Source organism: Melospiza georgiana, chromosome 2, assembly GCF_028018845.1.
Source record: "Melospiza georgiana isolate bMelGeo1 chromosome 2, bMelGeo1.pri, whole genome shotgun sequence".
NCBI classification, from domain to species: Eukaryota; Metazoa; Chordata; class Aves; order Passeriformes; family Passerellidae; genus Melospiza; species Melospiza georgiana.
Window position 1 is genome coordinate 8,044,832 of NC_080431.1, and position 1,107,215 is coordinate 9,152,046.

Here is a 1,107,215-nt window from a genome sequence, read left to right on the forward strand (position 1 = left end):
CCCTTTTTACTCAAATTCCACTCTCCCTGGGGCACACCAGCTCAATATTGTGTCTGGAGGTAAGTATGCTTGGGAGCCTAAAAAGATTCCTGCAAAGAATACATTTAATGTTTCAGAGACCACAAGAAGCTTTACTTAAATCACTTGTCAGAGACACACATCTGCAGATTTGACTGCTGAATTTTCCCCTTAGAATGTGGTATTTATTTATGACACATGCTAGGTGGGTGCTGACTCTTATAGTTCAGTATTTCCCTCCAATGATGGGTTGCTTCTGTAATTAGAGCTCTTCTTTTGATGCCTCCTAGCCTAATTTTCTTTTGTATCTTGTGCTTGTTTTCACAGGGTTTCCATGGAAATCCTGGAGTTGTAATTGATTTCTTTGAAGTTCAGCAGCTCTGTAAGTGGATGTGAAGCATTCTAGTTAGGATAGCTTCCACTACTCTATACAATGCTACCCTCTAGTTCTTTTACAGTACAATAGCACCTTCCTTTAAATCTTTGTGCATGTATAACAGACTAAAAACATCTAATACATCTGGAACAACTTTTTTTTGCATGCATATTCTGGCTGTTACCTCAGAGGAGAAAAAAAAAATCACCCTATTTTGGTACACTTACTTTTGGAAAAAAGGGGCTTTTCAAGAGGGTTTGTCATCAAAATTAGAACAAGAGTTGTTGAAAATATTTGCTGCTGTGAGAAGATGACATTTGCTGCTTGTCTTTTACTGCTGTAAGCTGTGTGAGGTAAAACAGTTAAACCTGTTCAAATTCAGCCCTGGTATTTTGGGTGCTGAGCTGAACTGGCTGTGTTGCCTTCTGCCTGATAAGCCTTCAGCTCTCAGATCTAAATCAGGAAATAGCAGCAGGAACTAAAACAACCCACTGACAAAGCCACCTTTTTATCTGGTTACAAAGTGTTGACCTAACTGATTACCCATATGGGAGTGAATTCTTTAGACAGTGATTTTCAACTGTGACACAACCAATATCCAGGAATTTTAGCATACCTCAGAGTTTCTCCTTTTGTACTTCAGATATTGAAAGCTATGACTGAAATCACCCTATCCCTTTGGCCAAGATTCCCTAAAAACAAGGTTGTCACTGATTCTTTTGCCTGTTTTTCTCCCTGTTCTGCACATACCAATACAGTGCAGATGCTGTGTGACATGTAAGTGTATGATTGTCAGAAAGAAAATTTCCTTTGTTGATCGGAAAACAGAATGACTGAAGAGAATGTCAGGTAAAATATCTGTGCTTTTTCAAGTTTCAAGAATAACACTGAGGTTAAGACGGGATTTCTACAGTTTCTTACATATGCCTTCAGTCCACAGTCTGGGACCCTCTTTGTTGTCATACAAAGCATTTAAAATGCAGTGGTCATCCTTACCACAAGCATAGAAGACATCTTTTGTTCAAAAAATTTCATCAAAACAATGGTAAAACACAGTCTTACTACCTTTCACATGACAAAAGTTACCTGGAATATTAATTACTTGCAGAAAGGTAGTAAAGTGGAATGAAAGAGAAATCTGTTATTAAATTTTTGAGAACGTCTGCATAATGTCAATAATTGAGGTTTCAAATTTTTTTAAGCTTGGGAAAAGTCTAATTCTGTGATCTGAAATGCCATTGTTTGATAGTTGAGTCAGTTTTAAATAGCAATGCCTGCTACTTTTTTCTTCTTTATATACTTCCATGTTAATCACAACATTCCCCAAAACCAAAGAAGTTTGTGGCATTTTTCATTATAAAAGCACAAAGAATTTAACTGTTTTATGAAATGCATTATTAACAATGTCACTGAAATCATTAATAATAGCATACAGGTAATCCTCTAAAGATGCAAAATTTGGTTCAAAATTTACCTGAAGCTTATGCATCTTAAATCTCCTTGGACATACAGCATTTTATAGGAATCTGTTCAGGGGGATCGTATATCCAGATGCCCAGAAAGACAAAAAAAAACGTTTGCTCAATAGTATTTCAGTGTTCAGCTCCAGAGCCACCAGGAGCTTTGAGCTACAGAACACTGCAAAACTAGCATGAGTGAAATGAACATAGGGTGAGCATTAAAATTAAAAAAAAAAAAAAAAAGGGGTTTTAAATGCAGGTGAGAGTTTGGTGTGCATTGGTCTTCTCAGTTCTAAGTGAGAATTAATCTAGTACTTAGTAATGAATTTTTAGAATGAATGGACTGTCTCAAATGTCTATTTTGATAATTTATCAAAAACGACAAAGTCTGTTTTTTCTTCTCATTTTTTTTTATTCCTAATGTTCAGAAATCTGGCCTTGTTGGAGCTAAATCATGTAAAAAAAATGACTGCTTTGGATTCATGCATCCTTGGTTGTCATTTTGGCATGGAAGGATTGTATGGGAAAGCAGCAATCAGTTCACGAAAAGAAAGATATCACTTAAATTACAAATGGCCAATAAAAGAAGAGAAAGATTTGGAATTTGGTGGGATTTTTTGTTGTTGGTTTTTTTTGGTTTTTTTTTGCTTGTTTGTTTTGGGGGTTTTTGTTGTTGTTGTTTTGGTTCATTTTTTGGTGTTTTTTTTTTTTTTTTTTTTACATAGAATGGACACCTGAAAACCTTTTTCATCAGCTGTCTTTATATGCCTCTTGTCTTTTGACAGACAGCAGTGCAGGATATTTGCAGAAGTACCAATGATGGCAGGGCCACCAGCAGCAGCTGCAAGGTGTCTTGGGTTTGACTCTCCAGCATTTCCAGGATGACCGAAGTTCACAAATGTGTAAGTAAAAATTTCTCACAAAGTCAATGCAAAACAGCACCTCCTGAGGCAGGAAAAAGAGAAACTGGACTCCCAAGCAACTTTTGTCCTTCAGCTACTGAGCTCTGACTTGGTGAGTGAAGACAGATCTTAATGTTTTTTATATGGAAGTAATTTTTGTCTAGTGTACCAAAGGATTAAGTGATATGTATGTAAGCTGACAATTTTTAAAATCTAGCTGCCAACCCAAGGGAGAGTAGAAGAGGGAGGAAGATGATGGAGATGGTCTCTGGACAGCATGGGCAGCCTAATGGCTCCTCCTACCTGGAAGAGGAGGCTCTCTCGCTTCATTTCATATCTTCCTCTCAATTCCATTTTACATATTCCTAGAAATTTTTGGTATCAGCCCTGTCTCACTTTTTTTCTCTGCATCTGATGTTTCCTTCACCCTTACTATAAACTGATCTCTTCATTCTGCATTAGTGAATTGAAACAGTCTAATTTACAAACCATTTTTTGCAATCTTATGTGATACAAATCAGCTTGGAAAAAATTCTGGCAAAGGGACGTGGATGAGTAGTAGTCAGAGCACGGAGAACAAAAGAGGAAGGGAGGATTCAGTAGCAGCAGTGAGCCATCAATGGCTCCCCATTGCCTTGTGTCCCTTACCATTAGGCCAGGAATAATTTTTAGGAAACTCTTTTTGAAATTATTTGTAAGATTCAGACATCAGTGGCTTTTGCAGCACAACCAGCTCAAGAACCTCTGTGACTTCCAAAAGGCTGCACATTTCTCCTTCCCAGTAATTCTCCTCACCAGTAATCCAGCCCCTCAGCTGGATTGCAGGGGGCTCCAGAGCTGGAAATGTGTTGAAAACTGCTCATGTCTGAGTTTGGAGATGTTCAAAGCTGGTCCCACTAAAAGTGATCTTGCTGATACACTTCATCTTGCTGTAAAGATTATTAAAGTGCAGCCTTTATTGAATTTGATTTACAATCTCTGAAATATTTTGGAGCACTTTCTATTGAGAAATGCAGAGTCTGGCAGCCAGTAGAGTGACACAGGGAAGGTGTGGGGACAGAAAGGCAAAATGCTGTGTGGCAACAAGGGGGAAAGTGTGAGAAACATCCCTGTAGGCCCCAAGAGAAGGAGGGGGAGGAGAGGAGGAGGTGATCAGGTCTCTGGCAGCCCCTCCAGCAGCCCCTCTGGCAGCCCCCATTCCCCATCCTCCCAACAGCACTCACAGCAAGACAGGCTGAGGAATCAGCAATGAAGGAGTGAAGGTGAGGCTGGGAGAAAGCAGTTGGAGGAGCTTTAATTTTCTCTTTGTTTCTCACCATCCAAATCTATTTTAACCACCAATAAAGTAAATTATTTTTCCTCAAGACAAGTCTGCCTTTTTTGTGACAGTGATATCCCTGCCTTCACCTTGATCCATGAGCTTGTCAGTCGTATTTCCCCTTGCCTTGTCGTTTGGAGGGCTGGGATGAGAAAGTGACTGGGTGGGCATCTGGCCAAGGTCAACCCACCACCACCACCACCAGGGAAATAATTTGTCAGTCTAATTATATTAAAGGATAATGCCTAGCTATAGGAAAGAGCTAGAACAACTTGCAGGTGTGAGGAAGAGCAGCCAGCACCACCACCACAAGCCCCAAAGCCAGCTTGCAGAGCCCAGAGAAAACAGCAATATGAAACAGTGGGTGTAGCCTGGTTCTGCTCCCACAAATCCTCTGAATTTGGATTGCAAATAGATGTGTTTGGTGTTCAGACACTGGATCTCCCCCACAGCCCTAAAAGGGACAAACATTGTCCTGCCTGCCCTGGCAGAGCCTCAGGATGCTTTTCCTTGTCTGAGTGCCCTGCTTTAGGAAACAACAACCACACATAAAAATACTTCCAACATTTGCTGGGCAATTGTTTTTTATGCTCTTCCTCTTGAGTGCTTTTCATAGCTCTGCTTGCTCCTACACCTAATGGACTCTTACACTGTCTGTTGACCCCGTAACCCTAACAACTTCTGAAAATCATTAGATTTGAAAGGAAAATACATAAAGTGGAAAATAATGGAGCCTTTTGTTACAGGATTGCTTGTGTTTTTAAAAGATGCTGAATGTCCCTTGGAACTAAAGAGCATTGCATCCTCACCTGTAGTGTCACACAGGTTAACACACACATAGAAAATTACATCTTACTGCAGCAGTTCTTCTGTTAAAATATAATTTGTACAGTCAATAGCATTTTCTTCAGTACCTGTTAAAGATTTAAAAAAAAAACAACCTAATGGTTCTACATTAAAATTTACTGGGAATTGAGGTAGTATATCTCACTACCTCAGTTCTTCTCAACTGAAGTAGTGTTTACAGAGACAAAGAAAAATCCACACATTATCCAGTTTGACTCACAACTGTTGTTTAACAGTACATGTTTGCAAGGCAGTCCACCTTTTGAAAAAGCTTTTTATTTCGGCTTAAATTTTCATTTGGACAAAAAAATAAACGGCAATAATAAAGTACTAATTGATAGTTCAGAGCCTCAGGACAAAATCTAAGTAGTAGATAATTTGCTAGGTAAGCATGTAAGAACAGAAGACCAAGACTAACACCTATGGAAGGAGTTAAATTATTTCACAGAATGTTAAGCCTCTACCAGCAAAGTAGACAGAAGAACACCCTGTCTGTGCAGACTGGTCAATGAGTGATGATTCCTGCACTTGTCGAGCTCCAGTGAAATCAACAATTCAGGAGCTGGTGTCAGCGGATTAAATTTCAGTCACATCCTGAGGAGTGATTGAGAAATTGTCTGGGACTAGTTATTGTACTAAAATATGTTGATGTTGTGTTCTTTGGCAGGAGAGAAACTAATTAGAGAGTTACAAAGCACCAGGAGCATCATCTTTCCCAGTCCCATGGCAGAATTTTAATACTCGTGCCAGTGGCAAAAACCTGATTTCCTGCAGACAGATGGAGCTGGGAGCTGCTGAAACCCTTTAAGACCTCCAAAGAAAGAGCAATGCAGCCTCTCTCTGGTCTCCTCTTGCTCTCTTTGCTTTCTGTTGTTTACTTTGCTAATTTGCCCGAAGCTGTTTGCTCTGGTTGGTTTGTATTTGCTTTAGAGGATGTTGCTTAACACAGATTGTATCGTGTGTTTGCTTTTTAAATTCAAACACCGTGCTACCTTCATCCTTAAAAACTGCCTGCAGTACCAAAAAGCTCAGACAGCGCACCCTGAGAAAAAGAAAAAAAAAAAAAAAAAAAAAAACAAGAAAAAAAGAAAAAGAAAAAAAATCCCTTTGATTATGCTTGAAATGAAATGCAACAATTTTCAGAGTTTAAGGTTCACAGGTGAGCTCTAATGATGCTGGGTGTTTGCCTGTAGTCTCCCTAAGCATAATTAACATAGAGGTAAGGTGATGGATAGCAAAGGGAATGTGGTTTATTTCAACTATTTCAGAAGCTGTGGGGCAAATCCTGCTCATCATCCAGGGATGGAGCTGCTCCTTGCTCCTTGCTCCCACAGCTTTTAGGTGCACAAAATCATTTTAGGTGAACTTGAGGCCCTTTTGACTTTAAATTTCCTAAGAGAGCAGAAGAGGCAGGCAGCGAACCGGCCTTCCCTCAGTGCTACACGGATACAACGCCAGGAAGGAAATCGCTCCATTCGTCGGCTTTGCTGGCACAGACACCTATCACACATAAAAAGCAGAAAAAACTGCGGCATCTCTAAAAGCAGAAATATTCCTTTAGAGCGGTATTTTAGATAAAATAATTATCCCGCGGGACAGCAATTCGCGGCCGGGAAGGCCTGAGGGGCCGGGCGGGGCCGCCAGGTGGCGCTGTGCGCTCGCGCCCGCGGCGCCGCGAGAGCGGGAGGGAAACCCGGGCTGGATCCCGGACGGGATCCCAGAATGGATCCGGGCGGAAATACCGGGATGGATCTCGGAGGGGATCCCGGCATGGATCCCAGTGGGAAACCCGGGATGGATCCCGGCGGGAATCCAAGGATGGATCCCGGAGGGGATCCTGGGATGGATTCGGGTGGGAATCCCGGAGCGTGTCCACGTGGGACCGAGTAGGAACCTCGGGATGGATCCACCCTCTGGAGCCTTTCTTGGGTGCTGTTTATAACGCCTACCTAAATAGGAAAGTGTGTGGAATTCCTCCTCTAGTTTCAATTGAAGCTGTCCTGTGCTTCCTTATCTTCACCCTGGAAAGTAAGCCTTTAGCTGTCAGATCACTTATTGCTTTCTCTTATAAATCCAGTATATATATGTACACATACAAATACCTATGTATATGTATATATATATATATATATATGTTTATATGTATGTGTATAAGTACATGTATAGACATGTATATCTATATATACATGTATATACACTCATATATATATATGAGTGTATATTTATATATATGTAATATATATATTTATATGTATACACGTGTGTATATATACACATATATATGTGTATATACACACACACACACACACACACGCACACACGCGCACATATATATATATATATATATATGTTTATATACATATGGTTTATGTATCAGTCCTTTGATTCACCTCCTTCTGCAGATGTGCCTGTACAAATCGGAGGAATATTGCTACATGGAATTATAAGCACACACACACAACACTAATTGTGTTTTTTACCATGAAATAAATAGTGATTGAATTGTATTTCTTGCATAAGGAATAATTGTTGAGAGGGTAGCAGAAATAGTAAGATTAATAAATCAGAGTTTGATGGTGGTTTGTTTGTTTTTTTAGTGATGTTTCTTTGGTTGGTTGGTTTGGTTTTCATCTCATCATGTAAACACTACTTATCTGATTTCTTTTCATTTAATATTGCTCTTTTTGATTTTTTAAGAGAGTGTTATGAAGATTCCATTATGAATTGCTTCTCCTGGAATTTTTTTAAAGATATACAGACAGTCAGATTTGTTATCTAATTTAATACATCCCAAATGAATTGGGTGGATGTCACAGCAAGTAATCCAGATGGAAAAAGGGATTGGCCCTAAAACCAGCTAAAAAAAGGTAATGGGAGATTAATTTAACCTGAGGTATTGTATGAGTGTGGTTGTGGGGATAGAAAACACAGCTCAGAAACACAGCTTGAAAACAGGTGTTCAAATTGACTCTGTTCCTACTTAAGACAAAGTTTAATCCCTTAAAAAGGCACTTGAAAATATTTCTAAGAAATAGATAATCAGATATAAAAACTAAAAATGTGTCATGTTTTCAGTGGCAAACAGAATGGGCATTATTCATCATTGAAAATAAAATTAGGCTTCCCACAAAGGGTAGATGATGCACAGCACAGATTTTGTTTTGTTTGCTTTTAAATATTAAGATAAATTTTATTGTGTGTGAGAAACAATAAAGTTTCTGAAAATACAAATTTTATTCCCTATCTCCCTCATCCCTTGCTCCTAACATCAATGTAATGGGAGGAAAAGAAAGAAGATAGTGCACTTTTTCTCATTCTTTTTTCTCACCTCTACCTCTGTTACACACAGTTAGAACTTCTTACAGAAATCCCACCCAGAAGGAAGCTGTAAAAGTAAATAATTTATATAACTGAATTTTGATCATAAAAATGGATGGTCTATATTACATAATTTTTATCAAGGAAATTTTAACCTTTAAGTTCCATGTTATCACACCCCTCTTGAAAGGTGGAAAGGAGGCTTTGACTTCAGAGAAGTTTCACTGAGTGAAGTACTACTACTACTGCTACTACTGCTAGTACTTTTACTACATGGAAATCAGTTACTGACTGAAATAATATCCAGAAATCACCTAAGAGGCAGATGCAAAGTTCTGCAGAATACCTGTGATATTCTTATCAGGTTCTGGTATTGAAAAATGCTGGGGAAAAACAACATTGAGTGCATTAAATATGAATTTGGGGTTATTGAATAGTCAGTCGTGTCAGCTTTGTGCTGTGTTTTGATCACCATAAAGCAAGGAAATCTTGCAGAATATCATGGAGATTTGATAAGGACTGTAATTTTAGATTTACATCATTATTTTTAAAATGAAACTGGATAGCATCCCCTATGTGCTCTTATATATGTGTTTTATCGAGCATAGTTTGGTGTTTCAACCCTTTCTGGGTCTATCTTTTAGCCATGATGTATTCTTGTATGGAATTATATTTGGCAAATCAGTTTTGCACAGAAAAAAATCTGATTTTATGATGAGGAAGCTGTCCTGAGTTCAATCCTGTAAGTGGTTTCAACAGGCATGCCTAATTTCAGCTCCATCTCAATTTATCTTTTCCATTTTTCTCAGCAAACTTCTTTCAACCTTTAGTTTGAAGAGGCACCTTTGAATGACAAGGAGAGAAGTCTGTCAAACAGTGGGAAATAATGGTGAATATATATTTTTTAACAAGGGCAGAAGAGTATTCTGGAAAAAAATTATGTTCAAAGACTGGTTATATTATACTTTTGTATTACTTTTGGAGAGTTCATACTATTGTATGAAATGTCTTGCTGAAATAATTTTAGCTGTTTTCCATCTTCATTCTTCAATAAAGTGAGAAAATTGCATGTCTCTGCTAAACAGAAGGAAGGGTTATCCCAGAACTTTACATTTATCATCTGATCATGTGAACACCTTGTTTAGTGGAGGAATAAACAGAGTCACGTTAAATTTGTTGTGAGCTTGAGCCTCTGACAGTGCTCGTTTTATCAACAAAGACAAATGAAGGAGCAGAAATTGTAGCACTCCCTCTACTATTTCATCACTGTCAACCTTAAATACAATCATTCACTGCTGATAGATTTTTATCCTTCCTTCTCCCACTAATACTAAGCTGTCAGAATCCCTTTTGATATGATCCAGAGTCCCAGTAGCAGTGATTAAAAAAGAAGGAATTAAATTAACTTTTTAAATTTCTCTCAATAAATATCATATTTTCAGAGAAGGAGCTCTGAAATATCCTCTTTCTTGCTGCCATTTCATTAGAAAGAGGTGAAAGTAAATTGTAGAGTGGTTTGACATTAAGTTTGTTTGGAAACCAGTGATTAGTGGCATCACGCATGCTCTTGAAAGACTGAGTACTGAAAAGAAAGGAAACTTAGTTATCAGTGGAGGTTGATTTTCTGCAGAGAGGTCGACAAAAAATACCCTGTAGGATGATAGACACACTTAGATAGGGCCAAAAACTCATTTTATTCATCATAACTGCATTGACATATTGATCTACTGACCTCAAGGAACTACCTAAGGTGCAGAACTGCTCCTTATCATAAAGGATCAAAATCTGACCTGACATTCCAATGGTTAAATTTTATTAATTTTTAATTTTTTCCTATGAAAGAACTATTTGGACTTTTTTTTTTTTTTAATTAATTATTTGCTAAAGGGAAAAGTTGATTGAAAATCTTGTGGATAAAATGTTCACAGCTTGCCAGGTCAAAATATGTCAGTTCAAAAGTGCACGATCCAAAACCACCATGCAACTAGGGTTTGGATTTTGCAATCCAAAAACACCCTATGCACCTAAATACCAATATCTAACACCAAAAATATATTGAATATTGGTATTTAGTTGCATAGGGTCAGGTCACATTCAAGATGAGACTAATTAAATTAGGCAAGGCAGATTTCAAAAATATTTGTTTATCCTACCCTTGCACAACAGGATATGAATACCCGTCAGACTACTCATGTCTTGTATGAAATAAGGAAGACAGAATCCAAGGATAATGATGTATTTAACCTAAGAAATAACCTAGATAAATGTAAGATTTGAAAAGCACAATCAAATGAGTTTGAAAGATTGCAACCTTTGGAAATGTAAAGGAAGGATGAAATGATCATCCACTGGCAGACTGCATAAGATACTATGCGTCACAAATTCTGACTAAATAATACAGAATAATGATGGTGTACAATCTAATCAGCCATATCAAAAATATTTATAATAATTATTTCTTTAGAAGATGTAAAACATGGTAGTAAAAGAAGTACCCTCAAATGACGTTTTATTAATATTCTATTTAAGTTTAAAACTTAGCAGTAGCTCTTTTCGGATTTAAATTTTATAAAGCTTTATATTTATAAGCTTGAACTGTTGTTTCATGGCAGACTCTAGAAATAAGATCAAGCACAGACAGAAGCACAAGAGTCCTGCCAAGCCTTGCTGAACCTGTTTCAAGGAAGACAACGACTGAAGTTACTGAGACTTTGCTGAAAACTTTTGCAGAGCAGAAGCAAATTAGCAGTGGCATTCACCTGCCAGCCTGGAAGGCTCATGAGGCTGCACACCTCATAAATCCTCCTAAAGCCCAGTTTTGGGAGTTTAAGTGGGACTTAAGTGATGGTAGGCCAAGAGCAGGGGTGGGAATTTTGCTTTAATGACTTGCATGTCAATAGGGTTAGACTGGTATGAGAAGAGAAGAGAAGAGAAGAGAAGAGAAGAGAAGAGAAGAGAAGAGAAGAGAAGAGAAGAGAAGAGAAGAGAAGAGAAGAGAAGAGAAGAGAAGAGAAGAGAAGAGAAGAGAAGAGAAGAGAAGAGAAGAGAAGAGAAGAGAAGCTCAGAAGACCCTGTGCCACTGCATCTCTGGGTTATTTAACTGTGTTATTTTGCTGAGCACCTCTATTAAAATAAATTGGTTTCCCCTCCACAGGATGTAACAGCTATACAAAAATATGTAAAGGGTACTTATAACATCAGAAGACTCTTCAGACTTTGGATTTCATTATTAACTCAGAGCATAAATTGACTTTGAGTGTGAATAAAATTTCCATTTTCAATAGTCTTTATGGATTTTCATCATTCAAAAATTAGTGTTCTTACATATTTCTTGCATGTTATTGCAACTTTTTATTAAACCTCCAGACCAGCAGCAGCCTCACCTCAGAAAGCTGGATCCTCAGCTTCTGAAATGACTTAATAACAGAATTCATTGTGCTTTTAATGATTGATATCAACCTAGGGTTTCCAAGATGCAATAACAGGGATTAAAAAAACATATTTTCTTTCATTATATACTTTTTTTTTTTCTTTATAGAAGAGAAGATTGAGAGTGGATCTCACCAATGCATATGAATGTCTCAGAGGTGGTTGTCAAGAGGATGGTACCAGACACTTTTCAGTCATGCCCACAAACAGGATGAGGGGCAATGGAGTGAAATAAAACACAAAAAGTTCCACCACAAGAGGAAGAACTTTTTTACACAAAGGGTGGCAGAGGTCTGGAAGAGGCTGCCAAGGAAGAATCATGGATTCTCCCTCTCTGGAGACATTTGAATCCACCTGGACACATTCCTCTGTCACCTGCTCTGGGTGACCCTGCCTTGGCACGGGGGTTGGACCAGATGATCTCCAAAGGTTCCTCTCAACCCTATAAATTCCATGATTCATGCAAAGCAATGTTGTTAAAGAAGCAGGAGTAGAAACAGGAGGTACCTTAGGTCACAGAAACAATGGAATGAAAAAGGTGAATTTACTAGACCCCAAGCCCCAGCCTGATATTCCTTTAATTGTGGCTGAATTTTGTCTAATGCCATGCTGGTCATTACTACAATGGGAAAGTATTCTCCTAATGTTTCTGAGGCAAGCCTTGGGGAACAAGGGATGAAAGGCTGTGTGTCAAACTGAATAAGGAATCAAAGATATTGCTTCTTCTGAAAAGAATAATGAAGTGTTTCAAGATGCAAGTTTATCAGGTTTTGTTGAAATGTAAAGGGACAGAACTGTCTTTTCTCATCTGGGATGGGCTGCTTAAAGTCAAGGGTTGTTTTTATTCCCCTTTTTTATTAATCCAGGGACTTCTCTAAAAGCATATTTAATTCTGTTGAATCATTATCCAGATGGAACTACCAGTAGGGTACATGAAACAGTTTAGCTAATTGAAATATTCTGAAAATAAGGATGGATTGTTTTATATGCTAACTCTACCCCACAGTTATCTCTGCGGACTTAGTTAAGCACTGCAAGAAAAGGAGAGACAGTGCACATTTTGATCCATGTCATGTGAAAGGGGAGATTTCTCCAAAGATTTTGTGTTTGATCAATCTGTCATCACCCAGGGTAAGCCAAGCTCCTTGTGCCCAGCCAGTCTGTCACCGTCCCCTTTTGGGGAGCCTTCAGTGAGCAGCCCCCTGAACGGGAGAGCAGTTTGACTGACTTGTTCAGAGACACACACAGAACGTAAGAGATCCCCCCTCCCCAGGTCTCCATGCTTTTTATTTGAGTTTGTTCCCTCTGCCAGCAACCGCTGAACTCCCTTGAAGGGCTCGCACTGATGGCTCGTGGAATGCTCATTATTAATAACACTGTGGCAGTTTGAGGTTTGAGAATTGCTGGTGACAGCATCTGATTGCAAAAATGTATTCAAAGCAATACACAGCTTTGAATAGCTCCAATCCCTGACAAAAGCTCACTCCAGGTAATCATTCAGTGCTCTAGAGGATGATTCCTACCCAGCAGGCAGCTCTATGAGGGAGTAGAAAAATTCAGCTTGATCCCAGAAGTTAGGATGGAGTCTAGTCTGACTTCCATCCATTCCTAGCTTACTTTTACACTGTTCCTTTGTGATCACATGCAGCTTGAGTGACTCCAGTCACACATAATGCTCACTGAGGTGTGGTTGTGTGGTGAAGGCGGGTAACCTTGGGATGGAGATGTGCATCAGTGTTACATCCCGGGAGAGGGATTTCACCACAGTTGATGGTCTTCTTCTACCTCCCTTATCACAGCTGCTCTGTGGCTTATCAGCTAAAAGGTAGCATGGAGTTTGCTCTTCTGCATGGGTTTGAACAGAGCCTGGTCACAGTGTCTCCACCCTGCTCCTCCCCTCTGCTTCATGCGCCCCTTAGCATGTGAGGTGTGGGGAAGTTGGGCATGCTGACCACTTTCCATCCAGGGAATAGCAGCCACATTTCCCACCACAATTTCTCTACTGTTATAACTCTGTCTATAAATTTCCATTTTTGTTTAATTTTATCCCCATCCTTTTTTTTTCCCACAATCCATTTAAGGTACTTGTTCATGATAAAGACAAAAGCGAATGCGTCTGAGGAGTGAGAACTTTTCTGAATGAGTAGGTTGCAAAAGAATTGTCTGAAACTATTGCCTTAGAATCATTTAAATTCACTAGAGATAACTAACACTGATAATTCCTTTTGCATGTTTGTATAGCAGAAAGCAGAAAGAGATCAGTGTTTGGAGTGATCCATCCCCTCATGGCGTTATGCCCAGTTAGGAAGGTTGTTGGGATGCAAATTCACAGAGGGTAACTGGAGGAGGAAAATAGTTTTCAGAATTACAAGATACTCACCCTTCTTTCTGTTGTCAAAGGAGACAAATGAGTTGCTGAACATGTAACAAAATTTATGGTGAGTGAGAAGAAAAGAGAAGTTAGAGGTATTACAACACTTGGGAATAACCAGGCTGTTTTCCTTCATGGGGAAAAAATCACCCTATCACAGCTTTATGTGCACTGCACAACATATACAGCATCACAATATATATGCCCAACAGAGCCTGATTTCAAAATACCACACATCAACTGAAAAAATTGCAGAATAAATAGGTTTTCCTTAAATGACTCTGGTGTTTAACAGAGTTTTCCTCTTCACAAATGTGATTTATAAGATTTTTTTCATATACATTAGTCTTGTTACCTGTGAAATTGATGTGTGTCCTATGATGCTATAAATGGATAAAGAAAGGGAGTTTTGTATCACAGATATTGTGAGGAGAAAACATGACAAAGAGATGAAGTGTCAGAAAAATCCAATTTTGATTTAGAGAGATCAGTCTGACTTTATATTGCAGATGGGGAGCTAGAAAGTGTCCTGGGAATGTGAGATGTTTCTGAACTACAAATTTACATCCATGTTTTATAACCCATAAATTTATAAGGATTTTGACATGCCAATGTTCAATAAGTAAGATAGATTTTCTTTGGATTTTCTTTGTTAGATTTTCTTTGTGGGGGTAGGGGGGTAGAAAATTTTATCAAAATCGTAACTTCGCACAGTAAAAATGAGAATGATGTTGCATTGTGGCAGGAATAAACAAAATCCACTTGGCTGTGAGCTTTCATAAATATTCTGATCTTATTCCTGCCCATCCATATCACATTGCCATTGATTCTGCTTGGGTGATTTTTTTTTTGCATTCCCCCCAAGGCTAAGAGGCTGCAATGTTCATGCCTGTTGATCTCCTTGCTGGAGACCCACAACCAGAGCATTCCAGGGAAATTTTCCACATGTAGCTCTGCTGGATGCTAAGCATCCTGGCCACCCCTAAACACCTACAAAAGGAGGTTCTAGGACACTGAAACCCTACAACACATTAAACAAAAGCCACTAGAATTTGGGCTAAAACAGCCAGAGAACGCCTACAGAGTGTAACTGAGTGTCCTACAAAGGCAGTACTGCCCTACAAGCAGGTGAAAATAGGCAGAAATGGAACAGAAAAGTATACTGACTTTTAAGAAAAGGCACCTTAAAGCTTGGATGTTTCTACCCCTGCTTAGCCTTTGAAATGTAGAGACTGTTGATTTTGAGTGGCATGGTTGTTGGACTTTTTGGGGTTGCAGTTTGGTTTCTTGGGGGTTTGTTTGTTTGTTTGTATTTCTTTTTTTTTTTTTTTTTTTTTTTTGAGGGAAAAAGGAGTTTTGAAAAAGAATGTGTTGTCTTAAACTCTTGTCTCCAAATGTACTTAACTTTTTAAAATCTTTCTTTTGTAGTGTATTCTGGGTAAAGACAAGAAGCCAGTATTTCCTAAGATATTTCAATAGGGTTTCAATATTGATTTCTTGAAATCAATAACAAATAAGTGAAAAAAAAGATTATTTCTCATTTCACTGCTCTCTCTGAGTTTGAGTTGTGCATATCACAGGGTTCAAAGATACAAGAAGAAACCTTGCTCAAATCTCTTTTCCATATCTCAAACCCTCCTCTTCTGAAGCGCATGAATGCAACCACTGTAACTTAGATCAGGAAAATTATGCCACAAAAAAGATTTTCATCCAAGTCACCTATTATTTTACCTCTTGTCCCATCTACAGTTTTTCTTCAACACTGAGTGCAAGAAAACTGTCATCATTTGAATGTGACAGGGGTTTTGTTGAATAGGGCTTCACACAAAAGACAAAGCATAAAGCGGGAAAGAAGTATACTCATAGTTGCACATAAAGAGAGTCCAGTTAATAGTTAATGACAATATTGCACATTTCTCTGTTCTTTTTGTGTCAAGTCCTGCAAATCTAATTAATCACAAATGCTGTAATGTTATAGCTTGTGTGCCACTTGTGCCTTATGGTTTTCAAGGAGTTAAACAGTGCGAGAGGATTGAACAGCAAATAGATGTATATCAAAAGAAAGTAAGTATATTTTCATATATATTTACTTTGTTATATAATTTCATCGTGTCTATTTTTCTGAAAGAAACTACTTGAGTACATATTAAAAACAACAGTTAAATGAGAGCTATGGAACATTACCACATTCTGTTGTTGTCTAAGAAGAAAATAATACATAAAATGTAAATAGCCACTGCTAAAAAGTCTGTTTTCCTATGAAAAAATGCTTGAAAATAAGTTATTTGACTTTTCCCTCACACAGAACTCAGATGGGCTCACAATTTTTCTTGCATTCCAAACACTGGAGTAGTTCTCCAAGTGGCATAAATCCTCCTGGGTCCCGGGCTGTCATCAGATCTAAAACTGTTGATAGCAGCTGACCTAGACAGTGCATTGTGGAAATCAGGGGAATTCACACCTCCTCACTCACTCTCAGTCACTAATAGCTTATTAATCTAGTTATAATTTTCCCACATGATTTGTTTGAGTGTTTTTTTATGTGTTTTTTTTTTTTTTTTTTTTTTTTTTTTTTTTTTTTTTTTAATATCCATCAGGAACATTAAAAGAGTTTAAAGAAGAAAAAGTGTAATGGAAATATAGTGGAATCTAATGGAAAAGGGCACTTTTGTCTCCATTGAGATGGATATTTGGTTTGTAGGAATATGCCTATCTTCTTGGAGAGGATCTTCAGGGATTATTTTCATCAGGTGGTGCAGAGATCATCTTCACCTCTCAGTCATAAACAGCAAGGAGAAAAGGAAGGGTGGAGGTGGAAGAGAGGGGAAAGCAGACTAGAGAGAAAAGGCATGAGAGGAAGGTCATGAAACAGCCCTGGGGGATTAGTCAGGGAAGGAGATTTAATGGTGAAGCCAGAAGAGAGGCATCACTAAAGGAGGCAGAAACAGAGCTGTGAGATGTACTAAAGTGTTATAAAAGGGAATGGAATTAAGAAGAAGGGGCTCTAGAAGGTATGGATGGATTAAAATCAGAAGGATTTCTGGATAGATGGTAGAAGCTTAAAGGGAGCTTAAAAGAAAATATTTTTCAAAGAACAGAAAGTTAAAAAAATATTGCCTTTATTTGCACATTTATGCAATGGGAGTTATTTGCAATAACATTTTCAGATGCCATTTTCCTTTCCATCTGCCTTCTTCCAGTTCCACTGAGAAACATTTGAATTTCATGTCCTTGACATTCTGGTTTCTGCGTTTACAGAAGAAGGAAAGTAACATTGTTTGGACTGCTATTATTTCTTGAACATTACGACAAAGAAAAGTTAACTTCACTGTGAAACTTTTCAAAGTGACACATTTTAGCACATTCCTTTCTAATATTTGTTATTCCTAATGATTCCTATTATGTGGGGCTATTTGTGCCTGCTTTATTTATTGTACTAGGAAATATTTCAGCTTTAAGGAGACCAGCACTCTATTCAGCTGACTCTGGCTTTTACCTAATGATCCAATAAGTTGGTGAGTGTTTGATGGGTACATATTGTGTTTCAGGTCTCAGTGGGAAGTTGCCAAGACTTTTATTGAGTGGTAATATTTTCCTCTTGCTGGTTTTGGATTTCTCTGAGGATCAGCAGTTAACACAGCCTTTTCTCTTACAATTAGATTAAAGTGCCAGTGATTTGTTTTTCCTTCATTCAATTTTTTTAATTAGGTCATTCCTTAAAAGGTTATCTTAATATAGTAAATGCACTACCTCTATGAATGAGGCAAGCTGAATGATGCATGGGTTTTTGCTGTTAGGGCTCTGTACAAAAAGACTTTTAGAAAATTCCCATCCTGGCAGAAATAACGATAAACTGCAAGTTACAGACTTTTCCTCACTTGTAATCAGTGCCAAAAAAAACACAGATATAGAAAAATCCCTAATCCTTTGAGCTCAGAGGCTGATCTCTAGCAGCCTTGTTCCTCTTTTGGTGAGCAACTTTATGTCGGATTATATTAGTTAAGGATCTAGCCTAGGAGGATGTGCAAGTAACCACTTCAAGTTTAGCTTTCATTATTTTCATTCAATCCATGAACCACAGTCAAAAACAGCAAGAAAATTTTGGTTGGAATATTTTTATACTCTAGCAATGGATTTTGAATTATTTGGGTAGGTGGTTGTGGCTCAGTGGGGTTTGTTGAAAAAGAAGTTAGGGAAAGCTTGAAAACCTTCTAGGCTTAGCCTAGGTTGCAATTTGTTATTGGTTTGTTTGTTTGCAGATCCTCTTCAATCTCGAAATTTTCTCTCTCTAACAATTTAAAGAAATAGCTGCAGACTGGCAAAGCAAACACTCAGCCTTCAATAAACAGCCTTTAATAAGCAGCATGGGTTATGTCCTAGTTCACATAACCACAGAAGCAGCAGTTTATATACAGTTTATCTTCTGTAAAACTGAATTACTACAGAACTTAAATTATATTGTTACATGAAGTTATATTTAAAAGAAAAGCTTCATGAAAGATTAATTTTTAAATGCATTTTATATGGGTGTCTACAGTATAAAAAACTATCTAACAGAGAAACTACAAAACAGACAATATTTAAAATTTTGTCTTATAAAGGGCCTTTAAAAACTAGGTTAGGAATTCACACACTGATACTTGGAGTCTTTGTTAGCCCAGTCATCCAGTAGACCTGAGCAACAGATTAATGGAGAGCTAAAAGACAGAAAATGAAAAGCTCAGATACAATAAACTACTAATTGATCAAACAGAAAAAAAAAATATAAAATTTGTGATGGTAAACTCTTTAGTACTTACTAAAGAATTTCATAATTTTTTACTATAACGGATCTATTTTTGAGACTCATCAAATTCTGGTGGATGTTGACATTTAATTTAGTGCAATATTCATAAAGCAATATAAATATTATTTTATTATTAATTTTAAATATAATATTTATTCATTATTTCCTTCAGGCACCTGTGGAACTTGTAGAGTTGTGGTGCCCACCAGCCTTTCACACCCTCATTGCCTCACCTTGGCTGTGGCATGTACACCACATGAAAGAAAACCCTGAAGTGTTTTTCTCAAAGCAGTGGCTCTGGGATTGTCCCCAAGGACACTTCCCATGACTGAGTGCCTCCCATCCTCCCACTCCCCCATGCTCGGATCAGTGACTTTTTCTGCTGTGGGGCGATCCTTCAATTTTTGGGTTAAGCAAACCGAATAATGTTCCGGATTGGGAAACACTGCACTTATTCCCTATAAAATGTCACTGGAATTTGCCTTGGCTAACCCATTGTTTGTTAGTTTTTGCCATTCATTTTGGATGTAGATTACAGTTGGTCTGAGTTTGTTATCTACATTAAGTTGTTCTTGTTTTCCTCCATGATAGCAGTGAGCAGTGGAACAAGAGAGAAGACTCTGGAATGTTTTCCGGAGCAAGAATCATGACCAGACTTACTCTGGTTTCTTCTGCATCTGTCCCTGGATTTCAAGGTCACACTGCTCTTGAGGGATGTTTCATTCTTATATTTCATTCTGGTGTGCTTTGACACATGAGCATGGAAACCTTGACACTGGGCAAAAATTTCAGCCTTCTACTGGGTGGAATTTTAAGGGATATTTTAAAGCTTGGTCTCTTGTCTTGGAATTTTTTTTGGTGGGATTTGATTTGCCTTTTTTATTCAAACCATTCAGTATTTGTAATGCTCTGAGTAACCTGCATAGAGGCACATAGAAACAATGTCATTGCTTATCCAGGGAAATTTTCATTGGTGAGAAGGAGTGGTGCAGTGAAGACTAAATAAGTGAAAAAATTATATTTTTTATCTGTATGCTAGTACAGCTATGCTTTCTACTGTTTTGTTTAGTAATGCATTTACTATATCAGTCTTAAATTAATTTCTTCCCTAAGTACCTCCAGGTCTGATGACAAGAAAAAGTGCTGTCAGTCTTGACAAAGTGGAAACATGTGAAGTAAGAACCTTGCTGGCCCATCGTCCATCCAGTGTGACCAATTAAAGCATTCTATCCATCTATTTAGCATACCAAATTCAATCAAGCTATTTAATTAGTTGATGTTGCTATTAATTACATAGCAAGCATTGATGGGGTGTTAAATGCTGTATAAGGATGGAAAGACAGGATTCCTTCCTTGAGAGAGCCTGGGAGTCACAGAGACCTCACCAGTACCAGGCAGCTCCAGAGGAAGGTTCACCTAAACAGCAGCCTGAGAATTTAATTTGTTTTATTTATGTAGTGGGTATTGTGGTGACACAGAATTGATGATTAATCCTGTTGGAACCTGAATATGTAACCTTACAAAGGTGTATGAGACAGGCTGTACAGCTGGTATGCAAAAGTGTCAGAAGGAAAAAGAAAATCTCATTTGTTTACTGTATGTTTTTACTGCTGTATATTTGTCATAAAAGAATACTGTCTAAACAAAAATTTAAAATAATTATTTCTAAATCATAAAATATCTTTTGAAAAATTCTACAGCTTGATTTTGCTTCTGGTTTAAGACATGTCACTGCCTTCTTTTTCTAACACCAAAAATTCTTCTCTGTGGAGAAAAGGAAGGAGGAGGAGGACCAAATCAAACAATTCAATCTTTTTACTTTGCACAGCGTGTTGTACTTCATTCAGAAGGATGCACTTGAAATTCAAAATAGCACTTCACACTTAATCACACTGCACAGGGTGTGCTAACAATTGTGCTTATGTAAGGAGCAGTCATATAGATGGGAATGAATTATCTGACGTTTATAAATACAAATTAATACCCACGTGAGTCACACAAGAATACAGCCAAATAAAAACCTTCTGGCATTTAAGGTTATGTTCTGCCCAAAGGGACACCAAATTTCTACTAATACATGAGTTCTTCTTGTTTCCATATTTCACAGAACTTCTGCTGACTGGCAACATATGAAAATATGGATATATTGAACTGTGTGCAGCGAGACTGATGTGTTTAAGACAGTCTTAATAGACACCAGGGAGGGGGAAATTAGTCTGAGAACACAATGAAGACAGAGTTGTTGCTTAATTTTACCAATTTAGTCATCATATTGGATCAAATAGGATCAAACAACTCAAAGGGTCAAAGTCCACCTTCAAAGGGAAGTCCTAATGGATAATATGAATTCCCTGGATGAAAACTAATTTGGACTTGGTTTGTGAAGTGTTTTCCAAGTGTATAAAAGCACAGGTTCTGATGCATTTATTTGGCATGCTTTTGAAAAAAAAAATCCAACTAAACTCTTTCATTCAAAAAATTTTTCCTTATCTTTTTGTGGGTAATATTGGATTCTCTTCAAAGGAACATATTAATATATATCTTTGCCAGTGGAAGACCAATTTAAGCCCAACACTTAATAGCATTTAATCCAATCTGGATTAGAGCTCCAAGTGATGAAATAATAGGTAATTCTGTCTCTTCAAATGTCTGGACATTGAGCAAAATGCCTAATAGGACTTCATTAAATTCCTTTCAATGTCCAGTTTTCAGTCACTGAAAGAAATTAATTGAATTTTTCTTGTGCTTAGTAGAAGGTTGGAGGAAAGTATCCCTTTTGCACTGTGCCTTATTGAAAGGCAAATATTATCTTGGTCTTACAGAAATCATATCTGTAGTCTTTGGGATTATTGGTAACTCATTGCAGATAAGAGTATTAGGAGTAGTAGTCTCCCCATAATTTTAATAGAAAATATAAATGTTCATTCCTTATCAAAAGTGTAATTCATAACATTTATATTTAATTTCTATGCCAATTAATTATGTTTTTCGGAAAGATTTAATAGTAGCCATTATAATTTTCAGTCCGGATGTAATCATTCTAAGCATAGAGAAAAAAGACATTTAGCTGGGCTTCTCATGTGTACATCTCTTTCTCCCTCTGAGTGCATGTTGCAGGTCCTGGGTGGATTCAAGGTGATAAGCCCTTGAGAGAACCATAATGTGATTATCTTGCAGAGAGGTGGTAGAATAAATAAGATTATCCATAACAAGCTTAGCTGCTGATGAGTTCAAGCTGTGCTGATACACAAAGTCCTGACACAATTGCAAGGTAATAACAGAAAAAAACACGTTTGCAAAGGAGAGAGGGCTGCTTGAACTGAGAAATCTTCCATCATTGGTGCAAACTCACCTACAGCCTTCCACATGGAGGCCTCACTGCATTTTCCATGCCTCTTTCAGACACTATTCCAGGGTGAGCTTTAAGTCTCTTTATGCATATAAAAATTAGTATTACTTAAGGTAAAAATATTTCTAAATTTACTTCTGTTTTGTTTTGTTTTGTTTTGGTTTGGTTTGGTTTGGTTTGGTTTGTTTGACTTGAAGACTGGTGCAACATTTCTTTGAGTTTGGAGTTATTCGTGATCTGTATTTGCAAAATGAATGATTTTGATAAATGATGTTTATATGATCATGTAGGTCATAAAAATAGACCAGGCTGTTCTCCTAAACCATGAAGACACCAACTAAATGTCATGCACTCATGTTATATGAGGGGCAGAGGACATGATATTTAATTCATTTTTAAGTTTATATCTGTTCCTGACTCTTTCTTGCATCATCTGTCTTTGAGTCCAACAGTTCAGACACCTATTGCTCTTCTTTTCTCTTAATTATCCCAGCTGCACAGAAATGAATGGAAAAGTTATTGATGTGAGCACTAATCTAATCTGCAGTACTTAATTTAACCTTTTGGATAAAAAGGAACAAATGTAATTGTTCTCTCACACATACCATTATTTTGTAGCAAGAAAGTTTATTATGGTTAGTTTTCTAATAAGACTGTTGTGAAAAAAAAAACTCCAGCATATACAGAAATTAAAGGGTTTTTTAAGTAAAAATTGTACAATTTCAATGTAAAAAAAAAAATAAAATTCTAAGCCAATGTTTTCAAGCAGTAACAACAGACCTATCTTGCAACACCTTGATTTTCAGAAGCACAGATTGTAGGTTTATTAAGAATATTTCTTATTTTGTCATATCATAGGTGCAGGAATTTCAAGGCAGGAGGAATTTTGGCTAATGAATATAGTTTAAGATAGCCAGTTTAGAGCCTGACAAAAAGTTCTACAGGTCGTGATAAAATCTATATTTTCTAAATGATTTCTAGGGTGAGAGATATCTTCTGAGATGACAATGCCCTTGGCTATTCACTGCCTTGTGCCAAGGGAAGAAAATATTTTAATTAAAAGAAATAGGGGCTTTAAGGCTCAATTAGGAACAGAAAATCAGCACCAGATATTATTAATATGAAACAGGTAAAAAGCATATATCTTCTCACTCTGAAGATGAAGTGTCTGAAATAAATCCCTGGGAAGAAGGTAAAACATACAGGTAAGAAAAAAAGACACATTAAATAAATTGGTCAATTATTCTGTAGAATTTATTTCTTAAAAAAGAGAAAGCATAAAGAAATCAACATCTATCTGGACAGAGAGAAATACCTAATGGTACTTCATTACAGGCTTTATCTCCTAGAGCTTCTTTCTATTAAAAAACATCAGAGGAAATTTCTAAACTTTACAGGTATTTCATCCCAGGTTGTTGGATATTGCAGAGCTGTTAGATGGCATCTAGAACTTAGTCACTGATGATGTATAATTAAAATAGGAATCATTTTGATTTCAGGCATCTGGAAGCCAGAACTCTTAAACAGCCTTAACAGGGTGGAACAATCATTTTATTGCAGAAGTAAAAAGAAGAGGTTTCTTTATAGATTAGATTGGGGGTTTTTTCGGTAGTGTATGACATTACATGGAAATTTCTAATCTGCATTTATTAAAAAGCACTAATCCTACAGAGATGAACCCTTTTTTACAACTAAGGAACTAAATTTGCAATGCTATGTTTCTTTTTTAAACCCATGTTAGATTGCTTGGTTTTGGTTTCTTTTGGGTTTGGGTTTTTTTCCTCGATAAATAAAATATATGAATTCCTCTAGCAGTCAACAGACACGCAGCACTCTGTTGTTATTGCTTTTTTCTGACATTTGAAATTCTCTCTTCTGTTCACATGAGAAATTGACTCTTTTTTAAAATGATCATTAATAATTAATAACTTTAATAAAAACTTCTTATAGAAGGGAGTATAGAGGAACATTCCTTTTTTTACTATATTGCTGTGTGAACAGGGAACATGGATGATTCTCTTTGTTTCTAAAGTGGTAAATAACAGCCTTTAAACAGGTCACAGCAGAAACAGAACTTAATATATTTGCACATGTGTATATTATTTTTGGTTGTTTTTAAAAAAGATGTGCTGGAAGCTGTAGGAAGCTGTAATATCCTTGCAGTTAATTTTAGTGTGAGGTCAGAGCCAGACTCCCTGTTCAGAGAAACAGGAAAACTGCTGTGGGTAGACCACTGCAGAGGCTGTGGGCATGTCTGCTCATTGCAGTCTGCAGAGAAATGTGTGGCCATGCAGACAATCAGCATCCATGGTGAGGTTACATAGCTGCCACCTGGTACGCTAATGAGATGGAAGGCAATTAAAAATAATTACCACTGCAAACTCATTAAAATTCCGTAGGTTTTGCTCAACTCTGGCCCCTCATAATTGCTGCAGAACATTTTAGTGTGTCTCAAGAATTACTTTGAAATTCAGTGATATTTTAAATCAGGGATTGAGAGGGAGTATGAATCTCAAAGGTTAATTCCAGGGAAGGTATTTAATAGCTACAAACCACCATGGTATAGTACTGAGAAAGTTATAATTTCAAGCTTGTAGGACTATCAGGAGTGTCACCATCGAACCAGATCTGAAGGTCTTTCTGTGTAGTGTTCTGAGGTTTAAATTCGTGGATTTTCATGTGCATCTATTTGGACTGAGAGACTTGAGTAGTAAAATTATCAGTAAGCTTTTCCATTTTCAAGGCAACATCACAGAATTACAATGAAAATTGTAAAAAACAGAAGAAAAAGCATAGAAGTTGCCACAAAATGGTTTCTGCAGTTAATCACTAGTGATGACAGAAGAGAGCTCTCAGAGCTTTGTGGCATCTGTGGGAGGTCTCTAATTCCAGTGGGAGTGGGAAAAGGATGCTCCTTCCAGGCAGGAACCTGCTTTAAGCAGCTAAGCATTAAGGGAAGACATGAGGCAGGAATTCTTTGAGAACAGTGCGCCTCCTTTGGGGGATTGGTTTGAAGACCTTGTGCAAATAATGCACTGGAAAAATCATGGGGCTGCTGCTGATAGGACTCTTTATCAAGGCCATTCACACTGGAACATAAACACATTATGAAGTTCCACTTCTGGCATTCATTGTCAGTGATGTAGCCTCTGTTAAAATAAAGACATCTCCAAGCCTAGAGGGATGAAGTTGGGTGTCATGAACCAGATCTCAGAAACATGAAAATTAATTATTTGATTTTATTTGTTTTCTGTATTTTTATTCTAAATAGTCTATCTGGACAGGAAATAAAGAGTACATTACGCTTTGTGCACTATATGTATACCATAGCCTGCATATGGTCTGAGACAGAAGTGGAAATTTAGCTTAAAGGTACAAATCTATAATGTTTGCAGAGATGAAATTTTGAAAATGAGTCATTAATGACGATATTAAAAAAGGAACAACCAATTCGTCCCCACAGTTAATAATGAAATTATCTTTAATAATTGCAACATTTTGGTGCTGCATGGTAATCTGGAGTTTTGTGTTGACTTCTGGGAGTTATCTCTCTCCTAGATATCTCTTTCCAGAGAGCTGTCAAGTGTCTGGTATGATAAGGACCATTTGAGCAAGCAAGGCAAAGAACCAAGATCAGAGAGATTAGAGGGGCTGGAATGGGAGTTTTGGCAGCATGGAAGAGGGAGGAGGCCTGGGGTTGGATTTTACTGAAATCTAGCTGCACATTTCTTGCATCCCCTCACACAAGATGTTGAACTTCTGGCCTTTGGTTTTCTAAAGATAAAATGCAAATAAAATAACTAACCAGCTGGTATGTGACATAAACTAAGAAAGCTGCAGCTACAGTTCACATAATTCACCCTCTATTCTGGTAGAGTTCACTACTCTAAAGTTTCTCGTGGTATGACCAGTTGTGACTGGGATGGTATGGCATTCTGTAAGAAATGCCATTTTTTTACAGAAATTCAATCTAGAATTGATATATTTTCACTTCACTTTATTTGAGAAATACTGTGCCACTGTATGAAAAAATGCCATATCTTAAACCAGAAGTGTTATAGGCTAATATAAGTGTTATAGGCTAATATAGGCTAATACTGAATATTATAGGCTAATATTGAATAGTAATTATTTTTTCAGATTTTAATTCCTCATTGCCTTCATCATAATTTTCCTTCATATCTGTTTTTTATGACAGAAGTAAAGGCAAAATATGTACCAGGGGATTGATGATTTTTTGTAAATGCTCTAATCTAATTTTCTGCCTATTTCAGACTCTATTATCAGAGATGGCATTATTATTTTTGCTTTTCTTCTACTTTTAACTGTGTTAGTTTTGTTATCAGCAGAGACAAGTCACCATACTGCAAAATTGTGCTGTCATTTGTCGTTCCAGAGGACAATAGTTACATATTGCAACAGCAGCGTGTTTTTTCATATTTTTATAGGCATCAGGTATATAATCATGTGCTATGTTGTGGCAGCCAGGAAGGCAGTGCAACACATCAGCCGGAGAACTGAAATGGCCTTCAGCAATATGTGCAAATTCAAACAGTGAAATGCTGCTTTCTGTGGGTCTTTTGTATTTATATTCAAAGTGTTGCAGCACAATAACAATAGTTGAACACAGTCAGAGGGCTAATGAATTAGATTTTTCCTTGGCTCTGCTGAAAACACATTTAGCAGTTTCAGCAATGGCAAGCCCATCTCATTAAATTAAGTGGCTCAGCTACCGGTGCCAGCAACACTTCATAAGGCTTATGGACTAAAGTTTTTGGGATATTGCTAGTCTGGCACATGTCCCAAAGAGATGATAGTCTGCTTTTTAGAGAACCACTATCAGATGTAATAAATATTTGAGAATATCAAAGGTAGACAGAAGGTTTGTTCACTGAGGTGAGGGAGGATGAAAAATATGGAGTTTTCTAGATTTGTCCCTAGAATATTTAAAAAAATTTATCCAAGGGAATTTTTCATTTAATATAGGGCCACATTTCTTTGTTTTTGTTCATCTTAAGATATAATCACATTGACTTAAGCTGTATTTATCTTGCAGCAAAATACTTTTCTCTGTTACTCTAAAGGAATGAATTCATCTCTATATTGTCTACAGTACAAATATATTTGGAAATGCAGAGCCAAACCCATTTCACAAGTATTTCCACGGCTTTCAATCAGATGAACTGCTAAGGCAGGGCATCACTGGACTGCAGATGCTGGATGAAGGTGCCCAGGGTCTGGCTGGGGCTGCAGGGCAGTGTCTGAGAAGTGGCCAGAGCTGACCCGTGCTGGACATAGAGGAGGACAGGGTGCAGGTGCCAGAGCAAGAGTGTCGTAGACATCTTTTCATTAAAAATCCTTTCTTAGGATTTTTCCTCCTGAGAAGCTGAGAAGCTTCAGGAGCAAAATGTAAACATTGATTATCTGCTGCTGTGGAATGCAACAGGTGCATCTGTGATTGGTCTCATCTGCTTGTTTGTAATTAATGGCGAATCACAGCAGAGCTCACTCAGACAGAGAGTCTGAGGCAGCTGCCTTGGTTATCATTCTTGTCTATTCTATTCTAAGCTTAGCTAGCCTTCTGAGATGAAACTTTTCCTTATATTCTTTTTAGTATAGTTTTAATGTAATGTATATAATAGAATAATAAATCAAGCCTTCTGAACATGGAGTCAACATTCTCATTCTCTTCTCTCAACCTGAAAACTCCCGTGAACACCATCACACAAGAGTTCCCTTGTGATTCCTGGAGAAGACCATGGTGGAGTTCTGTCAGGTTGCAAATGCATGATGTGGCCAGGGGTGTGTATTCCATTGCCATCTGTTAGAGGTGGGGCAGTTATCTGCTGTTAACTGGGTCAGCTGCTAAAACCAGGTGGGACAGTTTTCTTTATCTATTCCACGACCCATCCTCCCCCTGGGAGATATCTTCTGTTCACGGGCCGTTGAGTATCATTGCATGACTGATGAAATTCCATCACCCCATTGGGAGATGCTCCACCCAGGGGGAGGAGCCAAGCATTCCTGCCTGGAGATAGTCTGAGATTTGGAGCTCCACAGGCAGCCTTTTCCCACTGGATTCACAGAGGAAGAGCAGGCTCATCTACACGACCACTGGACCTTCAGAGGGAAACTCCACTCTTCTACAGGATCCCTGCTCCAGCAGAACCAAACCTGGCACTGCAGGAGGGCTGCAGCCACCATTTAATGGGAGTGCTACCAGCACCCTGACCAACAGGGTGTCAGGTCATATTCTGACTCTGTCAGTCTTGGTTTGTATTACTTCACTTTTATTTTTATATTTTCTTCTTTTAAATTTTTATTATTTTTTTCTTAATAAAGAACTCCTATTCCTACTGCTGTATCTTTGCCTGAGAGCCCCTTAATTTAAAAATTATAACAATTCAGAGGGAGGGGGGGCTTACATTTTCCATTTCAAGGGAGGCTTCTGCCTTCCTTAGCAGACACCTGTCATTTCAAACCAAAACAAGCTGGCATTTCCCTTCAGCCCATGGAGAACCACAGAGGAGCAGATATCCACACAGCAGCCCTTGGAGGATCCCACACCAGAGCAGGGGGATCTGAAGGAAGTGCAGGTGCAATGAAGGAGGCTGCACCCTGAGGGGGAACCCACAGAGAGGACCCCACACAGGAACAAGTTTTCTGGCAGGAAAAATGGGAGATCCGTGATGGAGCAGTGTGTTCCTTAAGGGCTGGGGCCTAAGGAAAGGAAAATAAAAAGGATCTATACAAGAGCAGTTTGTGAAGAACTGTAGCCTGTGAAAAGGACTTGTGTTGGAGAAGTTCAGGTGAAAAAACAGACAAAATCAAGCTTGAATATCATTCTTTTCAGTATCCTGCTTTTGCCAGTGCCTTATACCAAACTGTACCAGAAGAAATAGATGTGAAACATAAAATCCTTAGATCTTCTCTTACTTTCCAGACACCACATCATCATGATTAACTAGAACTTAGACTGTCCTCAAACTTAACTTCAAATCATATAACTAAACTTGCATCATTAATCCTTTAAAGACTATTTTAAAAGATTTAGGCAAATAAGTAGGAATGTCTAAAATACAGCTTGCAGCGGGTGAAAACAGCCTCCTGGTTTCCAACAGAAAATTTGAAATGGGGTTTACTTAATTTTTCCCTGCTCTGTGGACTTGTAATTAAATTGTAGCAAGATATTTCACTCCATTCCCAGCCCCCAGCCCTGCTGTGGTATTGTGTTCCCAAGCAGTCCTCACTCCAGTGACAAATAGCTTATTTACTCACATCAGGAGGTGAGGTATCTCAGCCATCATTTCTCCTTGCTCCAGGATAATCTTTGTATCCAGGAAAGTACTGCAAACATTCATTTATGGATGTTGCAGTTTGAGGGGACTGTCTACGTCCTGCTGAAGCTGTCACACACTGAATGATAAATAGCTGCAGAAAAAGACAGAAAAAATGACTGTTTCTCTACAGCCTGGCAGTTATCTTCTCGTTCTCAGATAGGATCATCTTTTTTTCATAGAACATTTTGCTCCTTCATAGCAAATATTCAGGGTTTTTTAATGAAATAATATTGTTTTTATACAGACTAGGAAACTGAAAGGCAGAGAGATTGGAAGTATGCTATAGGAGCAAGTCCTAGATGGTTGAAATGGTTTTGTCCACTCCCTGAGCTGGTTGAAGTTTAAATGCATTTGATCCAAACATGATTTACAGTGTTTGGTGGTGCTCAGCAGTAATTTGCCTACCAGCTTTGCAGAAGGTGGGGCACATTCCTCATGTTCTTAACCTCTCTGTCTCTCTAACCATATCAGCTTTTTTGTTCATAGTATTTAAAACCTCATTTAATTTCTGGTATATTTACACAATATCCTCCGTATACAATATGTATATAGAAGAGACCAACACCTAAGAGTTGCATGTGTCTGCTGTGATAGATGAACATTATCAATTAATTTGAAAATTTGATCCACACTTAAGCATGTGAGTACAGTACAGAAAGGAGATGAAAAACATGAGGAGAAAACCTCTTTAACAAAAGGGGTTTTTACACAGAATCACAGAATGGTTTGGGTTGGAAGGCACATTAAATATCCTCTGGTTCCAAGCCCCTCTGCTGTGGGCAAGGACACCTTTCTCTATCCCAGGTTGCTCAGAGCCCCATCCAGCCCAGCCTTGAACACTTCCAGAGATGGGGTATCCACAGTTTCTCTGGGCTACCTATTCCAGTGCTTCCCCACCCTCGAACTAAGAATTTCTTCCTCATAACTAAACTCAATCTGTTCTTTCAGATTAAAGCCATTATCCCTCTTCATATCACCACCTGGCCTTGGAGTAAATCCCTCTCCAGCTCTCTTGTAGGCCTGCTTTGGGAACTGGAAGATGCCACAAGGTCTCTCCAGAACCTTCTTCTCTCCAGGCTGAACAATCCCGACTCTCTCAGCCTGTCCTCACAGGAGAGGTGCTCCAGCCCTCTGAGCCATCTTTGTGGCCTCCTACAAATAAAATCACTTCGCCTCACATTGTAGATTTTTTCTGTAGAATTGTCTGTCTGATCTGTCCATTAAGAATGTGTTCACATGATGGCAAGAAAAGTGACAACTGCCTTATTTTTACACTTCATGAGGCTACATCTTCAAGAGCATGTTTAAAATGAATGACTGTGTAGTGCTGAACACACCTTTTCTCCTAGTAAAATCACTGGCACATTTCCATCCATTTACAGGAAGGAAAAGTTGGTATTTTATACAATTTCATTCATTACACTTATAAATCTGTGATTTTACCTAAGTGTCAAAAGTGATGTCTGTAGTTTTGTTTTTGTTTTTTTTTTTAATGTTTCCTTGGCAATGTAAGAACTATTCTGGCTCCAGTTAGAAACCAAACAAGACTCATCACAAACTACTCTTCTCCAAAACTCTTTTCCTTCCCATCTAATACATTTGTTCTAGTATTTCACACTGAAATGTGATGAATGATGACTTAATGAACTACCTGGGTACTTGTGTTCTGCAATACCAGAATTACAGATTTCTATCCTGATTATTCCCTGATTTCACACCAGTCATACTGACAAAAGAATTGCTTTCATAAATACAGCATCGGATCCAGAGCAACTGTCCAGTGTGAATCCTTTTAGCCCATGGCAAATGTAAAATAAATTGAGTTTGCCTAGCCTTCGTTCATGCTAACTTAAATTACGCTGCATTTGCCACAGGCTAAGAGCATTCAAATAGATATTTATTGTGGATTTGCCAGCACGTGGTAACTTTTTACCCTGCAGCAATATGGCTGTTTGAGGTCTCAGGCAGAGAAGTTTTAATGTTGCAAATTCTCATATGAAACAATAAAATTAATAAATAAATAAAATTTCAGCATTATTTTGTGGAAACTTGATCGAGAAGCTAAGCTGGCCTGAGATCAAATACAAGACCATTTAATTAATGAATAAAGGTAGACAGCCAAAAGTAGATCTCGATTTAGAAATCTTTTAAAAGATGAAGTTGCCTTATTTAGATTGTCAAAGTCAATTTTGAATGATTGTCCAAAACTCCTAATGACATGCTTTCAGAAAGTTTGGTTATATTGTCCTTACAGAGAGTACAAGGTCCATTATTGCTTTCTGACTTCACAAAGTAGTCTGACACCTTACAGCATATCTTTATGCATTATTCTCCTAGAGTAGTAGCTTCTCTAAAACTCTTAGACATTGATGACCTTGATGCATTTGAGAAGACAACAGCCTTAATGTTATGATTTAAAAATCCAGTAGTATAATTGAAAACGCTAACAGCAATTTGCTAATCATAGAAGTACTATTTTAGGAAAGATTTGCAATCAGGAGATTTTATGTAGACTTGTGAAAATCCACCATGGCTTTTATGTGAGATGGATAAGATAGGATAGGATAGGATAGGATAGGATAGGATAGGATAGGATAGGATAGGATAGGATAGGATAGGATAATTTGGCTGGACAAGAACCTAACCGATGATCTAATCTAACATGGGAGGACTGTCTGCCATGGGAAGGACCCCAAACTGGGGCTGTAGGAAGGAGTGGCGGAGACAAAGTGTCATGAGGTGTCCACCAGCCCCATTCCTCACAACTCTGTGCCTCTTGTGGGGAGGAAGAAGAGTCATAAGTGAATTTGAGATGGAGAAGGAGAGTTGGGGAGAAGTTGTTTTTAGTTTTGTTTTTACTTCTCACTATTGCACTCTTATAATTTGGCAATGAATTAATTTCCCCAAGTGGAACCTCTTTCTCCTGTACTGATAATTGGTAAGTGATCTCCCTGTCCTTACTTTAATCCTTGAGCTTTTCCATCATATTTCTTCCCCGTCTTGCTGATGAGAGGGTGAGAGTCTTCAGAATTAACACGTATATAGGACAGTCACAATCAACCAGAGGATGGTTCATAAGCAACACATATATTCCTTAAGTTCTCTCAGCAGTGAACATTAAATTTTTCACTTCTTCTGTGAAGAAGTGACAGCACATTGTCACAGCTCTGCTGGTTAACATAACTTTTCCCAGTCACCTATACTGAAGTGAAAGTGGACTTTTGGATTTCTGTGTTAATATTATCCAGTCTGCACCTGGACAGTAGATGGAGAGGGAAGGAGAAGGACTTTCCTTAGTAAAGATTCACGCCAGTAGTTTCTCACATTGCTGTGTCTATTCAGATGGACATGTTAAGGTCTTGCTTCATTTTTTCCTTCCAAACATTCTGAACTTTGTCCCCACCAAATAAGACAAGCATATCTGTATTTTATATTGCAATTCAACAGACAAGTTAATTTTCTCAGTATTGTTAACCATAATCATGTTGAGGCTTTTTTGCTGACAGAAGAACCAAGGTCAATGTTTCATTGAGTCAAGCAGGCATAGCACAAATAAAGATTGCAAACATTATCGCTTGAATAACAGATAAAGCAACTGCAAAACCAGGAAAAACAGCCAAAGTATCTGGAGGAAAAACTAATAATTTCTACAGGGATAAATAATTTATTTCTTCTGATTGAGCATTCCCAGTTTGGTCTCTGTTTAGGCCACATCCAATGCGGCTGATAGAAGAGCATCCACTATTTTGATGGAAAGGAAAAAGCTAAATCTCACCACATCACCTGCCCAAACAGCTGGGGATTTGAGTATTGGGACACATAGGGAAGTGTATTTACTGACCTCAGTGTTGCCTTGGAACACAGATTAAGACTTCAGAACAAACTAAAATATAAATATTGGCATTCTTTTCTTCAGAGGCCTACCTTAATTAGAGGTTAATTTTTTAAATCTTTTTTCTATGCAAATTTTCACATGAATCCAACTTAATTTTTAATTCATGCTAGAACAAGAGTCACATAAAAATAGACCTGAGCAGCTGATAATTACAAATTAGTTAATCATTATTCCTAACAATGGATAGAATTAATTGCAATAAGCTAACTAGAGTATCAAGGTGTTAGTGGATAGATATGTAAACCGAACTGTACACATTAAAATGATGCTTTGTGTAGCATTGCTAAGAAAACTCTCTCTGAAAAGAGCTGTAGGCCATGCTTCTATAAATCAGACCTAACTATTATCCTGATGCTGGCCTAATGTAGTGATAACAAATAAATATTGTGGACATATCTTTGATTATATGGAAAGCTATGTGTGAACGATACTTTCAGGTGCTGTGCAGGGCCAGAAGCTGAATTCAATGATCCTTGTGGTGCCTTCCAACTCAGCATATTCTGTGATCCTGTGACTGCCTGTAATAGCTCATCTGTCTGTCCTGCTTAAAATGCTTCATGCCTTAACATAGTTATGATTCTTTTCTTCTTAAACTTTTTTAATGACCTCTGAATGCTCTTTGACACATCTTTACTACAAAAGAAGTGGAAGTTGATTTTGAGTAGATAAAATTATGAATTGAACCAGACTGTATAATTGAAGGCAGCTTTGAGTCATTATTATTATTATTATTACTATTATTATTATTGTTGTTGCTGTTGTTGTTGTTGTTGTTGTGAGTGTTTGCTCCTAATAGTGATAGAGCCAGATGTGGGACCAAAATGTGTAAAGGATCAAGTAATTCAGGAAACCGAAATCCTGTGTAGAAATGTGACACCTACCATTGTGTATAATGTTACTCTCAGGTTCCATGGTTGCAAACAAGGAACCCATCTGCAAACAATATTTACGCCCCTGGGCAGGCATGATTAAGAGATGATTTGTTTTGGCTGAAGTCTAACCTTTCCTTGCAGAAATCATATGCTTTAAACACAATCTGATAATCTGTTACCTCTAAAAATAAAAAAAAACCAAAATAATACTTATGTGGACAGTGGGAAGATAAACATTCAAACTAATGTTTTTTCATGGCCCTATCTATTCAATGCAGTTGAAGAGAGAAACTTCTGTTTCTGCAAAGGCAGCAAGAACCAGATTTTATTCAGCTCTTGGTATACTTGAAAAGACATATTTCTAGAATCTCTGCTAATTTCTTAACAGTCTGCTCAGCAGGAATTATTTTTGCTGATGCTGTATGCCATTCTGATGGTTTATGGAGTCACTGAACTTACTCCAAAATTCATTTCCACAATTTTTAATTCTTTTTTTTTTTCAGAACACAAAGTACTGGTCCTGCCAACCTCATGTATACCTTCTGTCCCATTCCTAATGTAAAATTAGAAGAAATCTCTCACAGATACTTTATGTGTCATATTGCTCAACATGAAAATAAAACATCATTAAAAACTATTTGAAACTGAAAAGTCAGCACTTACTAGAGCCAACACAGGCATCTATTGCACTGACACAGCCATAGAAAACATTAATCACAACTTAGAACATCTACTAGAGTGCAATCACTGGAGTATTTGTATCTCTGACCAGGTTTACTTCAGTGGACACCTGTTTTACAGCAGGGGAGGCTGCCTGTGGTAGAGAAGCTGTATATTCATACAGTGCTTTCAGGATTTGGACTTACATGGTGAACAAAATCATTATTTGTCAATGTTTCTATAACCATCCATCACTGTCCCAGATTATTTCTTCTTGCCATGCTAAGTTTCAATTCCCTGCAACTGTGAAGGGAAAATCCTCCTCGGGAAAGACCAGAAATTTCCCATTGAATAGTGCAGAGTCCAGCTTACTTCATTAGGAAAATACTACAAATGCTATTTCTTCACTATTAATTGCAAATTGAAAAGCTTTTTATCCAGCACACATGTACCTTGTAGAAAATAACTCACTCATTCTATAATATTGTAGAAATGTTTTAGAGGTCACATGGAGACTGCTTGCATAGAGCTCAATTAATGTAGATCTTAGTGAAAAATTTTACCAATGACTTTAACACTTACTGACTTCAGTACATGTTTTATAATTCAATATTCAAAGTTATTTTTTGATACAGTGCTGAATTTAGAAATAAGTGAGTCATTGGTACTCTAAAGATACCAGTAGGGTGTTCTTTGGAAAAGAGGATGAAATAATTTATTAAGGTGTAGCAATTTAATTAGAAAATTACTCCAAGTAATTTGTACAGAAATAGAACTGTTTCAAAATCCCCTTCTCATTCACAGTCCATTGGGATCAATAACATCTTCTAACAAAAGGCATAGAATGCTCTAGAAAGTGTCTCTAGATCTGCCTGTTGATCATATATCTCCTGTATCAGTGAATGACTGCTGGCTGGTTTTGCATGTCTGAGTTCATTTTCTCACTGAATTAGTGAAGACGTGTCAGTGGATTTACAAAATATGTCTGTTTTAATGTACTTCAGTGCCCGTGACAGGTCTGAATTCTTTTCTATGCCACTGTGCTGTTGCCAACATGGAATAATATGAGAGTATTTCATCTTTGGGCATTCAGATTTAAGTACACTTAGTTAATAAGTATAAATGAATACATCTATTACTTTAGCCCATAAACTTTTGGCAATGCAGATCAGTGCCAGGGCTCTGGATGTGCAGTGCTGGCACATTTCATGATTCCAGTGCTTTCAGTCTCAGAGAAAATGTATTGCCTACACAGTCCCTCCTATTGGTGTCTTTTGTTCAGTTGCAAGATCTTTTTTAGCAATGGGGAGGAGGCTGTAACTTGAATATTCCCTGTGCAGGACTCTCCATGGAATCCTGACTGTAGGAGGGGAAATTTACCTTGCTAAACTACATTCGCCTTCTGAACACAGCCTTTCTGCCCTCTGTCCTTCATCAGATCACAACACGTAACCCAAACTGAATGAAGTGATTGCAAAATATCATTTTTTCTTGCAGAAGTGATGAATGCTTACCAAGGCACTACTCTCTGTTTCCAGCAGGGTTGTAAGAGTAACAGGCCCCCTAAGAGCCATGAGCTGAAATGTCTCCATCCCTTTAAGACCGCCTTTCCATTTAAGAGCACCTGAGAGTCCCGGTCAAAGTATATTAGCAACTTGATTAAATTCCTCTCCGTTGCTCTCAGACAATGCCCTTAACTGCTGCTGTTGGTTTGCTGCATTAAAGGCTCATCAGAGTTACGGCTGCTGGCTCAGGATTGATCACCCCTGGAGGGCCCTCGCGGGGTTCGTGGCAACGCCAGCGCGCTTTGCTGACGCGGTTTGTGCTCAAGGTCACTGCCACCTTCATTGCCTTGCACTCCGAGCACAGCAGCCCCATCCCAAGATTTTTGAATTGCCAAGGATGTGGGAGGACTGATTTGGTAAGGTCACTGCTATATCCATTGCACTGGCACTCGTAGCACAGCAGCTCCATCCTGTGACCGTGTTCTCAGGGGTCTGAGGATGAGGGAAGAGACGGGGATCTGACTCCATGTTTCAGAAGGCTTGATTTATTATTTTGTGATATATATTACATTAAAACTATACTAAAAGAATAGAAGAAAGGATTTCATCAGAAGGCTAGCTAAGAATATAAAAAGAAGGAATGATAACAAAAGCTTCTGTCTGGGACAGAAAGTCTGAGACAGCTGACTGTGATTGGCCATTAATTAGAAACAATCAACGTGGGCCAATCACAGATGCACCTGTTGCATTCCACAGCAGCAGATAACCATTGTTTACATGTTGTTCCTGAGGCCTCCCAGCTTCTCAGGAGGAAAAATCCTAAGGAAAGGATTTTTCATAAAAGATGTCCGTGACACCATCCCAATATTCTGGAAGTGCCAAGGATGTGACAGGACAGGATTTGGTAACAAGAACTGTCTCATTTTGAGACAGCTACATCTCTTTAAGACACCTTCAAAGAATCTGTTACACTCTTAAAATAGTGAAATTATTGGATACATTTTATTTTTTAATTTCATTAAGATTTAAGTTGATCATCATATCCACTCATACATTGCTAAGGAATAAAAGTGGGTGTGCTTACCTGTTTGATAGTCACATCAGTGAGAAATTTGTTATCTCTCAGATTAGATATGCATAAATTCTATTTATTTACATTTAGGTTGGCTGAACCTTTAGCTGCAGCAATACAAAATGAATGTGAAAGCAGACTCATTAGTTATAATCATAAATTAAATAGGTGCACATAAATAAACATACATGATATACTATGCCTGATGAGAGAGTGGATGTACCTCTACATTTTGTGAAAGATATATTTCTTTTTGATAAGCAGTATTTTCAATTCCTAATTTGGGCTGTAAATGTAGCTGTATTATTCAAAATATTTTTCCCATACACGTCTTCAGAAAATATGTATGGTGAGCAAGTTTATAGTTGCTTTATTTCTTGGAAAATAGTTTGGTCTTGCACTTTAGGTTTTTAAAAACAAGTGTTTTCCCCTTATATTTTCCAAACTTTCCTTTGTTGATTATCTTTTTGCAGTCATACAATTGTATTCAATGATTAATCATTTGATATATGCCAAAGTTATTTTTTAAATGAGCAGCAGCACTATTGCAGATTGTTTTGGCTTTAGGATTGTAGGTAATTTTTTATTTATAATTTGCTTTCATTACAAAAGATTCAGAAGAGATGTTTATCAGGACAATTAGTGACCCTAATTGTCACTAATTAGGGGTTCTTTTGGCTAGGAAAGAAAGCCAAAACAGGACTATAACAGCCCAGCATGGCTTCAATCAGCTGTGGGCTCAGAGAATATGCTCCTTTGCCAGGAACATCTGGCTTTTGAAAAGCTGGTAAAAAGTTTGAGATTGCTGTAACAAAACCCAGAAATTAATTACAAACCCAGGAGTAACTTCAATAGCTTTTTTTGAAGTGGAAGCAGTTTCATTTTCCTCAGGGATGAAGAGAAGGACTTGCCAGTAAAGCTGGCCTAAACAAATTATTCAGTAGATACACACTGCTGCAGCTCAGAAAAAATTGATTCCACACCCTTGTCCATTAGTTTATTTCATAACATTAACAAAGGCACAAAAAATCTGGTAAATACAGGTAAACCTAGTTCTGCAAACACCAGGAGTTTTCGTTTTAATCTCGATTTACTAAATATGTTGGCATCTTTACAGTGCAATCATGAAGCAAGGAGAGACTTTTTTAAACATTTCCATTCTAGAAAGAATTGAATCCTGTTCTCTAAGTGCAGTAATTACATAAGAAAACCAGTCATGAAAGGAAGCTCTTTTTTTTTTCTTTAATTCTCTTGGGAGACTCAGCTAGCAGTTTAAATAGATGTCTAATTTCAAAGTTATGATTAGTTTCATAGAGAGTTATTCATATGGTTTAGTTCTGTAAGTACTGAAGAAATTTGCTGAATCAAGGTCAATATCCTGTGCACACAAGAACATCCATACTGATTTTGTCTGTGGTACAGACATTATTACCTGCATATTTTAGGGAAGACAACTTTTGAATTACTCCACAGTGCATTATGTCACCACTGAAATTTAATACATTTGTGGTTTACATTCAAATAACCTACATTTTCAAGTGCATAACGGGCTTCTTGGTGAAAAAAATAACCACAAACAGCCTTAATAAATCAACTGTGCATAAAAATGAGTGATTCTGCAGTGTAAAGATGTGTGGGAATTAGCAGTAAAAGCACCTTCAAGTCCTCAGCACAAGGGAAAATTGGTCTTTCCTCTGTGGCTGTGGAGGTTTGTCCTTGCTGGAAGCTGCATCCCTCTCCCATGTACCGTACAGTTATTTAACAACTGTTAGAAAGCTGTCTGGAGTCAGGTCTTCCATGTGCAGCTGGAAAGCTGCAATTTTGGTTTTCAACCCCAGAAGGCTGTTAGGTGACACACCTAGACATGAGAGGGGGGACGAACAACACGAGGAAGACCAAAGCATAATTAAGCACATCACTGCTTGAAAGTTGAGACTCCAACTCCTGCTCGTGCAGGGGTAAGATCTCAAAGACCTGAGTGAAATATATCATCAAATAGCTTGTATATCAGCAGTAGCTTGTGAGTAAGAATCTGAATTTTATTTGTTGTGTTTGTACTTTATAAGCATGTTCATATATTAGCTGTTAGCTGTTTGCAGAAATCAGGGGCATCATGCAGTTGGGCGAATGTTTAAGTTTGTTAGTTTTTTTTCTCTAAGTAATAAAAGTCTTAAGAAGAATAATTTAGTACCCAGAGGTATTTTTGATGCTGTTTTTTTGCTTGTTTCTTTGCTTGCGCTCTTTTCCATATACAACATTATTATTTGGGGTTTTTATTTCCCCACAGGCTCACAGAATGAAAGTCAGTAGGCTGCCTCCTTGCTGGAAATCTCTATATCCTTAATTTGCATAACAGTGAAAAGGGTTTGTGGCATTTCAGTAGGAAAAGACCTTATAAAATATTAACATTTGGAGAGATTTGAAGAATTGCCAATCAACCTCTAATTAACTCTCATAAGAAATACTTTATTCTGTGATGAGCATAACTCCAAGTTTCTTAATGGTACCTTCCCAACATAATTTTTATCTTTCACTGTTTTCATCCTGATACCTTTTTTCTGGTTTTCATCTCTCCTCTGATCATCCAAGTTGACTGACCAAAGTCTCAGTTCAGCACAGCACTGGATTATCTCTACATCCAGTTGCACTTCAACTCAAGCTAACAGCCCCAGGTTTAGGACTCTTCATAAATATGCAATAATTTCCTAATCCTGATGGAAAGAATGGCTCAATGTCCTTACCATTAGCCTGATCTAACCAGGTTTAGAGTTTGAAGTACTGACCTGGACCATCAAAAGCCCATGGTAGAGTTGAATTTATGAGAGACTTTAATAATAAATCCATCAATGCAGAAAAATTAATGCAAAAAAAACCCAAAGAAGCAAAACTCCCAGTAAAGTATAAAACATGGGGAGATTCTCCAAGACAGTGAAACAGTGAAACAATGATCTTTTTTAAGGTAATAGTACCCATTTTAATAATTGAGGGATTGTTTCCTATTTCATTTTATCAGCACTTACCTGTGTCTTGAACATATATTGGAACATAAGTTATATAGTGAATAGATGTACTACAGAATAAGAATATTAATAATAGCAATATAGGATTAATACAAAATAATTAGAACAGGTAGTGAGATTTAATGGCAATATAGCATGGCATAAACTAATTTCAGGCTTTCTCTTTGGCACTGGTGCTCCCCCAGTTATAGTTCAGATTTTGAATCTCTGGAGAGGAAAGAATTATTCTTCCTAGCCTATACTAGTGATTGTTGGAAGAAATGACTGATGACAGCACTATAGTGTGGAATCATGTACAAACTGAGTAACTGTGGTACAAGCTGCCACACAGGGTACCAGTCTGTGGTTGTGAACTCTCATGCTGCATTGCAGCCATTTAATGGTGTAACACACACCATTTGGGTGATGAGAACAGTGTGTTATTTGATGCACATTGCCTTTTCCTACTTAAGGCAATATTAGAGTGCTGCTCCTGCAGTTAGGAGCAAAGGGCGTCTTGAATGGGAGATATATCCAGCTCCAAAAACACCCACTGGAAAAAAAAAATCCTACCTCTGAGCATGCAAGCTCTTGGCAGTTTGGTGATGTTGAGTTAAAGGGTTTAAGTTTTTCCATGGGGACAGTGCAGGGATCTCAGGAGCAGAGTAAGGAGAGCAGCCTTTGGTGGCTCTTCTCCAAGAGCCCAGGGACATGAGGATCTACAACTAAAAGTCCCATACTGGGCACACCTGAAGGGTCCTGAACACCCTTGGTTGCACCCTCGGGTTAGCAGATAATCCATAACATCCAGAGTTATGGCTCTGGTTTGTTTGTTGTTGTTGTTGTTTTTTTTTTTTTTCTTTATTTTCCATGTTTAAAGAGAGAAACTCTGTCTGAGAAATTTCTTAACATTTCTTTTAAAAAAATATTACATTGCAAGATCCAGTGTTGAAAGTGACAGGTGTCACAATGGAAGAAATGCTTATCTGAGATTGCAGTGCAGGCCATTTAAATAGGCTGAATTCTATAGTACTTCTACTTTTCCTTATGAATCCTTTTTCTTTCGGCGCTTATTCAGGTATGCCCTGAATCCTATGGCTGGACTTAGCAGGTCAAGAAGATTTACAGACAATCCAGAATAAGACTGCAAAGTTTCACCACATATTTACACAACTTTCTGGTAAGTTGTGTTTTGTCTCAGGGACTGGGGAGTAGGTTATTCTTTTGTTTGTTTTCCGTGATATGGCAGCATTGCAAAGCTCTGCTTCCAGCAGGTGATTGGCCTCCAATTCCAGGAGGTTTCCAGGGGGATATTTTCTATTTGTGTTTACATTTATTGAACCTGTGCTTTCAAAATCATTTTTTCACTGGAGTATTTCCTGCCACTGGTTGCATTTCTTCCTTTGTAATGACATACTTTGACAACAGAGCCCAAAGGGACATGTACAGCTAAAAAGTAATTTTCAGAGAGAGAATAGAAAGCAAACAGTAACTTGCTAAAGCAAATCTTGACTTATATATTGCTTGAACTACTACTGAAATCAAAAGGGGGAAAAGCATGTTTTAGGTCTTCCCTCTTCTTATTAAATTACTTGAAGGTTTGTGTATGTGATCAGCCCAGAGTCTTGTTAGCAGATGAACAAACCACATTCCATTGAGTATCTTTCTTTCTTTCTTTCTTTCTTTCTTTCTTTCTTTCTTTCTTTCTTTCTTTCTTTCTTTCTTTCTTTCTTTCTTTCTTTCTTTCTTTCTTTCTTTCTTTCTTTCTTTCTTTCTTTCTTTCTTTCTTTCTTTCTTTCTTTCTTTCTTTCTTTCTTTCTTTCTTTCTTTCTTTCTTTCTTTCTTTCTTTCTTTCTTTCTTTCTTTTCCTTCCTTACTTTCTTTCTTTTCCTTCCTTCCTTCCTTCCTTCCTTCCTTCCTTCCTTCCTTCCTTCCTTCCTTCCTTCCTTCCTTCCTTCCTTCCTTCCTTCCTTCCTTCCTTCCTTCCTTCCTTCCTTCCTTCCATGGAGTATTTTGAAAGAGCTGTACTAAATACACAGAAAACACTGGCATGTGATTATGAATCATTTAGTAAGCTGTGTGTGCTGTGCTTGTTTTGCCTTCTCTCATACACCACAAATCAGTTGCAGCTTCACTGCAGTAAAAACAAGCCAGAAAAATGAGGGCATGCAACATGCAAATGTGCTACTAAGGGGATGAACCTACACCAGCTGAGCATCTAGTGATTGCAAAAATCCAAGTATGATTTACATGCAGAAGAAATAGTTGTACCATTCAAGGGAACTGCAAACCTCTCTCAGAAACTTTTTCAACCCCATTCATTTCTTCAGAGGTAAAAATATTTGCTGCTCTATAGGGCCTGAGTGACAAACCTTATTATGCATGGGAACACTATTCTTTCTGAACTTGTAGATCAGGTAGTATCACATACACTTAATTTCTGCCAAATTAAATTCCACTCTCCTGCAGAGATCCACATAGTCTAGACATGGTACTTTTCCTAGTATTTTATGGATTCCAACATTGGCAGGGAAAAAAGAAATCTGTTAGACCAGATAACTGGCAATAAGCTTATAATTGATACATTTAATCAAGAAGTTTTAGTGTCATGGCCTATATTGTTCTGAGTAGTCTGTTGAACTGTAGCTTGAGAACAAGACTGAGGGGGGAAAATATAGCCTAAAAAAAGAAACACGTTTTTTTAAAGGAAATAATGGTCGTGCTTAAAACAAACATCAAGATAACAATGGAATTTCTATACTAAAAAATTGTGGAAATAAATTTAGCAGTTTTGTAAAAAGAAATGAGTAGTCATATTTCTCTGTCTTGTGTGTATCATGAATACACACATGATACCAAATGCTTTAGCAGCTTTCTCTTATAGAACCTAGGACAGAGCCTCTGAAAAAAATAATTTAGTTAGAAACAATAGGCACACAAACATTGCCTCCCTGGATCAGTTGAAAAAATAGCTCCACCATAGACAATCTAATTTGTGGAATGGCTGGGTCTTTTTATCTTGACCTTTCTTCACCTTCCAAAGCTGTCATTGAAGGCTTCTTTTTGTTTTAAGAAATAAATGTTAATTGCTGGAGTTTTTTCATAAGGCACCATTGTACATAGAAGCAGGCCCATTGTGCCCCATGTGCCACACCTGAAAGTTTCACACATTATCATGGCTGTGTGCTCCAACATAGGCACAAAATTTACCTTTCCTCATGAGCTGAAAGCTGATCAAAACATAAAGCTTTCCAAGGCAGGGAAAGGGAACTGGGAGCTCTGAGCAGTGGGTGATGTATCCATTTACTCAAGACACAAACACCAGTATTGCACTTGGAAGCATTTTAGCAGGAACAGTCAAAACACAAGTGACCCAAGCCAATATTTATCTTTCCAGGTATCAATGGGCTCTTAAGGCATTATCCCTGGCTACAGTTTTAAAACACTCCAAGAGGTCCTCAGATTTCTTCTTTGAATGCAGCATGACCTCTTTAATCTCACTGGGCTCTTTTGCTACCCTGGTTGCAAGTTTGGTTTTCTACTCAGATCTCTGCTAAACCCTCTGTGTTCTTAATTGTCCATAAAAGTTAAATAAACTCCATGTCCCTCACTTCCACATTAATGTGACGGTGTTTACAGGGGCTCTTCGATGAGGGAAGAGATGAGGATCTGACTCCATGTTTCAGAAGGCTTGATTTAGTATTTTATGATATATATTACATTAAAACTATACTAAAAGGATAGAAGAAAGGATTTCATCAGAAAGGTAGCTAAGAGTAGAATAGCAAAGAATGATAACAAAGGTTTTTGGCTCGGGATCTGTGTCTAAGCCAGCTGGGCTGTGATTGGCCATTAATTGCAAACATCCAACCTGGGCCAATCACAGATGCACCTGTTGTATTCCACAGCAGCAGATAATCACTGTTTACATTTTGTTCCTGAGGCCTCTCAGCTTCTCAGGAGGAAAAATCCTAAGGAAAGAATTTTTCATAAAAGATGTCTGCGACACATTAATTTAGCACATTGCTTTTAGATTTTCTTTCAGTTATTCCAAGCTTGACATATCCTCATAATTAGCACTACTCTGTCAAGGGATAGTAGCAATAAAATATCCACTTGTCTCTAGATGGATGAAGTCCTCACGATTCTATTTTCAGAGACAGAAAAGAAGAGATGAAAGCGAAAACAGTGAGGCACAGACAACCCCTTAGCTGAAGAGTGGCACAAACCCCCAGTGCCACTCTTCAGATGGGAGGCTATGTGGTGACAGCTTCCACCCTGCACACCTGGGAAATGCAGCACATACTGGCAGGGAGAGACATACCAGAACTGTGCAGGGCAAGCAGCCAGCACGAACACAGCCAATCTGACACGTCCTGGTCGTAGATTAACCCTACAATAATCCTGTGTGGAGCTCAAGGGGCTCCATCTCACACAGAGCAGCTCCGCGCCGCGCGAGGCGCGCACGGCGGGGCGAGAGCGCTCTGGCACGGCATCTCTGTGCACACACCGGGCACTTAAACTCTGCCATCTGTGCAGGACAGAAGGGCTCTGAGCAGCCTGACAGGCTTTCTGAACATCTGGAGACTTTGGACTAAAGGGCTGAAATGTTATGTTAATAGCTAAGAACTACAGGACTCCTAGTCTTTGCCCTGATCTGCAAAATTCTGTGCCTCCAAACAGGCTCAGAGTGCTCCATTTATAAATGATTCCTGAAGTGTGAATTTGAATGGTTTAGTTTTATTGTTTTTATTGTTTGTTTGTTTATTTTGGGTTTTTTGAATTTTTTTTTTTCTTGTAAATGAATAGAAATTGGAGGGGCTTTTGACAGCTTAAAAGCATTTCAAAAGTCACGTCACTTCAAAATCCATGCTTGTTTTATAATTTATGAAGCATTACATCTCCTTATTTCCTGATAGGATTTATGAAGAGACCAAATTCTCTGAATAAATTCTTATTCTTCAGTTGTAGCTAAAACTATTCTTTTCTTTTTTTTTTTTTTTTTTTGTTTTCATGGATAGCCTGACCTTAAAAATTCCTTGGAAGATTCCTGAGAAAATAAGGATCTGTATTCCTCAGCAGAAACTTTTCAAGGCCATTTGTTTTTTTCACTTAACATCCTCCAAATCTACAGAATTATGCCAAGTTTTGTTGATATTTTCTTGTGTCCTTATCTAAATACTTTTAAGAAATTCATCCAGTGATTTTAAATCTTATTTTGTATGATGTTGAGGGAGCACCTATTTAGTAAAGATAGGCTCAAATACCTCAGGTCTGTAATGTGCCCTTTGCACAAAGTTTTCTGTCTGCATCTTGGGAACATGGAAAATTTGTGCAATAGAAGAAGAAGTTCAGGATAGAGGGATGAATGCCTCTAAATACCAGGTAGTAATGGGATAGCCTGACCTTGGATGCAAGAGCCTCAGCCCACATTTTTTTGACTTGTATGAATTGTTTATAATAAGAATTCACTTGAGTATAAGGAGTCAACAACGCAACAACACTGCTCAAATTGCCCATGAAGTCTTAAAGTGATTTGTTCAATTTATGTGGCTATTCCAGTTTTTAAAAAAGAATTTTTTTACATTTGCATTATGAAAGTTGTTTATTTGTTATGTCCAAACCTGTTTTCTTGGATGATTTCACAGTCAGGAATATAAAGAATGGGATTGAAAGCACTTTTTGAGCAGCATTTTCTGGAATTTAATAGATCAGTTACAGATCTTTTCTTCTCCTTCTTTTCTATTTAAAGTTTCTCTAAATTTTGGGTTTTTTAAGGATTATAAATGTAGAATTTCACTGGAAGTGTATTTATCTCTGTTATCAACTCCAACTAGATACTTGAATTAAACAGTGGTAGATGAAGATCTGCCAGTTTATTTAAATTACACATTGCAGATTTTTTCCCTAGTGACTCCAAAACTGATATTTGATTCATTTCTGACCTGAGAATAGGGTCAGAAACTGCAATGAAAAACCTAAAGGACAAGGTCTTTTCCATTGCTTTCAGCAATAGTCCATCCTGCATAAGGAAGATGTGAGTAAAATCTGTCTATGTTATCCACTTATTGGCTAAACAGTAATGAAGGAAATTAGTAAAGAAACAAGATTATTTTTTTTCCACTTTTTCATTTACATGGAATTATGTATAAGCTGTCGCTCTGAGGAAAGAGGAATAACAGAAACTGCTCCATGTGGAGTAGCTGCTCTTTGAGGTTTGTTTCAGACTCTCAGTCCAAAAAACATCCCTAAATTCAGTTAAAATCTGGCAGAACACACTGATTTGCCAGCAGTGCTGTGCAGTCTGTGCTCACTGGATCCATATCCAGGGATGAGCCACAAAAGTTGCCTGAATTTTCATGCGGAAAAATTGGCTGGAACTTCTCTCCTGAGATTTTGCTGACAGCCAAGTGGATGCAGTTTCCCTACCTCCAGCCAGCTGGCCCACCTGGCAGTAATGTGCTAAGAGGGATTTGCTGGAAATGCTTGTTAGAAATTTACCCTCCAAGTGAGGAGGGGATGATGGTTGCAAATATATATATATATATATGTTATATACATATAACATACAATATACAATATATAATATACAATATATAATATATAATATATAATATATAATATATAATATATAATATATAATATATAATATATAATATATAATATAATATATAATATATAATATAATATATACTATATAATATATAATATAATATATAATATATATAGTATATAATATATATAGTATACTATATATATTATATATAGTATATAATATATATAGTATATAATATAATACAACAGTATATATTATATGTTATATATTATATATTATATATTATATATATTATATTATATATTATATATTATATATTATATATTATATATTATGTATCATATATTATATATTATGTATCATATATTATATATTATGTATCATATATCATATAGCATATATAAAATTATATATATACATATATATGTACATATATATGCATATACATATACTTTTTTTTTTTTTTAATAGCACATATTGGATGGTCTCTGCTGGAGAGGATGTTTCCCAAGGTCAGGAATCCAATTTGCCATGTGTGTTTAAAAATATAATAACTCCAAGACTTGCCAGTGATAAGGAGATTTTATAGCACAGCAAACCTGGAGCCTTTAAAGAAATAAGTACCATTACCAGAAATAGATGTAAGACCAAAACTTATTACCAATGAGCTGTAGGCAAGAAGGATGAATGTCTAACATTTCTCTGGACTTGAATATGACAATAAATATGTTTGATTATGAAGCAGTGGAATAATACTTAAATTTCTGCCTGAAAAATAGAATTCAGTGAAGTCGATTTTTCTGTGGGGAAAAACAGGCTACTCACAGATTGTAAATTACATAATTATCTCTCAGATAATTGGTCTGTTAACAGAGAAACAAAACAAAAGGAAACAAAAAAATAGGCACTTAAAAGATTTCTCTCTATAAACAGATACATTTAAACTCAGCTGAGACAGATAAAGAGTCACTGAATCCCTGAAATGTATTTGATCAATTTTCCATCTACTGTTGGCTGTCTTAAAGAGACATGACTTAAAGATGGTTCCTAAAGGTAGATCATGTCAGGCCTTTCAGAGACTAGAATAAAATCTTTTTTATCCATATATTTCAACATTCTCTGGCACATAGCTATATCATTAAAAGCATTTGATTAATTTACTTAAGATTAAATTCTTCTTGATTGTTGTAGAAAAGAAAGATCCTGATATACTAATGAGATTTGCATTTATACGCTAGGCACAATTTTTTTTTACCAGGCTCATTTATTTCTTTGAATCTAACTATTTATTTTACATTCTTTCTCATGCACACAGTACTTTGGATTGCAAAGCCTTGGAAGGTAAATGATGTGGCAGTATTTTTCCAGTACTGGCAACATGGGTTGTTTTTGCTTTGTTTTGCTTATAAAAGTTCATATCAGTAAAATTTCTCTGTCTCTCAGTACAAGAAGAAACTACTTAAGGTTAACACTATTTACAGTTTTGAAATTTCCCACCACAGAATACATCAGATATTTAAAATGGAAATTGAGCAATGTATACTACAAACTATATCTAAATGCAATGCATACACATAAATACATTACAAGAAAAAAGCTATTTGGTTCAAATATTTAAATATTTATTCAAGTCTGAGATCTGGGCCTTTTTTTTCCCTTCTAAGTGAGTATAAACTAGTCATATAACAGCCTAATCTAGCTTTGAAATTTTGCCATATCTGGAACAGCTTTTTATCATTTCAATGACAGGAAGTGGAGCAGTAAAAAATGATTACCAGTATGATGGTACTGATTTTCAGTGGAGAGCCTAAACTCAGTTCAAAAGGATAAAATAATATTACATTTAAACAAACGTGCTGTATGATGTTTCTTGCACATAATGGCAGACAAGAGGAGGGATTTTTTTGTTTTGTTTGGACTTTTTAGGGTTTTATTGCAATTACTGGTCTCTATTGTTTCCATTTCTTAAAGTATGGGAACGTGAACAGCACTCTTAGTGTTTATAAATAAAATTTGGGTATGTCTTCAGGCTGATCTTCTCTGTTCCACCTCAGCTGATAGTTCTGTAGACCTAACACATCACACAGGTGAAACTACTATTGTAATGAGACCATGATGATGAATATTTTTGGTATTGTAGCACAGCACATAATAATTCTACATTTTCCTTAAAATCCTTTGCTTTTCTAGCAAAACACTTTGCCAATTTGTTGGTATCCCAATGTTTTTAATGTTACAAACATTTCAATGTCTTGTGGACCAGGAGTTAATTTATACTGTATTAGAGAAAGTGTAATTAGGATGTTAAACTTCAATGAAAAAACAAAAGTAAAAAAACATTTAAAAAAATTACTAAAAGAATTAAATGGATTAACATGTTTTTAAAACATATGAGCTAACTTTTCACCATGAAGGCTTTCCTGAAGTTTTTACTCACCCATTCTTTGGACTCCTCTTAGATTAATGGGAAGGATTTCTACTAAATGATTTTGAGCTTTGAGCTGAAGGAAAGGATATTGTGGACATTTTCCACACAACAAACAGAATCTGTGGTATGGCCTAAAATGGGAAGCTATAAAGACTAAATGTGTACTTTAAGATTATGTTAGCATTCACAAGTAATGTTTGCATGTGATAGAAAAAATGAGATAATTAGAGCTATCCATTTAGCAAACATAATCCCTCGGAGCTAAAATCAATAAGGCAGTGAAATTCCCCTCCTTGCTTCTTGCATAGATGTTTGCCTATATATTCATGAAAACACACATGCAAATATTTTTCTAAACATTTGTGATTAAAATGTGTATTGTTATAAATTATTTTAATAATGGTTTGGTGGTTTTTTTTCAAATGCTAGCTTTTTAGGTGTAGAAATTATTCAGAGTAGCTCTACTCATAAAAGTCAGCAAGTTGATTTGGCTCCAGAACACTTGGATGAATTTGATAAGCAATTCTGTATGACAGTTATACTGAAAAGATTTTAAAAATGGAATAAGAATGCATTGACTTAGAAAAAAGCAGCTCATAACCCAATTAAAATAAATAGCATTTTGAAATAATAAAGTACTGGTATTAAAAAAAGGAATGTGGGAAAAGACAGGGACCACAATTCACAATTTTGTCTTGGAAAATGATGTGTTAAAAACTGTCAGAGCTAACCTTGCCAGGTATAAATTCAGCTAATTCCACAGGCAGTAATGGAACTGTTCCAGTCTGTCACAGCTAAAGAGCTATCTCTAAATCTTTTTAAGCAAATTTTCCTCTCTAAAACTTATGCTGTCTAAGCACTTTTAAGTATGGCTATCTGAGTAAAGAAATTTCTCAAACACAATAAGTTTTAATCAGAACAGCTCAAATTAATTGCTCAGATAAATTAAAGACTTTGCTTTATTGCAGGTGTTTTCTGACTCAGAACCATTTTTACATCATGTGAAAAATTCTGTGCACAGTGCTGTGGCGACATTTTGGGTTTTGTTTGCCATCAGCAGCCAGTTTTCCAGAACACTGCAGAAACTGTCCTCCCCCTTGTTATACACAGGAGCCCAAAGGACAAATCTTGTGCTTTTCATCTAGAACTGGACTCTGACAAATTAATTAATCTTGCTCCAGAATTTTAGGGTGAATATCCATCAGTCTGCTCCATTAGAGATTGCCATGCTGGTGGCAGAACTGGTAGGAGAGACTTTCTGCCCACAGCTCACCTGCTTCTGTGAGTGGTCTGTGAACCTCCTGTAATTTATATAGTAGTAGTAGTAGTAGTAGTAGTAGTAGTAGTAGTAGTAGTAGTAGTAGTAGTAATAATAATAATAATAGTAGTAGTAGTAGTAGTATAATGCCCTGAAACCCAATATAAGTTATGATAAATTATGATGCACACAGTGAGCCACTTGTCATAACTGCAAACTACATGCAGGGGAAAAAATGGGGCTAGGAGGATGAAGGAACCTTTAAATCCAGGGTTTGAAGGGACTTAAAATGGAAGGAAAGACTGTTTTGTGAATGACTTGAGAGCATAAACAGCAGAGGAAAGGAGGATTTATGAAAATACATGAAATTTAAAGTGGAAGTCTATGGAGGCTGGGGAAGAGTCATAAAAAAAGGAGAAATTATAAAAGTTACTGCATCTGATGTTTTAAAATCAGATTTTAGAAGATAATAGGGAAGGAAGAAGAGGGAAAGTGCTGAAAGGAGCAGTCTGATCCCTTAATCCTGGGGCTGCCTGAGCTTCATTTATGCATCTTAACAGCAGTCACCTAGGCTGATCTAAATTACATTGGTAGCAACAGCTCCCCAAAGACAAGAGTTATGCTCCCTGTGTTGCAAGGCTGACAAGAGGAGGAACAAAAGGTTTTGAAATGAATGTTAAGTTCACCTAATTTAATTCAAATAGATTGGCCATTTGAGAAATGTTCCTCTCTCTCAAGGAGACTGGGAAGTACTGGAACAAATTTCTGCTTTAATGCTGCTGCCCTCAGTAGAGTTGTATCAAGTTTAAATTTAGGCTGCACCAGAGAGAGGGAGAGGCAGAGTTCTCGTGTTTTTCTCTGTGGAGCATCAGTGCTGAGTTTATTCAGGGCTTTTGCTGGAAAAGGTTATTTCATATATTCATATTTATGTGAAAATACTTTATAATCTATTTTTTTTAATCTTTTCCAATCTGTTTTCCTGAAGAATTACCTCAGGATGTTTTATTAGAGTCTGGGAAGGTTTACAGTAATCCAAAACAAAAATATGAACATTCTATTTGCATGCCTGTTGCTTATCAGAGATCCACCCCTGCTCTGCTGCAGCTCTGTGGGTTTACCTTTCCATTTGGTGTAGGTCCAGAAGAAATAGAGGTGAGTTATCATGTTTCACTGCTAGAAGAACTTGTAAAAGAAAGAAAATATAAATGTGGTTGCTGTGGGGAGAAAGAGAATAAAATCTGGCGTGTTTGAATATTCAGAAGGTACACTATGGGCAGCAGGGCAGGGAGGGGATTCTGCCCCTCTGCCCCCTGTGCTGAGAGCCCACCTGCAGGGCTGCATCCAGCTCTGGGCTCCCAGCACAGCAAGGACAGGGACCTGCTGCAGCCAGCCCAGAGCAGGCACCAAGGGCACCAGAGGGATGGAGCAGCTCTCCTACAGAAAAAGGCTGAGAAAATTAAGTCGTTTACCCTGGAAAAAGAGAAGGCTTTAGGATGGCCTAATTGCAGGCTTCCAGCACCTGAAGGGAGCTCACAAGAGAGATGGAGAGAGACTATTTATGGGAGCCTGGAGACACAGGACAAGGGGGAATGGCTTCAGACTGAGAGTAGGTTTATACCAGGCATTAGGAAAAAATTCTCTACTGTGAAGGTGCCAAGGCACTGGCACAGGTTTCCCAGAGGAGCTGTGGATGACCCAGCCCGGGATGTGTTCAAGGCCAGGTTGGATGGGGCTTGGAGCAGCCTGGGATAGTGGAAGGTGTCCCTGCCCATGGCAGAGGGGTTTGGAACTGGATGGAATTGACTTTAGGGTCCCTTCCAGTCCAGGCCATTCTATGGTTAGAATGAAAAGTTAAGCCAAATACATCAAACGGTCTTTACTAGCCTGAAAACTATTTTTACCAAAACTGGAGCATCTTTTCTTTTGGAGGTCAGCTTCTTGAATACCTGTGGGATCAGTGAGTTCATGAAAGGTTACCAGAAGTTTTTTAAAATGGGTGGCTTTAAAATGGGTGGCTTTAAAATGGCTTTTTATCAAGGATGGAGAAATGAGAGGATAAGAGAAAGCTAATAGGATGCTCAAAATAGAGGGTGAATTGATTAATAAAGTATTTTCTGGTGGAATTACAGAACTCGGGAAAAAATTCAGTTTTAAACCATGTTTTATTGTTTACAAATTTCATGTGGTGCTTGAATGAAATGATGGAAAATTCTCCACTTGATCTTGGTTAGCAGTAGCAGCCAAAGCAGAGGCAGAATATTTTAATCAGATAAGAGGACTGGTGTGATTCTTCTTGCTGGAGGTTTAATAAAATATATTAAGACCGTATTAAATACAGATAAGTGGAGAATACCTTTCCATATCCCTTGGAACTCAAAATCAGTTGCTAAGTAACCAAAGATCATATCCAAAATCTAGTTTCAACAGTGATCTGTTTTGAAGTAATACTAACAATTGCATCTGTCCAAAAAGTGTGATTTTCTTCATTTATTAAGTTTAAATTAGGGGAACATTCTGATACTTTAAGTAGCAAAAATTGATGTTAAATAAATCCAAATGTACAGTGGCCTTGTTTATTTTAATCAGTAAGATTTATGGATCAAAGTTCTAATCAACAGTCTCATAAACATATTAGTTTTGTCTAGCAAATATTAATAAAAATTAGATTATCAATCAAGCATGAATAACACTTCTTCAAGGCATTATGTATCATTCATACAATCAACACCAACAAAGGGGAAAAGAATGAGGTGTGTAAATAGGTGGAAAAGGTATAGGCACAATGTATTCAGATATTTTGGATATTTTCAAAAGATAATATTTAATTTGACAGATGTTATAGAAATGGTAGATTATCTCAAGCAGTAATATATAAGAGCTCTTAGGAATTCCAAAAGACTGGAAAATTGTAATCGTAGGCTGCTTAATTTAGAGAAAGAAACCAAAATCATTAGAATTAGGTTTTCCTCACTTTCAATTTTCAGGACAACATTGGAAAAATATTCAAGTAAACTAATCACATAGGTGGTACATGGGACATGAATATTTACCAATACAGACTTATCAAGAGCAAATGATGTTAAATCAATGTATTTTCTGTCTGGAGGAAAGAAATGCATGCTCTGTACCCTATGTACCTTGATTTCAGAAAGGCTTTTGTTTCTGTTGCAGATTGTATTCTTTAGCAATATAAGACAACAAACCCAAGCTAAAATTACTAAAATAAACAGCTGGAAAAGAATACTCAAGGGCTACTTAATATTGTGCATCTTTAAACTGGAATAATACATCAATAATTCCTGAAAATTTTGTTCTGAGTCTTGTACTATTTTTTCAATTAGCCAACTTATAGAAGAGAGTAGGAATATTCACTTTAGAGATGTCACCCATTCTGGAAAGCTGGCAGCCCTTTAGGAGACGGGTTCAAATGTAAAATGATTCTGGCAGTCTGGAGAAATCAATCAAAAAAACCAAAAAAAAAAACCCAAACAAAACAACAACCAGCAAAAAATGCTTCAATTTTAAAATGTTTCCCCTCGTATTGCCATATAATGAATTTATTCTTATATTGTGAATGGGCACCACATTGAAATTCCTGGCTGTGCACAAAAGACCTGTAAGAAGGGAAGATGTTGGAAACTCACTGGGACAATGTCATGTTGTTTTCAGAAAGACTGGCATGCTACTGAGATGTGAAATGTGAGTTTGTCAGTAAAACATGGAGCACAACCTTTCCACCACACAGATCATAAATTGTCTGCCCAGCCCTGGGAATACACTGGAATAAAAATTTGGACCTGCCAGTCTGTGAGAGGAGAATAGAAAATCAGATCAGTGATTGGGAGAATGTCTTAAAATTAAATACTGGAACTTTGGAGTTTTTTGAGAGAAAAAGGAGACCTGAGGGAGGTCTTTATGTCCTTTATATAAATGTTAGTTAGAGGGAAGGAAAAAGTTGTTCTGTAGATCTCTGCACATGCTTCATTACTACATTACTACATTACTACTACATTACTTCATGTATGAATTGGTAATAGCCCCAGTGCTGTTAATCATATTTCTAAAATTTGTCAGAAAATAGCATTTGTCCCTACAAAGGTCCTAAAATATGCCTATGTAGAAAAGCTAGTACTCATCATACAAATTAAAGTACTTATCTGCTCTTAAAAATCTTTCAAATTATTAAATTCAAATCTTCTTCTCTTTAGCACCTACAGTAATGAGGGAAATGTAAAAAGAAATTTAGAAAAATAGATCCATCAAATAGTCATAAGGTGTAATTGAATTGATTTAATTGAACTACACAAATTACCACAACTTAAGAAAATGTTAATTTAGATTTTTTTTCTGCCAGAATACCCTTATATTAGTGAGTACAAGTGCATGCTTGTTAATCTATTGCATTCTAAGGGATTCATGCTATCAGAACTTGGACAGCAGTTCAGTAAAGTGCCTGCTCACAAAATCTAATAATGTGCAACACTTCCAAACTGGGCTGCTAGATTAGTGATGAAAATGGCACTGAGCAGAAAAAGTGAAGATGTTAATCCTATGAGGAGAAAATGTGAATAAACAATAAAAATCTAGAAGAAATGCAGAGCAGATGACTGTTGGTGAGGAAGACTAGAAGAAAGTCACAGGGGCAGAATGGACCACTGAAGTTTCTCTGATAAGGAAAGCTCTGCTGAAACCAGCACCTCTGTAACTCTTTGGAACCTCAGAAAATTGGAGAAATGTGTATTTGGCCTAATTTCCCCCAAACTGAGGAATTACATTGATCATGAAAAACCCACTTCCTTTCTAGAAAGCACAATTGCTGCTCATGCCAAGAGGGGAGCTGCTGTTTGCAGAGCTGGAAGAATGTGGCCTGAGAATCCATTGAACCACAAAATTAACTTTTGTGGAATTATGTGGGACTCAAGATATCTACCCCTGCAAAAGACAGAAGTACACACACACAGGGACAGACAGGCAGGGATGCAATTTCTCAAAACAGGCTAAATTATGCAGATTGGTGATGCACAAGTGAGAATTTCCAGAATGAGTACACTGTAATTCCAGCACAGAAAACATGGAAACCAGCTGAAATGGATTTTAATTTATTTAAAATGCTCTGATCCTAATTTGCAATTCAGAAAACCTTCATTCTGAACATTTTTAAAATCTTTTGTCTAGCTTGTGTAGTCTAATTTAAGGACTTCTTAGGAATGATATTTAAAAGCATTTCTATTTAGAAAGAAAGCATAAACATGATTTTAAGCATGTTTACATCTTCCAAAAAAAAAGAGATGAGAGTACATACTTAATGTTCTCATAAAATTAAATATTTTACTATATATTTAGAGTACAATTTAAAAATGAAAAATATATGGTAAGAATAACTAGAAGATAATTGATATTAGAGACATAAACAAAAACCTTGCCAAAAATATTGGAAACAGATTTTAATAACTTCCTTCACAGGAACATAAATCAGGATCTACACCACTCAAGTCACTGAGATTAGATTCAAGTGTAAAATCAGGAAAAATTATGTTTGATTATGCCTCAAGTTATTAACTATTCTGTAAAATTAAAGCAAATAGGATGGGAAGAGTTGTTCACACCTGCTAAAAGAAGAATTCTGTTATCTCAGGGCCTTCTTGAAAGCCATTGATGTTAATTACAATCTTGCCAAGAGCTTTAGTGCACCTGGAATGATGTTTTCAGGAAGGAGATGCCTGCAAGATTAAGAATGTGAACAAAAGTCAGAGTGCTCTCACTGTGAAGGGAATATGGCTCTCGCACATTTTTCCGGACTCTCTTCCCTGCATTTGCATTCTAATGCATGTATTTCATCAATGTGCAATTGTAAACATACCCTTCAGAAAAATGACCTATTGATGGGTTCCCCAAAAAGCCTCTACTGCCTATAATGTGTAATTTAATTTCAGTTTCTATCTGAAATTAATTATAAGCACTGTGAGACATCATAGAAAATTGCATTTTCTGTTTTGCTGTTTTTTTTTTTTTTTTTATTAGTGGCAATAAATTCCTGATTATTATTTTTGAATTATGTTTATGGCTTTGCTGATATGAAACTTCAACTGATAACAGTAGTGAGGCAGCAATAAGCAATGTGAAATATACATGAATGCACTTATTCATGGTTTATGATTAACCATAAAAAACACCAGGATTTTGAACAGCTTATCTTTTTCTAACGTCCTTTATAGTGTCTCCAAGGCTTGGTATTTTATATATTACTTTAAATATATGCTGCTCTTACCATGAATAGAAATTAAAACTACAATTTATTTACAAGACACTTTTATAGCCATATATATGTATACAGCTGGTCATAACCCTGTATGAAGCTGAATGGGAAAGATTTGACTGTAAAATATGTTACCCCTGATATCATATGTTTTGCTACTGTACTGCATAGAATGCATAAAAAAACAGTCACTTCCAATGCCCATGATATTTCTAATATATAGAGGAATATTTTTTTCATTTGTATAACTTCTTTCATACTGCATCTTTTTCAAGCTTTATGTTAAGAACATGGCTTTGAGAATATCAAATATAAAATTTTACCAGGGTGGGCTTTTTTAATGTTTGTTTGTTTGGTTGGTTGGTTGGTTGGTTTGGAGGTTTTTCTGGGGTTTTATTTGTTTGTTTTTTTTGTTTTTTTTTTCCTTTGGTTTGTTTTGAGATTTTTGGGGGTTTTTTGTTTGGTTTGGTTTGGTTTTGTGTTTTTTGAGGTTTTTTTGGTTGGTTGTTTGTTTTAATGGCTTTTGTTGCAACTTCACCTACAGTCAAGTCTTTCTTTTCCACTTTCAGATAGCCCTAGGCTGAAAGAAAAATCTGATGTCAGGCTTTTCTCTCATATTGGATAACTTGACTTGGCTTCCAGTATCTGATGTAGTTCAACACTAGAGAAGACTCAAACTCCTAAGCTTTGAAGTTCAGTAACACTTGAAAGAAAGCCCTAAGGCAAATACGAGATTCAAAGAAGTTAAATCTGTTCTGGATAGGTGAAGCAATACCCCATAGCTCCAAGGGAGATTTAATTAATAAAAACATGTGAGCTCCGTATTCTGCACCAGAATATCCTCTCATGATCTTTGTTAAGAAATTCAGTTTTATTAACAGTTCAAATTAAATCCTTTATTCAAGACATAACTTCTGTTTGGTATACCAGCTTGGGTACTTTTTGAATTTAAAAAAAAGAGCTATCTAATATAGGGAGAAAATAGTTGCAGCTGAATGCCTGAAAAGCCCCTCAGATGCCAGGAGAAGAGATATAAATCAGAAAAAGAGGGAAACCATACCTCTCAAAGTGCTCTGTCCTTTACAAAGCATATTGTTACTCTGCTTAGCCTCTTCAAGCCAATGATCCATAAAGTCCAATGAAGTTTCCAATTTTTTGTAGAAATTGGTGAGTTTCTGCTTGTCCATGACAGAACACCACTCTTGGGAGAAAATAAATAAATAAATAAATAAATAAATAACAAAAATAAATTTATCCACATGGATAATGTTGGAATAGAGTCAGTCATCCAAAAAGAAACTTCATCTGAAATACATCCATTAGGCAATTCTACATCTTAGTGCTGGACTAGTTCTGGTTTTGCACACAAATCCACAGAGAAAACCATCAAAATGTGAACACAGATTTAAGTTTTTCTTGTTCTCCAGTTTTTTGCTGCCTATAATTTATTCTTCTCCAGATTCTTTTTTCTTCTTCCTTTGTGTCCTCAGTTTATCAGTCAGCTTTAAAATCCATTTAGTTTTGCTTGTTTGTTCTCTTCCCTCAGAAAAGTTTATCAGTCTTTTCTAAGTGTAATGTTAGTAGATTCTTCCAAGAACCACATAATCAAATAAATTTTATTATGGTGTACCAAGAACTGAAATTTCTGGAATATGATGAACAGTCACCAAGAATATTCATGTAATCACAATAGCATCATTTGCTTGGTTTGCTGAAGATATTTTCACATGTAGAAATATAAATTATAAATATTCTTCCTGCCCCATTCTTTTCTGCAGTTAAATACACACACTTTCAGTTCATATCAATAACAACTTCAGCACTGGACATTTCTTTGGGGTTTAATGACTCTTTACAAGGTTCTGGATCATTGGCTCCCAGGAGGTTGTTAATTCTGAGAAAAATGTCTGTTATTCTGCTTTTATTGCTTAAATATATTGTTTGTGGAAATATAATATAAATACTGAAGAGAAAAGCAAGTTACCAGCTGAGCAGAAACAGATATGGCTCAAATTGACTTTATTTTATGCTTGATGGCTGGATATTAGCAATCACATCCACTGCTTATCCTTAATTTATTAAAATTTCAGGGTAAAAGACTGCCTTTTACTTTTCCTTTATAAAGGACCTAAAGATGAATTATCTTGAGTGCATCAGTTGTACTCTTGCATCATAAATTGAATAAAACCCATGAAAATTCACATTTCTAACAAATGCAATTTTGAAGTAAGGTATGATTCTGGCCTTTGTTGCCATATTAAAGACATTTGTTGCAATATTAAAAGGCATTAATCCTTTTGATAAATTGAATCATGACATTGGACTCAAAAATTTGGGGGTTTTCACATATAAAAACGACTTCCAGAAAAGTACAATTTTTTTTTTTTTTCAGTCTCTGGTAACAACAAAGAAAAATTTTATTCAGCAACAACAAGTATTTTTGACCCAAAGACTCTTAACTTTTTCAGTTTATTACAGTGTTATGGATTTTGCCAGTATTTTTTCCTTAATAATATTTAATAATATTTTTTTCATTCTTTAAAAAAAAGTAAATCTGATTCCTCTCAGACAAGTTTCCTAATTAAAAGTAATCTTTAGTGCAAACACAAAATGATTTTCTTTAGCTACCCTTTCTCTTTGTGCAGAGGAGAATAAATGTGATGATGCACATCATCTATCTACCTCATTTGTCTAGTGACAGAAACATTAATTCCAAGCACAATTCTATTTTCAACCACTTATTTGCACCCTGTTAGTGCATGAAGAGCAATATTTCTGTGGAGTTATGGTGACATCAAGTGGCTGCCTATACGATCCCTGCAAAAATATGGATGTACGCTCCAGACATTGGAGAAAAAACCAATACCAGGAACTACCATTATGTAGTTTTACCTCTCTGAAATATGAGTGAACTTCCAGTCAGTTCCAAGTGATGGATGGAAATCTTAATTTTAGGTGTATCATCCGGGTGTGTATCATTAAATGTCATTGATGAAAATCAAACCTTTGTATCTCATCCTTGAGATAAAGTTCAAAGGCAAGAGACTGGCGCTGAGATGGAAAATGGTGCTCAACACCAAATCATCCAAACTGCTCTCTTTTACCTTGTGTTAAAACACTTCTGGGTGACTCAGTCAGCGGCTGTGCACTTTTTAGGAAAATAGAGCAGCTCAGAATGATCTTCTGATAGGATTTTTGTGACTGAGTTAACAAGTTAATATCTACTGCTTTAATTGTATCTTCTGGTTTAACGAACAGATTTTCATAAAGGTAGCAAATGAAGTTCAGTTTGTTCTACAGTAGGTTGGTTTCTTTCAAATTCTCTCTTGTCAAAATTTCCATTTTCAACCCTTTCCATGCCATGGCTGGTTCATGAGTAATGAGCATGAAGACATACATTTTAAGAGTCTTCAGTGAGTGCATTTTCCTCACCAGCTTGTTTTTACACTCACTTTCCTCATGGGATGACTTCTTCATCTGCTTTCTTAAATCTCTTCCATCCGTTTGCTATCCTCAGCCTCTCAAAACTAATGCAATCACTCACCATCCTTTTTCCATGTCACATCAGAGTTTGTTCCCTCCTTCAAGGCTTGAGTCCACCTGTTTGGATGGCCTCCAACAAGGATTAGCTGGAAAATAAAGACACAATATGAAATCAATAAAAGATTACTGTTGACCAAAGAGTAACTACAGAATTGCAACTCATCACAACATTGTCAAAATGGTAGCTGAGAAGCACAGAGAAAATAGTGAATGGTGTCTGTTTGAATTTAAGTATACTGATACAAAAAATTCCAATAAAAGTCACTATTTAATACAAGTGCAGTTTAATGCAGTGGCTGCATAATACTGACTTAAGTTGTAGAAAAGATGCCATCTCCTTCTTTCAGCTTGATGAAAGCCTTTAATTTTGACATCTTACTTGACTAGTTCACATTTTCCCATGTATTATAATGACTTCACATTTGTGAGGGAAATAAATTTACCTGAAAGGACTATCTATATATCTGTATGTGTATGTGTGTGCACACTATATACTTCTTTTTTGTTGTTGTTTATTTTCTTGTTGTGTGATCCTCAGAAAGCAAATTATTAACTCTGGTACACCAAACCTTACTTGCAAGATTAAGATGAAAATTTAATTTTAGTAAGTAGAGAAAAATCTGACTTGAAGTACATATTCTTTAGTGGGGACTCTCATAAAAATATTATGTATGAGAAGCTATTTGGGAGAAAAATCACATGGCTTCATTGCTCTGGAAGAAACACAAAATAAAATACATTAATCAGTCTGCTCACAGGACTATTTAAAGGAGAAATCCCATTAAGTGCTTAAATTGATTTACTCTTCCCTCCCTCAAAATAATAAAATAAAATTCCTCAAGTGTCTATTAAATCAGACAATAAATAAAGATAGGTGGGTAAAATCCTTGGGGAAAGGAAGGACCTTAAGGCCATCTGATTCATATTTCATACCTCTCCTATTTCTCCATTTTTTTTCATCCTTGTTGAAATTCATACATATACAATGTCATAAGCTAGTGTTGGTTTGGATTCAATTTATTTTACAAAAGGAAAAAAATATCGAAAAAAAAATCATGTGGACTGATGCCAAAATAGTCTAGTGAAATAATTTTATTTTCATTTATATTCACTGCCATGTCTCTCCACTGAAGTTAATGCATTTTCCCTGAAAGGTAATTCATTTCAATTTAAATCAATACCGTATCTTTGAACTAATGCCTTCCAGAGATGCCATGTTTGAACCAACAGCGGTATATTTGTGTAAATTGCAAATTTTATTAGTAATTGTACCAAAAAAAGGGTGCTCAGAAAAATACTTTTGCTTCTAAACAATACAGACTGTGAACACAATTAATCCACATTTTGTTTTGTTGTTCTGTTTTGAGATTCAGGGTTATTCTAGGCTTTGATATAGAAGAGGGAAGGGAAAATCTATATATCTAAATAAAACTGGGTGTAGTTCTTGCCTAAGAAATTAATCAGTACTTTTGTGAAAGGAATGCCTATTTTTAGAGGTGTTCTTGGGTTTTTTTGGGTTTTTTTTGTTTTTTTTTTTTATTCAATACCTTTCAACATAGCAGGGAAGACTGTCCCAGGGTGGAACCAGGAACGTAAAAATCCACCTTGTTTTAAACGTGCATTTCCTAATCTGCAGAACACAGCAAGTAACACTTAACTGGGGGGATGCACCAATGAGAAAAGAGTGTTTTTTGTTTAGCACAAACCAATAGTGTGGAGTCGAAAAAGAGGCAGATGAGCCCTGAATTATAAAATATTTGACTGTCATTCTCAAGTTCTGCTTGCAAATAATCTGCAAAACTTTTCTTTCAAGCGGTGTTTTTCAGTCTGAAAATTACCATCCCCTCTGAGGGATCAAAGGGGATTATAAAAGGCTGGAAAATGTCACATCTCTTGCCAGTTGTTCTGTTCTTCCTAGGGAGCTAAGGAAAGCAGGGACTGTGTTTGCTGGCTGAAAATGCCTTCATGGGTAACAGCCTTGGGTTGCTGGCAGTAGTTTGGCCTCGTTATGGCAGGAGGTAGAGAGGGTTGGCTTTTCTGGCTGGTTTGGGGTTGTTTTGCTTCCCGCTTTTAGATGTCACCAAGCTGGGTGGTTAGAACCAATGTTCCAACTAAATAGTCAAGTTTAACATGGCTTGAGTTGAATGGAACTAGTTTGAACCAGTTTTGTCTGGTTTGATCCAGTTAAAATTGGTTGGGAGCAGTAGAAACCAGTTTAGCCTGGTTTAAATTGGTTTGAATCAGGCTGATCTGGTTTAAAGCAGTTAGAACTGGTTTGAACTGGTTGGAACCAGTGTAGTCAAGTTTAAGATGGTTATGACAGTTTGGATCTGGTTTGAACTGGTTTTATCTGGTTTAAACTGTTTGGAACCTGTTTGATCTGGTTGGAAGCAGATTAATCCAGTTTTAACCGGTTTGAAGTGCTTTAAACCAGTTTGAATTGGTTTTATCTGCTTTGATCCCAACTGAACTGGCAGGAACCAGTTGGAAAGAGTTTAATCCAGTTTAAGCCAGTTAAGACTGGTCGGAACCTGAACTGGCTTGATCCAGTTGAAAAAGGTTGGACTTGGTTTAGACTGGTGGAAATTAGTTTGTCCAGTTGGAGTAAGTTTAGTTCAATTTAAACTTGTTTGATCTGGTTGGAACCAGTTTCAAATGGTTTGAACCAGTTTTAATTCGTTTGATCTGTTTTAAACACGTTTGAACCTATTGGAACCCAAAGAATGGGACCAGTTTGATCTGGTTTAAACCATTTTGATTTTTGGGAACCCGTTTGGTCTTCCTGCAGAGTAGATGGCAGCAGCATTCCTGTTTCCTGAGATGGCTCCATGAGGCTAAAAGAACCAGGAAAGACACATGAGCTGCCTAAGGGAGTATTCTACCACCGTTTTGGTGCTGATTTCCACACAACATTGTTATGCCAGTCATGTTTGAAATGACGGAATGACCCAACTTTATTTTCCTCAGATGTTTTGAAAAACCACACAGACCAAACTTTAGGAAGCTGTTCAGCTCCTCACATAGGGTTGTCACCCAAATTTTCAGGTATGTGCTTCCTCCTCCTTTCTTTCCATCCTATTACCTCCTTTAACCCACAGTAGAGCCATCATACTTTCTTGAGAGAAACTGCAAGGATGCCATGGGAGATACATTAAACATTTCACTCTAATTAATTTTTTCCCAGTACTCTATTTTTTCCTATTGCTCTATATTTCTGTGTCCAGTTCATTGCATGAATGGGTATTGATCTTTAAATATAATACCTCTAAATATTTCTGTATCCTTTTGTCAGATTTCTTATTTATTAATTTTACTTTTTTTCTTTTAGAAGCCAAGAGCACTTAACACAGTTCTTCCTTGACATATCATTAAAATATGCTAACTAAGGTAAATGTGTAAGAAAGAATGCAGACATTTCTAAAGGTTATGATCTATGACAACACTTCTTAGCTCTAAAGTTACTTTAATTGAATTAATTGTAGCATTGAAGAAACTGAAGAACAAAGAGAGCTCTGACTCTGAATGTATTAAAGGGAAATATCTGACCTTTTCAATATGTTACATTTTGATTGGCACTCCTTCCTGTTGGAGCTCCTTTAATAATAACTTTCTAATTATTTTCCCCATGAAAAGTAAGATAGGTGTGTCAAAAAGCTGAAGCCCAGCTGAGATAATTTGAAATATCCAAGAGTGGAAGTGTGCAAGCATACGTGTACACTACCTACCATAATTCAGAGGATGTCAGCAATGGCAGGCTCATTTTGTTGGCAAAGCTTCTGACAGAAGGAAAAAGAAGCTAGACCAATTTAAACTTAATTTTTCATATCAGAATCATAGAGTCATAGAAGGGTTTGGTTTGGAAGGGATCTTAAATAAAGAACATCTCAGTCCAACACCCTGCCATGGGCAGGGACACCTTCCAGCAGACCAGGCTGCCTAAAGCCCAACCCAACCTGGCCATGAACAGTTCCAGGAATGGAGCAACCACAATCTCCCTGGGTAACCTGTTCCAGTCCCTCACTAGTCACAATAAAGAATTTCCTCCTACTATCCCATATAAACCTACATTCCTTCAGCTTAAGGCCACATTCCCCTTTGTCCAGTCCCTACATGCTCTTGGAAAAAGTCCCTCTCCACCTTTCTTCAGGTCTCAGAAAGCTGCTATAATGCTAATTCCACAGTTATTTTGGTTTGCAGGATTATAAAGAGTGTTTTATTCATAAGGTTTTTCTCTGAAAAACGTTGTTCACTGCTTTATACATGAGAAGAAAAAAACATTTGAAATGAACTTCAGGTTATTTATTAACAGATCTCTCTGAGAAGCAGAGATGCTTTTCAATTTTTATTTTTTTTTAGTACTTTAACTCAGTAAGATTAAATTAATTTTCTTTAAAAAGCAGCAGGAGTTTCACATGCCATGGTATTTACCTGAGGATATGAGCTTTTCTTGTACCTCCTTCTTTACCTTTGTCAGTGAGTACAGCTGTTCCTGTTTTACATTTTGCTGAATTCTCTCAGTAGTTCCATGATCCTGTGTTACTGGTTCCATGGTGCCCTGATCTTTTTGGGTTTCCTGGCCCCTCATTGTTACATGATTTAAGAATTAAAAGTAAGGTAAAGGGCTCTACCTCAGCCTGAGAGTTAGTTCTTTATTAAAGTTTACATAAGACCTCAGGAATAGCTCTGACAGCATGCTACAGATACTAAGGGAAAAAAAATCAGGTGGCAAACTGTCTTTTCATCCCCTGCATTGTTTTCCTTATTTAGCTTTTACTGAAAAACTTAACTGCTGAAAAATTTTAAATTTCAATCTTTCAAAATCAAAATGAACCAAAATCAGGCACTGTGAGAGTTCCTGATGTTTACTGATTTATTGAAATAATCAAATTTCATCTTACATGTAAATCTTCCCTAAATCCTCAGAGGTTAGGATAGGTGTATTTATGCATACGCAATATCTCTTTGTATAGTGCTGTAATTCTACGCAAAACCAAAGCAAAAATTATTTCCCTTGTACAGATTAAAGCATGCTTGAGGCAAAAACCTGGGCTTGTTTTCAGCTAGTGAAGAATTTGTTTGTAGACTATGTAAGTACCACATTTCTGGCCTACTGCTGCATCTCTAACCTCCCTGTAAATTGTTTATAACAAATACTCTGATTTTTAGCTTTGATGTCTGATCTGTACTTACCCCATGAAAATTTAAAAGGTCATTAAGTGTTTTAAACTAGCTTAGCTTAATTTACTGATATGTCATTTCACATTGTCAAAACATTCACAAAAATGCCTTTGACCATGTAGGAAGAACAAATACATTGTAAATAATTTCCTAACCTCATTTTAAATTGCTGCTTTCTGGACTTTGGTTTTCTAAGTAGAAAAAAACTTCAAATTCAGCACATCACCGGATCACTTTAACCTCTTTGAAAATGCATTTCAGGAGCCTTGATAGATCTCTTGCTCAGCAATTGGCCTTGGGAAAGTATACACTTCATGGTAAGCCAAGTGCCACGTTCTGCAATCTGTCAGAAAGGGAACAGCAAGTGTAATGGGAGGTTGAAACAGATCATTTAGCATAGTGACATTATTTGTGAATTTGGCTCTATGAGAAAGAATTTTTGTCATGCATATGGTTGGTATTGACGTGAGGCTATGAATGTGGCTGGCTGTCTCCCCAGCTTCTGAGGAGTTATGAAGTATAACTTAACTTGGGTCTCTCTCTGCAACCTTTTAAGAGTGGGACTGATAACACATCCTGCATAAGATGCTCCACTGGAGTGAAGCTGAACAGTTCTGATGCCTTCCCAATTGCCCACAAAGCAATTTGGGAGGAACCCTGCTTCACTTTTATTAACCCCAGAGGTCTCCCCCTTTCTTTGATTTTCCAGTCTACATCTTTCTTCAGCTGTCCAGCTAAATTGACAAAGCACAGAGTCCTGTGCCATGTAGCAAGTGTCTTTGTAGGAATCTCTTTAAAAGCTTTAGCACTTAAGAAAAATCAATAGCGCTTATGATGTCTTGCAGGTCTTCCCTCTCCTGCACGCTAAATTCTCATCAGCCTGTTATTAACTGGTGGAAGAAGACAGTAAACATTGCATTTTAAAAGCACTCCTGTGGCATTTCACTTGAATAACATTGCCTATCCTTCCTTAATGAATTTAGTGGGACTGTGTTGTTGGTATATTTAGAAAGAGAAATAAGAGCTGCGCAAAATGCACTGCAGGTATGGAGCCAAGTATATCTATTATATACAAGTCCTCCATGTTCATTGAAATAAACTGACCCCATAGACATACTGATGTTTTAAATACCACTTCAGAGTATAAATGGCCACAAAGATAATCAATTATATCTTTGTCCAAATATACTCGGAGAAAAAAATTTCCAAAAAATTTCAAAAAAGCACTGAAAGATCAACCTGTGATTTATCACAAGAAAGAAAATGTAGATATAAAAAAAAAAAAAAAAAAACAGTAGAAAACTGAAGTAAAAATTATATAAATGTACTACATTAAGAAAGATATTTAGGAAGCAAAATTAGCGAAGACAAAAACATGTAAGTTTCAAACATCTACCTCCCAAGTGTTATCCTTATGGTTTCTAGACACGTAGAGTTACCATGTCTTGGAAAGGGATCTGGAAGAATTGGATTTGGATCATGTTCCTCACAACAGGAATTAAAAAAAAAGGGTTCTACATCAAGATGGTGAGTAGGTTTACCTGCCATTCACAGTTTGTAGTCTCTGCTTGTTTGACCTGTATGTCCTTCACATTTCTACATGAATTATAGGAATTTTGTTAAGACAGAGAAAGAATTATTTTTTTTCTTTTTTTTTTCCTTACTGTTTTGTCCCGGTGGTTGTAACAATAGAGTACAAGAATCCTAGCTGCAATTCCCCAATTTGCTTAATAGCTGCAAATGTTCATCACTGCAGACTGACTTAATTGCCGGGGTACTGGCCTCTTCAGTAGTGCTCATGCACCTGTGAAAGGAGTGGAGTGGGGGAGATTTCCCACGCTGCATGTCAGTGTTTTCCTTAAATAAAATCAATTCAAGATTCTTTTATTCTGGAATGAGGGTGAATATATATATATATATTTCTATAGATTAGTGATGATGACTTTTCATGGTAAGGGACAGGTTTTGATCATGCAACATTTCTGCATGCTTTTAATCATCCATGATTAAATGATTAAACAGTCCTTGGAGATGAGCCTGTGAGCTAAGCCCACATCTTCCAGACTTGGCGTTGCACATCATTCTGGAGGCAATCACTTAATTAATCTTGATCTTCTTGATATATTTACTTTTCAGTTTAGTGAGATGGGAGTTGTCCTTCCCAAGCAGTTTGGTGCTCAGCTCATGCTTTGCCAGAATGGGGGAAGGTTAAAACTCACTGGGCATGAATCCAAGGCTCCTGCAAGGGGATTGCTCTGTCCTCACCTGGTAGTGGAGAGGCCAGTCTACCTTTATTGAGTTTTAAATAAAAACTTTTTTATGAGGCCCTATTTCAGTAAAAACATCAGTTAGAGGAATACAGATATCCTCAGAAGAGACAAGGAAGGGAAAAGTCCAATTTTCTGATCCATACTGGTCCTTCACTTGCAGCCCCAGGATGATGTATACTGCTAAAGCACATTGGGAGTCCTGTCTGTTCAATACCTACAGCACCACTTTATCACTTCACCAATCCTGCTGCTGCAAGTGATGTTCTGTAGTTTAAATCTGGTAAGGACATGAGAAAAAAAAGAGTCCTTCAAAACAGATTACAAATATTTACATTGGCATAAGTGAGAAATTTGAAGAAATGGCCCTCTATATGATAGAGAAAAGACATATTGAGCAGGCTTCACAACTGAAGAAGCTGTAAAATGGAATGACATCTTTCAGTTTATTTATAGCTTAAATCTAGCATTTTTGCTGTCAGATTAAAATATCGGGTGAATTCTTCTGAATCTGCCTCCTGTGGTGTGACATATCTTTTCTCTGGCTCGTATTACTTTTATTATCAACATCAGCAATCTTTTACCCTTTCTTAAGCAGAAAAATTAGTAGCATTTCACATTTACTCTGGAAAACCAGACTTTGTTGGCATTGCCTATACAGAAGAATGTAATGTGAAGTAAATTCAAGAGAATTCTGATCTTGTAGGTACAAAGGGTTGTGATCTTTCTGTTTCTGGTCACTTTGCTACTCTACAAAGAAGATTTTACTTTGACCTCAGTAGCTTGAGGTTCTGTCTCTAGTTCAATCCAATGTCAGCTCATTCTTTCCAATGTAATGTGTAAATTAAATCACCTCACATCAGTTTTCATTTGTTCCATATTACCTTCCAAAGTACATATGCCCACTCTGTTCGTTTTCATTGCTCCAAGTTGCCACACAAGCCTCTGACATTTCTGACAATCTCAGTTTCAATTTCAGATCATTTTACAACAGTGCTTTAAAAGAACCCCAAAACATTGACTTGCTCTTCTTTATAGAAGTAATTTAAATTGTAGGTACTCTAAATAAATCTCTCCTGTGTCAGAATATAAACGTTAACCTGTGAAATAAATATAAGCACACAGCTAGCAGGACAGAACTGGGGACCAGGAAAGGCTTAACCTTAATTACTGGTATTCAACAGCCACAAAGTCCCCTAAAGGTTATTCTTGTGACTTAAAAGAAAAGAAAAAAAAATTAATATACATATCAGCACTTTGGGGGGAGAATGATACACTATAAAAAAAATAAAGTGGATTGCAATACCTTAAAGCATAGTTCACTGTGACCAATTAAGAAAATGAAATCTATCCGACAGATTCAAACCAATTTCTTTAGAAATCAAAATCCCAGTTTATGCTTAAAATCCATGCCCAGATGTATTGATTTGGATACTTTCTTTTGATATCAAAAAGACTTTGCTTTTCATCCCAAAAAGAAAGCTTGTGTACATCAAACAAGAAAAGAATAGACACCTCTCAAGTTCTACATAAAACAATCACTGCTTATGAACACAGCTTATTATTTCTACCTGCAAATTTTAAGCCTAAAAACCTCTCATTTTTCAAAAGGTCCTAAGAAAGTCTGACTTGCCTCAGGTCAGAGTAGATAATTGGAAAAAAATAAATCTTTCTTTCTCTGCTTCATCACATCATATTTATGTTGCGTTACCCTGTATATTTTTTATATTTCTTATATGTTTAGTATTTTAAAGACTACAAGAAGGTAGTAGATTTCTTCAAAATTCAAATTTTATACAAGAATCATAATCACTGTGAGTGTGCCATGAAAAGACTTTTTAATGATATATAGATAAATATACAGAAAATAAACTATTCATCTCTCTTGAAACAGCTTGTAAAAATTACTCATAAATCAAAAGATGGGATAGGGTATTTTTTCTCAGATTCATGCCAAGTATCCACATGAACACACAATTTAATATGAAGGGTAGTCTTTTTTAAAGGAAACTGAAGTAAATATCTGAAGCATTAAAGCAAATGGGGGCAATTGGCCCATGTCCAGTGATAAAACCATGTATTTCATTGTTTTATGAGGGTAGTAGTGAGAAAATAAGTAGTCAGAAAAACAAGAATAGGGTGTTTTCTTTATACATAACATTTCTTCATATGTGTTAATTGCATATGTAGGTAAAGGTCAAAGCCAATTTAAATTTTGGGCAAATTTGCAAACTGATTTAAAGAAAGAAAGATTACAATAGGACAGAAGGACTTTAAGGTTGCGAATATGTCACTGGGGAGCATCACAAACTGTGCTGACACAGGATAGTTTGAGAGGGTAAGCCATGCATTCTTCCCCTCGGTGTTATGGTATAACATAAACCTTTTACAAAAGTACCTCTCAGTCATACCAAAACCAGTTGGCCTGCCTCTTTTCCAACACAGGATAAGTGAATTCTCCAAAGAGCTTTTCAGTAGGTTGTTTTGTTATCAATTGTATATTGTACTTCGGGAACATCAACTTATCTCCCAGTGCCGGGCGCTGCATTTCCTTTACAAATGCTCAGGTTAAACAGAAGTCATTAACCTTTGTTCATCCACAAATCTTCTACCAGATCAAGAGCTGACCAAAAAAAAAAAAACAACAAAAAAAACACACAAAACCAACCAAAACCAAAACCCCACTCAGTGGACAGAGAAATGAAGCCCATTGGGAAAACCTTGTTTGTCATCATCTGCCACTATTCTGCCCACTTGGATGGGTAATCATTTTGCACAGTTTCTCCAGCTCTCTTTTGCCCTGTGGGAGAGATGACAGTGCTTTTCATCCAGTCTCCAAACTAGGAAAAGCCATGGTCAAATATTCACAACTGCCAGCTTCAAAGCAATTTTTCCATGGCAACCATACCTCAAAAGCCTGGAGTCGCAGAACTTGCCAATTAGCAACTCCAAAGGGGGCCATTAGCTCCTTCAAAAACATAGAGGACACTGTTTTTAATCACCATTTGTTTCCAGCCTTACAGCAAGCACTTCATGAACACCAACCATGCAAGTGCAAGGCTGACTACTTAAAAAGAAGTTGATGTTGCATGAAAAGAACACACATCAAGCTACATTTTATTTTTAATAAATAAAGAACAATTATCCTCAGTAAATCATTGCTTCTAATTTATTGTTGTTTAATTAAAGCAAGTGGTATTTTCTCATTATTGCCAGTGGTAAACCATGCATAACAGCCACAGAATTTGCAGTCAGTAGGAGTCCTTAGTTATTACTGCTGCTTGGGAGTGAACACGTGCTGTAAAATAAGAAGCATCTGCATAAATATGGACTTGTAGTATAGCCTGCCTAGCTGTCTAAGGCTTCTATTCATAAAGAGAGGACATACTGGAGAAAATCAAAATATTACATAAGGAAAGTACAGAATTAAGAATTTGGCTCGTTAGCTTGTAAAATTTTTCTGACTCCACTGAAGTCTCTGGGAAGTTGTGTCATTGTCTGTCATGAAACCTAGATCTATATTGATTTAAGATTATCCTATACATAAAAAAGAAAACAGACCTTTTTAATTAAGGAAAAAAAACAAAAACAAAAACAAAAACCTCCTATATTTTCACTCCTTTGAAGTAATTATTTCTTTATTCACATAAATGACGTGAATGTCCTTTAAGGTCATGTATTTCAGCAAGAAAAGTAGGAGAAACATGAACTTCACCCATTCATTTGAAAATGATGTCATTTGTGAAGCCAAATTATACCCTTTAGTACCATTAAAACTCTATCACAGCTAACTAATTTATCACTTACCACTCTGTCATAAAACCCCAGTTATCCAGCTCATCTTGTGCTGCTGGAGGTGTTCTTGTCACTTTGACATCTGGTGCGTTTGAGAGGGGTAGCTGGGCAAATTCTGAACATGTAACCAACTTAGGGATCTCTCCACGCAGCAGAAAGACATTTTCTTTGATGCAAAATTGGGATAATTTTGGAAGAAATGAGGCACACAGGATGTTACATGAAACCCGCCTGAACGTCTGTCTCACAAGTCAGGACGTGGTCAGGGCATCACAGGCTATGGTGCTATGTGCAGTGCCTGTGGTTCTGCCACATGAGCCTGTAAAAAGCAGCCCAGACTCCTGGACAAGAGCAGGACAGACGGCAGGGCCAGCTGAGCAATCCCCTGAATGAGAACAGGAGTCTTGACAGGTCAGGACAAAAACAAGAGCAAAGCAAGATTGTGTTAAATTTAATGATTTTCACGCACGCATGAAACGTATTGTCATCTGTCCAGTAAAAGCCCAATGAACTCAGAGCTGATTTGTCAGAAATGGTGCTAATTGAAGTTTCTAGTACTCCTACTTGAATAATTCCAGTGACTTAAAAGGAGGTTAGGTGGTTCTGAAATACTGAGGACCAAGCTCAAATAAATAACTCCTTTTATTATCACCTCTAAGTAAACCAGGGATTTCCATCATGATCTCCTGGAAGATGTTATTTTGTTTGCATGTGCTTGTTTAGAGTCCATATTAAAATGAGCTACATGCTTGTTGCTCACTTGGAAGCAAAGCTAATGAAATTTTGTGGCACTTCAGTTGGATAGATAATGCAAATTTCCTCGTGCATTCCCAATTAGCATTTAGCCTGGCTTCACAGAGGAAGAGATACTATTGCTAGTCCAGGCCAGGGGGTTATTTTAAAATATATTTAAGAAATAAATATATTTTTATGTTAAATATAAATAAATATATTTATTTATATAAATAAAAATTTTATATAAAAATAAACATACAAAATATATAAAATATATAAAATTTAAAAATATAATAAATACATAAAATATATTTTGTATGGACAGAACATCATTTACCTTCCCCAAAGCTGACATCTGGCACCGGAGTCAACACTTATGAGTACGTAAATGATGGAATCATAGCAACACACTGGCTGGACATTGAAGTCTAGGGATAAAAAAAAGAAAAATTTTCTCTACTGAAGGTATAGAAAGTATTTGACTGCTAAATTAATGCTTTTCATAGTGCCTTGGCTTAACTACACTTTGTGTTAATATGTTAATGGGCCCTTGTCCATATAAAAGCAGGATGAAGACTAACTTGAGAGAAAGGTAGAAATTTCCTCACAAAGGCTTCCTCTTAAATAAAGTTCTTAAGTCATGTGAGATACTGCCTCTGAGAAAAGATTAAAGAAATGCTTAATAAAAGAGAAGAAATAGATCAATAAGCTCTTTTTTGAAAGACCAGGTTGAAAAAGACAGCGTAATGAAATTTTTAAACAGGAAAAAAAAATACTATGTCATCTCTTTTTTGACACATACAACATGGTTTTAAAAGCAGCAGTATGGAAAAAAACCCATCAACTCCTTGCAAAACCAACAATGAGAAATTAATAAAAGATAGGATATTTCTGTTGTTTTTTTTTTGTTTTTTTTTTTTCCCTTTCTTAGCATGACATGAAAATCCATAGCAAAGTTATTTTTACAAAGGTATGCTGTTGACCTAACAAGTGGTGGTTATGGATGCCTTCACAGCCCAGGTTTGTGTTGCCTTTGTAGTAGTGTTTAATATGTGACATTGCTTGCTTTTCCTTTGCTGTGGGAGTCCTTCATATCCCAAGGGAGCACTGGGAATATGAGTCCTGAGTAACTGTGCACCATCTACCTCATAGATTAACAATATATTGGTAGAGAAGAAGAAAATTCTATTTACACAACACCATCCTCTGCTGAGGTTTCTGCTCCAGTGACAACCCTGTCTTCCCTCACTAGGATACTTCAAAACCAAAAAGAAATACAAGCGTATTTTCAGAGTTGTAATTTTGCTATGAGTCCCCTCCTCTCTCCCAAAAATTAGATCAAACTATTAGCAATGGCATGTCAATATAGACAGGCATGGCTTGATGTGAGCCTTCTTCAGCTGTTCCTAGGAAAACAACTCCTGCCTTGAAATTCTGTCAATTCTTCCACTCTGTGGCCGAACCTTGGTTAATGTGCCCTAACAGATTCAAGGTGCTTTCCCATTAAATATTTAAAGATTTTCTGGAACAGAAGAAACAGTTAAATGTGTTAAGTATCTCAAAGGAATGGCCTAGCTCCAATCTGATGCATGTCCTTGTGTTTCCTTTCACAATGTCTGTTCAGGACTTTTAAACACACTGGAAGAGTTCCCCCAGTGAAACAGAGCACAGCCCTGCTTGGTGGGCAGGACATGCTTCTATAACCTGGTCCCAGCTGAAACACTTATCTTTTACTCACATAGCCTTGATAAAGATAATTACAAACCACTGGAAACCTCTCATGGGGTGTTTCTATCACCACACCCACTGCTCTATCCAGAGAATATTCATTTGATACCTGTGATATGATATTACACAGCACAGGTGTTACTGCTTAACATCTATCACCACTAGTTCTTATAAAAAGAAACTGAACAGAAATGAAATTCGCAATGATCTTATTCTGTATTTTTACCAAGACAAATGCATCCCAGGGCTCATGTCCCAGCCCTCTAGTCCCATTACATATTCAATAATCCCCTAGCTCTACAGCATTCCAAGTACCCCTTTGCCTGATCCTAACAAATGAGTACATATGTGTCATATTTAGCAGTGTGCTGTCTTCTTCTCTACTTGTGCCCTCACACCTTATTTCTTTTAACATGTGCTTCATTTATAGTATGTCTTTATAGCAGATAGAACAAGAGCCAAATACTTCTAAACAATTGACATCACTTCTTTACTATGAATCAATATCAGATTCAATCCCAGTCCATCCTGAGCTCCCTTTTATTTCTCTTCAGACACAGTGCCAACGATTCTATTAACCTTCTTGCAAGAACTGTGTGAATTCACTATCACAGTCAGTACCCCTTGCACCAAAATTTTGAATTTCAGTGTCACAATGTCATTAATATTCTGTCAGAAATACCCTTGCTAGTGACATTTTTACACACCAGAACTAACACAAAAATGCTTCCTGTAGGTGTATCCTTGATGTGTGGTCTCCCAGAACAGTTTTGATTGGTTTTTTGTTTTTTTTTTTTTCTTGCTTCTTTTTCCACTTGCCATTGTGCTCATTTACTGAGTCAGACTGCAAAGCTAATGCAGTTAAGTCCCTCCATAGTGCTCTTCTATAAGACCTCCAAAGCTGAGGCTTAAAAGCTCTTTCCAAGTGATAATTCTGTCTCTGGAGCTTAGAGCATGAGTGTTCCGTGTGCAGGTTCTTGGAGTGGGGAATGATGGTGTGTCTTCAGGCTGTTATGGACTCACAGTGCACAACACCTAACTCACAATGCACAACAAAGCCACACTTTTCTTCCCTGGCAGCCTCTTTGTGCCTTAAAAGGTGCTTTTAGTCTGAGCAACATAGCTTTAGGATATCCATTTTTCTTTCGGCACTTCAAGCTCCAACTCCTGTGTATCATCTACAAGGATTCGTTCCTGCTCTCAGAATGCTCTGAAATTTCTCCTGAAAGCTTTCTCTCTGTAGTCCTTCCCCTGCTTTGCCTCTAACTTCTAGTCTTCAAAACAATTCCATGCCTTGATTCCTGTCATGAAACAAATGGAGATTTCTTGCTTGAAGATCATCTGTCACTCATTCCTTCTTCCTTAAAATCCTGCCTTCACAAAGTCCTTCTTCCACTCTCTGTGCTAGTGTGGTTTCTTCAAATTCACTTCATACTGATGTCTCTTGTTAAAATTGATTTTCTATGGATTTTTCCTTTTTTTTTTTTTTTTTTTTTTTTTGTAATTACAATTTTGTCTTCTCAATGCCACACAGTTGTGTCTTGTCAATATTCTTAATCACTGCACACACTTGCATAATCCCGTATGGACTGACAGTTTGCTAACCTCCCTTTTTTGGACTGCTACTTTCAAAAAAGACAGATATTTAAATTATTTCTTTGAGTAGTCTCCCGTTTTAGCATAGCTATAATGCACACTGTTACATCTGTATGGAACTGCAGAGTCTGCACCAAATGATTTGTAAGTGACTAGTGTTTTTATCTCACTTATCTATCTTATCTGTACTACACATATCTCACTTCTTCCATGTGATGCAGATAAAAATGTGAAAAATGCATGTGGTGTCAACAATAATAAACTCAGCTCCACAGGGTAAATTGCATCATACATCCTTCACACCTGGATGATACAATAGTAGAACATGGCCTCAACTATTCATATCACTGATGTTGAAGAATAAGATGTATTTTCCTAGTTCTCTATTTTTTTTTTTTTAACACAATTTCTATTTTTTATAATATCGCTGTCATTTGAACATGTATTTTTCAAAGACCAGCAGGTGATTCTAAGCTAAAAGTATTTCTCCTTCTCCATTTGTCACACATTATCCCAGCACTTGTAATTTCACACACCTTAATCGCACACCTTAAAGCAAAAATTCCATCTTCACTGTGTCAGAGCTCATTATCAGCTGCTTTCTGATGGCCTTATACACTGCTGCAGTCAATACTTGCTCTTGGAACCATGTCAATTGAACGAGATCAGAAAATCCTACATTGAAATTATTGTGTGCAGCTGTGAAAAAAATATACTTGTTTCCAAGCAAATGTTCTAGCACAGATTTCTGAGGGGTCTGCTGTGACTTTTATTTATTAATGACATTTTTTCTTGTCATTATCTGCTGTTAAGAAATATTTAAATAGAAATATAAGAAGAAATAGATAAATACAAGAAATATATAAATACACTGATGATACACTATCTAATTCCTGAGAGTGGATTATAAATATATCAATGGCAGCAGCACTACAATGAGAGTCACAGAATCACAGAATATTGTGAGTTGGAAGGGATCCACAGGGATCATCAAATCCAACTCTTAAGAGAATGGCCCACATTGGGATTGAACCCCACAGTCTTGGTCCTTTTAGCATCAGGCTCTGACCATCTGAACTAAAGTGGCACTTCAGCTCCCTAAATTAAAATTGGAAGAAATAGAAATGGAATTTGGAAACATGTCCATATTGCCATATTGTATAGAAAAGCCAAAGGTAGAAAACCACAAGAAAATTTGCACATCAATAAAGTACTATATTTGTACAGGATTATTGCAGCATTTTGTTGCTGGGGTTTTTTTTATAGCTATCAGTATAATATCCCAAGCAGCTAAACATTTCTGGAGTGGAGTTTCCACTGATTTTCTTTATAAAAATGTCACAAAGGATTTTGCAGTAAATGAAAATTTCATCATATACCCTTCACCATCTGTGATAGCAATAGCAGCACTGCATCATTATTATGGGTTAGAAGTACAGACAAAGAGAAATAAAACAAATTTGGAGAAAACACAGGCTAAGCTATATTTTCAGATTTATTTTGAGAATGGTACTAAAACTCCAAATGGCCATGCTGATTGTATCACATTGCTTCTCATGGCTTTTCTCCCTCCCCTGGTGAGGATTTCATGGGTGCAAAGCAGAATTACTTTAGTTGCATTCACTCCAGTAGGACTGGATGAATCCAGGAGGAAGAACTGAGTCTATATTGTAGAATTTCTCTGGAATTCTACAGAACCATAGAATAATTTAGGTTGCAAGGATCTTCTGACCACATTCTGTTAAACTTTCCCTGATGGTTACAAAGGTAAGAACATGCACACCTTCCAGGCTGTGGGACTGCAATGGAATCAGAGCAGTGAGATGTTCCAGCATTAAACAGATGTCCATTGGAGCTGAGCTGTGAAAATATCACACTGTTGGAAAAGGCCTGCTGGAGATGTGGAGCACAGAAATGCTTTTAGCCAGCAACTTTTGGGGAAGAAAAAAAATAAAAAGGAACGTGGCACTATTCATTCAAATGACACCTGGCACGTGCTATTGTTCTGCTGGCTTGATTTGCCACTACAGGCTGAAAAATTCATCATTCATCTTGCAGACATATCACATCAGCTTTAACTCTGATTGTGACAGCTTAATTTTAGTTTGCAAAGACGATGATGATGTCCTTTTTTGCCTGATTACTTTTTCAGACTGATTTAGAATCAGTTTCTTTCACTTTTTGGAAGAGGGAAAAGTAAAATGACTCAGATTTTAATGGTTTTTTTTTGTTCCAGGTTTGAATCTATCTTTTGTCTAAGACTGCAAAAGATATATAGATATAGATATAGATTATATCGATAGATATAGATATAGCCCCATATTATTTGACTTTAACAAAACTCTTGGCTACTCAATGAACCTAAAATCCTTACCTACTTTTTTTTCTTTTTCTTTTTTATTTTTCACAATTCTAAGTGTTCCTGACCACTGAAGATTTGCAGTGGATCTGTTGACTGTGAACAGGACAGGCTGTAGAAGAACTTTCCAATTCATCATGTGGCCAAATCCTAAACATTCATGCATATTACTGTCTGGGGGTCAAATGTGTAGCCAGAAGATGAGGGTGTGAGACTACCAATGACCCAGAATCTTCCAGGACTCTTTTCATGACGTGGAAAAAGGATTTGTCTATATTCACCTGCCTCTTCTGATGTGTGATTGACTTTCCGTAGCCTTGGGGTCTGGTTGTAAGCATGAGATAGTAATGGTTTACTTGGGAGAAAAAGAAAAAGAAAAAGAAAAAGAAAAAGAAAAAGAAAAAGAAAAAGAAAAAGAAAAAGAAAAAGAAAAAGAAAAAGAAAAAGAAAAAGAAAAAGAAAAAGAGCCCGATTCAAAGAAATGGACTAATTCTCTCTTATTAAATTCCTAAAGACTAGATCTAATATCTTGCTGCATGATTTATTTTGGGTTTTTTTTGAACCTTAATGTAATAATTTAGACTAATTTGAAAAGGAAGAAACAAACAACTAAAAGAAGGGATAGTCTGGAAGACATAGCATCAAAAAAGAAAGGGAAAAAATCAACCCCCAGAGCCAGATTTATCTAGGAACTCCCAGATTTATCTAGGAAAATCCTTTCTATTTGAAAAATTATGAACTATAAGTTGTATTATGTTTGTTAGCAACTAGCTCAGTTAATTTCCTATTTTTCTTTTTCTACATTTTTCTTTCTCTTAATGCTGTGTTGAAGATCAGCTGTCCCTGATTTTCCCACCTCCATGTTCTGCCCTTCTAGGGGAACTGCACTGGGCTGAAACACATTTTTTCCTTCTCCTGCTATTCCTCCTGGAAATCCCTGCACCTGCAGGCAGGGGTACTCACAGGCACAAGGCAGCTCTTTCCCTGACTCGTGCTGAACCTGAAGGATGTGTGAGGAAAATGAAAAGCGTTAATATTCCGCTTGTGACAGGGAGGCCCTGGGAGTGACCTTCAGAAGGTGCAAACATGGAACTCCCTGGTATTACACGGCTCCCCCGGGACCAGCTGAGCAGGGAAATGGCAACAGAACTCACAAAGCTGTTCTGATTCAAACTGCAGTCTTGCAGGATCTTAACTCTGAAGAGACACTGCCCACTTCTCGGGAAGCCTAATGATCGATGCGCAAAACTCATGGCGTGTGGCTGAAATGTCACTCTGCCCTGAAACATTGCTGTGGGACTTGCTGCTTTCCTTCAGCCCCCTGAATAATTCTGGATCATCTAAAAATGCTGAGGATCACTGCCATTCCAGCTCTCCATGCTGAGAGATCTGCATTTTTTTGTAGGGCTGGCAGGCAGAGCCCCTTCATGGACCAAAGCTTGACCTGGGGTCTCATGCTTTGCTGAGGATCTGGCTGCATCCTGTAAACTGTATTGTGCTAATGCAAATGGAAGTCTCTGGAAAAGTTCACTCCGTGTTATATGACCTATAAACTGTTACAGTGGAGATTCTTATCTGCCTTAAAACCATTAAGTCTTTACCTTGTAAAATGCACTTAACATTTCCCAGAGATTCTCTGCACTGGTTAGGTCAGGAATGAATTTGATGTGTAACATTCTACTTGTGTAACATCAGGTGTTTTATTAAAATTGTTTTTTTAGACAGAGACATTTATTCACTTTGTGTACTTAAGAGTATTTTTAGGATGGAGTACAAGTGCTTTAATCCATTTGCTTTTGGAATGCAAACTTACTGAACATAATTCATTTATTAATGAAGCTACAATTGTGCAGTAAGTGTTCTACCGAATTGAAACAGATGGAACCAACAGATTTAATATAATTGGCAATATAAGAGTTTCTGATTCAAAATGAGCTAACACATAAAGGCAAATCCTTCATTTAAGTTTCCAACATTCCACCTTCTGTCTTATGTACTAAAGTCTTTTGGGGGCCAGTGTGATTTTGGGTCAGAAATACAAAGTTGTCATACAACCATGGCTTTTGCACTTTGGAAACCTGAGCAAATAGCTTCACACACATTTTTCAGTCCTCTGTGGAACTAGTGCAGTGCTCCATGCAATAACAGACAGCTTCAGGAGAGAACAGGACACAGAAAAGACTAATTATGACTTTGAAGATTGAAATTTGCTTTGGAAATGCTCAGGCACACAGAATAAACTATCATCTATATCTCTCTATAACTATAATAGAGCGTGCAATAGCTCCAAGAGAGAGACAGCATGCAGTACAGTACAAAAGCAGTTTTTCATTTAGATGTATGCACTTTAAAGACCCAGAATAAAAAAAGTGAGAGCCAAAATCTGAGTGGAAGAAAATTGTTCCAGGAAGCCCCAGGGTTCAAAATATGACTGTGGAAGACAGCCAGTGAAACCTCATTTGAAATATGTGCACACACAGGATAGGGGTTGGCCGAGGTCTCACTGAAAAATAGAAGAAAGAGAAAGAAAAAATCACAGAAAGAGCATTTTCAAATGCAGATCTGGGAGTTTCAGCACTGCCTACGTTTTGAAGAACAAAGGAGTCACAAGGAGATTTACAAAAAAGGCCATGATGTCCTCAGGGAAATCTCAGTGAAGGAAAACCATGGCACCTGGTAGTGAAGCCTATTCTGCATATTAAATGAGGTCATGAAAAAGCAATTTTTTTCAGTGATCAAAGCCTCTCTGGAGAACTCATGAAAAAGCATCAAAATGAGGGAGCAGAAGTCCAGACCAACTATGTTAATAAAAATACTTCGCTGTTCCACAGCAGAGGTCAAATGTTCTGTAGGTGAAAACTAAAGAAAAGTCCTAGGACAACAGGTGACCAGTAGCAGAATCCTCTTTGTAGAAATGAATAATGACATTAAAAAGTTTTCAGCTAACTTCAGACTTAAAGAGAGGATCACAGCAGTAAAAAATCCCAGTGTTCACTGGCACAGTAATATCAGAACTTAAATAGTCTCGAAAAAACAATTTAAAAAATCCACCAACTCAGAATCTTCAAATCAGATGATGAGACAAAAGGTATGTCCTGTGAATGGTACTTTTTGCAGATAGGCCAACTCTCTTAATTGGATATGAGTATGTAAAGGTATATTTCTTTTTATACATAAGTATATATGTGTATATATACATACATATAATACATATAGGATGTATTTCTTGAATATAAAGTCAAAAATCCTACTGAACTGATTACATAAAGACAAATGCATGCTGCCTCAAGGAGACCTGTTACTTCTAAGCTTTGAAGTGTAATGTACATAATCAATGTTGTAGGACAGTGGAGGCACACCACATGTAAAAAAGAAAAATCAAAGTATTTAGCATAACAGTGGGAAAACAGAAGGTAATGCTAAGAATGGAAGCATGGCCATAGAGCAAAATTGAATTTTTTATCATTATGGAAGCTTTTAAAGAAGTTATGTGACAAAGTCCTAGACTGTGTATTTAAAGTTTTCAAACATAATTAAAATTTGATAAATATTCAGTGCATCCTTCAGAAAGGTGAGGTAGTGACTGTTTTAGTCAACTGATGGGTTATCATTCAGGAAGTCTGAGATCATCCTGTCTATGCTTTTCTCCATTTCTGTGCCAAATAAAGTGATTTGCAGCTGTGACAAGGTTAGAAACATGTATGATTCTGAGGCTAACAGGGAATTTTTGGCATGCTAATCACAGACTCTCTCTTTATCACCTTTTACCTTAGTTTAAATAAATAAATAAATATTAATTTTTAAACTTATCTTCATAAGGCTTTAACTGAATAATGAAAAGAAAATGTGACTAATCAGATCACATCTCATTAGCTGTAAGTTCACCACTCAGGTCAAAACCCCAAAATAATTGTTGCAGCATAAAATACAGAAGATGTAAGAGATGTATTTTTGCATCCTTCCCTCTTTCTCTGGAATTATTCATGATTTCTTTTTTGTTTGTGAAAAAAATTGAAATGGGGAATCCACGCTGCCTTTCAGAGCACATTTCAGCAGTGAGCCAGAGGAATTCAGCTTTCCCAGGAATTTAACACAGCCCTTCTCTAGCAGTGCTCTGAACATGCTATTATGACATGATTTCTATTGCTCTGTCAGATGAGAAAATTGAGACTCCTATGAAACCAAGACCAGAAAGAAGATAAAAAGGGAAAAATAAGGACAAGTCAAGACAGGATCCTGACTACAGAGTGTCATTTGGAGCAGATTTGGCTGCCTCCCTTGCAGAGCATCTTCCTGGCAGAGATCTCCTCCCACTGAGCAGAGTGGCCCTGCAGCTGGAGTCACTCCAGGTAGCACATGAGATGCAGAGAAAAGCAAATATCCAAATCCCAACATTAACCAAATCTCACTGCTTTCAAGTCATAAAATGATATTCAAGATTTTCAAGAAATTGTAGTTATTCAAGATGAACCATTAACACTTATTATTAACAAGATAATGTTAATAATGGTAATGCACGTTAGATGTGTGCCCAACACCAGCCAGTCATGGCATTATCCTGGGACAAAGGATTCCAATGGTACTGGACATACTTAAATTGTGAGTGACACAGAGGGCAGCTGTTCCTCTTCCAAACAGCCAGTTATCTCAGCCTGCATCCCACAGAGACAGCCAGGTGGAAGAGCTCTTTTTTGGAGAGTGTTTTATACCCCCATACTGAGAGGAGGACACCAGCAGGTTTCAAATAAGCCTAGCAACATGCAGCATGTGAGCTCCTTATTGGAGCTCCTACAGAAGAAACAGCCTTTTGGATCCCCAAAGATGTTTTATTTATGAATTGTTTGCAGTCATACAGATTGAGAGATGGAAAAATTTAAGTTTTAAAAACTACGTTAGTTGCAGTGATTGCTATTTTTAATTAAGAAAACAATACGTCCAAAACACTGCAGAACCATTTTTGCCTACTTCTTGCAATTTTTTTAGTAAGGTTTGGGGTTTTCTCACTCTCTTGGATCACAGTATGACAGAAAATCTAAAAAGCTTCCCTCTCTCCAAATTTCACTTAAACAACATCTAATTGGAGAAAGAGAAGATGAGAAGTTCAAACAAGTCATGATCATCTTTGGACAGGGTACCATGACTATTTTAATTATGTTTAATTTGATGATTCTTTCTTTCTGCTAAATTTGTTAGCAATAATGCCAACAATCTAGAACCCATTAACAGACACAGCCTGTGAGCTCCCAGTACTGAGCAGTCTCTACAAGATTGGTGCTATCTCTCACTACCAAAGAAATCTAAAAGAAAATTAAAAAGAGAATAGCATGCCCTGGAGATGTACAGCATTTTAGCCCAGGAAAGTTACTGTTATTGTATTCCTGAGAAATAAGATACATTTATGTCACGTAAATTCTGAATTCAGGATGAGAAATTTGATGTTGTATTTACATCTTCTAGTCTGAAGATTAAATCAAGCAAGGTTTTCGTTACCTTCAAAATTATTTTATCCACATCCTCACTTGTATTCCCCATAGATAGTAGAAGAAGCCAGACTTCAATTCATGTATTGTGCTTTCACAAAAAATGAGATCAGATGGCAAAGCTGAAAGTTGTTTTACTAGTTTTACTACATCTGAAAGACTCTTTGCTAATTCCACCTGGTAATAACTGAATAAGTTATTAGTTATGAAATTTTTGCATCTTGCTGAATGTGCCATGACACCATATCTCAAAGTTCTAGCTTTACACTAAATTATATTATAAATGTATTAAGTTCTTCTAGCCAGAGTTTTCTATCTGGTTTGTTAGAGCAGAAATGTAATTATTTGAATGGTTTAATATAATTGCATCCTAAAGGTATAATATTAGGCTTCATTCACACTATTGTAGCTCCTGGCATCCTCTTAATTAATTGAATAAAAACAAGTAGAGATATCATTCCATAGTAAATAATAGTAAATACCCATCAGGACAGTTTCCTAATAGTGGAGAAATCACACATTCTTTCTGAATACAATAGTTCAATTACTCCCAGGGACATCAGTTTAGACCTTTGAAACACCATTTACACATTTTGACCATCTATGATTATCCAGTTAGCTCACTGTATACAAAAGATAACAAAAAAGCACTTATTATGTTCCCCACACACAAAGAGAGCATAATTTGCAAAAAGCAGATAATTCATAGGTTCAAAGTCCTACCAAATCTGTGAGAGAATAAGTTAAAAGAGGCAAATGAAATAAACTGTGCAGCTGTTGCTGTTGGACCCAGGATTCCTTTTTCTCACACGAATTGGTTTGTCACAGACTCTGGAGACATGCAGCTCTCTCTGCCTCTCTGGGAGACTTTCTACTTCATCTGACCTATTTCAATCATTAGGATATGTCCCACTCAATAAACAAGAGAATAAGTTGTTTGTTTTTTTTCTGTAAAAACATTTTCTAGAAAATGGGAAAAAAAACCAAACCAAAAAAGAAAGATAAAGAATGGGATTTTGCAATGCCAAATAGCCTGACCATTAAAGGACTTTGATAAGAGCAATGAATTCAAGACTCACCAAATAGGGGAAGATATTGAACCACAGTATTCCAGATCCAAGATAAGCAAATTAAACAGACTTCAGAATTCCCTTCACCTGCATTTTATGCCAAAGTAAAATAATATCAAAATACTTAGTCTCAAAACTGAAAACAATCTCTGAATTTAATCTACAGAAAAAAACCTTGTAATTTTAAGTTAAATTCAACTGGAAGATAATATCAACAGATCTTTTCTTTTATACTGTTTTGACATCTCTCCCCATTAGATCCATGGATTTCAGTATAATTCTGCAGTGTCACCCTGTGATATCGTCCATGAAGAATGACTACAACACAGTAAGAGAAATATTTTTACCTTTACTGTGTGAATTCTAGAATTATTTTTAACTCTAAAGAATGTTGACTCAAAGTTAACTGTAAAATCTTAATTTTAAAGTAATATTTGTTTTATGTTTTTAAATTCTGAAGATAGATTGACTTGCAATCTATTCTGAAGATAGATTGACTTGCAATTCAGGGTGAAACAGCTGCCTTACTCCTGTTCTAGAGTTGAATATTCAATTTCTTTACTGCGGCAGCACATTATTATAGGGGTTTTCCTATTATGGCAAGTTAGTATGTATATAATTATGGGCATGAGCGTGTAGATATGTTTTTGTTAGCTCTGTTTGTAATTTTTATGTCAGGATAACTCACCTTGACAGTCATGGCTACTGGAAGGAGGACATTAATAGACATTATGATCACAGGTCAGTTTACATTGTAAAAGTTCCTTTTTCACAGGTACTAGCTTCTGCTTTGGCAAGAAAAATGTCCTTGGTAGGGCCCTACTGATGACACCTGGTGTCTTATTAAGCAACTAAAGAAAAAAATTAACTCTTCAAGCCTTAATAATGAATTTATGAATGCGGTTATTGTGTCCAGTCACCCTTATTTAAAAACATAACCTGCATGTTTATTCTTCAGCCTTAGCTATTGCATTTATGTGTTTCTTTCATAGTTATCAATAAATGCACAAATTCAGGACAGTCTTCGGTTTGTATCAAACCATGACAAGAGTCTATGGAAGGAAAATCAGCAGGTGTGGTATCAAGGCAGGAATCAGACTCAGACCTGACATTGGCATCTCCAGGAGCAGTAGCAGCGAGTCTATGACACCCCTTCAGACACAAAATGTGTTCTGCAGCTCAATTCTGTCATTTCACTGCAGCTTTCAGGATATTATCCTATCAGGTTTATCATTCTCCTTGCAAACATGTTATCTGCAAGTCAGCGTGGCTTTTTCAACAGCCTGTCTGTGTCAGGAAACAAAATTATTTGCCAGTCCACTGTCACAGGGGATGCAAATAAAAGGGAATAAAAGGGCATGCAAATTGTGTCGGTTCCCTTATGTGAAAAGGTCTTTGAAGCAGGCAGGCAGTGCAATGAATGTTACTAAGGAGTATGAATCAACAGGTCGTTGTATGGATTGCTTGGCCTCCAAAGCTGAGTGACAGAGTCCTCTTAATCAGCAAACACTGATCATGGACATGACACAACCCAGACCCTGTAGACAGTGTTTGCTTGAATGTTTCTTCTCAATAATTGTGATTAAGTGTTCTAACACCTGAACAGAAACAGAAATTTTGCTGGATCTTTCTTACTTTTAGCTCAGAACTCCCTGCACTGATTCCAATTTATTTTCTCTTATTCTTCTTTTTTCATACTTTTTAGATAAACAACAAATGTTAAGGCCACTGAAGAAAGAATCTTTAAAAAATCACATCATTAAGACTATTCAGGTATTCATGAAGTACTGAAATATGGATAATGACTTGAGCATGTCAGTAAAATGATCATCTGTCCCAATTAATATTGATATATTGCAGTTGTGAAGGCTTTTAATGATCACATTACTAGGAAATTATTGCTGCTCATATAATTTGTCCTTATAATCATGTATTTATCATAGATACAAAAGACAAGTTCCCCAAGAGGACAATTAAAGCCCATATTCTGCTGATTCTTAATTGGTAGAGAAGACAGTCTTTACACTTATGTGGGAACAACTGTCTTTTTGTCAACACAAGTGTCTCTTTTTAATTACAGCCTATATATGCTGCACGTACCCATATGTTTTATGGGCCTGGGATGTAACAGCACTTCTGAAAAATATCTGCATGGGGTGGAATAGATAACCAGTTAGGCAAGAATCAGCCCAAATAACTTCCTGAAATTGTCCTTGGAGGGGGAAAAGTGATGAACTAAAAATATTAATAGTTTTGGGGTTTTTTTCTCAGTCTAATTTGGTGACCAGTTTTGTTTGAGGCTATTCAATCACAGGTTACTTCTGCAGATTGAAGCTGCAGTGACTGCATCCCAAAATAATGCCACAGGTATTTGGATGGTGTGTTCAATAGATTTCAGAGCATTGAATTTTATAGGCTTAAAGATTAAATGAAGGAACCACTGCTAATCACTAAATCTCACTCTGCAAAATTAGTTCCCTTGTCTTATACAATTGCCTGCCTGTCTTCATGAATAGATTGCAACTGAGTGTTGTATCTTCCATCTAGTTATGTCTGTAAACTAATCATACACATGGCCACTTGGTATGGTTTTTATTATGATTAAAAATCCTGGAGTCCTGGTGTTATAGCCTGTTGGCCATGTAATTTAGAGAGTTATCCAAGGGATCCATTTCCCCTGCAATTACAAAATGTGTCAGACCTGAGGCCCACTAAACATGAAACTCAGTGTGTGTGTGTTCCTGCACTTCTAGGGCAGGCCTAGCCATCAATCTCAGAAGATATTTTATTTATAGGGACTACAGTGTCACACACAGCCATAAACTAAGAACTTTGAATTGTGAAGCCATTGTTACAGCAGCCCTTTTCTTTTGGCTGACTGGTGTAAGAATATCTACTGGATAAATTCTGCTCAGACAGGCCCAGTGATATTGATGTTTGCTCTAATTATTAAATTAACATGAAGAGAGTGCAGTTCTCAATTAAATTTTCTAACTCTGAAACTCCCCTTGGAAACACACTCACCATGGCACACTGGGATTTTCCTTACAGAGGAGGCAGCAAATTTTTTCATTGTGAACCTGTCGCAGACATTTTTTCATGAAAATCCTTTCCTTAGGATTTTTTCTTCTTGATAAACTGAGAGGCTTCAAGAACAAAATGTAAACTATTATTATCTGCTGCTGTGGAATGCAACAAGTGCATCTGTGATTGGCCCATCTCAGATGTTTATAATTAATGGCCAATCACAGCCCATGTAGCTCAGACTCTCAGCTCGAGCTACAAACTTCAGTTATTCATTCTTTTCTATTCTTTGCCTGGCTTTCTGATGAAACTTTTTCTTCTATTCTTTAAGTATAATTTTAATGTAATATATATCATAAAATAATAAATCAAGCCTTCTGAAACGTGAAGCCAACATTCTCGTCTCTTCCCCAGTCTGAAAACCCCTGTGAACACGGTCACATGAACCTGCAAAGTGGATTAAGGCTGCTGTTTGCAGAGAGATAGACACACACACACACATGAGGGAGATGCAGAGGGGAACTTGGCAAAGGGATGCTCCTCCTTGGCACATTGCAGTGGGTCAGCATCATCTCTGCAGCTTGGAGAGCCAGGACAAGACACAGCCCTGGGACTATTGGCAGGTGCCTGTAGTCAGCAGATGCCAGAAATTGGCCCCACAAGAATCGGCAGAGGCAGGAAGCCTCCAGTTCTGCTTTATTAGCTATGTGTGACAAGCCACATGATGGGGTTTGTGTCTGCCTCTGCCTAGCCCTGATATCAGTGTCCAGGCAGTGCTGGATAATGAGACTGCACGCACCGCGCTCCTCGAGGTCTCTCGTGAAATCACCAACCCTCCCCTAACTCTCATGAAGATCATTTGGAAGATTGACTGGATCCTTTTTGCCTTGGGTTCTGTGCTTTTATTATACAATGCACAACTTTATTTTTTTAATTTTATTTTTAATATAGTTCTTTAATAAAAATACGTTTTTTTATTATTATCTTTGTCCTTGGGGATGTTTTTTTTGTGTTTACTTCTAATTGTGTGTCTAGATTCCCTCAGGGAACTTGAGTGGGCTCTCTAATACAACACTTGTCCAGCTTTATAAACTAAGATTACAGGTCTGTTCTCTATTGCACTTTTACTCAGAATAAGTTACCTATATGCAACTTTATACACACATACAGAATAATTGCCAACTACCATTTTTTCTCTCCCTCAAATTTGCCAGGATTATTTTTTTTTTTTCATTTGATTTTTGTTTTATTTTAGGTTTTTTTCATAAAGATAAAATATATATGTCCTGACAGAAATTACAGCCATTCTTTGCAGGAGAAGCAACATAGCCAATTGCCCAGTAAACCCCAATGAAATCACTTAAAGCTCAGCAGCAGCCTAGCCCAATTATCATTCCAAGGCAAGTTATAATTTCAAGGTAAAATGCTTAAAGGGTGCCTGAAGCTTGAGAATATATTTTACCTTCCAAATGGAAGTATGAAAATATTCCTACATATTTTAAAGTACATTTTGTTAACGTAATCAGTAACTGAACTAATATATTTTCTGCTTTTTTCTCAAAACTAACCAACTAACCAAACATAAATCAACCAAAACTAAACAACCCAACTCCCCAAAAATCAAGCCAAATCTGTGCTAAAAACCTATATCCTATGATTGAAAATTAAACTTTTAGTCCCCATAAAATTTTCAATAAAATGAATAAAACAAAGAAATAGATTTATGAAATGGAGGAAAACAGCATGGCATCACATTACTCTGCAGAGCACGACAGTCAGAATGCTTGTTCTACTAGAAGGATTCCAGTTTTGAGGATCTAAAACCAAAAGCATCATTCCCAGACTTATCAAAAACAGGTTCTTACCCTCTGGTCACAGCACAGCCCAGGTCATGTGCTCTCAGCCTTTCCTGCTGACATGATCATCCCCCATAAATAGTTTAACTCCCAGCTGAGGATCTGGGTTGCAAGGTTAAGGAGTCATGCTAACCTATTTGCTCATGGGCTCAATTAACACTAGGAGTACTGTGTATTATGACCCATCTCCAGTAGGAAATGTTGCAGCTGTTTGAATTTCAAATACTCTGAAGTCTGTTTCTTATGGCAGTTTTCTGGGGGCAAGAGACTTTGGGTCAAATCCTTGATCTGAGATGGATTTGCTCATCTCCCTTTGCATGGGTTTTTTAGTTTTCTTCTGCAAAATATCTGTCAGGGATGAATATCAGTCTGGGATGAAGCTTTCCTGTTGCTTTTGTTTGAGATAGAGAATGTGTTAAGCAAGCACTGAGTTAGAGGGGAAGCTTGAGGATAACTTGAGTCAAAGGCTGGTGCCCTTTCTGTACAGCAAGAATCTGTTCTTCTCTCCTGGAAAAGCAAAATCACAAGAGCAGCAGAGAAAAAGAAACAAGACCCTTTTCCATCCCACCTGATAGTATCTCATTCTTGTGGGAGCTGTGAATTCAGATGACTTTAGGCAGTTGGTGCTCCAGCTGTAAATTTCACACGATTTTTTTTTTAATGTGTCAGGAGATGCAGGGCTCTGACAGCCAACACTCACTCTCTCTCTCTCCTCCATGTGCCTCACCCCTGTGTTCTGCACAAATGTTTTTTTCCAAGAGGTGAAAGATGCGCTGCATAGCCCAGAGGCAGAGTGTTTACAAACACTTTCTGAATTCACCTCTGATGCAGCAAAGGAACCTGAATTCATCACAGAGAGAAGTGAAGGCAGTGAAAAGATGGGTGTGAGGACACAGTCCTCTCCTTGGTGTCCGTGAGATGCCATGGAAGGGGAGCCATGTGTGGAGAGGCTGTGTCAGCTTCAAGTCACCTCAGAACAGTATTTCCAATGCACTTAAGTGAGCTGAAGTTTGGGGCAGAACCATCAGAAAGGAACAAAGAGCTATTCACTGTCAACAGTGCCTGTACTTAGGAGTTGTAACATTATTTGCAATTTTCATGTCCTTCTTCCTTCATGGACACCTGGAATAAATCGGGTTTATTAGCTACATTTAATGAAAACTGTGTTTCTTCCTTTTTTTCCCTTTTTTTTTCTTTTTTCTTTTATTCCCCCTGCCCTGCTCCTCTCTTGCCATGTGTTGCATCTGTGTTCTCAGACTTCTATGAAAAGAATACAGCCATCTCTTGTTTTCCCCGTGGCACAGCAGTGCAGGGATCTAAGTTCTACTGATCTCAGCACTAAAGACATCACTGTGCTTCTTGAGTCAGGTGGCTTACTAGCTGGATTTCACATCAGAGACAAATAAATGGAGAGAAAAAAAACAGTAGTGAGAAATGTTTTCTCATCTGTGTGTCTGGAGACACAGCTTGACATCGCTTTAACAACCGCAGAGTTGACTTGAGCTGCAACATTTGAATTCATAGCCTCAGTTTTTCAGTGGTCCAGGATACACTGCATTAAAAGTTTTTCCCATAAAAGTATTTCCATTTGTCTTAGAATCTTCTGTTCCTCTGAAGTGTCTGAAGTTCCTAAGCAGCTTTTAACTGCATTAGAAAGGCAAATGATTTAAATGATGTAAGGATTTATTTTCTTTTTATTTTAAGGAAAGAAAAGAGAAAATATCTCCTATAGCTGTCCTGACAGGTTGCATGCCAGTCTCAGCCAGATGTGATTTAAGGCAGACAAGTTATAAACCCTGAAAAATGGGGTTTGTAATGGAAACAACTGACCCTGAACCTCAATGCCGTGTGCACAATGCTGTAATAGCTGCTACTTGGCACTCACTTTCATCTCTCACTTCAGTCAACAGATAAAAAAAAAAAAAAAAAAAATAAAATGCTGCTCATTTATTAGCTTTTAGGTTAGGCTGCCCATGCATAGGCTTTCAATTTCTCCTCTTCCTCTGGCTGCTGCATAACCTGCCTCTGAGACTCAGATCAGAAAGGTGTAAAGCTTGACTTTGCTTATTCCCAAGTCAAGGTGGCTGCATGCAAGACAGCAAATCTGCACATAAAGTTTTGTGGGCTTGGAAGTCTTCCAAAGGTTTGGTCAACATTAAGCAATTTGTTTCTCAGACCTTACCCAACACTTCCTAAATGAGAAAGCACTGTGCGAAGAAATATTTTGGCAATATTACTCAATACCCCAGGGGAGAAAGGACCAGGATGCTTCAGTGGGAAACAGCAAACTCCCAGAAGGATTTTCCCACCTGGAATAACCTGGGAAAAAACCCTATGATTTTCTGTTTGCCTTGCTTTTCCAGCTCTTGAATAATGAATGGCCACCTAATAAGCACCTAATCAGAGACAACTCTATCACATCAGGGTATTGAAACAGATGTGGAAATATGTCTTCTGACAAAACCACTTCTTTCCTTTGATTTGGTAAAACAAGTATTTGGAAATTTTGAGATTTTATAATCTGGAAATAATTTTAAGGTAGTCTAAATTGTAGCAAAGAAGACATTAATTGGTTCAGAGGAACAAAGAAATTCAACCAGACAACCAAGTAGGTGAGAAATGTTTTTATTTGAAAGCTGGCTTTAAATCAGTAGTTTTTCTGCCAGAGAAATAAAATCTTTGGGACTGAGTGTCAAAAAAAATAAAGGCTCCAAGAAAACAAACCCCTAAAACATTTTCACTTTAAATAGGACAAATTAAAGCTGGGCTAGAAATGTTAGCAATGCGCCAATTTGAGCCATGCCAAGAATGTGTAATGCCAATACCCCATTAGGATTTTACAGAATTTCTGCTGTTTGAGAAGCCAGCAGCTTTCAGACTTCTGAGGAAGTCAGATCAGGTCACACCTATTCCCTGGTGCAGTTTTACTGGCTTCATCTGGCTCAGATGCCAACACAGCATCAACAGCATCCTATGGGAGCATTTGATGATGATTTGAGGGACCAAACTGCAAATATTCTGTTAAACCCTCTATTTTGATGTTATATTTTTTGTTTGAAAAAGGTTACTTGGCACAGGAATCTACAAGTATTGATATTAGAGATACCAAAGAGAAACTTGTATTAACCCTATTTCAGAGCAGACAACAAAAATGAGGACTTAACACTGGCTTTTAAAATTTAAAAGATTAATCAGTAGTTCTGTGCATTTAGAGAATGTCTCTTTTTAATCAGAGAGGGAATATTAATTTCCAAATAATAGCTCAGAGCTGTCCTTCTCATTAGGGAGCTGACCTTTTCCCAACTGATATTAGAAAATCTCTGTTATCTCCATATATTTATATACAAATGCTGAAAATTTATTGGCCTTTGTAGTTGTAAAGTGTATGTGATCTTCTCATGTCTGGAGTCCACATCTGACCAAAATGACATTGAATAAAGGAAAAAAAAAAAAGAAAAAAGCCTTGTCTCAGCATAACAGCCTAACTTCAAACATTTATCTCTGGTGCACCTTCAAAAAATTAAATGTTCCTTGCTGTAAAGCAGAGGAATTAATAGCAGTTATGTTTAAATGCTGCTTATGTTGTTTAGCAGTCAGCCTTTTCTAATGTCAAGTTAATGAGAATGCCAATCAAGGAGGAATGCTGCATGCTAAGACATGCAAATGAGACATTAGCGTGCTGAAATTGCTGTCATCTTTACATCCTGTGATGCTGTGCCAGTCTGGGAGAACTTTCCCAGGAAATGGCCAGATTTCAATGGAAAAGACAAACTTAAGTGGCTACTAACTCACAGTGTTTGTTGCTTCCATGACAGCTGAAGGAAAAAAAGAACAAGACCAGAACATGCTCAAGCATAACTTTATTTTGTCTAATCTGCAACAAAAGCACAGTTCATGGCATCTTGAACTGACTGTGATTGTAAGCAAGTAATAATTAAATTGGAGAAAACTACCCAGTGATGCCTGAAAGCCATGAATTACAGAAATAGCTCTGGTGGAGCCCTGGACTTGATGGACACTGTGCAAACAATTTTAACTTGAAAATTCTTTCTCCAGGCTCTGCACAGAGACATTTATAATATTGGCATATAATAATTAACAGTCAAAGTAAAGTTTGCCCTGGTGGACAGTAATTGGGATGCCTCATCTGCATCCTACTGCACTGAACCTGTTTTTATTATGTCAAGATCTGTTCTCGTTAGATTTTTAGGGGGATGGAAGAAGGTTCCTGACAGGGAGGGATGGGAAGTGTGTGACTACTCTGAAGACCTCTGTGGCTTTATGCTTTACAGAAAAATACCTTTTGCTCCAAAGAGACTGATGTACATCAGTTGCAAAGCTGCCTCTTCCCAAAAGCTCAACACTTATTGAGGGTCTGGTTTCCATCTTCACAGCACCAGTATGTGACCGTGTTCACAGGGGTCCTATGTTGAAGGAAGAGACGAGGATATGACTCCATATTTCAGAAGGCTTGATTTATTATTTTATGATATATATTACATTAAAACTATACTAAAAGAATAGAAGAAAAGGTTCTCAGAAGGCCAGCTAAGATAAGAATAGAAAGGAATGAATGACAACAAAGGTTTATGGTTCAGGCTCTGTCTCTGAGCCAGCTGACTGTGGTTGGCCATTAATTCCAAACAACCACATGAGACCAATCCCAGATGCACCTGTTGCATTCCACAGCAGCAGATAACCATTGTTTACATTTTGTCCCTGAGGCCTCCCAGCTTCTCAGGAGGAAAAAACCCCAAGGAAAAGATTTTCATAGAAAGATGTCTGTGGCACTAGTATGCACAATAGATCTGTGAAATGCTACATAGCTCCTTTTTACTTCACCTGACCTCATACCTTTCTTGGGAGAATACTTTACATTCCAGAAAATTCACATTTACTTAGTTGGTGTAGGGATTTTGTCTGGGTGTTTATTAAAGTCTGGATTGAAAACTCAAAAGTTACTGTCATTTTAATTTGCATTTTCGCGTTGAAAATCAGTTGCTGTCTCTGCTCTATTTGCAATTGTTTAAGGAGAATGATTTATTTTAATGCCACCTGAGTTCAGAATTATTCATGCTCTAATAATTATCAAAATGTATCCTGATGGCTGTCTTATTACTTTAGAGTTTCATTATTACAAAAATTATTATTTTACTATGGTCTCAAATGTAAGATGCCTAAGGCATATGGCATGTACACATTGTGTGCATTTAATTTTTTGACATGAATTTTAATTTTAACAGCATTATACCATTCCCTGCCTTGCCCACACACTGTTCTCCTACACTTCCTTTTTAATATAATGGGAATTTTAAGAGCAATTTCATTTTCCTACAATATCGATGAAGAAAGAACGCTAAATCCCTCAATGAATTCCTTTCTTTACCTGTGGAAAAGATTTTTTAAGAAGTCACATTATATATTTTATGATTCAGTTTGCATTTCTGGTCTCATCAATGTAGAATAGGGGTTTTTTTTCTGTGCTTTTAAAAACATTTGAGTCAGTAACATGAAACATGGAAAGAATCAGAATGCTGGCAGGGCCTCTTCTGTAAAGAGAGGGAGAATGTCCTTGGAATTTTCTTTCTCTCAGCACAGTAAAAATTTAGTTTATTTATAGTAACGATGAATATATTTTGATAACTTGTAATATTTTCTTCAGTACAACCTGAGGTAATGTAAGTTCTTCCCTCTTCATCATATTGACTTTACCATGATGTTTTAGTGGGATATTTTTTGGTTTTTGTGGTTTGTTTTATAAGTTTTTTTTGGGTTTTGGTTTGGTTTTTTTTTTTTTTTTTTAATATTGAAAGCAAGCAAGGCTTGGCTGAAGCCGCAATCCTTCAAAAACCAATAAGGAATGTGCCAAATAAAGGCACAATGGAGAGAGAGGCTGAAAGTCTCAGCCTCCCTCCTTGTGCTGCAGCACTGAGAAATTTTACATTTCAGAAAATTCAAGGTAGCCCTTGGCTTTGCTGCTCTGCCCTGTGTCCTTGCCCAAATGGGGACTCTCCCCTTTGTCCCTAGATCCATCAGCTCCCACCCCCAGCCCCTATGGAACTTCAGCTGAGGTCTATTTCCCCAGCACTGGGAATCCCAGTGATTGCCTGCTCTGAAAGGCAAAAAGCCAATTATTCCCACTGGGCCAAACTGGCTGCAGAAATCCTCCTCCTCTCCTTTAGAACAATGAGAGGCCCTGCTGAATTAAGGAAAACCCAAGTTTAACAAAACCAAAGTTTAGTTCCCTTCTCACCATTGAAGTGAGCTGTAGGAGGTAGCACAACTCTAGCACATATTAACAGTAAAATTGCAGACCCGTAGAGGTAAAAATCCCACTTTTTTGTTGGACCTTTTGGCTTGCACAGGAATGTCTCCCATTTTATTTCTTAAATTCCCTTGGACTGTATGGATGATGCCTTGCTGTAGATCATTGCCCTTGTGCCTGTAGAAGCACCTGTTAAATGACCAGTGAGTGAGACATTGGTTTTGTATTAACCCCATTATGTGTCAAATTATACAGTCAGGTCTTAAAAATCATTCCTGAGTCCAAACTCCGTTTCAAATCCTGTAAGCATCTCACTGCCAGTGGGCTTCCTCCTGATGCTGAAACTGCTTATTTCCATAAATCACAGAGGGCATCACAGAGTTTATTTGCAGCATATTTTCTGGCCTAAAATATCTATTTTATGCTATCTCTCTGGATGTTTCTCTAACATAGTATTTATTAATTATCTTTTGAGTTTAGTTGTTTTTGGTTTTGTTTGGGATGATTTTGGTGTTGTTTTTTTGGTTTTAACTGATGCTTCTGAGATTATTTGAAGGATGATTCTGCTTATGCTGTTTGTATCTGTAATAGGAAACAGATTTTTAATAGCAAAATTTTCTCCATTCTGAGCTTTTTTAGAGATGTGTGGAGCTCATGGGACACTGTGGCAGTCTCTGTCAGAGTTAAAATTTTGGATCAGCTACATCAAAACCCCAGGGACAGATCCCAGGTAAGGACTTTAGGAGCAGGTACTCATTTTGGCATTGCAAAGGTGTTTGGTAAGGATGCTCTTGAGACAGATAAGCTTTGGGGAGAGAAATTCAACATTAAGAATACAAAGAAAACTCAGAAAATTATTTGTAAAATAATATGGATTTCATGAGGAAGGGACTGCATCTGCAGAGGTTAGATCAGAGACAAGATGTAAGGGAAGAAAAAATCAGAGTTGAATGGAATCCCCGAAGCCTGACAGTTTATAAGAGGCATTTGGACAATGTCCTTAATAACATGCTTTAAGCTTTTGTCAGCTTTGAAGTGTCAGGCAGTTGGACTGGATGATCATCAGATGACACTTGTAGGTCACTTTCAGCTGAAATAATCTTCCTTTATGTTCTGTGCTGTTCTGCAGCAGTTGGGAGAAGGGAGAAAAGACAGCTCTTCTTTCCATCCTGATGGAAGTGTTTTAGGCACAATTTTCTCTCTATCACTTAATTTAGCCAAGAAAACCTCATCCTCCTTGCTTGGGAGTATCTGGGGACATGACAGAACCCAGTGTCCCAGGGAAGGCTGTGACAGGTCCTTGCCTGTGCCTGAGCTGAGGCAAACTGGGATTTGCCAGCAGCAGAGCTCTCCACCATCCTGAGGGATGAAACAAAGTTCTCAGGCCTTCCAAAACAGCTGGAATGGTCTGAAATTGCCATTAACAAGGGTGGGGGTAGTCACTTGTGTAATACAGCAAGAAGAGCACTAAAGGATTAATCCCTTCATTTCTGTGCTCTGGGAACCAGAGGATAAACATTGGTCATGAGTTACTTAGAAGCTATTTCCATATACAGTGGTTATTTATGTACATCTACATACAGACTGGATTTTCTCAGAAATTTCTCCAGCCTTTTCAATTTTTAGTCAAGGGTTTAATATTGTTCTTGTCTCATTCAGAAATTGCTTGTTTGCTAATGTGATTAATTCATGTTTTGATGATTTCAATGCCCAATGTTTCAGTTTTCAAAATGGTTTCCATCGATTTTCAGTGATCTTTGAACTAACCTGACACAGGATAAAAAAATTTTAAAAGTGAAGGATTTCACTGGTAAAAAAAACCTAAAAATGATGGTTTAAAAGACAGAAAAATGGTAACATAGACTTTTTCCTTTGATTTCCATCACCATGGAAATTTAAAAAAAAAAAAAAAAGAATATTTTTGAGTCCATAGGAATTTAAATATTAAGGTGCTGGTGGCCTGCTATGGGAAAAGAAAAGCATGCCTAGGGTGTTGCTCTTAATTCCACAGTCTACAGTGGATACACACAGTTTGTGATGCATTAGTAAAGTAAATATATATTCTTTAAATTATACATGATGCTTCAGCAAATGAAAGAGAATTTCTGTTAGAAAAGCTGAGGACTTGAATCTGATTCAAGCAAACACAACCACAGCAGAGGGAAGGAGGAGAGGCTTCATTCCACTGACAGTTTTTGGAAGCTTTCTCTCTTTGGAGCACATGGGAAGACAGAAAACCTTTGCAGCATCCCCAGAACAGATGGATAGTCTCTGATTAAACTTGAACTGGATAAGTGTTGGTTTTCAGGGTTTTCAGGGACTCCCTTTTTAAGTGTTTCTAGTTTTGTCTTTAGGTTGAGTGTTGGCCTTTGTTTTGTTTCACAGAGGGAATAATTGGCATTTTTTTTCATAACATTTTGGAGTTCTACTTCTACCCACATGAATTCACATGAATCAGATATTTTATTTGCATTTTCTGGATGCAGAATAAGGAACTACACATGACTGGGAAGGTACAGGACCATCTCATAGTTTCCATTTTTATTTTTTTAAATGTGCATAAATGCAGTTTGAGATAGTCCTTTTGAAAAGAACACAAATTGAGAGTGAGACTTTGGAAATTATGATTTCTCAAAGCTTCTTCTTCTTCATTCTTTCTCCTAGCTGTAATCTGGAGGGGTCTAGCAATAAAAAATAAATATAGAATTTAATGGTAAACAACCCTGTCTTTGGAGCAGCTTTTAGTACAAAGACCTTCCACGCTGTGCAGCAATATTGATAAGTGCCAAGAACTTTCACACAAAATGGTCAGATAGGTAGAGTTTATTCTATTTACCTTCATCTAATTTGAGCATTCTCCATGCTTTCTCAATGGCAGCTGTGTCCAAATATCTGTAAAAACAGCAGCAAGCTGAAGAAAGGGTAAATAAAATTCAGAATTGAGAAAACACTAGATTTCCAGCACAAACTCACATGAAGTCATTTTTTGAGCTTTAAGAGGCATTTTTTTAGCTATTATTCCCTGTTTTCCCCCATCTCTGCACACAAGACAAACCTGTGCTGAGGATTCTGCATGGTTGTCCAGTTCCTTGCTGACAGCAGAAGAATGAATCCAGTTCTTACCCAGTCAGGGGACTTTACCCTCACAGCTGAAACATTTCAAATACACTTTTTAATTCCTCACCCCATAAATACCAGGTCATGACTGCCCCAGTTCTCCTTTCCTATCCTTCTCTCACCTTCCTTTCACAAACCCTGCAGCCTTTTCCATTCTCACTTTCAGTTAACTGCTATTTTCTTCCTTTCTGTGAACTCTCTACCTCCTCTCTCTTTTGTTCTTTTTAATAATCACTCTCCATCACCCTGCAGTCACTTTCCTGCTTGCCACAAGGAAAGGGCCACTCAGAGGACAGAAAATAAAAATGGGAACCTAAACCAGAGTCTTCCATAATTCCCAATGCCCTTGACTGGGCCAGAAAATTACAGTTTGGAAAAATGAATCTCTGTATGAGACAGTGGAGAATATTTGTTCTTCTGTATCACCATTCAGCACTTTTTGTGGTACTGATAACGTGGAAAGGAATGCTCGGGGAATATTTCTAAAGGCAAGGAAAAATGTGAGTGCTGAAATCCTGCTGCACCACACCTGCTGATCCATCCTGCGTTTAATTTTCTTTCTATTCATGCTCTCCCTGCCAGCAGGGAAAGCTAAATGATGTCAATGTCTTCTCAGTCATCCTTATCACAAATGATCATTCTGTGTGGCCTATGTTAATCATCCTCACCCGTCTCCCTCTCTCACTATTAGATTAATAGTTGCCAATTATGCACACTCTCCCCTGCACAGCTATTGTTTACACATTCCCTAATTCTCTTCATTAGACCAGTGAGTGGGCATAATTATGGTTGTAAGTTATCCATCCATTTTCTCAAGGACGGTGAGAAATGCAGTACAGCCAGAGTTTGGTTTCATGATAGCATCTAGGACTAATAAAAGAAAGAAACTTAGGCTTCACACGTCCGTGGGAACATTCATCTCGTGCCCGTGGTGTGTGTTCAATATGCAAATTCTCTGCACTTTTAGAAATTGTAGACACACAGAAAGAGAAGAGGTGCCTGCTGCTGCCTTGATCCTCACCACTCGCCTTTTTAATGGGGAAAAAATGGGAATGATAATAACTCTGCTTTTGAGCATGTAGTAGCTGAGGCAGATAATGAGTGCTGCTCAATATTTCTCCCAGCATTTTTGAGACAATCTGGAGGCTAAAGGTGATAGAAAGGACATCCAAGGGGCACGTTGTTTATTTACTGAGATGGGCAGTCTGAATACTCAGTTGGAGTTTAGCTAAAATCCTAGTGAATTTTAAGGAGCACTTCTTTAAAAAATGAAATTATGACATCTGTTTTCATTCTGGTCCTTTAAGTAAATCACTATGACTGCCTGCTGCTAAAATGTGCCTTTTAAAGGTGTCTAACTTATTCTGCTTTTTTCTCCTGACTTAAGAAAATAGTAATTTTCTTATTCCTAAAAATATGCAAATAGGTCTTGTCAAAGACAGAGAATAAGCAAAGCTCTTCTTTCTATAAGTGAATCTTTCATAAGGGATCTATTCCAATAAATAAAAGCCAAAAATTTTGTTCAGTATCTCATTTATTAAAAAGACAGTAACAACAAACATTTGGTTTATATTTCTAATTAGCAGATTTTCTCAAATAAAGATAATGAGGCATATTGAACAATTAGTTAGAAGTGCAAATCTCTCCATAATTAAAATCCAAAATTTATTTACAAATAACATGGCTTGCCCAGTCCAGGAAAAAAAAAAAAAAAAGAGTAAATACTTTATAATTAATTATGTTTCATCTGAAGCTCTCATTTGACCAGCACATACAATCATATTCCACTTGGTAAATGAAATGTAATAATCATTTTCCAAAATAAATTTTAAAAAATAAACTTTTCATGGTACTAAATTAGTACTTTTAAAAAGACGTGGTTTATATTTCAGAAGAATACTGATCTATTAACCCTACAATCTATCCAGTTTTTATTCCTTGAAGAGTTTCAAGAGTCTGCTCCCATTTCCTATCCAAATAGCAGCCGTGGCCCATATGCTTCCCCAGTGAGCCAACTCCAGCATGGAGCATTTGTGTGCTCTGGTTCCTGGGAGGCTCTGCAGAACAGACTCTAATCCTGCAGTCCTGAGTTACTGGCAATTTCAGCAGCAACTTGAGCATGAAGCACAAGAAATGTGGTGCAGTGGACAAAACACACGGAAAATGTTGTTAGGAAACCACAATTCTAGAGGAATTATTTTGACATAATGTAACTGCTCCTCCAGACAGGGTCATATAGAGAGTGGCCAGCTGTGTGCTTGAGGCCTGAAATATGCATACCTGACCGATTATTCTTGAATTTCTGCTTTTCTAGACTATCTTAGCCCTTTTCATTGGTAATTCTCACACATTTTTTTACTCTTGTCCCTCGTTACCCTCCATACACAAACTTACAATCTGTATTTCTGTGGCACTTTGTCTCTCCATGTGAGGGTTTCCATGTTTTTCTCCCCTGACTGCAAATGCTGCATTTGGCATTTCTCAGCAAGTGCAAAACCTCGAATGATTTACTGAAGCTGGACTACTTTGAGGATGAGAGAGAAATTCAAATAAAATGACAACGGAATTAAATGGTTAGGATATCTTCTATGCCATCTGTAGTGATTAAAATCTGATCTTCACAAAGTGGTTCATTACTTCTGTGATCTGCTGCCTAGATTTTCAATTAGACAAGGTGCACAGGGGTGGATCCCCACCAAATCTCAGCCTGCAGATCACTTCTATTTGTGAAAGCAAAGACAGCTGAAGGACAAAGCAAAATGCAGCAACACAAAGCAAGGAATCGATCTGAAGCTGTAGACCACTCAAGTTTTTATTGAAATGAAAGCAGAACACACAAACAAATTCACACTTATAGACTGATCTAATGCCAAACACATTTGACATAAGAGTGCTTCATTCTATGATCAAATAACTTGGATTGAATCTGAGATATGTGAGAAAAGATGTGCTGGAGACAAAGGATTCAAAAAGCATGGAGACCAAATATCTCATAAATTTCTAATTCAAGAAGCAATAAGTACTGACTGATCATGTCTGTGGTAAAAATTGAATATATTGGAATTAATATATCTGATAATATTCTGATAAATATGCTCTTGCTCTTTTCAGTTTATTGGGGTTAGAAGAAACTCAAATAACTTGCAGCTGAATAGGGATGGCATACAAAAAAGGAATGCTGTCTTGACAATTAAACCAGTCCTTCTGTTATGAAATGACAAACAATGTTGCAATTGTCTCAAAAGTATCTTGTGGCCTTTTAGCATTTACCTCTGAAATCATGTATTCCATCCAAGCAATTCCAGTGGAAATCCATATCAAGTATTACTGCTACAGGCTCCCATTCAAATGTTATTTGGGGCAGCAAGATCCACAGGGTTAATTAAGAAAGCATTATATAATCCTCTTCTAAGGGATGGCCTAATGGCTCCAGGCCGTAGGGGACAGAACCAGTTACACAAATATGGGACCTGAGAGGATGCTTTAATGGGGGCAGCAATAAAAGTGTGAGCAGAAAAATTTTTACTGCCCACTGATGGTCAATAGCTTTCTTAACACAACATCTGTGACTGCCTGGATGGCTGTGATCACCAGCAGTCACCCTGAGCTCAGAATCTGCTTGAGTAAGAGTCCCAGAAATATTTTTACTCTAAAGCAAATAAGTCACTGTGAACTTCTGTCCATGAAAAACTTCCTCTCTTCCATAAAAATTGTTGAATTAAACAATTCCGTTCAAATTATTCTTTGCAGGGGGAATGGGGTTAATGAAATTGTGCTGATTTAATAATCTATATGATTTATTAATGTGACCCTGGAGTGGAGCAGGTTTTAAGAACATTCTTAGCACATGAACAGTAGATGTTGAACTCTAATAATACCACCTAAGAACTAATTAAACAAAAAAAAGTTAAAAGCATGGGCACTCCAAAATGGAAGACTTAACTTTGATGCACAATAAACAGGCAGTGATTTCACAAAATTCCATCTCGACAATATGAAAATAGTAAGCCAGGGAAGCATTGACATTATGTTTTCATGTGAAATAATTACAAACTGTGTTTTTTTACTCCAATAAAAACTGAAATGTATCAAGATCATATTTCTTACATTCAAGAAGTTAGTGGTGTTCTAGTGCTTCTCCTTACCCTCTCCCTGCCCCATCCACTCATTTGTTTCTTATGCACTACCATGAAAAATAAAACTGTTTTGGGGGCTGATTTATTATTTATATTAGCAATACTTGATCAAATTCCAGGCAGAAATCAGATGTCTGCATTATTGTCCATGTCAAACGAGTGGGATTTCCCTCTCCAGTATGAGCCTATTAAAGTTGTGACCTTTGTGATCCCTCTGCAGCTCAGCTTTTGGGATTAGCTGTGAAGAATGGAAAGGTTAAAGCAAATCTTTGCCTTTTACCTTTCACATCTGCAAAGTTCAGTGAAAAGCAAACAGAACTTGCCTGAAAAAAAATGTTCAAGTTTTACCAGCAGTCCTGGTGAATTCCCAAGATGTGGTAAAGGGTGCAAACCTTTTCACAGTGTTAGAAATAACAATGAAGAACTGATCCTGCCGTTAAATGATGGTGTAAAGGCCTAGAAGGGTCTAGATGATATCTAAATTTACCATGATCTTTCATACTAATAACACCTACTGACTTCCACAGCACTGGAGCCTCTTGCAGAAGTAACTGGAGTCAAAATATCTGAACCTGAGTCAAAATGTCTGAATCAAGAACCTGATCTTACACCTACTGAAATTAGAAGGAATATTGTAGTTTATCTTAGGAAGCTGACTATTACTTCTGGTAAAGTCTAAAGATAGCCAAATGAGGTAGACATTCTTTACACCTAGCTCCTAACAAGTGAAGCAAAACATGAAAGGTGAAGTTGGAAAGATCAAAATAATCCAATTTCTTTCAGCTAATTCCAGTACATATGATACTTCCCAGGATAGAAGGTTATCTACTTTATGTGAGAAAATTTCCCAATTATTTATTTTTTTGGCTTCCATTATTCTCCTGTAATACATGTAGGGAAATCTTAAAGATCCCTACAGTTTCACTGCAAATAAAATAGGAATCTTTTCTGGGTGTTAAATACATGGAAAATGAATTAAACTATTTGTTTCTTCTGCATAATCACCATGGCCACTGCAGCCAACCCATGGAGCACATTACTGAAATGTGTGATAAAGTCTGTATCATTGTATTTTATATTTTGCTCCATGAATTTTCTTAGTAAGGCAAAATTTAACAGAAGGTTGAAAGTCCCAAAGCGCAGACATGAAGTTCACAAATAGTACACAGCTCCTTGAAATCAGTTAAAGACCCTTTCAGAGATCACTAGGTGAGACCACTGACCTATTTCCCAGTGGTCCCAAATAACAGACTCAGTTAAGGAATTCCTTAGCCAGAGGTGCCCTCAGTTGGCTGGGAGCAGCACAGTTTCATTAGTGCAGTTCTCCATCCCAGATAATTACATCTATTTCCCCTGCCCACCTAATTCTGCCTGCTCAGACCAAAATTCAAGTAATCCTGTCCTGATGCCTTCCAGCCTTTGGGCTGGCTTTTTCCCAGGTCACTTCAGCAGCCCTGGTTTGCATGAAAATCTTCTATTTTGATGTTTCTTCCTTGGAGCAGCAGCTCAAAAAATTCTTCCACCGGCTCATTCACAACAATTCAGCATCAAGGTAACAGCAGCAAAACCCAAATTCACAGATTTCCTTAGACAGGACTTGCAAACTCTGTAGCTGAAAACTAGGAGGGTTTAATGTATATATGTTGTGGCCTTCCATGTTCTACCCCAAATGCTAGGAGAGAAATCTCTTGGATGTTTTAGAAAGAAAACTGCAATCCCAGGGCACCACAGTGGTGGGAACAATTAATTCCTGACCCTGGCTGTATTTCTTTTTATATATATATATATATATTTCTTTATTTCCTTATAACACGTTGGTGGGTACAGCTGTTGAAGCTCTGGCACCAGAGGCACATTCTGCCCTCTGTACTTGTGATTTGTGCTCGTGGCACAGCTGTTGGCAGCCTGGGAGGGTGGCACACCCAGGGTTTGCACACAGAGGATCCAGACAACGTGTAAGGAACAGAGACAGACAGAAAATATTGCACCAAGAAGAAATAACATAAACATTCAGTAGCTGTGAGTTTGCCATAGCCCTTCTTTGAGTTGAAGAGAGAACATCTATAATTTTTTTATATTTCTACAGCTCCTAGAAAAATTTGATGCTGTGCCATTTGGCCTCTAGATGGTACCAGAATATAGAGGTTTAATAATACATATTTTTTTGTCTCTAGAGTCAAAGCGTTATTTTAAAAATCACCTCAAGTCCAAAATTCTACAAGTCTGTGCCTTTTTTTGTTTCTTCATTGATCGCTATCCCTCATTAATTCCTATTTTTCTATCAGTGTATTTCTTGCTTCAACTAAGTTTGTTGGCTTGCTTTTTACATGCGAACATATTTTAGTTGTATAAAAAAAGCTCCTGATAGCCACATTTATATGTAAAGAAACTCACTTATCACAGTCAAAATTAATTGAATGTTAACAGTTTAATATTCTTAAACTAATCTGCATTCTTCATTTTATGGACTTTCTCACCGTAAGGTACTCCCCAAAGCTCACACAGTAAAAACTAAATAAAACCCTGAATTGGATGTCGTGGGATTCTGGCATAAATGTTTTCATGGTATCCTTATTCTTGTTGCATTTAACTCTTAAAAGATCCTCAAATTTTTATGTTATCATCTCTGTCACACAAAGGCCATCTTAAAATCCTCAATATCTAGTCCAACTCAAATCTCTTCTGGTTTTGTTTCCTTTACTTTTTTCTGGTTCAGGATGAAGCCTTTGTTTCCACCAATAGCTTTTGGCAGCACTTTTGCATCAGACACATTGCACTTTTATCATATATTGATAAAAACTATCTTAAAGTGCATCTCTGAGTCCAGGATTTGCTTTCAGAGTCCACCAGCCCATGCCAATGTTTAAAGAATGAGAGTGAGACTAAATAAAAATGAAGAAGTCAGTTTGATGTGTTAATTTTGCTTCAATCAGATAATAATGAAATAAATACATGTTGTTTCAACTGCAGAAGTGACTGAGTGTCATACAGGATTATTCTGTTTTAACAGGACATCATACAGGTTAGGTGTTTTAATACATTTCATTTCCTCAAGTGGGTAGTTTGATATTTTTCCTCAGGGACAAAAAGAAACCTGATCATCCTGGTAAATCTGAGCTGACATGCTAAGTTATCTACTTACTCTGAGTAAAGTAGGAAATTTACTGGAACTAAAATGAAGTTAAAGGCAAAAATATTAAATGTCCTGAGATTTAAAGGCTGTATATTTGAACAGAAAAAAAGGAAAAAATCAGGTTTTGGTGGTAAAATGTTTTTCTCTGTTGTTCAAGTGCGAGCCAGGAGGAATGCTGCTGCTTTTAATGCAATCATTCCATGTTTATACCCTTTTAAATATGAATAGCAGCAAGGCTTTTTTTCAAGTTCTAATGACAGGTATGGATCTCCATCTCCCTCAGTGTTTTCCTGCCCTGAATGGGGCAGCCTGATAAGACTCTCATATTGAACAGGCACATCATGCAAGTCTCCCCTACAGCACCCATTCACTACATAAAAGTCACCTTTTCTTTTCCCTCTCTTTCTCTTTGGGGTGGGAAATTCATCTCACTGTCAGTCGGAACTCTTTCAAAATTCCCAATTTCAACATATATCTGCTTATCCTTTAGAAAATCTGAATTGAAAAGTCGAGAAATTTTCTTTAATTTGAAAAGTATTTTTCCCTTAACAAAAAAGCTCTAAGATGTTATATTAATTAGAATATAATTCTATTTTTGCACAAAAATACTTAGATTTTCATATCAATTGCCTATTTTGAAGTTCAGTAGTGCTTTCAACAAACAATAATTTGAGATAAAATATTTCTATGTATATTATACTGGAAAAAATAAAAAAAACCAAAATGTGCTCAATATTCCAGTGAACCAAAGTGCTCATTTCTTTCCCCAGCTGTCAGATCAGTCCACTCCAGCTCACAGATCAGCTGATTCTTAATTGTGGGATGGTAAAGAAGCTGCTGGATGAAAGCTAAAGGTGATATCCTAGATAAAGATATCCTAGTTATCCTAGAGATGCTCTCTGGTTGTCGTGAAACTCAGTCCTGAACTTGCAATCTCTCATTGAGCAGAGCTCATTTGTTAATTGTTGATTTCACTGCACATTACTGTCTTTCTCTCTCTCTGAGGGTCTAGGAACATAAAATCAAATTAAGGAAGGAATTCAGGTGCCTCAAATTGCCAATACATAGATAGGTGTAGAATTTTTATATCTAAATGTTAGAAAAATTACAGTCATAGCGCATTGCTGTTATTACAGCCCTCAACAAGTAGAATGATTTAAGGTATTATTAGCTTTGTTCCACTGTGGAAACACTTTCACATTGATATTTTTATTAAATTTTACCACCAGGACCAAAAAATTATTTTACTAATGACCTTTTTTTTTTTACCTGTTCCTTTTACCTGTACCTTCGTCCCTGTGCAATATAAGCAGCTACCTTCTCACCTTTTCAGATGAAGCACAAAGAGCAAGGATTAGGATTGCAACACCTAAAACTGAGAAGACACCGAAAAAAAAAGCTTTTAAAGAAACAAAGGAACAGTAGAACACTAGTGTCAGGTAGGCATATCTGACAAATGTGGGGAGTGTACAGCACGTGCTTTATCAGTGTCACTCTTTAGCACATGCTGGTGGCTGCAGAAAGGATCTGTAAGAAGTATTTTGCCATGAAAAGGCAGCAATGCACAAGCAAAAGCAGATGTAGACATCACTTTGTTGTTATTGCGCTATCCTTTTTTTTTTTTCCCTTTGTAATTTAAAGTGCTGTCTTTTGTTTCACATGTAAGATATTGATTGCACAAGAATTCTGCACTGCTTTTGTCACTTAATAGTCATCCAAGCACAGACACTGCAGGTTCATTTCAGCGTCACATTTATGGACTGAGTAAACTACACAATCCCTGCTACTACGAAAAAGCCCAGGGCATTTCCTCCCTCCCCTCTCTGATGGGCAGTGTGTTATGGATTTCTGAGAAAGGAACAAACAAGCCAGGCAGGAATAGAATTGGGCCAAGGAAATACTCTGAGGGTGCAGAAGAGTGATCGCTCAGCAGATACCTGAGACAGCCCTGATGATTGATTCTGTGTCTAAAATCAGGGACAGGAGACACCAAAAAACAAAACCTTTGGGTACTGTCACACCATAAAGAAAAGAGATATGTTTTGGATTGATTGTGGATGGTTATCAAAGGTAAGAGGGAGCTATGGCTTGGAAAGTGACAGAGCACAGAAAGCGATGGGGAATCTGTATAGATATAAAAGGTTTAGTTAGAGGAAAGACAGAAAAATTCTTTTAATAGTTTTTATACATTCCCCTTTTTATGCTTGACTGTATATATGAAGTTCTTCTTATTACCATTCAGAGGAATAGTCAATATTGACTTACAACAAATTTTAAAAATCAGATCCCAGTCATACATATGATTTTATTACTTCATTCAGAACATCATTTAAGTCTCTGTAAAATAGGAATAGTCCTATTCACCTACAACATATGAGGAATAGTCAATATTCACCTACAACAAATTTTAAAAATCAGCTCTCAGTCGTACATATGATTATTTGCCTTCATTCAGCACATCATTTAGGTCTCTGCAAAATCGGTGTTTCCTAATCAGAAAACTAAGGTGTGAAATAAACATGGGGAAAAGGGCTGAAATTGCACATTTATGTTTATAGACAACCCTATTGTTGAAAGGTAGATGGGTTTGGCTTTTTATTAGGTTACTTAAGATGTTGTCAATTTATCTGAAGGTTCACTGGTCTCTTCAGGGGAAAAAAGCCCTGAAAAATAAATAACAGAAAGCTGAGGCACATCTCACTATTTATTTTTCATCTATATAAGTTCATTTGATTTTCTCACTCTCTTGAAACCATGCTGTATTCTTTTCTTCTCTGATCAAACAGCTTCCAAACATAATGAATAACACCACTCAGCTGCAAGCAACACTTCAACAGCAGATCAATATGGACACACAATAGAAGATAAAAGATTTACTTTAGAAGTTTCTAAAGGATTAGTCATAAAATACATATATTAAACTCCATGAAAAGTACTATGGTGCTGTCAATATATCTGGCATAATTTTCACATCTGTTTTTTGCCTTTGGACTGGTAGTAAAGGCTTTCATTTATCAATTTGCATTTAAGATGCCAGTTCTGATCGCTTGGGTCCCAGTCATAACCAGGCAATTGACACAAACTCTCAGCTAAGGGCCAATACTGTCTTTCCTCTCAGAATCCCTGTGAAGAATGCCTGAAGTGCAGCCAGTCCTCAGGAGTCATTTTTTCTGAGAAATCTGTGTGTTTTAACTTAATGCTAGAAATAAACCTCTCCTAACTCCTCATTTATACCCATGCAGTTGTTCACATTAATGTCTTTTTTTTTGCATGCTACCTTGTAAGAACCTCAAGTTAAATGGTGAAACAGAAATACCTCACCCATATGGAAGATTTTTTTCCTCTCTGTTGGACAGTAAATCATGGAAAAAATCACACAATGTATACCTTTGTACCTTTGTTGTTTTTCATATACAGTGCTGACAGACATAACTTAGTTGAAGTGTCTCATAGACTTCAGCTGCTTTAAAAATGCACATTCACTCTTGAAATAAATCAAAGGAAATTAAACTACAAAACTGATATTGAAAGGTCTGCCAGCATGTTATGGATGACAGTGTGTATTAGGACTATTTAAAACACATCGACAGTTCCAGTGATAGCACTCCTGCATGGGAAAACGCCCAGATGCCACTTTAGGGGAATTAATATGTTTCCATCAAGTTCTGCTTCTGTTCACCTTTTGAAAATTCATGTCTAACAGCTTTATTTATGCAATACATGGTAGGTATTAATTGCTCTTGGACAAATGAAACCCCTGTCTCAATAAGAGCTCCTCAGGTTACTTACATTAAGTGAGTGAGAATTGTGCCTGTAAGAAAGATTTGAGGAGCTCAGGCTCTTAAGTTAAAATCCTGAAAAATATCTCAGCCACTCCTTCCTGGTACTGATCACAGAGAAGGATTATAACATCTTCACTTCCTAAATGAAAATCTACTTCAGAGACCTAGTTAGGATGAGCAGTTCACTTGTCACAGTAACCTGTACAACCACAAACAAAAACCCCATGAAGAATGAGTGATGAGAAAGACGTGGCAATTAATAAAAATGCACTTTAATTAGGCAGCAAAGACAGCAATATTTGTGTCTGAAAAAATAAGAAAATAATTAAATTCTCATTATTAAAAACGCAAAAATTGCTAGAAAGCATTAACACTTTTCTGTTCTATTACGGTCTTTCTGTGTGGTTAGCATGACAGGAGATGGAAAGGGGAGGAAGAAGGCTACTAATATATTTTTACTATTCCACAATGGCAAACCCCTGAATTTTGGTTTTGGAGACCTCATTGAACAGTGGGGTCTCCCTGACCCCTTCACTCCAGGTGGGAATACCTCTGCTTGGACTCTGATGCAAAATGGCAACCCACAATGTACATGGGAAGTAGTGAGAATAAGTCCTACAATATCATTTTTTAATTGGTTTTTGTAAAAGAGCATGGAAGTAGAGAGCATATTTTTTCACAGAACCCCTATTATTGCTAAAAATTGATCTAAGACAGGGTGGATATTAGTACAGCCTTTACGAAGCACCAGTGTTAGGACTGTGTTCAAGGTAGTAGCAGGCAAATCTCTGTGGGTCTAAGAATTATGGTGCTGAAATACATGTATTGGGCACAATTTTTTATTGGCACAAAGGGAATCCAATTTCCAGGTTCATTACCCAAAACAACACAGAAATTTGAAACAAGAAAACATTTTAGTGCTTGAACTATAGATCAAACTATAATTCATAGTCCACGTTCCCTCATGGATTGCGAGGATAAGAAGGGGAAGGAAAAAAGCAATTTTTCTGCCCACTTGATCGATGTTCTATTTGACCTCTGAAATGCCCTCTTGCCATAACCTTTTAAATACCATCTGCTCTTTTTGTGAAGAGTGTGATGGGAAGGAGTCACTTCCAGACAGCAATTGATTATAAAGGCATTAATCAAGCACATGGATTATCTGTAGCACAACATTGTGTGCTGTAGTTAAGCAATTTCACCTTAAATGTGATTGGAAAGGTTAATCCTGTTTCTCAAGACTAATTTAGACTTAGTATCAAACAACTCAGGACATGGTGAAAACAGCTGCAGCAAACAGGAGCTGAGGAATTGTCTGCTCCCATTAGGAAGTTTTGTAAACTTTGGCTCTGAGAGAAGACAAACAGTGGGTCTGTAGGCATGTCCCTCATTTTTTCCAAATTGAGTGAATGGTGACAGCTTTCCCTCTCAAGTCACTGGAATTGTTCTCCCTCTTTCTGCAAGCCAAGTGAAATTTCTTTTTTAATATTTGGTGTATTATCCATTGAGCCAATCTCTACCACTGAAGGATTGCAAAGTCCTTTTCTGTTGCTCATCTCCCCTCAGGATGTTTAACACAGACTTCTCCCTGGGCCTGGGTGTGCAGGCAGCGTCCAGAGGTGGTGGCATGCAACAACTGGAATCCAAACCCAGATCCCAGGGCAGCCCTGCTTTGATTGCTCTTCCTCATTAACACTCCCCTCCACGTTTTAGGGTAATGTGAGAGAAGCTTCCTCCTGTAGGTATGGCACTTGCTGATAGAGGATGCTGCAATAAATACATGTCAAGTGCATTGTAAGGTTGAGGTAATTTATTTTTATCTGGGGCTCCAAACAGGCTGATTATGCTATGAAAAATTAGGATATTCTGTTCCTTTCTCCATATCTGTTGTCACCATCTTCAGATAGTGCAATTTGCAATTAATAAAGGGATGTGTCATTGCCATTACAGTTGAAGTAATCACTAGAGAGCTTGGCAATGGTCACTTCAAACACAGGGGGTGGGGGTTGAGTGTCTGTGACAAAGGGTTTCAGCCACGTCACACAGATTCAGGAGGGCTAGATACAAGAAAAAACATGGAAGCTCAGACTTCCATTAAATTCTGAATTCATATTCTGCTTGGTTTGTTCCCCTTCTGGAGTGCTTAACCATTTTCTCATATCCATGGAAATGGATGGAAAACCACCTTGGTTTCCCCAAAGTCATGGGGTTTTCAGCCAGCAGTGGCTTTCAGCCTCCTCTGACCAATGGACAATATTGAAAAATAAATGTACTGAGGGGAGTGCCTTGTTTTACACTTCACATCTGCCTCCTGTTTAATTGTTTAATTTCCTGTTTCTGCAGACAACATCAGGGCGCCATGCAGCCTGTAAATTATGAGCATGTATCACAGATGAAAGTCCTCACCTCAGAGACATAAATACCACAGATCAGAAGCAATAAAATCCAAAGAATAAATGCCAACGCAGCACCAAGAGTGTCAATAACCTTTCTAAACGGAAGCCCTGTATCCCCATTACATTATCCTGTATATAAACAAAAGCAATATAAAACTTCTTGTTGAGCAAGACTAAATGTTATAATGCTGCTCCCAAAGAGAAATGTGGAGCGTGGTGCCATTTACTGTTTCTGTTGATTGATTTTTTTCTAAATTGAAAGCACTCTGCTACAATAAAAACTGGAAGCTTTGTGCTCCTACACATAAAGCAGATCAGTTACTAGCACTTAAAGTTTCTCAGATGTGACAAGAAATCACGGTCCCAAAACACCTATTGCTGGAATTTCTCTGTTTCTGGTCTCTTTTGCAACTTAAAAATAATCTATGTGCATGTTCAGCCAGCACAAATAAAGCACAATTTGAATCTCTCATCAGTGTCACTGCAGTCCTGTGGCAGACAAACCCCCTGGAAGGGGTAGTGGTGGGACTGACAGATATTTTATCATCTGGGCATGTCCTTGAGGTTGCCCTGTAAGATGCAGTGTTCATGTCCTTGTCCTGGCACCATCGTGGAGGCAGAGGCTCTGCTCTTCTGCAGTGTCACAGCCATCTTTTATGAAAAATCCTTTCCTTAGGATTTTTCCTCCTGAGAAGCTGGAGGCCTCAGGAACAAAACGTAAACATTGATCATCTGCTGCTGTGGAATGCAAGAGGTGCATCTGTGATTGGTCTCATGTGGTTGTTTCTAATTAATGGCCAATCACAGTCAGCTGGCTCAGACTCTCAGTCACAAACCTTTGTTATCATTCTTTTCTTTTCTATTCTTAGCTAGACTTCTGATGAAACCCTTTCTTCTATTCTTTTTGTATAGTTTTAATATAATATATATAATAAAATAATAAATCAAGCCTTCTGATACATGGAGTGAGATCCTATTCTCTTCCCTCATCCTCAGACCCCTGTGAACAGGGTCACTCTGCAGAGCTTCCTTTACACCCCCACATTGAGTTTGGATGTAAGAGAATGTGAGAGAAGACAAGGGCTGATGGACACCTAAGCTGGAAACAGAAAGATTACCTGTGCTCATTTGTTCCTTTCTTTCTCACACATTTCGTGCTCTACTGAGTAAAACGAAAAACTTGATAGATCCAAAATCAGGGAACATCTCTGAAGATTTGAATTAAGCAGGTAGTTTACTCACTTTGATGTGGTAAAAAATCACTACATAACATTCAGGGTATGACAGCAGAACAACTGGGCTCTCCCACTGAAGTGAGAAGAAGTAATAAAGTCAAGAAGGTGACAAGAGAAGTTCAACACCTTTGTCTCCTGATTAGGCCTGTCTGCTATATGTCTGAAATATGCCCTGAATTCATCTGACTGACCTTTAGGCTTTAAATCAGGGGGCCTAAGAGAGGAATGTCATCACAGGAGTGTAAAGTTGTCTAACCTTGTGTGCCCCATGAGGTGTGGTACTCTGTTCCAGCACCCATTCATTGCACTAAAAAATCCATCTCAATGCACCTCCCAATGTTTTTTAATCCTTGAACTGTCTGGTATCAAGTACAGTTTGTCAGCTTGACCTTTCTAATTGCTTATAAAGCAGCCTAATGATGATGATTCATGACCACGGGTGTAATAATTATTTTTAAGGATATCAAAATGGAAGCATTAACTGCAGATCCAGATACTGTCTTCCCCATAATTCCATGTCTTTAAATGTAATTAATCAAGACTTTAAATAGAAATCATACATTTATTATCACAATCATTATCTTTTAATTTAAATATTTAAAATAATGACTTAAATTGATATATAAAATATCATATAAACCCCTGCCTGTGATCACTGTCTGCTCACAGGCACTGGCAGAGGACAGCAGACAGTCTATAAGTATATCTGTCAGTGAGTGCTAACAGGGATCTGGCAACTACAAAAGTGTTTGTGGGGATTTTTCTTCCTTTTACTCATTTTTAGACCACTTTCTTATGTCTTTCAGAACTGACATAAGAAATATCAGAAAACAATGCTTTATAATATTTTTTCCCCTCTTCAAATACACTGTTCCTGCAGAAAATATTTTCTTCAAATCCTCAGCACGGGCTAATTATATTGGAAAGATTTGTAATTGGATCTGAGAAAATAGCAGGGAAAGAGAGACGGCAGATCTGCAGAAATACCTCTACAAAGGAACATAATCAGAAACTTAAACTAAGGAGAAATGAACAGCTGCATGAGATAACTACAGACTCATTCAAACAGCTTTCTACTGCTCATTTAACATCTATTACTGAAAATTGAAATGTGCAGGTCTCTGTTGCTGAAATTACCATTCTTCACTATTTAGGTTGATGACATGAGGAGCTTAAAAATGTTCTCTTCCTGCCTCAGTCCACTCTGTGCAAACTGCATATGAGAGGACACAGCTAAATATCAGAGAATAGCTAACAAAGAGCTCTAAGCAAATTATTGCCTCATATTTCCAGGGGTGGGTAATTTTGATCCTTTAAAGTTTGGCTATTATTCTATGGTAAAGTAAAACAGAGAGTGGGAGAATTATGCCAGATTGTGATGAGATGAGGGGGGAAAAAAGACCCAACAAATGTTGGTATCCCTTGCAAACATAACTTTAGTTCTTATGCCAAAAAATAATGCATTTATATAAGTGCCTGTCAAGGCACCAATGTTTATTCAGCTATTTGAAATAATGACTCTCAGAGGCTTGCCATAAAATATAAATCTCATAATATGAAAAAATATATAAAGTAGAGGAAAATGATCCTGCAATAATGTTTTAGATTTACCTAACATGAGGGAGAATTTACTAAGAAAGAAAAATATTAAACCAAGACCTATAAACTCACTTCTTCCTTCAATGTAATGTGTTAATTTCAGGGTTTCTGCCACTTTAATGGACAGGAATCTGTGGAGGATCTTGTGTCTGTGCCAAGTCTGTCGTGTGGCCAAACCCACGCTCAGTGAATAACAGGGGTGACTCTTTGGACTGAATTAATTTGGGTCAATATTTAAAACTATTTTATAACCTTGCTGTAAATCTTTTGACTGCTGATACAGTGACAACCTGCAATAATTCTCTTTCCTTGTACCATGAGAACTTCTCTAGTCCCCACATTTGGTTAGGACATTTTTTTGCATCATTTTTTGGCTACTTGAGGTAAGATCTTGACTGAAACATTGTATGGAAAAACATATTAGTAATTTAGACTGAAAACAAGCTATTGCCTTTTTGCTCAAATAATGTGTAGTTGTTACCCAAAAGCTTAATAAGCTTTTTCTTTCCGTTTAAAATATACAAATGCGGGTAGATACAGTGGTAAACTGAGATGCTAGTTAGCCTCACCTCTGCTGTCCAACACAATCTCCTCCAGGACTCCTCCCTTAGATGTGAAGAAACCCATACATACAGTTATCAAATGTGTCCCTGTAATTTCTGGGGTTAATTTGCATTCTAACATAGCAATTTCAGCTGACATGACGTGGCAGGGTTGGGATGCCACCGAGCCACACTGCTCAGTGAAGCATGTGTCAGCTGGAACACCCACTGCTGAGGAGGTGAATGGCAGCAAGCTTGGGAGGGGAGGGGATGGGATATTTCACAGGCAATCACAACAGGGCAAACCTCTCCTCCAGCTTTTCAGCAGGGTTGCCATCACACTGGTACTAATATTTCAATAGAGAAGGCTTTTTTTTTAATTTGCATCTCAACTAAAAAGCAGTACAGAGGGAGTTGTTGGAGCTTTTCCTTTTCCTTTTCCTTTTCCTTTTCCTTTTCCTTTTCCTTTTCCTTTTCCTTTTCCTTTTCCTTTTCCTTTTCCTTTTCCTTTTCTCTCTTTTTTTTTTTTTTTTTATTTTTCCTAGCCAAAGGAGCTTTGAGATTGATACAGTGTGGGAGAAATGAAATGGAGAGCATGCCAGATAAAAACGCCCGAGGCCAAATCAAACAAATGTCTGCACTTGGCACATGGATATTACAGCAATAGAAATATTATAGATTTTTTTTTTTTTTCCAGCTCCAGGGACAGCTTATACATTTGCATTAAGTCTTTGGGTATGATACATAACAGCACACAGAGCAGAGAGGTGCAGCTTTTATGCTTGCAGGAGAGGGTCCTGCTGGATTTCTTTGGATCCCTGTGATGTTTGCAGCCTCTCCCATGCTGAGGTCCCCCAGCTGGCACCAATGGGAACAGGGTTTTTCCCTGAGGGGTGTTGGGAGCACCCCAGGAGCGCAGCCCCTGCTCTCTCACAGGGATGAGATAAACAATAAAACCAAGCAGGATTTGCTCTCCTTCCTCCCCACCTCCTAACCCCAACCACTGAACCTCTGCACAGCAGCTGGGCAGCATGACCATCATCACATTTAAAGATAATGATTTGGTTTGTGGGGTATTTTATAGTGTTGGGGCAGGCTAGCCATGCTTCAGGAGGAGAATTAAAAATGCAGCATGCAGGTGGTGAGTCCCCCAGACAGTTTTAGACTGCAAGGTATGTCTTTAATGGGGCACACTTAGAGAAAAGCAGCTGCCCAAATATATTTTGTGGATCTAGAGTGGATTAACATTTAAGGAAGATCTTCCTACTGGCATTTTAAAAAGCATCTAGACTTAAAAAGTTTATGCATACTGAGAGACTGTATCCCTTGAGGACAGAGTAGACCTGAGGGTTTGGAAGTTTTGAGCTTAAAATTTCCCATTCTTCTCTATGGGCACTTATCAGGCTTAATTGCAATTCTGAGCACATTTTTCTTTCACTTACAAATCTATTCCAGCAAATTGCATTCATAGCTCCTTATTAAGATTGGTTTAAAAAGCCCCACACACCACACTGAAAATGAATTTCAAACAAGCCCCCACCCCAAGTGCTTTGCTGAATAAAAAAAGTGGAGGGGGAGAAAGATTGAGGTCATCAGCCAGAATAAAAATCAGTTGTTGGTGTAGAAAATGATATGCTCTTGTGGCTTAGTGAAACAAAAAGTAATATATCTGAATATCTGAAAAAGACAGCTCTGAGCTTTTCCTAATCTGCCTAATAGTCAGACTTTCCTTGCTAATAGTACGTTCTTTTTACAGGGACTAAAATGTTATTTAAACAATTATATGCTATTAAGTAAAAGATGAATTACAGAGAAAATTGCACCATTAGTAAAATTTAAGTTCTTAACTTTGTGTAATAAAAGATGGTAACCTTTTTGTAATGGCATTTCAATTTACCATTTATTATAAAAGTCCAATTTAGAAGGCAAAATGAATTCTGGTTACAGACTTATTACTCTGGCTGTTACATTTCTATGCAAGATGCAATTCATAACACAGCTCCAGAAAAAAAATTAATGAAGAATATTTTAAGATAATGTAAGATCTTGGCTTGAGCATTGCAGTATAGTAGAGATGATATCCTTGTTTAAAAAGGCAAGGAAATATATTAATACATTAAAATAAAAAAAAGAAAAAAAGAAAAAAACAGATTAATTCAGATATTTAAAATATATCATCTACCAGTGTTGTTTTACTAGAATCCTGGAATGGTTTGGCTCCCCTGGACTTGTTCTAATGGGTCCATGTTTAATGCTGGGGACCCCAGAGCAGATTCCAGGATGGGTCTCACAAGAGCAGAGTAGAAGGGTGGGATCACCTTCCTTGACCTGCTGCCCACAGAGCTTTGACAAAGATGTTAAACAGCTGAGGGCTCAATACTGACCCCTGAGAAATGCCACTCATCACTGGCTTCTAATAAGCCTTTCAAACCATCCTAATGTTTCAGTTAATTGTTATAGTGACTGCTCACAATTTGCTTCCCTCATTCCTTCTACTAAATGCTATTTCTAGTTAATTAGGTATTGTAAGTAATCTATTTTTAATCTTAAAGCAGAGAAAATAAACTTTAGATTGAATTTTGGAGAAGACTTAGCAAGGCATTGTTTTGGTTTTTTTTTTTTTTTTTTTAATTACTGTTATTGCTAACAGCTTAAAAATTACCTATACCAAGGAGCACACCAGACCTGTTTTGCACAGTTCTCCATCCCTGGCTCACATTTCATGCTTCTTGCTGTCATTAAGACAGTGTAAAGAGAGGAAAAAAGTCTTTAGACTGACCTAAAATAACTACTTTTTTAGAGTTATATCAGAACATGTTATTTCTGAATCCAGTGTGTTACTGTTTCAGTGGATTTTCAGAAATAGAGATATAATTTATAAATTGAATCACACTTGTCTTTATTTTCACTGTTGCTGCTCTGTCTTGATGGCGCCCTTCCTGCATGATTTATAATTGTCACATCAATAGCACAAATGCATTAACAAGAAGACACCCTTCATTTAAAAAACAGCTGAAACCTCCAAGCAAAAAGCCTGAAAATCTTTCTCAGTGAAAGAGAAGGGACGGTGCCTGAAACCCCTCATTCCAGCAGTCTTTTCTCCGTGAAGCTGTCACCATTAGAAAGCTAACATGAGCACACAGGGGTACCTGAGACACCCCAGCATGTTGCAGCAGTTCTGGTACTAGAGCAGGTAATGACCTCTGGTATTTCAAAGCTGTTTGGTGGAGGGAGAGCACACACCTACATGCTGTACCATCTTAAAAGGCTGAATTCTAAATGCTGACAGGTATTCCACAGTGAGATCTCACAAAACAAGACATGGTATTTTAAAATCCAGCCAAAGAGCATTTTGGAATGAAAGGCAGAAATGTGGTTTCTGTCTGCTGGGGAACCCTCTGTTTCTCACATTCTGCTTTGCTTCAGGGTTCATAGGAGCTCAAATTGTACCAGAAATTAAATGTTGCTTATTTCTTTGTAATATTTTGAGCTGACTGGAGTTGAGCTCTCATCTCTATCCTACTCATTATTTAAGAGAAATTAGCATCTGTCTTATCCTCTTTCCACTTAGGTATTTACAGCACATAACAATAAACTTACAGTACTGTAAACAGTATTGTGTTACCCCAATTTGTTGGGTTTTTTGGTTGTTTTTTTGTTTTGTTTTTTTTTGTTTTTTTTTTTTTTTTTTTGTTTTGTTTTGTTTTGTTTTGTTTTGTTTTTTTCTTGGTTTGGGTGGGCATTTTTTTTGGTTGGCTGGTTTGGTGGTTGTGGCTTTTTTTGGGGTTTGGGGTTTTGTTGATGGTTTCTTTATTTATCAAACACCTTGGACCAGTGCCTTGGGAATTACAATGTCTTCTGGACAGGAGAACTTGGTTGGACAGGTTATATGGTTATAGCAAACAGCTGTACAGGATATCCTTTAACAATCTCTGAAATTTAAGGGGAAGGTCTTCAGCTTTGCACAATGAAAAGCAATGATCTCTGCAATCAGAAATTATACAATCAGTGGCTATATTTTATAGAATAATTTTCCTTCCCATTACCAGAATGGAATTCCTGATAATGGTGCAGCTATGATGTGGGGTTTTTTTTTACAAGATACATATTCATCAGGTGTCACCCTGATATTACTATAATTTGTTAAAAGGGCAAATGAATGGTGCCAGCACCATTTTTCCTCCCTGGACAATCCTCAGGGGGGCTGTATTCTTGTGCAAGCCATGATTAGAAACAAGAAAATTAACTTTGTCCTCAGAGTAACAGAAGACATGTAACAATGTAAAATAGAACTTGTCTCATCAATTATTTGAGATTTGTTTTTTTTGGAGTGTTTTTCAATCTTTATAGGTCTGTATTTAATGTGGGTAGGGATAGTCTGGAATCTTATATGCAGAGAACATGATAGACTTGCTCCTCAGTCCTTCTCACCCATATAGTAAACCAAAAATCCCTCTTACACAGATGTTGGTAGAAGAGTCACACTCTAAAGGAAAACATTATTAATGAAAACCTGACTGAAAAATATTGCTGGCTTAAACCATGGCCTATTTATCATCTTTCAGTGTGTGATAAACTCTTGTGTTTTCAAGCCTTTACTTCTTTACTCTCTTAAAACTGCTGAAAAATTGTTATTAACAAGCATTTGAATGCAAAGAGAGAAAGGATATTCCCCCTCAAAGGATATTTTAATAATTTTGTGGATTTATTATGCTTAATATTAATAGAGCTGGCAACATTAGGCAGAGATAAAAGCATGTTTATCTAGTTAGTTATAAGTGAACAAAGATATTAGAAATTATTGAAATATTTTGTAACAGCTGTTTGTCTTTACAAAAGAAAGCAAAACCCAATTCTGGCATAGTGGAATATAATCTGATTTCTAGCCAGTTAAGGAATGCAGTTCAGGTAAAGTAATTATAGACTGTCTGGAGTATTTTTAGCCAAGAAACCAACACAGGTATGTATTTGTGTTCTCAGGACAGGTTACAAAATGATAGGTTTGGAAAAGATGCCAGTTTCTTCCCTGACTACTCTAGATTAGGAGTACAAAGCACTGTGCAGTCACACTCCAGTGACCAGATGCTCTGTTGATGCCAGACATCTCAGACCACCTGTTTTCACATCCCTACACACACTTTAGTGTCTGTCATTCAAAACAGGCTTGTGCTGCAGTTTGGCATTGGAAATCACTATTGCTCTGGCACTGAGCCAGACCAAAGCACAACCCACACTTTTCTGTCAGTAAAATCCAAGAAAAACCATGAAAAGTACCTAAAACTACACTTACATTTTTATAAGAATATGTTTGGAGACAGACAGAGAGAAAAAGGAAGAAAATGGTGAAAAATGAGTGAAATGTTTAAATCTCTGCATAATAAAATTGTGTTAGCATTCTAAATTTTCCAGTTCCTAAACATCTCAGCCACTCTGTCTCTCATAATTCTCCAGATGATCCACAGAACACATGCTCATCACAATGCCATGAGCATGCTACAAAACTGGGATAATCCCAAGGGAGATACCAGCAATCTCACTCTTTCCTAACACAATTCCTAGAGACAAGAAAACCCATTACCACCACCCCCTTCATCTTTTATACCAGATACATGTCAAGGAAAATCTTTGTAATATTCTAACTTCCTGCAATATGGTCAAAGTTTGGCCTTCTGTCTGAAATTTCAGATAATTGGATGGATGGATGGATGGATGGATGGATGGATGGATGGATGGATGGATGGATGGATGGATGGATGGATGATACAGAAGGCAGGGCTCTTATGTCTGGGACTTTTGCATCTCAGCAGAGGAGAAGTTCCATTTTCTCATCAGCTCAGTTGCAACAGGGACACGGGCACCTAGGAATCCTGGAGAAATTGAGAAATTCTTTTCTGTTTCTAAGCTACCCAACTCTATACTGCTTCTAAGAAAATATAAAGTCTTACCACTGTCCTAACACTTCCTTCAGGCAGAACAATGTGGTTAGGTTAAGGCACTGGCAAACCCAGACGTGGCCTAATTGCTCTGGCTCTAAATTCTCTTATGAAGTTGTAGTATAAATGTCAGAGCTGTGCAGAATGGTTGCACCTGCTGAAAATTCACAAGTTAATATAAGCAGACAATTTTTAGCAGACACATCTACATTCAGAAGAGGATATATAACCTTTTACAAAACCTTATTTGTCCTGGCATCTTCTGCCCTCGTGTTTTGTGACAATAAGGTCACTGCACAGAGCAGTGTCCTCATGTTCCTGGTAATTTCCCTCCCTGGAGCTGGTGCTGGAGACAGGGTCCAGCAGGACATCATGAACTGTCTGCTTGACTTGCCTGAAGTTGAGTGACCTGGTTCTGGCTGCCAGGGGACACCAGCAAATTCCCAGAAGGATCTCCTGAGACAAGAAAGTCAGTGGAAGCGTATCGTAGAAAGATGACCCCCAGCCAGGGAATAATTGCTCTGACTCCAATGATTTTAGAAGGCTGAACAGTTGCTTTATTAAGCTATACAATCTTACACTAATACTATACTATATTAAAGAGATGCTATAGTAAAAAGATACTAAAGAAAAACCCGTGACTGCCCCAACAATCATGACACAGCTTCGACCTAACTGGCCAATCAATCCAAACAACCATCACCGATGTCCAATAAACAAATCACCCTTGCTAAGCAATCTCCATAACACATTCCACACATGCCAAACAGCCGGAGTAGCAGGTAGAGCTAAGAATTGTTTTCTCTTCTTCTCTGAGTTTTCTCACTGCCTTTCCCTCGGGGAAATCTTTGGGAAAGTTGTGCCTGGTGCTGTCTGTGAAGAGAGTTGTGGTCACACAAGTGTGTGCCTGGACAAGCCCTCAGAAACAGGGGGCACTGGGAGACAAGTGGGTGTCCTGTAAGTTTATGGGCCCCTCTCATGTCCTGAATGTTCAATCTTTGCCTCATGAAAACCCTTTACATGTTTCCTCTGAGAGATGAACTCCTGAGAACTTCTGGCTTTAAAGCCAAGCAACTTCCTTAGCCTCAGAGTATTGAAACCACTGCTTGCCCGAAGTAAAGAACCATTTTATTTTTCCTTTTCTTTACCTTATTCTATTTTTTTAACCCTGTAGATTTCTGTTCATCCAGTAGATCAGTAAGTGGAAGAAATACTGGAAGAAAAATGAGAATACATTAATATAGCAAATTACTGCAATAATTGTTTTCCCCTTGTTCCTTTTAATTTGTGTAGTTGGTTTACCAACTCTGAACTGTAATGGGGCTGTAATCCCCATTCCCATCTCCCTGTGCTGCTGGAGGAGAGGAGGTACAGCAGGGAAGGAATGGGAGGGGAGTAGGGGGGAAAATGTTCTTAAGGTCTTATTTTTATACTGCTCTGATTTTGCTAGCAATAAATTCAAATAATATCTCTAATGTGAGTCTGGTTTGTCCATGACAGAATTTGGTGAAGGATCTTTCTCTGTCCTTATCTCAACCCACGGATATTTTGTCATAATTTCTGTCCCCTGTCCAGCTGTGGAGGGGAGTGATGGAGAGGCTTTGCTGGATGTCTGGCATCCAGCCAGGGTCAACCCACTGCAATTTGCATTGAACAGGTTTAACTGCAGCATTTAATTTGCCCTTTGTGGGGTCTGGGAGCTTTCTGCTTCCTCTCTTCACAGAAATAAGTGTTACCTTCTCTAAGGCATCATGGGTACTTTTCTCAAAAATAATTAATCATGGAAGAATATGGGAGGAGAAAAAAATTGCATAAATAATGTAATTTTGTTCAGCAAAGGAAAAACCTCTGCTTACTTTTGGCAACAGTTTGCAAAATACATTATGAAGAATATTTTACACAGCTAACTTACGAGAGGCACTAAGGTTATTGTAGAGCTTCTCATACATTCTCACTTCTCCAGCAGGAACTGGCAGTCCCCTCAGGGAATGTCACTTGGAACACGAGGCTTCAAAGCTTCCTCTGTGACTTCCTGGGAATCCTCTTACTGTGGCTCATATACAGAAATACTGAACATGCTCCTGAAATACTGAACATCGACTCCTTGGTTCTGGTTTTCATTTTTTTTGTTGGTTTTGATTTTGTTTTGGTTTGTTTTGGGTTTTTTTTTTTTTTCCCAAAATGGAATTAATTGCCATTTTAACAAATATTTTGCTTTACTCTAGCCAATATTCTAGCACCTTATTAAAACCACCACTCTATATGAATATTTAAGATATTTTTAAATGGATAAAATGTTAGGTATACTGCTCAGGAACAAAATAGTAATAAAGTCTAGGAGTATTTTTTTCTCTCTTGGCTTTGTGATTGAGAAGAAATCTCCCATCTGTATGCCCCTGCTTGTCAGTTTATCATCAGGATCTAGTATATCAGATTTTGCTCAGAGACGCTCTGTTTAAGATTTGCAATGAGCTCAGTCTTTTGTTGTGTAGAGCTGCTTAAGTGTATGTGCTCAAATTGCAATCCATTCACAGCTTTATGCTGGCGAAATCTCTATTAAGTAATTAAGCATCCAATATTTTTTGTTACTTTATATTTTCTTAGGTGACTCACAGCGCTGTTTTCACATCTAAACCTCAGCAAGCCTCGAAGGTTTTCTTGCAAATCACTCCCCTACCAGGCCACATGGTAAAACTGAAACAAAACATAAAGAAAAAGAAGAAAAAGGTGCTCAAGCTTACAGCTTCAAGGGACTGCTTTCATTTCCCTCTTCCATTTCCAGTCAGGGGAATAGATTTAATGCTTCTTGCAGGAGTGATGCCCAGCAGCAGGTGAGTGCTGCCAGTGCTGCTCTGAATCTGCTTCACTTTGTATAAAACAATTTCTCTTTGCTGGGGGAAGACAGGCTCTGATCTGGTAGCTCTCAGCAGGTAGCAGTGAGAGATTAAGGGATCCCAGCCCCTGCTCTCATCCACCTCTGTTCAGCATGCACATTGCAGAAGAGACAGATTCCCCTGCTGAATGTAAATTCAGGGCTGTGTTCTGAATCCAGCCCCTCCCAGACATTCACATAATGATCAGCCACCCTGACACTCAGCTTTAGGGGGCACAGTTCCTTATCTCCATGGTTTTCTTTCCTTAATTTCTGTAATTCAAATCTTTATTCCAAACAAAAGGAAGGGGGAAGATGTATAAATACATATATATGAAAAATAGATATATAAATATATAAATATATGTGTATATATATATAGATATGCGTATATATATATATATATAAAATACCTGCCCTTTTTCTCATATTTTCTTTATCTTGCCAAAAATGGTGGGGAAAAGACTATTTTAATAATATTTTTATACCACTCAAAATTTTATTTTTATTGTCCTTGCTAATACAATTTTAATTTGACGATGGTTTATATAAGCTTTAGTCTTGTGAAAAAATTTTTGTTTGAAAAGGCTTTTTAATATTTTTTCTTACAAACAAAGCTTTTTTAGGATTTTAGAAGTAAATTTGCAGCTTTTCTAAGAACAACTGAGTGTTCTTGCATCCTGGCCAATGTTATTCACATTAATCAAAGCTGTATTCAATAATGATGGAAATAAAGATGCTAAAATTAGTGCCACAATCCCAAGGTGAGGCAATCACGACATCAAACAGGGAGCTGAGAGTCAGCTTTTGAAGACTGCATGTTGCTAATACTTAAACAATTACAGTTGCAATCACAAGTAAATAATGTTATTCAATTTCATCTTAATGCTTGTTTTGCAATTTCTCATGATGTAATTCCCATGAAGCAGTCACAGACCATAAAACTAATAGGTGGGGAAGAAAATGTTGTGGATTTTCTAATAGGACTGGCTATCAAACTAATTATGAGTCGTTAGACAAGCTCTCTCAAGGCTTGTGCACAACGTGCTCAACTGTAATCAGGGGGTAATAAACCTCAGAAGCATTTCTATCAAAGAAGATGGCCTTCAAAATAGAGATGTGGGAGATTCTATTGAATGCTTTAAATTAGATATAGATTAGTCACAAATCACTGGGAGGGCTTAGCAAGAAATCCAAATCAACACCTTGAGTATGGAAGCTGCTTGTCAATAAGCAGCTCTCTAATGTGTGACATGATCAACATTTCAATATATTCCACCCCAGTCATCCAACAATTCTTTGGATGAGCTGAGGCAATATGATGACTCTCTTATGCAGCACTCAAACATCACTAAGTCCTCCAGCAAACATTATGGTACTAGAATTATTTTTTTAATCACTTCTGTCACTCTGGACTACTACCAGTTAAAATATTTGCTGTAGGACTGTTTGCATTTTCTCCTGTCAGAGAAAAACCAATCACAAATGTTGTCTAATCTAAGGTTTATTTTAATCACCATGAGATTTCCTATTCTCTTGAGAGAAGCTTGGATGAATTATTCCTGCTGCTAAATATACGTTGTCATTTAGATGGCATTGTCATTCAAAATAAATTTTCCTCTCTGTTTACTTTAGCCAACTTTCGTAGATTTCTTTTGTTTTCCAGCTGGGTGATATATATATTTAGACTTTCTAAAGACAGAATAATTACCTCCATTCCCTTAAGCTGGCAGGACAAGGTCCATTTGTGGTAGAGTCTTTCTCTGATGAGTTGAACTTCTATGGCATCTTAGATCTTTTTTTTGTGTAGTTTTTTGGTTTTTTTCCCTTGGGGTAGAGACAAAAAAATAGAGTAACATCACATCGTATGAAATCTCAATCTCCAATGCCAGATTTTTATGTCTTCAGTAGATTCTGCCTTCAAGAAAAGAACAAAAGAAAGAAGCAAGCAATACAGGCTGCATTTCAGCAAAGCATTTGAATATATATTTCACACAAAAGAACCAAAATGAACCATTTAACATTGATGGAGTTAAGGTGAGTTTAATGAAAATGCTTTCCCTTGTGTCATCCTGGATCCTCCACCTTCTCCTTCTGTGTGACAGATTTTCCAGGTGGTTTTCCAGCAGCTCTAACTGAACCAAGATTCACAGAAAGACCAAGAGTTCAGTAGCAGGGCTGGACACGAGGAAGGCACTGCTGCATCAATCACATTTGATTCCCCAACATCCCACACTGGTTTCTCAGAGCTGATGTCCACTTTTTCCTTGAGCACTCACCTAAACTCTTGTGCACTGCACCCTCTACAGGATAAAGTACACAGAGGGAATGGGAGGGAAAAAGAGAAAATCTCATATGGATATTAGAGATTGTTTTCTGCCATTGGAAATCTAATTGCCGATTTAGGCAGTTAATTTTCAATGATGTGTTTCTTAAAGAATAAAGCAGGCTCGTTCCATTAGAACAGAAAATGTCAGATTGAAATATTGCTGAATGAATGGATTTGTGCTTTAAAAGCAAGGAGTGCAAAAGCAGGATTCAGGCTGGCTGGATGCTGAAGCAAAAATGAGAGCTCTTCCTCGGTATGTAATCAGTGTGCTGTCAATACATCACCAATCCAAACTGCAAAATGCTAATTAAACTTTTGCCTTACATGGCATGCAAGTGACAAGTGTATTTTTAAAAGCCTCACTGTCTTTTTCTCTTATTCTGACAGTTTTTAAGTGCTTGATGACTGACAGATTTCTGTAAGTATAAAGTTGTGTATCAAAGGGGAATAGTAAGTAAAAGTAGAATTTCAAAGTGAATAAAATGTTCTTAACTGCCATTAGTTTAGGGAACAGAGTAACACAACCCCAGACATGAATTTTTAGACCTTTCTTATGCTGAGTATTTATAATCAATAAAAGCAGCCTTAATTTAGAGATGCACACAATTTAAAAGTACTTCAAAATGTGACATAGACCTATATTAAGTCTACTGAAGGACTACTTTGATTATTAGCACTGTCTTACACTTCAGAGCAGTCTTTCCCCCTCTGACCATTTTATTTTTCATTGTTATTATTAAGTACAATATAAATAGGAACCAATTGCTTTTCTCCTACTCACCACCAAGTATTTCACCCTGAGTTTCACATCAGGCTAACTTTGCACAAGGAATGAAAAACTCTGTTATAACTTGCCCTTTCCAAGATGACGAGCAAACTACCAGAAACATAATTCAAGAGCTGCATCTTTTTGGCAAAAATACTTTTCTTTTAAGTGGGATGATTAGATGACTATCTCAGCTTGCAGTGTTCATCAAACCTGTTAGCATATTACTTGAACAGGAGCAGTAATTTTCCCTCATTGACAGTGACATTTTGAGGAACAGTTATTTCTGAGCACTTCAGCCACACAAGCAATAGAACTGCACAAACATAGTTTTTATTAAATGGGAAGGAGCACTTTCCTAAACTAATATATTTGTAAAGATTTGCTTTCATTCCCTTATCTTACAGTCTCTGAGGGAAAGCTTAGACTTTGTCTCATGAGTCAATTAGAGCAAAATGCTCAGGGCTATATTCCCTTGCCTAATGTCATCTCCATAAATGAAGTAGGTGTCAAAAATTCAACTTTATCTTTACAATTCACATTACCTCCTCAGTGACTGAAATATATAAGTACCAGAGCAACAAGGAGGAAAATAACTTTTATGAAAGGCATCCTTCTGTAGAATAATGGATAAATGGAGTGGGACTTTTTTTTTTTTTTCTTAAGACAGTTCCAATAATGTTGGATGATTTATAGCAGGGATGAATTTGGTTCACTGTCTTCCATGCACTGATGAATTCATTCAATGAGAGTTCCTCTTAGCAACTGTAGCCAGTCTCATGGCAGTGAATTGAATCTATGATAAACTTACTGTAGAATATAGTTGAAATGAAGCATTATACCTCTCCATACTAGTCTGTTATTATGGAGGTGCTTATCTGAAATCATCATGATGAGGCAGAGAGTTTTTAAAAAAAAAACCAATCTCATTTTTGGATGAGGAGAAGAAATCAATGAGGTGGTAGTGCTTTTCATTTCTATTTCCATTAAGAGGCATCTGACCTTACTTGCCAAGTCTTTAAAGGGAGAGGCTTAAAAAGGAAAATATTCACTATACAATATGGAAACATGTTATTGGATAATAGCATCAGTTTTTAATAGTTAAGAAAGGACAATGGTGTTTCATCCTGAGAACATACCTACAACTTATTTATCAATCTTTTCTTGTGGAAAAATAAAAAATAAATCCCTCAATGACATCTTTTGAAGACTACCATTGATCACTGAAATTTGCATAGAAAAAAAGCTATAGCAATCACATCCTCATCGCATCCTGTCTTTGTCCTTGTATCCCATTCAGTTTTGGATTTATTTTTTTTTTTTGTTTGTTTTATTCTGGTTTTAATATCTCTGTTCTTCATCTTTAGTCAGTCTTAATATATTTCCTTAGGAGCTGGGATTTTCCTTCTCAATGCTATGTTCTGTCACCGTGTCTTGACAGAGTGTCACTGTGCTGAACAGCTTTGTAACCAGATAAGGAGTGGGATAGCAGGGAAATTAACTGTGTCTGGAGTAATTAATATTGGGTTCATATGAGAGCTCAAATATTTAAATATTTGAAGTTATTTATAATGAACAAACTTAGGTACATGTGAGTGTGTGTGTGTAACAACATAAAATACGAAAAGAATACAAACCTTCAAAAGGTTATTTGGCCTTTCAGAGGAATCCATTTAGTGGAGGGGATGAAAAATAAGGGGGCAAAATTCCTACCACTATCATCTACCTTTCCAGTTCACCAAACTAATTATTTAATCTCCATAAACTCCTCATCAAGAGAGGGGGAAAAATCCCCAAACCATCACAACATCCTCTGCAGGAGAGTTCAGAGAAGGTTTTGACTCTCTTTACTGAGTATAGAAAGCCTGAGGAACACTGGACAGCTATTTCCATAACCTGGCGAAACAACTTAAGCATTCCCTCTGAAATGACAAAAAATTCAAAATTGGCTCATAATATAATGGGCAAAGCAAAGAGCAAAGTATTATTCATGCATGCCAACAATTCTGAAAAAAAATAATCGTCAAAAAGCAAAATTAGTTACAATCATAGTGGTTCTATCTCCACAATAACAATTACTTGGCACTTAGCTTAATGCCTAAATCATATAAATATATGTGTGTTTGTGTGTATATAACTAGGTTTGTGAATTTGTTGAGGCAGGAAGATTTTATGTCACTGTAAAACAATATTGTAACTTCCTTCAGTTTCAGGCACTCAGCTTTCATGATCCTGTCACACAATGTGAGGTGTAAAATTCACGTCTCCCGTGATATTTAGGTTATAAAAATGGGCTGTGGAGGTCCAGGATGCCCTCACACATTCTTTTCAACAAAGCAGCTCTCAGATATAAATATTACCCAAAGGGTGCATAGATCATTTGTGTATAATGGAGGATGGCTGAATAATGGAGGATGCTACCCCTCTAAGGAGCTGTATTATTATTCCAGAATTTTCTCGTGTGTGAAGCTTTGCCAGGGTCGTGTGTGTCAATTCTCCATTTAGCAGCTCAAGTAGGTGAGCACTTGCCTGCTCTCTGATTTTTTTCCATGTACACTTAACATTTTGAACCATAAGGAAATTAAAACCTCTTTCATAGCGTCTAGCGTCTTCCTTAAACATGGCCCAGGTAAAAACCATTCTTTTTGTAGAAAAATCACCATTACTCACACATTTTTGACTTTTGCCATATCTGTCACAACAAAATGGAAAGGATGTCCAGATATTCCTTGATACTCTTTAGCATGGCAGATGTAAGGGAAATTATAAGAAAACTATGATTTTTTTCTTCCTCTCCTCTCTCCCCATACTGAAGGTTGGTCATTGATGTCTCGCATCAATGCAACATTTTACTGTCTTATAGGAAAGGAATTTAAATCGGTGGTTATAGAATTACACTCACTGCCAAGTAATCTGCACTTGATTTGTCAGGATTGTGGCTCCTACAAGAACCAGATAAGGTCTAAAAAAGTCAAGGCTAAGGTAAAGCCATCTAGTCCTGCTGAATCTCAGCAGGCTCTGCTTGAAGAATTTTGTGAATGTTCGATCTCTTGCTACAAGGGAGTCCTTTACAATCCATACTTTGCAAAATCCCTTTCCCATGGGCTCAGATGTTCTGTCCAGACAACTTTTCTCAGCTTCATCAAGCCAATACACATTAATTTCCCATCCAGCTCCTCATTTGGCAAACTGCTTTTGGTCATTTTTATGCCAATGTTAGTATTCCACAGCCTTTAAATGTTTTGATTATTAAAGAAAGAGGAAAGAAGCCCACCAACAACCCTACCAGCACCACCACTGAATGAAAAGTCCAGCATTGTGCCATGCATACATTTTCAATAGCAAATGACATTACAAGACCAAAATAACACCATATAGAGGAAAATGAGCAGCCCTGATGTGATGCTTACAAAGCCTTCTGTAGGGAATCCCAAAAGCTTTGAGCAGCCCATGACTATGAGGCATTGTTGTGAATCCTCAAAGGGAAATGAAACAACTCTTCCTCCCTCACTCCCCGTGACAAAAAAAATGCTAAATGTCCATAAGAAAAACTCACAGGGATGGCTTTACCTGTTGTGTAAAATGGCAGCACAAAATGAGTTTATCTGAACTGTGTGCATTTCACACAGGTTCGCTCAGCAGCAGATCTGGGCTCAGGATGTGAAGTGCCAGGCACCTGTACTGTGGGTTATTTATCAAAGTCTGAACAGATTTCAGAGATATCACTATCATTATACCTGGATTTAGTGCTCTGGTTGTTCTACTATGATTTAGGAATATCAGTTTTAACCATTAAACCAGTTATAACCATTTAACCATGGTTTTAACCATTAATGGTTTTAACCATTTAACCATGGTTTTAACCATTATAGTTTAAACATTTAACCAGTTTTACTTCCTTTTACAGGTAAGTAAAGAAAAAAAAAGACAAATTTCATGAGGAAAAAAATGACTGAAAGTCTTTAAAACAAATAATTTTCCATACTTTTAGCCTTTGAAGCAAAGCAGACTGTAAGCTTATTTTGTAAAAAAGTACTCCAAAATCCTTTCCCTAAATTATTATAACTGTTATCAACTACAATAATTTAGAATACTTTGCTTTTTTTGCTTGCATAAAAGTTTATACTTATGAATGAATATTTACTTTAAGCCTAGAAGCCTGAAGATAGTATATCTGAAACCAGAAGGAATTTTGTGTTGTTGTTGTGGTTGTTTTTGGGTTTTGATTTTTTGTTTGTTTGTTTTGAGTAAAAAATAATGGGATAAAGGGAGCAGAAAAGCAAGAGAATACAATTTACTTTTATACTACATAAGCAAACTTCCTCACTGGTTCTCACACCCTTTTAAAACCATGCAAAAGGTGGTCCTGTTTATAATGTTAATGAGCCCCCCCAAAAAATCACAGTTCATTCAAATTCTGATGGAACACATTGCTCACTATAGAAAAATCTGGTTTGTGTATCCTAGGAAAATAATACTCATCATTTACAAAGCTGGTGATATTTCTAAATTTCACTAATCTTGCATTATGAGTATTCATTTACTTTCAGTCTGTATTAGAGGAAGAGTTTTAAGGAGCGCAGATTTTGCAAAGTGAAGATCAAGGATAACATTGAAAAAATATTTTTATTAATATATTAATTTAAGATAATGGATAAAAAAATCTCATTACATTTGACATAATTTCATAAAATAATTTAAAGAGTTTTTCATCACCACTAAAAAAAAAAAAGATAAATCAACAGACAAATGGAATTTAAATGACTCCTCACTCTCTAATACCAGCCTTTCTACTCTTTCACAAAAGCTTAGATTAAAAGAAAGAAATGGCACTAAGAGTCTATTGATTTGAGTTATTTTGGAGCAGGGGAGAAAAAGAGATTCCATCCACAAAATTACCATTCAGAGAAAAGCCAGTAATCTCTTGTCTTCTTTAATGATGAGCTCCAGCTTCAGCTTTTGGGACCAAAGCATTAATGAGGAAGGAAATGAGGCCATCTCTGAGACAAATAAGGCTCAAATCATTTAGGCCCAAAATGTTAAAGAATTAAATGGCACAAGGAAGCAAACACACAGCCAGAGAAAATTTTGCAACTCTGACATTATAAACCCTGAAAATGCACTGGTAAGGTGTAGTAGTTGTTCAAAATGCATTTTGTTTCCAGATGTGATCTTAGATCCACAAAAAAAGGGAGAAGGATTTTGGATATTCACGGTATTACCAGAAACATAAGTGTCAGAAATCAAAATCACTCTCTAACTGCTGGTGCTTTTTCTACCAAAATAAAAATTAAAAAATAAAAATTGCAGCATCTTCTATCTCTACAAACCAAGCTTGTCAGTAGAGCTGTACAATTTGCAAAATAGGGTCTGTCCCAGCAGTTTCAAGCAGATGGATAAAAAGGAAAATTAAGACTATATTGACAAAATTTATGTAGTTTGTGCAATGAAATGTTTGAGCTCTTCTCCAGTCCCCTTCACGTCCCCATTTCTGCAGAGCTGTATTCTAATCTTATACTGTTATTGATCATATTACAGGCTTTTTCCCCCTAGACAGTTTTAAAATATACACATCTTGATAGCTGAGATGCTAAATTTGGAAATTGGTGCAGGAGACTCTTAGCCCCTCTCCAATTATATCTTGTGAAACAGCCTCTCTGGAGATTTTCAATAAAATGTTCTTTCATTATCACTCAAATTACATCTTCACGTTTATTGACAATAATCCTGAAGAGGCTGAGTTCCTGCTGTAAATCAGCTTCCACCATCAGGAGCAAGGATTTCAGGAAAATGGGCGTTAAAAATGGGCTGCAGAAAGTGTAGGATCCTATTTCTGCAGAATGCTGTGGGGTAAATGGCTGTTCTGTTGCACACTATCACTGTTGTAATATTGGGGAAAAAAGAGCCTCATTTACCATGAAACAGCATCCACGAGCTGAAATCATAAGCTTGTAGATTTAATGATGGGTTATTAGCTGAGCATCAATTTAGAAATTCATTTAGGGAATAAAGAAAACAAGCAAACCAAAAAAAACCTCCCTGATTGTGAGACAGATTTTAGCAGGTATTTCTGGTGTTTGCTGTGATGGATGAGAATTCCTGAATTGCTTCAGTGATAATATCCTGTTAATTCTGGGCTCTTGGGGATAGAGACAGGTAAAGACACATTCATTTAAGTGGTTTTGTACAATGATTTTCACCACCTACTTCCAAACTCAGAATACATGTAGGATGTGGTTGAAAAGCTTCTACAATCTGCATATCTTCAGCCAAACCAAGATTAATTTGAATTTGTGAAGACAAAAATTAACAACTCAGCTGAAGTTTAGGGGATTTTTACTTCTCACTTGGTAATCTATGTAAAAACATTTAGCATAAGTAAGTGGTAATCTAGAAAATAGTTATTGCAAAAAAAAAAAAAAAGAAGAAAATATTACCACAGGAAAAAAAATATTTTAGCTATGTAGGAAAAAGGTTGATTTCATATTTCGAAATCAAATGTGGCTAATTTTTGCATAAGAAATCTTAAAAATTCAAACATTTTATCTAACTCAAAGTGGAAGCCAAAAAATAGGTTTTTTAATCTCAACCTAATATTTCTTTTTGCTTTAAATCTTTGATCCTAAACCATCTCATTAGAATCCCACTCACATGGCTCTCAATGTAGCGTCATGATTTTAAACAAGCTAATTCCACATTGCTGCAATAATTCAAGTTGGTAAGAAGAACTGGTCTTGAATTCAACATCTAGTTATTCATTACTCATTGTTATATAAAATAACCCTCCCTGTTATTTATCTTTTCTAAGGAAGAGATTTTTATTAAAGTGAGAATTGCAAAGAAGATCCATTCAGGTCTGGTCATGCCTAGTGCCAGGTATTTCCTGTTACAAAATATGGATGTTGTAAAGTTTCTCCCCCTGCTCCCAGGGCAGACCCCACATTATATTTACATATTTCAGTTTTATTTTTGTTTGTATTGATCAGACCTCCCACACAGCAATGCCTGGTGCCCTGCAAAATCACCCAGTCCAAATCCAACCCAACCATCTGCCTCCTTTACCTCCATCTTTTCTATTTTGTTCTGATTACTTGCGGCTGCTTTAAATTCCAACTTAAACAACAGCTCCCAGGGTTGTGACACTTTTCAAGATGGGCAGCACCAAAAATATTGCTTTTATATGGGAGAAGGTGGCAGGGACCCCCTTTAAAATGTGCAGCCTCCACAGCCCTGCTGTTGCTCTTTCATCTGCCCTTTCCACGTGGTGAGGAACTGCTGAAAAAGAAGAGGAGGTAAGACAGAAGAAACAGATAATATTAAGCACTACCCAAGGAATAACTGGAAATATCCAAGAATGTATTTCTTACTAAAATGGTGCCATGTAAAACGTGACAAGCTTATCATTTGTGAAAATAATGACATAAATCAACCCCACCGTTTATGCCTAAGTCTCTTTGTGATTTCAGCAGATGATTTCAGCAGATTTCACATGAATAAAGAAGGAATTATTGTATAAGAAACTCATGTAACATCCAATATACTGATGCATGGCAACTGGTGGTGAGTTATGTTCTCAGAGGTCCCTTAGGGAGTTTTCATCTCTACTAAGCTGACAAAAAGCTGTTTTGCTCTAAATTCACCTGGTCATCTCTTTGTTTTCATTATGATTGACATACCTCCCTCTCAACTGTATATAAAGAATGATGAGAAGCCTCCTCTGATTTTACTGTGAATCTCACAGCAATTTTCAATACAATTAATGAAGATTCACAAGTTCAGACTTTGCAATCAGCAAGATTCTTGGATTTTGTTTTGAGTTCTTTTCCTTTTGTAAAAATGAGATGGATAAATGCTGGAAGATCAGGAGTCAGAAGGAAAATTAAGAAGCAATACAGTCCATTTAATTAATAATTTAAATATTCATCAATAAATTTAATAATTTGAGCTTTCAGGGCAATCCCACTTGACTATACTGCTGAATTCCAGATTCCTGAGACTGGAAAAAGAAGATTAGAAAGCTGCAGCCTCCTTTTATCCTCAGGCCTAGTAATAAGCAGACAATAGCTGGGAACAGGCTGCCTGTCCTTTGTGTTAGTTCCCAAAGAACAGATGTATCCTTGGCTTTTTATAATTGCCTGAGGTTTACCTGCATTCAACTGGCTGGAATATTTTTAAAATATAAATAAGAGTGTTAAAGATGTCTCCCTTTTCTCTTAGCTTGATTTGCTCTAACCATATTTTATGCTATTTTCAGCCTGATTTACAGTGAGTTTCCCTCTCTTTTATTCTTGCCACTCACGGCAGCACATGAATCCCTAAATTTAATAGAGAAAGAGAGGAAAGGGGGGAGAATTTATGTTAACAGGGAGGTAGGTGTTCACTTACTGTTATGAAAATTTGTCTTTTCTTATCACCACTGTTTGGCCAGGCCCTCAAATCCCAGCCCTGCACTCTGTTAGGAAGGAAACTGTGGAGGATGTGAACCCACCTGGACTGGTCATGACACAACAGAATCCAGAAAATATATGGCCTAAACAGGGGATAGTGCAACACCATTCACACCTCTCTGAACACATGAAAATGAGCTAGCAGGAGAAGGAATATTGGGTGAGCTCTCTCATCTCATGAACATATGGACTGAAAAGATGGAAATGTCCTTAGGTAACATCTGGCCACTTTTTCATAGTCCAACAAGGGCTGTGAGGGTCCGAAGCCAGGGAGAACATCTGGCCCCAGAAGGCAGAGCACTCATAAAAACTATAACTTTTTGTTCCATAAAATAAGTCAATGAATAGGCTAGAGGAAATAACTCCCATCAGCAGGAAGATGAGGTGGGAGGCTGTTGGGAGGATTTGGAGACAAAGAATCTAGGAGAGGAATCAATCCTCGGGTTTGAAACAGGAACTGTCAGCTCCTTCACACTGCTGCGTGTCACTTAAAGATTTTGAATATTGTGTACTGAACACTGACTGATTCTATTATTTCATCTCCCCTCCTCAAAATGGGTTTGTGACCCAGGTTTCCAGGATCAGTTATTCATCTGTCTGAGGAAACCAGGGTTTGGGAAGTTCCTGGTGCAAATATTGAAGCATAACTTTGTCTTCCATTGGCTTTTCTTAAGGGAAAATATTGGACTATCTCAGCAGGTTAAGATGTCTGTGATCAAGAGACCACAAAGTCACAAAATGGCTATAAATTGCTTCTTTGGATTGGCCTAAACAATCTGGTTTTGCTGCAATCTGCTCTGCACAGAATAATTCTCACCAAAAAAGATCAGTCCTTAGCATACAGCCTTTAAGTCTCCATTCTCATTCCAAAGTGATTTCTAGCAAAAAAAGCAGCTCACACTGACTAAAACCCAAGACGCATGCAAGTAAAAAATTGATAATCAATTTATTTCTCTTTAAAAGACTTCACTGAGGAAAAGAAAATGAGATGGAGGAGGGTAACATTGGAGCAGCAAGATAATAAGCTTCTGACACCTCTTTTTGTTGACATTATGGGATAATGTGGTAATTACATTAGTTCAAACACATGATACCTGAGTTGGGCTGGCATAATCTGACCTCTCAGGCTAAGCTACACAAATGTTGCTGACCCTTCTTCCCACACATTTCTGTGCCCTGGATATGTGCTAAAAAATCCAATGAGAAACAGAGTTTTTCTGGGGCACAGTTTCTTAATCAGAAGTCATCCACACAGTACCAGGCTGGGAAAGACATGCAGTTGATAAAATAACTAGATTTTCAGCACTTTATCCACTAGAGATTTAAAGTTGGATGTTAAAAGCACTCTGAACTGATGAATTTATCATGGCTTGATGGTTACTTTTTTAATTAACTGAGTATTAAAATCCGTTTTCCTAAACCTGGGGAGGCAGGGGAGGAAGCAACAAAAAAATACCCAAAACAGACTACTCCATGTGCAAGGAGCAAATAAGGGTCCTAAGGTAAGAGAGAGTGCACTCACATAACCATAAACATTTATTCAATGTGATTCACAAGGTATAAAAAGAAAACATCAAAAATAGGTAAAGCACTGGACTATGCTTCCAATATTATTTCATTGGACAGTGCTAAATGCACCAGTTGAAACATGCCTTTTTATAATGCTTTAAAGTATTTCCATCTCTGTTAGAGAACTTCATTAATAAAACACCTACATGAACTTAACTGGAAAACACCTAAAATCTCAGGGTTATAGTGTATGGTTCCTAGAAACTCTAATTTTAAAAGGCTTTGCATAAATTGAGCTGAATGGAGAGGTTATTGCACTACTGTGACTGTGACTAAGCAAAGTACCCTTACCTCATGCTGAGATTTAAATGTGGTTTAATTTTATGCCCAATTTTAAGAACATATTACATGCTTTCATATATATATATATATATATATATATATATATATATATATATATATATATATATACACATATGTATATATGTGGAATTGGGCTATTGTTCAGCTCCTTTTTCTATAATCTACTTGTTTTGTAACCTTGTGAATTAGAAGACACAAACATTTATTTAGATTAACTCTGGATAGGCTAGATTGGCTATGTGAGGCCAGAAATAACACTCAGATTTGCTAAGCCAATCAGAAAGCAACTGATCAATAATGATATATTGATCAATTTTCCTTCTCTTGCAACAACATCAGATTGAATGATTGCATCAACCATTTAGTATTTCAGAAACAAAGTAGTAGTAAAAGGGAATCATTGCAGAATCAATTTTTTCCTACTTTGAGGCCAGTCTCAGAAAATGCAGCACTTTCCTGAAGCAAATTTCAAGATTAACATTCCAGGCTGTTTCGCACAAAGTTAAAGTTTTAACAGCATTAAAGTAAAGCTTCCTAAAGGTCTCCCTTAAAATAAATTTTTCATGCACTCTCCACAAAAAGAACAGAATTAAATTCCATCACCTTTCAAACAAAGGATGTAAAGTAGTCATATACAAGACCATTCTATAATTGGGGATGCTGAATACTGCTGTTTTTCATCCTTTTTCACTTTTTTTTGCAGGTTTTTCTAAATTGAGATTACATTTTCCTGCTATTCAGAGACCTAAGAAAAGGTTAGAATTTAAAAGAAAAAGCCAGAAACTTCTTAATGGATTTTTATTATTTGTAGTGTCTCCCAAGCCACACTACCTAAAATCCACTGGTGGGTGTTAGGATTTACTACTTGCTCTTCAGTTTGGATATATATTAGGAAATTAGTGACTAGAATTATCAGAAACAACTATTTGCTTCATTGTTCCCACATTTTTATACAGCCCTTTCTTTCCTCTTTTTGTTCTTTTTCTTTTTTCTCCTCCTGTGGGTATCAATTGAAAGCATCCACATTTTCCTGTCAAGCTCTCAGGCTGCAAAGAAGGGAGTGAATCTGCATTGATAGTTATCAGCACAGTCATTAAGAGGTCAGCAGGCAAGTGAATGATTAATCATGCTTTGTTTAATTCAGACCATCATTTTCCAATAATATTCTTCAATCTGAGAATATTCCTAGTCTGTAGTTTCATGCATCTACCTAATTTTAATGGCACAGCTACTCTGCTATTAAAATAAACCAACAAAACAATAAAAAATTATAAATGTTAAATATGGAGAACAAAGTCTTCAGAGGTTTCTGGAGAATGATCTTTTCTCCTTTCTCCTCTTTCATTGTTGTGTCTTTATAGAACAAAAAGCTCAGCTCCATTTACTTAAAAATCAGAGGTTACTAAGTCTGAAGATCAGACTCCAGCAATTAAAATCAGTCATGGAGATGGTAACAGACCTACAAATAGAGAATAAATGGTAGTTAAGGATTTAACTAGGATTAAGCAGAATACAGTCACAAAATTTCCCTAATTTTCACAACAGATTAGGTACATTATTATTTATTGATGGCTGATAGTTAAGATGCTTTATATTGTCTAGCAAAATGAATTTTTTTTTTTTTTTTTTTTTTTTTTTTTTTTTTTTTTTTTTTTTTTGTAAAAAACAATAAAAATCTGTAGTAAGAATCTCTCCTTGCCTTTCAGAAGCATTCCCCAGGAAAGAGCAAGCAACATATTTTACAGCAAACAATATTTTTGCAAAGAAAGCAGCACAAAAATCTAGAAAACCATGCAGTCCATGCAGTGCTCTGGTGCTCTAGTGTGTTTTTGTGTCTTGTTCCCAGCCTCTGATGCTGCAGAAAAAACATGTTATCATGCTTATTCTCCAATTTAATGTACTTTTGCCCCAGTTTTAGAATTTTTTCCTGAGCTGGCTGGCTCCACTGCAGCCTTTGTGAATGCAGCAATCCAGAGATGTGCAGAGCACTGCAGAGCTGGAGCCAAACAGGGCATGGCACAGCTCAGAGTAAAATAAAATGTTGTAGTTGATGTCTCTATGCATCAGAGCCATTGCTCTCCACATTTAAGGGCTACAATTCAGCTATACCTGCTGAATACTAACTGTTTTTTTGTTTTATTTTTCCCCTCATGTATCTCTGCTCTCCTAAACATAACAGTTTGCTCTTTGGGGACGTTATACTTGTTTAATTTCCTTGGCAGTATATGCAGAACACAATGCACTATTGAGTAAAAAATACTGATTGTACTTGTGAATCATATATTCCAATTAAAAATTAATTTTGTTACTTTTCATCTATAAAAAGAAAAAACAGCATGAGTCTGTGTTCTGCCAAAAGATTTGTAGAGAGAAGTGTTTTTATTCAATGCTGATTTCCACTGATGCACTGAACACACCTCTGTTTTTTCCTTTTTATTTAAATCTCTGCCTTTCCCTAAGACAAAAAAGCAGCACCTTACTCTTTATAGATAAGGCTATATTTTTCTTTCTTTTACCATGTATGTTATTACTAACAATTTGCAATGTTTTGTGACCTCTGTCAGGTGGTGGGAAAGGTGAATAAAACATCTCTGTCACTGCTGGGTATGGTTGTGCAGCAGGCCCCAAATCCTTCCCTCAGTCCTGGTGGATACAAAGCTGTAATAAATTAGAATGTTTTTGTCCTCAGCAGGGTGACTTTAATGCCAACACACCCTTGCTCAAGCTGTAATGGAGGAATAATCAAATACATTTTTTGTTCTTCAAAAATGTATTTGTATATCTTCTTCCTACTTCAGCATGGAGGTTAGCTAACACTGCTTTCTGGTACTTTCTTTCTGAGATGAGCAAACAAAAGTCACTGCTGCTGTCACTTCATCCCATGATAGATCAATACTTCTCCCCCAGCCTGTCAGAGGAGGACAGCAGCAATCTGGACTTTTATTATAGAGCTCTCAGGAGAGAGATGTTAAAAAAAACCCCGCACCAAACCAAAACCAGAACTGCATGGAACTGTTTGTTGTGCCAGCTTTTATGCGAAAAAAATATCAATCACTTCACAAATGTGCAAAAATATCAATCACTTCACAATGTAAGACCCTAACAATAAGGAATTAAGAAATGTATTTTTATGGAGGTAAGTCACAGATTCTGCTCACAAATGTTTCATGCTTTCAAAAGATTATGGTGTACACATGAAGCATTTCTGTTTCTCCCCTATTTGTTCAAATTCAAATCGAAATCAGCTCAAAAATTACCTGGAAATTTCCGTGGATTATAAATCCCTGCTCAGCTACAGATTATGAGAATTTGAGTATGTCCTGTGACAGAGCTGCACTTTGTTCTTTTGCCCCAAGAATCCAAGTCACTTTTAGATTCCTCCCAGAGTCTGGGCAGCCTTCTGCACTCATAAAATACCCAGGAGTACCCAGGGCTTCTTGTGGTACTGAGAAACAGCAGGAAATTTGCCAGCAGCAGGTTAAAGAAACAAAAGATATCTAGAAAGCATAACTTACCCTCAGATTTAATGTCAGCTGAGAAATGAGTACAGCAGATCCATTGAGGTGTTCCTCCTTCAAAACTCAGTGTTCTCACCCACACTCTCAACCTCCCCAACAGGATGGTCTTGGAAAAGAAAAAGAATCTTTAAATTACAGTTTGAAAATGAGCAGATTACACTCTTTTGTCTGCATGCCCTACCTGTGTATTAAAATAACAAAAAATAAAATAATAAATAAATTATTTTCAAACACATATTATTCCTTTAATTCCTGATGAACCCCATCAATTTCCATATCTAAGGGTCTGGCTTTGAGTTTTTAGAATCTACCAGTTTCACGTAGTTATAAGTGTCACACACTTATAAATAATCCCCTATCCAAAATATATAGGTTCTCTTGTATTAAATTAAGTATGGCTTCACAAGTTAGGAAATACTCCCAGAAAAAAGAAAATTAAGTAAATTTAATCTTCTCCTGTCTATAATTTATTCTTCATCTCAGGGCAATGGATATGAACCATCATAATTTTTATTAATGATATATTTAAGATTGTCAGTATCTACGAATAGCCACAGGTACCAAAAGTTCACAGAGTTTCAGATTTTTCCATGTTATATTTTATAGCTGCATTTGTTAGTGTAAAAACACATTAAAATTCTCTGCACGTCTCATGGACTGCATGTAGACAGCATAAAAAATAATAAATAAATCTATGAAAATCGAATAACACCTGGGAAAGAAAAGCGCTGTTATTCTGTACTTATAGAAAATTTATAAGTATTTCATATACAAATGTTTTCTATATTACTTTAAAAAAAAATTCTTCAAAAAGCCATAAAGATTGGTGCTCATATTTGCTGGTAAGTCAATCTTTCTTTGAGACATCAAGAGATGACCTCTTAAGACCCAAAGATTTATCAAGTCAGCAGTTTATTCCCTTAGGCCACCATCTTCAGCCTCTTCCTCTTCCAGTCACGTCTATTGAAGGACTTTGCAAAGCCCCATGAGGAAATGGACTAATCTACTGCTTTCTAAAGGACAGCAATGATGCCTGTCCTGCCTGCACTTTATGGGATGAGAAAGCTAATAAAGGCAAGGAGACTCCATCTATTCGTGAAAGATTCAGTGTGGTGTTTGTGTTAAAACAGACAGAGCTGGAGTGCTCCAGCTGTCAATCACAAAAGGAGCATTGTTGCCCAGCTTCAGCAGACACCACTCAGAAATTTTCCAGAAAATCCATTTAATCATTTTACTTTATGGGCACAAAACGTCTCTGCGTTGATATAAAAAATAGAGGGAAAGTTGAAATAAAAAAATACAGGCAAAATGAACTTTCTACTCTTTTTCCTCTCTTTTATCAGTTGATTTGTTAACAGATAATACACATAAAAATTTAAAGAAGTAAAAAAAAAATTAGAACCCCCCAGTATTTCTTAATAAATTAACTCTTATTCATTTGCATTGCAGAATTTTCAATAAGCTTTTCTTTTTTTTTTTACTCTCTGCTTTGAAAAATTCACATATTTAATACACATTGTTATTTGTTATTTGCAAATGTTTTCATGGCAACAAGGAAATGGCAACACAGGCATTGCAATACCTTCACCAATGTATATACAAAATAATTTTTTGCCTGCTCAGACAACCTGGTTCTGGAATTATATGAAAGAAATGAAGAGACTCTGCCTCTTTTAGCCAATTACTAATTTCCAAAAAGCAAATCCAACCAAACTTTCTACCTCATATAATTTTAAAGGTCTGTGTTGCTCTTTTCAAGCAGTTGAATAGGTAGGTCTGTTGGTGGCGTCCCCTAAGTTCATGCAGATACCTCTCAAATAAGTTCTGAATTCCTTTATCTTCCCTTCTGCCATTTTTAAAAGAATAACAATAAAAATTAACTTCATTCACCTTTCTTCATATTCTTCCACTCTGGGATTTTTCTTTTTTAGTCATGGCAGAGAGCATCTAATTTTCAGGTTCAGAAGTGCCCCATTATCTACTCTGCTGGCTGCTACCGTGCTGGAAAAGTGTTACCATGGGAAAGGGTAGAGATCAACCTGCAGGGCTCTGATAAGCACTTCTTTCTGTTTATTTTTGAAAATTCTATGTACTCTGTCAGTTTAGGGATCTGAAATGTGAAAATACATAAATCAAACCAATTGGAATTTAAGAAAAGAAAACAAAAGGGTAGCGATATTTGTCTCAACCAGTTCGGGTTAATAAATAGAGGATCTTGAAATAAATAATAGTCATGATAAAACATAACCTACCTAATTGTCTGTTGGAAAGTCTAAAAAGAATATATGACTAAGATAGCTTAAATTGAAGACTTTTGGGATGTGTTTTAGGAAAGTTGGAGACATATCAGATTCCCCCTGCCAAGGGCGGACGTCTTGAGAACACAATTGAAATAAAGTGTCATTGATGGGCAAAACCACAAAATGAGGCAGAAAAATCCTTTTCTAAGGATACAGAAATACTTTAGTGACTGAATTATGTTTCATAAATCATAAGGGGACAAACTAGCAGTGGTGCTGTGTGAATATCCACATTTTGTTTCAGTTCTGGGATCTTAGAAGTCACAAGTGCTTGGTAAACTGCGTGGCGGGAGGCACTAATTCCATGAATGAAGCTTTCCATGGATCCAGGGTATTTTGAAAGTCCCAGTACAACCCAGCAGACACCTGATGGAGTGCACAGCAGGCTTTTGCATCCCCTAGAAGTGCTGAGGAGATCCAAAGGCTTCACAAGCAGTGGCAGAACCTTAAACACAACTGAGAGGAGTCACCATCCCTCTCCCACAGCCTTGCTGTGAAATGCTCAAGTTCCTGTTTCTCTGGAATTGCAGAGAGCCCTGGGAAACACATTCACAGCTTTGTCAATTAAAGACAAGCAGCTTAAATTAGAATGGTCAGAATGAAGCCTTACCAGACTGCTAAAAGCAGCACAGTAGCTTGATGGGAAGAATTAAAAATATCTGAGCAACGTGAAAAGCATTCCTACGGGCAGTGTTCCAATTTCCCCACTGAAGTACTAGACATAGCAGAAGATGCTTATAAAAATACAATATGCATATTAAAACCAGAAAAACCATCTGGAAGTGATTTTAATTAATTTGCTGGGTACATGGAGAATCTGGAAATCTGACAGAAGGGCTTGGGTCAGTTGAGTTAAAAGTCAAGATTCTCTCACAGTTACCTGAAATAGAATTACTTGATAATAGGAATACAAGGCTTATTTGCAATGTTGCTTTGCATGCTGAGGAGTTTTTCTAAGAAAATTACTGTATATGAAGTTCATTAAGTCATGAATTCTGGTCTTGTTTGCTGTCTCAAACACCAGAACAAAATGTATATTTTAGTTTAAGCATCTGGCCAAAACAGCTGTTACCTGTTATATTTTGGACCTTGAAGTCTGCCTCTTTTCCAGCAGATTCCCATTATGTATTTTACAGTCTGCAAGTAACTTAAAAGTACATAGCAGATGCTACTTAGTATTACACTACATGACTTCCCATTGTCCAAGACAGCAAATCCTTTTTTTTAATTCATCACAGAACATAAGGATGCTTCCATAATCCAGCCTTTAGCACAACTAAACCTTCTAATGAGACAGTCATGCCTTACAAATGACTTACAAAAATCCTCTTTTCTGTGTTTTGTTCCATGAGACCAACAGTCAATAAAAGAGCTGTCTCTGCAATCCTCCCACCAAATAACTCTCCCAAGCCCATTTCTGCATATCCACTGTTAACTATAATGAAATTGGCTGGATTAACATTTTGAATGCATTTTTGTCTTCATCACCTTTGAAAGAACTGTGTTTTACTCCAGTTTGCTGTAATGTGTGTTCTCAGAGCAAGGTAGAATGAGAAGATGCCATTATCATTAACAAAATTTATAAAATTCTGCCTCCACATGCTGATTTTGCAAAAGAAACCAAAAATTTATATTGAGGTAATGAAATCCCTGTGTCTCATTAGGAAACCAAGAAAAAATTTTAAATCCAGCAAAGGAGCTCTGCAGAGGGTTCTGGCATTGACTTCAGGAATTCTGCTCCAGAAGGTTAAAGGAAAATAATACATGAAACAGAGCTACAATTCTTCTGTTTCATTTGCATTACACTTCCCCCTAAGCATTTGACTTAATGATTGATTCTGGAAGGGAATTTATTTAGTAAAATATACGTATTCCCCACTTATGAAAGAAAAGATGACAAAAGATGAATAAAAAAGCCTGACAATCAGCCTGAATGCTAGAAATTGCTTTCAACTGCTTTTCTCTTTGTAAATTGTTCATATAATTTAGAATGAAAATTAGTTCTGACTCTTTTAATGTGAATATGTAGACATTCAAAGGCCTATAAGCCTGATGAATTCTCAGAATTTCAGGCTTTAAATGCTTGTTGTCACTTTCTTAACAGATTTCTGCAGTGCCTTTCAGGCCAAGATAATATATCTGTCTGTCACTAAGTTAAGGAAAGTTGGTTTAGCACCAGAATTTGAAATTGAAGCCACTGTAGTTCCTTCATCTATCTAAATTGGGTCTGACCAGGCAACTCTTCCTCTTCTACTCTGTCCCAGTATAAAATTAAATAAATAGCTTATCCTGCCAACTTAGGCAGAAGATAAAAGCACTGAAAAACTGCAATATAGTGGCAATAAGAGAGTGTTCCTGTTTCTGATGCAAGACTGGTAACTGCTGACTATTTCTAATGCTAAACTGGACTGAGTAGCTTAAACCACTGGTAGTTTGCACATTAAAAGTCAAAAAAATGACTTTGAAAATTTTTCTTAATTTTTTGTTTGGTTGGTTGGTTTTGGGGTTTTTTTTTTCTTTTTATTTTGTTTTCATTTTTACTTTGGTTTGTTGGTTTCTTGGTTGGCTCCTTTGCTTTTACTCCTGTAAATGCAGCAGGAGTATTGCATCTTTCCAAATGTCAACCACTGCATCAATCTGCTTTGCTTCCACATCCCCCATAGACTTCCATTTTCATCTAGCTAATTCTTTTTTTGCAGTTACTTTCAGGTTTGGGCGTGTTCCTGTGTTTCTTGTGGGTTACTGATCCTCTCTACCATGGTCTACATTTCCAATGAAAATATAAGGCCTGTTGTCAATTTTTCTGCACCCTTATAAGCAGAAACTCTCTTTTTTTCTGCATCTAAGTTCACATTGGAAGCACGATCCTCAGCTGTGGTTCATTTCTGTCTGCAGTCTCACAGAAGAGTTTTCAGAAATGTTCTGGAATTCCACACTTGATGCAAGTCACCTAAAAAGTTCATAGCTAGCAGTCAGAGGTTTGGGGTTTGTGTAAACTGTTTGCATTCCTTAGAGGTATGCACCAACCTCCCAAAATTTTTCTGTCTTTCAACTGCAGCTTGTCAGATAAATGGCTCAAAATATCAGCACCAGTGTAAAGAAAAGCTGATTTATATCCTGCCTAATTCCATTTCCATTTGTTTTTGTGAGGGTTTTCTTTTGGGAGGGATCCTTCCATCACCTCACCCCATCTCCTCCTAAGTACCGTACATTCCAGAGAGTTTGTCTTCTACTCTGCAGACCTTTTCTCTGTGATCTCCACTATTTTTATTCATAAACCCTCAGCTCCTCTAAACAGCAAGTTATCATTTATTGGTGGGTGACTCCACCTAGGAAATGGAGTGGCCTCTCTATCTCAATTGAGGGCAAGCATTCAAGATGAACTCTTCAGCTTTGGTTGGAACACAGCTGCACAGAAGCAGCTCTTGTATGATTGGAAACACCCAAGAGATGGTTTAGGAAGAAATTTCTCCCTATTATTTGCTGTCTTTCAAGTGAGATGAATGTCTGTTCCTAAAAGAGTGGATTGACAACATAGGTGAATACACAAGGCACACTTGGCAAGTGCATTTTGAAATAGATAAGGAGTTAAATGACATTACTGCAAAACACTGTCTTACACAAAGGACAAAATTACTTATAAAAATACTACAATTTTTAGCAGATTATAAATTATTAAGGATAAAAAACCCCTTGTTTTTTTCATATGATTTGCTTCCTTTGTGGCTTCACCTTTGCAGGCATTCAGGTCCCCAGTCCCAAATAAAATCAAGAGATCATTTCAATCTTTGAAAAAGACATGATTTAAAATGTTAAGTAAGTATTTATCACTAATTTTAGATGCTTTAAATTTTAATGAATATCTGTACATTTTCTTCACAAATAAAGAAGGACATGATAACTTTTTAAGTGAAATATCTCTTGTCATCCAAAGTATTGGGTGAATACTGATATTGCCAATTAATCAATCAAATGTCATTACAATAAGAATTCCTGAAATACTTTTGTTCTAAAAGTACAAAAGGTGCTGTCATATTTCCCTGCTACCTGAAATTAGATTATTCTGCTTTGGGAAGGCAGCTTTTCAGCATCTAAATCTGTGTTATAGTTGAGTTGAAATTGTTCTGTGTTTTTATAAAGAAAGTATTTCTCTCACATCAGTGTGGGTGAGTTTCAGGTTCCAATATCTTATCACTGGATCTTAGCCGTCTGAATAAAATAGCTTTTCATGAAAGCTTTTCCTTTAAATTGTAAACAGGAAGAAAATTCCTTGTACATCCAACCTTTCATTTTTATTCAGGTGGCTGATTGGCTTTTTCTCCTTAAAACTAACAACTTTTACCATCTGATAAAACCATTCAGAAATGCAAGGTCTTTAGGCATTTTTGACCATTTGCATTAGTTAACTGACAAAACATTAAGCTTTTCTTCAGGGTTCCAAAATGCCAATAAAGACGTCCTATGCCAGAAGGAGCTCTGCTGAAATGGGATACAGCTGCCATTCTGGTCAGAGACAGTTTTCCTTGGGGGCCTTTTCATTGCTTTAACACTAATCTGTGACAAAAAGGCCTTGTCAGATTCTTATTGCATTTAAGAAGCTTTTGGTAAGATTTGTATTGATTTGGAATAAGGCAACTGACAACATTGCAATAAATTTTTACTACTTAGTAATGATCAATATGGATTTTTTCAACCTTTCTCAAGAAAATTGCTTTCTATTGCTTCAGATACAGCCAAGCTGCTCCTAACTTAATTATATCTCATGCAACAGGTCATGCAGTTTTTCTACTTCTGGTTTCTGACACAAAACAATTTTTAACACTCCAGCAACATTTTTGTTTCTACTACTAAAAAACCTGAGAGCCTGCTGCCCTAACAGGAGTAGCAGTATCTCAATAACAAAGGTAACTAAAGTAAATTGCCTTTGCTGTATCAAAAGAGGAACACTTCTACCACTACACCTTAAAATTCCAAGATTTTCAGATCAAACTGAAGACATTTTGGTCTGGATAGCAGGTGACCTCACCTGCCCATTTCCAGATGCCTCTCACAACTCTCAAATTTAAGCCATCCACTGTGAAAATTATCTAAATGGATATTTTTGTCTTCATGAATTCTACTTTAAATACAATTATGTTCTTTGGAGAAAAAAAGGGAGTTTAAAAAAATATGCAACCAAAATATGCAGAAGCTTTAGTGAGAAGTTCATCCAGCACAGCAAAATAAATATAACTTCTTCTCCTCATGTGTGAAGAAAACAGGAAAAAGAAAATTATAAACTAACTCAGTTCAGCAGGAATTGCCAACATTGACTCATGAGGAAAGGTTAGGCAGAGGAATATTTGCAGGAAAGCATAGGAAAACTCATTCACATTCAGCATTTCAACAAAACTCATATTTGTTGATTAATGGAAAAATGCATTTTTATTTGTCCTTCTTCAGTCACCTGTTCTTATATCTGGCTAGACTGATTTTGGAGAGTAAATTGAGCTTCTTTCCTTGTCTTAGCATCACAGAATATCTGATCAGAGAACTCCTTCAATACTGGAGTTAATAAAAACATGCAGAAAGCACTATTTAGTATGTCTTGCGGCTTATAGGCATATATTTATCAATTCCTATTTAGAAAAAGGCATTAATGTTATTCCTTTAGAAAACAGCATTTTGCTTGAACACATTCTTAAAATATCTCCCTTGCATGGGAAATAACTTTCCAAAGTATCAGTTCTAATTATTAAAATTACAATGGCTGTGTCTGTGTCACTGGGTTTTTATCCTAATGTTTTCTGAAATATCCAGTTGCATCTATTTTAACTAATAATTTTAACTCAGATTGAAATTGTACCCTCCAGACCTAATTTCTCATCATACAGATGTGGATGTTTGCTTTGGCATGAATGTAACCTATCCACTTGTGAAATGAATGTGTTATTTATATTACTTTTGTTAGGTTTAAATAATCACAGTGTCACTTGGAGCAAGAGTAACTCCAGCTACAGCTCAGTAACTTTTAAAGTGTCTGTCACCTGAGGAGTTGAGCATGGCAGAATTACCTGTCATGAGGAGCTCTTCTCCTGTTAGCTTAGTAAAATCTATGAAAGAGGTTTGAAAAATCAAATAAAAATTAGTGCTTGAGATATAGTTTGTACATGCACTCTATTATAGCTCTATTTCAGAGCTATGGAAGTCAAATAATTGCATTCTTAAAAGAAGTTTCATTTCAGTGGTAAATAAGATTGAAATTAAAATTGACTTTTGGGCAGTTCTTGGTAGAAAAGTAGCTGTTACTGATAATCAGAAAAGACACCCATGTTATTTTCATTTCTCTAGGCAAACAAATTCAATTCCTGGAAAAATTTTAGGATATTTTTCTTTGACTAAAAATACTTTAATGCATCTTGTAGGGGTACATGTAACAGCATGCATGTCACAAGTCACATAGTTTTGATAAAATCAGTATCTATCCAAAACCAAATTCATGTGTGTAATACAGCAAAAAAAAAAAAAAAAGATTATACCAAGTGAAATGTGCCTCCTGGACTGAAAGCATTAGTGAGGAAAGAGTGAGGATTGAATTCATCATGTTGCTACTGTGTTAGCCATGAATTAAATATGAAAGTTAGAAATAAAGAGAAATAGAGAAAAAAAAAAGAGATGGGAAATAGAAGATGGTGAGTGAGAGCAGCTGTTTTAATCTCCCCCAGTCTCTGTACATTACTGAATAAAACAGGAAAATAAGCCAAGTTCATCACAGTGAAATGCAGCCCTTTTGCTATTAAAGAAAAAAAACCTGACTGCTGCTGCTGGAATTAGGAAAGATGAGGAAGCTGGAACTGCCTCAGCCAACAGGGATTTTTCCAAATTATTCTGATTGTTATAAATAACAACCTGGTAGCTTCTGATGGCATTTACCAGCTCTAAAAAAGCATGGAAGAAGGGAAAGCAGGAAGAAAATTCAAAAACCATAATCAGAAGGATGCAATTTCTCAAGCACAACCACTTCTCCCTGCCAGAACAATCTCTGGTTGAAGGTCTATTTATAGTATTTCTCTTCTACAAAAAATGCAGAATAATTTCATTTTTAATAATTTTTAAAACTGTGAAAATGAAAACTCAGAGATTTGAAAATAGCTTTTTCTTCAATGTTTTGGTTCACTTACAGACTTCTTGGAATTAAGAAAAGGTGTTCTTTCTCTCAAGATTTTATAGCAAGAAAAGTTTATGTTGTAGAACAATGCCTGTCTTATTTTAGAAATACAACCTAGTATAACATAGATACAATTTTAAAATATTTTCATATAATTTTTCATGGTGGTCTGAAAAGGTCAAAAACCACCAAGGAAAGGTTCTGAGGTTCTTCCAAATTTCATAGGAGGTTTTGTTTGGGTTTTTTTGCAATAGAAGTGTCTCAACATGGATATGACATGTGATTGGGAGGTTAAGCAGGATAAACAACACTTGGAACACTATCATCAGAAACTGGATTTATCAAGTCTTTATAATACCATAAATCTGTGCCAAACAAAATGAGATACCATTCCAAAGATATAAATGTAAGCCTATATTTCTCCATATAAGTTGTTAAATAACTCTCTAAGACTCTAATCATAATGAAAAGAAAATATATTAAGAGTCTGCCATTTTACCCACAGGCAAATCATAATGATACCCCCGCTAATTAAACCAAGACTTCATTAAAGTGTTTCTCATTATCATTTGCAATATTTTATGATAATTATCTGCCTTTTATATAACAAATTAAATTAATGTTTTTAATAACACCTTTAACCTTAGCTTAGGTAATTTTGAATGACAATGCAAGGAGTACACTTTAATGCATATTTTAATTGCCCATCACATCAATTATTTTCTAATGAAATAATTTGGGCAACTTATTCTCATTATTTGTTCCTTTTGCGTTACAATTAAACACTCGATATGCTTTGTGAGCAATGTTAACACAGGCTTAAATTAGTTCAGCTGCATTAGTGTGTCTATAAAATACCAGCACTGATGGATCTTTCAGTCACACTTAGTATTTCTCTTTCCTCTTGTGCGGTTCTGATTAAATCAGATAATGCTGGTGGAGTAAAACAAAGGTTCAGCCCCATTTTGCCATCACAATGTAAATTATCACACATCACCACAGATCAATAAGGGCATTGAAAAGCACAAGACTTGAGCAAAAGATGGTGCCAAGCAATGGGACAAGACACAAAGGGCAGAAACTGATGCACAGGAAGTTCCACCTGAACATGAGGAAGAAATTCTTTGCTCTGGAGGTCACACTGCACTGGATAGATTTCCCAGAGAGTATGTGGGGGTCTCCTTTTTGGAGATATTAAAAATCTATCTGAATTATCCTGAATAATATGCTCTGGGATGGTCCTGCTTGAGCAGGGAGGGCTGGACAAGCTGACCCATGGTGGTGCCTTCCAACCTGACCCACTCTGTGGTTCTGAGGCCCTTTACTGTACAAATTTACTGTACAAATACCTCTTTACTGTACAAATACCTCTTGGTATCTCCTTAGATCACCCAAGGCTGAATCATTACATTCCAAACCTCAAAAGCTCTTGTGCCAAATTGAGGTTTGATGAGCTCACTGGTCACGAACTTTCAATAATTGGCTGATAAAGTTCCTTTACTTCACCTATCAAATATCTGTTTGCTAATAGACAAATGAGAAATGCATTTTGTATAATCACATTTACATCTTCACTTTTTAAAGGATAGTTTGAGAATATAAGTGAGAGTGAAGGAAATCCTTTTCTTCCTGACAGGTAGCAGAGTTGCTGTCACTTTGGCAGAAGTAGAACAAGGCTCACAGAAAAGCAGCTAATGCACCACACAGTGCAAGGGAGCTTTATTTGCATATAATAAAAATAATAATTATAATAATAATTCTACTTACCAAAATTGCATTTCATTCTTTGTTTCATGACCCCAGCTGAGATTTGTTGAACTTCAAATCTGATATACCAATACACCCATTTTCCAATTACAAATCAAAACAAATCTCATTTGAACTTGTTTGAAAAAAAAAAAAAAAACAAACCTGATGATTTTACAAATTCATTTAGGTTGAGTGTCAGATATTTGAGTCACTAATTTTAGAAGTGAGAAAATCAGTACTTTTCCATAGGCATATGGTACATGCTAAATTTCAAAGGAGTTGGATAACTGGGATAACATAAATTCCCATCAGACCCAGTTATTCCACTTTTTTTTTTTTTATTTACACTAAAAGTCTTTCTCTTGCTGTGGCAGCACTTTCATTGAGTGGTTATTCCACCAATATAGAAGCAGTGTAGATGAAGTTTGCTTTGACTTTGCCTCTTTAATATGGGTAGGTGACAAAATGACCCTCTTTAATAGGGGTAGAAGCCATTTGTGCAGCAGGCACATTCTGAACTGACAGCATTCAGAATGTGCCTGCTGCAGCAAGTGTCACCAAGCTATTCCCTATTTTCTTAGCAGTTTCAAATCCCAAAATATTTGCTTCAGAATGTCCTCAAAGCTGATTTATGGCACACATAAAGCATAATTTCACATAAAAAGAAATTTCAGAAGAGAAGAAGGTGTGCTTGCAACTCTCGGTGGGTATTGCTCAGGTGATCAAAGGACTGTACTTGCTGGAGCTATGATAGTTTCTCAATCCTTTAAAATGCATTTTGCAGCATTTCCAGAGTCTTACACCGCGGCCAAACATTTGACTGATGCTGGTATCTAAATGTGTCTAGACATAAGCTGTAAATATCTGGATAGACTTGACCATAACATATACTGATCTTCAGCTCACATAAAACTGTCAGTTTTATGGAAAAAAACCATCCTCTCGTTCATAACAAAGAGCAGAGACAGAAATAGGAGAGGTCTTACAGAGAGCATAGATAATATAAGTGTGATCAGTGCACAGGAAAGCAAAATGCTTTCCCTTTCCCCCTTCATGGAATCAGACAGAATGGCACATTGACAGAGCATTTCCTGAGTGAAGGATGGCTTTACCACGATCTAGACTGAAATGGGATCTCATTTTAGAACCATTAACTGGGGCTGTGGATACCTCACAATTATGGGGTGTCCTGCCACCTGGAAATGGATGCAGCAGATAGATAAAATACACCTATGAGCACTGAAGTAAGATTTTTGCCTGCAGTCAGAGGCAATCCCACACTGGACAGATTGGGAAATCACTTGGGCAGGACACTATACAAATTGCTGACACACAAAGGAGGAGATTTACCTCACACATCTTCCAGCACCTTTGTAGCACAACTACATCTGAGCTCAGGAACAGGATCCCTTTCAAAGGAAATGGAGAAAAGAAGAATTATTTCAGACGTGGCTCTTTTGGTCTCCTTAAGATATTTACTCTAGTGTCAAAGATCACAAGCCTTCTGTGATCCCACCATGTCTGTTCACCTCCCATTTTACCTTCCTCTCTGAGTGCATAGTTCTTCATACTTTTGTAGCATTTTTTCTCATATATTTGCATAATTAATGGAGTTTCTTCAGAGGGTCTGTTTCCCAGTCTGTTTCCTCTAGTCTGAATTGATTCTCTAGTCTCAATTATTTATTGTCCAATATTTTTGAAGTTTTGAAACACTCCAAATAACTCTATTAGGTTATATGTATATAAATAGAATCCATAAAACTCAGGTTGCTCCATGTGGGGAATCTTTCTAACTACATTTAACATTCTGTGTAGGAATTACTGGGAGTTTTCATTCTTATATTTCTTTCTTCAGAAAAATATATTTCCTGTAGGAAAAACAACATTTTAAATCATAAATAAATCCCGCATATTTAAATGTGAAAGCATCATCATTAATTTAAAATTTGGATTTAAATGCTGGGGACTCTTACTTTGAGCAAAGAAGGCTCACAGTGTGGTGGATGTGTATAAATATCTGATGGGGGAAGTAAAGAAGAGACAGTCAGGCTCTGGCCAGTCGGGCCCAGCGACAGGAAAACTGGCAATGGATATGATCTGGAACCTGAGGAATGTGACTTAAACATTTGAAAATAATTTTCTGCTCTGAGGGTATTTGAACACTGGAGCAGAGAGGGGTTTTTTTGGGTTTCCATCTCTAGAGATATTCAAAACCGAAGTGAGTGCAACCCTGAAAACTCTGCTCTGGCTGATCCCTGAGCAGAGGCTGGGACTAGAACATCTTCAGAGGCACCTGTTAAACTCATTTATTCTGTGCTTTTGTAATTACTGCAAAATAAGAGAGGGAGGAAGGGTGAAAAAAAGCTTTTGCCTCTTTAATTTTACCAAAGAAAACAGTATGAGTCACAGCTAGGGTGGTGACAACTAAGCCTCTCATGAGCTAATATATGTGCTTGAAAACACTGCATTTTTGTCTCAAAATTGTTCACCCTGCAATAATTTCCACCAGATATTTTAATTTACTTTTAAACCAAGGTTCTGCAGCAGGTGCATGTATTCAATTTAGATAGCATGAAAATATATTCTACTGAATCTTAAAAAAAAAAAGAATATTCTCTTTTGTTGTTTTCCAGCATTCACCACACTGAATCCTTTCTACTGAGATGACCTGGTCAGGCTGAGAGATAAGGGAGAAACATCAGCATATTCCAGTTCTGTTCTGTGCATCATTTGCAGATGTTCATTTATTAAAATGTCCCTGTAAAACATGAGCAGACATGTGAGGAGGTTTTATTAGAAGCTACAAATTTCTAAAATTTCTGTCTGTGTCCAACATTATTTGGTATTCTAATCACAATCGGAAAAAATTCAGGCTGAGTAGGGAAAAGCAGATGCAGCATCACCTTTGGTAGTTTTACAGTTTAAAAATTTCCTTAAGCATGCTGCATTTTTCATGAAGCAAATACTTTCATTAATAACAGTAATCTTCTATTACTGTGTGAAGAGACCCAATTTAAAGCACTTGTTATTTCTGACAGCAAGACTTTTCCAGCAGCAGCTCTACCTGCTGAAAATGACTAGCCACGCCACATATAAGAAAGAATTGTCATTAGAATTGTCCTTTAGAAAAATAAAAAAAAAAAAAAAAATCAAGCAGGCCTGCCCTTCATTCTCAATAACTAAGTTAAATACAGCAATTAACTTGCTGTCTGGCAGATCTGCAATCATCATCATCTTTTCCAAATAAGTAAACTCACCACCGTGCATTTTAAGCTTCAAGATTAATGTATTCCAAGAATGCACTGAAGAATAAAGGTGCTTTGTGGCTGTCTGATTTTAGGCATCTCTCCCATCATCCCAAAGTGTAATCCCCTGGAGTGATTACGTGTGAATAATTTAGAAAAGTGCACAATGCCTGACGATTATAGGCATAATGTAATCCAATATTTGTTCAGTGGCAAGGCCATGGCAGACAGGCTGTAATGATCTTGCTGAGGGCATGGCAGATAGTTCACCTGTATGTGGACCAAGTTTTCACCCCAGAGACTTGTTCTTTATTCATAAAACAAGCTCTACCCTGTAATGGCTGTTAAACTCCTTTCCTAGCATGCATTAAAAAAAAACCCAAAAAACAAAACAGCAACAAAATATAATCTAGTTTAAAAATTATGAACTGTAAAAGAGAAACTGAAAAAGCCCCACTAAGAAACCAATATAATGCCTGAATTTCAGTGTCTCTAGCACTTAGAAGCTAAAATGTCAATGACTTTTAGAAAGAGGGTTCAAGTGCTCAAGAGTCTTTTGAAAATGATCTGTGACCTCCTGTGTCACATAGGGGACACATTATGTATTTATCATTGCTCATTCTGAATCAAACTTTGCACAATGATGTTGTATTATCATTGTGCCACTAAAAATAGCTCAATTCTTATCCTCTCTCTCCTAAATCTCTCTTTCTTGGAACATGATCTTTTTTCCATATAAAAGACATTTCCAACAGAAACATCACTGAGAATTTAATCTCTACAGATGCAGGAAACATAGAATTAAATCTGATTTTTTGATGGATCTTTGGGAAATGAACATTAAATGGGGACAACAAAATCAAAAAGTAAATTTATGTTAGTAAGGTTACCATCCAGAATGTTTGTGAGGATTGATATTTTTCCATCTCTATTTAATGTCTACATCTAACTTTCTTAATGTGAAATTTTAAGGTATTGTTAAAATAAGTCTTTTGCCAAGACTTCCTTTTAAAATAAAGCCTTACATCAAAACACTTTACAGATCTTGTTTTGTTTTGCTTTTCCTGTTGCTTCACTGTGCTCACTCCTCACAGCGTTCTCATAATTTAGCTGAGCTGGAATGATCAATTTTTCTTATAAATCTAAAGAAAAAATAATAATTAAAAAGCAATAAAATTAAAAATTTAATACATTTTAATAAATTAAAATTAAATTAATAAAAATAAAATGCTGCCATCAAGGTTAATGCTGAGGAAGGAGGAAGAAAAGTAAATCTCATTTAAAAAGTGTCTATAGTTCTGGTTTACCATAAATGCAAAAATTACCTTCATAATGGTAAAAACATCCTTTTGTTATGGCCAGGGAGTCTGATTTCATCACATGGAAGAAGCTGTAATGAAAGCAGGGGAAATAAAGAAGTGTAAGCCAGATGTCACACCCATGGCCTTCATTGGCTGAAGGAAATTTAGGTCTGAATCTTGTTTCTAAGTAGCAATGGCAATTTTAGTCATGGCTGGCTGTTGTCCATCTGTATTGGAGGATTCTGAGGTTAAGGATCAGCTTCCATACCCTAAGGTACAGTAATATTCAAAGAAAATTATTATTGACAAGATTTTACCAGGCTGGTTGCTGTTTGCTTTGCATAATTATTTTGGAATTTTGTTTCTTTATGAAGCTCCATTGTGACAATGAGCCTAAACTTGGATTTTCTCTATTGCAGAATACTTTCTGCATTCATCTTAATAAAACTTAAGGAATGTTAATAGAGAATAATACATTTATAGATGTTCCCAAGATGCCATTTGCATGCTAACAATGAGATATTGATTGTGCTGGTTTATTCCCATGTATAGAGTACATATTCATCACAGTAAAATACTTGCACTCTATCAATGACATAATTTGACTTAAAATACTTCCTGTTAGCATGACTGCGGTGACTTACATTGCAGCCTGCATTGAGGTGTATTTTCTACTGTTCTATTTGCCTGCTCTGAATTAGGAAAAGTCTATTTCTTATGGTATTACTGTTGTAATTTATCAAGCCACTATAACTATTACGGCATATTCTTTATTTTTCATCCAGTGGAAAAAAGAGTAATATCACACACACAGCAAAGAGAAAGCAAACCCGTGTTGTTTAGGGAAATACACCATCAAATTTCAAGTAATTATTTCAAAATAAGTAACTTTTACCTTCATAATTTTGTATTTTACATACTTTGTATGTTATATAAAATAATGTAATCATGTGTATTATGTATGTATATTAATATGCAATATTATACCTATTTTGTCTATTTTACATTTTTTTATTTCTGTAAAAGATGAGTGATTAAAAGAAATGAAAAAGATGTCATTCTTGAAAAATAAAAGTTTATGAATATGAAATTGATCTCTAAGTTTTGCAATTCCACTTCACCTATTTTCAAAAATTTTACTTGCCATATTTAAAGTCTATCTGTAAGATTTTTTTTGTTTTTGCTTTATTTGTCTAAGTAAATAGATGACAACATATTCCCTTTTCTCCTGCACATCAATTTAGTTTTTCCTTTTCTTCCTTTGATGGCCTTAAGCCATACTCTATTGAAAAAATAATTTTTGAACTGTCATCAGCTCATTTCCCTTCTCTTCCTTGAAGAAATTTTAATGAATACATGCAATTCCTTGTGCAACAATGGCACTTGCAGTTATAAAGGGAATCTGATGCTGGATTGCTGGATCATCTTTATTTTTTTTTTTTTTTTTGCTTTAGAATCTGACCAGGGAGGAACAATTTCAGCCAAACAATGTTGGCTGCTGAATGCTTTATTAACTTTGTGCGCTGCCACTCTGCTCAGGAGAGTCACCAAGTTCAGCGCACCACCCAGCTGAGCCTTGTGCGGCACAAAGAGAGACAGAATCACCCAATTCCCCTGCCTTGGCTCAACTTCCGAACCCCACATCAGCTCCCAAAAGCTGCCAGCATTCTCAAGGGACAGACCCCCAAGGTGAGGGGGGATCCTGTCCTGGTTTAGGACAAATTAGGGGAAATCTCCAAAAGGGAGCCCCCCAAACAAAACAAACCTCCAACCACCCCTCCCCCAACACCGGGTTCGGGAAGGAATTTCTCGGAGGAGCAAAGTGGAAAACAAAACCTATTTATTTACAAGTAACAAAAGAACACTCCCCAACACAAGAAAAGAAAAGAAAACAGGCAGTGTTGTGAAGGGCGCCAAGCTTCTCTTGCAAGCTGCAGGTGTCCTGGACGTCTCAGGTCAGGTCCGGAGCCGGTCCAGTATCTTCAGGGGAGGGTAAGAAAGAGGGAACAAAAGAAAAGGAAAAAAAACAGCGCAAAAAGCAGAAAGCAAGCAAGCAAAGCGGCTAGCCAAGCCAAGCAGCCAAAAGCAAAAAGGCCCTGGTCAAACACTCCCTCCCTCTCTTCCCCGCCCCGCCGCAGCAAGACAGCCGGGGCGGGGGAAGAGAGAAAAGGCACAGCTGCCAGACACAACACACGATATTGGGATAAAGGCTGTCAACCCACAACAGATCCACATCCTCCATCCACAGCAGAGAGAATGAAGGAGGGTTCCAAAGGCTGGCCCTGCACCAGCTGCAGGCCAAACTGGCAATTTGCCCTGGCCTTGACATGCCAAGAGACCTGGTTTTCCCCTAAGCACACTTAGAAGAGGACAGAGCTCCAGAGATTTGCCCCAGCCCATTGTTTCTCCTTGGTGCAGAATGCAAAGCTCAGATCCCAGCCTGACCTGCTGACTCTGGAGATTAGTGAGTTGCAGGTTAATGCCAGGGTGCAGCGCTGGTTGGATTTGCAGGGGCACTTTTAACATCCTACAGTCTTCAAAAGGAAGCTGTGACCCTGAAAACTAGATACACTAAAATGTCAGTACTTTAAGAAGAAAGATATGAGGTATAAAAATACCTTGGAATATACTTCCAAGCCTTCTGATGAAGTCCACCCTGGAGCAGCTGGAAATGGACTGGATAAGATTTAGAAAGACAGGAGCTGTGTACCCCAGTCCTTTTGGATACAGTTCCTAGGAGGCCTCCACAATAATCATTCCTTTTTCAAAGGTATGACTAATACCAGTTTTGAGCACAGATTTATGAAAATATAGGTTGATCCTTCCCCTGAGGAATGTTTGCCTAAGAAAGTGTTTTTAAAGATCATGAGGCAACACTGCAATCCTTGTCTTATGCAAAGTACCTCGAGTTCAGAAAGCTAATCACCCCATTGTTTGGCTTACTTTTTTAAGCCCCTGTGATGTTCTAAATACAAAAACTTGGATTCAAGCCAATTTGCACCTTCTGGGCCTTGAATTACAAAACATCAAACTCTAGCTTCCCTCAGAGGTCAGCTTATAGCTCTGATTTTTCAAGCAATGCAAAAGAACACAGTACATTTCAGAAAGATGAAATTTAAAAATAAAAAAAGGAGAAAAAAAGACACAAAAAAGCAACAAGAAAAAACCCACAACAAACAACACAACCCTTTGATTGATATCAAGCAGAAAAAGCTTTTTAATGCTCTGCCATCCAACATAACATTTAAAGAACCAGCAGCATATTTTGAATTTTATTTTTCTCTTTCCTCTTTTCTTGAAAGCTGCTTTATCTGTATGTTACAGTAGCAGACAGAGAGCTCTTAAAAGTGTCATCCCATCAGTCTCAGGGAAGCGAAACCCTCGAAAAAATTTCCGAAAGTTTTGTTGTCTCAGATGTAGGAAACACAAATCCATTAGCTATAATGTGATTTGAGTAGCACACAGTAGGATAACACTTTGTGTGCTTGTGGTTAAATCTGTGAATGACTGAAATGTATTTCTGTATGTATATGTGAACAATCTATCTCACAAACATAAGAAATGGAAGGGGAAAGTTATACATGACAAGAGCAACTCCTTTTTTTTTTCCCCCAGAAGACTTTCAGCAATATCTCCAATCTGTTTAGATAAAGTAATTAATTAATGACATTTTTAAACTTCAAAGCAAAATTGAGAATGAAATTGGTTTCAAGAGGAGTGCAGTAATTATCATTACAGCCACAAGGAGTGCTAAAATGTGCACTTACTATTCTGTACACCTACACAACTTCTTTCTTTGTACAACACATTTTATTAAATCCTTGATTCAACCTTCTGATCTTTAGCATTATAAATCTTGCAACAAGCTACAGGAGAAACTCAGGCAGAATTTAATTAACCAAGATGTTTAAGCAAAAAAAACCACAGTAGCCTAGCTCAGAATGTGTAGCAGCATCAAACTGAAAGGGTAAGGCTCAGCAAAGACTGACTCTCAGTTTTCATTGATTTTGACAGAAAGCTAGCTGGGGTCTTGTTTGTTTTATTAAAAGATAAGATAATATAATTTCAATTTTTTTTTAAAGGGTATCTGAAATTTAAAAAGTACAAAGTTGCAACAAAAGAGAAGTAAAGGGAATTGAAATCTGGTTTATGTCTGTTAGGTGGCCCAAACTCTTCCTCCTCACCAAGGCAGTGCTGTGCCAGGCTGGCACTGGGATGCCTGGGGAGGGCAGGATGTCTGTGCAGGATATCCTGGGGCAATTCCCACATAGAATCAAATTACTTATTTTTTCCTTTTTCCTTTTTGTTTTTTTTTTCAGAGAGGGGATAAAAAAATGAAAGGAAAAAAAAATAGAGATCATGACAATAGAAACAGAGGCACATATAAAACCAGAATCTTTGACACACACATACTAGACCCCATGGAGCTCTGTAATAGCAATTTTCTCATTTCTGATTGTTCCCCTTTCCCTTGGTACTCAATCTGAAAGTCCAGTTTGCCAGAATAATGTATCTGGTGTGAGAGACAATTTCTACGACTGAAGTAACTGTTCCTTAGCAACCAGAAATGCTCTAGGAACAGGTTTCATTTTCCCCCATACCCACTGAGATGCAGAATAATTGTTGAGATAATTATATCACATTTGTGAAGATTTACATATCTTCTATATAATTATTTACAGTATTAGTCAATAAAATGAAAGAGTTAATTGACCACAGGCAGGACCCAGACTTAATTTACAGATAGCCCCTAGAAACCTGGATGAATTACAGGTAGCCAGGTTACAGATTTCAATCCCAATAAACAGATTGCTATTTTCCATTTGTATCACTGTAATAGTGAGAGATATCCCTGACTTCTGCCTCTCCTCTGCTTGCCTGAGGTGACAGTGCTGCTGTACCAGGCACTCCAGAAGGACATCACTGCACCTGGCTGTCCAAACACAGAAACCATGCAAAGCACAAGGAAAGGAGAGTGTGATCCTCCTCAGCTTGACAGAGGGGGAAACCAAGCAAAGAGAGCTGAAATAGCACGGGTTGGACACAGGTTTAACAGGCAGTTCCAGTTCTGGAGGATGCTGAAGGCATCCCTTGCTATAGCCAGGGTCATGCAGGGGAAGCTGTGTCTCCAGGACCCTGTAAGGTTGTTTTATCCAGGCTGGAATCCCCAGCTTTGCTCCTGTGGAAGGAATGATTCTTCCCCCATCCCTTGCAACCCAGTGGTTGCCTGGCAAGCTGATTTGGAGTCCTGATCTTTTAAGAAATTACAGCAAAGAGAGCAAATGCACTGTCAGACTGGCAAGAGGATCCAATTCCCTGCATAACTAATGCAGGCACAAAGGTGAGCCTGGAATGCCTCATGGCAAAGGAAGGAGAATACAGGCAGGTCCACACCCTCATATAACATTCCTACTTCATCCTTTAGGCAGGTTATGAAGTAGTAACTTTATAAAGAAGACCTTGCATCCCCAGTTCTGCAATGGCAAATATGGAAAATCTCATGAGCAAAGTCACAAAGTCAAAATTTCCAAGGTGCATCAACAGCCATTAGCAACAGCCACAGAGAAGCTGCTATTAACAGATGAGGAAAAAAATTACTTTTCTTATGATTGAAACACTCAAGAGATGTGGTCACCAATTGTTTCAGTGTTGTGAGTCCCAGGATGAGGTGAGAGATGAGAATTGACTCTAAGTCCTCAGAAGCCTGGTATTATATTTATATATTATATTTTATACATTCTGTACATTTTGTATAATATTTTCATTTAATTTTGTATGCATTATACTATATCATAATATAATATATTAAATTATACTATATCTTAATATAGAATATTTATTATATTATATTATAGTATAGTATATTATACTATTTTATATGTATTATATTTTATATATTTTTATATACAATCTTTTGATATTATCTTTTATTATATATATTATATTTATTATATTTTATTATATTATATTTATTATATTTTATTATATTATATTTATTATAAGAAAATTATATACTAAAACTATACTAAAGAAAGAGAGAGGATAAATCCAGAAAAGAATGATAATAAAAACCTGTTTCAGGCCAGAGTCCCGACACAGCTGGACTGGGATTGCTCATTAAGTTAAATCAATTCACATGCTGGGGAAACAATTCTCCAAATCACATTCCAGAGGAGCAAAACATGCAGAAGCTGATGCTTCTCATCTTGTCAGGAGAAGAAATCCTGGCAAGGGGATTTTTCATAAAATATCACAGTGACAAAGAGAGGTTTTGCATTACTCTCCACAGTAATGGAGAGTTGCTAAAATCCAGGAAATGCAGCTACACAAAGGTGTTTTATTGTCAATGGAGTGGGATGTCCTTAGTCTGACAGGAATTGCTCCTGATGCCAATGTTTGCCTTCTTTTTTTAGCCAGTGCAAATCTCCAGGCTTAAACCAACAGAAAGGATGCTCACCCTCATTCTGCAGGATATTTACTCTTCCAGGTGGATGTGACAGCCTGTCATCCCACTGTCTGTGGAGGAGAAAAACCTCTGACGGTGTCATTCCATCAGTGTTATTTACTTAAACTTAGCTGACTTTCACGTGTTGTCCACTTTTGCCACCTTCTGCCTTCGGAGCAGCCCTGTTATGATTGGATCCCAAAACACTGCATTACTGCATTCCAGTTTCCCACTATTCTGTGTGCCAGGATGGCCCTAGGCTCTGGTCTCCCAGGTAGCTGTAATATCCTTTTGTAAACCTTCCATGAATGATTATGGTAAATCTTGCTTGCAGCGATTTCTGTTCCCTCTAGCATTTTTTCCACCCACCTGTCTGTGCTTTTTTTTTTCCTTTTCTTTTCTTTCTGATTTTCAATTCCCTATTTTACCTTCTACCCTACAGCCTAACAGGCTGTCATAATACACTTCTTTTTCCCCTGCTGTCTCTTTCTCTATGTCAGTAAAACAGTGTGATATTCAAACCTCTCAAGATAAGTAATTTTTGTACTAAAAATACCAATACTAAGCATCTACAAAAATCAAAATTGTATGAGTAAAATCATTTAAGAAACACCTTAGGTGTTGCTATTCATCTGAATTGCGCTTACAAAATGTAACTATTGTTCTTCCTTTCTTTGAACTGCTACAATAAAGCCAGTGTCTCAAATGCTGAATTAAAAGTTAATATCAAGCTTTAAAGACATCACACTTTGAGGCTTAAATTACTTTAAAGGACTAATTGTGTTAACTTATAATTGCTTATTTTAAATTGAAAAAAATCTAAATTATTTCACTTAGCATAAATAGATACAAGCCTAATACATTTTTGCCAGCTGAAAGCTGGCATGCAATTCAGTTTTAAAAGCAAATATCCAAGAGTTTGGGAGAAGATCAGGAATAGTGGACTTGTGTGTCTTGAATAGCTGCTAATGAAATGTAGGATATTTCTCACCTGGGTCAGGCTTGTCATATCAGCAGACAAATCTCCATGCAAACTCAGATGTACTGTTCTCCTAAAAGAACTGCTGTAAAAGCTGGTCCCAGATCTTGAAAAACCTCGAACTTTTAATATTCACCTTCAGTAAAGAAATAAAGGACACTGGCTGCTTACTCAGTCTTTGGCTGAATATTGTCCTCTGTATTCTCAAATAATTTTACATAAGTCATGCATGTACTGGAATTATTTTAATTACATGTGAAAACCATAATTTCTAGAAAAAAATCCAACAATTCTATAACACCAAGCCTGGTGTGGCTCCAAAACATTGTCCATTGCAAATGTGAAAATTATCATCCACTCTAAAAAATTATGTGGATTTTTTGGGTGAGTAGTGACTGGATTTTAGCTGGGAGATTAAACTTTGTCTTCTAAAACCACAGGAAAACAAGAATGATTCTCAAACTCAAAGTGAGAATTTAAGTAGTAAACAAATAAGGCACTCTTCTATTAGCTACATACCTTAGAAATCCAAAATAATATTGGCAGTGGATTTTTGACTTTTGAAATCAGGACTTAATCTGATTTAGCCTCCATTTCAAAGCCTAGTTCTATAACATATATATGAAACTGTAACATGAGTAGCTGGAATTGTTGCTTCTTAGGCTTCTGAGGCCTATTTTAGTTAGTCAAATTGACTGCTGACTTCTCTTAATTTCCTCCTGTGAAATGTACTGCATGCTGTTATTATAAGCAAGGGAACCATCATTGAAAACCTCATCTAAGCAAAACTCCACTTTAAACCAACCGTATTTTTGCTTTCTAAAATAATTTTTTCCCTATGGAACTAGTTCTGCCAGCTTGCCAATTCTTCCAAAAATTGAATTGCTGAAGATTTTCCGTGGTCTTTTAAAATGTGAGTGATATGGTAAGCAATTAATTAAATTTGCTTCGCTGGAAATTTCACCTATGTATAGACTTTACAACTGGGTTTTGCTTTTTTCCATTGGGCAAATGTCGATTTGCCTCTCAAGAAAAAGCAATTTGAATATCTGGATTATCTGATATCTGGATTTACCAGTATAAAACTAGATATTTCTCTTTCTTGGGTTTTCTATGGAAGCAAGAAGAGAATTATTTTGACTACTGTTCCATCAGGGAATAAGACTTATAAAACCTGCTCTTGAACTTTTTGTCCCTGTGCACCATGTGGATACATTTACTATTCTATCCACTGGATTAGGAGCACACTGCTGAAATATCATCAGCTAAAACTTTTTTTACCAAGTTTTTACTCTGGAGGCTTGAACATATGAATGGAAAGTAGTCTTCATCTCCTGGTTATTATTAGGAAGGTGGTTTGTTTGGGTTGATTTGTCTCCTTGTCCCTAGAAAGAATAGATTTGGATGATTTCTCCAGAGCTGCACTTTTCTTTTTCCATTATTTTTTTAAATTTTCAACCACAATCCATTCTTGTTCTTTAAGAGTGCTGCATGTGAGTCTTTGGGGATTTTTTGGTTAGCCTTTTTCTGTCCCACAAGAAGAAACCATTCTCCTGGCTTTTGAAACTCTCTTCCTACCTCTGCATCCCTATATCACCAAAATTGCACTGTGAAAAGATTTATTTGCCTGTTTCAGTGTTTATTGCCAGACCACAGAAAAGTTTTATCACGTGAATCTAAGTATTATTAAAATATGAGACACTAGGTTCAGTGTAAAATGAAATATGCCATTCATCACTGCTAACTCACAGGCATTAACCAGCCAACCTAAAGCTACTGACTTTAATAGAAGTGAGACATAAAATGCTAATTTTCTTCTTCTTTCTAATTTTTAGAGCAGTACAAGATCCAGTTTTATGAATATACAAGTTTAACCTCCCTGGTAAAAAAAGTAAAACTAAACAAAAATAACCTCAAGCTTAAAAATAAAAACTTAAATGTCTGCAAAATTAGTGCATGAGAGCACCCATGGTTCAGCTGGAAGTGATAGGTCATAACAACAAAAATTTAAACACAAGTGCTTGTTTGCTTTCTATTCTGCTGTAAACTTCATGGTTTCTAGGGCTAGAGGAACTTGACTTGATGAGATGATGTTTGGTGTTCAAACACAATATTTTGAGAAATGAAGCATGAAAGTGAAATCACAATAATGCTAAAGATGTAGTAAAATTGTATTTTTATGCAGTTTACTTTTATAGTATTAATAAAAAGATTTCTTGGTCTTTAAGGAAGGTTGTTTTTACTTCATGACTTTACGTAAATTCCCATTTCCTTCTGTCAGTGGTTCATGGTGGTAGTATTAAATGCTCAAAAGGCTCCTTACAGAGACCAAAGTCTGTAAAGCTTAAACTAAAATAATTCTCTGCGTAGTTTAACTCCAAGCAAAAAAAAAAAAAAAACACACACAAAAAGCTGCAAAGTATCCACAGGTATGAAAAAAATAAAAAAGCAGAGTAGAAATCTGTCATAAGATTACTCCTAATATCAAGAAAAGCCATATTTCCTAAAATATATAATTCTGAACAGGTACCTCATCTTCCAGAACAGTAGGAACAGAAATATGAGGTTATGAAAGGGGTCTTTTCATGGAAAGACATTGTTACTCCAAAGTAGCTGAAAATTTCCAGTCTCCAGAGGTCAAACACTACTTGTGAGTATCAGTGATATGAAAAATACCATTAATCCATGTTTCAATTATTTTTTTTTCCTAGTAAGGTAAATTGCATTTTTCTGCCTAGTAGGTAGAAAGGACACGCCCTGAAGGAACTGTGCCCAGTGAGAAGCCCATGCAGGAGCAGGTTTATCCTGCAGGATTGTAGCCCATGGGAAGTCCAGTGCAAATGGAAGCAGAAAAACTGTGAGGAAGAGGGAGCAGTGGAGAGATGATATTATGGACTGATCACAGCCCCCATTATCCATCCCTCTGTGCCAGTCATAAGGTGGGAGGACAAAGAGGAACTGAGAAGCAGAGTGAAGTTCACCCTGGGCAAAAAGGGAAGTGAAAGGTGTTGGTTCAATCTTCCTTTGTTTCACACTATCCAATTCTCTTTTCACTGACAATAAATTGAAGTAATTTTTTCCCAAGTAAAGTCTGTTTTGCCCATGACAATTGGTAAGTGGTCTCCTTGTCTTTACCTTCACCTGAGCTTTTTCTCATTTTCTTCCTCTGCCTTTTCAGGAAGAAATGAGAGTCCAGCTGGAAGAGCAGCAGGCACCCAGACTTGATCAACCCAGCACAGCTCCATAACTCTTTAGGTACTTGTTTTGTGGGCCAACTTTGATTCCATTTCCTAAAGTGGGCTATTTCTGTAAGCTCACTGTCCTTTCCTAAGTTAAATCACTGCCCTGGCTGTGTGTGAGTCACAGCTTTGTGCAACTAAAGCTTCTCATTTCCTCCTCATTTTCACACTGCATGAAGTCACCATCAGCAAAGTCTGGGACTTGGTATGCTTTTTAAAAAGCAAGCAGAAGATTGATGTCTAAATGAGAAGAGCAGTTCAACAGAATTATTGAATCATAAGCTAGATTTAATAAAATGACAATTTCATTTAGTTGTAGTATTGGTTTCAAATGTTTCACTTATAAAGGCAGAAGGAAAGCCATCAATTTATGTGATGGAGATCTAATTTAGCACCTCTTCTATAAAGCTGCAGTTTATAAAGTTAGCTACATAAATCATTAGTGCTGGAAATCTGCTGAAATATCACACTGAAAATTGTCAGTACCTTAAAAGGTCTGCATAAAACACCAAATTGGATGGGATATAAATTTTTCTTCCGTGCAGTCAAACTTAAGCCTGAAAACATCAACTATATATTCTACAGGTGCAAGCTGTTCCCAACAGTGTGCATTAAGGAAATAATTAAGGAAATGTCTCATAAGACTAGGAAGCCAAAGCCAGGGGAGCAGAATTTATGCAATGAAGACTCAGATAACTCAGGAGAGACAAAAAGTAAAATCTCTGAGAATACTTTCCAGGTTACCAAACTTGGCTACTCAGACTATTCCTAAACATTGGCACTTCATAGCTATATGATTTAATGCCTACTTTGATTGGTCTAAGTGCATTCTCTCCTGCCAAAGATAAGCCACTTCTCCTTTAACACACAGCTTTGATTTTCCTCTGTTGCCACTCTGCCAACAACTATCCATTTTCTATACACATTCAGGCACTCAGCAGTATGCTATGGCAATTTTTACTTTTCACTCAATAATTTCCAGTGACATAAATATTCAGTTGGGGTTTCTTTCATTCAACCCAGTGTTTGTAATGAGGTTTCTGTTATTCTTTCAGCCACTAATTAATAGGGGGGGGGGGGAAAAGAAAACCCTCACCTCTTATCTATGATAGAATATTCTTTAAAAACATAAAAGACATAATTTAACTTTAATTTTGCCTAATTCAATTATACTGACTACTGATATGCTGGTTGGCTCCTTCTAAGAACTGGGACAGCTGTGTGATTCATGGCTTCCCTTTACAGAAGCTGTGTTGACTCAAGCAATATTACTCACCCTCATTGGCCTCTCCTCAAAGTCTGAGCCAGTCCTGTGGAAGCTCTTCCTAACAAACCCCTCCACACAGTCTCATCCTGGCTCTTGCTTTCTGCCCAGCAGTTTCAGAGTGCTCACTCTGGAAATGGTGCTCCTCACTGAAATTCTGGTGAGGCTGCTGAAATCAGAGTGCCCCAGGGAGCAGCTCTCAGAGCTTTGCCTTCCCGTCCTCTCCAAGCTCACTCTTTGATCCAGCAGCATTCACCCTGCACAAGTTCCCTTCCCCTCTAGAATTTACCACACAAGAACTCAAGAATCCATAACTACATTTGAAATCCTAATAACAATAAGTTTTTATATAAAAAAAATAAAGTAAGAAGTTTTAGAGACCCCATGGGTGAGTGACATGATATCTCACCCATGGTCTTACATTGGTGATTTATTAATAATGTACGGATATACGCATATTGTATATTTGTTAATAATGCACGGATATACGTATATTGTATATTTGTTAATAATGCACGGATATACGTATATTGTATATTTGTTAATAACGCACGGATGTTAGCTTGCTTCGTAGAGGTAGGACCCTGGTTACTCATTCTAGCATTAATTCTCCTATTCGAATATAGGTTAGCCTGTTAATGGGGAGGGAGTCATAAAATTCTTATATTTTTGTAGTGTAGGGCTTTAACACACTCTTTGTTGATGGCTGCTCAAGGACCTTCAAGCAGGCTTAGAGCTCCCAGTACAAATCTCACTTGGCATTCAGGAAATACTGATTCTTTCTAAAGTTCTTTCTAAAATGTTTTAAACCATGTTGGATGTCACTGGATTTCTCCAGTTTATAAAGAGCTGCCTGCTACATGAAAAAAGGTGTTCATGCAAATGAAGAAATCTAAATAATAAGAAGAAAATCAGCATCCTTTTGAAAAAATTCAAAATATCACAAAAAAAATTACTGGTTTAGACCAATTCAAGGAAAGCTTTTGAGTTATTACAAAAAACAGTTCTTCAAATTAAGATCAGTATTTTGTCTACGGGGTTCTCTGGTGTTCTGTCCTTGTTTTCTTTTTAAACTAAATTTTATTACTTTAATGTGTTTAGTTAGTAAATGCCTCCTAGGAACTGTGCTTCTTTTTATTGTGAGGTACTCTGGTTGTCTTTTATTCATAAGCATGCATAAGGATATGTGCAATTAGCAGAACTATTAGCATTGAATCTATTTTATGCCTCCGTGAATAATGAGTAGAAAATAACATTGATTTTGTTTCATAAGCATGCTTGCATATAATTATCTCTATATTCCTCTTAGAATGCTCATCAATAAATATTGCATATTCCACAATTATACCATTATACTCTTCTGAGAACTGTAGTCTTTGAATTTATGTCAGAACAGAAGATATTAATTGATTCACACCACACCCTGCAAGCAATTTGGAAGTGATGCTCATCAGATTTCAAATGCACCACAGTTTCCAAATGTCAATAGTGGTAAGGAAGAGCTCATGCATGAAAAATGCTCACAGAAAACTCCACATGAAACATGAAGCTATAATTATATGTGCTGCATTCTGCAGCAAGCTCCTGCCTATCCATACAGCACATATTGCACTGATATTTTCCAATTATTCTTGTGATTTTCTTACTACAGGTTTTGCATCAGCCTAGCTGTAGCTCAAGATGATGCATCAAATCTGTTCTTTGTTTCTAAGCAAATTATTTTCTGATTTCAAATCAAGGTTAGTGTTTTTGCAAGAAGTTAGAGACCTAAATTCTGTACTTTTCTTCATGGCCATTACAAGTTTACTGTGGTTCCTAAAGGTCAGTTGCAGAATGTGGTATAAAAAATAATAAGATTCCTATGTCTGGGTTTTTTTTTTTTTTCATCTTTCTGATCAACACTTTGTTCTATTCCAGGTAAGTTAACTCACGTTTCCATAGCAAAAAGGACTGCAGGTGGGCTGGACTGTGAGAGACTCCAAAGGACCCCCAGACATCCTTTAGTTATCCTTAGCCCCAAGAGAAATATATAGACTTGTCAGCTGCTACTTTGGTTTAGGCAAGACAATTAATTCCAGATAGAAATAAATGAAAAAATAGGTTAGAAAATAATTAAGGCTTTGGGGTTTGTTTGTTTGAGTGCAATTCTGAAGAGGGGAGGATTCCTTATACCTGTGCATTAATTCTTAAGCACAGTAACTCATACAAGCCAGGTTTTAACATTCCTGAATGTTCATTAACAAGAAGGCAACTCCAGGATCAGTATTTTGGTCGATTAGATTCTTTTCTGTCTCCCTTATTAGCAGTAGTGCTGCTATTCCTCTTCACTTCCTGCCATCTTTATGCAGTTATTCACAGATCCCAAGGTTTTAAGGTGGCATATAACAAGTTGCAATTAAATAATTCTAAATTTGCTGCTTTTTTGTCACTGGAGAGGATTGCCCTTTATTCTTTATATTCCAAATTATGTGCTATGTAGCAGACTGGCTGGACCCAAACCTGTAACAGGATTTTACTTTTGTTTTTGAGGATTTTTCTGCTGGACAACTGCATTCACATTGGACAAATGAGGCAACTTAAATAAATGAGATAATCACAGTCCTTTCCCTTGCCATAGCCAAAACTCCAACTATGCTGATTAAATTAAGCCCATGGTTAAAAATAGACCACTCTCATTGTATTAAAAGAGATGGCAGCCAGTCAACTCATTTCTGGAGTCAACTGCACAGAATTTAGATTCAGCCTGCTGTGGAGCTGGAAAGTCCCAACACCATTATTTCAAGGTTTAAGACATCAAGCATTTCCAATACTAGTATTTCCTGATGATTGCTTGTAGGGAAGAGCAACATTCTGAAACTGACCTTTTTCAGAAATGTGAAGGACAAAATATCTGCTTAATAAATCCCAAAGGTGGAAACCATCATTTTATGAAGACCATCCAGGATGAGATAAAGGCCTGAGGTTATAACAAAGGCACCTTAATAGCTGTAGGTGTGAATCACACAGTCCACTTGCTATGGTCATAAAGACATAATTGAAAGATGTATCACTACCATCATCCCCCTTCAAATCATAAAATGTTGTGAATTTATAATTGCTTTAAAATGAGGCACTTTAAGCATGTATATAAAAAAAGCCTAACAATCATTCAGCTGAACAGATTTTTGGTTTTTTTGTACACCATGGATCTGATGGTGACTGTGTGAGAATCTGAATAGTTTGTTGCAGTTGAGGTTTGTGAAATAGCCACTAATTCAGCAACCAGCTTTTAAATCACATGGTTGTACATTTCTTCAATAAATTAAGAATTTCTGAGTTTAATACTTCTGCTCACTTGTTGTGAATAAGATTTATCAAAGAGCCTGTTGAAAACTTGTTTTTATACTATTTAACACTGACATGATAACACATCTGCAGTTTATGATTTATAGGAGTTATCAGGTGCTGGGTCATACTGACCTAGGAAAGACAAAATTGTGCTTCTTTCCACTGATGAAACAACAACAAAAATAACCTTCTGTGCTACAGGGCAGCTTAAACTCTATTTGTTGACACTGGAGGAATTAGTCAGTCATGAATGAGTAACTCTGCTGCTTCTGATGGGATTTTTATTATATCATTGACCATAGCATAGTGTTATTAGTACCAAATAAAAGAAACATTTAGGTGATAAGAGAGGGCCTGATGCATTCCCAGGAACATTTTGCAATGTCTGCTCTTGTCCTCTGAGCTCCCAAGTCAGTGTCAGGAAGAACAGCTGCCATCAGCATCCATTTCCCTCCTGTCATCTCTTTAAGGCAGTTATTTTATTTCTTCCTTTTAATGTCTTTGCAAACACAACAACAATTCTGCTAGTAAGGATGCTAAAAAGTGAAGTATGATTGATAAATCTCACCTTTTGTGCTGCTATCAGCACATTCCCTTTTGTTTTATCAATATATTCAGAGAATAAAAGACTGCAAGGAGAATTTTGAATAGTAAATTAAATCTAAAGAAGGATCACAGTGGTAAAAAAGACTATACCTGAAAAAGGAGTTCTTAAATATGGGGAGGACAGGCAAGGTAGTGAGAAAGTCAGGAGACAAACAACTTCATTCTGCTTCTGCCTCATCTTATAACTGAATTCCCAACCAAATTGCAATGCCTGGAAACTTCAGGAAAAGCAGTGACAATTTAATGTGTAGCAGATAAGATGCAAAAGAGAAGCACAAATCAGGCACTATCTAAAAGGAGGAGGGAAAAAAAGGGAGGAACAAAATCCCAACCAGCTTGTGTTTCAAACTCTTAGAGAAATTTCCAGGCCAGTGTTCAGATATTTTCTGTTAAATGCTGGTTATTCCCCTCATATTTTATTTTCTTATAGCCCAAGGAGGAAGAGGGGATGGGGGAAGGAGGGATAATCAAGATATCTGTTTGAAAAAGTTATCTGTTGCCTCTTTCACTCTTGTTTCTACTACTTCCATGTACATGACTTGTTGACTACATTGCATAAACAGTAAATACTGTAGAAGTATCTTGCTGCATCCTTAATCTGTTTTTTATATTATTTTAGTTGCTTTTTCCTTTTGTACACTGAAAATTTCAGAAGCTGGCATGGGGTCTATCAAAACAAGGGGATTAGGATTTGCTAATGCACAGGGAACTGAGCTTGCCACTTCAGGTCTCCTCAGCAGGTAGAAGCTGCTATTTAAAATGGGATTTTTTTAATAGGTCTTACCTTGTGTTATATAGGTCTATATCTTCCCTGTTATTCTCTTGGTTGTTTTGGAGCTGCAGTAATTTATACCCTCCATTAAGCACAATCTCCATCCATAGGTTACTCCTACAAGCTTTGGAAGGATTACTCTAGAAATACACAGCTTTACAGTGTGAGAAAAATTAGCAAGACTAGGTCATAGTTAAGATTGTTTATGGACTGCATTCAGCTGAACTTAATACTGCACACATGTATTTTTCAGCTGTCAATATGAATATCCCCACTAATTAAAAATTAGACAAGTAAAGATGTAAAATTTTTAACATTTTGGATGGCTTCCTTTCTACCCTCACGGGGTTAAGAAAACATTGTACACTGGAATGACTTTCTGACTTCTAAATAAATGTACTTAAGAGACTTTCTAAATAAGGGTGAGATATTTTTTGACCTGGTGTTGTACCACTTTATAATTACCTCCATTAAGAAAAGAATAATTAGATCAGGAAAAAGCACAAAAACTGGGAGCCAGAATTTAACTACTAAATAATGAATGCCAACTCTTAATTCATAGCTAACGAACTAAACTGTCCCAATCCACACATTAATTATTCATATAAATTTTGAAGAAATTAAGGAAACATTAAGCATGCATAAAATGAACAGCTAGATAGTAATATCAAAGCTGATTATTTAATGCATAAATAAATAAATCTAGGAGACTGTGCATGAGGCACAGGCATGTTGGGGTTTTTTACATATATTTTGAACATATAATGTGTTTAGTTACTGCTGAGGGACTAATTTAATTTTAAAAATGGAAAGAGCTTTTCCAAGGTGCCAACAAAGCAACAGAACAATTAATTCTTCCAGCCTCTCAGTTTTACACATAATGTAAGGGAAGCAGGGATTGTGTTTTGTTGAGGCACATGACTAAGTTTGAAATGTCATTTTCCAGCTTTTCTGTCTGCATAATGCACCCTAACATTTCCAAAATGCTTTCAAAATAGAGGTTTGTAGCTGGGTGTTAGTGCAGGCTTGGATTATAAAGGGATTTCTGAAGAAGTGGATTTCAAGGTGAATGACAGCAACACAGATAGATTTCTGGATGGGGATACAAGAAAGAGCAGAAAATCAGCACAAGATCTGGTTATGTGCAAATAGCATGTGCTGAGGACCAACTGGGTGAAAAATGAGCCCGCAGTGATCAATTCCCACTGCAGATCTTCCTGTGAGGGTGGAGAGTGCTGCAATTTCTGCTCTGGAGCTGAGGGTGTGGGAAGGAGCCAGGACAAAGAGAAAGGCTCTGCAGAAGGAGCCACAAGCCATCACCTGTCCTCACAGCTGTCCTGGTGGCCTCTGCATGCAGCTCTAATCAGGAATCCAGATGGTGTGAATATCCTCAGCACAGGCTGCATTTTCAACACTCTTGCGCTGCTCGTGCACAGCTTTGAGCATTGACCTAGAATTTGGAGCAAATGAAAGAATTATGCTGATTTTTCCACCCTTAATAAATGAACCCAAAGCCAAAGAGAAAAACAGCTTTGTTTACCCATCTGTCTCCTTAATGGCTTCTGCATTTAATAGATTGGATTTTCACTTTTGTTTCTGCTAATTATCTAAATCTTTCCAAATTGTTTATTACCCTCCCCCAAAAACATGAGCAACCTTTGCCCTACTGAAACAAACTAATACACTTTGAAACTGAGAAATCTTATTAACCTTCCAGTTTATATGGAGGATGCAATTTGGAGGTTTTTCTCTAAAAAACCATTGAAATTATGTTACACTTCTGTATTCTGTTTTTAGTGCATGTCACTAAGTATTCTGAAATGCAAAATCTGAATTTAGTGACATCAAAAAAAAAAAAAGCATAAATTACAACAATATACCAATATCAGCTGGGCTGCCAAGTCATCTACACAAAGGATGAATGGCTGATATTAGAAAAGGAAATCACTTTTGGTTCTGTTGGGGCATATGGAAGCCTAAAATCCTGAGCTTGGATTTTTAGGTGCCTTGTAATGAAAACATTGGACCAGTAAAATAAGACAGGGACCACGGCTGCATTATTAAAACAGAAAGATCTGACATGTAAACGGCAATATTAGCAAGATGAAAGGAAGAGTAGTCATCACAACATAGAAAATGTAAACAGGGGTGAGGGGACCTGCAGCTCACTACCCCTGACTGCAGATCCATCTTTCCTCTCTTCCTCCACACAGAAGATAGATTCAAAACAACCCAAGAACTGAGCTTTCAGACAGCTTTTGTGTTCTTATACCCCACTCTGAAGTTTCACTGGATAATTTGTGTATCTCCCTGTCAAAGTGATCTACTCTAGAGCTGGCTGGACTCTCAGCTTTCCTGGTGGTGTTTATACCTGGACAATGTCACAACTTGTAGGACGCCTTCCCTTATCTGCTCTAGAATGGTTATAAAACATAAGCAGGCAGAAATCCCCTTAAATTCTTACTAAAAAGAAGAATTACTAAATTCTTACTAAAAAGAAGAATCATCAAACCCTCAATACTTATTGAGTAGAGAACTGAGGAAAGACAAAATCTGGTGGAAAAAAAAAATGGCCTGCAGGCTTTGAATGAGGAATGGTCAAAGGCCCTGTAAAAGCATCTGAAAAATAAAAGGCAAGCCTTATTATAATTTCACTCCCACTTTTTTTCAGGGTAGCTTTCTTTCTTCAATACCTTCAGAAAATCATGTAAGCACCATAAACAGAGGGCAATCCAAAAGGCTGTGATAATGAATCCATGCTATCCATCAGAAACATTCCCTATATTAGGAAAAAAATACCTACTGCATATAACTATTACTGCAACTTGTCATTTGGCATAATTTCTGATTTACATATATATAGAGAGTTATATAGTTACATATTTTTTTTTAAATAATGGTTTCGCTTCTGAAAATCTGGTAAAGCCTCAAATAAATCCAAATTTTGCTTTGCCATTTTTTATGTAGACTAGGATCTCCAGCCATTACTAAAAATAGTAATTATTTAGCCATACTAAAAAATATATTGGATACCTACACCTTCTGTTTGGGAATAACAATTTAAGTACATCCTAAAGTTGTGCCTTTCATTTGGAGTCCAGCTTCCTTTTCCTTCACTTCATTTTAATTACTTTCACTTAACTTTTAACCAATCACAAGACTAATAGATTATAATATGTAGATCTGCATATGACAATCTCAGTATTACATTTCTCATATTTCCATTATGCTTCACCTTCCCTGGCTGAGCCTCTAGGACTGGATTGAGCTGTATCCCACCCCAGCTGGTGCAATTGTCTCACCAAGTGTTCTCAGCATCACAAAGAAACACTTGGATCCAAACAGAAACCCTGTCAGACAAGCCAAATCTAAATGTCATCCACTCAAAACTCTCTCTCCTGGCTGAAGGAGAGTGTTTAATTCCATGGGAAGAGCTCCATGTATGCTGCAGATCCCTTCCTCCTCTAATCACTCAACCTTCTCTTTTCCAGCTCTTTTCAACCCTGTCTTGTGAGGAGCAGAAGTTGTTTGGCTCTCCCAAGAGGCTCTTCTGCCAAATTTAAGGTTTGCCTCAAAAGTGTTTCTGTTCATTGCCCAAAATAATTTAGCAATTGTTATTGCCACCCCCACATCGTCACAAACACACTCCAGTTATCACCCTTATAACAGTTTTTGAAATATTTCACATTTAATCATTTAAATACTGAGCTGAAAAAGTAGCTCCATTAGTAACTGCTCAGAGGAAAGGTCTTTGCAAAAAAAGAGAGGGAGGAAGAAGACATCCCACAGAATATTTATGCCATTAATTCAAAATTCTGAATGTTACATTTCAAAGAATAATTATGGCTGCAGAGGTTATCAGTTGTGAGATAATTGTGATAATGGCATTATAAAGTTAAATTGTCTTGTATATTTTTGTGTGCTCAGAATAAGAATTCTAGTAAATTTATTCAATCTTAAAAAAAAACCCAAATCAACTCTATTTTGTGATGTTAAAAGGATGCCAATCACATAAAAGAGAATTTAGAGAACTTTTCCTTATTATGGCTCAAACCATCATAAATAAAAAGAATTCTGTAACAAATATGAATGTCATTATGTGGGAGCTTTTTCATCTTTATTTGTTCCCAAGCCTAAAGTAAGACGATGATTGATAGATATGTGGAAAAAATATTCCCACTACCAGTCTTGCCCTTTAGCAATCTCTCTGTACTCTTGTGCTATTTCAAATAATCACAGGCTCTGGTGAGATAATAATGAAGATGTTTATGGTTGCCTTAAACCAAATGCAATATTTTAATTTAAATCTGATACTGATCCTCAGTGTATCCTACAATAATTTAGAGTCAATGCGTCTCTTCAGTCTCACTTAATTCACAGAACCAGCTATGTTGGACTAGGGAAACTTCTAATGTCTCATGCCATCCTTTTATTTTTTTCTTTGCCCGAAGCAGAGACCATGATGAGCTTGGAAAAAGACAAAAGAGGAAGCAGATCTTTTCTTTTTTTCAAGAGAAATGGTCTAGCATGAATTATTGCTTTTTAGACACTTCACATTTCTCTTCAATCACTTTATCTAGAAACAATGCTCTACACAGAGAACCTTAATAATAGCAGCAAGGTTAGTTGTATCAATGACATAACTTGCCCTCAAAAAAGGCAGCATCAGGTTTTGATTATCCTGTAAGATCAATTGCCAGGATTTACTGCAAAAAAAAAATGTCTGCTGATGTATTTTTTAAATTATCTGAATTGATATTAAAACCCCAAATCTTGTATTTCTCATTCAGCCTTGTGTCAAACTGACAGGTGACATGAGTTAAATTGTTAGTAAAAATAAAAGTATTTCTTTTCAGATGAGAAAAATTTGAATGTACATTGTTATTAACTTTGAAATTACTTGTCTGTTACTTATAAAATGCAGCCAAAAAGTAAAAAGGGCTACATGTAAGGGCTGATGACTTAAAGCCTGCTTTTTCCCCATCATGGTAAAGGTCTTTCATATATTTTAAGTTTTGCTGCCTGCAGGACAGGCAGCAGTTAATGGCCCCTCTGTGTTACAAACCATCCAGGATTATAAAATCTTCAAAGGGAAAAGAAAATAAACTAGACAAATAACAAGGAAAAAAATCAATCAATCAATATTAGCAGGTCAACATTCATTTGCATTTCTTGGAATGGCATCAAGCAATTGGAGAGGCAATCAGAGACTGCAGGTAAGAAATTTATAAAGTTTAAAGGGCAAAAGACCAAAGGGTTCAATATGTAACAAAGAAACAAAGTGATAAAACAAACATTCTGAAGTGATATACTTGGTTCTTCAAGCATTCTGCTTTTGTAATATGTTCTACATTTTGTGAGGTTTTTCTCAGTTATATATTTATAAGGAAAAGACACGCTGAAAAAAATACAGACAGAACAAATAAAAGTATCCTGAAGGGCAAAATGCACAGAGAGATGGAAAGAGGCCAAGCAGATCTGCATTACTGAATGCTTTATATATTTCACCTTGGCTGAGTTCATGGTTTCCAAGCAAATTGATCCAAAGTTTTCTTCCTTAATAGTATTAGAAGAAAAATGTAAAACACACACAGTAAATAAAACTGCTGGTCTAAAATGACTGGGACAGCTGCAAACAAAGGATGCTATGCTGCATCTATTTCATTCCTGGTTCAGATTCTCTTACCAAATATAATACCCTATCTATTTACAAGAAGCACAGCTCACATCCTCAAGGACAGTGTGTTGGAAATCTGAAGGGTCTTCTTTCTTTCCTGCCACTCTGCTGCCAGGCAATTAGTCGTGGGAGGAGAAATGGAGAATGAGATTCTCCTTGAGTCGCTCCAAGATTCACACTGGCAAGAAGCAATTTCCTACTCCTGAATTATGAACTGATCACATGGCCTTGAAGCTGCCTGAGTGAGGGGGCAGCTGCCACTAGCAGGTGACAAAATGTCGTCTTTGTCTCCCAGGGGCCAGATGTGAATGTTCCTGTGCAGCAGCCAGCCAAGGGATCAGAGCTGAGCTCATCTGACTCTGCCCAGCACTGGCAATGCTGACAGACACTGCAGATGTGCTGCTCACCCCAAAATGCATCCCCTGCACCTGGGAGAAGGCTTGGACACCTTCTCCCAGCAAACAAGGCTCCCAGTGCCACTGTCCCAGCACACCAAGGCGTAGGGTGAATGCTAACCTACCAAAATGTATAATCATGTCACAGACATCTTTTGTGAAAATCCTTTCTTAGGATTTTTCCTGCTGAAGCTGAGAAGTTCCAGCAACAAAATGTGAACAATGGTTATCTGCTGCTGTGGAATGCAACAGGTCCATATCTGTGATTGGGCCATCTTGGATGTTTATAATTAATGGCCAATCAAGGTCCGAGCTATCTTGGACAGAGTCCTAGAGAGCTGCCTTTTGTTATCATTCTTTTCTTTTCTATTCTTAGCTAGCCTTCTGAGGAAATCTTTCCTTCTATTTCTTTTTAGTATAGTTATAATGTAATATATATATGTCATAAAATATTAAATCAAGCCTTCTGAAACATGGAGTCAACATTCTCATCTCTCCCCTCATCCAAGAACCCCTGTGACCACTCTCACAACTTCAGGTCTAGTCCTGGCACTAGGCATGTTTGCACAGGTTTTCAAAATCAGGAGTTCTATTTGAAAAAGAGATTTCAGCAGAGAAAAGTACTCGGTGAACAATATGAGTTATATTAAAAATAAAGGGCCTAATTCCTCAGTTCATCACTCTAGGATTAAATTAATGAATTTCCATGGAGTTATAGCCAGTGAAGAACTCTTCAGATTTGAACCATCATAAAACCTAGAGTAATGGAGTTTTGCCCATGTTTTTGCATATGTGAGAGTGTGTAGTAGGACATTCTCAGTGGTGAAAGGCAAGGTTTGGGTGGGAACAGAAGAGGGAAGTAAGCCCTTCTTTCTTGCCTCTTCCACCATCCGTTTTTGTACAGCACAAAAAACATTGATTTTCCTCTTAGCACATATTATGAGCACTGTGTGAAATTAATTTGCTGAACAAGTGTCTGATAATAATACAATTTTTGTTAGTCTTTGGTTTAAGTTACCTACTTGAATGAATATTTTTTCCCCAAAATGAAAGAAAACAGAAACAGATGGAGAGCATATTAATATCTACACATTATTATCACTGAAATTTTAGACTCTATGACTCAACTGTTTTAACAAGGAAAGGTTAATGTAAGGCAGTTGATGGTTTCTTTTGAGGACTTAAAAAAACCCTGCTGGCTTGCAAATAAGTTGTTATTGTTTGGTTTTGTGACTGAATATACTTTTTTTTTAAATTACAACAGCTTCCCTTACTGTACAAGAACACTTCCCTCTGCATCTACAATGTGGAAAGAAACATCATGTATTTGCCATCTGCAATGGTTTTACTCTTATCATTAAAGTTAATATTTAGGAAATTGAGCCATAACACACAATCTCTGTGTTTCTGACCACCAAGTCAGAAACAGCAGAGAGGAAAGTTTGCACCAAACCCTGGGCAGTAACTTCTCTGAGCAGTGGCATTAATGTCCAGATGTACTTGTGAGCAGCTTTGCAGACACATCGCTTTTGCTTTTCATTATAGCCACGCACCAAATAAAATTAAACTACTCCTGGAGCTGGTCAGACCAGGAAATGAAAAATGTTTCCATTAGATGCAAGAGGAGGAAGGATTGAGATAAAAGGTTTCATCCATTTTTGGCAGATGAAAGCAAGTCAGTGAAAGTACAACTTTTATGTTGCCCTCATATACGGAGACTTCTAAAAGCCGAACCTGGAGCTGTTATTGCATGTTGCTGACAAGACATATGAATATAGTGAGGTTAAGGGTAAAGGAAACCCTCAGAAAAGCTAGAAGTGCACTCAGGGAATGTCTCAAAAGGATGTAGCTCTTACTGTAAATCTCCTGCAGGAGTCTTTCTCTTGCCTCTTTTCCATCCCTGTGCAGCCAGACAGAAGCAGCTTAGGAGCAGTGAATGCCAGCTTGTGTCACTGCTGGTTCTCCTGGGAGCAGCCCCTAAAGATGCTGAGAAAGGTTTTGACTCCTCATTCCTCTAGAGTCAGCCAAATAACATTCAATAACATTTTCTTCCAGATGCACAGCAATATGAAAGTGCAATCCCACACATGGGTGCTAAGGAGACAAAGGATCTGGAAAGGAAAAGAGACTTCTGGCCTCAGCACACTTATGTTACTGTGATATTTCCCTAAGAGGCAGGGATGGGTTTTTATTCATCCTGCTGTAATCAAAATTTGAGGAAAACTCAAAGAAGTAATGCAGGTTTTATCACTTGAGTCACCAATTCCAAAAGCTAAAAAAAAATATTTTTTGAGGATGGTTTATGTACTGGAGGCATGAAAATTGTAGAGTGATAGATATAAGAGACAGACATAGAAACTTATATAAAATACATTCATTAGGCAGGTTTAATAGATTTTAGTATTGTCCAGTTTAAATTATCTGATAGAGTCAAATTACTCCTAGTGATGTTTTAGTCTACACTGAATTTTAGCAGGACTTGTGGAATAAAATAAAGCAGGCTGAAAAAAACCTAATTAAATAAAATTTAACACAGGTAAGGCATTCTAATCAGAAAATGGTGATAGAGAAACAAGATATTTATTGTGGTTTAACCTAGAAATTAGTATTGCAAGAAACCATCTTTCTATCAAGTTTCAAGTGCTCTGAACTTTTCAGGCTTGCACCACTGACAGGATGGAAATCAACACGTTGTAAAAACAAACAACCAAGAAAAACTTCTCAAAAGACATTTAAATAAAAGTCTTAGTGACTTGACAAAGAAAATTTTAACATGGTTTCACCTGTGTACACAACAAAATACCACCAGCTGAAAGTAGAGTCCAGATCCTGTTGTGCTTGTGGACATTTGTGGATGTTGCTATACAAACAAAACATTGGAGATTTAAAAATATTATAAACAATGAGCAATCATCACATTGAGCCTGCTACTTAGTAATGAGGAGTATAAACACTTGTTTCAATTTAGTAGATATAGTCAGGTCTGAGAATTAAAATAAAAAGTTTCCAGTGAAACCAGGGATGTGGGAGATGTTGAAAAAACTTAATACTACAGGCAAACAGAATACCAAGCATTTCTCTTTGCTAAAATTATAGGCAGCTATAAAAAAAAAAACCAAAAAAAACCAAAAAAACCCCCAAAAAACTCTAACAAACAAAAAAACACCAGAACGTGGATTAATTCTGCCTATTGAAAAGATAATTCATAATTTTTTCTTGAGACATAAGAGCTTAGAGGAACTGCTGGAATACTGTAAGCAAAAGAAAATAATAAGGGTGAGCAAATAATGGAAAAAACAACAAGTTATAATCACTTTAAAGCAATTGAGGCACTGACTCTGCCTAGGAACATACAGAACATGTTAGTTTGTATATTCAAAGGAGAACCAGCAGCACAACTGTGGCATTCACAGAGCATTTTGCGGACTGCTTGGAAAGCTGAGCCTTGTCAGGACTTACAGGTGACAAAAGCAATCTGAGATAAATGAGGAGTTCTGTTGACTTTGAGGAGCCTTTATCAGAGGTTTTCACCAATCATGCACTATGAGAAATGAGGAGGAAAATAGCAAACTGAAGCGAGGGTGAATATGTGTGGCTGTCATCAGGGAACACAAGGCTGGAAAGGCACCAGTGGGTGATCCCTAATGGAACTATCCCTGCTTTGCAAAGCAGCTCTAAAAGTCTTTAACAGACAGGGCCAAAAAATAACACAGAGTGAATAAACACACACAACATAATAAAAAAATATAAAATAATAAAAGCATCAAAAAATGAGAAAATTAGAGCTTCAGAGCACCATTTTCTGTAGCGTTTCCACTTTGCTTCCTTAGCATTGTACAGACAATGCAGTGCTGGCTACAGAGAATAAACAATCACTCAGGTGGATGCATACAGATAACACACAGAGTGTAAAATATGACTAAGTAAAAAGCTGTCATTACTCTAGAAGACACTGTCAAAGGGATAAATATCAAGGCTGTTTTCATTCCAGTAAAAGCACCTGAGCTGTATTTTGACTAAAGCTGAGTGACACAGAATTTCTGTCTATATCTTGGAGTAGCATTATCACTCTCATGTGAATGAGGTACATAAACTTTTCCCATTAGAGGAGTATTAAAGGGAAATATTTCATTTGTTGTAGTTTACAGGAATAGGATTTACTTGTAGCATAAAAATCTCTTATCAACAGGTGCAGAAAAACCTATTTCATGTTATTTCTCTGCTTAGACACCTCCTCACATGACAATAAGCAAGCTTCAGCTCTGTTCTCCCTCCCTGGTCAATGCCTTTCAAATATCATGTGAATAAACATGTAAATGTGTCATTTTCTCTGAATTTTCAGTGGGATTTAAAAGTTTGTCTGATCAACATTAAGAAAATCTAACAGAAGTATGGCTGAAGTTACTGACCATTCAATACCTTATTTTTGCATTAGAATAAAACTATGAAGCACAGTCAAAGGCATTGCCTTTCAGACATGAATGATTTTCCTGCTCCACTTGTATAGAATGAGATGCAAAACTTTCTTTTCCTGTTTACCGTTAGTACTAAATTACTGCTAATTTTTTATTACTATTACTAAACAATTACCAAAAAAAGCACATGAAAAATAATTTTTCTATGTTGCAAAGAACTCTGTGTATCCACAGAACAATACAGATTACTGATGCCACAGCCTTCAGAGGAACCCTTCCTAAAATTCTATTCAGCTTCAGCAGGAGTGTGTGTTTCTGGCCATCGATAAGGAGTGAGCATGAATCAAAACTTCATCTGTCTCAATATAAATAAAAGCTTATTTCCACGGCAATTTTATACCTCTGTTACATAAAGTTAAGGAAAAAATAAAGAATCAGAAAGGGGAGTTATGTACTGCAATAAGAATTGTTGGAGATTTCTCTAGGGTGAAAAGAGAATAATCCAAGAATGAGTTTTCCTATTTACCCATGTGTCAGCAAGACAATTTGTCACAAGCAAACAATTTAAGTGGGAATGTTACATAATGTTGAAGTGATTTCTGGTATTGTTATATGTGACATGTTTCCATTCAGCCTAAGAATTATATCCTGAGCTGGAAGGGACCCAGCAGGATCAAAAAAATAATTTGATGTGTTTATATCTGTGACAAATAATAAAGATTTTTATAGGAGATTTGGGTTCAAATTCAAACTTTTGTCATTAGTTTTCTTAAGCAATCCCTGGTAAAGCACTTCAAGGCTCTCTTCACTCTGCAATATGAATCTGTGAAACATTTTGCCTGGAGCAAGTAAAAATTTGTTTGAAAAACAAAACAAAGTAAAACAGAACACGCAAAAGAAATAACTGTATTAAAAATTCCTCCAAATCTCCTTATTTTATAAACAAACAATCAAAACAAAGATAAAGAGAAAAATAAGCAGCAACATTCCACTAGATCTTATCTTAAATATTTGTTTTCTTTTCCCAGGGAAAGGAAACAATAATGGGAGAAAACAGAAATAATCAGGCAGTACATTCAAAGATGAGGGAAACAAAAGCTTATACAAAAACTTGTCTGGAAAATAAAATAAAATAAAATAAATAAAATAAAATAAAATAAATAAAATGAAAATAAAAAACAATAAAATAAAAAACAAAACAAATAAATAAATAAAATAAAATAATAAAAATAAAATAAATTAAATAAATAAAAATAAAATGAAAATTAAAAAAAAATAAAGAATTAAAAAATTAAAAAATAACATAAAATCTAATAATGTTGGCTTAAAATATACAAAATAAATAAGAAATGCTACCGGAAGTACTCATAAAAGTATATGGTGCCAAGATAAAACAAAGAGGTTACTTATTTTTTCTGCTAACATCCACAGAAGGAAAGTAAATTGAGTTAAACCAAAGGGAAGAATTTAAAATTGTTAAAAACTGCCCTGCTGTAAAATATATAGTTTTTAATAATTTATAATTATAACTATATACATAATTTATACTTTATTTATAATTATATTTTATATAATTTGTAATAAGGCTTTCATTCATTATAAATCCTTCAATCTTTTTCTATAAAAATCATAAATAATTTCAAACATCAGCACAGAAAGGGTCTGAAGCATTGCTATCTCTTCCATGAATGAACTTGTCTCATTTACTAGAGAAAAAAAAAAGATTTACATGACTGAAGGGAGTTCCCACAGGGAAGAATCATCATTGCCCATTTGAGACTTCTGCCACTAACCTTGAAAACCAATGGTGTTGCTCTCTACCCATGAAAATATAGATCTGAGCTGGTGTGAATTAGCTGAGAAATGTCTCCATCCTAAATGCAGCCTTGTGGAAAAGAATCATACCTCCAAAACCCAGTGGAAACATCACCATGGAGTTTGTTAAGAGTTGAACAGGAGTTTAAATATGGATTTTCTTAATGGCCATGAATGTTCACTCTGGAGCTACATGGGTTTCAGGAACAAAGTGAGTCAGTAGAGTTATTTAATTGTTTTAAAGGCCAAAGCCAGGACTGTCTGGAAGCAGAACATTGAAATAAGAGTTATTTGAACAGCAATATTAGTGATGCTAAAGGTCAAATTGATGAGCTAACAATGTTTTTCTTTTGAAAGATGCTTAAAAATAATAGATGCTTAAAATAATATTTTTGGTTACAATACAACCATATTCTGATGGGAAGACATGGAGGAGGCAGGGTGCTTGTCATTTAAATGTGCAGAAAAGCTCAAAAACATAAAACCTGCATGGGTCTGGGTGCCTTGGGTTCTGGGAGAGCTGACCCCTGTGCACATTTTGGTGGAGTTGTGCTGTGCAGTACTGTCCAGCACTGGCTTTTTATGCCTTCAAAATACTGAAGTAGTTCTTGAATACTGGGAAATTTAAAGATCCTCTGCAGCAGTGAGGGATAAAACCAAAATTTCTTAGCATTGTGAGGAGAAAATGCCTTTTCTATAGTAATTGAAAAGAGAATTTGAGTGTTGCAGACATCTTTTCATGAAAAATCCTTTCCTTAGGATTTTTCCTCCTGAGAAGGTGAGAGGCTTCAAGAACAAAATGTAAAAAATGGTTATCTGCTGCTGTGAATGCAACAGGTGCATCTGTGATTGGTTCATGTTAGTTTATAATTAATGGCCAATCACAGTCAGCTGGCTCAGACTCTCTGTCCGAGCCACAAGCCTTTGTTATCATTCTTTCTAATTCAATTCTTAGCTGGCCTGCTGATGAGAACATTTTCTTCTATTTTTTTCAGTATTGTTTTAATGTAATATATATCATAAAATAATAAATCAAGACTTCTGAAACATGGAGTCAGATCCTCATCTCTTCCCTCATCCAAGAACCCCTGTGAACAGTCACATTTGAGGTACTGAGAGGAGGGGGGGAAAAAAGAAACAAACCCTTTTGTTTCATTTTTTTTCTATCTAATTTCAAACAAATTATAAAGATGGTATATGGGCTTATTTTTCTTTCTTTTGAAGATTTTATACCCAGAAATACAATTATTCCATGAGATAACAGCATGGATCTAACTTAGTGGCTATCTTTTGACTACTAAGCCATGTTGACTTTTTATCTACAAAAACCACTTTATAGTATAATTATGAGCTGAGTTGAAGCTCGTGGCTGTAAATGGGTTTCTTCACCATGCATACACATAGGACAAGCAAATACGGAAAATTACTTGCTGGGCAGAACACAGAATTTAAAAAATATATGTATATACATATACTAGTACTATATGTACTAGTAGTGCTGTACTTCAAATTCCTGAACTGCCACTGGTGTCAGACAGGAATCAGAACAATCCTATTTTCAGTGGCACAGTAAACTGCAATCTCAAAATCTGATAGGCACATTCTCCCCAAAATTTCCCCCTAATTTCAATGTCGTTCCTTCATTTTGTCTTCATCTGACCCGTTCTTGGATCCAAAATACAATCTCCACCCCATTTTCCAGCTGTGATATTATATTTTATTGTTCTCTACTTCCTTTGGGGCTCTTTCTTTTCTAATTATCACACTAAGTAGATCTGGCTTTCTTGCTCACAGCTTGATCACTTTTTTCATGTGTGATACCATCTGCCTAATAGGCTTTCTTCTCTGGCTTGGGGGGAAGGGGGGGCTGCCATTGTAGATTCTGCTGTGCCTCCCCAGAGATTTCACTCCATCCTTTCTTATCATTAAAAAAGGAAAAAAAAAAAAAACAGAAAAAAACCACAATCTTCTAATTTTATAGCTGATTTCAGCAACAAGTTTTTAGCCACGTGTAAAAGAATATCAGAATATGCTTTTTCTGCACCATTTTCATGCAAAGCTTATGGCTAGTAATAATATTTTCTATTCAAATGTTTACATGCGTGTAAAGACAGTCATCATATGCATGCCCTGAAAGAAGCAAATTCCCTTCATTCTATCTACTGGCTAGGTGAGTAAAATCTCACCTAGCACAGATCAGAATGGATCTGATTGATTTCACAGATATTAATAATGTAATCCTGATTACCAGAGCAGACCTGATCATTTTAGAATGATAGTTTCTGTTAGACAAATTAATAATAGAAATGCTCCAAGAAATTAAATACTCAGCTCCCAGTGGGGAGTGTGTGTGCCTGGGGCTGAATTGAGATGAGCTTGAACAATTCCATGTCCCTTCTGGAAGAAGGATCCTGCTCTTTGTGTGCAAAAAATGCCCCTGGCATGAGTGCCAGCATATCACCATCTAATTTATTTACTGTGTGATTCATTGATTAATCATTTCTTTGCATTCCATGACACAGAACACCACACAGAAACACGTCCTCCTCTGTAGGACTGGGTTTGTGGATCAAGAGAGCTGTGTGTAAACCAGAGAGACAATAATAGCTGCACAAATTTGTTCTGCAAATTTTAGTTTCACAAGGGATCGTCTCAATGTTTGACTTTGTTGAATGAAGTTACAATTGATGTTTGGAGGGAAAGTGCAACATAATTCAGTCCGTGACAGAAAACAGGAAGATAGTGAAGCAGCATCTTAATTTGTTGAGGCTCACATGAAAAACTGACACTGGGAAAACGTTGTCATACTTTTTTCCATACTTTATGGAATCCTGGCCATCCCAGATTTCATGGCAAAGCTCCTCTTAATTTCTACATGACTGAAAATTTATTTGTATTAAAACCATTATTTGACATGTTGAAACCTTTGCATAAATGGCATCATGCTTATATTAAATCTGCATTAAGAGCATGACTGACCACCTAGCTTCAAACTGAGTTCTCACTTTTTCCACTTGAGTGTTCTATTTATTGTTACACTCTAAACCCTACTAGAAAAATCACCAGATTTATTTGCAACTTGATGAATTGTCAGTGACTTCACTGAGTTTACCTCATCGAGAAGTTAGGCCTGAATTTTTGGGACGTATCAAAACACACCTTCAAGGCAATAGCACTTAGAATAATGCCAATTTATCACATTAATGGACAAGCAGCAAAGGATTTATGGAAGCCTTCCCAGTAGGTCTGATGGATGGGATAAGGCACCCATAATTGCTCAAATATCAGCTGTGTGACATCTGCCTCGCAGGCTCTTGCTTTGATTAGGGTCACATCACAGGTTAAGAGTAATTCCTTACCTTTGACTGTGTGTGGAGTCATCATTTCCTCTTTCAAGTGGTTGGAAGAAATCCACTTACCACACTTAGCACTGAATTTTAGCCTGAAATAGCAATGACAACAGTGACTTTGTTGTCATTGCTATTTTAACCTGAATCAGCCACACTTAATGACAGCCAGGGCGATCTGCAGAGCCCAGGGCTGGTGCAGGGACCACAGCAGGAGCTGCTGAAGCCATTCCTCCCCCTGGAGTGGGAATGCAGCTGTGTTCCAGTCACCTGAGAGCGCTGCCCTTTCAGCTGGACTATGCCTCAGTGCTCTGCACAACCATTCTGCCACCTGCACAATGCCAGCCCAGCTCACACACAGGGAACCTGGGTACAGCCACAAACACATCAATTGCACTGGTAAACCTTTCCCACAGATCAATACTGCTCCTCCAAACTAACCTGCCATGGAACAGAAGCCAGTAAATCTCAGTTATTCATTAATTCTGTCATCAGAGCTCCCCTACGTAGCTCCATTTTCATTACTGTTGCTTTATTTGATATCTCTGTGGGTATTGAATGGGCTCTCATGAGTATTCTGCCACACTCCACTGAATTGTTTGACTTTTCACCCATGTTTCTTAAGAGACTACAGTATGAAACAATTCAATAGCTATTACCTGTGGGGCAGCCTGAGAACCTGTGATAGACATTGCTCCCTTTAGCTCTGACTTAGAGGAGTTTGGTGATTCTGGCACAGTAGTGAGAGTAGGACACATCTGGTAGGATATAGAGCAGATGTGGAAAGACTGGACACTCAGATTTATACAAATCTATGGTTAGGTCGATCCACACCATTCTTGAATTTATCCACCACCAAATGAAAAATATTCCATTCTGTGGGAAAAAAACCAAAACAAGCAAACAAAAACAAACAAACCAAAACAAAGACAAAACCTACATAAACGAAAAAACCCCAAAAACAAAACAAAAAAAAAAATACCATACCAAACCAAAAAAAAAACCCCAGCACTTTTCTGTCTTATCACAAAAAGTAGGCAGGGATAAAATAAAGCTATGATGAAAGCATGAGAGAGAAAAAAAGAACACAAGCAACTTAAAAATGAAGCTCAAGAATAATACTTTTAAAAAATATAGACAATGGAAAAAAGAAATGCAAGAGCCAGATTATCAGCATCTATAAAGACAGCGTGGCTAAAATAACATTGAAGTTTTTAACAAGAAAGTGAGAGCAGAGCAGTTGCGTCAAATTCTAAAGTCTTGAAGGAATATCAGCAGAAAAGATAAAATTAGTATCCTTAGAGCCTAAATTTCAGAATATTTTTCTTAGATCCTATTCTAACCCAGAGAAATGGGGTCAACTTTATGAGTGAGACTTAAAGAGGTGAATATTTGATACAGCATTATTAACCCCACATCATCCATTAAAACATTTCTAATTGTCTTGATGATGATGAATGGGAAAGAAAAAAATAATCAAAGACATTATAACATTATGATTAGAACATAATCAAAAGTGAAAACATGCTTGATGTTTAACACTTTGATTTTGTAGAAAAAATTAAGTGCTTTCTTTTATTTCATTTTTTTCTGATTTTAATCGTTATTCATGTAATTTAATGAACTACCAAGTCTGAGTGTCCCAGAATCAGGTCTCAAACAGCACTAGCCACAAAAAAGAATTATTGCCTGCAGAGTGAAACAGAGCACACAGCTATGAGGTGCACACTCAAGAATTTTTTGGGAAGAATTATAAGAATCTTCATATCTGTGCCAGGGACAAGTTGCAGGTTTTAAAATCTGTCTTGGAGCCTGAAACATGTACTCTAAGTTTTGTTCTGGCACTACTTGTGAGCAGGGTGATGGTTGGACTCCATGATTTTAGAGGTCTTCTGCAAACCTGATAATTCTCAGACAAGATCACATTCCCCTTTCCAGGGGAGGGATTGCATCACAAGGTAGACAGGCTTTAGAAAAGATTTCTCCAGTGAGCACAGAAGTGCTGTCATCCAAGAACTTCCCTGAGGAAAGAATTATTATTATTTAAAGTAGAATGAAAGTACATAAAATGTGTTTATTCTGTCCTTTGACCATATGTAAGCAGATTGTTAAAAAGAAAAAAAAAAATATATAAAAATGCTGTTTAAATTCCATTCAATTTATGGACTAAATGGAAGAGTTATTGCTGTTTAGTTTCTTCAAACATTCCATATATCACAGGTACTTTGATCTGCTAAAGGCACCCACCTGCCAGAATCTCCATCACACACAAATGGGTAGAGATGCAGTGTTACCATAGAAATGGGGCAGCACCACAGAAAAAATACATATAATAATCATGTTTGCACCCTGAATGGAGGCACACTAACTATGCATGGGAAAGCAGCGTGCTGGGATCACTTCCTGGAATGATGGTGGGATTGCCTGGAAAATTGCTGTTCGTGGTGTCTGCAGGGTTCAGAGTGCAAACAGGAAACAAAAGAAAATCTTCCCTCAGACTCCCTGCAGAGGATGCAATGGGTAAGGTGGGGAAAAGCAGCCTGTGGAAAAGAAGCAAATAGCAAGAGTGGAAGAAGAAAAAAGTAGGGTAATTTAGAAAATGAGAAACTGAAGAAATTGTGAGTGAAGTAGAAGCAAGAGCTGAAGGGAGAGTGGAGGATGAGAAACTTAATGACAGAAAATGGAAAAAAAAAAAAAAAGCCAGACTCAAATGGGAAAGAGAAAAATGAGAAGCAGTGCAGGAAAGTGAACAACAGGGAGAGGAAAAGCAGAGATGAGGATAACAAGGAGAAAATCTCTAGGAGAAAATGATTGCAAATGAAGGAGTGAGAAGGAAAACAGAGGAAGAAGTGCCCAGATTTAAGAGAACCTGGAGAACCTGAAGAAGCTACATATCCCATAATTGGAAGTATAAACCCAAAATATATTTTCTTTTTAAAATATTAATAACAAAACAATATTGCATCTCACAGTATCATTTTTTTCCAAGTCCACTAATATTAATAACACTGTAACAGAAGCAAAATTGAACCACATTTTTTATTTCTGGATAAATATCATCTATTTTTTATGTAGTATTTGCCCACGTCACTCACTTTTATTTTATTTGCTCATGGATGTTTCATCACCAAGGAAAAAAAAATTACACCCTAAGCAAAATCAAGGCCAAGATTACAACACTGAACCTATGTTCAGATAGAAGGTACCTGGCCAGATTTTCATATATTTAAAGGACTCTAATAGGAAACAATAGCAGAAACATCATTTAAAAAAATTTATTTGCTATTTAAACATTCCAATAAAACACATGAGCTATTTGTGATGCTTGGTTCCTTTTTTTCCTAAATTCTGGTTTAAACCTTATCTGGCAGTGAGGATAAACAAACACTGATAATTTTTACATGCATAACAAATATACTACCTTAGCTATTGTTTTTGTAATTAAAGCTTAACATCTTTTTAGCTTTTATCTTAGATAATGGCATCCATTCTTACATTTTGGGAAATGATGTAACAATGAGAACATGTCTTAGATTTTCTTTTAGAAGTTTCCTATAGTTTACTGGAGGAAAAGAAAGAGTTACAATTATTTCAGTTTTCAGCTTGCAAGGCTCAGTTCTTTTGTCAGACTAGAGATTTTATCAGTTCTCTTCAGAACTTTTGCACCTTTCTGAGGTGTTTCACTATCAAATAAAAGGTAGTAAGAAGAGTTTTTTTAAAGAATCCAAACAATCTGAAATTGCTGATAGCATAAATTTATAAACACAGTAGCAAGACCAAAATCAGTAATCAATTTACTTGATTTTGCTCAATCCAGCTCATTTACTTAGAAAACTAAAAAATGTATGAGACTTAACAGCCATAACTGCCCAAATTTTAAAAAAAGTCACACTCTCTTCCATTATTTCTGCAAAAAGATATTTCTGCTCCCAGCAACGATTTACTCTTGTTTTGACACAACACAGTGTGCAAATTAAGTCCAGAATTCCCAACAATGAAAAGCTCAGGATTAAAGCATAGGTACCTGAAGGGCTGACAAATGATAAATTAGGAAGGGAACCAATCTGTTAACTTTGCTCCACTCAGGGACAGGTCTCTGAAGCACTTGCAGGGCTGTCACAGTGTCACTGAGACACAGAATCCTTCCCAGGGCTCTGCAGGTGCCGCTTTGATGGATGTGCACCAGGAGATCTGTTCCTGGCCACTGCAGGGGCTGCAGCTCCCTCTGTGCAGCTGTCAGGGCTTTGTTAGCTTGGGCACTTCAACAGCACAGACCACGCAAACACAGCCCAAGAATGCAAAGTAAACACGGGCACAAAGCTGTGCCAGGAGAACGACACCTGGAGAAGTCCATAACTCTGCAGAACTAAGATTGCTGCGGGGAAAAAATTAATTTTCCTGTTCTGCCTCAACTACACATATAAGACTTCCAAAATCAGAGTTTCTGCGATGACTTTTTTGCAATTTTTGCCCAGTTTTCAGCAAACTAAATTTGTTTGCAATCCAGACTTAATACTCAAAAGCATGACTTCATTATTACTCCATTTTTATCCTGTTAAAGTCTCAAAAAAAAAAAAAAAAAGGCCTAAGCAACAAGTAATTTTCCATGGGTATGAAAATAAATTGCCAGAAGAAAAACCAGCCTAAAAACACAGAAATCTTTTTGTAATGTTAATTATCTTACTAGCAACATAACCTCTGTCAAATTCCCAAAGAGAATATGGTGATAATGAAGATCTGGCCTTCTGCTTGTATGAGCAAATATGCAATAGCAAAACTCCTCTTCTCCCATACCTATCACTTCAATGTTTATAATTGAAGATATATTTGCCCATTTAAAGAATCTGGCCACATAATTAAAGGTTGAATGAGAAATCTTACGGAAAGACAGTGCATTAGTAATATATTTATCATTGCAATTCCCTGTGAATAAAATTAATTGAAAAGCATAAATTAATTTGTAACCACTGTGATCACCAGCATCCCAATGAAATCACAAATATTCTGGGCAGAATCAGCAAGTTATGTTAGTACCCTTGTTATTCAATTAGTTTGTCTGCAGAAAGAAATTCTGTGACTATCTAAAAAGGCAAAAGGGCTTAGTGGTCTAAATTTTTACTATGAATAGGAAAATAGGATTTGCTCTAAGTTTACATTTGAACAACAGGTTGTTTTGAAGAATAATAAATCTATTTAAAATAAATAGAATTTATTATTCTATTTACCCATTAAATATTTTGAAAATCTGCTTACAGAACCTGTTTGTGTTCCATGCAAAAAAAACGTAAGTGTCACATTAACTATGTTAATATACTGATCTATTTGCATGAAAGTGGTTAAAGTCTACACACTTAAATATAAACATGCATTTCAGCTTTCAGGAAGGCAAACACAGACACTTTTGCTGAAAGATGAAACCCTGATTTCCAAAGTGCTTACCTGATATACTCTGACACATGGTAAAAGTGCCTAGAAAAGGGGAAACTGGCTGAAATTTACCTTCTCCTGGTTTAAGGAAGTTCATCATACATTTTCTTCTGCAGTCCTGTGGCAGAACTAATATTGCAATCAGCTACATTCCCAGCACCTATATGTTCCTCTTTCATTGCTCTAAGAATTTGAAAGCTGCTTTTAATTTCCCTCATAAATTCACATATGCTGAGGTTATCCTTATTTGTCTTTTGACAAGTGTCACCTGTTAACTGAGAGGATTTTTCCCCTGCTCCATGCTTGTCTCTTCTACATTTAAACATTGTTTTTATTTTGCTAGTCCCTTTCTACAAGCAAGGCTGCCACTTCCCCCATCACCGTGTTACACTCTCACTTAATCTCGCAGAACACAGGCAATAAGAATTGCACATGATGCTGCAAGTGATATCTCTTTTGTCTCCTGCACAAAAGAGCAGAAAGGCTCCATTTGTGCTGGAAATAGCTCACTCAGTACAACTTCCATAACATTAACACTGTCAGGGGAAACAACCTCCCCTCGCTGCCAGGGTTTTCAATGCAGAGACTGAAATTTCTGATGGAAGTCCCTGAATGCTGGGCAAAACAGTACCTGTGACCTCAGAAGGTTTTGGGGAACAAACCCCTCAATCCTGTGCTGTTTTCTTCCTCTCTGCTTTTTTTTTTCCTGTCTTCCTAAACTGTAGAAAAAAAAAAATTAATCTCATTCTTTTAGGTACAGGGGTTTTTTTTTCTACCACTTTGCTGCTGCTGAATCTTCCCTGAGCTCAGAAAACGTCTTTGTGCTGCCTCTATGCCTTGTTCAGGCCATATGTCTCATATCATACTAATTCCTATGATTCCATATAATTTCCTATGCACTGTGCTCCCAGGAAATCAAAATTAATGTTAGTTCTCCAAAAGTTTGCATTGTTTTCTTATTTCTTATTTATTTCTATAATCTGATGCCACTCCACATCTTCCTACTGTAATAAGAAACCAACAAATCTGATGGGGCATTAGAACGCATTTTATTTTCTCCTATCTGGAGTAATTTTTTCAACATCTCTTCATCTTGAAAGCTTTCTGTTTTGATATCAGAAAAGTTGATGTTGCCTGCAAAAATTTTGTTCTCAAAGAACTACATTGAAGAACTGCTGTTCCTTCAAATGTCTCCACTGGCTGCAGACACCTCAGAATTCTGAGCTGAGCACATTGCACCATGAAATTCATATGAGATAATATAAAATGTTCTGGGCTAAGGATCCATATTTTCCTCAATTTATATACATCCACTACAAATTTTCAGTCATAAGATTTTTGATTTTTCTTCTCAGCGAAATCAGCTAGGGAAGACTTTTCTGTTTGGTACACTGCACTTATTTGATAAAGTTTATTCATAGCTTGAGAGTTAACAAGGGTTATGCTGTAACTATTATCTATTACTCATAGGATATGAATCCTATGGATTCATATTTGTCTCACTCTAGCTAATTAAAAGTAAAACCTCAAGCTTACAGAACTCCTCAGAATACACTATAATCATTCACTAGAAAATATTTATTGGGAGAAATAATATTTCCTCCCAAGTAATCAGTATGCAACAGTTGCACTTGAGCTTCTGTAAGACAAAAAGATGTTTCATGGTGCAGTGGTGGCAGTGGGAAAATTTCATTAACCAGAGCAAAGGAGGTGTTTTATAGACACTGGCTTCCAAAATTCTTTTCCCACCAAGTTTGCTGTGCACTGGCTTGAAAATGTGTTGGGGCTGATCTCTTCCTGCCCCATTCCTCCAGCCCCACTTGTCCCCTGCTTCCTGCAATAATTTGACATGAGAAAAAGGGCAGGGCAATTCTAGAAGACAGAAAAATACTCCTTTCCTGAGCAAATAGTCTAAACATCATGAAATCTGATAAAGACTACATCTGTGAACTCTGTGTGTGCACAAACACAGCCACCACATTTTCTTAGCTGTGGTCTCATTTTAAAGGGAAATGTGATGAGTGGTTATAGCTGTGAATAACACAGAGAAGGCAGGGATCACTTTTGGCTCAGAGAGAGGTTAAACTGCACAATTTGTTTTTAAACATTTGTGTTTTAGTTTCTCAGTTTGTGGGGATTGCAGGGCTAAGCAATATATGTAAACCCAAGACTTTGGCCATGAATGGTGACCCTGGCCAAGGATTTACACTCCCTAGGATCCTGATTCCAGCTGTGAGGTGCCCAAGGCCTGCAGATAAACTGACCCATGATCAATCTGCCTGGAATAAACCTTTAAGCTCCTCAATCCTCAGCTTCAGACACCTTTAGGGTCAGGTGTTGCAGCACTCAGCCAGGAGATGTGTGAGGCTCTCAGCGCCCAGAACTGGGTGTAGGTGTTGGGGGATATCTTACCTTTAACAGGTTTTCACACACAAAAATGATCTATGCTTCATCAAACAGCCTTATTCTCATGAAAGAAAGCAAGCTGCACGGCACAACATGTTCTGCTTCTTTGAGAACTTACAAAAAGAGGTTTTCTGCAGATGATCATTTTTGGCTGAATTATGGCCACTACATGAGCAGTAGAAACATTTTCCTAGCCAAAACTCAGGCTTTTTGCTGTATGAATAAATCTCTCTTTTGCCTTCTTTATATTTTACTCTAAATGCATATTTAAATGTGCTTTATCCATTTCTATAACATTCCCCAGCATTATGACTTTTAGAGAGCCTCATCAGATGGTAGGAAAAAAAGTGCCATACACTCCGTCATACTTCAGAGGAGACTTAAATTTCCTTTGCAATTTACCCTGAGAGAAGAATGGATAACAGCATTGGCGTGAAAATTATGGCTGCTTATTTTTCCTAATGATTAGTCACCACAAAAATTGCTTACAGCCTGAATCATAATCTGGCCTTTTCCTCCTCTATTCCCATTCCAGTGTAAGTGGAAGCATAATGGTTCTGCTATGCAAAACATCTGTGTCATTCATCTATACCTCTCCTACTGTTTATTTTCAAGCTTTTTAATATATTTACTGTAAAATAATAGGATTAAATATCTTAAAATCTGCTTTGAAGGACTGTTCTCACAGCAGTCTGAATAAAGGATCTGAATCACACACAGCATTTCACAATCCACTATGAGATGAAAAACAATAAAGCTGACAAGAAAGCCAGGCATCCTAGGAACGATTTGTTCAATTACAGTCCATCATGGTGGAATTTTGCACAGTAACGTTGCTCAGTTTTAAAGGAGAGACATTTTTATCTAGGCAGTAAGGTTCAGTCAATTTATGCCAGCAGGTTTTTCTGCCTTCTTCAACAGGGACAAAAGTTTGAATTTAAGCTGTGCCTCGAGTATATCAAACGTGGCACGCTGCAGACTGAGTCTGCGGCAGGGCATGAAAAGATCTAAATTGTAATAAAATGGGATCAGTTTTGCTGGTTATAAAGAAGAAAAATAACTTTCTGAAACAAAAATAAGAAAAAAGAGAGAGAGAAGAAACCATACTGAGGATTACTTCCTTTCTGAAATGATCACTCGAATCTTGGAAAAAAGAAAAACATCTCCATCCAAAGGATATTCCATGATGGGGTTGAGTTTCACAGGCATCCCTTCTTCACATTTTACAGTACTATATATGGAAATCAAAGAGAAGGAAAGGAAAAGGAAAAGGAAAAGGAAAAGGAAAAGGAAAAGGAAAAGGAAAAGGAAAAGGAAAAGGAAAAGGAAAAGGAAAAGGAAAAGGAAAAGGAAAAGGAAAAGGAAAAGGAAAAGGAAGAAAAGGAAGAAAAGGAAGAAAAGGAAGAAAAGGAAGAAAAGGAAGAAAAGGAAGAAAAGGAAGAAAAGGAAGAAAAGGAAGAAAAGGAAGAAAAGGAAGAAAAGGAAGAAAAGGAAGAAAAGGAAGAAAAGGAAGAAAAGGAAGAAAAGGAAGAAAAGGAAGAAAAGGAAGAAAAGGAAGAAAAGGAAGAAAAGGAAGAAAAGGAAGAAAAGGAAGAAAAGGAAGAAAAGGAAGAAAAGGAAGAAAAGGAAGAAAAGGAAGAAAAGGAAGAAAAGGAAGAAAAGGAAGAAAAGGAAGAAAAGGAAGAAAAGGAAGAAAAGGAAGAAAAGGAAGAAAAGGAAGAAAAGGAAGAAAAGGAAGAGGAAGAAAAGGAAAAAAAGGAAAAGAAAAAAAAGGAAAAGGAAAAAAGGAAAAAGAAAAAAAGGAAAAAGGAAAAAAAGGAAAAGAACAATTATATCTTGGAGGGTCCTTTAAAAAGTCAACAGTTAATAACACTGGATTTAAAAAGGAATGGATACATGATGTTCCCTGCATTTCCCTACAGGTGACCTTTTCACCAAGCATCTGTAAACTACAGACAATTTGCTTAAAATATGCTGCAAGTGATAAGGACTGAATGCAATTGATATGTTAGATTAATTTTAAGACATTATTCTGTAAACCAAGAAAGTCAGGAAATTAGTGGCAGAAAACTGAATGTTTTGTTTTTTGTTTTGTTTTTTCATAAGGTTTTGCCTGTTTTTATCCGAGACCAAAAACTCCTTTAAATATGTATATTTTCAATTAGAGATTTCGCCCTGGACAATAGTTTATTAAAAATTTACTGGGAAAATATGTGTGTTCTGGAAATAGAAAGTTAAACAGACTTATTCTGTGTTTACATTGTTGCAGCTGATGACAAATGTATACATTGAGGACACAAAAAGATTAAGAGCAAAGGGGAATTTCTTCTGCATATAATACATAAATAAACTTGTAATTACTGAAAAAAAAATAGCATATAGCCAAATATGCAAATACAGAGAAATTTCTGATTCTGAGGCTTAGAGCTATTCATTCATATCTATAAATTCATCACTAATAAAGTTTGCTCAAAAACTATTAAGTGTTTGAGGGTAAACACACAGGAATGTTCCTGGTGAAAATAAACTTTTAGGTCCTTTCCCATACCTCTGCATGCAGATTATATAGAAATTTGTATATAAATAGAGACAGATATTGCTATGGCACTCAATGGCCTATTAAAAACAAGTCTGGTTTAAGAGTTATGTCTAGAATACTTTCTTAATATTCCTGACCCTACTGTTTGAGGTGTGCAACCTGATTTGCACTGTGGCCAGGAAAGTGTCAGCCACACTGCACTGCATGGTTGGTCCAAGCCTCACTTTTTAAGGGGCTGCTGTAACCCATAAAACCAGGTTCCTGATGTTTTATAATATTTATTTCCTGTATTGTTACTTGTAAAAGTCTGGCACGTGTCAGAGTAAGGTAGTAGATGTTAGCACTGAAAAGTTTGATAATTCTATTAACCTGTTCATAAATATGTTAGCAATTATAAATAAAATAAAAATAAATAAAACAGCATAAACCAAAATAACAATAATAATATTAATGGTAGTCATGCCCATTTAAAAAGCATGGTCTGAAATAGATTTCTTAAAAGTATGTTTTGAGGCTAGAAGAAAAAAATCTATTGATTGTATCATAGAAAAACATACTTTAAATTGCAAGCAAATTCTTGTTTACAGAAAAAAATATCATGACTTCTTGCAATTACCTAATGAATATAATTTTAAAAAATGTTCTAAAAACATGAAATAATAAAGCATAAATGTTCAAGAGATAAAAGAAGCAACCATTAATAGTACGCTGGTATAGGAACCCCAGGAAGCTACAGTAGGTGTCTGAAGCAGTTGATGATTTCCCAAAGAACAAAGAATGTGAGTTGCTGTTAATAAGTCTTTCAAGAGAGCTGGACTTGAGCCACATAGTGCTTGGTCTGCAAATACTACGTTTAAAAATCAATCCTTTGCTTCACAGGAAGCCAATGTACTTTTGTCAAAATTAGAGCAACATGAACATCTGTCCTGGAGCCAGTTAACCATCTCACTGCCTGCACACTTCTGATATTCCCTTTCCTCCCACGAGCAGTGGAGAGAAGAATTGTAAACATCCACAGAACCCCGAGGGTTAATGCATTTGCAGCAGCGTGAGGGTATCAACACACTCTAGGATTAGTGAGAAAATTCAGGCAGTCAGCAGCGCAAGACACAACTTGAGGATTCAGAGTCTCAAAGCAGAAACCGAAGCCCGAAGTTACAATCATTGAAAACTGTTGAGGATAAATAAAACAAAAGCCACACAGGATGCCATTTCACATCTTCAAAATTACCTTTCAAAACAATTCAAATATGCTTTTAGAAAGCACTAACTAAAAGGTGTTGATGGTACCATTTAGCTTGCAGCCTCTGCTTTCAGTTAGATTTCGTTTTTTTTCCAGACACATGTTTTGAGAGAAAATATTTTGTTGTTATTTTTTTTTCCAGTCACAGAAACATTAATATTATAAGGTTGGAAAAAAAGGAATTATACCAAGAGGATTTTTTGCTTTCAGTATATTTCTACACAGAGCCATCATTATCCAAAGAATTAAACACCCTCTGCTGCAACCATTGTTGAACGGATGACCCTTCTCCCCTTCTGGAGGAACTCTCGTGTGGATGCAGGTGGCTCAATCAAGTCCATCTCTGCCTTCTGATGTTTTTCCCTGGAGACCACCTGCCCAGATACTTGCATTTGACTGTAATTCCCTCCAACAGCACTGCTACTTACTTCCCTGGGGCAGGATTTTGCCTTAGCTATTTACAGAACCATTTTGATGCCACCTAAAAAAAAAATCTCATTATCGTGTCACTTAAGAGGGAGAGAGAGATGCAAGTGAAATATTCCTACAGCAAAGCTGAAAGGCTGGGGACTGGAATAGACTGGGAAGCTGCTCCCTGCCTGAACCTCACCCTGTTAACAGGTCTCAAAATCCTTCAGCAAGCTGCAGATTAAATACCTCAGCCTCAGTGGAGAAGCCCCATCATGAATATTGTGTAACGCTGGGCATCCAAGCAGAAGAAATGAGATTTTTCAACTCGAAAATGCATCAAATTCTTATGCAGCACCACCTGGCACAAACTAAAGCTTGCAACAGGCACTGCCACATCTGCCAAAGGCATGCTTGGTTAGCATTGCCCAAGCCTTTGTAAACCAGAACCACTCACGTGCCTGGAATTTCACCTGCTCACAGCAAACTGTCAGTGCAGTGCTACGTAACACTTGGATTAAAGAAAGGATTGAAAGCTCTAAGGAGAAAATAGACACAATTTAAGAATAAAATCCCTGTAGGAGAAAAAAAAAAAAAAAACCACCAAACAAAACCATAAAGCAAATGAAGCAAGCTCAAAACAAAAGAGAAAAGAATAAGCCCTAAGAAATAATAATTATAGCTACTGGCTTACACAACTGCCCCTTGAAGCTAAGAATAGCCAGATGAACAAAAATCATGGAGGTGCAAGCTCAAGAGTAATCCAATGATCATTTTCAATCTCATTTCCTGTCTGCTGATGTTAGGTAGCTGGGTTCTTTTTCCTTTTCAAGAACATGAAGAGCATAATGAAACTGAATGTGGATTTTGGTAGTTTGCACCACACTATTTTATTACTTGGCAATTAGAGCACTGAAAACCATCAAACCCCATTTCTTCCCATACACACCTGGTAAATAAACATTTACAGGACACTGACTACAGGTCTTTCTCATCACATGGAAAGCCATTTCTGCTCACTTTGCTATACACCAACTCTTTTTGACTAACAAAGAAAGGCCATGAAATAAGTAAGGTGAAAATATAGATCCCTTGACTGCTTTAACATAATTGTATTTTCTTATGGTAAGACACATTATTTTCACTTCTTCCCTGGGAGGTGGCTCATGAATCATTTTAGAGTACTCTTCCCAAGCTAAAATTCACCCTTATAACACACCTTGTGGGAGAGTCTCAGAACTCTAAATCTTGGTGCATTAGGGGTCAATAATAAATGATATTAATTTTTCCTCTACACAGAACTAAAGGGCACTTTAATAAGTAAAGGCAATAAACAGGCCTGAAAGGAAATGTGATTATGACAACTTGTCACAGAATATTAAATAACGTAGCATTGATATAATTAAGTATCAGAGATAGGGATACAACAAAATAACTTATGCTAATTACTTCATTTGAAAGTTATGAAATATTGCATATGTAGCTAGGCCTACATTTGTGTCCTTATTTACATATTTATAGCATTTTAACTATAGCAGGACAACGGCTATTTCCATTTTGCTTCTTACAGAGCCTCCCTGCAGTGCTAATCAAATCTTGACATCTGACTCTAACACTGAGAGTTTTAAGATAATTAAGCACTTTAACCTAATGAACTTGCATTTTAATCCACTGTATTTGTTTAGAGAAAGCCCAGGAGACCAGTAATGAGATATGGAGTTTTACACACATTTATAGTGAGCACTCAGATTAAGCTCCGCTCAGGAACAAGACAGATCTGAAGCTTCATCTTCAGTTGTAGCACAGCAAAGTGATGGCAGAGTTCATCACAGGAGATTAGATTTGTCTTGCTCTAATGAAATGCAGTAGCTGCTCCAATGCAATGGCTGCATGCAGCTCCCCAAACTAAAAACTCCACTGTGATAGACTTTAATTAGTGCTTGCAGCAGGCTAATGCTGAACAGAAATGGAATTGTATGGCCGTGGATGTGCCAGTGTCACAGACATCTTTTATGAAAAATCTTTTTTTAGGATTTTTCTGCCTGAGAAGCTGGGAGGCCTCAGGAACAAAATGCAAACATTGATTATCTGCTGCTGTGGAATGCAACAGGTGCATCTGGGATTGGCCCATGTTGGTTGTTTCTAATTAATGGCCAATCACAGTCAGCTGGCTCAGACACAGAGTCCAAGCCACAAACCTTTGTTATCATTCCTTCCTATTCTATTCTTACCTTTCAGATGAAACCCTTTTTTCTATTCTTTTAGTATAGTTTTAATATAATACATATCATAAAATAATAAATCAAGCCTTCTGAAACATGGAGTCAGATCCTCTTCTCTTCCCTCGTCCTGAGACCCTGTGAACGTGGTCACACACCAGAAAAAGGGTAAAACATTTCCAGTTGACAGGGGAAAAGGAAGCTCACAACAGCCAGGGCTGTGTCTGTGGCCATCAGTCCCCAAGGCTGTTTCAGCAGCACTGAATTTCTCCACACAAAACAATCCTGCCAAGAGCCAGAGGCAGGCCTCTGGAAAGCTCAAATCCGTGTCACTGCTAAGGTAAAATCCAGTTATCAGGTAAGGACTTCCACAGGGAAATGCATTACTTGCCTATTCACAGCAAGCCTCACCAAGGGAAGGGGCTACAAGCTGGAAATGTTTCCTCACCTTCATACAGATTTACCTCTCCAAAAGCCAAAACAATTACAGGAAAGACTTGCCTTGCCGTCCATGACTAGCTTCTCTTGCCTCTTTTTTTTTTCTTTCCTATTTTTCTCCATCCCATGAAAAAAAATTAAGATTTTTCTCCATCCCAAGAAAAACATTAAGATTTTATATACTCTTCTTCACAACTGAAGTAAGCCAAGACTGCTGAACAGGAAGGTAAGAAACTGCCTGCTTTCCAAACAATTGCTGCCCTGCATATGATTCAGAGAAATGAGCTAAACTTTAATATTACACTTCATGGAACCATCTCCTGGCCAAAAGCATTTAGTTATTCCTTCATGGACATTCTTGAGATGTCCTGTTTGGAGGTTTTCTTTATTTGTTTTTAAAGAATAAAATTATTTTCATCATCATGACTCTTAACTCAGTAATGCCTCGGAGACTGAGGTTACACCATTAAAACTCATGAAGGACAGACAGAGATTTCCACAATGCTGAACAGCTCGAGCACTTCTCTCTCTAGTTTGAGTTTTTGACTCCTCTCTGTACTCCTTCTTTCAGCTTTGTGGCTGCAGATGTACCCCTGATAATACGGAAACAAAGACACCAAGTTACCATGCATAGCACAGCTCTTAAACATTTAAAAATGACAAACTGTTCCTGTCTCCTTAAGCAGCGCAGCTGTTCTCATGTTATTTTCCCTTGTTTTCTGGTTTCTTTTTTCAATGGTTACATTTTCAAAATTTTCACCACACCCAAGAAGAATGAGAGACTTTGCAATTACTGCATTTGCCAGCTCATACCATCAGGCAATTTCCTGATTTTCTTTGATAGATTTCAAAAAAGGAAAAAACACTAAGAAATGTTGTAGATCCGGTAAAGAAGAAGATCATTCAAATGTGAACTGTCAACACAGAATGCCAGGTTTCCCCTCAGTAGCACAACACATGGTCAAAGGCAGATGCAGAAGAGACCTTAACACCAGGCAACCATGCAATAATCACCCAAAATCAGCAGGGACAGGGCTCTGCTTGCCTTCACATGCAATAGGCTGGTAACACAATCTGATTTTGATTTCCCACAGTATGTTTTCCTATGAGAATTTTGGAGGAAAATCTATCTCCTCTAGAAATTACTTCAGTGAAATAATAATCAAAAGAATCCACTTCATTTTGCATGATAGATCAGAGCCAAACCTGTCATGAATGCTTATCCTTCTGCTAGTATCAAGTTCAAGTTCTGAAATGAGATTCATAATATCTTCTGCTCTTTATTTTTCAATGTTCTTTATTTTTCTAAAACTCACTACATCCCTTCCACATTACATTTGTGCTCAGTATTTTAAATGAGAAGAGTTTGATTTATCTGTGTGTCTTCTCTAGCTAAGCCTGGGCACAAATCTGCTCTTGAACACTCCTTATTTATGTTTTGAGAATAATGAGCTGAAACAACTACAAAATTATTCAAAAATTAACCAAAACAGGGGCAAACCAGAAAATTAATTCTCTTTACATATAACTTAAAAGGCCAGCGTTAACTGTGTTTTTTAAGTTGCTAATGTGATCACTGAAGTTTTGGTAGAAGAATTGTATCCTACTGAGATCACTCCACAGAGTTAAAGCCTTCTGATATGAACACTTATGTGGATTATCCACTTATACTCCAGCTCAAACAGGTTATCTGCTAGAAATATAATCAAAGAGCCCTCCAGCCCGAGTTCCTTTCAGATTTAGCTAAGCTGATTATACCCCCCCACTTTTAAGTGCTGTTTTTCCTTGTGTAATCCTGGCATTCTGGTCTCTCCCTGGCTGCCACCCACCATCACCGTGGCCTCTCTTTTGCAAGGCTACCCCAATTCTGCAACCTGATGTGAAAAACTGATGTCAAGAACCACACACCAACACCTGTAAAGCATGCATTCATTTTGGAAAGAAATGAAATTGCAATTGCTCCATCATATAATCATCCTGTGTTTGCAATAAGAAACATCAGGGAATACTACATTGTTTCTTCCTGATGTTTTTTAATACAAACACAAGATGATTTCAAGCTAAACGTGAAAAATTACATCCAATTTAACTTATGAAAACAAATCTAGTTTCTAGAGGAAGTGGTTGAGTTGCCAGCATCTGGTATTTATGTATATACATGTGTTTACACACATGTTTTTTTTATTTAGGAGTTTTAAAATTGCAAAATAATTGAAATGCATTTCCTTATGTCATCTCTAGTCAAAATATGCAAATAAACATTGTTTTCCATAAAATTTTGCAACCCTCTTTGTTTCAACAGACCACTTTACTAATGAAAATGTGCTACTGTACATTGAATTTTACATTCAACATTAAATTTTACATTAAACATTGAATTAAGCCAGGGTACACATTATCAGAATAATTTATTGCATGCTGTAGAGAAGGTAACATTTAAAATGCAGATGAAGATATTTAATGAACTTCTTATAGATTAATGATGTGGCAAACAGTTGTTTGTTTCTATTTGATGGTGATCCCATGAAACCATTAGAGGTCCAGCTCCAGCTATTAGTCACAATCCAGTGGCAACAGAGCTCCAGAAAAGCCAAATGCAACACATCCTTGTGACATTCTGCACTAAAGGACTGATGAAATATTAATCACTCAGGCTCCACATGCAAAATGCAACAAAAAAAAAGTCAGAATAAGAAAAAATAGCACAGCAGGGGTGCTGTATATTAACATCAACAAGGCACTTTGAAAGGCTAAAGCAAAATGCAGCAGCCCCAGCCCCACATGTTTGTAATTTTAAAACTCTTGTCATAGCTAAGTAATAGCATGGCCACAGCAGGATACACCAAAATTAAAGGTAAAAGCTCTCCTAAGGGGTGAAGAGAAGAGGTAATAGTGCCAAAACAGTCCCTGGAAATGGCATTTAGCTTTTTTTTTTTTAATTTATTTTAAAAGAGAGAGAGCAAAGCAAAAGAGCCAGATTCATTGCAAAGATTCATTTGGTACAATTATCTTCTCCTTTGTGAAAGCCTTTGGCTGTCATCAGAAATTCTCTATGGTCTAGACATTTGGTCACTCATAGAAATATCACCTCTTACCAGAGCAGCCCTGTCAGTGACACTGGTCTTCCCAGCTTAGGTCTCTTTTGCATGAAATGTTCCAGGAACCTGCAATGCCAAAAAAAAAAACAAAAACAAAAACAAAAAAACCCCAAAAAACCCACAAAAACAAAAGTGGTTATAAAAATGTTTGTGTACAAGACAAATTCTGCAAGTCTTCAAGTTTGCTAGTGTTTCAAGAAATGTTCCCTTGTAGCAAAGAGAAAAGCAGGATAAGGTAATTTGTGCCTTGGATCTCTTCCCACAATGTGCTTCTAATACAAAATACTTCAAGATCAGGGTAGCACCAATCTCACTTGGATATCACTGGTTATGTAATACAGCAATTAAACAACCTTGAATTTTCCAGAGCCTTGAATATCAGGAAAAACCTTATCTTTTTTTCCAAATATCAGCCTTGCTTACTCATCAGTAGTAAGGATACAGTAAGTAAAGATTGCCCCATTGAAGCCATTACCTTATTTCTTGGGATGACTACAATTAACTCCACAGGCCTGTTTCTCATATTGTCTGAATTACATATTTGGATTAGATGCATTAAATTGTTCTCAAATTGTACTCATAAAATTTCAGCCACTCGACATCATCAGGCTTTCCAGTAACCTATATTACCCATTATTAAATGAATCTATTCTCCTAACAAAAAGTCATGGTAGATTTTTCTGTATGTGATCATCAACCAGTGAAATAAATGAGACAATGTGGTTTTTTCCAGCTACAAAATTATATATGAAAACATTTTTACATTCCTCTCTTACTTAAACATTGATCCCAGTTGTAGAAAACACTATTGAGAATTTCAAAACCACACGTTGTTTTACTGTGGTCATCAGATCTCATCTGTGCATCTTTACATAAAGAACCAGTAAGCAGAAAGAATTTTAGTCTAAGATTAATGCTGGTGTTCATTGCTGCTTGGAAGGTCTTATTGTAAAATTCCAGCAACAGTACTCAAGCTCAAAAGAGCAACACAGACACGTTTTCACACAAAACACAGACTTTTAATTGAGCTTGTGGATTCTAAAAATTGTTACCAGGCTGCAGATCAAACCTACTGCCTGCTAATGAAATATAAGACATGTACACATTATAATTAATGTGAGGGAGGGAAAAAGCAAACATGGGTGGCACCTTTGTCTTCGTTAAATTCCACATTGATTTAACCAAAATCCAGAAGGAAAAAACGTAAGTAGAAAGAAATAAGAGTTAAATCATAAAGTTGATATTGTTTCCCATTTTGTAACTTCATATTGGCTGCTAGAGTGTAATATAGGAAGGGTGAGAGAAAAGGGGCACTAGAGCTGGTCAAGTAATATTTGAGCATCTTGGTGTCTCCAGTGAAATTGCACACAACAGTGAAATTCCCCTTCTCCTCCGATGCCAGGCTCAATCTGGTTTGTAATAGCTGATTATGAAGCCTTGCTGCATTCTCTACTAGATTGATTTCTGTGCCAAATACAGGAATGAAATGGGAGCTTTTGGAGGAGGGAATGGATATCAGTTAGGGATCAACAAAAATTCAATTACAATTCCTGTGACTGTGTTCACAGGGGTCCAAGGATGAGGGAAGAGACAAGGATCTGACTCCATGTTTCAGAAGGCTTGGTTTATTATTTTATGATATATATTACATTAAAACAATACTAAAAGAATAGAAGAAAGGATTTCATCAGAAGGCTAGCTAAGAATAGAATAGGAAGGAATGATAAAGGCTCTGTCTTGGGCTCTCTGTCCAAGCCAGCTGACTGTGATTGGCCATTAATTAGAAACAACCAACATGGGCCAATCCCAGATGCACCTGTTGCATTCCACAGCAGCAGATAATCAATGTTTACATTTTGTTCCTGAGGCCTCTCAGCTTCTCAGAAGGAAAAATCCTAAGGAAAGGATTTTTCATAAAAGATGTCTTTTTCTCTAAACTGAAACTCTTGTAGAAGTTGCACATCCAAGTCCCCCTGTCATCTGACCACTACCCTGTCAATACTAAACAAGGAGAATTTTTAGGCTTCTTGTAGCCCAGTATTTGCAATGTTTTGCACTTCCCAATGAAAGAACCCAAACTTTTTATTTTATCTCTGACAGGACTTGTGCAAGGGCTCATCCAGGTGTGCCAGGCTGCTGTGGCATTTGCTGAAACCCCTCATGCCCTGTCTGGCTGAACCTTTGGGGCCAGAAGGGGAGTTCCAGGGTGGTAATAGCAGCAGAATAAAAGGGTGGACATTAGCAAATTTTTGCATTAAAATTTTAAACTTTGCTACAAAGATGTTTTTCTGCATTAATTAGATAATTTGGCTGCAGGCTTTAGCATAATTGCAACTGGACTGAAAGTAACTGTTTGTAATTTTTCTGATCAATCTGTTAGGATTTTAATTACACTTAAGATGAATTCTTATCTCCATGTACGAAATATTATCTTTGCCAAAGCAAGCAACATCCTTTCCCACCTTTCAGCTTTATGTGGTAGGGCTACTTACCATCCTTTATTACAGTAGTGCTCTTCAGTCCCTTTCCCTTTTGCAAATCTCAGTTCTTTCCTGCTTAGAAAACTGAAAAAACAGTTTTAATCAGCTCATACAAGACAATCATAACTGGTAGTGCTTGCGAAAATAGCAGTGGCTAGAGGAAACCTTTAAAAATAGTTCTAAAAAGAATTGTAAAAAGAAGCATTATTACATGCCTTCATGACATAACTTTTTTCAAATTCTTTCAGTTTGATTTGAACTTTTTAAAAGGAAAAGGTGGGCTCATACTGCAAAGTCCATGTCATAAAGAAAAGCATAAAGATTTAAGAGCAATTTACTGAGAGATTCGCTGCAATGACACCTATTTTATGCAGAAAGAAAACATACCAAATGTGCTAATGCTGAAAACTAAGGCCTGCAGGAAAGAACTTTTTCAATTTTTTTGTAATACTTAATATGCTCATCAGTAAAAAAATAAAATAAATAAATAATATTACAAATAGAATTAACCCACCTTTAGAATTCAAGCAGATTTTCACTCATTACTTTAGTGGCAAAATTATCAAGCAAAATCATAATCCACTATAAGTTTTATCACATCCCAAATCTGGGTGGAAAATGGAAAGTTGACATTTCCATTTTCTCCTATAGATGATGCAGACTTCTCCACAGTAACTCTGAGTCCTCTGAAATGAAACAAGTTCAGTGAAATTAAAGATTGGCTGGTTTGCTTTGGCAAATATTCTAGATTTTTTTCCTCAAAATGTGTCATAAAATTGCAAGAACAACTTACAAAGTTAAAAAACCCCATGTTTATAATCAAATATTACCTGACCCCTTTCTTTTTCTTAAAAAAACACTAAAATCATCCATTGTGCTCCTCATATTAAAATCAAACCCATACCTAAGAACATCTGCAAACAGACTATCCTTTTTATAAAAAGCTCTATGAAAGAAAATAGAACATGAACTCTTAAGGTGCTTCTCTATGCACTGATTTACATCTACATTTAAGTGCAAATTTCTTGCAGAATGTGTACATACAATACTATATTTTTACCATCTAGAATGGGACATTTCAGTAGATAGAGTACGTTTTCTTACATAAACTCACCAAAGGTTATGAATCTAAGTAGTTTTTAACCAATTTACTAATCATCACATGTCCATATGATTGGTTTCTACGTACCAATCTTCTAATAAGAGTGAATAATGAGCATACCACCTGAATATCCCTCAATTTAAAAAGAGGGATATAATGGAACCCTTTCCATTAGAGATATGGGAAACTTCACAATCAGTTTAGATTGATCAGGGTTATGCAGCTGATCAGTGGTGCAATTAAACAATAAGAAAGGATAAGAGAGATATCACCATGAGATGACAACTGCCTCACAGGTGTTGGCAAATTCTGGAGCCTGGAATAAACAAAAGAATGTATCATCATCATTGCTACGTGTCATAAATGCAGGTTTCTATTTCAAAACACAATAACACAGCAATTGCTTATTTTACTTAAAGCAAATACTTCGTGGTTTTCATTTGAAGAGTACTGAAAATGTAATAAGTGATACTTTTAATAGCACCACCAAAATGAGTAATCAAACTAAGAATATGCAAAGCGTTTTCTTCAGTTTAATGTAGAAAAGCTATAAAATATTTAGTTTTGTCTAATATTTATCTCTTAAAATTTAAATTTTCAGCCCGGGGTATGTTATTGGGCTTCAGAGCAAGCAATACAAGACTTTTTAGCCAGGATTTGTCACAGTGGGGAATCATAAATAATATTTTTTAAGTCAAAAAGAGTTTGTTTTCACCTGCTTTCTCCATAAACCAAGAATGCAATATTTTCTCAGTTTCAATCACCCTCTACAATTGGGCATTCTGTAGATGAAGCACATTTTATTGTGCAAACTGAGCAAAGGGATATTCCATAGCACGTGGCACCACGCTCAGCATACAGAGATGAATGTCTGAGCTACTGCCTGCCCATGGGAACTGGTGAATAAATTCTTGGTTTTGCTTTGCTTTTGCATAGCCTTTGCTTTCCCTATTAAACTGTTTCTAACAGCCCATGGGTTTCTGCATTTTTATCCTCTTGATTTTTTTCCCAAACCAATGTGGAGCGTGCGGTTTTGTCTGGGGTTAAACCACAAGCAGAAGGTGTGATGGCAAAGCCATTTATTGCCCACATCAAGGTTGCATGAGTAGAAAACAGCTTAATTTGTCTCTTGGAATTGCTGTCTATACAACAAAGAGTGCCAGCTTGTTCTTTTCTTCTTTTTTATTTTTTTTTTTTGGTAATTTGCATTTTCTCCAAAATCAAAGCAGCTTTTCCTTCTCATGTCACAATACAGAAAGGCTGATCATCTTGAGACAATATACATGTGAGGCAGAATGTGTGGTTCACAAAGTGTTGTTTTAATAATTCATTCTTAGCTCGTCAAAGGGAAGACAGGCTTCAGAAGTTCCTTTTGTTGTCACTACAAAACAGGGAACACTACACAGAAGAACAGCAACCACTGGGTGGCCTCTCCTGAGTACTTAACCCAGGTCTTTTTTATTGTTTTCTTGTTTATACCTGGAAATTTAATATCAGGAATTTACCTGCAGTCCACCAAATCAAGAATTGTAATTTCCTCAATTGCTGCCCAGGGAGTTGGTGGAGTCCTAATCCCTGGAAGCGTTGGAGAAATTTCTCAGTGCAGCTCTTGGTGCTATGGTTTAGTTCATGTGTTGATGCTCAGCCAAAGGTTGGACTGGGTCATCTTGGAGGTTTTTTCCAACCATAATGATTGTTGGATTCTAACCAGAACCTGATGAACAGCAGCATGTCTACAGTGTCAAATCACAAGAGGGAGTGTGCAGCCACAGCCATTTTCTTGTTTATATCAGGAATTTACCTGCAGTCCACCAAATCAAGAATTTTCACGGGCAGCCCAAGGAGGTGGTGGAGTCATTCTCCCTGGAAGTGTTGGACAAATTTCTCAGTGCAGCACTTGGTGCTATGGTTTAGTTCATGTGTTGGTGTCCAGCTAAAGGCTGGACTTGGTCATCTTGGAGTTTTTTTCCAACTGTAATGATTCTTGGATTCTAACCAGAACCTGATGAACAGCAGCACCTCTACAGACACAGCAGTGGCTGGTGTCCTCCCAGTGTCAAATCACAGCATGGATTTGACATGAATTGACACGAATCACAGCCATGAACCTCTGGAAGGTTCTTTGCCACCAAATGCCCAACATCTCTCCCTCCTTCCAGTCAATGCATCAGGACAGCTTGGGACTCCTCAGGACCTCTTGGCCCAGGAGCAGCTCCATAATAGAGGTGGCAAAAGGGCAGACTCCCTCCCACAGGGATGCTGGGCCAGCTGGTGCTGCTGGCACTGGAGGCTGGAGCCACCCCAGAGAGCTTCTGGCCAGGAGAATTAATGAGAGATTATGGCCCATAGTCTTCCTCACAACTGCTGCTGGCGTGCCACAAATGCCATGAAAGCTGGGGCAGCAAAGGAGGAATGTGCTAAAACAAAAGAGACTTTTGATGTTGGTTCCCTGGGTGGACAGACCATTGTTGGCTGTGTTTGGGACATAGCTAGCAAAGGCAAAAGGAGAAAGAAAAAAAAAGCAGAAACAGCTGCAGCTTTTATTGTGGGAGCTCAGTCCTGCTGCATGTGGTAAATAAGGAATTTTTAAAGACTAATAAGGAGAAAGGCTGGTGGATAAAATAGAACAGTCAACTGGCACAGCTTCCCCTTCTGATCCATGGCTCTAACTTGATAATAAAAAGAAACTGTAAAATAAAGCAAGCATTTTAGTCTAGAACATGTGAAATCACATCCTAAAACATTTATAGAAAATGTTTAATTTTTAAACGTATAGGTCCAAGGTTACTGAAAAAAAGGCAACATTCAAAATGAGCAGATAAAGTATAAAAATGGCTGCTTCAGTGAATAGCTCTCTAGAAAATACTGTACAGTGGTTACTAAGAAGTAGTTTTCCACACAAGTACTTTAACAGCTCATCAGAGAGCTTTATTATCAGTTATAAAAAAAAAGAAAAATTTAATTTTTCTATGTAATGATACATTCGCATAAACTGAACGGTCAAATTTTTATTCCCTATAAAAGTCATGCCTTTTCTTATGAATATCTTATATTGCTGGGACCACTTAAAAGCAACCAGAAATAAAAATGCTACAGACACAAGGAAATTAATCTAAGTGGCAATGTATGTGAGAAGGTAAAACAACAATAAAACAGTAAAAAACTCAACCTAAAACTGTGACATAAAGTTACACTAGTATATGCAAAAAGTAGGGAAAAACAGCACACAAAAAATTAATTTAGGATGTGGACAAAAGCACACTGTGTTCTAAAGAAAAGCTTCCTTTGACTTAAGAGGTCATTTGTTCATGTCCTAATAGTAAATATAGAGGGGATCTTAACCTGCATGTTATTCATCCCAAACTATTTCACTGAACTGAGATTGAGTAAAACCACAAGGCATTATCAAAACGCAAACATGAATTTAGAATAGACAAAACTTTTTTGAAACTCTGTAACACTTTAGCCATTAAAAACATATATGCTGCAATGTATTTAATAGTAAAGACACTAATTAAGCTGGCTGACCTCTCATAGGAAACAGATTGTTTGCAATATCTGCAAGTTCAGTTTATTCCATGGGTTTTTTTTGCCAGTTGTGTGAGGAAAAATTCAAACTTGGACCAACTAAAGTACTTTAAGTAATTTACTTTTAATATTCTACATATCTGTTCCTGATTTGCTAAGAAATCTATGCACACAGTTGGAAGGGATTTTCTGCCCATTTAAGGGACTGCAAGCTACCAAAAACACAACTTTAAGTTTTGCAGCATATACACACCTGAAATTGTCTGTTATTTTAAAATCCCATATTTTATTCTAAAAATCCATGGTGGAGAAAAAGCTGGCCGTATACATTTGATTTATTTACAAGCCACAGAGACTTGATGAATTCTCATCCTGAAAAGGGGGAGCAAAACCAGGCATGAACATTTAGCAGGAAGCAAAATCTCCAACCAAGACACACAACCCAAAATCTGCAGTTCCTCAAAAAATGCTCACTTGTTCTGTTCAGATTCAGGAACTAAATTAGAGAAGTCCCATTCAGTTGTAACAAAATATTGAACTGAAAAGAAATACAACTGTTATCAATTGTTATTGTTAGGAAATTTATTTCTTTAGACACCTAAAAGATTCCTATTCTAATTTCACTGTTAAAACTCAGATCTGAAGGCTTCTTTCTCATCAGTCACACCAAACGTAAGCTCCTGAAGATCCTGCAGCTGGGAATAAGTGCTTTGAAAGTCAATGTGTTGCATTCAGGTTTCCAAGGATATTGTGATACAAGACTTCAGATCCAAGGTAGATATAAAACTTCAAAGAGTGAGATTAGATTTATATCCAGCGCCTAGGGACTTCCTCTCTAGGTAAAAATCAATTGCTCTTAATCAAATATCCTTATGGTACTGCATAATTTAAATAAAGACATAAATAAGTACATCTATTTTTTAGTAATGAAAAGCACTCTAAAATTAATGGTTCTCTTCCCCATTGAAATATGAAAATGAACTTAGAAATTAACAATGTACAGGATGGAATTACGTCAGCAGCATGGGATTATTTTCCCTTACTAATACCAATTCACAAAACAACAATTTGCTACTGTAAATTCAACATCCACAGGGACTGCAGGCTGCACTGCAAGCCAGACTCCTCTTTTGGTACAGTTTTCTATCTTTTGTAATGAGAATTGTGTTGACTGGAACCCTTAAATTCCATTTTGCAGAGCATGGTTCACTCATTATAAACTGTCATAACACCTAAGAAACTATGATTTTCTTGATCCAGAATACCTATTACGGCCTTAAAATTGTGGTAGGTAGTAAATTTTTTTAGTTTTAATAAGTAAATAATTTTAGTGCAAATAGCTTCAGTGCCTTTTTTCCTTTGCAAGTGGATTTTGCAAAAACACATAGACCTCCCTATCTTCCAAAGGCAGGTAAAACAAACTCATCATAGCAATTCTAAATTGGCAATAACAAGACATATAAAAATTGGTATGGGACATTCCTTGTGCCTGTTGGGGTCAGCTGTCCCAGCTCTGTCCCTCCAAACTCTTTGTGCACCCCCAGTCCATTCACTGGTGGGTGGCCTAAAAGGCAGAACAGGCTTTGACTGTGCAAGCTCTGCTCAGCAAAAAATAAAACATCCCTGTGTTATCAATGCTGCTTCCAGCACAAGTTTAAAAACACAGCTACTATGAGGAAAAGTAACCCATTCCCAGTCAAAACCAACATAACTTAAGGGGAAAAAAACCGGATAATTCTGGTAAATAACATGTGCCTTCTTAATTGTAATGAAATTTATGTTCCCCTGTAACAAGAACAGCAACAATAAGTTGTTACAGGAAAACAGACAAGGAAATTAAATTGAAAAGTTATGTTAAACATAATTAATGTTGTGACATAAACTGACAAAAGCCAGGAAATTGAAACCTAAGGCTGACATTCTGTCTAAAATGCTCTCTGTTTTTCCATTATGTGACTTAAAACCAGAGTTAGAGCCTAACTTTGAATTTCCTGTCTGTTGTGAGTTTGTGTCACAATCTTCATGTTTCTTAAACATTGGGTGAGTTTAATTGTATATTACCATTTAATTGAAATGAGAATCAACAGTAAAATCAGAACCTTTTGAAAATAGTTTTGAAAAAAAACTGCATGAGTTTTAAGTTGTCCATGTCTTGCATTGGAATCTTACCACATGATTTCTTCAAATGAAAGTTAGCAGTAAATCTTAATTTCCTACTAAACTGTAGTTTAGTAAATAAACTGTGAAAATAAACATTTTCTGTTTTCAAACACAGGTATTTAATTTATAAACTACACTTGGTCAAAATAAATATCTAAAAGAAAGCAGCAACATCTATTTTGTTGGAGAAATCATTTTTCTTTATCATAATTGTTACTTATTGTATCTGTCTCATATTATAATTTTATTGTAATATGATTATATTATATATAATATCACATTAATTTATTATATACAAATAATATTGTATTAGTTATCATTTTATTATATACAATATTTTTATTATAATATGATATTATTATAATTTTACTTTTTGATGCAGGACAAATAGGTGACAGTAAACATCTCTGTGGAGTTTGACATATGACAGTAAATGCTCTGCTTGGGCCTCCGCTTCTTTGTATAAATACGATCATAACTTTCAGGCAAAAATTATTACTGTTGCAACAATTCTAAACTACAAAGGCAAAAGAAATGTTTCTAAACAACATCAGCAGTTTCAAGAACTACAAAAATTCAAGAACGTGTTTATAATATATTCTATTTCCTTCTTTCAGAGAATTAGAAAAAGCAAAACCAAATTAATTCCTAACATATATTTTAACATCCTATTTTGTTCCAAAGGCTTGTGGTTTTCCCATCTCTTTGTAGATACTAGGTTAACACACAGAAATGATATTTTAAAAGATAAACAACACAACTTTGTTGAGCTACACTACAGAGTGCATTTACTACTCTTTGGTACAGGTATATGTATTTCCTAATAAAATCTTGTAAAGATTTTAAGCATACGGAGGCAGCCTAATCCTTATTTACTGTCAAAATATTTACTTTCCATTCTAAAAGTAGTATAAAGTCACAAATAATGATATTGTCTGTGTAAGAGAAGGAAATCAGCTGAAGGGATGTTATTAGATTTAATTCAGCCAGTGAAGAGATAGGAAATTGCATATTAGAAATCTCTTTTGCAAACCAGTGACATCGCATGTGAGGAAGCAGGATTATTTCATATATGATTAAAGGGACACGTTTATTCAGTGAATTTATTGGAATTAGACCAAGAATTTTCCTTTGGGAATAATTTTACCTGGTGCTGCAGATCATTCTCTGGTATAAATCCCTCAGGCTACTTTGGCTTGATTTATGACTCCTAGGAATGAGGCTCATTGTTCCAAAAGAGCAAAAATTTTGTTCCTCAGGAAGAGCTGCCAAGAAAAGCAAAGAAACCTTAATTGTAGCATTTGATAAATTCATATTTTTTCTAAATTTATTTAGATAGTCGATCCTCTTTAAATAAACATTTTCCGAATGCCTAAAGAACGTTATACGTATTTTAAACAGTGTCCTACTACATATGATACAGTGCTATAAATTAATATATTTCCTGGGGGGAAAAGTATGAATTTGCCTTAAGGCCAAAGAGATTCATATCAAATCCCTGCACATGCAAAGGACTCCTCCACACAAGGTGTGCCTAACAAGCAGGCAAGCTTGCCCAGATGGTCCAGGGTTCACCCACCCTGAGCACACCTAGAGCCAAAGATGGGTCTCTCTGTGAATCACCTCATTACCCAAATGAGCACACATGCCATTTGGCCTGGCTCCTGGCTGCTGAATTCCAGCACAACTTACACTCCCAGAAGAGGATCAGGAGCAGGGTGAGTGCAGAAATAAATTAAGAAAACAACGAGGTGCACTCTCTCTCCAGTGTAAACTCTGCACCATGACGTACACGTGGCCATGGGGGATGGATGATACTGGCCAGGGCAAACTGAACCTGCCTCTCAGGCTGCCTGGAGCATGAGTGGAAAAACACAAACATTAGCAGCTCTCCTCATGCACAGAAATCATCAAAACCAATCAGCTGGCTTACTAAAAGTGGCAGCTCATCTCTTTTGTCTTAAAGGCAGGTCAAGGTGCCGGGCTCGGATGCAGAGGATACAAATCTCACCTTAGGTAACTGAAAATATACTTTTCCCCCCCTCCAAATGTAAGTAATTTAAAACCAAATGTGCAGAATCTGTGACTGTTTATCTCTTCCTGGTTTTATCTTGCTAAGTCGTATTCTTTGATTCATATCATAGGAAGATTCCAACTTTTTATCTGTTTTAAGTACTGCCCTTGTGGAAACTGATATGGGCACAGATTAAGCAAATGGCTCATTTCAAATAGCAGCTGCAGAATATGACAACAGGCTCTCTCCAGTCTGAAACTGAGTTACCTTTGATTTTGCATTAAGGCCATAACTGATTTATATGTAAAACCTATGCTTTTTCTCCCTACAGGCTGCTGCTTGGTTGGATAACCTGCTCTTTCACCATCTTTGCAAATCTTGCATGTGCAGTGAAGATTTTTTGGCAATAGTTTAGAGGCTTCCTCCCCCACAACTACTTATGAACTCCATCTGGCCAGAATGAAGGAATCTGAGTTGAACAGTACATAAAATCCCCAAGTGATATACTCCTAAATCCATTGTTTCTTGTGATGTTTCAAAGAATCATGTTTGAGCAAGGAAATTGAGGGCTTAGTAATATATTGATAATTAACACAACAGATGTTGTATAAGTGTAGGTTGCAATATCATTTCTCTCTGAAAAGAAAATAAGTATATTAAGCAAGAATAAAAACATTTTAGTGACATTATTTTAAGTATTTTTAAAATAGTTTAGTCTTATAAATAGCTGATTTCATGTCTGAAAGGAAAATATCCAACAGTCTTCACAGTCTGCTCTTTGGTTTTTTGGTTTTTTTTTTTTCCTTGTCTTATTTAAGTTCAAAATTAATCCATATTTTCTGTGATTTATTGGGTAAGACTGTAAGAAAGGCAAGACAGTAACCTCGGGCAAACCATATGCAGTGAGCAGGTTCCAGAGACATTTTATTGCTTTCTACCAGTGGTAGGTTAGCACTGGCAGGCTTCCTTCTGAATAGGTTACAACTGCTATCAGATACATCTGTTCAGCATTTTACTGCAAAGGGATGTAATGCCAAAACAATGCTGAACTTGGACTGCCCATTTCCTGAGATTACTGCTCTCAAAGAAGTTCACATAAAGTCTTTGTCTCAGTAATTTTAACATGTGACAAACAAAACCTGATACAATATTATAATTTCATGCATTATTCGTAAACTTCTACAGAAAATATAACTATAATTAGTATAATCACTATCATCTGCCAGCAGAGGAAAGAGGTTCCAGAAATCATTTATGCTGGTTAATTTGCAGGATTTTTGTGGTTGTTATTTTATTTTAATGAGGAAAGCCTACTTAACTATGTTCTAACTTAGCCAGTTAGATCTGTCTTGTACATTTTGTATCCTTTTCTAACGGAAAAATCACTTAGATTTTATATCATAAATTTTTGTTATTTTCAATAATGTTTTTACAGGAATTTTATTTTACAACTGACAGTCTTAATGGAGACTTTCTACTCTGTTTGCAAAATGCAAGCCTATGCAGCCTTATTATATACACCCCAGATGGTTTGCAGGTGATGACATAACAACAACAAAAATTCACAATACAGAAAATCATCACATTAAAAGTCAATCTCACTATTTGTCTTCCTGAATGTTAATGTTGTCTAATATTTATAGATGACCACAACAAGAAGAGGCTACTCTGGATGAGATGGAGGTGAAGCCTGTAGTTTATCAGCATGATAAATGTCAGCTCTGGAACACATTCTCCCACTGACTTTTGCTTGTTTCCTTTCTGGAGATTCAGTGGTGCAACAGAAAACTTTTGTGTCCTGTATTCATGGCTCAAATAATTCATTTAATATTTTCTAGCTCCCATATTAATTTTTCAAAGATCAGCTTTGCAAAGCACTGTAAATCTTTGGGTTTGGATTGCGTTTTACGCTCTGTTGTGGTACAAATTCTCCAATCCAAATGCTCAGGTGAATGTGTATTCAGTAATACATGCTCAGCCTTGTCCCTGGCCACAGCTGGGGACAAGGAGCTGTGGAACTTTGTATCTACCAGAGCTTTACTACTGGTATTGCCCTATACTAATAATTTAATGGGAAACCATGAAATCCCTTCCTTCTCTTGTGCCAACTGCACTCCTCAGCTTGGGGCGACCTGCAAACCTGCTGGGGATATCACTGTGTCACTGATAAGGACATCAAGGGACCCTGAGGGACACCACTGCTCACCAGTCTCAGCCTGGACAGACACACTGACCACAGCCCCAGCTTCACCCACCCAGCACATGTGCAAAATGCTCAGAAAATGAGATGGAAAACAGCTGAAGAATGATCAGAGCAACAATCATACTTTCATATTTCTGCCTTAATCCTATGACCAAACAGAAGTGAACTGGTGACTGGAGCAGATGAAAAATTACTTGTAGAAAAAGGTAAGTCATTTTTCAAAGCACAATACATTTACTTGTTTCAGCAGTGTTTTCAGTGTTAAATTTACCACTGGAGAACAAGCAGCTCCACTCACTTTTATAGAGATGAGAGAAGATTTTTATATTCCTGTCTCCAGCAGAGATTGAACGTGACATTTACACTTTTTATCTCTTGTTATTCCTCTAAACCAGGTTTTCCTGGAAGGGTGGGAAATATAAGACATGGCCAGAAATATCAAATTTAGATATTATTAGATATGTTTCTTATAAACATCACTTTTAATAGTTAGGACTACGAGGTTTGATGAAGACAGTTCTTATTGGAATTTCAGAGATAGGACTAAAATTATTGTTCTTGTAAGTGCAACATCTTTTATTCTGATGAAAATTTCCAGCTCACTCTGCTTTAAAGGAAATTTTTGTGATCCAAAGATTCAACAATTCCATAATAATTCCAATTAAGCATCAAGTCTTTTCAAAAATGTTCTGCCAGCCCAGATGTGTGTGATGATGTGTATCTGCTGGAACAGCTGACAGTTTCCATCATGCTTGGAAATGAAGCCTGAGGTTTACAACCCCTCAAACTCTCAAAAGCCAGGGACAAGCTATTTTAATTATATCCTGAAACAGCAAAAGGAACTGAAAAATCTTCTTTTTCCAATTTCACCTATATAATGTAAACAGGAAGCCAAGCCAGTTTCATCTGAAGTCTACACTGCATGTATAACTTACCACTTTCCTCTTCTTGCTATATAAAATTTCTCAAGATTATACCCAGAACTAATGCATAGAGAAGACCCACTTTTCAATACCTTTTTCTTTGTTCTTTTCAGAGATAACAGCATTTTTGTGCTAAATAATTTTTAATTTCCATAGGCCTCTAGAGAAGCAAAACAGAAAAATGTTGCATGAGGTACTTACTGCGCTGTTCCAATAACAACAATGAGATTAAACAAAGGACAGGATCCAGAAAGTTAGTAAGACTGTAGTGAAAGAAGCATCCAATTGTTTTTCTTTGTGGAAATAGATATGCCTAAAACCATGTTAATATAGTCATAAGACTATATTCTAGTCTTATGAAGTAGCTGAGATGATAATTGAATTCACGTCCATCTCTGTTATATGTTTTCAAGCTGTTTTGCTTAACAAAGAAATTCTCAAAACTGATCTAGTTGTTGCAGCATTCTGCAGAACCACTGCAGCTGCTCCATGTGAAATAAAGGGTTGGAACACATTTCTTAGAGCAGATTTTTAACAAATTACCCTGTGTTGACTGATATCTGAGCAAATTCAGAGTTACTTGAATTTCTTTACCACTGTGACTATATTTGATTCCACTATCCAATGGAGTCAAAGCTGGAACTATATTTTTCTACCAGGTATACAAATATCACTCCCTGAATCAGAGAAGTTTATATCTGTTTAATAATAGCCTCTGAAAAGCTGAAATTCAGTCTGCTTCTACTGCAGCTGAAGAAACATCCACAAAGGAGATTGTTTTTTGCTTTCTTGTAAGAAAATGTCCACAAATTCGCCAACACTATAATTACTGGTAAAATCACACAAAGCAATTAACACTTTCAGCTTTTTTTTTTTTTTTAATCAGTGAAACTCAAAGCTGATATTGAAGGAAGCACATTAAGCAGGTATTAAATCATAAAGAAATCACTTGTGTTTGAGCATATACTTCAATGTTTTTCTGAATGCTTGATTTTTGCATGTCTTGGCCTCAGATGTTCATTAGGTCAGGACCTGCAAATATTCCACATTCAGTTTTGCGCTGCTCAACACAGCTCCTAATTGTTGGCACTCACCTGTATTCTAGTCCAGAGCAACTCTCACTCATAAAGCTGGGATGAAAACCAGACCATGTTCCAACTACACAATTGTCCATTAGTGAAGAGACAGTGACACAGTCCTGCAGCCTCCAGATGGGAACAGCAAAACAGAGAGGGCACCCTGAACCACTTAATACTGCAAGTAGTGACCAAAGCCCAAAGAAACTAACCCCCAAAATACAACAAGAAATGGTATTAGAATGGCTGAAATTACATTAACCACTCATGTGTTACTGTACATTGATTCATACTGAAAAATACATACGTGTTCTACCCTGGCTGCAGATTCTGGGAAATGTACCTTTTTGTTTGTTTTGTGGGAAATTTAGAAGAGCTTTTACCTTTTTCATCACAAGGTGAAATGCTTTCCACACCAACAAAAGACTATTTGGCACTATACAGTCTAAACTTTAGGTTTAAATGCCGGATCTGTTGAAAGTTCAATCTTGTGTGCTGAGGAAGGAAGTAATAAATTCTATATATGACCAGGCATGGACCCAGCGTCCTATAGGGCAGCCTGATTTATTGTATGTATTTTTGATTTTTGTCTTTTCATAAACAGTGATTATCTTAATGTTAAGCAGAACACTTTGTGAGTGGAACGTAGCAACTGACAGGAGACTGCTCTAATCTCAGCCACTGGACAAGCTGTGAATAGATGCTCAAATCTCAGTGCAGCCACATTTACTTTCCCTTGCTAAGTATAAACCTGTTTGGTATTCACTGCAGCTGGTGTTGCTAGAATGATGCTAATGATAGTTTATCTGCTTCCCACTCTTGCATAGCTCAAATCATATATTTAAATCAATGATGCCAAAAAGAAAATTGTACAATATATCCCTGGTCAAAAGTTAACCTTCAGTTCTGGCATCACCCACCTGAACATGGAAAAATATTCCACCCTCTGGCAGTTGAAACTGCTGTCATAAACTCTCATATAGATGCCTTCATTATTTTCTCAGTCATTGACTTTTATTCCACAACAAAAATGTTTTCTGTTTGTCCAAACAAGAGGTTGGGTTTGTTGCTTTTCTTTGCTCTCCTCTTTAATAGCAAACCTGGCTTGTTGCCTTATAGAGTATATTACTTAGAGTGATTCAATTTTCATTGTTAATTTCAACAACTCTGAACATCCTCATGAACTCCAGGATCACTAAGTATTTGTTGAAAATTCCCCTCTGTTTGCTCCAGCTCACTTTTCCTACTTTCAGTCTTCTCTCTCTCAAGAAACCAGAAGTTTTTCACCCACCTCAATGCCCTGTCACTGACAGGGATATTCCCACAACAAAATCCCTCTCCAGCATCTCAACCAACTCTATATAATTGAACCACAAATCAAAAAAAAAAAAAAAAGCTTGGCATTAAACTGGGTTTTCATGTTAATTTTGGTGAGATACAGAATTCTTCCAATAATGTAGCAATGTCATTATTACTGGATAAAGACACAGAAGGAATGAATAGAGACCTAATTTTCTAGGTTTCTGATTCTTTGCAGTGCCACTCCAGGTCCAGGACACAGACCTGAACCATTCAAGGTCACAAAAGTGCTTGGTGAGGGCTGGGCTTCACAAGCAGAAGTTTCCTCCATTTCAAATTGTGCTGTACTCAGCACAGAACCCTAAATCCTCCACAAAACTCCACTGCTTTGTCACCCAGCTTGAATCATGAGGCCAATATCCAAACAAATAAAACAATGGGGAAAGAGAAAGGGTAATGTTCTCAATTCAAATTGTTAGACCAGGGAGATCACTGTCAGTTCTTGTCTCAGTGAAATCCAGACCCACCTGTTGTCTCACCCCTCCTGTGCAAGCATCCATAGAGAGAGATGAGTGAAACATTAGCACTGCACCACTGATAGGACCTGGAATTTAAATATCATCGCATGATTCTTGAGAAAAATGCTATAAATCTGTTTTTAAAGTGCACAAGATATTTATCTACACTGTAAACCCAGCAAGTACAATATACCCTGTCGTGTAGTTAATATTGATCTTATGTCTGAAAGTTTCCTAAAGTTAAAAAAAAAAGCAAACAAAAAAAGTTTGTGCCATTTACAATTGTTATTTTGTGTAACCCTCTTGCATTCTATTTCAATTTCAATGTTGATTACACTCCCAGAGTTACAACACACAATTTACTTACAAAAGACAAGTTTATGGAAATATATATTTATAGTCTAGCAGTTTAGCAAATTTTTGCTCATTCAACTTGCTGAAATGAATAATATTATGCAATACAGTGAAAAAAAGAACTATTAATTCACCACCATGATTGATTCCTGAGGAAAAGAAGTCAAAGAAATAAATAATTGCATCCACACCAGTAAATTTCCATGAAAATTTTGCAAGGCTGTGTTAGGCAGTAATATTAAAACAAGTTGTAGTAAATCAATTTCCTACTCTTCTCATTAAAGTTACTGAAGTCAAATATTTTCTTGACTTACATGTAATGACATACTGGATGACAAGGATTTAACAACTTTTTATATGTGTACACCTCCATGTATCTTCACTATTTATCCACAGTAGATGTTCTACTATTGTGAAATAAGTTTGATATTTCTCCAACTGTAAAATTTGTGTTTAAAAAAACAATTAGATGTGGATAATAAGCCATAAAGAGAAAAGGAAATTAAAATCTCTTTTTCAGTTATGTATCTCTACTCAAGTAATCTTGAGCAACACATTTTTTCTAATACTAATTCCTGTTTCTCCCTTCTTTCTCTCAAATATCCATCTCTCTTCTCAAATATAGTATAGTGGCACATGTTTAATTTCAAATTATTTGGTTTCATCTAACAATTGAGAAACATTGGTTTCCACTTTAAATTTTATATTCTCTAAGTTCTGGTATTTGTATTTTGGAAAAAAAAATTATTTAACTTCTATAAAACTGTAATTAAATAACAAGTTGAATATGAGAAAGCTCAAAAAAACAAAACACAAAAAAATACAAATTTATACAAGGATGTAGAGTATCAAATAGTTTATCATGAAAATGTATCCTTTGAATGACATTTGGAGTCTGGGATTCCAGCCAAAAGGAAAAGGCTTTTAGGTTATGTTGTTTCAAGATCAAAAGATCAAAAGTTTTTTATAATTTATCAAGTAAGAGCCAACAGATTTACAGTATGGCTTTTCTTGTCCTTTCAACCTTCAAGAAAATACTAAGCCAAAAGACAACAGGAATAGTCTGGAAAAAAGTATAATGTAATAAATATATTAGAGACATCAAACTACTTCATAATATTTATTTTACTGAATGATTTCATAGATTATCAGAAAATAGGTAGCTCAAGCACACAGTGGTGCCTTGATAAAGTATTGTATTTCTATTTAGAGAGGCACCTTTAGGAGTGTTAATGCAGCTAAGTATACGGGGATAATTAATTTTACATTGTACAAATTTTTTCATCTTGAAGATGGCAACATGAAAAGTAAAATCACAAGTACAGATGCATAAAACTTTGGTCTACTTCTGTGGTTTGATTGGGCTGGACTTATGAATCCTTTTAATTTTCATACATTAGTTCACATAGTTATGCTCAATGAAAATAAAAACAAATTGAATTTAAGACCCCTTATTCTTTCATATGTTTCCAAGATAACACAGAAATCCATGCTAGCATAGGTGAATGATGATTTCATTATTTTTGGGAGTTTTCACATATTTGTCTCCTAGTAGACTGAGGAATGCTCTGTTAGAAGTTTATATTCCTCCACCCAAAATTTATATACATGCACCTATGCTAAGTTTAACCTTCTCTCTTGAAGGATAGACTTGACAATGAAGAAATCATCAGCCAGCAAGATCCAACTTCTTTTTAGACATAATAGCAAAGCCAAGAGATGTCTTGGTCTCAAAACAAAAAGCATTAGTGTAGTACCATTTTTAATAATTACAAGGGCTTCCTAAACACTAACTAAGCTAGAAAGAAAAAATTGCAAGTAACTTTTTCATACCAGCACACATGCTACAGTAGTTTTAAGTATCTTCTTCTGCTAGTTAACATCATTTTTACTCCCTAACAGCTGCAGATGAATTATCCTTTGTATGTGATGTCAAGGCTCAAGGCAAGGCTGAGACTCAGCAATAGAAGTGATGCAAGGGCTGGAGCTTGAACAAAGGGGAACCTGCTGTGGCCACTTTGCCATTCCTGGTGAGCACAGGTGATCCTGCACACTGCACAGAGCAAGAATAAACACACCATTTCCATTCAGGATTGGAGTGCTCCACATGGACAGCTCAGGAACAAGTGGGCTCATCTGACCCCGACTGTCTTGGAGGCTGTGCAAATTTCGTACCCAAGAAACAAGATGTTCTTGCATGCTAAGGTTTTAAGCTCTCAGGTTTGAAATGTAAATGATGGTCCAAAGGAGCGATCAAGGAGATGCTGAGTCTTTAACAGACTACCCTGTTCCTACTTTCTCTCTTTCCTGCCCAAACTCCTTTTGGATCCCAGGAGCAGGATGATGGCAACTTCCGTATTTAGAATGAGCATCAAGCACTAATGAGCCATAATAATACATATTTTGCATATTTTGCTTGGATTTATTTTTTGTGCATGCCTGTATATTTTAAAATAAGATGCTGATCTGGAAAACAAGTTCATAGTGAAGATAATTATGATAGGTTTTTAAACATTAATCCTATACAGGTAGGCTAGAAAAAGATTTTTCCCTGCAGTACTGTCTTTACCTTGACAGCAGGCTCTAATCCTTCACGTGCAATTGTCATTTATGTTAATGAAATCCCTACTAGAACTTTTCTGCATTAAATAGATGTGTGCAGAGGAAAACACCAGCATACCTGGAATTTTAATTCAGAGATAAAAATTAGCCCATTTATGCCAGATGGTGAAATCAAACCAGCCTACTAAAAGCACAGAATTACTTACCCTAAGCCCAGGATGTCAGAAAACTTATCTCAGGTATTAAGCTACATTCATTTAAGTCCTAGTTCAGTAATTTTAAAATGGCATGGCTATTTAATCTTACCTTAGGCTGGAAAAACCAAGGTTTGCAAAACTCAACTCTGTGTTAAAAGATGCGATACAACTACCAGAAATTTGGCCACCGTTCTTACAATTCTGTTGGAGCAAGAGCAAACTTTGCACAAAAAAAAAAAAAATCAATAAGATTTTGGCTGTACATTTATGGAATGGGCATCTGAGAGTGAAGGGAAATGAGCTGCAGTGCTGGAGAGCAGCTGAGGAGCACTAAAATACTTGGATTGTGCTCAAAGCCTCTCTGCATTCTTTTATATGTGCATGGGAGACCTCATATCATGCTGGAATACAGAGAATAAATATCTGGTCTTGAAACATATCTCCTGCTACATAATAGGAAAAATATATAAATATATACATAAAAGAGATATATTTATGTGTATTTATGATACATTTATGTACCAGCTGATCTATTTAGCCAAGGAGGAGAATCTTGAAGGAAAAAAAGCTTCTCTAAATAGAATCACATCCTGCCTTCTCATGTTTCACTTAAACTTTGTTATTTGACACTTCTATGCTTTACTAAAAGAAAAAAAAAAATAACCCAAGAAAACTGATTTACTGAAGCCTTTTTAGACCTTGTTAAGACTTTTTAAATGTCATTCTAAAGGGTAAAAGGCAGCAGGGCTATTGACTGGCGAATTAAGTGCTCTGTGTCTTTGTTGCATCATGTTCAGTCTTTTAGCTACAGTTCCTCTGGTATCTGTATTCGGTATGAACTCAGAATGAGTGATAGATACACTCACCAGAGGCTGAATGAGAGAATCATCCTGTGCTCGTTCTTTTCATGTACAAGTGGATGAATCAAACCTAGTAGTAAAAGAGACAGCAAAGGAACTATCTATTTTATCTGTAAAAGTAGAAAATACCTACTCATCCCAAAATGAAATAAAAAACCAATGCCATTTGAAAGAAGAGTTAAGCTACATAATGCTAAAAATAAAACACTCTTCTTCCAAAAGTAGTTCTTTGTTCTTTTTTACACTTATTTTCTAATATTGGAATGTGTATTTTGAGAATGGAAAAGAATTAAAAAAAAATAGGACCAGTAAGAATTGTTTGGAATTTCCTTTCCATCTAAAAGACATTAACACACATACAAACAAAAAAAGACCTACCACTTGATGTTTGGTATGGGAAGTCTATGAAAATAATGAGAAACCTAGTAGGTCTTCTAACTTTCTCTTTATTAAGGTAATGTTCATCTTCTTACTCCTATGTTTTGCTCCTTTTTTTCCCTCCAAGGTTCAATTAATCCAAAATACTAACAGTGCCTTTGTGTGTCTGAACTTTTCAAAAGGGACCAGAGATGGATAATGCCTTCTCTGCCATATCTGTGGTATGTTTATTTCTAGACCTAAAATCCCATCAAATAGGTTGTAATAGTCATGTATTGAAAATTCTGACAGAAAGATAGAGATGTAGATGATAAAGACAGAGATGTAGATGATATAGAAAGATAGAGATGTAGATGATATAGAAAGATAGAGATGTAGATGATATAGAAAGATAGAGATGTAGATGATATAGAAAGATAGAGATAAATATAGATATAGATGAAAATAAATACAGATAATATAGATATAGATGACAGATATAGATATTAAGCACCTGTGCAGTGTTTGAGGTTAGCTGGAGACCAAATTTAATTAGAAATTTCTCCTATTAGAGCAAATTTTACAGAGAATAAGCAACAAGGAAGGATCTTTCACCAGGCTAGAGCCTGACTCCATTTGCCAGGTACTTACCTTTGTGAACACAGCAATCCATGAAGGGGCTCTGAAACATCTGATTTAGCCAAAGAATGCAAAGAATACTGGCTGGAGAGCAGGGAAACACATGCCATGGATTACAGAGGAAGCTCTTGTAGACTTCAGGTCTGAAATATAAGTTTAACCTTAGAAAGTGAAGGACTGTACAAAAAACACATGAAAGCTACTCTAACCTGTACACATTCTGGACTTAACCCTGCTGAGCTTACAGTTTAAGTTATTGCATCCTCCCTACCAAAACAGCAGCTCATTTTCTTCGCTCTTCCCCTTCCTGATGAACAAGGTAGATTTCTTTGCCAAAAGAAGCCCCAACATCGTGGAGGATGATATGGATTGACTCTGACCATTCAGCTAGGCTCTGCTCAATTAGGCAAATGGAGCTAAATCCTTAACATGCCACCCTAATTTTTGAACCTATTGGATGACCTGTGGTTTCTTGTGCCAGTCAGTATTACACTTCAATGGCTTCAACACCTTGGCAACAGTTTTCCTATGTTTTTTTATTTGGTTGATATTTTTTTTTGTACAGCTGCTAAAACCTTACCTAAAATCTATCTAAGATGATAAAGAGTGAAAGGACAAGTTTTAAAATGTACTTAAATAAGATCAGAGGAGATACTTACTTTGAAACATGAATACATCGACTCATAACCATTTACTGAGATTCTTATGGTATTTTTAATCTCTACAGTCTAATAAAATCAAACCTCACATTTCTGTTGGCACAAGATCCAGCAGTAAAAATAACACTGTACATTGAAGTGTGCTTCCTCCTTTTTACAGATTATAAAGGGGGAAGGGAGGAAGCCCGGGTTATTTAAAGGGAATTAGAGAATTTAAAAACCTAACTCAAACAAACCAGATCTCCAGAGTAGCAACTTCCTCTAGCTGTTTGTCAAAAGCCTGAACAGCTACACAAGGTCAAAACAGTGTGGTAGGAAGGGATGTACTTTTTTTTTGTGTATATAGGATTGGATGTTTAAGTTCAAGGTCGGGACTTTTTCATTACATCTGCACTACCTCTGGCCAAGAAAGCAACGTGGTCTTTTTCACAGTTTATATGACCATGTAGATACACTTCAATAAACTCGTGTTTACAAGGAGGCAGTAAAATACTAGGAAAACAATGTTAATAACTGTCCAGATATCAGATTCTGTATTAAACCCTCAGTTATTACAGCTTGCTGTGGAAATACAGCAGTTTAACTGTTGAGTATTAAACAGTTCGTGGTGTGCTATAAATTTCAGATGCATTTATGTTATATAGTGCTGTGCAAATCATTATCTGAAAGTCCGCTTCATTTGTGCAATGTGTGCTTTAGTAGAAGAAAAACAGTTCAAGCAAGTGTGTCTTCTGATTTTTTAAGGATTTTAAGGGATTATTTAACTTGAATGAAAAGCAGCTCCTAATGAAATTTGAGCTATAGCATGAAGCAAGGATCACAAGCAACAGCTGAGCTGGCTAAGCACTTAGTAACACTTTCTCAGGTTTATGATCAATTTAAATATTTTTTTTAACATTGCATTTGGGAAGGCACAATACTAAATGGCCTTATGAAGTACATGGAGCAATACTATTGCATACATCAGTTAACCTGGTTCTGTGCTAAGGGATTTGAATTCACTCAGTTCTCAACTACTGAAGATTTCAATTCACAAATACTCCACCCAGCCATGTGGCCCTGTTTCCTTGGGCCTTAGGGAAGGAGAACCTTCCTTCAAGACAAATTTAAACATCATAAAAATCTACTTTCTATAGGAAGCACAGGGAGGACTAAGCACTGTGCTGATACAGATGGATGTTACCTTTAAAAAAATTAAACTCAAAAAAAAAGCAATTCAGGAATTGTCCTGCCTATTGCAGAGACGGACAGTGTAAAAGGGCACTTTTCTCTGGCAGGTATAGAGCATTTCTCCTTTTCCTCTGACAAAATCTGACATCCTTCAAATACTGGAACTGAAAAGAAAAAGAATATTAACAACACGAGCAAAAAAATTATAATGATATAGAAAGGAAAAAAAAGAAAAAGCAGGGAGGTAAACTGGGAGGAAAAAATAAGAAAATTCAAAAATAACAGGGGAAAAAGGAAAAACACAAAAAAAAATCCACCAGGATTTTTTCTCCTTGAGGTATCAAAAGATCATGAACTACAGATAGGGGGAATTAAAATGCTGCACCATGATAAGTCAGAAATAAATTGCCAGCTCCACACAAATATATTTAACCTTTTCTGTGACAAGACAGCAACTAAACAAACTGCTAACTAAAGTAATCAGACAATAACTAATTTATTCATTTAATTTAAACATTTAGCAAAATAGTGATTTAACAATTGCCAAGCCATAAAGGAAATAGACTAACAAGGCTGGAATTTCAGCAGCCATTGAGATCTTAGGGGATGAAAAGCTATCTCTACAACTAAGGGTGGCACCAAAAAGAGATAAGCTGTTTTTGGGGACTCCAGCAATTGAACAGTAATTTCTGGAAGGATCTTCTCCCTTATTCTCCAGCCTATGCCCCCAGCCCAGCTGGGGCAGTTGTACCTTGCAAGGTTACACCATTGATGGAGCACTGACAAAGGATGCGCTTGCTGAGGGACAAAGATCCTGAATATTGCCTCAGGTACCAGATATGGCCAAAAGATCATCCTGGATAAAATATAGGTTGGCACAGTTTAGATGTAGGCTGGTTTATTTCTTTTGAAATAGTATCCAGGGGTCTTCACAAGAAAGAATAATACAGCACCCAGTAGAGAATTCAGTCTGACTGTTCGATCTGAAACAGACCACAGAAATATTTTTTTTAAATCCTGTACAAGGCTCCTGACGTTTTGGGATTAACAGATAATTCTAGCAAACTGTGCGGTAGAAATTAGCATCCTCCTACTCTGTCACAGATAACCAGAATTACAAGAGAGTTAGGGGAAGCCCTAAACCACAGAGTATTTGAGGTAAAGCGTTGTTTTCTCCTGCTAACATTGCTGGGAGGCAGAAAGCTCTTGGGACAGAAGGCAAACCTGGAGTTAAAAACCTAAACTGCAATAGCAAGGTTTGACAGTGCTTGTGAGAAGCAATTGATAAACACATAGGTTCAAGAGGCATTTCTCAATGAGGCAGAAGTGTTATAAGCGCTGAATGACAGTGAATATAAAGCATTAATTTAACAAAGGGCTGGTTCCTGTGAGTGGAGAGGAATGCAGCACCTTCCCATCCAGCAGCACTTGAGAGGCAGCACAAGGGCTGACCCCTGCTTGAACTCACCCCACCAGGTCGTCAAAGAGGAAAGGCACTGAGAAAATGAGAAGGCAAAGGATTTTAAACTGGTTTGAAAAGCAAATCCTGCTCTGGACACCAGAAACTGCAATGAAATTCCTTGAGAAATCGAGCTCAGATAAAGTTCGCTGATCACTCCCACAGTTTATAAAAAACCCCAACAAACTCCTGAATTCCACAGCAGGGTGTGGACAGATCCAAGTTAAATCACAAATGTAGATATTTTTGTTGTTCAAAGGGCCCATAGAGTGTATTGTGTTCCCAACATTAAACAATAGTTTGAGACACCTGTCTGGTCACCGTTTTCTCCACCAGCCATGAACTCCAGAAGCAGCAGGAGGATTTTAAACGGATCCAGGAATCTGACATGGCAAATACAAGTGGAATTGCACTGTCTGTCAGCATCAGTGACAACCCCACTGAGGTATGATCAAAATAGAAACAAGATAAGAGTAGCCCCACAGTCAGAAATGCAATGCAATAAATACTGTTTGGATAATACTTCTGTCTATGAAGGACAGCATTTAATAATATTACAGGTCCTATTAATACATTAGCCCAGCCTACTTGAAGCTTGCTTATTTATGTTATTCAATTTCATCAAGAAAAAATTACTGTCAGAACAGCCCACACTACTCAGCAAAATTCTTCAGCACTCTTTAACTTCTTTTGTCATCTTAGTAAGACATTTTCTCAAACACACCTGCTTTAGCCTGAAGATTAGAGATGGTGATGTTCCTAATGCTGAAATTATCATAACTTTTTGTTCTTTTGGCAATACACAAAGCATCACATATTTCTGTTGGGCACTTGGCACATAAGTCTGTGAAAAGCATCTACAGAGTGTAGAATGATTCCTGTGTTCTCAAGCAGGTTTATCACTCCAGCAATGGTAGATAACACAACAAGTGGTTAAGAAGTTTAGTTTTATTAAGATTCAGCACTCTACTCTGACTTGTTTCATGTTCTGTCAGACAACCTAAACCACAAAAGCTTTGTCGTAAATGCCTTGGTTGCACACCTTCCACGGTGGTTTTCTGGGATTCTTAGGGGAAAAAAAAACCCACAAAACAAAAAAACAGAACTCATAACAGTTGAACTAAGATTTTGGATTCAACAATAAATTTTAACAAATCCCAAGCAGTATTGTCCTTATAGACCAATAAGAGATCTCCCTTAGAGTGTCAATTTAGCAGTCCTTTATTTTAGATTGGTGTTATATAGGTAAAAGATTTGAAGCAGTCACTCCCTTGCAACATATTTCTGACTAAATCATGCTTTCACTTGCCTGTTATACTAGACCACACTTATTTATGACACCAAGGAAGCTGTGCCTAAACTGAATATTAAATACAACTAATTCTCATGTCATATAATTAAAATATAGCTCCATTCACAGAGCAATTCCTCTACGGGGTAGAGGAATATCTCCAAGAGAGATCTTTTGCCTTTGTTTTAGAGTATTTCTGATAGCAACATGCTGAAGAAGGTCAGGGAAATGAGGACAAAGATAGAGGTCAAAATTTAAACAGCCTCCAAAGGTTTGGTGTTTCAAACGGTGAGGCCAGACAGCAAAAAGGCTCCTCACCAGACTACAGAAAAACAAGAACAGACTGTTCTTTTGTCTCTGCTCCTGTCCGAGGTCTATTTGTTTCCCAGAATTCTCTGTAACCAGCAGGGAACCCCAAAACCTTGTTTTCGTGGGAAGGGTCTTGAATATCCATGAAATTCAGTGAAGATTTTACCACTGACACTTTTAGGCATGGTTAGGAATGGTTTATGCATTCATTTAACATTATTTACGGTGGGGTTTTTATACCTATGTTATTATAGCCATAAGTATTTATACACCTAAAGGCATTTGGAAACAAACAGATGTTTATAAGGAAGATGTAGACATACCTTATTAAGAGGCAGCTCTGTTGCCTTTTATCCTTTGCAGACAGATTCCTGGTTGTCACTTTGGGCATTTGGTGGGGATGGATCTGTGGAAGTTGCATCTCCATTCTGCAGGAGGCAAGGCAGCACCAGACAGAGTGACCTGCTGGCTGACTAATTCTCCTGGATCTACAAAACCCATTTCACAGGAGAAAATGACAGCTTTAAAAGAAGAAAAAGCTTTAAATGTGGGAAAAAAAAACTCTTTTAGCTCTTTTTCAGGGACAGTACGCCTTGTTAGAAAATGAGGCAGCATCCTTAATAAAGCTATAAAAATCTCAATAGTTAACACATAGAGGGTAGGTTGCAGTCATTTCTCAGTCCCATCATTTTTTTTTCCATCTAGTGAGAGTTTATGTGAAACACTGCAGTGATTAAAAGACAAGGACACAGATATCCTCCTTTTCTGTTTGAATTTCCCTCTTCCTGGGACAGGACACAAAGCCCTGCACTTGACCTGGAGTAATTTCATGGAAAGTAAGCAAAAGGAAATTAATCCTTTGAGAGTGAAGAGAGCACTGAACCTGTCTTCTCCTATGTAAAAGACAGATCACCGTAAGGCAATTTTTCTTTGTTTTGTGAAGAACCCAGTCGTAGGGACAGACATTTATTATGCCTTGAGCAGGTCTGTTGGGTAGGTTCTGTTGACAGCCTTCAGAACAGATAAACTTCCTTTCTGAATAATCCCAACACCCAGATCCCTCACCTGATCAGGCTGAGCAAAAAGCCCAATGGCACTGAGGAATTTCCTCAATGTTATGAGGAAAAGAAAAGGTTTGGTACAGGTTGGCAACGGGGCACACAATGTCCTCGTTCACTTTTGGCATTTAGTGTAACAGTCATTAACTTACAAATAAAAGATTTTAATTATTTGCAGTTCATCATAGATATTGACTCAGCACTAGGTTGATGGCTATGCAGCTTTTATAAAACAAAGACTAAAATCTAGCCCATGGATGTTGCGAGCTTAGGCTTGGAGTTCAGCCATATTACTTAAGTCTCACCTGTATATTTCTCCAAGAAATTAAAATAAATAAATAAAAACTGCCCCTTAAATCAAACCTTGCCTTTGGCAGTGGACGTATGGGATAGGTTTCCAGTTCAAATTCTTAAAATTTAAGAAACTCCTCACCTCCTTTCTCTAGAAGTTTTATCAGTTGTTAACTGCTCCGTAAATAAATCTCAGGACCATATTTTTTTGAAATCACTTGAAACTGAAGATATTGCTGATGTAGATGTCCCTGGCTCACCCCATATAAAAACAATACCAAGGGTTCTGGCAGGTCTTTTGTAGCAACTTACAGTGGGCATTACAATATAAAAGTGAGCAACTGACTAAACACAGAAGCCACTTGCTGATAGATGATAGGAATAATTTTTCAAGCAAATCTTTGAACAAGTGAGTCTTGGAATATAAACTGTCAAGCCTGATTTCATTGACTGACAGTTTTTTGTATTTAAGTAGGTAAAGAGCTGTGAAAATTCTTCACTTCATAAGCATTTTCAAAGTGGTTTCTGACATATAAACTTTTGGCAGCAATTTTCAAGGGGGTCATCTGAAATGACTGATATAGTAGTTAGTGTGATGCAGGCATAGCACATTTAACAGTCACTGAGCTTGGAATATGACACAGTGTGATGCTAATTGCAGCACTGCCAGCAAGGCATAAAGGAGTTGCTCAGAGTGCTTGACATATACTTTATGACTTTGGAAAAAGAAAGAGGCTTCAACTGGTGAAATCAGGACATGGTACAATACCTCCACTTCATTTTACACATGAGAAAGTGCCATTTGCTAGCATGACCAAGACCATTCAAAAAGAAAAATAAGATAAATCCCAACTTATTTTAGCTTTTTCAGCTCCCACGTCACATTTATTCTATTCTCAAATGTCACAAAATTATTACAGCATATTGGAGTTTAGGTTTTCCGACACATTATGAAATATGGAAGCTGGAACAGTAAGACTTGGATTCTGAGAACAACTCCCATGCCAAAAACTCAGTGATGTGAAGAATTGCTTCTGTTGTATGTTGTTTTATTATAGCAATGTACATGATTTATACCAGGAGAGACCTTGGCTCTATGGTTTTAATTCAGTTCCACTGACAGACTTTTCACTTGAACTGCTCAATGCACATGAACTTAGGGAGCTGGTTTTGTGAAGAGTTCTGCAGCTACAGAAAGGCTAACTGGATTGCACCATGAAATTCTTTCTGGAAATATTCTTTGTGAAGGTGGCCTGGTGAACACCTTCCAGTCAGCATTTCTGTACTTTTTAAACCATTTTATGGAAAAGAATTGTTAAAAAGAAATCAAATACTTGCCCAGAGCACTTGTTCAGGTGTGGTTTTTCCCTGCCTCACCACTAAGAAATTTAATATTTAAGCCTTCAAGTTCTAGTCTGATTTTATATTTTCTTCAGCTTTTAGAGAAAGCAATACATCATGTTCTAGATTTTATAAATCCTTTTTGAGGTCTGATGTTGGTTTAGAGTCAAGCTGGCAGACCTGGAGGAAGCCATGGTGGTAGACAAAGACTTGCCATCTATCAGGGTTTCTTCCAAAGTTTTTTCTTAACTATTCATGCTTATGTTTACATTCAGTTGTTTGAGGCTTAATAAACCTGTGAGCATTCATTTTTTTCTGTTTATCCTTGATTTTTTTTAAGCTACCCTTTCTTTCTGTGCTAAAATTACTCTTCAACTGACACAGACATTTAATGTGTAAAAAACAAATAGAATTATCTTCTAAGCAGAAGCACTAAACTCAAACCTGTGAAGCAGCAGCTCCAGCCCTTGCTCTTTCTCTCACATGGACATTTCTATTTGCTCTCCTGGAAGTCTCAGGGGTGGTGCCTGGTGCTGGCTGCTGAGTGTGACCTGCATGTTGGTGGCACATGTACAGCCCTGCAGCGCAGCTCCCAGGGTCAGGGAGGGAGGCTCTCCTCACACTGATAAAGTGCCTGCACATCACAGCAGCTTTTGAGTGCTGATATGACCCCAGCTCGCTATTAGGGGATTAAAGCCTTGGCCAGAGATAAGCCAAACAGAGCAAAAAAGCAAGGCTGAGCAGGGGCTGCCTCAAATGGCAGAGAGCAGTGGGGTAGGCAACAAAATTAGCTTAAAATACCTGCTGCAGGTGTTAATTCATAGAGAATCTTTAAGGTCTTTTGAAGGATTCTTAATTTTCTGCTTGAAATGCACATTTAGCTGTGTCCTAATCATCCACGATGGCATTTTTCTCTCTGATGGTGAAGTGTTAGCAGTGTCATTCTTACCTCTATTCCTCCAATCAGTTCTCTCCAGAACAAGCTTCTCTGACATTTGGCTTAGCCTGGGGACACTTCTTCATTCCCAGGTTGGGGACACGGCCCTGCTGCCTCCCAGTGCCCCGCCAGGCAGAGCCAGCTTGGCACCAGTCCCTCTGCATACACACCAGTTACTGCAAAATAAAATTAAGACAGAAGCCAATAAAACAGGCACAGACTGAATGGAAAACTAGACCCTGGGCCAGAGCTGCTCCAGCCCTCGCAGCCCAGGCACAAATGAGCTTGGAGACAATTTCACCTGTCAGACAAAGCAATAATATTAAAATGTGCCGTACAAAGCACAGAAATTTCTGTTTCGTTCTTTAATACATTTAGATCCACAACCAAGGTCTTAGCATATATAAACCTGATTAGACCGGAATACTGCATAATAAACCGTTTTTTAATGATGTTTCTGATTAAAAACTGAGCCTATTCGTGCAACAGGGAGCACCCAACCATGTGTTAGAGCACTGTGCAAACAAAATGCAAAGAAATGGCCCCTCCCTCAAGTGAAATCCCAAAGGAAGATGCGGACAGAGGAGTAAAACCTGAGCTTTAGGGAATTATAAGTCAAACATACTATTTCATACTGTTTTTCCACATACATTTTAATAGTTATTTTCCAGTCTGTGGAAGATGCTAAAAAACCACATTTCTGTTAATTTTAATGTAGAGAAGGATTTATTTTACACTCCAGGGTGATCCATTAGGTTAAGCTGTATTTTAATGATCTGATTTACTCAGAGTATTTGAAACACCACGAAGACTTGCCATCCATCCTATTAAGCCCAGTATCCAACATTAGCAGCAGAAGCACATGGATAAGCAAATCAAATGAAAGCTGTGAAGAAAGTTGCACAGAAGCTGCATAAATGAGATCTGTGTATCTGCAAGGCTCGTGGGAAGGATAAATTATTTCAAGATTGATTTAATGCAAAGACACAAGCTGAACAAGCTGACTGATTTTTCTCATTTATCAGTTCTCTAGAACTGGTACAATGTTGACTCATTAATTTTCCTGAAGTGATAGACACATGGAGAAAAGTAAAAAAATCAGCTAAACTGAATAAAAACCTAGTCATTAATTTAATGCAGAGGAAGGGAGGATGGATGCTATTACTCTTGCTAGCCATAACCAAATCTAACAGCCTAGTCATAATATTTGAACTTAAATAATAAGAATGTTTTAGTCATTTGGGTTTATTTTCCTTTTTCAAAAAGGACATAAAGTTTATGGAAACCAAGGGAGAGAAAATTAACAGTAGTAATTCTGGAGCTGGAAACAATTAAAAATTATGCCATGGGATACATTGAACAATTATGTCTATCAGCCAGATTCTCTCAGAGATCTAAGTGAGGTTAGCAGTGCAGAAAGCTTGTAGGATTCTTCAGAAGCAGAATGGGGAGCTGCCATTATAGATCCATAATAGAGAGACCCCAATGGAGTGGCACACAACCAAAATCATGGGAATTACTCAGAAATTAAGCCTGAGACTACATGGATCACTGTGTATCTGTGCCTTGATCTTCACACAGCTCACCAAAAAGCCTCAAAGGTACTGAACAAAAACTCAGTGATAAAACTATTAACATTTCCAGTTATTTTCCAATCCATCTTTTGGTTCATAACAGAGTTAGAAGAAATAAATATCAGCCTCTTGCAGATTCTGGGGGAAGAAATAGAACTTGATGGCAACAGCAGAAGCTAACACAGGTACAACTAAAAAGAAACACGTTTCCAATGCAGACTGATTAAGTCATGATCAGCCGTTATTTCAGACCCTCAAATGCTACACAGAAACATCTTCAGCTTTTTTAAGTACTCAGTATCAAAAATAATTTGATCATTATCTTCCACTTCAAATATCCAGAAATTTATCCTTAAAACTGAATACATTCATTCCATATGTAATTTTAAATGCTTTTAAAATACTATTGGTGGTTATTTCATCATGAGATTTTCTGTGCTCTCTTATGACCTTGTTTTTGTTTCAGATATTGTCTTTCCTGACCCTAATTTACCTCAGTCTGAGAAAACATCAGTAAGCAACCACCAAGTAATTTTGTCTGTGAAAACATCTTTTTTATATCTATATTTATGCTTGTTTCCACTGATAGTAATATCATATTACTAAGATTTACCCAACTGTGTTTACCCAACTGAGGGTAAGTTACTGATACAAATTTACAGTGTTGATTCACACAGAATGTAAGTTAGTATTCTAGGAATAGTAGGAATTTTAGGAAAATATCTGAATAGATAGGTTTGAAAGCCTCACCTACTCTTTTTCTCGCTGCAGAATAATCTCTTGCAATTCTGTACCTATGGAACACAGCAAATTCTATTTTAAAATCACAATATCTACCATTTATAAGAAACTGAATAGTTGAAGATATTTTCCTTAAAAATAAACCTTTTTGTTTTCAGTAGCTGGAGACACCACAATTAATGTAAATTGTCCTTGTAAACTGAGAGGAACAAATCCAAGCTACCAAGGTGAACCAAAATATCTATTCTAAAACTTGTGGTGAGAACTCCTGGCTGGTTTAGGATTCCTCCTATGTGACCAAAGTTCTGAAAAATCTTGGGTGCCTGTCCCACCATCAAGCTTCCCATGAGAAGAAGATGAGCATCAGAAGCCAGCCCCAAAGTGTGTTTTACCCTATTAATTTTGGGCTGATGGGATATGCAGTCTTGGCAGCAAGAACTCTCTCAAAGGGCCTAATATGAAGCTATGACCTGAAAACCACTAGGTTCCAAAACGGATGAAATAACTAAGAAAAAAAAATCAACAATTTTTCTCCCCCATGCCCTTAAGAATAACATGCTGGCTTTTCCTTTTCAACACAAGTGCTTAATAAACCACTATTTATCTTAATTGACCAGCTAAGCCAGATCCAGCAAAACTGTTCAGGACACAGAAAAGAAAAAACTATAGAAATCTCCATTACCAGAGACCTTTCTTTCAACTATATACAATAACCAAATAATTAAGTATTAAATACTAGGAGTTGGTCTTCAACTTGATAATGTATCAATAAAGAAAAATCCATTTCATTGCTAGCTTCACTTTTTAAAATAAAACTAAAGGTAATGACAGAAGTATAGCTTCAGATTCACTTCAATTGATAAACAATGCAAAAAAGATGACATCATGAATTTATCTTTCATTTTTTTGTTTTGGTTTGAGGGGAGAGAGGGGACAGTCAGCTTGTTCCCTATCTGATTCTTTTTCTTGTTTACCTGGCAACAGATCAGTGTAAGGAGTGAAGGGACCAACTCTCTCTGCTACTGCCAAAGCAGGAAGCAATGTCACATCACATCAATAGGTCAGCAACAATTTCTTTATGGAAAACCAGGTTTCCAATCCCACAAAATTACCCCAGGAGAATTCACCGACCAGATGTCACGTCAGGAGTTGCCACAAACGCTGTGCAACAGTCCTTAATCCAAAGTATTTAATCAATTCCAAAATCAGTATTGATTTATTAGATTTCTCTTTTCATAATATAGAAAATATTACATAAAAACATTTACACTGCCTGGGTAACTAATTTAGGGGCTGTGTCTCTGGTGACCTGAAATGTTGTTTTGTTTGTTTGGGGTTTTTTTGAGTGTTTTATTTCTTTTTGAATGCAGGCAAGTAGATACAGGCACAGACACACAATAATTATGTAGCATTTCATCGTGCTATTGATCTCTGCTCAAACCTCCCATTGATATGCAGGATCAGGTACATCTCTGCCAGATGGGATTTTTCCAGACTAACCCTTCCAAATTCCACATTGCTCTGAGATGGCAATGCTTACCACCTTAATTGAAAAGGTAACAGTGAAACGTCATTGTAAGCTCAGATTTGTTGATCAAATCCTCAACAAGACAGTCCAGGAAAGAAAGATTCCTGTGTGCCATTATACACAATACCCTGTCCCCATCCTAGCACAGTTAGAGGGATTACAGAGCAGTGTCTACCCACATGACATTGGCCTGACTCACCAAAACAAAGGAATATTTTATTTTCATGCCCATTTACTTTGTCTGCCTGTCAGCCTGTCAAACAGCAACCATCTGTGACTCTAAGAAAACCAATCCTCTGATCAAAGCACTGAAATACAGTGAGCAGAGGAATAACATCAAAATGATGGCCATGAAGGTCCCCATAATCTAACACGAACCACCTGTGAATTTTCTGGATTGAAATGAGAGTGGGAATAGTTCAGCAGGTGCCTTTAGGCTGAGAGACCAACAGAGCTGACAAAAAATAACTGCTCCCTGTAAGTTCACATGACTACAGTCTTCTGTTTAAAGAGGGCTGTGTTTTTCAGCACATAGGTACTGAAATTAGCCTTTTTCTAGGTTGTTGTGATACTGGTCTTTTGTGATGACCACACTCCTATATTGTCCTCAACACTATTTTCTACTAAATCTCACAGATGCCAGGAAATAGGAGATTATCACCCTCCCATAGGTTTCTGCTGTGTCCAGAACATAATTTGTACTGAAACAAAGGACACTGGTTCCCGTGCTAATGTATACCAAATTACCCTTCCAGGTGTATTGATATTTTTCATTAGTAACACCAGCTGAGGTATTCTGTAAATCTGTTTACATTTCCTTCTGCAGCCTCTTCGCCTTTCAAAATTGATATCCTTCCCAGGTTCCTTCTTAGAGTCCTTTGCTTCCTATCACCTATGATTGGTAATGACACACCCAATAACTCATTTCAGTGGATTACGACAAATTTAAATATGACCAGTGATAACAAAGGGAAATGTACATGCCAATGATATTCTTCAGTCCATCAGAGAGAGGAAGAGGCACTCCAGGGTACAGTTGCCTGCCATCCCATCCCTCTTGACTGCAATGCAGTTGTTTGCATTGTCTGCACAGTACCAGACAAAACCTGCAGACTCTGAACTCCTCCCTGTGCCCTGATCCACCCCGAGGGAACAGCCAGGCCATGGAAAACCAAACAAATGATGAGGGTCTCATGCCAGAATCACCTTCTAGGCAGGATGAATGATTTGACTTCTGAGGCTCAGCCTCCAGCACCTTGAGTGAGCCAATTCCTCCTTCCCATCACTCCCTAAGGCCCCAGCAAGGAAACAGCTTTTCATCTACCAAGGGATTCTAGAGCACCACCGCATTGATGCCACCTGTTTTTTGGACAGTGATTTCTGTGTCCATTTAATAATTGAAATAAAAATATCATCTCTTTAATCATCATTCCTCAGCAGAAGATCTGAGGCTTCCTCTTCTTACACTCGTACCACTTGGGTAGGCCTAAAGATATTTGTGATCTCTGCAATGGGGGGGCACAAATAAAGGGGTTACTCACATTGGAGGAAAACTGGCTACATTAAAAACATGCAGTCCAATAAAGACTCAGAACCATGAATTTGGAAATAACACATCATACAGCACCAGAGAATTACCTACACATCTCCCAAATCCAGACTGACACAGTCCTGTACATTCAGCTTTGAGGTTCTCTGGTTGGACACAAAGTCCCTCTCTCCAGAGTAAAACAGATATTCAGACACAGAGCCTTGGTAATTGCAAAACACTGTTTCAAATCCTATTATTTAGCTTTTTCTCAGCCATAACCAACTGTTCTCATGTTCACAGGACCGAGCACAACCTCGTTGACACCAGCACAATGAGACCCATTCACAGCCACTAATGGTGGTCGGTTCAACAAACAGGAATTGGCTGAATAGATACCATTACACCACTTTATGTCTTATTTACTTGCATGTGTAAGCCCAACAATATCGCTTTGCTGGTAAAGCACAAGCCAAGTAGTGCTTCTTTCCAGACAAAATAGACCAAACAAAGCAAACTTCTGCTCACATTTGTGACCAACACTAAATGTCACCCTGATAAAGAAAATAGGTGGAGAATAAACATACACAGGGATTTATGCTATTTTCTCTGAGCCAAAAAAGCTGGAAAATTCCCTAAGCTGTAAACTTAGACTCTCCTCTTATCACTTTACTTGCTCCCTAATTTTCAGCTGCACAGAGTCAGAAACATTTTTCTGTTTTCTCCTTTGGAACTGAGAACATGTATTGTAGAAATCCCTGGGATAACAATTTTTCAGAGATGGAATTGTCTTCCATATTTTAAAAAGTGTTCATTCTGAAGCCAGGATTAAGGTCTCAGGCAGGACAGGATTCAAAGGATTCAGTGGTTTCATATCACTCTGCTATGGTTTTGTGCTGCTGATCAGATTTTAGTTGCCATTAAGTGTGCAGATTTTTCCAGCTGGAACTCCCAACTGGAAAAGCAGGAAAGCCAATGTGGAAATGGAACTTCTTACATGTGATTATCAGGTTTAACAGAAAATGGTTGAAAATTGTTGAAAAAATGTTGAAAATAAAATTGAAAGTTTAAAAGAAAATTTACTTGGTTACACGCACATGGAATTATGGATAGTGTAACTACAGTGAAAATATAGATATTGTTCATAGTCTTTACGAACTTTATATGTTGTTAACATCTTTATATATTGTTCACATCTTTACAAATCTTAAAAATCTTCAGTGAGGTTCAGTTTCTCTTTTTTTTTTTTAATTATCATATAAATTCTCAAAGTGAAAAACACATTCATGGATACAAGTGAAATATCATTTCACCCTTGTCTAAAAACCCTTTCCTTTCATCTTTCTTTGAACACCTCTTCAACCAGCACGGATCACATCTGCACTCAGCAGTGACACGGAAACAGAGGCTAAAAGCCCTGGAAAAAGAGACAGCTTGGGTTAGTGAATGGCATGGGAACTCACGTGGCTGGAGAGTGCTCAAAAAACTCAAGCTCCTCTGTGAAAATTGTGCTATGAGCAGCCCAGGTCGCTGCCAGCCCTGGCTCAGCAGGGCCAACACCACCCCAAAGGCCCCGGAACACCCAGAGGTCAGCTGGGCACCAAAGCCATTAAGGACTCCTGCTGCCCCAGGAGCCCACTGAAGGATTTTAGGAACGGGATTGAGCATTTTTTTTCCTCACCCCTGCGTTTTAGTGGAACACGACTGCTAATGGAAAGGCAATTGAAGAGTGAAATAATCAAAGGATCACCCTCATGCTCCTGAGAGAATATCAGTTTGTGATTCCTCTCCTTGGAGCAAACAGCGGCAGAGGGAGGGGGTTGCTTGTTCAGAGTTTCTTTCCTGTTAATCCCAGCCCTCTGGATAACTACAGCTATGGCAGAAGAATAAACCAGCACATAAAAACTGCAGACTGAAAAAGGACCAAGCTGGCATTCCTGATGAGCTGCCCTGGATGCTCCTCAGCTGAAAGCTGCAATTACAGTCCTACAGTGTAAATTCCAGCACGTAACAACATAATCTTTGTTGATTACAACTAATTAAATTTCTTTATTTTTTTTTTTCCCCCTGCACTTTTTTCACTCCACTTTAAAAGCACACTCCTTATATTTACCTTTTCTGAGTTTCTGGATGGTGGTGAAGCACAGGCCTGTGTCCCACTGCAGCTTCTGCAGCCTTACAAATCCTCATATGTTCTCATTCTTAAACATTATTATTCTTCTCTTGACACATTCCTTCTATCCAGCACATTCAGGTGCAGTATTGCTCATCCTCATCTACTTCTGCAAAGCCCCTGAAAATCATTGAAATACTACAGGGGGCAAAAAAACCAAAATATTATTTAAAATGTACAAAATTTGCTTTTTAATAAAACATTATTTATGCAGGGGGCAACTACAGTACACATGACACTATTATCTCTGCAAAATAAATACTTAATGTGTGTCCTCACCCCATTCTAATTTCCAAATTACAAAGCTGAAGACTTCTGCTGCTGGTAATTAATTCTTTGCCTGTTATTAACTCAAACACTGATGCCCCATTCATTAGGTTACACAGGTGCAACTTCAGTAGCAGTTTGTCTGCATAAATAAATAAATTATGTGTTTTGACATCACTGCGTATTTGGCCTTGATATCCACAGCTGAATAAAAGGCAGGAAAGGGCCCTGATCTCTCCCTGTCTGGAGAATACAAACAGATTGAGAAGTGCATCACCTGCACATGTTCCTGCAGCAGCCTTCCCTTTGTTGTCAAACTCGACTCAGATTCATTTCAAAATATCCAAATCCAAACCTAATTTCTGGCAGGACCTACAGGATCAAATACGTCTCCTTGGCATTCATTTGCTGCCAGAGAGCCTCCAAAGGACAATGAATGACAGCCAAACTGATTATCAGTTTCAGTGAGTGAAGGTCAGTCAGTGCAGCATCTGCCTGGCTGGTACATATTCATGTGCAGCGCTCGGCTCATCCAGAGGTCACAAAAACTCACAGAACGAACAAGATCCCACCGGAGCCCTCCGCTTCCACAGGCATACAGGCACATCATTTTTTTCTCATTTAGTGGTTTTTTTTTTTTTTTTTTTTTTTTTAATGACTGACTGAAGGAGCTACGTAGGTCAAAATTAAACTGGATTTATTTTTTCTTTTTTAGGTTTTTTTCTTTCCTTTAATTGAAAATGCAAAGGTAAAAAGAGAAGGATGGCAAGCATGGTATAAGAATATTTCTTCTATCTATTATAATCCATTCTGATCCACTGAGACAAAAAAAATTATTATAATTCTTCAAGTACCTTTCCCATGGGGTAAAAAAGGCTACTTAAAATTTTTGGATTATCACAAGACAAATTAATGCATCTCGGTCACAGATTAATGATGAATATACCTGTCCCTTGTTTATAAAAAAACTAAGCTTAAAAAGGACAGTTGCAAGTCATAAAATTTAATTATTAAACTTCTACCAAAAAAAAAACCTCAAATGCAGTTGGAAGTGCTCTGGTTCCTCTGCCATGGTCTAAGAGAATGCCCTAGTCCCACCATGAAGGACTCTAAAAAAAAAAAGAAAATCATATTCCAAAAGCCTAATGAAACTGTACTACTTGAATGAATCCATATCTAAATCTTAAAACTTGAAAAGATAAATTCCAATTCAGAAAGGCCAAAAACAAGTTTCAAAACACATTTTACAAAAGTCAGAATTTTGGGTCTGGAAAATTGGAAATGTGTTATTTAAACATGGGATAGTTTATAACAAAAAGAAGCACTAACAAAATCTGGTATTTCTTCTGCTAACACCCATTGTGGTTATGTTTTGATTATTTTGGTTTCACAAATAGTTTACTTAGTTTGGGACAATATTCCTGAAGTTTTGGTCCTAATATATTGTTATCCAGTATTATTATTACTATATATAAAAATAATATATTCCTATTTTAGATAATAATATTATATCATTCCTATTATTAGATAATAATAATTCCTATAAATTAATACCCTGGAGGGATATTCCTTTACAATAACCTTTTTATTAAAGATACAGATTCAGTAGATCAGTACATTCAACATACCGCAAGCAAATTTGTTTTCATGATCCAAAAGCCCCGACAAGGATTGCCAGACATAAATCAGGCAGTGGAGCCCCAGTGTCTGAGTAAGAACTGCTCTGTCCAAAGCACATTTTCCATCACTGCCCTGGGATGTGGCTGCACAGTTCCACAACCTCCTCAGCACCAACAAGCAGCCCTTCAACACCATGAGAGACAATCCCTGTTATAAACACAGAAAATTCCAGAGTTCTTACTAAAGATAGTTTTTCTAATATCCTCTTATCACCATTTCTCATTCCATTTCATGCTTTCCCAATATACATAAAAATTAGGGAAAATTCTGTACATCAACACAGGACATGAAATGCTTTAGGCTCTTGGTGAAGACTGAAAGAGGCAAGGAAGCATTCATTACATGTTAATTAAACCTGAGCTTTTCACAGCTACAAATTCCTCATACTCAATTTTGACACAGTGAAACAACACGGGGAGAACGCCTAGGTGCAATTAGAGTGTTACCAAAACAGACTGGGAAAGACACCAGCAAAAAAGACAGGAGTATTTGTGTGAAGCCACTCCAGTAGATGGGCTGCAGAAATCAGTTCCATAGGCATGGGAGTAACTTAACTCAAGCTGTGCCTGAGGCAACAACAAAAAAGTTAAAATCCCTCAGTCCAATTTGCTATTCTTGCAAGAAGTTCATATTTTCTATTTTTATGTTATATTCACTAAACACAACAGAACCAAGAGACACCAAGGTGAGACATGGAGATAAGGTCACAGCTCCATTTGCTGTGGACAAAGCACAAAAACACAGCAAGAAATATTCTTTCCATGAAGTCAGCGTGCAAACAAAAATATCTTTTATAATTAGCTTAATATAATTTCACATATACACCATACAACTTCCAAGTGCTCTGACTGAGAATGAAATGAGGAACTTTATTCTTTAAACAGCTGTAGCTTCCCACCCACAAAGCCCTTAATGCAATATGCAAAATTTCATGGAAATTTTAATTCCAAGAGAAGATATTTTGGTTTCCATTTACAGTAAATTGCATGAATGGCCTGTTCCTTGAATCTTTATCCTTCAAATAAATTAATGAGCAGCTTTAATTAATTAGTAAATACCAAATATTTGTTGTTAATGGTTATTTCCTTGTCATTGTCCTGGATTATATCAACAGTTAATTAGAGCAGGAAATAATGAAATTTGTGATTCATAGCTGTGTTTATTATAGTAAATTCCAATTAGTCTGTAGATAGTGTGTTCCACTGTTGTAGCTGCTTTCATAAACATATCATAGGAGAAAGATGTATAACATAAATAAATTGAGGAATGCAATTGCAGGAGTCATCTCAGTCCCACAATATTTCAGGAGTGCTCTATTTAGCAAGGATTACCCAGCGGGAAGAACAGGAAAACAAGAAACTGTGACTATCAGGGGAAGGGAGAGGTGGAAGGAGAGGAAAATGTTCTCAAGTAGAGTGAGGAGCAGTTGGGGGGAAGGACAGGAAGGAGAAAGAGCTGAAAGGAACAGGAGAATTTCACACAACAGAAGAGTGCTACATCTCGTGATGGCTGATGTCTGTATCCCTACAGCTCATTAATTAACCCTTCCATCTGAGGAATTATGCTTTTTCCTACGCCAAATATTGTGGGGCTTGGGGGCTGGAAGGGAGTTTTCATAAAAAGCCCACATGAGATTTTGTCATTTATTTCTCAGACAGAAAAAAATGGGCTTGATTCCCCTCTACCCATATTGCTTTACCCACACTGTTTGCAAAAGAACATTCTAGGTCGAGAGCTGACCTGCAAGAGCCCAAAAAAGGCTTCAGCTTAACCACAGGCACAGAAAGCATAGCTAGCATGGCTAGGCACAGAGGTGGCTGAACATTTTTTACTGAAAATTTATTATACAGAAAATGGTTTCTCTGCCAATTTTACAGTGAAAAATATGGATTTCTACAAGCCTCTGAAAAGATAATTGTATATCAGTGATAATCCATTGGAAAAAAAGGCCTTTTATCTCTTTTCATCTAAATCTCCATTTTTCAATATTGCTGAAAAAGTGTAACTTCTGAGAAACATGAGTAAAGGCATGGAAGATGTGTTATTGAGCAATGGTCCATTGAAAAATGAAAAAGTGATGAGTTCACCACTCTGTTAAATAAGAAAGCCCTCTCCTTCTGCCTGAGAGAAATTGAGGAGTCACAGTCATTTGCCAGCTTTCAAAAAACAGTTCTCTGCCATTATTTGAAATTAGATTATTAAGCATTTCTTTCCAGAACCATAACTTCAGGGACTAGACTCTATATACTCCAGCTTTAAGCCTTTGTCAAAGAGCTGCTTTTACTTCAACACAGGCAAACTAAAAATATTTATCTAGTCACACATTTCTAGAGCTGGACACTTGATTTCAAAACCCTTTTAAAAAATTATATATATACTTACTTTTATGCTCCAGCCATTGCTTTCTATCACCAAAATGCTTTGGGAATGTAGCTGTAGGCAGCCAGAGAGGAAATTTATTTTGTCTCTCCCAAGACTTTTGGGTCAGATGCTCCTGTCCATGCTTCCCAAGCAGAACTCCAAATCTTGAGCACAGTTTTTTTATTCTAAAACTCAAGACTCTTGCTCACATGCTTAACTTTAATTATTTCCCAGGAATTGGGGAAGACTACTGGCAGCAGGTTCTTACCTGCTTACTCATGACCAGCATAGGAAGGAGGCCATAGATCAGATAAAGTTATGCTGTTTTTGTTTAGGAAATGGGTTTGGATTTCAGCGAGTAACATCTGCAGTCATATGAGCTCTTGATCTTAAGCTAATGTGGAGCAAAAAACACACTTTAACTTTTTTCACTTTCAGCTGAAAAATACATAAGGAAAAATTACTCTAAGCTAAACATTCTGTTAAATCGAAAAGTATTTAGTTGAGTCATTTATATGCAGTGCATTAGGTCAAACAATTTATTTTTTTATGGTTAATTACAACTTTGGAAGGAAATTTTAAGGCCTTCATATTGTGTCTCTGCTAATAATTACCAGTAATGTGATTAAATTCATGTTTAATGCTTATCTAAATTAGCTCATTAGCTTTATGGATGTTTGAAAACCTCCAAAGGCTGAAAAATATTCAGTTTTCATTATGGAGCTGATACTGATCTCACAGACTGTGGCTGCCATATTCATTACTCTCTGTATACATAGTTCTGTATGGAATATCACTTGTTTCAAACCAATTATTATGCAAATCCCAAGGCCTTGCTTGACACTCCCTGGTGACAATGAAACCTTGTTTGGCTTAAATAATCATTTGGGAGCCATTTATACTAGGGATGAATATTACAGATTTTGTATAGCAAGGAACTATATTTTCTTTCATCAGAGAGTAACAGGAAATAGCAAATATCAATCTGAAGAATAATTTTAGTTTGCCTGCAAATAAATTCTAGTGCTTCAATGCCTTTTTCTGGAGTATGTGTTGAGAGATGAAAATAACAGATTGCTATAAGTTAGTCTTGTTTATGCTTCCTATTTTTCTTATACTGAGAAAATTAACATGGACTGATTTCAATGGCATTACCTTACCTTAAGTTTGTTGCAGTCCACACCCCTAAAAAGAGTATAAGAAAACAATAAGAAATATTTTAAATATTTTGGAATCAATGGTTATAAAAAAATAATTAATTCCTAAAGCAATTTACATCTTGTAAAACCATAGAAAGTACACAGTTACAAAACAATATTATAAAACGGTTTTTCTGAGGATATGCAATTAAATATATATCTAACTAAAGTTTTAGTGATATGAAAAATTTATTGGTTTTATTTTGTTTCTTTTAAGGTAACAATTTGGGTTTTAGTCTGCCTGACTTTCTGGAGGTGATCTGATTATTTTTCTTAATTGACATGTGGCCAAACTTTAAACTGCATATGAAACAATCTTTAGACTACAAACTCCTTAGAAGTTCTTTAGAGCAGTTGTTTAAAGCATAGATTTTGGATCAAACATGATTTTTTATCAAACCCTTTTTTAAAAAGAAAATTTAGTATCATACATGTTGCAACTCAATTTTTTTAGAATATACGAGTACTGTCTTGCCAAAAAGAAAAAAAAAACACAACTTCATGGCATTCATTAAAGCTACAAATTAAGATATAATTAACTAGATTCCTTCTGGCAAAGCACTGTGACAAATTGATAGAGGAAAGCTTTTTCCTCCAACTTCTCCATAGTCAGGAGAATATTAGTTGTATTAATAGTGATACATCAAAATGTCTAGCTGTGTAAAACTGTCATCATTCAGAACTGCTGACACATGAGTTTGTTATTAGATAAGACTCTAAACTTTTATTTGCTCATTTTCTCCTGCAGCCAATACTACTCTTTCAAAGAAAAAAGGTGAAATTACTTCTGAAACCCACAATGAAGTAGAACTGCTAAATCTTTTCCCTTTATCATTGGTTTCCACATCTCAATACTTTTTCTTCAGAATAGATGTTTTAAGTGGCATATTTTAATAGCCTGAATAATTTCAGAGCCAAAACACCAACCCAAAAAAATCCTGTAGTGAGGTAGAACAGACTCTGTTGTCTAATAACCATCACACTTCGAGCCGCTGTAATTGAAATATGATCCACATAACCATGGGAAAACAAAAATAAATTCATCAAAATTACTCCTCTGGCTGATGAAGGTAATTTGTCTTCGACATCTGTAAATTTCAAACCCAGAACCATAGTCCCTCTATGACAATTCTCCTTCCCAAGGGAACATTAAACCCAAGACTTGCTGTTGTTGCTGTGTAGGTCAGCAGCACTTGTACTGCAGGATAGCTCCCATTTGGCAACCAGGAGTAGTCTCTTAATCTTCTTTAAAACACTTCAATTTACAAGCAGTGATTATTTCAAAAATTAGTGAAATTCATATCGCTATCTTCTCGTCCCTCTCTGCAATGCGGAATTTTATAAAATCTAACAACTGTGATCTTGTGATGCTTCCCTGGCAAGGATAATTTCTATCTGTAGTAAAATATTCTCAAGCAGTAGAGCATTCATTGGGACCCAAACTTCTCCCCAAGGACAAGAGTCCATCTATTTTATTTCTAGGTTCAATTTCCACTGCAAGTGGCTTGGTTTTTTGCTATTTGTACAATGTTATCATTTGTAAATTAGAGATGGTGTATATATGTTATCCTTCAAATAAATTATTCCAAGCCATTCCATTTGTATGGTTATGCAGCCAGGAAGCCACATAAATAAAAACAATGTATTCTGCACGGAACGTAAAGTCTATTGCTCTCACTCAAGCCTACATTTTTGTTTGGATGGAATCACAGAATATTTAAAGGTCACCTCATCCAACACCCTACAAGGAGCAGGGACATTTCTTCAGAGCCATGTCCAGCCTGACCTTGAATTTTTCCAGGAACAAGGCATTACCACCTCCTTGGACAAACTGCACCATTTTCCTCACCCCCATTATAAAAATTTCATCCTTATATCTAGTCTAAGCCAACCCTCTATCAGCCTAAAAACATTACAATTTGTCCTGTTACAACAGACCCTGCTCAAACACCCATTCCCATCTTCCTTATTAATCCCCTTTAAACATCTAAAGACCACAATGTTTTGGAGGCTGAAGAATATTTTTGGCTACAACAAGATAGCTAATTTTTCATTAATGTACTAAAACATTTTCTAGAAAAAGATGTTTGGCTTCCTCTTGGTTGAAGACATATCATGGTGTCAGGGAAAATTCTTTGGTCTATGTAAAGGGAGAAATAATGTATTTCCAAATATATTACATATATTGGGAAATCTACTAGGATGAGCACACCATACAAAGATACTCAATACAAATTGTAAAATACCAGGACAGGACATGGAGACACAAGCTGAATATTATTATATAGAAAACTAAAATCTCTCAACTCATTTCACCAAGCTGACATCAAAAAAATTGCATATCTGTTTATTTTAAATGCTCTACCCAAAGGACAATACTAATGAAGCATTAATAGTTTTAATAAATCTTTAGATTTTTATGAGAAATGTGAATCTTAATTTCTTGTCCTCTCTGAAAACAACATACCTTTTGAAAAATTAATTTCTGGCTAGATTACAATTTCACTATACAAAAATCTCAAGGACTTTTGCCTTGAAAGATAAATATTTCTTCCTGAGACATGTTAACAGCATTTTCTGAAAATTATTCACTGTATACACTGGTAATATAAGTTTGGATTGTCTGACTTATTTCCTTATTTATAAAATGCTATACTTCTATTGCCAAAACAGGATTGTAAGGGGATATGTTCTCCAGGCTGACTCCTCTAGTTAGTTTCCAATTCCATCAGCATTCATGATAGGCCCATTTGTACTGAACTGCCAGAGAACACATCAAAGAGCATTTCCTGCTGTTACCAGCAAGAATATTTATCTTATCACTGTGCTGAAGCCTCGAGTTTACCTATTGAATGGAATATCCTGCTCTCACCTCTAAAGCTCAGTCACCTCCTATACACCTTCACTGAAAAATGAAACCACAGGATCACAGTTCAGTAATGAATGTGCAATAACACATAGAAATAATTGTTTCCTAACCCTAGACAGCAGGTACCTATATTTTAATAGCAGAGAAAGGTTTAAGTTATTGTTAATTATGTCTCAAAGGAACATTTTTAATTTACAATATTGTTTTTGATCTGTCAGAACACTAATAAATCAAAGATCAAGTGGGTTCTTTTTTTTCCCCCCCTCTCCAGGAGATAATTACATACTGTATGCTAATCAGCAGATTTGGGGAGGTAATATGAGCTTTTTATCCAAATCACAGGCAAGTAAGTGCTTAGAAAAGAGTTGAATCTTATATGGGACAATATATAGAACACAAACACACAAAACTCCCTTAATTTTGGATCATTATACAGGTGTAATTAATGTATTCATATATGCATTTTCCTAAACATCATGTAAAAACTAAGAAAAACATTTATACCTACAAATTAAAAGGGTTCCAGTACAAAAGAAAAAATAATTAAGAGAAGATGTTTCATGTGTTAATTGATTTCACTTCTGCAAATATGACTATAGCAGAAAACAAGAGATCCCTCTGAATAGCTGGCAGCTATTTGGCTCTGAGCTGGTGTGCATTAACGGGTCCCAAAGATGTGCAGCTATTCATTGGAAATTCAAAAAGCCTGCAGAACACTATCACTCTCTAAGAAATACATCTATTGTAATAAATATCATTCACCATTTGATAGTTCACGAGTGTTGATTAAGAAGACCTCTGTCTAAAAAACTAAATTGTATTGTGATAGTTAATAATTTATAGATATTATAGGAGCAAATGTATATGTGAGTGCATTATTTAGTCCTTATTTAGCAGTGACAGGAATCAGTGCTGTAATTTATTCATCAAAGCAGGGCAGGTACCAGCAATTCCAATACCTCAGTGCAATTCATTCCTGTATTTACATGAACAACATCTGCACAGCAAGCATATCAATAATAGATGTGCCAAGCAAAACAGAATCCAGTCTGCTATGGCAACTTCAGAAGTAATGATTTTATCTGCTTTGACTCTTAGAATCTCACTCTTTTGTCAGTGTGTGCACAGGTTTTCTTTTTGATTTTCAGAGTAAGTCATGGGATCCTGAGCTGGGAAAGAGCACCCGCTAGATTGTGCTGTACACTCGAGATTGCTCACAATATATGTGTGGATAAAAGACTGCAGCAGGGTCTGTCTAGCTCTAGATCTGAAGCTCAGACACAAGTATTCTCTTTTCCATCTGTAGAGCAGAAAGCACCACAATCCCACAGTGCACTTTATCCTGCCACAGAGAGACAACCTGCTGGGATGAATTGGAAATGCACAGGAAAGCTGCCTCAGCCTCCCAGCACTGCTGAGCCTGTCCCCCCAATGCCAGCAAACGTGGAGCTGCTGCTGGCAATCCTCCACATTTAGCAAAAAGAATAAATAAAAAGAAAAAAAAAGATACCCTTTGGATTCTGACACACCATGATATGAAACAGAATAGCAAAATCAAGTCTTACATTTACACCAGTTGCTTCAAACTTGTCAAGCTGCTGCTCTCTTCACAAATAATCGTGGTGGTGTCTGCAGGTCCCTAGGATGAGGGAAGAGATGAGAATCTTGGCTCCATGCTTCAGAAGGCTGATTATTTTATGATATATAGTATATTAAAAGAAAATTATATACTAAAACTAAAGAGAAAGGAGACATCAGAAGGCCAGAAAAGAATGAAGAAAAAAATCTTGTGACTGCCCAGGGTCCTGACACTGCTGGACTTGTGATTGGTCATCAATTAATAACAACCACCTGAGACCAATCAAAGATGCACTCAACACGTTCCACAGCAGCAGATAATTATTGTTTACATTTAGTTTCTGCAGCCTCTTAGCTACTCAGGAGAAAAATCCTGACACAAGGATTTTTCAGAAAATGTGTGTGACAAGTAATATCACTGCACTGAGCAGAAATAGAATAAATGGGATAAAAAGGAAACAAGACTATGCTTACTGGGGATTTTCTTAAATTATCTGCATTTTCAAGGCATTTGAGAAATTAATATCCTAATGTAAGGGAGAATAACAGCCTCATTTGGAAAAACAATTTTGCCAAGCGTCCCACAAGTCTTTGGGTAATAAAGAGAAAAAAAAAAACATGGTTGCAAACAAATAAAAAGGGGAATTGGGTGGGAGCTATCAGAAGAAAAACAGGATTGGTAGCATCCATTTCTCACACCAGCTAACTCAGGAAAGATCCATGGATCTGGTAAAAACAGAAAATTTCATAAATACAGAGGTGGAGGGAATAGTGATTGAGAAAGCATAAGATTAGGTTCATGTCTGAAGTTTGAAACAATATTTGCATATGGCCACAGGGCAGGAAAGAGAAGGAAGTAAAAAGAAGACAAGGAGACTTTGCAAAAATTCTTGAACAAGGCCTGAGATGAAGAACCTGAAAGAGATGCATACAAACTGCAGAGCACAAAAAAGGCACCTTCCGATGTGCTCCTTGTGAAGCTGGAGCTGCAGAAACAAAGATATATAAAAGGGAAGGGGAGTATAACAGTTATGAACACACCAATTTTCTATGCAATATGTGTTGGCTTTATTACAGGATTTGAGATGTGCAGCCACCAGAACATCCACTTAAAATGCTTCCAAGTGATGCTTACTGTAGCATTTGCCCAAAGCTATCAGCAAATATTTATGAAATGCACCAGCTGAGTAAGTCCAGTAACATTTTGTACACAAAAAGGGTAAGCTGCTCCTCTTATTAGTTCCCCTGTTAGGTCTGGTGGCAAACATCCATAAAATGGCTTTAGCATGTTCCAGCCATGCAGGTGACCTATGAAATGTCACTTCTTGGTTTTCATTTGCTTTCTTTAATAGACTCATGAAACTGAACCCTCTCCATAAAATGTAGTATTTGGGGGTTTTTTTCTGCCTTAAAAAAATATTTAAAAAAAGGAAACGTGTTGTGGTTTGACCCCAGCCAGCAGCCCAGCACCACCCAGCTGTTTGCTCACTGCCTCCATGTTGGGATGGGGGAAAGACTTGGAAGAATAAAAGTGAGGACACCTACAGGCTGAGACAGAGAGAGCTTAACCAGTCAAACAAAAGCCAGGCATGCAAGCACAGTGAAACAAGGAGTTGATTCACCACTTGCCATGGGCAGGCAGGTGCTCAGCCATCCACAGGAAAGCAGGGCTCCGTCACACAAAACTGACTTGGGAGTACAAACATTGTGGTATTTTCAGGGTCCCCTGCGGCAGGAAGGAAATGACAAATCTGACTCCAGGTTCTTAGACGGCTAATTTAGTATTTTATGATATTATATTAAAGAATGCTATACTAAAACCATACTAAAGAATAGAGAAAGGATGCAGACAGAAGGCTAGAGGATAATACTGGAAAAATTCCAGACTCCTTCCAGAGCCCCAACACAGCCTGACCATGATTAGTCATTAAGTCAAAACAATCCACATGTTGGATAAACAATGTCCAAACACATTCCAAAGCAGCAAAACACAGGAGAAGCAAATGAGGTAATATTGTTTTTCTTTTTCTCTGAGGCTTCTCAGCTTCCCAGGAGAAGAATCCTGGGCAAGGGGATTTTTCCAGAAAATATGACAGTGACAAAACATCACTCCCAACATCCTTCCCTTCCTCCTTCTGTCCCCTGCTTTACATACTGAGCATGATGACCTAGGGTGTGGAATATCCCTCTGGAAAACAACAAATCCTTTCTACTCACAAATCCTTGTTCACAAGAACAATTCTAGCCATGCAATTCACATTAAGTGTCACATTCCAGCGGGACAGACCTCATGTAGGAATTTATTCATGTTCATATTTTCAGGATCGGGCACCAAAAATGCAGATGCTTCTGAATAAGTTCTCTCTGCAATACCAGAAGAGTTAAACATGGCAAACAGAGCTGCTACAGGAGCAGTCCAGCAAAATGTCCCTGGAGTTTGGAGAGGGTGACAGCATAGATGACAACAGCACCGTCCCCATCAGTCACTCACTGCCAAGTTGCCTTCATACACTAACTGGTGAGAGACCAGTTGCCTTACCTTCTGTACAGGCAAAAGTCCAGAAATCAGAACCTTTGTGCTGTTTTTTTCACCACTATTTGTCCTTCAGGCAAGACTGTGTGCCTTTATCAATGAACAGAAACTTGCCCTCTTGCTCTCTCTCAGCTTTTATTTTTTTTCCAGCAAAGAAAGTCCCACTTAAATAAATTTCCCTCATCTTTCCTCACTATTGGTTGCAACCAAACTGTTGCACCCCTGATCATTTCACCTGAACACCTTCTCCAGCAATTATTTACAATGCCAATTGTCTATTTTTTTATTGTTACAGTATAGCTTGGGGATTTTTTTACTTGATATATTATTCCAACTAGTTATGACCGGTTATAGGCAGAGCACTTAGCATTATGTAGAATCCTTGAAAAACACAAAACATACCAGAATCTCAGATTTAGTTACAGAGATCTATAATCTGAGGATTTACAAAGTCTAATTTAAGCAAAGCAAAAATCAATAATATAAAGAAGGCACAACTGCAATAACTCATCATAAAGGGTGATTTTCCTTATGGCTACCAACAGAAACAGTCAGATGTGATAAATATGAAAGTAACAGAATGAAAACTGTTTTTCTAACACTTAAGTGTTACATTTTGGTCATTCATTTATTTATTTAATTTTAAAACCAGGATTTAAGAATTGTTTAGATTAAATTTAACATAAAATTATTGGATCAAAAGTAGCCCAAGCCCTTGTTTCTCATAGTAACAAAATTTCAATATCAAACACTTGTATATTATTGACAATATAAAAATTATTACTGTCAATATAAAAATAACTTTTTTCTTCTCCTCCACTGACTCTCTCATGTCTTGCTGACATTTTACCTGCTTCTAATCCAGATTTAAATATTCTTCTCTTCTTATTGCATGTCAGGGAGCCTCAGGGGTAGAAACATATGCCTAGAATTCTCTCAGATTTCAACTATAACAAAACAAAAGACACAAAAAAAAAAAAACCCACAAAAAAAAAAAGCCAAAAAACCCCAAAATCCCAGTAGTTCACAGGTTAAAACATCAATTGTCTACTTTTAGTCAATTTAAATATACTTTTAGCTTTCACCGCAAATGGCATACATCGAACCAAAAATTGCATTTAATGGTCACAGTTATTACTCACAACACTATAAGGGGAGCAGAACTGAAAAGCTACTGCCTAAAAACTACTTTTATTCCAGTCTTATAGTTTAAGAAGGACAAAAACTTAGAAGTTAAGGGTGTTTACAGAGCAAATGTACATCAGAGGTGCTGGACACTGAGTGACACTCGGCGCTACAGTCTTAAGCCCAGTTCCCCAACAAAAGATTAAGGTTAAAATAAGCTCAGGAATCAGATTTCTATATTCTCCTGCTTTTACAGGCCAGAGGAGACCTGGGCCTTCCACTTTCATGGCACAACTGGGCTGGACTCCCCTCTGCTTCAGGGCACTAGGCACAAGCCTACCACTGCTCCTTTCTCCCTAGCTCTGCAGACAACAAATCATGTCAGAACTCTCATTTTTGAGTTATTGCTTTTAAAAGCATTTCCCATAGGTTTCCATCCAACCACCACCACGGAAAAAGGTTTTGAAAATTTTAAGCTCACCTTCTCATGTGCTTAGTATTAATGTTTTTTCTGGTATCGCTTTCAAGGAATTGAGATTCAGGCAAATGGTAGTTGAGAATGATTTATATCCTAGAGCACATGAAAAAACCCCAAACTGTTCTCTTATGCTAATCAATCTGCCTGCAAATCTTGTCTTCAGCATGAAATTTTTATAAGCAAAAAAGTTTTTCCTACCTAAAAAATTATTTTGCACAGAAGAACACTCCAATTCCTTTATCTCCCATAAAACAAACTTTTAATACTCAGTAGCACAGTCATTTAGATCAGCAAAAAATTGTTTGTTCCCTTTATGTCATCAAAGTCCTGTGCTTCATAATTTAATAATATGACAAGAAGTAGGAAATATTTCACCAGAAATATAATTAATAAGATTCATTATATTACCCCACCATGAACACTTGTAAATGAAAGTATTCAAACCTGCTCATTTAAAAAAGAAAGGTTAATAGGTTTGAAGAGGAAATTGTCAAGTACAAGACAATATCACAGGTCTGTAGAAACACCTCTGCCCCTGAAAATAAAGGAGATAAGGAAAAGAAAATAATTCAATCTCTTTTAACAATGACTCAAGTTATCTATTCCAGTTTCCTCTGGGTATTCACTATTTTAAATCAGGGTTTCTTTCTATTCAAGATGTTTTGAAGCATGAAAACTTCTAACCTTTTCCTATTGTTTCATTTTGATATAAGAAGTCAGAATGGATACATTAAGACTCTGATCAATCTATTTGAAAAGATACACACTTCATCAGGCTGTTAGTAAAGAAAATAACTCTTGTTAATCACTGAAATTTTACTTCGCATTTTTTCCATCTACTTCTATTTTTTCTATCTACTTCTAGATTATCCATTAAATAAGTCTAAGCAAATAAGTTCCTATTATTATATATTTACTTATTTAAGAGTTAATAAGATCTGAGACCATTTTTCTCCAGGCACCTTAAAAAAATTAACCAATTTCAGAAGAATATGCAAGTTTATTTCACATCTTAGTGTCTTGAGTGTACATCTTCAAGAAAATTACTTGACCAGAACAAAAACAAATCTACATTTAAAAGATATTTGTACTCTACATCTGGAGAAACACAATCAGAATCAGACTTATTTCTTACCAGTGGCTGAGTCTGCTGCTGAATAGACTTTTGATTTTTCTGCTTCATTAAAAGCAGAATATTCACTGGTATAGAGAACTATTTCTGTCAATAATCTCATTTAATTCCTTACACAGGAGTTAAACCTTCAAGACAAGATAAACTTTGGTTCATGATCTTCATAGGTATTCAAATTAATGAATCAAAGACTTGACTTCATCTATCATTCACCTGGGAAGAAGAAAACCAATCCAGGTCAAGAATTTACATTTTAAAAAAAATTGTTGGTAGTGGTCACAGCTGGTAAATACTCCTGTATTGTAAAGAAGAGACATCTGAAAATTTCAACCAGTATGAGCATAAATCAAAAAGAGATTCAGAAGGATTACCAAGAATGCACTGTTGGTCAAAAAAGACTGCAAAATTCTGGGGGTTAGTGAACATAAGTTTTTTCCAAACCATTTTAATGAAAGCTGCAGGTGTATTGAAAGGAGAGGTTTCCTTACAAGGATGGTCTGCAAAAGTCAGTGCATACTGGTCAAAATGGTTGGTCAAAGTACTTAAAATTAAGAAACCCTCTAAGTGGCCCAAAATATTTGCTTCCCATGTTTTTATAAGAGTATTTTGCTTTACTGTGAGCAAAATGTGTGTGCATAAGGAATGTTAACTGGCACAGCAATGAGGTACAGCAGAGAAGATGACACATCAGTCACTATTCTGTTATGACAAATACATTATCTATAAAATAATAACCTCATAAATATGAGTAATGTAAAAGCAGTTATCCAAACACTTTTTTTTTTTAAAGGTCTCTCAACAGCAAAGGTCTCTTTCTCTATTATAACTCTCAGTCTACATTATTATCCCAAGACAGAGTCCATATAATTAAATTAACTGTGACTCTGCAACTAATTTTCAGATTTGAAAAAACCATATGGTACCTTTCATGGGACATTTAATCTGCTCATTCATTAAAAACTTTGACCTCACAAGTCTTGTCCTCAGTTCAATTAAAAATCTATTAGAATATTAGTTCATGCATCAGTGTCGCCTAATCATCACTACTCAACACAAGACAAATATAATGAGTGAAAACTGAATAAACCTTAGCATTAATTTCAATAATACTGTGTGAAGTCTTTCAAGTGACCATTCTACACTTTCTTTTATTCAGATTTGAAAAGTCTATCACTATTGCATCCTTCTGAGAAGGCACCTGTTCCATACCCTCACCAGTGAGCAACAAAAATTCACAAGTCTGTAGAAAAACACCAGTAAATACTTGGAACTAGACATTATGCTGGACTAGAGAGAAAATGTGGAATGCTCCAAATCACTACTTTGATTTGGTCCCCATTTTAGTCTTATCTGCCACTTTCAAACTGACCAAGGGCTGACTACACCAAATTTGATACTCTCTCCCTGTGTGTGCCATCTCCCATGGCCAACACTCAAGAACACATATTTGGTTTCATAATATCTCTTCTAATTTGAGTCTTACCACTAAATTTTCTCTTATCATTATCTCTTACAATAAGAGATTAAGAATCCAAAATCCCAAAAGAGCCAACCCAAAAATGGGAATTTTGGCCAATTAGGTGCATATTATGCCTTACTGTGCCAGACCTCTGCAAACACAGGCCCAAGAAGGATGGGGACAGAAAGGATCTCTGCTGGAGCCTCCAGACCAGGACAAACAAAGGCTTCACTTCCCAAAAAACCTGCCATGGGCAGAAAAGAGACCAAGGCTAATGGGAGATGCAGTGGGGGAGAGAAGGAAACCTTGACCTTTTTTTCCTTCCCTCCTTCACCGTCATACTTTGAGTTATCTCCTCTCTCTTGTTGTGGCACATTGTTATCAATCTTCGCTGCTAATTGATGATTAGCTCCTTAATAACCTTGCTTCCTCTCCCCTTTCTCCTCACTCATCATTACTACCATTTGATACCTCCTTATTCATGCACAGAGGAGGTTTTTTAGGATCATTACCTCCCTGATTCCCTTCAGAAGAAATCCCATTGCCCCGCTGAAGGCAAGTTTCAGATTCAATATTCCCCTTTTTGCCACTTGTATTTTCACTTCAGGGGCCCAAACAGTCTAAAAGCTTCTTTTTGTATGTACATCTCAAAACTCATCTAGAGAACCACAGATAAAATTTTATAGAATGACAGTTTAAAACTTGCAACTTTAATGTGTCTCAGACTTAATAAGCGACAAGTAAAAAAATCTTTTGTAAAAAATTAATCTATTGCAAAACTATTTCCCAGATTTACATTTAGACAGTCAATGTTACTTGAAGTACAACACCATGCCTGATATCTGTACTTCCAATCTAGATAACATTTGAAGAACATAACTTATTATACCACACAGACAGGGATTTGAACACCCTGAGCATTCAGCAAAAAGATGTTTAAACTGTTTTACAAATAATTAACAGTGACCAGCCACAGAAATTTCCAGAACACTGCATTCAATTTATTGTTATTTCTATAGAGTTAATATGAAATTTAAAACACTTATTTTTAGAGTACAGCTGTGCTACAGCTAGCTTGCTTTAGACAGTTCTACCATTTTCTGTTCAGCTTTCTGTAATAAATTTCAGTGGATTAATCTGAAAAAAAACGTTTCCAACTGATTTGAAAGGTTAAAAGAAACATGTTTCAAAGACAAGGTTCAGTACACTGCAGCATTTGTTAACTCTCCATAATGTTTATTGGAAAATGTCCTTTTGTAAGAGCTCTATAACACAAGAAAATACAGTGAGATTTTTTAATAGAAAATACAGTGAGCTGTTTCATAGCAACTGTTGTCTAATTTTCTGTTATATTCAACTGTATTGTTTTATGAGTGCATAGGAAAAATAAAGTCCAGCCAAGAAACAAAAAAAAAAAAAATCAAGCAAATACCTGTACATAACTCTATATGAAGCAAAATGGATGGCAAAAGTGCTCTAGATATGCTCTTCTTAAGGTTTTTTTTTAATCCTGCTGTATATAAACATTTATGATAATGAAGCCGACTGTAAAAAAGTTAATAAAGTTACATTGATAAAAATATTATCAGGTGAAATATCATTTAAGACACGGAAAACTTCCACTCAAATTTTCTTTAGATAGTGCATTGCAAAAACAAAAAAAAACAACTTGCCAAAATAATATGCATAATGCACTGCATAATTTTACATAAAAAAAAAATAGCATTCATGTGAAGTGCAACTGCAGTTTTGTGAATTATGATGAATTTCTATTTAGTATAGCAATGTTATTTAGGCTTTTTAAAATTTAAATACTTGGAACAAACCCCAAAACCATGCAAAGTTACTCAGTGTCAGTCTATATTAACTCTCACTTCCCATCAAAAGTTATAAAATTGTAGTTCCTACCAATAGCTAAACTCCTGGTTTTTCTAACCATACTGAAAACAAAAAAATCCAGGTTTGAGTTGTTTTTTAAAATGTTTTATACTTGCTCTAACTAATGCTAGTGGCACTGTTCAGCATCCTTAAAGATATAATGAATTCTGTAAATTGAATATATATTATGCCCCTAAGAACTGTGAAGAGATAGACAATATGTTCTAAAAATATCATTAAGGTAAACAGAATATTAGTTAGAGAAATAATTGATTAATATTTCAGTAGAAGCTTCATCACAAAACATACTGTGAATTGAATATAAAGGAAGTGCAAAACTGGGTGCAAAAAATGGAAATTTTATCTTCCAATCTAGTTTAGTAATACTTGTTTGGCCTCAGTATTACACATTATTATACATTAAAGGAAATGTGGGTGTGTCCTTATAGCTGCCCTACAAAGGCTCACAGGGTAGCTGATTCTGAAACATTAGAAACAAAGAGAATATTGAAATGGAGAGAACGAAATTGGAAGGCAGGGAGGACAAAACCACATTTAGTTCTGGCAAGTATCTGCAGCCAGCAAGGAGCCACTGCCAGCTGGCCATCAGCTGTGGATGGAAATATGTTCTAGCAACTGTTCTGGGGGGTTTCATCCCAAAACAGTGGCTTCTGTCTCTGGAAAGGTGCTTGTCTTGGGAAGAACCATATGCACCCATCCACCAAACTCTAATCATCTAGGGAAACTCCCATTTTAGGGAACTGGTTTAATTAAAAGAGTCAGGAACTCCGGAATTAAAAGGAGCCAGTGAAAGCTGGGGGCTTGGAGCAACTTAAAGCTCTCACTTGAAAGGTTCCCATGACAAATCCAAAGTTTCCCCACAGGTTTCCACCAAGATAATATTCAACATGGCCAGACAGTTTCTAAACCAAGCAGAGGAATGAGTCCACAGGTGATGTAAACAAGGCCAACTACATTGTTTTCATTGGGATTTCCAGCTAGAAGTGTTTTCAGAGAAGAGAAGCTTACTTATTATTACTATCAAGTATGGTACATGCCTGAAAAAAACTCCATGAGAACAAGAGTTTGCAGCTACAGAGTAATACTCAATCAAAATAAATACATCAAAAATTATTTGCTAGCACTCTAGAATTATTCATGGACTTTACCTTAAAATTCTGTATGATTTATTTTCTTACATGCTCTACACATCTCTTAACAGTAGTGTTCAGGAGTAGATTTTCAAAAGCATAGAAATGTTAATAAACATCTCATTTTCTAGAGTCCTTTGAAATTGTCTTTTTAAATCCTCTAGCAATTTCGATACCTGCTGTTAACTGCTGGGTTTAAGCACCACAAAAAGCATCTGACCTGTTGATAAAGCATTTTCAAACAATCAGTAGTCAAAGTTACGAATATTCTTTTTTTTAACCCATAGTCTTCCAACCTACAGAAAAATCCAAACTGAAGATTTCCAGGGCAATCTATTTCCAATTCTCTACTGTTCTCAGACCTATTACTAGGCAAATTCCCTACAATTTTATATTTCTTCAGGAAACACTGGAATACATCAGGCTGAAGAAACCAAATCTACTTTTTTGTAGTATTTGAAGTCTTTTCATTGCTATTGCATGTATGATAAAATTATCCTTATTTTGTTAGGGTCTGGGCTTGACTTTCAAGGGGACTCAACTGGTTTATCTTTGAAAATAGCTGTTTCCTCTGAAAGGAATTTGCATGTTGTGTTCTGAGCAGTTAAGGCATTATGGCCAATTCGCTAAAGTTGAATATCTTCAGATCCTCATGACAGATCTAAAAAAAAAATCTAATATAAAAGAAAAACTCTACTACTCCAGTTAAGGAAATCAGTTCTTTATGATTATGAACTGACCAAGGGTTCCCTGGGTCACCTCTCTGCAATCACAGCCTCTGAAGAAGTTCTATTTCTGTCTCTTGCTCAAATCTCTCTGCTTGTCATGTAGTTTCAGAAGCACCTTTGATATGAGCCACAGGACAATCTGAATTGTTGTTTCTTTTCCATGGCACCTGTTTAAGACTGCCCCAGCTTATTAAGTTGAAAGGGAAAATATGAAGGTGAGGAATATTGCCTGTTTCCTAGTCCAGTTACGGAATACCTCAAAAAGTGGAGCAAGAGTTCAATGAGATCTTTCTGCACACAAATGTGCTTGCTGCCCACCAAAACAATGAGACTGTTGAAGCACAAGAAAACATGAAAAAAATTGCAAATTAATGATCTACTTAGAAATTTCTTATCATTTGCCCCAGACCTTGATTACCCAAATGCTCTATTTTGGGTACCATACCTGTAAAGCAAAAAAAGGGAAAAAGATTGCTATCTTTTTATTTAGTTTTTCAACTCAAGTGGTCTCCAGACATTGCACAAAACAGAGTAATAAAGTCTTGGATTTTAGAGGTTTATAGTGTGTGGCTCTTCCCTACTGCAGGAAACCTCAAATGGTCTTTGTCTGCTTAGTTACATCCAGATTTTAGAAAAAGTGGTGAGCAGAATATGAGGAAGAATGATAATAAAGTTTGATCTGATGAAAAAAAAATAAAAAAAGATTTTGATATTTTAAGATGCCAGTCTCTCCTTATAGTGAGAGACAAGCAGTTTGAAGGTTTTAGCTTCCATCACAGAAGATTCCAAAGCTTTAAAAAGTGATAAATGCTTAGAGACAAAGCTAGCCAAAGTGGCTTTCTCCTGAATTTATACTTTTAATAACAGTGTACATGCTTGAGAAATCTACAAGACACACTTCACTGGTAGAAATACCTCTGCAGGACTAATTCTTTCTGTGTGACCTGTAGTTCTGACACACCTCTGCACTGCAATAATCCCTTTTAATTTCATTTTTCCCCACCACACCCCTCAGCTGCTGACTCAGTAAGGCACCACTACTTCAATTACATGCTGGAGATGTTTTCAAGTCTTATCTCTTTCTTTTTACATGGGTGAGAAAAAAAAAACTTTTAAAATGAAAGCAATCATTTTTTTACCCTAAGTCCAGGATGTTGGCCCTGGATGTACTTATGTTTTAAGCCCCAGTTTGGACATACCCTTCCCTCCCCCCTCCCATGAGACATGTCGTTGTTTGCTATATCCTTCATTTGTGAGCAGGAAAGAGAACGCCAATTCTGCCGATGTGATACTCTCCAAAGCGTGCAAGGTATTTGTTTTTTTATATAGCATTCATCCAACTTATCTCCACTTCCCAGCCAGTCCAGGAAACTATCAGCAACCTTCATAAGTCTCTTGTCTTGAAACAAAACTGTCTTTTTCCTCTGGTTTGTCTGGGTATTTTTTATGCTTCTCCCTTGGACCATTTCCCAGGCTCGTGCGTTCTCTCCGCATTGCTCCAGTTAATTACTTATGTGATGGCCACCTCTGCGAGCCCTATTACTTATTGCCACTTGTGAGCTGCTGTAATCTGGGGTGTTTGTCACCTGCACCAAGGTCACAGGCAGCCCTGCTATCATGTGGCTGCCCTCCCTATCTGGCAATATTGATGATGGTGGGGTGTGAAGCATTTTCATCTCACGCTGACCCCGTGCGAGCGAGCGCCGTGTGCTCACCTCAGGTAACTTGTGCTGAGTAAGCCTTTAGTTCTCAGCAGCCCCTGCTGCAAATGTGAACTGTAAGTCATTGTGGGGAGCTGGGAAGCAACATAAAAATTCAGTTGCTGCAGCTTCTGTGGCTTGAAAGGTGACATTGGTAATTTTTCCCCTCAAGTTTCTGCTGCTTACTGCTAATCTCTTCCATCCGCTGGTCCTTGCAAGTGGGAGTAAAAATAATGTGTCTCATTTTTTAGTGACAAATATGACACTGCTTTATTTTTAATCATGAAGGGCATTTCTAACTTTCATATCCTAGACATTAACCTCTAACTTTTCAGGATCCTGATTACCAGAATTCTACTTTGATTTATAAATAATATTTACAGCCATATTAACAGTTTGTAGTAAACAGTTCAGGAGATTTGACTCCAGATGGACTTACATACTTGCACCTGCTTTCATCCTGCCCTACTGCTGTATTTTAGCAATCCCTTATTTACCCTTTGGGGTTTTTTTTCTACATCCATCTGTATTGCACCCCATCATCCTTCCCAAAACTGGCATACTCCAGCTGTCTGCAAAGCTTCTTGCTTTCATCCAACAGTGCCTTTCTCAAGAAGGATGATGAGTGTATAAGACTACACATTTTTATTGATCCTTGATATTAGCTAGACAGCAGGCTGAATAAGACCATTAATAATTTCTCTGGAAAAAAAATGAGAGGAGTCAGCTCTCATTGAAGCTGCAGACACCTTTCAGCTCGAAGGCATTCTAGCCAAGCAAATGCCTTGTCTTGAGTACAGCACCTCTGTCAGTGCTGTTACCAGTGACTGACATGACTGGTGGCAGTGGGCCAGTCACCAGGATTCCTCAAGCCTCAGCCTTCTCGTTTGAAAATGGAAAAAGAATCCCAAGCTCTAAATTCCTGCTTTGAAATTTTTCCATACCAGCTTACGGTAAAACACCAAACAAACCACAACCAACCTCCCCCCCCCCCTTCCCCCAAAAACAGACAAACAAAAAAAAAACCAACCAAAAAAAAACCAACAAGAAACTCAAATCTCCCCCCCAAAAAAACCCAACAAACCAAATCACCCCCACAAACAGTTTCCAGTTTCCATTCAAATTTGTAGCGCTCAACTTGTGTCCTCAGACATCTCTAAGGTGTGACAGCCTTTAATAAGGAAAATACTTGAATTTATTTCATGAACCATTATCACACTAGTAAAAATAAGGAATTCACACTCCTAGGGAAAAGTTTTCAAGCTATACAGATAGAAAAATGCACTTCTGTCTTTAAACAAGGCTACATGGAAAATGTCAAAAAACAAAGACAAATAAGAAACCAGGTTTCTCCAAATTGTCATCTTATATACAGGTCAGTGCCTTTTGATCTGTTCTCCAGAAGAGAATAAGGCACAAGATGTATAAAGTGAACTAAAATCAAGGGTACACATTTTATCTAAAAACCAATGTTGAGAATTTCACCCGTATAAACAGCCTAAAATGGCATTTAATGGGTCTGTGGCCATTCAAAAAATATTAGACAGCTCCTTAGAAGTTCTACTAGAAATACATTATTAAAAGCCAGTTTAAAATTCAGCTGGTACAATGCTTTCCCCAAAATTCAATAATTGTCTAATTTAATACTCCACTTAGTTTGAATAGAAGCTCAAAAGCAAAGCTACCTATATTAAAAATATCATTTGCTCATTACCTGTCTGATCACTAAAGACAGATATTATTGTATCATTTCATCTGCAATAGTAAAAAGTACCCATTCAATTAAGAAATAAGAGAGAACAAAAAGACTATAAAAGATCACATACTTGAGAGTAAAAGTAGGTCCAGGAATGAATACTAGTAATAAACTCACCATTTAGACTTAGAGTGATGGCAGATAGAGAGGATTTGGGATCAAACTCTGAAGGACACAGACTTGGACAATGTGTATCTATTCAGATAAAAAGATTAGCCACTGAAATATAAATTAACTTTATGATTAGCAAACAGAGGATATTGGCAGACACAGGATATAGGCACATCTGTGCCATAGAGAAAATGAAGTGACCAAGGTTTCCAAGACCATTAAGTCAAATCTCAGTCTTAAATAACTTCAAAATGCATTTAATTCTCTGCTATGTTGTTTCCTGCATATATAATCAAGTAGACAAAAAGCAAAGTTTAGACTAATTCAGGCTGATTTAGGGAAGCCTTGTCTACCCAAAATTGCAGCTCTGGCAGCACAGTGAGCAGCGTACTGAAGAAATACTGTGGCACATAAACTAGAATGTCATGTGTGCAAACATGATGAGAATTTATAATTCACATCTAGAAGCAAGCACACTAACCACAAAATCACCAGGTTATAATTCTAAAAATTAGCTAATTTGTGTTTTTCAATAAGTACTTTTAATAAATGTTACTTTTTTTGTTACAGACATAAGGCAGAGAGGACAAGTACAATGATTGAACTCGAGCCAAAAACCAGATAGTACTGTATCTTTCTACAAGGCAGAGGAAAAAAACATTGTTTACATATTTGCCTATATCAAGGCAACAATACAATAAAATCTGATAACTTGCTCAAATATCCACCCTTAAATAATCCTAGTCTTATTCACAAAAGCATTTAGGTTTATCATCTCAAACACCTAAAATGATCGTAAGTATAGGTTGGTAAATCTCCAATACCACATTACTTTCTCAATCTATGATTAAAAAAGGCCCATTCCTGTCCACATTACTTTTATAAGATATCAGTCTATCAATATAGATATATTATGACTAACAAGAGTAACCACATCACCAAAAACTTATAGAATATATTTATGTCATTATTTGAAGATCTATTGGTTAACATAAAAAGTTTTTCCTTTGGCTTAGTTGTCCCAGTACACTCCATTTCCTCAAGTGAGGTAAAAATGAAAACATTCCCCCTAACTCCCAACAGTGAGTTTGAGTCAACTCTAACACATCCTTGCGGTTGTGCTGAATGTGCCCTCTTTATAATTTGTTTTCCTTTCTGGTTAATTATGCATGCTTTCTATCTGTATCTTCAACCAGAGAAGCTGCTTAGCTAAATAAAATAATTATCTAATGAACTTTATGTTTGCTGCTTTACTTAATGAGACACAAGGTTATGAATTTAGCCCTTATTATTTTCCTCTTACAAGGTGACACAAGCAGAATATAACCGACCAGACCTGGAACCAGTATAAATTAACTCCATTGAATAACAACCAGTTTACATCAGCTACATCAAGGCTCTTAACATGAAAAAAATTTATCTATACCAAGATGACTCATTTAATTTGTCATACTACGTGTATTACCACATAAAATGAAGATTATTGCTCACTCTAGTCAAAGAAAAATTCTAGAAACAGTTTTAAGCAGCATTAAAGTTCACCCTATTCCTGATAAAGTAGTAACTCCTGTTGGTTAATTGGATGTATAGACTGCTTCCCAAAGGCATGCATGAGTCACTGTCTGGAACTTGTCCTTCTCAAGAAAATCATTAACACTTGCAGAGAAAATCATCTCTATCAGTGTTTCCTTCCTCAAATTAAAGATAGCCAGCTTGGCAAATGCTCAGAGTTGCTGTCAAAAGGTTTGACAGGCTAAATAGAGCTACAAACTGAGTGCCAAAACAAAAATGGATTGGAAGATTACAGCAACCTCACTAACAAGAGCACAACCAGACCAGTCATATATCCTAGAGATACATGCAAATAATTTTAAACAGGTAATTAGAGGTAAAGCTATAAAAAATAAGTCCTTAAGAAATAATCCTTCCAACTCTTAACCTATTATTCCAGGAAAAAGGAACACATCCTCCAGTTTTGCACTCAATCATAAAGCAGAAATACTCCCCTCAAGGGGTTCTGTTGCGGGTTGGTGGGAAGGTTTGAAGGCAAATAAAACACCACACAAGCAGCAGAGGCTGTTGTAAGGGGCCTAAAACACATGAAAAACAAGACAATTGTCTCTCCTGGTGGATACCTGTCCTTAACTGCCTACTCTGCACATTAATGTCCTTGTGATCAAAGGAAGACAAACCCTTGTCAAACTCTTGTGTTCCCACCTGTTCAGCAGCTTCAGTAAAACCATTTCCTTTAATTTCTTCTTATTTTTGCTAATGTTTTTTCTCCACTGCCAATAGCAGAGTGAGCCTTCCTCTTTCTGCTGCAAAATACTATCAGCACCAATATCTGTAGCTATCCCCAGGAAAATTAGAGCTGATGTCTATCTTGATTTTCTTCAAATGGTTGCTATTCCTCTAGATGTCCTGATGTGTGCTTGCAATTAAAAAATAAAACTTGGTAACTGCATAGGGAAAAGAATTACCAAAATGCATAATTATAGCCCTTGTGGTCCTTATTCTCCTACTCTCTTCTCTGGGCTCCAGCTGTAGTGATCATGCCCTCATAGCAACAAAGATCCTGACCTCACTGTAGAGAAAACAACCCATAACCCTTCATTTTCATCGTTAAGAAATTCATCTTATTGAAAGATGAGGACTCTAATTGCAAGCCCACTCCAAAGACTGGTTCATGCACTTCAGCTAACATGCAATCACACAGAAAGCATACCACCAACTTCACCTCCATCTCTTCTGCTGCCTAAGAGGTCGATTCCCACTCAAGACTCACAGAACAAGAGCCTTTATGAGGAAAAGAAAGTAGACTTTGAGGTAAACAAGCTCTTCAGATTTAAAACATAGGAAATTTCAAACCTGCATACAAATTGCAAATGATTACTTGACTGTACACATTAGTCAGTTCCAGCTGAAGGATGTTTTCTGACTAGAGAGCAGAAAATGCTGTTATCTTTCAGAGAGGAAAATCCATACCCTTCATAACCATCAAATAGCAATTAAAATAGCAAACAAAAGAAAAGAGATAGTAATCATGAAATAGAAAGAATACATCAGTGAGGCTGACAAGCAGCTCAGATTATTCACCACAACAAACTTTTTTAAAGTGTTATATCTCCATCCCTCCTGTGTACCAGTGGTCTATACTCAAAGTGTCATTCTAAAAAACCTTCAGGAGACTGAACAATCTTGACCCTGTTTTAGGATTCTTGTCCTCTCCAGATGATGAGATGCAGCAGAAAATAGTCAAGAGCTCTCCCAGAATAATATCTACCTCCAACAACCTTTCCAACCAGATGAAAAAGAATTCAACACAGGTGTTGTGAACAAGAATTACTTATTGATAATATTATTATCAAAGTAGCAGTTGCTCTCATCAGCCATGATAAATTAATTCTTAAGACTAGAGATAAGAATATCAATAATATGAAAGACACCCTTAAACACCAGCGTATCTTCTGAGGAAGTCAGATGTGATACCACTTAGCTACCAAAAAAGATTTTCAACTTGACTAGCAAAGTATTTTTGAAAAACATCTCCTATGGACAATTCTTATCCACAAAAACACAGCATTTGAAAACTTACAGTCTGTGCTAGAAGAATTGCCAATCTTAAAAGGTATTTCCCAGAAACTCCTACCTTTCAAGATTCCCTTTTTATCATTATACTCCCTGAACACATTACATGCATCAAATGTGACCTACTCACACCAAGGAAGAAAAAAAGCACAGATCTAGACACCCATGAGAGATGCAATTCACAGGGGGAAAAAAATAATTCGATACCTAGTCCACACCCTTTCCACAATGCAGGGTACACCATCCAAAGCACCAAAAATGCTCCTCAGTCTGTATGGATCAACAGCCCCAGAGTGACCTTGCAAAGACAGAGGATAAAGGGCACAGGCACCCAGGGCAGAGCATTTATCCTGAGTCAGCTCTGGCTCCCCTCTCCTTCCCTCCAGGGAGGCTCCCCAAAAGCCTGGGAAAGATGAACTAATTCACATAAAAACTAGAAACTTGAATCCATAACACTAGAGGATACTCACATCTAGGAACTCCATAGAAGCACTGCCTTTATGGAACACCCCAATTTCCCACAGATGGTAGGGAGATAAGGAGATAGTGAATTTTTCTTTCCAAGTCAGGAAAATAGGCAAAGGCGTGGCTAACACCTCCTTATAGATCCCAATTATCTATTTTCCCATGGTCTAAGTAATTCAGCTAATTAAGTTAGAATAACTGTTTTCAACTGGCATTTGCTTTTAATGATTGCTGTTTCTCTCTCAGACAGGAAGATCACATATTTCTACAAGCTGCAGATTTCCTTCCAGGCTTTGCTGGTGGTCTAAGATGCTACTTTCAGCCAAAACCTCATAGAGCATAACAGCTACTGTAGCACTGCTGCTGCAACCAAATGCAACATAAATTTCAGAAACCTAATTGACCTGAGGATGTTAAACTTCCAAACACACAGCAGTAAAAGAGGCATCCGTGTAGGCAATTTTAAACCAAAAAGGAAATGAAAGTAAATACAAACTGTGAGTCAGCTCCTACGCTGGTGTGCTAACAGACTTGGAAGAATCAGATGGAATTGGATAAGATGGGAAAAGAGAGCAAAAACAATTTTTAAAGTAGAAAAAACACATCAGCTAAAAGTAAACTGTTCAAGTAAAAAGCCTTATCAGAAGTTGAGGGGGGGGAAAGATAGGAAGAAATAGGAGTGAATTAAAAGATAAAAATAGAGGACACAAACAAAAGCCCATGTAATGAAGATTCAGTTTACTACACTCCTACATTTTGTTGCATCTCTGATACAAAATTAAAATGAAAGGTACTAACTTAACAAGGAAAAATTATTTATTACATTTGTCTCTTAAGCCAAAGAGATTTAAAACCCTGGGGTTTGACAAAACAAAATTCTGTCTGGTTCCTGAAATTATGCAGGTGTCCTTAAAAAACCTCACCAGCAATGCTACATTTGCTAAAATTAATTTCTCTGTTGCTGTCTTTGCCCCTTTTCTAACCATTACACGTGCTGGTAACCTTGTCAGTACCAGTTCTGCAGCATCACAAGAAAAATCCTCAGGACAGTCAATTCCTAAGCAGGACAGATTCAGCCTAAATGAAGACAGCTCTACACTCCCCTCACCCAGACCACTGCACCCATTAAGATCTCATTAGTCAGCCAATTGCCTCATCCTACTTAAGGTATTAAAGAAATGAGTGGGTCATAAAATCCTCATCACCATGCATTTGGATCAGTCCATCTTTGCAATAGTGTAGTTCACACCCTGAGATGAATAACAGCTCAAACTTGACTGTGCCTGTTGAGGAGAACTCCATTAAATCAAGGTCATTTTGGTTCAAAATTATTAGTTTGGGGTCCATCAAATTGGGCTGTATAATGTTTCTGGACCTTTGAGGTAGCTGTCTGTATCCATGGAAACAAAAACATGCAATAGAACGACAAGGGCAAAATGTCTCCAAACCCCAGCAATCTACATTTCTGCATAAATAATCACAGAGCAGGTTCAGGACAAATCCCTCTGTTACTGACAATAAGAAGTCTTAAATAAATCACCTAAGACCCCAAGCTCAAAACTGACAAACTGAATACATCTTTTTTACACCTTCTTTCCTTCATCCCTTGTTTCTTCCTTATTTCAGGAAAATTCTAAGCTATAAAGCCAAAATTTTGAATCTCAAGCAAAGACTACTCTATATATTGCACCTTGAGTGCAGATCTGTTTTTAATAAATGTATATATACACACCCAAAAACTTGCACACTAATAGAGCAATGATATGCTGAAAAAGGGCTCAAGTTCATATATTTCAAGGAGAACCACGGATGAAAATTAATTCTCTGCCTGTATTTTAGGCAGAGCAGAAATTCACACACTTTACCAGCCTGACCTTCACATTAATCTACTCCAGATGCTTCAGGGGAAGGAAAAGGGAGTCCTAACACACACAGTGGATTAGCAGCACAGCAAAAAAGGCTAAGTAGAGGCAGGACGAAAAAAATAAACAGTGAGATGAATCACTTTGAGAAAAAAGAATTAAAAACAAAAATGGAGAGGCAGCTTTTAAAAGCAGAGATAAGTACACTGAAATCCCTACCTTTTTCAGAACTAAAAGGTCCCTTCTGGGAGCTCCTTTGTACCTTTCTACAAGTACTTCAGAAAGGCAATTTAGCATAAAAACAGACACTGCAACCAAAACAATGAAATGCTAAGATTGCTTTTCATACAGACTAAAACTAAAACTGCACTATTATTTATGTTCTAGAATTATTGAAAGGCATTCAATTTTTAGCTAAAAAAAAACCTGTACTGATTAAAATGGAAATAGAAAGCCACAGTTACCTAAGAGAAACCTTCTATAGCTACCCTAATAGAAACATTCTAGCCATCAAAAATAAATCAACCTGGGGAGTCTTTTTAGTCAACAAGTATGTTAAACAAATATCAGATCTTTCAGATCCCTTGTAAGAGTGAGTCATTTTTTGGGGTTTTTTTGTTGATTTTTTAAACATGCAACAAGGTCAATATCACAATAACCTTTTAGGAAGAAAAATATTTAAAGAATTGCTCTTTAACAGTCAGTGTCACTAACACGTGATGGCTCAGCAGCAAAGGGCATTAACACCTTCCAAAAGTGCCAGCAGCTGCTTCAGAGCATTCTATATCACCTGCTGTTCTTCAGGGCAAGAGGTTCCAGAACAGAAATAAACCCAGTCATCCCACAGAACGTGGAGAAATATTCACCTTCCAGGAAGATCAAGCACAGCACAAAATTTTCCAGGTTTCACTCTTTAAAAAAAAAACAAACACAGAGCAACAAAACAAAAAACAAACCACAAGAACAACCTACCGGACAGCATATTCCTAACTTCAGAAATAAATAGTTCAAATCTTAAGGCATGCTCTGTTTTCTACTGGGATAGAGTTAATTTTCTCCCTGGTAGCTGGAAGACAGTGGAGTATTGGATTCAGTGTGAGAACAATGCTGATCACACACTGATGGTTTGGTTGGTGCTGAGGAGTGTTTGCTCAAAGTCAAGGTCTGTTCAGGGCTGTGACCATGTTTACAGGGGTCTGAGGATGAAGGAAGCGATGAGGATCTGATTCCATGTTTCAGAAGGCTTGATTTATTATTTTATGATATATATTACATTAAAACTATACTAAAAGAATAGAAAAAAGGATTTCATCAGAAGGCTAGCTAAGAATAGAAAAAGAAGGAATGAATGAATAACAAAGGTTATTGTCTCAGACAGTCTGAGCCAGCTGGGCTGTGATTGGCCATGAATTGTTGCATCCCACAGCAGCAGATAACCATTGTTTACATTTTTTTCCTGAGGTCTCTCACCTTCTCAGGCGGAAAAATCCTAAGGAAAGGATTTTCCATAAAGACATCTGCAACACAGTGTCTCAGGCTCTGCCTGTGAGGAGAAGCACAAAGATTTGGGAAGGAACATGGCCAGGACAGCTGAGCTGAACTAGCCCAGAGGAATATTCCATACCAGGGAACATCATTTCCAGACAAGCTGGGGAAAACTGGCTGTGAGGGGCTAACCACTGCTCAAGGACAGGCTGGGCACCTGTCAGTGGGTGTTGAGCAGATCTATTGTGCACCACTTGTCTTTATTGCTCTTTATCTCTCTCCTCCTCTCCTTTTTATTATTATCATTAGTATTTTTATTGATCTGTTCTTATCATCTCAACCCACAAATGCTCCTTTTTGGGGGGTTTTGTTTGATTGATTTCCCCCTGATTTTCCTCCTGATCCCTACAGTAGGAGGGAGGGAGGAAGCAAGTGGCTGTTTGATATTTCATTGCTGGCTGGGGTTAAACCACAACAAGGCCTTAGTTCCCTTTTTCATGACTTTAAATTTTAATTGAATAGGAATCAAAATTATCAATTTTCCAAAAAGTTCAGAGCAGTACAGATTTAACAAAGCCCAATGACTTTCAGCAAACACATTTTTTCTGTTAAGAGTGTGTTATAGATCTAAATTGTTTACAAAGCCACAGCAAATACGTTTGAGTTTATCCTTATTTTTTTTCTGATCAATAGCAATTCAAATCTCATCCTTCCAAGAATAAAAATGCCAGGCTTGTTTCTCTATTTATTACATGAGATAACCAGTTTTCTGTTTTAATCTGCAAAGCAATCACATTGGTTTTTTCAGATTTTAGAATCACACAAAGAACAGAGAGAAAAACTATGTGCAAGAGAGAGCAAGAAGAAAATAAGCCCTGAGTTTAAACTGTGAAACCACTCAAACACAGCAAGACAAACCTGACATGTTTAAAGATATGATTTACAATTTAAAACCATTAATAAATTTTTAAAATAATTCCACCAGCCAGATAAATAAAGTTGACCATATTAAGCATTCCCTTAAAAATTATTTTCACTGCTAGTAAAAATGAGATAAAACAACAAAAGAACTGCAGCACTCGTAGGCCACACATTAGAGAATACCAGATGATCCTAATTAATCTTTTTCCTACTGTACCTGTTAATGGGAGAGTTTGTAGGAATAATTGAATTAACATTGTATGGGGAATTGTATTTCAGAACTTAAACACATTTCTGATAATGCTGTGATCTAGCAAATAAAGGTCCAGGTCTCATAAACACAAGTTTACCTCTGGCTCTGCCTCCCGTGAACTCAAAAAAAAAAAATCATTGAATGTCTCTGCCACCTGGATTCCCAGTGGAATAAAACAGCATTTCTATAAGTTTTTGCAAAACTTCTGGTAAAAGATAGCTAAAATTTTCCAATTAACACTGCATACACAGGAATCACAAGAGACTGCATTAAACAAATTGAACAAGTATAAATTACCATATTTTCACCTTCTTCACACAAAAAATTGCTTCTTTTTTCCAACTCAATATAGGAGTTGACTTTTATTCCTGAGCTTCTTGAAGCAGGCGGGTCACCGCCAGAAGGCAGATTTTCAGAAATGCCCTAAACCACTGATGACTCCAAAGCAAGGAGAGGTCATGAAAGCTTTTTCACAGCCTGGGCTCACCACACCCATATCCTACAGCCCCTGAAGGTCCCTCAAGCAGGCACCAGCCTCTGTGTCCCCAGGGCTGGTGGTGCCAGGCTTGCCTTGAGCTCAGAGTGAGGAAGGCGCCCAATGCTCCAATCAGAGGGTGCTCTTAACTCTGCTGCTCATTTAGAATCATGGAATGGCTTGAATTGGAAGGGGCTTCAAGATCATCTAATTCCAACCTCTCGCCATAGGCAGGGACAGTTTCCACTAGACCAGGTTGCTCAGAGCTCCATCAAACCTGTCCTGCCTTTGAGCACATCAAGAAATGGGACCAGCCACCAGCTGCTCAGGGAAATCTGTTGCAGTCTGACTGTGTTCACAGAAAATGAAGGAGACCTTCTTTGCCTTCTAAGCCATAACCCAGTTTTCTTCACCTCATCCATGACCTTTTTGCATAATTTTTGCATTTCTCTGCCTTGGAGCGACAAGGAGAAGAGATCTGTACTTCACACCTTTCTTCTTCCTAGCCTCACCTTCACCTCCCAGCTCCTGGCAGCATCTGATTAAAAAGGGACAGAGAAATCCAACATCAGCCACAGCATACTTGTCTGGGAAGGCGCTGGACATTCACACCCCTGCCATGACAGTGATGCCTGGCAGTTCTGCTCTGCATTTCACATCATCCTCTCAAACACTTCACAGTGCCACGGGAATGTGAGAGAACATTTGCCATAGGGGTGGAAGGATGGGGGGACTGCAGGAGCAACACAGATTCACGTTGGCAGGGACACCCTCATAACAGGCAGGCAGAAAGCTTTCCTAAAAGCACCCTCTCCTCCAGGACATAATGGCCATTAACCACATCCCACAGGGTAAAAAATGAAAATTCTGAAGATCAAATCTGGTTTTGCAGGTGTTTTATGGACAGTTTTGTCACACAGTGCTATATCTTATTTTGTTTCAGTCATATGGGCCATGTTAAAATACTTTATATACGTTAGGTAGAAAAATCTAAAGACATTACCGCAGCTGACACAGAGAATACAAAGATACTTTTGGTAGCCAATTAGATACTTCATTAAAATTTACAAGTCCTAACACTACTACACTGAAATATTCTTTCTTTTCAGTCCAAATCCAATTGTATTTATTTTGCCTTATAATAAATGTTAAATTAATGTGAAAAAACACATTATAACTATTATAGTCAAAGTACAAGAAAAAAATAATCAATATTTATCTCCAGCAAAACGTCTTGAACTTATCATATTAAATTTATTTTGTATCAACTTATTCTTACTCAAGTTCCTAACATTTTTCTTGCAAAAAGCGATTGTAAATGACCAAAACCCAATTTTCCTTTATGTATCTGCAACATTTATATATCATAACAATAACACTTACATATACTTACATATCTATATACTGTATATATATACACTATATATATACTATATATATATACTATAACACATATAAATATATATATAACATTTATATATTATAACAATAACACAGTGAAAACAATCCAAATCAATAGCTGCAATCAGTGTCTTACTGATTTGTCTGTTGTCTAAAGTAGGAAAATATTCACTTCAGTACATTTTGGCTCCTACTAAGCCCACAGGTCATGCACATAGAGAACAATATTACCTGAAATATTTTTAACATGTTTCACGCAGAATGGTAGTTCTTTCCAAGCATATGATAAATAGTGAAAATAAATTTATACCCACATCAAATATTGACATACTTAGAAAAAATATAAAATATACTTGTACCCAACAAATGTTAATAGGTTTCATGAAAATGCTGATAGTTGCCAGGAAATGCTGCACTTCAAATTGTCATAAAACACAGTTTCCTTTGATTATGATATCTCAAGAGTTACTCATTGTTTCTTGTGAAGAGCTTATTTTAATCTCCCCTCTCTCCAAGTTTTCATAGGCATGTGATGATAAATGAAAAATATTTCATACTAGTGGAATGGATGCAGCCTTCCATTGTTCTTATTTTTCTTTCTGTACTTTCTTTCAAACCAATATTTTTCTCAACAACTTTAACCTCTAAGATTGAAAAATATACCCTCTCTAATAAATCTAATAGGGTTTTTAAGTATAATTTAGATATTTGTCTCAAACTACACAGTAAGCTATTCATTCTTTTAAATAAGCTTATGTTGGCAATAAAAATCAAGAAAAATGTAGATGGTGGTGCAATGCCCGAGGGAATATTGAGTTGAATTGTGAAACAATAAAATTTCTTTCCCTTGTGAGTCTGAGATTAAAGGCTTGTGATTTTGGTACAACAGCCATGAGTAACACATGCAAGTGATGTTTTTTACTGCATGAGATTCTTCTCATGCACATCCCTTATTTCTTCGAGATAATTCAGATAATCAGCAAGGCAAAGACAACAGATCACATGGTTCTTGGTGTTAAACAGATAATCAATACTCCAAGGCAATAAAATTAAATGTTTGAGCTTTATTAAACTTGGGAGACTGCTGGTGAATAGCTGGAAAATAAAACAACATTAAAAGTCAATTAGCATAACCATTATAGCAAAATATTTGCTTTTTGTTCCACTACAATAGTGAATTATAAAATAAAATAAGTGAGCCTGTAAGCTCATTGTTACAGCCATGTGAGTATTATATATCTATTTAACACCAACAAGAATAAAAATTTGTAATGCAAATGCAGACTGAGGCAATCTACATGAAAATCCAATAGAAGTTAGGTCATAACAATGAACTGAATAAAACAAAGCCTGGCTCATTATGTTGCTTTGTTTCAGTCCTTCTTTCAGGTTCTAGAAATTTGTAGGTGATTAGAGGCTGGTGTGTGCCATGCACTCCTGAGCCATCCAAGTTATTAAGGAATGCAATACCCCATTAATGTGTATTAATTGAAACTACTTAGTGTTCAGAAATAAACTGTGTGATTAAGCATTTTAATGGATTTAAGCAAAACATTTAACACTACAGGCTTGAGTCTAGAAGCCTGCAGATCTCAGATAACTCCCATTAAGTTTCTTTTTATAGTTGTTTACTGAAAAAATGTTTAAATCACTGAAGTGAGCAAGTCCTACTAGGTTTAGAGTGGAAAGTCAGTTTAAATTGAATCAACTAAAGTAAAATTTTATAAAAAACAAAGGCAGCCAAAAAAAGGCTTCACTGTATATATTTAAAGTATACCAAAGTGCAAATTAAAGCTTTGATAAGTTTCAGTCTATGCAAGTTTATTTCTGGTGTCTGAAGCCTGAGAATGACAAAGATGAATCTGTTCTAGGCAGGATTAGATGGGGAGCCCTTGTACCAAATGTGCTCCTGTATCTCTTGTGTAAATCCAGCTTTTGCAAACATCTCCCTCTCCATAGGATACTTTTATCCACACCCAGCTATTGTGCAATGCTACATCAATAATAACACATAAAACCCACATCAAAAATACCTATGGAGGCCTCCCATACCTAAGGAGCTCCCATGAAATGGTGTGTATAGAGATTATACCCCAGCTGTGATTCAGCTGATCTGACAGCAGCCCCCTTGCAGCATTTTCAGCATGGAAAACTGATCACAGAATGGGTCAGGTTGGAATGGACCACAATGGATTGTCTGGGCCAACCTCCCTGTTCAAGCAGAGCCAAAATGTTCTTTTCTCATCCCAGATGCTGTTGCTGACACACGGGGCAAGATATTAACCTCCCCACTCAAAACTGAAGCCATTTTTTCCCTCCTAGATCCATTAAAATTTCATTTTCAAGAATGAAATGAAGTTTTAGGTTTCAATTAGCAGAAAGAAAAGATACATTCCAAGAACCTGAGAACTGACATAAAAACAGCAAAATATATTTTAGTGTTGTTTCATGAAGCAGAGGGAGTATCAGCATTGATAAGTGATCTCCAGTTGTACACCAAAATAGGACAGCTGTTCCTGTAAAATTCAGTGTAAAACAGTGAAAACCTGACTTTCCAGAAAAGTTGTTCCTCTTCTGCCAAAATTTCTATTCAAATGGAGATTTGAGGCTCTATTGTAGACTTTTGTTTATCAGTTACTTCAAGGATTCCCAGCTGCTTTATTCATCAATCATTTCATCACCTCCAGCAACATTGACTCTACCTAATCTGTCCCTCTGAAGCTTTTAAAATAGGCTGATATGGTCTTCATTAAAACACATTTACCTCACTGCTGAAAGCACCAGTAAAACTCATATTAGACAAGTTTTGAAAAAGAAGTTTTGCTCATTAAAATGTAAGAATTTTACTATTCCTCTTTTGCAATAGTGGGTATGCCAGTCATTATGTCTATTTTTTCTTTTTCATTTAAATTATTTTAGCTTAGCTGCCAAAATTCTTGTGTTCAGGTTTAACTTCAGGCATAAGTGCTATAATATTAAGAGTAGTAGCAATTATACATAGGTGCCTCATTTTAGTTGACCCAACTTCACTGGTTTTGTGCAGGTGAAGGAAATGAAATAACTTTTCCAAGACTATTCACTGAGAAGATTGCAAAAATAAGATTATTACTTATTTATATAGGCAGAAGCTTCAAATTCAGCAAGTGCATGGGAACTATATTCACATTGCTTAGAAAATAAATATAAGTTTTATTGTTCAAAATATTTCTATTAACATTTTTCTCTGAGGAAAATCAGTAGAGCCTCTGAGGAGGCTCTACTAATTTAAGTCTTCAGTCATGGTTCTCCTGCACACAGCACATTTCCTGAATATAACCTACTCATAAAGGCACTGCAGTGCTGTGATTATTCCCCATTTACTGACTTGGAGATTTGTCTCAAAACAGAGAAAATTGTTATTTTCCCCCTCATATACAAAATACTCACTGCAGAAACCATCATTAAGATTAGTGTTTTCATCATTAGTCACATGTGTGGTTTTAAAAAGGACACTTATTTGTGTCTCAGGTATTACCATGGGTTCCACATCATGCTGCATTTCCCTCCTTGGTCTGGACATCATCATTCCTTACCCCCCCAGACTCTGGGATTCAGCTTGTCAGGGCTCCTCACTGCTCAGTTTTCCTGCTGGAGCCCAGAGAGATCCTGTTGGGCTCTCAGCAGTCATTACTCATCTCCTCAGCCTGTACTCTGCCTCTGCTGTGTGCGACCCCTGAGAGCAGCCAGTCCAGCAGGCTCCCTGCCCACCACACATCTCTCTCTCTCCAGACTGATTTTAGACTCTAAAGTTTTCCCGCTCTTCTTTTCCCCTTTTCTTTTAACCTCCACTATCATCCACTGCTTGGGATGCTTCCGTTCCTTCCCTAAAAACCAAGAGCTGCTTGTAGTCACTTTTAAAACCACACTGAAAATCACCTCAATATTCAAGCTGGAGTTTCAGTTCTTGGTTTCCCAAGAACTCCCTTCACCTTCCCAAGCTGTCAAGTCTCATCAGCAGTACAAATTGCCAGGAGGAAAAGCAGTTCGGGGTTTTTTTTTTTTTTGTTTTTCATAAGGAGTTTTATTTGGTGGTGTCAGGACTTAGGGAGTTCTCTTGACAAGCTTCACTGAAAGAAAACCTGTGTATTTGTCTGACTCATGAACAGATGGGCATATCCCAGGAAGGTCTGCAGGGGTAATATGTATTATACAAAAACAGAGAATGGGAGATACTTCCACAGCTACAAAATCTGCTTGGTTCTCACTTTGAGACAAGTTTACATAATACGTTTTTCCACAAGCCTTCTAGGCAATATATCTCTGTCTCTGCATCTCTGTACTAATCTACACAGTTGTTTTCAAATTTTAAAAAGACAAAACATGAGAGTAAATGAAAGAAAACAAAATTGATCATGGATTTTTTTACTGATTGATTTGTATCTCATTTCATGCTATTTGTCTTCCATTCCCACTAGAAGCAAAAACATGAAGTTCAAACTGAGCAAAAAGAAAGCAAAGAAATTTGTATTCATTTTCTAGAGCCTACTATGAAAGGAAGGAAGAAGACATCAGAATAACTGACTATACATGGAAAAATATAGTCACTTATCTTGTGACTATATGTTGGGAATATAGCGATAGTGACTTATCTTGTGAAAAAAGGCATTTTTTTCTTTAAGATTCCACTTGCTATTCATGTTCTGCCCAGCCTCAAAATCATCCAAACAACCCTAACCATGGAGAAAAACTCAATCATCCTTCTTCTACCAAAAAAAAAAAAAAAAAAAAATCAACTGTTAACAATAGCTTCAAATTTAGGCAAGCTGGGACTGGACTCAATGACCCAACCTCTTCAGAAAACAAGGAGGCTTAACAAGCAATATTCAGTTAGAGAAAGAGGAGAGAGGAGTAAGAGAATAAACACTGTAATGTAAACATTATATTATATATAATACACTATTTTAAAAAGTCATCTTAAATCATATTTGCATGCAGAATTTAGGGGTTTATCTCTACTTGGCATATCACTGAAATAAATAACTTGCCTGAATGTTATTACCTCCCAAAATTTAGTGAAAACACAAGAAATCACTCTCCTTTTAGACTTGTCCCTAAAATTAGGCAGAACTTTGACAACACACAGCCTCCACACAACTTCTCCATGTAGACTAAATGAAGCCTAGGTTGTCTCTCCAGAAACATTAATTATTATCCAATTAATTATTATCCAATACAGTACCCAGTAACAACACCTAATTCTTCAGCAACCCCTCAGCACCAAGCACAGCCCAAACATTCATACATTTTTGAGAGTATCAATGTCAAAAGAGTAGAGAAACAGATGTGGAAAGGAGAACATAACTTCATCTAATCCAATCAGCTGACATAGATTTAGAGACTGTCTGCTGATTTCTGGTGGTTTTCTGATAACCTTAACTGAGGGGGAAAAGAAAAAAAAAAAATCAGTATTCTTGAGACTGCATTAATAAAAAGCTGATTTGTAGAGAAAAATAGCCAAAAATATAATTCCAGGTTTTGAAGAAACAGCATGTGACCCTGTAACCACAGCACAGCAAATGCTTTACAGTGGGAGGGGGAAAAAAATAAAGCCACAAAAAAAAAAAAAAAAAAAAAAAAGCCAAAAATGCCTTTCAGTGGTGCAATGAAAGATTTTTTGGGTGAAATTTTAGGTCATGGCATAGGAATGGTTTGGCTGATAACCAGACTATACCAATTTGCTTTGAAAGTGCTTCAATGAGTCCTTCTGAGAGAAAAGTTCTGTTTCCCTGCTGCACAGCACTTCAGATCATCTTCAGAAAAACTCCAAATCACAATGTTTTACAAAAGAAAAAATTAATCTTTGGCTTTTATAGTTCCCCATTGTCTTATTGCAACCTGAATTTAATATTTCCTAAAAAACCATTACTTCCTCCAAGGCAAAATCAGGGATGAAAACTGAAGGAGCATTACAAATTAAATTGGAAGGCCGCCTCCAAACTATCACTTACAATAGAAATAAAAATATAAAAATTAAATTTAAAACCCTAAACTACTGTAGAGACAGTATTTTAGAAAAAATATATCAAGAGCAAAAGGAAAAATTATTAGAATCACATAAGGTATAACACTCAAGCAGCAGCTTTACAAAAATCCATACAAATATAGAATTGCTCCCTATCAAACACTGCTTAAATGATTTTGCAGAATAACCACAAACATGTCAAATTAAGAAACCCTTTTCAGGTATTTATGTAGTTTTTTAATTCCTATTTCACCATCTAACAAGCCAAGTTCCTGGGAACCCTTCCAGATATGGTATTGCTCATTTTCATCCCTTAAAACGTATCCGAAGTCCAGCTGAACATCTGTTTCTTTCTTTGTCCTTTCTGTTTCCAGTTTTTACCCTCGCCTCCCACTGTTCACACAGCATTTTCATACCTTAGAAAATTAAACTCATTTGCCAGTTTACTCAAACTCTTAACATAAATTAGATGGAACTAGTTCAGCTAAGTTAACGTGACCTCAACCAGAACAACCCTCCTTGCACAAAACAGCAAATTATTCCCTCCGCAAAGCTTACAGATTCAACAAACACTTATACACAAAAACAACATCAGTTTTAAAAGGCCCATAAAAAGCCCCTATCATGCACACACTTGCCTGCACATGCTCTCAGCCACAGCGCTCCTCCCACAAGCACTCTCCAACTCTACCCCTTCCCTCCCATGGGTCTCTCTTAAGGTTTCCCAAACAAAGAGGAAACACCTGCACACATCATCAGTGACTTAATCAGCATTTTCCCATCACTGAATCATCTCAGGAGGTTGGTTAGGAACAGCAAGACCCTTTAGTATATTCTAGCTCTGGATTTATTCTTCCTGTAAGTCATATGGTTCAGCTAAAAATAAATTCCAGGTTTTGAAAAAAAGATAGTGTCAATTAAAGGTAGCTGTGACAACCTCCCATCCACCCCTGTCTCCCTATTGACTAGGATAAGTTCCTTCTACATGTTAAAGCTCTAATTTAAAATAAAAAAAAAAAAAAAAAAAAAAAAAAAAAAAAAAAAAAAACCAAAACAAGCCCAAACTACTAACATATTACTCCTTTCTGATGTGTACAGACCTTGAAAATTTACTTTCTTTTCCGAATATTTTTTCTGCTCATAAAGAACGTATAAACTATGATGGAGCATGACTGAGAAATCAAGAATTAAATGATGCAGAAGCATTACAACTATACTAAGGAGATACAAAAGTAGCTCTGAATCTAAGGATTCAGTTAACTCTATTGGCCTTTCTAGAGTTTGCGTGTTTGATAAGAAATTAGCGTTTCTCTAAAAATATCTGACTTTTTGTTAGTTGCATACTCTATTCTCTCCCCAAAATATTGCCTTAACATTATTGCCCAAGAGTTAAACACATACATTGGTGAATTGAAAGAACTGCCTTCTAAATTTATGATAGAATGGAAAGATGTTCATTAAAACTTTCCCTACTTCTCAGCAACAAGGATCTGAAACAAGATAGGACTTTATTTTATACACAGCAGTAAACTTGCTGACATAATTACTCAGTATTCCAGCCTCTTGATACATCACACACAAACCAAAAAACCAAAGCACTTCACTAAATTTTTAAGTGTATTGAGCTCTGACAAAACTCTCTGCTGCCATACACACTTAGAGGCTTTTCCAATAGGATCAAGTGTGGCTGGGGTGAGTCATCCTTTACAAACCATTAATTCACAGGGTGCACAGCGTCAACAGCACAACCTGCTTACCCTCTGTCAGCAAAAAGCAAGTGTAAAAATAACAGAATAGCTAGACCTGCCACCCTTCTCACATGTCTTACTGCTTCAGCAAGAGCCCAGGTTTTGTTGAAGAACCACATTTGTTTATTAGCAGTGCCAGCAGGAGATTCGTGCACTTCTGTGGAGGATGGAGTGATGAGAATCCAGGTATCCACTGCTCCATGTCCTGCAGCTAAACACAGGCCTCAGGAAACACTAATCTTGAGATTCAGATGCCTACAATAGCTCAAAATCTCATGTACACCTGAAGATTTGTGCTATTAGAGTGGATATTGTTTGTGCTTTCTATACTGTTGTTTCTAGCATTATCTACATCGCATAGAAAGGAAAGGAACTGCACTGTTTGAGTTTTCTGTTTCAACTTCTTTTCATATATTTTAAATCAGGGAAAAAATGCCAAGATTTCATCCAGTGCTGGAAGATGATGATCAAGGAAGAACTTTTCCAAGTTCATGTTTCAAACCAAAATGCAAGCTGAATGTTGCTGAAGCTGTCTATGGATGTGAATGAGACAAACTGCCAGCTGCATCACTGAGTCTAGTTGTTGCATCTTTCTATGTTTGCTCCCTTAAAATCAAATGTGATACAATCTAGAACTGATATCTTCCACAGATCTAATCTTTTTTTAGGCATGCTTTTAAAATTTTTGGTAGAAACTGTCAAAACTATTTTGAGAATGACCCTTTGGATTTCTTTATCAGAAAGAAAAAGAACATAGAAAGTTAAAGACAACAGTGTCTGAATCAATTTTCTTCAGTCTTTACTTTCCTCTTCATTTAGCAATAGCAAGAGTTTCTCCCAGACACTTTCCTCTGATAAACACTTTTGAAGTCTTTTTTTCCTCTCCTGCAGTTTTTGGAATGCCCTCACTAATCTAGCTTTTTTCCTGACACTATCTTTTCCCTGCAGCCCTCACTAAATGTACGTAGGTAGCTTTCCTATTTTTCACATTTACTTCAAGCTCATTTTAACCTTCAGACTATGCACAATTACAGCTCATGGCTTTGAAAAACAAAGGATTTTTCTATGTTTATTTGTTTTTAAGTTCTGAAAAAACAGTAAATATGTAACATATAAAATGATCTCCCAGCGGTCAGGTATCCAAATTTCACAATACACCTCAATAGGTAATATAGAACTACAACAGAAAATATCCAAACTGTTAATTCCTCCCCCACATTAAAAAAAAATAGGAACATAAAGCCCTCACTCTCCCAAAATATAGGGGGCAATGTGTAACCATTCCTTGCTGCTGGTAACAGATGTCAATGAGACTGAAAGTGTTTTGGGCTTTGGAATAAAAGGATTGTATATAGGGCTACATATGTGACCCTATAAGAGGATGAGGTCCTGAATGTCCCTCTTCAATTATATCCTTCATGGATTGCAACAAAGAAAAATGCCAGCTTGAGTTCATTAAATGAGTCCTTAGCTCTACTGCTGTCTTTCCTACACTCTTATTGTAAAAAAGTTGATTATTTTTTGGTTTTTGTTCTGTCTTATCTATGGACCAATCTTTCTGCTCACTCCAGTATAATTTTTGTATATATGTAGGTTTGTGCATGCAGTGATATGACAAGGGAGAATAGCTCTAAGCTGGGACTAGGCTTTGATTTGCTATCAGGGAGAAATTCTTCCCTATGAAGGTGGTGAGGCACTGGCACCATATTACCCAGAGAAACTGGGGGTGCCCCATCCCTGGAAGGCCATCCCAGGGCCTTTGAGCAACCTGGGATAGCAGAAGGTGGCCCTGCCCCTGGCAGAGAGTTGGAAAGAAATTATTTCTATGACCCCTTCCAACCCAAAACATGCTCTGTTTCTCTAATGCCATTCAATTTATTTTTGAAATCTCATTTTAGTCCCTCTATGTTTTCTTTTGTTCATTCTTTTTCCTTCCTTCATACACCTTCATAACTAGATGTAATTAATGTTGGGTAACACAGGGTACTTGAAGTTTCAGCCCATTATTCTAGGAGAACTTCAAAGTCAAATTTCCCACTCAAATTGTTGCTCTTCAGAGACTTTTCTACTGGTTTCCTTATTACTCTGTAATGAATTTCTGCCTTCAACAGACTATCTTTCTAATAGTCAGGAGGCATCACTTGCCTTTAGAAATAGCAAAATTTAAAGGAAGGAGTCCCTATTTCTCAAACTGCTTTAGCCAGAAGTGATGAGATGGCAGGAGTCTCAAGTCTCAGACTTTTCTCCAAATAAACTACCAAATACAGATAATTAAGAATAAGAACTAACTGCAAGAATAGAAGTGAAAGGCTTTTATGTGGGTAACACATATTTGGGGCAGAAACAGGACAGAGAGAATCTGGTGAGGTCTCACGGCTTTAGGGAGAGCACAAATTCTGATCTTTCATCAGCACACTTCAGCAATACCTATGTATTTTCAACACATACACTGCCCACTTGAAATATGTCCATATGCCTTATATCTTTTCTGATTATTCTTAGCCTTGAAAAGGCAAAACAAGTCTGCCAAATACATGTAAGCTTTATGCATAGGAAAAAGCATTAAAAAGTTTAAAAAAAAAACCCAGACATAACTCTCTGCAACTGAATCTAGGAATTAATTGCCATTAACTCGCACCGGAAAACACCTTCACACATATTACTCAACTTTTGACACAATCTGTGTTGCTGGCAATCAATAGATAGACATATTCTTTTTCCCCCACATCAAAGTAATCATTACAAGATGTTGTTTAAACTATACTATACTGTTGCCTCCTATCACAAAAGTTCTATACCTTCTTAGTGTTTCTCACAGGCATCTCCTCAGAGTACTGACTCCTTCTTCCCCACAAAGCAGCCACTGACTCCAGTTCCCTTCCCACCCCGCCACCCCACTCTTTTATAGCACTCTGCTTCTCATTGCTCACAGCTGTGGCCTGTTAAAGTCAGGCCTGTTCCTGATCTTTGCTAATTGGCCCAGCTGCAAATCCTTAGGGGCAAAATTACTCTTTACACTATTTTCTTATGTTCTATCTCCCTACATTGTATGAATGCTTCTACAGAGAAATCAAGTATTATATTTGAACAGGACTTTGAGTCAAGGGGACAAATCTGGTCACTGCCACTGACTTTGGATCAGGTTATCACAGCATGCTCATTCTGTACAAGCTATTCACCTTTATGCCCTGGGTTTTATTTCACACAAACATAGGTGTTACCACTTCCCTTCCTGTACAGGGATGCACGCTTTGCTGATTACCAGATATAAAAATGTAATGCTGATATATGACAGCCCCCCTTTGCTTTACTGCCTCCCCATGTCCACATAAACTCTAGTCATTGTCCAAGGGCAAGCTGGGCACCAACATGTGTCATCACACATGCTGACCTTGGAAACTGTTCCAGAGCAAAATTCTCCCAAATCACTTTTGGCTGGTACATATGTAAAACAAGAAGATTCTTAGAGATCTAGGAAATACTGAAAAGTAGCAGTTGTTTAAATGTGTGTTGGATTTTTACCCATTGTGTGCATTTTAATGATTATGTATCATTGATGTTTACTCTTAAACTACAAAGGAATAACTAAACACATTATATACAGCCTTGTTTATGTCATGTAATGCACTATACACGCATTAGGCATAAATTAATGCAAACAAGGAAACATGTAAGTACACAAGTATTATTAATATGTTTCAAAGATCTTTGGTTAGCATAATGTTTTATTTATTTGCTTGTCTTCCATCAAGCTATTAGCTGGAGTGATAATTGATCAAGCAATTGCATTTTAATTGTGGTAATAGAGCAGCTTTGTGATTTATTCCTCTTTGTTTTGTTTCACTACAAAGTAATCATCTTTGCTCAGATGTTTAACCACCCACCCAATTTATCTATTGAAACAGTTTCACAGCCATATTCCATTAATCTCTGTAGGCTCTACAATGGCCATAATAATTTCTCTCCTTCACAGGGCAATTTCTTAATTATGATATCGTTGATTATTGCCTCCTTCATCCACACTTACACCAATCCACCTTTTTTTTCAAATTTTCCAATGATTTCACATTACTTTGTTAAATACAATAGCTCAGAGCCTGTTATCTTTTAAACTGATGTTAATCAGAAATCTCCTTAAGGTGATGATGGCAAGTGTAACAGAATAAATAAGCTATGACAGGCATATCCTGAACTCTCAGGTAAACACAATTTGTTCCAAGTAGAGCTAAAGAGAAACAAAAACAAAACAGTGAAACAATATTTGGCAAAACTGCAAACTACTACAACATCTTCTTCTAAAACTCATATTTACTAGTGCAATAGACAGCTGTTCTCAAAGTAACTTAACTGAAGCTTAAATTTCTTCTATTTAACAAGAAAAAAATATATATGTGTACCAACAGTGATAACTGAAGATGTGTATTCAGAGAAGATTGTTTAGGTATTCATAGATAGACTGTTTATTAATTGTTCTAGTATACCTCCTCTGACAACAGAAATGCTACTTGTTTGTAGCATTTATCTAAAAGATGAAGCATCCAAAACAAAGCAGCAACAGAATTCAAAGAACAGAGAGTTAGAGGCTCTTTGCAACAAGAAGCACATACTTGAAGATGCAAGGTGTGAGGTAGATCTGAACTGAAGAGCTGATTTAGATCCCATACTCATCAGCATTTCTCTCATCAGAGCCTACTGATGCACAAAAGGCTGATTTCCTCCTGCCCTCTCTTTTGTTCCTCTCCAAGGTGTACAGTGTTACTTCTTTCAAAGAATGATCCTGAGGGTCCACCAGTAGTTTAAACACTCGATTTTCCTCCATATTTTATCTTGTTTCTTTCTATGTATACCTGGTCAAACAATGGGATAGTGGCAAATAACCTTTTGCTCTATGTATGACTTGTCAATAATATTTGTGTTATCTGTATTAACTAGACTGTAAGGACCTTGCAATATAAACAACACCTTACACATTGGACTTTTGTCCCCTTGTCTCTGATTTCCATTCATTCTGTGTAGGACAAGTGGCATGTTTAGGCTTTCAACAGCATCATGCTTTGCAATATATTGCAGGCTTTGTTCCCAGATAATCTTCATACACTATTTAAAAGACTTCATTGCATACATAGTTTTGAGCCTATTAATGGTTATTATCCAAATGCATGTTTATTATATAAAGTATATTATCTACAGGTAGCACCAGAAGTTTGTATACTCTTTCCTATATAAAAGTGCTTACGTTGCTTTCATTTCTCATTTCTCATTATGTTGACCTATGTTGTCATTATCTCACATTTGCCCTCCATGTAGCAGTTGATACATAAATGCTGCATCTATTTTTTGGCCTTTTCACTGCCTGAATTTTCAAATGGGGTATGTCCCTTAGTCCAGTGATTCCTTGCATCCAAAATGGACCACAATTTAAATATCATTAATTGTCTGTCTTTATATTCCGTCATGGAGAAAACTTATGCTGATGACTGTTTTTTAATTTGATTCTATTTTAATTGGGAATAAGTTGCTGAAATTTCAGGAATGTTTGTTTACTTTTTTTTTCACTGAGGGGTGGATGTGCCCTTGGAAAGCCATAACTTGGACAGAAAAAGCAGAGGTAAGTGGAATTCAATGAATAATTGATTGCTGAAGTAACTACATAATTATTAGGGAAGGTGACAGAGAATGGTGACAGCGCAGCAGAAGGGGGAAAAAAAAGGCTGTAGATAAATTAAACAAATAAACTCCTGTTTTTTTTAAAAAAGACACATTTGCCGCACCACACCGCACAATAACCCAACTGCGAGAGCAGCCGGGCAAGGCGAGACGGCAGGGCATCCTTTCGGAGCGTGCCTTTCTCCCGCTCGAACATTGCGGCACGCATCACAATGGGCGCGGTAGCGAATCAATGGAGCGGGACGCGCCCCCGCCGCCGTCCCCCAGCCCGAGCCCGCCCCGGAGCCGCTCCTGCTCGGCTTTGTGGCTGCAGGACCCGGGGGGCGCCGCCAATCGCCGCCGCCGCCGCCGGGCTCTATTTGTGTGCGATGCCTCCCGCTCCCAGCCCTGAGAGTAACGCGGGCAGCGGGGCCGAGAGAATCCCTTTCCGGAGAAGGATTTGATTTTTACAATTTTTTTATTTTTTTTACCCGGGTCCTGATACTGGGAAGAATCCGGTTTCATCCCCTCTTTTATTCAAAAGTCTGCTGAACAGCTTGTCGACTTCAGCGCGCTTCCTCCCTCTCTCTCTCTCTCTCTCACCGTCGCTCTCCCTCTCCATATAAATACACGGAGCTCTGTCCTCGCCCTGTGCAAGGAAAGTTGGCAAGGACTGCCTGGATGATGGAGCCGCTAGTTTTCTGAGAGCCGCCTGATCGCGCACGGTGAGTGCCACAACTCCCGGAGCGCCGGGCGGCATCCGCAGGGACGGGACGGCCTCTCCGCGCTGCCGGGCACCGAGCGAGGGAGGCGACACTTTCCCGGAGGCGCCGGGAGAGGTCCCCGCGGCAGCGGGGATGCGAGAGTCGGAGAGCGCGCAGGGCGGGCGGTCCAACAAGTTTCTGTGCGGGTACCGCCGGTCGGGAAAAGTTACCGGGGGCTCTGCGGATCGCATCCCCCGCTCCTCCGGCCGCCCGCGGGCTCGGGTGCGATTAACAAACAAGTTTGGCCGCTGCGCAGCCCGCATCCCGGGCGGTCTCGGGGCGCCTCTCCGGGGGTCGCGGAGCGGGGCAGAGCAGAGCGGCGGATCCGCACCGCAACTTCTGCCGGGGCGCTCCCTTTTGTTTTCGCCGCGCTTGCGGTAACCTTTCCCTTCTGGGGGGGATGCCGCCGCCGAGGAGCAGCAGCGCTGCGGGGGAAGCGCTCTCCTCTCCCCGCTACGGGGGGCGAAATTGCGCGGGAGGGCGGGAAATGTTCATGTATATTTGTCCGTGTGTATATACATGTATGTAGGTGCATAAGCGTTTTTAGGCATGGGAAGCGCAGCCCCGGAGGGGGATGTGACAGCGTGCCCGCCAGCCGCGGGCGGGGGAGCCCCTGTCTCCCTGCGCAGGGGCGGAGGGGATGCGCATCCCGCGGCGGTGCGGCCGCCTCCCCGCACAATGGAGCGGCGCGGCGGGGCGGGGGCAGGCGGAGAAGGACAAGGAGGAGGAGGAGGAGAAGGAGGAGGGAGGCCGTCTCCGGCTCCGCCGCAGCAGCTGCTCCCGCTGCTGCAGTGCCGCAGCCCCGCGGCGCCCCCGCCCTGGCGGAGGATGCTCGGCGCCGTGCCCGCCCGGCCAGCGCTGGGTACCGCGCCCTCCCCGCACGGAACCGAGCCCCGGCCCCGTACAGGGGGAGGCTCTGGGCCGGCTCCTCTCGGTCCCTGCCCGGTTCTGCCACGGGGGGGATGGAGCAAGAGCCGCTGCTTGTGCAGGGTTGGCAGCCGGAGTGGTGCCGCACCTGAGTGTGAAAGTATTGAGGAAAAAATAAAAGACATAAGGAGAGAGAAGTGCAAAACACACACGCGAAATTCAGGATGCAATTAACTTTACCTATAACAAGATGAGAATCCAATTTTTTTTTGGGTGTTTTTTGTTTCCTTCATGCTCATTGGGATGTATGCTAATTAATGATTGATGACTCAAAAATGGATTTAAAGGGAATTAAGATGTTTTTCATTCCAATTTCACATTTTAGTTATAAAAAATAGTTATTTTTAAGTTGCTGGTTGTGCTGAGTACATTGAAGATCTTTAGAGGCTTTTTTTTTTTCTTTTGAGGAAAAAACGTTTCATGTCATGCCCATGTTTCACAGATAAGTGAGTAGAAGAGATAATTCTCTAATAGTAGAGCATTGTGTGTAAATACATGTTAAGGTTCAACTGATAGGCACGAAGTGGCATTTGGGAAGGTTTCTTATTAAGCTGAAGTTCATCCTCTTCACTTAAGGAAAAAGCAGCCTTTGTTGAATGGAGTTTGTAGACAAAACAGGTAAAGAATTTCCTGTTGTATTATGGAGTAGTAAGGCTAATCTCCAAACATCATATCTGACTTTCACTATGTGCTGCTTTTCTTAATTCATTTTATATTTGTCCGCATCTGTGTCCTCTACTTACATCTTGCACTGCTGTTCATTCCAGGAGCACTGGCATGAAGAGGCTATAGGAGCGTGGAAAAAGAGACAGTTTTTGGTGGTTGGGGGCAAGGAAAGGAGGCAGAAAACTAGTAAAATTATTCTAATGCTTCTCAGAGTAATTTATTGCTTTTCAGTCTTACAACAAAGCCAGACAAACTTCTGCAAACTGTATAGAAATTTTGTCCCAGGTTTCTGCAAGCATCTTTGGTGCCATGGCTGATGCTTGCCTAGAAGCTTCACTGATTTCCATAAGAATCCTCATAAAAACAAAGGATGCCATTGTGGAAACTTGAAACAGCTTAGCTTGGTGATTGTTGATAGACTTTTTAATCACTGAAACGAAATTTCAACCTTTTCCTCTTGCTTTCCTTGAATTGAATCCTCTATATTGAGTATTGACTAGTTGAATATTGGGGAAATGAGGAGGACTCAACCAGTTTTACAATGAGGCACCTGCAAGATGACAAAGACATCCCAACAGGCTTTTAAAAACAGGGAAGGTTATTTGAGTCCTGTTGCTTCTATTTCTTTTGTTTGGGGCTTTTTTTCTTTTCCTCCACTTTGTGAACTTTTTATATTGTCTCTGATACAATTGAGCTTGGACCACAATAAGCAAAATAATCCACATGGACTTTATACATAAAAGTATTTTCTTCAAGTAACTTTTCAAGGCACATATGCACAACTGAACTTCAGTCTAAGCAATAGAGGCAAATATGTTATTCATAGGAGGCTCAGATTTTTATTGTTTTTTCCAGGAAATCAAAGGTAATTTCAATGTATACAGATAAGCAGATGCAATATGCTTTACCCATGTGTAAAATATTAAGCAGAACTGAGACTTGACGAGTCTGTCTTCTCTCTGGGATTCCCTGCCATGTTTGCTGTGGCATGATTTAGCAAACTTGTATGAGTCAACACGTAAGTGTGTAAACAAAGGAGAAAGAAATAAAAAAGAATGATGTGAGAAAGGAAGAGATTTATATTTTCTAGATCTTTTACTTGAGAGCAATTCCATGGCCTATGATGCTTCTGTGGTGGAATAAGCCATCAAGCAAATGAGTCTTTAAAAGACTATTATTGTGATTTTTATTTGCCCAAATTTTGCACCTGCCCTTTTAATTGTGTTCTGTGTCCTCAGAAATGTGTATCAATCTCATGTTGCTTTGCTTTAGAGCCAGAACTGAACTGTCAGGTAGCAGGTGACACAAGTTTTGTGTGTAATGTGTGAATCCATCTGAGGCTACAAACCCGTGCTTGCGGAAGAAAGAGATGGAGATTTAGACAGTGGGCTTAAACTTTACTTTTTCAATCTGTGTGTCTTTTCCAGATGCCCTTTTCTGTATCTTAAAATGCAAATTATGTTTTTTTAACATATATAGTGCATGCCCTTGTACTAATGTATTTCTGTACAGCCTTGTTACTTCCTTAACTTTGTTTTTGTTAACATACAAGATCAGGAACTTTGCATGTTTTCATTTCTTCTGTAGAGGAAAATAATGGAATAATTGCATATCACTAGTAAAGTTTCTGGGTAACACTTTTTGTCAGCAATTTATTTTAAGTTGTATTAGTCAAGCCCTGTGAAAATAGTTCAGGCTTTGGTTCCAGGTTCAGGAGGAACATATGGCCTAATGTTTCTTAAACCTCTTTCCATGATTCATAATATGATAACTAAAGCAATTTGAGTGGATTTGCACACATATTTGCCTGTGTTCCGAGTTCCGAGGAGTTCCGAGACCTGGCAAGACCAGGAGCTGAGGTCCCTTAGTTCCACATGAAGGAATTCCTTCCCAATATATCATTCCTTTTCCTTCTCCTCAGTCTTTTAAGTAGCTGCCATGGTTTGGATTGCTATTCACTCTGCCTGGATCTTCACCTGGCTAAGAGCACAGGGCTTCCTTCAGCCAAGGCATGGCATTGAGCTCAAAGGTCCTTTCATCATGATTCTGTACTGCTGTGAGGTTGATTCAAGGTCCTACCTGAGAAAGTTCTGCATCATTCCCATCCCTCTGGAGAAACTTTCAGACTGAGGAAAGAAACACCTTAAGTAGCAATTAGATGTGGCTCCTTCTAGATCACTTTCTTCAGTTTAAGGGAAATCATTCTGCATAAACTCTGGATTTCCCTCTCAGAGTCTCTGTGTTACAGAAGAAACAAGGAGGCATAAAAAATAAACTTAAGTGTGCATCTTTGCTATTCCCTATAGCAATTAAATCTGCTCCTAAAAACAGCATAAGAAAGAATTTGGCTCATCTGTTCAAATAGGATTCATTTGCCAACAATGGTGACTTTTCACACTAAGTTTGTTATAATGGTAATTCCATATTAAAAAAAAGAACCATATCTGACTATGTCACCTACTATATCACTCCTTGATGCTTATACTATTTATGTGCCTGTTGGACCTCAGACACAAGTGTCAATTAAACACTTGGTTTGTTTTAGTTAATTTTTTGTTGTGCTTCTAGCTCTTTTCTTTCTAAAACTAACTGTAGAAAGGTAAGGGAAAAAGTTTTGTCATTGTAAGACCCTGTGAGCAAATGTGTTGTTACTAAATCACATTTTTTATTGTCCTGCAGTACATTCTAAAAAAACCCTAAGGCTTAAGGAACTTTTTAAAGTCTTCATTGCCACTTCAACACTCAAAATAAATTAGTGATAGAAAGCACCAAAAACACCCCTAAAGATGAAAGGTAAAGTCATCCTCCAAACTAACATAGGTGTAAGTACAACTGACCTAACTATGGAGGAGATTCACTGCACATGGTGCTGCCTGGGGCAAATGTGGAAATCTAAACAAATTGCAACAGTGTTTGTAACTTGCTTTTGTTCCAAGAAAGCAAATACTTTAGGATTTTACTAAGAACAGCTGGACAAAAGAGTTGTAAAGTCATTTTCATTCCTTATAGAACTCTCCAATTTACTGAACTTCTAACTGCAGTTCCTACCACACCCAACATAAGATGTGAAAGTCTCATGCTTTTCTTTCACTCTCTTTTATCGCCAGTGGTAGTTGTGACTCAGAAAAGTTACTCTGCAAGTTTATGTCTCAAATCCACCCTAGCTGTGTAAAGAATTTTATTAGTGATAAATGAATTTAAGGATATATCTTGACTCTTTGAACCCACGCTTGAGTTTTTATAGCTGACAACTGAAACAAAAAATCTTTTCTGTGTTAAAAATCAAACAGGAAAATTAAACAAATTGTCTGCAGGCAGACAGGACTGCAGACAATTCTAACTGAAATATTTGAATGCAATAAAGCCAACTTCAGTCCCCAGATAAGCCCCTGATGCAGCTAAGTATTTTTGGCTAATAACCCTTCTGAATGTTTTTCAAAAGAAGAAAAAAGCTGTTCTTGAGAACATTGCACCCATAAGGTCTAAAGAAATTCAAAAAGTGTCACTGTTTCCTGTATCAGGGTATGCTTATCAAGTTTAACTGCCTATGGCTTAAAAATGAAGCGCTGAAGAAACTGTTTCAAATGACTTTCAGATTGGGTGTGCTGTCCATGGATGAAAGCAAGGCACTCTTTTGAACTATCTCCATTCTGTTATGCCAAGATAGGAACACTTCCTCTGGGTGCAATACGAGAGGAATGAGAGAATGGAAAGTATGGCAGGAGGAATTATGAGGTCCACATATTCTTCATCTTGCATGGAGGTTTGACACTGTGAGTTAAATTTATCTCTGTTTGCTGAAGTGTATTCTGGAGTAACCCAGAGCCTGTGTGTTATAGTGAAACTCATATCAGGAAACTGCCACAGTAAGGAGAGTACCACCAAATAAATAATGAAAATTACTAGATGGCAAACAAAACCAGGAAGCACTTCTCTTCTAATGGAAAAAGTGTACTTTTTCTGTAATTTTACAGCCAGGGTGAAATGAAGATTATTACATCATTTGTGTTCAATACATTATCCAAACAATAATTTTAATTTTCTAGTTCCTCAGCAATGTGCAGGATAAGAGGTATCTCTCTATCTTGAAGCGTTATCACAGTTGCAAAAGATCAAAACCATACTTTAATCAAATGCACAGAGTTCTGTTCATAACAGTTCAACTTGAGAAGTACAAAGCTTTCATTCTTGAAATGTACATGTAATGTATGAGATACAAAGTTAGCTCTTGGACATGTTTTGAGATAGTGAGTTTTTTTCATCTTAGAAGTTATGATAATAAATATTAAAATGTAGTCAGCATAAATGGCTGAGAGAAGGATGGGCATTTTCATGTCTTGCCATACTCAAACTCAATTGCAGAAGGGTGTTATGTTTCTATCACTAGCTTGTGTAATTTAAATTGGGGTTTTTTTATTGGCATGTAAATTGCAATTGCAAATTTATTTTTCTTCTTTTTTTTTTTTTGTTTCTCACACTGTGGACATAATATGAGCGACCCTCCTCACTGTGACCTTTTTTTCTTTAAAGAAGTCTCTCAAAATCTCTGCTAGGAGGAATTTGAAGCAGGTGATCTGAATGATTTCATTATCCTCTCTCAATCTCATTCCTTTAATGTCATGTATGATAGAGCTTATCTGAGGTCACAGGTATTTATTTGTATGTAAGGAAAAGAAATGCCAATAGGCTCAAAGTGGCTCCCTGTTTTTTTTGCTGATGGTCACCCTCTTTGCTTATTTTAGGACATTTCTTAATAGATATGAGTTTGCTTTACTTGATAAATAACTTTAAGTGCAAGTGCAATAATTCTTTTGTACCTTTTCCCATTGATCGGTGCCAATGGAACAATTCCACTTTATGCAACCCCCAAGCAATAGGCAGCACTTAAAAAGATGAAATTAGGTGAAACTGATCTTGATTTATGCCAAGGCATGAGGAATACTCAAAGCAAAATACATCGATTTTATTGTGATACTTTTTGCAGGGCTGCAAAGTTCATAATCTGCTGTTGCTAAAGTGCCCTCTGTGCCCAGCATCACCCAAGTCTGACTAATGAGACACAAGTTCTGTTCTAATCAGCAGAGATCAAAGGAGGCAGTGGCCATAACCTTGCATTGATCCAGAGAGAGCCCAGCCATAGGAGGAAGGTGTTATTCAGAATGTTTCTGTCTGACAGCAGGAACCAAGTGTGAATCCTACAACTTTTCTGCTCATCTGCTTATCATCACAGATCGAGACAGTCAGAAGGGAAATCTATATACTTTGGGAATAGAAAAATATTGCAAATTTCTCCTCACTGACCTCTGTATGACTCTGCAATGCATTTCCAATCTCAGACTGCACACATCTTCTTATCCTCCTGTCAGGAGTAACCTATAATAAGACAACCACCAGGTATTTCTTGCAGTTTAGTACAAGACAGTTCTGCCCTTTTCTGCTGAGATGATCATGGGTGATTCTAAAGCTCTTTCTGGTTTTATTCTGACTATAATACAACATGATGCTTGGGAGAATGGCTCAAACCCTCACACATCTCTGGGAAGGCAGGAAAATTTCAGCTGACCTCAGTTACTCAGATTTCCTTGATTCTTGGCTGAGGTACAGTAATGAGAAGCATGAGAGACTAAATATTTAGAAAACACTAGGCAATATAAAATCATGCAGCACATTTCCTGCTGGGGCTGCCAGAAGCATGTTGACCCTACTCTTTGCAACCCATCAAGTTCAAGGCTTCTGTCTTAATATCCAGGGATTTTAATGTTTTTGGTTCAGGATAAACAGAATTTTTCAAGCTCTGTAGATAATGCCTCTTTCTGGCCTGATGGAATGCAAAATGCAGTGAAACCTCTGCAAGACACAAGATCTTCCAGGAATGTGTGCTAAAGCACTGTGAAACCTATTCACTGGGGACTTAAGAACTCATTTAAGTTCTTAAGTTCTCGTTATCCTCTCTGGATAGAGCACTCTTCTAGGTTGGAGTCATGTCTAGATTGATTGCACAACACAGAGAGGGTTTGGTTGGTTGTTTGTTTAAATCTGTATCTCAGTCATCAGTGAGAGAGTCAAACATGATAGCTGCTGGTCAAACCCACCCAGAAGAAGACAGAAACCACTAACCATTTCTACTAAGAAGACAGAAACCTGCTTAGTATTGTGTATTCTGCATAGATGGCATCAGAAAGTGCCCTAAAGGAGAACCTGTGCATCACTCTGAACCCTGTTTCAGAGTGGGAGGAGGAACAGGAGAGGAATGTGTGGCAGGTTCCATCTCTTCCATGAGTGTCCCCCTGCCCTGCCTGGCACAGCTATTTTCTGCCAGGTAGGATGGATAGGTTGGACTGCAGCCATGTCTCCTTGTAGCCCTGCTTGTCTGCATAAGATACAGCTGCTCCTTTGTCTCCTTGGGCTGCACTGAAGAGTCGTGGGACTTGTCCCAGCCAAAGTCACTAAAAATAGTTTCTGTAGGGAGTGACTTTAATCTTTCCATGACAGTGATTTGCCATGTTGTTACATGCAGGTGAACAGATAGAAGCTCTGACATGGGGGCTTTGCATTATTTGAGCTTTCTTTGGAAGAAAATGGAATTTTTGAAATCTCTAGGGCTGTTCTATCTCAACTATATTTCAGGGGAAAAAGCACCAGAATTACAGATATTAATATCTTCATACTTGAGAGGTATGAGTAATCTATAAGTTCTTAAATATACCAGTTTTCAGATGAAGATAATACCTTGCTACCACATCTTAGCAACAAGAAGCAATACAACAGAATACATGAAAATAAACATCTACATGAAGCCCTTTATAGGAAAGGAGAGAAATTATAAATTGCTTCTCTGCTTCAGGTAGCTTTATCTCTATGTCAAAGAAAAGCACGTTCTAGAAACTTATATATATTATGAAAGAAAATATTTATGACTAAAACCACATACCCTTCTCAAGATAAACAGGGATAAAACAAGAAATCCAAGTGTACCTCAAGCGAGATTCTTCTTCTTTCTTTTTTATTTTATTTTTCTTGTTACAAAACTTGCTATTCCAATTGTGCCCTTTCAACATTTTCTGACCACAGACCATCCTTCACATGGGAGTAAATCTGTTATTGTAGGTGGCACTGGAGTATTAGTTGGAACTTCAGTTCCTGAGCCTGCTCCTCCCTCTAGTGGAACAGATACTCTTCTCATCAGCAATCCTGGTAAAAAAAGAATGGAAATACATAACCTTGACAGTGCATTTTTCTTCTTTATGACTTCTTAAACTGGCTCAGAAAACTGAATGGATAAGAAGTGCTTGGAAGTGCTTCCATAGGCAGCTGAGAGAACAGAAACGCTGCCTCACCTGGAGCCCCTGCTGGTTAGAGCCACGCTGGAGTGCAGGAGGAAGGCGCCTGTTGTGCCCTGCTTTGTTCATTTTCCTTGGTGCTTGGGAGCACCAGGGGATGTGACAGGTAATTATGTGTCTGTCACAGGCATGTGACACCCCTCTCCAAGAATCTGCTTCAACTGCAGTGGTTTTTTTAATTGCTTGGTACTAATAATTTAAAGTGGAATGATTAAAAAATGCCCGAATCAATCCTTTTCAGTGTGCTTCCAAATTAAAAAAAACCCAAAATCAACCAACCAACCAAACAAAAGAAAACCAAACAAAAACAATGAAACAAGCAAAAGGAAAGCCATCAAAATTGAAACAAACAAAAGAAAAACAAACAAAAATTGAAACTAACAAAAGAAAAACAAACAAAATCCCAAAACAGAACTATAAGCTGTGTAATTGCTTGTATAATGTTATGTGATAAAAAAAAAAAAAAGGGGGGCAGTAAATGCAATATTAAGTATTGCACAACCCACCTTTCTATTAATGTTATTTTTGTTCAAATGTATCATTTCTGTTTCCTTAACAATAAGCTGCTGGTGAAGAATAGAGGGGATTTGCTGTGAGAATGGAGATTACACACTTGATTTGGGTTCACATAGGGAATGTAACATGGATTTAAAGAAACAAAACAAAGCTGGGTGTTCAGCTGCAGTATTACCTGCCAGCAATTTTCAATGGTTTTCATGAAAATTGTTTGAATAACAGAGAAACCATTTGAAGAGGAAGATGTGAGGACCTATTACTTGCCTGGCTCAGCAGTGGCTGGCAAATATTCCTTTGTGACACCAAACCCTCTTTCTACCCTCTTCATGACTCATATCCATCTACAACTTTCCTTAGACATTTAGGAGACTAAAGGTTATCACAGCATTAAAGACTTGAAAATGTTTATGTATGTTAATTATTCAATGATATGCTGTGTTTAATTAATACCTTATGGTTTTGAAGTGGTTTTTTCAGTTGACTACATTTCCAGTTTTTTCAGATGATTACTTTTCAAGTTACAATTTCTTGCTTCCTTACATTTTAGAAACACAATAAATAAACACCAGCACCAGGGTTTCAACCTGTTACTAAAAAACATAATTCTGTTTTCCCTGAGTCAGTAGGAGCACACTGACTTGAAATAGGTCATAAAGAAACACCAAGGCTCTAGATTCCCTAGATCATCAAATATTGTACAAATGGGAGCAAAATGTTTGAATTTTCCTGAACTTTGTCCATGACTTAATAGTCTGTTGAGAGCTTATGAAATACAGAATGTTAAGAAATGAATGCACTGAGAACATAAGGACAATAAATAGGAGAGGCACTGCACATTGCATTGGGAATGTTTCCTTAGGTATATTTTTTTTAAAGTGGTGTATGATTTATGGAGGCTGCCTGTGTGAATTGCACCTCCCACCAGTGGCTTCTCCACACAGAGAAAGAACAGCTTATTGCAGCTGTCAGCTAATGAGATGACTCCTGCAGCTCAAGGAGCTGCAGCTTTGGGATGAAAACTGTGCTTCTGACATTTTTGGCAGTGCACACTGATGTCCTGTGGCAGAGGGCTTTTGTTTTGCCATGATGTACAACTACTGCAGTGAGGAAACACCGTGAAGACTGGAGCATCAGAAACCACTTTATCATTAATCTGCTGTTATATTTTTTTGCTGAGCAGCAGAAAGTCTGCCAAATTTTGTGCAGAACACAATCTTTGAGGTCAATGTAGTTTCAGTGTGAATGATTACTTTCTTAAGATGTAAAGCTTAAAAAAATAATAAAAATACTAAGGGGCTGAGATTGCCTTTACAGAGGGTAATCACATATCCATGTTGGAGCTTTGGCTGTCTGGGCACAGGAGGAAATATCTTCCATGGGATATTAGCACTGTGTTTGTAAGGCCTTTAGGTCAAGAGATGCATCATCTTAAAGGCATGCTGCGCCTAGATTTTTTCTTTCTTTTTTTTTTTTTTTTTTTTTTTTTTTTTTTTGGATCAGCAAGTCCAAATCTCATGCAAATGAATGGATAGAGCAGCTGGAAATAGTCTGATTCATTACGGTACAGTTTATGGCTGTGCATGTAACTCAAAAAGATGTGATGGCAATTCCAGCACTTATGCCTTATTTCTCTGAGTGTAAATGCACCCACAGACCTCTTATTACAGTCTAACTGGAGGGCTGGTGAATAATCTCAGCATGGTTGAGCAGCAAATGTTGGAGGATAATTGGATCTGCAGGCTAAGGTAGTATGAGCCTGGAAGGTCTGGTAGGGAAGATTGATAGGCAGTTATTTTACATCATGTTTGAAATCCGCTTTTTGTTTGTAATTTTATGTGCAAGATAAGTTGCCTTTAAAAGTTTAAAATTATAAGTTTTGATTCAAATGAAAGATTGAGGTTAATGTTCCCTAAATAATGTCTCTGTAGTCATAAGCTGGTGAGCAGAGCATGCTGAAGAGTTCATTCAATAAAGCTTATAAGCCTTTAATTAAATTGAGAAGCCATTTATACAATGCTTTAAAAGTGGATCTTTGAACGTAAATTTGAGACACTGGGTTGAAGATAATCAAGCATTATATGTCCTTACAGTGTACTGTACTTGCTTATAGGATACTTTTCCTATAAGCTTCAGTGAATTATTGTATGCTAAAAGACAAAGAAAATAGTACAGCTGAAGCACTCTGGATAAATTCTGGCCTTTGTCACCTCTTTACAAACTGCTTGTGGTTTGCTGTATTTTTAGCATTTTTTTGCTGGGATTTTTAACAAGCCTAACTTGAACAAGTGCTGCAGTAAGCCTTTTAAAAAATTATTATCAATATTGTTATTATTATTATCACCATCATCGTTATTATTATCATCATTATTATCATAATTATTATTATCATTATTATTATTATTATTGTTACCCCTTTGTCCCTTGTTTATCCGTTTTGCCTCCTTTTGATAAGAAATCTGTTCTTTCATTGTTGTTTATCTTAGGACACTTAACAGCTCAGTGTACAATACATCCTTCTAGCTTCTTTGCAAAGTTATTCTATTAAACATGTTTGATAAGGTGATAGACTTTAAGACAAAACTTGTCTGAAAGGAGGGGACTCACTCACACTGGTTGTCAGGCTGGGTTTCCCAGTGGTGTTGGCCAACATAGTTGGGATCTAATACCTGAAATTGGGATGATTTTACATTGTCCTCTTCCCACATGCTTCAAACAAGACAAAACATGAGCAACAACAATGACACTGTGTGCCACTCTGTGTTCAGAGCTTATCTTGGAATCTGCTGTCTGACTCTGCCGTTCAACTTGCTTCAGAGGCTGAGGTTTCAAAGATATTGAAGTTCCTACAAGCAGCAGAGGAGAAGAGACCCAAATTAAGGTGCACATGACCTCAGTATTTATCTGTTCTGTGAGTCCCACTGGGTGACTGAGCAGTGTGAACTTCTAGGCTGGGTAAGAGGCAAGCTGCTCCAGACCAGTCCCAGATCTTTTCCTGTTTTGTCCCTCCTCATGACTTAGGCATGTGCTGGTGGGAAGTATGGGAATGTGGAGCTGACCTGCTCATGTGTATGATTTTCCACTGTGGCTGGAAGGAAGGTGGATGAATTGTAACCAGCAGTGTTGTAATAGAGGTGGAGAAGGGATTGAGGACCTGAACTTTTAGGAAGGGACCCTTCACAGCACAGGCTGCTCATTGCAGGCATCTGCAGGGACACACCTATGGCATTTTTTTACAATCTTAATGACACAACTTGCAAAGAAGAAGGAAGGAAGGTGAAAACCAGAGAGAAAATAGGTTGTAGTTGCCATCAGTAGTAGTTCCTGAAAATGTGAGAACTTCCCCTAGATTCCTGCTGACAGGAAACAAATCCATACGTTGGCTGTTGTCCCTCACAACAGCAGTTATTACATCTCTCCATTCAAATAGGAGAAATTGCAGTTATTAAATCTCTCCATCCAAATAGGAGAAATTGCAGTTATTAAATCTCTCCATTCAAATAGGAGAAATTATATGACATAATTTTAGGTCTGGATTTGACCAGCTATATGGGACTGTATAAAATGCAAAGCATTTAGCCTTTACTACAGCAAGAAAGGAGAATTAGTATGTCTTTAGCTTTTATCATGCATTGTTAGCATCTTAAATGAGAAGTGTCAATTACATAAAGATGAATTTTTTTTTATTTCAATAGACCTATTTAATAGCTGTCTCTGAATCCTACACTGTGGCGGCAAGTAAACAACAAAAACTTCAAGTAGCCTAATACTTTATTTCTTTTCCTGCTATTAAACATTTTTCTGTTACCAGTGGTTAAAAAAAATGATAAAGTTTGAGATGAACTTTATCTTTTTAAAGTATTTATCTTATTTAAAGTTTGAGAACTTCCACTTCTATAATTATAGTCTGTATATTACAATTCTAACTTCTTATGACAGGAGATTTCAGTATTCTTGCTTTCAAGCTTCAAAATGAAAAGCTGCTTCAAACTATAGAAATTGTTAATCGTGAATAAGATTTAGAGAATATGAGAGGGAAAATGAGCTTCAGCCTAACTTTGAATTCCTGGAGCAGCAACCTGGGATTCAGTACTTGGTTTCAGTCTCACACATTGCACACTAATTGGCAGACAGGACTTTCTCCTTTCGGGGAATTGAATTAACCTTTGGCTGGAGAACTGTTGAAAAATGTATAATCCATAGCTCCACACTGTTGTACAGCATTGTGGTGGAAAAGGGCCTGAGTTTGATGCTGGTTCTCAGTGTTTCACAAATCTCTGCCACATCAGTAGTCCAGAGGTAATTTTAAAGGCCTGCAGTAAACTTAGCTGAGTTCACAGAAAATTGTTTTTCCAGTTGGATGTTAATTACTATTTTGCTTTCAGGCTTGTCTAGCAGGAACACCACCCTTGCTGTCTACCCTTCTAATATTCACCAATATTCCCAGTCTCTGATAAAAGTAACATCTGCAGGGTTATGGTATCTTCAGTCTAACAAAAAGGTAGAAGTTGTGAGTGGTTTTTTCCTATTATTTTGTTTTGTTTTGTTTTGTTTTTTTTCTTCCAAGAATAAGGAGTAATTAGACTACACTAGAAAATAATCCTGTAGAACTGATGTTTTAGAACCAAATTAAGCAAGAGTTTGGAGGAAAAATTCATACATGTGGAACTTGCAGCTGGATGGGTCAGTTCACTACAAGGTAAACATGTCAATGTGGGAAAAGTCTGCCAGCAATGGGCAACCCCTTAATAAGCATCCTGCCCACCAATCAGCATGGATTGTCTTTTTTTTATTAATTTTTTTTAGCATCTTTCATGTTTTGCCTGCACCCTTCCAAAACCATGGCAAACAATGTTTAAGGAATCAGCTTGCCATCATCAAACCTGATCCAAATCTGTACATCCATGGCTTCAGTGAACACAAGGACAGCAGTTGCACATCCATTCTTTGTCTGGAGGTAGAATTGAGCACTATTATGTGGAGTTAATGCCTTTGAGCATGATCAGAAGGAAAACAATGCTGTTAAAGGTTTGGAAGAGGCTAAATATTTAGGTTTAGTTCATTTATGGACAAATTTTGAGAAAGCTCAGTGCCACCAAAGACATAATTACAGTGTCTGGCACCACATTTACCACAAAATAAATTCCCATGCCTTGTGCAAAACAGTTTGAATAACAGTGTGCTGATTTCCATTGATCTCTCTGGAAATGGATTATAGTAAGGATGAGCAGTTTTTGTGAAAAGAGGATGATAAATGCAACACAGGAAGCAATGGTTCTATTTATTTTGTTTTTTAGGCAGTGTGGTCTTGACAACTGACTGCTGGAGCTCATAGAAATATTGTATAAAATAAAACAACAGCAAAAAGAAAAAAAATAGGAAAAGACACCACAACCTACATTAAAATAATCTACATTAAAAATTAAATAATAAGTTATATTAGTCAACGCTGGGCATATAGAATGAATATATTAGAGGAAATTGAAAACAAAAAAAAAATCAGAAGCACAGCTCTTTCTGTTCTTCTTATGCAATTATTTTGAATATATTTATCTTTGGGAGTGAAAAAATTTAAAACTTACTGCGCCATAAATGGAAAAATCAAATTGAATTCAAGTTTATAACTATTAAAATATGCAATGGCTTTCATTGTGACAAGCTGATTAACACTATTTGTAATAGCAAAAACATGTTATTTTGTAACTTTTCAGTTGGAAGAAGTCACCCCTATTATATGCAAGTTAACAGCTGCTAATCAGAATACTGGTGTTTGCATGAGGGCTATTGAAAGACATCATAGTTATTATAATTAGTGCTGAAAGAATAGAAAATAAATAAGTAATCTCATTATCTGTATTGACAGAAATGAAAAATCTAAGACCAAATTATTCCTGTTTTCCAAGTTTAAAATGAGTAAGTGTGGCAATCGATTACTCCTTTTGCATTGCCTCTCTTGTCCCACCAGCCTTATTGATTGGCTTCAATTAATGTATGCCAACAAGTAAATTAACATAGCACCTGAGGCATAATTCTCTGGTGGTTCGTGTACACTGACTTCTTAGCATCCTTGCGGTTTTAATTCCTACTGAGCGTATTGCTGGGAGCTGCAATATTTTTCAGTCTGGACACGGACATTACCCATGGCTCTAATGACAGGTCATTTACAGCAAAGCCATGTTTCACTGCAGAGATGTCTCTTTAAGTGACATCTTATCAATGGCAATTCAATTAGTCAGCCCTAAGACTCTGAGATGCATCTCACACTGTGTCACACAGCGCTGCCTGTTTTGCATTTTAAATGTTAGCTTTTGTCATTGCTCTGCTTCTTTGGTATACATTAAAAAAATGCGTTTTCAGGCAATTCTTCCTTCGGAACTTCATGGAAAACATGGAGGAAATAACATATTCTATATTTAATGAAACTGCCTTCATTCCCAACAATGCTGTCAGCTGAAGACACTTGTGGACTTGTACTGTGGACAGGAGCCTTTCAAAGCTGATGCTCACCCTATCACCATATTATCCCACATGTCATTGGCTGCTGTAAACATCAGGTGATTGTGAGCATCTGAAATATCAGTGCATCCATTTTTATAAAATAGTCAGTAATAATACAATAAAAATGGGGTGCATGTATAAATATTGTTGTGGAGTACACAGCCTGTACATACAGGCAGAAACACAAGCTAATTTAAAGTAGCAGAGTAGCAGAGAATTTATGGCCAGGTCCTGATTTTTCTGGGATGCTTACTTGATGAAGACATCTTAATAAGACATGGTCCTGCTCTGCATCAGCCAACTGAGGTCCTTAGGGATAAACAGAGTTGCTTTCCATAGGAAGTGGTGATGTGCTGAGGAAGATGCCGTCTGGAGTGCCTACTGTAGCCCAGTGCAATTGCATTGTTCTTTTTTGAGTGTACAATTCTTTTGTACTGAGCATTTACTGTTCAGGATGTACAAAGGAGATGTATTCCCAAGCTGTGCAATGCAAAACTCTGAGCAACATAGCATGGCTTAAAAAGAGAACATTTTTCAGTTACTATGTGCTCTAGATGCTTATTGGAAACCGTTGTTAAATGAGAATACAGTCAAGTTTAAATAAAATCCAAATATTTACTGGTGGTAACTGAGTAAAGGGTCTTCTAAACCAACACAGAAATTTTGAACACCAGGCACTTTATATCCCCAAATTCTGTCTTCTAAATCTGCTGTACTGTGAGTGTGACTGACTAAATACCCAAGCCCTTCTTACATTAGCCTTATAAACAAGAAGCTATGTTTGTCAGTCTTTTCAGTAGTACTTGAATGTTTTCTGGGTCTACACCTTCTTATTTCTAAATGAGCATTTTCATATGTTCATCTTTCAATTTATTGCTGTAGAATCAGACTCAAAGCTATTTTTCCCATTGTTCCCTAGAAATAAAAACCACTTTTTATTTACCAAGAGTAAGTTATTGCCAGTGCAACTCAACTGGTGTAGTTGGCAAGACTGGAGGCTAAATGTACACAGATATTTTCCCTGATAAGCTGAGTGATATTACAGAACACCAACTTGTTTAGCATGCAGCACTTGTGTTTCAAATATGTGCAACATCAAATTCAGTATTCAAAATTTCATGCTAATGAACATTTTTAACTAGTTTCAAACTATTGGATTTGCTATTCTGAGATCAAATTTTAATGGAGGGAAAAATTGTGTGATAAGGTTCATTAAAAGATTTGAAAATTTAATTAGACTGAAGTTTAAAAAATAATTCTAGGCAAATTAATCCTGATAGAGCAATGTTGCCTTTTAGTAAATTAACTCATAAGGAAAAACAGACAAATTATATCCACTAATTCATGATAGAAATGGTTGGTTTTGTTTTGTTTTGTTTTGTTTTGTTTTTAAGCTAGCAATACATGTATATTTATATGCATATGTGTGTGGGCTGAGATATGCATATGTATTTTCAGGGCACATCTTTGTTAGTGTGCTAGTTTGAATCAAGAGCATGCTTTTGAAGTGCATATTTTCCTTTCTTTCTTACTGAGCTTTGGTTCATGTCATGGGGAGCTTTTGCAGTGCCTCAACTTGATTCCTTTCAGCTGAAACCAGGGTTCAGATTTGGAAGATTTAGCACACTCCAGGAGTGTAACTAATGCACTCCAGCTGCAAATGGGCATTCAGGCCAGAGAGCCAGACTAGAGTTAATCTGAAATAAAAAGCCTTGAAAGGTGTACATTATGGACACGTGTTGTCAGCATCAACTGTTTCTCTCTACAGGGTTGCCACTATTCATCTATAAACCATCTGCTAACCTAGAAATGGCCTTTGAATTTTTGTATGCTCTTTATTTTATTTTATTTTAGCTTAGTTTTTGTCTCATTTATGATTCTCTGTGAAGGATTAGAAATTATTCCTACACAATCATAGCAGGCACTGCTATAGTGCAGCACAAAATTAATATTTACATGTATTCAGTGAGATGGCCAGTTACAACAACTTCATTACTGTATAATATTAGGTTGTTGCAAAACCTGCATGATCTGTACCCCTCAGCAGAAGCTCACTTCTGTGGTTGGAGCCATCTCTTGCTGCTGCCACTGTCTTTTAAAACCTTATCCCAGCACTTAGGTAGGTTATTATTCAAGCTGCTGTACAATTCTGCAGAGCTGGTTGGATGTTGTTGGAGTATATATGAAATAGCAGCCCTAAAATTCACCCATATGGAACCCAATCCCTTGCTCCACAGATTAAATTCCAATATGAACTATGTTTTCTCTTATTACGGCGAGAAACATTGCAGATTTATAAAATTACTTATAAATGTGAGTTGCTGTCTGTAGTTACTGCTTTGCAGAGCCTTTCTGAGGTGGGGAAGGGTTTTTAAATTTGCACATGCACAAGTTTTAAATCCCAGCTGTACTTCTTCCATATCTCTCTAAAGAACTTGGTTTTGTTACCACGCTGCTCAACAATGCTTCACTTTTATGCATTTGATTAAAACTGAATCACTGGGGAATGTTAGCCCACATGACAAAATCATCACGTAATTTGGCAGAAGCGTGGAACAGTTGACAGACCTTGCCTAGGGAGAGCCCCAGGACAGAGCTAGCAGAGGGAATAAATTCACCTTTGACCAGAAGCAAAAGCAATGCCTTTTGGATTGAGAATTAAAGTCTTGCTATAAAGCATTCCATCTGCTCCAACACCAAGCCTTCAAATGCCTGCCACAGGAGCATTGAAATTTGAGCTTTTAAGAAATGTTTAATAAATTATACTGTTTCTTATATCCTTAAAATGAAATTATTCAGCCTCTCTCCTATTCTGAAAAAAACCTGATTGCATACTTAACTTGATCTGTGTAAACGGTAACTTAGCAGTAGGAAAGTTATTTCCCTGCAGTAGGAAAAAATATTTCTCATTACTTTTTCTGATTCTCTAATTAAAGTTGTAGGAGTACATATTCCTCTAGTCTTAGATGTCCAGTTCAGGATAAGGTAACAGTTTAAAATGGAAATTACACTATATTTTCCAAAAATAAGATTTTCTAAAAGACACTACTATTAGCCAACTTTACTTTCTCAAGGTAAATAAATATATTGAACTTCAGGGACTTATATTTGTCATTTTGTCTCATTTGTAATTGGTATTTTGGGGTAGTGGAATAGTGAAATGTTATGACTTTGTATGTGGAATTTGGTTTGGTTTATTTTCTGAGCCAATGAACAGATATACTTATTTAGGTTTTCCCTTGGTTTTCTTTTCCTGTTCCTGTTAATAGGGTAAATGAAAACCAGACTAGAAGGATGAAACTTGGTTAAAAAGGAATATGGGGTAAACCAGTTATATATTGGCAGGCAGAATCAGCAGCCAGAGGCAGCCTAATGAGAATAAACTACTCTGATACAATAGGAGGAAAGAAATTCTTTCTGCTGTTTTTTTTTTTTAAATCTCCCATTCTCTTGTCCAAATCATGGATCTTTGGATGACATGAAACCAGTTTCCTTCATTACAATTTTCTAGGATGTATTCTGCTTACAAACTTCAGTTTGTGACTTTGAATGGTTTAAATGGAGCCCTGAAAACTTCTGGCTCTGGTCTATTACGACCACTTAGAAAAGAAAAGAAAACTTTGGCATGCCAGAATGATACAGCTGAATATCTGGAGGTTTCTACTGAATGAATTAACCTCAGAATAATCCCTACTTAGTCTCCATCTAGTCATGACCTACGTGGATACGTCTCAGGAGAAAGGTGGTTTATGGAACCAAGACTCAGAACTAGAGTATGTAGATTAAGGACACGTGTGCTGTATTTAATGTTTAATTTAATCAAGATGTTCAGTGGTGGCAACACGAGGTAAAAATACACTAGGTTTTGTCAGAGAGGTTTCTGGAAGTGATAGAGGATGTATGTCATTGTGTGTTCCAATAATGTATCACTAAGTTGGTTGTTCAGAGCTCATTGAGAGAAATAAGTTTTCCTTGAAAAATTGTAAATGAAATCTGATTATGATTTGTGAATATATTTTATCCATCCATCCATCCATCCATCCATCCATCCATCCTTCCATCCTTCCATCCTTCCATCCATCTGCCTCAGAAGCTTCATTTGCTAGAACTATAGAAGCACTGCAATATTAAGAAAACCCAACCACAAAATAAACAAAGAAAAAAAAACATTTAAGGCAGAAAAGTTAATTTGGCTATTTTTTTTAAGTCTACTTGAGGCCATGTATATTTCAGGAACATTTCCATTGGAGATTTTACTTTCTAAATGTTAGCATTCCTGTCTTGCATCAGAAGCTTATAAGTATGTTCATTTATCTTTGTGACATTCACAAAGATTACAGAACTGTTCTTCTATAAAGTAATCAAAACAAATAAGTTGCTGACTAGCTGTAATAAACATTCACTGCAGTTAACCCAATACATCTTCTCATTGAATTTGTGAAACTAACCAGAAAGCATTTTCATTTTGGACAGTAACTTGTATGAGAAAAGCAGTTCAATATTGGATAATGCTCACTTTGGAAAAGAAAAGACAAAATCACAAACTACATTGAAAGGTATTTAGAAATGGCTTATTGGTACTAGAACATGAAGACTCATGTTTGTATTCCTGAAAAAGAGAATTTTCATCCAGATAGGAAAACTTCCTAGTAAGTATGTAACTAAGATGAAGTTGGGGAAAAATTCCTTTAAAAATTCCTTCAACTTTGATTTTGCAGGTCTTTACCTAAACACAATTTTTTTACCTTACATATAGAATCTAGCCTTCTTTATTTTGTTTTTAAAAATAATAATGCTTCAGAATATTTTTCTTTTTTTTCTCACTTTTCCTTATTTTTCATGTTCAGCTAAATTGATAATTTGCTTAATAGAGGAGACCATTTGGGACCATGTAGTATTCAAATTCTTCTGCTAAATTATATGTCTCATACATCATTCTTTCTGTTTAAGATGTCCTTCTCTGAACCACAGTGTCTAGACAAAAAGCTTGCTTAATGGAACAAACATTCCCCAGGTAGGGTATTTAACATATTAAAGATAGAAAAGACTAAATAATTATTCTTCTAAATTGAACTCTGGTTAAGATTTAAAACATAATGATTAATAAAGTATCAACAGGGTCTGAGTTTCTTGTAATTTCATTTTTGGGAAGGAGGATGAATCACACACTTTTCCTAGAGCACCGTGCCATGGGCTGGATAACCCACACCTCTGTGACATCAAATAGTGCAGATCCTGTTTCTGGCTGGCATAAACCAGAAGTCATTCAACAGCAAATCAATTCTCTCTTAAGTTGGGCTCCAAATGACTGCAAGAACAAAAACATTGTCAAATACAGTTTGATAGAAACATACTGACAGTTTCAAAAGTGTCTTAAAGAGGGAAGCAGGGGGAAAGAGGTGGCAATAAGGGAATAGAAAATAAATATTTTAATTAACATCTTTTTATATGTAGAACTTGTATATTTGCATAACACTTATGCAAAAGAATGTTTTGTGAGAAGAGTGATTATGATCTTTAGTGGCTATAATACATAGAAAAATAATGAGACACTGTTATTGTAATTTTAAAACTTTTTAAAGATGATTTAAGTGCTTGAAGAGGAGTCACCTATGTAAGAAAAAGAAGTCTTAATTTTGAGTCTAGACAAATATCAATATTTTTGACAACAAATGATAGGAAATGTTCAAAGTAGACATAAAAATTGTCTATGAAATTAATTTCTTTTACATTCAGAATGTAGTTGACCTGGACAATAAGTAGCAAGACTGTGATACTGCTCTTTAAGATCATGAATGAACTATGAATAAAGTAAATGAGATGTTCTATAAATTAAAAAAAAAAACCAAAAACAAGAGAGCATCTGATAATGGCCTCTAATTCTGATCTACATGTTTGGTAGATAGAACTAATTTTTCTTTATCATGCTTGTATAGCTGAAAACTGTTACTGGCTAAATGATGACAAAATAGGCTTCTAGAACCATAGATTTCAACTCTTTTTCATCCTGGACCCGTAGAGTCAGTGTCCAGTTCTTTACAGAGAAAAAACTCTGTGAGAAGAATTTTCAAGATTAAAAAAAAATCTTAATTTTCAGAAATTGAGGTAATTTGCATTAACAATATGAAGTTCCATCCACCTTGTATAGTGGAGGTTACAATCCCTCACAGGGTTTATAAGCAATGTGCTTGTTGATGTCATCTTCATCTGCTCATACTAGATCATGTTTCCTGTCAAAGTAAAACCACATGATTCCTGTGACAGAGCATAAGTTGTATCATGGGAGTCATCCTCTCTACATAACCTCAGATTATATGAAAAAGAATTCCATGTCCAGAGTCCCATCCTGTGTCCCACAAACGTTTTGCTAAATGAAGGGAAAAACTTCATCTTTACAATATTTGAAATATCTTTAGAATCTGTGGTCAGAAAGAACACATGAAATATACTGGATTTCAAGTTCTGTGTACAGATTGGGTCGATCTTGCCTTTATTTAGGTGCTGACGTGTCACATTCTGTTTTTAAAGAAAACTTGTAATGTTTTAAACTTGAAAGGTTCTGCAAAAAGCTTCAGTGTCATTTTTCATTTATCTTTCTCAATACCAAGAAACAAAAAGCCCATACAGCTCCCCTACCTCCCACCAACATCTGATACTAGCATGGATAATAGCATCCCTTAAATCAGTTGTTCCCATCTCTAAATCCTTATTGAAGTCAGTTGAAAGGCTTTGTTGTCTTAGTGGGGCATTTGTGTTTTAGTGACCCCTCTCCCAAGATTAAAGGTTGCCATCATTATGGGGCTCCGATTAAGGAATAAACCTGCTGTGTCTCAGTTCAGCTGGTCAAAAATCCATTGCTGAATATTTATGTGGAGACATTACTTTATGTCCTTATTGTCATTCATAAAAAATAAAGTAATGTGGAAAAAAGAGCAGCAGAGATGTCTTTTTTGGCTATGAAACTCTGAAATAGTTTTCTGTGAAGTGCCCTGACATTTTCTCTCCAGTGCAGAATATTTACAGCGCTAATATAAATGTCTGAGGCGTGAATAGTTCCTCCTGGGTGTGTAGAATCTAAACCAGCAGAACTCTTGGAGACAAGCCAAAGATTTGAACAGCCTATAGAAGTATTTTTTGTGAGCCATATAGCATTTGGATCTGGAGAGTATAAATAAAGATACAGTGAAACCAGCCTGAATGGCAATTTACCACATATTCAACCATAGTCATTGGAGCCAGCTAGTGCTGAAATTTATTTCCCTAAGAGTTTATTTATGTCAAGTATAGAGTGTTACTGTAATTTCGGAGCAGGCTCTCTCAAAGGCATGGAGCTCATGTGTGCTTCTGAGATGTTTCCAGCAGGTTGGGGTCTTGGTTTCCCATTCTGATGGGATGGCCCCGACTTGAGGCATTGGTTAATTAAGAATTGAGTGATGAAGGTGAAAAATGTTGGTCTGTTTATGTTTCTAATTAAGCTTTGCTGCTGGAAGTTTTCAACATGTATATTCAAAGTTAATGTATTGGCTGAATTCCGCACTGAGGGAATGGTGTTTCTTCACAGGGGGTTCCAACACCTTCACCTTCTTATTTCGCTGTGGTTTTATTGGATATAACATAGGAACTGGCATAATTGCTCTCAAAAGTTTGTGAAACAAACTTTTCAGTTTGTTTTAATACATCTCCACTGTAAGGCTGATGTGGACTTCATTTTTGTTCTCTCACTTATTTTAGGGTAGAGTACTCAAAGGTTGTACTCTATTAAACACTGCAGGTTTGACACACCGTATATTTGATAGTGTCCTAGAGATCTGCTGCTCTTTTAAACAAGTTTAGTTAAATATTTTGCTTTTCTTTCCATCCAAACATTTGAACTGTGGAATGCAGTAAACTCCTACAGCTGCACAGCCACAGATTTCAGTGCATGAGTGTCAGGCTTGGAGAGAAAGAGGGGAAGATGTGTTTCTCTATCTGCAAAGTGACTGTCCATAATTTCAGTTCTCTTAGTTTTATCTGGCACTCCCTATGACAGAAGGGCCATCTCCAAGTTGCTTTGAGACACTTCATAAAATCCACTGCAGCAACAGATGCAGTGTGGATACAAGATGAATGAATTTGTGGATGAAATTATATTTCAAATGAGAGTGTCCTTTCTGCTTTGTTCATGAATTTCCTTTATCCCTTACTGCCAGTGATCTGAATGTTGAAGAGTTGCCATTATGACTATTCCACATGTCTCCATGATAAATGAAGGTTTCTGGCTCATGTTAGCTGAAAAAAAAAAAACACTTTGAATTTAAAATAAATCCCTGACTTTGTTAGGCTCATTGCATTGTGGATTTAGGCTTTGACTCAGAAGCAGTTAACAAGTAAAAAATCTAAAGCACGTACTGTGACCATGAGGTCATCAAGGCTACAGGTATGTTGACTCTTGGCATTAACATGAAAATGGGCAGTTTCATCAACACAGGCCTTCTGCTGTTTATTTTAGTGAGATCACTCCTTAATTTCAGTGAAATAAAATGGTGATTTTATGAGTCAGACTCAGCCTTGCTAGAGTGGTTTAGAAATTCATGTCTACTGACCTCTATACTTCAGACATCATGGGTTTGAAGTATGATACTTCTTTTCCTTGATTTCATAAATAATTTAGATTAACAAAATCCAGATGGTTTAGAGCTCCCAGTAGCTACAAGCTCAAGAATTTTTTGACCTTTGAAAGGAAGGCTCTATACTTTTTCAGTTCTTTCAGCATTTTATTCAGAGCTTAATAGTTCAGAGGTTTTATTGTTTAGTTTCTTTCTTAAGAGGTCTATTTTCTTTAAAACATCTGTTAGAGGCATATTTGGAAGTAATGGTTATGTGCTTAATGAGTGTCTGATAGAATACACAACATGATTCTGCAGCTTTCAATCCTTCAAGAAGAACTTCCTTTGCAAGATTTTCTGAAGAAATGTAATCTTCTGAACATCAATTTCATTATTTTCAAGTATTTTAAGGATATATGTTATCCTTTGAAAAGCAAAGAACATGTATGAACTATTAGGTGGTGTTGTTATGAATGGATTTTTGTAAGACACAAAGAAAATGTCTAGTTTTGCTCCCAAATTCAGACACTTATCTTTAATTTTTTTCTGAAAATTTTTCCCTTATGAGAAAATGAATATTCTGGTTGTTTCCTGCAAGATATCATATAGAAAAAATGTGCAGATGTGTTGTGAGTTACTCCTCCCTATTTAGTTGGGGGATTTTGGGGGGGTGCATAATAGATAATGAACTGCTAGATACATTTTTATCAAAATTTATGTCAATACTTTTCCACAAGCTGTATTGTTTTTTCTCAATATTCTTAGTAAAAAAAAGTGTGACTTTACCATGGATAAATATTATGCTTTGTTCAATTTTTTATTGAGTTTATTTTAGGAGTCAATGCTACTGATTTTGTATTTTGATTGGAATAATAGCATTTGCCTAAACCTCAAACAATTTGACAGCTCATCTGTGTTGTTACTATAAGTTTGCTGGAAGTGCCAGTAGTCCAAAGCAGAATAGATTAGCAGAAGCTGATTGCAACATCTGGGTTTTAAATCAGAGCTGAAATCTGGGGGTTTTCGGCGTAGTTTTTAAATATTCAGACTTTTTAGCTACTTCTATCTAATGTGCAAAACTAATGTTTCTCTGATATAACTTCAAGGCTCAATATGTGATGCTATTAAAAAATTATTTCCATAAATAACAAGAGTGTTATGGCAGAACATCAGTTATGAATGTAGGTGTGGACATCTCTGGAATGCTGTGAACTCAACTTTCTCTCTGTGGCTTTATTTCTTTTATTTCTTGGGCCTCGTTTTAGGCAGGAGTCAGGATGGAGCAGCACTGCTTGCCACAGTGACTGATGAATGATTGCTTAGCTCTAATGGGACAAATAGAAAAAAGAAATGAAAGGGTAGAGAGACATCCCCTCATGCCTAGTTAGAGCAGTACCCTGTACACTAATGTGATATTTTATGGTTATTTATCCCCTGGCACTATTTAACACCACCAATTTTGAAGATAAATGTAGTAAAAGCATTTTTATCCTGCTGCTATGAAAATGTGCTTTTAATAGATTTAGGTTTTCTCGGGTCATAAGGAAGAAACAGAAAGATTTTGCAGCTTTCTAAAGGACTGTATTATATGTGGAGTTTAAAATGTCATAAAGCAGCTTGAAACACTATAGGGAGTCTGTGCAGTAATTGGAAAAATGTTTCATACTAATGTTTGGATTGCATTAGTGTGAGCTGTTGGCATACATTTTGTGACAATAAACATGTCTGTCCTTAATTGTAATTATAGCTTACAAAAAGATTTAAAGAAGGAAAGTGAGAAAGGTACTTTGGTGAGTATGGATAATGACATTTGAATGCACTTAAGGCACAATGCTGCACTCCCAAAGACCAGCTCTGGCTTATATGCACTGTAGATAGACCAGCTTTACATATTTACTTAATATTTGGAAACTGGGGGAGCTTGTTAGGACTTCTCTGTTCTACCCCTTTTCTTCACAAATTAACGACTGCCAGGGTTGTCTGTCTGTATCTCTGATTAAATTCCTGTTAACAGCACATGAGCAGATTCTAATCATTATTCAGTATTGTACAGGGCCCTGTTACCAAATTTTCACTGGTGCTCTTGTCTACAGGGTGCTCCTGCCACAGCAGGTTTAGTCAGCATAGCAAAAGATGGCAGAGTCAGAGTCATCCACCTTAGAAAAGTCACTTGAGGGAAGAAAAAAAAATAAATATAAGTATAGGTTCTGTATCAGAATTTCCTGCCTCCACAGCATCCCATTGTGAATGTTAAGCTGGGCTTTTATGTGCAGATTTGGACCCTGTGGAAATCTCCCAAACATCTTCATATATTTATAGTTTTCCATATGGAGCCACTGAAAAATCTAAGGTTAAATTCTGGATCATAAACAATTAGGAAATATAAAATTTATTTTCCTGTCTTCACAGCAAGGTAGGTCTGCATCTGAAAGATGATTTAAAGAGAAAAATAAGAAGGTGAAAATGTTTGCATATAATAAGGGGCATGTTTTTTGCTTGGTGTGACCTTGTAAAGAAATTTTAACATGTAACTTCTGTTTTTGCCACTGTCTTTAATGACATTACAAAACTATGTTGAGAAGAATAACTGACCTATAGCCAAAATCCTTGTGTCTGTAGCATCTATTTTGTGTGCCAGCTTCCACAGATCATGTGGATCATGGCAACAATGTGATTGACTGGGCTTCAACATGAGCTACTCACCCAGAGCCCTCACGAGTTTATCCTTGATCTCTAGTGTGCCAAACAGCCACAACTTTTTATGGGCACTTCTGTTGTTAATGACTCAACACGAATCAAGCTGGATGGATAAGTAGCACACGTTTACCCTATATTTTGATTGCTATATTTTAAATTTTGCTCTGGGCCTGCAGTTCCCCATCCTACCCCTCCCTTTTCCTTTCTCATTTATAGAAAAGATGGTTCACAAATACTGTGTTCAAAGTTTCTGCACAAACAACAGTCTCTCACTGGACATGATCTGCTTGAACACATTCCCTGCAGTAGAACCTACATTTTACAAAGGGTTGTCAACATGGAATCATTAGGACATGAAATGAAAAGTAGTGGTTTCATCCTATGTATATAACTTTCATATCTACTGCTTGTATATCTGAATGCAGTATCAGCCATATCAGCTTTCAGGAGTTTAAATAAACAGCTGACATTCATGATAATAGAATAGAATTTTTTAGATAAGAATCTAGAAATATGAAAAAATTTATTTTAATCTGAGGTATACCACAAATGCCATAGCACAAGTGATTTAGTGGGCAGCATTAAATGATTACCAAACAGAATGTTGTCATCAAGTACCTTATCAGTGTGAGTAACAGGTAAGTCAATCAAGCACAGGGCACAGGCAGTTCACCATAAATATGGTATATCTCTACATGGAATATGGTGCAGAGGTTTACAGATAAGCCAAACTAACTCTCTCAAGCAGCTTTAGAAGAATTGATTTTCTCTGAAGCATTAAAATTGTTAGAATAACACATGAAACTCTGGTGAAGACTTTTTGCACTGTTTTCTCTCAAGTAATTCTGAGTAAATATTATTTCTTTTTCAACATAAAACTATGACTGTAGGAATTTAACCAGTTAATCATATGCTGTGATAGATGAGAGGATTGACCACACTCCACTAGGTTAAAAAGTAAAAGCCTCTGCATTCCTGGTAACAATTTATGGTGGTTATGTTAGGTGCTTTAAAATGTTCTGGGTTTACTTCATTTTTTATGTTCATGGCATAAATACAGGGTTTTTCTTAAAGATCTGGCCCTCAGTGAAATGTAATCAGTCTGGCTGGGTGTTTATGGATCTTTGATTTACCTGTCCTCTGTCCAAGCTCTGGAGGTGGTAATGGAGAAGCATCTTTGCCAATAATTTAAGGTATTTTTCAGGGAAAAGCAGCAAAATTGGAGAAAGGAATTGTGTTCCTCTCCATGAACAGTTTTCCAGCTTCTTCTTTGGTGATCATGACACTGCACTTTCTTTTACTATGGCATGCCAAGATTTTTGTTTAAAGAGGCACATTTTTGTAGTACGAAGTGCTTCTAGTCCCAGCCTTGAGTGGAATACCACACACCATGTGAAATCATTTCGACATCTGTGTTCTCCAGAAAATACCCTGTGGGGGGCCAGGGAGAGGCAGGGAATGGTGGAAAACGAATCCTAATCTGAGGGAGGAAGAACCCTGCAGAACAGATCAATGGAAGATATGGCTCCAGATGGGAATTATATCTAGCAGAAGGCTGCTGTGGATACCAGGAGCCAATCTACCTTGTCAGGACATGCTAGGAGACAGGAATTCTGGTAAAAAGCTGAGAAGTTCTGGCATAGCTCCTTCTTATCCCATTTGCTGCACCAGAAAGCTTTTTTGATGTAGCCCCAAGGTGGCATTGGTACCCCTGCACTAGCAGGACTCCCTTACTCTCCTTGGTTCACACCTGAAGCTCACCTTTAATAACTTTAGAGAATTCAATTACTAGGAAGTAATGATGAGAGCAGGTATGGTAAAGTGTGGTGCTGTAAACCTCATCAAAAACCATTACAATTTGTCTTGTGCTACAGCTCTGCATGTATTTTATGCCTGTCTTGAAGCATGTTTTGACCAAAATAAATGTTTTGGAATAACCATTTAATCCACCTATATGGGTTTTACACCCTAAAAGGTGTCACCAATGCTGCCTTCAAAGCCCTTGAGAGAGTTGTTTATGGTTGGGTGGAATAATTTACTACCCGGTTAATCTTAATTTTTTCCTCACTGAATGTTCAAAATGTGTGTGTTTTACTTTTTGTGTCTAATATTTTATGGGTTATATTAGACTGAATTTTTTGGTAATAAGAGTCAGATATTTCCACTTTGTTACTGTTCTTCCTCCAACTTCTCTCATGAAGCTGCTGTCAGAAGCTGAACTGTATTTATGTATCCCTCGTAGGCCAAAGCATGTTGGCTCTACGGCAAATAATCACTGTCTGGCTGGTTTTATTGAGCATCCATGTCAATTCATACTACAAAATATGCTTTTCATGTGCTACAATGTCTTTTTAAGGCATCTGAGGCTGGAGTATGGTCTCAGACCAACAGCAGTACTTGAGATAAACCCTTAAGAGATCATCCTCCTGACATGAGGAAATAAACCGCTTGATGCGCTCTGTCTGAAAGTCTCTTGAATCATTGGAAGTGAGTTCCCAGAAGGGAGGAGGGAATCCAGCAGTAAGATCCTGCTAAAATACCAAAAATACTGTCCTCTCAATGAAATTCTTTGTAATAGTCACAGTTACTTGGAAATTTATCACTTTATTTGCCAACATAATAACGCCAAAACCCCCAACTCCCCACTCCAGTAAAACAAAAGGAAATGTGCTGTACTAAGTTTTACAATTTCCAAGCCTTCTTTGATTATCTAGCTCCAGAGAACATTGTCTTGCTGAATTAATTACATCCAGGATTCATAGCTTGCATTTTTTTTTTGTTAATATTCATTAGAAATGAGACACCACTGGAGTGTGCAGATAGTGCCTGAATACAAAGAGAGTTGCTCTCCTTCCATAACCCAGGACATCAGTTTTGTGTCATCTGCTCATGTACCCTACCTCTGTCACAACAATGTGACAGAAATGTAAGTGGGTAAATGACTTTATTATCTGTATTAAAGGGTGAATGAAAGTCTTCCACAGAAATAAGGAGTAAGAACTCTGTGCTGACATTTTCCAGTGCCTCCAGCAAACAGACTGGATGGGGTTTAGCTGCACACATTTTCCTTACCCTTGGTTAGGTGAGGGTGAGCAGACTGCACTTGAATATTTAGACCTTGCCTTTCCTGAAAACTTCATCCATAGTGATTATATGTTCTGCTTCACTGGCAGCTTGTGGTAGGGCAATTCATTAAGACTAATTGAATTCTGAGGGAAGGAAAAAAATAACCCTTGGATGTGAGTGTGAATTATTGAGATACTGTAATGTACACGCTTACAGTTTTCAGAGTCTATAACAAAGAACATACTGAGTTTTAAAACAATAAAGGTAATTTCACATTTGAAATACTGGAGTTAAAAAGCAGTGTAGAATTAAAAATAGTGCCTTTTGCTTCCTCATTAGCAGTCATGATTGTTTAATCGATAGCAGTCAGGAGAAGTGACACAAAAACCTGCACCGCTGCTGAAGCAGACAGGATATTGACATTTAAACAAATGCCTTAAACATACTGTGCTTACACTTCTGGTTTTAATATTAAAAGCTAGTGGGGGAGCTTGTCCTGTCTTATTTTATCATTCATAATTACCTTGCAAGCAGAGCAAACTTCATGCTGGTTTTTCTGGTTGGTTATTTTCCACAAGAAAGAGAATCACAAGCCTATCAAATAATTTTCTTTCAAGAGTTTGATTGAAACTTCTGTAAGATTTGGAACTTTTGAGATATTTCCAATGATCTCAGCTGCTATGAGCATGGATAATATCCAGAAAAAAAAAACAAACCAAACAACCTCTCAGGATTTCTTCATTCTAATAATTGATGTCTGAAACATTTCAGCAGCACTGTTGGTGAACCATGTGTCTCCACTGATTTTTGGGGTATTGGAAGAGTTCAACTCAGTGGGGCTAATGAGATCTGAGACTTATATAATGCATAGTTATGAAGTATTTTCAAGGTAGTGAGCTTACAATGTAATTTGGAAATTACCAATGTTGTATTTTATGATTCCCTGTGATCTATTGAAATATGGAGTATGCATTTTTGCTCTGAGGTTAACATGTCAGGTCTTTGTCCTTTCTTATTTTATAAGAATTTTGATTCTATGGCTAATTTTTATGCTATATTAAGATTCTGGAATTCTCAAATGGCCTTCATGAAGGACATACTGACAAGAAATTATGTTTTAACTATTTAATCTCCCCTAAAGGCATTTGAAGAGGTATCATACATTCATTACAGGGAGCTTTTTTGGTTTTGATGCTCTGGAACCATGTGATTTATTGAACATTTTGTCAATTTTTTGAAATGTTGGGGATATTTTGGACCTTGCTTTTAACATCAATTGCATTAAATCTGACTTTGGCCAACTTGACAGAACCACTTAGGATTGAAAGTGCATTTCTTGCTAATTTATGTAAGTAAGCAGAATGGAAATACTTTTGAATCCCTATTTATAAAATTGCCACATTCAACAGACCCCAGATTTTAGTTGAGCACTAAATAAATAGCTAAACAGGAGGAAAACAAAATTAAATACTTCTAGGATTAGTTTTGTCTATCTCATTTAGCCTTTTAAATGTTTCTGTGTTACCACACAGGTTTTAGTTCTCCTGTGAGGGTGAATTCCATCATTCTTTCCTGGGAGATGAGCTGAGGGAGGAGATCTGACTGCTCTGAGTCAGTGTGCCCAGTTAATCTGTTGCAAATTTTGCAGAGCAATATCAGCCCTCAGGCTGTAATTCACTAATCCTTTTAGGAAATTGGGTATGAAACAAAAATAACAAGCTGAAGTCTAGAAAAGAGGAGTCCTTTGTGACAAGGCTCCGTCCTTCAGTGTTTAACACTCAACTAGCTATAAAAGTATCCAACATATTGGTGAGGAAAAATGGTCTTAGCCACAGGATAGTTTACTTAATTTCTTGCCAATTAACACAAGCTTCTAATGACCAATTTGGGTATTGGGGACGAAGAACAAAGATAAACAACCAAGCCCTGAAGCAAACCCAAGCAATTAAATCCCTCCCCTCCCTGGGCCAGCCAAAGCTGGAACCAGACCCCTTCATTCCCAGCCCTTCCTGTCCTGTTGAGATTCAAGCCCACATTCCCTCCCTGCCTCATCCAAGCAAGAAAGGAGAAAGAAAAGCTTTGGAGCCTTCTGGAAATTTTGCTGTCAGGGACTCAAGTCCCCCAGCCAAATCCACAGAGTGGTCAAGCCTATCAAGGCACACAGGGCAAAGCAGTCAGCATGCACAGTTAATCACAGAAATCTCTGTGGTTGGCACCTAATAAATATTCATGGACAAGTGCTTCTGCCATCATTATATACTTTAAAATGAAGATCTCTGTGTGAAATTGAAAGCTAATGTTTTATCTAACTTGTTTGCAGTGCAGAGAAAAAAAAAAAGAAAGAGATTTTTACCTATTAAAATGATGGATTAGATCTCCTTAAAGGATGATTATAATTAGTTGAATAAACATCTAGAAAGTAATGATCTGTAAAGATACTTCTATGCCACTTTCACATGCAGTAATGAATGCAATAGCAATCATTGGTGTGCTGGTTTACCAACCAAAATGATGCTTGTATATGACATCCTTACTGACACAAAATGCAAAGTGCTTCCTATGGCTTGAAGATGTTTCTTCGTAAGTTTGTGACAAATCGGCCCAAACCATTATGAATTTAAAATTAGTTCTTTTTAACCTCTTTAAACACTTTTAAGGTATTGTCTGTGGTTCAGTATGAGCACTATGAATATGTTTTTATGACTGCATCAAAGTACTAGAATCTGCTCTTGTGAGAGCCCAGCTGGAGCACTGTGCCCAGCTCTGTGGGGCCCATCATAAGAACACAGACCTGTTGAAGCAAATCCAGAGGAGGGTCACAAAGATGCTCAGAGGGCTGGAGCACCTTCCCTGTGAAGAAAGGATGAGGGAGCTGGGGCTCTTCAGCCTAGAGAGGAGAAGGTTTGAGGGAGAACTTACAGAAGCCTTTCAGTATCTGAAGGGAGCCTACGAGAGAGCTGGAGAGTGAATGCCCTTTTTACAAGGGCATGTAGTGATAGGACAAAGGGCAATTGATTCAAACTGAAAGAGAATACATTTAGATGAAATATTAGAAATAAATTCCTTACTGTGAGTTTGGTGAGGCACTAGAATGGGCTGCTCAGAGAAGCTGTAGATGCCTCATCCCTGCAGCCATGTTGGTGGGGCCTTGAGTGACCTGGTGTCATGAAAGGGCCCCTGCTCATGGCAAGGGGTGTTGAGGAACACATTCAGTGCAGGAAGCCTGGAGTGCAGCTGCAGATGGAGCTGCAGGTTCACCTATGGGTGAGAATCTGAGCCAAGAGCTGAATCTGAGCTGCCACCCCTTGCACAGCAAAGGGCACAGGGAGCTGCGGCACTGACAGGGCAGGGACACTGAGACACGACAGGAGCTGATGGCTGGGGAGGAATGGTGAGACTGCTCTGCTTGTGTGGAGGGATAGAATGTAAGAAAATAAAGATAGTGCAGAAGTCAGTCTCACACCTGAGGAGCTGCCGCTGTACCAATCACCAAAGATTAGGAACAGACCTGACCTTAACAATCCACAGCTGTGTCCAATAAGAAGAGTGCTATAAAAGGGTGGGTTAGCTGGGTGGGAAGAGAGTTGGAGTTTGTTGGCTGTGCTGGGATGAAGGAGTCACTCCTGCAAGTAGCTGTCCGTGAGAAATCACTGAGAAGGTATGGAAACTTTGAAATAAGATGACACCGTGCTTGGACTGTGAGGGGATAAAAGCATGGGGGTTCCTTTGCTCAGGGTCCCTCCTTTGAGGAACCAGCTCAGGCTGTTTGTGTGTTACTGCTCTGTGGATAAGTGGCTTTATGGTATGAGACATCTGAGACTCTGCTGTGGAAGTCCTGGGGTTGAGCTGCTGAGGGAACCTGGTCTGGTGGTGAGTGGGTGTGCATGGAATCAGGCAGGGACCCACTGGGTCACTGGAGCCACCCCAATGAAAGGATGACAGTCCCAGCAGTGACAGTCTGTGACGCTGGGAGTGTGATTCATAGAGATTGATTGAGAATGGTCACACTGGGATGTTTCCTTAACTGTGGGTTGTACCTATATCATTTTCAAGGTCCCTTCCAATCCAAGCCATTCTATCAAGTTGTCTCATTGTAGTGTAATTGAGAAGAAATGTTTATCTTTAATAGAAATGATTGAAAATTTTTTTGTAATTGTGCTGTTCCTGGATTTAAGGATAACAGTGAGAAAGAATCATTTAGATATTTTATGCAGGCCTGTGGGGTTTGGTTTTTGTGGTGCAATAATCAGCAGTGTATCCCTCCATATGGTACATGGATTAACTGTATACCATGATGACTGTGATGCTGTACTAAATATGAATGTGAAAACTATTTACACCTTACTATGAATGAATAGGTGTGTTTGTTTTAAGATCTGATTTTTAGGGAAGTAAGACAAGTTTTACACTGTTATTTCTTCCTCTAGTTCTTACCTTGTGGAGGACTTCTTCTTGTGTGTTTGATAGATGGTTTGTTCAGTAGAGTTATTCGCATGTTAAAAATGATACTGTTCAGAATTTACTGTCCCTGTATTTCAAAAGAGTTTATAAGTTCACACATGACATATGATATGTTTTTATGCCTTAGGGAGGAATACATAAAACAGTATTGTATAAGAAATAAAAAAATGGGAAGGGAATGAAGAGCAGACAAATGGGTTTCAAGGAAAGATCTGATTCTAGTGTGACTATAGCTATTCCTTCTGTTTCAAACCAACAAACTAAAAGTTATAGAAAGATAAGTTTCACCAATTGACCTAAGTTAGATTTAAACCCCAGTTTAGCTGAATGACTGAGGTATCAGGTTACTGTTATAGTTTGTGACTGTTTATTTACCAATGCAAGGTAAATCAAAATGATGTTCATCTGAATGAAATTAAGAATATCAACTAGAGGCTTGTATCATTTAACATGGTGATTGCAGATAAGCCAATTAAATTTATGTGGGCTTAGATCATTTCTGGTTTCGATCTGTGCAGGACTGGCAGCATATTATAAGGGAAAAAAAAGCTAATTGTTAATTTGGATTTTTAAACCATCCAAAAGCCACTTGATTGGGTTAGGGTTCATGTGGTTAAGGAGTGACAATCCAAGCTGTAGCTGGAGGAGTTAAAAATGTCAGTGGCAATGCAAGGTAAAGGGTTCCCACCAACTTGTCCACTCTGTCTCAAATACAGATGTTTTTCAGGCTGCTGTGTTAGACTATGAGGAGAATGAAACTTCTACAAGCAGTGTCTTTTCTAAGTGATTTTGGTCTGGTTTGAAATTATTTTTAGAAATTTACAGGTAATCGATATCACTAAGTAATCCCAACTTTGGTCATTCTTAAAACCTAACATTTTTGATTGCGTACCTATCTCTGCCTCTCTCCTGCAACCCAGTTCTTATCTCCTCTGGGCCAAGAGGCCACCCAGCTGTGGGATCAATTAGGGTCTCCCCTGAAACACAGCCCTGTACCTCCAGCACAGCACAGAGAGGTCCTGTGGGAAAGGACTGTACTCCAAAGGGGGAGGTTTCCAGCCCCTGGTTAACCCACTTCCCCTTCAGCATCCGAGTGGACCCTGCCATTGCATTGTGGCTTCCTTTTGAATTATCTGTTTAAATTTTAAACTGCTTTCTGGAGTGTTCCCCCTGGGTGTTGTAGAGAAAACTTTAATCTCATGTCTGTGCTGAGAGGCATGAAGGAGGTCCCGTGGTGGTTCTTTCTGACAGGGAAATGGATGCTGCCTCACAAAACAAGTTTGAATTTTACTCCCAAAGTCTCCAGGCAGTTCTTTCACAGCTTAGCTCACAGGCACGGGGAAGCACTTTGAGAAAAACCAACTTAAAACAAGCAAACAGAAAATATGGAAAAAGCTTAGTAGGCATTCAGTTTTGTTGCTAGCAACTTTTCAGAATCTTAATTTTAAATCTGCCTAACAATTACAGACGCTATTTTGTATTTCCAGATTGGAATAAATTCACAAAGTGATTTAAAACCTTCTCAGTGAAAATTTACTGGGATGCCCAGGCTATCCTGGCTTTCAATCAATAACCTCTCCTTTAATAATGTAGTATCCTGTTCACAAGAAAAATAGTGGAAATGTCTTTCTGTAAATCAGTCAAAGGGGATAAGCCCAGAGAAGGAGTAGAAACTAAATTCTCTGGATCAATAGCTGCTGTTATGTATCTGTCACCTCCACTGTGTGGCAGGAAGTGTGGTTGAAACTGAAATAGTTATTGATGCATTTTCAAATTTCCAATGCTCAGTTACTTGAAGGTACTTAATGAGAGTTTTTAAAGCACCTGATTACTTGTCCTGGCTCTAATCATCTTTGGAAAAATCAGTCTGTGGATATACACATGCACTATGTGCTGGGGAAAAAAATAATTGCATAATTGATTTTTTGACTTCCAAAGGAACTGAAGCGATGAGTGCAAGGTAGCTCAGGAAACCATGGGTGCTGTGGTTTCTAGAACTGCAAACAGGTGCCATGAGCACCAGTTAACCCTTCCTCTCTCCAGAGGGAAGAGCCCTGGCACTATGGAGCAGCAGAGTGCACGGAGTGTTGTGCTGACTCAGAAACAAAACAGAGCAGGGGCAGTGAGGGTGAAAGAATCAGAGTTTTCTATTATTGCAGCTCCTCTGGTTTAGCTACCTGGGCTGGGTTCTTTCTGAGCCATATCTGTGATCTGTGCTGCTTTTGCATGTGAGTGTACACCCCTCTAACAGCTTTTGAGTGCTAAGATATTTAAACTATTCAAATAGTTTATTTCCTACTAGCTTATTTAAACCACTCAAATAGTGTATTTATAAATAAAATTGGAAGGTGTGGAAAACCAACTGTAGGTCTTTTCTGGAGATAAGAATCTGTTTCTCATCTAAAGTAAGCAGATAAAATTCACTGTCTTCCATGGAATTACATGATTAACAGGAACTCATTTGTCTTTGATGTTTCTTGCCTCTCCTCACTCAGAGAGAGTGTTGACAGAGGAAGATAGCTAAGAAAGGCAGGAGAACAGTGTTAGAGTGTGGTGGTTACAGGAAGGTGACCTGCAAATCAATTTGAAGGTACATGCTCAGTGCTCCCAGTAATAGCCAAGCTTTCAGCACATCATTATCCAGCCTCACCTGGATCACTGCCCTCTGCTCATGGAAACATCAGCTCTGCTGGACCATGAAGCAAGCTAATGGTTAAGTGTCTTCCACTGAACTGCAAAGTTTGGTAAAGCATTCTCTTTTTGATACATTAAATATTACTAGGAAGCTTTTTGGACACAACTATACTTCACAGGAAATAAAAATGAAATATATTCAGATTTCTTTTAATGTTTATTTTTTCCCCCATCATGATGAATCTAGTTTTGAGATCTCTTATTTTATGGCCTGCTTGACAAGGAGATGATTAGTAGGTTTCTTAATGTAGTCACACAAGTGACGGTCAGGAAGTTCTCTTCTTTGGGATGTGCGTGGTATTGGGTTGCCTTAGAAAGGAAGCTAAGGCTTTTCAGCCTTTCCAGGATCAAATTAAACTATTCAGAAAAAGCCTGAGAATCTGCTGGGACAGGTAGATATGAAAACGCGTTTCCAAGGAAGTGGAATTATGCAGAGGAAAGCAATCAGATGAACTCGGGAACATGGTTTTGAAATGAAGAGGGAGGTAATAGACTGTTAACTCTGGAGGAGGTGAGAAAACTGAGTCACCCATCAGTCTTTGCATATGCAGACAGATGCAAATAAATTCTCCATGACAACATGGAAGACTCCTCTATATGTCTGGCAAATCTTTGCAATGACAGAGATGGTAAAACTCTGAAACAGACTTGTTGGGAAAACTGTGAGTTATCCATGGTACGAAAGCCTCAAGAGTAGCTTGGGAACACATCTGTTGGGAATGCCGTGAGGTATATTAAGGAGAAATTACCTAGGAAGAAATTTCTTAAGGGAAAAACTATTTACTGTGAAGGTGGTGAGGCCCTGGCACAGGTTGCCCAGAGAAGCTGTGGCTGCCCCATGCCTGGATCTGTTCAAGGCCAGGTTGGATGGGGCTCTGAGCAACCTGGGATACTGGAAAATGTTCCTGCCCATGGCAGGGGGTTGGAATGAGTTGTTCTTTTAGGTACCTTCCAACACAAGCCCTTCTGTGATTTTACAATTCTGTAATTGCTGCAGCCTTTGATCAGAGGGATACACTGAATCATTTCTTGGTGTCTAATGCTCTGGGTTTTTTTTGTGTATGACTGTGAAGGCTAAAGGAGGGTCAGAGTGAAGTGAGTGCAAAAAAGATTTGGGAAGAAGCACATCAGAGAATAATGATAGCGTTTTATATGAAAATGCAAATTTGATGAAGGTACCACAGGGAACAAAGAAAGGATAAGTTCACAAATGTATCTATAGTGATTGCAAAATGTCTGCATCTACTCCTGAAACCAGTCTCTTCAAAGTGTAGTTAAATTTGTTCACATGAAAACATTATTGACTCTAGATGACAAAGTACATAATATGATAAATCATAGAAACAAGAGCTTTGAGATGTGACTCAAATGGTTTTTTTCTTTTCTTAAATATTAGAGTCTTCATGTATGTTTTTGCTGTTGCAAGATGAAAATGTTTTGTTCTAAATGTCTCTGGAAGAGCGTATCTACCAAGCATTGCTTTTTTTTTTTAAGATGGAGTTCAACATTTTGCTTACAATTTTGCTGTAACCTTTCCATTATTAAAAATAGTAGTCTTCTGGTTACTTTAGGTAGCTGTCAGAGAAATGAAACTCAATATTGAAGCATAATCAAATGTGAGCTTGAACTTCTTCCTCTTTCTCCATTTCAATCTCAAATTTATACTCCCTAAACTGCAATCATGTGCAATAAAGAATTCTTTTGATTATAAAGTAGCAAAAACAAATGATTACTTAAAATTCCAGCTTCCTGTCTCAGGGATGATTCATTCAATCATTGCAACTGAAAACAGCTGATATACCAATACATTAAATTTGGGTAACCCATGAGCTGCCTATGGATAGGTACCTATATAAAAAAGCAAATGGACAAATTCTGCCTAAGATTTCTGAGACAGCTTAGTGCAGGAAACCATACGGCCTTATTACTAATCCTTATCCTATATCTGCTTATGCATTAATAGAAAAAGTGAACTGTATTGGAATTTGCTGTGCCTCAAGCAAAGATTACTTTCCACCTTCTTTGAAGGTGAATTGTCTGTCTCTCTAATCCATCAGAATAGGATGTGCTCTGCATCTGAATTATGAGCAAATGCACTGGCAAAATTGAGTTTTTTCTTTCTTTTAATCTTAATGCTGGTAAGAAGCATAATTTCATACTGTGTTGGGCTTTTGCATCTATAAACAAATAATAGCCACACTTAAAAAAAATATATACTAGTCCTATAAACACTGCTGAGGTGGGCATAGGCAATAGGATCAGCACTTTATGGAGAAGCAATGAATTATTCAGTGTTTAAAAATGTTATTATTAATTTGGGATTTTCAATTTGGTTGAAAAGATGTATTGAAACCCCTCTGTATGGATATTGAGGTAAAGAAATGTCCATTATGTGTCCTTAAATAGCAATTTGTTACATTTACATGTGCAGGGTATGATGCTTTTGTACAATTTCTGAGTTCCATACATAAAATATTAAACTATTAAGAAGATATAGTGGCCAGCTTTACAGAGTTGAATTGCCTTATAATTTTAAAATGCAACAAAATGACCCAGGGCATGCTATAAATATCTTAATTTAGGAAAATGTCTATGCGAAAGTTATTTGATAGCAAATGGCAATTATTTTCTTCCTTATTGCTATAGCCAAGTTGCTAGGAGATGGATTTTGTTTTCATTCTTAATACAAAGTGTTTAAAAGAAAAAATCGCTTGTCAGCTGAAACCTTGTCTGCAGCTTCCCAGCCTAAAGCAAGATTTTTACAGTCAAGTTTTAAATCCCCTGATGTATCTGTGTTTGTAATGGAAATGCTAACATAACCTTAGCCGTTACAGGGCAAACAATATTGCCATAATAAATAATGAACAAAGTGGTTTAATAATTTGAAGCAAATCATGTCATGGGCCTGGCACGATTTTATGACTAAATTATATGGGCAGGAACCTATCAAAGGACATGCTGCATAAATACCATAAATAGATGGACTCAGGATGTGTGTTCATGAAGCTGAGACCACAGTTTTCATGATCTGGGGGATAGAATGCTGCAGGAGACTGTAAGGAGTTGTGTGGAAGCTTTGGGCAAATCAAAAACATGAACAAATGATCAATGTGTTAGTTTTTAATAAACAGCTATTATCTCTAGTGCTAATGAGCTGTAGGATGCCTGTAAATCTGTTGGGCTTCTGCATATGGATGTAATGGGTAATGATCCATTATGTTGCCTGTTGGTAAAACTGGTAAAAGTCCTTACTTTCTAACTGCAAAATATCAATTTCTATTTTCTTCTTTTTATTTTCAGTACCCTGTATAATCTGAGAGAGTGTTTTCATCCTTGTAACTTAAGGAACAATGGGAGTTTCCCTGGCACAGTTTGGATCTGGTTCAGCTAGGCTAGCATTTTCTTTTTGGCAGGCTCATACTCACTGTGTGCTTCTAGAATGATGCAACACCTCCCAGTGCTGGAGAGGGCTGAGTAACTTGCTCCTGCCTGAGCCCTGGTACCAAGAGAGACTTTCTGGAGTTACACCTTGGAGCAAATCAGTTTTCCTTCAAACAGTGAAGTGCTTGATCCTCAGTGAACTAATTTCCCTGGCAGTGTGGGGTGAGGGCAATGACCCCAGGCTTGCATTGAGTTATTTGGGTTTTGGTGAGTCTTGTGGCTCAGAGTTAAACAGCAGGATGTGGGAAACAGCCTTGCTTGGTGCACTGGTGATGGAGCACATTCTGTCCAGAGGAGAGGATCAAAATGAACCCATTGCAACAGACCCATCTTAGCCAGGAAGGGCCTCTGCTTGGGCACTTTTCCTTGAGGAATTGTTAAATGGATTGGGGAAAAAAAAAAAAACAAAACTCGTTGTGCGGTGATCTAGTACTAGGGACACTTTATGTAAATGAAATTCTGTGTGTTGTGCTAGAGTGGATGCAGAAGAGATGCAAGAAGTGAGGCAGAGATTTTGGAAAGATTGTCCTCCTTTTAGGTTCCTCCAGACCAGCAAATACTGAGCAAAATCAGTATTTTAGTAGGAAGAGGTTTAATAGTCCAAATCTGTGTTTATTTTAGTGAGGGATTTGGTTCTAAGGGCTTGTGTTGCAGCTGGCATTCAGAAATGCCCTGGTAGTGCAGAGCAGATCTTTCCAATTTCCTGTCATGATTTTGTTCTACTTATACAGGCACAAGCAAGTCATTGTGCCATTGTTAATGTATTCATTTTGTAGCTCTGACACCTCTGCAGTTCACAACAATGGCAAAAGAATTGTCATGCTGCTGTGCAGTGAGAACTGAGGATGCCAAGAGAATCATGCACCTCTATAAAGCTGGATGTGGGCATAGACTACCTGAAATCCACTTGTGAAACACCTTTCAGCCAGTAATCTTGCATCCAGAGAGATCATTAAATGTGTCCCTAAATCTATGGATTTGTCTGCTGCTTCAAAAACATCTGTCTCCAATAGCAGCCCCTCAGGTAACAAGGCTCCATTTTAATTCAGACACTGACACAGGAAATACTAGCTGGTGATTGTCACAGTACATGCAGTTTTCTGGCCAAATCAGTTTTTAGAGATTCTAGTTTGCTCATTTCTGACAAAAAGTGGCTGAATTGCCTTATTACATAATTGGAATCATGTTATGGTTAATAATATTAATATTATTATCCCTACTTCTTATTAGAAATTAATACTACTACAGTTAGTGTTAATAATAATCCATCTCCATGCTTTATATGCTCTTTGAGAGATCACCCTTTGTCTGTTTCCCAGGCAGCCAAATTAGGGCACTCTGATTTGATACCATTTAATATTCCCCTCTTAACTCATCTACTTATGGGAAAGCATGGCAGATGTTCTTTAAACTCTAGGGAAGGCTCTGTGAGCCTCTACCAGGAAATTTGTGCTCACACCTTGTCACTTGGAAGGAAAGGAGCCTTTTTGCTGTCCTAAAGACAGCACACACAAGGTTAAGGGTGTGAGAACATATAGGGAAATAAGGAATATATGATGTGAGAACATATAGGGAAATAAGGAATATAAGGAATTAAGACTTTCACAAAATTTCAGGTCTTGATTTTGGGGGAGGGTGGGTATGTACAATGGAATGCTAAAATTTATCTGCATTTAAACTTGTTACTCAGACCTAGCCAGAACAAAGGCAGAAAATTATCCTCTATCAAAATTCTGTACTTTACACTGTGTATTAACACTGTGGATTCAACTAAAATTTCCTGTCATTATAATTTAATGAGCTTTAATGATTTGGGATCCTGTTAAATTTAAGCACAGTTCCTGGGAAGTTTAAATCTGTAAGGCATGTCTGTCATACATTAAAAGGAATGCAAGAAACACCCACTTGCAAGATAATTTCAATAACAGGCCTTTGGTTTTACAATTCGCTGACAAATTTGCAGACATGCATTGCTTAGGCCACACTGAAGGACTGCATTGTGCTTTATAATCCTTTGTTATCAAGTGGTTGCTGTTTCTGGTACCCATCATCTGTTTGTATACCAGTGTTTGAAAGATATTTATTTATCTTTTGTGAAATTTTTGTATGATTTAGAGCGTGACAAATTTTGTTCTGTGCTGGAATATTACCTTAAGTTTTGTGTATTTGTAAGGGATAACTTGTTCTGGGCTTTTCAGTGATCAATTCAGCAAAAGTGATTTTTACCAGGGTCTTTTGCAGGAACTGGAAATGAGACTGCACTTCCTCCATCCCCTAAGCCTTACAGAAGCTTGACTTCCTCATTTTCAGTAAGTGAGACTGTATAGAGACAAAATATAGAGAAAGTTGCTGCAGTTAATATTTTTCAGAGAGAAGAAGAATTGTTCTAGGAGAGAAAGAAAATGGAATACAAATGCAGAGTTCTTAAGTTGTTTTTTTCTCCTTCAAATACAAAATTAATTCTTTAAGGCTTCTTTAAGGGAAGATTTGAATAGTAAAAGTACCCCAGTCCAAGCTGGCACCAAAAGATGCTGGGTATATCAAACATTTGATGATAAGGATTCTGGAAAAAAACCCCACGAACTTATGTCTTATTCTAATGCAGGACAGATGTTTACATGCCCCTATAAAGTTCAGTTTCTTGTAAAGCAGACACTAGTAATCCTCCTACATGAATTAATGAAAATTAATGTTGAATATTTTATGAAATGTATTCTAAAGAGATTTTATGTTATTTTTATTTATTTGGGGCTTTTTTTTCAATTTTGTCTCCAAATAATGTAACAACAAGACTGGTTTTTTTCCTATCTGTTGTAGTGGCAGAAATCTGCCTGATAGCTGAATTTGACACTTTGAAATGCTGTAATTTTGACAGAAGAACAAAGACAGGTATTGGAAATGAGGTGTTATTTCCCTGGTCAGACAGTCTCAAGTAAAGCTTGAGAAGGGGAAAGTTATTTGAGTGATACATAGACCTCACAGAAACGAGCCATTAGAACTATATTAACACCAAGATGTTCAACTCTCCTACTGTAACAGTGTGCCTGTGCAACATACTTCCATTTAAAGTGGCAGGGTGAGTTCATGAGCTGCATCAACCCCAGCATTACCTCTTTTGCAAACTTTGACAACAGTTGATCTGTGTTTATTGTCTATTGGAGTTAGATCCCAATATTGGCAGTGTTTGCAAGCATCTAGAGATGACCGATATGGAGGGGGGAAGCAGGGCTAGGTAAGAGGTTGAGGTGGGGGAAAGGTAAGTGAGGAAGAGCTGTTTGAATTTGGCATGGTGGTTGTTTCTGAAAGCCTGGTGTGAGGTGGTCCATGTTCCTCCTCTGTGCTCCACCTGCCTTCCAAGTCTGTCACCACAGAGCTCCAGAAGCTTGGTTGGATGCCCCGTGCAGCACCACAGTCCCTAACTCTGACAACCCACCCCTGCTCATGGTCTGTCCTCTGAGCCACTGCCCTCTCAATTCCCCCTGCACCCAGCTGCTTCCACAAGCTTTAATTTGGATCCACACCTGTTAGATCTGACTTGTTTGGTATCAGCTGGTCCTCAACTGCTGCCTCTCTTTATTTGGCCCTTGCAGCCCTTCCCTTCTCACCTCTTGCAGTTCACAGGAACCACTGGGGTTTGTGTTGTGCTTTTTTTCCATCTCCCTTTGTCTCTGGAGGAGGGGAAGGCTGGAGCAGCAGAGGTTGGAAGGTAGGTAGTGAAACCAAGGAGGAGGAAATTGAGAAGGAAATTTGAGTCTGTCAATGAAAAATAACAATAATAGCAATGCCTTGATGCATTTTATTTCTTCTTTGAACATGATTCACTGAAGAATAAATGCAAATTTCCAGGTTTTGTTTATCTTGGTAGCACATTTGTTTCGGAAGTTATTTAGGAGGTAGCTGACATGAGTATTACTTAATTGCAACCTGTTTGCCACAGGGAAGGGTGAAAATGGAGTTGCAGCCAGCCAAGCTTTTCTTATAGTGTACTTTTGTGTTGTGGGTTTTTCTTTTTTTTTTTTTTAGGGCAAGCATTGCAGTCTCTTTTTGCCTTGTCAATCATACATAATTAGTGCTTTCTGTGCAGAGAGAGTTCTCACTGTCATGCAGATTGATTGGGGAAAAGCACGTTCTCTAAGGCCTCAGTTGTTCTGATGAATTAAATAGTCTTGCTATTCAAGTTAGCAAGAGCAGGCTGTGACACACATTACATATGTATACTCTCTGCAGTGTTTGGAAGGCTACTTTGACTTTCATGGGATTTGGATCTGACTCATAATGCCTGCTATCATAAACACAAGTGATCCCTTACAATAAAACATTTGGCAGTATTTACCATCAGTAATGCCTCTTTGCAGAATCTATGCTGTTTTCTGCCTTCTGCAGGCTATCACTCTAAATTTGTATTTAATTGGCACCTACGCCCTGCTGGAACTGACGTCCCACCTTGTCTGTGGGCTAAGTGCCATGCTGACAGATGGACATCAGTGCTGGTATGCTCCAGCCAGTTTTCACATTGCACATGAGCCTGAGTGGCTATGTTTTCTCTGCAGATAGCAAATTTGAAAATCTTAAAAGCACTTTCAGGTTGAGGGAGAAAGGATGCACCAATCTTTCCAGCTCCATGGTGGGAGACTAGAAAAATATATTGCTGTAGTATGCAGCAGATATTAGCTATGGTTAGCCAGGGCTGCTGTTCAGAGGGAGGATTATCCTCATCTCCACCCTCAATTAGCTCTCCACAGGGCTCACTCTGACTTTTCAGTGACATTATTTCCATGGCTAAACCAAGTTTCTTGTGGAATACCTCTGCTGAATACAGAAATCCTATCTGTCCTGTGTCCTGTGTAGGAGCTTGTCTATTACTTCTGCTCAATAGCAGCTCTATAAAGACAGCTTTGCAAAAGAGCATCATTCAAATGGCTATTTAACTCCTCAGTGAAGAAGGTAAGATGTTCCAGAAAAGAAAAAGAAAAGAAATCAGTAATTATGCTGTCTTATTATTCTTCAGCATTTAATACACATTTCAATACTTCCTGTTCAGCGTTTTCTTTTCCTTTCTTCAGGCAATTAGCTGCCAAGACATAAACATAATAAAAGCTAAACTGTACAAGAGTGAGGGGTTTTCAGCCTTTTGCTAATGCAAGCACAGACTTTAAATCTCAACCTGAATGCTCTTTACAGATTGACAAGGGGCGCGTTATTCCAAGTCATTCGGCATTATGTGTGAGGAGTGCCCCAGCTGTGTCACTGCTGAGGTTAAAAGGTGTTAGTGCTTGCTTCTTTTAAATGAGCATAGTAAATGAAAGTGAACAATTAAGTGAGAGATTTGGCTTGCTGTCTCTGCATGCTGCGTTTTATTGTGGTGTTGCCAGCTCCTCTGAATGAAAATACAAGAGCAAATTAAACAGCTTTATGAACTCGCAGGAGGAGCAGTTGTTCTAGTGGCTTTCATACAGATGTCTAATTAATTCTTGAAGTAACCCAAATTGTTCTTTTGTCATCTGTGAATGGGAATTTGTGAGGAACCTGTGCAGATGAAACTAAGTGAAAGGAGAGCTGGCATTTAATGATTAGCTGGCGGTTTGCACTTGCTGGGTCCAGAAAATTTTAGTTATCTCTCTCATTAATATTGCATTACGAAGTTAATGAAACATTTGGGTGAATATGTTATAAGTAATAAGGCATTAATGTTATTTTTCGATCAGTCACTTATGCTAATGGACATCTGTCATTTTTTTACCAGTGTTGATTTGAATTATTTGGGCAAGTGGTAAAATAAAGGTATGATGCACTTAAACCCCAAAATTTAACAAAAAACCTGCATTGCGCTAGTAGTAATGGACTTGAAATATTTTATTAACAGAGACAATGTTACTTTAGGAGAAAGGCTGGCAACTCTATAACTCCTATTTGCTTCTTTCCAAGGTTTTAGAAAGCCTCAGTTTAAATTCTTTGTTTCATGTCAGTCCTGCATGAAATAAAAAAATCCTTAAAAAAAGTATATAAAATATTCATTATCTGTAGCCATAACATCCCCAGACCATGTTCTGAAATTATTGAATTATCAGAAATTATTAAAAAACTACTTACTGTGGTATTGCTATTCACTGCACCACTGCAGTGTCTGATTCCCCTGGAGACAACTGAATTAATGTGGTGTCAAGCAACAGCACCTTCATAGGTAATATTAATCCAAACTCTCCTTTTTTGTAAGTATATTGGATATGGGTAGTTGTAAGCATTTATGTCACAGAAGTGCTGTGCTGCATATTTAAAAGTCAAAGTTAACTGATGTTAGGTAGCAGTTGACCAGGTCTCCGTGGATTATATGTGTACACTCTATTTAGCAGGTTTTTTTTGTAGTGGACAGTGAAGTCGGACAATGGGCAGAATGTAAATAGCAGCAAAAAAGCTTGGCCAGGGTGCATCAAAGCATCTTGTAATGTGCTGGCAGCCCTAGGTGTGAAATAACTCCTGTGCATCTCCAGTGGGGACACTGAAAGGAGCTGTGCTTGGAGAAGGGAGAGCTTGCTTTCTTCATTCCCTATTAAATATGTAATATAATGTGATTTTCCCCCCTACTGTATTTTCATTTAAACTTGGGAGTTCTTCTTTGAGTAAGAAGACAGCCACTGTTCACATTTGAGTCAGGTTTTACTGATGTAGCGTAACTTGTATGTTTGAGTTTGTTTACTTAGTAGTGCTTTTTCAAAGTCTGCCTATGTTTGCACTTGGAATAGCTTTGTTGAAGATTGAATTAAGCTCATAGATTTAAAAGAGTCTGATTTGATTTGCTGTTTTCATAGTGGAGATACAATTTAACTCCATATTGTGTCTTTTTGTTAGATGAGAAATGTGGAATGGTTTACATTTCCATAGATCTGCAAAGCCTTATCCATCTGGCCGATAAAATTGAAGTGATTTCTTGTCAAAGCAAGTCTTCCCACTTTTCTGAGGTTTAAAACAAGTCCCTCAACTCCTCAATTCTTTTCATTAGCTGTAGCAAAAACATACTTAGCAGTTTCAAAAAATCCCTAGCAAAACAACAATAAAATCACCACATCCAAACCTACTCTGGAATACTGATATGAAATAGTGTTCAGCCATGATGAACATAAGTCTTTTTCTTTGTAGAAAAACAAAAGGTCTTATTCTTTGGGAGATAAACTTTTTGCTCCCACTACGTGTGTTTCTCTGGAAAACATCCTGGTCTAGAGGAAGCACTTAAATATTGCCATAATGCAGTAAAACCCTGAATGGATAAGCTAATGTTGTCCTGTGTGGTGCTCTTTAGTAGGAATTGTTAATGGGTTGATATGGACAGTGTTGATTGCAGAAGTTCTAGCAGATGGGCAATGTCTTGGTTTGATCAGAAGCTTTTTTCTGCTCTGCCAAATTGTCACTGCTCAGCTGGATCCATACCTCATGTGACACTGGAACCAACATGTTAAGTAAAGGTAACCTGTAACCACAGCTGCCATGGTAACTCTAGAATTGATTGTTCTCAGACCCTAATTTATAGTGAGTGTTTTCACAAGGTCATATGAAGATCAGGATTTCCTGTGTGTGTCTATATAAGATGCATACTTACATCCCAGGGGAGCATTTTATTTAGTCAGAGAGTTTCAAACTTAGGTAAAAGGAATATGAAGGCTTAAACTGGGAGGTTACACAAAGTAAATTATATTTTAGTACAAGAGAAGACTTTGCTTGATAAAAAAGAACTGGTGGGTTTTTATGGCCACCTGCCTGTTGATAGCGTCCCTCCAAAAAAAATTTGGAGGCAAAAGAACAAGTCAGCATTTCCTCTCTCATGTGTAAACCTGTGATTAAAAGTGTATCTGAATAAGCATATTTCATAGATTGACTCTGAGACCTGAAGATGTTAACAGGGGCAGGGACACTTGATGGATCATAGTGTTGTCTAATTTACTACATTTTACTGTATGGAAATTTTTCCAAGTTACAGAAGAGAGTGTCAGAAATACAAAATAGTGGAGTGCACTACTTGGCTTACTTATATATGCTTATAAGGCATAAACTGTGGTGTAGGGATGTACATTTACGACTCATAGGGCAGTGAATAAGGCTGGCATGTGTAAGCTTCAAAAGCGTGTGATTCACACTCATAGATAAATTAATAGATATATGTATATACAAAATAGACATATAATGTCCACTATATATCTATATTTAAAGCAGGTAATAACTCTTGGTCAGGTCACCATTGTAGCAACACATTTGGGTTTCTGAGAAGCTGGAGCAGAGCTGTGTGCTTTGAAACAGTCAATATTAGTTCAGTCAACCTTTGCCAAGCACGGCCATATGTGGTACACCTAATTCTGCGTAACCCCTTCAGCTTTCTGTCACAGTTATTGCTAATGCACTATATTATTTTCCTGGACCCGTGACTTGGCTCTGTGTCCCACAGGGCTGGAAGTGACAGCTCGGTAAAGACACTTAATGCCTTCCTGAGCTGCGTGTCAGCTGTAATGCAGTGTTTTGCACCTTTGTTCAGTAATGGTGGTGGTGCTCCATAGCAACGTCGGCTTCCCAGCTGTGCAAAGGTCTGCCCTGGGGAGGCCAACTGGGAACTATTAGAGCCTGTGGAAAATATCCTGGAAGGATGTGAGGTGCAGAGTACGTGTGAAAAATGAGTATTTTGTGGTTGGGTTTTTGCAAATATTAAAATGAGTGTTACGTGTGTTGCGTTAGAAAGTAATGCTGTGTTCATTGTCTTAAGTGGTGTGTTAAATATAGCTTTAGGTTATAACAAAATGTGAGAATAGAAACTATGCTATGTAGGATACTTTATCTCAGTGCAAGTCCTTTCTTTAGAAAAAGCAGTCGCAGGACACCTAAATCTTATAGAGAAATAATTTATTGCTCCATTATCAGGAGAAACAAACTTCTTCCTGCCTCACTTGGGTAGCATGACGCCGTTAGGCTTATGAGGAAGAAGTTGAGGATGCTCAGACAGAATCCTGTGTTTGAATGAAATTTAGGCATCATGTAGGAGATATATGAATATGCAACAGGTTAGTGTTTTTAAAAGTTAATCCTCTGTTAACGCGTGTCTTTTTTTGGGCTTATGCGGCCTAGAAAAAGGTGCCCAGATGTCTGTAACTCTGTTTCTATTGTCTTATATTGTCCTAATTCAAACTGTCCAAATTGTAATTACTCTAAATGTATTGCTATTTTTATAGCCATTTTATTACTACCTAACTTTTAAAATTTTAAGAACAAGTGATTGACTTTTTTCACAGCACACAAAGCGCACAGGGTGGGAGAAGCTCTGCTGCTGCTGCCTGTGCCTGAGCGCCCTAATCACTGCTAAGCCCTCATGAATATGCTCGAGTGCTGCCAACAGCGTGCCTTTTGACAAAACACTCTTTCCTATTGATTGGAAAGCAAGGGCAAATATTAATTTATAATGTAATCAAAGGGACAGCCATGAGTCGCTACTGTGCATAACAACTGCGAGATTTGAGGGGAAGATTTTTCTCATGTAAATGAGAGAGGGTTAATCTGCATACAAAGGGATTTTTGGAGCGAATTTAGACCAACTGCTTCTGTAAATCCCTCAGAGGAGGAGAGTCCTGCTCCCTTTCACTGCCTTTGACATCTGCCCAGTGTCCCATACAAATTTGCTACTTCTCCAAAGAACAAAATATAATCAGTGAAAATCTCAAATTGGAGTTCTACCTGATCACCCTGAAATTGCAAGATATATTGGGGTTCTAATTAAAGAAACTGATTAATCAAGTCTTAAGATACAATCAGGCTTGTTGTTCATGACTTGCTCTTTGTGAAGCTGAATAAGATTCATTCACAAATCCATGCTTACCATTCCTGAAAATCATTAAACTACATCTGAAGAGTAATATGTTTCATAGTCATTTAAGACTTTAAATAAGGAACTAACTCAGTTTAAGTATTAATACTGAAAATAGCCTTTGAAGGTGTTTTTTTACTAAAGCTATGTTAGCCCTGATTACATGAAAAATTTCTATGAGCCTTGCAATGTGGTATTTTATGATTACAAAACTGCACAATTTGTTGGATTGTGCTGTTCATGTGATCTCCTCCTCTGCATGCCCCCATCAAGATTTGATTTTGTATTAGCCCGGATGTCTGAAGCCACAAAAACGAAGAAAGTGATCTGGAAATGCCATTCACTTCAGAGTAGTCTGCTGCTAGCTTGTTGGTGATTATTGGACTCTGAAGACTTCAAAATGTGTTTCCTTAAGTTTAAATTTACATTTATGGTTTTAATTTTTTACTTTCTGTGGGTATGGATTGTTTATTTTTAAAATACATTTCTTTATGCTAATGTTGTTATTTAATACAGAGATGATTGGGGGTTTTTCTTCTCTTATGCTCACCTTAGTATCCCTCGTGAGCTGCAACCTGAGTGGAAATAGAGACTGAAGGTAAAATTGCTTTTTTGTTTTTAATCTCAGTAATAATTCATCTATCTGGAAGACTATATCTTGTGATGACAAATACAAAGGATTTTTGTCATGCCCAAGAACTTTTTGTGTTTTTGGGATCAAGTTATTTTCCATGGGATAGCCAAAAGTAACATAATCAATATCAATGCTTTCCTGCTTCCTTTCTCCAGCTCTGGAGACAGAACAGTGCAGGGACACCTGCTTTAGTGTCCCCATTTGTAGATGAGAGGTGGCCTCAGTGGCGAGTGCTTCAGCCCTCCCTTAGCATTGAAAGCAGCACGAGGGAGATTGACCAAAACTGCCCACAGGTCCTGACCCAGTGACCCTGGGTCTCACCTGCTAAGAGAATACACTCAGATTTGTGTTAAAAGTGGTTGAATAAAGCATTTGAAAGGATACAAATGTAGAAGTTTCCTCCTTCTCACGCAGCTTTACAAAATACCAGGAATGGCATTGTGATACCTGTGGGTCCACTGAGCAGCTTGTGCTGGTGTACCCTGCACCATCCCTCTGAACTCAGCAGCTGAAGGGCTTTTTGTCTGTAAGGAGCACAAAACTAACCAAATGTTTGATTTGTTAAATCTGATATATCTGTTTAAACAGTACGTTTATGAAATGTAAGGAATTGCTTCTATTGTTATGGACCACGTTGGTAAATGCTGCAGTGGCCAAAATGGATTAAAACATCAATTGAATAAGGAAAAAATATTCTATATGAAACATGATGAGTAAAAATACAGACGTGACCTCAGAGCTAGGAACATCCTCAACCAGGAACTGCTACAAGTTGGGCAGTCACACCAGAGAAGCAGTTCTGTGTACCTGAACTGTTCTTGTGCTTCCATTTCCCCATTGACTGATCTGCTCAGTACTAAGCCAGAAAAAATGGTTTGAAATGTTCCAGATGGTTTATGATTTTTAGGTAAATATATATATTTTTTTACTTCAGCTGTTTCTTCCTTCCTTTTTTGCAGTTATATAGCTGTTGGTTGACTATGTGGGCCAATGTTATTTCAAGTACTGACATTTGTTTGCATAGGCATAAAAATTGTCCCCATGAGCTGGTAATTTCAGTATCTAGCTGCTTTTCCACTGCTGTTCATTACCTAGAGTGTTTAAAACTTTCATCTGAGTACAAGGATTTTGCTAAGTAGGGATAGTTGTAGAGCACAAGGTTAAATGCTTTGCTGAATTGCTAGTTTGTCTATAGTCACACCTACAGTTCTTCCTAGGTTATGAGGAGAATAACTATAACAGCTTTTATTATGTAACTCTATTTCAATACTCCAGAACAACAGTAAGTATTCAGGATAATAATTCCAGCTCATGCAGAAGTCCCTCAACAAGGATTTAACCTCACTTATATTCATATATTCTTCATGTTCTCCATTGACCCTGCCTTGTAGCGGGAAAGTTTGCAGGATAAGTTCCTTAGTGCAATGTTTGGCCTGAAGTGGTTAGTGACCTTCTGCACCAGTAGTTTTGTTTTGCAAGGGCTGACATGAATTTTACTTATCTTGACATGTGCAGATTAAGGTGTTCTTTGCTTCATCACCCATGAGAAGTAGTGTCCTGAGAGAAGGATGTTGTGTCAGCAGTTTTAGGGACATTGGAGGTTTGAGTAACTACATACATTTCACCACCATTTCGTTGGGTGCTCTAGAATGCCAGGGTGAGGAAGGAACATGAGACAGCGAGAGAAAGAAAACACTTTTGTTGTGAAATAGTTTACTTCAGCTGCTTTGCAGGTTTCTTTTTTTGTCCACATATGGTTACTACACAGAATATCTGATAGTCTTTTATTTCTTTGCAGAAATGCATGATAAAGAGAAAATACATCAGTTTTGAAAACAACACCCTAAAGTAATCCAGAGTATTGTTTTTTGAGCCATGAATTTGAACACTGGCAGAATTTGAAAGTAACCCTAGTTTTATACTCATGTACTTATAGAATGGTCATGTTTTCATTTGAGGTGGGAGTTAGAAATTTTTTAATATTGCTGTTAAATTTTGTCTTGTTTGCCTAAGATGCTACATAGCAGGATTTTTTGGATTTTATTTTTAATTGTGGATAGGACTTTGATCTGACCTTATCACTCAGCATACGGCAATACAGATGGAGAGTCAAGTCACAGATGAGTGACAATGAGGAACCGACTGGGAACGAGCAAAGCCTTCAATGTGCAGAGAATGGAGGAGAAAACCATCTGCTTTAGCAGTTTTGTGATGGACTCCCTTGCAGGCTGTGTGTCAGATGTCTTCTGGAAGTGTTGAGAGGAACAGCTTTATTTCCTTCCGGTTTCAGGTAGTACTGAAATATTAACCAGGTGCCCACAGTGGGAAGCAATCTCCCATCCCAAGTCAGTTATCTTCAGGATAGGCTTGCACTGTTACACTCTAGCAGCTTGACCAAAATGTCAGTGGGGAGCAATGACTGTGTCCAGAGTTGGTTCCTCCTAAAAATTTGTATTTAAGGTGATTCGTGTACCTGAAGGTGTATTTTGTGGGGAGATAAAATGTAAGAAACTAGTGCAGTAGGTAATCTCACACCTGAGGCGTTGCAGCTGTACCAATCACCAAAGATTAGGAACAGGCCTGCCCTTAGTAGGCCACAGCTGTGTCCAATTAGAAGAGTGCTATAAAAGAGTGGCTCAGGTTGTTGAGAAGGGAGTTGGAGTTTGTTGGTTGTGCTGTGAGGAGCTGCACATGAGAAATCACTGAGAAGATATGGGAGCTTTGCAATAAGATGACAACGTTGGGTGAGCCCAATGTGATCCCATGGTGATTTGGGTAGAGAACTGTAGAGAGAGCAGTAAGGTGGTTTGGGAAAAAGGACTTTAATATTAAGCAATGTGATCCCAAGGTGGTTCAGGAAGATGACTGCAGACCGAAGAGAAATAAGATAGTGAGGTCAGGCACACCAAGAGCCTGAGAGCCTAGAAATCCAGATGAGTTACAGCCAGGCAGACCTGGGAACCTAGAAGTCTGGACTATGTATGAGATACCATCCCCAAAGAAGGACACAAGCTGTAACATGGAGCTCTGAGAGGCAGAGCCAGAGCTGCACAGTCAGTATGTAAGAGAAGCCTTCTAAAATTGAGTAGTGGCCATCTCCACAGTAACCTGATGTGATTCAGGATTGGGCTGTGGAGCAAGGTGCAGCCAGAGATGGAGCCCAGCGTAGCACTGAGAGCAGCAGGGGAGGCTGCCTGGTCCTGACCTGATGGATTTGGACACCTGGTGCACAGGTGAGCTGCTGGGGAGACAGTGGGAAATAACATATCTAATGAAGAATAGATTGCTTTATCTACATGGAAAACAGAGCAGGGCAAGAGAGGCTTGCAGTGGCCAACTAATACAACAAAAAACTGTAAAAGGAAGAAGAGAATTGTTAAATGAGCAGTGGGAGCTGGGGACAGAGTAGCTCTATCATTCAGTGTGGTGTGTTTGTTTGCTGATGAAACATGCATTTTGTTTGTGAATTGCAGCTATTAATATTTTATTAGGCATAAGTGTAAAAGTTTATATTCCATACACATAAGTACATTTGACAGATGTTATTCAAGTTCTATAGTTATTGATAAAATTATGTAACTGTTGATTTGTTACTACCTGAATATATAGCCTTTAGCTTATGCTTGTGAGTTGCCTTATAAAGTTGTACAGCTACTGATATTGTCAATGTTCTACAAGTGCAAGTATAAGGGTTTCTGATATGTAATGTAAGTTTGGGTAATGAATCAAGGTCAGGGCACAGACATATTCCAAAGTTAAATCCATACAAAATATGTTGGTACTGGATTTACTGTCTTTGCAGAGGGCCCTGCAAAAGATAGTAAACACAGCATTAGCTTGTGAAAAGCCTTAGGTTGATGTTCTAGACTGTGAAAAGCAAAACTAAATCAGAACTTAGAAATGTATGTTCTTACTGTGACATGTTGCCTGAACATTTGTATACTGTTAGTCCTAAGTGAGATATGTAAATGTTATAATATCAATTTACTCAAACATATCTTTCCAGAGATGCTGCAACTTTGTAATTAAAAAAGGGGATTGTGGAGGGATAGAATGTAAGGGAATAGTGTGGAACGCAGTCTCACACCTGATGAGTTGCAGGTGTACTAATCACCAAAGATTAGGAACAGGCCTGCCCTTAACAGGCCACAGCTGTGTCCAATAGGAACACGAGTGCTTTAAAAGAGTGGGTGAGCTGGGTGAGGAGAGAGCTGGTATTTTTTGGTTGTGCAGAGTTGGAGTTTGTTGGTTGTGCTGTGAAGGAGTCAGTGCTGCAAGGAGGTGCCCATTAGAAATCACCAAGAAGGTATGGGAGCTTTGCAGTAAGATGACAACAGCATTTCTTTATTGGTTATTGACACTCAAGTTTAGTTAAAAGCCCCTCTTGCCTGTGCTCAAAGAAAGGCCAGAGATGGAGTTTCAGGATATGCTGTCTTACTTGAAAATTGTGAGTGAAGTTATTTTTCCAAGATGTGGGCACTGATAAGGATTTGGGTGGTTTTTCTTGTTGTGTGTCCTTGTTGCTTTTCAAGAAAAACAACAGCTGTGAAATTAATTAATGTGTTTAGGAAAAGGAATCGGCTTCAACAAAAAAACTTATGTGATAAATGTGACATTTTATTGAAATTAAATGTTTACTGAGAATGTGTAGATTGAACTTGGGTGAGAAATTTATACTATCTCAGCAATCTGAGGAGTTGAGGCTGGAGCTCGCAGATTGGGACTGGCATGTGGAAGGTGAAAGAACTTGTACTTTATTTTCCTACATTCAGAGACCAGTTTTTGAGGGCTCTTGAGGGTAAGAGGATAAACTTCATCAGAAAGCAGGGTCAATTTATTTGTAACAGATGTTGGAAGCCCAAGAGCTGTAGCCAAGTGAGATGGGTTTTTTGCCCTCATCAGCTTGGTTTACTAGCCAAGATTCTTGACATGAGAGTGCATTCTCAATGATCAATTAGCTACTTTGTATTATTTGTTAATTTGCTCCCAAGTGCTAGATCCAAACTGCTTCCTTTGCAGCTGCCACAATCTCCTACTTCCCTCTACTGCATTCTGTGATATATTCAAAGTATTTTGCAGCTTTGAGCGCACTAAAAGTTAAATGCACTGCCAGATTAATGCCATGGAGTAATATCCAGTGGCACAGTGCAAGGATTAACTACAGGTTCTTTTGCTACAGTTTGCTAGTTAGTAAGAAGATGCTTCTGTTCTTTATCAGCAGTTTACATTTAATTTTCTTACACCCCCTTCTTTCCCTTATGACTCCCTACTTTTTACACCTCTGTATTCCACACCTGAGATCTTTCTGCACATGATGGCTGTCCCATTATTCACCCCAAATAAAAGGCAGCGTGTCCAATGCTCCTGGGAAATGGAAGTAAAATCTAAAGGCAGGTAATTTCCTGTTTCTCTTTTGCTTTTCCAAGGGAATACCAATACTATACCAGCCTTACTGAGTGAGTAAGAATGCTGCAGGCCTCCCTCCCTTCTCCTCCCACCTGTGCCAAGGATGGTCCTCAGCTGAGAAGTGACTTTGTAGTGAACCTCACCCTCTGTGCTTTGATGTGTGGGCAGGTCAGGCCTCTATCACAGGGTACAAGATTGCTGAAGCAGCCTATTAGAGGTGGTTTCATTGCAATAAAAATCAATTTATTTTTACTGCTTTAGAGCATCCTCAATTTATTCTTAATCTCTAATGTACTTTCTGTATGCTCCGCTTTAATTTTCAGATTGTTTTATTTATTGAAATAAGACAAGGTAGCTGGAATGGTGCCAAGGAGAATTATCAAGTTCTGAAAGAGTTGTAAAGCATGATAAAGGAGGAAAAAAGGAGAGAAAGAGCTGAACTTGATCCTTACTTTTTCTAATGTCAGCATGCTGACTCTTGAATACAGCAGCTAATAGATTTAGTTCACATTGGTTCATACAATACATAGAAAACTGTCAATGGACATGAAAAATATAAAATATTGATGGGAAATGTCATCTTAAATTCAATAGGTTAAATTCTCAGCTGGTGTAAAAGGAAGCTTTGTGGATTTCCACCTGTTTAAGGTCAGGCTTAGTATATTCACAAATGGCTTTCTTATATTGTCATTTTATACAGCCATGTAACTTTCTACTTGGTTTTTTACTTCTTTCTAAATTTATCCTCAGTTGATGCACATCTAAAAAGCTATTAAAGAGCAGCACTGAAACAGTGTAAAAATCAGCTCTGACATCAGCACTTGAAATGAATTCTCACATCAAGTTATTAATAATTTTTTAAAAGCCAAAAAGAGTATTCCTTTCAGAGCTGTGTTTTTACCTGAACTTCATTCAGGGAAATTTTGCATGGAACCTTTGTCTTGTAGTTCTGTCAAGGTGGCCTCAGGTGTGCCATATGTTCCATAGGTTTTTTGGAGACTGCTTCCCCCATGTTAATTTTAAATGAATTTATGGGTGGAGCTGTTAATACTGCAGATATTTAAATTTTTTCCTGCCATGAGACTTCATAAGAATTGAAAATTTTTGGTTTTTTGACATTCAAGTGCACTTGAAATGCAACATGTAAAAAGCAGGTAATTGGCCACATTTCATTGAAAAAAAAGGGTTTTTTCACTTGTAGACTGCAGGGCTGTATCTGTCTCCAAGCGATTACATGTGGAAATGAGAGTGCCCCTTATTTTGCTGAATAAACTAAAGGCTATTGTATAAATGATCTCTAATGACCTTCTAAATCTTTATTTTAGTAGCGTTCTGCTATGAATAACGACTCTGACCTTCCTGACTTGTCTCAGGGTGGGGATGCTATCCAATATGCCCAGGACCAGCAGGAGTCTGTCCTTAAAGGAGCCCCACTGAGAGGTTTGATTTGCCCTCACACCCCTTCTCTTCCTTCTGCACTTTAAAGTGGTAACAAGCTCTCTCCAGGAGCTTTGGCAGTGTAGGATATTCCCCAGCTGGAATACTGGAAGTCCTTTTGCAGCAGAGTATCCCAAATTTCTCGACATTTTAAACTGCTCTGTAATATATGGTGCACTTTGCTAAAAAATAATTGTTTAAAATTAGTTTGGATGCTTTGCCACATGTAGGTTGCTATTAAATTTTCAGGAATTAGCTCTGTGAGTTACATCCAGTAATATAGCACTTGATACTATGCTCTTATTGTTAGGGTGTGTTATTAAGTTTCATGGCCTCTGAAGCTAAAAACCTCTTGTATTTCATTGTTTTTGAAATGGAATAATGAAGTACTAATAGAAATTTTGTATGGGAAATCTTAGCTGTTGCTCCTTGGTGCATGCAGAAAGAGTCTTCACAAGGGCCCCCTTAGAGAAGCATCCTTTAGAAAGTATTTAAATGGAGTCTAAATTGCTGGGATTTTCTTGCTTTGGGTTTTTGTTCTGCTTTATACAGGTGATGCTATTTGCATTCCCATTAGCCGATTCTTTGTATAAGTCTCTGAGTCTTGCATTGAAAAGCCAACAGCAGATCCTCCTTTGTGTAATCTGTTTGTAGCAGGGCAGCTACAGGCAGATCCTAGGCAAAGAGGTTGTTCAATAATGTCAGATGAGTCCCTGGAGCCCTGCTCTCTGTCATATTGTTTTCTGCAGATGATGACAAAAATGAAGTGAAGCATTTATTTATATTCATATGCCTATTATTATGGTAATAGAATGGCTATTGTAGTATAAATAAGAGTATTTAAATATATGGGGTTTAACTTTAAGGCCCTTTTCTATGATTACCTCACAATTTTTTTTTTCCAAAATGGAAATGGGAACTCAGATGGAGTTAGGAAATAATCTCTTAGTTTGTGCACAAATAAGAAAGGTAACAGTTGGAGAGATGAGAAGTTGGACCTTAGGTGAGGGGCTGTACTTAACTGCTTCTTGCATCTATATAAGTGAAATAAATGCAGTAATATACAGTGGGCTCTGTGCCTTTGAAGGATACCTTAGACTGCCAATGTGTTGTGAAGCAGAAAGAGAACACAAGTTTTCTTCTTTCCCCAGAGAAAAGTGAGTATCCATTGTGAGCTCCATTTATTGAAGTGCATTATTGCACTCATAAAATGCTTTTTGGTTATGGTTCAGATGGACGAGAAAGTAATTTAACCCCTAGCTTGGAGAAACACCAACACATTTAGAATCCCTGTTAAAAGTAAATGTTGAAACATAAAGTGGCACCTTCACTTCTAAGTGTGTCTAGATTTAATTTTAATTGCCTAGTTGACTGAAAAAGATGTCTGGTTTATATGCTTCAGGTCAGACACTTTGTTTAATGACATAAGTGTTTATTATATCTGTAGTTGTATATTGGTTGGGATCTTCATTTTGTACTTATTTGCAAAACCTGATTATAAAAAAATAACTGAAGCCACTAACCAGTTATTTTACTTGTTTTTGTAAAAAAACTGCCGAAAGTGTGGTGTAAAATTTCTAGCCTACTCTTGTTGTTGTTCTACTGCTAAAGCCTATACAGTCTTGCATATCCATGGAATTAACTCTGCCAAGTCTTTTAAATATGGTTAAGTGTTGTGAATATAAGTGCCCTTTTAAATATGAGTAAGTTCCTTCCCTTTTTGCTGTTCCACTTTCCTTCTAGTCTATTATGCCAAGAAGGATGAATGAAAAAGCAGTTGTGATTTGGGGCTATTAAATGCCTGTTATCCTTTCTTAATGATAGTTTATTTTTGTTCTTCTTGCTTCTATATGTTTGGCTGTCATCCACTCTTCCTTACTTTAGAGATTAAATGGTTGCTGCCTATTCCTCTTTTATGTTTCTCCTAGTTTTCTGCATATCTAGTGAATAAATATATAGTCACTTTGACAGTTTTGTGTCTTTTGATAGTGGGGTTGTGGCTTTGTTTCTCTCCACTATATCTTTCTGTGATTTTTATAGTTCTACAACATCCATTGCCTCAGGGTATGTTCAGTAAAATCCTGCAGGAGTTTGAGTCTTTAAGAGGTATCAGCTTGTTAATAATGTTACAGGACTTGGAAAGCAAGAACGTGTGATATTTCTAGGACAGGTTGTTCATCTACTGTGGCATTTTGGCAGATATATTGATATATAGCTTCTTTGAACTCAGTGCTTTTCCATCAGAATGAACTCTGCTTGTCTTGTTCAGTCTCAGTGCTGACAAATGTGGTGTAGGCAGTGCTAATGTGTGGATGTGTAAATCTATAAAAATGTAGCATTATACTTTATGTCCTTGCCTTCATTTTGGATTTAATCCTCAAATTATTTACAACCTCTATCTCAGTTATGTGGTACAATGTACATATTATTTGTCTTTTACCTTCTCCATTAAGTGCCTAGCCAGCAATTGTTCTATCCCTGATCACAGATGTCTGAGAGAGATGCACCAGTTGGAGTGATCCTACAGGATAATCAGGAAAATATATCTGACTTGGGAAAGGGGGGGGAAAAAAGGAAGAACTATTCAGTGGAAAGCAAAAGACTCAGGGGCCTTGTTAATGAGAGAATGAACGGTCATAAGAGAGAGAATATTTCACTCCTAGGTCACCAGTTCAAATGCAGACTAGCTTAATAGTGTAAGTTGTTACCATCTGACAGCTGTTCCATAATCCATGAGAAATGGGGAAAATTGTCACAATCCAGTTTCTCTGGCTTCTAGCTATCCAAATGTTGACATCCTTCAGATAATCACAATTTGCACAGGGATATTAATAATTTGTTTTACCCATGGAGACAACGAAGGGGAGTATTGAAATGCCAAATGTAAAGAACACTTGAACTTTGCCACTCTTTACCTATTGCTCTGTGGACAAAATTGAAGGATGTTTGAAAGCCACAGTGAGACGGGGGAGGTATCACCTCCCCCTGCCATTTGCAGTGTTGAGTTACTTGGTAATTTATTAAGGATATCAAAGAGATAACATTGACCTTCCTGTAGTGAAGCTTTACTGGATGTTTTTAACAAGTAAATACGGAGTAAAAAAATCCACATTAATCTTGTAAAGCAGAATAAAAGTTTTGAAAGGTGAAAAGCTTTATTTTCTTTTGAGATCATAACCTTGAGGTCATGGTGTAAATTCCAAGTTGCAACTTGCAAAACTTAGTTTACATCGTTGTGTGTACAAATGAATGTTAGCAACAACATGCTTAAACACGTGTAGTATTTATATAAATACTGTGGTTTTAGCAACAAATCAGTGGTTTTTTACTTTGCAATGTTTCAAATAGTAAATTAAATGTGTGTTGATATTGTAAGGACCACCAGCTGACCATAGAAGAACAGCTACACTGGGGTTTATAGGCTTAGATTTTCATAGGCAAAAAATTTCAGTGGTTATTTGAAGGCAGTAAAATTGCTGGACTTGATTCTGGAGGGTGAAAAAAAACAAGCTGACCAAAACACCAGAAAGAGAAGTCTGGGCTGGAAGTGAAAAAAACAATAGAATAAGGCATAATCTCTTCTATTTCATTTTTCCATCAAAAAAAAAATCTGCAAACATACTGAAGTCAGTTATTACCCCAATGGGGAAAGCAAACCTAGGAAATACTTATATGCATGTCATCAGTGTTACAGTTCAGGTCTATTGTCTGGTGTTTGGTTTGGAAATATAAGATGAAAATTTCTTTGTGAAAGATTCCTTTTTAAAAGACAAAGTGAAAAATACTATCCTTTCTGTGTCATTTGTGTTACCTGTCTTGGAGGATTAGCCAACTTGAGTACTTGTTCAATTCTGCCAACTGCAGCAATATAAAATGGGTTAAAATTTGCTCTAAGCCTTCCCATTTGTTTTAAATTAGTTTATTTTATCCATTTTCTTGCACTGCCAAGCATCTGTACATCCTGGTTACTTCAACAGGCCTTGTAAGTGTTCAGTGTTTTGAGAGGTTCAGAGTGGTACTCTAGGAGGAGTAGATCCATGTAGGTTCACTTTGCTCTTTGGTGCATCTTGTAAAGGCTCTTCAGATTTACACAAGCCCAACCCAGCTGCCAGTAATAGGGGAATGTAATTTTGAAGAGGTTTTGGCTGTCACAAAACATAAATGATGCATAAATATATTTTTGTGAGTGAAAATGACATCTCCTGTCTCAAATGGTAGAGCTCATCTTAGCAGCTGCTCTTTATGTGCGATTAGAAGCCAGATGTGATGGAAACCTGGGAATTTAACAGGAGTTAACAACAGACATTAAAAACTTAGTTCATCAAAATAAAAAGTGCTGCCAATACATTATCAGTACTTGGAAATTAGTCATCATAAACTAGATTTGATTTAGCCACTCTGCCTTTCATTAATCACATTTAATTGTTTATATAAATGTCAACAGTTGTAGTCTCTTGGCATTTTCTTGAACTACTGTAATGAAGTGTTTGTTTTGAAGTAGCATGTTTTTCTGCATATAATGAGAATCTTAGGCTGGTTTTTTGCTCTTCAAACACCTTTTTATGTGGCTTTAATGTTTTTGCCATTTAGTCAATTTTATTTTTTTAGAAACATATGCTTGGAAGGATCTGTCTGTTAATGTCTGTGGATCAAAAAACCAAAGAATTGCTTCCATAAAACTGAACATACAAACTTGAGTGTCACTGTAGGCATGTAACAATTATTTTCTCACAATTTGTAAGTGAACCAAGGTTTAGTTGCAAGCAGGATCCAAAGTGAAAATAGCTGTTGATCAGTAAATAAGAGTTTGCTGTACACAGACACTTCTACCCAAAGATGAGAGACAAAACAAAGAAAACTCAACACTGTCTGCTTATTTAGAGTGGCTCTGATTTTATTGTTGATCAAATTTTTGAGATGTAAGCTCAGTTCTTTACGATGTGATCAGTCTGATAGACAGATGGAGTTGCTGATTTGTTATTTACTGTAACTTGAAAGCTGAACAATTGACTACATGCTATATAATTTACCCTTTTGGTTTGTTGCTATTTTCATCAAAAGTGCAAATTTTCTTTGTAGTTCAAACTTGTCAAAGAAAAAAGCAAAATTCAACTCCTTATGAGCAAAGTAAACATTACGACCAGTTAGGGATGGAGGGTGTGTTTCAGATGTGCTTTTTTCCAATTTGTCTTGCAGAAGTGGAAATTTTTTTTGCAGGGGCCTAATGGTTCATGTACTGAAGATTGAAATTATTTCTTCTCTATCAGTTATAAGCATGAATAATTTCATTTTTGTATTTGCCTAAAAATATTAGTAAGAGATTTTACTAAGAAAGCTGGTTTTAAAATAAATTTTAAGTAACTTTCCCTAGAATTATTAATTCTTTACTTTTTTTGAGTGTTGTTTTTTGCTGATGTTAAAAGGGAACTTGAAATGAAGGACAAGTCTCTTCCTCATTCTTTCTGAAATTACATATCCAAATGGCATGGCTGTAACCATTAATAAGATGTAGATTTTTGTGGGAAGATATAGAGTTCTTTACATTTAATTAATTAAGCAAGGTTTAAAATATGAAGTTATATTTCTCCACATTTTTTATGTAGACAGTAATAAAATGAACCCTGCAATATGGCAAGAGGAGAAAATATTACTGCAGACTTAATGGAAGTCAGTGATTTGTAGGTCAAATACAACAATGGAGTTCCTAGGTTTTTTTTGAATATGAATAACAGCTTTTAAAAAATACTGAGTCAATGCTATGAAGCCATGTTCTTTTTGAACAATTTGTTTTATGAAACTCAATATCTGACTCCATTGAATAGCTAAGATTTTGTTGTAGAAAAGCTTGATTTACTGTAGTGTTAGGCACAGATTTTGATGTGTCTCATTGCAGTTTCCTTGCAGAATTAAGGATGAGAGGAAAAGAGAATTGGTGTCTGTCACTAGCATATAATGTTCCTTTGAAACATCATTGGACTTAGCTTTTTTTTTTTTTTTGGCAAGCATGTGATTTAGTATTGTTGTAGGGAAATCAGGCATGTTCTTCCAGGTTTTTGTCTGTCCTGTCACAACCCAATCCCGACAGCTCCACCTCTGGTGCAGCCTCATCCTTCCAAAATTGAGTTGATGTTGCCTGGCAGGTGCCAGGTCCAGCCTCCCCTACCTGCCTGACAATGGTGTTTGCCCAGAGATCAGATGTGCTAATTTACTTCCTGGGCTTGGCAGGAGCTGTTTGGTGAGGAGAGACCCTGCTGCAATTCCGTGTGTTGGAGATGGGCACCCAAAGAGAGACATCCATGAGTGCTCCCACTGAAGGGCATCCAGGAGCAGGTTCTCTCCGAGACCCCCCACCTCCCAACCTTGGGTACAGTTTATGAGCAGATTCAACACCTGCCATGGTCTTGGATTCACAGTATATGGCATATGATTGCATAGATCTTGTTTTGAAGGATACCAGGATGGGAAAAAGGAGTCAGGTTTATTTATTTTAGTTCAGGCAACTATTACCAGGGGGGAAAAAAAGTTGTTGCTTTTATATATAGGTTATATTTGCCTATTCAGGTCCATTTTTACTGTCATTTCCATGCCAGTTTGGTGCTTGGTTTAAACAGAAGTGAAAACTAAGTTCAGATGTATCTATGTCCACGAGATTTGAGAGAAATTCTGGCTGCAAGTGAACCTTCATATACATCTATGCAAAACAAGCTGTGACTCTAGGATGGAAGGTTCTTCAGGTAAATGCTGGATGGTACTTTAGAAATATGGAATCCTTTTTTGTTATTTTGCCTATGAAGGTTATCAGCATGCAGATAAAAGTAGGTAAGTTTGAGAAGAATGTTTGCCTAGTACTTGGCAAAATCAAGAAACACAGGCAGAGTGGGATGGAATGGAAATTCAGTATTGAGTTATGTCTGCTATATGAAGTTCACTCTGCACTTTTTAAAATTATGTCTTTAAGAAACTGCTTGAGATTAAGTATGTCTGAGTGTGGTAAATGGTGTTGGACACCATGTGTGGTGTGATGGAGCTCAGCAGTGCTTCAGCCTGGTGGTCTAGAACAGGAGCGTACAAACACAGCATCATGAAAACAGTGGAAGAGCCTGTGGCTTAGAAAGGCATAGATGCTATGAACTATGTGAATGGAGCAGAAAACCTGACAGTTTTCATGCAATGAGGAAACCATAGTGATACTTCTGGTTATCAAGGCTGTCTGGATGGGCAGAGTCCCTCTCATCATGACAGGAAAGACTAGGTGCTGTGGAGATACCACATTGCAAAAATACTGTGAAAACTGTGAATAATCAAGATATATTTGACCAGTATTTGTATCTATTATGCTGCATTCCAATCAAATGGGCAGAGGTTGCAGCATACAGTTTACACTACAGGAAATGGAAAAGAATTTTGTACCTTGAAGAGCTGAAGGAAGGAATTGTTAAAGAGCAGAAATTGCAAGCTGAAATAAGCTGAAAACAGGGAATAAATTATAGTTTTTCACCTGCCTCAATCAAAGCGTGCAATGAATCTTGCATTTCCTGATTGAAATTCAAGCTATTCCTTTTGAATAGTTTGAGGCTTAATTTAATGAAGCTTTGGGTAGAGTAGATTGGATAGTGTGTCTCTCAATCTCTTTTGCTGCTTTCAACTTTTCTTTTGTAATTTATGTGTTTACAGATGAAACAAAGATGTGATTTTATAGCTTGCTATTGATTAAACTCCTTTTCCAGTTGATTTAATTAGGCCCTTTGCTCCTTGAAAACCTGATCTGAAGCTTAGATAGGGACACATTGCTTCAGGCACTCAGGCTGAGGTGATGGAAGGAAGCAATGAGCCCATTGTGAGGGGCTTGCATGAGGAGCAGTTGGGGGAGCTGGCAGCAATCAGCACTGCTTTCCTTAAGAGAAAATTCTCCAGTGCCCAAGTTATTATTGGGAACAGAGATATGCAAATGAAAGCACAGAGAACTGCATAAATGTAGACTGTTGAAGAGGGAGATGCAGCAAATTTGTATTTGTATGTATTTGTGTCCAGTTCATACAGGTTTAGGGTTGTGGTCTGGTTTGGGGTTGGTGGTTTTTTTTGGTTTTTTTTGTGATGTTCTGGTTGCTTTCTTGTTAACATGACTAAAAAGGCAAATAAGAGCAGGCAGAGAGACCTGTCCTTTACCAAAGCATGATAAATGAGCTTGATGTACAGTTACTTTAAGTGGATGCAATGACATTCCTAGGTGTGTATGACCTATTGCCCATCTAGAAACAATGCAGCAACACCTACTGATATTGCAGTAAAAATTATTTCTGACAGTAGATATTTTTAGCAATGTGGGAAGTGATGAGACCTCAGTTCCCCTGTCTACTGCTTTCTAGTGTATCAGACCCTTTGTTGGGGCCATCTCTCTTCTTTATTTGAAACATCCATAGTATTCTTATTCTTTCAGGAACAAATATGAAACAGTCTTTATCATCAGGGAGTCTTTTCCCCTGACCTAAGTAGCAACTACTCCACATATGCAGGTGGAGTTTGAGACTAATAATTACTGTGTATTTAAACCCCATCAAAATAGGAAGATGAAGATCAAGTTACTAAATTTCTTAAAATTTTAGCAAGTTCCTTAAGTCAATAGGTTGTGTACTTTCAACTTAACTGTAACTTATATCAGATTCCAACTCTTCCTATTGCAATGTTGAAATTTATACCATTAGATCTACCAAGCTCAGGTAGCAATTGTACTTGCAGTACCAAAACTTTAGGAAGGCTCAGGTAAAGCATTATGAAATTATGTAAATGGCTTTACATCAGTATTATAAGTATTTATGCTATGGTGTAGAATTCTGTTGAGGAAGATAATCTTCATTTCAGACATGCTGAAGTGCGTGCATATTATCTTTTGTTCCTCAGACAGTAGAACTTGAAAACTAAAAGCTGCCAAGTATCTTCTTTTTGGTTAGGTGACAAGCAGAGAATGGCGATTAATGAGCTGCAACCATGAGGAAAAGGGAGATTGTTTTTCCATGTCTTTGTAGTTGGAACATGTGCACCTAAGATGTTCAAACTTCAGTACTTGGCAGCCAGTTAAACCACCTGCTCAAGCCAGGACTAACATCAAAGTTCTTGACACTTTGTTCTATTTCATGGATATTAAAATAAAGAGCTTGGCTTAATCCTAAGGACAGTTTTTAGAATTAAGTAGGCAGGTGAGAAAGTTTGGCTTATTTCTTCTGCCCAGCACTAGTGAAGCTCTAATTGTTGTGTCAGAGATCCTGCAGAAGGGTGGAGTTTTCCTCTGGAGATGCAGTGATGGTGTAGATGGGCCTGGTCTTCCTCTGGGAATCCAGTGGGAAAGAAAGCTGGAGAAGAAAGCTGCTCCTCTGGCAACCCAGTGGGCAAAGGCTGCTGTGGTGTTCCAAATATCAGATCATATCCAGGTAGGAATGCTTGGCTCCTCCCCCTGGACAAAGCTTCTCTCAATGGGATGATGTAGTTTCATCAGCCATGCAGTGACACTCAGTGGCCCATTAACAGGAGATATCTCCAGGAGGGAGGATTGGTTGTGGAAGAGAAAGAAAACTGCCCAATTAACAGGAGATAACTGCCCCACCTCTAACAGATAGCAATAGAATGCACACTCCCAGCCACATCTTGCAGTGTAAGACAAAGGTTTATGCAGAAAAGCCCATAGTTTTACTCCCTCAGACTTGTAGCTAAAGTTTAGGGCCAGTGGAAATAAACTGGTGGTGTTGCTGGCACTATTTGTAGTGCTTTTTGTTGCCATACACACCAAGATAACAAAGTCATATTTGGGGCTGAGTATCCAGCAGCATTTGTGGGAACTGCATTCACTGAAATATAAAGGGAGGAATGTGAAAGAAGTCTCCAAGCTTCTGGATAGATGTAAGAATGTATGAAGTGTAGGATGAGGAACACCTTTATGAGGGAGTTGTTAACAGTGATACTCCCATGTGGAAGAGTGTCTTGTGCTCATGGTTGCTCTTTCTGCCATGAGACAGAAGAAAAATACCTTATTGGTCATGTTAATTCTTGGTCTCTTGGTTACAAATGCTCTTTTATAAGAAACTGGGACATGGCTCTTAGACTGGGGGTCATTTCTGTTTCTCTAACTGTCTGGGTGTCTTGATTGCAACTTCTAGCAGAATCTGGGCCTGGACAGTCATGGCCAAGATTTACTCAGCAGAGCACCTGACAAAGCAGTTCTGGTTGTATATCATTATGACCTTAATCCTTATGTCTCTCCTCAGCCCACATGCCATTTCAGCAAGCAACAATTAAAGAGTAGCAGAGGAGTACGTGCTGTTATACAAAAGATAATATCAGGTGATTAATGCTTGTGCTGGCCATTTCATTCCACCATTGAAATGTGCTGAATTAACACTTCTGCCAGAAATTTCTTAGTGCTTCATCCCTGAATGTATCTAATGTGAATTGCTTTTGGCTTCAGTATTAGGCCTTTGTTTGTAAAGGATTCTTAATAATTCATATAGAAAAGGGCAATTCATGTTTCTTTGCTAACCACAATTTTTGGTTTCAGTGGTTTGTTTTTCTTTAACTGAGAGCTGTAGGTAATGCATGATTTAATAAAGTTACTTGAGCATTCCCACCTGAGCACTGATCATGATAGAATAATACAAATGATTGATGGTCTCTTACTTTATGGTAAGCCAAAAAACCTGATCATGGTATCATAAAAAAGGAATAGCATTTTATAGCAGCAGTCAAAGTTAAATGAAAACTAATGAATTAAAGGGGGAAACTTTAGTGCCTCTTTGAAGGAAAAAATCCAAGTATTTTATGGGATGAGTTTATATAGGCTTTAAGGTAGAATTCTTTTTATAAAATAGACATGATAGTTTTTGCTGTCATATTTAGTGCTTCTCAAAATCCTTCTAATAGCAACAGCCTTAAAAATGCAGTAGGGTTGACTAAATAAAAAGCTCTGAATTTTTGTTTCAAATAATTAAATATTCCTTTATTTTATAGCTGTGAAATGCATGTATAAATAGAAGAGCATATGTGTTTTCTGTTGTGGATAGAAAAGAACTCTACATTTCTTCTTAGTAATTTAGTTATGTATAAAGTTTACCCATGACAGCTGCTAAATGCTTTCTCCTTGGTGTTTTAGTTTGTTGTGCAGTGCTTATTTGCATATATATGCCTTAAAAATTAATCCAGAAGGTAGGGGTTTGTAATTAAGAATATCTGACAAGTCAGAGTTGTAAGCCATGACCATGACTGTAAGCTATGGTCATACAGTCATTTAGTTTGGCACAAATGCCAGCAGAAGCAATTCTTTCCTTCCTCTTCCACAGTCATGGCTGCCTATTCTGATTATGCCCTTCATGCTCCCCCTAGCATTTGTGAAGACTGAGTGGAAACCTTATCCAATAAATAGAAAGTGGCTGGCTGGGTGCATGCAGGAATTATAGCATCACCAGAACTGAGCCAACAGCTTGGGGATCTTCTTTCTTTACAGGGATGGAGACTTACACATATGCAAAAAAATCCTAGCAATAATGACCTACCAACTACCCCTGCTAGTTCAGACAGAGGGAACAGGACAGTCCACCAAACAGGAGAAATTGCTGTTGGAGTTTTGATCTCATGGGTGGTTGGTATTTATTTGGATTCAAAGGACAAAATTTTTAACAGAACCTCTAAACCACACAGTTCCTAGGGAACCAATCCTCTCACCCTTCCAGAATGGAAGTGGATGGGTGCAGGCTGAGGCCATGGCCCACGGATCTCCAGTCCTGTCACTACTTGTCACTTGAGCACAACACAGGACCTGGTGTCCTTCACAGCCTGGAAACATCCCTCTGTGACAGTCAGCACATGCTTTCAGATCCAGTTGTTGGAACATCAACAGGTTCTGGCTCCCTTTGCTCTTGGAGTCAGCTGTGAACCACTCTTGTTAATCTGCTGCTGCTGCAGGGGACACTGCGGTACCCTCATGCATTTTCTCAGGCTAACAACATAAAAATGGTTCTCTTTACTTTAACACTTTTTTTAATTTACTCTATAACTTTTAGTTATCTAATAGTAAATTCAACAAAATTTTCTTGTTGTATATAAGAGAGCGCAGTCCCAGGCAGAAACAACAGGAAATAATGAACTACTGTTCATTCATACTTCTGCATGGCTGTCTTCAAAATTTTAGTGTGTTTGGTAATTAGTGTTTGATAATTTCCTACATAGTCTCTGTCCATGAGTTACCCGAAGTTATGGGTTCAATATACGTGTAGATAGAAGATTTATTGTTCCCAGTGGAGACTCAGTCTCATGGTACAGCACAGGAATGACATGGATTAGAATGTAGAGTAAGCAGGGTGACAATATGCCATCAAATATGTCGTTTATCTACATATATATTCTTTGTATGAATAGTTCCTCTCTTTGTTACACTTGTAACTTTAAGCATCTTCATGAAGTGACAATAATGAACTGCTACTTAGAGTTAGATGTGCCAATAAGGAGGAAATATACAGAAGATGCTTTATGTCAAAGGCATGGCATGAAATGGAATTCTAAATATTTCTGGGATGAGGTGGCACAGCTGTATTTAAAATAGATGGTAACAGGAGAAGTATAATTTGAAATGCCCAACAAGATGATGAAGCAAAGAAGGACAAAATTAAGAAATTATACCAAAATAAATGGATGTGTGAAATGTAACAAGATGGCAGAAGGCTTACAGGAGTGGATGAGAGTGTAAAATTGTCCAATTTCCAGGATACTTAGAGGCTTATGTGCCATTGTCAGGAGGAGAAGCTTTTGCAGATGTTCATGTCTCTAATAACACGTGTCTGCATCTTGAGCTGCATGAATGCTTACAATAATAACCCATATTTGTTTTAAATCCTAAATGGATTCAAGGATCTTTGGGTTTTAGACTGTTTTATGCCTTTGGAATTTTTAGCCATTGTGATGAAACCTAAATGGAGATAAAACTAAAACATGCATTTAGAATGGGCTGAAAGGGAATGGTTGATACGATGTAATGGAACTTGAGAATAAATGAATCAAAATGAGAACCAAGAGCTTAAGTGAGCATTTAGCCATGCAGGCAAAGAGGAAGAAAAGGATCTTGAATGTGTAGGAGAAGCTGCAGAAAGATGAATTTATGATCTGGATTAAGAAGGCTAGGGAAAGGTGAAACAAAAATGAGGGTTTTATTATGGGCTTGAGTGACGAGGGATGCTGGTGATGCAGTGCTTGGGTGGGAAGACAAAGAGGTCAATTTTGGCCATGTTAAGCTGATGGCATGCCAGATAGGCGAGGTATCCGTGAGACAGCTCTGGTAGGGGATTAGGTATAGGAAAGGTCAGGAGTGGAGAGGTTAATCTTGGTTTTGTCAATACAGCTGCTTGTGTATTCTGTGTAGTAAATACTTTTATCAAGTCTGTATCAGAATCACAAAAACCTCCCTCAAGAAACCCTCAGAAGCCATTGACAAGATATTTTTAATAAAAGGTGCATTTACTGCAGGTTTCATGACATGAAGTTGGATCTGCTACCAGAAGTTGTTCTTGTATCTTCTATTGCTTTGATTCATGTTTGAAGAGACACAGTGATCCACTAAAATAAATTGCCAGAATGTTTGCCTAACAGATCAGATTGACCTTCATATGTGGAATTTCATGGTTTAGGCTCACAGTTAGACTGACAGATTGCACTAAATGGAAGTAAAATAGAATGTCATTTCTGCACTGGTTTTCTACTTCCTTTCTTCTGATCTTGTGATCTGAATCTTCTGCACCACACTGAGCACACAGTTCAGGTTTTTTCCATTTCCCTGTTGAGAGAAGATGTATGTTTTTCTGTATGGTATTTTCTATTTTATGGAAAAGTAAAACAGATGCCTTGCCAAGTACACAGTAAATAAACTGCTTAAAGAATGCGATGATGCAGTTGGCTTAATTTATATGTAAATGTGAGCAATGCTATTTTAGATTAGAGCAGCAAATTGGTAAATAGGAGTCTCATAAATATTGGCTTTTGAAGACTGGGTTCTGAATGTTTAAAAATGGAAAGATTTTGCAGGGAAATTTGATTTTCTGAATGACATTTGGGAAACAGGTTGTGTTTGTCTGGGTTTTTTTCTCGCTTACCAAGGACTGTTGATTTTTAAACAGCTTTTCAGAAGCCCTGGATTTTCTTATTTTCACTGTAATCAAACTTGCTAGCATTTCTATTCATGCCCTATGTTTTTATTTATCTTAACTTTCCTTGCTTGCAGTAGTAGAGCATCATCTATTGCTTTGAAGAATGTCAACAACTTGTCAGTCATGAATTATTTTGTGTTTGGTTATGTTTTGTCTGTGAGAGTATCTTTTAAGGTGATATTTCTGGAAGAGAGAAGCAGAGGGAGTTGCTTGTAGGCATCAATGAGGGCAAAATTTTTCCCAGTGTACTGATGAAAGTGTTTTCCTCCAAAACACACATTAGGGTATCCCACTGTGAATCTTTGGACCACTGTCAGCATAACCATGTGCTTTACCATGATCTTTCTCTCTGGCTTTAATTTGACTTTCTTATTCCATTGAAGGCCATCTTGACAAGAATTTTCAATGCCAGGAGAGATAGTGTTCATTTTGTGAAAGTGAGATTTGATTTGTCATCTGTTGGCTATTTGAGTACTCTGAATAAGCTGAGCGTTTGTGGAGCTGGGAGACATTTCAGGAGCTGAGAGAGTTTTTCATGGCAACATTGCCTCAGCTGGGAGGGGAAAATGGAAGTTGTTATTGAGGAGTAGCTGTTTATAAACAAAATATATAAACTGTTGTGCAAAGACCAGGATAGTTGTACATTTCATGCTTAGGAGTAGATCATTCCATGGAAATTATATCAGTTAAAAGCTCAGTCAGCAAAGTTTGGCCAAAAGTTGTGATGCTGCTACGTGTGAACAATACACAAGTAATTGTATGGACACACGGTGACATAAAAGAAATAAGAAGAGTACAGGGAATAACTAAATTATTTTTTCAGGTACAAAATTTTTTTGTGGTTAAAAGAAGCTTTACTGGTATGAATTTATTAACGTGATGATGTACTGTTAGAGGTTTCAATTTCAGTGCTCGCTGTGCAAGATAGTTTTCTTCTATAAGTGCATACAAATGTGCTATTGCATACCAATTTCTCTGGGAAAATATTAACTTTACTTCTTTCAAGTGATGAAGTTGAGGAAGGCTTTGTACTCTGTAGAAAGTGCTTTTTGTGGCATTCAGTACATGTGCTTTTTGTCTGCCAATTCGTACTGGAGATCTCCAAGGTAGGCTGAAAACAAATTAAATATCCATTTATCAGGAGATGAATGGAAATGCATGGTGGTGATACAGGTTGGTGCAGATAAGAGCAAGGATTTAAAATGATTTTATTTCCCTTTCACTAACAGGAAAATAACTGGAGAATGGTAGTTCTGAATCAGTTTGATGCTTGCTAGGAATGGGACTTGGAGGCATGTTATGAACCTCTTCACACCAATACCTATTATCATCTGATTGTATGATAACTGATCTGCTCAAAATGTGAGCAAGCTTACACTGCAGCCATGGGAACATCTAATCCACTGCCTTTTCACCAGCAGCATTGGCAAAGCACCCATCTACCTGCACTTACCTGAAAAGAAAGGAGGGAATGGGTGAGTGTTGGAAAGCCAAGCCAGTGGAAACACTGGAACCAAATTCTTATTTTAAATAGGGGTGAATGAAGTAAAAATATTGTGGTTCAATCAAATCCCTTTGATTCAGCATCCTAGAGCGATTATTAGGGCTTGCAGAATAGCATTTTATTGCATGTAGTCTGTGGTACCACTGCCTCTTTGGCTCTTATTGTAGGAGTTTGAAATAAAAATACCAAGACCACAATGACCAAAAGGATTCCTGCATCTCTAAACTTTCCCTTTGAAATAATCCCACACCTCAGTTTTTATTCCCTCACATGCACTTTAGGCCCACTGCACTGCTCTGCATCTCTCTTCCCTGCAGATAGTGTGGAAATTTGCCCATAGCCAGACAGAAGAGGTAAGGGTTGCATCCTCCCTGCGTTCTTGCTGTGACTGGGAGTGGTGACATTTAGGATTTTTACCTTTGACCCAAAGACTTGCAGTCCCAGGAGCTGTAGAAATGCAATTACTTTAAATATTTTTGTTTCTCTGCGCTCCTGGTTCCAGTGGGAGATGGCTTTAAGTATAACAAATAGGCATTTGTTATATGGCGGAGGCATAACAAAAAGCTCCCGATTTCATTCCAGGAACAATAGGAGGCATTAGTACTCCTCACTTACAGGGAAAAGCTCTTTTGTCTGCTAGATATGAACAGGATGAGGCTTTCAGAGGCACAGCCCTGCAATGACAGCTCAGCTTCCCTGAGCTGCCACTGAATGCCAGAGTCTCTTCCAGGGAAGCAGAGGAAGGAGTTGCTATTAACAACCATAACGACCTTATCAGATCAGTCTCAGTTTCAAAGGGATCCTGCCGCTCTTCCAGAAGCTTCATGAAAGCTGGCATCCTCTTCCTTTCCCCCAAGGAGTTAGCATTTCACATTTAACATTTCACTCTTTAACCAAGGAGCAGACAAGGTTGAAAGTCCCTGTGTTGTTTCACCTTTCCTGGTGGCTCCAGAAGGATGAGTGTGCTGTAGGGGAGAGCTGAATTTTCTTTGAATCCTGATGCGCGTTTCTGTCTCTGAGAAGGCTTGTTGGTGAGACAGGTTGTGGAAATCCTTTCTAATTGCCCTTGTTCTTACTAAGGGCAAAAGCCAAGGTGTTTTTCTTTCCTTCAGAGTTGAATCTCGAGTGGAGAATAATTCCAGCAAGCCTCTTGCTGCAGAAGCTGCAGCCCACAGTCCCAAAATGCTTATTGTTTCATAGCTTTGCAGTAGAAAGCAGTCCCTGTTTTGTCTAGAGTTCTTTTGTTTATTTTTTTTTTTTTAGTTTCACAAAGTTTTTTCTTTCTTTGAGAGGGTATTTAATGTCCTTGCCTGTCATGATAGATAGAAACATAAGTAGTTTGGAAACTAGATGAACACAAAGATTTCACAGTATACTGAAAAGAAGTTTGGGTGTTTCTTTGCACTGTGTGATTTGCACTCAGGTCTCTTTCCTCAATTCTAGTTGTGGGGGTGAATGCATCCAGGGCCTTTACTTCCATAATTTAAACGGTTTCAGAACAGTGGTTATGCCAAAGCTGTGACCTGAGGTCCCACCTTAATTTTCAGGCAGGCCAAAGCCCAGGACCTTTTGCTTCATACCCCACTGCATATTCAGGCCTGACTGCTGGAATTTAAATGCTAATAGAGTGTCAGCTCTTTCCAGACAGCTTTACTTCATGTTTATGTGCAAGGTGAATGATGGCACGTGCAGAAATGCTCAAACTTACCAGCTGACAATCAGAAAGGAGCAGGTTTGAAAACTATCACACTGCTTGTTGTGAGATCACTGCTGTGAGGTAGCAGAGGAAAGGCAAGACAGTTTAAATATTTTTTGTAGAATTGTGGAGTTGTTTACATTGTAAAAGACCTTTAAGACTGAGTCCAACTTAATTCAGCACTAAACCCTGTCTTGAAGTGCCACACCAACATATCTTTTAAGTTCTTCCAGGGGTAGTGACTCCACTTTCCTGGGCAGCCTGATCTCTCACATTAGCCACTGACTCACATCTCTGATACGTACATCCAAGACTTTGTGTCCTCATTCATAAGTTTTGTGAGATCTACAGAATTGCATAGATCCATTCTTGTTTCCTTGCATTTGCAGAATTCCAATTGATTTGCTCTCATCTAGGAATAGAGTTAGGTGAGAAATAGGTACTTGTGACATCACCACCCCAGATCTGTTGCATTTTTTGCACAAAGCCTGAGGAATATATAAGTTGTTCAACTTCATGTTGTGGAAGCATTATCAGTCATCTTCTCCTTCCCATCTGTGATTCTGAACTCAACATTATGTTGATATAAATGCTCTCCAATCCATTGACACTTAGGATATGTAATAGGGGCCCACACTTCTACAAGCACGAGGAATTCAGCGAGATTACAAGATTGGCTTTTATAATGCAGATTTTCAAAAGATTCACTGAAATCTGAGGTGCTACGTGAAAGACCTGTGGGGTTTTTTAATTGGTGGAGATTAATTAAAAGTGATGAAACTTGTTGTTTTCAGAAAACATTGCTGTATTACCAGTTCGTTCAAGAAGAGTGAGAGATTTTTAAGCTTTCCTATTTGGCAGCTGCCAAACAGGCAGGACTGTAATTGTTTAATATCAGAATGCTTTTCTAGTTCTCAACAGAACTGCAATATAAATTTACTGTTAAGCCATTTTCCTCTTGCACAGCAGTATCAAGAAAAGACAAGGTTAGTCTGAGTACTGTACAAATGCTTTCTGGAAAAAATGAGTGGTTTTAAGGGCTCTAATTACCAGTGTGGATTTTGGAATGTAATTGTTCTGTAGTATGCAATTCTGTGCTATTTGAAAATATTTTACCTTTCTGGTTAAATATTGGTTCTATCTATTATTTCAACATTTTATGTATATTTTTTTTCTCTGGGGACTTTCTATGCATTTTATCAGCTGAGTAAATGAAGTAATTCACAAACCAAATGCCTCTTGCTCTTGATGGCTTATGGGGACCTTGTCATTCCCTGTAGCCTTTTCTCAGGCCCAGCTGTGTGGCTCTGAAATCACTTGGCTGGTAATTAGGTATTTATCAGATTGTTTCTGAAAGGGGATGAGACAGCTATCTGACACAATTATCTTTGAAAATTGAATCCCTCTTTTCTGCTGCTGCTGAGGACATTCAAAGATACTGTGAATGCTTAAAGCTTCATTGCCTTTGAAAAACCCTTGTTTTTTTACATCAGGTATAACAGAGGACTCAAAATGCAGTTAAAAAGAGTGGTTTGTTTTTGTTGGGTTTTTTGAACCTTTCAGCACTGGATTTTCTTGCTTTAAAATGTTTCTTTTTCAGTGTGACTCCATTGGAAGCACTTTTGATAGCAGGCACTTATTCAAATGTCCACTACTTAATAGTGTCTGAAAGCTGTCAGTATTTCTTACAAATCAAGAAACTACTAATTACATCAAGGCATTAATATTTTTTTTTCCTGTTAAAAAACTGATGAGTGTGTAGATGTAGAGAACACAGTTCCCCAACACTCCCTTGAAGGTCTTAGTAGCTGAGACATGAATCTTTTGTTAAATTTGCCGAAGGACAAAAGGAGATGTACTTTGCATTACTGGTGCACTAAGAGGTTTTGCTTTATTTAGGTATGTTGTGCACAAAATTTTTAAGCACTTGACCAGGTTTTCAAATTTTTGTGGTGGAAAACACAGGCCTCATTACACTGTTACTGAATTTCTCCTAAATGTTTTTCAAAAGATAGCATTTCCTTCAAGATGTTCAAATGTCCTTGAAGGAAACTTAAGTTTGAACTGGAGATATTTAATTCTTGTACCACTTAGGTGCAAAAGGGATTTGTAGAATGGAAAGGTGAAATTATCTAATAGGAGTAAAGCATCACATTCTTCCTGACATTCAATGTGAGATTTCTGAATTGAGAAACTCCCATGCTTGAGAAATTATGAGAAAATTATTTCATATCGTACATATCATATTGTATATTATATCATAAATATTTCTGAGTAGGTATAGACAAGTATGTGATGTTAGGCAGTCTTGCAATTTGGGTTCAAAATCATGTTATAGTTTTATTTTCTGGTTGTTGAATGACAGAAGAAGAAAAATCTCACTACAACAAGGCAAAGAATTTTAAATGTAGCAACCTTATAGATAACCTATTAATTTTGTTATCATTTTCAGTCTCATGACTATCTGCAATTACTTTGAAGATACTTTGCCACAGTTAGGGATTCAGCTACTAACCAAGATTGGTCAGTTTGTACTTTCCCCTCCTTGCTTTATATTTTGAATATGGTACAACATCCAAATCCAAGTCTGAATTCCACTTATTTTCTCATAGGATTTTCTGTAGTGCTGTTAGTTACTATGAGATTTGTTTCCCATTTGCTTGCTTGTCCTCATTAACAGACGGTGCCTAATTGTGCAAAAAAAGGAGACACAGGCTGATAACAGGGGGTAAAATGCTGAGAAATATGAAACTGTATTAAAAACTACCCCAAACAGCTGCTTCAAAAATCTTGTGGTTTAGAGTTGCATGGACCAAGGCAGCTAAAGCTGCTGTTGATGTAGTTCTGTTCCAGATTTATTTTAATTATAGAGACATTCTGTGTCACTGAGCATGAATTATGTGAGGCTGCCTGGCTACTATTGGGATGAACAACCCAAAGTGTCTCTTTCTTCTAGGTTTGAAGTAAATTTTGTCACATGAAAGATCTCAAAAGCCACATCACCTCCTTTTCTCACTCAGGCACTGTGTGCACACACAGGCTGCACTGTAAAACTCTTAGCTAAGGCCTTGATGGCTCTCCCTCTCCTTCCTTGAATAGCTTATTGAGAGTGATGACACACACTCCCCTCCCTTCCCCCAGCTTTTAGCTATATCAGCAGTTTCCACACATAAAAAAAAAAGCTAATTAACAGAATGAAATCACTTTCTGGATTTGAGGAAAGTTTTGTTCAGTGAATTCACTGGTGACTGGTACCAATTACCTTTTGGCCTCTGATTGCTCCCCTGGGAGTGAGTGAAGATAAAATAGAGAACAAAATCTGCAATGCTGAAGGTCTGTGCAAAATAATAGTCTGCAAGTTAGAATTGATTTTTGCATTCCAGGGGAATAATCAACCTGAACACAACTATCACAGTGATGACAGGCCATAGCTTACAAGGCTGCATAGCATGTATAAACATTCATCTATCTGCTTGTTCTCTTTCCCTGTGGGATCATAAGGTTATTCCCCTAAAAATGTCATCACAAACCTCCTCAGCTTTCTGTTTATTGACTGTGAATTGAGGGCTTTTCACAGAATAAGTGATTTTTGTATTCATTTTATTTAATTTTTTTTTTTTTCTATTAAGCCCTAAAGAACATGCCCTGCATGCTGTCTTCATTCAGTCTGCTCCTGCTCCAGGACCATTTGATGCTGCCAGCTTTTCTAGTCACCCTGCCCTACAGCTGCTAAGCATTTTGTGACCAATTTTCAGTGAGAAAAGCTTTCTTCATTCAGTGCTGGGCACCTTAAAATATTCTATTATCCAAAACAGAATATGAATTGCTGATTTTGATGCAATATTCTTAAGCCTGAAAGCAGGATAATCAAAGATGAGGTAGGGAAGAATAATTTAGTTGCTCAGGGATGTCTTATGTTTTGCATCTAAAGATGGAGTAACCACATTTATCCGGGCTGCCTATTCCACTGTGCATTCACCTTGCAGTAGAGAAGGTTTTTCTCATATCTAAGTGGAATTTCTGTGTTTCATCTTGTGCTTTTAGCCCTGTCAATGGCCACCACTGCCAAGAGGCAGAGCTCTTTATTTTTCATTCCATCACAGCAAGGTTTTACTCACATGGATCTGATTCCCAGGATTTTCTGCTGAATGAGCAGTCCCAGCCTCTTCCCAAATGACAGATTTTCGTAAGTCTTAAACATCTGTGTGCCCCTCTGCTGAGTTTGCTCCACTGTCAGTCTTGTACTGGGGACCCCAATGGTGGGTAAATCTCCCCAGGTGTGGCCTCACTTCTGCTTAGGAGAAGAAGGAACCCTTCCTCCTACCTGCTGTCAGACCTTTCCCAGACTAGTCTAGGATACCTTGGCCTTCTTTCCTACAAGAACACATTGCTGCTCGACTTTTTGTCCAGAGGGAGCACTGAGTCCTTCTTCAGAGAGTTGCTTTCCAGCCAGCTGCCCTCTATGGTATACTGGTACCTTAAGTTATTCCTCACCCAATGCAGGATTTGAGATTACTCTTGGAATTCAGGGAGGTTTTTCCAACCTGCAGAGGCCCCTCTGGATAGTGGTACAACCATGCTCCCACTCTTTCTAGTTTAATGTCACCTTCAAACTTGCTGAGGGCGTACTCAGTCTTACTGTCCAGGTAACTGGCAAAGATATTAAACAGTGTTGGATGCAGCCCTTGGGATGGACTGCAAGCTAGACTTTGTGATGCTGATAACAATCCTTTAAACCTGACAGTTCAAGCAGTTTTTAGTCCACCTCACTCTCTGCTGATGTAGTTTGTACCTCCTCAGCTTCTTTACCAGGGACCTGTGGAATAAATCATCAAAGGCCATCTTATAGTCAAGATAAACAACACCCACTGGTCTCCCTTCAGCTACCAAGTCGATAATCACAGGAGGATTTCAGGTTGGATAGATACTTTTTTTTTGTTTTTTTATAAAACCATGCTGACTACTGATCACCTTCTTGTCCTTCCAAGTATATGGAGTTGGTCTCCAGAATGGGCTCATTGCTCACCTTTTTAGGGTTTGAGATGAGGCTAAGAGGCATGCTCTCCCCTGAATTATTAATCCTGAAGATGGGAGTATCTCTTGCATTCTTCCAGCTCTCAGGAGTCTCTCCTGAGCATCTGTCAGGTCCAAGGAACTGGTGGCAGAAACATTGGGTTCTTTTGTTATATGTCTGATGCCTCAGACTTGGCTTAACTACAAGGGGATGAACATGGACAGCTTCTTTTTAATTTTAATTATAGTAGATGAACAATTCCTGTGGTTTTGATTAGGTAGTAAAAAGTACCATACAGAAATCGAGTCAAAATCTAGGTTAGACTGCTTTACTTCAAGTTTGTCACCAACTAGCTTGGGAATGTAAACAGAGCACATTCAATACACTGCTATTATTAATAACAATAAATATTTTATTCTTGGGTTTCTCACTGCATTAAAAAAGCAAGCAAACAACAGCTTAAAGTAAGTAAAGTGTAAATCTTGCATGATAACTGTTAAAACCAATTGTTAACAGTTGGCTCTAAAAATGCAAATGTCTGGGACTACTCAAGATTAAATAAGATGAGCTTCATGAATGCCTGTTGAAACTGTCACTGAAAGGGTGACAGTCTACATCCATAGATGTGTTATACTGATAATTACTCTGGTTTAAATAGATTTATATTTTTCAGCTGCTTTGATCTTGGTAGAGTAGATTTACTTGATAGCAAGAAAGGAGCTAACCAGACTTTTCCCCCTAGTTCATCAACTCTGTGGTTTTTGCTCCCAAATGGACACAGTTGAGACAATATAGGGCAGGGCTTCCTTCTGGAACTTTAAATAAACTTAGTTTAACATAGACAGGATGTTTAAAATAGTGAAGGGAAGTTCAGTGATCTGTAACAGGAGGAGTAAGTTTAGAAGTAGTGTCAGTCTAAACAGGGATGACCAAATAACTGTGTCTGACATGGGGATTGAAAGGAAAGGACCATCCACTACTAGCAGGCCTAAAAATGTGTTACAAGCTTTAAAAAATTGCACTTCCAGAAATAGCTAACCTTGCTTCAAAATGAATATTTTCTATTTTTTCCTCCTTTTGGTGAAATTTTGCTAGTCCACTCCTAAATGGTTGGGTACACAGCAAATCAAATTTCTGCCTCATTCTGTAGATAACAATCTTCTTTAGCATAATATCTACTAAAGTGCATATACCTTATAAGGGGAAGTTAATTTTACTAGATCGGATCTTAAACCTGACTTTTGTGTCTACTCTTTCTACTCAGGACCCTGTCAAAATCTAGTCTTAGGAAGCTGGTTACCTCAGCAGAGCATCAATAGTTATTAAAATTTTGGGGAAAAAAAACCAAACAAAATTCCTGAAGACATGAAAAGAAAACCAGCTTTGGTTTGATCTTGTCTGTGTCTTTGCTTCTACACTGGCTGTAGTGATAAATAGCACTAGACTTCGGAAGTGGAGGCAAAAAATTGATTGGACCTTTTCCCTGCATTTACCACACTACTCCTTTCCCCTCTGGGCTTGTGCAGTTTAATTTGCCATTGATTCTTTAATGATTATAATGTCATAGAGAAGCCAGTGTTTGTCTTCTTTGTGCACCCTGGACAAGGCATTGGGTCTGAATCTTTCCTTGCACATTCTGGTGAAGGTCTGTGGCCATTTCATGCAGAGTGAGGCGAGGTCTCAGACCAGCTGAAGGGTCTGTGGTGAGTGCATCCTTCTCCTGTCACTGGCAACATCTAATTAGTGCCAGTCACCATTCCGCAGCATTACTTTTGTAGGTCAGACACTGAGAAACTAATTGCAGAGAATTGCATCCGAGTCCCTTTGGCTGCAGTGCGTTTCTGGGTGTTTCTTCTGTTGTTGTGTAGTGCCAGAATTGTGGCACTGTGGCAGTAGATGATGAAAAGAAAGATCTTGTTTCTCTTTGGCTTGACTCAGCTTCTATCTGAAAACCATTTTGATGACAACTCTTACTACTTTATCTTTCCTGTGATCAGGGGTACTCTTTCAGAAGCTCTGTACCCCAAATAATAAGAATTAACATCCTATTGAAGATTGTTTTCAAGGAATATCTACAGGATTTGTTTTTAAACTGTAGACTAAAAAATATTGTTTTCCTATTAAAATTATTTGCCTTCATGAAAGCTCTTTTCACCAAAATTTTCTGTAAGAATCATGTTTTTAATGATACTGAGTATTTCCTGCTTTAGAATGAAATATTTTATTTCAAACATAAGCTTACAAGCAGAATAAGAGGGTGAAAAAGCTTTTAATTGAACAGCCAAGCATTCATGGTCACAGCTCCCTGTGGAGCTCTGTCACATACACAGATTAAAAAGAAATCAAAGTCTACCAGTTAAATAAATGCAAGAGAGAGGTAAGGAAAGACAAAATGTTGGATTTGTGCATGGCATACCTTCTCAGAGGAGGTGAGTGCCATCAGGTATGTTCCTGGCGTTCATCTCTTCCCTGCAACTTCACTGTTGGGGGTCAGTTGACCTTGGCTAAAGAGCAAAATTTAATTTTCATTAAAATAGAGTTGGATGGTGAGAAAAACCACAAAAATTAAAACCCTCCCTCTACCTTTCTTGTTTTTCCTTGGCTCAACTCTCCTCCTTCACCTCAGTGTTCCTTTACCTCACGTAATGGCAAAGTAAATCTTGAACTGAAGGTGTTATTTTCCTGGTTTTGTTTGAAAAAGAAAAATCCACGGGCTGCATCTTGATCTTTGTGTTAGAAGCAACATTCAGTCTTGTGTTTCGGCAGAAAGTGAAGAAACAATGGGAGTATGAAACCAAAGTAGTAAATAGCTTTACAGAAACCAAAGCAGTAAACAGCTTTATATTACTGTATAGAGAAAGAGATAGGTATTTTAAGGGCCTGAGCCTCCAAATTTCAGTCTTGGAGCCCTACCATGAACAGCATTCAGAGCAGCATGTAGCACCTTGGCCATTAATTGCAGTTAACTCTGCCATTAAGAGCTGTCAAGCTGTTTGCAACAGAAGAGCAGCCATATGAGTGATAGGGGAAATTAAAAGGAGAATGGAAGGAAGAGGGAGTTTTTGTGTGCTGTGTGGTTGAAATGAGAAAAGAACATGGAATCTATTGTAAGACATAGGTAATTATAATAGGAAATGGATTATTATTTCTAGTTACTAAGATAGTATAGGCACAGGTGCAACACAAAAAGAAAATTTAAAATGCAACATGTGTAGGAGATGGAATCTGCTCATATGAAACTTATTTATGCGTTTTTGAACATCCAAAAGTGTCAGGTGGCACTGAGTGCTCCCAGTAGTCATGTAACTCTTCAATCTGCAGTCATTAAATAGGTATTAGGTTTACAGATGAAACTCTTCTGTCCCAACAGCACGAACAAGTGACTGGTGTCACTGTGGTTTCCTTCACTATTGCAATTATGTCTGCTGGCATTTAAATAATGTAGGATTCATCATCCAAACTGGCCATCTCTGAGTATACATTAACAACAAGGTGAGTGAAATAAGTGTAGCTGTGAAGTTATTAAGGTCTAACATAATTTTTTATTGCTGGAGTAGATTTTATTGTGTCAGTGTGTGTCAGATTTACAGTTGCTTGGTGGTCTCTAATTGTTGGTTAGGGTCAGGCAATTTGGCACATCTCATAATTTGACAGACACTTAAAACAGTGTGTCTTTTCACCATCATGATCTTGTCATGAACCCCAGACACTCTGGAATATAGGCAATGTTACATTCACATGCATTTGGGTTAGTATTTAGAGAACTGCCTTTTAAAAAAAACCAAAGCACTCAAAGAACCTCCCCCCAAAATAAATCACCCAAAATGAAACCATCAGATTTCAGATTGTGTATTTAGTTATCTAAAAAAAAAATCTTACTGCTTTTAAAAATCTACTGAGATCATCTGAAAAACACCATATATATTTTAGAAAGTTTTAGAGGAGAGGAGTTTGGAACAGGCTGAGAACAAGGCCTGAGGCCCAGGGAGGCCATGGGGTCTCCCCCTTTGGGGACATTCCGGTCCCACCTGGATGCACTCCTGTGTAACCTGCTCCAGGTAACCCTCCCTTGCCAGGGGATGGGACTGGAGGAACTTCAGGGGTCCCTTCCAGCCCCAACAATTCCATGATTTCTGGACAAGTCTATACTAAGCACAAATGTAGGTGAAGAGTAAACTAATAAGTAGGATGAGTAGAGATGGCTTGTAAGCACCAGTAGAGCTGTGAATGCTTTTTAATCTACAGATGTGGTGGTCAGAATGATGCATCTAAAAGTCATATTTTGGTTAAAAATATCTTTTTTGATTCCAAGTATTGTCTTCCTTCATAAGATTGCAAACTCACCAGAAAATTGTCTTAATTTTACCCAGTAATAACTTGAACAATTATACCTAATCCTCCTTCAGCAAAACATAATTTCATAAGGCTAAAGTGAAGTTTTAACCCTCCTTTCATAGTAAGTTGAATAGCCTTGACTGTGGTTCCAACTTGTGCAAGGGTTTAAGTATTTCTAGCACTGAGATGGATTAAACATGTACTTTATCCTGCTGAAGTGAGCAATTTCTTTAATAACTCAACCAAACAACATGCAGCACTTTAAACACATATGTGCACTATGGGGATCCTTGTGTCTCCCTTTAAAACATCTGGTTTGGGGTTGTCTGCTCTGCAAGGATAGCTAATATTCTGTTTGTGGTTTTCAACTGTCTAACTGTTAGATAATTTAACACTGTTTTAATAGCTAAAGCTGTATTGAAACCAGCACACTTCATGGAGTTAATCTGGACAAAAATATTTATTAGTACCTCAATTTGTCATTAATTCTTCTGTTCTTATTTCCATGGTGTATTTCAGGTGACATTTACTGTTAGTGCTGCTGAGCTGGTGTAATGCAAGGAGGGACACATCATGAAATGGAAACATTATCCTTTTCTGGCTGTAGTTGCTGTATTCAGCCTTTCCAGATGCCATCAGTTACTGGGCCAGCTCATTCCAGGTAGGTGCCTTTTATTTAAACATAAATGCTCATGGTTTTTTTTGCTGTCCATGTGAATATGTGCATGAATATACCTGAAGTTCTCTCTGGGTGTTAAAATGTGTGTATGTGTGGAGTTAAGGAAGTTGTGAGCCTATCTGCATGCATAACACACAGAATTTGGCAATTTAATTGTATTGTCTGTGCTGCAATGTTTGGGGTTTTTTGACTGCAAAGGAAAATATAGAAAGGGAGTGGCATGAAAATATGAGAAGGTTAAGGTGGCTATTAAAGCATTCCGTTGATTAGCACAGTTGGTGGGGGGAAGATATAGAGGGCAGAAACAGACTTGAATATCAATGAGAATTGGAAATCTATGGAGAACCTTCCTGAAGAAAAGCAAAATAGCAGCTGGGGATTGCTGAAATGCAGTGTTTCAGTGAGGCCCAGAGACCAGGGATTGTCCTGGTGCTTGCATATGGTAATTCTTACCAGTTCAGAGAGGGGTAGTGTGTATACAAATGGCAAGATACTGTACAGATTTATAAAGAAGGTGGTGGTAAAATAGGGAACATGTATTGCTTCAGCAAATAGTAAATTTATGTTCTAGTAAAACAAAGGAAACAAAACTTTGTATTGGGTTGTTTTTTTTAATAGCAAATCTCTAAAAGCAGCTTCCAAGTAATTCTGAGCAATTTTCAATGTTTGTAAAGAAAAATCTAACCATACTTTGATCACTTCTGCTAATGACGTACAACCTTTCAGGAAAACACAACTATATAGAAAAATAAGTGGCATGCTGGATTTTACTGGTTGCTTTTTCTGGTTTCAATCTGAATAATAATGTAGAAGACTTTACTAGCTTGATTTCTGATTTGAATACATTGTGAATACAGAATTTTGTGGCTATAGAATTCTCTTCCCCATACCTTTTGAGCAACTAGCTCAAATATTGACTTCTAAAAGAAAAGAGGAAGGAAAAAGATTTCCTCAAGGATTTGTTTGTTCGCCTGTTTTATAAGATGGTTCACAGAAAATAAGGAAATAAATTATTGGGGGATTTTTCCTGGTTTTGTTGGTTTTCAAATGCAGAAAGACTCCAGAATAAAGGAAGATGCAAGTTAAAATTATCATTTTAAAAGTTTGACCTTGGACTTCAAACATAATCTCAAAGCAATTTACCTGTCACAAAGACATCTACTGCTCGTTTTAAAAGGAATGCCTGCAGATCCAAATGTATTTGCTTGATAGCTACCTCCATCCACTTGCCTTGGTTTCAATTTAGTCATAGTTTCATAGTCTTTACTAAAAAGACTGTTTTCATTGTATTACTTTTTCCATCAAATTAGTTTCAGAATAAAATCACAGGTGGCATTTTGATGTTTGCCCCTGCTTTGTAATTTTCATCACAGACCTCAGACTTGAACCAAGAGATTACTGTACTTGGCCAGACATCAGCATGCTGAGCCTTGCTGGCAGGGGGCCAGGAGTGTGATTATCACAAAAGATCAAATAAAGCAGCATTATTTTTTTTTCCTTTAAGCAGTTCATCCCATTCATTTTGCTCTTTTCATGTCTATTCCTTACAAAGGCATGTCTTTTTTAATGTAGAGAAAGAGAGAGAACTGTGAAAAATCTTTTTCCTATATTTAATGAAAGAAAATTAAATAATGGTTCCTTAGAATTCTGCTACAGCCATAAAAAAATTTTAAAAAACAATGGAGCAATAGGTAATAGCTTTTCCTGAGGAATGCTAAAAGTATTAAGCACCTGAAATGTCTGTTATCATAGTAATACTACTAAATTGTTGTATTTTATTACAATTAAAACCGTACTCTTAAAATAACAAATTACAGGGAATTATTTTTAGTGATGTTATTAGAAACCTTTAAAAAATGAAATGTTAGGGTTTCAAAACATATAATTGTGTTTTGTCTGAAAATTGAAAATATTCCAGCCTTACTGATGATGTAGATTTTCATAGGAAATGAAGTTTATAAGAAATCTGTTAGAGCTTACCCTCAGATGTGGAATACTCAGCTTCAGTAAAATGTGATGAATTTTAATAGTGGCCTTATAACTTTGAAGCATTTGTTGTATTTTTTGTTGAACCTTTTCATATATTCTTGTTGAGTCTCACTCCTTTGCATATGGGGTCCGCAGGGAAGCACTGTCTCCCCCCTTTATTAAAATCATGGCAGAGCCTTTCATCTCATGTCATTACATCTTACCTCTAATTCACATATAAAATACACTCACAATTCCACCATGGATGTCTCCTGAGGCATGAAGTATCTCTGCCTTGGCACATCTTTATTTAATCAGGGATTGAACATTATCTGGGGAAGATGTGATTTTTTTTTTCCTTGCCAGTTGCTCTGCATATTTTAAAGCTGGAAAACATGATAGCTGATTTTCAAGAAAACATGGCATTAACTAATGCCATATTATGTTTAGATGCATATGTTGAGCTCTGTGTTTTCAGTTAAGTCTTTAAAGTGTTTTAAAGTTACCAGTTAATAGATTGTCAAAAAAGCCAAAAAACAAAAAAAAACCAAAACTGTACATGACATACAGAAAAAATGTTAATAATTTGAACTGTTTTTTTTTTTCTTTTTGACATAAATAACTGCAAGCTTACACATTTTTGGATTGGTAATGGAGACAACAGGAGCATTCCTGCTGCTTTTTGCCGGGTTTGGAACTTGGTTCCAAACAGTGAGTGTTGTGGAAAATCTCTCCATCTGAACTGGAGCAGATGCCACTTGTGTTGTTTGGTGTCAATCCTTGAGCTTCACAGAGATACCTGCACAAAAAAAGCCTTGTAAAAACATGACAAATTTGTCAGCAATGCTGAAAACAAACAAAAAAATTTGAATGCTTCCGATAGATTATAATATTTTTGCAACAGAATTCTCTATAGGTTTTACAGAGAGGAAGAGAAGGAAAATACCTGTTTTGAGCCCAGATTTTTGAGAAATTTTTAAGAGCTTCTGGACCTCTATGGTTTACTGTTCATTGTTTCTCCACAAAATAGGTTCTCTATAAGAAACGTAGATATATAGCATAAGATATACAAGATGTACATCATGAAATATGAACTTGAGAAATTATTCATGGGCGTAAGTGTAAAAAAACTCATAAAATAAACAACTCTCTTTGGCAGCCACAGAAGCTTACTGAGGAGGATAAGGTCAGGATTTGACTTTTCCTGGGGCAGAAAGTAATATTTTAAGTTTCCTTTTCCCTAATACTCACTGGCTTACTACTGAAGCACTGCAGGAAATAAATTCACCCTCCTACCTAGTTTGCCTGTTTGCGACAGGAGACAATTGATCCTAAAGAAACTCCCATAAATTCAGATTGCTTACCATAGCATCTTAAAGGCAGTGAAAAAGAGGCAGTTGTTTTGGAATCTGAATACTCCTTTATTAGGGCTTTTGTCAAGTCAATCATAATTCAGTAACATCAGTAACTAAATTGTTTGGTGTCTATTTTTTCTTTTTTAATTGCTGTCAACTTTTTAGTACTCAAAACTTCGTCATCTGGCTAGAGAAAAAAAAGATTTGTATTTTTGACTTGTAACATTATTGAACTTTTTGTCAAAATATACTTAGGAATTATAGGTCTGTTTGATACATTTTAACAAGGAATTCCACCTTCTTCTAATTTCTCTGCAACCTGTGAAGGTGTATTGAATAAAACTTTTGTAGCACTGGAAGATCTTAACTTGCTGCTTCATGAAGAAAACCAGGGTCTTGTAATGTGCATTCAGGAATTTTTCTGTGTTTTTTTGAGTGCCTGAATGGATTTTCAGTCAAATATTCAAAATAAATCTGTCAAGGACTGAACAAGGCATTGAATAGAATTGAGCTAGTTTTGTGGTTACACAGGTCTTTTTTTGAGAAGAATGTTTAAAAAAAGGGAATGTTCAGCCAAACTCGACCCATGCTGTCTTTTGGCATAGGCTGAGAGTCAAAGAGAATTGAATGCTTACATTTCATCTAAGCCCCTCATCATGAAGATGTAAAGGAAGAGTGACGCCTCATTGAGCTAAGAAAATTGAGTGATCTTGGCACTTCTTGAAGAGTGGTGGATATGAACTTAAATTCCCTCAGTTGGGAAGTACTTCAGAATAGTTTTCAGCTTTTCTGAGCAAGTGATCCAACAGCAAAACTCAGTAAAAAACAATGGCAGGGCTTGGTGTTTTCTTGTTATAAATTTATAATATTTGAAAGTAAAGTGATGTTGGTAACTATTGTGAGATGAGCCAGTAAGCTTTCCAAAGCTTGATTTTTAAGTCACAGGGAAAATAAGGTAAGGACAGAAGCAAAAAGAAAGCAAAACAAATACTTTGTACCTGAGACTGTTCAACATGATACAAGCTATAAATTGCTGAGTAATCTTAACTCTGAAGAAGAAAGAATATGATTTAAGAGAGTCAGATTTTTAATAATCTGCAAATTCCATGCTATTTCTATTTCTGTCCTTGAATCTGAGGCCAAACGAAGATAACATTTATCTATATTTTTATTTAATATATGCATTTAGATATGAGTTGAAGTGAGTAACCCAGAGGTAGGAACACCTACGGAATCAAGGAAGTCATTAGGCTGGAAGACACATGGAAATCATTTAGTCTGCATAGGATGCACTTTTTCTTTTCTTTTCCTTCCATGTGCACTCATGAAACCACAACAGGAGCGAGTCCATTGCCCCTTGCCCTGCTGGCTGTGCTCTCACTAAAGCATCCCACCGTGTTGGTAGGCTTCCCTAGGTCAAGGGCACAGTGCCAGCTCAAATCCAGCTCACCAACCAGGCTCCCAGATTCATCTTGACATTCTCTTAACTTTCTATCACGTAAGTTCTACTTTACAGAGTACAATCATGGAGGGTCTGTTCTTGTTGACAGATGGGAGTGGAAAGAAGTCCTGTGTTTTGTCGCACGTTTTCTGGTAATTTTGTTTTCACAGGCTTTATCAAGTGTCACTCTTGGCCATAAATTATGTTTTTGTGATCCTAATTCAATATAACTGTGACAAATGCATCTGTAAGTGATGTGTAGCAAGGGATGATGATTTAATGTATTGCTTCCACTTGCAAGTGCCACCAAGTTTGTAGGTTGTGCAAGTCAAGGTCGCATTAAGGGAGAATAGAGAGACAGTTTAGGCCTTGCTGGGGTCAAGGAACATGTCGAAAGGTGTGCTCCTATCATGCACATCCATTTAACTTGAAATGGACAGAATATTCTTGTCAGTTCAGAACTGGAAATGTAAACCAAAACCCAAATCAAGCACCCCTCCCATTTTGACTCCTAAGGAAGGGTTTTATTTAGGCTGAGTAAATAAAGAGAGAGCTAAGAAATTAAGAAAAACTGAATTCTCTGCTCTGGTAAAGACCATGTTTGCATTCACATCTTCCTCTTGTTTCTCTTATCCCTGCAATGTGCATAGGCCATCCTTAAACCTCCTGCGGAAAGAAAGAACTAGCACCTGAGATCATTTCATTTCATCACTACTTTTTTTTGTGTGCATGTGCCTTTGTAAATATGCATAATGACATACAATTATCAGTTAGTAACTCTTAAGACTGAGAAGTCATCTTGCCTCATGGAACCTTCAGCTTTCTTTGAAGTGCAGAGCAGTAGGTCATCCTTCCTTGTAGAATATTTTTAAAATTTCCTAATATTCATGGACTAAGGCTAGATCCCATTATGTTGTGATACAATGCATTTGTTATCAAGGAAATATTATGGTGTTTCCATGGGAGGACATTACCATGCATAATTCCCATTATGGCTATACAAATGAGATTACTTAATAACACAAGAGATAATTTCTTGTTATCAGGAAATGAAAAGCGTGTAGTATATCTTGTGTAATATTTTCAGTTAATATACCTACATAACAATCATGTAATTTCTTTAGTCATCCATCCCTGCTGATAGAAGTAAAAGGAAATAGCTGGTTTTTGTTAATTTGGAGTATGGTACCAAATTTTAAATATTTTCTGACTTGATTATATGCTAGCTAATTTTTACAGTTTTATCATTTATCTGTCTTTTAAGTATTCCAATTTCTGTACTTGGATTTCATATTTGTGGACTTTTGTGTGACCTTAGGTTTTCCCTGTTGGGTGGTAGTTTTAGTTTTGTCTTGTTTTTTTTATTGCTTTGGGCTTTTTGTGATGATTTTTTTTTCTGACTCCTCACTGCTGGAGTGGATGACAAAGGTTTCTAATTCCTATTAGGCGAAATGTTGTGCCTGCAAAGAGAACATATATTAAAAAGCGGAAAAAAAATCCCAGCACGTGCTTTGCCTTCCAGAGATTGCCACTGTGTACACTGAGGTCTTAATAAATAAAAAGATTGCCAGCTGTACTTCAATTCACAGCTTCTTTATTAGCCTTTAAAAAGAAATAAATAAAGCATGATGCTTTATTTAATTGTCTGAATAGACGGAGACAAATCAAGAGGCACAGTCAGCTGCAAGACACTTAATGAAGAAATCCCTATTTTTAATCTAGCTGTAGAAGACACAACTCTTGTGCTTTGATGATGTGGCCTTTGTGATGAACCTGGCTGGAAAACCACATGTGCTGCACCATCTTCCTAATTAAGTCATCAAAATGCGCTGGAGCAACCGCAGTGACTTGTGTAGACCAGGAGGAGTAATTTTAGTTCCTCTATTGCTTGGTTAATAGAAATTGGCACTGTTCTAGATTATGACTGATAGAGGTGAGATGCTACAGCTGCTGTCATTGTCTCTGTAGGTAGGTGCCTTTATAAGATCTTTCTATGTGTGTAAGGAGGAGTTTGCTTTGTCTTTCTTTTCTCTTGATTTTCAAGGATGTTATTTCAGAGGAATTTCATCCTTTTTTTTTTTTTTCCTTGAGAAGCTGATGTCTGTCGTTTTCCTCAAAATACATTGATACTCTACTTGTTTTGGATGCTCTGACAGAGCATTCATGAAAACTGATCTCAGAATCAGGATTTGGGAAGGCTGCCTGCTAAAATAAAATTTAAGATGAACAAGAAGAAAAAAAAAATCAATTGTAATCATGGGGATATAAAAAAGTGAGTAAATATAATGAGGACATAATCAGTTTTTCTGTGTAGACTCGGTTAGCCGCAGCTGAAGGTTTTGTAAATGTGTAGACCAGAATCTGAAGTTTTTGTTGGTAACATTTTTGGTAAATTATTCTCATTTTTTGTATCAGGAATAGTTTTACTTGAAGCTCCTAGCCTCTTGGAGACAAAAATATGCCAGTAGTGAAAATGGTATATTCAGTTCTTACATACCTTTATAATGCATATTCATATGCACCATAAACTTAGGTTGCAAGGCTTTCCTAGTTTACTTGGCTCTGTGACACTCCCAATTTGATAACAAGGTTACTATACAGGCATTTGCACACTAGAATCTAAGAGTGATCCATTTGCTTAAGTTCTTCTGTAAAGATTGTGTTTTATATGGTTAATGGAGAAACTGGCATAAATGCTCTGTCTGTATTTGGAGATAGTATAAATGGAAATTTCCCAATAAGTTGTTCTACCCATCTTAAAATTAACAAGAATAAATGTCTCTTTACATAATTTTTCAATTAGCCTGAGAATAATTTTCTGTTAGAAAAGTAGAGCACAAAATGACATAGTCTCTCTTGACTCTAATATTTATTTAGATGATCAATCTGTTAATGCTTCAAAGCAATTTCATGTCTTTAACATCAATTATAAAACTAATTTCAGTCATATCAGTAAAAGAATGAAAGAATTTACAAGGGTGTTTTCACTTATGACTACTCAAGGGGTTACAGTAGACATATCTGCACTTGCTAATTTATTTTCAGTGCAGTGAAATAGTGTCTAGAGATGCTTTATTAGATATTTTAATAAGTGTCGAACATATTTGCAGAATTTCTGCCCTGACAAAGGGTGATTTATATGCACCTGTATCTGCATACGCAGAAAAAATACCCTTTTGTCAGTCACCTTATTTTTGCATAAATGAAACAGGAAATTACTCCCTTTTGAGTAATCTGAATTTTAAATCAAAGTGATATTGGTGAAAGAAACAAGTCTACTTTTAAGCTTATTTCTCAACTGTTGAGTTAGATTGACAATAAATTCATTCCGAGTGTTTTTACTGTGATGGTATGACAATAAATTCATTCTGAGTGTTTTTACTGTGATGGTATTATCAGTACAGCGTTGTGCAACTAACTATTGCTGCATCTTCTTTATTCCAACTATTTTTAATGCATAGAAAATCCTTTACTTTTCTCTAAAATCATGAAAATCCTTTACTTTTCTCTAAAAGTAAAGGTTTAATAATCACCACATTATTTTTTACTCAGGAGCAAACTTGTATATGGTCTACATTAAGAGGAATCAATACTTTATATTTGATAAACTTACAGTGTAAGCCTGTAGGTGCTGGGTGTTTCAGTGACTTTCTGTTTTTAATACAAATTAAACAGTTTTCCTATAATAATTATTGTATATGAATGGTTAGAATAACCTGTCAAATATTCTATGTATTAGAACATTATTATTATATGTGTTCTGTGTAATAGCTAGTACTAAACCAATATGTCCCCTTTCCTCTGCTGCATGAAAACAAAGGCACACCTATCCTTTACAAATGTGATTTGCTCAAGGCATTGTTACATGCTACCAAAAAGACAAAATAACCTCTAAAAGTGGTGGGAAGCACATCTGGTTAGCCATTTGCTGTTAGCTTCCATGTTTAGATATTGCTTTAATAACATTTTGGGTGTGTTTTTATTCTTTGTGTTTGGTTTTGGGTTTTTGTTTGCTTGTTTGTTTTTTTTAAATTTTTGTTTTTCTCCCCAGTATTGCCCTAAAGGTCAAATTTAATTATTTTGTTTAGAACTTGGTTTTTAAATCAGATCATAAATGACTGAGTTTTTCACCTACTTCATTTTGACACTCAGGTGAACACCAAGGTCGCACTTCTAATATATAAAAATAAAAAGGCAGTTTATGGTAAGCACCAAAAGGATGCTTGTGGGATCTTTTACCTTCTTTTCTCTGTCTTTGCAAAAGGGGTCAGCTATGCCCTTCAGAATTACATTCACATGCAGTACTCAAAATATGATTAAACAGTTTCCAGTTCTCTTTATGTCCATCAGGCATTCAAAATAGAGATGAAAATTTACATCTTCTGTTCATGTGTTATACTGCTCTAGAAAATATGCTTTGTTATATTCACTAAGACTCATTTAAGGTCATGGCACTGACCTAGCACAGAGTTGATCACTTGTGCTTTTTGAAGATACTTAGTGTGTGAATGTGTTGTCTTTGAGTGTATGTTATTATAAGTGCCTGGTACAGGTTAACTTTTGAAATTGCATGCACACTTAGGCTTCTTTGCTTGTTTGACCTGTAATTCATAAAGAAGCATCATTTTTTTGAAGGATGTGGTGCCCATGACCACTTCTGCTCATGTGTTTCCATCATCTCTTTTTGCCACCTCTTTTAAGTACATCTTTGCTCGTGAATGGGAGCTGATCCTCTGGATTTCATCTGCCTCTGTAATCAGGAAATCTGGGTATTGTGCTGATTCAGAATTGGAATTTAAACATGTTAGAATTCTAGACTTCAATTTTTAGATTTGTTTACAATTTACAGTCTGAAATAGCCGTGATTTGCTTTCCTGCAGATGTCATGTTTACTTCAGCTACCTTGCACAAGGAAAGTAACGTCTGCTTGTAAATTTGGTCTCTTTGGTTACCTGTTTCGGAAATAACACTCATGGAGGACTTCTGGTTTTAAGTTGAAGCTATTTCAGTAGTAAAATCTTCTTAGGCAATAACTTTGCTTTAGGACTTGGGATGAAGGACATAATTTGTATTGGCCTCATAAGTTAATCATGGCAATCTAATATACTGATCACAACTGCTGTGTGAATTTAATTAATTTTTTCAGAATATACAGACAATTCTGCATTTGAACTAAAATGCATGAAACTTACAGCTGGTAGAGGATAATGATTACTGCCTACCTAGTTTATTTTCCATCCCTTTAAAGCATTTTTTAAAATGAAATTTCTCTGTCCTTGTAAGTCTAAAATAAAAAACCCTCTCCTACATGGAGAGGTCAAAATGTTAACTTGGGTTCAGCTCTTTTCAGCATTCAGACAGCTTTCCCAAATTGAGCTCCCTGCTGTCATGGCTATATGACTTCTGGGACCTGAGTGAGCTTATTTAAAGCCAGCCTGGCACCTTGACTACACATTACAGTCTCTGTTGCTTCACTGTTCTGCTGTCTTTATTTCATAGTGCTGCTTTGCTTGCAGAGCTCTGATGTTTTGCCCTATTGTGGACATTTTAGAAGTTATAACAGCCTGTAAATGAAATTGGCTTCTGATTCCTGCTTTTTTTTTCCCACCCCATAAATATTCTATTATTGTGGGATTTTGTCTCCCATGGCTTTTGTAAAGCTGTGCAGTGGGGTTTTAAATGGTTGAAGTTATATGTGCTTTAGCAGGGAAGTCTGCATCCTCGAGTATTTCAAAGAAACTTAGTACAGTGAGAAAAAGGATGGTCTGAGCTCAGTAGTAGCTTAGGAAGGTGTTCAGTCAGTGCCAAGCCTGACTTTGAGCTCTAGTTTAAGATGTTTAACCTTTCTGTTACCGCAGAAATTCCTAACAATCTGCGTTGCAGTCACCTCAAGAGAAACAACTGAAATCCCTTGATAAGCAATTGCAGAGCACTCTTTTGGGCTAATTCAGGAAGACTGGCACAACTAGAAGTAAACCAACTAGTCTACTCTTTTTTGTGAAAAAGAAAGATTAAAGAATGTATTATGTATATGGCTGCAGTAACAACAGTTAAAATTTATAAAAGCACATTTTCCCCATGTTTTTAGAATCTGAAGGAAGATCTAGAGTAAAATTGCTCCATTCTGGCCAGTTGTGTAAAATCTGTATTCTCACAGTTGATGACATAAACATTCATGTAAGTAACTAAGCATAAACAATATTTTAGTACTGCACTAAGAAAGTAAAAAATTCCTCTAAAGGGCCACAGTACACTGACAGTCACCATGAAAGCTTATACATGAATTGAATTCTGCTAAAGTGAAAAATTAAGTGGTCTGAGTCATCTTCAGTTCATGTCTTTGTCTTGCCTCCTATTTCAATGTCTTCATTCAGACTCAGAGAGGTGCATTCAATTTTATTTCCCAGCTGTAAAAGACTGCTTTGCTGCATTTTCACTGCATGATTCTTCATTCCTACCTTTTGTATATTTCCTTATGTTTGTTTTCTCATATTTATCTACAGCAATATTTATTTTTATTTTTTAGCCTGTTTGTCACTAAAATGTGCATGAGCAGTATGATATATTTATCAAGTGCAAATATATTGTAATTTATCTTTTTCCTGTTCAGTTCCAACCATACAGTAAAGTTATCTATCACTTGGATAGTTTATTTCAGTCTTCATTACTGATAAAGTAATGGACTTCACCATATTGATAGCTCCACTTATTAGGAGCTATCATTTGACTGGCTTAATTTAGATTGCAGTTTATGTTTCCAGGTAAACCAAGTTCATGTTTATTTAATGTGGGAGAAGTGGCTCAGGGTTGTTGGGTTTTGTGTGGCTTTTAGTTTATTTGCTTTCCAAAAAAAGGTCAGATCAAAGAACTGCTTAATAAATCTTTAAATCCTCAAATCTTCCAAGCAAGAACTTAAAACTGGCTGTGGGGCTTGCTTGGTGTCTTTTTGTCATTTCTTAGAAAATGTGTTTTAAATGTACTTCAGTTGTATATGACCAGGAGTATTCAGTGTGTTCAACAGCTGATGCTGTATTTGATGTATTGGTGGAATTTGAAAAAAGGGCTCTGTATTTTTAGATTAGAAAGAGAAAATCTTGTCAATCCTATGATCATTGCTGCTGAAGAATAGGAGTTGGACTCTACTAAAGTTATTGGGAAGATTACCCAATCTTTTGTGTTTTTAAGGTGATGCCAAATTTCCCACAGGGAGGTGCTGAGTGGAAGTGCCAATCTGTTGAAATCAATTTGGGGAAGTCAGAGGATGGTTATATTAAAGGATTAGGAAAACAGAATATGCTGTGTCAGTTGAGTACATCTGTACTCAAAGCCTGTTTGCTTCATGTCATTATCCTGTTTAGTATGATATTTAGCATTTCATGTTATCAGCTCATGTTATCAGTGTCCATACTACCAAAACTCCTGTTGCAGACATGTTTCTGTGGACTTTGATATGTTGTGTGTGATTTAGCTTATCTAATAGTAATGGATATCTGTGAAATATAAATTTTGCTGCTCTTTCATTTTCTTTAGTTTTCCTTCCTTTGCTAGTCTTCTAGTAAGGAAGGAGAATTAAAGAAAAAGAGCAGTAAAATTTATTTTACTGTATTTAGGCTCCTAGCACTAGTGCAGAGAGAGGTAATATTAGGGATTCATTCATTGATTTTTTTTGGCTGCAACAGGAAAAGAGAATTTGAAGGGGTGAGACATTCACATGAGAATTGGGCTGTGTAGAGAAGGTTATAGGCAGAGTGCAGCAGAAATGAGTTACCACTGAAAGAATTTCAGAGGGTATTTCATAAAAAGTTGGGAATATCATATTGAGCGTGAAGGCTGTGCTTTGTTGGATTTATGGCTTATGGAATGGTATATTTTTCTACAATAACCCACCTATATTTGAGTGTGCAGTCCTCCTGAACTGCATTCAGGATAATTTAAAAAAGAACTGTAGATTTTGCCATGCCTGTCTTGTTTCCTGTGCAGCCACACAGAACTGGAGCCCATCCATGCATCTGCCACAGGTTTCCCTAGTGCTGCTGCACAAAAGACCTCAAACAAATTGCCAACTCACAGGCATCAATAGTCCATCTAATTCCATGGCTTACCTAATTTGACTCCATGAGCACATTTTCCAGCAGGTCTGAGCATTTGTGTATTGTATGCAGTTAGAATTACATATAATCACACTTTTTACCACAAAAGAAGCTTGTTAAGGTTGAATATATTGAAATATTTTTTTAAATGAGACCTTCCATGTCTTGATTTATCTGTGCCGTATTGGTGGAAACACTTTGTGTTATGGGGAATAGTTCTCTATACTTTCCGCTTCTGTGGAAGGGAAGAAATAATATTTTACATGGGGAAAATTTATCAAGTTCACATTTATCAAGTTCACTTAGAGAGTATAGTGTAGAGTATAGTATATATAGAGAGTATATATACTCTATATAGAGAGTATAGTGGCAATGTTAAAATAATACAATAGAAAATCCTCATAAGTTGTTTTATATTTTTGCGTATTTATTCATGTGTTTTACAAATTTTTGGAGGAAAAAACCAACAGGGGTTTACTAATAATTAAGCTTCAGTAGTGCTGTATGCAGAACTCTGAATGTTCAAAAGCAGTGGCCTAACAGCACTGTAACTTTTGTCTACAAACTTAACAAATGCCCAAATATTTGCAAAAAAAAATTAATATTTTTGACCAACATCTTAACCAAGAACACTCACTGTGTCTTTTAGTACAGTGCAAGGTTGCAATAAATTGTTTGGACCCCTCAAATATGCAGATTTTACATCTCTGTGCTGACACTTGATGGTCCTCATCAATCTAACCAGCATCACAGACATGTATATGTAATGATGTAGATACTTGCATCTGAATTGATCCCTGAGGCTCTGCGTAATTTATTCCAAATAAAGTGAGGTAGTTAAGAGTAGAGTTGAGGCATTTAGGTGCAGTGTTGGGGGTTTCCTTCTCTAGTTGTCTGTTTTCTGCCTCAGCTAAACTAAAGACTATGGGTTTACCTTTGGTCAGATAAATCCCATCCTGAGAGTCTGTTTATTCTCTTCTGACAACTGGGCTGCCTCTAGACTAAACAGTGGACATGCTGTTGTGTGTCCTGCACCTATTTACCCTATAATTATCCAAACTGAAGCCTCAAGGCAAAGTGTTATATGGCTGTGCTGTAATCTGCATGGTCCTGTTTTCTTTCCAGGAAAACCAAAGTGTAGGAGAAAAGCTCTTGTTGCCAGCCTGAAGTTGGGGTCAGTCTGAGAATGTACTCTTAGACACACTTATTTTGATGTAGCATGGAAGTCTTTAGATTTTACATGTGAGACCTGCTTCATTGTCAAGCTGATAAGAGAATTATAGATGATACATTATAAAAAAAGGACTTTTTCTAACCTACTCTGGCAGCAGCTCCAAACTGTGCAGAAAGCTCATAGTGTTAGTGGAAAGAATGGAAACATCAGGGATTCATTAGCATTCCCCAAGACAAGCAAGGCTGTGGGAACACTTGATGTATTTCCATGGCATCTTTTGAGCATGATACTGTAAGACATGAGGAAATTTGAAAGCCTTTGTCAAGTCTTCATCACCTTTGCATCCTCTTGGAAGGGGCTCTGGAGTGACTCTGCTGAAAAGCTTGAATCATGAGTCACAAGCTTCAGCAGCTGGGTGAGAGCACCTCAGAACTCAGACGAGGAAAGAGAGTTATGCCTGGGGCTTTAACTCTGGGCATGGTGCCTGAAAGTTAACCAGACTCAGGAGACAGCAGTTCAACTGTGTAAAGCTCAAGGAAATAAATTAGGGAATAGTTATGAGGGCCTGAATTCATTCCAGCTTATGTTAAGTGGGGGCATCTGAGATAGGGCAGCCTTGCAGCCAAGGTGGAAGTGGGCTGAATTATTGCTTGACTACCTGTGTCTGACCATGGATATAGAAGGAGACAGTGATGGGAGAGTCTGATTTTGGAGGAAATTAATTGAACCCTTTGTTTACTCATGAGACTTCTTAGAAAATAAACCAGCCACGCTCTCCAGGCTAAAATCTGCCTTCTCATTTTCTATTGAGCCAGGAAATCTGTAATGCTACATGGGAAACAGTGCCAGCATGGTGAAGGAGCCCTGACATCACTTGCTCTAATATCGGATTCAGCAATTATTTAGACTCTCCTCAGATCCCTGAGCTTCTCCAGGTGTCAGGCTCTGAGGAGAATCCTGAATTCCCTTATTCTATTTTTGTCCCAGAATATGTGTGTGTAGTGAAAGAGTGTAGATTAAATTACAAGCTATTTCTCCTTGGGACTACATTTTTTCCTCTTTCAGGAACTAAAAAAAAAAAAAAAAAAAAAAAAAACCAAAATTGCTTAAGAATGTAGTTTAAGAGAACACAGGAACCATCTGAGAAAGTAATTTATTACCAGACTTCTTTGTCTTAAATAAAATGGGTTCACAGTTTTATAGAAGACAACAAAACGAGCTATTGCTGCTAGGTAACATGACCAATCTTCAGCCTTTGCACTGGAAGAGATATTGTCTCCCATGAATGCACTTTACATTTAGAGAAGAATAAAAAGAAATTAATGCTTTGATAGAATTAGTTTGCTGACTTTTCCTAAATGTTGAATTTCTCTTCATAATCACCCTTTAAATTAAAAAAAGACAAGACATAAACCCATGTAGTTTTGTGGAAGGCCAGTAAAATAATGTTGAGGTTGAAATAATCAATTTTGAAAGTTGCTTGGTCTTTTCTGTTACAAAATACCATGACAATAAAATTGTGAGAACCTTGGCCTGGGACAGGGGGCCAAGAGCAGAACTAAGGACCAAGCTTTCCTGTTAGGATTGGCCAAGTTAATAATTTAGTTGGGTTTTTTTTCTGCATGGTAGTTAGAAAAGATAATCAGAGTATTTAATTTTCAAATGTAATTTTAAGTTGTTTTATGCTGAAGTTTTTTAATCACGCAGGTGTTTAAAGATTGGTAGAGGAGTGTACACAAAAATAGGTTTGGATATGCTTGCTCATATCAAGACTTGCTGTAGGGAATGGCTTCAAAACAGGCATGGAAAAATGGGTTTTATAATAATTAGAACTAACATAACTAATTTAGAACTGTTTAATTGAACTAATTTAAATGTAAATTGAGAAAGAATACATAGGAAGTACTTCATATTGCATGCTGCTTGTAATTCAAATGTCAATCTATTCATTTCATAAGCATGGAAGTAAACCTTCACATTCCAACTTTACAGGCACATCCCAATTCCCTAATTGATAGCCCATGGAGATTTGTTTGCATAGTTTTACATATAGGTATTTTACTCCCACAACGTTTTATTTCTTGATTTCATGCTTTTTAAATCTCTACTACACTCCAAACCACACCTGAAAATATTTTGATCTTCTCAAAATTTTTTATGATTTCTTCCATCAGCTATCAAAGGCCTGTGATATTTATCAACCCCAGACTGGCTCACTGAAGTTAAATGGAATGTAAAGATGTCACATTTTCCATACTTGTCTTTATGAATATTTGGTGTTCTTTGGAGTCTAAAAGTATTCAGGGGCTTTTAACCCTAGAACCCAACAGAGATCACAATCCTTTACCATTAATTGCTACTCATAAATTGAACTTATCTTCTGATTAATGACTCAGCATGTTCATGTTAGTGTTTTACTGCTCCTGTGTTTTTACACGCTTTGTGAATTAGAGATGTAGTTATCATCCAATGTTGCAAGCATAGTAAAAATATCCATATTATCTTTGCTGTGCTTTTGATACCGTTTATTACCCAGACTTGCGCATGAAAGCTTTTATTTCTCTATTATTAAAAGCCTCTTTAATTTGCACATACAGAAGTCATTGCCCCAGAATGGTTCAGAGGTAATTTCCATGTTAGGGCTATAATTCAGTGTAGTTGTTTGCTGTAGCAGTGAGCATCCTTACCTAAGGATAAGAAACACTAAATTGCTTACTGATTTCTGAAAATCATATTGCACAAGTGAACCATCAAATTTTAAACTCTCATTCATGTGAATAATGGAGCAGTGATCCCAGTTTACATGCTGATAATGAAAAGGAGATGGATGGTTTCCAGTACAGATGACCTGCCATTTTTTTTATCACTCAAGTGCTATTTTTCTCTAATGCTTTTGGGTTTGAGTATGGTTTTGGGGGTACTGAATACTGGTTTTGCTAAACTATTATTAATAGTGTTGTAAGACTGATTTTTTTACAGCCACATAAAATCCATCAAGTAATGTCTAATTATTGTTACAAGATGAGTAAATTTTGAGAGAGAAGAGATTTTGCTCTTGCTGAGTCCAAATCTTTGACTCATGCATTGAAAGGAAGAGCAGATTCCTTTTAGTGTGGAGCCCTACTCTCTGAACTCAGAGGGCAATGAGCAGAGAAAATGCATGTATTTGGGAGGGAAATTGCTAGATAAATAGCTGAGAGGCTCTTACTGAACACATCAGTGAAATTATAGAAATGCAGCAACAGAGAGAAGAGAGAATAAAAGGTAGAAGTCCTACAAGTTGTATCCTTACAGCAATATTTGAGGCACATGCTCACTGGCTGTTGAAATTTAGAGTGAGCAGCCTGAGAAATAGAGAAGTAACATGAGAAATGGAGCTGTAGCCCAAAGGCAAGAGAAAAGGAGAAAGGAGCCCCAGGAATTATACAGTTACTTTCTAAGAGAAGAGCAAAGTAAAAAGAACATTTGACTAAAAGATTCAGCTCTGTCTGGTGACATGAATTAACCTCCCATGTGCCACTCAGGGAGACTTTTCAGCACTCACAGTGCAATTCAAATGTGTCAGACTGACACTGAGTGTTTCTCAGAAGTCACTGTAGTCACTATCTTTTTAATACTTTTATATCCAAACACATCAGTAACTCAGACAACTACTGTGTTTTCAGTTAAGTGTGCAAGATATGTGCTTCTAAATGGATTGCTCAGAAAATTTTTTTATTAGTGAGTTTATCTGAATTTATGCAAATTCGGAATAATAAATTGTATACGGTCCCATTTGCTACAGTAATAAGACATACAGAAGTTTTTAAAAAATATTCTTAAAAGCTGGGAATTCATGTTTACTGCTGAAACTATAAGGCCAGGTTAAGGAGAAGCAAGATGATGAATACCTATTACTATATTTTATCATTGCAAAAGAAGACCTATGAGTTTTGTGCCAAGGTCTGGCATAGAGAAATTTATCCCATAATCAAGGGATTATTACTTAGAACAAATAGATAAACTGATTGGATGCAAAATTAGTTGATTAAGGGCACTGTTCCGAGATGCAGATTGACTCCTCTGATACTCTGAGCCACTCTTCTCAGGGCTCTGAAAGAATCACAGGGTGATAAATATCTTGTAGCATTTTCCACACCTAGAGATTGAATTATGTTGGATTTAAAATAATTTCATGCTGAGTTTATCTTCTGAAAATCAGCATTGTGGGAAGTAACTGTTTGAAAGTCATAAGCTAATGTGCTTTAATCTATCCTACATGTCAAATATTCTCCTAGCTTTCAACTAACTTTATTCCTTAAAAAATAGAGTCAGCCATGAGAGACTTGTGGATTTGAAAATTAGCAAAAAAAGAATCCAGCATGAGTTCAGCTCTTTGATTACACAGTAATGAATGCTGAAATCCACCATCTGAAATGAAGACCTTCACTAAATGTGAGATTCTTTTTTCCCCATCCAAGTTTCCATAAGCTTGTACCAAGACTGACTTCCGGGGTAGCTCAGATTTTACAGCATGGCTTCTCAAGAGGTTGTGTTGGAGAGGTGTCTTCAGCTTTTTGTAGAAACCACAACTTTTTAACTTGAAATTTCCTGATAGGCTCTGAAAGCAGGAGGAAACCTCAGTAAAGAGCTCATTCTAAAAGATCCTGTACTGTGGGATGAAGGATTTTTGTTTTTATACAACACAGGAGTGAAACGAAATCAGTTCAGACTGGGGAGTTACCAGATTGCAGTTGTTTTAATGAAGAAAGTGCTTTCTCCTCTTGTAAATGTGGTGAGGGATAAAGAAGGGTGGGGAAACAACAAAGAAAAGTCTTTTATCTGAGAGGAAACACAATGTAGTGGAAAGGTATAAAAATAAACATTTGGAGAAGGTAGCAGTGAAGTGCCAGATTGTAACAAAGTAATCTTAATCACTCAAACCAAAAGCAGGTAAGATTTGGATATGAAAAAGTGAACTGTGAAAAATGTGAGAACAGACCATCAATTCATTTTATCTCTTTCTGAAATTGTCACTATTACTTATTCTATATAGTTTTAAAAAATGCCAATCTGCCAATTGAGAATGTGCTTCATCATGATTCCTGTTAATTAATACTACCCTGACACATATTTTTCACAGTCAAGCAACTGATTCCAGTCTGCAGACTAAGCTACCTAATGACTGGTTAAAGGTAGAGCAGATTTGGAGTTTAAAGTGTTCCATCATACAGCTTAAAATTCTTATCCTTGTATTCTTTCAGTCCACCAGAGCAGTGTGAAGTCACTGTATGATAGGACATCTCCTGCTGAAATACATTAATCTATTATTCATGTTATCTTAATATTTAAATTTCTCTCCCACTCTATTCATGTTATCTTAATATTTTAATTTCTCTCCCACTCTAGAAGATATCAAAACACAGGCAAGTGACAAGAGGTTCATAGGCAATCCTTCTGTTCAAGTTAAATCCTAGGTGCTTTAATACATGTGCAACATAAATCAGGACATGGTACCCAGTACCACTGGTTTTTTGAGGAATTTCTGGTTGTATCAGGCATCATTAAAGCAGAGAGTTTGTGATGTGTGTGTACACACATACACACGTCCTAGTGCTTCTGGGCACCCATGAGCTGGGTTGTTTTTGGGAAGGAACCAAGATCAGGCTCCAGGTGGGAGCCTGGTAACATCACCAGCTTGTAGACAGGATGGACAGTCACAGGAATGTGGAATAGTTTGGGTTGGAATGGCCTTGGGAGGTCACTGTTTAATAGAGGGTCAGCCACCAGGTCAGACAAGCTTTCCTGTCACTCCTTGGGAATGTCCAGACTCAGTTTGCACAACTTAGCTGAAAAACCATCTCCAAAGTTTGAGTGTCTTCATAGGGGAAAGCTTTTTTTTGTATCCAGTCAAACTCTTTTCAGTTTTGTGTCTTTTATCTTCATTTTCCCATCCCTGCAAAGTGGTTCCCACCTTTTTAATAGACCCTGACTTTTTTAGTGCACCAGCATTGTAATGTAGGTTTGCCAGTAATGTCAGAAAAAGAGTTCTGTAGCTTTTACAGTAACAAGAAGAATCAACTGAATGCCTTTACTGATAATTCTTAGTAATATTTTTTTAACAGAAGCTTCTAACATGGCTTATTAACATATACTCAGTGGTCACAGTCTTTCCAGTGTGGGACTGTCATACAGCAGAAAGATAATGGTACTTTGTTGGCAATTAACCCATACATTTAATGAAAGACTTGTACAATATGTTTTGATGCTGGTCATATTAAGAAGTACTGAACTGTGTCAATTCTTGTTATTTTTTCATTAAGATTAAGAGAATGCAGAATTACTACTTGGCTACTATGACCCACTTTCTGATATTCATGCTGTGAAATTAATTGGTTGAAGCACCACCTCTTTCCATTTACCTACTGTGGACTATCTCATGTACAGGTGGGAAAAGGTTGATGGGATAAACTCTTTCATCTGTTCCTTTTAATTCTAGACTTAAAAGGAGATTTCAACTGAAAGATTAATTGTACTCACTCACAGGATTGAGGTTGTTCCTGTGATTAGAAAAGGAAATTTATTTTCTGCCACGTAAGGTATTTGTATGGCATTTTGCAAATTTAATTGTGGCAACTTTTTCAAAAGCTAATCTTAATGTTTAATACATTTTATGTTGCTCCTGGTCCTACTTCCTGTGAGGGTTCATGAGCAGAGGAGAGATTGGAACTCCATATAAATATCTGTGTTTAATATCTGCGTTATCTCTACTCAGTGTATGTAGCGATCCAGACTCCAGCTTTACATCTGTCTATTTAGGGAGCAATGAATGAGTGCTAGCAAAATGCATTTAAAAGCTTAGCAAGAAAATATCTGAAAAGCTGAAATGGTTTTGCATATTCTTTTGGGGATGCATTCATGTGTACAAAATTACTGGTGTGGATAAATCACACAGGAAAATTCATAAAATTCATAAAATTGCTGGCATGCATAATTTGTGTTTTTCTCTACAAATGTGACATGTGATATAAGATGTCATACTAGATTATTTTAAATGAGCTGTCAAATGCAAGTTAGCTCAATGCTTTTTGGTTTTAATGAATTTTGAACACCAAGCAAAGGAGGATCTAATAGTGGAATAAGAAAAACATTATAGAAAGTCTTTCACAAATGACATTCAAAGCCTCCTTATATGCATACAAAGATGCCTATGTTAACTAAGAATCTCAAGTGCTCAATGTAGTGGGAAAAAGCAATGGATTCAATGCATTTTGGAAGTATTTTTAAATTTCTTAAAAATACCTTAAAATAGTATTCTCAATTTCAGATGGTAGTGGAGTTTTCAGCTATTTTGTTTGTTTGTTTTAGGTTTTGCTTGGATTTTTGTTTGTTTGTTTGTTCTGGGGGGGGTAGGGGTTATTTTTTGGTGTGGTAGATTTTTTTTTTTTAGTTACTGAACAGGGAAGCTATGTGCCATCCTGGCCATGGCTTATTTATGTCAGCGTAGGATATGGCATGTGCTAAGATATATGGGCAGTAGGGTAGATTGTACAAGTCTAGACCTTTACTGTTCTCAGAGGTAAAAAAGGCAATAACACTGCAGAGAAAATGTACTCTTTGTTCTGATTCTTCTTCCAAGATAGCTGAGAAGGATGGGCAGGCAAAACAAGAAAAGCATCAAGATGGGGCTAGCAGTACAGAACTTTGCATCTTCACATGAGGCATTTTATAAATGGATCACTTTGTAACAAAGCAAACCTTCCTTACCAAACCTGCACTTGCTTGAAGGTAGAAATTATTGCCTGTAAAGCTCCAGTACCTTCATTTTGATGTTAGAATCAGCCTCAGCAGGGAAATAGGAAAAAAAGATCCATTTTTATCCCAGTACTTACTGTAAATAGATATCATTTGAAAGTCTCATGGCTATCCAAATAAAAGCCAAAGAGAGGGAAGTCTATTTTGTGGTAGATTAATGTTGTCAATGTGTTATAAGGAAAGGGTAATTCATAGTATATATAAGTTTTTGCATACTCTTGAAAACTGCTGCAGAATGCTTCAGACTGTTTTTAATAGCCAGGTATTGAAGCTGGAGTTGCTCACATTCCAAAGGCACACGGATGAAATATGATTCACAATGAGTGTTACTCTTCTAAAGAAACTGGCGAAGCATTAAAAGAGGAAAAATAAGTTGCACAACAAGTGGCTCTTCACTGAGGAATTACCCCAGTTCTTTAACATGGTGACATATTGCAGTGTGCAGCAGTCACTTGTGACTTGGAGATTTCATTTCTATGTATCTGATGGTTATAAAACATTTTGGGGATTTATGAGTGGGGTTTTATTTTTGCTTACCCTCATAATAGTAATCAAAGAAATACACACAATAAGGGTTAAGTTTGTTACTTATCTCTGATTGAGCAGTACCAGCCCTCCTATCCAGAAGTTAGCAATTTTAGGTGTTGTTGGTTTTTTGTAGAAGGCATCTGGGCTCCAATGTTGATTATTATAGAATTATGTTGAAGAGATTTTAGCAAAATAATGAAAACAGAGGTAAGGAAAAGAGCTGAAAAATGAAGAATTTAAGTAGAACAGTAGTCTCCAGGCAGAGTCAAGTCAGTCAGGAATGAGAAGATAAAAATAAAAGGTTTCTTTTGAGAGAGGAGGGGAGGTCACCAGCAGAGTCACACCTGTCTGGGTTATTCAGCATTTTCATTAGTACTGAAAAAGTGGGAGTGTGTGAAAAGACAGAATTTACCGATGGCACCAAGATTTTCAAGGTAATAGGAACAAAGGCTGACTATGATGAAGGGAGGAAAGATATTACCATGCAAAGTAACTGCAGTAAAACAGCAGATGAAATGCAATCTAGATAAATAAGAAGTGATGCACATGGGAAATAAACTATTCCAACTTTACATATGTAATGATGGATTCCTTGCTGAAATTATCACATTGAAATGAGCAAATGAGATTTTGGAGTTATGATTGATAGTTCTGTGAAAATGTCAGTTCAGAGCTCAGTAACAGTCAAGAAAAAGGCAAATCAAATGTTAGATGTTATTAGAAAAGGAATCTAGCATAAGGCAAATAACATTGATATGCAGATATAAAAATCTCCAGTATGCTAAAATTTTGGGTGCTGTCTGAAGTTGGTTCTAGTCCTGTCATCTCTGAAGTCTGTAGTGGAGCTGGAAAATGGAGAAAAACAGTGATTGTGACTGAATAGAAAGACAGATTTGTCAGTTTAGGACTAGTCAGTCCTTGAGAGAGACAAAGATAGAAAGGTTTAGGAAATATGGTCGAAACAGAGGAACTTGGAGAAGTTGCCCGCTAGATTTTCTCCAAGAACTGGAAACATCCAGTAAAATTTGCTGAAAGGAGAAAAATTTTGTGGAAAATTAGATCTCAATGAGCAAGTCACTTTGTTCCTCTTTTATGTAACATTTAGTCAGCTTGGAGGACTTATTACCACAAGACACCATGTCAAAAACTGACTGAAAGAACTGAGGCAAGAAAAAGTGCTCTTCTATACCAAGCAGTACTTTTAGCAGTGGAAGTCTATGACCTGGTAGTTGTTGAACATATGCAAATTAAATTAAGAAGGGAGCATTTTTCCTTTGCCCAGAGATGTGCTTTGATAGGTATTGATCACTGTCTGCTGTTGGAGGCAGGAACTAACACCTTGGTGAGTTGTTCTTATATAAAATGGGATTTTAGGCAGGACCTGTATAAAACCACCTCCTTATTTATGTTACAGCTGTTTCTTCCACTGGCTGTACAGCTAAATGTAAAGTTCTGAGCTTAGACTTTAAAAAATGTCAGTTTTGTGATAACAGTAATTTTTACTTTTCTCATGCCAGGAACTAAAGTGTATGAAATTTGTCAGAGACTGTGTATTAAAGTGATATCCAAAACAGCAGTTATGCAGATGGCTGAACTGGTTACCTGCCTTTGCTGGTTACCTGAGTTTTTCCCCCATTTCTCTGAAAAATGTAATATGAAAAAAAAAATTAAAGCTGTTATCAGAAGCTCTTATGGTAACCAAGACACCAAAATAATTTTGTTGCTCTTTTGAAGCACAGCATTGAATATTTCAGGTTGTTTAGACTTTCCCATGAAGTTACCAAAGTTTTACCTTTCCAGAGCTCATTCAACAGATTTCTCTGAGCTTTCCCTTCCTTGTGTTCCTGCAACTCCTTTCTGTACCAGCCCTATTTTGCATTTATATTAACACATGCACTTCCATTTGATCCAGTTCAACTGTAGTCAATGGATATTTCAGTTTTGATTTCAGCTGAAGCAGAAAAGAGCCACAAGCAACAAACACAACAATACCTGCTTTTTCAGCTTGGGAATCAACTATTTCCTTCACCTGCTCCATAGGCTGTGGTTGCTAATGTGCGATTGCAGCTCTGTGGTTTGCAGCTTAATAATTGAAGGCATTTTCTGAGCTAGGACAGACTGCTAAGACCGCAATTATGAACCAGTACTTTTGTTTTCAACATGTATTTCTCCCTGCTCAAAACTTAATATTTTCCTTTTGTTGTTGTTGTTTTTAGTTATCTGTTTACTGCCTTCTGTTTTTAATTGTATTTAATATGTTTTAAGCAAGACTTATTGATCAAAAAAAAACCCATAATGAAAATGAAAAATCTTGTTCTTCTTTCATGTAATATTTAGTCCACTTGAGGGACTTTTTTTCACAATATATGTCAGAAATTTACTGGAAAAACTAATGGATTTAAGAAAATCCCTTTTGTACTAAATGCTACTTTTAGCATGAAAAGTCCATGATGTGGTAATTGCAGAATATAGAGGAAATGTATTGGGGAAGGAGAACTGCATCTTTTTTCAGCAATTCAGTCTTTAACTGGGAAGCAACATGATTTTAATGTGTCTGTGCCTTAGTGTTTTTACAGTGTATTTGATAAGTAAATGCATTTGTAAGAGAGCTGCGTCATCTTTATGGGAAAACAATAGTGAGGTTGGAAGTAGATTAACCAAAAAATTGTCCAGGAAATTGCAGGTGACAGAAATGTTTTGTTTTCAGAAGTACCTTTTGTTTTCAGAAGTGTGTTTTGTTTTCTTCATACTGTGCGTGCTAAGACAAGCAGGGAAATTTGAGCAATAACATGAACTGGTGTCTTTATAACTCCTGTATAGAGTTTCTGACACCTAAAGACACACAGTAAGGGTTCTTTTCCCTATCCAGGATACTCATTCTGGTCATGCAGGGCTGCACAATTTCTGCTGAGGTCCATAGCCTGGCCCAGAAGCCACATGAGCCCACTCACTGCAGCTGGCCAGGATGTACCTGCAGAACCCTTTACACAATGTTAAACACTGCAGTGTGGTCTCTTGTAGCCATTTACTTCTACAATGAAGACAATAATATGCATCTTGTAATATTACTCTATTCCGGAAATATATTTATGCGTTGAGTCCTCCCTGTGTGGGCTGAAATCACAGTCCATGGTGGTTCTGCAGGCAGCTCCTGCCCTGGTGAGGTTCTTAGGCCAGGCTTAAGGGTTTGCAGGAAAGGTTCTCATACAGGTTGGAGGAGTACTCTGAATAGGAAATATTCTGTCAAGAAACAAATCCATGTTGACTTGATTCTGGTTGAGCAGTTTCAGTGTGTTGAACTGATCTTCACAGGCTTCTTAATTAGAGGCTGCTCCAGGTGTTTTTAGAAGTGTGGTTCCAGACTCCAGAGGAACTTCAAAACTGATTGCATGAACAGCTTCATTTCTTCCCCTCTTGAAAGATGAGAAAAACAAATTTCAGTCACCTCTACTTAGTCTACGTTCTTAAGATTTTTTACTTGGACCTTTGACTGACTTTCATATCAGAAAGGCAGAGCTGTACAGTACTTCTTGCCAGGTATGTTGTGAAGATACATACTTAAAACAAAATACAAAAGAAAGAGGAAGGTTACTTTAGGCACAGTGATTATCCTGGGCTATGGCTGCTCTACGTTACCCTGAAGTGGGTTTTGGGAGAAAGCCGTGGTAGCATCTTCTCCAAGGCAAAGAAGGAAAGATAAACAAGTTCTCATTGGCTTTAAATGTCAAAATGAGAATAATGAGTCTATGAACAAGGCAGATTTCTCTAAATCCAGTAGTAAAGTTACCATTTGCCCTCTGGCTTGCTGGGACAGTTTGAATTTAAGGAGTGTTTCCATGATAGATTTCTGTATGTTGCATTTCTAATTTTCAAAAATGCAACCTAGAATTCAAGTTTAAAATCTTCCATTTTCTAAAGCAAAGTAGCAAAAACTTCTTAGAGCAACAAGGCAGGCCAGATAAAACTTCAGGTTTTTATTCAAAAGATATATTTTCCTCTGATTCATTAAATATCAATGCATCCCAGATACATTTCTCACCTCTGTCGTAAAATCAATGGGCAAGGAACACAAATCAATTTTAGACTCAGAAAAATAAGTTGTCAGGACTTCAAGAATTAGTTTATCATTATCTACAATGTATTTTAGAAAGAAGAGTAGTGTTTGTGACCCACATTTTATGTCTTTTTAAAAAGGGATATCACATCGTTCAAAATGACAAACGTCGTTCACAAGCAGGCTCTCCACTGGCTTTTCATGAAAGGCAATTTTAAAACATGAGCACATTTTAGGACTTCGCATGGCTTGTACTTTGTCTTTTCACTTTTTAAAAATTTTCCTTATGTTTGGCATTATAGAAATAGAAAAAATATCATATTACTTAGTTGCACTTCTATCAGATATTAATATAATGTAATAATCACCTGTCAGTTATCATCCAAAGTCTTCTTAAGTCTCTGGAACCTGTTGAGTGTTATACTGTTTGTAATATTAAGCATATTTTTAAATATAAATTTAAGGGCCTTATTTACTTAATGTAAAATTACAGACACTCCCTACAACTCTTAGCTTATTATTAGCATATACTATTAGCTACATAAGAGTTTCAAGAATAATATTTAGGGCTGATAAGACAATTCGAACTTGAGAAATCATTTAGTACATTACATATCAATGGGAGAATGTGCTGAATTTCTGAAAGTTAAAACTCAGTTTAGGGTTTTACAAACTAGATATCCTGCAAAAAGGGTCATGACTGGATATGAACTTTGCCCAGAGAACAGTCCCTGGAGTTCTGCACCCCTTGGAGACTGAAACAGTTTGGTAACACAGACAGGGCTTGCACCATGTGGAGGCACCTCAGTGGAGTGCTGAATTCACTGTCATGGACACACAAGAATCACAAGTCCTTGAAAGACCTTATAAACACTTCCATAGTTATCTGTTTCATAAAAGAAGAAATCTGAATTGTACAAATACCTAAAGTTCATGAAAAACCCAGGTAGCACCTTTTAGAGATCAGTGTTGATTTTAGCTGTGGAATCTCATAGAATAAGGTGTTGAAGTGATGTTACTAAAGGGAAGCTGGAAAGGGACCAAAGGATATTCTGCCCTTTTGTAGCCAGAATTCCCCTTCTGCATAAGATTTGTTTCTGCAGCTCTGCACTCAGGAGAAATAGTTTTTCTTAGAATAGTTGAAACAAGACTAAGAAATCGGATATTTCCTTTTGAATGGACAGAAACCAGAAAATATCTATATCTAAATTTATTTTATTAAGTCATTATTTAAAATTGTTCAAGAGTGGAACTATCAATTAAAGAGCAATAAAAATATTTACTTAGGAACAAGTTTTAAAACTGCGCTGTATAGAAAGAATGTTTTCCCTATTACTGGGAGCTAGTACTGAACAATCCCTTGATGGATAGATAATGTTTCCCAGAGGAAGTGTCAGGAAATGTTCATGGGTAAAGCCCTCAGTGTTGAGTGCTCTTTCCTTGGCCTTCATGTAACCTGCTTGTGCAGCTAAATCAAGTTCATTTAATACTTCTATGTTATTTTCTGTTATTCTGTAAGTTCGATAGCAATACTCCTGAATTATAGGTACATGTGAAAATAAACATAGGAATAACCAAAAAGGTCTGATATTAAAGTAATTATCTATTTCTGCATACCTAGAAAAGATCTTAAATGTGTAACATGAAGAATACATTGTATTCAGCTCAGAAAAATTCTTAGTGGAAGGCCACTTTATATGAATGTAGTGACCAAATTAACTATTTATTGAAGGTTCCTTATTGTGACATTTTAACTTAAATTTTTTAGGGAAGAGAAATGGATCTGTGACTCAGACAAACTCTGATTGATAACTGTGACATACAGGGCAGTACAGGGAGTACAAGGATCAAAAGTTAGCCACATGCTGTAACTTCCAAGTCTATTACAAGTATTTATCTTTGGCTTGCAAAGACTGAAAAGGAATTGATTTCACACTTACCAATTCACTGCTTATTTTTCAGCTCAACAGAAAGCTTTTTAATGAGTGAAAGGAAATCAATTGATAGCAGGTGCCTCTCCAGTCTGTTTAGAGATTATCTAGCCATGGAAGTTAATTCAAGAAAATATAGCTGCACCTCTCAAATTAGGCTGGTTTGACTTCATGAATTAGTCTGACATAATAAATTAATTTCAAAATAACTGCATATGATCAATCATGAACTAAATTAAGCATGTTCCAAGTTCAAGTTCAAAGCCTGAAAGATATGCTATTAAAGCAAACCAACGAACCTGTAGACTTTAGGAGCTGTATCAGGATGCTAGAAAAGAAAAGAAATTAATGATTACTGGGACTTGACCAAGCTCTGAAAGGACTAGTACCTGGTTATAGTCATATAATTTTTAGAGTAAGGAATTCTACAGTCTGTGCTGGCTTCTCATCACTTCAGGATTAATGTGTCCTTTTGAACAAGTATTGCAGTTTTCCTGTGCATTAGTTTTTCCATCTATGTAATAGAGGTAAAACAGTCCCATTCATTTGAACTGCTCATAGACCTTTGGAATTTTCTTATTTAAGACTAATGAAACTGAGACTTAAAATATGCTGGTTTTTTTTCAAAAACATATTTTTTCAGAAGGTGAGAACTTCACTTCCAGAAGTGTTATTTGGGACAAATATCTTTTGTTTAAAAAAATTAGTAAGATTTTCAGTACTCTTGGATGTTTGGATGATTTTCATTCTCATTATAGAGTTTCTACCATAACCATGATTCAAGTTACTGTTAGTCATCACAGATTGTTTCTTTTCTATCTGGATGTAAAGTCTAAATTCTTTCATTATACAAGTCTCTCTGGATGCACATTTGCATTTTTATGAATACATATTATATGTACCATATGCCTATATGTGTAAATATATTTATGCAAAGAAGGGATTGTCTTGTTAAACACAGACATGAGTATACATCTATTTTAAACTGTGTTCGGTGTTATTTAAGATGCTGAGCTGCCTCATTGAATGAAGTGTTCAGGAATATAGTAAAGGAAAGACAAAGATGCTGGTTTAATCCAATGATTGGTAATAATATGAATTGATGGAGCAATGTACAAGCAGATTGTGCAGTACCCGTGTCTGAATTATTGAGCTTGAAATCTGATCAAAGATGAGACTTATTTAAAGCCAATGTTTTAGAAGTGGAAATTCTTCTTTGACAAGGCAAGATAACCTTGACTTAGACGTGGAATCAGAATGATTAGAGCCAGTGCAAATTTCAGATCCATTCTCTGACAATAAATAAATGGAGATGTCGAGTCTTGTTTCAATCACCTTCAGTAATGACCTTGAATGCATGCAAATGTGGAATTTACTCAGTGGGGACTCTGGCAACTCTGTGATTCAACTGTGAAATTAGAGTAGCTTGTACTTAAACTGGAATTTCACACCTGATGATCGAGCAGTCTCTGAATTGCAGCAGGAAGGAATGAAATCCTTAAAAAGCCATGCTTCCATGCGTTTATTTGACATCATTTTTTCTCAATTATAACTAAATAGGCTAAAAATTTCAAAATCCACCTGGGGGACGAAGTGATTTGTGGGTTTTGTTTGCAAGTTATGCTTGCTCTTAGAAAAGAAAAAGTTATTATTGAAAAAGAGTAGTGTTTGTAAATGCTCTAAGAGTAAGAACTTGTTGAAACACAGAAAGTAATCTGATTCTTAAAAAGGGAAATACTTCAATGGAGTTTATCTCATGCATTACGTTATAGAATTGTTAGACTTCCTAAAGACTAATAGATATATACTTGATTTTCATGGCAAGTTCACCTATTTATTTCTTGGTTTGTTTTTTTTTAGAAAGAATATTCTTTTGGAGTTGAAAGAAATATGCATTAGTTGAAGAGTGACACACTAACCCAGATGCTTTCTAAAATAATTTAACATTGTCAGTGCAGACAAACAATGTTTTTGCTGCCAGCAGTCTCAAATAGAATTGCATATTATGAAGTGGGTTTTTGTGGGGCAGGATTGGCAGTTCCAGATTATATACATTCCCTGGAATTCTACCACAACAGTTTTTGTTTTCTGTCTTGCCGCCAATTAAAAAGAGAGAACTGTTACATCCAAGTTCCACTGAATGCATTGCCTGGATCCTACCCATGAATTTTTTTTGCATGTTATTGAAATTAATATGCATATAAATTGTGAATTATTAAAAATTTAGTTGAAAAATGGAATATTGTTTAATAGGATGAATGCTTTTTTTTACAAAATATTTAATGGATGATTCTTCAGCTATGTCCAATGAATTAACTTAAGTCATTTGTGTAGTCCTCTTTCATATGGATAGGAGTAATATTTTGCATATTTTCTTTGCACACATTTTATAGTTCCAAACCTTTTAATTAAGTGTTATGCTTCTATCTGTTTTCAAATTCTGGCTGTGTAAAACCTGTACATGATACTATGCAAAGCAAAAGAATCTCCATTACATCCAGAAATTAATCACTGTCTGCGACTGAGTTCAAATGTTGTATTAAACTTGCATGGTGAGGTTTTGGTGGTGGATGTGCTTCAGGGGTGGCTTCTGTAAGAAGCTGCCAGACTCTTCTCTTGTATTTGGTGGAGGCAATCACAGGAAACTCCAAGACGGACCAGCCAGTGTCCAAACCCATCAGTGACAGTCTGGTGCCCCTGTCCAGCGAGGAGGGGAGTGACAGAGACACTTTGGTTGGCACCTGATGTCCAACCAGTGTCAAGCCATCACAAATGTCTGTGCTCTGGTGTTCTTGTGACAATGTTTGTGGTTTAGAAGACACTTTTTTTGTCTCATCTTCTGGTTAGGGTAGCCTTCCGAATGTTCTGCTTTACCCCTCTCTTTTTAAAAGGATTGAATTTTGAACATATCCAATCCACCATTAGTACTCCATCATTAGTGCCATCATCATTAGTACTTCAAACATTTGTTACTCACTGAAACAAGATCTCAGGTGTTGATACTGTTCAAACAGAGAAGAAACTGAACCATTTATTGGAATTTTTCTGTATCAATACTGGATTTTTATAAGAAAAGACAAGCAACACCACACTGACTCATCAGCATTTCATCAACAACATCAGTTTCCTCCTTAGAGAATCAAATCTTGAGATTCTAAGGCACTGGGGGAAGTCAGCCTTTGTTTGCTTTTACAACTGCCAAAGGGGAAAAAATTAATCAAGTGAAATTTCTATGTAAAATCATATTGTATTGTCAAGTACTGTTAAAAACCACAAAAATACATTTTAACGTAGTCACAATTTCTCCAATTTTATCCATTTTTATGACCTCAAAAAGCAATTTCAAGAAGGTTTGCCTGCTTTTTTCAGCTAGTCCTTCCTTTGCTTATTCTCTGATAGGGGTACCTCTTATCTAGAGAACATACTCTGTGTTTTCTTCTTTGTCTTCAATATTGCAGGGAAATATCTAAGTTGATCTTTGGGTTTTTTCATTGCACTTTGTTCTGTATTGAGTTGACTGTGATTAAGTGTTTGTTTACAGGTTCACTTTATATTGTTTACCTGATCTTACAGCAAATCAATATATAATTAATCAAGCTTATTTTAAAACTACCTTGTTCTGTTTGTTTATTCTTCTTATTTAAGCCATGTCTAAAAGTGTGTCAGGATTTCAGGATCTCTTCACAACTGGTGAAGAGATTCAGTGGTGAAGAGATCATCAGATTTCACATGCAGTTAGACCTACTCCCAAGGGCAGTATTTGTTCCCTAAGCTATATCTTCAATGTAGAACATAATTACTAATAAGATTTACTCCCTCATTTTCAGCAGAGCTCTCTACTGATATCCTGAGCCAATGGTAGTGGTCTTATCACTATCCCAAAAGACTTTGCCTTTTGTGTAGATTTCTTTTATCCTAAAAAGCTGAATCAAATGCTAAGTGCTGGCAGAATGGCAATGCTTAAATTCCATTCAGCCCCCATAGATGTTTTTTTCAATAGTTAAATGTGCTTCCAAGAGGCATAAACTATAAGGGAAAAAAGCTTGTAAAATTAGTCTCTTTCTGCAATTAAAGTTCAGAGACCTCTTAGCTTCCTAGAAAATTTTCCAGATCATGCTGCATGTAACAGGGCTAGAAACATAATCATTTGTGTTTCCCTAAAACGTTTTAGAGTATACTTTGTTTGAACAAGGATAGCATTTTCATTAATAGTCAAATATGTAACTATTGCCAGGCAAGTCTGTTGTGTTTTGGTACAGCTGCACAGAGTCCATTGGCCTCAGTTTAAAAAGTGCCCCAGGCAGATGCTTATCTTTAGACTGATGAGGTCTGTTAACTTTGATAAAACTAAACTTAAGCTCTAAGTGGTTTGCTGGACTGGGGCCATAGACAATAATTGAGTTGGATTTTTGTCTTTAATCTTTCACCCATTTGTTAAAATTTTTTGATGAATTTTGTTCTTTTACACAGAATTATCTTTGTTTAATGCTACTGGTTTCCTAATGTAATTATCATCCAGACTTCATTAATCATGTTTAAAGGACTTTCAGATATTCATGCATAATTTCTGCATGTTAATTTAACTTGGTTATTGGAATTTATTTAATGTCCTTAAGTACCACAGGATACACATTGTATGTGTGTCCTGGTTAATAGACTGGTCTGGTTCTCAAATGTTAAGCACATTTTTATTTGTACAAGGCTTAACTATAATGACCAGAGAATCACTTTTGGCAGTGTTTTGCATCGTAACTGCAGTGCACACACTTCCTTCACAAGACAGGTCTACTGAAACCTGAAGTTCAGAAAGTTTCCAAACTAAGCATAGAGGCTGTTCCCTTTTTACTGGGAACGTTAGTTCGCAACAGAATCTAGTTCAGTGGTGATATTAGTGAGAAACCAGTGAAAATCAGATCAAATAGAAGCTTGCATTTGAAAGCAGAATACATTAAAGGGCAGAGAATAAATTATTTATGCATATGGTTGTTTTTACAAGCAAAAAGATTTGTTGTTGAACTCTGCATTCATTTTTTTCCTTGTTTGTTTTATATTCTTTCTATTGCTCCTTTCAGTGGGAATGTCAAAGTTTTCAGGCAAGGATCATATCAGAGATATGTGTGCTTATGTAGTTATCTATCACAGTGATTCTAGTTAAAAGCTTCAATAACTGCCCTTAAACAAACAATTATAATCACATAAGGAGATGAATACAATTTACTAGTCTTAGGAGACAAGCGCATCCTGACAATTACTGCTGCTTCAAACAGATCATTATAGGCACTGATCCTCTCCCAATAAGCTAATACATTATTAATGGTTTTAATTATTTATTATTAGAAATTATTAATAACACTAAATTTATGGTACACAGAAAATCACTGACAACTGAAAATTTATTAACAAGTTGGTGATAATATACTTTGAATATACTTTGAAATATATTTTCCTTATTTCATACTTTTTGAGTTGAAGATTTCCAGAGTTCTAGAATATTGAAACAATTCTACTGTCAGATTTTACTTCTGTTGGCTTTGATCATATAATGCAGTTCAGTTGTTTTCTGTGTAACATATTCCTTATAAATTTTCATTTGCCCTTTAACTCCTCTGTCAGTGTACTTGGCCATGGTCCATATCCTTGCTGGTTCACACTACTACAGATTAAAGTGATAATTCTACTTAATGATGAGTGATTAAAAACATCTTTTAGGAACTGCAAATATGCTTCTCAATTGTCCTTTCAATGCCCTTTAAACATTCATTTGTTAGATTCTGCACATTTTATATGTTTTCAGTGAGAGAGAAATGAGGAAAAAAGTGGGCAAATATCCCCTTTACATGTTTCTTCGCACCCAAAAATATGTGAGGAGGTAAACTCATTGGTCCAGTGCTCCATGGGCAGAGAAACTTGAAGGTATTACGAAATTTAATTATACAAATTGTTCATAGGTTTCTTGTAGCTATGAATGCTCCCTGTCTCAGTACTAATCTTCAAAAAAACCCTCCTTATTTAAATTACTGCTTTTCTTAAGACAGTGGAATGGGAAAACGGTGCAGCATTATGGTAGGCAAGTACTTCTACTCAGATGAGAGTATATCCATTTAATAATAATTTTGATAATATATTTTCAAGCATTTTAAAGGGTAGGATTTGACCCGTGTTATGTCTTTACATTTGGATATAAAATGCTAAAGTAGAAGAGACACTTTATTGTTGCCTATAGTTTTCTTGAGTTATGGCTGTGTCTGGGTGAATGGTTCATCCCATCAAATCTGAACCTAACTAATAAAAACAAGATCGTTTTTGTTCAGCAAATGCTTGTGCCTTGGTATGTATTAGATTCAGGCTTAACTCTGCTGAACTGTTCACCTCCTCTTCATCATTAATCAATTTAGTGACAGCATAAATGGATGAGCAACTTTTTTATGACACTTGTATCATGCCTTTAGTAGCAGAGATGAAATGTTTTAGTGGGATGCTTTCTGGAAAATGTGCTGTTCTGTATCTTCTATCTTCATCGTATTTTATGCATTTAAGGGTATATGGTCAAACCCAAATAATATGATGTTTAACTGTCTGTCCCCATAAGTCAACATTAAAGACATTCCATGTCCAGTTTGCTTATGGAAGAAAGCTGTTCTTGTTGCCTACACAGGCAGAAACTACCAGCAAGTTTTATATGGTGTATAAAACCTTAGAGCTTCTTTTTGTGTCAATTCCTACTGGTTCAGGGTGATGATATAAGTGGTTGGTCTGGTTCCCAGTTAAATATCAGCATTGTTTTATTAATTGCTGGATGTACAGTTGTTATTATATGAACTTAGGTTTGGTCCAGTTGGTTAAATACATACATAACTTTGCAGAGCTAAAACATAACATCTTTTCAAAAAAGCTTAATCTTTTTGCTTGCTTGATGCTAGAAATGTTTTGTATTTTGTGTGTGCAGGTGTGTGCACCTGGCTGTGTGAAAGGGACACAGAACATGGTGGCAAGCAGAGTGTTAATATTGGGAAAAAGCCTTAGAACTTTTTCAAAAGCCAATAGAGGTGTTGTCCCCAAAAAGAAAAGAGGCAGGAGCATTAGATACCACCATGAGTTTGTATTGAGATGAATATGGCTTCTGTAACTGTAAAATAAACCTAAGGAAGAGAGAAATAGGAAAAAATATGGGGCTTTAAGAGAAAAGGAGTAATTGATCATTATTTTAAAATAAGATCATGGGAATTGGATCATATATTGAATGTTAAAATAGGATCCAACAGAGCATACACAGCACTCATGGCAGAGGTAGTTGGGAAATACTGTAGCCTGGAAGTGTCTCCAAATAAAACATTAATTATTTTTCAAAAATAAGGTTATAGCATTATTTCTCTGGTATTTTAGGTAGAGGAAAAACCCTTTTCACTTAGATCTTTTTCTTCCAGCCAGGCCAAGTCAAGTAGACTCAAGTAAGCAGTGTGTGTCTATTGCAAAACTAAATTGTAGTTTGTAGTATGTATAGTTTATATATAAAATTTCACACCATATAGTGAGATGAGTGTAATAGTTAAAATGAAAAACTACTGAAACCTCTTAGGTCCTTGTCAAATAGCTCATTCAAATAGTGTTTTGTTCACCACGTAGAAAACACCTAACAATGCAACAGAAACACTTTGTTTGCATTTGTTCAGGCTGATTTATACAATTAATTTTTGACATAGCTACCCATGAGTGACAATCCCAACTGCACACTCATAAAATCTGTGTGCCAGACCATGTCATCAGCTAGTCTTTCTGAAATGCTCATATAAACCAGCAGCTATTCTAAAGGACAGAAATTAAATTTGAAGGACTAAAAGTACTGATAGAACAAAATATTCATGGTTTTATGGATACAGGCTGAATTCACTGCTTAACTTTGAAGACAGCAATTAATTTTATATTGATCTCTCCCCAGTTTGCTCATTCCAAAAGGATCTGAGTGACTTAGAAATACCACTGAACTTCTATTCAGATGACTCCAACAAGGTGAAAGAGGGGCATTATCCTGATTTGCAAATGAGGAACTGAGATGCTGAGAAGACTAGATCAGAAGTGACTACTTTGTGTCTTCCACTTGGAGCTAATTTTTGTACCTGCTGAACAATTAAGAGCTCTGGTCTCCTTGTGTTCAGTTGCAGCTGTGAGTGCTGGTGCTGAGCAGTGGAGAAGAGAATGTGCATCTTTTTGTGCAGATATATGTTGCCTTTGGCCCATCCATTGCTAAAAGGTGGTGTCAGAGCAGCAAAGATGCTGCAGGGTTCTGAAGGTTGTCGGTGATCTCAGTGAAGGCACTGACATAAACTGAAAAATCTGAAGTATTAGGAAATTATTTTAATATTTATAAAAATACAATATGCTTATGTGTGAAGAATTATAAAAATATTTTAAAATTAATAGCATGACTACAACAAAGGAAAATAATATGGTTTTCATTCTTATCCTCTATAGGAAACAGCATCTGGTGCTGAGAAAGAGCTAAAAGTCTGAATACCTGAGTTCAGTTCTGAGAGAACAGGTTGTCTTTTTTTATGTCATATATTGTTTTCATGGTTTGCCTATGAAGTGATCACTCCTATGGCGTTATTATTCTTATTAAATTTTACTTTAATAGGATTTTGGTTAGAAAAAGGTGTGATATATTACTTTCTCCAGCATTTTTAAGTTCATTCTCACAAAAGAGGAAGAAAGGCAAAATGAAACACATTAAGCATGGTGTTGCCAAGGCAACAAGTGCCTGAGCCTCCCAGGTGAAGTGTGACTGCAGTGCCTATGATGCCATTGCATGGGGACATGTGCTCTCCTACACTTAGGGCTAAAATCAGCTCCATTTAAAATTAAATTGAATTAAAAGCTCTACTCTTAATACCTGTGAGTATTAAGACATTTTAATCTCCAGCCAGCAGACCATGGAAAGTGGAATTGATTTCAGATATGCTAACAAATATTATACTCATCTGTGGACAAATGTTTGAACTAAGTTTTAAGGTATTTTGTGAAAGAAACTGCCTCTCATGTTTTGTTTTAGCTTGGGATAACTATTTATGGTTATAATTTATAAAATTGATAACAACTAGGAAAATGAACTTTTGTCTGAACTGAGAATTCAGGAAATGTGTGTAGACCTTTTGTTCAGTAATAATTAGAAACACAGAATCATTTAGGCTGTAAAAGATCTTTAAGGTCATTGAGCCCAACCATAGGCTGTGAAACTATCAGAGTTCCCAAGTGAATGTTATCTTTTCTGATATCTTTTGTGATTTCTCTCTACAAGGTTTTTTCTGCAGTCAATGCTGCTTCATAACTGATTTATAGAATGGTTGTTATAGTCACTGTGGGCTGTGTGAGGGTGCCCTGTCTATTCTGAAGCATGGTTGCATCACAATTGATATTTGGGGTTTGGTTTCTTTTTTCCCCCTCTTCGCTTAGACACTGTAATAACATTTATTATTATGGTTAATATTTAGAGCTGAAAATATCACTCATGTCCAACATTGCCTACTCAAAACTTTAAAAAAAAGCATGATAGAGGCTGAGAAAAAATTACATTTGTTTTCCTTTCCAACTATTTAAACTCTTTGTATTTGAGCTTCTTTTTCAGTCTCCTGAGACAAATTATTGAATAAACTGAGAGCTTGACAGAATGATGCGAGTCCAGAACCTGAGGATTGGAATCTCTAGTGAAATGCTGGGCAGTTTCAGCTGAATTCATAATTTCATAGCAGTGGGCCAGTTTTTGTCTTGCTGTTCACTAAGGCAAATCTTGACTGGACCTTGTTCCATCACAGGAGATCCAGGTGTAAGTGTTGCACTACTCACTTACTACAGTGAGTAGCGGAATCAGTAGATTCCACTCAGAGCAAAGATTGCAAAGATCAAGACTGAATGGAACTCTGTCCAAATCTCAGAAAAAAGCCAATAAGAACATGCGAAATAGCTGACACCCTAATTTTTTTACTGAGTTTTATCAAATTAAAGACATGGAGAGCTCTACATGTAAAGTGGGTTTTTCAACTCTCTTCACACAGATCAAACCTTAGCAAGTGTTTTAGTCAAAGTTACAATGTGAAAAAACAATTACTTTTTAAAGACTTTCTTCTCGAAATTGACTGAGTAAAGAAAGAAAAAGGGCAGGAAAATTTCCAGACTAACATTTGTTTATGAACCATAATTGATAAGGAAAAATCAGAACTGGTTTGGGACTGATTTTTTTCACTAAAAGATTAATTCAGTCATCATTTTCTGTCATCTAGAATACTAGTTTCTAAACCCTTCAGTATCTGGGAAAGAATCAGAGAATCACTAGGTTGGAAGAGACCTCCAAGATCATCAAGTCCAATCCATGCTGTAACACCACCTCAACTAACCATGGCACTGGATTATTATCACGTGAAAACAGGAAAACCTGATTTTCACTTTACCAGATATAATAGTCCTGGCAATTTGTGGTATAAATCCATAAACCTCAGCAGTAATCCTCTTAAATAGGTCTTTCACTAACAATTAAAAAACAAAAAGCGTTTCTCACCGAATAAATATAATAAAACATGCACAGGTGGCAGTAAAGCTTCTTTCCACACTGGAGTAATTGACAATTTGTGGGATATTTTTTTTTCCTGTGTGAAGCCTCCAAGACAGGCAATTCCTTGGCGTATTGCAGGAGCATGCAGTACAGATGTAGGGGAAAGCTAGGTGTCACTCAGTAAAGGATCCTGTTGGTATGATTGACACATAAAGCACATTTTTGTGCCATTCCAATGTGTGCTTTCTCGTGGAGGGATATCTCTGAGACCCACCATTGGAGTGAACCCTTTCTGTTGTCATTTGGTGGGATTTTATTTTAATGAAAGCAATCGGTCTTGTGTGCAAATACCAGCCTTTGCTGTTTGATATGCACAGAAATCCAATCAGATGCTTAATTAGATCTTAACACGAGTTCCAAACAGCTGGCTAATTCCCTTGTTTCTGATTAAAGAGATTACAAAAATAAAATTTAACATTGCATTTACATACAGCTCTAAAAGGAAACACTTACCCGTAAGTTTTAGTCATTTAGGAAATTGATGTCTGCTCAACGCTAGGGATCAAAGATTTCAGCACAATGAATTGCAGGGGGGCAAGAGATTTAAAAAAAAGATCAGGAAAATGGAATTTGTCAAATGTTCTGCTTGTTGGTTATGGCAGGATTTAACTTGAAGGTGTGAGTCCATAGATATATGCAGGAAGTATTTTGTTTCATTCTTCTTTGTGAAAACATGGAAATGAAGTTTGTTCACTAAAGCATCACTTCCCATGAGCTCAGAAGATTATTTTTCAAACAAGCCTGTTCTGAGCACATGCACTAATTTGTTTAAAGTTGATTTATTAACTGTCAGAAAATAAGGTAGAATTTCATTTGTTTTCTGTCTAGTTTAATCTTTGAGTGGTTTCTTTTTTAATAATTTCTAATTCCATTTTTAATCAGAAGTGTAGTTATTCTAATATCAGAGAGAGTGTTTGACATTTACCTATGTTTTAGCAGTAATAATATAAAACTTCTCTGCCACAATAACAGATAAACTCCTTTTAGGTGGAATTGTTGTATCAGTGTATGCACCAGTGGTGAAGCCAGTTTAGATAACTGCTGTAAGATAGCAGAAAATAGATTCCTAATGTTGTCATTTAGGACTAATTGAGGTTCATTTAAACACATTAAAAGGGCTATTGTTTTACACAGAGAATTCATATGGAAACCTTTCTGTGATGTTTAAGTAAGAAATGTGTTGATTATGTAGGAATGGAAGTCATGAGAGCAATGCAAACTGGTAAGCAGCTAAATGAACTGTGTGCATGACTTGTTGACACATGGCTGTGAAGAAATACCTCCTTTTTCTGGCAAAAATAACTGAGAATTTGGAGAATTTCTGGGACTATTTACCCTTCCAAAAAAATCAAATAGGACAAATTGAAATCTGCTAAAAAAAGTGGAGTATAAAATGAACAATAATATGTGAGATTTTTCTTATTCAGAGGAGTGGTGAGTGACAGATGTTGCACCCACATTTTACAGATGTTTGAACTAAGGGCTGCAGGCCTCCAAGCCATGTGTGTCAGCCTCGACTCTCAGTGCAAGGGAAATCCTGAGAAACAGCTACATGGCAATCCTCAGCAGAAAAGGCTGTGTGAGAAAGGGTAACTCTCCCTTCTTGATCTGCTGAATCTTACAAACACATTAATAAATTAGACTATTAAGGAGATCATAATTGACATTTGGTTTAGACTCCACCGAGACTTTGAAGAGATCCTCACAACACTTAACAAAAATATTGAATAGTCATGGGATGCAAGCTGTAAGTGTTGTGTTGGATCATAACAAACTGACTTAGATGAAGAAGATGAAAACTGAGAACAAATAACCAGATTTTGCTGTTGAACCCCTGCACTCCCAATAATCAAGCACATTATAGGGAGACATATTTTAGAGCTTTGGAATTATCCCATTCAATGTACCAGATCAGGCCAAAGGGCCAACTTAGGGTTTTTATGACTAGCACCTTAGAGAAGAACTGTTATAAAATGATATTTCCCCTCACATGCAGATTAGGGAATCTCAGGTGGATGATTGCACTGAATAATGGTGTTTAATAGTCCTTAAAGGCTTTTACTCACACTAAGTGATCAGACCACACTGGATAGCATTAGTGTCAAGAGTCCACTTCTCTCTGACCAGCTTTTCTTCTTTTATATTCCCCTGTGAAGGGTTTGGTATTGAATATCACATTTACTTATTTGGCATTGCCTGGTGTGGCTTGGGAATTTGGTTTAATACAGTGCTGCAGTAGTATTAGTAATCAAATATAAGTAGAAGCAGACTTCACAATGAAATGCACAGCTTAGATAAACCCCAGTAAAATGGCTGGGTGTTCCCAGCAGGAAGGAGAACATGGGTTCACACCATCACAAGCCCTTTGCTCTCTTCTCTGTTCTGCTAGCTGTTCACTTCTATAGTCTGTGTTTAGCTCTTTTGTCAACCTGTACCTCATCAGCTGATGTAACCTAAAAGCTGCTCCCCAGACCCTTCTGTGTTGAGGGCAGCTCGGCTTTCATTGCATCAGGAGTGAGCAATCCCTTCCCACATCTCATCAAGAGTGCCACCAATGTAAAGCCCATGTTCATCTCCTCAGAACTGTCTTCCATTGCAGGGAATTGCAGTCACAATTTCTGGTTTTGGTCTTCCCAACGTTTTGTGGCAAGGAGAGATGCAATTTAAGCCATGAAATGAGTTTATGAGAAAGAGTTTAATTGTGTTGGTTATTAGGAAATAACAGTTGAAAGGCATTAAAAGGAAAATGTGCAGGGAATTTTTCAAAATAAATCAACAGCATCAAATAAATGGTCGAGTCTCAGAATCAAAACCACATGAAAAATCCTAGGCTGTCTTATCCCTCCTTGTGTAAACTCCGCTGCCTGTCTCCCATCAATTTTATTTGTATTTGTGCTATACACTACCTTTGATTCGTATGTAATACCCAAGATGTGGACTCACTGTGGTTTTCTTCTGTGGAATAATAATGCTGAGCACTGGATCCAGATGGAGCCCAAGCCACCTGCTGTATTTTGTTCCATTGCCAGTGAGAACTGAGGGAGGAAAAGCCAACAGGGATCTTCAGCACAATGTTCTGTGCAAAATCCCTCCCTGGCTGATCCACACAGTTCTGGAAAAGCAGCAAAGTGTCCCTGTGCACATCTCATGGTACCTTGTCTCCTTTCTGATTCTGATGTGCATCACTTCATAGCCCAGCCAAGACCGTAGAGTTTAATTTCTTTTTCAGTGTACACAATCTTTGCCCTGGCAGCTCAGATTGCTTTTAGTACCCTAGAAAGAAATAAGGAAGGAAGGCAGAAAGGGGAGACTTTATGGCCTTGTAAACAAGCAAACAAACAAGGCGGTACAGAAGCTGACATAACCTGCCTGCAAGTAATTAGAGAAACTTGCTCCAGGTAATCATAAATTTATGTGTTTGTCACATTATCATTTATTTTCTTCTTTATGGTGTAAAGAAATCATGGGTAGTGAATGTTTGCCTGGACAAAACTAGTTAAATACCTTGTCAGTGATCAATGGGAAGAGAGTTTAAGCTATTTAAAGATTTATGCTACCGAATGGAGGTTTAGAATTATCAGTGAGAGTCCAGGCTGACTGTGAGCTCTCAGTTTGGGCTCTGAGCCATGAAATGCTTCTTGAACTCTGCTGCTGGCCACCAGGCATGTTCTTATTTCAGGACAGCAGGCACTCTCTATTAGAGTAGGAGGGAGATCTACATCTCTCCAGAGACAGCTTGGGGGTGTGGTGTGCAGGCCAAACAGTGTCTGAAAATGCTGAGAAAGTCAACAGTTTTGTTGGACTCTGTTAATCTTTTGCATTATATAAAGTCATGATTTCATAGGGTCCTGCTTTTTCTTTTTGTCATAATAGATATACAATACAGCTGCCTGCATGTTCAGAAGTCTGTTGATTCCTGGCTGAGCCCCAAATTAGCCTTGACTTGCTCTGCTTGATTCATTCTCTTGTGACTGATAAATTTTTTCTCATTTCTTTTACATCTTTGATTTGCTCTTACCCCTTTTCTCCACATACATGATATCTTGACTGCTTTTTTGATGGAACAGCTTGTACAAGATCAGAAAAAGAACATTTATAATGTATTTGGGAGGTTCACTCTTGAGCTTTGTTTCATTTTAGACTCTCTCGCAAGATGATGAGTGAGATGTATCATCTTTCCAAATTAAGTGAAGCATTTTAGGCTAACTGTAAAAATTCAGCAGAAGCATATTAGCTTAATGGAAGTGCAGTGCTTCAATAATATCTGTGATAATAATAATAATCTTGATTTGGTCTATTCCATAATAAAATGCTCAAAGCAGATTGTGAAGCTTATTATTGGAGTAGAGGCCAACAATTAGTGGCATCTGAGGTAGCAGTTGGACATTCCAATAGACCAAAAGTATTAGTTGTTCAAACTCTGAAAACAAGAGCTTTTCTTACCCGTATCTGACTTCTGACTGCTACAATGTGTCTTAAGTAGGAATGAAAAATGTTTTTTGATCCATAAGTGTGGTACATTTCTTCAGTCTTAATTTAAAATTCTGTTTTACTGGTGCTGATCTGTAGCAAGACTGTTAACTGTTTCAGGACTCCAAGGTCACCATAGAGAATTTGTCTTCATGGTTTTTGGTTTCTTTCTAATATTCTTTCCTAGAATATTAGTTCTCGTGTGAAGGTTTAATAGCCAAAAAAAGCAGCACTCTGGAATCTATATACACTATGGAGGAAAATTTTCCAAATGTCTTTAAAGCTGCATTTTTTGTCTTTCATTGCTGATTTAGACAATGGAACATTGCTGGTTTGTTCTGCAGTCTTACTCCATTGGTAGGAATATCTTTTAATATGTTGCTGTGTACACAAACTACTGTAGTGAATGTTAATTGTTAGTAGAATGCGATAACTAATAATAAATATGCAATTGTCAATTCTGTGGAAAATTAAATTATTTGGGGGAAAAAAATTCCACTAATCACAGAGAACCTTTAATGGTTAATTAGCAGTGTCTTCAACTACCTTCCTTATGATGAAGCATTTCTCTGAATATTTATTTTAACACTGGACATTAATGTGCCATTTAAAGTACCAGATAAAAATCATTAGAATTTTTTGGGGTTGTTTTTTTTTTTTTTTTTTTTGGTTGGTGGGTTTTTTTGTTTTTTGTTTTTTGTTTTTTTTTTTTTTTTTTCTCTGTGAGGAACTGCATCATACCAGGTTGGGCCATAACTGATTCTGTAGTGTCATTCTGCATACTGTAACATTTTAATTGTGAGTCCATTTTTTGCACAATTCTTAAAAGTCAAAAAAGGACATGATTTAATATTTATCCTACTGGAAACAGGGCAACATTGTGCATGTATGGGGCTTAGTTATTTTCTCATGTTCCATTAAAGCTACATAGTTACATATTTTATATAGAAAATAGATTAAGTTTATAAAAACAGGACAATTTTCTTTGTTTTGCTGACAAATAAGTTAACTGCTTATATGTCTACTCTACTGCAATTATCCTCTTTTAAAAAACTTTATTTTCAGTCTTCGAGACTTGGTTTCTGTAAATGAAACAGCTTTCCAAATTTTAGTTTTGACCACTATTTAATAGAACTAATTTTTCATTCCCACTGAGCAAATACCTTGCAAATCACCCCAAAACCACGTTCAAATATAGAAAAGCAAATGAATTTAAATCATTTCTATAATATCTTTTGATTTTTAACTTTTTGATGAGATTAGGTGATTTTGGGTGTGACCTTGCAGAGGTATAATGACCTTGCAGAGTGGGTCAGGCTGGAGGAGCCCAGGCTGGATCAGCTGCTCCCATCTCCCTGCTCAGGCAGGGCCATCCCAGAGCACATGGCACAGGGTTCCATCCAGAGGGTTCCTGGAATTGTCCATTGGAGGAGACTCCACACTCTCTCTGCACAGCCTGTTCCTGTGCTCAGTCACTGCAGAGCAAAGCTCTGCCTCGTGTTCAGGTTGCTGAATGGGTGAATAAGAAAAAAGGAAATTATACTTGTCAATAATGCTCAGGGTGAATATATGAGCAGAGGTTGTACCTTCATTTTTTTCCCTGGGGAAATTTTACTGGGTTTAGGGAGCACTGTTGTTGGTTCCTTTGTGATCTTCAACATTTAAAGGATTTGAAATGGGACCTGAACATAGTAAAACTAAGCAAACTTTCAAAACTGTTCCACCTCCATGTAATTCTGATGGCTTAGTTTAGAATAATTATGTTGACTGAATTTTCATTTCAGAATTGCAGCAGTGTACCACAGATGCTGCATCAAGGCAGTGACACAGCCCATTATTTGATGGGCCTACATATTTACTTAGTTTTTAAGACAGCATAAAATTGAAAGGATGAAAACATATGGCACATAATTATACTTAATTGTGGAATTCAGCTTGAAATGCAAACTGCTGCATTCCTAATCTGTTTCCTCTGAAGACCATTGTTTAGGCCCCAGTCAGATAAGGGTTATGTCTGGAAGATAGGGAGGCAAATCTCATGCAGCATATCATCCCATCAGAGAGTTGATAAGTAGCCAGGAAGGCTGGAATGATGCCTGCCAGCCTATATTTCATTTCTGTATCATTTTTACTGCTGGCTGTGATGCATGGTACTATATTTTCATCCTGTTTCCTATACTTAAATGAGTTCATTGGGAGGGGAGTAGAAATCACAAAATCACAGTATTTCTTTTAGAGGGTGTGTGTTATTATTACTATGAAGAATAAATTTGAAAATGGTTTAGTGTAGAAAGAACTCATCCCTCCTCCTGCCCACAAAAGGCTCGGAGCAAGCTCACCAAAAGGCCTGGGGAGAGCTGCGAAGTCTTAAGTCAGAATGAAGTCCTCACTCTGCAGTTTTAGCAATTCTTGCTGCAGCCTTCACTGTTTACCCAGCCCAACCCATTCTGCCTTCCAGTGATGACCTCTCTGTCTGGAGGGTCACGTAAACTCTCTCAGGCGATGTCTGTGCTGATCCTTTGTGTGTGTGCGTGAATTTTAATGACATTTTGCATTAAGGCTAGAATAAATACCAACAGGGTGTTTTGCCAAGGGCTTGGTCAGCACTCTTCAAAACTGACAGAATTAAATTAGAAAGAGCAAGGGAAATGTCTTGATGTGCACGAAAGAGAAATATGAAAGATTCAGAAGAGCTGAGAAGTGTATATTGTATCACTTGGAGTGCAGGTTCTAGAGAGTACAAATCAGGATTGAAATAAAAATCCACCATTTTGTACAAAACATCTATTTTAGAAATTTTCTGCCTAGAAAAGATGTAAGGGAAATAAGCATTATTTGTATCAGCATAAAACCAGTAACATATTTGCAAATGGTGAACATTATGAAGCATATATCAGACTAACATTTTCATTTGGTAATATTTCAAAAATAACCAACACTTTATATTGAGATTAAGACATAAGATAACTGCATTTAACACTCTGGAAAGTAATATCTTAGAAATTAAAGCAGTGCATTCACTTTAGCCATGTCCTGAAACATGATCTACACCAAGAAGTGGAACAGAGTGGTTTCAGGTAGCAAAAAAGGCTGGGGAAAGTAGCACTGCAGGCCTTAGTACACATTGCTCTGGACTATTGAATCACTTCCCTGGATTGGGTTTCTAGTCTAGAAGGTGAAGAAAATAAACACCTCCAAGTCTGCTCTGCTAGCGAAAGCTTGTGAAGTAGCGGGTGAATGAGAGAATGTACATGTTGAGATGTTAAGTGCCATTACCACAACAAGTAATCTTCTTGTGAAATTTGGTTTGGAAGAGAATCTAAACCTTCAGGCTTGTTGTGTTAATGAAATCTTAGTTAGGAATATGATATCTAGCTACTAAAATAATAAGGATATTTTTAGGACTTAAGGGTCAGGAGTATTATGGACCTACTGACCCTATAGACAGAGATGAAGTGTTTTCCACTCCTTTTCTTGCTAAAGACAGATGCAAAACTCATTATGACAAAGTATGATGTATTTAGCAAGAGTTATCATCGTTTTCATCTCCTAAACATAATCTAGCCCCAAAACCAATCTGGTAAACTTTGTTCCATAGATTTTTAGGATGATATTGTCATCTTTTTCCCATGTCTTTTTATAAATGCACCATACCACTCAGGTGTTTATAGAAGTCTACAAAGACATCAGAAAGCTTCAGAAGTTGTAACTGAGCAGCTTGCCTGGCGCAATAGAGTAAAATAGCAGTTTCTTTCTGTTGTTTGGTTGGGGGTTTTTTTTGTATTTTTTCCCTTGCTAAATGTGCAGGAAGGATGCAAGAAAGATTGCAAATTATCTCCTTTTATCATGAGAAAAATATCTTCCATGAAGCTTTTCCATCATGTTCAGAATTCTCTCCAGTTTTACTTTCCTTCAGGGGCATTCAGTGTCACAAGTAGTTGATGTAGTCATCAGAGTGAAATGGCTTTTTTTTTGTCTTGTGGTCTTCTATTTAAATATTCCAGAAGTCTGACTTGAATAGTTATTATTTCCAAATTGTTAGAAACATGGTTATACTGCTTCCTAGTGGGGAATGAAAGAACATCTTGTTCTCATTTGATGCAACTTTTTTATCATTATGCTTGTGTAGTTTTTTTGTTTTATTTTTTTTATTCTTTGGTACAATATCAGAGTATTTAGAGCTCTATCCTTTTCTATTGTGTGGTTTTATACCAGTGAAGATTGACTCCAGTGAAATTTGTCCTAGCTGACAGCACTATGTGTTAGAGAATATAAAAGCAGAATGCCTTGCTGTTTTACAAGGGGTCTTCACTGCAGGCTACAGCATGCTGTTTACAATCCAAGACAATAAATCACCCAGCCTAGTGGCTGTAATCTCCCCTGGAGATGGGCAAGCAAAATATTCTTTTCCCTTTCTTCTGCTGTGACTTCTCTCTGTTGGATAGCACCACACATTTCTAAGAATTTGTTTTCTAGGGAGGTAGAGAAAATGTAAGTAACCTAGAATATGTGGAGAGCCATTAAAAACAGTTTGACAGAGAGAAATACCTGTTAATGAGAGAGATGATTGCTTTTTGATGCATTTGTTGGGAAAGTGCCTCAGTGGTGTTTGTGTGATGGGCTGAGGCTCAGGAGAGCTGCAGACAGCTCTGATTCCTGCCATCAATTTCCTACAAACTGTTGGGAATGCACCACCCAGGCACCACTGCCCAGCACTGCCAAAAGGGCAGGCTTATTTTTCCCTCTGTCTGTGCCTTTGACTGCCATTATTTATGTTCAACCAGTGCTTGAATAGTCCCACTAAATTTTAGTGAAATTGTGGAAGCAATGAGGTGCTACTGAGTGTGTGAGTGGTGGGACTGCAGATTCATGCAGTCTGTTTAAAAAACACATGGAGCTGGAGGTCCCCATGTCCAGATCTGGGAACAGGACTCAGTAGCTCATCAGTAAAAATTGTTCCTTGTGTCCTTGCATGGAGCATACTTTGTTTCTCTCTTCACATGATTTTTTTCACCTAGAATCCCATCTCTGCTTAGAATCAAAGTGAGAAAAATGTTAGCAGAGTCCACATTTTCATGTCTGGGTTATTCTTAATTTTCTAAAAGTAGTTCCAACCCTTTAAAACTTGTTTCCACTTTCAGCTGGTCTTCTTCTAAGACTCCATGGCTCATGAACGTACTTACCATTGTAATCTCTCAATTTAGATGGTAAAAAATAGAATTTATAATATCTCAGAAAAGTTATGATCCCTTCTTATACTTTTAATCAAGGCTGAATTTGTGATTATATGTCATTCACAATCATATTTTTTGTCAGACATGTTTGTTTATTGATTCATTATAGTGAGACAGCTGATAAAATACAGTATTCCTAATAAACAAAAATAGAATCTGTTCTTAGTACATGAAGATTTTCCCTATATGTGCTGCTGTTAATTAAGGTTATGTATATGACTCCCCCTGTGTATTAGAATTAAAATACATCCCTTTGTGTTTAGACAGCAATATACATAGAAGTAGTGTTACCTAACATTTAGAATTTCATTGCTGAAAATTTATTCAACCCAGGGTGCGTCCAATTTTATCTATTTGGTTGCTAGGGCTCAAAAGTGCATGGGCATTTGTGGGAATTTGTTCCTCAAAGGGGTCACAGAAGGAGCTCTATTCTGGTGCTCCAGGTGTGCCAGCATTGATTCCATGTGAGCTGCTCTTGTCACATTCCCACCTCAGCAAGACATCCCTGCCTGCAAAGATGTGGCTTTTCCCCCATCCTGTTTTGGTGTTTTGTGCCTGCCCCAACCCCAGCCCTGCTCGTGAGTTTAAGCCATGATTTATACAAATCACATAAGAGAAATGACCATTTGGATCTCCTGTCAGACTCTAACATACAAGGATTTCCAGAGTGGTTGATATTTATTGTGTTGATTTGTAGGGATTGTTTTAGAAGTTTAAGTGGGCCTTAATTTTTTTAAAAAACTGAAGGCTGTAGGCAACTTTTGTAACTACTGGTGACAAGGTGCTTCTGTTCAAAATAAAGCAGCAAAGCTCCTGTAAATTACTAGCAGGAACATTTCTTTCTTTTAAGTCAGAAAGAGCTATCAGCTTTCAATGGTAAATTGCAGCTGAAGTTATTATTTCCATGTTCAGAAAGGCAATATAAAAACTAACCTGAACTAATTCATACGCAAACTGATTCTGCTGTGCTTAATAAGCTTAAATATTATTTTACTGTCCAAGAGGTCTTATTTAGTTTAATAAAACTAAAAGCTCTTTCTGTTTATGTTTGCTATTAGTGAGGATGGCGTGTTTTTCCCCGTGATTAAAGTGGTGCTTTCAGCAGTAATTCTATTTACTCAGGAACGTGCCCTAATCTGAATGAAAATAGACAAAAATGCAGGAAAGCCAAGAAAACCTGGTGATTCTTCTTTACTGTCTGAGAAACCAGGGACAGTATAATGCACTAGCTTTACTAGTGAAGTATTTTCTCTAAAATCAACAAGTGTAAAACAGTGTTTATTTAACTAAATTCTATAGTAATCACTGAAATAATTGATGTAGGTTAACATTTTACTGATCAAAATACACTGAAGGTAGAAGAGACTATCACAAGTCCCATCTCTTTTGATGCCTGAAATCCAAAATTGCCAAGAGCAAATGAATGTGCCAAATATGCACAAGGAAAGCCCATCTCCTAAAACCACTCCAAGGGATTTCCAGCCCAAGGTAGTGTCTTTAAAAGCTTCTGGTGGGAGTGAGTGTTGTCCATTAATTTGTCTAAATGTTTTTGGTATGTAAGCATTTAGCATCATCTCTATTTTGTGTCAGTGCAATGGCTTCTTTGGCTTTTGAGAAGAAGGAAGTCCTTCAGAGGGTGTCAATCTGTCACCTGCTGCCACCTAATTTTGCTGTTCTGTGGCTCCTCTGCTATACCCAGAGAAGAGTTTTCCTATGCTTGAATAAACTCTTCATAGCTATTACTGCTTTTAATCCGGTAAACAGTTGGAAAGCTGATATTTCTGGCAATGAAGGAAGATGTTGTGCTCAATGGGAAGACTCTTAAATTTAGAAGACTATATATATAAAATATATACATATATATATTATATATGCATATATATACGGGAATATATACATATATATATACCTGCATACACATATATATGTGTATATGTATATATATGTGTATAATATATATGTGTATATATATGTATATTATATCTATACACATGAATAGTGTGTATATATATATAATCTGGTGTATATATATATTTATTCATGGTATATATAATATATAAATTAAGGTCATCAATGTGCTCCCGGAACTTTGCACTGATGATGCATCAGGGTCATAGTTCATCTGTATAATGAACTCACACACACACTTAAACACAAAACCTAGTAGCCCTGTTCTCTTTCAAAAAGATATATATATGTTTGTGCGTGTGTATACATGTTTATATATATTTTTATATATGTGTGTAAGTGTGTGTGTGTCTTTGTATATATAGGTGTGTTTGTGTCTTTGTGTATATATAAACACAAATATATGTATCCTTTTTATTTCAATGCCAACTGAGTAATCAGGATACAGTAAAAAACCTGGCAACTGCTTCAAAGAGGCTGGAGTCTGAGGTGAGGAATGAATAGGTTTGTTCTCATGGGGTGAAAAAGAGCCCAAGGTCTGAAACAGATGGGAGCAATGTGAGCTGCTGTGAAATTACCTTCACCGCAGGGTTTGTGCAGTGATCTTGGATGAGAAAGAAAGGGTTGAAAGAGAGCAGTGAGATGGATTTGCGTATGTGAGTAAGGATGTTTGTACATGAGATGAGACACAGGAAGGCAGAAAAATGGTACAAAAATTGAACCATCCAGAAAGTGCTTGATTATAAAGATTTTGTGTCTCCTCCCCTTTGTATGTCTTCTAGCTTGACTGACTTCAGCTGATAAACAACTAATTACTCTCAGAAAAAAAAAAAATAAATTAATCTCTAGTATATATTTTTAATTTGATATTTTGAGATTTATGAGTAGAGATGGGAAAACACCTCTTGCTCTGCTTTTCAAGTATATGAAGGGGAAACTTGCAGTGTCTCGTTAACCTGAGTAATACCAAACTCCAGTCATAAAAGCTTGCATAGCTCAGATGTGAACAAAAATGAATGGAAATTCCAGTTATCTTACCATGGCATCCTTTTTGCTGAAATACCTTTGTGCAGTTAAGGCATCTGTGAGGACAAGGGAAAAATGATGAATTGTCTAGGGTGCAGTCATCTGATTTTCTGTGTTCTTTTCTCCATTTTGGAGATTGCTCCCATTTCTAGATGTTGGGGCTGCAGAGGGGGATCTGGGGAAGGAGGAATGGTGGGAACGACAGGTCTCTGGGAAATGTAGGGTGCTGCTCCTGCAGTGCCACAGGCATAGCTGCCCACGGGACAGGGGAGATGGCAGGGCTGAAATTGCTGATTAATTCCAGTTAAATGTATCGTTTTAAAAATGAGGCAAAACTGGAACAAATTATCTGGTGAGTGGAATACACAGAGTGAGTTTTTCTCCTCCCTCACTCTTCCCCCTCTCCTCCTCCTCCCTCCTCTTACCTATGTTCAATCTGTGCTTTACATGCTTGTGCAGTGATTCTGAGGAGATGATACAATTTCATCCTCCCAAAGCAGCAATCCTCAGCCTATCATTCAGCATGAAGCCTGAAACAGTATATATGCTACAAGCCTGAAATAATGCAGCATGAATTACACATTTGATTACGAATGGCTGCTGCCCAAGCCATTCCCCATGCTCATCCCTTCTGTGGCAGTGCCAGAGGCAGCTCTGAGTGAGACAGGCAAGCTCTGAGCAGCTGCTCTGCTTTCCCTGGAGCAGCAGCTCTCCACGATCATTTGTTGCCTTCTTTTGGGACATTTCTGTGTACATTCCCCCCCTGTGAGGGGCTGCAGAGCAGCGCTCTTCCAAAATACGGAAGCCTGAGGTTTCTAAAGTATAACTCTAGGAGTGGAGAGAAAAATAATGTGGAAGGCTGACAATAGGGGATAATGTGTGTACACATGGCTTGTTTTTTGAAGCTGCCCAACATATGTTGGGCTTTAATGTTGGGCTTTGCTTGTCTGCAAAACCTTTGGCTGCCACAGCTGACTCCTGCATACAAAAATCAAAGGCAGTGAAATTTGCTGTCCTATCTGCAACCAGTGCTGTCAGCAAAAAATCCCATGTGATGCTGCTCAAGTTCAGCTGGATCTAAATTCTCAGAGAGCCAACACAGGTCTTTTTTCCACTTTACCCACTTACCCAAAATGTGAGGTGCTCCACTGAAGTGACACAGTTGGATTTGTCCTGGGCCCAGTGGGGTACAGGAGCCTGTGAGCCTGGTTGTGAGCAAAATGGAGTCTTACCAGTTTTCACTAGCAATACAACTGAAATGCACTTTGCTTTTATTAATTTGTTAAGGTGCATTTGTTTGTCATATTCTTTGTAACATAAAGATGAATTAGCCTATGTGTATCTCCTAATTTCATGGAATCATAGAATAGATTGTGATGGAAGGGACCTTAAAGATCATGGTATTTCAAACCCCTGCCATGGGCAGGAACACTTTCCATTAATCCACGTTATTCAAAGCCCCATCCAACCTGGCTTTGAACCCTTCCAGGGATGAGACATCCACAGCTTCTCTGGGCAACCTGTTCCAGTGCTTTGCCACACTCACAGTAAAGAGTTTCCTCCTAATATCCAATCTAAACTTACTCTCAGTTCGAAACCATTCCCCCTTGTCCTGTCACTACATGATCTTGTCAAAAATCTCGCTCCATCTTTCTTGTCAACATCATTCAGGTACTGGAAGTCCATGCATATTTAATTTCTGCTAAACTCTTAATTCATTTTATATTGTTTATAAATAACAATTTCCAACTTTAGAGGAGAGAGTGTGGAACAGATGTTTTTAATCCACCTGTCCATTTCTTTGTTTGAGTGTTTTATGTCCTTGTATTGTTTCTGTGTTTACAGTTAGATTTCTTGACAAGCCTGAAAAGGTAAATCCCTTTCTCTGATCTGTGCTTCAGCCTGAATTCTACATTGAGTTCTTGGTAATTTTCAGCTCAAGCATGCAGCTAAAGACTTTAAGAGGATTTGGCTTCAGATTTGACCTTGCAGCTCTGTGGTGCTACAGAGGTCCCAGGACAGTGAACACTCCTGGCCTTGGGAAATGGGCACAGGAAGAAAGTGCCGGGAGGCTGCCCTGACTTTTCTTTGTCAGAGAATGTAAACAGTGTGTGTATGCAAAATATTATTTATTATATATGGGGATGATTTTTAGGCAACCACAGACAACTTTCATAGGAAAAACAGGGTGAAATGTTTGAACTGGTACCTCTGGAAATGCCGAGGAACTTGAAGACAAGCTCTTTCAGATGCTCAGCTCCAGCCTTGTTCTGCCATCTAGTGTTTAACATAGTCAGTTTCACTTCAACAAAGTGATTTTGAAGTGTATTTTAGGGAAAGAAAATACTTAACAAGAAGATGAAAAAACCAGCATTTATTAGTGTGGAAAACTGTAGCACAGATGGGGAAAGACTCAATACAAATGGCATTGCTTGCATTCTAAATAGAATTGCTCTTGTCGATAGTAAATTAACTGGTCATCAACTAGGCTAACATTTTTCACTGGCAGAATTGGAAAGGTTTGTATTAGTCCCACAACTTTGGTTTCTCCTTTGTTTCAATAAGAACAATTTAATTTTTAGTGTTAATCCAGCTCTTTCTTACTATGTTTCTTATCTGTTGTTACAAGCAATCACCAGACATTTTGAATAATTCCTACTCAGATTTAATTTTTGGATAATTACTACTCTGTCTATTTATTTTTGACTGTTTAAAATCTGATTTTTATTATTGTTTTTTTTTACTATCTGGACTCTTAAAGCTTGAAAATTATTGGTTCTCTTTCAGACCATACAAGATGTTCTTAATCAGACAAATTACTTCTGCCTAGGGATTGTGTGGAAACTTATTTAAGTGGCAGTTATAGTGCAAAACTGTGATGGGATCCCTGTTAAACTCAGGAATAAAAGAATTCTCAATTAAGTGCATTTTTTATTGTGCTTTGTTACAGTGGATTTCATCTTCTGGTTAGTACAAGGATTCTTAAAGACATCTTCAAATATGGCCCAGCCGCTATTTTCCACTACTAACTTCTATGTAGTTGGCTGATTACTTTTCTGTGTTTATTTTTCAGTCTTTTGTTGTTGCTGTTTTTTGGGGTTTTATTTTTTTGGTTTTGGTGTTTTTCTTGTTGGTTTGGTTTAGTTTTTTGTGGGTTTTTTGTTTGTTTTGGTTTTTTGTTTTGTTGTTTTAGGGGATGGAGAGAAGGCTATTTTCTTGTTTACAAACCTGTGTCAAATTTTAATTAATACTGTTATGACTGAGGAAAAAAGAAAGCAAATAAACATTTTCAGAACAGTGGAGTATAACTCCTGAAGAGCAAGCCTGCATAATTTGATTGATATCTGAGGGAAGGGGGAGGATGAGAAGAAGAAACTTCTTTTGCAGTAATAATACAATTGGCCATGGCAGTGGGAACCAGAGTGTGAGTTGTCTGGGAAACTGAGCTGTGCTGTGCCTTTCTAGGTCTAGAATGAAGATTATTTTCAGGCTGCAAGTAAATCCCATGCAAGGAATCGTGGCTGAACTTTAGACAGCAAGATTGGAAGTGGTGGGAATATTAGGGTGTAGTCTTATCTCAGTGGTGCTGAGAGGCAAAGAAAATGATGGGACAAAAATGAGTTTTTAAAGAGATAGAGGAGGAAATTTCAGGAGAAAAAAAAAAGGAATACAAAGTTGTAAATACACAATTTCAACATTTTATGCTTAATAAGGATCAGATTCCATACTCCATTCGATGCTTTATTTTCAGTGTGTTTACATGGGTTTACTCTGCTTTGGAATTGGCAGAACACCTCTTCAGCCCTAAGTAGACTCATCTCCTATTCCAAAATCTGAAATTTTCTCTTCATATGTTGCAATGTTATCAAAATTTTCTGGTAAAGTAAGAATGCTTAAAATAATGCCTTTAAATGCCTAAAGACTGCGTGGTTTAATATGGATGATGGATGCTCCAAGGTGTCCCTAATCCTCCTTGTCCAATTTTAACTCTATCTCTGATCAGTCTCTGGGCACTGTCCTCTAAAAGCAGAACAAAGCTGAAAGGTGATAAGGAAAACATAATTATTACTAGAGATCTGCTGATAGCTCTGACAAACATATGGATTAGAATATCCTGTTGGCATGTTGAGCAGCACAGTATAGCACACATCTCCATGAGAAGGAGGGATCAGGAAATTTTGCATCATATCTCTTCTGTGATACCAAGCTTTCACATTTCCTTCAAATCTGGATCCTTTTTGGTCTTTGCGTAACTTGAAGAATTAGGGACATAAAAAAATTTTATTGTCCTTCCCTTTCAAAGGTGAAAAAAATCTCAGAACCTTTAAAATGTCAGTAACTGTACTTGATTTTTCTGTCCTATTTTAAAGAGATGCAAGAAAATTATATTTGCCTAATTCTCTTTGTATTTTTTAACATTTGGAATGGTATGTTCATGTTTCACACCCCTTCCTTGTCCAAGCATACCTCAAGCATTCCATCTGCCTTCTCCTTTGGTACATGGAGTGTTTATTCTCAATAAACTTCAGCTACAGCCCCAACAGCATTAGAGCACACAAAAACTCTGAAGAAGTTCACCTCTGAATTGTAATCGACAGGCTTTAAGTGGTTTGGGGTTCTTTTTCCTGCTTTCTGGAAGATATAATCCTGGCTTCTGCTATTTAAGTGTTGTATAAGTATGAGGTTAAAAAAAATAGAGGCTGCTTTGTTTTGTGTTCTGTCAGATGTAGCTGGTAAAATTTACAGCTTGTTTTATGTTTGTGGAACAGGATGTTTGCTCCTATTTTCACCTTCAAATGTGACATTTATTTCTCTTATAAAGCCTTCCATGTTCAACCTTTTGCTTTTTATTTTCTGGCATGAAGCAATTTATGACCAAAAGAAAAAAAAATCTACTACATAAAAATCAGGGACAGAATGGTCATGTTTGGTATTTTTGCAAGTTATCTAAGAAAATTGCATTTTGCTGCTGCAGAAGGCCCTTATCCTATAAGCCAGGTCTTTGTGAATGTATTCTTGCAACCAGTCAATGGATTTTATCATGGTTCAGATGTCAAAAAATATCCCATTCAGTCTGAATTTTGTAACACTCAGCATCCAGTCTTGTCTTTATTCCTTTCACAATAACTTGTCAGCCTCCAGTCATATTCCTGTTCTACACAGATAAACATTATTATTTGGTTTTTTATGTCAAAATCACACTCCTATTTGGAACTGTCAAGTATGAATACATTACTTATGCAGTAGTAAAACCTCTGATGGATAAGTTTGTTCAACTGTGTATTGAAATGGCACAACATAGGTTTGATATTTTTCTAGTTGGCCACCAACAATTTTTACATTTAATGTGGAAATTTGCATCTCAAAAAGAGGTGCTTTGTTTGCCATGCAGTAATCTCAAATCCTTTTTGGCTACCAGCATGCACATCCTATTTCGTTGCCATTTTGAATCAAAATTTTCATGGATATATCTTGATAAGTGTCCACATTCACAAAAAAAGCAAAAAGCAAGAAATGATTGCATAATTCCAACTAATGGAAAAGTGGAAAAAGATTGAAAAAAAATCTCCATTTCCGTTTCCATCTTACAAAAGGCTTGAAGGTGTTTTAATATCTATTTTAATAATGCTAAAATAACAGACTTCCATGTTCTTGTCCAGAGTAAGGGAACATTCTCTCTGTGGGAGAGGACCAGGGCCCTCCAGTGGGAGTGCACTCCTCACCATTCCTTGGCACAAAGAAAACACACATGTTTGAGCAAATACACAGCCTGTAGTCTGCAGAAAACCTTAAGCAAACACGATGTAACTCTAAATGGGTACAAGATAAAAGAAGGGAGGGAATATTCTGCCTTCAGTTCAGGACAACAGAGTCATTTATCATGAAGCAGCAAACAAAAAAAAGGAGCTATGCCAACAAGCAAAGCTTGTCTGGCTCAGATTTGTTGCTGCCTCCTCATCCAACACCTGTCTTCAAGTGGCTGCAGATGAGGAAGCTTGTTCACTTTATTTTGCATATTTTCTCTGTCCTCATTGTCACTTTAGTGCATCAAATTATGCTGATAATTCAGTGGGGAGAGAAGAGCAAAATCATAAACCAGAGGTATCTGTTCTTATTGGGCATGGGAGTGAACATGGAAGGAGATGAGGGGGAGAGCAGATAGACACACCAGCAGGGGGGGTGATGGGAAGAAACATGAGAAGGGGGAAAAAAGAAAATAAGATCTTTTTCTTCTTTCTTTCTTGTGTATATATTGCTTTTTAAGAAAGTAAAAGACAGGGCACCAGAAAAAACTGCTAAAAATTTTATCTCAGTTTCTAGCATGGACTAGTCCATAGTTATTAAAGAGTAATATTCAAGATTGTTTTCCCTCAGCATATTAGTTTTTAAAAAAATATATGTTCAAAGTGCAAGTAACTTTATTGTATTTAAATCCTTGAAATGAGTTCATCATCATATTTCAAATATATTCCACAATTTTAGCTTCACAAGCTCTTTGGTTAATTCAAAACACTCAAATGTATTTAATTCCACATTACAGTTACAAGGCTGCAAATGGTAAATAAACATAACTCTTAGTACTTTGTTTGGTTATTGGTAAAAATGTATTTTTAAAATCACTTTGCCAGCATTGGATTCTATTTTGTATTCTCATACACGGGCAAGAAAATTCAATAAATCTATTTTGTTTCCAGAATGGAACAAATACACTTTTCTATTTGACCCTCCAGTGTGCCAGCAATGCACCTACTCAGTTTTAGTTTCCATTATTCTACAGCCAAAGTTTTATCATTATCACAATATCAGTAATAATGGCACCTTTTTCAATTGTCTGAAACATTTGCAGTGTTAATTAAAAAAAAAAAAAACATTTTGACAAAATGCACAGCTAACAGACAACATTTTCATTTAAAGAGGTGTTCTTTCTTTTAAAAGCATGAAATTACCTAAACAATAAAAAACCTTGCAACTTGTTTTCCTAGAAATGTTTTTGCCCTCATTAGTACGTGCATGAAATTAAAATATGCTTCTCTTGATAGCAACAAGGATGTTCTCCTGTTTTTAACATCATTTTCTGAAATACTAGCTCAGTAGATACATGGATCAGTCAGTAAAAATAAAAAATGTTTTGCACTACATGAAATATCTTCGTTAGCTTGCTGGTATTGCTTTTGATATTATTTGTTCTCTGAAACTCTCCCTCTGTCCACAGATCAGTAATCAGAAATGAGATTCTTTTGATGTTCAACCCTAACCCTGCTGCTGGACATTACCTATTCTGTGTGAAGGTCAGGTGGATGCTGACTCAGAGTGTCTGCTTGGACAGGCTGGTTTTACACAGGATGTTCCTTTTTCTCCTGCTTGGGAGATCTCTGTGCTGCTCTCACCTGGCTATTGCTGCCTGGAGAACAGGTTTTCTTATTAGTGAATTAAGTGATATTAATTTCAATGATTTTCTTTAAGTATTTAGGTCAGATCTGATAAAAATAAGAAGGTTCTGTAAAGCTGTCTCTGCTCACAGTGTCTGTATGGGTGTCTCCTTGCATGTGGCCTTGGTTCCAGTTCCTTTGGAGGCTCCAGCTGGGAGCCAGCTCCACACAGTGCCCCAAAGCTGATTCCCAGTGCCCAGAAGGTGCAGAGGCACCTGGTGTAACCACCTGTTTGTGAATTATTTGGAATTTCTGTCTTTGAACTGAAACCAGCTCTTCATTAAAGGTAGTGGTCCTATTTTTAGGAAGAAAGAAAAGAGCTTATCCATCCTTGTCATGTTTCTGCTCACTCAGACAATCTGTTAATGGTGGACACAGGAATTAGACATTTCACAAAAGACAGTTTTGGAGCAGCACATATTCCTTTGGAATCAGCATTCCATTGGCTTTTAGCAACTCCATGTTGCTCAATAGCTACTGAGGGGATGATTCCCAGTGCCCAGAAGGTGCACAGGCAGCTCTGCTACCTGGTGTAACCACCTGTTTATGACTTATTTGGAATTTCTGTCTTTGAATTGAAACTATTTCTTCATTAAAGGTAGTGATCCTATTTTTAGGAAGGAAGAAAAACACTAATCCATCCTTGTCATGTTTTTGCTCACTCAGACAATCTGTTAATGGCGGACACAGGAATTAGAAATTTCACAAAAGACAGTTTTGGAGCAGCACATATTCCTTTGGAATCAGTATTCCATTAGCTTTTTGTAACTACATATTGCTCAGTAACTACTGAGGGGAGACCTCAGTGCCATGTACAGCTTCCCCAGCAGGGGAAGCAGAGGGGTAGGTACTGATCTCTTCTCTCTTAACCAGTGATGGGACCCAAGGAAACAGCAGGAAGCCCTGCCAGGGAAAGCTGATGTTGGATATTAGGAAAAGATTCTTCTCCCAGATGATGGTTGGGCCCTGGGACAGTCTTCCCAGGTCACAGCACAAAGCCTCACTGATTTCAAGAAGGGCTTGCTTCAAGGAAGGGTTGGGCAACACTCTCAGGCACACACTGGCATTCTTGCATCAGGATTTGTGGGTTTTTGTGTGTCCCTTCCAACTCAGGATATTCCGTACTTCTTTGAACATGTAACTCAGGATAATTGAGATATTTTGGCTACATCCTGGCAATGGCTGGTGCAGCTTTAGGAAAAAAAGCAGAAACTTGAAGGGTTGTCCCAACTCCTGCCAGCTGCTGTGCCACCCCAGCAGGCTGCCTGCCAGCCACATCCAGGCAGGCACAGGCAGCAATCTGGCATCCTCTGAGCACAGATGCAGCATTCCTTTGTTCCAAAGGAAAGGGGAGGTGGAGTGTGAACACCAGTTACTTTTGTGCTACCCATAAACAAGTAATATACATAAAAATGAATAATAATAATATGTAAAAGTGTGTTGCCATCTAGGTTAGTTGTTCACATTTGCTTGTTGATGTGGCAGAATCACTCCTGGACATCATAGACAAAGAGATTTTTATAAACCATTGCAAGGGAAAAGTACAGAGATCAAAATGAGATCCAGAGAAATCCCCAGGCAAACCAAAGAAAAATGTTTGTATCTGGTTTTTATGATGCTGTTTCTAAAACACTATGCTGGAGCAAACAAATTTATTTTGAATGTTTCTTTGAGCTGTGTCTTTCTTCTGAGATGGAAAATCTCCTCGTAAATTAAGCCCACAAAATTCTGGACTAAACCCAGTGGTAGTTTTACCCAGACTTTCTTAGTGCTCATTTGGTGCTCCAGCAAGTGGATTGGTTGGCTGACCCTTCCTGTTCCACTCTTGTGCAGATGGCACTGGTGGGAAGCTCCATTCCCTCACCCAGGCTGCTGATTGTCATCAACCCTCATGGGCTGGAGCCCTGTGGTGGGTGGAGAGAATGGTAACTTGCAGGCAGCTGGAAACAGGGGCATTACTTGATTTGCTTCCTTTTTTCATAGTCAATTTTTGTGCTTAGCTGGCTGTTTTTAGATGATTGTGCACATTCCAGCATCTCTGGATGGTGACAGCATTTCACATCTGACAGTTGTCTTGTGTAACTCACTCCTTCCACAGGTTTGCCAGAAGTAGGTGCTTCATCTAAGTGATTAAAGCAACTCTTAAAGAACAATATTGATTCAGGGCATTTAGGGACTTGGCTCACCCTTTAAAATCCATCAGTCACGAAACCAAGGATAGAAGTCTTGAAATAGAGGCACAAGGCTAGATACATTTATTTTGAAAATGATGATGGAGAATGTAAAACAGGAACTGGGGACGATGCCAAATCCAATTGGGAAAAATGCTGTGGGGAGAAGAGAAGGATATTAAAAGGCAGGGAGTGAAGCAAAGCAAAAGCCATAAATTTTTCATCATGAGGGATCATTCTAGCAGAGCTGACTCAGGGCTTCTCAACAATGTAGGCAAAAATAAATTTTCCTTTCCTAGCTGCTGTGGAGTAGAGCTTTGACAGAGTTCTGGCTGAAGAGCAAAGAGAAAATACTTAAAGCTATGCTGGCCATGCTAATAGCCAGCAAAGGGTATAAGGGTGCCCCCTCATCCTGTGGGTGAAAATTGGAAATGAGAGATGCAGTCTCCCAGCAGCTTTGGCATGGGCTAACACCTCAGCAGTCACACATCTGTTCTTTCCAGGGGCAGGGAGGGCTGACCTTGGCAAGCCTTTCCCATCCCTGTTATTACTGTCTTGATATGAGTGCATAAAGTTACTATATTTTATGCAAATAAGTTTTTCAATTTAAAATTTACCTTCCAAGGTATGCATAAATATGTCAGGTAGTGGTGAATTCTGCTGTATTTTGCCCAGGATGTCTTCTGCATGATATTGTTCATATACAGTTAATTAATAATCTGACATGATTCCCTCAAACTGTGATCATGGTTCCTCTCACCAGCTGTGTTCAGTAGATTTGGAAGAGTTAATGGGACAACAGTGAAGAGCAAAAAAATATAGAAACTATAGATATCTGTGAGAAATGACAGAAAATCTATAAATCCCATGATTAAAGAGATGGAACTTTTTGATACTGGGCTTTAGGTTCCAGATTTTAATCCTTAGCTTTAGATTTTAATCCTTAGCTCTTGCTGGAGGTATTAATTCAGAACCTACTCATTTTAATCACTTTGTGGAGATTTTGGGCCAAATGCTGATGATATTCCTCATCCTTGTTGTATTCCTGATCTGGTTTGCTGGAAAATCCTTGTTATCATGTTCAGTTTTACAAGTGAAACAGGATGAAATGCTTTGCTATGCTGCAGTTACTCCTCCTTTATGTAGGCCTTATTTTAAAATAATTTAAATCACATTCAATATAATATTACAGCGACCCGAGGAGGTCACTGGGGGTGAGAAGGACAAGAATCTTGTTTCTTGATCAGAAGGCTGGATTTATTGATATATGATATATAATACATTAAAACTATACTAAATAGAATAAGAAGAGAAGTTGCAGAGGCTGCTGCTAAGCTAAGAATAGAAAGGATCTATAACAAAGTTGTGTCCGGGGACTCTGTCCCCAGCTTGCTCCTGTGATTGGCCCTTAATTATAAACATGGGAACATGAGCCAATCAAGGTGCATCCCACTGCATTTCACAGCAGCTGATAACAATTTTTTACATTCTTCTTCTGGGGCCCTTTGCTTCCCAGAAGATACACAACCCCAAAGAAAGGATTTCTGTGAAAAAATGTCTGCGAAATTATAACAAAATTTATTAAATACTGCTTTGCCAAGATTAGCTTTGTGTTAACAGACTAACAAATAAAACAGGATATGCAAATTTTACATTGATTTTGGCTGTGAAGTTGCTATATTTGCACATTCACTATGAAGTGAATCCAGCAGAAGACTGAAGTACCACATCTATTTTATACTACCTGGAAAGCAAAAAAGAATGCAGCAGGGATAATCTTGTAGCTTCTCACCCCTTCCTACCTCCCCTGAAGTGTCAAATAAAGATATTTCATTTGAGTTCTGGATAGCAAAAATAAAAATTTATCCATGACAGAAGAATATATGTTTTGAACCTTAATAGCTGGATTCAAACTTTGGGATGTAATAATATTGTATGTTGGAAAGCTAGATTAAAAAATATCTGGGGTCAATGGTCCTGCTTTTAATTCATTCTTTTTCAAGTGCTATAACTCTTGAAGGTAAAATGTTTGAAAGCATATTGATTTCTGGACTGGAGGAAAAAAAAAAGAAAAGCTATTTTAGAAGCTTTTTGAGACCTCCAGCCTATGGAGGGTCTACTGAACAAGCAGCTTTTTTCAGCCACCTTTGTAAAGGAGTACAGCTGCTAATCTAAATTTATCAGGATATGAAACATTGATCATGACCCATGAGATGTTTTATTCAACTAAAGTACTGTGTATACACAGAATGACTTTTTATTTGTTCCTCCAAGGGACTGTTAGCAGAGTTTTCTGGTAGTCCCTGGGCTAATAATGTATTAGTAAAAGAGTCTCGCAAGCAATAACTTGTATTTCTGCTGTGAGGAAACGAAGGAGAGGCCAGGGATGCTCAGACTTAGAATCCTCTACCTGCAATGATGGCAGCCTTGGATATTGCCTGCATTTTTTCCTTAGGGCATTTCACATCTAAAGTATTCACCCTTGATGGTCTGAAGCTACAGTTCTCTAATTTTCCTCTGCAAAAGTAACCTGAAGAGAGGGCAGCTCCCCTGGGGAGTGCTAATTGCAGTAAAATTATGAAAGCTTGGACTGAACAAGCTATCAGGCTGGTCAAGACTCAAACTGCTGGCATGGATTTGCCTGTATATGGGTTGCATAGATCCCAAAAAACATTTTACCATTATTGCTTTGTTTCCTCTGTGTGTACAGCTGTGTGCATGCTGTATGTGAAGGACTATATTTTTGACATTTTTTCATATTTCTTTGGAGTTTTTTTTAATGAATAAAACCTTTTTTACATTGATTATTTTTTTCTCATTATGATTGTCAGAATCAACAGAAATATCAAGTACCTTGTCAGTGCCTTCATGACTCTGGTCAATGGTACTTTTCTAAAATGATTTACCAGATGGATAAGATGAAGGTGTAATTGGCCAGGTGAGGAGCCAGAAGAAGCTATGTTTTGCTATTTGATATGAGAGCAGTTGCCCTGGCTATTACTAGAGCTGCTGCTGCTGTATTTGTGTCTGCTTTTGAGCAAGAATATAAAAGCACTTACCCTAATATACTGTTTTCATTTATCCTCAGTTTGGGTGCTATAGTAAGTGCCGTTAAAGTTCCACGATCCATAACTTTCTGGTGTGGAGATGAGATGTGCTACAGGATTCTCCTTCATGGGTAAAGTCCCAGGAGCTGGTGGGAAGGGCAGGGGCTGTGTCAGTGCTGCTGCTCTCTGTGAGCACATGAGCCTAATGCTTTGTGATACCTGTAGGTGGTTTGGGGTTTCAAGTCTGGGCCTTTTTGACCTCAAGCTGCTAAAACCTCAATTTACCCAGGTCATCTAGCTGTGGTGTTGCTTCACATCTCAATCAAGTCAGAGTGAATTGATGCTGCTGGCAGAGGCATTGGTTGTGCTCTCCCCAGTGCTCTCTCCCTTGTGTCTGCCTGGAGCCAGCACTGATGTGTGTGGAGCTGAATGGCCAGCCAGCTCCAGAATTGATCAGACCAGCACTGAAAAATGAACACTAAAGGACAGTAAACTGCTTTTCAGATCAGCATATTTCATATTGACATAAGCCTTATGAAGCAATTTTGCCTCTATATTAATATTGAGTTATATTTTGTCAAGAGTTTGACAATAGATAAGCCATAATCCATTAAAAATTGCATAAAGTATTTTCCTTTAACACAATTCTGTGAGGCAAGGGTAACTCGAGTAATTTACATCATATAAGCATGTGTGAATATATGTTAGAAGGCATATAATATCTATTTCTATACACAAGCTTGCACATCCTCATAATGTAAAAGCACAGATCCAGAATTAAGGGATGTTTTAGATAAAATTCTGAGGTAAAATTCCAAGGAATACAAAGCTCTCTTTAGAAAACTGGTCTTGAAGAAATATGGAATTATCATTTGAGGATGTTAACCAGTGGCTTAGGGTCTTATCAGTTGACATAACTTCAGTTTATAGGATGCTCATTAATCATTGTTTTCCTAGAGCAGGCAGAAGCTGCAGCCAAGAACTTCATGTGGGAGAAAAGAGGCAGTTGCTAGAAAAAAACAACTTGAAGACTTCCATTCATCCAAATATTTATCAATGACACTGTGGCCCCAAGTCGTTTACAGTTTCCATAAATGATCCCATTTACTGAAAGAATTCAAACATCATGTAAATTTACCTTTTTTTTTTTTTTTTTGTGTGAGACAATCCAGGGATACCAACCAGTTAAACTTTGAAGCCTTCTGCCTCTTGGATTGATTTCATCCAAGCAAATCAAGTAAAATGTTTAGTTTGTGCCCGCGCTAGGCAAAGGGTCATGGGACAGGGTGAGCTGAAATGTGTTAGCTAATCACAACCTCCCCTCAGCCCCTTTTTTCTAAACTAAATAAAATGCCAGTGGGTGAAGAATAAAGCAATCACACCAAATCCATCAGATCCTGCAGACATATCAGTGACACTTGGCTGTCAGCAGTATCAGAGAGCGCTGATAACATTAACGTGGACACCTGACCTTTGTCCACAGCTGATGGAAATCTTTGATCAAGTTTGTACTAAACTCTCTCAGCTCTGAAATCAAACTGAAATGGCAAAAAAACTCCCCAAAACCCCAAACAAACAACAAAGGCGACCACTTAGGAGTATCTGAAGTTTCCCTAAATACCATGCTATGTAAGCATGTCCAATATAACTTATCTTGTGTTAGCAGACGTTCAAAAGGAATCAAAATATTTGTATTTAGCAGAGTATCCCATGGAAAATCTAGGTGCCATTCAATGTTTAAGAGTTAAAGTATCCTGATAGTGTGTTAAACTGCCTTTGAAGTTCTTGATTCATCCCTTTAGCTTCATTAAAATCTGTTTTCTAGTTCCCTGATATTTGTTTAAATTTTTAATTCAGGCTTAATGATTTTCTTCTTAGCTGATAAGGAATGTATTCGTATCTTAAATATGTATTGAAAAAATATTAGTAAATGTGTTGTTCTTTGAAAATACTTTACTTAATCTGCATGTAAAGAATGTGGGTGATTTGATAGTGAGATGTGAAGCATCCAAGGCATTCTATTTATGTCATGTGTAATGCAGGTACAAGCATTCATAGGTGAGGTGAGCATGGGTTTTTCTAAAAGAAACAGCTAAAAAATTCTAAAAAGCATTTTGAATGGCTATAAAAAACTTTAACTTTGTCCAGGATCTAAAATTATACATTACATTTATTTTCTTAATTTCCAAAAGAGCAAATGAGACATATGCTAAGGCCGCGCAATTTGCAGTGGATAAGCCTGATTTAGTAGAATTAATTACCTAGGTTTTCTTGTCAAGTGCAGCCATTTACAGAATATACTCAGTGTTTAACATGATAAACTACTCACATCGTGCACTTAATAAATCATTACATTCCAGGCATTAAAATATCACGGCAAAATCCTAAATTCAAAGGAAGCTGTGCTTTATCACAGCTTCCACAAGAGGGCAACATGTACCAGGCATTTAACTACAAAGCTATTATTAAAATCCTTTCTTTGGACAACAGACTTGGATGAAGCTCCTTGATATTGCATTTAGCATTCCCCAGTATGAATCTGTGCTGTTATCTAAACCTTACACATTGATAGGTGTTCATAGGAAAAAAATCCAATTTTATGTGGTGCTGAGCACAGGCGTTGCTATGTGCGCTTATAATTAATTACAATTAAGGCTTAATCTGCATTTCATTTATCACTTGGGCTGTCTTAACATGAGCATTCTCGAATTGGGGATGCCTTCATGGGTAAGGGAAGTGTGTGGTGTCAGAAGGTCACACATTAGCAGAGCATATGCTAATTTCATTTTGGAGTAGGTTATGACAATTTTGGGAGGGTTCTTGGAGGGGAGAAAACACCCAACAACACCTTCTTACACAGCTAAAGGATGGAATCCCTGCAGATTATTCTAAAAATCCACAAATTTTAAAGGTGGAAGTTCAATTTTTGTTTGATTAGCCCATTTTCTCCCTGTCAGGAGATTTAATTTCTTATACACACTAGATAGGACTTTTGTCTGCAAGTCATCACAGTAAAATCAATTACATCCTTAATAGAATCAGGGTGGTCCAACCTGATCCAAAACAATTAAATCAGTCCTGCAAGACGCTGACATCTGATCAATGGTGTTGGCACAGAACTCAGCATTTCATGGGTTTCTTCAGACTCTCAGGGCTCACATCTAAGGAGTGAGCTTTTTTTTTTTCCTCTTACAATGAATGAGGAAGTCAAACTTTTCAATTTTTAGCATGAACATTTTTACACAATTGAAGTTTTAGAGAAATTGATGCATTGACATTTGAGTGTCAAAACTGGCAGTACTGTTAGACAGCACAGTCATAATAAATGGCTGTATGCAGTAGGATGCTCAAACTCTGGAATATAATTTCTTTAAAGTGAAATGCTTAATTTTTTATAGAGTTGTCTCTTCAGCCTGGTTCTGGGATGAACATTTTCTTGAAATTTGGAAAGTCTGACCCTTTATATCACTACTTAGAAATAGGGATAGTCATTATTGTCTTCACAGGGCACTCAAACAGGCTTCTTCCTTTTCCATAGTGGTCTGACTGAAAGGGGAAAAAATTTACTGAAAGAGTTAATGTTACCTATCCAAAGGCCCTAGGAACAGCAGACAAAGAATTCTGCTTTTTATGTTTTATTTCACTTCAAGTAATGCTTAATAGAACAAAAATAATAAAATATACATCACTCAATATAGGAACTCACTGCTTTAGGTCAACTGTGTGATAAAAGAGTGCATGGAAAATGAATAAACTCAGAGTGCAGCAGATGCAGTGCATGCCCAAGTAAGCCCACAGATATTGAAAATACAGTCACAGCCGTTATTTGTGTATGAATTGATGAGCTCTGTGCTGTCACAACAGTTTGACTACTGAAACCCAAGCCAGATAAAGACTGGCAGGTTTATCTCTCAGCTACACAGCCCTGACTACAATGTAGACATGACTAACTCCAGCATACCCAGTTCTCTCTATTTATCATTGTTGCCTAGGAGCCTTGATGTTTTGGTTCTTTTTTTGCTTTTTCTATTGAAGTGTTACTTTTTCTTTACTTTCTCCTGAAGTAGTGTGGATCAGAGAAATTAGGGTTGTCTCAAGCAGCCAATTCCTGCTTTTGCAGCCTCCTGGTCCACTCAGCAGCTGCCTGGGTTTTGAAACTGCACTTGAGCAAAATGGAATGTTCTTCTTCCCTTAGGTCTTCCATATGCACCTCAGCTGAATAAAAGGCTCTTCTGATTGCATGTTCTTTCCCGTGTGGAAAAATTCTTGTTGCTATTGCTCCTCCCTGTATCTTTTATTAAAAAAAATAAAATCAATATATAATGTAATTTTACTAAGAATCAAAATATGGTCACCAGAGCTCAAAATAGCCCTCTGAATCCAGCTCTCTTTCCTCAGTATCATAGCCATTTTTTGCCTTTGTTTCTGCAATAATTGTTCTTGGTGCAGTGATGGATCAAGCAAAATGAGCTTCATTTGTGTTTTCTCACTAAGAGTTTCTTCCAGATTCAAAAGTTGTATTCTGTTTCTAATGAAAAGTTGTACTCTGTTTCTAATGAAACTAAGCTTTGTTTGCAAGCTCTTACCACTGGTACCTTGATCAGCTCTAAAAAATTTCTAACAGCAGATTTGAAACTGGATGACATGGAAGAACCTTATTAGGTTTATTTTGTTCCTACTTAGGAAGTTTTTGAAGTCACTACTAGTAAAATTTGAAGCACTGATAAATTGTTCCTTTTAGTCCCTGTGAGATGAAGTTTCATCTCATTTTTCTGCCAACAGTTCCTCATATTCCAGGTGCCATCTTGAATAAGCATGGCCTGAAATTAAAAACCTCCTCCCTTTGTGTGACCTTGCAAAAGCTGCACACCCAGAAAGCTGCTGGTCCTCCTGGGTAAAGAATGTCTGCTGAGGTCACTGATGGCACTGTTTATTCCTCATTGACAGGCTGTCATGATAGCCAGTTCATGGAGAAGTACCTCCTGGATGTATTTCATAAGGTGCTGCAGTATTTATTTCATTCTGGGCAGGCGAGGGAGAGCAGAGCTCTGCTCCTGTGTCCTGCAGTGTGCATGCAGCTCTCACTGCATCACTCCAACCCTTTCAAGGTTATGAATAGCCTGCAATATATATTGCTGCACCAGGAAAAAGATATGATCCTTTTATTTTTCTTATCTGAGAAGCCTTTCCTGATGGGAGGTCAAGGGTGTCCCAAGAGTAATGCAATCTCCTCTGGAAATTTCAAAGAAGGTGATGATTATCTGCAATTGACTGAGGACATCTGTGCTGGCATGGCTGACACCCTGCCTAATTGATTATCCCACATTTGCACAGCCACAGTCAAGCCCAGGGCCCCAGCTGAACAGATGCCATGGCTAACACCCCCTCACACTGCACCAAAAAGCTCCACAAGTGGTTGGTTTGCTGCTAGAGCAGACTGGGTATGCTTGCTGGGTGTGTTTTATAAGCTTTCTCTCTCCGTAATTTGAAAATGCTTATACAACTCCAGTCAGCAGCCTGGGAACACAACTGATTTGTTATTAGCAATACCTCTCCTTACCCCTGCCTTTGAGGTAGAAATATTAAGGTGTGACTTTGTCCTGTAACTCAGAAGGTGTTGCAGGCTCTGAGAAGATCCCTTGGCTGTTTCCCAAGTGGCTTTATTTCTTCAGTTCTCTTAAAGAAACCAAGAATTCAGTAAAACCTAACACTGCATGATGAGATCAGTATTTTTCAGTGGCATGGTCTCTTTGACCTTGATCACTGTAGGGGTAATTTTCCCTTCTTGTCTCTGCAGTTGGCCACGTGCTCTGATTTTATATAAACAGTTTAAGCAAAGCCTCATAGCCTCTGGTCAGCCCAGACCCCTCTATTGCTGATAGATGTTTATCACCACTTCTGCCAGCAGTGAAAATGCCATCAGTCCTTAATCTAACATATGGGATACTTTTCAACATATTTGCCATAGAAATCTACCCAGCAGATGAAAATTAATTGTGATAGTGTATTTATTACAGTACATTTCTTAAAGTTTGCCCTTACTTAAGTGGGAAGTCCATCACAATAAATTTTTCCCTTAATTTCGGTAGCAGGTTGAGATTTTATGGAAAGGAATAGTACTTAATCAGTTGTAAGTTTATGATTCTTGCAGATACAGATAAAGTAGTTGTGAACTTTACAGAAAATATCTGCTACAAGGAAATGAAAAACATGAAGTGAAAAACTGCAACAGTTTCCCCCAAATTATGTAACTCACTTTGAATTTTGGTGATTGAAAAAAGGACTGAACTACTTGGAGCTTGGCTTAATACCAGTTTTTCCTGACTGTAACATTTTTTATTATACTTTCTGTGAAAACAATTGGGTGGACATGCACATCCCAGTAGTTCTTGCTTTATACTTCACTGCAGGCTAAACTGAGTTTTACAGATGATCTCTGTTTAATGGATTCTGGCTTTCTGTCCTGATTATCAGAACTACAATGTTTTTCAGGTGGTACAAAGCCTACTGTCTGGGTGAAATCTCTAATTAAAGTGGAGGTTTATGGGTTTATTGTGTATTTCCAATCAGGCTGCTGCACTGCAGATGTTTGTTCATTTATCACAGCTACTGAGGGAACCCTCTCTACTTGTTTCCACCTGTAAACTGACTGAGCCATTATTTGCCAAAATTCTTTCCACTCTCTCTATTATAGTAATGGGTAAGGACTGAAATGAATAGAAACTTTGGGTTTTTTTAATGCTATAGATGTAAAATGTACTGTGAGAAGAGCTCTGCTCTCTTTGGAGATAACCTTAGGTTGATCTGCTTTAAAATTAGAAATTAGTGCAAAAAAATGTCCATAATAGCAAAAGGAGCCTCTTACAACTAGCTTGAGATTTCACTGTAATGGAAATATCTGTTCCATCTAATTTTTCTGCTTTGGAACAAATTAATTTATAATTTGGCAGACATGATCTTGGGTTTGCTCATTGCTAATATCTCAAGTTAATCCCTCTTGCAACATATATTGCAGAGCACTTCCTATGCTGAGCAGTGCTTGGTTAATGGCTTAGTTCCACCCATTTATTCCGGTTTAGACTTTCTCATCGATTAGGAAATTTTTTATTTTTGGTAATTACGTTTGACATTGGTGTGTGCTGATATAAAAGAGCTCAGAGGAACAAGAATGATAGTTGCCTTCAAAAGATGCCCACCTGGGAGCTTCTGACCTTCCCCAGCTGCATTGCAAGAGAATGGGAAGGAAACTCCCACTTGTAAAACAGAAAATAAAAAGTTGGAGCATGACTTTGTGCTAAGCTGCTTTGAAAAATGCAGAAAATAATCTCCTGAGTGTTTTACGGTGCAGCTTCTGCTCCAAAATGTCATCCTACCAGTTACTTTCATAACTAAAATGCTGAAGTCTTTTTTGCACAGAAAAGAAATAATTTTCTGTGTTTATAGAATTATCTAGTCACAACATTTCAGAATACAATAAATTTAATTCAGCTTTGAGCTTTTTAATATAGTCCTCTTCTACTTGAAAATTCTACATGTTGACCTTGCTGTGGAAGCACAAAGCAGCTAATATCCCTCATCCAAAAACACCTTGGTGTTATCTCTCTGGTGCTCTCATGTTTTTTTCTGGAAGAGAAGAATAGATAGAATGAATAATTTTATTTTCTTTCCTATTTTAATGCATTGAAATTATTATAGGATTGGCTGAGAAAAGTTCCTTGTAAAATGTTGGATTTCTTCCATTAGGCTATCCATACTTGAAGTCTAGGTAAGGAGACTCAAGGAGAATAAAAATATTTCCCTTCTCACATGTGTTATAAGTATGTTGCAAAACTGATGTGGTGCTTAGATACTTTAGTGAGGGGAGTCCTGAAGGTCAGGGAAGTAGGTAAGATTCTAAGAATTTTAAAGGAAAGTGAAGGGAATGGCCCCAAGAATGCCTTCCACATGCTTTTACCCAGCAGTGATGGAGATGTAGCTTCCCATGCCTGAGTACACAGTGGAGCCCAGGGTGGAGAGAGCCTGCCAGAGAATTCTCATAAACAGGCATTGTCCCCAAGCACAGAAAGCAAAGCCGTGAGCACACATGCAAAATAGTCTCTGAGAGGATGAAAAATATTGTTTTACTTGGCCAAGGCGTGTGGAGAACAGAAAAGAGACAAAAGGAACTAAGCAGGCTGTTCCATCAACAATGCTTTAGCTGCCTGGTGCAGGGGCTAGGAGAGAGTTGTCATTATTCAGCCTCCTAAAGGAATTCAGTTCTGTGTAAATGGGACAGAATGATGTATATAATATATAAATATAATAAGCTCTACCAGCAACATTTTTTTAATTGTTATCACAAAAAAGGTAACAATTGCAGCATTCATATCAGCTGATAAAAGAATTAATTGTTACCTGGGTTTTCTGCCTGTTCTGGGAAGGGTGGAATAGCTGAGTGTGTCTGGTTTGATCCTCTCTTAAGTAACTGTGTTCCCTTTACTGTCAAAATGTAAAACCTGAGGTATGCTGCAAATGTTAGCCTTGAACTAGAGCATGGATGAAGGGCACTTTGATTGCAGCCAAAATATGTGAGTTGACCCTTGCACTTTCAGAGAAGCTGCCTTTGCTCACCTGCTGGGCAGGGAAGAGGAAGAACCACCAGGAAAGGAGATGCTTTGTAAGGTGGGAGTGTGATGCAGTGCTGGTCATTCACATTAAATTAAAGTTTTTCATCTGATGGCAAAGCTGGAGGGTGTTTCACAGGATCACAGAGTGGTTTAGGTGGAAGGGACCTTAAAGGATTTTCTCAATCCAACCCCCCTGCCATGGGCAGGGACACCTCCACTCTCCCAGGTTGCTCAGTGCCCCATCCAGCCTGGCCTTGAGCAAGGATGGAGCATCCACAGCTTCTCTGGGCAACCTGTGCCAGGGCCCCACCACCCTCACAGGGGAGAATTTCTTCCTAATAACTAATCTAACCCTGCTCTCTTTTAGTTTGAAGCCATTCCCCTTTGTCCTTCTCTCCAGGACATTCTAAATTGTCTCTCTCCATCTCTCTTGTAGCTCCTCTCACAAACTGGAAGAACACAGTTAGGTCACCCCAAAACCTTCTCTTTTGCAGGCTGAACACTCCCAGATCTCTCAGCCTTTCCTCACAGGAAAGGTTTTCCAGCCCTGTGTTCACCCTGGTGGTCTCCTCTGTGTTCACTCACAGGTCCATGTCCTTCCCATGCTGGGGACCCCAGGGCTATCAATTCCTCTGATGCCAGTATATATCAGAAATAAATATTTCACTTTGAAATCAGTAAATACAGTTCTTCCAAGTAAAAAAAATGTGCATTCATATTTGAGTGAATTTCCTTTGGATAAAGTACTGGGATCTAACTAAATTGATAGTCTGGATAAAATTAATTACTTTAATAAATTCTAAAAAATAATATTCACATATATAACATATATAAATATGAATAACATATTTAAAGCCATTTGTTCAGCTGTACGGACTAAAATGATTTCTAAAATATACTGTTTTAATTAATTATTGCTCACTAATAATGTCTTGAGCTTTTCTCAAACCACTGGTCAGTGAAAAAGCCACTTCAGCAATATTGAACAAGGATTATCCCAGGGTGTACTGTAAATTGTATTAAGATATCAGAAAGAGTTCACCCAAGCAGCAAAGGTTGCTGCATCCTTGACTGTAATCAGTAGAAAGGAAGCAGAAGCTAAGATTATATTTGAATTTAGTCAGTCTGCAGCAGGAAAAATCCTGTTAGTCATGCATTGATTTGGAATATTCAAGTGCAGCCTGTGTTGGTTTGGTGGGGAGGTAATCCTGATTTGAACGTTAAGCTTCTGAGGGCTAGCTTAATTTAAAGAAGATAAACCTTGGGATTGTATAAGGTATTTACTACAAAGAACATGCACTATATTTGAGATACTACTTAGCAGTTTAGAGAGCCTGAGGGATTTGAAGTTCTGAAGGAAATGCTGGAGTTCAGTAACACTTTTTTACATATTCTGCTTGTATATGTGTAAAAATGGAGAATTCCAGAACAGGACCCAGAACTGCTGGTGTGGCCTTGCCAGTGGTTTTCCACCTCTGGGCAAAGGGCAGTGTCACTTGGCTCTATCTGCTGCCAACACTCCTCTTAATGCTGCCCAGTGTGACAGTGGTCACAAGGGTCTTGGGTGAGGGAAGAGACAAGGATTTGACTCTATATTTCAGAAGGCTTCATTTATTATTTTATTATATATATATATAATCACATTATAGCTATACTGAAAATAATAGAAGGAAAAGCTTAATCTCAGAAGGCCAGCTAAGCTAAGAATAGAAAAGGAAAGAATGACAACAAAAGCAGCTCTGCCAGACTGGTCACTAAATCCAAACATCCACACGAGACCAATCCCAGATCCCCCTGTTGCATTCCACAGCAGCAGATAAACATAGCTTACATTTTGTTCCTGAGGCCTCTCAGCTTCTCAGGAAGAAAAAATCCTAAGAAAGGATTTTCATAAAAAGATGTCTGTGGCAGCCCAGGATGCTGATGGCCTTCCTTTCAGCAAAGGCAAATTGTTGGCCTGTTGTCAGCTTGTCCACCAGGACACTCAGGTCCTTTTCTGCAAAGCTGAAAAAGGTATATTTGTAGAAAAGTCAAGCAGATCATTACCTTTTTTATTTATATATTAGTGGAGGTCCATGGGATTCATGGTTAATAAATATGTCAGTATTTAAGTCTGTGTTTGGCTTGAAACCACTGTGTCCTTTGATGAGAAGTGAAAATCTTACTTCTAGGTGTTATTCACTTAGGTTTAAGTAGAATCACATAGAAATAATAAAAAAAAATATTCAAAATACTGGTTTTGATTTCCACTAAAAAGATCATGCCATCTGATATTTTCCTGGTGTCATTACCAGGAGAATAGAATAAAAAGGTATTCCTATTTTTCTATATAGAAGGACAATATTCAGTGAATCATAAAAAGCTGCCGAAAAATTAAAATAATATTTAGGAAGTTAACAACTTTTGAAGGGCTGCAAAAAAGACTAAATTCTGTGACCTGATTTTTTAATTTTTTCTGTAAAATTGAAATTTTATTTGTCAATCAAGAACTTTTCTATTTTTAGTTTGGTAGGATTATTCTGTTTCTGTCTTACATCAGAGCAAATGGTTGAGCACAGTGATAATGACCTTTGTATTCCTAATGAATTTGAAATGCACACTCCCTTTTCAAAGCAAAAAGAGATGAAAATGAGGAATTATTTATCTTTTCAAATAGGGAGGATCATCTTTTAGCTGAGGGAGTGCTTCAAATTCCATATTCCAAATTTTGTTGCAGATTAAGGATGGAGACAACTGAATATTTTTTTGAAAATCTTCTTTTGTGTTATACAAGTTGTCCTTTCAATACAGTAAAAACTACTCAGTAAATACAAAAATACAGATATAATATCTAGATGCTGAGATGGCATCAATGTGCTCTTTTTTAATAAAAGAAATGGTGAGAAAGAAGGAATTTTTATTTCTGCTTATATAGTTTCATATTTCATAATCTGGTCCAGCAGACTTAATGAAATTCAGAATGCTGACTGCATAACCTAGAGAAACCCTACTGGGACATTAAAAGGAACAATAGCAAACATAAACACAAAGTCTCCTTCAGATTCCAAGTACAACACAGCCATCACTTTCCATTAGCTCCTGTTCTCAAGGAACACAGGGAAAATACTGCAAAATAATGTAAGATATTAATTATTAGCGAGCTATCTAATTCTAGCACCCACAAAAAATGCATTTATACACAACAGTTTGTGTCCTTCTACCTTGTTCAGCTAGGCTGTAAAAAAAAAAAATTAATGAAAAATTTATTATATTTTAAATCCATTATTTCATTTGATGTGTGGTAAATTCTTGCATAGACTCAATATTTTTTGAAAGTAGGAAACTTGAACAGAGAAACAAAAATATCTATTTTTGATCCAGGGAACATACAGACCAATCTTTGACACTCAAGACACCAGAATGTGTTTGTGAGGTTAGTGGGCATCCCAAACATAAAGGCAGTTTTGCCCCTTACATTTTCTGTGGAAATCTTTTGACTCATCCTTTAACACAGAAAATCATTAAATAAATATTGAAATAATTTTTCCAGCTAGTGCCTGAGTTTTCTAGCCAAAATTTGAAGACAATGCCTTAAACATAACATGGTCATCAAAATGAAAATTAGATGTAGTGTGTAGAAAAATATTTAAAGAATACAAAGTCACAAAGTTCCCACTAGAAAAGCTTGATAGAAACATTGTAAACCTTTCTGTGCTATCAAAAATGAGAGAGAGGAGGTAAAACTCTCTAATTTTTTTATACTTTCCATTCAGCACTCCCTTTAGTCACCTCACTCCTCACCTTGTTTCCTTTGTTCTTATCCTCTGTTCTGCTGTTATTTATTAGCTCCTTTTTTTTTTTTTTTTTTTTTTTTTTTTTTTAATACCCTAAATCACCATCTTTTCTTGCCTTTCCTTTTCTTTTCATGTTTCTGCTGGGTCTCTGGTTTGATTTATGGGTTACGTGCTGAATTTTGGAGTCAACTTTCTGTTTCAAGCTCCCAGATGGAAATTACGGCAGTTGGTTTGTGTAAAACCCTGAAGACCTTTACCTGAGATTTCCTTTCTGCTCCCTGGCCAGAGGGATGACTCTGCATCAGGGTCATGCTGGACACATCACAGAGCAGGGGGAAAATCTGTTGTGGTGCCAGGGATCACTCAGGTTTTGTACCAAAATTTCCATCTGAAATTCTTCCTCAAGTAGCTTAAGACCATTATTGACCATACATAAAGCTCTTGATTCAGGATTGCTCAGAAGGTGGGAAAATTTGAAACACTGCTGTGTAGATGTCTATGTAAGAGAAAATGTTGTTTCCCCTTTTTAGTCCAAAATTCGAGGGCTGGGAAAAATTTTGTCTGTGTTATTTCCTTTCCTGTTGGTTCTTTATTTTTAAAGATGTGCTATTCATATTCTATTAAAATGTTGGTGAAAGAACCTAGAATATGAAATAGAGACTAGCTTCATTATTTCAGATAAAGCTGTAGAATAAACATGTATTTGTATCATTATTCTGCACGCTGAGGCTCATTAGCTATTGCTAATTTGGCTTGAGGTATTGAACGAAGCTGAGTTGTTGCTCCAGAAAGAAGAAATCAACTCTTAGATATTCATTAATTGTATGCATTAAATAGTCCAGAAAACTTCCCCACTGCCATTTTGTGTAAAAAAAAAACCCAAATCCATCCTTTAAGGATATTTAAGGAAAGGAGAACAAATACTTACAGAAATAGATGTTTGACATGTTTATGGAAAATAAACACATGCAAGATGAAAATGGTATTCAGATACAAAGTTTCCATGCTAAGCCTTAGGTCATACAAATATTAACTGCACATTGGTCTTACAAGTAAGAAATTTAACACAAAGCACACTACTTGAGGAGAAGAGTTCTAGTTAATTATGGAGACCTTGCTAAGGTGATGCATTCTTGGTGCAGTAACTAAAACCTACTTTCAGATGGCAAGCAGGAAACATGTGTTAGAAAATAAGCTATTCTATTTACTTGTACGTTTCATTAACCAGAATGATTTGTAAAAGTTTATCTTTTTGGTTGTGACATACTAATTGCTAAATAGTTTTTACCATTCTTTTATCATCTTTCTCAAACTGAAAGCTATCTACAATGCTTGAGATAACTGGGCTTGAACCATTTCATCTCATCCTCCCCCTAAAAGCGAAGCTCAGGTGGGGCTGGTCCTTACCCTGTAAATGTATTTTCTTGCTAGGAGAGGCAGAAGTGAACCAACATTTGAAGGGTGAAGATAATCTGGGGGTTTGGACAGCAGGAGAGATTGGAATTCCAAGTTAACAAGTTAACATGATGTTACAGATGCAGATCTGCCTCGCTTTCTTTTCTCTCCAAAAAGTGGAGGAATGAAAACTGGTCTCTCACAGCAGGGAAATGCCTAACACCTTAAAGGCAAAGGTTCTTTCTGGAAACCTAACAAGAGAGGAATCAATTGTAATCCATAACAGCTTTTCACAAGTAGCTCTTCCATGCATGAATAATAATATTGAACTCAATGAACACACTGGTGATTGGTTTCTCCAAGACAGCTAAGTGCTATTTTTCTTTTCTGCTTTGCCATTTCTGGTCAAGATGGTGCATCATGTTGTTAAAGAACACAATCAAAATGTTCTAGAAGCAATTGATAACAACAGGTCAAGCCTCTGAATATGGAAAAAATAATTGCTTATATGTTTATAATCTACAACAACTCCTGTTCATCTGCTTAGCTCCTGATGTTATTATATTGCTTTCATGACTTTCCAGCATAGAAACAGTTAACTCCCCTGCCCAGTAAATGTCTTGCCTCATTTTTCTAAGCTCCTTTGCCAATTCCAGTACTTATTTAAGGAGGACTAATTTTTATCTATGGCTTGGATTGCTTCCTTAAGAAGCACATGCTCTCTCTCTAAGCCAAAAATTGTGTGATTGAATGGTGATGCTCCTGCTTCCCAGCATTCTCTGGATCCTAAATCAGAGCATGACACAAGTGTGACTGGCAAAGCCACTGCTATTGCAGTTATGAAAGTACATTTTTCAGGAATGTACACTGGCCTGCAATCTGTATTGTCATACTTCTCTATATTAGCATTGATTTTAAGTTACAGTTAGTTCTTTTATTGCAACTTTCACAGGGAAATCATGTACCAGCTGCTAATATGTTATCTGTCTCGGGGATGCTTGGGCAGCTGAACCTAATATTAGTATTTCACTGACCTTATAAATTTTACCTTCAGTTTATTTGTGTTTTGGAATGGATTTCCCCCCCTCCCCCCCAATATTTAGGCTCTAAATCTTGTTTGATGTGTTCGAGGACAAATAATCTCTAATGAAACTGATGGGACTGTCCTTTTCAATTACATAGACAAAGGAATCAATGGGACTCATTTCACAGGTTGAATAAGGCTGATAATATTTAACATTACAATGAGGAACAATAATTGATGATAAATTATCACCAAAATCCTATTGGATTATGCATTATTTACTCATAGTAGTGTGATGGATTAATTAAATTGTGTAGGAAGCTGAAAAGCATGATGTTTTCTCAACTCTCAAACTATACAATGAGCATGTAAAGCATGCTTTTGCTTCTACTTATTTGAGCAAAGAAAAATCAAATAATGCATTTTCTGGTTTTCTATACATGCATTCAGGTGGACCATCAGCAGTATTTAATTGTTCAGTTCAGGAATGCAAAGGAAAGGAAACATGCAATTAAGAGACAAGTCATAGGATAAATTTCAGATCCTGAAAAACAAATTCTACCATTTTGTTAGGCAATGAAAAATCAGTTCAATTATGTATCTTAATTTTAACTATGCACAGAGATATATGAAACTAGCTCACATTTCTCCTCTGTCAAGTGCTAGTGCTCTTTTCTGAACTTAACACTGTCAGGTCTTAGGTAAGAAAGAATTAATAAATGTAATATTTCACATTACTCCTGGAAAAAAGTTCCACAAATGGTGGATCCCAGCAGTGCCTTTCAGCAGTAGATGTGTTAATTTCTAAAGGATCCATTTACTGCTCTCCCATTTTATTCCCACTCTTAGACCCCTTAAGTGCCCTACAGCTCCTGCTGGTGCTCCTTGCCTTATCAAGTGATCTCACTTTACGAAGGAGTAAAGAGAGCTCAGTGCCCAGCCTGGCCCCTGGGAAATGCTCATTTGCAGCTTGGTGATCCAGCATAGCTGTGCCAAGAGGAGTCTGCAGGGATGCTCGGGTGGGCATTGCTGGATCTTTAGCCAGAGGCAGAAAATATCACTGCAATATCCTGCTCAGTTCCTGGGGGAAGATTCCCTGTTTCTGCCTCTGAGCTGGCTGTTCTATTTCCCTGCATATTTTCCCTGACTGTGCAAACTTCAGAGGCTGTAGAGAATCAGCCTCATTGCTGCCTTCCTGTGCCAGGAGGACCTCCCATACTCACCACGCAACCTCTACAGCTATTTAGTGATATTTTGGTTCTTTTACACCAGGAATGGGATAACACTCCACAGATTAAATCTCTCCTACAATGCAGCACAGGGAAGGTTCTGTTGAATCTGAGTCAGGCTGACCAGCATAAAGGAAATGCTTTGACCAGCATTTGACTGTTCATTTGGACAAATTACTAGATAAAATTTTCTTCTATGAAATTCATCCCTGTGAGATTACACAAACTTTAAAAGCAAAAAATAAATAAGGGTTTAAAACTCCAGTTGTTAAATTGGGCTAGGAGCTGATGGGAATTTCAGCTCAAAACCGAAGTGGAAGAGGTAGAAATGTTGATTAACATGCACACATCTTTTCACCTGGGCAGATATTTTCAAGGAGGTCTGCTATGTTGAGAGACATAATTTATTTTCTCTTCCCACTAGGACAAAAAATAGAAAGCTAAATGCGCAACCACATGTTTCCAAGGGGTAAAATTCTGCCTTTCACTGACATTGTGATGTATTTATAACGTTGGGAAATAGTATTTTAAGGTTTTCTGCCACCTGCTTTAAAGACTGCAGTTCCTTTTTTAATATTCCTTGTGTAGTGGTGACAGTACAGCAAACTGTCAGTCACAATGAGCTGATGCACATCCTCCTGTCAGGATCCGTGTGGAGCACTGTGGAGATCTAATGGAGCAAGGGAATGGAAATCAGAAGGCAAAGTCATCCCTGTGTGACTTTGAAAAGTCACTTAGCTCTTCTGAGCAGGAGTTGTCACAAGTGGACTTGTTCCCCTTTTTTGAGACCAGGAAAAGATGTGTGCATGTTAATCAACACTTCCACCTCAGTTTTGAGCTGAAATTCCCATCAGCTCCTAGCCCATTTTAACAACACTGGAGTTTGAAACCCTTGTTTAATTCTTATTTTAGAGAAGCATTTTCAACTCTCCTCTATAGAGTAAGTTTTCAGAGGAATGCTTAAAATCTTCATGAGAACGCATTTTAAAGTCATCATCAGGATACCAGAAAACAAACTAGCACACAAAATCTGAACTTTATTTTTCTTTATTCAGGAGGTCTTGTAATTTAGAGCTTTTTTTTTTTTTTTATGAAATAATTATAATCAGTTACATTTCTTTCAAATGACAAGCAAATTCTTAATAGAAAAAATGTAGATTTGTTTCATTAGAAGCATAGAAAGATCTTGGCTTCTCCATAGTATAAAATAATTTTTAAAACTCAGAAGTCTCTGAAAAGAAAAATCAAATTCCATTATCTCACTTAAACAAGAATAAGCTTAAGAAAGGTTAATTGCACTGTTCTGACTCTAGGCCATTTATCATCACACTGACAGAACTTTTCCTTCACTAGTGAGAACAATGATAGGACATAGCAGTGATGATACAAATTGAATAATCACTTTTTACGATGATGTGTGCACTTCCAAAAATAATGCATTGGGATTCCCAAGCTATAATAATGTAGGAAGTTATGATGAGGAAAAATGGTGAAAAAGGATTTGAAATGTTCAAGTATATTTCATTGATGTGAAATGCAGAACAAATTGTATTTAATAACCACCTTTCAAAATTATTTCTATTTAGTGAGATATTTTGGCAGGTGTGCTTTCCTTTTCATGTTAGAATTTTTACCTTAATTTTTTTGACAGATTACATTCATAAAGATTGCAAAAGAAAAGACAAAGCACCTAGGTCATTGAATCTACAATTAGCTCTGTAAATTTCCTGGAAGAATAAAAAAGATTGATGTAAAATATCACACAGTACCTGCTTCAAGAAAATTATTGTTAAATCTAGGATTAGTACTTCAACACATTTATTTTGCTTCAGGTATAGCACTTTAAAGCAGAAAGTATTTTCTGATCATATGTTAGCAGGTACTGTAAGGGGAGGAATCAAATCTATTGACATGCCTTTAGCATCTCAAAATTTAGTACATATGAGAGACATTTATCCTCTAATAATACAACCAAATCTGATCCAAAAAATGAAAAGTGAGTTTTCTACAGAGAAATGTTCTTCATTGTTGATGAAGATGTGCTTTAACTTCAGTCATTCTGTGTTTGTGGAGTCAGTTCAGTGTTGTGGTGGGAGTCATGGGGAGAATGCCTATCCCAAATTCTGGATTACCAACATAATTTGGAATCCCCAATTACAAGTGCGAACCAAACAGCGCAGAAGGAAACCACAACCAAGCTAAAGCTAAATGATAGCTCTGCTCTTTCTGAGTGCCAGCTGCCTCTTCTCCCACATCCTTAGAAGGTACAGAGGTAAGGACGTGGTCAGGGGCTGTCGCATTCATTTTTAATCTGCACTTCTACCTAATGAATGCAAACCAGCAGAGTACTTCTACTCATGCTAAAATCACTTCAGGTATTTACTACACAAAAGCATGTTCACATTTAAACATATTCTTAAATTATTTGAGGCTTTTCTAATTAAACCAAACACATTAAATTCTAATAGTTTGTTCCTTGGTCCTGCCCAAAGCACTAATGTAACACCCTCAGGTAGCGATCCACTCTCACCAGAAGGTCCCAGAAAGCTGCAGTGGTTTAAGTTTACCTGAATTTCAGTGTGACACTTTCCTAACATGGGATTTATGGCAATGTTGTACTCAGATATCAAAGCCATGAGTATTTGTGTGGCTAATTTTATGTAGCAGAAAAGTCATGCAGTTTGTCAAAGACAAACAATTAGTAGAGCTGTATTGAAAAGGAAAACACGATTCAACTCTGCTGTTGAAGCAGCATCAAAAATCCGTGCTGCTTTTGGCAAACCAATAAATTTACACTGAATGCCAATGAAAATCCTGATTCAGATGCTCTAGCCACAATTTAGCAGTTTTGTTCAAACACACTGTTGTGTTCAAGTGTGTTTGCAGGAGTGTGATGTTAGACACTGTAAGTTTTGTGCACGTGGGTTATTTATGTGTGTGATGCTGCATCTTTTTGTCTTTCCAATCCTCCTGCTCTCTGTCAGAGGGAGGGAAGGACTCCAGGTTTTCCCTGCCATGTCCTCATAAATTCTCTGTGAAAGCAGCATTATGGTGTAACACTGAGGGCTTTGTCAGCCTCCGAGATCCCTTTTAAGTTGCCATCCTGTGGATATGGGAGATTGGATCTTCTAATAGGAACAGCCAAGGCAGGCTGTAAAACTGACCCTTTCCAATTATTTTCTTCATTAACCACAAACACTTTTGTCTCCACCACAATTTTCACACCCCAGCTCCATTTCTGTTTTTCTAAAGTATTACTTTTCTAAACTCATTTACTTTTACACTCTTCATCCATCTATCCCCTTGCAAGCCCAGTAAGAACCAAACTCACCCAGAAGAAATGAATAGCATCTGTTGCAAGGTATTACCTGTCACTAGGGAGGAAAAACACCAGACTGCCAACAATTCCCTATGCCATAATTTTGTTGGCTTACAACACAGGGAAACACCTTTAGGTGTTTCCTAGCTATGGGCAGATGTTTGGATGATAAATTGGGGAATGAAAGTATGATAACCAGAGAAAAAGACACTGTAGATTTGTGTGTATTAATAAATGACAAGCATGAAGCTATAAATAGATAGAAGTTGTGTTTATATCTGTATTCTTCCTAGAGCTTCTCTAGATATTTTTCCTGACCAGAATATTGTTTCAAAAAGTGGAAACGTCATGTGTTTGTGCAAACATGCATTGCACAGATTTATGCAGATTATATTTATTATATAATCCACAGTTTTAGATTGTATATATAATCTAAAACTGTAGATTATTTTGGCATTTACATATTTTCTTTTTTTTTAAATAATCTTTTGCATGCTTAGCCAGGGCACAGAAAAAATACCAAGCAAAACCAGTACATACTTGAAGATACAGCTGAAATTTAGACACGAAACGCCTAAAACTATTTTGCGAATGCAAGGAATTCATAAAGCAAAAAGAGGAGATGAGATGCAAATGTTAAATGAAGGTGCATCTTTACCAGTCTCTCAAATCATCACAATAGTAACAAAATCCCAGCTGAAGGTCAGGTAAAAGGTATTTAGTGTTTTCTGTTCTTTTTTTCATTTGCTAGGCATTTCTGAATATGGATTATGAATTCTGACCACAAATTTCAACAACCTTTTCTATTTTTCCTCCACCTCCCTGTGACACATTTTCTTTATCAGTACTGGAACATATCCTAGTGAGCTTGAAGTACCCAACAGCTAGCAGGCAGGTTGAATAAATTGTTGCTTTGTGCCTGGGGGTCTGTATTTCCCTGACTCCTTCTCTTTTTTTTATCCCCAGTCCTCATTTCCCTGTCCTGTCAGCTGTTGCAGAATTCCATTTTTAATGCATCATGTGCAATGTGCACCAGATTCTGCATGGGCAGGGTCGTCTTTGTAATCAGGTTTTACCCTTTTAATAGCACACATCACAAGAGCAACAGTAATATTTTAATATTCTTAGCAAGGTATTGTACATGTACAAAATTTGGAGGTCATGTACCGCCTAATACTGTGTTCTTTTAATCTCACATTCACTTAAATGTATGTGACTTTAGAAAACAAGTCAATTGTGCGTTGGCTTTGTTCTGGCGTGTCCCTTTAATCACATCATGCTTTAAGGAGTCCATTTGCCAACAAATAGGAGTTGCCTCTCTGACCTTAAAGAAGAATATTGTTTCTTCCCACTGCTGTAATGACTTTTTTCCTACATGCTCAGAAGGATGGGACTCAAAAACTGTATTCCTAGCAGATTGTCCTGACAGGCAGTAGCTATCTGTTTCATATGTCATAGTTTTGCTGGCTTAAAACTACATTTTTTTCTCTCTGAGTGAATATTATATTGAGTTTGAGTTTCTATTTGCTGTGGCATTATACATTCACAACTTAAAAACATACGGACATGGACATTAAAACAATTTTCAGTTTATTCCTATTTATCACGTCAGGATCTTTCAGAATTTGCTTGGTGTGGCATGTAGCTGTAACTGAGTAACCCTGGCAAAATCTTGGGCTCTTAATTACTGGGAGTCTCTACTCCATTGAGAGGGAAGGTGTTCATGGCACTCAAATGTTTTCAATGCCAAAGGCTTTTTGTGCAGCATGGCTGAGTGCAAAGACCCAGAAGCTTTTGGTCATAAACTTTTATCTGTACTCATTTGCTCTGGTAGCCCAAAGCCTGTGCAAGTGGTTTATGAATGTTAAAGTGGGGGTGTCTGGTGCTGATCCCCTCCCAGGCTTGATGTCAACAGCCTGGGGGAAGGGGAACATGTTCCAAGATGTGAAGGGAATTCCTGATCCTCCAGTGTGTGTCTGGCCACAGGGATGGTAGGATGAGCAGAGCTCAGAACTTGGCTGATGGAAGTCACTGACTTAAGCTCAGGGACAGAAGTGATCTGTGGAGTTTCCCCCGTGCTGGTTTTGAAACAAAAGACATGACAATCATATGGCAGTCATATATCTTATGACAATCAAAGCAGCTGCTGCTCTCACCCTTCTGTCCTCATGCAGCTGCCATGGCCTGTGTGCAGTCCCCTTTCACACTAAAACATTGGACTCTAGATGTGACATCTGTGAGCTGATGCATTTTCAGTCCAGGCATCAGCCAGAAGAGATGGATGAAGCTGGTGGGAAATAAACAGATAAGCTTCCCTGCAGTAACATATCTTCACTCATAAATACAATTCTTGGGCCTTTTCTTGTCCAAGGCTGACTAATGACTCCAAAAAGTCACTTCTGCTTTCTGTGGACAGATGTGAACCAGTGCACTACATCCCTGAGCTATGTGTTGTAATGTAATTTCTGAAGCCCACAAAGATTAATTTCAGTGCTACTTACATTTCATAATGAACTCTGAGAAAATACAGTTTTGACATCCCTGACTTCTGTGATGTATCAATTCAAAACCTCATTTGTCTTGCCTGAATTTAGTGTAAGTTGTAATTCAAGAGAGATCATCTCTCTTTTATCAGTTGTGATTTATCAGTTCAATGTTATCTTTACCAATTTATCTTCTGCATTCTGTAAGTTATGTTGAAAACAGAAATCTCCTTCTGCAAGGTAATTATATTTACAGGTTATTTTCAAGACTTTTATTTAATTTTCTGCACATTAAATTGTTGTACAGAGGGCACTTTTTGAGGTCTGAGATTTTTTTTCAGGACTGACAGTGTCAATTCACCTAAAGCTTCCACTTTTAATCCACTGAGGATTGTCTGTGGCATATGTATGTGACTTTATCCTTCATCCTGTTTCTGGAGAGATATTTTTAATTATTTTTTACAGAACATACACAAAAAAAATTGTTACATTTGTTTTCTTTATCTACAAGTTTTGCTGTAAGAATTAGTCCACTTAAATCTTGCATCTAAGTATCTTCATGGATAAGGGCTAAATTTTAAAACTCTTAATGAAGAACATAAACATCAAAGTCAAGATTTAATACGATTAAAATAAGAATGTTTCATTAGTATATTGTTCATTGCAAACTTCACTAAATAAGAATTAGGAGTTGCTCTAAGAACAAGGAAGACTGTAACACAATTTCCTGTATTAAATTAGTTGGAGGAGGAGGATATCAGTAACAAGTACCATGGATGAGGTTTCTGTTGAAAGAATTAATTTATAAAAAATAGCAAATCAGATTGAAATTTAAGTGAATAATACTGCATTGAAAATTTTCTCTGTAAACAAAGATATCAGATGCATTGCTGTAAATTACTTCAAGATTAAGTTGTCTGCAATTGTAGGTGGAACATGCAAAACATTTCAGAAGGATGAGCTAGAGAGATGTGCCTTATATAATTATTTGGAAGACTGCATCTTCTTTCCTTAGCACGCACAGTAATGAGAAAAAAGCATTATAGGACTGTCCAAACTAAAATAAGAGAAAACTACTTCAGCACTTTAATAATCCTTTTTATAATTTTGCAGTTGTCTAGGATTCCTATAGAATACAGAAAATGAATCAAATCTAGCAAGTATTTTATTTTGAAACATTAAGTTATAAGTTTTGTCGCACAAGCTTTAGCTGCTTATGACTCTTTTTCAATCTTTCAAAAATGGGTAGACATTACATTAACTGCTCAAAGTTATTTGCGAAATTTGAGAAATTACATTAACCACCAAAAGAAAGCTGCAACAATCTAAAACATAAAAAAGAATATTATTTTTGTACGTAACTAAAGTTTACCAAAGCAGGTTTATGGTCTTTTTCCTTGGGGAAAACACACTATATTTTAGGATTCTTTAGTAATGCTTCAGCATGAGTTGTGCTTTTAATTGCTTGTATATTTTCTAGAATTTATAATTTCTGAGCAAAGCAGTGATTTTCTTCTTCCCCAGTCATCTTACTCAAAGGTCTTTTTGAGACACTGTCACTTTCTCTTGTCAAATTTTTGACTGAATTCTATATGAGACAATGGAAAATTTTCATTGAGGTCCACAAGGCTAAATTATCTCTAACGGCGAAGTATTCTTTAAAGATATTTTTGAGACTGTCAGCTACATCATTAATTCACATGTGTGGAGGTTCTCAGCACCATCTTTATTGTAGAGCTTTTGCTTTCAAAATGTATGTGTAAGAGGTTTTAAGCAAGAGAAGATTAGTTGTAACCAAAGAGAATTTCATTTGACAGAAACTTATCTTGAACCTGGTTCCATAGTACAAGTTTGAAGTATCTTATTTTGGATAATTATAGTGCAAGTCCAACTTTTAGTACTGTATAACTTTCAATTTTCACATATTTAGAGATAATGAGGGAGAGTGAGAAAAACAAATTGGTGTAGTATCCGTTTTTAAGATGCTTGGACTGGTTTTGGCATTGCATGAGGTAGAAACAACTTACAATATTCCATGTGAGCATTTTGTGATATTCAAGTCCTATTTCCTCATTCTAAAAAAATTCATTAGAGTTTTATTTTGTGCCTGAGAGCCACAAGATATCTTCCTATCCCAGCTGCAGATCTCTGACATCTGTTTTTGGTTTTGTGTCTGTGGGGCTGGGAGCAGCCCCCATGGCTAATGGGAGACTCTGTTCCAGTTCTCCACGAGGGAGATGGCCCAAACTGCACTCTGGGGCTGCAGCAAAATGAGCGGTCCAGTGTGACATTATTCAGCATATATGGCATTCTAATAAAATCAAAACTGGAGCCTAAACTGCTATTAATTGCTGCTAGCTGCAGCAACATACCTTGCTCAATACCTACTGAGAATTAAAATCTAATTCTAATGAGAATACCGAGATGTTCAAGCATTGTAGTTTTATCACTCCTAACTGGTAATTATTCTATCCCATAGTAAAATTAGCATTGGAATATCAGTAATAAACATTGATTCAATGTATTGGATTCACTTTAAAAAAAAAAATGTACAAGCAAACTATGTGCACATTTCTCAGAACAAAATGTGCAGTGAGGTCATAGTCTGAGTGATGAAAAACTTTATTAGACTTCCACTGAAACTTTTGGACTGACATTTTGTGCAAAACACAGTACAGATATTTTAAAGGCTGTAACAAATTAAATGCAGTCTTGCTCCTGTCTAGTTTGGAGAGTACACATTTGCACATACCTGTGAATTCTGCTTTATCTACCAAGAGCCAGGAAAAAGCAGTTATGGTATGGTTTGGGTGAATAATATTGCTTTTGAAAACATCTTGATAAACAAAGCTACAGCTATTATATAGATTCTTGTAAATTATGTCAATTTTATATTTAGTTTAATTATCGATTGTTATAGCCATGCAGACTGTTTCAGAAATAAGTTTTGGTATAAAATGTCTAGCAGAATTTTATTTAAAAGAATTCCTGTAAAAAGACTACTAAATAATAATTTTTTGCCTGTGGATTTCAGGCAAACTAAGTGCACTAAAGTAAGAAGGTTTTGAGCAGATAATTCAAGTATTTGAATTATAAAGAGACAAGAATACTGTTGCCTCTTTAATGTTTTTATCTTCTGTTTATAAAAAGGATTGCTCAGATAGGAGCGGTGACCACATTGCAAGCAACTGATCACTATATTTTAGGCTTCTTTGCTTTCAAACCTCACATTTTCTTATTTTATTGTTATTGAGGTTTTATTGTTTTGGGTTTTGTTTGGGGTTTGTTTGTTTTGTGTAATGTTATTGGTAGTTTGTTTGTGTTTGTTTTGTTTGTTTGTGAGTGGGTTTTGTTTGTTTTTGTTTGTTTGTTGTGGGTTGTTTTGTCAAAGACCATTGGGAGTAGTTTATCAGCATCACAGCTTGAGAAAAGTTCCTGACAAAAATCTGACAAAAAAAATCTGACCAAAAATTAGTCTTCTTATTTTCCTGGGGTTTTTTTCCTATTAATTTTCATTTTGATGTAGAGCATCACAACTCTCTTCACTCCTTACTAATCCTTCTCACCCTTTATTTTCAAATTCTGCCTAATGGTTTTCCTGTCTACGGTTCTCATCTGTGTGCTTGACAGAATAGCATGTTCCCATGATCTTTTTTCATGAGGAGTTGGAGAAATTCTCAAGATTCAAGGAATAAAAGAAAATAAGGATTTTCTGCTGCCAGAACCAGAAGTTTTGCATGGAGTACTATTTCAAGGATATAAACTGGGAGGATGGTTTTGAAGGAACCTTGTGCTGGCACTGAAACACAGAATAAAAGATTTGGCTCCTGAAACTATTCAGATGTACTCTAGAAAATGTAAGGCTGTTAACTCTCCCTTTCAAGAAGGCTGAAAAATTCTGAAATTACTGGAAAACGTTGGGTATTTCCAAGTTCATATGTTCCTATTTGACAAGCCATACCACTTGGCTATGTATAAGTTAGACTTGTAATGAGTTGTGGTTTGCCAATGAAAATGAAATATGTGCTACAATTGTAAAATGCTGATGCAGAACTTCACAAGTTAATACAAGGCCAAATATCTAATTCATCTGTGTAGAGTGGTTCAAGTACAAAAGCACATGCTTCTATCCTAGCACACATTTTATCCAGAGGCCTTAATACTTCTGCAAATACTAATCCATCAATTCTTCTGTGTTTCAGAACTGAAAAATACTCCTGTACACCAAAGGAGTATTTATAGGTCTGCTGAATCCTTACCTTTGGAATTTCAAGTACCAGAGCCAACTCAGTATTTGATAACAAAAGACTTAGAAAATATGCCCCAAGATGTTCATACTTCTGTATTGCAGGCTGAAAAAAATGTTAATTTTGAGTAATAATCTTCATAATGTCTACAGTCACCTCTCATAACTTTCATTTAAACTGGATGCATACTTTGGACCCAAATATTCTTAGATTTGCTTAATTATTTAAAGCCAATACAAATGAAAATTGTTATTTCTTCCTGTTAAAAAATTTGTTGTTTAAAATTAATTGGCTGTATTGGTGCCATTTATAATTATTTGTATTGGCTTTAGTAACAGTTGATGCAGTGAGTTTAGTGATAGTTGATACAATTAAAGAGTGGTTTTAAATCAGTTTTCAAAACCTTGGTTTTTTCCCAAACTTTCTTTGAGGTTAACTTTTAAAAGTCAATATGATGGGTTGGAGTTAGTCACAAAATTAAGTTCAGACATCTCCCAGCAGCTGCAAATTTATCAGATTGTTTCATTGCTTGGTTAAGTTGGTTATAACCCATGTTATTTTAGTTATAACTCATGTTGATCTCCAGAAATACTGAGTTCCCTCCTCCTACTTCAGCTGGGTGTTTTGTTTGTTTGGGGTCTTCTTTTGTGCCATTTTCTAACCTGTGACATTGCAAGTTACAGTTCCTAATTTCTGCTCTTCATTGCCTTGCATTGCACAATGAGCACAGTGGGCATGGTACTATATAAAAAGTTCCATAAAATCTCAGAATCATGAATTTAAACATATCTAATTGAAACCAAATCAAGCAGCATTATGGGCTACAAATATCAGGTTGCTCTGGGGGTTTCTGTATGGTTTAAATTCAGTAAATGGACCTCACAGAGTGAAACTGCCAGCATGTGCTGTAAGCAGAGAATTATGTCATGTAGTGCTAGGGCTGATAGGCCAAATTACAGATAACTGGGAGTGATCCACAGGTGGCCCTGCAATTTCTGCCACAGAGTGGAGCAGCTAGTTAGAGGAGAAGCTATCATGTTACCAAACATTATGTAAGGTGTTTGTTTCTTTTTGTTCTCCATCTATTTCCTTGCTATAAACAATTAGTAAAAAAATTCCTGGTATATATTGTGTATATTTACATATAAGGAGGTACTACATTCCAAGAAAAAGATGTGAACTGCTCCAAAGAGAGGAAAAGAACAAATTCTTGAACAATCCCTGCAAAAATTGAGGGAAGAGGATTTAAATTAAGAGAATTTGTTAATTCAATTGAGGACGAATCTTTCTGTAAAAAATCCTCCAATTCTGTAGTCTGATAAATCAGTGAACTTCATTTTAAAGGAATAACTTATTTAGACAAACTGAAATGTCATATATGAAATTCTGCCATGTGACTTGTCCTAGATGTCCAGTTATGTGTGAGCTGTGTGAGGAAATATAGAGGAAGAGGAGAAGGAGAAAATGAGGGAAAAGATGAGGGAATAAAAACAGTGATGAGCAAAGGGAAGAGCTCTGTGCTGTTCTTACAGGGTTTTCTCTACCTTCTTTCCTTCTTTCCAGATGTCATATTGATGTGGGATTGAAATCTGCCCTGAGGTTTGTCAACCAAATGCTTTTAATTTCTGTGGATCTTTTTTACATTAAAGTTGACTGTGGCTTCTCTTTGACTGATTTTTTTTTCTTTTAAAACTCAAATTCATGAAGTCCCACTGCATAGCAAAAGCTAATGATAAGTCTTGGAATATGATGGAGGGGAAAATTCCTTTTAGAGGCCATGGTTTGCTCCAAAACCAATGGGAATGTTGAAGGTGTCCTAGTACAGCAAGGCTGAGATTCATTTATGCAATGAACATTGAGTGTATATAAAATCTGAAAAAAAACCCCAAACTCTTGAGCCAGCCCTCTGGGCTTGTGTTAGGCATTTTGAGCCAAACTGCAGCAATCCACAGTGGACAGAAAGAAAGGAGGAGTGGGAATCAGCCAGGAATGCTCCCACCTACTTCAAGGGCCCCACAAAAAATCAAATTCAAGCAGTTATTTCCCAGTATGAGCTTCCGTCCCCTGCCAACGTGTCGGGCTGGAGCACAGCCTTCCCAAGGACTGCCACTCACACTTTGCACTCGCTCACCTCCTCCGTGGCACTTTTGGTCTTCATTTTTGCTGATGTCAAGCCTTCACTTTGAGAGGACAGGAGTGCCTACTTTGGGAGGCATGGGCAGGCTGTCACACTGCAGACTTTACAGGCCTCATTTTTTGCAGATTACAGACTCCTTATTCACTGCTGTAAAAATGCACTACATGCATGCCCAGTGGGTTTCAGAGGGTCATTTTTACTCTTTGCAACAACCTTCCATTTTATATCATATCACAGCCAAATGTACTTTGATTGTATGCTAATTTTTATTAGCAGTACAGTTTTCATATTCAAAATTAATTGTTTATCAGAAAAGCTATCAGCATTTCTGTGACGGCTAATATTCTCAAATCTGAATAATGTTTTATTTTTAAGTGGTTTTTTTTTCAGTTGTTTTGTTTTGTTCTTTTTATGGATTTTTTAAAGGCTCTTTAAAGTTCTAAACTATTGTCTTAGATGACATATTTGAGAAAGTCGTGTTAGCAGCTTTCATCTTTAAAATAGCTCTGAATGCACCTAGAGTAGCTGTCAACAGAGCAGAGATCTGTGAAATGGATCAGACAACTGGTCCCCATGCAAGAAGTGAATGTGTTAACTTAGATAACATGGAAAACATAAAAATTGGGACAAAGAAAAAAGGAAGAGGAATAAACTAGACTTAATTAGAGAGAAAAAAAATCTGTGGAAAGCAACACCTGAAGTCACTGAAACCATTTAAAAACATTTAAGCTGTAATTATTTGAATAAACAGGGATTTATACTGATAATTCTGAAAGGCAATAATCATCACTCCAATCTAATCAGAAATAAAATCACTCTCATCCACCCTTAACAAAGTTCATGTTCTTTTAATTTTGTTTTGATTATTATTACTTATTTTTGTGTTATACATATATATCCATCTTATATGTAAAAAAAATTCTATATAGCTCTGCCTCTCAGGAATTTATCTATTCTATATCATAATTAACTATGTTTAATCCTGTTACTAGAGAGGAGAATTTGGTCATTGCAGTTACTGTTTTGGTAAAATTTTTTTATCCCCATAACGAACTTCTACCAGTAACTGAATGGTGCATTTGCATTTTATGAGTATTTCAATTTTTTCAAGGGAAAATGATTCAGCATTAGATATCTCCAAATTTTGATTTTTTAATCTTTAAAATGATCACTTGGCTGTTTGCAGTTGTTCCTTGGTCATTTCACATGTTCATTTTCAATTATTTTCCATAAAAATGCTTCTCTTTATGATAGATAAAAACAATATCAGCAATCCAAATAAGAAGCAAGCCTTACAGTGCCATACCAAAAAGAAAAATCAATATTGGAAAAAATTACTAAGAACTATAAGGAGAATATTGATTTTATTACTGAGGTTATTAATTTGAAGTAGCGTATATAGTTTGGAATGTTTATTTTCAAGTGTCTAAGTTATTATGAAAGTGGTCTGAACACAAATATATTACAATTGCAATTTTTTAGTTTAGAAAGTGTGGAACTCATTAAAAGAACACACTTTTGTTTTTCAGCTGATTTCTGTTAACACATTTGTGTACATTAGGACAACATGAAATATAAAGCAAAATGCTGCCCCAAATCAGCTAAAAATGTAATTTTTAATTTGAAATACAAACAAAAGTCAGGAAAAGCCTGTGTTCTTACTATTGCTGTATCTCAACCCACAGAAAAATGTATTAAATGTGTTTGTGTTTTATTTCACTTGAATGTGGAGTTTGCACAAGTTTGCAGACAGTAATTTTAGCCCCATGCTCGTTATGACATATCAGCTAATGATGACACTTTTATTTATGCACATCTATTAAAGATACGACATTTTTAATTCCATCAGCTCAGGGTTTAAATTGGGGTTTGAGGTAAATGTTTTCATTTAGCTCATTGATTCTGTTCCAATTTAGGAGATTACCCCATAGCTCTAATTCACCCAAAGAACCTCACTGGGGAGATTTTCAAAGGCACAAATAGAAGTCAAACCACTAACTTCCATTGACTGCTGAAATTGTATTACTGCCTTCTCTCTGGACACAGAGAAACCGAGTTCCCATTGTTCTCTTAATAGGACAGGGCATCCATCTTTCTCAAGTAGGCTTTGAAAATGTTGATCAAAGCAGAGGAGGCCAGATGCTCACAGTTTGCTATAGATCCAGTACAGTCAGTGAATTATTTGCACCATTTGGGACACAAGCCGTGTCATTGCTAAAGTTATTATAAGTTACTTTGTCTCCTAATAACCAGATTCAACACTGGAGAATTAAGTTTTCCCTGACAAAATGGAAAACTGAAAAAGTTAAAGAAAACCCCCAACTGATTCATTAACACCAATGCAACTGCCTGGTAAAATTGTCCTTCAAATGAATTTTTTTCTCATTAGGCTGTGAGACATTGACCTTGATTCTTGTTCTGAAGATCAGTATGGAAACACTGCAGAGGAAATGTCCTCATATGCCTGGATGAAGTTATTGTAAAGCTTTCACTGCATTGCAATTTGGGTTGGCAGGAGCAGAAAAAGTGTAACCAGACTCTCATACCTGCTTTTAGATATTTTGTCATAGTTCCTCTTCTCTGCCCATCTGCCAAAATAGTTTCCCATGTTTCTGGTGCCACCCACCCCAGTAAAAATTAGCTGATTTTGTATTCCAACAACATGCCCTGTTCAGCAAGCATGTGTAGAAAGCAATTTCTTAAATGAACAGAGTGAATACCAGGAATATGTCTGTCTTCTGGGATAAATTTCATGGAGTTTTAGGTACTTGGCAGGCTGGCTTCAACTTCTAGCTTTATAAGCACAGGAACAGTTTACAAAATATATGTTTATCTCATGTTATCTACTCAAAATCACCTGCTGAGATAATGCCACACTCACCTGGGTTTCTCATCATAAGTTATTCACTTGTGTTGGCACAGTTCTCAGCTCAAATATCTTTTCCTTTGCACCTCTTCCAGGCAATACCTCACTTCTAAACAGGGCTTGGTTAACTGGAGACAGAGAGGAAGGAGATCAGGAATGATAAGCTGGAAAAATTATATAGTGGACAGAAAAGGGAGTAGTACACAGAGATGGAATATGGAGAAGCCAGAGATCAGTGGAAAGGAAAATAAAGCAAAAAGGAAATACATTTTTATATCAAAAATAAGAAGAAAAAATGCAACAAGCTGTGTATTTGATCTTGGAATCATAAAATGTCCAGGTCTTCTCTGAATGTTTTCTTGAAACCCACTAGGATGATATTTTAAATGTGTGAGAAAAAGTAAATATAGAAATGCAAATCAGTCCTGACAGATTAGCCTAACAATCACTTTTTCTGGAAAGCAGAAGGCCGACGACAGTTTAGCAGTTTATTTTGAGAGCTGAGTAGGATGGCGTATTTTTACATTAAACAATATTCACTTTAGTTTTCTTGTGTTTATTTTTGTCTGAACATATCCTTATAATTCTCCACCACTCAGTAAACAGTCCTACATTTGCCTGAATTAATAGGATAAATATTGCCAATTTGTTAGAAGAGAAAATGATAAATGACTTGAATACATTAAATGTGTTTGGGGCATATTTAATCCATAAGCCTCATGTTAAAAGCGCCAACATTATCTTATAAAATTTTACTATCAACATGATCTGGGAAGCATTCTTGTGGTAGTCTCATACAGCTCCTCATTTATGCTGACATAAAACACTGGCTGTGCTGAAATATCAGCTCACATGGAGCTGTGAAGAGCTGTTAGTTGTGCAGTCACACATGAAAATGCTAAATAATCATTAGAAGAAGGCACGCTCTGGGTGTGGGGTCACAGCAGTGAGAGACAGAGAGCCTTTAAAAGCCTGGAGTGCTGTGGTTGAGGGTCCTGAGAGCACTTGAGGTGCACTCAGGGGTTTTGCTGATTTAGTGCCAGAGCTAAGAAGGCATTTTGAGAGATGTGATGCCTTCATGGAAGCCATGCTTCCTTCAGGAGTGGTGGTGTGGGATCCAGAGTCTGCTGGTGCTTTTTGCTTTTAAAGAAAAGTCAGTTCTCTGTTGTGCAGAAGCAACTTGTGGCTGTAGGAGGAGGTGGTGCAAGAGTGAGCTCAGCTTGCTATCTTGTGGTAGCACCAGCATTTCTGGGTCAGCTGGGGTTGGAGTTCCCTGCTCTTCTGCTCCTTACCCTTTTGGCTATTTTACTACTTTTTTTTTCCCCCAATAGTGACTTTAAATGCATAAACTCTGCTGGTGTGAAGGACAAGGTGCCACCTCCAGCTCAAACAGCAGCCTTTAAGAGATGTTGTCTCATTAGGCTGTAGCCAGTCACAATGTCTGACATGTCTGGTTTGCTTAGGAGGGATGGTTCCTTTGCCTGAGTGCTGGTTTGGAAGTATCTCATAGGAGCTCACTTTGCATTTTAACAGCAAGAACAAAATACCTTCTTTATTACATGCTCCTAGATCCAGCTTTATTTTTTTTTTTATTTACTTCCTTTAAGCATCTTTTACAAACAAAGGGAAAAGAAATATGTTATAAAATAAGAAAAAAAGTCAATTCTTCGTTTTCTTATAGCAAGAGAAAGCTAAAAATGCTTTTCTCATAGCATTACTATCTGGGCCTGTAATGGGGAATTTCTTGTAAAATTCATAGTAGTTCCTAACTTAACTTTACAGGCTTTGTTTAATGCCTACTCTTCTGCAGTCACATGGAAAAAATAAATTGAGGAAAATTGTAGTCTCTGAGATAAATCAAAATCAAAATCTGTGTCGCCTTGAGGGCATGAGAATAGATGGAAAATTGATAAGGTACACGGGTGAGGAAAACATATTTTGCATCAAAAACCAGACCATCTCTTTTCCAATTTCATCAAGTGGAATGTTGTTTCTTTTTAAGGGTATATAATTAATGAGTATCTATGTAAGGCTGGTTGATCCAAACCAAGATCAGTTTACTTAAATGTAGCTTTAGTCAAGACTAAATAATAGATATCTAATTGTGCAAATCCTGCTCTGTTTGTTTTTGTGTTTGTGGTTTTTATTAGCAGATGCATGTATACATAGATGCTGTACATTTACGTAAAGATTTGTGTGTATCTTTGCATGCATGAAGAACACATTTGTTTTCCTCTAACACCAAAAATGTAAATTGTGCTAGCAAAATGCATAATGTTATGGTTGAGAATGTAAAGGCTTTAACATGAGGAAATTAAGAAACAAATATATGGCCTCAGAGAAGTGATGACTTTTAAGACTCAGTCATGCTGGACCATGAAGTTTTTAGGAGAGAGGTAATGCTAATTTATATGATTACACAGTGCTGAATGCACGGTTGGTGTTCTATAAGTAAACAGAAAAAAAATAACAAGTATGTTAGAATGGTGAATTTGGCAGGTTTTTTTCAAATGTATGCATTTGAATGATTAAAAAACCCCAGTCAGTCTCAGGATCTTTGTTCAGTTGATGTATTAATTAGATCAGTATTACAATCAAAACAAAAAAACCCCAGCCAGGCTGATTTGGGAACTTGAGTGTTTCCCCAAGACTGCAGGGGTACAATGGTGTGTGGGTCTGTTCCACACACATTGCTGAATTATGTGTGTGAGTGCCCTTCACAGCGCTGCAATGTTTTCATGGCAAACACTGCTACATCTGAGTCGATCTCCCTGGAGCTTTTAGAGTTATAAGGCTTGTAAAATATAACTTGGGTAATGTTTAGCTTTAATGAGTTCTGTGGCTGCTGTCCTGTCATGCCCCCAAGTCTCTGTACAGCTGCCTTGCACAGGCTCCTTGAATCCACCAGATTCAGTTTTTGTTTTAAAAAAGGAAACTGCTGCAAAAGGGCATCAAAGGCAGTGTAAGAACTGTATTTGGCAGCTATTTAAGTAGAGCTCATACTGCAGAAATAGAAACCTGCTTTGTTTTGCAAATTTGATAAAGATGCCTTAAAAGCAAGGACTGGAAAGGGCAGCTCACTGCCCTCATGATGAGGGAGGTTGAGCCAATCCTTGTGTGACTTTGAGGAGGGCATGACTCAGGAACCCATGGCATGGTGCCCAGCCAGGCTCTTCCTTGTCAGTCTGTCCTCCTTTGCACTAAACCAGCACCAACTTCTGTGGTAAAAAAGCTCTCCCAGGTCATCAATTTCCAGCACAGTCCGTGGCAGGGTCTTCAGAAGTGACAGAGATGTCCCAGTGTAAGGAAGTGACTTTGAGGACTGGAGAAGGACCTCTGTGCACAAAAGAACTGACTTTTCAAAGGACAGCTGCTCTTCCAGTGGGAGAGGCTGTAGCTTTCAGCCTGTCTTTGTCAATGAATGCAGAGAAAATTTATTTCAAACCTGCCTTGGAAGCCCCTGCCAAGATGCTGTAGAGAGCTCTGTTACCAGGTAAAAGAAGGTGAAGCCTTTAATGAAGGGAGAGAAAACTTCAGGAAAAAAGTTCTGCCTATTATGGATAAAAAGTTCTGTGGAAGCTACTTGATCCAAGGAAAGACCTGTGCAGTAAATTGCAAGTGACTTTTATCTATAGTGCACTAAACCAGAAATTAAAAGTTTGGGACATAATGAAAGCTGAGGAGAAAAGAGATTAAATATGTTTGAAGATTTGAGAAAATGAGGTGTATTAAAGCTAGCTAGAACTAATGTAACACAGACCATAAATTCATTGTGCAATTTTATCTTCAAATCCTTTTGACTGAACTGTAACTTATAAGTCAGGAAGTCATCCAGTCTTAGTGTAATATCTTCTAGTGGTCCACTGCATCTCTGAAAAATTTATCCACATGGCTAATTCCCAGAATTAATTATACTGCTTTTGAATAAGCTTTCAAATAGCTGAGGATCTCACATGAGCAGAAATTATACAGCAGAAAGTGAAACTAGTTAAATGAGCTATAAAATACTGAATCACATAGGAGCAGGCCACCTTTTATTTGGCTTCACACTTCTGAGTGCTTAATTGGTTTGGTTTTACTTGCTATTAATCCAGTGGGGAGGGCATTGCTTTGATGGCAGTAATTGCCCACTGCCCAGCTAACCAGCAACACTGTCCATGGGACACTCTGTTAGACAGCGTGATGTAAAAGCTCCTTTGGTGATTAATTTTCAATGTCTAATTTCATTTATTTGCCTGAATGTCACTTGTGAGACATTGCTTTGGGCATTTCTTCACACTCCTCAGGATATGGGGTAGCTTTTTTGAAGGCATCAGCTCCTTCTGCTGTGATGGGATAAATGGGTGCAACCCGTGCAAAAGTGTCCACGCAGTGGTTTGTGTCTATAAAAGTGGCCTTCCATTAATCTTGTAAGACAAAAAGCTGTCTGGCCTACAGTTCTGAAACTTTCCATTAATTCTGTGTAGGATTCCCTGTTAGACAAAACAGCTGTGGGGCTTGAGAGCTCAGCCAACATCTGCTGAAGTACCAATTTGATGTACAAGTTTACTTTTGCAGAGCACAAGGCTCAATGAGGTTTGGATCTGGGACCAGATAAAGGATAACAAGTATTAACTACAAGGCAGAGAATTCTTCTATGAGGCAGCTTGAATTTTTAGCTCAGAATAATTTCTTTCACTCTGGAATTTCATGCTTTGCTTTGGCTGGTTTTTTTTCTTGAAAATCTTTATCTTCTGTCCTTCAAACAATTCACTGTCAACTGTGAGACTGCAAAACCTTTTGGTTTTGGTGCTCAAAACTGCAGCTGTCCTTTCAAAAGTCAGTATTTCTGCATTTGCAGTAAACTAAACAATTCTACATTACTGCTCATGTGCTCCTAAAGGGCTGCCTTATATTATTTTTTTTCTTTGCTGTATTTTGGTGCAATGTGAACAATGTGGTACATTCAGGTGTCTTACATAACCAGCAACACCATGAGTCATCTTTCGAGAGTGACTACTGACTGAACTGGCATGAGCTCAGATGGTGAAAAATGTGCAGTTAGAAAGTGCTTTAAAAAAGGACAAAATGAATCCCCCAACCATTTCTTTTCACACTATATGTTACCATAGGAGTTATTTTTGCTGTAGGGCAAAGGCCCAAGAGCGTGTGAAGGAGTGATCTCCATTGTTCTTTAGCACGTAGATGTGACTCGTGTCAAATAAAATGATCACAAAAACCCCAAAAACTTTACATAAGGAAATCCCACTGAGGCAAGGACATGATGACTCTCTCCCTGCCCAGATACAGTGCAGGGTTTATATATGGAATCCCTCCTGGTCACCTCTCCAGAGGGAATAGCCACAAGGAGCTGCTGCTGGGGTCAGAGCAAAACTGAAGGCTGCTTGTAGTGTGTAAGAAGCTGGAGATTTGAGAGATCACAAGTTCTTTATATCCTATTCCAAAAATACTTTGCTTTTTGTACTGAAAAAAGTTCACCCAAATTGAAATAAGAGCACATCTCTCTTCCTAATTTCTCTAACTGGTCCAAAGAAAAAGAACATCCCTTTTAAAGGGTTTGTGGATAACTACTTTAATGGCCATTGAAACTTTCTTGTGATCATCTGTGGTCTGCCAGCTCTAGGTGAGAAAATTCTTCAGGCCCTATTTTGGAAAGTTCCTACCGCTGACATGAGAAGATTTAGAAATTAGTTTCTTCAGCTGGTCATCTCCTAACTTATTCTTTGTATTTCGATTGCACTAATAACTTTGAGCTCAAATTTCATAAAGAGTGGTGGCTGTGAATATTATATATTATAGAACAGATAAATTACAAAATAGATGCATTATTAAGATGGAGGTAAATTACTTTGTCTCTCCTTTCTTGGTAATTGAGTAGAAATTTACTCCAGTACTTTATTCAAAAAGAAGGCCCTCAATTCTGCAGCTTGGTTACATCTATACACAACAGGCAGCACGCAATGTGTGAGGCAGAAGATCAGCTTGGGGAATGCTATTTCATTGCTGTTCTGTGAAGAAAGTAAGTTTTGCTGTGTATGAGTAACAATTTTAAGTATTCCTGAGGCTGATGTTTATGGTGCTAAATGACTAGAAGCTCTGCAGTTACTTTTACTGGATATAAATGTAGACTTCGTGCAGGCTAAAGCCCTCTGTCACAATGAAGGAATAGCCCTCTGGTCTTATTATAGTGATTTTCAGCTCTCAGGATGAAGTTTTCTGGGTCTCCACAACTCATGGGGAATAACTTCATAATTGTGGTGAAAGGGGTATGCAGGGGTAGCTGTGCTCCAGCTCCTCCTTGAGACTATTTTGCTGACTGTGGGGATGTTCGTGATCTGGCTGCCCAGTACTGATGGATCTGGGGTTAAATTTCTTCCAGCAGCACTGCTGCAAGCACTGGAATCTGCTTGCCTTGGGTGCCTCAAGGCTGCTGGGATGCAGGGTTTGTTAGGTAACGCAGATTCTATACACAATTTCTCATCAGAGCTTCTCTTAGCCCTCGATGCGCTGCTCCATTTATGCAGCATCTGCTGACAGAAGCCTGTGTGGGAGGTGGTATTGTTTGTGTTATTTTCCCTAGAAATAGAAGATACTTGTGCTGAATAAGAGGCAGAATTACTGCACAGCTTTTGGAAAAAAAAAAAAAATGTTTCTTTTTTAAGTATTCATTTTTTCATCTTGGATATGTTATTTTTTGCCCTTGCCCCCCCTCTGTGGGTAAGGGGGGGGGAAAGCTTGAAAAATTGTGCTTTTCTGCCCATTGATAAACGTAATGAGATTTGAGTGTCAACATTAAAATGTTCCGTGTCATCAGCTCTGTGAAACTGCAGTGAAATATGGAAGCGAGGGAGAAAATTCTCCGTTTTCAGCCTGGCTGTGTCCCCTGCTAGGGTGCTGTGGGGAATGTTGATAAACACTGGGAAGGGCTGAGAGGTGGCAGAGGCAGGTGAGGAGCCCGTGGCTTCTGAGGGACCACAGAAAGCTGCCACTGCATCTCCTCCTGCATCTGAGTGCCAGAGGCTCCTAGTTAGGGGAAGCCTTTACAACTCTTCTGTTTTTGCTTTCCCTGGATCAAGGAAACAAGCGATGCAATGGAAATTTTTAATAAACATTTCTAGCAGGAATAACATTTTACATCTCCCTCTGCCTCTGCTGAGTAAGTGCTGTTAGCTCCAATTGTTCATTACTGAGGAAAGTCTTCTCCAATCCATCTCTAGCAGCTCTCCAGGTAGAGGTGATTTATTTTTTTTTTGTTACCTGGCATGGCTGTGCTGTCACTGCTGCTGCTGCTTGGGCTAATAGACATAACTGCTGCCGTGGACGTCGCTCCTAGAATAAAAGCGGGGTCAAGGTGGAGAGGTGAAAAGAATCGTGAGTAACCCAGGCTTTTCCTTCTCTTCTTCTTCTTCTTCTCAGCTCTCTGTTGGAAGAAATGTGTTAGGCCTCATTTCACTGTGTAATTCTTCCTCTCTGTGAGGTTGCTCTCTAATAGCAGCCTTAAGGCCATGTCATTTAAGTATTTAGATATGCAGGTGGAAGGCACGGGCCACACCTTGCGTGAGCTGCACACATCTGCAGTACAGTCCTGTGTCTCACTGCACCCTCTCCAAACTGCCTGTGCTGATTAACTCCTTTCTTCCCAGGGACCTGGGACAAGTCCAGGCTGCACCTTTTCTCTTTATAGCCTTAGCATTTTGCATGCTATTTCTGCTGTTAGCTCTGATAAAGGCAGCAAATCTCACAGGTCTGCAGTTTGTGTGAAAGAATCTTGTAACCCCAGTGATTATAACAGCTAATTTTGTGGATATAGATGCATAGCCGTACTTTAAAATCAGCAGATTTAGGTAAGGGAATGTAAGGTAGAATTGCAGCTTGTGAAGGGTTTAGGAGTGCTGCACTTACAAAGAGAAAAGAGCATTTACTATTAGAAAAGGAAAGTAGATGAGTCATCATAATATTTGTGAGTGAGACTTCCTACTGCACACACAGCTGCTTGACTGAAATAACCAGATCATTATTTCCATTTAAAGGGCAACTCAGTTCTCGCTGACATTATTCCTTTTTCCTGTCCAGCTATTTATAAACAAGAATTCCCATGATGGGCAGCATAATATTAGCATTATGCCTGTAAATATTTGCTGAGGTTTTGTTTTGGGTTTTTTTTCTTTTCTTTTTTAGAAACACTTAGATTACTAAAAGAGAGAAGGAATATTGAAAATAGAATGAAGGTTTTCTGTTGAATTCAGCTAAATTCAAAAGTGATGTGGTTGCTTGGGTAATATATGTGATGGAAGTCCCTAAAATAACCAGAACTTGGAGAGCTGGCTGTTGATATCCTTGGAATAGGTGAAATTTTGTCAGTCCTCTTATCTGGAAGCTTATCTGCAGCTTGAGAAATTTTTTTGTTCCCTAAAGCATGAACATGATATTAATAAATCTGATGCTTCTCTCAGCTCCCATATCAGTAGCATTAAGGAAAGAGGTGATGGACTCAGTGGAAGTGAGAACTGCCTTGCCCACTCACAGGTACTTCACATCTAAAGCCCACACTGCAGGGCATGAATGTGTGCATAAGGGATGCACAAAAATAGCAACCCACAGCTTATAAATATTTGAATACATGAACTTGTTATGACTAAAAGAGCCTTTTATTTTACTCATTGTGGAAACTGAGGCACAACTGAAATATGCTGAAAGAAATTTCTCCATAGTATGTTTCTTTCTTGGTAAAAAAGCCTTCTAAAATGACTATCTGTACATCTGTTATGAAAAAAGCCAGATTCAAAAGTAAAACTACTCTACATTCAGTTTTGATTCATTGACTTGCAGGGGTTTGAAAATTTCTGATTCAGAGTATTCAGTCTGACTTTTTTTTCCTGTGAAGAATTGAAATAGATGGTGATATAGACATCAATGTCTCACAAAAGCATTAAAAAAATTAATCAGCTTGTGATGTCCTTTTGCTGTGATAAGTAAATTATGCAAAAATTCAGAAGTGTAAGACCATCACCTGTTTGAAAATTGATTTGCAACTACAATAGTTCATTTAATGTCACCTGTATTAGCTATTAGATTTTATTGATTCAAATTACTTGTTTTTTTCTTTCAGGAGAGGGTGCTTTTAAGCCAGCACATTAGCATATTGCTGTATTTTGTTAAAGGAAAAATAGGCTGTAAATCTGTTGTTATAGCACCTTGATATTGTGTTACTTGATTGCTTAGAGACATCAGTTGTTGAATGTATTAAAAATTATGGATCTGAATCAGGTCTCCTTGAAATTAAGAGATGTTTAGGGTAGCCTTACTGTTTCTTTTATTTAAATTTTAGCATCAGTCTCACAAATAACAAGAAGATTTTAGAGGAATGCCATTCCTTGTATACTATTTGGCTTTTGTTATCCATGATGTCAAAATTTCTCTAGTAGTGGGGATGCAGATTATTATGCAGATATGGATACTCTGAGCAGTAGAGAGTTAATTTCTGAGAGAAAAAATATTGTGTAATCATAGTTGATAGAATACTTGTTGATTGCTATTAATGCTGTATATTTGCCTGTCAGTTGACATTGCACTTGAAGATGTTCTCTTGCTGGTTCATTTTTGCACATCATAGTTAATGTTCTAATGAAAAGAAATATTCTGAAAATGCTTGTGATTTTGTGATGTATGTTTCTATTTAACTGGGTTGCACTCAAATTCCATAGTTAGAACCAAGAAGTATGACATTACATGAAAGGGGACATGGCTGGTTTCTGCATCTCTTAACTGAAATTTTCACTAAAGCATTTAGATGCAGCAGTTTAGCAATGCATTAAAAGTAATTTATATTTACAATATAAAGAGATTTTAAAATATTTTTGCTCTAAGTGGTCTTTTAGAAGACAGAACAACCTTTCTATAGGTTCTCTGTGACACTTCTCCAAAAAAGATCATGGTATATTAAGGGGCATGAGAAGTTGTCCAGAAAAGCTGTTGTGATCCAATTTTAGTCATTCTTTTCAAGGTCCAGCAAGGACCACAACAAAACTTTGATTTCTATGGCTGGCATTTGCTAAATCTGAGCTCACACCTCATCAGATGAAGTTTTCTTCTATACTTTTCCATAGGGGATCTTGGAACTGGGAAATCTGTAGCCCGGTTCCGCTCCTTTGCAGCTCAAATGAATGAAGTCAGGAGAAGGGAGACAAATGTTATTTTCTGAAAAATAGAACTGCAAGAAAAAATAGTTTGGAAGGAAAATAAGGGGGCTTATTCCCACAAGAATCTGTAGTTTCTCTAGGTTGGGGAAGGGGGATCAGTGTATAACTTGGAGACAATATTAACCTATTTAAATGTGTAAAAATAGCACTGGTTAATTGCTTATGCAATGATGTCTTATTCTGGCACATTATTACTTTTATGTGATCACTTCATGTTTAAGAAAGCCAACAATTATTATTTGAATGCCTGTACTTTATGATTTACATGCTTATGATCATTGCAAATGATGCAAAATCATCTCATGGTTTGATACCAAAATGGCAATGTATTTAGACTGTCTTACTATCTCTCAGAAAACTGTATTATAGAGCAATATCCTGGTTATTATTAACTGCTATACCCTGCATGTAATGTTTACACTGAAGACTTTAAAAACATATTTTCTGACATTTATATCTTTACATATTTTTGTTGTACTGTGTGTAATTCTGTTTTTGATAAAAACTTAATCAGAATTGCTTAATCTGTGAATAATTTGTTTTCATTTTAAAGGGAATAAAATCATAATTTTTTGGTCAGGTTTTGTATGTAAAGGTCAGAATTTAAAGTTTCCCAGAGTGAATAGCTGCAGCAGATGTGTGTCTTTCATATTTCTGGTAGAAAGATGAACATATGAATAACAGAATTATGACATTTTAAGATTTTACAAGGCATCAGAACTATTCTTTCTGTTGTTCAATTCATTTTGCATTTCAGATAAAATGCTTAGGATCAGCATAACTGGTTTATTTACTGTAGTTGGCACTAGAAATAACAAATAACATGGTCTTTGTTTAACCATTAATATTATTGTTATTAGGAATGCCACTAATATAGAAGTAGTAAAAAAATTGTTCTTAATGATTCTTTATGTGTGGAAATATATATATACATAGACATATATATATATATATATTTATATATAGCTATGTATACATACATATGTAGGTACTTTGGGCACATAAAGAACTACTTTATTAAAAGCTTCAACATTTTTCTGTTGTGGTGCTAAAATCTTGTCATTAACCTATCAGTCATTTCTCAGTGAGTCCCAGTCCTGTATTTTCTCTGAGTAGAGGGAATATGCTAAAATTTTTAACTTTTTTTGCTAAATATATCATGCTGATTTTCATTCATTGATTCATAGGCTGTAAATTTCTTATTATATTTAGTACTCATAATTTTTACTTGTTCTCTCTAGATAAAGAGACAGAGTCCCAACTTTGTTATAAAGCAAAATCTAGCTGTGTCTTTCCAAGTTTCCTCAGACTGATCACAATTTAGACAAGCTGAACTGTGCATTGGGGTTAAATCTTGCAAGTTGTTCCATGGTTTATATTTGAATATCAAATGAATATATCTTTCAAGTAGTTTTGATGAGAATGAAAAGGAATCTGATATGTGGTTTTGCCTGTATGGATCCTTAAAAAAAAAAAAAAAAAAAAAAAAAAAAAAAAAAGGATTTTACTTTAATGTTGCTTCCTCAAATAAAAACATGCTTGAAAAGAAAAGGATGAAACCAAGACTGAAAGAGATTAGGAGGTCTCAGGTGACACTGCCCAGGGACACCAGTGTCTCTGTGCCCATATCTCCACATGGCACATTAGGATTTCCAGCCAAACAGCTGCTGGAAGTGTATCACCAACAGGAGATTAATTTCTCTGCCCAGATGAGCTCTCTTGATTTGATGAAAAAAAGTTAAGGTACATAGTTAAAAGTTAATAAGTTAATGTTTTTTTAAAGAAACCAGCAGGTTCCTTATCTGTAAGAAGGGAGTAAAACATTTGTCCTTCTTGAAGAGCTACAGAGCGGTCTTTGATGTTCAGATTTCCTCTTTTATTGCAGTATTTAACCCTGACATGTTCCAAATAATTTAACTGCAAGTTTGCATATTAATATTATCATCTGGCACTAGAGGCTTCTTTGGAAGCTTTAAATAGAACAGCAAATCAAAACCATTTAGGGATCTTTGGTGGTCAAAATGTAACCAGGAAGGTTCAACACAGCCTTTCCTAAGCTTGAGGCTGTTTTCAAAGCACTTCCACCCCTCCCCTTTCAGGTGGTTGTATTTCTCACAAGAAATCTCACTTCACACAGCAGAGCAAAGTGTTTCATCACAGACATTCTAATGTCAAGGAACTCAGTATATAAAGAGAGCTATGAGCAGAAAAGACAGCTGCCCTTAGATGCTGGAGCTTTTTTTTCCTCCTGAAGTAGATGAGGCTGATAAGAAACTCAGAGGGATGGTGAAAAAAGGCATTAAGAAAAGAAGGAGAGGTATTTTTAACAGGAGAAAAAGAGAGAATTGGAAGCAAACAGAAAGGGGCCAGTTAAATAGCTGAAGGCTGAAGGAAAGTAAAGAAAAGGGAAAAGAAAGATAAGAAGGAGAAAAGAAGAGAATCTGGAAGAGCATAAAAGAAACTCTTTCTGCAGTTAACATTTAACTAATTTGCAGTTTCTCATGCAAGCTACTTAGTCTGTGGGATTAACTTGAGTGTCCCACTTCCATCATACTGTCTGTAGCATCTGGGAAATAATCTCTTATGTCAAGAAATAAATTTATTTAGAACTTTTAATTTGTCTAAGTTTTAAGAATAAAATGAACTTTTTTACTTTAAAATTACTTCAGTAAGATTTTACAGTTGAGATCAAAGTAGATGACACTGCTTCATAAAAGCATAGAGGTTTTGGAGTAATTAAAATTTGGAACATTTGGTGCCCCAGAACTTTTGACCTTTAATAAATTTGAATGGAATTGCATTGAATTTCAGTGTGCAGGGTAGCATGTGATAGACAGGCAGTGAAGCTGCTCTGAGATTATATTTCTGTAACACACTCCACAAATTCAAGAGGTCCCTTAAATTATTTGAAGTACTTACTGTACTTACTTGAAGAGAAGAAAGCATAATTTCTTCTATTTAGTCTAATTTTGGGAAAAAATATTTTATTAACATTTAGAAACTTTATTTTTTTTCTTATTTCTGAATAACAGAAAAAAAAGTGTTCTTTTGATGACTTAGTTATGTTGAGAGATAATTGCCCATTTCCCTTTGTGGACCTTCCTGTACCATTTTTTAAAGCCAGCCTGTGTATATTCTCCTCTAAATATATTCACTGACAGTTTATTTTAAATCATTCTGTCGTTGAATCATAAAACTTTATTTGTATTTCCTAATAATTACAAGAGCAACTTAATCCTTTTTTATTCTAAACACTTTATTTTAGCTATGATCTGAGGACAATGGAAGAGTTAACACAATTCTCTACATGAGCTACTAAAATCCTCAGAACTGCATTCCCAATTTTATTCTTATCTTAGATAGCCAGGCTCACCAATAATTCATCTCTCTCTGCCTCCTTGCTTGGAGATATATGGAATCATGAGGCACAAGCACTCAAAGATGAACATGAGGACCACCCAGTACCTAGATAAGCAGATTATGATGCTCTAATTCTTGGCTTTCCTGCCAAAAGCACCATTATTAACTCCAAACATCTAAATCCATGATTAGGAAGTCTCAAGAAATAGAAAAGTGCACTTCCTTCTCATTCCTCTTAGGGCAAACTTGAAGCCTTGTATGTAGATAAATTCAGCTCCCCATTTTCAGGCTCTTTCCCAACTCAAGCAAGACTGAAACAGTCACTGCTCACCTCCAGGGCTGAGAGCTGCAACTGGGACATTTTTTTGTGTCCCACTGCTGATGAAAGGCCAGGATTGGAGTCACGGGTAGGGGTGAAAAATTTCAGAATCACAGATAAAGGTAGGGGTGAAAAGTTTCAGAATCACAGCACTTTATCTGTGTCCTTTTTCTCTTCAGGGGGTGCTTCTCATTTGATTGCCTTTCCTCTCTCCCTGTGAATCTGGAATCCCACTGTCAATACACTTTCCCACATCAGGTAAAAGGAAAGGAGTCTCTTGTCTGCTCCATAGGAATAGCAGCTGGGGCTGGAGCAATGCTCTATTGCCTGAGCATGTACTTTAGAATATCTTTATCCCTTCACTTTATGCATTAGTTTCCCTTCTGCTTGTGACCTCTTCTCTACCACATCATTTTCTGGTGCCCCAGCTGCCATTCTTTAAAGCTTTTTCAAGCTTTTCCAATCTATTGCATCTCTTCCAGTACCTTGTGTGTTTCCAACCTACATGTCAGAAACCCTGGGGCAGCCAGCATTCCCATGAAAACAAGGAACCAGCTGTGCTCAAGATTCTAGTCTGTCCTTGGGATTCTGCTTCTTGCCTCTTCAAGGACTGGGATCCTGACTGTAAGATCAGAGTTGCAGTATGGGATTCTCCAAAGAACCTGTTAAATTTCAGCAAGATAGAAATTTCTTGTTGGAGGTGGAAGTATCAGAAAATCTGGCTGAAAAAATCCAAGTTACAACACAGCAGTGGTTTAGGGCTACTTGTATCGGCTGAGAGAGATGTTTTACCCAAAACACAAATATTTTCTTATAATTTTGGATTTCTCACAAAGGTCTTGATTCCCATGTCATGAGTTGACCATAAATGGGTAATGGGGGGTATTTTGTTTACATCATTTCTGTAGATGATGACACCTGTCTCAAAGCTTCAAGAGTGAGCTAGACATCAGAATACATTGATACCTTCTTGTCACAGACATCTTTTCATTAAAAATCTTTCCTTAAGATTTTAACATTTTTTACTCCTGAGAAGTTAAGAATTTTCAGGAACAAAAATGTAAATAATAGTCACATGTTGCATTCCATAGCAGCAGATAACTATTGTTTACATTTTGTTCCTGAAGTTTCTCAGCTTCTCAGAAAGAACAAATCTTAAGGAAAGATTTTTAATGAAAAGATGTCTGCGGCACCTTCTTGAGACAAAGTCTCTTTTTTCCTTATTTAATTTATACATGTGTATTCTTCCAGAAAGCAAACATAGATTTAGTTGTAATTATTTTTATTTTTCTAGGTAATAAATATTTTTCTGATGTGCCATTAGTGCATCCTTAAAATGAACAGTTCATTCATCACTGTCCTACTTCAGGTATGCCCTCCAGTGACATTATTGCTTTATAATGACATGGTGCTGGACTACTGATGTTATAAATGTGTCCCTGCTGAAACAGATGAAAGAAAAAAAAAATCCTTATGGCAATATAGGAATACTCATACAAATATTTATTTTTATGTGAGTGATTAATGACAATACCACTATCTAGTCTAGATAACCTGTATGTGCTTTTTTAAGAAACAGAACTCAGTGTCAAGCAGGAGTTGCACACAGAAAATTAGCGAAACAAAAAAATAAACATGAAGCTTGCTCCATATAGAGCCTCTCCAGGATAACATGTACTTCATGTTTCCTCAGCAGTCTCTGGATATTTGTGTTAGACTACAAAATCATCAAATCAGACTCTTCCAAAAGTGGAAGTTGTTGATAATGCTGCATTTCTTTCTTTCACTATTCCAAAACTAAAGGAGAGCAAGCTCAAGGCAACCAACTTGTTGTTACAAATGCTGAAGAAGAGTTTGTGACCTCAAGTTTATTTTCTAAATATTTGTTCAGTGGCCCCACCAGTGATGTGACATGCTTGATTTTTTGCAAACACCCATTTAAACTGGACTTGTCCACAAACAATTGAGGAATGGCTGCTCTTTGTATGGCTACTCATATTTGCATTCTTGAGAGTAATAAATGCCAAGTATTTCAACTGTTCTCTCTATCTTTAAAAGTTTGCAATTCAAATAGGCACCAAAAACCTAGAGTAAGTTAGCTCAGGGACTAGATGCATGCTACCTAAAGAAACTTGATACAGATATGAATGAATAGGGATTTTACAGCACATATGCAGTCTTCAGAAAGATATTGTCTGTATTTATAAGTAGTATATTTATGAAAAACATATTTGCTTCTTAAAAAATAGAGTGCATGAGATTATTTATTTACCATAATTAGTTTTACTTGGTACTGTGAATACAACATCATATGGCATTTCTGTGATGCAAACTGACTAAAGCAAAATGCTTTTTATCCTTTGTACCTTTGGTGAGTCAGCCTCTTTTTACTCAGGACTGAGTATGATATGAAATAAAAACAAAACTGCATACTTGGGTGGAGATAAGCAGTGAGCAATCACAACATACTGAAAGTCTATATTTGAGTAATAAGTGCGAAAAATGCATGAATCACAAATTAAATCCTGGGTATGCTGTCTTGTAAATCTTAGTGTGAAGTATTTTGCCTGTGAAGACTTGAGCTGAAGACTGTACTTTTAGAATTACATTTATTTGGTATTCTTTTACATGTGTTCAGAATCAATCAGTTTGCTTCTCTCAATTATATTGGCTTCCATCAAGGACTGAATTGTCAGACTGGGAAATTACCCCTGTGGAATGTTTCCTCTGATACATTGCAGTCCAGAACATGGACTTGCTTTTCTTCCCTCCATTTTCATTAGCATTTTCTCCTTGACAGGCTTTGCTGAGAGGAGCTACCTTGTGAAGATCTCACTCTCTTTCTTCCCTTCATCCCTGCTCTCCCAGAACAAATCCTGACTCTCTCACAGTGCACAGAGAATTCCCTTCATGTTTTGGGGTTACCTGGGGTAGGTTTGGCTGGTGCAGGTGAGGAGACACGTGGGGATTCCACCCATCTACCAACCCTTCTTTTTCTGTGTGAATCAGAGCTGAAGAGGCTTTGAGAATGTACCCAAATCCTACTTATGGAACCCCTGCATTCTCAGAGAAATTTCAGCAACACAGAAACAGCACACTACAGAAAAAGCAGGGTGTTTAATGAGAAACAGATGGGGCCTGTGTATTGTTAATGGAGAAAGACTACTGTTTTGTGTAAAGAGCAACCAACACATAGCATTAGTAATTCAAACAGAGTAGGTTACAGGACATGGTAACAAGATGTTAATTTTATGCGTGGTGTTTAAGATATTACTTGAAATGAGTTTTTAACTTTGTCCGATATACAGTCTCTGTGTAGGTCTTCCTTAAAAAACAAACACCCCAAAACAAAGAATCTAGTAAGTATATATTCCAATCCTTTTTGCTTTTTCTAGTTCTTTCAGTAAAATTTTACAAATATAATTTTTTTCTTTCTTAACACCAGTTGTGCCTTTCCAACAGTATCCAAAGACAATATTTTTCTCACAAACAATTTCTGGTTGCTTTAACATATGTTAGTGTGATTTGCTAATGTTCAGGTACCAATAAAGATTTTTTTTTTTTGTTTTCCATTTGTGTGTGTTCAGCAACATAAGAATTTAACTACTTGTTTCATTGAAAATAAACTCTCACTGACTTAGCATTTCTTTTTTCTTCAGATCACTGGGAATATAACAGTTTTACATGCCAGCTTCTGATGGGTTTATATCCAGCATTTGATTTAAAAATCACATGGCCATGAATAGCAGTGTTTGTTTTTGTTTTTTTTTTAGCAGAGCCTGCTTAGTTTCATATAACACTATGACATTAATGTCTTCTTTTTAATGACTGTAAACATTTTAGTTTGCATTTTATATGCAGCACCTTTAAGCTTTAATTGGACATCTGATAGTCTGTGTACATAAGCACCTCCCAGATAATGTGGAAATTGTAGGCTGAGAAGCAATGATGCTATTGTGCTGGGGGATGCAGACTCGAGCCTGTTCTGTCAGATTGTCTCCCAGGGGTGTCTGCTGTGTTCCAGAAAACCTTTTCATATGAACTGTTAGAGAAATATGAAAATGATGTGGCAGGTGCCAAAGAAAATCTTTGACGTGCATTTTATCCCACCCAGATCAGAAATTTCCCACCTCTTCTTTCTTAATCTTAAATATTAAAATCTCAGACTGTGAGTCAGGTAAGGTTAGATCTGTGAATTTGGATGTATGTTTAATGTATCATCATATTGTGTAAAGTGTTGGCCATCATTCTGTTGGATGTCTTGATCTGTACCATATTTACTTTGGAGAGATTTATCCTGTATCTAGAGAACAGAAAATGCAATTGATTTGTTTCCTAACACATTCTTTGAGAAGTTCTCCCTCTTTCCCTCTGCAGCTGCAGCACCTTCTGCTCTGTGAAAATGTGTTCCATCAGAATGAGCCAATTTTCCCTTTCTAACTTAGTGTCCCTTAACTACAGGAATCATCAGTGGTCACCTAATAGTATTTCCTCAAAAGGCAATCTGAACAGTTAGTTTGTCCTGGAACTCAGCCTCCTTTTGTGATAGTATTTTATCAAAAGCATTTTGTTTCTGAAGTAGCTCCAGCCCAAGAAATATAATATAGCAACCTGACAGGAACTGTAGTGTCTAAAGTCATTAATTGATCCATTTTCTTCATGTCCCTGCCATGGGCTATAAATAGCTCTGTGTTTGTTGTTTTTACTACATGGATGAATTCAATGATAGACAAAATGTGTGTAAGAATCTGCAATAGCCACACAGAAAATTAGTAGCCTTACAGATTCTTGTCATGAGATTCTTGCTCATGAGAACATGGTGTTGCTAAAAAAAAAAAGATAAATTGATATGTCAGTGTAGAGTGCAAAGCCTATATATGGGTATCCCTTGTACGTGTTCCTGGCTCCCCATGTATTTTATGATGATTGCTGACAGTGTTGCCATATGTTATGAGCAGCTAGGGAAATAGGGGCAATCCATAAATATCTGGGCATATGTGGGCTTTTGAGGACATTGCAGTGGAGGTAGAAAGCAAATGTAACTCTGGATTAGCACAAGCATTTCTTTATTGATAAAACTTCTTCAGCACAGTTTCTGGTGATAGGTCTGCAAGATTGTGATTATATATACAGCAGCAGGTTCTCTCCTGCTGTGCAAGAATGCTTTCCAGTACCTTGTTCTCACAATGTTAGCAACTCACAAGGAACAAATAAGCAAGAAAATAAAAATTAAAGTCATAGTTTCAGGACTTAAGAAGCTTTGCAAAACCTACAGCAGCTTTTTCAGCTGGAGGAAAATGTGTTTTTTCTGGGTTGCAGAACAATCAAATGATTTAACATTTTGTTTGGAGTCCAAGAGACCAGATGTATAAGTCAATTAGGGTAGTAACTAAATAAGGGTGGTGTTTCTGTAATGGCTGGGTTTAGCCTCTCTCTCAAAGCCTCTCAGCAGAGAGTTTCTGCTGCAGGAGCCAGTAAGGGGAGCCTAGGGAAATTAAGCTCATTAGAGTAAAGTTTGCCTTTGGACCACTCAACGTGCAACAACATTTATTTACCTCATACCTCTGCTATGGGCCTGGGGTCCTCAATGAAACAGAAAATGTCCTAAGAGACAAGAACGTATCCAGGAATACATAAATCCAAAGCAGGCAGGAAAAGGCTTCTCAGACACAGGGAAAACATGCAATAAAGTGTGTTTCTTGGGGAACAACTGAATGCTTACAGTCAGATCAATCTCATTGACATGTGACCTAGAAGAATGCAGTTACACAATAGTGCACTGAAACCACCTCAGAAAATCAGAGTCTCTGTGCTCTAATAAAAAGTCCTGGTTTGCATTTGAGTGATATTATTCACTAAGCAAGAATAAGGTATTACCAAACAATAAATCAGGCTTAAGATTACACACAGCAGTCCCCATCACTTATATAGAGAAGCAAATATTTTAAAAAGTAGATTCTGATGGCAAGGAGTCTGCCAAGTAGGACCTGCTCAATGGTTGAGTAATGAATTACAAACAGGAATGAATTCTTTTGTGACAGAGCTGGAAAACAAATTTATAGCACTTGTAAAGCATGCACAGCAGTGTATATGTCTCTCACATACACCAGAAGCTTTTACTCAGTACTTGGATAATTGTTGCTTTCTCCAGAGAAAAAGTGTAAGCTATAAACTCAGTATGACAAAATGAGGCTCTGGAATAAAAAGCAGCAGAAAGCAGCTTCTCATTAGCTGGTTAGAGGAGATCTGAATATTTAGGTTTTCAAACATGCTATGGTAACAATTAGGATTAAACCTCTCTATTTAAGCAAGAGTTAGACAAATATCAATAAAGCAATAATACATCTGCATGAATTTTTGAGATGTGATATCGGAGGTGATATGTACATCTGCTTTCCTCAGCAGCTTTCATAGCAGCTTGATTTTTTAAAAATTGTTTTCAACTGAGATGCAGCAGAGAAGTGTTAGAGCTACTCCTCTAAACAATAACTTGTTAAAACACCTTTGTTTCTATTTAGCAAAAAACATCTCCTTAAACTCTCCAGTTTAGCCAGTCTGAGCCCAGCTTTGCCTGATGTGACCCTTTTACTTCAAGTGAAATGTTATAGGTACATTTGAGAGTTTTGATCTTGAAAACAAGTGGAGCCCCAAAGCCCAAATCTCTCCTATTGATGCACACAGCCCCAGCCTGGAAGTGTGTTCTGATTATTTGTACAGCTCTTGGAAAATATGCTTTACTATTACAGGGATGGTATTTTACATCCAAATGTCAGTGCCTTGCAGCAGAGTTACACCTATTTCAGAAGGTTAGCATTTGGAGAAAAACCATAAAATACTAAAGAACACACCAAAGCTGCCAAGTACATTGAATGTGATTTCACATTCATACAACTCCTTTTCTGCTCTGTGAATATTCATAAAGACATGTTGAAGATCTTTGCTTGTGTGTTACTACCATACTTCAGCTCAGCACTTACAGACTCAGGCTGCAGTCCTGAAGAGGGGGAGTATTCATAAAATAAGTTCTAATTAGATTTCTTTTAAAATGTACTCCTTCCTCAATCTCTTTTGTCAGTGCCAATTCCTGAAAAAAATTCATCCTACACTATTCCTGTGCTTTTTAAAAGCTTTTTCCAACTTTTTGCACTTCTTCAATTCTTTCTTACCTCGTGCTCCAGCATGCTACAGTAAATCAAGTGTTCTTGCCCATTCAGAAAAATGCAAATACCCAACATTAACAATTCATTTGTGCAGGAAAATTATCCTTGCACCCTCACCCAGCACGTTCTTTGGATACAATTGCCAAGTTCAGAGAAAGAATCACATTTTCATAGAATAATAGAAATATTTAGATTGGAAAGGACCCTGAAGATCATTGAGTCTAACTGTATTTTGTGTATTTAGTGCACAATTTCCATATTTTCATACAGTAACTTAACCAGTAGCTTCCAGAGCCAGGTGGCCACAAGTACTTGCTGAAATATGTGGCTATGGGAGATTTTTATCTTTATCTTTACCTGCTGCAGTTATTCAGAGCAAACACACTTGTGTGCTTACTTACAGAAATATAGTTCTTTCATTCAAAAGGAATAAGGCCAATTTTGCTTAATTAACACCACTCATTTTCATCTGGGATGGCATCGTGGAAAAATATCCAGATCTTGGTGCTGAGAGTTCTAAAAAAGTTATTCGTTTTTTGGAGGAAAGGCACTAAAAAGGAAAAGGTGTTCAATTTTGCCAGGCTGCAACTTTGGTTGCTATTAATAGCATTCATACATTTCTGACAACTAACAAATTCATTTGAGAGTTAGAAAGTGCAGAGATGAGATTGAAAGGAGAATTCTGAACTTCTTAAAGAATATTTGTTGAAAACTTTAAGATTGTTGGGATAATATGCTATTGAATGTAATGTACTTTTATTTCAATGTGATACTTTCATTACTGTGAGAAAATTTGTGTTTATTTTTGTCCTCAGCCTCAGTAATGTAATTTTATAGTAAAATGCATATACAAAATTCAAAAAAGATTTTAATTGTCAAACAGCAAGTAAGAAAACATTTAATCTAGGACCTTAGCCATTCCAGCTACATAACTGTCAGCTACAATTGTTATTCTGGTTTGCTGAAATCAACTTACTGGTACAAACAAATTTTTCTTAATTCGCCAAAAGTGCATGCATAGATTATAAATTTGAATTTAAGAAGGATGATAAAAATGTAGAAAAACTCCATTCCTGCATTAATTCTTTGTAATGTTGTTATTCATATGCAGTATAAAGTTACAGTGTAAATCTGTCTTTGTTCAGAATATTTATATAGACAGTTGTATTTTAACATTTGAGAGAAAAATCCTTTCAGGTTCCTGCTGCAGGAAATAGCTCACAGTGTTCTCATCTCATGGAAATGCCAGTAGTATATTTAATAGGATGAGCATCAGAAGTATTGATCCTAAACCAGAACTTGTCTTTTTTAAATGTGTTGTATATGCAACAAATATGATCATCAAACCAAAAAGGAGAAGTGATGGGGACAGGAATGGTTCAGGAATTTTCAGACTTTGGGGCAGTCAGCTGTCTATAAGGGTTCTGGATTCTAAATAAGTGGAGGGCTTGTGCACATTGTATGAATGAGAATGAAAAATTGGTGTTAAATTGGCCAAGTGTTTTGATTCACAGCTATGAATCATCTCCAGTCCACCTATGGAGAGAAATAAGTGTAAGACAACCCCCAGTCTGAAGTAATAAACCCTTGCTCATCACACTCAAGACTTGAATCTGATTTCAATAACTATAATAATATATCATCACAGATCTTTAAATTACTTTCACTGTCAAGAATTTGACAGGAAAATGTGTTGTCAGGTGCCTGTTACAGTAAGGAGAGTGGCAGTCTATCAGAAACATAACCATTTCTGGGCTAAGGCTGCTGCAATAAGAGATGACAAATGGCACAGTAGATGAAGTGTACTCCAAGCTACAGAGTAAAAAGAGGCCCCTTCCTCAGCTGGTAGGAATAAATGTAATGATGAGATTGATTTATGCCAGCTGTGGAGCTGTGTGGCTGTGAGAGAAGGGTGGCAGGAGAGACAACAGCCCATCAGGAGACTGGTCTTGCAGAATTAAAGGCTTTAGAATTATGTGGGAGCTGAAGGTAAGTGTTACTTACAGAACTGTTTGATAAAACAGAGATAAAATATCTTACTTTTATTATGAAAATGCCATGTGTTGGTTTTTTGGCTTGGTGGCATTCACTGTTAATTTAACTTGAGCTTGGTTTGTTCTTGAGCAGATTTTGGGTGTTTTTAAGTACTGTAACCGCAGTGGTGATGATTAATTTGTGTATATTTGTAATCCAGTCTGGAGAGATTACTGCTTAACTGTTCTGGGAAACAGATGAAACAATCTGAGAAGCAGGAAACCTTAGTGTGTGGCCCCTTGGAGGGGCAGGGAGATGAAAACGCTAAGGTGGGAAGAGGTTGCCCAGGTAGCTTTCTCTGAGGAAACAATAGCATTGTTTTAGCCTTGAGTTGGTAGCTTAAATTGTCCTGGGTAGACAAAGCAAAAATAACATCTTCTTTCAGTCATTGTTGGTTTTTAATCCTTTTCTCTGTGTTGTTCAAACTTCTGTGGTTAAAGCTTGCCTTGTGGACTGGTTTTAGTTAGTTGCTTCGTTGTTTTGATATTTATTTGTTTAATTGCTGTCTTACTTTGGTTGCAGGGCTCTAGGTGTGGTGAGGCACATGGCATATATCTAGGTCTGATCTTGTTAATCTAGAGGCAAAACTTTTGTTGTTACTGACTCCAGAATATCAAAGTGAGTCTTTACAACCTTTCCTCACTGAAATTCACAAGAATGGTTTCTAACAGACTTCGAGGCTTGTTGATCTCATTGAGGTGGTTAAGATTGCTGAAAAGCAAAACTACCCTTTTGATTACAAGACATTGAGGTGGAATTGATGATTATAACATCTAACACATAAAACTGGGGTTCTGACAGCTAAATAAGTTGTATACATTTCTGTGGGGAACCGTCAAAGTTGTATCTTGCCTTTAATCTTAGGGTGGGTAAATAATAATTACATTTTACTTCATTGTCTGTAGTTTCTTCCTAATCATTTTTACATGCCATGTAAATGCTACGAATAGTTGTGCTAAAAGCTCTTAAGGGATAATTCATGGTGTATTAGGTTGCTCATATTGTGAAGCTGTGGGAACAGCAGTCCTTGCTGTACTGGAAAATCCTCCATTATCCCTCCTATAAAAACATTTATAAAAGTTCAAGGGAGTGGTTCCACAAAACTGCTGTTTTACAGGTTTGCTATTTTCCAGCTGAAAGCAGCACATTTGCAGGTAATTGGTTTGGGTGTGAAATTTGACATAAAAATGTCTGAGGATCTCTTCAGCAATTACCTTTGCTAACAGCAATTTGGGATTGCCTGATGGTGCATTCTATTTTGTATTCTTTGGTTTGTTTTTCATGTCAAGATCTGCTGTCTCAAAAAGCATCTCCAAATAGTCATCAGAGTTTTGTGGAGCATGTTACTGACCCTCCTACTTTTGAGGGGCACTTGCTCGTGACTAAGCCTTCATCCTTCACGACTTTCTGCTTGTGATGGTACTGAATCCACTGCAGTTTAATGTTTGGAACGCAGGTTTTTCTGCAAGTCGTGTGGCAGAGTGACCACCTGGCTTACTGATGGGATTTTTTTGGCTTTGTTTTGTGGTTGGTTTTTTCATAGTGCTGTAGTAGTCTTTTTGCATGTAATGATGGCTTTGCAGTTCATGTCTTTAGCTAAGGGTTAGAATTTAAAATTACAGCTTTTAAATAATATTTCTTTGCATCTTGCACAGCAGGTCACAGTATACCAACAAGGAACAGTGCCCCATAGTTATGACATATCTTCAGCACTATCAGAAACTTCTCCATGGCTATGTCTAAATCTCTACCTTTAATGTACCAACATTCTCTGTTGAGTATTTACACTTATGAAAAGTCTTTATTGAACCTAAATATTTGGTGTTCTTGCTCTCTGACATTAGCTCACCTGAGGAAGCACAGGATCTTTGGCTTAAAATAAATAAACTGAGTTAGACTTGCTACTCCTAACACTAGGAAATAGGGCTGGTTTTGCTTCAGGTAAAAGGGGCAGTGAGTGCTGTTTGCCTATTCTGCATCAGGGTGGTTGCCTTAAGGTCATGTCTGAATGTTACTTTGTCTTTTTTATCCCATTAGCAGTGTAATTAACTCTCTTGAAGAGCTCCATCTAGCTCAGGGAAGGAATCTCCTTCCACTGATGATAAAAGCCAGTAGCATTTACCTTGCTTTCCATTTGAAAGCCTCCCTATTGGAAACAGTCTGTGAAAGACCTCTATGCAAATCGCCTGTTTAAAGATCTCTTGGCTCAAGCAAACAAACTCTAGGAAGCTGTAAATCAAACATCAAGGCCCAGATCTCTGTTGCAGCATGAATATTACTAAGTTTTTAAGTTAGTTTTGTGGAACCTGAAACTAAAGAGGTCAGGTATTTCTGCAGCAGATACCATCACTGAGCTATTCAAAGGGGAAACTGAGAGCTGTGGAGATAGGGCTGTTGTGGAGGTAGATAATGGCAGTGAGGACATACCTGAGACTTGGCTTGAATGAGGGAAATGCAGCAATGGAAGTTGCTAGGTGATTGTGGCTTTTAATCCACTTGGAAAAATAGGCCAGTCTATTCTGAGATGTTACCTGTTTTATGACTAGGGTGAAGGTAGGTGAAATGGTACCTGAAATGCTTAGAAATGCTTTCAGGGATGCAATGCAGTCCAACTATAACAATAGTGAGCTTAATTGTAATTTTATATGGTCAGGATTCACAGTTAAATTCTACCTATAGTTGCTACAGGAGATGTTGAGAGAAAAAAGCAGAGCTTTTTAAGGTACAGTGATCTTTTGATGCTGCAGCCATCTTTCTCAAGACATGATTTTTCTTTCCATAATGAATGCCAAGTGAATTCTTTGGGTGTTTAAGACTCTTTCTGATGAGCTGCGATGAAGAGTGTGATCTGTGGTTCCCTGGTGCTCGCCTCACACTGTCTGCGTTGGTGTGAGCAGTGGAAATGAGGGATTAGGGTAGGAATGTGGGTGTGGAGGGTTGTGCTTCATCTTGCACTTCCAGTCACTCTGGCTAAGATTCATAGCTACAAGATAAGTCTGGAGCTGGGAACTCCTTTGAGCAAGGAGCTGGATGTAAGCTTGTGCATCCTGTAAGCACGTGTTGCATCCTTGCAGCTGGAACACGGGGGTAATTTTCAAGGAAACTGGAATAAGTAGCTCATACAATAATCTTTGAAGAGTTAAGTTTTAGCTGTGATATAAACAAATTATCCCTTTCCTTATGCCTGAATTTTAACAATAAGAACGTAATGATGATATCTAGACAGCTTCAATTAAGCTACAGGTCTTCTTCCCCAACACATCTCCATTTTCTGCAGCTCACTCTCTCCTATGTGATTAAACTTGACTTCAAGTGAAACCACAATGCTGGCAGACACTGCAGAGCTGTGGAAGCTGGGCTCCCTGCTCCTTAGTGTTATTGCAGAAAATCAACCGCTGGAACATGAGCTCACCACACGAAATTTCTCAGTTTTTCTTTTGTCTTTTCCAGACGGCTGAGTAATTGCCCGCACTCTTAGGTACAGAGCCTTGTGAATGATTGTCTTGTTACTTGCCTGACAGATGCTAAACCTGCTATAAATTAAGTTGTCTACTTGTTTTACCAGGCAAGTGGGGCTGCATTAGTCAATATTTGAGCTTACTGAGCAATAGGGGGAATGATCTGGAATGTTCACTGAGACACAGCTCAAGAACTTGGTCCTGCAAGTCTTCAGGGACTTGGTTGGTTTTGGTTGGGTTTTATTTGCCCCTGATGATTTTGAGAGAAAGTAGAGGCAGCTCTAGTGGTAAAATCACCCCAGATTTCTATCACTGCTTAGTAGGTAGGAAGCCAAAGAATCACCATGAAGGAGCTGCCTTTTGGCAGGTTCCAGCCCTGAACTCTTTGCTGATTCAAAGCAGGTTACAGTGCAGAGTTGCTGGCTGAGTTTGGGGACTCTGGGTCGATGTACTGCTCTGTGTTAGCATGGTCACAGCTGGCAGGTGTTTTCTGGCATGTGTGAACCTGCCTCCTTGGCTTTGATAACATCACTGAGTAGCCATGGGTGTTCCTAATCAGAACAGAGGCTGGATGCATCTGAATTGATGGTTTTCAACTTGCTCTTTGAATTACAATAGTAAAACCGCTGACAAAATGCTGTCAAACATTCTTTTACATTAATATCATGGAGTTGAGGGTTTAATAGATTCTAATCACAAACGTTATGTCCTGTTTGTCTACCAAACAGTTGCGTTCTGCAGGAGGCAATGGTTAGACTTCATCAGGAAACTATTTTCATACATTGGCTGTTTCCTCCATGATGCTGGTTTTTACCAAGCGCGTCATTATCCTTTCCACAACAGAACCTTCTGGAAAGGAGCAAAAGCTTCAGGGGGGGAAAGGGAGAGCAAGCTTTTGTCATTTTAAATTTCTCACAGATAGCTCAGGGTAGCAAAATAATGAATGTTTCATTATTACCACAATAGATTAAAACATCTGCAATAAATAATGCTGATGGCTATTTGTGATGGCATGAAGTATTGTTTTTGTTCTCTTTTATAAAATTACAGCTCATTAACTGTCATAAAGCAAAGATACCATAAATAAAACAACTAGTAGTGTTTCATTTCCCAGAAATGTGAAGGCCTGCTGTTTGAGAACTTTGAAAAGTTTGTTTTCACAGCTGGAATAGTCAAGTATTGGAATATATTGGGGTCTGGCAGTTTTGAGGCAAGAGAAGTTGTGAAAATTCGGACAATACTGTTTGTCCTCTTCTCAAAGTTAATATTGTTCTTGTCTTCCATCTAATCAAGAAGTGGTTTTTATTTAGGCCACAGGACACCTGTATTGACCAGCAAGTCTGTGTGTGTGTGTGTATAAATATGTAATATATTTAAATACAGAAGTAATTATAGAGTTCCAAAAAAGTAATCAGAAAATGTAGCCTAACATTCATAGGGGTACAAACCATGGAGTAGCCGCCCAGATATCCCCATACTGAACCCCATAACTCGTATTTATAGTGGTGTTTTAGGAAAAGGGCTAATCTTAAGTGGTAGTTGTTTATAATAATCCAATTGGTCCTTCATCAGAGATCACCTCATCTCACCTAGGATCACAGCAGGGTTATGTGCTCTCAGTTTTCAAGCTGTGAGAATAGACTTGCAGAGGCTCACTTAGCTCACAGGTGTGCAAGGATATAACTTTCAGATTTGTTTCCAATTTATTTGCCGCATGAAAAAAAAAAGTCTGTTTGAAAAGTGGAATGATTAGAAACATGCCTCATTGTCTCAAGTTCTGAATGACAGTTCAAATTCCCAGACCCAGATTTTCTCCTGTTCAGCCTGGGATTTGTGACAGATATAATCATGTGGTAGTCACCAGGAAATTTTTGTCACTGGCCAGGACATGAGCCACGTTCCTGCTGGAGCTGAGGACTGCACACATGCTGAGTCTTGTTGTGGGACACTTCAGCCCACAGCTGTGCTCTGCACAATAGAAAAAAATCCTCCTCTGGATTTAACATTTCTCCGCATTAGGGCTAAATTTGTATTTTGGCTATGGCAGTCTGTGTTTTGAAACACTCTTTGTTCCCGAGGCAGTTTAGGATTAGATTAAAAAAATTTGTCTGGTAGTCTGAGCCAAAGTGCTCGGTTGCCTGCACAGTGCAACCCTCCAGTCCAAGGTCCAGAAGAAATTAGGTGGAAATCAGAGCCTGTGTTGGGTTTTGAAATTTGGGAATTTGAATGGTAGGGGAAGGTGGGAGCGAGGAAGAGACTTTTTAGTTTATTTATTTATTCATTTTATGCATTAAAGTATATGCTTCTGCTACCAGATGCAGTTAGACTGTAGAACTCCCTTCCAAAGGAGAGTTTGGAGGCTGGAAACTATCAGGAGTCCAAACAAGTTCTGAAGACAATATCTTTAGGACTGAACAGAAGGAGGGAAAGAAACAAAGCCTTGAGAATATTTAATAAAAAGTGACCCTGAGTTAGCACCTCTAAAGCTAATCACCATGCATGGGATATTGATAATTCAAGGGAAGTATAAGTTCTGTACTGAAGTGCAGAAAGTTCAGACACCTGTCTGAAAGAGGGTTCTTGACTCTTTGATCTGATTTACTGGTGAATCCTCATTATAATATTTACTGGTCATTTTTTGAGACCATGACAATATAGTAGGGTTTTCTAAAGGAATTTGAAATTAGATTCATGCTAAAGTGCTCAGGTGGGATTGGGAAGCTATAGCTATTACTTTTTCTTGATAAATAATAAGCCCAAAGTGCCCTAAAAAATGAGGAAGCCCATTTGATAGATGCAGCTTGTCTGCACTTGCTTCTGCTAATTATGTTGGTAATCCCCAGAAATTACACTTTAGGATGTGCTGCAAGAATATTGACTCTCTCTTCTCTTCCTTTGAAGCACTGCTTTGGTTTTTGGAAGTGTAGGAAAACTCCTCTTGTGCTCTTTTCAAAGTGAGGTAAAATTACAGGTTCTGCCATCCAAGGCAGAACTGAGCACACAGTATTGGTGACAGTTTGGTAGGGTTTTCTTCTGATTTTTTTTTTTTTTTAATTTAAATAAATTAGTAGTACGGCTTATCCTTTCTATACCTTGTGTTCAAAGTGCATTTCTGGATGAGAAATTCAATGCAGCTTTCAGAAAGAAAATATTATAGCATGCTTTGAAGTGGGTGATTTGACTAAGTATTTCACCTTTAAATTTTAGGGAGTAAAGGCTGGAATAACAGATGACGGTCTGTATTTTCAGCAACAGCTCTGTTTCCTAAAAATGCAGTTTATTATATGAAGAGATAGATGCAGGGAATCATGAAGTAGGGTGTAATTTTTGGGGCTTTTGTGTGTAGGGATTTTTAGCCTCCTTGTTCCTTTGTAATAGCTGACTTTTTTCCGACTTGGGCACAAACTCCAACTGTGCTGACCACATCCACCAGCTGTAGAGACACACAAAGAGACAGTAAAAGCACAATATATGGAAAAAACCGCGAGTGTTGGAAATATAAGCTGCTCCAAGCGAATGTCAGTGCTGTGCAGCCCAGCTTTAGACAGCTCCAGTGGCCAGAGTCATGGAAGGAGCCTAATCCCACTGGAACTGGTCTGAGCAGGGACTCCTCAGCTCCTTCTGTGTCCCCAGTGATTCAGCTGTTCAGCAACAGCCAGGACATTTCTGCTCACAGATCAATAAGATATGGTGCAGTGCAGATGTTCTTTGCTGTGTGAAACTTGGCAAGACTGTGCAGGGTAGATTTTAGTGGTCTGAAATGTCTGAACAAAAAGATCATCTCTTACTTCATCAGTACCACAGACTTGTCAAGAGTTTCTGATTTTACAGATTATAAATCTGTATCCAGTTTCTTCCATGCTTCAGCACTGGAGCTGTGATCATTACAATTGCTGATTATCACTGATGCATATTGCATGAAACTATTCACCAACTTTTTAAACCTAAAGAGTTCTTTGCCTTTCACTCCAGAAAGGCTGTGGATTATGGAAAAAAACTTCCTCCAAGTAATTTATACTTAAATAGCTTGTCATTGGAATGCAGAACATGTGAGTCTAAGGGGATTTTTTGTGTGTCTGTGCTGGTGTGATACACAACAATCCCAGTGGACCATAACTTAATTTACACCCTGGAAAGTGCTAGACAGCCTTCCCAAATTTGGGAGATTCTGACACCGAGACTTCTACCTGTGCCCTGTCTCCACTCTTCTGGAGAGTGTTTTTTTTTTTTTTTTTTAATTTTAATCATCTTCTCTCCTAACAGCTAGAAAGGGAGTAATTTCCAAGGGAACACTTGTTCCTACCAAGCAGTCTAAGTGACATCTGTGAGCATGACATGCAGACACAGCAGTTCCTGTTTCCTGCAGAATCTGAGTGCTCACATCTAATTGCAGTCGAGGTTGACTGAGGACATTCAAAAGAGAGGGAGTATTTTGCATTGTAAGGCTGTTGGATTTTTCTTTTACTTATGTGGCATCTCTCAAGAACATTCTGTGTGACACTTGGAAGAAACCCACAGGGAAATCGTGCAAGATGAAAGAATGTGTTTTCATATATAAATGCATATACATATATAATAAAATTCCAATTCAGCATAGCAAGGGTAAGATGTTTAAAGACATGGGGCATGAGAAGGTATAATTGACCTTCTCATTTATACATGAGAAGGTATAAATGACCATTCCTGAGGCTCTAGTTCACAATTTAATAATCCTGGTCTACCCTTAGATCTGAAGCTAACAGACTAACTATGCATCTTGGGGTTTCCTGGGTGGGGAGTGTTAAATGCCTAGTGATGATCAAGAATCTGGAGTGATTTGCAAATCAGCTCTTTATGATGTGTACAGGATGGTAATGCTGCTGATTGCTGTCACCTCAAAAATGCAGAGTAAAGAACAAAGCTGTCTAAAATTCCAGGAGGAAAGAGTTTTCTCAGTGGCCTACAGATGGCAGACCAATATAACAGATGAGTGATATGCTTGAAGCCTGTTTCTCTGAATATCAGAACCATAGTACACCCTATTTATGCAGGTTTTCACAGAGGAAGAAGTTTTAACTGGGTCACTGTAAAATGCAAACACTTTTGCACTACTTCAAAACATGTTCGAAGTCTTTTGCTTTGTGCTGTAAACTGTGTTCAAAATTCAGTCCAAAAGCTCTTAACTAGAATTGTTTTATGTGTTATTGGGCTTACCTAAAGGTTTTGCTAATTGACTCCAAATTCTCAAAAATTACTAAGTACAACAGTACACTTTGCTTGTATGTAGTTCATGTCTTCAAATTATTCCACCTTCTCAAGAATGTTGCGATTGTTTTTGCTGAACAAATTGTACATTTTTGCATAAATCTAGATTAGGTTTTGCTCCCATAGAAGACACCAACAGATAAAACTTATGGTTGATTTTTTTTTTTTTTTTTTGGATCATTTAATATAGAACAAAAATTCCTTCAGAAGCTTTTGGTCTGGAAGAAAGGAAGAATCATAGACACAGTAAAGCTTTTGTTTCTCTTCCTCTTGAGCACTGAGCTTTAGTGGATGATTTGATACTCTTCTGCATCTTTAGCTCATAAAAGCACTAATTCCAGAAAAGGAAACAAAATAGAAGCAAGCCTTTTCCTTCACTTGGAGAAAAGAAGTTATTGGGAAGGTAAAAATATAAGAAAATTTGGCTTTTACCAGTCTTCTTGTTCAATGAATATGTAACAGAAAAGACATCTTAAATGCTGCAATCTTTCAAGTGTTTTGTATTTGTTATATAAAACATTATTAAAAAGGAGATGGAAAAAAAAAAAGCTGTTGCAGGTCATAGCCTTTCCATATTGTTTGTAAAATGGCTAATGGTTAGAAAATCAAACTTGCTATACTTCACTCTTTTTGTCTTCTTTTTTTATGACTGTAGATTGAAACGGGCATATTTAAAATATTGTGAAGTATGGAAGTGATTACAACCTGCCGCTTAAGGCACGACTCAGGAAATTGAAGAACAGGGGCTTAAAAGTAGTCCCCAAACAATGGGCTTAACAGACTTTCTCACAAAAAACGCTTCGACAACTTTTTTTTAAAACAGAAAATACTCAGTTTCAACGGAGGGACTGGAAAATATGTTGCTATATTCTTGAGCTGTTTTCTATTATGGAAATCAAACAAGCTTTCATGACGGATTACTCTTCAGGCGGGGAGAAAGGAATGCTTGTGGAGGCCGCACGCAGGTCTGTGGGCTGTGCTCTGCCCTGCTGCTGCAGCTAAGCCTGTCTGAACTGTCTTCTAATCCACAAGTGTTGTTCTGGCTCTTAAAACACCCAGTGAAGCAAAAACTCCTAAATCTAATTCAGTCGTGCAATATATGTTTAATATACGAAGTGGCGAGAATACCATATACGAAGTGTATGGTATTTCTGAGCTGCCCTTGTGTTGTGAAACCACAACAGAGTGGAATCATGGTCTGCCCTGGCATTCTCTGCATTATCTGTCATGTATATCTGGGTGTGGGAAAAGAATAATTCCCCAGTATATTAACTTCAAATGTGATAGGAAAGTGTCTGGTTGCATATCTGCCACAAAGATGAAACGTGGAAGTGGCTGCAAAGTTTGCTGCTTAACTTTGCCATCTAAGAGCCTTGCTATCTCTGTCAAAAGATAGATGTTGTTTGAGGAAAACTGTTTTGAAGATCTGCCTGTGTTGGAAATCCACACAAAGAATGCTGAGGGGGTGTATGAGAACAATGATGCTGCATCCCTAATATCATGGTGACATGTGCCTGGCTGCTGGCTAGGTTGCTTTTTGTTGGTTTCTTTTCTTTTCTTTTTTCCCTTTTAAAAACTGGAAATTACATGCAATTGGAAGAAAAGGAGGGGGAGATAATCTTGCTTTGAAAATGGCTTCTGTCATGACACTAAGCTTTGCTGTCCTCTGAGGTTTCTCAAACACCAAAACAGCAAATGAGACCAAGTAATTAAATGCGAAAACTGATGAAATAAGTTCTGCGAGTCTCTGCTGGCTCATGGGAAGGGGCTCCTGAATCAATGCTAAGGTGATGAACTGGCATCATTCAAAGTGAGCAGCATACTGAAACACTTTGTTTTAATGAGTCTGCAGTCTGTGACTCCCAGCCTCAGAACTGAGAACTCAGGTGCCTGAAATGGGGCTTGTATTTTCTGAGAGTGTGAGAGGAGACAGGGGTTCTGACCCATTTCTTTTCTTCTTCAGACAGCAGAGGCTCTGCTTTGTGTGCCGTATGCCAGCATGGAGTATCCTCATAGCAACAACTGTATAGGCAGGGCTGCTTTGAAAGGTAATCCTTACAATGTGCTTGCTGTATAATATGACCTAGCAGTTACGAAACAGGAGGTTAGCAAAGATTATAGGAACAGCTGTCTGCTTTGTGCCCCTCCCACGCATTCCCCAGCCAGACTTGGAGGACCTGACAAAGCCAGGCACATTGCAGCCAAGATCTTTTCTTTGTGAGGAGCCATGTGTACATAAAGAAGTCAGAATAGATTCAGCAGTAGTGAATCATACTTCTTTATAGTTTACCCTGACTAGATTACCATTACTCCAATATCCTTGGTTTGCAAGCAAAAATATGTGCTGCTGCCTTTTTCAAGCTGCTCTGGGGAGACATTTCCTCAGGCATCTATCCAGAGAGAAAGACAAATTGAACCAGCATCAATTCTGTTATTTCTCTCCAGAAAATTCATTTATTTAGAGTGCAGGGAAAGTGTAAAGCAGTTTCTAGTTCTTGTGTCTTTGATTTTATTTCTGTTTTATAAGAGTACGAGCTCTGAGCCTGCAGTTTACTACATGCACATGGACAGCTGCACCTGCATGGAGCCACGCTGGCTTCAGAGAGGCACCATGTGGGCACAACAATCTGCCCACCCATACATTATAAATCTCAGAATGAGGAATTCCACTTTTTTATGTAGTGTTCTTGAAGGAGTAAGGTATTGGAAAGTTCCTGTAGGGTCTCAGCAGGTGCCACATGTGTTTTCCCACACAATCTTACCAATGCCCAGCATTCCTGAGCTGCAGGCACCCTGCTTGTGCATATGGTGTGCAAGCTGATGGCCATCCACAAGCGTGCTGCTTGTGTTGAGGTGAGGTCCGAGCAGGACTTGCTTACTCCAGTTTGCTGCTAAAAGGCAAATGAATGGAAGGCAATTTCCAAATCTCAATCTGTTTAAAATGAAGTATGTTGATATCTCTTGTTATTTTCTTAGTTGTGTTTTTTGTTATTCTTACTGAAGTTCAGATTTTGCCTGGGTATGTGGTTTGGGGGACAAGTTGTTATTTACAACAGAGAACCCAAGGAACTGCATCCACCTCTTCTAACTGGGCTCTGCAGACTCATCTGTGTTTTATACATTTTATCTAAGAGTCACAAGTCTGGCTTGCTTGGGTACCACCATCAAAGGAGTCTCTACCCAAACAGCAGCTGTTTCTGCCTTCAGTCAGGCCCCACACATGCAGAAGAGTAGTCCTGCCTTCTGCCCCACCTCTCTCCTCCCAAGTGTTAAACCTGCAGGAAAAAGTTTGCAACATTCCTAATTTTGTACAGTTTACCATCGTTCTCCCTTCAGGCTATTATCATTCTCTCTTGACTGCAAGTCAGCTAGCTCTACCTCAAAATAATTGTTCTTTTTTTCTTGTTAACAGTTATTTTTTTTATTATAGAGGTATTAAAGCAATGATGTGCAAGTGTAAAGTGGGGCCAAGACAATTGTTGAAAGTTTTTTGTGTACCTGGAGATGACTATGTTTTTGTCTCAGACTTGTCTCAGATTTGTTTCATTATTTAATCAGGATTGAAAACTGCTCTCTGTTAATAATCAAGGGTATCAAAGAGGGCTATATCAAGTTTCTGTGTTTTGAGAAGACCGCAAATCATTTTCAGGACGTGGGTAATTAAATACATAGTCTTTTGTGTCTCTTTCAACTGAAATTTCAGAAGAGCCTGTTTATCTGAAGATGTGAAGGAGATAAAAGTATCAGTAGCCTGTATTACATAGATTTTTGGGTTTGCAGAGGAAGACTTCTTGTTATGAAAGAGTTAACAACTAGCCTTTTTTAGCCAAACAGCCCTGAGATAACTCAAAAAACTGGAATGTCCTTGGTGAGGCAGAATGAGAACAGCAAGGGTTCAAGAGCAGTGTGGAGCCCGTGCAGAATGTGCCTGGCCTTGGCTCTGCTGGGAGCTGGCTGTGCTCCCCACCCCAGTCCAGCAGGAGGATGGACACACTGCCCGCTTCCCTCTGCACTTATCCTGCTGTTTCCTGCCTCAGCCAGCTGCAAGCTGTGTTCTGTATTTTGGTCTTCAACAGTCACTTACTGTCATAACCTTTAGGCACTAAATTCTACTGCCTTCTCCTCTCAGAGAAATTTAAAGAGACTCTGACAAGTCTCTGGTACTGTAATTTTGAAGAACAGGATGTGCATGACTATAGTTGAGCAATTCCTTTGATGCTTCCCAATTATCCTGTAATATGCCTGTGATTTAATTTCCATTAAATGTCACTAGCAGATTAATCTCTCTTAAAATGCTGAACAGGCAAACAAATTACTGCCTTATTATCAAGTAATTTTAGCGTGGGTTGAGCAGAACCTAAAGCAAGTTGATCTTGTTCTAAATCAAGGATACAACCTGATAGGCAGGTTTTAATGTAAGGGGCTGAGAACTTAAATATTTGTCTTTTTTTTGCAATTGTGCATTGTTCCTTGTCTGAATAAATAATAATCCTCTGTCTCTGATTGGAGAATAGAAGATCACACATTGTGTAAAGGATTACCATAATGTATGCAGTAGGCATTTCTTTTTTAAACAGGAGCTTTTGGAGTCCTGTTTGACTTTTAGTTTTTCTCCAAAGCTGATTTGGATAAGCTCAATTACACCCAGATTGGATGGCTGTGGATTTTTACCATGTGACTCTGAACGTCTCAGTCCCTCCAGAATATCCTTTTTTTTTTTTTTTTTTTCATAGGTTATATATTTTTCCAGAGACTTATATGCAGTGATGTTTGGGTTTTTTCATTTCTGCTGTTACTTTAAGTCAAAATGCTGAAGACTTTGTTAGAACAGTGGAATATAGGAGAACATACTAGAAAATTGTTTTGATATGTATTTTCCAAAGTGTGAGAGGGCACTCCAGCAAAACTATTTTGACATCTTGAAGAAGCACTACTTTTATGTAATAACTGCAATAAAAGTTGTTTTCATGGGCATCTGTTCAACAAGGTGGAATATGCACAGTAATTTTCTTGTTTCTGTTTGTCTCTTGCTGGTTTTTATTGAGAATTCCTTTGTAGCTCTCAATTCAATTCTCCTTGAACTTTGTATGTTTTAAGGAAAATGGAGCAGTTATGATCTTTGCCTAACTAAAATTCCTTCCTATTTTTGAAACTGTACTTCTATGATTTAAAATGTTGTTTTAGAGCCAGAGAATATTATAAATTCTATAATATTCAACTTGGTATTATTCTTTTCCAGGACAATGTGCTTATCAAAGGGATGTTACTGAGTGATAAGCACAATATCAGATTGTAACGTTTCCTTTGTTTAAAATCAGTGCTCTGGGAAAGAGTAGAACCTGTCATATGAAAAACTGCTGAACTCCATACCTCAGAAGGAACCAAGGCCTCTTTTATCATAGGGTCAGATCACTTTCAGCAGTGGCAGACTTTGATACTTAAGCCACTGGAGTCTTGTTCGCAGTCACCTTGCTGCACTGCAGTTAATAACATTTATACCCTAATTTTTGTACCAGATGGAGGTAGTCTATATACACATAGTAGAAAAGAGGGCAAAATGCAGTCTTGTACTGCCATCAGTCCTCACAGAAATAACTCCAACAACACAGTGACTGGGATTTGAGAACCTGTCTTGGAAATCCCCATCAGTCCATGGTGATGGCTGATGTACAAAATAAAAAAAAAAAAAAAAAAAGGATTTCAAGAAATGGCTCTGATGATGTTCCATGTGGTGCTGGAAATGGAGATTTTTACATGGCAGGACAGTAAATCATGTCATGTGAGATTGCATGTTACATTACTGCCTTTCCATTCAAATATTGTATAATAAGGAAGATTTTTTTTTTTTTAATGTCACAGAACAAGTTTAATGTGCCTGAATTTTTGTTCCTAGCAGGGAAAACTATTTGCAGGACTACTGCAATGCATACAGGACACTGCTGCAATGTTATATTACTGTGCTAACTACGACCAGAGACCTGAGGTGCCGACTCCTCCTCGTTCATCACCCTTGCCTTTAATCCCTAACTGCAGCCTTGCTTTTGTTTTTGGAGCAGAGTTAGGAGTCTGGAATGCCCTCTGTGCCCCACGTGGTGCAGGTCCTGCAGCTCACACCAGGAGCTAGGCTGCTCCAGGTCCAGGAGGTCATTCCACTGAGGAAGTGCTCGTGCTTAATGGCCTCCAAGGGCAGGATCCATCTCTCTCAAAGCAGCTGGGGAGAAGCTCTCCTGGACATGATTAGGGTTGTTTCTCTCCTGATTACAGGAGAGAACCCAGGAGCACCATCCTCACAAGCTTTTACAAAGAGTTCTGATTCATGTCCACCAAAGGAGAAAAAAACACCTTTTTTTTCAGCCCGACTCTCAAGTGAATTAGGCTTTTCTCATCGTCTACAACGAGCAAAACAGTTTTTACTGTACCTTGCCAGAGTTCTTCAGGGTTTTTTCTTTTTTTAACTGGTTGTTTCCTGTGCTTATAGTTGGGAGGTGTTTGATATAAGCCTCTGGATTTAATGATATTTACTGAACAACTTCATGCCTAATGCCTGGGTTTCTGCTTTGTAGGAGATCTTGTGCCCATTATGACAGTTCATTTTCTCTATGGAAAATAAAGGGACTCTTAACAACAGTAGAAAACAGTAGGTTCTGCAGTGCATTTTATTGATGACTGTGTACTACAACTGAGTCTAGATGAGGGAAGAGTCTAAAACAAAAAAATTATTTTTGTGCTTTCCATTAGAAGCATCCTCATGGTAGTTGAAGTACCTTGGCTAAGCCTAATAATTTTAAATAAAGCAGCCTATTCATATGCAGTTAGTTGCTTAAATAATCCATTAGTTCTCACAGGGGAAGTTTTTCAATTTGAAGTTATTTGCAAGCAATATGTAAGTAAGGGCTTCCTCTGTGAAGCTGTGCACAATAAGAAATTTTTGTATTAATTGTGTACATTTTGCTGCAAATTATTTCTTCATTTATTTGCTTCTATTCAGGGAAATCTATTAAAGGAACTAGGCAGGAAGCTAAAACAATATTGGACTGTACTTAATGCAGCCAAGTTTTCAGGCTTAAAAAGCAGGCTTGTAGCCAAAAAGACAGAGCTCAAGACAGCTTCTGATATCCTGCTTTAGAGATGATGAGCTATCAGTTCATTAAAATGTCTTGTTTGCAGGGAAGGATCAGGAAAGTTTCTTAGCTGCAGGCTAATACCATGTGACAAGGAATATAACTGCAGAAAGGGGTTTATAATTTGGCTTAAGAAAGTACAGGTAGCAGAGAGCCCAGCTCATGATTTGATGTGAATGTATGTTTTAGATTAGGCATCATGCAAAAAAATTTTCATTTCAGTCAACCTGTGTATGCAGCTGTTGGAAGAGAAATCCTATTAACCTGTGGGGGAATCTTCTTCATGTTAGAAATGGCTTATGAATGGGAAATAGACTTTGGGACATGACTGAGGCCAAAGTTTGGAAGAGACTCTTGGAACATTCCAAAAAAAAGAATTCCCTTTGGAGAAGCGAATTGCACATTGTTTTGGTGTCTGGTCATTCTGAGCACCAGACACCACACCTTAGTTGGCTGTAGTGGTTCTCCAGGAGGAAATATCCGTAACTATATCTGTAACTCTCCACCTGTATATTCATGCAATTATCTATGGCTTTAGAGGCAATTGTGGCCTCTGAGCTGCCCAGCTGAGGTGTCTTGCCCAGCCTAGAGCTGTGCACTACTGAGAGTCCTCATATCCCACTGACCTATGCCTGATTTTTTTTTTTTCCCTTTTTTTTCCTTTCTGTGGGTCCTGGTACGCATTTGCTTGTGCAGTTTCTGATGTGTAGAAAAGTAGCAAAAATTAGTGATCACAGCAAGCAGCTTTGCCTCGCCTCTCCTGTGTTTTTTATTTTCTACCTTTCACGCTCTCCTCAGATTTTATGGACACCGGTAATGAAACACCTAGTGACTGAATATTCTTGCTGCTTGCCAAATGCAGAAATTCTCCATCCTTATCTCTGCTCGTCATCATTTTCTGTCTGTGATGAAGGACATTTTAAACCTGAGAAAATTATACTGTTTAGGAGCATTTGTGTTGGTTTTATTTTATTGTATAGGAAATTGGAACATGATAGAATTTGTATAAAATGATTTTTTACATCTGTAGAAATGTTACTCCACCATAAAGGCTGTGCTAAAACCTAGTCAATATGTACCTGACCATGGATGTGTGCTAAAGAGACATACAAAATAATTTTTCTAAAAAGCCAAGTTTTTTATTACTTGTTTCTTATCAGATATAATTTTGAAGGTGAAACTATATTTTTGACTGAAAAAATCTTCATTATAAAACTTTCCTGTTGATTTTTTTTTTTTTTGGAACCACATATAAATTTTAAAACCTCACAAAATTTGCTCTGATCTTAACAAATAAGCCCCCCAAATGTCAAAGACTTTTAACAGCATTAGAAATACTACAGTAAGTGTGTCCAAAATAATTTGTTTGTAAAGAATGGGAGTAGTGTTGTAGGAACAAAGAGGTTATAAGAACTTTTTTCTTCTTTTTTAGTGAGCAAAAGATCCAGAAGGTACACTGAGGAAAAATTATTTAAAAATAACTTCACTCTTGGGGCTTAAAGACAGCCCTAAATAATTGTGCACTGTTGTTTAGGTTATACTATCACTGACTTTGGAAATGCTTCCCAGTGTGCACATTTGTGGTTTGGTTTTCCCATGATACAAATGTTAGGTTCTCATGAAAACAATCAAATGAAATTATTTAATTCCTGATTTTATTTTTTTTAACATTACTTGATGGTTGAAGACTTATTATGGTTATTACTTATGTATTTAGTTTACATTAAATCAGCCTCCATATGGGGTCAGGACATTAGGAAAAAGAAATTTTTTTAGGTTTGGATGTTAATACTGTTTGAGTTGGTTTTTTCTATTATTTTGGAAGTACTTTAGCAAATAAAGATGGAATTTCTTGAATTCAATAGTGGAAGAAGAATAGTTAATAGAATGCAATTTTCTTTAATTCATTTGTCTATTGGGAAGTAACCCCTGTGAATAAAAATTATGGCTGCCCATAAAGTAATCCCATGTATACAAGCAGCTGTAAGACTTCTGATGTCTGTTTCTGGTTAACACACAGGCCTGCTGCATAACTCCTTCCAGGTTTGTTATTGACTGAGGGATCTTTCTTTCTTGAAGGGAAATTCATTCATATGAAGTATTTCTAATCTTTTAGAACTTAATGGCCAATTGTTGGTCCCAGTGCTAGTAAGCAGGGTTTAGAGTAGAAGAAATGGTACTTGTCTTAGAAAGCAGAAGATTGAAGAAGGCACCAGGAAATCAGTAATATTAAGAATCATAAATGATAATTAAAGTATTTCATGCCATTATTTATGGGTGTTCTAAATATATCATATGGTCTATGTGCTACAAATAATTTCTTCATGCTCTTCTCCCCAAGAAAACATGCTGAAACTTTCAGATTCTTTGTTTACCTCAAACTTTGGACAGTTGTCCAGGAATTGAGGGGCTTAGGACAAATTTTGTGGCTAACATCTGAATAATCAACAGTAGGTTGGTATTGTGCATTGATAATAAACTCGACTGTAAACACTTTTAAGAAAATCTGCTTTCAATAAACCATTTTAAATAAATATTAGTTCTAATGAGCTCTATGAAGTTAGAAATGCAAATGAAGCTGTGTGGCAGTTATACCCTTTGCAAAACCACTCAGGCCAAGCCTAGGATCCAGCTTAACTTGTTCTCTGTTTACACCAAGAAATGAGTGTTGGAGAGGTGCAATCCCTACAGCCAGTGTGGTGAACAGCTTTACATTTTAAATGCATGTGTTTATTCCAGATGTATGGTGATATTTGCCTGCTCTGTGTGTCAAAGAGGAGGAAGAGTCCCAGCCATGCCAGTTCTGCAATGAAAGACAGATATGTTTAGACCCCCAAGTGCCTTCACCTCTGAGAAGGCCAGGTGGCTGTTGCTAATGCTGTTTAATTTTTCTTTGAGGATTAAGTCTAAATTTTCGTGATGCTGTATTTTTTTTTTGTGGGAGGAGCAGGGATGGGCTGGGCCCTGGAAGCAATCTGTACCAGCAAAAGCTGAAGGCCTCTGAGAAGAAATACAGAAAGATCAAATGGAAAGGAGCGAAAAATTAGATTTCCTGTGGTAGAAGATCAAGGCATCTCAGATAGCTTTGCTGCTTGTCATGTTCACCAAATTTGGCTCACCAAAATTTTTTTAGTTGACTTGTCTGGATACTTGGGCCTGATGGGCATCCAGACTTGCTTCTGGAACACCTGTACGCCAGTGCTTCTCTCCAGGTGCCAGGCAGACAAGATGAGCTGCCTTCCCTTGCCAGGATCCCAGGCCCTCTGTCTCCCTCTGGGGTTTTTCATAGAGCCTACACTGATGTTGCTCCTACCTGACGAAGCATTGATAGCCATTTTTAATTATGAAAACCTTACATTTTGTTTTACTTGGGTGAAACATGGTTGGACTAGATGATCTTTAGGTTGGACTAGATGATCTTTAGGTTGGACTCGATGATCTTAGAGGTCTCTTCCACCCTCATTATTCTGTGATTCTGTGTAATGATTGCTTTATCCAATATTGGTATTCCACACCGCCCCCTCCAAAAAAATTTTTACTCTGTCATTGACAATGGAGCTATGAAAAGTTTCTGGTTTAAAATATCTTGATTACAATAAATATACAAGAAGTGGTTATTCATACTGCGTAAATTAGAAACCCGAAAGTCTCTTGGGCATGTATTAGTGATGGCATTACTGTATGTGAGTGGAATGTATAAGTGAATTTTATCATGTTCTTCCATTTCTTAAAAAAAATTACTTAATCTGTGTCAGAAGTTCCCAAATTCATGTACAGTATTTGCAACTGAACTCTCAGCAGTTAATATGAGGACAAATAAGAGCAAAAAGATATAGCATCGCTTTTTTTGTTTATTGAAATAAAAGCAATAACTAAACACCAGCTTTCCTCCATGAAATAGTTTTAATTTTGAAATATCTTACTTTCTTATGATTATAAAGGAGTCAGGAACACCCAAAGTAAAACATCTTGTTTTCAACAGCTCTTTTCTTCCTTGTGATTTTAGTATTCATACAGCAGCATGTTAAGTTCTTGTTTCCTTTATCTTGAGGGGGCCAATTCAGAGAGAAATGTATTGGTACACTGTGTTCAGGGCAAATTGACCCCTTTGTTGGCAAATGGCAGGGTTGAGACATTTCTGTTGTGATTTTGTTTTGCTTTTTCTAGCAGAAATCAGTTATGTACCTCAAAGATCAAGGGATGTACTTAAGTGTGCCCGCCAGAACGCACAAGCTCTGACACGATGTTCTCACGTCAATGACTGATCATTGCTAGCTGAGAGGTCAGCAGTGAGCCCTGTGTCAGGCTGGGTGCAGGCCTGCCAGTGCATGTCCCGTGGTGAGAACACCACCCACTGTACTGGGAGCAGGCTGGGAGTTTGTGTGTGCTCAGGAATTATTGCTCACTAACAAACAATAGCTTGCGAAGCCATGGCAGCCCTTTATTGTGATCACCTGTTCGTACCTAAGTGTAGTGTTTGCTCTTCACACACGTACCTAAAATTCTCATCCAGGTTCTTACATGCTTCTCAGCTAGCACAGCACCTTTTATTTCTTCTTGTTTTAGCACCTTTTGTTTCTTCTTTTTATTTCCTCCCCCCCACAGACTTTGAAAAAGGATGTGTTTCTCTGTTAAAGTATGCCATGTTGATTGTAGTAAAGCTTCGGACACCCTATGGCAACACAAGCAGAAATAGAAAGGAAAGGTTGGAGTGAAAATCATATTTAAGCTAAATATGAGGGCATGGAGACAGGCTAGTTCGCATATTGTATCTTTAACCTGTCCATATTTCCACGCTATCCTTCTGTATTCAGATGACTGATAAAAATTGTTTTACAATGCACAGTGGGTTTCTGTTTGGTTTTCTTGAGACCCCTGATTCCCCCATCTTTTTCAGGCTGTGGCTGAAAAGGTGCTGGTTAGTCACTAGGTTATGCTCCAACAGGAGCATCAAAATCAAATGCCTTGAGGTCTGTAAGGGAGGAAGCTGCTGTCAAGCCCAAATATCTGTTTTTTCTGTTGTAGTAGTTGCACTCTCCACTTGCTGATTTACTTTTCAGCAATATCTGCGTTTTCATCATGGAAATGTCTGAGTATGAAGATTAAAGTAAACTCAATAATAGTTAAAAAACACCAAACAGATCAGTGTTAGTAACCCACTAAAGCATTTTATTGCTTCTAGTATTTGTACTATTTGTATTGAAAAAGTCTCTGAAAAGGGACTGTAAATTTTGATTTGAGAGTAGTTTTTGGAAATACATTATGCAGCTGAAAGCTTAAGGGGTAGCTAATTTTTAGGAATAGCTAATTTTTCATTATCTTCTGGTAGAACAGCCATAATGGCATAAAATTTGACCAAATACTTGCAGCAGTAGTAGTGAGAAACTGTTGCTAATTGGACATATTCTCATTTTGCTGTCTTGATTCTCTGTTTTGAAGGATTATGTTGAGTAGAGTATGTAGTCCAGAAGAATTCAATTTTTTTTTGTTTACTGTAGTTAGTAAGTCACACGGAAGTCAAATGGTTAAGCAAAAGTGCATGATAGTAGAACTTCACTAACATTTGTCACCCCTCTTGAGGTGCCCTATAGTACACTAAACGTGGTGTAAATCTATTTTTTTCCAAAGTAACGCAAACATATAAAAGGAGAAAAGTTGCTGCCTTCTTGTAATATCCTTCAACTTATATGTGGATGTTGTTTGCCCAAGCATTTTTAAATAGGAGCCCAATAGTAAAATAAAGTGGAGAGTCTCACCATGAGGGAGATTCAACCCAGGAGCCCATTTCTGCAAATGCTATTAGATGGAATGTAACATCCAGATGTTGTCTCATGCATTTAGCTCATATGCAAAGCATTCTCTTAGTAATATGATTCCACAAGAAACCATAAAACAAGAATAAAATAAAAACCCAGCAAGAGATGGTAAAATCTTGTTTGGTTTTAATTGCCATGATAGCTGCTTCCTTTTATATTTTCAATATAAAATTCTTTGCTTTTGTAGTTCAGGTCAGGATATGTTCTTGCTGAGAAAACCCAACTATCTGGTAGAATTCTACTTGAGTGATTTCAAATAATGGGGAGTAAATTTGGTAGTCAGTTTAAGCGTCTTCCAGTTTGAAAAATGCATTCCCCAAACTTTTACCTTCAATTGCATGACATTTGCTTTTGAGCATAGGGATTTTAAAGTATTAAATGCAAAACATATTTTAGACAGTGCTGCAAGATCTCAGAGGATAATGCATAATAATTGTCAAATCATTATTTGATCAATGGTCACCTCTGTCTTGTCAATGCTGAAGCCTCCATCTTTGATTTTGAGGGGATGGTGGTCCACAGTGATAAACATGTAAAAAACTGAGCAGTATGGGGAAGTTGTATGCCTGCATTAATTTCTGATAGTGATGCAGAACAGTGTTGTATTGAACTATACTTGATAACGTTTGGAATTAGAGATTAACTACATTTGTAACAAAATTGGGTTTGGTTCATAGTTACTGAGTCAAATAGGCCCACTTTTCATGTGTACTGCGCTGTATTAGGCTTTTAGGGGAAGATGGTTTTGAAATGTCTTTATTTGTTTTTGGTTTTTTTTTTTTTAAGGCTTCTGAATTTTTTGGGTTTGCACAGGAAGGAAGAAAAAAAAACCAAAACAGGTTAATGATGTAGGGTACTGTCTCCTAAAAGGTCCTAATTCAATAATTACAGTTTTGTAATTATCCCTTCCTCTCATCATCCCCCTCTAAAAGGAGGAAGAGTAACAAATCCATCCCTCCTGTTTGGAGGAGTCAAGTTCTGGTGATTTCACAATCTTGCAAGCTTAGGAGCTTGATATTTGACATGATTAACAAAATGCTTGTCTTAACACCTGCCTTGGCATGGAAGCAAACAGTCCCACAATTGTCTGCAGTTCTTCAAGAACAGAATTTGTTTGGCTTTCTTTTTATAATGTGGTATTACAGATGGTTACCTAGGCCCAATGTATTTTCATTATGTAAGGTGCTGTACAAATAAGTCAATAAACGACAAGGAGAAAATTCATAATGAGAAAACAAATTGAGCTTTTATGCAATTTCTGGAAAGATTTACATAGAATTAAGCTAGCTTTTCCATGAAGTCAATTGTGCATGAAGTTCTCACAGAAGTCGTGCCCATCCAGATGCATGTTTGAAGCAGAGTCCCATTGCCACGTTGTACAAAATGCTCATGGACTTGTAGGGGTGGGATCTGTTTGTTCAGCTTGGGAAGGCATTGTTAAGAATTTACTGTTTTGTTCAGCTAATTTCAACTTCCTGAGCTGAATTAGTTTGTTATAAGTATTAATAGTTAGAAAATCAATTAATTTTTGGCTAAATAATAAAGGAGAGCTTGAGTAATAAGATATTCCAAAAACCACACAATTTTAAGAAAAGATGGCAAAAGAAAACTACAAAAAGACAAAAGTTTGTAATATTCCCATGCTTATTGATGAAAGTCAGACTTATTCAAAACAAGTACTTCTAGTCTGATATAGTATTGTCATGCTGATACAAGTTATAATTTGGGTGGTGAACAGAAATAAGCCATTATATAAGGATTAAATACTGTAGAACTTCTGAGCACAAAGATATATTACATTGTATTGTCAGTAAATCTTTTACACGCATTTCTTTTCCCAAATGTTAAAAAAGAGTAAAACATTATATATTGTATAGAAGATAAAATTGTTGCTTTAATGTTAATTTCCCTACATATTTAATCTCTCATTATATTTGGATTTACATTTTTATTGGTTTGGACGTCATTATTTTTGTATGCTGTGGCATTAGATTTTTAAATTGCAACTTTGTGCTTTCAAGCATAGCCATTTTCATTTGAAAGGGATATACTGAAATTGGGCTGGAGAGACCTGACTGTTGTTACACAATGCTTTTCAAGGCTTTTTCCCAGGATTTAAGGGCCAGCCCTCTCAACTGACCTGGAGGAAAACAAGTGCCTCTCTTATCTAAGCATAGATCTCCAAAGTCAGAAATATTATATGGAAAAAGTAATATTCTTGTTTTGTTTTCTTTAAAAATCACTGTGATTTACTTTGGACTAAAGTCACTTAAACTTTAGGCTTGCTAGGAAGACTGAGTTGCACATTTTGAATGAGCATCTGGCACACATGCAACTGTGCCATATGCAATCCCAGTGTCTTTAGGAGGTGAAAGGCCAGTGTAGTGGCAATTTTGCCCTCTTTGCACCAGATGTTAAAGCTCTGCAATGTCCCTGAGTGACCATTAGATCACAGACAGCTGGGATTGGAGGTTTATGTTTAATTTATTATCACGCTATTAATCTATCTGACTGTCAGAACTCTCTCTTCCTCATCAGTTCCAGAAGTCCTTATATTTTAGGGACAATTTAATTTCCCTTATGATGGATCAGTTTTATTTTTGCTCTATATTTACATAGATGAAGCCTGGCATCCATTTTGGGGGGATAACATTGAGAGCAGCAATATATAAATCTAACAACTCATTAACATTTAAAACACATTTGAATTTATTTTATGCATCATGTTATGGATTAAAACACATTTTCATGGTCACCCTTGTGTTTAAAAAAAACCCAGACTAACAACAATTAAACAAAAGCACAAAGCAAATAACAGAAAACCCTCAAAGAATACAAATTAAAACCTTGATATGCCTACCCTCTCCTACATTGTAGGTATTTCTTTTCATTGAAAAGTGTATTTAGATGTAGCCAGCATGGTTTTGAGCTTTTGGCTGGAGATGGCTTCTTTTACTTTTGCATTTGTGTTTTTATGTGGGTAGGGAAGAAAGGGAGAGGGAATGCTGGGGGAATGGAAGAGATGATGACAACAGTAATAAGGGAAAGAGGCTTGACATTTCCTAATGGTAATTCTTGGAATATTTTAAGATAACTGTGGAGAGAAATTGACAGTCCTGTTCTAATTTATTTTGTCATCAAGATGTTTTCTTGCTTCAGTAGTTCATAGGCAATTTTAGTAGCTTAACTGTGGTTTTGACTTACCTTAAAGGGAATAAAAAGAAAAAAAATTCTGTATATTTTATCCCCACATTTCTTCCCCCATGTCCCTGCCTACTGCCATGCAAAATATTTGTACCACTGAGGACAAAAAGAACACTTTTAATAATTATTAATTTTCTCCATCAAGTGAAATTTCATCCAAATGAGGCATTGATTACATTTTCAAAAGGAATGGTAGAGTCTGCAGGAGTAAACTCTTTGCTGCTGTTCTAGCTTCTGACATCCACCCTCCTTCCCTGGTCAGGGCCAAACCTGCAGACCATGTGTTGTAGGAATAGGTGATGGAATAGCACCATGTTTATCCCATATTCTCAATAACTCTCACCTGTTTGTCCAGACATAACACATTCATACTTCCAAATTCACTTTCTTTACTTTGGATTTAGCATGCTTATATCCAATGTGCTGCCTTCAAAGATATCTCTGAAAGTTTTTATTGAAAACTCTGAGTTCTTACTTCTGTCAGACTTGTGTTTTACTGGCTTGTGATCAGCAGCACAAAGTCCTGTTGGGGTTAGCAGTGTTCCCTGGGGGGCATTCCTGGGTCCAATCCTCCTCAATTTATTCCTCAGTGACCTGGATGTGGTGACAGAGAGTCCCCAAACCTGCACCAGGTTTGCTGATGCTACAAAACTGGGAAGAGTGGCTGATCCACCAGAAGGCCATGCTGCCATTGAGGAAGACCTGGATAGGGCAGAGAGGAATCTCATGGAATTCAGCAAGTGCAGGGTCCTGAACCTGGGGAAGAATAAGCCCAGGCACCAGTACAGGTTGGGGCATGATCAGAAAACAGCTCTGTGGAGAAGAACCTGGTGGTCCTGGTGCACACCAAGCTCTCCATAAGCCAGCAGGGTGTCCTTGTGGTCAAGAAGTCCAACAATATAATGAAGTATGTTAGGAAGAGCAGGTCAGGGAGGTGATTCTGTCCCTCTACTCAACCCTGGTGAAGCCCCTGGAGTGCTGTGTCCAGTTCTGGGCTCCTCAGTGTGAGAAATACAAGGAATTATTGGAGGGAGTCCAATGGAAAATGATTAGGGAATGGGAGCATCTCTTATGAGGAGAGACTGAGGGAGCTGGAGCTGTTTGGCCTGGATCTTATCAATGTGTGCCAGTTTCTGAAAGGTGGCTGTCAAGAGGAAGGGACAAGACAAGGGGTAACTGGCACAAACTGAAACATGGAGAGTGCCCCCTGAATATAAAAAATTTTTTTGTTGGTAGTGTTTTTGTTATGTTTTTGGGGGAATTTTTTGGTGAGTTTTTTTGTTGTTTGTGGGTGACGAAGCACTAAAACAGGCTGCCCAGAGCTGTTGTAGATGATCTTAAGAGGTCCCTTGCAATCCTCACCATTCTGTGACTGTGAAATACTGTTAGAGCATTAAGTGCTTGAACATGGCACTGCCAGCTGAAATTAAGAATGCATGGAAAACAATACTACTGAAGTTTCAACAGAACCAAAAGGAATGCAGATAAATAAACTAACAATACAGTGTGAGTTCTGGGTTGAATATAAACTTGTACTGTATTTTGTTAGTTAATATAAGTTCAAGAAAATATTGCCCAGTGATTTATAATGATCATTTTTATTGAGAGTTTATTAAACAAAACACATGGATCTTTCCATGGAAATATTTTTTTCTATTATTAATGGCAAATGTATTGCATAAAACTTGGGAAAAGTCTGTCTATATTTATGATACTTCCTGTAGTGATGTCGCAGTGTCTTGATACACAGTGACTTATTTAACTTTTAGTGTTTTCAGCAATGTTTTGCAAAATTGGTGATCATGTTATTCAAAATAGATTTGTGTTAATTTATAGTAAGTTCCATGCGTGGAGTCTGGTAAATATTCTCTTTCTGCAAACATTATGACACTCTTAATAGAGAGCAGGCAGAAATCTGCACAGACGTACAATGATTCATATTTATTCACTGGGGTAAACATACAAAGATTACCATGGTTTTCTGTGTATTTAATACCTAATAAATATTATCTTTGTGTAATTACTTGGTAAATAATTTGTAGACATTTTAATGGTGACCTCTTTACTTCAAATAAGAATAAAATTTTCCCTAAATTAGCATTTGCAAGTCACTTAGGTCGGTAGCCAAACTGTAATTACTGCTTAACGTGTCTACAACCTTGCTTTATTTTAATTCTTTTTATACAGATACTACAGTAGTAGTTAAATATTACTCTTCCTTACCTCCTGCTCAATATTTTCATGTTCAAAACAAGTTGGGCTTCTGGGAGTTATAGTGATGGAAGTTTTGTATTTGAGGCTTTTTGTACTTCTTGCAGCACCTATTGTGATGTATAGAGGACAAAAAGTCCACCAACAGAAAGAGTAGATTTATGAGGAAACCACAATTAAGAAAATTCAGGCTTTAAAATTCAGCTACATGTGGCCTTGATAGTGAAGTATTTACTATTATTTGTGGGGTTTTAAAAACAAATTAGTTTTATTCTGATCTAATACCTTATGCTGACTTAGGTATTGATTAGTTCTGGCTTCTGAAAAATGTCTTACTGCAACTTTTATTCATTCTTAAACTTTACTTGGAACAGTATGTTTTCTGGTACAAAAAGTGAAGCAAGTGAAGTTATTCAGATACTCCTAACTTTTACAAACCTTGGGAATTCTTGTTAAATTAGCTATATCTGGATGCAAATTACTCTTGCTGTGATACAGAATGCATGTAAAACAATCCCATAGCACATAGGATGTTTCTCTTAATTTCCTAAGGGCAGGAGATGTGCAGAGAGTGAGGTTTGGAAACTACAGCTCTTGTCTGAAAATGTAGCACAGACAGGCCTTCTGTGAGGGGCCTGAGCTGTCTCTTTATTTAAATAAAAGTCTGTATTTTTGACAATAGTGGGAGCTCTTGGAAATGCCTCTCCTAGCCAATGGATTTGTGGGTGTATTGTACACAGTGACAGCTTCTGAAGTCTGTATTTATAGTGCTGAGGACTTTTCAGCTTTCCACTGCAATTACAGCCAGTACATGAGAATCACTGTGGGAGTTAAGAAGGGGGGATTTGCAGTCAGAGTGGTTGGAGATGGAAAAAATTTTAACAGCCCAAGACTGTAGCAGGATTTTTTGTAAACTAAGTTTTTGAAATTTGCTAGTTTTTCGTTAGTGCACATGTTTATCAAAGTTAATTATGGAAATAGGGCTTTTGGTATAGAGTCCTAATTCTGAGGAGATGCCTGTTATAATTGTCAATATAACTGTCACAATAAGAGGAGAAATCATACTAGTCTTTCAGTATCACCCCAAAAAGTGATACAGAAGCAAAATCAACCACTACAATTTAGAAGGGTATTAAAAAGGATGTGATTTCCCTTGCTTGTATCAATCGTGTGTTGTAAAAACTCAAAGTTAGATTAAATCATTATAGAAAACAAAGGAGTTTATAAATTATAAGATTTAAAATATGCTCAAAACACTGCAGTAGAGAAATAACCCCAGAATTTTATTGCTGTAGTTTTTATTGCTTTTGATGTTAAAAAAGGGCAGAAAAAATGGGAAAAAACCCAAAACCACATGCTAACAGTTCCCCAAACAATAACAAAACACCAAAATGCAACACCATTCATTTGTGCGCTTTTCTGTCACTCATAGATGGTGTATGTAATCTTTTATTGCCATTTGTCTTCAACTTCAGCATATCTGTGATTACTTACAAAAATCCTTCCTTTTTTCCCCAATATGTGGCTTGCTGCTGTATTTTTTAAGCAGTAATTGCTCTAATTATACACAGTGGTAATGTATGAAATTGCCCTAATAATACATAGTGATAATGTATGAAATCACCCATAAAGCAAAGACTTCTCTTCTTTTGCCTTACGTTCCATATTTTCCTTATTCTGAGGGCCCAGCAAAAGTGTCCGGCATTCCCAGGAGAGCTGGGAAGAGCCAAGCACACCCATGCACGGTGATGGAAAACCCTCAGCAACACCCCCAGCTGCCAAACAGATGAGCAGTTCTTAGCAGAGCTGAGATTCACAATGAGACCTGGGCCCAGAACTAATCAGACCTAATTAAGACAGACACGTTATGGCCCAGTACTGTTGACAAGGTCAGGGTTCCTGTAGCTCTAAATGAGGCATGTTATAATTATGATCTAATTGAAAAGCTGGGACCGATACAGAACCTGTGCACTGCTGGGCCTGAAAGAAAAGTTGCATTTCAGGTCCTGTTGTGTACCTTATTAGATTGTTAATGCTCAATTAGACAGCTGTGCATTTAAAGGAAAAGAAAAAAAGAAAAACATGTGACCATTGCACATGGCTCAATGAAACCGATATGAATTTTCAATATCTTGGTGTATTCCATTCATGGAGATGTGCTAAATGTTTAGAAATAAGCCATTTGTTTGTTTCATGTTAGCTTTGCTTGTCACAATTTATCTTGATATACAGTAAGGGCAAAGGACTCCTAGATTATTTTATTATGAGACAAAAATACTGTGGATGTTTTCCAAAGTGCAGTATGTGCATGCATCAATCTGCAGTATGATATATGAAATGTGCTGGCCATATTTTCTAGCTTTCATCTATCACTATCAAGCAATCAAACTGCAGTGGAGTGGCTTTTTCATTCAAGAGGCTGTGGTACCTTCATTTCTAAGTATGACTTGACATATGGCCTTATAAATTATCATAAATTACCATGGATTACATCATGCCCAGTTTGCACAGTTCTGATCTCCCTTTTTTTCTGGTGCAGAATTTATGGGTCTGAATTCATTAACTTCTCTTTAGAATCTCATTGAATAGATGGTATTATTTTATATAAAACAGGAGTTCTCACTCTAGCTTGAGAAGTCATTCATACACACTCAAAAATGTATTGAACATTGCTGCTGTTTGGAGGGTTCTGCTTTGAATCCAGTGTGCTCTTGCATGTAGCATGCACATGTGTACATGAACAAGAGAGATTCTGAGCCTAAAACTTAGCATGTGTTAGCAATGAAGATCTAACTAACTTTTCCCCAGCCTACAGGGAATCCCAATATTGCAGGGTACTTTTCATCTAGATTTTTCCATGCATTTTTCAAAAGCATTCCTGAAGGGTTCCCTTATACTACTATTTACCCAAATCGAATTTGTAAAGCCTGTGTAAGCTCTGTGAAGCCTTTTCACTGTGCAGAGCAACGTGACCATAACATCTGTGTGGTGTTGGATCAGTCTTGCTTAGAAATGCCCACCAATTCTCCCATCATGAGCAGGACAGGGACAGCACAGGAGGGGAAAGACAGCAAGGTGTCTTACCCTGGTAAGACACAGGCAAAATAGCCTCGGCTTGGGAAAATAAATTAAATGTACACTGATAATGAAAAAAATAAGGAGAAACAAAGAAAAAGCGAAACCAGCTTCTCTGCATGCTGCCTCTTCTCAGTTTCAGCATCAGTCCCTGGTTACCAAATTCTCTGCATTCAGCCCTGAGCAGCCTGCAGGGCATTGCACAGAGGGTACAGTCAGCACAGAGATTTCCCTGAAACTTCTTTCATAGATTTCCCCTCTGCACATGTGGGCTTTCTACAGCCTGGAGTGAGTCCTCTGCTTGGGCACCACATGGAACATCTCCTTCTTTGCTGACTTTGGCGTGTGCTGCCTCTGCTGTTTGTCACATATTTTCCCTCCCCCTTGGCTCTGAGCTGTGCTCTGCCTTTCCTTACCCAGGCTTTCCCTGTGGGAAAAGCTGAGCTGTGGGCTCAGCTGTGCCCTGTGCGGGGCTGTCTGGAACCATCCTTGTCCGTCATGGGGCGATCCCAGCTCCTCCTCACAGAGACCTCCTGGCAGCCTGTCCTGTGTCACCCCCTGGGCATCTGCACCCACTGCCTGCTTCCAAAAAAGAAGCACAAAATGCTGCAACTTGCTTTTGTAGCAGTAGCCAAAGAAGTGCAGAGTTGTACAAACTTCATTTCAGTTAATGGCTAGTTTGAGAAATCATCGCTGGCTGAATGTTTTTTCTCTGATGGATGGAAAGACAGGTTTCCTTGTGTACACCCTCCTTGTCTCCTGACTTGTGCCTCCCTCAGGCAATCAGCAGAGTCAACTCAATGGCCGGCTAAGAGGCAGAACAGGAAAAACCTTCACTGCTTTAATGAAAGCACTGGATGATTCTGACTTTTAAGCATTTCAAGCTAGCAGGGTAACTCTTTGATCTGCTGCCAGAAGGCTCTCACTCCCCTATCTTCCTAGGGCTGCACAACAGGCCTGCCCCCTCACTCAGGGGATTAGACAGCCTGAGAGATGGCAAATAATTATCTTGAACCTCTCCTGTGCTGATTTAGCAATAGCTGTAACTGCCTGGGAAATGAAAATTCAAACTAAAATGCAAAACAAAAAAAAACCCACCCATGAATTGCGCACAACTGCACTGATCCCATACATCTTTCTGGAGGTTTTTGGTTTAGATTTCAAAATATTGAGTGGCTGAGATTTGAGTGTGTGTCCAGACAAGCAGAGCATGGCTATTTCTAGTTCTGGCTGTCGGACAGCAGCAGAGCCATCCCCACCCATCCGCGCAGCGGGAGCGGGAGGGAGCTGTGTTAGGAATGGCAGCTGTTTGGGGTTAGCCACCAAGCCCTGTGCTCCAGCTTGCAGCCTTGCAGGCTCTGTGCAAGTCTCTGTCAGCTCCACAGCAGACACAGGAGGCTGACAGAGCAACCCCGGCCAAGTTGGCCAGTTCCAGGCAGCTGCGTGTTGCTGGTCCCGCATCCCTGTCCCAGTGGGAGCTGTGTCCACACCTGCAGGATTTGTGCCCACTTCCATCTTCTTAACACTCTGCCAGGTCTTTGTGCCACTTCTGTGTATGCCCTGTCCTTCTTTTGTCATTCTTTCACAAAAAAAATCACACTCAAGGGGACTCCAAGTTGAGACTTTTTGAAGAAGGCCTAACCAGTTTGTTCAGCAGGTTGAAAAGGATCCCCAACACTCAGTTACTACCCCTTTGTGCTGATGACTCAAGATGTGCAGTAAATAACATTGTTTTGAGAAAAAGGTGCAGGCATATTTCTTGGTTATGGCCAAAGAATGTTCAGTAACTTCTGTTCTTAGAAAATAGCTCCAAGAATTTGTTCTTTCCCCCTCTTGTCCCAAAATTATAACTATGATACAGTGATCGAATGTGTTTTGGAGAATTAACTGTTCCAAGAGTCTGTGGAGAAGGGAACATATGATGATGGGACTCAGTGCTGTATAACAACTGATGGGAAAGAATGGCTTTAATTGAGAACACTTATTTCTGTAAAAAAACACGAGGACATTTCACAGGAAGCTATTTGTAGAGTCAACATTCCTTTTAAAAGCACAGTGAAAAATGCACGGGCAGATGTTTCCATGTTCTATTTAAACAACCTCTTGGAATTTTGCATAACAGCCTATTTTGTGAAGTATCATGAAGAACATCTAATTTTTTAATAATTCATATTTATTCAGATAACATTCCACTTCAGAATTACAGAAATGAAGTTCTAAGCTCATTTGCACCTCTGCACCTATTCTAATTTTTTGTGCAGAACAATATCAAAGGTGTATATTTAATGATTTAAAACTTATTTTCTACAGAACTTGGCATTCTAAAATTATTTGTCTGTCTTTTAATTTCTCTAATTTCCTAACCCTTCTATTAAGACAGGAGAGGTTAGAAAGAGTTTATATAAAGATAGAAAATGGTAAGAAGATACTCTTTGATTCCACAGCTGAAAAGATTTCAAGAGATTTTGCCAGTCCCATATGTTTTCTTAAAATTAGTTCTAATTAATTTGGAGCTGCAGCCAGTGAAACCTTGATCTCTGTGTAAAGGCATTTGCAGCTTTGTGGGTCTTCCTGTTGTTTTTGGTATCCTGTGTGAATCAAGTCTAATTTGGAAAGAAAAACTATTTGTGTCTCTATCAGTGTGTGCCTTTTTTCTTCTTTTTCCTTTTCAATGGGAAATTAATGTTGGTAACATATTTCTTTGTGATTGTGCCTGCACAGATTAGGACTGCTGTGACACTGACCCTTCCTATTGACTCTGTGGTCTGGTCTATTTATCACCTACAATAATTACTAATTATTGAGACTGTATCGTATGTCAAGTGCTGATAAACTTCAACATTACACAGTCTTTTCCACATGAGTTATCATCAATATTTCATGTGGGATGGCAGGACATAGAATATTCTCTTCTGTTGTCTTTCCAATAGATTACGGTGGGGAAAAAATATTTAATATGTGTGAAGGACTTCAGCTTGTCTGGCAGACTTCTGAGTGTTAGTTCTTCACTGGTATTTTCACTGGGGTTTTTTTGCGGGATTGAGGCTTCTTTTGTTTTCTCTTTGTTGTTGGTTTTTTGTTTTTTGGGGTTTTTTCGTAAATACGACTCCATTCAATGATGGACTCTATTCCTATTTTTTTTTTTTTCCTGGACATGTCCTCCATATTGAAGACCCCCCAAGCTAAAGAGAATAACTCTGAAAACAAGACAGTGTGCAAAATACTGAGTGTTTGCTCTGTGGCAGCAAGATTAATGTCTGTTTGAAAGGGAAAGGCTCTGAGGAACAGCTGAGTAGCTCTGTGTGCATAAACCACATATCAGGTTAAGGATATACTTTGTTTATAATTTCTCTCACAAGATAGTACCTGGAATGTTGTTAGATGTACAAGCGGGAAGTTGTTTAATGGTCTTAATCTGTAGAAAAATTGTTGGGTTTGGTCAAGACTCTGAGAACCAAAGAGAAGAATGGATGAATCCTACATGTTCCATCTCGAAGTTTTTTTTCACCAGGGTTTTTGAAAATTATATTGTTGCTCTTTCAGCCCAGGATCCTTTTCATCTCTCACTGTATTTCTGGACTACTTATAGCTGCATCCAAATAGCTCTATTTATTGGGGATGTGGTAGAAACAAAAGATTATTCTGCTGGGAGCAACTGGATTATAATTGCATCATAAATATCAGAATTACAGCAGCCATAGTAGGATAATGGATCAAGACAAAGCAGGAATATTGATGTGTTAGTTATAGGCATGCATCTTTCCATTTCTTTTTTGCTCCAGGAGCACTTTTAAGATGTGAAAGATACAGGAAAATGATGATTAATCTTGTAGTTCCTTGGAAGTCCTGTCAGCCCTCAAGTGAAGATTGGTATAGATATATAAAATGGAAATGTTAAAATACTGAGGACAGCTTTCATGAAGGAAAAGTGAGATGCTGAATGTTGGTTCCATTATTAGATGATAGAGTGGCTTCCCATGAGCTTTGAGAAGATGCATCTCATGGAAACAACAGTTTTCCAAGCAGAGAGGAGAGAAAGGAAATTTGTGGGACACGCAGCTCCACCACCCTGGCTGCATCTTTCATTTTAACAAATAAAACATCCCCTGTATAAGAGGGTCTTGTGCAAAAGCTATTATGCTATTTGTTAGAGCAAAGCAGCATACTGAAAACTTCAAGGGTCTTATCTAAGCTGAAGGAAATAAATTATTTGAAAAGAAATTGAAAAAAAACCTTCAAAACTTTCTCAGTACTAACCCTAACCTTAACAACTTAAAATACAGTAAATATTGTCTCAAGTTTTGTTAGTAAATAAATAAGAATTTTAAAAAATCAGTCAAATTCTTAGTAATATGCATTCCTTGTCACAATGGAGAACTATTCAATTCGAAGGTGAAAATGCTCCATGTTCAACTACATTGAGTAAAGACTTCTGAAAGTAAGCACAATGGAAGCACACATACCTGTCAATTTATAATTAAAAATTATTGAGTAGCCTAACCAGTAACACTTGGATAACTATTTTTAAAATTGCTTCCCTCAGTATTTAGATCATAGAATATTTTTACTTCGATAGTTACCCTCAATAGTTATTAAAAAAAAAGGAAACATAGACTATTAACTTTGTTTTCTGGACCATTACAGGAAATATGTCCTTTAGAATGTAAAGGAACAAAAAGAGAGGAGAGCACTTTGTGCTGTTGCTGTGTAGTGTTACCACACTTGTTGTATAAGGATGAATATTTAACATTATTTCTTCAGTTTAGTGTGAATATTTGGAGGGGAAGGGATTTTTTCTTTGGTGGAATATTTGAGGGTTTGTGTTCTTTTCCATTTTCTACTTCTCTGATTTTTGTAAACATACCTTCAACTGTTAGATTGCAACACAGGAATCTATAACCAGTTTCTAAAGTGAATGCCCCAGGATGTTATCATCTGCTAAGCACAAGGATGACTTTCTCTGGTTATTTTCATTTTGCTAATCCCTTCTTCTATTTAGCTGCTTCAGTAGTTCAAGTAAATCTAGAAAAACTACATGCTGCTGGTTTGCTGCATCTTGCCCCAGTGCATCTGGCAACAGGAATTGTCTGCATGAGTACTCATGAATGGCATGGATGCATTGACCATAAAATAGATGGGATTGAATATTGCTATGTCTGAGGTTTAAGTCAAATTGTGGACATAAAATTTTAATGTCTCATTGTTCTCTCCTCAAAAATAACTGTTTCCTTCGTGTGTCTGCCCTGAGAAACAACAAGAATAAGAACTGACAGAATTCTGGAGTGTAATTGTTACTCTTGTGCCTCATCCAAATGTTGATGAAGTGATGGTGTGAATTCCCATGAAATTTGCTTTTTTGAGCATTGTTCCTGGATGAAACAAAACACTAGGACACAAGAAAACAAATCTGGTCTTCACTCCTCAGATTTGTAGCTATTGCATTTTCAATGAGCAAATGGACTCCAGCTTCCTTGATGAAGTGCATAAACACTAATTAGACCATTACCTCTAATTGCTGCTCTTCTGGGCTGGTTACTAGAGGGAGAATTGTTATGCTACTTACCAAAAAAACCCAGAGAGTTGTAAACTTAATAGCTAATATATAATAGTTAATAACTATTAACTTAATAGGTAATACATGTATAAAGTATCTATATTTCATTGTTGCTGACTGGAATGCTTCTTCAGTGAGAGGATGCCACATGTGACATCCAAGCACAAAATGCATTCCCTCAAAATCAGTGCTGACAAAAAGGCTGAAAATGAAGCTTCTGGAGGGATTTATCTCATAATTCTGTGATTCCGAGTTCCTGAGGAATTTTTCTATGGATAAAAGTAAGGAAGCCATTTGTGCCTGGGAACAGCATTGTGATGGCTGGTAGGTACTTCAACATTTATGTAGTTCTTCAATGGATGCACCCAGAAAAAAAAGGAATAAGGACTTGTACTAATAGCCTAAGAAATATTCTGTAAGATTTTTCAAAATGCAGAAGGCAAAACCCCTTTTTGTATGTTTTTAGAGATTGGAAAGCTGACGCCATGAAGTATGAAATGTAATTTTGGACAAAACATAAAAAGCAATGGGAGGGTAGTGAAACACAGGTGAATTGAATGTTTGTATGGGTTATATGTGTCTGTTCTGCCTCCCACCTTCTCCTCTTTGTTTTGCTGGAAATTTTGGAGAGGAAAGCATGTAAATATTAAAGTAAGGTTACGAATTGTTATTACATCTTTCAAAATAATACTGTACCTCAATTGTTTCCCCCATGGTTTACATCCTGAAATAAGCAAGTAGTTGTGCTATATCTTGCCATTCCTACATTTTTGAGAAAAATTAAGGCACTAAGACAAATGATAGGAGATTCTCTTTCCTTTCTGTTTAGCTTTCTCTCCAGCATGTGTTTTGTCTCCTCAGTCAGTGCAGTTATTGAAAAAAAAAATTAAAGCCAAAATTAAACATCCAAACTTCAGTTGTTATTAATAGCCTCTATTGGTAACAGTTTCCCTCTGTTTATACTTTGTTTTAGTGCAATTCCCAGATCAAATAAGTCCTATTTCACATTAATTTACCTCCAAACCCTGAAGACTAGTAAAGTTTTTAATCTCCTCTAGCACGTTGAGGAGGGACACAATTGGATTGGCAATCATTAATGAAACATCTGTATGAAGTGCTCTATCTTGTTCCCTTGCCCTTGCTTCAGTCCTTTGATATTTGTAGGTTTCCTCACTCCTTTAGCAAAGCCATCTTTTCCTCCTTTCCTTTTCAGAGCTGTTTGCAGTTATGCCATTGCCATAGATTTTCAAATTGGACTGGGCTAGACCACATAAAAATTTAAATTGAAGTCACTCTCTGCCTGCAAAAAAGTCTCACACAAAGAGCTATAGAATGAGCAGATAGTCAGTCAGTCTTTTTTTTTGGAGGGGGGAGGAGGGCTTTTTTAGGCATTTATAATATATCAGCACATTTTATGAAGGCATCATCCTGCTTTTTTGGCTTCAGTGTTCCTATCCATATTAGCGTTTACGCACCGCAGTAAAACTGTCATCTGTCACTTTCAAATTTTAGACATTGAAACTAACAACTTTTCATGGAGGTCCTTAAGTAAACAATCTGCAATTTTCATAACTGTGTCATTGTAGGTTTCTTCTGTATATCTTAGGCCTTTTCAAACATGAAGGTGACAAATGAAATTTTGACAACAGCAAACTTGGAGGATGGAAAGAAGTTTTTGTCTGTCATCGAAAACTCAAAAGAAAATGAAAAGTAGTAAGAGTCTGTTAGTGCTCTGTTTTTTGAAATGGCTCTACCTGTAGCTGCAAACACATTGATTGTTCCTCTTTCCTCCCCTGACCCTCCTTTTCCAAGCTAGCCTAGCAAAGGACTTTGTCCTGAAGGGAAGTTCCTTAAATTAGTAATTTCTTTTTAAGTAATCCTGTCTGTGCTCTGCTACCTCAGGTAACTCAAACAGCAGGATCTCCAGAGTCAATTAAATGTTATCTGTGCTCTTAAGGTTAAACTTAAGGACTTTTTGCTGCGGATTTTCTTGCTAGTGCTTCAGAAATGACAGATTCCGAATGATAAAAGGTCGCCAGACATAAGACATCACGTTGTTACATGTGCATGTCTGAGCAGTATCTCAGCTATGCTACCAAATGATCCAGTCTGGTCTCAGAGACAACTGATTGCTTTGCTTAAACTGCTTTTTGTGAGTACACTAAATATTTGGAGGGATTATTCTTCTCATCTATATGAAAACTATCAAATCCTTAAGGAGTCATTCCCAGCCACCTTGGTTTTGATCTTATGAATGCCAGCTTTGATCTGTGGACAATATAATGTTTTGTGGAGTATCCCATGGGAGCCCAGTATGTTAAAAAAGCAGATTTCAAGTGTTTGACCTGTCAGGCTGAACAATCAGAACTAGATAAACTGTAATGGCTTCTAGTTTTTGGGGAATATGCACTCCTTGACAATTGGGTCACATGAACATATATCCTATACCTTCCCTTTTTCTTCATAAACTTCATTTCTGCTCACCTCTCTCATGCCTGACAGCATCAAAATATTTCTTCTAAAACTAAAACCAGGCCAATAACTATTGCAAACTAATTCTTCAAATAATGGCAAGATAGGGACAGATAACATTTGAATAGCTTTATATTCTAGGCTCCATTTATTAATGATAACATTAGGCTGCCTATGTTTCGGTGCAGCAAGGTGGTAAATAGATCAGTGTGTACTGAAATAGATTATTTCTTTTTTTTTTTTTAACCGCTGAGAGAACTGGTACTTTATTTACAAGTCGTTTTCATTTTTCATGTCATTGTTCCCACGGGAATTAACATAAATCAGGCGAGCTCAAATGTTCTAATTTCAGTGTGGGACCAGCAGCTGTTTCCCAGAAGTTCAGATATGCAGGGCTCTGTAAGTCACCAGTCAGACAGGCAAAGTCAGCTATATCCAGTTTCATGCCATGATATATCCATGCTACTTATGCCTGCTGGAGATTATGATAACAAAAGGATTGTGCAGGGCTTCTGAGAATCTGTGAGTTTAAGTAAACAGTTATGTAATTGTCCCCCTTGCACTCTGTAAATCACAGTGACATAAAAATGCAATCTGTGGGTGCCCAGGTCTTTGGAGGAACGCAGTAGTGAGCTGACATAAACACAAGGAGCTGAGGAGCAGCAAGAGTTAAACCCATTTTTCTTTCAGTGTTAAACATGTCTATAGAAGCAGAAAAAGGAGTGCAATGAATGGTTTTCAGTCTATGCTATCTAAAAAATTAAATTATTAGAGCAGCTGGGAAGAGGTAAACAGCTACTGCTTTATTTTTCTGGTCTGTTACTGGACTGCTTTTATGGCAAAGTCCATGGAAAGGCAAAATCTTGCCTTGGGAATGTCTTGGGGAAAAATTTATAGACTCTTCTTTGGCCCTTCTGGGGGCAGATTTTCTTGGGCAGTCTTTTCTTTGCGTTAGCTCTTATTCACTGGCCAGCATGTGGAAAGAAAGCAAAGGCAAGGGAAGCAGACTTTATTATTTATTTTACTGATCAAAGGTATTAGGTGATTCCTTGGATTGTTTATTGTGGGTTTTGCGTGGGTATGTTCTGTGTTGTGCAAAATTGTGCAGAACAGTTAGTTAAAAAAGACACTTACTCTTATTGAGTTCAGCCTCTCAAGACTTCATGCCCAGACCTGGGGATGAAGTCCTGATTCTTATGAATTCCATAAGATTTTGTCTCTAATCCAGGTTAATCTAGGATTTCTCTCCACCTTTGTATTACACATATGAGAATGGAGTAGGAATATATGAAAGAGAGTGGTAATCATCTCTGCCTTCCAGTTTCACCATCACTTGATGCAGACTGAATCAGATCCTAGGTTCACTTATGGTAAAGAATATTCAGTATATTTGTCAAAAGTCTACAGCACTTACCTGCTAGAGTATGAGCATCATTTGATCACAAATTTTGATATTTAAAAATACCCTTAATGAACAAAATTGTCAAAAATTACTTTGACACACAGTATTTTTTGAAAGCCCTCTCTTCAGCAGAGATAATTTTAGTGTATTTATACACTGCTTCACAAAGCACTAGTACAACATAGCTGTTGTTTCTGGTTTGGTTTGGGGGTTTTCTGGATTGGTTTTTTTTGCTTAGTTGGTTTTGTTTTGTATTATTATTTTTTTGTTTTGTTGAAGACTTTCATTTACATCAGTGACTTCTCTACTGCTGGATACAGAATGTTATTTTTCAGTGAAAGAGAGTGCCAGCTTGAAAGTGGCCATTAAATGGCACCATTCCAAGGGCCAGCATTATGGTCCTGATTTACTGATGAGTGGGTTTGCTGTTGTTGGTTTGGGTTTGTTTAGTTTTTTAAAAATGCATCTTGAATTAGGCAGTATCTTCAAATGATGAATTTAGATATCTCAAGACCTGGTCCTTGATGGCATCCAAGTCACCCAAGCTTTTTTTTTTTTTATTTTTCCCTGTAAACAGATACATTACTTAAAAGGAAGGAAAAATAATTTCCAGACTTATTACTTCAATACTAATTGGAATTTATTGGAGATTTACTACATTAGGCCTGAAGGTTCCATTTGGCTCTTTTATTCATGTGACTGATCTTTCCTTTACATAAAGAAAGCCTTATCCTACCTTATTTTATTCAATATTTTTCAACAGTGTAGCTACAGAGGATCCATCTCCTTGAAGTGTATGTTTATGCAATCATCTCTTTTTTTCTTTAGCTCCTCTCTTATTTCACTTTTTTCCTATTTCAAAAAGAAAATTAAGCAGGATGGGATTTGATTAATGTAGGAATAAGGAGGTTGGGCAGACTGCACTTCTGTTGACTTTTGACTTTGGCCTAATAGAGATATATTGGGGTATTTTAAAAATGGCAAGCTGAGTCTAAAGATTAATTTCCTTGAACTGTTGCTTAAATCTCTTCTGATCACAGAGAACCAGTATAAAACATCTAGTAAACAATTTTGAATTATGCCTTCATGGAAAGTAGAAATTTACGTGGTTAGTTTCACATACAGAGAAAAAATATGCTTTAAAGCGTGTTCTGGGATAGAGAGGGATAATTGTTATATTGCAAAAAAAAAAAAAGAAAGGGGTGTCATGATCAAAATGGGAAAAATGTTTGTAGTTCAGAATCAGATCATATTGCCAAGCAGGTTAAACAAACAGAACTATAGAAGTACTGGGAAAAAAATTAAAAATAATTGAAACATCATCATATATAGGATGTGGTCAGGTAGTCTGAAACCTGCCCAGACTGTTTGTTCTGCCTCAGACACTAAATCTGTGAGGATTCTGTATCAACAGTAAGGCTAGAATGTGTACTCTTATTTCCCATGCATTTGTTTTCATTGTTGAGGGTAGGGGCACTGGGAAGAGTGAGCAATGTTTTCTGGGTATCCTTTTATTAATTAAAATAAACAAGTAAATAGAACTTTTTCCTAATTTAATGGGTGTATTTTTAAATTCTGATTTGCATTTGCACATCTTGTTCTCGGTGGCCCAGAGGAATGGGCTTCCTGCAATCACACAACAGGCTGTTCTCACTGCATTAATCTGATCTATGATATTCAACATGCCAAGCATCACTGCGTCTTTTCAGGACATACTCACAAGTGGGGCAGCAATAATTACTTGAATGTTTGTGGCATGTTCAACAGATATATTTCTGCTTTAAAGAGAAAAGAGTAAGTTTCAGAAAATACAAATAAAATACAGGAACTGCTGGTGTGCACTAAAAGTGCAAATGTTAATATTCTTGCAACACCAGCTTGGGCAGAAGGTTGAAGGTCAGGCTCGGGGGGCAGCTGTGAACTTCTGAGCAAGGCAGTTCAATAAAGCCAACCACAGTGCTGGGGGGCAGGGGAGATTTATTGCCAGACCAGTGGATTCTGCATCTGTTCTCTTTGGTTTCATATGGATCCAAAACTGGAATTCTGGATTGCTTATCAGCACGTGGCTCTGACTACTGAGAAGCAACTCCCATCTGAGCTTGTTCCTTTCTGTCTTATGTAGGTGCAGGGTTTATCTCTTTATAAGGCACAGCCACAGCAAGCACTGTGGGACTGTGATTTCATCAAATAGTGTGTGTTTGCAGCAGAAATGCTGGTTTCTGTGCTTAAATTGCTGATAGCACATTGAGGAATGATTTCTGGTGCAGCTCTAGCTGACCCTGGATTGAGGGAAGGAATAAAATGCCTGCATGTGGCATCCACCTGCCTCAGCAGCTACTCAGGAAGAAAAGGAGACCTGCTTCTCTCTTCTCTGACTAGAAATGGTCTGCAAATAGTATGCAACTGAGCATCATTTCTGTAATTTTGGGCTCCTGCCATATTTAGAAGATTCTTCTGTGCTTGTTATAAATGTAGGTACCTTTTAATTAAAAACTTACCCATAATAATGATTTCTAAACATAATTCTGAGTAAAAAGTAGACTATTTTGTGAACTGCTATTGTAGGATTTTCTCTATGTTTTGAAAAGTAATGTTCACAGTGCACTACAGATAATCAGAATTCATTAATTCTTATATATATGTGGCTATTAGCGAAATTAGAACTGGTGTTTAAAAAGAACCCACTTATTTCTCTTGTAACCACTTAAAATAAAATCTAAACTATTTTTCTGCTTGGATTTTTTTTAAATGTGCATGTCAATGGCACTGCTCAACTGTAACTTTATGTGATAGAAGCAAAAGTTACTACAGTTAAGCACATCTGATACTTCAAAATATGCTTTGAATTAACTTGCCTTTTTTTTTTTTTTTTTTTTTGCTGGGGGTTTTTGCCTCCTTTTCTTTTCAAAGGCACAGTGTTGCTTGAAGATTGCTAAAATTTCTTGGGAATGTGCTCTGAGGATTTTTTTTTTTTATTTTTTTTTAAAGCATTCCCAGAAGATTGTTTTAAAGATATTTCCCTCCAGGGTTAGCAGGTGTGAGGATGAAATATCCATGGCTTTCTGCAATATCAGGTTTAGAATTTCTTAAGGGACTGAGACTGCAACCAAGATGGTAACAGTTTGCTAAACCCTTTAAAGCCTGGGAGTTAACAGGGAAAACGGAGTGTCTGTACAACTCAAAGCCCATTTGGCCTTCAGTTTCTCTTTCCTAATATTAAGCTTTGGAAAAGCTTGCATTGTGGCATGTTGGGCAGACAACATGTTTGGGAAGGGCTGCCCAGTGAAGCAGTCTGTGGTTTTTTCTTCCTGTTCCTTCACTGAGCTCTGTTTCTGTGAGGCCAATCAAGGTCTGTCCCTTTTCCCACTGCAATGCCATCTCACCACTTTGTCGCAAGGACAGGGATGTCACCAGCCCCCAGGACTCACCTTCTGCCTTTTGGGGAGATGCAAGTGCTGCTGGATTACATCTTTTATGGTATATCAGCAGTTCTTGTGCAATAGACTGTTGCTACAAAAGGCAGCTGAAAATAATATTGTTGATTTGTGTGCCTGGTGCGAGTGAAGTAAAAAACATGAGAATACACGTTTGACCCAGTGCTACTCTGTAATTTAAACCTCTTCCATCTTCTAACTCTTCTCACTTATTATCAGAAAAATGGCTTCAACCTCCAAAGGTACACAATGATCTGGATTTAGGTACTTAGGAATGACATGGTGTGTTTGTCTACTTATAATGAACTCTTGCAGTGATAGGATTACCCAACTTGAGCACAGTCGTGTTATGGAAAGGTAACTAAGCTAAAGGAAAACTCTGCAAATTATATATCATCTATTGACCAAGTGGCTATCAGGGATTTGGGGTTCTTTTCTCCCATACTGAACCAAGATCATGCTTATATTTTGATGAAGACTGGTGTATTTGAACACTTAAAAATACACTATTTTAAATTCTGCCTGGTTTTCAAACCAAACAGAGAGCCAGCTAATGATTGAATTAATCATTCCAGTATAAAAACTGCTTCTTTATTCACTTCTGGTATCTCAGAGATGACAGTGTGGCCAGCTGCCACTACATGTGGGGATAGTTTTTGTGATTTGGACACCTGTCAGCAAGAAACTGAAAACCACATGGAACACAAAACAGCTGCCATGTGTAATGATTTAATATTAACATACAATAAGGAGCTGGGGCATGTTTCTCATTTTGTACTGCACTACAAATAAATGATGCAGTCAAACCACTTGTGATATACTCCAGCATTTGATATCCACTGCCAAATGTTTAATAAATAAAACTAAGACTACTTTATGGACTCCTGGTTATATTATATTTTAAACCTCTTTTACTGTCTTGCATTCTACAGAAGGTAGAGCTTCTCTAGCCCTGCATTCTCCAAACCAACTGCCTGTTTCCCAGGACCTGCTGCAATGGATGCCCATGTGTGTCACGTTGGAGCTGTGCCAGTAATCCCTTATCCATCAGCATTAAGGGATTCAGAGCTCTTCTGTGTGCATATCCATAAAGCAGAATGTTACTGCACAGCATTTCAGATCTCCTTGGTTTTAGAAAATTCTGCTGCTAATGTTTGTAGAGTAAGTAAAACCAGTGTTTCTAGTTGAATAGTAAATCTTTACTACCCAGTATCAGGCATCTTTGATAGTCTTAGGGCTGTATCCCAGAAGACATACTCAAATGTTTTGTCTACAGGGTTATCAATTTTTATGCACAGAATTTTCAGTCGAAAATAGTGCATGATGCTCAGAAATGCAATGTAACGTGGTAATCATCAAAATATAACTTTCAATTGTAATTAAGCAGTAATATCATCTCACGGGGAGAAGTAGAGCATTTCATGTGCTCTGTTTCCTAAATTTCCTACACAGAGGGGAGGGCTTTGCAAAATTCTAGGGAAGAAATTGTTCTAGTTGTTCACAGTGATGCCACTCTTGCTTCTCTCTCTGCCGGTCCAGTAAACTTTTGACCACGTCCTTGAGGGTTAAGTCAAGGGTAGAGCATGCCAAGCTAATTCATATCTTGTTTTAAAGCTAGCTTCAACAGTTTGGCTTTGGGAACATTCCAAAATACATCCATCTGTACAGGTTGCTACAGATGATTTAGTGGTTAGGGAGGGTCATGCTTTATTTTGCTTTCTGTTTAATTTGATTTCTGGTTTTATAATTTATAGCAGAGAAATCCAAGAGGTTTGTTTAAAGTCCTTTTATTTTCTGTTGTGCAAATATTGACTAAAATAATTTTAATGATTAATCTAGCATGTAGACTTGACAGAATGAGCTGTGGGTTTCTAATCCCATAAAAAAGGGAAGGCCTAAAACTGGTGTTGAGAGGAAGTTGCTTTCCTTTCTCCCCAGTGTCATGAAAAGCTGGAAGCACACCACTTTTGACCTCACAGGAATGTAAAGGCTTGGTGAACTTGATGGTATCTTTCATGGTGCCATTTTATGAAATTTTGGTAGATAATGTATATTCTAATAATCCATAAATATTTTTGCTCATTTTCTTTGGAGCAGGAGAGATGTTCTCATAATATGGAAACATATTGTGGAAAGGCTCCTTACTGGTTATGGATTTTTAGTCCTCCTTCTGTTGTTCAGTCTCTGGAAACCAAGTATAAGAACTATTCATCAGTGAATATATTTGTTTTTAATAAAGGGCTTCAGCTCAAAATCTGGTGCTGCAAAACCAACTTTTGAAAGCCCTCGGGATGTTTATTTCTCTCCTTTTGGCTGGGTTATGTGTTTTGTTAAAATAATGTGGGCCATTTAAGTGGTTCTCTTGATAAACCATCCAGACTCATTCATAAAGAAAGGTTCTATTTATCTGGTTTTAGGATTTTTGCTTGCATTCCCAGGCATGGCTCCTTAGGGAAGGAAAAGTGTTGACTCCTCAGTGATGTCATTTTTCACATTGAAGGGTTACACATTTTGAAGAGGATAATAAATGTGCCCGAAGTGATAGAGCTGACATGTAGAAATCTGGAAGTGTTTTTGAATAAGCTATTCACAAGGTACAGCTAGGTTTTCATTTGGATCTGTAATGCATTAGTTTTAGACTGAGTCAGTTGCAATTCATTTTTATACAGATTATACCTTCCTAAGCTTAATTACTATTCTTTGCCTAATATGTCCCTGAAGAGCAGCTATTTTGCAGCAATTACTGAAAATGAAAAGGAGAATAAAATTCAGTGACAGTAAACTAGGCTCCTCAACTGTACGTATTCATTTGAGGGATCTGGTTTTTGTTGGTTTTCATTTTTCTCTGCTCAATGAAGGACGGGTCCCATGTTATTATGAATTTAACAATCAAGCTTTTAAGAGCCATAGGACCAAATTCTTTCCTGTTAATATCTTAGCAACATAATTAGTAGATGGATGATGTTGAATTAAAGCAATTTATTTTCTTGCTACAGTGGGCTTAAGATACTTTTCAAACACCAAATATTAAATAAGTGGGTTTTATGTAGATGCAGTCATTGATTGTATCTCCTAAGGTGTCTCTTTTTTTTTTTTTAAACAACTTGGAGTGTAATTATTAGGTGAAATTCCTAATGGTACATTCATCAAAGTAATATCTTCAATTAGTGGGAAATATCTGTGTGGAATGTACATCTGGAATTTATATAGTAAATAAGATTGTGGCTATTCTGCACGACTACTGATTTTAACCCAAATATTTATGCTACACTACCCAAGCTCCCAAGGCAAAACCAAAGTGGCAAGATTTGAGTTCCTGGCCACAGGTAATGGGAAAGCTGACAAACTTTCAGCAAAAATGGTCTTAACCTTAAAGGTGGGTCAGTCAGACCTGAGGTACCAGTAGAACACAGATGGTAATTTAGGCTTCAAAAGAAAAATAGAATTTTTTTATTTTATTTTTCTTTTTAATTACATGTACATCTGCAATTTCAAATAGCTGTATCAGGGAAGTGGTGCTCCAGTCAGGTTCTAGCCCTGCCCTTTTCCCACCCCTGACTCACAGTAAGCAGTATTTCTGAATGAGCTATATTTCTTCTCTAGGATGATGGGGTGAGGGAGAGAGGTGCGGAGGAAGAAAAAAAAAATCCAATAAAACACAGCAGTGCAAACTGTCCTGTTCTTTTCCAGTTCTGCAGTTTTTTCTCCTTACACCAAACTTGAAAACAGCTGGATCTGCATTTTTATTTCTTGGTGTCAAGGAATGTTTTTGGGTAGTGCCTGTGTATAGTAGCCCTGCAAGGAGACAGGATCTGAGGATGTTTCAGTATTTGCCTAGCAGGATTTCTGATTAGTAGATTTTTTGGTTTTTTGCCTTCCTTGATGTTTTCATTAACTTGGAGTTGTGCCCTCAAAGGTACTTAAGGGTGGTTTTAGTACTGCTAGAATATCCTCTTGTGAATGTTGTAATAGGAAAATTCTCAGATAGGAGAAGTCATTTGCTACAATTTACTGCACAAAAGAGTTTTCAAATAAAGATATTACTTTTTTTCAAGAATCTTCTCTTCTGGAACATTAGATGCCAAAGTCTAATTTCCTGTGATATTATTAACTAAGCTGCATTAGCCTGGATGATTTGTGAAACTATAGAAAGAGCTGATAAAATATGCCTAGTCAGGCAATTCAGTATTTTTTAAAGTCTGTACTTTTTCTTGTGAGATTTTATTATTAGCCTAGAAATACTGGATAGTCTATTTAAAGCAAAATCAGGAGTTCCATGCCAGGAAGCTTGGATTGGTAGGCACCCAGGGAATGCTGCTCTTTTAGGGATCAGTGGTCTTGAACAGTTGAAGGCAAAAAGTCAACGTGGTGAGCCCAAGTGAGGAAACACTCACTTTCCTTGTCCAGAGACAAGGATTGTCTTCTGGCCTCTGAAGGAGCAGGACACAAGTCCCACTTTCCCCAGTGTGGCTTTGTAAGGGATGTGGAAACAGCTGAGTGAATATCTTGGATGAAAGGGAGAGAGGAAAACCACCTTAAAACTTCCTACCCAAGCCACTCTCGCCCTCAGGGTTTTCAGCTTGTTTCAGGTTCATAGGGCACAGAGGAAAAAAATCACAAATGTGCAAAAATCATATTGTGTGTCCATCCCAAAGCTGATCAGAGACATTCAAGGTAATTTCATCGTCTCGCTTTTCAATAATACCACCCAGCAAGAAATAGAGCATCTTTTTTTTTTTAGGTTTGGGATTTCTATTTCCTCATTCATGAATGTTAATCTAGGTTTTTCATGTCAATTTTTTAAAAGAAATGTATATTGTGTATGCTGAGGGTCCGAAGTTCAAAATGAAAGGTGGGGAGGCCCAGCTGATTTCAGAATCAGTGGGGAAGAAGTCACTGCAAAGAGTGCTGGATGAGAATGGGTCATTCACTGATGGCTCTACCTCATGGCTGTCCCCTTGTGTGCTGCTTTACAGGTCCATTCACTTGGGAAAATCATCTTCCTTAGCTGCACTCTGATAACACTCTCAAAATATATTTATTATCAAAATATTTTGTGCTTTGTTACTTTCCATCCTATCTCACTTTCAATTTATGCCTGCCAGAGACAACCCTATAGCATTGCATTTTTAAGGTGTTCAAGACCTTGGCTTTCAGCAATTTGATGCAATTTAAATGCCAGTTATTTATATATTTTCAAAAATATAGACAGACAATAAAGTTGTGGTGTTAATTGCAGAATTAAAATCTTCATGCTTAGTGTCTATAAAGAGTAGGACTAGAACCCTGCATTCTGTGGATTGCAGCCTGTAATGGTAGATATTCTATTTTGAAGTACTATTTTGAAGTATTTTTGATTGAATACTTACACTGTAAAAAAAAAATCAGTTTGAAACTATCTACATTTATATGAAAGCACTTACAATTACTTTAACTTCTGCTGGTTTTTCATAATACTTGAATGTTGTACAAAACCACTCTTTCCATATATTAGAAGTCAATCATAATTTACTGAAGTAGGCTGCCTTCAAGTATGACAGATGAATTGATGTGATGTAAGCACCTTATAAAGGAAAATAAAAAAGATAACAGTTGTATAGTTAATAGAAATAAAAATCAATATATAATAAAGGAAGACGTATGCTGTATAAAAAACACAATGTCAGCACAAATCAAGAAATACTCTGAGAACTTATGGGTAGCTTTAGGATGTTGAATCAGCAATTCTATTAGCTCAGATTGTGGTCATACAACTATTACAAGGTTTTAAAGAGACATATTTTGAGAGGACTATGTAAATCTGTGGTGTTTTATTAATAAGCTCTGATAGTACACAATGAATGGATAGCAGTACCTTCCCAAATCAGTGAATTTGAGCCTAATTTTTTATTTAGAGTAAGTGACAGTGGGTTTTTTCAGGCGCTGGAACTATGAGTAGTGTGTGGACATATCATTTCAGGGCACAGAGTGGAGATGGTCTGATGTTTTTGCAGGAAAGGAGCTCGAGATGAAGCTAAATATGGGAATTAGCTTAACTGGAAAGCTTCTCCTTCCCACATAGAAATCTGTGTTTTGAGTAACAGACTAAAACCCAGTGAAATGAAGCACAAAGCCAGGATGGAGCACTGTGAGGCAGTGACTGGTTCTCTATCTCTACGTTTTCGATGATTTCTCAGCTATTTTCAACTGTATGGCTAGGATTTGCGTCTTCTTCCACAATTTTTAGGACTTTCAATCCCAGTTATCCTGTAAAAAAGAAACCCAGGTTATTTGCAGCTTTCCTTGCCAAAATTGCCATCACACCAAAATTATACTGATCTAGAAAAACATATCTAATAGACAATAACAAATAAATTAGGGAGGAAAACCCTGAAAAACAACTCTAGATCCTGCAAGTAACAGATGGCCCTATTGTGCAGACAGACAGTGTCCTCAGATGAAGAGATCTAGGATTCCTGGAGATGGAGAAATGCAATATGGCATCCCCAACAAATGAAACCTTCCAAAAGTGGAAGCAATTTTTTTTTGTTTAAAAAAGAAAATATTATTTCTACCTGAGAGTGCAATCTATCAACTCTGTCATGGAAATCTCCATTTGACTAGTATTGAATGTGGTTCTGTTATGATTAATAAAAACCTTTAAAGAAGTAGCCCCTATCTGAAAGTATAGGGAAAACCTAAGCAGAGCCTACTCTGTTCAATTGCAGAAACAAAAGCTCTTTTAAACAAACCAGCTTCCAAACCTGGAACGTGGAAAAAAAGTATTCACTTTTGCATAATGTATTTGCTTTTATCATTGCATTTCATTTTCTTATTATTGTTTATTAGCTCCTTTTTAACAGCTAAACCTTAAACATGCACTTTAAATTACCTGAATAATATTATTTGTCACACTTCAGATGAAATACAGTTAAGTTTACACTGAAATCTGAAATGTGCTGATACAAATAGAGTGGGTGTAAGAATTGATAAGCAAGTGAGACTTGAGAACTCACTCCATTTGGAGCTATGTCTGAAATTAATTTCAGAAACATTGCATGCTTCATTCTTTCTATCTCCTCTTTGAGACTTCTGCTTGCAGCTCGAGTTATGGCAGGGGGACAATATCTGAAAGGTTTTTAGATGCTGTCATTCAATGCCATGTTGAATTTGGAACTGCCATGTTCTGTGTTCGTTTGGAGGAATGGATATATCCATTTCAGCCCACATAAAAAGATGTTCTTTATAAAGAGATGTCGTCTTCCCCACACTGTTTCCACAATGCAAGGGGAGGGCTCTGAATTTTAAGGAGCTTTCAGCACTGCTTCCACAGGGCTTTTGGGATGTGATTAGTCCTGCTGGTTGTGCTTATCAGAGCTGTGTGCAGCTGGGAGGAAGCCACAGGTTTGTGCTGAGGGGGTCAGAGGGAAGGCACCAAGGCAAGGCCCAGTTCCGCTCCCAACCCTTGTCCCGTCCCTGAAGAGCCAAGGAGGAAGCCACAGCTGTGGGTCAGGGTTTTAATGTGGTGTATGGCCCAGCAAAGCAGCGTTTCTGGAAGTGAGAGGTATGTGGGCTGTGGAGTATGAAAGCAATCTGCAGTGCACAGCAAGTCTGCGACCCTCCCACAGCACAGCTCCGCGTGCTCTCTGGGCAGCCCATCACCACACACTCAGGTAGAATTCTATTTGGCACTCTCACAGTGTCTTTTGCATTATTTTCTCAGCTCACATTTTCTGTTGGGAGCCCTCATAATGAACAGCAGTGAGTTGAAACAGAAAATACAGTTTACAGGTGATTTCTCTCTTCTTCTGGTGTTTGATGATTTGCATTGCTCTTACCTTTTAGAGGACTTGCATAATTTCCTTTATAGTAGAAACAAGTCCCATCTTTGCATTTACTGATTAATAGCCATAAAGACAAAGCAATGCACATCAGGTGCCTGAAGGTGTGTTGTTTTTTTCTTTTTTTTTAATGTCAGTACTGAGGAATAAATTAACAGTGAAGCATTTCAGTAGTTGAGAAACCTAGCAGTTTCAGGAGCCAAGCATACCACTAAATATGAAGGAGGCAGCTTGAAATAGATAGTAAAGGGAATCATGATTAGAAGTCCATTAAAAACCCCTTCTATATAAAATAATTCTTGCACTTAAGTTACATTGTGTACTAATTTTACAGGCATGATATAAAACCTTCCTCCACCTTCCTCCTCCTGATGTATCTCCTGCAATTAAGACACGTAGAGGCCTTTTCTTCCAATGCTAACAGCTTTGCAACTGCTAACATTTTTTCTTAATAAAAGCATTTAAATAGCAATTTCAGCAACCCTTTGATTAGCAAGAATAATATTAATTTTTACTGGATTATTGAAATATAAAAGAAGAATGATATTTGACTAATTGAAAAATAATACACAAGCAGTAGAAGTTGTAACATCAGGAGATAAGAGTCTGCTCTCTCCTGGAATTCTGAATATCATTAAGAAATGCTGAGAATGGAATTTCCAAAGTGCATTTGAAGTAATGCAATATTTATGATGATAAAGAATGTACCCCATAATCCCTTGAGGCTCGTTGGCTGCATAATTAACATAGGTATAAATTAGATTTCAGTAAAATTGAATGACAATTTCATTTTTTTTAATGAAAAGACAAAAATTCTACCAAAAGACAAGTATCAGAAAACTGAGAATCCATAACTGCCTCTTTTCTACTTAAGTAAAAATGACACACTATGATGTGTCAGGGAGGCAAAAATGGCAGTGGATTAAAGCTGCTCTGGTGTGGCTGATGGCTAAAAGCAGGAGATTGCTGACTGTGTGATGAAAAGCAATTGCTGCAGTCATTGATGAAATGGTTTGAATATTGCACTGATTGATTGTTTGCCCCTGTGAATGTGTGGCATCCCATTAAAAACCTTAATCATCAAAGTCAAAAGTCACTAACTTATATGGAATCTAACTGAAAATGTGGACTTGCCAGCTAAAGTTAATTGTGCAGTAAGATTTGTTACAGCCTTATATGTGGGCTTAAAAATTTCTTTTAGGAGTGAAATTAGAGGAACCAAGCCATCAATATGTCAAGTCTTTATATATTGCCTTCTCATCTGCATGACCTGCTATCCTGACACCACCATCCCATTAAAACACATTCATTTGCTGGTGCTGGCCAGAAGTGACTCTGACTGAGCAGGCGTTAGTTCTTAGAGCCAAAACCAGGACACTTTTGAAATTAAATACAATTGTCCACTATTGCCTGCTTGAGCCTTTTTGTCTTTTCTCCCAATATTGCTGAGAGCCATCGTCATTTCCCAAAAGAGAGACCCTGTCAAAGTTGAAATCAATAAGAGTTTTGGCACTGCCTTAAGAGCAGTCAGGAGCTCCCTTTCAATGCCTCATGCCTCAGTGGAGGTAGGGAATGAAATCTTGGAAAGAAACGTTTAGCCTAAAAGTTCAAGAATGGTTTCAGGTATAAGGTCCAAGTCTACGAAACAGTTTCCCAGTGAGAAGCTGTTTTGGGACACGTGTCTATGGATTGTCCATATGAAATAAACTCCTTGCAACATAGCAGGTATTAAATGAGGTGGTACTTTGTGGCTCATTGAGGAAAAACTCTAATTTTCCATAGTGTTTAAATCAACCATAGCTCTCTAAGAAGTTTTAAGTTGTTTTTAGCTCATGGATCCCGATATAGAGGTTTTTATAAAATTTAATGCTGTGTGTGAAATGAATAAAAATGCCAGATTATATTTTCATTTCTAACTATAATAAGGAATTATTGACTCCCCTGTCCTTGGCAGAGTGTAAAGATTTATTAGCATCAGAAATTAATATTGATCAAAACTAGGATTGTGGGTCAATGAATATTAAATGAAGGCATTTTCGTCTTCCCAAGGTTAAACTAAGATTTCACTCTGTGAATTCTGTCATCAAGATTTTGCTTCTGGTTTCAGCTATGCTGAAAATGTAATTGCAGATGCAGGACTCTGGATGTGCTTTCATTTGCAACATTATAGTTCAAGCAGTTTTAAGACAGATGGAAATGATTATCAAAATCATGCAAGCTGGTAAAAAAAAAAAATAAAAAAAGAAGGGAAGGGAAGGGGGGACTGAATCCTTACTGTACATAAAAGGTTTGCCAACACTGCTGTGTCATTTCCTAGCCCTGACTGATAGGATAGCAGATGTCCTGGTGGTGATTATCTAATCACCATCCATAAATACAGATATACAGGTTGAGTTTGTGCACCATGGCTCTACAGACTCTACAGAAGTCTGCATCACTTCCAGTCATGGGAGTCTTTTGCTGAGCTGGGAGGTTGCTCAGTTTTCTACCCAGGTCATGGTTTCTCCTCTATTGCCTGCCTCTGCTCACCTTTTCTTATTCTCTGCCTCTAGACTATTTTCCTACAAATTATAACCAAGACTGATTATGGTCCCTGCCATAAATCCTTTACCTTGGTGTAGATGAACAAATCATCCTTATGAAGGCACATTTCTTAAAATCTGTTTTAAGGTAGTGTGAAAGAAATTATTTGAAACATTTACTCGTACAAAACACTTTCACTGGTATATCTTGACATTTTGAAATATTTTAGTTGGGGTACTTCAACAAATATTTTCATTACTTACCTCTTGCAACCTTATGCTAGAAATTAGAAAGGTCCCTGACTCCACACAGCCTTTCTGCAGTCTCTTTTTTTGCATGCCCTGAATTTAGGAGAGGAAGGAGTCAGCTTTCACTGGTTGGCACTCCTCTCTTATTTATCCTGCTGTTTTGGAAACTACTGAAGAAAAGCAATAAGCAATGCATTTATTCTGCTCCATTGCAGGCCAAAGTTGTCTCAACTTGAATTTGTGTATTCCTACAAAAGGATTTTTTTTTTCTTTTAATAACCAATAACCTTGTCCTATGTGCCAGCTAGCAAATAGGAAAGGTTTCTATAGCTAAGCCACCCTCCTGCTCATGGACTGGTTTTTGCAGCAATGTAATGACATGCTGGCACATGTGTCAGGCTAAGCTAAAGCACAGTTTTGCTCCAGTAACATGATGAATTAAGGGATGCATTTTGCTTAAAGTCACTAATTCGATAAGAAGTCTCTATTTTAATGTCATGTCTAAAAATTAAAGGATCAAAACTGAGTGCAAACACATGAGTTTGAGATGACTGATCTGCCTTTAATGCTCAAGTTTGTTGTGTCAAGAAAGTCCCTGATTTGTATTCATTTCTTGTTCCCTTTCTTCATTCTGCATTTGTGTAAAAGCTTAAAAAGTCCCTTATTCTTGCTGACTTTCTTATCTTAATTTCTCTTTGATCTTTTTTTTTAGCTCATTTTTCCATTTTAACCTTTCTGTAGCTGTACATGTTGTTTAAAGCTGTTATTCTCTCCAAAAATCCCTTCCCTTTCCTCAAGATAATTTCTGTCCTTGAATAAAACTTTCAAAGTAGCTCAACTCCCATATTCAGAAGATATAATTTCTTAGAAGCCTTTAACTTGGAGAATCATTGAACTAAATATTAAGCTAATCCCATCAAGTGATTTGTATGCCAAACTCACTTTTGTATTCTTTAAAATTTTGCCTTCTTTTAATGTTTCCAGTTGTATGTAGTTCTTTCCTGTCTCCCTTAACTCTTTTTTGCTACGCAGTCTTCTGCTATTTTCATGTCTGTTTTCATTTTTCTCTCATATTAATTCCCAGGGTTTCTTGTATCAGTATCCTCTGTTTTATGGGCTTTTTTTTTTTTTCTTTTTTACCCACTGGCATCTTCAGTTTTCCACAACTTTCATCTGGTCTTTTCTTTTAAGTCTGTGCAAGAGCAATGGTGGTACCTTAAAGCAAGGGGAGAAAACAACACTGTAGCAGCCAAATCTGGTGTTTTATTCAGCGTCCCCACATGCTGTTCACAAGACACCCTCCTCATATCCATCTTCCAGCTCATTTTCTTGATATGCATGCTCCACAAATGTCTCTTAAGGGAGAATTTGTGAGCCTCAGCTAGGTAAGTTGACAGGCTCAGAAGAGAAAAATTTAATACCTTCATTAAGCATGGCTACAAGGCAAAGATATTCTTTTATTTCTAGTGAATTCCCTTAGCACCTTCTTTCCTAAGTTATTCTTTCTGCAAAACAGTATGAAATTGAGTCTTTTTTGCATTCATGGTTGCCTTCTACACTATAAATTACAGCCTGAGATTTTTAACCTTTTCTCTTCCCTCTACAGATTTGGTTTTAAACAGCCTTTACAGTTGAAAAAGTTATAAAGAATCATGCAATTAATTCTGACGCTCCCTAAAATTGCATAAATCTACAAACATCCATGATATGGATATTTTCTGTGGAAAGGAAATTTTGTATCTATCTAAACCAAAACATCACAAGGAAGCAGTATAAATAAAAATTCAGTTAAGAGGTAATTCACCCAAAATTTACAAGTGTTTTTAACTCCCAAAATAAAAGAGAATGAAGCCTATGTATATTTTTTTTCCTGCATAGGACTGTACAGTACATTGTATTCATATGTTAGTATGAGATTGATTTCAACTTAAAAAGAGGTCACATCTTTTAACATTATACAGATTTATTGGTTCCAAATTGCCATTACCAATAAGAACACATATTTCTTAAATCAGGCCAAGACAGCTGATAGTTTTGTTTGAAAAGTAATAAAATTGACCTGATTAAGTTATGAATTGTGAAACATTCATGGGTGGAAGGTCTGCGTCTGAGGAGCATGCTGGGGAGGCTTTGAAGATAAAGGTTTATGTGTGTCTTAGCAAAGATGTGCTCTGGTGGAGAAATGTCTCCAGGTGAAGGTTGGGCAGCCAGCTGTGAGCCTCTGATCATTTGTTATAGCAGCTGCAAAGTTGGGTAAAGCAGGAACGGAGCTTCTTGGAAATTCGCTGTAAATGCAAGTGTTTTTAAGCTTGTTTCCTGATACAGAATTATAGAATAGTCTGAGTTGGGAGGTTTAAAGGTCATTTAGACCAAAGCTCTCTGTACACATATGCCTTGCTGTAGACCATGCCTGATATTTTAAGTATAATGAAAAAATTGCTTAATTTCTTCTACTGTAACAAATCTTGGATGTCAAGGATGACAAGATTGAGGTATGTGAGGACAAGTCTTAAAATCAGGGACTTAAAATCCTTGTTTTGTGGTATTAGCAGCGAAGGTACAAGTCAATACTGGAAGCAGGCATCCTTCTCATGTGGTTTTGAAACAGTTTGAAGCGGGTAAAAACAAAACACTGGAGTGGAAAAAGACTTTTTTCAACTCCTTGACTTGCTGCACACAACTGCAAAAGTAGGGACAGGTTATGGATCCTCTTTCCAAGGATGTGGCTACTAAATTGGTCTGCATTAGACCTGAATTAGTTATTGAGAAGTTTGCTGCTATCACTTCAGATTTCACTGATTGCTGAATTGATAATATGCATTTCTATAAGTCATAGTTTCATTTCTTAGGCAGAGCAGTCAGGACTTTGATAAGCCTCTAAACATACACCTTTATATGCATAAATGTAAAAGTTAGCTTAGTAATACCTAGTTTAGTTTCAGCTGCTAGAAATCCTTTGTCACTATTTTAATTTTCCCTCAGAATAAAAGATGTTTTCATTTTTCATAAAAAAGAAATTATAGAAAAGACTGCAAAAAGTGCTTTTTTTTGTAGATTTCTGAAATATCATTTCACTCTATATAGGTCATTTTTTAAAATTTATTCATATGTTGCCATAGGATAAAATTATACAATCATCACTGCTATTCCTGTCATGTCATAATGTCACAAAATTTCCTCTTTTTGTCACAAAATGTCCTCTTTTTTGTTTCTATTTTAGTACATTTTTGAAATAATTGGGGACAGCTGCTACTGAAAGATATTCCCTTTTTTTTCTCCCAAGTGTCTCTTGCTCTGAAAACAAGTTGGCAGAACTCTATGTCGATATGTATATACATTTGAAATGTAAACATGCCCAGTATGATCAAAATAAAGGTAATAAATTTTTAGCTGTAAGAAAAGAGTGAAATTCGTACAAAATGGTGAAAACCTTCATTTTCTAAAGTAAAACCTTAAATTTGAGATATATTTACCCATGGGAATTTTTTTTTCAACAGTGAGCTCTTTTCCTAAAAGTCTTACTTAAAACAAAATTCCTCTTCTTCCTTCCCTTCTTCCTTCCCTTCTTCCTTCCCTTTTTCCTTTTCCCCATTTTTCCCCATTTTTCCCCATTTTTCCCCATTTTTCCCCATTTTTCCCCATTTTTCCCCATTTTTCCCCATTTTTCCCCATTTTTCCCCATTTTTCCCCTTATCCCTTTTTCCTTTTCCTTTTCCTTTTCCTTTTCCTTTTCCTTTTTTTTCCCTTTCCCTTTCCTTTTCTTTCCTCCAGAACAGCCCAGTAGTAGCTCAGCACATAGCAATACCTCAAAATCAAAGATCCCAGATGGAAATTACTGACCCATCTCCTGAAGGAAAAAAAACCAAAGGCACAGTGGAACTGCATCAATATGCTACCCCAGCGCTAATGCCTTATGGCATCACAGATATTGTGGTTATTTTGAACCAAAGACACTGAACAGGGTCTATCTGTGACACAGTTTTATTTCAATCCCTACATTAAATTCAGATGTTGCAATCACAGCAACTGCTCCATGAGCTGTTGAGTTCCTGCACGAGCCCCAGTCCAGGCTCTCTGGGTGTGCAGCTGTTCAGTCACTACAGAGCACTACAATTGCAGTCACTTTTAATCCTCCTGTGTTTAGTTACTAAGAAAAAGTCACCACGTGTTGCCCTCCCTTGCTTCACTGGAGAATGTGTGTGCTTTGAAGCAGCAGTTCTTTTAACATCACAGTTTTCTCATTTCTTCTGTGCTGTGCTGGTGGATGTTGGGTATTTACCATTTTTCAACCTTCCAGGCTCTTCAGGCTAATCATGGATTATATCCTACACTCCTTATGAATAGAATATTTCCTTATTTGCAGAACTTTTTTCTTTTTTTAGAAATTAAAGGAATAAATTATTCTAGACATATTCACTATTCAACTTTAAATTTTTGAGAAAATCAAACAGAAGTTTCTTTTGTCCTATTCTGATTCTTTTTTGGAGCCCAGAATGTCATGGGTAATCAGTGATTAATTTAAATGTTATGAGTCATATGAGGGATAAATTGAAGAGAATTTTTTGGTTGTTTTACTTGTTTAGTTGCTTGCTTTTTATTAAGGAAAGGAACTGAGAACAAAATTCAGAAACCTTAGACTCCAGGGTATAGAATCACAGTGACACTCTTCAAGGTTATTATGAATGAAAAGCTTTATTCTGCAGCTGTATCTGGCATAACAAACTTTGCCTGAATAATGAAAGCATAAACAATTTCAAGGTGGGCCTCAGGAAAAAAATCATCTGCAGCAGCATCACAGACCATTAGCAATGCTTGTGATTGTCCTAACAAACTAACAGGAAAAGGAGAAAATTCATCTCCAAGTCTCCTAAGAGAATTCTCGGTTTGGGTAGTGATTTTCTTGGTCTCTTTTCTTGGTCTCTTTCAGCTGCTCTTAGCTTCCCACTTTTTTCTCTTGTTCCTTGTGTGCAACACAATAAGCTGAAAAGCTCAGAGGTTTCACCTGTACTGTTTTTAATTGTGGTAGTGTGTGACACGTGACTCCTTTTATTCATCTTTGAAATCAGAGCAGTCTTCATCCTTGGCCTTACTTCTTACTCAAAACCTTTCTAGTCAGTTCTTAAGGAAAAACTCTTACCTACATTTTTTGTCTATCTGACAAATTGCCAGTGAAACTACTTCCACTAGACTTAAAAGCTTAAACCGTGGTTGAAAAACAAAATATTCTGCAGAAGTGCATCTTCTGGTATGATGAAAGACACTCTAGACACATATTTGTAGTATGAAACTGTTGTTACAGATCACAGAACCAGAGGTTATTGAGATTGTTGTGTGATTATAGCAGTAAGAGGACAAACTCATGTGTACCACATTGTTATATCTCAGTTGGATACTTCAGCTGATTCTGCTGACTCCTGCATGTGGTGCCTCCAGAGAGAGCTCAGCAGATTTAAAAAGTGGGTTTTTTTGTCGTGCAGACTTCTTTTAATGATGGAATATAATTCAATTTAATTTCCTAAGAAGGGTTGCATTTGAAGCCCTGGTATCTTAATAAAGGAATTTGCAAAAGACAATTCAGTTTAAAACCAAAATTTTACAGTCCTCTGCTTCTGGTGGCTTAATAAAATTTTGAATTATTTTATCTCTTCTAGAAAGAAAGACTGCTGAAATGGCAAAGGAGTTTGGCTTTGCTGTTGTTTATTGTTTTGGTTTGGTATTTTATATTTGTTATTCCATGGACAGTTATATGCATTATTTGTGTCTGGTTCTAGCTTAAGATCAAAATAGCACCATAACTGTTTATGATTGGAAGAAAATCTAGGGTTTCATTTTGTAACTCTCACTGAGGTAAAAGAACTCAATCATGTAAAGATTTCCAAGAGAACAGCACATTCCCAAATTCAATGTGTACTCCTCAATCTACATACATAGTGTTAAGAGGAGCCTATTTCTTCAGAGAACACCACTTTTCAGTCAGAATTCAGTCTTAATGCTCCAGCAGTGTTTTTCCTTGCATCTGGTGTACAAATTGTGCTCTTTTTATTGATTTTGTGTTTTTACCTTTCACTACATGAGCATGCCACGAGGCTTATGGAAGATCCAGAGTGGCTTGTGAGCACCATAGTAAAAAGGACTGGAAGCTTTTCTTTCCTTCCTTATGGAATTCAGTGTTGAAACCAAGGCATTTAAGTACAGTTGTTGAAAACCTTCTGTTGTGAGCAATCTTGGAAAGAAAACAATACCATAGCAAGTCACTTGTTCTTTTATTGCTTCTCCCCGTGCAACCTGCTTTTAGCTGTTTATTTTATGCTGATTAAACAGACTCCTTTCATTAACTTCACTTCCTTAGATAGTGTTTCTTCTGCAAACAAGACAAGTGCCAAAAATAGTCATCTTTTGAGCTTTGTTCAACCTGAACTTTTGCTAAGCTCTTCCCATGTGCTCTGTAAATAATAACTATGATGAGATTCTATTAGTTTAATCATTCTAGCACAGAAGGATGTAGCCAAGTCAAAAGCATGTTTGATAATACATGCTAGAGAAGCATAAGCAGCTGGTTAGTGTATGAAAGAAAAGAAAAACATACTAATCTATTTAAAAAAAAAGATCATGTTTAGACCCTTTTCCTACTTCCTCCTTTGCATTACTTTCCACCATTTCCTAAGTGTGAGCCTGGATTCATGTACCAGGAGAGAGGGGCTGTCACACAGAACTGGAGTCAGGAAGTATAAGGAAATAAAGGAGGCAGGCATGAATATCTAAAACATACATATGCCACTAGTGGGTCAGAACACACTGCCCTTCTAATCAGTAATAGGTGGCAAATTAATAAGTTATGTTCTATTAAATCTTATTTAGTAATACCTTGCCTTGTGTTTTCCCACCACTGTGGCTGGGGAGTATAATTTAGGAAGCAAAGTAGTGTTGTTCAGTATCTGCATTCCTTTAGTCCTGGCAAACACTGAGCGTGCTGACCTTGATCAAGTTGATTGTTTAAAGACATGCTGCTCCAGTGCCTCTCCTTTCCTGCTTGTTAAAAGCATTGCCAAGCTAGAAATTAAAGAAAACAATACAGTCTATTATTGCACTGTTATTTTTCTCATTTAACTATTTAATTTGTATCACTGGCAGAAAAAAAAAAAAGGCAAAATCAACCAAAAAAACACATTCAGAGCTCTTTATATATTCTCACTCCTAAATACCTGACTTCACATCCTTTATAGTCAGTCAAAGCATAGAAAGTTTTATTCCACACTGACTCTTAAACAGTGTTTGGATATAAAATTAGTGTGGACTTCTTTCAATGTTTCTGCTGTTCTTATTGTAATTTATTCTCACACTTCATTACTGAATATATCTATTCTAGATAACCCCAGGTGTTTTAATATAGATATGAAATGTTTTAGTCTTCTGGATTAAAGGATTCTATCCTGTGCCCTGACAGTTTATCTGATTTATTTCAAAGTGTATGGGACTAATTTTATGTTTTCCAGATCTGTAGAAAAATTCTATATTCCTGATTAAATCAAAGTGAAACTGTCCCTTATAATAGTACTTTTCATGTCAGAGAATTTCTGTGCATGTGTTAGTTGAGCAAACCCAAAATTAGTGTCTGTGTATCAATGTATTCTTGAATTCACTGAAACACATCCAAGAGAAACTCAAACATTTCCAAGAACCATTGAACCATCATTTATTTATTTGTTGTCTTGACTGCATACTGCAGTAAAAGAAAGTTGCTCAAGTGTTTTGTATTTCCAGTAGTTTTGAGCAAAATATCCTGGGTTCTTAAAAAGTTATGCAAGAATCTTTTCAAGTAGCAGGTGTGTGGGAGAAGCTGGCTGAAGTAAATAGGCAGACTGCAGAGCTTTACTTTGCATTTAGCCATCCAATCAAACACAAGGATATAGTTTAGGAGAAATAAGATAAGAATTTGAAAAATTAGTAAAAGGCTTAGTTGACTTAAATATTCTGTCAAGGTCAGTGACAGATTTACTTTAGCTTTTACAGAAACAAACTCTAGGATAATCTGTAGTTATTTAAAACTAATAGGGCATTTTATTATCAAGCCATCTGGGGGAGAATAAATATTATTATTATTAAGTCATTAATGAAAATAAGTAAAGCAGTTCGTAAAAATTCAACTGCATATGTTTTTCTACAGCCCCTTTCTTTTTATATTTTCAATAAAGACCTTAATGATAGGAGTCCTGGCTGAGGCTAAATTAAATTTTAGAAATACCTCTTATTTTCATATAACAAAGCTGGTATAGAATTCGTAATCATCGAATCACCAGTACTAAGAAGTGATCTACAAGGCTTCTGCCCTCCTATTTCACTTTCTTTCCACTCTCCCTTGACATCCTCATCTCAGCTTTCCTCTGCCTGCCTCTGGCTTGTTGAAGCTCAAGGCTGGTGGCTGTGGATCAAAGCTTTTCATTGCTGAAGTGTCATTCACAGTTGTTATCTAGGACTGGCCTTATCAAAAATCAGAAAAAGCTTTGAGTAGGGCGGGCTGCCAGCAACAGTAGGAATGACATGAGGGCAATCCTGTGAAGGGCAGGATGCTTTGGGAATGGAGCAGGGAGTGGTGCCACTCAGGTGTGGGGGAGAGGCAGAACTCAGCAGAGGGAGGGAGGTTGTGGGTCCCTTGCTTGGATTATTTTGGCCCATCTGTTCACTCTAATTATTGAGTTGCTGAGGAAGCAGAGTAAGTAATTTTGTTCCTCATCTGCAAGGTGAGGAATGACAGTATTTCTGTGATGAGTAAATGCATCTCAGATATAAAACACTGTGGCCACATTTCTCCTCACAGAGAAAAGCAAGGCACAACTTCCCAAGGATATTTTCTGAAAATTGCAGTGAGGAACCTCAAAGAAAGAAAAGACAATTCATATCTCATTTGCTGCACCTGTGTTTGTGCAACAGTAGAATGCAATATGGAGGTTTTTTTTTACCCAAAGTGATGGAGTTTTGTTTCCTTAGCCTGTCAGGGCCAAGCGGGTGTGCAGACCATCTGTCAGCAGACAGTCACAAGATTTTGTTGAGTTTAGTTGAGTGCTTATGCAGTTTCAGTTTTGATGTAGTGTAATATAGAATAATAAAGTAATTAATTAGCCTTCTGACATCATTGGAGTCAGATGCATCATTCCTCCCGCACATTGGGGACCCTGCTTTTAGTATAAAACAGGCAAGCAGTATTATTTTGTCAGGTATTTTAAGATGGAAAGAAGAAAGTTCTGGACCAGATCTGAGGAAGGTTAACTACAAAGACCAACATTAGGAGGAGGCTTACTCATTCACCTCACATTCACTTGAGTATCCCTGTGATACTCAAAAACTCCTCCTTAGTTCTGTACAAAATATCAACCTATTCATGAAAGAGTAGGCTTGATAATTTGAATGAAATTCATTAAGAAAATTGTCGATATTCTAGATGAAGGTGAGCATGACTTGCAGACACTTTCAACAGACGTGGATGGGAGATGTCGTTTGATTCAAACTTTGGAACTTTAACGCTATCTTAGAGAACACTGAAAAATTGAAAGGAAACTTTTAGTTCTGTGATTTTTGTCCTTTACTGTAAATTCTGAAGATCTGTAATTTCCTGAGTCTAAAGTAAAATGTAGTATTTCCACTTGAATTACCATATTTTTCTAGCACCATACAAAAGTATATAAACAGACATACTCTTACTCTAAAAAGCTCTGAACAGACTGTTGAAGGTTTCCCTCCCATTTTACTTGTCTGATTTATAGCTGGAGTTGGCAGCAATGCCTATAGCTAAAGTTTCTTAACACTTTCTGTTACCACGTCTGTTTTCAATTGCTTATAATTTTGCCAGCTTCAGCTGCTTCCCAGTGTTTTAAGACCTTTTGGCTTGGCCAGTGGTTTTGAGCTTTTATGATACTGGTGAGTTACTTCAGAAGTTTTATGGACCTCATCCTGAGCTGATCTAAATTTGTGTAACTTGAACACTGGGTTTAGCTATCCTTTCCTGGATATAATGCTGCAGAAAGAAGCCCAGCTGGTTTTATTTATTTTTTAGAGAGTTGTGATGTGAATGAGAATGAGACAGACAGTAAGGGAAAATGGGGAGGAAGTTGGGGCTGGAAACTCTACAGTCATGACATGTAGTAACTTCTTTCTATTATTCTGCCTTTTCATGTTGCACAAGCATGTGGATTCCATTTGACTGCAGCCAGCTCTGCCCTTCGTCAGGCTCAAATTTCTTGCTATTGCAAAAGCGAGCCTGAGGGGGTTATCCTAAAGGAGGAAAACTTCAATATGTAACCCAGTGCATTTTTCTCTGAATTCCTACACAGAAAAAGTGGTAGGAAAAGTAGCCTCATTTATTTAAGTAGTCCTGTATTTGTGCTCCCCAAAACTGAGCTCTCCTGTTTGCTGCAGGAGAGGGTCCTCTGGGATTTATGGATTCCTGCAGTTTATGTGCCATATCCTCATGGCTTTTGCAGTAGGTTTCCCTTCAGCATTGGTGCCAGAGAATGGCAGTATTTAGTGATAAACACTACAGGGGGAACAAGTCTCACCCAGCAGAGCGGGTTGTCCACTTCCAGGGGCTGCAACAAGACTGCACACACGAAGGGGTTTGCATGTTTAGTGCATTAATGGTTAAAGTGGATTTTTTCTTAATTTTGTAAATAGAGAATGCCAATTTGATCAGGAGAATTTTGAGTCCTGCTGTGACGTTTTAGCTTAACAATGTGTACTTAATCCATTCATCTTTCTTGTAATTTCAGCTTTTGGACTTCCTCCTGTTTTCTTTAACATGTCTTTATCCTTTAGTGATCTTAAAACAGTAGTCTGTTATTCCGAGTCTGTGCTTGCTCCTCTGCAGGCATAGATGAGTTAAAGCAGAGAAAGTCTCTCTGTAGTATACTGTATTTATTTGATTTCCAGTACTTCACTGAAGGTGTCAGTATTTTCAAGGAGACTCCAGCCTTGCTGAAATTGTCAGTCTTATGCACTCAGTGCTACAGTTAAAATACACATGCCACAAGTTGTAGAGGATACTTAATGAAATCATTCATTAAGGTTCACTTTACTTCTCTGAGCTCTTAGTGTAGAGGGCACATGTAGGTATTGATGTGGTAATAAAACCAAATTGTTGCATTTTTTCTTTTCAAAAGGGCTATGGGTAGGGGCTTGGGCAGGGACTGAGCCAGCAGCTTTTTCCTGTCAGAAAAATCTGGTTCAGTTCAACCACATTAGAAACATTATGTTCCATAGGATTAAGTAATTTACTAAGAAAATTTATGCAAAAGAAGAAAAAAAGATATGCTCAAAAACATTACTGGGGGCCTGAGTTCATTATTAAGTGTGGTTCTCATGAACCAGCACCTGTCCTGCCCTGACCAAGGACAGACAGCCTGGGAGCAGAGAAGTTTCCAGCATTGCTGTTGCCTGGCAAACAGGTTTGAAAGTACCTTCCAGGCAGAATTTCTGCCCATGAAACCACTTTGTGAAAGGTATTGATGGCGAGTGAGTTTGTTTAGAGCAACAAATCAATGCTTTGATATTATCAGTGCGTTCAGCTGTTGCCAGTCTGCTCCCCAAGAGAGCCAGTACCAGAGTGATCTTTGTAAGTGGTGCAACTTTGTAGAGGGAAAATCATCAAATTACCTGGGGGAGTAGTAATGCTGCCTCTCAGGAGGTTTAGTTTTAATTGATTTATAAAAAATATAATGTCCAGATCTAAGACTTCCTGAATGTGCTTGATTTTACCTGGATCCTTGAATATGGATATGCCATGTCTTCAGTTGGGTCTTTCAAAGACTGTTGTAATTGTTTCAAACACGTTACTTTTCTTGGTCTTCACCATTAAGGATTGTTTCTTTTTCTTGTCTTCTGATAAATTCCAGGTGCACTCATTAATTGGATGCATCTTTTAGTAATATCATCACTGCCTCTTGCTATTGGTGGATGCAGAACTTCTCACTGTTGGGTTCAGACAGGCTGAGCTAGTAGAATGCAAGATCAACCATCACTTGATTTCCAGGTATTGAGGGGTACTTTCAGATTCAGTTTCAAAGTTTTGAATTGTTTAAATGAGTTTTCTTCTTCTGCAAGTTAGTTTAAAGGGGATTTCAGAGCACAGTTACCCTCTCTTGGCACGTGGTTTTTCTGTGCATGACCCATTTCCTCTGACTGTGAAGGACCCCAGCACACCTGGCAGTCCCTTTTGGGACAGCCATCTGTAAGGCTCATTCTTCTGTCTGGGACTTGTGATGAGAGTGGACTCCAGCTGAGCAACCCGATCCAGCTGAAGATGTCCCTGATCACTGCAGGGGGTTGGAACTGGATGCCTTTTAAAGCTCTCTTTCAACCCAAATGTTTCCATGAGCCTGTGAGTGCACCCAGCAATGCTCTCCAGAGAGCCTCACTTTACCAATATATTCCATGTGCTTTTGAAAATTAGGTGAATTAGGATGCAACTGGAAAACAAAGGTGTAGCTGATGAAGCTGATGCTTGGTTGGAACCCTTTGGAAAACCAAAACAGTTCAGAGGGGAGCAGAAAAGTAAAAACCAGTTGAGGGAACAAGAGATGAGCTATACCAGCCTGCTGGAAAATCAGATCAGTACCACAGTCAGTGTGAGAGAGGCACAAGCACATGCCTGGGAGCAAAAGAGGGACACTCAGGAGGCAGTGAAGGACTGGGTGAACTGTCACTTACAGTAGCCTTTTATAAAGGTCAGCTGAGCTGTCTTGCCTGCCACAGCTCTGAGTTTTACAACTTTTATATGCCAACACAGACATGCAGTGTAGACAGTGTGACCCACAGCCTGGCCCACCTTGTTGTTGGGAAAAGTCTCCTGGAAGACATAGAACTTGAACTAGAAAGCAAAATTACTCTCTTAACAGACCATGAAGTGATGACAGGCTGCTTTTAAAACAAACAAAAGTCCAAACCACCCAAAACTCACACTTGATTTTGTATGTTTTTGGATTTAAGCTCCCCGAATATGTGTAGACATTGTACAAAATATTGCACTTTGAGAATGTTTCAGGTCATCAGCCTGCTAGTTCAGGATTAAAAATATGTCTTAAAAGACATTATGATCTGTCTGGAAGGCTGGTGAAAATGTATCCTTCTCGTAGCTGTTAATCTCCACATCTGCCCCTCTAGAATGCTTTCATGTGATCTGCCCCTGTTGTTTTTTAAGCTTATGTGACTGATGCTAGATAAAGATTATATAGATCAAATGGGAAAGAAGTATGATTATTTTACATACAATGTAAAATCCAAAAAGCATGCTTTCATCTACCCACTCTTTAAAAAAAAAAAAAAAAAAGGGGAGGGGGGAAGAAAGGTGTCAGACCTTACTCAGAGGATAATTATCTTCTTAAGAGTTAGAGAAGAAACATTGAACTCATCAATATGAGAATATCCCCCCAAGTTATAATGTGGAAAAAGTAGAGGGTTGAAACTAAGAACAAAGGCTTGTCAGACTAAAATGGATACAGCTGTGTGTACAATTTTAATGCTGCTCATAAGGAATTACACTAAGACCTCTACAAAAGTAATCGTCTGATCACCAAAGCAGGCATTTCTGGAATTCAGAAATACAGCAATGGCAGTGGTGGGGGCAGGGGGTTTTCTCAGAAAATTTGAACACCTCACCCTTGTTTGAGTATGTTATGCTGCTGCTACTTGCATTTTGAGCACTGACACTGAGTTGGCCAAGGTTTTCTGTGAGCCCCATGTCTGAGACTGCAGCAGCTGTTGGGATGTTGGAAGGTGCACAGACACCACAACCAGCCCTGCCCTAAAGCCTCAGAGAAGTGTGGCTGCTATCATTTCATGCAGTCAAAGCTTTTAAAAGAAAAACTTCTTCATCTCCCACTGGTTTTTTTTTTCTGTGTTTTGATAATATTAAGTGATTTCCTGAGCTGCTTCTTATGGTAAGAATACTTAGTAATTCAAGACATGCAAAGCAGAGGAGGGATTCTGCTTTGAGAAAATCACTTGCAAATTCCTGTTAATTTTGCACGCAATTAACATGGTGTTGGCCTTTCTCAGTGCTAGTCAATATGATTGATGGATTTCTTTCAGGGCAGTCGATTTTAGTTTATTGAGGACTTTTAAAAAGTGACTGATAGCTCTGTAAGTCAGAGAAAGAGTAGTTTAAAGGACTGCCAGAAGTAGTACTGAATATAAAATAGCATTCTTTGGAGATTGAAGTTGTATTAAAAAGTTTCATGAAAGCAGGAAGTCATTGCACCTTTATTAGAAAAAATGTATAGCCAGAAAGTTTTCAGTCTTATTTAAAAATGCATTAGGCTAGGTGAGGTTTTTTGTTTTTTTTTTTGGTTTGTTTGTTTGATATCTGTTAGGATAAAAATAATTTTGGGTTTTTGTATTCGTAATCAGTTAACATGTTGTAGCAGTATTCAAAATAAAGTTAAAATGTTACTACTGGAAATAGAGTGGTATATTTACCTCTCAGAAATATAATATTCCTATTATATTTCTATTATATTAAGAAATATAATAGAAATATAATAGGAATATAATAGAAATATATATTTATATATATATATAAAAATAGAAATAGAATAGAAATATATATATTTATATTTAGAAATATAGAAATATAATAGAAATATATATTTGTACACATAAATATAGAAACAGAAATGTAATAGAAATATAATTATTTAGAATTTCTTTAAAAACATTTACTTTTTATCAGATAGAAGGTTATTTTCAGAATAAAAGTAATAGGAACCCCTAAAATTCTATGGCTGAATGATTTCCAACCCTTGCACAGCTTCCTAAAGGCGCCTTGGTGCTGTGAATTCCACTGGCAGTCATAGAGCAGTCAGGGCAGGAAGGCACCTTTGGATATTGCACCTGGTCCATCCTCCTGCTGAGAGCAGGGTCAGCCAGAGCATGTTGGTCAGGGCCATAGCCCATCAGGTTTTGGTTATGCCTGGGGATGAAGATAGGATTTCATAATTACTTACCCAAAATAAACTCCGCTCTTGCTACTGGTTGTTGTAAATTCTGTTGTGAATTTAGCCCTCCCCAGGCATTGTAGATTGAATTCAGGTGAAAAACTTGACCAGTTCTGTCTGGGCGCTACACACAGTTTCACAAGATGTGTGTCCCTTTGTACATTTTGAGGATTTTACCTGACGTTTTTGTGGGGATGTGATGCCACAAGCGGCTGGGATCTATTTAAAGGCAGAATAAACCACTGCTGGAAATAATCCAACTCATCTTTCCACTTTGGTCTGCAAACTTGGTTCTTTCCCAGTTCCACACTCAGTTCTCACATATTTTCTGCCACATACAAAATCTTGTCCAACTGAAAAGATGCCCGGTATCTGGGCATCTGCACTGGGCACAAAGTGACCATAGTTCCACTGAAAATTTAAAAGCATAAAAGACTGAATAAAAAAATTTTTAGTTTCTGCCAAATTTTAAGGGGGGGAAAGTGTGGAAGTCAACATCCATTTCTGTGAAGACACAATGAACATCACAAAGCAGACAGATATGTTTGTGCTCTTCAGGAAATTTCCTTACCTTAACTAATTAAAATGCACCAATCATTTTCCTTTCTAAAAGCTGTGTTAGGGTGCTGGGGTTGATATCAAAAGACATCTAGCATGCATGCAGCAAATTAAAATGTTTTCCTTTCTTCTATTTCCTTACTAGGAAAAAAAGGTTTCTGCTTGGTTCAAAATTTGCCACATGATTCCCTGTGGATTTTCATGGCTTATGTTTTGTGACTCTTGGGATGGGGACAGTGGTGAGCTTTGTGGAAATTCTGGAGCAGGAATTTTAGTCACTGAATGTAGGACAGGTAAAAAATTTATAGTCATAAGGTATTTCATATGCCCAGAGAATTTCCAAGTAGTAAATATTATCTTTTGTCTTATTTGCACCTAGTTGAAATAAATGTACAAATCTGACTTTAAACAGATTATTATGTTGGCAGTTGTATCTGCTAAAAATCATTCCAAGCACTGGAAGATGAAGCTATTGGATAGCTAAGAAATAAAATAATGTTATTGTATCCTTTTCTACAAATTGGGCAGAATACGTGGCTCATTTGTCAGAGTTCCTGCTTGTCCTTCCTTGTGTGATGTTGCATTGCTAAAGCAGCTGATCAATGACCTGTACAGATCAATGGGCTGCCTTTCCAATATTTGACAGGGGGGTATGGATGGGTTGCATGCCATTAGTGGGTTTATCTGTGCTGCTAATGAATATTCTTGACCACAAGGCACCGAAGATCAGAGAGCAGGAGGCAGCCCAGGGCTGCTTTTCTGGCTTACACTTTCTTTGTGTCTGTCTTGTGACTCCTTTAGGCTTGTGAGCTAAAAGGAGTGGCAGTGCAGGCTGCTAATTTCTGATCTCCTCTGACATCCACAGATCTTGTGGTTCTATGTGAATAAAGAGGGGTGGAGGAGGAAAAAAATTATACATCAGAGAAAAGTGCTTTGGTTTTGGAGGTGTTCCTTCTTTTACTTCTTTCAAATATACTTGTGTAGAAAACTGCTTTTTTACACAGGAACCTTCCTGCCACTTGTTGCCTAGAGTTATTTATGTGTTCCTGGTGTAGTTCACTGGGATCTTAATGTCTCTGAGTTTCCATGATCATTTAAAAGTGGAGTGGCTGTTCTTCAGATCATCAATCTACTAGTTTCAAAGCATCAGAATGTGTTAAGGGCTTCACATTAAGAAATAATGTGCATTTATAAATCAGTTTGAATTGGGTGAGAGTTTTGGCTTCAGGGAAAAGGCTTGTTGGGGATTCTTTAATTCTTTTTTAGACTAGGTGACACAGTTGGGAACTACAGATTCCTTGGCTCTCAGGCACCAAGGTCAGAAACAGAAAACTTTAAGCTAATCACAGAAGAGAAGAGTTGCTTCAAGCTTAACTTAATTATATTAGGGAATTAAAGAGAAAACTCTTGTTGGTACTTTTTAGAGCAGAGGTGAATTTGAGCGAGTGGAGATTTGATAAGGTCACAGAAAATCTTTAATGCTTTGTAAATTATAAGTTCTGAGAAGAGTGAAATGCTTTTAATAGCAAATCTCTTGCTGTCGGGAAGAATAGTTCTGAGACCAAAAGAGGTACCAAAGGCTGACTTCCTCAGCCTCTAAAGACATATACACTCCCCTCCATCCCTGCAGCTTATCTGCCTGCCCAGTTTTCACTATATTTTTATTAAAGTCAGTGCTATTTGGACTATATTCGTATATTCCTTAGAAAACTCCTAAGCCATCCTGATAATTTGTTATGCTTTCACTAGCTCTTAAAAGCAACAGGTTTCACAACAGATAGATGTTGTTTGATAAAAGAGAAATTATTTGAACTAAAAGATTGGTGTTAGGAAAAAATCTTATTGCTAGAGGCTTCTTGGGTATGCTCTGCTTTTTCTACAATTCTATAAATGCATATATTTCTAAAAAGAAAAGAAAAAACTGTTTAGTCACCTGCCATCTAAATTATGCAAATATATAGTTATTAAAAAAACCCAAACAAAATCAAAAAATCAGAAAAAAAGTGTAGCTTCCTCTAAATGGCTAAATGAAAAAAAAATACAGATGGGTCCCTGCTTTGTCTTTTAGGAGATGTAGGGAAGTGAACATCAAGCAGCTGTAATTTTTATTTGCTGAATTTTGTAATGTAAAGACATTAGTTAAAGTAATTGTTTAAGTACTGTTTCATTTATGTTATATTTATAATGAGCTTCATATAGGTGGTATCAACTAGGAATTTTATATGTTTATTGATCGGGGATGGTGAGAAAGAACTGCAATAAGACAGTATAGTCCAAAAATAATTAAAAGAAATACTGGAAATTTAAAAGCAGCTATTGGTAACGCTAATCATTTGTTGATATTAATTTTACAGGAAAACTACAGGCAATGAATAAGAATCTGACAAAGTGTTAATGTGTGTACTGTAGGGCTGCCTAGAACTTCTGACATAGCTATAGAGATTCCAAGGCAGAATTTAGATTACTAAAAACTTTATTATCTTAGTAGCACAGAACCATTTTCCTAGCTCTTCCAAGCTTTGTGAGTAAAGCAGATTTTTAGGATGATTTTGCTTAAGGCATAGTATCCTAGAATGTTTGTATTGGAAAGGATCTTCAAAGGTCATAAAGTTGAGCCTCTCCCTTAAATGAGGAAGGCTGTTTTTAGGTAAACCAGGTTGCTCAAACTCACATCCAATCTGACCCTGAATATTTCCAGGGTTGGGGTAATTATCTATTCTGGTGTTTCACCACTCTCCTTGTGAAAAGTTCATTGCTCATATCTATTCTGAACTGTCCCTCTTTTAGGTTAAAACCATTGCCATCAGACTCATTCTGACACTCCAGTCCCTACTGAAAAGTCTGTACCTGTTTTTTGGGGGCAGCCTTCTGTTCTCCAGGGTGAGGAGCCCAAATGGAGTCAGCCTTTTTCATCACAGGAGAGGTTCTTCATCCCTCTGATCATTTCTGTGGTCCCCTCTGGACCTGCCCCAGCAAATCTGTGTCTGTCTTGTCATGAGAACTCAAGCTGGACACTCCAGGTGGAATCTCACCTGGGCAGGACAAAGACACAAAGTCCTCTAAAATTCTCCAGTAGGCTAACACAACATCCACATATTCTGTCAAAATAAAAATCATAGGAGCTCAGTAAAGGAGGTCTTCTGTTTGTAAACTTACTGCATGAAGGAATAAGAAATTGGACCAGAAACTGTCATTTTCCTTAAGTTTTTTCTTATGTTGCTTGGCCATCATTTAATAAGCTGCTATCTAAAATTATCAAAGTGCTTCCTTGTGCATACTGTAAGTTAAAGAATAGATTGTCAAAAGCATTGTGTGCCACTAACCCAAGGAAAACATATTTCTGCTTCTAAGCAGATACCAGTTAAAGAAATTATGAGAAACATGTGTGTATCTATAGAAAAAAAACAAGAGAAAATTCCTTGAATTTACTGATGTAGGGAGAAAAGGCTTGCTTCTTGTTCTGAGTTGCAGGCTCTAGACTGTACAGATTTCAGCCTAGATTATATTTGTCAGAGTCCAAAAGTGACAGAAACTATTCATAGAACAGAATTATTTGGGTATTTCACACCTTGTCTCATCAATGGTTTTAAAATCTTTTCATTCTCAGATTATTTTTCTACCCTTATTTTCAAGGAGACAAAAAAGAAGAACCCCCATAGGAACCAGAAGTACTTCTGTGTTAATAGAGTTGCTTCATTTTGCAGCAATATTAAGTTACATAAATATTTATCTCACATCAACAGAGTTGATGAGAGTGACTGAAAGCAATGTGAAATGCATCCTAATTCATCACCAGGCAATTTAATGTGTGATTTCTTTGATTGTCTCCATAAAAACTGGTCGCAGTATATTATCTTACACTTATAAAAAAAAAAATAAAACAGTGTGGCTCCAAAAAGGTGGGCAATTAATTAAATGTTATGCTTGCTCATCTTGCAGGTCAGGCAGTTAATTTGTGCCAAGATTTGCTTTGAAATCATGCATGCCTCAACTTGGACCTTCTTCCTCCCTGGAGAATTCCTCAGGTCTTACTGTGCGTGCATCATACTTCCTCTGGATGCTGGGCTAATGCTGGCTAATCCTGTTAGCTTGCACAATAGATACAGTGGGGTCTGGAAATTGGGATCTGCCTTTGGAAGCTGGGACCTGCATTCAGTAGTTCTATGCACCAGCAAATTGCAATCTTAGTGGCTCCTTGAAAAAGAGTAAAGCGTGGTTAATGTCATGCGCTTCGATAATTCATACTCCACAGGGCAGAGGGATAACTGCAGCTGGGATTAAAGGTTTTTAAGGCACTTGTAATGTGCTTTAGGTGTAGAGTGAAACTGTGCTTAAATGAGTTCTGTACTTTTCAGCTTCTCATGTTCCTGTATGCATTGGAGTCTATTTCTTTAATGAAATTTTCCTTTCGGGTTTGATGTTTTCATACCTCAGAACAGTGTAATTGCTAAGGGTTGGTTTGAATTTTTATTTGTTTGAGAAGGTGGGAAAAGATTCCTTCAGTTTAAGAATGCTGAATCTTAAACTTTCAGAAAGTGCCTGGACAGAGCAAAAGCAATCCCAAAGTTAATGGCATCTCAGAAAGCTTCAAATGAAATTTAAATATACAAGTATTCTGTTGCAAATGCATTAAGTTCCTTATTACTTGTACTCCAGTATATTTCACTGCAAGCATATATGTTATTAATGACTGTGGGTTTTTTTTTTCCTGAAGAACTTTGAGATTTTTTAAAAAAATATATTTATATATGTGTTTACTGTGATAATTGCATGGAACGAGGATTTATAGCTTTGTAAATACTTGTAAGTGAAGTCAGGGTTTCCTCTGCTGCAATGATGCCAGTCAGTAATTCTAAAATGTTGAGTCTCCAAAACAATGGCAAAGGGACTTGTTAACAACAAAACAACTCTGTATTAGGTGAAGAACATACAGAGAAAAGTACATTCTTAGCTCCATGCAGCTGTTCCAAAGATTTTTCCTCTTTCACTTCAAACAAAAAGAGATTTTCCAATTTTCTGTTAGCATTCCTTCTGGAAAATGAGATATTTCCTTCTTTACAGAATTAACATCACTCCAGTGTAAAAAAGATGATCATACACAAAAATCCAGCAGGATCAGGAGAACTTCTTTAATGACTACAAATAATATAGTAAAATATATTAGTATAACTTATAGGAGAATAGAAGAATTTCTTCCCTTTAAACCTGCTGTTACAGAAAAAAAAAATCTGTGATTTTAAACAAAATTAGCCTCATTGAAAGGGAATCAACTTTGTTCTTTAATCTGGAAGGAGGAAGGGCTATTCACACTGTTAAAGCAGTGATCTTTATATAGTATGAAGGCTTAAAAATAATAAATATAGATGCAGAAATGTGTGTCCCATAAGGATTACATAGGTTTCATTTTACCATGTCTGTAAAAGTGAAAACTATTTCCTCTCTCTTTGTAATGCTTTTCAACCCCTGCACTCAACAAGGACAGAAAGAGTGTTGGATTTCCAAGGATGTTCTTTAGAAAGTCGTTTTTTCCTGCTATCATGTCTCACCAATTATTAGCACAATACCACAAACATCTCCAAGGCTTTGTAAGCCCTTTGGTGCAGGATATATAACGACCATTTAATAACCATCTCCACACAATGCCTTCACATTATAAAGGCATACAAAATTGGAAGGAATGGAAAAGGAAGCAACTTCAGAAGAAGCTAAAATGTTCCATTTGAAAATCATTGGTGTTTACTAAAAAAGGTATTTGTTGAAGGTCTTTCAGGGTAATATTTTAATGGCAAAGTTTGTTGAATCCAAAGATAGCTTGGTTCTAAGTGAGAACTTTTGTTGTTCTTTTATGTCTTCAAGAACAAATGTGAAATTTACAGATTCATTTTTTTCACAACCAAATCAGTTTGTACAAGACTACACAGCCCTAACTGGGATTCCCATTTCATATAAGAGGAAGCTAATGATGACCAGTGAGTATTTTCTTGAGGTTACTCTCAGAAAAGATCCCATACCCAGCTTTTCTTAGACTTGATATTCACTGACAGATCGGTCTCCAGGGCCTCTCCAGCACTGACCCACTCTTCACAGTTTCCAAAAAGTCAAGTGAAATCAGTCAAAAGCTCATTGTCTTTGTGCACTTTCTGGCCTTTAGAAATTCTCCTCTCAATTTTTGTGTCTTGTTAGTCTGGAGACTGTTTGCAGGTACCTTGAAACACATTAATATTTGTGAGATCACCTGAGGTAAGTGGTGATTATGTATTCCTCAGGAAAGACTGATGTATCTTTCATGACAAAACAGAACAGTGTCCTTGCCCTAGTAATACTTGTTCTTTTTGCTTGGTATTTTCAGTAGAGCTGATTGCTGAAAAGATAGGAAGATGAATTATTCATTAAAAACTGATCTGCTCATACAGATCTCAAGGTTTTACAGACTATCCTGCTAGAGCATATCCTGGGAATACAAACTTCCTTCTCTTGGTTCACTCATTTGTGGTTGATTCAATTAATTCCAGTTGCCTGTCTGCAAGCTACATCCCTTTCTGACCCATGTGCTTCTACCCATTGGGTAAGAATAACTGGAATTCTGAGCCATGAATGACATGTTCTTGATAGCTGCAGTGGTGACTGATATTGCAGTGGGGATTTTTGTTTTCTAAAAAAGTGTATCCTATGTGCAATCAAGGAACCTGAGAGGAATTCTAGTCTTCAACTGAAGACATTAAAGTGTTTTTAAAGTTGTGTGGAATAAACTGCTGCCTAGAATGAAAATAATTATATGCTTAAAGAGTTAGCTTTACAGGGTTGCTTTCCTAGATTTGAACCTTTATTTAGTCTACATTTTTAAGTTCTTGCTTATTTCTCTTGTGAATACATTGCTGTCTTAGTTGTTATGAATAGAGCTCTTTGTTTTCTGTATCTGGAATTTAGTCTAAATAATGACCTCCAATGAAGTACCTCTAGAAGGTCACAAATGCCTCTTGGAGCCAAGCTAAAGTAAACATCCTAAATAATGAAATTTTATTTTTTATGAACCCAATATATCACTGACAAATACTGAAAGCTCTCCAGTAAGGGAATGGTAACTCACCACCTCAGTTTCATTGACCTCCAGGCTGCTTTTTCTTCTGAAGGGTTTGTTTAACTGCAAAAAGGATGGAAGTCTTGAGCACTCACACAGAGCACATATGGCTAATTTAAAGCCAGCAAGTTTGGGTCAGGAGAAGATGGTTAAAATAGGCTGAGTGTGTACCAGTGAGCTCCTGATCCAGAGGATGGTGGTCCTAAAGCAGTCACAGATGAACCAGACAGCCTGCTTTTTCCTTTAAGGAAAAGAGATAACCTGAAATCCTGGAGAGTGTGTTATCTGATCCCACCATTAGGGACGCCGGCAGCTGTTCGTATTTCTCCTCCGCAGCACGTGTCACTGTGGCAAATGGAAAATATTTTCATCCTCTAGGATTACAGAGCTGCTGAAAAGCCATAAACAAAACATAACTAGAACTGTGCATGTAAGTGACAGTTAATGTGACCTCTCAGAAGGTAAGGGTAGAGAGGAAGAAAATACAGTAGACAATTCATACTTTCACTTGCAACAATAAACTTCAGAGAGAGTTTCAAAAACATAAACCTGAGGAAAGCATTTTTTACAAAGAGATCCGTGTATGTACTTATATATTTATTTAAAAGTAAAACCCCAGTGAGTGAAGTGGGGATCCATTTGAAGTCATCCATTTCAGAGAAGTCACACTGGTGTTAATGTACTTCAGCAGTTTCTGTTCCCAGGGTATGTGACAGACTTTCAGGCCTTATTGATAATGAGGGAGAATGTGTCAATACTCCCACTTTAAGACCTGATCCAGTAGAAAATTGACTTTTTTCAAGGTCAGAGAGGAAGTCTGTGTCTTAATTCTGAATTTCATCAGTTTAAGACCCCAATTCTGGCAGTTTTACTCTTTTTTTTTTTTGAGGACAAGATGGCCTTAGAGTTTTTCCTCTATTGTTGCTCATCCTTTCTACATGCAAGTTTTCTTCAATTGCAGTGTGTTTGAACAGATACAACCAGAGGTATTTATTAAAAAGTGAGGGAGAGGAGGGATTTTAGAAACCTGCTTTAGTGTTGGCATCTGCAGGTACTCAGCTCCAGTGGGGTGCTGCCTGACAGCTCTTCCCAAGGCAGAAGGAGTACCAAATTTCCCAGTTGTGCTACCATACATTAAAGTACATGTGATGTTTCTTACAAGTACAAATGATTCAAACCCCCAAAGAGCATGATTTTATGTCTTTTACAGCAGTGATAAGGCTATTCACTGTAAGTAGTCTCAATTTAGAAAGATCTTTGTAGGAGTTGTTACTTGTTGGCAAAATATGGTCTGCTAATTCACCTCTGTTGCTTTTTCAAGTATTCAGACCAGTGCCTAGAAATAATTCCAGACATCTAGGCACTGAAACAAGAACAGTATTTCAGGGTTTAAAATGTAATTCTGAAGATATAAATTATGTACTATTTAATAGTTTAAAAAAAAAAAAGAGGAGTGACATTGTTACTACTTTAAAAATAATCTGATGAATGTGATTTGGTAACACTCAGCTGGGACTGAGTGTACACGTCCTTTTTGAGAGTACACAATAAATATAGCAAAAGTGGAAAAAGGATTTTAAATGTTTGGGTGACAGGGAAGACACAGCAAACAGAACACTTCACATCATGGACATGAAACACATATAACATATTTCTAGTATCAAATCAATCTATTGCATCAGATCACATTCTCAAAAATGTACTTTTGAATTAATACCTATGGTTTAGTTAGTGTGTTTTGGTGCAAAAAGTTGTGAAATTCGTTTTCACCTTCCGTCCTTTTTAGTTACACCACATAGAAAGCAGTGTCATATGAGTACAAAATACCTGGACATCCTTCATCCTTCAGAAGAGATCTTTAGTCTTTTGTTTGGGATCAACTCCTGGGAATGTACTACAAGGTGAACAGTGATAATACAGTGTTCATTTTAGGCATTAGAGGAGTGTACATGTGCAGAAACCTGACAAAAAGGGACATATTTGTATCTTAGAGTCTGAATGACTCTAAGGGAGGTGAGGGAACAGTTTTGTATTTACAGTTGGCTCTCAGTTAAGTTTGTGTTTATCTGGTTGGCTGTCACTTAATGTGGACTTTCACTTTCATTGGCTAGAGACAAAAGAGGTCATGGTCTTTGTTTGCATGCTGGCACTCAAGTGCCATTGGCACATTGGCATAGAGTGAGTGCCAAGACTTGGCACTCTCAGGCCCAGCAATGTTTTCAGGTCCTGTGATGCATTTGGGACTGGTTGGAAGTGCTAGATTTCACAATCCCAGAAGAATCCACAGCAGATGAGGATTGCCATTGCAGATGTGAACCACACCTTATCCTGCTCCTTTCTCCTCCACAATTCCCCTGCCTTGATGTAGATGTACTCTACATGCTGACTGTAGTTCTCAGCCAGAAAATTCCCACTTAACATTCCCAGAGGTCCTCTGATATTTGCTGCATATCCAGAACTAAGCAAAACTAAATGCAACTTATGCAATTTACCTGTTTCAAGTGTGTTTTGCTCTTCCACTTTGGAGCACAACTCCAGCCCTTTATGAGAGGAGCTGCAGGGATGCAGATCAGCACGGAGACAGCTGAAGTGCGGGTCCAAAGTGGCCTCACACTGTCTGATGGAAACAACTGCTGGGATCTCAGGGCAGTTTGATTATGTCATTCCTCAGAGGCAAAATGCCAAACTTTAGAGTGGCTGATCCGTCTGGGATAGCTAAGGATAAACCTTCCTGTCTGTTGTGGCTGCTGGATGTTCCTGTGGCTTCAAAGGCCGTGAGATGGCCAGGGAGGTTGGATAGGGGCTAATATTCAGAGTCTGGGTCAAAAAATATCAACAAAATCTTTCTAACATCCCTTTGTCTTGCATTCTCGTGTCTTGCAGTTTGAATGTTTCTGTGGCACCGTCTAAGGTGGAAGACAACTGAATGATGTGTTATTATTTTGAAGTGTAGCAACATTTGTGATTTTCTCAATGAAACGATGCATGAACGGTCATGAATTTCTCATTTAGAAGTTAAAATGGAGCTAACATCCATTTTACAAATGGAACAAATGGCTTGTAGGAGCAGGTGGCTGTTCACAGGAATTACTCCAGCAGGTCTGAGTTTATAAAGGAAGAATATCTTGTGCTCCATTTTAGTTATGCCTATACGGTTTCAGTACAGATGGCAGTAGCAGTTTCCCCAGCAGGGCCTTCTAAAGACTTCACTGATTGACCATAAAACAATTGTTTTATGTCTTCCCCAAGGCACAAAAATCAGAACTGTGCCTAAGGAATTCTGGAATTCCTTTATAGTCACAGTAACACTGGGGCTGTACGATAACATGTCTAAAATACTGGGTTTTTTGTAACTCAAGCTTAATTGGAAAATATCATCTAACAAGATAGAGTATGTGTGTATATGTATGTCTAAACACACACACAGAGTGTTTAGGTGTCAAATCTACTAAAAAATACAGTCTTTAAACTTATTTCTGTTGTAATCATTATGACTTATCATGACAATTATTCATGTAGCTCATTTTGGAAACCTATGGTATTCCTTTCCTAGATACAACAAAAAATAAGGGAACAAAAGTATTTTCAATTATTGTAGTTGGTAAAGAAAGAAGAGATTTTAATAAAACACCACTTAGAAGAGTTTCCAATTGTTTCCTTCTTAATAAATTGTTGAAACACACATTTTTCCTTGGATTTCTAGTACTCAAGCTGCTTCTAATGCAGAGTTTTATATTGGAAAATAAGGAGAAACTGAATGAGGAAGCAATTTAAAATTCACTCTAGAATGAGAAATAAATGCCAGTTAATTTTGGGGGGTTTTTTTGTTTGTTTGTTTAAGTCCTTTTTGATTTGGGTTTTGGTATTTTTCAGTTTTTTTAGTGTATGGTAGAACTTTTTCACATCGTAGTAAATGGTAGAAATTTACTGCGTCTTGTAAGATTTTTCCAATTGCCCAGGAAGATGGCTGTTGGTACAATTTGTGTAAGGGGGATTGTGGCTGTTTCATGGAAATACACACACGTATAATTCTTCAGATAATTAATCACATCTCTTGTGTGTCGGATCTGGCACACTTACAAAACCATGACAGATCTGACCAGATTTTAGCTCTCCCTTTGGGAAAATACAACTACTGTATGTCAAATCTTGCCAAATTAATGCATGTAAAATCCCTACTCTTGCTACAGTGGTAATAAGTCATACTCAAATACTTTTTCCTACCATTTTAATTTAGATATTTAGTTAATAAACTAGTTACTTTGAGCTGGATAGTGTCTGCAGTTATTGTTGGGAAAGGGTTAATTTATGCACGATAACACTCTAGAACTGTATTTCTAATGATTAAAAGTATAGTTTTAGATACAAATGCAGCAAAGTTGTGATTATCTAAACTCAAATGCTTAGTGTTTTCTTGTATGAACATGGAGGACAAGATCATAATTCCAAGTGATGAAATTATGTCACTTAATTTCTTTAGTCTGTGGAGTTAGAAGTCGCCATGAAGATCTGCACATTAAATTAGTGAAAGAAAAAAAAATAAAGTAATTATTTAGTTTAAAATTCAATTGTATCCTACTCATATGACATGCGAGGAAAGAAATTCTTTGTAGTTCTGTGACATCTTGATTGCTGGTGAACTACAACCCATCATCCATAATGGCTCCAGCTTTGAAAGACAAATCCCAGTACATGGGGAGGGATCCATTGCCCTGCATCCCTCTGATACTTTCCAGAGCTGAAAAGTGTAGCCAACATTAAAGGGATTCTGTGGTAAAATTCTTGTAAATTTGACACTCGTGATAAAAAGCAGCCCTGCAGCACCCACAGTTAACCGCTAAATTTCAGGCACCAGTGGCATGATGTCGCTCCATGTCCATGAAATTACCCATGGCATGTATTTCCCTCTCCTTGTGTTCAGCAAAGTGGCTGCTGCCTGTCAGTACCTCAGAAAAAATTGCAATTGATGGAAGGTGGATGCAATGGGTAGGAACAAAACATGATATAAAGTTACTGTAGCATCCAGAAAATTTATATGCTTATTGCAAAGTATAAAAGAGAAGCCAATCTAACAACCATTAGAGAAGAGAGATGGGTTTAAAGTAAAGCATGTGGAGGACATTTTATTCCAAGTTCTTCTTGGAATCCTTATTCTGAAATAACATGTGTAGGCAGTATGTAATTTCCTTCCTATATCTACCACCTCATTAATACAGGTTGGCAGGAGGAAAAGAAAAATGAAGAAGAATGTGAAAGGCTTAGTACATGTATAGTGAAATGGGCTTTTGCATTCTGTAAAAACAGGGGACATTTTGTTGGGTGTTTCCTGGGTTATCCCTACTGAGCAGTGAAAATAATGCTTCCACAAATATATGGCATTAGATTGTGACATTTGAAACATTTGAACTGCCACAAAACTTACCAAGTGACCTGTGAACACCAATCCTAGTTTCAAAATGTCAGTGAAGTGAAACCCAAAGGGCTTTGTCCCTCTTTTAGGGAGAAAGTACATACTGCATGTGCATGTCCATGGATTTCATGCACAAACACAGAGTTTAGTTAGTGGGTGTAACAACAGATGGTTATTGGTGGGGGAAGATTTAATAATCCTGCGCTCACACCTAATATTTCCCCGCCAACAGATGTGCAGCGCAGTGACGCCACTCTGGGCCTCGTCCCCACGAGGTGTGTGAGGAACCTCTTCCTGGGGACTGGGGCTTGTCAAACCCATCCCACAGGGAGCTCATTTGCACAGGCCCCATAACCTGCAGCTGGAGGCCTGGGGGCTTTGGTCCATGTCAGGACATCTGCAGCAGGTTTACTTTTTATCTGAGATGGAGCTGCTTGGTTCTCAGCTAGGGTCAGGGATCTCCGGGGCTGCAAGTTTCACTAGGCCAGGAAGGCCATGAAAATTAGACTTTTGCCTTGCCATTGTCATTGCTGTCAATTTGTTGAGCTCCATCGTGGTTATTCTTGTCTCATCTGTACCCCCATGGATAAAACAAATTAATTCTCCTGAATTCGGGGCAGAATCTGAACTTGTTGAGCATCATCGTGGTTATTCTTGTTCTCACCTTTACCCCCATGGATGAAACAAATGAATTCTCTTGGATTCAGGGCAGAAACTGAGTTCAGTGATTACCTAATTCTGTGGTACAGACCCAAAATTATATCCAGAATTAGTCAAAACAGGCACTGTCAGAATTAGTCAAAACAGGCATGGTTTACTGTGAGTAAACCATGGCCTACTCCATGCAAAGTAGTGGTAACATGGCTCAAGAAGGTCACAGAAATATTACAGTGCTCTATAGAAAATGGAGTGCACCTCTTATACCTTTCCATTAATTATTTTTATTCACAGTCACAGCTGACTTACCCACTTGATTTGTAAAGTGTATGCCAATGGAATGCAGCTTTTTAGTTTGTAATTAGTCTCCCTTTGCAGCTTGTGTATGGACATATTCATAATGTCCCCTATTTGAGCAAAGGTTTTTTGAAATTATCTTGCATCATCCATCTGTAGAAATTATGTTCTATATTTTTAGCACATGAGAGTGACTGTAAGTCCTTGTAAGTTAATTTCAGGGGTTTAGAGAGAAGGAAAATTGTTACACTTTCTATTTCTTTTAGGTCTTTTATGACCTAAACTGTTTTTCATCATGGAACCTCTTGCTGAAACAGTTTTCTGAAAAGAAAACAGTGTTTACAAAGTAAACATTTTTTCTGGCCGCAAGATTGTTTGCTGTCCAGGAAGCAAACACATTCTACTTCATTACATGTATTTTGAGTGTTTGAAAGGAAAATAAGTTTATACATTTTAAAAGTACAGCTCACAGACTTTCCGGCTGGAACCCACTTGGGAGTCATAACATATTTCCAGGACCTCCCCTAGTGAGACTCCTCAGATATCAGAGTAGTAGTGACTCATCGACCGCAGGAGAGGCAATTGAATTAAAACTTAAATATTTATGTGTCTGACTCACTCAAATTGCAAAACAAATATAGCCCGATTGCTGGGTGAGATATCTGTGTTTCTCAGTAAAAGCTGAAGCTGGTACTTCAAGAGCTGCAGTGGCCTGAATTTGGCTGTTGGCCCTAGCTTTCACACAATTTTTTTCTTTTTTTTTTTTTTTAAGTGGTTTCCACAGCTTTGGAATCATAGAAGTAAGGCTATTATAGCTGAGTTATTAAATATGTCTGGATTGCTTGATATTAGTGACAGAAATGGAGCTCATGTGAGATGGTTCAACACGTTCTCTTGCACTCCTGGCTATTGCTTTTGGATGGATTGAGGGCACCAGGTAAAGGTGGCTGTAAATGTAACCACAGTTCATGCTCCCATCACTTCCCAGGCACAGGAATCCCTTAGATGAAGTGCAGCAAAAATCTGCAAGCAAAGGAAAGGATGCTGCAGCTACTACTGTGATTTTTCCAAGCCCAGAGATGGACAGGAACAGCCAACAGGTCAAATGTCTTCTTCTCCCCAGCCCAGCAGCACGATCTTTGCCAAAAGATTGAGTCTGATCCTCTGAATTTCTCTCTGAATTTGGTCTTGCTAAGCACACACAGCACAGATGTTGCTCCCCACACTGCATCAGCCCTTCCCCTGCTGTCAGGTGCCAGGTCTGGGACCCTCTCACTCCTCAGGTCTGACCCTTTGGAGAAGGCTGCAATGTGTAACTAATTACCTTACAGCTAAGAAAAGCCTTAGCACATTCTGCTCATTGAAAATTGAGCATGTGCTTGCTAAACTCATAATTTGAACCTCACCATTTCATTGCACATCTCCTGGTCCAAAGTCCTGATTTTTCAGCTTGCCTTTGAGTGAGGAGTTCGGGCATTTTTCCATCATCAGGAAGCTATGAGGTATTTCATGAGACCACAAATAAAGCTGTTGTTTTGCAAACACAAGTACAGCAGGTGTTTGCTTTTCTTCAGACAGCTTTCTAAAAAACACAAAAGTGTGATCTGAAAATATAAGAGTTCTATATATAATACTAATATTCTATTCAATGTTTTTAAGGAAGGTCTGACTTGCTACTGCCAATAATTATCGGTTCTTTGTTGCCCATAGAAAAGTTATATTTCTTGTTTCGGTCATCTCTTTTTTTTTAATGTTCTTATCTATACTGTTCAGAAACCTTTTTTTGCTACCCCTGTTCCCAGGTCTTAAACAAATTTGTAGATTTGTCTTGGAAGAACAATAATTCAAAAAAACCTCAAAAATCATTAAATTTAAATTCTACATGAGAGATGAATTTTCGAGATGGAACTTGTAGTAGTGTCTCATTAAGCTTTTCAGATGCTGAATCACTCTGCTGTGCAATGCATTGTTTATCCTTTTTCTTCTGGTTTCAGTAGGGACGATTCCACAAATTAGATAAAATCAAAATAACTGGATTTTTGGCCAATCTTGCAACCTTTGAGCTACTTCAGCTTCATAAATGCTTTGAATTAATTTTGACTGGTCAGCCCCATTCTTAATTGTAGTAGTAACTGTACCTTGGAATGGCACAGTTCTTATCAAAAATACATATTTCAATATGAGTTTATGGTTACAGGTATGTATTGTTTTTCATACTTTACCAGAAATATTATAGCATGGTATTACTTTTTTTTTTTCAGCACGCAAACTTATTTGGTTAAATTTGAAACAGCTATTTTTTAGTACATTTGTTACTTTTTTTGTAGTGAATTCTGTTGTGTTTGTTGTAGGGGGGTGGAAAAACTTTGGCAATAGCAGAAGATAGGAAGAGTTTGTGCAGTGTTTAAAAAAAGGGAAATAAACAAATATACTGCTGCCATCTCTGAAGGTCATAAAAATATTATGAATTTCAGGGAGCTTGATCAGTTTACATAAGGATTTACAAAAAGTGACTGCCTGTAATACCAGGGGGCTGTACTAGATGATCTAAGAATTTTCTCCGTTTTCCTTTATTAAAATCCGGTTGCAAGAGAGAAAACAAAACTGTGATCACTGATGTGCTACATTCCATGCACACAGAACATTGGCTGCTGCTCAGCCACTAAATGTTGAGTTCCTGGAGCAAACAGAATTGCATGAGAGGGACTGAATGACATGGCTGAGCATCAGATGCTGCCCAAGCTGAGAAAAGCACCAGCAAGGGTTTCACAGATTCCTACTTGTGATTTGCACATTGTAAATGGTACATAACAGGTTGTGCTGGGAAGACCTGAGCTCTAGTCCATGAAAAAAGGTGAAAAAATGTCTTTTTTTCCTCTGGGGCATCAATAGCATGAGCATTCTGTCCAGTTGGGTAAAATTCACAGGCAAATCAACAGTGTGCTTTAGTTAAAGTATGAGAAGCTGCTTGTAATGCTAACTAAAAAAAAAAAACAAAAAAAAAAAAAAAAAAAAAAAAAAAAAAACAAAAAAACACTTAAAGGTAGCCCTTCCCTGGGTTGTTTTGTTATATTGGTGTGGTTTCAGTTCTATTTCTACATCATTTCAGCCTGTTAAGAATAAATAACAAATATTGGGGCAGTCAGTTGTTCATGGAGCTGCCTCATTACCACTTCTTTAACAGCTCTCTACAGTCTGGTAACTATTTCACTATTTAAGCTAACAATACTGATAAATTTAAATATTTTCATTTAAAAAATCTACCCACATTTTGTTGTAGCCATCTACTCACAGGAAAATATTCCCAAGCAGCTGGCAATATTTTTTATTTCTATGGTATTTCTATATTATGTTTCTATCAGCTTCACACATATCTGATGAAAGCTACATTTGAAAGCAAACTAAGCACAAATGATGTTGGGAGGTTTATACTGTTTTCTTTAATAGTCAAGAAATTAAATTAAAATAGTATATTCTTAGTATGTTTTTCAGAAACATATTTGTGGCTTGAGTGCTTTCAAAGTGCTTTAGTGCAGCTTCTAGAGATCACCTAAAAGCTTTAATTATATTATTTTACAGTCATTTTAATCACATCATTATTATTCTTTAGCTGAACTGAAATCCTCATGTATGTGCTGTGAATTACTACATTCAGAATTAATCTGAAAAGATTTCTGGATAAGGAAGAATATGTGTAATGCACCATATTTTAAAAGTAGCGTAATTTATACAGAGTCACTGAGAAGAAAGGTAAACTTTAAGCCCTGTATTTTCTGGGATTACTTATGACTGTAACAACTTTAATCCTTTTGGCTGATTTGGCAGTTTCAAAAGATATGAACTCACCTTTACTGAATTTAGGCAGAAAAATTAAGCGAAATCTTTTGAAATGCCCCACTGATTTATGCTGGTGAAAAACAAAACCCCCTGGCTTCACCTCTGTAGAGTTTTAGCACGAGCACCGAGTTTTGGTCTCAATGTGGTGGGATTCTTGTTTTCTGTAAAACTCTTTTAAGAAGTTATAATACAAAGTAGAATAATGTGTTCTGCTGTGTTTTGCCACACAAATCCATTATGAATAATCCATTCTTGGCAAAACTTGTGCTTGTAAAGCCTCACTTAACATGATGCATCATTCTTTAATTAATCTTATTTTTTTCAGTTGACTTTTAACACATCTTGTGTGAAACCTTTTCTAAGATTTCAAATTATACAAGTATCTTCACAGAGAACATGTTTTCTTTCAGAATTATAGACATGATGAACAGAAAGTTACTTGTTTTGTCAATAGATTGTTATTCTCCTAAGGAAAAGGAGTCTCAAAAGTGCGGGTGAATGACAGGAAAAGGAAAAGCAGATAGTCACAGCACAGATACAACTGGGAGCTCATGTAAAAAAATAAATAAAAAATCAATTACTGCTGATAACAGAGAGAGAAATAACTTTCTAGGGATCACCACAGACTGATCAGAGGTGATCTCATGAAAAAGTGTGTGGAACAAAGGGTAAAAGAATTATGCCATGGCAAAGAGAGCAGTGTGAATTATCCATCACTTTGTGCATTTCTATTCTGTCCATGGACTTTTCTCTCTTAAATACTGAAGGTTTTATTTGAATAAAACCAATTTTCTTCATCCTCTGGTCCACTTTGGGTACTCAGCATAAGAGAAGGTTGCAAACATATTCACCTTAAAGGTCTGTCTCATCTCACCTTCTAAGAAGTGTAAGAAAAGCTCAAGTGATGGAACATCGCAACTGCAAATTTATTGCTTTTTCATCTTTCCACAAAATTAAGTTGTTTGAGTTTCTGTAAGACAGCCTGGCCTGTCTACTCAGCAGGGGTATCAAAGTAGTTGTCAAATATTACTTTTTTCATGTGAGTTTATATTTATTTATTTATCTTAATGTTGTGATTTGCTTCAGTTATTTGTGGGGAATTATACTAGTGTTTAACTAACTAAGGATGCCACAATTGATAAAAAAACACTTAACAATATTTTGGAGAAGCAATTTTTTTATCTTTGGTTGCTACTTTTTCTTTTGGTTTATACAGAAGTTAGCATTGCTTCAAAGGTGCCAAAGAGCATCTGGGAGGCATGAGAGCCCCTTCCTTAACAAAAGCTCTGAATTTTACAATTATATCAGTTTTTCTTCGTCTCCCTAATTCCTGTAACATTCAGTAGGAAACAGGGTAATGTCTGGGTGCTCAGGTGAAAGGACTGAAGAGTTTTTTAACTCAAAGGAGCTTATTTAGCATCCAAGGACCCAGTGGATCACCAGCCTTAGCCCGGGCGCAGCAGAGGCTGATCCAGAAATTCCAGGATAATTCCTAAAGCCAGACAGCTGCCATGAGACTGTTCACAAGAAAGGCTGCCATGGCTGCTGTGCCCCGTTTTAGTGGGTTTTTGTTTGTTTGTTTGTTTAAGGTGAATGTGGTGTTCCAAAACCCAGCTGGAATTCGCTAGGTTCCAAACTGACTGATGCTTGCCACCAGCACCCAGTCTCTGAGCAAGCCCAGTGGAAAATCACTGGCAGAGCTTTTCATCAGAGGTGTAATCAGCCACATCAGTGGGCAGGCCAGGCAACAGGAAAAGGGGCACACCAAAGTGTTTTAGAGGAATTTTGTAGTTAACCTGCACAGAAGTGCCAGAATAATCACACATCCCTCCTTAAACACCCTTCAGAGAGGCAAGAGACAGGAGGTCCCAGCAGAGGAGAAATATACTTTGGATGTATCCGCCTCTTCCTCATTTCCTTGCAGTACTTAATATTGAGTACAAATCTTTCAAGATTTCCCCCAGTGAAGGCAAGGAGGGTTGCAGGTGAGGGATGGAGGAGCTGTGCTGCCTCTGCCTTTGCTGAGGTCCCCGTGCCTCGGCTCAGTTTGCTCTGCAAAGCTGAACACGATACCTGCACACCCATAAATATCATTGGTATAAATAATGCATCCTGGGGAAGCTAATAGTCCCTCCAGAAACAGGAACCTCTGCTATTGTGATCCTAATCGTGGTGTAACTCTCACCTGTGAAGGGGCTATTGTGTTTGACATCTGTGAAAATCTGCTTCCTCCACGGGCACACTGCCCTCGCAGAGAAGTGCACTAAATCTTCTCAGCAGGGAAAATGGCCTTAACTGATAGAGACAACATAGGCTGGAGTCCATAAAGATTTACTGTCCTCAGTGCAACTGAGCATTGAAGTCTTTGTCTTGTGAATTAGCACTCACACGGATGCTGTTCCACTGATTCCTGAAGTCTACACCCAGATCCTATAAAAAGTTCAAAAGTAGGAAATGTGTGCATGTAACATTCAGGGAATGAAACAGTTTACAGCAATGAATGTTAGATGTCAGCTGTGCTCTGAATGCTGTGTAATATAAGAATAACACATCTTGAGAATGTGCTTAGATTCAGTAAAGCACAGCAGAATAACACCCAATCCCAAAGTGCAGCAACCCCTGCTGCTGTCAGAGGAGCCAGCAGGGAGTTGGGGCAGTCAATCAGCCAGCTCCTGATCCATCAGTCATAGCCAGGGATATCACCGGTGGTCCTCCAGAGCAATTTTTCTCAAAGTTGGAGAAGAAATCGTCCAGTGCCTTATATTTATGCTGTGGGCACAAAAATTTTGCTAATCTGCAGCTAAAGTGCTACAGATTTATTGCTTTTTGACTTAACCCATCTGAATTCATAACCAGGATATTTGGTATTGTTAGTGAAGATGGTTATTCCCTATTTTTTTTCTTTTTTTTTTTCTTCCTTCAGTGACTCCTACTTTGGAGTCCTAAAAGATGGAAAGATTTGAGAATCAAGGAATTTGAGAAAAAAGTCCTTGCAGGAAATTAGTAAATAGGTTGTACTATGTGACAGGGAATTACCTCAGCTGGAAGGTGCCACGTTAATGTTTTATTTTGGAGATCAATATTTTATAGACTTGCTTCTCACTGTCAAGAGTCATTTAGTTCATAACATATAAGCCTATTGTCATAAATGAAGCATTCATCTAAATATTACAGAAAATGAGCTTGTAAAGGGTTTTAAACTGTCTCACAGGGTGCTGTAACATTTCCCCCTACGAGCTGTTCCTATGTATAATACCTAATCTTGCTATCAAAGCAGTCCTGTAACAGAAAGAGTAATCCAAGCATAATTACCTCCTGATTAATCTTCTCATTTGCATGTTTGCCCCTCCAGTGCCTGTGGCAATATTGTGCTAAACACAGATGGGTTCTTGGGCTCTCCTCACATTCAGGTTTTGGTGCAGCTGCACGTGAAACCAGTGGTGGGAATTGCAGCACAGATGTAGCTGCAGCCAGCCTGGAGAAACCTGAGCAGGGCAGTTTCACCTTTATTATGTGGAGCTGGAATTCCTTAGGGGTTATCTCCTTCCCCACACATATTTAGAATTTTGGTACTAATCTTGCCCTTCTGCATCACATCCTAAATCCGTTTAACATGTGGCAGTGATTTCCACTCCAAGTGTGTTGTTTGGGACTCCTATCAGCAGCAGTTGCTGAAATGTTCAGTGTCTCTCTCATGTGCAGTGTGTTTAGTTTCTTTAGAACTTCTTTTCTTTTTAGGCTTTTCTCTTAAATAAAAAAGTTAACTCATTCTTCCAACCACAGATGAATTATAAGTTTTCTTGCATCTCTAATACTGTTTAACAGATTAGGCATATTTTAGCTGTCTGACCAGCAAATACAAAAATCTGGGCTTGATAGAACCAGTTTTCAGATTTACCATGGCTGGTCCTGTATTTCATCAGTTTCTAGTCACATTATAAAAAGATGCCAAGAATTGATGTTGTGCTCCATGATTTATCACTTGCTTATGCACAGATAGACATCTGTACACTTTTCCACCCTCTCCCTCTCTTCTGCTCCTCCCAAGATTAATTTGGTTTGTAATTTGATGGTTTCATTCCAGTCCTTGTCTATCAGAAGCAGCTAAATTCACCCAGAAGGCTGTATAAGCAGGTGTTTAATATTATTGTCCACTGTTGGAGAACAGTAGCCAGACTTGGTACAGATATCTACAATTTTTTATGGTTTGAAAAGAGATTTTGCTAAGTATAGACACCTTGAAGTCACAGGGTATTACAAATTAGGTTGTCCTTTCCCACAAAACAAAGTGTTTGTGGAAGAGGCATGTTGTTAGATTTCTTTTTTGAGATTTTCCCTAAATATTCCAAATACTTTGTATTATTTTAAATGCATTGCAAGTACTCCTTAGCTCCCTCAAAGCATTTCTCCTGTGCTATAACCAAGATAAAGCTACATAGCTTCTCTTTGTAGTACAAAAAGTTGTTTAGGTAAAACTGCAGCTCAGCCCCAATGGAAAAAGTTCAGTGATAAAAATATAGCAGAGATGCATTTTTGTGTCTTTGAACTAATAGAAAATATAACTTGTGGAAGAGGTAGAAAATTTGCATAGAAGCAGCTAGATCTACTGAAAAGAGTAACTTATAAGGATTTTCACTGAGTAAATACCTGAGGTTCTTTTAAAAATGCACGTCACAAAAGCTGTTGCCTTGAAGTTAGTGGAAAACTGAGTTATATTAGTCATGTGATGGAGGTTCTGAAATAAACAGCATTTCATAAAAATTTGAGACAAATTAAAAGTGAAAATATGGCATTAAGAGGACAATGATGTGAGCAGTATGAATAAAAGCATTGATAATATCACTCATTTTTCTAGATTGTTTTTTTATTTGGCACCTCTTAATTTTATTTTCCCTTTGGGAGCCACTTAAATCTGTTCCAAAAACATGTCCTTTAAATTCTGATGACTTAAATAATTTAAGTTCTTTTGCTGTGCCTCCAAGTGGTATTAGCAGAATCCTTTGCATTATCTGCAGTGTAGGTGGCAAATAGCTGGCTTTCCTATTTTCTAAAAAAGACTGGCCAGCATGGGAAATTAAATTTAGAGAGCAGCTTGATTTACAGCACCAGTGAATTTGCTTCCATGACATATTCCCCAAGGCTGTGGCCCCACTAGCACCAAAAGAGTTTTACTTTGGGGTTCCTGGGAGTGAAACTAACTTGAAACTTGTGATTCATTGAAATATACCAGAAATATACTTCTAGAATGAAAAAAAATTAACTTAAAATCAGAAAATTGCTAATAACGATAAGCTCTTGGAAAAAAAAAGTTATCTATCTTCCTGTCTTTTCTTCCATCTGTTTTTATCAAAAGAAAACCAAACAAACAAAGTTAAAGCTTTTCATTTTAAGTTTTAAAAACCCTATTAGTTTAAATTAGAGCTGTATGAGAATGAAAACCTCTAATAGTGTTATCTTTGCATTGTTTTTATATTGTCTTCATTATGACAGTCATCTAGCACCAATGTTGCCTTTCTGAAATTATAATTTTCACTAATTGCTTTGCAAGGAAGAGCCTGGGTGAATGCCATTCCTTGAAGTGAGCATTCCTGTGAAGTTAATGCATTTCCCTGGGCAGCCAAAGCAATCTCTGCAGAGTTCTGGAATATGATGCCTGGTGATATTGATTTTGTATATATGTTCATGCCACATTAACAGCAGCTGAAGGTAAATGGCTTTTGGAAGCTACGGCATAAAGGATGTGCAGACCCTGCTTCCAAATGCATATTTTCATAACATGAGTCATTGTTAGAGAGTCCAGTTTCACCATTTTCCTGCAAGTGCCAGCTGTTATTCATCAGGAATTGTACAGCACCAGGAACTTGGGCTATTTACCTGATTCACATGTAGTTCATGGAGCAGCCACTGCCTTATATTGACTTTCTGTCACTATTTACCTGACAGAATGTGAACCAGTAACCTATAGGTGATAGGCAATATATTCCTTAATTCTTGGGGTATTTGGATCCTGCCACTATTCTGTTCATAATTCAAGATTCAGAATAAATGACATTTCAGCATATTTATAGTCCACAGTTCAATATAAAAATATGTTCTCTTCCAAATTTTATTCTGCTCTGAGGGTATTTCCCAAATTTCTCCCTCTAAAGATCATTACATATATCTTTTAGATCACGTCTACAGTTTTTCATACTAAAGGTTCAAGGTGACTTGAGTGGTTTTTTTTCCTATTCTATGTCTGGAAATACTTTAAAAAAAAGCAAGAATTTAAAAACCTCTGTGTCTATGACCTACTGTGTTGACAGGTTAACATCCAAGCATTCAATTCTACAGTGCAATTTGGAAAACTTCCAGAGCCTCGTTAGCATCAGGTGGTAAAATTGCCATGCTCCTTCTAGGCCAGCACAAGAGTGAGAGTTTTTAAGGAAAGCAGATTTCAGGTTCTTTGAGCCCTTTGAAGGATCAAGAATTGGTTCTTCAGCACCTCTATTCTGATCACCAAAGCAAAGCTTGAAGATTTTTAGCCCATATGTTTATATGTAAAGAAAATTAAAGAAAATCATGAGTGATTCTAGAAATTACAAACATTTTATAAACTACAATAATTCTTGAGTAATAATATACCACACTCTAAAGATCTCTGATATTTTGTTAAGCTGGTGAAACATTAATATTTAGGACTCCACTGTGTTTGTGGCTATTTTGGTTATTTCTTTTTTAACTTTGCAATTTCTACAAAACATGTACACACACCTTTCTTTTAGTTCTAGAAGTGCAAAATATAGAACAACCATTTGAATTGTTACTTTACTAATATAGTTTCAACAAGGCACAGTTCTTGTATCCATACTAATTTTAAATTTTGAAGATTTTTTTTCCTGCAGGTAATAAATGATGGAACTGCAGCTGTTGTGTGCCTCTTCCTCAAGATTATAGATTTTAAGTAGTTTTGCTACTTTAGACAAAAAACTAAAAACAATCAGGCGAATGCAAAATAACAGACTGTGTGAAACCTTGAATGATTAACTGAGCAATCAGTCACCCAAACCTTAAAATTTAGAATTTGTCTTGTTCTTATCTGAAGAATAAACAATAGGGAGCACCTACAGCAGGGCACCTTGCACATGGGTATTTTTGTTGAAAGGCTCTAAATATGGAGTAAGATGTGTTTTAAGAGCTTGTTTACACACCTATAAAACCATTTTTCCTTGGCCCAAAAGTGAGTGCAACAACAAATTTTCTGAGGAAGCAGAGAGATTGTTTTATTAAGTAACATGTTATCAATACTCAGTTCATTCTAGTCATGAGTACTCAAGGAATGCTCCACCAAACAAAAGATCAGGTAAAGCAGAGACACATCTCAGTTGCTGGTGTTTTATACCCAAGGTGTTGAACTTCTAGTGATTTTCAATTCCGCCAACGAGTGTGTTGCTGTTTGAATAATGAAATAGCATAATTTTGTCTCTGGAAGCCACTTAGTAATATATTCTATTGCAGAGAAAATTCTCTTGCCACAGGAAGACTTAAAAATCAGGGCTTGGGCATTTCACCTCTGGACAAAGAGCTGGTGAGAAAAAAGGAGAAGATGGAATCTCTGATAACAGATTGATATATGAAGAATCAGACATAATAATATTAGGACAGTTGAAAGTGTGGCTTTTTCTGTTACTATTTCATCTGGTAACAGCTGTCTGTTTCTGAAATAGCTCCATACAAAACCAAGAAAATTCTTATAATGATGTAAAAAGAGAAAAGATAATCTTTCTTGTGATGTACATTAGTAATTAATGGTGTGTCGTCCTCTTTAATTATGAGAGTGGTGTAAATCTGTGATTCTTATGCCTTTACTACTAGAATTTCTACTACATCAGCTGAGTACATTGCCAGTTTATGCAAGGAGTGTGATACATTTCTATGTACAAAATTGGTAACAGACCAAACGTCTCACACACATGCATCTTCAGCACAATCACTTTCATATCCCAGTTCTGCAAATTCCTCATGATGAGAGGGTCTCCACAACTTGTCTTTCTTTCTTCTGACACCACACAAAGTAACACAAGCTTAATTTTGAGCATGTGAAGTGAGTTTTTTCTGATTATTCAGAACGCAGAGTCGGGTTTCTGCCAGGCTGATGAGTCTGCAGAGTGGGGAATTTCAGCTGATGGCTATCTCAGAGCTGGCTGAACCACATGAGAGAGGGACAGGCATGGCATACATGGATGGAAGGCTTTTTTGTAGGAAACCATGATCTGGTGGTTTAATATAGTATCTGTTGATTCCACAATAAATCAATGTGGTAGTAATTTCTGTGTCTTAGCTGTTACATGAGATTAGACTTTGTAAGCTTTGTGTGGTTTGCACAAATGGGATGAGTAATACCACATTAAAATTTTTGAATTGGTTTTGATGGATGCAAATACTGAACTAGAATTTGCTGGTAGTTTCTTCTTATATATAAATATGTTCTTTTTTAATTTTAGTGGTTCTTTAATAAAAATGTGCTCCAGCAAGCATCTGTGCTAATACTCAAGCATCATGAGATCCTTCTCCTCTTCTTTTGTGTCACACATCTCACTTTCAGCCAGCTGCACTTGAAATTGTTTCTGGTCTCCCTTTGCAGAGTTCTGTTCTGGTGGCCCCAGGATCCTTTTGAACTAGATGCATAAAATTACATTTAAACAAGGAGATCTCTCTAATTTTGCCTGATTTTCTGTCATAGCTTACCTCTGCTTTTAATCCGTAATTATTTTTACAAGTACTTACACCATGTCCAGAATACTTCATCTATTACAGTGAATGAAGTGCAATTCTGGTTAATTTGCTTTGTTGGTTTTTTCTTTACGCATTTAGAGCTTCTTTGCTAGAAATGAACCTCAACATGCAGGGCAGGGTTTTTCAGGATAATTTTTTTTCAAAGACATGACTTCTCTAAAGAGAACTGAAAATGTATAGACATCATCATAGAAGTAAAAGTGAGCTAAAGGCAAACAAAACTGAAGTAACTGTTGGGTGAAAAGTCAGTCACATTGTACGTGGGAGGATTAATCCTCCCTCAGTATCTCAGTGTTCTCATTTTCATTATGCTTCACACATAGAGTTTCACACATGTTTGACTTAAAAGTCTAGGTGAGTTTAAGGAAGTGCTTCATGTTCTATATTTTTCCTAAATTGGGCTAGAAAATGGAAATGGAGCAAGACATTTTTCTGTACCCTGTAATAAAGTTTTCACAGCTGTGCTGTGATTGCTTGCAGACTAAGCCTTCCCTACGGAAAAGATCCAAATCCCATCTGAGATTAGTGGAAGTCCTTGGGTCCAGCTCAGAGTAATACAATAACATGTAATCTTTATCACAAAATGTAGCTGATATTTCATCCTTCAAGATAATTTCTCTGCACCAGCATCAGGGCAAACAGGAGATCAGCACAGCAGCAGGAGAGTCCAGTGGGTCAAACACCTCCCCAGTGCCTTCTATTTGGCTTTTGCATTTCAATAACAGGACAAAATTTACTGTTTTAGTTTGTAGAGGTGCATTTATAACAAATTCTAAAATCAAATCCCTAAACAGTGATTTTTTTCTCAATTTTTCAAGAAAAAGTATTTTTATGCTGTCACTCTATTTTTTTCTCGACTGCCTTTGAAACATCCCTTAGGTTAAAAGAAAAAAAGGCCAAACCATCTGATGTACTTTGCCTTCTTTGTTGAAGTTCCACTGAGTCATTCTGAGATAAATGGAATTTTCTTCTTCAATCCAAAGCTTAATTATGGTAATTAGCCTGTGCAATTTGTAAAGTTTGGCACTCAATTCAGCTCCTAATATGCATAAGCCTCTTTCTGTTACAAATTGAGTAGGTTTAATCAGTTTTAAAAAGACAGTGTCTCACTATGTCTGCATGGCACACACTTAGATTTTCAGATTGGTTGTTATTCCAAACTCTGCTACATCATTAGCAGTTTTGATATTTTTAATATTCATGAAGCTTTCATTTTAGCATTAATCCCCAGCATCTGTGATTATGATGGGTACTTTTGGGAGCTGTCTATTGTGTGTCTACTGAGAATGAAAAGCCCAGCAGTTCCTGGCAGTAAATTAACCCTCACAATGCCAGTTGGTGCTGAACTCCTTTTGAAATGTTGCCTTCTGCTATGTTCCTTTCTATTCAGATTTCACACTAAGGTCTGATTCCCTCAGCAGACACAAGCTCCGTTTCATCCTGACAGCCATCTGTGACACTAAGAATTTTTCCTTTTTTCATTTAAAGAATGTATCTTTCACTGTGTGCCTTTTCCCCCCTCAGATTCAATATGGAAATCGGGTGGGAGAAAAATGGAGTCCAGAATGCAGATTTCTATCTTAAGTGAGAAGGTGAAGGCATTAAAGAATTTTATTTTTAGTAGATGAAAGGTAAAGAGAAGAATGTTTTCTTGGAAATTTTTTCCTGATATTCATGGTAAAATTTTCTTTAGGAAGGGATTTTTTGCTAAACTTCAAAATATGATTCTACAAAGACCTTTGGCTGTGCAAATGAAGTCTAGTGACTAGATGAGGTTTGGGTACTGTTTCCCTCTCTGCTGCTAACTTGTGCCAAACAGCAAATTAAGCCTCTCTGTTTTGCTTCTTTTCTGTTTTAGAGCTGTAAGCATTTGGGGGCAGAAACTCCCTAGCATTATTTACAGTGCAATATCATGGCACCAATTTTAGCTCTTATCTCTAGCTGACAGGTACTTGATAATTGAGGACAGGCTCTTCCAGTCATAGTTTCACTTCAGGTGCTTCAGCCCACTATGGAGGTGGCACCAAAATTAGGATGGCAGGGATAGATAGTGTAAAACATGTGCATTTCCTTTTCCTGCTGTGCAAAGCACAAAGCTGTCAGCATCAACAGGCATAAAAGTCCAATAGAATAAAATAACACTATTTAAAGTATATTTTTATGCACTGCCATGATTGTGGTAAGAGCTCTTCACAGCTTGTCACACTTTGTGCCAGATGTGGGACTGTTCATATCCTGAAGAAGTTCTGAGCAGTTTGGGTTGCTCTGTAAGATCTGTCAAAGTCTCTTTTAACATGAATTGCCTGAAGATTGCAGTGTCTCTTGGCAAGAGTCACCTGCTCCTAATTGCCTTAGCAGGCTTCCCTCCTGGGCTCTGCTACCTGATCACTCAAGTGCAGGGTTGTCAGGATTTGCTTTGTCATCCATTGTCCCAAACCCTCTTTGTCTCAGGCTGCTTAGAGGCTCTGCCTGCCTGGTAGGAATGAAATGAAATTTCTCTCTTAAAAATGTATACAAAAAGTATTCTTTTGTCTTTTTGCATCAACCTATTTCTCCATGACTGCTTTGCTATTTACTGAAGAACAGAATTCACATAAATTTGGAGAAATAAAGTTGTGGGTAAGTTGTTATCCTGGTCTGACATTGGGGGCCATGGATTGGCCTTGCTGCTAAAGCCACTGTACTGTCTGCAAAGACACTTCCAGCAACATGGGGAGCACAGAAAGAGCTCCATCAGCATCAAATGCAGGGAGAAAGTTGGGAGTGTGCTGTAAAGTTAACCACAAGCCAGGCAGGAGCTGCAGAAAAAGAACAAGGCAGCAGTGTCCTGATAATGACAAGCATCTCTGATGTCCTTATGGGACAGTCCTGGGTGCCTGGAGCACTAATGGGGACCAAGGTTGGTGGTGGACAATGTGGTACTACTTCAAAGCTGCTCTTGGCATCCTGAAAGCTTAAAAAATACACTATGGCAGACTTTTCCATAGCTTCTCAATGTTTCTAGGAATACTGAAAGCAGGAGCGTGCATAGGCAGGTGTGCAGTACATTCTATATCTGTAGTGATGTTCTTGTGTCACAGATCTTTGGATTCCACCTTCTCCCTTCTTGCATCAAAGGAGTACAGAAGGCTGACCTTCCCTTGGCACTTCTATTATTATTTTCCTCCCAGCTGTACAAAGATCTCTGCTAGATGTTAGTTTTTAAAGATTGGCATATGTTCCAAATTGTGGTGCTGTTAATAACATGCTAGGAACATACAGGTAGATGCTAGTGCAAGAAAGCTCAAAACCTTTTTTCTTTTCTTCACCTTGTTTTGTTGTGAGTACAGTTTAGTTTCTCTGCTGGTTTTTTGAGAAATACTGGATGTCCTGCTCATGTTTGTGTACATCTCCAGGCTCTCTGGTGCCTGGGAATAGTAGGAAAGTGTTTAGAATTTTCATTTTCTGTCTGGATAACATTTTGAAACTGGTGACTTAAAAGTAAGAATACTCTGCTACTCTATGACTCCTTAAGAATTAAGTGACACATTTTTCACTCCTTTGGTAGAATACCCTGTTATAAAGTGTATTTTCTCAGTGTAGACCCGGATTCTCAGTAGATTCTCAGTTCTCAGCCTGTAGATCAGGTTCTGCAGTTATCTGATCCTGAGCACAGAAATGACTAACAACATCGAGTAGTAAGGATGGAATTTACCAGAGGTTCAGTTTTTATTAAGAAAGGAACAAGAGCTTTGCAGGCTAATAAATGAGAGAAAGGTGACGGTTGGAATTTGATTTAAGGAAGCAGAACTTTAAAACATAATTCCTTCTGTGTAATTTAATAGCCATTGAGGAAGTACTGGAATCTACAGTATGTGGTCTGTTAATCTAATTAATCTACCTAAAGGTTAAGTCACACACCCCACAAGTATAAGTGGATTTTGATCAAGTTTTACTGGGCCTATAAAACAGTGAATATATGAGGATGTCCAGATTTACTTGTGTTTGCATTGGAAATAGCTCAGCTTTGTAAAATCATGTGCTGATGTATGTGCACACGCTGAGGAGCATTTTTATTTAACATTCTCTTTCCAAACATAACATGCAGTAGATTTAAGAATTTATTTTTATGATGCTGAATGTCATTGAAAAAGTACAGCAAAAAAAGAGTTCTTTACCAGTAAAGGTGGGCGTTAAAATGAGCATTGAATGCTAAAGCCCATTATTTTTAAAGATCTAAAAGAGGACCCCATTTAGTCCTGCATCACATTCGGTGCTCCACAGGTTGCTGTCCTTGGTTTGCATGCACTCTGTTATCCTGAGAAGCGCTGAAAGCAAAGAACAATCTTCTGTTCTTAATTTTTCTTTAGTTGCAGATCTCTGTAACAACGGCTTTTCATGAGAAAGACCAGGCAAAATTAACCTTCTCCCAGGGTTTCAGATGAGAGTACCTCATCATGTCCTGCAGTAAGCTAAAGCCTGTTTTGACCTAAGAGAAAATCAGTTAGGATTTAACAGTACCAACTGCAGGTGAACCTGGATCTGTGCAAATCTGTAGAGCAGTTAGGGTGACAGAGACGTTCAGTTTAAATCTGAATTCTCTGTTCTATCGGACCCCAAATTCTGCTTTTCTCTCCATGGCTCTCAATAGGTTTTATGCCTTCCAGCAAACAGCATAAATATACAGCAGAAATGTATGTGTCAATGCAATTCTGTTTGAAGGTTCTCATTTATTTTGTAGTACACCTGCTACTCACAATTTTCAGGGTGACAACCCCCAGAGAAACCTACACATGAAAGAGAACTTCAGCAGGAAGGGCAGACTGCTGCACATTTTTGGGGATCTCCAGGAGCTTCTGTTGCCTTCTCCTTCCCCCAAAGGTTTTTTCTCACTTGCATTTAGCAGTAAGTGCTGCTGGTGAGGCAGTGCTCAGGTTTATCACAGGGGTCAGTCGTGAGTGTGGGCACATTGGCAAATTCTTTCCACTAATTTCTCCTACATATTATTGTAGCTGTGCTCATTCCAAAATGCAAATTATTTGCTTACCATAGGAGAAAATCATGTAATGAGGCTCTAGAGAACATAAATATTTAACTATGTTTTTAAATACATTCAAATATGTGTGTATGGAGAGGGGAGGGGTTAGTGGAGGCAATATATTCAAATAAACATGTTCAATGTTCTATTGTATAACATATCCACCCTGCAAATTCATACTAATTAGTATTTTGAGCTCTCATGGTGTTACTAAACCATTGGCACCAGATGAATAAAATGTTTAGAAAACTTTTTTATGATCTTATTGGTGCATTCACCCATATCAATGACCAAAATTTATCACGCTTTAGCAAATCAACAGATTTCTTTCTTCTGCTAAATGTTTTTGGCAACACAGAGGGAGAACACAGCAGTCAGGGCCCTGCTCAAAGGCACAGATAACTGAATGGGTTACTTCCTACATTAAAACCAGCTTGTTGACTTGGCAAAGAGCCCTGGTCAAGTAATACAACCAGTGCTGCTGCCATTTGTTAATTCTGCATAATTAAACACCAATTATACATAGTATTGTTTTCTAGCAGGCTCCTCAGCTGGCTTTTCTTTATCATGGTTCTGTGCCAGTTTCCTTCCTTATTACTAAAAAGGTCTTTTATTTGTTATTATAATTAGGAGGTTTAAACTATATCAAGTTTTTCTAAAGAGAGAATAGGAAATGATTATGGAAGATGGCATATCATTTTACATGAGAGACATTGCATATAATAGGTATTTTGATTTGTTTGCATAATCTGAGGAATCTGCACTGCACTATTATAGGAGTCCCCAGAACAAGTCTATTAGTGAATATGTAATAATAAATGAATGTATTTACAAACCATTTCCAAAGTCTGTCTTTTTGGAGGCAAAAGGAAATGCAAACATAGAACTAATATTTTCTCAGCATTTTCCTCCTTATCTAGCAAAGCTAAGGCCTATTGAAATAAACAAAGTATCTGATTAACTGCTGGTTTAAGGCATAAAACTCAATATTCTGTCGAAGTTGTAATATTTTATGCAGCTTGACATATGACTAGATGCAGATGAAGACTGTATCAAAGGATGTTGATGATTGTCCTGGTGCTTTTAAACTGTGGTGTTGTCAGGGATGCAGCCCTGTTAGGAATGATGATGGAGAAATTCCAAGAAAGGTTTTGACTATGTTGCTAGGAATAGTGGAATAAGAGAAGCAGAAAGCTGGAGGCTAGTTTTATATTTTTTTTTGAGTTTATCTTTTCCTCTGTGCTGAAGAAGGTATCTGTTATGTAGACTTAATATTTATTTCTAACTATTTAATATTTATTTCTAACTACTTAAGTTCACAAAATATTCTGGGAAAAGGTTGTTTGGGCTTTTTTCCCCTTTCTTTATGATTATTTATATAACAATATTAACAAAGTGTAAAGAAACAGCTAAAATAGGTATAGGAAGTCTCTAGGGACTCTAAGTGCATATAATACAATCCATAAATTTTCTTGTTTAAAAAAAAAAAAAGTGAGAGGGGAAACTTTCATGCTTGATAATCATTACAATTTAAAAGCTCAGGAAGGATGTTAACTGTGTCTATTACTCTTAATCCGTGGATTATTCAGCTGTCACACACACATACTGAATTTCTATGCAACATCCACATGAACTTTATTGAGAAATGTTTCTGTGAGTCAGCAGCTGGAGCTCATTTCTCAGCCAAATTCTTTTCTTGTCTCTTATCTCCTCGTGACTCTCCTCTCTTTATCTATTATTTCCTCCCTTTGAGTCCACATAATTGTTGGCCCCCAAATGAAAATGCAGAGTTTTGAGCTTGGTGGTTCTTAGCTGGTCATTTACTGGATCACAGGCAAACTCAGAAATAGAGAGGAGAAGATGCAGTTGCCTGCTTAATCTGCAGAGCCATGGGGTCAATGGGACTTCCCACTGCACATTATGAAAAGGACAAAGGACTTTGTAAGATGAGGCTTTTGGTTCACGTTACAGTTTTGTCAATGGAGCCATTTTAAGTTGCAATTGTCAATTAAACCTTCTCTGGGCTCTCTTTCAGAATAGGTCAGCTGTTTTGAATCATGGTGTGCTGTGTGTGAAACATATATTTCAAATTCCATGAGCTTGGTAAAACAATACTGTTTTGTCTTATTTGCTTTGAGAATCTTGGTATTTTGGCATGTTCTTCAGACCTTTTATTGTCATAGCTATTATTCTTCCTGCTTTAGGCATATACTTTCATTTTCATTCTGGTTTAAATAGAAAGAAAAAAAAAAAAAAGTGTGATTCTAGGATGGTTTCCAAATTAGTATCTAGATACAGCATTGCTACATCAAGAATATCTTCATTTTACATCTGCATCTAACCCAGTAGAATTTAACCTGTGAACCATTTTCACCATAGAAAGCTTCCATTTAGTCTTTTATCCTGATAGAAATCTTTTAGAGGACGGCGATGCAAATGTTGAAGGAAAGAAACAGAGAGAATTACAATGAAAAAGACATATGCTTTTTTTTTTCGTTTGTTTCTCAATGGAAATTTTTTTAAACAGCTCTAGGCTCAGGGATGTTATTTATTATTGGTATTACAGCAATGTCCCAAATATGGCAGGTGTTGAATTGTTTCCCTGACATGTAGTCAAACCTGTCCCAAGTTTTGAAATGTTAGTTCATATTCAAAAGAGCTGGGATTACACCCCAATGCAACAAAAGCTTCTCAAACACACAGTTAATTTCTCTAGAAGTTTGTGTCATTGATTTCTACAGCTTTGTTTAAAGAACACTCCCCAGTCATGGCACTAAGATTTTGCTTGAAGCAAAGTAAACACATAAATCCTATTTTGGATTAGGGTAAGTGGGGAATACATTCATAAAAGTGGGTCACAGCAGTATAATGGCTGCAGCTTGACTTATCCCCCCTAAATGCCAATTTTTATTTATATTCACATGTATTTATTAATAATATATTTATATATGCACATTCTGAGTGTGTTTTGATATGCCAGTGATTAAGTGCAGAATGATGGGATAAGGTGCATTTGTGGTGCACCTGGGGCTGCTCCCTGCTCCTGAGGCAAATCTGGTGTCACCACTAATGGTCCTCCCAGGATCAAAGGTTGAAGGTCACCTGGCTAACAAACCATGAAGGTTAGAAAAGGAGCATCAAACCATGAGAAAGGATGGACCCTCAGCTCTGCCTGGGGACAGCATTGGCCTCAAACCATGGACAGTCCCACTGCACTGGGCCTTAAGAGGAAGTTGTTTTTATGCCATTTCTTACTTTAGCTGGAGTTTTTCAAGCCAAATTTGTTTTTCTCTACTTCTGGACCAAAAAATTTTGTGATACTCCTCCTCTCAGATTCGAAAGAAAAAGAGCTGGGAAAATGTCAATACATTACAAATAACATGGGGAAAAAATTTGGAAGACAATTTTACCACACAACAATGACACATGGACCCTCCATATGGCAGTTGTAGATGCCAAGGTTTTTCTTTTGTCTGCACTTCTTTGTCTTGAGAATAACCTGGGTGCACTGCAGCTAGCTCAGCTACATGAAGTAAAAATACTTAACTACATTATTTATTCTTTCCAAATTAGACTTTTTGCTGTATCTAAAATGTCACTAACTTCTTAAACTACAAAAGAGCAAGCTGTTGTAGCTTCTTCACCTAGACATGAACCCATAAATCAGTTTGCTGAGTGACAAGAGATGCTTCTATGCAATAGAGGGTAAAAAAACCCCTAATTTTTCAGTTTATTTCATAATTAGCAGAACCTGAGCCAACAGTCTTAGAAGCTGCTGATAAGTTTTCTGCAATGTGCACAGTGAAACACTGGGAAGAATGAAAATCGATCTCATTTCTATCAGTTAAGGATCATGGTTGTGTTGTGAAACATCATTTTTAAATGATTCTGGGGTATCCTACGGTACCACAGAAATATCAGAAACCATTTTGACACTAGTTTATAGTAATGACAAAACCTAACCTCTTAAGATTTTGTGTTCGTATTTGATAGGCAAAGTTCTATTTTGTAGCTTAGTTGTCTCATACTAAGAAAATTGAGTTTGTATGGCTAAGTTGTTGCTAATCACTTTAGAGAATTGCAGAAAACATATTTTCAATGCTTAACATATTAATGTTTCTATTTTTGCTAAAGAAAATCCCTTTTGTTGTTCCTAAGATGTGAATGGTGTTATGTGAGCTAAATCATTATTCTCCGAAACAATGAATAGCTATACAGGCTGATAAAAACACTAGGTTTCAGGAGTAGTGACAAATTTAGGGTCACAAAAATTATCCATTTTTTAGAGTACAGTAGTTGATGTTTCTGAAGATGTAATTACAATTCAAATACAATGTCATTTTTGAAGTATAAGAGTAGTAAGACAAGAATTGTGCTTACACAATTCTTAACCTTCTTAAGTATTGAAAGTTCCAGTGGGTAAGAAATGTCTGAGATAAAGCTATGCTTCATAACTGGACAAACTTCCAGCTTTTTTCCAAACCATTGTATATATTTAATTTATAGTACTAGCAAAGACACGAAGACACATTTCAATTTGCTGTCGATGTGCAAATTGTATTATTTATTACTCTTTTATTCTCATTTGATAGAAGGGGTACAGACAGGCTCAGGAATAGATCGAGAGAGGTCTCTGGCATCTTAGTACCTGTCTGAATTTGAGTTCTTTTGATCTGATCGTGGTAACTCAGCAAGAAAGTGACAGATTAAGATATCTGATTTCAAAAGTGAGCAGCTGAGATGGTTTCCAGGCTAGCAGTCTTTCTTTCAAAATGTCTGTCACTCCTCAAGATTTCCTCTGCTTTAAGCTGTCTTGATTCTAGGAGCCAGAGCATTTTCTAAAGTAAATTTTTCCTTTGTTTTCTTCCCAAGCAATCAGTCACAAACTGTTTCCTGTAAATTAAAAGAACTTCTTTAAGCCTAATTTTATTTTCTGGAGCACATACGGAACTTTGCTGGGGAATCAATTTTCTTTCACGTGCATACCTAAAAATGGCAATAGGGTTTACATTTTGATTTGCTGGGAAAAGCACTAGGAGGAAGAGAGAAAAATAGAAGACAGCAATCAAAGCCTGCATTTTATATTCTATTTCATATAAGTCATATAAACAAAAACCTAGATTGAAAAAAAAATGAATATAACATTTAAATGTGTTTTGAAAAAGCAGACATTAAAACTTGTGTCTTATTCAGAATATTACAGTTTAACACATTAAATACAGTCAGTGGAAGGGAAAAATTTATTACATGCTTACTGATCCTTTCATAAGTATTACAAATGCTCCTATTTATGCTAATCAGCTAGCTATTTATTGGCCTAGAAGTGTCCATGAAGCCAGGAGATGGCCCCATATAGGCTTTAATAATACCTTTGGCTTGCTTGATGCCTTGGCTAGCTAGGTTAAACTTTGAACTAGTCAGCCTTGTACAGACAGCAGAGTGAAAGCTCTGAAAGATCACCAGGGTTTTGGGACATTCACCAATGTCCTTTTTCTCCCTGCATTAGCTCCAACTCCACAGGCTTCTAAACATGGGGTGGAAGCCTTGGCTGTGGAAATCTGGAGTGCAACTTTATTCAGAAAAATTGTCTCTGGACACAATGGCATCTCAGATGTCCAGCTAAAATGAGATGATAATATTACCTTCTCCATCTTGCAGACTTCTGAGGAAACTGTATTAGCTCTCCTTCCGAGAGCATTCAGCAGTGGTGTCTGTGAATTAAATGGCTGTAAAGTCTGATTCCTGATCATACAGTGCCCATACACCTCCAACACTTTGTACTTCTCTTTCTTGTTATCTACTCTCTGCACTGGGACAGCACCCTGAAAGGGTCATGAAATTAATGACTGGGAGCTGCCTTGGGAAGCTGTAGCAAGATCAGCCGTGCAGCTTCACTTCTGCAATTCCCTAAGTTTGAAGTCTGTGGTTTTGTGACCGTAAGAATATACAGGATTTCTCTAACTTGCAGAGGTTTTCGGTTGGGAGTTGTAGAGGGTGTTGTGTGTTTGTTAGTTGTTGCTGTTCACTAAAATAACTGGTCACAAACTCTTTGTTGAAAGAGCACAAACTGGTCACAGGCTCTTTGTTGAAAGAGCCAGCAAGTGTCTTGCTACACTCATTTCAGTGGGACTCAGGCAGCAGTCTGTGCTGTTTCCAATTCTTACTCATTATCACTTATTTCTGTTGTCTGTAGATGCCTGCAAAACATAAAGACAGAGGAATCAGACTCACAAGGGCTGGCTTTCATCCCCCTAAAGGGATTCCTGAGAATATTAGCGGGATGAAAGCAAAACTCTGCGTTTTCATCCCTTCAGCCTTTCTGCTTTTCTCCCCTTTCCACGCTATAATTTCACCTCCTCCCCTGCCAGCAGCAGCAGCTGGAGCTGAGCCCCAGAGGCCCCTGGAAGCTGTCCCCAGGGGCAGCTCCCTGACCCTGCTGGGGCTCCGGCAGCCTCAGCTGCAGCTCTGGGGGCTCTTGCCAAGCCCAGCCTTTCCCTGGGGCCGAGCGCTGCGGGAGACGCCAGCCGCGTCTCACCAGTGTCCTCGCAACAGGAGCTCCGGCTCTTTCCTCCTCAGATATCTGTTTGCACTTTTTTTCCAGTCATAAAAATACAAAAGAAGTCAATTCTTTTCTTAAAAGGAGGCGCAGAGTGCGCCAAGTGTGGGCTCTCTCTGCTCCCTTTCTCTTTTCTCCAAAGATTATTTGGATGTAGGATAAACGTCACCTCCCACCTTGCAGCTCCCCTTGACCTTGAAGCAGCTGAGGGAAGCCTCTGTGAACACAGTTTTTACACAAATGCATCCTAAACTTTGCCTTATTTTCTGCTAACAAAACTTGTAGCACTGAAAAACCTGAAGCATTGAAAAGGAAAATGCCAGGAATCTTCGGGCTTGATTAGGGAAAATGTTTTTGAGAAAGAGTTTTCTTAAATAAAGAAAATATCAAAAAGATCCTTGCAAAGATTCAACTTTCTGAACACAGGTTGGATAAAATAATAAAAGATTGAATTAGTCTAGGAATTAAGGATTAGTTGAACTGTTAAGTTGAAAAAGGAAAACCAGTTGCACAAGAATAGTTACATTTTATTAGGAGGAGGTAGAAGAAAAAAAATTACACTGCTTCCCATATTTTTAAAAGACATTTTGTGTTAATAGTAATGCCTAGCATTCAATTTTTTTAGCTGTGCTTTGGTTGTGTCCTAGTTCATTCTCCTCCATACCTTTGCTTCCAGAAAAAAAAAATAAATAAAAAAAATTGAAGCCATTTGGACAAAGTGCACTGCATCCTTTCTGACCTTGAAGAAGGTAATTTCACTTTCTTTCATTGATCTTCCTTCTTCAAAACAGACAAACATTGGGGTGGGAGCCATCTGCTCTGCTCTTTACTTTTCAGTGGGAGCAAAAAAACAAACACCTGTGACATCAAATGTGCATAGAAATGTGCATAGAAATTTTTCCCTCTTCTAATCTTCAGATACTGGCAGGCCAGAGAAACCATGGTCTCAGATATTTATTACATTTTCCACTTTGACTGAGCAAAGGTTCCCAGTACCCTGAGTTTGGTGTGAAAGTGATGCTCAACATGTATCAGATCCTCAGCTGATATAATTCTATTTGTCTCTCTTAATTCCCAGGAGTACAGCACATCCAAGGATCACCTAGGATTTATTAATGTGACATTTCCTGGTGTGATTATATCCATACATCCTGAAATTTAAGAACAGCAAATCCATTGTATAATAATCATTCCTAAACTTTCAATTTCAAACATTTATCATTTAAATATTTTTTCTCCAAAATTAATATCTCATGGTTGCTTTCACCTTGGTTGGATGATGTATATAAGAATGAACACAGAAGAGAATCAATATAGCTATTAACTGACTTGCCCACAGGATGTGATAAATGAGGGGCCAGTTTAAATTCTACTAAATTTTCTTTGATAGTATATCATCAGAAAAATCTTCATCTACCTATAGCATTTTTCATCAAGTGCATTTTTTTTAATACTTATGAATGGCCTTTATTTTCAGTTGTAAGAATCTAAATTGTAGAATTATTCATTTGCATTAAGGAAATATGAAATTTCTATTAATATCAAAATTTCAGATTATTGAATATATATTGATGAAATAAGCTGAATGGGATGAGGAAGGGATTTAAAGTGTTTTACTTTAGTGTGATTTTTTACACAATAGGGATTCTGCTATCACAGAGTCAGCTTCTGTTGGATCTCCTGCACTAGTCTTTTCTGATTTCACTAGCTAATCTTAATTTACATATTAAATAAAGATGGAAGGAGCCTCAAAGCTATTCCTGAACCAGTGGATGTGAGGTGCAGTGGCATTTTGTCTGCATGTTAGACAAGATTTCACTGTATACCAACTTTTCTCTTTTGGTTTTCTTGAGAAAGATACCTGTGGTGGGAGGCTTCAAGGAAAGTGGGGAAGATTTTGTGTAGGATTTTGATTGGAATGACTGGGGGAGCAGGACCCTGAGACACTCAGCCTGAATCCAGTCAAACATAATTATGTTCAAGTTTCAAGCTGAGGAGAAAAGCTTAAATAGGAGCTTACCCAGGGAGCCTTCTTAGGCATGAGTGCTAATCAGTGCAAAACTAGTTAACATTGCAGGCAATGTTTATGGTGGATTTTGTTTATTTATTGCAATTTTTTTACCCAGTTTTCCCTTCATCATTGAACATAAATTTCTTTATATTATATGTGTCACTTTTCTAAGACTATATACATTTTCAAAACCATAGCCAGTGTAAATTTTTAATGAAGAACTATATGCATTTTCAAAACCATAGCCATTTAGAAAAAATACAAACCATAAGGAAAACATCTTGAATTGTGTTTAATTTTATTATTTCTAATAAAAAATGTTTCTGTTTTTATTGCTCAGTGTTTTGTAGCTAAGGTAAAAGTTCTAAAACATTTAGCAGTTTTAGAAGTTTTCCTGAAGGACATTGGAAATAATCTTCACTTCAGGTGCAAAGTCTTTCTCCCTGAGTTCTTTCATGCTTTGGTTTTGCTCAGTTTGAGCATTTATGTGCACTTACAGCTTATTTACCTCCAGTGTTAAGCTTTCAAAATTATATTACATCTCCTTGGTCACTCTACAGTTTAGAACAGCAATACAATTTTGGTAGAGTTGAATAAACTGTACATCCTGAGAAACAGGAACAATGGGGTAAACTCTAAACTCAGTAGTTTCTTTTGGTTTAAAGTTTAAATTTTCTCTTTATTTTCTGAGACTTGTTTTCTTTGTGAAATATAAAATAGTAGCATTCTTTGTTGTTTTACTTTCTAACTAGTGTTCAATGTCAGATCTGTCTCTAGCTGGGTGTGTTATTTGATCCAAAGTGTTACTCTCTTTTTTTCATATCCAGCACCTTCTGAAATTACAGCGCTTTTCCAGGAATCTTCTGTAGTCTGGCCTCCTAAAAGGAAATATGATTAATTACCTTCAATTCACTAAAAATGCTTTTCTTTCTCTAAGATTCTTGAGTGTTTGCATTGTTCTCCTGTCTCCTTTTCCCATAGTTTTCATACCTATATTCCCACCAAAACAAATAAACCTGAAGCCAGTAAAAAAAATATTAAAATTGTTTTTCGTATTGGTTGGTTATATGGTAGAAGTTTAGTATATTAGTTGGAGTATACATACATATATATATATATTTATATATAAATATATATATATATATATATATATAATATGGATAGATTATCTATATTTTTATATAATATATATTTTTATATATTATATATATACTTTATATATATATAAATATATGTATGTGTGTATGTATGTATGCATGCATGTCTGTATGTATGTATTATTTTTTTAGGTATATCTTGGATACACCTAAAAATCTTTAGTATCATAATATTGAAGATTCAAACTAACAAACCCTTAGAGCATGCAGTTGTTTAAATTCAGTAGTAGTAGTAATGGTGTGTCAGTGAACTCTGAGCCTCACAACTTGTTTGTGATTGATAGGTTATTGGTACAGGTCTGGATCAATGGCTCTGTGGTCATCAGTGCCTAAACCTTCTGAAATTCTGTTATGTAAGAAACTCTGCTCCACCTATTTAGGTTTAAAGGTGCTTTGTAGAGAACTAGAGTTTTCCACTGGAGACCTAACAAAATGCTGAGCATCCCCACTGACCAGGCAGTAAAATGTTGCTGAAGGACATTTTTTCCTGGTCCAGTGTCACACCCGCATTGCTCTGAGCCCATCAGAAATGCTGGCCCCGCTGTCCCCAGCGTCACAGCTGGACCACCCCTGGGCTGAGGTGCCAGAGAGGAGCCCCAGGGCACACAGGAGCTTGGCAGAGCTGCTGACAGCCACCCCAGGGCTCAGCTCCTGTGCTCATTTTGCCCCCCATGCCCCCCATGCAGCGCTCAGATCCAAGCCAGGGCATCATCCTCCCTGCTGGAATTTCAGCGCTGGGCAGCAGTCATCCTGGCCTGTAGGGATGAAGCATCTATTTCTGATTTGATCCAGTCTTACATGTTTAAATTTGCTGAGGATCTATCTCTGCTAGAGGCGCTTGAGGGCCCCAGCAATATGGAACCAATCACGCTGGAAATACACGAGATGTATAATGTTGCTTCAGAAGTATTTTTTATTTCCTGCCCAAAGCAGCTGCACCAACACATTATATGAAGGTAGGACAAACAAACAGGGCTTGATAAAGAAATTTTTCTTTTTTCAAGCTGTCACTCTTGCAGTGTTGTACTTTAGGTCAGCGATATTAAAGCTGTGACCCAGCCAGCAATGATATACTTGGGAAACTTTCCACACGTGAATCTGACACAATGAATTCTTAGTCATCTGTGCTTCCATTTTCAGTTCATTACTGGTGATAAATGAGTCCCTTATTATGAGAAGCCTAATTTCCTGGTCTCTAGCACTATAAAGGTTTTGGTTTTGTTTTTTAAGGGGGGGAATAGCTGGTACAAAATACAAACCACAAAATAAAAATATTTCCTTCCATTTGCTATTTAGTTGTTTTTCTCTATCTGTCAATGCATAAACTGAAGCTTCTGACAAGGTTGTGTCTTTCTGTCTATTTTTCTCAGAGATCTAGTAGGTTTTTGAATATAGATGTGTAATTTGGTTAAACTTTATCATCTTGATAATCTTATCCATCAAAATTTTTATGGGGCTGGTTTTGTTATTTACCTTGGCATTGTTCTCACCACATTTGTGTAGTTTAAAACTTATTCTTCAGTGTTCATACCTGATTGCTTTGGAATTTGTGCTTGCTTCCAGTTACAGCTCTAATTCTGGATTCCTGTGGATCTATTGGATGTCCCTTTTTGTTTCAAAATTACTGCCTCTAGCTATTAATTCCTGTGCTCAATGTACACAGTATTACAAATTAACAATATTTAGACAAATCTGTAGATCCTTGTAAACCCAAATACCCCTTGCTGTGCTGTATGATTTCTTATCTGGTATTAATTTTGCATAGTTGAATTCTGACAAGATAGAAGAGTTATTGATTTTTCTCCTCCTCAGCTATTTCATTTCATCATTGTTCTATTTTGTCTGGAGTTTAAGTTCATAAACCTGGAGTAATTTTTGACCTTGTGCTTTCTTTTGAGGCTGACATTAATCACACTGAGAAATGAGATTCCCAGCTGGAAGATGCTAAAGAACCATTAGGAACTATTACATTAACTGACCACTATTTTATCTTTCCTGGTTCAGGCTGAGAATTATTAAGTTGATTGGGACATATCTGTATGTTTCATTATGAGCTAGATAGTAATTGCTAATTCTTTATTTGTGGCTCTTTCTCCCACTTCCCTCAAGTATTCACAGCTGTGCTAACAGAGCCCTGCATCCAGTCAATGGGAGCATTTTGCTGCTTTAACAAGAAAGGGCTTGAAGCCTAATATCAAATTTTCCAGGCAAATGCTTACATGTTCCATCATTTGTTTTCTTAAGGATATGATTTTGAGCAGTGAGTAGTCAGCTCAGGTAAACAAAGCAAGCAGGAACACCTGTTGTAGGGCTTCTCTCCGAGGCACAAACTCAAAAACCTGACTTTGGAAAATGCATTTCATTAGGCTGCAAAAAAGCAGAAATTCTTCAGAAGAACTTTACAGAGAATGCCTGAATGATCAAATAACAGAAGAAAAGAAATTCCCTGAAGTCCTTACCTCTAGCATGAATAAAGGAAGACAATTTTTTTTAATCTTTGGATTTGTAAAAGAATTTTAAAAAGGTATTGCTGCAAGTGAGTTGCATTTAATACATTTGGAAGGTGAATAGGAAGGGGAATTCTGGATAGCTTGACTGACTACCATGTAGTATAGATATGTATGTGTGGTTTGATGATGCTTGTAGCTTGCTGTAAATTTATCCTGACAGAGAAATACTGACTGACAGTGCAGTTTTTTCAACTCCATGCCTTTTTACAAGTCACTGTGAATATCTGTTTACTGTGCAAGTCACCTTTTCACTTCACTTCAAAATCCTCCCTGTACATTACCTTCCAAATTCTTTCCTGGTAGGCCACAGTGATTTTAATTATCAACTACAACAGGGTTAAATCTTCATTTTTTTAAATCCTTGAATCACCCCATAGGCTATAGCATACTTTTGCTTTGTACAAAAGATAAGGTAAATAGAATGTGATTGGCTTTAAGTAAGAAGTAACAGGGATCTTTACAGCCTGTCCTGTCTGCTGGCGTTGTGGTCATAGCCAAAGAGCTGGGATGTGGGAGACAAAAAAGAAGGGAAAGCACAGAAGAGCAACAACCAGACATATATCCTCTAAGAAATCCATATGCTAAAGGCATCAGTAATCACAATGTGGCTGAAGTCACTCTTGGAAGGTAGAAAATGTGCTGGAAACAGCAAAATTGTTAAAAATATAGCCCTTTTTAAAGGAGGGGAAGTCAAACCAATTCAGAATGGCTAGGAGTGTCTTCTGAAGGAAAATCAGCTGTGATTCTTGTGATATCAGGGAGGCTTTTTTGCTTAAATATCTGTGTTAACAGGCTGAGTTAATGTGCCAGTGTCTTGCCTTGCTGGGCAGGGTATTAGGTATTAGACTGTTCTGTCTTCAAGCAAGCATTGACACACATTGATTTAGCATTATTCTTAGTGCTGAGCTCTGCAGATAGACTGGCAAAATGCAAATGACACAGCTGTGCTGCAGATATATCTTTGACAACTCACAAGATGACTTTGCATATTCAGAAAAGCAAGGGAATGAGAAAGGACTTTCTCAGCTGTTGGATTGTGTACATCCCCTTCAATATTCATTTTTATGGTAGTTTTAATTTCAAATCATGTCACTGCAAGGCTGCTGGTATGCTGAATTAGTTCCTGCGTTTTTCTTGTTTGTCTGTAATTGTTATTAATGAGGGAAATTCATCACCTTCCCACAGTTCACCACTCAGCTGAAAAATATAAGGGGTAATTAAGCATGGTGGGATTCTTGCTGTGTTCCAGCTCTACAGCAAAGAGCAAGGGAACCCAGATTTCTGCTGCTATTTTGGGGGCAGCTTCTTGTAAAGCAGCTGCATAATTCGACCTCAAAACATCCTTGCAGAGCTGAAACCGTGGAAGAGGAGCTGCAGGGGTTAATGCCTGAAGGACTGGGTGTAGGCTCAGAGAGTTTATTTCAATATTAAGGGATTACAGCAAGAAGTCCAGCAGAGTTGGAGGATTGCATGGGAAGCTTGCACGACCAGTTCTTCAGCTGTACATGGTATTAGCTGCTATTATTTAAATGTCTTGATAGCAGTTCCCACAGCAGTCAGAACTTTCTTGACAAACATGTATATTTACTTGGCAGAAAACAAAAAAAGGGGTCTTCTGAGGGAGAGAACATTTCCTGGAGCAAGTTAAAACTCATAGTTTGCAGTGAAGAGAAAATACTGGTATGAATAAAATGCTGGTATGAACAAATCCATGTCAAGTACATCTTATGCATATGCCATATTGAACATAGTCAAAATGACTGGTGAGCACTTAAAAAAAAAAGTCATTTATTTCTGCATTTTCTGAAGAAGCATTGCTTGTTACCTTGGAGTAGAAAATTCTGTTGTAAATCTTGTTCTCCCTCCCTGGAAAATGGCTTCTTGTCCTAATTAATCATCGTGCCTTGCACAGGCTACTGATGGGTCTCTTATCTGCCCCTGCAACAAAAGCAGCTGGGGCCACCACCTGTTAACTCACTTCCGGCACCATTTAATTAGCCTGAGTGGCTGTTACCTTCAGATTTGTCTGGCAGGGAAAGAAATGGCAGCAGATGCCAAAAAAGAGAGTGCTGCAAGGGACAGCCCAAGAAAGGCAAGGAAAAGCCAGAAAAAGTCAAGGGGCAAGGGCAGGTAGAGAGAGAACAACAGGCAGGGTTGGCAGCATCAAAGTCTTGCATGCAAACTTGCTATGCTCTCTGCCAAATTTTAATTTTTGAGAAATTCAAATGTTTCTGTGTGATTGGATTCATAAAGTCACTGATCCCACATAGGACTTCTGCTTATGGCTCTGATACTCAGTAAAATATGTTTGCTGGATCTGCGTTGAATTTGCTCAACACTTTTGTTTATTACCTGCTGCATAAATAAATAAATTAGAAAGATACAACAAGGTTGTTTCCTGCTTATGCATAATGAAGTCCTCACTCATTTACTTTTTGTTCTCACTTAAAGGCTGTTATTGAGTGAAACAACCTTTATTGTGAAAACAAAGGGAAGGAAAGGTTTTTAAACAGCATCCTCACTGAGGTTTTGTCAGAATTTCAGTCATACACTGTTCTTTGAAGATGAGCAAAAAAGAGATACTCAAACTATTAAATGTTTTATTCTTCCTTGTTTTAGAAAAAAATCATTTCTAAGGGGTTTATTTTACACTACAAGTGCTCTTTTCTCATCAAAAGAATATTTTGAGTGTAATGAATAATATTTCTGTACCCGTAAGTGTACATTCATTTTTAAGACTACTTATTGAATTGCTAGAATATACTTGTACAAGATATTAATTAAAAAACATCCTTGTGGATTTATCTACCATTTACTTGAGCCAAATCCTCCCATTAAGGACATTATGGGAGAGCAAATTCCTGCCTTTTCCCCTTAGCTTGAATCTCCCTTAACTTCTGAAATGAGGCTGCTGAACAGTGTAAATTTTTAATGAAGAACTACTTATTACTTGTGGAGACTCTTAGCTGATGAAAGTGGTCATAACTTGCTAAATTATCCAGCTTAAACAAGTTAGCTGGCTGAATGTGCCAGTCTCTAGAAAGATGCTGTATTAAGTGTTATGAAAAAGAATACTTCCTTTGAGCTATTATGACATATTGGTGAGGATATTAATCAGATTAACAGGTTTCTGATACAGACCTGTGAGTGTTCACCGAGCTGTGATAGTCTAAATGTGGCATAATTATTCCCAATTCTGCACATAGCCTGAAGTTTTTCCTTGTTGTTCCAGATCTGAAGAATAGGTCTACATCCTTGAAAGCTTGTCTGCAGTTTTCTAAATAAACATATTCTGTTAGATAGTACTTTCCCTGAATAAAATTTGCTTCTTGTGGATTTAATGATTTGACTTTTATCATAAGTTCTCCTTTGGGCACTATCCCTAGTTATACTCTGAGAGCATAAACTGTTTTGTCATTGTGTACAACCAAGTGAAGAAATAGGAATAAATTAAATATTCTATAAGACATATTATAGTCTATTTGTACTGTAACTCCAAAGAAAACCTAGAATAAATCAAAAACACTGGAAAAAAAACTCTGCTGCTAATTTACTAATTTAGTTCCTCGTCTTAGGCTGTGGTTTGATGCAGTCCCAGTTGGGCTTTTTTTCTGATGTCTCTTCCTGAATTCATCTAGATCGCTAGAAATGAATCAATGGGAATTGATCCAATTTGTAGAACACAATTCTAATATTGATAGTAGTTTATATTCATTTGCTTCATCCTAATCTTTTATTAATGCTCATTTCCAAAATGCTGTTCATGCTGTTTCCTTCCAGTTTTGTACCCCCAATCTGCTGATGAAAATGAAATTTAGAGAAGCATAACAAGAAATAATGAAGTTATAAATTTTGGAATTAAATATGGGAACAGTTACTATTTTTTGTAGTCATATGTTTTGCAGTAGGTGACTTTAATTTCAGATAAGCAAAGACCAGTGTAGAAAGTCAGACACGTGAAATTCTTACAGAAGTAAGAAGTTGAGTCTTTTCAATTTTTCTTTATGTCCACCAGGAGGCTGGGCCAGGGCATCAATACTGAATGATCTGGGGATTTTTAAGGATGCATCATCAATAAAATGTGTCATCCAGATATATCTCCTGGTTCGAAAGAAGCAATAACTGATGGCATCACTTTCTCTTACCAGTGGGGAAAAAAATCACTGGTGACTTTTCTATGAAGAGAAGAGCCATGGTTAAAAACATGTTTAATATACTTTTTGAAGTTAGGATTGTAAAATGTACTTGAATATAAATAGCTGTGAAAAAAAGTGTGTCTGTCTAGTTAGAGGTCTTCTAGGAGCCAAAAGAATAAATAACAATAGTAAATATTTACTATTTGGATTTTCTAAAATTTTGAAGAGCTAAAGATAGGTATATTAAAGCATGAATGGTGTGGCCATCCAATAAAATGGAATAACTTAGAGATTTCAGTAGAAAGTTAATTAGAAAAGGCTCCTCACTATCATGTGAATCTGTGCTCTCCAACTGCTATCAGCACCTAAAATTTTTCTGAACTTGTATGATTATGCAAAATCTTCTTTATGCTTGGAAGGGGTCAGGTGTGCTTGGGCTGACTAAGCCTGAAAACATTCCACCAAAAAGCTGGAGCTCTCAGTGATGGTAAATTTAACATTCTCCTCTCAAGTCCAAGTAGGTATTTGTTGGTTTTTTGGTTGAGTGGTTTTTTTTTTTTAATGTCTTGCCCAACTTAATGAATGGTGGCTCTGTAAATTTCCATGGAAAGAGGGAATGAGATTTTTTCACCATGATGAGGGTGTTGTCCCTCTCAAATGAAAAGCATCTCAAATGCTCCTGTAAAAGCAAAGAGTAGTAGCAATTGCTAAGGGGTTCTTGATCCTTATTTTTTGTTACTCAAGGCTTCACTTTTCAACTTCCTCTTCCCAAATAAACTGATTTGGGGCTACATTAAAAAGGGGGAAAAAAAAAAGAAAATGAGAGGAACTAATTTTGACTTGTTTCTGAAGTTTTGCATACTTATAGATAAAAGTATTTTTTCTGTTGAATATTTTTTTGCGAGGAGGGGTGTGCTGTGTTGGTTTTTTGGGCATTTTTTGGGCTTCTTTGGTAGTTTTTGTTATTTTGATTTTTTTATTTTTTTTACATAATGAATGAACCAATTATGGCCTAGGAATCTTTTTAAAGCTTAAGCTTTATTTCAGTGAAAATGGGTTCTTTTTTTGGGCAGTTAAGAAAAAATAGAAACCTTGGTTTAAATATTTCTTGTCTGATATAGAAATTCAACCAAAATGTCCAACCACATTGGAGAGATTTTTTTTTAAGGGGAATCTCTCTCTTTCACTTCTGTTAAGCCTCTTAAGGACTGGTTATGACATTTCTTTGAGGGATCAGGCACCAGTTTCAGCCTCTGCTTTGACTCAGAACTGTAAATTCTTCATATGTCCAGTGAATTGTTCTTGGGTTTATAGTTAATTTTCTTAACATTTTCTGGCATTGTAACAAGTTCAAAAAGTATAATGATGTAAAAATGTTTATTATGTTTAGGAGAGCCAAGTTGAAAATTGCCTGATCCTACAGCATGGCAGTAATAAGAAATACATCATGTCTTAACATTCAGGATTTTTACTAGCCATTCAACAGAGTGCCTTCACAGCAGTCCTACAGTGAAATGTGTTATTTAAGTCAACACTACTTACCTCTGTTAAGTTATTACAGAGACTCCCAAGCAAAGCTGGAACTTCTGACGGAGCTGAAATTAAATTCAGCCCAGCACAGAGGGCAACAGCCCAAAATGTAGCACTTATTGTTCAATGAAATGGGTAGAATTCATCATTAGTAAGTCATTTCCAGCCAGAGATCATAATTTAACATTAGTTGAATATAATTTTCAATTTCAGTTGGAAAATTAGCATTTCTCAAAGAATGAGACAGTGAGCAAGGTCCGTATAGTTTTAGATTGTAAACAACAAGTGCATTGTCACTAGCAGATACCATGTAAGTATCAGTAGTGTCAAAAAGAGAATAATTCCCTCCCTCATTTACTTTTACTGAGTGATTGGAGCCAAGACTTGCAAGCCTAAATAGCTCCCAGTGGTTGTATCCTGGTTTTTACAGCTGCTGCTCTCCTAGCCTGTTGGCTTTATTGAAGTCACAGCAGTTCTCTATTGGAGACTGATCCTGTTAAACTCCTAAGGGGAGTTTTGAGCTTTGATAGAGGGATTTGCATTGGTTGGTTGTGAGATGGTGTGAGGAGGATGCCCACTGTTTGGAATTCCATCTCCGAGGGGCTATCTTGGGTAAAAAGTCCAATTCATTGTGCAATTATATTTTGCACATGAGACCAAACATTCCAGTGACACCCAGGACACTTCCAGTAGCTTTCAGTGCATCTTCTTCCCCCTCAATCATTTTGAGCAGTGTGTGGTTAAATCTCCCAGAATGCAATCAATCTCTCAGATGATGAGCAGCAGGTTCGCTGGTTAAATTTGGTCTGGGCTCCCTGTACTCAATTATAAACCCTTGCACCAAAAAAGGTAGGCACAGCCTGTGCCACTTAAATTAATAAGAAGACCCGTCCTTCTGTCCTTTACTGCAGTAATTTAAAACTTTGACCCAATCAACCCCTGAATGCAAATGAGTGAGCAATCTGGAGAAGGAGAGTGTTGATCCAGTCAATCTGCAGCCATTTTCAGAGCAGATTTTAAAGATGTACGTGACATTGGCCATTAGTGAGCCAGCAAAGATGAATGGGCCAATAAACGAACATATTTCACTTCTTTCATCTGCCAAGATGAAACATCATCTTGGTGTTCGGCTGCTTTTTTGTTGTTTGGTCTTTTATTTTCTTAATTTGCGCGACTGTATTTTGAAAGGCATGCTATTAATCCTTTAATTGACTTTTCTAAAGAAATATTTTTTTTCCAATAAGTATCCTTGAGTGGGTTGGTCTTGAGGATTTTGGCTTTCTTAATATTTTTCCTTTCTAACTCATTAAAAAGATTCTGATTTTTAAAGATATTGTCTCTAAGATTGTTTAGAAAACAAATGGAGAAATGAATGCTTGGCATTGCATTTTAAAAATGAGAATGACTGAGCTAGTAAAATCCAGCATGCAGAAAAAAAAGTCCAGTTTTTTTCTTTTTTCTAGTTTTGTTTCATATACAATTGCTTTTGGTGTTTTGTCAAAGTTCAGAGTAATTTTTAGCAGTGTGGATTTTGTTGAAAATGAACAGTTGAAAATGAACAGTTATTTTCAGTCGTTATAGAAGTCCAGAATATGTCTGAGAGAGCAAAACATGTCTTTGCAATAATTAATAAATTATCTGACACCTGTCAACACAGAAAAAAGGAGAAAAGCAGCCTATTGTTGTGGCAGTGTTATTTTTGCAAAGACATTTGATTCTTGAAGTTTTCTTCTGAACAAAATACTAATGTTTCTATTTGGTTATTATGTGTTGAACAGTACACTATCAAAAGTGAAATAGGAGTTAAGTTTAATGAGCAATTTTACGTTGAGAGTAAAAGGGGCAGTGACCTTGTCGACAAATTCCCTTGAGTTGTGCTGTTTTGTTTTCAGAGCAACGGGGATTTAATTCTTTTTCTTGTTGTTGTTTGTTTCGAATTATTTAGTTCATCGTTACGAGTTGTATTCATGGTGTTTGCTTTGTGGCGTTTGGGTCTGCAATTGATTGCAATTGGTGGTGTTTTGATCTACAATTTATCCCTTAAAACATGTCTTCATTTATGAAGCTCTTACAACATCTGTTCATTTATGTGTTCAGCTGACCAGCTGCCTTCCCTTTTTTCCCTTTTTCCAGTGTGACACGAAAAGGGACAGATTCCTTGCGAGGATCTTGTTGCGCAAAGCGCATCTTGGTGATGCTGAGCCTCTCCTTTGGCGGAGGCTGAGCCCCCATCCCCTGCCCCATCTCGCAGCCCCTCGGTGCTCGCCCAGCCCCAGCCGCCCCCCTGCCTCCTCCCCACAATAGAGGTGAAGTTCCCTGGGTCTGTAATTGCCAGGAGATGAAGCGATGATGGGGAGTGATCACAGTCAATAGCTTTGATTAACAATAAGGTGGGAAATTAGCGATGCTAGCATTCAGCTCCCCTGCCCTGCCGTCCCCATATGCTCCTCTCACAGCCTGTGCTGGCTGCTTAGCAGGGTGGCCACCGTGCCTGGAGAGCTGCAGAGCGACACTGGCACAGGGGACAAGAGGGGACAGCTTTTTGGGGAGCCTGGACCATGCTCTCACAGGCTCATCCACGCAAGAAGGGGAAGGACGAGGTGCGCCGTGCGCTGGCACTGTGGCTCTTGCTGTCATGTGTGGATTTAATTGTGTCTGGACGTGTTGTGATCAAAATGGCAACTCCTGTTACTCCTGTGACCCCATCAGCAGCTCTGGTGTTGTTTCCGACAGACTCCGAGGACGCAGAGAGGGGGAACGACAGCGGGACGCCACTCCCCACCTCTGATCACGGCGACAATTCGCTGGGCTACACAGGTAGAGTGCACCTTTCCAAAATATTCCTGACTGCCTCCTCCTGGCGCTTCCCACCCCATCTGCCATTGCCACCTGTACACGTTCCTTTAATCATCTCTGCTAGCTGGCTCTCTTCCTCCATCGCCTTTAGAAGTTCAACGTTATTAGCGCTGTTGGGAAATATTGTTGTGCCTTTTAACTAACCAAGAGTGTCCTTGTGTGTGTGTTAGTACATGTCAATGATTTAAATGTTTAAGTTTGCTTTGTTGAGACAATGCACCCATTATTTTCCTTTGAACTGTATATATTAGTGCATGAGGCAATGTATCATCTCAAAGAAAATTTTCCAAAGACCAAGGGGATTTTTCCATATGTTTATTTGGGGATTTTTTTTTTTTGCTTTGTTTCTGTTATAAACAAAAGTAAAATACGTTGCAGCAGGGAAGAAAACCCAAATGAGATTAAATGTGATGGGAGAAGAGTGTGTTTCATTGACTTCTGCTTTGCATAAACTACAGAAATGTGTCTCTAGGCCAAATAAGAAAAGCCACAGAATAAGCAGCACCATACAGCAGTGATCTCTGAGGAACCCAATCCTGTAACTCCTCTGCAGCCTGAAATGTTTCCCAGCTCCAGGAGTCACTGACCACAGCCCATCTCAGCTGCAGTCATGGGTTTTCATGAACTACTGGTTGTCCAGTGTGACTCAGATATTCCTAACTAAAATGGTCTTGCAGGGTACAAGATGAGGATAGGCAGGTATATAAGAGAGAGAGCAATTTCTTGTCTATTCATAAAACTTCAGGCCCTGTTATATGCCACTTACAGCGATTGCAGCTTTCATCACCTGCCCCTCACAATCATCTCTGCATGTGGTTTAAAACCTTGACACATAATTTTATTTCAGTTTGAAATATTTTTTTTCTAAAAAGGAAACAAAAAAGTAAAGCGATACAAATTTTGCCTCAGTCGTGATAGATGCCTTTTTAGGAAAATATCACATGAATCCTGCTGCACATGGATTATTTAGACTTTTCTACATTTTGAATACTCCTATTAATTTTGTTCTAAATTCTTCCCCTTGCATGCTCCAAGTTCATTACATGTTCATTTCTGATGCATATAGGATCATCATATTGACAAAATACAGCTTTAAAAATGATTTTTTTCCTTACTGTAAGTTAGACTTATGCTTTCAGAAAACAGGGATGGGAATCATGATCCCTGGTTCTTATGTTTAAACAGCCACTAATTCACTTGGAACAGAGTGTCAGACTCTTTCAATAATAAACAGGTTTAGTTTTACCTGGAGATCAGCAGTCAGTTCCCCTCCATCCTCCCCACACATCCCAGGTCTGGGGCTGGTGCTCTACAGGCAGATTCCTGCACCTGCCAGCCCCACACCTGCCCCATATGCACCCCAAAACCTCCCTTAGGCACCACAGCAACAGGGGTGAGGATTTAGAAGGAGATTCCATCCTTTTTTCCACTGGAGAGGGGCTGGAGGCTTTAAGCAGGCGCTCCCATGACAAGTGCAAGGGAGGGGGATGGCAGTCAGAGGGTGCAAGGGCTGCAGGCACTCCTGCTCCAGTATTAAAGGCAAATCAGGCAGTGTTTAAGACAATACCTCCACTCTGAGCCTGGGGGTTTGGGACAGTGTCCCAAACAGAGCACAGACCCCTCTGCATGTGGCACCCCCAAGGATCCTTGTCCTGTTCCGAGGTGCACACAAGCACTGCATCCCAGCATCCCAGGAAAGGCTCTGCAGGGCACTGCAGCTGTGTAACCTGCCTCTGAGGGAATAATGGGGTCACTTGAGAGCACTGACTAAGTCAGCCCTGCCCTAGCATCTCCCCAGAGGCTCCACTTCTCAGCTCCAGGCCATATCTTAATAGGTGTTTTGCAAGTGGGCAAAAAAGTCAGGATCGAGTTAGAGGCAAAGCTGAAAAAAAATTAACACCTAGAAGATGACTGGTCTTGTTTAATTGGATATTTTGTGCCTCTATTTGAATGAGCACCAAGAAAAGGAAAGACGAAGTTTTTCACATTTAAAGATTTAATGATCCAGTATTTTTTCTCCTCTATGTAATAGTAATCAGTAGCACTGTGTGCACACCTTAGTTTATATGGAAAAGCCCTGAGGTATTTATTAAAATTAGTCCAACAGGTTTCTCTAGTAATCAGTAAGAGTTTAAAAAATAATACTCATTGGAATGCAACCTTATAGGTAAAGTTGCCTTTTCTTTTTTTCCCCTCCTAATTGTGGGCTCATTCATATGGGCCTAATATGGAATTCATGGATTTTACAGAAGAATTCTTAGATAATTTTTGTTCTCTCTTACCTTTAGAATTCTATTCTTCAAAACAAAAACCATTCCAAAAGCTTATTTGTACTGAAAATTCTGACTCCTTCCTAAATATAATAACCCAAAATGTTTCAGATAAATTTGAAGTTGTTAATACATTTCCAGATCATTACAACATGGAAATTATGAACTTCTGTTTGCTTTCTCATGGCTCCCAGTATGTTATAGGACTGAACTCTAGATTGTTTTAATCATTATGGTAAAGCAACATCCACTAGACAAGACACGTTTTATAGATCATCAGGGTTTTATAAACAAAACAATTATTAATAGTTATTACGTGCAGACAACTGGAGAAGCTTTATATGCATCTATATTAAAGGTAATCACTTTCAGAAAGCATTTCTATTGTGCATAGGTAGGGGCTAAATAAACCACACAATCAAGAGAAGTTCAGACACTGAGGATTGTTCCATATGCATGACAATGGTATTAGACTGAAGGAGTTCATAGGAAGGGGGGTTTTAATGCATATTTAATACCAGAGAAATACCAAAGAATTGAAAACAATCTAAAAGCTGATGTGACCACATAGGCAGCATAGATTCTAGATGTATTTGGATTGATTCAGCAAAGAATTCAGGGTTAAAAAAGTTAAGAACTTTTAGCTCTGTTGGTGTAAAGAAATGAGGCTGGAAGATTACCTTGTCTGCATCTTCACATAAGATCAGTTCTACAGTGACAAGGTCAGATTGGAAAATAATTGCATTGCTAAGATGTGTAACAGCACAAATCTAAATAGCTATTCAAACAATATGCATAAAGAACAGGCCAAATCATAGTGAGATTCAATGGGATAAAAGAATATGAATTAGATACTTTGTGTTGTATTTAATTTTTCCTAAGGAAGACAACCAAAGTAGGTTTCTGAAATGCTGCATGAGCTCTCTTGTTTCTCTTTCTACAGACTTTAGGAAAAATGATTGCAATACATTTCACATCCCCATCAGCTTGGGTCTAAGTTCAGAAAGGTGAACCAAGGGATAGGAGTGAGAGAATAGAATGAAATTTAATTTGATCACTAAAGGAAGACAGGGGAATGGAAGATGCAAGTAGGAATTCAGTTCTTTTTCAGGTTTAGGATGTGAAGATGTCAGACCAAGCCATTGTTTAGGCAATTATTTTAGAGGGGAAAGAAACCCTAAAGTTACCCATCATTGATCTTTTTTTTTTTTATTTTAATAATTCCTGTATAAAATAATGGGGACAAGCAGAAGAGGAAAGGAAGCAAGGAAAAAAATCTAGCAGAGTTGCCACTGCATATCAGAGGAAGAATATGGAAAATCACCTGAATAAGATACCGGAGGGGATGGAGAATTTAGAAAAAAAAGGTCATAGAAGGAAATGCCTTTAAAAACATCAGGGTTTCCAAGAGAAAGGCTTGTATTTAGTCACTAAATGGAGCAGATGATGTGTTGAGTGATGTCCCATAGTACTGGAGAAGCTCTGAGAGCCACAACTCTGCAGCAGGGAATAGGGGAACCTGAAGAGCATAGGATAAAACCATCTTGACTAAAGCTACTAAACAGATGTCTCTGTTTAATATTTACTGTTGGAACAGATTTTCAAGAAAAGGCTGAAGTAATTAATATTTCCACATCAGATATCACATGTGGCGTGCCAGCCTGAATAGTAAAGAAAATGTTTCCTCTTGGCTCACAGGATCTTTTTTCCTCCCCCTAAGCAGTGCAAAGGCAGTAGGTGTCAAGTATGAAGCTCAGTTATTTTCCACACAATCAGTGGCTGCAGAGCAATCTCTGAGATGGCATTGTGCTGTGCTACTGAAGTGTGTGCATGCAGGATATCCCAGGAAGTAGCACATTTCCTGTTAAATCAACTGTGACATAAATATTGGGGATCATTTACCAGATCACAGAGTATCACTTGTGTTACAGGGACCAGGGGGATGGTTTGTTAAATTAACACTACACAGCCAAACATTTGCAGGCAAGGATCACCACTCCTCATTAAGTAGAGTCATAACTTTATAAAGGGATATTTTCAAATACTTTTTTATTCCTAGTTTTCTCAGACAACTCTTCCAGCAGGCAGAGAAATCCTGTGGTTCCCAACTGAGACCTGAAATTAGTCTTCAGGTTTTTTCCCCCTGATTTTAATCCTGAAAATATTGTGGTGGTACTTTTTTGTATAACAAAGGACTCCTCTTTTCTCACATTGCCTTTCTTCTTTAATACTACATTGTTATGTCATCAGGAGAATTATTCTTAGTGGATCACTGCTTGTCCCATGTGAAATAGGACAGGTTGGACTTGGAAAGCATTTTAAAGGGAAATCTATCTTCATTTCATGGCCATGTCTGAGAAATTTCTTTCTCTAGTCCAGTTATTTTGCATAGTTGTATTACATGGTGCTTGTTTTGAAAAGTGGTAGTTCAGAAAACATGTTAAAAAATATTTCTTTGACATCAAAGGTGGAAATCTACCCTAATACCTCATTAGAAATGGGAATATGTTTCACTTTTTTTAAAAGATTAGTAGATGTAGTAAATGTACATACAGATTTTGAGGATGAGAGAAAGAGGGGAGAGGAGAAAAAGCTGTGACATCAATAGGATGAGAAATAAAAATTTTGGAAATAAATATTTGCAATTTGGTATTCCTTCTGAATTAACATCTTTTGTGTTAGTTGGAAAGAAAGACCAATACTGGTGAAAAAAAACCACCCAGCAAAAGCAGTTTGGCTAATGGGCTGCAAAAAGTGAGGGATGAAGGTGTAGGCTGCAGTGTGGATATTTTTGATTTGGAGGAGGCTGTAATTTTAGATGGGAAGCAGGTAGCTAGTGATGTCTGAACAAAGCAAAAACCTCATTTCCATGCAAGAATTCCAAGTGAGTTATTGGCAAGTCTCATATTGCACTGCTTTCATCAGGGCAACCACCTGTAGAGAAAAACAAACACTTGTTTGCACTGCAGAACCCACAAACATCTGACAGGGCTGAATGAACCACTAGATCAGATAGCAGCAAGATTTTTTTTTCTTTTCTTTTTTTTTTTTCGTAGTTACAGAATCTTTTTTGCTAGTGGTACCACAGAGTAGATTTCAGCTGGGCATTTGCATCTCAGGATATGTACAAATCTTGCAGTTAAAACCCTTTTCCCAGTCTTTCTTCTTTTTTAAAACTTACTAACTGAGCAAGTGTGCTCTTGAGTAACTGAGAGAATGAGCACAAAGCCCCACGACACCAATTTCCCAATTTTGCAACGTTACTCTTGGACTACATCTGCACTCTAAATCCAGGAACAGATGGGTGCTGTTATGCCTATTAAAAAAAAAAAAAAAAAAAAAAAAAAAAGAGGAAAAAGAAAGATCCCCTGCTCTTGTCTATCAGCAAAGCTTTCTGTTCCCCATGTCAATCTAAACTGCCAGAAAAGTCCTTTCAGTTTTATCCTTCTCTTTGCAGGCAGTCTTCTGACACAGATAGTGAGGATTTGTTTTTAATATGTATTAAAATATAGATGTAAATATTAAAAAAAATCAACAGGATTGCCTGTCAATGACAGCAGGCAACACTGATATTAAAGCAATAATAACTTAATCAAAACTCATATTAGCAATATTGGAGCACAAGTGCTCCCACTTACAGAAATCTTGCACTGCCAATTTTTTTGAAAAAGTTAATAGGAAATCTCCTCCTCCAAATATCATGTTACACTTCAAGGCAGAGTTTTTATTAAAACAGGAAGCATGGCAATGTCCCATGTTTCTCAATCAGTGAGAGCCAGAATATTCTGTGAAGGATTTGTCTAATACTGACTTTGGCAGCAGTAAATGCATCTTCATAGTTGAGGTGCTAGGAGTTTTTATAAACATCCATATCTCAAGAGGATGAATTTGAATTTGAGAAGGTGCAGGAAAGAGCTATTAAAATAGTTAGAGAACAGAAAGTTTATTTTGATGGAGGCCTTAATGAAAGGGAGATGTGACTGCATTTATTGCAGCCTTGTGATTTAGAGAACAAATAGAAAAAAAAGCACATTGCTTTTGGAGAAATACAGTTATTGATAAATAGCTTATCTTCAAACAGTACTCAAAATCTGGGCTTTTATAAAAGGGGATTATAAACTTTTATTCATGTTAGCCCTTGACAAAAAGGGAAGCAGTTAAAAAAAATTAGGATAGAAATTTAGGATGTGATACTGCACAGATTCTAGAGCATTTCTCAGCCAGGAGTTTAAAATCTCCTTTCCATATATTTAGATTTGTGACAGGCTATGAGAGGCTGTACATGCTCGATTTGATTCCCCAGGATGAGCATTTTAATCTTGAGTTCACATGTTCCTAATTAATTATGAGACAAGTAAAATCAAAATAAAATGCATTCACAGCATATTATAGTTTCTCTTTTCCATTTGGGCTGTCACAGACAAGAACCCCTGGAGTTGATGAGAGGCTTTCTGCTGAGGGCCTCGTAGCAAGAGCAAAGACAGAGCAAATTACCCTCAGACACTGCTGTCAGTTCAGTGAATTAAGTATGCAAAGCAATTTGTGAAGATGTTCTGAAGTGCAAATTTCTGCCACTAGGTCAAAAGAGTATGAATTATCACAGGATGAGCAAGGTAAGAGGACATCATTCCCCATCATCTTCATCAGGGTGTTAGACAAGTTAGTCTTTGATTTTAGCCAGGCAAATTGTTTTAGTTAAAGAAGCAGGAAGTTAGTAATGCAGATGATTACATTACACCCAAAGCCCTGCATAAATGAGAACATTAACTTATTGTGTCTACAATAATGCGCTTTCCTGAGTAGTACAGGAAAAGAAAAGCACTGAAATGTATTTTCTACAGTTTGGATATTGCCGCTGTTGGTTATTTATCATAATATTTACAATATAGGATCATGGATGTGCAGGCTAATTCAGATTGAAAGCAATGATTGGAGGTCTCAACTCCAACTTGCTAAGCAAGCAGGGTCAAGAATGAGGTCAGACCAGTCTGGTCAGGGCTTCACCCCAGTTAAGTGTTGAAAACTTTCAAGGACAGAGCTGGCACAGCCTCTTTGGGCAGCCTGCTCCACTGGCTGCGTGTCTCATAGGGAAAAAACTTCTCCTGTCCAGTCTGAGCCTCTCTTGCTTTGTTTTGTGCCTGTTGTCCCTCTCTGTGCCACAGCCCCCTGTGAGGAGCAGGTCTCCCTGTGCCCAGTGACCCCCATCAGCAGGCAGGGAGGCTGAACTGTGGCTCTTCAGTCCCCCCATGGTTGCCTTTTCAGTCCCCCCGTGGTTGCCTTTTCAGTCCCCCTGTGGTTGCCTTTTCCCCAGGCTGAGCAAGCCCTGGCTCCTCAGCCCTCCAGGCAAGCGTTCCGGCCCTGAGCATCCTGCTTGGCCCTCTGCTGAGCTCAGCCCAGTTTGTCAATGGCTTTACTGGGAGGCCAGCAAAGGCTGAACTTGCTGCTGGCCCAGAGCCTCAGTGCCCACCCAGCAGAGCTGCTTCCCAGCCTGTTTGGGTGCAAGGGGTTCATCCTGCTTTCCCTTTCCACAGCAGGATTTGCATCCATCCTTGTTAAAGGTCATTATGTTCCTGTTGTGTCACAGGCATCTTTTATGAAAAATCCTTTCCTTAGGATTTTTCCTCCTGAGAAGCTGAGAGGCCTCAGTAACAAAATGTAAACCATGATTATCTGCTGCTGTGGAATGCAACAGGTGCATCTGGGATTGGCCCATGTTGGATGTTTCTAATTAATGGCCAATCACAGTCAGCTGGCTCGGACTCTCTGTGCAAGACACAAGCCTTTGTTATTCATTCTTTCTTTTGCTATTCCTAGCTAGCCTTCTGATGAAATCCTTTCTTCTATTCTTTTAGTATAGTTTTAATATAATATTTATCATAAAATAATAGATCAAGCCTTCTGAAACATGGAGTCAGATCCTCATCTCTTCCCTCATCATCGGACCCCTGTGAACACGGTCACCGTTGGGCCACTCCTGCAGCCTGGCTCCCTGCAGCTGGCAGCCCTGCTGTTGGACATGTGGACTGGTTCCCCAGCTTGGTTTTGCCTGTCAGCAGGAGGAAAGTGCCTTCCCTGCCCTCCTGCAGGTGGCTGATAAGGACCTTGGGCAGGCCAGGTCCCAGGACAGACATTGAGGTCCCTCTTTTGTCACAGTTCTCTGGGTGGGCTGCTGCCCATCACTATTAACTTTTAGGTGGTGCATCATCAAGTTTTTGCTCATCTGATAGTTCACCCATCCAGACTATAACCTCCCTGCTTGGATACAAGAATTCTGGGGGAGATGGTGTTGAACCCAATACATGGGAGTCTAAAAACATAAATAGGCTGTCGATTTAGGATTTCCCATCAAAACTGATCCCTGTTTGCACTGTTTTTAACTGCAGCTCTTCTCCCAGAGTTCCTACATCAGCATCTATCAGCAAATCCACAGTTATTTTTGTAAACTCTCTCTGGAAATGCTGCCAGAAATTTCTTTTCAGTGTTTTGTGTGTGTATGTGATGGTGTTGAACCCAATACATGGAAGTCTGAAAACACAAACAGGCTATCAATTCAGGATTTCCCATCAAAACTAATCTCCCCTGCTTGCACTGTTTCTGACTGCAGCTCTTGTCTCACAGTTAATAGATCAAAATCTATCAAATCCACAGTTATTTTTGTCAGATCCCTCTGGAAGTGCTGCCAGCTATTTCTGTTGTGTGTACATGATTCTTGTGTGTTGCTTATCCATAAACTTTAACAAGTTGAACCATCACCTACCAGTGTTAAAACATTGTAGGGAGCTTTCTAGAAGGAACTGTATTGATTTTCAGTGACCCTTGTATAAGGAGGGAGATGTTTTTCTGTGGTACAATTTACTGGAGAACATATTATTTATAGGAATTTTGTCTAATACTTCCTAAAAGGCAGTGAAAAAACTACTCCTAAAACTCACTGCTGCTGTCTTTATTGCAGAAAATACCAAATTATTTTTCACTCCTAAATATAAGCAGAACCCTGTTGTTTTTTTAAGTGTGAGTACTTTGAAATAATCTCTTCCAAACCACTAGCCTTTTTATTAGATTCTCTACCTCTGCTTAGACTCTTCTTTTTCTTCCCATCAGATGGTCCTTGTGAAGTAATAAGAACCAGTTGCTTGATCCTTCTTCCCTTTTCTTTAATTTTATTTCCTTCATTTCATGGTTTGTTTCTGAATAACTACCAGGAAAAGAAGGAATAGAGTAACCAGCCCACTCATACATTCATAACTTAACCACTCAAAAACCACTGAAGAACATTATTCTGTGTTTATTTTTGTCTAATCTTTCACAGAACAAATTTCTCTGTCTTGTTTCTGGAGTAGTGCAAAACCAAATATAAAAATTGTCTTTTTCTGTTAGGAGTAAGTACTGCCCAAGGGAGACCAAATCACTTTTCAGTAGATTTAAAGTTTTGATAGCAAAGTATAATTTCTTCCATTTCAGCAAGGTAATTTACTTTTGCTCTGGTGTGTAATGAGGCCTTTCATCGTTTCATATGTAGATTACTTTATTTTTTGATTAAAAACAAGTGGATAGTATTGCATTTCCATCAATGGCAATTATAAGCTTTGACAGGAAGCTCAAGATAAAGGAAAAAGAAGGTAAAAGGAACTTTTTGATCAAGTGATTACAAAGCTATTGTTCAGGATTTCTTCCAAAACCTCAAAAGGCAAATTTAGCATAAAAGTCTGGTGGGAAGGAAGATGCCTGTTTCACTTGGGAAAACTACTGTGCAGTGTACAAGTATTGCAGAAAGTTTATAGACCGTGTTTAATGGAGAGTAAGAGCATTACAGGAGGCTGAAAATGGCTTTAAGGTTACTTTTCCTTCACAATTCCATCTGTTTAATTACAAGATCCAGACCATTATCAGAGGGATCAAATAGGAGACTTATCTGTGAAATATACTGTAGAAATCTGTGGGAATACTGTGAACACTCTTGTGCAATATGCACTCAAATGATTTTCAGTTCTGGAGCACACAGCATCACCCATGAGTTGACTGGATTTTTATACAAAAATTTAAATGCATATATAGAAATACTTCTATTTCTGTCCTTATTAAGAATTAATAAAATTATATATAGGACATGATAAAAAAAGATATAATGCAACAAGCAATTAAATAAAGCCTCCGTAAGAAACAGGAAATTTTAAAAGAGAGCAGATATAGATATCACACTCAGCATTTGTATAATGAGTATACAAATGTGTATTTGTATACTCAGTATACAAGTACTCCATAGATGTATTTGAAGGACTTTGCAAGAACTGAAGATTTGGAGGGAAAAATAAAATCCTCAGTAATCAGCACTGAGCAGAGGCTTCCCAGAGAGGCTGTGGAATCTCCATCCTTGGAGATTATCAAAAGCCACCTGGGCAAGGTCCTGGGCACTCAACTATTGGTGGCCCTGCTTGAGAAGAGGGACTGGACAAGGTCAATTCTACAGGTCCCTCCCAAGCTCAAGCAGTCTGTGATCCTATAGTAAAAATTTACACACAAAAAAAGGTTTGTAGATCTTAACCTACCTGAAGATAGCTATTTCCTTGGCCAAAAGTGTTCCTTGAAAAACTAAAACTCATGTGAGGAACAGCAAGATTGTTTGTCTGCCCATAAAGTCCAGAATGCAGAGGCATTTTCTTTCCAGAAAAAGATGGAAAGCATCACCAAGATTAGGAATTCTTTGCTCTTTATTCCAGAAGTACAAGAGTTATAGAGCCCTATTTTTTAGAGGGATGAGCTTTTGCCATGCCAGTGTGTTAGAATATGCCTCTTCATGTGCTTTATAAACTATTTAATTGATATACATATTCAATATGTCATTTATAGGCTTATCCACTGTATACACACAAGTGTTTCAGGATAGCTTGTTTCTGTGTTTACACAGAATATCATCTAATCTATCTACATGCTGAATATTGATCCAAACCAAGGCAACTACAAATATCAAGAGAGTAGGGTCTCAGAAAAGAACAGAATGGTTTATAATTGAATAGAATAGATTATATAATAGAAATATAGAATAGAATTATATTATAGGATAGAATAAATTATTTATTTCTATTTTAAACCCATATGACTGTAAATTTAATACCTAGACAGAAAATACTTGTTGAGATCTCCTTCTTATCTGGGTCTTTAAAAGTTCCCTGAAGAGTGAATGGATCTAGTTTTCAATTCTGAATAATTAATTCTTTTGTAATACCCATACGGCATCTTTATGAATTTTCTACTTTATTTTTTTGTTGTTGTTGTTGGGCAATGCCCTTGTATTAAGGTTAAGGTCTTTTTGTAGCTGCAGATGCTCTTCAAATCTGCTGTCCAGAAGCTGCACTGAGATAAAGAGAAAGCGTCACGACACAGTTATTTTGGCAGCCTGATCAAAGCTGGGAGGCTGCACTTAGGCAGACAAGTGTATCAAAGGGATGCAGTTTGAAAAGGCTGAGTTAGCATTCCCAAAACTGTGTCCCTGTGATATGCTCTGCAGTGCTGCTGAGAAGCGTTGTGCACGCACCAGGACACAGCTTGAACCGAGCACAGTGAGAAATTGTGATTCACTACAATCTCTTGCTGCTTTTATTAATTTCCCTCCAGCCATAACACATCTGTTCATGGTAAGATTGATCCAATGCCCATCCAACCAACTACAGGTGAATTATTTCAGCAAGCAATGGATTCAGTAAATACTATCTATGGGAAGATCTAAAAAAAACTACTTAAAACTTAGTTAAGAGAATGAGTCCAACTAGAACAACACAGGGCCCTAAGTCCTCTAGCAGCTTCTCAAATGTTATTTCCTTCTTTTTTTACCATTATAGTGGAAAGTCCTGTCTGGTGAGGCTTGGAGTATTTGTTAATTAGAGTCATTTTTGCTTATTTATTGGTCTTTTCCAGTAGGGATAAAGAACGTTCAGGGCTGTATTAGAGCAGTCAAATAGTCAGGAGAAGAACTTGGATTATAACCTGTAGTTTATTATAAGTGAAGTATTCCATATAACTGTAAAATAACTTGTAGTTTATAATAAAGTGAAATATTCCATATAAGTGGAATCTTATATTTATTTTCATCTTACACAGAATCAGTGACTGAAGCATTGCAAACACCCACTGGCCACTTGCCTCTTCTACTCTATTGGAGCAGCAGTGGAGAAGAGTTTGAGTGATTTGCTGGTGTTTTCCTTGCTCCTTACAAATTATTTAGTCAGCATTTCCTTCTGAGTCAGTGAGTTTGGCTTCTTAGTGCCACTACAAGGACAGAAGGAAAATGAGACTCTAGGGGTGAAGTTCTAGAGGACTGGAGCAGTTTGGGTGTTTTCTGTACTTCTTGTGTATTCCATAGAAGTGAAATTAGAGAAACTATTAAGACTCATGGCATGACAATATGGTATGCAGCTGTCTGATTTCCAGGTTTCTTTATATTCTGTGTTTTCAGAACACACTGGGCTATAACAAACAGGAGCTGTGGGTGCCCCATCCCTGGAGTGTTCAAGGCCAGGCTGGATGGGGTTTTTGAGCAACCTGGTCTAGTGGAAGGTGTTCCTGCCCATGGCAGGGGATTGGAATTTTATGATGATTATCTTTCAGGTGCCTTCAAACCCAAACCCTTCAATGATTGTTTGTTTTTATAAATCAAACTCATATACTAGCCATAGCTTGACTTGAATTTGCTGTAACATTCAGTGACATTGCTCAAAACAAAGCCCAGAGGGACTTCTTTTTTATTTAGCTAGAGATGACTGTTTTTCCAACATACATAAAACCTACCAAAATTCAAATACCTGCATAGCATTTGAATATCTTTTGTTTCCAACAGAGTTAAATAACAATTGCATTTTAAAAATGCTGTCAATTACTATTCTCATCTCCTTTCTTTGCACCATTATTAAGAACATCTAACTCTGCTTTGTCTACATAATATTTTGTATTTATAAATGCTAATATTTTTTTAAGCAAGAGAGTAAAATAAGAAATTAATTTTACAAGGTATGTTAAAAGTTCCCAGGGTCACACAATGATTGTTGATTCCATTTGGAGAGACACCAAGGGGTGTTTCCATATGAATGGTTTCCTGTCTTTTCAAGCTCTAAATAGCTTAAGGCTCACTAATTATACTGGTGCTGGGACTACCTTAACAACAGCAAGCATCAGAACATATTTTACATGGTCAGCACAGAAGAAGTGGGTGAGGGACCCCCAGGGATTTCATCAAAAGGTTAGCAAACCTAGCAGCACACCTTGAGCACCAATCGCTGAGGCTAATGAGACCTCATTTAAATAATTTTTCAGGGAATTAGAAAAGATCACCTTCTTTTGGGAAATGAAATCTTACTCTGATTCATCAAGCAGTAGATCTTCTCTACTTTTTTTTTTTTTTGGTCTGTTATTTTTTTACAAATATACTTCTTTATCCATGCAAGGATATTACATTAATAGGCATATGTAAAATATGCTGCCATTAGCACAATAAACTACTTTCCTGAGACAGAAATGGAAAAAAAAAATCTCTACAGCAGATGCATTTTCTTTAAAATGGAGTCTATCAATCTATCATATTAGCTACTAAATGAAAACAATAACACAGCTTATTTTCCTTTCCAAATCAATGAATTCCTTGATTAAGAGCATTCAGAAAATAGTCTGAAAGAAGAATAAGTGTGTTAGCTATGATGTTAAGATTGTAACAATTTATGCATTTAATTGTCATGGTTTTAAAGTGAAAGGATAAAATTTATGAACATATAAATATATTTATAAGAAAAAACATTAACTCAATTTAATATAATTTTGTAAATAAAATATGAAGATTTTGTTCATCTTCATTTTAAATGCAATAAACAGAACTACTGCATAAATATTCTTTTAAATACTACATAAATATTACTACTAATAAATATTCTACTACCTACTACATAAATATTCTTCAGTTCCACTGAAGCTGATCTTTCAGTGTTTTAACACTGGAAGGTCTTATAGCAAAACCTAAGGATGCAAAAAAATTAGGCCAGAATGCCTTCAATGCTTATATAAGAATTATTTCCTAGGTGTGTTCTTTCTAATTTAAATTACCTACGGGCTACACAAGTACCTCTTCTGGCAGAGAAACAATATAGTAAAATACATAATATTCAAATAAGAAGGCCAGAGTAGTGCCACAGAATAAAAGCAGCAAGCACTAGCTTTGTGTCATTCTGAAATTGTTTTTATTTTCAGTGTGTCCTTTCATGTACAGGCAAGAATCATAAGGGATTTGAAACAATTAAATTTCCTTTAAAGAATGATTGCCTAAAGACAGCCTGGGAATATAGTACTAAAATAGTAGAAATTAACTGTACTGCTACACTCTAAGTACATTTCACAGCTTTATGTTCCCCAAAGGTGCCTGGTGTGTGTGTTGCATTCAGTCCATCTGTGATTGATGGATACAAGTTCCTCATGGCTTCCAAATCAAGCATAATGCCTTTTTGTTACACCTTGTATGGCTCTCGGTGTGAGAGGATGGAAAATTCTAATTCACTAAAGAGATTTTACTGTAATGCCTGATATATATCAAAAATCTCTTTTAAAAAAACCCATTCAAGATATTCAAAATTTTATGTGGTGGCTCCATATCATTAATTTTCTTAAATGATCTCCCCAGAGGTTTTCATTGTGTTCAAGTGAGTGGAGTATTGAAGGGTTGGTATTATCAGCTGCCACTTATAAAGTAAGAATACAAGGATTTCTCAATAAAAGTCCTGGGGGTTTCTTTTTTTATCAGGCAGTTGAAAAAAATAGACTGCTGAACACAAGAATATAATTTTTTTTTACATCTTTGGGAAATCATAATGATTTCTACGAAACACCAGTACCAATAATGAAGCATTATTTTGGCAAAAGTTATTATGTGGCATCCAAATCTCATTAAAGACCCCCTTTGGCATGGGTAAATTTAGTTAGATTGGGCCTGTTGATCTTTGCCAAGTGCTGTCTTGAATTATTCCACACTAAAATGCTTCATGTGCGTTACTGAATGCCATGGTCCCATTTATCCTGATTATTCTAACCTACAGAGTTACAAATGAATTCACAATTGTTTGTGGAGATGTGGTTCAGTTCCAAGTGGCCCGAAATTCAGGGGGTATTGCTTTTTGATTACCAGTCCTTTACTCAGTACTGCTCAAAGGAAGGGTTAAGGACAAGGATTTGTATGGATCCATGCTCGAAATTCCATGGATCTGACCTCTGCAAGCTCCACACCTCTTCCTCAAAGAAGGTGTGTGTATATATATATATATATATATATAAATATATATATATATATTCTATAGCAAAAGGTGAATATAATATACATATGTTCTATAGCAAAACCAGCAGAAATAGATCTAGCTGGATTTAAATCAAAGGAATTTTACCAAGGAAGGTGTGCGAATAGAACAATAATTAGTTACCTGACTGAAGTGGTGAACACCTCATTGACTCTGCAGCTGCCAGTTCTCCACTCCTTTAGCAGCCTCTGAGGGAAGGGAGGAAGGAGTGACCAGCAATCTGCTCAGCTGGTAAACTGTAACATTTTTGTCTTAGAATAAATAAGGATTCTCCTCGTAAAATGCAGGCATTGGTTAGGGAAAAGAATAAAAAATAATGAAGGTAAATTAGAAAGACTTAGATAAATAACCTCTGTACAAGTTAAACAAGATTTTAAAATAGCTAATTTTCACACATCTACTTTATGGCAAGACAGGTAACACATATTATTGGTCCAGAGCACTAATCAAATGAAGCTGTGGACTAAACCATATAGAATTTCACAGATGACTGCATTACAGAAATACATTTCCATTGATGAACGGTAAACATAAACAGAAATCAATGATGAAATGAATATTGTTCCTTTGTATGCCAGAATGAATGGATTTATATTAGGTTTGAGCATTGAAAGTGTTACAGTGGATGGAGAAATGCCTAGCTATTTATACTAAAAATAAGTGAGTTTCATAGATAATCACATAAAATGGTAAGAGAAATGCATGAAGTTTCTCAAGTAACCTTTGTTCAGAACTCAGAGAATAGAACATTTCCTAATATAGCTGCTGTATATCAGACAGAATCAACAGAAACCAAGAAAAAGCTTCTCAAGTGAAACAAACATCAGAAAACATCTGTCCTTGCTGACTTCAACAAGCTGCTGGCAATCTAATGATGTTATAAGTTTTATACAGTATCACATATAGCAAGGTTTACAGAAAAGAGCTTTACATTCTGTCTCTGGAATATTCCCTCTTGGGTTCTGGTTAAATAAGAATGATCTCCACAAGCAATGAATTACAAGGGTTCATAAGAAGGTTGTGTTTCACAATTTAATTCGATTTCCATTTCTTCTTGACTTTATGATCTGTATAATTCCAACTGAATAGGAAAGAGCCTCTTATATTCCTCCTTCTGAAGGAAAACCTCATTTTAAATGATGGTTGCAATTGTTGCACATTGGAGTAAATAGAATCTAAATGAAAGGAAAATATTTATTGAAGGTACATTACATTTTGTTATATGACAGAGAGTTTGTTTGGAAAGCACAGTTAAGTAATGAAAATGGAATAAGTGCTTGAAATCATGATATACTGTATATCTCAGGACCTCCCTAGCACTGCTCTTCAGCCTTTTCTAGTAAATCTCTGTTGAAAAGCAAAGGAAGAGCATCAGGGGCTGCTTCTGTACAGAACATAAACCATAATAATCAGACATTTTTGATTCAAAAAAGTGGTTATGATGGCATGTTATGTAGCAAAGAAAAAAGTGCATTTTGAGTTGCTTCAAAGGTAGAATAATACATACAAATAATGCAAATATTTTAGATTCAAGGCCAAAAGCAGTCTTTACTTGTCTGCATTTTTACACGAACAAAACTTCTGTGATTGCAGTCTTGCTTTTCACATTTGAATGTCAACTAAATTTGACAGAGGAGGGAGATCCTGGTTTTCTCTCCAGAAGGCAGGTCCCATTCTGTTTGAATTGCTTGAAAAAAGAACAGATCTGTACATGCAGCCTGCCTTCAAGCACAGACTGACCCTTGGCCAGCCAGCATCTCCAAAATGGTAAAAGGGAGGCACAGGAGGGAGCTGAGTGTTTGCTGTGCAAGGAACACTGTGGGAGCACTGGCGAGGGTGCATTACACCACACACAACGTAGAAAGCACAACAAGAGCCAGCACCAAATTGTGGCAACGTGAATGCTGGGAGAAGAAGGCAAATTCTTAGGAAACCTCATTGATCTGGTTGTTCAGGAAGCCATTTGTTCTCATGCCATGAGCTGTCGTGCATTATTCATGGTCAATAGCACTGGGAAATTACTGCATAATTTGAAAGAAAGGTGAAGTTATCATCATATTAAGGAAAATAATTTATCCATTCTCAGATTTAGGGACTTTTTTTTTTTTCCAGGAGCATTATATTACTCTCTGCTGCGAAGCAGGTAAATAGACAAAACATCAGGAATAATGCTTTCAGTGTAATGTTGTTTCTTAATGGAGAGTAAGCACACTTAGCTAAAATATCTCCAGTGTCTAGAAGTGCTTTGCCACAGTGCAGCAGCAGTTACTCCTCAGAAAGCTCTCTCCCTTTAAAGCACCAGAGAGTCAATTGTCCACATGTGATTTTTGTTCAAGCACAGGTTCTGTCACACAGTTTCCTCCCCTCCTTGACATATTTACAAACCTTGGCAGGCCTACCAAAAATTTTTTGGCTTGTACCGCTGGATTCTTCTAGCTGAAGGAAGAAAGGTGGTGATGGGTTTGTCATTGTTACCCTTCTTGCCTCTGAGGTCACTGCCAAGTCCAGGAATACCAGAAAGCTCTCTGTGAGCAGGTTTTTGAAATGCACTGACTTGAGTCAATGGCAGTGTGGAAAATCAAGGTGAAGCAGACACTTCACTCGTTGTAAACCCTGACATATTGCACACAGCACACACGCTGTGCCCACAACAGGAGCCATCTGTTGGGATGGCTTTGTGCCTGCACTCAGCCCAAGGGATCCTTGTCCCTCCAGCACGGGTGCCAACAACAAGAGACCTGCTCAGGGAACCAGTGCAACGCTGTGAGTAACCTCTCATCACTGAGGAAACCCCTTCCCTCTGCTGGCCTTGGAGCACTGGTACCACATGCTTCTCCTCAGTTGTTAACAGCCTCTAATTAGCAGTAGTCATATTCTGAACCTCATTTGTCAAACTGTATCTTGGCTAAGCATTCAGCACACTCAGAAATAGAACTGTTGGAAATACTGTAAAACTGTCTTTTCAAGAGCATCATGTTGCACTTGGCTGAAAGTAAGCTTTTGGGTCTTACTGTGATATAAATTGAACATGATATTCTTTTCCTGAGAGAGCAAATCTTTGAATATGAAGTCCAAAAACTGTGAAAAATAATTAGTAATTAAAAAAAAAGGTCAGTTTGAATTTTTTTGTGCTGCTTTTGTCTGAAAGGGAGCAGAGCCAATAAAAGAAATAAGCCTGACAGCAGGACCCTCGCCTTCAAAGCTTCAGTTCCAGATAAAAGTCCAATGAAAAAAAAAAAAAATCTGTTGCACAGTGACCAAGCTTCATCTCTTACACCAAGACAGAAAATCCTATTATTGAGCATCCTTCTTCAAGTGGATGTGGAGAACTGCCAATTAACTACCTCTGCTAAGTGACAGACAACCTCCTTGATTGGCTTGAGAGCATGCCTGTCCTGATGAGCAGCAGCAATGCTGGATTTCTGTGCTGGATTTGCTCTCAGAGCCCCTTTGAAGGTCCCAGCACCCCTCTTGCAGATGCAATCCTCATTTGGGGCCCCATTTGCATTTCAGCACCTCCCCTCGCACCTCATACATCAGGGATGAGGGCTGGATGGGCAGGGTCAAAAAAGAGGCAGACAGTCTGCAACTCAAGCAAAAAAGCTTGTTTTACACAAAGTACATGCAGGAAATTTTCTGTCTTTAAGTGAAGAGCTCAGTCGTGCTTCCTGTTCTGTAGTGCCCATTGAGGTTTTTTTAATTTCTTTTATTAATGGTCATTCTTGCATCCCACTCTCTTCTCTACTGTGGTAAAGTTTATATTTTGAGGGGCTAAAACACTTAAAATTCTTCCCTAAGTCTCACTTCTAGGTATATATTTCTGGGTTTGATTTATGTATCTTAGAACAGTTAACAAAAAGTAGTTTCTCCACAATCATTCACTAATTGTGTGGGGTAAATAGTACTGGTTGTCCCGATATGAGTGTGAGTTTGCTGTAGAATGTAGAGATAGTGGTGATGGCTTCTAAACTGTATTTTATAGGATTTTAAAAAATAATTTTAATCACTGAAATGTTGCAGAGAACCAAATTTTGCTTGTTGTTACTTATTGTTACTCGTTTAGATTAAAAAAAATCTCGTGTAACTGCCCAATTTATCAAAATCATGTAAAAGACCTAACTTGAAGAATGCATTTGAACAATTTAAGATTCTAGGACGTTTCTATAGCTTTTCCTTGCTTGTATAACATTAGAAACAGTAATGAAATGAGATTTTAGCTGGTCAACCTACCTTGTTCCCAAATGCAGCAGCAGGTAGAAATTAGGCATCACTTCCTAAAAAGTTCTATATGTTTTTCACAGAAAGTGGTATTATTGTCTGTCTATCTGACTTTTCTACTTTGCACAAGAGAACAAAGGGAATAGAGCAAAAAGTACCAGATGCTACAGAGACTGTGAGGAAGACTGCGGTAGGATGAAGATCTTGAACCTGTTCCTCTCCTGTGCTGACATCTGGCATCCCTGCTCCAAGCTGGGATAACCAGCACAATTTGGGGACAAAAGATTTGTGCAGTTTATCATGAAACAGACAATCATGAGGGGAATATTTCACCAAAGTCACTTTATAGCAATGTGGAGTTCCATTATGTGATGAAGTGACTGCACAAGCTTGACTCCTGTAGGATAAAGGAACTGAAATTCTGGCTTTAACACAAAATGCATTAATTAATCTTATCTCTAATGAGTGGGGGAAATAGAGCTTATATAGATGTTTAGTAAACACAGGAAGGTATATATCAAAACCTCTTTTTCCATACACATAAATCAGTTCTAGCAAAGGGGCTAATCATTCCTTGCTGAATTAATTTCCCTTCTGTTCAATATTGTGGATAATATGAATCAAATAGAAGCTTCCTAGTTCATGTCTGGCACAGGGAGGCACTTTCATTCATATATTTAAATCTGCTGTGTATTCATCACATCCTTTTACAGGAAAATAGATACAGACTTGCAAAGAGGAACTAGAATCCTAGAATATTTGAGAAGCTTTTGGATGTGCAGTGTAGGCATTAGAGCTCAAGTGAAACACTCTAGTCATTTACAAAAAAGGTAAGAGCAGCATAATACACACATTTAGGGCCATTTGAAAAGAAGGAATGAAATTGGATTCCTATTTAACAGTAGACTCTCCCAAGAGCTCTGAACAGTACTCCATTACTCATTTGCAAAAGCAATGAAAACATTAATTGACCTCTTGATTAGTATTTAAATAATAAATACCAAAGTGGATTAATGCACTGGCCTTTTACCTCAAAGACATAGTTTAAAACTGACTTGACAAAAAAATCAATTTAATTACATGATACTAAAATTGCAAGTGCCAATAGGTGAGAGTTTCCGTGAACACGAGGCCACACATCACATAATCATGCCAAATTGGAATTTATACAGTGCTTTATTTTATTTTTATTTTTTTTAATGAACGCATGCGGGGTGTGTGTTGAAAGAAAGCAGGCTGCCACCTGCCACAGAAATATCCCATCCTTGTGAACTAAAATATTTGGTTTAAATGCTAGAAACCTGAAAACTGACACAGTTCCATTATCACATTCAGCTAATTAAAACAGATACATTATGGACAGAAAAGTGAAATGTAAAACTTATATTTTGTGGAATCACTTCACGTATATCTGTGGAAAATGAACTCAGATTTTTAGTTTTTGGAACAGCTTTACATGCAAACTTGATGTTAGCCAAGTCAATGGAGTCTGGAGGTTCTTGTTTATATTAAATTATTTAATGTAAGGCTTTCCTTATGACTTTGACAGCTGGGAAATATCATAAACTGCTCTTAGTAGGTTTCTACCCTAAGGAGTGGAAATCTCATGAGGTCATTTATTCCTTTGAGTTTTCTTTTATCTTAGTCTGAAAACCCTGGAAACAGCTGGTCAAAACAGATCAGGAGAAGAGTCTCTGTCCCCATTTGGGTGGATCCCAAAAGAAAAATCCTTAGGGCAGATTCTGACATTTAACATTTCCCATGGGTACCTCCAGATACATGCTATGTTCTAGGGAAATTGGATCTGAAATCGCCCCCATAGTGTGATGTGATTCAATTTTTGGCTTAGGACAGTTAACAAAAAGTAGTTTCCCCACAATCACTCACTAATTGTGTGGGGTAAATAGTACTGGCTGTCCTGATATGAGTGTAATTTTGCTGCAGAATGTAGTAGATAACCCTAAATTTTGGAAATGCAGCAGTTGGGACTTTTTAAAACTTTGATTTATCCAAAACCAGATTATTTTCTGACAGGATGTGCTCTTCATTTATGCATATGTATTTTTGATGAGTACAGTTAGGCTCTTATCATGTCAGACAGAAATTTCCTTGCAACGCTAATTTAAACAAGAGTTAAACAGATATTTTTCATAAAAGCTACCCATCTCTGGAAGAAGTCTTTGTCTTTTCCATGAAAACATGGAAATTTTATTAAAAAATGTGTTTTGACTGCATTCAAGATATTTTTTCAATTGCTTTTCTACTAAATATAGTTTTTACTTGACGTGAAAACGAAAGTGCATTAGATCTAAGTGTGCAGGCATGTAACTGTAGTAGGAAAAGAAAAGGAAATTACTTCAGTTTGATTGATCTTTTTTAAGTGATTGCTTCTCTTTATCAGGTTTGTGTGATGATTATTCAAGTTTTGGCTCTTATGAACAGCTCAGTTGAAAAATACAAGATTTTTCACATGTTGTAACAATGTGTTTCAGGCAACCAGAAATTATTGTGGCAAAGAGACCCCATGGTAATTCTGTTTGAAATAGATTTATTTTCCTCCATTGTTCTTCATCCTTAGTTGTTTCAATGATTAGGAACTCTACAGAGAAAGAATCATAACTGTTCATTCTGTAGAACACCTAAGACAGCTTTTTATGGCTGTCATTTTATTGAATCTTCTTTGCACTTTGGAAGTCTTGTTAACAATTTTGGTTGGCAGTGGACTCCTGAGAAACTGAGTAATTTTTCTGTTCCCTTTCATATTATAAAGAAAACCATGGAAGAAGTTCATTTTGTTGCAGTTTTGTTTTGATTTTTTAAATAATTTTGTTTTAATGGAAAGTAAGCAAGAGAAGGTCTACTTTGAAAAGATGGACCTTGGTAAATTCTCTAACTCACCTTTTTTAAGCTCCATCACAAATCCTTCCTGGTGCTCTGTATGTCATAGCAGTTTGTTCACTGATTTATTCTTCCTTCAATTTGCCCCAGAAGGCACAATCTAGCCATGAAAGCTCCACCTGCTTTATAAGATGCACTTAATGCTACTCGTGAAAATTACTTTGATACAATGTGTAAATTAGTGTTGAAATGCTGTATTTTAATTTTATTCAATTGACACTTCTTAGCATTAACCCTTTAGTCAGGAGGCAGATGCCCTGCAATTTGAGTGGGTGATGGCAATTCAACACTAACAAGTCCAAAAATCACAGGCACGTTGTAATTGCAAGTCATGTAGGTGCATAGCTATGAGTGCATGAATAATCTTAATTTACTTATAGGTGTGCTGAAGTTCTGAAGATATGACTAGTCAGAAAATCTGAAAGCTGAAGGAGTAGTTCACCACAACACTGATTCTGTGTACAATTTCAACCCCACAAACAAAATCAATCCATTCATACACTTTAGTGTATTGCTCATTTGGAAAGAGGTTCCTGGGCTTGACTGAAAATGCACTGTTAAATTATCTGTTGATGTCAGTCGTGGTTGTTTCAAAACCACAATCTTTTAGAAAACTACAGAATTGCAACATCAACACCTGCCTAGGTGCTATTTAGGTTAAGCTTCCTAGATCTCATACCAACAAAAACTACCACTTAAATAATCTTATTCATATTTCTGACAAACTTTGAAAGCCCTTTTATGTGCTTTAGAACCTGAGAGAGAGCATTTACAACGCAAGTGCTCATTTTTGAGAGTCAGTGAAGCAGAGCTCATCACCTGTAGAAATGCAATCTCCTTTGGAAGTGGTAATCAGCACAACACTTTTAAAGCAGTATAATGTGTTTTGGCAGCACATAAATGAATAGCAATTGGAAACAATGCTGCTTTCTTTGATCTCTTGCCAAATGATTCAGTGTTGTGGCTTAAAAGTCATACAGGTGTTCTTTTTTCCTTCTTATTGTTGTGGGAACAAGAGACCCATCATATTATTAGTGGTCTTGAGTTTTCACAGCTCTATATGAAATGTTGTGTGTAGTTAAGAGATTAAAACAGGACTATACCATTATTAAAGGAAAATAAAATATTCGGGTCAATTGGCTTATAGGATAAAAATTGACTTACTGGAAAAAAAAAATTATCTGTTTCTAGAGCTTGGTTCAGAACCAAAAGGGGAGAATTATAAACAGACTTTGTGGCCCAGGTTATTCCTGTTGGCAATTTATACATTATCAAATCCATGTATATGGGAAAATCTAGTAGGAATGACCAATCTTTATAGAGCTAAGAAAAGTAACGTTATACTGAATTAATTTTATAGTAATAAAAAGCATAGTTCATAAGAGAATAAAATTCATAAAATTCCTAGTATTCCAGCCTTCATAGCACCTCTGTGGCTAGAACAGCTTCCTTTATTAGCAACACCTAACATTCCAAATTTTCTTTGGAAGGTCTGCAGGTAAAATGATAGGGGCTTGTGTGTGCATGGTGGATTTACTTCATCAGCATTCAATGTCTACCTTTTATTGACAAATCTGTTAACATTCTTATGTAGTACAGTAAGAACACACACACACAAAGAAAAAACCAAACTAGAAAGAAATAATTATTTTGCTGCTAATCCTTTTCTAGAAATAGAAATGCTTACTATCTGTCCCAGTGAAGTCAACAGGACTTTTCCATTTGCTTCAGTGAGTCTAGGATTTCACTCTTCATTCTAAACAGCACTTGTGTATTCAAGCTACACAATGATCCACCCCTTATGCTTGATTATTATAATTTTATATCAAACAATATAATTATGCATCCACAAAATTCCTATCACTATAGCTGACATATAATACACTTTCCAATTGCAGCTTTAGAAGGTAGATGAATGAAACAAGTATCTCCAGCCTGAAAATAGTATTTCAGAATCTGAAATAGACAGAAAGCCTGCTTAAACTGCTGTTTTGTGTCCATTCAATCTGCTTGTGATACAATTTATGTAGTTTGGGATTTTAGATGCAAATCCAGATGATGAAAGAAGTTCTATATTTTGGGGTTTTTTCAATATTTGTTATCAGAAGATACTGGAAAAATGAATGCAGGAGGGCATCAGTCTGCTTTGTGTTTCTTACTGGAAGACTAAGCAGCCAAGTTTACTTAGCTTGTTAAAGTGAGATCAAGGAGAAATTTGGTCAGAGTGTATTACCATTCTCACTAAAGGGCTCTTGATGTGGAATGTGGCAGCACAGAGCAGAACAGCGAATGGTGGTTAAAAACAGATACTTGATTGAGAAAGAAGCAGCAAATTTTAACCTAATGATAAATAAGCACTGAGTTCCTCATCATTTCACATTTCAAATGCTTAAAATATGAAGTGCAGTTCATTCTGTGATGCAGGTTGTTCAGATCAGGTTTCAGAAGGAAAAAAAAAATTAAACGGCTGTTTATTTATGTGGGGGTTTATTTATGTGGGCCTCTTCTCCCAGACAGAGTGACAGGGCAAGGCAACAATGGCATCAAGCTGCTGAAGTTCAGTTGGACATCAGGAGGAATTTCTTAATGGAAAGGATTGTTAGGCACTGGAACAGGCTGCCCAGGGATGTGCTGAAGTCACCATCCCTGGAAGTGTTCCAGAAATGACTGGACATGGCACTGAGTGCCATGGCCTAGCTCACAAGGTGGTGATGGCTCAGAGGCTGGACTGGACAGTATTGGAGGTCTTTTCCAACAGAAATGATTCTGAGATTGTGTTACATAACTTAGAGGGTTTCACAGTCTTTGAGATTAAATATCAGCCAGTGTTTCTGTGCTCTTGCTAAGTTTTAGTGACCTAGACTATGCCAGGATGTTCTTGGCTGGTGCTTTCCTGCGGGATGCTATGCAGAAGTACTGCAGCAAAGATGGAGATATTCACTGAGCACCTTCTCCTAAACCTTTACCTCAGTCTCAGAGTCTGCTGACAGCTGAACCTACCTGAACTGGTTGGCCTTGCTCATACATCTTCAGCTCACACCTCTGCTCTTCCCTCTCTTTTCCATGGTTCACCCTACTGGCTCTGCTGCTCCTGCAAATGCTCGCAAATCAATGAGGGAAGGAGACCTGCAAGTCACTGCTTAGCTCACATCATTCATTTCACTGGATAGATTAGGGGGTAACTGGACAGGAACCTGACATCCAGCTGGGAAGTGTTAGGCACTGACTCATGGATAAATCTTCTCCAGCTGACACAGCTTCAGCTGAAAGAAGATTTGTGTTGTAAGCACCTACTGTAAGCTGGATGAGAATCACTGTGTAAGTTAAACTGAATTAATACTCTCTCTCCTCAAGCAAATTTGTGCAACTTTTACTCTTCCTCCTGTATCTTGCAGTGACCTCTTGTATTTTGTGCACCATGAAGTTTGTAAGCTACAGTACCACAGATAATATACATATAGTGCTGCAAATAATAGGACACCTCTGTGAATGTATAGCAATGCCTATACCCATATTTATGAATAAATAAATTCAGGAATCAGCCAGGTGGAGAACATGCATGTCTCATGCTTCTGAAAGCAGAAGTTCCCAAGGGATAGAAAAAAAAATCTATCACCACAGTCAGGTAGCAAAAAAACTGCACTTTTTTTCAGCTTTACTTTGGTTCTTTTAATATTAACTTTCTCAACATACAAGGTGTAATGAAACTGATGAATCATCTATCTGAATGTGAATGTAAATAAAAGCAAAAATGAATTTGCAGTAAATATAATATAATGGATATATATATATATACACACATATATACATAAGTATATATACATATACATTTTATATATATATATATATACACACTACATATATATATAAACACTATATATATATATATACACACTATATATATATATATATATATATATATATATATATAGTGTATATATATAAAATTGTTATTTGCATGCTAAATTTTCCAGTCTGCTTCTGTCACCTTTTAGATGGGTAAATTATTTGATTCCTCTCTTTGGCTCCTCTCTTTTCAAAGCTTGACTTTTTGTATCCTGGAAAGATTTTCACATGATAGAAGAAATTGTCTTTAAGATATTTGTTTAGATTAAACTCACAGGTAGATTAGTATTTCTGAATTTTAAGAAAATTCTAAGTTTCTTATTCTGAACTCATAAAAAAAATTGCAATTAAAAATGCAAAACAGGTTTCAAAATAGATATTTTTTTTAAAGAAGAGCTTTTAGGAAGCACAAATTTATACTCCCAGAAATCAAGATTTAGGATACCAATTGAGCATAACTGTCCCAGACCTAAGTAGCATAAACATTAGCAAAATCTACTGCTAGCCATGTGTGTGTTATTGCTTGAGTGAGACAAGGACAGACAGCCAGGCAGAGATCTCAGCTTTTGAAAAACACATCTGTTTACCAGTGGGTGAACCCAATTGATCTCACATAGCTTTGTTTAACAAAACTTTAGCCATCTGCCTTCCAGGGTGCATCGTCCCTGGTGTGCTCCAACACAAACTGTGAATTTGCTCTTTGCTGACTCAGTGGCTGTGCTCTTCTGAAGAATTGACAATGAAGTGCATCCAGCTCCTGCCCCACAGCTGCAGCTGCTGGGAGGCACAGGAGGAGTGGGGACACTTCTGATGGGTCACCATCAGTGCCCTGGTGCTGTTTGTGGTGTTGGCTGCTAGGACAGGCTGGAGGTGCTGCCTGCCCCAGGAGCAAGTTGGAATCTTGTACCTATGACATTACAAAGGCAGCCACAGGGTTCCCAAGCAATTTTGATTGGGACACCATTATCTCCACAGGCATGTTGCCATAAATCACATGACTGACTGTGCTTTGAGGCAGAGTTCCTGCCAAAGGAGGAATTTTACACCCTCTTTTTCATTTCTCTCATTATTATATTATTTACTAAAAAAAAAAGAATGGTGCTTTTATCAAGCATATTGGGAGGAGGGGAAAAATTATTTGGAGATATCAAGAAAGGTGTTGTCCAAAGTTCAGGGAAGTGATTCCTTCATCTCTACTGGAACTCACAGAAGTGTGGGGAACAAAGCAGTTTGCTGATGATACCGAGAGGTGCCATGGACTCTCTTGAGGGACAAAAAGCCTTACAGAGGGGTCCAGATAGATTGGAGCAAGGGACAATGATAATGGGAAGAAATTTAACAAGCCCAAAGCTGGCTTCTTCACCAATGCCTTGACTTGGTCAGGCAGCTGGTCCAGAGGATTGGCAGAGGTCCTTTCCAAATAAAATATTCTGTTTTATTCCTACAGCAAGTCACATAACTGTAGATAGATGTACTGGATTGCTGTATTACTTCTATTTGTGTAGTAATACATGTATTTCAAATAAAACAGACATTTGCATTAAGACATAAGAATTTAAAAACCAAAAGCTTGATTTCAGTCCTGGTAGAAGAATTGAAGTTGGACGAAATAAAGATAAAATGAGCATGACTACATAAAAATAGCTTATTTTAGGATGGAATGTAAAAATACACAACAACTTTAGATAACAGATATAAAAATATTGAAAATATTAGACCATGCTTCCCACTGTGGACTAACTGCCCATATTTTCTTCTGTAGCATTGAATTGACTTCACTGTCTACTATGAAGTAACATTAAGTTTTTTTCCCTGTTACTCATTAGTCCCAGAGACCAGCTCCTGGACTAGATAGGCTATGCTCGATAAGAATAAAAGAGGCTTTAACCTTTTTATAGCATCACAAATTATTTCCTGTTTGTGGGCAAAGGACCTAGCTTGAAAATGCCCATGAAAGAATTCTTCCTTTTTCCAGTTACTTTATCTTAAAAATTATAGCTGTTCTGGGTGCAAGCCAGGCCACATTCAGGCTATTGCCTAAAATAGTCAGAAGTAACAGCCAACAGAGCCATTATAGTGAGGTCTGTGCCTCCACTTTTAAGAGTGGAGTTTACTCTTGCATGGATGTTAGAAAAACATGTGAATACACACAGAGTCCAAGGAAATATTCTGCTCCTGAGGGGCAGCACACCAAAAATATGATTATATACGAATGGTGACAAGGAATGAAAATTGCAAGTTCCAGGACATGGTTATACAACATTCTCAAGTTTCCTCTACCACATCTGTGTTGTGTTGGTATCCCCTTCTCAACAGAACAATATGTATTTATTAAGCAAAAGTTCAAATTTTTATTGCTGTTTATATATTTTAAATGCTAAAAGGATTGAAGTGATTTCTTCTCCTCCAGAGGATTATCTTCTTCTTTTCATAAGAAAGATAATCTTAAATACATAAATATATAGTATTTTACATTTTTATTTCCTGAAATCTTAGATTACAGTATATGCAATAAAAGTTAGGAAGGTCAGACAAAAGCAAAACATCAGTGTGATCCAGTAGCTGTATTTCTTGAGTATTGATATTTATTTTTCAATTGCAAGACACATATACACCAAAATTTCAACACAAAAAGCTAAACATGTGATCTTCACTGTAGATATTTTAGTTTCATAGTTTAGTTTCACAGAGAAGACAATTTTGAAATAACTGAAATCCATAAATTCTAGCATAAATATGAAAACACCTTGAAAAGTACATATAGGTAGATTCTAGTTACTTAAGAATGCAGAAAGAGCAACACACCTAAAACTGCCAATTTAGGGGAAAATAGGATCATGCTGCTGTCATTCTTTCTGCTTAGAGGACGTTTTTTTCTGCTATCTGCTGATCTCCCTCTAGTGGAATCCTATAACTCTGCATGAGATGAAACTTGAATTTTATCTCCACAGTGTTTCATGCAGCAGATCTGTAACACATGATGCATGTGCTACAAACATCTGTTTTCAGTAATCAAGACAAATTCTGTCAGTTCCTTTAGGGAAAAGCAGTGTATGAAGTAAACATGGGGACAGGAATTACAAAGCCTTGAAGCAGGCCCATTAGAAAGCAGCTAGGAATGTAACTTGTTTGCTTGCTAAACCTGTTCCTTATGGATTGCAGTTTTATTTTTTTTAATGAATTGTATTAATATACGGGCTAGATTGCTGTGGTTATGGCAGCAGTGCAGAAGGCAAAGGGAAAAACAGAGAAACAGGTGTTTACAGAGAGTTCTTTATCCCTCATCCTTACTGGGCCAGCAGACCCTCAAGGGGACAGAAGTACAGGATGGCCTCACCTCCCCTAATCTCCACGCCAGCCTGCACTCTGTGTTTGGAATGCAGAAGGAGTACATTGCACCCCATAAATCAACGTCATGCCAAATATGCTCCCTCCTTCACACCCCTGTTTTGTGCCTTCAGAGAAGGGCAGCTCCCTGCAGCAGGATGTCCCCCAGCTCCTGCTGCAGGGTGCTGGGGCTCAGCTGCCCCAAGCTTTCCTTGGGTGTCAGGAAATGGGGTGGTGAGCAGCATCCACTGCTGATTCACACTTGTAAATAACAAAATTGCTTCTGCCCATATCACTTGTGGCAGCCTGAGACCCAGAGAAGCAAATCTGCATTACAGATACTGTAGATAAAGAGATAAAAGCTAATAAACAGCTTTATTTATAGATAAACACATAAAAGTTAATAAATGCACGTGTGCATTCATTCACTCGTGTATACCCTCAAATGTGAAGTGCCAATCATTCTAAAGAAGACAAAATGGTTGCAAGATAACAGAAGGTTATTCTTCTGATATCAACAGCATTAATCATGTATTTCACAGTGAAGTCGCCATTAGAACATAACTTTGATTAATGGTAGTGTCAGTGTATTTAATCAAGTGCAAGCAACACAGCACTGTGAGTATTTCTCCCCTTGACCTCATCCAGCTGAGGAGGAATGTGAGTGAAATCTGGGCCATTCCACCAGGGTAGACTTGGCATGAAAGGAGACTCCAGGGCCCATCTTTGCCCAAATGGCTTCTCAAAACTCAAGACAGAAGAAAAAGAGGAGCAAGTCTTGAGTTTGAACCCACATCAAACATTGCAGTGATAGGCAAGGAAATCATATCACTGGAGCCCAAATAGAACCAGTGTCTTCTTGTCCTAAACTTTGCACTTCCATATACTGAGAAACCATTCCAAAGAGTTGCCAGTTATTACAGACAAGGTTAGGTTGTGCTTCAGGGTGCCAAACAAGTTACCAACCAACCTGGACTTCCCCCTGTACTCAGCATTGGTGAGCCTGAACTTCAAAACCTATGTTCACTGCAAAAAAAATATTGCAGCACTGGAGCACCCAGAGAAGGGCAATGGAGCTGGGGAAGGGTCTGGAGCACAAGTCTGGTGAGGAGCAGCTGAGGGAGCTGGGGATGTTTAGCTGGAGAAAAGGAGGCTCAGGGAAGAACCTGATTACTTTCTACAACTCCCTGACAGGAGGGTGCAGGTGGGGATTGGGCTCTTCTCCCAGGTAGCAAGGGACAGGAGAAGAGGAAATGGCCTCAAGTTGCACCAAGGAAAGTTAAAATTGGTAGTAAGAAAACTTTCTTCACTGAAAGATGGCCAGGCATTAGAACAAGGTGCCCAGGGAAGTGGTAGAATCTCCATCCCTGGAAGTGTTCAAAAGAAACATCTGGATGTGGCAGCTGAGGTCATGGTTTAGTGGTGAACATGGTGGTTCTGGGCTAACAGCTGGACACGAGGATCTTAGAGGCCTTTTCCAACCTCAACAATTCCATGACTCTGATAACCCTCTGGTGCAGATCTGTGTTAGGTCTGTATGGCTGAACTATAGCTCTGCCTTTGGCAGGGGTTTGAACTCTCTTTCAGAATTGTGCTAATTTTATCAGTGTAATGGAGCCCTACAGTTTTTGTGGGGTGTGTTACTATGGGCTGCATGTAACCCCTCATGAACTGACACTGGCTGTAGAACAAAACCAAACAGAATGGCTTTGCAAGTGAAAAAGACCAAAGTCTTTTTCAAGGAGCAAATTTCACAATGAACTAGAAGAAAAGGGACAAGAAAGATCAGAAAGAAAAGATGGGAAGAAGGAAAAAAAGATGGAGGAGGGGTCAACTGCAGCATTTGCTGTATGTAAAGGAAATGGAGATGAAAATCATGAACAGATCAATCTGAAAGAAGGGGGAAAGGTCTTTACTTAAAGAGCTGGCAAGCCTTTGCAGTTGATCCAAATACACCTTTCCTTTCACTGTGCTCTATTTGATCTTGCTGCTTTATTGACTTCTGTGTGCTCCCACTAGTTTGAGGTGACTTTGGCAATCACAACCAGAAAGGTTCCAGAGTTGTGGGCAATGATGTTATGTCAGTGAGCAGGAAGGAACTGGAAGGATTTTACCTGTCTGTGGCAAAGATAACTAAAACATCTCCTAGGGCACTTTGCCAGTGTATTTCAACTGCACCTTTAAACTGGGCAGCTTGCACAGCTCTCTGTGCCAAATAAAAATTCTCTTGGTTTCTTTTTAGACAGCTTTTGAATCACAGTGAAGCCCAAAGAAAAGTCTCTAATAAGCACTATTTTTTTCCACTCACCACTAGCACAAAAATGTTGAACAGATTGAAGGCAGGGGGATGGGAAAGGAAGAGGGATGAGTGAGGAGGAGTTCCATTGTGCTGAGACCAATTATAGAGGTCTCAGCCCAAAAAAAGACTCTTTCAGAAAGTCCCAAACAAATGAAAACAGGATACTGTGATAAATCGTAGCACAGCTTTAACAGCCATGCATCTCTTGTTCCCCTAAAAGCTATAATAATAGGCAAACTGTAAGGCTTCATATCCCTCCAAGGACTGTAAATTCAATCAGTATTTAAATACTTTGCATCTTCACTGTTTGATTATTTTACTACAAATGGATTAGAGTGGCTTTTTTTAAAAAAAATCCTGCAAAATGATACCACTTTTAAAAATATTCTCATCTTTCTGATACCCTAAAATAGTATTGAGAAAATATGCCTAAAGCTAGGTGCTGGAAAAAAAACATAACATCAGCTAGAAACAGGGCTTGTTCTCTTGAGAATGAATTCTTCCACCTCCTTCAGATTTGAAATCTTAACAGCCTCCTACCACGTTCTGGTTGTTCCCTTGTATTCTGCTGTATCTTCATACATCTTTACACTTCCTGAGCATTACACCTCTTTTGCCCCCTTGAACATGTTTATTCAGTATGGGTTTTATGTGGCTTATCCCTCCTGAGTGTGTTGTCAGAAACCACTACATGGACAAAACACTGCAGAACCTCCACTTTTTTTCAAGCACAAGAGGGAAAATAAACAGCTGATAATCATTAGGAAGTGGGAACTGAAGGCATATATGACATAAGTGTGTAAGCTAGCTTTCATTAAAAAATGTTTAAATGGCTAACTGGAGTGGATAAATCTGTCCTGAAAACTATTTGGTGATACCTATCAGAGATGATCACAACATACAAGACACAATGTGGTGTTTCTTGACTATATCTCAAGGCAGTTTGGAAGACAGATTATGTCACCACTCGGTTTCTGGTTGCCATTATTCACGCTCCTATTGAATTCCATCTATTTCTGTTCTCATCATTGTTCAAAAAATACTGGATTGTGCCACCACAGTTGGGAATCGGTAAGGAGGAGCATGCCAGGTCTAAAAAAGGAAAGCTTTTCGCTCTCACAAAAAGGCTTTGTTAATTAGTGCTGCACAAGGAGGGAAATGACAAAACTCCATACTTTTCCATTTAAATGTTTGTAAAAGTGATTTTGTTTAAATTTCACTGAGTGTAGCAGGAAATGTTAAAGCTGAAAGAGACCAGACAGAACATACTAATGTTTTTTGGAGTGGGAGTGAAAGAGGGGAAGGGCCTGAGGACTTTATTTTCTTCATTTATGGCTCTCTTTCCATAGAAATCCGTAAACTTTTGAAGCTTGTAAAAGAAGTATTGATTTGACAGCCCCAAATACAGAGCTCTTCTTTTCATGCAGAGAGCTAGTCACAGTAACAAACCCCTGTTCACTGCTGAGCTGGGGACAAAAGGAACAATTAAGGAGCCAGCCCAACACCTACACAAGGTGCCTCCTTGCACATACATTTGGCTCACCATTTTAGAGCTCCAGGATACATCTCACCTAACTTTTGGTATTTAATTGAGGCAAATTGAGGCAATTGAGGCAACCTATTTACCTATTCTCTGCAGGTAATAGCTAAAGAGAGTTTCTTCTAGAGCATAAGTGAAATTTGAAATGGATCCTTCACTGGCAATAGAATAAAACTACGATATGATTACACTTGTAAATTGGATTCTTCAGTTACATGCCCAAAATTAGGTGGATTAATCTAGATCTTAGCATATCCATACAAGGACTTGGTGTTGAGTAGCAAGTATACTTTTAATTCACATGCTAGCTCACAGTGCATTCATTTCCTCATATAGACAAGATATAAATTACAAATAACAATGCTGTTTATTAGGATGAATTAGTAAGATTCTGCTGTAGATAATTTCTGGAAACTGTATTACTCCACTATCAAATAACTTTCTGTACATAAAAATAATGAGTGCAAGGCCTTAGCTTTTCTCTATGGAAGCAGGGCTGTCTAAAAATTGAGTTTGAATGTGACTAGTCCTAAGAATGCTATTTATTTATTAGTGGAAATAATAATACTTATTTTGGCAACCAACATTGATCTAATAAAACACAGATGTGTGAATGCAGCCATATTTGTGTTCATGCAGGTATCTGCAATTTATAGTCACCTAGGGGCTCCCTGTATCCACAGAGAGTCACAGGCATTGGCTCCATGCAAAGCAAAGCCACAGAAGCTTTTCTGTTTGGACTTCAGCTTCAGAGAGGGAAATGTGGATGTAGCTTTCATATAATTAATTTCCCTTTCTCTGCCTCTTCACTTTTTTGCTTGTTTCATGAGAATCCAGACTAAATCTCTTGTGGCCAACTAACTTTTCTTTATAGGTCAGAAATTAAACCGCTAATGTAAAGATTAATTTTCACTGTTGGAGTCTGGAAAAAAGATTTTTTTCCTTTAGCCTTTGTGTCGAAAGCAGCCTCTCCCCCACAAGTTAATCAAACACAATGACATGTATCAATCCACCCACTTTATGTCCTGGCAGCTGATGGACATGACCTCGCTCCAGTCACATCCATCCTCCTTTCACCAAATATTTACTTCTGTTCCACCACCCCAGGGCCTGTGACTACGAGTGACAGAAAACCTGCCTGTAGAAATGTCATGCCACTGATGATTTCTGCACCTATCACATCTTCTCGTGTTCGTTTTCTCCAGACAAATATAAGCTAATCCAGTGGCATAATGGCACTTCAAAGACACTTAACTGCATTTATACATACTTCTTTGTGACTTTTTATCCCATGAGGTAGCCAAACAATAGGTATTTCCCTCCTGTTCTTCAGGTTCATCCAACAGCTTTTGCATGGTTTAGATAACCTACACTTACCTTGTATGTTGAATAACAAATTCCACGTTTTTCATTGGCAGTTTACGGCATGTTTGCATGTTTCCTCTTGTCTTCAAAAACCAACACACTCTGATTTGCCTTGTTCTGTTTTGTTTTGTTTGAGGTTGTAACTGAATAAATGCTGGCATCACTAACATAATTGTTATCTCAGCTATGTGTTTTGGAGTCATCCTTGAAACAGTCAGTAACATTCCATAGGAACATGTTTTGGTTCAAAATACCATTAGGAAAAAGTAAATGAGAGCAACTGGCTTGGGCTTGACTTGAGACAACACTTTCCAGGGAAAATCTAATCTGTCAGGCTAGCTGCATAAAGACATCTTTGAATATTGACCCTGTAGAACTTGGTTTAGTTCCCTAGAAATTCTTGAGCAAAACCGTTTATCTGAGTTTCTACAGCAGGACTGATTTGCTGGTTTTCTGTGACCTTCTGGTTCTCAGTAAATGTTTGCTGCCAATCAAAACTCCGCCACCTGTAAAATCCCATGCATAGTTTGTCTTTTTGCTAAATTCCTAAATCTGTATCCCATGATTCTAATATAAACTAGAAGGAAATTTTTACAGCTTTCTATTAATGGCATTTTTTCTTCTTAAACCACATTATTTAATTGACCTCACTGACCATCTTGCACCGCTATGTGAGAAGTCTGCAATGATTTACTAAAATAGGTTGTGATTTTGCCTCGTGACATACAGGTGTAAAGCCAGTGCCTCAGCATGAGTTCTCACCTTGCTGAGAGTCTCAGGAGGCATCAGGATATGTTAAAGCAGGTTTGCTTCACCGCTGAGCTTTCTACATAAAAAGTTAGTGGTGTGTAAATGATTCTAGATAGAGAAAGCCCCAAAGTAATAAAAGTAAAGTTAATTTAATGCTTCCAGATTAACTCTCACATGCATTTCTCGTGGAGTCAGTCTGATCAGCCTGGTTTTGATTTGGTTATATGAGCAAGTATCTGTGATTTCTCATGAGACCATAAAGTGTATTCATTCACAAAAACACAAGCTAGTGAGTTTTGAAACATGCAGCTGCATTTTGGACTTGCATGTGCAAGAATTCCTTGCTTATTTGTCCATTTATCATTTGATATTAAGTGCTAATATACATACAAAGAACAACTGCACTTCTTTGTCTTATGCTACTGCTGCAAAAAGCTACTTACTGCAGCTTTTGAATGTGTCCTTTGCCCTGGGTAGCTCATTAACACTTCAACCTTAGTTGCGCTGTATCTATTTAATTTTTAATGCAAAAATTCAGAGAGAAGTAGAAAGGAAAAGGAAAGTGAAGGAGGATGAAAAGGAAACAAAGGGATATTCAGAGACCAATATGGATAAATGCACATGCAGGTTTCACATGGTGTCTGGATACCTGGAGGGAAGGAGAGAGCAGTCAAACAGAAATGTTCACGTAGAATATTGTGGGTGAATTGACAAGTGCAGGAAATTGATTGATGCAGAGAGAACCCTTCACAGAGCCTAAAATGATTTATACTTTTTATGTCCATGTATAGGTAATGTGGCATGCAGTTAATAAAGAAAACACTTTTGTCTGGGCAGTGGAAAGCCCTCGGGTTGGAATGTTTAGATATAGGACTCCTTCAATTGCCTTGGGTCATTCATTCCTCTAAAAGGTGTCTCTGATGTTGTTCTATGGTTTTAGGGTCTTTGTGCTTCCACTGTGCATCCATTTTAATACACAGCATCATTTTTACAGTCATAGCACAGTTCCATATGTAGTAGATAGTAAACAGCCAAAGGCCCAAACTACATAAAATGAAACATTATTATTTTCTAAAAATGGAGACACTAGAAAATGTCTGAAGTAAAGATTATTCATTTATTCTATTCTGACTTCAGGAATTTCAGTGACTTCAGGAGTTTTTCCTGGAATGTTTAAATATGTCAGTGGTTTTGATTTGCATTTGCTACTTATCCTTCAACAAATCAATAATTTGTATTTTTTTCTTTTTTCTATGTACTGTGTATCTACACCTTATAGTAAGAAGGAGGAAAATCTCTGAAAGCCCCACAGTTCATTAAAGATGCATCAGGCTTTATTATCATTCAAAAAAGAGGGAAAGAAAAAGAAAAATGGGTGAAGAGGCCATCCTCTGCTGCATGATAGAAGCTAGGCTCCTATAAAACAAGCCAAAGAATTAGTTCCTTCACCAAGGAGTGACATGAAACTCTAGCCATGGTAGCTGTAAAAACAGCTAAAGGTCTTCTTTGTGCTCATTAACACCACTGTGCTGGTATTCTGTGTTGGCAGCTTTTGGTTCTGCGGAGGCAGCCCCAAAGAAAGTTGTTACCAGCCTATATTCCACAGTTCACAGGCTCTCAAAAAGGACACATTAAAACAGCCAGAATCCCCAGGGCAAGTGGGGAGATTAAGTAGCCCTGTTCCTCGACAGAAGCCCCCTCAGACAAAGCCTGGCATTGTGCATTCAGCACACTATCTCTTTCCAGGACTGAACTTTGCCATTGTGCCGCCGGATCCCGGCTCACAAAGTGCGCAAAGGGGACTTTGCGTAACGCTTGGCTGGCACCACCATTGACAGGCAGCTGAGTGTGGGAACTGCTCCCAGGCACGGGGTGCCCCCAAAACCATCGGCCATTCTCTTGGTCCCTAAGCCAGGGGCTGTGTTTTAGTCTGTGTTGTGTGTGTTTGGTGGGGGGGGAGTGTTACTCTGCAGTTTTCTTGGGGTCTCATCTTTCACAAGAATAGAAAATCAGGCAGGCAAAGCAAACATGGATTATTTGTTTCCCAAAGGATCAGGCCTTTTCAGAAGCTTTAGCTGTTCCACTGTTCTACAGAATCTACCACTGCAAAGACAACAAGGTGCATTGGAATACTTGGAGAATGTTGGGGGATGCTAAGAACAAACTTTTGGGTTGGAGAAAAAATCTTGGTGTTTAGTTATAGCAGTCATAAGAAGGATTCTTTACCTACCCTGTATATTTCTATTTTCTTTTGTGCAGAAAATTTTCAAATTTATTTTTAATTAATTTAATAAGGATTAATAAGATAGCTCATCTGGTGCTACAGCTTGTTCCTTTGGATATACTGGCTTTGATTGAAGGCTTGAACCTGGTACGAGAAAAGCAAACTTCCTGGAAAGACCAAATTTGGAAAGAATACTTCAGCTGAATCTTGTATTTCATTTTCAGCTTATTTTATATTAAAACCAGATTGAACAGATTTTTTTTTGTTTTTTTGCCAGACGCCACAAATATTAGCATGGATGCCTGGAAAATGAAGGAGGCTCACTCTGAGTAAAAGTGTGTTTAGAAGCAAAGTTTTGGCGAAGGGCATGAGTTCTCCCCTTCCCACAACTGGTACAGAAACATGAGCCAAGGTAGTGAAATGCAGAAAGTGCAGAGCGTGGCTCCTGGGAGGAAAGGTGAGCACTAGGAATTCTGATGGAGGCAGAGGCAGTGGACATCAGCCTGAGGTTCTCTTAGGAACGTAAAAAACTAAAGTAGAAAGGACTTGGTGGTAGAAGACCAGGAACTGTGTGGAAGGTTTGGCAGGAAACTGGAATTCAAGGTGGGAGATGTCTTTCAGTTCCTCACACTTGCCTGGCACATTTGAATTTGGGCACTGGTGGTATTGGGTCTCAACTGAAGAGAAACTGTGGGTTTGCATGGGTTGTGTTTAGACTTTGGTGGATGATAAAAGACTGTGTGTTGACACAGGGAAATAGATTTTTTACTGTGAAAAACACTGTGATCACTGTCTCGCTTAATGAGATTCATATTTATGACTGACAAAGGCAAGGGGAAAAAGGAAAGTGTGATAGGATTTTATATACTTGGTAACTGTGAAGACAACTTATCAGATGCCATATTTGTCTTTGATAACAGATTCCTTGAGATGAAACTCCTTGAAACTCTAATTCCTTGAAACTCTATATACCTGCATTTGGGTACATTTTTTAATTTAACATAGTCAAAAATTAAAGTACACTGCAGAAGACTGAAATTAGTATAGATACCAGTAAGTTGAATCAGAAAACCAAAGGGTGATGCTGAAGGGTGAACTATACAAATATTGAAGCTGAAGTAAAGTAACAGCGTAGTTATCTTTCAAAAACTTGTCTTTTCTCTGTCCTAGATTGCTTTTTTCCTAACCATCCTTGTATAAGAATATGATATATGGCAAGATTTGGAGATATCATAGAGAAGGATATCAGAACAACATTTAGAGAAATTTGAATTGACCACAAGGACTACCAAAATTGGAGTGAGACTGGATATGTGAAGAACAAGGTCATAAACTAGAGGGCCTAGATTATCTACCACAAATTTGAGAATTCAGGATTGTGGAATGATAAAGGAAAAGCACCTGAGTGTACATATCAATCACAAAATGACAACTGGTAAACAGTGATGCAGAAACAAAGCTGAGGAAGAAGGTTTGTTCCCAAAAGCATACATCAGAGAAAGAGAAGGTTATGATCAAACATAAAGGTGATGTTGGCACAATGCTAAGAAGGCATAAAATGGCTAAAAATAGACTTATAAATTAGGAAAATTCATCTGTGCATCAGAGGAGTAAAATTCTGCCACAGCCTTCCTACAGGGATAGCTGGTGCAAAATCAAATTCTCTGGCAGGAAAGTTAATGTATGAAATGGGAATTAATGTTTAGTAAAACAACTTTCCCTTTGAAATGGTGATTTATCAAAATCAAAACATACCAGACGAGTGAAAAATAATCTAAAGAGGATAAAAAGAGAAAATAAAAATGCAGTGATTTAATAGGAGAAAGATTGAGATATTTCCTTTTCCTTTTTTAAATGCTTCTCGTGGAACTGATTGTGCACTTTAGCAGTAAAGAGAAAATTTAAAGAACATCCTCTTCAGCTACCAAATACTTCAGGCTTTATGTCTTCTTTTTTAAATTTTCCTGAGCAGTAAAAAAGAGAGAGAGTTGTGAGTTCCCTTTGAAGCCATGAGTGCAATTTCCACACACCTCCACTGATCCTGCTCCAAGCAGCAGGTTTGTGGATGGCCATTCTGCCAGAAGCAGGGGGACTAATATTTGGCCTCAGTCCAGCTTGCCGCAGATTCCCAAATGAATAGATGCTGTGGAATTTGGGAAAAAAGTAGTGCATGGCTATTAAGGGGCAGCAATGCACTGAGGAGCAGTAGTTGCCTGCCTGCTCTGGGGGAGAGCTGGCTCAAAGCAGCCATTCCAAGGCAGGTGGTGTTACTGTGGACACAAGGAAAGCCCCCAAATGAATGCTTGCTGTGGTATATCCTGAATCAAAGGCTCTGCTATAAGGCTCCCCAGGGATCCAGCCATTATGTCCATGGTCTTAGCAAATTTTGAGTCTGTAACTCCTGTGTAAACTCATAAATACAGGGCAATAATAAAAATTCTGTAAATTATCAATAAGGTGTTCTTCATAATTAGTGTTTAAATTAATGTTATAAATATTTATTAATGTAATATAATATAATATAATATAATATAATATAATATAATATAATATAATATAATATAATATAATATAATATATAAACATTATAATATTTATTATATTCGTATAACATAATGGTACAAAAAATAACCTGGTCCTCTTCTGCAGATAGTCTGTCTTCTTTTGTACATATATTTTGTATATAATATAATATAATATAATATAATATAATATAATATAATATAATATAATATAATATAATATAATATAATATATAACATATAGTATAAGATAAATACTATATATATAGTATATATATTATATATATATATATATAATATATAAATATTATAATATTTATTATATTCGTATAACATAGTGGTACAGAAAATAACCCGGTCCTCTTCTGTAGATAGTCTGTCATCTTTTGTATATATATTTTGTATATATATAATACATATAATATAATATAGTTTAATATATAATATATAGTATAATACATATAGTGTATATATATAGTATAATATATATAGTATAATATATATATTATAATATATAATATATAATATATAATATATAATATATAATATATAATATATAATATATAATATATAATATATAAATATTATATTATTTATTATATTTGTATAACATAGTGGTACAAAAAATAACCTGGTCCTCTTCTATAGATAGTCTGTCTTCTTTTGTACGTGTTCCTGTGAGGGGATATTTATTTATAGGCTCATAAATAGAAGATTAAACGAGTATTAATTAGAAAATGTGTCACCTCTGATCTTGAAACTAATTGGTTTGTATGGACTTTGTTAAATTTGCATAATTTCCACAGCATGATGTCTTTAGTGTTCTTTCATTTTAAAAGGAAAATGTCTTTATATCAATACCAAATGGAGAGTTTTAAAAAATAAGCCTTCCAGTGATCATAGGTTAGGTGTAGCGTTTCATCCTGTAGCAAATGGATATATTTCTGTCACGTATGGTGAGACCTGGAATTCAGTCAGAGGCAGAAAATGTTATTCATAGGCATGGAACCTTGTTAAATAAGCATTACCTTTGCTTTGCCCCTTCCGCACTGGGGATGTACAGCAAAATGTGGATTTTAGTGAGTCCTTGCTTCCTCATGGCAATTACCAGGGAAAACCTGACTGGAGAGCCTTTTTTATCCCACACTGACTCCCTGGCTGGCTTTCCCCACACCAGATGAGAGGAAATCTCAGCTCCCTCCTTTACAGCTGCCTAAATCTTTCATACACAGCATCTAAGAAAATAACCAACCAAACCCTAACAAAATAAGCCATTGGTTGCATTTGCAGGATTTCTCAGTAGCCTGCAGCTTGTGCCAAATCAGTTTTTTTTAAGTAATCAGTAATCTCAGACCTCCTGGTTCTGGCAAGCAGTAGGACTTAGAAGTCCTGCTTAACAGCAGTACTTTTCATTTAAAGTAGCTTTAGATGAACTAGGACTCTAAAACCTGAGGTTTAGGAAGAAAAAAAAGTACATAGCCCCAAATGCTTTTTATCTCTGCTGCTTTTTATCACTTGAAAGTGTATGGATGTGTTCTGGCACACGCAAAAGGGTGTGTATTTTCTTTCTAGGACTGGCCACAAAATGGTGGTACAAACACAAATTACAAATACGTAATTCTGTTCCACATGGATGCTTGAGGGAAGTTATGCAAGAGCACACCCATTTCCTCTCCAAGGAAATGGAGTGACACAAGTGACATTGCTTGTCAGCCCACTGAAACTTTGGGGTTAGCTCTGCTCTTAATACCAGCAACTATGAAGTCTCTACATGAGAAATAAGAGGCTGAGAGCTGTGGAACAGCTCTCCTGTGTCTTGTTAGCTCAAATGTGAAATATTGCTCTCATTCACTGAATACAAGCCATATGACCAGTTCTCACACAGTCCTAGTATGAACATGCTCTGGTTTACCTGAAGGAATAAAACATACATTAACATATATAGGTTTGTGAGTGGGCTGTTAGGCTTGCATGCAAATTGCAATTCCACTTTATATTGGTGTAAAATTCAATTGGAGTTTACCTTCTTAAATTGTGATCTATCAGGGCTAACCCCAGACCATAAATCATACATTTTTAACCATCTGACACAATTAAGCCGCCAGGAAAAATTCTTTTTACCAATACAAGCTACCCACTTCACTGAGATAGTAAAAAAAAACAGATTAAGAAACTGCAGAAAATAAATTAATTAAAAAAGAAATATTACCATTGAAATTTTGGATTATGAATAGAAAGTTTGAAGGATCACTGTACCAAAAGAAGCAAAACCAGCAAGTTGCTCCTTTAGTTTCAATTCCTGTTAGATGGAGGAAAAAAATGCAAATTTGGGCTATAAACAGTGCAAAGAAAGTGCTCACTCACATACCTTTACCCCAAGGATAAGTATTAGACAGGGCTTGGTTAAAAAAGGCCAATATGCCATGAATTTGGAATTAAATTACATTGACGTTACCTGAAATCAGCACATTTAAAGTGAAAAGGTTGTGCAGGAATACAACCAAGAAGAAATTGGATGGAGACATAAAAGTACAGATGCTTTGACTGTCTGCTGTTGACTAATAGGTGAACAGCCCTGCTCAGAATGCAGGGCTCTATGGCAAGCTTGGACAGTTTTTAGAAATCTTCTGCAATTTGGTATAAAGATAGTTCAGGTTGCTAAATCTCATGTAATCTGACCAGCATGGTGAAATTTAACAAAGCAGCATCTCATATCAGCATAAAGAAGGTGAGAGTGAGAAGACTGAATACTTATTTTATTCATGCATTGCCTCATGTTTTAGGCTGCTGAGAAGTTATGCTTGGCACAAATCTCCTAGAAAGAGGACAATGAAATCAAAATTTCTTGATTTTTGTTTTACCATGGCAAAAGAGAAACCATGTGACATAATAATTAATAACCCCAAAGAAGTATCACATATGATAACACACAATAGCTGAAAAGTAGCTCTGTGACAGATTTGTCACTGTGCTAGAACATATGCATGATGCTGTGATAAACACTGGAAAAGGCACTTGTTAAAACAGCCCTTATCCCTGAGGAATTTACAGCCTGGGAGACAGAGAGAGATAAGATAAAATGCACCTGGTAACCAAGAAGTGATGCTATTTACATTTTTCTTTTCTGTTTGCTTTCTTTTCCCAGTGTTTCACCCTCTGTTTTATAATGAGGTGCTGGACTGGTTGATGTGACACTTGTGAGTCTCTACGAAGAATTTGATTGAAGAACACTGGTGGCTGGCACTGGGCTTGGGAAATCATATTTCACAAAATAGGCAGCCAAGAGGAAAGTGGAAAGACAGTGATGATTGGAGACAATTCTTAAGGCTCAGTCCCTGTCAAGCACTGAACATTTTGACTCCTGTCAAAGAAAATAAGGAGGGGAGCATTATTTAGAAAGGGACAGGAACTCCTGTATGCTCAGAAGATGAGGGGGTTTTTCTCTATTCAGATATTTAATGCATAAGCCAGTCCTGCTCTCAGCAGTGCAGCCTTTTGATGAACAGTAACTGTCATAACACTGGAATAAGAACTCAAGTGGTGCTGCTGCTAAAGATTTTCATTTGCCTTGATAGCATCCAGACTAGATCGGAGTCTGTGTTTAAGTTCCCAAATGTCATTAGGTTTCTCAGGTTAATGCTGTGCTGCTAGACTCACTGAAGCCATTCTAATCCTTTCCACTTTCTCATTACGGCATGGCTGTCACTTTTTCTCAGCTTCTGCATCTGCCTTTTCCCTGGTTCCCTTCAGTGTATTCTAACTGAGCTCTCCTCAGTATTAGTTCTCCAATTTCCCCTCCCTCGCTTTCCCCCTTATCTCCTTCTGGTAGCATAATATCATCACATGAAATTCATGGTCAAATTTTCCAAATCCTTTTTCCCTCTCCTACTCCCTTCTCTCAGTGAGCACTTTGTGTGGCCCTACCTTGCGACATCACCCAAGTCACACTGTATCTTTTCCACTGTGCTCTTTGCTACTTGCAAGCACTTTTATTAGTCTCAACTTGATTGTCTTCACATTCTGAAAATAATTTACTTGGTGATACTTAAAACAGCAGGGTTACAGCTCAGTGGAAGTACCTCACATGAACCTCTGTGTTTTCAGTCTAAAAAAAAATTTTTTTTTCTCTTGAATAAATTTGAATCCTGGTATTCTCCCCCAGTTTAAAACTGTGTTTCCCAATGAACACAGTTTTAAATGAAAATCACATCTTTGGTTCTTTTGCCTTCTCCTGCTAACAGCCTACTCCCACAACAAGTTTGAATATATAGCACAGGTCACAATCTTGCAATAAATACTTAAAAACTGTAATATGGGAATATAAAGTGATTGTCAAATGGGTGAGGCTGTGGTACCCACCTCAAAAATATTTACTGTATAGTTCAAGTGTACTCTGCACAGTCTAATAACAACATTCTTTTAGGGTTGGTTACTGCAGCACAGTAGGTGGCAATGATTATGAGTCAATTCAATTCCCTGAATGTTATCCAGATGCAGTATAGCTGTTACAGTATAATATTTATGATAGTTTTGAAAAGGTGTAATATCTATTACCAGTCTAAAAACTCTTAAACATGCTCTCAAACATGATTAGCAGTAATTTATTTGAACAGAACATGAACAGATAAGCACCTCAATTGACACAGTTATACTCAAAGCAAAAAAAGAATTTGATTAATATAAAGCACCTGTATGGTTTAAATCATTTTAAAGATGGCATCTGTTTTCTTATGAGATTAAATCTATGTAATATCAGTATTTTATCTCTAGACAGTGTGTCTAATAATCTCAAAACTAATAAAAGGAGTATACAAAGGAGTGGATCTGAAAGAAGAAACACGTATGTTTTCACAACAATCAGCACTTTTACTGCTTATCTAAAGACCTTTGTAGGAATCTATCTGTGGCTTTGAAGGCAAGACATAAGGATTAAACACTTGTCTGGGTGTTAAAACTCAAGAGAGATTTGAAAACAGATTAAAGCATGGATCAACTCCTTACCACCACCATTGTCATCACACTTCATATGTACTGTACAGAACATGGCAGAACACAGGAAACTCTAGTGGTTTCATAGCCAGAAGACACAACTAGCCTTTCTTTCTTTCTTTCTTTCTTTCTTTCTTTCTTTCTTTCTTTCTTTCTTTCTTTCTTTCTTTCTTTCTTTCTTTCTTTCTTTCTTTCTTTCTTTCTTTCTTTCTTTCTTTCTTTCTTTCTTTCTTTCTTTCTTTCTTTCTTTCTTTCTTTCTTTCTTTCTTTCTTTCTCTCTCTCTCTCTCTCTCTCTTTCTCTCTTTCTCTCTTTCTCTCTTTCTCTCTCTCTTCTCTCTCTCTTTCTCTCTTTCTCTCTCTCTCTTCTCTCTCTTTCTCTCTCTCTTTCTCTCTTTCTCTCTCTCTCTTCTCTCTCTTTCTCTCTCTCTTTCTCTCTTTCTTCTCTTTCTTCTCTTCCTTCTCTTTCTCTCTTTCCTCCTTCCTTTCTTTCTTTCTTCATTTCCTTGTCAATAGAATTCCTTTGCTGTGGCTTGAGCAATTTCCTCTTGTCCTGCAAAATTTCTGGCTAGGAAAAGAAATTCTTTGTCTTTTGCATAATAAGTAGGAGAATTGTTAGGTGTTTCAGGAAATTGTAGGTTAATTAGTCCACCCCTTTCTTACAGCTACTCCAGTTTCTAGTTAATTGTGTGCAAACAACTGTTGTAGAATATTCAGGGGAAATAATCAAGGAAGCTGAGCTGCTTGTTTCAGATGATCCAATCAGATGATCCATGATTCAGCCAAACAGCTCAAGTTCAGAACTCTTAGTTAGAGTTCCACTGCTTCTTCAAGAGTTTGCAGCAAAGACTTCCTACTCAAAGGCCTGTGTTAATTAAATCTAAAACAAGATATTGAATACACCTTTTGTAAAAACCTTTTCCAAACAAAGCAAAGTCCTGCCCTCAAGTATTGCATGTAAAGATTGGACTTATCTTGCCTAACTTTAGGTGTATGAAAAATCTAAACCAGTCTGGCAGTAAGAGGGCAGAAAGAGGCACTTGCAGAGGATGGTTCACCAGCTCTAAAATAAATGCTAAGATCATCCATTAGAGAGCCTCTGGAGTAGCCTATTTCTCTTGTTGGCTGCAGATGGAACCAGCACAGAACTCGCTTATAGAAAGCTGACCTTTGAAGCACTGCTCCAAATCAGGTACATGGAATCCTTTAATGCAAAACAACAAACAAAAAAACAAACAAAACTAAAAAACAAAAACAAAACCAAAAACCTACCAAAGAATAGAAAAAAACCCCAATACCAAAACCAAAACCGTCTACAAATTTCCACTGTGGCTTTAGGGAAAAAAAAAAAAAAAAACCTTTTGAAAAGTAAATGGGTAAAACAAATTATCCTGGAATTTTTTGATGGAGGATGGATGACTGATATTTATGTTCATAGATAGGAAATCTGGGTTAACCAGGACAGACCCCAGGGTCCAAGGAACTGTACTATGTGTGATGATGCAAATGCATCAATAAATTCTGATGGGAACCCAGAGCTGTACTTCTACCCATCAGATAAGGTTTTAATTTGGAAGATTATACACTATACTCTCAATGCAGGTTTTTGTGCTTAATTTATTTTCTTCTACTAGACTGTTGAGGGTTGGATCTCTATATGGGCTATTCAAGACTTGGACTTGATGATCCTTGTGGGTCTCCTCCAACCCAGAACACTGAGATCTAATCCAGTGTTTACACCTGCCTGTTTCCAGAGCAAGGATTAGCAAAAAGAAGCACCACAATTGGAGGGAATCTGCTCACTGAGAACAGATTTTATTTTCTATAGATTCTGGTAATTCTTGGTAATGATGATTGTATTTGAAGAATTATGGCAAGTACTCTATTATCTTTTCTATTTTAGGAAGAAAAATTGATTCTAATTTTGAGCCAGTAATAGAGAGTTTTTTATAGTAGAAGATGTATTGTAAGTTTAACACCACTGAAATTTTTGGTAATGCTAAAATTAGGCAATATGGTATAGTTTCAGTTCAGACAAACATATTCCTATTGAATTTATTTTACTCATTTTCCCTTGCCACCAAGTCCCACATAACACATGGGAATTCTACTGCAAATTAACAATTTGAAATAAATAGTACTTCTCATTCTCATTCTTCCATTCAGCTTTTCCCATATCATGAAATGAGATGAAAAAGTTATGTGGCTTGATTCAACTTACACATTCATAGCCTGCTGAAAACACTCCCTTGTGTGGTGGTGTGGCTGTAAGCTGGAGAATATATTCATTTTTACAAATAACATTCATTATCAACACTGCTCAGCAGTGTAAGACTGGGATAATGCCATAGAAATAGAAATCTCTGTTAACTTAATACCTTCCAAGAAAATAATTCTTTGTATCTCAGTCTTAAAAATGCTGGAGCAGAAAGATCATACAATCTGACCATCATCAAATGTTATCTCATGTTACTTTATACTTCACATAGTTCAACTTGACACCCTGTTTGGTTTACCCTTTGCTGAGATGGAGGTTTTACCCTGAAATGACCTCTTTGGCTTTGTGGTGAATTGTTTTAGTAAACAGATGGATCATTTGACTCCAAGAAAAAACTCTAAAATATTCATTTAGGTCTGCAAATCATTTCTGTGAATGAGAACAGTAAATTCTAAGTGCCTGAGGCTTCAGACCTTTCAGGAGTTGGAATTCTGCATGAAATTGGGTTGTTAGTGTCTTGCCTTTATTTTATGAGATTTATTCTTTGTACTCCAAGAAGCTCCATACTAGAAACCTGTTAATTAGTCATTTCACTGAAGTATTTGAGGAGTTGTATTTGTTTCACTTTATTGGCAGCTTTGCTGAGCAATGTGTGATTGTATTTAGTAGAACTCTGTGTTGCATGTTTCATTAAAATATTTGTTTTCCAATCTTACTTCTAATCAGGTGAAGACATTACTTCAGTGAAAGATATGAAAATTCCCCTAGCTTTCATAATTAGGAGCATCAATATAATCAGCTTGTGTTGTAGTCTGGTAAACCACAAACTGAAGGGGTGACAAAGGAATAATTCATCCCCATTTTGTGGATATGGGCTATCATGTTTTGGATCTATGTTCATTTTTGTCAATAGAATAGAAAAGAATAACTTGCAAGCTGTGGTGTGATTATACTTACAGATATAAATGAAACCTTTTAAATCAATTGTAATATATAATTTTTTAAAATACTTATGTTCATCTCAGAAATAATATATTGATATCTAAATGATATCTATATAATCATAGATATCATTCAACTTGTGATATCTATGATTAAAAAAAAGGATCACTTGATTAATTGTGATAAAAGGCATTTAAATTTCACCCATTTAACCCCTCTGCTGCGATCCATAAGACACACTGGTATTTACTTAAGGTTTCCAGAAAAGCACCTTATTTTAATTTGCAGAGATCAAGAAATGAAAATTCCATTTATTCCCTTGACTCTTCAGCACTGTGTTATTAGAGGCTGTTTGTACTAATAATCTGTTTGTAAGTATCACTTCCAGAACCTGCTGCTTGATTTCAAAAGTAGAGATCTATTTCATGTCTTACTCAACTTGTTAACAGATAGGCATAAATGTGCCCAAAAATATATTTATATGTTGTTATTTCTTTCTTTTTTTCCTGTGGGTACAAATACATTGGTCCTGGTTTTCCAGGATATGACAGAAATAAGGCTTTGACATTTCCCCCCAACTCATGACCTCAGGCCTCATGAGGTGAAACTGTTGTGTTGATATTTGGACATGGCAGTGTTTCAGATGGCAAGGATGAGCAGACAGAACATAAAGATTTTGGATCTTATGGGTTTTATGGCTCCAGTTTATGGCCATGGAATCTCAGTCAGACTTATGGGGCTGTCACCTGCTTGGAAATAGAGGGGTCAAGGCCTTTCGGCCCTCCCCTCGGCCTGTTGCTGCTGGTGTGTTTTTGTTTCTGAGAAACGGGGAATATTGCTGTGCCATGGGAATAGCTGCCATCCTGGAACAGCAAAGTTCACCCCAAGACAGATTTCTTTTATTGTTATTCAGAACTAGGCCTATGTTTTGTCATGACAAGCATGGGGTCATTTGAGGAGGAAGTTTATTTATATTGTTAAAATTCTCCACCAATCTATGTTTGTGCAGCAAGATTCTAGAAAAATGGCATCTCCTCTCTGTACAGTAGTTTTTCACAGTGGACCTCAGTCTCTCTGCCATTTGAGAATTCAGTGTCAAATTAATACTTTCTCCTGAATCCAGTGGTAGTAAAATAGGCTTTTTCTTCAGCATGTCTTGTTTTAACCACTGCATGCAATACAAACCTCATAAGTAGGAAATGATTACATATAATTATGACTAGAGTTACCAGTACTTTACAAAGAAGAGTAGTGATAAGAGAAAATTCATTAATGTTACTTTTCTAGAGTACATTGGGCAATATCTTCCAGAGTAGCAACAAAGCAAATATTTCACAGGCTAGCTAGGCATCACATTATTTCATTGGTAGGAAATCTGATCATTGATGTGTTTCCTGCAGTTAGTAAGTTCAGTTTCCAACATAAACCCAAACAGATGAAGTAAAAGTCAGTACAATCTTTATGATAATAAAGCAGATTTCAAAGAGAACTACATTATGCTACGTAGAACTTGTCTCTACTCTTTTCTTCACTGTGGCTTAAATAACATAGCTAATCAAAGACATGACAAATCATTAAAAATGTTGGGGAAGAAAACAGATGGACTCCAGCTTTTCCCACATATCTGGAAAGTGGCAGGCATGCCTCCCACTCCTGCTCTCAGGCAGTGGGTTGTCACCTCAGTGGCAGATCCAAGAATCTGAAATCCTCTCAGGATTAGGCTGAATCTACATAATTTGAGAGCAAATGTTTGCCTTTAACGTGTTTATTGCCACACTGCATGTATTCACCATTTGTGTCCCACAAAAGCAGAGCATCGTTTCAGATGCCAGCTTTTGCCATCAGAAATGATGTGAAACAGCAACAAGATTTTGCCTGATCTATAACATAAACATTTTGGGCCATTCAAGGCCATGTTTCTGTGGCACTAAAATTCCCTTATTCTGATGGTGAAGCATACAGCCTGCTCAAACATGGAGGAGACAGGCTGATTTTGAACAAAAGCAGCAACTCTCCAGAGAAATGCTTGTCCAAACTGTAATCAAGAAAATCCTTCATGTCTCCTGTTAATTGCTGATTCGCCCTGCATATCTGATGGGCAGATTTATGGCTTCAAGCAAAAATCTCTTTCAAGGGATTCTTAATAAAGGGTTAAGGGTGGGATTTTTAAAAATACCAAGGGGAGTTCTCTCAGTGGCAGTTGAACATCCCCCTCTGCAAAGCACTTTTGAAAATCTCATTCACGTTTCCATTATGCCAAATTTGGGCCAGGTTTATAATTTTTACTCTATGTTCAGAGAGAAAAGGAAGACAAAAACAAGAATACCCTAACCTTATTTTTAGCATTATGCTATCTAATTAAGGCAATTTTAACCAAGCATACTTCAAAGGATACGGAACTTTAAAAAACACTACTTGTTTAATCTTGCTGCATATAAGGTGTTGGTGTGATTGGTATTTATTCACAGAAGGTACTAATTAACTCCTTGGGAATGGGAAGCTTCTCACTAAGCCTTCTGTCAGGCAGTAATAAGTCGAGCAGGGAAAAACTTAAGTTGATTTTTCAGTATTTCCTTTTTTTCCACATATTCATGCCATAAAAGTATTGAAGCAGGACCCTCTGGTACAGCTGTACTTAACTGTCTGAGTTGTCATCTCCTTTTTTTATTTTTAGGACATTTAAAATACCAACCAAAGTTACAATGTAAGTCCTAGTACATATATTCAGTTCCTTACTTGAAGAGCGGCTTCAGCCTCTGGATATTGTCATGTGCTGGATTGGTACAATATAAGAAATGGCTTTGAAATCTTGAAATCTAGCATTACCACTCTGGTAGGATTTTCACTCTTGACTTCCTAATGCAGTATCAAGGTCTTGAAGTTAAATAAATTTCATTTGATGATCTTTAATGGTTTATTCCTTAAAGCTATGGAATTTTTCACAGAATTTAGAGAATTCAACAAATATTCTTTCTTGAGAAACCCTGAGGGTCTTGTCAACTTTGTAAAAAGTTTGTGTCAAATTTGGTGTTTTTTAAGATCAAGTTGGCCAGTTTTATTTAAAAAAATGTCTTATTAGAGTCTATAATCAACCTAGGGCTGATTTTAGAAGTTTATTAAGATTTGAGCCCAAGGTCTTCATGCCATTTTTGTACCTTTTCAGGTGAGCTACAAAGGAAATTTAGACTGCTTTTACTAGCTCAGGACCAGCAGAGGGCATTATAGCATAATTCACTTGAAACTGTATATTTTGGAATCCATCCAGATAAGAACAAAGTACACTGGAGGTTAGATAAGTACTTTACTGAAAGACATGTATTTATCATCCCATTGAATTGTTTGTGAGGATTTCCTCATTATAATAAGTCAGGGTTTTAAACCTGCTTTTCTTCAATAAATCAAAATGCAAATCTTGCAGCACAAGTAATATTGCATACCAAAATATGTCTCAAAAAGTAAGTGTGCATATTTTCTTAATAGTTGGGAAGCAAATATAAAATTTTACAATGAAATATAAAGTTGTTCATAATGAGAACCAACTGAATATGCTTGAATAAAATCTCTCCAACTTCTACTCAGGCAAATAGCTTATACTACCACTTAAAAAGAGTTCCCTCTTGGTTAGTAGAAACTTTCCATGGCAATATGCAAAATTTCAATATTAAAAACCCTCTGAGTGCCAATGAAATCTCCCCTGGCCTAAGGTTATTACCTCCATGTGAGACTATCTCTTTTGAACACACAAAAACAGACAGTTTCTCAGCTCCATCATTATGAAGCAACACCTCAAAATGTCAGTTGAAATAAAACCTGAAATAATTTAATAAATAAATAAATAATGCAAAACGATTTGGAATAATTTTCTTCATCTTTGTGCGTAGGTGTAAATTTCAAATTATGGTTTTGACACACAATGTTTGTGCTGCTTTCTTATTCACCTAAGAACTACAGCTACAGGGATCATATGTGGAAGGTGTAGATCCCAGATAGTATCCTCTCTTATTGTGGTCTGCAGGAACTTTGCCTGAGACTTTCTTCAGTCTTAATATTTATTTAGTCTGATATTCCTATCTGAACTGCCATGCTGGCCCTGTGCCTGTATGGCAGTAGGATTCAAAAAGCAATTTTTCTGTTCTTGTTGTGTTCTTTGAAGTGGGTTTTGTGAGCCCATGGAGCTCTGACTGTGCACTATAAACAGCAGGTTGTTTGTCCAGCAGTGCAGCTGAGGGTAAAAGCTAAATTGTGTTTACCGAGTAACAGCTAGGATGGTACAGAACTTGCTCATTTATATAAAAGAATTCTCAACTTTTTCTTTGAAAGCAGATTGCTGCATTTTTAAGGTGCTTAGTGTGTAATTTTCTCTGTTAAAAGGTGACAGAAGAGGAAAGTGGAAGTTGTATACCTGCATGATCCTTGCCTAAGGTCGTGCTTTGTACTCGGGTAAAACGCCATTACATGCAGCAGGGGTGATCCCCTGCCCTGCCAGCTCTTCACAACCTTCCGCTCACCCACCCACTATTTTTGACATGGCCTTGTATGCCAGGAGGGCTTTTCGAGAGGAGCAGCTGCGGGCTGCAATGCAAGGAGCGAATGTGCGGGCAGAAGAGGAGGAGCGCGCTGACGGCATGTCTGCAGCGCCAGCAGCAGCTCCTGCTGCCACGGAGCCCGGTTATTACAGTAATGAGCCTGAGCTAATAAGGCCTGTTGAGACACAACCTGTGTTAGCTCAGCCTTGGCACCAGCAGAGAATATTTACTCAGCTTCTGCGCCGGAGCTGGCTCGTGTCAGGCCGTCTCGGAGAGCGGGAGGAATGGTTGCGTTGCTGGATGCTCCTAACTATGTAGACGTTCCCTGACAGATTTGTCCTTTGGGAGGTTTTAAAGAGAACACATGCAAGACCAGTTTTCTTTCTAATGAAATATTAAGCTGGGGCCCAAGGCCTTCCCTCTAGTTTGTTTTCCTTTTTTTCCCCCCTCCCATTCTGAAGGCAGTCTGACCTTCCGTACAAAAGGAGATGTATGAGGTATGGGAGCCTGGTACTGTTCCTGGAAGGAACTGTTTCAAAATGAAATATCCTGCTGTATGAATGGGTATACAAGGCTCATTGACAGTATTCCCTCCCTCGGCAGTAATCCTTACTTGCCCTGTAGGTTTAGTACTTAGTCAGTGTCTCCTATTGAACTCCTCAATGGGCATCACCTGGGCACTTCACAGCACAATCCATTAGGATCTGGACCAACTTACTTTTGTCTTGTTGACAAGACAAAATACATTCAAAAAGAAAAATCCTAAATAATTCTGTGTCCCAAAGAGTGGAGAAATGCTTCTAAGGGCCAGAAAACATTTAGTACCTAGCAGAATAAGATGCTTCTGATCAACAGAATTCTGTTCTCTGTTTTGAGGGAATTTACCTAACCTTTTTTTCCCTTTTTTCATTTTCTACCTCAAGAAGTAGAGGTAGTTTGTAGTCAAACAATTGAAATAACTTTATACATTTTTCTTTTCTAATTAAATTAAGTAATATATGCTTTCACAGTTCTCTTAAAGTGTGATTCTGAGAGCTTTTAATATGGATAAAGATTGCTGGGCTCTTCATACCTTTTCACCAGGGGTATTTTTCAAGGAATTTTGTGTCTATTTTGTATTTGGAGAAAAGGCTAAGGATGTGCTAGCCCTCCTACACAGAGGAAGGCAGATCCACTTGCTCATTAAAACAGACACATTAAGGCAGGGCACCAGCAGCAAGGCCAGCAAAGTGTACTGCCAATGCAAGATTTTTGCTGCTGCTTCCAGTACCGTACTGTGTCTACTGATGGGTAAGATGTACTTCTGGCACAAAAAAATAAGCATACCATCATGGGGCAAAGACTTGCTTCTCTTCCCATGCTGGTCACACAGCACACACTCAAGAATTTCAGGGGGTGTAATTCAAATGCATGCTCTAGGCATGAAAATAGGATGTCTTTATCATCTGTAGTTCCATCCTTGCTTTCTTCCCTTCCTCCACTCAAAGGCAGAATGCAATATTAAAACTATAGTAAGCATTTTTTTAATTAAAAGAGGTTAAATATATGGGATCAGATAGGCTTTCATCATGCAATTATAAATTGTATGCTGGTTATTTTAAATTTCAACATGCAATTGCAATGGTACTGGGTGAGCTGGCTGGGTATCTGCTTTGCATTTGACTGAGTTAATTCACTGCAGGTATTCCGTTCTTAAGTGGCGTCTGCTTTAAATATGTGCAGTAATTCAATCAAAGAAATAAGATGGATAGTTTATGTAATCCTTTTCATCTCCAGATTGCTAAGGTTAACCTTAACTATTCATGAATTATAAATGCATACAGCAATCTCAAATTAATACATGCAAACCCCCCTTTTTTTTGATGGCCTGCTGAAAACCATGGAAGAGTTCCTTCTTTAAAAATATAATTGATGAAACGTACAGGCACTTTCTTCCACTTATTATTTGTAATCTCAAACAAAAGTTTTGTGCAAGTCATTTAAAATGGTTGTCTCTGGTAATATTAAGCCTTTCCTCTGATCCAGGAACATAGGTAATTTTCTCTTCAAAATTTTGGATGCATCATTCTTACAGCCCTTTTCAGTGCCAACAGATTCTGTGGCATGAATGGGAACCCAAAGGCAGATATTACAGAACAATAACGCTCTGTTGAAGCTCTCACAATTCCCGGAGTAATTAAATAAAGGAAAAAAGAAGCCTTTCTCTTTCATTTTGTTAGTTCATTCAATGCCATTTGGCTGATTTGGCTTGGGAGCTCTCCTCCAGGCAGCCAGAACAATCCACTAGGTGACACCCTCATACTCCTCGTATTGAGGCCAGGAGATAGTGAGTCCTGAATGGCTCATTTGTTAAACATTTAAAGCAAATACCGAGATTTCAGGGACAGGTCTCTCTTTGTTTGGCAATATCAGAGATAACACTGGTTTTGTAATAAATACTGTGTTGTTTGTATATAAATTACATATTAAGCAGATTAGCATTTTGTCACTAACAAGTACAAAACCACAAAGCAGGAGTTCTAGGCAATATTTCCTATAATTAAAATAATTTTTAAAAGCGTTTGAGCTAGTCTGCTGAGTAGACTGAATAGCAAATATGCCTTTAGCATTTTCTACTGGGGCAGCAGAAGGAATATAGCTTTAGTGACTTTTTTTTTTTCCAGTGGGGATGTGCTATAGCATCTTTGAACAGAAATGAAAAGACCCATTCACCCCTAATACAAAGGAATATTAAAGGATAAAATTCAATGGGATTTTGCATGTTTATGCCAGTGGTGATTTTTTTCTTTAAGTTCTTTATGTTGATAGTGATGCTTCATAAATCCTTTGAAGAAAGAATCTTTTATCATGGTGTTTTTACACACCTAGCATAATGAGGCTTGAGCTTCCTTACGGTCTCTATCTTTGAATTCATCATAGCAAATAAAATATTGTATTTTAAAATATTATATTTTATTGCTATTATTCCTTGCTCTGTAATTACTCAAGTGCTATTCTAAATGTTGTATGTAGTGAAAGACACTGGAAGTCTGAATTCACTAGTAGTGTAATTAAGAGTAACATCAAAGAAAATAAGGATTACATCACAAAATTAATGTAAATAAAAGCAAAATCATGGTAAGGCCCAAGCAATCAAATGCAAGAAAACAATGTCTTTGAACAGCATGTTTAAACATTAACCAGACAGGTCAAGAAAGAGACAGAAATTTACTTATATGGGCATGGAAATCATAACATTTCTTGTTTGTTCATAACAATTATCCCAATTAATTATATGGCAACTGTAGGTTTTCAAGCTTTTGCTATTCATGCACTTTTTATATTCAGCTGTCCTTTACAGTGCACCTTCTTCCAACATTTCAGTGCTTGTTTAGATTTAAAGTAGAAAAATCCATTTTTTTTTTCCTACTGAAAATATCACTGAAATAATGTACTGTTCAGATATGTTTATATATGTACTAATAATGTACTGATCAGGTAGGTTTATTGACTTCAGCTAGGATTCCTGCCATGGTTAAGGCCCATAATATACTTAGAGACAAATACACAAAGAGAGATGTATTTTTAATTCCTCATATATATAATTCCTCATGTTTTTCCACTTAATTTCAACTTACACTTAGAAAAAAAATATTTATACTAGTTTTTTTAAGGCAGTTCACTAAATAATGCAACCCATCCCTTCCACGGTGTCCTAAAGAGTCTGGAAGAAGGACTTTTTGAAACTTGGTTGTATCTCTATATAATCCCCGTGATGTCAATGGGAGCTTAGCTGCAGCCTGCAGAATAAAGGCAGCGATTCAGCAACGCTGGCTGCCAGCCTCGGGACGATAAACTCCGTGAGCCTCTGCAGACACGAGCGCCTGTGACCGCGCAGTGCACACACAGAGGGATTCCTGGCAGCCAGCCCCGCTGATAACCGGGAGGCTGCACGCTGGTTTGGAGATCAGGAAGGGGGAGAGCCATCTGAAGTTCAAAGAGGTTCGTGGAGAGGCACCGTGTTTGCCCCCACAGCACATCCAAGACGCCGTGTGCGCGTCTCTGCCCTTGGGGATCTGCAGTGCTTACAGAAGTTCAAGTTCTTGAATAATCTCTCAAAGCACATCATCCCTTGTATCAGAGGGAGAACTGATTTTAGTCGCTTCGAGGGAAGAGTGCCATCTGCTGAATCACAACTATCAGTTCTGGAGAACCTTTTTTGCTGGAGGTTTCATGCAAGTCCTGTGCCTCAAACTTAAGGCAGCGTGTGTAATTCTGTGTTTCAAAGTAGTTCCGCTCTCCCAGAAATTACATGTTTGTGTAAGCCTTAAAATATTACGGAACAAACACAGCAAGTACATCTGCTTTATAATCCTCATCGGTGTACTGTTCCCCACATCTGAAGAGGCTAAAGCCGTGTTTCTTTTCCTAGAAACGTTTTCTGACAGACACACACATACGTGTGTGTCTCACACGGGTGTCTCTATGTCTCAGTATCAAGGACAATAAGGGTGCTTTAATAGCACACATTTTGTAAGAACATCTGCAGAATTAAAGATGATGTCAATTACTTACAAGACATTCTGATGAAATTCTGGAGGCTTACAATTTGAAGAGATTCACTCAGCCGTGCAGCTGTTATATATTATTACAATCTAAATGAATTTTAAGAAAGATAATTAGAGCAGTATACATTCACTCCTAGCAATTTTTCTGAAGTAAGAAAGCACTGACAGCTAAACATTATGTTATGAAGTATCTGAGACAGTACAAATTGAACAAGCCTTTGAAGCTCTACTGTACTTTCACTATAGGTACCTAAAGCAGAATGACTCTGTTCTTCTCAAAGGATAAAAAATTCTTTATAGTGATTGAAACAGTCTTAGAGCCTCATTAAAGATGGGGTAACCGTGGCACAAAAGCTTTAAACTGTTTTACGTAGGCTCATCTCATGATCACATGGTAAGGTCATTCAAGCTTCAGAGATTTAATCCACTGCTGTATGGTGAATTTCTCTGACTGCGAATTTCAAATTAGCAGCCAGCAAGACTGAAAACAAGCAAACAACAAGACTTTGACATGGCATAAAATTTTACTGGCCCTTTTTTTTTCTAAATTACATAAGCAAAAGCGTGAGTGAATCTAGAAATCTACTATTGCAATAATGAACAGTAAACAGATTCATCTTGGGTTGTGAAAACTCTCTGGGAATGAGGAAAATGCTTTGTTTACCTTCTGTACACATTCTGTATGTTTTTTTGTCAGTTACCAAGTAAATAGATAAATTTACCTTAGAAATTACAAATGCCATAGAAAAGCATTAAAATTACCTTTTATATTTAAAGATTAGAGGAAATACATCCCATATAATCAGGGGAATATATAAGAATGATCCTTTACAAGTAAATAAATAGATGTACAAATAAATATATGTGTGAAGGTACATTCATAGAATAGGTGAACCTGTTTATTCCCTTTAGAGTGGCCTACTGGTAGATGTGTAGATTTGCTTTTTAAAGAGATGCAATCACTTAAAATATGAAGAGAATGTGGTACAATGTGAGTCTGCCAAGTATTGATACTACAGAAGGAATAAAAAAAAAAGGTCTTCAAAATGTAATTGGTGGTGATAGTGGTGTGCTTTCTTCCAGAAGAGTATTTGGTGTAGGCTTAAAAAAAAAAAAAGAAATCTGACTATACAGTAATCGGGACAGGTTAACTAAATAGAGTATGAAACTCTAGTCACGAGAAATGGATAGAAGAGGGATTACAAAATACCTGCTAGTTAGGGTCTTACTTATATTTGACCCTATCTGGGAACAGAGGTGAAATAAATGTACTCTTGAGGCCCATTTTCAGCCCTGCATGTGACTCCTGTTTATTTAATCAATTACAAAAGAACAACCCCAAATCTAATTTATTGAAATCTCAAACTTCTCACTAGGGTTCAAGGATTATCTCGGGGCTCTTCACTGTTTATGCTGTGTGGTTTTAACTGTGGAGGTGCTAATGCATTTTTCTTTCATAAAGTGCAGGATGATGCATGAGGTCACAACAGGAAGAGAAATGGTTGGCTAGGTACAGCTTGAAGAAATATGCTCATATGCAAAATTATTCACTGCTACTGATTTCAGTTATGATTGCTTTCTAAATGTGTTTGATGTAGGACACTAATTCATTTTTCTCTGTGAAAATTAATTGGTGTAAAACACTAGATTGTTTTTCTAACTTTTGGATGTACAACAATTCTCATCAGTTTTAGAAGAAAATATTACTGGTTTGGTTGCTGCTGATACAGATACACCATATACATACAACCAGGAGCCTCCTCTCCCAATGTAAACAGGTTTTGATTTACAGTATTGAAAATCTGTCTTTATGTATCTCATACTCATAAAAGTGGACTGAAACAGACTCAGTGCAATGCACAGGACCTTTCTGTTGTTGGACTTTTGGTCAGTTTCCCCTGAGGGACACAACATGGGGCAAACTCAGTGACATTCTTCGTGGTTTGACTGATGGTGGTGGCTGCCAGCACCCAAACCTGTTTGGCTGATAACAGCGTGGGGTCTGTATAAATCCTGTGACAGGAAGTACATCAAGAGTCTTTCTGTATAGTTTGATTATCCCACTGCAGATTTGCTTGCAGTGTGGTTAATATATTTAATATGCTGGTTGGAAATGAAATTTCTTCTTCTGCCTCACTCAATCCTCAATTAATCAAATCTAGGGATAGCTGGAGCTTTTCTGTGAGGTGGTAGTTTAAGTTTTTCCAAGTTCCCTGTAGTGTTCCCATTCTTTCCCCACCACTACATCTCATGGTGTGACATGGCCATGCGGAGTTGCTCCTGTAGCATTTGTCGGTGCACTCAACCGCAGGAGTGACGATTTGAGGATGCTTCTCCTAGAGATTTGGTCCACCCTGGAGCATGGCCAGGCCTCGGCGTTGGGAACCACCCGGCGAAGCGCAGCCTCGGGAATGCCGGTGGAGACCCGCGGGGGGCTTTTGTGTCTTTGCTTGTTTTCAGCGGGGGTGGGCGAGGGGAATCCGAATTCATCCGCGCCCGGGGCCACCCCCATCCCCTCCCAGCGCTCCTGTCTGGGGACGGGCTCCGGGAGCCGCCCCGCGCGTTACCTTCGGCGGGGCAGGGCCGGGAGGCGGCGCCGGCTCCGCGCAGGGCGGGGCGGGCGGGGAGGGAGCGCCGGGCCGGGCAGCGCCGCTCGGGGCGTGCGGGGGCCGCGTAGGTGCGGCTCCTTTAAGGTGTCCCGAGGCGGCACCAGACCTGCAGCAGCAGCAGCAGCGCGGGAGGGAGGCGGAGGCGGCCGGGAGGGGGAAGGGGAAACCCGCGGCGGAGGCGAGCGGCTCGACGTGACAGCAGAAAGTTCAGGCTCGGCCCCGCCTGACTCGTGCACCCCTGCCCCGGCGGCGGGGCAAGGCGAGGAGCCGCTCCTCCTCCCTCTCCTCCTCCCGCAGCCGCCGCACTGAGGGCGGGCGGTTGGGGTGGGTGGCTCGGGGGCGTTGGCCCGGGGAAGTTTTGCTCGCCCTCTCCTCTCTCCCTGCCTTTTCTTTCTTCTTTCCTTCCATCGCCCCTCTTGTGCCCTCCTCCGGCGCTGGGGCGGGGGCCAGCGTGGGATTCCCGCGTGCAGGGGCGGGGGCGGCGGCGATGCTGGGTTGGGCTCGGGGCAGCCGCCGGGGCTCCCCTGCCCGCCGCCCCGCCTGACCGCGGCCCGGCTCCGCCGCGGCCCCCGACGCGCCCGCCTCCTTCCCCCGCCATGGGAGCGGGCGCTGCCGCCGCTCCGCCGCCGCGCTCTGCCCGCCGCTCGCCGGGCGCGCACTGACTCGGCGGGGACACTTCGCGGAGCTGCCTGCCCGCTCCTCGCCTTCACGGAGGGCGGCGGTGGCCGGTCCTGCCCGTCCCGGCTGCTCTCCGTTAGCGGCTGGTCCCGGAGTCTGGGGCCGGGGCAGCAACTTGTGCTCGGGAGGCGGCGGAGCTCCGCTGCGGGAACTCGGGGATCTTTTGTTGTCTCCTATCGCTTTGGATAGTCCTGGGAAGTGTCAAGGCGCTCTGAGGAAAGCCCGGGCCAGGAGAGGGGAGGCCGGCCGGAGTTGGCGAGCGGCTGGAGCCCCACGGACCTGACAGCGCCGTGCCCGGAGGGGGCTCGCCCCGGACTCCGGCGGGATTAAAGAACCTCGCTTGCCTTAAGCTTCTGTGGAATTACAACTGGGGGCTCTTCCTTTCTTCCCCCCGCTCTTGTGGCATGAGACTGCTTGCAGGCGCCACCCGAGGACAATGATCGCGGAGTTTGCTCACTTTTACCTCTTTGGATTCATATGTGTCACCTCAGGTAACCACCTCACGCAGGCGGGTCACACACACGGCCGCGGCCGTGGCAGCGTTCCCGCAGCCGCTCTCCTCCTTCCTCCCTCGCTCTCCTCCTTCCTCCCTCGCTCTCCTCCTTTCCCCCTTCGCTCCCCCAGTTTGGCCCCTCCGCTTCACCCGGCCCCCTCCTTTGCTCGGGAACGAAGCTCGGCTTCCACCCTGCGGGCGCCCGGCCCGCGTTTGCCCCGGGAGCTGCCCGGGGCCGTGGGGGCTGCCCGGGGCCGGGCGCGGGGGGATGCGCGGCGCCGGGTCCTGCCCTGGTCCCAGGGCTCCCACCGAGGGTCCACTGATGTAACCAGGGCTGGTGTTGAGCTCCGGGGGGCTGGGACCCTGTGTAGGTGGCTGCGGTGCCGCTCGGTGCCCGCGGTTACCGCGCACCCTGGGCCGGGCGGTCCGTGGCGCATCCCCCTTTCGCAGCCCCGGGCCGCGTTAACCCCACGCAGCCGCCGCCGGGGGCACCACGGCGGTGAGGGAGGCAGGGGAGGGCTCCTGGGGATGTGTTTTGTGAATAAAGTTTACGCACGTGTGTGAAGTGAAGCGCCGGCGTGCTCAGGGGGAGTGGGGGATATGGCCGAGGAGATAGGGGGGATTAGTGCTCATTAGGCACAGTTTGCGCGGGGCTTAGGCGTGTTGGGGCATCTTATCGTGCCTGTAGGTTACACATCTGAAGGGCAGTGTGGAGGGCGGGCTGGGCTCCGTGCGCCCCTCTCGGAGCGGGTGCGGCTCTGCCGGGGCTTGGGGGGTTTCGGGTTTATCTCTGCACAAGGACCTTGTCTCCCTCCGGAGAACGGGTTCGTCTCCCCGCAGTGTTGCTTCTCGCTCTTAGGAACGCCTTTTGTCACAGGCTAAGTGAGCGCAGTGAATGCTTGTGCCATGGTGGAGGTTGGTTTGGGCACTAACTTCTCCATTGAATTGATTCCTGTAAGTTTGCAGAGGAACTCTTTGAGTCGTTAAAGTTATGGTAGCATGAGACATCTGGTCAGTGAATGAATGAATGAAGTTTTTGAAAGGCTTAAGTTCACTGCCTGAAGCTCTAAGTCTTAATTATGTCACTAACTGCAGTAACTTATGTCTGTTTCTAGATTATATCATAAATTTAACTACTGAAGTTTTGCTCTTAGGTGTTAGTTTGTTCCTTGTGGCTTTGGATATGGCAAACTTTGCATCCCTGAGTAGTTCTTGCCCTGCTCAATTTTGACCATGTCAGTCATGCTATCTTTAATTTGATTTTTCTCTGTATTGCCTCCTTGGCAATACATGGAAAGAAACAAATGGAAGATGGAAGAAACAAATGGAATGGGGAAGAGCCTTTGCACCCATTTGCTCTTTCTGAACCTTTCATGGCAATCATCCCCACCTATGAAGAAAAGTTGACTTCATGGATAGTGTACTCTGTAACTTGACCATGTATTGGGATGTTTTAAACTCCCAAGTTAAGAAACAATTTTATTTATCTTTTATTCCTCTCATCTTTTAATCATCTAAATGCTCAATAAAGTTGCATGCAATGTGTTTTATAAATTTTTTTCTTCCTCCCAGGTTGGGGATTGCTATCTCTAATAATGTTGATTCCAGCTGAGTTGGAGAGGAAAAAAAAAAGGAAAAAAGCCATGATTTTTTATGAAGGCTTTTAATTTTGTCATGTAAGCAAACTCAGTAACAAAGTTAAGAGACAAGCACCAGATAATAACGCTGTTTCAGCTCCTTCACCAGGAGGAATTTCTTTTTCCCCTCAAGTAGAGTGTGGTCAAATACTCAGTGTTGTGTCTGGAACAATGGAGATGCCAGAAACCTTTGGCAGGATGAAGTTTGAGGGCAGATGGCTGCAGTGCAGAAGGAAGGACAGGAGTCATCTACAGCAGTTTCCACACTGAAATCCTTTGAGTTCTGCTGACAGCTGATCTTGCAAGTTGATTGATCCTTTCCTCCCTCTTCCACTGAAGGGTGTCCCTTCCCTCACTTACACCCACTGCTGAATCAATGGTTTGTGTGGCCACACTCTAAATGGGATATTAGGAACTTCTGCTGAGAGGTGGGAAATGACTGGGGGATGGGAAAGAGGAAAAAAAAAAATATAACAGAAAAAGTAAGTGGGTTAATGTTTGTTAAAACTGTAATTGGTAAACCACTTAAAATTTAAAACCCCTAATTTTTACCTTGGTGTTGTCTCTGTGGGATCCTGTGAAGTACCTTCTTTCATGTAAGCCTGTAGTTAATAAATGTTGAATACATTTAAATTTGAATAGTGTTGAAAATTGGAATATAGCAGCTTTCCTCCCTTATTCTCCCAGTGTAATTTCAATGCTTCTTTGCATACAGAATAAGAATTGCTTTAAGGGATAGTTCTCTGGTATCCTTGTTTTCTTGAGTATTCACCTACTTTCTGCCCTTTCTCCTTCACTCTGAGGCACACTTTGCTTCAGATTCCATGGATTTTTCATCTCTCTGCTCCCCAGGAAGAAGCAGCATCAAATGAGTATGTTTGGGAAAGAAAAGCTTTCCCTTATCTGAAGGGCAACATGCAGAACATTTTTGCTGGGAATGAGTGTCAAGGTTCTGCTTTCCCACATGGGTGTTCACTGCCCTAGCAATTCTCAAGGCTAAATTTGTTACTCTGTGATTTTTCTGTTTCCCTCCGTGGAAATCTTTATATTTTGACGAGTTGTTTCATTGCATTGCTGATTCCCATCTGCTCAACACCCACCCTTTCCCCCTTTCCTGTCCATGTTATCCCTTACTAATTACTGCCCTTGAAATGGGATTGGTGCCTTTGCTCCAGAGGTTTTTCCATGCTGTGTGGAACAGGCAGCACTGACACAGCAAGGCAGCAGTGTTTTTCAGTGATAGTTCTAGCCAGTGGAGGGCAAAATTGTCTCTTGTATTCATTCCTTCATGGGAGAGTTATCTTCTGATGGTTAATAGTTTAAGGGTGCCCATGGAGTGTCCCCAAAGTCCTTTCCAGCTGGCTAAGCTACCTAGTGGAGTAAATAAATCAGCCACTTCCTTGATACATTTTGTTTGTTTGTTTGTTTCAGAAGTTTGAACTTAAAAGCTCCCTCATGGAGTGCTAGAGCATTTCTGGAAATGGTTGTACTCCTTTTATGTATTCTCTGTCTAATAGTAATAAATTAGGAGAGATTTTTAAAAAAATACACAGTAATTCAAAGGATTATGGAAGTATTAAATGCCTAATCTGTAAAAGCAAATAAGTCACCCAAGAAAACTTTAAAAATCGCATTTTTTCATCTATCCCTAATGCATTGTGTGCTGTTCTAAGTAATTTTACTGGAATAATATTTAAGAAAGATAGAGCCAGCAGCTTAGAGCTGAAGAAGCTGCCCCACTTGTGTTGTGTTTGAAGAGTTAAAGTTGGCAAAGAAATAACCACATGCTATAAAATTGACAATTCCTTACTTGTGCTGAAATATTCTCCAAGTATCCATGTATTTGATACAAAGCCAGTTATCCTTATGAGTACTGATAGTATCTGTGGAGAGTAGAAATCTTTTTTTCTTTTCAGTTTGCATAAGTGTGAATTTTTTTTTCAGCTAGAAAGAGACACTTTTTATTTTCCTTATTGCCTGTCAATTATCTCAGTTTAAACCAGACCAATACTGAAGCTGATTTTTGCTCACTGCAGTCAGTGTTGATTGTCAGATGTTTTTTTGTTGAAGTTGAAGAGTAACTTCGTTAGCAGGGATCATCTGTAATGTTCAGGATACTGAATTTTAGGGGAATCATGTGTACTGTCCATAAGATTGTATTGGGAAGCATGAATTTATGTGAAGAATACTTCTGAGGGTACGTGGAAAAGATTTTGATTGCATTTACAAAAGTAGAAGGGCCATTAAAAATATTATCAGAAACTACTGACACTTAGGTAGCAGTGTTATCATGTTAATGCTAGACATCAAATGCTTTTGCCAAACAATGCTTGAACATAAATTGCTTTGGAAATGATGGCCAAAGACCAATTTAGTTTTCATTCAAAGGTGGAAAGAAAAAACCTTTAGAAATTAAAGACAGGGAAATCTATGGTTGCACCTAAAATATCTGGGAACCCGTTCCCTCATTTTCAAATAACATTGGTTTTGGTTTGCACATAATTTTCCTAAATAACTGGAAGAGTTTTATTTCACAATCCTAAGCAGCTGTAATATTATGTCTCATTATGGGATAGCTTTCCCTAATGAATATAATGATAATTTGCTGTGTCTAGCAAGTCTGGTCACTTGCTGCAGTTGTCAGTGTAGAATTTCTGTTGCTGTTGAATGTGCTGTGTGCATAGCGGTCACTTGGCTTGGTGTCCTGTCCTGGTATTTGCCTTCAAAAATTTGCCTCTCATAGGGAAGATTCCCATTGTCAACGTTTAAGTTTTTGTTGTGGGTTTTGTGTATTTGGGTAGTTTGGAATGAGTCATTTTGTTGTTGATAGTTGTTAGCGTTTTGAGGTTATTTTGTGTCCTTGCTCTTTCCAAGCAAACAAAATGGCATTTAAGGATTTCATATGTTGAGATCCTGACACATTTTATTTGTGTGCTCTGTTATATAATCTCATTTGGTGGTGATAACCTTCCTTAGCTTTTCACCTGAGTGCCTCTTCATAAAATTGTAAGGTAAATAATGAGGTAACTGAAGTAGCAACCAAGGTGTATTTTAAGTCCAATAAATTGTGTAAACAGAGGAACTAAGAGTATTTTTCTGTTGGTGATGAGCAGGTTGACCAGAAGGTGAGAGTAGAGCAATAAAAAATATTCTTAAGTATCTTGAAAGCTAGAGGTGCTGGTAAGGGGAGATAATTTACTAGTTTATATTTTCTTTAGGAGTAAGAGGTTCATGTCTTCTATACATGTATATTTCAGTCATACAGTGCTGTCTCTTGGGTAACTGTGTCAGCCTTAGCATCAGCACTAAATTGTTGTGGGTAGAAGGAAATTTTATGTGAAGAAAAAAAAATATTTTATGAGCACAAATATTTTGTAATGCTGACATAGATGCAACCAGCTGTGTTGGAGTCTCACAGCTGAGACTTGGTAGTAATGAAAATCTCAACAGAGAAAATGTGTAACACCTGGGAAGCTAATGATGACTTCAGTTTTCAGTCAGGTGTGCAGAGTTATGTTTTCTGTTGTTGGTCTCGAGTTCTCATTTTTAAGGAGCTAAATCTTTTGGTATCCTGATTATTAACAAAAGCCAGTACTGTGAGTTACCTTACCCTGAAGGTGATGGTAAATATTTATTGAAATCAGAATTTCAATATATGAGTTTAATTATGGATGTCAGAATTTCTTTATTGGTTCACTGTTCTTTAGGAAAAAATGGTGGATTTACCCAGATCTATCCACAAAAATGATGAAATATGACTCTGGAACATCATGAAGGTAGGCTTTTCAAACCAGGAATGTATATGATATAATTGGTGTTATGACAACAGCACACAGGGAGAAATGTTTGTTTATGTGGGATTGTCCATTTCAGGTGTAAATAGTATGGGAAATGTCCTACACTTAAGTAAAACAATGAATAGGGACTCAGGGAAAATATATTCTATTTCCTTTCCTGTCTTTTGAAAACAAAGTGAGGAAACTAATTTTTTTTTATGAGAAAGTGAAGGACTATATGAACAACCAGTGAAGTCAAATACTGAGAACTATTCTCAGACCTGTAGTTATTTTCCACGCCTCTCTTGTTCTGAAGCTTAGGAAAATTTCTAAGACTCATGTGTGTCTGTGTATGACTGATTAAAACAGAATTGATGAATTGACAGTAATGAGATTTGTGAGTGGCGTCAGGCCAGTGTTTTTAATTAGAGCCTGCTTGCCATCTGAGCAGTGCAGCCAAGGGGAAGGTGCAGAGTGCTCCGCTCACACCCACGAGCAGCCAAGTCATTTCACCTCTGCTGAGGACAGAATGCTTTATGGAATGGCATAACCTTAAGGTGGCCTTACCAAAAGGAGGCAAGCCATGCTGAGAAGGGGAGTAGAAAACATTTTGCCTTGTGTTTTAGTGGTGAGTAATGTTAATTGTGTTTTCCGGGAGCAGAAGCTTGGAAGATTAGAAAGGAGGATCTACTGTTAATAGGCAGAAAATGTACTTGTGGATTTAAATAAAAAATCTGTTTGTTTTTTGACAAACAGATAAAGCAATTTTGTGTCTTAGTGGAAGCTGCATTTCAGGTCCTCAAGTTTACTCATAGTTTCATTCAGCACCAGTACCCAAAGACCTGCAAAGAACTTGAGCACTTTTCCCTCTAGGTTTTGGTGAACAGATGATGTGCTGTTGGAGGAGTGGAGGTCCTCATGGTGCAACTTGGGCATGCCCTTTGCCTTCAGATGGAAATGTTCAGTACATGGGTTTTGGTAAAAGCAGTAGCCTAATGTCATCTCTACCTCATTTTTACACATTTTTCTCTTAAGGGATTTTTTATTCATATATGAACTCTATATGGCTGGTGCATAAAACCATTTTTAAATAAAGGCATTTTAGGTATTTATCTTCTCATTCAGAAGGCTGACATGTACAGACTGCTTGTATTAGCATCTGTACTTTCACATCATAGTAAATCTGTAGCTGAAGATTTCTTCCTTAGCATTCAAAGAAATTCCATAAAAATTACTGGACTTCACATCTAAACAACAGGAGAGGACCTCTAGGGGTTTGCTCACTGGTGGTAGAGGTAAATTCCACAAGGTACTGCTATTTAAGTATTTTTTTCTGTCTTTACTCCTCTAGAGAGGCATAGGGCTTTTTGTACTATGTTAAATGTTTCTATTTATTTACATGTAAGTAAATAACTGGAAATTAAATAATTAGAGCATTTAATTTTAGTACAACTTCCTATAAATTCAGCTTAGACCAAAATGGGTAGGTGAATGCATTATTATTGTTATTATTGAAGTGGTAAGAATATTCTTAATAGAAAACAAGCATATTTTCTGGACTGCTGCCATCTTAAAATACATACTCTTTCTTTGAAGAAATGAATAGTCAGATATGCAAAATTATTCAAGCTGCCCTTTTCTGTTGGGAAGTATTTGCTCAATATGGTATTGCATTACCTTAAGTCTAATACTAATATTGTGAATGATTAAAATAATATGAACACCCCTGACTGTAGATTAAAGGTCTGTAAATCTGACAAGCCCGTGCTGAGCTCTGGATTTAAAATCTTAAACTTGATATTTTATTTTCTTCATCTTGCATGGTGAATTAGGAGTGGAGTAAGCTCAGTTTTGGGACTGCCTATGTAACCTGTGTGCAGGCTGGGGTCATCCATGGCAGCCATCTGAGAGAGCTGTGTGGTCTGTGTGCTCTTCATGTTCAGTTCTGTGCTCTTTGCCTTCTGCTCCCTTGGCTGTCTTGTACATAAATCAGAATTGTGATTTCTTTAGAACTGTTAAACTGTTTCATGCTAGCATTGCATTAAAACTTGCTTGGCTGGCATTTTTGTGCCTTCTGAAATTAGCATGTCCTCAGGCAAGGTATTTATTTTAGATTGTTGGTTAGTTATATTGCCTCTTATCTAATTGCTCAAATGCCTTCATGTGGAAGATTAGACTCATAGAGCAGTTCATGGTTATAAATTCAAGTATAGAAAACTTTAGTTTTACTATTTGCTTCTACAGTAGCATGACAGACATTAACAGGTTTTCTCTTAGAAATTAGGTCTTAATACATGGCCAAGGATTTAGTGTAGGCCTAGAGATGTGCATTGGCTCCACTTCATTCTGGAAACAGGTGAAAGGAGAATTAAATGGTGTTTGATGGAGGACATGCTTGAAAGAGTGGCTGGATTTTTACAGACAGTAGACCTCAGATATTTGGAATCCAGTGCCTTGTGATATGTTGAAGTTGGGACCCTACAATCTAAATTTGGAGCCACTTAAAATCAGTAGTGCCTGTTGAAAATCGTGATTCTAGTGTTTAAATGAAATTGCCTAAAGTGTTTGACTTTATCTTCAGTTGCAAATGTTTGTGGATCATTGTGGGTTCTTAGCCAGTCTGAAAACTGAGATTGTAGTGAACATTGACTTAAGAGCCAATTAACTGAAAAAAGCTGTATAACTTTAAATTTGCATGGGCCTCACTAGCTATGTGAAGGGTGAGAAGCCAGTCAAAAATGTATTTGAGTATGTGTTCTTTTAGGAACTCCTCAGCTTGCCACTTTTGTAGTGCACTTTGCTAACACTGGTCAAAAGCAGACTTTTCAACCCAGGCATCTCCTGTTGGCCAAATAGGCCCAATCACACAAGCCCAAGATGAGGACAGCAGCCCCCAAATCCACAGGTGGATCTCTGTTTGTGTTGAAGGTGTAATACAAGGTCCTAAAATACCATTTTTTGATCAAGAGCTCAGCAATGTCACCAGGCTTTTTCTTTTATCAAAACCTCTTGGCACCTGGTATGAAACTTGGCACCTGCTGTAGCTTTGTGCTAGGAGACCTCTTGGATGCCAGGCAGGTTCAGAACTGGGATTTGCAAATTCTCAATGCTTCTCCCCTCACCTCCCACTCACAAAACAATTCTGTCAATGCAGCTTTCTGGTTTTGGAATATGTCTAAGGCCCTAGGTACTGCAGCTGACAGATACTTCATAATCAAAGTGTTTAATGGTAGGAGGTGATAAAGGGAGAAAAAAAAAATAAAAGTATTGTGAGGAAACAAGGTAAGTAGGGATAGTAACAAACTCTTGCTTTTTTCTTCCCAGAGCAGGAGTTGGCACAGGAGAGGTTGGAGTTTGGGGCTATGGTGTGTTAGCAGCAGAATGCAGGAGAGAGGATGCTTGTAATGAACAGGTTGAGCACAAAGGTCTGATATAACTGTAGAATGAAACTTGTGCTGTGCTGGTCATAAAAATGATTGGCAGGAGGCCCCATGCACAGAGTAAAATCCTGTCTTCACCACTGTGGAAAATTATGGTTTCAGCTGTGAAAGGAGGTGAAGCTTGGAAGGAATTAGCATATCTCTAGCACCGAGTGGCATCTGGAACTGAATGGCTGGGTTAAATCATTCAGTGGTGATTAATGAGGCTCATTGCTCAGGTTGTGCAGCCTTTAAAAATTAAAAGGAGAAATTTAAAAGTAGATGCAAAGCAGAAAGAAGGAACCAATGCTTTATTTACCTCTTTAATACAGAGGGCAGAATGAAGTCTTCCCTACCTTTTGTGATACAAGGAGAGATCTGTTAAGTGCTGTTGTTAAGCTCAGAAACTAAAAGATGAACTTCTGAGTAATTGTTTTGAGGAGCATTTTGTGACTTTTCAAATGTGCATGTAGCAATGCAGACCTTGAAATGGGAAGGAGTGGTGCAAGATGCGGTTTTGCTGCTGCTGAGTACTTTGCTTTCTAGAAAACTTCAGAAAATAGTGATTTCTGTTTTCTCTCCCACTCATGAATGTTAATCTGTGTTACCTGTAGGGAAAGCAAATATTGAAACACACAAAGTGAAACAGGCTTAGAGGCATAGCATGCACTTTAACTTTCCTTGAGCGTGGTTCTGGCAGCTGCTGAGCTGAATGGTGATGTAGCTTGGTGTCATATCAGGAATAAATGTTCAAAATGTTCAAAGGCTGTTCCTCTCTTAAAGGATTACAGTACTGATAGGAACACACTTCTGTTTGCTTTCAAGTTTTTAGTGGAGCAAGTACAGAGACCAGTGAAGTGTGTGTTTGAGTGTTAGATTTTTTCCTTCAGAATTGTCAAAAAAAAGAACCCCAAACCCAAATAGTGGCATCATTAATGGAGCTATTGCTTGAAACAATTGACCTTTCCACAGCAAGTTAATATAGGTAGAAAATAAAAGGGAGCAACAGTAAGGTATTGTCCCTCTGGAGCTGAAACAGGATTCCACTTTAATTTCTGTCCACTAGGGAACAAAGTTCCCTGAAATGCGCTGCTGAAAAAATCTCTGCTCACAACAGTTTTGGATTCTGGATTGCTGCTTTTTAATTCTTTACTGGCTTTCTGGCTTTTATTTGGGGAGAGGATGGTGGTGTATTCAGCAGAAAATAAGGAAGAAATAATATATAGACTTTTTTTAAGCAAAAGGTTTGCATCTTTTTCAATCATACTTTAATGTGGTTCCCATGACCATAATGTGCAAAGAGACTTTTTAATCCTCATTCTCCCTCCAGTGCTTCATATTAGATGGGGATTTTTTTGTTTTCCCCCTGCATTTGCTGGGACAGCCAAGGTAGGGCAGTTGACCTGGTGCTTTAATGTTGTGACCAGGAGGAGTGAATGTTATTTCCACAGGCAACTTTTGTGGTGGTTTTGTTTGTTTGCTTGGGTTTTTTGTTTGTTTTGGGTTTTTTTCTGGTTTTGTTTGTTTTCTGGAGGGTTTTCTTGGGTTTTGTTTGTTTTTTTCCAATTCTCTTACTATAAGGTTTATTGATAGAGTATGTGTGTTTGTTTGATTTTTGAGTAATAACTAGGATTTTTTTTTGCAGCAACATGACTGTTTAGATGTCTAAAAGTCAATTATTACTCCAAAAAGATTGGATTAAAGTCTGCATTGAAATTATTGTGTCTTCAGAATTGATAGTTACGTCTTTGACAGAAATTTACATTTTATGTTACGTCATTTCCCAGAAAGACATTTAAAGTTTGTTTTTCTGTTACCTTATTACAGGAGGGAAGGCAGCAACCTCTCAGCTAGAAATTCACAGTGACCTACAGTCTAGTAATAATTAGAATTAAACAGAGTTAGTAATTTCACTTGGCCATTTCGTCAGAATTCCTGCAGGCATGCAGCTGATAATTTTGAATCTCATAAAATGAAATTTTATTTTACTCACCTTACTAAGGTCAAGTAAAAAGCCACATCAAGTTAATGAGTCCTTTTCTTTGCAGTGAACTGAACGTGGCGTTTGTTTTTGTTCTGGCAGTCGTGAAATCACAGGGTGTTGGCGACAGGTCCATTATTGGCTCTGTGCAGGGTTGCTGAGGGCTCTTACTCCACCCAGTGCATTATGTGTGCAGACTTTAACGTACTCGTTAAAACTTGTTTCAAATTCAGGAGTCTTTTTTTTTTTTTTTTTTTTTTTTTTTTAAAGCAGTAATAAAAGGAAAAGAAAAATAGCTCCCTCTCATTTATTAGTGTAAATGAAAGAGTAGCAGCAGCTACTTTTGTGACCTGAGGAAATAAAACAAAATTTGGATGAGTTCTCAGCCCCTAAAGTCAAAGGAGGTTTGACTGTTGATGTCAGTTTTAATCTTGCTTTGCAGAAGCTCAGGTTGTGTGTTACTTACTCTACACGGTGTTACATAGAAACCTTAACAGTGGAAAAAAGGACATGATGACAAATTGTTCTCAGCTTAAAAAATGAGACTCATTTAATGGCCTTTAAAATTCTGTGATTTAGGTTCCCTTTTTTCATTCATTGTATGATTGAATTTCTTGGGTTGTTGGTGCTGTTGGTGTCTTTTATGTGTGGTAGCCAATCTTTCCTCTGCTCTCAGAACAGCCAAACTGGTTTTGTTTCAGCTTCTCATTTTTGTCTTTGATTTTTAATTTTTTTTAATATATTTTTGTGTCTGATAGGTTTTTCTAAACATTTTTTTGGAATTTTCCTGTGCTGTACAAGATACTCTTTTTTCTGTTTTCTTTCTTTGTTTTTTTTTTTTGGTTGCATTTAAGGAAGTATAATACATAAATCCAAGAGTTTGTTTTCTGTAGTTGTGGGTTTTCAGACAGCAAAAATGCTCAACTGTCAGTTTTGAAAACTAGTACAATCTGATTCCTTCTAGCCAGTATTTGAAAGGAGCCATAATATGTTCTTACTTAGGTGGCAGTAAGCTCATCATGTTTTAGAACATGTTCTTTTCAAACCTCTACTAATTTTTTTCTTCCATTTCCCTATGAAGTTTTAAATTACACAAAAAATGAAACCAGACCTTTCCCTGTGACTTGTCCTTTTACCTAGAAGTACCAGGTGTCTGATCAATAGCATGTGCTGGGAAGCAAGAATTTCATCTGAGCAGAACTGAAATGCTCTTATTTACAGCTTCCATGAGCTAGAATTTGTATGCTTTATTTTGTTTTGCTTTTCACCTGGTCACTGCTAGGTAGAGTTTTGTTATTTCACCACTGATTTAAGACACAGATATGTACATAGTTTTCTTCAGGCTTTTAAAGGCTCAAGTTTAAGTGGTAGATCATTATTCTACGCATCAAAAGTGAAGGGTGATTAACTCTGTCTGGGTGCACGCAGTGTAATTTTAGAGGCTACAAATGTTGTTACAAATCAGGTTAAGGTTTAAAGGTGAAAGTTTGGCTGAATGACTTTTACAGCTTTAAGTTAATGTATGCAAACAAAGAAACTCTTGTTTTCTACCCATTTGTGTCTAATGAGCAAGTAGCTTGTGGTACAGAAAAGAAAATGGGATTATTGTGCAGTTTGCCATAAAGTTAAAAGTACATACTTTTTACTTCAATTTAGAAGTTCCATTAAATAGACTGAATCTAATAACTTTTTTTTAGGCTCTTCATCATCTAAATGTAAAGTGAAAGGAAAATGGCTTTAAACTAAGTGATAATGATAAACTAAATGATGATGGCTTTAAACTATTATAGCTTAACTTTTAGCATTAATGTATTTTTGTAGATTTCCTCATGATGTCATTAAATAATTAGAAGAACCTGTTGAAGTAACACATTAAATGCTCGTAGTATGTTTAAGCTTTACTTCTAGGTAGTTCTAAAGTAGTATTGATGACTTGGATTTTCACTCAATTCTCTGACTTAGCTGTATTTCTGAAACTGTAAGTTCAACAGCATGTGGGAAGAGAATGACCATTTTTTAAATAACAGGGAAGTTATATACAAGGCAGGATTTTTTTTAAGGTATCAGCCTGATTTATGATGTTAAAATTGTAAATAATGGCACAGGTAGGGTCTGTCTACTCTGTCCTTGTATCTCCCTCCCTCACCCTTAAAGATTTCTTAAATAGTCAAGCAATTGGGAAGCTCTTTGCAACTTCTGTGATGGTTTCTATATACATTGGCTAAAAGTTAAATAGTGTGGATTTTTATAGGACTACAAAGTAGCTTAAGAAGCTGTTCAGCTGCATCTGTAGTGATCTAATCTGCCAGCCATTCTGAGTGCAAAAGCCAGGGTGTATAAATGGAATGAAACAAAAGGGAAGTGATTAGCGGGAATAAAAATAAACATCTTTTAGTCTCGGTAAATGATACCTTTAAAGCACAGCAGCCTTGTCGAATATAATTAAAGTTGTAAGAACTGGGGTAAGGTGAGTGGGCTCTATTCTCTGAGGTCATGGTGGAAATACAGAGGTCAGGGTTTTGCACTTAGTCTTATGTAAACAATGTCATGCCTTGCTAAGTATAAGAATTGATTTTACGAGGTTAAGATAATTTAAAAAAACCCCAAACAAAGTAACAAAAACCCTCAAACAATAAAAAAAAAAAAAAACACCAGAAAAAACAATCCAGGAGAAAACAAGTCTGGGACAAAGGTATATTCATTTGATACTAAAATTTGAGTGCAGCTTCCTTATCTTCTTCTAACCAGTTGATGGAAAAAGGTGAAAACTGTGAAGGATAGGCTTTTATTGGGGATGCTGTTGCTGCTGAGTGATTCTGTGCTGTACCATCTCTCTAGCTTTCCCTGAACCTGTTCCTTAAAATCTGCAGGCAGGCAGTTGTTTGGTTTTGCCTCTGTTTCAAATTGAGACTTCTTGATAGAATTTTGTATTTCTAGCTAGGTCCATTGAAAACTATTTTCTTTTGCTGGGGAGTTCAAGTGCTCATGTTGCTTGCAGCCATGACTCATAGAACCCTAGAATTGTATGAGTTGCCTGTGACCTCCTGAAGGAGTGAGCAGGGACATCTCCAACTTAATGAGGTTGCTCAGAGCTCTATCCTGACCTCAAGTGTTGCTGTATGCCTCCCCAACTATAACATATCTTTATTTAGTTTCAGTGGTTGTAGGGTTTGAGTCTCTTCGTAAGTGGTTTGGATTATGTATTCAGACTTACATTTATGCATGGTAGAGAAGAAATTAAAGGGTGTAGGGGTATCCTGGCAGTTCTCCCTTCTGAATGACAGGAATTTTGTTTCTTTTCCCCCTGCCTCATCTCTGAGTCCTTGTGTTGAGCCTCCTTTCATTACAGTTCATCACCAGTCAGAGCGAACCAGCAGCTCCAGACAGAACATGTCTCTGGTTAAAGAAGGAGGGCTGGCAAAACCCATAAGACTTAAATTGGAAATGGAGTTCTGGAACTTAGTCTGGCAAGCACAGGCACCACTCCCTCCCAGAAGTTTCCAGGGCAGTTGCTCAGGCTTTCAGAGGCTTTGTGCAGCCATCCCCCAGCTGTGAGCTGGCCGGGACCAGTTTGAGATGTCTGGTTGTATGAGCTGTCACTGAAGAGGGCTGCAGGCTCTTGCAGGAGAGGAAGATGGGTGCTCAATACAGTGATTAAGCATGAGGAAGAAACGCCCTGCAGTTCCAACTGGCTCTGGGCAGCTCTTCCTCGGTGTGAGACGCTGCTTTAATGTAGGTCAGCTTTAACTGTTGTAAATGAGTGTAGTTCCAGCGAAGTCAATGAGCCGCTGTTAATTTACTGCACTTGAGAATCTGCCCGAGTAGATGAGCAACTAGAAAACTCAAAGGGAAGTGCTTATCCAGCAAGAGAACTTCAAAACCAGAGAGGTGTTTTGTATTTGTTTTCTTCTCCCTCTCTCCTGAGGAAGAAGTTAACATTCCTACATCTCAGTGGTGTTTAGTGAAAGTAGAATTTTATTCACAGAGAGAGCTTGTAAGCTGTTGCTGTTTTGGAAATAAAGGGATAATAGGTGTTTCAGCTGCTCACTCCAGATCCTCTCTTTGCTAATAAAATGAGTGGGTATCACTTCACAGCACAAAATTGTCAGTCAGCATTCAGCATGATTGACATAATTAGCAGCTTCTAGCTGGAGGAGGTTGAAGATTGCTTTTGGTGGAGACTGCTAACACTTGGCCTTGCCCTGCTCACAGAACAGAGGCATCATGGATCCCAGGGGTTTCAGTATGTCTAGTGAAAATTACATAAACACTGTGTTTTACCCCAAAAGCCTCCTTGGCTGTGTTGTAGTTGTTTACCTATGCTGTGAAATAGTCAAAGAACAGGATGTAGGCTGGTTCCACCTTTGATGAGGCTCATGAGACTCTGTGCACTCATGAGGCTCTGTGCATTCAAAACTGCTTCATCAAAGGCAGGCTTGGGTCAGCCTGCTCCTTATAAATGCAAATGTATGTCACAGGAAATTGCAAGGCTGGTAACACTTACAATTTTCTATTGTTCAAGAAATAATAACCTTACTGATCAAATGAAAACTGGGGCTGTTTTGGCAAGCTGGATGACAAATCTGGTGTCTGCAAAAGCTGTGCCAGAGCAACTAAGCCAATAAAGTTTCCTAACCTAATGTCATCAAATAATGCTGTTTGTAAATCTTTGAGAGGGGTCAGATGCTATTGGTGACTAGACTGTGCACTCCTTGAAAATGTACAAATAAAAAGAAAAAAAGCCTAATTCCATAGTGTACTACGTACACACCTATTGGAGGAGTGTGCATTAACTGAGGAAAGAAAATGCCAGCTGACTCAGTTTTATTGCTGTCCTCAACAATTCAGTTCTAGCCAGGGACTTTAAGACTAAACTCTTCCAGCTGATGAGATTATTTGGTTACCTGGTTTTAATGTTGTTCTAAGTGTCTGCAGGCCTGGAAAATTTTTTATTTTGTTCAGTTTGAATTGCAGCTCTTCACTGCTCAGTGCATTGGTTCCTCCTGTAAGCAGATACATTGAAGTTTCTTATATGAGGTGTTTTGCATAGCAATTGCTCTGTGTTTACACTAGGTGCAACTATGCAGAATGTTTACTCTTTAATGTGTATTTCCTATTTTTGTGATCAAATAGCTCCAGGAATATGCCTGCATTTTACATTTTAAACATTCATAAACACATGATCAGGAGCTTTGCTACTTTCCCTATCCACAGGCACTTCAAATTAAACGTTTAGCCTGAATTTTTTTGGATAATTCAAAACAGTATCAAGTATCATCACATTGTATGTTGTGGGAGTTTTGTGTTTGTGGGATTTTTTGGTCAATGATTGTCCCAGGTTGCACCCTGGTTGACTGTGTAAAACTAGTTGCCATTTGTATCTGGGACTCCTGAGAGACTCTTTGAATCATCAGACATTTAATTTTCTGGCTGTATGAATTCAGGGTTGTAAACCAAGCCAAATGAAAAGAGAAGGCTCCTCAATATTTCTTTTTTCCCAGCTCTGTAATGTGCTTTGTATATATAAGGAAGCAGGATTCTATTTGGTTTTGAGTTTAGGGTAACCCAAACATGGCCTTAAATTCTCCAGAGCTGCAATCAGGGCTGAATCAGGTCTCCTATCACATTAGTCTGTGATGAGGGCACATCCTCCAGCACAGGCACCTGTTTTATTTGGTGTCTTCTTCACCGCATGGGCATTCTCTTGCCTTGTGTACATGATCTGGACAGCAGCAGCAGTGCTGGTCCCAAGGCTGCCCTGAGCCTGCAGATTAGGGAGTCATTTCCTAGCTCCAGATCAGTGGGGATGTGAAGGCACTTGGATGTGAGCAGTGTTTAACACAGCAAGTGTGACAGAAGGGTGATGGAGGGTTGGGGACAGAGAGGAGCTCAGCCCCGTGTGATCTGCACTGATAAATCAGAAACAAGCCTCATATGCAGGACTTCCTCAGCTGCTCCTTCCTTCCTGATCTGAGCTTCCTTAGCGTGCACAGTGTTGTAGGAGATGACAACAGAACATTTCTTGGTTTGGCTTGTTGGTTATGTGATTGCTCTGTCATTTAGTGTTTTGTTTTTTTCTTTTTATTTTAAGCAGTCTATTCCTCCAGACGTCTTGCTTGCCCTGCCCTATTTATTTTAATTACAGCCTGAGTTAACTTTTCTTTGAACATGTTAAGGTATGTCCCTGAAATAAATATGTATTTTGTTTTGAAAGTCAGATATTATATTTTATCTGGTGTGTTTTGGAATGTGCATAGCATAGTTCCCTGGCAACTGTTAAGCAAAATTATGCCTTTATGTATATTGTAGTGTAGGAAATTATTATTTTAGTTTTAAGTTACATACCAAGTTATTTTTTTTTAAATATGAAGTAATTCCCTTGGGGAGAAAGTGGGATCAAAAGCCATTTCTATTTAAGAAGTTGGGTTAAATATTGTCAGTGTTAATACTGCAATTTTGCTAATATTTGTAGCCAGTGAAATGACATGTCAGTCTTGAGGGCTAATACCCAGCTTCAGGGCAGGTGTCAAACCAAACTCTTTTCCTCCTAAACTTTGTTCTCTATGTTACATTCCAACTAAGGGAATCAGAGCCCTGTTTGTTTCTGGGGTGAATTAAACTAAAGGAGGCAATGTTCACAATCAGACTGGCTGGGGCTCCGGGCATCCTGGTCTAGTGGAAGGGGGTTGGTACAGGATGGTCTTGAAGGTCGCTTCCAACCCAGGCCATTCTAGGAATGTTTCCACAGTTTGGGTGTGAAAAGTGTCAAAAGCTGTGTGCTAGTGTGCCCACACACCTGAAAGATTGCATGTAAAGTTTCTTAGTTTTCATAGATTTGGTTCTGTTTTAGAGACGATGTCTGGCTTGTAAGCATGTAGACTTAAAACCCTTGAAGCTTAAAAACATTCTGCTCATATATGAAAAGAAATTTAGGGAAAAAGGTGAAGACTGAATTGAAGTTTATTTCTGAATTGGAACCTGATATAGGGCATTAGAATTTTCAAATAGATTCTTCTGGAAACTGTGCATTTAAACAGCTGTTTCTGACATGTATTTGCCTCTTCTTGCTAGTGTGGTATGTGTGGGATATCAACAGAGCTGTAATTTAGGGAGTGTGTGTTTTAATTAGCTGGAATCTAGAAAGATAGATGATTCAGGATTTTTTCTTCACTTTTGATTTTCATTGACATAAAGATGCTTTTATGGGCTCTTTTGGTTTGACCTGATGTAAATATCCACCCATTTAACCTAAGGTTCAGGTTGCTTTTGTGTTGTTTTTTGTGGTTGTGTTGTGGTTCAGTGCTTGTTGTTTTGGGGGGTTTTCTTTGTGCCTATTGTGTGTGTTTGTTTGTTTTAATGGGCTTAAGAAATCACCAATTAGAATGCCATGAAAGCCAGGGAAGAAGATCACAGCACCCAGCCATCAGAAGCAATCTGGGAAGTATTCAGCACTTGAGCTAATTAATTCCTGTGTATTTGCCCTCTGATACATTGGCCACCTTTAATTGCATACATTCATTAAAAAATAGGTGCTTCTCTAGCTGTATTTGGTTTTTAAAAAAATATTTCTAGCATGAAGGAACTTGATAGAGAGTCTGAAGAAAAAGATTTATTAAAATAGCTACACACTGGCTTCTGAAATAATTTTACCTTTTTGGATGAAGCCCTGAAACAAGACTCCATTCAACAGCATGAATGTAAAATTAGAGTGTAGCCGGTATTATCTTGCCATCATAAGGAAGTGGTTTCAGACTCACAGTTGAAGGAATGTTGTGTTAGGGATAAATATTTTATACATCCTTTAACAATGAAGGACTGGTTCAGTTTGATTTTCTCTGTATGTGTGTGCTTTTAAATATTTAAAAAGAAAACAGAAAAACCCCACCCCAAAACAAAAAGCCCCACAGAATTCTTTATCTATCCTCATTTCATTTATCTTCTGTTAGGGATAATTGAGGAATATTGGACATTCACCTAATCTTCCCTGTTGGTGTGTATTACAGGAAACATGACAGTGGATTGTTAAATGTTACAAGTGCTCTTCCTGTGATAAGGTTTGGAGATTTTCAGGTACAGTTGGAAATAGGGATTGGATTTATTTGCTGACATGATGTTAGGTTTACAATTGTTAGAATTGCTACCAACAAGAAAAATCCCAGCTTTTATGTAGTAATATTTGTTACTACCTTATTTTGGAACTGTGTAGGAAGTGTTATATCTGCTTGGAATGTGTTGGTATTAGTCATGTAACTTTTAGTATAATATTTGAAATAGAGGTCTACAAAATCACACATTTTCTCAACATAATTGAAAAAGAACATTTTTCAGTTTCAAGAGCATCAAGAAAACAATCATTCTTAAAGTTATATATAGCAATATATTTCATCTCACTGTATTAAGATATCCTCACCAGAGTGATAAAATCTTAACTATTTTGATTATATTTTTTCATCTTACTTTTTCACTTTGAACAGTCTTAAGGAGTAAACCTTGTAAGCAAAAATTATATTAGTTTCTAAAGATAAGCTCTTCCCTTCCCTGCCTTCTATGAAATGAAAACGATTTGTCATGGGAATAGACTTCAAAGTTCAGTTAGTAATTTTGATAAATAAAATCATGCACAAATCATTAAGTACTTGTTAGAACAATCAAGTCAGGGGCTCCATATGGCAATTTATTTTGATGCACTCATGTTTCAGTGTGTGTCAGAATTGAGAGAGAGCTGGTTTGGGAAATTGCTAACATGACTAATCTGGTATGAGTTTTCAGTTCCAACATATTTCAGGGTAGGTAGCTGAAGCTTTACAGCACTTTTGAACAGGTACATAAATATGCAGTTATTGGTCTATTTCCTGATTCACATCCTTCATGAGTTTTAGCTTTCTCTCTATTACATGGATTTTTTTGATTGCTGAGTGCAGATGGTCATGACTGTGTTCTTCACTTGTCTCCAAACACTATTGTAGGAAAGGAAATAAATTTTGCTAGTTTATTTTGGTTTATCGTACATACAAATATATTACTCAAAATACTCTTAAATAGCAGAGTTGACTGTGCTACAAGGAATGTTTCTTAAAGATAATAGGCAATTAAGTTTCTTTCTTCTTTGGTGCACTAGTGTTCCAGCTATGGAGTTAGATTATTTATTGCATCCTTTATCCCAAATGCAAATCCATTGTCCTGAGGTAAAAGTTTCATCTTCCTTCCAAAATCTTTGGCTTTCATCAAATTCTTTCTTTGAGATAGCTGTGAGGTTGTATTTGTTCTTCCAGATCACAAAGTGCCATATTTTGTGTTCATGATACCCAGTCAGTCTGAAATGGATTCATCCTTGCATAGCATACAGATAAAAGTCTGTTGTGATTCATTTTTTTACCCCAGCACATTCATCCTTCTCATGAATAGCCAATAGTTTTGACAATTTTCAGCAACTCCTTTTAGACAAGCCTTTAATCCTCTACTGCTGCCTGTCTCCTTCATTACAAACACAGGTTTAGGCATGCTGGAGAGGGGGGGAAATGTTTTCTCTGAGAAAATATTCAGCCTTAAAGAAAAAATGAAGAATGTTATTAAAATAATGACACTTATGGTTATTTAGAAAAAAAAAGGTATAGCTTGAATATGTATATTTAAACAGCTTGTTACAATTTGGGAAATTTCAGACAGGAGATTGTTGTTTATAAAGTGAATTTTCTGTTCCATTTGAATAGAAAGTGCCATTTAAAAAGATATATAATAACAAGTGCTTCATTGTCCCTCCCATCCACATTGCTAAGCATTTTTTGTTTGATTCCTTCTGTATCTGAGACACTAATTGGAGGATTGCTATGGTAATGCTGTAAGGCAGTTGCCTTAGGAAATGCCACTCTTCCTTCATCCATGCCCTCTTCTCTTATTGCTGTACCTGCCTTGATTCTGCCATGTGAACATGAGGCCACACTGCTCCTATTCCTTCCCTTTCCCTAAAGGAAGTGCATGTCCAACTGCATAAAACTGAGGGAATTAAAATTTAGCATAACACTGGTTACAGAGTGTTGCTCTTGCCTTTTGTATAAACAGCAGGAAATGCCAGGAGCTGCTTTTTTTGTGTGTGTGTGTCTCTGTCAGGTTGTGGTTCAGCAAAAACCAAATTATTTTTCAGGTGAACATAGTTGGCTTCAAAACGTATGCTCAAAACCTGGAATTAAGTTTTATGAGATGGTTGATAAAAGTAGCAGTGTTGTATCTTACAAATTGCTTATAGCAATAATCTTAAAGTATAGAAAGTGGTTTTTTATCTTTCTTGTAAATGCAAGCAAATCCTTGTACATGGCTAGATACTCCCATTTTAATTACTTTTAATAGAAGACACTGTAAAGGTTATGATGGTTCTCTATTGTCAGACTGATCCTGTAACAATAGGGTCCTTGCAGTTCAGGATCCAGCTTCAAGGAAGGACCAAAGATGGATTTTAATGACAGAGTGCGGCAGAAAGAAATTTTGGAGACTTGTGTCATTGGCATTTTACACATTGTGTTTCCTCCGTATGTATGGATGGTCTGGTCAGACTTAGATCATAGAGGCAGACTGAGGCCTCACTGCCTTCCTCAGCCTGGGAGTGCCTCTGTACTCACCCCCAGGAGCTGTGACCTGTCTTCAGGTGCTTTCTATGGATGCTTCCCCTTCTAGCACAGAAACAAAAAGAAGAAAGATGTTCTTGAAGATCTATTTGCCATGCTAGTGCAGGCAGAGTTATAACCAATGAATCTTCTGTAATTAAAGCAGCAACTGCATGACTCAGATTTGGTGCTAGGCAGGTGGAATGCTTTGTTGTGGGTAATTAAATTATAATTCTTCGGCTCTTAGCTCTTGATCATTTTCCAAGGAGTTTTCTGACCATATGCATCACCTGTGATAAGACCAACCTTGTCTTTGTTTGACTTATACATTCCTTTCTGTGTGCCTAACAACCAGGATTGTTGGAATCATGTTAAACATCTGCCTCTGCTTAAAAACCCCCAAAAAACAGGGTTCCGCTCCTGCTTCTCTCAGTTCAGTTTCTCATTGTAGGGATAAAGTAGGACAGTGGGATAGACTGTGATTTCATGAATGTTCTGAATATTTCTGAGAATTAAAACTGCATTTTTGAGTTCCTTGCCACCAAAAGGACTGTTTAACATTACTGCTACAGATTATTTTAATCAGGGAACCAACAGAGAGGAAGAGAGTAATCCTAAGAATATGTATTTTTAAAGTATATTTAATTTCTTATAGAGTAAAATATACTTCTTGGACTTAGATGAATGCCAATTAATAGCTAATGAATAATACAAAGTTAACTTTGTATTATGTTTGTATTGCATATAGCTACTTTGTCAAATTTAGCTGGTTTTAACCTACCATGTTCTACGGAACGGTTTTTTCAATAGTAAAAATATTGTAGTTCTATTTTTTTTTATTATTTTTTTCCCTTGCTAGACTTCCTCTCAGCAGAAACGAACCAAGGGTTTGTGAAGGATTTTATATTCAAATGTTTTTACTTAAGAATGTCTTACTTATATCTGTTGGGACTATGCACTTCTGAAATGCCAGTTCAGAAAATTAAACCAGGTAGATTTAAAGTTAAAGCATGAAAAAGATGAAGTGGCCTCAAAGTGGGCCTGGGAAGGTTTAGATTGGCTATTAGGAAAAATGCCTTCACAGTAAGGGGGCGGAACAGACTGTCTGGGCAGGCGGCTGAGTCACCATCCCTGGAGGTATTTAAAAGATGTGTACATGTGGCACTTTGGGACATAGTTTAGTGGGGGACTTGGCAGTACTAGCTGGACTCAATGTTCTTGAAATTCTTTTTCATGATCATGTTAGTAAGAGCTTAACATCCTGCAGTACCAGAGGGAGAAGCGTTGGCCACCATGGTTCCCAGTTTTAGGTGTCAAATCGCTGAGGAAAGAGCCCTGTGTGTTGTCAGTTCCTACCCAAAAGCAAAGGTGCAGAAGGGCTTGGGAAAGCCCTCAGGTCTGGGCTGTTCACCTGGGAAGCTGATCTGTCCCACATGGGGATTTGCTGTGAGCCCACATCCACCACAGTCTGTAAAACTGCAGCAGAAGCTGCAAATGAACGGTAGCGGGTTTTGTGCCATATGTGGGAAACAGTGTTTGTACTGGGAAGTTGAACCAACTTCTTAATGTAATTCTCTTTTGTTTATATGGAGTTTTTAAGTGGCTTTTTGTGAGCCCCATCACCATACTGCTGCTGCCGAGGGGACTAATAGACAGATCTATTGACACCATCTGTCTGAGGAATCCATGGCCCCCCTTTCCAACTCTAATAGAAAAGCATTCTTTATAGGAGGAACTATTTCTGTTCCTCTTTTCCCTTCTGTTCCCCTTCCCCTCCCAAGAATCCTCAATGGTGATTCACCCTGGAATTTCCTGCAACTTCCCTTTCCTTTTGTGCATCCAGTGAATTTCTCTGTTGGTTCTCCAGTATTGTGTGATATGTTGGCAAGTTATATCACAGTATAGAAGCTGTAGGGCAATCTGGACAGAAATAAAACATGAATAGCTAATTTTGCAGATCATTATTTTAAATTGTTTTGTTCTTTTGGAAACCATTTGATGTATGCAGATAAAGTTTTTACAACTGGACTGATGGTGCTTTAACCAGATTTAATAGTGTGTCTTCTGAAATACTTCAGTGGCAGGAAAACTTATTTATGCCAGTGGTAGTTGGAATGTCCATTTCCTCAAAAATTACTCTGATTGAATATAAGGATCAGAGAGAACACAAGTTTAGGTGATGTGTTCCAGTAGTAACCAATTCTGCTCAGTCTGGCCATTTGTGGCTGGCAGAAACAGCCTGATGCTATAAGCAAATTATGTTGTTAATGGTGATGATTTAGAGGAGCATTGGTATATATTTTTATTAAAATGTATATTTGTGTGAAGATGTGCTGATGCATGGTGGTGCTTTTGCATGTGGCTCACTGTGGCATTTACCAATATCTGTGAAATGAAAGTAATATAAGGTCAGTCTCCAGAGAAATAATGATCACTTCTGTTTGCTGGAACTCGTGGTCAGTCCAAGCAAAAACTGTGCTTTGTAAATGGGGATCTAGCCAAGACAGGAGAATAAAGACACAATAGTTAGGTTTTGAATTTATCTGAGGAGTTCTATTACATAAAACTGAGGGGGGTTAAGGCAGAAAAAAACAAGTTAAATAAAGGTCCAACTTGTGCCAGCTATGAGCACTGGCAGTGAGGTGTTGATGCCATTCTGGGTGCTAGAGGTGATGGGAAGGGGAGACAGCTTCTCTCAGGTAATGGCTTGGGGTTTAGTTGTTGATTATGAGCAAGTTTCTTGTGTTTGGCTGTTGTGTGATTCTTTTGTAATGTTTAACTTGGGTTAATATTAGATAAGCTGAGTCTTTAAGTTAGGAAGTCTGTAATACTGATGTTGTAGGTACTTTTTTTGATTGAAATGAGCCACCTGACCCATGTAATTTAATGGTAATGAGAAATCTAAGCTCATCTGCTGACAAGTTCTGCAAGACTGTACTTTTTCATTAACAAAAATACAAGGGTGACAAGAATTTATTAGTACTGTTCATAACTCTATTCCACAAGTATATTCTAGCCCTATGAATGTCATTTGCAGTAATTTACTTGAAAATAGCTGTTGTTTGTTTCCATCAAGTTTCTTCAAGGATCACAGAGAAACAACCAAACTATACATTCTTTCCAGGGTTCCGGTACTGATCTTTCTCTTCATGACAATGTTATAATATCCCTAGATTCTTGTTCTCCTGTCAAGAGCTGACTTGCTGTTTCTGTAGGAGTTAGTGGGATTTCTTCATCCTGCTAGACCTGGAAAGCAACTGTACTCAGCTAAATTTATGCATTTATTGCACTAAATTTCGCTATTAGGCATGATGATGGGGGCAATATAAAAACATAATAGATGTCTTTGTTGTTCTATCTTATATCTTTTCTCTTGATTGTTTAAACAGACTTTTTATTTTGGGCGTTTTTATGAAAAAAAAAATAATTGGTCAGATCTTTCTCTGCAGTTGGTTCTTCAGACCTGAGAAGATCCTATGACAAATATTTTGGGAGTGATTTTAAGGAGGACAAGAAAAATAGTGGGTTTTTAAAGTATAAATATGTGGTATAATGAATAAAAATCTTTTTTGCAGATGCCTTGCAAATCTGTCATCTGAATGCAGCAATTTGTTGACCTTCAGAATAAAATGGAACAAGTATAAAGAACATATTAGTGGGTTTTTTAAAAAGATCCCTGTTGGGAATGTTCTTTTTCAGCTGAGTGAAGAAATCTTTCCTCCCGAGAACAGTACCTAGTTATAATGCCATCTATCATATTTTGATTGAAAGAGCAACTTAAAGCATATTTACTTGGAGGAAATGGGCCAGCCAGCTTTCCTGTTACAAGGTTATGTTTTTTTTAGTAATGTTTACCTTTTATGATTTGTAGAAATCTCTTAAGTTGTATGGATTACTATTCAATAGTAGTTTCTGGTGAACATGTATGGGCTGTTTGCAGAATTTCTTAAGGCAGTTTGGTATTACTATTCAGTGAAGGAGGAACACTAATTACTTCAAATTTGGAACAATTCTTACATTTACTTGCTGGAATGATAAACTAAAAAAAAAAAACCTTCTCTCCCTCACATGAAGTAATTCTTAGGAGTAGATTCCTTTTTCCAGGACTGAAACTTCAGTTCCTCTGGCTTATCGTCCATAGTAGGGCACCGTCTCATCCATGTTGGAAACGATGCATTATTTGCCACTACAGTTTTGTCTACTTCTGCACGCTTTTGTGTTTTGGTTTTTTTTGTTTTTTGTTTTTTTTTTTTTTTTTTTTTTTTTTTTTTACCAGGAGTTATTAATAGCATTATTAGCAGAGTTCTGTGTGAGTGGAGAGCCAGCATGCTGTGGGGTGAGTGACAGGTATTTCTAAGGAAGGGAACCTCCCTAATGGGTGTGGGGGGGAAGGAGATGGTACATTAGCACAGGAGAGCAGGTAAATTGTTGCAAAGAGATGGGGCCACAATGAGCAACGTTAATAACCAGCAAAGCTTTAGACATTTGCATTCCCAGCAGTGTTCTGTGGAGATGGGCGTCTTAAGCATTGCTTGTCTCTTTACTTCCCGTCCCCTGCTAATTCATCCTTGTCATTGTGAGAGCTTTTAACATAAAAGTAATGATTTTTAGTAATTCACTGTGGGCTTTATGACAGCATTAACAGGAAAATGGTCCTTTTTTTTCTTACTAAAGTATACCAAGAAAGGTGTTTTTCAAGGTCAGGGATGGTCTCTACTACTTGGTGCTACATGTTTATATGAGTGTTCCTTTTGCTTTTGAGCCTTGAAGACATTTATTTTAACTAGGATGGAAGATGTTTTTGGGATATGTTGCTTTGCTTTAGAATAGTGATTAGTTTGTGTTTTGTTATAAGGTTGAATTTATGGGTGCAGATTAATCCTATTTACTGTGTCACCAACAAAAATTTTAAACAGCACAGGTCCCAGTACTGACCCCTGAGGAGCATTACTGTCACAACTTTCAATCTGGACATTAAAACATCACTGCAACTCTGAATGTGACCATCCAGACAATTCCTTATCCACCAAGTGGTCCATCTGTCAAATCCATGGCTCTCCAGCTCAGGGACAAGGCATTCGTGTGGCACAGTGTCAAATGCTTTCCTCAGGTTAGGAAGATGACATCCCTTGCCCTTTCCTTGCCCATCACTGCTGTAACCCCTCTGTAGAAAGTCACCAAATATGTCAGGAATCATTTTCCTTCAGTGAAGCCATGTTGGTTGCCACCAATCACCTTCTTATTGTCCCCGTGCCTTAGCATAGTTCCCAGAAGAATCTGCTCCTTGCTAGACACTTGCATGAGACTGACTGGTCTGAGTTTCCCTGGGTCTCTCCTATTTCCCTTTTTAAAAATGAGGATTATGTTTCCCCTTTTCCAGTCAGTGGGAACTTCAGTAGACTGCTATATTCTCAAAGATGATGAGTAGTGGCTCAGCCACTTGATCCACCAGTTCCCTCAGGATTCATGGATGTATCTCATCAGGTCCCATGGACATGTGCACCTTTGGGTTTCTTTGGCATTCCCAAACCTGGTCTTCTCCTACAGTGTGTGGGACTTCATTCTCCCAATCCCTGCTTTCACCTTCTCCCACTTGGGCAGTGTGGCTGGAAAACATGCTAGTGGAGACTGGGGCAAAACATCACTGAGTTCCTGAGCCTTCTCCATTTCCTGGATAACCAGGTGTCCCATATTCCTCCTGAGGGGACTCAGCATTTCCCCTAGGCTTTCTTTTATTGCTGACATACCTAAAAGGTTTTTTTGTTACTGTTGATCTCCTGGGCCAGATTGGCTTCTGCCAGTTCTTTAACTTTGCTAATGATCTCCCTGCCTGTTGAGACAATTACTCTGTGTTCCTCCCAGGCTGCTTTCCCTGCTTCCTCCCTCACTGAGCTCCCTCTTTGTGTTTGTCTAGGAGCTCCTTGTTAATCCATGGAGACCTCCTGGCAATGTTCCCTGGCTTTCTCTTTGTAGGGGTGCATTGTTCTTGAGCTTGGAGGAGGCAATCCTTCCAGCTCTCTTTCTTCCCACCAAGGCTCTATCCCCTGGCATTCTACCAAGGAGATTTTTGGAGAAATCCTCTTTTTCATGAAGTCCACGGTAGTGAGTGCACTTCTCACTCTCCTTGCTGCCCCAAGGATCTCAAACTCCACAATTTCATGGTCGCTGCAGCCCTGGCTGCCCTTGAGCTTCATGTTCCCCATGTGCCTGCTTATGTTTCTAATGGAATTGAGGACATTGCATCCACTGACACATTCTGTAACTTTCTCAGACCTACCAGACTGGGTTTTGAAGACAAGTCATAACTGCCTTCTTCTAGTATTGGTGTTTTAATTGCCCTATATAAAATTGATCAATACCCTTAGAGGAGAAACTTTCCATCTGCTGGACTTCTGTAATTGTTGATACAAGCAGCCCTCTCTTCACCTTTCTCAGATTCTTCTTGGGAATAAATATTCTTGTCTGGTTTTGAAGGAAAGGGCTTAAACACCCCAAAGATGCCTGAAGTCTGTGGACTACTCATTCCAGATGGAAGGAAGTGACTAATTTACCATTACTAAAGTGGCAAGGCATGAAGAAATGAGAGATTTGATTTTGGCTTGGTTAGGCAATTTCACACCAAGCAGGCTAATTCTCCATAATTTTCTGCTTAGAACGTTAAAAAAATATTTTATAATGAGTCATTTTGTCTTTCCTCTGCACTCTGTAGGCGTTACATGTACCTAATAGAAAATTTCAATTTTTATTTATTTATATATAGATACTTTAAAAAAAATACTGTCAAGGCCATGCACCTGGTGTTTGCATAAAGTGGTTTCTCTTAGGGGTATTATCCTGAGAGGACATGGAGTGGCTTTTCACCACATCACTCTTGAGCTGAAAGAACATGGGGTTGAGTGGCACAGAGTCTTTTGTGATGCTTTGAGCTATCCTTGAAGCCCTATGATAAAATATGGGATTTGGGCTGATGTATTTTAGAGACCTTTTGCTTCTCTTCTTCTAAGTCTTAAGCACAGATTTCTTCTTCATTTATGTTTTGTTGGATCATTGTTTTCAAAGTTGATGAATGAGTTGCTCCCTTGATGAAAATGTTTCTCAGTGATCATGGTGTGCTGTGTTGGCAGATTGATGCAGTTGATGGAAATAAAGATTTCCAAGTCCTTCTCTGGTGTTTCCTGCCTGATAGTCTTGATAGGGAGTGGTTTACCACAGTCCTTGTGAAGAATCAAATACTGTCTAATCTGTCCTTTGAATCTTGGTTACTTACAATTCACTTCTGTTTGTATAGTCCTGTAACTGTTCCAGTGTGGTGTTCCTAATGCAGATATACCAGTTTATAAATACTTGCAGCAACCACAAAATTACAGAACAAATTAAGAGTACAATTCCTGTGTAGCATGCAGAGGACTGACAATTTGCAATACAACCTCTCACTAAAAGATCTATTCATTTTTAATTGACTTTTTTTAAATACTGCTTAGCTTTTGTTTTTAATCAAAGCACAAGAGGAGAATTTCCCATTTATTTAAAGTAAGAATTTTTAAAAAGGGCAGATTAATTGTCATTAAAAATTAATTTAAACTGATAGATGTGGCATAATGCCTACTAATTAGTCATATAATGGTATATTAGAAAATGAAAAGATTGATATTAGGGCTTTACCTGTAGAGGAGGAACAACTGATGCCCGTTAATCAATTTAAACCCCTAACCATTTGTTTAATTCTCAGTCTTTGCAGAGGGTACTGGTGAGCAGCTGTGAGCCTCAAGGCCTAGTGGTTCTGTCTAATTAGTCCCACCGAAGGCTTGCAGCCTTTCAGGAAGCCTTAATTTAGGGTTTTGTTTCAAATAGCTCTTTACACAAAGTGGAAAAGTCTGTATACGGGTTGCCTTTTACCATTTGGAAACTATGTTGTAATTATAATCATGATACAAAAAATAAAAAAGAAGTTTAGCCTTGAAAATCCTATTGCAAAAAAAAAAAAAAAAAAAAAAGCATGTTTAAAACCTTGGATTGTGCTTTGTAAGGATAAAACCAAACAAATCCTCAAGTTACTTGTACCCACCTGCCCACCAGTGTTGGCCAGTGCTGTAGCAGTGCTGGGTGTAGCTGCTTGAGCAGTGTGAGTTTGTGGTGATATTTATGTTTTATGTTGGCAGTAAAGGTCCCAGCCAACTTCCACCTCTCAGTAGGCACTGACCAAATCCTGCATGGAGTAACTGTGGGAGAAAGGAGTTCTCCCACTGGAGTTCTTCTCCAGTTTATTACAAATTTAGTGAACAGGTAGCACAATAGAAGTATTACCTCAATCCTAAGCAGAGATACTTTTACATAAGAGAAAATTGAAAATTTGTTTCTTTATATGAATATAACTAGCTGTTTTTTTTTTTTTTTTTTTTTTTTTTTTTTAAGCCAGGATTTCTACATCCTTGTAAAATACAGTTTAATTTGTTGGAAGGGAAACTCCAATATATAATCATACCTTAGAGTCTTGCAGACTGGAGAATAATGGCTTTTCTGAGCTGATGGAGCATACTTAGTTGAATTCTTTTAATGTAATGAATTTTTAGGTGGCTGCTGCTGTTTTTCCACTTGCCTCTCTGTGTAGGGATATCTTAACTATTGAAACAAGCCTGATGCAGGGAAGTAATCTCTTCTACCAGAGCTATTGATAAAGCTGAAAAAAAGAATTTCTGGGCACTCAGATTGCTCTGAGGTTTATTCATTTCTGGCAATAACCTATTTTTCTTTGCTGCTTGAACCCTTGCCCCTGTCATGGTGATTGTTGCTTGAAGTAATGATAAGAATAACCATTTGTTTCCCTTGTTTTCAAACAGCTATTCTCCTTTAAAATTTTAAAGGCTTTGTCAGCATTTGCATTTATATGTGTAAACCACACAAACCTCTGCCTGCTTGCTTGTGTTGATGTTATATTACGCATTAAAATCTTCTCAAATCACACAGCTTCATTATTCTTCTTCTTTTCACTTATAGTTTTTGTTTCTTGCACAGCTCTATGGAGCTCTTGAGGTCTTTGTCTTTTCCCATGCTTGAATATTCCTCTCTACTTTTGACTCAGCCTTGTGGTTGTGTAGCACTGTTTTTCTCTTACCTCTCCCTTCTCCTTCCTTTTTCCATTTATGACCGCTGAATATTGATCTGTGTTTCTCAGTACTGATCCTTTCACCAGAACCCCTTATAATAGTTATTGAAAAGCTAGTCATTAAGCTAGCTTTTAAAAAATAGCTATAAAATAATCGAAATCATGAAAAATAGACCCCTGATGTTCTTGTTTAATGAAATAATAAAGTTTTTCATTTTTTCTCTTACTTTTAAAACTGTCCTTCATTTATTTAAATCTCATCATCAACAGCCATAAGCTACTGCTATTTTTCAACTTCTTTTTACATTCCATTATGAGCTTCAGTATACATTGGACAGCATTTTTATCTGTAGAGTTCTCACATTAGCATGCTATGTAAGGCATAAACACTGTCTTCATTAATGTTCTGGATATGTCAAAATTTGCTTTTAAGGTTGAAAATTGACTGAGGTGGGCTGCATTCCTCTAGGGATTTGTTACTAATCCTTTAAAAGGCCATTTCATACATTTTGTTTTCTTTAAAGTATAAGTGACTCAGACAACTATTCCTGAAATTGTGGTTCAGTACTTTGTCTTGAAAAAGTCAATAACTTGCTGAAAACTGGTGTTATTTAAATATCTTACTTAAGTGTGCCTATCATATAGAGCATCTCAAAATCTTTGTTTTACATGTTTAAATACACTTCAGGCTGCTGAACACGCAGGCTATTAGCCACAAGTTCTCAGAAGAATCTACTATGATTATTCAGGAAAATAATCTGATAGTATTTCTTTTTACCATTTCTTTTACTAGAAACAGCTTGATAAGTATGTGTTTTTTTCCTGTCAGATTGATACAGAGGCCTGGTTTTAGCCACTGAATGAATTCTTCTCTGTGGTGTATTCAGGTGGTTGTACCATTTTCACACAACCAGAACTAAAATGCAGCTGGAAAGGCATAGGGGTGGCAGAGATGCTAGTTGACGTTTTTGGTGATTTTTCACTAGGTTTTCAGCAGTCATGCTGTTGGGTAGGACTTCAGACCTCAGGATGATGATGCTTCTTCATGAGAAGAAACTCAGTGCATGAATCTTCTGGGCCCATGCTTTTGTACATTTAAGGAAGCCCTGGAATTTGGCTTTCTGTGTATGATGCCATTCACCTGTTTGGATTCAACTGAGCATTGCAAAATTGTGCTTTTTGCAAAGCTCTAAGTAGGAACAATGGCAAAAGAATTGGCCATGTGGAAGATTTCAGATTTCTCAGTTGGGTTTTTGGGACCAAAGAAGCCTTTGAAGGAACAAAAACCAAATCCAGTGGTCTCCCCTTGTAATCGGCATCAGTGAGGTCACAACCTTGAGTGCTGTGTTTAGATTTGGGTCCTCAAAACAAGAAAGAAATTGGTGTGCTGGGATTTATTCTGTGCTCACAGAGCTGGGGAAGGGTCTGGAGCACAAGTCTGAGGAGGAACAGCTGAGGGAGCTTTGGTGTTTAGCCTGGAGAAAAGGAGCAAGGGGAGACCTTGTGGTTCTCTGGACCTCCCTGGCAGGAGGGTTACAAAGGATGGGACAAGGGGACACAGTCTCAAGCTGCATCCATGTAGGTCCAGGCTGGACATCAGGGGGAGTTTCTTCACTGAAAGGTGTGTTAAGTGTTGGAATGGGCTGCCCAGGGAGATGATGGAGTCACCGTGTCTGCGGGTGTTTAAGGAAGGAGTGGACGTGGAGCTGATAGCCGTGGTCTGGTTGACAAGGTGGAGATCATTTGTAAGGTGGACTTGATGATCTCGGAGGTCTTTTCCAACCCAAAAGATTCTGTGGTTCTCTGATTTTCTGGCCTCTTGGGTGACAAGAAATTCAAACAGAGTCAAAGGGAAAACTTTGCAGTGTTTCTCAGCAAAATATTATTTTTATGGCATTGATGGATAGAAGTTTACTTAGCTGAAATTTTGCTGTTTTGACAAATCTTTATGTTGGTGAGAAGTAGGAATGAAAAAATACCTTCAGTCGTCCTGCAGTAAATAACACGTTGATTGCTATGCAGAGTAGGGTGGGAGGATATATTTATTACTTTTCCCTAAAAGCGTGTTATCTTTCATGCTTTTTGTGTTTGTTTACGTAGCTTTGTATTTGAATAAAAGTATGTATTGAAAAAAGGGTAGGGATAGATGAGTTTTCAGTAAGAGGTTATTTGATTTAAATTTTTTAAACATTGATAAAATAGTTGTATTTTTACCAATCTGTACCTTTTATGTAAGTGTACAAAACTAATTTAGGGGTTTTTTTAAATTTGGATTTAAACTTTCATCCTTCCATAGGCAACAAAAACATGCCAGTCTTATGTGAGTGGCAACTGGTAATTCAGAATATCTATTCTTTTTGCAATTGTCCAAACTTAATGCTGAAAAAGAAGTCAAATGTATTAAATGAAATGAAAGAAAGCTGTTTTAGTTCAAATTTTTAGCCCATTAAAATAATAACAAGAACAGGGAAACTAAACTGCTTAATAGTAATTATTTGTTTCCTCCTGTTAATAATTTCTAAATTAATTACCACTAAATATTTAAATTCAGACTTATTTCTGAGCTGACAAACATCTCCTGTAAACACCTAACATTTGGATTCTTGAGGGCAGTTTTGATGTTTGCATCTGAAACAGATTTGCAATCTTAAAAAGTAAGATTTTGGACAGGTGTTTTGCATCATCATAATTCTCTTTAAAACCAAATTGGGAACAAAAAAAGAGGCAGTATCAGTTGTATGAGATGTAGCAAAATGGGCCTGGGCACAGCCTAGGAGTGCTATTGACTGTGGAGTTACAATCCTTGTGTTGCCTCAGAGCTGAGGAATGTTCCCTTGTATGGCTGAGAGAACCCCTGGTCCTGCTGAGAGTTGCTGTTTCTCCAGCTTCCCCATAGCCCTGCAGAAATGAGGATCCTTTTTCCCTTCCCTCAGCATCTCAGACAGACAGAATGTGCAGCTGATCAATGTCAGATTCAATCTCACACTGAAATCTGGAAGTGGAAATTAGTTTAGAAGCATGGTAGGAGGTGACTTTGAAAAGTCTGGAAGAATGTGGGGGCAACCCATCTGAAATATTATAAAGATGAAGCATTATGTTTGTTTTTGTGATTTTAAAAACGAATAACCCCAAAACAATGAATATATTTAGATCTATTTTTTGAATGAATTTGATCATCCAAAGATGATCATGTTAGATTTTTAATGATAAGTCTTTGTAGATTAAGCTTTGGAATAAAATAGCCTAATGTGCTGTAATTGTGCCACAAATAGGTGAAATCTTTGACACTGATTAGAGACAAACCTATAGGTGAGGTAAAAATTTCCTGCATCAGTATGTCTGATACCTGATTTATCAACACATATATGAAGAAAATACATAAAATATATAACTATATTAGTGTACTATAGTTTATATAATGTATCTACGTAATTTTGGTTCCTAGGCATTGCCACTCAGTTGGAAGTTCATTTGGTCTCATCAGTGTAGCTACGAGTCCTCCTTTGGTTTTGGTGCACTCCCATTGTTTCTCTCCAAGTTCTGTTTTCCTGTCCCAGGTGGCAAACCAGTGGTTCACAGGCAATGAGACACACTTCAGTCTGAGATGAAACATGATCCAGGACAAGGATGGAGGATGGAGAAGAGCCTGACTATCTCTTCTGTGTTTCCTAATCCTTCCTCCCTCCCTGCTCAATAGAAAATCAAGCCCTGGAAGTGGCAGTTGTGATGTGGCTCACAGCAACCACACTCTCCATTTACTCTGGCTTTTCTTCTCAAGCTGCTGACAGCCCATCAGAGCTGTCAGGCCTGCCTTTGTAGGGAATGACATCTGCCAGGGAGGGAGGAGGAGGAGGACAGGGCAGGAGGGATTGCTCTGAGCTGTACAAGATCCTCCCACTGTGTCCCCACTCCTGTGCTTAACCAGTGATCATTTTCAGTATCTTTTTAGCTCTGTTGTCCACAGACTAATCCATAATTTTCATCAAATCCTGTTACCTTAATATAGTTAATGTGTTTCCCTAGTTGTCTTCCAGTTGCTCTTTACTTCAGCTCTACTTAACCTTTGCATCCTTTCCATAATCCTTTGCCACTTCTTTTCCCCGTGTTCTTGGCAGCCATCCCAGGGCCTGTGCATCTCCCACGGTCACTTTCTTTGTGTACCTGCCCGACCCCTCTGCTTCCCTCACCCTGCACGTTGGGGTGGTCACTGCCAGCTTGTCACACCCAAATCTCCAAAGAGGAGCTTGCCTTCAGATACAGCTCAGCCAGTCTCACTCTTGTCCTGGTGCACTTCTCCATCCCAGTGTAGAAAATACCTCCCAGCATTATTCCAGCCCTTTCAAAGACAAAAAGAAATAATGAAATAGACTTTATTACCATTGTGCTTGTTTTTTGTTTTTGAGTATAGTGGAGTTGCTGACTGGGTCATAGGTGATTTTGCATTATTAATGAAAGTATTTCTGTAATTTCATTAATGTTTCCCTTAAGGGAAAATACTATTCCCAGCTTAACAGTTTGGTGTGGGATGTTGTTACTTTTGTTGGAATTTTAGTTTCTAAAAGTGAGTGCCCTAGATACTGACATCTCAGACTATTACAGTATCCACCAAAATCAGATGAGATAAATATCTTACCAGGAAGCACAACCCAGGGAAAGAAAAAATAAAACTGACCAGTTTCTTACCCTGGGAACATTAGCTATTGCCTGGGGTTTTATGTAAATGTCAGCCTCTTACATGGTGCAATATAAATATTAGTATTTTAAATTTATATTCTAGCTAATTTAATGAATAACCAGGTCAGGACTTATTTATGCTAACTGCTGCACAAAGCAGTAGCATGTGTTCATGTAGCAAAGACTGAGTGTAAAGCTGAGTCTCTTGAAAATAGGTGGTTTGCTCAAGAGCAATTTGGAAGAGTTGAATTTAATTTTGGTTTAAAGCATGACTCTTACTGTTGCCACTTTGGGCTTCTTTGTTAAAAGTGATTATTTCAGAGAGCAAGTCTTTCTTAGCATCTCCTGGGAAATATGTCTTTAGAAGCTAAAATGGAGACTCAGTGTTAATATCTGAGCAATGCAGTATTTGCCAGCTTTTTTTTTTCCCATTCCCACCAGGCAGAGTATTTAAATAACTATAAGATAATGTACAGCTTTCCAGAATATTTTTTTGCCTAGAACTCATGGCTTTTTCTGCTCTAATTGAATATGTCCAGATGTACGGCTGAATAAAGAACAGAAGCAAACCATTTACACCCATGATAGTAAACTTTTTAAAAATTATTTTTCTCCTTTACTTATTTAGCTTTTTGCCACAATACTTCAACTAACTCCTGTTCCGTTGACCAGGTCATGAATATTGTGTAAATTGAATGTCTGTAGCTTCCAGTGTTTGGGTTACATCTCCCAGTGTAAGAGCCAGGCACGAGATCAGTCTGGATTTGAGGCATTTTTAGTACAGCTCCCATTTAATCTCTTATTTCAAAGAGACAGACAGACGTGGCTTAAAACTCCAGGCACTCTGTCATTACCCTAGTTTTTTTTCCCCATAAGTGTACAATAAATTACTGGTTTCTGACATCTCCTGATAGTGTGGTAGCTATGACAGAAATGCAATTGTAATTCATGGTGTCTTAACCTTGAAGTGTTTTTTGTTGCTGTCTTTTGAGTGGGAAAAAATGTTTTGTGGATGTCTACAGATTTATTTTAAAAGCCATGGGCCCACATTTTGTAATCAGATTTTGTTTTTAAAGCAAATTATTTTGCTTACACCAAAGATATCCCTTAGCAGGAGAAATAATTAAAATAAAAATCTGTTAATAATTTCATCAATCAATGAAATTTCAATAGCGATTAGAGGAGGGAAACAAAAGGATTCCTTGACATGGTGATGTAAACTGAAATAAGAACAACTTCTTTTTCAGGGAACATCACTGATTTTGTGGTGGGAGTGATCAGGTAGTGTTCAGGGCTTTTTATTTACATCTTTCTCACCTGTTTTCCACTGTGTTCTCAGAGAAAGAAATAGAGCATTTCTCTTCATTGGGAAGACATAGGATAGCTGCAGGTTCTGCTGATCCAAAGTGAGAGCCCTGCTTGTCACATTTTATGGTATCTATTGAAAAGAACTGGACCTATTCCCAGATGAGTGTTTGGAACCATTTACCATGTCTTGAAATGCATTTCAATAAACCTGCAGTCCCGGGTGGGCATTAATCAGCTGCTGTGACAGTGCTGTAGCATTCCAGCTATGCCTTTTCCTCCTTAGTGTACAAATACTCCCTCACTTGCAGGGGAACATTCTTGTTCATAAAGATGGCATCTTTTTAAAGGAGCTATGACTGTGCAAAGTAATGGGAGGATTTAGGTGAAAAGCGTAACTTTGTTTTTCTGGAATGTATGTTTAGTGTTCAGGTGATAGAAATGAACAGCTTCTGTAAATAAAACTCTGTGTCAAAGTCACACTTCCTTAGTCCAAAGTGATACCAGTGCTATTCTCCAATCAGTGTTTCAGAAATATCAGTTAAATGCAGTTTTTACTCTTTTGCTTTATAGAAAAGTAGAATTAGACAATGAAATTTCTGTTCTAACTATATTGGGATAATCCAGATAGGCACAGCATCACTATCTTTATTAATTACTTCACATCTTTGGTTATGGAAGGATGACTATAAACCTGGAAATGTCAAAATAATTGCTTTTCAGTATGCAGTTCTTGTAGGCTACAAAGCTCAGGAAATCAGGTGTTTTATTGAAGCTGCACAAGGGTAGTATACAAAGAGTAGGAATATTAAAAGAATGGAGAAGTTGAGAGAAAGAAAACGAATGGGACAAAATCTCAGTGGATCTTCCTAGTTCTGTTGTTTTTCCTTGAAGATTATTTGTTGTGTGTGCAACAAAGCAAACTCAGTAGGTTAGGTTAGCTGCAGGTATAGGGGCAGAAAAGCCATTTTTAGAAAAATACTTTGATTTATCCTTTAGTTCTTTTTGCCCTGTAGCATGATGTGATATTGTTTTGCAGTGTGTGCTTGAAATAGTCCTGAGTCTGCTTGCCTCTGGAGTGTGAATGGTTTGGATCTTCCATCTTCAAAAAGGATAAACTAGAATTTGAGTCAAGGAAAAGGTGAACAAATCTTATGAGGGGAAAACCAGATGAAATTAGTTTTATGACTTCTAAGAGCAGCAACAACACAGAATCCAAGAGGCTGGTAAAAAAGGAAGAGGTTGCAATTTGTATGTCAAAGGCATAAAAGTCCAAGAAGTTTGTGGAGAGATTTGAATTATAGGGCACCTCCAGCACAAGAAGAACAAGGTATTTACTATTTGGGGGTACATTTAACCTGAGGATTAGGGAAAGATTTCTAAGCACCAGAGCGAGAGACTTATGGAGCATCTTTCCAATCAACTTACATAAAACCACAAAGATACTCCCCTCCTCTTTCTGAAAATCTTTCTGAAAGAGGTTAAGTTACTATTGGAAACACTGGGGAATTGGTGGAGCTCTCATGATCTGATGAAGTATAATTGTTTCCAAGGATCTCCTAACTCTGCTTTTTAACTTTTTGGTTTTGTTTGTTAGCATTTTCCTAATAAATTTGATAGCAATTAAGTTTTCAATCAGTTTCTCAGATCTTACATAGGGTTTCAGTAATGAGAAAAAAAGACCAAGGTTCTTGTGCTCTGAAAATCAATGTTAAATGCAGTTTTTGTGGAATGGAAAAGAAACAGGGCCAGGAGTATACTGGCCCTTAGGAATTTGGCTAAGGATACAGTCTGTCACACAGTATTTTATAATGCTTACGAAAAATTACTATTTAGATATATAGATCTTGGGAGATGAGGTTTTCCAAATCCATCTGAGCTCAGGTTTAGATTGACTGATGCACTTTGTGCCAATAGCACAAATTTCTTTGTTTTTCTCCAAAGGAGAATTTGTTTGTACACAAGGGGTAGGCAGTGTTTGAACCCCTGATATCAGCAGCTGTCATATTTAAATGCACTCCCTGCTGTTTATCAATAACTTTTGTTTTAATATGCTACCAACAGGATATTTGAAGGGAATAAAGGCAAATCTTAGCTTCTACAAGTTTGTCATTTATCTAATGCAAGTTTTCTTTGAACCTTCACATCTGTTTATGTCATTGTTTGAATTCTTGTAAAAATTGTTGTGGCGCAGCACAACAGTTTCCAGAAACTGGAAACATGGTTTCATATAATTGTTCTTTTAAGCAGCAGCATGAAATAATTAGTATGGGGTACTTTAATTGGTGGTATCCAATTGACTTTTTATGAAAGACTTGAATCATAATAAAAGCAAGAACACAAGTTGGTTAGTTCCTAGTGCTGTCATCTTTGGGGAAAAGAAACAGCAGCTCTGTTGTGTATTTCATGGCAGATCCAGTATGAATAAGGTGCTCAGCTTTTGGAGTTTCTTCATTTTTCTTTTTTTTATCAAACATCTTCTGGGAAGGGTTTTTGACAGGAAAATTATGGGATTGGTGCCCACTCTTAAGATTTATGTTGATAATTGAAGCTGCTTCTTCTCAATAAAACGTAAATGCAGCTTAAATAACTAGCTGAAAGAAAAGGAAGATGAAACAAAAAGAAAAAGTGTAGATATGTAGAAAGATTATAACTTGGTTGTCAAGGCCATCATACCCCTCAGGCAGTTGTCACTAAATCTGTGCTTACTGCTCAGTATGTGCCAGTCAACTAATCATGCAACTTTTATCCCTGTCTGATCTAAGCAGTGCTATGAAATTTGCTAGAGGAATGTAACTTTACAAAATGCTAAGATTAAAAAAAGAAATAAATTAATAGACATTTCTGTTATTTATCCTCTCCAATATTATCCAGCAAAGATAAAAATATATATGAGCATTCCTGGATGATCCTGAAGGATTTTTTTCCCTGCCTAGGGTTTGGAGTCTCAGTTTTCAAGAAAGTTTAGAGGTCAGTCTTTATGCTTTCATTCTGTGCAGTGCTTGAAGTACACGTACAGCCAGTTAAATGTCAGTGTGGAAAGCTTGCATACAATATATCTGAAAATGGTATTTCATTTATTTGTGGTCTGGGCCAGGCTGACAGAAACAATAGGAGGCTTGTACTGAATTGTGTGCTGGCTAGCTAGAATTGCCTGTGAAAATACAAACACAGTACATACTGGCATATGTCAAAACTTTGGTTTTTAAAAGGCTTCTTAACTGCCTTTTAAACATCTTACATTGAAATTGGCTTTTCATTTTTCCAGAGCATCTTAAGAGCAATTGATTTTAGCTCTGTAATCCTTTGTTTCAACGCCTTTCCTTGGGCATTACATAGGAAGTGAGTAAAAATATAAACAAAATAAGGTTTTTTATCCCTCTCTAGGCATTTTTACCTTGGAAAGAGGGATTTGAAATTGGCCAACACACTTGTGAGGGCAGAAGTATTCAATGAGGGGCTTTTCAAAAGAGCTGTGTAAAAGTTTGGGATGAGTAGACACAGATGCAACTTTGCAGTGACTGAGATGTGCTCTCAGGGAGCACAGAAGTCTATTAGAGGCATTTTTAGCTGCTGCAAAAAACAGTGCTGGTTGGCACAGTTTTCTTGTGCTCCTTTCTCTGGGTTTGGCCTGTGCCAAACCTCCTGGAGGTGCTGCTTAAAATTTGTCTTTGGTGTGATGTGCAGGCTTGGGCTGCTTGGGCCAGCAGAAGGGTTTGGAAGCTCCCTGGCTTCTGTTTGTTCTACCCAAACCTTATCAGAAGAGGATGTGTATTGTTGTTTGAAATGTTTTGGGATCAATTTAATGATCAGTAATGTTCATGTAAAACTACCCTGTTTTGCTACATACAGAATGCAAATGTATTTCAGTGTAGTCTGGCAATACTGACAGATTTTTGAGTGTGTGGTAGTGCTAGCTGATTAGTTGAACATTTAATTATCTTGAGGTGAAGAAAGTGTGAAATAAAATGAAAATTGTACATTTTAGGATAGTTTTATTTTATAAACATAGATCAAAATATATATGCCTGTATCACATATTTAGCATATATTTAATACAGCAATTCTTGGACCTCTCCTCTTCTTGTCTCCTTTCCCTGTTTCCACATCAGTTTATGGTCTATTAACCTGCAGTGAATAGATCTTGTGTTTCTGGTGCTTCGCAGCTGTTCAAACCTCATGTTATTAATGTTAATAAAGAATCTTGGCATCTGAGATTTTAATAATCGGGAATTAGTGACCCAAGAGATTAATTTTTATCCATGGCAAAGTTGTGCTTCAAGAAAGACGAAAATAAGGAAAACAATAATTGGAAATTGAGTCAACATTTAAAAACCTTGAAAGTTTTGATAGGTGTTTGTTCCAAATTTGGAATTCTTTGGTACCTGGTAGCTTATCGTATTTATCTGTGGTATGTATCTATGCAGACTATTACTGGGGTTGTTTGTTTGGGGTTTTTTGGGTTTTGGGGCTTTTTTTTAGGTTTTTTCATTTGTTTTGTGTTTTTGTTTGAGGTTTTTTTTTTTTGTCTTTTCTGGTTTTATTTTTTTCTTTATGCAGGTTGAATTTTTAAATAGTGTGAATTATCAGCTTGAATTTTTAAATAGCCTGAAATTGAATGCTTTTCTAGAAGAGCATCTTGTTTAGAAGTACCTTGTCTAGGAGAGTATCTTATTTGCTTGTAACTTTTTCTTTTATGGATACTCTTGCCTCACAGTTTTTTCTAGATTGGAGACATCTAGAATTTTATCAAGTAAAAATTTTCCCCAGTGCACAAGGCATAGGAAGCATTCAGGCCCTCCATGAATTATATTTCTATGGCACTACTTAACACGGAACTTATAAGATATGATAGTACAAGTGAAATAAAGCAACTCTGTGAGCAGTGGAAATATTAGAGTTACTCTGTAGACATTGCATGAATTAATGGCCCTTCCAGAAGGTTGCATGAGGTTGGCTATGGGTTATGGATTAGAAGTACCAGTTCTGCTGGTTGAGGTGGTCTGATGTCTGCAGGACTAGTTTTTGTAGTTCTAGGCGTGCATATGCATGTATGTATAAATTTATGTACATGAATAGATCCATGTGAAGATGGATGTGATTTAGGAATCTGGTTGTCCTCTGGTATTAGGTCCCCTCTTGAAAAAATGCTTTTGAACATACTCACTTGGGAGAACCTTGCGCATGGCGAAGGTTTTCTTTTGTGTACTTTAGGATGTTAATAGCTGCTCTTGTCAAATGCTGTGCTTCGAGGTGATGGTTAACTAGCTGTTTTGCAAAATACCGTGACTGTACCTGGCAGTGATTTCCTAAGAAAACTTTGCTTTTTTTACCTTGCAGGTTCCCGTCTTCGACAGGAGGATTTCCCGCCTCGCATCGTGGAACACCCCTCGGACTTGATTGTTTCCAAAGGAGAGCCAGCCACCCTGAACTGCAAGGCCGAGGGAAGGCCCACGCCCACCATCGAGTGGTACAAGGGGGGTGAGCGGGTGGAGACGGACAAGGATGACCCGCGCTCCCACCGCATGCTGCTGCCCAGCGGATCTTTGTTCTTCCTGCGCATCGTGCACGGGCGCAAGAGCCGGCCGGACGAAGGGGTCTATGTGTGTGTGGCCAGGAATTACCTGGGGGAGGCTGTGAGTCATAATGCATCGCTGGAGGTGGCAAGTAAGTGCATCTCCCTCCTCCCCCCTTCGGTAACAGCCGCTTGCTTTGATGTTTTTTGAAGATAGAAATAAGTGTGAGGCAGTGACTTGAAAGCAATGAAGGAATTACACGGTTAATTATTATTTATACAGAGACAGGAAAATAGAAGGGGAATCAGGAGATGTATCATGTCATTGGAGAAATTCAGATGATTTTGTGCGTTCTTGCTACTTTTATGCTTCCGTGAAATTATGATTGCTTTATGTTTGTAAGAGTTTGTGTATTAGTTTCAATTTACACATGTTTTATCCTCTCTGGATAATCATGCAATTTACAGTATGTAACAGGAGGCAGGATAGCCAGGATTTGATCTAACAGGGTAGTTGTTGCACAAATAAGCAATGGAAAGAGAAATGGCAGATTTAGGAAGACAAAATTAATTTTTTTTTGAAAATTAAATTTTTTTTTGCTCTCTAAAAGAACTGGCTCACAGTTATCTCTCTGGTTTTAAGTAGTGGCCAACGGAAGGAGCAGTCAAGTATGTTCACATCACTTTGTAATGCTTATCTCTTCCTGTATATCCTTTAAACTCTACTTGTTGCAGAGGAAGAGAGTGTACATTAAAGTGGTTTAAGCATTCGTATGGAGGGCCAAATCTAGGTCAAAAAAAATCCATTTTGGAGGTTAATAAAGTAAGAGAGGAAGCCTTGCAATTCAAAGTTAGATATCTATTTTGAAGTGGCTTTTATAGGCTTCCTTTGTGATGTGTAGCAATTCACCTGGTATCCTGTTGAAGAGCAGCACAGAACTGGGTGAGTCACTCTGGAAACACTGATCTCTGTTGACTGAATGATTCATGTTGTTAAGGAGCTCTGAAGAGGCTCCTATCTCTTAGATAGGTTAAGTGCTACCGTTGTGTATAGTTTTAGAAGAAGGGTTTGTAGATTTTCATAAGTCTCACAGCAGGCTAAGGAAATAGATTATGAATTTGTGGATTTGCTTGAGCCCTCTGTCTGGTCTGTCACGTTCAAGACAATCCCAAGAACTTTTGTAACTACACCAGAAAGATCTCAAGCTTCACATACAACAGCATAGATATACGTGATTAAGATCATGCTGTTTCCTTGTTAACCACTTTAGTGATAAAAGTAATCAGTGTCTGCGTAGCTGGAAGTATGCTTATCCAGTAAATGTGTAAACTGTTTGAATCATACTCGTTACTCCCAAATGCCGTATCTGGTATCTTGTAAGTGTAATTTTGAGTGGGCATTAATGGTTGAGATCTTGATTTTTATCTAATTGCTGTTTCATTTATAGCACTTCATGCTGGCTCTTAGAAGGTTTTTAATGTTCTTTGCTTGTTTCACGCTATTTTCATTTGTGGTGTACCTTGAAGTGATGTTGAAGTGCACGTAGTGCTTCCACACTTCTCATCAGAACCCAGAAATGTGAGGTGGAATTCAGTGATGGATGCACTGTGCATGCATCAATTCAGCTGGAACGTAGCTATTAAATGTGTTTGTCACCCCTGGATCAAATAGTTTTCATGTGATTATAGTATAGAGTCTTACCAACAGGGTCTGAATGCAAAATATTGATATTGCCACACATTTTTTAAGAGCTTCAGCCAACTAGTGAGATAAAAAAATTCTTTAAAGTGTGTAAATGTACACCATTTAACAATAATGTAGCATTAAATTGTTAATACTCCTCAAAGTGGAACTCACTTGCCCTTGGAAACCACCAACAACATGTAAAAAAAACCAAAAACCCACAATCTATATTTGGAAATAGGATTTGTAGGTATAATGATATACAGTTTCAGTTGCATACCAGGACATCGTAGACAAAGAACTTTTACAGTAAAGGTTATTATTTTAGTAGAAAGGTAGTGATGTGACAGTGCAATAGCACCAAACCACTTTAAATAGCACGGAAGAGGTGAGGAACAAGGCAAGAGTTGAAGGCTGGTGGAATAAATTTGCATTAAATTAAAAAGCTCTGCGTTGTAGGTGTAATGCTGTCATCGTTATGAACTGGAGCTGCGTTCACGGCAGATTGCTGCAAATCAGCAAACTGCTCTGTTTGGTTCTCAGTACACCTGTGCTGAGCCCCAGAGCATTTACATTTGTATGCCTCTAGTCATACACAGTTGCTTGTTTAGAAATCCTTACGTTCTGGTTTAATTTTTTCTGTTTGCAGAGTCAAATTGCCTTTGTTTGGTTTCTTCTTTCCACAGTACAGAAGATGATTAAGAGTACTCATTATATGCTTTGATGCTACAATTTTAACCAGAAACCTTTTGTGAAACAGGAAACAGTATCATGTTCTGCAGTTTACCTGCAAACTCTTGACTGGAAGAGGCAGCTCATGTCTGCACCAGTTTGTTTTACAATATGATAAGAAATTTATCACTTTTCTTCCATCATCTCACATAGTAACACATTGTTAGACAAAGTTCTTTCGCTTTCCAATGGATGTTTTACACTTTACTTTAGATTCAGGTTAATACTAAAGTAAGTTTTCATGTCTGTTATGCCTTCATGCAATTATTTTTCAACTTTTTAAGCAGTTCCTGTGCTCATCTTTTGGGATTAATCCACAAAGAGAATTTGTTGCCTGTGTCGTCAGGTGGACATATTCCTTAAGCACACTGTTCTTAGATTCCACAGTTGCAAAGAAGGAAATGTCTGGGGATTTCAAAGCTACAGATTTCAGAAGATTGCACTGTATTAAAAGCTGTTTTATCTTTTTTTAAATACCTGTGTATTTTAAGAACTTTCAAAGCAGCTTTAGATTTGATTACCACAGGGGAGTAGTGACTTAAATCAGAATTGAAGATGGTTTTCCATCTGCTTTGTCACTTTCTAGTCATCAGCCTCTCCTTGGTGACTTGACTGACATTTGCATGTCATTTAATCCAGAGGATGCTGCATTTTCTTCCACTGATATATATCTAAGTAATGATAGTGTTAGTCCTGAATTAATACCATTGAACATGACCTAAATAACATTTGTTATCAGCAAATTGAATTAAATAAGCCTCTCATTCAATCTGTGGCTCTTGTGACCCTTCCAGAATGTTTGAAGGTGTTTTGTGTCTAATCACAGCATTCAGGATTTGTTATATCTTCTCCATTATCATATTTTATTTTATATAAAATATTTGTACATCTGTATTTGCTTAAGTTTCTTTGGTTATTTCTTTGAAACCATGTCCCATCCCCTAAAAATCCTTAAAAATAAGGTGATCCTCTGGCTGGTGAAGAGTGGTATCCTAAATCTACCAAACATGTTCTTTAGCCAGCCACTTGATATTTCAGGAATCAAAATCTTTCAGACACTTTGGAGATGAGTAAAACTACTCTCTGTTGCAGAGCTCTGTGCAAAGAAGCTTTGTAATTTAGTATTACCTGACATTTTCTTTGTAATTTAGATCTGTGATAAATGGGAAGGAGATAAATTTGCATAAAATGTGAATCACAAGTCAGTCAAAGAAGTGATCCTGTCTAACTGGGGGAATTATTTTTTTTTTAGTTGACTGGCTTCCTCTGTATTTAAAATCCCATTTCCACAACTGTTTGAAATGAAGACTGGCTGTATGTGTTCAGAGCTGATTTGCAGAAGCATTCAGTCTCTGCAGCGCAGCCCAGAAGGGCTGAGCAATGGGATAATCAGGCTGGAGGCATCCTCCAGACTGAGACTGCTCCAAGTCTGCTTCCCTCCCTCTCCCTGACTTCCTGAACTCGGCCTTTTGATCACTGGAGACCTCCTTAAATTAGCTCCATGTTTTGTTTTGGAGGAATGTAACGGGTTTTGGATTACTGCCTACCAGTGACACGTTCTCGGGTGGTGAAAGGTCCTGAGGAACGGGGAAAGGGCATGTCCTTGTCAAAATGAAGCTGGGTAATTCTCTCTATAAATGTCAGCTTTTACAGGTGGCAGAAGAAAGTGGAATCATACTTCATCCTCAGAGTAAAGGCTGAAGACTGTTTTGGCTATCACACAAACAGTTGGAAAACAAAGTCGTTTTTCAGAGTAGGGAAATAGAAGCAGTTTTGAAAAAGTGCATTAGCAGACTGGAAAGTGGCTGCAAGCTGCTTCACATGCTTGAATCTCTCAGGATTGTCTGGTGAATGGATCCACCTGATTAAGACCAAATTCAGTTACTGGTGTGTGATAGTTTGTTTCAATTTCAATTATTTTTAACATTATTCCATTTTGAGGAAAGTTGTATCCGTGGATCTTATGGATGTCTGTTACGTGACAATTTTGTAGAAGCCTGCTCGTTTTGAGAGTGGCAACAATAGCTGCAAGGGTATATTCATCTTCCTCTCTTCACTCTAAAGATTTTTCAGGCTGTTAAGAAAAAAACAAATAGAAATCAAGTTGTTTATATTTGCTAGTCAGGGACTCTGCAAATCTGTTTTTCAAATCATATTTCTCTGAGACAAACTTCTCTTTTGCCACAAGTTCTTTCCCCTCACACATTGCTTTGTCAGAGCGAGTTTTTAGAGAAGGGGTATATTTATTAGCAAGGTATTTGGCATGGTTCTTTCATGTGTAACTTTTTCATCATCATAACATAATTTCCAGTGCATACTAGATGATGGCTCTAGTTCTAAAAATGCTTTGTTACAATTCTAATATTATAGAGTCTGAAGATCAGTGATAACTTCCCTGTAGTTCATTTTCCTGTTATGCAGAATATGAGCTGCTCAATTAGCTGCAAAACCCTTTCTCACTTTGCATTGATTTTAGGCAATATACAGCCTTCCTGAGTTATTGATTGTAGTATTACCTGCAAATCATGCAGTATTGTCAAAATTCAAACAATGTTTGTATAAATGGACCTTATGTGTAATCATTGGCACGTTAAAAGAGTGGGACAAATAACTCCCTTCTTCAGCTCCATGACAACGAATAAAAGATTTTGGATACTTATCAGAACTTCCATCATTTGAGGCACCCATGTGCTGTTTATGGTGTTTACAGTTTGATTTGGCAAAGTCTCACAAAAGTCAGGGCTTTGTTTCAAGTGTGTGGTTGGTTTTCAGGTATCACAAAAAAGGTCTGTCTTCTTTGAGTCTTCTGTCTGCACTCATGAAATAAATGATAAAATAATAGAATTACTGGCTGTGCATGCTGTAGAAGTGGTTATAAGGTTAATGTATGCATTAAGGAATAAACTTATGTACAGATTTAAGAAAAACAAAACTCTTAAGGTTTTGAAAACAACAACAACCATAAAACAGTCTAGAAACAGAAAACTAAAACAGTGAGGCTTGACTGGAAAAGCTATGGCTTAAATATCCTTCTACTTCTAAGTTTGGTATGGCAGAACTTCATTTTATTATGTCTAAGTCTATTATTAAAGGAAATTTCCATGTTTATTATCTAAAATGCAACTTGTATGTATTGGGAAGTTTGTAAGGTTAGTTCTTAAGTCTTAAAGACCATGAGATTTGTATTTTAGGGTTTTGGTTGTTCTGTTGGGATGTTTGGAAGCCTCTTCCATAGTACACCTGAAGTGCTAAGATGCACTGGATTTTGGAAGCAGACTAAGAGACTTTGATTGCAGATGTGTGTCAACATATTTGAGCATTATAGCTAATTCTGTATCAAAACAGTTCACAGGTGAGTGTTACTGTCAACGGATTACAATGAAACTTAAAAACCGAAAATTTTTCATGGATGCTATTACATGAGACTTTCAACCACTGTGAAAACAAAGCACATAAATAAAAGATTCCTATTTAATACAGTTATTTACTCCTGCCAAGATCAGGGCAAAATAATGCACAATTGGCCTGAAAACTGTTCTTACATGTCTGTATTTTCCCAGAAACTATGCAGAACAGAGGAAGTTGGAGTACAGTTCTTGATGGGTTCTGATACTGTGAATAAACAGATTATTCTTAAGCTGATGAGTAATTTAGGATGTTAGAGCAGCCATGCTGGGATGGATGATTAAGCAAAATTAGATGTTTTATAGTCTTGCCAGAAATTGCTGTGCAGCTCAGTGAGTTCATAAATCAAACAATGTGGTGCCAGTCTTCTTGTGGAATGGCAGCTCTGATGGGTAAAAGATTATCTGAAACCTTGAACCAAAACTGGGGAATCTGGCTCTTCAAATGAGTGGAAGCTTTGGTTTGCACATTTTGTCATCAAGTTGTTGGTTTCAAAGAAAAAAAAATGAGATTGAAATTATTCAGGTTGAAGGCTCCTACTATATCAAGCATGAGCCTGATACAAGTATTTAAGTGTTTTTCCTGAATCCAGCTAACATAGTGAATTGATACCAAAGCTCTCCTTAGTTTTGATATTCAGAAGCCTGTGGAAAACAATTTGGAGTCTTAACATTGAATGTAAATGCAAATAAAGGCAGATGTCCTAATTGCTTGAAGAAGGGAAAAGCCATTTTGATACCACAGTGTATGATGCTTGATTTCAGTGTCTGATGCTTGTTTTTCCTCCCTTCCCATGGCATTTCCAGCCTCTGTGTGTGCGCCTCTGGGCTTGGAAGGATTGAGCAGAGTTCAGAGGGAGCTCCTTAATGCAAGTTATCAAATTAACTGCGACCATTGGCTGTCTGCTCTTCTTTTCTGGTTGTGAGCTTCCTCTGCTCCAAGGGAGTCTTTATATGGTGTTTTCATCTAAGAGGTGTCTAGTACATTTTCTCCCAATTTCTGCTTTAGACTCTTGATCTTTCTTCCCCCACCTCCTCCCCTCCTCTTCCTCCCCCAAGACATCTTGGTAGAACTAGATGAAGTGAAGATCATTTCTATTTTTGTAAGAGTTTCCATTTCCTAGCTGATGATACAGGACGTATGCCTGTAGGCAGAAGTATAAAGTCAGACAAGTGAAATGCTGACTAGTCCATTGGTTGTTCTGATGCTTTTTTCCCCGGTATGACACTTTAAAAAAATTTTTTCTGAAGTTCTTAAAGACTTGCTTCTGATTTAATATTTGGAAATAAATATGTGTTGTGCCAATACATTTTGTATATGAATTGAGAATATTCGGCAAATAGTCCATATTAATGAAATATTAATTTGAGTTATCATTCCCCAGAAAACAAAAATCAGTCTTGTTTAAAATTTTGAAGAAATTAATTTTTATTTTTCCTTTTTACTGTCATAAGGTTAAAACCTGTGTTTGAGATCATACTGCTGACAAAGACAGATTTGCATCTTTGTGTCTGTGAGCTGTTTTGATGAGAACTGTCTGACTTGACTTGCATCCTGTATGTAAATTGATTTCAGCTGATGGCTTTGAATTTGAAAGAAATTTAATTTGAAAACTGCCCCATTCCACTCCCTGAGGTGGTGGATGCTTCTCTACGTCATCTGCTCAGCAGTGCAGAGTCAGCATATGTCTGTTCCTCTCCTATTTAAACTGTGCTCTCCAGAGAAGCAGAAATTCCCTTTAGACCAGGCACACATCTGCTGACTCTCTCCTGCGAGCAAAGCGACTGAAAAGATATCTTTCCTGTGATTAAAAGAAATATGTCTGGAGGCGCTTGGTTTTTGTTCAATTAATCAAAGATTAAACACATGTGGACTCTCTAAACTGGGCTTCTTTGTGCTTCCGTGCTATCAAAATTGGCTGGGGAGAGGAGCTGGGTGTTAGAGCTGGCTAGACTGAAATTTAATTTTTTTACCTATACACACATGCTGTATAATTCAATTCCAAAAGGTCACAATAAGGTGGAGGGAAAAAAACACACACAAAAATCTTGTTTGTTAGTTTTCAATTAATTTATAAGTTTAAAATATTTGAGCTTAAGGAAAAAAAGGGGGAAGTGTGTCAAATATTTTTTGTAACACTTGCTTTTAAAAGAAAAAAAGAGAGTCTTAGGGTTATGTGATTGGGCTACTTTATACATAGTTGCCATTTTGGTAACCATTTCCAGATGCAAAGGCATTTTTGGTTGCTTTTGTTCCTCAATTCCTGTTAGTAAATGCTTTCCTGGCAGAAACTGTTAGTGTTAAAAGTCTGGTTTTTAGCTCAATGACTTATCCTTACTCAACAATAATACTTCTGATAGATTGTTTTGTAAAAAACCTGAAGGCTTTTCTCTGATGTTAAAATAAATGAAGGATTTTTTTCACCTGAAAGTACAGAGAATACTTAGACAAAAAATCCTGCAAGAGTAAGATGGCAATAATTAAGCAGATTCCTTGAATGCCATGCTGTTCTTAAATTTTTCATCAGACACTAGCAAGTCTCTCTTCTAGACATCTTTATCTGAAGAGAATTTGTATGGCTCCAGTTTTATTAGTGGAATTAGTTCTTTGGTGTAGTGTGTGATGTGGTTTTAAAACAGAAAAGGCTCTGCTGATAAAGTAAATTCGCTGAGATTTTTTTTAAAGTGGTGTCTTTTAGACTGGTCTTTGTAATAGCTATTTTGGTTTCTTAATAGATTAAGTTTTCCTCAAAAATATATAAAAACTTAGCTATGTTTCACTTTCTGAATGAACATAAAATCCAGTGTAAAGGTTTGTCTTTTCATAAGTAGGCATCAAGCAGCATTTTTGGCAAGATACTTCATATGATAGCGAAGTTTCTTCACAAAATAAAATGTATTAGACTTGTAGTAATAATTACTGAAGAAGCAACCACTGAAATATTTAAAACATCATGGAATTGGCTAGTAAAATATAATAAAAATCTCCATAAATGAGATTTTCACTCTGAATGGGATGAACCAATCCTTTGATATTAATAAAAGGTGTGATGGTAAGCATTGCAAATTATTTCATTTTTAACATGGTAATTGAAGTAATTAGGTTTTTACACCCAAAAATAGTCACAATATTTTCCCAAAGTAGAAAACAAAATCATAAAGGTTATTTCACTTTAGTAAAGTTTTGTGTTTATACAGAAGAAAGAGAATCAAGGGATACTTCTAATCCAGCACCTTAGCATTGTTTTCCTTTTGCAAGAATACCATGAAAAGTCCTCTCTCCTCTATTTATAAGTAGGTGTTTCAAAAGAAGTTCTTGAAGGTATTTTATAATATTTAAATGTCCCCATATTTGGGAATGAAGGTGGTCTTGCTGTTGCTGTTTTCTAGACACAAAAACTGGGGCAGGAAGAAATTAAATCTTCATTTCAGACAGTCACAAAAAATCTGTCAGCTCTGGAGAGATTGGGAACTCTCTTGTAGTTCTGTTTGTTCCTCACAAGACTGCTCTTCATTGCTCTGTTTTAAGGACTAATTGAAATGTTTCATAGCAATTTTTAGCACTAACTGCAAATAACTTTGGAAACCCTTTGAAATGTTCCAAAAATTACCCCTTTTGGGTTGTACTGGGATAAAAAATGAGTTCTCTAACTTGTAATTTTCCATTTTCCTGGATTTATTCCTCTAGAGCCTGTATTGCTGATTCTCTATGGCAATGGGGCTCCTATTTTTTTGTTTTCTTCCTTGCCAGCTGCTCATTGCTCAGATGAATATATCAAGATGGTTGAGTCTTTAACCCTCTGCTGCCCAGACAGCAGAGGCCAAAAAATGAAATAGATAGGTGCTGTAAAAGATGCTGGAAACAGGGACACTTGCTTTTCTTCTTTCAGTTTATTGTGTTCCTGCTGGGCTTAGGACTGCTCCTGCAGAAGCAGATGAGAGTTGTTGATTTTAGTTTCACTCATGCTCAGGAATGGTGTCAAAATTAAAATTCAGACCCTTTGCTTTCTTACATGGACTCAGTGAGGCACTCAGTGCCATGGTTTAGCTGATAACATAATGTTAGATCAGAGGTTGGACTTGATGATCTCAGAGGGCTTTTCCAGCCTAGTTTATTCTGTGGTTCTGTGATAGATGATGTGAAGATTTGTGTGCAGGCCAGGAACTTCCAGACTATCTGCTCTGGCAGTGTGATGTCCTGTAGGAAAGACTGTAGTCCCCATGCAGGACTGGTGCTGCCCTGTTTGTTGTAGTGGTTTTTGGGGCACCTATTTACTCATGATCTTCTCTGATTATGTTAGTAGGTCTGGCAAAACTATCTCTAAAAATCTCATCACAAAAGGTGTGTGAGCTCCCTGATTGTTATTTATATTATATTACCTATATTACCTGTTGTTTATATTACCCTGATTATGTTATTTATATTATATTACCTACTGGTCTGGAGAAACTCTCTCTGAAAAGCTCATCACAGGTGGTGTGTGAGCTCGAGAACCTTGTGTGGCTGTGGTGCCTCCTCTGGCTTAGCCCAGTTTGGGGCAGATGCTGTGAAGGCCCCAGCTGGCTCCAGCTCTGCCCCACACCAGCTGCTCTCTGGACAGGCAGCTTGGGAATGTGGGGAAGTGCTGGGACTGTTACACTTCCATTCCAGCCCCTCAGACATCGCCCACGTTCTTTTGTTCCTCCCACACCCCGCTTCTCCTCACTCCCTTTCTCTCCTTCCCGCTCTCCTGTGGGCTAAGCAAATTGTTTAGCACAGTACACGATGTGCAGTCTTTGCTCTAGGCCATCGTGGGATCCAGGAAAAACCATCTTGCAGAGCTGGATTCAGCCTTCAGGCTGTCAATTAGTTATCCCTGTTGTAGAGGGAGAATTGCAACTCATGCATATTTCTGCTCTATGTCATGGAATAGATGCAGAGCTTCAAAGTTGGGAGGGTAGAGAATGGGAGCAGTAATTAGCAGTTACAGTCCCTGGTTTTGCTCCTTCAGTGTGCTGTCATCATTTAAATATTTTGTTACTGGAAAGAAGAAAGTAAGCTTAATTTTTTCCTGACTTCAATTATGACAAAAAGAAACCTGATTTAAACCAGTCTTCCTAGGGGATTAGATGAGCGTGAGTAGAGCTTATCCATAGAAGTGCAGTGTAAACTAATGGTAAAAAATTGACTTACTTTTCTTCAAATTATCTGACTGCTTTGTGGAAAGAGTCAAGCAGTGACCCTTTCCCCTAAACACATACACAGACCCACTGGGTTGGTAGATAGAGGTGGAAAGAGTAGATGTGAATAATTCAAAATGCATTTACCCAATCATCATCAGTCACAATTTGCAGGATTTGCACATAAGACAAGTAAGATAAACAAGATAAAAAACCTTGATAAAACCAGTAGTGGTAAAGCTAAGTCCACTCTCCATAATTGAACTGAATGGCCTGGCAAGTATATGCTTGCATTGAAATGCCACATCATATGTCTGAACATGAAAGGTATATTTTCAGAAGTTTTGCATTATGGGACCGTAGTCTGTTAAGGGAGTGATGCTTAACAGGGCCTGGAATCACTTTAGATAGTCTAAGAAGATTGTTAATTGAGCTGTGAAATACAAGTACAGAGATAAAGTACAGGTGACTCACCAGTGAGATGGTTACTGAATCCACTTGTGCTCAAAAAAGGACATTGGAAAGTTGGAACAGGCTCAGAAAAGTTGCACAGATTATTCCGGATTTCAAAAGCTTGGGATACATGAGACTTCTGCTCAACCTAGTGTAGTTTTATTAATGCAAATGTTTAGAGTTAACCTGAGGCTACAAGTCAACTCCTACAGCATAGAAATGCCAACGAGGACTGTAATTCCGTGACTGTAGATGCAGGGATTCTCTCCATTAAACTATATATATGTGTACTACCCTGACCACAGCTACAGCTTGAAACAAGTATAAGCAATTCTGTGCCTATGAAGTAAATCAGTAGGTACAACCCTGCTTATTTTCCTGTACTTAAGCTTTCATACTGCTCTGGGAAGTTAAATCAGCACCAGAGTTTATTTCAGTACTGTTATTTATTTTTCAATTAAGAGTACAGTAAGGGAAGCCACAGGATGAGAAAGTAAGTGTGCAGTTTGCTGTTCAGACTACTCAGGCTTCCTAAGAAACATTAATGTCTTGAAGAAATACTGTTATTCTTTACTGAATTCAAGCAAAGCACAAGAGGCAGAAGAGAACTTGAGAAGTGTTGTTGGAAAAGCAGTAGCTTTAAATAAGCTTTTCTTTCACTGGGAATTTTATTTCCTTTGGTCATATCATACTGAAATGAAGAAATGTGTATTTTAAAGTTTTGGCATTTGTATTTGTTCAGTTTTTTTTTAAATGTTTCCTTGAGGTATTCGTATATTGAAATGAACTGATACACAAGACTGCATGAAGCTCTGTGTGGTATCTTTAGAGTTAAAGAGGAGAGCAGAAAGTTTGAATTGGTCTGTGGTCTGCATCCAAAGGCATTAACTATTCACCAGACTTTAGTTACTGTCTCTGTCTGTAATTCATCTTGATGGCATCTTGTAAAAGCCATAGACCACCAAAAGAGCAGGAAACAGTTGAAAGGAGCTGGTTGTGCACCAGTCTTGCTCAGCAGATTTTGTTTAAAATTCTCTTGATGTGTGCACAGCACAAGGCAGGTAAAGTTTTTTTTATTCTTCAGCCTGTGGGCACTCAGCTTCATCATATCAAGCTGGGATCTTGTAAGAAAATGAAGAGTCTTGCCCAGTGACTGAAGGCGCCAGTCCCTCAGGGCTTCATCCCTTCTCACATTTCTCCTCTCTCCCCCTTTTTCTGGGGGCCCTTAAAACTGTGGCTGTTTTCTGACAATGCTATTTGTTGTACCTGCAGTTTTAGTCCTTAATCAGCCACCTTATGTCTTCTCCTCTGGATCTCAGGGTTTTGGTGTTCTTTGGAGTGTAGGGCTGGGGCAGCTGCAGGGGCTTAACTTGGGAACAAAGGCTCCTGAAGCTGCCCAGAGGGTTTAGGGAGGGAAGGAAAGGCCACTAACAGGGCAGGCCTGGAAATAGGATTGTTACCTAGAAGAAACCAAGGAAACTCTTTCTAATGGGTCCGTCCAAGCTAGGTAAAATTCTGTGCATGTGTTATTTCCAAGGATTTATATTTTTTAAAATTTTTGGTGACTCCTGCCCCTCTGAAAGTGAACAGGTTATTGTTCCTGACGATGTGAAGTGTTGGCTCTAAGTTCAACACTGGCTGAGACCTAAAGCACAGGAGGGTATGTTAAGAGTAATGATCTCTTGAGTCTTGACTTTTAATTATTTGTGCTTCTGTCTGTCTATGTAAATGATTTGGAGAGATAATAATTACTTCCCTTGGAGGGTATTAGTTTGGCTAAGATGATTTGTTGAGATACATGGCTTAGTGTGCCTAATGCCTGATGATTATTTGCATCTAATTGTTCCCACTATGGATGTATTGGACATTCTTCTAGTTGATGAGTTGAAACTGAATCTGAAATATATGTGTGTGGTGGAAATGAAAATTCACAGGTAGGCTCTCCTATAAGTCTAGGAGACTGTGACACTTGGGAACACATGGCATTGCTTTTTTTAATTATGAGGGAAACAACTGCATGGAACACTAAGATATGTCAGAGTTCATGTAGATCCAATTGCTTGAGGTAATAAAATTTTAACTTTTTATATAACATACTTTTGGTCTTCTAAATTAAATGCATACTAGCATTATGATTTAAATTGTTTAATTAAGCATATGTATGTGCATTATGTTTAATTAAGCATATGTATGTGCATTATGTAAGTTTTGTGCATATCTTACTTTAAATAAAAATTCTGCAGAAATTTATTCAGGCGTCCTGTTCAAAACTCTGTTAATTTAACACACAGAGAAATTCTACCTTAAAAAATAAAATACAAAATACATTTTCAATTACTGCATGCAATAAAGGTCTTTTATGGGCCTGTGCATTTTTTTTTTTGCTATCTTAGATTTACTGTATCATCTATAAAAGAAGTAATATGGCCACTATAAAAAGTTATGGTGGGCTTTGCAGCTTTATTTTTAAGGCTTTGATTGGGAAATGGTACAGATTTCACCTTCTTGAGGAACTTCAGGATGTGTGTGGAAATAAGAGAGCCTCTACAACAAGACTTGGGAAGGAATAGTGCTGCACTAGGGCTCATTAGAGGGAGAGAAGCACTCTTTATGAAAGAGAATTTTATTCAAAATATGTTGGAAAGTACTGTCTGAAAGCTCTCTCCCTTTTTATGGATTGAAATAAAGTGAATGCTGGCAGATGCTGTGCTTTGTGGCAGTGGGGAGAAGCAGCTTTATGGTGATGGGAAGGTAATTGTTTCTTTGTGACAGCCATGGAATATAAGGTAGGATGGTTTCTTTTGGTAATGTAGTAAATTTTTTTCTAAATATTGTTTAGCATACAATTTCAGTGCTGGTTGTTAGGATGGTCAAGTTACACAAATGCTTTTGGATCATGCTTTGCCATTTTGTTTAGAAAAATAATAGTCCTGATAATTTGGAGCTAATTCATAATAAAAGGTTCCTGGGTAGAGAATTACTGTTTCTCTTGCAGCTTCGTTCAGGGGAAAGGATTAGTGGTGGTGTGAAATAAGACTTGTTAGCCAATAAAAGTCTCTGTGGGACGTAGTGTGTATGTCCTGGGGAAAGTTGGCTTTATGGTGTGACTGTGGGCACCTAAACTTGTTCATTAGTGCAGCAGAGGCCAAATCCCTGCAGCTCTGCATCGAGTGCTCGTAATGCACTGGAAGATTTTGGAGGGAGTGTAATGTGAATTCTCCTTTAGCTGCCATTTCAGCATAGATGTTATGATAAATTTAAGGAGGCAGGGAATCTTGCTGTTCAAAATACCTGGATTCTAGTTCAAAGTGGTTTGCAAAAGACTGTACATGAGGACAAAACTGATTTGTGTTTAGTCATTAGATGATACAAACATGCTTTTCTATTACTAAGTGGAGAGAAAGTTAATTTTAAATCCAGTAACTTCTCATTTATTTAATCGTTTTCTGGTAAGCAGGATACAGAAATAGCCTGGGGTTTTTTCCTCTTTAGTTAAAAATGGGAAACTATAATGTGAACAGATTTTAATTTATTTTAATGAAGGGGAGAATATTTGGCTTTTATTCATGGAATCCTGTGCTTAGCTTTTACCTCAGCCTTGGGCATACTTCCAGTAAAGGAGCTGTTAATCTCTATTATTACCACTATTTTTCATTTGTCTTTTGAAGACCTAGTTATCTTGAGAAACTTGTCTGTCCTTAAGGTTCACTTCTATTTGCTATTTTTCTTTCTTTACATATTTTTGTTCCCCCAGCTGGGGTTTATCTCTCCGTGAAGTGATCTACATTAAATTAGCCCGTATGAATAGACTGGCACAAAGTCTACAAAGTGTATCTTGGTTTGATATGGAATATTTGCAAAAGAAAAATAAATTACTTGAGGAGGAAGGCTGTGTCTACAGCAAAGTTCAATCAAACTTCTGCACATTCATAGCCTAAGTCATTAGGATAATACTGATTACAGAGGCAGTGTTGTTTCAGATCTCTGGGCTGTTTGTTACTCCAGGTGGGCTGTAACCATCTCTGTTAGGTGGGATGTTGACATTTTCCTGAAGCACCAGATAACACCTGCTGGAAGGACAATGCTCAGTTACTCACCTTGCTTACTTGACTTTGGCAAGCTCAGTGTAATTTTTGATCACATCAGTCAGCATTTAACAAGCTAAATAATGGAGATATTTTCCATTTTAGGTAGTACAAACATCCTAGATACTTTGCAGTTTGTGTTTTCAGAGTGGTCAGCACTGGTCTGCTCTTTGATTTGTGCACCACTAGTGCAAATTTCAGTTTAGTTTGTTTTATATTTGAATCAAGCAAGTGCTCCCACTGAGGTGTTGGTTGTGCACTGTCTCTACAGACAGTAGAAGATGAGAAGATGATTGATTTGAATTGGTGTGATTGGTGGCCTTGCATGTTTATAGCCTTTGAACTTCATTGAATAATCTGTTTTCAAGTGTGCATGAAGGTCTTTTGCAGCAAGGTTTGTTTATTAAGAATAGTACTTCTAGAAGTACTTCTAATAATGTGTTCAGAGATGTATCTTTAGCGGCCTCAGAATCACCAAGCTTGGAAGGTTTCTCTGGAGAAAGCATCATCCAGGTCCCCCTCCTCAAAATCTGTCAGCTTTTAATCATATGGAAAGAATTCAAAATAATGTCAGTCCCAAACTATGCCTGGGTTTATAAGGGAAAGTAATAGATTTCAGCTTGTCATAAATCTGATGCAGTAAAGAGACTCTCTTGGCTAGTCCTCATAACTTCACCACTTTTTCTTGTGGGAGAAATCAAGAGATGCACTAATAAAGTCAAGATTGATCCAGCAGGTCTTTCTAGAGTTGTACTCTTTCAGATTTCTCTGAGTGGATTTTTCGTTTTGTGCACACAGTTATGTGGGAGAAAATGAAAGTTCTAGTAAATGCAGTGCGAGATTTCCTTACATTTTCTGCTAATTAAATGAGATTCTTTAAAAATATGTTAATTTTTAGTAAAAATGTAGAATGATTATTTCAAAGAAATAGACAAAAGTATAAACCACTTACAAATACAAATTTTTGTTCAGCCCATGTTACACTGGGCGACAGGAGAAAATACTTAATTTCCTGTATGAATTTTTGCAAAAATATGGTATATAACCTTTCCCAGAGTTTCAGAAGTTGCATATTACAAGGAAAAAAGTCACCATTCCTATTCTGATTATAATGTCATTGGTTTGGCTTATTTATATTTACTTCAATGTGTTCATATTATGATATGTGACAGTTAATTCTTTCTTATCTGTAAGAAAATTCTTCAGTAAGAAAATATAAATTCAGTAATTTTATTCTGATTAATTTTTAGTTTTGTTTTTATTTTTCTTCCTGGAAGAGTATTAATTAATATTTCAAGCCCTCACTGCCACCTTTCAGTTTATAGGTATAAATATTGAGCAAGTCAAGAAGTCATTAAGAAAACTTGCTTGGTTTTCACCCTTTTCTGTACTGACCATAGAATGAAATCCAGCATTCCCAGGATCAAATAGAGCTGATAGCCTACTCTAGGAGTGAACATGTTGAAAGAGAGGGTAGGGAGGGTTGAACAAGCTGCAGGGTGTGGTGGGGTTGTACTTTTAAGGTGCCATTGCAAACATGTTCCCAAGCAGAGGTAGCAGTTCCAGCCTTTGGATATTGAGCTTGGGCTTTGTCCTGTGGTTTCTTCCCACCAGGTTGCAGCCTGTTGTGCTTCCCACCTCAGCTGGCAGTCTGAGCTGACTCCCAGACATGGTCCAGAGCTGTTTTACTGCTTGGGTCTCAAGGATTTTCAGTTCAGATGCAGACTAAACCACCCTTCTGTGCCAGTCCCGTGGGGCTGTGCCACAACTCGCTCCGTGTGTGGCACGATCAGCAATCCTCTGTGCAGTTTGTGTGCATGCACATTGTCATGAATGGCAAGAAGATAGAGGAGATGTTAATGGGAATTATTTTGTCTCCCTCTAAAATAAATAACCTGACTATAGTTTGGACAGGTTTATTTTATTATCAGTTTTATGTGAGAGAGCTCAGCCTGGATGTCTGTGTACTTTGTTAAGCCTGCAAAGAAAACTTACCAGTAAAGGGATTGGATGTAGCTGCTCTGGTTTGCTATATCTCAATCACAACACATAAACTCAAACCTGGTGTAATCTATCTAATAGCTGCAAGATATAACAGGTGATTAAATATTTGAGAGTTTATATAGGCTCAAAAAAGAACAGCAGCAGAAGCAGGCTGTTCCTTTTCAAATACTTACTCTTTCTTTGTAAGTCTTCTCAAAGAATAAAAAAACAAAGGGATTTCTTACATGTAGAAATGCACAGCCAGCACAGGCTATTTTGAGTGCACAAGCAATTCCAGTACTGTGGAGTTCACTTCTCTGGATTGCAGCTGCTGAAGTATTAGGCTGCATTATCCCCATCCTGCAATTGCTCTGGTTACTGTGTGGCTCAGAAAGGGGGGACTGCAGATAACCTCATCCCTTTCCTCTGGATGTGCAGCCCCACAGAGTTGGGGAGCTGCTGATGTGACATGAACTGCATTTTTTACTAAATTAGGTCAGATGTGCTCTTCTGGTTACTGCTTAGCCAAGTTAAGAGGTTTTGGTCCCAGCTCTTTGCCTTTATCCTTCCCTACCATTATTGCATCCCTGCTTGGAGGCAGCCTGACTGCATGTGTGCCACCATCAAGACAAAAGTATAAACAAGGCATAAGGCAACCTGTTTTGAGAAAATCTTAGTTGAATTATGCTATGTAAACTGTGCAGAATTGTTTTGACACAACGTAGTTAGGAAAAGTCTATGTGCTAGCTGATACTTAGCCTAATGTTTTTATCAGGTATTTTTCAGGGAGGAGAGCTCCTGGTAAAGGAGGGTGAAGAAGCAGATGAAAGTGGGAATCTCATCTTGCTGTCAAGAGTTGCATAGAATCATAGGATATCCTGAGCTTAAAGGGATCCACAAGGATCCATAAAATCCAGATCCTGGCCCTGCACAGGACACCCCAAGAATCACACCATGTACTCCATTGGATTTATACTTGTGTTGTAGTCAATTTTAGAAAGAAAAAAAAAAATCCATGTGCCTGAGACAACCAGAACACATTTATGTTCTGTCACATCCCTTAGATTAATCTCTTTCCATATAAAATTTATAAATTGGCCTCCAGTATATCTTTCTTGGTTTTCAATTCCAGGCTAGTAAACATTTTGCTGTTATGCTTTCTCCAAGTCAGAAGAACCATTTAATATCCAGCATTTTTCTATGACTGGAATTAGGTCATTGCCCCCTGAGTCTTCTTTCTGAGGAGACTGGATGAAATTGTGAATTCTGGCAGGGTAACTTTTGTTGGGACTTGATTGGTTTTTGAGGGTTTATTTTTGCAGTACTTCTTCACATTTTGCACTTCTTCAGCATTCTTTGATAAATAAGTACATTAGATGTGCATGCAGTATTCCTCCTTAACTACCAGTGTAATACAGGGATTGGATTCCAGGCATTTCTCAGAGAAAACTACTGATAAAAGCAGGGAGGATTGTGGCATATTGCTGCCACACTATAAGTATGTACTTGGTAAAGGTAAAAAAATAATATTCCTTCAGGTTCTCTTATCTTTTTGGTGACTTCTCTGTGTACAATATTTTGCATATGGGTGCATTTTCTTGTTTGACATTAGCCTAATGATGAGCTGAATTTCACCTGCTGATGTTCCTTATTTTCACCTGTTATATTTACCTTAAGTAATAACATTTCATAGGGACCAATGTTTCTTGGCTGGATTGCACAACTGTGTTTGGTTATTTGAAACAAAAATCTAAGCAAGCTGAAGCAATCAAATTTTCACAGCATGAAAGATTTATTCTTTAAAGTTCCTAAACTAAAGAGAATTTGTGAATTCATAAAACCATGTGGAAAGAGTTTGTTTAGACCAACTGTAGAAAAATGTACTTGGTGTTTTAGCTATCTGAATAAATCTCTGTTTACAATATTTACTTTTTAGTATAATGTTGTGGCATCCCACTGCAGGGGTTTAGGTTAAATTAATAGGACTGTTCTAAAGGGAATAAACACTTTTGCATGAAACCTGTGAAACAATATAAATTTTTTAATGGTCAACTGAGTTTTTCTGGAGATAGGATATAAATGAATGATGAGTCTGAAGTTCAGATATGAATGCTCATTTGGTATATTTACAAGTTTTATTTTAAAATTGAAGGGTTGTATACCTCCCTTATGAGACAGGGGAACAAATTTAACAAGGTAAATTCATTTATATTTAATGACATACATCTTCAGAGCATTTGAATCTTCATTAAAGGCAACACAGTTGCTCTGTTGATCAGCACAGGAAAAGCCTTGCCTTGCTTCAGCTAAGAGTAAATTGTTACCAGCTTCAGTGAAGTGGGAGCTAATTAAATGAGTAGATATCTTTAGCCAATTTGCCAATAAATTGTGCATCTCTTGCATCATGTTTAAAATTTAAAAGTTTCCTTGGTATAATTTTATGAAAGTTATGTGTTTTCTAGCCTGTGAATTTCTAATGAGAAATCATATGTCACTGTTGAAAATAATTTTGTTCTGTAGGCTTTTGGATTTTTGGCTGAGATTTTTTTTTGTTTGTGCGTGTGTTTGCCCAGCAGCTTAATACCAAGTAAAGTGCTGACATGGAAGGAGTTAAAATATTTATTACAAATTAACATAACATGTGCTGGAATTTTAGTTTGAAAAATGGAGAGCTTTGAAATGCTGAAAAGACTAGTGGTGAACTTCTGATGTATTTTGGTCTTTTAGCAAAAAACATGGAGATGGATATGGTGTTAACTTTCTTTTCAACCATCACGAATTTCACGCCTGATGGAACAGAGTGAGTTGAAGAAATGAGTGACCAGAGGAAATCTATGAGCCTTTGCTTTCAGTGTGAATCTTTCATGTCTTTGAGTCTTTAATTTTTTTTTTAAACTAAAAGGAGCATAAGTGAATACTTGATTCTGGGTCAAAACCACAGTGCATTGTCTCAGAGCCCTGCAATAACTAGCAGCCTAGACCATGATGCAAGAGCTTTATACAAAATAATTATTTCAACATTTTTTACAAAAATCTATTCAAACAAACATCTGAACAGCTGCTAGGGTGAAGGATTCACAGGGATTGAGCAAGACTAGAGAGCTCTGCAAATCTCTGAAGCTTCAGGGGCACTCACAATCCAAGGTCCTTCATCCCACTGCTCGTTGATGTATTCCTGCCTCCTAGCCAGGCACCCTTGCTATTCCCTGCAAGTGATGCAGCTTTTAGCCCCTGACATCTGGCTGATGGACAGCAGCCAGCTGTATTCCATGCCAGCAGCTCTGAAGTGCATTTTTTCTGGGATTTATTTTATTTTATTTGTTTGTTTGGTGGGTTTTTGGTGTGGTTTTTGTTTGTTTGGGGGGTTTTTTGGTGTGGCTTCAACATACAGAATGGCTGAAAGAGAATAAAAAGAAGATCCAAAATACTAAATTTTGCTGCTCCTATGGGATCTGAGGGTTTGAGTTGAGTCTGGTTTCTTTTTGGCAGAGCTGAGATTGTGAAGGTGGCCGTGTTACAACTGTAGATGATTAGTTTTGTTCTTTTTCTTATTTCTTTATGAACTCAGATTGTGTCATAAAGGTATTATTCAGAGCCACATTTCAAACATAGAAACACCCAGTTAACTTGCGAGAATCAAGTGTCCAAACCAACAAACAGCTGTTGAGTAGGTTCTAGTTATTAGCTTTTCAAAAAGAAGTGCTGTTTATGTGTTTCTCTCAAAAATGCCATTGTAAAACTTAGTGGAACAGATGAATTTTTTTTACCTAATTGCATAGATTGTGGGAAGATTGTTTCTTTTTGGTCTTTTTTTTTCCTGTTTTGAAATCTACAGCAGTGTTTATGATTTTGTAACACCACTATTTGATGTATTGCTTAAAAGATAAGCAGGGCTTCTCACAGTATATAAAACAAAGCTCTTTAGCCAGGATGTGCCTTAAAAAAATTCTTCTAGAAAGTATTTTTAAAATATTAGTATTTTTAAAGATTCTTTTCCTCTCTTTGTTTGTGTATGTGTGTGCACAAAGGTGTGCATGTGTGTTTGCTTTCTGCTGTTTGCCTGAAGTGGTAACACAGCACTCTGTACATTAAAGCTTTGTGGAGCCAAAGTGTGAAGTTCAGCCTCTAGCTAAACATCACCACTGAGCTAATCTACAATTTAGACTGATCCATCACAGATATTTACAAGGAGGGAGAGTGCAGTTCACAATTAAACAGCATATGGGTACAGTTATCCCTGTTAAAATGGCCAGCGTGGCTGGTGGTGTGTGGGGAAGATAACGGGGACAGGTGGTGATCTGTCTTCTCTGAGCAGAGACAGCTGCTATTTTCCTTGGGCGTCAGTGCTGCCTTTCTGTGTGCTCTCACCTACCAGCTGATATCCTGCTTGTTACAACAATACCGAGTGTGTATTAACCCTTTGATCTGCTTCTGTTTGATTTCCAAAGGGGAGGGAGTGTCAGACTACCTGTGGATAAGCTCGGTGATTTGATATTTCTGGTAATAGAGCTCTGTTCGTCTTGGCTTTCTGACCTCTTTACATGCCTTGCTGTGATATTTATCAGCAGATGGCAGATAAAAATCTTCAGTTTATATAGGTTTTTTGTTGTAAATGTCTGATTAAGTTCCATACTGAAGGAAGGGGTGAGAATCAACCCTCTTTGATTTAGTTCAGGAGAATCTGAAAGGTCACATGGAAAAGAGAGAAAACTGTAACTTCACTTGTACTTATTTCCAGCCATATTGCTTAACATTCAGCTATGAGTAACTTCTCCTTTCTGAACACACTTGTTTGGTTCCCAGCATGAGTATGATGCCTTTTTTTTTTTCTTTCTTTCTAAGAAGAGCTTTATTAGTCACAGCTGTTATTTCTCTTAAATATTTAGCAACTGTCTGTGCTCTGGGGTAACCAGGTATTGATGCTCTGTGAAAAGCAGCGGGCACAGCTTCCATTGAACTCTGACTCTGCTTCTGGGCCCTGGCCAGTGGGAGCCACATTTGCCTGTCTCTGCATGAGGCTGTGTTGAGTTAATTGATAAAATGAGCCAGCCTCTGATTATTTCATCACACCCAGTGTTGTGGTTGCAGCCCCAGACGAGGGTGACTCTGAGCTGCTGTAAGAGACACGGCATGGATGGGAAAGGAGCAGCAGGAATTACCATCACAGATGTGGTCTTTAAAGCATTTCTGTGGGATCAGCTGACACCAGTCCTGGTGGAAGGAAGGGAAAAAGGAACACCTGCTAAAGGATGGATGAGACAGGGTGATGTGAGGGGAAGGCTGTGACTGCAGAGTCTGAGGGAGGCCGGTGTTCAGACACTTTATTTTTTTATCCCCAGCTAAAATAAATTCATGTCTTTATCTGAATGGACCACTAGTGGTGGTGCTTGTTATTTAAAAAAAAAAAGCTTATGATTGGACATTGCTTTTTAAAAATTGTTTTTGACTTCTAATAAAAATGAATATGATGAACTTAGAGGAAAAAACCCAACCAGATTTGAGGCAACATCAGAAATGTTATGTCCAGAAGAGGAGCATGAGCTTTGTGCAGTTGTACTCTAGTAGAATGCTGTTGAGGCTTGAATTTCCAATGAAGATGAGACAAAATCAGAAATGCTGCAGAAATTGCAGTGTATTAACATTAGAGCTGGAAAACTTCATATCAGTGAGGAATTTGGCCTCCACTTTGACATTTTCTGGAGCTGCCACATGCAGAATTGGAAGAAGTGGTTTGATGGTATTGCTAGAGTGAAATGATTACCTAGAGAGTCTGTGATAGAGGAGATGAAATGAAATTGCTTTGCAAAGTTAAAAGTTGGCAGCATTTTGTCTGGTTAATTGTCATTTAGTAAAACTTTTTTTTGTGTGTGTAAACTAAGGATAGAAGACACATCAGATAAAAGAGCTGTTACAACTAACCTTCAATGTAAAAGTCCACTGTAGATATGATTTTCTCCTGAACAGTTTAAGTTATAAAATGTCAACATTATTTTCAAGTTTAGGTATGGATTTCTGATTTTTCAAGTTAACCTTTTAAAGATACTACCAAAGAAAGATTTTTATTGATATATATATCTTTAGTATAAATCTTCTTGGATTAAAAAAAATATATATATCTTATTTGATTTAATAACTAGAAATACTGGGGTTTGTGGATGGCTTTTTTATTTCAATTCATGTCACCAAAGCTTTTTTGCTTTTCAAAATTAGAGTTTTGCTCAATGCTCAAATTAGAGTTCCAGCATAGAGTATTATCTAGGGTGGCTTTATAGTATTGCTTTTAGTTCTTTGAAATATTAGGTTTTATGCATGTACATGCCTAGGCAGCACATGGCCACCCAGAGAGGTATGAACAGAACTTTGAGGAACTTCTGTTCTAATGGATTTCACTTGTCTTTAATTGGTTCCAGCTTATTAATCATATATGTCCTTGGAGAATGCCTTTTCTTTAAATCTCTGTCTGATTACTGCTCACAGATCCACATTTAACAGGTATTCCCTAAGCAGAAAAATGTCTGTACTCTTCTGTCCACGTGTTTTTCACCCATACAGTGATGATCAGCTACAATGATGAAAATTCTCCTATTTCATTTCTAAAAGTTGCATGAGAAACATCTCATTTTATGTCTAGACTCCCAGGATAAACTCTGATTGATTTTAATGTCCAGTATTTCATGAGCCACTGCACTTAGATAATGTTCAGTGCTGCTCGAAAGCTGTGTTTTGGCCTTAAAAGGGAGAGGATAATGAAAGCAGTGGTTCATAGATTTAGTCTTTTATGCTTTGTTAGGTGCACAAAGTCAAGCTTGGAATTTATCTAATGAAGCACAGCAAACTAATAAAAATAATAATAGTAATGAAAAATTACAATTTTAAGACCTCTAGATCAATCAGCTCTGGTGTGAGGAGTTAAAATACATTAAAAATAGAAAATTTCTGAAGTTGCCTTGATGTATTTCTTTATTTTTTACCTCTGATTTGAAATGTGTCTGGTTTTGTTGCTGCCTTGTTTTCATTTCTCATTTAAACTAGCAGCCTTCCAAAGAAGCCTCAGCTTTGTGCTGTTGTAGCTTTCTTTTCATTATGTAAAATTCACTGCACCTCAGAACTCAAGTGGCAGGAAAAGTTATAATTGGAAGAACATACTGAAATCTTCAGTCTGACATTCTGGACAGCTTCACTGAAAGAGAGCAAAGTAAATGTGAATATTATTTTGAAGTGGTCATGAGTGAACTGATCTTTTTTTAAATCCTAATTATTCATTTATTTAAAATGAATAAACAAAAACAAACATCTCTGACCCTTTCTTGTAAAAGTCCAGATGATTAGGGAGATGGTCCCTGAGGATGTCATGACATATGACAAGAGCTTTGACCACTGAGTTACTGAATGTAAATAAAGGACACTTTCAAGTGCTGCTGTATTTGGAAAGAATTGCTGCCAAAAGATGCATCTTTAGCATCTAAAAGCAGACAGTTATGGTTTATGAATACAGTGACAAAACACATCTTGAAAATGATGAAATTTCATGTTCTCCTTTTGTAGCTTCTTCTGCCATGAAAGTTTTAGTGAACATGTAGATTCCTGAAAGGGCTTTGGTGTGTAAAGGAAGCTATACCGAGGATTTGTGTACTGAGTACAGGAGTGCATTTATCAAATTCACACTTTGGTGTGAATCTAGTTCTGAGCTGCCTTTTCCTCTTCTGCATTAAAATGGGAACTCAGGCATATGGGAGTAAATTCAGTGTGGAATTAATTCAGGCTCTTGTGTGTAAATCAGGTCTTATTGTATGAGTGAAGTGACTGCATGGTAATACTTTTCTTCTGAATGATTTAGCTGTTATTCTGTCTGAGGATGTAAGAGATTAATATTCCAAAATAAATAAAATTTGTGATTTCCCTGCAGTAAACAAAACTATCGACTATTCCAAATAAGTTTTATACATGGACTGATCATTTACAATACCTGCCAAATCATTAAGGCTTTTGTGAGGTGTCTGCATCAAAGAAATGAAGCCACAGTCAGTGACAAGCCTTATGCTCCTCCTATCCATAACGAGTTCCCTAATGTATTCCATTTTAATTGTTATCTTGGAGTCAATCGTGATCTCACACTACAGCTACTGACAGGAATCATCAGTTATGTGTGTGGTGTTTGGCAAAATTGCAAATTCACAATACATCTCTCTTCAATGGCAGCAATGTTTAGCAGCTCATTAGCTTTTGGGCTATACCTTCTGGTGAGTGGATACTGGGAGAGACAGACAGCCTGGTTGATTTGCAGGCATCTATTAGCCAAGATGAGCACTGCAGTGTAGCTGAAAGGAAACACAATAGAAGAAAATAGCATTTGGAGTAGACTTCCATTAGCTGGAAGATAATTAAAATGCGATTAAAGAAGAAAAAAAGGATTTTTTTTCCTTAGTAATCTTGCTTAGAAAAAATGCTTTACTGTCAAGTTTAATGGTTTTGATTCTGACTTTAAAAATGGTCTATTTCATCAATTTATATTTGAGCAAAACTAAACAAGCAGCTAGAAAGTGTGCTGCATGCTTCTGTCTGAATAGTGGAGTACTTCAAGGGAGAGATAATATCAGAAACAGGTCCCATGTGTAATATACTGGAAGTACTGTGTACTATGTTGCCCCTGGTTACAGTTTTGGAGGTTTTGTTCAGTTTTGATGACTTAATATTACTTTGAAGAAAGTGGATTGGAATAGAGTTATATAGCACTGGAAAGCCACTGTGGATATTTTCCAGTATTGAAGAGCTGAATGAGTGAGAATAGGCTTCAATAATTCAGACAAATGGTGAGGTCAGTAGGAGTTATTACTGAGAGACAGCTGGGAAGTGGAGATTGGGCTGGAATCTTACCACTAAAAATGTGGGAGAGCTGTTCTGTTTCAGAAGAGGTAAGGTCTGGAGGCTCAGGGGGATCTTTATCCATGTCTGAATATTCCTGCTGAAGGAAGCCAAACTCTTCTCAGTAGTGCCCAGTGATAGGAGGAGAGACAATGGGCACAAACAAAACCACACAAAACTCCATCTGACCAGAAGAACTCGCTGAAAGGGGGAAACAGGAGAGGTCATGAAGTCTCTGTGATGGTGCTGCAAACCTGGCTGGGTGTGGTTGGCCTGAGCACCCTGTGCTGGCTGACCATGCTTGAGCAAGAAGGTTGGACTGGGAATGGAAGATTTGAGAGGTCCCTTCCACCCTCAGTGACCATCACCATTGTGGAGCTGTTTGCAGAATGTAATGTGGTGTAGAAACAAAGGAAACCCACAAAACTTACTGTGAGAAAGAAAAGAGCAAGTGTCCTCTCTGGTATTTTTGGTGGCATACCCACTTATTTGGTTACAATTCCAAAATATGAGGGCTCTGTGATGGTGTCTTTGAATAGTTCTGTGTCAGGTACAAACATTTTACTTTTCTAAGTTCTTTTTGAAAAAATACACTTTCTGATTTCTGTAGTACACCTATTTATTCTTCTTCATTATTTTCCCCTCTGCATGTTAAATGTTTTTTGTTAGGGTCCCTGCATTAAATAAATAATTCTTCTTCAAAGTTTCTCTTGTGCTTGTGACCAATTCAAGTTAAGTTCCTTCTTAACATTTTTTAGAAGAATACCACTTACTTTCAGGATTCTGAGCCTAACGTCAACTGTGCCTGACTAGATTTTGTTTAACCAGTTGTTAGCTTGTTGCAATTTGTTATATATATTATATAGGGGCAGTTGGCTATTCACAGATTTAGTGGAGAAAACTAAGGGGGCATTCTCCCTCCTAACATCTGTAGCTTTTACATAATTCCTTTGGCTGGATATTCATGGAGCATTTCCCACAGAGAGTAATAAGTCTTCAAAAGCTACATTTATTTATAGACAAGTTAAATATTCTTTAGTTCTATTCAAACATTCTTTTTTCTATTCCATTTATCCATTTTAGGTAAAAAGTTGCACTCTAGCCATTGTGCCTGATTTATTGCTTCAAGGCCTGTGTGAAATGAATTCAAGTAAATATTCCCTATTTTCTGGTGCCTAGGTTTTAAAGTTGTGCATTAAGTCCTATAGTAATTTGGATTAATTTTCAACCTGTCATCAGTGAAGCACCAAATATGTAAGTAGTCATTTGGCAAAGTGTTGAAGCTCATTCTTCTGTGACTTGGAAATCAAGAACTTTAAGTATGTGAAACTTCCTAGTAAGTAGGTATCCAAGTTTTCTGCTGAGCAGGATCAAATTGCTAAATGAGATCATGAAAACCAGCACTGAACCATTTTGCTGAGAAATTCCTCCTGTACAATTATAGTTTAGTTGGATTTCATTTTTAATTACACAGAAAAACAATTCTTGTTCTTTGCTCACCTTGTTCTGCCTCCATTATGGATAAACAGAACATAATATACTTAAGTTATCATTCAGAGTCACATCACTTCATATTTATTTAAACACAATTTTCAGTGATTTTATCCATCTAGTGTCCTTGGTGATAGTCACCAGCAAGTCTGACGTGCTTTTAAAAATTGGTTGTACCTGTTGGTGATATCATCAATGGCAATGTGTGAAATGCAATAAAGTCTTATAACTCTTGATTTACAAATGTTATTTGGAAATAATTTTCTTAATGATTGCCACAGCATGTCAAACCTTTTTTTTTTCCCAAAGGGCTACCTCTAGCTAACAAATAAAATATTTTTATTGTCATTTTTACTTGACATAACACTGATATTAGGCAAGAACTGAACTAAAAAGTAAACCCTGATAAAACCTAGTATCAGTTTAGAGATTTCAGACATTATTAAGGTCACTGTTTGCCTTCTTATTTTTTGCAGCATTTCACTCTCTTTTTAATAAATTCTTAAAATTTGTATTTATAAACCTAGAAATATCATCCCATCTTTTGTCTCCTGAATATTTGTAGCTGTTATTTTCCATAGAGGAGTGAAATAGTACAGGTGACTTTGTGAAAAATCAGTTTTATATGATGATAACTTCGGGGCACTGGGAAAAAACAATAGTAGATGTACCTCCCTTTAAAACAGGGGTTTGTTTCAGTAGAAACATAATGATAATTATGTAGATATTTTAGGAAAACAGTACAGAAAAATCTCAGTAAAAATATTTTGTTTCAGACTGGGTGGAGGTTTAAGGTTATCCAACAAGTACTGCAGCCAACAGGGGATAAGGAAAAGGAAACCAATTATTTGTACTAGTTTTATAAATCTCCCTTTATTGCCTAACCTTTTCAAACAAGAAATGGATTTATCCTCTGTGGAGACAGTAGTATAAATAATGTCATTCTCTGGCTAGAAATGGCTCTGAAATCCTTTGATCTGATATAGGGTTGCTTAATACTAAGTACATCCTGTTCTAGTATGTGCACTCTCACTAGATTAAAAAAAAAAATATCCAGCTCTAAAAATTTGTGTCAATAAATATGTAATATTTAGACCAATTTAATATTTATAGCATGGTACAGTTAGTAGGTGTGTTTAATTTTTAATGATTATTTTTTGATGTTTTGAAGGTTTTCTGGAAACTTGCTTTACTTTTTCTTCCTGAGCTTGGTAAATCTTTAAGTGAAAGATGAATTAATGGGATAAGTGTTTAGTCTATAAAGGTTGGCCTAGTGACTAGAAAAAAAGTAAACATTTTCTGAGTTCTGGTTTTTAAATGTTCATAAGCAAATCAAATAGCATATTTATTTTCCCTTGGACATGGCCATTAAAACTGAATTTCTTTCTTTATTTCTTATTAAACCAGTATGGGGGAGGACAATGCAGACAAGGGAAAAACTGACATAATGAGAGAAAGAAAACAAGCATGAAAATGGCCATCACAGAGGGGAAATTGGGCTATCACAAAAGTTATTACAGGAGACACTTGATGTGGTCTAATTTACCAAAAGAAACAGGTGAAGAAATGATGGCTTGTGTGTCTCCTACATATAAGAAGGCAGGAGCCAATAGCATTTAATAGATTTAAAAAATTTCTGTGCAAGAATGTTTTCCTCCACTTCAACAAGACTTTCGTTTTGCGCTGAATTTGAATTAATTTCTAGATGCCGTTCCATCATTTTGAAAACAGCTTTTCAAATTTGAGTCCTTTAACAAAAGATTTTTTTTTTTTGTCTTTATTTTGTCTTAAAATTTCTCCTTTCTCAAGGTGTTGTGTTTAGCAGAGGGCAGGGCTTCCCTCTGGCTCTGACAATGAGTGGCACTGCAGGGCTGCGCTGTAATGAAGTGGAGCTGGTTGATCAGCTCTCCATGACGTGCAGAAATGACTGTCACTTCTCGTGGCCATCAGGGCCTGACACAGCTCTGGCTGCCAGCTCCTGTCGCAGGGAGCTCCTGAGATTCCACGCTGCCTTGATGCCTCTGGCTCCTGGGCATCCTGCTGCACTGTCTACACTACAGTATCTACAATATCAGGTTTTCATAGCAGCAATTAACCTAAAATATACATTTATGGCCTTACCTTAAACACTGATTTGTGTTGGGAGGAATTTCCACTCCAACACTACAGCAATAATTGGGGGGGAGGATATTGCAGAAGAAAGAAAAAAATGTAAGACAGTAAGACAACAAAGCAAATATTTATGAAGGTCCCTATTTTTATTTATTTATTTCTGTCTTCTTTTTGGCTACATTACATCGAAAATGCAAACATTTGCTCTGAGGTTGCAGGTAATACATTTCTACTGTTGCTTTAATTTAATAATAGAAAATAATTTTTCCTAGACTTTTGTAGTTTAAAAATATCATTTGCTATTGTGAAAACTGAATGATCAGGAAATAGCTTTATCTTTATTACATTAGGTGAATGGAGTTATCCTTTGGTCAGTCAGTCCTAGGTTTTTGGTTTGGCTGGCCTTGCAAGTCACATTTTCAAACTCAGGAACCATCAGAATAAAGTTATTTTGTTAGTTTTTGTTTGATTTTTTTGTGTGTGTTTTTAATTATTTTTTATTTTGTTTTAAAAGCCAGTTGATAAGAGGAGGAAACATTTTCTGGCCTCTGAGATTAAAGGAAAAAAGGCATGATTATATGTGAAGTCAGGAGACATCATGAGAAATATATACCAGTACCATGGATGTTTGAGGGGAATTCAATAAAGTAGAGCAGTGTTCAGGAGATGCAGGGGTACACTGTTAATGTCACTTTGCATAATTATTTTGTGTGTGTTTAGGAATGATGTTTTGTCAAAGGCTTGTTAGCATAGTTGCTTTGAATATAAAGTGATTTTTTTTTTTTTTTGGTAGCCCTTTTTAGCAAATTAAAGAAACTAGGTTGCCACAAATCAGTGTTTTTTCTGTTCAAATACATTTGAAACACACTGAAAACCAAAAACCCTTTTTCTTATTTTATTTTGTGTGGAAGCTGCACCCTAGCTGGACTTCTTTCACATTTAGGATTTGGACTCATGGGGAGTTTATAAGTGTTTTGCAGTCACGCATATGCACTTGCTAAGCTTTGTTTACTTTTCAAAGTAGGTTTTGAAGCTGACTTAGCTGAGTAAGTTTAGTATCCCAGCTGAATATTTGTGCTGGTTTCAAACTGCCTGTGTCAGCTTGGCTTATTTCTGTGTATTTACAGACACGTGTTAAAATATACAAGTCAGTGGCTGAGCCATTAAAACGTGTCAACATGTGAAGTTGAACTGATTTATTAAAACAGTCCTGCTCTGTATGTGGACCAGACTGCTGTTTCTTTAAGGATATCCTTTGGACAATTCCCCCCTGTACCACCTGTCTGCCTCCCCACCCTCCAAATCTTTGCTGATAGTACTAGAACCAAGAATGCAATAATGAATTCAAATATGTACTTTTCAAGGTATTTTTCTTCTAATGTTCAGGTAGGAAAATGAAAAAAAAAGTCATCCATTTATTCACCAGCAAATAAATTAGTTGGGTATCTTTTCTGCATACTTGAGTTCATTCTATGCATTTTGGAGAACAAGCTACCGTGCCAAAACAACCTTTCTTGTACTAAAATTAAATATCTATCTGTTTTATGAAGGCTTGTGTGGTAATACTGATATAATTTCAAGAGCCACAGCGGCACATAACTGGACTTGTGGCGTTCTTGTGGTTAACATTGAAATTGCCTTGTCTTCTGGTTTCTGCATCTTCCTGGAGCTCTGATCACATTTCTGGCAATGAAAGTCTAGAAATAATAGCCTTACACTTTTCACATTCCCACAGGCCTCTCTGCTTGGTCCAACATGGACTGTTTTTCTTGTGCGCAGGAATTCTTTACGCTGGCAGGATATGAGGCAAGGCCAGTAGCCGCTCTTGTTCTGTTTTTGAAAGATTATTTTTTATTGCTTAATTTATTTCTGTGTTTCTTACAGATAGAAATGTTATGGTAGTCTTGATTTACAGGCAGGGTTAGCAGTCTTCCTGTAACTCTTACTCCTCAGAGTAGTATCAGTAAAATCATCTGAATTGTTTTGTGACCAAAGCATGAGCCTGTGGGGAGGGCTTTAGTAATGCTGCTCCTGTGACAGCCCAGGTAATAAAGACTGGGCTGCAGCTTTTATGAATTACTGACATTGACTCAAGAACTAATAATGGTTCTGAAGCTGGGAGGCCACAATCACAGTTCTTTAAAAAAATCAAAGTTCTTTAAACTTCAGAATAGTAAAGAGACTCCCAGCAGGGGTGATGGCCAGTAAGGAACCATCCAGATTTCTCAAGGACCAGCAGTCCCACTTGGTAACTTTAAGTTTTTAATGAAACTGTTTTTAAAGAGACCATGAGCTGGGAACTGCCTCACTGCCCTGTTTGTCACTGGGGTCCATGCAGTTGGCATGATCTGCTGGGTCTAAAACTGAACCAGACTGCTCCTGTTCAAGTACCTCTGCAACACTGATGTGCCTTTAGCTGTAGGATTCTTTTTTTAGAAAATCAGTAAAACAGCGTGTGCATGCAAAACTTCAGCCTAAGGTTTCCTGCCCTGCACCCTGAATTCCAGCAGGGAGCTACAGAACCAGCTATAGACTGATTTAACTAGATTAAGTGAGGGAAACTTCTTTTTATTTGAAGAACTTAGATTGAATCATCATTATTTCCCATGGCTGGAGCTTTGATTTCCAAGTATTACAAAAGATGTAGTAAATTTTATCCTCTGTTTTCATAATTCATCCTGTAATCTGGTTTTGAAAAGGACACTTGTTTTTAAATTGCTCCATAGTTAGTTAAACAATGGATCATTGGCTCTTTATAATCCTTTTCTTTTTTGCCTTTTTTTTCAGCCTCAGACTGCTGTCACTGGAGTAACTAATACACATTCTTCATGGCTGATTTCAAAGTCTGTGTACTTTATACATGATAGGCCTGAGACTTGCTCTGGTTTTCTTCCCTTTTTTTTTGTGTTTCCATAATTCAAAAACTAGATTATTTAAATAAACACCATAGTGAGTAACTCCATCCAGATTTGCATCAACTGCATATTGACCCCAATAATCCTCTCTGCCTTTTGTCTCATTATGATTCCAATTTGTACATTCAGTTGTAGTAGAGAATTTTACACTCTTGTCCTTTCCAGTTTCTCTCTGAACAAAGTAAATACTATGGTAGCTAATGAATCCTCATCTAGAATTCTTCATAATTTTACTAATGGCTGCCTGAAGCCTGTAATTCTCCTGGAATCACCAATCTTCTTTTCTTCATGCAAGTTTTTCTTGTGAATATGTTGAACATTTTCCAGGCTCATTCCAGTTTTCCCCCTATAGTTCATAGTTAAAGTGAATATGTTTTTTTAACCTCAGTGCAGAATATATTCCACCCACATGCCTGATTTTTGTTCATACATTTCTTCAGACTTTATACTTCTCTGCTTCTGTTCTTAAATGCTTTTACTTTCTGTGATTCCATATAATTTGCAAATATAATTATTACAGTGCTCCTTTCTTCCAGGGTTCTGTAAGACCTAAATTTGCTGTTCCCCAGGGAGGTAATTTTTTCTAGTTTCTGTAACTCATGTTTATTATTATTTTTTTAATTGCTATACGTTGTTTTATGCTTCCCCTGACAAGTAGGTTAAGGTATTTAAAAGAATATATATATATATGTAGGTGTATATATTAAGATTTACTGATAAATTGTGATGTAACTTTCATAGCCAAATCCTTGACGTACTTTTTCACTTTCTCATATTTAATTTGGGTAATTTTAGAAAAATGCCATAAAATTTAAATTGCTTTGGTCTTAAATTCTTAGCTGTGTCCCTTCTTTGGGGAACATTTTAAACCTTCAGGTCAGTTGAAGTACAATATTACACTAACCAGCCATTGCACTGAAATTTGGTGCTTAGGTTTATGCTGTAATTGTAGGACTCTCAGTCAACAGAGTTGCAGCGCAATTAGAAAAATCAGTGTACTATGCTTTATGTACACTTCTGTGTACTTACAGTGTGTTTTCAAGTAAAACTTAGAAAGCATAGAGGAGATTTCAGGGTTTCCTTCTTTTTTTTTTTTTTTTTTTGTAAAATATCTTTAAAGAGAGTTTTGAATGAAAATTCATTAATTCTTTAGGCTCTGAAATGTATTGCTGTTGCTTTAAGAAAAGTTTTCAGATTTTTTTAAAAGCTGTATTTATTTAAAAAATATAATAAAGTATTCCCCTAAAGCTTTGTAAAGGGAAATGTATTGTGGGGACTAAATACAAAAACTCAGAGTACTTTAATTGGATGAAAACGTTGGATCAAATGATGTGGAATTTGGGAAGAAGAATACTTCTTAAAAATTTTAAATTTATTTTAAGGATGCTCAGTAGACACTGAGGTAGATCATGTTAGTGTAATATTAGTAGATTTAATGCTGTACAGCCAAATGCTACATGTGGTTTTGCAGTGTTTCCAAAAGCCAACAAAGGCACTGAAGATTTTCTGTGTGTTGTATTCAAAGCAGAATTATCAGAGGGGCTGTATCCTTTAAAGCAAAATACAAGCCAGTGTGAAGCCTCACTCTTTGAATAGAGATCCCACACCTGAATTTCCTAGAAATAGCAGAGTGTAATTGTCCACAGACTGTGGACAATTATATTTTGTTTGAGTTTTCAGACAGATCACAAAAGCATTTACATTTGCATACATTGCACAGATGGCACTTTGCAGCATGCCTATTTTGAGCTGGTGTCAGAGCTTTTTTGGCACACTTTTAAACTTCTGACCTTTGGCTGCTGTCATGGTCTTTGTATTTTGAGTTGCAGCGATTTCCTTCTTCTTCCTGAAACAGCTTCTCATTGTTTCTTCTTTGAGCAATGGATGTGTGTTAAGAATTTGGCCATGCCATTTATGTTCTTTTTGTTTGCATGATAATAATTTGTATCTTAGGCAAGAGCACCCTAAATCTGGGGTGTGCTGTAGTAGTGGTTTTGCTTAAAAATATCTGAAAATGTAAGTAAATGTAAGTACTAACTGCCTTGTAATAATAGGAATGTGTATTTGTTCTTTCTAGCATTCATGAGGAAAAATAAGAAATTAGAATTTTGGAGTCTTTGAGGTCAGAGTGCTTTTTGTTCCTCTTCTTGAGTAATCTGTAAGAGTAGTGGTTTTGATGAGAAGATACTGCATTGTCATAAATGCTGTGGGATATAAATGTATGACCAGAGAAAGGGTTTCAGAGACAACTGAGATAATTTTGGTCAAAGTTTTAAATAGAAATTCCCTCATCAATGAAAGATGTTTTTGAAACTTCTCTCTCAGGGTTCAATGAAAAGAGCTTATAGACTACATCTAGAGCCACAGAAACATGGAAAACTGGTTTTATTTTCCTCTGTGTAAGGACCCACTGCTCTAAAACATCCACAGCCTTCAGAAGGTGAGGTGTGGATATCTTAATTTATAGCTGTGGCTGCAGGCACTTCTAAATGACACTTAGGACGCTGTGTGTACATAATGGCAGCATTCATGGCTGCCTGAGCTTTAATTTTCCTGATTCTCAGCAATTATACAATTCTGCTAATCCAGACGCTCCGAGGGGCGGTGGCCCAGGCCGCGCTGCCGCTGTCACACACAGGAGGTGCCACGTCCCCTGCTCCTGGCTCTTGTGGCACCTTCCAAAGGGATAGCTTGGTTTGGGTCAGCTGTGTGTTTGGCCTGGTGGTAAATCACCAGTGAATAGCCAGTATAGTGTATTTCTGTGTTTAAAGCAGCCCTGAGCATTGATTAGTGCGGCTCTGTGGTGGCACAGCAATGCTCAAGGCACAGAGATGCATGAAGAGCTCTTCCAGGGCAAGAGAAAGCTTTGTCCTGCTGCTCCCACCCTTCCCTTTGAGCCATTCCCCTTCTGGGCTGGACTGGAGCTGGGCTGATTGATTAACAGAGCTTCAGGCAGGCTGTTTAGCAGGGCTGATGAGAGCCTTTGGGAAGTGTGGCTCTCTGCTCTGGAGAGGTGGCACACGGTCCCTGTGTTCCTCACAGCCACCAGGCCGCCTGCAGCCAGGACTCCCAAGCAGCATTTAAGGATGTCCTCCTCATCTGAGGACATCTCATAGGCCTAAATGGATGAACAGCTTCAGCTGGCTAAATGACTAACACTAAATTTAAAGCAGTTTAGAGTTGGCTTTGCTTAGATGTTTTTTCATTATTATTTCTGCCAACTTTTGTTTTAGATTTGGAAAAGCCCGTAGAGATAAGGAATGGGGTTATGTGAATTTGGTTGTTGTCATGCCCTGTGACAAGTTCCTGTTCCTAACTTAGGGTTATTTCTGTATATCTTTTGCTTTGAAAGCAGCCCCTGTGACCAGCCTTGGAAAGCTGGGCCTTTCCTGCCCTTTGCAGGCACCTCAGTTCATTAGCCTCAATTAATCTTCCCAGCAATCCTGCACAATTCAGCCAATTAGTGGAGCAAAGCCAACACAGAACAGAAGAGTATTGTTACTCTTTTTAAAACTCACCCATGCTTTCTACTACATTATTTGTAATTGTCTTCATATAGAATTTAAGCTTATGTAAAAGTAGCTGTAGTATGACAGCTCCTTCCTGAGCATAAAATGATTGCTACAAAGTAGGGACTGCCTAGTAAAATCAGAGTCAGGATAGGGAAGGCCAAGAAAGTAGTATAAAAACTTTTAGCCTTACCAGCAAGCAGCTCGAATCCTTCCTTTTGCTTGACCACTGTTAAAATATCGTTTCAAAACAAAAGAATAATTAAGGAAAAAATATTTTTAAAAATCCCTCATATGCACAGAAATGGTGACAGTCTAATGTGATTCTTCTATGATCAGTAATGGGCATGCTGGTTTGTATTTTGGGTGTACTTATAATGTATTTCATGCAGTATTTGTGCAGTACTGAAATTGTGTTAATTTTTGTATTTCCATCATGTTTATAAGGAAACATTACTGCTGGAGTTGGTAATTAGTGGTGTGTTTTCTTTCTGTTTAGTCATTCGTGAATCATATATTATTGTGTGTACATGATTTTTTTTTGGTCTCTACTTCCAGAAGAATTAGGAATATCAAGGTGATTTAATTAGAACCCAAAGTTTCACTGGATTCCAGAGTTCTCATTATTTCAGGATGTGCTTTCTCTATTTGATTTGTTCCTCAAAATTCTTCTAGTGTTAATTCTGAATTTAGAAAAATGCAGCAGCTTCCTCTGTGCGTTCATCGTCCCCAAATCCAGAGTTCTTCAAAGACCTCTTGTTTGAATAATGATTAAAAGAGGGAAAATTATTTGTATTTGGAAAATTTTATCAGAGATATGCATGTTTTTGCCACAAGCAAGACACAGTAAAAATAGCGGGGTTTAATATAATTTGTAACTCTAAATTCTGATTACTTTTGCCATCTCTTCTCTTCAGTATTTATCTGCTTTGCTGGTAACACTTCTTTCCTTTTGGAAACCTACATATTTTGTAGGACTGTCTTAGTTCCTGCTTGTGAGTAACATTTTGGGATTTTTGCTTATGATATCTTGACTGTCTTTAAATCTTTCTCAAAGTAGAGAAAAAAGTTAAGGTGAGACATACCAATATTTGATTGATGTGCCCATTATAAAATTCATCTTTTGTATTTATCTAGCAGAATGTTAATGGTCTAATTATGTTTTAATGCGAATTTGACATGATGGAATGCTGTAATTATGAAGTTTTGAAATAAGCTGGTGGTTCTGTCTGAACTTGTATCTAGTTTCAAAGTCCAGGTCCTGCTTTGTGCTTTGAAGTGCACAGGTAGTGGTTGATGCAAGAGATGTCAATGGGCTGAATATATTTTACTTTGGGAGGATGGGAGTCCATCTTAAACCTCCTGGCTTTTGGTGTTTAGTCCTCTGTGTGATTTGGAATCAATGTTCCAGAGAGTGTGGGTCCTCTCTCAGAAACTGTTCTGAGGGCTAAACAATCAGAGAAAGGTTCCGTTAACAAAATGATCTTTTTTTGAATGTGATAAGCTTGTGGCACTTCCTAAAGAAGTACTCTGAATACAAACATATGTCAGTGTTGGAAGAGACAATAGCAGTTTCTGAAAAAGTGCCATTGTAATGCTTCTTTTCTAAAGGGGAGAACAAAGGGGATGACTTGAAATATCCCAGTCTGGCTCCTGTTGAAAACATCTGAACTCCTGTTACTCCAGCCTTCCATGTGCCCTCGTGCACCCAGCTAATGTTCTCCTTGGTGTATGAGAACTGTATTGGATGTGAGATTCAGCTTTCCCTGGTGGAACTGTGCTAGCATAAACCAGAGGACACAGAACAGGACTCAGTTTATATTGATATTGACAGGCACTCATTGCAATGGTAGTTAAAGGGTTGGGGTAAGGCCCCAGCATCAGCTGTTTGTGGCTTTTGGGGCTTCTACTTTAAACCAGCTCTGATACAGATGTTTGGCCTGAATGACTTTAGCTCCTCTCCAGGACCTTGTCTTCTGTCTTGGCTTCATCTGGAGGGAATCCAGTTCACACCCTGCAGGACTTCCATGCACTGCAAACTAAAATACAGTAGAGATGGGGATTCTTGGGAATAATTTCAAAAGCAGACTGTCTAAATTCAAAAACTAATGTATGCGCACATTTTGAGGCATAGCAGGGGTAAAAAATGCTTTATTATGTAGCTGAGAGGTCCTTTTACTGATTTCTAGCCAAGGATATCCATTCTTTGCAAAAATGAATTAAAACAAAGGAGCTTGAATTTCATCTAGTCCTAGATTGTTGTTTGTTTGTTTAATGCACCCTCTTTCCTCATAAATCCCTTATCTAATATGATATAAGGAGCAGAATACATTGCTAGGGATACTTGTAGGAAGATTTTCCTATGTATGTCTCTTTGATAATTTTCCTCTGCTTTAACTGAGATCTTGTAACAAGAAAAATAGATAGAGCCTTGATAAAATCTACTTCTCCAAGGCTGCAGTGATTTTTTTTCCCTCTGTGGACTGTAATGATGCTTTCAGGAGTTTCCATTTTACATGGATATTCTGCTAAGGGGTTTGTGTTGGAGCACAAGCTTGGCTTGGCATTCTGTGAATAAAATGGCCACTTGCACTCTGGTCAAAAATGAACTGCTGATAAAGGAATCCCAAGGCCATGTCTGAAACTGGATTTTCTGGAAAATAGTACATTATTTTACCTCCCTGAGCTTCACATAATTAGTTCCCTACGTTTTCATGTGTTCATCAATTTACATTCATTGAAGGATTTAGAAAATTGGATAAGGTACAAAGTTAAAGCTTAAACTGATACTTAACAGTAAAAGCATTAAAAAAAAAATCATGTAGACACAGTGGCAGTTACTGGCTGATGCCAAAAAAAGGATAATTTTACTCCATTGCTGATTTCTGCACCCGGCCATAAGCTTCATGCCTCTCCTAATTAACTTCATGCTGGTGAGCAGATTGAGAATGGCTCTAGTCAGCGCTAAAAATGCCTGGAAACATGCTGGTTTACAGCCTTATGCAAAGTTGCTGAATTTTTTTTTTAAATCACTGCCAAAAGCCACAAGACATAGATGCATATGTTTCATGCTAATCACAAAATAATAAGGTAATTGATATTCAACAATTTAAAACAACAAACAGAGCGCATACTCTGAATCTGGCTGACTGGTTTTAATTAATGCTCTTGCCCACACTTTGAGTGGAACCACAAAGGAAGTGGTGGGAACTTGGATTTTAAAGAGAAGTCTCTTGCAAAATGTTGATAAAGCTTTCAAATAACTCTTTATGTGTCCAGGAAGGCAGCTGATGGACTGCCCTCCTTTCTTTTTTGCTTGCATTAGATTTGAAAAGAAAAAACAAGGGTTTTAAAAGGAAGGTCACACACTGAGGAAGTGTGGGAAAGATTTTCTTTGTCCTCTAAATTAGCTAGTGTGTTCTGAGGAACTTGCTTCAAGACTTGTCCAGAGTGTATGAAAATTAATTACACCTGTTCCAAGGGTGTATCTGTGAAGCACATTGGTTTTGAGGCTGCTACTCATCCACATCACAAAGCTGAGGATGGAAACAGTTGTGTTGTTGATGGAAAAACAGCAATAAAATGAATAGGATGTACTAGAAGGGAACAGGGGAAAAGGTCCTGGCATGAAAGAATAGCAACAATTTTTTATCCCAAATTAGCTCTAGAGTTGAGGGGATTTTACAGAGGTGTTGTAGTTGTAGTAATTCTATCAACTCTAGTAGTCAAAATTCTAGGCTGCTATGGGATGAAGAGTTTTTGGTAGCCCTGACCCCTTGTCTGGCAGTTACTGGCAGTTAAACCAGCCAGTAAGCAGTGCATATATTTGAATGACATATATCCAATCAAATCACATTCCTATCAATTATTCAATTGAGAGAAATGATATTTTTTTATGGAAAATGTCATCAATTTTTCTTAAACTTTCCTTTCCTTTGTTTCCTCTCTCTCTCTTCTGGAAGACCACCATATTTTAGATGTTTCTGCTATGTGAAGCATTCATTAGACCATTGTGCCTCATAGCTGAACTAATTGTATTTGGGTTTTTGTTTTGTTTGGTCTATGTGTGTTGTTCTGTAAATTTGCTTTTATAGAAAGGGGGAGAACAGCCACAGAACTATGATGAAGACATTCTTTTCTCCATTATCTGCTCATCCTCTGTTGTACTAGAGAATGCCTCATAAACCTTAAAATTTTGATATATGAAATGGCTGTTGCAAAGCAATGTGATGAATGATTTATTAACTGGCTAATTCCTGGTAAATTGATGAGATTCTTTTTCGTTGGAATAACATTTTTCAAAAAGCGCTGTTTGAGGAGGAGCTTGTGCAATTTCTCTCTTGGAAATGCTTTGGAAAAGAAGATTTTTTTCAGTTGGCCACATTAAGCAGTTTAAGGAGCAAAAGCCTTAAGGGTCCAATATGGATGTAGAAAGCATAAGCACATTTTCTAAGTGTTTCCTGTGTTTTGACAACCAGCATGTGAAAATCAAGAAAAATTCCATGGCTCCTTTTTAGTTATCATTTTTAATTAGAATGTAATGTTTAAAGATTGCATGTTTTCTGAGATGGCTGTCAGAAAATGATTTTTGTGTCTATTCTCTCACTCCCATTAAATGGAGAATGATTTATCGTTTTGCTTAATTGAGGCATTGTTCTGGAGAAACTCTGAAAAAAAATTGCCAGCTTAGTGAATTGGAAAATCTCAGCCTGCTTTTTTTTTTCCTTCTGGCATGATGAGATGGTGCAATATACTGGTACAAACTATTTCCTAAAGGATATAAATAAGTGAAGAATAGGTCTGTCAATGGCTACTAAATACGTAAATCCAGATGCAAACACTTTCAAGCCACAGTTTCTGTCTGCCAGAAGTGTAATTCTGTGTATTAGGAAAACAATAATTCTAATAAATCTGTTACTAAAGCATCTGCAACTCACCACTGACAGGGATGCAGTATTGGGGGAAAGCAGTATTTGAGCCTAGTCCTGCATGGAAAGAAATATTTTGTGTTCTAATATTTTGTGGTTAGAGGTATTCTTCTGCATGGGTTAATGGAGAAACAAAAAAGGAAATTATAGTATGTGGCATTTTTAAATATTCAAGAGAGTTCAGAAAGGGGCATGGAGAGCCTGGAGTCAGAGTGAAGTGGCTTCAGAAAGCCTTTGAGGTTTCTGACCCTCCGTTGCCTTGGGCTCTGTTTCATTCCCGAGCTCTCCTGCTGGCTCCTCTGCTGTGCCAGCTTTCCCAGGGTGCAGGGTCTCAGGAGCTCCCGTACAGCACCCTCAGCTGCTGACCTCAATACAGGGGCATTTTTAAAGGAAGATCAGAGCTAGTATTTCAGAAACAGTGTTTCAGGAATATGATTGAAAAGAGATGGGGTACAGTATTAAAACTCAGGAGTTGGTGACTTCTAGAGGCAATGTACAGGGAGAAGTGATGAAATTTTCCTGTGTTTCTGTTGCCATTCATGAATTTACTTTCCTGTGGCTTGATAACTTAAACCTAACTCTTCTTCCTTATACTAATTTGCCTTTGGGAGAAGGGAAAATAGGGCAGCATCATCTTATTGCTTTGTCCTCCATTCACTCTCACTGCTTCTGCCACAAGGCTTGAGCACCAACACTTGACATTCCCATTAAACCCTGCGGAGGCCCTCTGTGACAAAGTCATGGCTGTGTGACTCTATCAAACAGTGTTGGTGGAGGAAGTAGGATCTGTCAGGTTTGTTCCAGCTGTAAATAGTTCACTTATCTAGCCTAAAAACTTTTTTTTCTGCTGTATTTCTGAGAAAATAATTATACAAAGTTGTAAATATCAGGAAGCTCAGGCTGGCAAAGATTGTAATGAGCAGTTCCTTGAGTGTAAGGCTGAGTGTGTTATTTGAAAAGCATGCTTGGCAGAATCAGAAAAAAAAGGAGAAATAATAAGGTTCGAGCTTATCTGTAGAATATTTCTTTCTTTTGAAACTGAAAGAATTTAAAAGTAATGACTTCCAACAGGTGTCTGAATAATCTGCTGGTTTGAGTTAGTGGATATTTCAAGGACAGTTAAGATGGGGTTTTTTAATTTAAAAAAACTACTCACTGAAACATTTTTTGTTTCCGAATAAACGTGGCTATTTTGTATCTTCACCACTCAAGATTGCTATTTAAAAGATTGAAAATATTTTCCCTTCAGTTATCTTGCAGGGAAAACTTAAAGTTCAATTTCTTCCCACATGTCAGCTCTTCAAAGTCTGTGCCACTCACAGAGTGCCCTTCAGATATTTTTAATCCATAAGAATAATTTTTATAAATGGCCATGGAAAAGCTGTAAATGAAGGTCAAGGCTGAACCCAAAAATCATAGTTACTATTCAGGAAGCTGAAAACTTCCTGAAACCCAAAATGCTGTACAAGTTCTATGTTGCACTGGTAGATATTGTTCAAACACATATTTGGTGTAGAAAATCCATTGGGTGTAGAAAATCCATGTGTACATAAATAAAATAAAAGTTGAGTATAGAAATTTCTGTATTTCTTTCCTTCTCTGCTGCACCAGGAGCAGACTAACTTTTTTATTATTGCCTAACCTACAATTTAGCATTTGAGTGGTCCCACTGGCAATAATGCCATTATCAGCATATGTAGAATAAATGTTGGTGGAGAGAAGTTCCTTCTCACATGCAGTACCTGCAGTTTGAAATATCAGATTTCAGCTGTCTTAATACATGAGTTATTTCTAAGCATTTGCAAATATATAGTTTTTTGGAAGTTCTTCATATTTCTATCCTGTGATGCCGATTCTGGCTGTCCAACTAAAATTGTGTTTTAATTAATTAAGTTTTATTAGATTAAAAACATTCAACTTACTGCAGTGCTGGCTTTTTTATGTTAGAATTTTGCTGTGGTTTAGATATGTAAGGTATTTCAGCATGTGCAATCTGGTAGGCAAAAAAGAGGAAAGCAGTATGTAAAACACAATTTGCAGCAGTTTTTTGACTCACCGGGCAGGTAAAAGGGCAAAAAGAATGAATTTAACACCATGGGTCTGGCTTTTAGAACAGACAGAAAAACTTCACTTTCCCAATGTAGAGCAAGACATTTCTTCTAGGTAAGGTATTGAAAGTGGAAACCAAGTTGATCTGCCTTTGTTAATTTAGGTTTGATTTTATGATCATAAAAATCTAAACCAAAATCAACCATGCAAAAGTTGAATTTATGAGAATGGCAAGCATTTTGAAAAGAATTTCTGCTGAAAAATTTGTTGTCTTCTTTCTAGTTTAGAGCTTTGGGAAAGAGTTTCCATAGTTTGCCCTTTTGTTTGATTTTATTACCCTGACTGGCCACCTCAGCGTCCTTGACTTAAATGTATATATGCACTGTTAGTAACAGCTTTCTCTGTGTAAACATTTGAAGAGCAAACAGCAGTATCTTGTAAAGGGTAAGTGCATTTTCTGAGGTGAACACCCTGTAGGTAATGTGGACTTGAAAGAGCATTCCAGCCGAGCTCTGGCTTTTCCAAGGCTGTCTCCAGCGCTCACTCACCCTTAGCCTTGCTCAGAACTGCGCCATCAGGATTTTGTTGAAACCGTTGGAGAAGCAAATAAACCTTGTCTTTGCTGGGATTAATTTAGAGCAGCCTGAGGCAGGAAAGCAGCTCTGGGAGCGTTCACAAGCTGAGTAAGCAGCACCCTCACATCTGCTGGCAGCGTGAGCTCAGTGCGGAATCCGGTGTCCGGGGAGGCATCATTCCGTCGGGAATGGGAGCGGGAATATCGGTCACGGGCATGAGAGGGCTCTGGATGCGGGCACTTGGAGCCAGCTGCTCACATGCTGGAGTATGGATATGGCATTTGTTGTCTTCTGTTTCTCCTGGGCTGGTGGAACTCAGCTGGAAAGCCAAAGGTCATTGGACCAGCTTTTCCCAGCACATTCTGGCTTGGCCGATTGCTGAATATATACTTGATTAAAGAATTGTTTGGTTTTTGTTTTAGTGAATTTAATGAAACACCAATCAAAGAAAACTTTTCTTTCCAGGAAAGTTAGCAGAGCCCTGATATTTCATGGCTACTTGAAAATCTAGCTTAAGTAATTAAATAAGTTACGTTTGGGGATTTGCTTTTTTTCTGGATGGCCAGCTGGATCTTGGAAAATCGCTTAAAGACAGTGCTTGTAGTCAGTCTTTGCTTTTCCACAGCAGTGCTAGACTAAACAAGTGAGAACATTGAAAATCAAAATTAGGGTCAGTGACATAATCATGTTAAATACCTCAGCACTTACTGACTTGAGTAATTTCCTTCTCCAGCTCAATTATTGCACAACACTGATCATTTTAACTATTAGGCTGTGCTTTTAAAAGGTATCTGTGCTTTTTTTGAGCAGTGGTCAAGACCTGATCCAATCTTTGCAATGCTACTGCAAGGTCCTGGAGACCTGGTGTTCCCTCCCTGCTTGGTTGTCCTGCACAGCATTGCTGTATCACTTTGATTTTTCATAGGCATTCTCCCTAAGTCTAAGATCAGCCCAGCAGTGGGCATGACATCTAACATTTTTACAGTCTGGAAAAATGCACTACTTCTCAAAGGAATTCTGATTTAGCTTCAGATTGGAAAATTTTTTCAGAATACAAGTTTTAGTTGGTGATACATGAGATACACATGTGCATTCAGTCATGAAGCACACTGGTTGCATAATTATGATTCATGACCAGCCTCACATTTTGATTTTTCTTTAGTCAAAGTGAACTATCAGCAGCCACTACAGAAATGGTAAAAAGAATAAACAAGAAAGTAAAAGTATTAAATGTATGAAACAAATAGAATCCATCTGTTTCTGAGCACTTTGTAAGCCAAGGGGAAAAAAAAAGTTTTGAATTGATATTGCTGAAGGAGTTCATTGCTTAGGTCTACAAATTTCTGTCAAATTGTTGAATATGATATAAGCTGTTGAAACTTGTCAGAATTCATGTTCAAAATAAAAGGATCTGATTTTCCTTTAAGGGCTTTGGTTGCATGTTGTTACTAGCATTCATAAATTGTCCTGTGATTAAGAAAAATGACGTGGGAAACAAACAGTTTTAAATGGATGGGGAAGCATGTTAGGGACTATTGTAATAGAGCATTGCTTTGTACATTTATCACTTCTATTTCTAAAATTGTGTGGTTCCAAATGGATCTTTGGTTTTGTGTGTAGTCAGACTTTTTATATATTCGGTACAGCCTTTACTTATGTTTATACCTCATTTATTCTGTTTAAGAACTACTTATGTGCTTTTATCATTTAGTTTTGTATTGTTGCTGCCAAATCCTGAAAAATTGGTCCCAGTGGTATGCTGCAGCCATTAAATACCAGTTGGTTGCAGAATATCATTTGAACTTATTAAAATGTGATTCATCTGGTGCCAAGTTTATTCACAGGCCTTGTGCTGGGCCAGGCATTATACATCAAGGGAAAAAAATGCGAACTCCCGTGGGTAGAGCTGCACAACTTAATTCTGGGAGGGTACTTAACTCCTGTCTGCACTGGAGCCAGAAGGGTGCTGCTCTCCCTTTCCTCCTCTTCCCTTACATTTTTGCCTCGGTGGCCGAGTGGGCAGGCACTGAGCGCGTGAGCAAGCAGAACTTCTGTGGTCCTAATCCCCTAATTAGGCTATCTTGCACAGATGGTATTTAGATTTCTTTTTCTGTGTGAAGAAAGCATGTGGTAACAATATTCATGAATTTTTTATAAGATCAAACATGCTGTGTAGGTTTTGCTTGCATATTTCTTAATCTTGCGCTTGGGCCAGACCACTGGATGGAAACAAATGTGAAATTGGACCTAAGTACACAGTGGAGTTCTTACCAAAGCATTTTGCAGCATGCAATAAATCAGCGAGTGCATAGCACCACTGTAGTGGTATTTGTGACAGTGCAACAAGTTCTTTCATTGTCTCAGTCATTGACCACAAGGAGGAAAATTCAGTAAAGTTTGCACTGATCCCAATACCCCTTTATACAAGAGTATATATCTAAAGAAGTTATGTTTTGCTTTTGTTTTGAATAATGAATGCTGATAAAGATGTACTGAGTTTTCAGCTTTAAAGTATATAGTAGGTTAATTTCCTATGGACTGGTTTAAGCATTTTAGACAAAGGGAATATGTAATGTAAATGTCAGAGGGAGATGCATTATTGTAAAGCACTTGCATTGGGAAGTCATAGAGCTGTGGCAGAGAATTTTTGTGGTAAACTTATCACATAAATAGCCTCAATATTTCTTATACATAATATAAGAAAAATTTCATATTTGCCTTAAAAATTACTTCACTGGTGGCATGTTTTCCATTTTCTTTTGCATCACCCACAGAACCAAGAGATAACAAAGAACTGAGCCGTTGTAAAAGCGGAGACTTGCTGTGTTTATATCTTCTATCAAACTTGCCAATTACAGTGACAGTTCCTTGTTCTGCCTGGCATTTATAGGGTGCAATTGGAATGAAATTGCAGCCTTTAAATTGTCCAAGATGGACTTTCAGTAAATGAAATTGGATTTTTCCACATTGTTTTGATAAAATACTGATTTGCCATGTTTTGTTACTGTTACTGAACGTACTTGAAGTGTCAGAGAGATTCTCATAAAACTTCAAAGGAACAAATAAAAGGAGGAAAAAAAGACATGCAAGGAACATTCAGAGGGCAGAAGCAGAAGATAAGGGAGAGGTAAAGTAAATCCAAGAAATAACAGTTATAACAAAATGTCCTGAATCCAATGCTAGCAGAATTTGAGAAAGTTGGGTTCTGGTATTTTTTAGCAGTAGAGGGGAGAGTTTCAGGATGAACAAAGAAGTAATGATGCATGGGGAGAAAAAGAGTAAAAGGAACAGATTTCCTGTTCCAGGTAAGAAAAATGAGTATTATTATACTTAACAGTAAGGCAGAGAGAACAGTCAACTTAGCGTATGGGTCAGGTAAAAAGGAATGTGGACACCAGTCTTTATTTTCTTTTCTTTCAACTGTAAAATTTAGATAATAAAAAAATTAGCAAAAAGTTGAAGGCTATAAAGGGATCTCACGAGAATGTGTAATAGAATGATTTAGACTTGTAAAACTCTCTGTAGACCTGCAATTAGAATATGTTAAAAAATTAGTAAACTGTTCTTTGAATGATCAGATTAACAGAGTGTTTGTGGTCAACATTAAAACCTTTACAATCATAAGAATATATTTTAGAACCATAGAATCATTTAGGTTGCAAAGACCCTTCAAGAGTTCAGTCATTAACCCAGCACTGCCAAGTCCACCACTAACCATGTCCCCAGGTGTCACATCTACTTGTCTTTTAGGTACCTCCAGGAATGCCATGTTTTTCTGGCTAGCTGAAGGGTAAGCCTAGGAGAAAGTGCAAGGAGGAGCCATTGTCTGTTCTGAAAATCTGGCAGTGGTGGAGACTCCACTGTTTCCCAAATGCAATATATTTTTATTGTTTGATTTTTTCATTCCTTAACATCTTATCTGAATTATCCTTGCTTTAATTTAAATGCTTTACTCTTGTCCAGTCCACTAGGGTCACTGAGAATTGTCATCATTCTCTTTGCAGCAACCTTTGCATATTTGGAAACTGCTGTCATGGCCCTACATCACTTTTCTCCCAGCTACTGAAACATTTTGAAAAATTAATATCATTTGCATAAATCTGATTTCATAAGTCTTGTGCAGTGATCACAATAGCAAAAGCAGGAACACATTTTTCTCATAGCTAAGTAAACTTTTGAAAGCACAGCTCTGGTTTGTAATTGTGATCATCTGGGAAGGTGTGAGTAACAGTGGATTTTTGGTGAGGCAAAAGAGGGAATCCAGCACTCTCTTCCATAGTATTGCCATTCAGTATCCCTCCAGAATATTCTGCTTGTGTAATATACCAATGGGATCTGCTTTGTTAAAAAGATCTCAGTACAGTAAGTTGGTGAGGGGAACTGCAAAGATTTTTCTAGCTTCCTTTTAAGAGATAGACAAGTGTTTGGAAACAGTGGAAGTGAGAAAGTAGCCAAACTTGTGGCACAGGAGCAAGCATGGCACTGTGCCACGATTGTAGAATCATTCACTGAGGGGTAGAACACTTGCTTTATGTAATGAGCACGTTGAATGGAGGTGATTTAAGACATTTTAATGCAGTCACACTGGGTGAGAGGAGGGTCACGTGCTGCTGATTCACAAGATTGCTGACAAGGGCTTCACTGTTTAGCTGTCTGATTTTGAATCCAAGTAAGGAACTGTCAGGGCTGGATATAAGCAATAAGGGAACCTTGGAACTGATGAACTTTCCAGGCAATTGTTCAGTGATCCCAGTGTTATTGAAATGTTTGTACAGTAGCCTGGGAAAAGGAGGAGACGTGGTGCAGGCTTGCTGCTGCAGACAGAGCTTCAGTCGATGGACAAAGGAACTGGGACGAGCCAGAAATCAGATCTAACAGTTCAGCTAGCCCATCTATTTCTATTCTGGCAGAAGAGAGACAGCAAAATCTGATACCTCCAGAGGGAGATAATAGTGCAAACGAGACAATAAATCCTTCTGGAAGTCACAGTTACCTCAGTTCTCTTGAAAGGTGAATAAAATAAATCAGACATGTAAGAATAACACTCTTTGTCAAGTGGTTTATCTTTTGTAAAGGAAGGAGAACATTTAGATGGAAGGAAATGAGAAGAGGGAAGATATTTTAATTAAGTCTGATGGTTTAATGCAAGGGTTTTATGAGTAATTTAATGTTTAAAGAATTTTTGAAGAAAGATGAAGTGAGAAGAGGACTATGGCTAAATATTTTAGATCTGTGTCCTTTTTCCCCCAGGACTGTAGGATATTACAGGAAAATTGAAAGTCTGAAGTAAAATTAGATGGCTAACTTATAAAAGTCATGTACAGAAAGAGGAAAATTTATTGGATGTTGCTGTGTAAATTAGGAAGAGGAGAAAAGTGTTTCCAGCCCTATACAACAGCAAAGAAAGCTACCAAGAAACTGGTTTTGAAAACCAGAGTTTGAAAATGTGCAGCATCAGCAATAGTTCTTGGTAGAAAAACTTTAATGTCTACTTTAAATGTGAGAAGGAATAGTTATCCTGCACATAATTTCTCAAATTCTCTCAGTATTCTAGACATTGAATATGTTTGATTTGCCACAGCAGAAGTTGGGACAAAGTTCGACAAGTGGAAAGGCCAAGTTTGAAACCATTAAGTAGGTCTGAATTTTATGGAAACTTATAAAATTTTATCTTGGAACTGTATTTTGAAAAGAGATGATGTTACGTAGAAATCCTCCTCTGCTCTACAGCAGCGATAGCATGAAAAATGTGAGTTTTATGTTCTCAAGAGTGAAGCAAACCCCAAAAGACCAGTCTGTCTTAAAATTAGTCTTTGGTTTATAGTAATGAGCTTTTCTTATGAATTTGAGTTTTTGTAAGCTGCTGACCAGGATCTTCCTTACAGAAGGAGAATCCAAGGTGCCTGCTTTAGTGGTGGGGCTTAAGATTGTTTTCATCAGCATTTCTGTTACTTAGTGACAGGGAAGTTTCTCTGCTGAATATGTAAACTTAATATATTTTTTAATTCATTATAATGACTTTTTGGCTTCCTACTACAAAGGTGTTTTTACTCTGTTGTTAGTGTCTGATGAAAACTGCTGCATTTGGGTTTAAGGGAAGGAGATTAACTTGGTGTTGAGGATGTCTGAGTTATCATAACCCTTGTCTTTGGGGCTTTGTTTCAATACTGAGTATAGTAGTATGGCACTATCAAATAGTAGAGATGCAGGAGGGAAAGTGAATGTATAAGGTCATATGTTTTCAGTTTTGGAAATTGTAAGGGATTTAAAAAAAAAACCAAAAACAAAACAGGTGAATATTTGATCGTACTTTATTACTTCTCCCTCTTACTGACAGTATATTTTAAGGAAAAGACATGATAGTCTGTCATTAAATGCAGTTTTCCCTCTAAATGTAGCTTCAAACATTTTCAGTTTTGGTTTTACAGAACATGAATCTACAGATTAGGACTTCATCCAGCAGATAGGGTGAAAACAGATTAAATTCAGCATTGGCTGGAGCTTGTAGCCCTGTGCTAGAATGATGAACAGAAATTCGTGCATTTAAGGGGAATAACACAATTGTCAAGTACAATCAGTGGTCTTATGAAAAAAAAGTGACTGAAAATTAGGTCTGTGAGGGTATCAGAAGATGACAGATCATCTGTTGAAAATCAGCTTAAAATGTTATTGTTAAGGAGATAAGGATGTGTTTGTGCCATTGTAGAAAGGCTGGGTGAGATCTCATCTGAAATCCTGTGTACAACTTCTGTCTCTCGTGTTCCAGAGACGTGAATTGTGAATGGCAGTAATACTAAGGAGAGCTACAAGAATGGCTGGAAGAATAATGAATTAGGGTTGTAAGAAGATACTGTAAGAGCAGCTTTAGTTGGCCTAGTGAAATTGAGAGCTAAAAAATCTATATTGTATGACTGATGTGGAAGAGGAAGGTATTTCCTTACAGTTTAAAACTCCCAGATTTTGCCTAAAAACAAATGAATGGAAAATGATCCTAAATAAAACCTGACCTGAACTTCAGAAAGGAAGTTTAATTTTAAGAGATGTAAGCATTTTAAAGCAGATTTTTGCCTAGAGTATTGAGAGCCAAAGTGTTGCTTTCTAAGACAGATCTCAATAATTATATTAGAAAAGCATACTTTGCTTTGAAACTGAGGTCTAGCCTCATTAATTCAGAACATCTGTATGAATATCTGCCAGCTAATTGGCAGTTGTTACAAAGTACCTGATTGTAAAGATACATTCTTGAATAAAATTTAACAAGGGACATATCTCAAAACAACAGACTTTTAAAAACTCACCTTATTTACCTTGCATTTAGTTACAACATCCACGGTGTAAAGCAAAGCCTTGTATCCTTCAAGATACTTAGTGATTTTCATGGGTAAGTGAGCACCATGTATTGGAAAGACTAATGACAGTCCCATGTATATTCCTTTCTCCCTGTGTGGTCTGAACATGGATAATTACAGGTAATGGAAGGCACCAGTGATGTACCAAGCATCCCTTTTATCTTCTGGCTGAATGTAAAAGCTATGGTTAACAGTTACAACTGAAATTCCATTCTAAGCCTGATATTTTCTTCTTATTTTTCTTCTGCTGCCTTCAACAAGTGTGCTATTTTTTTTCCTTTTTCTTTTAATAGCACACTTTAAAATTTCAGAGTAGTGTTCTGTGAGACCCCACATGCACAAGTCATTTTAAAATTATTTTTTGTTAATGGAGACATTTCATCTTGAAAGAAGATTAAATTAAAATTGCAGATATTCCTTACAACCTGCTTTGTTGAGTAGCTCTCAGGTGTTTATGATCCATATTTTCAAGAAAATAAATCCAACCATTTTTTTACGATAATAGGTAAAACATTTGTTTCTGCTTTTCATGTATTTATCTTCTCTGTATGTCTAGTCAAACTTTGGTGTCCATCCTTTAAGAAAACCCCAGAGATTTCAGGGGCCCAGTATTTCTTTTGTTTCATGCTAATGGAAGTCTGGATAACTGTTTGAGTAACCTGGTCACCTCAGTCAGAAAGTTTAGTCACCTCTGTCAAATAAAGTGCAAGATAAATTCTTCCTGCATTGATGGAACTTGTAGTAAGATTGCCTTATGTACTGAGTCATCCTGCAGATTCCAGGTGCTTTTAATTCTCTATGTTTGTGAAAAGAAAATGATCCATTAATCAAAGTATTTATTTATTCTGTCTTACCCAACTGTACATTTACTGTGGATGGTTATATCTGACTTTATTGCAGACGCACATGACTCTTAGTTAATAGATTAACAAAATTATTAATGTGAGTTAATAGGTTCTCTGGCAGGAGAAGGTTTACTAAAATGGATACAATCCAACAAACATATTTCTGGATGTTAAAACCTCAAAGAAAAACGTTATATGCAGATAAAATTTGAACTAACTATTCCTGTTTCTCTCTGAACATTAATTTAGTATGGTGGCTGGTTTCTTTTTAGTCACCATTTTTTAAAAGTTTAGTTGAAAACTCTCCTTTGAGAGTTTTTATGGTTGGATCCTCATTGCTTTCCTACCTGCAGCATTTTCTATCTCAGAGGGGTCTTACTCTAGAGGAAGTAATTCTCAATCTTCTGCAGCTTTCAGGTCATGCACAAGAACTTAAATGGAAAAAGTGTGCAAGTATTCCTATAGTATTTAATCCAAAGCAGGGGGAAGCATACTGCTGAATTCACAATTGCACTCAGCTGTTCATGTGAGCAAATGTAGTTTAGCTGTGATGATTTCCTTACTTTTTCTAGGAGGAAGAGGTGACCATTGTTTAGGATAAAGAGATAAAAATGGTGAAATTTTAGACAGGGATAGGATTGGTACTTGGGTTTTGTTTCGTATAGTAGTTTTTTGATGAAAAACCCATATGCATCAGGTTGGTTTTTTTTTTTTTTTTTCTTTTTCTTTTAAGAACTCACAAATTTAGCTAAAGTTTTATGTTAAATGTAGGAAACCTGTTACTCTCTCTGTATGTCAGGATAGTCTAGTGTGACAGAATGGTGATGATAAATAGCTTCACTTAGTGCTGAGACTGTCCCTTTGTATTTGTATTTACATTTTTCACCTCACAAGTGCCATTCACTCATATTTTATATTTACTGTGGGTCTTTGATTGATTAATTATATGTCAAAATTGAAACTTCAGAAGCAGCAATAAGTGGTAGGGAATGCACCTGAGCAGAAAACTTCCTTCAGAAGTCTGTCCTTTTATTACTAATCATGTTCCATTGAGTATTCTTCAAGGTGTAACAGGAATTTTTAAATGCAGTTGTTTAACTAAAATTAAACTATTAAATCCATTTTCTTATCTCTGATTCTGTGACTCCTTTGGCTGGGCCTAGAGATGCAGTGCTTTTAGGGGATTACCTGAGTTTCTGCTGCCTGTAGTCCTAATGCTTTATCTCTTGAGGTTTTACACTGTCTTGTATGAAAACAACCAGCCAGTGTCAATAACTGGTCATTTCTGAAGAGGAACAACTTATATTGTTGATTATTTAATGGTTATTCACAGTGATTGATGGTGTGCCTGGCTGAAACTAGAATATCTTTGACCTGGAGAGATGAAAATCTAAATGAGACAAACCTTGCAGGGGGATAGAGAAAAGAGTTAAGCTGAACTTAAATAAGTTTTCAAAAACCTGGGGTTTTTTCTCTACTAAAAAGAGTAGTCTATGCCTAGAAATTAACCTTGCTGAATGCCATGAAAAAAAAAATTGTTTTAATAAAGCATTAAATGGACAAAGGTAGTTAGTTTGATGAGCTGAAGTCTTGTGAGCTCATTTCTTGAGAGCAACATTGAAAAAAAAAACATGCAGAGGTGGAGAGGACAGCTCGTGGATGATCCCAGCAAGAATTGAACTGTTACTGAAACTATATAAAGGAACATAATAAACCATCATCTCAGAGCTGAAGCCTTTGGTTGTAGCACAGTGAGTGTTTATTGCAGCTGAAAGAGCAGCTTACTCGGGTTTTGTCTTCCCCTTGTGAAGAAAGCAAAGCCAGAGCTGAAGGTAGTGCTGTAAGCTGACTGTGTCAGCTGCCTCACAAATCAGAACAGAGTTTAAGGACAGAAAAAGAGAAATGCTGTATTTTGATCGTGTTAACTGGAGCATTTGGAAGCTCTTCTGCAAAGAGGAAACCTAATTAGAGAGGAAACTTAACTGCAGGATACTTCCCATCTGATTGATAAATAATGTTTAGGCTTGCACATAAACAAATCTGTTTTTCAGTTGGCAGTTTGCTGTAATTGCACAGCTTAATGGAGGGGAGGCATTCTCAGAATAGTCCCATTGTCTGCCAGCGCAGCATGGACTCTGCTGGGTGACGGGGAAAATCTCAGCTCTGTGCACCCCACAGCAAGGCTCAGTCAGATGTTTCCATTCCTTGGCTCCTGGAACCAATTTTTTGCAGATTGGGCTTGTAGCACTTGAGCAGTGGCTTCCAAAGGACTGCTATCTGATGGGGTGGCTGGGAGGGTGGTCTGGTTTGGGGGCTGCCTGGTGCAATGTCTCACTGGTGTCTTTCTAGAGGGAGGGAGAATTGTTTTGTTGAATAGCTCATTGCCAGGAGGATTATGCCATGAGAGTTTAGGAAAGAAGAGAAATCTTCATAAGATCTAGGCTTTTTTGTTACAGCTGCTCAGATGGATGCTAAAATCAGTGGGATATGTTTGTGAGCAGCAATTATAATAGGAGCCATCTGGGAATGTTGAGTGCATCCCTAAGCATTGAGGTGTATGCTTGTTGATAAACAAAACATGAAATATATACAGGCATGTGTGGTTAATTTCTTTGTAGCTCAATCAGTCACTATAGAAGGGGAAAAACAAAGCCAGAACTTTCCTTCTCCCTTCCATCAAGGTGAAAATGCTGCAAACACTGACATTTTGGCTTTGTTCCCTCCCTCAGTCTTTCCTTACTTCCTCCCTACTTTCCTTTCTACCCTCCCACTTTCTGTCCTTCTCTCCTTAAAGGATGAGAGTAATACATGTGTTCAGCTTAAAGAAGATGAAAGTTTTAAGATAGAAAACGTAAGGAAATTTTCATATGTGTGTATGTATAAATATATATATTCACATATGTCTGTATACATGAAAACATCTTATTTTCACTCCTGCATTTCACACCTTTTGTACTAAGTGGATTGTAAAAGCTTCCCTATGTTCTTTTCAGAATACATGATTGGTTATTAAGAGAAGCAAGAACTTGCACAATAAGATAATTAAAATTACAGGTAGAACTTAACATTATTCTAATTATTTACATAATGTAATGCATGCAGGTTATATTTGCAATTTTGCTCTTGTATCTTTCAAGTTATAACTAATTTTAGGCTGTTCACAATTTCAATATGCATGGTTTCATACACAAAGAGGTTCCATTGTTCTGTTAGACCTATTTGTGTTTTGATGTCTTCCTGAATTTAAATGGTACAGCCTGTGTTGCTTTTTTTAAACTAAATTTCTTATTTTTATGCTGCTTTTATGAACTTTTCAGAGTTTTGAGTCTGAGTGCATCACAGTCCATGGGTAGATGTGTTCTCTCAGAAAAGGACTTGTCTTTTCAAATCTGCTCTGTAGATTTGGAGATGGTTTGTCCCACATGTGTTGGTTTTGGCCTGAAAATTTAACATGAATTTTAGATATGTAACTTCATAGATATCAAGGATTGTTCCCAGCATCATAAGGGCAATCCTTTGTGGACAGTAAAGTTGTGCACTTATCACTGAGGAGAAAAAAATCCAATAAATTATGAAACTGTTATTAGTGTATGCGAGGTAAAAAATCTAGAGCTTGCATGTCAGATTCTGGTTTTGTTTTTTTAGCTCCACTACTTAGGTTGGTTGATTGGATTGTATTTATCCCTGTAATTGAAGCATTTTTGGTAATTAAATATCTGAAGGAGCAATCATGGTTTTTCAGAAATGCTTTAACCAAAGTGAACTTTAATGTGGAATGTTGGAGTATTTGAAGACACTTAGGGGCCTCCTGCTATATGTGGATAGATGTCATGTGTGACTTCAAAAATGCCTTAGCGGGCATTTAGATGAGTGGATAATTACCTAAGCTAAAAATCCTTCTAAAAGTGTGTTGCCAGCTAATCAGGATTCAAGCCTGTGGAAATATTCAGGTTTTTGTCCCTCGCTTCCAAAGGCTCTCAGCCAGCACATGACTGGCACTTACCTTGGACCAACTAGATAGGCTGTTTCTCATTATTGAAGTGTAAAAACTTGCCTGGAAAGGAATTGGGTGAAGCTTGGAAGATGCTATGGCAGTAAATAATCCAATGAGAACCAGAGGCTGTCTCCCTTTCCCGGCTAATGCTTTGCATTCCAGTAGTGGATTCCAGCTTTTAGGAACACATGTATGGTTTGGTGTCTCCCATCCCTCCTCTCAACTTAGTGATGTTTTTCTCTTTTTTTTTTTTCCCCAAACCCCCTACAAAAACACTGCCAAGCCCCCAAATCCAATATTTATGTAAAATAATGCAGGGAAGGTGCAGCTGAATGTGCTCATTTCCCAGCATGTTCAGTATTTTCTGTCTGCTCACTGAGCGTGAGATGGAATTTTCGACTGGCAATTTGAGTCAGACTTTCATCTTACAGAAACCATTTTCTGGCAATTCTGAGGGTGTGCAGTGTTTGGTAGGGCAGGCTGGGGACATTGTGTCTTGATGTGATGGCTTGTCACTCTGTTGGTTAGGGAGGCACCTTCCTTGAGGCTGGAAAATAAAGGATGAGCCTGATAAAGACCTTCTGCATGTGTATCTATGTGCACCTGTGCATATACTTTCAAACTGAGAGTAACCACTCTTCACCTTTGCTAGATTTATGCCCTTCAAGCTTTTTCTTCTTTCTGGGTTTGTTGGCCTCATCCAAAAGGAAATATCTTTGGGTTTGACAAGAATAAAGGAGTTACCTAAAAATTTTACTGTGTTTTTAGTTCTTAGGTTTGTTATAAAAATATACAGCTTACCACAAAGTGTTACTATTTATGTTAAGGCTCTATGTCTTGAATTTTGATAATGATATTATAATAATAAAGTTGATGATATAGTGTAAACCCTGCAGGCCCTGATGTACACTAGTTGCAATTCCAACACGTGTGGAATTGCAACTGCAATTTCTCTTCTGCCTGACTTGTCATCACCTGCCGCAGTGAAGAGGAAAATCTCAACAGTATCGATTCACATCTGAAGGGTTTCACTTGTGCTGAATGCCACATGAAGGCATTTCATGTTTATTTTACAGTGGGAGTAGAAAATGATAGTATGATTTTTTTAAACTGTAGTGTGATTTTTTTTTTTCAAAAAGGTTTGGACAAAGATGATCCTTCCAACACATTCCAACATGGTGTTCTTTTCAGTGCTTCTTTGAAAATTGAAAAACCACAAGGAAGACAAAGCACATGATAGTTTGGATCATTTTTCCAGACTCTATTATTCTGAAATATGTGTGGTTTTTATTTTCTTACTAAATGACTAAAGAATAATTCTACTGTGTTTGCTGACAAATTGAAATAACTAATAGAACACTGAACCTCTCCAAATCTCTGTTATTGAAAGGCCTTTCTTGAAAGGTATCTCTAAAATGTTGAATCAGATGTTTCACATTTTATTTAATACAGTTAAATACTTTGGTTTTATTAAAGATACATCTTGTTTAGTCCCTCAGATTACTTTTTTTTTTTTTTCCTAACGGGTTTCTGTGGTATTGAAATTATTTAAAGCCTATTCCAAAAGGGCTTCTGCATGGAGCCCAATACAGGTAGTATTGGTACAATTCTGTCTTTCTTAGTTATTTCAGAGAGATAGTTAATGCTAATTTGTGTATCGGTGAAATTATACCAATGAACCTTCTACTACAGATAAAGATCCAAGCCTGTTACCTAAAGGTTAACAAGGTACATCTGAATCTGATCCAAGTATATATAAATGTACTTCTGGAAGAAACTGGTATTAGCACATAACCACTGAGAATGTGTATTTTTTTAAATTTCCACATCATGAAGGATAATCAAAAACAGCACAAAAGAAATGTGGTTACTGTCTAGTTATGGTATTAGACATCTCATGCCTTTGAGCAAAAAGTCATTGCTTCACATAACAGTGCCAGCAAGCTTTGTGCTGCATCTTATTTCACTATCAGTCTTCATGTTAAGGTAGCAAAAAGATTATCAAAAGTCCTTGCTGAGTAGAGATGTTAGAAATTATAAGTTTGGTTGTTTTTTATTTTTTTTTGGATAGCTTTTAAATAAAATGGAAAAAAAATCAGTTTGTATATGGGATGAGATTTAATATATGGAAAGCCATGATTTGTGCTCTGGAATTCTGTCATACTGCCTTCTAGGACTTACAATAAGATGTTTGGCCAAGGTCACAGGTTCAACCACTTTGTGATGTTTGTACTTAGCAGACTGTCTTTCACATTCTAGCAATACTTCAGAAAGCATCTACTGGTTAGACAAAAAAGCCAAATATTTCAAGTCTGTTGCTTTATTCTAAGCTTTGCTCCTTTCATCTAGAGGAAAAGCCATTTCTTCCTCAGGATTTGGAAAGGACATACTTTCAAGTCGAAACGAATATTTTCTGAATTAAAATATTTGGAGAGGCTTCAGTTTAGTCTCCTGCCAGCTGCAAGAGAGCCCTGCAGGCTCATCTTGAATTAGCCAGAAAAACACAGCTTCCTTTTAGCCAGAAGTTTACAGATTTGGCCTTAGTGGAGGGTGGTACTCATAGGAGAACAATCAGAGTGCCTGGATTTAGTAGATATTATTATACAGTTCCCGAGACAAATCTACTCCATCAGCCTTCCTTCATGTCAGGATGAGAATCATTGGATTTTCAGCATTATTAGTGAAATAAATGATTTCCCTTCATCTCAGCAGCAATGTTCAGAAGTATTTCACGTTTGTTTTTATCAAAGCTTTACAAGAGGGATAGTTTCAAATGCATAAATGGAGGCTGTACTTATCTGCTCCCTAATTTCAATAAAAGCTCCCCTTATGCCTTAGAAAATTTTCCCATACAAGCAGCCATGCTTAGTTGGGGAATCTTTCTTTAATTAAACACCAGCAATGAAAAGTAAGTTTAGATTTTGAACATAGACAATGTGAAGTGTTGAGTGAGCTGTGGAAATCCCAGTCATTTTTATGGGCTGCTTTTCACATTGTTAGTTTTATTACAATAACTGTAAATATTATTTAATTACTTTGAAGGTGTGACTGTTGCTCACATATAGATCACAAAGAACTTTCTTATTTGTGCTTCCTGTTATTTTCTCTGTATAAATTCCAGTAATGCAGGAGATGCTTCCATCATAGAAAGTAGAAAGTACTACTGCATCTAGAGCAAGCAGGGACAGCATTAAAGGTTTGAAAATGGCTACAAATCAGTGTTCCAAAACGGGCATTCTTCAGCCAGAGATCAAAACTTGATTTCCCCTTCTGGCTGCTAAGAAATGCTTATTTTGTGCATTAAGAGGAGAGAATATGGCTACTGCTGCCTGTTCCTTTTCTTGGGACCATATTTCTACATTTAGGGGGAAGGATGTTCAGGGGAGCCTGCACGCCTGTTCAATGCAAGTCACAGTGTGAGGTGAGAGAGGGAAATCAAGTGTTGAAGGATTTTTGTCTCCTGTAGCAGCTTTGCTTTGGGACAGATGTTGTGAGTGAATGTGGGCAGTTAGGTTTCAGCAGGATGAGACAATAAGGATAAGTCAGGCTGTGAATTTTTTATAATCCTCCCAGTGTGTGTGGAAGGGAAACAAAGCCCAAAGTTCAAGATCGTTTTTTCCATTTTAAGCTGCACTATTGAAATTTGAATGGACAAAACTAATTCAGTAAGAGGTTGTTGAAAAGGTAATGTAGTTTCCATATTAAAATGAGAGACCAATAATGCATCTTTTAAAGAGGATTGATTATTTATTGATAACTCAGCTTAGTGACTGTTCAAATTAGCACTTGCTTGTTCTTCTGTTGTTACACTTCATAAGATACTGTAGTTTTTTTTCCCTCTGGCAAACTGCCTAAGTATAAGCCATTTTTGGCTTGAGAAACCAGTGAAACAATCATCAAATCTGAGTTCATGAGAAGGTAAGCTACTTACTGGCACACATTGCAAATTATGTTTGCCTCCCCAATCCTGATTCTGAATGCTGTGGATTTATTTAATAGTCACGTTTGGAAGGATTTTACTTAGCGTAGTATTTTTTGCATTCAAGTAGTAGATTAACTGGAAAATGAGTCATTAAACATTATTAGCATTTAATTTCTGCTAGGTAGAGACAAGCTTGAAATAACATGGTAGTGCCCATGACAGTACAAGTGAACCAAAGGAAGGATGATCTGCTGGTTGTGTTTATCATGGTGAATGGCAGTCTCACTTTTCAGTACACATTTCAGTAGCTTCCAATGAACTTTTGTCCTGATCTTTTCTGTATTCTTCCTTATGAAGCCCTTTTTATACCATGAGTCATAAGATAAAGGAAACCAGCAGAACTGAGTAAGTATTAACAAAGCTTGTAATGATTAGGACCTGTGAAATTGATTACTTCAGCTTTGGCAATTGAAGACAACAACTGAAGAAAATAGTCTCATTTACAGTCATTAGGTTTTGTGTTGGATGATCTTTTATCATTAATTTCCACTCAAGTTTTTTTTTTTTCTTTTTTTATTGTACTTCTATATTTTTTTTTTACATTTTGATAAAGTAGAGTTGGTAAATTTATAATCAGATGTCTTCAGTTTTGAAATATGATATCACATTTGGAGCTGTCTTAAGAAAAGTGCATTTTCTTGCCTATATGATAAATCTACAGACGCAGAATTTCAATGGGAAAAAGTTTAGTGTTTTCACTTCATACTTCCTGTCAGTATAAACTTCTGAATGTAATATATCAAAAGTACCTTTCAGGTATAAAGAAAAATTGCTTATGAAATAACTATGTAATTCTACAGACCAAAAATTTCCATATGTTTTTCATAGTGATTTATTATTTAAGTATTATTGACATGCCTGGTCTCATTCCTTCCATTCACTTGATATTGCTGAATGATAAGAACTTAGGAAACAAAATTACTATAATTGTATGCAGAGAATAGATTGCATATAATCCACAGGAGCTGATACTTTCTGACTCTTAACACTATTTGGCTGAATATTATGAAATATTCATTGCTGGAGAATTCAAGAGTCAGCATCTGATTAGGAGGACTCCAGCCTGAAAAATATATTAAAAGCTGTTGAGTGTTTGATTTGTTAGCACTTAACAGGTCAAAGACATTCAGGGGTCACTGCACTTCCACAGATAAAGACATCAGAGTAACCAGGGGGCTTGCATAAATTATTATTTCTACAGTAGCCCTGCTGGAGGATTAATAGGTTGTCTGTATGGGGTTTGTTTAACAGCGTTTAGGGCAGTCAGATGACTGAACTTCTTCCACTGATCATTTAGGGGATTGTTGGGTGGTGGGTTTGTTTCTTTTTTTAGTACAAGTGTCCTCCCAAGTTACAGTGAATGAAAGGGATGTTTTGTTCTGTAAATCCTGTTATGAACCTTGCCCTTTCTGCTTGCTCCATTTGGAAACATTTTATGACATTTAATGAGGCTGAGCACTGGATGGAAGGAGATTTAAACTTCTCACAGACTTGCTACTGGGTTTGCAACAGCAATGCACACAAAAATGAATGTGATAAAGAAGTAGAGACTTTGCCACACGTCTTGACCAGATTTCCTCACAGCCTATGGAGTGCATGTGGCTTTAGTGTTTCCTGTCTGGAAATAGTGGCAAAAATTTAAGTGTTTGTTTTATCCTAGTTGCACTCAATCACTCAGTTACGTGTGCAAAGCTATGACCCAGGAGTTAAACCCTGCATATATTCAGTATTAGAAAACGCAAGATGTGCATATTTCTTTCTTTTATTTGTGGACTTTTTTCTTTTATGTCTTTCTGTCTGTCTTTCCCAAAAGCAAATACCCTCTATTCAGAACAGCAGAAATGGCCTGATGTTATTTGTATGAAATGCCAAATTTAAGAGGGAGACAAGCTATTAATAGGCTGGAACTGTTTACTGATATTTATGGGCTCTCAGATGCCATTTGTTACAGCAGAGCAATCACAGCTGAAGGATACGTGCAGGATGTACAGGGTGTAGCATGATGTTATGCCAGTTCAGCTTCTGCACGTCTGGCAGGAAAAGTGCAGTGCTCTGTTGCCAAAATGTTAACAAGGGCCCGTGTGTGTATCATTTCCACTGAAATATTTTCTGAATCATCAGTGATCCATGTGGCAGGCGCTGATTTCAGAATGCTTTGTTCATGCAAAATCCACTAAATCACAGTCTGAATTCCAAAGTCATGCACTCCATCATGCCTCACTGCTCTTTCATCATCTCAGCAAATGTAAATATTGCAGCAGTTCTTTTTAACCAGTTCCTGGATGAAAGGGGAGTCCAGGTAGTCATGGAGTAAGTCTTCAAATATCTGTGCACATCAGTGAAGGTGTGTGATTTGACTTCTGATATTTTGTATGAAATTGTTGATCTGTAAATTAAGTGAACCTTTCCCTTATGGAACAAGTGGTGTTTACACATTTTGAACCTTAGAGCTTTGTAGGTCTTGTCTGTAGAGAGAGTCCCACTTGCTTGCTGGTGGACCAGGGTGCTTTTTTAGCAATTCCATTCTACTTTTGTGCAATACAAAGGCACCTTCAGGTTCAGATATTTTCATCATTATAAAATATTCTTGTGCAACATTATAATATTAAGAAATATGTTTTTGCAGAAAGTAATTACCAGTAATTAAAGACACAGCCTAATGCTCTGTAGGCATGTAGTGGTTTGCACACACAATTATTACATATTATAGCAAAGTCCACCCTGATGTGTCCTGCAGTGGAGATGTTGCGGAAGACTGGCTGGAGGATCAGAGAATTTTGACCACTTTTCAGTGTTTTATTTCTTTTCAACCCCAAAAGAATGGTATCCCAGTGGGTGAAAACTTTGTCTCATCAGTCCTTGGCAAAATTCCTCAAATGAGTTGTAGAACTGAGGCAGCCTTCTAGGAAACACTATCAGAGTGTTAAGCAAAATATTCACACTCCCATTCCTCTTGGGATGTTGTGTCTCCCATCTCTCCTGTCTCCCTCCTATATGAAGAAAAGTATGTTGTCAGCTGTCATTTGTTTCCTGGAGTATTTTTTGCCCAGTTAATTTTTGCAAGTATGCTCCCCAGCCTCTGCTGCTCTGCAGTGACAGCGTTATTAACTCGGAGATGATGAACTGCAGGGCGGCTCTTTGGCACTTGTTGCTTGTTCTGAGCTCTAATGCATTTTCTAGTTGTCTCCTTTGATGCTTCACCAGTCCTATCCTTTCTGAACTGACAGATACAGAGAATAAATTGTTACATTTTAATTAGAGATAAGAGCAGTGCTCAAGTCCTTTTGGACAATAGCCATGACATGCTTTAATGAAAGTGCTACAACTTTCACTTAGCTGTCTCCTCAAATCAGTACAAGCACTAGCTCTTCTACACATGAAAAATGTAAGAATTACAGCTCAATTGCTATTACTCCAAGGTACAAAGTCTAAAAAATGAAAATTTATTACTCTCATGTAGGAGAGTGCTCAAATGTCTGAGTTATATTCAACTATGTTTGGTTTGATTTGGATTGGTTTTGAAATTTTGCAGATTAATGACAGGAGTGTGCTTTTTAGGAGGGAAGAGACATTACTTGTAATTCATCCGTGATTGTCTCACAGCCAAAGAAATAATTAGTATTCAGTCTTTTATCAAGAGCAGATAGCACTTCTTCACTCCTCTGCTCCTGTTCTGTCTCCTGGGAGGGTACAGGTGATGTTGTAGTCTCATGGTATCGTTCCAAGTCTGTTACCTCATCTCTAAATAGATGTACTGCCATTTTCTCTGCCTCTTCTCAGTGGCCATCCCATTTCCATGGCAAGGTTAACTTTCCAATGAACCTCTCTCCATTTTGCCAAGTCTTCCTCTCCATTTTTACCCTTTAAATCTTTGCCTCACAGTCTAAAAACACTTTATTTAAAGAAAAACAAAACAATAAAAACACTGCTCGTGATGTGTTCACAATAAGGACTTGGAGTGCTCCTTGTTTTGAATATAATTTCTTAAATATAATTTGAACTACATGTTTTATTGTTTTAAAGCTTTACAAAGTCATCTTAAATATATAAAAGCCCTTAAGTAATGTAGGCTAAGCTACACATAGCTTTTAATGAAATTAAAATTTCTGTGTTGGTTTATTTCAGGAGTAAGAAGCAAAGAGTATAATACCTTTGCTAAACAATGCAGATTCTATCTTCATATCTGCTTGAGTTGTACAGGTAATTATGAGAGATGGTTGGACTTGTTTTATGAGTCATGCAATGTTTCTCTTGACTTTCAGTGTTTGCTTTAAGTGGTTATTCCAGTATGGTTATGTTCACCTGTCTGCACCACAGGGCTGAACTTCAGCTGAGGGATAAAATAGTTCAGAAGAAACAGCATGTCCAAATTCCCTCTTGCTTCTGCTTTTTCTTTTTGCTTGCTAGCAAAACAGTGCTGAAAACTTCAAAGGAGTTTGGTTGCATTTTAACTATTATGTTTGTAAATAGCTGTGATGGTTCTATATGAATGCTGATTTTTTTTTATTTTAAAAAAAACGTTCATTTTGATAACATGATATCACTGATGTCTTATGAATGTTGCAATACACTGCACATAAATTCTAATTTAAATTATAGTACATAAAATACATGATATATATAAGTTTATATCAGTTGGTGCACAATGAATTACTGTGTTTGCCTTGATAAAGGCAATGCTGTCACTTAACAGGTGGCACCATGAGACCAGGAGTGCTTGGCTATCACTAGAGAGTACCTGGGTGGAAAAAATCCTGCCTTTAAATAACAAATGAACTTTGTTTCTTGGGAGCTGGCTGTGAGCTTCAGGCTGAGAAATGGCAACACCTATCTGATTCTTTAACTGGTTTTCTTGTTTACACTCACAAGATGTCCTCCATCCTATAAATTTTAGAGCCTCCATTAAGCCATTGGTCATCACTCCTGTACCTAGCCAAAAGCTGACACGGTCTCTGTGTCATATGAAACCATATTTTTGCCATTTGAAACCACAGAGAGGAGTAATAGACCTTTTAGATGTTGTAAGCCAAGAAAACATTACAGAGTTCACTGAATTTACTTCAGTTTGCTTTAAAAAAGGGTACAACTGCCTTATAATTTAAATACATTTTTGAGTTTTAAGTACATGCTAAAAACTTTAAGTACAGATCATGACTTTTTTCTAAGGGAATTAAAAAGCAGCACTGGAACAAGTTTCTCATGCATAAATCTTTACAAGACTGAAGTCTAAAAATATATACAAATGATGGCAGTGATAAATGCTTTTGAAATTGCAGACAGGTTATGAAGCAACTGCAGGGTCTGCATGATTAAAATTCATTGCTGATTGAAATTAATGATAGTTTTATTATCTCTAGTGAAAGCGTGTGGTTTATTTATTCAGATGATGATAAACTTTTGGATGTAAATGAGTAAATAGAAAATTCCATTTCCAGACATTCATTGAATAGCTGCAGTCATTGTCAGAGAATTGTTGAAAGGAGGTCAAATAAAATTATTTATAAGACTTTAAATATTTGTATTTTGCAGGGCTGAAGTCAGGGCCCTGAGCCATAGTGTTGCTATTCATTTTGGTGACTTTTGGATCACTTGTAGATTTATTCTTCGCTCAGAATTTGAAAACATAGATAGGTTGTTCTGTTGTTAGTGTGCTAAAAATATTTACTGCATCATTCACAGTTTTAATGATATTTTAAAATATTCTTCACACAATAAAAAAAAAATGTAACAGTTAAAAAAGGGGGAACATTCAGGATGGTTATCAATGTGATTTAATGGGAAATGACTGAATTGCACAATTATATTTTGAGAGGAAAAGAGTGTTTTGATAAATGATAATTTAAACCTTCCATAAAACATACTAAACTGCTTACCTTAACTATAAATGTGGCATAGTTCTAAATAAGGACCTGAAATGTCTTCAAGGGTGGCTGCAAATTGATAGAAGACATTAAAAGGTTGGACTGCTTACCAAAGTGTCTTCTTTGCCAGCTTCTTGCACCAGATTAAAATCCATGACTGATTTGCAGAAAGGTAATTTGAACCATAGCAATAGGTATGGATCATGTTTTATATAATGCAGAACATTTGTGAGTTAGTTGTAATATTTATAAGAAATTCTTATTTATGAAAGAAATAGACCTGTTTAATATTATAGGTTTTTGGGAAGAACTTACTTGGGGAAAAAGATTAGTTACAGATGTTAACCAGTAAGATTCTAATGGATTCCGTTCTTAATATGGCTTTCGTTTACAGATGACTTGTTAAAATGTGTGGTGTTTCAGATGGATTCTATGCTGCCTAGAACTGAGGCTGGGGCACTTGGAATATCTCAGTACCTGAGACTTTTCAGAGAAGGAAAAATGTAAATTAAGATTACTTAATGAAGAAGTTGTTCTGACTATAATTCTACCTTTCTCCTAGCATTTGATTGGTACTTTTTATTCTTCTGTCTTTCATGTACCTTTTTGGAGTGTGGTTGTAAGGTCTGTGACAGGTTGGCTTATCCCATTCACTTGCTTTTGGAACCTGTTTGGAGCTGGCAGATTCTGTGTGAACTCAAGCAAAAATCCGATAAAGTCGGTACCTTTTCGTACCTTTGGCATTGACTTTAGCTCTTCATTAGTTTGTTAAACTTCACTCCATATCAGTTCATTACAGAGACTGTCATTTTAATGAGTTATCCTAGAAAAGAAACACTGGGATCATCCACTTGGAGAGCTGTCTGCTTGGTCTGACTAAAAAGTGTCATTTCATGGGAAGAGCTTCAAAACACGGGAGACAAAAGTCTGGATGCTGTATCCTCATGCAGAGCCCAGTGTCCTTGTGATACCAATTCTTAGGTTTGGCATCAGGCACTGATCAGATCCTTCTTCAGTCCATCACGGATTTGGGTTTAGCCAGTATTTCTCTTTTTGACACTGAGGATGAGATGAGAAGGAGATTTCAAATTCTTTCCCATGGCAAAGCCTCCTGAGAACAAAAGAAGGAAGACAAAGTTCTGTCTCTGCTATTCATCTCCATCTCCCAGTGCATGACTTCTTCCCCCCAGTTTCAAGTTTTCGGTCTTATTTCGGTTGCCCAGAATAACACAAGATTTGAGGTCATATTTCTCCACAAATAATGGGATTTCCTGACTTTCTTCATGTTTGGATTTATTTTCAGGCATTTGACTCAGCAGTGGTGTGGCATTGGTTTAATTAGGGACAGTTTTGCTGCTGCCCACAAGATGCTTTAAAAGCAATAGCAAAGCTTGAAGATGTGCTTTAACTTCATAGAAAAAATGCTGGCAAACTATGTGCTGTAGCTGGTGGTAATGTGCAGCTTTAATTATTATCATGCTTTTATTTACCAAAAAGGAAAGTGATACAAATATTTTAAAACAATTACATAAATTGTACTGGTGATATCTGAGACCTGAACCAAAATTTCCCCAGAGGTTTTTTTTCTTAACTCGTATAAATATTTCTGAAAAAGCTCTGTCAAGCTGCTGGTAACCCATGTTTTAACCAGCTGTCTACTTTTTTATTATTGTGGGGACTTGTAATTGCTGAGCATCAAATTCATGATGCTCAAGTAGACATGAGTTCATGTCTCCAGTTGCTTGGGAAAAGCAAGCTAAATGCTGCTGTGCTGTCTGAAAAGTTTGGTGATCAGAATTATCTCCTTTATGTGGTTCAAAAGCATGGGATTTTTTTTTTCAATAATGACCCATATTTTAGAATTTTAATGTCTTCAAAAGCTAATTCTCACTGGTATGCTAGAATGCTAAGACTATAAGATGTAGGAGAGATGAATTTGAGTCTCCTGTGAATCCCAAAGGTTTATTGAAAGTAAGTCTAACGCTTCTTGAGCAAGCATTCCAATTGCAAAGGCTTCTTTTAAGAGAACTAGCTGTATGTTATAAGTAGGAAAGTATAAAACCATTGAAAAAAAACCCTCTGTGTTCTAGGTTACAAACTCTCAAGTAGATCTGTGTTTTTGTTCTTAACATAAATGGTATGAGCTTAGTCTTTTTTGCTAATAGTGCTTCATGTAATATGTAATTCTGACCTGAATTCCAGTAAATGTCTAATTAATAGGATCATTTTCCTAAAATTACCTGATATTAATTCTGTCTGATAATTGAGTAAATTAGGTGGCATAATTTTATACTAGTTCTTTCCATTACTTCATCTAAGTTTCACAGCAGTTTTACTGAATTTTCTGAAGTTACGATTTTTTCTAGCATGTTTGACACTCCAGCAAATCAATTTCACTGTCATATACAATAACCTTATTGTTCTCAGTTATTTTAAGACTAGGAAAATAAACTACTCTATTTTGGAAAATTAAAACTGTTGTTAAAAATGAGTGATCTCATAATAATATATTACTTTAATATAAGTAGATCTAAGTAAGGATTGAGAAAATAAAAGAGTATTTCTTACTGTTTTATCTTATTTACCAATTTTTACATTGAAGTTGTGGGGATTTGCTTTTGGTTCTAAATTCTAAGTACCCTTGCTGTTGTTGAGGTAGTCAACTGTTGGATGTATCCCAAATGTGAGTTCTGAAGGAGGCAGTGTAATTGTCTTGAAACATTCCTAACTGAAAATATCACATTTATCATTCAGTAGCCAAATGGAATTACCTGCTGCTGCCACCCTTGATTTACAAGGAATATAAAACCCATGTAACAAGTTATTTTTGGTAAGGCAGAATGGTATTTTTTTCAAACCTGTTCAGCTGCTGTACATTTAATGAATAGTATTTTAATGTCGGATATTCAGATGAATTATTAAGGTTATGACATGTTAATATTCTGGCCCTCTGAATTCAAATACTTTTTCTGATATTCATTCCTCAGGTGAGATTTGAAGCTGTGCATGGATGTACAGCACAATGTATGAGAGAGAAAAATGGTTTGGGTTTTTGGGGTTCTTTTTTTTTTGCCCAGCTCTCTCTTGTTTCTGGTGCTCCATGATCTCTGCTCAGTTATTGACATGGTTTGTTAGAGATAACAAATAAACAGTATTTTACTTGAGTGCTGGATGGGATAAATCCCCTTCTGTGGGTGCTTTGTCTTTTGCAGTAAAATACCAGCAGTTTTGCCATATTGATATAGGAAGATTCTGAAGTAAGAGAGTCCAAAAAATGAGGTCCAGTGGTGAGCTTAGAAAGAAATATACTTTTGAAGGTTAGCAAGAAATTCTAGGTTCACAATAGCCAATTGTTGACTTAATTACATCCAGAATACTACTGTAAACAAATAATACTTACTTCCTACATTCACTTTACTCAGGAAGGTTGTGGATTTTCTTTCCTAATTAACTCTTAAAATTGGAGGTTGTGTATGAAAGCTCTGAAATCCATTTTCCAAATATAGGCTGATTAAAACCAGAGTACAAAAGTGAATCACTTCCCACAATGCTGAAACAAAAGCTTCAAGAATTTGCACCTGCATTTGAAAGCATATAATAATTATCACTAACTTCTTTGTAAACTTAATTTCATGAGCATCTGCAATAAAATGTACAAAATCATTTTGTAGACACAAAGATTCTACTTAAAAAAAAAGTACATGTGATTTAGTAACAGAAAGAGGGAAAAAGGCATATTTCTGTTTATTTTAAAGCTTGCTTTATGGAGGGAAAAAAACAAGTTCGGATTCATTTCAGACAAGACAGATTACAGGATATTCAAACAAAACAGCTTAAGATTAATGTGTATGGTACATAATTAAACATATCAGGTTTGTTTGTGTTAGAGCAGTAGTTTATGCCATACCTGTTGCTTGGTGGTTCTGAAATGAGTTTTACTGTGGAGAGGGACTTTTCATTTGTTTACTGTGTTAATTAATCATCGTGAAGCAAGAGTGATGATTTTGTACAATTCCATTATCCATACTGTGACGTGAAGCAACACTGATCACGTTACAGTTAACAAGCAAACTGTCAGTAAATAGTTTTGGAGTCTTGGCTGGCTAAATGTGTGCTTTCCTGCATTCTGACTTGCTGCTCTTAGTTCCTATTGATTTCCAGCTGCCTGTGTGGTTTAGCTAACTCAATAGAACCATGACTGCTTCAATACAAATGGTCATTGGCTTTCAGCTTTTTCGCTACTGGAAAAGCAAATTTCTGAATGAAGTCTTGAAGGGTACCTCTTCTCATAGCCACTGAGTAGTTTATGAAAAAATAAAATGAAAAAAAAAAGCTTAAAATTAAATAGAGTTAATTTAAGATACAATAAAATGTTGTTAGTTTAGCCAATGGCAGATGAATCTTCAGCTTCCTAAGTATTGCAAGATATATGAGATGACTGATATATAAATTTGAGCTGATGCAATATAATCATCTTCAATACAGCTGTTGAATTTCAGTCCTCAAGATGTTCTAGAATTTTGGCTAGATAGTATTCTTCCAGAATAACTTCCATATGAAAATAACTTTTAATCTCCTTTAAAAGAATATTTTTATGTTTAAAAAACGATGCCTCATTTGAAATACATTTTCCTCCATAAAGTTGTCTGCAATACAGTATGAAATAATTCTAGCAGTATTATGTTTTTGAAGACAGCGTTTGTTTCATTAAAGGTGCTTTGTTCCTGACTGTCGTGGCTCAAGCCAGCAGGCACCCAGCCACTTGTTCAGTCCCCTCAGAGGGATGGGGGAGAGATTGGGAAGGGTAGAAGTGAGAAAACTTGTGGGTTGAGATAAAGGAGCTCAATAAGTAAAGCAGAAAGTGTGTGGGCAAGTGAAGCAAAACAAGGAATCCATTCCCCACTTCCCGTGGCTGGGCAGGTGTTCAGCCATCCCCAGGAGAGCAGGGCTCCATCGCACACTAAAAGGGCTTGGGAAGACAAACAGCATCGCCCCAGTGTCCCTGTGTTCCTCCTTCTCCCTGGCTGTCCGTGCTGAGCACAATGCCATGTGTTCTGGGATATCCCTGGGGTCAGGTGGGGTCTCCTGTCCCCTGCAGGACCTTGTGCCCCCCCAGCCTCCTCGGGGGTGGGGCAGGGAGGAGCAGAAAGCGCCTTGGCGTTGTGTAAATGCAGCTCAGCTGGAATGGCTCCTTGTTATCAGCGCTCTTTTGGTCGCAAATCCAAAACACAGCCCAAACTGGCTGCAGGGAGGAAAGTGAACTCTGTCCCAGCCAAAACCACTGACCAGCAACACAGCACTACAGAAAGCAAATTCCCAAAGGTGTTCTGTTCATATTTAAACCCCTAAATTGAATTAGTGTCATCATCATTATCATTATTGCTTTAAGTTCAGTGGTTTGCATTGCCCTCAGTCGGGAACTGAAACCTTTTTGTAAACCAAGAAACCTGAAAATTTGAATTTGAGTTTCTGGCTTCCTACTTTCCTCTGTGCTTTAACAAAGTTGTTTTCTGTTCCAGAATCTGGATAAATTGAATTTAAATAGACCTGGATGCTTGAACAGCAACCGTAACCACAATGCCATTTTGTTTTAAAACAGGTGGTTGTTTGTAAGTAAATTCTGAAATTGGCAGTGTTTTTGAAATGATACATAGGAAATAGGATGCTTCTTTTTTCCAAAATTTGTGTATTTTCTGTATTTCCTCTCCATCATCTTCCAGCTTTCTCATGAAGTTCTCAGAGGGGATTGTGCAAATATCATAGAATCACTGTTGATCTTTAAGATCCTCAGTCCTTTCCATTTAGGTTATTGCTGCTGTTTTTCTTTGAAAATGTGCTTCATACTACATTTTCTTATTATATCTGCCATGGTCCACATCTAATGGGATAAATCCCCCCCCCCCCCCCCCCCCCCCAGTATTCTATAAAAAACTTGTGTGATTTTTTCACATCCATACTGATGCTCTATTTCAAGTAAATTCATTTGTGGGGTTAACATAAACAGATGACTGTCATTAAAAAAAAATAAATTAGTGCTGACTCACACTAATTGGAGTTTCATGCAGAGGTGGTAATTCTGTATGTAAAAGAACCTAACTTCCCTAAAATCAGCCCACTTCAATTTCCAGAGCTGAAAGCTTAGGGTTTGATTAATTATTTTGGCGTTTTTTTCATTCTATTTCAGGACTGGTTTTATTAATGCATTCCTCAAACCGAGACATAAAACTTTATCGCTTTCTCGATTGCTCTAATAAGTGTTGAGATCTGAGGGGACCAGCTGGAGCAGCTGTGTTCCCCCTTGGATCTGGAAGCTGAAAAACTTTCATCTCTGTTGCTGTCTCAGCTGCTGGTCTCGGGCTGTGGCCTTGCCATAACTCAAAGCAATTTCAAAGCAGTGTAAGTAACCTCATTGGAATGCTTTTGGAAAACCACAGGAAGATTGGTTTTGTGGGTTTTTTTTTTCATATTATTATTTTTTCAATAGTGTTGTCTGCTTGAAACAAATGCTGCCATTTTAAGGTAATCTGTGCACAATATATGTTGTGAACTGGCAGAGCTATCCCACAGCCAGGTTAGGAATTTTGGAGCTCTTATTGAAATGAGGAAGAAAGGGCAGTGATTCCAGCAGGGCAGATGGCATGTAAAGACTGAGCTTAAGAGGTTTGTTTAAATCTTTTTGATAGTTGCATATAGGGGTATGACCTTTGAGTCGGGTTGCCTGCAGAATTGTATTTCAGACACAGTTTTGCTATAAAGGGAAGAAAACCTTCCTTAAAGACATACAAACATTTTGAAGTGGCATTGACAGGATGGGCAGAAAAGCTTTAAAGAAAAGTAAAGCAGTGGGAGGAGAGATTTTGAGACCTCATGGTAAGACCATGTGCTTTACTTCTTCATTTTTCTGACCTCAGAGGGAACCTCAGGCTTTTTAACCTTTCTTGACTGACTCCAGTGAAGTGTAAAATAGTAGAAGTACCAGACTTTGCAGGAAGGGACAAATTCCTGCTGCTGACCTTCATCAAAACAGAGAGAAGCATCTGTCTTTTCTTCTGAATCCTAAATCTGTGATTGCCAAGGTGATGAAATACAGGAGAAAGCCTCTCCGTCCCCTGCAGTGACAAAGTGGCTTAAACTCTTGCTAATAGGAGTCTGGCGATGAGATAGTAGCTGAGTGGTACCTCATCAGGATGCTAAGCCAGTAGCAAAAAATTGTTGAAACTTATCAAACTTTATAGATCAAAAGATATTATCAGACAAGGTGCTGCCTTTCTGAATACATTTGCAAAGTAAACACTGGAAACCCCAGAAGCAGCATTTGTGTTTATAGAGGAACCAGTGATGACTCTGAAGGTTAAATGATAAATGTTTTACGATTATTTTTATCTATTTATTTGCAGCATTTTATCTCAAGATAAGATGTGTCTGTTTGAAAAGATCTGTGTGAACCAGCTCTGTCTTTTCAGTGTCTACAAGGAACATATTTCTGTGTCACAAAGGACAGTTAAGTTAGAGCCACTCTGGATTCACTGAGCCCTTCTAATTTTCAAAATAAATTGTCTTCTAGCCTAGCCCTGAGCCTTTCCCCTGCTTGGCTCAGAGCAGTGCTGTGTGCTGGGATGATCAGGGAGGCAGTGCTGTAGAAAACATTAGCTGGGCACCAGGAGATTTGTGGGGTACAGACCCCACATCCTCCGTGCAGGTTCAGCCAGGATTGCTCCAGTCTCTGCTTCTCCTCCTGTCGCTGCAGCTGCATCCCGCTGCTGGTGGCTTCTTTCACATGCATGAAATGTCTCTGAGCACACAGCAAAAGCATGCTTGAGTGACGGACTGTCACTGCCGACTCTCACTTTCTGGCTATTGACCCAATTAGTAGTCTCATGGTGAATTTCAAATTAAGAGGTATTTTACAGCTCCAGCACAGCGCTAGTGATCGCTCTCTTAGGCCAGCAGGGGAAGGCATCATGCTCTTAATTTCTGGTGTCAGGGGAACTTTTGGAGTTTATGGATGATGATTTCTGTCTCTCTCCCATGTATGACTGGTAACAGAATGATTTATCACTGATCATATCATATTTCCATTCATCAAAGGACCAATAAAAGAAAAGTATATTTTGGTAACGTGGAAAAATGTATGGGTTGAGGCACAGGGTTTCATTACTATTCCTTGAACCTTCTAAATGATTTGACCTTTATCCATAAAGCGATGGCTGTGGTCAACAAAGGCTAGTATTGATTTACAGCACAGCTAACCTGTCAATTCTAAGCTCAGCCTTTGACCTTTTGTTTTGTTGCTGGAAAAATTATGGCACATGCTTGAGTCCTACTGTTTAATAGGTTTTTTCGATATGCAAAAGGCCAAAACACTCATTTTGAATAAATCAGCTGGTTTAATAATCTAAGTGTCAGGAGAAAGCAAATTGTCCATAATTAAGTTCAGAAAACCTGACTGCCAGAAGTGTTTCTCAGAATTGAACAATGAGTTTTTTCAGGAGACAGTAAATGTGCATGTTTCACAATGGGTAGCTGCCTTCTGTTACCACGTGCATTTTTCTTTCTTCTTGCTTGTCTTTTATCTCACATCTGTACTAAGTGAGGGGAAAAAATAAAAAGTAGACAAGATCCTGATTGTTGCATTTTTGTGTTTTAAGCTTCCCCCTTTTTAATCTTGCTCACAAACAGAACACCACTGAGAGGATCTGTTTCCTTCCCAATTCTTCTTCACAGATAAAGAAAGTAATGTTTGCCCTCTTCTCTAGAGCAAGGTAGACCACTTCACAGCAGCTTTAACCTCCAGCACATGAAAGATGCTTTTTTATTTTTATTTTTTTTTTGCCAGGATGTCAGCCCAGGAGATAGTGTTTACATTGTGCAATAATATGGCTTATATAAGTTAAATGTGCTGACTGACCATTTAATTGTGCAGATGGCTTGCTTTGCTTTGTCTCTATTTGGTTTGTTTAAAATTGTTTGTAAAAGGCTGTTAATGGAACTAATGGGAATGAATTATAATCCTTGCCCTGATCTCTCCCCTCTCCTCCCCCCAACAAAAGAAAAATAAGAAGGAGCAGTTTTGTACATTGAATACCAGTTGATTATTTCTAAAAAGTAGGTTACAGCATTATAATTGGGGTTGTATGGAAATGTAGCATTATGCACATAATAATTATCAGCATCTCAAAGCTTAATATCTTCTAGTTTATGAAACTATTCCACATTTAGGAGTGAAAAATACTTTCATTATAATGTAGACAAAATTTCCATCATTGCTATACATCATGTAGAGCAAAAATTTACCTTTCATGTTTTGAAGGGAAGAATGTAATTGGATTTTAGAGAAGACAAAAACTTTACCTGGCAGAATTCTGACCTAGATCATAGTTCTGTTATCTATTGTTTCAGAAGGAGAAACTATCTCTTATTCCTGCCAGACACCACCCAGAGTGTGCAACTGAAGTAAAATGATTGACTGTGAGGAAAAACTAACCAAGTTTGGTTTGTTCTGCTGGCTTTTTTTACATAGCTTATGTGAAGAAACCAGTGTTCTCTTGTTTCCTTATAGCTATATGGAAAATCTGGTTATAAAGTACAGGTGACTCTCCTAGTGCCTTCAGGAATACTCTGTTTATTGCAAATGACTCTGTTTCAGTGTTCTTAAACCTGAGCACTCCTTAAACCCCACCTCAGATTGCCCATCCATAGATTGATAAATGGATGAATCCTTGCAGCTTCATTTTTACCTAGGACTCAGTCTAGGTCTGTAAGATAGGGGATTAGATATGCTTGCAGGAACACACAGCTGTATCAAAGAGTTTGTCAATACTAACCCTCTTTTAATGATCATTCATTTTGAATTCCAAATTCAAATTGATGCTTGGATCTTGTTTCCATGACTACAATTGCAGGTCTCTGAGATTGGTAAATTTGATGTCTGCTTGTGACAGCAACTCATGTACTGGAAATATGTAGATAGGTGTAAATTAATATCAGTTTGGAGCCTCCTTTATGCAAAGGGTGGAACAGACTATCATGACAAGCCAGTGTATAAGTAGCAGGCACAGGGCTAGCAGGCAGTGTGAGGATATGTAGCTCTGTGCTTTATTAATATACTGAAGGAGTCTTATCTAGCCTGGGCTGATTTGGTTAGGCAGGCAAACTCCCTCATCCTACTCACCCCAGGGAAAACAGATGCCAATGCAGAGGAAAAGCTTTAATAATAGCAGTAGATTTGCCATCTGTCACCTTGCTGGACAAATAATCAAGGATTAAAGATTTAACGCCTGAGAGGGATTTTTTTTTTTTTTTTTTTAATTTCTGTTCTGGATTTTGTATGTAAATCCCTATGAACACTATAGTGGAGTTTATTGTACTTACATTTTCCTATGGAGACCAACATTCAACAGTGTTCTGAAATCTCACCTTTAGTAAGCAGCTTTGGAACACGTGTGGTTAGCAAGGAGTGCATCATGGTAGAGATCTTGTTTGATTCTTTTGCAACTAGATTTGGCCCCTTTTCATTATTTCCCTAGTAGGGAAAGAAGAAGGAAATTGAGTGCTCGTTACTTTGGATTGCTGCAGACTATGAGATCTGAAAGCACTGAAATCAAGGAGTGTGTTACTCGTAGGAGTTAAGTGCAAAGGTACATCTACAAATAAAAACCAAACACTTCTTCCTGCTCTAGCTTTGTATGACCTCCTGGTGTGATAAATTTTGGAAGTTTCAACTTGCTGAAAGTTTAGACAATACAATTTGAATGTGGCTATAAAAGGTGGTTCTTGATTTTTGGAGGGGCACTTGCTATGCTATCATTTATCAGCGCTGCAAGGATCAGTTGCTGTAGTTTAGTCATTTCAGTTGCTAAATAGAGAAGGAAAACGGGAAGAAACTTCACACAGTGTGTGCTGTACATGAAACCATGCAGAGTACAGGTAATGTCAGAGAGTAGTAGATGGGTAAAGAGAAAACAGCCAGGGAGAATACAGCTAATAATGAAAGAAGTAAATGGTACATGACAGTGTCAGCCCATCAGCAGCCCAGCAGTTTTTGAGTTCTGTGTAATAAAAGCACTTTGGGACTTTGAGCATATTGTGGAAAGCATTACTTTTACAGGGGTGCTATTTAGAAATCACGGAGTTAAGTTGTCTGTGGGGAAAAATAGAGTAGAGGAACTGTTGATTAAGCAGAGGACAGATGGAGGGGTAAGATGTTAAGGGGCCTCAAAATCTATTGTAGAGAATAACACTTGAGCTGTTGTCATAATAAAACTGCAAAAATGACACAGGCACCCTTCAATTTGGGTGACTAAATTCAAGAGGGGATAAAGAAGGAGAATCTAGATTATCTGACTCCAATTGTGAAACAGGTTGTAGCACAGGTTTCTGTCTCAAAGACTGAGGTTGAAATTGTCATTTTTTTATCTTCAGTCTCAGCTAAAGAGTACATTGTTTTTCTGTGCCAGAGCTCTGATGATATCCCATTGACATATGATGATAATGATATGCCATCTGACAACGTTTAACTTAATTAGCATGAAAACCTCAGGATCAATTTTCCTATCATTTTCCATGTCTTTATAACATGAAAACCTCCAAAATCTCTATAACTTTCTCACTTGTTTTGGAGACATTGAGCATGGAGAAAGTGTCACAGAAGTGTAAGGAAGTTGTGTGTGTGTATAGAGCAGGGTGAGTCTCAATTTGACTTATGTCAAGAGAGTAGAAAAACTAACTATTGTACCTGTTGTTGCCCTCTCAATTTTATCAAATAGTATTGAGAATATTTAATTCACAAATGTGTAGCTGATTGTAAATTTGTCAGCATATTTCTACTTTCTTTTAGAAAGCCAGGATTCCATTTGTTAAGAATATATATAGGTGTATGTCTTTAAAAACTGGGATTACAGGCCTCAGCTGAGATGTTTGTTGAGAGGACACGTGGAGTCCTCTAGAGCTAGTAGCCTCATTTTGCCTAGATTTTTCTTTTTAATTTTATTTTTTTTTTAATTACTGGGCTTTAAATTTACTGTGTGCAGAAGAATTAAGGAGTGGGATTTTCAAAAGACTCAGCAGTGGCCTCATCTGTACTCAGTGAAGTTAGTGATAAAATACTCAAAGCTGGATTTTATGGGATTAAGCCGATTTACACCATCTGTGAATCTGGCCCCCATTAACTTCAGTGGTAGCAGATTTAACCAACATTGAGAGCTTTTGAAAACCCCATCCTAATTTGGTAGTAAATACTATGGCTGTACAAACAGTAGATGTCAAAGAGGAGTTAAAAACAAGGCATCGATCTAGGTTCCCCCTGTCCTGTGTAGTTATACCTTCTTTTCTATCTGAGTTCTGACATATTATGTACCTGATGATGTGTAGATTTTTTAAAATTGTCTTGATATTCTTTAATATTCCTAAATATAATGTAGTCTTACTATGTTCAGTCACTAACATTCTCAAATCAAGCAGGTTTACAAGCAGGTTTTGTGTATGTAGTGAAGTATATAAAGGATAGATATTTGGGGGTTGTGTATGTTGCTACAGCAAAATTTCTTTCTGACAAAACAAGTCTATTGTTTGGATCTTTTTTTTTTTTATTACAGCAGTAGGTAGGATCACTGAACCACATAAAGCAACTTTGCTGTCTTTGTCTATACATATAATTTTATGTATCTGTTAGACATAGCTCAGGTATTTTTAGCTATTGTCTGTGTCTATTTTTCTCTATCGCTCTACTTCAGCTAAATAAGAGAATATATGTTACAGTAGGACTGAAATGAAAAAAATTGTGTGAAAGCAATTTTGCCTTTTGGAATCGTCCTAATTGGTTTATCTGAGAACTAGGATAAAAAAGCTAAATGCTTAATTTCATTGCTGTAGAAATATTTGCTATATTGATAAGTAGTCAAGTGCTGTAGTTGCTGCCTATTTCAGCCTTTGTATTCAAATGCTTTGGGTTTGGGGTGGTTTAAAGTACATTTTTTTGGGTCACTTCTTAACTTTTATATATTCTCTATTACAGCAGAGAGGGGTTTCCCACATGTTTAGACCTCTGTCACTAATAAATCTTTCTATTTGAGAGAGACCAGAAGCTTGATAGTGCAATTTCATAATATCATATTCCCATACCCAGGTTTAGAATTTATTTATTTTTTAGATATTTATCATTGAGCAGTTAAAGGTGTTGCCAGTAGGATCATGAAAAGTGCCATGGTCACTGTCCTGCTCTTTGGATCCAGGTTGTTTGCTCCATAAAAAAAGAAAGTGTTTTGCTACAGACAGCTTTCAGAAGGCACACGGCATAAACAAAGCCTCCATCAACACTTCAATTCTCAAAGTGGTAATTGAGGTTTTAGCAACAAGACTCTGCTTGACTGTAACCAGAGTCAAATAACTAAAACTGGTTTCAGCTCTTTGCAGCACTTACTCATTAAGGGACTTGCTAAATGAGCCCTGTGTTTGCTCAAATGAGTAGCATAGATCTTTTTGCACCTTGAGCAAATTCACTTCTTTTGGCTACTTACTGTAGCTCTGCATTAAATCCTGATTTTTATTTTTTTTTTTTTCTGCAAAGGCTTATCAGGCATGGTAAAATTGAAAGTTCTTAAAAGAGGCTTTTTTGGATGCTATATCACTATGATATGAAGTCATTTTACTGCTTTAATCTAACTTCTTTGTATTTTTTCATAATAGAAATTTCCAAGTCACGGCTATGGTAGAGATAGTGCATGTTTAAAAGTAATTTAAAAGTTAACTAAAATGTAGCACAAGATCCTGATATGATTTTTACCATGTAGATAGAAAAGCAAAAAAGGCAATCACTGATACTCCAGACATATTTTTAAACTGATGGTTTTTCATGGGCTGTAAAGCAGTGGTTTAGTTCAACAATTGAATGAAACAGTATCTGTGAGCTTAAGAGTGTATTAGTATTACAAGTATTGAACTTGACTGAATTAGTTTCCTCCTATTCTTATTTTCTACTATTAATATAAATTGCTTAATTATGATTAAAATGAAATCTAGGTTAAGAAAAAAGAAACCCTTGAATAGCATCTGGATTATGGGACACAGTACAGCAATGGTTGTACTGAATGGCCTTAAAATAATCTGTATTCTCATGAAGAGGATAGAATTATCCTTGTAGGCACAGTGCTTGCAGCTATGAGACTCTTGCTTTCAAGACATAAAGTGGGATCTCTCATGTTTTATGCTGTGAATTTGACAGGCTCATTTAATTTACGGATAGTTTATAGATATCTCCTACACAGTCTTTTGGAAGGACAGAGCCTGACATGCTAGAAATCAAGGAATAATGCTACTCAAATAATTTGTTTAATTATTTCTTAATTATTTTCTGAAAAAATGTTGCCATATCTATGAGTCTTGTTGCTTTACATTTTGAATGTAAGCAAGGTTTTAGTCCACAGGCTTTTGTTGTTAGGCTTTGGAAGGGATCTCAAATTGAACTTAGTAGCAGAAATGCCTTTTGGTGGTCCAGTAAGTGATGCTGAGCATGTCAAACTAGTAAGACAAAACATTCTTCTTTGGAAAACAGCCCCAACAAACATGGTCATTGGCCATCCTAATTTATTGCTTTTAATTAAGAGAAATGGAAATCTGGGCTAGGTAGATGTGAATTGTTGTATGCATAATTGCATTGAAAGGGACTCATGGCTTCCTTGTTGTCCAATCCTTTTCTCATTTCATGTGCTCACTTGAACTCAGTACAGCACAATAACATAAAGTAGGTAATCCATTAAATCCATTAAAACTTTCTTACTATTCTGTTGATTTTTTTGGAATGTCAGTGATACCTTATGTTTATTTAATTTTGCCTTGCATTTGCTCTAGACTCTTTTACTCTGAAGGGAACTGTGCTTCCTACAGCAACAGAGAAAGGGGTTGGGAAGAGAGATGTGTCAGAGGTGTTTTGTGCCTCTCCTGGTTGCTGTAGGGAAGCACCATGGAAAACTTTCCAACATTAGAGTTGCACACTGGAGTGCTCTGTCCTGGTATCCAGAGTTCTGCTGTTAAAACCCCAAATCTACAGCCAGTCACAGAAAAAATTCCCGGCAAGTTAAAAGAGGAAAAACAAATTCTGATGGTTGTTTACTGATTCTTTCCCCCCGTGTGGATAGGTAGACCTGTGACCCCACTTAAATGCTGTGTGTTGTGCTGCCCAGGTGAGCCAGGGGCTGTTGTGATGGATGTAGGCGCATGCTGATTCCTGAGCCAACCACTGCCTGAAAGCTCTAATTGCTCTCTTCTCGCTGGAAACACTGATTGAGAATTTTCTGGCTCTTGCTGCTCATTTTCACAGAACTTGTAGGAACATAATTATCTTGGAAACTATGGCTTGATGTTAAATTTGGTTTGAAAGTGCCTGTATTCCACAAAGTTATTAGGAGGAGACAGGTAAGCAGACGGATAGGCAATCTATCCATATAAACCTTGCTGCTTTAGGAACTCTCCTTCTGTTGGAAAGCATCACTCACACAACACCAAGTCTTTGAAATCTCATTATATCCTGCAGCTATAATAGGTAGGAACTGTGTAGGAACTTGTTCTTACAGACAGCATCGTGTAGGGTGGGAATATCCCCTGCAGCAATGGCAATATTTTAAGTCTTCATTATGGAAAGTTCTCCCTTGTATATGTTTTTGGAGTGCCTTCACCATTTAAGTGTTTCAGAGTTTTGCATTAAGCAAAATCCCAGAGTGTTTCTCATAGCCCCTTACTGAAAGGATGATGTGGCAAAAATCATATTTGACTTAGTTATTCTTATTAATTCCTTTTTATAAGTGTATTAGGCATAAATAGGAAAATGCCCAGTGAAAACATGGTTGGAAGCAAAGGGGCCTCATAGCAACAGTCCTATACTTGGAAAAAATTCACTTCTTCAGGTAACTTTGACTCTAACCATTGACATCATGTTGTTCATTTAGGCATGTTTGTCTAGACCTGTGTTTTTCCATCATCATAATACTGATATTTTAGGATTTTTTATTCACTCTCACACCCATACGTGCACATGCAAATCTGAAATGGAAAGATTTATTATCAACCATAATGACTTCTAATATGAAGAAAGTCTTTGGAATTCTCATCCCTGTCTGGTCTGCTGCATTACGTGTCTCTCTGCACAAAACTTGTTAAACCTTTCAATATAGTGATTTTTCAAACTGTTGTGAAACATCTGAAATTAGCATTTAACATCTGTTAACTTGCTGATATATCTTCAGGTTCATCCAGAATAAATTAAAAAATGAGTAAAAATAAAAAAGAAATCAGTCTGCTGTCTCCAGATACTGTTATGACTGACAAAATTGAGTTTATTTGGAGTTATTGCAAAGCTTTATGGGATGCAGTTCATGGAAGTTGAGACTGACTCTATCAGTGACTTGATTATGAAAATATATGGCTATAGATATTTTTTTTTTGTTTGTGATTCGAAGTAAATATGAAAACCACTTAAATAAAATATCACAGAAGTCACATTTTCTGCATTACACAATTTCAATGTTTAGTTCATTCTGTGACAGCATTTTTGGATCATTCTTCTAATCCATATCTCCAAAAATACTTAGCCTCGAGGGGTCATTCTGACAGAAAGTTTGAACTTGAAGAATCAAAATTAAGCAAATCAAAAGCAGAGGTTTTGACACCTGAGGATGTCATCCAAAATAAGTCTGGCTGTACAATAATTTTGGTCTTCACATTTAGGAGGCTAGTTGGATGAGGCATGCTTTGTAACAAGATGCAGGAGGTGTAAGATAACTTGTCTCCTACCCTTCCCATCAGGTCTGCTCCCAAATCTCCCAACAGATAACTATGTCCAAGTAAAACTTCCCAGCAGTGTTTCACAAACTGAAATGTCCCTGATATATTACCGAGTTGCAGGAATGGAATTTTTGCATAAACAAGGGCTTATCATGTCTCCCTTTCAGTCTTACCCATTCTCTAGAACACCCTTACTTCTCGTCCTCCAAAGACACATCTAGACTTTTAAGTTCTCTTTTTCTGCTCTCTTTTTAACTCTGTATTTAACTGAAATATTTTCTGAAGTATGTTACCAAAGCTCAATTTCCAGCTAGAAGCCTGCCAGACTAATTGACTAAAGTGTTTAAGGTGTTTCAGGAGGCAGAGTTTTTGAAATTATGACAAAGTTGAATGAAACATGAATATATTTACTAAATTCTTTAGTTGTGAGAACAGTATTGAGGCGAGAGATGAAAAGGACTGTTGCTTTTACAAAGCTGATTGAATTTTCCTCGTTTTGTTGATTTACTTTCTGCTGTTCTTTTATGAAATATTACTCTTCTAATGTGTTTTTTTGGTTAGTAGGTTCCTAAATACATAGGAGTTTATCTAAATAATAATGTCATAGCTGGTAAACATTGCCACCTGCTCAAGTGAGAATTTGGGGAGATTTTGTGATTAGTGAGCCATTTACACCTGGGTTCATGAACATCTATGTAGGAGAATATCTCCAAAAACAGAGATTGGTAAACTTCCTCCATTTCCTTCTTCATTTCCTCCATTGTATACTTCTGTCATTGTTCTGTCTGTGATCTGGGTTCTGCAAGGCTGTCCCACAGCTCTTCTGCATGTCATGACCTCTGAAAAGGACACCTGCTGATACCAATTTGGGGCAGTGGGGCAGGAAAGAGAAGTTTTGTTCCTAAATCTCCTGAAACACAAATAACTTCTTGTTATGCTTAGAGAGATTCAGGTTTTAAGACCAGAAAAGTAGTGGGAGTGAGTTGGAATTTTCAGGGAGCTGGGTTTGCTCAGCAGAACTTGTCATGTAAGTATCTTGTCATATGAGTGGAAACTAAGCACATTTCATTGTCTCCCGTTGTTTTTTTTTTTCTCCTTTCCAAAAAGTAGTCAAACCAAATGTGTTTTTTATTTTAATTAATTGATTCTTTCTATTGCACCTGAATTCCTAATAAATACTTAAGCTTTCACAGCAGGGAATATCCTTAATGAAATTTTAAGATATATCTATCACTTCACTGTTCCAAAATGTTTAATTTGATTGCCTGGGTAAATGGAAATACTGGAGATTAATACAGCATTAAAAATAGAGTGAAATGTGCATTTCTCAGTCGGTTAAATACAGGCGACTTGGAATTCTTAAGTTGGTACAATTAATCAGTTAGACATACTGCCTCTGTAATACTCAGCTCATATAATGTCCCAGTAGGATTTTTATGTAAAAAAATTATTGCTTTATAATTTAACACTAAGTGCTCCCTGTAGAAAAATTAGAGTGCTTTCTTGTAACGTAAACAATATAGATTACTGCTGTATAGGGTTAGTTCAGTCTTCTTTGTTTTTCTGCCATATTCATAAAACTGATTGTGAAGTACGTGACACTGAATCGCTTCTTTTGAAGTCAGTAGGCAAAATTTTCCTAAGAGGAATAATGTTTTCTCAGGGAACTTTTACTTCTGTTTACTAGCACCTGTCCACACAAAGTCATTGCTGAATATCTAATGAAATGTTTCTCTTTGAGTTCTTCAGAAAAGAAAAATCTTAGAAATGCTTTCCAAATGACCAAATTAAAGAATGTAGATTTTAGTGAGATGTAGTTCTGTTACCCGATTGTAGATTAAAAAAAAGGGTTAAATAGCCTTTCATAAAGAAATAAAGCATTATACAACCTGCTTAACTGTTTTGTATTTAGCTACAGCAACAAAAACCATAACCCAAACTTTTGACATTCTCCTTATTACTGATTTTATTGCGTTCTTTTCCATTTCCATTAATCTGTTTTTATGCCCACTCTAGTAAATAGTCTACCTAGACACACTGTAAATAGAATTGCAAAGCGGATGAATGACCTCATTTTTAATCCTCATTACAGTATAATTTCTTTTATTGGAGATGGTTTTTGACCTTGATTTTTCATTTTGTAACCACATATTTAAAACCTTCTGGCCTGCGAAATATTTAAAATACACTTCGCTTTATTAATTTATCATAGTGACAAGAAAAAGATGTGTGTACCTTGAACTGTTTGGGTCAGTATAGAACTATGTTCCTGGAAATGAAATACTGTAATTAGAATTCCTTGGAGGCAATGTTTTCTTTTTAACTTGATGTTACAAGAGAAGGACTTCAAAGACTTTGTGACTTCGGCTGATAGTGGAGCAACTCCCTAAGGCGATCTCAGTTAGACAGCTCAGGGATGGCCATTCAGTGGTAGATAAGGGAGTCTGTGAAGTTAATGAATAATTCTGCCATTTTAAAATGCATTGCATTTTTATTTATTGGTGAAAATTACAGTTTTGACATCTTAGTTAAAAGTTGAGAAGGAATAGGGAAATGGTGCTGGTAACATAAGAATGATCACAGGATAATATCATAACACTGGCAAGTAAGCATTTAAAAATAAAATGCTTTTCCTTCCAAAGCCTCACAGAGGAGAAACTTGTAAGATCATCCCATCACCAGTGCAGTTACTTCCCAAAGGAGAGTAATTAAATTGATGTTTAAATTACTTAAACATCAGTGCATCTTTCACATCAGTGGAGCAGAGCTCCCCTGCCCTGCCCTCAGGAGTGAGATGCTCTGCACAGCCCTGGCTCCTGGCAGGCTGGGTCCCTTGGGTCTGAGTGATTGCAAGGGGCTGCTGGGGACAGTTTGGGGGCCAGCCAGGGCTGGGGACAGTGTTGGCACAGGAGTTGTTGATGAGCTGGTGGCTGCAGCCAGGATTTCACTGCTGGCATGTCCACACAGCCTGGGCCAGGGCTGAGCACTTGCACACACGGTCAGCCCTAAACCTTCTTCTTTCTCTTCATGATCCTTGTGTCTGGACAGCAGATTCTCTTTCTCTGTGCTCCACCAGTGGATATTTCAGAGATTGATAAAGTAATAATCAGAGGCCAGAGATGGAAAGCAGCAGGGAAAAATAAACAAATGCTGGATGGATGGGATGAAAAGGAGGGCTCAGACAGAGATGAGCTTCAGGGGCTGGTGAGCAGCATGGGAAGTTAACCTGGGAGAACAGGTTATCCTGAGCTCTTTGTTTCTGGAGTGCTGCTGATGACATGGGCAAGGTCTCCTGCCTTTCCCTGTGGGACTGGCATTGCTTATCCTGGCTCCTCATCCTTCTGACAGCTGAATAGGGATGAGCTGCCTGCAGCCGCCAGCCTGGTGCCAGCCCAGTGAGGGGACCGGGATGGAGGGAAGGGCAGGGTGCTGTAACCCGTGGGCAGAGCTAAGTCAGCCCAGCCAGGATCCCCTCCAGCCCTGTGGCCTCTGGGGGCTCCCTGAGCCACAGCCAGCCTTTAATAATGGATGGGAGTTCTGAGCTGCAGCCTGAAGTTCAAAGCTGAGCATGTCTATGGATGTAAATAAGGCTACAGGACTTGTGCAGGCCAAGCAAACCCTCTCCTTTCTGCCCTTGACACCCAGAGAGTTGTCATGGTAGTTCCATCTCTTGCGGTCTTAGTGAAGGAAAAGGTTGGGGGGTGTGTGTTTCTGCATTATGATTCCTCTTAAGTCTTAAAATACATTTTTATTTTTGTCCTCCAATTGTCATCAGTTTGTTGAGATGCTTTTAAGCTATTGTGTGGAATGTTCTCTCTGTAACACACTCAGCAATATATAGAAAGAGATTATAATCTTGGTATCTTGCATGCATTTATTAGAAATCCAGTTTAATTACGTTTTCTATTAAAGGAAAAGAAAATGCATGCCTACAAGTAAGTATTGAAAGTGGTAATCCCATGGTCTTTACAGTAGCAATATTGCTCAAAGTTGTTCCACAGGATGATAGAGTAGTTAGCTGAGATGGTGTCTGAATGACACAATCACAAATCAGATAAGTAACATATATTCCTATTTTAAAAATGCTGTAAATTAGTAAATTTTTCTTGTGAACTGGCGTGTTTCCTAAAACATAGGTGCTACTACTGCTGCTACTACAATCAGAATAGTGTTGTCATTAAAGAAAGGTAAAATGTCCTGCTCATTTAGGAGAGACTGCAGTTTGTGTGTCTGTTTCCTTTCTCTCCTTCTGACCCCAGAGAACATGCATTGACTTCAAAATTCACAGAAATCAAATTAAGTGCTACTTAGAGTGCCTTTCATCTCAGTGGAAATGGAGACCAGAAATGGACCTCCTGAATAACACAGGCTTTAGAATGTCACTCAGTAATTCCAACATCCAACCTGCAATTTGTGGTTGAGCTAGGGCATATCTTAACGACAGACATCCAGTCTTAATTAAAAGATTTAAAATGAGGGAGAATCTACTACATTCCTTGACTGTGGAGTGTTCTCTATTTTCTGGACTGAAATGTCCAATTATAACTTACCGCAATCAGTCCTCATCTATCTGTTCACCAGGTTGTATTTTTTTTCTAACTAGAAATATTCCTATTTTCTGATACTCAACTAGGAAATAGTGGTTTAGGTTTGACATACTGGAAACACAATGATGATGATATTAAAAAAATTTCAGTAAGTGCAATATTTAACTACATCACTGTAGTTTCTTTAAACTATACAACTATTATTAAACTATATTAACAATTTAAAGAAATGCATCACTGTATTTCTTTAAATATTTAATATCTTGTAGTGCAAATTCAGTGTGTTCGCTTTCATTTTCCATACACTGAGAAAAATCCAAATATATATATATATACATGCACAAGAAAACAACAAATATGAACATAAAGATTAAGATTGATTTCAGAGTTTTAAAGTATAAGGTTAATCTAGGAACAAAAAAGGTTTTAGTTTACAGGCTTTGTTGTGTGCTGTTTCTTAATCTTATTTCTCTCTGAACATTCATATGGTTTTACAGATCTGTTGTGACAATATTTCTCACTGAGTTTCAGGTAAAGGGCAGGTGATAAAAATGCAGGAAATGCAGCTTAGTTCAATAGAAGGAATTAGATTTTATATATAACAACTTTGACATATAGCATGACAGGGATCCTCCAAGATGCAATGCCCGTGCAAAATTCTGTTAGCCAATCACTTCAGTACCTGAAAATTATAGTTTATCAAATGTTATGTTCCTTCTACCTGTCTTAGAAGTCATGATCAGATTTTTAAACTAGTCTGCCTTTTATTTTAACATCTGATGAAAGACTGCAAGAATTTTCTGTCTGTGGCAGTTATTTTAGAAAGGAAAGAACATCCATCCATTCTTTTAATTAAGATAAACTTGCAATAAAATCTCGTTAATGGCATTGCTGTGAGAAATGCATCCACAGCTGTCTTGGCAACAAGAGATGGAGATGGAGAAATATATCTCCTGACACAAATTTCTAAAAGTAATCTTTATTATCTTTAAATAAATCAGTGTGCTTTAAGTTTGCTTCCTATGTTCATAGGAAAAGTGTCATATTTTTAAAATACACAATTAAAACCCCCTAGAAAATATTTAAAAATCTCCATTGTCATTGCTGTGGCTGTAGCATAATCTCTAAGGATTGCCATTTTAATGCTAATTCCAGAAGCAAATGGAGCCAGCTGACATGTGCAGTATCAAGAGAAGAAGGTCAGTGCAGCAGCTCGAGACTCAGGAAACAGCAGGAGACTGCATTACCACTCATTACATATATTACAGCAGGCCTTGGGGATTTCTGCATGGCCAGGACGTTGTTATGCTCAATCCTGTACAAATGCAGCCGGAGCAGTCCATGGCTTGCCTGATGTCAGAACAGGAGCAAGGAAAATGTTTACAGAAATTGTCCTTTTCTGGTTTAATTTTTTTTTTTCTGAATTCGTGCATGTTGAACCAAACCGGAGTGGCATGTATTCAGTCTTTTGCTGTCCCCTGTGCTGCTGTCTGTGACTCAGCTATTTTAATTTGATGACTGTCATTAGGGGAAGCAAGGGACACTCAGTGGTTTATGAATTCCCCCTGATGTTGCGCATATCTCCATGTACTCCTCTAAGTGTACAGGCAGCAAAGAGCTTCTCAAACTCTTTGGGATCCATCTGGCTGCATTCTCAGGCAAATGAAATTACTTAAAGTGGAAATTATTTTATATTGCATTGATTTTTTTTTTTTCCTCCCCCACCTCCACCCCCCAGTTGTCATTAGCCACAATTGTTGTTTTCACCTGGGGATTCATCATAAGTCAGATCTGTCTGCTGAGCACACAGGGTCTGGCTTTCATAATGTTTAAGCCTGGAAAGGATCAATAAACCATTTAGTCTCATTGGGACCTTGCATGTCACATCTGTTAAATTTCACCCAGTGAAGTTTCACCTATCTCTGCATGCTAAGACTGGCAACTTTATATAAGTAAAATTGTTTTTTTACAGCAGCTGCAGACAGCAGAGAGTAGAACATTAGCAGTTTCTGAGGTCTGTGCCAGGTGATTAGTTAGCTAGGATGATCTCAGCAGGTGTGCCATCATCTATGCTGAAAGGAGAGATGATTTGTTTCCTCCTTTCCTTCCTGTCAGTCAGACCTGAGGTATGCATCCCATCTCATTATACGTGGGGGGATCACCATGACTCCCCATGGACAACCAATGCACACAGGCAGCTACCTAGGAACAGCAATTCTTCAGTACTTGGTGACCAATATGAAGAATTATAAAGGAATTAAGGTTATCTGTCTAATTCCTTCTTTCCACCTTGCAGAAATTAAAAGGAAATGTGAAAAATTTTATCGATTAGACCAGAATGTGCATGATCACTTCTACACAGGCTTGCTGGGAATCAAATGGGATTTCCTTAAAACCCTAAGTTGAGCCTAGAAAAACAGATTCTCTCTTAAGACTTTAATATGAGGACTGCCTCTCTGGCTTGAGCACAGGGAACCAAAACTGATGGGTTGCCTTCTACCACTGTGTAAATGTGTAGCCAGTTCTTCACTTGCATTTGCAGTTCCTCTTTGTGTATACCAGTGATTGCTGTATTGCTGCACTGCTGCACCTTTTTTTTTTTTTTCCCTTTTTTTTGGTCACAGTTTTCCATCAGAAACACATGTAATGGCAGTGTCTCCAGGCACTGCTGCACGGCGTGTTTGTCTTGATGTGGTTCTGGAAGCAGCGCAGCTATTTATTGGCTTAGAAAGCTGGTCAAAGCCCGTGCTGCTGCTGAAGGGAACGGGCTGTTCTTGCCTCAGCCACAGCCAGACATTCCCTTTTCTCTGGCTGCCTTGTCTCTTGCCCTCTCATGGTGGATCAAGTCCGTTCTTCTGACCAAATCTGCCACGGGAAAAATGAAACCGCCCTTGTCTGCATCGGCATGGCCGGGCTGATCCAAGTGCCCACGAGGAGCGTGGCCTCCCTGCCAGAAATGGAGGAATTTGTAACCCTGTTTTATGGTGGTGGAGTAATGTTGGATTAGTCTCACTTGCTGGTGACCAGATTGACTCTCCCAGCAGTTGTGTGCCAGGGTTAGTCTGGCTCCGGCACGGAGCCACCACGCTGCTCTGGCTGGGCTTCTTCCCCATCCAACAGGAGTTTATTTGGGGGCTTGCAGCCTGTATTGTTTTAGTTGTGCTCTGTGAAGGCCTTCCAAGCTTTAGTTTTTATTCTCTTATTACAAGAGTTGTATTTTAATCTGAAAGGCGTTATTTTTTATTTGTCAGTATAAAATAAATTTTGGTGAGTTGCAGTTGTTTAACCTGGTTGGTTATACTGCAGCAGTAGCCAAGTTACTTTAGGTCTTTAATTATTTATGTACTTACTAAGCTCTCTGTCATTTGCATTCTTCCAATAGAGATTTTATGTTTAGGTCGTTGTTCCCAACAAAAAGCCAACAAAATAAACCCCTCAGCAAAGAACCCAACAAATCAAACCTACAACCAAACCAGTTGGAAACAGAAATGTACTGAGAACAGGTCACTAGAGTCCTTAACACACTTCTTTTTATTCTTTGTGAGCCAAAAAGTTATAAAAAAAGAAAACATATAATGTGAGTATTTAATAAAATCAAGTTCAGCTATTAAGCTGGAAATAAAAACCTAAGATATAAACACAACAGAGACCACTAACACCATCACAAAAATATAACAGATTGGTTGCTAGTCCTGCTAGCTGACATTATTGGTATTTGTAGGCCCTAAGTACTTATTCTTAGAACAATGAATATACTTTACTTGTTTATAGTTTCCAAGGTTTGAGTATTTGGGGTTTTAGTGCTGAATAGTATTTTCTTGGCTTTTCTTTTTCCTGCCATTTTTTTTTTAGTAGTAGTCTATGTCTTCCAATATTTTAAATTACTTTTAGCTATACATGTAGACTGAAAAGTTAGAAATTATTATTGGAAATTTAAAATTCTTTATTGAGTAGCATGTCTAAAATAAGTCATAAAGAATCACCACATTTTGTCTCAGTAGCACCATCTTTTTCCTAAGGACCATGATTTATTTCTTAAAAAATCAAACTTTCTATTATATGTATTGCATTTCACTTTTTCTAATTATCGATGTATATGAAAATTAAAACTCAGTGTCTACAAATATGAATATATTATTGAAAAAACCCCATACTTTCACTCCTGCTGTAAACACAGCAATGATGACAAGTATACTAGCAAATCCTTCTTATCATAGATAATTAAATATTGAGTGCAGTTTCACTCCAAGCCGCAGAAGAGCATAAGCTTGATTTTGAGCGGTACAGCATCAAGCAGGGTTAAAGTTGTCTCATCATTTTGGTCATAAAATCTGTAAGGAACAGGTCTACAGATAAAACCACTATAATTGAAAAATTCTGTTGCTTCCATTCAGGTGATGCAGTTACTAGAAAATTAAATTTAGCACCAGCAAATTCTTTAATACATTCCGTCTGACTGACTTTATCAGTGTAAATAGAAAATATGTTGCAGTTTTGTCTATTTCCTGCAAAATAATCGTATTGGCTTAAAGCCAAGTCAGAACACTCAGAGTAGGTCTTTGACATGGGTCAGATTTTATAGAGTGGATCTGGTGTTCCTGGTACCAGAAACATGAGTAAGAGATGGTGGGGGGGAGTTTTGGGTCGCAGCAAACTCTAAGTAAAAGCAAGGAAACGGAACGGGGTCATTTGTGTGGGCACAGCCTAACACTTGAAAAAAGGAATCAATGATCAGTGTATCTGGTAAAAGTGGGTTTGCACAGCTGAGGTGAGGCATTTGTAGGCTTATTATAGAATAAATCTTAGCCCCTGTTCTTAGCCTGAGCAAACAGAGGGAGCTGCACAGATTTCAGTTCAGCTGTGCCTATGGGAATAAGGTGAGGTTGCAGCTTTCTGGATCAAGGTAAATAGGAAACCTCTGCCTCTGTGCCTACCTGTTGGACAATGTACAGTTTTGAGATTCTGTCATACACAGATCTGAATGCACAAGATGTACTGTACATTCATAGGATGCCAGGGAGCTGGAGAGACAAAACAGATTCTGTTAAACAAATCTGCCTTGAAACTTATGGCTGAATATGCTGAAAACTCTGGGTCAAATTTTAGTTAGATTTATATGATCAATAGAACATGGAACTTTACCCTGTGAAAAAATCTGTTCAATATTACTCCAAATAGAGAGCTCAACATCACTTTTACATCTAGTTTAGCTCTAGATTAGGAAATTACAAAAGTTACAGTAACAGGAATTAAAATAGCACATTGGATACTCTCCAGACTTGATTCTCTGTGAATGCTGAGCAACTCTTCTGTGGTCTCCAAAGCAGAAGAGTTGTAGGCTCATCTGATGTTTGATTGTGCTGATTTCCCTATTGATTAACAATTTGTGTGACTGTGGACATGTTGGATCACACGTGCTTCAGATCTTTCTGCCTGTAGAAAACATACAAAACTGTATTCTTGGCCACAGTAATATTTTGAAACCTCCATGTATGTGACAAGGAAGATCAGAGCAATGGACTTGACCTATCACACAGTGAGTTTTGCACCCCTTGGATGCATATTTTGAAAGTCCTTCTTGGCTCTAACTCCAGTACTCAGACATCAGTTCTTTGGGAAGCTCTAAGAACTGAAAGCACTCCTAGCATAGTATTTCACTTCTGTTCTGTTCCCATTTGTTCACTGTGAGATGAATATTTCCTTGCCATTTGTTCACCTGGAGATTAATTCAATTGCATAGTCTTATTAAGATTTACCAGGAACTTCGGAATTTTAATTTCTAACAGGGGATTGGAAATGTGAGAATCTGCTTAAACATTGTTCTAAAAGGTGCTTTGTCTTTTCAAATATCCCTTTACTGTTTTAATAGGAAATAGGGAATCATGGTATATTCCATTACAGCCTTCTTACATGAATCTGTACAAATTCTATACCTTTTAATAGCTGTCTTCAAGGTTATTGATTTTTTTTTTCTTTCTCATCCTTAGGATCAGATCTAAGTGCAATAACCTGATTACAATATGTCACTCAGTTTTGCCTTGATTCTTTGACTCATGAGAGTGTGTTGATAATATAGCACTGACCTCAGGAGTTCTTTTCAGTCCAAGACAGCTTCCATATTTATTTTTTTCTTCCTTCATTTTAAATATATCAGAAGATCTTTGGCATTGGAGAACATGGGAAAGTTCTCCAATGCCAAAGATCTTCTGATATATTTACCATTCATTTTTGCTGTTCCAAAACTGCAACTATATAAACAGATTAAGTGGGCCAGTAATGATCAATACATGAAAAGGAGCTATGGTTATGCAATAGGATATTATACCTGATTTTATAATTCAATGCTAAAGCAACCAGTTGCCATCATGGGGCATAAACCACTGAAAATCAAGTCTGTTTGCACACCAGTGACTGAGAGGTGTAATTTGTGTACCCCCTTAAGAAACTGGTTGGTAGTTCTGCATGGTGAGTTATCCTGAAATGTTTTCAGCTTTGTTCTTGTTTTGCCTGATGATCCCTTGGGACAGGATGAGTATGGTGAATGTTTTTGTTTTTTATTGTGCTGCAGCTTTTAATAATATTGCTTATATCCCATGAAGTAATATTCAGATATGAACAGATTTCCAGGCTACCTGGTTAAATAAAACCCAGAAGAGCTTAGCTGATTTCCAACCAGTAAGTAGTCATGGAAGACACAAAGCAGTGTTTTTGTTTGCAAGTGGCTTTGTGAGGGGCTGCACATTTTGAATACTGAAGAGCCATATTTATCATAATTTTCCTAATCTTCTGCTGGTACTGACACTGTTGAAGCAAATCTGTTCCTGCCACCTGTGTCCTTAGCCAGGCATGGTATTGCAGAAGGAAGGATGTCTGAGCTGAGTCCCCAGTTTTAAAGAAACAATTGTTTTCCACAGGTAAACCTTGCTTTTTCCTGTATAGTTTCTGTGGTTGCTGTTACTGTAAATTATCCTTAGTTTTGAAAGTCTGATTTATAGGGATTAATCAAAGCATAATACTTGAGGCCAGTTTACATGCAGAGAATCATACACAAATATACATAGCGTTTCTAAATGCCTGTGTGTCTTTCAACATAACCTCTGTGTTTATAAACACATTTGAATCAGCACTGCTCTTCATTATGTAACCAATTTTGAGCTTAATGTATCTGCATTAATACCAAACATCTGGTTCTTCTGGAGCAGAATCCCAGAATGTATACAATCCAATGGAACAGGCAGTGTCCCTGTTTTATGTTGAGATATCAAGAGGTTTGCTACTTATGCTATTTTCAGTTTGTAGTGTAGTTTTTTATGTCTTATATACTGGTTGCTGCTATGTTCTATTCATATGTGGAGTTTCTGGAGACGTTCTTTGGAGTATTTAATTCCTTGGGATCTAGAGACAAGGCTGATCAAGGGAGGTTGTCCTTCCCAGTAAAGGATGCTCTTAGATGAGTTAGACAGACAGTAAAAGCTGCCTGTTCAGCCTAAATCAAAATCTGCCACAGGCTGGGGCTTGCCTTTCTGCAGTATGTGAAAGGCAGCTATTTCTTCTCATCAAATGATTTTCTGTTCTGTACTTTCAGAGGGGTTTGGCTGTGTGCTGTGGCTGCTGTGGTCACACTGAGGTTACAGTTTGCAGCATGCTGCCCACAGGCCGAGCCATTCAAAAGCCACAGCTCATGAAATTAGGAAATCCATGTTCTTGTTTTTGTCCTCAGTGCATGAGTAAATGGTGTCCCCTTATTTGTACAGTCTGTCACATCTTCTATTAGTGAGCTCGTTAGGATAGAAAGTATCAGGATCATGTCAGTTTTGTGATCATAATTTGAACAGAGCTTCTTTGGACTTTCGTCTATTCACAAGACCTTCATCTGTCACAAGTCTGACATAATCTTGTGGTCACAGACAATTTGAGCCAACTAACCAATGGATCTTTTATTTGGAAAGGGAGGACACAAACATGCTCTACACCCTCTAATTAGTCAAACATCACCATTTTTTGCTTTTCCAAGTAATATGGGTTAGCTTTGCATTGTAGTTACTAAAATTTTAATGGACCATATTCAGGTACAAAATCATCTGAATCTTTTAGAAGTGCTTGTCTACTTGATTATTACAACTTCTAAAAGATGTTCTTTAATAAAAACCTGTTACTTGTTTGGTTTTTTTTCCATCTGTGTTTTTCAGACATCTTGTCAAGGCTTGCTGTTTGTTATGAGAGTAGACCCTTAATGTGGAATCACAGACATAACATCTGACCTGGAAAAAAGTAGTTCTAACAAAGGGTTGAATCTTTGGTATTGAAGACATTGAAGTGAAAAGTAGCCTGATTAAAGACAGCAGTATTGAGTTTTTGCCATTAGACTAGAAAGGCTGAATTGTTACTAAAAGCCATGAAGAGAGGGACTCTGGAATTTGTGGTGAAAGGAAATTGAAAAGAAACAGAACATTTGGATTCATGTTTCATGAAATAATGTGTGTGACAGAATAGGAAGGCAGTCTGAGGGAAAATTGACATAATTTTTTCCTACAACTGGGAGAGGCCAGATAAATATGTCAATGTTAACAAGTGAACTATTGTATACTTAGAAAAAAAGATTCAGAACAATTTGTAAATATTAATTTCCATTGGCCTTAGAAGAATGTTTTATAATGTACAAAAATGCACTTTTTCTTTATAGTATCTTTATGAGTCCATACTCATTACAAATCTTTGTTTGGTTTTCTTTATTGTATAGGACCAATTCTTCATTCAGCTTCACTTATCTTAATTAGGAAGCTATAAAATTAAATATTTCCCACTGTATTTTGTTACAGCCACATGAGAAACAGAGAATTATGGTATGCATTGGTATTAGGTTTTTCAGATAGGAAAGAAAATTATGGAAAGAAGACAGATGTTATTAGACTTGAGAGTGTTAACTAAAAAGATGGGAAATGCAATCAATAAGGATAGAATTGTAATTTTTTATTTTATTTTATAAAAAAAGAGCGAAGTGAATTCTTTAATCTTAATATACATGTAGTAATGAAGACCATAAGTTTCAAAAGTAAGAAGGGAAAAATCAATTTTGGCTTAATTGAAATATGCACTAGAAATAAATAAAATAGTTAAAATATAAGATCATTGTGAATAAATGGATATGAGAAAGCCTATATTGAAAGAAAAAAATAAGGTAATCCCCTTTTAGAAGAAAGCAAAAAATTGGAAAGTGGTCGCCCCACAGATGTCCTGAAACTTATTTACAGAAAGTTGCCAGATCCCACAACCAATTGTTCACAGTAGCAGAATCAAGATTTTGAATTCTTTATTTCACTAGAACAAACACAAATTTGTCATCATTTCAGCCACTCTGTTATTGCCCCATGGTAACATCAATGTTTCTTAATTATTTTGGTGATAATTATCTGAATTGCTTCTGTTCCTTTGTTCAATAAATTGTTTTCAATCATTTAAGAGAGAAATTAAGCACTTTCCTAGTATACTTCAATTCATGGCTTTTATTAACAGTGGGTTTCAGAGAATTTCTCAGGCCTGATGCCAACTCTAGGAACATTTACATCAGAAGATCTCACATGGTGAAGTTACACATGCTTTAGATGTCTAGAAATTAGATTTGTATAAAAGGAAGAGTTGAAAATGTATTTATTTGTACCCTTGACTTATTTGCATAGATGTTCTTTAAGCCAAGCCTTCCTCACAGGTGGTCAGGTCTTTTTGACCATCCTTAAGATCACAGGACATTATTATCTCCTTCCAGGAATTTATTTTCCTCTCAGGTTAAGGAAAATGCCTGTATTAGATAAAAATAGGAAGCATTGAGTTGAGGAATTGTCTTAAATAATAATAAAAATGTGTAGCTGTTGGAGCAAGATTTCTTGTTTACCCCGCAGTCAGCAGAGATTCCCATGGACAGAAGATAGCCTGGTTCTCCTCCCCAGATTTAGACCCTGCAAAGCTTCCTGCTATAAAAGCGTAATGTCTGACTTCTGCTGCATTTTGCCCTGAGAAATCCTGTAGAGAAGCACTGTAAATATTGAACCACCAGCCTCACAGGTGATGCGGGGCACTTGTAGAACCTGTATTATGTAATTTTGGATGTTTGGCCCTGGTGGCTGTAAAGCACAAGGCTAGGACACTTGCCCACACACCTATTTTATTTCCAGATCCAAAGTCAGCTCCTGTGTGACACTTTTCCTACTAGGAGAACAGACTTAGACAAAGAGGAGAAACAGAGGCACAGAAAATGGAAGTAACAGCAGGGATGGATTGCAGAAGTTTAGTGTTACCATTTATTACACAAATCCCAGTGATCAGGTGATAAGCACCCTCTCTCTGAGGGCACGATTCAGTCAATGCTGCTGTTCTTCATGGGGGAATTTTTAGATACTGAAAAAGCTTTCCAGTACATCCTTGTCATCATGTACATAGGCAACATGCCTTTTCTCAAAAAGGGAGCAGAAAGGCTAATATACCTTTTTAATGAACTTTGGGAGCCCTTTATAGAACATTAACAAATGTCTGAAGGCTGCTGTGTTTGTATAAACAAGATTTCTTTTTTCTTGTTCTTGTGCTTTAGTCCATAAACTGTTGATATTTCCAACCTCCAGCCAAATAAATGCTCAAGAGGGTACATGTTTCTTCAGTCTCCAAAGAGCTGGATATCACCAGTTACATCCAGGAATTTCCTTTTTAAAGTATGTTAAATTTACTGGGAATGTTTCTTGAACAAACTTAAAAGACGACTGTGTTGGGCTGCTGTGTTTTTTTCATGCCAGAATCCATTAATTTGATTACCTGTGATTTAAAACCAACTGAAAATACGCAGTTAACAGCCTAAGTGTTGGCAATTCAGGCTTTTTTCTCTCAGATTGAAGATACAGTCATAGGTAGGATTCACAACTTTAAGTTATTGAATGGTATTTGAATTATACATAGATTGTCAATGGCCCTTAAAGAAATTGAAATGGTAAAGTGAAAAGCATCTGAAAACCTTGGGAATTTTGTCTATTCCTTTCTTTTATTGCTTTTTATTCTAAGCCTTAAGAGAATGGAGTGCAGACTTACTTAAGAAGAAGAGCAAAAACCATTTCTGAGATTCTTTAGGTATATCACTGCTATTGATTCAGCTTGCTAGAATTGTACAATTCATCAGATCAATTCTGGGCTATCTTTCCACATAAAATACTCTCTGAGTTCAGTTTCAAACTGACAGATTCTGCTATTTTATGACTGAGATGACTACCAAGAATTTTGATGCCAGAAAAAAGCATTGTTGAACTAAGGGTTCTGTTCAGGTGTTCTCATGTGAAAAGCTCTCTCGTGCTGAGCCAAGGACGTGCACAGTGGTGTAGTAACAATATGCAGGAAAAGAAAGCCTCATTGCTTTTCAGGGAATTTCAAATCCTCCAGTTCACTTAGATATTACTGGCAAATGCTCTTTCATTAAATGCAAGATACCTAAATTGCATCAAGTTGACTACAGGTTAAAATGAACCTTTTTATACATTTTCAGGAGGTTGCATATTAAGCTCACATTTACAGAGTTTTTATTTCTCTTTGGTTTTCTTTTCTTTAGGCTTTGTTTTTTTGGCTTTTTTTTTATTCCTTGGTTATAAATGGAATGTTGTGTTGAAAGTCTAAATTCTTAACATATTTAATAATGTATCAGAAAAACAGATATAAAGGACCTGAAAAAAGTATAATCCCAGCTCAGAGTAGGGAGTTAAAGAATGTAGCAGTTAAAGAATGCATTCACAGAAGAACAAAAGCAAGAATAAATGCATGTTTATGAAGATTTTTCTTTCATTTCGTACTTTAACCATCACATCCATACTTTTATTGAAAATACAAGTGAAGATTTGTTCTGGAGGGACTTCATGCAGATGCTATTTTGTAGTGGCTGCTTGCAACCACAAAGTGTATTAGGATTTTGACTTGGGTGACAGTTGCTTATTTTGTATCCATCACAGATGCTAACAATTCAGACCTTCTGTGAATCATGACAAAATGAAATACTTATATTTATATTTATATTTTGACAGGAAATTTTAAACAAATTGGAAGTATCTTCTACAAATTTAGTTGTCAGCACTTTGTAAAATTTCAGCAGGCTAAGCAGGTTTGTTTATTGTTGTTTTTATTGTTTCTATTTTACTGCTTTTATTTCATTCTGGTGTGCTTAGTCTATGTATTTATCAGACCTAATAAATCTTAACTTTCACTCGTAATAATATATTTACCTTTTTGTTTCTATGATAATATCTTAGTTATCTCTCACATCATCTTTATTCTTTCTTGAAGTTTAAATTGTTTCTTCTCATATCCTCTGCTATCCTTTACATTGGCCCCAATATTTAGCTTTGGATTTGGAGTCTCCCTTCCTTTGCTTTCCCCTCACAGAAGTGTGGTTCCCATGCAGAGTTAAACACATTACAGGTAGTTGGAAAAGTAGAGGAATAATAGCAGATACTCCTCACCTATGGAAATTCTTAGATTCATTTATTTAAGAAAACGGTAACATATTATTCTGAGGGTGGTATAGCTGTACTGTACCACCTTATTTTAAAATTATACTATATTAAATCTGTGATTTCATTAATGAAAGGGAAGCAGAATCAGACATATACAGCTTTTAAAAAAGAGAACTGAAGGAGAAGGAAGGTACTGGACATTGCTGTGAGTACAGCTGCTTCTTTCTGGGAAGAGGTTTTGCAAGAGAAGCCTTGATTGCACTAAGTAAAACCAGTGTTGATTAGGCAGAAGTGGATGGTAGTTGATTGGGAGTGGACAGACTGAAAAAAATTGTCCCAAGCCAGTTTATAGCCTCAGCTACATCTGTTGCTGCTTTTTTACTGGAAATTTTCACATGAAAACCTGGTTTGCAAGCTGGAGTTTGGAATAACTTTTCTTTACATTGGACTCTGACTTTCCTGCGAAAAGCAATTAAAACCATATGTATCACTTTTTTGGATGCAGAGTTCCCTTTGTCCTACACAGACCTGGGAGCATTACGGGTAACATAAGAGCTGAATTATGAAAGTAGTTACAAAACAAAGTAACTTTTCCAATGCATTTTACAGAATAATTTTTTCACCAGATACATTTGCTTAAGTAGAATTTTTTCCTTGCTTTTTTTTTTTCTCCTTAATTTCTTTAAGCAAGTATGAAATCTTGGTATCAAGCTTTTTCCTTTGGCATTCCTGGAAGCATTTATTGCCGTTAATTAGTTTTAATGTTTTTTAAATGCCAGTCTCAAATTGCACATTTGGTTATTTAACACCAACTGAGAGATCAGGCAAATGCAGACTGATTTGTGTGGCTACAAAAACCACACGAGTGGAAGCCAATCTCATATTGATCACTTCAGCCAATTATCCTTGTACAACACGTGGTTATCCCACTTTATTCACTAACATGCAGTAAAGCAAGCTGGCAGCTAAGAGTTGTTACATGATGAAAGTCTCTTTGCTTACCACTCTGATATCACTGCTGTGAAGGACAAGTCTTGTAACATATTTTAACAATCTTTTCAAGAATACAACTCAAAGTTACTGAGACAAGGAAAAAAAAAATGTTGGCACAATTAGGGTTGGGTTGAGAAGTAGCAGTTCCCAGCCAACTAAAATGTTTTAGATTAACTTTTGGATTCAGCAATATATTTTGAAAGGAAAACTGTTGACAAGGCTGCAAGTATTTTGAAGGGCTGAGCTGTGACGGGCTTGATCAGGAATGGAAGTTCTGTTTCTTTCCGAGATTTCTGTTGGCTTTGAAACTCACACGTCTCGATACCTCCAAAACTAAAACCAGCCTATACAGTACTGGCTGCAGCCAGATGAAATGTCAGGGACTTACTTAGCAATATATGGGTTTCATTTCATTCCAGTGGAGATGTAAAGCGAGGCCTTTGCTAAACAGAATGGCAGAGGAGTTCAGTCGGGATGCAGATGCAAATGCCTTTGGTTGCAGACTTCACTGGAAGTGAAACACTGCCCGCAGTCATGGGGATTAATTCCTTTGTCATTTGGGCTCCCTCTTCTCTCCTGCTGCAGGATTTGTCATTTTATAAATCATTCTGTGCTGCTAAGATCTCCTTTTCAGCTCATTTGAGATGCAGTGTTAGGACAGAGTGCCCTCCTCCAAAAGGTCAGGCTTGTTGTTTATTGTCATTGAAAAGGTTTTTCTGTTTTCTCCTCCTTTAACTTCTAATACCATCCTTCTTTTCTGTGCCACCAACCATCTTTGTTTCTCTCTGAAATGAGCAGCAAGAGTACTATTAAAATTTATGTGGCTTAGCCTCTTCTCTGTGAAAATGGCCAGCAAAGCCAATATTTCGAGGACCTCTCTGCATTCTCCATGGTGGTTTAAAATAGAGTGTTTTAATAATGCTTGCAAATACATGTGTAGGAGAAGGAGTGGAATCACAAGATCAGAACTTTAAAATAGCATCTCTGGAAAAGTTGATATTGAGAGTTGCTTGGAATTGTTTTAGCCATGTTTTTTATTCAGGGCTGCAAATACCTCTGAAGGGAAGAAAAAAAAAAAAGCTTAAGATTCTCTTTTTGACATATTTTCTTGATGCTTTTGTGAATGTGGAATATATTAGGTCTACATTATCCATCATTTCTCCATTATAAATCTCAGTTAATTAAGTCTTATCTTCAGCTTTTGAATAGAATGCAGCCTTTTTTCAGTAGCAGGGCAGGTTATTCCTTATCACTCTTAGACCTTGCAGATGTTTCCCTTGTAGCCATGTATAGAATGCCTGATATGGCATGAGTCTCCATGTGACAAATAACCTTCAAGTGCCAGAATCCTATGTTGGATTCCACTTCAACTCCTAATCTCATACACATCTTCTTGTGATAGGACAATTCAGGGCAACAGAAAAGATTGACTAATTTAAAAAAATGTTTTATTCAGGAAAAGGTATTTTAATAAGGAAGACATGAAAGCAGGATTGATGACATATGAACTTTGCATCGTAATGCACAAAAAAAGGAAAAAGCTGTGTAAGGAACTGTAATGGAAGACTTGTTTCCATCTTCATGGTGGTACTGGTATCTTCAATATTTGAAAGCATAAAACAGCACATTGAACTGATACAAGTGCCACGTGTGCTCCACATTAAGCTAAATGGGCTTCTTGCATTCTTGAAGTTTGGTGCATGATGGTCCTTGTTATCTCAGGGCTTCAGCAGTGGCTTTGTGACTATTGCTGAATTCCAAAGTGAGTGGATCTTTGATGGCACAGAAAAACGATGGATATGTGAGTTTTGTTCTATATTAAATGGAAGAGCTGCCTTTAACAGGTCTTTGTTTTAAGTTCTTTAAGAGGTTGTTCTGTAACAGCAGCAAGCAAAAGTATTTTATATAAATATTTCTGGATTTATAGGTGAGGTATTTCAACTGTGCAACAATACATTTTCTGCCCCCTATAAAGTTATTTTTCCTCCAGTTTTTGTAGCCTACTAACAACATTAATTTCACAGAAGAATTCCTGGATTCTTTAAATTCATCAAAGTTGAACAAATACAAATCAAAGAATGGAATAAGCTTTGAGCTATTGGGCCCATTAGGATACAAAGTTAGATACATTCCCTGGCCATATTAACTTTTGGGGTTAAAAAATAGAGGGAGTATTCATGTGCAGATGAGTTGTTTTTTTCAGTAGATGAAATCTATAGTAACCTCCCATCTTTCAAGTATGCTGTGCCAAATTTTCTTATCAAACTGCCAACATCTTCTCACCTGTTGGCTTTGCTATCCAAGTAGGCACCTACATCCAAAAAATTGCTGGAAAGGTAAAGAAAATCCATCTGTGTTGGAACACTGCTTGTGAGAGAAGGAGCAAGCCTTGGAGATGAATCCTGAGCTCCAGACAAAGAGGCAGCAGAGCTGCTGCTGACCCCCACAGCTCATTTTAAAGCTTGGCCTTGTGTGAGATGGTGAGCAGAGTATTGCTCGTTAAAGCGAGAGGAAGGTGAAGGCAGCTGCTGCGCTGAGACTTGTGCTGCACCACAGATTGACTCATTGCTGGAAAGGAACTGAGGGAAAACAGTGCCAGAGTCAGCCCAGCAGCCACGCACGAGGCAGGACTTGTGAGAATGCTTAGGAGTGTGAAGGTTTGGGAACTCCATCCAAGAAGCAAAGCGAAGAAATTGAGAGGACTGCAGAAGGTGGGCTAGCCCAGAGATGTCTGAGCTGTCCTTGCAAAAAGGCATCAGGACCCAAACTATTGGGAAGGCTTCCAGGAGGGAAAAACTCTTGCTAGAACCAAAGAGGGCTTTTTGATTACTTTTTTCTTCTAGTGAATTGGGCAGCCAAGCACTGGCAAGCTGTTCCAGAATGTATCAATCCTGAGGCAGATGAAAAAAAAAATTATCTATCTATCTATCTATCTATCTATCTATCTATCTATCTATCTATCTATCTATCTATCTCTATAAAATCAGTTCTATTTGCTTCACCTTAAGGATTCACTTAAGGAAGCAGAACTTTTCCTTCATTTAAGGTTTTGGTTTACTTTTGCTTTCATAAACTAGGAAAAATGTATAGTCATTATTTCTTCTTTAGATAGGGGCTGGAGTAACATTTTAAAAGCAAAGAAAACATTTTTGTGAGTTTTACTGCAGGGAAATGCACACTATGCCAATTTTTAATACTTTCTATATGCATGAGTATACCAAATGAAACCAACCAAAACAATTGGAGACACTTTTTTCCTCTTCTTTCAAATAAACTTTAGGAAGTATTGCTAGGCTTTTCAGTGGGATGAATAATTGTCTTGCAAGGTCAAAGTGGTGCTGCTGGCATTGTGACCTGGCTTTGTGTTCTCCAGTACACGCAGTTGTGTGTCAGTTTGTGAGCTGCAGTGGAGGCGGCATTTCATTGCTCTGACAGCAACCTTTAAGCTAAAAACTCACACCCTGGTTCCAAGAATCCAGAACACATCTGGGAGGACAAAAATCACCAAATAATATTAACATGGTTTAAGGTGTGATGGGGATATCTTTCTAGGAAATAATGTCTTTGATAGCTGTAAGATCATGTTAGTCTTTCTTTTATCTTACAATATTGTAAACACAAAATATGTTCTTCTAGCAAAGTAAAATAAAGTAGACATGTGCTTACAAAATCAGAATTTGAATTTAATAAAAGGCCAGAGGATGTCATTAGAACACCATTCTAATCCGGAACACTAATGAAGATTGGGTGCTAGTAATCTTTCTCAGCAGGGAGAAACATCTCACTGATAACATCTCTCAAGCACGCACATTGCAGACCAACTTCTCAGACCAACCTCCTTCCATGATTAATGCCTTCTAAGAACATTCCCAATACATCAGATAAACATCAACAGCAAACAAGCCTCCAGAATTAATCTGAGTACTCTACTTGTGTCTCAGCAAATTTGGTGGCCTCATTAATTATGAGTTGTGTTTTGCTGAAAATGCAATTAAATTGTTTGCAGGTCATCTTAGATGGAGTTAATTCTGTATCTTCATTTTCTGTCTTGAACTTGCCTTTCCCTCCCCTCCTTAAGTAAAGGGAAGAGCAAGTGCTCACCTTGGAGGTGGCATGCATTTATCAGGCAAAGCTCTTAGTGCATTGTCATCTCTACTGGAGTACTTTAAATCTCACATGTTGTTAAGAAATGTTTACTATTCAAACTCTTAATAATAGTCCAGTTGAGCCCCCAGCATTTGTGAAGGATCAAATGTGACAGAATGGGAAAAAGGAGCAGAACTGAGAATGGTGTTTCAAGCAGGGATACATGCAGACACTTAGAGAATTGCGCTCAGTTTAAGAGCCCTTGTCTCAACAGCTGGTTTATTTATTCAAATCTGGAATACTCTCAGTTCTACCAAATAGAAATTGGACAAGTAAAAGTACATGGCACTTTTTTTCTTTTTAGAAAAGCAAAGAAGTGTTTGGAGACTTCAGAGTGAGCTGAATCTATTTCAATTTAGATAATTGATCCCTGTGTCTGGTAATCGCCAAGGCTGTACTGAACTTAAGCTGTTTGTTTTCTGATATTGAGAGGTTATGGTACTGTAGAGTATCTGTGCTTCACTGTAAATCCTAATAATGGTCTTTATTTTCAAGTTGTAGGCTGGGGAGGTGTGATTGACAGTGCACTCAATAGTGGGTGCATTTCTCTCTTCATCTCTTTTAACTTTTACCCAGATATACATGCTAAGGTAATTTGAGTTTTATTTGAGTCTCACTTCATACAAAAAGGAGATTTGGGAAAGCAGCCCATAACTGAGGTAGCTGTTAAAATCTTACTGTTTATTTTTTAAAATTTGTTATTATTTCTAGATCCCATTGGGAGAGGGGGGTAGGTATTTTATTCATCAAAAGGTCAGCCACAGAGCTAAAAGTAACAGCCCAAACCCTCTCATATCCTATGGAACTGGTCAATACACTGCAAAACTGAGCCCTTAGTAGTAAAGTACTTCAAAATGTGGCTGAAATTTTTTATCTTTTACTGCATTTTTCATAGATTAAGATAATTCTTTTTAGTCCTGGAAGTGGTATAAATCCAGCAACTGGCACTGTTGTTAGCTGAAGTACTCCAGCTATGGAAGTTCAGTGCAGGAAGCTTTCCTTGAGGAATGCTTGAAAAGGAAATGTAGCTTCTGTGATGTAGTGGGACCCAATATTGTCAAACCATGTATAAACTCATATTTGGCACAGATTCTTGAGTATGAGATGTCTTGAGGGGGTTGGTTAATTAGAGCCTTGCTTTGGTTTCTTCTTGAGCTTTCTGAAGCAGATGAGACTACTGAGGAGTATAAAAGGTGGGTGAGTTGTGGGTTTCTGTGGATTAAATGTCTCTTGCATAGTGAAAGAGGAGACAATAGGGCTGGATTGTGCTGCCCCTCAGGATCCCTCAGAGGTTTCTGTTTCTCTGTTACCAGGATGACACATGCCCCAGTATAATTTCCAGATGGCTTTTGAAGTTGGATGTAACGAAGTATTTGCTGAATGGCCCTCAGAAGAGAGCCCAGACTGTGCTCCATTGTCAGAAGCAGTGGAAAGCTCATCTCCCTAGTTAAAACCATAGGGCTGTTTTGTGGGGATACTTGTTTCCAAATGTCTCTGGGTTCTAATTCATTTTGTTACAAAGATTTTCTTACGTATTTTGTCAATGATAGATTTTGGAGTAGCTGAGATATATTCGTTGCATGAAATATATATGAAAATATTATTTATACAAGTGCAGTCAGAGAACAAGAAGTATGAGCACACCCAGATAAATTTTATCAATATAGTCCAAGAAAGAAATCCTGACTGTAGATCTGAAAGTCAAAATAAAGCTTCTGTCGACTTCATTTGGGAAGAATTAGACCCAGAGAAAATAAGAAACACGCCTTACATGAACTGATGTCAAGATGTATGTCCTTTCTGCCACAGAAAGAGGATATTTAAAATATTTATCTAAATATTTCAAAGGCTTGCCAGTTGAGCTTTGTTAAAGGAACCTGCATGTGTGTTGACCTTATGTTTGTTTGTTTCGTGGAAAACCCATGCAGCTGCTTTCCATAACTGTGCTCACATCTGCTGTTGCTAAATCGTTGTGAGCCTGGTTTCCGAAGGAAATGAGTTTTATGTGATTACACTGTGCGTGCACACGTGCATCCACATGAACGTGAGTGCTTCCCACAACAACAGGGTTTTTAACTCACTGCCCAGTTTCAAGCAAATCTGAAGACAAGGCCTAGTTTCTGAGAAAATCCATTCCTACAAATTTCCTGAAATGCAGGCACCTAGGAAAGACAGCTGGAGAATGAGAGACTTTGGAGGAAGTAGCATGCATGAGTTCAGCCCTTGTGAGGCACCAGGGAACAGAGATGTTGGAAATGACTTAACTAATGGAAAGGTACCTTGTTAGGTGCTGGAGTAACTGGTTGTGAGAGACAAATCTGCAAGGTATCAGTCTTCATTAATTTCACTGCTCACAAAATTGTGTTTTCTGATGAATTCTCAATTTATTAAAAAAAAAAAAAAACACACAAAACATGGTCATTTTTTTAGTAGTAATAACCCTAGTCTCTGTTTTAGGAGAGGAAATTTTAGATTTAAGAGAGGAAGAAAGCATGAAAGGTTAGTGCTAGTTTTTATTGGCAAAAGCTTTGGATGGTATTGGGTGTGAAAGCCGTAAATTACTTCTGCAGTTGGTCCTAAGGAAAGGAGAATAAAACCATTAAGTTACATCTTTTATGTTACATAAATTTGCAGTGTATGACAAAACTTACATGGAAAAGAAATCTGGCTTCAGAAAACTCCCTTAAATTATTTCTTAGTTGCATTGGTGGTATTTCTCATCTTTTCCCCCCTATGGAACAGATCCACTTGTGTGATACTAGAAAATAAAGGAAAATTGTAAGCAACAGATTGTAGAAATCTTTAAAAGTTGCTTAATCTTCCTGTGATTGATGTATAAAAAGAGATATATATTAGACTGGGTGCGTATCTATATATAATGTGTGTACATGGGTATAGTGAGAGACTGAACAGTAGAGTAGGAGAAGGATCTTTCTTATTGGAAAGGGAAGTTGTAGCTCACTAAACAGTAAAAAAGCCTTTCTTTCCAGCCTTGACTGGCTGTGAAATTTTATACTTCAAACCTGTCACTATTCTGGGACTGAATCTTGCTTGTCCTGTACCTGAGGGAAGTGTAATTTAGGAGTGTGTGCATGGGGGTGTTTTAGGGATAGAGAGGTACATGGGAAATCCACGGTGAAGAAGAAGAAAGGAAACATTCCCTGGTGAAGGCGGAAAGTTTTGTGGAGGTTTTTTTTTTTTTTAATATTATTTTTTTAAAGTTATTGGAGTTGTTCAAATGTTCAAAAGGTAGGAATGTTAGACATAGCCTAAGGGAAAATGCATTAATGGGAACACAAGTATGGAATGTGTGAGTGGTCAACAGGACATGAATTAAACTTAATGTACAGTTACAGACTTAATTAGAAGATTTTTAGATTTATTACAGGAATTTGCAGTGTAATTGCCTTCAAAGTAATAAAAAATAAAAGCAGAGGTGATGCCTTATTAAGACTAACCTTTTCTAGTGTATTACTGGTTTTACCAAGCAAAAACCCTAATTATTTTGCGATCAAATTTCAAGAAGTGACCCCACCCTAAAAAGAGTGTGTTTTTCTCTAAATAATAGATATAATGCTGAGAGAAAGAGAGATAGTTTCTATGTGTGCACACAGAAGTTTCTCAGGGGGATATGTCACATGTAATGTAGAAATATCCAGGGGTTTTGTAGAAAAAGCCAAAGGAAAAGTCACTTTAAAACATGCCATAGCTTAGCTGGAATGCTTCATGATGGAAACTCACAATAACTGCAAAGTATCATTTACTTGAATGAAATTCAAGTAATGGGAAAGAAAGAATATCAGCAGCTCTGCATGTCTCATTTATCTGAACATCAGCAAATGGACACTTCATTTGATACCTTGACATGTCTTTGTTTTTATACATTTGGCTGGTATATATCAAGGAAGACACAATCCAGTTTCTTTGAACTCTGCTGCTGAACATCTGTAAAAGTTTATTTGGCACATGGTAGTAATTTTGAGCTATGTGTATGGCAAAGATGTGTAGTGTATATGTCTCTACACAGAAGTTTAACTGGTGAATCTGCCACGTTTGTCTAAAACATTTCATTTATCCAACATGTTTTTGAATTATATATCAAGTAAAAAATGTAATATTTAAAAGGCTTCTTTGTGTTCAAGTGGGCCTTTGAACAGAGTTCTCAACAAAGACCCTACATTAGCTCTAAGATTTTGGATGAAGAAATATATATGTGTAAATACAATTTATATATGCATGTATTTCCTTCACCACAGATATTGAGAATCAATTTACTTTTATAAGTGTGATCTGCAACCAAACCATTTCTGGTATAAATGAGAATGTTTGGATTGCTAGCACAGAATGGAGGACTGTGTAAATCCCAGTTTTCCTCTGCCATTAAACTTTGTGACTTTTTTTTACTATAGCCTAATCATAAGATCATATGGTAGATGCTTTTAATGAAAATACACAGATACTTTCCTAAACTCTTTTTCCTATTCTGTCAGTGGAATAAAAGCTTTTCCTCATGACAGATGAGTGCTTGGGCACCCAGTCACTGCTTCAAGGGACTTCACATAGAATCCACAGGCTCTGAGAAGATTCCAGGGACTCTTTGTATGGCAATCTGTAAATTCAGGGCCTTATTCTCCTCATATTTATTCTTATCTATTTATTTTAAAACACAGACAATAATAATTTTTTATTTCTGCAGTACTTAATCCTGTAGTCACTGCTTGGAGACTGCCTCTTTTTTTACTCACCTGAGAAGACACTGGGGATAACTTGGGAGTGGAAAAGGAGGCTGGTGAGAGCAGCTAAAGAAAAGAGAGCATGGCAAGCACCTTGGGCAAGGTCAAACAGGGAGCACTGGCAGAGAGCAGGGATGGAACTCAGAGCTTTCATTCACTGTTTGCCATAAATCAAAGTCATAGAATGGCTTGGGTTGGAGGGGACTTTAAAGGTAAGAATTTGGCTTAGGTTGAATCTTCAGGTCTGAATTTTATGCCATAAAGATCTTTTGACTTGCTGATGAAATCATTAGAAGATCAATTTAGTCTCTTGTTTAAAACAGTCTTTAAAGCACTAAAATGCTTGAGGCCTGCAGAAAGGTCCTAGTATCTCAATGGCAGATCCATGAATGAATGAATGCAGAATGTACTGTGGTGTGTTCCTGGGCTGTTTACAGAAATAGCTACATTTTGCTGTAATCTGATGTGCATATTCATATTTCACGTTAGGAAATCTGTAACAACTTTGCTGAAAACTTAGATTAGTGGAAACTGTGCCTTTTCAGTTCCATAGCAAGATAATCAGATAATGCTGTGCTTAAACTGAGGGTAAAATGCAACCCTTTTGTACTTGATCCCTCTGAAGTGCAGCTCCTTGATGTGAGCATTCTGAGAGTCCAGCATTTGCATTAGGAAATACTTCATATCTGCTAGTGGGAATAATTAAAATGGATTCCTGTGGTGTGAATAGATGCCCTAGCTTTTATTGTGCCCCATTTTCCTTGTGTAATTGAGCAGCTTTGTAGTAAGAGAACAAAGGTTAGATGTATGCAAGTTTATCTGGATACTAGGTTTCAATTAGAGGAAAACCCAATTCCTTCTACTTTTTCCAGGTTCTCTGAAGCTTGTATGCCAAGGACAAGCTAATTACCTCCTCCAACACTTCCACCAGTGTTGAGGGGCTTTTTATTTTTACCCAAAATATTTTGGCTTTAGATCCTAATCTGGGAAATATAGAGGTAACAAAAAGTATAGTTAAAAAGAACCAGGATTCTCACAATATATTTTAAAAAAAATCATGGCAGGTGATACTTGCTTATTTTTATGAGTATCCAGGCAAATACATGTCTCAGCTGAAAATCTTCAGGGGCAAAGGAGCTGCTTCCTTTGCAAAAAGAGGCTTAGCAGATGCACTTTTACTTTAAGAGAGATGCTATTTTTATTATTGTATTATCATCACAATATTAGGCTGCCAATGTTTTTGATGTCTCTAAAATAGCCTTTGAGGAGTTCCAGCTTCCTGTGTGGTGGTATTGGTCAGTAGAATAATGTGGTCCCAGCAGTGTTGTATTCCAAATCATCTGCCTCTAATATCTGTCATTGCCAAATAGAGGGTATGGGTTTGAGGGATTATGGGGTTTTTGCTATGGCTTTGTTGAGGTTTTTTTGGGTTTTTTTGCTTTTTTTTTAAATTTTGTTTTTAGCCGAATGTCATTGGAGCTTGCAACTTACACAACTGAAATATAAAACTGAACCTTTAAATATTGTTTTGTTTCCATTTTTTTTATTTTTTGTTTTTTAGCCAAATGTCACTGGAGCTGCAACTTACACAACTAAAATATAAGACTGAACCTTTAAATATTGTTTTGGAAGAGTTTGTCTTGTTTTCATTCTGATTTCACACCTAAAAAGTTTTACAGAAGGCCTGATTTATGTGGCTCTAGCAGCACTTCTCTGTAACGCATTACATGAATTGTTTTTATTTTAAAGGCAGCTAAACTATGGAGAGAATTACGGGGTGAGAGTGGCTGTAAAATTTACCAAAACTAAATTAAAGCAGCGCAAATGTAAGCACACATGAAACTGTAAATTGAGTTACTTCAGAGTGTTGTCCCTCTGCCTTGCTGTTCTTTGTGAGCTTCATGAACTTTAACTGAGTGAAGGCAGCAAAACTTTAAAATTTATGGTACTTTATGTTTGTTTGGTTGAGACTATTTTTCCTATTTTCATGAGAGTGACAGTGCTGGTGACATAAAATCCTTACAGCATTGCTTTTTGGTAGAAGGAATTATGGAACTATTTGGTAGAAGGCATATGATAACCCCTTGAACCTTTTGGTGATATTTAGTTTGTTTTTGTTGAGAATGCTCATGATACAGAGTTTTTATATCAGCTTTCTAGACATAGGTTTTGAGAGAAATGCTGCTTCTGTTCTGTTTGGCGATGGAGGCAGAGAGATGTGACTCGAGCTGCTCAGGGTGTCAGGAGAAGCTGAGTCAAACCAGCTGGACCCTCAGAGCACCAATCCAGCATCCTTGGAGCAGACAGAGCCCCTTGGCACCCCAGAGCTGCTGCACTGGAAACCAGTTTGATGTGGAGCACTGCAGGCCCTGGGGGATTTGCACACTAATCCTTTGTGTGACAACACAGCCATGCAAACATGGGGGTGATGAGTGTGTTATAAGTGTTTGGATAGATAAAAACCAAAACGAGCTGTTAAAATGGCTTCATTTTTTAACTTGTAAAAAAAATTCTCAGCAGGGCAAGATATTACCAGTGCTAAGAACAGCTCTGAAAGGATGTCAAGATAGTGCTCCTATCAACATGAGCGTTTGTGGTGATCCTTCAGAAAAAAAAATAAGCTGAGAAACAATTTTTCTTCCTTCTGTCCCAGGGGACTTACTGACTAGTGATGACTTGTCTGGCTCAGCTATGTGTGTTCTAATTCACTTTCTTAGCCAAGATCAGTCAACACTCATTAGAAGTAAACTTGAGCACTTAGTTCAGATTCAGTAAATAGCTTTATTAGTTTAGGTGGAATACTCTTAAGTCTTCAGCCTTACCCAGATGACACAGTGATCTGGGTGGAACAAGGAGAGAAACTATTCATAAATCCTTCAGTAATTTTAGTGTCATTGAAATGGAGTTGAGTTTTATAAATTACTGCTTTGGCTTCTTTCTGTGGAGGTTCTGCTGTTACAAACCCAAGAGTCACTCACTTTATCTAGGTGTAAGCTTAACTTTAGTTCACAAAATTATTTGATCACTCAGTTGTAACTGCCTGATGCAAAACTAAATGTAGAGCAGAGTTGGAGTTTCCAAAAATCCAATATTTTAAATAAGACTATGTACTAGAATAAGTAAAATGACCTAATTCATACAGCATAGGAATCATCTGTTAGTGGTGGTAAAGCACTTTAGCATGAAAGTTTATTGGTTTTGTTAGAAACACATTGCACTCACTACACATAAGAATGCATTTGTCCTTGGGCTACAAGTTTTTTTAAAGAAACAGTTTCTAACCACTTCAAAATCATAACAGGCCAACCTGTTCCACCAAAGAAAACAAAACCAACAGTTGTAAAAGAGCAATTGTCTTTTTTGTGGAGGTGGTTTTATACAATGCTTTTACATTTGGTATGATCTATGAGTGTATCCAAATATAAAATCATAGATAATTATTCAATCCCTTAACAAGGAGTTACATTTCATCTTCAAATTTTGAATTTGCTTTTTTGGCATATGTTTGGTGATTGGCATGAATTTAGCAGTTCTTCTTTTCTTTTCCATACCTTTATTTAAATAAAAATCCTACATTTTAATGTCTGGCAACCAGTTTGCAGCAGTGTTACAGAATCGCAGCCATGATTTACCTGAAAAATGCTCTCAGGAAAATTACATAGGAGATGGCCTGTGAAGAAACTATTAAAATTACTTTTATAAAATCAACAGCAAACCACCAAGAAAAAAAATAATCCCACAATATGCTTGCAAGCAGGTTTGCTTAGAATCAGATTCTTGTGTTGGTCCTTGAAAGTTGTTACAACCACAAGGACTCATCTGGAATCAGGACACACAGCCACTGTTGGGATCCTGAGAGGTGCCAGGACTTTCAGATTTTTTAGGACTGCTGACAAACAAGTGGTGAGGATGTGCATGTTTGTTTGTATATTTATATATAGATATGTGATTTTTAAGCATGTGGAACTGTTGATTCTTCTTTTGGGGATTTTGTCTATGAAAAAGGGATGGGAGGCAATAAAATGATTTCTTCAGCTCTTAGTTGGAACTGAATAGTAGGTGCAGGTTCTGATACAATTTAAAATCTTTGCCTTATTACTGAAAATTATTAATATTTAGGCAATTTGGAGACATATAAACCTATGGAAGAGTATATTCACACCTCTGTGAATATTTTGAACCGCAGTCCTATTCCTTCCTGTCATCTCTGTTAGCTGTTACTGAACTTTAACAATCTGACTTGAATTCAAGTTAACACTATTACTTAAACCTCTAAATTCCAGCAGTAATTAGAGTACACCTAATGTCAACAGGGCTTCAAGGAGCTTGTTAAAGAATGTAAATTTAATTTGAGCGCACAAAAAATGGTTGCCTACGCCCAGGTATGGCAGCAGCCTCATTATTAAATAAAAGTCAGTGATGTGAAGTCCTCATATATTTTGCCCCAGGAACCTGACAGACATTTTCTCTGCAGGATTTGATTGTATGAGAGCAAATGTAAAGATGAGGTTCCAATTATGGTATTTCTTATTTAAATCTGCATCTTTTATTAACCTCATGCTCCGATTGGAACGGGTGAATGGAAATTATCAGGTCCATATCAGAATAAATGCTTTTCTTGTTATAAACAGGCCACATAAAAATCTCAGTTGTACAATTTCAGTACGATTTAAGTCTATTTGATGGTTGGTTCGCAGGCTTTTATGTCAGAAGTTAACGTGGGGATGAAAATACAGTGGAAGTGTCTTGTTAACATTTTGTCAGGTTAACATATTGGTAATGTGGTCAAGGAAGATGTGTCTGCCTGTGGCAAACATAAGACACTAAGAACAGAAAGCTAGGAATAAGTTAAATTTCTTAACATATGTGAGTAGAATTGTGGCAGTATGAAGAGGATGGAAGGATTTTCATTAGCATAAACCCATTTCAGTTTCTGAAGGGCTCAGTGATCTAAATCCTCTCAGTGTTTATCTACGTTTCAGTATTTACGCCGAGATCTAGGTCACGCTCTACATCTAATTGAGGTTTTCATACAGCCCTCATGTTCCTAATGCTTTGTGACCTTTGGCTGTGTGGGAAGCCATGTGGTTTTTTTCAGCCAGGAACCTGGGACTAGAGAAAGTGAAGGCAGGTTTGCACAGTGCAGTCAATCAGCATGGGTCTGTTCCCCGATTTGTAAAGGCTGATGAATGGTTTTGTCCCTTCAGGTGCTGGGTTATGTGGTGTCACAGATTTCACACCTGGACAATAATCCCTTTCTAACACTGCTGATTTTTTGCAATCTTTTAGACAAAACTATGAAACATAAGTAAATTAATCCTGGTATTCTCATTTTTTACAGATAACTACATACTTGATTAAACCTCACTTCTCTTGGAAGAACCAAAATTTTAGTCCATATTTGTGTCATGGAGCATCGTAAATTCTGTAGTGTGCACATCCAGCTGTTTCTGTGAACGTGGCATCAAAAATGTGATAGTTTTATTGTACGCTACAAGTACTACTTAGTAAATTAAATGCTGACATGTTTGGTAAGGGAAAGAATTTTGACAGTATCACTGTAAAACAAGATGATTTTCAACACCAAATACTTAAAGCAGCTTGAAGTCTAAATCTGCTGCAAACTAAATGACTCTGGTAGGATGCCTGACTTTTTGCGGAGAACACAACTCACAAATAAGCATAGGATGGAGCTGCCAATTTTATTGCTTACATAAACCAAATGCTTGGTGTGTGAGACGTTGTTCAGAAAGACAGCTTTAAAAGTTTCTCCATGAATCACAAGGAGAAATAAACTTAATTGCTGACCTCTTGGGTGTGAGAGGTAACTTGTGTGTGCTACCAACATATATATTGTGGGTGTCAGTGCTAATACTCTTTCCTCCTCAGTGTTTTATGGGAGGCAGTTTAAGTAGTATTATTATAACAATCCTGAAATTTAAACATATATTTGTTGAAGTTACTCACTGATTCAAGCAGGGCAAGGCAAAGAGAAATGCATTGTTCAGTGCTCAGCTTAACCAGACACAAATGGCTAAAATCCTGCGCCACAAACTGGGGTTTGGACTGGCAAAGAGGGAAAGATAATCCAAATTACTTTCTTTCATTATGAGGCAGTGAATAAGTTGCTCTCTACATTGTTCTTCTCTCTTCCTTTCTCATGCAGGAAATATTTGAAAAGAGGATGATAGATCCTGTAATCACCAACTAAGTCTGTGGGTGTTAGGCTTTTACATAGAAATGAAGTGGGTTTTCTGACTCTTTGTCACTTGCTTTTTGAGTGTTGCTCAGCATTTCAGGAACCTGCCCTGCGTGATGGATCCTTGACAGACTGGTTTAGTGACAAATGTAGCCCAAAAGATGCTGTATTTTTGTCTCAGTTTACCATAAAGCTGAGCTGCAAAACAAGGGGTGAGCCCAGCCTGTAATTTTGGCTGTGTGCTCTGTAGAGGAAATAAATAGGAACTGACCCCCTTCCTGACAGGTAACACTAGGAAGTGCTCAAAATTAGTGTATTTACACTTTCCATCTGTAACTCTCAATAATTATTTGTTTGTTACTGTTAAAACATCAAAACAGATGTTTTCAATTACTTTGTTCTAACTGAGGATAAATAAAACACATTCTTAAGGTTGATAGGAAGAACAGCTCCATCTCTGTTCCTGGTTAGAGATTATACAGAATATTCATACATAATAGTGCATATAATATTGCAAAATAATGTTACTTACATGAAAGAATTGTGTGGAGTTCTGGCTTCAGACAGCTGCTCTTCTAAGCTCTCCACCACCATTTCCTGGTTCCATGTCTCCTTTCTTTGAGACCTTTCTTGGGTGTCCCTGTACTGTAGAACAATCTCCATCACTCTGTATTGCCATAATTGAAGACCGATGCTGATATAAGCCAATGCAAAGTAATTGCAATTAGTAATTGCAATTAGTAATTGCTAGGTCTTGTTTGTTTGCTTCTTTTGTATTTAAGAACAAGCAGAGCAGTTCTGGAAATAATCTAGATGTTAAAAATCCTCAACTCTAACAGCAGTGTTGTTTAATTATGGGTGTTGGGTACAATTTAGAATAGTTAATGATAAGGAAAAAAAGAAAAGCCAACAATTTGGTACAATCTCACTGAACAAGCATCTAATGGAGAACAGCTCCCAAAGGCACACAGGGCAGGAAGTACCTGTGGGGAGGGAAGAGCAGGACAGGAGGAAGGCAAGGGCTTGTGAGGTCTGGGAAACAGATTTCATGAGCTGCCCCTTGTGTGAGCATGGCTCTGCAGCAGTGGATAGAGGGGACATCCCTCACAGTGAGCTCCCTTCATCCCCCTGAAGTGCAATTGCTGCTTTCAGCCATGGGGATCAGTAAAGGCAGCAGTAATAATGGATGCAAGCAGATTTTCTTTTTATTCTGTCAGTGCTAAGATTGCTTGTCTTTTGTCCATGCTCACAAGTGAAAAAGCCTGGCCCCAGTGAAACTATCCTGCTTTGAAATCCCCTTCAAGAGCTTTAACTTAAGGAGTAACCTAGCGTGCGTTCTTACAGGTTGCAAACATTGAACATTTGTTTTTCACATGTTGATGCTTTCTTAATACTTTCTCTTCCTTAAAACCTAATCTTTTCCTGTACCATCAACAGAAGAATGCAATCTTCTGTTAGAAAAATCTGTTGAAGATTCCTGTTATATTTAAGTGTGTGCGAATGTTTATAAACCAGTGGACTTTGAACAGAATTCATTATGGAACAGGAATTCCTTGTTTTCTTTCATTTTGTTTGGTCAACTGAAAAAGAACATCTGTACCATCATCCTCACTGCAATTTTCCACCCTGGCAATTACCCACATGAGGAAAGATCATGTGCTATTTTAGAGAGCAGGATATAATTGTGCAAGGTTTCTGTTGATCTGGGTAATTTAGTGGAAAAACTCTGATTAGACTAATCTTGCCAAAAGGTAGTAAGGGACACATTAGATGGCTTACCTGTAATTTAGATTTCTTTTAAGCTAGGTACAAATTGATGTTTTTGTGTACATGAAAAGACATCAGAAAAAAATGTATTATTCATAGGTACTGCTTCCTAATGGCAGCTAAAAGTTTTTAAATACATAATGCATTTGCACTAAGGAAAATATGCCCAATATTTCTTAAATGTCAAATATATTTAAATATTTTAAAATTAGTTGAATTTGTGCTTCATTTAGCAATATATTTTAAAAACGCATTCAGCATTGTGAGTTGTTTTGAAAATGCATTATCCAGTTAGCAACTAAATAAAATATTTATCTGACACGCTGACATAAAGATGCGAAATCATTATAGCATAATTCTTTTTATGGAGTGAGGTCAAATTTCCATTCATTTCTAGCCACTGTACAAGGTTACTAGAAGGTCACCTCTTCTAAATAAATAGAGCAATGGTTACAGTAGAAAACAATGGAAGCTGCTGAGTTGAATCTTTAAGTGCTTATTCTTTGTGCATCTGCAAAGAATTACAGCAATTGTTGAATTGTATTGTTTTGCACATTGCGAGCTGGAGTGAAGAATCTAATCCAAGTATTATTACAATCATTGTGAGGATTATTGCTTAGTAGGGCCTGATCCATCCTGTTAGGTGCTCTGCCTTTTGTTTTCCAAGAACTTTGGGAAAAATGTGTCTGAATCATCAGTAGTGAATCTTGTTTGTGAATCTGGAGATGCTTCTGCCGTCAAAAGCTCAGAACCCGCTCTCACAAGTCTTGCAGCTTGCTGTGATGTATCTGACTGTTGAACACCTGATGAATACTGATGTATTGAGGTGTTATCAGCTGATTGGGGGAATGGACCCATCCTGACTTTGGTGGAACTTTTAGATAGAATTCATTATGAAGCCTCTGAAAAGGGTTGGAAACTCAGCCAGGTGCAGAAACCAAGCCCAGCTTCAATCAGGAGCAGTAACTGCACAGCCTGAGAAACACAAAAGAGGAACACTGCACACAGGCCTCTTCTGCCTCCTTGCTGGTGCATTCCTGCAGGGGATTAAAACAAATCTGGTGTTTGGGGGCCGTTCATTTGGCCCTTGGAATTTGCTCTTGCCCACAAATCCTCTTTTCAGGTAAGTCAAGCAAAAATGCGTCTCCCAAAAGGTGAAGGCAGGGACCAGGAAAGGCTTGAAGGGGACACCATTGTTTGTTTCTCACCCTCAAGTTGCCTTGTCCATCTGTCTTTCTCTCCATCTGCCTTCCTCTGTGCTCAATTCTGACTCCGCTCAGAAGTTAGCTTACCTAGTAGTGTTACTTTGAATGAGGAGTTTTCTTATTTTTGGACCATGTGAGTCTTTCCCCAATACATTATCAGTCATTCATATTATACTACAGAACCTCTGACCACCTTAAGATTTTAGTTGTTTACTGTTCCTTCTGTGGTCTCTTGTAATAGAGCACTACAAGTGACAAGGCAGTCAGGAGTAGCACACCAAGCCTTCATATTTGAGAATTCTGCTGACATTACCCAATTCATAATTTAATTTAGGAACCGTGTCTGTTGCTGACCCTGGCTTTGTGTTGGGTGTTTTTATTTTTATTTTCTTTCTCTCCAGAACCACTGTCTGTGGTTATTAAAATGCTTAGGGACCTGATTTTCCCAGGTGCTCCTCAGCCAGAGCTCTAATAGTTCACTGATTAAAGGTCTGAAAATGAGGCTTCTCGTGTGCATTCTGTTGAGCACTGACCTCCTATAGGACTCACAATGATGTCTTCCCCAGCCAGTCTTGCAGAACTGCCCAAGAAGTGGATTTTGCTGAATTAGTGAACTGTTCAAAATCCAGTATGATTTCTGTAATCTAACAATGCATTGAGGTCTTGCTGAGTCATTTTATTTCTGCTATTGTATAGAACAGCAGTAAACCTTTTGTTTTCCCACTTTCAAGGAAAGCTTTCATTTTATATTTTCTGATTGTGGCACCACTGTTTCCATTGCACTCTTTCTAATGACATTTAGGTCTTTTCCCTGACTGCCATAATTTAATTTATTGCTAGCATGTATACATGCATGAATAGTTCAGATTTCATTTCCTAGATAGTAATTTGCACTTCTGGCATTTAATTTCATTTGCTGTTGGGCTGTATGTTTTATAGTTTCTGACTGGCTTTTCCCTCAACAAAACGCTGCCAGCATGAAATAATTGGTATGGGAAAAGGCTGCACACATGGATTATGTATAAAGGGACTTAATTGATTAGCTTTGCAAAAGATCCAAGCTTTGCTTGGTGTACATTTGCCCCAGTTTAGTCAATGATACAGAATTTTTAAGGATGGCTCAGACCATCACAAAAATGCCTTCTCTTTTCTCATGGGGTGGATGCTCAGTTTTCCTGTGTACAAATCCACTAGAGTGCACATTGTAATTCTTGAAATATGGCACAAAATCTCAAAGTTTTCAGAATTTTGCCTTTGGATGGTGTTTGGTGGGGTGTTTTCATACCTAAGGTGTTTTTTCTGTCCTTCTCTGCCTTATTGCAAGATAGTAAATGCCAAATTAAATTAGAACTGCTATAGGGTTGCGTTAACAGTATTGCTTTAGCTTTTCAATATACTCTTTTTATTTTATTTGATCATTTAATAATCAAAATTCACTTTGCATTCTATGAAAAATTTAGATGACAACCTAATATAATATTGTGGTCGTTTTTCAGTGATAGAGTAGAGGAAATTAAAAAGTGTCTTGTGTGACTCATAAAAATTATCAGGTCACTTCTAAAATAATTACTTCATAAAATTGCCCAAAGGAGAAGTTCTGCTGAACGTTTCTGCAGAAGCTTTTTAAATCAAAGAAATATTTCTTCAGTTTAGATTTGTCAAATGATTCACACAGTACTATATTTTTTCCCCTTTGTGCTTTGTCCCAACACTTGAGAAGAGAATTATGAATGTAAATGAATACAAATCAATAGGAACACTGTTTTATTATTTCTCTGGGAATTTCTGTACAATTTGAGAGCAACTTGCTACAAGTTGAGCAGATGATTAAAGTTAACCTTGATCTTTAGCCAGCTAGGTTGGCTTACATTCTATCAGCAAGGGAATTAAATTTACTCGGACACATTTTAATTGGCATTTATGCAACATGTACTCACAGATGCTGAATTCATTGAGAAATACTGAGTGCCATCTGTTTAACTCTATTTCCTCTCTATTAAAGCATAATAAAATAAGGCCAGGTCCTTCTGGCTTGCTAATATATTTATCTTTCAGAATACAATATTTTAATTACCATGTCAATAATGTGTTATTCTGTGCTAGATATTAATTTCTGTGTATAATTAAAAGTAACCCTATTTTCTGTGCTCTTTTTCATAGCTGTTTCCTCTGAAACTTTTATATCTGACATCAAATGTCTTTAAAAATAGTGGATGATTGTTTCAGTGCTTGCTGAGTGTAGGTGCTACTAATAGATTCACTAATAGATTCAATAATTATTTTCCATAATTTCCAATTATGGAAAAATTATTGAAGTAACCAAGTAATATCAAGTTCATTTCTGAAGAACTTGGCTGCCTTTAAAAACATGACTGATTGTTATTGACTGATCATGTTGCCTAAAGTAAACATGTATAAATTGTAAATGCATTTTATTTAGTGATAAGCAATGCATTCACACATTAGTGCTCCACATGTATTTGGAAATGTGAGAAACAAAATGTGTTCTGATTATGTGGACAGTGTAGGAATACAGATATATGTGTGTGTGTGTGGAAAAAATATTCATGTACTATTTTCCAACCTCATATGGTAAATGTAACAACAAAAATAAATACCTTATGATGTTTTTTATAAATGGACAAAGCTGTTTTCAATCCCTGGTACCTCATGTGGGGCTGGATGCTCTTATTGCATTCTAGGCTGGGGTGAATTTGGGCTCAACTGCTTCATTCTGACTCAGATGGTCCCTGGTGCAAAATCACAAAGCAGTGCTCAGTGTAGGTCGTGTAATTGCACCCCTCCACTCTTCAGTGAGGAAGTAATAAAAAAGGCAGCTCCCATTCTGTAAAAAATACATTGTTAGTTTTACTTAGGACTTTTCAGGGTTTTTTTTCTGTTGTGTTTTGCTTTTGATGAGCTTTTGGCTTGGTTTGGGTTTTTACCTGAACACTGTTCATGCACTTTTACCAAATTCAAGACCTTTTTCTCTGCTTTTGGCATTTAGAGGGAGAACTGACTGATCTCTCCCTAATTGAAAAAAACTTTTAAGCATATCTAAACTTATGGTTGCTCCAGAAACACTGTGACATGTTTAAGCACTCTTCTAACTTAGGTTTCAATATTTCTGTCTTATTTGTGCATTAATAGAACTCAAGAAACATGCGAATTTTTCATGAATTTTCATGAGGCATAGAAGGTTGCTGTTCTTCTAAATGAAAAATTGTAGTTGTTTCTAAATTAGTTATCTTTCTTTTGCATTCTTACAGTATAAGCTGCTTAATGCAGTAAGAGTTTTCCAAACTTAGATCATACTTCTACTTGTGCACAGGCCACTCTTTTAAGCACTGTGGTTTCCTGAATCAGAAATGTTTGGGTTTTTTTTTAATGATGAAATGCTCATATTCGTTCTCTGTTGGATTTTCGTGTTCTCTACTTTACCTTAAATCAGCTTTTGAATTAATTTAAATCTGTGTTATAGGAAAATGTAAAACTCAAGGAGGGTAAGGAGATTAGGACATGGAGTACAGGAAGTTAATAAGATGAAAGAACTATGGGAACATCTAACCATGAAATCACATCCCCCTCTCCCTTTCTCTTTTGTTTTTTTCACTATATTGTCTCTCCACCTAAGGCTTTCTTTGCAGAATAAGCTGGCTGATATTTGAATATAATTTTTCAGATAATTATACAGTTAATTTGTGAAATTCTCCTGTTGTCCAAGATACTTGCCTTTCATAGTCTATTTGTGGTGCTGTCTTTATGTAAAACCTGTTACATGTTACAACAGTGCCTCAGCTTTCATCGTTTCTCTATGGTGGGCTATATTGAAATAATAGTAATTCCCTTGCATACTATGCAATTAGCCTTGCTAGATGATATTGGATGCACAGATTCAGTTTCAAAGGAAAGGTTAAGACACCATAAGTATCTTTTTTCCTTTGAAGTGTGCTGTGGAGACTTCATCTGGGGATGAAAGGGTGCTGACTTCTAGGCCAGTTGGGGCTTAAAGGAAGAATGCTCATCTCAAATATGGGCAAATGAGATTGTTTCCATCTCTCTGCAAACAGTGCCCTATAAAACAATGATGCTTCAAAGAGATGAAGAGTTAATCAGATAGATGTTGATGGATACAGCAGGTTTACTGTCCAATCAGAGTGTAGGAAAAGAAAAACACCCAACAATCCCTTCTGGAAAAAAAATAATCGTATAAAATATACATGTGTGTAATAGGATTTTCTTGATATTTATTTCTTGTTACCAGCAGTGCAAAGCTAAGACTATTCCCACTTGAGAAGTATCTTTTTAATTATCCATCTGTTTTTCCCTTACCTTTCATTATTCTGTCTGAATTGGTGGCTCTGTGTGCTTCAAATGGTATGTAGATTAATTTCGGTTCTGGAAGTCTTAAATTATTTATGCTGTTTGGGAATAATGTGCATTCCCATTGTTTACAGCTCTGGTGTTTCTGATTATGTAGCATCAGTCTTGTTTTGCTGAGAGTGTCCTCTGTTGATTAACTCTCTAGATAGTTTGATAATGGCCCATATCCAAATGATGTATATACAAATCCCAATTGTTTCCATGAACCTTGGCAGAGTTTAGTGAGGTTTTTGTTACTGGGTGTTTTTAAATGAATATGTATAGAGCTACCCCTTTCCTCTCAAAATTGTTTCCCTCTCAGAGATCAGATAGTTTTGTCTGTCATAGAGTTTTACATGTTAGAATAGCAAAGGCTACCCAGGCATGATGTGTACAGGTACAGTGATGAGAGAAGTTTGACACAATAATGGGAATAAATCCTAATGGCACTTCTTACTTATGATAGCCAGTGTAACTTCTATAAACTCTTTACAACTCCCTTTATTTCCCATGCTTACTGTTACACTCTTAAGTGTTCCCATTTTTGACCAGGTCCATCAATTCATTTGATTTGTGGTTATATAATACTATTTCTGTGGCTTTAGTAAGGACACAGCAGATATTCTTCTTCCTCCCCCAAAAAATCCAAAATACACAAATAGGTTTTATCAGGTAGCAGTAGTACACAAATAATTGTGAATTTGGTACTACATAATACTCTAAGTATTTCAGTTCTGAGACAAGTATCTCATTACTGTAAAGCCAACAAGAAATATAGCAAATACCAAGTACTTATATGGACCTTACAGTTTGTATAAACACTAGGAGTGTCTAAAATTTAAAAGCATTTTCTGCCTAAACTAACTGTATTGTCTCAGTCTGAAAGTTCAGGAAAGCTTTTGAGTAATGACTTGTGGAATCTACTGAAAGGTGCCAATGAATTGCATTCAAGCACACAAACAGCAGCAAAGCACTTTTTCCAGCAAAGACAGTATCTCTTTTTGCTTTAGATTCTCATATATAAATGAGCATGGTGACTTTGAAGGTTCTTATTTGCTGGTTTGTGTTTTCTTGTTTTCTGACAAGATAAGGCTTACATTGCCTGTTTAGTCCTCGTGTTTCTGGTGGTTTTGTAATCACTACCCAAAGTCTAAGCAATAGGTGCACTGTAATGTGAGCTTAAAACTAACATTTCTGAGATTGTTGGAGTGGATATTATTAAGGAATTTTTATGATATCAAGTGTTGTTAGTTCTACTGTGTGTTCTCTCTGTGTGCAGAAAGGAGTTTCAAGGGAGTGCAACCCAAAAGAGGTGTATTTATAGAGAGAAACATTTTTCCTTAAATGTCTGCACTGTTTCAGGAAGACTCCAGGTGGGTCTGTTTGAACCTGGTGTTCATCTTCTGGTCTAGTTTCATCCATCACCCATGGGGGTTTTAATTTACTGGGAAATCCTTTAACAATAAAAATATGTTGTCACATTGTATACCAGAAAAACAAGTGTAAGGATTTTGGCAATCCAGATAATTTTTTGGGGGGTACTTCCCTGCTCCACTCCTCTCCCACTTAAATCAGTTGTTTCTTAGTGAACTATTAGAATATACCAGCAGTTTTATCTTGCAAGTTCAGTGACTTCTAAATATTCTGTTTGCCAAAATTAATAGCAATTAATTTACTTTTTTAAAACCATCCTGAAAAGGTATGACATTCATATTTTGGCATCCAGACCAGGTCTCATCATGTTTCCAAACTTACTTTTTGTGCCTAAACACAGAAAAGAACCAGGCCACTAAACTGATTTGAAAATTGATTCAGAGTTTATGGAGAAATGAAAGGATCCTGGTCTTACACAATACCACATTTGCTTTTTCTCTCTATAACAATTCTGAATGGAAATCTAAGAAATTGACATGGAGACGCTGCTCAGCACGGGTAGGAGTTGAATTAACAGAGTTGGTAGGTTGTTGTGGAGGGCACCATACACTCCACAGTTCAGGTTTGCAAGGGCAAGGGAAATTTAGTGTAGGTACTTCTGCTGAGGGTACCCATGCTCATATGGAATCAAGAAAAAGTGTGGTCTCTTGAGTTTTGTCCAGACTTAAGTTTCATCATTTGTAGGTAGAAACACCAAAAAGCAAGGGAAAAGAAGATAACTGTCAAATTACTCAAATTTCATGTTACTGCTGTAGTTTCCTGGGAAGGTTTTGAGGAGTTGCATTGTACTGCAGTTTCTCACAGGCTGTGACAGAAAGGGAAATGCAATCTTTATTTCTTTGCACAGACTTCCCCCATAAGTACTCACCACCGTGATACTTTTTGCCTTTCACAGCTGTTTCCATTGTGTTGGTTTGCTTTGCCTTGGATGCAGTTATAAGTCCCTTTTTCATACAGTCTAAGGTCACTTGCAGTGATCCATGTTCCTTTTGCTCTGGTGTAGAGTGCTGATGTACTGTCCTGCGTGCCACAGCCAGCCCCCTGTGCCTCAGAGCATCCCAAAGTTGGACACTGGGGGATGCCAGCACCTCTTTTGTAGCTGTTATTAAAGATGCTATCTTTAGCTGCAACACTGAAGTTATGCAACTTAATGTTCCCTGTGTATTAAAGTATTAATGAAAACACAGGGTAGGAGACAATGAATGGGACATGATATGAAAGGAAGCATTTAATCAAAATTAAAATCTTCAGTAATGAAATCTGCCTGGCTGTATGTGCGTTGGTGTTCACGCTGAGCATCGCCCTCTGTTTCCTTTTGTTAATTCTGATTCAGACTGCTGGCTGCTGCCTTACCACATGGGGGGATCCACAACTCCATGCACTCCTTCCTGCCAGCACAACAGCACACTCTGCTAACAGGCAATGTTTCTCTGATTTTTCCTCGGTAGCATTCACTGCACATTAAATACTAACATATTGATCAACTGGCACTTTGCCTTTGAATATCTCATAGGGACTGAAGCCAGCATGAGAGTCCAAATGCAGAAGTACTTTTCTGTATGATTTTACTGTCTTTTGCCATTTACTATAGCATATAAATCTCCAAGAGCTGCAGTTCAGAGTTCCAGCTTGGTGAATTTGGTGTGTCTGTTTGCTTTCAAAACCATTTTTCATTGTTTTAGCTATTAACTTTGCTACTTTTTGCAATGCTGTTCGTAGAATTTTATTATATTTGAAGTCTTCAGATGGTTTCCTAAATTATAAGATGTCACTGTAAATCATAAAGACATCTGTCTTGAGATTTTTCAAATTCAGAAAAATAAAATAATCGAGTGCGTGATATTTTGCTGTGCCTTTGTGTAGTGGGAAAGCAGAATGATTCATTTCTTAGAATAGGCCTGAAATAGAACAAATGTTTGCCTGTACCATTTGGGATCTAACTGAAAGCAGTTAATTGAATTAGATGAGGACTATATTTCTCTGTGACCTCTGTGTGAGGCTGTCTGCCATTTTCCCCTGAGGTGATTCCCTGCATTGTTTTCTAAAACCAGCAAAAGTAATTTGGAAAGTATATGACATTTGGCATAAATGTAATTTTGAAATGGTTTATCCATTTCTACCGTGGCGATCTCTTGTCAAGTTACATCTTGATTGTTTTAGGATGTGAAAAACAAGACAGCATTACCACAAGGATGATGCAGTCACACATTGGGGAATGCAGGGTATAATTGATGAACCATCTACTATCTAACTGAGGTATATCCTGCTGTATGGCAGTCTGGAGAGCTGAACAAAGACAGTGGAGCTCTGTGGTTTTAGGTTCTGCCAAGACAATAAAATTGTATACAATAAGAGAACAATAGAACAGAATAAAGTGTGTGTAATAGTTCAGAAACATTTCTCAGCTGTGTGGCCTTGCTGTAGTGTGTGGTGCCAGCAAATGCTGTTCTTTGCTCTGCTGTTATTTAGAATGAGCCACTCAGCCATATGAAGTGCCTGCATCTTGCCCCCTCTGACTGATGTTTCAGGCTTGACCTCATGCGTAATGGGGGAATATAATTTTCCGGAATATTAAAGAAGCCACTTGGCTGTTTGAGTGTGATAATGATACTGTATATTCTCTGATATTAAAATGTCATTTTTTTCAACCACTTTAAGGGCATAATGGGGATTTTTTTCATGGAAATAGGGTCCTTTCATAAAATGTTGATGGTAGTGGTACAGTTATAACACCCTAGAATTTGCATGCTAAGCAGAAGGACGGGGCTAAAATTGCTGTGTAGAGGCAGCACCTTTAGCAGAACACTAACATAGGGCATATGCAGATTTAGAACTACTGCAGAAAAATTCTTATCAAGGGCATGGAAATCTTTAGTTCTTTGCACATTTCTCCTCTTAAATTTTTTTTACTCCTCCAGAGCAAAAGGATGATTATAAGCAAACATACAAGTATGGTCAGCATTTAAGTCTTTCATGTACTACAGGAAAAGTGATGCCAGCTTCCTTGGCAAGACTCTGGAGCAGTTGCTTCTCCTTTTTTAACAGCACAGGTTACAACAAATGAGGTTCCTTCAGATTTGGCCTGCTGAGGGAGCTTCCCTCGTAGGAACTGTGGGAAGAAGTTTTTCACCACACAAGCCAGCATAGCCTGCTATTTGAGAGAAATACCTTTAAAATCAATTGCAGTCTAGCTTCATTTGCCATTCCAGCTTTAACCTTTCATTGAAAACCAGCTAAATGGGCTGCTTCTGGCCTTTCTACCTGAATTCCTTTATTCTGAATTAGATGACAGAGACATTTCTGTGTTAGTTCTTGCATTCTTCCTTGAAAAAGAACTCTCTTCTGCTAGTGGAATAAATTTGGTGAGTAGTTAAGGAAAACACTGGAGTTCTGGTGAAGTGTCTTCTCACCTTTTCTTTTTTGGTCCCATATCTCTTCTTTGAGTTCAGTTCTCTCTTTATGATGTAATTTGGATGGCCCAGACATGCAGCCTCTTAATCTGGTTCTTTTTCTCCATTATAATTTGATCTGAACTTCAGAATCTGAACTAAACTTCAGAATCTTTGTTTGGAGTGTAGAGAGAAAAATCTTTCTGTACAGAATGCAGGCAAATCCCTGGATATAAACATGTACACCCTTTTTTGCCTTATGAAAACTGGTTTGTGATGTCTGAAAGACACTTCTTGGCTGAGCTGTATCTAAAATTCCTTGGTTTGTGTCTGTAAATTTGGAAATATGCTGTGTTAGTCACGCTGAAAATACTGTCTGTAATCCAGCGCAATTCAAATAACCCCAAAACAAAATGTAGAATCTACTACTACTGCTGCTGCTACTACTGCCAGAAAATACCGGCAAATATTTAATATTTATGATAAGTGAAAGGAAATAATCTCTGCAGTCTGTAGAAATTAATTTATTCTTCCAGGAGGTAAATTCTTAGTTACAGTTAGTAGATGCCTTGTCCTGGAGCATAATATGTGGAAGACATTGAGAGGGATTGCTCTTCCTACACAGTCAGTCAAATTAATAATTAGGGTTCCCTTCTCCTTATCTATTTTCAATTTTCAATCAACCTAAGGGATACTCTCTGAGCTGCGTGCCTGAGGCATCACAGATCCTTCAGGATTTAATTAGGTTTCCCAGTGCTGCCGCATGCTCTCTGAGGCCTGTCAGTTACCCTTTCTCACAGGAGTTAAAATTACTCTTTATATGACTTATCAGATTTGGTCATTTAATTGATTCTCAATTCATCATCTAATCCATTTACAATTTCCTTTCCACACATGGAGATACTGTTATAGGCTGACAGCTATGCTGCCCAGTAAGATTCCAGGCAGTACTTAAACCCCAAATCTTAAATGAGTGAAATAAATTCAGACATTCTGAGTGGTTTCCATTAATTTTTTGTAATGGTTTTCAGTAACTTTCAGCCAATGTTTTTTAAAGAAGTCTTTTTTATTTTCTTGAATCCTGCTTCTTAAGCATGCCTTTCTATTAACATTTGGGAGTTTCTTAATGACAGGAATGAATGACAATAAATATATTTATTTTAAAGTCTTTCTATGCAGTCATAATTGTATTGCCAAATGCCTAAATATTTAATTGCTTTTGCAGTGTAACATATTGCTTGATTCAAGCATATGACATGTATTTGCCATCAGCACCTTTTAAATATGTGATCCAGTTGGTGCAGCAGTCCTTGATTTCCTCCTACTGCGATGGATTAGAAGCAGGGTGGTCTTTTATTTGTTGAGTGTCTTAGGGAATGACACTTTTCCAGACATGGTAATTATTAACCTTCAATAGATACAAAGATCCTAATGTAATGATGCTGTATTGAATCATCAAATGGTTTAGTCTGGAAAAGATCTTTAAGCTCATTGAATCCAGCTGTTAACTCAGCATTAAGTTCACCACTGAACCATGTCCCAAGTGCCACATGTTCACATCTTTTCCATCCCCCCAGTTGTGGTGACTCCACCACTGCCCTCAGCAGCATCTTCCAATGTCTGAACACCATTTCAGTGAAGAGTCTTTTTCCTAATACCCAACCTAAACCTCCCCTGGTGCAATTTGGGGCCATTTCCTCTTGTCCTGTCCTGTCTTGTTACCTGGGAGCAGAACCCACCTCTCACCTGGCTGAAACCTCCTGTCAGGGAGCTGTAGAGTGAGATCAGCTCTCCCCTGAGCCTCCTTTTCTCCAGGCTAAACACCTCCAGCTCTCCCCTGATTTTCTCCAGGCTAAACACCTCCAGCTCCCTCAGCTGCTCCTCATCACACTTGTGCTCCAGGCCCTTCCCCAGCTCTGGAGACAATCCTGCGCCTCAGTCTCCTTGGAGTGAGGAGCCCAGGATTGGACATACGAATAAAATCATTGCCATGTGCAGGGGGACAGTCTCTCCCTTGGTCCTGCTGGTCACTCTGTTCCTTATTCAGGCCAGGTGCCATTGGCCTTCTTGGCCACCTGGGCACAACCTGGCTCATGTTCAGCTGCTGTCAGCCAGCACCCCCAGGTCCTCTTTGGATGGGCAGAGAAAAAACAATCAATCAATCAAAGCCATGATTTTTTGGAGAGAATCCGTTTAAAAACAACTTAAAGGTTACAGTAATAGAGACAGTACATTTTGTTACTGTTTTAGAGGTGTGGTCTGATTTCACTGCTGCTATTTTCTACATCTGTCACTTATATTTAGCTCTGTTGTCTTGGTTCTGTTTGTCAGAGCCAAAACAAAGCCATGTTTCTCTGCTGCTTTGACTGTCGGTGCTCTCTGCCGGTGTCATAAGCCAGGTGGTGCTAATAATGTTGTACTAAATTACACAGGCTGGTAACATGAACTTAATGCTGCTTTCTGACACCTTTAATCTGTTAATGCTCTTACAGCAGAATGTGGTGCAAGATTAAGTAAAATCTTTAGCAGATCTGCGTGTTTGATGAGAGGCAGTCTCCCATTGCTGGAAATTCTTCGCTACTCTGCTGGGTAGTAGGAATGCAAGTTTTCTGAACCTAAGCATTATGTATATACCATTCACTCTTTAATTAATTCTTTGAGTAATTCTTTTTCATTCATTCAAGTTAAGTGCTGTTCTTCAGCACTCTTACCTTTTCCAAATGTAAATTACTGTTAAAATTTCTATATGCCTCTTACAATGTCTACCAAAATTGAAAAATCATTGACAAAATGAGAACAAGCATAATAATAGAAGACAGTTCCTAAATTGTTTCAATGTCTAAAAGAAAGGCCTTTTGATATATTTTCTTGCATTCATGAACCCTTCAGTTGTGATATCATGGAGGAAGTATTTATGAACCAGCTGTTTAAACTAAATTAGTTCATCTCAGTGGTAATAAAGTAGAAAAAACACACTTGTTTTACTGAGGGGTTTTAATGGTTGTTTTCTTTCACTAAAGGAGATCTTGAAATAGAAATGTGTATAATATTGTGATCTCAATTACATAGACTCAGGTAAAGGTCTAAATAACTCATACAAATACATGTGACTGCTAAGCAAAAAACCATTTGGTTTTAAAATGCTTTTGTTTTTTCAGACTTTAGGGTGGTAGATGGGCAGATTTTAGAGCAGAGTATGACAGCACTGTGTGAATAGATGGTGTTGAATGTGTGGTCATAAATGTATAGGCAAGGATTAAAGGTAGATCTGTGCTGTGCTGGTGTCAAGTGGTGCTCATTGCTTTAGAATCAGCATCTTTACAGTGAGCAGCCTCCTCTGGAAACTGTTTGCTGTGAATTCTCACACAGAGGGGCTGTGCTCGGAGCAGTGGCCGCGTGTCCAGTGCTCATTTGGGTTTTGAGCCTCAGAGAAGGCTGAGAGAATATCAGAGATGTGATATGAACTGATTGGCATCTGCCTGCCTGCAGTAGGCTCTCGGTCTGACTGAGCAGGGGTAGCAAGAGGTCAGAGTGCTGGAGGTAGGAAACATCAGAGAAGTGAAAATTATGGAAGTGAGCAGCCCTGGGCATGCTGGCTGTGCCTTCCAGCCTCTTGGAGCCTTGTGGAAGTGTGGACATCTTTTGAAGCATTCCATACAGCACTGCTGGACTGGGTCACTGCATGGAATTATTGCCTGCAATACATGAATGGTCTTGTTGGATGATCACAAGAGTAATTTCTGACTATTTATAGCTCTACTCCTTCTGTTCCGTTTTAATGACTATTTATTTTAGTTAACACCAATGTTGACCTGGTTTTAACACCTCCAGAAAGGAAAAGAAAGCATTTTTTCAGGGAATAAGTTTTTAACATTTTATGGCTGCATGGAGACTTTTAGGGAGGTCTCTTCAGAAATATTACTTCTCATTTGAAAATGATCAAGTTTTCTGGTCAAACCAGGTAACAGTTTAATGAGGTCTAAAATCTAATATGGTAACACATGGGTTGACATAAATTTGATAATGCATACCTTTGTTTGTTTCTTTTTTGCTTAATTAGGTGCTCTAACACTTTCCTGTTACTGGCATGCATGTATTAAAAATTTTATCCTGACATCTGTATAAATTTCATGCCAGCAAAGTCTTTAAACAAGGTACCATAATTCTGGCTGATGCTTAAGTTAGTTGTAATTAAAATTAAGCACCTGGTTTGAAGCACTGTTCCAACTGACAACCATCTTATATTTGAATGCCAAAAATGTCTGGTGTGTCTCAGAAAATTTGAATTACAAGTTCAGTAGGTAGTGGGGAAAAGGGATCATTGCTGAGCCTAAATTACAGGAAGAGTTCTGTTTTTGAATAACAACTCAATCCTGACTAAGCAATAATTAGTTTCTCTTTGATTACAGCTTCATGGGATTAGAAGATTTATATAACCTCCTGAATCCTATTTTTGTTTCCCTCATCTTACAGGCTTTCAAAGCAAGCTCTCATTTTTCTTGTTTTCTTCATCATACTTTATTAGTCAAATGAAGTATTAGGTGGAAACTTAGTTTGTAAATACTGCTCTTTTGTTGGAGAGGAAAAGGGAAACATAGAAATACTTTTTATCTATTTAAATTAATGAAAATAGTCGAATTGGTGTATATTAAGAAAAAATTTAAATCTATTTCAACTTGTAACAAAATTAGCCAAAATGCAGGGCAATGGGCCACTAAGGTTTGTATTTAGCTTGTTTGATGTCAGGAGGGTTTTGTTTGCTTGGGTTGGAAACTTTCTTATTAGCTGAGGTCCAGTTGTTCAAAGAAATGTGATGATCATTTCTTCTGTTTATTTCACTTTCTTTTTCCACCATTTTTGGGGCACATTCAAAGAAAGAATCAAATGATGTTCATGCTGAAAGAGTGGAGTTTGTTGGGATGTCTTCTGTTAAATAATTGTGCCATACTTTGGCTCACCAGTCTCTCTCTAAGAAGCAGACTTTTGTAAAATTGTGTGTTTTGTATGGGATGGTGCAAGAGAGTTAATGGGAAGCAAGTGATGCCTTTTTATAAGAATTAAAATGGATTAAAATTGCCTTGGTCTCATTCAGAAATTTGCAGTACAAGCATCAACATTTCCCGTTTCCTCTGTTCACTGGGTGACCGTGGCTGGTTGATCTTGGTTGATTGGAAATCCCAGATATATTCTGGTGCATTGCTTTGAACTGATCTGGCATCTGGAAGCATCTGGACTAGAACAGACCTGTAATCAAAATTTGCAGGAAATTTTCTGATTTCCAGATCTTAAATGATACCACCTGTTAAGGCATGATATCCACAATGTCTGATGGTAATTAGTGTGTTCCTTACAAATTCATTCTTTTCAAGTATTGACTAGAACTTTCTGGTTGGTTTATTTTATCTTGTGTTTTATATGTCCCTTGCAAGTCACAGTTATTTACAGATAAAATGCAACAGTAACCTTTCTGAATTACCCACAGTTTATATAGGCAAAAAAATCCTGCCTATCTTCCTCCCATTTCACCCTATAGTGTCTCCCTACTCTTTTTCATAGAAGGCAACAAAGAACTTAAGAAAAAAAAGCACTGAGTGCTGCATTTTACAGAGTACTGTTTTGGTGCCATCTCTGCTTATCAATAAAAATGTATGTTGCTTATCAGTAAAAATTTATCTTCAAGTGGTTACCAATTCCCTTCTTCCCTGAGAAAGATTCTCTGGGGAAAGTAAAACTCTTTAGTGGATTGAAGAGTACACCATACGAAGTAGGTGTGTGAGCAGTTGACTTTTAAGTGGAGCTACAAAAGTTGCTTTTGAACCTGAGTAGTTCAGCAAATTCACACAGCAAGATCATGGACTTGTCCCAGCTGTGCTGTGATGATGATTGCAATCATCCTTCATTGGATTTCAGAGAATGTCAGGGGAAATGCTAGAAAACCTTAACCAAGGTCTGGCAGAAATGGGGAGGAGAATGTTATATCTATGAAGATTCTTAAAAAAAAAGAAAAAAAATCAAATATCTTCTTAAAATGTAGTTTTTTAATTCTAGCTGCATATATGTAGAAAGTGGTGAAATTTCACCATCAAGTAACAAAAAGCATTCACTGTCATGGATTGCAAAGTATACTTCTAATATAAATTAAAAAGGAAATGTTTTCTCAATTTACAGTAAGCCTTGGCTATGAAAAACAGGAAAGAAAAAAATAGGTTTTTTTTCAGTAAGGGATGAAAATTTTAGATTTATAACTTCACGCAAGATTGCCAGGGCCTGAGGCAAACAAAACAGAGCATGTATCTGCTTTACAGCTGCAAAAATAATTACGATGACTATCTGTGGAGTAATCTCTAATGGATTATATTTTGTTAGTATTTCATTATGTGATGTTAGAGCCAAAATAATTCATAGAAAATGAGGAAAAAAATACTTGTTTTGAAGTATCTGTGGCCTGGACCTTTGATGTGCTCCTAGGCATTCTATTTAGAACTGGTTAATTTGTGAAAGATCTTGGTTTGCAGGCAAGGTACTTTGCTTGTCAAGCTATTATAAGACTAAGGAGTGTAGAAATTACAGAAGTAATTTGGTTTTATTATGTAAGTACTGGACTTCTTTGTTTCTTCAAAGGTGCTAAAGCCATCTGAGGTGCTATCTAATAGTCCTTTCTCTTAGGTTATGAGGTCTTTCAGACTTGAAAAGCACTTATGCTTTATTAAGATCACTTGATTTAATTTTTTTAAACTTCAGGCTGCTTCTTTTTATATGTCTCTTAAATTTATCCAAGTGATACAATCTTCAGCAGTAATAAGAAGCTTCTTACTCATGGTCAAAGCACCTCTTTTTGTGTTGCAATAGAACTGTGGCATAGCAAATAAACTCCTCTGCACTTTCATGTGGTGCTGACTCTGGGAACTGGATCTGTGGGAGGGAGGGGTTTGTAACTTAGGGCAATTTCTGTGTCTTCTTTAATGTTCTTTAATTTGAAGAAGTGGGAAGAAAACCAAAAAAAGTAATAATATGATCAGTGGCTCCAAGCCAGATTATGTCTCTAAAGTATTCAGTAGAAAAAATTCTTGGACTTCAATAGCTGCAGTGTCCAGCTATCCATTTGCACTGCATGATTTATAGTGATCCATGTGGCTGGATGGCTTGAGGGTTTCTTGGGAACACAAGAAATTGTCTTTGGCTGTTAACACCAAATTCAGTATAAGTGGAACAAGAATATGTTACATTTTCAGTGTACATGAGTAATGTTTTAACACTTCCATGACCAAAAATTAATTTGAAGTGCAATTTTGGTGCATCAATATATAAGGGAATATGGTAAGGAAGATGTAAGAGAATGTGGGTTGAACCTAATAAAGTTTTGTTGAAAGCAGAAGGGAGTGTAAAGGATTGGTCTTTTGACTTACCTTTCTGAATAACAGAAAATTACATCATTTCCCTTTTTAAAAACATGATGTTATACCTGTAAATATTTTCAATTTTTCCTAAGTTCATAGAAGGAAAATATCCATGAGTCTTGGCTTTTAGGAAGATAAATACTTTGATCTTAGGTGCAGCATGTTTTCTCAGGCTTTTGTACAGTAAGAAATAGGTACATTTTATTTGTTGTGTTGGTTTGTTCTTGTTTTTTGGTTTTTTTTAAATAAACTCTTTACACTAGGTCTGTTGAAGAGACCTAATTGTCCAAGAGAACATGGTCATTCAAAAGCATATTCTTGTTGTAGACTTGATGACCTCCAGGGGCTCCTTCTAATCTAAATTATTCTATAAGATCTTCTTTAAGTCCTATAATTCTGTTCTATTAGTTTGTATTGTTAATGTGATAGAGACATTTAATCCTTGACTATGCTCTTTCAGAGCATCACTGTGTCCTGTTTCCAGGGCATCCAGAAATTTCAGTAAATTCAGAAATATTAGAAACGTGAGTGCTTCAGTGTGGAAGGGGATTAGTAAATTCAAATGTTTGGTGAGATCTGTACTATATCTAAGTCTTTTTGACACACAAATATTCTTTGTTATTTTTGGAATTTATGTCATTTAGCTAGAAAAGTGGCAAAGTATTCTTTATTTATTGTTTTTCATTCCTGCCTGTACTTGTGTATCCGTGTGGAACTTTCCCAGTTGTATATTACGTTATAATAAAAGCAGGTGTGAGGAAGGTGGATATACCTCTGTCCCAAAGCAGGTGACCCACTTGCCCTCAGAGCACTTTAGAGCATGAAAGGCCTTACAGAGAGGGATGGCTCCGTGGTAGCCCTGTACATGCCAATTTGTAGGAACAGCCACATTCCTTCTCAGCTGACAATGAATCTCACTTCCCCTTGAAGCAGCACTAACAACCAAATCCCTGTTCACTAGTCAATGTCCATGTAGCTGGGGTCCATGGCTTGGAGGATATATATTTTGTGGGTTTTTTTGCTGCAGCTTCTTGGCATTATTTACTGTTGACACAAGATTGTTGCAGGTAGCAGGAGTGACATGCAGCTCTGTAAAAATCCTGAGAGTCCTTTGGGTGCAGTGTGCTTTTCCATTACCCTACCCTTTGTTCAGTGTGGATGGAGGAGCAGCAGTGGAGGGGACTAGAATGTTCTATTTGTTGTCATTTGAGTTATTTATTTTTAGATTAAACCTAATGCCACTTACTTGGCAAGGCTTAGAAATGCCATTATTCCTTTAAACCGTGTCCCTGTGTAGTGGTCTGGTGAGCACAGGATGATGTCTGTACTTTCCCAGAAAGAAAAATAATCACACAGCTATTGATAAAATCCATAGTGGATGACTGGAGGAAATTAGAGTTTCCTAGGCCTGGGCTTGGCCAAATGATGAAAAAGAACAAATTCTGATAATGAAGCTACAATAAAAATGTTACTTTGGGTGCAAAGGTGGTAATCGACAAAAGATGCAAAATCGACTTCTAAATAAAGGATGTGGTCCTGGTTTAGGCTAGGTGACAGCTACCAGAGATCAGGAAAGGTTTTTAATATTTTTTCTTTAAAAAGACACAAGCCAAATTGCAAAGATGAGTTTGGCTAAGGCTGGGCAAATGTTTAGTGATTTGTAACGTCATCAAAGAACTGGGAAGTTTATTTAATTCATTGATTTTTGCCCTAAATTCAGGGATGGGTACAATTTGTTGATTAACTGATCTGTTTGTTAATGTGAAATACAGTGACAACAGGCACCATTAAAGGCCAATACAAAACACTTTGCTCCACTGTTAGCATATTATTGAGTAATTTTTTGCTTCATTGCTTTTATTCTTTCAGTTCTACGGGATGACTTCAGACAAAACCCCTCAGATGTCATGGTAGCTGTGGGGGAACCTGCAGTGATGGAGTGCCAGCCCCCAAGAGGTCACCCAGAGCCAACTATATCATGGAAGAAAGATGGGACCCCTCTGGATGACAAAGATGAGAGAATTACAGTAAGTATAATTTTTTTTTTTATCCAGACAACACAAGAATCAACTAATCCAAATTAATTTCTTGTCTCTTGAGCCTGTGGGCATCTCTGGCTGTGCTGTCCTTTCCAGGATGTGTCCTCTCCTTGCTTCACAGGCAAGGGCTAGTTTGCATTTAGCTTGGAATGTAACCTCTCATCTCCTAGCACTTCATTGCAGGGTATGCATTTGTTTGTTAAAGAGGCCTATGCAAAACCTATATTCTTCTCTTCCTTAGAAGAATTAGAAGCTTGTGGAAATGAAATTCGTTGTACTCATCACTGTCCTATAATTTCCATACCTTTCATCCACCTACAAATTTTTGCAGTCTGTAATATCTGCCTTTGGTTGGAAAGAGAAACTACAAGTAGTCTCTTTTGTAATTCTGCTGAAAATAGCACATGCAGGAAAGTTGTGTGTTGTGTTAGAAAGGATTAAAAGGGTTTGGGGATATAGACACATTTCTTTAGAGAGATAATGGCTTATCCCACCATCTTACATAAATCTGTTTTTTTATTAGAGGTGTTGTCATATTCATTTGTATCTGTAACTTGCTGAATACAGTGCATGACTATTCCCGAGTATGGATAAAGCAGCTTCTCAAATCATAAAACTATCCTTTTGAAACAGTGAGCTGATGAGCCTAAATGTCTTGCAGAAATGGCAGTGAGAAATGGGGTTCAAAAATCATTTATTTGCTGCCAATGTGGTGATAGGAGAAATATCTTTGCACACGAGAGAAACTGTATCATCTGAAAGCACACACTGTCCTGTTGGTACTGGAAGGATTTCTAATGTAAAGCAGGATTAGAGGCACATACCTTTAACATGCCTCAATCACATCAAATTGAGGGAAATGTTTAATGGAAGTACTCTCAGACCCCAGCAACCTAAGTATAAAATTACCATTTTGGTTGGAGATTGAAATTGCCTGTTATTCCATTTATTTTTTACAAACACAAAGCCCAGGCATTCTGCAGTTGTGGCATATGCATACATTTAAATTTTTAAGTACCTTTCCCAACCCATACTGATTGCTGGCTATTAACTCTATTCCTCCAATCATACTTGCTAAGAACTTGCAATTTCCTTTTCAAATCTCCTTCCAACCGTGACAAGTCAGTTGACCTGAGATAAAGAGAAGATTCCAGTGCTACCTATGCTGTTCTTTTTTCCTCCAGGAAGAGCTTTCTAAACTTGCATTTTTTATTGCTGTAGTTTATTCTTGCAGGGGATTTTCAGGTGTTGCCTATTAAGTACATTTCTTTTGTTAGAGATGAAAACTGTTCCAGCTGCCAGAACAAAGACATACCCAGAACAAGGGTAGCTGTCACTGACTGGCAGTGTCACCTAAGCTTTTCTTAGGATGAAATAAAGCCCCTCAGTTTGGTTTTATTTTCTGGTGTTTGTATCAAATGCTCACCCACACACTATTCCTTCACCAATGTCATCTGGCAGAGTTATTGTTTGTTATCAAAGTCGCCTCCCAGAAACAAACAAATGAAAGTGAGTTTTGATGTAGGTGTAGATTCACACTTGTTTCAGGTGCCCAAATGAGGGTTTGTCTCCAGAGGTGTAAATTAACAGAGCTGCCACAGCCCAGTGTCATATGTGCCTGGCAGCACTATTGATACTGTGGGGGCTCCCTGACACAGGCCAGAGAGCCTGAAGCAGCATTGTAATGCAGATTTGCATCCTCTCACAGCTGTAGCAGGGTCTTGCCAAGTGGGTAAATATGCATTCAGATGTCCCTCTTTACAGCTTTGCAGTAACCATCTGTATGATCTTGCTAGTGGCTGGGAGGGGAGTGGGGATTGGGACCTGGAATGGACAACTTATTGAAGGGCAGATGGGAATGAAATGCTAATTGTGAAACCTGACTTAGAATAATTCCATTTCTGTTCATTTATCTCCTTAAAGGCATTTCTATTTCAGTTTGGCAACAGGAATAAAAAAAAACCTAGAAGAGTACAAAAGCTGAAATAAGGATGAAATTACAGAGTTTAAGTGACAGGTTTCTAGGTTTCTTTTTTTTTTTTTTTTTCTTTATAATTGTCTGTTTTTAAAATGAGCACCTACCTTCATGTGGTGGCAAAATTTTGATTGACTCAATGGCAGTAAATTTCCATAGTACAAGTGTGACTTTCCTCTTTTTAAGCCATGAAATTAGCAGATCAGGAAATGTCAACCTATATGTCTTGGTGTTCAATGCATATGTAATACCAGTGGGCATTTAATTAATGGAAAAGCTTGAGTGGCTCCACTTCTAAAGCATTTCCAGTTGTTTTCATTCTTATAGGTTTGTTGATCTTTGGCTCATTACAATTTTAAGAGTTCTGTAAGTGTCAAAGGCTGCATGAAGCACGTTGTATTAATGCTTTCCTTTCTGGCAAGAGATTTAAAATAAACATTAAGACTGTACTTATTCTGAATAAGGCATGATGCTTGACATCTTTTTTGATTCATATCTATACTTTTCTTTAAGGAGATGGTATCTCCATGGAGCAAACTTATTTTTGATATATGGAAGCATTTTTTTTCCTCTGCAATGACAGTGTCATTTATGAGTCAGAAATCTAGACTTTTCAGAATGAGTGCTAATGCCAGAAAAACAGAGCTGGAAGCTCTGTTCCTGACTGAGAGATTGAAGCAAAAGATGTAGATAAATAAGATCTAAGTTAAGGCATTACTTCCTCAGGAATGCAATAAAAAGAAAATATTATTTTGTCCTGGGTAGAGTTAAGGAAATCAATGCGTTTATGTAGGTGAGATAATAAAAATCAGTCTTTTCATATTTTTGGTCCATTTGTGGGGCAAATAAATGTGCTATGAAGAGAAAAAACTGTATATGTATTTTAGGTTATAAACTAGGGAATGGAACAAATAGGAAATGAAAGTTAAGGGTGAGGGCAGAGCTATCTGTGAAGGGGTTTATAGAAGCACACATTTTATTTGAGCACAGCTCTCCCAGTGGTGCCCAGTTTTAGAGACTTGGTGTAGGCTCTTCAGTGCACAAATGTCTGCTGGGTGCCCCTGATGAAGAATCATCACCAAAGTATTTTTTCTCCCTACTCTTGAGTGTGTTGTCTATATTTTCTGAGTGCATTTAGGCTCAATGTGATTTTCCTCATGTGGGTCCCATACACCGTGGTATGACAGCAAATGCTTGACGTGTCTAATCCCTCTCCAGATATTACAAATGAAGCTGGAGCAGTCTTGCCTGAGAAGCAGACACTTAACTGTTTTCTAATTCAATAAATTAAGCTAAAGGTATCATGAGGACAGAGAACTAGTATGATTCCATGCTCACCTAGGTAATTTTTCTCACCTAGTTAATTCCTAATGTAGAAGCAGGAATCGCTCCTGTAATAAGGGGTGCCTCAGCTCAGTGCAGTGAATAGCTCTAATTTCTCACTGCAATCAGTGTAAAGCTCAAATATATTTTTCCAGTTTCTTGCATGATCCATCTGCACTAGGAGAGGCTGTGGGACACTCTTCTTGGAGCTGAGACTTGGTGGAGAAGGAAGGTGCAAGGTGTTGTCCATGAGAGAGAGAAAAGGGAGCGCAGCAGGGTGTGGAAGTTCCTGGTTCTGTTTCCAGCCCTTCTTGCTGTTTACACATTTGGCACTGGTGAAGTTCATAGACCCACCCATTGCTTGGAGCAAGGATCTAGGCCAGGGCTCCAGGCTGCCAGGTATCCTCCCCAGGAACAGCCCTGCTCCCAGCCCCATCAGTCTAGCCATCTCTTTTGCATGGCAGCACAGCATCATTAGGACATGGCCACGTGTGTCACCTTGGTGCCAAAAGCTGTGAGTTTGCATTCCCTCAGGCTGGGGAGGAAGTGCAATCAGTGGAGTTTCTGCTGACTGCTGTAATCACTGGGTTTGGCCTTTCCAAATGTATTTTGTCTGGATGAAGTTGGCAGAGTGTCAGTGGCTGCGAGTGCCATTAGCAATGACTTGCTCAGGCACTCCCAGTAATCACAGTCAGTGTTGGTTGCTTGTCAGCCTGTGAATTCAGTGTGCCTCCATTCACTCTCTTCTCACCCTGTACCCTTCCTGCTGTACCCCAGAAATGTCCCACTACTTTCCAAATGGTGTTCTCACTGCCTTCCTAACACACATCCCACCAAATTTTCACCTCATTCCCCAGCCATTTCCTCCATCTCACAACCTGTGCTTGCATCCACCCAGCCTGCCTTGGCTCTGTCACCTGATTACTGATATCTGCTTGTGTGGAGGTAACAATTTGGAAGCTCAGATAAGCAAACCCTCCTGCAGCATGCTGTGAAGCCAAGGCATTCTTCCCAGGCCTTGCTGTAGCTGGAAATGGCTGGTGAGCTGTGATTTGTGATGGCTGTGGCAGTGCCTGCCTGTGTCAGGCTTGCTCAGAGCCTCCCTCGAGGAGCTGTGTTGCTGCTCTGTCTGCTCTGTGAATCCCAAATGCAGCTGTCTCTCTGTAAGATGCTGACATCAGGAATCTAGCCAAGATGGTGGGGCCTTTGAGCGTGTCTTTAGGCAAAAACTGGCAATAATTACAAACTCTCGGGAGCGCAGGGCGTTCAAAGAGGGTTTTGTGGCTCTTCCAGGGCAACCTCCGTGTGCTTTTGGATCTATCAATTTGTCTTATGTTTTAGCAGCAATGCCTGCATAATTGACTAACCTCAGTGAAATCAGGATGCAGTCAGAGTGCCTGTAATTATCAGTGCTTTCCCAGTGGGAGAAGATGTACATATCTTGCATAAGCTCCAGACCAAGCTGATGCTTGAGCCAGGTTTGGAGGTCAGGATTTCACAGCTGAGTCTGTTCCTGCCCCATGCTCACTGGTAGCCCCTGCTTTAGAAAGCCTCCTAATTGTTCACATCAAGTCATGGTATAGGTGGGAGAAGAAAAAAGCTATGCATACTGAACATGAAATTTTAATAGGTAAAATCTTTTACATATACATGAAAAAGGATGCTGGTACCTAAGAAAGAAATCCTTTGTAATTGAACACAAAAAGCAAAGCCTTTGCATTGAAACTTCCATGCAGCACTGTGATTGCAATTTCCCCCTCTTTCGTATTAACTCTTATCTCTCATTTATCCTGAATCATCCTCATTTGATTTTTAAAAGAAAAAGCTTGAAAAGCCATTTATCTTTCCTTGTTCAAGTTTCTTAGCTTTAAAGATCAAAGTTAGAAGATGAATAATGCATACAGGTTTTCATTCCTTTTTTGTGTGGCTGTCTTGTGACATCAACAGTTTTGAATGACTTACACTCTTATTTTAGATGAGTTGCAACTTAAATTTTCAATTCCCATCTCCTTTCCCAGCCCTTAAATAGCACATCACAATTGTGCAGCATTTATTGGATCTTACACAATGCTATTTTTACATGAGTGTGCGATGAAAATGTTTTTCAAAATGTGAAAACAAAGCCTTCTGATCTTCTGTTGTGACAGGACAACCTCCTTAATGGTACCTTCCACAGGAAGATGCTTCATGTGCTTGCCCCAATTTTTTTGTTAATGAATTGTCAAAGAGAGCTGCTTTCATTCCTTCTTGGTGGGACCAGTCACTGCCTCATCGTGCTTTGGCAAGTTTAAAACTACATAGGTGGATCCCAATGTGACCTTGATCATGAGAAAAAAGGAAGTGGAAGAAATTGCTAGGACTGTCAGTTAAAAAGGAAAAGAGAAAGTGTTGTTAGTATTGGAGGGAACAGTGGAAAGACCAGAAATTAATTCCCTCTTTAGGAAGAGGTTTTTCTTTCTAAAGTTAAATTGCAGGGAAAAATTGCAATGCAGACGTGAATCAAGAGAAATTAAAAAAAAAAATGATTGAATTTGTTGGGGCATTTTGTGTGGAGTAACAGTCTTAACCCATTACTACAGCACTGCTCCTGACAGAAACCATACTATTGCATTGCCACTCCAAATTAATTCAAGATGTTTATTCTTATTTCTTTCTTCTCCGTTTCTCTTTGTTTTTGTTTTTTTTTTTTTTTTCAGGCCTCCTCTCTTTTTCATTGATTTATTGATCATTAATCTCTTAACACCTTCATTTCCCCAAATTAGGTATTTTAGATACACAGCAAAAGAATGCACACCCCTGTAAAGGCTGTAATTCTAATGGCAATATTGTGTCTGCTGTGCAGAGCTGCATGAGAGATCATGGCCTGGTGCATGGCACTCCAAGCAATGGGGGTGAGGGGAAGGCAGGGAGCAAGGACTTACAGTTCAGGGGTTTATTTCATTTTAATTGTTTTTCTTTTTTGGGGCAGATTAAAGGGCAAGAAGCAATTTCCTATAGGCCCCGAGAGGGTTAGAAAGAGAAGTGAATTTTTTGTTCTGATTCTCAATATGTGCTGCCTCCCAGCAATTTCCTTTCTTCCAAGTCCTTTTTCTTACTCCCTGGGAGCTTTGGCTTCCCACTCTACCTCTCATTTTACTTCATCTCCTGATCCCTACAATGGTGGCTTCCTCAAGGATCAAGAGTAGTTTTTGTTAATGATTTATATTTCTTCTGCTCTTAATATTATTTCCACAGGTGACGCAGCTGGAGCTGCTGTGAGTTAACTTGGCACCCCAAGAGGGAAAAAAAATGTAAAAAATTGTGAAAAACAATTTGTAACCACACAGCTGTCCCAGAGGATAGTGAGAATTCCTCTAAATCCTTCTGTTTCTTCTCCTTGTTTTTTCCAAAATGTGACACTCTTGTTCTGTGCTCACACTTAAAGCTCTGTTTCAGGGTCCTTGTTGCTCCTGCTGAAATATTTTTGCTCTCCACATTCCAGAAATCTTTGAAGATGTTTCTTCTGGATCACCTCTCCCTTCCTTTCCGTGCCAAGTGCTTGTGCTGTCTCCTGCCTTATCATGAGGACACATTTCCCATTTTTGCCCTCACTTCTCTCTGCATGCCTGCCTCTTCCCCTGCCGTGTCGAAACCACTCATGTTTCCACATCTGCACAACCACTCTCTGTTAAGACAAAGGTTTCTCAGGGTATCTTCTGCTACTCTTTTCAGTGGTCCATTAGTCTTTGATTATCATTTGTCACATTATTTTATGTGTTGCTTGTCAGGGTTTTGGCTGAGCTGTAAAACCATTACCTCTGCAGAGGACCACACTCACCTTGGAAGGTTGTAGAAATTCTGATTAATAGCCTGGACTAAAATATCACACAGACTTTTATTTCTGTATCTATTTTCCTCTTTCTCTTCTTCCATCCTACTTGGAGTCTGACCATCCTCACTTCATTTTTCAGACTTAGCCCTTTGAAACAAAACTTCTCATCTCTAACACATCCACAAGCAGTCTGCAGCCCCGACCACAGCTGCCAAGAGCGAGGGCTCAAATTCCACGCGTTGGTGTGGATTGGAAATCCTGACCTATTTACAAGGCTCTCCCCTAGCAGCCCGCGTTTCGGGCTTGCCATTGGGAGGAGCGTGGCTGTGCAGATGTTGTGGGGCAGATGTGGGCTGTGGGCTGGCTGTGGCAGCCATCTGGCAGTGGTTAAGGTGGCGCCAAGCCCAGGCTAACGAGCCGTGCTGTGAGACGGGCTCGAGCGCGCCGGCACTGCGGGCAGAAGGAGCTTGATGTCTCCATCCATGTGCCAGACCAAGGCAAACTGCCTGGAAATGCCCATGCGGATGTTCCCTGCTTTGCAGCTCTTTCAGAATCACAGAATCACCAGGTTGGAAGAGACCTTGAAGATCATCGAGTCCAACCCATGCCCCAACACCTCAGCTAAACCATGGCACCGAGCGCTGCATCCACTCTATTTTTGAACATATGCAGGGATGTTAACTCCACCACCTCGGTAGGCACACCATTCCTCATCACTCTTCAATTCCTTCATCACTCTTTCCATAAAAAACTTTTCCCTAATATCCAATCTAAATTTCCCCTGGTGCAGCTTGAGACTGTGTCCCCTCGTTCTGTCAGTTGCTGCCTGGAGAAAGAGACCAACCCCACCTGACTACAGCCTCCTTTCAGGGAGTTGTAGAGAGTGATAAGGTCACCTCTGAGTCTCCTTTTCTCCAGGCTAAACAACCCCAGCTCCCTCAGTTATCCCTTGTAGGGCTTGTGCTCCAACTCCCTCACCAACCTTGTCCTCTGGACGTATCATCTGTCCCAAATGCTTCTTTGAGGTGCTGTCTCCATTTGCTGTAAGAAAATGGTGAGGAAAAAGCCAACCAGTCTCAGGTGTTCAGGTCATGCTCAATACCCAGCATTGTTTTAATTAGTTTAAATGGCTCATCATTAACCCTGAATCTTCTGTGCTGCATAGGATAAACCATGACACTTGATGTGATATGTCTTCCCAGCAGATGTCTCCAAAGGGTAATGATGGTCTCTGGAATCAGGGAAAAGGGAAGGAGCATCATGATGCAGGGCAAAAGGTGGCCCAGTGTCAAACATCTGTGGGCTGAGGAGAACACCAGGGTCTGTTGGCTTGTGCTGGCTGTCACAGTGACTAGATTTTGCATTTGGGACCAAACTGGCCTCCTGTGTTCCCAAGGGCATCATTGGTAGTAGTGTCATCCACTGTGTGAGGTTATCAGATTTATGGATGGTGTTTACACTAACCAAAAGTACTGGAATTAAAACTCATCATAATTCAGTGTTAGATTAAAAGGCTCCCTATGGTCATTCATCTGCTGGCATTTTAAAACCAGTTATTGCTGATCATATTTGACCCCAGAGCTGTAAGACTATCTAGACTATCTGTTCCTTTTGGTTTTTTCACAACTTTGAAAAATTTTCTTTTGCATCAGTGATGTCCTTTGCTCCAGCTATTTTTGTCTTCTTAACACTTAAAAAGTTCAGCATTAGACATGCATAACTATGGTTTCTCAGTATTGTTTCACCCAGCAGTAATGAGAAGTATTTCTATAATGTGAAATAAGGGTGTATTTTTCTACGGTCAGCTTTATTTTAGACCGATTTCAGCTTTCCATTGTGAAAGTGAAGCAAAAAAGAATGGGGCTCTTTTGCAGATACTCTGTGGACTTAGAGGAATTTGAAAACTTCTCATTGAGTGAAAATTCTCTACGGATTTCTTTTGTCCCTAGTCATGAACTGATGACCTAGATAGTAAAAGAAAATAAATGCCTGCAGCAAATAGAGTATGTGTTAGATCTCTGAGTTTTGGGACGTTTACAGGCCTAGATATTAGACTATCTGGATTTTCATGTTAAAATGGCTTATTGAGAGTTTTGAACCTCTGGGACCATGTGAAATTATAGAAATAGTGTCTGGGAAGCTTCTCCCTAAAAAATAATAAAAAGCCAGGTGGTTGTTATCTCAGACTAGGTTACTTGAGGAGCTATCCAGGGTGTGTAGGACTTTATGATTTGGATAGTTAGGAACAAAGGTGATTTATTATGCTGAGAAAGTAAATTCTTTGTTTTGTTTGGCTGACAGCCTCGTTGTTGGGGTTTTTTTGGATGAATAAGAGAGATGAAAAAAGGATGTGGGAGGGAAATTATTTCTTCATTCATTTTATTCTACTAATGAAAAAGAAACATTTTTGTTTGGTTAGTTTTTCTAAGCAGTCAGGAAAGGAGCCTTTGCTTATATTACAGACAATAAAGATGAAGACTGGGCTTAGAAAGCTAATTCTTCCCTTCCCCTCCCTCCATCAGCTGCAGAGAAGTCTTAAATGTAGAGTGTGGGTATGCTCCTCTAAATCAAAAACCCATTTCTGGAAACACTGTTTTCCCCAGCCCCTTTGTGAGTGCTGCGCCTTCCCTCATTCCTCCTCAGGAACAAAAACAATGGGTGGGAAAGTGAAATTGAAAAAAATTAGGCTTTTATGAGTCTGACACACTGAACATTAGGACTCACAGTGGGATTTGGGCAACCCGTGTACAGGCAGAAAAAGTGTGTGGAGTAGATTCCATTGGACATGGGACTTAAGGTCCCTACAGGTCAAATGTGCAAAACGAATTTTCTGCCTTCCAAGGTTCTTTCATGCAGCCTCCTGGACCTGTCAGCCTGTTTTTTTTCTTTTTTTTTTTACTATATTTAGGTTTATTTTATGCTCTTATACAGGAATATTTCCATTTGTAAAGCATGTTTAAATATACAGATACCCTGCAGAAATCAATGTATTATTTGTGGCCAGTCTGTACAGTGAAGTGAAGGAACCCAGCTCCTCACTGTGTTTGCTGTTTTCCAAACACTGAAACCGTCTCCATTTTGGGGGAGGGGAGAGAGAAAAAAAAAGGTACATTTTTGTTCTTGAAAGTCTCCAGTGGACCTTATAAATTTGATTGTACTTGGCATTTTTGATATTCCTACTTGCTTGTACACCACAGCAGCCACATGTTGTCACTTAAAATCTAAATATCGGATAACTGCTAACTGAGACTTTATTGTGTATCATGCTTATTTTAGGAATTACTTCTGTAAAGTAAAAATGACACTAACTCTAAAAGCATGTGTAATAAAACCTCAACAATCTGTGTGCTGAGTTTGCACATATTATGTTCTCATAATCAAAAGAAAAATGTAGAATAAAAATAGTAGAGAAGAACAGTGCCCGTTTTTGGAGCCTTGAACAGCTGTAAGTGATTAGAGCTTCTTGTTTGGTTTGCTTTGATTTTTTGGTCTACTTTTTGAAAGTTCTGTCAACTTCACTTTTGCTTATTTCACTTTGTTTGGATAGTTTTGCCTTACTGAGTTTCCTGTGATGCTTCTGGTTATATGAAAAGTCTAGTCCAAATCACAGCACTTCAAAAATAATAATTTCTCAGTTCTTGGGTTTCCTCAACCCAACAGAGTACTTCTCTCTCTCCAGGTAATAATATACTCACAATTACTTACTGCCAAGTTCAGATATTCAGCACGTGCAGGAGTGAGGGATTCACACACACATTGCAGGGTGTTATTCCAGACTCCTATGTAGTATTATCCAGGGCCAAGTCTGCCTGCAAGAGGTTGTCCTCCTTAAAATGGAAAAGAAAAAAAACAAATTTGCTTTCTTTCTTAATCTAGCTGTAGGATAATTCTTGCTCATATTCATGCTGCACTGAGCAATTAATTGATTTTTTTTTTCCTTCTTAACAATCATTATCTAACAAGAATCTCTTTGGCACATGGTCACATGGAGATTGTTCCTTTGTTTAAAGTGTGGGTGGTTAGTTACACTTGGATCTATTTATACTCATCTTGTTTTTCCTCACTCAGCAGCTTTGCTCTTGCCTCTGTCTGCTGCTGTTGTCAGTTGTCTGCTTGCCTCTGCTTGGCCTCCTGGTTCTGGCTGCACAGGGGAGAATAAATTACACTGAGAGGAGAGGGGTAAAAGTGAGTAAATTTGAGAGTAAATAAACCCCAAAAATTTGGCATGGAAAATAATGCTGTTAAAAAAAAAAACAAGAGAAAGTGAAAAAGCTTTCCTTGTTCTACTGCCACATGGAATATACTGAATTTTGAAACTAGCCATAGAGATATCTCTGCTTGAGTAATTTATCCTCCCTCACAAAATATGAAATATTTGGTTTCCTGAACAAAAGGATGATGAATCAAGATCTCTTAACTGTAAGTTTTGCATCATTGTATTCCAGAGTGTCTGTGCCATTCAGAATGTCAGATTTTTGAAAGTGAAAGATGTTGGCATGATGGCTCAGAGTAAACTCCAGCACACCTCACATTTCAAGCTCTGCACATCTTGCTCTCCCCATTCATTTTGAAATCATTTGTCTCTTAGGACTTCTTTGAGCAGTGGTGTTCAGTTTGAGCATTTCTCTTGGAGTAAGACCTAATGAAAATCGAGAAGGAAAAAAAAAATAAAACTGCTCATTCAGGGTAAAGTGTTACCACAGAAGCTGCAGGTACCAGACTGAAGTAATTTCATGGTGCATTGCAGGTATTCCAGAAATGAGTGTTTGTGCTCTCTAGCAGACCTGCACACTAGAATAGAATACAATCACAGAAGATCTGTTTTGCCATGAGACTGTACAGTCATTGCAATGTGATTTCTAGAAGCGTGCTGCCAAACATTTTCCTACCGAGAAAATTACTGTGAAGTAAATGAAAGATGGCCTTGAGGAAGAGAGTCTGCACGCTAAGCAGAGCAGATTGCTGCTGCAATCTTCCTGTGTGATTTTGGGCAAGCCTTGAAGTTGTTCAGTTCTTCTTATTCAGCATTTCATGAGTTGTGGACCTGAATTCATTCATACATGTAAAGCAGCCTGACGCTTGCAACAAAGCTGTGTTGTGCCACTTTGCAAAGTGTGAAGTGTTATTGCATCCTAAATCATAAATAGGCTCTTATTGTTAGACAAAACAGTAGAATCATATCCTCACTTTCATATTCAGGCCATGCTCTACTCCAGGTGTTTGTGATTCTATAACACTTGCAGGATCTAGCGCAGCTACAATAACTTAGAGATTTTCTGTGATTATAAAGAAAACATCTCTATCATTTAACTATATGCTGAAGCATTACAGTGGTTTTGAGATTATTGTTCCTTGTATTCAAGGATCTTGGGGGTTTGTAATAATTTAGGAATGTCTACAGAGCAGGTACTTTGCATGATTATAACTCCTGGGAAATCTGCGTGGCTAGCATGTTTCACTAAAATAGGCTTTGCACACATCCTGAACTCCTAGGGTGGAATTCTGGCATTACTGAAATCAGTGTGAGTTTTACCACTGTATTTCCTGAGACTAATACTTTCCAGGGAAGTATATAGTATAATTTAGAGCAAGAGAAGAGGCTTCTTTTTGAAGTGCTAAATGAGTTGACATTCTTCACACTTTTGTTGCTAATGTTACTGCTTCACTTTTTATTGGCTTGTTTGTCCTTAAGGTACTTAAGGTATTCCAGCTTTTTGGACATATTGCATGTTGATTCTCAGTTTTTGTTCCAATGAGACTTTCTGCTAAAAAGATTCCCCTGTTTTGCCTGTATCCTTTGCATTGCCATTTTTTAAATATTAGAAATTACCTGACTGGTGGTGACAACTATTACTCTGCTTTTTTCACTGATAATCTAAGGCTTTGGTATTGTAAGAGGTCATCTTGGTGTTGTAAGAGGTCATCTGCTGTATCTGTTATTCTTGAGGTTAATAAAGGCAGGTAGATGTAATGGGTTTTTCAATGGGAGGAGGAACCTTAACTTTAGCAATCTGAACCTTTTAAGTAGGACATGGGGAATAATTTCTTAAATACACAAAATTTATAGTAGCTGGAGCAACCAGAATAAGTTAAATTGCAAGCCTGCTGTGGTAATTATTTCCAATTCAAAAAGAGATGAGATCTTTAAAAATGTTATCTTTTACTATCTCATGTGGTAGTGAACTCTGTTCTCCCTCCTTTAACCATCTCAGCAAAGACCATTTTTTCTACTGCTATGAATAGCAAGTTCAAGAAAAAGGCAGTTCTTCATCTTTGTAGCATGTACATTTCTCAGAGTGCAGTGTCAGTTTTACTGTGCTGCCCTGAAAATGAGTCTCAGATTCACCTTGGAGGATCCCCCCAGGGATGCCAGCTGAACCCTTGACCCTTCTCTTCTGCCTGTCACCAAGGTTAGCACATCATTACAGCTTCTGATGTCAGGGATACCTGGGCTTTTCGAGCCTTTATCAACCCACACTGTTGCACACAACTTTAACTGAAGTCAGCTCCTCATTTCTTTTTCACAGGAATATGTCTTGTTGATTTTTGAGAGTGAATCGTGTTTCTTCCTAATTTTGTGTTAAAATAGACATGAAATTTTAAAACTTCTAGATTTATCTCTGCTTTTTTTAAAGCAGCAACCTATTTTAATAATAAGGACTACAAACAAAAATAAAAAGATGAAGAAGCATTTTCTATTTAAATTTGAAAATAGACACATTCATACCTGCTGCACAGTGCAAATAAGCCTGTGGTAACAGACAAAATGTCAGCATTAAATCTTGGTTCTGTGGGATAAGTTCTACTTACTGACAGGTTAAGGACCCTTTATTTATTTGGAATTCTCTTAGCAAGGTATCATGTTGGATAATAAGCTGATTATAATTAGAATGGGATTTGTTTTGTTAATCCAGTAAATGGTATCTACAAATACTTGTCTGTGGCATTGATAACCAGCCAAGAGAACTCTTTTATAAGAGAAGCCTGTTGACACAGATTTTCCAAGTTGTGTTACAATATTATTTTAATATATTGTACATTATCAGTTGGACTCACTGATCTTGAAGATCTGCTCCAACTTTAACAATTCTGTGATTCTAAATGTGCTCCTAGCAGAGTTCATTTTTTTCCCCACAAGATTGTCCTCTGATAAAACACATTTGATTGGCCACACCTACTTCTGGATGCTGTTAATGGCCATCAGTTTTGTGTTCATCAAATAATGAAACCAAGAGATAGCAGAATCGATTAATTATCTCTCTGAACATTGTTTTGAAGGACTTCAGCAAATTCTCATTGGAGAATTGATACTACCAGTGTTGACAAGTTTTATAAGGTAAAGATGATGTATTTGTTCAGGTGCTGTGGAGAATGTGAAAGGATTTTTTGTTTCTGCTTGTGGAGGAGATTACTTTTAACCCTGAGCAGCCCATAGTACGCTAGTTTTTTACCTTTGTATTCTTTGCTTCTTACCTGCTACAAAATGCAGTCTTTAAAATAAGTCTAGAAACATTATACCTAGGTAGCAATTTGCAGCATTCAAATTATATACAAAGTTATCTCTGTCCAGTTTACATTCAGCTGAGAGAGTTAAGATGATGCTAGGACAGGGTTGCATCCTTTTTTGTGCTCTCCATTAATGCTTGGAACAGATTCTTTTAGGTAGCAAGCCTTAAATCACTCATTTGAATTAGATGTATGTAATTTTCCTTCTCTTAGACTTGTCTGAAAACTTTTAATAGTTATAACAATTGTGCTAACACCAGTTAGGTGTGACCCAATGGTTTTGCCCTTTGGGAGTGTTGAAGAGGAGTTTCATGGAAGAGGGTTCTGAAAAGGCAAAGTATTGTTCATTTAACTACATGATTGTACAGAAAAAGAAACACTGGAAGCCACTCTGATATCTATGTACCTACCTGACTAATTTGGCACAAAAAATTCCTTTCCAGTGGAATCCTTTATGTATACCTTCTTTCTTCCAAGTCCACATTTAAAAACTTAAGTTCTTTTGCTCCTCACAGAAGTGTGCATCTCATTAAATCCTTCTTCCTGCTTTGGTTTTTGTCTCAGGGATAGAGTTGCTGGTTGGGCTACAAGTGTGTCAGGCCCAGTCCTCTGCCTCAAGGTGAATTTCTCCCAAGCATTTGTTGAAAAGTTCATAAACTGATCATAAACTAAAGGATCATAAAGTAATACCTTTGTGGTAGCTTTCCAGGCAGTCCTGCTATGAAATTACTTTGCAAGATGAGCCAAGATCCAAATCTAATGCATTATTAAAGGCAACTCTAAATACAGCAAATATTTTAATATTTTATTATTTTAATATTCCATGCATAGAATGGCCTGCATATCAGATTGTTCTTGGCATGTATGCTTGCAAGTGCCAGTAATAATATCTGTAATACAACATTTGTGCTTTAGGCCTGCCAGATCTTGAACGAAATTTTCAATCTAGTAGGCTTGTCCAGAATTCCTGTTTTCAGAAACTTAAGAACATTTAAGCATTCTTCTGACATATAGTAAAACTATTCATGTTATATTTTACCAAACATTTCTTGCCAAACTTTAGGTCTGGAAAAATGTGCAATATTTAATTGCAATCCACTGAAAGTGAATCTCATCAAATGACAAAACTGTTTATGATTTTATGGCACTTTGGTCGAACGTGCAATAACAGATGGAACCGTTGGAAAGGAGAAGACAGTTATCAGAACATGTTTATTCACTCTTTATCAAACATTCTCAGAAATTATTGCTTCTCTGGCCATGATTGACTTCCACTTTCAGAAGAAATTTGCTTTCTTTTGTCTTCCAAAGTCAATAATGTGGCTGTCTAAGAAAAAGTCTGGTTCAAACACATGAAGGATAGTCACTAATAGTACAATGCAAAATACAAAGCACATTTGATGATTTATTAGATTCACTGAATGTTTCTTTTTATATTTATCATACTTGAGAATTCTTAGATTCTTCTTCCTTAATTCTGAATGCTTATTAAGTGTTTGAAAACCACAATGTGAGACTTCTATAAAGAATCATTTTGCAAGAGTGGCAAATATCAATTATTTAGCTTTTCTGGGTATAAATAAGTGCAAACAGTGGATCTGTGTCCTCTGTGATAAACAAGGATGATTTTTTATTGCCCACAAACTCTTCTGTAAGCTTATACCTTGGTGCAGACATCAGGGTGCTCATGTGACATACTGTAATTTGCTTATGTATTCAAGTATGAGTTGATCCTGTTAATGTTTGTGTTAGAAAAGCAGACAAGAAGCCTAGGGAAGCTTATTGATAAGGTCGCTTGTTTGCATGGATGTTATCAATGTCTTCCTTGTCTGTTCACATGGGTCAGCTTTCTCTGGCTCTCTTTAGTGTGTTCTGGCTCTCTTTTGCATCATTGTCTTTACAACACAAAGAAATGCCACTCTAAAACATTTTCCCTCTAAATATTTTTGCACGTTTGGGGCACTGAGTGGAGTCAGAGAGTGCCTCAGGAGTGGTGAGTTCAGACCTTCTGTGGAGGGCAGCTCTCATTTTTAAATTGTCCCCATGGGCCGTGGTGGCACTGGTGCATTGCATGCCAGGGGCCACAGTCAGCTCCTTTTGGTGGTCAGCACTCAGGACCAGGTCTGGAAAGTGGAATTGCAAATTCAACTACCTGGACATGTCTGTATGTCCATCTGACAAGCAGAAATGCTGAGTACCACACACCTTCTCCAGCAGCCACGGACTCCTAAATTTTGCCATCTACTTTTGAAAAATTGAGCCAGAATGTGAGATAGATATGTGTTAAATGCAAAATTATAACTGTTTGTTTGTTTTTTTGTTTCTCATGCTAAGTAGCTGGTAAAGAAACAGTAATGCCTTTAAAAGTGAAGTGTTTACTTCAGACTCAGTATTTGTATTTTTATGTATTGGAAACACAGTGTGGGCTTTTTCTGTGGTTTTGGGGAAGAGTATGCTGTGGGAGGGCATATCCAGTTTTTAACTTCTTGTCACTGTCATAAAAAGGTAATTTGTACCAAGTGAACTGAAATCTGATCAAGTAACACTTCTAGTTTTCTGTAAAGATTACTTTTTTATTCATTATGTTCTTTTTACACTGCTCATACAGAAGCTGTCAAAGCTTCTCATTTATGATAGGAGAGTACTAATTCTAAAGGAGACGTGCACACAGTCACAAGATGAAACAGGAAAATAAAGTGCAGAGTAATTTCAATTTCTCTGCTGTTTTTACAAGCCTGTTCCATTAACAGCAAACATCAGCAAACAGGAGACTGATTTCCATACAGAACCTGGCCAGCTACTTTGCTTTGTACATACAAATGTGAAAAGCTGAGCAGCTAGTAATTTCAGTGTCCAGAACAGTTTCTCCCTCCCTTGCAGCCACATTTCCCTCTCAGCCTTTTCCATTGGTGCAGTTTACAATAACCTTTTAACTCCAACAAGAATTGTGCCAGAAGTTTAAACCCACTGTGGCATCTGGGAAGAATAGCCAGGAGCTGCTGTGCAGGAAGCAATTATCCCAGCAGGGCTCCAGAGCCCGCCTGAATAGCTGGGGCAGCCCCCAGCACCGCTTTTTGGGCTTCACTCTCTTCCTTCTCTCTGGCTTCTCACTTCCATTTATGCACTCAGCAATGAGGGTTTGCTGCTCCAGAGGCACAGGGCTGGGTGGGAAGAGCCCAGGCAGAGGGCAGCACATTCTCAGTGTGCAGGAACAGCAGCACTCTGGGGTATCACAGCTAAAGGATGGATATGTGAGCATGGGAGCAGTGTATGCTTTGTTCTGCTTGGTTGCAACCTGGGCTGGCTTATTTCACGAGTAAATGAAGCTCCAAGTAGCTCCTGGCTCGCTGTGTTTTGCTGAAGATCAGCCTTGTGTTGTTAAGCCTGTGGCAACAAAAAACGTTTGTGGACGGACCAAGATGCGCAGGTCATTCCCTGCCTGTGGAGTTTCTCTAGAGGATCTAAAGTTGAGCACAAAAATGATAATTCTGGGCTGCTCTGTGAGCTGGGGAAATTGGGGGATTTGCTCTTTGCCTCTCTGTGCATACATTCTGCTCCTTGTTCTTTGTGAGTTTAATTTTAGCATCCTCCAAGCAAAGGGATTTCTGTAGAGTCTAGCCCAGTGGATTTTCAGCAGTCCTTCAGAAATAATGAAAGTTACACTCAAGATTTGCTTGTGGCTGCCTATGACTGCAGGTTTTTGCCTCATTCCTGTAACACAAGGCTTGTGTGCAAACCACAAAAAATACAAGGAAATCTGTGATTTATGATTTGCATGTGCTGCAGTCACGAGAGCTGTAGTGAACAGTGATGGAAGAGTGAAATGTGGCAGAATAATGTATGACTTTTGTGTTTAACTGTTCATGGAAAATCAGCATTGCAGTGCATATGTTCCTCTTTTTGACAAATGATGGGAAAGTTTAATGTTTTCACAACTTTTTTGTGTCCAGCATTTACTATAAAAGAGTTCTTCTGAACTTAGGCTCAGAGATAAATGCAATAGAAATTTAACATGGGTTTATGTCCTTCTTTTGAAGTGTGATCTCATTTCCATTGCAAAAGACAGAAAATCAGTAGGATTTTAGGTACGTTAGAAAACATTTTATATTTTTTTAAGGCTACTTTGGCAAAATACTTGTGTATTTGTAGTGTTTAGTTGGCAGGGCCAAAACTTCTTTGGGAATTAACTTGATTATAAAGTTTTTACAGAAAATGTTTTGAATGAGAAGTCCAATCCGTCTCAAAATTTAAAACTGTCAAAATACAAATTTGGAAATGTACGAAAGAATCCGCTGCACTTTAGTCACCTGTGACTAATTTTATTTGCTTAGTTTGTTTCTCAGTGCGTGTTCTCTGCCATAAAGAGCTCAGGTTTAGCCCCAGAGGAGCTGAGCAAATCCCCGTTCCCCTGGGAGGCGGCTGTGCCAGCTCCAGGGAGGAAAGCTTTCACAGGCAATTTAGTGCAGGAAGTGCAGCGGTCACGGGAAGGATCCGGGAGCTGAGATTTGCATCCCTGGAGTGAGGAGCCAGCAGTGGGCAGCCAGGCTCACAGGGGATGTGCCTGCTCTCCCAGACAAGCGGGAGTCTCAGCCAAAACTGCTGCATCTCACAAGGTCACGGAGTGACTGAGGCCACAGATGAAAATAATGACCTGCTGCACAGACCAGCCAGGAGAAAAATGTGAATAATTCATTTCTAGTCCCTCCTCTCAAACTGTGAGGATTTTGTTGCTGCTTCACAATTGGACTTGTAAGTCTAGGAGATCCTTGGTTTTGCATGTTGAAGGCCTTTCATTTCCTTGTGGGTGCTCATGGTAGAAGACCTACAAACTTCTACTTCAAAAATCTTGATAACTTGAGACCTGTCAGAACAGTTCCCTTTAGAAGACCCTCCATAAGAACCTTGAAAACCCCTGTATTTTAGCACAATGGCTGTGAGAAATCTGCACTCTGAGAAATGTCTTTCATCAGATTACAAGTCTTGGTGAAATTTTACCTACCCATCCTTCTAAGTTTGAAATTGAACGTTAGGACTCTGCTATTGAAAACTTGTGCTCCGCGCAGCTGCTCTTTTCTTAGGGGAAAGTAGGAAATCTTCTATTGATGAAATACACCCCACAATATACAGTTGTCTTAAATCCATGTTGTCATCCTGCCAACATTAGCTCCAGACTTAGAAAAGCATGATGATATTGTCAATACCTGCAATGACAGTCAGAACTGAAATTCCCTTGGAATCAGCAGCAGAGTCTGGGCCCCTTTGGAAATTCCTGGTTGCACTCTCCTCCCTCCACCCCTGGTGCTGTCTGCAGGGTGCAGGTGTGATCTGCCACATGCAGTCAGGTCTGGGGGTGTAGGTTGGCCTTGTCTTCATCCTTGGTGACTCTAAGACACCCCCTTAGAGTGACCTTGGTTTTTCTTTTACAGTGAGAAACAGGCTGCTAAATTCCTTTGCAGATTTGGGTTATGTAGTTTCTTTTATGGTTGCCAGGTAGGTTTGTTTTAATATGTTTTAAAATTTGTGGTTTGTTAGTATTATTTTTCTTTTTTGCATTTGTACTTCTTTAGGTAAGGTAATTAAAAGCTGAGAGATTTTGTGTGGAAAATTAACCCTGACTGGTCTGAGATTTTGTCCTTGGAGATGTATAAATAACACAGTAGTGGTGATGCTTAAAAGAAAACTCATGTGTAACTGATACTTCAAATCCTCTGGCTTGCTTAAGGGAAGACAAATGAAGACATACCAGACCTTGAGTTCAGTTCAAGTTCACTTTTACTACTGATTTCAATCACTGATTGTAGTGAAAGCTATATGTGCACCAGTGCATCCAGGGGAGACTTATGCATGGGGTTAAATCTACTGTTTTACAGAAATTTCACAGTTGTCATTGTAAACTCATCATTCCCATGCAGGGCCTTCTTTGGATAGTGCAGAAAGATTCATAGTTCTAGATATAATTTTAGTGACCCATAAAATGTGCCTAAGTGTTGTCCATTAGTTGAATTTAGTGTGTTTTCTGTACTTAATAAGTAACAAAACAGTTACTGAAGAAACACTACTGAAAAACAGTTTATGAAGTATTTGCTTCTTCTTTTTTATATTTTTTGGTGATCTTTGTAGAACAGATTTAAGACCATGAAGATGGTAGCAACATGCTTTTGTTGTAAGATTTTAATCTTGGTTTAGAATAAGAAAGGAAGAAAATTGCATAGAAAATGTTTTGCACTGTAGCTGTGAAAGCATTTGAGAGAAATATTTCACTGGTTCAAATACTGCAATATAAACATAGCTGTCTGCTCAGAATTTAGTTCTTACTAATGGGAGCCAATACGGATTATTGTGAAGTAAATCTTCCTCTGAATTAAATCTTCCTTTGTGATTAACAAAAGCCAAATGTTTATAGAAAGTTAATTTGGACTTGTTGCAGTTTCAAACTTCTGAATATCACATATGCTGAGGCATGGATTTTTCTTTTCTGATCTTGATTTATGGAATTCTGCATATAGCTTGGCTGTTTCTACAGTCTCGTTGGGTGAAGCATCGAACGCATGAAGTAATTGTGATATTTGGTGTCTTGTGATAATGCCAATGGCTGAATAACTGTCAGCTGCCTCTGAATTCACCAAGCAATTCAGGACACAGATAACCCTTAAACCTTTGTAGATATCCACCTTCTTGTAGTTACAGCCATTAATAATGAGGCCAGAAATGTGGGAAAAGGAATCTTATGAAGGGACTTGAATCTGATTCTGCCTTTGATGTATGAGATTGGCAGGGGTGCCAGAAGCAGCAGCTTGAATCTATTGTTATTTTACCTACCTTAAATACCTTCTTTTTACATAAAGCCATCTTCCTATGCATTTTGCACCTTCCTTTAGGCTGCCTGTCTGTATTGCAAAGCTGTTTTGTTGGTCTGTAGGGTAGCGGGGAACAATTGACTTGCACTTTGTCATGACAGATTTACAGCACAGGAAGACCCACTTGAAAGAATGTTTCAGACTACTTTCAAATAGAATTTTTTGTGTGTTTGATCTGGAGGAGGCAGCATGTACCTTCCTGGGGTCCCAGAGAATGGAACGGAAAGCAGGACAGACTCGTCTGTCTGAACTTTGAAGTTAAACAAGAACAAACTTCAGTCTTTGTTGAAGACCTGCTCCAAACACATTTTGATGTCTACTGTCTGATATTTAAGCATGCTATAATAGGTACGGAAGAATATATGGGATTCACAAGGCTTGGAACAAGATACAAATTTTTAAATAAAAATTAAGATAGATAGTCATTTGTACTCCTTTTTGTTCAACTTTGTTCAAACTGCAAAGCTGCCTTCTATTGCTGACATTCCATGCCTGACAGCCTCTCCTGCAGTGGAGAGTTGTGATATGGATATTTTGGGATGCTAGACCAGATAAAGGGAAATGAACAAACTCTGTGTTCCTTAACTAAGAAATAAAAGCTCCATTTCACTTGGATATAACATTGGTGGCACTATTAATTACAATTGCCTGGCCTCACCTTGTACTTTGACTGTTGTACTGTTATTCATAATTAGATGGAACACTTTTAAATCAAAGGCAGTGTCTGGCAGGTTAATATTACATGCCCACCACTTTCAATTTAGAAAATGAAAGAAAATGTGTTTTGGTGTATGCTGTACTATAGAAGACTAAAATATATGAAATTTGTGATAACACATATGCAGAAACCCTGGATATACAAAAAGAATTCAGTATTTCATTCTTCAGTCTAAATTTGCTTTTCCTATTAATTTGTTTGCTTTCAAATTATTTTTTTATTATTTTGCAACAGAGCAGATTTCATTTATTAAATAGAAATAAACTGGAAACTGAAAGAAAGTTAAAAGAAAATGTCACTCACATTTATATTTGGACTCCCCAAGCATTTCTCTTATGGCTTCATTCTGTCTCATATTTCATACCACATTTCTGTGAAAAGTAAATGAATCACCCACATATATAAAAATATTTCATAACACAGACAGATGGGTATGGATTTATACATGCAGAAATTTACACACATATACACAACACACATAGGTATATAAAATATGGTCTCAGAATAAGAATATATGTGTGTACAGCTATACCGAATTCTTGGTGGTATGTTGTAGAACCCTTGGGTAAGTTTTTATGGATTTGATTTATTGGCTGACTGAGTTGATTCATTATTTGTATATGATTTTTTGCTGCTGGGTGGTCATAATTTACAATTCTGGACCTAGTTAACTCTGTGGGTGCCTAGAGTTTTCTGTATGAGCATCTCCAACTATTGTTTAAAGAAATAAATGAAATGGACTTGCTTGAATGAGCAATTTACTGATGAGGAGCAAAATACGGTCAGACAGGCAGGTCATAGAAAATAGCTTTCAAAAAGTCTTTGTAACTCACCATACCATCATATATTTTCTTAGCATATATACAATAACTCATACATCTTACAGGCAGCTGAAGATCATCTGTGAAATGCTGATCACAATCTTTTTCTCTAATGAATTCAGTGCTATTCTTGTATTATCCTACTAGTAAATCCCTGATAGATTTGCTGGTAGCCACAGAACAAGATACTGAAGAGGCATGAAAAGTCAAAAAGTGCCTTGGCTTCATTTTGGTATAAATGAAACATGACACTTACTTCCAGAATCAGACTTTTAGCATTGGCAGTTAGCAAAGCTGTTCTTTTCCCATGACACAACCATATCTCCTAGAATAGTGAAATAGAACTGTTTTCTGTATTTGGCTACTAGGAAGAAGGGACTTCTCTTGGCATTCAGCATGGTCACAACTCTGCAGGCAGTTTGGGATGTAATGGTACACTCACTGCCTGTGACTTTTGCAAATTATATCATTTGCTGCTATAAAGTCCAGCTGGTGTACTTTGGGACAACAGCAAAAATATGAGAAGAGCCAGAGCACCCAAATCAAAATGCCTTCATTAGCTTTTAAGTATACACAGATTATGAATTGTTGTAATTTGCAAGATTTCATGTACTGTCTCCAAAGGTGACTTGACTATTTACAGCTCTAAATACTGGATATGAACTTAGTAAGACAAATTCAGTAGTGATTCTTTATGTGTTCCTACCAAATTTCACATGCATGTCTTCCATTGTGTACTGTTTTACTCAAAGCCATTGGTCTGTGGCCCGTAGGTATTTGTGGGATTGCCTGTTGAGAAGAAATACTGCACACTGCCAACATAAATTGTTCATTGCTGGAGTTTTCATTTGCAATGTCATATTAAAATGAAGGGATTGTCCAGTCTTGTTGAGATGTTGGGTACCTAATTTTTTAAAATGCAATGAAGAATTTTGGTAGTTGCCCACCAGGGGAAGTTCACTTCCTTCTGGCCATCTGTGCCTGCTCCAGTTACAGACACGTGTAATTCCACATTCACTGGTGGGACATTTTATTGTGGCTGTGTAATTTATCACAATTCCATGTGGAATAACCGTCATTGTAGCTAAAGTTCTAAACCCTTCTCATGTTTTAAGGAAATCAACCAACCTAACAAAAGAAACCCTTTTGCACGTGCATTCAGAATTCCATGTTGTGAGCATGGCCTCCTTCAGCATGCATGTCACATCTTAGGAAGTCTGCCTCAACATCCATGAGGGAATGTTTCCTCTGTGTCTCCTTCTTTATCTAAATCTCAAATAACTTGCAAGAAAAGCAGCTTTCAATGACTTTTTAGTTTTTCCTGTTTCTGCTTTAATGCTTCTCTCCATCTACACTTTGAAGAGATTCTCATAGTGATCCCGACTAGAAATTCCTCGGATTGTTCTTGCTTAAGGTTACAATTTGTGCAAGATATGAAGTTGTGTCATATTGTGGTGGATTTGAATGGGGTTTTCTTAAGTGATAAAATAACAGAGGAGCACAAATGCTACTGAATGTCACTAGGATTTAGATTTTGAAGACATACACAAAAATCACTGATTTCAGTTTACATGGGTTTGAAATCATCAGATGAGTTGGCAAATTCTTGTGACATATAAATACATTTCTTTGTTCTATCCAGTGTGGTCAGTATTTATATACATAAAAGGTGTATATTTCTGCATATGTATCTGGATATACAAATACCCCAAAATGCAAGTGAAAGTAATTAAAAAATGTTGTTTTTTTTTTTTAGTCCTTTGCATACATGATTTGGAAAATCATTGCTTTCTGTGATTTAGGGACATGTAAAACAGAAATAAATACAGACAGACTATAACTATGTTATAGTTTACATCTTCTTCCCCTGCTCACCAGTTCAGGCAGTCAGCAATCTGAAACTGCTTATCAATTCTTGAAAAATGTGTGTTTGCAGGTCACCTTTATTTTTTCATTCCTCATGCCTCAAATCTCCACTGAAATTTCAGCATTACCAGCTTTCTGAATGATAAAGGACATTTCTCTTGTGCTCTCAAGCAATGAGTGCCAAAGGCAACAGAATGAAATTTGTATGCAACACTGTCTACGCTCCACGTGCGTGTCCATTTATCTCAATAACTGACTGTCATCTTTGTGCCTGTACATCCTACAGTGGCAATCAGAGCCCAACACTGCTCGAGATGTCAAATTTCCAGGGATAGATTTCTAGCTGCAGGCAACTGGAGCTAAATACCTCGTATTGAGAACACTCTCCTCCTTGTCACTGACCACATTAGAGCCTTTCATGTAGGTTCATATGTGGCTTTTATTTATTGTCTACTTCCACCCATGGCTTGAACTGCAGTGGTTTTCAAAAGTGATACGGCTTGTAAGCATATGTGCACTTCAGAATGTATCTGCTGTAATTAAGGAACTTTCTTTGTATATCAAAGTAAGCATGGTACATATGCAGCTGCATATTGGTGCATTTTGCTGCATTTTGGTGAACTTTGTAACTTGTTCAACCATTTGGTCAATAGAACGGGGGAATGAATCCTTTAAAATATATCAGTTATTTTCATATGCATTTAATGTACATTTTTTTATAATATAATAAGATTTTGAATCGCAAAGGTGTGTTTTCTGATTTGGGGGTTATTGGAATTCTGTTATCTCCCAAAAGCTGAATTCAAAGAATATAATTGCTTCTGCTCATCTGCTTATCATCGTTCAAACTTACTTTATTTAAGGTGAAGAACTAAAGAATAAAGAATTTGCTTCACTTCCTTAAGAAATGAAAACCAAAACAACACAAAATTTATGAATAATAATGAGCACAACCAGCAGCAGGATAGTGTGCGCATATTTCTTGTCAAGAAAAAGTAATTGCAGCACTTGATGTGAAAATGAGATTTATGTCTTGTGCTAATTTTTACTCTCCACCTGATTGTATCAGTACATGGGAAGGAATTGTAGTCCTTCTGGCTAACAAGCATTAAACAGGCTGGTGAGCAACCAGCAATACATTACACAGAATGAAGAAAAAAACTAACAAGTCTCCAAATCTCAGAGATTTTAAAATACTAATATAAAACTAAAACACAAGCTGTTTGCATAAGAGAAGGAAATTAGACTAATGGTAATTTTTTCCACTTTTTTTGTGAAATGGAAAGCCAGAGATGGCTTGTTGTTTTATCTGGAACAAAATATTTTCTAAGATATTATTTATTAAATCGATAATTCATATTGAAGTATTTCTGTTATCCTTGATTTTTCCTAGATCAGAGGAGGAAAGCTCATGATCACGTACACAAGAAAGAACGATGCTGGCAAATACGTTTGTGTTGGAACAAATATGGTTGGAGAACGTGAAAGTGAAGTTGCAGAGCTCACTGTTTTAGGTAAGAATTCCTTTTGGACTCTATTGATGAAAATGTACATCTTTCGTTTTTCCTGGTAAGCCTTTCTCTAAACATTCTGATCCATTTCCCTTTCAGTGCTGAAAATGTTTTTGTCATGGTTGTGATCTAGTAAATAGAAGGAAGTCACTGGCTCTGCAGCCCACCTTGGACAATTTATTCCTATTAGAAGATGTTTTTGTGTTTAACTCTCAAACTGAAAATAATTCCAGTGTCCATGATCAGTATTGTGAAATAAGAACAAAACAAAAATTAACAAGTTTAAGAAGCAGAGGCTTAATTTTTCCTTCTTACTGGAGAGAATCAAAATTACTCTAAATTTGTATTTGGAGTAATTATCCATTTATAGGAACGTGTGCTGAGTGTTGTAAAACTACAACAGATCTGCTTGTTCAAGTGATCCTATTGATCAAAAAAAAAATCTGTTTTCATTTAAGATAGCTGAGCTTAGCTGAAAATTGCATGTTTTGTTGCAGCATCAGAAGGGAAGCTCTAAGTCCACCTGCAGTCTCAGTATTTCTTCAAAATATGACCTATTTTACTTTAAAGTAGAGGAGGCTTGAGACAACTTGATTGTTTCTGGAAAAAATAAAAAAAAATGCATTTTGGAAAGGATGAGACCACCCAAGCACACTGGTTTCCATCACAATGCTACTGCAGTACTAGTAGCTTGTTGGTGGTTTTATTTTTGTTAAAATCATGTTTAAGAGCTGTCTTGTCTTTCTTTGGCACTTTTATCTGTCTTCCCTACATTGTTGAGCTAGGACTCAGGCAACTTGAAGACCTGTTCAGAGTTTAGGTGTTTCCTAAATAAAACAGGTTTTATGCCATCTTAAAGTTGTTCAAACTGAATATTCAGGAAGAAAGTGGTGTGTAACCCTTTAGAAGCTGCGGAACTTGTACTAGTATATTTTGGTTTTGTATAAACACTTTTGAAGCACTAGGGGAGGAAGTTTATTGTCAAATAGACTTACTTTCAGAACTTTCAAGCAAAATCTAAACTTAAAAGTAAATTGTAATTACATGAGTAAAGTCCTGGCACCAGGCTCCTATTTAACTGTACCATGTAATAGCTCATCACTAGTCTGCTGCCAGCCAGGGAGTCATGGGCTGAACTGTTTGATAACTTAGGCTGAAAAATTACTTCTCTTGCTAAAAACCTGTGAGAGAGGTGCATTGCAGGCAGAGCTCTGTCTGGCTTTTTCTTCATCTCTTCTTCCTGTCAGACATATTTCAGATTTTCAGCCTGGGGAAAGTAGCAAGATTTTGTTTTCAAATGAGTCAGTAAAGGTTTGAATTTCTTACCAGCCCATGTCTAGAAATCTTTAAAACACCCTATTCTTTCAACTCAGACTTGGATATGCGTGAAAAAGCGCAAGTAATATGCTGACTTCATATTTTAAATTTTTCTACATTAATCTTCTATTTATGAGGTTTGGTTATTTAGAAGTTGAACTTTTGCTTCTAGGTCTCTGCTTTAGATCAGAGGGAGGATTGCATGCCAGAAACTGTAATATTAGAAAGTTTCAAAGTGGTCCTTGCTAAGCTTTCCTTGTATGTACCAAATAATCATGTGACAAAGACAGATTCTTAAATCAGTGTTGATTTCCCTTATCCGTTTCTGCATTTCAGTAAGAGTGTTATAAATGGGCAGACAAAAACTCCTGGAAGTCCATTACTCTTCCTTCAGGAAACTGATCTGGAGAACAATGTGCCTCTTGTGGGCAGCACTCTTGGTCTTACCAGATCAGTCTTTTTTCTCTTGCATATTTAAGTTAAATATTCTTCCCCAAACTATTCCTATTCTGAGATTTAATCTGGATGTTGTTTTCTTACATTCAGGTTTGGTTTTTTCAGCACCTACAAGAAAGGGGCCAGGGTAGGGGGTTGTCTATATTTGTGTCTTTTTAATTCACAGCTAGATTTATGTCTGTAGATCTCTGTTTTATTTCTCACTTCTTGTATATGAACTCAGGGTAGAACTGACAGCTTAAACATCAACTTGCTATTTCATTTAACATTATTTCCTACCATTGCCAGCAAAGTTAATTTTTCTACAACACAAGTGTCCAGCTGGTCTGGACATCCTCTAGAACAAAGGAAGATTTTTTTTTAATAAGGTTTTGTTCAGGTCACATTTCCTTTTTGAACCATGAAGTTTTTGTAATATTGAATCTCTGTGTCTGCAAATCCAGAGTAATATTTAGAACTGCTTTTCTCAAACACAAATGTGAGACATGAAGAGTGTGGGATTGTCTCTTTATCCTTCTGTCTGGTTTTTTTGTGCTCCTGTGAGAAATTTGTGGTGTATTTTTGGCCATTCACACTTCCTGATGGTGCCAATGGCCTCAGACTGTTGCAGTTCCAGGGGGATGATATTTATATCTTTAGTACATACAAGTCAAAACATGCAACTGCCTTCTCAACTCCCTCAGAGCTTTCACAGGTTTATAGACAAAAAGTTCATCTGCCTTAGGCAAAGGAACCTGCCAAACACTCTCCTGTTAAACCTTCCCAGTTCTTTTATGGACATGCTGTTGTCATCTGGTGCTGCTCTTCTAGATGGGTCATTCCTGGAATATTCCTGAAATTATTAAAACCACTTCTATCCTTGGGAGGGTGCAAACCTCACTGCAGTGCAGCCTGATGTGGAATTATGAAAGCACGAATGTCCCAGCACCCTGCAGCTTTGAATCCTGTTACAGAAAAGTGTATCGACACCTTTACTGAAATGCACAGGGTTTGCCAAAACAACACAGCCTGTACTGAGGTCACCTTTTTGTTCCAGACAGTCTGAGCATAGGTGTGCAGCAATTAATCTAAACAAAAACTACAGAGAGGACATTCTGGGTTTTTTTTGCTTGTTTTACTCCATGTGTGCTGGCGGAAGAAAAAGTTGCCTTTCAAACGCAGCATTGGAAATTACTGCATGAAGTGCTTGCTGCTGCTGACTCCTGTGAGCAAACTCACAGAGATCCTGTGCAGTCTGGACACAGATCTGCTGGATTAACCCTTGATTTCCTTTCCTTTCCCTTTAGAGAGACCATCTTTTGTGAAGAGACCGAGCAATTTGGCAGTGACTGTGGAGGACAGTGCAGAGTTTAAGTGTGAGGCAAGAGGAGACCCAGTCCCTACAGTGAGATGGAGGAAAGATGACGGAGAGCTGCCCAAAGCAAGGTGCAGTACTTGCAGTTACCCTTTTTATAACATCTGGTTTGGTGTGTGATGGGGCCACTCAGTGATTGACAGCTAGCATATTTTTGTCTTGAATATAAAAGGCCTGGCTTGATCCAATAAAACATTTCTAATTAGCACTGAGCTCCAGTTGAACTTACAAGTTATGTTGAAACTTAAGAACAGCCTGTTTTCAAGTTTTTGTTGTGACAACACCTGACAAATATAACATAAAATATATAATATAAATATAAGATAAATATAATAGAAATATAATATAAAAAACCATAAGATAAAATATAAAATATAAAATATAATATAAAACAACCAAGTGCAGCCAGTAGTATCAGATGCAGATTAATTCTTCACCTGAAGAGTCTTTTGTGATTACTGAAAGTTTTGCAGAATGTATAACAAATATTAAAAGAGATTACAACATCAAGGAGTATATATTGGAATTGCAATTGGTATAAAATGTAGTCTGGCAATGTAGAAAGCTGCCTTGGTTATACATGTTTTTGTTGCTAGGTTTCCAATGAACTTTTTTGGTGTTGCTGTAATTCAGGCCAAAAAGTAAAACACACTATTAAAAATAAACACATCTTGTGATGGATCGATATAGAGATAGACTAAATACTCATTTATTTACTTTGAAATCCTAATTATCAGTTTAAAAAACTTCCAGAGAGTGGACTGAAAGTAGAAACACTTTAACAGGGTTGGATTTGTAAGTTGGCCACTTTTTAAATACAGCTTCTAGGTAATGTAGTCTATAGCTTTAATAAAAACTATCATTTTTAGGAGAAAAATCTACTTACCATAAATAGAAACACATTGACTGCATTATATATAAAAGAGAGAAAAGTGATGAAAGGAAAGAAATTGGTAAAAGACCACATGGTCCTCCAGGAAAAAAAGAAAAAAAAGAATGAATTGTGATTTATCTTGAATTTCAAGCAATTCTAATCTTTTTTGGAACAATATTTTCTTTTCAACCATATTAAAAAGTCTGTCATTCAGATGGAGAATAATAAATATTGTTATAATTACTTGTTAAAATAATTCTAACAATTAAAATGTTCTGCAATAGGGCTTTGCAATTGTGTGCAAAAATATCAAAATAAGGTTTTCAAATACTTGGGTATATTTTGGTTTTAAAACTTTATTTTTCATTATCAAACTATAATTATCTATACTTTTTTTTCCCTTGTGGGAAATACAGAAATAAGAATATTTTTAGACCAAATCCCCCATGTTTTTACCCTTGACAGAAATTGTACAAAGTTCTGTTATTCATTGTTAACTACTATGTATGTTAAAGATACGAAATCCGTGATGATCATACCTTGAAAATCAGGAAAGTTATGGCAGGAGACATGGGATCATACACTTGTGTTGCAGAAAATATGGTTGGAAAAGCTGAGGCATCAGCAACTTTAACAGTTCAAGGTAAGAATGTTTCTTTTCTAAGAATGAGATTGAATAATGTTGTACTAGAATAAGTTGATTTTTCTTTGTACAACAACTCTAGAGATAAAAATATAGAGAAAATACAAATTTGTCTTGAGTTGTATTCTGAGGAAATGGAAACACTTCACATGTAAGATTTTTTAAGCAGTCTTTACAATGCTGGGATGGAGAACTGAGTATGTTTTGAATTTCAATTCTTCAAGTTCAAAATCAAGTCACTTGCTATATCTGAAACACAGAAAGAAGAAATTCAGTGTTACTAAGCTGCATTGTTTTAATTCAAAAAGAAAGAGTTGTGAGTTAAACTATCTGCCAAGTTTTTCCAATTAAATATAGTAGAGAAGTAGTGAATGATAAATCTGTTTGTGTATCTTTTAATACACTAACCCAGACCACTGGAATTCCTGTTGCTTTTTCATTATTGAAGCGTATCGTAGCACTACTGTTTCTTTGTAAGATAAAAATTCAGTGGAACTCAGTGAACTAATATGTATAAAAATCCTTCACTGCCTTTATATACACAATCCAGATGTTCACTATTCAGATAATCCCTCTCTTCCTTTCCTGGCTAGCAGACAGGCCATGATGTCATCCTGATGCTTTTTTCTGGGCGCTGATGGTCCTTCTGTCCTTTTCTCTGTTCAGTGGGAATTAGTCATTATGGAGTTCTGGGGAAGTATAGGCTTAAAAGTATTTTATTTGGTAACAGGCCTCTAGTTTGACACATTTACTGTAACAGGAAAGGTCTTGCCCTGAACCTGCTCTCCTTTTTTCCATCAGAAACATTTGGTGTCCCTCTGTTAGGAAAGTATTGAATTCTTTCATTGAAACTCTCATAAAACCAAGAATTTTGAGATGTTCTGTTTTGTTCGTCACCATGATGTTTATACATCAAAACTCATACCTTATGTTTGTAAAATAACCAGCTCTCCTGCTCAGTGTTGGAGAATAAAGGATAAACTTGTGAGCAGTGAGCACAGTTTATTCAAAAAGACTGAATTATTTCTTAAATAATAATTTGTTCTGAAGATCACATCTTAAATCAACTGTTACTACTGTAAAATGATAGTATTAAGAAAATTTGCTTTGATGACTGGTTGAGCAGTTACATTTCTGGAAATAAACTCTTGGTAGTTCTAATCTTTCATATTCCTATTCAAAATAATAAACAAAAACATACTTGAAATCCCATTTAGATTAATGATGCTAATAGATATGAAATGACTTAAGTATATAGATATTAGAAATTGAATGAGATCTTTTTGATAATAAACTGGTATTTTTAAAGAACAAGATCACATCCTAAGTCCTGATTCATCAAGATCCCAATTTAAGTGTTTGTATTACACAGTAGATATTTACACTGTGGCAGCTTTGCTCTGAGGATATTGTTATGGGATAATTTGTTTCCCAGTGTGAATGGATTACCTCCTGAGCCATTTGTGTGCACTAATGTCTTCATAGGAGGGATTGATGTGAGAAACTGTAATGTGCAGGGACAATTTGTAGTTGGTAATGAAATAAATTATGATCAAGATCCATTTATTAGTGTATCCAAGAGACCAAGTTTATGGGAGGGAAAAAAATACTCCTCTAGCAAATGGATTTCCAATTCAGATTTTTTCACATTTTTCCTCCTTTTTCTGCCTTCTCCTCTTTTTCCCTCCTCTCCTCTTCCCTTGTTAAAACACATTTTTTTTTTTTTCCTAAAGGCTCAGCTTTTTGACTATGCTATATCTAGAAAAGCAGACTGATGTTGTTTCAGTACTAAAATAAGATTTCTCTGACTGTGGACACACAGCTCAATGAATTCTTTTGGTTGATTCATTGCTTTTTTTTGATTTTATGGGGTTTTTTTCTGGGTGATTCAAGGAATGCAACTAGCAACTCTTTTCTGCACTTTTGGTTATCATCACATGACCTGTTGACTGTAGAGTTTAGTAAATGTGTGTTCTGCAGTGCCAAAGTGAGTTATTTTTGTTGCCTATTTGTAAACAGAGGACTGCACTGCCAATCACAGCTTCCGACATCACAGCTGCCACTGTGCAGGCATGTTAAATTCAGCAAAGGGCAAGGAGGGGGCTTGGTGTGGGTTTGAGTGGTTCGGGTTATTTGTGAGGTTTGGTTTTGGTTTTTTCCTCTTCAGTATCTCAGCAACAGGCTGTGGTATTCCTGTGCCAGACTCTGTGCCAGAGGAGGAACATGAGAGCTGTCATTGTGGCCCAAGATGTGTGTCCCTGTCAGGAAAGGGACAGTGTCTGTCTGCCAAGTGTGACAGTGATCGCAGGGGTCTTAGGATGAGGGAAGATATGAGGATCTGACTCCATGTTTCAGAAGGCTTGATTTATTATTTTATAATATATATTATGTTAAAACTATACTAAAAGAATAGAAGAAAGGATTTCATTAGAAGGCTAACTTAGAATAGAAAAAGAAGGAATCAAAAAAAGCTTGTGTCTTGGACAGAGAGTCCAAGCCAGCTGACTGTGATTGGCCATTAATTAGAAACAACCACATGAGACCAATCCCAGATGCACCTGTTGCATTCCACAGCAACAGGTAACCATTGTTTACATTTTGTCCCTGAGGCCTCTTAGCTTCTCAGGAGAAAAAGTCCTAAGGAAAGGATTTTTCAGAAAATATCATGGCTACAGTCAAGTGTCTGCACGGAGGGACTGTGGCAGGGAGTGAAATGTGGCAGGGCTGCAAGCAATGCTCTTCAGGGCCTCAGGCTTGGCAGCACTAAGGAAAGGATTTATCTTTTTCTCTACTCATCATTTCCACTCACACCATGGCTGAACTCAGTGTCTGTCTCCTGTGCAGGGTTATCTGGGGCACTAAAAGGTGGAGCGTGCAGCACCAGGGCAATTGAGATACGGAGGTGTGGATGGGAGGTGGTGAACAGCTATCCTGGTCTCACAGGGAGCTGCCCTGGATCCCACAGGACCCTTTCATCCTGCTCAGCTCTGCCTGGTGCCTGATGCATGCCCTGCAGGGCTCCCTGTTTTGGGAATGCTTGGGAATGGTGCACAGGCACAGCCCCAGCGCTGCCTCTGAGCTGGGAGCCAGCCCAGGCTGTGTCCCTGCAATAGGAAATGTCAGCTCAGATAGTTCAGCTCTCCCTCTCTCTCTGTGTAATAAACTGTTAGCTGTAGAAAATACAAGAGAGGGGAGGGAACATAATTTCCATTTTTATGTTCTTCCTGCTCATGGCACTGGCGTCACAGATGCTGATTGTTGGAATGAATATTTTCCTCTGTACAGGCTCCTAACTTTGGGGACCATAAGCATTTTCTACATACAGATGTTGTATTTTTACTGTGACTTCAGCCATATCCATAAACCAAATTTGGAGTTCTGTACTGACATAGTGAAGTTTGAACTCTTCCTTTAGTGTTTTACTCCTGCAGCTTAGAAGCATTTCCATCCCTAAAGCTGTCAAGTTATCTTATTGTCTCCTTGGAAAATTAAATAGTTAAGGAAATGTAATCCTGATGTTGTTTCTGTATACGTAAAATTGGAGAGTTCTCTACCCTCTGTTTTCACTTTGCAGCAATGTGTACTGCATCTGCAAGGCGTCCAGAGACATTGCTAAATACATGTGGAAGCATTTCATTCAGGAGATGATTAATTATTAAATAAATACCTCAGTCAATACATAATGCCAGGAAGCAGCCCAGAGTACACTACATTATATTTTGCCAACACTTTATATTTCACCAAGTAGCTGGTATACTTCAGAAAAGGAAAAAATTGCCCAAAAAATGGCATCACTGGAACCAGTGGACTTCTCTCTTGCTCTAGCACTAAGCAAGCTGGATATATTTATTGTATTTATATTATATTGTAATTGATATATATGCAAGATGCATTTCATGTTGTCTGTAGGTTTCTATTACGACTTGCTTAGTTTTATGCCTCAAAGCAGGACTATGGAAAATATTATATATTTCATTACTACATATATCATTGAAAACAATGTTCCTAAGACACAGAAAATTACCAAGAATGCATACTTCAGTACTAAGAGAAAATTAGTTTTACCATTAATGTAAATGGAAGTAGGGTATCTTCAAGAATCTGAAAATCCTACATTTAACCATGAAAATGCTCTCAAGCACATCTAAGAACCAAAAGTTTTACATATTCTCACCTACTTCCATTTGCTTTGCTCCCATTCGCGGTACTCAATTTGGCTTGTCTGACATTTAATTTTGTAATAAATCTGTAATTTCTGGTGAAATGAGCTGTTGTCTCTGGAACACACCAGTGTGAGCTTGGGCTCCAGGGGCAGCCCTGCTCTGCAGCTGGCCAGGAACCATCACAGCAGTGGCAGTGTGGGTGACACTCAGCAGCTCAGGTGGCTCAGTTGGCTTCAGGACTTCACAAGAGTGACACCAACACTGGCTGTGGGTGACTGTGGATTGGAATCTTTTCCTTGAACAGGAATCTTTTGAGTTCTTCTTAGCTCTCCCTATTCAAGCAGTGGCTCTGGAGGAGTGTGCAATATAAAACTACACCTAAACCTGCTGCAGTAGTGACTGAACTGTAAAATGTAAATTTTGCCATTCAAAGGCACTAAGCACATTCAGCGTTATCTGTTTGGCAGAGAAAAAGAAGAATTCCTATGGAAATTGTAGCGGCCAGTTCATATTTTACAGTGGCAATCTCTGATTACCAAGCCTTTTTAGATTATGATGTCTTTAATTTTAGGGTTAACAGAGCTTGTCTGCAAGGTAGATAGAGAGTGGAACTTCTGATAAGTGACTCCTGGCTGTGATTTTGCTGCAAGAGTCAACTGACAAGGAATTTTAATCTGAAAAGGTGGCACATGCTTCAGGCCTGGAATTTCCTCCTCCTTCCACCTCCTCTTTGTGCAAGGTAGCTTCAAGGCACACAGTGAAAGACATTTATTTGATAAGGTTTCTGGAAAGAGCTGCAGATACCACCCGGAATATAAAGGAATAGCATTTGCTCTTTCATCTGTCTGATACCATATAAATGTTTCCACTGGGTCAGGCTGCTGGTACACATTATAAGTTGGCTGTAAGTGTTAATGCATTAAGCATTAAAAAAACAATGACAAAATTCAGAATTTTATGGGGTTACAGCAATGCTGTTGAGCAATTGCTGTACAGCAATTAATATGCATTGTAGTGAACCCTTCACAGTCTCAGGGCTGAATTTAACCACTGGAATTTTAAAACTAGGATTGGATTTAGGTCTGAACTTGTCTTCATGTTCTCTCTTTAAATCAGTATTTCTTCCTTTGAAAGAACTGTTTTGATGCAATATTCTGCCTCTAGTCCCTTGAAAAGGGAAGGAAGAATAATGATTGTCCAATGAACTTCAGGATTTTTTTAATTAGTAAACTTTTGGCAGGATGAATGAAGGAGACCATCTCCTGTGATTTCCATAGCTTAAAGAGCCCATTTCCCCCTTAATGACTGCAGTAAACTCTGATAGCATGTCAGATTTCTATCAAGGATCTGAGGAGTTTGCCACCAATTTCTGGTGAAAGAATAGGAATCTTAAAAGTTAATCAGCAGGAAATGAGAAAAATGTCTGAAGAGGAGATTAGAGCCCTGAAGGTTCTTGTCTTACTGAGGCAACTGATGAACACTAAGATTCCTGAAGCATTTCTAAAATGTGGATAAAAGAAGCAGTCTCTAAATATTTTAATGAATAACTGCTTCCATGGTTTTTAAGTGCTAAATGGATTTTGGCTTAGTTTGGTCTGGTCTGGTCTGGTTTGGTTTGATTTTTTACATAGAATCTCTCAACAGTGACAACAGTATTTTACAGGAGAATAACACATAAAAACTTCTGAGATTCCTTCCTTCAGTTGGGTACTTTGAAACAAGGATTTGAGACAGATGTTTTTAAGCATGTAAACAGGCATCCAAATAATTTGGAGAAATGTTATTACAGAAATAAGTTGAAGCTAGAGGCTTTTTACAGCTGAAAGGGGTTTATTTACTGTATAGTTCTCAAAAATTGTGCATTTTAATCACTCAGTGCAAGAATTGAAGTAGGTAGGTTTGTGTAGTGTACTTCAGCACTCAAAAAAAAAATAGCAAAGAAAATCTGAAGGCTCTTTTCTAGTGCCTGAAATTTCCTAAATCCCATGGCTGTGGAAAAAGCAATTGTTTTTGTATCAAGTTTCACTGCTGCAGACTTAGTGTGACTGCTGTTCTAAAGATAACATTTCAATAATTCTTTCTTTGGAATAGACAAAGTAGAATTTTACCACAAGTTGTCTAATTTGAAGATTTTTGGGTTAATGAATAAAATCAGAGTGCAGGGAAAAATAATTTTAATTGGTTGTTCAGCAAACAGTATTTCTGCTATACATTCATTCTGAAATAAACACCAGCTTTATTAAATTACGCTGAACATCTATAAAAAGGTAATACACACTTTATTTTTGCCTAGTTCATAGCCTGTGAGTAATGCAGTGATGCAGTACAGCCCCTTACTTTTGTTAGTTTACTTGCATCAGTAATTTCTGAATTGGTCTCACAGAATTTAAAAGTGCTGAATAACAGTGCATTCAAACATAATTTTAATAAGCTGTTTTGAGTACCATTTCTTACTATGAGTTGTGTTTTGTTTGAATACTAAAATACTTTGTTGCTAGGTACTGAATAACACTCAAGAACTAGTAGTAATGATTTTTTTCCGTCTTTGTGTGTGGACTTGATTGCCTTGAAGACTCAGGATCAGAATCTTCCAGTATAAGAAAAAAAATTCCTTGTTCAGGCTGAACTGTTATATAGAAATTATTATTTTCTGCAGGAGGTATTTACATGCTTCTTTTGTCCTATGAGCACACACTAATTCCCAAAGTTTGGGATGACTTTTTTTTTATCCTTTTAAGTATAAAATAGGATGACAGGAGAGAGAAACAAAAACAAAGTCCATGTCTGGATGGATGAGGTTGCTTGTTTTGTTCTCATAAATGCTCGCTGCTCTCTAAACACAGGACTGGCAGGGATTCTGTTCTCTTTTTGTCTCTCCATGGCCTATGAGAGCCCGCTTAGGACTTGCACCTCCTCATATTAGAGAGCTGCTCTCTCTTTTGCCACAGTTAAGGTCACACACTGGGTCTCAGTACAGAGCAGGGAGTCACCTGAGGGTTCTGCTTTTGTCCAGTTGTCCACCAGCAAGGTCTGATGGCCCTTTCAGACTACCAGCAACTTTTGATAGCATTGTCATTTTTTGACAGAGAACTGTATGAAAACCAGGCTAAGTGTCTCTGATTTTTTTAGTTTTATTTTATTTTTGCAGATCATTCTTATTTCCTGTAGCATCTTGTTCCCATTTCTGCCTCGATGACAGTAAAAATTCTTGGTGCGTGGTGGATAGCCTGGCTTGCATAGAATGCTTACACATTGTAATTTTTGCTGCCTATAATTAAATTTTGTTAATATGGCGCAGTTAATTTCTTGTTAACATTATTGAAACATAAGTTGGGATGTTAGTGTAGACTTGGTTGTATCTATGTGGGGGGTATGGCATCCCCAGGAGAAGAAATCCAGGTTTCTTTTGAAATAATACATTTCACTTGAGAGTATTCCTCACTGAGTACTGCATGCCCAAACCAACATTTTTTAATGATCACAAGTTAGTGCACTGCAGAGATTTATTGTCCTTCCATTTTTAGTGTGTGTTGGTATCCGTGGATCATGGGCCTTGGCCACTTCTCACAAATAGCTTTAACTTGTTACAAGAAGGTTGCTATGGATTTCAAGCTCTCCTTTCCAAGAAGCACTCTGTGCTATCATAAACAGCTGGGGAAAAAATCCCACTCAGTTTCCTTTTCAGTTCTACTATCTTCAACTGTAAGTCGAAAAATGCAGTAGGAAGCTCCTAAGAATTCTTCAAATAGTATCTATCTATCATAATCTTTTTGTACTTCTGCACAGTTTATTTAAAATTCATCCTTTTTCACTCTTTTAAAAGGCTTTAGTATAAATATTTGTAGCCACGACTACTTAGATTGCAGCAGTGCCTAAAATTACCTCAGTTCATTTAAAACATGGGGAAAGACAACTTCTCTTCTCTGAAAAGAGAAGCCTGGGAAACAGGACTTCACAGTGTGCCACATTAGTTTTTAAATAGATGGACTTAGACTCGCCATAAGAGTGCTCTCTAAATTATGTTTGGTTTATAGTGTGGATTAGGAGGATCCAGAGCAAGAAAGGGGGAAGTTAGACTGGGAGAGGAACTTCTGGAAAATCTTAAATCCCCTTCTCTCCCTCTCTGTCTTCTGCCCTCCACATTTCAGATTTCTCTTTGTCACCTCAAAGCAATGACTACAGGATTTATACACATTTTAAACTGTGTACTACATGTATTAACCTGAGAAGTGCTACCTTTAAAGCTGCACTGTAAAGCCTTTTCCCACATTTTTGGTTTTTTACCATAGAAATCTTCATTGAATCCTGCAGGAGGACAGAGTCTGATCTATGACAATTTTTTCCTGGTATCAGTTGCAAAGCAAAAGGTCTCATATGAGTACATTTCACCCACAAATTTTTGTAGTGGATTCCTCACACGTACAGACAAACATGCACACTTGTGTAGCCCTTTTCATCTTGATTTTTTTAGAGGGAAAATTCGTTACCTTCTTAAAATGAAACTTTAAATAGTTACACAACTGATAGACAGCTGAAACAGAGCCAGATTTTACTGTTCAGCCTTTTGAATAAGAGTTGAGGAAGGAAACACCGCTGAGCTTAAACTCTGACCAGAAATCCATAATGAGTTAATGCCATTTGATTACTCTTGAAATGAGAATAGCACCCAAGCAGGAGGTTTGGTTAGTGCACAGACCTTGTGGTGTTTATCAGCAGAGGGTGGAGTTTAAACCACCAGAGAGAGAAAGAAGCTTTGACACATTTTAGTGACAATAGGGGAAACAACAAGCTCTCAAAACAAATTGCTTGCTGCTCCCGCTGCCAAGCTGGGAGGAGGCACACCCCTGCTTGCTGCAGGAAGGAGAATCATTGATTTAGAATCCATGGTGCTTGAAGCTCACCTCTAGAATTGATTCTGGAGTTGGTGATACTGAGCTGCCAGGCTGCCTGTGTTATGACATCTGTGTTTAGGGGGTTCCAAAGCCTTACCCTGGCCTGTCTCTGTGCCTGGTATGTGCAGCAGCTCCAGAAGCACTGACATTTCCAAGGCTCTGTCTGTCCTGTCAGCACCAAGGAGTGACACGTGCCTTTTTTCCTGCTCAGACCACTTTCCCTGGAGCCCTCCTGAGTGCACAGAGGCGCCAGAACTTTTCCTTTCTTTATGTTTCCAGCCCAGAGGCACAGGCTAAATCCAGCCTGCCAGGCGTGTGCCATGTGCTGGGAATGAGAGCATATATTCTACTCTGCACGGTCAGAGGCAGTGTCAGGATGATGTGACCACAGTTTTCCAGACTGCAGCTGTCTTGAGGCTTCTGGAGGAAGTGCCCAGTGACAAGTGCAGGTGGCAGCCCCTCAGTACCCTGACAGTGGCACTTTCTGTGCAGGGCATAAACTCCAGCCAGCCTGTTTCTCTGTTACTGCCCAGCTCGTGCTGTGGTTTAACCCCAGCTGACCACAGTGCAACACAGCCCCTCAATGCCTCTCCAAGTGGGATGGGGAGAACAATCTGAAAAAAAAAATCAAGCAAACAAACAAGCAAAACCCAGAAATCTGTAGATTAAAACAAAAACACTTTAATAATTGAAACAGAGTAAAATATGCTAATAATACTAATTATAACAAAACCAGTAATAGTAATGAAGAGAGAGAAAAAAAATAAAATCCAAGAGAAACAAGTGATGCACAGTACAATTGCTCACCACCTGCTGAAGGACAGCCAGCTTTCCCCTGAAGAGTGATCAGCATCTCCCAGTTATCACTAGTTTAAATTCTGAGCAATATATTTTATCACCTACAACATCCCTTGGCCAGTTCAGGTCAGCTGTCCTAGCTATGATCCCTGACAGCTTCTTGTGTCCCTCCTCACTTGGGCAGAGCATGAGAAGCCCTTGACATGGGATAAGCACTGCTCAGCAACAACCAAAACATCAGTGTGTTATCAACATTATTCTCATACTGAATCCAAGACTCAGCACTGCACCAGCTACTAAGAAGAAAAATTAACTTTATCCCAGCCAAAACCAGGGCAACCTGACTGGTTTTCAGTGTTCAGGCAGAAGAGGGAATGTGAATTAATTGTAAATAAAAATAAATAAATATAAATTTAAAAAAAACTGCAAAACTCTTTGAAAGTATTTTGAGGAAAGCAACACCTAATTGATACTGAGATTTTCCCCATGTTCACTTTTCTCTGTGAAACTGAAGCATTCTTACGGGTTTCACTAATTCTAAAGGTGTTCTTAAGATCAGAACTATTTTTCCAACTCTAGTAAGTCACTTGTTTCTGTTTTAATTTCATTCTTCACATTACAATTATAGGAAATAATTAATCTCTTTTTTTTTGTTTCCAATCAAATTTTTATCTTTTCGGGTTTGGTAAATTTGAAATTACTGTAGTCACTTGTTCCTTTAAACTTAAGAAGTGCTTCTCTGACAAATCAGCAGCAATTTAAAACAGAATTTTTCCACTCATCATAAATACAATAAACCACCATCACTCCCTTCCTGGGGGTTTGGAGTTGTGAGTCATCACTTTTGATTGGAGACATCAAAAATCTCATGTAAACATTTTACCTCAGCCCCGTGGCTGCGGCGCGCTTGGCGCCAGACTGCGCGACTTCGCTCAGACATTTGTGCTGCTCTGTGTCAAACTTGCTGCTCTGGGACCAGGCACTGTGAAAGCATTCACAGCGAGCAAGGGTGGCCCAGGCTGGTCCCACAAGAATGGGAACTTCAGCAGGGAATCTGGGGAAAAACTGTGAATTGTGTGGATATGTATTTATACCTCAAGGAGTGACAGCTGAAAATAGAGAGTCCAGGGAGGATGAAAAGTGATATATCCCAGTTCTTTTGTACTGTACCTGGTGTTGTGTTCCTGTATTTTTCACAGGCTGAAGCCAGGAGGCAGCTGAATGGGCAGCATTTATGTCTTTTTCAGGACAAGAGATTCAGGCTATTGTTTATTTCTCTGTAGAAAGTGATACTTCCCACAAATGACTGTAGAGAGATGTGCATATCAAGGATATTGAGAGTTTCAGATTGCTTTGATAAGAACAAATAGCCTACAAATCACCAGATAGGAAGTGGAACATGGCACATTGTCTTAAACTATCTCCCTTAATAATAGTTTTTGCAAAACACCAACATAAATATCTGGTGGTCATGTTGCAGGGAGTATTCAATGGTCCTCATTCAGATATTTGAGCATTGAAAGTGTTTCTTTATTTTTCAGAGTTTAGCAGGATTAGAAATTAAACACATTTTTGAATAGAAGTTGTTGGCAGCTTTTTGCAGAGTTTTTGTTTGGAATTATTCAGGATTTCTTGTTTATGTTTTTTAAAGTGTGAAAAGTCAGAGTTTGATCAGTTTGCTAAACATCATCAGACTCTTATATTTCCTCTACATGTGACTGTAGTACCCAACTTTTCTGTACCCATACGTTTCAGATAGAGGTCATAAACTGTGGGTTTCTCACCCATTTATTTTACATGAAGATGACAAACAGCTGAGTTTCAACTCCCTGACAAGTAACACTGCAATCTCTGTGCTATCTCTGTTGTTAGCTCTGCAGTTTCTCCCTTCTCACTGTCTACTCTGGACCCGGCCAATCCCAATGGAAATTCCAGCTTCTCACTCCACTGTCTACTCCAGCACTTCTGCTCATACTCCTGTGCCATCTCCCACCACTTCATTCCTACAGGCACATGCCATATTTCACTTGAACTGGGATTAATGTATCACAATTACTTGAAAGGAATCTGAATTTCATTGTGACTGCCATTTTCTAGATTAGTCATAATGGTCAGTTATTTATACAGAAGCTGAAGATTGGATATTAGTTGATTGGATAAGTTTCGATATATGTTCATTGTTATGTGTAATTGTTGGTTTGGAAATTTGGATTGCTTAATTTCTCTGATCTAGAGTTGTACTTTCTTGCTTCTTCTATTATAACTTCTGTTAGTGTCCAGCAGTCCTTGAAGACATGAAGATTTTTTTTAAATAATCAAAAGTGAAACACATTGAGCTTCAATCAAAATTGTTCAACTTGTGGCAGTTAAATAACAGGATATCTTCCAAGCACCTGGAAGATATTTGTAAATAGTATAGTGAGAACAGTAATTAATGAGTATTAAACATGCTGAACAAAATACTCCTTAGTAGTTAAGTATCACCTTGGTTCTCAAGATCTCAGAAGCATCTTATTAGTGTACATAAATTAAAATGTCTATAATTTTACTCCTTTTGAGATAGATAATTGCTGCCAAGCTATCAAGAGTGGTGTACTTGAAGCTTTTAACTTGCTTAATGGCAGACTAAAAAACGGATGTGACGCTGTAATATTGTGTTTTAATATGAGGAAACCAGTGGGTTCTAGAGAAACACTAAAACAACATTTGCCTTCTCCTCTGTGAGGAGAGCTACAAAATGAAGCACAAAATGTGTTTTTTTGAGGTGTAAGCATTGCACACGGCATGTTGTGGTCTCATATGGGACCCCAGGGTGAGCCAGACCCAGGCTCATCCCAGCAGTGCACGGAGGGAGCACAGGATGGGATGGATTTAAGTTGAAACAAGGCAGATTGAGGCTGGACTGAGGGGAGAAGGCATTCCTCCCCTGCCAAGCAGCAGAGTGGGCTGCCAGAGTCTATGATTGTTATGCTTTGCAATTTTTCAGGCCCTGACTGGATCAAGCCCTGGCTGCCCCTGTAGGTGACCCTCTTGAGCAGGAGGTTGGAGTGGAGACCTCTGAGGCTGCTTCCAACCTGATTATCATGGGAACCTACAAAACTGCATCTGTCAAATGTAATAGTTGCTCCATTAACATCTGGCAACTGTACTGGGCTGTAGTTTAAGTCCTAAAACTGCAAATTCCTGCCCCTGTGAGTGGATTTAATGATACCAATAGTCCCAGTGAGCTTGATAGGATTGCTGGAAAGAATAAGGCATTAAAAGATCACATCACTAGACTGGAAACCACTTTTCTTTTGGTTTTTGTTCAGCAACTGGACACATCTTCCATGAAAAGCCTTGCATGTCAAGGAAATTATATGAAAGGCAAAAATATTATTCCTTTGGTAATTGTGGTTTTACATGCTAACTTCCTGCCTTTACAAACAGGTTATTCCACCTAAATGCCATGTGAAAAGCCATGATTAACACAGGGAAAATTAATTTGCTTTATAATTGAAAGTGGTGTCAAATAAAATGTGCCATAATAGAGGAAAAACTATTTGCTTCTCAGTTTTAGTAACCTTAAATATCAATAGACTGCAAATCAAACTAAGAATGTGGTCTTTGTTGTAGATGTTGCTATTATTGTTGTTTCTTTTAAACCACATGATATCCTTCTGACAGAATTGTTCAAATTTTTTCTATGAAACTTCACCCTTTGCCCTTTCCAAAGATTTGCAATCAATGTGATGCCCTGTTTCTACAGGGATTTATTTTCATATATCAGTGTCCCCTCTGTTTTCACAGGTGGGCAAAAAATATATTTGCTTGACAGGGTTATTTTTGACCTACAGTAAGAAATGTCTAATAAAAAGAAAAGGGGAAATTCAGTACTTAGAAGTTAATTTAATTTGTGGAAATATAATTGAGCACCCTGTTAGGCATTTTACAGTAGAGGACTTAAGCAGCTCTGCATTGCTACTGAGAAGGCTGAACTTTCCTCTTCTTGGCACTACTCAGCAAATGAAAAAAATAATTTAAATTTGCTTTCTCTATGCAAGAATTTCATTCAATTAAGTCTCCTATCAGGCTGTTTTCATGTACAATGAGTGGTGTTTTGTGGAGAGTCATTTCTAATTCCAGAGCACGTCAGATTGCAAGTTTAGTAAAGAGCTTTTCAGTTAAAAAGCAATGGTTACTGGGAAATACAGACTTACACATGAACAAGAGTAGCTGGGAGCTGAATCTCGTGGAAGAGCAGATTTCTCTCAGGAATTTGTGTGTAGCGTTTCTTGGCCACTCCTGTTAAGAATTGTAGACTTACAGATAATCTGAGCAGTGTAATGCACGCTGATTTTCTTTTTGAGAAATACCATTTAAAGAAGGCTAGTTCTGGATAGTTAAAGAACTATCCAGAATAGTTCTTTAAAACTCAAATCTTTCTAAAATGATATTTAAAACTTCCTCTCTTTGAGATTATTTCCTTAAAAAAAAAAACGTCTCTTATAAAACTCAAATCTGGTTGATCTGGGTTTGGCATATGCAGTTGCAGGTTCTTATCTTCAACATGTTCCACATTCCGATATTCTATCTGATTCTCTTTCTGCTTTTTTTTTTTTTGTAATACACCTGGAGTCCTCTATTTATTATTTATTAGAACAGGAGGCCAGGATTCCTCATGCCTAATGAATGTTGGCAAAGTGGATATTATTGGTTTCCTGCATGTGTTTATCAGAGGATGGTGAATTGGGGGTGCTTAGCTACTCAAGTGTGCCCATGCTGAACAAGAGCTGGTTTACTCTCAGCATAAAGTGATAAGACCAAAGTGTAGCATGCATTCAAAAAATTGTATATTTTTGGACCTTTACTGCAATTATTACCGATTAACCTTTTTTTTAAATTAACTTTTTTCTCTTTTTTGGTCAGTATCTGTGTGTATTTTCAAAATGCATTACTTAAGCTTTTTTTTTTTTTTTAATTTTCAATCTGTTCCTTCCATCACTGATATGAGGTTGGAATACTTTCTAACATGCCTTTCCTTTATAAGCAAAGTTACCTTGCTAGGATCTGAGCCATTTCAAAGTTTATGAAAATTTTGAACTATGGTTGAAGGATAATTTAATCTTTGATAATGTACTCCTGATAATTTCCATTGAAAAATCTAACGTTTTGTAATAAATGTTTTTGTTTGAATATTTTAATGAAATTCTGGTTTGGGGGACAAAGAACAGGGTTAAGAATCTTTTCAAACTTGTTTTAATTGTGGTATACTTTGCATTTGCAGTTTATTAGTGAGCCTTATGACCTTGACTCAGCAATCCTATACTAAAGAGATTTGTGTGTGGCCTAAATGCCTTAGCATATTATTCATTTTAAAAAAAAAATTTCTTTTTTAACAGATATTAGTTTCAAAAAATATATTCTATTTGTAAATGTTAGGATGCTTTAGAAAGGCTGTAAATATTACTGTTCCCTTTCAGCAATGTTGCAGATTGATATTTACTGGAGATTTTAAGTTAATTTTGCCATGGAAAAATCTTGATGCAAATGAATAATAATAATAATGTGGGGAATAAAAATTACTCAAGGTACACATCAGTTCATCAGAAAGGCTTGGAGTAGAAGCCAGACTGCCTGGCCAGTATTTCAGTCTGTTACCCATTTTCTTCTACCACCTACTTTTCAGTATGTGATAGAGACTGCTGTTTAAAAATCAAAATATAAAAATGTCGTTCAACATTATAAAACTGTTTTTCATATATCAGAATATGTGTTTGCTTTCTAAGGTCCTTACCAAGGATCCATTTTCTAAATTTTTTTTTAATTTTGCTTCATTCTTTGCTTTGTTTTCATGTCTGTTTCAATTTTATTTATTCCATGTTTTCTTTTTGTTTTGTTTTTGTTTTTAGTTGTGTCTGGTAAGTTGAAATTTTATTGGCCATCTTCTAGTCATCGTGTCACTGTGACGGGAACTTCTCCTCCCCTTCCCATCCATCCCCTTCCATGTCCTCCAACCACTCAGCTCCCATCTTTCACTTGTTATTGGCAAGACACATGGAACAGAATAAATTCTGCATGAAGTATGGGTAACTTAATGGCAAAGAGAAAGGTAATGGGTTGCAAATTTTCTGTCTGTTTTTATATGATGTGATGAGTCAAATCCTAATGTCTCCTTTCTTCAGTGACTGCATGGCTTGAACTTTAAAAAAAATTGCTAAAAAATTGTGTTTGGTTAAAAGGTTTTTAGGGGAGAAGTTTTGATTTTCTAATGGGGATTTATTATTTTGGCGTCTTTTACAATCTCATCATTATATACCGCATGTATGTGACCCTAGGTGTGAAATAAAACTAAATGATATTAAAAAAAAAAAAAAAGTGAAAAACCTTTCAATGCAGTTAACACAGAATGGACTTTAATAATCATTTTACTTAAACCTGTTTAATTCTTCTAACATTGAAGCTAATAAGATTTTTATTATTTACCTTAATTGCAATAGATTTAGAATAATACATATGTGGGCAATATGCATATACTTTTAGACTAGTATCCATACAAAATATATATTTAGAATAATACTTGGAGAAATATGTACCTGTTTATACTTTATAAATTCTACCATGGCTGCCTATAAGACTAAATTCCCCTTCCTTTTTGTGCTGAGTATTTCCTGAATGATCATATTGAGGTACTGTAATCACAGTGGTGATTCTAGTGGTTAGAACCATTCTCCAGGGGTCAGAACCATTTTATTTTCTTTATAGTTGTACCTGTCCTTGAGTCCAGCAAAACCTGAAACCTCATAAATCCTCTGCACTAGCACAGAGTTTAGAAACCCTCAGTTCCACATTGCGAGGCATTGTGTCAGAGGCTGGGACAGAACCTGCCAAGCCCTACATTTAACTCTATGCTAAATTTATTCTCGTTACTAGAATCTAGCAGCATAACAAAGGTGCTTCACCCTCATCTCCATTTTCCCCTCTCCATGCCTCACAACCCCCAGCCAGTTCTCCCTCCTTCCCAAATTAAACCTGCTGTCATGTCAAAGTCTTCCCACACCTTCTTCCAAGGTGCTGGTTGGATGTCTCAGAGCTAAATGTTTTGAAGTCAGCTAATTACAGTGGGTCAATCTTAGCCTTGCTTTGCATAGTTTCTTACCTAAGGAAATGCTGGGAAAGGTAGCATTTGCATCCAAATATAGACAGTAGCGTTATGCTTCAAAAATTCCTCTCAAAGCAGGAGGGGCGTAGGAAGAATATATTCTGATATGAGCTCACCAGGGAGTAGACACAAGGCAGGGGGAACAGATAAGTGCAAGAATTAGCCCATAGGAACACTGAAAGCATTTTTTTTATAAAAAAAGTACTTAAGTATTATTGAATTTATTCTAGATAAAGCTACTACCACTTGATGTTTGCCAAACACATCTTTGAATTGCATATTTTGCACTGTTTTACAAGGAAAATCTTGTGAAAACATCAATGCTTGCAAGGGAAGAAAAGGAAATGAATATCAAAATAATTGGATTTCTTAAAATCAGATACAAAACATCCCCTTTATTCTCAATCCAAAGAAGGGGAAGAGCATAATTAGTTTTAGGCAGATGATCAGAAAAAAATGGAAATTAGGAAATAAATGGGCTTTAATCTAATGCACATTTTTTCAGAAGCAAGAGTTAACAGCCTATAGAACATGCTAGATTTTTTTCTGTGCTAGGATCACCAATGCCATCTATGCTGATTTTTTTTATGTGACTGACATGATTTTTTGACATTCTACTTACTACTGGATGAAGGGGTTGTTGAAGTCAGTATAAATCAAACAATGCTGGCAGTATTTATGATGTTAGGCTGAGCAGATGTTTCAAATTTGCCTTCATTTGCATATATATTTTGTTTGAACATGCTCTTGCATATGTAAATGAGGAAGACATTTAGCTCTGCTGTTCCTTTAAAATCATTCCTTCTCAGTGTGTTCGAACTGGAGATTTTAAGTGGTTATAATTTGAATAGTATTTCTTGGGCTTTTGACTTCAAGTTTTTTTTGAGATCATGACTACATCAATAGTCTCTTATATAAGCACTTAAGGGCTTTTTCTCTCCTCAGCTTTTCTAAATCAGAGATGATGAGTTTTGTGTGTGTAAGCCTGAATTCTTGGTTACTCAGCAGTGTGTCTTGCAGCCCTTAACAAAGTGTGACCTCCTGGGCCAGTTGTCCCTCAAAGATTTCTCCATTCTGGCTTGCAACCCCATTCCTCCTTTAAAAACCAAACTGCTGCAGATTTGTTTGTATTGGTGACTGTTGCTCTGCAAGTTGTCTCATCAAGCTGGTGGGACTCATTTCCTTGTACCCTGGGTCAGCACTAAAAGCATGTGTTGCACAGTCAGAGTTTTAATTGGGACATCCAGACAGAAAAGATGATCTGAGTGATGCTGAAGCTGTGGCTGTTAGAGACCAATATGTCTTTGTGCTGCCTCTCCTTATTAAAAAAACTTAACTGTTCTGGTAACTCAGGAGGCAGATTGCTCTTTCAAATCAGCTGGTGGCAGTGTGATTGATTTATTGCTGGTGTTTTCCTTTCAGAGCCCCCACAGTTTGTTGTAAAGCCCCGAGACCAGGTGGCTGCACTGGGGAGGACGGTGACGTTCCAGTGTGAGGCAACGGGGAACCCTCAGCCAGCCATCTTCTGGAGGAGGGAAGGGAGCCAGGTGAAACAGCCTCTCTGTCCTCCTTCCTGGCAGCTTCTTCCAGAAATTATTTCACGTGACAGAAAAGTATTTTAATTATTGTTTTAAAAATGTGGTAAACAAGTCTAGAGCTTAGAGATGCTGGATACCTATTCTTTGCTTCTGAGGCATGTGCATGCTAGGTGATGTCAGTCTTACTAGACAACATCTATGTTTTACTGTTTTCTCCATTAATGTAAAAATAAATCTGTGAATCAGCTAGAGACATTCCATGTTTCACTACTCTGATAATCTATTTCACCTAACAGGGAGAACTTTTAAGTAATGGAGAGATGACTTATGCTGAAATTTGGTCGAACCCCCAAACAATCCCAGATTTTCAGAAAGTTTAGCTCTGGGTATAAGGTGCAGCTGTTAGTTTGCCATGTGTTTTTGAGTTTCTGGCAAACTAAACTATTGGCTGCATTGATCTGCATCACTGAATGGGTAGGACTCTGGTTCTGGGCTGAGGAGAACTGCTTTCCAACTCCATCAGCTGACTGACAGACCATACCTGAATAGGTCACTTTTTCTCCCAAGTTCCTTATTTGAATGGGAGGGAAAATTATTTTCATCTTCTTTGTAAAGGATCTTGAAAGCTAGTGGGTGAAACACAATATAGCACAGCAAGAGAATTGCAGTTCTCTTTCAGTCATCTTTTGAAGGAGGTATGTGACACAAAGTATTCTTTATTGGAAGGAAAGAAGGAATATGGGATTCTGGTTTTCCTGTGAATGAAGGAATGAATGGTGCAAGAGTATATGACAGGGTTCTTTGTGTTACAAAACAATAGGGCAGAGAAATTGAGAACACTTGGAGATGGGCTTCTTTACTCCATTTGCAACATTTTTGTCTGAATACCTACGTACAACTAGACTGCTGACCAAATTTAGATTATAATCTTCAGTGGTATATATATAGCAGTATATTATGCTTTTATTTTATCTACTTTTTTATTTTATTTATTTATCCACATGCTGTCTAGTACATCTTTTTTTTTTCCCCACTCATTTTTGACTCAGCTGGGTGGTGACCACTTCTGATGATTGAGAGAAATTAAAAAGGAGGTCGAGGATAGGGTTTGCTAGTACTGGAGAACGTTGTATCCCATTCCTTTGGACAATTTTTGGAAATGCAAAATACAGTTAGCCAAGAAAAAGAGATGAATATACCCTCTGTGATCCTCAAGTGTTCTTATTCACAGGTTGTTCAGCCAGAGGTAGAAATTCGACCCCCAGCTGATTTTTGGTAAACACTATGTACTTCATACCCACAGTATCTAAATAGATATAGGATTTAATTCAGTACTATAAGACTTTTCATAAAACACAACCACTCTATTCAGAGAGACCTACAGAGCATCTCTTTTTTTTAAAAAACTGCTCCATTTGTAGGAAGGCAAATGTTAAAATACAGATAAGTAAACCACCATCTGCATTTAAATGAAAGCAAAGGAATGCCCTGGAGCAAGTTCTGAAAAAGAACGTTGAAGCAAATTACTGAGGTTCACCACAGTTGCTTGCACCATTGTGGTATCTGTACATTTCACATCTTCACTAGACTCTGTTACACTTGGTGCAAAGCCCAGTATCGATCTTATAAAGTGTTAGAGCAATCTCAAAAGTCTTACACAATTCTATGTGCACATCTGCACCTATTTTACCATTAAAAAAATCCTACAGAAGCTATGAACATTGTGGTATAGACAAGCTTAAGACATGAAGAGCAGAATGTTTTCTATATGATATGAAAAGATTAATTTGTTTAGCTGTATTAAAGTTATGCATATTGATATTTGAATTTATATAACCTATTTTTTCCCCACTTTCTTTCCTGTATATATTTTAGAACCTGCTGTTCTCATACCAGCCCCCTCAGTCATCCAGCCGATTTTCAGTTTCCCAGACTGGAGACCTCACCATCACCAATGTCCAGAGATCTGATGTGGGGTACTACATCTGCCAGACTTTAAATGTTGCAGGAAGTATCATAACAAAAGCCTACTTGGAAGTTACAGATGGTAATCATAGATTCATTTTATCGTTTCCAAGTTTTTTATTTTTGTTTGAAGACAGCAGTGTGGTGATGTGACACTACTTTGAAATCTGTTTTGCATAAATGTGGATTGCATGTTTCTTTGAACATAAAAATCCTGGTTTGGCCATCTCTGTCAGGGGCTTACAATTCTGGATGATGTGTAACTCTGTATTTCCATTTTGTTCTTGGTGAGTATATTCAGTGTATGGATTTTGTCAGATCTGTTAATTTTTACCTGACTCTTTTTTATCTTCTCCCCTGTGATTTAATTTACTTCCAGATTGCTTGGTGCTTGGTTCTTTATCCCTTTTATTGTATAGCCATTTACTTAGCCCTTCATTTACCTGTTTTTTCCCCCTGTTTCTTAAGACTGTGTTTTAGCTAGGAAGAAAAAAATTGTCAACGTGTATGGAGATCAGCAGAATAACAGAAATTCTACCTCCCTTTTTAGGAGTAGTTAGGAAGAAATACAAGATGAGAAAGCTACAGGGAGCATGGTTACAAGCAGTAATGTGAGGCCAGTTTGCCAATTATCAGAAATACTTCTTATTTTTAACAGCAGAGATACATGGGGAAAATACTAATCTAAGCATTTACAGAGGAAAAGAGAGGGGATTTGAGCAGAGGGAAGCTGTAGTCTGAGAAGCTTTTATAAAATAGTACTTTGCCCTGTAGAAAACATAGAAATAATAAAGAACTAGAAACATGCAGTGAACCTGTAGTATAAAATTGTTTATTTATCTCCTCCTCCTCCTGGATTGACATAGGAGGAATAGGGCTACATCCCTGCTGGTTCCTCACAAATTGTAAGCCACATTTCCTAATCCCCTTTTTTCCATTTTTTCACTGGAGAGAAGGCCAGGAACAGGGTAATAAGTAAATTTTACAGTTTTCTGGTAATGATCTATGCCATCAGAACTTGGAAATAATAATTTTAAATGCATTTTCTTTGCTATATTCTCTGGATTGATCTGATGAGTAGATGCTTTTTTATAATTTCTTGGGACAGTTTTTTGGTACATCTATAAAGTGGAGGCAGAATATGCTGAATATTTGTAAAGGTATTATAATGACTTTATGAATGGTTTTCCTAAAGGTAGGAGGAGTTGCCATCAACTTCAGTGGCCTTAAATCAGCCATGAATTTCAGTGTCATTAGATTTCTCCTATAAAGCACAGATCAGTCAACTCCTTACCTTTGCCAACTGCAAAGCTCTTTACAAACTTGTCAAAGTCACTTGCAAATTATAAGTAGGCTTATTTTGTCTGTCTCTGCAGAGAAGGATTTTAATGGCCTTAAAGTTGTAGCAACAGGTTGGGACAAGAACCAAAGGATAAATAATGCAGTTGAAAACAGAGTGTCATTTAAACATGCAAATGAAATTATGGGAGTTGGAATTTAACCAAAAAAACAGTGCTAACATCCTGTCTGTTGTTTTGAAAAGTAATTTAGAAATATCTAATGTTCACAGATTATCAGAACTTCAGGTTTATATTTCAGCTACCAAACCAGTTTTTAAGTTACGTGAGCCCCATGCCACTGCTGAACAGATTCATGACATTTAAAATTATGGCTAAAGCAGGTTCCCCAAAATGCAGCAAGATAACTTTTACTTCTTTTCTGGATAATGAAATACTACCATTCTTTTTTTTTTTCAGTTTATACTGAGACTGATTTATATTTTTCTGTGCAGTATAATTAAATGACCCATCAATAGCACTCAATTTCCATGGTGTGAAAGGTGCATTAAAATTGACATTGACAATGGGATTGTAGAATTTTCTTTGTGGCTCTGAAGTCCTCATAAAAGCCAGAAACTACTGGAAAAATATTTCATGGAAGAAGAAACTTTCTTTAGGGACTTTCCACAATGGTTCTGTCCATTTGTGTTAGCTTTACTGCTGGGCATCTCATGGTTACAACACAGCACCAAGATGAGTTGGTGGCACATAAAAAAATGGTTATTTAAGCAGTAAGTATTTGTGAGGTTACCCTCTGTTTGCCTACCTCCTTTTTCTCTGTCTTTAAATGCTGGAAGTATTTACACTGTATTACACAGGCCTGGCAGTGGTGAAAGATGGAGAAGGTGAAATCTCTGCCTTGCCAAAGAATCTGGGAAGTCCTTTCTTTTTCCATTATCACTTCATAAAGACATTGGACTTGGAGAATGCCTGGAGGATAGCAGTGTGTAATATGCAATCCTTTCTCTGTTCTGAAAATATTGTGTTGTGTATCATTTTAAACATCCCTAGCTGTGCATCATTATAATGCACCCTGCCCTGAATAATGCATGCCTCCAACTTTAATTACTTGTTTAATTATTTTTAGTTTGTTTCAAAGCCTCAAGCAACTGCTGTTGCTTAGATGATTAGAAGATTGCTTCCAGTTGCAGAGATGTCTCTCCTGTTGTTTCCTGGCAGTGATCGCGGACCGGCCGCCCCCTGTCATCCGGCAGGGTCCCGTGAACCAGACCGTGGCTGTGGATGGCACTCTGGTGCTGAACTGTGTGGCCACAGGCACCTTAATGCCCACCATCCTCTGGAGAAAGGATGGCATCCTCATTTCCACCCAAGATTCTCGCATCAAGCAGCTGGAGACAGGGGCGCTGCAGATCCGATACGCCAAGGTAGCCTGAGCTGGCAAATGGGTTTTCTTGCTTCGTTTCATTTTGTGATTTCACCTCCAGGCATTTGTGATGTAGTAAACCCTGTGTTTAGAATTAATGAAAGGTTACATAAATGTACTAAAATATTTGATACTTCATATTTTCAGATAGTACGTTCTTTATGCTTAACACCTGCCTAGGGCACATTATTTTCATAATGAAAAATACTCTAAAGAGGTATTAATTAAGGGAATTATTTGGCACTTAGAACATAAAGAGGAATATATTTTAGTAAGACAAATCATTACATTATTTGGGCTTTAGTATTAATAGATTAAAATTATCTAGTTAATTCAAATGTTTGTAAAGAAAACCTTTGTTTAGCATATTCAGTAATGGAATCACGTACACAGCTCTTTCATAAGAGCTTTTAGTGTTTAAATATGCTCACTCATCAGTGTAACATAGCTTAAAATGGCTAACCTGACAAATGCCTGACTTCCTCAGGGACTTGAAGTACCTGGCCAGTATTGCTTTTGTCATGCATTGCACACTTTAAAATGTTCTAAGATGTGAAGTTGTAGCATACTAGATATTCTCTGCTATCTTTTCTGTGGTTTGAAATGAAGTAAATTTTTTTCTTTTAGATTAGGCTGAATACATCAATTTACCATATTCCCTAGAGTTGCCCTGCCAGTTGCAAGTTACACTGGCTTAGAGCTTGAATCTCTGATTTTTGATCACTACCATTCAGTTCATCTGCTGAGGCTGGGACCTGAGGAGGATAACAAAAAACCGCTTTTGAAATATGATTAAGTCACATATGGACAAATAATCCAACACAGAGAACTGGATGAGGATAGCATATGGAGATTCTTTTTTGGGTCTGCTGTAGAGTGAAATTTATACTAACACAGGGAGCCTCATATGTACCCTGTGCAATATTTAAGCTTTGCTTTACGTATGAAATGTTCTCCAGTGCTCCAGTCCTGATGAATCCCTGGGCATTATTGATGTACAAGGTTGACAGTTGTATGGGGTCTTGTCATCCGAGTTCCTTCTCAATTTAGTTGTCAGGACCTCTGCAGAGTAAGGAATAAATGCTACAGGAAACAGTCTTCAGTTTGCTCATTGCAGAATAGTTGGCATTAAATTAGAATCTGCATTTCTGATTCTTTTGTGACTGCTCAGAAATAAACACCCATTTTTGCTTTGTCAAAATCGTAACTCCTAATGGAAGGAGAGTTTCTGCTGCAAAGTTTTTGCAGGCTAATACCTTTATCCATATTCATGGGGGAATGTGGAGAGCTGTAATTGCTTTTCTAGCCCACTGAGTGCCTGATTGTTTCAAATATTTATTCTTCTCCTCTCCCATTCAGCTGGGTGACACCGGCCGCTACACCTGCATTGCCTCAACCCCGAGTGGAGAAGCCACGTGGAGCGCCTTCATAGAGGTCCAAGGTAACTCCACCAGGAGAAAATACATGAAGGAGAGGCAGAAATTGAAATGTAGAAGTTATCTGACTCTGTCATTAATTGCCAGTGCAGATGTGAGCAGCATTTAGCTTACAGATGTTTCATGTCCATACTCAGAGTTTCTCTCTCCTTTTGTCAGAGTTTGGAGTCCCGGTGCAGCCACCAAGACCCACTGACCCAAACTTGATTCCTAGTGCTCCATCGAAGCCTGAGGTTACAGATGTCAGCAGAAACACAGTAACATTGTCATGGCAACCTAATTTGAATTCAGGTGCAACACCAACCTCTTACATAATTGAGGCCTTCAGGTGTGTGAGTCTCGTGTGATGTTGCTGTCTCTATCTTTACATGTAATGTGTTGCTAAAGAACCACGTGCTAACCTGCTGTTGTGTGTTTTATCCTTAGCCATGCATCAGGGAGCAGCTGGCAAACTGTAGCTGAAAATGTGAAAACTGAGAGTTTTGCAGTTAAAGGGCTAAAACCTAATGCAATTTATCTCTTCCTTGTGAGAGCAGCTAATGCATACGGGCTGAGCGACCCGAGCCAAATATCTGATCCAGTGAAAACTCAAGGTAAGTTTTTGATACTGAACATTTTGGGTGTCCACAGCAGCTGTCACAAGTTGCCTAAGCAATACCAGATGCAGGAATAATGGTAGCTTTGGACTGTCTACCTATCATGGCCATAATATATACCACAGTGAAATACAGTACTTAAACTTGCATTTCTCTGTAACACAGATTCTGACAGCATGTTGCATTGCCTAAGGGAACCCTGGTGTCTCTCATCCAAAGGTAGTTACAACTTGCAGAATAGCTCTTGCTAGTAATCCCTGTGTTTTTGAGTTCCCATACAAATCCTCAAATTCCATGGAAATGTTATTACTATGTCCAGTGAATCAAATAAGGCTTAAGACTGGGACAGGGAGAGAAACAGCATGTAATCTGAGTTGCTTTCTGCTGCAATAGGAAAGAGAAAAGTTGAAAATTTGAAGGAATTTGGCATCATGAACTAGTAAAGATGTTTTGGCAGTATGTTACAAGTGTTTCCATAGCACAACTGTTGGAAGTAAAATAGGGTAGAAAGCAGTGCTTACAGATAGCCAAGTGGAAGACAAGTCTGGGTAGAAGTGAATGAAGGAGTCACCCACTGACTCCAGCTGTGACTGAAGTCCAGCTATGGACTGAGTCCAGCTATGTAAAATTAAAACTATCTTTGTATTCACTGTAGCAAATAAATGACACTTAGGGTGATGTACAGGAAACAATGCATTGCAGCTCTGAAGCCTGCAGTTTTCCACTAGAAAAGCTTAGATTCTTAAGAAGGGGGAAAATAGACACACTCTTTTTCAAAGAAAAAGTGATAGAGATAGTATTTTTTTTGTTTGTTTGTTTTTCTGATTTTCCTACTTACTGGAGAAATTGACCCACTGGCTTATTGAGAGTGTCTGTGTTGTATGTTTGTTTCTTTGTTTGTGTAAGTAAGTACATGTTAGTTTTTGAAAGGAAGTTCTCTAAAGGAAACAAAGGGTTTTTCTTTGGTGACTTCTCATGTTTTCTGCAGTAGGTCTGAAAGCAAGTCTCTCATGTCCCCTGGGGGGTGACCAGTTTCACATTGCTGCCTTTTGGCATTATGCATTTCTCCTGATGGCTGACAATTTCAGTGGCTATGTATGTACTGCAGAGTCACAGCCCCATGGAAAATCAGGATTGAACAGGTTCCCAAGTCTGTTACCAAGGAGAGATTTAATAACCTTTTAGTGATTCCTGATTTCTGGGAATAGAGCTGCATGAGCCTGTTTTTCATGTAGTGTGGTTTCATTTCTGGAGATGAAAAGTATTGTGTCTGTCCCAAAGTAACTGATTACTGACCTGATTCTGAGAAACAGCAAATGTTCTGTTCACTCAGCTGAATTGTTTATAATGACATGGAAAAGCTTCACTGTTCTCTGGGTACCTAGTAGAGCTGAAAACCCAAGAGCTGTACAATAACTCAGTGAAAATAACAACTAACACATAATATTTTTTCCAATTTTAAGAAATGTGTCAAATGTGTTGAGTGTCAAGTCCTTTAGAGGAGTTCTGCTCTTCTTTCAATATAATTTCATTTTTGTTTAAGTTGTTGTCTAGCTATGAAAGTTCAGAAATTTCCAGTTTGCTTTTGTCATGAGGGTGGTAAATCTGGTCCTAACTGCTTGTTCACTCCACAAACCAAGATGAAGGTAGGTTACTGCCTTCAGTGCCTTCATCCCTTCAGCACTGCCTTCCTAGTACCTTCATCTTCGTACTACACAGACATTAACAACCTTATTCCTGGGTGTTTTCACTGACAGTCCCTGTCTTGGAAGCTTGGAACTGAAACAAGAGAGCACACACATCATTTTACAGCACAGATGTGCACATGGCTGTGAATAGTTTGATCCATATTGTGGATGACTCATCTCTTCTGACTAGCAAAGCTAGAACTAATTATTCCACTGGCTTTCCTGTTACATTCTGAGCAGGGTGATATCTAGGCAATGCTCCCAAACAGAAGCTTTTATCTTTAATGCTTTCAAACTTTGGGAGGAGGGAAATACTGTGATAATGGACTGTTTGCAGAACACACTACATGGGGATGTAGCAGTGACTCAGTGGAGGATTTTTTGGTTTTGTTCTTTTGTTGTTACAATGTTGCTTGCTAAGAATCCAGATTTGTCACTCACTGACTATACAATAACTTCAGCAGTAATCACTGCAAAGTACTTTTCATGAACTTCCAGTCATAGAATTTTAGCCATAGTCAGCGTGGTATTTGTTTAAAATGAAGTGATCAAGGAGTGAGATGTGAACCTAGAACAGAAACTATTATTCTGCTTTCCATAGTACATATTTTAGATACCCTCTTAGTGATTACCTTGTAAATTTTACACGTCTGGCAGTCATTCCATTTCAGTTAAATGTGCATTCCAAGGGCTCAATATGAAAAAAATATATGTTTTTGTCATACTGTTGCATGTTTTGAGAGGAATTTGTCCCTTCATGCATATGGATTGTCTGATATTTGGTGCATCCTTCCAGCTATAGGATACATCAAATATCAGACAATCCAGACAGCTCTCAACTAGGCTCTACCTTCTGTTTACAGAAGCCTCTTGCCATTAGAGAAGCTACAGCCACATGACTAATCTATCTTTTCTCTGGTTGTTAACATTATTTTGTAGTGACACCAAGCAAGTTTGTCATGAATTTATCTAAAGATACAGCTTCTGCTTTTGCTGTTCTTTACAGGTTGCCTGGTCTCTAGGAATTGGTAGTGGGCAATAGAAGGCTTTCCCAGCAGGAAAGAATAAAGAATTGCTGCTGTAGCCATTTACCAAAGCTGTCCTTGAGTGTGGTGTGTCTTTTTGTGCAGCATTACCCTCACTGTCAAAGAAATTGCAGTGTCTTGAGTTGGTACTACCTAAACATTGGTGATTTGCTCAAGAAAATGCTTCATGTAGTTTTTTCTGACATGATTAGCAAGTACTTAGGTTCAGCTTCATTAGTGATAGCATCATAAACTTTCTGACATACTCATTTGTATTTGCCTGTACTTATTTCAACAATCATGTGTACTTGTGAGAATGGAATCTTAAATTATTGCAGATGTTCCACCAACGAGTCAAGGTGTGGATCACAAGCAGGTCCAGAGAGAGCTGGGTGATGTGGTGCTGCACCTGCACAACCCCACCATCCTTTCTTCCTCCTCAATCGAAGTTCATTGGACTGTGAGTACAAACCTGTACCCTGCTGGTGCTTACATGTGCTGCTGAGATGTCCTGCTTCCACTGCAGTGGGGTCACACTTCAGGAAGCTGGGTAGTTTGTATGCTTGCAAATGTTTTTCCCTGGGAAAAGTGCTACTTGTGCTCTGCTTTTTCATTAAATTTTACCCATTTTCTCCATCTTTGTCTGCATAGAGAGTGCTGTTTACAATGGAGTGAGGGTTTCAGAGTCCTGGAAGCTAAAGGACCTCCTCAGTCACATCATTTGAAGCCTTTCCACTGCTTTCAGCAGGACATGTGTCCATCCCTTAATGAGATAACATGGGCAATTAGGGAATTAGGAATCTCTGTCAATCACCTGTAGAGAAAAATACTGCATAATTCTGTTTGAGAGTGTAACCTCCCAGCTACAGACACGCTGACAAACACACCCAAATCAGATAACCTGGTCTGAACCTCTCCTTTCCTGTACCTTTCCTTTCCCTGACTACACCTGGAGCAGGGAGAAGAGGTAAAAAAGGCAATGTCAGATTGGTGTTGCCCTGGCAGCAGCAAAGAAGAAGGTTGGGCTTGTGAAGGTCATAGCAGAGGAACTAAGAGAGCCAGGAATGTAACTCAATGATCAGTTTGAAAATGGAATGCAGAATTAGGAAAATGTTGGGGATATAATTATACCATGTACAAAAGTAAAACCATAAGGAGTGAGCCTTGAGGTCTTTGTGGGACTTCCATCTGAAAATTCCAATATATTGGCAGGGGTAGTGTGGGACAGCACAGGCTGGCCATGCCATAGCAGAATATTTTGCACAGGAACAAAAGGCATTTTGACTTTGTAGAGGAGCTGTAGCCCAAAGGAGTCCTGACCTAAACCCAGAGCTCCTCAATGCTGCAGTAATGTCTGCTGTGCTGCACAGTAATTACACTCTCACCTGCAGTATGGCCACCTGCAGCAGGCAATCTCCTGTTCTAAACTAATGCATCTTTGAGGTTCCTAGCAAATTTTGTTTGACCTTTACTTACAGAACAACTTTTTCCAGACAGGCAGCTTTTGTCAGTCTCTTGGGTGGCCTGTGGCTTCTCTGCAATTTCAAAAATAAGCATTACCTCAGTTTCAGCTAACACATGCATTCTTTATGTGATTATTAAAAATGAAATGTGTTGCTCTTTGGATTAAAATTGCAAGCACACAGTTTTATTATGTATCATTGTATGAGATTTTTGAAAACAGGAAAATCTGATGCACTTTAAAAATTTTATTGTGCTTGTTATTAGACTTCCTTATTCATCAGAAATTGAAACCAGCAGTTAAAAAGATAGTGAGTGTTCCACAAAAGATCAGCTGTATAAGGTAGCTTTCTGTTTCAGCTATAGTCAAGCATATTGGACTTGCCCTTCATTACACTCAGATCTCTTTCTCCATACATTTAGTGTAAAATTGCCTTAGTTTGAAAAGCACTCAGGACCACTGAGCATCAGCTTGATTTGCTTTTCCAAGTCTCATCCATGTTACCATACTGAGTTTTATGTTCCCTCGTGCAACCTGGCCTTTTCCTTCTAGCAGAGGGCCTCCCACTGTGTGGGTGGACATGGGGGAACTCGTTGGAGAGCTCTGCCCTCTGAGAGAGCCCAGCCACAGCCACAGTGCCAGCTGGCCACCCACTCAATTTGCTTTCCCCAAAAAGGAGCAGGCAGGAAGCAGTGCTCATTTCATGGGTTTTGGGAAGTTTCCACACCTCAGGAGAGTTGACAGGCTCTCTCTTTGATCTCCATATTCATCACCCTGAGCCATGGCCCTGTAGATTGCCCTTTCCCCATGTGTCCAGCCCTGCTCTCCAGATTCAGTTGGGCAGCAGTCTGACCTGTGCCAAGCTCCATGGATGCAGAGACTGTTCATTTCATGGAGCTGGGGCATATTATACAACTTCATTATCCCCCTCTAATGCCTGCCTAAATCCAGGGAAACCAGCAGAGTTCTACCAGCATCAAAGGGATTAATGCACTTGTGAGTCAGGCCTGCAATTTGCTGTAATGCAAGGAGCCTTTATCTGCTTTGGCAGTGATGTTTTCATGAGGGATAGTCCAGGGGCCGTGCACAGAGTCATGGGCATCACCCCTGGTTCCTGCCCGTTTATGAATGTGTTCTGTGTTCTGTTCTCTTGCCAGGTGGACCAGCAATCCCAGTATATCCAAGGATATAAAATTCTGTACCGGCCTACACCAGCATCTTATGGAGAATCAGAGTGGTTGATCTTTGAAGTGAGGACTCCCACCAAAAACAGTGTTGTCATTCCCGAGCTGAAGAAAGGCGTAAACTATGAAATCAAGGCCCGCCCTTTCTTTAATGAGTTTCAGGGAGCAGATAGTGAAGTGAAATTTGCAAAGACCCTGGAAGAAGGCAAGTAGGAGCTAGACTGTCTTCATCTTTCCTTTTTGAAGTAGCAGCCTGGCCGGCTTTCCTCTGATATGTTCATTATTTGATCTTGTTTGAAGTGCATGCTGTTTGAGAGCAGCAATCTGTGGCAGAGGAGACTGATCATTATGTGAATTGTTTGGTGACACAGAAGTAAATATTCTGAGCCAGGCATGAGAGACAGAGAGAGAGGGATGTGCAAAAATCCCCTCCAACACACAATGAGAAATGGCGCTTTTTTATCTTCCCTGCAGTGTGCGCACTCCTCCCTGCTGAGTTCATGGGCTGGTCACAAGTGACTTCTGTCAGATTCAAGCACTTGCTAATCACTATCTTGAGTAGATAGCAGACACCACAGAAATCATCAAAGCAGTGTGGCTGGGGGAATGAAAACCATGGTTTTTAGAAGGCTTTTATATGTGGATCAATCAGTGAGACAAAACGGAAAGATGAATGAGGGCAACAGATAGAGTGGACTAAATTATGTATTTCCATCTCATACATGTGCTAAAAAGGCAAGGTTCATAAAACTCTTCCTTTTGTTGCTGCACAGGCATGATAAGTATGCAAGGTGGCCAGTGCCTCTGAATAGGGATTTTGGTGCTTCTGCTAGGATGTGCAACCTTTCCCTTTCTATCTTCCTCCCCCATTAGAAATGCTGTGTAGCTCCAGTTTATTTCTGCACATAGCTCAAAAGGTGTGCATAGCTGCATTCATCCTAAGCATCAGCCGAGCATCCACATTTTAGAAGGATTATTTCAAATTCAAAACATAAATTATTATTATAAATATGTTAATACTAACACATTATGTCCAGATTTTAGTAAATTTTGTATTACTCATTATTTTTTACACGCTAGAGAAACTGCGATTTAGACTGGGAACTATATAGGATTATTTTTCATTATTTTTCAAAACTGGTGATTCTAGGTGAGCTGATTTGAGACCAGTGAGGAGCTCAGTGCCCAGAACTGTGACATGCAGGTAATGGATATCTGAGAGTACAATTTGGAGTGTTACTTTTCCTGGCATGTGCAGCAAAACTACAGCGGAACTCAGAGCCTGGTTGTTGGGTCATACATTGTCCTTCTGTATTGTCAACACTTTATCCCTTCATCTTCTGGGCACAAACTGCCCTCAGTGAAGGGTGGGGAAGAAAAGATTGCATTTGCAGAGCCCAGAAACCATCTTCCACTTGAACAAACTCACTTGTGGGCGTGACAGACGTAACCATTCAATTCTTCTTTCCGAACAAACAGCTCCCAGCGCCCCACCTCAGAGCGTTTCAGTAACTAAGAACGATGGGAACGGGACAGCAATCGTGGTGACGTGGCAGCCACCCCCTGAGGACAACCAGAACGGGATGGTGCAGGAATATAAGGTACAGCTGGCACGGCTGGGTCCCCTGGCAGAGGGAGCGTGGCCAGGTGGAGAGGGAAGGGCTGTTCGTGGGTGCTTGGCTCCATCTCCTGGTTGCAACGAGAAAATGGGAGAGACAGTCACTGCTTGGAATCAAACTCCATCTTTTTAGGGATTCTGCCTAGGTGGTGTCAGGCAATTAAAGCATCCTCCATAAATCAAAGCAAAGGGTCAACACTCTTAATTAAAGCAGCTCCTGCTTTGCCTCCATTATGACTTGGGAAGAGCACACACAGGGAGAGAGGGAACCATACCTGTTTGAGAGCCCCTTTGTGACTCTAAGACACTGGCCAAGGTAGTAAATATAAACAGGCTTAATGAGTTGAGAATCTCAGGGATAATAATTAACACTGTTAAGATCTGAGTAAATTATGCGTAACTGGGTAGTTAAAACAAATGGAAAACTTTCAAGGAAAGAATGTGCTTCTATGATAATAAATCTATTCCTGCATAGAAATTTTTTCTTTTCTTCCAAACACAGTTCTCATTATGTTGTTTAATTTTTGACAAATTGAAAGCACATTAAAAATATTTATTGTTTGTCATTCATTTATGAACACAGACTATTTGCATTTCAAAATTTTTTGGTGGTAATTTACATAGCAAAGTAAATGAGGTTTATTTTTCCTAAGCAAGCTAGAGATGTTTTAAATGTAGATATCAAGTAAGCTTTGTAATCATGGAAGGGCAGGAGGTTTTGTTTTAGCCCCCTGCAAATGCAGATTATTGAGAAAATCTTTTAAATGGGAAGGTCTTGGCTATTTTTCAGGTTTTAACACAGTGCTATAAACCTATATTTCTAGCCATCAAAACTCATTCTGATTTTCTTCTCAGTAAAAATGGGAAAGGGAAAAGATTTATAAGCTTCGTGGTCAATTTAGAATAATAAAACCCTTTTCAGAACCTGGTCAACTGGTAAAATAAAATCTGTTTATGACTTAGTTTCATATATATAACACAATGTAATTTGAAAAAATACTTATGAAGTTATTTTATTTAAAGCTAGACCTTGAGAATTATTTACAACAAGAAACTGCATCAGAGGCATGTTAAGGTTGCAATGACACAATAATAAAAATCAGTAAATTCACATTTCTGAGTGGATATAATCCATACCCCACCTCCCAAATCCCAGGATTTTGAGGTGACAGGTTCTCAGGTGCTGGAGCAAGCACACTGTAGTGCTTTTTTAGCAGTAGGTGGCACAGTGGCATGTTCTGCATCTGTATTTGTTGCATTGATGCCATTGTTTTCCTTTGTGCTTTTCACCATGGACAGAAAAATGACGTAAAAAAAAATCTGTGAAAATATATATGCCATTCCTACTGAAGGTGCTATATGTAATTACTGGTTTTGCCAAAAAAACTACTGAAATGCAGAACTGGTGATTTTAGATTAAGAACTAATAATAAGAAAAAAATTCAAATGGAAGACTTATGAAATTTTCTGTTTTCTCTTCCCCTTTTGTTTTTCTATCTTCTTTTTTCTCTCAGAAAATAAAAAACAAAGGTATGCATATGTGGGGCAGGTCATTATTTTCTCAGCAGCTCAGATCAAAGGCAAGAGTGTACTTACTTTAATTAAAGGATAAAATAAATAGGAAGAAGGATACTATCTTAATTGAAGAATTGTCAGTAGCATACACAAAACCCCAGAAATTCAAATTCACAGCATAAGTAATTTTCTCCTTGCCTAACACCAAGTTTTAAATTCTCTTGTTCTACTAATTCTCTCTTCCCTTCCGTGTCTGTTATAATGTGAATTCATTCTTTTATAAAATTCGAAAGGTTTATTTTCACTTGCCTATTTATGTATGCAGTCAAATGTAGGATGGCAAGTACTGAACAACTTGATGTTTGACCTGACATTCTTGTTTCATGCACTTCCCCATGTACTTGAGCACCTACAAACAAAAGCTTTTTTTTCTGAATGAGTAGTTCATGATTACAAGTACATAATGAAATAAATGTTTCATTGTTTGCACATGCACCATTTTACAAGGTAGCAGTAATAATTTCTGTGAAATTGACTTAAGTCTAAATATAGATTTGAGCCTTCTGTTCCTCACTTGAATTCTTATTTATATAAGAGAATTTTTCTGCTCTTATATTAGTAATATATTATTAGTAATAGTTTTACCCCTAGCACTGATTGAAACAGTCTCTATGTAGTGTCAGAACACAAAAAGGAGATTCTCTTCATGTGCTCTGACCTGCTCTGCAGCAGCACTTACACATATCCTGTGCTGGGATTCGATTTCAAAGGAACTTAAAATGCATTTCACATCCTCAGTGTCCCACTAGCCTTGTTGCAGTCCATGGCATCCAGAGGAGGAAAAAGGGTCTTTATAATGCCCTGAAGGTGAGATAAAATTTCCAGTGTACAGGAGGGGCTGTAGCAATTGTTCTAGATGTGAAAGTCTATCCTCCTCACCTGGCAGTCTCCACAGCAGCAGAATTGCACCAGGGATTAAAAGCAGCTATCTGGGTACTAAATCTTTTAGGAGCTCCATATGTTGAAAGCAAAATCTTCCCTCCCATCTACAATAGGCCCAGGTTCTGATGTGCTGCTCTTCTCAGCCAGGTTTGCTTCTTTACAGATAAAGTATTGAATTTAACTAATTTAACTCTCTGAATAAATGTTCTTTGTAGAGCTATACATTTGTGGAAAAGGCACAAAAAAGAAATAGGCACAGCTTCATGACTTTTTTTAGCAGATGTAGATTAGCTGCTACTTCACCTTGAATAGCAGTTGTGAGTTCAGCCATCCTCCTAAAAAGCATTTGCCACATCAGTAGTTCAGGCCTAAAGAGATAAAGATATCTCATCATTTTGTTTCTCCTTGCCATTTAATGTCACTGATGGAATATATGAAGCTGTGATTTGAAGTTACTAGATCTGTATCTTGGTCAAAACCAAAAAATGAAATCTGATATCATGCCATTGTCTCCATTAGAAGACAGCATATCACTCAATATTTGCCCATTGCTGCCATCTAAAAAAAAGAGAAAAAAAGAAAAACCAAGACCATTTGGATTCCAGCATCAGTTCTCTTAAGATGTCATGTGATGACAGACTTGCTTGTGTGCTTGAGTGACACATAATTCCTGAAGAAGAGAATTGCAAATTCATTTAACTGAACGCTCTGACTTTGTTGTTTATGTGAACAGTTCTTGGCTGTGGGGCTTCCCTTATTTCTTCCATGCTTGTAGTTTCATTAGCACTTGTTGAACTCTAAATGAATTGTGATAAACTCATCAAATAATGGTATGGTTAAAGCAGCAACCCCTTGACGAAGGGAAGAAATGACGCATTTGAGTCTATGATATTAGAATAGAAGGTTAATTAATTACTTTATTGTATTGTTCTATACTATATTACACTACATCTAAACTGAAATTGCACAAGCACTCAACTCCACTGAACAAAATTTTGTGACTGTTTGCTGACCAGCAGTCTGAAGATGCTCTTGGTCTGATAGGCCAAGGAAACAAAACCCCATCACTTTGGGTAAACAATCTCCACGTTGCATTCTACTATGGCACCACACAGGCACAGCAAATGAGATAAGAATTGGTTTTCCTTTCTCTGAGGTTCTTCACTGTGATTCTCAGAAAATATCTTTGAGAAGTTGTGCCTTGCTTTTCTCAGTGAAATGTAGCCACATAATGGTAGCAGTTGGAGCAGCTCATTGGAACAAGAAATGTCTTTTCAGTATTCATGAAGGGCCTAGGACAGCAATCCACAACTGCAGATGTTAGAACAGTGACAAAGTGTAAATTACTTCATCCAGAGGGAAATAATGCCTCATTTTCCCTCCTTCAGAGCTGAATTCTGAGCACTTTCGTGTGCCTTTGCTCCCTGCAGGTTTGGTGCCTGGGCAATGAGAGCCGCTACCACATCAACAAGACCGTGGACGGCGCCACCTTCTCCGTGGTCATCCCCTCCCTCGTGCCCGGCATCCGCTACAGCGTGGAGGTGGCTGCCAGCACTGGGGCAGGACCTGGGGTGAAAAGTGACCCCCAGTTTATCCAGCTAGGTAAGCTTCCTGGTAATCCTGCCTCTTGGTGTGGGTGGTTTCTGTTTGTTTGCTTTCGTCTTTTATGGCACCAGAAATGCTTTGGAGACGACAGGTGAAATGGATAGTGTTACTTGATCTCAGGAATAGCAGGGTTTGGCATTTCTGGTTTTAAACTTGCCTTAGAACTGCATTCTAAAGGTGGGATTAGAACAACACAGGGGTGTTCTTAAATCTCCCAGCTCAGCAGTGCTTTTTAGTTGTTGACTTTTCAAAGTGAATTTTCACCCTTAAATCTTGTAGGGGAGCGTGAATCTCTAGGTGTTAAACCACTTTAGGGATGTAATTTGTCTTGACCACATTTTATCATTATAGAAGCAGAAAAAAAAAGCATCCTAAAATTAGGCACGATAAATATCAACTATGTGTGGAAGCTAGTAAATAACGTGAGTACAGGAAAAAAGATGTACACAAATTATGTATAAATTTGACCTTCTAATCTCATTTACACCAAACATTGCTGTCATAAATGTTGACCAGGGACATTGCTCCTTGATGTTTCTGGGAAAAATGCATCTTTGCTATTGGTTAGCTGAAGATTATTTAAAGTAGCTTTAAGTATAGTCATATGCTGCTTTATAGTATGCCTGGAGCAAAATACCTTATCATTGCAGTGTGTAATTATGAAAGCAAGCTCAGCATGTTGCTTTGGACTTTATGTCCTCTCTGTCTCTGTATCATTAGTAGATCTACCTTCTTATTTCACTTGTTGTATTTAAAAATCTATAATTAAGAGCGTGTGAAAACAAGACAGAGCAACTAATATGGAAAATTACTTGCACATTTCCTTAGGTATTAAAAGGAAGGCCATCTTTAGCTTACTTAAATTAGACAGGTATATGATTCCCAATTACATTGATGGAGATGTTACAATAAAGGTGCACACAGCTTGTATGATATTCCATTAATATGGAATTATAACAGGAAAGCCATGTAGTTATTTGTTGGATTGTTCCTCTCTACAGCCAGCTACCATTCACAGCTTTCTGCAGCCAGTCAAAATCAAGCTTATTCTATATGGCTTAGGGTTAGAAAATTCTGAAAATTTTGAAAATTCCTCATAAACAGTGAGGTTTATGAGGATAACCTCAAATCTTCAAGGACTCCATAACCACTTCTTTTTTTACCCTTTTATGTGATGATATGGAAATTCTAAATGAAGGTGAATTTAATAAAGAAACTTAATCACTTTGAGGTTTGTGAAGTGGAAAAATAAACTAATCAGACTGTCAGGGTAAGGTTTTTGCCCACTTCTGTGTTCCTGGCCTTTATTGTTACTATGTTAGAAAACAAGAAGAGATCCCACACCTTGAGAGGTGTTCAGTGTTCAAGTCTGGTAGAATACACATATTTCCCCATGGTTGGAGTTTGCTTTCACTGCTTACCGCTAATTAAGTGGCATGGCCAAATCTAGATGTATTTTAGTAAATCCCATAATTTGGTTGTTACATGGCAAAGATGTGGAGACAGGACTCTTGTGGAGATCCATGCCACAAGAAAGAGAACAATGAAATATCTAGATGGTGCCACAACCGTTGCAGCAGCTGCAGGAGGCTGCTGAAAATTAGTGCTTAAATTCAAGTGTTAGCACTCTTTGATAGCACAGATCAACTTAAATCATCCAGGTAGAAGTGTGGCTGCAGATTATTCAACTCTGCCCTGTGATGCAAGTTCTCCTCCAGCCCCCTCAAGGAATTGGATTTCTACTTCTTAGAAGTGCTCCCAGCGTGGGGGTGGAGCAGAGATTTTTGGGTAGTTTTCTGAAGAAAGAAAATTAATTTGTTGATGTCATCAGTTGGCACTTTTCACCAGCAATAAATTACATTATTACAGAGAGAGGGAAGAGAGGCCAGGGAGGGGGAGGAAAGAGGACTAAGATGCTCTTTGTAGAAGGTTTGAAACAGTCCTGACATGCTGTATGTATGTGCTCTAAGAACTGTGTGACAGCTTCCAGTTACTATATTTCTGCCCTGCTCCCAACTATTCCTTTCCTGATACCTGAATTAGTGCAATTCTTCATTAGGAAAAAAAAATATATAAATAGGAATTCCATGTGTGAAAACAGAATCTACAGTGTGATTCTGAGGTTCACTTTTTAAATAAGAAGTTGTCATTAAATAACAACTTCTCATTAAAATCTATCCCCTTATGATACAAAAACACGAGAGCGGGCCGTGGCTGGGTCTCCTCTTTGAGCCTGCGTGGGATGCTCCCAGGTTGGTGGCTCAGGGACACGGCTGGGCAGAGCCTCAGCGGGGCGTGTGACAGGGGGAAGTGTCGCCTTTCCAGGGCAGCCTTCCAGGAGGAGAGGGGAGGACAGGAGGAGTTGGATTCCCCGGGAGCTGGGGCGTGCAGCGCGGTCCCACGCGCCAGCTGAGCTGTGATAAATGGCCTTGTGCACACACTTAACCTGTTACAGAGACAGGTACAAATTGTAATCTCCAAGATCTTTCATTTTCCATGTCCCTGCTGACATGAAGCAGCTCACTGAGCTGTGCTACCCCAGACTTCCCGTGCCACCAGGGACAAGGCAATGAAATAACTTGCTTGTTATTCATAAAATCGTGAGATCCAATGAAAAATTATGTGTCTCCTTAAAACACCCTGCATGAAGCTTCTGAATTTTCCTCTTGGCTTTTGAATGAATTTTCCTCTTGGCTTTTCAATGACCTTTCCTCTTGGCTTTTGAATTTTCCTCTTGGCTCCTCTTTTACTGCTTTCCGTGGAATTCCAAGGACTGAAAACAAATATTTGTTTGTTTGTTTGTTTTAAAAGAAAAGATATTCTACATAAAGAAAGACTGCAAAAGTTTTGGTGTTAAGAAAAAAAAAAATCCATGAGACCTAGCCACAGCTCACTATATTATGCCTGTAACAATGTGCCGTGGAGAAACAAAATCACAGAATTTCAATGGAACCTTTTATTTCCTTCTTAAAACACCCTGCATGAAGCTTCTGAATTTGCATCTTGGCTTTCGAATGAGCTTTTAGTGCTTTCTGTGGAATTCCAAGGACTTAAAAAAATGTTTGTTTATTCCTTAAAAAGAAAAGATATTTTACATAAAGAAAGACTGCAAAAGTTTTGCTGTTAAGGAAAAAAAAGAATCCATGAGACCTAGCCACAGCTCACTATATTATGCCTGTAACAATGTGCTGTGGAGAAACAAAATCACAGAATTTCCATAGAATCTTTTATTTCCTTGTCACAACATGTAACTTAAAGACATTGTTTACAAAAGTGCTCTGTACAGAAAGATGAGAATTAGCAAAAAATGTTTTGCTGATCTGTAGCCTAGCTTTTGTAGAGTGATGGGATACTGCCTGTGGTAGCTTGGCAGCATTACCTATGCTTGTTGACAGGTAAGTGGTAACATTGGAACATGTGATGTATTTGTTTTTGGTACCAGCTCTGAGAAGCCCCACAATTGCAGTTAATGTTACTCTTAAACACATAATTTGTGTGAATATACGGTGTGCAGTTGTTTATTAAGAACTGTCTGCACAATTACTGTAAATAGTGAGTGTATTATTCAACCAGAGGATGTCTCAAGTGTACAAAACACAAGAAAGTCTCATTGAATCTTTATTATTTTAACTGCTACATTTAGGAGACGTGATTTGTGAACTAGCTAGCATGCCTCCAGGTTATTATTCTGTCAGCCCTAAAGGTACTTTGAGTGTGATAGTTGTGAGGGGCTTTTTGTTGATATTTTTGTTTGTGGCCTGCAAACAACTTAAGAAAGTAATCTTTATTTATACCCTTCACAGCAAACCCTTTCAAATCAGGCTGGTGCTGTCACCTCAGGCTGTATGTTGTAAGACTGAAGTGTACAACTGATATTTTATCAGTTTGGGAAACATAAATCTAGAAAGGGGACAAAATAGCATATTCTTACCTTGGTAATATTTCATCAAATAATTTTCATATTGCATCATGAACATGCATTTGAGGTAACACTCAAACAATATGTTACAGGTTTTAGGTGTTTTACATGTTTTTAACTGCCAGAATGAACAATGTCACCACCATTTATATATTCCTACTCAGTGTTTGTACATTTTGTATGCTGAATGAGGCATACATATGGAAAAATACCATTCCATAGGTTATACGTGCACAAGGCAAAGTTCAGTTACTTGCACAACTTTGAACCTGTCTTTTTTGAATCTTTGGCATTCCAGTAATAAATGAATATTAATCTTTTATTTATCATTTAGCAACTTAAATCTTAGTTTTCACATTATTATTATTTATATCAATATTTAACACTAGAGGATTAGAGGTTCCAGTTCTTCTCTACGTAAATTCTAATTAGTTTCCATTGAAGTTTGAAACTTGGAGCTTCAAGACATTCAAATCAAGCAGCTTGTGAGCAATAGCCACAGCAGCATTATCTGTGATTAAAAAGCTAGCTCTTATCTTGGGCTAGAAGAAGGGATGAGTCACTGTGATAATATGCTGGTTTCAGGGAGCTGTGGGAGCAGCCTGCTCCAACAACTCTGAGGCATTTCCAAGTCCATTAAATGCTGGGGCTGCTGCTCTGGCAGTGGGATGCACTTTGCCATAGAATGTTTATGTTCCCATATTGTTTTGGCACAACTCCCTGAAGAGTGCAAGCAGGAACAGGAATGTTCATTATGAACCATTTATATATCAGTCAAAGTTCCAGAAATTTCCTTGGATTAAGAAAAACTAGGGCTTTTTTTTTTTTAGTTCAAGAGTTATTTCCAAGACTGATCATTCAGGATCTCACAGGGCTGTTAAACAGAGGGAAGATGCCCTTCTCAAAAAAAGGCTTCCAAGATAATGTTCCTGTAAGAGTTTAGTGGTGAGGAGGTCACTAAATTTCATTCTCTTTACATTTAGCTAATTTTGAATTACAAGAGGAGTAGGATGTAGTCAAATGTGACCTCTTGAAATGCCTTCCATCTCCTCTTAGGCGGTTTATTTGACTGTATGTGAACATAGATGCATTTTTCTCTTTCCCATATGCATAGGTATATACCAGCTTATGTAGTGGCTCTAACAGTCCACCCATATTCAGTGTGCCAGAAGCGTCATTTCTTAAAAGAAAGTTCATTGTTATGCTGTTCTTGCAAGTAAAATAATAGCATGAAATTAATGTTAATTTAAAATTAGGATAATAAAGATTCTTCAGGATTTTATAATATTCAGACACACATTGACTGAGCAATGCAGACTGTGTATAAAAGTGCTGTGTTTCTATATGACTGAATTGTTGACATGTTTAGAAAACATTCTTACTTGGTTTTTGAGCTTGTGATTATTTTTTTCTCCTGGATTTATTGTTTTAAAATACCTATTTTAAGAATGAGGTGAAAAAATATATATCACTCTTATTTATTCAGGACCAGAGGCTCTCCATAAATGTTTTATTCTGTTCCATTAAGTTGTATAAGGGACTGTAGCTGTTTAAGACCACAGAAATCACTCCTTTTGAAAAGGAGATTGACGGTGCAAGTTTTCATATCTTAATATGGCCTCAGCTGCAGAGAGACAAAAGATGAGATGACAGCTTTAATTCATTGGTCACAGTGTACTTTATACATTTAAGCCCATCTGGCCACTTGTGTGGAACTTCACTTGGCTGTCTCCATAAAATCTGAAGCAACCCATCTTAACCTTGCACAAATAGGCGTGAAATCCATAAACCCAGCAGACACAAAGAGTGTATTAGTAAGAAAAGAATGAGTCTGCCTGGTGAACTTTTAGGCTAGGCAGCGCACTTAGGATCATAGAAGATAAAGGGAGCTGGAAAATGAAATAAAATTTCCAATAAGGTAGCAGTCAAGGGTGGGGGTGATTTCTGAGAAAAATAGATATTTGACTTCAAGGTTGCAGAAGCTGGAATCTGGAACCCTTCACTGGGAGAAGCTGTTACTAATTTAACCTTTTCCTTTCAAAAAGGTATCCTTTTCCAGAGGAAATAATTTGTTGTGATTCGATCTCTTGTTTGTATTGCAGCTTATTATATTTTATGTGGGCTTATTTTGGCATAATGCAAGTTGTCATCATAAAAAAATTCTATTCACTGCTTAGTTCACAGGGAAAAGATACTGGTTTTAAGCAAATAGGTTTTTATTTCTTACATAGTTCATATTAATAGAATTGATATGCACCTTTCTCCTTAAAACACCAATCTCTCATTCTGAATTTGATGTCCCTACCAATAGTACAAAGCACCTATCTCTTAGATTTATACAGGAGTAAAAGTGGGTATTTCAAAGGCCAAGCTGTGGAATGTGTAAAGCAATATCCGCTCTGAGTAAAGGCTTTGAGTTCTTGCCCATGCCCTGTGCAGTAATGAAATTTCAAGTGAGCACTCACTGTGGTGGTAAAGCATCAGGAAGGCAGAATTTTGGCTTTGAGTCCCTTCACTTCAGTCAGAAAGCTTGGTCACTAACTGGGTCTTCTTACTGCTGTTCCCAGAAAGTTGCTGCAAAAGTTCAGTACAGAAAGTAAAGACCAGAAAAAAACAATTCTGAAAGGTGCTGTGTTTATGAAAAAAATAATTAATACTCTGTGGAAAAATGCATGTTCTTTATTTTGATGTGGGGTATTTAAGGCTAAACTGGTTTTGAAAAGCATTGCTTGTTCATTACCAATGAAACTCCTTGGCTGTTTTTAGCAATTCATAAATAATTTTTTAGTTATCCTTTAGCTTTTTTATCCGTATTTAAGGGGGCAGGATTAGTTATTTTGTAGTTTTACTTTTCTACATACTTTTAAATATTCAATCTTTTTCTAATTGAGGTCAAAGTGAGAGACTGCAAGCAGTGCATTAGACTGTGTAATACAAGATTTAGGTTATCTATCAAGAACTGCTAGATTAAAATATCTTCCTCAATACCAACTTCATATGAATGTTGTTTAAATTTGTAACTGATTTTCGGTTCTGAGAGTGGATGTCTGGGGAGCTGACTTGGACCCATTCAAATTGCTACTCGTGTTTTTCTCACTTGGTGTGTTTTTTGCTGATTTTCTGAATAATTTTCTGAAGCTGATGTTGCTTTTTTAAAATGAAAGAAAAGTAAAATATAGCAGATCACAGGTTTGTTATTTAGGAGCCTTTCTATTTGTATACCTAGTAGCCTGATTTTAGCAGTTTTTGTAAGCAAACAAAAGTCAGTGATACTGGAGGTACCTGTCTTGTACGGAAAACATACCACTTTTGTCTAGACCTGTAGAAGTGAGATTTTGAAGAGCAATCTTAAGGATTTTACCTTGAGAAACTGGACTGCAGTGATGTCAGCTCTTTTCATGCTCCCTCTTACAGCTGTTCATTCAAATTAATTGGCTGTTACGGGTGTCTCTGTTTCAGATTCTCATGGAAACCCCGTGTCTTCAGAAGATCAAGTCAGTTTGGCCCAGCAGATTTCTGATGTAGTAAAGCAGCCTGCCTTTATTGCTGGAATTGGTGCAGCCTGTTGGATTATCCTCATGGTGTTCAGCATCTGGTTGTATCGCCACAGGAAGAAGAGGAATGGACTCACGAGTACCTACGCTGGTATCAGAAAAGGTGCCCTATTATCTGTTTCAGTCTGAAATAGGATAGCAAACAAGCTGCTGAATGCCTGTTTGCTGCCTATTTATTTTGTCATCAGTCTCTTGTTCTTCTCAGGCTCAAATAAGGAATTACCAGCTTGCTTCAGTGCGTTCATGAAGTGTGGGTCAGGAGCCTGTGCAGAGAAAATATTTACATAATGTGCTAAGTCTGGCTTTAGAGCATAAGTCTTGAGCTGAATACCAGGAGTAGCTTTCTATAAAGATACTCCTACAAATGAGAAAGTTAAAGATGGGCTTCCAATGTGCCCTTGCTTTCTGACACTGTGTCATCTGAAGAGGAGCCATCTGGCGTGGGTGGCAGCTCCTGTCCCCCCATCCAGTGCTTTGCCTGCTGCTGGGAGTGCTAACAGTGGTGTCCATTGCAGTAACACTTTGGGTGTGGGTACTTGAATTTCTCCTCTTCTGGGGGAAGTGTGGCTGTTTGCAAAAGCACAGCGGTCAGTCTGCTTTCCAAGACTCTTTTCATAAATGTTGTTTTCAGACCCTTGGCTGGGACTGGGTTCTGGGGCTATCCCATCCTGCATCTGTGTTTAGTTAGAATGGCAGCAGTGGGGCTAACTTAAAGCACTTCTCATTTCCATGTTGTTTCATGTTATTGATACTTCTTATATATCACATTGTCAGTGGTAAAGCAGTGCTTTTCAATATACACTCTGAAAAAACTAAAATCTCTACCTGGAAGAACTTCTGGAATAAAAACTTGACTCCTCCAGATCAAATAATTTCCAGGTTAAGCCTGGAAATTAAAGCTGAATTCAATGAGCTACAGTTCATTACATCTCAAAGCAGTACCTCATAGGTAATTGCAGAGTGAGAACCATAAATTTTGGAATGAATCAGAAAATGAGAGATCCTACTTTTGAAGAACTAGATGGGGTTATATTTGACATTTAGCAATCAGAACACAGGCCAAGGTTTAAAATGTGAACTCATCTTTGTGTATGAAAGGTGTCATGAGATTAGATTCTTTAGACCCCAAGAATGAATGTGTTATGGGCAGGACAGGCAAATCAAACACAAATGGTTTCAAACAGCAGCAATATGTTGCTGTGTAAAAGAAGCAGTGCTAAAAATAGCAAATGAGTGAGTGGAAACATGGAAATATGTCTGGAGTGTTGCAGAGCTGAGATGCCCTCGGTGCTATTGAAGAACCAGGGCTCGCTGTGGGCTCTAGGCATAGTGGCTTAGTGGAGCTGCAGCCAAGGGAATTGGGAAGGAATTGCACCCTTGGCTATGTTCTGCTGGGATTTAGGGCAGGACAGCCCCCACGTAGTGCTGCACTGGCCTGTGCTGTTTTGTTTTACTAATAGCATGCTGCCACACTGCCTTTCTACAGCTCTATCACACTAACATCACTGTGCTTTCACCAGTACCTATGATTAAGCAAAAGGCATACAATTTGTCCTTAAAAATGCTTACTTCAGTGACATCAGCTATTGTTCAAAACAGCTGTGTTTTTCAATATCTGTAAAAATATCTTTTGTGTAATCTGGGGGGAGTTTAAATGAAAGTGTACAGAAAAGTAGGGTATGTATCTCTGGGATCAAGTATTCTTCAAAGACCAAACCTATCTTTAGTGAAATATGAATTGCAAAGTAGTTTGCCACTCTGCAGTTCATCAAGTCATCACTGCAAGCCCAAACTTTCTTCAGTCTTGCATTTATTTATTTTTATATTTAGCTTCAGGCCTGTCATCTGTTAAAATACTTCACTACTCCCACACATGCATGCTGTACTAGCAGTCTTACACACTCGGAAGAGTTTATTAATAGAAGCTCTAAGAATTAAGTCATTCTTTCATGTGGTAGAAATCAGATTTCTTTCAGTTGAACCTCCTCAGTTCCTTAAGAAACAAAACTAGGTTTAGTACTTAGCTCACAGAAGAGTAATGAGACAGTAGTTTAAGATTATTTTTCATGTCCCTGTGATTGCAAATTATTTTGAGGTTCTGATTCTCTTTGGAATCAAGCTCAGGTTTAAACGCCCATTCTATTTTAATGAAAGCTTGTTACTATGGTTCTATAGTTTGAATGTAACTAAATTAAACTTAACTATGGGAAAAGGCCCAGCTCAAAGAAATATATGGTATTCCCAAGAAAAAAAAGCTTTGCTACAAATGGAGCCTAAAATGTCCAAATACTCCATTTTTATTTTCTTTTTCTTAGTATCATATCCCTGGAAATAAATTGGCCTGGTAAAAAGGGGGTAATATGGTGTATCTTAAATTACAACTACAAGACACACTGCACTCCCCAAAAACTTTAGAATTCTTAAAAAAAATGAGATGAAGAAGTTGTTCTCTTAGCCAGAACCTTTTATTTCTGTTCTGGCTTTGCTGATCACCTTCTGTCTCCAGGCTGTTTTTAGTGAATATTTGATTGTTTCTGTTACCTTTCACTGTGATTAGATCAGAAAGGGCAATGTTAGCCTTGTTCTGCCCTCAGTGAGAGGAAAACAATACTGTCTTGTCAACAGGAGGGGGAGCATGTGCTAATAGGAAGAGCAGATGCTGCTGCTCTGTATTTGGATTAGAGACCCTATTGATCCAAAGAGGATTTATAGTAGCTGTGAGAGAGAAGATTGTCAAGCAGTGTCATTGTTCTGTTGTTAACCTTTCCCTCTTAAAGCCAAGGGTTGGAAGGTAGAAAGGTGTTACATCTAGGGAGGTTTTTCTTTTTTTTTGGTGATTATTTAAAAAAGAAAGATAATTACTCTGTATAACAGTCTCATCTCTGAAAACAAAAATTAATTGCTGCAGTAGATTTAATGTCTTCATTGCAGCGAGAGTTGGTGCCATTCTTGATTCAGAGGCAGTAAAACGGCAGTTCTCTTTGTTCCTTTTTATGATTATTATTTCCTTACTGAATACTTAAGCGTGCCTATTAGTTCAGTGTAATGAGCATTTACTTAGTGAACTGCAGATAAGATTCAATAGGACCTTGATAAGGCTTTGTTAAGGAATTTGTCATTCTGCATTCTAGAATGATTAACAGTGTGGGGGTTTTGTTTGTGCTAGGATCTTCAGAAAAAAACTTAAAATACCAAACTGAGAAGGATTTGAAAGGCTAAAAACCACAGGAGCACAATAGAATACCAAGCTTTTTGCTTTTTTTGCCTTTATTTTTCCTGAATAGTACCTGTATAGACAATCTTCTTTCTGAATTGCAGTTTCAGTTTTATTTTTATATCAATGTGATTGAAGTAGTGGGTTAGTTATATTTATTTGTTTTATGTTCAGCTGTCTGCTAGATTTATACTAATGTGGTATGTTTCCCTTTCTCTCTTCAACTTAATAACCAGTTTGTATTTTGTTTTGATTTTTCAGTCCCGTCTTTTACCTTCACACCAACAGGTATATATTTGCACTTTTCCCCCCTTCTTTGTTACTTAAGCATGTGTTTGTGGTACTATTTCTCTTTCTCTGACATAACCAACCAGCCCAGCTGTTTCTGAAGTGGTTTTTTTTAAGCAATGTCATTAATGACAGGTGTCATTATTTGTTCTCTGAGTAGTGTGCATTTGCTTTGTGGCTGACAATATTTTCTATTTGTGTGTACCATTTCAAAGCACACCATTCCATGCCAGCATGCCATTTTGTAGCATGATCCTGTCAGTTTGTACAGCCTGGGCTCTTTTCCTGCATATTCCAAGGGAGTAGTGTGGCCTCCCACATCTAAACATGCAAAAGGTGCTTCTGGTGGAGGATGAATGACTTAGCACAGCCCAGATGCTGACTTGAAAGCGATTCAGTGAGATTATAGCCGGTGAAATATTTGTTCCTTTTCCTTCCTCTGAATCTGCACTAATCCAGTGGCCTCAGAGTTGTCTGCTTTGGAAGATACAGAAAATCAAAGTGTTACACCAGTTAGATGTCTTTGCTTGCTGCCTTAAATTGTGTTTTGCTATGAAATTTTAAAATCATGATCCTATTCAGCTTAAAAAGAAGTGAATTTCAAATTCAATGTGAGTTTAAAACCACTTTCGGTTTCGTTTTTGTTTAGAAATGTGTAAAATACAACATCATCTGAGCCATAGCCCACCAAAGCCCATGAGAGCCTTTCCATCCCGTAGAGCTGACCTTCAGCGGGTCCTACAGCCTTTCCATCCCATAGAGCTGACCTTCAGTGGGTCCTACAGCCTTTCCAGCCCCTAGAGCTGACCTTCAGTGGGTCCTGCAGCCTTTCCATCCCACAGAGCTGACCTTCAGTGGGTCCTACAGCCTTTCCATCCCAATAGAGCTGACCTTCAGTGGGTCCTGCAGCCTTTCCAGCCCATAGAGCTGACCTTCAGTGGGTCCTGCAGCCTTTCCATCCCATAGAGCTGACTTTCAGTGGGTCCTGCAGCCTTTCCATCCCGTAGAGCTGACCTTCAGTGGGTCCTACAGTCTGGCAGCTGAGCAGCTCATCCTCTGCAGTAGATAAAGCCCAGCACATTCTGTAGCCATCAGTGCTCTGCTTTTCTTTTAGCCTGAGTGAACAGCCAGTTCTTTTTCTTCCTCCTTTGTTTGAAATCCTCCATTTTCACAAGAGACCTGTGAGATTTGCAGGACATGTATATCCAGGCAGGGTAAAACCCACCCAGCCCGGCTCTGGGAAGTTTCCCAGGGAATGCTAGCTCCTAATCAGCACTGTTACATCCTCCAGGCTGGACCACAGAGGAAGCCAGCCCTGTGTGCCCGCTCTCATCCCCCCAGAGCAGGCTGAGCTGAGCTGGGTCAGCCTCACCCACGTGCTGTTCATCACACTGGAGGCTGCCTGCTCTCACAAGCCAGCCTCTCATGTTCAGTGCAGTTGTTTCCTGTTCAGCATGAGCCAGAGTGGCCCTCAGTGTTTCTGCAGGCCTTTGAGTGCCTCAGTGGAGAATAATTCAAACTCTTTATTATTTTGCTGTTACTTTAATTGGCTAAACAGAGGGCTTCTGTTGTAATCTCCGTCGTAGCACGCCATTGAAATTCTGCAGGGTTTAGGAGCTGACATCTATTCTCTCCAATGGATTCTTAACATTAAAAGAAAATATCAGGGTTTCTTAAGATGTGTCAGAGCTGGAAAATAAATTGCCTTGAGATTTTTAAAGAAGAAATTGGGAAAAACATAAATCATGCAAAACACTTAAAAGAAAAATAATCCTTGTTTTTCAATCCAGAATCTCAGTCATGCTTTGACTTTAAATTGAACCTGGCTCCCTTCTTTAGCATTACCTGCAGTAAAAGACTTACCTGTAGGAATGCATCCTACATTTTAATCCTGTTATTGTAATCACTGCCAGCATTTATCTCTCTCTTGCAGACTCCCAGTTTGGAGTTCTTCTAAAGAGCAGAATTTGGCTGCTTGTTTTCAGCACATTCCTAGCTGGAAAGTGTAGAATCCATCAGCATATGCAAGGAGGCAGTCTCCTTAACCCTTTGCCAAATCCAATGTAAACCTACAAAATTTATAGCACTGTTTCTTCTTGGGTATTTGCATCCTAAAAACTAATTTCTAAAACATCTTGCTTCCTGTAAAGGATATGCAATGCACACCAACAAACAAATGCACGTGGACATCCACTTTGTTCATGGAGAATACTTTTGAAATGCCAGAAAAACAGTTCCTTCTAATTTAGAAAGTGTTCTTTCTGTCACACTGATTTATATATTAGATTTTTAAAATTATTTAGTACAATTTATAAATCCAGTTGTAAAATGTTATAAAATGTGCAGCTTCTGTGGACTCCTAGCGTGTGCTTGTTCCCTGAGTGTATTGCAGTAGCATTCAGAAAGAGCATTTGTTTTTGCAGTAGCTCCAGCTGCAGTGAGCCATTATTTACATTGGAAGTAAGGTCTGTTATAGAATCATGATACCTCTTCAATCTTGCCAAAATAATAAGGTAGAGCAAAGCTTTAACATCCAGCCATTCATGAAATAAATATATGACCTAAATTCTTCCACAGAGCAACTCCACTGAAGTCAGCAGAGTTATGTTAAGAATAAGTTCAACCTGATGTATGGCTTCCTGCTTTCTTAAGCAATACATGTGTGTGTGTGTGTTCAGAACAGAACTGAAATATAAAACCCTGTTGGGGCTAGGACTAGCAGTTATCAAGCAACACAAGTATTATGTCTAAACTTGGATTTGAAGCAGTAGCTTGCAGAATGAGACTCAGAATTAATGTATAAACAATGAACAATTATTGTCTTAGCTAAAATGAAACAAAGGTGAAGTAAATACTGTTATTGAAGGAGTCTTGTATGATTTTTAAATTTTTTTCCTTCTTTTTATCTTTAACTATTTCAGTAACATATCAGAGAGGAGGAGAGGCCGTAAGCAGTGGAGGCAGGTAATTATGTGCTTTGTTCTTATAGCTATAAATTGTGTGCAAACAAATTTAAGGATTCCAGGAATTCAATTGTCCTTGTAAGTGATGGCAAAATAATCACTTGCATAGATTTTAGTTCATTATATTACTGTATACATTTTGGCCATATATTTTCTGTCTAGGAGAAGGGTATATGGTTTGAATTTTTAGGTTGACTTCCAAAACATGATTTGAAATATTTTCAGCTTTGTTAACCTGTAAAAACTGCATCTCAAAAAATGAGCAGCAGAGGGAGTGCTTTAACTTCAAAATAAAGACCTGGCTTACCACCTGATTAAGGGAGTAAAAGTAATTAAGTCGTGGCCTTTATGAAGATCAAGAAATATAGCTGCTTCACAAATACTACAGAGAAAGAAAACGTTTATTGGTAAAAACTGTTGAAGACATAAATGGCTTATAAGGTAACATATTAGGGAAAAAATGTTTCTGTGAATGCAAAACAGTTAAAGCATTGCTTAAAATAGATGGGGCACTAAAGGAGAGGGAAGCAGGTTGTAAATTTGCAACCACCCACTCTGAGAACCAAGTCCATTCCAGATTGAGGATTTAACTAAGGCATGTTCAGTGGGTTTACATTATTACTTAATGAATGGCCATGAAGAAAACAGTAATTTACATTTCCTCTGTAGGGGTAAAATTTTCTTCAGGAGGAAAAAGAATGATTTTAGCAAAAAGGCTGGTCAGAGCAGTGGTGCTTTAGCAGCACACCATTTCTTTTCTAGGTCACATTCAAAGATTTGGCATGATGCTGAAATAATGCTAAAATCTCAGAGACCAGCTGGGCACCAAAGTCCTGTAGCAATTCCTGTTCACAAGTGGCATTTTGTGATTCCTAATTTGCAAGACGATACAAAAATTTGGTAATTGTGAAGATTAGGCATAGAATAAAGCATTCCCAGTCTACCTGAGTGCTGTGCAGAGGTGAGGTTATTCAGCCTCTGCTGCAGCTGGACCTGGCATATTATGAGGAATTGCAGATATCTGTGCCCAGCACTGTGTGCTGCTGTGCTCTCATGGCCACAGGGGCATGGAGAGAAGCTTCTAGAACAGTCACCTTGTGATTTTTGAACGAAAAAATCTGTAAATCACTGGGGTGCTGCCCTTACAACAGGAGAGTGAGAAAATAGGAGAGAAGAGGGGTGAACCCTCTCTTTCCCTGAGAGTTGTTCAAAAAGTTACTCAGCTAACATTCTTTGTGTTCTTTGTGCCACTGTGATTTCTCACTCTTCCCTTAGCACAGGCTAGATGAAGCACTCTCACACAGAGAACAGAAATGAACCCACCAGTGTCTACATAGTGCACAGTAATTTTGGTACTTCTAGAGCATCAACTTCAATTTTACTGTCCTGGTGTTCAACAGCAGAGCCAGAATCTAACAATGTAATTGATTCAAGGTGCAAACATCTGTGCTGGCTTTGTTCATTTGCATATACAGCATTGACAGCCTGTGTGATGTAACTTATTTTGTAGAATTTGAAACACAGTTCTGCCATGTAACAAAAAACCCCAAAACATTATTTTTGCATATGAAACCATCTTCTGATATCCAAACCTAAGGTTTTCAGTCCCTTACTTAATATTTGTAGTGTTTTGGAAAGGTTTAGCATTTTTGCTGCTATGTGAGCAAGTTAAAGCATTTTTCAGGTTTCAAAATGTCACAGTGATATATTTCAACATAATCCCCACTTGTGTGATGCTGAAAAAACACCCATTTCTGTGCCAATCCCTTTTCTAGACAGGATTTGAGTAATGGTAATTGTGCTGGGCTCACTCCAGCCAGCACCCACACAGCCACTTGGCTCTGTCCACCCCTGCCTCAGATCCTGTCCAGTAAATCAGGGAGTCAAGAAATTTGCTGCTAAGGTTAAAGATCTTTGGAAATTATGATCTCAAACCATCAGCAGGTTATGGATCTGTAATGCAAGCATCTCTTGCCTAAATGTTTCCAATTAGTAGAATTCTTCATGCTTATATACATCACACCACATTTCTTACATGACAGCAGGTGTTAATGCAAAGGGAATTTTAGAAACAAAGGATCTTTAATTCTCTGTGCAACAAAGCAGTACACAGAGCTTTAAAGTGCTGAAACATTCTGGGATGCTTTGTCTCCTCTGAATGCCTTGAGGTGTAGGTTCATTGTAAGAGCAGAGTGTAGGGGTGTCCCGTCCCTTGGCTGTTCCAATGGCCTGGAAAGGCTCGGGATGGCCTTGGGACAGCCCGCGCTCCAAAGGACGAAAGGAGTCTTCAGATTTTTCGGTCTTCAGTGTTGTTTATTAATTTTTATCTACAATATTTTCCCCCGGCCCGACAGAGGTCCGCACAGCGAGCCAGCCATGAGCACACTGCCTGCCCTCGGGGCGGTCACTTATCTTTATACCAAAAACTACGTGTAAGATATTTACCTTTTCTCCCCAATACCTTTCACCCTTATTGACAAGTGCACATCCAGTAAGAACCAATCCCAAAGTGCCACCACCACCACTGAAGATGGATGACAAGAGGAAGAAGGACAGGACACGCCCTAATTCCTCCATCTTGTCTCCTAGAACCCCCCTGTACTGAGATTCTACAACCTGTGTTTTCACTCTATAATTAATCTATCCCTTCACCATTTATCCCGTGTGATCCTCCCATCCTCATACAGGTGTTGCTTCCTGTGCAGGATCAAAGTCCAACCACCAAACACTTCTGGCAACGTTCCAGGACCTCCGAGCCCCCCGAGGGTTGTCTGGGTGACTCTGCACATCAGGACTACTGTGCTGAGTTCCCACATAGGGGAAAAAACAGGAAATTTCAAATCAGTTGGCCTGCTCACAGGCCTACACAGCTGTATATTTATTTCAGAATCTTTCTTTAAAAAATGCTTCTTTACTGAATGCATATTGGCTGGTTTGTAAGCCTGACAGCAAGTCAAGCCTCATCACCTCCTATGTTAAATTGTCAGATGACATATGCAGCACAGAAACATATACACATATATGTATAGATCTTTTAAATGTCATTCTAAGTCTATGACTTAAGCCTGCAGCACTGACAGACTCTATCCCCCACAAATAACTGCATGCAGCTTGTATTTTCAACTTGCAGTTTAAGAGGATTAGCATATTTTATTTTTGAAGATCATCACATCTAATATTATGGAAAATAGTTTCTGCACTATTTCAAATGGAAAGTTGCCTGTTAAATCCCAAGAGAAGGGGGCTGTTTTCATATATGTGTATGTGACAGTAGCTAAAATTATCTATTTTTTAAAAGCACCTTAGTTATCAAAGGCAATTTTAAATTGTGTTGGACTGTAATATGTCCCACTGCATTGTTAGCATGAAAACTCAAGAGCCACCAAGGATTCTACAGAACATTCAACAGAGAGACTTTCACACTCACTACAAAAACTCAGCAACTTGGAAGACTGGGAATGTTGATGACAGGAATACACTTTATTCCAAATGCAGCCAGCATGCAGCATTCATATCTGGATATTTTTCAGGTGGTCAGTATTCCCAAGTACCTCAAACTCTCTTAGGAGCTGAGTGGCTTTCTCATGAACAAGTGTGTGTCACCCCCTCAGCATGTTTAGTGAGATCCAAATGCTTCCAAGCCACAGAGGTTTCTGTTATCTGCTGTTCCCTTTAATGCACCACAGTAGTGCTATCTGATGGTGAGAAGAGTTTGTTCCATAAATAACCAAGAACTTGGGAATATTCACATTTAAATTTGGTTCTTACTTATGCATATCCATCCTGCTTCCACGTGTGAATTTTTTGTTTATTTGACTTGCCAATTTCCTCTTTTTTTTACCTTGCTTTCTTTAGGAAAGGGTGAAGGGGCAGAAAAATAGAAGTGCAACCCCTTAAGAAAAAAGAAAAATTAAAAAATGAAAGCCAAAGTGACAAGTAGATGTAGCACACCAACATATAATGCAGTCCAGCAAAATGAATTAATGCTGATCTTGACTGCTCACTCCTGAGTGATTTAGCAAGGAACAGGTTAGACAGGAGACTTGAAAATACTAAATAATTGAATCAAGCTTTTTTCAGTACTCAAGCCTTCTGATACATGGTATTATTTTGTAACATCTCACCGTTTGGGAAGAGTGTTGCTGCAATGTGAAAATGCTTTTGTTTAATTTTTGAAATGACCAAGCTTTGTTTTTAAAGGCCTGGACTCCTAAACATCAGTGAACCAGCCACTCAGCCATGGCTAGCAGATACTTGGCCTAACACAGGGAACAATCACAATGACTGCTCCATCAACTGCTGCACCTCTGGCAATGGCAACAGTGATAGCAACCTCACAACGTACAGTCGACCAGGTTAGATTTGTTTCTACCTTGCTAAGGAACCTTCTTTACAGAGTATGTGCTTCTAATGCCTGAGAGAGTGTACAGGTTTGTGTGGGTTTCATTTTCAATGCTTTTTAGACTTAATATAGTGTCTCCTCTATGTCATGATGGTGCTTTTGGTCCCTTTTTGGATCCTTTCTTGGTGCTATTTGGATAGTTGTAGCAAGCTTAAGGAGCCCCTTCAAAGTTCAATACTGCCAAAATTCACAGTGTACTAATACATTTTGGCTTCTGAATAGAGCAGATAAGGTCGTTTTTGGGTTGTTCTGTACATCCTTGTTGCTTGGATGGAGAAAAAGAAAGACCAAAATGATGCCAATGTGGTTTTCCTTCTGGTTTGGATGTGAGGGGAAGCAAGAAATAAAACATTGCAACAAAGTCAGTCTGTTTTGGCACACTCAGAACTTCACTTTGAGTGCCGTTCTGAGCAAAACTGGATAGCTGGTGTTCTGTTTAGGGTGTGTGAATTAAGAAGTTAATTTCACGCACTTAAAGCATTAAAACATTAAAAACATTACATTAAAGCATTAAAACAGTACCAAATGTTGGATTAAGTGGTAGTTCCTGGGAGCTTGAGCAGGACTCAGAGAGCTCTGGAATAAAACCTCATGAGTTCTGTGGAAGACATTTGAGGAAATACATCTCAGAGTGCTGACTTGAAAATTTTGTTTTAAACAGACCTTAGGTTCCTTTTGGTTTAACCTTGTGTTACTGGTGAAGAATAAGTCTTTTCCACTACACGTATCTCTACTGGTTTTTACTGGTTTTTGCTAGTAGCATGTCCCAGCAATGCAGAGGAGGAGTGTGTGGAGTCACATAAGTGCCAAGCAGCATTACCTCCTGTAATTAATGTGAAACCAGCTCAAATGGCTGGTAATTCGTGAGTGGCAGTAATGGCAATTCATCTCCTGCAGTAATGCTGTCTGACAGTGACCAGTGCCAGCTGCTTCAGAGCAAGGTGTGAGATTTTGGCATTAGAGGCTTGTCTCTCACTCTGGCTGTGGATATCACATCCACCAGTACCTGTATGAAAAGGTTTGTGATTCAGGGATAGTCCACCGTGGCAAGGACAGACATAGCAATTCTGGTAAATAACAAATTCAGAAAATGAAGAGAAGGCACATTTTTTATGGTTGCAACCTATTATAATATCTTGTATTGAACTGCAGTGGATTCTCCCTCATTTGAACTTTCATATTAAGCTTGGTTCTGTCGCAAAGTGTTTCCCTCCTTTCAAATAGAACTTCAGGGCTTGTGGGTCTCACAGTGTGCTCAGAGTGATCTCTCCTTTCCTGGAAATTCTGCCAAATGTTCTTAATTCTGTCATCGTGGGCTGGTTTATGCTCTAAAGCAGCAGCAGTGGATATCCCCTCAGTAGCTGTGAATATGCAAAATAGCTGCATTTTTAATTACTTTTAAGTATGGCAATGTCTTCCAAGTCTACAGAACGGGAACCAATTGTTCCAAAAGTAGATGCCATAAAGATCTAACTAGATAAATCTTCTGTTATATAGGTAAACCAATTTTAAGTACTTGTTATAAGGAATTCTAATGTGTCTATGTAAAAAATGTACCTACTGCATATACTGTATTGATTATATTGCCTCACACACAAATCAGATGTAGCTGCAAATGAAAGGAAGTAAAAACATATGTTCTAAATGACTCTGCAAAGATATTGCAACAAAGCCTGAGGTATCAGGAGAGAAGAATATACTGTATATACTATTGCCCAGTATAATACAATAGACTTGGAAAGGAAGAAGGACTAGTATGCAGTAGGTGAGAGAAATGAAACATTTAAACTCTAGAAATCAAGAAGTTGAAGACTGTGAAGCAATAAATAACAGAGGCAGTAAAAACACCTCACATAAGAAGGAAAAATATATCAAACAGTAAAGCCTTCAAAAAAACCCACAGGCTGGGGGGCATGAAATGTGCAGTGATAAGTTCTATGTGGCATGTTCTGATATTGTTCCTTAGTCACTGAAAATGTGGATTGGTGGTTTTCTTACACAAGCATTATTTTATTCCCCTTTCTCGGGTAATATATCTCTAAAATATGTATGTGTTAGGGAATGTTTTTGAAATTGAAAATCCTCTATGTTTGCTAGTTGTTTCATTCAGAGTAATGGTAAAATCTTGAATTCTGTGTGTAGTTTGACTTGCCATCCTCTCCAGTAAATTCATTGTGGATACAGGTAATGGACTTTGGGTTTTGAATCAAATTCATTAGCATAAATACCACTTCTTTTAAAAGAGGAAAACTATATTCCTGGTGAGCGTTATGTAATTACTGATGCATTAATCAACTGGAAAATGAGAATTTTTCCTTAAGGATCATTGAATGCTGGTTCCACTAAGCCTTCTAACTGCTGACCCACAGACTACTTTACTTCATTCAGTAATCTCCCAGTGGACTGGATGTGGAGAGGAAAAAAATGTGTGGGCTTCGTGTCACGCAGTGGGAAGAGAACATGGCAAGGCAGGGACACTGTTTCATGCAGTGGCCAGAGCATCAGCACATGCCAATTTACTGTCTGCAATAAGTGGTGGGCTCAGGACGTCAGAAGAATGAATTCATGCTGTTTATATGAAATATCTTAAGCATACAAGACAATGTATTACTGTGCTATTACGTATTTTACAATATCCAAAGCAACTGAAAATCAGTAAAAATTCCAGATTGCTTTTCTGCCTTTTTTGTTTCAAATTAAAATATAAGATTGTACAAGCAAACAATGATCAAATAAAGACTTGATACTGGGTACAGAGTTACCTTTTACATTGTACTTGTTTTTCTTTAATTCTCTTAAACTATTGTTTTTCTTTAATTCTCTTACATGTAATAATTTCTAAGTGTGTTTCATGAAAACCTGTTGTATGTCTATTTCTTACAATAAGTACAAGAGTGTATAGATACTGTTTAGGTGACATGAGTTGAAGGTCTTTTTTAGTTACTCCTGCTGTTAACTTTTGGTTGAATTTCCCTTGTAATACAAGTGATTTTAATCACAATTACTAATTGAATATATACACTGCTATGAGAATAATGTCTAAAACCATGAATGATTATATGGCCACGATGGAAAAGCCCAGCAAGGTAAGTAGATATAATTGTAGATATTGTAGATATAATTCAGCAGGTCTGAATTTACAGTGAATCAGAACAGTGAACCCTCCTTTTGGAGCAGTAGTGTATAAGGTAAATAATATTCTGTAAATTATTACATAGTTAATGGCAGTATCTCTGCCTCAGTGTGTCTGCTACATGGGTTCAAGCCATGCAGTTGTGCAGTGAGGAAATGTTAGAGGGGGTTTCATGGTGGTGTGGGCGAACAGAATGACCTTTTCTCTTTTCTCTCCTCTGTGGTTAGCCGATTGTATAGCAAATTACAACAATCAGCTGGACAACAAGCAGACAAACCTGATGTTGCCTGAGCCAACTGTGTATGGGGACGTGGACCTCAGCAACAAAATCAATGAGATGAAAACCTTCAATAGCCCCAATCTAAAGGACGGAAGATTTGTCAGCCAGCCTGGGCAGCCCACTCCTTATGCCACCACTCAGCTCATCCAGTCCAGTATCAGCAATAATGTTAACAGTGGCAGCGGGGACACCAATGAGAAACACTGGAAACCCTCTGTTCAGCAAAAGCAAGAGGCTCCACCCATACAGTACAACATTATGGAGCAAAACAAATTAAACAAAGGTGAAGAGCTTTTAGCTTGTTTCTCCTCTTTAGGCGTCAGAGGAGTTTTGACCTTCTGGTTCTGGGAGTCTAAAGCTTTCAGGTTCAGCAGTTACAGGCTTCTGCAGTGCTTTTAGGCTTCTGCCTCTTTAGATTCAGAAATACACCGTTTGCAGTGTCAGAAAGTTAATTAGCACCACGATAACCTTTCTGATATTGAATTTATTGTGAAAAATAACAAGCTGTGTCTTTAGAAAAGAGTTAAATAAAATACATTTCCTGTGGATATGAGATTAATTTAAATTTAATAGTAGTTAAGGGATTGGTTAGGAAAGAGGCCAAATATTTTATTCATAAGCCAGATGCATGGTAGTCACATTATACTCTACCTTAAATTTTAAATAGGTCAACCTACTCTTCCCAGTTGTGGATGGAGACTCATTAAATCTACATGCTCATGTAAACGAATGAAATTTTGCATATCAAACTCTGTAAAATTGTATTGTGTTGTACACTGGGGGCACAAATGGAGTGCTCCAATTCATTTTAGACTTGTTCCTAGCAAGCCTTCAGTTCTGATATTGAGAGGCAATGCTGCCGCACACAATTTTGGAAACTAAATTCCTGTGTTACCCTGACTGAAGTCTGTGGATCCAGAAGCTAAAAATAAATTTATTTCAGTGCTAACGGGAAATATCAGAATGTGCTTTTGAGGCCTTGAAGGCATGTTTCTTTAATATACCGTGTGGGAGCTGGAAGAAATAGGTATGTGATTTCTTCTTTCTAGTCCTCCAGGCTACCATGCAACCTCTCTTAATAACCTGATTTGCAAAAAAGTATCCCTAGGAGTTGGACCCATTCTAACTTGGAACTTTTTGCAAGGCTGTAACTGAAGTGATCACATAGTGATAAGTGATCCAGTAAAAAGAGACATTTCATTACAAGAATGTTGATTTCTCTACTGGACCCATCTATTCACAGAGGAGTTCAAAGGGCAGTATAAAATGTCACACCTTCCCTTGACATAAACATGCCAAAAGAAAATTCAAGGGTTTTGGCTCCTTACTAGAGGGTGGAAGCTGTATTTTTTGTAATTGTTCTCTTTCATGAACTGTGTATTACGTACCTCTTTGGGAATTAAAACATGTTTGGTTTTTATGTGCTGGAAGATACTGCATCTTTCAAATTGTGTATATTACAGCTGCATATTCTCTAGCATACTGCAGTGTGGAAAGGCCCCCTTAAAGCATTGTCTGCTGACAGTCATATATACATATTTCAGAGTGCTGATTTACTGTTTATCCTCTGTGTAAACATATGCGGTATGCAGGGCTTCAGTGTGGTCTGTGGAATGCAGCTAGGCTGAGAAACTATTACAGAATACACTCTGGTGTGAAATTTATCATTTTGCTCTTTTTCCTATGCTTACATTATCACAAACATTTCTGCAGCAGATGGGAACTGAATTCTTAGTTTTGTTTATTTTTGTTTTGATTTGCTATTTTATGAGTTGATACTCTGATCTTGGTTTTCTCATTTCCTAAGTCAAAGCCATCTTGCTGCTGATTATACCTATAGCTTTTGTGATGGGAAGTAACTGTTTTGATGAGTTACATGCTGTGCTTCATTGTCACTACTTTATGTCCAGTGGTTCTGTTTATGACGCAGTTTTATTTGCTGTATGAAGAGTAACCTACCTCCTTTCTGTTCTCTGTAAATTGTAATTGCTTTTTAGCACAAAGGTATTGTTCTGCCAGATGAACATTTTACTTCTGATGAAGTTTAACAGATCTGGTTGCCAGATCTAGATTTAAAAGTAATAAGTGTATACCAAGTGCTTTGGAACTGGAGAGCAAAGTTATGGTAGCCATTAGCAAAAAAGGCCCTGCCTGTAGAACCTACATGATCCAGTGTAAATAAAAATATCCTTGGAGCCAGCAGACCTGAAACAAAGACTCCTTCTGTTGTAAGCCAAATTCAGTTGGAGCTGCATTGTTGCTTCAGCAGAACATTCAGCCCTTGTCATACAGAGCTGGCTCTTATGTGGGTGTGTCACCTTTGAAATACCAAAAGTAGTCACTGCAGTCCATTGGTTGCTCTGCATGCATAAATTAGGCAGAGACCATCATTCAAGATGACAGTATTTGTGTGCAAGATGCTCACAGGTGATAGACAGACAGACAAATAGATAGATTCATTGAGACTTGATGGTTGCAGAGGCTTTGTGGAAACCTTGTGCACAGAATCCATTTTACTCCATTTTAGCTGCGCAGCTACTAAATTCCCATGATTTCCCCTAAGCCTACAATAAGAGGCAAGATAAAAATAAAACAGGATTGCAGGATGATTTTTTCCTTCAAAAAATGAATTTGTTTCTAGTTCACTACTTAAAGCAGATCTTACTTTGTGTTATAAAGCAAGTATGTAAAAGTAGAGGTGTTCCTGAAGGGCAGCATTAACCATACCATTAAACTTGCAGATTACCGAGTAAATGACAACATTGCTCCAACTATTCCCTACAACCAGTCTTATGACCAGAATACAGGTGGATCCTACAACAGCTCAGACAGAGGCAGCAGTACATCTGGTGAGTACCTGCAGTGTTTTCCAAGCCTCAGGCTTTGTGGTGTCTGGATGCTGTAGCTGTGGTTAGCAATATTTGCTGGGCTTAGAGAAGGAGTTATGGGGAGGAATGCATGGACAGTACATGTTCAAAAGCACAAAAACTGTCCCAGTAAGTGCCTGTATTTCTGTTACATCCTGAGGATTGCTTAGTGTCATCCAAATGTCAGTTAAGTAACTGATTTTTTGAAATTGTGAAAGTCATGAACTCGAAAAGTGGTTGGATTTCCTGACACTGATGGTGTACTGGGTAATGTTGTGTTTTCCAGATGGGCAAGACATAGCAATTTTAATCTAAGTGTTACCTTCCTTGTACTTTAGTGACTTTTTTTGTCATCTCTTGGGTCTACTTACCCAATTCATGAACCTGCTCAAGATACACAGTAGTTGAGTGATACCAAACAGAACTCTGCTTTAAGAAGTTTTTCATTTTGTAAATTAAACCCATGTATTTCATTGAGTAAAAAAGCATTCAGGCGTGCATGAAATTTTTATAGGTTTCAGTCACTATATGTCAAAATTATTTATGTACATCATTTAGATATAGATGGTAGATAATTAAATTTCGTTTCTCATTAACATCTCCTGTACAAACAATCTAAAAATCCTTTGTAAAAATCTTGAAACAAAACAACTTTTTGTGCAGTCTGTACTTTGGGACCACAGAATATGTTTTAGTTCAAAAGTTATGTTTTATCATTGTGGTATAACCTTTTCACTTCCAGGCTTGATTTTTGGTAGAGCTATATGAGCTAAACCAGAGACTACACACAGGCTTGGTTTGGGGCTTTACTGTAAGTGTAGTAGTTAGGCTGTGTTTATTTACATCAAATCAATTTCAGGGTGAGTTATAGCCACAGTCACGAGTGCCTTGAACTTTACATCTACTACTCCAGATGCAGACTTTTCCATTCTGTTCTGCTGTTTTCTTTGCTAGTACAGTTGCCTTAATCCCAACCTGTGCTTCGTCCTGGCTGATTCTGACTAAGGCACAGCAGAGACATAAATATGTTGATGAGCCCTGCTGTGCCTCTGGATGATCTGAATTCTCAGTGGCTGGGAGGAGATAAGTACAGCTCCCAATTCTCCCAGCTGCTCAGCTGTGTTGTTCTGGGAGACAGCCTTTTGCCTATTCCCAGGTCTAGAGGATCAGGATGTGGTGCTGAGCCCGTGCTCAGTGATGTTAAGACTTGAAATTCAGCATGAAACATCTCAGGGGTATGAACCATGCAAATTAAAAATGAGAGGGTGTTGTTCTCCATGCTGATACCTATTAGGGTTATTCATAACTCTTAACAATTTATAGTCCTATGCCAAGGACTCTAGCAGGAATGAAGCAAGGTGACCAAAGTAATAAATTAATTGTGTTGAACTGTGTATGTATCATGGTGCTTAGGATACAGAATGCAGGTCGCCTTGGGATAGTTAGTGTCTTCCTTGTTCATACTAAGATACCACAAAAACAATTTAACATAGCTAAAACATGTGTATCTGGCAGCTCATGTGGGATGATAATTATTAGAACTATTTTCAGTAAGAGTGGAAAATCTGAGACAGCAGAAGTGAAAAAAAAAAACCTTCCTAAATCTCTCTGCAGTATATTTAAATCATGTATATAATGCTTTACTGTGATAATATAAAATCGTGCCTCAGTTTAAGAGAGAAATGTGAATGATTCCAAAAGACTCAAAATCACAGTGACTTTATCTACATAAAAGGAGTTTATCTGTAAGAAAGATGTAACAATAGCAAAGAAGGATTAAAATGTATAGATACCAAGGAACAATGGTTGAGCCAGTTCTCATTTTAGCCATGTCCAAACTTAAAATTTGCTACCACCTGAATAATTGGTCTTATTCACAGTTGTTTGAACTGTTAAAGCTGCATTGCTTTATTATGAGCTGTAATTTTCCAGTAATAGTAGTTGAAAACATTGGTGAAATACTTCATCGATCTTTATTTTTTCTTCTGTTATTTTAGTTCTTCCAGCAATTATTTTCAACTGCACCTGCCATTTAGACTAAAAGTAGTAATTTCATTGTGCCTAAAATGTTTCAGTGGACAAGTACAAATTACCTATATTCAGTGACTTAATGCAACAGTAGAACTTTAATAGATCATATCTCTATCATATTGTATTTTAGGTTCTAGCAATTAAATAGGATAAAGGCACTTCAGAAAATATGTCTACAGCTCATTTGTTTTCGATTATAATCTTTAATGTAATTAACAGAAGTAGGAAGCTCACTCTTAATGACATTGCGTGTAAAATTCATTTATGGTTTTATCGCATTTTGACTGTTTATTTAAAAAAATGAAAGTTTTGTATCCCATGTGTCTTTTCCATGCTATGTAAAGTTCCTGCTTAAATTCAAGCATTTAAATATGTAGATCAGCTCTACAAAGAGGCTACAAGCACAAACCAGTGTAAAAAGGAGGAATGCCAATTTGCTCAAAACTGAACAAAACAGTAAATTCTCAAAGAATGCAAGAGCATCTGGGAAGGAACTGAAGTTGTTTTGCTTTTCATTGCTAGCGGTGAGGAGAGACTTCAAAGCATTACAAATACGTGCTGCTTTTTATTCCCAGGGAGTCAAGGGCACAAGAAGGGTGCTCGGACCCCAAAGGCTCCCAAGCAAGCTGGCATGAACTGGGCAGATCTTCTCCCACCCCCTCCAGCACATCCTCCTCCCCACAGCAACAGTGAAGATTACAGCCTTTCAGTGGATGAAGGGTAAGATTGCGCACCTCCTATTTTAATCACCAGTTAATTGAAGTGTGATTTGCCCTACAAGCTGGCAGCGAGACCTTCCTCCAGCACTGCTCTGGTGCTGCTAGTCAAGCTGTAGCATGGCAATTTGGAGAGCACTTAGTGACAGTGGTGTGCACCCACTCAGCACATCTTTACTGAGCTGTTCTCAAGGGCACAGAGAGCAGTGCTTTGTTTCTGAGCTATTAATACATGTATCACATATGCTAATTACACAGTACAAATTTAAGTCCTTATTTTCTTAAAAAATTAATTTTAGCTATGACCAGGAAATTCCTTGTCCCGTGCCACCTGCAAGGATGTATCTGCAGCAGGATGAGCTAGAGGAAGAGGAAGAAGATGAGCGGGGTCCTACTCCACCCGTGCGAGGAGCAGCTTCCTCTCCAGCCGCTGTCTCCTATAGCCACCAGTCAACTGCCACCCTCACCCCCTCTCCCCAGGAAGAGCTCCAGCCCATGTTACAGGACTGTCAGGAGGATCTGGGACACACACAACACCAACCTGACCGGAGGTGTGTGAATGCAAATGTAGCCAGAGAGATGTGACAAGAGGCATCCGAGCCCCACTGAAAATTCCTGGTGAATTTAGAGAGGCCAACAATTTCCCCTGTTACTCTGTTGCTATTTAACTTCTAATCCAGGATGCTAGAACTATTTCAACCTAAGAAATAAGTAATTAAGTTGCTTTGTTATTCTACCATGGGAAGAAATGCAGTATATCACTTTAGGGTACCTACGATGCTGACATAAGTTAAATTCACAGTCATCAGGTTGTTAAAGTGGTATCGTTAGCACAGCTTACCATATAATTACAGTTCCATTGTTTCCAATAGATTTACTGCATTATTACCATAAAATAGCATGCATTATTTCACAGTAACTGTGCAATTAACTTGTCACCAATATGTATGAATATATATAAATATATAATTTATATAACCTATAGATTTTCCTCCTCTCGTAAATCCTAATACAGGAAATTACTGCTTGCAAAATTTTCTTAACATTTCCATCTAACCTTATTTAAAGGAATGACCAACATTAATAAAGACAGATATTTGCTACAGGGAAATTTTGTTTCTTCTCTGAGTTGCTTTTACAACTGTTTTGCATATAAACTCTCACAGCTTCTCTCCCATAAAACAGTGAATTCTGAATGAGCCCTTTTATGTATGATGCTTACATCTCTTGGCTTTTGTTAAGAAGGCACAGCTTTTCCATCCCAAGTGATGGGCTTTTATTATCTTTTTCCTCCAGTGGTTTGCACATGTTGTTTATTGCCACAAATATATAAACTTACAGGCAGCATTCTATGTGGAATTTCTATTTTTAGCAAAATCTAAGCCTTTTAAAATGAAATTTATATGATTTTTCTGATTAGACTGTAGAGCTTTGATTTTTCAATGTAAGTTACTGAATATTTATAGAGGTATTTTCCAAAATGTTATTTAAAAGTTAGGTCATCTTTCTGGTTCCCATTTTGTAAGTAGGAAGCAGTTATACATATTTTTTTATAGGGGTCTATATCTGCTTTTGCTTTAGCTCCCCCTACTTTATCTGCCTTGATTTGTTTCCTTTACTCTTTATGGTTAACACTTGTACTGTGTATCTTTTCATCCTTTCCTCTTCCTTATCTTCCTGAGTCTTTAAAATCACTCTTTCCATTATGGGATGGCAAATTTCCTGTAGTTTCCATTGGCCCTGGTGCGCTGGTCCACAGAAGTGTTCATTTTAATCACTTAAATTTTCTGGGTTATTTGAGAGGTAAAGCTAGGTGGACACAAATGAAAAGGGGAAAAGCTACGTGACCAAGAGTCATGAGTGACATTCCAGAATCTCTGTGATTTTCTGGAGATTGGGAGATATGTCCTGACATACAGAATGGAGTAGACACAGGAGCAGATGGACACAAATGTGGATAACCAGCCAGCAGCTGTCTAGAAAGTAGAAATTTTGTTCAACACAAAAACTCCTGGCTGGTCACTATCAATGCCATCAAAACTTAGTGGCAGGGGAAGCTGGAAGGATGCTCCAATTTAGGCTCCTAGGGCATACCACTTACTCTTTTCGTGGACTGAAAAAATAAAATTTGTATTTATTTTGTCCCTCCTACAATGGCTAAATCTAGCTTTGCTGAAAATCTTAGAATTTGTTAGTGCCTAATTTTGTCTTTTCCATCTTACTTTTTCAAATGTTTCTTTTTTCTTTTTGCTGCATCCATCTCATCAGTTAAAGTAGTCATATAATTCTATTTATTTGATTTGTAAGGCTTGGCTGGCTACCTGTTCCATCTGCTGGTGTTGATACAACCCAGGGCTGCTGTTGAGGAATTGGGTGTCCTGTGCTCAGCAGCTGTAACCCATTCTGGAAGGGTGGGGTCCTGTTTGAATGTGGTGTGGCAATACTTTAAAATTAACAATACATTCCACATGGTGCCCTTCCACATTGATTTTGGGTGTTTTGTAAACAGTGTATAGTGACATGTTAAATGGTGTGTAATGAAAATAATGCCTGAAATGCTGTTTGTCATAATTTTATTAGCTTTACTCATAGTTGTGCTGGGTGTTATTTGCTATGGTAGTCAGAACCAGGCATCTAGAATAGGATTCTGGTTGTGAGAGTGAGTATTTCTCTGTCTAGTGAGCTTGCTGGAAATATAGCAAACTGAAATACAAACCTGTGGTCTGGAATAGTCAAAAAGCAAGGAAAAAATCTAAAGATTTAGTGGCATAGCAGGTAGTATCATGTTGAACCCAGAGCTGAGATAGGAGAAAATGTCACTGTGAAAGTGAGAACCTGCATCAGATAAAGGGAAAGAAGAATTTTTAATTCTGTGTGCCCGTGAACCAGCTGCTCTCAATTAGCCTATCCCTAAAGGTTGGCAGCTAAACTACATTTTCAAGAACCCCAACATATTTTGTAACCAGTTGCCTGTCTTCTAAAACCAAAACCTAGAGAACAGGCAAATATATCACAAGGACATTTGTCACAAGAGCTTTAAATTCAGGCTGTAAGACTTTATTGGACAAGGTCTCCAGACAAAGCAGGTACAGATTACAGGCAGCAACAGCTTCTGGGATTTGGGGGTGCTGTTATAAAATTATTATTGGATATTTATCCCTATTTTTCATTCTGTTCAGTACTTAATGCAGCAAGTGAGAAACAGTAATGATGTAGTCCAGGGAGGATCTAGTTGTCTCTTCCCATGGAGTCATAGGTCTTTCCATGCTAACATTTCTTTCCAAAATTAACATACATTCCCATTTATTAAAATAAAAAAATGAATAAATATATTTTAAAAAACCAACCAAAAATTGCATGTCACCAATACAAAAGAGTTGATTTAACCATGAGAGTCACCATTTCTCAGTGAGATAATAAGAGGACAAAATTGACAAAGGAAAATTAAATTTTTTTCAAAGCAGACTGCAGTAGAAATTCCTGTTGAGCACAGCCAGCAGAGAATGGGAGAGGCATTACTGCAGAAACTGTGTTTTCCTGCCAGACAAATGGCACTTAAAGAGTGTGTCTGTGTCCCCATGAAGAACTGTTGACAATGTTGCTACCTGGAACCTCTGAGTGAAGTATTAACTAATCTGGAACATTAATCTGATATTTTATACTTTGCCTCCTTAAGCTGGAGATACCATTACTGACAAATCAAGATCAAAATTAGTTTACCTATACGCACATTGCTACCCCTAAGGCCTAGAAGTAACAGTGTGGTAGAAAATACTTTTATTTCATCATCTAGATCAATTTTAAAAAATAATGAAGTTGCAGTCTCTCTTTTCATATCTTTCTGAATCACCAGAAGGTGGGTGGAGGGAAGATAATGTTAATGGAGCAATCTATTTGGATAGATGCATTGATAGTTTCAAGCTATATGCTTAAAGTTATTTCAAGCTATATGTTTACTGTTATTTCTTTTGCTTATACTCTCAAGGGTGCACAAATAATTTTTTAAATAGCCACATGATCTCTAACCAATTTTTTGGTTACCATTTTCTTTGCTTAGCTCTACGTGTATTATTTAGGGAAAATGAATGGCTTTATCATAAAAGTCAGTGATAAAAAAACTGTATTTAAAAATCAGGTTTCTTTGTGATAGATTTCAAGCTATATAGCTGGCAGTTCTGATTTACAGCAAAAATATAAAAAAACCAAACCTGAGCATTTCAGATATAAATTAGGTGGATTTAAAAAGGCCAGCCAAGCTTGCTGGGAAATAAAAAAACCGTTTTCATCAATCTGCTGTTTTCTCTGACTTTGTTACATGATTTCAGTTCTTCTCACCCTTGTGTTTTTATGCAGACGTCAACCTGTGAGTCCTCCACCCCCTCCAAGGCCCATCTCCCCACCTCACACCTACGGATACATCTCAGGGCCCTTGGTCTCCGACATGGACACGGACGCCCCGGAAGAGGAGGAGGACGAGGCGGATATCGAGGTGGCCAAGATGCAGAACAGGAGGCTCCTGCTGCGTGGCCTGGAGCAGACCCCTGCCTCCAGCGTCGGGGATCTGGAGAGCTCCGTGACGGGCTCCATGATCAACGGCTGGGGCTCGGCCTCCGAGGAGGACAACATCTCCAGCGGCCGCTCCAGCGTCAGCTCCTCCGACGGCTCCTTCTTCACCGACGCCGACTTTGCACAGGCCGTGGCGGCAGCCGCCGAGTACGCCGGGCTCAAAGTGGCCCGGAGGCAAATGCACGAGGCAGCAGGAGGTGGGTGATCCTCTGCTCCATGGCAGTGTTGGGGTTTCCACCTGGTCAGAGTGACCCTGAGAAAAGTTACAAAGTTTTTTTCCCAGCCCGGCGCTTGAAGGAGTCAGAGCTCTTCATTTCTCAGTCTCAAGAGGAGAGACCGAAATATGAAGAGCCCTGACTCCTTCTTGTTTATTGTTTCTTATCTATAAAATTCTTTCTCTTGTCCTGCCAAGATCTGCTCAGCAGGACAGTCCAAGGTGCTCTCTCTGCCCTCGGGGCAGTGTTTAATCTTTATACTAAAAACTACTTGTCCAATGTTTACAATTACTTTCCAATACCTATCACCTATGTTAGACAGTGAGCTTCTACTCTAAACCAATCCAAAAGTGCCACCATCACAGCAGAAGATGGAGGCCAAGAAGAAGAAGGAGAAAGGCTGGACACGCCCAGATCCCTCCATCTTGCCCCCTGAACCTCAATTCTAAAAAACCCAAAAATCTACTTTTTCACCTCAGGTTAAATTCACTATCGTTCTACTTAATTTGTCGTGGCTTGAAGATCTTCATCTAAGATAACTTGCTCCACAGGTCATAATCAAAACCACAGGCATTTTGGGCTCTGTGCCAGGGTCTCTGGGACCCCTGGCAGGGGTCTTGGCTGCTCAGGACAGCCAGAGGGATGTCCTGGATCCTGACATAGGAGAACCAAAAAAGTAGCCACAGTGGAATGAACCTGTCCATAGGCGCTTTCTGAACTCTTCTTCTTGGGATGTTTACAGGTCAGGAAGAGGCAGGACAGGAGTTTTGGTGAAACAGTTCAAATAAATTGATAAATTGCTGCTCTACAGTGTTTTTCATAAGTAGCTCGTAGTTCTTTGGTCTCACTGATCACAGACAAACACCAGCCCTGCTGGTGGATTTGTACTCAGAACTAAATGAGAGAGGGGAAAATAAAGGATTATAGAAGTCTGTCTTTTCCCAGTATAAGGCTCCCTGAGTTTTCAGTTACTCAGAAGAGTGTTTCAGCCACAAGAGAAGAAGATTTAATCCCTCTCTCTTGAAGTGTCCAAATAAATAGTAAACCTTTAGATTCATATTTTCCCTGGGTTTTTTTTTGTTTTTTTTTTTCTTTAGGAATTCTGTTCAGGCTTTTACTGCTTTATTATTGGGATGAACTGGCTTTGTGTTGGTTTCATATTTTGATAGCTGTTATGAATTGCATTTTAAATTATACAGTATGCATATGCAGCAGGGCCTTATGCATATGTTTGCGTTTTCACTTTTCCTTTCTCCTGAAATACCACTGAACATATCAAACATGTTATTTGAAATATTGTATTTTTTACAACATACTGGATACTAGTAACGCTGGATATATACAGATATACTGGATATATACAGTAGCCTTACTCGGCAAAGTGGATATTGTTACACTTCGTCTAAAGAGTACAGCAGGCTGGCATCCTGGTTTCAGGCAGTTGCATGAATGTTTTGACAATCAATCCTGTTAAACTGCCAGACCTGCAGAAGAGGTACTCTGTCACAACTGTGTCCACCCTGACTCCACAGATTTTCAACCTTCCTCCCACTTCAGATATCCTCTCCCAGTTAACAGTCCTTTGTTTCATTTCAACACAGCTGTTCATCATGAAGAGTGAGAGGGGAGGTAATTTAGTAATTCTGGATGAAATCCTGACCGATTGAAGTAGGTGGCAAAACTCCCATTCGTACCCACGGGGCCAGGATTTTATCCCTTTTGTACAAATAAATTCCTATAAATATGTGTAGAGGCTTACATGTTTAGAAAAGGTCTTTTTACATACGTTTGCTAATATTTTTGCAACAGTTAAGTTCATGTTATGCAATGATTTATATATATTGGTATTGTGTGTGCCTGACTGCATGTCCTAAAAACATGACACTTCTTATCTGCAAATAATCTGTGATAAAATGCCAGCCATCCAGCCTCAATGCATTCCTGAAAATTCCCTCAAAGTGGCAGAGGAGACTTCTGTACCCGAGACCTGCTGGTCACTTGCTCTGTTTATGGCAGGGGTGACCTTGTGTGGCCCAAGCTAGGGGAGGGGGAACCTGAAAGGGAAATGTTCTGCTCTTTCCAGAAACTGGCTGGATGGGAATCCTGCTTGTGCTTGCCTGCTGATGGATTTCGTGCTCCTGGGGCAGCAGCTACCAGCTACCAAGCAGCTGGATAATTTCTGTGCGTCCAAGCCAGACTGCCTAATGATAGGATAGCAAATGCTCCGATTTAGTTACAGCTCATTCTAAAACTGGATGAGCTTTACTATTGTTCCAGCAGTGTATTTTTAGGTTTTGTACAGCTAGAGCATTCTAATGTGAAAAGAGAAAGTATGAAAGGTCTTATTTTAGGTGAGAAGAATAATGGCTATTGTTCTATCACCATTTGCAGGCCGTAGACATTTTCATGCATCGCACTGTCCCAGACCCACCAGCCCTGTATCCACCGACAGCAACATGAGTGCTGTTGTAATACAGAAGGTCCGACCTGCCAAAAAGCAAAAACACCAGCCAGGACATCTGCGCAGAGAAGTCTACACAGATGGTGAGTCCACTGAAACGGGTGAAAGCCTCAGTGAACCTTTCTAAATGTGCATTCAGTGTGTGCGCATGAAATTTTTCCGCAGAGATAACGCCGCGTTTCAGAATTCAGTGATTTGTGTTTCCTGTTGCTAAACAAGCTGAACAGTTTAATCATTTTAAATGCCAGAGTTCCTTAATACTGTACATTGATGCTGCCACTCCAGAGCCTTGCACCTGTTTTCTATAGTGTCCTAATCGGCTAATTACCGTCATTAGTTAAGAGCCCAGATAGCTTAAATAGTACAGTCATTGAGAATAATGCTTGGTTAGGATTAAAATCTTCATTCACGTGACCGGCTATTAAAACCTTCAGAATGTGCCTTTTCCTGAAAAAAAGCAATTCACTGTTCAAATGGTGGGCAGCACAAATTCAGTGAATTGTAATCCTGGCCACAGCATTGTTGCAAGCGGTTACTTTGTGAGTGAAAGCAAAATCTAATCATCTTCTCTCGTGCCTTCACACACAATATCAACTCTTGCTGAAAAGGTAGTGCTTGTATTCTCTTGGGGGTGTAGGATGATAATGCAAACATTGTGATGTTGTCTAGAGAGAGCCTTTAATGAAAATGCCTCAGGTGGTGCAGCTTTTATTAAAGCACTGCCTTCCAGTTGTATGAAACAATCCGTGGGCTTTGTTGGAAATTCATGTAAGATAAATTCCCCAAGACTTAACCCATCTTGTCAAGTTTGCAGAATTTGCTAACAGGGGGAGATGTGGGGGAAGGGGAGGGGAGGGAAGGGAAAAGGAGAGAAGGGCAGAGCTCCCCACCTCCTGCTTCTCTCCAACAACAATCTGATTAGGACTTTCATTACCAGCCTGAATTTTTTCAAAGAGGGGCATCATTTGCCATTATCATATGAAAGGCTAATATTATAGATCCTTATCCAGGGTTACAAGAAGGGAGTTTTGAACCACTTCTCCCTGTGATTCCTGCCACTTGACGAAAAAATTTAATACAAAGCTCAAAGCACGATGAGCAGAAGTAATTTAGCGATGAGTGGTTGTCCGTGCTATTATCTGTACTTTATTGGGAGCATTTTCTCTCAGTAGCATCTATCTGATATTAGGCTGCATTAAATGCTGGCATGACACAGTGCACCTGGGCCTCTTGGATTGTGCCCAGGCCCCTTCTGTCAGCCAAACTGAGCTGTTGGAATATTATCTGATTTCAAGAGGTTATTACAGTGCTTTTGTGCATGTTTGCTTCTGTGAAAGGACAACACAAGGTGTAAATCCCAAAACTGTACCAGAAACATTACGTTTATGAGGCTCCTGTAATGGCATTTCACTGGATTTTTATTGACATTTTATCAGCTTTTATTCTCTTGAAGAGAATGCTCTTAACTGAAATAATTGGCAAAGCATCAAGCCTCAATACAAACACAATAGTTAGGATATCAGAAATAAATAAATAAAGGTGTTTTATGTGGCCATTTGCTTCTAACACAGGGATAAATAAGAGGTGGGTGGTGTATTTGATGACAGGTTTTTTGTGAAAGTAGTTATACAGATTTAAATCATAGAACCATTGTCATTAGATGTTGCAATATAAATTTGACAATCATGATCAATATTTGTTTTGTGTTATGTAGCACCTGCTTACTTCAGCATATTTTCTAATTAGGTAAGAATTTCCACTAACCTTTTTATAGTGCAATACAATGTGGTCATTCAGGGAATAGCAAATTATGGCTTTAATTCCTGCAGATCTAATAAAATCCAGTTCAAAGGTTGAAGGACATTTTTGGTTTAGATATTTTTTTAATTATTATTTTTTCCCCTCAATCTATTTGCATAAGTATATTTGGAACCTTACTGTACATTCTAACCATTCACTTTAATAGCCTCATCTAGTATATTGCGACCCTCTAGAATTAGCTATAAAGTAACAATGCAGTAATTGTTTTCCTTAGGTGGAGAAAAGTGGTATGGATGCATGAATGAAACATTTAAGCGTAGATATACTTAGGTTTTTATACTGGCTTGATGACTATTATTTATATTTTTTTTTATAGAGGAGTACCTGATACAGAGTGGCTTTTTTCCTCATAATGAGTAAACATATATGTGTTTGTAGTAGTTGGGAAATAAAAAGCAGAAGTATTCAATAAATAGTGAAAAAAGAAAAATATTTTCCTTCATTACTTTCTCAGGCTCTTAAATGGAATTTTAAAGAATTGCATAGAAAGAATTTTTTACTGTTCCCAAATTACCTGAATTAGTACTTGCTAGTAGTTCTATGAAATTCAAGTGTAATGAAGAATTTATATGATTAGTTAACAGGAAAAATATTCTACAGACAAATCTGTGAAAGAGATTGGCCTTTCTGAAGGTGTGTTTGTTACTAATGTAGCAATAAAAGGCCTACTACTACCTATTTTTAAATAAGAGTGCTCTCTGATCTACTCTGCACAGTCCAAGTAGTAACAATTTTCTATTTTCTGTGAGCAATAGTTCAAGTCAGTTACTACTTCATGTGGGATGGGATTTCAAGTCTCTTGTTTTGTTCCTTGACAGTCATCCAGGCAGTGAAATGTTCTTCATATTTGTTGCTAAAAAATCTTTGCACGGTAGGTGGTAAGGATTAAAATGTATGAATTTTTAATTGCTCTTCCATCTAGCCTTTTAGGAGGGTTTACATTCTTGCATAACAAGAACCAACTAGCAGATGTACCCTCCTTCTCAACCTTGACTGACCTACTTACATATTTAATTTAGAAAACCAAACTTTAAAAGGCTATGTTTGTCTTTTCTAAAAATATATATGGGAGACTCTCCTCTGAACTGTCTTGAATTGATTTATCAGTTGTTACAAACCCTAGAATTGTAAGCATTTAGATAAAAAGGATAAAAGTACTTTGCCATTGTTCTGATTCAGTAGGTCTTTCAGGAGAAATTATGCCTTTCACAGTTCACATGAGATTTTAAATCCTGATTCTTCTTTAAATCTCTGAGTGAGGAAAAAATACTAAACAGTTTTGCAACTAACTGGCTGAGACTGTAACTGAGTTATTTAGCTGTGTTACCAATGACATGATGTCAGGGCAGCTGAATTTCTCACAAAAGGCAGTTGAACATCTGCCAAATATTCCTTGAATTTTCGCTTGGAAATGTTAAGCCTTTATGCATGCCAACACCATTTGTACTTTTTGTCTCCCTCTGCCTGTGCAGTACAAAACAATCTACTCCGTATGAAGCAAATTTTAGCAAGGTACAAAAAAAGTAGGAATGCATTTCTTACTCTGCTAAAAATCAGGTTGTTACTGAATTATAATAATTTTCAGATGCTTGTCCTCTTCTCAGTCCTTACTTCTGAGCCCATTATATTTTTTAAATACAGAATTTTTTACTTGAGGGAGGTTATGTGGAGTGAAAATTGTTTTGATAATTATGCAAATGTACATAGAAAAAAAAAGGCAACAGTTTTCATACATCATACTGGGCTTTGCTGTATTAATTTGTCCATTCAGTTATTGTGTACAGTGTGAGCCATGTTTCTTGAGAGACAAAGCTTGAAAACAACTTCACTACATGAATAATAGCTCAGATTATGATGTGTCTGGAAATCTTAAATGCTGGCTAAGGCTTTGTCAGGAACAAGACTGAGTTTTGCCTACCAGCAGGAACAAAATAGACTAAAAATTCACTGTGTATCTTGCAGAATGATAGAATGGCCTAGGTTGGAAGGAACCTCAAAGGTTATGTGGTTCTAAACTCTGCCATGGCCAGGGACACCTTAGACCAGGTTGCTCAGAGCCCCATACAGCCTTGCCTTGAACACTTCCAGGGGCCTTCTTCAGTATTGCATCAAATCTGTAACTGCTGTTTTCTTCAGGGTATGACTGAAAAAATCTGCAGCTTGATGGAGTTTAAAAGAGAGAGTTGCCTAATGAAGCCTAATTCCCTCATTGGTCACTACTTACAATTCATCTTCTTGTGCTTATTTGTGGCGTCTCCACTTTAGTGTTAAACTAATTTAGCAGATTATTTTTCCTCAACACTGTTTAGCTTATGCCTTGGCTCCTGTGTGTGTTCTCATTTAGAAAATTATCCTCTCCCCTTTCAAAAGACACCTATGGAAGGTTTCTCCTGTAGGAGAAACCTTTCTCCTGAGCTATGAAATGGCATCCATTAATTGTTTGAGTTACATGGGAAGCAGGATAACAGTGATACATAGACATGAATGAAACATGTGAGCACAGCTGACCTTTAACAAATACTTCTGAGTTCTTTCCGTTGGTTTGATGTTGCTTTGTGATTTATTTTTATTCCTTACAATGGAAGCTTCCATTTTGCTTTTAATAAGAAGTGTGCCAGTTTGTACTCGAGGAGGTAGATTGAATCTGGATTTTCTCTGTGATCTGAGCTGTTAAAATAAATACCACAGGGGTGTAATAGTGTTGACCTCTGAAAGGGATTTTTTTTCCCTCTGTTAAGGATTCTTCTCAGTCAGAAGCACTGTGTTATAATGAAGATTTTTATAGTTTCCCTGCAGGTTGCAAAAATGTTCTTGAAAGCAAATATCACTTTTCTTTAGTTATTACTGTACCTACCATAGAGCTGCTGCCAGTTTATGAAATATTTTATATCAGTGCATCTTCCCTTTCCATAGTGAAGATTCAACACCACTTTGTTCCTTGTCCTGTGTAGCTGTAGAGGATTCTTGAACAAAGTAGTTTGTTCCGAGCTCTATTTCACAGGCTACAGGAATGTTCCTTCCCTTCATATTTGTTCAGCCATGGCACATCTGCTGGACACGGGCTCCAAGGGAGGCTGAAAAGGCTCATGTTGGATATCTACACTCCCTTTACATCAGCAGGTTCCAGAGAAGGGCTGTTCAGTGCTTTATTGAAGAGAAAGTGAGTGGAGCATGCAAGACACAAGACATTGCATTGTCCTGGTTTCAGCTGGGGTAGAGTTAATTTCTTCTCAGCAGCTGTTACAGGGCTTTGTTTTGGATCAGAATAAGAATGGTGTTGATGATGTTTTTTTATTAAGGTGTGTTTATCCTAAGTCAACAACTTTTTTTTTTTAATCTTATCTTATGCACTGCCAAGTGAGGAGGTGCACAGAAGAAACTGGGAGGGAGCATAGCTGGGACAGGTGACCCAAACTGACCCAAGGGATGTTCCACACCATGGAACGTTGTGTCCAGTACATAAACTGGGGATTTACTCAGAGAGGTTCAGGAAGAGGGGTCTGGCATTCATTGGTCAGTGGATGGTGACCGAATTGGGTGACCAGTGGGTGGTGAGCAATTGCATTGTGCATCACTTTTTTTTCCCCTCATTGTTATCATTATTGTTATTGTTTACCATTATTGTATTATTTTCCTTTTCAATTATTAAACTATTCTTAGCTCAACAAACAACTTTTATTTTGATTGTCCTCCCCATTCCACTGGGATGAGAGAGGTGAAAGGTTGAGCAAGTGGCTGAGAGGAATTTCATCTCCAGCTGGGCTTAAAACCATGACAGTCCTTTTTAGTGCCCAGCAGGCACCCCACAGGGTTGAGATAAGGACAAATCTGACCAGAGTTAAAAGAAAAGCTCTGGTTGCAAAAGTCTACACTTCTGAGTTTGAGTATCTTCATTTTGAGTCGGTGTGTCCTCTTCTGAGGGAAGATCTACTGTGAGAAGAAAGTTTTCCTCAGGAAGGAAAGAATTGTTGGAATCTCCACAGGCTAATTTGGAGTTTGTCTTATTTTTTAATCCAAGTTCTGTAATTGCTAATAGTAATTGCTGTAAGTGTTCTGTGAGGGGTGGGGTCCATCTTCAGCCTTGCTTTGGAAGAATAGTTCTTGTGCTCAATGAGCTTTAGTCTGGATTGACATGGATTTATGCAGTGGGCTTTCGAGGAACAAATTGCACACAACTGAGGTCTTAGGCAGACTTCACATGATTGCTGATTTGTGAGAGGTTATATACTTACATAAACTTCTTCATAATAACACTTTCTGCAACAGGTATTAACTCTTAAGATGCCATGGGTGTGGGTCTTTGTGATTCAGAAATAAAAATTTGCATCTACAGAGCTGGGCAGCCCAGTGAAAGTAGTTTGGTTTGGACCTCACCTGCCACCAAAGAGCATTTTTGGACATTTTTAGAAGAGGGAGTCTGAGTGCTACTCTGATGGCTGGAATTACAGACTTCCACTGCTGAGGCTGTGTACTGAACAGAGGGTACCTCTCCAAACCATGTTTAGCAGTTACAGATAACAAAGGAATGCAGCATAAATGATTCTGAGCTTTCTTGCCAAGTATGTTGTAAGGCTTGGTGCTGTGACCACTTCTCTGTGAGTCTGTTCCAGTGCCCAGCCACTCTCTGGGTGAAGAACCTTTTCCTGATATCCAGTCTAAACCTCCCCTTCATTTTGATTCAGCCACTTAGTTTATCCAAGCTTACATTATTCCTTTTTAGGGTTTGCAAATGACAGTCTGTTTTCTTAAAAGATACCTGCAAATATTGAGTGTTAGGTAGATACTCAAAATTAAGTCTCAATAGTCAGTTGTTTACCTTTAGCTGCTCTCCAAAACTGCTAAAATCAACAAACAAACTACCCTGATGGGGTTTATTTGTTTGTTTGTTTGTTGTGGGGGTTTTTTTTTCCACCAAGACAGTAGAGTTATTGCAGCAGGATATAATTTCCCTGAAGTATGTCCAACATTATGAACCCTACTCTTTGACATCATTTTTCCTCATCATTCCAGTCCAGCCAATTGATAAAATTTCTAGTCTTGTTTAAGACAGGATAATTCCAAGATATGTCATCAGGTGAGTGTGGTGGATGGTTCCCAGTAAGCTTGCACACAACACTGAATTCTGCATTGCTTCATCTTTCCACAGGGCTGGATCAAGTCACTCATGCTTTGTGTCCCTGGAAAACCTCTCAAAAATGTCTGGCATCTGCCATATCTGAACTTATATGTTTATATTAGATATCTACTTTTTCTTACTCAGGATTACTACCTTTATTTTTGGCCTGATGTAGGTAAATTTAAGTTGAAACATTTCATGGAATAGACTCAGAATTAGCTGTATATATAGTGATGGTGTTTGAGAAACACAGCTGCTCCCTGATTTTTGTGGAAGTAGAAAGCACACTATTACAAAAGGCTGAAGTTTCAATTTTTAATAGTGATAGGTTTTTTTCCTAGCAATTTCACTTGAGAATATTAGCCTCATCTCACTTTTTTAAACTGTTGTTCTCTTAAATCCATATGAATTGTGCCTATACCTTTATTGTGAACTGCTTTTGTATTGCCACTCCCTTGTTTGACTCCTGTATTTTTTTCTTCACGTTAATATTCCACAGAGCACTGTTTTATCTTGATCAACATTTTACATATTCTACTTTTATGTCCTAATGCAGGAATAGAAAATTATAATGAAGTAAATAATGTTTGTTCTTTATAAATAGCATTTTTAAAAGTTCAGTATTTTAGAACCCCTTAAGCTGTGCTAATTTAAAGAGACAATTCCAGAAGACTTTGTGTGTCTTTTCTTCTTTTTTTTTTTGGTTTTTTTTTTCTGAGAGCTTATTACTTCATTGACTGTGCGTTTTTTTTTTTTTTAATATGTCATGACATAACAACAAACATCAAGGATATGTGTGTTATTTTAACCTACTATTTTAAAGGAAGAGTCTAATAATGCACATAGTTTATCTTTACATATGTCAGCAACGCATCTGATACATGTTCTTACATCCCAGCTCGTTTGCTTTAATGCTCACTTCACTGAAGACCTCAAGCAATTGCAGCACAAGCTGTTGTATTCTTGAATGGACTTAGGAAACAATTACAAATGTCAGGAAGGAGATGTTATTATCCTTAATACTTTGTTGTTATCCATAACTGATATCCAAGAGCCTGAAGTTTTTGGTAATGATTTTTGAGAAAATATTGTGATTTGCAAAGGCATGGAGAGGTCATCCTTTGTGTTTTTAAAGCTCAAGCGTTTGGAAAAATACCCATCAGCAGTTTCAACAGTAACATAACACTTCTGGGGGTGGAGAGAGGAGGGGGCAGAAAGCAAACAAGAGCGTCTGTTTCTTCAGTTCAAAGTCAAATGTTATTTCTTAATTTCACTGGTGTGCAATGTCACTGTAATTACTCTCAATTTCTCTTTTGCCCCCCCAGATCTGCCCCCTCCCCCAGTGCCCCCTCCGGCCATCAAGTCCCCGACGGCGCAGTCCAAGGCGCAGCTGGAGGTGCGGCCGGCGCTGCTGCCCAAGCTGGCCTCGGTGGACGGCAGGACGGACAGAGCGGCGGACAGGAAGGGAGCCAGCTACAAGGGCAGGGACGGGGCGGAGGGCAGGCAGCACCCCGACCTGCGGACGGGCTCGGCCGAGCGCCGGGAGCCCCTGGAGCCGCCGGGAGACGGCAAAGCGCGAGCCGGCAAAGCACCAAAACGCGACGGCGCACCAGCAAAAAGTCATCTTCTCCAAGGTGGTTCTGCCTGCCCGGGGCGGGCTGGAGGGCTGGGAGTTGGGCACTGGGAGCTCTGCAGGCTGGCGGTGGGGAATTAGAGCTGCTGAGGTGCCACTGTTTATCATAACTGTGGTGTTGATATGGGGCACGCTGGAGGATCTTCTTGGGGCAAGACGAGCTTACTACAAGCTTACATATCATTCCTTTTTTATTTTGCTGCCCTTAGACCCATCATGTATTAAAGGCAATGCTGAGAAAACCAAAAAGAAATATTCCTCAAGAGTTGTAAGGATCAGTATCCCTGCTCCTACCATACACTTGTAGTCTACTTATATTTGATGTATTTAATTATAATCTGGTTTATAAGGAGACTGAGTGAAGTCAGTAGATCTGTAAGTCAGAAACTTAACTGTCCAACCAAAGGATATGCACTTGGCCAATTTTTAGAGGACAAAAGGACACTTGGCCCATTTTGCCAATTTGTAGAGCACAAAGGGACAAACCAAAAGGAAATTTGCCGATTTGTAGAGGACAAAAGGACATTGGTCAATTTGTAGTGGACAAAAGGATGCTTGGCCCATTTTGCCAATTTGTAGAGGACAAAGGGACAAACCAGAGGACAAACCAGAATGATACCTGGTCCTGTTTCAAGAGTAAGTAAGAAAGCCCTAGTAGTTGTGGATTAATTATAAATGCTAACCCACACAGCATTATATGAGCCAGGCCTGATCAAAGAAATCTCTTATATATGAAAAGTGCTAAATTTACTAATTAGGGGAACATGCCAGGAGTTCACCAAGAGCACAGATTGATACAAATGCCTGGTCCTGATATTGATACAAATATCTGGTTCTTTCTACCTACAGGTATTTAGGGATAACATCAGGGGTGTTTGGATATTAGTTGGTTGAATGGGCGTGTAAATAAAAGTTTGATTGCAGTGGATTGCTGTAGAGAAAAGTTATTAGAATGCTCCCATAGAGGATGGTGGTGAAATATTTAAGCATGGCCCCTGATTGTGTCTCAAATTCAGCCTGAGAAATGCAGGGTCCAGTATTTACATGGAGTGAGTTCCCTGTATCATACTTGTATTCTCATTTCCTCCTACTCTGTCATATCAAATATATATACAGGGGCTGAGTTTTTTTTTTTTTCATTTTCCTGTAGAACACAGACCAGGTATCCTAAATGGAAATGAAATGGACACTAATCATGAATTAGTTTTTCTGCAGCGAACGTTACCATGTAAAGACTATACATTTCCCTGAGAAAGCTTCTATAGTGCTGCTATGGAAGCAGCATATTTCATGTTCTTGTCAGGCATCACTTTAAACCTCCTGAGAATCATAAAAAGTAAATCAACTGCATGCAGAAATTTTAGGTTCACAGTGTCTCTGGGCTAGTAAACATAACAACGTTAAACATTTCATTATACAGAGGACATCCTGCCATATTCTAGACCAACGTTTCCAACATCAAATAATCCCAGAGATCCCAGCTCCTCCAGCTCCATGTCGTCAAGAGGGTCAGGAGGCAGACAGAGGGCAGATCAAGCAAATCTAGCCCGAAGGAATGTTGCAGAAATGCAAGTACTGGGAGCCTATGAACAAGGAGAAGAGGAAGAGGAAGAAGAGATGGAGGTAACTGCATTTGCAATACTGAAGATGACTGCAATAAAGCTGGTTTGGTTTTTTTAGACAGCTGCCAGAAAAAACACTTTTGAACCAGAAATATTTCTGTTCAGGAAAATTAGTGCATTTATGTGTCCATTAATGTTATGCCCAATCCAAGTAAACAGATTTGGAATGTGTCAAAACATAGAAACAAATCATATATAGTATAATGTGTCACCACAGTAAAACTTATGGAACAGGACTTGCAGAAATACAATAGTTTGAAGAGCACTTTGCACTACCCAGATTCTTTCAAAACTGAAAATAAAGAACTAGAGCATCTAAGAACACCATGGCATTGCCTTTCACATCTTTTGACAGTTTATAATTCTGTAAATACTAAGATACAATTTTTTTATTAGATACTTAGATACAATTTTTTTTCTTTACTTTTTCTGCCTAATGATATTGATTCAGTTTTATATACTGATTGTAGAAAGGGTGACCAACACACAGTCACACTGCTGTGCATAATTTAAAGTAGTAATCATCATTTAAAGGTAGAAAATCTCTAAGAAATATGTAAAATAAATTGTAAATTATAAAGGTTAACATGTATTAATTCATATCCTCTTTTTTTAATACAGGAAACAGAAAGCTGAAGACAACGACATGTACTGTAACAGGCTTTTAAAATCTAATCAGAAAAAAATAAATCACTTAAGATGCCTCAAGTCTGATGATGTTTGACGCCAGAAATAATGTTCAGTGCAATCAGAGTGTACAATTTTTCCTTTTTCCTCATGCCATCAGAATGCTAGTTTTTATTTTACTCCTTCTTTGTAAACCCTCCTCTCTAGGAACGGCCCTCGCCTACTCCGCAACGCCGAGCGCGTCACCTTGGCTGCCCCAGCAGGCAGGGGAGCTGCTCTCGGAGGCGCTTGGGCCAGCTGCTGCTCCAGGATTGGGCCAGGAGGGAATTCCAGGGCCTGGGATTCCCGTGTTTCTCCCCAGCCCGGCGGTGCTGAGTGCGCTGCCAGCTCTGCAGTGAGCCAGAGGTGACCCCGCGAGGGACACGGCGGTGACCGAAGGGCTGCGCAGGGGAGCCGTGCACAGCAGCCTCTGCTTCTCGGGGCTCCTCTGCGCTCTGCAGCCGCTGCAAAGGCCATCTTGCAGGTTAACACACTCTGTGTGTCTTGTGGTCTGCCAGTCTCTTGCTAACCTTTTGCAGATGATACAGTTTGACAAATGAAAGTAAAATTAATTTGGGACGAGATGGCTCTTATTGTAAATATGTACTCATTTTAAACCCCTGTGGTACTTTGATTTGTCTTTCCATTTTCATCATTAAATACATTCTTATTAAAAATGTCCTTTGGGATAGGCAGGAGGTAAGCCAATGTGATTGCTATTTGCCTAATCATAGCATGAGCAAGTTTATCTAAAACTTTTTTCCAATTTTCAGCTTCAACACTGCTTATGAAAAAAAACCAATGGACATTTTTAGTAACAATTAGGTAATATCATCAACTGCTACTGGCCCAAATCTCAGACCTCTACTTGTGTCAATTCACCTTAAAGAAGAAGTGCCACTTAAAGAAGTTTTGTTTGATCTTGGCAATGATTTTTTGTAATGCACTGCTTATCTTTTTTTTTTTTTTTGGTTTTAAAAGCACAATCACTAAACTTTGTTTGTAAACCATTGTAACTATTAACCTTTTTTTTTTGTCTTATTGAAAATGTTAAGCATTTGTTTGGGATATTTTTCATCTTTTTGTTAATGCTCTATGTTTGTATTTGGAATATTTGAATGATGACAGATGGTAAAGTAACAAATGTTAATGTGGGCCATAATCAAAACACTTCTCACTTTTCCTGGACTTACAGAAAATTACCAATTTTTCTGTGGCCTCTTTCAACATTGGATTATCATAAAGCTGAAATAGAGGCATTAGTTGCATTGAATTTGCCAAATGATGTCCTCTGTCTGTAGATTTTCTGATCTTTTTTGTAATTATAAAATTTCTTTGTCATTGGTGCTAATGGAAAAATGTGTGTTTGTTTATTGACAGCTATCAGGACTAGCCCCAATGGAAACAAAAAGGAAAAAAAAAAGTGTTTTGGTGTTTACCGAGGACTGAAATTTTTCATTTAGCTAATTTTTAAAGAAAGGTTCCATAGAAAGGGTGTGCAGTACTAAAGGAAAATCCATGTGATTAATGTTTTCATTATGTTCATGTAAGAAACCTCATATTTTAGCCATAATTTTGCATACTGAGGATCCAATAATCAGAAAAGTAATTTTTGTCACATTATTTATTAAAAATGTTCTCAAATACATTATCTTTTCTGTGTAGTTTCTTATGTTCCCTGAAGCATAATTTTAGGGGTAACTCTAATCTTATTTCTATTGGCAAGAGCCAGGATCTGTTCCACTGAAATCATACAGCTACAGTAGCATGAGCAAATGGGGAGAGCTGAATGCAGCCTAGGATTTTACATAATTACAGCTGATTGCCTTAAAGATCTGATTTCTGGGTGCTTCATGGACTGTGATAATGAAAACTTCTCTCAGCCTGCCAATTTCCAGAGAGGGCTGATGAAGAAAATGTGCACCAACAAAGCATTCACCTCAGGGGTGAGACACATTGGCTACAAAGGAGGTGAGATCCAAGTAAGTGAAGAGGATGAGTGTTTAGGATGTTTGTTGGGACCTGCACAAATTCAGGTTTCCTTTTCATGCTTGCTGTCCTGTAGTTGGCAGAGCCCTGCTGTGGGTCATGGTGGAGTAGGTGATGGCCCCTTTTCCCCTCTTGTATTTTCATAAGCCTGTAATCACACTGATCACCCTTTCCTTATCCTCTGCCCTTGCTCCCAGTTAAAAATGACTAATTTTGGCTGACACACTTCTCTGCTGTCTAGCCACGGAATACTGCTAGGCACAACTCTCAGGTACAGTTTTTTTTTTTTTCATAACTGCAGTGTTGAAGTGAATATAAAAATTAGGATTAAGTTGAATGTGTGGCCTTTCTGTGTTGATTTTTTTGGGATGTCTTCAGTCCTTGTGCCTCAAGTCAGCATGTGTTAAAGCCAGCATTCTCCAGGCAGGAGCCCACAGGCAGCCTGGGATGTGCTGTCGTAGACATCTTTTTGTGAAAATCCTTTCTTAGGATTTTTTTCCCTTCTGAGAAGCTGAGGCCTCAGGAACAAAATGTAAACAATGGTTATCTGCTGCTGTGGAAGGCATCAGGTGGATTTTTGATTGGCCCATCTTGGATGTTTATAATTAATGGCCAATCAAGGCCAAGCTATCTCGGACAGAGTCCAAGAGAGCTGCCTTTTGTTATCATTCCTTTCTAGTCTATTCTTAGCTTAGCTAGCCTCCTGAGACGAACTTTTTCCTTCTATTTCTTTTTAGTATAGTTATAACATTATATATATATATATATATATATATATATATATATATATATATATATATATAAATATATAAAATAAAATAATGAATCAAGCCTTCTGAACATGGAGTCAACATTTTCATCTCTTGCCTCATCCAAGAACCGCTGTGATCACTGTCACAAGGTGCCACAGGAGATATCCATCTGACTGCACCTTTCCTTTGGAGGAGGCAGGAGAGGTTTCACAGGCACAGCTGGCAGGTTTTGCTGGCACCAGAAACAGCCTTTGGGTTTGGGGTGAAGCCATTCCCACAGCAGGCTGTGAGGAACAAGGTGGAGCTCAAAGTGTCCCTGAGTGTGTCAGCCCATTGGCACAAAAGCTTAACCCGCTCCAGAGGTGTTGTGTAGCATCTCAAAACTGGGATCTAGCTGCAGCTGTGGTGTGCAGACCTCTCTAAGGTGTTTCTGCCCAGAAACACTGGTGCTGCATGCCCAAAATAACAGGTACTTACTTATTCCCTGCTGGGACAGTGACAAATTGAAAACCCAGTTTGTCATGGATATCCCAGCGATATCCGTGTCCATCTGTGGGGCTTCACTGGAAGTCAGGCTCCAGCTGAATTTGTGACCTCAGCCAGCAGTAAGCGGGAAATGTTGCCCTATGAGGCTTTTTAAGAAGTTGTTATAAATGTGTTGATGGTGTTCCCTAAGAGGTTTTTTTGGATTGTTTTGTGGTTGCATTCACCTGTGTCTGTCAGTGTCTTGAGCAGTTGTCACTGAGTGTCACAGAGTTGTCAAGGGTTCCTGCACCCACACTTGGTGCACTCTGGTCTTGCCAAAACCAATTTCACTAAGAGAAAATAAGTACAAGGTTGATCTTGAAATTATTACTCCTGTTAGTCAATGTAGAGACACACCTGCTTTAGTCTTTGCCATTGAGGTACAGTAAAATGAGGTAATTTACACAAAGCTGCATTTCCTAAAGAATTGTGAAGTGATTGGAAAGCCAACACAACCAAAGTAGTGTTCAGGGGCTTTGATTATGCTGTATACCTGAAAAAGCAAGTACTCTACAGTACTTTTGTGTGCTGAGTTAATATAATGGATGTAGATATTTTATTTTTCTCTTGTAGTGTTTCCTGTGAAACCGTGTATGACTTCCTTTTTAATTTTTTACTTGAAGTAAAGAAATACTTGCTAATATACTATGAAAGAGGTTTAAAAATATTTTAAAATTTTATAAAATATCATGCATATATTTTAGCATTTTTTTATCCAATGAGTTTATTTTCCAATGAGTAATTACTCTGATTTATAAATGACAAAGTGCTTTTATTTTAGGGTAATGGAAATATGCCCTGGATCTGTATTTGGAAAAATTGTACAGGAGTAGGTTAGCTGCAACTGATCATGAAACCCAAGCAATGAGTTTTGCTTCAACTCTTGTAAATATAAAGTGTCTAGCACCTCACTTGTATTCCAGAACGAACTATTTGTTAAAATAACAACCTGGTTAATTTATAGCTTTAGTTAGCATGTAAATTTTACACAATGTTTTGCTTCTAACATTCTCTACTTTATTTTTCTTTAATCTATTATCTTCCTTCAGTAAACTTAAGGGAGAAAGAGCTTCCATGGGAAAACTGGAGGATCTGTCCAACATAGCATCTGTTGTGCAATAAGCTTTTCTGAAAGCAAACATTCCACCTCTGTATTCATAGCTCCTAAAAGATTTTCTGTCAGCAACAGAACCTTCGATTAAAAATTAAATATGCTTTATCCCTAAGTGAAGTTTACAAATTAATTAAAGGATCTACTTGAAGGTGGAGAAAATTATTTTATACCTTGTTTTTGCTGATGTTACAGATGAAAATTCTTTGCAAAGTAAAATGTTGCTGCTTATGTATATTGTAATATGTTTAGTGTATACAAAGGAAGATTCTGGTATTTGAAAATGCAGCTGTTCATGTGTACGGAATTTTGTATTTGCTGAGATTAAGGTTGGGAAATGAGAGTCTGTTCCAAAAACTCAGATGAAAGGCAAACTTGTTTATGGGTGTTTGAGGTTTACCTTGAGGTTGCGCATGAGTAGCACCCAGTGTTGCCATGGACATCATCCTCACTGAACATATCCTTCAACAGTGTCATTTTATATTGGACTGAGTGAAAATGAATCTTTAAAATTGGGAACAACTATCCATCTCAATGTGAACTGTTTACCCATATTTGATTTTCTTCAGAGTTCTTTTCTCCCTTGTCTATGATGATTTTCCTTTTGCCTAGAAATATGTTCTTCATAAAAGCCAGAGTTGTCTGTGGCAGTGAAATATTTGAGGATTAGGATTATTGTTTTTTAAACAGCTCCCTTTTTTTTACCAAGCCACTGAATGCTGGATCACAGAAACATTGAAACATTTTGAGATGACACCATGGAAATGAGGATATTTATACATTTACTGTCCATGTTGAGGATGCGAAAAAATTCCATCCTATTCAGAAGAGAAAGAGAAATTGATGAAACTGCAATCCAGTCTCCATGAAAGCTACAAAGCAGGGAAGCAAGCTGGAGAAGATGAATCAAGGGATATAAAAAGCAAAAAAAAAAAAAAATAGAGGCACCAAGGAACCCAAGTCTCATTGACACTAATGGCAAAAATAATCTTGAATTAAACTGTTCTGGAAGTGAATTACCTGTTTATGGAATGGCAGAGAACAGCCATCAACACTGGAAGAAGAGTGAAATCCTTGCTGGATGCTTATTTTGTTTGGAGTCCTTGCTAAATATACACCAAATGGCCTCATTTTAAGCTACTAGAAGAAAAAAATGAGTTTTTAATTCACCATGGTTTTCACCTTGTGGAATGAGATGATGAGGATGGGACCGGCTCAGTTCTATTCTCTGTATCTGCCATAAAGTGGAGCCAATTGCTTTTCAGATTTTTCTTGGAGCATGACAATCAAAGCCGTGAGGATAAAAGTGGTGCTTATTGATTTTTTTTTTTCAAGCCTGAGATATTTTTAGCAAAAGCAGCATCAGGAAATGTAGAATAAAACTACTTAGTATCGACTTCTATTCTGTGGCTTCCCACCAGTCCTAAAGCACTGCTGTGGTTCAAAGTCAGCAGCAAGGGATAATAGTGAAGGAGCCTTTATGGGCTTTGATCCGTAGAAGGACAAAAGCAAAATAAATAAAAAAAATTAAAAGAAAAACCCTCCACCCCTTCTTTCAGCAAATGGTAACTAATAGGATATTTCTGATCTCTATCTTCTAATTCCTGTTTGGATGGCATGAAAATAATGGCCAAGAACCTTTATTTCTGCTCTGTTAATTGTCACAGTATCAAAGATATCATTATATTCCTGAAAATTATGTTTGTACAAGAAATTGCATTCTACTGAGCTGAGTACAGAGCAATGCAGCTCCTCATACCTAGTAAAAGCCTGAAAAAAGTGAAGCTGACCACAAAGTTGTCAGCAGCATGCCAAGTCTTTACCCCACTGATTACTCACTAATATGAATTAAAATAGAAATAAAATGTTAGGTCCCATAGCCTTTGTTAATGGTACCACAAAGGTGGCAGCATTTGATGGCTTAGGCAGCTTAACATTTGCAAACCATCATAATCCCAAAGTCTGTATTTCTTGGATACTAATACCTGAATTAGTGTCACAGTGCAAGGTGCCAATGGACTCCTGTCTTACAGGAAACAAAATCCATTTAGGCCCATGGAAACAATTTATGAGTGCCAAATGGCTACATAGATAGATTTATCTGTCTGTTCCTGCAGCTAATTTCATTCTTAGGTGATTCCTTTGGGAGGGGCACATTCCTAAAGCGTGCTTCTGCTACTGTAGGTTGAATTCTTTGGCAGGACTTTCCAAGAACCATCATCAGCTTTATGTGCACAAGGTGTAAAGGAAAAGACTGTACATTTGTTCATCAATCTGAATTTTTCTGCCCTTCTATGCTTGCATTATGACATTCTTCACTTGCACTTTACCTTTTTTCGTACAAAACCCAAGTCTCTGGCTGTGACTGGTTTACTAAAACCTTTTCTGTCTGTTGATCAACTCTGTGATTTTGGTGAGTATTTTGCACATGCTTCTCTTCAGGGGAAATTTTTGATTTTTCCATTAAAACTCCACTTTCCTACTAGTAGGAAACCAAAACCACATCTTCACTGGGAACCTAATACTTGAGAGCTCACTGTGGCTGGCTAAAATGAAGGCAGGCAGTTAATCCAGATCACACACTACAGACAGCCTATCCTGCCTTTGTATCTCTTCTGAGAATTTCCCAAAATCCCAAAGGCTAGCAGAGAGCTGATGTTCAGTTTCTGAATGACAGCAGTATTTTCCTCTTCTCCACATGAGTAAATGCCACAAGTACAGATGCTCTGGGAATGCAACACCTGGTACAGTTCTTACTTCCATCCACATGTACATTTGTAGTTCTCTGGCTGTCACAGGTCTATGCCCACTGTGCTCTGAGGAGGAGGATAGGTGGGGCTGCAACGTGAAGCTCAACTTTAGGTGACAGGTGCTGAAGAAACTTTTTTCCAGAATATTAGCCTTGGACCATGAAAAAAATCAGGTTGTCAAACCCAAAAACATTTGATCTTCCTGCCTTGCACTGATTGGGTGTGCAAGAGCTTGGAAAGGAGTTGGTCAGAAATGTTGCATGTACTAAATCTAGAATTTAAACAAGGGAGGTGAAGAAGGGGGTAAAACCGGGCTTACATGTTTGTTTTGGTGGATTTTTTGGTGGATTTTTTTCCCTGGAAGAAGAACAAGTAGAGACCATTCTGTTCCTACTTTATTGTATATGAAAGCTCAGGAGTTACATCAAAACCAAGTAACTGGTGAGTTTGCCATTTTGGCTACCACAGTAACCGTGACAAAATCCTCAAATGAGACATTACAGCCACATCCATTTTTTACAGAGCTAACAGATTAAAAAGGCTGTGCTGACAAGATACCAACGAGCACCTCTGAGCCCCATTTTAAAATGTGGGTAGGAAAAGAATCTTGGAGGAATATTCTCACTGAAATAACAAATGAGCTTAACTGTATTTCCTGCATTAGGAGGGTGCTACAGACACTTAACTTCTGCAGCAGATAGCCTCAGAACAGCCCGAATCCCTGTGGCAATTAGAATTATGATACAGTGGGATTAATTTAATGCCTGTCAAGCACTCTGAATATGAACGTTTCTGTATAAGCCATAATAGTAGGAGCACTTCTGTCAGTTTTGCTTTGCAATCAGTCAGGCTGTTTTCTCAATAACTTTTGGAGGGCTTTTATTGAGTCAGTTAAGCAGTCTACTGAAGTGCAATAGATCTGCAGTAGAAAGAAAAAAAAATAAATTATGTGAATTCTCGTTTTTGTTCCATGCTCACTGCTTGTAGGCTTGCTTTCTTGGATGCATGCACACTGTCACTATGTTTTGACATCATGCCCACACTGGGGAAATGCAGATTCCAAGTGCCAGGAAAACACATATGTACTAATTCCAGTTGCTTTATACTTCTTGTTGACAGCAGACTATGGCAGATGTAAGTCCAGCTAACAATGGGGAAATTTTGCTGCTATCAGTGATACACTGACAAAGTTCTTAACAAAGCATATGATGCAATTAATACATTTTAAAAATAAATTAATTTCTATGTTACCATCAATTTATAGAAAAGATAAAAACTGAGATGAAAAATATAAATGGAACTTTCCTTTAAGTGTATGCTGGTTGCAATACTTCAGCAGTCAGAAGAAAACAGTTCTACATGGATTTCTGATTATTGTCATCAAACCAATTTTGTGTTGCTGAAAGATAGCATGTTGATTTTTTTTCCCCAGAAATACTGAAACTAATGTTGAAAACTATTTTTATTGGGAATTAGAATTAGTTAGGAATCTCATTCAGAGAAGCCTTGTGTGACAGATTTGTGAAGAACGTACAAGAAGTACTCTCAATATTTCTTCAAGTATAATGGTCAGCAAAGTATCCTTGTCACTTTCTCTTTTCTAATCAGCTTCTTAGAAACTTCAATTTTCTATGAACTTTAGATCATCATTCTTGCCATTCAGTAAGATATGGCTGGATATTTTCCTGCTCTCTTAGTCTGGAAGCGGCAGAAATCGAAATTTTAAACAATTCTTTATTATTGAATAATTTTCATTGCAGCTAAAGCATAACAAATCCTGGCCTGTCAAAGCAGTAGAATGTTGCTTCCAGCCTGCCTGCATTTGTCTGGCCAGTTGAGGTGGTTGGATGCCCTGGAGAGGGGCTCTGTGTCATGATATCCCAGATGTCCCATCTGGGAGCTGTGCTGCAGGAGCATTGCTGCCCTGATGCAAATACTACAATATAATTAGTATTAAAATGTAAGGCCTAATGATATTCTGAGACTGTCATGGAGCCCCTCGAGGATCAATTTTGGGACAGTCTTATTTAATATTTTCATTAAAGTACTTATCTCAAAAGCAGGAGTCTGATAATGAAATGTGCTGATCACAGGAGTTGTGAGCTGTTGTTGTGGAGGAGCAGTGGGTCACCTTGAGTATCAAAAAAGCATGATATTAACCAGTTCACTATGCAAAGTCATGCTCTTAGGGATTAACACAGATGTCCATTATATGCTGGAAATTCATCAGTTGTAAACAACAGTGAGGAAGAAAAAAGCCTGGCTTGTATTTGTTGATCACTGAAAATTCTAGAAGCTCCCAGTGAGATGATGCCAATAAAAACAAAGCAAAATAAATGCAAACCTGAGATAGCCAATAAAATATATTTTCAGTCGAAAGAGAGAAATGCAGATGTCATTGTCTCAGCACGTATGAAAACACAAATGGGATGCTTTGCCCAAATCTAGTTGTTTGTGGAGCTGATGCTGCAGGGGAATTATAGAAAATTACAAGTATCTGCACTCTATAATCAGATCTGTTCCTTATAAACAGAGGGATTGTAGTAGTGTGACTTTCACCCATAGCATGGTGCAACATTTTAGTAGGAGCTGTTATAAACAAATGAAAAAAACCAGCTCTTTGACATGTTTATGTGTGAAAAATCCAGGATAATTTCACTTTGGTATAAAATTTCAGTGAAAACTCACTCTTCAGTAGCAATCTGTTGATGGCTGGACTCATCAGGAAAGTTGTGAAAGCACAGGATGCAACTTTTCCCCTGACATCTGAAACTGGCTGAAGTGATTATCACATTCACTCTCAGAGCCAGGCATTAAGGTTAATACTTAACTCAGGCTTTTCCATCTAAACTTCAGTCTGAAGATAGAGAAAACTGAACAATTATCTAAGAGGTTTTGGAGAAATGGCAGAGGACCAATATCTCAAGATAACCTACGGTGGTCAACTTGGTTTCACTATTCAAACTATTAAAAGGATGGATAGAAAATAATGAACTTCATTCCTGAAGTGTCTGATGTTTTGGAGATGGATCCAAAGTGGAAAGTTTCACCATAAATTATAAACTAGAGGTATTTTAATCTGTTTGCAAAGATGACAGCTGGGACCATCTGAACTTCTGAGATAGCTCGGAGAACAAATGTAAGTGAAAATGAGGATATGAGAAGGGAGAAAAGTGAGTCTTCCAAAAGTAAAGCTGAAAAAACACCTCTCAGGAGCATGGTCCAAAAGACAAAAGTGGAGAACTCTGAGATTATGGAAGCCCCCAGGAATCTAGGAGAATAAAAACCATGTAAGTAAGTGCCATGCACAAACTGGAGAGCAGAAAACAAGTTCCCTCACAGGTTAGTTTAATGCAGTTAATGGAGGCACCTGGGCTCCACCTGCAATTTTGTACTCTGGTGGGTTTTTTATGCTTGGTGGGGCTTTTTTGCATGTTGTTATGTATTGCTTTGATTCCTTTCTGTGAGACTGCTGGATTGATTCTGTGTCTGAGAACACATCTTTTTCACCTGAGGTGTTTAGGTGAAAACAAACAATTGTCAAATATGCTTAAATTATTTAGAGGCCTAGGATTTAGCCCCTGAGCACAATTTACTGCATTCAAATATTTTCAGCTCCTTCACACAATGTTTTTGCAATTTTTACTGTCTCAATGTAATTAATCTCCTCCCCAAGTATTTCAGTGTAGCAATGTCACTACCTGCATAGCTGAATGCCACATAGAAACAAGAAGATTTAAAATAGTTTATAATATTTTTATTGATATTGGAGTATTGTACAGTGTCATGATACTTAAATGCCTGTGCAATTGTAATCACAGTAATTTATTAAGCAGTTTATAAACTAGTCTGAACTGAATATCTGTTTTGTGACCAAAAAAAATTGTATTTTGTATTTAAGTGTTTTTGAATATTGTATTAAGTACCAAAATATCTGTATTTTCTTGATTGCCACAGTCTCTCACTGGCTTTGGCCACTGATGCTATGCACCAGAACATGAAAGGGTTTTTCAGACACTCTACCTATGAACACATCCAGGTATCCCCCTGGCAGACACTGCTTCTCTTTCTGCACCTCCTGAAATTTGCTTTCATATCCAGCTTGTAGCATTGAAAGGGAATTACACCCCAAGGGCCCTGGAGCAGATCTTTGGAAAAAGAACTTCTCCTGGCAAGTCTTGGAGTAATTGCCTCTCAGCAGCCTGAGCACAGTGTCTGGTTTGGCAGTCTGACCTTAAACTCTAACCTCTAGTTTTTTATTATCATTATTGTCATATCTGCTCCTCTGTCATTAAGAGACTTTCCAGTTTCACTTTATTCATCTGGGAGCTTTAAACCCTCTGGCCCATAATTTCCTTTTCTTTTTTTGGCATTTCTTTTTCTCAGTCCTTTCATGAAACTTGTGTGCTGAGTGACATGCCCTCTGTAAAACATAAACCATAATTACTCCAGGATTGCTCATACTTGGCATAAATTCTGTACTTGCAAGTATGTGGCTTATAGCAACACATGTCACATTTAATTAAATTGCAAAGCTGCATCTTATGTTGTCCTTCAGGAGAAAGAAATAAGCAAGGGAGAAGGCAAACTTGTCTGAAAGAATTTTTTCATTCCAGCTGCTGTGTTGAGGCAACAACCTCAGATAAACTGGGCATTTCCATGTGTGGATGACACGTACCTTTCTCTTTTTTAATTGCCAGCTTTAGATCCATGCTTTACAGGTAGGACAGCCATACCTGCCTCTTTTTTTTTTTTTTCTTGTGGTCTATACCCCATGGGTCAGAGTTTTCTGACATGAAATCTCCACAGCAGTCTGCAGCTGAACTGGGACTGGGTTCTGGCTCCCTGTATGGAAGAGAAAATGTCCCCTTCCTGGTGTGACCAATTTCATCCTAAGATACATATCCAAAGTAAGTCAGAGAACTCTGTGTTTTCCTCTTGACTGATGGTCTATGCCAGGGGCCCAGGAGGACCAGATCAGATTTTAGAATCTGCGCTTCTGATGACTGAACTTGGATGTGGTTCATTCCATTCTTCTCATCTTCACTTAAAAAAGCTTTCTTTTTACCATTGTGCTTCAGAACACTCACATTTGAGCATCTCGAGTAGTTCCTTCAAAAGAACTTTGATTGTACTTCCTTTTTTGAAGCTGCTTATTTTGCCTTCATTCTTCTTGAGAAAAATAAGAAGTGCAATTTTAAAGAAAACAAGAATTGCAATTCTAAAGAAATGCAACAAAAGCATTAGTTTACTGAAAGGTAAAAGTTTTATGGAGCTGTGCTTCTTCTTCTTCCAAGGCAATTTTCTTTTGGAAAATGCTGAAATGAGTTATTTTGAATTTCTCATTTGTATCTATTCTGGTTTGTCACTACACGCTAACATAGCAAAAATGAAACATTATGGGTTTGAAAGATTTCAACATTCTCTGGGTTATTAGAGGGTTTTTTTTAAGTCCTGTCAGTGGAAAATTTGTGAACTAACCCTTGGTTCTTACAGGGAGCTAGAACAAACTCAAAAATAACTCTGTTTCCTGTCTAGCTGTAGATTTCTTGAGACACTGAAGGTTAAAAATGCTGGCTAGGGAAAGTCTGCAATTTCAGCCAAACCCTTCTGGCTTTACAGAAATGCAAACACGGGTGAAATCCTGATCTTGGTTGGCGGCCTCTGAGCAGAGTTTTCATTCAGAATCTGGGTCTGCACAGCTCCCAGACTCTAATGATGTGAAGGCTGCTTGGATCCATATCTCTGTCTTTTAGGCTAGCCTTCAAATTGAACTGAGTCATAGTCTGTAATAAGGCATCAAGGACAACAGGGAGACAGACATTTCTAACAGCAAATCTGTAAAAATTTGGTAGGTTTATTCCTGAAGAAAAACACTATAGCATGTAATTCTTTAGTCTCTTTAGCAACAGTTCAAATTTTAACATAATTTTTCATTTCCTTGTGGAAATACTTAAGTATGACTTTGTTAAAAGTGACTATGAGCTTGGCAATTATAAGCCACACATTTGTCAATTATGCATAGCACTCAGTGACATAGACCATAACTTTTTAAACGTTTTTTAAGTGCCCAGAATGTGTTTTCACTTACACCTGGAAAATGAGATCCTAATATTACTGAATTTGAATCATGTTCATAAATAGTTTTCTCCCAGTTCTTAGTATCACATCAAACTGATTATGTAAGGGTAGTTCATGAAGAGGTCACCAAAGGTACAGAAAAATTAGAGCAGACTCTTTACTTCCAGGACACTGACACTATTCTGGTATTTTAAGCTCAGATTTCTCCCAGATCTTCACTGTTACCAAACTGTTCATAATATTTTACTCTTCTGTTCTAAAAAGGCAGTGGCTGAAATTCTATAAACCCTATAAAAACCTATTAATATGGTTCATAAACCTATAAAATGCTACCCATAGGAGTCATTGCTATTTTTAAGCTATCCCAACCTTCATTACAAATCAGACTTTTCAAGTGTTTTCTTTTTGGGGCTGTTTTCCTGGTTAAGTCCTGCATTCACATCTCACTAATTTTTTATCATACCTGACAGTTGGACAATTAGTGGCTGCTTTTTTTTTTTTTTTTTGGTACAGTTTTAATATTGCTCATTTAAAGAGGCATTTGACACAGAATATTGAAAGAACCATTTCATTGTTCAGCAGAACACATTTTCATTGCAGCTGCATCTGGCTATGGTAGTTGACCTTTACTTGAATGTAAAAATTAATGCTTTGTCAAAACTAAAACATAGATGATTTCCCACCAAATTACCAGTAGAGGTCTTTGATAAAGAGTCACAGCCCTTGATCCAAAATGACTTTGGATCATGATAATAAGAAATCAAAATATTTGTTAATGTATTTCAGTAGCACATAGGCATTTCATCTATTGGCTGTGGTGCATGGATTTTCTAAAAAGTAGAAATTCAGTGACATTTACAGACCTGCTGACATTCATTAGTTACTTTTACAGATGTTTTCTTTATTTATTTTTAATGCATTTCCTGTCTGCTAAATACATTGACATAATATCTATAGCTGAAAGCTGCATAAGCAATAAAGCCGTCAACATGAAGAAAAATCTTGAGAGAAATATGTGTATATATGACAGCACTTAATAGGTTCTCTTTGCTACCTGGATATTGATTATACCTTTATTTCACTAATATTTGTCTTTTCTGGTTTTAAGAATTGGATTTTTTTCTGCCTTTGATTGTTTTCTAGGTTGGTTATTTTCTTACTGATATTGTCCCTGCTGATCACTGGTATTTATTGTATTGTTTACATATCTTCTAAGAGGTACAGAGATTATTATCTTTTATAGCATGCAGTGAGTGTTGCTTTGGTGTTTTCTGCTCCAGGTAGAATGCTTACATTTTCTGTTTCTCACTTTACTCCATGATTTTTGTATCATAACTCGTTTCTATAATCGGGTGACAGTCCCTAGTTGTGTGCATCTTATCTAAATAATTTCCTGTGTTCAGGCCATAAAAACTAATGGAAAAAAAAAACCTGTTTACCAGTGGAATAATTCTGACTGAACAGATCTCGATTTGGATTCCAAGTAGTGCACAGAAGTACTCTTCTCCCCTCGTGCTTTCATAACAGTAGCTCACATTGCAATCACAGCAAGGATTTGCAGTGAGGATTTCTCTTTGACAGGAACAAGCCACAGGACTGGCATTAGGAGAGCACGAAACACTCTGTAGTCCCCAGTTCCAGTCACAGCATGGCAAACACTCAGCCTGTGCAAACCTAGAAATATTGATATCAGTATTAAAATAATCCTTTTGAGTCAGATACATAGCTAAATGACAAGTAATCTCTTGCTGCTAAGCTTACTCAGAATCATTCAGATTTGTACCTAGTGATGAATAAATACTATGTATTAATGTCAAGTTATGCAAGCAGGACAAGCTTGTAGCTTCTCTACCCCTCTTTGATCTCAGATTTTTTTTTTTTTTGGTCTTGTCTGGGTCTGTCTGTGTCTACAAATCTCTTGGGGTCAGACACTCTGCTGCTCAGATATTGTCTGTCTGCTTTGGTGTGGGATCACCCTGAGGCTCGAGTTACTGGAGCTAATAGCATTATCACACAGTTCAGGAAAAATATTTCCCTCCCAAACCATTTTAAACTATTAGACCTGTTATCCCATGTACTTTCTGACTTGTGTGAGTCACCTCGCAGAGATACCAAAGCAGTTTTAGAAGGCAATCCTCTACTTAGTTTCAGCAGAACTTGAGCTCCTGAGGATTATCACTGATTACTGGTGGTGGTGATTACTGTTACATTTTGACATTTTGGTATTCTTTACCTTTTTTTTTTTTTTTTTTTGCTTTTTTTTTTGTGGGTTTTTTCCCCCCTAATTTAGTGGCTGTGGAAACAAAGTTATTTCATGCCTAGTGAATGCTTGAAGAATGCCTATGTTCCTTTTACTTTCTAGGCTTATGGCACCTCTGTATTAACGCAGGGAGACTTTTATGGCCTATACACTGTTCTGAAGCTAAAATGGAGTCTAATAACATTAATAAATCCTTTTTCAAAAGAAATAGATTTGAGCATTTTAAAATACAGAATTATTTCTAGCTGTTCTATGAAGGCTTGATACCCTCCAGAATGCACAGAACATAGAACAGAAGTAAAATTGAAACAAAATACATCTTTGTAAGTCCGGGAAATTTGAGCCAAATTCTTCATCTTTGGTTCATCTTCACTGTTACCAAAGTGTTCATAATATTTTACTCTTCTGTTCTAAAAAGGCAGTGGCTGAAATTTTATAAACCCTACAAATACCTATAAATCTGGCACATAAACCTATAAACGTTTGAATAGGAGGTTCCAGGTGGTAATGTTGGTGGAGGGTTAGCTGCATAAAATAAGGAAAATCAGAACATTATGTGTTGGATTTTTGGTGAAAGTCCTGTTTAATGCTCCATTGCATAATTATAAAGTTTCCATGAGCTCCTGTGTCACTGAGAGCCTGGAAGCCTCACAAACCATGGGAACCAGCACCATCCATGCCACTGAGAGAAAGGGGCTGAGAACAGCCACAGCCCAGAATGTCAGGGCTCAGGAAGCTCTGTAAATGTTTCCAGCTTTCCCTTTCCAGCAGCAATAGGGTGCAGGAGTACAAGATCTGGGTTTTGGTGCCCCAAGCCTGGTTTTACTGGGGGGACTTGGCTTCTGTTTTGAGGTGCACAGGGTAGGCAGGAACGAAGGCAGCAGAGCATGCAACCCATTGCTTAATTATCATATCAGAAATAGGGGGTAGATGTATGAGGGGGATTTATCTGTGTGGGGTCCCATTAATGTCAGCATCATGTCACTGAATCCCCTCTATATTATTTCAAATATTTACCCTACAGTGAGTAATTGAGTCTGATGATATGGTTGTACAGACTTCTGCTTGCTCATTCTTGCTGTCTGGTGGTGCAGTTCTATGGTGCTTTGTGCCACAGTATTATTTTGAGTGATTGAAATAACAATATTATTAGCAGAATAATGGCACTGTCACAATTTTCTTTATGGGTCCTGCCTTTCAAGTTTCATAACTCAGCTGTAAAAATTTGCACCAGGCACAGGTTTGGTGTATTGTATGAATTAATGATCAAGTAATAGTTTTATTTGTTCTGCAGAAAAGTTTAACTGAAGTTTTCTATAGGTGGATAAACATTTGTCTAGTGGATGGTGATGCAGACAGAGATCTTGTTACTTTTTGCAACTTATTTTCAACTTAGGCACAAATGTGAGATAAGCCACTATATCTGGATTTCCAGAACACTGCATGAACTGCAGGGATCTTCACTGTATTTTGTATCCCAGTTCCTTTAACTCCTCCTAGGGAAAGAGCTGATACAGATTTAGCAAAATACTTCCGTGCCCTTGAACATCTTAGCAGCAACATTAAAGAATCTTTTTGCACTCACGGTGGCGATTTCTTCTCTGCTGAAGAGGGACATGGGGATATATTCCACACCTAGCTAAAAAAAGAGAAGTGAAGAACAAGAGAACCAGGATGTGAAAGAGAAAGGGAGAAGGGAGGACAGAAGGGAAAGAAGAAAAGTGTGAGCAAAAGAGCAAGAGCAAGGGAAAGGAAGAAACTTCTCTATCCATAAGGTTTAAAGAAATCACTGCTATGTGCTGGAGGAGGCAAGGTCTAACCCAGTTAGCAGAGACCCTGTCACTTCTGAATTCTTCATTTGAGAGGCAATCACAGAAAATGTCCCAGAGGGTTGCTCTGCCTGTGCACCTGCATGGCCCCACTGCCCTCCAGCCCTGCTCCCTCAGCTCCTCTGAAGGGAAGACTGGAGCAATCCCAGAACTGCAGCAGCAAATTGCAGGGGCAATTCTCCCTGTTTCTTCTCCTGAGCTTAGAGGGAAGCTATGCTTGTTACTTGCAATGAGTGGGAAAAAGGGGGTTTCTGCTCCTTTTCTTGAGAGGAAGAGTTTATTTTGCTTCTTAAGTGCAGACTCATGCAGGGTGTAACTAATTGATAATCGCTGCAGTCTGGCCTGAGCTGGTGGATGTTTAGCACAGGAACAAGAAAATAGGAATGAAGATCTTTTTAAGACTTTGTTTACATTAAAGATCCAATCCTTTTCCCTGGCAATTGCATTTTAAATTGTATTTTATGGAACTAATGAGGACTGGACTGACTGAAAACCATAAAACAAGGCATGCAGAAGGGCCCAGATTTTTTTACTTTAAAACATCTGTCTGTATGTCTTTAAAAGCAGGCCAATTTTCCCTGTGTTTCTAAAAGCCACACATTACTAAGTCTATTAAGGCACTGTAAGTATATGTATGAGCATGTTTTTGTCACGGCTTTTAATTTGTTTACTCTTATTTATCAGAACTTTTCACTATCTTAATGTCATTTCTAGCAGCATATTACCACTAACTGCCTTGTAGCTGAATTTTTCAGCTTCCATGCTGAGCAGAATCAGTTCTGCTTTCAGGCAAAGCTTTTCCATGCTGATTGACAGGAATGGATGGCAATCGAAGTTCCAGTTGAGAGCTGTAGGAGCCATTAAAATGGTCATGCTGATTGCTATTTTGAATTACTAATAATGCAAAGATTTGTGTTTCCTTGCTGCACTGATGGGCGGGCTTTGGGGAGCTATCACAATACTGAAATCCCTTAGTGGTACTGTCCTGCATCTAGAGCTGAAAGATGTTTCCTTCCTCTGAGGGGCAGACAAGATAAGGGAGTTGCAAATGTTTATGTGACTCATTATCCAGAGGAGAAATTAATGTTTTGTAAAGCTAAAAATTTCCCTCTAAGAACTGGAAGCTTAGTGCAAATTTGTGTACTGTGGAAAATTTAAGGAGATTTGCCTCTTTGGGTTTTTAAGACTGATGAGCTTAACACTTTGAATCCCAAACAGAAAGCTGGGAAATAACTGAATCCCAAATAGAAAGCTTTTTTCCCCATGTTTGCAGTGAATAATGAAGATACAGTGCCACGAGGGCACAAACCTTGACAAGCTAGACTAACACAGCATATGAGATATGCGCTGTGATTCTGAAGTAATAAAGATATTAGAAGAGATCTTTGTCTCTTTCCAAGTGCTTTGGTTCTACATTTTAATACTCTAAATCATATATTTGGCTGTGCAGTACTTAGAACTGAGATTGTGATGAAGAAGAGTCTACCACATTTAGATATACCTAATTAAAAAAAAAAATAAATTGAGAGAAAGCTGATATACCATGAAAGGTCACTATCTTTAGAAGTTCTCAAGCATGAGCATCTCTAGTTTTTGCTTAGATCAAGCAACAAGTTTGTTGGTAGAGGTAGTACTTGAACAAAAGTTGCAGTTAACAATACATTATTGACCTGCAGGAAAACTAACCTTCTTTCTTCATAGAGAAAAGAGAAAGAAAGAAAGAAAGAAAGAAAGAAAGAAAGAAAGAAAGAAAGAAAGAAAGAAAGAAAGAAAGAAAGAAAGAAAGAAAGAAAGAAAGAAAGAAAGAAAGAAAGAAAGAAAGAAAGAAAGAAAGAAAGAAAGAAAGAAAGAAAGAAAGAAAGAAAGAAAGAAAGAAAGAAAGAAAGAGTGAGTTGATCTGACAAAGACAAAATCTAACCTTCCTGGGACCACAGACAATCTAAAAATTACAGTCAGATGTTATTGCCCCCATCAGAGAGAGAGCAGAGATACTGTTGGCCTAATGACCCATAACCGTACACTTATTTCACAGCTATGCAGTTTCCAGCACTCTGTTTGGCTGGGGAGATCTCATCTGAATAATGACTGCACGCTCATTTCTGCCAAACCAAGTATTCTGCATCTCTCCTCACTCTGGTTTTTCAACATGAGCCTGCTCCCACTGCTCCTGGCTGCTTGCTGATGTGCCCACCCCACCATCACCCACCCATCATTGTTCCTGTCCACTTCTTTTGCAGATATTTAATTATGGAAGAGTAGTAGGATGCTGGAGCTCTATAATGGAACAGGAGGGCACTCAACCTGCCCCCACAAAAAAAAAAAAAAAAAAAAAAAAAAGAAAAAAAAAAAAAAGAAAAAAACCCAGAAAGGTGAAGGGATGTATTGAGTAAAAAGGCACCAGGAAACTGTCAGAGCAGAAATTAGGTTAAAAATCCTGAAACAGAGGTTTGTCACCAGGATATGGCTGGAGAATTTTGCTGGTGGTGGAAAGTCAGAGCCACATAAATATTCAATAAGCAATCCAGAGATGAAAGAAAGAATGATGTTTTCAGTAGCTACTCATAAGTTTGGCTCTTAGTGAGTTTTCAGTCCAAAATGCAGCACTCCCCAGTAGGCAGAGTGGGATGCTGAGCAGTTGCTCAGATGCAGTTGGGGGAATATAAAAAATCAGGAGTGCTGGAGTTGCCATCCCTTTTACCTACCCCGGAGCTTTCTGTGTTGTCTTCATGTCACAAAAGCATGTTGTTCTTCTCCTAAAGAAACAGATTTCCTTTTTAGCACAAAGCTTGCAAAGATGTCCCTGTTATGAAAGGAGAAGTTATTTTATGCTCTGTCAGGGAAAAGCCTTTTCTGAACTCTGACACTGTGACAGCTACCTGTCTTGGAGCTGGCATTTTAACTTTATTTCTTCTATTAATCGAGCAACAGCTGCCCACAGACTTGTTTCACCTTTGGGTTGCACTTGTTTATGAGCAATTTATTTCCCTGACTTCTTGTCCTCCCTCTGCTTTCTCTCCCCTTTGCACTGCAGTTTTCTCCAGTTGGCTCCTGGGCCAGAGAAAATATCTCTGTCAAAAGAGTAAATTGGTAGGCTCAGCTACTACTGTGAGTTCCTCTTAAGGAGATGATGTAGGATTCCTCAGTCCATGAACTGAAATGAACCTAAAGCAGAGGAATATGTTGCCAGAAGAAAAATAAAGAAGCACACATAAATGAGCAGAGTAACAATGAAAGATGAAATAATAGCTGTAAGGCTGGGAACCTGATCAGCCTCCAGAGAATGTCAAATTTTTAGTCATCATTACATTGCTAACAACAACTTTCAATGGAGGTTGCTAAGAGAAAGGTTTTTGGGATGCTGTATGAGTATGTTGTAGCTGGCATAAGGAAGCCCTGCTAGAAGACATTTTGAAAGGAAACTGGAATTATTCATTTCCCTCTGCCATCCTCACTCTTTCATACAGTTCACTTTCTCAATTTTATTTTCCATTATACAATGCTCTTCCTCCTAACTTCCCTTGCCAATCCTGATTACAGTCCAGTGTTTTGTTTTTATAATGAGCCCAGTAAATCCTTTTCACATATAAAATCATACTCAATACAAAATATTCTGAATTACAGAAGCAGCTACTGAGCTCTTACAAATCATTTAGATTCCAGACCTGCCAGGTGCCAACTACCCTTTTCTCTTAGTTATCCTGGAAGAGATGGTGTTACTTAACAGCCCATAGAATAAGAAATAGCTGAGATTATAGCCCAAAGAGCATGCAAGGAGCTGTTTTCACTCCAGAGCTAAATGTTTTCTAGTCTGAACCCAACACAATAGGCTGTGCAAGGATGTATCTGTATATGTACATGAATAAAGAAACAGAAAAACTGCAGCACAACAACAAGTGAGCCTCCAGATTGGAGTGGTATCCCTGTACTGATGTTTGCAGCAATATCCTCCTGCCTGTGGAAAGAATGATTTGTGTCTTGGCCCTTCTCCCAGCAGATCAGCACATCCATGGCAAATCCTGGTGCACACTCTGGGGCATGTGCAGGATCGTGGGCTCTCCCGCTGCGCCAGCCTGGCCAGCGTTGCATGGCAAATCAGGCAACTCCAGCTGGGAAAATTATGGACTTAGTCAAACTGTCAATCCAGCCCTGAAAGACACCTGCTGGCAGAAGTAACCTTGACAAATATTTGTTCTAAATGTGGTAATGTTTGCAGTCTGCAATAGATGGATTCCCGCGGCAAGGTGCTCGCGAAGCCTCTCCTGCTGACACACTTACACTGCTCCTTTTCGTGTTTGGAAACACCCACACTCAGCACACACTCTGTGTGATGTGATGCTCACATTTCTTGACAATTCTCGACTTCTGAGTTCCAGGACCCTTCAGTGAGGGGTAGAATGAACACTGTTATTATGCTGAACTGAATGTACCATTTTCATAATTGAAGCTCTGTAAGAGTCCATGTTCTGTTTGAAATCCAACTTCAATTACCATAACATAGTTAATTTCCATGCTCTGTGAAGTTCTTGGTACTATTTTTCCTTTCTCACAGCTAAATTCATTTTAAATATATTCCAGATGTACCAGGACTTCATTTTTAATAAATACATTAATTTTTAAGAATGTGGAAGTGCAATTGTTTGCATATGCTTTTCTACTAATAGGAGTATGGATGAAGAAGCATCTTTTAAACAAAGAAAAGGAAATGGAATAGCTACAGCATAACAGTGTACAACCTTAAGGAATTCTGTTTTGGAGGTTCTAATGCCTGGAGTCTCCTTTTAAAATATCAGTGAGAAACAACAAGTTCAATATTTTACATTCAGTTCACTTAGCTAGCCAATTTTTTAAACCAAAAGTTACTTATCTTTTTTCAAGAAAATTTAACAAAGCTTTTAATATTTTTAATTTGATGGATTTTGTCTAAGACTAAGCTAAAAAAGGATAATTTAATCTTCTGCTTTATGCTTTCTTGATTTCTCTTTTTAAATCCATTTCTTTTTCATCCATAGATGTAGAAATAAGAAAGTGAAAGACAAAGCAATCAAATTTATATGTTTCAATATTATAATGGAAATTTTATACCCATTGAAAGTATTTTCAGAACAGTCTTGATTTTTTTATGCTTACTTATGTTCTTGGCTCATCCTCCTTCCAGGGTTACTTTCCACATCGATTGCAATTTTGTCATTTCAGACATGGCTTACGGTGCTTACTGCATGCTCAGATTTTTTTATTTCTGTTTCTGTTTTCTTTCCTAATTCTAAGAGGTGTTGATATATTATCATGATTCTACCAAATATATGGAAGTTGTTCACAGTACTCTGAAGAAATTAATTTTTTTTCTGAATATGAGAATGGTCAGTGAAACTGATATCATTATTGTCAGATCATTATACCTTGTAAGGAAGAATATAGCACAGGACTCTGTAGCTACATTGCCCTACTTTCTTGAGGTATGTCAGGGCTGTTTGGAGACAGTAAAGAGAGAAGTCAGCTTTGAACAACATAACTTTGGAATCAAACTTCAGCCTTCACTCATAAATTATTTCAGAGCAAAGAAAAAGATGACATCCAATTGCATTATCATATGAAATGATTGCATTAATTTATTAGTGCTGTATATCATGAAGAATCCCATTGGATAAACTGCTGGTGGATGGGTAACACAGGCCAGTTGACTTCAGAAGTTTCAAGGGCTCAGACCTGGATGAAAATAAAAAGTATATAGCTTGTCACAGGTGAGGAGTATGTGGGAATGGATGAAGGCTAGTACCATAGCAATTGGAAGCAACGTGAAAATTATATAGTCCATGGAGAGCTCATAGTAGCTCTCACTGCTAAGGAATGCTAAGTTTTATGCTATGGCTTCACTGATAAAACCATGTCAAAACATTATGGCTGTGAACAACCTTTTTATCACCCTGGAAGCGCTGTTTGAGAAGGAGCCACTGTTACATTTTGTCAGGCCCTCCATAGGTGGAATGGGACAGCTGGGACCATACCTAGTCCATGTGTAATCTGTAATTATTACCTCAAATCTTTAGTCCATCTGGCAGACTTTATTTTTTATGGAGTAGATGGGTTTAATTATGAATGCATATGTACAAAATGGCCAAACAAAGGCTTACAAAATCTTTGTTGACTACACTTTATTTTCACTGTAGGTAATTGTTTGGATAGATTTTTTTTCCTAGGTATTTAAAATTATTATGGAAATATCCCTCAGCCTTGCAGTGTTTTAATTTTATAGTGTGCTGTATAACCTTTTAATTCTCAAAACAGAAGTTTCTGTAATAAAGTAAAATCAGATACTAGTCTAATAGAAATGAAACTGCTACCCACAGTATTTGTCATTTCAGAAAGCATTCTTTGTTAGCAACGGAGCTATGAGGGAAAAGAGAAGAAAACAAAGAGCTGAACAGAGAAATGGAAGGTTTTAACATCCTCTTAATTGTTATTCTTCATTCAGCTTGTTTATTTTAACATTGTTGTTGTCCAGCATTAATTAGTGCATGATTGTAAAGCAAATTGGTAATAGAAAATGAAGAGGACACTCCCCAAATTGTGACAAAGGTTTTGGTGTTGTGAGGATTCACCCAATAGTAACAGGAGTCTGGCAGTGCTGTGGGAGCTGGTGCAGGTTTGACATCTGATTCTTGCTTGGTGTCAGGAGTGTTTCTGCAGTTCTGCAGTGATGACAGCTGCAGAGGCAAATGTTGAAAGTAAGCTCGAGTCACTGGGATCTTTAATTCCTCTCTCACTGCCATGCAAACAATTTTCTTGCCTTGATTATTTTAACTCCTTGATCTCTGACAAGGAAATAGCAGAGAGCATCCCCTTGGGCTATGCCTGTGATTGTGTAAATGGTGTAAATGCACACACAACATTTGAACACACACATAAGTCCAACTTTGGGGTTTATGTCACACTTGACTCTGGGACCAGTGTCAAGCTCTCTCATAAAGCCAGGCTTTATCATCTCCTCCTGTAATTTTTGCAATAATGGGCCGGTGCTGGTGGCAGCCAGCAGCGAGCAGTAGTCCTGAATAACACAGATGGTGGTACATCTGACAGTGTGTTATTTTGCAATAAAAAAATGGTTGTCATTTTTATGCTTGCTATTATGAAGCCACCTGTACTCAGTCTGCTCTTGGGCAATAGGAAGTCATGGGAAATATGAGTATGTTGCCTGAGTCTTGAAAATGCCTGCTCTGTGTGCGTGTACAGAGCTGTGCACATAGGCACATGTGAATCAGTGTGTGCAGACAGGCAGGTTCAGAGGCACATGATGAAAAAGCACACAGGTTTTTCCCCATGGAAAGCACAATGTTTTCAATTTTGCAATTTGTGGAATTTATTGGTTATTTTTGCAAATTTTTGCAATTTATTGGTTATTAAGAGATTTTTGTTTTTAAAACACTGTACTGTTAGATGTGGGATAATTATTTAATAATTATGGTTAAAAAAATAAAAGGAATTGCCTAGTATCCCACAGGATAAGAGAGATGAAAAGCAGCTTGCAGCCCTCAGCATGTTTGAATCTGCTTTCCAGGCTAAGTACTTCTGGTAGACACAACTAATGTTAGAAACAAAGCTACCATGCTTGGTATAATCTCTTGTCACTGACAGTGGTCTCCCACCCTCATCCAGGTCTGTCCTCTGTGAGAGGTTCATGAGAACAGCAGGTTACTTTCTGTCAGATTTTCTGTCAGGGAAGATTTTGACACTATACACTTAGATAATTTTGCGTCCTCTTTGTCTGTTAAAAACCACTGGAGTCCAATAATGTGTGTGATGTTTTAGTAATAGTCATGATTCTAAAGAAATGGGGTTTTTTGGTCATAAAATAAGGTAAGTAGGTACTATTTCCTAAATTAAGGGAAAATATAAAAATTATGAACAATCCATAAAGAAAAAACAAAACAAGAATCCAGTCATTTGACTCAGCTGCTTTTATAAATGGACAGAATTTAAAAGGAAATGCAAGTTAGGCCTGTGAATCCCTCTTCAAGAAAAAATTATTTTGTATCATGGGATTTTTGGCCCTCAAACCCAAAGCTTTTCTGGGGGACAACCTAAAATGTTTGCATTTTACACAGGATCTGCAGGATAAGATGTCGCCCATTGTGCCCTTGCTAAGAAGGCCATCCTTGTTCTCAGTCCAGAAAGGTTTTCCAGACTTCTTCATACAGAAAACCTCCACATGTGGGAGATTATATCTGCATCCTCAGTGGGAGGTTCTGTGCTGTCTTTTAAAGGTCTGGATGTGTATCTGCTGTTGCTGCCTCTTGAATATTCCTCAGTCTCTGCCCCACAGGGTCATCCCTGCAGGGAATGTACCTCCTTTCTCCTCCCTGCCAGCACTCCTGGAAGAGAAGGGAATTCTTGGAGCTGCACAGATGCCCCATGCACACACAGGTGAGAATCCATCCAGGGGTCAGGGTACACAACCCCTGCCTGCCTTTTGGCCAAACAGATGGAGGTACCAGCAGCAAATAAAGCTGATGCTTCTGCTGCTACAGCTGGGACACAGGAGACTGATGACCCCAGTTTTGATTTAGTGTAGGTTTGGAGACACTGGTTCATCCTTTTTATACCAGTAAAGTTTTCCAATCCTAAGCAGGCTAACAAGACTGTAGAGCTTATTTTTACAGACCATCATCTGTTTTGCTGAGAAGATAATCTCTGACCAAAGTGATATAAAAACTCCTGGAAATCAAATTAACATCAGAAACATTTTAGTTTACAATAATTTCTGAAGATTATGAGGCTCTCACTGTGCCATGGTCTCATTTTTAACCATTTAGCTGCCTGAGTATAAAATTACAGCTACAGGCTTCTCTTAATTCACGTTCCTGAAAATTCAATAGCAAGAAATCGATAGAGAGAAACAAGTACATGAATTAAGATTCAGCATACAAGCCTTTACTTGTGTATTGAACTCAGGGAGGTGATAGCCACCTGAGGGATTAATAGTTCTGCAGGACAACATAACTGCTTCTTTCACCTTGCACTTCACACGAATGGTGTGTTCTCCTCTTCGCCCCAGAGCTTAGAAGCCTCCAAAAGGAAATTCCTTTTACACCTTAAGAAATCTACCCTTGGTATTTCAGTAAGTTGCAAAACTGTCTGAACTGCAGTTCCAATGGTGCAACATGAAGGATAAGATTTCCACCTTAGAAATAATAGTGAATGATGATCTCTGTGGTCAGGGGATTGCAGTCAAGTTACTAAAATGTCAGGCAGGATAATCAGAAGGCTTAGCCTAATCACTGTAGGTTTTATAAAACTATTTTTACCAGCTAAGGCCATTGGCATGATTGTGTGAGATCCTAGTTTGAAAGTCTTGTTAAAGGAGTCAAAAGTGATGGACACTGACAAGAATTTGCAGTATTTTTGTTTCAATAGAGATTCTGTGTCTCAAAGAAGAAGTTTGAGTAGATATCAGTAAATTATTCCAAAGCTCCCATAGGACCTGTTCAAACAGTGTCAAAAGCAATAGGACTTCTTCTTTCAGTCTTTCAAATGTGAAACTTTGATTTGATTCTGAACTTCTTGTCTGGGGCGTGGTTTGATGTATTTCAAATCTCTCTTAGTATATGGGCATAACCAGATCTCAATGGAAAGCTGATGCTGGTCTGATGTAGAGTCTAGGTAACTAGAGAGAATTAGAGTTCTATGCTAAGTTTATTTAATGAGTAAAAGAAATTTTCACACACTATTTAAAAACTTGTCACAACTGCATTTAGTATTTCCTTTTCCTTGGACACAGAATCACAGAATAGAATTATTTTAAAATATGAGTTTAAATTCTCATTTCCCTGAAGGAAAGATTATTTCCTTTTATTGAAATTGTTTGACTTACATTTATACTGATACACATTGGGGCTGCAATGGGATATAGCTTTGTGTGTACAAACTCTACTGATGTCAAAAGTGTAAGTTCAGCTTACCTGGAAAGGAACATATATCTGATTTTTGAACTGGCCTAAAAGGGTTTGAGTGCCAGTATGTTAACTGCAGTAAACCAGAGAGCAGAACAGGCTAGCATTCCTCTAGTTTGCCTGATCTGTGCAATTAATTTCACATTTTATCTCTAACCATAACCATTTTATCTCTTACTAGTTGGCTTAAAGGTAACTTGAAGATTCCTGAAAAAGTTCCTACTGCATCTCTATTTGTTATAGGGTATTTCTCTTTTTAATATAAACGCACTAAAATTGTCTATTCAAAACAGTGTTTCAGTAACCATTGTGTCTTCAGATATGGTCCTGTGTCTCTTTTCTCACATCAAATAGATTTAAACCTGTTGGGCTAACCCAGACAAAACTGAAAAAAATTCATAATTTCAAAAGTTGTTAATTCTTCATAGCTGTCTGGAAATACAAGTCTGAGGCGTGTGGAAAAGAGAAACTCTGTAATATCCTTGATTGAAAAAAAAATAGCAGAGCATGAGCTCACACCACACCACACACCACAGAATCCACACAGGAGATGCTCATTTAAGCAGTTCCACTCCCAGAGCAAAGCTTGCATTGGAGTTTACATCATCTTAGACGCGAAAGTCGATAAAACTTAATCCAAGGAAACCAAGCCTCATTAGTTCTACTTTTTTTTTTTCTTTCCAGAAGAGCAATCTTAGGTCATATTTTCTGACTACATTATTCTGTGAAAAGAGTGGTTAATAATGTATGAGATGGTAAAATAATAATTGAAGCAACACTAGTACCAAAATTACAATAAATTAAAAATGGTACGATGATTTTTTTTTTTCTAAATGTGTTTTGGGATAGGTTTGATATAACCCTGTGTTGCAAGGCCATATCTAGCTTATGTTTAAATTTAAAGCTTTAATCCTGTCTGTGTTTAGCTTTAAAACATCACTGGCTAAATCTCCAAATCTTCTTATCTTCAAAATTATGTCAGCAGCTATGACAAAATGACATCTGTTCAGGAGCTGTGACAAGAACAGGCGTTACTTGACACTCAGTTCAGTCCCGTGGCAGAGCAATGTCTGCCTCCCACATACAAATGCAGCAAGTCCTCTGCTCGAGGGATGTGGTTCAACCAGCAACCCTACTGGGTAATGCTTACTAATCACTGTCTGCTGCTTCTGGTCCACTGAAAAATATCAGTGTTTTGTAGGTTTGCTTTGGTCTGAGGAATGTGAGGCCTTTTTCAGAAACAGGGTGGGGCAACACTTGGTTTTTTGTTTGTTTTTTTTTTTCATTTCCAGAACTTGGAGGTTGGAGAACTGCATGGAAAAGCACCTGCTATCTCTCCTTGCCATTCATTGTGTGCATTTAGTGTGTCAGAAACGCTCTGCTGCTGCAGTTAATGCTGAGCAGAGATTGATTGCAGGCTGTTGTTCCACAAGGCATGGCTGAGGCAAATTAATAGCTCCTTGCTGCTGAAAGGGGCTGGGGGCCTCATTGCCACCTTTCCTATTCCCCCTGGTAACCCTGGGCCTGGGTTCCTCTCCTTAACTTGTCTGGGGAATTAACCCCATGGTTTCCTCAGATATCTTCCTTAAGGGGGTGAGGGGTGGGCAGCAATCCCCATAAAAACCTGGATGGATCCTTGGGGAAGGGGAGGAGTGAGAGCAGGACGGGCCCTTCCCCTCATGGGAGCAATGTGCTTTGGATGAGCTAAACTGTCCCTGGAGCTGCAGCCCCGGCTGCTGGTGGCACATCTGGCCCATAGTCCCTCTGAATCAGGGATGGGATGCCTTTGTGTGGAGGGATAGAATGTAAGAAAATAGTGGAGAAGGCAGTCTCACACCTGAGGAGTTGCAGGTGCACTAATCCCCAAGGATTAGGAACAGGCCTGACCTTTACAGGCCGCAGCTGTGTGCAAGAAGATGAGTGCTACAAAAGAGTGGCTTAGTTGGTGGTGAAGAGAGTTGTAGTCTGTTGGCTATGCTGTGAGGAGAGTTGGATTTTGTTGGCCATGTTGTGAGGGGAGGTGGAGTTTTGTTGGTTGTGCTGTGAGGAGAGATGGAGTTTGTCGGCCGTGCCGTGAGGAGAGAGATGGAGTTTGTTGGCTGTGCCGTGAGGAGAGCTGGAGTTTGTTGGCTGTGCTGTGAGGAAAGAGATGGATTTTGTTGGCCGTGCCATGAGGAGAGAGATGGAGTTTGTTGGCCATGCCGTGAGGTGAGATGGAGTCTGTCGGCCTTGCTGTGAGGCGAGATGGAGTTTGCTGGCTGTGCCATGAGGAGAGAGATGGAGTTTGTTGGCTGTACGGTGAGGCGAGGTGGAGTTTTTTGGTTGTGCTGTGAAGGAGTCGGTGCAGTGAGGAGATGCACGTGAGAAATCACTGAGAAGGTATGGGAGCTTTTCAATAGAATGACAACACCTTTGCTTTGTGCAGAGTCTGCCTGCTGCCTCTGGTGTAATCCACCACCCCAAACAGCACAATAGCTCCAGTTCAGCTCCAGTGGTTAAGCTGCAGCCGTGGCTTTCTGTAGGTGCAACTTCCCTGCTTTCTGCAGGCAAACACAGTGACAGCAACTGGTAACAGCCAAAAGGAGGCTGGGATTTCACAGGCACATCCCCCTCCATATACCAGGAATGTTCTCACAGCCCCTGAAGTGCCACATGTTGCTCCACAGGCATTTCAGTTTCTCCATGGGCTCCTGCAGTGTTATTTTCCTGCTCTCTCCGAGTCCTGAGGGCAAGAAGTGTCTGTTTGTGCCAAACAGAATGGCAGGAGCATCACTGCTGGACTTCCCCGGTATGTTCCACTGCAGAAAGGGATATTTGCTTTTTGCAAGAGCACCTGAGAGACTGGAACAGCAATCCATGGGCCTCTGGTGCTAATTCCCAGGTGTCACTGCTGTCCATGACCTTAGAACTACTCACTGTCTTTTTTGGGGGAATTAATGAAAGCTTTCTTGCCTCTGAATCACAGTGAGAGTTTTATCTTGTACATCCAGAAATCTCTAGTACTTCTCACATAAATGCAGACATTCTTATTTTATCATTTCTGTCAAACCAGATGTTATCAACTTGCAACCTATATTTTGCCAGTTTTAAATTGTAATCCAGCACTGCTAAATATGGAGAAAAGTCCGGGTTTAGAGTGGTTTTCCAAGTTTTCTATTTAGATTGTCAGTAGCTTGTGTCAGAACGTGTAATTTGCTGAAAATTGCATAGTCATACCCACTGTTTCAGGGATAGTGGGTAGCAAAAATAACTGTTGAATTGAAGTATTGTCTAGTAAGGCTGACTAAAAGAAGTAAGTCTAAGTAGTCTTGGACAAGGACATACTCTCCCAATTGATACAAAAATGTCCACCTCTGCCTTCTATTTTTCTTCTAAGAAAAGAGCTCCACTCATGATTTATTTTTTGTTGTAAAATATCTTTTGTATATTTGAAATGAAAAGAGAACCTTGTAGCCTTCATTTCATGGTTTTTGTTTGTTTCAGTCCCAAATAGAGTTCAGAATTTCTTGGCAACATCTTTATTTCCAGTGAAATATATCCTCTGACTTATCCTCTTCAAGAGAATCATTTCATATTTCATGGTCTCATCCTTTGTGCTCCCTAGGTGAATCCTGACACTCAAGGTGTCAGGGAGAAGATCTGTTTCAGTGATATGCTTTTGGTTATTTATCAATATATATAATAAACATGTTTTTACATATGTATTTTATACTTTATTTTATTAATCCCCCACATTTTAGTGATCATGGAAGGTACTGAGTCTCTTGATTATTGTCTTTATTTTCTGTTTCTTGAAGCTTCAAGAAAAAGGAGGACTTTGCCGTTGATTTAGCATTTAGTTATTCACATCCCTTAAATAATTTGTTTTGATGATTTCTATGCCTTTCTGATAATTTCTCTGGTGGCTTTATTGCACCTTGCAAATTCTAGTGGACCAAGGACTGGCATGTTCTTAACGCACAAAAGCATGTTTTGTCCTTTGAGATTATTCTGAGTTTTATCTTTTCTTACTCCTTTTCAGGAATGTCATGCATAATCTGCTTTAATGGTCATGAACTCTGCCCTTGATACATTTAACAAATTCCTGCTGTGTTGAAAAAATTATGCAGCTCTTTCTTTTCACCAAGGGATATTGCCTTGGCATGTTCCTTTAGCATCAGCATGTTCAATCTTTTACAGACTCCAGCTTTGCACAGCATATGAGATTCTTTTCATCAGACGCCTCATCTTGTAGCATTTTAGATGAATTATTTGATTTCTGAGTTCTTTCTATCAGCTGTTCCTGGTTGATTCACTCAAAAAGACTTTCTGCTTTTTCAAGTTGGGCCTTTTCTTTGGATGAAATTGTTGTTCCAGATTCAGTATGGTTTGGCATGTCTTTATTTTTTTCCCAGTTCTGAAATTCTTTGCTTTATACTGAGTAAGTCTCTATTTTTGTTTTTTTGTTTGTTTGGTTTTTTTTTTTTTGGTTTTTTTTTTTTTTTTTTTTTTTTTTAATATGTGATTTTCATGCTTTTTCCTGCATTAACTAGGAAACTTTTAAGGACATTCAAGTATGTCAGGAAAGTCATAGCTACTACCAGAAATAAAATCAGTCATTCCTCATATAAAAGGCAGTGCAACTTGAACAAAATCCTGCTAGCAGAAAGGCTGTACAGACTTTTGTGAGTTGAGGAGCTTTTCAGAAAGATAAAGAATAAGACACTGCGGGGATAAAATGTAGCAAATTGTTAGAAAGTATATTTTAGTAGCCAGTTGCTCAGGAGTCTATGGAGTGGACATTGTCAATCATTACAGAGTTGAGAGCAGCTGAAAAAAGCCTTTTTCAGGAAAATGTCACTGCTGGGAATGAGCCTTTGCTGCCCTGCAACAGAGTGTGAGTCACCCAATCTTCCAAAGTATTATGGTATGATTTTGCAAACTTTATAATTACCCTGTACTGTAAAGGAAAAAAAGTGCATTGAAATTATTTCTGTGTGTAACTACAAAGTTTAATATTAAGCTTTACAGAGGCCTGAGTGTTTTCTTTGTGCATAACATACACTCTTGCTACCAGTGACTTCCAAAATAAATGTCAGTATTTTCCAAATATTGTGATAATCTAGGTATTAATATGCAGCTAATCAAAATGAACCAGGCAGTTTTTATTAACTAAGTTTTAGTGTCCTGTAATTGCAGCAATGCTTCTTACTCATTTGGTATCTTCTAGAACGTACAACACATAGTTTGCCTTTCCTTCTGGATGTGAACTGCAGCACATTGATTCATGCAAAACAGAATCTCAGGAGGAAAAGCTCTGCCTAAATTAAGGGTATAAAGGGAGGATTTCACACAAATTGTTGTTTTTATTGAGGGCACTCTGTTTCCTTGAATAGCCTATTAATTCTGAAGGCCATTTGGGTTAGGATTCTTAATCTGAATTATGTTGTTATTCATGGCCTCATTTTGTGTCTTTTCATCATCTTCTTTGTCTGATAGCTATTTTAAAGAGGGTTTTTAAGAACGGGATGGATGGCAACAAAAGAATGTGTTTACTTTATCCATCATTGTGGCCTGATTCCACTATACTTACCCCCACTGAGGCATGCATTAGATTTCAAGTGTCCCATTCTTCCCAGTGAAACTAATTGCAGAGCAAAATAGGCCAAACGTGAATGAGGATTCAAAGAATCCAGTTTGTAGTAATTATTGAAGCAAATAAATACATTTTGTTTTGGTGACTTCTCCTCTAGTGCATAATGGCTGGATGTGAGTCCTGTGTGGACTCAGTGGGCTCTTAAATAAGAAAGGCTGTAGGCCAGAAAAGATGTGATCCAGCAAAAAAAAAGCTGAGTTTATTAGAGAGGATGAGACCTTATGATACTGGAGTTGAAATTCCTTCACGTGGTAAATATCTAATGTATTATCTCTGTTCAGTATCAGGAAATATTTTTAGAATGAAAATATTTGAAATAGTATTTATTTTGCTTTTCATGGAGTTGTATATATGGAAAAACTGGGTAAATTGGAAGTTTCCCCTCTAGAAATTCTCGAGGAGCTTAGTTTTCTGCCCTGTAAATTTTTAGACTAACACTGATAATACAGTTATCAGAGGAGGTGAACTTTCTAGCACACATTTCAGGTCCAAAAATAGAAACAGGAAACTTCAAATATATGCTAATACGAGTTTAACTAGCTGATTCTCAGTTAGATCAGGAGATAAAAAACAATCAGGTCTATTGGAAGTAGAAGGTGGGTATGTCACTACTGGGAAGGGATGATAAGGCAGAGGAACAGAAAAGGATTGTTCATGCCCTCCAGAACTTAAAGTCATTTGTACAAGTGCAAGTAAGCATGAGGCTGGGAAAAAATTTAAACTAGTAACTGTATGAGCTATGAAATTTTCAGTAGATTTACAAAATCTTTCGTTTCCAAGTTCATGTCTGGAAATGTTTTACACATTCCTCTTGAGATCATGGCTGGGAGTTCACTGAGAGAGTGGTTGCTCTGTGGAAAATATTCTCATTTGAGTCACTTGGGCTCTGTGTGCTTTAATAATCTCCTAGGAGTTCATTTTAGAGTGTTACTGTCTTGGTGAAGATTTCTGGTGCACAGGGAAATGCAGTTGTCAGACCTTGGGTTCCTGATGTCTCTGTTTGGGGGATATTTATTATGATTATTTTAAAGGTGTGTCAGCAAGTTTGCCAAAATTTATGGTCTGGAATTATTCAGCACATGTCAGACTGTGACATCCTCCTCCCTATACATAAACATGCTGAGACCCATGAAGAGCTTGCAGTCTAAATGGCTGAGGCAGGCAAATCCTGCTCTAGTGTAACTCAGCTTCCTTCTTCCCTCCTGAGTAAAACACAGCCTCTGCAGTGCAAAACCAGGCACAGGAAGGAAAGCTGGCTCTGAGCAAGGCACAGAAAGAAAAGCTGGCTCTGAGCTGGGCAGCAGGTTGGTGCGGAATGTTTTCTGTGCTGTGCAGACGAAAACCAGCCTCTCTGTAACGCAGTAACTACTCAAGGGTGGCACAGAATGATGTGGCCTTGCTGCCTTCAGGGCCAGGGTGTCACTGAGCAGCCTCCCTGTGCCTGATTTACCGTGTTGCATCACTCTGCCCCTCCTGCAAGGGAGCTCTTTGTGTGGGCACGACTGATGGCTGCTTCTCTTTCAATTAAATGCCTGAGCAAGGAGCTCTTCTAAAGGGAAGTAATCAGCACAAGGGAAAGTCTCAGCCACATCTGATGTAAAATGGATTGTCTCCATCTGGTTTGGGCTCTCCCTTGGTATTTAGTGCCTGGCTTCTATTATCTGTGTCTGATTTAGAGGGTAAACACCCCAGGGCAGTGTTTGCACGGTACCACATGCCATGACAGCACTCAATAAATTACGGTGGAAGGTGGTCACACAGGGCTGTTCCCAGCTTCCCATCCCTGAATCCCACTACAGACTGGGGATCTATAGATCCCCAGACCTCAGGCAGTGCAGGAGAACAGTTTTTCTGAGTGGCACTGTTGTGCACTTGAACAGATTTCTCCTAGAATGAGTGTTTTTCCGCTAAGGCGCATTAAAATATATTCCTTTATAATTTAATGAGGGTTTGTTTTGCTAGTTATTCATGCCTTAATAATTCAGATCTTTTCCCGACATTAAGACACCTAGGATTGTTGTAGGCAGTCAGATAAAAAAAAAAAAAAAAAAAAAAAAAAAGAAAACAAACCTTAAGCAATTCTTTCATCAGACCCAAATGACTTCAAACCCAAATGACTTCAATTCCCTCAAAATCAAATGACTTCAAAATTACTTTTTTCTCCCTCTTGATGTCTTTTTCCCCCTCCACTTACCACCCCCTTTTTCTTTCATTACACCCCCTTTTCTGTGCTGATTTCCCCACAAACTCAAGCTTATCAGACAGTCTTTCTTCTTCTTGAGTGACACAGAATTTTGGCCACAAGTATCCATAATCACCTCCTTCAATATTTTTGAAATGCTTAGGCATGACCATGGCACAAAAGAAGCTCCTAATTGGCTAGGTTATGCTCTTAATTTTAGCTTATTCAAGCTCTCCTGCAGAAGCCTGATTTTTACACTTTCTGCATTTTTATTGCGCTTTCTCAGGCATAAATAAAATACAAAATACTGTTGATTTCAAAGGCAATGTTTACATTTAAAGGATAGAATGCACAGGGTCAATGAAGACTCCGTCCCATACAGTTATTTTAACCTTTTTTTTTTTCCTACTGGCCCCTTAGGTTTTATGGCATCCTGTGTTGTTTTCTTCCATTTCCCAAACAAGCATAAAATAAATACAGCAAGAAAAGCTGATTTCCCTCACCACCCTTCCCCCTTCTAAATTACAAACAACAAAACCAATCTATCTGTGTGGCTTTGTTAAATGCTTTCAAATTATTAGGCATGATGTCTAATAGGTATGCTTCCTGTCTTAAGAGTATAGATTCTTTTAAATCACAAGGTAAACTCTCAGAATTACTGAAATACTCATTCTCTGCCTTTCAGAGAGACTGGGATTGAATGCCTTTCTCCTTACTCTGCAGTTCCCATTAATGTTAACAGGCAGATTTCCTTTTGCTTCCGTTGGAGTCGACTTGATACACATGTGGGATCCTTTGATAACCTCTTAGAAAGACACCCTTCTGCTTTACATGCACTTTAGAGCTTTAATGAGCTCATGGTGCTTCTTTGTATCTCTGTGGCCAAAATGTTATCTAATACTTCTTGTAAATAATACAAGATAGCTTTTTACTCTGTAAGTGACCTCTGTACCATGTGCCAACCATCTATTTGAATATATTTGCCCACGGGGTGTTTTGCTGGAGTCAGGGGAAACCATTAGGAAAGCAAAGCAGAAGCACCATTCCCTTGCCTTTCCACAGCCTTAAAACAACTGTTTCTATTCAACCACTGGGCCAGACAAAATCTGGGAGAAGGAAAGGTGAAAGAAGGAGGAGCCAGTACCCTTATCTTTGCTTTCCAGTTCATTGATGCAAAGCCATGTAGGAGCAAGTAATTTCTCCTGGGGAGCCTCTGAGCAATTCCTATTGCAATGGAGATTTTTTTATGTCTGCTTCAAAGGCCACTGCAAACACAAAATGCTGAATTGTAATGTCTCTGCATGTATATTTGGTCCTACTTCTATTTAGAGATACAGCATTTAAACCTTTGAGCCCTTACCTCACATCACATACTAACAGGTTTTTGGGTAAATTTTCCATAAAAAGCATGAAATCAGAGCTTTGAATTCCTTTTTCTTGCTATGTTTTAGATGCACAGGAAGTGTTAAACAACTGTTGAGATACAGCCTTATGTGCAGAGCTTTGTGATCTAAAGGTATTCAAAGGAGTGGGCTGCCAGGCTTTAAAGTCCCAGTGTGCACATGCACATCACACACTTCAGAAAGGCTTTCCCTGTGCACATGAGGAGTTCTGCCATCTGTGGGTGCCTTGGGCAGGATGGCTTTAGCAGCAGGTCATGGGGTGGGCTCATCCGCTCACCCTCAGCTTTGACCCCCACCCCTGTGCCCCTCCAGGAGCATTTGGGATGTCCTCATCTGCTCACCCTCAGCTTTGGCCATCAGTCTGCTGGTCTGCAGGGCAGCACAAAACACAAAGAAAAGGGATTAAATCCTCCCTCCCCTTCCTAAAAGCCTGCAAGCATGTCCCTGTGGTGGGATCAGGTAGGAGAGGGCATTCATCCTCCCTCTACACCCCTGACCCTCCTTTGGTCCGTGGCAGTGGTGGTCAGGCTGCAGGATCTGCTGAGTGACCATGGATGCTCTGCTCTGTGCCGTGGCACTGGTGGCCGTTTGCCATCTGCCAGCACTGGAATTGCTTGGTTAGTTAAATAACCAGGAGGGTGATGGGCATGACTCAGATCTGGTTCTGATGGAGCAGGCTGGAAAGGGGGATGCCTGCCATGCACTCCCTTTCCATGAATCTCATGGAAACAGCTCCAAACACATGCACGTGCCTTTGGATTCTCAGAGTTGTCAGGCTTTGTTGGATGCCAGCAGGAAGTGTGAAAATCTCAAGTGACTGATCATCTGCATGTGTAACATCAGAAAGCAGAGCAGAGAGCTTCCCTCCAGTCCTCCAAATATAGATTCTGTTCTGTTCCCTCTCACTGCAGCTGGCCAGATAATTTGCATCTATCTTTTTTTTTCCCACTTTCTGTGCTTCTGGGAGTGTCCTTGAAAGACTTGAAGTAGCTGAATGCTGAGGTTACGAACTCACAGCCTCACTCAGGTCTTGCTTTCTCTCTCTAACCTGTACAAAGCTACCATGACTATTATTGTATTCAGAACAAAGAAGGTTATTCAAAATGTGCTCACCATTTCTGATACTTACAGCAATCCCAGTAAGAACTATGTTTAGAACTACTACAAAATAATAATCAAATTTTGATGTTTTGAGGGTTTTTTGATAGATATTGGCATACTTAGGCACTACATTATAATGAATATTAATTTTGGTTGCATTGCACTTCCCCATCAATGACAAGAAGAGATTAACTAAAACAATATTTTATTTCCTATTTTAATGGTGAGTACATAGCATTAATTATATTATTAATCCAACTAGAAACTCTTGTACAAAGCTATTTCAAGCCATTAGTTGCCCTGTTGTAATTGATGGATTACTGCATTACCATTTAATTTAGTATTGTTTTCAAGGCATTACATTCAGTTTCATTTAAGTTAATTGTATGGCCAAATAAGGAAAGAACTTGCCTTGTGAGCATGAATGATGCAAGCATGGATTCTTCCTGATTTCAGAGGTATAATGGGATGTGATCCATGGAGCAATTCTGTACAAGGCCCTCCAGTAAGCATTACCTTGCAATTTATGGAAACAAGAAATGAGGGAATGGGCCAGAAGATTGCATGGCATTTGGATTCAACATTGTGATAGTCTTCTCTGCAAATGGAAATTAACATCAATTATTCAAATCTAGTTATGCTTTCAACCCTCTTAATTGCAAAGTGTTTTCCATTCAGTGATCAAGACCAATTCCCTAAACATAATAGCAATTATAACTGTTGCTGTTCAGAGGAATCCAGTGGAATCCTCTGAACAGCATCCAGAGGAAAATGCACTCTCTTTGGCCCAATTTTCAGCTCTGATATGACCTCTTTATGCTGCTTTTTTACACAGAGGGGTAGTTAAGGTGGAGCAACTGGGATATTTTTGCATAGAACATAGCCCAGAGCTGTCAAGAGGAGTGAACTATAATCTTTAGTGACCCAGCATAAAAACAGGGAAAACATAGTGGGTGGGATTCTCTTGCCAGAATACAACCCCAACAAAATACAACAGAACTAGACATAAGTATGTACACCATTTTAGATAGAAACCCTTAGATACCTGACACACCTTCACAAGGGCTGGGGCAGATCCATGGCAGCAGGAGGCAAGGCTGGAGGTGCTACTCAGGGGTATTTAAGATAGCACAGTGAATGCTTGAGTTACCTTGATTTTGCCTGGGACAGCTCTTCTGGGCTATGAAAAGCTAAATGGAAATTATATTAATCTTGGAGCTGAAAATTGCTTCATGCAATGACTTGTATAAGGGCATAATGAAGCTTCTTTCTCCTCAGTGCAATTCCCATTTTTTATTAGAATAAATTCAAGCCACTCTTGTCCATCTTCTAGCTTTTTTTCTCTTTTTTGGTGGCAGAAACGATGATTCTGTTGCACTGTTTGCATGTTTAGACCATAGCTGTTACTGCAAGTAAATAACAATGCATAGTGTATGTCTCAAACCACAGTCAGATCTTTACTGAGTGGACAGGATATTGAATACAATCCCTCAGCCCTCTGGTTAACCACAGAAAGAACTTGTTCCAAATGTGCCATGCCACCTTCCTGGGTGCCTTCCCAGATTATTTTTCCCACAGCATGAGAGGAGAAAGACTAGGCAGCAGCTGGTGATATGTTTGGCACAGAGAAAGCGTCTTGGCTGATACTCAGGGACAATTCCAGGTCTCTTATTCCTTTGTCTTTAGTAGACAATTACATGAGACATCAAAAATCAATGACATGTCTGCTGGAAGGGAAGAAAACAATATTTCTTTTAAACAAAATGTAGCAATGTTCTCTGTATTATATTAAGAATTTTTTATGATTCAAATCTAGGTTTCATTCTCCTTGCTTACAATTATTTCCTACAAGTATCTAATCTAGGCCTCTCATTCTTTAGGTTTTACCACTTGTGTTTTTGAGATACAGATTATTTTCTTGCTGCCTTTTCCATTTCCTGATGGGATTTTTTTATTCTTTTGACAACAAAAACAAACTCAGTCACTCATGACTAATTAGATTTCAGCCAGTACTTGTTGGCCTGCATTTGGGCAGTGACTCCTGCTGCAGCTCTCTCTGGCAGAGAAATTTGGTTTATATGTTTGTACCAAACAGCAGAACAAATGCTTTTTCAACCACCTTCAACTAAATTTAAAGTTCCTAGTAGAAAAATGCAGAAGGATGAATACTCAATGCCAGGGATGGCCTTCAATCAGAAAAGGTGGGATCCTTACTTTGAAAATCCCTTGTGGTGTGAGTTAGATGGGAGATTTTACCCTTCTCTACCTTTCTAAAGCAGACTTCTTAAATGTATCAGAGTTGGAACAAGGATCTGTCTTGCCTCCAAAAACAATCTGCAGAGGCTGGCAAAGCTGCCATGGTTGTTGTCATTTTTTCCTTGTGTTCAAAGAGGGTCCTTCACTTCCAGCAGATTAGCCTGAGGTCTGTGAAACCTCTCCTGCTATGTAAGCTTCATATGGAGGGATCAGGGAGGATTTCACTAGTGCCCAGAAGATTTATATTTAGTTTCTTTTCAGAGGCATGATTTTCAAGCTTTGAAAGAACTGGAAATGCCACTTGCCAGGAGGAAGCCTGAATACCATGATAACATTTGTGCAGAATCCACTCTTCTCACAAAAGACTACTGTCCATGTGTGCTGAAAGCTTTGGTTTGTATTACTCTGCAGGTGCATATGATGGGCTATTCTGTTTGTAATAATTTGAGCCTAGATGTAGTGATAGAGATAATGAGATTATAGTTTATCTCTTCTTATGACTTTCCACAGGATGCATATGTATTTCTGGTGGAGCATATTACTGGTATCTGGACACTGTTCCATGACAAGTGAGATGCAACAACTGCACTAATCAGACTTCTGTCCCAAACCCGTTCAGTACAGCATGTTCTGCTCGTTTTAATAGGTGCTTCTTTTACTTGTTATTACTTTAGAATGAATGTCTCATTCAAGTTAAAAAAAAAAGATAAGAGAAAAAACCTGAAACACAAAGAAATTACTCTAGTGGCAGCAACACTCAGAAACATTTGCCATGGGCATTGATTGGAGTAGTTGTCATATATTTATGTCATGATATAATGGTACACTGTAGGCTATTCTTATATGCATTTTCATTCTGAGCTCATTTGTCACTTGTCTCTGTAAATTCAACATCTTCCTCATCTGGGGGAGTTTATATATCTGCTTGCAGTTGACTGTAAACAAATTGCAAGTGCTGCTTGGCAGCTGACAGATAGATCCAGCTGGTTAGGTAAGGCTGCTGCAGTCTCAGTGCAAGATGAAACATTTACACATTTGAGAAATTTCAGGCTGCTGCTGTCTAGTGTAAAATTTTGGATATGACAGCAGATGTCACATTTGAAAAGGGGAAGAATGAGATTCTGTGGGGGACCGAAGTAGCTTATTTCATTCTTATGAAGAAGAAGTGTAGACACTTGCTGCTGTAATTGGTTGCTTTATGCTCACCGTGTGAAGTGAGCCCATATGAGGGGACTGTGCTGCTCCTCTTTGCTAAAGCACAGGCTGATTTCTGATTTCCAGCGTGTCACAGCCCCTGAGCCTTTACAAGGCAAGGCTTCCATCAGGAGTAGCTGGATCAGGCTGCTCAGACCCCTCCCAGCTTCAGCAAAGACATCCTGCATAGAGCTCACTGCAGCCCCGAGGCCTCAGCCTATCTCTGCCCTGGATGATGGAAAACTTTAATAACACGTACAAAATTAATTTGGACCTTCTCCTAACAGAAATCTTTGAAGTCAGTGGGAAGCACTGAGGGGTTTTGGCATGGCAGTCTTTATTTCTGTGTACTCAGCTACTTCAGTGGGTGTGAGTCACAGTTGTTTCCATGAGCACCTCTGTTAATATGCAAAAGCCATATGTATTTGTTTCTCCTCGTTGAGCAGCCTCTCACCTCTCAGTTGTGGTGAAAGGTGCCATACAAAAAGAATAAATTGGTAGTGTAGCTCTTTGTGCCTTGCTAAGATAAGACACCAGCCATATGGCTCGGTGCTGGGCATGGAGAAAGCAGCTGAGAGCCGTGAGGTTCGCTGAGTTTGTTTGGTTGATTTGTTTTTATTAGGCAATTCTCTTAATTATTTCTTTTTTTTTTTTTTTTTTTTTTCTTGTGGCCACTTGGAGATGAGACCTTGTGGTTCTATATGTAATTGTGTTAGCCTTTATTCAGGAGAAACCATATGGTGGCCTATAAGAGCACAGGAAGGGCTCCTGGGGCTGTCAGGGGCAGACACAGCCTGCCTTGTGCTGTCTAATGACATTCACAGGTTTGCTGAATTCCCTTTCCAGCAAGACTCCTTGTGCTGCCTATTGCTTCTATTAGAAATTTGCTGTAAAACTTCACTCTCCTGGAATTCTCCTCATTTTCAGAGCATGCTTATTCCTGACAGCGCTTCCCTCCTCTTTGTTCATGTGCCAAAGACTATCCTGTCTTTTAGTGTAAATAGCTTTTCTTTTGAATGTTTGTTTATCCTTCTCTGCCCCTACACACCACACATTTGCAATATATGCATATCTACTTACATGAACAGTAATTGTGTTCTCTAAACAGAACAAAGGAAGATTTTTAATCTTCCTATAAACCTAGAAATCCTTCTTCCTGTTCCAGCATGAGGCTGTCTTCCTTGAATGTCCATGACTGGAACTATGCAAAGTATCACTACAATATTCTACATAAATTTGCTGTCAAAACCTTATACAATAGGCTTAATATTGCATCCCCCTATGGAAATATTTGGTTTACGTTGTTATACAATCCTGATAACCTTTTTAAAATAATAAATGCACTGATGGCTCATGGTCATTCAGCTTATACATTTAATAAATTCATCTAATTTATATAACTAATATACCTATATTTTCTCCTCAGTCATTTGGAAACACTGATTGTGCACAGTAAGTTATAAAACAATGCAAATGAACAATAGAAAAGTATGTAATCCAGCACACAGCATATAGAGTTGGAGAATCTAGCACCTGGCCCCAGCAATTTTTTTCCCCCAAAGACAAAAAAAATGTCTCTTCCAGCTGCTTTTTGAAAATGCAAATTGTAATTCAGCTTTAACAGGTTTACCATTTTGAATACTATTGTACAGTTGACAGGAACCAACCTAATTCTTACTTCATTAGTTGGGACAAGAGTTAATAACTGCATTGTATATAATTTTGAAATATTGTGCAGGTCAAAACAAAGGGCATTTTCATCAGTGATCACTCTGTGTCAGCATTTCAGTGCAAATATTCAGAAATACTTGTGCTACAGATGAAAAGATATTAGAGATTTACTCATAAATGATGTTATTGTTATAGAATCCATCTATTCTTGCTCATATCATCTGATCAATTCAATAATGTGTGTAATTGTCATTTTTGTAAGAATTACTTGCATCTTGAATTTATTTTCCATCTTAACCTTTACCAAATATTATTCATAAACTCGAAGGTACACAGCTCTTTGGTGCAGTAGTCACACCAATCTCTGTATTAATTTTGTCCCCTTTGCTTATATAAAATCTGTTAAAATAGTTTCATTACAATTTTGAATTACCATACATATGCTTTGAACAGATCCTTTATAACCTTCTCCATTTGCATATCATTCAGCAGTGCATTCTTAGCATGAAAAAAACCCACACAGACAAAAAAATCCCTGTAATATCCTCAATCCCCTGTTTCATTCTCTTCTTGTAAGTTTGAAACCTCTGCAAATCAGCTTTGTTTAACGTGCTGACCATTTCTCTTGGTGAGAAAGTGCCTATCTGTGTGCATACACCCAGATAAAGAAGGGCAGCTACCCAAAGGTACAGACTGGCTATGGATAAATTATTTATCATGAGGTACGGATGATCTTATAATTCATGAGTGACAGAGCAAAACAGAATGACGAGCTGGTATGAAAGCTCATCAATAACTTGAAGTAATAAATAATGTATTTGTCTTCTGCCAATTGAATATATTTTTTATGCTCTATTAGTAGTTTTCCATATGTTTAATAATTATTGTGGAATGAGATAGGGAATTGCATCACTCAGATTCAAAGATGTGTTTTTATAAAATCTCATTTTATTCTGTGGCACAATTTTGGTTTTTGTTTAAATTATACAGACGCATACTAGGGATATGCAACTAGTCTCAATGAATAATTTATTTGAATTTAACCTCCTTTTCTACTGCTGGAATATTCAAACAATAGGCCACAACTTATTCGGATTCATATGTTATTAAAATTTTATTTGACAGATGTCTTTTTGAGTTTTTATTTTATGTCTTGACAGTGACTACTTGAAAATGCAGCTATGTATTATATGAAATAAATGGGATGCTTTTTATCTGATCCTTGATTAGCTGCAATTGGCCTCATGAATCCCATGGTACATTGTGCCCTGCCTGCATGAGAATACAAGCAATTCTTATGTGAGCATTTTATGTACAGGCATAAAATGTACATGCTAATTAAGTGTATCACTTTGAAACTGCTTCCAAAGAATATATTGGTCAACTGTGAAAAGCTGCTGCAGATACAGATTGAAATAACTTCCTCTAAAATTTCAAACATATTTTCTTTTCAGGTTTTTAAATTAGTTCACCATGGAGGCTTCATGTTTTGCATAATTTTCCCTACTCTGTATGTTGTGATCTGCCTTTTCCTCACATTCACAGATGATGATGATGATGATCTTCCAGTACCTGCTGCTTTCACTGTGGAGTGAAACTAAAGGTCACAGGTGAACCACAAAAAACAATTAGTTGCTGCAGTGCTTCATCTGTTCTTGTCCTTCATGTACTTTCTAAAAAGACAGATAATTAAATTAACATATAGAAGTTATATAGTCCATGGATCCCTATTGGACAGAAAGTACTGATGCCCTTCTACCTAGTTCCAGACACTTTAGAATTTTGCATGAGCCTCCAGAGGTAAGTCTCATTCTTAAAATATTTATTTCATGATAACGACCAGGTTTGGTTTGCTTTTCACTCAGTGCAGAGGGAGATAAGAATCACACAGGAACAATTTGGATCACAAATTCTCTGAGTTACTCTCTAGATCTCCTTGTTTTCTCCCATTCCTTATTGCAGGCAAAGACCAGGAAGCCAAATCCAGGATTTCTCTAACTGAAATGCAGAGGAACCAATAAATCAGGAATTTCTGGACAATGCTCTTTTTTATCCCAAAGCTGCACAGCTCAAGGGGAAATTTCTACATTGCTGATATCTGAATTTAGGTTAAGTGAATAAATGAAGCTAGGTAATCTACATCACAGATTATTTTTTAATGCAGAGTATGTGAATTTGGATAGTAACAATAAGAACCCAATTCTGCCTGGAGAAGAAAAATTAATGTTGCCTCACTGGGTCAGCTTTGCTACTTACCTCATTCCTGCTTATGAGAGTTTGAATTGCACTTGCAGGTAAGATAAATTCCTGGTCTGAAGTCCAGGCCAAATTTCTGATTTGTTTTTCACTCAAAACCTCCTAAAATTACCCCATGCTGACTCCCTGATACAGGGTGTATCCTCTTGGTACTTGACAGTTCCCAGGCTCTCTTGATATGCCCCTGCTGCACGGGGGCATTTCTTCACACTTAATACAAAGTAATACAAATGATCTCATACAATTAATTTGGAGGTATGCCCCTTTTGCACAGACTCCCACAAATGGTTTGGGATGACATATTTTTGGGATGGTTGGTAACGAGCAGCCTAGCAATGTCATTTTATTTTGTGACAGAAAGCATTTGTGGAATCTCAGGGGCAGACTCCCAGCTAGCATAATTTGCCATCTCTCCCTTGGATTGCCACTGTTTTATTGCAGCTCAAGAATCTGGCCCATGACTCCTGTTCCACTCTGACTTTTGTGATTCCTGTGTGCCCCATATATCCCTGTTTTATTAAACCATACTGAGAGGGAGGGGTAGCTTTCCTTTGTGCCACTCCAGAAATACAAAACAACTTAATTGGCCAGAGCAGGCAGGTTTACAGCTGCTTTATGTTGACAAAAAGGCACAAAGGAGCCAGACAGTACTACTGAAATGAGGTCTGTAGCTCACAGTGGCAAGATGCATAAAGCAGTGTATGAATTGTAAATACATTTAGATTTGACAATAAGTTTTCTCATGGCCCTTTCTTAGAGCTAGATGCTCATATTCACTGGAATTAAAAAAAAAAAATCATTTCTCTGGGGAAAAGTTTTTTTCTGAATTGACGCAGAGCTCTGCTCTCTGCAGTGTGATGCAAACTGATCCCTCTCCATCCCTGAAGGAGTTGGGAAGTCAGAGAGTCTGTGGTAAAACCCTGGTCAGTGTATTTTTGAGTTGTGTAATTCGATGAAGCAGTTTGAGGCAGCTGAAAGATGCTGCTCTGAAGAGTTTAAATCACTTATAAACACTAAGAGCTCCTACAGAAGCCCTGCTGTCTTTAAGGACCATTTTCTTGGTGGAAGCCCTTTTAATTAGGCTTTGCTCCAGTTCTCAGACATTAGATTTCAGAATAGTGAAAATTAGTATTCTGACAAACAGAAATGAGTATATTACTTCAATATCTTCCTTATTCGCAGAACTGCTGAAACCCTAATAATAATAATAATAATAATAATAATAATAATAATAATAATAGTAGTAGTAGTAGTAGTAATAACAATAATAATTTGCAGGGAAAAAACTGCATTATGGGAAGAACTTTCTGAGCACTCATAATTTATTTTTCATGGCACTATTTATTGATATTCCCCAAACCCACTCCCCCCACCTAACCCTCAAAGGAAAAAGGGGTGAAGGAGGGAGAATGAGTAGGAGTTCATAAGCAAATGAACCTCTGTATCTTCAAAAGGCTACAGTTGCTGAGGTTACAAATCACATTAGTCCACAAGCAACAAGGAGGATGCATATGTCATCAGCAGCAGTGGGGTTAATAAAAATATGTTCTTCTGTATCTAGCTTATTTTATAGATATCTGTGCTTTTTCAAAATTTCTGTAATGAGCATGTTGTCCCTGTCAGGGGTTGGTTTCCTCAGTGAAACCTTCACAGACACTTTCATCCCCAAAGTCTCAAACTTCTTGTCAAAACCTATAATTACCTCCCAGAGTCAAACCTGCCATTAATCATCTCAGAAAGACCTTTGCTAAGCCTCAGCACTAAGAGTGCAGAAAATGAGGAGGGACCTCCTGCATCCTTTCCACTTCTCTGGACTCTGTTGTCCTGTTCTGGCAAAACTGAGAATTAGCTAAAATAAGCTTTGCTGAAATAACAAGGCTTTCCAACAATAATACTGTAAAATATGAAGGTAATCCTGATGTCTTTCTTCCCTTTCTACTCCTTCCTTTCTTTCATCAAAGGAAGACAAGTGCTTTGCTTTAATATAGCTATAACAATTAGAGGGGGCAAAATGTGGGAAATGTTTTAATGTTTTTCCCAGTGTCTGCATTTTGCAGAAAAGACTGAGTCAAAAGGCTAAAAATACATTTTTTTCCCTGCTGGATTATTAAAAAAAAAGAAAAAAATCAAGGTAAAAGCTTTTATAAATGTCAGGTAGCCTGAATAGTAACATAAAAATAAATGCAGTAATTTTAATGAATATAAAAGAACACTCCCTTCTCTGTGTCCTTAACCCCAGTGTATGCACTGAATTAAAATCACAATGAAAATGAGAGTTTCAAAGACAGTAACATTTTGGTTTTATAAGTATTCATCTACTCGATGTGCGTAATTTGCTAGCATAGATTAAAGAACAATGTGGACCACTAATGTCATTTTTAGGGCATCTGCAGACTGAGGGCTCCATGGTCATGTCTACACCAGGATCATGATGGGAACAAAGGCCAATGATAAAAAACAAAAAGGAGTCTTGATAACTCTCCTTTGCCACCTAGCATTTTTTTGTTAGTACCTAGTAAATATAGTTGATTTAACGAGATTGGATTAAAGACAAAATTCAGCATTTTTATTTTTTTTCATTTTGGAGGCTTTGGGGTGGTTTTGGTGATTTTTTCTTTTCTTTTTTGGAAGAAGTCAGCTAAGCTCCAGGAAGTATGTTTATATTTGAGGCATTTATCAGGATCTCTTTTCTTCTAGTGCATTTGAAACTACTACCAGCATTCTGATTGATAAAAACAAAATGAAAATATGTGATGGAGGAACAGTGGTAGATTAGGGATGATCAGCCTCCAGAACAGGCACAAAAATGTTACCTGTCCCAAGAAGGGGATTCCCAATGCTGAAATTCTCCAAATGTATTTCTGAGCTGCTCTTATGCCATTAAACACATGGGAATGTCAAAGCTTTAAAATGCAAGGTGGTGCCATCATTTTGGAACATCTGGATCTGAATGAAAATGATCTGATGTTTCCCTGAAACTCTGAAGCTTTATTTCCAAATCTATCCCTATTACTGGTTTCTGAGACACTGGTTAGAAAATTTGTGTCAAAAACTTCATTGTCTAAGTGGCTGAAGAGTTTGTAGCCTTTTGTAGGTAACTCAGAGGAAGGGGATTTATGCAGTGCAGGAAGAAAAGGATGGGATTATGTCATGAGCCAAGATGGACACTGTGGAAGTTCTGCCAGAAGAGAGTTAAGGTGTTTGGATAGCCAGTTAAGAAAGAAACATAAGCCTAATTGGAAAATGATTATTCAGCAAAGGCCAAATGCTAGGGAAGATAATGAGAAGGTTGATTAGTGAGTTTAAAGAAACGAGAAGGATGAACCTGCAGCCTGATTTTGATTCCTGAAATGAACAGCACATGGGAAATATGCAGCTGGAAATAGTTTAAAAATTCCTATTTGATGATGGTAGGCAAAGCAAAAGAATAAAATAGCATTAATTGAAGGAAGAATCATGAGTATTTTCAGGAGTCACAGGGTAATTTCAAGCATTCTTATCAACCTCTGAATTTTATCTCATTTTGTGTTGAATCCTGTAAATATCCTCGTGATTTTATGCAGGCTTTTTGTCCTACCAATACAGGTAACTTCCTTCCAATTCCAGCTGTCCTTGCACTCTTCCACTGCCTGAGACAGCTCTCAGCTACTGCCTTATTTCAGTGATTGGGATATTTTTCTCTCTCCACACCCTGACTGCCTCACTGGTGCATTGCACCCTGAGAGATGCACCCCCATTTTTCAATGGCTCTGTGATCTAAAATCTAATTAAACTGTCTTCTGATCTCTGTTTCTCTGTCTGTCTGATCTATCAACACCCATTTTCCACTTGAAAGGGTAAACAGATATCCATCTCTACCAACAGCAAGGAAGAATCATAAGTCTGTAACTACAAACCCTGTAATTCAACTAAGGAAGTCAGGGAGACTTTAGCATGGCCATCAAATTAAATTCTGAAGCTGTTATTCAAATTCTTTTCTGTTGTGTGCATGTGTCTTGCTAATATTTTTCTGAGCTCTTATATTATGCTTTTATGTTTTGTGTACTTTTTATATATATACATTTTTAAAGTAAGATGCATTTAAAAAATATTTTACAAAGAAATATAATTTGAAGAATACAGAACCTGCCAAAGGGTTAAGTAAATTAAAGCAGTAGGTAAGTGAACTGGTTAGGCAGAACATTGATTTGTGAAAATAAATATTATGGCTGACATAGAAATCTGTATAGGAATTAGAGCCATGAAATGGTAAGTTGATTCTAGGATGCTACAGAGGGAGTTTACATCTCTAGGGCAGTTAAAATAAAATAACACAGGATCGGCAAATGTTTTTATACATTGGAGATTTCTATAACAAGGCAGCATGTTTGATACTGGCAGAGTTTTAATTACTCAGATGTTGACTTGGATGCCACTCAATGAAAAAAAATGAAGAGGAGGAATTTTAAGAGACATTTCAGGATTGCTTTCTTCCACAGCTTATTGAAGCATTCAGATGGTTAGAGGCTATTTTGGACCAAGTCCTAGGACATATACCAAGGATGATTAATAGGATTGAAGCAAAGAAGCACCCAGACATTACAGAATCATTAGTTCAAATTATTCTTGGGACCTGGGGGAAGCCAAGTGAACATTCTGGACCAGAAGAAAGTTGACTTAGAGAAAACATGAAATACTCCAACAGGTTTTGGTTATTATTTTGTTGGTCAAGATTGTATTTTGAACAGGGAGTCCAGTGGAGACTCTAGGAGGTCTTTTAGAAACAGCTGGTGATGCAATTAAAATCCATCCTGGATCCATCTAGAGGGAAAAAAGGCAGCAGATGCAAGTTTGTTTAAGTGGTAATATAAAAATAATTATAAGCAGAAGGCTTCTTTAAAAATATATACAAAAAGTAGTGAGAGGTAGATTGGGAAATCTCTAAAAATAAGCATAAGTAAGTCAAGAACATAATTAGCAGTACTGAACATTGAATTGTAAAGGGTATTTTAACCAGCAACAAATTCTGCTGTTGTAGTTACAGTAAATGGAAAAGAAAATGAGAAAGTGATCCACTTAAAACAGAGACTATAGAACTGAAAGTCAAAAAAAACAGCAAAACAGGTTTTGAGAAGAGACAGGAGATGGCAAGCTGCTCAGAGTCAAAATTACATTTCCTAATTAAAGCAATTATGAACACTTAACATTGCATTGAATGAATAATTCTCCCTTTCTTATGAATCTTTCCACAGTGGCAGACAGCTTTCACAGCCACAGTGGTGCCAGGCTCCCACCTAACTGGAGTAGTCTGCAGGAAGGGGATTTTGGGTTCCTGTAGGAACATGTGAAATATTTTGGGGTATCTGAGCAGGTGAGAACCTGGTCACACTCATTAGGGGCGAGCCAATGTGCATGCTGGTGTCATACAGGGCTCCACCCATCCACCCATCCACCCATCCATCCTTCCATCCATTCTTCCACCCTCATTTCTGTGCTCCTACCACCAGCTGACTTACACAGTCTAAGAAAAAAAACAGACCCTAGTTTGTAAAACACATGTATAATTTAAAATTGTAATATATTTGTCCTATCAATTTCTCCAGCAGTATCAAAAAAGCAATTCGTCTTCTTGATTTGAGAAAAAGTTTGTGTTCTCAAATGGTTCAGGATTGTAGTCCTCATAATGTAAACCTGATCATAAAGGAGAATTCCTGGTATCTTGAGAAAAGAGAATTACTAGAATGCAAAAATTCACAGTTATGAGAGTTCAAGATAATGAAGACAGAAACTGATGAAGTCTTTTGGAAATTACTTTCCAAGTTCCTTGATGAGAGCACAGCACTAGAAACTTGCAAACATAATGTCATTAGTCTCAGATAGGTCTGTGACATCAATTATGGAAAAATATTAGCAAAAATGTGTAGGGTCAGTGATGGAGCATGCTGTGGTAGTTAATTTCTTTAGAGACAAGTAACATAAATTTATGAGACTTTGATATGGCTTAATTCAATTGTCATTTCCCCCTCTCTTTTTTACTATGTAGCCTTGTCTGCATTCAGTATAGAAAGAATTGGCATAATTTTATTTTTTAATATATACCATTTTCACCTTGGCAGTGATTAATTTCACGCAGGAATTATCCTGGTGTAGAAAGCAAGGATAATTTTACTGTTTTCCTTTGAAGACTGAGCGTGTTCTCATTTGTTGAGGTGAAGCTCCCACATGCATGAGGTGTGCCCCTGCAGCCCATGAGGGCTAATGCTGGAGGCTGCAATTCCTGCAGCAGGAACCCCTCATTGCAGCCAGGCTGGGAAAAAGGGGAAGAGCTCATTGCAATATATAACACTTGGCCCAAAAGCACTAGGTGTGGAGATTGTAATGGATCAGCTTTTGAATTTTTATAACTCCAATCATGAGTTGAGCGTTGCGGGGATTGCTGTAGTAGGAACCACCTGAACCAAGGGAGAACAAGCCCAAAGCAGTGCAAGTGCAGGAGTGACCCACCCTGAGCTGGTTTTGGTGCCAGTAACTCCACCTAACACACACCTCTCCTGTGGTGGTCCTGAGTGAACAAAGTGACCCCAAAGTCATGGGCTAAATAAACCCTACGGATATTTTATGGACACTTTTCAGGTGAGATCCACAGACAAAGGGAATGGCATGTATGGTATGAAAGGAAAGGAAGTGGGGAGGTGATTGATGGGATTGTATTGAAAAGTGTGAGACCCGAGTGTGATGTAAGTGGTACAGAATAAGGGGGTAGATAATGTGCTGGTTTGGGCTGGGGTAGAGTTGTTTTTCCCAGGGAGCTTGACCCCACCCAGTAACATCTCTGGATAGTATTAGTAGGGACTAACTCTTCTTCCATGTGGCTCTTGAGCACTTGCCAGTTCCAATTCTGGTTATTCCAGTTTACTACTGGTAGCAAATCCATTAAAAAAGTAAATTTTAAGGAATAGCTAGCAATAGGATCAGAAGATGTCACATTACTGGTCCAAATAGGTTAAAACATTATCTAACTTAGTGAGTTAGAACACAAAAAATATACTGTTTTTAATTATCAATATTTTTGTCTTCAGAAAACAAAAAAGGGTGAATATGGCCTTGATATGCCCTTGTGCCCTCAGTTTCTGAAGCTGCCCCAAGCGGGCTAAAGTGCTCACTTGTGTGAGAGGAAATGGATGACAAATAATAACAGCTATAGGAAACTGAAGACAAAAGAGGCAAAAAAGGAGTTTTATTGTCTAACAGACCTTGAATTTCTGACTGCATGTAATGGCACTAGGAAAGATAAGCAGGCTATAGAGGCATCTCCATTGGGATACTGGAATTGAAATGCTATTGTTTGGAATACAAGCTCCTGGCCAGGCTTCAGTTTGCTCACCATATTTGGTTTCAGTGACTTTTTCTAGCAAGGAGTAGTGCCCTGCTGAAGGTACAGAGCATGACATCAAGTATAATTCAAAGTGATGGGAAGAAGATGTTCTTTATGGTATATAATAAATAACAGGACTATCCCTGGCTATATTGTGGATAGTTATATTTATGATCCAGTAGATGTCCCTGACATGTGTGTTTGTGGGGTATTTTTTTGGAGGAAGCAATTTTTTACCTAAATGGAAATTACTCTTACTGAAAAAGACTGGAGGAAAAATATAAATGAAATTTCCTTTTTTATTCTTAATTAGATAAAGTATCTTATAGCTGAGCATTGCTTAGCTCAAAAGGAGATTCTTAAGGTTTTAATCTCCTGAAGAAAGTCGTTAAATGCATTGTTTAACATGAAGTGTGTGAGTTGCATTTTGAATTCTGTAGGTTTACCTGAAGTTGTATATTTATTTAAGAGCATGTTTGGACTGGGACCAAAGTTCTGTGGGGAAGGATTTGTAACTTTCTTTTGTTGCTTTTACTACAATGAAAATAGTAAGTAGTAATAATTATTGTGCTGTTTCATGGTCATTATCAAAATAAAACTTTATGTAGCTTGTTGACTGCTTCAGTTAAAAAATATCTTTTTAGTACTTTACATTATATAGATTTGCCTTGTTCTTTCAAGGTTCTGAAGCAATGTTAATAAACCATTTCCTTGCATTTTTTCCCCTTTGGTCTTAATGAGCATCTTGGAAGTAGCAATTAGCAGGACAACTAAAAGGGCAGAGATCAAGCAGTAAAAATTAGCAATGGTAAATAAAAACAAAGGGATTTAAAAATAACTGTTAACCTCAGAAGTCAAGATCTGATAGGATTGGGCATTTCTCCATCCCTGTAAAAGGCATTACCTCATATAACACAACCCATGTTTACAGTGCTGTATGTCAGCATGAAATGTCCAACTGAAGTTCGTTATCCAAGGCTTGAAATTAAAAAAACAGCAACAAAAAAATCTATTAAAAAAAGCTCTCTGATTTTTATCTCAGTTCTCTAACACAGAAAGTGTGTTCACCTAGCAAGACACATTAGCAGTGTTTCATATGTCCAGGACTGATTTATGCATTAAGCAGCCTGGTTATGCAGTACCTGCTCCATAAAACTGATCCAACACAGATTAATCTACAAGAACTTCACTCCAGGACCCCCTAATCACATCTAGGGCTCACATTCATGCAGTCTGCACCAGTTCTGAGCTGCACTCACAGTGGGACTCGTGCATTTCAGTGCCAGTTCACACATGCATGATGCCTAGGATCTAGTATGAGCTACCATCTTTCAAAGAAATTGATTAAAAAATTATTAGCCAAAGGGGCTAATAATTTATCATTGAATAGCAATATCTACCAGTTAACTCACAGGTAAACCCATTACAGCCATATAACCACAATTACTCACCAACAGTTCAGTGCTTATTTTTGTTTCCCTAGGGAAAGGCTTGGTGTAAAATGCCGCAGTATATTTGACAATAACTGATTATTTTCAATTAATAAAACAATTGGCAATTAAAACCAACATGGTAACAATTTTGCATGGCTGATCCTTCCTAAGCAAGTGTGGTGCAGGAAGGCATTCCATCTTATGTGCTCCCATGGGTGAGAGAGGCAATTATAGCAGCAGATATTTTTTGGAAAGGGGAAAATTTATTTGAATGGATGAAAATTTGGAGTGTGTACTTATCTAAATAAAACACAAAGCAAGGCACTCCAACTAACTTGAATATGGAAGGGAAGTGAATTTCTTATCAGGATTGTGTACCTGAAAAAAATATGGAGGTGAGAACCATGGGATAAAATTGTGAGCTGCTGACAGCCTTAAAAATTGCCCTAATTGAGAATGAGCCTGTGAGGCACATCTAACTGTTGATAGGACCTTGAAAGGACTGACACTCAATCTTCTCATTCCATATTATGGAGAGAACCTGCAGTGCTTGTGACCTTGCAAAATCAGTTTGAGCCTAGCTGACTTTTAAAGCCTTAAATCAAGATCCTGCCAGAACGAGATGATTCTTGTAAGAATGATAACCCACAGATACAGCAAAATGAAATCTAGTTGGGTCTCAAAATGACTTGGACAAACTCTTGCAATGGAAATGTCAATCACATGGCCTCCTGCCAAGGTTAAATCTCAACTTCCCTGTGATTCAACAGTCTGGACACTTCGGCAATTGTTTCCAACAGAAATACTATAGAAAAGTGAGAAATTTCTCTTAACAGCTGGTGTGAGGTGACTTGAAATAGCTTTTTAGTTTTACTTGGGAAGTGTTAGAGAAAGGGGAGAAAGTGGTTGTTTTGGACAGCAGCTGATCTCCAGACATATGGGCCCCAAATGCTCCTCTGTTTGCCTATATATTTGAAATGTAGAGCCAGGTCAGAGGGCTGCATCTCCCAGCTAGAGCTGGGGGATTGACAAACACTTTAAAGCAAATCTGTTCATTCAGAATTCCAGGTAAATTCTTATCATAAATTCCAAATATCACCTTTTGCTCACTGACATTTTCTTCCGTAATTCCTCATTGCTGATAAATTAGACATGCCAATTTTTAAAATGTGAAAAGAGAACAACTTCTGCTGAATTACAAGAAGAGTATATTAACAGATTGCCATTGCTGCTCACCCCAAGCCACTGAATCACAGAATGGGTCAGGTTGGAAGGGACCACAGTCGGTCATCTGGTCCAATCTTCCTGCTCAAGCAGGTGCCCTGGTGACATCTATCACTTCTAAGTGTCAGTCAATGATAAGTTTCCTTCCTTTTGTTCCTGGCCATAGCTGGAAAGCTATAACTAGAAGCACCTCTCTCTTAAATTAAATGAAATTACAGCACAGAAAAAGTTTTTGGCTGGACTCCAAACTTAATTTTATTGAAACATGGAGTTGTCTTCCATTACATATAAAAGCAGAGAGGAGCATAAGACTCATTTCCAATCCCTGGCACCTAGTTTCAAATCACTTATTTATCTTTATGAAATGTGAAGGGTGGGTAACAGAAGTAAGAAATATGTTTACTGGGAACTTTTAAATTCCTATTTCAGAGGTGGATTTGGTACTGGATATGTTTCAACACTTAGTGGGAATAAATTTCCCATGGTGAGAAAAATTGTCAACACAGGTGGTCCAGGTTTATGTTCTCTCCCCTAGCAGATCTTCACAGAACTAGTTACATTTACCTTAATATCCTGTAATTCCTAAGTGCAGAGAGGTTCATTAGTTCCTAACAAGGGTTTTTGCTTTCACCAGCTGGGTTCCTCTCACCACTACAGATCCAGGTTCCCCACCATGCCTCACTCTTTTGTCTCTTCCCTGCCACTTGTACCCCTTCTGTACCATACACCCTTTACAATACTCACACAAATGGAGTGCTTAAATTATTTGAGCCTTTCTGGGGTAAAGACTGGCCGGTGTGAGCCTTTATTGTCCCCTTCCACACCTCAGCCATGCATGTCATAGAGGCAACACCTTCCTAAAAATGTGCTTCTCTCCCATTTCCTTCCTCCCCTGTAATTTCTTGCTGCTGCCCTGTAGAGTGTATTTCCTAGGGAATGCTTTTAAACCTTTCACTGTTTCCCTTACACTTCTTTCTCAATCTGTTCTAAGCAGATCAAATCTGATAGATAGCTGATGTTACAGAAAGAACTCTGCTGGAGTTTTCTGAGAGGCAGAATGTAGTACAGATCTGTACAAAAATAGAAAATTCTGTAAGGCAGTTCCCCTGGGTTCAAAATAATTTTGTCTGTAAAGTCTTTCTGAGTATCTGTACAAAGAATTCTGGTGGGCCATTTGATCTGGGATAAGAAGTAACAGTGATTGTATTTTTTTGTGATTTTTTTCCTTTAGGAATGCTTGATTGAGATCTTCCCTCAAAACACTGTGTTTTGTTTCTCTGGGTACCTACATACAGTTGTGTTTGATGTTTCCCTGTAATCATAGCAAAAGGTGACTTTTAAATTTGTTTTCCAGGATTTGAAATGTATGCTGTGTGTTCTGGAATAAATAACAAGTACAAAAATTAGCGATATGCCTCAAAACTGAGCCTTTCTGTTTTGAGAAGAATGCTTCCACCCCTCTTAAGGAATCAGAGTGATATCTGCTTTCTCAGGTTAATTCTTTGTTTGATAAGATTCATGCAACCCATGTTCTAGTTGGGATATGTTTGAAAAAGCCACCAAATGTGTAAAAAGCGAAGGAGGAAAAAGAAAAAGAAAAAGAAAAAGAAAAAGAAAAAGAAAAAGAAAAAGAAAAAGAAAAAGAAAAAGAAAAAGAAAAAGAAAAAGAAAAAGAAAAAGAAAAAGAACGCCCACCCATATTCAAGAATACATTACAGATAGGTAAAAGCACACAAAGCCATCTTTGGGTAAATCCTAGAAAAAGGATGGTGTATCCATCCTGGACAAAAAAATCTTAGGAAATAATCCCACTAGGTTTTATAAAAACAAACCACCAGTTTCCTCCTCTGCCTTGGATATCTAGATTTCTACATGCTTTTATGTGTGCTAGTAAACTGGTTGTGATCAGGAGGGCTCCTAGGCATGGATTTCAGTTATATTAACATATATACATATATATATACATACATATATATACATACATACATACATATATATAGACACACACACACACATATATATATATATATATATATATAAAATATCCCGTCTGGTTCCAAAGAGATCTTCAGCACAGATCTTCACCTACCACTAAAACACCTGAACTCCTCTCTTTACAGGGGAAAGCATTTTCTTCATTAAAACAGAAAATTTAGCAATTTTTCTGTATCTAAAGATAAATAAACTGATCAAATTATGAGGATGCATTACCATCTTGCCAAAAGTCTTCATATAAATTATACAAGGTTGGAAAGCATCAGCTTTTATGATAGGAAAAAAACAGGTTTCAAAGCAGCATTTTCAGTGTTTGCTTCCTTATCTCTTGTCAGACATTCTCTGCAATAGGAGTGCAAAATTATGCTGGTTGTGTTATTCCCTGCTTAAAGTGCTGTTGCCAAGTTAGATCAGGATGATCAACTTGCAACTTTTGAGTTTCTAGCTGTTTTTAATAGGGAGTTCACATGGCTGAAAAGATTGTCTGTCTCTGATTGGGTCATAAATTATGTCTTTTTTTAAGGAGAACAACACAAAAAACTTTTCCTCTTTCTCTTGCACAGCATTGAGACAGGGACATTATGGCTGCCATTGTGCATTGTCCCTGCCTCTCCCTTCAGGGAATAAAATATTGAGAACAGGATAGGAGATGCAAAGAGCAGGCATGATCTCCAAAGCATTGCTTAACTTCCTTCAAAAGAAAGGTACTCTACATTTTCATGGGTGTTGGGTTTTCTGCTTGAAAAAATGCACTTTTAAAACTATGGAATTAAAATATTGCTATTAAATTTTGAACTGGCAATTTTTTATGCCCTTTCTGAATTAACTCTGATCTGCTTAGTGAAAATGTGATTGCAACAGCTATTGAAATATATCATTTTTCAAACACCAGTTATTTCAGTAAATTAAAAATATCGATCATATGTCAGTTTCAAAAAAGAGGAACAAAAAATAAAAGTGAACATGACTTTAATTTCAAATGCTTTGAAATAAAAAAATATTTTTTTTCTTAAGCACCAGTTCCAAATACTCAAAGCAATGAAACACTTATCAACACCCCTGGGAATACTCCCTGTAGCTGAATCAATCTTATTCTCAAGTGCTTTCCTGAGATTCAGTGTAAATTATCTTTTTTAGAAATATCATTCCATACCTCCCACATGTCTTTAATGTGCTTTTGAAGTATTTGTCATGAAGCTTTAGGTGAAACCATTACTAGGGTCTCTTTCTCAATGACAGAAAACATCTTCCATTTAAATCCAATCTTCCATTAGACTGTGCCTAATGTTGGATATGTTTGCTTTGGATTAGAATTTAAAAGAAAAAGTGTGGATTGAATGAGTGGAAACAATGAGTGAAATTCTGTACCAAAAAAAATTGTTCTTCATTTTTTGTTCATGAAAATTTGGACAGAAATATTTGTAGGCTTCTGGGTCAGTGTTCTCAGCTCTAACTCCTGCTCCAGCTGGGGGTAAAGTAAAGTACTGTGAACATCTATCAATTACACTAAACTGTTTTATTAAAACCCAAGGTAAATCTCTGTTTTTATGGAGTAACAAATCTAAATAATGTTTAAAGCTTGAAGTACTTTACATCCAGGATGGAACTAATCCAATATCATGTCTCGTAATGACAAATAATTCTTCATCTTGAAGTGTTGAGAACAAGTTAAAAAGCCGGCCTCAGAAAGTTACAAATTTAGGAAGCTAAGTTACTGTCTGTGCCAATGAAAATGAGCTCCCAGATGAAATTATAACCAAAAAAATGGGATTTTTTAGAGCAGAAACATGGGGAACAGATGAGGATTGTGATTGTTTTCTCACCAAGAATAAGCATTTCTGGAATGATCAAGTTTACAGTTCACTCCTGAAGGAAACAATTAAATTCTAGAAAAGGTTCAAATAAAAATAATAAAAAAGGTTAAATAAAACTGATTATTCTGAGAGATTCTCCTTTTAATTTAGCAAGTAGACAGTTAACCTAATCTCCATTTGTTAGTGGGATTTGTTAAAGAAAAAGATCCCATGACTGAAAGCCATAAAAAGAACCAACTGGACATTCAATTTGACTATGGATGTCATTTTTTTCATTTGGAATACCACATATTGTTTAAGATTTCCTAATAATTTACATCCTAAATTTAAGAGACATAACAATGGTCTCACTCACTATTCAGGTGAAAATAGAAATTGATACAGGTCTCTGTATGGAGTCACAGATAGATGTGATCCCAGATCTTTAATTAAAGAGCTTTAAAGATGTAATACTAAACAGTGTTTTTGTGTTTGCCATATTTTAAAATAACAGCAAAGTAGAAATAGAATGGAAAACAGAAAGTCTGTGTTCTTCCCTATCCAGCTTTTTTTAATATGACGTTTGTCAAAGCCCAGGAATTTTTTACCTTTCAACTTTCCATAGGAGTAGGTTGTGGTATTTTTGAAACTATCTCTCTCTGTCTCTATCCATCCCCCTCTTCCTCTCTACTCTCTATTCTCTTATTTTTAACCACAAAAAAAAAAAAAAAAAAAAAAAAAAAAAAAAAAAAAAGATTCACTATTTATTTGTGCTTCACACTCTCAGCAGAAAATTGTGCCTTTAGCATTTTCAGAATGATTGCAACAAAATTGTTCAAAGGAATGTGAGTAAATAATAGTTCACAGCCACAAGTGAGGCTACATTTAAGATCCAAACACAGGAGTTTATCATTCTGATATCAAAGATATGTAGAAATATTTACATATATATATATTTAAAGAGATATACTGTGATGCACTTACAGTTTGTTTTCAGATGTACATCAGCTACTTCAAGAAAACAAAATGTAGTGGGTGCTCAAAAGAAGAGTGAAAAGTCTCCATACCATTCATATTACATATGAAGCAAATGCCATTATGAAAACTTCATTAATATGTAAATTACAACATTTTGATTAGCACTTGCAGACCCCTTTTGTTAAGACAAGAGATGGAAGGAGCTAACCAGATTGCAATAATTTACATAATAACTCAGTGGTGGCAATGCCACCAAGAAGGGAACCTAAGGAAGGCTATTATGACTTTTTTTTAACAGCTTAACACAGTATTAAAGCCATTTGTACAAAAGAATGACAATATTTTTCTTTAAACCGACAAACTCTTTCATGGAGTAGTGAGATATATTACAGATAGTCTGGAGCTTATTTAAAAGAATAGAATATTCATTTGCTAAACAAAGGAATACAAAAATTGTGTGTGATTGTACAGTGGTCTGAAGGAAAATGAAATGTACTTTTGTACCTTGTTTCTCTACAGTTGTTTTTGTTTTGTGTGTTAGATCCTAGTTAGCTTTATCTTTTATCCTTTTTGGAAACAATGGAAATTTTCTCATTGACTTCAAAAGCCTTAGGATTTATTTCTGCACTCTTTGTTTTCAACCTGGAGTATGTCAGTAGGACATGTGAATCTTTCAGATTACCAAATCACAGCATCATAATTGTACAGTGTGGCATTTGAATTTCTGAATTCATACCATGCATCCAAAGATGCTCTTCTCTGTCAACACCTATGAGTGAGTTTTATAGGTCTACTAGACTTTGAGTTGCTTAAGCAATATAAGGAATAACACATGATGATTGTGCTTATTCCTTATACTTTAAATATTCAGAGAAATTAAGTTAATGAAGCCTCTCTTTAAGTACAATATTGTGCTTTTTCTATTGCTGGTCTTTTGAAGGATGTTTCTCTATTTGGGCACCTGAAAGGGAGCTCAGTAGCAGTTGTGTTTGCTCAGCTCTTTGGGTCACTGGCTGTCAAGAGACAGTGGAGCACTTAACAGCTGGCTTACAACAGCGTGGCATTTTTTAGTGGTAACCCAGAAAATAGTGTGTAACAGCAAAAAGAGAGAGCAAATCATGGGGATTCTGAGGACTTTCATACACTTGCCAAAGTTCAGAGACCTCTGGGCAAAACAGGAAAAAGATAAGAAAAGAAGAGAGTTGAAAAGCAAAGTTCAGCAGCTCTGTTTGGTGCTACTTGAAAGTGTATTACAGGCATCATACTAGATTTAGCAGAAGAAATAACTGATCTTTCAAAATTAGTGAGCTAGGTGGCACATTCTGTTTGTCACAGTTCCATAGGGACATTATTTGCCTCAGCTAACTTCTATAGAAAAGGTTTCATGATGTAACCAAAGTAATATTGCTCCAAGAGTTAAGACTAACAATACAGCTTTTTGCATTAAAAGGATATTCAGTTACATTGGGAAAAGAGTTCCTATGAATCAGGGTGCCCACAGAGAATTTCAGAATAGGAACAGATCAACCTGCAGAGATTTTTTTTTTATTTGGCTTTGTTAAATCTTTAAAACATTTATAGAGATTTTTAATGTTTTAGAATCCATTGTAAAAAGCACAAAACTTTTGTCAAACTTTGTAAAGGTATTATTCAGGCTACAGTTTAAAAAAATTACCCAAAATAACTGGTCATGCTTATTGGAAGGATTGTGCTTTCAGCTGGTGATAATCAGCCTTGCTCCATGGAATTCAGTAACCTTACACTGTCTGTCTGGTGTTGCAGGCATCAGCAGGAAAGAGTTTGTCATGGAAGCACAAACCTAGTTCCAACTAATGACAGACTTTTTTTTAATTGATGGGATGACACTCCTTTACAGCAGACAAATATATTAATAAGTATCTATATAAGGCATATAGGATGCATGTGAAACAGTACACAGAAAGAAATTACCTAAAAAATTCTTAAATATAATTACTAGGTTTTATTGATCCTTTAAGACCAGTAAATTTTGACTTGCTTTTTTAATCATTAATGATTATGACATGAACTCCTAACTAGATTAATCTTTTCAATGGATACCACTATGGCCTTTTGGTTTTTAAATACATTAACAAGCATGCAGTATTTTGGGGTCATTTTTAGTCCCCTTCACAGGTATGAACTCTCACATAACAAACAAATCTTAATTGGCCATAGATCATGTTTTTTACAGAAAAATCAGCAGCAAATTCCCCATTGTGCCACCTTGAAAAAAAGAGTTCCTAAGCAGATGAAGAGTGGAGGGCAAGCAGTGGTTGGTGTCACAGCATACCTGGTACCTTTCCTAGGCTGGAGGTGACCAGACTTTTTAAATGTCTGGCCCAGGTTCCCTGGTTTGCCTGAACTGTGCATTGTGCAGGCTCAGAAGGGAAAACGTGACATTTCTGTTGTCTTTCTGCTTCTTCTTTCAGCACCTGCCAGGTGCCAGTTAAATCTTTGCCATAAAATATTTAACCTCAAGCTTGTCTGTTCTATGACCAACAACCCAGAGCTGCTGAGGCCATCAAGTGACAGGAACTCCAGCATGCAGGAGACCAAACAACATCCCTTTGTCAGCTGCATTTTTATGTTGGCAGAGTGGGTGCTTTAGGAGCTATTGTGCTGTTGTATATGCAAAGAGGTGAGGCTCTAATGAGGTTGTGGGATGAATCAGACTTGCTAATCAGGTCTGCTGTCCACATTGCCAGAGCTGCTGCTTCATGATAGCAGCTGTTGTTGGAGTTTGTTGGCTGTGCTATGAAGAGGAAGGAGTCAGTGTTGTGAGGAGTTGTCCATGAGAAATCATCAAGAAGTTATGGGAGCTTTGTAATAAGATGACAACAGAGGCTGGCATGTGGAATGATCCCAGGCTCATACCTCTGACACAGATTTCTGTATCTCACTCATAGGCTCCTCTGGCCTGTCATACAACCTGGGTATAAAACATTCCTGGTCCATCCTTTTCATATATCCATGCTAATTCTCAGGACATACCTTCAAATGGGATGCCTGTGGTTTTCCACATTCCAGTGGCGCTGTTCTAAAATTCTCTGAGCTGATACATCCTCCCCTAAGTGGCCACTAGCACTCTTGTATTTATGAATGCCTTTCTCCTGCCCAATTCTGGCGTGTTTTGAAGCAGGAGTCTCATAACCCTGCACAGCATTCTCTGATCCTGAGGGTTTTTTAGCTGTTTTAAGGAATTTTAATAGTTGGTACTTCTTGCAGTGAGCCAGAGATGACAACCTTTTGCATTTACATTCTGATAAGGTGACACCTCATGTTGTGCTTGAGGCAGGATATGCCAAGAGCATTTGTGAGGATGCAGGACCTGTTAGAGGCACAGGACAGCTCTCTGCAGCAGGAGAAAAACCTGGTGCAGACCTGTCTGAGCAGTGCTTGGGCTGATCCAGCCAGGGAGACAGGCTTGGGTTTTATCTGGTGAGAGGAATTTACCTGTTTTTCTCCCAAAGGGATCCTGCAGGCAAGCAGAGTGGTTGGTCACAGCAAGACAGTGCTGAAATGAAACAAAGAGTCATCTGAATTGAGAGTGGACATTCCACTGATGTGTGCACTAGATGTGATCCAGGGGGATTTATTAGAGGCACGAAGATACTACAAATGCAGTGAAAATAAGGGCAAGGTAAATGTGCTTAGTCATCTCTTAATCTCTAATTTCATGTAACTCTAAATAATTATTTTCACTAACAAAATTCATTGTAATCTCAGGAATGAAAATCCTGAATTTCAGACAACTTTATTTTCCATTACTGATACATTCCACTGTTTCCCTTTCACCTCCTCACCCCACAACACTGATACAGCAAACAAGATACAGTGAGAGGGTCTTAAATATTTCTCTGTCAGTGTAGGACATTAATTTTAGTCCTACTTTTATTGTGAAACTTGAAAAGGCCTATCTATGTTAATTGTATGGTTGTTCCATGTACAAATATAATACTGATTATGCTATTGCAGTGTTATTTTCAGCATCTCAAACAGCCATTGTAGCATTCACTGTTTTCAAATATAGAGTGGTGCTCATATGAGAACAAATTGTGGTGAACAACACTCAAAAAAAACATTAATGTGTGTGAAGCAACTTAAAGCAATAACTGTGGCCTTGGACACACAGGCAATCATTCACACAGACTACAAAGCAATCATTTTGTCCAAGAAGAGAGAAAAATAGGTTGGAGCAACAATTTGTTCCTAAAAAAAATTGGAATCACTTAATCAATTTGCAGTAACTATCTGATTTATTTGTGTAATAATATGACTGACAATTTACAGCCTTTTCCAATAAATTTCAAAGCTGTGATTTGCTGCAGCCATAAGCCATTTATTTTATAAAGATGACCTTTAATCTCTCTGATGATTGATTAATCAGTATATCATAAATAGAGTTGTGAGAGGTGAAGAAAGATTTGCTTGATGATGACCAATCTTCTGCTCCTAAAGAGCTCTGCAGGTGTATCCAGCACACAGAGAGCTTCATTAAAGACAGCAGAGGAGCACTAAGAAAACAACAGTATTTCTTAATATCAGTTGATTAAAAAAACAAAATGATAAAAATAGTCCTCCACTTGTAAAGATTTAGCCTGTTGTTTTGCAACACATCCTAAATAAGAGGAAGATAGGTAATTAACCCCTGGGCAGAGGAGAGAATGGACTGTGGCTGTGACTTCAACATCCTCTTAACCTTCCCCACTCTGGGGAAAAGCTAAGTGCTTTATCCCATTTGGTAAATATGCATTATTTTCAGCCGTTCTACCTAAGGACTAGAGAGAGACAGAGACTACCTGAGCTTCTCCCACTTGTCTTTGCCTCCTCTTCTGCTTCCTAGCCATGCACTGGGAAGACTGAGTAGTAGAAACATATTGCTTATCCTGTTTAGCTGAGTCTGCAGGATTATTTGGGGATGTGTTTTCATGGCATGGCTTCAGCCGATGTAATTGGCTGTGCCCTCTGAAAAGTGATTCCTCCCTTTCTCAAGTCCACGTCAGGCTCATGCACCTGCTGTTTCTCTTTAGCATGTTTGACACTCAAGAGAATGTTCAGTAACTCTTACTAAAGCAGAGGGAAATACTCAACAACTCTTGTAGCTCAAGATTGGGTGAATGTCAGATCCAGTACAAGGGAGGGGTGTGGTGTGGATGGGTGGTAAGAGTCCTCTGTGGAGGTGAGCATTTAGTTCAGAATGAACTGAATGCTAAGTAGAAGGTTCAGCAGGTCTGAAACTGAACCTACAGAACCTCTAAACTATTGCAGGTCTGAAACTGAACTTACAGAGCCTCTAAACTGCTGTTACTGTGAGTCCTTTCCTCCTTGGCTGCAGTCCACTTTGTCTGTTGTGCCTGCGGTCACACAATCAGCTCTGAGTGCCATGGGTGCCCCTGGCTAGCCCTTGTCCTAAGGCAGAGGACAAGACAGGAAGGAGCAAAAGATTATGGAGAGGTGTGTGATTATTTTTACAGATTTAAGCTTTAAATTAAAAATCAAATGTTTTGGGTTGTTTTGGTGAAAACCTGGTTGCTTACTTCCGAACAGCGTGTTACAGGTTTGTTCATAAAGCACTATTAAATTAAATAAAATCACCTGCCACAGGGTTGTCACTTGATTTGTAGAGCTGCATATGACTGTACCAGAAGAGATAAATGAGAAACCAGGACCACAGCATATCAAAATGAGTGATAACTGAGGACAGGATGGCAATAGATGGGGAGTAGGTCTATTAAGTTATTCCAGGCATTCTCTCATTCCTGGATTGTAAATTTTTTTTATCTTATGAATCATGCAAGTGGCAGATTTGATAATTCTTCCACCCCTTAACACTGTCTGCAGGCATAGTCTCTTAGAAACAGCAGAGCAGTAAGTTTTCCTAGAAAGGGAGGGAGAAGGAGTGCAAGCTGCTGAGCTGGGAAGGGGACAGTTGGAGTAAGGGCTCATTCCCCGAGGGAAAGCTGGGCACAGAGGGCTAGTAAACCCCAAACATGACCTGTCTCATGCTCTCCACTTTTTCAAAAACCCCAGCAGGCCATTTATATCTCTGCAGTACCAGCAGTAAGTCTGTAGGTTAGATAATCATTTTTCTTTCCAGTCTTACCTTTCTGATACTCAGCCTTCATATGGGTTATGGTAATACTGATGGCACAATCTGCCCACATCCTTCTGGCTTTGCAGAGACCTCTTTAGTATCATTTGAGTCTCTGGTGAATGGCTCTCTGCAGCTTTGTGCAAGCACGTCCCAGTGAGCAGTTCTGCTTAGTGATTCACTGGATTCTCAGTTAGAAGCTTGATGAAGTGACAGAGTCCTTTTTCTGCTCATGATTTTCACAGACCCTTCAAATCTGATTATTTCACTACTATATATTAGCCAGGGGAATCACAAGTGTCTCTCACAGTGTTTTGGATTAAAAGGCAATGCAGAAGTTTTGTTAAAAGTCACAGATGGTTTGATTGTTAGTAATGGTAATGTTGTTATATTTGTTTTCCAAAAACATCCTCTACAATAGTTGTGTGCTGTTTTGCAATTTACATGTGCTAGAAAACTGAATTTGATCTGGAATAAAGCTGAATCTCAAGCTTAGAGTTGACAAAGTTCAGTATCTGAAACTCAGAATACAAGCAGGGCTGGCCTGAAATACAATGATTTTTGCAACTCCACCTCCTCTCCAGCAGAGTGTATGTTTCCAACATATAATTTACTCTGGATTTCGCCTCATTAGGCCTTTATTTTTAGTCAAAAGAAATAATATTATTGTCAGTCCCATCAAACAGACACTGCCATAGGCTCAACAATGCCATGGAGCAAAGCATTAAGAGATGAAACTATTGCTTTATTTTGAGTCTTAGGAGGAGGAGGAAAGTCATTGGGATTTTTTAATGCATATATTAAGTTGTCTGGCAGAACATTTCAGCAGGAATGCCAAGCCAGCCAAAAGGCCTAGCCTATAACCTCTAATCTTATGGAGCTGAACTCTATTATTTGCCATAAAAATTAGATGTTACCCAGTTGTAACAGATGTCTTCAGCAGACACATTTTTATTATTGCAGAAGTTTAGGTAAATGGAAACTGAGCCCCAGATTTTATTTTGTAGATTATGGGACTACTGTGCTTTGTGGTTGAGGCTGGAATTTTAAACATGAGTTATAAAAGCTTTTAGAAACCACACTAATTGATGTCTCAGCAGTTCTGCTGAATCACAATAAGAACGCAGGCTGCTATGACAAAAAAAAAATTGTTGCAATAACCAGTTATCCAACAAACAGGCTCATTTTTTGCACAATGACTGACACTAGTTAGTGGGTCCATGTTGAGCATCTCCATGGAAGTATTTTAACTAACTGTTCTGAGGAAGCAAGGAAGGGGGTTAGAGGAAAATCTTCCTGAAGATGGGTAATAAAAACCATCTGGAAGATGAATGATGGGATATGAAGCATCTTTATGAATATGGCCCAGCACAGGTGTTTGAATAAAAACAAGAGGGATTAAGACAATCTCTGTATTTCTGTTTTTGTTCAACCAAAAAAAGGTCAGAAACCAGAAGAAACCTTGTTTTGACAAAGCCATTTAAGCTAGGATATTGCATTAGAGTGAAACTCCTCTTCAGCTTGAAATGTCTAACATAAATCTGAATATATCTATCTCCTGCAGCCTGTGAGTACAGTTCCCTGTGCCTCTAGCACTGGATTAGAGACCCTGGCTTCAACAGTGCAGTGATATTCTTTTTCCAATTTAACAATACTATTCAAAGGCACTAGACAGTAAAATGAACTTAATAATTTCAATAATATTCCTCTCTCCCTGAAGGTACAAGGAGAATAGAGTCTTAGATATATGGATCATGTTTGGTTTATGAACTTTCCAGGAAAGAGTTTGCTGTTTCTTCCTACTTTGCCTTAGGGCATGCTATTTCTATGATGGGAGAGGTAAAGGCATAATTAAAGAAAGGAGGGTCTTTTTGGTGTTCTGCTTTCCAAGTGTGCTCCAGTGTGACAGCAGTGGGAGCAAGATGTCTGGACTTGGTGAGCCCTGAATAGTACCGTGAATATTGCTGGGAATCAGCTTTTTCATTCTTTTGGAATTATTTCTGCTACATTCATAAGCAATTTTAAATTACAAGACAGATTGTTAAATATGATGCTTTATATAGCATGTACTTCTCTCAGTAGTGTTTAAAAACAGAATAAAATAATTAAATAAGTCCATAAAAAAGAAAAAATATCTTGGTTTTACTTTCAAAAACCTACTACTAGGGAGGTCAATAAAAGAAGTTACTGAGGTTATTTGTGAAGTAAATCAGCATGAATGAGGTGGAGAACCTTGCCCTAGGGAAGCAATCCTATCTTTTCCTCTGTAGTAGACCAATCAAGGGTGTAGTCACTGCATGTGAACCTCTCATGTAACTCTGGTAGTGTAATTAAAATTATCATTTTGCACCTTGACACAATTAATTGTTGTTTTTAATTGCTGTTGTAGATAGAACAGAAAAATAATGTATTTTCCAGCCTCAATTATCTTCACTAAGCAAGCACTTTATGCAGAAGGATATGCCACTTCTGTACTGCTTTAGAGAGCTGTACCTCCTACTTTTAAATTGAAAAGCATTTCTGACTGGGAAGAGGTTGTAAAGGATGTGTTTGTGAGGGACCATATTTCAGTGTGCTTAAAATGGTTTTAGGAAGCATTTATTCTCTGAGCAGTTTATGAGCGATGGCTTTGTAAATCCACAGGAGATGCAATCTGCCTTATTTCTGTGCGCTTGTACGTGGTACCATGCACTCATTGCTGGTGTTTTTAAAGACTTGACCCATAAATCCATGACCTGAAGAAACATGATGGGAAGAATGTACTCCTGAAGGCTTCCATGTTTTGCTTTTTTCCCCAGCTTTATTTGTTATCCTCATGTAAGATTTTGTCTGACCTTTTGAAATAGCCCATTCATTAAAGGATGAGGTTTGATTTATGGGAGCATTGTATTATTTTTTCCCAGAGAGGAAAGAACTTTGTAAATCTTAAGCATGTTTGCCAAGTACATGCATTTTGTGGCAGGGTAGAAAGTGGGAAAAGTCAAATGCATTGTGTTAACTTTGAGATACAAGGGGAAACACAGACTGTGTCTTTCCTTTGCCATCTGGAGCACAACAGAAGGGAATCAGGAGCACTGCTACTCTTGTGGAGGGCACCAGCATTTACAAACTTGCACTCTCTTGGCTATAAACTTAATTACACTGGGAGCTGTCCATTGAAGGAAGTTGAATGAAGGAGACCTGTGTCAAAGCCTTTGGCAATTGATGACTTTGTCTTCTGAAAAAGGGTTCATCAGCTCCAGGATGTGTCTCTCTGTTGACAACCAAAGTTCTTGCCTTGTCTTTCCTGAACTTGTTGTCCAAGGGAGACAATAGGAAGGAGACCTCTCAGCTCAGCTCCATCCAGAGGGAGAACACCCATTCCTCTGCTGCTGCCCCTTCCCATCTCATTTCACTGTGGGGATGAAAAATGAGCAGGACAGAGAATAAAAAGTAACACAGAGGTTTAGAGGCACTGCTGAACACTGGTGCTGAACCTATTTTGTTGTCCAGAGAGCTGAACTGTAATCAGAGACAGTGGGGAAACTGAGGCAATAAAAGAGGGCAGGTAGGTGACTACAGCAAGGAGCTTGGGGGTGGTAGAGGCTTACTGGGGCTGTGGGAGAGGATACAAAAACACTGCACTGGTGGATGAGCATTTTATTCAATGAGGCATTTTAAACCCCTGTTTTATAATTTATCATGTTTTAATCATTTTAAATCAAATAACAGCAGTTCTTTTTGCCATTAGCTGAAGTATGGTCTTTACATACAATTATTTCTGCAGTGATATAATTAGTAGTTCAACAGTGCAGATATACAAAGAGGAAGAGCCAAAGTTGAACATGCAGCCCTAAATTTGTCATTTTCTGACTTTTCAGTCCTTGACTTAGTAACCTGAATGCTCATCTTTTACGGTGAGCTTCATGGGGAATATGCTTAAATTTTCTGTTTCATGACCTAGTTCCTTTGTTCTGAAGATTCAGTGCCGAGGTAAACTGTCAGAGCCTTGACAGCTGGCACCACAACAGAAATACTGGCATTTTTTTAAAGCTTCTCTCATAGATTAACTCCTCAAAGAGCCTGCACACTTGAGTGGCAGACCCTTCCAGATTCCACTTCATCATAGTCAACACTTTGACTTTTGCTGAGGAGAGATTGCTCGGGATTCATTTGTTCTCTGCTGCGTTTTTAATGCATAAAGCTGATTTTCTAGCCAATTCTTTCTGGAAACGGTTTTTTCCTGGATAGAAATTGAAAGAATTGTAGCCCTGTCCAGTGTGGTTCCCTGGGTAGGAACAGCAGTGAGGCAGCTGAAGATTTCAGTAGCTCTGAAGCCTGTTTCTGTAGGTTTAACATAAATTGCTTTGAGATGATTGATGAATTGTTTGTCCATACCAGGGCTAGTGGGAAGGAAGGAAAATTTTGTGCTGTGTGTGTATGAAATTATGAAGTGTATAACACACCCTCAACTGCTGCATGTTGTCCTACGGCAGCTTTTCTACCTGCCTCTCATACTGAGCAATTTGGGTGTGATTAGGTGCAAAAATGCATGATGAGCAACGCAATCCCAAATACTGAACAATGCAATCCCAAAAACTGAACAATGTAATCCTAAAAATGGAACAATGGGAGTTCCTATGTCAGGAAAAGCTGGCTAAATGTGATTTTCAGTGTTGCATACTGGCAGTGATTTGTTTGAACCATGTAAGTTACCTTATTACTGCATTACAGAAATAGCTCTTTGATCTTTTTACTTTTTAATTTCCCATTTGTCCACAAGCTTTTTTCTCACCCTTTCAACCCAGCTAATGCTCTAACCAGGAATGAATACATTACTCTGCTGAAATTTGAACAGAAGGCTAATTCCTAATCAAAATAGGCACTAATTTCTTTCAGTGCAAATTATCATCATTCATTGCAAATTTGCTCTCCTTGAACTATGCCAACATGTTGTACAAATTTCAGCACTTGGAGCCAGCTTCCTATATATATCAAATCAAATAATATACCATTGGCTTTTTATTATTTCTGTTGCATATTTCCATGAAAAGAAAATAGTGTTAAAGACAATGAATAAATATTGTCACTGCTAATGGTATGGTGAAAAGAAATATTTAAACTTTTGTTGGGTTTTTATACCAATAGCAGATTTTTCAGTTTTTGTTCTTTTGTTTAAAAAATGGCAATCCACCTGAAAGTACTGAGAAACTAAATAACATGACACATTGTTTATCTCTTTGTTGCTGAAACAGATCATCCATTAGGGATACAGAGCTTTCAGGGAAAAGATACTGCTGAGGTACCAGTGGAGATCTTTATTCCAAGACCAGTGGGTATTATTTTACAAGCATTGCAAAGATGGCATTTGATATTATGAAAAAGACACAGTGATCAGCCATGCTGGGAAACTGGGCCTCCCAGTTGGTTAAAACTTATCTGTTTTAAATAGCTTTTGTGGTCTTCTAGGTGTCATCACATGTATGCCTACACATACACTACGTCTTCAAACACCTCTTCCCTGATACAATAGCATTTTATAGCACCATCTGGCCAAAGGATGAATTTAATAGATTTATAACAATGCCATCAGGCAAATAGCTCTGCAATTTGTGAATATGGTTAAAATACACACAAAAGATACAAACATTAAACACAGCAATTATGGTTTTCTTTTTGAAACGTGTGCGTGTCTGGATGCAATTCCTTTCCTCTGGTGCTGAGTTATAGTGCATATCTCTATGCAAACAGGATTTGCATTATTTTGTTAATAATGGTTTTTGTTCCTTTGTTTGCTGTTTTTTCTTTCAAGATAAAAATTTCTAGTCTAATATAATGTTCCTTACATGTGAAAAACATTGATTATAGTGTAAATGAAATAATTGAAAATATAAAATGTGTGAAATCTAATTACCTGCTGCTGAAGTGTCTGCTTCAAATAGTCTAGCACTGGGGCTGTTTTATTTATGGGACTTACTTTTTAGGAGGAGGAAACTGCAAAAAGCGAAGAATAGTACATTCCAGAACTTAAAACATCTTGGAGTGAGATACCTAAAACTGAACATCTGCCCTGCTTCTTTTATTTTAAAATTAGCATTTTAAAACTGCTTAAAAACAATATTTTAAAATTAGTAAGATATTTTCCAGCAGGAAGTTCATACAAGGCCTTTGATTTGTTTGCTCTTTAGTCCTGGCTTTGGGAAGCTCCTAAAGAAAGTATTTAACATGTATACGGTTACCTGAAAATGTGGGAGATGCTCCTTATTGTAAAAGAAGAAGGTGATGGGATATTTCCTAAATCCTAGGCAAATCACAAAAAGGCAAGGCTGTATTTCACTTGACAATAAGATGATCTTAAATGCTATAATTAAAAACAAGAGAGTTACTTTCATTAAATAGTGAACCCCCATTGTGCCGATTATCCTCATGATGTTTTGCATAATGCCTGTGAATCTATAATGCTTAAAGATACAAGATGAAACATTCTGTAAAGTGAAAATAAAAAATGAAATGTGTCTGTGAATCTATAATGCCTAAAGATACAAGAATAAACACTCGGTAAAGGTAGTGAGGAAAAAAACCCTTAAACCGTTAATTGAGTTTTTCTTTTTGTAGTGTTATAAGCTTTCTAGATAACTGATAGAAAACTTCTGTTCACTTATAGTAAGGATGAATATTTACATTCTGAGGAGAACAAAAGGTTTTCACAAGCAATTTTGTTAGCCACAGAAAAAATGTGCAGGAGGGAGGAATCAGATTTATTGTATTTATTTCTTTCCAATTTGGTAATGCATTTTTGTTTGTTGGGGTGGTTTTTTATTTGGGGTTGGGTTGTTTGAGTTTTTCTCCCAGTGTTGGCCAGCCCAGTAGCCTCTCCACTGTCCAACCCTCGTCCTGCAAACCCAGTACAACAGTGAGAGGTTAGGAAGGTCCCAGCAGAGGTGAGCTGATGTACGGTGGTTTGAGATGTCTCATATGCTGTGCTGTGCTGTAACTTGCTCGGCCCTAAACAGCCCAGGCCAGCAAGAAAAGGAGTTTTAAGGTCAGGCAAGGGGAGCAATGTTGTGAAACTGTGCAGAATTAGTATTTAGGTGCTGAAGCCATTTCCAGCAGTGCCTGCTGAACCAAACACCATGGCAGCATCCTCTGCTGTGGTACCCATGAGCTGCAGAACTCCCTCCTGTCCCCAAGGAGAGGCAGAGGAGGCCCTGGGGCAGGAGAGGGAGAGCTGTGACCTGACCCATGGCTGTCAGGTTTGTGTCCTCCCCTGTTGTCTGCTCTCATGTCTGATAAGATGTGCCCCCTTCCCTTGGCTTGGCCTCTGCTCCTTGTATGCCCACGGCCAGCTTGGCTTGCAGTAAGTTGTGGGATAAATCTCCCCATCATCCCTGCAAATGATGTCCAGTCATTTCTTATTTTTAGGCATATGTGCTTTTGGCTAATCTGTGCTGCCTGAGGCACGAGCCCTTTGTATTCCTTTCCACTGTAATCAAAAAGAGCCTGAGCACACAAGATGCCAAAAGACATCAGTTTCCCTTGTAGGCAGTGTAAGCTGAGTGTGTTCATTGACTCCAAAGATGTTTGACACACTTCTGAGATGAAGCCCTGAATACCTATTTATCCAAACCCAGTGCTTGCTGTGCAAAAGCCTGCATTTCATTTTTATTAAGGATTAATAGTACATTTAAAATTAATTTTCTCCAGCAGCAGTGAATTTTGAGGCTGCAAGGAATGCACTGTGTCTTAGAATCAAGATTACTATGTTAGTTAGTCCAGATGAGCTCCACAGAACTGCAGGCAGCCTAAAACAGTCTCATCAAGAGAATCCATTCCTTAAGAAAACTTAAGGAAACAATTTTAAGAGCCTTTTTGTTTTCACTCCTGGATTTTATTATTTGGGGGTTTTCTTGATAGCATCTTCCCCACATCCTTTTCCTCCTCTTTGCTTTTTACTGGACAGCTTCAGTAGTGCTAACCCAGAGTTGTTGTATGTTTTGGGGCATACCAATGTTTAATTTCATTTTAGAGGCAAGGAAGGCAATTAGATAATTTCCATTTAGTGGCTACAGTCTGTGTACACAGCTCTGAGAGCAGAGGGGTGTTTGTATGCGTGCATCAGTATCCGTGTGCATGAAAAAGCTCCTAAATAATATCATCTTCTTTCTTGTACAGAATATTTTGCATGTGAGTGTGTTTGTAGAAATGTCTGTGTGTATTTCTCGTTGTGATGTGATAATAAGAGCTTTAGAATGGCAAAAACACAGCTTCTGGGTAGTAGAATACAGTACCACACTGGATTATCTGTGTTGCAAGTACACAATGGCAGTGTTGCAGCATGCCAAAATATCTTCCTCAAGGAACCTCGTTTTACTTGTCTGAGTATCTAAATAAATTATGAAAATATAAAATACAATTCATGAAGTACATAAGAGAAGTGCCTACAAAGCATGGCAGGTCTCAAGGAAATGTTGATGTTTTTAGTTCTGTCATCCATCACCGTAATGAGTGCCAAAACTCCTTTGAAAATTAGCTGTCTGTGATTAGGCAGGTTTCGGAGTGCAGGTTGTTTCTGTATCTGATTCTGAAATATATTAATATGAATGTTATGCTAATTTGTCTACTTTTGACCTCGAGCTTATCTCAAAGATTCAAGAGGATATTGCCTCATTAAGTATCTCACTCGCAAAGTAAAACTACCTTCACCTTCTCACTTCATTAGATGGAATCGTTCCTTTTTTCCTTTTGGGGAAGAGTGAATAAACAAGAGTCCTTCAAGATGTATTGCTTATTTCTACCTCAAGTATAGCTATCTTGTGCATACATAATAGAGATATTAAAATTAGTATTCAGCTCTAATTCTCTCCAGTCTAACTGATAGTGTTTTGATGAGTTTTGGAGTTTCTGCTCTGTCTGGGAATTTTAGTGATGAGGTAAGGGAGACAGACAGCAGCTTGGTTTTCATAAGCTGAGTTGACCTTGCAGGAGACAGAGACATCAAATGTTTATTGTGAAACTGAATAAATGTTCCTAACAGGCAATGAGTATGCATAAAGGAAAACAAAAACACAGACACCTTTATAAATATCCCAGACTGACCAGGAATTCATATTATTGCATTTCTCTAGGACAAAACCATCCTTCTCAAAATGTATGAGCCACATTTATTTTTAATATTGTAATTTTGATTTCTGCCTTTTCCTGACATTGCAGGGAGGATATTCCCCTCCTCCCCACCCCTATCCAATCAGTGGGACAGTTTAGCCAGGTTGTCCTCCCTCCCTAAAATTTTTCCTCCCTCTTACCTGGAGATAAGTGTGGAATTACCTAGTGGAATCTGCATCCATGCAATGATCTAAATTGCATAAAATTAGATTGTATTGAAAATTGTGTTCTGAGTCATTTGACTTTGAACACTGTGATTTTTTTTTTTAATTTAAAACCTAAATTAAATACTAGAGGAATATGAATTCTTTACATAGTCTGTCTGTTTATAACTCTTCTCTGAGTCTTATATTTGATCATAAATTTTATTTAGAAAAAAAATGGGCAAGAAAGCTCTTTCATCATTTTACCCCTGTCACTAAAAATAAAGTGACAAGCAACCTCTCTAAATACTTCTTTGTCTTTTCAGAAATAGTTCTTTGTCTTTTCAGCCCCATAGCAGGTCTGTTCAACTATTGCAGAATCCTCTCTTTGACTTCCAATATTCTAAGTGATCCCTCAGTCTTTCTCAAGGAAACTCTCTACCACTGGGGATGCCCCCTAATTTTGATTTACTTCTGGCAACAGCTGCAGGAATCCAGGGACTTAAAGTGCAGCCCTGCTCCCTAAACTCTGTAATGATTGCCTATATCATTTGATTTAGGCCAGTGAATGGCCCAAAGAAGATTAAAATGCTTCCTTCTGCTGAGCTGAGATATGCTGCTGTGCTGAAATATGTCCCTGACCCCTTCTGCTGATGTGTCACAGGGAGGCTAATAGCCCCTCTCAGAGTTATCCTACCTAGTGGGACTGCAAAGGCTGTGCTGCTTCATGTGTTCAAGTGGTTTGGTGTGCCTTCTTTTTCCTTTCCCCTTCCTTTTAATCTCAGTAAAACACCTTCTCCTGAGGGTAATGCCACATCCCTCTGGCTTCATCTTTCCCTTCTTACTGAAGGGCAGCTGGCACAGGTAATTTCTGCAGGAAGGACTCACACACCTGCCTTCAGCCAGGGGATGTCCTTGACTTACAGAAATGTCCTACTGCTACCCAAGGGGAGGTGGGACCTTCCTGCAAGCCAGCTTCTCCTTCTGGGACAGTTCCAGAGACCTTCAGGAGCAAAGCACTGCTCAAGGGTTTGAAATGCACTTGGATATGCCCATATATTCATTTGAAGTATTCAGACTGAATGCTTGCTGTTTCCAGTCCTGTACTACTCAAACATCCTGGGGGTGTGTGTTTCATTCCCAGAATAACACAAATTTCCAATGAGAAAGATTGGAAATAAATAAATACTTTAAAGATTGCTTTAATAAGTAATCTATTCTTTTTAGTAAAGAATGCTTTAAGTCCTGTGATTACTTAAGAAAATTTCAGTCACTAGGTGATCTATGTGAATGCACCACAGTGAAAGTGTGCTGCCCTGCTTTACAGGGCAAATGTAGACCTCTGTAAAGCTACTGTAGAGAAAAACTAATATTTTCTAATTCGTAAAACTTGGCCTTTATTCTAGGAAGGAACCAAGGTAGTGTGGCAAAGTAAATGGTTGAAGGTCATTGAATGAATGATAAATATCAAGGCATATAGAGAGCAGCATTACCCCCAGATGGAACTGGAGCAGTGCTTATCTATGCACACTGAAATGATGCTGTTTATTTTAGGGATAAAAACTAAATTACTTCTATATCCTCTTGGCTATCCCTTCCTTCATACTCTCACATATTTCTCATGGCTTTTATTGCACAGAACAACAATGCTGAGAGATAAGAGTACATAAATCTTATTTGGGCCACTAGAAAGTATTTGCATACTTTTTTGTTTTTCTTAGTTACTATGTGTTGAGATAATGTAAAGCAGAAATGCAAATGCTTTCACAGCTTATTAATTTTTGAAGAAAAACAACCAAGGAACAAACAAAACCAGAAGAAAACACAGTAAGTAGCAACATAAAAGCCAAGGCTCAGTGCTGCCTTGGCAGCAGTCAGTTAGTGTTTCAGTCTCAGATATTCCAGTGGAATCTGCCAGTGCAGCCAGGGGTAATATTTGCTAAGAAGTCAGTCAGATGTCAGCTTCAGCTTCTTAAAATTGCTCTATGTGCTGCTGAGAATGATGGCAAAATCCTCTGCTCTGTTTCATTATTTACAGTTCACAAATATTTCTGCTGTTTTAACGATCTGTCCTCTATATAATATTTGTATTGCCATTTTCTGGAATTCAGATTTTTTGAATGGCACATGAATTACTTAGATGCTAATTTCAGGAGGATTGGAGGGGCAGGGGTGGTGATTGATGGAGGGAGTCTCCAGTGTTTCTCTTAACAAAGTAACAATGCCTGATACTTGTTATCCTCCTATTTCTTATTGCTGCTCTGCAATATGTTCTCGGGAGCAGACGGTATTTACTATAGGAACTTAAATGTCTTTATTGACAAATAGCAGGAGACAGACCCTCAGGAAGAGTGCCTTCATTAGCATGCAGCTTATACTATTTTTCAAGAATATGTTTGAGCCTTTACACTTGTTTTTTTGAACACTAAAATGCTGATAGTAAATGACAGTGGGAATAAGTGCAGCTGGCAGGATAAAACCAATGGTTTAAAAAGCCTCAATCTGTTTTCCTGATCTGTTTTCACCATGTGTGATACAGTCTTAAAAGCTATACATTTTTAAAATGATGGATGCAGTATTTATAGTTGTGATTTTTATATTTCCTTTTGCCAAGGAAGGGCAAGGAACTTAATTTTATATCACACAATTTACAAGCAAGGTATCACAAAGTTCTTTTCCAAGGAACTGCTACTGGGTGAGGACAGAAGCCGTGGGAACGTGACTGCAATAGTAACTGCTTCATTTTAAATCCTCAGCTTCTTTTTTAAGAGCCTCATTTTGTGTAGACCTTTTATTGATGCAAAATGTCAGAAGGAAAAGAGAATGCAAAGAGTGCCTGGAGGGTTTTCTTCCACCTGTGCGAGCAGTTACAGCCCCTGTGCTCAGCAAGGAGCAGGAATTCCTTCCCCCTTTTTCCCTGGGAGGATTCCCACTGGCCACTGAGAGCAGAGGAGTTCCCAGGGGAACCCTGCACAGCTCCTCTGTGGCACGCTCTGCTTTCCCCATGTGGAATTCATCCCCTGCCTCTGAGTGCTGATGAGGTTACAGCAGAGAGACTTGTAGTCGCATTTCTCTTCACAGAGAAATGCAAAGCACAACTTCCCAAGGATATTTCTGGGATTCACATTCTCTGAACCTCAGAGAAAGGAAAAAACAATTCTTATCTCATTTGCTGCTCCTGCGTGGTTCACAAGTGGAATGCATTGTGGAAGATTGTTTACCTGAAGGGAATTGGTAATTGGATTCTGGAGTGTTTTGATTCACTGACCAATTGAATCCAGGTGTGTGTGTTGGAACTGTCAGTGGACAGTCACAAGATTCTGGGCACTTGAGTTGGGTGTTGTGCAGATTCAGTTTAGATGTAGGGTAATATAATATAGAATAATATAGTATAATAAAGTAATTAATTAGCCCTCTGATATCAATGGAGCCAGATGCATCATTCTTCCTGGACATCAGGCAAAAATATCACTGATAGGGGCTGAGCTCAGAGGCCATGGTTAACTTTGCAGCACTGCACTCACCTATCTAACACACCATTTATTTTTCCTCTTCATATTCTTGAGGACCTCCTGGCCTCTGTCTCCCCAGTCAAGGAGAGCTGATGAATAAGGACAAGTTGGTGTTAGGGCTCTTTCTGCCTGTGTAAAATCACATTGAGAAATGAAAAAAAAAAAAAAAAACTCCTGGTTGTCCTTAGGAACTAATAATTAATGGGACCTGTGGGCTACTTCTATGAGCAGTTACTCAAATGTCTTCCAGACCAGTTCCTCTTCCTCTCACTGACAGCCAAATGAAAGCAAAGTCCTGCTTGCAGTCTCTTCTGATGGATTTGTACTAAATGAGAGAAGATATCACCCCAGCACATGGAAACAAATCATCTTGTCTCTCCTTATTATTAGTTCCCAAACTAATTTACTTCTTTCTGGGGCTGCTTAGTCCTTAATCCCTCTCACTCCTTCTTTCCTTATGTTCTCAGAGCTGCTTGCCTTCCTCTCCTGCATGTGTAGGTCTCCTAAATGCATTACAATAATAGCCATTTACATCAAAATTGGTATCTAATCCCTGTGCTAATCCAAGAATTAAGCAGTGCAAAGAGATGAAAAACAGGTGACATGGGTGTAATTTTGGAAAACTGTTGCATATTTGTTTCTCAAAGACACATATGATACATGTTTTGTGCCTATCTACACATGGGGGGGAAAGGTTTATAGAGTACACGATCATGTAGTGACTTTGTTCAGTGCCTTAGCTTGAAAAGATGACCATAAAAGAGAAAAACACAAGATGGCTATTTCAAAACCAAAATAAAATAGTAAACAAACAAACAAACAAACAAAACAGGATCCTATTTACTTATTTTATATTTGTAGGTTATGAGATAAAATGTTTTAATTTATAGTGTCTATATCAACAGAGGTCTAACATACTACCTGTTAAAATTAATAACAGATTGGCCACTGAGCTTTGGGCTATCTATTGAATCTTTGGGAATCGTGTCATTAATGCTAATATCAAAGTTGACAATTTTGAAAGCAACTAATACGATATTTTAGCATAATTTATTAAATTATGGTAAACTATATAATGAGACCTGTAAATATGTCTACAGTAAAAAAAAATTCAAGGCTAATTGGCAAGCAGCCTTAGTATGGAATTAAATAGATGGTATTAAAATCTGAAGCGTTTATTTATTTATCTTTTCCTTTTTATGTTTTTTTTAAATGTATAATCAGTGAATTATGAGAAATCAGTGAATTATGAGAAAGTTTCAGTTCGAATACAGGTTTGTAGTTACAAGAGTGATGGTTACAGTGATGGTTACAGTCACTGATATTTTATCAATCTGATATATTAAAGTTGGGACACAGTCACTTATTGATGTAACACTAAGATGTATCAGCTGTATTAATATATTTTGCTTCACATTTACTCTTATTGATGTTATGTCAGCATAATGCAATAACAGAAAAAGTAATTGTGTCTTAATTTTGAGATTTGCAGAGGACAGTCATTCTGTTTGATCCTGAACTGGTACCTGGGCTTTGAAATGCTTTGATAATTTCATACAGAACTTAGCATTGTAACCATTTGGGAGAAACAGAAAACTGAACTGAAATGTCCCTCTTTTTATGTGCAGATAAACAAACTCCCTTGTTTTGGATGCTGTTTCGGGCATATAGTTTGTCCACTTCCATGTGAACACTCCTGTCTTTTCTTTGATAATGCAAAAATGTTGTGACCCAAAACAGTGCTTCTTCAAAAAGTTATGGAAAAATGATAACATAAATTTGTGTCTGGTTTCAAACTAATATTTTTTTTCTACTTCTCTGCTAATGGCTAAATAAGTTCCTCTACTTTCTATTCTACTTTAATTCAGTCTGATTGTCCAATAATTGAGGTTTTTTCCTTTATAGTCTCTGATTAAAAAGAAAAAACAAGTAATCAAGGCTTTTACTGCAATGTCACTTTCTGTCTGTGCAGACATTTGTGTCAGTTAGGCACAAATGGTGTTTCTCACACATTTAGGCCCTCACAGGGCAGGCAGGTAGATGGCAGAATTCCTCCTGACAGCCCACAGCAAACTGATACAATACAAATGAGTTCATTTAGAAGTTACCATCCTCTTCTGTTACTGATTTGGGATGTTCCATCTGCTAATAATGTATTTGTTTACAGCAAGGTTTTTCCATTCATCTTTAGCCTATTAGTGGCTTCTGAGAATTTTTGGCATCTGGTCAGTTATTCCAGAGGTCTCATGGCAACAGCTGGAACACGGGAAAATCTGTGCAGCCTAGAGATGGTTTCCAGACATTTCGTTTCTGTCTCATATATTGAAGTGGAAAAAATCTTTCTTTGTGGTCAGTCATGAGAATATTTTTGATATCCACTACTTTGTGAGTATGCAAGGACACAATAATCAGGGTAATGATGAATACTAAGTGCTTTTCAAAGACTGGCACTCTGCCTCATCAACACATCTGTCAAGATGAGAATTTTTTATATTAAGAAAAGAACAGACTATTTATAAAGTACAGAGATCTTGGGCTTTCTGAGAGCAAATTTTCCCATTCTAAGATGAATGAACACAAATGAACAGGGAGCACTGCAAACACAGAACTGTTGTGGGTACATTACATCTTCAATATCATGGCATTTGATGTAGCTGCAGAAATCAGTGCAAATGGAGAAGACAATTTGTGCTGGGACTGTGTCCTTAGAGCATGAATCCCTCGCTTTTTCTTTCACTTTTTGACTAGGAGGAGTTCTGAACTTCCGACATTCAGTGATCAGTGCAGCCCAGATTACTCTGCTATCCAAAAGTCTGTCTTTTTGAAATAGCAAACCATAGTTTATTAATCTCTGTTTAAATTCATGATCACCACATTCAAGGTTATTTTCTGCAATCAGCTTTCCTTTTCTATCCTTGCCATTTACCAAAACCACATCTACAAATAGCACAGAATCATACCTTGCTGACTCAGGAGGTATTTGGTGGTCTGTTTACTATTGCATCCTGAAATAACTGCGCTTTATAATTGTACCTAGCATTAATTAGTCAGTCTGTAGTACTTGCCCCATTTCTGTTACTTCCACATTTTACATTCTAGTGCATATAAGCATTGATATTTGTGTTATAATTAAGCTATTCAGGATTAAATTTTGTATTTTCTCTTTAAAAATATGTGTAAAACCAAGGTTTGATGGCTGATGCTTATTAGTGACTGTAATTTCTGGATGGTTTTAACCTTTTCTTCGTTGGACAGCTTTAGAGACTCAGAACTTTCTCTCTGGAAGTCAACACTTGGTGCTGTACTGTCCAGAAATTATAATGATGAAAAAGGTATCTGTAGAAATAGTCAAGCCCAGCAAAAATCCAATGTTTGCTGATGCTAACCAATTAAAATCAAATCCTAGAGAGCTTGATTTTAGTTCTGTTTCTTTAGTATCTTCTTTGCCATCCTATAATGGTATTTAATTTTTCTGTTTTATTTACACTGTACAAAAAGAGCCCAGATGTTTCCCACTGTCCAACCAAATTCTGTCCTCCAACTCACTGATACCCCCATCTTCATTGCTGAATATCTATTTATCTGTTATTTTTCTTTTGTGCACTAAAGCCAGATGGAGATTTACCTGACTTTTTTCCCCTGACCTTCTCCCACTATTACTTTGTTTCTTTTTTTTTGTCATTTAATCCTCATTAAATGCTATTTAGATGGCTAATTTCTTTTTTTATTTGTTTCTTGGCATTTGTGCCAAGGTGTGTTTGTTGGCATTTCAGATGGAGACCTGGACTCCTGGCACACTCATTTTTTAATGAGCAGCCTGTTTGATTAGATGGTAAACATGTAGAGAAAATCAATCACTTAAATGCATTTATAGCTCAACCCTATTAGGAATATTTTTTATTTGCTCCAGACTCATTACTTTTTCTTTCCGGTTCCAACCGATTCCAACCAGTTCAAATCAGATCTCACTGCCTCAAACCAGATAAAACCAGTTTGAACTGGATCAAACAGGCTATTACCAGATCCCACCAGTCCTAACCTGATCTAACAGGTTGATCCAACCAGTTCCAAACTGGTTTAAAGTGAATCCAATCACAATCAAACCAGATTCAGCTGATCAAACCAGTTCCAACCAGTTCAATCTGAATTTTAATATTTCATCTGGTACAAACTCGATACAACCAGGTTTAAAGGCTGAAATCCTGATTTTTAGAACCCAAACTGGGGGATAGGGAGGAAATAGGGTGAATTTGGGGGAAATGGGACAAATTTTATTGCTGTAGGGTGTCTGGATGGCTTTTCATGTGATTTTGGGATATTTGCGGGGCATTTGGGCAGTTGGTTGAAATTGTCATGCTTTAGGGGAAATGTGTACTTTTTTTATAAATTTGGGGGCATCCTAGGTGAACCTGGGGAGAATTTTGGGGAATTTTCACATATTTTTAATGAATTTTGGGGTATTTTTCATGGATCTGGCTAAATTTTGCATTACTTTTGTTGATTTTAGGGGGATTTGGTGGTATTTTGATGGAATTCAGGTTTTTGTAGGATTTTTGGAGTGCATTGGGGATTTTTATGCAAATTTGGGGGCATTTAAGATAGACATGGGGGAATTTGTGTGATTCTTCAAGTATTTGGTGTACATTTGGGGTGATTGAGGGGCATTTTGATCAGCATTTGATGGGATTTTGAGTGGAATTTGGAGTTTTATGGGATTCTTGGCATATCTTTGTGAGAGTTTATGTGAATTCACATGGATGTTGGGACATTTTGGATTTATTTTTTGTCTATGTGGGGGCATTTTGGTTGGAACTTAGGGTATTTTGGTGGAATTTTGTTGTGTTTGATGGAATGTTGGGGAATTTGGGAATATTTTAGAATATTTTTGGTGTGGATTTACATGCATTTGATGGCATTGGTGCTGATTTTTGATGGGCTACTTTGATGGGATTTTTAGGACTTTTTTGTCTATTTTTATGAGATTTTGGGACCATTCTGAGGGAAGGGGCTATTTTGATGGAATTTCCTAGAATTCTGTGAAGTGTGGCTCTAACTGATGCATACCTGGCCCATACCATTGCAGATGCTCTTCTGATTTGTTGCTTTACCTCCTATTTATAACAGAAAATGGACAAAGCCACAAAAGTGAAGCAAGTTATGCTTTTCTCAGATTGAGTTGAGTTGAAGAGGTTTCTCCATTCTATTGGAAGTGGAGAGCAACAAAGCCCTGTGGTGGTCTCTGTTCAACACCTTTGAAAACCCCAGCCTCTCACCCAGGCTGAGGATAGAAACACAAGGAATGCCAAGGATGGTTTTACTCCTGGGGCTGTCAGCCACAGAATCGTAGCTTATCCATTCTCCTGCCATAGTTACTGTGCCCAGTGGGAGGAAAGTCAATAAAATCCAAATTCTTGTTAGCAATATAGAAGGATCACCCAGGTAGAGCTGCTGGCTGAAGAGTTGGCTCTCCAGCCACTGAGCATGTGCTTTTCTGAGATGTACCCCACACTGGGAAGAGAGAGAGGAGGTTTGGAAATGTGGGAAGAGCAAACCTGCCTTTACAGATCATATCACAGGGTAGACAGCAAGCCATGCTGGAGTGCTGAGCTGACCTTTTCAAACCTGATTTTTTTCCCCATCTCCAGCTTTCCAATCCCAGCTACAGCCAGAGAGGGACATTCATCATCATTTACCATCAATACTGCAGGAGGGGAAGCAGAAGGCACTCCTGGTCCCATCTCCACATTTGTCATGACAGAAATAATAGGAAAGCAGAGCTGGCCATAACAATCCAAATGTGCATCACTGGCAGTGACTTTACAGCAAGAGAGCCTGGCTGCTGCTTTCCTGAGCTTCCTGAGAAAATGTCAGCTAAATCTATGGATGGGACATGCCACAGGGCATCCTCACCCTGCAGCACAGAGCCCACCATGGCACCCCTGGAGAGGAATCCCCCAGGACCTTTGTTGGGGGATGCTGGAGGATGCAGCAATGAGCATCTGTTCCCCAGGATAAGGGAGGTTAATTACTGTGATCAAAAATATCCAGAGGGGAAAACGTTACACCAGATATTACCAATTAACCCATGAATCTAAACATGACAATTGCTGCAATTAATACAATCCTGCACTCATGCTAATTACCAGTCTGTGGGAGGAGGGAGGGAGGAGGGAGTTTGCAGTCCTGCTGGAGCAGCAGATCCCAGGCCCAGCTGGGGTTGCTACAGGGGGTCCCACCCAGAGCTGTGCCAACAGGAAAGTGCCAGAGGCCACCAGAGGGTTAAAGGGGTCTCTTGTGTTTGAACCACTCCAGGGTGTTCAGGCCCTTCCATAGAACTTGTTAAATCTTCTGCAAACAAAACAAAAAAAAACCAACTTGTTAAATCTTCAGCAAACCAAACCTGATCATTGTGGCATTGTGGTGTGTTCCCAGATGGGTGTGAACAAACTGTTCTACATCCACCACACAGGACTGAGGATGGGAAAGGAGCTGATCCCATCCCCAGCCTCATCCCCCTCAGTTCTGGGGGCTGCACACCCCACCATAACCATGCCAAGGGGGTTGGGGGAAGATATAAAGAGAAAAATGCCTGAGGAATTTAAATCACAAAGGTTTGCTGGTAGCTGTAGCTGAGCTGGGTCAAAGCATTGCAGTCAGATGTAGTATGTGAGCAGTGTGTCCAGACAGAACACTCAAACAACAAGGCTGAATATTTACTTTGTGCTCAGTGTGAAGGATAAATGAGTTCTCTGCTGTCAGCCTGTTTTGCATTGTGAAATCAAATCAGTGCCCAGTACTCCCAACATGCCTAAATACAGAATGATTTTCAAACACTCTCACACACAGAGATTTTATTCTTTACTTTCCTGCTTCTATTGGTTATCTTATTAGTCTGGGACAGGAGATTACATACCAGCCCAGTAAAAATGGATTTAATCCATAAACAGACCTTTGTCCTGGAGTTCCTGATTTAAAGGTATGTGTGTGTATATATCCTTCCTGTAGGTTAGCAAGGCTCATGTGACTTCATTCTATGATGTTCATATGTCTTTAAAGATGAATATATTAAAAATATAATTATGCAAAATCTTTTCTCCTCCAATTTCCTTCTACAACAGGGTGACCCACTCAGGGGATGATGGAAAGGCTGTGGATATTGTCTACCTGGACCTTAGTAAAGCATTCACTTTGTTTCCCACAGATTTTTCCTGTTCACTGACCTATGCACAACTTTACAATAGCTTTTTGTTTTGGGAGATGACACCATGCTTCTAGTCCTGGGAAATTAGACCCAGAATTTTCTACCAGCTATCATGGATAAAAAACCCCAAACAAACAAAAAACCATAAAAAGCACCATAGAGATAGAGACTGAATGTCAGAATTTTTCCTATATAAACCTGTTTGCTTCCTTCACCTTAAATGCTGCAGCATCTTTCCAAAACAAATTTTTGAACCCATATGTTCTGATAAAGACTGTCACACCAGCTCAACTGCCTTATCAGACACCAGATTCTACACTGGAAGTGTGAATGCCCCACTGAAAAGAAAAAAAATCCTGACAGATTGGTAAGATTCAGAAATAAAACAAGAAGACACAGGAAGGTGACCTTCTTAAATTTTACTACTCACAAAAGTACTTATTTTTCCTGCTTGCAGATTTAAAGACATATGACTGAGCTGTCACAGTGGCACAGAGGAGACATAATGAACCATGAATTGTGCTGTCTGACTTAGTCTCAGCTCTCCAGTGCTTCCAAGCAACCAAAGCCTCCAAACAAAACAAGTTTCTTTTGTTCTTTTGGGTTTGATTTAAGTCAGAAAATGTGACTTCACGTTCATTTGTACTGAAAAGAAATAAGGGACAGTGCACTTCTTTGTTTTAAAACTTCAAAATATGCTTATGAAATGAGACTTGCTTACAGAATTATTCTAAATACAAGACTATTTTAAGTCATATTGTATTGGATTTGGAGCTATGTTTTCTACAGCCCTCTTGAAACAGGTTGATTTGGTCCCCAGGTAGAAAATCTCCAGAGGTTTCATTTAATGATACCTCAGCATTGTATTTTTCCAGTATGTGGTTGAGACTTCCAAAACCAGTGAAATATTTTTTCTATATTTAATACCTCTCAACCACTATGTCTTCTAATAATTTATTCAGTTGTTTGAATTCAGCTGAAACCTTAAGCACCCATAGCACCCTGGAAAAAAGATGCTCAGATTATATGAGCTCACATTATATGAGCACCATCTCATTATGCTGCATTTTGGTTCACTTTTCAGAAAGTTTTCACATATCATTTTACAAGGATTTAATCAAGTTTCTTAGTAATTTTGTTCTTTTAGGCAATATGTTTTTTTTTAACGCTTATTTGAAACCATAATAAATTCTTACTTATCTCGATAGTGACATAGTAAGTTTCCATCGTCTGTTTTGTTTCAAATGTTACTTCTCCCAGCTGTACAACACTGTAATTTCACTGCTTTGGTGATTATTAGGTTAGTTAGCAGAAAAAATCTATTTAAATGGATTATAATGTTATCAGTGGAAAAAATATTAACAAGATCTAACTAGAATACATAGAAATCTCAGAGGGATAAATGATATACCTTTTATTGATTCTTTTACTGTATCTCTTTGTTATTTCTGAAAGTAGAAATGGCTAACCATTTAAAAATAAAGTACAAACTAGAGATAACAGCACTGAAGGGAAAGGACATATACATGGAGCTTACTCCTTAGCTATCAAAGCAAAGTTCTGCATTGGTCATCTTGCTAGTCATGCTTTTTCAAAAAAATGTTTTGCAAGTGAATAGCATCTCAGGTCCCTGATTTGTTCTTGCAAGTGATCATTGCTGTTATAATGCACAAATACATAACCTATTTCTTGCTCATCAACTTTAAAGTGGCCGTGTTTGCTACAGTTGGACTTTGTGTAACTTTTGGTCATGAGAATTGTTGGTTTGGCAGAGGAATTCTCTGAGTCCCTTTGGAAGTTGTTTCCTTGTGTTCTGCTGTTTTGCAGATCTCCCTCATTTGCAAATATGCTCAAGATACAGTGCAGGTTCAAGGACTGTTCATTCATTAACCTCTGTTCAGAGTTTCTGGAGATAAATTCATGTGGATTCTTCTGGAGCTGATTACAGTTTTCTGCTGATGCTTTTGTTTACAATAATTTTGAGGCTAACTACAGATAAGGGGAATAATTGCTGTATTGTAGTTTAAAAAATAACAAAATGAAAAAGAAAACCACCAACTTTTGAGGGTTTTGAAAATAATTCAATTTCCTGTGGGTTTCCAGGTTGGAGATTCATCTAAACTGTATGTGTTGATATATAGTACACAGTTCCCACAATGGGAAATAAGCAGAAAAATATTATTGCTTTTGGTTTTTTTTAAACCTTTTTTGGTTTGTTTGTTTTCCAGTAACAATTGGCAATTTTGGCACTTACACAATTTAATTCCTTTCTTCTAAGCTTAACATTTTATCCCCCAGTATTTTCAGCTATTCCTGATTTTGTATAAGCACAACATAAATCCATCATAAATCAATGTGTTTATACAGAAAATAAATAATAGCATTTTATCCTACATGAAAGGTAAGGAAAACACAAAGCAACAATAGCTGAAGATGCATGTTCTTTCAACACATTCTTTGTTGCAACTTCATTAAATGCAGTCAAGTATCAAAAGGAAAATAGCATGAACTTCTTATCAAGAGCTTTAACAAAATCCTCAGAAGACATGAAACAACAAATGATGAAACTGAAATCCAATAAGTGAGCATTTGACTTACGAATTAGTTATTCCAAGATGAAAGGCTGAACACATTAAGTAAAAACTGTGCTGGTCAGGAATATAAAATGCCAGGAGGAGTCTTAGGCATCCAACAGTTGAGAGAGTGAGCCATAAATCTTTATTAGGATTTACATTCACAGCATGTGATGGACAAACTCTAGGCCCAGAGTCTGTTCCCTTTTCTCTGTCTGTCATTGGGCAGTGAGGCCACCAGGATTTTTGGTGAAATTCACAGTGGTTTCTTAAGGACTTTCTTTGCCACTCCAGATGGCCATTCCATTCCCAACTAATGCACTTTCCCGTGGATTCTCCCAGCCTCCCACACCTGCCCTGCTACTTTTAGGCCAGCACCTTGCCCATTTGCAGAGAACCATAATGGAGCATGTCAGGAAAGAGTGGAAGGCAAAGATTTTTCTGTTTTATAATGCAGGTTTCAGCTGCTGCCCTCACTAGGAATTTGCCGGCACTTTTTTGTGTTTGTTGTAAGTTTTAGTTCAAAACTGAGCCTTAGGTAGTTCCAAAAATGTGACTCATTTCACTTCCAGAACCAGTCAAGAACAAAGATGTGGAAGGTGAGTACAAGTGTAGAAAAAGTGGGGAAAGAGAAAATCAAAGGTTTGTGTAGGAGAGGGAAGAAGTGTGGATGTAGGCTCCTGCTTCAGTAAACACTCCGGCTCTGCCCTGGGGTTGGATTTGAGAATGAGGTTTAAAATTTAGGATCCGTTAAAGCATTTTAAAGCAAATGAATGAGTGAGATCAAATTTATAACCCATCCTTTCTACTGGAATAAGTTTATGCATTTTTGATTTCTTGCAGCTGAAGAAGAAAGTCCTGAGGGTAAAAATTTAAGCTTCAGAAATATGCAGGGTTTAATAGTTGCAATAATAGGCCTTTTTCCTGAAGGATCTGAAATAGAAGCATTTAACTTACTAGAAAGTAATTGCAACCTTCAATTATGTAACAAACACCCTTTTTATTTAGCTCATGCAGTATTTTTACTTGACTTTTTCAGTATTAATAGCGTCACAGTGGAAAGGATTTGTAGGAAATGCAGTTTGTTTTTGAAAACTTGAGGGATAGCGAACAATCTATTATTGGAGCAAATTCTCCTGTGCTGAAAACTTAGGAAAAATATCAAAACTATTTACTAGCAGAAGAAAGTGTTCCCTTTTTGCAAGATTTTTAGCTTTTTCTCAGAAGATCAGGCTTCTTCTATACTAAATACTTTTGCTTTCTTTAAGAAGGGTGGAAAAGTTTATTACATGTTTGCTGTCTGCAGCTCTTCTGTTTGCAATAAAGCTTCACTAATGAGCAGCAGTGTTCTCCAGCCAGAGCTGCTAATGAGTCTTTCAGTGTTTGGTGGCTGAAAGTACCTCCCTGAGAAGCACAGCCCATAAAGTGCCACTTGTAGCAGGACTGTACCCAAAGGGAAAGTAAATAAGGCTCTGGGTTTTATCTTAAACCTCCAAAGGTAGCAGTGCTTGATTGATGCACGAGGTAAAACTGAGGCTGGAACTAAGGGAATGGCTGGTGTCAAGATTAAAACAGAAGTGTGGTTTTATGAATTGAAGGTATTACTCCAAGCTGCCAAGGGTTTTGTAGCATTGTACTTGGCATGAAACAAAATGGGAAAGGATAATTGTGGTTCTATGTTTAGTCTCTGCACCCGGACTAGTACAATCTTCTAACACCCTTATTTTCAGTGCAAAATTATCTAAAAGTATTATCATCTTTTCTTTGTCACCTGACAAAAATATTTGGGCTAATTATGATCTAGGGAATTTACAAAAACAGAAGACCTGGCTATTTTTATTTTTGTTTATGCTCCTATAGGCTGTATATGCAGCGAATAAATCAAAAGCTCTGAAAGTAAACTACAAATTTTAAAGTGAGATTTAGTATACTATCTTTAAAAAAAAAGTCATGCTACTTTATTGGGTGGTTCTGTATGTCCTGTGGTTCTTAAAAACAGAGATTAATCTGATTGTTTCCTGTGTTAAATATGTCTTTAACTGGTTGCTATGACAATTGTCTTCCATTTTCTTCCCTCCTTATGGGTTTATCTCTTTCTGATTATGTAGAGGGAGCTTGTCAAGGTAACAATTAAGAAGTTTCTCTGGTTTTTTCCCTACTTCAAGGACTTTGTATTTTGAAAAATAAAACAAAAAGTTGTATTCAAAGCCTTACATTTCCTTATGGTGTGTCTATTCTGATTCTGCCTTTTCAGCTTTAATGAAACACACAGGATTTTAGTCTTTACAATGACATATGCAATAATTATTCACATAAGAGAAAATAAATGTTTTTGTTGTCATCAATTAACCCTCTAATGACTGTAAAAAATATTTATATAGGAATTTACTCTAGAAAATACCACATATACAGAGTCCACAGTGCCTGTGCAGAATAGTTTAAGTGACTATCTTATACAGCTGCCCAGCAGGATTTTCAGTGATGGGATTATGAAGAGAATCTTGCAGAAATCTATTTTTGAAAAGTATTTGACAAAAATAACATTGTCGCTGGAAGGAAGAATGAAGTCTGGCTTTGCTGAGCCAGATCTACTTGTTTCTTGTTCTTAAATGTTGGAATGGTGGGTACATTAAAATTCGAAGTTTTAATTTGATTTCTCTGAAAGCTCTTGAAACAATTCACCTAAATAATTTTGTAGGTATCTTTTTGAAGCTTTTAAGAGAAGGGTAAAAGCAAGAAGTGGTTTAGTCTGTCCTTTCTTGTGTAAGTAGTGTCAGATTCACAATTCTGAAGAACAATAAAAAAGGGTCTTTTAACAATTCCTTCACTCTTTCTGTTTGTAAATCTCAGCTGTGCATTTGTATAATTCTGCTATTCTTTTTATATTTCACGTGGTCTTTTAAACTCAGAATAAGCTACCTGTTCTTTGTTGTGGAAATTTTCTTTACTGTTTTTCTTTGTGATCCTTACCTGACTTTCCTTAGCATCTTCAGATTCAACTTCTTCCTGCAGACAGCTAAGAACTGTTGAAAAAAAGAAGTAAATAAGTGTCATTGAACATCCAATACAAATGAGCTGGGAAGTATGTCCTGTGCACTAAAATATTCTTACTTTTATCTTACAAGTTTCATTTCAGCTCTGTAGAGTCCAGTTAATTTGCTACTTTTCCTTGGATTCATTGTCCTCACTTTCCTGAGAAATGTTTAGGATAAGGACATAAGAATAGTCATACTGTGTAATTCTTCAGTTCAACGAGGTAACATTTGACACTGGCCATTATATGTGAATTGAAGGGTGCAGTAATTACATTATGTGCAGAATTTCTTCTTAAACTCTGAAAGTTTGTGCCTGAAGGACTACCTGTGTCAGAGGCTATTTCTTCTCATACAAGGTGAGAGAATTTCTTTCTGTCAAGAATTTAACCTGTAGAAGGCATCTGAATTTTCAACATTCACTTCATCCTGTTTCAGTAAGTCCCACATCTTAATGGGGAAGAAGGATTCTTTGTTTTACATTTGGCACATAATAGCTACTTTCCTTGTTCTTATGTAGGAAGATATACTACTTTCTTCAGAATTCTATTAATGCCACCCATGATTTTATTGATTGCATCTTCTACTGTTTTTAATTTTTCATACCCATCGGTCCTAGATGATTCAATTCTTTTCACACCCATTTTTGCTCCTGCCTGAATCTTTATCTCTTTCATGTTACCCTTTCCAGGCTACAGATGATCAGAACTTTACATAATTTCTAATGGTGCGTATATTACAGATGTATACAGTTATGCTCTCTTTTCTATTTATTTGGGTTTTTTCCAAAAAGTGACAAATATTCTCTTAAGAACTGCTATCCCTCCAAGTTCTCATTCCCAATTAGTAATAGGTATCTGAGAATTGAATATTTCATATATCAAGCTAGAATTATTTTTGTGTAAGGCTTTGCATTTACCTGTCTTGAATTTCAACTGCCATTATTATTTGCTATTTGCTAATAATAATAGCTATTAGCTATTATTAGCTATCATTTGGTTCACTCAATTTTTGTATGATCATCCTTAATAATTTGGTATCATCAACAAATTTTGTCATGGCCTTTTCCTAGATCCCTTATGAATATGCCAGAAAGCAAAAGAATGTGGACTTTCCCTGTGGGCTTTTCCTTTGCTGTGAAAACTTCCCATTTACTCTTACCTTTTTTTCTTTCTTTTGAACAATTATTTATCTATAGAAAATCTTTTGCTCCTATTTCATGATTTTATATTTTCCTTTAGAGCCAACAGTGAGAACTTTTCTGGGAGCCATGAAGATTAGCATTAACAAAACCTTTTTTTGCCATATGCTTTTCACTCCTTCAAAAAATCCAACAGTCTGTAAGTCTGGACTTCCCCTTCAGAGGGTGTGTTGATTTTTCTTTTCCTGTGTGTGCAGCAGTCCATCTGTTCATTGATAATACTTCTACTTCTTTTCCTGGTAGGTTTATCACGTTGAAGTTTCATAGATGCCAGATCCTCAAATCCTTGTGATATTTGGCCACATCCCAGTAACCCAATGGGGATGCTAAGACATTATACAACACTATTAGTAGCAAGGGTATTTTATTCTTAAAATTCCACCTAGAGTGCTGCCTAAGGTGCAGCTGAAGAACCTGACAATTTGCTGCTGTTCATTTATTGCATTCAGTTCACAACCTATTCTGCCTGCACTTTAAATTGATTCAGAGCTTCTGCTGAGAAAGACTAGAGTGAGATCCAAATACCAAAATTTATGATAAAAAACAAAATGCTTAAAAACCATTTAATATTTCTGATCTTACCTTATATTTTCCCATTTCTGGCCCCTCGAGGTTCTTCATATATTTCTGCTTTGATATGTTTTAGGAAAGGATCTATTGTTTTTGTGACGATATGAAAGAACCAATGATCTATGTGCTCTTAAAGTAGCGTCGGTTTAATACAATATCTCTCTCTCAATTCTTCATTTTAAGGAGTCTTTTACTAGCAGTTTAACTGACAAAAAAAAAAAATAGGGCTTGCAGATGTTTGCATTAGTGCAAAACAAAGAATGAATGCTTCTCCATGTTCATATTCTAGTAGTTAATCTATTTGTGAATGCAGCTCAGCAATGCTGTGGGTCTCTTTCTCAGATTTGTAATAGAAAGGTGCATCACAGATACTCATTTTGTGTTCATGTTGTTCCTCACTTTGTGTTTTTCAGCCCAGGCAGTTGTTCTCAGCCATTTGGTAAACCCAAGGGAAATTTGGATTCCCTCCTCTCAGTGGAGAAGAATACATTAAGTTTATTTTCAGCACAGTTTGGCACACCTTTTGAGTTACATGTCAAATATGAAATGTGAAATATTTCTATTCACCATTTATTGTGAAATATGAAATTTCACGTGAAATATTTCTATTCACTATTTCATGTGAAATACGAAATTTCACATGAAATAGTGTCTTGCCAATTTTCCTGCATGACCTGCAGGATTTTAAAAGTTGCTTCCCAGGCTGGGTGAGCCCATTGAGGGAGCTCCTGTTTGGCACCAGAGCAAAATAACACCCATGAACCAATGAGTTTTATACACCTTTCCATGAGCACAGGTCATTTTGCCATGCTGGAAACTACAACACTGATTCACAGAATCATGACTTGGGCTGGAAAAGATTTTTAAAGATTATCTAGTCCAACCCTTCTCTTTTGAGAGTTCACATTAAGGAAGAATAGATTTGATTCTTTTATTGACACTTTAATATATAAGAAAAGAATTTATTTTAGGAATACAGTTTCTTGCCTATATCATACAATTGTTGTGTTTTTCTGCTTCAAAGAAAGGTTAGATTTTCTCACAGCTGCTTTCTGTAATTGAAAGGCTCAGATTTTAAGAAATGTTTTGTTTTTCTTTTGCTGTAGTTAAATTACTTAAATTGACACCTTTCAGAATATATTTCTCCTATTTGAGTGTCCTGTGGTAGTTCTTTGTTTCGTGTGTGAGCATTAGCCCAGATTTACTGTAGACATTTTAACAAAGAGTAGGCAGCTGTAGCTGTGCCTTTCTAATGTCAAACAATCTCTGTCAGCATGCCTGTTCTTCCTGTATAGATTATTTTAGTTTGTGTTTGGTTTTCTGTGGAGCCACAAGGGATATAACACTATCCCACCTGCAATGTCTAAACCCTTACATAGTCAAGTTTCTCAATGTGCCTGTAGAAAACCAAAAGATGCAAATCCCATATTGGAAGGCTGGCACAAATAAGGTTGGTTTCCACAGCACAGCTTTGAACAATTCTAAGTATTCCTGTCATGTTGCATTTTACATAACATTGCCATTATAGACGGAATTCATTTAGACATCTCAGAGGTGAACACAATGGATGTCATGATGAGGAATTAGAAACCATTAGGAATGCTTGCTGGCCCTAGTGAGATCAGAAATACAAAGAATCAATTAATAGCTCTGCCAGTCAGTCTATCGTGCAGATCTCAGTAAGGGAGATAAAGCATTTTTGTCCAGGTAACAATCACATCTCCTCTGGGATGGCCTGATAAAAATTCTGATTACATGTTTCTTCTTAAATGAACTCTATGTTTCACATGCTTGCTTTCTCATTACTTCCCTAATTAAATTTTAAAAAATCAAAGCTACCAAAAAAAAGCAAAACCACACACAAACCCTCCCCCTCAAATAGCATATTTTCCTCTAGAGAAGGTTTCCCCAGTCTGCACATGGCTTCTGGTGAGTTGGTGGGTTTTTGCTTTTGCTGAGTCTCAGCCTTCTTTTGAGACCTGAGGCCAAGTAGGAAGAAGGAGCAGGACTTCTGCTTTTCTATAATTTGCTCTGCTAAATCTGGAGTTCTCATGATTTGTGAATCACAGCTCTGTAAATAGACAGGAATTGTGCTTGCAGGAGAGGGAGCAGCTCCTGCCCCTGCCCTGCTTGCAGGAGAGTGGGATCACAGAGCTGGGAGATAACTTCCCACAGAGCCAAGTCAGCAGCCAGAAGGTATCAGGAGCCTGTTTTTCTGGGGAAAAATAGGATTGTAGCCCCTGCAGGGAGCAGGACATTTAGCTGAGTGCTGAGGTCAGCAGGAGCTGAGGAACAGAAGCAGGTACTTTTGAGAGAGATGAGAGGCTGCAATCACAGCTGACTCCCAGGAGAGAGGTTCCAAAGCACCCATGTGATGGCACCTAGGGCACTATTCCCCAAATGACTGCAAAGTAAAAAACTCCAATTCATATCCTAGGAAAGGCAGTACCCACATAATGGCTTCCTAAAAACACCTTTGCTCTATACTCTGATTCACACACTGCTTCTTGTTTAAAATGAAAGGCAAGTTCATGATAAGCCATGAAAAAGAAGTTAAATGGTGTGAGAGATTTGCATTTCCAAAGCCAATGGTGACTTTTTTTAATATACATAGGAACCTCCACAAAGTATTCCATACAGATTTTAAAAGGAGTTAGGTGTGTATGTAGACATTGAAGTGGCTGTGCTATCCCCCCTCTCTTCCTTTGGCCATGCACAAGTACTTCCACAGCTGAAAAGCCTCTTGAAGTGATATCCAGAAGCTTGACATCTGTGATGATCTCTGATTTCTCCTTCCAAATCGGGGTTTCTCAGCAGGGCAAGATGGTTCTGCAAATCTTGCCAGGGTATTGAATGCTCTAAGTACTAAAAGCTGAGCTGTGAAGCAGAGACTGTTCAGAGGATGGATGTTTTTTACTTTTTTTATTTAATCTGGTGTGCTGAATTGGATGGAGCTCAGAATGATGCCCTTATAAATCATACCAAGGCACTAGTTCCCCCAGGTGCTGCAGGTGACACTTATGTTAGTACAGGGGTTGTGTTGGTCCCTTCGGGATCCTGCAGAAACTCTGCCCAGTGATGTTCACATAACTGGTAATAACTTTGCGCAATAGGATGTCATTTTAAAATTAAGCAGGAAGGTAAATTTAGCCTTAAGCTGGAAAAAATTCATATTGTGTATAGATATTTCTTTAGAGTGGGATTTTTAAAAAAAGTAGGTCAGTATACTCCTGAAATACTAGCGTAGTTCCTCTACAGAACCTTTCATAGCAGTCTTTTTTAAAGAACTTTATAAATTTTTTTTACATTGGATGGTAATTTTCATCATTATCACTTAGAAGAATTTATAAGGAGTCATGGCAATCAATAGGAAAACTAATTTCAATCCCCACTCTTTGGTAAATGGCCACTTGCTAGTGTAGGAAAGGGAAATATTTATTTCAATCTTGTTTGTTGGCTTTCAAATAATCACCCTGGTAATATTTGAAAGTGACTTGCAAATCTTAATATAGCAGTGGATTTAGGTGGTTAATCTTGAGGATCTATATGAAAGCATCAATAGCTATTCTTCAGCCTTTTACTGAAAACTTTTTTCCTCCTTTTTACTGTAGGTATGAAAGATTGACCTAAATAACTCCTTCATGGGAGGCTATAGAATGTGGGACATGCAGTGCCCATTGCAGCATTTCTTAGGTACTCTGAATTGAATCAAATAAGCCTCAAAGACCAAAACAATCAGATATGCTCTCAGCCCAAATAATAAAATGAAAATGAACTCTAACAACATAATCGAATGTCTTGCCAGAACCATCATAAAAGGAAATACTTTTTCTTTGAATTACATATTTCACTCTAAAATACTTTCACTTAGAATATTCCAGTGGTAAGTATCCTAGATTCCACCTTAAAACTTTCATTTTATCTTTCTCTATGTAGGTTATAGAGTGAGCAGCACTTGGATCAGAAGTCTCATTGTGCATATGAATCTGAGGGGGATATTTTCACTGCTCATATGTGGGTTTTGAGGCAATGATTTGAACAGGGGTGGGATTTTTCCTGCGTCCTCTATGGGCAGTTACTATAATTGCCATGAATTTGGCCAGGTGTAGCTAAATAATGTTTCAGGCAAAGAACTAAGAGCAAAGCTTTTTACACAATAATTTCCTGGGTGAGGTTCAACAAAATGAAAACTCATCAGAAGCCCTGCTGGGATTCCATCAGCAAGCATTTATTTGCAGTTGCTGGTACACCTGCTTACACAGTAATAATACACCAGTGAGTTAAGTTGCTGTGCCAATGCAAATTAGCTTTATTTTGAATCAAACACTAGATTTTAAAACACATGATGAAATAAAAAAGCCTCTTCTGTAATGCCACTAGATGCATGCAGGAGACTGATGGGACTCAAAAACCCCCCAAAACCTGCCCATTTATTCTGGCCTTTTCTTTTGCTGCTGTTTTGAATGCTGATATATCCCATAAGAGTACCTAGTCTATTTATAGGATGTATCTGGAACATATGTTTTCCTCCTCTGCTATAACTAGATTTTCTTTAGCCAGAGCCTTGCCATCTGTGATTTTTTTTTTCAAAGTTGGTCCTGTATTTCAGTCTGGGGACATACTGTTCAAAGTGGCCTTCTCTGTTCATTTAATACTATCTGCCCTTACCCTCAGATGGACTGTGATTTTCATAAAAGCAGCATGTCCTGTGTGTGCTTGTGTGTTTGCTGATGCAATTGTTAATCTTAGAAAAGGACCTAACATCAGCAATTAATTTCTCAGCACTATGGGCTGATTTCTGGTGTTTGAACCCTAAGTACATATAAAAACAAATCAGAATAAAATAGGAGCTAATTAAAACATAATAAAAACTTATTTCGTGTATAGGCATTACCAAGGTATCATGGGAGAATCAGCTGCTCAAATCTCACTGAAATTCATCCTCCCTTACAGTCCTTTGAAAATCTCAACCTGTGCCAACAAGCACTCAGCAATCACAATGAGGTGGGGGATTTTGAACCTGAATAGAATAGCAAGAATTCAGATGTCAAGCTATGTAACAACAATAGCGGTCTAAATTTTATCCTGTATTTCAGTCTTCAGCACGTTTCAAATTTATTCAAACATTCTTTTCCCTTAAGTGCTTTTCCTTTGTTTCCAGGAACCAAGCACAGATCCACCCTGGATTCTGCCAGCACAGCTATTTCAGTCAGGAGTGTGAAGGCAAAGCTGTGGTGACAGAAGAGCAAGCAAGACACTTGTTCTGGCACAGAGGCCCCTGGCATCTTGTGTGAGCACACACGGAGGGTAACAAATGCTCAGGAAGCATCAAGCTCTCACAGAGCTCAGTCAGAGTGAGAAAAGCCCTTTTTGCAGAGGGAGGTGAGTGCTGGTGCATTAGCAGGACTCTGTCATGCATCCCCACGAGTCTGTGGGGTAAAATCACAGAGCTCTGTCATCACCCCTGGATTTTGAAGCCCATTTTTTCTGCTCCACAGACACCAGCTCATTCCAGAATGGCTCTGGAAGGAATCCAGGTTTGTTCCAGTGACAGGCTGGGTCACTCTTCATGAGCACTTTGCTGGAAAATACAGATGAGGCTGTCAGGTTTTACCTTCTCAAGCTTCCAATACCATCCTTGCAGAATCTACAGTCATGTATTTAATTTTTTCTCATGAAAGTATCCTGAATTACTTGTTAAAAAAAAAAAAAAAACACAAAAATCCCTAAGACAATGAAAAATCCCAAGCTGACCTTGCTTTAGCAGCAGTTTGAACTAGCTGATTTCAAGAGGTCCCTTCCAGCCCCAACAGTTCTTTGATTATGTGCCATGCTGTATCTACCCACACATAAAGGTGTATAATAGAACAATAAAACTGCTGTTCTATCCACTCTGGAATGTTTTTTCTCTTGGTGGCAGGACTAGTGTAGGGTTAGGCACACTATGGATTTTAAGGCAACATAAGTATTGGACGCAGAGTGGTACCAGCTCTCTGACTTCAGGAGTAGTGCAGAGACATTCCTCTCCCATTTTCCTTTGTGGCGTTCCTCAAGCTGTGACAGCTTGTCACTATTCATCTCTACTTTGTAAAGGTAAAGCTCTCAGATGCTGAGGATGTTGGTTTTGTGCTGCTCTTTTAGTCCTCCTAGGAAACTGCAAATGACCTCAGTGTTGATTACCCACGTCAAAGAATCTGGACCTCAATTTATATTCAAATTCTGCTCACAGAAAAATAAATTTTCCACAGCTAAATAAATAAAGGGTTTGCAGTGTGTGTACAGACAGATTTTTTTTCTTTCTTGTGTCATCAGGAAACCAAGTGAACCACAGGACAATTTGTGTTTTGACCCGGTTTCATTTTTATGCTGCTGTCAGAGAGTTCTTGATTCCATGGGAAAACCATTATCATCACCTCGTGGCAAAGATGAACTGGCACAGTGTCTTCTTGCTGGGGCTATAAGCTTCCCTCACTTGGCAGACTGTGGTAGAGTTTTCCCTCTGCACACCAAGATACTGAATACCAAGTACTGACCCAGTGTTGTGTCACTTGTAGTCAGCAGGCTGCACCCCATGTTAAGTCTGGCCAGCCAAAACAATAATTTTTAAGACATTAAAACTGTAAATCCTTTGGTTGGGTCAAGTTCTTCAAGGAAGCAGCATGCTTGGCTTCCATCCTGCCTTTCCCCCAAGTGCATTATTCAAGCAACAGGAATATTTTAGCTTAGGAGATAAACAATTATAAACATTTTGACAATAAGAAGCAAACATTATTCAAAAATGTCTTTGGCTGTATTGGTTGTCTCCAGATGAATTTTTCCAGGCTTTTTTGTTTCCCATGGAAGGTCTGCATGCACCATAGAGCATGTATCCATAAAAAGTGAGCTCCTGAGGGTGATTGTGGCTCCTTTGTGCTGTCTCAGGAGACCCGTTTGGTAAAACCCCTGCATGATTTGTTTCTTTGTTCTTGCCCTTTATTGTACACATTTTCAGTATTCAATAAAAGTCTATTGCCATAACTGGTTTAAGTAAAACATTTGTATTCAACTAATTAAATAAATTAATTTGACAACATGGTAAATTCATCAGCTTTCATTGTGTTTGGGGACGTTAGCCATGGAAAAACATCAGCACTCACATGCTGCTTTTCCACTAATTAATGGACCTAAGGACAAAATAGTTGGTGAGATGGGCAGCTGGATCTAAGCTTTTTAGGGTTTGTCACCAGCAATCATAAAATAGCCAGCTTGGTGAAAATAAAAATAAAAAATTCTTTTTCATGCTCATTGTTCAAATATGAGTGGGACAGTTCATCCCTGCATTGTTTGCAAAGAGTAGGAGTGTCAGAAAAATTACTGCTGCAGCTGGAAATCCAAAGGCAAAATGGACAAAAGTTGAGTGAGTTCCTCCCAAGTACAAAGCAAAGAGAAAAATCTGCTTGGAAATCCTGTATCATCACTGACTAGAGACATATTTTGTTGGAGATTATAAGCTAAGCTGAATCTATTTGTACAAATCTGAACATGTTAACAAAGAAATTTTACAGGTATGTTTAGGTTAAGATTGATTATATTTACAATAGCTCTGCTGGCCATCAAACAGGTGTGAGGTCTGTGTCTTAATGTAAAGCACTTGGCTGGAATCAAGGCTTGACAAACCAAACAAAACAATGACAAAAAATTGACAAAACAACAACCCCCCAGAAAAACCAGACAGAGCCACCTGTGGGTGTGTCTGGGTTTTTTCATGTCTTGTTGTAGCTGTATGATCAGAATTTAAGATGTAGGGTAAAATCAAGCCAGGATAGCTGGATGAATGGGAGCAAACTCTTCTCTCACTGAACCCCTTCACTGATCCCACGGTGAGGACTTGACTGACAGATTGCCTGTTCCAAAAATGAGAATTACCTGAAGGATGACAGTTGTAGCTTCATGAGGTGAAGGGCTTCAAGGAGTCAGAGAGCAGCAACCAATGTAAACTCTTGCTTTACAACTACTAGGGAATTAGAAATTATCTTATCTGTATTTAAAATCAGGCACACTCTGTTATTAAGATCTGTAGGGTCGTGGCCACATTAAGGATCCAGACACAAAATATCTCTAATTGAAAAGGAATATTTTCACACTTCTGAGCCAGATTTTGGCAAGATTAGAGGAATAGGATTTAGTTCTAGGTTTGAACCAAAATCTCTGTGTATTTCAAACAATACGTGGGGTTTTTTGATACTTTCTCTATTTAATGCTCTTTCAAAGAAATTTAATGGTAGTTTCTGCTCAGCAAATTGCTGTCTGAAAGAGAATCCAAGGTGTGGATTTTAATGTGTTGATGAACAGAAACTATAAAAGTCTGGCATAGCTGCCTGAAAGGGAGTGTGCATCCACTACACTAACACTGAATGTTTTAAATTACACATGAGATAGATGAAGCTAATAGTTCATTTTTAGAATCTTATAGACAATGAAACAGTAAAAAAAACACAAAAACAAAATAAACTAATTCAATGCAGTTTTAATGCACATGTTCTGCTGATAAATGACCTTGCACATAATACTTCCAAGTACTTTAATGACAATATTGTTCCTGCTATGTTTTACCCTTCTGAAAAAGTTTTCTTCACATAAGACTATTTAGCATGAGACAAGAAATAAACAATTGAAATAATCCCTTTGTTCATGTGTGTGAAAGTGCAATAGTAAAAGTGACAAATTATCAACAGGATGACACAAAATAGCTGACATTCAAATGGGTTTTTCTGAGATGTTGCATTCCCTTCAAAGCAGGAATATTGGAAACATATATTTAGAGTGAATAAATTTAACAATACCATCCAGAGAAAAACAACCCCTAGGTGATCTGATTTTTATAAAATACATAAATAGTTTCTGAGAATTAGTTGTAGAAACAATATGTCTTATTCCTCGGTTCCCCTTATGTAATAACATTGTGGTCCTGAGGGATGACAAGAAAAAATAGTTTCATTTACTGGGGCTTGAATTTTAGTGGTTTTAAATCTATAATTTTGTGGCTATTTTCTATTTGCAATTTTTGTCCAAAACAACAAGTAAAATTCTATCAGCCTTGCTGAATCTATACATCTTTCCATGGTTGTTTGTGTTTTGCTATTCATTCTCAATATTTCCTTACATAAATAATTGATACTGTAACATTTACATATTGAAATCTGTAGTAATGTTTTCCTGAGCAAGTGATCAATGATGTTTTGAAATAAAAACCTCTGGATATATCTTGACAGTGGCTGAAGATACAAGTCTCATCACCCCTTACAAAGACTACAAAACAACTAATACTGGATAAAGACCTTACAAGACAGGCATTTTCTGCAAGAATTGTGGTGATTTAATTCTAATATTCTTCGAAAATGGAAGATCAGGTTTTGAGAAATAATAATCTGAACATTCACTACTATTTCTGCATATACCTATTGTACACACAAATTGTACACACACAACAAGATGTTGCACAACATTTTTAATGTATTGGTGTTGTCAATCTTATTTCATAAGCCACAGAAGTATTTAGCCTGGAAGGAAGGAAAAGGTGTTTTAAGTCTATTTGCTCATCATATGATGTTTGATGCATGTTAGCTTGAGGACACTGCATCTACAAAGGAAAGTGATGCCATGCTTGGGAACTTTAAATAGCAATAAGAACAGGGGACTGGGATCTTTGTAAACCAGGAATAGAAATATAAAAGAATTGTTCTGCAACAGATTTAATTGCAATTTCTGAATTTCCCATTGTATTTTAGTGTTTAACACTCCTTTTTTGCTACACGCTACTCAGACACTGAAAAATAGACCATATTTTAAAGAAATCACAATGTGTATCACTTTTTCTTTTTCTTTTCTTTTTTTTTTTTTTTTTTTTTTTTTTTTTTTTTTTTTTTTTTTTTTGTGTGTGTGTGTGTTGTCAAATAACCAGATACTATTTTCTATTTTTTCAGTGCTCTAGTAAGCATTCAACATATTCCTGTATGGAGAAAATTGTATTGTTTATAGCTACAATGCTATTAGATTTTAGTGAAATATTAGCTACAAGTAAGGAGTGGAGGGAAACTAATTTAATATATATATCCCAGGAATCACTTTTTATGGTTTTATATATAAAGAATCCAAGAGAACCTCAGCATAACCTCCACAAAGAAAACTCTTATTGTTATGTTTCATCATTGAGAAATGTTTATGGGTCCCATAAGACTTAACTCACATGTTTAAATAATTTGTGTAACCTTTTGGCCATGTAATTTATTTGATTTATCTGAAATGATTGCAGACAAGAAATTTCACCAGCTCTGCTTTGTTTGAGAGTCTTTTCATAAAGCAGTAGAAAGAAAATAGTTATCAAATTATGTTAGGCTTGAAATTATTGTAACCAGCCCCCACAAAACCTAGGCAATTTATGGGGTTTTCTCCTAATTTCATCCATATTATGTGTTAGGCCTAAATGCTTGGTATAATTTGATATGAAGAGACAGAGTGAGGATTTGCCTGCAAAAAAAATTTTAAAAAGCACATATTTTTAAGTGAAGGAAATTTACAACAGCACCTGCATGAATCCACAAGGGGATCACAGCAAAATTCCTTTGGGAGCCCCCATGTCACGGACAGGCACAGATGTGCCATGTGCTCTCTCATTTGTGGGGACTTCAGCCTGTTTCTCAGCATGTTTTTTTGTACAGAGAGTTCCCAGGTAAGCCTTTTCCCTTTATGTTTACATTAAATGCTTTGGCATTAATATCCGGTTCTGTTACAGTTTGATTAATATCATTAGCATCCTATACATGTACTAAACAAGCATGAATGTGGTCAGCAAGCTCTTGCATAAATATAGTCTTGAATAAAGTCTGAAAATTTCTCTTTCTTAGGGACTTGAGGTGCCTGGGTACATTTTGGGTATGGCATTGGCTGCAGTACCTCCTGTAGGTACATTTGTTTCTTTCCAGGTGCATATGTACAAATAAGCAAAGCAGAGAAATTATGCAGGCACGTAACTGCAGAGTTGGCAAAATCTGCCTGTCTCTGTCCTCAACAGCTCCTTGGATGAGATTTTTACTTACATGAGAGGACAGAAGGCACTGATTAAAGGATTGCTTAGTACTGATGAAAGACCTTAAGTTACAAGAGACATCTTCCAAAAAGCAGCCCTGAATTGTAACTCTTGTCAAGTCATCGAGGGAGTTTGCACAGTCTAATTTGCTTAGCTTTTCCATTCAAAAGAGCACACACAAACCAAGGGTGGTCCCAGTCACAGATCCTTCAGGATTTCCTAAAATGTGTAGGAAAAGTGAGGACATTGTTGAAACAAAAGAATTTGGATATGATTAGTTTCGAAACCTGGTACAAAGCAGAAGCAATCTCAGTGCAGTCAGAGGAGTTATTTTGATATAAAATAAGTGTGAAGAGGACTGAAGGCAGAACTGTCAAATTAGTTCTCTTTAGTCTCATAGTGATAAAAGCTCATGACTACTCATTATGCTCAGAAGAAAGACATTCCTAGTGAATTTATTAGTGTAAATCAGGTGCTTCAATTTGTGATCTTTCCTTGGCAAACATTTTTTTGCTAAAATTCCTGGATGACTCACAACAGAAAGAATTCATACTGGCAATAATGTACTAATGTACCTGACAACAATGATCATTTTGGACCGTTAAAGGGTTTGTGAGGATTAAGATGACATATACTTCAAAAGAAGTCAGCACAGTTCAGCTGTGGCCAATCAAATTCTTTTGCCTCTTTTAAGATGAATTACTACAAATAGGAGAATATTAGGTGGTGGTACCAAACTTGGATGCTACTTTTTATTTTATTTAACCCAAAAGCAATTTTTTTGCCTTGAAAACCTATCCAACTTCTTTTGTAGTGTTTGCATTTCCTTCCCATCTTTTAGCACAGCCTTTCTTTGGTGGCTCTGCACGTAATAGAGAGTTCCTACTCGCTGTAGGGCACAGAAGCAGTGAAAACTCTCCTACGTACAGGACATTTAAATTCTGCAGTGATGCTGTAGGAGGGAATAACTCATGGGGCCATGAACACCTGGTAAAAATAGAGCAAATCTTGATATCCTCTCCTTCTGATTGGCCAGGGCAACACAGCATATAGTTTCAGTGTACAGGAGAGGAAGTAAACTTTACTTCAGCTACTGCATTTAGAGGACAGCAGATTGCTGTTCCTTGGTCTGCTCTGCTTTACCTTCTCATCTGAATTGTGTCTACACAGATCCACATAGATCTGTTGAAAGTGAAGCCTGATAACTAAACTAGGAGTACAAACTTGATCTTCTTTGGTGCATCTGTTTCGTGGTAAGTGTTTTGCTGAGTGGGAATGGGGAATGTTAACACCTTGCAAGCAGATTTGCTATGTGAGAAAACTCTCCTTCACAGCAAGATAAATAGCAGCCCATCCAACTTTGTAACTGCTAAAGAAGTATCCCAACAGCCTGGAGAGCAGAGAGGGTAGGTTGAATTCCAGTGAGCCTAAAAATAAGGCAGGGGAGTTGACAATTTGTCACAATGCCTATGGATTACCAAAAGTTTCATTCATGGCCAAAAAGCCTTTGAGTGGTTTTGGTTGTCTCTTAGAAGTACCTGTCAAAAGCTCTGAAGTCTATTTATCTTTTACTACATTTTAGGAACATCTTGAATTGTCATATTCCACCTGTTCTCACAACCACAATGTTTTTCACTAATCAAAAAACCATCAGATCTGTAGCCTCAAGGCACGATCAAGGTGTCAAGCAGAATTTGATTTTTACCACTTTATATTCCTCTGAAGTGCAGATGACTCTGACTTGGCAGCAATATTCCATACAGAAGCAAATTCTCAGGGCTCCCAGGTACAATAAATGGTCCTCATCAGCGAGTTTGTGCAATACATCTGGACACAACATTGAGGAAGTAAGCCAGAAATTGCACTCTGCAATCACAATGTGTGTTTGATGTGAGAAGACAAGGAGATACAAAGCGTATTTAAGATAACAAAGGGCAGTTACATTCAGAATTAAAGAGTGTTTATTAATGTTGTTGTGTTTTGATAATCAAATAAGTCCTTTAAAGTAGTACAGGTAGACAGCTCTTGTTCAGCTGTCTGTAAATTTTATTTTGAAAATTCAGTAAAGCCTCAACCTCAGTGAGCTCAATAAGCCACCTGACAAAGCTCCAGGAGTTTTTTTGCTTTGTTGGAAGACAGAGGGGATCTCTTCTGATAATCTATAGAAAATACCTATGGTCATAGGCTACCTACCATCATAGGCTATGATACAGGACAAAGTCTTTAACTTCTAGGAGTCTTAAAAAAAAACCAAAGACAAAGTATTGCCTCCAAATTCATTGACTGCAGCTATTTCAAAGTAATTAGACATTCACAAAATTTTCATTTAAGGTTTTTGACAGCTTTCATTATTAAAGCCAATTTTGATGAGAATTACTGTTGTTGAATCTTTTGTGTTTTCCACCTACTTCATAGCTCTCATAAAACCTGCAATTTGAAATTTTGAAAATCCCCTGCAGTTCCCTGTCTGTCACCAGTATGTTTGCAAAAAATAATTTCTGACAACAATGTATTTGCTGCAGTTGATCTTACTATTGCCTTTATTCCAATTCATTAATTATTCCTTTTTCTTGACACCTGATTTCTGGAGGTTAAAATTTCGTAAGAAGTGTTATTATCAGCATATTGCTGTTGTTCTCTTGTTTGATATTTGTTGGTGCCATTTTCTGCCTCTTTCACAAAAATACCGGAGGTGGTATTTTGCTTCAGCTATTTGCTCATTTTTGAGCTACCTAAATGTTTAATCTTAACAAAAGAAAAAGAAATGTCTTCAAAAAGCTTAATTGATAGTATAAGTGTATCTCAATAACCCTTATTCCTGTCCCTAGCATTTTGCCTGGATGTGTATTTTTGGCTATGTGCAGCAATTGAATTCCTGCTTTCATCAGGGTTTTCCAGTACCAAGTGTCTAGATGTTAATGATAGAGCACTACAGGAATCTTTCTTCCAGAAGGCATAGCCCTCAAACAGCTTTGAATCCTACATTTTAATCTTTCTGGGTTCAGGTGGTCAGCAGGCTATCTATTTCAGCCCCCATGCTTCATTATCTGAACATTAGAGTAGTGCTGGAGAAAGGTAGACCCCCAATGAATCTTATGAAAATATTGTGGTGTTCAAATACATTATACTATTGGTATTAATAAGATTAAAAAAAAATTTAGACAGTACAAAGCATGCAATGACATTTTTCAATTCACAAAAAGAGGCTTTCTTCAGAATATATCTAAAGGAAAATATGACAGCAGGGAAATAGATCTAAAGAAGGTTTTTTTAAGCTTGTGAACCAAAGAATGATGGTAAAGAATGTAGAGTCTGGGTTAAAATACATGGGTGAAATAGCTGCATATTTCACATAAACAGAAGAAAAGTCTGCATCAAGGTTGCCAAATGATATGTTTTTATGTGGAGATGGTTTTCTAAATGAAATTCCAGCATGTTATAGAGGTGCAAAAGAATCAAAGAATAATTGAAGTATTTCTATTTTTGAAAGCACCTAGAATTTCACTCTCTATAGAAAAGGCTGAAGCTCTCTTTACTGGGAGGGATCTTATTGCAACAAAGAAAAAAATTGTCAGAGAACTCAAGTCAGAAAATGGAACTACACACTATAAAAAGAAATGGATTCAGTTTAGCACAGTGCATATAATGCAAAGGAGAGGAAAATATATATGGTTAATGTGGTTTAAATAATGAGTTTCTGGATATTTGTGTTAGGCAGCAGAACTAGGCAAGGTGGTGTGCAATTGTTTCTTCTGGTGAAGGCTCTGCCTCCCTGTACTGGGAACAGGGTCACTGCTGAAGCTGAGACCTTCCCCATCCATGGAAAAAGGCCAGTTCTAGTATGTGCTTTGACTTTGTAAATCCTCCTGTTAAAGGCAGCTGTTAAGGACAAAGAGCACAGAAGTTACCAGAAAGAACCTTAAACAAACCTCAGCCCCCTAATTTTACTGTTTATATGTAGGCACTCTTTTCTTCAATGGTGCCATGAAGAAAATAATGCATGTGATAAAGTAGGGGGATATTTTATGATATGCTAATAGGACTGATTCAGATAAAGAATCATACAAAATGGTACAGTTGCTCACAGTTTAATATTCTTGGGGAGAGTTTTACCAAAACAACTTAGTCCACAGAGGTAATACAAAATCAGATTAGCACAGTGAGGCCCTGCCAATAAGTCCTTCACACTTCAGAGTCTACAGCAAGTACACACAGTCCTACATACCAACCACTGACTGGGCTGGAGACTGGACAAAAAAAGTCACTATTGGCCTTAGAAATTGAAAATCTTTTTTTTTTTTTTTTTTTTTCTTGTTGAGTGGTAACATGGGAATAGCTACCAATCTCATTGCTGAGCTGAATTGGGAGTAAAACAGGAATGGCTTTGACCAACATAAGTAATATTTTGCTGTATTTGTACATCACAATACAGAAGTAGAGAGTCAGGAGACAGGAAGATAAATCTGCCCTCTTCGTGGGTCACAGAGAAGAAAGTCCTCATGTGGAAGAGATTGTTGTTATTGCTGTAGCTGGAGAAAGAGGGCTGTTCCCTAACACAGAAGCTGTTAAGAAACAGCCTTGGAAATGGTTAGGAAGGAAACCTATTGTTTTCCTTCTTGCCATCATGTTCTGGGGAAATCATTCTTTTTGTGAGTTTTCTTTTTATAAGTGGCTAAACTAAATACATTTCACCCAAGAAATAACAAATTCTCATTATATGTAATTCTTCTCAGCAGTCAAGCTACAGTGTCACAAACTTTTACTTGAAATTGAAATATGTTGTTAAAGCATGGCTTAACAAAGTTCAGTGATGACATTACCATTACTGTATTGCACAATCATTTGAACAAGACAAAATTCAAAATTAGACAAAGACAAAATCACAGTGCACTACAATACAAGGTTACTGATTATAGTGGTCACTTACCAAAGTTTTGCTGTTGCTGAAAGTTCTCTGTGCCTCAAGGAATACCTCGAGAGGTGTGTGAGCCCAGGGGAGATCAGGAGATCTCCTGGCTGGTGCAGCCAGGCCACTTGGGAAGGAGCACTCGAAGAAGGCTTGCTCAGACTGTCACAATTATGGCATAAAGTCAGATTACATGGGGTGGAGAAGGTATGCATGAGACTCCTTGTATGCACAAGTTTCTTTGTTCCTCAATGAATGAGTCTAGGAAAAGGCACCTGCTGTTTATGTGCTAATAGTGTGATCCTGTTCCAAGCTCCTCTGCATTGATGCTCCCTGTGCCACTCTGCTCCTGAGAGGGAGCAGATTGGAACCAGAGAAGTTCTTGGCCTGGTTACAGCTCATCCCTTTGCCTCCTTTGGAGCTTGTACCAAACCGCTCCTGGTTTGGTTAAGGAGCTGAGCGTATCCATCACAGAAGACAATATTTAACTGGTTGAGCCAAAGGACAGAAGTATCAGCAGGATGGGACATAATTTTCCTCCTGAACAGCATATTCAGACCCAAAAATGTATGGCACAAAATACTATAAACACAAAGGAAGCTGGTCAAAAGTCAGAACACTTTGGGCTTTGTTGCCCCTTTTCAAATGTGGTAACAGAAGGAAGGGATAAAAGAGCTTTAACACTGATATTATATATAATAAATGCTCTATATGTCAAGTATAAAGTTGTAACAAAAAATGTTTAGATTTCGGTGACTTGGTAAAAAAATCTTTATTTTGATTTATTCCCAGACAGCTTTCAATCTGTCTGTGAACAATGAACCCATAGTATTAACAGGACACTACACAATGCGTTTTCTTCTTTATAACAGTGTAAAAGAATACAGAAGCACTTGGGGGTAAAAAATGAACTTAAGTTTTGAGTGTTTTATCTGGCTCCACTCCAAAACAAATAGAGCACATGGAGGGCAGCTACTCTGGGGTGCTGAGAATATCTGTCAGGCCTGGAGTACTGAATGCTCTTTGTTCACCCCTCAGAAGAAGTAGTGCAGGGAGATTCCATAGGGTATGTAGGATATATTTGTATGTTATGTGTGTATATTCGCTGCTGTCTGGTCCAGGGGCACGTTAAAAAGTGAGAAAAGCCAAAAGTGACATTATCTTATTTTCCACTGAATGTTTCTAAATTAAGTCAGCATTTCCTGTGGTACAAATTGCTGGTCATACATTTTTGAAGTTCCCACCTGTTCCAATTCTGTCTCAAGCTGATTGGGAGGCTGTTGCATATAAAAACACAAAGTAACATCTGTTGCTTCCACGGTGGAGGGATAAAAATTTCTATATTAGCCCAATAGTCATGTTTACTGTATCATTGAAGTTAAAATGTCCGTGTTATGGATTCTGAGGCAGAAGCAGGTTAATGGGCTTTAAATGAAGGTTATCTACAAGGAGGATGGGATGTTGTTCCTGACAACTCTATGCCTCTTGTTGCTTTCCATGATTTTTCTGTTTGACTGCAGAGATCCCAGAATGAGTCCCACTGCTGGTCTTCTGCTGTGGGTCAGAGTCTTAAACCCTGATTTTTATTTTCTTTTTTTTGTTTTTTATTTTTCACCTCAGTGCTGTTGGACAAGGGTGATACACAGAAGCCAGAAAAATGGAATTGTGCTTGTGCAGCCGCCCTTGTGTCACATATTGCTGTCCCTGCTCAATAAAATGTGTGCTTTGTTCTCTTTTTTAATGGCTTGTCCATTAACACAGCCTGAATATTCTTCATGGGTCTTATTTGAAATAGTTTTAAAAATCCAAATAGGAGAAAATGTATTCCCTTCTTGATCTGCTTTAATGGGAGTTGTGCCTAGGGATGAGAGGACAATAGATCTTCCTGAGTCTGAGTGAGATTGCTTCTTTGAAGATTCAGAAAGGTGATTTGTCTTCAAAATGATGCTGTTTATAACTGCTTTGTTTATTTCTTAAATGCAGTAAACCAGAGCTTCCAGCGACATAGAAGTAACCAGAATCTTAGAAAATATTATTTCTAGTAATTGTTTCTGGAAATTATTTCTAGTAATCTTGGAATATGGGATTTGCAGGCTTATGGTATCTGCAAAAAGAAAATCGTAGAGTTGTAAAGTAAGCCAGAAACAAACAGCTTTTGTCTACATTCAAGTGTTTATTTCCTGTGTCGTTTTGGCATCTGGCAATGAAATAAATTCTTAAGATTGAAATGCAGCACCAGGGTTTAATTTTTCAGAGTGAATGTAGTTTAAGTGAGTTGCTGTAAATGCATTGGAATGAACAGCAAGAAAACATAAAAATTAAGTACTCACTAGGATGGATCTGCTCCCATGCTCTCTCTGCAATAAAGTATCAAGCTTAGAAACCATCTTTTACTGTGGTAGCTCAGATGTTCCTAGGAGGACTTGTATTTCATTGTTTGGGATTTTTTAATGTCTGGGGTATTCAGAGGTGTTCAGGCCTCCCTTTTTGTTGTTTATTCTTTGCTCATTTGTCTCCTGTACTGGGCACTAGTGGGGTAGCACCTTGAATTCTTTGTTTTATTCTGGGCTCCTCACTATAGGAAAAACATTGAAGTGAGGATCATTATGCAGGTCCAGAGGAGGGGATGTAACTGGGGAAGGTCTGGAGCACAAATCCTGTGAGGGGCAGCTTGAGGGAGCTGGTGGGGCTGAGCCTGGAGAAAAGGGGGCTCAAGGGGATCCTTATTGTTCTCTACAACCCCCTGAAAGGAGGGTGGGATCAGGTGGGGTTTGGTCTCTTCTCCCAGAAACAGGACAAGAGTGAATCACCTCAGGTTGTGCCAGGGGAGATTTAGGTCAGATTTGACGGAAAATTACTTCATAGAGAGGTCTGTCAAGCACTGGAAGAGTTTGCCCAGAGAAGTGGTAGAGTTGCCGTCCTTGGAGGTATCTCAAGGAGGTGAAGATGTGGCACTGGGGGACATGGTTCAGTGCTGGACTTGGCACTGTTACACTGATGGTTGGACTCAAGGGCTTTACAGGTCTTTTCCAACCTAAATGATTCTATGATTCCATACTTAACAAAGATTCATTTTTCAGAAGAGTGCCTGATTGATTCCCTGAATATTGAACTTTGTGCCCTGTCGGGAGAACTGAAAGGAGATTGAAAGATTTCTGAAATACTGATTCAGTTAGAATACTGATTCTTAAACTCTCAGTGGTTCTTGCCTCCTGCTCTGAGAAGGAAGTAACTTTTGTTTAGTGATAGAAATGCAATTGGCTACAGCACTCAGAATCATGGGGTACACACCAGTAGCTGCCTTGAATAAGATTTGGTGCAGATCCATCAAAGAGTAAGCAGACCAAATCTTAGTTAGTATTAAATAGGTAAAATATTTCCTGTGCTGAAAGGACCAGTTCCATGTTAGTAAAACACTGATAGCTTTGGTGGCCTTCCTTTTAAGATATTCTGTGTTAAACAAGTGACTTTTTAATCAAAGAGAATGTAAAAACTAAAATGGGAAACTATTTACTTGACCAGCCAGCTGCTTCCAAGAAATGTATTCACCATAACAGTTTAGTGTAGTTTCTTCACAATACAGGATTGTTGTACACATTTTTTCTACATAAACTTTAGAGTTCCAATTTCAGTTATATTGGCCTCTCCAGTTTTCAAACCTTACTTTTTATATATTATTGTTATTCTATAACCTGTTGGGTGCAGTTAGTTTTATTCTCCAGATACCTTATCTCTAGTCATTCCCCAGCCTAAACACTGTGCATAAAAATTTTTCAGGCCACTTCCCCTGAGATGTGAAAATATTGTTTATAAAAAGAGCAGGGGAGAACATAAGGTCTATCATTGTATAAATAATTTCAGCCATGACATGGGAAATATTTTTAAAAGGAAGACATACCAATAACTGAATAGATTTTGGGGGAAGGGGGGGGGGGGGGAATGTTTCTAATAGGAAGCTTTTAAAGCCTTAAGCCTGAAGTTGAGGGGGCAATGTTTCCTGGAGCCCCATTTAGTAGCTAGTATAGACTAAATCTCATTTCCCATGCATGAAATCTGCTGCTCATTCACCACATAATGGCTTTGCTGGGTGGAAAAGTCAGGCTGCAGATCCCAGGCTGCCTGAGATGAGAGTCACAGAGCCCTCTCTGCGTGTGCGCGTCTTGCCTCTGCAAACCCCACCACGGCTCGTGCAGGAGCAGCAAACTGAGACATCAGATGGAAGCTGACATTTCCCTCTCTCACAAGTCTGTGCAAATGCTAAGGCCCATGGCACAGCACTTCCCAAGCAGGTGGTACAAGGATGCCAGTAGGAGCACATCCCAAAGGCATTTCCGCAGCATGGAATGACTCACTCAACCTGCTGGAGGTTTCTAAATGAAAGATGAAGATATTCTGTTCTGGACAGCTGTTGCCACAGATTCCTATTTTGGGGTTTGTTCCATTCCATTTTAATCATTTATCAATATGGTCTGTATCATTTACATAGCTGATGGCTTGGGAAAAAAAAAAAGAAAAACCCAAACTAAATTCTTCCAGTCAGCATCATTTTTCTACTAAAAAAGAATGCTCAGAGAATGATAAATTACACCTCTTTTTCTTCTACTTGCAAGTCTCCTCTGAGAATAGCAAGTGATTACTCTATCACAGAGTTCTAGTTTTAAAGTCACAGTTTCAAAGGGTTTCTGCTAACTCACATATTTTTCTCCAGCTATGTTATTTCAGATCTGTAGGTAGTTCTGTTTACTAAGTGCACTGCAGCCCAGTGAAACATTATGCTGTGCTAAACTAAACTTTTCTTGTCAAAAGCCTATTTATTCATAACATTTTACTATGAACTGCATTTACAGCTGAGTATTTTTAGCCATTTTCAATGCAATAACAAAAATTTGCTACCTCTTCTTTTTTTTTTTTAATTTTATAGTGGCTTATCATCTCTGGTAGAAGAACTACAAATCCAGCCAGCTAAGCCATAGTTTTTCCACCTTAATACTGGTACCCTTTTTCCTGAAGGACACTTAATAGCTTTAATTATGCCCATTGTTTACTGAGGAAACAGCAGCATGACACTTAAAAAGCCCTTTTGCCTTATAGTTAAAGGACAAAGTTCATGCAGTTGATGAAGGAGCCTCTGTGTGCAGGTGTGAAACTTCAGTGCAGCTATTGCTCTGTTTTTACAGCTGCTGATCTTTCACACCTCTCAAGCAGACCATACTGTGCAGGAACTGATATTTAGAAAATAACTGGGCACAGTGATCAAGTGTCACTACCCTCGTAATTCTTCTGCAGCATTTCTGGAGGGTGTTTATGTTTTCTTTCCACTTGTTTTAGATTAGGTACAAAGGAATGAAATTGGTCTCATTATCTCAGGTGAAAAAGAGTCATAGCGCCTGCTTTATATACAGTTATGATTTCATTTTCATTTCTTGGTTTGGTTTTTTTTTTTTCTTCCTTATAATTTTGCTTATTATTATTCCAGTTGTGTAATTTTTGTTTCTAAGAAGATGAAATTCAGGTAATGATCTAAGAATATTTTACTCAAACCTTGATGAAGACACTTGAAAATTCCAGAAGAGAAACCTCTTTGAAATAATTAATTCCAAACCTCTACATAGCCCTAATGAATATTGTGACAGTGCAAAGAATGAGATATAAGCAGCTCTGCTGCCTATTTGGTAGAGACTTTTCTCCTTAAAATGGCTCATTGCATCATTTTGGGGTGCTGCTGAGGCCAAATATAGAATCTTCAAGAGAGCAAAGGACATTTTCATCAGAAATAGTGATGTTTGATTAGCCAAAAGGGACTAGAAAAAAAAAAGTGTGGAACCAGGTAATTTCCATCACCTGAGTTAAGACCTGACCTGAATCTCAGCCCTGGAATTAAAGCTGTTTCTCTGGAAGCTGAGGCTCCTTTCTCATGGCTCTAGCCGTTCAAAAGTCACTGCAGAAATGAGGACAGGGTTTATTTTCTGTAATATATTACAAATAATAAGCTGCAGTTCATAAGCAAGCATAGTAGCATCTCTGGTGTAAATGATTATCAGGCAACTGGGTGCATTCTAAAATTAGACCCTAATGCTGCCAGATCTGATCTCTCTCTCTGGGTTTGGGATGTTATAAACATAATTCATAGATGTTGTAATTTTCACAGAGGGAAATAGGACACAGCTGTACATCATCACCCTGAACTCTCAGAACACTTAAGCATATACATCCCATTAAAAACACATTTTTCAGCATATCACAAGGAAAATATTCCCTGAAACTACCTTTCTCTAATAAAATTGAATCAAATTAATAATGTAAGTAGTTCATTTTTTTTTTGCTATTCCTTGTCCATTTTATTTTAAGGGAAGAATTAATTTTTCTTAGGATATCCTTAAAGAAAGAAAATGATTATCATAGAAAGGGTAGAATTTAACTTCTCTTTCCAACAATAAGAAGTCTGGGTTTGATGCTTTCAATGTTATTCATGCCATAACATTTTATGTGGCTTTCTAAACTATGCAATCTATGATATAGAAGTATTTCTACCCTAGGGGTGGTGGGTTGGTAGCTGAGGTTGAAATAAAACTTAAATCTTTTTCTCTTTCTGTAATGCACACTATTCATGCTCCATGAAACTGTGCTATTTGATACTTCTCCAGATAAATGCAGCGTCCTGATGATGTGTCATGCTTCATTATGCTAGCAAGTTCTGTTCCTTACATTTAATCAAAATGCCAGTGGAATTTTTCTCATGTCTTTTTATTCATGTTTCTTTGCTGAAGGAAGATCTTTTATATCCCTCTGAAATTGCTTTTATGAGCAGTTCTATAAGTGCTGAAGAGCGTGACAAGGTCAGAGGTGTGGGATGCAGCAAGAAGGTGGCCTGGTTCCCCACTTGTTTACACAGGTGCCCTGCTGATGTGATCTTGTTGTCCTTGGGGGCCCTGTGTCTGCCCTGGGATGAGGCTGGCTCTCAGCTGTGCCACCAAAGGAGAACTCCCCAGCAGATCTCTGCAACTGTGGCCCTTGGGGAAGGACTGCATGGATGCAGTTCCAGAGCAGAAGTAGGAACATCTTGGGTGGCTGTTGATAATTGCTGCCCCGAGATGTGCAGGATGTCTCTGCTTCGGCCCGCGCAACTGAAGAATGAGTCTGGACTCTTCACTTTTCAGTGTTGAGGTTGTTTATTAATTCTTATCTATAAAATTTTCTTTCTGCCCAGCTGAGATCTGCTCAGCAGGGCAGCCACAGGCACTCTTTGTGTTGTCCTTTTATACTACAAACTACATATAACATATTTACACTTAATTCCCAGTACCTATCAGCTATGTTAGACAGTGCACTTCTATTCTAAACCAATCCCCAAGTGCCAACATCACAGCAGAAAATGGAGAACAAGAAGAAGAAAGGCTAGACATGCCCAGATTCCTCTATCTTGTCCCCATAACCCCCATACCAAAAATCCTAAAATCTACATTTTCACACTGTGATCATTTTGTTATTACACTATTCAAACCTGTGTGACTTTCATGTCCTCATACAAAGTTGGCAACTTGCTCCAAGGGTCCAAATCAAATCCCCAGGTGTTCTGGGCAGTGTGCCAGGGTCTCTGAGCCCCCCGGCGGGGTCCTTGGCAACTCTGGACACCCGGAGGGATGTGCTGAGTTCTGACAGTAACAGAGTAAGAAAAAAGCACAAAGTAGTATAATTATGCATGTTCTGGTAGAGGAATATTATTTTATAGCTTCAGGACCATAAGAACGTATTCAAACATCAAGCTGGTTGTTACTTTGGTGCTTTAGAACATTGCAAGTTCCCAGTGAGGAAGTTGGGGTTATATATGTCACTGATGTTTATGCATGTACTTTCCTTATTCTACTTTGTATTTACAATGCATGTTTTCCCTTGAGTTATTGCTGGAACCAAAAACCATCTTTAATCAGATATAAAAATATCTACTGATGCAATTTTTATGTGAGAAAGGTTAGCTTCTGTTCTTCTGAAAGTTAAGAGGTGCTTCATTCTGTATAAATCAAATCTATCTCATCTAAGAAGTCCCATTGGACTTCTGATCTCTTTTCATTTTTTACTAAAAAGATTAATGAGGTCACCCTCTACTCTGACATCACTCCTTCCTCTTCCTGCAGGAACTATAGCAGAAGTATCAGTGCTGTGTGAGAGGAATTATCCCTCAATATAGTAACTGTGAAGGGCAGAAAAACCTTTCTTTGCACCAAATCCAGAAGACCAGAGAATCATAGAATCACTTGGGTTGGCAGGGACCTTAAGGACCATTTATTTCCAACCTCACTGCCATGGACCAAACCAAGTTGTTCAGGCCCCCATCCAGTCTGGTCTTGAGCACTCCAACCTATCTCAGACTCATTTGTTTTTTCCTGTAAACCCAATAAGTACAAATTTCCTTTTTATGAAAACACCATTTTATTTCTTTCATCTTTCAAATTATTTTTAATAGGAAACCTTTTCTATTTACATTTTCTGAGCATCTGAGTTAAATTCTCAATTCTACTTGGCTAATAAGTCTAGCTGAGGCCTAATCAATCCTTAGCTTAGACTGAGACTGAAAATCTTAATAGCATCAAGTATTTGGAGAGAATTTGTCAATTCAATTTGCTGCTCAGTCTCACAGCCTTGACCCAAGCATTGGCCAGGAGGGGAGTTTTTTAGGGTTCCCTGTAGTTCAACAAACATTAGAAATTATTTTTCTATCAATCTCCAAAAGAGAAATAGACTTTTCTTCTAAAATGGAACTTAAATACATATTGCCTTTCTAGTTCACTTGTTTAATAACAACAAAGCCAGCTACATAAAAAAACCATGCTGAAAGTCAGAGTTTGCTATTTCTGCTTCTTCATCACTGAATTTTGTCAAATATCAGAGTTCCTATAGCATTTGTCAGCTACCTGCTGCTCCAGAACAGCAGAGGGAGCACAAAACACTTGGTTTTCTTTTAATTTCTTGGTGGTGGTGAGATTAACTTAAAAATGACAATAACAAAGGATGCTAGAACCCATAAGTCTTCATGAAGTTATATATTTTTTCTAATTGTCTGATCAGAACTGTTGCTGATGGTATCTCTCATCTCCCAGAAAAATCACACACAACTTGCAGGTACTGCTTGTTTTCATCAGGAAATCTATCGAATCTCTTTATATTGGCTTTGACTTTTATTTTTCAGCTGAAATTTAGATACCACATCTTTTCATCACTACCCAAAGGTCCTAATAAGTGGCAAAATAGAACTATGTGCAATTTTCTACTTCAAAATAGACTACCTTGGCTGATGTAATTCAGGAGCAAGTAAGCACCACGATCCTGTCAATTCAGTTTTTATATCTTTTCTGTGCTGTAGAGCTATGTGTGTGTTCTGCAGCTCTTGAAATATCTTCTTCCAGCTTCACTGCCTGAGGCCACAAGTGTGCAGAGCAGCTCTGTCTCCCAAAGAATGTCAAACATAATGAAAAAATGAACTTGCAAAAGAGCTGATTTTTGTGTGCCTTCCTGCTTGCTCCTTCTGCATGCCCTTTTTGCTTTCCCCTGTCCTCCTAGGTTTTATTTTCTGCTTTTGGAACTGTAGCCAAATCTCCTCCAGTATGAACTGCTTTTAAAAAGCTTCCTCATAATGAGGCTTGTCACACAAATGAATGGAGCATTGCTGAAGGCTCACAATGTGGCACAGGCTGACTCAATCTTTCGATGCTCGCTCTCAGAATTAGCATTCTCATCCAACAATGGCTTTCATCCCTTCTCTTTCTGCTGCCAGAGACTGTGACCTGGTTTGTTCAAGAAATCACACTCACAAAAATGAATGGAAAGTGTGAGGATTAAAGTGAAGGTTAACCTCATAGAAGAGGAGAACTTTAAAGTCAGGCTATCTTCCTTATCCGTTGGACCTAAGCTTTATGGGAGAAGCAGGAGAGTGAGTGATCTTGAATTCAGTGCCAAAGGTGAAGGCAGCATTCCTCACAATGGGCAAAGCCTGTGTGCTTTAGGGGTAACTTCAATGGAGCTGCTTCATCGTGAGGCAAACAGGGTTGGGCCTCACTTCTGCTTCACCACGGAGGGCACAAAGCTCAGCATCATCTGAGCTGCCTGTGCCCCTTCAGACCTCTGAGCACCCAAATCCTGGAGGAGAAAAGGTGTGAGATACCTGCTTTGAACTGATGGATGCTGGGAGAGCATAGGCTAGGCTTGAAAGCCTTTCTGCACACTCACTGAAGGCATTAGGAGTAAATGGAATAAAAGAGAGCAGCCTCACTGCTGGAGTTCTGAGAACTGAACTGCTCTTGCTGGAGCTCACACCCAAATTGCTGGTGCTGAGCAGCCCCAGGTGCTCTGTCTGCCCTAGGATTCAGTGAGTCTTACAGGTTCTGGAGAGTTTTTGAGAGCAGTCTTCTTCTCATGAGGGACACAAGTGAAGAAGAAACAAGAGTGAGAATTTATCTGCCTTCCTGAATTTCCGTTTTGCATGTAATCTGAACCATGGAAAGAAAGGAAAGAGACAAAGGGAGGAGGGGAATAGAAAAGGAAAAGGGAAAGGTTATCATGACTTCAGGTCAGCATTGCTGAAATGTCCAGTAGAATGGAAATTAGAAATTAAATTTATTTGGTTTTTTAATAATCACAATAATTTTCTATTTAAACCTTTAGAAATTATGTGTTACTCCCCATGTTGGTCTGGCACCTAGGCGCTGCGTCTTGCCCAGAGTGCAGTGAGTCTTACAGGTTCTGGAGGGTTTTTGAGGGCAGTCTTCTTCCCATAGGGGACACAAGTGAAGAGGAAAAAAGAGTGATAATTTATCTGCCATCCTGAATTTCCATTTTGCATGTAATCTGAACCATGGAAAGAAAGGAAAGAGACAAAGGGAGGAAGGGAATGGAAAGGGAAAAGGGAAAGGCTATCATGACGGAAATTAGAATTATTTTTTTTTTTTAATAATCACAATAACTTTTCTATTTAAACCTTTAGAAATTATGTGTTACTCCCTGTGCTGGTCTGGCACACTTGCTCTTAGGCTTTCTGTGTACAACAGACAACATTGCATCTCTTCCATGAAGTTTTAATACCAGTTTGCACTGGTGACCTTGCACAATCTTTGAAAACCTTCACTGCTTCACTGATTAAGCTGATGGACTGATGTTTTTCTGCTTTCTATGCAAAAAACGCATAACACCTTGCTTGATTAGAGATACAATTGCACAGGATTATTAGCATTATGGAGTAGAAATTATGAAAGTGCAATTTATGATCATCTGGCTCCCAGACTACTGCACTTTATTAAAACAAGAGAATATTTTGGGGAAGAAAAATAGGATGCAGGACCAGGGTAGCTGATGATCTCATATTCAATTCCACTTTAGGCAAAAACAAAGCATGGAAAATTTAGCCCAGAATGATTAACATTCCTGGGGTTATAAACTATACTGAAAACCAAATGCTATGGAGGAAATTATTAGACAACCTTAATTAAAAACATCACTACCAGCTCTCCACATAATAAACGCACTTGATCTGAGTGAAGGAAAATGAAGTTAATGGTGAATAAACATTGGGAATAAAAGGAAGATTTTACAGCCTAGTGCTGGGGGAGGTCTTCATCCCTCCCCATAGTCCCATTTCAGCTAGTGGTGGTGGATAATGGTGGAACCACTGATTTTGGGGAAATATGCACATCCACCCTGTTACACAGAGGAAAACGTAAGGCAGAAATTCCCATTATCTAAGTTAGATGAGGAATGAGAGGGACAGAAGAGGCAGAAAGGCTGGACTCCCTGGCAGCTGGAGGAGGCAGGTGAGGGTCTGGGCAGGGAGGGGGCTGAGCTGGCACCCCTGTCTGGGAGGGAGCCAAGCCTGGCTGCAGCAGTGAGCAGGAGCCCAATGGGGAGCACCGGGCAGGTGTAGCCTCAGACAGGTCCAGCCTGGCTGAAGCAGAGGTCAGGCTGAACAAATTTGATTAACTCCTCCTGAGAAGGGACAGTGACAGCTGACAGGAGTGCCACCACAGACACAATCTCCTTGGACTTCAGAAACCTTTTGCGGTGTCCTGGCTTTGAAGGCTGGGTTTGAAAATCTGTATTGTTGGCCAGATTTTACTAGTTAAATCAGCATCAGAGTGAAGTAAGGATGTTGAAAGCTCATTTAGATTTCATGCTAATCACCTTGGCAGTGACCCTTTAAAATAAAAAATATTCTTTATACAGCTTGCAGCTGTAAGTACTGCCAATACTTATCTAAACAGAGGAGGCTGACTTTAGTCAGAAAGATGAGCTTGATAGCTTTAATTAATTCTTAATAAAAGAAAAATAAAACATGAAAGCAGCCAGCTCAAGAACTTAGAAGCAAGCCAAGAATTTCATACTTAGGGTCTGGGTCTTGTAAGAACAAGCATCAGATTAAATTTATTTCCATGTGTGAAAATCAATGATCTTATTAATTGTAATTAAAAGTGTACCTAAAAGTATGACTATTTCCATTTTGGGATGTTTTGCCTGCCTGTTTCAGTAAGAGTTACACCACCACTGGCAGACGGGGAAAGTCTCAGGCTGCACATGGATTATAAGAGCACAGTTTCATTGTTCTGTTGTCAAGGTTTGGGCTGCCCAAGCTCATCCTGTGTCAGGACAGCATCTTGCAGCTCTTTTCATAAAATCATCAAATGACCAAAACACCACTGGAAAGGGAGCATTGAAGGTCTTTTAGCCAAAATCCCAGCACAAAGCAGGACTGTAGACACTGTAGGATCAGGTCAGCTCTCTCTTAGTCTGGCTCTGAAAAACTAATTTGCAGATTTGACAGCCACCCTTTACAATGTGCTCCTGTGCTGCACAACCCACACAGCTTTGCTGTTATTGCTTTTGTTTGTTTTGGGTTTTTTTATTATTTACCTATAGTGCTTGATGTCCAGGGATACCTGAAAATTAATTAAAAGGAGGAAAACCTTTATAAAACCAGACCCATCTTCTTCTATTGTTCTCTACCTCAGAAATATTTCAAGGCTGGATTGTCAGCACTGAATAGAATTTGTTGCCCTTTGTTGATTTCATCAAGCCTATTAATACTGTTGGTGGGCTTTTCTTGGTTGGGTTGGTTTTTTATGTTGTTCCTACTTAATTAGTACAGTGCATTGTCTTGGGGCTATTTGAGGATGGAAAACAAGACTTTAATGATAAAATACAGGAAAAAAAGACAGACTACTCTTGTCAATGTCAGCAAATAAATAGCATTAATCTGTCTTCATTACTGCCATGCATGGTGTAACACAAGAGCCCAGCAGGTGGGAAGAGTAAAATATCTTTTAACTACTCCACGAGTGCTAAGAATTAAGCTGAAACTTACACTGTAAATTTTTCTTTGATCAGCAAAGACTTATGACAGTCATTTTGTCTCCAGAAGCTCTCTGACATCTTTCCATTAGGATACTGAGGGAATGCAGGATGTCTGACCTGACCTGTTGTCACCAATTCCCAATGGGAGGTGCCTCACAGCCATTTGTGCCTTTGGAAACTCTGTCCTGTCTGCACTGTGGAGTGGGATGCTCATTCCAGCTGGAGTTACATCTCTAATTTAAAAATATGAAGTTTTAATTATCACATTGTTATGTTTTATAGTGCTTCTGAATATGTCATATCCTTAAAGGCTTTCAGCAAATGGATGTTTGGTTCCTCCCTCCCCACCTCAAAAATGAGTTATCCAGGCAATCTGTGCCAAGTGTTTTTGAGCATAAAGGTTGAATACACACAAATAGATTATGTGGAAGTGTAAATCAGAACTGTGCAGTTCACTTCAGTGATTTACATTACCTGAAGATCCACACTATTAATTATTGGAAGCCTACCTTTTTAAAAGCAGTTTTTTAGTCACTGTGACATGTAACCATCTGGCTCCAGTTTCCCTCAGTATGTACTTTCAGGCATAAATACTGGGAAGCTTTGTTAAATATGCAGATTACCCCGGCAGCATGCAGGGGATGGTGACAGACAAAGCTTTATTTGCACAGCTCATTTCTTTGCAAAGTTTTCTGGTTAAACTTCATGTACCAATCAGGAATGGATTTGATTTGCTGGTGTGTTTCCTATGGCTTTTACTACAGCTGAAGATTTTAACTGATGGGACAAGGGAATGAATATCCTGGCTGTTGTCATCATCTGCCACAGCAGCCAGTCTCACTGCGGAGGCGACAGGAGAGATTGTTTATGGAGTGTTATGAGCTTGACCCCTTCTGACAGTTTATTGCTCTGGTACATCTCTGTAACACACAGGTGTGATCTGTTTTGGGAAGAATAATGGCTATTAAAGTTCTAGCCCAAAAAAGTGCACATCATGGCCTGTTTGGAGCTGTGTTGCCTGTGTTGTTGTTGCCTCACCCAGGCTGTGTGTGCTCACAGGTCACAGCTCTGGCAACACTGGGTAACTCATTCCCAGAGCAGACGCTTTGGCCCCCATGGCTGCCACTGCTCCAGCTGATAAGGAGGTTGAATCAGCATCCTCACCCTGCAGTCTGATATTCCAGGGTGTTATCACCGAGCCGAAAGCAGAAGCTCTGAACCCACAGAGATCTCAGTTACCTCTAACAAACTGCCTGCCAGGGTCAGCAGAGCTCCTCAGACCCAGCCTGAAATTCATAGCATGCTCTTTCAAAGAGCTCCTACACAGGGACTGTAATTTTCTTTACTGCCACAGAACTGCCTCATTTTTAAACTAAGATCTAGTGTTTGAGCAGAGAGTTCTGTTCTCCCGAGGATATGATTTTACCCAGCACAATATTTCCTCAGGCAACAAAGTTATTGACTGCAATACTTTATGTTGCTGCAGAAAGGAAGCCTCTGAAAAATAACCTTTAATTGTCACCAGGCTGTGTCTTTTTTGTATCTTCAGGTATGCATTTAGAAGGGGCTGCAGGATATACAGAAGAACTTTGAGGAGTGCAACCAGTCCATTACTTTTTCCTTTGTTCCTGCTGAGATTTCTCCATTCATCAGATGGGAAGACAGTCTGTGGTCCTGGAAAGAGATATGTGCTTCTCCATCTCTACAGTCCCAAGAAAGTCTCCCCTCTCCCAAAGCAGACTCTTGCCATCTGACATCCCTGTGGCAGAAAATGCCCTAAAGTTTCTCTGCTATCTCAGCTGCAAGGATGTCACCACTCTTGTTGATAGAGCCTGAAGTCAACTCAACTTGATTAGGAATTGAGGGAGAATTTTTAAATGTTGCTAATGAAAAATAAGTTTTCCCTATAGCCTCAGTTTTTTAATGTCTGTGATATTTAGTTAGTCTTAACTATCTCATCAAGGCTAATGGCATAGAAATGGCTAGTTTTAAGTTCCTTAAGACTGTTAGAAAATGCATTTCCTATTGCCATTGTAATTTTTCTTTCACCACAATATAAAATAGTTATTGAGTTTCTGTAACTTACATATGTGTTGCTAATTCAGTGAAAGAGACATATCTCTGTGTGAAGAAAAATGCCTTGGATCCTGTTAAGATCCTCTTCACCCCGAAACCTGTGATGCTGTTGAAAAATCTCTGGTCTTAATGTGTGAAGCTAAACTTCGCAACTCAGCATGTGCAGCTAACAAAACCCATCATCAGCCAATTGGAAGTCTGATTTTTGAGGACCATTGAACACTGAGCATTTCAGGGAGCTGCAATTACAGAAACAATTGTGTTAAATAACTTTGGACTGATGGTGTGTGAACATCAGCCCTCCCAACTTCCTCTTTCTTATTTTGGTTGGAATCTGACAGTGCACAGGGTTAGGTTAGGAACACTTTAGGGAGTGTTGATATGCTTCAGAAATTCTATCATTTCTTCATCTACCTGTGATTTATGCTTGTGTTTTATGACTCTGTAGGCTGAACAGCCTCATATTTGGAGTCTTATTTGATGTTGAGAAAAAAAAAAGGCAGGGGATGTTTTAATAGAGGTGAAGCATCTTAAACTCCCCTCACATAATTCCAATTCCACTTTCAGTCATTGCAGTACAAGTCAGGAGGCACAGCATGCTTCACATTTCTGTAGTGCTGGGCATTTGTCAAATATAAGAAGCAGTTTACCTAAGATAAATAACAGACTGTATTAGAAAGTTACCTCTGTTGAGTAACCATGTGAATTGTTTATTTTGCATTTTTATTTGGTAGAGTGAAAAGTGATAATATTTGTAATACAGTGAGAGGAAAGCTTTCTACTGCTCCTTATGAGTCATGTAAAGCACGTGAGCAACATTAATTTTTTTTTTCTGAAACAGGTCAGTTGATGTTTGAGGCCAATGCACGGGTTGTGCTTCCATGTTTTGTGCTGATCACGGTCACAGTCACGATCACGATGAGGGATCAGGATCACCTCACCCAGATATTTGGAGTCTCAACACAGGCTGGGGGATGAGCAGACCAAAAACAACCACAGAGAAAGATCTGGGGGTGCTGTGGGTGAGAGGCTGGCCATGGCCTGGCCATTGGGAGCCCAGAGCCCCCCGTGTGCTGGGCTCACCCAGAGCCCGTGGGCAGCAGGGCAGGGAGGGGATTCTGCCCCTCTGCCCCTGTGCTGAGAGCCCACCTGCAGGGCTGCATCCAGCTCTGGGCTCCCAGCACAGCAAGGACAGGGACCTGCTGCAGCCAGCCCAGAGGAAAGGCTGAGAGCACTGGGATTGTTCAGCCTGGAACAGAGGAGGCTTCCGGGAGACCTCATTGCGGCCTTCCCGTGCGTGAGGGGAGCCCACAGGAAAGATGGAGAGAGAGTATTTATGTGGGTCTGGAGCGACAGGACAAGGGGGGAATGCATTCAAACTGACAGTGAACATTTTTAAATTGAGGTTAGGAAGAAATTCTTTCCTGTGAGGGTGGTGAGGTCCTGGCACAGGTTGCCCAAAGAAGCTGTGGCTGCCCCATCCCTGGAAGGCCAGGTTGGATGGGGCTCTGAGCAACCTGGGATAGTGGAAAATGTCCCTGTCTGCAGCAGGTGGGTTGGAATGAGATGATCATTAAGATCCCCACCAATCCAAAATAATCCATGATTCTATGATATTTTATACAGGTCTTGTTCTTGTCTCTGCTAGCACTCTGGATCAAATGCTACACACTGATCCTGGTGTAAGTTTTAACATATGATGACTCTTCAAATGCCTGTACAGGGACTCAGCAGTCTCCCTTTAATGCACAGATCAGCCTGTACATGGTACAGCTGAGTAGCTGAGTGCACCTCACAGGGGCCAAAAAGCTGCCAGTGACTTGGTTGTAATGCCATCCTTACAGGTACTTACCATCCAAATTGTCTACCCAAGTGAAAATACAATGCAAACATTGCCTAAACCCTGCAAGCAGCCAGCTGATCCCTGCTTTAGAACTGCAAACTTGCTACCTGCAGTGGGCAGAGAAGAGGCTTGAAATATTTGATATGTTATATGAATATGAAATGTAATTATTAAAACCAGCTATGTAAACACAAGGTAATACAGTAGCTTTAACAGAAACTTCTCCAATCCTGGCCAAGTACAGAGGAAATGCAGACCAAATTGTGCAAACCAAACCTCCAAAAAATAATACATAAATGGTGGTGTATTGTGACTAGGCAGGTAACAAAGTGGAAAGATGAACACCTCTCTCCTGCATATGGATTGGCAGGTACAACAGAGACCCTTGGAGTACATGAGGGTTTTTGGAGAAGTTTGCAGAATTTTCACAGTGTAAATCCTCTTCCCAGTCCTATTTCTAAAACTGAACCTTTTCCTATCGCTATTCTGAAAGGATGAAGGATGAACTGATTGAGGAGGACAAGGTAGTTTCTTGTATGCCTATTTGGCAGTACAGAGAATTTATATGCTGATCACAGAGTGGAAATTATTATGATTTAAAGTTAAGATGTCTAGAAGTGAGAATTAGAGGGCCCACAGGGAAAACAGTGAAGGAATGTGAAAAGAGAGGCTGTCATTCTAACAAGAAATATGTAGCTAATAAATAAATAAATATAAAATAAAATCTATTACATTTGGATTTGTTCTATCATCAATTATTACACCTAAAACCAACATATACTGTAATGTGGTAAAAGAGGCATTCTGCATTGGGGTTTTTTTGTTTGTTTTCCATCTCTGATATTGCAGAAATAAATGTTTATTTAAAAGAGGGAGAGAGAGATATTTTAAGAAATTGCTCTCAAATTTGTTTGGAATTATATCCAGACATTTGAATAGAAAACAGAAAACAACATCTTTCCCTTTTTGACAATGGTAGTATGTCTTTTATGTGTGAATACAGTAGAAGTGAGCTACTGGTGAATCAAAGACAACATTTAAAATTAAAAGTACTGTTTGTGAGTTCTTTGGAAGAAGAGACAGTCAGTGTAATGGAATGGTAATTTATTGGGCTGAATTTCTATTCCTGTGCTTGAATGCTATTGCATCCTTTGAAAAACTCACATGAGAAAGATTTGAAATTAAAGAACTTCTAAGTCCTGTGCAAATTGTTTAAATAGTATCCACAACAAATAATAACTTTTTCACACTTCTGCTGACCCTTTTCTCTTAAGTTCTCAGGTGCAACATGAGAGAAGGAAGGAGATTTTCTCAGCAACAGGAACACCAGAAAATTCTCTATGCTAATACCAGGACTGTTGCTTTGGTCCATCTTCAGTGCACACTAGAACAGCACCAAGGTGAGCTTGGGGTAAAACTTTCTACCTCTGCTCACTATAAATAATATTTCAAAGGTTTGTTCTTAGAGGGATGGGATCAAGTGGTTGAGCACATTAGTAACAAAGCTGAAAACTTTTCTAACTATAAGTAGTTGAAGCTATGAAATTCATCTTCCATTTAAACTCTTCTTTTTTTTCTACCCTGTACAGAATTAGATGAGTGGCCAGCTGAGCTGCATGTGGCTGTGCACAGGATTTCCAGTGCTGGGCTATGGTCAAGCCACATGCAAACTCCTGTTTGGCAAACCACTGGAGTAATCCCAGAGTAGGATAAACCTTGATTCTGAGTGAAAAAAGATGCCTGCAAAGAACAATGGGGCTTTGAGCAGTACAAACCTCTTTGTTTCCAAGTAGGTCATAGATGGAGTTTTCCTTTTTTTTTTTTTTTCATGGTAGAGGAGCACAGCAATATGGACCATCTAGGGGCTAGTTGCTACGGTAACCATAAAATCACATCCTCCAAAACCTTTCTATTTAATTATATACATCACTGACTAGCTAGTGAAGTAAATTTTTTTTTTCCCTCCAAAACTCCAGATTGAAAAGGAAAAAATGTATGTTTGTTGCAGTTTAACCTTTTCTTTGTCACTGATATTTTTGGGAAGAAATTATTTTCCTTCTTACAGGCATTTTTAGCTGATGTTCCATACAGTTTTATTGACACCATAAATTACTGTATGGGGCTGTAGTGCTACACAGTTAAGGGTTACAGGTTTGTCATTGTTTCTGTGTATTTATAGCCTAATTCTCCAGACTTCTCCTTGATATACATGATTTGTTTCCAACTTCACAATATTGGGGCTATATTTCACCTGTGGAAATACCTGCATTGGGTTGAAATCCATATCTGCTAGAAAACTACATGAAAAACACCCCCTGTGTACAGAATACTTTATATTTTGGCAATCAAAATAAAGGCAAGATACTGAAATTAAAACTAAGATTGTCTCAGATGGACTTCCTGAACTGCTTTGTGCACCAGGATGAATGGGCATTAAAAGCCTGTTAACAAGTAATTCAGTTGCCTCTTCTGTTCCTAGAGTACCTTTCTTATAAACCAGCAATAACTAAGGCTAACTTTAATACTTAGGGGAAAACAATTGATAACTATTTTAATTTATTTATTTACCCCACTTATGTAGATTTTATGGCATATCCTTTTAAGTGTTAGCAGAAGATATACATATTTTGCTATCCTGAAAACAGAAATCATAATTTTCTTGCTCTTTTTACAATTTATGCAATTTGTAGCTTTAACTTTTCCTTTTCAATATTTTTGTTTAAAATATGTTGGTTAAAAAAATGAGGAGTGATCTCCACATTAGTATTAAACAACTGTGTTTAATTCATGTAATTCTTTGTTCATTATTCTGATGCTGCATTTTTGCAACTTTCCAAAAGGAATCTTTTCATATAAATATGAATATTTTCATAATAATTAAAAAAAAAGTCCCAATCAAATTTGTTTTGTGAAGTCAAACTGCACCTAATTTTGGGGGTTTTCTAGCCAAGAGATCACAAGCTAATGACTATGTTTATTAGCTACACCAGTTTCACCAGTGTAATCAAAATTGCACATTGCAAGTAATTATTACCATTTTGATAAGTAAGTAATAGAATTGGAAAGTCTCTTAGGATGATTCAAAAAGACAAACTCTGAAATCAATATACAAAATCCCTAAAACAGCAGGCACCTTTAGCCAGGTACTGAATAAATACACTGTGTGAGTTTTAGAGGATAGTTTACACCCAATCTGAATAATATGTTTAACGTAATTCATAATATTCTTTCTATTGGAAAAAACAATTCAGTATAAGCATAATGAAAAAAAATTCAGCTCAGGAAGTTTAAAGCTACAGTGTTAGCAATATGACATGATAAATTTATCAAAATTACTAACAATGAGTTTATTTTTTGCCAGAAATGAGCCTGTTGCTGTGATTAACTGTTTTTCTTTCTAATGCTAAAGTTAATTATATTAAAAATTTATAAGTGTTCTGAAATGTGTGCTTGCACAATTTGGTAGCATTTTATGAATATATGAATCTGTGACATACAAAATGATGGTTCTGAACACTTCTCAGTCGAACATCATGCTTTGAGCTGCAGATGCCAATGGCAGCAGTTGCACATCTCTTTGAAATTTGGACAACCTTCAGTTTTGGTTTTTATTATTATCCTACTTCCAAAGCAAGAGGGATTCTTGGGTAATTTGACAAGATGTACTTCTCTCTATGTATGGATTGTATATTGTTTTATCTCCTAAAATGTCTTCACAACTTGGTGGAGATGTGTATTTTCACTTTTTTGAAGAATCTGTCATTAGTCAACATGTGATTGTATTGACACTCATGGTTCAAATTGCAACTAAGGCTGAAATACATAAACAGTCAAATATCTCCATGTTTCTGTGGAATTACTGATATCCTTCCACCATTTTTCTGTGCCCTAAAATTCTGGCATTGGTTCAGGGCAAGAGAGAAGGAGAGAAGAATCAGCATCACAATCCCTTTTTTGGGAGGACACCCATGTAGGTTTTCTTCCTCCTGCCATTTGGACCTGGCTGGAGAAATTTTATGTGTTTTACATGATCTTTGCCCTGCTGATTCTTCACTGGTTCATATTTCCACATTACTGTGTGTAGTACATTTATGTTAGAGATGTGGTCATTATCCCCCTTGTTATCCTTAAAGCTATCTTTACCCTGCTCCCATGGTTGCATTCCTTTAACTAGTGTTACCTGACCACTGGTGACATGTTTATAGCCCTGTGGCCACTGGTGTCATCCTATGTTCATGGTTTCAACACCTCCATAATTATCCCCTGTCAGCATTCTTTTTTGTTTTATTCTAAAGTCATAACCAGTTCATTCTGCACTGAGTACCTGCTCACTATTACCCTATACAGTTAAAAAAAAGTAGTTAATAGTAACCATATTATCACATACTATTTTTTCCTGCTAAACAAGACTAAATATGGCTCCAGCCAGGGCAAGAGAAGTTGAGGCAGAGCCTGATGGGTGCTGAGCTGTGTTGTTGTCCTAGCACAAAACCTGTTACAAACACTGCACAGGGCAGCAAGGCTAACCTTGCTAACCCCAACCCTCCCTTCAAAGAGCCATGCAAGCCTGAATGACGCACCTCCTTGTTGGTTAGCAGGGAAACATCTATAATACAGAGCACAGAGTCAAGTATCCTGTTTATTTACAGTTCTGAAGTGTGGAATACAGTTATAAAGAAATGGGATAACAAAAGGCATTGCTCCAGCCACACTTACCAAGAATTATCTTAAATACTCCAGTTTCTCGTGCTCCTTTGTTAGTTTCTGTTGGTTGTCCCCAGTCTGGCACACTAGAGAGAGCTCTTAGATCTGAATGTTTTCTACTTGAACAGCTCATGTTGCTTAGAGAGGCCATTTGGAACAGTTTCTTCTTTGGCCCACAATCAAAGGACCTGTTTTTTTCTCTCTTGTTTACCTACTCATCATTTTCCTGTGTGAGAGCAGTGAGACATTATACCGTGCCAAGAGGATTATGTAATCACTTTCCCCCATCCTCCCTAAGTTTACTTGATTAACATTTTTATTGCATATCTTAATTAGTAGATTCCTAGCTTTAGGCTTCAGGCTGCTTTCCTCTCCTGACAGCCTCTGTTGAATGCACTGATTTAATTTTAAATCTTCTGTAACATGAGATATTTTAATGGTTTCAAATATTTGGTTTGTTACAAGTTTGTATATAGAGTGCTATAACACATTGAAAATTATTTGGGAATTTGCTTCTGAGAAGGAGCAGCTTCTTCCTTTACATTCCTTTAGATTTCAGGAAACTCATTTATATGAGTTTATACAAGGAAAAAATTAAAATAAAAACTGGATAGTCTTAAAGTGAAGGGTTTAGAAACAGCTTTTGTCATTGAGACATTAGAGACATATTCTTGCAAGTATTAAAGGAAACAGAGGGCAAGATTGATCCCTTTCTAGCTCAAGAGATGCAAATGTAGATGCTTTTTTGTGTGGGCCACTTGAGGAATTGATCCAGTAAGCAGTGTCCAAATAATTCCAAATCTGCAGAAAGCAAAGCTGAGGTGAACACACTCTCACCTTTTCAGCCATCAGTTCACTGATTATAGAACTCATCTGTAAAATTATATTGCAGTTACTTCAGCTCATTTTTTCTACCCTGGATGGTGTTTTCTGATCATCATATTGCAACATATTCTGATTCAAGGCCCTTGCAATCTCTCTTGCTGAATCCTTTGGACATTTTATAAAAAACTATCTTTGATGGGGCAGAAATTTGAATTCTACCTTGACAACACTGCTATTAATATGTTAGTTTTCATTCTTGCATTGTCTCCTCCTTTGTCTGTCAATATTTCATGACTTGGAGGACAGAACAACTTCAAAAGGATTTATATTTCCTGGTTCCTTTTTAAATTTTCAGAAAATGTACAGAATTCTTCACACTTGTACTGTTTAGTGAACTTAGAATTTTTTTTTCATGCATTTTACCTTTCTAAATATAGTTGAGGAAGCACTTTTTGCTTCCTACAAATGTACAGAGCAAAAGTATATGCTGTGATCTGTAGGTGTGTGTGAGAGAAACCCCTTGTGTCTCTTGTTCCTTTCTACACTGCAAGTCAGGCAATCACAAATATATTTATCCTCAAATCACTTTAAGTAACTTCTTGTTTTGTTAGCCCTTCAAAGGAATTCTGGTACTCTGTATATCTTTGATCCTAGGAACAGCTTCTTCTCTGCAAAGATTTTCTGGCTTGTTTTGCATGTAAATTATCCATGGGATGGAATGAGACCAAATGTTGCACTGACCAAAATATGAGGTGATGAATATAATTGGGGCTTTATTTATTATGTGACTTGGCAGTATGATTTCTGAATTATCTACACAGGCCTATACAAGCCATGCAAGAAAATGGGCCTTCTAGCTGGATTTTGTGCCTGAATTTAATCATCCATGTATTGATTTCCCCTCTCCTCTCCTCTCCTGCTCCTCTCCTCTCCTCTCCTCTCCTCTCCTCTCCTCTCCTCTCCTCTCCTCTCCTCTCCTCTCCTCTCCTCTCCTCTCCTCTCCTCTCCTCTCCTCTCCTCTCCTCTCCTCTCCTCTCCTCTCCTCTCCTCTCCTCTCCTCTCCTCTCCTCTCCTCTCCTCTCCTCTCCTCTCCTCTCCTCTCCTCTCTCTCCTCTCCTCTCCTCTCCTCTCCTCTCCTCTCCTCTCCTCTCCTCTCCTCTCCTCTCCTCTCCTCTCCTCTCCTCTCCTCTCCTCTCCTCTCCTCTCCTCTCCTCATGTCCAGATGTTTGTAGGTGATTGGAGGGAGGGAGATCTGGGGGAACTTACATGAAACATTACTCCATCCATCCATCCATCCATCCATCCATCCATCCATCCATCCATCCATCCATCCATCCATCCATTCACCCCTCTCTGTGCAAGGAAGCTTGTAAAATCCAGAAATCTTTCCAGAGCCCAATTCCTGTGTTATGCAGCATAATGGGCAAGGAATGGGCTTGCAAATCACTGAAGGTTCCACCTTCCAGTTGAATTTCTGATCCATTTGGTAAAGGTTAACAGCCTTACTTTCCCCTTTGGATATGTTTTTGGTGAGCCCAGCTGCCTCTCAGGTCATTTGGTGTCCTAGGATGTCAGAATTAGGATTTTGGTCCCTCAGTTCACATTTTGAATTGAACTGTTTCCATTTCTTTGGATTCATCCTTGCTGGCCTGTCTAGATACCTTCAACACTTGGCATGGGAAATATAATTCTGTGTAGAACCAGAGGGAAGAATATAATGATTGCAAATAATTACAGAAGAACCATTTCCATGAGTTGCATTTACTTTGTCAGCTAATTCCATATATCAAATAGATTCAGGAGAGGAAGCATCTGAAGTCTCTTGCATGTGGAATGTTGGAATCTATAAAGTTAGAGGGTTTTTAGTTTCAGCAGTGGCATTGAGACAATTAGATCGAGTTAGATGCTAGCTGAGCAAACAAGCTAATGCCACATCCTCTGCAATCAGTGATATGTTAACCAATGTTGATAGTATTAGACGTGCTACTCTTCAAGACCAGAGTTTTTCGAACAATGACTCGTGACTGTTGCCAAACGTAATTCATATCTCTTTCAAAATTAAGCCTTCACAGCATTAAGTTGCTGTGCATAATATAGCAATGCTTCAGTTTAGAGCAAATAAGTCTCCAACAAATAATAAGCAGAAATTTTACAATAGAGCTATGAAACGCAAGTAGCAAGCGACAAGAAAA

At 37.7% G+C, this 1,107,215-nt stretch overlaps 1 protein-coding gene across 4 annotated transcripts; it reads left to right on the plus strand.

Moving 5' to 3' along the window:
- Positions 1-294,275: 294,275 nt before the first annotated feature.
- On the plus strand, positions 294,276-974,722 carry ROBO1 (roundabout guidance receptor 1). 4 transcript variants are annotated; one of them, XM_058043544.1, is made up of 31 exons: positions 294,276-294,294; positions 379,779-379,920; positions 619,136-619,219; positions 722,673-722,999; positions 860,111-860,268; positions 886,551-886,671; positions 889,728-889,866; positions 891,185-891,312; positions 909,729-909,853; positions 911,720-911,891; positions 914,329-914,534; positions 915,893-915,974; positions 916,129-916,297; positions 916,396-916,562; positions 919,617-919,738; positions 921,898-922,129; positions 923,404-923,525; positions 927,430-927,601; positions 934,983-935,180; positions 938,553-938,579; positions 941,501-941,543; positions 945,743-945,897; positions 949,305-949,640; positions 952,099-952,206; positions 954,831-954,975; positions 955,271-955,522; positions 959,325-959,734; positions 962,144-962,296; positions 970,476-970,784; positions 972,204-972,406; positions 973,027-974,722. In XM_058043544.1, the coding sequence occupies exons 2-31, from the start codon at positions 379,833-379,835 to the stop codon at positions 973,039-973,041; spliced, it is 4,968 nt and encodes a 1,655-aa protein (XP_057899527.1). In that variant the 5' UTR covers positions 294,276-294,294; positions 379,779-379,832; the 3' UTR covers positions 973,042-974,722. The 4 variants fall into 4 exon arrangements, with proteins under 4 accessions (XP_057899527.1, XP_057899518.1, XP_057899536.1 ...); XM_058043535.1 differs by lacking the exons at positions 294,276-294,294; positions 379,779-379,920 and adding an exon at positions 482,000-482,609; XM_058043553.1 differs by lacking the exons at positions 294,276-294,294; positions 379,779-379,920; positions 619,136-619,219 and adding an exon at positions 482,001-482,609.
- Positions 974,723-1,107,215: the final 132,493 nt, after the last annotated feature.

What these genes read in the sequence shown, in the direction of transcription:
- ROBO1 (XM_058043535.1), top strand. Translation starts at nt 482,501, where the DNA reads ATGGCTGTGCTGTCACTGCTGCTGCTGCTTGGGCTAATAGACATAACT. An exon ending in TGCATCGCTGGAGGTGGCAA is followed by an intron (nt 723,000 to 860,110) that starts GTAAGTGCATCT and finishes TTATTCTTTCAG; the next exon opens with TTCTACGGGATGACTTCAGA. An exon ending in GCCGTAAGCAGTGGAGGCAG is followed by an intron (nt 941,544 to 945,742) that starts GTAATTATGTGC and finishes TTGTTTTTAAAG; the next exon opens with GCCTGGACTCCTAAACATCA.